The sequence below is a fragment of the Triturus cristatus genome, chromosome 5_2, assembly GCF_964204655.1.
Source record: "Triturus cristatus chromosome 5_2, aTriCri1.1, whole genome shotgun sequence".
In the NCBI taxonomy this organism is placed as follows: domain Eukaryota; kingdom Metazoa; phylum Chordata; class Amphibia; order Caudata; family Salamandridae; genus Triturus; species Triturus cristatus.
Window position 1 is genome coordinate 1092394616 of NC_140588.1, and position 1062027 is coordinate 1093456642.

Below are 1062027 nucleotides of genomic sequence, written 5' to 3' on the forward strand. Positions count from 1 at the left end.
CGTCTGCATTGAGGGAGTCAGGGACATCCCATGGCAGTGAACGGCATTGTGCCTCATCCGAGTGTACGATCATCAATGTGTGCAGTGCCTGACCTCAAAATTGTGAGAACTACACATCTGACACCAATGTGCAACTGTAGTTGTGCCCCAAAGTATGACATGGTGAATGGCATGAGCTCACGGCCATTGCGAACTGATATCTTGGAGTCTGTATCTGTGTTCTCCCCTTATGGTGACTCCATATGTGACTGTGACAACATGTTGGGAGGTGCATCTTTTTCACCCACAGGGCCCTAGGTATGCTCACAGGGATCTGTATGTCAGGTTACACGGAGGCACGGGCAAGCCTTTTGGCTGTGTGGACATCACATGGGTCAATCATGCCAAGTTTGCATGATACCATGCAATGTTAGACGTTGGAATTAAGGTTGCACAATGTGACTGCACAGGGTGGTGTGCAACATGGGGGTATCATCATCTAGTTTTGTGCTTTGCTTGCATATAATGTTTGTGTGAATGGCACTAAACTGAACCTACGTCTCTGTCTCTTGCAGCATCTACCGAGGGCACAGAAGGACAGGGGACAGACACCAGTGGCGAGGCATCAGGCACGACTGCTACACACGAGCACAGTGACACTGATGTGACCAGCGCCTCGGAGGCGGACAGGAGTCTGCTTGAGGAATCACAGCCAGAGACGCCAACCTCAACGTCATCTGACGCTAGCGGTGACTCCTCTATGCTGGCGGGCACAGGGAGCGGGAACTCTGCCTCCTCTTCCACCTCACAGCGTACGGTGCCCACCCTCCCAGTTACTTCCACTAGCGCTGCACGTGCTCGCAACAGTAAGAAGGGAAGAGTGTCCTTCCCCCAGGCATCGCTGCCCCTGCCCCTTGCTGCCCTCAGTTTTGAGGCTGTGGACCTTTTGCGCCAGCTGTGTGTGGGTCAGACAACTCTCCTGAATGCCTTCCAAGACCATCACAAGAAGTTGGCACAGGTAGTTGCCTTCATGGAGGGGATTCATTCAGACCTGGGTGGGCTATACAGGACTGTCCAGTCTTTGTCCTCCACAGTGATGGCAGCCATTCAGCTGTCACAGGCTCAGTGTCCAGCTCCAATCCCTTTGGCCACCCCCCTGCCAGTGGCTACATCTGACGAGAGTTTCCACACACCACAGCCCACAGACTCAAGATAAACCACACGCAGCACACAACAGCAGCACCCCAAGCGGGCCAGAGTGCAGACACCATCCCCCAAACAAACCACAGTCACCCCAGAGTGCAAGGGCAAAAGCCCTTCAGGTGACATTCAGGAGCATCCAGCCAAAAAGCAGGCCTCAGGCTCACATGCCTCAAAAGCATCTCCTTCCAAGGACACTCCCGTCCCAAAAGCGTCTCCCAAAGACAAGCAGACAGTTGCCATGCCTGCTGTGAAGCTGGTGCCTGCTAAGAGTCCACAGAAAAAGCCCTCTAAGGCAGATTCACCCACAACCTCAACTCCCATCCACACCCCTGTAAAGCTGGGAAAGGAGGGCACGGTAGGAGGTTCAGCTGGTCACCAGGGGATGGAGGGGAAAAGGCAAGGCCAGGCCAAAAGTACCGCCAGCTGCGTACATGTTTTAAGTCTACATTTTGTGGGGGACTTGCCACCTCAGATATTCTATCCTACTATATGGCATCCCACCTGCTGGTCCTGAATGAATGGTGGTATGGCGACAGGTCGGATCCGGCATATAGCCTTGAACGCCGCCTAATGGGGGATCATTCGCTACATACACTCCTCTATTCCGCTGCGCTGCGACGTTTGCTACCAAGTGTGACGCAACTGGTCTTTCAGATTTGGAGGCAGGCGCTGCGGAAGATGGGTTGGTGGAATCGCCTCACGGGGGAGACGCCACTATGGAGAAATGGGGGTCTGCCGCAACTGGCGGCCCTCCCCGGATTTCGGGACTGGGATGCAATAGGGATTTCCACCTTGGGTGACGTTATGAGGGGGCCCATTCTGAAATCCTTCCAGGAGCTCCAGAAGGACTTTCATATGCCGCGTACCCAATTCTTTAAATACTTGCAGTTCCGGCATGCTCTTTCCCCCATTCTGGTGAGTCTTGACGATTTTAGTCCACTTGAGGCGAAGGTGTTCATGGGGGACCTACGAGACCACAAGATTTCGAGAATATATCAATCCCTGGTGACTCACCGCTCCCCGTCGTTGCAGCATCTCCGTGTGGTTTGGGAGGAGGATGTGGGTCAGCTGGAGGAGAAGGACTGGACGGAGGCCCTGGCCTCGCCGCGTGGGGCGGCTGTCGCTGTGAGCCTTCGGCTCATCCAGTTTAAATATCTGCACAGAGTCTATTTCACCAGAGTTAGGTTGTATAAGGCGGGCCTGGTGGCCTCTCCGCATTGCCTCCGTTGCCTGAATGCAGAGGGGACGCTGCTACACACGGTATGGGACTGCCCTGTGTTAACTAGGTTCTGGCGGGGGGTATTGACCTGTCTGTCAGAGGTGCTGGGTTGGGATCTCCCACGGTCCCCCAAATTGGTGCTCCTGCATGTGATGGAGGATATAGGGAGCAATGTCTATAAGTGCCATCTGATGCTCCTGGGTTTTACTCTTGCCAAGCGCGATATAACGAGGGCGTGGAAGGCGACAGTCGCACCTTCAATATCTGTCTGGAAGACCGTTCTCGATTTTTGTATGGGACTAGAGGCCCCCATCTATGTGGCACGGGGCTGCCCCCGTAAACATTATAAAATATGGAAGCGCTGGGCGGACTACAGGGGACTGGAATTAGAGCCCATATTAGAGGAATAATTGGATGGGTGGTGGACCATCTCCCTCCAGCTTTAAAGGGGCATGGCACACTGGAGTACCAGGCGCAGCCGGGTCTGGGGGTTATGGGTCATGGAGAGAACAGAATAGTAGTCGTGTATAGATCAGCTGCTTTGCCTAGATGGGCAGTGCGATGGGTGGGGGAGTGGGGTGGGGGTGGTGTTATGTTTTTTAAGGGAGGGGACTGCCTTGTTTCTGCATGTCTCTTTTGTAGACTTTATACGATATTTCATGAGGAAAATGTCAAAGCTGGTATGTTGTATCTTGCTATGGTTGAAGTGTCTGGGCCACAGAGCTTCGCTGAATGTGTCTTTGACGAATAAAATTTGTTACCGCCAGATCCAGCAGGTCCCCAGAGGGAGGGCCACCGCCTGCACCTGATGCACCTTTGGTGGAGAGTGTGCCTGTTGTGCCCGCCCCACCTCCCACTCCTATCAAGACCAAAATTCCATATCGAGTCCCCAAGAAGTGGAAAGGCACCCCACCACATTCTCCCTCCCACACTGTGTCTCACAGCAGCATGTCTCCGCCTCCACGTGCCACAACACCACCCAGTCTAAGCAGACCTCTGGCTCCCACAGCTACTGATGCCTCTACCTCAGCTGGTCCTCTCTCTCCCAGGTCCAGTCCTCCAACTGGCCCCAACACTCAGCCACCTCCCAGTCCGACTGACAGCCAAGTCTGAGGCAAAGTTCCCCTCACACACCTTACAGCGGTGTCTAGACTGCCCATTGTTATCTCCCTAGCTGTGTTGCTGACCATGGCAGTGTACAGTCTCACCCATTCCCTGTGCAGTTTCTCATGCGCACATGTGCCTACTTTGAACTGTGGACTGGCCACTGGCCTTGCTGTTCATTCCTGTGTTTGCCCATTCCTTATGCAGGTTTTCATGCACACTGTCAGGCTCCTCTGTTCTGAATCCTCAGGATCATGTTGATGCTCAAAGTGGGCCCACCTCCGGATGGACCCAAGTCTAGCAATTATCTACACACAGACTATTGGGGTAGTCGAGCTGGGGAAGGAAAGGGTAGAGACAGCAGAGAAGGAGATCTGAGAAGGATACAAGAGCACAATATGAGCACAGCGTAATGCAAGCGATGACTCACGGTCAAAGAGGCAATAACTGAACTAATGCACGAAGCCTACCGCACCTACCTGTGTAGAAATCAAAACCTTCTCAGGGGCTTCACTGATACACCTGGTCCTTTTAAACCAACAAAGAAGAGATTGGCACAGAAGCTGTAATATAAAAGACATCTTTTTATTTAACCTCTAAAGAGGGAACAAATGCGTCACACAGTATTCTCAAGTCACTGTATGAGACATTTTCTAAGGACTACAAAGAACAGGGGCATTATATACCCACACAGGGGCTGAAAAAAGGCGGTACAAGTACACATGAGAAGAGTTATGCACATAGATGGTCATACAGAAACTGCACAGTCAACAAGTAGGAGGAGTAATAAGTTGCTGACATCAGTTAGAACAGCCTGACAGTTCTATACTAGGAACAGGTGCATTCGCTCATGCTAAGAGATTAATGCAACCTTCAACAGATGGTCCTTTTAGCATGAGCTAAAGACATTTCCCATAATCCAGTAGGAAATATGCATATTAATTTTTTCCATAAATTTATCAATATCCTAATTCATTGCTTGGTGGGCATTTCTCATTCTAAATATTGTTAAGCGGGTATGTATAAGGTATAAGCAGGAGTACAAAGGGAACAGAGCATTGGGTCATACAGATAGCAGGAGAGAGTAATTACTATTATCAGAAACAGAAATATTAACTTTCTAGTCCTAAGCAAATCCTAGAACCATCCAGTAAAAACATTTTCAAGGCTCCTATGCATTTCAGTGACCATCAATTTCAACTTCAAAATAGCCAACAGCACATATCTAATAAAAACATTTTCGCTAGACTTTTCCAGTGTTTCCTTTATCATGGCTAGAGTATCCATCAAGGAAAGGGTAAAGTAACATTTGTCAACTGCTCAGAGGAACTTTTCTCTCGTAGAATAAACATTATTCCTAATACAATTATGAAAGCAGTCAGACATATTATTACAAAAATAATCCTGGATCCAGAGGACCAGGAGGACTACACAGGACCATGAGAATTAGGACGAAGAGCTGCAAAGGGTTGCTCCTCCTCAAAAATGGGACGACCAATGGGGTACATTTTCAACAAAAAAGAAAAAGAAGTCCTTGGGAAATTGAAGCCGCTGTACAACCAACCAGAGGGGAGTCTTCTCCCTGTGTCCGTTTGAGCCTCACAGGCTGGCTCTTGTTGTTCCCACGGTGGAGCTGCACAACTCGCAAATCAGGAATCACGGCCCAGTTTCAAGGGAAAAGTTTCTTCTTTCAGGATAGGGCAATCACCTTCCGGGGCAAATGCCCTCAGCGATCCTGTCCAGTGTCTCAGGCAGTGCACCAGTTTTCTTCACTTTAATCTAACAGGCACCAGAGACACAGCACCTGTACCCTGAACTCAAGTCCTTCCCTAACTCCTGTATTGCTCTGCTGGCACACTGCTCTTTCGTTGGGGCCATAGATTGCATTCAGTGTGCCCAGGTATCTCTTGACCAACAAAGGTGAAGACTTTACAGCCACTTTGGGACCAGGATTCAGAGGCCTGATGCTAGGATCTCTGAAGCAACCCTTGTTTCAAAGGGGGTTACCTCAAGCAAAAACTTTCTCGCCTTCCTGGTCGGTCTGTGACTCTCGGCTGGGCATCAAAAACTTGATCCACGATTTCTCCTTTCTGATTCGTGACCCCGTCTTTCGCCCAAGACAGTGGCAGGGGTACACACTTCACATCCCAGTGCTTCCGGCCTTCTACCTTCACTGAGGTCCTGGTTGCCAGCAATGCCTGTGCTGGTTACATTCACTTTGACTTCAAGCTGGACTGGTGCTGACTCCTCAAGCTAGATCTGACGTCCGCGCCCCTCTGGCAATGGTTGTAAGGCAGCAAATATCTATTGGTGGACAGAATAAAAGGTCTTTAGACAAGGCACAGAAATAATCTATCAACAGAGAGGTTAGTCTCAGAATACTTCCTAGTCTAGGGACGCCCCATATATTAACAAGGCACCCTGGAACCACTTTCATCTATGTGAGAGTAAATAAAACAAAAGCCTGGACCTATTGGCAAGTATAAAAGGAACTCTTTGGTGAACTGACAAGAATAATACGTCACCCAATCCCAAGCAGCCAAGGAAGTCTGTGTTCATTTACTAAATTCTGAAGAAAAGAGAAAAAACAATACAGACATACTCCAAATCCTTACATCTGTATATTCCTATCTTAATCATCTAAAGACCCTCAAGAAAAAAGGAAATGTTCTAGACCTTTACTCATAGACTTTGCATTACTTGTACAGGACTGCAGACATTTCTAAAATGATTTCTCTTAATGAAAGCACCTACATTGTATGCTTAGGACCATGCTCTCATGTTATAGGAGGAACAGGAAAATCTAAAACTGCTAATTTAACAAGGATTCCTATTACATAAAGAACTAAAAACTTCAACATAATTGGTACATTTTCTCCAGCAGAACATCTTGTGACTAACAGACTCCTATAAAACAATATTTTCCTCAAAAATGTTTGCTAAGGATCACATGGGCATCTTCCCTGCATTCTATTTTTCATAATCCAAACTATGCAACATCAGCTCTAGTAAGGACTGTCGGTTTATTTACACAGACTAGCTAATAAAAACTAGCAATGCCCTTGCAAAACTGTATGTAGCATGAGAATAACAAACAATAGTGGTGTTATCACCTGAGAATTTTAGAACAAAACTACCCACAGCTAGTTCCCCTTAAAGATCAAATAAGGAAACAGCAATCTAGACTACTCATCCTTTCATAATTTCATCAGACAAGATGGGAAGTAACATAGCAAATTTATTTATTCATTTTATTAATGCTAATAATGTTCAAAACAGTTTTACTGAATAGCCAATTAAATGTCTCATGGCTATTTCACAGACAGTTTAGACAGGCTCAAAAGAAATTAAGAAAAAGAGAGAGAAAACATACATTTGCCTACTCTTAATTTGTAGAGGAACTAGCCTCCTCCCCCCATTTTTGACAGTAGGAAACCTGTAACAGGTTTCATTCTGTCAACACTATCAACCCCAATTTGTAGCAACTGGGCATAAACAAACTCTGAGGAGCTAAATAGCACATTGAGCTAGCTAAAGAACATATTCCTTTAGCAAATGTACAAGTGTAACACGAAGGCACATGAATTCAAACTAAATCCCATTGCTTCCTTAATTCAGCCCTAAAAGCATTAGTGCTATATATATGACAGAGCCATTGTCTTAATAAGAGCTCACATATACCATTATTATTCAATCTGTTCATACCAGTGCACAAAAACTTGCTTTTGCCACAAAAAGTAAGCAAAACCTCTTTCTGTCCCTGTCCTGCCATTTCGTCTTTCAAATGTCGAAATGTCAAAGCAAACGTTGCGCTGAGCCCTGCTAGGCTTCTGAATGTAGAACTTTGACCTTTAACCTATTTGCAGCTGTCCCATCTTGCGTGCAAGGTTTTCATGCAGTTTTACAAATTCAAAGTGACCCTGGAGACTGAGAGCTCAACAACCCACTCCATTCCTGTCTACCAGCGATTCAGAGGTAAGCTTAATAACTTCTGCCAGTATTTTTGTACATATTTATATTTGTAAGCAGTGTGCTGAGTGCTTGTCTAGCAGTATAGATGTCAGCTATTCATTCTAAACTTACATATGAGCATTTACTGGAGACTAAGGCAGTTTAAAAGCTGCTCTGATTGGACTAACCTCATTTAAATAGTGAATGTTACTCAATTTCGACTTTGATGTTTGGGGCACTTAAAAATGAATATCCTACAATGTTTTTGCATAATAGTCATCCCCAGAATGTCCTCTACATATCCCAGAGATGTGGCATCAGAAATGTATAATGTATACCCTTATAAAAATAAGTTTTGTACGCCTGGGTAAAGTGACATTTCACATGTAAGTGACCCCCTATTGCTGTATAGCATGGCTTAAATTCAATTTGGATGCTAGGAGGTCACAGCATCATTATTAGGCATTATAAATATTAAAAACCGAATTTAATGCACCTATTTTAAATAACATTTTTTATATAATCAAAATAATTTTATTTTTTTTAAATAAATCTAATCATTTTGATGAGTCCACATATGAAAAGCGAGCTGCATCCCTTGCCTATCATATTTAAACACATTCATTCACAGCCCTAAGAACAGAAGCTTAACTTGAAACATCTTAAGTCTGCGCCACTTTTAAATAAAGGACAGTCATTATTATTTAACATTAAAAACCACTCTTATCCTTATTTAAAAAGGCATTAAGAAAAGAAATCCCTACTGTCAATCTGTTCTCGGTTTATCAAAAATAATGAAACTATATTTCTAACTTTTAAAACAGCAGTCTGAAATGCAGGGTTTTACACCGTGTTTGCACTGACTTAAGGGGTAGTGATTTTAGCTGTTTTCTGTGGCCGGAGTCAGAAATACCCACGTGCTGACACAGCTGCTTGACACGTAAAGGCGTCGAATTCACACGCCTTTCAAGTCAGCCTTTCGAGCTAGCACAAATCTGTCGTTCTGTAATGTGTATTCAGGTCAACAACAACCAACTCACTCAGATAATGTGAATGCCTTTTAATACCTAATACAGAAGGATAAATGCTGTGACATTTTGTATCTTAATTTTATCTATTGCAAAACACACAATTTCGTTTTTTGAAGCTTTTTTATTCCTATTCAATGTGGATTCTAATTTTATCTTTAACATTGTGGCAATTTGCACACATGTATAGTGTCTTACTCTGTCAATTTAATGATAGCGTGCAGCTATTTAGCATATATTATATAATTCATTGCTGGATTCTTTTAAAATATATTTTATTTTTAATGATATTTTGCATAACAGAATGATGACAAAAAAAAACATTGAGCTCATTCCAGACATTTTCAAAACGGTGTCATATACTCAGAACACATAATACAGGGCACTTAAGGCTAGCCATTCTTGCACCAGGAGCGCAATCGCTACTTACAAGTACCACTAATGACAAACCACAGACATTTAAACACACATTTAACCCACAGATCAACACTTAGGACAGAAACAAAAGACAGCCCACAGACTGTACTTAAACCAAACCATTTGTAAATACTAGTTGTAAGTCATATTCACTAGATTTGGCTGGCAGAACACCAGGAAAAAAACGCTCTGCATATCACCACTTATGAATGTTACTAAGTGCACAGACCAGGATCCTTTCTATGTACATATTTAGTTCCTCGGGGTACTAGTTACCAAGGAAGAAATACGTTTTTATACCTTAACCTAGTTAAGTATCCCCTCTAGGGGAGCCGGCTAATTCAATACAAGTTCCAAGGGTACCTACAAACAAGGCAACATATTCTATGATGTGTGCTAAGAACAGGCATGCCAAAAATATTGCAGCATACACAATATTATACACAAAGTAGCACTTAACTCAAAGTGTGCCGTTCAAGTTTACAAACGTTTCTCATTACCTGCCTGCATAAACTGCAGTTTACATATTTCCAAATTCCAAATATTGGCCAATTTCCATACAAATCCAAGAAGCGTCGTATCAAACAACCTTACCAAGCACAAGTTTCCAGATTCTAACTGCCAAGTTTTGAGTGATCAAACGGTCATTTTTAGAATACTCACGCCAAAAATGTTCTCAGTCAGGAGTGGTAAGCAGTTGGAGGAGTCCAATCAGGAAGACCAGAAATATACTGGGCTGCAGAGACAGAATCTCAGTTTTAGGGTACCTTTTAACTAGAGTCCTGTTCTGTCCTCCTCAGTAGATTTCTGTCTCCCATCAGGATCACTCCCTTGGATAGCCGCTTCTCTGATGAGCCTCACAGAGGGCACCAATTGTAGAAATCAAAACCTTCTCAGGGGCTTCACTTATACACCTGGTCCTTTTAAACCAACAAAGAAGAGATTGGCACAGAAGCTGTAATATAAAAGACATCTTTTTATTTAACCTCTAAAGAGGGAAAAAATGCGTCACACAGTATTCTCAAGTCACTGTATGAGACATTTACTAAGGACTACAGAGAACAGGGGCATTATATACCCCCACAGGGGCTGAAAAAAGGTGGTACAAGTACACATGAGAAGAGTTATGCACATAGATGGTCATACAGAAACTGCACAGTCAACAAGTAGGAGGAGTAATAAGTTGCTGACATCAGTTAGAACAGCCTGACAGTTCTATACTAGGAACAGGTGCACTCTACTAGCTAAGCACATCTGAGCATGTGCAAGACTCGGGGAGAGGGAAACAGCAAATGGCCAGCACATAGCTAACTAAAATGGCTGCCAAGTACAAAATGGTTTTCAGCTCATGCTAAGAGATTAATGCAATCTTCAACACCTGAAACATAAACAAGGTGTAGAACATATTACAGAAGAGAGTAGAGGGTGGTGGCAGGATCACAACATGTAACTAGTAAAAGAGAAATAAAAGAACACACATTGAAAATAATCTTAGTGGTTTCTAACCCTGGTCTACACGTATACTGGTTCCCCCGCTACACCTACCAGATGAGCACATGGAGTGAGGCCAGATATGCCGAGTCGTGGTATCGACACACCCTCTGAGGTGTCTCTCTCCTATATACAGCGTAAGGAGAACAAAACAACGAAACGTGAAGGAGTGTATCTGGATGAGGTAACAATAATAGTCTTGCCCTATCCAGTCTGTGAGTATGCTCGTGTTTGTTAATGGGAACACAATACCACTAGCATGTCTGATATAAACAATCCAGGTTTACGTTAACCGCTACAACGGTGCACAAATTTGTCAGCAGTTTGTGTCTTTTGAGGATTCCAGGTCCCCCAAGAACCAACGGCCTCCAATGCCCACATTATGGAAATGTGCCAGTTACCTTCCCGCATGAGAACCAAGGTAGGTAGTCTCTCCAACGGGGGGGGGTTTAGCCTTTGAAAACGGGCTCTGGAAACACAGAGGCTCCTCTGCAAGAGACCGGCGAAGCTGGTCTCGGCCAACAGAGGAGTCACAACAGCAGAGGAGACAGCGAGGTTAGAGAACTCATCTGTCTCCCTCAGTATGTGGCGAAACGATAGACTGTGCTTGCGCACTCTTACCGCCCAGAAGTTCGATGCCTGCAGGAGAAGTCTGCTATGGGCATTCCCTGAATTATCGGCAGCGAATGATTCCATCCGCCATCCTTAACCTCGCAACCTGGGTTGCGTCAGCGTCACGTGCGGCGTGACTCGCGTTGCATGCCGGGAGTTGTAGTTAGGGAGGAGGTGTGTCCATGATGCTCGACACACACGTAACGGGCAGTCAGTGTATTACCGGCATTAAGGTCCTGACACACACATGGGCCTACTTTGAACTGTGGACTGGCCACTGGCCTTGCTGTTCATTCCTGCGTTTGCCCATTCCCTGAGCAGGTTAACATGCACACATGTGCCTACTTTGAACTATGTACAAAAAACAATGGTCCTAGACCTTCATTTACAATTCAACAAATGATTATATGAGCTTGGGCTTGGGCTTGTAGCTTGGCGATTCTACTCCACAGCAGGGACATACCCGGGCGCCATCTTTGTTAGCGCTCTAGCGGCCCACCGTACTTAAATGAGAGGAACACAAGCGCGCCAGAGGCAAGCCCGTCTGCGCCCGTCCGCGCGCCGGCCGTGCTCAGTGCCACCAACGCTGCCCAAAATGCTACAGGTAGGCGTTGTTATTCTAGAGACACTCTCCTCAAATTGGGCAACAGGCCAAAGAATGACTTCCAGCATGTCCTGACCTGTGGTTTAATCAATAGCAGATCTCTTGTGAAGCATCAGCAAGATATCTGTAACCTGCTGGAAGACCTTAATTTAGATTTGCTGGCTATAACTGAAACCTGGCTAAAATCAAACTCCACTGTGGAACTGGGAATGGCATGCCCTGTGGGCTATAAGATCCTTCATAAACCTCGTGCAACGGGGAGAGGAGGCGGGGTAGGACTTATTTTTAATCAGAAGTGGGAATGCGCCATACTATCAATCAATGACATAGCGGGTTATGAAATTATGGGCTTCACCCTACAGGAGGCCAAGGGGAGAATGCTGACAGGATTGGTCTGTTACAGACCCCCAGGCTTGGATACTAATCATCAGGCATTTTTGGACACCATTGTTGCCCTGGCAGCCACACATTCTAGACTACTGATCCTGGGGGACTTCAATCTGTGGGAAACGGGAAGTCTTGGGAGCTATTTGCAAACCCTCAATAACACCTGCGAGAACTGTGGCCTTTTTCAACTTGTCCAACAACCTACGCATGAGGGAGGCCACATGCTTGACCTGGTGTTTGCAAATCCTTCAGAGACAGAAGTACTTAGCATCTCTCCTCTAAACTGGATGGACCACTCTCTAATACAATTTAGGCTGTCTCTATTTGGAAGAAAACCAGTAGTAAATAAAGTTGCTAATTTTAGGTGGGGAAGGGATTGGACCAAGCTCTTGGAGAAGGACAATGCCCAACTCCTTTCCAAATGGAATCGTTTTGATCCTGAAAAGACGCCAGGAGAAAACTATAAAAACTACAGCAACACCATTCTCCTAGCACTGGAGGAACTCATACCTAAAAAAAAGCTTAAAATTCGCAACACCCCATCAGCCCCATGGTTTGGCGAGGAGCTTAAGACTCTACGACTAGCGCGTCGTCAGGCAGAAAGAAGCTGGCGCCGACGGTACTTGGACACAGATAAAAAAGCCTTAAAAATAGTACAACTTCAATATAAGATGGCCATCAGGGAAGCCAAGTCCCGTTTTTTCGCCAAATCCATTCTGCAGGCATCAAACGGTACGAGGGCTCTATTCAACATCGTCAGAGATCTTAGTAATCCGGGGTGCCTGGCCAGTACTGTCCAACCTTCGCAAAATTTGTGCAATGAAATTGCCACGTTTTTCATTGACAAAGTTAACAACATCGTAGGTGGGTTTGATCAAGATGGTCCTGAGATCTCCCCCATGTTGGAAATCACCAGGAAGGATCCCTCCCTGAGCTATTTCCAACTCCCCACGGAGGAATCCTTCAATAACATTGTACGGGAGATTTCTTCTGGGTCACCTCTTGATCCCCTTCCCCATAAGATCTGGAAGGAACCTAGTTACAACCTACTTTCGGGTTTGTGGCACATCTGCTGCCAATCCTTGAATGAGGGGATTGTACCAAACGACTGGAAGCAGGCGATAGTTACCCCACTACTAAAGAAACCTTCCTTGGATCCATCACTGCCAGCCAACTTCCGCCCCATATCCCTTTTACCTTTCCCAGTCAAAATCTTGGAGAAACTGGTCAGTAAATCCCTGTCCAATTTCCTGGAAGAACATCAGCTCCTGGATAGGGATCAATTTGGCTTTAGACCTGGGCCTGGGACGGAGACCGCGTTGGCAACCGTTTTGGACAAACTTCGAATGCGAGCCGACAGCGGCAGCTCCTCAGTCTTGGTGCTGCTGGACATGTCGGCCGCTTTCGATACGGTTAGCCACTCGGTGTTACTGGCAAGATTGGAAGGTTTGGGGATTACTGGCCGGGCCTTGGAGTGGCTGAAGTCCTATCTAACTAACCGTCAGCAGGCAGTGACTCTGACGCCATTCATCTCCCCTTGGTTCCCGGTTTGCCATGGAGTACCTCAGGGCTCTGCCATCAGCCCAATCCTCTTCAATGCCTACTTGGGGCCTCTGATCCCATTAATAAAATCTTATGGGATCGAGGTAGTCAACTATGCGGACGATATACAGCTGACGTTCTCCCTGGAAGGAGAGCATGCAGTTCCTCTAAACTCGTTCCAGGCGTGTATGAGGAAGGTTTCTGAATGGCTGAAGTCCAAATCACTCCAACTGAATGCCGGGAAAACGGAGCTTTTATACTGCGACTATGGCCAGAGGATCCTCCCATTACCGCAGTAAAATCAGTCCGTAACCTGGGGGTCATGATGGACGGAGATCTCCAGCTGCAATCCCAGGCCAATAAAACTATTGGCTCCTGTATCGCGCTGCTGAGAGCTCTCCGCCAAATCCTCCCGCTCCTCCCTGATGAGACAAAGTCTTTGGTGGTCCAGAGTGTGATTCTGAGCAGACTGGACTATTGTAATTCACTGTACTTGGGTGCTCCCCTCTCTATTGTACAGGGACTGCAACGTGTTCAGTCGATGGCAGCAAAACTGGCCCTCAGAAGACAGCGTGAATCATCTGTCACGCTGGCACTAAGGGACCTCCACTGGCTTCCGGTTAAGAGGAGGATTGAATTCAAATCGCTGGTTATGGCCTACAAGGCCTTACATAAATCCGGCCCGCTGCCTCTGCAAGAAAGATTCTCTTGGTACCAGCCAGAAAGACTTCTTCGCTCCTCTAACCAGAGCCTAGCAGTTGTTACCAGAGTAAAGCGCGTTAGAATGGGAGGTAGGGCTTTCAGCACGGCGGCTGCTCGTCTGTGGAATCAGATGCCCCTAGAGCTGCGTCAGGCCAAAACGCTGCTGGGCTTCAGGAAAGTTCTAAAGACCTGGCTCTTCCGTCTGGAATAACATGGCTCCAACCTTGCCTACTGGCTAATCGTTCTGTGTTGTCGCACTCCGATGTGTCTTATAGCGCCAGGATACCCGTTGGGTGGCAGACTTTTTTTCGCGCTTTATAAGAATCTATACAATACAATACAATATGCCTCAGTATAAATTACTTTACATCATAAAAGTGCAACAGACCAAAATCTGGATCATCATATATTTAATTAAATCAATTGTTGAAGAAACAGCAGTGTTCAATACGTTATCAATTTGAGAGAGTTGCTCCAGATGGAACGTGCAAAAAAGAGAGAAGTGCTCAAGAGTTAAGTGATAAGGGAAATATATTCAAACAGGATGGCATAGAAAAATTTATTAAACATGTCAAAACAAAAAGGAATGGTTGTAAATCACAGTCCTTTGAGTAGCCTGGCCACAAATCAATCACAATTATGTTGCATTAACAATTTCAACTAGCATACGTTTCTAGGATAGCACGTGAGGATAAAGTTCAAGATCCAGGCTAAATTAAATGGGCGTCGACGTTTCGATCCATCTTGTGGCCTTGGGGGCGATTAAATCCTCGGCCTTGCGTCTCTTCATCAGGACAGGGTGGGGCAACCTAAAAAGATATGTGGGGCCAGAGATCAGGTCGTTGCACTAAAATTAAAATTAGTAACTGAGTTAAGAATATATGAATATATATTAGAATATCTCACCCATCATTTAATTATCGTATATTGATCAGTGGTGGGAGCTAAGGTCCGTAATTCCATTAATAGATGCGGCAAAGGACGCTGGTGGATGGACTTATCCACAATAATCTTGAAAAATATAAGGAGGATGGTTAATGGGATAATTCAACTAATGAGGTAGTTAAGTAAACTGATCTGTCCCAAGGTGGTGATGTGTTGACTCTTTACCTTGAAGGTGAGGAATGGAATATATATCCAATAACCTCAATGTACTTCACTCATAATTTGGTCCACATCAATGGGGATCCAATTCCAACTAAGAGAAACAAACCATGTATAAATCTAAAAGGAGATTGTGGAGCGTACTTGGCCACTACCATCACTTAAAGCATTACCCCGAATTTCACCGCTCTCAATGTGATCTAGGAGTAAATGCCGCATAGACATATAAATCACTCTATACCATATTGGTATGCATTGATATCACAGAGTATGATAATACAATGCCGCTAAATAGGTGGTTAAAGGGAATGAATCAGAGCTGGCCTGGCATGTATTATTACTTGGGAGCGTACTTTGCATCAATAATCGTGAAAAAATCGGCCGTCGTAACTAGCTGTATACTAGGAGAAATTTACGTATATAAAGCCAAATCACTCTGTACCATATTGGTATGCATTAAGATCACAGAGTATGAGAATACAACGCCGCTTAATAGGTGGTTAAAGGGAGGAGTCAGAGTTGGCCTGGCGTATACAATTACTTATGGAGCGTACTTGGCATCAAAAATCACTTCAAACATTATCCGGAATTTAAACGCTCTCAAAGTGGAAAAACGCCCGCCGTAACTAGCTACATTTGGGGGGTAATAGGCGCATGGACATTTAAAGCCAGTTCACTTGATACCGTGATGGTATGCGTTAAGATCACAGAGTACTTTGAACTATGGACTGTCCACTGGCCTTGCTGTTTATTACTGTGTTTGCCCATTCCCTGTGCAGGTTCTCATGAACCAACTTTGTACTTAGTACTGGCCAATGGCCTTGCTGGTCATCGCTTTGGATGCCCATTCCCTGTGCAGGTTCTCATGCACACATGTGCCTACTTTGAACTGTGGACTGGCCACTGGCCTTGCTCTTGTTTACTTTTGAGGCCTATCTGTGTAATATGTAATAAAGACAGTTACTCCTGTTGTCTGCTTTGTCAGTGTCCTTGCTAAATAAATGTTTTTTCTGTATGGGTATGGTTTACTGTGACACATGCTCTGTATGCCACTTGAACATTGCCAATGGCTTGTTTCACTTTTTCAGAGTTTGCCAGAGGTGACAGGCACTTCAGTTCTTCTTGACTCTGAGGCTTGGGGGTGCAATGATGGTTGTTTGTGATGACCTACTGTTCTCCTAATCATTCTGTGGTCAGGTTTGGTAAATTGTACACATGTCGTGTTAGGATGCACTACCAGCACAGAGGGGGATTCTATCCACATGATTGCAGGCCGGCTGGCCAGGGTCCATCATGTCTGTGTGATCTTTCTTTTTTTCAGTTTGAAATGCTTTATTGAAAGGAAAATAGAAAGAACAACGAAATACAGATCATACAAAGAACATTGTCCATGTAGAATCAAAAAAGAAAAAAGAAACAGTGAATCATCATGTGTTAACCTAAGAAACCTAAAGGAAGGTTAAAAAGCATTTTGTAAAAGTTTTAAAGGGAACCAGGAAAAAAAAGGAGGAAAAAGAGAAAAAAGGAGGAGAAAGGAAGGAAGGGAAAGAAGAAAGAAAGAGGTAAGTAAGAGGCGTTAGAAGGAGAATAGAAAGTGAGACCATACAAAGACTAGGTAGAATAGAAAAAGCAAGGAAGCCGAGGATAGGGAATAGTTAAAGGCAGGAAAGACAAATGTAAATGTAAAAAATATAAGAAGGGTAAAAGAAGAAGAAGAAGAAGGACAGAGAAAGAGTCGCTCATGGGGGTTTAAAATTCTCAGAGGATAAAGGAGAGATACGTTTCAGAGCCATGCGGTCAAGATAGGCTGTGAGAGGCAACCAGAATAAATCTCTATTTAGGGTAGGGGTGGAAGCAGCGGCAAAACGCACATCGAGCCTATGATAATGACAGAGAGAGTTCCACCAACATTGTATAGAGAGCTTAGAAAAATCCTTCCAGTTAGAAGAAATATGTTGAAAAGCCAGAGCCAGCATAAGATCTAATAGACCAGAGGAGTGTGAAGGAATGTCTAGAGTGTCAGAAATACTACCTAAAAAAAGAAGAGGGATAGAGTATGGAGTAGGGATAGAAAATAAACGAGAGACATAAGACCACACCTGATCCCAGAGCACGAGAACAGAAGGGCAAAGAAAGAATAGATGAAAAAGATCAGCATTAGGGGCAGCACAGGTCCAACAGTTAGAGTCCTTATCGGGAGAAAAGCGAGAAATAGAAACTGGAGAGAGATATAGTCTGTGATATAGAAAAAACATAGATTGAGTGAGTGAAGCGGAGCGGGAAATTTTTAAGGACCTGGACCAAACTTTGTCCCAAACAGCTATAGGCCAGTCACAGCCCAGATCCAACTCCCAAGCACATTCCAATTTAGATTTCGGGCGGGTCGGGTTGGGGGAGGAGAAGAATTTATAAATAAGAGAGGCTTTAGGGAGAGTAGACAAGATCTGAAGAAGTGGGGAATGAGATACGGGAGAGGATGACAAGGGAAGGGAATAATAAACATCAAGTATGATGGCCATGAGGACAGTGAATCTGCGGAAAAAGGATTGCGGGCAATGAAACAAAAGTCGGAATCGAGGAAAAGAACATGGAAGAAGACCATCAAAAAGTTGATTAACCCATATCAGACCCTTTGATCTCCACACATTCCAATAAATAGGACGATTATTGAGGAGAATAAGCGAGTTGTACCAGATAGGGGAAGCCAAAAAGGATTCACGAGAAACAGGACCAGGACGGATCAGAGCATATAAAAGAGAGGAAGTGTGCTTGAACAGGGGTAGAGGAGTGGTTAAGTTCTTAGCAGAGAAATGTACAATCTCAGATAAAGATAAAGGAGAGAGGAGTGAGCGTTCAATAGAAAGCCAAAGAGGAGCAAGAGGGGAGGGTGCGAGAACAAGCCAATTAGAAGCCTGACGGAGAGAAAAAGATTTATGATAGAGACGGAAGTCCGGAAAATTGACTCCGCCATTGGATTTCGGTTTACGAAGGGCAACTAGAGCAACTCTCGATTTTTTATGATTCCATAGAAACTTAGAGAGACAGGAGTCGATGCGTTTAAAGTAGATATCAGGGATATGTATGGGGAGCATGGAAAAGATGTATATAAGAATGGGAGATATCATCATTTTGATCGAATCCAGCCGACCCCACCATGAAAGAAAGAGAGGATTCCAAGAAGAGAACAATTTATCAATACGGGATAATACAGCAGACATGTTCAACCGAATAGATGAAGAGATGGAGTTAGAGAACCATATTCCAAGGTACTTAATTTTAGAGGAATTCCATGCGAAGCCAGTGGTCGAGAACTGATGAGGGAGACAAAATTTGGTAAGAGGGAGGATCTCAGTTTTATCAGAGTTGATCTTGTATCCAGAAACTTGGGAAAAGGAGTTAAACTCAAGCAGTAAGGCCGGAATGGATTGGTCAGGGTCAGAAATAAACAAAAGAATGTCATCTGCATAGGCAGAGAGTTTCAAATGAGTCTTGTCATAAGGGAAGCCAGAAATAGATATGTTGTTTCTAATAGACGTAAGAAATGGTTCTAAGGCCAGAACAAAAAGTAGAGGGGACAAAGGGCAACCTTGACGGACACCGCGCTGTAGGGGAAAATAAGGGGATAGATGACCATTAACTAAAACAGACGCCTTAGGGGCAGAATAAAGTAAAGAAACAAGAGAAATAAAATTAGGGCCAAAACCGTGCCAGCGCAAGGAGGCAAACAGGAAGGACCAATCCACTCTATCAAAAGCTTTCTCAGCATCAACCGAGATGGCGGCTAAAGAAATGTTGAGAGAAGGTACTTTATTTAGGATGTTGAGGAAAAGGCGGGAATTATCCGAGGTAAGCCTGCCCTTTACAAAACCACACTGCTCCTTGCCAATGAGATGCGGGAGAAGAGGATCCAAGCGTAAGGCAAGAAGTTTAGCAAATAATTTGTAGTCTACATTGACTAGGGATATTGGTCGGTAATTTTTACAGAATTGGGGATCGCGACCCTCCTTAGGTATAAGGCAGATCGTAGCCTCGTGAAAAGTACCAGCAGCTGTGCCAGAGGTAAAAAAGGACTGGAAAAGTGATAGAAGTTTAGGAAGTAGAAGGTCTGAAAAATGCAGATAAAATTCCACAGAGAAACCATCAGGACCCGGAGATTTACCTTTAGTTAAAGACTTTAAGGCGTTATCCAGTTTGGTAATCGAGAGATCAAGTTCAAGACCAGGGAAGTTAAGATGAGAAGTGGAGGGGGGAGGAATATTATCTAAGTAGGATTGAATAAGAGAAGCAGAGGGAGGCGACTCAGGAGTATAAAGAGATTGGTAGAAACGTTGAAATTGGGCGAGTATATCCTGCTCCTTATGCAAGAGAAGATTATCAGTGGAATAAATCGAATCAATAGAATTACGCTCCTTACGGGACTTAAGGTAATTGGCCAAAAGTTTACCTGATTTGTTGCGACCTCCGTAGTAGCGCGCACTGCTCCGCAGTAAAATTGAAGAGGCATTGTCAGTAGTGGTTTTGTTAAAATCGAGTTTGGCGCGTATAAGGTCTGGTAAAATAGTTTTAGTAGAGGAAGTGTAGAATTTATGCTCCAGGGATTTAATATGAGCTAGCAGGTCTTTCTGCTTCTTAAGGTAACATTTCTTTTTCTTTGAGACAAAATCAATCACAAAACCGCGAGCGGTAGCCTTAAAAGAGTCCCAGATAACATGAGGTGCTAAAGAGGGATCAGAATTGAATAAAAAGAATTCTGTAGCAAAAGAAAGAAAAGAAGAGGAAAAAAGAGGATCCAGAAGAAGAGAATTATTGAAACGCCAACGAGAAGATTTGGGATGAGGAGGGAGAAGATCAAGAACTGTGACAATGGGAGCATGGTCTGAGATAACTATCGGCTCTATAGACGAGGACAGAAGATTTTGAGAAAGAGACTGAGAGAGGAAGATGTAGTCAATCCGAGAGAAAGAGGCATGAGGAGGTGAAAAAAAGGAATAGTCTAGAGTGTCAGGATGGGACAGCCTCCATGAGTCAAGAAGGTGTGATTTAGAAATAGTGTCAAGAAATTGCGTATGTGATTTGTGAGGGGTAAAGCGGGCAGAGGATTTGCGATCAAGAAACGGGTCAACAATTTGATTACAATCCCCCCCCAAAATGAACATGGAATCACTGTATTGAAAACATTTAGAAGTAATTAGAGGCCAAAAATTACAATCGGGATGAGTAGGACCATAAACATTAAAAACAGTCAAGGATACAGAATTGATTAACAGTTTAACTAAGACCCAACGACCATCAGCATCATTCTCTTGAGAGAGAACTTTACACTTGAGTTTCTTGTGACACAAAATGGCCACACCATCCTTTTTATTAGATGTAGGAGAGAATAAGACCGTTCCCACCCAGCCTCTCTTCAACTTAAGAGACTCCGCCTCAGAAAGATGAGTTTCCTGTAAAAGAACTAAATCAGGAGTGTAAGAGGCTAGATGGGAAAGCACTCTCTGTCGTTTAATAGGGTTAATGAAACCTTTCACATTCCATGAAATAACTTTGAATTAAAAAACAATAAAATGTGCAAAGAACATAGAAAAGGCATAGAAACAAGAACGCCATAAAGGACAAGAAGAAATGAATGAAAGAAAAGAGCAAGACAAAAGAAATTCAAGAGGTACAGTAAGAGAAGAGTAAAGAAGAAGGAAAGAGGGGAAAAGGGAAGAAAAAGGAAGTACAAGAAGAGACAGTACATATCCAAAACGGATGACTGAGGAAAACATACCTGAAGGGGAAAAGGGGGATGACAAGATGACGATGGGGTATGGGAGGATTCGACAAGAACGGCCTCCTAAGCCGGAGGACAACACACCGCACCAGGACGGGAGATGAGAAAGACGAATCGTATGAGATGAAGAGGAACACAAAAGAGCGGATCGAGCAATCTAAGGGAGGGAAAAAGAGACACGTTATACAAAAATCATGTCAAGGAAAACAACACAAAAGCAGACGTTATATGAAAAACAGAGAACCCAAACCAGCAACCACTATAGAATCACATCAAAAGGAGAAAAAGCAAACCAAAATAAGAATAGATCAGCAAAACCTGCAAGGAGAGAGACAAAAAAGTTAAATAATCAACCAGTAGCAGGATTGGATGTATCCATGCCAGCATTGGTCTGAATGTGAATAAAATTCTTGAGTTCAGCTGGATCTTGGAAGGTCCAAGTATTGTTTTGGTGAGTTACTTTGAAGGTACAGGGGTGAAAGAGACCATATCTAGCTCCAATAGAGCGCAGAGGAGCTCGAAGGGACAAGAATTCCTTTCTTCTGGCAGCAGTGGCGTTAGAGACATCTTGAGAGAGAAAAACTCTCTGACCCATCCAGGACACTTGGCGCTTTGCTCGAGCTGTAGAGAGGACCAGAAGAAGATCAGTAAACTTGAGGAAGAGGATGATGACCCCTCGCGGTTTGGTTGAGGAGGAGGAGCGAGGGCCAAGTCTATGAGCTCTTTGGATACTTAGAGAAGTAGTAGCAGGAAGGTCCAGAAGTTTCAGAAGAAAAGAGGAGAAGAACGTAACAGGATCGTCTCCTTCCAAGGACTCCGGCAGGCCATAAACGCGTAGGTTGTTCCTCCTATTCCTGTTTTCCAAATCCTCAGTGTGCTGTTGGAGGGCGAGAAGAGATTTTTCCAGAGAGGAGATGCGCTGAGAATTTGACTGAATCTCAGGAACCTGCTGCTCCACGGAAGAAACACGAGCTTCCATAGTTGACCACTTAGCCTCAAAAAGCTGCATCTTGGTATTGGTCTCCTCCACAAACGGACGCAAAGCGCGAATCTCCTCTAGTATCAACTCCATAGATATAGGGGATGGAGATGACTCAGGTGGAGGAGGAGAAGAGTCTTGCTTCAAGCGCTTAGGTAAGGAAGCAGAAGGAGAAGACTTGTTGGAGGTAGGCTGTGATGGAGAAGAACGGATGGAGGATGCCGTCGCCATTTGATCTGTGGGAGAAGGATGAGAAGAGTGACCTGCCGTTGAAGAAGAGGCGGAGGAAGGTGAGGTCTTCGAGGGCACAAAGACAAACTTTGGGTTGCGTAGCTTGCCCATAAAAGCTTGAACGAGCAAGTGACAGGATGAAAAAGAAGCAATCCAACGCAACGTCTTGTACTCAAAAAGCAAAGAAAGTCAATATACTTGGTCGGAAGACACAGCGGTCAACAGGAGCAATAAGGGGCAACAGCAAAAACCATGAAGAACCCCCAGACTCAGAAGTGTTGCAAACAGGAGTTAAAGATTGCTTCCAGCAGTGAGAGGGAGATCACCAGTGGGCGCGAATGCCATATGTGCTGAAACTTGGTGAAAGAATTGCAGCAAAAAACCCAGCATGTAGACGTAATGGGGATGCAGTGAGTTTTACGCCTTGAGGCTGAAGTAAATCATCAAAAAAGAGCACAGCATACGTAACAGCCTGCGAGGGGAACATGAACGCAGGGGTCTCTCAGGAAGCAGCATCGACATGAGGAATAACTTGCAGGCATAGCGCAATGGCTGGGCGCAAAACACAAAGGAGAGGCCCTTAGTAGGTAATAACAAGGTCCAGTGTCTGGAGGAAGAACAAGGAGAACATGTCTGAAGTCACCTCAGCGTCGCGCACACATCGCGCATATTTCAAAATGGCGGCCGCGCTGAGGGACTTACATCGAGAGGCAAGAACGGGCCAAAAACTGCTGAGAAACGAAGGCTGGCGGTCACATCTTCAGCAGGAAGTCATCCGCTTAAAGGAGCCGCAAGGAATCAGCCGAAACGGTCGCAGATAACGGCGAAGAGATGAAAAGTCCGCCGCGGCGCAGGATAGCTCCGGTATCAGGCGGCCATCTTGTTCGGCGTCCAAGCCACACCCCCTGTGTGATCTTTCTTGATGTGTGAACAGCAGTGTTGATGTATGGTCATCTTGTGATGGCCTGTCTTCCTAGTCACATGGGTACATTTGAATGTGTGCACTTGAGTGGTCATGAAGTGTGCAGTGTGAAGGGGGTGACTTGGTCAGTAGTGTTGATGTGTGTGTGTGTGCCCTTGCAATGGCAACTGCACACATGTGTCACCCAGGCGCTGAATGCCTGTTAGTTTGATTGGTCAGCCCTGTGCTTGTGATTGTGTGCACATGTGGGAGTTGTAGGTTGTGCACTGTGCAGTGTGTTGGTGTGTCCTTGCAGTCCTGGGGGACACCTACTTGTTGTTGCTGCCAGTTGTGAGTATGCAGAGTGTGTGACAGCCAAGTCTGTGTTGTGTTTTGTAGATCAGCCATGTGTCTTGTTACTGTTTGTGCTCACTGTGCAGACCTCATCAGCCACACTGACTGTGTGGGTGAGATTTCTCAAGCATTGCTGTGACTTGAGCCATTTTTGGCTCCAAGATGGGATGTGGGATATGGAGTCATACCATCCCCTAGCTTTGCTTCTGATGCCTACCCATTGTGAGTGACTCCTCTATGTATTTGTGTATTGTACACTCCTGACCTGTCCACTACTGACGTACACACCACTTCACTCTCATGTCACCTATCCCCTTGGGATGCCAGTGTGTGAGCCTCCCCACCACTTCATTTGTTACACTATGCTTTGCGGTGATGATCTGTGCACAGAACCAATGTGCCACTCACAACAGTTTCCCATATGGTTATGTGTGATTTGCTTGTACTGGTTTGCAGTCAGGGTTGCTCATGTGCACTGCAACAGTTTGTGCTGCACAGTCCTCTGGTCATGTTGTTTGCACCTGGGTGTCCCTGAGTTGTGCAATCTGTGGGTGTTGGGTTAGCTGTATGTGTGTTTGCTGAGGTACTGCTACCCTTCCTGAGTGTGATGTTGTCTGTGTGCTGTGCTGATTTGTGTTGTGGGAGTACACGTTGTGGCACTGAGATATGTGTGCTACTGATTTGGTTGGTCTGCACACATTGCTTGTTGTGCATGCAGTGCTGTCAGTGTATGTTGCCTTGTACTTGCCTGGTGTGCATCCCCTGATGTCCAGCTGAGTTTACAATGTTTCTGGCCCAGGGAAGACATGGCTTGGCAGTTCAGGCTGGACTGTTCCCATGAGGCACAGGGTCAGACTGATTTGCATATGGCCATGTCTGAACTGGGGTGGTGGAGTGAGCTGAAGAATGATGATGGATTAAACCCAGATCAGTTAACTGGGGGTGAGTGCTTGCATTGTTCAACGCTCCGTCCATCATCCCCTTTGTTTTTGCTTTGTTCGCCCTAAGTTGGCAGGGTATGCCCAGACGTGGAGCCCTTGCTCACTTTGCCACTGGAATCAAGCTAGCCTGGCTGATGATTGCTGATTAGCCAGAAACCGGTACCAGGATGCTTGTTTCCGGTCCAGGGAAGACATGGCTTGGCAGTTTGGGCTGGACTGTTCCCATGATTCACAGGGTCAGTCTGATTTGCATATGGCCATGTCTGAACTGGGGTGGCGGAGTGAGCTAAAGAATGATGATGGATTAAACCCAGATCAGTTGACTGGGGGTGAGTGCTTGCAATGTTCAACACTCCGTCCATCATCCCCTTTGGTTTTGCTTTGCTCGCCCTAAGTTGGCAGGGTATGTCCAGACGTGGGTACCTTGCTCACTTTGCCACTGGATTCAAGCTAGCCTGGCTGATGACGGCTGATTAGCCAGAAACCGGTCCCAGGATGCTTGTTTCCGGACGAGGGAAGACATGGCTTGACAGTTCGGGCTGGACTGTTCCCATGAGGCACAGGGTCAGACTGATTTGCATATGGCCATGTCTGAACTGGGGTGGCGGAGTGAGCTAAAGAATGATGATGGATTAAACCCAGATCAGTTGACGAGTGCTTGCAATGTTCAACACTCAAACCATCATCCCCTTTGGTTTTGCTTTGTTCGCACAGTCCTCTGGTCATGTTGTTTGCACCTGGGTGTCCCTGAGTTGTGCAATCTGTGGGTGTTGGTTTAGCTGTATGTGTGTTTGCTGAGGTACTGCTACCCTTCCTGAGTGTGATGTTGTCTGTGTGCTGTGCTGATTTGTTTTGTGGGAGTACACGTTGTGGCACTGAGATACGTGTGCTACTGATTTGGTTGGTGTGCACACACTGCTTGCTGTGCATGCAGTGCTGTCAGTGTATGTTGCCTTGTACTTGCCTGGTGTGCATCCCCTGATGTCCAGCTGAGTTTGCAATGTGGTGGATTGGCATGTGCATCTGTTGTGTTTTTGTTGTGGATGTATGCAGTGTTTGCGCTGTGAGCTGACAGGTGCTCTGTGTGTGATTTTCTATTTGCATGTCATTGTGTATGAGTGGTTTGTGCATTGTGATACATCCAGATGTGTGTGCAAGTGTAGTGTGCGTTACTTGTGTGTCTGTCACATGCAGTTAGGATTCTTGATCCTGAGTTTGTTTTGAGTGCACCTTGATGGTTTTTCCTCCTATTTTTGACCTGTCACTTGTCAGGATTGTGCATGTGCATGCATGTGGTATTCTATGACACCATGTTGACCTGATGGGTGGTGTGGTATGTCTGTCTGTTGTTTGAAAACAGTGATGTTTTACACAATGTCTTTTTAAATTAAAAAAAAATTTTTTTTTGTATAAATCCATTTCTGTTGATTGCCAGTGACACATTAACACAAATCGAATGTAGTTTGCTTATAATGGTTGTACATAGGAAAAAACAGGATATTACTTTTGAGTGCCGGGATACTTGTATACTATATTGCTTTACATGTGCCAGCATTGGTTCAGGCATCCCTGAGTGTGTGTGTGATGTCTGTGGATGCTCCTCAGGGAGTGTGATTGTTTGTCAGTGTACTCACAGGACATCATTTGCACCATTCTGTGGGGCATATTCACAAGGAGCTATCACCGAATTAACTGCACTTTATCGCAGCCAAAGTCGTGATAAATTTACCTCCCCATTCACAAGCTGGTGCTAACAGCCCACAGCACCAGTTTACCCACGATTGCAGCCACAAAAAACATCGCCACAGAGGACCCCCTCAACTATTGCTAATGAGATGTAGAGTGGGTGTTCCCGTGCCAAAAGCCGTGACCACACCACACCTCAACATTCTCAGCGACCAGACAGATCAGCGAGAAAAACACAAAACACGTTAGCACCAGGAAATCTACACCTGCTCTGACCTGGTGTTAAGTCGGATGGCAGCCAGCACCACAAAAGGGGGACCAGCCCAGGGCCACATCGGAAGTGTAACAGATGTCAAGGAGCCACTCATCATGCAGCCAGGACACCCAAGAGGGCCACAACACCCACCGACACTACCCCAGGACACCACCCCACACCCGGAACACCCCCCCCCTTGACAACCACAGAGGCAGCACAAAGACAGCGGTCCTCAGGAAACGCACCAGCCTCACAGACCCAACATCTGATAATGTCACCGTCCAATACAGGCTGAAAGGGACAACCATCCTACGCATCCTGACCATCATCGCCTAACAGGCCGACGGCACCAACACAGCTGACAACCAACATCCCACCCCACACCAAGCTGCTGGATTGGCTGCACCTGTTGGCCCCTGGCACCCCCCAAACAACAGCAGCAGAGTCAGAGGAGTCTTACAGCCAGCCACATCCAAGTCCCCCACACCTGTCCTGGACATCGCCATCACCCTGGTACCCCAGTCCCCATACGTCCAACACAATGCGCATGATCCGCTGGAGACAAAGCAAGGACCATACGCCCTAGCAGGATGCACGTGTTGGGGGTAATCCATAGCACACATGTCCCAGCTGTAACCCCTGGTGACACAGCACACAATCACCGCAACAGGAAGCACACGTCTCACAACAATGTGCAGGCAACAACAGAACACCGTGGAACCTCCAACAATGGCGCCTCCAAATACCCAGCCACTGTGCACGATTCCTTCACCCTCCGACAGTCTATCAGCAACCAGCCTACCCAGGATGGCAACAATGGAAATGCACAGCCGCATGGCAAGTTTCAAATGGACACCCTACTCACCTCAACTCCACAACCATGCAACTCACAACTCTGGCAATGCACACGTCACAAAATCTAAACCAACATGCACAACAACATGACCACCCACCCGACAGAACAACTCACAATGGTTACCTGGTCAAGTCGTGAACATGAGCCATCAACGGCATAGCACCTCAGCCACACAACATCCGAATGTGGGGGAGAGGTGGCAACCAGGCATGTGTGAAGGATGCAGTAGAACCATGATTGGGAAATTACACAATGCCAAGAGTGGTGGAGATGTGTTGGACAGACAGCAGTATGCAGAACACAACCATATCCATGGCGACACACACCTCTGGTGTATGGAATTTAGTGGAAAGTGTACACAACCATTTCACCCCAGCCAGTGGGGGATCTTGCGGAAATTTTGCCTGCAACGCCCCCCCCAAGCGTGACCGGAGTGGGATGGCCCGGCGTACACCACGCCAGCGTAGGGGTGTGAATAAAAAGCACATAGTTCTGGGTGTGGTCCTCTTCCGGAAAGCACAACGTCCCTGCTAGGGCAGTACCTCTCACCCCGCCACGAGGCCGACGCCGTCCTCGTGAGCGGAGTTGCCTGCGATGCCGTGCGCCTGCCGGACCCCGGCACGCTGGACCACAAACCCGTCAGGCTCGCCACTGAGCATCCAGGCCACACTGATCACCTGCTGACACCGGCATGTGTCAAGGAGGGCCCACCACGTGCCAGCGCAAGCTCCAAGCCCGAGGGCCGCGACCTTGGCAGCCTCCTCAGTCCATCATGGCCTCCACGACACAGGCCCGCTTTAGTCCTTTCTCGTTGACGTACTCAACTGCCGCCTTCGGACTACTCTTCGGCTCAGTTGGTGACATGTGCAAAAATGTGTTCAGATACATGAATGGCAGTGACCCCAAACCCGGGCCAGCGGCCACAGCACCAGACCCACCCCGATCAGTGCGGCATAGTTCCATATGGACTATTAGTGACACGTGGTGCCACTAACCCTGTTCAACGCTAGCCTGCGACACGTGGATGAGGGACCAGGACTACCCTGCGGACCGGTAGGTCCCACATCCAGCATCTTGGCGAAAATCACGAATGGCAGAGTCCACACCAGTGGTCGCACGGAGAGGAGTAAGAGAAGGATGCGGCTCAGTCCGAACGAAAGCCGGGTCACAGTCACAGAGGTAAGCGAGCATGTGGTGCCACTGAACCTGAACTACGCAGGCCGGTGGGGCCATCCAACCTATGCCGGCAACACTCGGTGAATAGCCCGTGCTGACCACTGCCTCCGGCCTACACTGCAGTCCAGTAGGTCATAGACTCTTCATTTTGCATTGGCTGAGTTCATATCAGCGTACCGGCATTATCGCAGACTGGATTCCCTCTCAGCCCAGGTGTCACTAAGTCTGTTTCCCGACAATCATGGACACTCTCTGGTCGAACTTTGGTGGCATCTGAGTCTATTGACCAGGGAGCAGTTTTCATCCCCATGTAGCTGATGCCGAATTGGTGGTGGCAATGAGACTGTTGCATTCCACTCCTCCATTTGCTTCTTCCGGATAACATCAAACCTTTCGGCGTCATGTCCTGGAGGACACCTTCCACTGTCCCACGATACCCTCCGCAACATACACCTCGGACATTGATGGTAACCCACTCAGGTCGCATGGCCCATCTGACTGCACCACAAGTCACCGTCCCGTGGCTGGGTGCCTGTGCCGGCCGCTGTGCATCCGGGTCCACTAACTCTGTCCTTGTCAGGTCCAGGACCCCTTCTTCTGAGATATTGGATGGCCCCTGAATCGTTGGCCTTGGGGTCAACAACACCATTTCTCTGTGGCCTTGCGCTGTACGCAGCCTCCGGGCCCAAGAGCGTCCCACAGGGCTCACACACCAAATCGAGTCCGGACCGGCCGGGACGTGGCATCACCGCAGGAGGCACCTGCCACCACCGCAAGGACCACCTCCAACAGCCATCTGCCACAGTAGACACGGTGATACTGACAGACTTACGAAGTTGCTCAGACCTGTCGCGGATGACGTCATCGGCCTGATACCCTGCTCAGCACTCCAGGTGCCAGTGACTCAGTGTACCGCAAGCCAGTGTCCGTTACTGATTGATGTGAGAAAGTGCCATCTTTCTTGCATGGTATGCTCCCACTTTTTGCTGAATAGCTGAATGTACTTTGACTGAGTGTGCCCTGGACTCCTGCCAATCAGGAGCCCAGGGCCTATGTTCCTTCCCTAAAAACTATGCTGAAACCTAAAACCCAAATTGGCAAACCCTGGCCACATGTCAGCCCCTGGTAAATGGTACACTAGGTACCCAGGGCCTTGTGACTAGGAAAGGCCTCTAAGGGCTGCAAGACTTATTGTGCCACCCTTAGAGGCCCAGTACCCTAACACAAACACACTGCCCTTGCAGGCTGTGTGTCTGGGTACAGGACAAAACAGTCGACATGGCTCACATCTCTGTGTGCCATGCCCACAACATACACTGCCCTGGCATACATCAGCCACCCCTCTAGCTGGGTGCCCTATGCCAGTGGTGTGGGCACAGAAGCATGAGCCCTGTGCCCCTACAGTACCCAGGTCCATTCCTGGGCACTGTAAGTGCAGTGCTGCCATTTAAGAGTCTATGGTGCTGGGAGATCGTCAAACACGAACTCCACAGCACCATGATGGCTCCACTGAAGACTGAGAAGTTTGGTATCAAACTTCTCAGCACATTAAACCCGCACTGATGCCAGTGCAGGATTTAATGTACAATGCATGACAGAGGGCATATTAGAGATGCCCCCTGAACCTAACCTACAATCCACATCTGGTCTGAGGGGCTGCCTAGGCTGCCACACAGCAGACATGTTGCTAGACGCCTGGGTAGAGAGCCATCCGCTCTCCTGGGCCTGCAACAATGCATATCCTGGGCGAGGTGCTAGGTCTCCTCCCCCAGGATGGGCAGGGGAAGCTTCAAAGGCATGCCGCCTTTGTGAGCTTCTCCAGGCCACTTGCTGTACTCAGCAACTGGCCCCTACCGGTTCTAAACCCCCACTCTGGCGGGATGAATGGCCGGAAACCCCAAGGAAGGACAGGAGGTGTGCCAGCCGCTGCCAACCCCACCCCTCAGGTGGGGGAGGAGAAGTGAAGCACATCCCCGGGCTCTCGCCATCATGAAGATCGGGAGCCCTGCCCAATCAGGACTAGGCCACAGCCCCCCTCCCACAGGAGAGTGACAGGATAGGGGATGTACCCACCCAGGGCAGGGACCCAGTGGTCCCTGCCCTTTACCTACCTGTAGCACCCCTAAATTTAGTATTTAGGGGCACCCTGAACCTTCCTTCCTCAAATTCCAGATTCTGAAACAGCAAAGAAGATCAAGAAAGAAAGAAGACCTGCCGTGTAGCTGCTAAGAAGAGGAAGACACCAACTGCTTTGGCCCCAGCCCTACCGGCCTGTCGACCCTCGAACCTGCTCTTGCTAAATCCCGGCACCTCCTGTGGCCAGCAACCTCACAAACCCCAGAGGACCTGGCTACCTTGAGACTCTGAGCATCTGGGACTCCCATGAGCAGTGGCTCTGCTCAAAGCAAGTAACTAACCCCTGGCATCAGCCAGGAACCGCGAACCCTGCACACTCTGCATCCGCGAAGCCTGGCCTGTGCCGCTGTGGACAACGACCCCGAGGACGTACCCCCGGTGACTGTGACCCCGAATCCGGCACCCAAGGACCCACCTCGACGCTCCTGACGACGCCTGCAGCCTCAGAACCAAGGACCCCCCCAACCGCGATCAAGATTTCCCGACACCAAAAGGCACCCCTGCACCCGGCGCCCTGGGGCCCCTGTGCCCAACTCCTGGGTACCTACCTATCCTCCAACTACCCAGCTTACCTCTCGAAGTGGTGGTCGCACCTGAAGAATCCTCGTCCCCGAGCTTGCAGCCTTTGTTCGTTCTTGAGCTTTTCCATTGCAATCCATTGAGCGCCCGACGGCTCAAAAGCACCCCGCAACCAGCCGCCTGAGTTGCCCTGGCAGTGCAACTTCTACTCCTATCTACTTCCCCATTTGCCCTGAGCAAGTGACCAGGAGCCCAGCTCCCACAGCCACGTGGCCTGCTAGTCAGCAGCCACCAACCAAGGGCCCCCTGCCTCCCATAGGATAACATTGGACCTAACTCACTCTGCACCCGGCTGCCCCTGTGCCACTAAGGGTGTAACAACTGTACTTACCTAACCCTAGGAGACCCCTGAGTCTATGCCCAGAACCTTACTCTGCCAGTCGAGTACTTACCCAAAAGCCGATAACTCACTTTTCTTCCATAGGGTAACATTGACTGGTTTCTCTTGAAATTTCTCCCAAGTGTGGAGTTTCTAAACTTTAAAATATTCACCTAAAATCAACCGAGTAATGAAAACGGAAATACTCACCTGCTATTAGGAGAGATCCCAGTGCTAGATCTTGGTGCCCAGCACTGACCCTGAAAAGTACTCACAACCGTACTTACCACTAACTCAATTTACTTTCATAGGAAACCATTGAGTGTTTTTCTGTGAAATTTTGTTTTAGATAGTTGCCCCAGTACTGAGCCTAGGAGCCCAGCACTGGATTACAAAAGTAACAAGAACATACTTTAACTGTAACTTGAATTTTCTTCCATAGGAAACCATTGACTGTTTTTCTGTGAAATTTCTTCTAAGTGTCGATTTTACAAACTTATAAATATTCGTTAAAAATCGCCTGTATAACTTAAACGCAGTCTCTCAACTGCTTACAGGTGGTACACTAGTTCTGGATCCAGGATCCAACACTGACCTAGAAAAAGTAATCATAACCCCACTTACCTGCTAAGTGAATTTCCTCCCATAGAATAACATTGGTGATTTGATTAGAAAAAGTTTCTGTCAACTTTTAAAATAGCAAAATATTGCTTAAAAATCACCACAGTACTCCAGCGGGTCACTGCCTGTGAGGCTCGTGCGCTACGACTGGAGCAATCTCTCTCTGGGTCCGACGATCCGGCCGGGACCCGGCAATTGCGACTTCTGCAAGAGGAGATTCGTCAGCGGTCGCTTGATGCGGCTAAGCTCCTCTGGCAATCCTCGTTGGCGAGGGTATATGGGTGGGGCGACAAGAATGGTGCGCTCCTACATCGGCTGGCTACTTACCCCAGGGCATCACGCATCATCCCGGCGGTGGCCGACTCTGATGGCCTGCTCCAATCTTCCTCCGTGGCAATAGCGGAAGCCTTCGCTCAGTATTACTCGCAGCTATATCGGGCCCGGGCGACGGACCTCTCCCTGGCCTCACTACTTGCCGCTAGTGACCAACGGCTTCCCCGTCTCCGCTCGGGTGACTGGGAGAGTCTGGAGGTGCCCATTTCTCCTGAGGAGATCGGGGATGCGATAGGGCGCACGTCCGCGGGGAAGACCCCGGGACCGGACGGCTTTCCCCAGGAGTTTTACGCCACCTATAAGGAACACCTGGTCCCGCGGTTGGGTGCTCTCTACGCTGAAGCGGTCAAGAAAGGCTCCTTCCCACCAGAAGCCGACATGGCCACGATTGTGGTCCTGCCCAAGTCCACGCCGCCTCCTTGTGATAGGTCGGCCTACCGGCCGATCTCCCTTATTAACACAGATATCAAGCTTTACGCGGCGGTCCTGGCCCAGAGGCTCCGGCCCTTTTTGTCGGGCTTGGTGCATCCGGACCAGTGCGGCTTCATGCCGGACCGGGGCACGCGCCATTGCCTTCGTCGCCTTCACGTGGCCTTGGCTCACCGCCATCGCATATCTCCATATCTCACTCTCCTGCTTGCCGATTTCGAGAAGGCTTTTGACTCGGTCGGGTGGCCCTACCTATTTGAAGTCCTGACCCACATGGGTTTCGGCCCCAAGTTTGTTGGAATGGTGCGAGTCCTTTACGCGCGCCCCCGCGCCAGAGTGTTGGTCAACGGGGCACTGTCGAGACCATTTCGGATCGGCCGGGGAACGTGGCAGGGGTGCCCGCTGTCGCCCCTCCTCTTTGCTCTTGCAATGGAGCCCCTTGCTGCCCTGATCCGAGCGGACCCTCTCCTTCGGGGCTGGGAGTGGCCGGGCCTGGCGTCGGACAAAATAGCCCTCTACGCGGACGACGTTCTGCTGTACCTTAGTGATCCAGCGCGTTCGGGTCCCCGTGCACTCCATCTCTTGGGCCGCTTTGGCCGCGCGTCTGGCCTCTATTTAAACCCGCGGAAATCGGTCCTTGTGCCTCTGCACCCCTCCCGGGAGTGCTTTGACTGGCAGGACACTATTCCCCTCCGTCGGTTGTCCTTCAAATATCTGGGCATCTGGGTCTCCCTTCTCCCGGAACTGAGCTGGGCTCTTCACGTGACCCCCCTGGTCAAGAAGGCCAAGGTAGATCTGGCGCGATGGCAATCGCTCCCGCTCAATCCGCTGGGGAGGGTGGCACTATACAAAATGATGATTCTCCCCCGGTTCCTTTATGTATTACAAAACACTCCCGTGTCCTTCCCAAGGCCTTGGTTTCGTGAGCTGGATGGGTTGGCGACCAGATTTCTCTGGGGTGGTGGGAGACCGCGGCTGGCCCTGTCGGCGTGTCGCCTGCCCACCTTTGATGGAGGGCTAGGCATGACCAATCTTTACCTCTACTATTTAGCCACCCGCCTCCTGGTCATCCATGATTGGTTTGGGGGGGGATGGTCCGATCCGGCCTACAGGGTGGAATTGGAGACTTGGGTTTCTCCTGCATTCAAGACCGCCTGTATGGCGCCCCCATCCCCGCCTCCTGCCCAGACATCACCAAAGCGGTCTTCCTGGCTTGGCGAGCGGCGCTTCGCCACACCCGGTGGACCGGGAGACTGACTCGAGCCACTCCCCTCTGGCATGGGACATGGATGCGGGACGTTGCGGACCTGGAGGGTTTCAAATCATGGGACCTGCTCGGCATCTCCCAGCTGGGGGATGTCTGGCGGGGGGGACGCATGTGCTCATACTCGGAACTGCAGGCGCGCTTCTCCCTCCACTCATCTCAATTTTATAGGTACCTCCAACTGCGGCACGCCATACGCATCTACACCCCTCTAGATATTAGGCTGCCGGACCACAGCCCCCCGGAGGCTCAGGTCCTGCTGGGTAACCTAGGGCGGGGGGGCATCTCCCGCATACATCGTTCTCTTATTACTAATACCCCCATGGCCCGGGAGGGCCTGAAAGAATGGTGGGAGGAGTGGGTGGGTCCCCTGGACGAGGTCGACTGGCGGGATGCCCTTATGGCCCCCAGGCTGGTGACGGCCTCCGCCAAACTGAGGCTTATTCAAATGTACTATCTTCATACTGCCTACCTCACGCCGGCTCGTCTGCACCGTGCGGGCCTCTCCGCTACGGCAGCCTGCCCCCGATGCGGTTTTGCCCCGGCTGACTTCATCCACATGGTGTGGTCTTGTTCGGACTTGGGGGATTACTGGAGGGACATAGAAGCCGATCTCACGGAGGTCTTGGGATGGGTGGTGCCACATAACCCCAGACACACCCTTCTGGGCATCACTGACGGCCTGGATGGCACGCTTGCAGAGAAGCTTTTCCTTATGACAGCATTAATGGTGGCGAAAAGAGATATAGCAGCGGCTTGGAAGCATCCACAGCCGCCTAGCTTGGCCAAATGGAGCACTGGAGTGGACTGGTGTGCGGCACAGGAGCAGACTCTCTGTCAGGCGAGGGGCAGCCTTAAAAAATACCGTAGGGTCTGGGGGAAATGGCTGGGCAATGTGTTATGATTATGCGGTTCGGGGGGGGGCGGAGGGGGGACTTCGGGTGGGGGCGGGGGGATGGCGTAGTCTCATGCTGTGTGATTGTAACTTGGTGGTTCGTCAGGCTCAGTGGTTTTTCTGTTGTATCACTCAAAACAATAAAAATTTGTTTATCAAAAAAAAAAAAAATCACCACAGTAACTAAAACGTATTTACTCACCTGTTTCCAAGAACTGTCCCAGGACTGAATCTAGGATCCAGTCCTGGAATTAGGAAAGTAATCCTGAAAGTAATCAATTGCATTTAACTTAAAATTCCTTTTGAGCTCAATGTATTATTGTGTTTGAAATTGTGTTGCCTATGGCAGCAAACTGTAACTATTGCATTTAAAAGTCAATTGCCTATTGCAAAGTATTTAACTAAAGCATCTCATTCTGAGAAAGTATATTTTGATATCAATTGTTGGTTCTAAAATAAAACAACCATATATTTTTATATACAAACCATTGGCCTAGAGTTCAGTTCTTGAGCGTGTGAGAGCATTTGCTGGCTGAGTGTGTACAACCAATGCTTTACACTGTCCTCTGATACTGCCTTACTGCTCAACCAAGCTACCACTTTAGAGAGTAAGGTTATATCTAACTTTAGCCTCTGTCAAACATCTGGGGACTGTGGACCCTGTACACACTGTACCTATTTGGGAACAGTATAGACAGAGCCACTTTCCTACAATTGACATGTGTGCTGTGGAGATGTTGCGCTGCAATGTCACATCAGGCAGTGGGGAATGGCTGGGACTATGATGAGGAAGATGTGTCAAGTGTGCGTACGGGAGATGGCACAGACAATGGGAGGGCAGGAGGCAACATCCCCAAGGCAGGAATGCAGACTGGAGGTGGTAATCGAGCCACACATCCGGAACCATTACTGGGTATTGCGCTGTGGACTGCGGACGCAACAGTCATCTCAGGCAGAGTGGGTGACCTGGGACGTTGATGAGGAAGTTGATGCAAGTGTAACACAACCCACTGCATCTACATCAGGACTAATACGAAGGGACACAAACCTAGCATTTCCTTCACATGAGTGCGCTCATCTCTAGTGCCGCTACCTCAGTGCACTGCAACTCACGGAACCTCCTTACTGAATTTTGGGTGACCTCTGTCCTTACTCCGGCTTCCTCCATGTTGCTGTACAATTGACTCTGTTATGCATGTGTTTTCAGTTCCCGTTGCACTGGTGTCCAATGTTCAAGTTGTTGCCAGCACCAAGCATTCTGTACGGGCTGGCTTACACTCACCCCACACACATCTAGCACAGGCATCACTGTACATGTGCCCTGCCAATAAAGGGGCTGGGCGCACGTGCCCGTAGCCAGTTCTACATTACATCACGTGTGTCCCTGTGGTCTTGTTGTATGCATGAGGGCCCTGGGCCCTAGGACATTACATTGTGCTGTGTACATCGGATGCAGACATGTCACCGCAGGCAGCGGTTTGGAGCTTGGACATGTGGCTATGTCGTTACCCAATCAAATAGTAAGGGAAGTGTCCAGGGCCGCCGTACGCAGAGCCAACATGGCTGTGTGACTGCTATTTGCACACCCCTGGGCGTGGTTCTGTACTGTGAATGTGCATCTGCATGTGTCTCTGTGGCAGTGTGGGTCTCCTTTGTGGGGTGTGGGTGATCCCTGATGGTGATAGACACCTACATATGTGTTCTGGTTAGCATTCAAAGTGTTCGACCCCCACCCACTCCTGTTGGGCCACCTCCTTTTGGCGTGCTGAGACATGGCATTGGGGTGCCATGTGTGGGTGCGTGAGGTGTCGTGAGCCAGCTGTGCTTGCGGGTGCTTCCTGCTGTGTGTTCTGTTGCTGGCTCTGTGTTCTCCTCCGAGTGGCTATGCTGCCCGGGTCCTGGTGGTGGGTTGTGTTGGATATCCATGGGCTGTTGTAGGGCGTCGGTGTCGAAAGTGTGGTGATCCTCTCCGGCAGCGCAGAAGTGTTGTCTTCAGTGCTCTGCTGGAGGTGTGGTATAACCCTCTGCAATGTGTAGGGGAGATGCATGTGTGCCATTGTGCCCACTCCCCCCATCCCCCCAGTCCCTGCTCGTTGCACTCCCTGTTGATGTTGTGTCAGGTCCTCTCAAGCTGTGTCCGTACTCCCTGCTCCTTACACAGTCTCCACACTGATGCCTGTGGCCTGGGTTTCCTCCATCTCATCCTGTGGCACTGCACTGCCACCTCCTGTCGCCGTTGCTGCCTTCCTGTTGGCAGCAGGTTTGTGCCTGGTTTAGGTAGTCATGTGATGCCGGCACCTATTGGCCTCCTGGATTGGCCTCCTCAGCACTCCGCCTGCAATCCAGGTGGTCGTGACCGGGAGATTGCGGTGATTTCTCGGTTGATGGGTGACCTGGATGCGGAGGGGTGAATTTGTGACAGGTAGGACATGTGTGGGTACACTTGTGGATGTGTTCCTGCCCCCACCAGAGTGTCTGGTGTGGACAGAAACCGGTTATCAGCCCATGAGTTGTGTGTTGTGGTTGTGTGCGGAGTTGTGTGATTGCGTACCTGCCGCGTTGTCCGCAACGGTGCATTACTTGCTGGTAGGGGATCAGGTACAGCACCGGAAAGGCGTGTAGAGCTGGATCCATTGCGGTCGGGACTGGGTGGAGGGGACAGGGAGTCTGGTTTCGCGCTCCGCTGTTGTTCTTCTGCCGTCTCCGGTTGGGTGGTTTCTCTGCTGCGGTGTGACGGGCTGTTTGGGGCATCCTGATTTGTACAGCAGTCGGGACGTCATTGCACACGACGGTGGGTCTCTATTGGGCCCCAACGCTGTGGTGGCGGGTGCATTTTTATGGTGGTTCACGTCGCACCACGGGGGACAAAAAATGGGCTATGTTTGCCCATTGTAATATGGCAGGCGTGAGGTCCGCTGAGGGCGTGCGGAAAATGACATTTTCCGCCAGCACCGCGGCGGTGCCTCCGCCCGCCATCATAATGAGCCCCTAAGTGATTTGCCCAGAATCACAGGATGTTAAGCGTTGTTGCCGAGACTCGAACCCGGTTCCCCAGCTTCGAGGTCGACCGCTCTAGCCGTAAGGCTACATCCTCTCCCCAAATTGGTCTTGGATTTTGTAAGAAAGTAGGATCTGCTTCTAATGGTTACCCCTACTTTTTGCCCGGTGCTATGCTGTTTCTGACTAGTCTGACCGGGATCCTGCTAATCAGGACCCCAGTCTCTGTGCGTTCTCCCCTACATTGGTATGGTAAGTATATAGGTACAGCCCAGATTGGATACTGGGGTAGCCTTATCAGTCCCTAGTATATGGAACTAAGGTACCCAGGGCATAGGTACCCCAGAAATCTCCCATGGGCTGAAGCATGTATTATACCACCCATGAGAGACCATTCAAACTGTAACTACAGGCCTGCCTTGCAGCCTGTGTAAGCTGGTGCTAGCAACCATTCCAGGTTTTGTAGTGATTCATATGAAAAACAAATATGAAATAATTACATCACAATACAACCCACAAGATAAACAATATTAAATACATACAATATACTTAATCATATAATCAATCATAAGACAATTTAATCACAATGTGGTAAAAAATAACGATAAACAGATGAAAACAATTACAAGAACATCACAGATCAGCAATACAATTTAGTGGCTTTTGATGTATTGATGAATCTTCTTAGTATCTCTATGCGCGTTTCGGCGAGCCAAGCGCCTTCATCAGGAAAGCCACAATGAATCCAAGATCTAAAAGTAAATAATAAAAATGTATACAATGACAAACTAACACATAATACATAGTTAAAAACCTTCCTACTCTGTAAAGAGAATATTTAAAAATTAGTAACATGTAGTGAGCTACCATCAGCAGATCAGTTACTCCACTTGCTGGTTTGCAATCAAGAAAAACGTGCCCGTAAGTGATAAAAAAGAAATGAAACATTTTGTGCAAGAGGAGTACACCAAAGAGTTGTGCTCTCTGATGGACCTGAATAAAGTTCAAGAAAAAGGAGGGGCATTTGGGGGAAATAGAGTAAAGGGTGCTGGGGGTTGGGGTTGTGGAAGAAAGAGAGAAGAAATTTGCTTACCTGGGTATGATTCAATGCACTGTAAAGCTCCTCCGGGAGGCCCTCAGTGCTCCCGGTACCAGTCTTCTAGACCCGGACAGCACAACATGGATGCTGCCAACCAGAGATACAATTCCACCCTCCTGCTGCTGAGCCAAGCTCAAGCAGGGGAAGGCAGAACAATAGGTATCCTGTCACAGGGAGGTATGACCACCTCCCAGACAGGGTTTAGTGTATTGGGGCTGGGTGGGCGCGCTTACCAGCGCCACTCAGTCTGCTTGAGGGGCACCTTCAGTGCCCTCCTTGCATTGTCCAGTTCAAACCAGCTCAGGGAGCCGTTGGTTCCTGCTCTGGTGTGTAACTGGACAAAGGACATGGGAGTATCCCCCCCACTGTCCGACCCTTCCCCTGGGAGGGAACCCTGAATCGTCCCAACCCTTTCCTTAGGGTACTTAATGGCTTACCTGAGGGTTGGTCCCTAGATTTGTCGTGGGACTGGAATCATATTAAGACACCGCTTCTACTTGGACCGTCTGGACACTCTGGACTTCGCTGGACTTTGCCCCGGGAATCAAGGCTGCAACTGGGAAGAATCCTGCTGTTCCTGATCTCGTCACCCTGCTCGTCTGCTGCAACGTCCATGCCTGTGCTCCATACAGGAACCTTCCAAGGCCTGTGGGCATCCAAGACACCTGAAGAAACTTCCCTTGAAGTGAAGGAGTCACTTCCCTGCATCTACAGGCGCCGCCACTAAGCTGATCGGTCTGCTGATTGTAGGCTCCCATGGACTCCGAAAGGCTCAGCAACACATGAGGTAGTTCTTCACATCCCTTGAGGCCTGCCCTGTCCTCTCACGAATTTTGAAGCCAGTATCCTTCGTCGGAGTCGCAGGAACTGAACCCCTGTGCACCGCGTCGACTTGCAGTTGCAAAGGCTTGTTGGCTTTCTTCCACCAAGATCTTCAAGCTCCAAGTAGCCCCAACCTCAAGCATCTCCTGTGACCAAGATCTTTGTCCTCACCACATCACTTGCATAGTGGGCTTGCATCTTTGGTGAGCTGCACGAGGTCCTCTTGCGACTCCTGTGCCTCCAGCCTGTGGGTCTGTTGAGAGTGCTCTTTGAATTCTGCAGACTTCCCTGATTGCTCGGGGCCTGCCCTGACTCCCCTGTTTGTGTTGAGTGACTTGGACTTCGCTGGTCCCGACACTGCACTTTCCTTGCTTTCCACATTGTTTGCAATTACCAAGGCTTGTTGGTGCTCTCGTTGGACACCGACCCCTCAACTCTTGACATCCGACATGGGACATCTCGTGAACGATTCCTGGTCTTCCATAGCGTCGCCTGGTCCTCAAAGCTGCAGCTCCAAGGTCACCATCATCTCTCCTGCAACATACGACATTGGTGAGCATTCAGCTTCCGTGTCTCCTGGTCACTCCTGAGTGGCATCGACTCTGTCCCCTCTGCTTGCAGGTACTTCTCAACTTGAATCCACCTTTGGGTTCCACGTGACACTTTTGCCTTCTCCAGCAGCTGTATCTTCCTAAAGTCCTCCATTTAGTTCGACTGCAGTTTCCAATGCCATTTCAACCCTATGCACCCGTCTTCCCTGCTGTAGGTATCCTGCTTCCTAAGGTATCCACGGGTGGCATGGCTCTCCAACCTTCTGTCAACCACGGGATTTTTTCAGTCTTCACTGGGAAGAGTCCTTCTTCTTTACAATTGCAACATCGACTTTCCCTTTGACTTACACTGAACCCGCGGTCGTGTTCCCACTCTGCCCCCGGCCACCGTGGGGCTCCTGGTTACTTACCTCAGGTGGTTCCTTGGGTCTCCGCACTTCTACGTCTACTGGGTATAGTCTTAACTCGAGTCGTGGTTCGCATACCACTATTTTAGTATATGGTTTGGTCTCCCTGGGGCGACCACTGTGCATTTGTGCAACTTACCTGTTCTATTGAAAAGTATTGTGTGTATTGTGTATATCTCCGGCTAGGAGATATCTGTATGTGTTAGTGAGTGTCTTATAATAAATACATATTTTTATAAATACACTGTGTGCTTCTTTTTCACTTAATCTATACCTATAAGATTATGTTCTGGTAAAACAAGCTGCTTTACACTCCTTTTAGACTACGCCTGGAGGCTGCTTTCCACAGCTACCACTTAGCGAGCTTTCTAAGGTTGTCTAAGACCATTAAATGGATTGTCTGGATTGGTGCAAGGTGCCCACTTACATAAGTGTGCATCATTTACCAAGCCTGCTTCTCACAGATTTCTTCTTGAGTGTGTGTACCATTTATTGACTGGGTGTGCAACAAATGCCTAACACTCCCCTCTGATAGGCCACACTACCAAAAATAGAGCATTTGGAATTATTAAAGTAAGCCCCTGTAAACCAATGAGGGCCCTTACATTGGCACACTACATAAAACGCCAGCTTCCTACAGTAGATAGCTGTCCTTAGAAAGCATGTATTGTGAATAAAACTTTTACCATGTTCGCTGTGTATCATTTTTAAGGTCTCCCGCGTGAAGATTTGATGTAGGCCTGTAAAAGAACATTTTGAATGATTCTTCGTTTGGGAAATGTTTCATATTGGATTCGACATCTCCGGAGAGCAGTTGCTGAGGAAATAAACAGAAGATTTCTCTTACCTTAAGAAATGGGTTAGCGCTAAGGGCTATTAGTTCTTACGATTTTGTTTTTGATTTGTCCAATGTGAGCTAACCCTGATCTGCTGTGCTGAATTTGCAGTTTTGTTCAATCTTTATGCATTAAATATGTATAAAAAACCCTTGTTTCGATGGATCGGGGCAACTTCTCATTTTCGTCGCACTCTGTCCAATTTTCTTGAGACTTTCTCTCCTCCCTAAGAATGCTGTCCGTTCCATTTATGAGTTTGACTCTTAGAACCGAGAGGGATTTAACTGCATAACTTGGGATTATTATTCTGTTTTTCTGATTTTGTATTCTGTACTTGAGCCTTCATGAAATGCTCTGAATTCTTCTGCATCGCTTATATAAAGAATTTTGTAATAAATCTTTAAAACTTTGCTATGATCTAAAACCCAGTCATTGAGTGGTCCCAGTTCTTATTTGATTTGTACTCTGCTAATTGAATTATTGATGATAGTGGAGGTACAAATCCGAGTGTCTTGATTATTGGGGTTCAGTAGATTTTTGGGTTTGGCTTCCACAGGAGCACAGAACTATTATATGTGATATTGCCTAACCCTCTAAGCACTGTCCCACCATATGAGTACTGTTTTAGCCCACTCAATGCTTACGTCATCCGAAGATGGCAGAACAAACTAGTTACAAAACAACAGTGAATGAATGCAGTACCGCAAACTAGTGGAAGAGACCTTGAGTGGTAACAACATTACTGAGCCGATGCTGAAAGAAGTATTCCTTGAGAACAGAGAGCATACAGCCCTGACAAGTACCAAGCATCAGGGGTTACACTAATGCATTCAAGCTGCGGTGACCACATCACTGTACTAAAAGGCATTAGTCGCGCATGTAGAGCTCCCTGACACACTGCAGCTTCACTTGCGCCCGGTGCCAGACCGACGTCGCTCGACGACCGTACCAGCGCCGGAGGGTACTTTTATACTGCTGTTCATCCCTGGCGTTCCCTACCGCCCTGAGTGGCAGCCAGAGGAGGGTGAGAAGGACTGGGAGGGGTCTGGAGACCCTTTAACTGACCAGCTGGAGGAGCCAGACTGGCGAGAGGAACTGGGTGATCCCAGTGGTTTGGGTACCTCCCCAGACCTTGATATGCTCCCCCCGCCCCCTACCATGGCTACGGAGGAGGGAGCTTCCTACGCAGTGGTGCTGCATAGGGTGGCTGAGTCCTTGGGCCTTGAGCTTCCTACGGAGGCCGTCAGGACTAAACACCTGACAGAGGTACTTCAACCGGCAGCGGCCTCTTTGCAGCCCCTGCTGCCTTTTAATGAAGCCCTCACGGACATCCTTCTGGGCACTTGGTCCAACTTTAGCACATGGGCTACGGTGGACAGGATGATTGCCGACGACACCCCGCCGGCCCTGGCGACCCACTTTTCCTCTCATAACACTCTACACCGAAAGCTTGGTGGTCCAAGCCTAGTCTTCAAAGGCGCATTCCCTATGGCTCCCCAGATAGGGAATCCAAGAAGCTGGACCACCTTCGGAAGAAGATGTTTTCTTCCGCCAGCTTAGCACTGCGGTCGGTGAACACTGCATGCCTTTTGGGCCATTATTCCCATACGGTGTGGGATACGGTTGTGCAAGTGCTGCCACCGTGCCTGGAGGAATCCCGGGCCGTTCACACCCGCGCAGTGGCAGATGGTCAAGACGCAGCTAAATTCACCATTAGATATGGGCTGAATAACGCCGAATCTCTAGGCAGAACGGTTTCCACGTCAGTAGCCTTGAGGCGCTATGCCTGGTTGAGGATGTCTGCTTTATCTGGGGATGTACAACCCACCCTTTTGGACATGCCCTGTGGTGGCTGTCGCCTGTTCAGTGACAAGGTGGACTCAGTGCTCGAGTGCGTCAAGGATTCTAGGGATACGGTCAGATCCTTGGGCCTCACGGTAACCTTTCGCCCCGCGCAGTATTCTTTTTGCCCTTTTTGTAGCTACGGAGGGGTGCCCCACCACGTTCCACCCAGTCTGGCCACAGGGCTGCGCAAGCTACCCAGCCTCTGCGTCGCAGCAGACGTTTGCCCCAGCTACGCTGGTCTGGGGGCCAGCGGGTGGGCCAGTCCACCAATAACCCCCTGCAGCAGCCTCCAAACTCTCCTAGTCCGACCTTCCAGGGCCACCAGTTGCCAGTGGGCGGCCTCTAAGGGCTGCAGCACTTACTGTTTCACTCTTAGTGGCCCTGTAACTTTACACTCACACACTGCCTTTGCAGGCTGCGTGTTTTGGTGCAGAACAAAGTGAAGAGGCGACATGCCACCCATCCCTGTGTACATCAATGGTGGTGAGATGCACACCGGTGTACTCCATTTCTTCTATGCTTAACTGCTTCAAAAATATGAGGGTGTGCTCGCTTGATTCGCGCTCCGCCCAATTGCGCTTACAGTATTGAACGAACACAAAGGGACCGAGTCTGATCCCTATTCAAGCTGCGCAGCCGCAGGCATTGCTGAATGAATCCAATACATTGAATTTATATTTATAATCTTCAGTTTAAGAAGAAGGACCGAACAGCCGTGAAGAAGAAGAAGAGGATGCCTACTGACTTGGCCCCAGCCCTGCCGGCCTGTCCCCACCTCTAACCTGCAGAAGCGAAACTCCGGTGTGTCATGCAGTCAGCAACCTCAAGAACCCCAAGGACCTGCCCTGCTTTCCAAAGAAAAGACTTTGGGACATATTTTCAAGAACGTGTGATAACCATTGCAAAATTAGCTTAACGCAAATCTTCACATCGCAGTCTATCGCGGGAAAACAACTCCGTGTTAATGTGGTATTCTCAACACGGTGGTACCATGTGATAGTCCCACGATAACATGTCAAATGACCGTGTTAAAATTAACGCGACGCCGAAAAAACGCGAAACACGAACTCAAAAATAGTAGCGATGAGGCCAATCGCGATACAAAGATCAGCGATAACCAGCGATAGGCCTGCAATTCCCACGAGTCATGCAGGAAAATGCACCATAAAAGCAGAGTAAAAAGATGGTGAGATGACAATGTACGACCACAACCCCACATCCGTGACGTAGAACAAATGACCATTGTCCCGCATCAAACAGGCATCTCCTCACAGTCACAACATACATTGACATGCAGTCTGCATGTAAACTGCGCCAATGCTGAAACATGCATGGAACACACTGTGAAACTGCTTGTCCCCTTCACATTGCAGAGGGACAAGCAACCCCTCCTGCACACAGACGTGTCATGTCCATGAACAATTAATCATGAAAGTGTGGACGAATGGAGGGGCGGTGACTCCCACTTATGTACATGTTGCCCATGTTGTAGGACTTGAGTCACAGGGGGCATACCTGCATCATGGAGGTACATATCGGACCCCAAAAGGAGCCTTGGTGTCCCCTGCAGGTCATAAATGGCAGCCAAAATGGAATGATTTGGGACACATGTGAAACTCCGAAGAGTGGGATACCCTACTAACTGTGACACACAAGACTGGCAGTTCGAATATGTGACACCATAAACAGCCTCTCTTCACAGAGGTGACACACCCACCATCCAACGATCATCTTGCACACGATGTCTGGGCTGTACAGGAGCCTTCCACCTGTGACATCCAGGCACCTGAAACGTGACTTCAACATGCCAAATGTGTGTTCCACGATGCCCCTGGTGAGTTTGTGGGCGGCATTGTACTGCCTCTGGGGCTGTGTGTTCGGGGCTCGGAGGGGTGTCATCATCCAAGCGCAGAGTGCATATCCTTGATCACCTGTAACATTGTAGAGAGACATGAGTCAATATTTGGTTCTGCATGATGTGTTGGCAGGCTCACTGGTTCATTGGTGTGTGATATGTGTGACTTTGTGATTCCTGTTTGACATGCACTGCTTGTTGCAAATGAGTGGCATCAATGTGTATGACGTAGCCTCACTGCTGCTCCTCCCTCCCCCTGAGCCTATTCACTAGTGTGCGCAGCGCGGTTGCATCACTTGCACCCCTCGGCACACCATTATCATGCCTGTCTGCGCATGTCCACAAGCCCGACAATGACACAGTGAGGTTGTGCGCTGAAGGTGGGCGGCCACATGTGTGTAGGCCTATGGTATGGACATGGCGGACACAGATGTAGAGTTTATGCCTGGCTGAACTCGCCATGCAGTTGAGGGTAGACCTTTGGCCTATGCTGCGGAAATAGCGACACATGCAACAGTTGGCATGTATGATCCCTGACCACGAGGGGGCTTGCCTCATTTACGCCTCGGCCGAGCCCGCACTCCGGAGGCATGCTACATAGCAACATTGTATGTTGCGTGACGGGTTAGGCCGACACTACACCAGAGACACATTAGTTACTTCCTTGGCAAGGCCTAAACTTAACCCCTCCCAAAGCCACTTGTTGGATGACCACACCACTACGCCGTACTGCCGTATGCCGGTCCCATCTCTTACACTCACAGGGGGGTCCGACACAGCAACCTGTCCCAGGTCTACCCCACTGCCTGAGGTGACTAGGTAGCGCCCCCTGTACACAACACAATGTAATGTGGTATAGCCCAGGGCACTCATGCATACATAATGACCACATGGACACACTGAGATAATTTGTTGAACTGGCTACGGACACGTGCGCCCGGCACCTTTTATTGCCAGGGTCACATGTCCAGTGACGCCTGTGCTAGATGGGTGTTGGGTAGTATAAGCCACCCCTCAGGGGTCGGTTGGTGCTGGCAACAACTACAATAGTGATCAGACAATCAGAAGTTCAAAGTGCAAACAGCAAGGGTCCATGACTTGAGCTGCACAGAGTTAGTGGCCGAGGATGCACTGTGGCCGGCACAGGCACACAGCCACAGGATGGTGACTTGCGATGCACTGAGGTAGGGCCACGAGAGCTGAGCGGGTCCTCGTTGATGTCCAAGGAGAATGTCGCAGAGTGTTACGGGGGACAGTGGAAGATGTCTATCCAGGGCATGATGCAGAGGGCAGAAGCAAGCAGAAACAGGCAATATGGAGGAGTTGAATGCTACAGTCTCCTTTTTCCCACCATGTCAGTATCAGCCACATGATGAGGAAGACAACGCCCAGGCCATGGACTTAGACACCACCAAAGTTCAACCAGAGAGTGTCCATGACTCCCATGGCACAAAGTCAGTGGCACCAGAGCTGGAAGGGGATGCAGTCTGCGATGAGGCCTGTACAATGATATGAGATCAAGACTCAGTTCCAAATGTGTGACCTATTCAACCGCAGTGTAGGCCAGAGGCAGCGGTCAGCGCGGGTCAACCGATGTGCAGCCAGCTCCTCCTGGATCTCTAACTCACAGCGTTGAAATGGCATGTGGAGAAGATTTCTGGTTGACGGAGGTGGAGTCACCAGAGCTGAGTGGCTGTGCACCCTGCGACGATGCCGTGTCCTGGCTGGTACGGACTGTATTTGATTGGTATGAGGCATTCTGGACCGCAGTGTAGGCCGAAGGCAGAAGTCAGCAAGGGCCCGCAGACACGTGTGGTTGGAATGCTATGCACAGAATTGGCGGCACCACATTGAAGGGAGTATAGTGACATAAACTCAGCCATAAAATATGTACTCTGCCACTGTGTAATCAAGACTCAGTTCCAAATGTGTGACCTACTTGTCCGCTGTGTATGGCAGTGGAGTACGTCAATGAGAAAGGAGTACTGCGGTCCTTGCTCGCGGAGGCTGTGATGGTCTGTGGAGGCTGCCAAGGTCACGGGCCTCGGGCTTGGAACTTGCACCGGCACATGGTGGGCCCTCTTGGAGACACGCCGGTGTCGGCAGGTGAGCTGTGAGGCCTGGATGCGCAGGGCCAGACAAGACTGGTTCAGGGACCAGCGGCCTGGACTGCGGCAGGCGCACAGGATCACAGGCACCGCCGCACATGGTGTCGGCCTCGTGGCCGGGTGAGATGCGCCGCCCTGGCAGATACATTGGCCATTCCGGAAGAGAACCATGCCCAGGGCTATGTGCTTTTTATTCACACCCCTACGCTAGCCTGGCATACGCAAGGCCAGCCCACTCTGCACACGCTTACAGGGGGGACGTAACAAGCTACATGTCCGAGATGTTCCCCACTGGCTGGTGTGAAATGGTTGCGTCCACTGTCCACAACACTACCACCACCAGCAGTATATGTCGACATGGATATGTCTGTGGTCTGCATACTGCAGTCTGTCAAGCACATCTCCGCCACACTTGGCATTGTATACATTTTTATTCATGGGTCACTTGCCTCCTTCGCACATGCCTGGTTGCCACCTCTCCCTACATTCTGCTATTTTGTGGCCGAGGTGCCATGTTGTTAATCGCTCATGTACATGGCTAGCACAGGTTACCGCAGTACGTTGTGCTGTCGTGTATGGTGGGTGGGCATGTTGTTTGACATGTTGTATATGAGTTTGTAACGTGTGCATTCCCAGAGTTGTGAGTTGCATGATTGTGGAGTTGAGGTGTGTGGTGTGTTCATTTGGTACTTACCAACGAGCACTGCATTTCCGTAGGTGCCATTTTGGAAGCGCCAGTTGATGATGGACTGTCGGAAGATGTATGAATCATGCACACTGCCTGGGTAGTTGGCGACGACATTGGTGAAGAGTCCCTGGTGGTCCACTATTGCCTGTACATTGATGGAATGCATGTGCTTTCTGTTGTGGTAATTGTGTGCAGTGTCGGCAGGGGGCACAAGTAGGACATGTGTGCAGTCAATTGCCCCCAACATGTGCGGGAATCCTGCTATGGCATAGAAGCCTTGCTTGGTCTCCAGCTGTTCCTGCGCAGTGTGGGGGAAGTATAGGTACTGGGGTACCAAGCTGATCATGGCATCCAGGACAGGTGTGAGGAACTTAGATAGAGCTGGCTGTGAGACTCCTCCGACTCTGGCGGTTGTTGGTTGGAAGGTACCAGAGGCCAACAGGTGCAGCACAGCCAGCAGCTTTGTCTGAGCTGGGTTGTTGGTTATCTGCTGTGTTGGTACCGTCAGCCTGTGGTCAATGATGTTCAGGATACGGAGGATGGTTGTCCTTTTGAGTCTGTAGTGGGCAATGACATGCTCTGGTGTTAAGTCTGTGATGCTGGTGCGTTTCCTGAAGGTCTGCTGTCTTTGTCTGCGCTGCCTCTGTGGTGCTCTGAGGGGGGCAGGGGTGGGTTCGGGGGGGGGGGTCCTGGGGGTGGGAGTGGTGGGTATTGTGGACCTGTTGGGACTCTGAGCTGCATGATGAGTAGCTCCATTTGCTCTGTTGTTTTTCAGGTGTGGCTGTGGGCTGGGCTGCCTTTTCTGGTGCAGGTTGTCGACCGAGTTTCCACCAGGTCAGAGCAGGTGTTATTTCCTGCTGCTAACGTGCCTTATCGCCTGTTTTGTGGTCTTATCGCTGATCTGGCTGGTCGTTGAGAATGTTGCGGTGTGGTGTTGTAGCGGCTTTTTGCTCGGGAACGCACACTCTGATTCTCATTAGCGATAGTTGCCGGGCTCATCTGTGGCAATGTGTTTTGCCGCTGCTATCGCAGGTAAACTGGTGATATCGGCTGTTTGCACCAGCTTGTGAATGGGGCAATACATTTATCGTGACTTTGGCTGTGATAAAGTGCCAATAACTCGGCGATAAATCCTTGAGAATATGCCCCTTTGTCTCCATGAACACCGGATTTGTTCACCCACAGACTCTGGCTTCGGCCAAATCCGCGAGTCTGCCACACGGCCCGAGTTCGAGTGGCCCAACACCACAAGGAGGTTTTCCTGGTGATTCTGACCTGAGATCTGGTGATCTCTGACCTGCCTCAAATCCCCCAGTGAAGCCTGCAGCCTCTTTCTGGAGGCTCCCCCCGACCGCGACCGGAGCTGGTAAGAGAAACCCGATGCCTAAAAACACCCCTGCACCCAACGCCCCACAGCCTTGGGTGGCCCAACCGATGGTGTCCCAGCATCCCCAGGCATTCCAACTTACCTCTCAACCGGTGGTCTCCTTCAGAAGATCCTCGTCCCTGAGCCTGCAGTCTTTGTTGAAACCGGAGAATCCCCATTGAAATCAACAGGGCACCCGACGCCTAACCAGCACCCTGCACCCAGCCGCCGCTGCGGGTGCACTTTTTGTGCTAAACAGGATGCCCCTTTGCCCTAAGCCTAACACCTGGAGCTTTGCTCCCACAACCCAGTGCCCTGCTCGTAAGCAGCCACCAACCGGAGGCCCCCCTATTCCCCATTGGATAAAATACAGACTTGGCACTCAGCACCCGGCTGCCTTAGTGCCACTGAGGGTGTAACAAGAGTGCATCCTTGACCCCGGGGGAACCCTTGTTCTAACCCCAGAAACTCAACCCCAAAGACCTAGTACTTTACCTGGTAACCGTTAACTTAATTTCTCTCCATAGAAACCTATTGACTGTTCTTTTCAGAAACAATTTCTAAGTGTAGAGTTGATTTGTATGGAAACCTGAAAAATTACACTTGTGCAAAACTGATTTTACTTACCTTTTCTCTAGGAAATGTCCCAGTGTGATATCTAGGCGTATCACATTGAGTAGAAAAAGTAACTTAAAAAGTAATCTAAAAAGTAACGAAAAAGTAATCTGTACAGTAATTTCAATACCTTGACTTACCTGTATTTCATACCACTGCATTTGAATTTGCATTCACTTGTAAACATTGCATAATATCTTGCAAAGCATTTATTTCACCTACTTGCAACAAGTGCTATATAAATTCTAACCTTTTTTTCCTATGCTATCCCTCCGCTATCCTTCTCAATCCAAATAACAGACTAATATCTACCACTCAAATTACTTTCATATTTCACTATACTAATTCACCACTAATCCTTTATGGGTTCCGGAGTAGCGTGCTACTCGACGAAAAAGCGCTTCGACGCATCATCAGCGGTAGTAAGCGCTATACAAATGCAATTACAATACAATACAAAAATACAATGAGACGCTCCAAAATCAGTCCTAGCACGGCGCTGTATCTGTGCGCTGTATCTGTGCGCTGCTGTGCTCAGCTCTGCCTTTCTGCCAGTGGGCCTGGGAACCTATTTGCTACAGTGACCAGAGGCGGTGAGCTACGTTCTTTCAATTACCATACCGCGTGGCAAAAACACATCCTACTCTCTCCGGCAGCCCTGCCCGGCCTCGCTAAAACACACCTAGCAGGCTGCCGGATCATTCCGGTGGGAAGGACAGTTGTGAGTCTGACTCCATTCTTACTCAGGGGGGCTGCAGCAGCCAAGACCAGACCATTATTCCCTCCTTTCCCAGGTACTACCACTGCGCAATCGGTCAGGGTGCTGGAGAGCCATAGAAGGGGAGGGAATCACATGAAGTCTTTCCCATGTATCTGCTCCTGACCCTCAGCCAGCCCAAGGAACCAGGCCAATTGCACTCCAGCCCTCTCCAGCCAGACACAGCTGACAAAGGAGAGCTGTACACCTACAGCGGGTAAACGAAGAGAGACACCACTGGGTGCAGGCGGGACCTGGCGCCAGAGGACGGACGTGTTGCCAAGGGCCACAACTCTCAGTATGGAGTGCCCTATGCCCGCTGGGAGGATCTGGAGGCTCTGCTGTGGTGAGAGGCGCAGAGGAGACTGGAGTACAAGATTTTCGAATGTGCATGACGGACAGGTGGTAGACTGGTGAGGAACCTTGATGCCCTGATTGAGCTCTGCTCCCAGCCTTCAGAAGACTCCTCAAGACCTGGCTTTTCCTCCTCACCCCCCCCCCCCAGCTCCTTGAGACCCTCACGGGTGAGTAGTGCGCTTTATAAATGCTATTATTGATTGATTGATTGATGATACGCCCATTGTGGGGGTGAATCTCAGCTGAATTTGTAGGCCCAAAATACAACAGAGATCGCTGTGCATTTATCAGCTCACAGCTGCTGCAGACCGAGCCCCCTATCCCCTCATAGCTGACATGGTTTCAGAATGCTTGTGCGTGACATTTTCTTTGTTTCAGTGTGTGTAGGAGTGACATTTCAATGCCAAATGTGTGACATTTCGTGTGACATTTTTCATCAGTAAAACTAAGCAATCAATACCATAAATATTAAAATATGTCCATTGTGAGCAATACGAGGGTTGAAAAAAGGGCTTAAAACCTCCTAAAATGGAAGGTCAATTTCAAATACTGGGTGTAATACAATTTTAAAATACACAAGTCATTAAAACCCCCTGCACCAACTAGAATTCAATTCATTTTTTCTCTGGACTACAAAGTACATTAATATGCGTTTACGTTTTGTTTTAAGGTGTGTGCCAGTGTCTTAAATGATATGAATTAACTGAAGATGAAGACCGTCACAAACTGTGAGCGAATAAAACATTCTTGTAATTTTCAGCAAACTACAGTCAATGACCCCATCCACAGCAGTTTCAGCTTTTCGAGTCTGCTGGACTCACCTCTCCTAACCGTAAGTAACCGGTAGGATGAGCCGCAGTCTTTGAATCTGTGAGACTACTGGAGGCCGCCAGGCAGCATGTGTCAGGTCACTCTGCTGATTGCAGGTAGGAAAGCACGCCTCTCCTGGCCTTGGAGGGTGGTGATCGTTTACTTTCACTTTCACTATCACTTGTGCTGACTGCAGTGAGGGCAACTGCCCTGGCATTGTTGCGTTGTTGGCAGACTCTCTATCTCGGATAATGAACTGTTGCTTGAACATGAAATACCTTGAAAAAACAAGAGACAAGAGGTGTTTGGCTAAATAGGAACAGTTTGTTTAATTAAACAATGCTGACTGGATTTATTCTAATTGTGATTTGTGCTGAGGTAATTGGAATAGTTATGAGATTGCGCAGATCCTGTGTTTTTAGGTCTCGCCTACTCAGCACGCATGCGCTGCATAGGAGGACCTTTAGCCGTCGTTCTGCTCTTTTTCGAAGCACATACTCATGCTTGCGGTGGCATCCACCTTGCGGGAGTGAGCAGGGGGCGCGCCACAAGCACAAGTATGTGCTTCCAAAAAGAGCAGACTGCGCGCACACTCCCTCTCTGACGACGCTACATTGCTTTCACCGGGCATTCATCCCCATTATGCGAGTGCCTGCTGCCTGCCTTTCTGTTATGAGTGATTTATTGCTTTCCCGAGCTCTTTGCTTTCACCGGGCATTCATCCCCATTGTGCGAGTGCCTGCTGCCTGCCTTTCTGTTATGAGTGATTTATTGCTTTCCCCGAGCTCTCAGCTCTGTCGTGTGTGTGCCTGCCTGTCCCTCCTTCTCACTGCTCTCCCCAGGCTCCCAGTCTCGTTGTGTGCGTGCTTGCTGCCTGCCTTTTGTTATGAATGATTCACTGCTTTCACCAGACTCTCCGCCCTGTTGTCTGTGTGTGTGCTGCCTGCCTGACCCTCCTTGTTGGTGCTTTCCAGTCTCTCTGCATAGTGTGTGTGCCTGCTGCCTGCCTGTCCCTTCTTCCTATGGCTTTCCTCAGGCTCTCAGCCCCATTTTGGGGGTGCCTGCTGCCTACCTGTCACTGCTTTCCGTGGGCTCTCGGCCCTGTCGTGTGCATGCCTGCTGCCTGCCTGTACCTCCTTCTCACTGCTTTCCCTGTCCTCTCAATCCCTTTGCGTGTGTGAATGCTGCCTGCCTTTGTGTTATGAATGTTTCACTGCTGTCCCCGGGCGCTAAGCCACGTTGTGTGCGTGCCTGCTGCATGCCTGCCCCTCCTACGCACTGCTTTCGCTGGGCTCTCAGCCCAGTCGTATGCGTGCCTGCCTTTCTGTTATGAATGATTCACTGCTGTCCCCAATCACTGAGCCCCGTTGTGTTTGTGTCTGATGCCTGCCTGTCCCACCTTCTCACTGCTCCCCCCGGGATCTCAGCTCTGCTCTTCTCGCTTGCAACGCTCTCAATTATTTTTCTGCCTTCTCTCTTTTGGAGCTATCATATCATGCTGTGTATGTTTAGTGCTTCAAATGGAAATATAAAAGTGCTGGTTCTCTCTACACAGTGTACCTGTTTGCTCATGAAAGGTGCTGGTTCTTTCCCATTAACTGTTTTGAAGCCCAGCTGGGAAGTGCACGTACTCTCGTTTTCAGATGAAATAAGTCATGGTACACAGTAAGTGCCCATTTATAGCACTGTATAAATTTATACTCTCTTCTCTCTTTCATCTGTACTTTTCTCACCTCATGTGTTTCCTGTCTCTTTTTTTTTTTTTTTAAACCGTTTTTATTGCAGAAACACAGGAGAATCGTCGTACATGCAGAGCGGCCCTGCACCGCTAGCGCTAGTGCAGGTCCTTGCTAGGCCAGAAGGCTTCGATACACAGCTTATTAGCCCACATCCCTGAGGCCGGGCAGCGACAACATGTGGGACAATTTACACAACCTGCGTCACCCCAATAGTGTTGTTTGTGTCCTCAGAGGATGTCTACATTCCGCTTTGAAGTTTTCTTGACGTCCCCTGTCCCTCCACCCCGTCCTATCCCCTCCCCAAACCCTATTCCCCACCTCCCGCCATCCCCTCCCAACAGTGCTCTCGTCTACGACCGGACCCGGCCTGAGGATGCTGTTCTGGGTACGTATCAGAAGTACATGACTGTCTACTGTATGTGTGTGGCCAGCTCTGCTCGGGGGCTATCCTCCCTGTCCACTTCTTCCCCAACCGCACTGTCGCGCAGGGCCTGCACTAACACCTCCCATGCCGCAGCCGCCTCTTGCGCCCTCTCATTCTCCCTGCGGCTCGCCAGCTGGTACCTAAGTGTGCTTTCACACGCCGCCCATTTCTGCAGCTCCTTGAGCCATCTCTTATGCGTAGGCCCCACCTTCGATTTCCATGTGTTTCCTGTCTCTTTTTCTATTTTTTCACCTTCTTTATTTTATTATACTGTTTGTCTCTTGTTTAATTTTCTCCCGGACTTCACCTTTTCTTTCTTCTTTTGTAATTCCCTACTTTATATTTCTCCTTTTCTCGATCTATTGCTGCCTGCCCCTAGCTTCCTTTTTTGTAATTCCCTACTTTATATTTCTTCTTTTCTCGCTCTATTGCTGCCTGCCCCTAGCTTCCTTTTTTCCTTTTTTGTAATGCCCTACTTTATATTTCTCCTTTTCTCGCTCGCTCTATTGCTGCCTGACCCTAGCTTCCTTTTTTGTAATTCCCTACTTTATATTTCTTCTTCTCTCGCTCTGCTAATGTTAACAAAGCTAATAGCTGTTTCTAAACATTTATAAGGCCCCAAAGGCGAGACCTATTGGCTATGCTATTAGTTGGGTATGAGGTTTCTTTCCTGTTGTTCTTGAAGCAACGATTGCTGCATTGTGTTGCTTTAATAATATTTCTGTGTCCTCTTTAGAGAGAGTATTTTGAGCTCTCTTATTTCTTTGCTGTTTCCAGCTATGGAAGGGAAGAGGCAGCTGGGATCCCTTGGTCTGTAACCTGCTGACTTGAGAAGGGTTATGCTGCTTGAACATCAAATACCTTGAACAAACAAAAGATAAGAGGCGTTTGGCAAAACAAGACCAGTTTGTTTAATTAAACAATTTGGCTGGGAGAACAGTTAGAGGTATAGGGTCTAGGACTGTCTCAAGTTACAATCGATCTAAGATGTGTCTATATACAATTCATTGAATGCCATAAACGGTTCTGGTGATCCTTGTATGGTAAGGCATGGGGAGCGTGTGATCACTGTGTGTTCTGTGTGTGCTGTGTCCTGATTGCCTTTATGTTCCTAAATTATGTGTCATATGATGTTTTGGGAGCGCACATACCCCTCCGGCCATGTGTGCTATATTGGGGCAAGTCTCCCTGGACCATTGTGGTGTCGCTGCGCCTATCTGTGGGATTGATCTGAGATTTCCTGTTTGTGTGTTTGTCTACTGGCTACGTGTCGCCCCACCTGTGATCTGTCAATCAGTGACCTCAGGCCAGGGCCTCAGCGCCCGCTCACCTAAGCCATGCCTGATAGGAATTTGTTTATTGACGAAAACCCTGTAAGGAATAATATTATAGCTTTATTTCAGCTTTGACACAGCCCTAGCTCACCCCTCCCAATCCAATAGTGTGACTTTGTAATTGCTGGCCTGGGCAGCCAGCGGCGCAGCATGCTAACAATGTTGGTGCTTTTGTTATTTTATGCAGCGCATATGAAAAGCGTGACCAATGCATTTTAGTGTGGTGATGCAGAAACCAGCACTAAAATGTGTTAGTCTAAATCTGGATGCGTGCTACTTGGCAGGACTGCTCACAGCCCCGCACTGCTGAAGAGAGAAATTCAAGATGACGTTCAAAAGACCATTCCCAAGCCAAGAGCTCAGCTGACAGTCACAGACACACTCCCCAGGCACAGTTTAGACTGGCAGCCATGTGAGGTGAGTCACACGCTTTCACTGTTTTACTCATCTGAGGATCTATGCAGCATGTGCTTTATCGTTCTTAGACTGCCACAATTCCATTTCAAATAGAAGCATGTTTCTCGTAATTTATATTTCAGACTGACACCAAATGACTAGTGTAAGCTTGTTCCGAATTGAGAATGAATGTTGTGTATGTGCAATAAATTATGGCGATTTCCAGCTCCATGCAGCAGATGGAGCAGGTAAAACAACATTTTGTATACCTCCTCTAATTTGCATGAAATTAATTACGTAATCATTCTAAATCTAACTTGTACTAATTGGTTTGAAATGAAATATTACTAATCAACATTTACACCTTGATAAACGCGAGATACACGTGGGACTAAAATGCTAATTGTATGGCAGAACAATCAATTAATTAATTAACTATGGTACGCAAACTAACTTCAGATTGTGGTGAAATAGAAAAGTGCATGATTTATGTTGCTTTGGTGATGGTTTGTGCTTCCAGTACTACACAATGGTGAGTATTAGTGCTTTAAATGTTGCTACAAGCTAGGTAAATACTAATATACATTGGGATTAGTGTGGGTTTAAACATTAGAATCTCCATTTCTATATTTTAATTACTGTTATGTCTGTTTTTGCTTAAGTTGGCATTCGGGCCTACAAGGCCGCAGTACCTAAGATGGAGTCCCTACAAAGCTGCCGCCATGTGAGCGCGATGACTTCTGTGCAGAATCGGATGGCTCTGGAGATCTCTAAGTGACCTCAGCTCTGTGACACCGTATTCCTTGTCAAGGATATGAGCGTGGTTGCCTGCCAACTGACGGACGGTGTGAACAGCTAAGGGGACAATACAGAACCTGTACTGAAATGTCTTCTCTTCCTCCAAACGTTACTTTCGAAAGTTTCGCTTGGGAGCCGAATGAATAGTATAAAATTTGCGCTTTGCTATGCCAAGTCTCATGGAGAACCAGTTTACCCTGGGAAACTTTTATGAAATTACAGATAACCCCGGACTGTCCAATCAGAACATTTCTCTACCCCTAAAATGTTGCGTGTTAAAATGAAGTAAGAGTGAAAAAGGGTATAAAATGCCCTCATCCGCCAAAGGGGGGGTGGTTCATCGGGCGGATCTTTCATGGCGCTGGGTCTGCATTGAGCTGGTGAAGATTTCCATGGTTTACCTTGGGTTTCTTTGATTTTCGGGAAGTTATTTAGTCTGACGGTTTGATCATTGCTGTGGGTCGGACAGCTTATCCCGGATACTATACCAGAGGGCGGATAGCTCCTTGTTTTACTCAGAAGGTTGCCGACATGTACTAATTGGTAATTATTAAATGCGCTTTCTAAATCTATGCTTATTTACCAGACATTCGATTTTTCTTTGAAATAAACTGAATTTATACTATGACCTGTAGTGCATAAATGCTAATGCAGAAGAAATTATTATAAGATAAACAACATTTTAACCCCTTGTATGCTCATGACGGCTCCCGGCTGTCATGCATCACGTTGGGCGTGTGCGCACGACGGCCGGGAGCCGTCCGAATCCCGCCAACCGTTTATTTCTCCTGCACAGCGCGGAAAATAAACCCGCGTCCAAGGGGTTAATTAATAAGAAAAGAGTTTGTGGTTCTTTAATTGATTACAGAAAATAATCAAATGTTTCCTAGGCTTTAATTGTGTTTTAGCTGGTTCTAATTCACCATCACCCAGTCCAACTAATTGGTCCATCGATCAAGTGGTGGAGTGCCTTGATGTTAAAGTCAGGATTCTATAGGTGCACGTGTATATAATATATATAATGTAAAGAAATGTAATCCTGATAGGTAATAAGGTACCCACATGTCCAGCGCTTTTTCTCCTGTGTACGGATTCGAATGAGACGAGTGCGTGTTGGTGTTATGGGCCCCACCAATGAATGAGTGTATGGATGAGTTGTTGATTACGAATCTGTGACATAGGGAGAATATGTAAATGTTGCCCCTTGAGCTGCAGCAGGTTGATGGTTTTATTGCCTTGGTTTGGTGATTATTGATTTATGATTAACACTTTATGTTGAGTAGTGTCTACGTTAAATGCAGTTGGAAATGTGAAGCTTCCGGGAAGTAGGGAGTGGATTTATGTGGCAAGAGAAGTCACGTTGAATTGAACATTGTCTGGTTTCAAGAATTGTGATAACATGGAATTGTGTTATGTTAGGGAAATCTTTGTGTGAATGTGAGTGAGTGGTGTGGTAATAGGTTCTCTTGTGAAACTCTGGCCTTAATTCTCGGGAGCATTGTGGTCTCCATGTAGGAGAGTAGGATCTGCTTCACATGTTTACCCCCACTTTTTACTGGTGTTTCACTGTTTTTTTACTTTAGTCTGGCTGGAACCCTGCTATTCAGGGCCCCAGCCTAGCTGCTTCCTCTCTAAAATAATTCTATGTACTTTAGGTACAGTTCAGATTGGATCTGAGGTGCCCTTATAATTCCCTAGTATATGGTATACTATGTACCCAGGGCATAGGTACCCCAGAGGCCTACCAGGGGCTGAAACATGTATTATGCCACCCCTGGAAAGTCACCCAAAATGACACCACAGATCTGCTACTGCAGCCTGTGTAAGGTGGTGCATGCACCCCTTACTGAGATATAGGTTCGCTATATCTCCCCATATACTGCACATACAAACCTATCAGTCACCTCTATGGCAGGCCTTATCAATCCTGAAGGCAGGGTGCTTGGTTATATGTGAGGGGATGCCCAGGCATGAGCTGAGCCCCTCTCCAGCCTTCGGAATCTATCCTCCGGGGTTGTCAGTTGTGCAGCCTGACCACATACTCTTAAGTGCATTATAACCCAATGGTAAATGCTAACTTTGGACTGGCTGCACTGAAATATGTTGTGTTTGGTGTCAAACACCTTGGAATCATACCCCACACCAGTAACTGGTGTGGGAGTATGATCCCACCCTTCTAGAGGGAGAGACATGACAGCACTGGTATACCCGATAGAAACTTAATAGAGCCCTGGCATCACAAAATGGATGCTGCAGCCACAGACACAAGTCTGGCCTCCTACTGCTGACCGAAACTCCAGCAGGGGAGGCCTGGACAATAGGTTTCCTGTCACAGGGATGTGTAACCACCTCCCAGACAGGCTTATGTGTATTGGGGCTGGGTGGGAGCACTCTCTGAGTCCTGCACTGGGGGCACATTTGGTGTCCCTGTGCATAGTCCAGCTCAAACCGGTTCAGGGGCTTCCAGCCCCTGCTCTGGCGTGAAATAGTATAAGTATGGGACCCCAGTCCTTAGGACTTTAGAATACCCTGGATGAAAAGCCAAATCCTGTACCTTCGACGCTCTGCTCAAGACCAGAGGACTGAAGAAATCTCCCTTGGGGTCAAGGAGTGACTCCCCTGCTTGGCAGGCACCAACAAAGCAATTTGCCGGTCTGCATTATCGAAGCTCCCGCCAGACTCCGAAATATTTGCAGCCCAGGAAGAGGATTTCCAGACATCTCAGAGGCCGATCCGAGTCCCCAGCAAAGCTGAGACCCGCAGCCCTCATGAGTAGCGTGGAACCAGAACTCCTGGTCACCGTGCATTTCTGCAAGTGCATTGACTTCTCAACGTCTCTTGGAGTCATGCTTGGGCTGACTTATAGCCCCCATGTCGAGCACTGAATCCACTGAAGATTGTCGGCCTGGTCATTCCGAGTGACCCGTGGGCCGCCATTTTGTGTTTCCTCTCGAGATCCCTTCGCGATCCCTGGTCCATTGACCGGTGGGTCCCTGAGGGGGTAACTTTGTATTTCCTTGGGCTTCCCTGGTTGCTCCAGACGTGCCCTGACTTCCAACCAAGTGGTGAGTCCCTCAGACCTTGCTGGTCTGCACCGCAGCATTTCTTCTCTTTCTGCGTGGGTTGCTGTTGCCAAGGCTTGTTGTGTCCAATCTGGGCACCGACGCTGCAGCACTCGACATCCTTCGTGGGACAGCTAGAATACAGCTCCTGGTTGTCCTTGACGCCTCCTGGTCCTCGTGGCTGAAGAGACAAGCTTCTCCTCTTTCACCTGAAATCACCCGACATCGGTGGACATCTGCTCATCGCCTTCCTGGTCACTGGTAAGTGACCCAGACTCTGTCCCCTCTGCTTTCAGGTTCTTCTCATCTTTGATCCAGGCTTGGATCTCTTCGGACACTTCGCATCTTCACAGTAGCAGCACTTCTTTGCCAGCTCCCATTGAAATCGACGACCCGACACCAAAAGACACCTATGCACCCGGCTTCCCTGGGTGAGGTAACATGAGTACTCCGGTGCTCCCGTGGGTGCTAGCCCCAGAACTTCCTAAGTCCCAAAGGGTTTGGACCTGACTCATTTCTAAGTGCCCCTAATCTTTAAAAATCTAACCGTGACTTTCCCCATAAAAGCTAACGGGAGCTCGCGGCTGTGTTCACACACTGCACACGGCCCCCGTGGGTCCCCTGTGTCACTACCTTGGGTGGTTCCTTGGGGTCCCAGCGATTCTGCAGGCTCTAGGCCATGTGTCTAGTCAAGTTGTGGTTCTTATACCACTATTTTAGTATATGGTTTGGCTCGCCCCTAGGGCCTGACGTGTATTTGTGCTATTTTACTGTGATTATTGAAGTGTAACTTATGTGTTTTGACCTCTAGTCTCATAAAGAGACTAGGAGGGTGTGTTTAGTAATAAATACATATATTTTATATATATACCTGGTGTGGATGTCTTTCATTTAGTGACTCAAGAGATTATAGACTGGTAAAACAAGCTGCTTTACATTCCTTCAAGACTTAGCCTGAAGGCTGCTCTCCATAGCTACCACTAGGATAGCTTTCATAAAGGTTATCTTTAACCTATAACCAATAAGGGGTTGTTTGGACTGATACAAGGTGCCCACTATAACTAGTGGACAGCATATATCAGGCCAACTTCTCACACTCCACATGTGTTTTATCCCCAGAGAAACAGTTTACCTTTTGCTTGTTAGAAGGGTAAGGTAGAGGGAAGTGCTACTTTATCGGTGTAACAGAAAATTCTGTGGTAGGGTAGAGGTAAGCGCTGCCTACTGCAAAGACAGGATTCTTGTGTAAATGAACAAAACTATCTCTTTGGTTTAGTGAAGCGGGCAATGGAGATATTTTATGTTGTTACTAACAGATTTTGATTAAAGAAAACGTAAGAAAAGTTTGCCGATAAAATTTTGTAAAGGAGGGGTCAGCAAGAGCAGGAGTAGCGAGAAAGTCTGACGTCAGAAAGACCGCACTGGGATTGGTCAGCTGTAGAGAGACTAAGCTTTCACTGATTGATGCGTTAGTGTGAGACGCGCTGGGAGTGGAGAAATTACTGGTGAGACGTAGACGCCCAGGACTGGTGCGTTAGTGTGAGTCGCGCTGGGATTGGAGGGTTTCAGGAGTGACGTAGACACCAAGGATTGGTACGTTAGTGTGAGTCGCGCTGGGATTAGACAGAATACGGAGAAGCCGTGAAGGAAGTGATTTGCAAAGCTTAGTTGATTAAGAACTTTGAAAAATAAAAAATATGTACTACGATCCACCTGAGAAAGAGAAAAAAACATGGTTTGGGAAAATTAAAAACCAATTTAAGAAGGATAACCCGATTGTGGATATGGTTATCATACATGTATCTGACTGGAGAATTGGGCAAAGTATACCAAGGAGGATGGAGTGCTAGCGTTTCCAGAAAGTGGTTCGTTTAGTTTGGCTGTATTACGAAATTTAAGAGATAGGATGATGAGGTTAGAACCGAAACCCAGACCTACCCAATTCGAGGCTTTGACGGAATGGGAAGAAGAGATGTATGAAAAGGAAAGGCATCGGAGTGGGAGAATGTATAATTACATGTTTGATAGACATTGTGGTCAAGATAGTCATGATGACAGAATGAGAAAATGGCGGAATGCGAATAGGACTGATGGTATGTTTCCTGTTTCCTTTGAGAAATGCTGAAGAGACGAGTGGCAGGAAATGTACAGAAAAGAGAAATAATACAGGGTCAGAAGGTTACAGATATGGACTGAGTGAATCTGAAGTTGAAGTGCTGGAAGACATGTTTTATAAAAACCCACCTCCATATCAACCGAATTCCACGTTAATTACGCCGAGTGCACCGGCAAAGGAGACTGTAATTAATAAATATTTTGAGCAAATGGCACCCAATTTGGAAAAAATGAATCCATTTAAAGATTCCGAAATGTCACAACCCGTTAGAACTGGAAATGAAAATTCAGCAGAGTTAGCTAGAACTACACTGGAATTAACTGAGAAAAATAGAGAATTAACTAAGAATATGGAAGCAGTGACAGTACCTGCAACTATAGGACCGGTGATACCTGTTTTTGATAAACAAAAAGATAATGCGCATTGTCTAACAGTCCCATATAATTGTGGTATGCAAAAGGAGAAAGAAAGGAGTGGTTCCGGAGGAAATTAATGGAAGGGTATGGCAGGAACATCAGGATAAATTACCCCTAAAAATGTAACTGTAAATCAAATTCCAGCGAGTAAGACACCTATGACAACAGAATCAGCAACCGAAACCCCAGAGAGAATGATAGATAAAATAAGAACCGAGACAACCCCTGTAGGACCAACATTGGAAGAATTAAGTGATTGGTTAAGAAGTTTACAGAAAAAAGATACAGAACCACAACCTTTAGATGTAGCAAAATTAAAAGTAACATTAGAAGAGTTAATCGTAGGAACCATTCCAACTGAAAAATTAAAAGCATATCAGGATGAGGAGTTAATGTTTCTCTGCAAAAGTATAACTTGGAGAGCAAGAACTTTGCATGAAAAGTTAGAAGAGACAGCGAGTGAAATGGAAATCGATTTTGAGAAAATACGGTCATCACAAAAGCCATAGAGGGTAGATTTTTCCAAAAAGGATATTGAAAACTTGAACACTACAGGGAGGTTGACCCAAATTAAAGAACTGATTGCATTGCTAGTAGATGGTTCAGAAAGAGAGAGGAAACTACAGATAAGGCCTTCTCAGCATTCCCAGTGAGAGAAAAAGAGCCAGTGGTAACAGAATGTCCCATGAGAGAAATTCCTGGAGGAGAATATGTGCATGTTCCATGGGCTAGACAGGATATTTTGTTATTTACCAGTGATTTTTCAAGGTTAAGAGAAAAAACAGTTGAATGGTAGCTACAGGTAGAAAGGTTTGTCAAACTTTCAAAGGTGTTGTGGATAGATCTGAACGGTCTTTTTGATATAATTGTACCTGCAGATTTATGGGCAGAATGTAAAATTACAATAGATTGGCCAACGCAAGAGTATCCTAGGGATCCTAAGACAGGAGCCCCTGATCCGGAAGTAATGAAAAAATATGATCAGGTAATTACTTTTTTGAAAAATAAAGTACCTCTGAAAGAAACTGACTGGGTAAAAATTGACAGAACTCACCAGGAGGCTAAAGAATCCATACATGCATATTACGAAAGGTTATTGTTGGCTTTTAAACAATACAGTGGGGATGAGAAATTAAGCGAAAAGGATTTGAGTCATTGTAACGGAGCAGGACAGACCGTGCTGGTGGAAAAGAAGGACTGGTGGTCCTACGTGCCCTTCTCACCCCCTCTTGTTCCCTTATCACAGGAAGACTGGGTGCCATACGCGGAAACATCGACCCCGACACAAATAGAAGGTGCGGAGCCCTTTAACTGGGCCGACTATACGACGGGAGAGACGGCCACTGGTGACGTCACGGAGCAGGGATCAACAAAAGCCCACGAGACCAGGAAGCCGACGGACGGCGATTCCCGGAGGAACGGAGCAGGAGAGCAGAGCGTACGAGAGGAACGGAGCAGCGGACTGGACCGAAGACCCTGGACGACTGACGAGGAAGAACAAGGACGAGGTGGAGAGAAGAAGTACGGACGGCGAGGAGGCCCGGGACCCCACGAAGCGCCCTGCCACGTTCCCAGGGGAGGAGCGTGGCTAGGACAGGTACGGGACCGCATAGTGGGCTGGATGGGAAGGAGGGAGAGTGCGCCTCCTTAACTTGTGTTGTGCCCGACATCGTGCCTTACCCCCCTGTTTGTTTTGGGTTTCTCCCGATCCTCATTTTTGATTATCAACCCCTCACACGTTTTGGACCTCACTGAGAGCACGCTGAGGGAAAGGGAGGGGAGTGCTGGGTCACGACTGCACAATTAGGGGTATCCTCACTCCCGGTCCCAGGGTCAGGAAGTGTTGGGCTGAAAGCGTCCCACTGACCATACCTTGTCTTTCCTTCATTTTGGGGCACGTCCACGTCCCTTGGGAGTCCTAGGAGCCAGAAGACTCGGGGTGCAAGACCCGCCGAAGCAGAGGACCCACAAGGCGGACGAAGCCCCTCGAACCATCACCACGGATAAAGCCGCATTTGCCCATGAAAGACTAACAAGCAGACAAAAGAAACGCTATACCTCCACAAAACCCCGTTTTACAAGAACTGGTTCCCTGTCTATCCCTGCGCCGCCGTTACAACTGGTGTCAGAAGTGGGATTATCATCCTACTCCATCTGCAAAGAGATGGAGGCCCTCATCCAGCATCTGATTCAGGGACAAGAAAAGCTAGGTTGGGCGGTCGAAAGACAAATGACATCCGCCCAAGCCGACCGCGAACAGTTTCAAAAGTCACTAACTGCCCACATCGAGTCCCTACAAAAAGTCCCGATGGAGGCCGTCGTTCCTATACCATCAGAAAGAAGAACGCACGTTCCTCATCCCACGGGTATAGCGCTTCAGAAGTTCATAACAGGAGAAGATCCCGACGCGTTTCTAACCAATTTTGAATGGGCGGCAAGGGCATGTGGCTGGCCCGAAGACAAATGGCCTTTTTTTTTGGCCCCGTTGTTAACCGGACAAGCCCAGTCTGCGTACCAAGTGGCCAATCCCGTGGGGACCAACCCCTATCCGCTCATTAAGGAAATCATATTGGAACATCTCGGACTCGATGCCGAGGCTTACCGAGTACGATTCCGGAAGGAGAGAGGAGTCACTGGAGAAAATCCAAAGGCTTTGTACTTCCGTTTAAAAACGGCCGCCGATAAGTGGCTAAAACCTGACAATAGCACCAAGGAAGAGATAATGTCACGAATTTATCTGGAACAGTTTATGGAGGCTCTGCCCTATGGGGCACAGCGTTGGTTGAAGCAACATTTGAACCTCTCCGTAGCACAGACTATAGAGATGGCCACCAACTTTGCTAGAGCCCAACCACGCTACGGAATAGGGGAGCCTGAGAAAACCACTATGAAAACTACTAGAAGGTGCAAAGTCCATTAACGGAGAACAGCAAGCCACTGCGAACTGAGACAGAGTGCAAGAGACTTATCAGTGAGTTAGTACATCACCTGGCAGGCGTTAAGAGTCCATCAGCCCACCCTTACTGGCGGAACTTCGTCATCTGGAGCTCTAGGGAATCAAAGTCTGGGCCCGCAATATCAAGCCAAGAGGCTCTGCTGGGTACACAGTCTAATGCTTCCCAAGATAAACAAGCTCTTGCCAAGGTGTATGTTCAAACCCTGAGGACTCCAGTGATGTGCAGTGCTCTAGTGTGAGTGTGAATTAAAAATGAATACCTGGGCAAAAAAATGTTTAATAGGAATTGTCCAGGTGCCATATCTAAAAAAACTTATAGTCTTGAAAAAATAGACTATTTCCTGACTCAGTTTTGAAGGGTCAAAAAGAGCCTGAGAAAACCCCCTTAAAAGGGCTCACCGTGGTCCGACCGGAGAAGAAAGTGAAAGGGCCACCCGAGGTCTTGCGTCCCAAACCTGGACGAGCGGACCTCCCATCCCTTTGGGGGCCGCAATGTTATGACTGTGGGGAATGGGGACACATCGCCCGCCTCTGTCCACGGAAAAGAACCGAGGAGCCAATGGACGTAGGATATCTCCCTTCGGCTGTCATGTACTCGGCAGAATTGGGCACCTCTTACTATGTACATATACAGATGAATGGCAACATGGTAAAAGCCCTGTTAGATTCAGGTTGCAGGCAGTCGGTAGTTAGAAAGTCCTTAGTCTATCCCCAACAGTACCTCCCCAAACAAGTAGTTCACATCCGGTGTATCCACGGGGACGTGAAACCGTACCCCCTGGCCCGTGTACAGATAACCCCTCCCAACCAGGAGACTCACATAGTAAGAGTGGGGGTGGTAGACACCCTACCCGAGGAAGTGATTCTAGGGGTTGACAATCCAGGTTTTCTATCCCTGTTCAGGAAGGAGTTAAATGTGGGTGATCAGCATACTCTCTGCCCTACCCCGGTCCTAGTCAGTCACGACCCCTGGATTACTGATCGTAGCTTCAGATTTGCCCAGGCCAATGACCGCACTTTATTCAATGCCTGGGAAGACGCTCACCAGAACCCGACGCCTGTAGGTGATAGGTCCCCCGGTTTCTGATAAAAAACTACCTACTATACAGAGAGGGAAAAAAGGGGATGGCGCCACAGCTAGTAGTACCACAGCCCTTCAGGGACCAAGTCCTGTTTTTCGCACACCCACACTTAACCGCAGGGCATGCAGGCAAAGAGAAAACCAGTGCGGGGATTCTACGGTATTTTTATTGGCCGGGAATATATAACGATATTGAAAAGTATTGCCAATCCTGTGAGACTTGCCAAAAGAAGAGTGCCTATAAACCCGCAGCTGCCCCCCTCAAACCGATGCCGATAATAGGAGTCCCCTTCGAGAGAGTGGGCATGGACCTTATCGGACCCTTGCCCCGAACCCAAAAGGGACACGTACATGCCCTCGTGGTTGTGGACTACGCCACCCGATTCGTGGAAGCCTACCCTCTCAAAACACCCACTACCAAGAATCTGGCAGAGAAAATGATTGAACTATTCTCACGAGTCGGGTTTCCCAAGGAGGTGGTAACCGATCAGGGGACTCCCTTCACTTCACGTTTAATGAGAGAAGTGTGTCACACTCTGGACATCCACCAACTACGTACATCAGTGTACCACCCACAGACGGACGGTCTCGTGGAACGATACAACCGCACATTGAAGAACACATTAAAGAAAATGCTTACCGTAGAAGGACGAGAGTGGGACCGGTTACTTCCACTGGCGTTATACGTTCTACGGGCTCAAGTCCAGAGCAGCCTGGGCTGTTCAGCTTTTGAGTTACTGTATGGGAGACAACCAAGGTCATTGGTGGAAATGACCAAGGACGCGTGGGAAACAGAAGAAAGACAGGACCACTGCTCCCTGCTGGAGTATACCCAACGGCTGAAGTCGAAGATAGGCATGCTACGAGACTTAGCCCATACCAAACTGGAAAGAAGCCAAGACAAACAGAAAAAATACTATGATAAAGGGAAGAAACTCCGAAGGTTACAGGTCGGTGACTGGGCCCTCGTTCTTCTTCCTTCTTCTTCCAGTAAGTTTAAAAGTGAGTGGTGTGAGAAGTTGGCCTGATGTATGATGTCACTAGTTCTAGTGTACATCCTATATCAGTCCAAACAACCCTTATGGTGATTGGTTGTAAAGTCAACCTTATAGACCAGCTATCCTAGTGGTAGCATGGACAAGAGCAGTCTTAGGCTAAACTCTGAATGGCATGTGAAGCCAGCTGTTATACCATATATAATCCCTTGAATACCAAATGAAAGGACACCACAACAGATATATATATAAAATAACGTGTATTTATTCTACTCAAACCCTCAGCACTCTTTATGAGATTCGAGGTAAGTACAACACAGTCTTATTTAAGCATACATTAAGGCACACAGGTAAGTAATACAGTTAGGCCCTAGGGGCCACGCAAACCATATACTAAAGAAGTGGTATAAGGACCACTGTCACGGAAATAGAATAGGCCTAGGCCTAGGGATCGCTGGGGCTACACTACACTAGCAACAGTTAGGAAGTGAGAGGCCCACGGGATTCAGGTGCAGAGTGGAAACACTCACGCGTTATGCGTAAAAGTCGATAGAATCACTAGCAGTTAGAAATAAGCAGTTTTAGGACACTTCTGGAGTAGCTAGAAAGTCGAGACTCAGAAACTAGACCCTAGGATAGTCAATACCCTTGTGAGCACCGGAGTACCCAAGTTACCTAGCCCACGGGCTGCGGGTGCATAGGTGTGAACTTGCGTCGGGTTTCGTCGTGGACTTCTATGGATGCCTGAAGGAAAGTTGCTGACAGGCAGTCAGTGAAGAGTGTCCGGTGGATCCCAAGGCCGGGATCAAGAAGGAAGGATACCTGCAAGCAGAAGGGACAGAGTCTGGGTCACTAGCCAGTGACCACGTGGAACCAGGAAGGAACCAGGCGATGTCGTGAAGATGCAGGTGAAGAGGTGAAGCTTGTCTCAGCAGCCACGGGTACCAGGAGACGTCGAGGATGACCAGGACCAGGAGGCGAGCTGTCCCACGAAGGCTCTTGCTGTCGGCGGCGTTGAAGTCGGACTCACCAAGCCTTGGCAAGCGGAACCCACGAAGAATGGAGGACTTGCTTCTGGTGCAGACCAGGAAGGTCTGGGGTGCTTCTCTTTTGCAGAGGAGCAGGGGCCAGTCTGGAGGAGCCAAACCAGCAGTGGAAATTCAAAGGTGTGTCGTCGCAAAGGCCGCTAGCCAACGGGCAAGCAACCGGACAGACGCGGCAAGCAGGAAAATGCAGAAGGGCCCCACGCAGGACACACAGGACTCGTGGAGTGTGGGGGGCTGATCTTCGGTGCAGATGGTGCTTGGGGTTGGGTCTTCTCAATCCCCGGTGCACAACTTCGAGGGTGCCTCAGAAGCTGCGCTGGAAGATACTCGCCACTTTTCCCAGGTAGCCGGTCCCACGTCTCTCGTCTCCTCCACGGATCTCAGCTCGGCTGTGGATGTGGATCAGGGTCGGAGAAGTCTGGAAGTCAAGGCTCTGGTCGGGCTCTGCAGTTGGTCCCTCGTAGAACTTCAGCAAAGCAAAGGGTAAGTCTCTTAATGGTGCCTGTTTGCACAGGGTAGCCACTCCTTGGCCACAAGGGAGATTCTTCAGTCTTCTTCTTTCGTCGAATGTCGAAGGTCCAGAGTTTCTGTTCAAGTTGCAGGTTCAGGATAATCTAATCTCCTGGGGCCCAGCTACCACACTTATACTAATCTGGGGGGCTGGGTTGCCTGCTAGGTCACGCCTTATGGGTGGGACCTGGGAGGGGGGTGGTTACACCCCCTTCCCTTTGTCCAGTTTCGCGCTAGGACTGGGGCTGGAGTGCCCCAGCACCGGTTTGAACTGGACTATGCATGGGACACCTTGTGTGCCCCAGGCAGTGTCTCGTTTCTTTCATCCCTCCCTGCCCCAATACACTAAGGCCTGTCTGGGGTGGTGCTCGCACCTCCCAAGGCAGGAAACCTATTGTCCAAGCCTCCCGTGCCGGGATCACTCCCAGCAGCAGGAGGTCAGACTTGTGTCGTGGCAGCAGCATCCATTTTGTGATGCTGGGGCTCTGGTTAACTTTAACCGGGTAAGTAGGTTTCAACATGTCTTCTCCCTCTAGAAGGGAGGGATAATATCCTCATCACCAGAAATGGGATGGGGGTATTATTCCAAAGTGTTAGACACCTTACACGAGATGTTTCGATAAAGCCAAACCATAGTTATCATAACCGTTTAAGATTATAAGGCACTTTAAGAGTATATGGTAGGCTATATCATAGAACAGCTATAAGGACATGGTTCCGAAAGCTGCAGACAGGATCAGCTCATGCTAGAGCACTATCTCACATGTTACCAAGCACTCTGCCTCCAGGATTGTTAAGGCCTGCCATAGGAGTGGCTGATAGGTACACATGTGTCTATATATAAGGTAGGTATAGGAATACTACACCTAAGCAAGGGGTGATTACACGACCTTGCCCCAGCTGAGTGATCAGCCAGTTGTGTCATAATGGAAGGCCAGGCCAGGGGTGGCATAATACATGCTGCAGCCCCTGGTAGGCCTAGGGTACACCTATGCCCTGGGTACCTAAGGTAAACTGTACAGGGGCCAATAAGGTGATCCTATCCAAATGGGTTATGCACCTAAAGTACATAGTATTAATTTAGAGAGAGAACAGCAGGGCTGTGGGTCTGATTAGCAGGCCCACAGCCACATCTAAGTCGAAAACCAGTAAAGCAAAAGCAAAAAGTGGGGGTGAACATAGAAAGCAGACCCTACTCTCCTACAAGTGGCAAGGCCCGTATCAGGTGAGGGAGACCCTAGGCGAGACCACCTATAGGATCCATCTATCCCCATCCAAACTACAGAACTATCACATTAACTTACTGAAAAAATGGTTTGGACCACCACCAAAAGGGGCCCACTTTTTGGTCCCCACCGGTAATCAACCCCTCTCCACGATAGGAGAATTGTGCATCAATACAGAGCTCCCGGAGGCCCAAAGAACAGAGTTAACGGATACTCTGATGCCCTTCGCGGAGATATTCTCAGACATACCAGGAAGAACTCATCTCGTCGAGCATGGAATAGAGACAGTGCCGGGCAAACTGGTCCGGCAAAAAGCCTACCGAATACCCGCCGCCAGGAGGGAGGCGATCAAAAGAGAAGTCGAGGAGATGTTGAAATTGGGAGTGGTACGACCCTCCACGAGCGAATGGAGGTCCCCCATCATTATGATACCAAAGCCGGATGGGTCTACTCGCTTCTGTATGGATTTTAGGGCCCTTAATGAGATTTCTACCTTCGACGCGTATCCCATACCAAGGGTCGACGAGTTAATCGAAAAAATAGGAGATGCAGCCTACATTACAACGTTCGATTTAACGAAAGGCTTTTGGCAGGTGCCCCTGAGAGAAACGGACCGCAAAAAGACAGCTTTTGCTACCGAACAGGGCTTATTTGAATTTACGGTTTTGCCCTTCGGTCTCCACGGGGCCCCGGCTACGTTTCAACGACTAATGAACTCCATCCTACAGGCCTTTCCCACCTTTAGCTCTGCTTATCTAGACGTCATTGTGGTCTATAGTCGAACCTGGGCTGACCACCTCCACCATCTAACAATCATCCTCAACGCCTTAAGACAGGCAGGACTGCATATAAATGCGAAGAAATCAAAGGCCGCCTGTCAGCGGGTCAAATACCTAGGATATGTGTTGGGAGACAGGGTCATTGCTCCCCAGACCGAAAAAATCAAGGCGATAGTCGCGACCCCTTTTCCAACCACCAAAAAAGAGCTGCGGGGTTTTTTAGGACTAATCGGGTATTACAGACGGTTTATTCCTAACTTTGCAGAGACCGCCACCCCCTTAACAGACCTACTGAAACGTGAGAGTTCCTCTCGATCATTACAATCCCCCAACCACTGAAGCAGTCCAAGCCTTCCAAAAACTAAAAACCGCGATTACGACACAACCTGTGTTGATTTTCCCCGACTTTGACAAACCCTTTTTGGTCGCCACCGACGCCTCCGAGACAGGGATAGGCGCAGTGTTATCGCAAATAGGGGCGGATGGGCAGGATCATCCCATCCTGTATGTAAGCCGTAAATTATTCCCCAGAAAGGTCAAGTATCCTACGATTGAGAGGGAATGCCGTGCACTGAAATGGGCAATCGAAAAGCTAAGGTACTACCTGGAGGGCAAGCCATTCATTCTATACACGGACCATGCACCCCTAAAGTGGATGTATAAACAAAAGAGCCAGAATCCACGAGTGTTACGGTGGTTCTTGTCTTTACAACCATTCTCGTTCGAAGTGCGGCACAGAAAGGGGAAAGACAATAGCAATGCTGACTTTCTGTCCCGGTCCGTTCATCTCCCCGAACGGGAGAAGCCAGGGGGGGAGGTGTGTAACGGAGCAGGACAGACCGTGCTGGTGGAAAAGAAGGACTGGTGGTCCTACGTGTCAAGAATTCCTGTCATGCGAGGGGAGGAAAACGGTAACCAGCGAAAACGGACTACATCTCCCAGGATGCTTAGCGGTTGAGAGGTTATGTAAACAGGAGAACTGTTACATAACTCAAGGAAAACACGCCCTTATGTAAACAGGAGAGCTGTTACATAACTCAAGGAAAACACGCCCTTATGTAAACAGGAGAGCTGTTACATAACTCAAGGAAACCACGCCCTTATGTAAACAGGAGAGCTGTTACATAACTCAAGGAAAACCAGCCCTATAAAGGGAGGAACCGGGAGGTACAACACTGTCGGATATTGTGTTTACACCGACGTACCTGCTTCGTGAAGAGCAGTGTTCCGGAGTGGTGCTCCAGTAAGGCAAGAACGGAGGTAGGTCGAGTCGTTACTCCCTGGGCCGTGTCTTGCCCCATCGTCACCTGTGAAGGACCCGGAAGCTCTACCGGTCAACCATTGAGCTTCGCTTTTTGACTCGGCTGAGTCAAAGCGCAGCGGCGCTTGTGCTGGTTGGAGTCGTAACTCCCAGCCCGACCAGAGATACAGGGACTGCCAGCTGTAACGCACACCAGGAGGTGTTTGCCGCGTTACAGACTCGGAAGTCCACAGGATCGATCGAGCGGCTGCTCTCGGTTCAGTCTTCTTGCTTTTGATTGGGGTATCGGTGACGCATCACCAGGAGGTGACTCCGCGTCCCGGTGCAGTCTGAGGAAGAGGTTGAGCGGCTGCTCCCTTCAGGTAGAGACCCCGGCTGGGTGTTTCCCTGACTCCTCGATTCTCCCCAACACCCTTCGTGCCCCTCACAGCCTACCGATTGGCATTGTCGGCCATTTCATTTCTGCCCTCTGTTGGCATACGCCGGGATCGGCGTATATGCAGAGGACGGTTAGGACCATCCGTGCCGTGGGCTGGTAACGTACTTAGCCTGGAGGATTCCAGTGACTATAACTGTTGTTTATTCTTTGTATTCTTTTTGCCTTCATTAAAATAGCTAACCCTTCACAAGTGGTTGCGTCCTCATTATCGTGTCTGTTAAACGATCCTGAGACGTTCAGGGCGTTACACTACGTGCCCTTGCTGGAGCAGAGTTTTCATTTTGAAAATTCTGGGGCTTTTGAAGCTCTGGCATGTCTATGCGTTTTATTAATAATGAAAAATTAATAAATTAATTATTTGTCTTGTGTAAGTATGTTCATACTAATGAACTTGTTTGTTCTAACACAAGAGAAAGTTACACGAGGGTTAGCTTATGTGTGCCTAATATTTACGTGCAAGTTTTTCATGTTTAAATGTTGCTGTGTGCTATTTATTTTTGAGCACAAAACCCTGTCTGAATTAATGTTTTTTTTATATGTTGCAAAGCTAGATAAATGCATACACATAAGGGTATTAGTGGGGTTTAACACTGTTTAATCATTATACTGTAGTAATCTTTATTTTGTCTCTTTAATTAAAGATGGTCTATTGTGGCCTATGGAGGTTTTTGTGAAATAACTGAAAATGATTCGAAGCATGGCTGAGCTTTTGTGCAGGCGAATTCTATGATGTGGCAAGGGAGACCCCTGGTGGTAGTCGGATTCAGACAACAAACCGACGACAGTCCTTATATGGAAATTTCCGGGAGGACATCAGCAAGTTTGGAGGATCTCCAAAAGAAATAATTTGTCCTTGGTGCTTAAAATGAACAATGAGCCCTGGTTTGGTTGCCGAGGGAAGCGGAATGAGTTGGATACTTTTTGTCCTGTGACTTTTCCTGAGCGGAGATTTCAGGATGTCGTAAATGCTACATCTCTTCCTTCTCGTCCTGCTCAGTGATACAGTTTAATTCGCCAAACTTTATGTGTATTTTCATTGTATTTTATGTTATAAAATGTTAGCTTAGGGAGGGATCCCTGCTCACTCTTTGCCATTCCTTCGTCGCCTTTTTTTGCTGCGTGAATTTGCGTTACTGGGGACTGATGCTGGAACCATTTTAAAAGATTCTGACGAGAGACTGATCCTGACCCGTTCTGACACTTAGTTAGAATAGGTAATTATGAGAAATGATTTATTCTGATTTACTTTGACTAATTTTAGATAAAGCAAAAATAATTTTAAACATGGTGTTGGATATTTCTTTCCTTGTCAATTATTGAGTACATTATTGATTATTGTATGTGGGGTTTTTTGAATAGTATATCATAGGATAACCACTATAATCTGGTCCTATCGCCTAGATAGAGATGCAGGGTGATTTAGGAGTTTTCTTCCCACAGGTTTATTGCTGGTGAAGTATCTGAGCATATGATAGTGAAATGGGCCCTAGTGTATGATGAATGTATGTGCGTGTAACTGTGAGATTACTCTATCAGTGGTAGTGGGCATATTTTTAATACCCTGATCTCTATCAGATTTCTCTGGTAGCAGAGGATGGTTATAGATGGTTGTCTTGATCTGATAAGATAAGATTGCTTGTAAATTTGCTTATTGATTAGTGATTTATTTTCATGTTTGGGGTATATGTACTAATACTATATGTTGGAGTTGTGATGTTGAGTTATATGTAGTGCTTCTGGAATTTGGAAGCTGGAATCAGTTCTGTAGTAGGACAGGTAGTATATAGTATATGCTGTTCTCGGGAAAGACGGGATTGTTGGAATTACCTGTACGTATGCAGGAATAACGTGTGACAATAGAAGTTGCGCGTTCACATTGTCTGGGTTCGGAATTAGTGACATCGTCGTGTGTTACTGCTAGAAAATATTTCTGGTATATAAGGAGTGTATATCATAGTGAAGGTTATCTGTGAAACTCTGGTCTTGAGTCCCAGGGATCCGTAAGGATTGCCGTTAAAGCTTATTACGGGAGGAGTAATAGGTATTCTCTGAGCTTGTTTGAGAACTGGGCAAGGTTGCTTAGTTAATGTATGTTATAATTCTGTATAGAGACAGATTGTGCGCTGTTCTCAGGAAGCAGGATTCTGTGTGAATGTATTATATTTTTCTCGTATGAATGTGCGTGAATGTGTTTACATTTAATTGATTGTAAGACTCTTTGGATAAGTCCTAGAGGAAACAGTTAATGAATGTATGTTAGAAGGGCAGAGTAGAGAGAAGTGCTACTGTGTCGACGGGAGTGTTTTCTGAGAAATAGACTCTTTTACTATTCTGTGGTTAGCGAAGCAGACAATGGAGATGTTTTAATGTTGTGACTAATAGATTTTGTAGAAATTTTTGACACACGAAGTCTACTGAGAGTTTTGTAAAGGAGGGGTAGACGAGTGACAGAGACAGGAGACAGAGACTGCAGCGGCTGCTGACGTCAAAAGGTCCGCGCTCTGATTGGGTGACTTGGAATAAGAGTTCGCGCTAGGATTGGTGCGTTAATGTGAGTTACGCGAGGATTGGAAGAATTGATTAGTGACGTAGACGTTCCAGGATTGGTGCGTTAGTGTGAGTCGCGCTGCTATTGGTTGGAAATTCGTATTGCATATCTATAATACGGAGAGAGTAGGGAGTTTGAAAAAGCGCTTGCTAAAATGTATTACCAAGAGGAGAAAAAGAAAAAAACCTTTTTTGGAAAAGTTAAGAAGTGGTTTAGCAAGGATAAAGAGGTTAAGACAAGAGAGGGTGAGTTGCTACCTCCAGCGAAAACACCTGCATCCTTCATGGCTACGAAATATGGGTTACATACCTGTATATGGTTGCAGAATTGGATTGGCTATACTAAAGAAGATGGTGTTCTAGCATTTCCAGAACATGGTTCATTTAATTTGGCCGTGTTGAGAAACTTACGGGAAAAGATGGTATGTCTAGACCCGAAGCCGAGACCTACACAGTTTGAGGCTTTAGTGGAATGGGAAGAAGAAGTATATAATAGAGAAAGACAAAGATCGGGAGGTCAGTACAGATATATGTTTGGGAGGAGACATGATCGTGAAACACATCATGATAAAATGAAAAGATGGCGAGATGCTAATATGTCAGAGGGATTATATCCAATGAGAACAGTTGAAGGTTCTGCTCCTTCAGTAGAAAGGGTTCCTGAGTCAGATATGAGAAGATATGGAGAGTATGAGGATGAGGTTTTAAATGATATGATTTATAAGAGACCACCTCCATATAGACCAGAACCAGATGAAAGTACACCAGTTGATTCTCCAAAAAGAGATGCAGTGGAGAAAGGAAAAATGACACCTGAATCAAGAGGTAGTAGTTCTTTCAGAGAAGGAGAGAATCAAGGAAGTGAGGAAAATGCTAGACAATTAGCAAAGACAACAACAGAACTGACTGAAAAGATCAGGGAGTTAACGAAAAATCTGGAAGCGGTTACGGTACCTGTAACAATAGGTCCGGTTATTCCTATGTTTGATAAACAGAGGGCAGGTGGAGATGGACTGATAGTTCCATATATTACAAATGATGTGACAAATTCAGTTGGTCCTTCAGGGGATTCTGATAAAAGAACAGGGAGAAATGACCTGAGACAAACCAGACATGACACATGTAGTGAATTATTGGATATTAGTGAACCTAGTTGTTCAAGAATGCCAATTTTAGAACCGCAGAGAAGGGTGGTTCCAGTGAGGAAAACTGCGGAAATAACAGTGGACGACTTAAATGACTGGATGAAAGTTCTCCAGAAAAAAGATAAAGATTCACAGGTTATTGATGTAGTTAAATTACGTATAGAATTAGAAGAGCTTGTGACAGGAACAGTTCCAGTAGAAATACTGAAGAGTCATCATGATGGTGAGCTGTTGTTTATGTGTAAAAGTGCGACCTGGAGAGCAAGAAATACTCATGATAGACTGAGAGCGATAGCAAATGAGCAAGGAGTTGACATTGATAAAGTAAAAGGTTTGCAGAAAACGTATAGGATGGATTTCACAGAGAAAGATATAGAAAATTTGAACACTTCTGGTAGAACAGGACAAATTAAGGAAATGGTAGCCTTGTTACGAAGATGGGGTGATGTAGAAAAGTGGAAGGATAGATGGTATAAAAGAAGAGAGGAATCAGAAGATAGGACGACTTATTCAGCATTTCCGGTGAGAGAAAAAGAGAAGTCAGTGGAACAGTATCCCATGAGAGAAATACCTGGAGGAGGATATGTACATGTTCCATGGACTAGACAGGATATTTTATCATTTACGAATGATTTCCCTCGATTGAGAGAAAAGCCCGTCGAGTGGTACAGGCAGGTAGACAGGTTTGTGAAATTGTCAAAAGTGCTGTGGGTTGACCTGAATAGTCTGTTTGACATAATTGTTCCAGCGGATTTGTGGACTGAGTGTAAGATAGTTGTGAGTTGGCCTACTGAAGAATATCCAAGAGATCCAAGAACAGGAGCACCAGATGCAGAAGTAATGAGGAAGTATGATCAGGTGATGGTATATCTGAAGAGTAAAGTTCCTCCAAAAGAAACAGACTGGGTTAAAATAGATCGAACACAACAGGAAGCGAAAGAATCAGTTCATGCATTTTACGAAAGGTTGATACTGGCTTTTAAACAGTTCAGTGGAGATGAACACCTGGGAGATAAGGATTTGAGTCATTTTGTATACAGATTTGTGTATGGTTTGAGACCTGAAATTGGTGAGAAAATTCGTGAACACACAGTGGATTGGCAGAGTAAAAAAGTAGATGAAATTTTGAGACATGCAAAATATTTCAGTGATGAAATTGAAGCAAAACAAAGAAAGCTGAAAGAAAAAGCGATGTGGGCACAAGTGAAAGTTGCAGAAAGACAGGTAGCGCAGTTAGAAGAACAGGCAAATAATCCAGGAAATAATACAGGAAATAGACCAAGATTTGCAGGAAAAGGAAGGGGAAGTTTAGAGGAAGCGAAAAAGAAGTTCCCGTGTCACAACTGTGGCCAACTGGGACATTGGAGGAATGATTGTACAAATCCACCATTAGTGAATAATGAGGGTAAATCCTTAAATCAACAGGTGCAGAATGAAGGGAATAATCAGCAGCAACAACAGCAGAAAGTTGTGAGACAGCAGCAGAATCAAGAGCCAAAACCGCCCTTACCGCAGAATAGAGGGGTACAAAAGTACAGTCAGGATTCTGGATTCTACAATGATGAGCAGGTAAACAAACCAAGACGTACTAACAAGGTACAACAGTACTTGTTAAAGAGTGAGGAGAGTGAGTCTGAGGGTGATTATTGACGGTGCCGAAGAGAGGAGGAAGAGTGCATACTTGGTGCAACTCTAGAAATAGATCAGGCAGGACCATTTGTGGATGGGAAAATAAATGAGGAGAGTGTTACTTTTTTGGTGGACACAGGTGCGACGAGATCAACTGTCAGGTCAACAGATGTTAGAAATCTTCCTCTCTCGGATCAAGCAATCCAAGTAGTTGGTGTAGCAAATACACAAATTAGAACACGTCTTACTGAACCAGTAAGAGTACAGATAGGGAAATTTTCAGACATGCACAGATTTATTGTGTGTGACACGAGTCCAGTGAATTTGTTAGGTAGGGATCTACTTTGCAAAATGAATTGTACAATTTTTTGTACGCCAGATGGAATAGCTTTTGAGACACCAGATGATGATGTTTTGTACCGAATAACTCTAGAAAATAGAGAAAGTGAGTTGATTGGTGCATTTCCAGTGTTCAATCCAGAGGATTTGCCTCAGGTGTTGAGAGATACAGTGAAAAGAGCAGTTTGGGATTTTACAGGAGAGGATGTGGGATTGATGAATAATGTAGATCCAGTGAAAATTGCAGTAAAAGAGGGAATCACATATCCTAACATTCCTCAGTATAAAATGACACCAGAAATAATTGAAGGGATAACTCCTATAATTGAGAAAATGATTCAGCAAGGAGTCCTAAGAGAACTACTGAGTAGTCCGTGTAATTCACCGATAATGGGACTGAAAAAGCCCAATGGCAAATTTAGGATAGTGCAAGACCTGAGAAAGGTTAATCAAATTGTGGTGGCATGTTGTCCCATTGTGCCAAATCCATCAGTGATTCTGTATCAAATTCCACACGATGCTGAGTGGTATACAGTGATTGATTTATGTCATGCATTCTTTTCAATTCCATTGCATCATGACAGCCAGCCGATTTTTGCATTTAGGTTTGGCCAGCGTATTTTAGCATGGTGTCGTATCCCACAGGGATATACAGAGAGTCCTTCAATATTCAATCAGTTATTGAAAAGATCGTTGGAAAATTTGATCATGCCTGAGAGCTCAGTGCTAGTGCAGTACATTGATGACCTACTGGTGGCATCAAAGACACGTGAAGCTTGTGAAGTGGATACCATAGCTTTACTAAATCATCTAGCAGATGGAGGGTTAAAGGTATCTCCAGCTAAATTGCAATTTTGTAAGAAAGAGGTACATTATCTTGGACATAACATTGAGAAAGGTCTGAGAAAGGTGACTACTGACAGAATCAGAATAATCAGAGAAATGAAAGCTCCAAGAACCCAGAGAGAGGTAAGAATGTTCCTGGGTATGGTGGGATATTGTCGTCAGTGGATAATTAATTTTTCCCTGATAGCAAAGCCATTGATTAAATTGACAAAAAGTGAAATGACAGATCCATTGGATCTGGATGCAGAACAATTGGCAGCATTTGAAGAGCTAAAAACAAAAATGTGTGAGGCTCCAGCCTTGGGTATGCCTGACTACGAAAAAGAATTTGAGCTGTACTGCAGTGAGAGAAATGGATGTGCACTTTCAGTGTTAATCCAGAAACATGGACAATTGAGAAGGCCTATTGCGTACTTCTCATCGACACTTGACCCTGTAGCTGTGGGTTTACCAGGTTGTCTAAAATCTGTGGCTGCAACATGCAGAAGCCTGGAACAAAGTGAGGGAATCATAATGGGGTATCCTGTAAGGGTATTCGTACCTCACAATGTGGCAATTCTTTTGACAAGAAGCAGAACTCAGCATATGTCACATAGTCGGTTGACTAAATATGAGAAAGTGATTCTGGGAACATCGAATGTGACTCTTGAGAGATGTGTGAATGTGAATCCAGCAACACTATTGCCGGATATTGAAAATGTGGGAATAAAAATGGAAGATGATCATGATTGTTTGGATGTGCTTGAGTACTGTACAAAACCGAGACCAGACATAAGGGATATTCCCTTACCTGAGAATGATCATGTGTTGTTTGTGGATGGATCATGCCTGAGAAATGATGATGGTGTGCTATGTGCAGCATATGCGGTGTGCAAAGTTTCAGAGGTCATGGAAGCATCACCATTGAAAGGAGTGAAATCTGCGCAAGTTGCTGAATTGGTGGCATTAACAAAAGCTTGTGAGATTGGGAAAGATTTGAGAACAACTGTGTTGACTGATAGTCAATATGGATTTGGTGTGGTGCATGACTTTGGCCAACTATGGCTACAAAGAGGTTTCTTGACATCGAGTGGAACTCCGATAAAGAATGCAGAGTTGATTGGAAGATTGCTTGAGGCGATACAGCTGCCTAAAGAGTTAGCAGTTGTAAAATGTGCTGCCCATGGTCCAGGAGATGATTTTATCACTGTTGGTAATAGGTACGCTAATGATGTTGCACAGTATTGTGCCAAGACAAACCAATCTATTAACAGGGAAAGGATGGAGGAAATGTCTTTTCTTTCTGTGATGTTTACTAATGTCCTAGAGACTTGGGATGAAGTAAAGCAGTTACAAGATGAGGCAGGAGAGGAAGAAAAACAAGATTGGGTTAAGGCAGGATGTGCTCCAAGAGAGACAGACCATGTTTGGGTCTACAGAGATGGCAGACCAGTGATGCCAAACTCAATTTTGTCGTCAATGGCAAGGATGTATCATGGCCAGGGACACCTGGGGAGGGACGCGATGATTAGGTCATTCAAGCAAACTTGGTACAATGCAAAGTTTAGGACAATTGCAGAGAGCATCTGTCAGAGATGTTTAATTTGTCAGCAATTTAATACTGGGAAGAAGACGGTGGTGAGTCTAGGGACAATAGGCAGAGAAGGAGGTCCTTTTACAAGAATGCAAATTGATTTCATTGAGATGCCCCAAGTGAATAGACTAAGGTATGTTCTAGTGGTAGTTTGTTTGTTTTCAAGGTGGGTGGAAGCTTATCCGACAAGAAGAAATGATGGGTTGACAGTGGCAAAATTATTATTGAGGGAGTTGATTCCTAGGTTTGGGTTTCCAGTTACGATTGAGTCTGACAGAGGTGGACATTTTCAAAATGAACTTATTGGTTTGATTTGTGAAGCATTGAAAATACAGCAGAAGCTACATTGTGCATACCGACCAGAGGCTTCTGGTGTGGTTGAGCAGATTAATGGCACAATCAAGAATAGAATTGGAAAAATGTGCTTAGCCACTGGCATGAAATGGCCAGATGTTTTACCTCTAGTTCTAATGACTATGAGATCTACTCCAGACAGAACTACAGGCTTGAGTCCGCATGAAATCATTATGGGACGTGCTATGCGCCATGCATTCGTGCCTGTGAATAAGTTGGTGACAATAACTGATGATATGATTCTGGATTACTGTAAAGGCCTGGCTGACGCAGTCCATTCTGTGTTTCACCAGATTGGAGAAGAAGCTACCACACTTGAGAAGAAGCAAGCCCATGATCTGAGTCCAGGAGACTGGGTGAGAATCAAGGTACACAGAAGAAGAAATTGCTTGATTCCAAGGTGGGGAAGGCCAAGACAAATCATTCTGACTACAACGACTGCAGTAAAGTGTGCTGGAGTGAAGCACTGGATACATGCAAGTCATACTCTGAGAGTTCCAAGCCCGAGAGAAGGAACTGGTGAAGAGTACTTTGAAGAGTCAGATTCCAGTGATGGAGAAGATCCTGATGATGCAGAATCAGTGAGAAAAGAAGCAGAGAGAGCTTCAAGAGATTCACTGCGAGTATCAGAAGGAAGATTAAATTCTGTTGCAGAGCCTGAAGTTTCGAGTAGCAGTGGAGGAAAAAGAAAAGAAAAAAGAAATCACATAGAGATTACTCCTGAATCAGAAGAGGAGGAGATTGAAGAACCACTTGAGATTGTTTTTGAGAAAACAGGGTCAGAAGAAGATAGAGAGGGACAGATTGCGGAAGACCCCCGAGGAGGTGTAGGGAACATTGATGAGGAGCTAGGTGAAGGGACAAGTAGACAGAAAGAAGATTGCGTGTTGGAGACACGAGGAGGGACAGAAGTAGGGAAGTCTCAAATAGTGGTGGAAGAATCTGTGCAAGAGAAGAAAACTGCTAAGAAACGAAAGCAAAAGGCAAATGAAACAGAATCAGATGATGAAAATGAACAAACAGAAGGTCGAGTTCTGAGAAAGAGAACTTTGATTGGAGAAAGGAATGTTTCAGAACTAAGGCCGAAAAAGGTTGTGAAAGGAGATCGTTGGCCTAACAACAGAGTTAAAAGACTGAGATACAGAATAATAAGAGCAAATTCAGCAAAAGCTGAACAAGTGAATGAAGTATCAAGTCAAACTTCGGGAGCTGAAGAAGAAAAATCAAAGAGATCAAAAGAACCAGTAGAAATAAAAAGAGTAAGACGACCCAACCAAAAGTACAGATCACCGGAATGGTCTTATGTGACACTGTCTGAAGAGGGAAAAGAAGAAACAGTGACTCGAGATAATCCGGAAGTGGTCTTGAGAAAAGTGGTTGAGGAAGATACTGGTGAAATTCTGAAAGTACTCTTGACTGACATTGGAGAAGAGTCGAGTACTGAAGGAGAGTCGAATACTGAGGATCTTGATGTTGAAGAAATTGAAGCGAAGAATGACAAGTATCCAAACTGAGTAGAGGAAGATTCACTTGGACTGAGTGAATGGGGAAAATCATTTGAAGAAGCTGAAGAGTTTGGAACAAACGTTGAAGAAGTTCTAATTTCAGTAGTGGAGTAGTAGAGGTTAAAACAGAAAATGGCTAACATAGATGATCAAAATAGATGTGCCTTCTTAAAGAAGTGGTGCAAGATGTGTTGCTGTTGTACTGGATTATTAATGCTTCTATGGGGTGTTTTAATTTTATTAGTTACATTTAGAGTAGAATTTGGGATGGACACAGAAAATATGACTAGTGTAGAGAAGAATTCACAAAAGGTAGTCCCAAATAGAAGTAGTTACATACACAAAGATAGGTCAATTAATAATTTTTCTAGTAATGTTTTCTCTAAGTTGTTATATGAATATGTGAAGACAATGGAAGTTAGTGATTGCTATGTTTGCATGCAGTTACCTGCATCTGTTTCAGAGGGTGTTACTTATCACCATTTGCCAGCTACATATGGTATTTCTTGTAGTATTTTGAGTAGTATTTTTTATTTGTTAGGTAAAGTAGATTATAAGATGTCTAATAGAGATAGTATTTTTGGGCACTTGCCAATGAACAAAGAGTTGAATCCAGCTAAAGAAGCTAATACTTTTGGTGAGATTTTTATAGAAGAAAAAGGATTAACATTAGATTACATTTTTAAGAATAATTTAACTTGCAGTTTGAAAGAAGAGGAGAAAGCTTTTCTAGATATGGTAGAAGAAAGGAGAGTGAACATGCATGAGAAAGGGGGAAAATATGAAGTGAGTGAGACAATTTGGGATATTGAGATGGGAAGGGAATTGAAGAATGGAGTTAGTCCGACGTTAGCTTTAGATACACCACAGAAGGGTAAACTTTGCATTACTAGGAGGAAGTCCCAGTACGATACATATTTTGTTGGAACAAGTGAATGCCATGATACATACTTCATTGCGACAGGATGGGGTTTCAGAGGTGGAGAAGATACAATTTTTCCAGGAGTATATTATGTTTGTGGGAATAAGGCTTATTACAAGCTACCTGACCATTGGTATGGTACATGTTATGTGGGTTTGGTTTTTCCTAAGATTTTTCATACAGATAAAATAAAGGATGTAGAAGATATTAATATTTTAACACGTTTTAAGAGAGAAACTTGGTCTGAAATTGTGGGTGACATTTTTGGGGTTTTGATTCCAGCAGTGGGAATTTCTTTAAATGCTTATGGAATTCGGAAGCTTTCCACAGTGGTTGATCGCTTATCGACAAATACCGCAGGAGGGTTTCTTTTGGTAAATACGGAATTAAGTGCCGTACGTGCCATGTCTATGCAAAATCGACTTGCCCTTGATATTCTTTTGGCAAAAGAGGGTGGAGTTTGTGGAATTCTGAAAGTTCAACATTGTTGCACTTACATTCCTGATGAAAGTAAAGACCTGAAAGTCTATATTAGAAATATTACTGATTTACATGAAGAATTAGTACCACTTGAAACTGGGAGTTTATGGACTAAAATAGCTAATAAAATGATAGCTGTTAAGGATTTTATTGCAAATATAGGTAGTACTATTATAGGTAGAATATTGTTTCCTTTGTCTTGTATAATTGTTGCTTTATTGATATTGAGATTGGTGTGTGTGTGTTGTAAAAACAGGGGAGGGAAAAAGAAATTGGAAAATGTAAAGAAAGAAAAGAATTCGAAAATTTTCAAAAGAAAACCAGAAGAGATTGAATTAGAAGAATTAAGGGAGAGTGTTTACTTGGAAACAAAGAGAGATGATGAAAGAGTGACTGGTGTGTAGTTTTGTGTAAGGGGAAAAGACATTTCTGATTTCTCCTAAAATGGGACTAAATTTTCACTAATTTTTTTTTTGGGTTTATTTGGTGATAAAATCACCAAAGGGGGGATTGCTGGAGCAGAGTTTTCATTTTGAAAATTCTGGGGCTTTTGAAGCTCTGGCATGTCTATGCGTTTTATTAATAATGAAAAATTAATAAATTAATTATTTGTCTTGTGTAAGTATGTTCATACTAATGAACTTGTTTGTTCTAACACAAGAGAAAGTTACACGAGGGTTAGCTTATGTGTGCCTAATATTTACGTGCAAGTTTTTCATGTTTAAATGTTGCTGTGTGCTATTTATTTTTGAGCACAAAACGCTGTCTGAATTAATGTTTTTTTTATATGTTGCAAAGCTAGATAAATGCATACACATAAGGGTATTAGTGGGGTTTAACACTGTTTAATCATTATACTGTAGTAATCTTTATTTTGTCTCTTTAATTAAAGATGGTCTATTGTGGCCTATGGAGGTTTTTGTGAAATAACTGAAAATGATTCGAAGCATGGCTGAGCTTTTGTGCAGGCGAATTCTATGATGTGGCAAGGGAGACCCCTGGTGGTAGTCGGATTCAGACAACAAACCGACGACAGTCCTTATATGGAAATTTCCGGGAGGACATCAGCAAGTTTGGAGGATCTCCAAAAGAAATAATTTGTCCTTGGTGCTTAAAATGAACAATGAGCCCTGGTTTGGTTGCCGAGGGAAGCGGAATGAGTTGGATACTTTTTGTCCTGTGACTTTTCCTGAGCGGAGATTTCAGGATGTCGTAAATGCTACATCTCTTCCTTCTCGTCCTGCTCAGTGATACAGTTTAATTCGCCAAACTTTATGTGTATTTTCATTGTATTTTATGTTATAAAATGTTAGCTTAGGGAGGGATCCCTGCTCACTCTTTGCCATTCCTTCGTCGCCTTTTTTGCTGCGTGAATTTGCGTTACTGGGGACTGATGCTGGAACCATTTTAAAAGATTCTGACGAGAGACTGATCCTGACCCGTTCTGACACTTAGTTAGAATAGGTAATTATGAGAAATGATTTATTCTGATTTACTTTGACTAATTTTAGATAAAGCAAAAATAATTTTAAACATGGTGTTGGATATTTCTTTCCTTGTCAATTATTGAGTACATTATTGATTATTGTATGTGGGGTTTTTTGAATAGTATATCATAGGATAACCACTATAATCTGGTCCTATCGCCTAGATAGAGATGCAGGGTGATTTAGGAGTTTTCTTCCCACAAGTTTATTGCTGGTGAAGTATCTGAGCATATGATAGTGAAATGGGCCCTAGTGTATGATGAATGTATGTGCGTGTAACTGTGAGATTACTCTATCAGTGGTAGTGGGCATATTTTTAATACCCTGATCTCTATCACCCTTCTCACCCTCTCTTGTTCCCTTATCACAGGAAGACTGGGTGCCATACGCGGAAACATCGACCCCGACACAAATAGAAGGTGCGGAGCCCTTTAACTGGGCTGACTATACGACGGGAGAGACGCCCACTGGTGACGTCACGGAGCAGGGATCAACAAAAGCCCACGAGACCAGGAAGTCGACGGACGGCCAGTGGCGTAACGAAACTTCAGGGGGCCCCCCTGCAAAGAATATGGAGGGGGCCCCCCACGCTCCGGATTCAGTCAGGAGTTCTCAGGTCGGGGGCCTGCTGCGCATGCACCAGTGGCGGCTGGTGAATTCTAAAAGTGGTAGAACGAAAAGCTGAGAACCAAGTTGAAGAAGGAAGTGAGTACAGCAAGCACACCAAAGTGAAAGAGGTGTGTTCGGGGTTGGCTTTCCCAAGTGGGCCCTTTAACCACTCAAATTTCAGCTTTAAATAAATTCAGTCATTTGTCTCCAAAATATCAGCTTGTCAGTTTATGAAAGCAGACACGTTTTGCTATTAAATACCAGCTTTGCCTTCTTGAAAAATAATTTAAATTTACATAAATCAAGAAGTTATCTTTTTTGTGAAAAAGTTCAATTATTGTCATGAACCACTAAAACACATGATAGATTCCGCCTTGTTTGTTTGTTTGTTTGAAAAGTTTTATATAGCGCTGGCTAGACCCGGAGGTATCAGAGCGCTTTACATGAAGTAGGACATTGTTTCAGAACATTGTTACATCAGTTGTTGGAGTTACAAAAGTTACATGAATTACAAAAGCATAGCATAACATTAGAAAAAAAACGGTAAGGGGGAAAGTACTTCAGGGGACACAGGAGAGTCAGGCTGGAAAGGGAAGGCAGACAAAGAATCACGGAGGGAGGAGGTGGGGGAGGGAAAAGAAACACAACGTGGAGACGAGGAAAACAATGTCCGATGTCCGGCTGGGTAGGTGGCGGCCAAGGGGTGAACCAGAGCCAAACTCCTCTATAGCTGCATAGGACAGCTCCTCCGGGCATCACCCAAAGTTGCTCGGGCACCGCGGTGCGTACAGACAGTTTTGGATTCCACCTTGAATATCTATGTGTCATAGTTGCATGTCATATGCGCCAATCTTATGCCAAGAATTACCGCCATTATGCCGAAGCAAGTATGAGGACTGTGCACCACGCAATCAGACAGGAATTACCACTATTATGCCAGCGCCCGCATTTTACCTGGTTTGGGCTCCATTATACCATGGGTGAGAACATTGGGCCGATATGTGCCACCATTATGGCAGGGCCAACATTATGTCATGTTATTTTATTTATTAAGTACACAATCATGGAACATTGCTGGTGTTGAAATGGGGTAGCTCTGTAGAATCTCACTAGTGGCTGTGACAAGCTCCCCTCTTTACCTAGTGATAGTTTTTTCTACACAAAGGCATGTCGCAGGCACAATGGAAAAGAGAGAGAAAGATATGAACGGCTTCCTTGTTTGTCTCTAACAGTCCACCCCCTCTCGTCACAGCCCTTCCCACAGTACACAAGGACACCCATATGTCCCCTGTACCCTTCTACAGGTCAAATGCATATCAACCATCCTGGAATGGTTACTTATTTAGGGAAGTATGGGGAGAAATTTTAGAGAATAAAAATTGCTTGACCTTTATGCGTGATGCGGGGTATGAAATTGACTATGGGGCACTTGAGTACAGTACTCTGCAGGACAGCTGAGGGTCACGACTTCAGAGCCCACTGTGTTTACTCCCTGCTCTGTGTTAATTCAAGTCTATGTTGTGCAACCTTATTTACGCCCTGTAGTATTTCATTGTCTCTCATTCACCACTGTCCACCTACTGTATTTACACCCTGTAGTATTTCATTGTCTCTCATACACCACTGTCCAATTACTGTATTTACACCCAGTAGTATTTATTTGTCTCTCATACACCACTGTCCACCTACTGTACTTACACCCAGTATTTCATTGTCTTATTCACCACAGTCCACCTACTGCATTTACACCCAGTATTTCATAGTCTCTTATTCACCGCTGTCCACCTACTGTATTTACACCCTGTATTTCATTGTCTCTCATACACCACTGTCCACCCACTGTATTTACACCCTTTAGTATCTCATTGTCTCTTATTCACCGCTGTCCACCTACTGTATTTACACCCAGTATTTCATTGTCTCTTATTCACCACTGTCCACCTACTGTATTTACAGTATTTCATTGTCTCTCATACACCACTGTCCACCTACTGTATTTACACCCTGTAGTTCATTGTCTCTCATACACCGCTGTCCACCCACTGTATTTACACCCTGTAGTATTTCATTGGTTCTCATTCACCACTGTCCACCCACTGTATTTACACCCTGTAGTATTTCATTGTCTCTTATTCACCACTGTCCACCTACTGTATTTACACCCTTTAGTATTTCATTGTCTCTCATACACCATTGTCCACCTACTGTATTTACACCCTGTAATTCATTGTCTCTCATACACCGCTGTCCACCCACTGTATTTACACCCTGTAGTATTTCATTGGTTCTCATTCACCACTGTCCACCCACTGTATTTACACCCTGTAGTATTTCATTGTCTCTTATTCACCACTGTCCACCTACTGTATTTACACCCTTTAGTATTTCATTGTCTCTTATTCACCACTGTCCACCTACTGTATTTACACCCTGTAGTATTTCATTATCTCTCATTCACCCTTGTCCACCTTCTGTATTTACACCCAGTATTTCATTGTCTTATGCACCACTGTCCACCTACTGTATTTACACCCAGTATTTCATTGTCTCTTATTCACCGCTGTCCACCTACTGTATTTACACCCAGTATTTCATTGTCTCTTATTCACCACTGTCCACCTTCTGTATTTACACCCAGTATTTCATTGTCTTATGCACCACTGTCCACCTACTGTATTTACACCCAGTATTTCATTGTCTCTTATTCACCGCTGTCCACCTACTGTATTTACACCCTGTATTTCATTGTCTCTCATACACCACTGTCCACACACTGTATTTACACCCTGTAGTATTTCATTGTCTCTCATTCACCACTGTCCACCTACTGTATTTACACCCAGTATTTCATTGTCTCTTATTCACCACTGTCCACCTTCTGTATTTACACCCAGTATTTAATCGTCTTATGCACCACTGTCCACCTACTGTATTTACACCCTGTATTTCATTGTCTCTCATACACCACTGTCCACCCACTGTATTTACACCCTGTAGTATTTCATTGTCTCTCATTCACCACTGTCCACCTTGTGTATTTACACCCAGTATTTCATTGTCTCTTATTCACCACTGTCCACCTACTGTATTTACACCCTTTAGTATTTCATTGTCTCTCATACACCACTGTCCACCTACTGTATTTACACCCTGTAATTCATTGTCTCTCATACACCGCTGTCCACCCACTGTATTTACACCCTGCAGTATTTCATTGGTTCTCATTCACCACTGTCCACCCACTGTATTTACACCCTGTAGTATTTCATTGTCTCTTATTCACCACTGTCCACCTTCTGTATTTACACCCAGTATTTCATTGTCTTATGCACCACTGTCCACCTACTGTATTTACACCCTGTATTTCATTGTCTCTCATACACCACTGTCCACCCACTGTATTTACACCCTGTAGTATTTCATTGTCTCTCATTCACCACTGTCCACCTTGTGTATTTACACCCAGTATTTCATTGTCTCTCATACACCACTGTCCACCCACTGTATTTACACCCTGTAGTATTTCATTGTCTCTCATTCACCACTGTCCACCTACTGTATTTACACCCAGTATTTCATTGTCTCTTATTCACCACTGTCCACCTACTGTATTTACACCCTTTAGTATTTCATTGTCTCTTATTCACCACTGTCCACCTACTGTATTTACACCCTGTAGTATTTCATTATCTCTCATTCACCCTTGTCCACCTTCTGTATTTACACCCAGTATTTCATTGTCTTATGCACCACTGTCCACCTACTGTATTTACACCCAGTATTTCATTGTCTCTTATTCACCGCTGTCCACCTACTGTATTTACACCCAGTATTTCATTGTCTCTTATTCACCACTGTCCACCTTCTGTATTTACACCCAGTATTTCATTGTCTTATGCACCACTGTCCACCTACTGTATTTACACCCTGTATTTCATTGTCTCTCATACACCACTGTCCACCCACTGTATTTACACCCTGTAGTATTTCATTGTCTCTCATTCACCACTGTCCACCTACTGTATTTACACCCAGTATTTCATTGTCTCTTATTCACCACTGTCCACCTTCTGTATTTACACCCAGTATTTCATCGTCTTATGCACCACTGTCCACCTACTGTATTTACACCCTGTATTTCATTGTCTCTCATACACCACTGTCCACCCACTGTATTTACACCCTGTAGTATTTCATTGTCTCTCATTCACCACTGTCCACCTTGTGTATTTACACCCAGTATTTCATTGTCTCTTATTCACCACTGTCCACCTACTGTATTTACATCCTTTAGTATTTCATTGTCTCTCATACACCACTGTCCACCTACTGTATTTACACCCTGTAATTCATTGTCTCTCATACACCGCTGTCCACCCACTGTATTTACACCCTGTAGTATTTCATTGGTTCTCATTCACCACTGTCCACCCACTGTATTTACACCCTGTAGTATTTCATTGTCTCTTATTCACCACTGTCCACCTTCTGTATTTACACCCAGTATTTCATTGTCTTATGCACCACTGTCCACCTACTGTATTTACACCCTGTATTTCATTGTCTCTCATACACCACTGTCCACCCACTGTATTTACACCCTGTAGTATTTCATTGTCTCTCATTCACCACTGTCCACCTACTGTATTTACACCCAGTATTTCATTGTCTCTTATTCACCACTGTCCACCTACTGTATTTACACCCTTTAGTATTTCATTGTCTCTTATTCACCACTGTCCACCTACTGTATTTACACCCTTTAGTATTTCATTGTCTCTCATACACCACTGTCCACCTACTGTATTTACACCCTGTAATTCATTGTCTCTCATACACCGCTGTCCACCCACTGTATTTACACCCTGTAGTATTTCATTGGTTCTCATTCACCACTGTCCACCCACTGTATTTACACCCTGTAGTATTTCATTGTCTCTTATTCACCACTGTCCACCTACTGTATTTACACCCTTTAGTATTTCATTGTCTCTTATTCACCACTGTCCACCTACTGTATTTACACCCTGTAGTATTTCATTATCTCTCATTCACCCTTGTCCACCTTCTGTATTTACACCCAGTATTTCATTGTCTTATGCACCACTGTCCACCTACTGTATTTACACCCAGTATTTCATTGTCTCTTATTCACCGCTGTCCACCTACTGTATTTACACCCAGTATTTCATTGTCTCTTATTCACCACTGTCCACCTTCTGTATTTACACCCAGTATTTCATTGTCTTATGCACCACTGTCCACCTACTGTATTTACACCCTGTATTTCATTGTCTCTCATACACCACTGTCCACCCACTGTATTTACACCCTGTAGTATTTCATTGTCTCTCATTCACCACTGTCCACCTACTGTATTTACACCCAGTATTTCATTGTCTCTTATTCACCACTGTCCACCTTCTGTATTTACACCCAGTATTTCATCGTTTTATGCACCACTGTCCACCTACTGTATTTACACCCTGTATTTCATTGTCTCTCATACACCACTGTCCACCCACTGTATTTACACCCTGTAGTATTTCATTGTCTCTCATTCACCACTGTCCACCTTGTGTATTTACACCCAGTATTTCATTGTCTCTTATTTACCACTGTCCACCTACTGTATTTACACCCTTTAGTATTTCATTGTCTCTCATACACCACTGTCCACCTACTGTATTTACACCCTGTAATTCATTGTCTCTCATACACTGCTGTCCACCCACTGTATTTACACCCTGTAGTATTTCATTGGTTCTCATTCACCACTGTCCACCCACTGTATTTACACCCTGTAGTATTTCATTGTCTCTTATTCACCACTGTCCACCTTCTTTATTTACATCCAGTATTTCATTGTCTTATGCACCACTGTCCACCTACTGTATGTACACCCTGTATTTCATTGTCTCTCATACACCACTGTCCACCCACTGTATTTACACCCTGTAGTATTTCATTGTCTCTCATTCACCACTGTCCACCTACTGTATTTACACCCAGTATTTCATTGTCTCTTATTCACCACTGTCCACCTACTGTATTTACACCCTTTAGTATTTCATTGTCTCTTATTCACCACTGTCCACCTACTGTATTTACACCCTGTAGTATTTCATTGTCTCTCATTCACCCTTGGCCACCTTCTGTATTTACACCCAGTATTTCATTGTCTTATGCACCACTGTCCACCTACTGTATTTACACCCAGTATTTCATTCTCTCTTATTCACCGCTGTCCACCTACTGTATTTACACCCTGTAATTCATTGTCTCTCATACACCGCTGTCGCACCCACTGTATTTACACCCTGTATTTCATTGTCTCTCATACACCGCTGTCCACCTACTGTATTTACACCCTGTAGTATTTCATTGTCTCTTATTCACCACTGTCCACCTACTGTATTTACACCCTGTAGTAGTTCATTGTCTCTCATTCACCACTGTCCACCTACTGTATTTACACCCTGTAATTCATTGTCTCTCATACACCACTGTCCACCTACTGTATTTACACCCTGTAATTCATTGTCTCTCATACACTGCTGTCGCACCCACTGTATTTACACCCTGTATTTCATTGTCTCTCATACACCGCTGTCCACCCACTGTATTTACACCCTGTAATATTTCATTGTATCTCATACACCACTGTCCACTTACAGTATTTACACCCTTTCGCATTTCATTGTCTCTCATACACCACTGTCCACCTACTGTATTTACGCCCTGTAGTATTTCATTGTCTCTTATTCACCACTGTCCACCTACAGTATTTACACCCTGTATTTCATTGTCGCTCATACATTTCTATCCACCCACTGTATTTACACCCTGTCGTATTTCATTGTCTGTTATACACAACTGTCCACCTGCTGTATTTACACCCTTTCATATTTCACTGTCTCTCATACACCACTGTCCACCCACTGTATTTACACCCTGTAGTATTTCATTGTCTCTCATACACCACTGTCCACCCACTGCATTTACACCCTTTAGTATTTCATTGTCTCTTATACACCACTGTCCACCTGCAGTATTTACACCCTGTATTTCATTGTCTCTCATACACCACTGTCCACCCACTGTATTTACACCCTGAAGTATTTCATTGTCTCTCATACACCGGTGTCCACCCGCTGTATTTACACCCTTTCGTATTTCAATGATTCCTTCATGTCTTTCTTCTCTCAGCATCCATTAGCCATCTTGGAACAATAAATTCATAATAAACTACAGCAAAAGAAACATACAATGGTACAGCCAATAGTCCTCCAACCAACGTCAGACCTATTGGCTTTGCCAACGCTTATTAGATATGACATCTTACATGGATTCTCCCCTTCCGACCCACAATGTCCTTCCATTCTTATGTGTGTCCTACTCTCTCCCATATGACTCTGGTGATAGTTTGCTACACTCCAGTCCCATTCATTTCCCTGAATATATCTCTATTATTTTTAGCATTTCGTTGCTGTTCTGGGCTCATTCTATGCTTCATTAGACTTTAAGTACCAATTCATAACCTGCTCTTTATTGGATTCTTCAATAAAAAATATTACCAATGTGAATAACAAGAAATAGAATTCATAGCAAAACAAACATAAAATAAAAAGTGCACAGCATGGGCAGAAACTGAATACCTAAAATGTATTTAAAAAAAAGAAAATGAAGGTTCTGTGCTGTGGAACCTGGGAATGACTTTCCCCAACTCTATAGTACTCTGGAGGCCCCTAAAATGTGAGTTTTTCAGTTAAGCTGGAGTCAGTGGCGTAGCACGAGCCTCACGCGCCCTCATTTAAGGAGGTGAAAATTGCTCCCTGGCTCCTGGTTGGGTAGTGAAAGAAAGCTATAGTCAGTGTGCCCCTCCCATTCCTAGGACCCGATGCCACTGCACATGCTGAACCATTGGTATGTACGCCCATGGCCAGAGTCTAAAAGTAAATAAAGGGCTGATGATAAAGTGAGTTAATAATACTAGGCAGGTGCCGAGGGTGCCAGCACCAGACAGTGCCAAATTGACACCAAAAGCATCAAATATTACCAATTAATTCTAAGGAGGGAGCAAAAAACATAAAAATAGAATTTTGCTGAAGGCTCCAGATAGTTTTGCACTTGGTCTCAAATGTCGCTCAAAAATGTGCAACAACCACAGACATGTTCTCCCTTCCTTTGCAGCTGGGAAGACCACTGACACAAATGGAATGCTGGCTTTGGAACTGGGGGATCATGCTCGAGTCTCAGCGTTGGTTCAACATCCTGTGATTCTGGGCAAATCACTTAATAACCCCGTGCTTAAAAAATAAGTGTGGCCTTGTATAACCCTCCAACAGTGCTCCTCATCTTTACGTAGCGCCTCTCTCATATGCATTTCATTTGTTGTGTAGCGCTACTCATATCAGTGTAGCGTGTGTCAGTACTTTACACCACGCACACATTATACAGAGACAGTGAATCATACAAGTATGTAAATCAGTCTACAGGGAATGTCACATAAGCCAATGAGGATGACAAGGTGTAGGAATCACATGTCATCCATACTGGTGGGCAGTATATTTTAAGAGGGTTTGGTCTGGGGAAACACAAGCTCAGGATTTAAAGAGTATTCCATGGGGGTCAGCTTTACTGATAACAATGTATATCTGCCCAAACATACTCATTTTAGCAACATTAGAATAATGAAAGACTGGATAAGTTCTAACTATATCACAAAAAAAGAAAGCAAAGTTCTAACTATACCATTCATGTGTGTCTGCAGCTCTTTGATGACAGTTCATTGGTCACTGTCCTATGTTAGGATTGTAACTTCTGAACTGCAAGTAACATAAGAATCTCTGTGACAAAGGCAGTAACCCACTGAGCTTCCACATAAAATACAGCTCATCTGCATTTAAAAACTACCAACAGACACATGATTGCTCTCCAGCGGATCATTTAGCACCAGCGTTATCTGGGCATCTTTTATTGTCTTATTGTTGTCCTGCATCGGCCATGATCATGATAAAAACTGTTTAAATGAAGCACACACAAAGTATGTGTCCTGCTGGGCCTGTGCATATTTTAAAAAGAAAAACAAATGGTAACACATTCTCTTACCTACTCCATTAGTCAAACTTTGTGTCACAGCCTGATGTGATAAGCAGCTGCAGGGGTCAGGAAAGGTGATAGGAATAAACAAACTTATTTTTTCCTGCGCTGCATAGAAAAAGAAATATCCATGTAATGTAACTGGTGCTAAGAAATATCCATGTAATGTAACTGGTGTTCGTGTAAAGCGCTCCAATACCTTGGGGGCGAGCTTACGCTATATTGAACTATTTAAAAAAGTATTCTCTGTCATTTTCTACACGTACATCCATTTTCAAACATTCTTGAGCCATTTTTTTTTCTCTCTTCTGTGGAGATCTGGGAACGTTTCCATGTTCACTATCAGCATCGGGGACACTGCAGGCCACAGAGGAAACACTCTGTGCCATCCAGGGAGACTGCAAAGCCAATTGCATTTCCAATGCTTGTTTACCTTCCAATGTGTCCCAGCAGAGTCCTGTCCCTGGAGCTGCAGTCCTTCTCCTGCCCCTGTCAGCTCTGGGCTGCCTCCTCCCTTCTCAGAGGCTGTGCCTTGTGGGGAATGCTCTCTCTGGGGCCCCCACCCCATCCCTTTTCCGGCCGGCTCTGGCTGAAGAGAAACAATGTAACTTGTTACTTTGTTTCTCTTCAGTCCTGCCCTGGGTCAGCGCGAGGAGCTCTGAGCAGGCTGCAGACTGCACCTGCTTTTTACAGCAAGCATTTCTCTCCCAGCTCTTTACCGAAGAGCTGAGGGGGCCCCCTTCACCTAACCGAAGACTGGGGGCCCCCCCGCACCGCGGGGGCTGCGGGGGTGTTTGTTACGCCCCTGCGGACGGCGATTCCCGGAGGAGCGGAGCAGGAGAGCAGAGCGTACGAGAGGAACGGATCAGCGGACTGGACCGAAGACCCTGGACGACTGACGAGGAAGAACAAGGACGAGGTGGAGAGAAGGAGTACGGACGGCGAGGAGGCCCGGGACCCCACGAAGCGCCCCGCCACGTTCCCAGGGGAGGAGCGTGGCTAGGACAGGTACGGGACCGCGTAGTGGGCTGGATGGGAAGGAGGGAGAGTGCGCCTCCTTAACTTGTGTTGTGCCCGATAATCGTGCCTTACCCCCCTGTTTGTTTTGGGTTTCTGCCGATCCTTATTTTTGATTATCAACCCCTCACACGTTTTGGACCTCACTGAGAGCACGCTGAGGGACAGGGAGGGGAGGGCTGGGTCACGACTGCACAATTAGGGGTATCCTCACTCCCGGTCCCAGGGTCAGGAAGTGTTGGGCTGAAAGCGTCCCACTGACCATACCTTGTCTTTCCTTCATTTTGGGGCCCGTCCACGTCCCTCGGGAGTCCTGGGAGCCAGAAGACTCGGGGTGCAAGACCCGCCGAAGCAGAGGACCCACAAGGCGGACGAAGCCCCTCGAACCATCACCACGGATAAAGCCGTATTTGCCCGTGAAAGACTAACAAGCAGACAAAAGAAACGCTATACCTCAATAAAACCCCGTTTAACAAGAACTGGTTCCCTGCCTATCCCTGCGCCGCCGTTACAGTCATTTTGTGTACAGATTTGTTTATGATTTAAAGCCTGAGGTTAGTGAAATGATTAAACAGCATACAGTAGATTAACAGAACAAAATGATAGCTGAAGTGTTACGACATGCAAAATATTTTAGTGATGAAATTGAAGCTACACAGCGCAAACTGAAAGGGAAGGCGATGTGGGTACAGGTTAAGGTAGCTGAGCAACAAGAAGCCCAGTTGATCGAGCAAGCTAATGGTATGGGGCAAGCAAAAGACAAGCCTAATATTGGAAAAGGAAAAGGACAGATCAGCATAGAGGAAGCTAAAAAGAAATGGCCATGTCACAATTGCAGAAAATTAGGGCATTGGAAATCCGAGTGTAAATTGCCACCGACAGCTAATGGTGATAATTCATCATTGAATCCACAGGTGCAGAATGAGGTGAGTTGCCAACCGCCGTGACAGAGCTACCGCGCGCTGGTGCCGTTTCGCAGTATTGGCTACAACGGGATGAGAGTGAGTCAGAAGAGAGTTATTGACGGTGCCTAGAAGAGGAGTGCGTACTTGGCGCAACTCTAGAAGTAGACCAGACAGGACCCTTTGTGGATGGAAAGGTGAATGAAGTGAACATTACTTTCCTAGTGGACACTGGTGCTACTCGTTCAACTGTTAGATCAGCTGAAGTTAAAAATCTTCCTCTCTTGGGTGAAACAATCCAAGTAGTTGGAGTTTCAAACAGACAGATAAAAGCTTATTTTACTAATCCTGTAAAGGTTAAAATGGGGAAATTCACTGATATGCATCGATTTGTCGTGTGTGACACTGGTTCTGTAAATCTGTTGGGGAATGTTTGTTGTGCAAAATGAATTGCACTATCTTCTTTACCCCTGATGGTATAGCTTTTGAAACTCCTGATGAAGACGTGTTGTATAGAATGACAATGGCAAACTTAGAACCTGAAATCACTGAGGCATTTGTTGTATTTGATCCGGAAGGATTGCCTCAAGAGGTAAAGGAAACAGTGAAAACCGAAGTGTGGGATTTCACAGGAGAGGATGTTAGATTAATGAAAAGAGTAGATCCTGTGAAAATAATTGTAAAAGAAGGAGTAAATTACCCAAATATTCCTCAGAATAAAGTAAATCACCAGAGATAATTGCAAGAGTAACGCCTGTAATAGACAGAATGATTGAACAAGGAATTCTGAGAGAGATAATGAGTAGTCCATGTAAATCTCCGATCATGGGTTTGAAAAAGCCAAGTGGGACCTTTAGGATAGTACAGGATTTGAGAAAGGTGAATAAAATTGTTGTTCCATGCTGTCCCATTGTATCAAACCCTTCGGTAATTCTATGCCGAGCCGCCTCCCCGACCGCCACTCAGCTCCACCTGCTGACGCCTCGCCGCTGCTGCCTCCCAGCGCGAGTCCGCACCCGTGGAGACCGCTGCTGCCGCTCTTCTGCCGCTTCTTAAGTAGACCCCCTGATTGTGCTGTGCTGTTTATTGTATCTTTCTGTCTTTTTTCCCGTGTTAATTTACGTTTTTCGCTAGCCCTACTCACCCCCACCACCCCTTTTTTTCTTCTGTATCCCTGGTCTTTTTCCCGCCACCTCGTCCTGAGGCCACGCCCCCCGCTGCCCTGCTCCCGCCTCCCAGCTGCTCCTCCCTCCCTCTCCGCCTTATATGATGACCGCCGCCCAGACGCGTGCAGCGGGCGCGCCGACTGTGCGCCGAAGGCGCGCCAAAGGCAGGCCCGTCTGCACCCGTCCGCGCCTGGACCGCGCCCAGCGCCGGAACCCCTGGACCCCACGCCCCCCACAACGCCAGACTCCGATACGACGCCACCACCCTCCACGCTCTCAACACCGTCCGAGACCACCGCTGCTTCCAGGCCGCCCCGAAACGCACCCACGGACCCTTCTCCTGCCACGCCTGCAACTTCACCTGCGACAGAAACACCAAGCCTCCAAGGACCGGACCCAACCACCTTCGATGCATACTCCTCAACACCTGCTCCGCACGCAAACACGCCGTCGAGCTCTGGGACCTGCTCAACACCTCCTCCCCAGACGTTGCCTTCCTGACCGAGACCTGGTGGAACAACTCCTCGGCACCAGACATCGCCATAGCCATCCCGGACGGCTACAAGGTCTCCCGCAGAGACCACACCAACGGAATCGGAGGAGGAATAGCCATCGTCCACAAGTCCACCCTCCAGGTCCACACCCTCGCAGACGACTCCCTCAACTCCGCCGAACACCTCCACTTCCAGATCCAAACCGATCCCAACACCACCCTCAGAGGAACACTCGTCTACAGACCCCCCGGGCTCAGTTCAGCGACTCCATCGCCGACCTCGCCAGCACCCACGCACTCGCCTCCACGGACTACATCCTCCTCGGGGACCTGAACTTCCAACTCGAGAACAACAATGACGCCAACTCTGCCACCCTGATCGACAACCTCGCCAACCTCGGCCTCCGACAACTCGTCACCAATCCCACCCACGCCGCCGGCGACACACTCGACCCCATCTTCTCCTCAAGCACCCATGTCACCTTCAACAACATCACCGAACTCCACTGGACCGACCATCGCTGCATCCACTTCACCTTCAAGAAACCAACCACACACCACCGCACCCAACAGCTGCCTCGCTGCTGCTGGAGCAAAGTCACCAAGGACCAGCTGACCTCCACCCACGCCCAGAACCCACCCACCGACCCCACCGACCCAGACGCCGCTGCCCATAACCTCAGGCAGTGGATCGAAGACTGCGCCAACACCCTCGCCCCGCTGAACAAACCCCCCATCAACCACCTCAGCAAGAAAGCCGGCTGGTTCACCGAAGAACTCCAGACCTCCAAACGCACATGCCGGAAGCTGGAGAAGAAATGGCTCCACGACTGCACACCAGACAGCCACGCAGCCCACAAGGACGCCACCCGCAGACATCACCACCTCATCAGAACAGCCAAGAGATCTTCCTTCAAAATCCGTCTGGATAACAACGCACACGACAGCAAAGAGCTTTTCAACATAGTGAAGGAACTCTCCAACCCCAGCGCCAACACCAACGACATCTCGCCCTCGCAAGATCTGTGCAACTCACTGGCCGCCTTCTTCCATCGCAAGATCGCCGACATCCACGACAGTTTCAACACCCCGTCCGCTCCGACCCCGACAGACCTCACCCCGAACGCCACCTGCACCAACCAGCTGACCTCCTGGTCCCACGTCAACGACGACGAGACTCGCAAGGTCATGAACTCCATCCACTCAGGATCTCCATCAGACCCCTGCCCGCACCATGTCCTCAACAAGCAGACACAACCATCGCACCCCAACTACGGAAGGTCATCAACATCTCCTTCGACACGGCGACATTCCCAGAAAGCTGGAAGCACGCTGAAATCTACGCCCTCCTCAAGAAGCCCACGGTGGACCCCAAGGACCTCAAGAACTTCCGGCCCATCTCCCTGCTCCCTTTCCCAGTGAAGGTCATCGAGAAAATCGCCAACATACAACTAACCCGCCACCTCGAGGACAACAACATCCTAGACCCATCCCAGTCCGGATTCAGACGAAACCATAGCACCGAGACAGCCCTCATCGCCGTCACAGACGACATCAGGCGCCAACTAGACAACGGAGAAACCTCAGCCCTCATCCTCCTGGACCTGTCAGCTGCCTTCGACACGGTCTGCCGCCGCACACTAAGAACACGCCTCCAAGAAGCCGGAATCCAAGAGAAGGCCCTGGACTGGACCACGTCCTTCCTCTCCGGCAGAACCCAGAGAGTCCGCCTCCCACCCTTCCGATCCGAAGCCACTGACCTCATCTGTAGCGTACCACAGGGCTCATCCCTCAGCCCGACCCTGTTCAATGTCTACATGGCCCCCCTCACATGAGTGGCCCGCAAACACGAGCTGAACATCATCTCCTATGCAGATGACACCCAGCTCATACTCTCCCTCACCAAGGACCCGCACACCGCCAAAACCAACCTCCACGAGGGAATGAAGGCCGTCGCCGAATGGATGAGGAGCAGCCCCCTGAAACTGAACTCGGACAAGACGGAAGTCCTCATCCTCGGCCCCACCCCATCTGCCTGGGATGACTCCTGGTGGCCGACCACACTGGGAACAGCACCGACACCCACGGACCATGCACGCAACCTAGGATTCATCCTCGACTCCTCCCTCTCCATGTCGAAGCAGGTCAACGCCGTCTCCTCCTCCTGCTACAACATCCTCTGAATGCTCCGCAGGATCTACAACTGGATCCCGACCGAAAAAAGAAGAACAGTGACCCAAACCCTTGTCAGCAGCAGGCTGGACTACGGCAGCGCACTCTACGCAGGAATCCCGGCCAAATACCTACAACCTCCAGAACGCCTCCGCCCACCTGATCCTCAACATCCCTCGACGTAGCCACATCACCTCCCACCTAAGAGACCTGCACTGGCTCCCCGTCAACAAGAGGATCACCTTCAAGCTTCTCAGCCACACACACAAAGCACTCCACGACACCGGACCAGCCTACCTGAACAACAGACTCAACTTCTACACCCCTGCCCGCCAGCTCCGCTCCGCCAGCCTCGCCCTCGCTGCCATCCCGTGCACCCAACGAACTACCTCCGGCAGCAGATCCTTCTCCTTCCTCGCCGCCAAGACCTGGAACACCCTCCCCATCCACCTGCGGCAGACCCAGGACCTGCTCACTTTCAGGAAGCTCCTCAAGACCTGGCTCTTCGAGCAGTCGCAGCACCCCCTCCCATCGCCGCCTTGAAACCCTCACAGGTAAGTAGCGCGCTCTACAAATTCACTGATTGATTGATTGATTGATTGATTATATCAGATTCCCCATGATGCATAATGGTACACAGTCATTGACTTGTGTCATGCTTTCTTTTCTATTCCGTTGCACCCTGATAGGCAACACATTTTTGCGTTCCGGTTCGGTGAGCGTATTTTGGCATGGTGCCGTATCCCTCAAGGGTATACAGAAAGTCCATCAATATTTAATCAGATTCTAAAGAAGTCACTGGAAGATTTAAAAATACCCGAAAGTTTAGTGCTTGTGCAATACATCGATGACCTATTGGTGGCATCGAAGATGCGAGAGGCATGCGTGGCTGACACAGTTGCACTGTTGAATCATTTGGCCGATGGAGGACTCAAAGTATCCCCATCAAAATTACAGTTTTGTCAGAAAGAAGTACAATACTGAGGACATAAGATTGAAAAGGGCCTGAAAAAGGTGACTGTGGACAGAATTAAAATAATAAAAGGAATGAGAGCACCAATGACACAGAGAGAAGTCAGAATGTTTCTTGGAATGGTGGGATATTGTCGACAGTGGATCAGCGACTTCTCGCTGATTGCAAAACCACTGGTACGCTTGACAAAAAAGTGATGTGAAAGATCCCCTTGAGCTGAATAAAGAGGAGATGAAGGCTTTTAAACAACTGAGAGACAGCTTGTGTGAAGCACCAGCTCTTGGAATGCCTGATTACGAAAAATAATTCGAGCCTTATTGCAGTGAGAGAGATGGGTGTGCCCTAGCCATATTAGTTCAGAGACATGGAAGATTGAGACGACCGATTGTGTATTTTGCAGCTGTATTAGATCCAATGGCTTAGATTTGCCTGGTTGTTTGAAAGCCATAGCAGCCACATGCAAAGGCTTGGAGCAAAGTGAAGGAATTGTAATGGGATACCCTGTGAGAGTGTTTGTGCCCCATGATGTGGCAATCCTTTTGACAAGAAGTAAAACCCAGTTCATGATGCATAGTCATCTAACTAATTATGAAAAGGTGATTTTTGGGTGCTACAAATGTGAGTCTTGTAAGATGCACTATTGTGAACCCATCGACATTACTACCTGATGCTGTGAATGCGGAAGTGAAGGATGATGTTGTTCATGATTGTTTGGAAGTGCTTGCATTTTGCACCAAACCGCGTCTGGACATAAAAGAGGTGCCTCTGAAAGAGAGTGACTATGTGATGTTTATGGATGGGTCATGCCTAAGAACTGGAGAAGGGATTTTGGGCGCTGCATATGCTGTGAGTACTGTAGCGACTGTGTTGGAAGCATCTTGTTTGAGAGGAGTACGATCTGCTCAAGTTGCTGAGTTGTTTGCGCTGATTAGAGCATGCAAGTTGGGAAAGAATTTGCGAGTCACTGTGATTACTGACAGTCAGTATGGGTTTGGAGTGGTGCATGACTTTGGGCAGATCTGGTCCTAAAGAGGTTTCTTGACGTCGAGTGGAACTCCAATCAGAAATGCAGAAATAGTTGGAAAATTACTTGAGGTGATACAGCTGCCTAAACAGATCGCTGTTATAAAATGTGACGCACATAGAAAGGGGACTGACTATGTGTCAGCCGGCAATGGGTTTGCCAGTGACCTAGCACAGTATTGTGCATGAAACCAAACTTCATTAAATCATAATAGGGAGAAGGAATTGGAGTCATGTCCCTTGCTTTTTACTAACACTGTAAGCACATGGGGTGAAGTGAGACAGTTACATGAAGAGGCAGGGGAAGAGGAGAAGAAACAGTGGATAAAATCAGGATGTACACCACAGGAAGCAGACAGAGTTTGGGTTTATCGCGATGGAAGACCAGTAATGCCTAATAGCATGATCTCTACCATGACACGGATGTACCATGGGCAGGCTCACATAGGTAGGGATGCCATGATTAGACTTTTTAAACAGACCTGGCATAATGCAAAGTTTCGGCTTATAGCTGAGAGCCTTTGTCAGAGATGCCTTATATACCAGCAATATAATCAAGGAAGGAAAACTGTAGTGAGCTTGGGAACCATAGGACGGGAGGGAGGTCCTTTCACTCGAATGCAGCTTGATTTAATTGAAATGCCCTCATGTAACAGGCTAAAATATGTACTGGTGATTGTCTGTCAGTTTTCACGTTGGGTGGAGGCTTACCCGACCCGAAGGAATGATGGAGTTACTGTGGCAAAACTCATACTGATAGAGTTCATTCCTAGGTTTGGTTTCCCAGTAACGATTGAAACAGATAGAGGAACACATTTCCAGAATTAAATTATAAAATTGATTTGTGAAGCATTAAATGTACAACAGAAACTGCATTGTGCCTACCGACCAGAGGCTTCTGGAGTGGTGGAGCAAATAAATGGCACCATAAAGAACAGATTGGGAAAAATGTGTTTGGCTACAGGTCTAAAATGGCCAGATGTCTTGTCTCTTGTCCTAATGACAATAAGGTCAATTCTGCATAGGAAGACTGGTCTGAGTCCCCATGAAATTATCATGGGCAGAGCAATGAGACACGTTTTCATTCCTGTCAACAAACTACTGCCTATATCTGATGACTTTGTCTTGGATTATCGCAAAGGATTGGCTGATATGGTACATTCTGTGTTTCCTCAGGTTGGACCAGATGCGACCACTCTTGAAAAGAAGCCAGCTCATGACTTAAGTGCTGGAGATTGGGTACGCACCAAAGTACACAGAAGAGGAAATTGGTTCCACGCTGGGGAAGACCACGACAAGTGATTCTGACAACAACGACTGCTGTGAAGTGTGCAGGAGTGAAGATCTGGATTCATGCCAGTCACACACTTCGAGTCCCAAATCCGGAAGATCAATCTCAAGAGGAACAACGAGAAGTATCAGATACCAGTTCCGAAACAGAATCAGAAGAAACGAGAACAAGACAAAACCCAGAAGCAGGAGAAACGGGTTTAAGTCAAATTGTTGGGCAAGAAAATATACCACTAAGAAGGCGACTTGAAATTTCTGATACCAGTTCTGAATCGGAGACAGAACCAGTGGGAATACAAGAAAGAATAAATGAGAACACTGGAAAAACTGAACAAGTAATCTTTGGAAAGGAGGTCCCGAGTACAAGCACAAGAGAAATTCAGTCCGAAATCGTAGAGATAGAAGGTGAGGAATTAGATACAGAGAGTGAGGGTGAGGTGATTGCGGAAGACCCCCGTGGAGGTGTAGGGACACAACACACCCAGATAGAAAAAGGGACAGTTAGTCAGCAGGAAGATCGCGTGGAAGAAACATGAGGAGGGATAGATACAAACAGTGAACCTGAAGTCTTGAGGATAAAATCCAAAGAAAGTAAAATCCAGACAGATACAGAATCTGAAGAAAGTTAAGAAGAAAGCAAAGGTGGAAGAACTTTGAGGAAAAGAGCTTGGAAAACAGAGCGAGAAGGGAAAGGAACAAAATTGAAAAGGCTGTTGAAAGAAGATTTTTGGCCCAACAGAATCAAAAGATTGAGATTCCGGCTAACCAGAATAAAATCTGCTAATGTGAACAAGTGAATGAAGTGTCTAGTCAAGAAAAACAAGAAGACACTGATAAGAAACACTTGCAAAGAGCAAAGAGGATAAAGAAACCGAACCAGAAGTACAAGTCACCGGAATGGACATATGTGACACTTCCTGATATACAAGAGGAAGCTGATAGCCAAGAAAGTCTAAGAGTGACTGTGCAGAAAGTGTACGAAGGAGAGGAAGATTTGGAAATCCTGAGAGTTATCTTGTCTGACACCAGAGAAGAAACGGATGATCAGGAAGTTCTGAACAAAGACTATGAACCTAAAGGCAAAGACGATTCATACATGGATTGAAATGACAAAAGAAATCACAAGGAATTAAAACCCGGACAAGACACGTGACCAGAAAAAAACCAAGTAGGCAATCAGAGCCTTAGGTTTGGACAAAGGTAAATTGTTGAAGAAAAGAGGCTAAGTCAAAAGACACTGATCATTACCGAAATGGCAAACAGACAAAATAGAAATCCCACATGTGGGTTTCTCCGAAGATGGTGTAAAATGTGTTTTTGTTGTACAGGATTACTAATGCTTGTCTGGATCATATTAGCAATAACAATTTCATTTAGAGTAACATTTGAAAATATAGAAGAACACACAGTAAACGTAACTAATAAGGAAAAGGTTGATGAAAGTCATGTTACCTAACTGGTAGATAGAACAGAACTTCATAAAGATAAGTCCATAAATAATTTTTCTAATAATGTTTTTTCAAAGTTGTTGTATGAGTATGTAAAAACCATGGAGGCTAGAGACTGCTACGTCTGCATGCAGTTACCTGTATCTGTATCAGAAGGTGTCACTTATAATCACCTTCCTTTGACATATGGGATAACTTGTAGTGTCTTAGCTAGTTTGTTTTATAAAACAGGAAAATTAGAATACTATTACACTGATGTAGATAATATTTTCTCACAGATTCCTGTAGTTCCTGAACTAAACAAGGTAATTCCTGGTAGAACATTAAGTGAATTTTACCTGGAAACAAGAGAATTAACTTTAGAAGAAGTGTTTAAGAATAACCTTACCTGTAGTTTGAGAAAAGAGAAAACTTTACTGAACATGGTAGAGGAGAGGAGAGTTAAGATGCAAAAGAAGGCGTCTGGGGAAAAGATGGGAACAACATTTGGGGATTTTGGGAAGAAAAATCATTTAAAGGGAGAAACAAATCCAGCAATGGCTTTAGATTGGCCCCAGAAAGGGAAATTGTGCATCAGGAGAGATAATACTGTATATGATAATTATTTTTTAGGTGCAAGTGAATGCCATGACTTATATAAAATCATGGGAGGATGGGGATTTAAAGGAGGAAATGATCCGGTATTCCCTGGAATATATTACATCTGTGGGAACAGAGCTTATTATAGGTTACCGGACCACTGGTATGGGACATGTTACCTAGGCCTGGTCTTCCCAAAAATATTTCATGTGGGAAGGGGAGAAGACGATTTGCACGAGATAGGTACACCATTAACACATAGGAGGAGGGAGAGTTGGTCAGAAATTATAGGTTATATTTTTGGAGCACTGATACCAGCAGTTGGAATATCTCTGAATGCACATAAAATTAGAAAATTGTCTACAGTTGTGGATCGTTTATCATCCAGCACAGCTGGAGGGTTCTTAATGGTGAATACCGAAATGGTTGCCATGAGAGCTATGATTATGCAAAATCGACTTGCCCTTGACATCATATTGGCCAAAGAGGGAGGAGTTTGTGGAATGCTGAAAGTGCAAAATAGTTGTACTTACATTCCTGACGAAAGTCAGAACCTAAAGAAATACATTAAGAATATAACTGATTTGCATGAAGAAATTGTTCCACTGAAGGTTGAAGGTGTATGGGAGAAACTTGGTAAGGGTTTTTCCACTATTAAGAATTTATTAACAAAACTAGGTTGTTCCTTTGTGGGTAAAATACTGATACCTGTGACCTTTGTGATTATCTTAGTGTTAATATTAAGATTAGGATGTGTGTGCGTGAAAAGAAGAGAATTACAAAATAAGAAAAAAGGAGAAAACAAGAAAAGAAGAGAGAAGGAAATAAGAGAAAGAGAGATAGAAGAAATAGAAATAGAAGTGTTGCAAGAAAATGTGTACAAGAAAACAAAAGAGAACAAAATGGGAAACACTATGATTTAACCTAACAAATGCAAGAGACTGAATAAAACCATTTCCGTAGAAAAATTTAGAAAATTTTGTGATTAGTGATGATGTTAAAATCACCAAAGAGGGGATTGATGGAGTAGGTAAAACAACATTTTGTATACCTCCTCTAATTGCATGAAATTAATTACGTAATCATTCTAAATCTAACTCGTACTAATTGGTTTGAAGTGAAATATTTCCAATCAACATTTACACCTTGATAAACACGAGATACACGTGGGACTAAAATGCAAGTTGTATGGCAGAACAATTAATTAATTAACTATGGTACGCAAACTAACTTCAGATTGTGGTGAAATAGAAAATTGCATGATTTATGTTGCTATGGTGATGGTTTGTGCTTCCAGTACTACAAAATGGTGAGTATTAGTGCTTTAAATGTTGCTACAAGCTAGGTAAATACTAATATACATTGGGATTAGTGTGGGTTTAAACATTAGAATCTCCATTTCTATATTTTAATTACTGTTATGTCTGTTTTTGCTTAAGTTGGCATTCGGGCCTACAAGGCCGCAGTACCTAAGATGGAGTCCCTACAAAGCTGCCGCCATGTGAGCACGATGACTATTGTGCAGAATCGGATGGCTCTGGAGCTCTCCAAGTGACCTCAGCTCTGTGACACCGTGTTCCTTGTCAAGGATATGAGCGTGGTTGCCTGCCAACTGACGGACGGTGTGAACAGCAAAGGGGACAATACAGAACCTGTACTGAAATGTCTTCTCTTCCTCCAAACGTTACTTTCGAAAATTTCGCTTGGGAGCCGAATGAATAGTATAAAATTTGCGCTTTGCTATGCCAAGTCTCATGGAGAACCAGTTTACCCTGGGAAACTTTTATGAAATTACAGATAACCCCGGACTGTCCAATCAGAACATTTCTCTACCCCTAAAATGTTGCGTGTTAAAATGAAGTAAGAGGGAAAAAGGGTATAAAATGCCCTCATCCGCCAAAAGGAGGTGATTCATCGGGCAGATCTTTCATGGCGCTGGGTCTGCATTGAGCTGGTGAAGATTTCCATGGTTTACCTTGGGTTTCTTTGATTTTCGGGAAGTTATTTTGTCTGATGGTTTGTTCATTGCTGTGGGTCGGACAGCTTATCCCGGATACTATACCAGAGGGCGGATAGCTCCTTGTTTTACTCAGAAAGTTGCCGACATGTATTAATTGGTAATTATTAAATGTGCTTTCTAAATCTATGCTTATTTACCAGATGTTCGATTTCTCTTTGAAATAAACTGAATTTATACTATGACCTGTAGTGCATAAATGCTAATGCAGAAGAAATTATTATTAGATAAACAAAATTTGAATTAATAAGAAAAGAGTTTGTGGTTCTTTAATTGATTACAGAAAATAATCAAATGTTTCCTAGGCTTTAATTGTGTTTTAGCTGGTTCTAATCACCATCAACCAGTCCAACTAATTGGTCCATCGACCAAGTGGTGGAGTGCCTCGATGTTAAAGTCAGGATTCTATAGGTGCATGTGTATATAATATATATATATATAATGTAAAGAAATTTAATCCTGATAGGTAATAAGGTACCCACATGTCTAGCGCTTTTTCTCCTGTGAACGGATTGGAATGAGACGAGTGCGTGTTGGTGTTATGGGCCCCACCAATGAATGAGTGTATGGATGAGTTGTTGTGATTACGAATCTGTGACATAGGGAGAATATGTAAATGTTGCCCCTTGCGCTGCATCACAGCTTTAAAAGGCCAGCTGTGTGGTCATCTTAAAAATAGACTGTGGGTTAGTGAACTTCCATTTCACAGTTTTAGCAGTATTTTCAAGATATTTTTAGAGCTTCGCATTGTTTAAAAGCGTAAAATTTCTGATATTTTTCTGTCTTTTTGCAGTTAGTCTTTTGGTTTTAATCAAGAGAAAGTGTCATTCTAAGTGTCACACATTGGGTAGTTGAATGTCACTCATAAGTGCATTGAAGCCACGGAAATGTTACACATAAGCAATCTGAAAACTTAGCATATGAGCACAACGTCAATGGGAATAATCAGACATGACTTTACTTGACTGTGTGCAGCAGAAATAATATACAAGTGAACTTGCAGGGTGAGGCATCCATTATAAACAAGATAGCATTGAGGCCTAACTGAGGCCTATATAGCATTAGCCACAAAAGGGCACTTTAACATGTCCCAGTCAATTAGTTTAAAGGGCAACAGCTTATATTTATACATGTATATTAAAGTGCAAGCCCTTATTCTGCACCGTGTTTCTAATTTGCAATTTCATAAATGCACAAAAGAATATCTATCACAAACCCAAGGACATTTTATGAGACTGTCCATGTTCTGATTGGGCATTTCCACATCATGTATTTTGTAGTTTGTTAACACCTGCCTGTTGGGTAATGTAGTTTGTATTTTATTATTTGCTGCGAGTAAATAGTAAAGAAACGTAAACATAATCCTGGCCTCCATGTCCCTAATAGATTCGAAAAATTCCTTTAGGATTGCTAAGAAATTTTCCTCTAGAACCCTAAGGAAAAATAACTTCCGTGACGTTTTGGGAGGGGCGTGGCTCACGAGAGCCTGGAGGGTTTCTGACCGAAATGCTATAGGTTTAGAGATAGAAGAAGGACAAGACCAGCTTTGTGTAAACATGGAGCCATTGTTGAACCAAATGGTGTGTATGGAAAACAGGCAAAGGGGTTTAATTTTCTCTAAGTAACTTGGTATTTTCATAGGATAAACATATTTTCAGAGAAACTACTTTATATACATATTTTAAAAAAATCTAGTTATACGCATTCCACGTTTAACTTTTATTTCCCTTCGTCCCATGTGATAATAGATTTTTAGTAGCCATTAAAACAGAAGGTGAATTTTTATTGCATACATTAGAATGTGACATATATTTACGTCGTTGGAAGAGGTTTGACAACATAACTCCATCGTCCCGTTCTGTGTTACGTTTTCCCTGGTAGAATACGAGACCCCACTTCTACCGGTGCGCATGCGCGTTGCGACCGTATTTGTCGCATTGCTACAGCGCGGAGGGATACCTGTGTCGGATATCGGTGTTTTACGCTCTCCGGCTGCTCTCTTCACCCCTGCCTGTAACCGTTAGATCAGCGTGAGCCGAGCTCGGTGTGAGTGCGGCGGCTGGTTCTAGCCGGGGCCTCTTCCTTTGTGGGCGGGGCTTGTTATTCATCGCACTTCTTTGTTTGGAAGTAGGCCCGGCTGCGGCTGTTGTCCTCGGTCCCCGAGCGGTCGCCATTTCAGACGCGACGTCAGAGCGAGGAGCGCCGAGCCGAGCCTGCACAGAGGAGCCGAGCCAGCACCGGCCGGAGAGAGGACGCCGCCCACTGGACCTAGACAAGCATCCAGACCACCGCCTGCACCCCCGGTGCCCCCCAGCAGCTAGCCCGGAAACCATGGCTTCATCCGTGGGCAACGTGGCCGACAGCACAGGTAACGGCGGCGGGCTCCGGGCACATCCCATGCCCCCCCCCCCCCCCCCACCCACCCCGGCCCAGCGGGCTTCGGGGGCCGACACGAGCACAGCCCCTGGCTCTGCAGCAGGAGCTCCGTGCGAGCCCTGGAGAAGGAACAGCACATGGGCGGGATGAAAACACAGCAGCGTGGCGCGAGACGCCGCACGGCACAGACTATAGAGGCCCACACACCCTCCAGGGCATGCCACCACAGCATTAGCTGCTCATCACATGCCACCACAGCAGGAACTACACGTGTCAGTACAGCAGGAACCACACGTCACCACAGCAGGGATAACACAGCACATGTCACCACAGCAGGGATAACACAGCACATGTCACCACAGCAGGGACAGCACATGTCACCACAGCAGGGACAGCACATGTCACCACAGCAGGGACAGCACATGTCACCACAGCAGGAGCAACACATGTTACCGCAGCAGGAACTGCTAATCACATGTCACCACAGCAGGGACAACACAACACATGCCAACACAGCACATGTCACCACAGCAGGAACAACACAGCACATGTCACCACAGCAGGGACAGCACATGTCACCGCAGCAGGAACTGCTAATCACATGCCACCACAGCAGGAACACCACAGCACATGCCACCACAGCAGGGACAACATGTGCCACCACAGCAGGGACAACATGTGCCACCACAGCAGGGACAACATGTGTCACCACAGCAGGGACAACACGTGTCACTGCAGAAGGAACTGCTAATCACATGTCACCACAGCAGGAACAGCACATGTCACCACAGCAGGGACAACACATGCCAACACAGCACATGCCGCCACAGCACATGCTGCCACAGCAGGGACAACACATGCTGCCACAGCAGGGACAACACATGCTGCCACAGCAGGGACAACACATGCTGCCACAGCAGGGACAACACATGCTGCCACAGCAGGGACAACACATGCTGCCACAGCAGGGACAACACATGCTGCCACAGCAGGGACAACACATGCTGCCACAGCAGGGACAACACATGCTGCCACAGCAGGGACAACACATGCTGCCACAGCAGGGACAACACATGCTGCCACAGCAGGGACAACACATGCTGCCACAGCAGGGACAACACATGCTGCCACAGCAGGGACAACACATGCTGCCACAGCAGGGACAACACATGCTGCCACAGCAGGGACAACACATGCTGCCACAGCAGGGACAACACATGCCGCCACAGCAGGGACAACACAGCATGTCACAACGGCAGGGACAACACAGCACATGCCACCACAGCAGGAACTGCAATTTTCACTTTGAATCTGTTTTGGTTATTCTGTCTTGTATGCTTATTACCTTGTGATGCATAATCTGTAAAGCGCTCTGCTACCCTCGGTGGTCATGCTCACGCTATATAAAACGTTCTAAATAAACATGCCACCACAGCAGGAACTGCTCCTCACATGTCACCACAGCAGGAAAAACACATGCCTGGGATGCAGACATAGCAACGTGCCACATGCTACAGAGACACATACCCTTTCCAAGGCATGTCGCCACAGCAAGAACAGCACATGCCTGGGATGCAAACACAGCAACGTTTGTCACAGGTACTGGCTTTAGCCATCACACGCCACAGAGGCCGACACACCCTCCAGGGCATGCCACCACATCAAGAACACTGCACATCACAATGAACCACACTAGGAACATCACAGCACATGCCACCACAGCAGGGTACAGCACGTCATCACAGCAGGAACAGCAGCACTGCATGTCACACGGCTCATGTCACCACAGCCGGAACAATACAGTAGACAGCACCGTGCCACTATAGCAGAAACAGCATGTCACCTCAGCAGGTGCAAGACTCGTATTGAAGTGATTTGATTAATAAAGGGGAGAAACATTTCGTTTCAACTTAAATGTGCACACATCTATGGGAAAGGAGTTCCTGCCCTACATAGTTTTGGATATTCAAGGGCACTGCCAGACACAGTGGAACAGATGTCGTAACACACCACTATTTCAAAAAAGAAAAACACACGCAAATAATTGAGTGGACTGAGAATATTTGTTATAACCTCAGCAGGTAGAGCACATGCAACTATAGCAGGTACAGTGTATGCCACCCACTCAATAGCACATTTCACAGCAGCAAGCTTCAGACCTGCAAGGCACAGTACATGCCTGAAATATGAAAACAGCAAAGTGCCACATGCATGACGAGTTATGGCACTGCACTCTGAGCATCACACAACACATGCCACAGTGGCCAACACAAACACCCACAAACACCTGTTACAGAAGCAGGCACAATACAAACATGGATCACAGGTAGTGGCACCTGCTCTGGACAGCACCCCACTAAAAACAGCTTTCAGCACCTGTTACCAAAGAAGGAACAACAATTTAACGCAAATGACCGCAACAGCCTGTGACTGACAACACACATCACAGAAGGCAACACTCATGGCAAGCAGCCACATCACCTTGTTAGTGCTAACATATTCAAGGCACATCATTTAGCAAGAAAGCGCCTGGTTAAGAGGGTATCCGGGGGTCACATGCGTCCACACACACTGCAGCCTCATCTCTTGACCCTGACGGAATTACTTCAGGGCTGTGGCCCGTTCCCTGGCACAGCAGCAGTCCTCACCTATGAGTCTTTGATCTGGCAGCGCCCCATGAGCTCCTGTCTCTCGTTCAGCCCCAAGCTTTCATGAAGGACTCTGATTTGATTACAACTGTGCCTTGGATTGAGTTCGGCCTTCACTCCGACTTGACCTTTCCATGGTTTGATCTTTCTTTGGTGGTGATAGGTTTGTTTTTTAGCATAGACTTATTCTAGATTCACATACTATGTGCATATTCCGCCATCTATCTTGTGTTTTGTCCTTTGAACGGGAACCTCACCGGCTTGGGGGAAACAGCCCGAGTTAGAGCAGAGCGCTGGTAGTAAGACAATGCTACTGCACATTGTGGACCGCTTACCCATGTTTTTGAAATCGGGGAAAGGAGTATTTGTAAAAATCTCAAAGAGCAGAATTTTATTTACATCCCATTACTGCTTGCCTTGAAAACGTCCGTAGGACGAAACACGTGTCGGCTGCTATTGTGCTTGTTTTGTATGAAAAGCCTGGATAATAAAAAGAAAAATCATTCCGGACTGCTTTTGTATACTTGAGTAGCTGCGAATCCGCACTACTGTGTGGACTACCTGTGAGTGCCTCGGTACTTTTTTTATGTGAATAGGTTTCTTTGGAGTCCTGCTCTAGAGGCTATACCCTTCAAGTGGCTGGGGGGTTTTGTTACCTTGGACTGCAATTCACTAATTGTTAACCGTTTGCTTATCCGGTAAATTTGCCCAATAGATGTGCATTTGTATAAGGCAGAGCCACTTTTTTCAGTTTTGGTACAAGAAATGTGAATCAAGGCTGCGTCATTGTATTATCTTCCAAACAGAACATGTGTATAGCTCACTTGAAAGCATATGCTCAAAGCAAGAAGTGAGGTGGAGATGCCGATCCCAGAGCGGAGAGCACAGTATTGTAGGAGAGTAGACTGACCCTAAAATATAGCAGAAAAAGAAGTCTTAGTCTGAGAAATCCCAGAAAGCGTTTATCTCTGGAGTTTAAGCAGTAGGAGCCCACATCGAGAATACAGACACATGCGAAGGAAAGGATCAGTGTAAAACTGCTCTGTACTCGTCTGGAGTACAGGAAGTTCCACTCCTCTTCACACTGGAGGACGTGCATTGATTCAGCCTTATTGGGGCATGGGAGATGTCCTCAGCCTGTCCAGCTTCACTATCCTTTCCACTTATGCCACTTTATGGTGTCATAGTAAGGAGTTCCAGTAGACTTAGTTAGGTTACGGATGAATACGTTTTTTGTTCTTAGATGTTAAGTAGGTTTTCCAGTAAAGATGTAAATAAGGCCACACTAGGAGCAGCCTCCCTGCTGCTCATCCCAGGATCCAGCAGACACTCCACCTCACAGCAAACCTCACATTCCAATGACATCACCATACACACCAACATTCTACCCAACACATTCACACTGGGTGAGCAGCAGAGGCAGGGAAACGGGGGAGATGCATGGTATAAAACCTTGGCTATAACAACTCCCCCTGCAGAACATGAAGATCACAAAGGACAGGAGTGTTTTTGTTGCCTTGATTCCACCTATGTCTAGACCCCTCCCCCCCCCCCCCCGCCTTCCCTGCCCGAACATTATTACAAACAAGACTGCTTTTATGGCCTGGGTTCAACCCGTGTGTTTGGTTTACTCCCACTGCAGAACATGGTCACAAAGGACAGGAGTGTTTTTGTGGCGTGATTTTGCCCGAGGTTGCATCACTCCCCCTGCAGGCCCTGAAGATCACAAAGGACAGGAGTGTTTGTAGCTGTGATTCCACCGGTGTTTGCATCATTCCCCCTGCGGAACATGAAGATCACGAAGGACAGGAGTGCTTTTGTGGCCTTGATTCCACCGGTGTGTTTGCATCACTCCCCCTGCAGAACATGAAGATCACGAAGGACAGGAGTATTTGTAGCTGTGATTCCACCGGTGTTTGCATCACTCCCCCTGCAGAACATGAAGATCACAAAGGACAGGAGTGCTTTTGTGGCCTTGATTCCACCGGTGTTTGCATCACTCCCGCTGCAGAACATGAAGATCACGAAGGACAGGAGTGCTTTTGTGGCCTTGATTCCACCGGTGTTTGCATCACTCTCCCTGCAGAACATGAAGATCACAAAGGACAGGAGTGCTTTTGTGGCCTTGATTCCACCGGTGTGTTTGCATCACTCCCCCTGCAGAACATGAAGATCACGAAGGACAGGAGTGCTTTTGTGGCCTTGATTCCACCGGTGTGTTTGCATCACTCCCCCTGCAGAACATGAAGGACAGGAGTGCTTTTGTGGCCTTGATTCCACCGGTGTTTGCATCACTCCCCCTGCAGAACATGAAGATCACGAAGGACAGGAGTGCTTTTGTGGCCTTGATTCCACCGGTGTTTGCATCACTCCCCCTGCAGAACATGAAGATCACGAAGGACAGGAGTGCTTTTGTGGCCTTGATTCCACCGGTGTTTGCATCACTCCCCCTGCAGAACATGAAGATCACAAAGGACAGGAGTGCTTTTGTGGCCTTGATTCCACCGGTGTGTTTGCATCACTCCCCCTGCAGAACATGAAGGACAGGAGTGCTGCTTGTGATTATGGCGTGCTGGGAATCCTGGCTGTGGATGCTCAACCCTCTCACCATGTAGGGAGGCCTTGATGGCTTTTCCCTTGAAGTCTAGTTTGAGTTCATCCTCTGCTTTGAAGTTGAGTGCCATGAATGTTGGGTGGCACCTTCTTTGGTGACCTGCGATGGTCCAGTGTAGCTGTAGGCTTTCCTGTTGCCATGACTTGTTGGTCCTCATTTGTGAGAGGTCATTCTTGTCTAGGTAATTTCTCTTGTCTTTATTTAATCTGTTAACAAAAGGTTTGCCCTTGATGGTTGGAGGTAGTTCTTCTGACAGGTGGTTTGTTTGGTGCTATAGTTGGTAAGGGGTCTTTGTGGCGCAGTGGTACCTCCGAGGAGAATGGAAGGGCGAAAATATCCTTTGTTTACTAAGTGGCCCTTCTACAGTTGTGTGCTCAGTGTAAGGTCTCTCTTCACAGGCGACACTTCACCTGGTGAACATGCTCCAAGGACCGAAGAAAAATGAAGACCAGGAAGCAACCTGCAGTTTTCACCTATGTTTTGGGCTGTGTTGTCATGTTAAGCTGATTTTCATTTACTGAGAAATGGCATCAGTGTTTTTTACCACTTTTATGATTGCATACGTTTGAAATTGTAATGGTGACACTAAATATATTATATCGTGGGGTTCAACCCTTATCCCCCACTCCCCAAGTCCATTAACACTAAATCATATATCCTTAATCTTGTATCCCTAGCTAACCATTCAGCCTTAAACATAGCCTTCTAACAGGGGACACTAGAATCATGCAGCTGTAGAGGATGCAGCACATTTTATGTTAGTATTTAATTTTGTCATTTTTAACGCAAGCCAACTCTGGGCAAATGTTTCACCTCATTAGTACTACCATAAGACCCCAAAAGGCAGCAATGAACATCAACAAACTGAGCAGTTAACCTTTAAGAAGGGTCTTCCACTATGTGGCAACATATTGTCGCATGTTTAGGAACTTTTTATCGTTTGAGCCAGGAACTATTTCTTTGACATCTGCAGATTATTCAGCACATGGCTTATGCTGCAAATCCATAAGTATGCAGAAAATGCCACAGCCACAAAATCACATAATTCTAGTAGCCATGCTTATAATTCGACCCCATAATCCTGTAGCACAAACCCCTATACCACTTCTGTTTACAGTGACCTGCACATATATAAAACACTTGTTTAAGGGACAACAGGATTCTTGAGATTCACTTGTAAAAAAAAAAAAAAACAAAGAAACCTTTTGGTGTCATGCAGTGAGATCACAAATTATGGCAGCGTTCTCAAATCCACCCTGTTAATAGCCTCACTGGTTGTGCCAGGGCCCACATTATCTGGGTTTGCATCCTAATGCTATGATTTTACCACCTTTTGGACAAATCTATTTACCAGAGCTAGAATTATTTGGCAAAGGGTAGTTCCAGGAGGTTTGGAATACCCTAAGTTTGTTCCCACCCTGAAACTGATTTGTTTAAGGGTATTCTCTAACTCCTCTTCAGTATCTTCCCACACCTGAAAGTAGTTGGATATGTGCTCCTGACAAAGGCAGAGAGAGGGTGGGAGTAGCAAAAGGGAATTCGGAATTGTTATTGGATTTTCTTTTACGCGAGCAAATATAAATGTGTATAATGGTTAACGTGAAAAGGCAATACAGAGAAGTTTGCTGGGAGTATCGCTTCCACATGAAATCTACACTAATACAAGGACGTCTACCTGTGGATGCCGGTTTGACTTTATTGAAGAATCGGGCCCTTATTTTTTGTCATGTTGACTTTAATGGTTTTACATCAATTCTTCGTTACTAGCTTCCCTTTAATTATGGAAAAGGGTTGACTCGACTGAGGCAGGAAACCGCAAATGATGCGGGGTAATACAGCACATTTTGTGATATCATTACTCTTAATATTTTGTCATTTACACAGCCGTAAGCGTCAGTATTTGTAAAGGACCTCACACTGCACAGCAATGCGCATTGAGTTTTTAGTAACTTTTGATCCGTTTAGGCCAGAAACTATTTTCTTGTGTTAAAATCTGCAGATTGTCCAACAGATAATCGAATATATGGCAAATGTGGCACATCCTTAAATTTATAGAACATGTAGCAGCCACCCAATTCCATTACACATTTCTTTTAAGGTCTCTCCTACTACAAAGCAGGCGCTGACTCTGAAGGCTTGCTACCTGGCAGGGGGCTTGGAGGCTTCCCATTGGCTGCATTCATTGCCACTCATTTGCTTCTCGTTCGTCGGCTTCCGTAGGTTTTCTTTATTTGGCTGCACTGTGGCTTGTGAGTGTACAAGGGTTTGCAGTCCATTGCTAAACATTTGCTGGCTTCATTGTCACTCTTGTTTGCAGATGTGACTTTCGAAGTTTTGAGGCAGTCCAGCTGTGTTGAGATCTTGGTTGGCGTCCAATTGGGGTCCTCAACGTCTCAAAGGCTGTCGTGCCAGAGGGATGCTCTTAGTGCTTAGCTTTAGTGTAGCTTATCTATAAAGATGTCTCTCACCAATAGGCAGTCCCTAGGGCATGGGGGGGGGCTGCATGGAGTACCAGGCCTCAAACTTGCTAGACTAGCAGGTCTAGTACTCAACCGGTTATGTATTTGACCCGCAAACTTGTCTCCGATTATGTTGTCCTAGGCAAATCTAGGCCGTCCTATTTCATCACATTTGAGAGCACACTCAAATAGGAGTTCGGCATTTCTTCTGTACAGAAAAGGGCTTTAGTTTGATTCGAGTGAACGTTTCCACCTTGCGCAGTAAGAATCTATCCACATGAGCTGACTTGCCTGTTCACTAATGGCATTACCATCAGGCTTGCCAGCAGGGCATGGGTAGGAGTGTTTCTCAGTTCATATTTACAACTCACTTTTAATAAATATTACTAAAGCATGAGGTGGTAACGCACGGTCCTCTGCAGACACAATGTCCTATTGAAAGGGCCAAAAACATTCCCATTAACATGCATATAAATCTGTAACACCCAGTTAAGTGTTCTCATTTGTTTTCATCCTATTAAAATATTTTTTTCATCACACAATTAAAAAAAAAAAAAGGGCTTTTATAAATGACCTATATTTTGAAATGTTTGTACAGTTCACTTAGGTAATTAAATGTTAAAAAAAGAAACCTGACACCCTACAGCCTTTTAGTTCACTCTCTACAGCACGTCACAGTTCACTTTACAAAATCCTGGAACTCTGCAGTCAGAGAAAGAAAAGTAATTGTAAGAAGTTGTAAACTGACTTCTGACCTCTGTCTTTTCACAGAGCAAATGTGACAAGATGCAAACCAGATTTAAAGAGATCCTTATTGCTCCTTCACTTTGAGTCACACAACACTATTCTTTGTCAGCTCTCCAGAACATTCGAGTGAAGTCTAAATCTGGCTTGTGCTGATGAAATCTGGCTCGCCAGGGCGAGGAGATTTCTTGGGGCCTGATTGTTTGTGGTTAAACAGGTTTGGGCTGCCTGAGCACTGCTTGATCTAAATAGGTATATTCGAATATTTGTACTCTGATAAACCTTTGGGCTGTGTTTCAAGCCCCCTCGCTCTGGAAGGGTGAGAGCATTTGCTGAACTCCCAGGTGTGGGGTTTGTCCTATTCATAAAGTTCACTGTTCTACACCAAGGTAATGCAGCCGGATCCCGGATTTAAGTGGCAGCCAGTGTGAGCTTTCCTGTGCAAACGGACCTGTACCGGAGGTTGAATGTTGGGTGGCTGCCAGAAGCCATCTGAACTGGGTGTGCCAGGGATTTAACACGACCATAGCAAGTCGCTTCACTGCTTATCACACTAACAGTTGCACGAGGCCAGTGCTCCATGAAAGCCTTTTTTATTTACATATTAAACATAGGTGGCTACTTTTTAGAGAGAACGGATATTTTGCTTTAGAAACCTGTCCATTTTATTGTTTTTCCATTTTTAGGTCGAGCCTCTGGCAGCGCGCATGCGCTACTTAGGAAATCGACCTCTTGGAATCACTTAAGCTTCAGGAGAAGCTCGTGCCTGTGGTGCTTGCACTCCATTGGCCTTTGCGTCTTGCTTCAGCACGCAATTGGCCAAAGGCGTGTGGAGGTCCCAGCTGCTTCGTAAATGTTCACTCCCAGAGCGTTTTACTTTCGGGAGCCAGGAGCGGTGCGCAGGGGCCATCTGGGTTTAATTAACGTGTGTGCGCTTGTTTCCCACGCAGTGTCTCTTCTCTCCCCCCCCCCCTCCTTTCAGGCTGTGTTTGTAAGTATTCTCTGTGCGCTGGAGTTATGATGTTTCTGGAGCGGTGTGCATGGGCCAACTGTTATTTTTTTTTTTTTTTTTAATCATTAGCTTGGTTTGAATGATTATTTTAGTCTCCGAGGGCTCTCGCCGGCCTTGTCACGATCTCACGCGGAACGGGGCACTCTCCTGTCTTCGGGCCGGGCTCCGCTGTCACCTGGCCTCTCTAGTCCCCGCTCGAGTTTTGTTCAGATTCATTCACGGGTTTGTTCCCATTCTATCCGAACAAGGCTCGTGATGTATCGCCGGGCCTCACAGGCCGTGCACTCTATCAGTTCCTCCCACAATTATACGTTAACTAATTCCTCCTCCACCCCATCTCCTCAGAGGTCGTCACAAATTGACAGAGCTCCCTCCACCTCCCTCTGCTCATCCCTCATCCTCCACCCCAAAGCCAAGGAGAGGATTAATCCCAGCTTGGCCAAGGAAAGGTCCTGTCCGTTTTCGCGTTCCGTATAATGGATCCTGTACTCTGTCACCTGCCTCTGCAATTTCGTTCTCATTCAGCCTCTGTCAGACCTCGTAATCTGACAGTGGCAAGACCCCGACCACCACTGTACCTTTTAATATTCTCCCTTACCCACCATTTTACTATGCAATGTTTCTGCCTATACTAACCCCCCACCCCCTCGTGTCCCCATCAGGCCACTTCTTCAATCTACAACTGCCAGGCTTGTTTCACTCTTGCATTGCGACCTGAGCGTGTAAACAAGAGCACGAGCAGGCCGGCTGAGTCACGGTTCACCCAGAGCAGGCTTCAGCGTCGAGAGATGCGCCCGCCCTCACCACTCCTCTTTTTCCTGGAATCGGGATTGACCCTGCAAATCGGGGACGTCTGGTCACCATTCACTTCTGCGCTCCTGTTCGTGAAATGGCCCCAAATTGGTCTGTGCGTTGTCTTCCGGCCCTCCATCTCGGAGTACCTTTGAGACAGACTTCTGTTAAGGTTTCAGAGTGGGCACGCCTGGCAAAGTTGTCTTTATAATGTGCTGCACGGCTAAAGACTTATGCGGTCCCAAAGGCGAGACCTATTGGCTATGCCGAAAGCTGTATGGCTGAATCTTTAGTTCGTCATGCCCCCGGAAGGACTTCTGTGGCTTTGAATATCCCAGCACTCGTGGGGTGGGCGCCAGCATGTCCATGGCCCTGTTTCTCTTGTCGGAAATGAATAGACTTCTTCAGTTATTGTGGTGGTTCTGGGGAAGCCATGGCTGGCCACATCAGCTGACACCTGCTCGTCCATGACTGAGCTGAGAGGAGTTTATTTCGTCTTTAGTGGGAGAAGTGTTGTAGAGGGAAGTGTGTAGACACCGGCTTCTAGCTCAGACCCTGCTTCTACCTCAGACCCTGCTTCAAGGAGCTCTAGAGAGCTTTGCAGGGAACAGGACCCATTCAATCTTCATGGTGTCTATAGAAGAGGTGGTGATCCCAGTGCCTAGCTACATAGTTTAGAACTGAGACAAAGCCATATATTGGGTGCTTTACATTTAACGCTGCTTTCAAACTCAGTAATTTTATTTGTATATTCCAAGAAGTAGCATGGCACAGTAAGTGGGGAGTACATGGCGGTGCTGGGAGCGTCAGTGAAACACTTGAGAATGGGCCTGCCATGAGGGAGCGGTGTGGGTGCATGTTTATAGAGCAGGAGGGCCGGGAGCTGGAAGACAGGGGATGGTGCAGGATTCTGTAGGGAGAAGGGCATTAGTTCTTGTCCGTTCTGATCTTTGATGTGGGGAGCTGTTCAGGAATTGTCCATGTTGTGCTTTTCTTGTGAGATTTTTTTCCTGTTAGGCAGACTGCCAAAGACCATGCGTGCTGTGGGGGGGGTGGTGTTATGGGGTAGGGGGTTGAGCCTCAACCCTATAACAGCCATGTCAAAAAACAATGCTCTGGGTGAATGTGATTAAAAACTCTTAACATTTGCCTATGCGAGCTGTATTGGCTTTGTCAGTTTATTTTTATATTCCGTAAAGCAACCCACCTACAGTACTCCATGGCTGAAAGTGCTATGCCTCGGTCAACGCTGGCTACTTCATATTCCTTTTTCCCAGCCCCTGCACAGCAGCCATGCAGCGTGAAAACATTGAAAAGCCAATATATAATAAAGAGTCGAAGCAATATAAAGCGGGCTGCGGTGACCACTTCTTGGCACTTGATTAACGTTTTAGCCATGCTGAGCAGCAGCTCCGCATTCTTTGGTTCACTTTGTCACTTTGGTTTGCTTGCTTCTTTTTCAGTGGTTTTCCTTCTGCTGCTTATCCCTCTCCAGAAGCATGCCCGTTTAACTATACTTTTGATTGGCTGTCTTGTTTACCGGCCACTTCTGGCGCAATAACCCAAATCAGCAAAGAACTGGTGTTGCCTTCATTCAGGAAACGGATGAGCAATAAAGATGGCTGCCTTTAATCATGTTTTTATCGCTCAAAATTGCTGTGTTCAAAGACGGAGGGCAAATGGCAGTTTTTGTGTCCTCTTACAAATTGCTGCTTATTTTATTCTGGAGATTGTTTGCTTTTCCTGCTCTGGCTGCAGTTTTGCAAAGTGAACTGTCTGACAATGTTGCTGGGGTACAGGGAATGTGAAATGAGGTGTAGGATGTCCTTTCTTTTTTAACTTCGCATTTAAATAGCTCCTAAATTAACTACACAAATATTTCAAAATAGATCAACAGTTAGGAAAGCACATTTTTATGTTTAATTTTGAAGTGTTAAACTCCGACCTGAACGGTTAAGGGGAGTAACGCCGCACTCTTAAGTCATGACCGTTTTAACATGCAGCTGTAAATTTGGTTTAAGAATGAGTGCATCATTTGTTTAAATGAGTATTAAAGCAATGGGTTAATGTTTTTCGATGGGAAATGTAAATCCTACTTTGAATTTGTTAGTTGAGTAGCTGGTAGTACACCGCAGGCTTATTGAGTCTGTTCTGCGTATGGCACTGGTACGTGTCCTCTTTTAAATTTGTTTAAGCTGGTCTCTTGTATAAGTGGTCATCAGATGAGCTGAAACCACAGCTCCACCCCTGCTTTGAAATATGTTGGTGCCTTCCTTTGCATTTCATGAGTTTAGTTTGTGTCGTAAGGGTAGCAGAGGAGCTAAAGAAGTATTGCTGGATCCTATTGTATCAGCTGAACAGAATTGCTTCTGCGTTGCACCATGTGTTGGAATGAATATTGCTGGAGAGCATGAGTCTGCCTTGCACAAAGAAAAAAAAAACACATGGACCTGATCTAGGATTGGCACATGGAATAAGCTAATGGGAGTGATCCAAAACTGGCAGATATTGTTGCTCTCCTTGCCTGTGGTTTGTTCTGTGCTTGCAAGAAACCCTCTACCGTCGAGTACTTCTTTTTTCCCACCACTCGCCTGATTTCAACAAGGGCCAAAGACGTGCCAGATTTTGCGACGTTGGTGTCTTTGAAGCGATGCATGGAACGGAAGCCCACTATGTGTATATTGGAAAGAAGGTCTGTTTCCACTGCTGTGATGTCGAGTAAAAATCACTGGCTAGGTGAAATATTGGCCCACCATGTCTGGCACAGGATATCATGCTTTTTAGGTGCATTTATCAGACGAAATTCTGTTGCACAGCTTGAGAGCCAATGGCTGAGGTGGGCGGACTTCTAAACTGACGTTTGTTCTTTGAAAACTGACACTTGAGGTTGCCAAGAGTGGGATGAGCTCACAAGGATGTCCATGATCACCCCTGGAGATGGAGAAAACTGCCATTGGGAAAACCATAATGTGTTAAGGGAAAACAGATTCTGTTCAACACAGTAAGCCATCCGCAGAGGTCAAGAATAGAGCTGCTGGAACTGTGGTAATTTGCCTAGGCTCTCCCAGCTTTTCAAGTGGAATTTTGACATTCCTCTTGTATCTGAAGAGGTGCTTAATGTAGAATACTGGCAACTTATTACATTCTACAGATATTTCACATTTCATTTGGCATTTCTCTCAGTAATTCATATTTAACTTGTGCTCTCCATTTCCTTAGCATTTGCCAAGACATTAGAGCCTTTGCTCAAATGCATCTGATTCTGATCAACTTGTATACTCTACTGCCTTGCCCTCAAAGCATAGGAATCCTTTTTGGCTTCACCACACTGTTGACTGGTACTGCAGGTCTGTGCTGCAGAAAGGTATAGGAGAAAGGGAACTTGTGTCTACAGTGAAAAAGTAGACAAGGGTATTAGTTGACCAGTGTGTTCTGGGCTTGGGCAATAAGAATTCCGCACCCTGTAATGGGTGTTCTATTATCTGATCATCTGCTGTAGGCGTCTTGAGTGATCGTCCAGTACTGAGAATCAATTCTCATTGTGATTGTGTCGGATAGCACCACAATATCACTGACTGGATGCAGTTAGGAAAGGAATGAGTGCAACAAACTCCAGTGACCAGTCTCTTGTCTGACCAACAATTAAACTAAACCTGTCCAGCCACTGACACCCACTTGCTACTCTGGGATGTGACTCACAAGCCTACCTATTTATTACCTGCACGTCTGATAGAAATTGGAGTCTCAAAACCTCTTTCAATTTTAGTTTCCTACTAAGCCCTAGATTAGCATTCTTTGTGAGCTTACTAAGTTGGCGTGTAGTTTAGCTGACAAGATGTACCTTAATGACTACAAGGAATTTGTTAGCTCCGTCCCCGTGGCCAGAGTCCACTGTCACCAATTTGTGACAAAATATCAATCTGCATTTAACTCTCACTTCGGGGAAAGACCTGGGATGAGGGAGTCTGCTTTAATGATCATAGAACTTTAGTTAATATTGGTGTATTTAATCAAAATTTGAAGTATTCACAAAATACCATCTTGATATGCAAAGTTGTTTTGTTTTTCAATCTATGCATATACTTGTAAGACCTCTATTTATACTAATGAGTTCTGAATCCAAAAAGCCTGACTCGCTGTCATCCATCAAGTTCTGCTTTGAAATTAGTCTTACCATACTTAAGCAACTGGCTTTGCTTGATTTACAGACCATCCGGGATTTTTCTCTTGAATGGGAATGTCTGCTATTTAACTTTTGCAGCCTGAAGTTCACAAGTGCAAGTTTAGGTTTGTTGCTGTACAACAGCCTGCTGACTGAAAAGGGCCATCCCCAATCCTACATTGCTAAGTTATTATATAGAAGTAGGCGCTCCAGGATGTTCCTATGTTTGAGATCTGCTTGGGTTTTGGGATCTATTCTTCTTTATTTAACCGCACAACCCCTCTACTGGTGGATCACATACGAGAGCAGTGTTTGATTTTGGGAACTGCACCACTTCAGCTGCCACAAAGCACTCGATGGTTCTTGTACTCCAAGTTCCGGCCTCTGTTTGCTGCAGTTACGTCTTCAGTTCTGCTCCACTGGGATGCAGGAACGTTATAACGTTACTGCATCCCATAGGCTGCAGTGCCAAAATCAGTTGCTGCTTTTAGAAGAACCTTAGTTTCAAGCTGAAAAGCACGGAGCAGACTCTGTCCAAAGACAATATCTTTGTATTTTAGGTTACTCAAATCATATGTATAGTATCCGTATGCCGGGTTTTAGCCAGACCTCTTCGTCAATTGGTCTGTTATTGTGTCAAAATGTTTTATTCCACCCACTACAGAGTAGGGCTGTTAGTCAGCCTACTTCAACTGTTGGCTAAATTCAGTGTGAGTGAATCTGTCCTTTCACATTCAGTGTGAATGAGTCTGTCCTTCACAATGTGCACACCCACCCACAAAGTAGTTCCTTTAAGGGGCGGGTATGGCAGTGGGCATTTTTTGAGATTGAAATGTTAGATTTTTCGTGGTTGCAATTTATTTCTTCTTAAAAATGCCTATGAGCTTTTCCAACAATGTTTTGCAAAAACCATTGCACCCCAAACTAAGCAATGACAAAGATGGTCGATTGAAACAAACAAAAGAATTGTAGGCCCATGTGATTTGAGATGGAATCTTCGCTGCAGAAGTTTTGGTCATTCAAAAAGGAGGGGTGAGATTGAAGCAAACTCTGAGTTTTTAACTAAGCTGGTGCACTTGTAAAAGCGTGTCTTTCTTGGGAAGTTGCTTTGTATCCCATGATGGAGTAGTCTTCATAGGAAGGTTCGTTTTTCTCAAATTTTGGTGCTCAGATTCGTGGCAGAATGGTGTACATTGCAAAAAATATCTGACCTTTTGCAATATAGTCATGAATGCCATCTGGTGCCTAAGTGGACTTGGATGAACAAGCGATTCTCTGTGAAAGGTAGCATTAGTGTGAATCATTTCTCAGTTGCCTACAAAGATTTAGTCGATGAGGGGACTGTGGTGTACCAGAGGTCTAAGATATAGTTCTCCTTTTCATTGAAGGCAGCATGACCTACGTTGTATGTCTCTTGTTTATTAATAATGCAGATGATGCTCACAGCTTGGGCCATGATATGCGTTTTGTACTCCTATGGGATGGTGGCAATATAAAGCTAATATGCTAGATTGTAAATCTTGGTTAAGTTGGTTCGAGGGAGACCGGTGGTGACAAATGGACTCTTGAAAGAGTTATTTCTAATTCTTGAACCTTTGCTCCCATCATTGACTATGACTATGGGAAAACGACCAGGCACCTTTTGAGGCCAGAGTTGCTCATGTTGCTGGATATGAGACATGGCTGCATCACCATTTCAAGTCTGAAGCTCGTTCACACGATTGAGTTTGCCTTATGGCTTGTTCACCTTTTCTGGCCTGAAGATTGATGTCCTTCATTTTGTTAGAAAGCAAACACAAGGAGATGATGGACGGAGCTCGGAAACTTTTCAGACAGTTACCCCCCAGTCACAGATCTGGGTTGAATCCATCATTCTTTAGCTCACTTTGCCACCCCATGTTCAGACACAGCTATTTGCAAATCGTCTTGACCCTGTGCCTCATTGGAACAGTCCAGACCGAACTGCCAAGCCATGTCTTCTCTGGATGGGAAGCCAGCATCCCGGGACCGGTTTCTGGGTAACACCCTTCATCAGCCAGGCCAGCTTGAATCCAGTGGCAAAGTGAGCAAGGGGCTGCATGAATAGAGACCAGTGAAAGGGTACACAGCTTCTTCACCTATTGGTAATAGACATCATTGCTGTGAACTGCCAAGCAAGGTTTACACATACGGCCATGCTCTACCCAGAAGTGATCAGAACTGTAGGTGTTGTGCACTGGGGCGTGCCACATTCACAGGCCTCTCAATGGACTTAGTCACATAGGGTTCTGTCTTATAAAATACCACACATTCCTTCTAGTGCCAGCTTGTAATCATGTGAACTGCTCCAGATCACCAGGTGCTGCCCTCTTACCACTAAAATGCAGTCTCTCTGCTGAGAAGATTCCCTCTCAATTGCTTCGTCAGTTGTAAAATCCTATGTGTGGTAAACCAATGTATACTCTGGAGCACGGGGTGAGAATAAGGCATTGTCCACTGGGTCACGGTGGCAGGAGTTTTCTGTCTTTAGCAGCCATGAGATTGGCATTGTGTTAAATATCTACCTATTAGAGCCTGCATTCAGTGGCATGTGCCTAGCGAATGTGGAAATCCTTCTTCGCTCTCGTTTGGCCATAAGTACTCTGGTTGTTGAGGTTCTTAGCACTGTTTGGTGTTATAGAGAGGCCGCTGCTTTAGAGCTACATTTTGGACATTGCCTGCGGATGTCTGAAAATGAAGGACTTTAAACTTAATCCGTTTGAGGCAGAGGTCAGTGTTCTGTGCCAAATGAATCACTTCACATCTGTCCTTGTAGGTATCCGCCTCAAACCTGTGATATGGTCTAAAGAGCCCTTGTTTATCACCAAACCTGTCTTGTACCCAGTGCTTGTGCTCACAACCAGCTTTGGTTTATCAGGCCTCACTGCCAGTACCCAGAGCCTAGCAGTGATATTGGCTGAAGAGCCCTTGTTTATCACCAAATCTGTCTTGTATCTGCTGTCGATGCTCTGAACCAGATCTGGTTTATCAGGCCTCGTACCCAGTGACCGCACCCAGAACCTGGCTGTTCTAGTGCCTGAAGAGTTCTTGTTTGAGGTCTCAAACACACCTGCATGGTCCCTTAAATTTTTTGGAGAAGGTGGCGTTATTGATATTCATCCAGTGCAGCTCTACTAAAAGCATTTCCAATCGAGTTTTTGTTTACTCCCTGTGGGAAAATCATGTTTATTTAACCGTTCGATCTAGAAAGATCTTTTTTGTAATCCAGCTCATTCTCATTGCTGATTAGTTCCATTTGATCAATACAATGCTCCTCCTTTGAATTTGGAAATGTTGAGAGCTCCAATGAATTGGCAGCGGGCTATAAACACTGGTATTGGCCCAGTCCTGTCACGCTTGCAATGCCCGCAGTTACTGCGAGTCACACTCTCCGCTGCCTATGGCAGACATGTGGATGAGGGCAATCAGTGAGCCTCTGCCCCTCATTGGGCTGACAGAATTACCAGCGCCTCGAAAGGAGGGAGAGGGTAATCCTGCTCAACTTTCCGAAACTACTCTATCGAAGAAAGACAGTTTTTCAGAGCTGAGTGAGAATTTTGGGCTGACTAAAGCTTCCTTTCTCAGCTCATGGTTTCTAGATTTGATCTTCCTAGGTAGTGCCATGGCCCTATGCCTGGCTTCTCAGGCACACACAGTATGACTTGTGAAAGTACTGAAGGTTTAGAGCCACGAGGTGTTATAAACCTCTTGTCTCTCTCAGGAGGCTTTTTAGGATTAAATATATTATTTCTTTTTACCAAGTAGCACAATCACTTGCCTACATCCTTAGGCCGGTGAGGCAATAAAGAGATCACAGGTGATTGAGAGGGGTGAGGGGTGACGAGTTTAAAAACACGAAGGGGTGGGAGGAGAGAATAGTGAGGGGGATGGGATGCGTAGATGCGCGCACAAAGTAGTATCGCAGGTTTCATCTCGCTTCCACTCCACCTTATGGGAGGATAATTCTGTGTCCACTGTAAGTAAGACAAAGCTCATGTTTCGGCAAGAGTTCTCGAAAGGTTGTGGGCAAGAATTTCAAACAGTGCACATTGTGTCTTCAAACTTTAAAATAGCATGCCAGCTTTCATCTAACACGAGTGAGCAGAAGCTCGATGGATAGTATTCAGGAAGGCGTGGATGTCAGAGGAGAAGTTGGTCATTACTCCTAACGAGAAGCAATTTGTCAAAACGGGAGAGTGAGCTACTCACATGGGGAGTATAGATAGGTGAGTCACGAAGTGTTGAATTGTGACTTAGTGCCATTGCTCGGAATAGGGCTACCCAAAAATCTGTTTATCTGGGGTAAGTCCAGTAGGCCCTGGACATCGAAAAAGTCTCCTATTCTTTTGCAGTTGGCTTCTTGCCAGCGAGAGAAAGATGTACCGCAAAGTGCCGGGGGGTAAATCTGCGTTCCCTGTAATTGGTTTAAGTGGGGAAATGGAGATAGAAAGTTGCTTAGACAGGCTGAGTTTATCCCACGACCCCACTGTGGCCCTAACCACTCGGGAGATACACGCCTCAGGTGGGTGGTGTTTGAGGGAGCAATGGAATTTTCCAGATGTGTATACCGGCTACTGCCTGGTCCCCAAAAATTTTCTCTGTAGTTGGGCACTGCCATTCCACCAAGAACTGCAGCTGTGCCATCTAATAGCGCATCACATGTGGGCCCCTGAATCCATCAAAGTATGATCCTTCCCTGGGCTTCCTAGGATGCTTGCCTCGCCGAATAAAGGGCTCAATGAGTTGCTGTAATTTTTGCAAGGCGCAGGGTAGGGGTTTGGGGAGAGTGTCTGCATGAGATACAGGATCTTGGAGTAAGGGCATTTTAATAGCAGATATTCTCCTGATCCACGATATATGTCCCCGTGCCAAGATTAAACCATGGAGCGGGCCGTATCTAACAAGGACGCCGAATTGTATTTCTGTCTTTTTTGGGGTGGCAAATAGCTGAATGCCGGAATATGGGATTCACTGTGTCACCCAGGGGAACGGAAAGAGTCGCCAAGTGCGTTTGTTCAGCATGAGGGATAGTGAAGTTAAGGGCCTGAGATTTACATGTATTCACTTTAAATCCAGTTACCTTACCAAACAAATCAAGCTCTTCCTATTGCGGGGGCAACGTTTGAGTGGGCTTGGGTATTGCTAGGAACACATCATCTGCATATAGCGCTATCTTGTGAGTTTGACCACCCATATAAACTCCTTCTATGAAGGGATGCCACCGAAGCCGCTCTGCCATGGGCTCCTTGTAAAGCGCAAAAAGGAACAGTGACAGGGTCCCTCTGCTGTGTCTCGCTAGAAATAGAAAATGGATGGGACAGCAACTAATTAACTTGTACTGATGCTGCAGGGTACAAAAAGCTAGAGCATACATATTGGCAAAAATGGGGCCCCATGCCTATCACCTCTGGAACTGACTGCAAAAAGGGCCAGTGTACCTGGTCAAACGCTTTCTTAGTGTCAATCGATATTTATAGAGTGAGAGCACGTGATCGAGTGGCCTTGTTATGGAGGTGAATCTATCTTGGTCTTGCCACAATTGCGTCCCTGTATTAAACCAGCATGGTCCGATTCTATCAGTCCAGGCATATAGTATCCCAGGTTAGTTTCCAGAATACCAGTAAAGATCTTCGCATCAAAATTCAGCAAAGATATAGGGCGGTATGAGGCACAGTAACGCTGTTCTTTCCCAGGTTTAGGCAAGGCTGTGATAATAGCTGATTTCATAGTGTCCATGGGATCACCGACTGCTAAAGGAATCATACAGCCTTATTAGTACTGTGGCCAGTTGTGTAGCAAATGTTATGTAAAAAGCAGTGGTAAACACTCATGGCCAGGTGTCTTCCTATAGCTCAAAGTAACACCTGGACCCTGATGTCTTTGTCTAAGAGAGATACCTCTCTCTCGGGAAGTTTTGTTAGAGGTGTCTGTGCTATATATGAGGTGATGTACGCCGCTGAGTTGCTTCTTCCCGAAGACAACTCGCAGTAAAAGCGAACACATTTCGCCGCAATCCCTTAGTCCTGTCTCACTGCGCGTTTGGAGGGGTCTTTAATTTTGACTATCCGTTGATGGTGACTGCGCGCAGTCGGTGAGCAAAAATCCATCCGGCCTTGTTGCCCCAGCACAGTAGTTCTGCTTAGTGCGGAGTTGGTGTATGCTCCACCACATCCAGGGCCCTGAGTTGCTTCCTAGCTGGTGTGAGCTGCCAATGCTCCTTATGCTAGCCTGTTTGTCTGTGGGACCCCTCCAGTGCATTCACCAGAGCCTCCAGTGCGGAAGCTTGTTATGCCGATCTTTAAGTTGCGCAGTCGCCACTATATACCCTCCTCTGACTACCGTCTGAAGTGCGTCCCATTGTGATGCCATCGGGGTGTTTGTGTGGTGACGTTTGTCAAAATACTCTGATACTTCCCTGATTATGGGCTCTAAAGCCAACAATTTGGGGTTGAGGCGCGAGCAGCTTATGGGCAGGTGTTGGGTAAGTGTAATTGCGGCATGGTCCGAGAGGGCTGCCACTCCTATATCAGCGTGGGTGTTCATCAGCGGGAGAGGGGTGGCGACCAAAGTCTATTCTGGTGTATTTTTGATGTGCAGCAGAAAAGGAGTAGTTCTTTGTAGCGGGATTCAGAGACCTCCATACACCCACTAGGCGTGCCTCTCGGGGCCACTGAAGACCCTGTGGAGAGTATACCCTGGCCAGGCCCGCCCGCTAGATCAAATGATTAGAATGACATCAGTTACCTAGTTGAATTCTTCACCAATCAGGACACTGGCATCAAGAGGTCAGGACACTCACCAGAAATGTCTTTCTTCCAAAGCAATTGTCTTGTAAATTCCCATGTGGCCCCCCAAGGGGGTTTTGTGATTTATTTGGATGCTGCTTTTTTGTAGCTCTGCTTCTTGTATGTACAATGCGTGGAAATGATACAACAGATTATCCTTCTCACTTCTGCTGTTTGGGTCTTCTGCCACCCATGCTTGTTTGTCCTTCATGGCCAAGCATATCTTCAGGTCTTCTAAGTAGTTGTCTTCAATGGTTAATGCTATCTCTTGTTCCATGAAGACGGCCTTGCTTAGAATGTGCGGAGGTTCCATACGTTTTTTTTCTCTTCTGAGGGATTGACATCAGATCTGGACAATCAGTCAGCCTTGCCGTGTTGGGGTCCTGGACGATACTTGATGACAGAATCATAGTCCTCAAAAAAGAGGGACCAGTGTAGTTGCTGTGAAGTGAGGGCTCTTGACGTCTTCAAAAACAGAAGATTTTGATTGTCGGTGTAGATTTCAACTGTGTACTTGGCCCCCATAAGATGTCTCCACTCCTCACAAGCCCTTTTAATTGTCAGCAATTTCTTTTCAGTGACACTATAGTTGATCTCACATGCCGATAGCTTCCTTGAGTAAAAGTCACCGGGATGCAGCTGTCCTGTCTCCGGATTTCTCTGGGATAGGATTCCCCCCAGCGCATGGTAAGAAGCATCTGTTTCCAACATGAACGGCAGCTGCACATCAGGATGCCGTAGAATGGGAGCCTGGGCAAATCTGGATTTCAATATCCAAAAGGCATCTTTTGCTGCTTCCGTCCAATGAAAAGAAACCCCTTTCCTCAACAACCGAGTGAGAGGCTGAACGATCTTGGAGAAGTCCTTGACAAATCTCCTATATAAGGTGGCAAAGCCAATGAAGCTTTGTAGGGTTTTCAAGGTAGAAGGAGACTTCCACTGAGTGATTGCCGTCATCTTCCGCGTGTCCATCTGTATCCCATTGGCACTGATCACGTAACCCAAAAATTCCACTTCAGAGGCGTGACATTCACATTTCTCACGTTGTGCATATAGTGAGTTTCTGTAGTATTTCCAAAACTGTTCTCACATGTTTCATATGATCTGCCACATTGGAGAAATAAATCAAAATGTCTATGTAAACCATATACATAACCTCCAGAAGCCCTCTCAACATCTCATCCATAAAATACTGACATGCAGCGGGTGCATTGCACAGACCGAAAGGCATAACCTGATATTCGAACAGTCCGAATTTTGTCCTGAAGGCTGTTTTCCATTAGTCACCCTGCTTCATTCTCAACAGGTGATAGGCTCCACAGAGATCCAGCTTAGTGAAGATGGTAGAACCCTTCAGTTGGTCCAACAACACTGGTATAAGGGGCAACGGCTACCGGTTCCCTACAGTGACTCTATTGATGACTCTGTAGTCGGTGCAAGTCCTCAGATCTCCCTCTTTCTACGGAATGAAGAAGAGGGGAAAAGAAGCAGGAGACGAAGGATGTATAAATCCGTTGGCCAAATTTTCATCCAAGTATGTTTCAGGTTCGAACAGGGCGTAGGTTCGGCTGCACGGAATTGATGCTCCCGGGATCAGGTCAATCCTGCAGTCATACTACTTATGAGGAGGAAGATGACTCTTCTTTTTTATCAAATACTGAGCTAAACCTCATACTCGGGAGGGATAGTCATTGTACAACCTACTTTGTGAAAGAGACACTTATGGATTCCTCAACTTAGAATTACCCCCAGGCGTCAGACTGGATCCAGAGAATTTTTTAATTAGCAGTATATCTGCGCGTCAATAGGAGGCATCAGTCTACTCTGAGATTGGCATTGTGGTCGCCGGAATGACATTGCGGTATCTACTTAGACGCGGCCTACGTGTGCCGACGTCAGTTCTTTCTTTTTCCGCACCAGCCAGCGCAGATCCTGAGAGCTGTACCTCGAGTCACTTTTTGACTTTACTTTTTGCGTTTTTTTTTCCAACACTTTTTTTGAGTCAATCTACTCGGTGCACGGATGGATGTCACGTCTGACTGGCTTCATGGCTTGCGACTCCTGTCGCAACTTGATGTCGTTCACGGACCCGCTCCTCGTGTGCCTTTGGTGCCTGGAGCGTGACCATGACCCGAAGTAGTGCTCAGACTGCCGCGCCATGAACCCGAAGTCTTTGCAGGAGCGGTCCTGAAAGCTTCTCGAGGCCCGGCAGTCTGCTCAGTGCCATTCAGGGTCCCGGTTGAGATGGAGGTCGCGGGACCGGTAGCGGAACCACCACCGCCACTCGTCATTGAAGTCTTCGTCCTCTGGTAAGTCATAGCATAAGAAGGCGAAGAAACCTAGTCACTCTTCGCATTCTCCCAGTCCGTCGACAGATGCAGGTAGCGGAAGGTAGTTGTGCGGCTCTGCCACGGAGCCTGTTCGGTCGACTCTGGCCTTCCCTCCCTTTCCGGCGATGAGGTGTGTAATCGGAGGCTGCAGACGCTGTGGGAAACGGACTGCTATGGCTGCAGAGATAATGTAGAATGAAGTGTGTAATGGGATGCAGCAGATGCTGAGAGGGAAGCAGACCGCTATGGCTGCAGAGATGTGGAATGAGGTGTGTAATCGGATGCAGCAGGTGCTGTCCAGCGTCAAATGGTGGTGAGGCGGGCTGTGATAATGGCCCAAAAATGCGATGGGTGAAGCTTTTGGTGTTGCCCTCAAGTGGCAGAACAGGCCATGGGCGTATCCTAGATGGAAAGAGCTGGGAATGAGGGGAACTCTGCATAAAAAGGCGTGATCGGAGCTAGAGTTGATAAAGCTATTGCTGTTCTATTCATTCCAAGTTGTGATTTTGATTGAAGACATAGGAAAGTGGGAGGTCAGGAAGGGTGCAGCAGGTGCTGAGAGGGAGGCAGACTGTGATGGCTGCACAGAAGATGTAGAATGAGGTGTGTAATCGGATGCAGCAGACGCTGAGAGGGAAGCCGACTGCGTCAAATGGTGGTGAGGTGGGCTGTGATAATGGCCAGAAAATGCGATGGGTGAAGCTTTTGGTGTTGCCCTCAAGTGGTAGAACAGGCCATTGGCGTATCCTAGATAGAAAGAGCTGGGAATGAGGGGAACTCTGTATGAAAAAGCTTGATCGGAGCTATAGTTGATAAAGCTATTGCGGTCATATTCATTCCAAGTTGTGATTTTGATTGAAGACATAGGAATGTGGGAGGTCAGGAAGGGAGAGGGGGTGGTGATTAACCCCTTCGGTGCTCATGACGGAATGGTTCTGCTATGAGCACCAGTGCTGCTGGGCTCACGATGGAACAATTTCATCATGTACACAAGTGCACAAAATAGAGGGATTTCCTTTTTTTTATTTTTGCCTCGGGAGGTGAGGAAGAGCTTTCCCAATCTACCAATTCTTTATTTTTTTTCTCTCAATGTAATGACTTTTCCGCATGGCATGATGTCATTACATAGAAAATGAAACAGTTTCATTGAAAATGAAACTGAAACCTAGCTGGTTTCATTGTTTCAGTGCTCGTGGGGCTATCTCAGCTCTTCCCCCCCCCCCTCCCCCCCGAGCACCGACTTACATGGGATAGGTGTCGTTGGAATGGGGAGAATCTCCCCTTTCTAATGGTACCCTTTCCTAGTGGATCCCTGCTTGTGGATCCTCCCAGGAGGGTGATCCCCCCCCCCCCCCCCCCCCCCCCCCCCCCCAGAAGGGATCCACCCACTGGGCACCAGGGAGGGGGGAGCGGCCCCATGGGCAAGAGCCTTTGCTCCCCGAGATGGGGGCAATGTGATTTCAACACCTGAAACCCTTTGTTGATACCATTTGCAGGTAAAACAAGCATTTGCAATGCAATAGGTCTCGCATTTACGCAGTTTAAGCTTATTAACAAAAATAAAAGGCATTCTTTGCAATGTCAATAGCTCAAACTCGCGTGAAAGTGAGACCTATTGCATTGCAAATGCTTGTTACTTACTGTACTTCAACCCATTGCTTTACCCCTCTCCCCTGGTCAGCAAAAAGGACTGTTGCAGGGCAAATGGTGTGACAGGGCACAGGTGGTCAAACGTGATGTGATCTGGAGTCAAAGATTGTGTGATATCAGTTCAGCTGTCCCTGGCATTTTGATGAGTTCACGCCCATGTGCCCTCTATAGGAGCACACCAGAGGCTGAGCTCGGAGTGTGCCCAGCTCGAGATATTGCAAATTACTCTCTTGGCCTCAGAGGCCCAGCCACAAATTAGACATTGTGCCACAGATTAGGATCCTCGCTGGCGAGAATACTTCCGGTGACCACCTTTTGTGTAATCGGGTAGAGCACCCTAGAGCCTGGACTGGAGAACAGCATGACCAACTTATCTTCCGAATGTATATCAAAGTCGAGATGTCATGGTCAGTACATACAGCATGGACCGGTGGTGCTGGTCATCTGATGTGCGGAGAGTAGCAATACAGGAAATGTAAGAGCCGGAGGAATGGATTGACAGACGGTGAGAGGCAAGAGGGAATCCATTGGACCACCAAACGATGTAGGCATGGGAAATAGAGGTTGTATGGGTGGCGCAAAGGCATAGGCCACGTGGGAGATAGAAAATAACTGGGCACTATGAAGGAGGTACAGGAAATGGAGGAATGGTTGAGGGGTAGGGTTCTGCAGAGTGGAAGCGCTAAAAAGAAAGGAGCGCAGGCAGGATGAAGGGAAGTGTAGCAAGAGGAAGAGAGGGCAAAGCCCATCATTAGCACTCCGAGTGGCCTGAAATTGGGAGAGCGGAGAGATTTAAAAATGTTGGGCACTAATATACCCATCGATGGAAAGACTAACATTCTATGCATCCAGTGGATTTCATGTGGCCATGCTGGTCATGTCCACAGTGTCTTGTGCAGCAAGACAGGAAGCGGGAATGTGGAGGAAGGAGGGGCTTGGGGGTGCAGGGAGGGCACGCTGCTCCGCTCTTGGCTCTGCTTCCAGGACATGTGAGGAGAGGAGAAGAACACAATGTTCCTGCTCTGAGATTACCATTAGAGCACAGACCGCATTGGGAAGGCGGCGAATGGAGCAAAGAGGCCCAGGGGGTGGGGGAGGGATATTACATGTGGCAATGGAGGAGGGCCAGTGCATTGAACAAAAGGCGGCGAACGGGGGTGGGTGGGGTGCATTGCCTGCGGCAGGGTAGGGTGGTGGGGGGGGGGGGGGGGAGTGGTTACGTAGTAGGGGCAGACGGCGCTGGGAGCATGAATCGCACCTGTTGAGGTGGGAGGTAAAGAGACTGGGGCGAAGCCAGCCGGCATCAGGTATTACTAGCAATGGAGAGGAGAGAGTGCAACCAGCGATGGCAAGAAAATAGGAGGGGTGGGGGAAGCAGAGAAGGGAGGAGGAGGTGAAACGAGCTGAGAAGGGAATGAATGGCATTCCTCAGAGTAGGGTGAACGTAAAGGAGTAGAAAAGCAGTGAGGGCACAAGGTAGTGAAGGCGGTAAGGGAAATAGATGAATGAGTGCGAGGGACACGAATAGAGGTGGCGGGTCTTTAGAGAGTAGGCAAAGAAGGTGCGTCGAGGATATGGGAGAGTGAAATGAGCACAAGAGTACAAGCGCTCACCATCTGTTTTCACTCAGCCGCTTATTTATATTATATGAAAACAGATGGCCCCGACAAAGATGAGAAAATGCTTTGCGACAGCCGCAAAGCAGAAGACAGTCCAGATGGGACAGGCAAAAAGGCGAAAGGGCGGAAACAAAAATACCTCATTTACAATGGCAGACATAAACGGTGACGCCAGTCAATGGAAATGAGGGGCGGGCTTCAAGTCCCCTTCTGAAATCTGCTCTCTTACAAAATATCTCGCCCAGCGAGCAGCGCTTTGCGCTGCAACGCCTGGTGAGACCTAAAAAGACGCTTTTTTCAGCAGCACTCTTTTCTCATTTACATTTTTTTTGCTGTATTTTGGCTAATTTCTGGGTCCCCTCCAGAGGAATCTACAAAGCCTGGGTACCTTTAGAATCAAGATGTTGGGAGAAAAGGATGCAAATTTGGCATGGATACCTTATGTGGAGAAAAAGTTACGCGCAAACTAACCCATATAGCCAAAAATAAGCTTAGCACAGGAGGGGGAGGCCTCGTAGCGACGGGCTAAGGTGAGTGATGTGGGGCCAGTTATAATGCATTGTGGTGATGAGCACTGGAGACTGCGATACTAACATATGCTCAGTCTTTTGAAGCTAGTCACAACCCCATGCCTTCTGGTAAGAGCACTGGCTATTTATGCCCAAATTTTAGAGATAATTTCTCTCTATATGTAGATGTTCCGATCGGAAAAAATGTGCCCTATGTGGTCATGAAGCTGATCTTCAAATCCAGGAAACCTTCGAGCATGAGAGGTGCTGGATGAATTGGATGTGGAACAGGTTTGCGCAGTCAGTCCTGTCTAAGATGTGGAAGAGGTTGTGCGCAGGCCGTTCTTTCTTAGATGTGGACAAGGTTGTGCGCAGGCCGTCCTTTTTAGGTCTTCGCCTTTGCAAGATCTATTGTTGCTTTTGTGTCCGCTTCTCTGGAAGCGGGGTTGGTGTCCGCCCTGTCTCCTTTAAGCCCCGCCTACCATGACTGCATATTTTGCTCGTTAATGATGCATGCAGGTAGAAGGGAAACCATTTCCTGACCAAATATTAGCAAACCCTCGGCCTACGGCCAATTTCTTTTTGAAAATCATTCTTGATGGATGCAAGACTTTACATTTTCAGTGCCTGGAACGAAATGGTACGACGCGGGCTGACTTGCCTCAACGGAAATTCATATAGTTCATAAACTCAATTGAAGCTCCAGAAAGGCAGAAAAAATAAGAAGTCTACCTGCAGAATTTTTGGGTACCCCCTGGGACTACAAAAACGCATTTTGCATTGAGAAGCTGTTCCTGTTTGCAGATGCTGTACGTGCTTCACTACGGGTAAGCCATGATCCGATAACAATACAGAGGACAAGCTGTTCTGTTGCTGGTGGATGTCTTGCACTCTCGTGTCATAAACACAAATTTCTGCTCCTGTTCTACCCTGCAACCTGTGAACGCCCATGGCCCGTATGATCGAACGGCTGCCCCTGCGGGAGGCAGAAGTGTTGCTCCTTTTGGCGGTTTCATGTGAACGCAGAAAACGATGGACACGGGCAATGGGATGGAGGAGGGAAGCGAGTGTGTAATGTGTAGGAAGGAACATTCCTGAATGTGTATTATTTGCTGCCCGTCTGTAGAACAGACTCATAATCTGATTTAAAGTGTGATGGGTGGCCCGCAGGTGTCATGGTGGCAGAGGACATTATAATCGTCACCCTTATGCACTACTGTCCTCCACAAAAATGACACAAATGCTGGACCACTGGCTATCACTGTAAGTTTGGTGCGCCGCTGCTATTTTTCAGACGTCTTACATTAAACCTTTTTGTTTTTCAAAGACCAGGTACCAATGTGTGACCTGTTAATTTTTTTTTTTAAATAACAAAAGACTAATAAACAATAACGAATGACTCCCTCCGCCCTGGGAGATTTCTCTGTGTGGGGCTCATTTTTTTTTTTTTGTCAGTACCACCATGTTTTTCCAGCGCTGACAGACAGAAAAGAACAAGCACTGGCAAAGCCAATAGGTCTCGTTCTCAGTACATTTTCCTGGGTGCTGCAACATCTACTGGTGGCGTCACAGCACTGTGCTGCGTGCTGAGCCGTGCAAACACCTGTAGCTTACAACTCTCCAAGTGCCAGCAGGAAGCACACACTCCAGGCCCATGAGAAGCGTGGGATTCCTGAGGCCCCATCCTGGGCTGGTTTATCTAGGCTGTGTTAGATTTGTTGTGCCAACTGTCCATGTCAAATTAAGGCAGCAGCAGCCACATGCTCTACAATGCCCCAGTTTAAAGTGCTTTCCATGTATATTTGCTGTTTGAATTTTGTAATGATGGGGAAGGGGGAAATACTGGCTATAGGTGATTTTTCGTATTTTTAATCCCTTGGTGCATTGAAATACTGGTGATGCCGGTAGACAATCCGCCAGGCGGCAGCTTTTTGGAGTGGATGAGCTATTTACTCATGGGCGTGGGACTTTTGAAAGCTTTGAATTTAAGGGCACTGGTTGCAGCGATAGCTGCTATGAGTAACGTCCTCTGTTGTGTTATTTAACATGGTTGTCGAGTGTTTTTATGACCAGGTTGACTACAGCCTATCCTGTTGTGTTTTTTTAAAACATTTTTTTTTTTACATAAAACAGCATTTACATTCTGGAACTGGATGATGGTATCACACTTGGCACTGCGTCATCTGACAGTTTATGGTAAATGTTTTTTTGAATTTAGATTTTAAGGGTGTGGATAAGAAAAGCCCTTGTATATCTGCTGTTTTCTCAGGCACTGTGCCATTCTTTAGGTCAAGCCTGGGCAGCGCATGCGCTGCTCTGCGAGGCATGTCCTATTGACTTGAAGCCAGCCCACACTCCGCCCATATTTGTCATTGGCTGTGTCATTGTCCTCCGTAAATGCTGGCTTCTGATTCGTCATTAGGCTTCTTGGTCCCTCCTTAGTATCTCCCATGAGGACTGGCCCTTTTACTTCAGTTGTTAGACTGTACATTTTATTTAGTCTGTAAGCACTATTTTCTTTGCGTTTCTCCTACTGCAGGCTCGACATGATTTCCTGCAACATTCAGCGCGCCATGCAAACTTTTGCTTTCCAAGCAGCCCGGGACAATGACGGCTGCTTCTTTGAAATGCAATAGGTCTCATTTTTACAAGAGTTTGAGTTATTGGTATTGTAAATGGCAATGCCTTTCATTTCTGTGTTAATTATCAAAATAGATAAATAAAAGATATTGTCATTTACAATGCCAATAGCTTAAACTCTCGCAAATGCGAGACCTATTGCATTGCTAATGCTTGTTAAGACATGGAAGAGATTGTGCGCAGGCCGTCCATTTTAGGTCTCGCCTAGCGACGCAGCGTATGCGTTGCTCGCCGTGGCAAGATCTATTGTTGTTGGTTTCTTAGCCGAAGGGGGACAGGGCATGTGCACGTGCCTGGAGGACAGGCTATGTGCACGACTCATGGCATTTTCAATAGAAAGCGCGCTTTCACTTTCCCTCCCCGTGACTTTCGGCGCGTTTACATCTCCGGCTTGCGGCGTTTTTAGGCCAACGTGTGCATGGCACGCTTTCACTTTTTCATCGTAAGCTTGAAAATAAGGCGCATGGAGCTGCACAGAGCATTGTAGTTGCTGTGTATGAGTAGCTGTTGCGGATATTAGACGCAGAAGCCGCTCTTGAGAGCTGCTCCCATTGAACATTGGATAAGCCGTGCGGCGCATGCCGCTACCATGCCTTTTGTGGCGCTCTTGTGCGAGAGGCTGTAGGTGGTGAAAGGGCAACGATTGAAGGGGAAACCTGAAGTATTTCTACTCCATGGGAGGTTTCCAAGAACTCTTTCTGAACGCACTTCTGTTGACGAATGTAGGCTGATCCAGTCATGTTTAAAGTACTGCATTCATTGAGACATGTTGGTCGCAGACGGCGCATGATATTTGTAGCTTTTCCGATTGAGGAACTATTGAGTACTCTTTTGTGGCGTGCCTAAGAGGTAGTGGGAATCTATGCAGCAGTGTGACATATAAGCAGTTCGAGAGGCTGTTTCCGAGTTTCTGTGCTGTGGGGGGGGGGGGGGGGGAGATAAAGCTAACGGTCTGAAAATAGAACGTTTCCTCCGGGCCTAGAGCCTTGCGGTTTTGTAGAGATAAACGGTGGCTTCCATTCTAGCTGGGCTGCCGCTCCGTCACCAGGGCAACGGATGCTGGGTTTCCGGCGGGTCTAGAACGTACTGCAGAAGTTCTTTACCTGAGGGCGAAGCCCGCTCTTTACGAGGATTACCGGCCCCGCCAACCACATGCGGAACTCCCGATTCCAGATATGGGCTAGACCTAGGGTGAGTGGAAAGGGCCCGAGTGGATTTCAGAGTCTGGTTAGAAGTTGGCACTCCCTTCTGTCGTCACTGCCCTTCTCTGCCCTGCCTCTACAATCGCAATCTGCCCTTTTTTCTTCTCTCATCCTCTTTGGTTATTTTTCTCCTTCCTTGCCTTCTCTTCGTTCCCTTTTCTCTCCCCACTCCTTTTTCCTCTTTGTTGCCCCCCCACCTGCAGTCTTTCTTTTTTCTCATCTTTCTCTTGCCCACCCCTAATCCCCTTACTCTCTTCACCATGCTCTTCTTTTCCTCCTTCTACTTTATTAATCTCTTTCCTATCTCTCTCTGTGCCACACTGGCCTGTGCCTCCTAGAAAGGGCCCTGCTTGACACACGGTTCTACCAGTTGCAAGCTGCAACACAAAACCTTCCCCTTTCAGTGGCAAAGACTTCGGTTTTGTTCCTGAAGCAGAGGTCTTGGGGCAGGAGCGGGGTGGGGGAGTGTTGGTGGGGGGGCGATGGTGATTGTGTGTCTCCAATCTGTATGATTTCGCTTTTATTTTTTTCAAGTGCTTTGAGCCAGCGGGTGGGGAGACGCCCGCATCGCACTATCTCTTGGTTCAGAGCAGTGCCTCCGGAGTGGGAGGTACTGCACATGCAGTGTGTGGTCACCCTGCAGTTTTGGTGTGTGCTCACGGTTTTGGCCACAACAGCCTGAGCCTACCTTTACTGTTGAATTTATATAGTGTTTGATGTAAACCTGACCAGGGGGACGAAGCGCTTAAATTCTAACCATACTGCAGTGAACAGGTACCTATGTCGAAGCATGTTCCCTGCTCTCTGTGCCATGGTGCACCCAGCCGTGTGTGTGTTTATACGTGTAATTCTCAGAGGCCCGCAGCTGTCTTAACTGATGTGGTTCATGCTCAAAGTTAAACAAAATTAAGTCTTTGCCTAGTGAGGCGCAGCACCTCTGCACTGTAGAGCCAGATGTTGATTTGTTATTTTTATTTCAAGCACCGTTCAGTATTCTGAGGTGCTTTTATCTACGCCAGTCAGGATGTTTGCTCTTTGACCTGATATATCTAAAGCACCCTTTCTGTTATAGATGGTGAGGTTCATTGTATTTTTTAAGCTATTAATTAGTATTGTAAATAACAATGCCTTGTATTTGTTTTAAAACCCTAAACCTAAATGGAAGGCATTGTCATTTACAATGCCAATAGCTCAAAATCATGTGAGACCTATTGCATTGCAAATGCTTATTTAAGATGTGGATGTGGGAGAGGTTGTGCGCAGTCCGTCCTTTCTATGATGTGGGAGAGGTTGTGCGCAGTCCGTCCTTTCTATGACGTGGAAGTGGTTGTGCGCAGTCCGTCCTTTCTATGACGTGGAAGTGGTTGTGCGCAGTCCGTCCTTTCTATGACGTGGAAGAGGTTGTGTACAGGCAGTCCTTTCCAAGATGTGGAAGAGGTTGTGCGCAGGCCGTCCTTTCCAAGATGTGGAAGAGGTTGTGCGCAGGCCGTCCTTTCCAAGATGTGGAAGAGGTTGTGCGCAGGCCGTCCTTTCCAAGATGTGGAAGAGGTTGTGCGCAGGCCGTCCTTTCCAAGATGTGGAAGAGGTTGTGCGCAGGCCGTCCTTTCCAAGATGTGGAAGAGGTTGTGCGCAGGCCGTCCTTTCCAAGATGTGGAAGAGGTTGTGCGCAGGCCGTCCTTTCCAAGATGTGGAAGAGGTTGTGCGCAGGCCGTCCTTTCCAAGATGTGGAAGAGGTTGTGCGCAGGCCGTCCTTTTTAAGATGTGGATGTGGGAGAGGTTGTGCGCAGGCCGTTCTTTTTAAGATGTGGATGTGGGAGAGGTTGTGCGCAGGCCGTTCTTTTTAAGATGTGGATGTGGGAGAGGTTGTGCGCAGGCCGTTCTTTTTAAGATGTGGATGTGGGAGAGGTTGTGCGCAGGCCGTCCTTTTTAAGATGTGGATGTGGGAGAGGTTGTGCGCAGGCCGTTCTTTCTAAGATGTGGATGAGATTGTGCACAGTCCGTCCTTTCTAAGATGTGGATGAGATTGTGCGTAGATAGTCCCTACTAAAATGTGGATGTGTAGACCTCACTACCACATCCATTGTTGTGGTACAAACCAAGTTGCCTGCTGAGATAAAGACATTTTCTCCTTCTCTGGATCGCAGAGTTGACTCTTGATCTAAACCTCTTTTTCAGTGGTAGCTGCCTAAAAATGCAAGTGGATTCCGATGTTCTTGCTTTTGAGCCTTCTCTTTTGAAGTTCAGTACATTTGAAAAGACCTGGCTGCTCCTCTGCCAAGTGGATGCTCCTTGCTCCTCCCTGCTCTTGTGAAGTTGTATGTAATATAGTTGCCTTTTAAATTGTCTGCTACATTAAAGTTAATTTGAAATTGTCAAGGTTATGTTGTACCCTTTATTACCTGTGCGAATTGCCAAAGTGTTGACTTAAGAAGTTTTATTAATTCGTTCTTTTATTTATTGAACTGTGTTGATGATGCCTTGGTACTCCTGTACACTTCCCATCCCTCAAACCTGACACTGAGCTATGTTTAGTGCTATGCTTCCCTGAAATCTAATTATACAGTTACTAAAACCTACTGCTACCCTTCCCTAGATCCTAAAATCCCCTACCTACTCATGTATGTTACACATCCCTAAACCCTACCAATCCTTTAGAACGCTTAATTCTTCTCTGAACCCCTAAAAGCCCTTAATGTCCCTTCATGCACCCTTCCCTTAACTCCAATTTGTTTTAGGACTTCATCCTATTTCCTGAAGTTAAAAGTCCCTTAGTTCCACTTATGGTTTTCGAACCCAACCAACTCCTTACTAGCGCTTTACTCTACTGTTAATCCTAAAACCCCTAACTAGTCCCCTGCCACCCCCCACCTCGTTGTAAATCCTTATCTACTTAATCCAGACATGCCCTGCACCCAGTGCTCTTCTGCTAGAAAGCCTGGCACTTTTCAAAAAATGTTTTATATGCTCAGCTTTTTTCGTTCTATTTTGTTCAGTAGATAACATTTTTGACTCGTTTTTTCAGTCTACATGTTTCTCACAATAAGTTTTACAGTAAACTGCCAAATCCTGGCAAGGAGGAGGGACAGGTGGAGCTTTCAGGACCGTGTGTAGTGGGCCATGGAGAGTGGTTGTGACCAGCTGAACAGCTGCAAGACCTGTTGTGCTCTTGACCATAACTGTGTATACCCTTTTCTTTGGGATCCTGTCTGTTACCCAAATGTGCATCTCTTTATTTCTTCCATTTCTTCATCTTTAGTCCCTTTGTTTTTGTTCTTTTACATTTCACTTTTGTTTGGAGCTTGAATTTTTTGTAAAACCTCAGTGAATGCGCATTTTAGATTTTAATCAAGTGCATAGCACAGGGCTTGATTTGCTGACGTACCCAGGGCGTAGATTGCAAGTTGAGCTCTAGGCATCTTCTGGCTCCTCCCTGGCCGCCGCCTCTGAGCACTCTTTCTGTATGAGGCATTGATCTTACATGGGCAAACCCAGCTTAGTTCTCGCACTATGAGCTCATGGAATGTTTGAATATCAAAAGTCTTAGTGAAAACTAATAGTTCCTCTGGCTATATTTTACTGGGGTTTGTTTAGCCAAAGAAGTACTGAAGTTGCAAATGCATCTTGGAGTTTTTCATTCAGGAAGGATACACAGCTCCAGATATCTATTTTTGTAACATCCTAATGAAAGAAAGTTCTACCTGCTGTGTATTGATAAACTCCTTGTCAGACACCAGTCATTAAGTACAGCCGTCCTGTGCTGCTGGCTGTACACCATGCACCCTCAGCAAAACCTCTAAAAGGGAAATCTCTCCTCACCTTCAGGGGGTGTTTGTCATCTGGGGGATCTAAATTTTCTTCGAACCAAATGGTGTTTTTGGGGTATTTTTGGTCTCCATTCTGAAAATTGCCCCAGTCTGAAGTCCTAGGCTAGTTAATGATGTACATATGTGCAATGAAATTAAAGCTGTCAGCTGTGCCTGATCAAGCATTGTGGCCTTTTTCATTGCCATGGCAGGACCAAACTGTGGTGTTCAGAGTAGTATTCCAGAACACTAAATTTACAAGAATAGCTCCGATATCCTGATCATGTCACCTACTCCCCTCACTGCCCGCTGGAGATGATTTGATCTCTGGAATGCTGTGGTGCTGCTCAGCTAGCTAGGACGCCATAGCTAGGACGCCATGCTGTGGTGCTGTTCAGCTCGCCAGGGCGCCATGCTGTGGTGCTGTTCAGCTCGCCAGGGCGCCATGCTGTGGTGCTGTTCAGGGCGCCATGCTGTGGTGCTGTTCAGCTAGCCAGGGCGCCATGCTGTGGGCCTGCTCCGCTAGCCAGGGCGCCATGCTGTGGGCCTGCTCCGCTAGCCAGGGCGCCATGCTGTGGGCCTGCTCCGCTAGCCAGGGCGCCATGCTGTGGGCCTGCTCCGCTAGCCAGGGCGCCATGCTGTGGGCCTGCTCCGCTAGCCAGGGCGCCATGCTGTGGGCCTGCTCCGCTAGCCAGGGCGCCATGCTGTGGGCCTGCTCCGCTAGCCAGGGCGCCATGCTGTGGGCCTGCTCCGCTAGCCAGGGCGCCATGCTGTGGGCCTGCTCCGCTAGCCAGGGCGCCATGCTGTGGGGCTGCTCCGCTAGCCAGGGCGCCATGCTGTGGGGCTGCTCCGCTAGCCAGAGCGCCAGGGAAGAAGCGGAGACCTGGTTTCGAATAAAGTAAATGTAGGAGTTTAAAATGCCAGGCACTGTTGCATTTTACTTTTGTTTCAAGCTTTTCATACATTTTTATTTACTTCATCCTTTTTCCCTGTTTTCTAACATTTTGTTTTCCCCCTGAATGTTTTGGTGATTTTCTCCAGAACCAACGAAACGTATGCTTTCCTTCCAAGGCTTAGCGGAATTGGCTCATCGTGAATATCAGGCGGGGGACTTTGAAGCAGCGGAGAGACACTGCATGCAACTGTGGAGGCAGGAGCCAGACAACACGGGTGTCCTGCTGCTGCTTTCGTCCATCCACTTCCAGTGCCGCAGGCTAGACAGGTAAGTTCCTAGTGGTGGTCTCGTAGTGAGCCTGAATTATCTTGTTTTTGTTTTGACTTGGGCGACATGGCTTTGGGTGGGGAGAAATTTTGATCCTAGTCCGTTCGCCTATCTGCCGTAAGGCGGTGTTTGAAGATATCATGAATAATCCTCTTGCCATCCTTTTGGTTATTGACATTGTTTACTTGGTTTTATCTTAGAGGGGAAACATACTATTTACAACCCAATAAAGATAATACAGTGCAGAGAGTCAGACCAGTGCTTGCAGTGTAATGCAGTGACTCTGGTTTGAGCGCTATCATGTTTACAGGGCATGCAGCCTGGACACATTTGGGTCAAGAAGGATGATCTACAGGGGTTTTCTGATGCATTGTTATGTTGCTACACAGAGAGCCATGGGAATGCCGTTAATAGGTCCTAGTAACGTTCTTAGACCTAGAAATCTATGTAAAAAACAATAGATTACACACCACAGGCACATACAGAAAAGCAACAGCAGGAAACTCCATCCTGCATGCGTATAGTTTCCACCCCACCAAGCTAAAAATGAGCATGCCTTACACTGAGCATCTCCGGATGAAACGGAAATGTCAGTGAGGGGCAGGCACTAGAGGATGCTCAGAATGGTCTCACTAGGAGATTCAAAGAAAGGGGTTACAAAGATCAGGTCCTTTCACAAGTATTACAGAAGGTCAGTGGCATCGAAAGAGAAGTCCTATTGAAACCAAAAGAAGGGAAGGAAGAGACCAAGACCGCGAGAAAATAAGGTTAATCACTGGATACAGTGGTGCCTACCACACAAAGGTGAGAGATTGTGTGAGTAGGCACTGGGACCTAATTAGAAGTGATCCAATGCTCAGTACATTAGTAAAACGGAGACCACAGGTGACTTTTACGAAAGCCAAATCCATGAGACGAGCTGGTAGATAGTAGTCCAGAAATAATAAAACCAGAGAATTGGCTTAGGGTGAACCCAGGCTTAATTAAATGTAAAAAATGTAGGGCTTGTACAATTGCCCAAAATGCCAAAATCAGTCATGTCCCCATTTATGGTAAAACCATGGAAATTAAATGCTTTCTGAACTGCTGAATTGACCATGTAGTGTACATCCTACAGTGCTCCTGCCCAAAGCTATACGTAGGAAGCACAATTCACATGGTCCATGTTCGCATTCTCCAACATATGCGGGCGGTAAAGAACAATGACAAAACATATCCTGTGGCATGCCACATTAATGAGATCCACTAGGGCTAATTGGAAGACCTAACCTTCTATGCAGTCGACCAGGTGGCAAAAATGCGAAGAGGAGGAAACTGGGAGAGAATTGTGACAGTTGGAATCCAAATACAGAATGCTTCACAATACCAGAATACCATCAGGATTACACACAGACGAGGATTTGCTTTGCACCTAGGCCACTCTTGGTATCCAGGACAGGTGGCAATGAGATTGGTAACATGGGTTAGACGTGTTGAAAGGACTTGCACAAGAATTGGAAGAAAGATAAAATATAAGTTTAGCATTTGGAGTAAGGATGCCAATATGTTGGAATAGTGATGTAATTAAATGATTCATTTCTCAAAAGGCGGGGTCATTTTAGAGTATAAAAGAAGGTCATTGTTAAAATTTTATATTTTAAAATTCACAAGCATCTCATCATATAGTCTAGGGGCTCAATATGATAACATGGCTGTCCAATAATGGATTAATTACTGGTTAGAAAGTAAGCACGCTCCTGAATAGGAGAGTGTCACTCGTGAAGCACTCTGGTGAGAAACAAGTTCTCCTTATTGGTGAAACAAATTTAGCAAAAGTTGGTTCTAAGGTCTATTCAGTTTATTGAACTCTTTCATCAAAATAATGTTGTTGAATTGTTTTAAGTCAACCAATTATCCAAATGCCCAATGCATTTTGGGCTGTCTTAGCCCTTCTTCAGGGGAGATACTCTAAAAAGGATAAGGTCAGGAATCAGTGTTCAGTATTCAAACAGAAACAGGAGTACTAATTTTTAGCAATAAACAAGTGAAGGAATAGTGCTTAAAGTTCTGGTAAAGCGAGTTGTGGCAAGAATGTGCCTAGTAGAAGCGTGACCGGCGCATTTGCGGTAATTAATGGTGCTCGGACGCTTTGGTAAAGTGAATTTAAAAAAAAGTGTCAAGTGAAAGCGTGATCGGTGCGTTCCCCGTGAACAATAAAACGTTAAGAGCGGGTTAATCAGTTACCTTGGTGCTCGGAAAACGATCACAGGATAGTGAATAGCTCGAGGAATCGAGTAGTTGGTCTCTTACAAGTGGTAGTCAGTTCAACACATTGTGCGGAAGCGAGAAACTTATACATGCGTTAAAATCAAACAATGGTGTGCATTTGGCTTAAAAAAACGTGCAACTATCGATAAGGTGACAGCGGAAAACGCTAATGTCAGGATAGAAAAGGATAAAAGTGCAACGGTAATGCAACAGTTCTCGGTGGTTCAAATGAACTTACGGTTGGTTGTCAAAATTATGCAGCGAGGGAAAACGCTTCAGTACGCTCCGGTGAGTGTAATAGTTGATAATCACGTGACAGTGAAACACGTGGGTATATAAAGGCGTGGATTAGTCAAGAACTACAGGGTAGAAAGACTCGTAGTTCCAAAGGTCATGTAGAGCAGAAGAAAGATGCTCGTGCGTGTGTGTCAAAAATAAAAGTGGGGGGTGATAAGTGAGTAAATACGTGAACATGCGTGGGTATATAGAGATATGGAGAACTCGCGGGAAAACATTTTTTCAAGAAAATTTCAATATAACAAACAAGGTATTCTAATTAGTTATATGAACAGTATAATACGAAAATGAAAATTTAGAATTTGCATGTAAAGTCCAGAACCGAGGTGTTCAGTATACTGCAAAAAATACACTGGTGAACATAACATTCAATCAAGATAATCAAAAAATAGTTAATTCCCAGTAGCACAAGGTCATAAGGTGTCCAAAAGAGGATGGTATACAGTTCGTCGAATCTATACATATAAGGAGACGTCAGTTACAAGAAACACCCGAGGTCATAACGTTCATTCAGGCCTTTCGGATGCGTGCAATTTAATTTGTGAATCCAAAAGATTTCTCTTTGCAGAAAATATTTGTTGGTGTCTCGTCCCCTTAGATATGGAATCTGTTCAAGAACAAGGAAACGCAATTGACAGATGTTATGTTGATGATGGTAGAAATGAGTGGCAATTGGAGATTTGGCCTGTCTAGTTCGTATGTTACTTTTGTGTTCGTTCATCCTTGTACGAATCTTTCTCTCTGTTTTACCCACATAGACAAGGCCACATGGGCATTTCAACATGTAGATAACATTCTGACTGTTACATGTGGCTGTAACTTTGAGTTTAATAGGATAACCTTGTAGAGGATGTTGAATGATGGTACCCTTGATGATGGAGTTGCAATTGCCGCAGTTGAGGCAGGGTAAGGTCCCTTTAAAAATTCTTGTGGTGGGTTCGTCCGCTTTAGATAATGTTTGTTTGAAATTACGTGATCTTTGATACGCGAATCTTGGTGGTGTTTCAAAAATATAGTTGAAATCCGCTTCAGTACTTAACATAGGCCAGTATCTAAGAATAGTTCTTTTGATGTTGAAGCTCTGAGTGGAAAATTTCGACACAAATGTTATTCTCTGGTCTGGTGTTCTGGGCGGTTTAGGTCGGAGTAGCATCTGTCGAGTAGATTTCTCTGTCTTGAGAATGGCGTTATCAAGAACTTTGGTAGGATACTTACGTTGTTCAAACTTTGAGATGCAGGTTATTTTACTGGTCTCGTATAGATCGTTGGTGCTTGAGATCCTTTTTAGTCTCAGCAATTGAGAGTAAGGCAGATGGTTCTTAAGTGAAGGTTGGTGAAAGCTGTGGAAATGAAGTAAATTGTTACGGTCAGTGGGTTTTGTGTATACTTGTGTAGTGAGATGCCCTTGGTTGATTGTAATGCAAGTGTCCAGAAATGTTATTGACTCATTGTTTATGGAATGGGTGAATTGAATGCGCTGATCGACTGTGTTGAGAGATTCAATTAAAGATTTGAGGTGTTTTGTTGGGCCGTTCCATAAGATGAAAATGTCATCAATATACCTTTTGTAAAGAATAAGATGTTCAATCCAGTCTTGTTTGGATAAGATGTTGTCCAGTTCGAAACGGTGCATATAGAGTTTGGCATATGTAGGAGCGGCACAATTGCCCATGGAAGTACCAGAACATTGAATGTAAAAAGTTCCTGACCATTCGAAATAACTGTGATAGAGGGTGAAGTGAATGAGTTCCATAAGGAACACTTTTGGATTATCTGGTTTGTCTGTGTTGGTTAGGAAGGATTCAATTGCCTCTATACCTTTGTCATGCGGTATTGAAGTGTAAAGTGATTTTACGTCAATTGTACATAGGATGGTGTCAGCTGTTATTAAATCACGAACTGATTCTAGAATGTTGAGGAAATCGGTGGTGTCCTTTATGTATGTTGTCATGGACTGAACAGATGCTTGTAGATGCTTGTCCAAATATTTCCCAACAGGTTCGTGTAACGAGTTGACGGTGGAAACAATAGGTCTGAATGGTGGCTTTGTAGCATTTTTATGAATTTTGGGAAGCATATAGATGTAGGGTATTGATGGATTGTCCTTAATCAGATATTTTTTGTCTTCATCATTGATGGTTTCTTGTTCTAAAGCGGTGTTGATAATGGCCTTAAGCACATCAAGAAATTCGTTGGTGGGATCAAAAGGTATAGGCATGTATGTCTGTGAATCTTTGACGTGTTCATTCACATTTTCAACATAGAAGGTCGAATCCATAATCACCAATGCTCCTCCTTTGAAAGATTCGTATAAGGATGAACTAACACAAAAGCAACATACGAACTAGACAGGCCAAATCTCCAATTGCCACTCATTTCTACCATCATCAACATAACATCTGTCAATTGCGTTTCCTTGTTCTTGAACAGATTCCATATCTAAGGGGACGAGACGACAACAAATATTTTCTGCAAAGAGAAATCTTTTGGATTCACAAATTAAATTGCACGCATCCGAAAGGCCTGCATGAACGTTATGACCTCGGCTGTTTCTTGTAACTGACGTCTCCTTATATGTATAGATTCGACGAACTGTATACCATCCTCTTTTGGACACCTTATGACCTTGTGCTACTGGGAATTAACTATTTTTTGATTTATCTTGATTAAATGTTATGTTCACCAGTGTATTTTTTGCAGTATACTGAACACCTCGGTTCTGGACTTTACATGCAAATTCTAAATTTTCATATTATACTGTTCATATAACTAATTAGAATACCTTGTTATATTGAAATTTTCTTGAAAACATTTTTTCCCGCGAGTTCTCCATATCTCTATATACCCACGCGTGTTCACGTATTTACTCACTTATCACCCCCCACTTTTATTTTTGACACACCCGCACAAGCATCTTTCTTCCGCTCTACATGACCTTTGGAACTACGAGTCTTTCTACCCTGTAGTTCTTGACTAATCCACGCCTTTATATACCCACGTGTTTCACTGTCACGTGATTATCAACTATTACACTCACCGGAGCGTACTGAAGCGTTTTTCCTCGCTGCATAATTTTGACAACCAACCGTAAGTTCATTTGAACCACGAGAACTGTTGCATTACCGTTGCACTTTTATCCTTTTCTATCCTGACATTAGCGTTTTCCGCTTTCACCTTATCGATAGATGCACGTTTTTTTAAGCCAAATGCACACCATTGTTTGATTTTAACGCATGTATAAGTTTCTTGCTTCTGCACAATGTGTTGAACTGACTACCACTTGTAAGAGACCAACTACTCGATTCCTCGAGCTATTCACTATCCTGTGATCGTTTTCCGAGCACCAAGGTAACTGATTTACCCGCTCTTAACGTTTTATTGTTCACGGGGAACGCACCGATCACGCTTTCACTTGACACTTTTTTGTTTTAATTCACTTTACCAAAGCGCTCCGAGCACCATTAATTACCGCAAATGTGCCGGTCACGCTTCTACTAGGCACATTCTTGCCACAACTCGCTTTACCAGAACTTTTTTAAGCACTATTCCTTCACTTGTTTATTGCTAAAAATTAGTACTCATGTTTCGGTTTGAATACTGAACACTGATTCCCGACCTTATCCTTTTAGAGTATCGCCCCTGAAGAAGGGCTAAGACAGCCCGAAATCCATTGGGCATTTGGATAATTGGTTGACTGCATAAGAATGAAAACAATTCAACATTATTTTGATGAAAGAGTTCAATAAACTGAATTGACCTTGGAACCAACTTTTGCTAAATTTGTTTCACCAATAAGGAGAACTTGTTTCTCACCAGAGTGCTACACGAGTGACACTCTCCTATTCAGGAACGTGCTTACTTTCTATATATTCGAATTCCCTACTCAGGGGGATTTACTCGTTTGCACCAACTACCGATCCCTTACACCGTTCACTTGTTTAACCTGAGTGCGCAGATTCTGTCTGATCCATTTACGTTAATTACTGGTTAGGCACTTGCACTTTATGGTCGTTTGTACTGTATTAATTTTAAGTCTGAATGCATTTTACAGAGTAGAAAATTGAAAGAAGCACTTGCACTTTTATTTATACTATCTGACAAAGACTGTACAGTCAATAATGAGCAATTTTCTATTTACTTAACACCCATACGGACTATGTGTAAAAAGGGGGATATCTGTTTACGAAGCACTGGCATATTGGAGGTTTTAAATTTTGGAAGCCTATGACATGCATATGATTTTAATACGTACTTCTATGTTTTTAATATTGGAAACTCTTTAGAATATGTATGCACATTTTAATTATTTATGATGCGTATATTTAATCAATAGCTGTGGGATGAATTAGGCACTTGCCCAAATCCCCAGCCGTGAAGAAATTCAAACAAAAAAGGAACAAAACCTCTGTTATGAATTGTAGTTTGCGTAGAAGGGAAATGAGACACTCTAAATTATTGTCACTCAATGTATTAGCCTTACAATAAATTAAAAGCGCAAAATATGAATTTAAGATGTTCGGAAATAAGGATCGACATAACAATTGTAAGGTTGTTTTAATCACGAACTATGAAAGAGTCTGTCTTCCAATGCAATGGAAGTAGCGGACCATGTGATTAGGAAGCTTTTGATTTTAATATGATGGCATGGCAGCGGCGTTTGTTGTGTGAAAAATAAAATCAAGAGCCTTTTAAATCATGACCGGAGTGTCCATGTGTCAGTCTCCATAAACTGGAGGGTAACTGGAGTTGATATGTATATGTGTATATATGTCCACTCCACACTCCCTTGTATCTGCAAGGAAATCGAGCACACACATGATTCCACAGAGAACTGCTTTTATTAATGGCCATCGGCATGACTCGTTTCGTCTAATGACTTCTTCAGATGCCGCCATGTTAAAATTTCAAACTCCCGCCATATTTTTTATTTTTTTTTTGAAAGACCTTTATTGTTATGCTTTCCAATACACAGCTTTGGCCTACAACCCCTCGGGCCGGCCGCATAGTTGTATACATGCACTTTGTCGTATCTAACACAGCCCAGTGCCGTCAACCCGGGGGTACGGCGGCGATAGAAGGTGCCAGCGTATCACCGGTTAGAGAAGGATAATGCAGGTCTCATTTTCTCTGTGTACAGCCATAAACAAGCGGAGAACACCACAATGGCGCCGGGCGCCTAACGATCAACTACTCCCCCCCCCCCCCCCCCCCCCCCCCTCCAACTCCCTTAAAACCAGTCACCACTCGAACCGCATATATACTCCGTACCCATGGGCGACCGCGGCACCCACTTTCAGCCCCAGGAGCATCAAAATCGTTGGGAGTCCTATATAGCCCCTGCGCCGTCCTGCTCGGCGGCAGGCGGCTCGCAAATGCCCCCCCCCTGAAGTCATTCCATTTGGACCATACTTCCCCCCCACTTCCGGGGGCACCCCCTTGCTATATATAGTCTTTTCTCGCAGCATGCACCAGTCCATGTCGCTGTGCCAGTCCGACAGTTTTGGTGGAGTAGGGCTTCCCCAGAGTCTGGCAATGTTCCTTTTCGCCACCATTTGACCAAGCGTCACCCAGAGCCTTCCCTTCGGTGGCAGGTCCGTTGGCTCCCATATGTTAAGGAGACACCTCTTGGCCTCCGGGCGAATTTCCACCTCCCATACCTCCTCCATACACTGTACCACCCTTCTCCAATAACGTTGAATCTTAGGGCAGTCCCACAACACGTGGAAGAAGGTACCCGTACCCCCACATCCCCTTCTACAAAGTACTGTGTCCGCCCTACCCATTTTGTGTAGCCTAGTACAGGAGATATAGATTCTATGTAAAAGCTTGAGTTGGATCAGGCGCAGTCGGGCAGATATCGCGACCTCCCTAGGGGAGGCTAAAGCATAGAGCCATTCCTCGTCGTCTATCTCCAGCCCGTCAGCGACCCACTTGTCTCTAAGGGGCAGAAGCAGATCAGGGGGGTTGTTAATTAGTTTTTTGTATGTGAGGGATATGGCGTGTTCTGGGAGATACCCATCCAGTAACCTATCTTCCAGCGGGGAGGCTTGCGGTGGCTTAGTTTCCGGTGGAATATTGGCCTGTAGGGAGTGCCGCACCTGCAGGTATCTAAAGTATTCAGTGTGTGCCAGCTCATATGTGTCTTGCAGTTGGGCGAACGTGCGGATCCCCGTGGGGCCCCAGATGTCTCTGATTTGGGAGATGCCGATCAAGTCCCAGTTCCGGAAGCCCTTGGTGCGTCCAAGATTGCCCAGTTTTTCAGACGCCCAGAGTGGCGTGGCTAGCGTTAGGACTCCCGCCCATCCGAGCTTCCTCTGAGCAATGTGCCAGACCTGCACCGAGTGTAGTGTAGGGCCAGTGAGATTATGTGTACCTCGTTTGGAGTAGAGTGCTCTCTCATAGTTCCCTCCGGGAAGCAGCCACCTATCCATACCGAAGGCTGGGTCGTTCCCGTCGCCGTATGTCCCGTGATTGATCGCTGTGAGATGAGCCGCCCAGTAATATTTACGAATGTCAGGGAGGGCAATACCGCCGTCGTACCACCCCAATGTGAGTTTGGTCAACGAGATTCGGGGCGACCCTGCCCAGAGGAGGTCCCGCAGCGCAGCCTCTATCGCCGCAAAATAGGCGTTGGGGACTAAGTCGGGATAGTTTTGTAGCGCATAGAGGAACCGTGGCAACCCCAGCATCTTGAATAAGGCTGCCCGGCCCAACAAAGACAGTGGCAGGCGCTGCCAGGCTTGGCCTCCCTCTGCAGCCGAACCAACGGTGGCCTGAGGTTGTGCTCGTACAACAGGGTCTTGTCAGTCGTGATGAATATTCCCAAGTACCGGAACCCGTCCTCCGCCACCCTGATAGGGCACGTATCAGGAAGCCTCGGGGGGGTTGCCCCGCAAGACGTAAAGATGTGATTTGGCCCAATTGATCCGGAAGCCAGAGTTACGCCCGAAACTAGCAAATATGTCGAGTGCCACAATGAGCGACCTGCGTGGCCTGCAAAGGTACAAGAGAATGTCGTCGGCGTAGAGGGATATTCTGTCCTCCCACCCCTCCGTCCATGCTATACCTTTTAGATCTACGTCCTGCCTTATCCAGGCCGCGAGCGGCTCCAGGGAGAGGGCGAAGAGAAGGGGAGAGAGGGGGCAGCCCTGCCTAGTCCCTCTTGCAAGCGTGAACACCTCGGACAACTTGTTGTTAACCAGTACCTGCGCGAGGGGTTCGGTGTATAAGAGACGCACCCAAGCTATGAATTGAGGTCCAAATCCGAATTTGTGCAGGACTGCGAACATGTATGGCCACTCTAAGGTGTCGAAGGCCATTGTGGCGTCTAGGGAGACCACCACTGCGTCTTCCTGCAGTCTGTGGCGCTGCCCCAGAACGCCGTGCAACCGTCTAATGTTGAGGGCCGTGTTACGATGGGGCATGAAACCTGATTGGTCCGGATGGACCAGCGAAGGAAGCACTGCCTTGAGCCTGTTGGCCAGCGTCTTTGCCAGTATTTTGGGCTCCGCGTTGAGGAGCGAAATTGGCCTGTAGGAGGCACAGGAGTCTTTGGGTCTCCCCTCCTTAGGGAGTGCCACTATAGTCGCGATGCGCTGATCACGGGGCAGGACCCCCATCTCCTTGCTTCGTTCGAGCATGAGTTTCAAGTATTTGCTAGTGACGTCAGGCCGGAGTTTGTAGAGCTCTATCGGGAGGCCATTGGGTCCGAGAGCCTTTCCAGGGCGAAGTTCCCCTATTGCACGCTGCAGTTCGGCCTCGGTGATCGGGCTATCCATAGCCTCCCGATCGTCTTCCGAGAGGGAGGGCAAGCGAATGTCAGTTAAGAGGACCCTGGAGTCCTCCTCCGGCCGGTCCGACTCACTCCGATAGACCCGCTGGAAGTGTCTCGCAAATTGGTCCACTATTTCCCGGGGTTCTGTCACTACATTCCCAGACTCGGTACGTGTTTCAGGCACCACCTTACTGGCCTGTTGTTTTTTCTCCAGCCAGGCTATCAATTTCCCGGCTTTATCGCCCTGGTCATATATCCTGCCTAGCTTGTGCTGCGCCACTGTCTGAGCCTCCTGGGTAACCAGAGCCCTATATTCCGCCGCCTTCAACTGCAGTTTGTGCCTAACTTCCCGATCCCCACCCTCCGTCGCCTCCCCTTCCAGAACCTCCAATTCCGCCTCGATCGTAGTAACCTGCAGGCGCCGCTCCCGTCGCCTGGCCGATATGACCGAGAGCGCCTCCCCTCTAATCACGGGTTTAAATGCCTCCCATAAGGTGACCGGGGAGTCTACAGAGCCCACATTCTCCTCAAAGTACTGGGAGATGGAGTCGGACACATGTTTCCTGGTGTCCTCATGTTTTAATTGCCAAGCGTTCACGGGTACCATAACTCCCTCCCGGTGATTACCAAATACGATGTGTGTACGGACCGGTGAGTGGTCGGAAATACCTCTAGGCAGAAGCTCTGTCTCCCGGACTGTCATATCATGTTGCAGAAGGGTAAGGATATAATCTAATCGGGAGAATGAGTGATGTGACCCCGAGAAGAAGGTAAATTGGGTGTACGTAGGGTGGAGCAGGCGCCAAACGTCTGTAAGTCCGAAGTTCTCAAGAAATTCCGCCAACCACCCCTGCCCTCGGGGGAGGTCGCAGGGGGGGCTGCCTATCTCGGGTTCCTGACACCACGGCGTTAAAGTCCCCACCCAGCATCAACTGACCTCCGGGAATGGAAAGGAGCAACGCACCCAGATCCGCGAAGGCCCGGGCTTGGAGGCCATGCGGGATGTATATAGAGAGTAGGGTAAATGTACGGCCCTCCCACCGTCCAGAAACCGCCGTGAAGCGGCCCAACGGGTCAGTTTTGATAAGGTCTATATGGAAGGGCAGTGAGCGCCGCAGGAGAATCCCCACTCCCCTTGAACCAGAGGTAAAGCCAGAGTGCGCCGCCAACGTGTAGCCATACCTATTGAGGGCCTGACAGACATTACCCATCAAATGAGTTTCTTGCAATAGCACCACGTCCGGCTGGTGCCGCTTGAGGAATTGCAGGACTATAGTGCGCTTAAGCCTGTCCCCTAACCCGTTGACATTCCAGCTGAGGACTTTTAGGCTCTTCTCCCATCGGCTATCCATAGCCCTTGCTCCGCAGGGTGCCTCGTCCCACCACCCCAGTGTTCCGGCTGACGAAGTGATGACATAGTTCGTGTGACCATAAATGAACCCCAACTCCCCGCCCCTCCCTGATCCCCACCCCACGAGAGCACTCAACACCCGCGGTCCGGGACCTGACAACCCTCACACTCCCCCCCCCTCCCCCCCCAACCTCAACAATCCTCAACATCCCTACCCCCCCTTGCACAACAAACCCCCCCCTCCCTGCCCCCTGCTCCGTGGGCTCCAAACTACCCACCGCCCCAATTAGCAGAGCGCCTGTCGCCCAACCCTACCCCGGTGAGAGCCCACCGAGGAACTCTACGTGGGAAGTTCGTGGGCCAGCCCCATCCTGGCCGCCCGCCCGTGGTGCCCAGTTTACTCAGCCCCCAGGCCCACAGTATATCTGCTACAGATGGAGCCCGGCTCATCAACCGCGGGCATGCACTCTAAACACCTCATGGAGCAAGCCAGTCTCACAGACAACAACTTTAATACTTTACTGTCCGATGGCTTCTCAGTCGAGCGTCCGTGACTCATCTCGCTGCGTCGTCTCTTGGTGTGTCCCAGCGAGGACTATTGGATCTTGACCGCCAAGACCGCTGGCTCTGCTCTCCTCCGTCCACTCGCCCCGTCGCTGACCCCGGGGAGGAGTGCCCTGCGCCTCTCCACTGTGCACCATCTCGCCGGGGGGCCCCCAAAGTATCCTCCGAGTCCAGCCACTCCTGCACCGCCGCAGGCGAGGTGAAGAAATGGGATTTGCCACCAGCTATGACCTTCAATTTGGCGGGAAAGAACATCATGTACCGAATCCCGCGGTCTCGTAGCGCCGCCTTCACCCCCTGAAAGGAGCGTCTCTCCTGCTGAACCTTGAGCGTGAAGTCCGGGAAGAAGCGAACCGTGGCGCCCTCGTACTTCAAATCACCGTGTTGTCTAGCAGCCTGGAGAATTGCATCGCGGTCTCGGTAGTTCAATATTTTGGCTATGATTGTTTGCGGGAAGGCCCCTGGTTTAGGTTTCGGGATCGGGGCCCTGTGCGCCCGCTCGACAGTGAACAGCTTAGATAGTCTCTTGGGTTTGAGGTGTTGAAGGATCAAATCCTCAATAAAGAGCTCCATACAGTCCCCTTCAAGTCCTTCCGCCACACCTACCACACGAATGTTACTTCTCCGGGCCCGGCCTTCCTGCTCATCGAGCCGCAAGGCCATCAGCCTATGCTGGTGCACGAGTTCGTTGACCCTCCCGGCGAGCCGCTTCTCGGATTCCTGCAGGGTTGCGATGTCAGCTGCATTGGTTTTAGAGCGGTCGGTGGTGGTCCCCAAGTCAGCCCGGAGCAAGTTAACCTCTATTGTGATCTTATCCATTTTCGTCTCCAGGTTGGTGCCCAGGGTTTGAATTGCGGCCATTATGGACGTCAGGGAGGGTTCCGCCTGGCCTGCCGCCTCCTTCGCCGTCCCTCCAGGCTGCGCCGCCGGTTTGGCCACCGTGTAGTTGTCCAGCTTGTTGGACTGGGTCGCGGCTCCCCCTTTAGGTCGCATGGTGCCACCGGTACCTCTGGGGACAGCGTCCCTCCTTCCTCCCTCGCACGGAAGCGCCCGCAGGGGGCCGCGACAGCTCCGGTCGCCCACTTGTAGTCCGGGCGCAACCCTGGCACCGCCGGCACTCCCCTGGTCGAAGCTCAGGGCGGGGGGGTCCCCAAACGAACCCTGCGCGTACGCTATGGGGTCCGCGACCTCAGCCGCCTCCCGCCGCCGGTTCTTAATCGCCCAGGCCGTACCAACGGCCGCGAACAAGGGCCCAAGCTGGCGGGCCACACAGGTCACCCCACAGCAGCAGCCCCGGCTGGTCTCCTTTCCTCGCCCCTGCGACAGCAGTCTGGAAGACGGCCGGCCCACCTCCGGGATCCTGGCGCCACCCGTCTCAGTGCCGTAAAGCAGGGCCCTTGCCGCCGCACACCACTCCTCTATGTCCGGCCCCCCGAGGCTGCAGGGGCATTCACACGACGTTGGCAGGCAGTTGGAGGCCAGCGGCCCCTCGGCTCCGCAGGTGAACGGCGCCGTCCCTCGGTGGCGCCCCTCGGTGGCGCCCCTCCGTGCACCCCGCGCGTCAGGCCGAAGCCGGGGCTCCAGGTGGCACCAGGAGCGGCACCGCAGCTCCGGGAGCGAGGCACTCGGCCGCCGCCGCCAGTCGCGGCCGCCGCGCCGAGCCGTCCGTGGGTCCTCGGGGTCCGCAAAATCGCTCCGCTGGATCGCTGGGCCTGGGGGGAGCCGGGGGGCATTCACTGGCCAGCCCCACAGCTCGGATCGATGACGGATAGGAGAGGACACCTACGGTCCCGGCGGAGCTCTGGAATCAGGCGGCCATTTCGTACGGCGCCTGGCCACGCCCCGACTCCCGCCGTATTTGATGGATGCAAGCCTCAATGCGATTGGTTGAGGCTCTGCTGGCAGAATCACACGGGAAATGTCCCGAACCTGGTAAGCCAAGTCCGTGTGGAGCAGACACCGAACGCAAGTACTGCCCCCAGTGGGCGGTGTCTGCTCCTCCCCCATGTCTGCCTGGATCTGTGTGTGCGGCATGCAGCTCTCAGGGACCCTCACCCCACCGCTGAAATCCCGAACTATGCCCCCAGGCACAGCTTGAGTATGCAGTGACCCCCTGCGAAGTCGCAGTCCACAACAATGATGGCAGGGTAGTATTGCAGGTAAGCGGCGGTCCAGCGTTCCCAAAACGTTTTGAGTCTCCACAGTGCCACAAAATCCACTGAACTGCTTTGGGGGTGGGTGGTAGTCAAGGTGCTCGTGGCCGCACCCTAGCCTCCCCTCCACACTCCCTTGTATCTGCAAGGAAATCGAGCACACGCGGGTTTCCACAGAGAACTGCTTTTATTAATGGTATAGGGGTGTGTGTGTGTGTGTGTGTGTGTGTGTGTGTGTGTGTGTGTGTGTGTATAAAACCCAGTGGCGATTGCTACTAGGTAATTATTTTGGGATTGCGTTTCCATAGGAAAATAACTTTTTCACCACTAAATGAATCTTCACTCAATTTTCCAGAATAAAGTCTTATTTGCCTTGGGTCTTTTCAGGGGATCCATCAAGCAGGGATTGAGAAAAGGGGGGGTGGAATCCCAACTGCTTTTTCCCCATGGAATTTTCCATAGGAAAACTAGACACAGCTACAGCCAAAACGGCTGAATGGAATTGCACCATTTCTTTTTTCCAGAATGCTAGAGCTTGGTCCAGAAAGTGTGCAGTTTGATTTGATGTGAATCCGTTCAGTTTCTTTTGCGAAATCGAGGATCAGAATTTGTGGATATTTCACACTGTGGAGGATTTGCTGATCCAACAGGCTTACAGCCTCCAACTCAACTGATGTAGATGCAGCCGTTTTAGGATTCTGGGACGCAGACACCTGTCTTGGAACAAAAAAAAAGAGAATGGCAGGGATACCCTGACCCTCATGGCCTGTCCCTCCTCACCCGCAACATCACTCATGACATGTTTTATAACGAGGGGCGTGGATGAGGGAGGTGGATGCGAGAATCTAACGCTCCACTCATAATCCCTCGATTATCCTGACAAATGCTGTAATCCCATCCCATGCCATTGCATTAAGAAAAAGGATGTACTGGGCCCAAGAATACGAGTGGACTCCACTAAGAACCATGGAGCTGGGAAAATAACAGATGGTGGTTTAATAAGCACCTGGGGTCCCGCTGGCAAGGGGCCCTCCTGCTGCTAGGAGCGAAAACAAAGAAGCAGCACCAGTGGCAGCGCATGCAGCTGGTGAGATCCTGGGAAAACCGCGGAGTGATTTGGAGACTGGTGCCGGCAAGAGAAACTGCCTGAGGACTCCATAAGGCAGCTACCAAAGGGAGGTGGTGAGTGGGCATTTCCTGATCGCTGCCAAGAGCCCACGAACGCGCAGACCCAGAGGTTTGCATCGCCAGGCCCCAGCGCAGCGGGCTAATCTAGATTTGGAATACCCCATGCTGAGCACGATCGGGCGGGGCCTGCCCCTGAAAGTGACTCTGGGGAGCAGAGGAAAGCCCAGATCAGATGCACGGCACCAGCGAGACTGGTACCAATCTCGTTGCCGGTGAGAAGGAGGCGGCGGCAGTAGGGGACTCCGTAGGGAAAGATGAAAAAACAAAAGGGCATACCACTCAACTCACTTGCAAGCTGAGAGTACAGGAAGGGGGATGAAAGAGCATCAGGAGGAGTGCTGCGCTGTAACGCGAGGATAGGCCAGAGGCTGGGCTTCCCCCAGGAGCAAATCAAGGCACGCATGACAAGACCTCTGCCTGTCCCAGACCGCGGCACACCAAGCAGGCAATCCAGTGAAAGGGACAGTGCGCACAACGTTGAGCCGCCTCGACAGGCGATTGTGAGAGCGAGCCAGGCAGAAAGGAGCTGAGCTTTCCCTGGTGAGCTCAAGAACTGCATATTAAGGCCTAGCCACACTGGTGTCGGCCCAAGGACAGGTCTCAGCCTAGATCGCAGCACTAAGAGTTTGGATCCAGTGCATGGTGGTGATAACTCGTTAAGGGCGCAGTACAGGCCCTACAACACACCTGCCACCCAGAACAAAGCCCTGCCAGGGTCATGGATGCACTCTTGTTACACCCTCAGCAGCACTAGGGTGGCCGGGTGCAGAGTGCTGAGACCCAATGTTATGCGTTGGGGAGCCTCTGGTTAGTGGCTGCTGACGATCAGGCCACAAGGTTGTGGGAGCCAAGTTCCTGGTGTTGGGCTCAGGGAAAAGGGGATCCGGTTTAGCCCACAAAGTGCACCCGCAGTGGCGGCTGGGTGCAGGGTGCTGTTTTGGCATCGGGTGCCCTGTTTTCAATAGGGATTTTCGGTTTTGGTTTTCAGCTGCAGGCTCGGACCAGTATGACTTTCGGGAGGAACCAACAGCTGGGCAGTTAAGTTGGAGGGGTCGGGAATGTAGGTGCTCCTTGGGTTCTCTTCTCCAGGGCGCAGGTCTTTTGAGGTCAGATTTCACCTTACTGGGCCACTCATGGTTGGGGGGGGGGGGGGTTCCCTGTGCAGAGGCTGTAGGCGACGTCTGAGTCCTGGAGTGGTCAACCCATGGTGTACTCTCACTCTGGAGTGTTTGGGGAAATCGCTGGGACCGGTGAGCCACTCTAACTCGGGCCATATGTGACTGGTGCAGTGGTGGTTTCAGGGAATATATGCAGTGATCAGATTTATTCGATGGCAACCTGGGCAGAACACTAACTGCCGTTAGATCCCAGATGTTCTGGAGTCCGCTTCCACTTACAGGCAGTGGCTCGTACTGAAATGGTGACCTTCCTGCGGGTTTTTTATAGTATTTTGCGAACCTGCCAATATACATCCCTCTCCTTTTTCTGTTCGTTGGAGAAATCAGTTAGACTTAATATGGGGCCGCGCCTGGCACAGAGTAGAAGTAAAACTATACCTGCCCACAGATCAAGGTGGCCTAGCGGACCTGAACTTTGAACAGTACTGCCTAGCCGCCCAATTGCAATGTGTAGCTAGATGGCTGGCTGACCGCCAATGTGATGACACCCCAACCACATATCCACCCTACACGCTACCACAACTGATACAGAACTTGCATACTGGTGCGACCACAAGACCTACGGAACCCTTACTGCTCAAAGTAGCTTATCAGTGCTTTCACAGGAGTCTATATTTAACCAGACATGTCACGCCATACGCGCCTGCGTTGCCCCTGGAAGGATCGCCCAGAGGCCGAACAATGATTGCAGAAGAACTCTGGGATTGGCATGAGGCGAGTATCCAATACCTAGGTGACTTGTATTGTGACGGTACAATAATCTCATATACAACACTATTGGAGGAGGAGGGACTTGCCTTGCCAATTCCTCTTACACCGCTCACTAATAGCTACAATCCCAGCTAAGTGGGGTGACCTACAACTCAGACCAATCTCACTGTGCAATACCCCCACGTGATGGGGCAGAATGGACACCTAAAGCGGTGGTTTGCAGCCTCACCTGCAACAGCACACGGCAGCAGATCTAGTCCCATTTCAACATTGCTGGGAGCTGGATCTTGGTTGCCAGTTCTCAGACACTGAATGGGCCCTGGTGCTAGAAAATCCAGTGCGCATACCCAGAAACCTGCGATTCTGACAAATTCAGTACATCACGCAGAGGGCACATCTCATACTTGCTAAAATCAATTGATACTTCAAGCGCATGGCTTCTGCCTGCCTGCGCTGCGCCCTCACTGACGCAGATCTGTTGCACATGCTTTGGGGCTGTACCCATCTTTACGCATACTGGAAAGAAGTTGCAGATACACTGTGCCTGCTCAGAGCTTGCGGTCCCTTTTGAGTGGCAGACTTGCATAGTACATCTGTACCGAAGACACCATAACAAATTTTCCAGTATATGGGTATTTTTCATAGATTCACATGCCTGAATCATTCAGTCATTCAGTCCTCGATATGGGAGTCCCACGGTAAAATATACAAGCACTGCCATAAATAATACATAGGCTAAAATAGCCCACGGCCCTCTAATAGTAGGCTATCTATGTTCTTTTTTTTAAAAAGGACCAAATGTTGGCTTCGGCCAATCAGCTGTTTGCACCCTCTAAAACACTCCGAGGAAAAACAAGTTTTCCTCAGATTTTCTTCTATTCAGGCAAATCTAGACATCATGTCAGACAAAGGCCTTTAAAACCTTTGCAAAACCTGTGGGAAGAAGAGTCCATGTGGATGATCCACTTAGAATGTATTTATTGCCTTTATCCCAGGCATGAGGTTAGAGACTGCAAGATCTGTCGCACCTTCTCTAACAAAACCCTCAAGAACAGAGAGGGAAGATTGCTATTGTGGCTCCCAACCACAAAACAACAATCTTGTTCTTCTGATGAGGAAGGGATGTGGCTTCAACATCCCACAAGAGGGCTAGATCCCAGGACCGATCCTCAGGTGAGGGAAGAAAACATTTTAAATCTTCCCAAGAAAAGCCTGCTAGCAATGAGAGGACTAGCAAACATTCCTTTGAACCAACGCTTTCTGTGCCCTCTGCTACTGTCAAGAAGGAAAAAGATAGTCTGAGATCTTCCTCTTCTGATACTGTGAGTAAAAAAAGTTGAAAAAGCCATCATCGACGACAAACTCTGTCGTCGGCGACAATATCCGTAACATCGTCGACGGCAACTGCGACGAAGGCGATCCATTCCCCTATACTATCTACTATATTTTCTATCTCGAATGATGAGAGCCTCGTCATTTAAGATAGTAGATGCCCCACCTCCTCCGGCAGATGCCCCCACCGTTGGCAGATACCCCCCCACCGTTGGCGGAAATCCCAGCGATTCTAATTTCTGCAGTCGACACCCCATTGACTAGGATTACTCAGGTCCCAACAGTTACAAAGACATTTTTACACCAGTTTTTGCAGGACTATAGCAAGGTGTCTCCTTGCTCCCATCGCATCTTTTGGAAGGGTATATCGCGAAGAGGAGGCTGAAGATGACTGCCTCTATGGGGTAGCTCACAGTCCATCTGAGCTCCATGTAAAGTGTCAGGATGTTGATGGAGAGAGAAGATGATCAGGAGACACGTTATTACAAGGAACAGTATATGGCTCCATGTCATAGCTATCAATTTAACCTCCGACAGGAACCGTGCCACAGAGAAAAGGCTCATCTACCGCCATCATTAATGCAAGATCTTCAAGCCATGTCAGCGGATTAGACCAAGAGTCCCTCCCCAACGTCCACCAGAAGAACCGGTTCCTCAAGTGGAAGAACCTACAGGCACACCAGGTCCTCCAGTGCCTTGAACACCTGTGAATGCAACGGGCTCTGTGCCAGCTGACCCTGAAGAATAGAACACTTCCTCTTCAGAAGAAGAGGTAGAGGAAGGTGAATTACCAGACCCGATATCTTCCTGATCCTTGGGATGATTGTGGTTCCAACACCATCCCCTCATACGCACTTACCTTTAGACTCTTCCCCCAGAAGAAATCAGGGGATTTCACAATTTAATGCAAAGGGCAGCCAACAGGTTCCTTTTACCCATTACTGTAAAACTATGTTTTCTTAAAGTGGTACGCTCAATTCCTATCTTCGACCATATATGGCAAGAGGGCATTATGATCATAAAAACACCAGCATCCATACCACCAGTACTGCCTCATGTAGAAAAGAAATATAGGGCTCTGAATGACTCTCCATTTTGCCTTATTGGGCATCAGAAGCCAAATTCTGTCATCTCCCAGGCTGCATAGACATGCTCGAAGATCCCGGACACCACGATTACTACCCACCTCCCCCAGACAAAGAAGGGCGTTAGATGGACATTCTGGGGAAAGGTTTTTCATTAATGGCAGCTGTAACAGTCTGAGCAGCAAATGCTTTAGCCATTATCGGTCGCTATGACCGTCAGATGTGGTCCGATATGGCAGGACTGATAGACCTCATCCCAGAGGAAAACGGACAGGATGCACGCAAGATCCTGCTAGAGGGTGAGCGTGCAGCTTCAGAAACAATTGACTGTGCTCTTGACATAGCAAATACTGGATTCAGACAATTGGCTGGAGCGGCTCAACTTCGACGCCAGGGGTGGCTAAAAGCCACTACCTTCTGACCTGAGGTACAAATAAAAGTTCTTGATGGGGATATCGACTGAGAATCGATTTTTGGAAAGCCCATTGATGAAGCTCTATTGCAGATTAAAAAATGATATGGACACGGCAAAATCTTTGGGAGCTCTACAATACAGAAGAGTACCATTCAGAGGTGCTAGAGGGCGGTTGATTTGCCACTTACAAAGGAGGATCTCAGAGGGCTCAACAATATCAAACGTACCAAAATCAATATCGCCAATCTTACAAGCCCCCATCGTATTGTCAATCATCGGCTGGTTTCTCTTGCCAGGGAGGTCGCAAGCGAGCACCCCAAGAAGGCCGTGACTCGGGCAGAAAACAATGAGTATGTCCGGGTACCAGCCCAACTTCCCTCCCTGCCTGTGTGTGTGAAAATTTCTGCTTATGTACAGTGTTGGCACGAAATAACATCAGACCGCTGGGTGTTGGACCTAGTCACCAAGGGGCACACTCTAGAGAATGTATTCAACGGCCACCGATCACTCAACACAGGGGTGCCCCTCCGCCTCATCTTCACTCATTACGAAAAGTTTTGACCATGCTCCTCAAAGAAGCAATAGAAGTACCATTCGCTCAGAAGGGAAGAGGTTTTTATTCTCGTTTCTTCCTAATAAGAAAGAAGTCTACGATCGCCAGATGAGTCTGTCGCAATTCAGTTCTGTCATGAAAAGGCTAACAAGCCTCTAACAGCAAGAACCAAACCGCACTCCACAAGAACTGTTTCGTCCTCTGCAGCTTTATTTGCTTGAGTGACGTTAGACAAGATATGCTGAGCTGCGACATAAGGCGATACCAAAGGGGATGATGGACGGAGCGTTTGAGCAAATCACTCACTCACCCCCATTCAACTGATCTGGGTTTAATCCAACATCATTCTTTAGCTCACTCCACCACCCCAGTTCAGACATCGCCATATGCAAATCAGTCTGACCCTGTGCCTCATGGGAACAGTCCAGCCCGAACTTCCAAGTCATGTCTACCTTGGACCGGAAACTAGCATCCTGGGACCGGTTTCGGGTTCATAACCCTCATCAGCCAGGCTATCTTGAATCCAGTGGCAAAGTGAGCAAGGGACCCACGTCTGGAGCTGCAACATGGAAGAATGTCCACACGTTTACAAAGCTTTGTTTACACTCTAACAAGAAGCATCGGTTGGTCAGGTGGTACTGCGGCATCTCTTCAAACAAGGTCAGGCTCTTTGTTTAACATAAGAGAAGCTTTCCTTTTTTACTAATAAAGGTATGGCGTTAATCTAAAAATATATAGACAAAAGGTGTGTGTATATGTATGTATGCATATGTATGTATATGTGTGTATGTGTGTGTGTATATATATATATATATATATATATATATATATATATATATATATTTTCACTTAAAAAACCATAGGTTTCACACATGTTATAGTTAGCTGGGCATTTTCCTCGTGAAAAACCAATGAAATTCCCCCGTTATAGTTAGTGCAGGCAACTATAACTCACGCGACCGTAATCCGCTGTGATGACGTCAGATATTACATCACTGTATTTACACATTTATATACCCATGTCGTCTTCCTTTTTTTTTTAGCTATACATATATTTTTTTTTCTTTTTTTCCAGAAAGACACATATGTCATCAGTGATGTAATATCTGACGTCATCAGCAGCGGATTACGGTCGCGTGAGTTATAGTTGCCTGCACTAACTATAACGGGGGAATTTCATTGGTTTTTCACGAGGAAAATGCCCAGCTAACTAGAACATGTGTGAAACCTATGGTTTTTTAAGTGAATTTGCAAGGTTTTTTAAATGCTAATTCCTAACTATAACGTGTGTGAAACCTATGGTTTTTTCAGTGAATTTGCAAGGTTTTTTAAATGCTAAGTTAGTTTACGCCGTTCGTGCCGTGCGCGCACCGTGCGTGCACGCGGTGCGCTTTGCGCACCGCGCGCCCACTTCACGCAGTTCGTTCCGTGCGCGCACGGTGAGCATGCGGTGCGCTTTGCGCACCGCGCGCCCACTTTACGCAGTTAGTGCCGTGCACGCACGGTGCACTTTGCGCACCGTGCACGCTTAATGGGCCATGTACGCACGGTGCGCTTCGCGCACCGTCCGCACAAGGAGGATACATGATACGCTTTGTTGTTTAGGGTTTTGACATAAATTGTTATTGCTTTATAAGCAATGCACGCATGATGCGCTGCGCGCAGCGTGCGCACACGGGAGGACTGATATTGCAATTTGATTTTTAAGCATTTACACCGTGCGCGCACGCTGCACGAACCTCGCGGAATTTTTTTCATTTCTAAAGTGCGCACACGCTTCGGGCACTCGGCGATTTACCGAAAAAAATTAAATTTTTTTAATTGGCCTTGGGGGACCTCCTGGGACCCCTTGACCCCTGCTAGGGGGTCAGGAACTGTCCAGCGTGCCCCCTTTACATGTTTTTCTCCTTTGTGTTTCACCCCCCTCTCAGTGCGAGAGACAAAATGGCGGCCGACACTTCCTGGTTTCGACCGATTCGAATGTTTACTAAGATGTAACAACCAATCAGAAGTGTGCTCGCGGACGGCCGAGTGCGCGCACCCTGCGCACACGCACGCGTATAGATATATATATTGATTTAAATGCTATTTTCTCAGAAAATACTGAACAGATTTACACCAAACCTGCAAAAGGCACCAAACGGACCTTATGGCTACCTCTCTGCCAAATTTCACGTAATTCTGTTCAGCCGTTCGGGCTGTAGCTGCGACTAAAGTCCCTATGGAAAAATCCATGGGGAAAACGTGTTTTGGGACCCCCCCCTTTTTCTCGGCCCCCGCTTGACGAATCACCCCGAGACTTTCAGGGTAGGAGCGGAGCGGAGCGCCCCATTAGTTTTGAAAATTTCGCGAAGATTCGTCAATCGGCGCCAAAGTTATTCAAAATAGAATTTTGAGATTTCCTATGGAAACTCGGTCCTAACTATAACTATCTACTGGCGACCGCCAGTAGATAATATATATATATGTGTGTGTATATATTACCTACTGGCGGTCGCCAGTAGGTAGTTATAGTTAGGACCCCTTTTCCATAGGAAAACCTCAACATTCTATTTTGAATAACTTTGGCGCCGGTCGATGAATCCTCGCGAATTTCTCAAAATAGGTGGGGCGCTACGCTCCGCTCCTACCCTGAAAGTCTCGGGGGGATTCGTCAAGCGGGGGCTGAGATAAAAGGGGGGTCCCAAAACGCGTTTTTCCCATGCATTTTTCCATAGGACCTTTAGAACGAGCTACAGCCCGAACGGCTGAACAGAATTACTAGAAATTTGGCAGAGAGGTAGTCCCTATGTCAAGGAAGTGCCTTTTGTAGGTTTGGTGTAAATCTGTTCAGTAGATTCTGAGAAAATAGCCTTTAAATCAATATATATATCTGAGCCCGCTTACGGTACGCTTACCGTACGCTTACGGTAAGCTTACGGTACGCGTACGGTGGCGTGCGCGAGCGCGATTCTGATTGGCTGTTAGATCTTAGTAAACATTCGAATCGGCCGAAACCAGGAAGCGGCGGCCGCCATTTTGTGTGTTTCACTCAGAAAAAAAAGAGTGAAAACAAGAAAAGGGGGCAATGAGGAGAGTTACAGACCCCCTTACATTTGTGAGGGGGTCAAAGAAGGAATGTAAAGTACAAAGAAAACATTTATTGATTTTTTTAAAAATCACGGGGTACGCGTACGGTAAGCTTACGGTAAGCGTACGGTAAAAAAAAAAAAAAAAACACTATCCACACTTACCCCACCCCCTGTGCTTTTGGTGGCCGTAGACCACCAAATGTACCTGGCTTATCAACAGGTAAAAAAAACTAAATTTTGGCAACATGAAATTTTAAAGTCGAAAAAAAAAAAAAACCACTATCCACATTGACCCCACCCCCTGTGCTTTTGGTGGCCGAAGGCCACCAAATGAACAGGGCTTATTAAAGTAGATAAAAACAGTGCACGGAACGAACTGCGTTAAGTGGGCGCGCACGCCTCGAATGGGGTTAAGTAACTTAGCATTTAAAAAACCGTACAAATTCACTGGAAAAACCATAGGTTTCACACACGTTATAGTTAGGAATTAGCATTTAAAAAACCTTGCAAATTCACTGAAAAAACCATAGGTTTCACACATGTTATAGTTAGCGGAAATTTTACTGATAAAAAACCAGTGAAATTGCCCCGTTATAGTTGGTGCTGGCAACTATAACTCACGCGACCGCAATCTTCTGCTGATGACATATGTGTCTTTATGAAAAAAAAATATTTGTAATATATGTATAGCTAAAAATGTATGGAAGAAGACATGGGCAAATAAGTGTCTAAATACAGTATTGGCATCAGCAGAGGATTGCGGTCGCGTGAGTTATAGTTGCCAGCACTAACTATAACGGGGCAATTTCACTGGTTTTTTATCAGTAAAATTTCCGCTAACTATAACATGCGTGAAACCTATGGTTTTTTCAGTGAATATATATATATATATAACTGCCACCTCCCAGGCCTTTATGGAATTAAGTGGGGGGGGGGGGGGGGGGGCTCACAGCCTCCCCAGCCCCGGGGACCGCCACCCCCCGGGGCTTTGTGAAAATATTTGCGGGGGGCTCATGGCCCCCCCCCCCCCCCCCCCCCCGCAGCCCCAGGGACTGCCACCCCCCGGGGCTTGTGTATTTAAAAAAAAAAAGAAATACCCGGGGGGAGGGGGGGCTCAAGCCACCTCCCCGGGGCTCTACATATGTAAATTGGGGAGTCTGTGACGGACCCCTCCGCCCCGGGGACCACCACCCCCTGGGGCTTTCTAAATTGGTGGGAGGGGGCCGCGCAATAAAACGCGGCATGGGGGCGTGTTTGCACAGTGGTGAAGGGAGGGGTTGGGGCCTGAGGTGATGTGTGCAGTACGGAGGGTCCCTGGGGGCCAACTAGCCCATCGGGTACCTCCAGTAAGCGCCACGGAGCTGCGTTGCAGTGTGTTGTAAAAAGGGGTGTGGCCTCTGAACACCTCTGCAAGGCAGCTCTCTGGGGCATACTGGAGGTACCTGGTGGGCTAGTTGGCCCCCAGGGACCCTCCGCATTGAGGAGGAATTAATTCCCCAACTTAAACCGCGCCACAGGGTGTGTTTGCAGACATGTCACTTCAGGCCACACCTCCTTCCTTCACCAGTGTGCAAACGCACCCCGTGGGGCGTTTTAAGTTGGGGGATTAACTCTTTTAATACTGAGGGTCCCTGAGGGCCAACTATTCCAACAGGTATCTCCAGTATTCGCCAGGGAACTGCGTTGCAGACAGGTGTTCTGAGGCCACGCCCCTTTTTACACCTCTCTGGAACGCAGCTCTGTGGCGCTTACTGGAGGTACCTAGTGGGGTAGTTTGACCCTAGGGACCCTTAGGATTCAAGGGGACTTAATCTCTCAACTTAGAATGGCCACAGGGCGGGTTTACACAGTGGTGAAGGGAGGGAACGGGGCCTGAGGTGACGTGTGCAAATACGCCCTGTGGCGCGTTTTAAGTTGGGTAAATAATTCCCCTTCAATCCTTAGGGACCCTGAGGGCCAACTAGCCCACCAGGTGCTTCCAGTAAGTGCCACTGCGCTGCGTTGCAGAGAGGTGGTCCAGGCCGCGCCCATTTTCTCTGCAAGGCAGCTCTGTGGTGCTAACTAGAGATACCTGATGGGCTAGTTGTACCCAAGGGACACTCAGGATTCAAGGGGACTTTATCCCCTAAGTTAAAACAGCCATAGGGCGTGTTTGCACACATCAGCTCAGCCCCCCCTCCCTTCACCAGTGTGCAAACGCGCCCTAGGTTCTAGTCACAACATTAGCATAATACACTTGACCTCAAGAGAAACCAGAAGACATGGCCCAAAACATAGCTGGCTATAAAGCAAGGGGATCTGAGCTCATAAATAAGGGTAGGCAAAATCCTTTTATCAAGTTGGAGTAAGCAGATCCACAACAGGGGGCAATTCTGCTGTTTCCTTATGTGCTGAGACTAACAGTAACCACTCATTGGCTGAGGTTGCAAACACTTTTAAACACATTCTAAAGCTAGGTTAACGTCCCCTGTCTAATAAAGTACACAAAGGCAGAAAGGTCATGTTACAAATGGATGCAGTTGATTTTGTTTTAAGTCCTATTTAGTATCATGTGGCAGTCGAGCCAATTGCTGGCTCATAAAGCAACAACAAATGGTCATTAGTTTCCTCTTCGAAAGGTGGCAACCGTGACTGCATACTGCCAGATAGCGCTTCGCAGAACGATTTTTAGTAAATCTGGGTTGTAGTGACCTGCAAATGGTATTTGACATAGGTCCTCTTGGCGGCAGCTGGCACACCTGTGTAGTAGGGACCTCTACTGTATGTTTAGCGAGAGTGAATTGGGCCAGCCTCCTCAATGTTCAGTCAAAGACTGGAATTTGCAAATGCCATAGACTGTGCAAACACTATTAGCGACTGTCAGTGGACAGTCACAGTAGAGGCAGAAAAGCGCAAACTGTGGGAGAAGGTGAGGAAAGCGGCAGAGAAAGAGCTACTGAGGGAGATTGAAGTAGGATGGAGAGTGTGGATCACAGAGGGAGAAACGGGTGGATTAAAATATCAGGGAAGAGTAAGAGGATCTTAAAAATGTATTTCAAAGAAATTGAAAGAGAAAGATGGACAAGAAAATAGTCACTGAGAACGTGTAGCAGCACCCCATAATAACATAAATGACCAGTGCTTGAGACTGAAGCAGCGCAGCACACGTATACATAGAAAACAGAAAAAGACTTGCCCGAGGAAAAGCCATTGAGAGAGGAAGGGAAAAGGAGAGAGGCAACAATTCGGAGTGACGGGGCAGAGCGATGTATCCATGAGAACAGCGAGAAACAGTCATAGAAATGAAGAGAGTGAAAGAGTGAATTGTAAAGCGAGCGGGAGGGAAAGAAAGGACTAGAGAGAAGCCATAGAGAATGGGAAGGACAGAGCGCGAGGAGAAGAACGAGACATAGGGGATGTGAAGGGAAGAGAGATGACAGGTGGGGGAAGGCAGATTGAGAATGACCAGGTAGATGCGAGGAGGCAGGTTCTGCTGATGAAGCTCTTCCTGAGTATGGCATGGGGCCCAGAGGCCGGGGGGGCGACGAGTGGTCCAGCAATCTGACTCCTTTGGAGACTATGTGCACTTTCTGGGCTGCGGTTGGCCCCTGTGCTCTGAGAGCTGACACACCAGCGCGAATCATGCAGATCCTCTTGCTAGTAATACCTGTGTGTCCGGTACTCTGAGGCGATACCCCTGCAGGTTCTCCCAGTACTCTGAGGTGAGTCCCCTGACCCCTCTCAGTACTCTGACTGGGTGACCTAGTCGGACCGTGTGCTACTCAGAGCCTGCTGAACTGCACACCCCCCGCAGGTACAGTACTTTAGCTTGGCGGTACCCATGAGGGCTGTACTCACTGTGACTGACTGCACCAGGGAAGCCAGGTAGAGCAGAAGCAGGCAAAGGAGGAGCGCCTTTCCCTCCATGATGCCGTCTGGAGGGCAGTGTTGGAGGGCCCCTGCTCCCCACCCGCTTTTATTTCTCCCAACCCCTTCCCTTGCCCTCTGCAATCTGAAAGCGGCACTGTTCACAAAGTATTAAAGGCGTGCTTAACGTTAAAGTGGCACTGTTCAAAAAGTGAAGGCGGCTCCGTTCACAAACCAATAAAGGTGCGCTTGGGTACAGCACAGATACTGGCAGCGCCAGCTAGCCTCGCGACGTGCGCACAAGCTGCAGCAATGCCGTTTTCACACATGAATATAGGAGCAGTACAAGCTCCGTGACAAATAAAACAGATAAAAAAGAGCACACGCAGGGGGCGCAGTTGCAAATCACACAGACGCATGGAGGTGCATACTATGCATCTATACAACGGTGGAAATACAAAAGTAGCAGAGGGTGAAGGGCATAAACCTAAATAGAAATAAGCTATGCAAATAAAAGGAGAGCGGAGAGTTAACTAAGTAAACGAGGCGAGTAAAGAAAGCAAAAGCGAGCCCTGCTAAGACCTCTGCAGAATAAAAGCAATGCAGCGCGCTGTGCTCCTACAACATACGTGTGCATATGTCCTGTCTAGGCGCGTGCACATGCATTGTCCGGGCAGGCACGCCGAGCGAAGACAGGGAGGGACCCAAACATGCTTCCCTCCCAATAGAAAGCATGGATTTGACAGGCACGCCAGTAAGAAGCGTGGGTGGAGCTCGCATCGCAAGGAAAGCGACAGTTCGAGGCATGTGGGATGCTGAATTCATATCTGTGCATAGATCGCCGCCTAGTGTTGGGTCCGGATGATTGCACATTGTTGTCCTGGAAGAGTCTTCGAAGTATCACGAGATAGGTGGCTCCTCCCCTGGACTACAGTGCGCATGGGCATCCTCTCCATCCTTAGATTGTTTTTTTTCCGCCATTGGGTTCGGATGTGCTATCTTAGCTCAACTTAGGAATACTTAGTTTTAGGCCAAAAGGCCTTTAGTTTTCGTCGGTACAGTTACCGTTCGGTGTCGACTACTAGCTTTAGTGCTCCACACCCTCTTCCAACTTTCAGACCGGATTGGTCCAAACTTCGAAGCTCGATCGACAATGGAATCGAGGACTCCATTCAAGAGGTGTCCGTTATGCCACGCAAAGTACCCTCCTATCGACGTCCACCCAGTCTGTACTAAATGCCTCTCGCCGGATCACGACGAATCTAAATGCATGGCCTGTGCATGGTTCCGATCTAAGAAGACTCTGCGGAATCGACGGGCAGCGCGGCTCGAGGCGCAGCAAGCAGCGCCTGCTCCCACCAACATATTCAGCACCGAAGACGAGGACGCCGAGAGCGTGGAAGAAGTAGTCTCTAGCCCCGTTTCAGAACATGATTCCCGATCGGACGATGAAGTGATCTTTCGACTTGATGAAACCGTCGATGAGGTAGGAGACTTCGACGAGGCCTACGGGGCAGAAGAAGACAGCTCTCCCGAAGAGCTAGGCCAATCCGTCGAAACGGAGGCCGAAACTGAACGTCGTCATCAGGCTCCGGTCGAGGGATCGCCTTCGGGCCTTACCCAAGATCAAATACATGGTTCCTCGGCCCCACCTTCCGGTCCGGCCTCGAACACTCTGCAAGAGCCACTATTACCGAAGACGTCCGGGTTATTAAACCCAAAACCATCCATCGCTCCAGTCCCTTCAAAAACGAAAGTGAAACTGGTGGTGGTCGGATCGAAGGCGTCGAAACCATCCACTGCCCTGACGCCGAAACCCGTCGTCGGCTCCGACCGTGTCCAAAGAGACTTCGGCGCCGAGCTCGCCGCAGCGGATGCGGTCGACACACGGAAAAAGCACGCCTTCGGGCACCACAAGGCACCGAGACCTTCGGCGCCGACATCGAAGGCCGTAACCTCCGCAGTCAAAATGGCCGCCCCGGCTACGTCGACGCCTAAAGCACCGATGCCGACTAAGTCCTCGACTACGTCGACTGTCGATACATCCCTTCAGACCAGTGACCCCCTTCCGACAAAAAAGTCGGGGCCGGCCTCGACGTCTACTACCAAGGTGCCCATCAAACCACCATCTGCGTTCACTGTGCAGCAGGTCTCTGCATCTTTACAACGCATCCGTGACTGGGCAACCCTCCACTCTTATCGCGGGTACCGACACAACCTCACCCTGTAGAGTGCACTCTGAGCCCACCAACATTACGTTTGGGCTGCCACCAACATCGGCACCGAAACTATTTCAAATTCGGACACGTGTCCTCCACACACAGTCCACCACCCCTGGCCTTACATAACAAGACTCTTCGGGGCCACAATTTATCGATGCCGACACTGGCAGGTTAATGCTCCACAAGCGCAAAATAACGCCAGTCAGGGAAGAGGAGCCATACAAAATTCCTCTTAAACGCAAGCTGCCAGCGGAACAGGAACCAGTGCTACAAGAGCACTTCCAACCCTTCCATTCAGATCCGCAGTCCTTTTCTCCTACCCCTTCCGAATCGGACGCAATACAGGACTATGGCGGGGAGGATACAATCTACCCTGGGGACGTAGATCCCGATGAACAACTACAAGACCCGGATCAGGCGTGGGATGATCCCACAGACCAAAGTGTCGCGCCACATACTCAAGATGCGCAACTCTATAACGTAAAAACGTCTCCTACAGAGGACACGGCTGCATTTAATGCCCTCATCGAACGGGCTGCTGCTCATCATGGGGTGGAGCTCCATTCTGACGCCATTGAGGAAGACTTCCTGCTTGACACTTTCGCATCTTCAGAAGGAACTGTCAAAACTCTGCCCCTGTTAAAAGGGGTTCTAAAACCTGTCAAAGACATTTTCAAGGACACCACCAGAGCCCGAGTGTTGAATCCCCGGATTGAAAAGAAGTACAAGCCTGCACCCGGTGACCCTAAATACATTAGGGGTAGGTTGCCATTAGACTCCATGGTGGTTGCCAATGCTCGCAAGAGAGCCCACTCACAAACGACTGGTGATGCTCCTCCCCCAGACAAAGAGTCAAAAGTACTGGAAACGTCAGGCAAACGCATTGCAGCGCAAGCAGCGAACATCCTGCGCATTGCCAATACACAGGCACTCCTGGCACGTTATGACAGGTCACATTACGACACGCTGGAGTCACTGCTCCAACATCTACCAGATGAGTATAAAGAGTCAGCAGAACTCCTCATTAGAGAAGGACAACTCCTCACTAATGCATCCATAAAATGCGCCCTTGACGCAGCTGACACAGCGGCTAGGGCAATAAACACAAGCGTCATGCTGCGACGCCATGCCTGGTTACTCATCTCAGGCTTCAAACCCGAGATCCAAAACAACATTCTGAACTTACCAGTTAACACAGAATTCTTATTTGGCCCAGACGTTGACACTACCCTAGAAAAGATAAAGAAAGACACTGACACTGCGAAATCAATGGGGGCTCTGCAAACGCAGCAATTTCGTAGTGGCTCCTTTCGTCGCACCGGAAATAGGGGTACAACAAGGGGTCAGGGGTCACAACACAGTACGCTAAAAGTGGCGCACAAAGCACCTATGACAAAAACAGGGGTGGATATCGTGGATCCAGCACCAAGGGCAGGGGACGTGGCTATGGCAACACCAGGTCCTCTCCAAAGAACAAACAGTGACGCCCTCTCCTTACCCCCTGACCACATAACACCTGTCGGGGGACGACTCCAGCTGTTCCTGTCCGCGTGGAAGAACATCACCATGGACAGGTGGGTCAGGGACATCATCCAGCACGGGTACTGTCTAGAACTAACTTCCACTCCACCCAACATACCAGCAAAGCACCGTCCTATGTCAGCCGAACACTTAGGTTTACTACAGCAGGAAGTGCTTGCTATGCTCGCAAAAGGGGCAATAGAAGTAGTGCCCATCCACCAGCAGGGCGCAGGGGTGTACTCTCTGTACTTCTTAATCCCCAAACAGGACGGCTCGCTCAGACCTATTCTAGACCTGCGACCCCTAAACCTATATATTCTTTCGGAGCATTTCCATATGCTCACCCTCCAGCAGGTTCTCCCACTACTCAGTCAGGGGGATTTCCTAGCTACGCTAGACCTGAAGGATGCATACTTCCACATACCCATACACCCCTCACACAGGAAATACCTCAGATTCACTATTCAAGGGAATCACTATCAGTTCAAAGTTCTCCCCTTCGGAGTAACAACAGCACCCAGAGTCTTTACCAAGTGCCTGGCAAAAGTGGCCGCGCATCTGCGAAGGCAAAACATTCACGTCTTCCCTTATCTGGACGACTGGCTAGTTCAGGCCAAGTCTGCACAACAATGTGCCACACACATGTCCCACACCATTCACCTTCTTCACGATCTGGGATTCTCACTAAATTACCCAAAATCAAGTCTCCAACCTGCGCACGTACAACAGTACTTGGGCGCAACGATCAACACTCTGGCTGCCACAGCTCAGCCAACTTTAGTGAGAATCAACAGCATGCAACTGCTGATCTCGAAATTCCAACCTCAACACTCCCTTCCTGCGCGAGTGTTCATGCAGTTGATAGGCATGATGGCCTCCTGCATCTTCATAGTCCCACACGCGAGCCTACATATGCGCCCGCTTCAGGAGTGCTTAGCACGTCAATGGAATCAGGCTCACGGGCAACTAAAAGACCTAGTGTTGGTGAGCGGTCGGGCATACAACTCTCTGCATTGGTGGAGTCCACAAAACCTTTGCAAGGGCCGACCATTCCAAGAGCCTGTTCCACAAATCATACTAACAGCGGACGCGTCTCTCCAGGGATGGTGAGCTCATGTACTCAATTACACGGTGCAGGGACTATGGACAACACAACAAAAGAAGATGCACATCAACCTTCTGGAACTGATGGCAATCTTCCTAGCCATGAAGGCATTCCAAGTACACTTGTGCAACAAAGTCTTGTTGATCCGGACGGACAACATGACTGCCATGTACTACATACAGAAGCAGGGAGGAACACACTCTCCACAGTTGTCTCATCTGGCTCAGAGCATGTGGAAGTGGGCCATTCAGAGGAACATATTCCTCATGGCAGAACACCTCCAGGGCAAGGACAACCAGATGGCGGATCTGCTCAGCAGACACAGCCACCAGATGCACGAGTGGGAGCTACACCCATCAGTTCTCCAACCGTACTTCCAGCGGTGGGGTCATCCAGAGATAGACCTATTCGCCACAAAAGAAAACGCAAAATGCCAAAGCTTTGCCGCCAGGTTCCCACACCCACAGTCGTAGGTGTGAGAAAGTGGCTCTGTATATACTGTTCCCTAATAGGTACAGGGTGTACAGAGTCCACAGTCCCCCAGAGGCTGATAGAGGTCAAAGTTAGGTATGACCTTACTCTCAAAAGTGGTAGCTTGGTCGAGCAGTAAGGCAGTACCAGAGGACAGTGTAAAGCATTTATTGTACACACTCAGTCAGCAAATGGTTTCACACACTCAATAACTGAACTCTAGGCCAATGGTTTATATATATAAAATATATGCTTGTTTTATTTTTAGAACCACAAAGGGGGTAAAAATATACTTTCTCAGAATGAGTGGTTGAACAAATACTTTTGTTTCAAGCAATAAATTTGTGTAAACAGTCACAGTTGGTTGCAATAAACAATCCTATTTCCTAAACCTAACAATGCATTGAGCTCAATGGTAAATTCAGGTTATTTGTAATACATTACTTTTTAGATTACTTTTGGAATTCCAGGTCTGGCTCCTAGAACCAGCCTGGGGTCAGTATTCAGAATCAAGTGATGAAAGTCAACTTAATAACTGTAATGATTTTTAAATAATATTTAGCTATTTCAAAAGTTGGCACTTAGAAAATATTTCACAGAAAACATTCAATGGATCTCTATGGCAAGAAATTCAAATTGCAGGTAGAGTACTTTATCGTTACTTTAGTAATCCAGGACTGGGTGCCTAGACCCAGGTCTGGGGTCCTTATCAAAAGCAGGTAAGTAATTTCGTTTGCAGAAATGGTACGATTTTTAAAGAATATTTCAAATTTGCAAAAGTAGACACTTAGAAGAAATTTCACAGAAAAGCAGACAATGGTTTCCTATGGGAGAAAAATGAGTTAGAGGTAAGTATAGTTGTGAACACTTTTCAGAGTCAGGGCTGGGCACCAAGATCCAGCACTGGGAGCTCACCTAGGAGCAGGTGAGTAAATTCGTTTTTGTCACTTGGCTGATTTTTGGTGAATTTTTGCAGTTTTGAAAAGTTCACACTTAGAAGATTTTTGAAGAAAAAGCCAGTCAATGTTACCCTATGAGGAAAATGAAGTTAGCGGTTTAAGGGTAAGTACTCGACTGGCAGAGTTGAAATTCCGGGCATGGACTCAGGGGTCCCCCAGTGTCAGGTAGGTACAGTTGGTTCACCCTCAGCGGTTTCAGGACGGCCGGGTGCAGAGAGAGTTAGGCCCAATGTTATCCTATGAGGGATAGGGGGGCCTTGGTTGGTGGCTGCTGTCTGGCAAGCCACGCGGCTGTGGGAGCTGGGCTCCTGGTCACTTACTCAGGGCAAGTGGGGAAGTAGGTTAGTGTAGAGAGGGCACTGCCAGGGCCACTCGGGCGGCTGGGTGCAGGGTGCTTTTGAGCCCTCGGGCGCTCAATGGAAATCAATGGGAATGTTCCGGTTTGGAAAAAGGCTGCAGGCTCGGGGACGAGGAGGTTTCAGGTGCCACCACCACTTCGAGAGGTAAGTTGGGTAGTTGTAGATTAGGTGGGTACCCCGGGATTGGGCACAGGGGGCCGCAGGGCGCCGGGTGCAGGGGTGCCTTTTGACGTCGGGAATCTTACCCTCTGGTTGATCGCGGCTGGGGTGGCACTCGGTTCTGAGGCTGCAGGCTTCTTCCGGGATGTCGAGGGGGGTCCTTGGGTGCCGGACTCGGGGTCACAGTCGCCGTGGGGTCGTCCTCTGGGTCTTTGTCCACTCCGGCACTGGCCAGGCTTGGCTGGTGCAGAGTGTGTTGGGTCCGCGGTCCCGGGCTGGTGCCAGGGATAGCAAATAGGTTTCTTGAGTAGAGCCTCTACTCGTGGGAGTCCCAGGGAATCAGAGTTCAAAGGTAGCCAGGTCCTCCGGGGTTTTTGAGGTTGCTGGCCACAAGAGATGCCGCGCTGGAGCAGGGGCAGGTTCGAGGGTCGACAGGCCGGTAGGGCTGGGGCCAAAGCAGTTGGTGTCTTCCTCTTTTTAGCAGCTGCAGGGCAGGTCTTTGTTCTTCTTGCTCTTCTTGTAGTTTCAACTCTGGGATCTGTCGAAGGAAGGTTCAGGGTGCCCCTAAATACTAGATTTAGGGGCGTTACAGGTAGGTGAAGGCCAGGGACCAATGGGTCCTTGTCCTGGGGTGGGTACACCCCCTATCCTGCCTCTCTCCTGTGGGAGGGGGGCAGTAGCCTAATCCTGATAGGGTAGGGCCCCCCATCTTCAAGATGGCGATAGCCCGGAGATGTGCTTCACCTCGCCTCCCCCACCTGAGGGGTGGGGTGGGCAGGCTGGCACATTCCCTGCCCTTGTATGGGGTTTCCGGCCAAGCTTCCCTCCAGAGTGGGGGGTTGCAGAGGCCTGGGGAATCTCCAAGAGGCGGCATGCCTTTGAAGCTTCCCTTGGCTCATCCTGGGGGAGGAGATTTATCACCTCACCCAGGACGTGCATTGTTGCAGGCCCGGGAGAGCAGGGGCTCTCCCACCCAGGGGTCCAGCAACGTGTCTGCGGTGTGGCAGCCTGGGCAGCCTCAGAGCAGACGTGGATTGTAGGTTAGCTGTAAGGGGGCATCTCTAAGATGCCCTCTGGGGTGCTTAGTACATTAAATCCCACACTGGCATCAGTGTGGGTTTAATGTGCTGAGAAGTTTGATACCAAACTTCCTAGTCTTCAGTGTTGCCATTATGGTGCTGTGGAGCTCGTGTTTGACGAGCTCTCAGCACCATGTACTTGTAAATGGCAGCACTGTACTTACAGTGCCCAGGGATGGACCTGGGTACTGTAGGGGCACAGGGCTCCTGCTCCTGTGCCCACACCATAGGCATAAGGCACCCAGCCAGAGGGGTGGCTGACATATGCTTTGGCAGTGTAGGTGATGGGCATGGCACACAGAGATGTGTGCCATGTCGACTCTTTGTTTTGTCCTGCGCCCAGACACTCAGCCTGCAAAGGCAGTGTGTGTGTGTAAGGGTACAGGGCCTCTAAGGGTGGCACAATGAGTGCTGCAGCCCTTAGAGGCCTTCCCTGGTCACAAGGCCCTGGGTACCTAGGGTACCATTTACTAGGGGCTGACATGTGGCCAGGGTTTGCCAATTGGGAGTTTGTATTTTAGGGAAGGAACACAGGCCCTGGGCACCTGATTGGCAGGAGCCCAGGGCACAACAAGGAAAAGTGCATCAGCTATTAGGCAAAAAGGGGGGGGGTTACTGCAACAGAAACCCACTTTCTCACACAAGCCCCCCCCAGCCCAAAGGCCAGGAGACTTCTGCCAAAGCTGGGAGAGTCTACCTAGTCTTTCAGGCGAGGAAGAGTTGGGGAAGTGGTTTGAAAGTTGCAAGGCCTACTCTGCCTTACATCCTTCTGCCTAGGTCAGTCCCTTTGGGGAGCAGGCCTGTCTTATTAGTTTCAGGACCTAACTCCCAAGGCTCCTCTCCTTGTCTTTTACTGTCCTTGTCCCATCTTTCTATTTTGGGTTTAGAGGTGCATACCTCGGTAGTTTCTAACTTAGCCAGGGCTAGGCCCAGCTTACCCACAGAGGCTACCCACAGCTTGAGCAACCCCACCATGACCAATAAGGTCAGGGGGCCTGACTTGCTATTTGGCAGGGGGTTAGGCCACCATGCCAAGGTTAGGGCTGCCATGAAGGCTAACACCCAGCAGAGGCTGCTGACAGCTGTCAGTGCCCAGAACCACCCCTTTAGCTCCTGACTGGCAAGTGAGGGAGCTATTTTATAGTTCTCTTTGGGTCCTGGCTGTTGGTCTGTTTGAGGATAGGGGGTCCCTACTCTTGGTAGGGAACACCCCTTCTCCACCCTTTGTTCTGCCGCCTGAGGAGCCACTAATTCAGGCTGGACAGTTGCCTGACTAGTCAGGTCTTGTTGTTGGCTAGGGGGGGCTTTAACAGTGCCATTGTGGGGGTTTTCCCTTACTGGGATAGAATCTCCCTGGCTCTCTGGAACTGTGGCTAACAGTTGCCCACCTTTCCTACCCTGTGTCTTCTCACTCTTTTGGGACTCAGCTGCACTGACTGCAAGTTGAGCCCCCACAGGTTCTTTGGGCGAGGCCTGGCATTGGGCCAGCACCTCTCTTTGTCTCAGTTCCACATCTAAGTGATCATTCCCCAAGAGACAATCAAGGGGGAGGTTTTTACTGACTATCACTTTTCTCCATCTAAGGGACCCAGCTGTGGCTAGGGGCACTATAGCCACAGGTCTAACAGTGACTCCCCCTGGGACAGTTCTTACCCTTCTTGTTTCCCCTGGGACATATTGGTGTGGGAAAACCAACCTGTCATGTACCACAGTGTGACTGGCACAGGTATCTCTCAGGGCAGTGGCTGGGATTCCATTCACCAGTAGGTGGTGGAAGTGTCTACTTCCTTCTGGGATCTCCAGCTTGCTTCTTGGGCCCATTCCCCAGTTGAAAGCTAGGAGGACTTCCTCATCTGAGGACCCTCCCTCCCAAGCTACACTGGCAACCCCTGGGGCTACACTAGTCACCCCTGGAGCTGTACTAGGAACCTTATTTTTAGGACAGCTAGAGTCCTGGGTGTGGTGTCCAGCCTTCTGACAGTTGAAACACCAGATTCTGTTGGGATCCCAATTCTTACCTTGGTACCCTGGTTTAGTTTGTGGGGTGTCTTTGGGCTCACCCTCCTGGTCAGGTTTGTGGGGGGCTACCTGGGACTCCTTTCTTTTATCCACAGGGGGTTCACTCTCTTTCTTCTGGGGAGGCTTTGGGACCCCTTGGTTTTGGTCCCTCCCAGTGGACGTCCTAGTCACCCTAGTCTTGACCCAGTGGTCTGCCTTTTTTCCCAATTCTTGGGGGGATTTTAGACCTAGGTCTACCAAATGCTGATGCAACTTTTCATTTGTGCAGTTACTCAAAATATGTTCCTTCATGAATAAATTGTACAATCCAGTAAAATCCTGCACACCATGTCCAGCTAACCAACCATCCAGTGTCTTCACTGAGAAATCTACAAAATCAATCCAGGACTGGGTCTGGGTTTTGTGTGCCCCCCTGAATCTAATTCTATACTCCTCAGTGGTGAATCCAAATCCCTCAATCAGAGCTTCCTTCATGAGGTCATAGGATCCTGCTTCTGGCCCAGAGAGGGTCAGAAGCCTGTCTCTGCAGTTACCAGAGAACAGTTCCCACAGGAGTGCCCCCCAGAGAGGTTTCTTTACTTTTCTGATATCACAAGCCCTCTCAAAGGCTGTGAACCATTTGGTGATATCATCACCTTCCTCAAATTTAGGGACAATCCCTTTGGGGATTTTAAGGTCAGAAGTTTCCTCCCTATCCTTATTTTTATTATTGCTGCCACCATTGATGGGTGCTAAACCCATCTCTCTCCTTTCCTTTTCTAGAGCCAGGAGCCTGGACTCTAGATCTAATCTTTTGGCCAGCCTCACAAGGCTGTCCTCTTCACTGGGGGGTCCCCCAGTGTTGTCTCTGGGACCAGAGCCACCTGTGTAGTCTCTAGGTGCCCAGATGCTAATTCTTGAGTGGGAGGGTATGGGTGCCATCTCCTCCCTAGGGAATAGTATGGGGAGGTTGCTGTCCTCCTCCCCTGTTTCCCTTTCCTCATCTGACTGGTTATCACCATGTTCAGATGGGTGGTCTTTAGCATACTCAGCCAGGAGCTCCTGGAGCCCTTGTTTGGTTGGATGCTGACCCATTTGCAAATTTTTGAGTTTACATAAGGACCTCAATTCCTTGAAAGACAAGTGTAAGTAAGGTGTGAGGTCGAGCTCCTCCACCAGGTCCATGTTATTATTATCACTAATAGCTGGGTTTATTTGAGACATTCTAACCTGACAGTTCTAACCCTCTACCCTGACTATAGTGACTTTTATTTTTCTAAAATTCTAATGGGACTTAAGCAAGGCCCTAGCAAGACTTTTAGTAGTTTTGGAAAAACCAATCAGAATTCTAAAGGCAATTTTTAAGAGTTCTGTCGTGTGATCAGATGGTAACCAAGTAGTCCAACAAATGCAAGTTTGTATCCCACCGCTGATCCACCAATGTGAGAAAGTGGCTCTGTATATACTGTTCCCTAATAGGTACAGGGTGTACAGAGTCCACAGTCCCCCAGAGGCTGATAGAGGTCAAAGTTAGGTATGACCTTACTCTCAAAAGTGGTAGCTTGGTCGAGCAGTAAGGCAGTACCAGAGGACAGTGTAAAGCATTTATTGTACACACTCAGTCAGCAAATGGTTTCACACACTCAATAACTGAACTCTAGGCCAATGGTTTATATATATAAAATATATGCTTGTTTTATTTTTAGAACCACAAAGGGGGTAAAAATATACTTTCTCAGAATGAGTGGTTGAACAAATACTTTTGTTTCAAGCAATAAATTTGTGTAAACAGTCACAGTTGGTTGCAATAAACAATCCTATTTCCTAAACCTAACAATGCATTGAGCTCAATGGTAAATTCAGGTTATTTGTAATACATTACTTTTTAGATTACTTTTGGAATTCCAGGTCTGGCTCCTAGAACCAGCCTGGGGTCAGTATTCAGAATCAAGTGATGAAAGTCAACTTAATAACTGTAATGATTTTTAAATAATATTTAGCTATTTCAAAAGTTGGCACTTAGAAAATATTTCACAGAAAACATTCAATGGATCTCTATGGCAAGAAATTCAAATTGCAGGTAGAGTACTTTATCGTTACTTTAGTAATCCAGGACTGGGTGCCTAGACCCAGGTCTGGGGTCCTTATCAAAAGCAGGTAAGTAATTTCGTTTGCAGAAATGGTACGATTTTTAAAGAATATTTCAAATTTGCAAAAGTAGACACTTAGAAGAAATTTCACAGAAAAGCAGACAATGGTTTCCTATGGGAGAAAAATGAGTTAGAGGTAAGTATAGTTGTGAACACTTTTCAGAGTCAGGGCTGGGCACCAAGATCCAGCACTGGGAGCTCACCTAGGAGCAGGTGAGTAAATTCGTTTTTGTCACTTGGCTGATTTTTGGTGAATTTTTGCAGTTTTGAAAAGTTCACACTTAGAAGATTTTTGAAGAAAAAGCCAGTCAATGTTACCCTATGAGGAAAATGAAGTTAGCGGTTTAAGGGTAAGTACTCGACTGGCAGAGTTGAAATTCCGGGCATGGACTCAGGGGTCCCCCAGTGTCAGGTAGGTACAGTTGGTTCACCCTCAGCGGTTTCAGGACGGCCGGGTGCAGAGAGAGTTAGGCCCAATGTTATCCTATGAGGGATAGGGGGGCCTTGGTTGGTGGCTGCTGTCTGGCAAGCCACGCGGCTGTGGGAGCTGGGCTCCTGGTCACTTACTCAGGGCAAGTGGGGAAGTAGGTTAGTGTAGAGAGGGCACTGCCAGGGCCACTCGGGCGGCTGGGTGCAGGGTGCTTTTGAGCCCTCGGGCGCTCAATGGAAATCAATGGGAATGTTCCGGTTTGGAAAAAGGCTGCAGGCTCGGGGACGAGGAGGTTTCAGGTGCCACCACCACTTCGAGAGGTAAGTTGGGTAGTTGTAGATTAGGTGGGTACCCCGGGATTGGGCACAGGGGGCCGCAGGGCGCCGGGTGCAGGGGTGCCTTTTGACGTCGGGAATCTTACCCTCTGGTTGATCGCGGCTGGGGTGGCACTCGGTTCTGAGGCTGCAGGCTTCTTCCGGGATGTCGAGGGGGGTCCTTGGGTGCCGGACTCGGGGTCACAGTCGCCGTGGGGTCGTCCTCTGGGTCTTTGTCCACTCCGGCACTGGCCAGGCTTGGCTGGTGCAGAGTGTGTTGGGTCCGCGGTCCCGGGCTGGTGCCAGGGATAGCAAATAGGTTTCTTGAGTAGAGCCTCTACTCGTGGGAGTCCCAGGGAATCAGAGTTCAAAGGTAGCCAGGTCCTCCGGGGTTTTTGAGGTTGCTGGCCACAAGAGATGCCGCGCTGGAGCAGGGGCAGGTTCGAGGGTCGACAGGCCGGTAGGGCTGGGGCCAAAGCAGTTGGTGTCTTCCTCTTTTTAGCAGCTGCAGGGCAGGTCTTTGTTCTTCTTGCTCTTCTTGTAGTTTCAACTCTGGGATCTGTCGAAGGAAGGTTCAGGGTGCCCCTAAATACTAGATTTAGGGGCGTTACAGGTAGGTGAAGGCCAGGGACCAATGGGTCCTTGTCCTGGGGTGGGTACACCCCCTATCCTGCCTCTCTCCTGTGGGAGGGGGGCAGTAGCCTAATCCTGATAGGGTAGGGCCCCCCATCTTCAAGATGGCGATAGCCCGAAGATGTGCTTCACCTCGCCTCCCCCACCTGAGGGGTGGGGTGGGCAGGCTGGCACATTCCCTGCCCTTGTATGGGGTTTCCGGCCAAGCTTCCCTCCAGAGTGGGGGGTTGCAGAGGCCTGGGGAATCTCCAAGAGGCGGCATGCCTTTGAAGCTTCCCTTGGCTCATCCTGGGGGAGGAGATTTATCACCTCACCCAGGACGTGCATTGTTGCAGGCCCGGGAGAGCAGGGGCTCTCCCACCCAGGGGTCCAGCAACGTGTCTGCGGTGTGGCAGCCTGGGCAGCCTCAGAGCAGACGTGGATTGTAGGTTAGCTGTAAGGGGGCATCTCTAAGATGCCCTCTGGGGTGCTTAGTACATTAAATCCCACACTGGCATCAGTGTGGGTTTAATGTGCTGAGAAGTTTGATACCAAACTTCCTAGTCTTCAGTGTTGCCATTATGGTGCTGTGGAGCTCGTGTTTGACGAGCTCTCAGCACCATGTACTTGTAAATGGCAGCACTGTACTTACAGTGCCCAGGGATGGACCTGGGTACTGTAGGGGCACAGGGCTCCTGCTCCTGTGCCCACACCATAGGCATAAGGCACCCAGCCAGAGGGGTGGCTGACATATGCTTTGGCAGTGTAGGTGATGGGCATGGCACACAGAGATGTGTGCCATGTCGACTCTTTGTTTTGTCCTGCGCCCAGACACTCAGCCTGCAAAGGCAGTGTGTGTGTGTAAGGGTACAGGGCCTCTAAGGGTGGCACAATGAGTGCTGCAGCCCTTAGAGGCCTTCCCTGGTCACAAGGCCCTGGGTACCTAGGGTACCATTTACTAGGGGCTGACATGTGGCCAGGGTTTGCCAATTGGGAGTTTGTATTTTAGGGAAGGAACACAGGCCCTGGGCACCTGATTGGCAGGAGCCCAGGGCACAACAAGGAAAAGTGCATCAGCTATTAGGCAAAAAGGGGGGGGGGTTACTGCAACAGAAACCCACTTTCTCACAGTAGGGCAATGCGATGTGGATGAACTGGTCCGGCAGATTTGCGTACGCTTTTCCCCCAGCACCATTAATACCGCTGGTGGCGTGCAAACTAAGGCAACACTCACTGACCCTGATCCTAGTTGCTCCAACGTGGGCACGCCAGCCGTGGTACACCACCTTTCTGGAACTTTCCGTGGTGCCTCATCAACGACTGCAGATAAAACCAGCGTTTTGAACGCAGAACCATGGCGAAATTCAACACCCAGATCCCCAGCAACTGAACCTGGCGATCTGGCTCCTGAGGTCTTAGAGTTTGGCTACCTGAACTCACCACCTGACTGTATGACTATCATCAAAGAAGCCAGGAGACCCACTACTAGAGCCTGCTATGCGGCCAAATGGAAAAGGTTTGTCATTTACTGCAACAACAATGACATTAACCCACTGGACGCATCTATTCAAAACATCATATGCTACCTCTTACACCTATACCGCTGTAATCTGGCGTACAACTCAATACGCATCCATTTGACCGCGATAGCAGCCTACCTCCAACAGGCAGCACCTCTCCTTATTCAAGGTACCTGCCATCAAAGCTTTCTTGGAGGGACTCAAACAAGTAATTCCCCCAAGACACCCACCAGCACCAGTGTGGAACCTCAACTTGGTCCTCACCAGACTGATGGGTCCGCCCTTTGAACCTCTCCATTCATGTGAGATTCAATTCCTCACCTGGAAAGTGGCTTTCCTGCTGGCCATCACTTCCTTAAGGAGAGTTAGTGAACTCCAGGCACTAACCATTCAGGAGCTTTTCATTCAGGTCCACGCAAACAGGGTTGTCCTACGCACCAACCCCAAGTTCATGCCCAAAGTCATATCACAGTTCCACATTAATCAAACTATCGAACTGCCCGTTTTCTTCCAAAATCCGCAAAATGTCGCGGAAAGAATGCTCCATACACTAGATGTAAAGCGGGCTCTCATGTACTATATTGACAGGACAAAGGATTTTAGAAAAACTAAACAACTCTTCGTTGCCTTCTCTCCACAACACAAAGGCAACGCCATTTCCAAAGCAGGGATAGCCAGATGGATCGTTAAATGCATTCAGATTTGCTATCAAAAAAGCTAAACGCACATTAACGGTTCCCCCACGAGCCCACTCAACACGAAAGTTAGGGGCATCCATGGCTTTCCTAGGAAACATCCCTTTACACGAAATTTGTAGAGCAGCCACATGGTCCACTATACATACATTTACCAAACACTACTGCGTAGATGTACACAAGACAGCAAGCAGCTGTAGGACAGGCTGTTCTCAAAACTCTTTTCCAGACTGCTGCAGCTGGCACAGGTAGCCGCCGCTAGGGGAGGTACTGCTATATATTCTATGCACAGATATGAATTCAGCAGCCCACATGCCTCGAACTGATTATGCTACTTACCAGTATGCATCTGTTCTTGGCATGTAGGGCTGCTGACATTCATATCGCCCACCCTCCTCCCCGGCGCCTGTCGCGGCTGCAGCACTCAGAATTACTGTATAGCATGGTCATCACTTACTGTATCTACTCCATCACTGCCACAATGGCGAAAAACAATCTAAGGATGGAGAGGATGCCCATGCGCACTGTAGTCCAGGGGAGGAGCCACCTATCTCGTGATACTTCGAAGACTCTTCCAGGACAACAATGTGCAATCATCCGGACCCAGCACTAGGCGGCGATCTATGCACAAGTATGAATGTCAGCAGCCCTACATGCCAAGAACAGATGCATACTGGTAAGTAGCATAATCAATATATCTCGCCAGGAGTGTGCACTGCATGTGCTGCGTCGCTAGGAGAGACCTAAAAACCTCCTCATTACACTCTACTTTGAGGGCGCAACTTCACTCTTCTTATACAGTCTGTTCAGCAAATAGATGCAGCTCTCTGCTTCCATATCGGCGACCAACATTTACTTTATTGTGATATTTTCTTTCTAGAACAGCTGGTTTCAAAATATGCATTTATCTGAATATTAGCAAACACTTCACCGAACAAAAATGGCACTGCTTTTTATGGGTGACTTTTTTAGGTCTCGCCTTGATATCGCGTAAGCGATCGCAAAGCAAGACTATTGTAAGGGGCTCCCAAAAGTGCTCCGAAAAGCGGATTGCATGGCGAGCACGCGCACAATCACGCGCATCGTGCCGCCATGCAATCCGTTTGGCACCGCACTTCAAAGGGTCCGCTCCCCCGCCTGGAATGCACGCCCCCGCCAAGCGCGCGCGCCACGCTCCGCCTGGCTTGTCTTGTTAGAAATGGTAACTCGCCGTTGCTGTCACCATGCATGCACACGTATGCAGCCTTCAGAAGTATGCAGTGCACGCATGCCCATCGGCGCCCATCTTCACCGATGCTTCAGGTGCTCATGTTGGCTGGCGTTGCATCTGCTTGCGTGCACACACGTCATGACACGTGTTGGCATGTGTTGTCCCACAGTGTGGCCGTTTTGGCATTTGTTAACGTCGGTGCAAGAAGTCATTGGCAAAGCCAGTATATCGGCCTTTTAGAGCCCAGATCACTGGTTCCCCATCTGTGCGCCGTTAAGTCTCGCCGGGGGCGCCGCAAGCAGATGCACATTGATGTGCACTAACCCCTTCCTTTCAGAGAGGTCGGGTAATGGCCGTGCTCAGCGCGGATAGCGTGGCCCAGGCAGCTGCGTGTGTTCAAAGGCGCCTCGCTGTTTCATTAGAAAGGGGCAGCGTGGACGGGGGTTTGCTGTTACCCAGTGTGCGGAGCCTGCAGGTGGTGACTTTGAAAACACTAGTGGCATCCTCTCATCCTGTGTTGTTCGCAATTAAATTGAATTAGATTTAGTGACTTTCTGAACAGTTGTGTGCACTTGCTCTGCAGTCCTAAAGAGAAGAGATACCATATGTACAAGGTCTGTAAGTTAGAATACAAAAAAAACATTTTCCCAAGAGCATAAATTAGTTTCTTGAATCAGTAGAGTGCTTAAACTCAGCATATAACCCGTTTGTAAACTCTCCGTAATTTGTAGCCGCACCGTGAAACCAACTTCTTGTAGCAATCAAAATGTTTGGTTCTCGTGTTTGTTTCCCTCAGTGGCTGTCAGGTGTAGAATCTTAGAGTTGTGCACGCGCAGTTGGGCTCTTTCAGATTATCCCAGAGTACCACTGTGCTCCGAGATGGCAGACTTGCTCCCAGTTAGTGACACTGGACTATCTTCATATTCTGTTCCCTTTAGGCTTTCTTTAGGTCGACTGGCGTGCGGTTACGCGCACAATGACGAGCAAGGCGCCATATGGCTTTCCTCTCTCGTCATGGTGCGCGCACGCCACTTGCCAGCCAGCCTGCTTTCACTTTTGCGCCTCAGTCTTGCCTGCTCGGTTTCAATGCTCCTCCCCCACCACAGACCGCGTCTCGCGGACGTGCGTCTTTTTGTTGCTTGTTTGTCTATTAGAGGCTGCTCTGCTTGTAATTTGTGACCAAATCCCTATACTGTCTTTATCGCCTCTAATGATTATCATTGCCGACAACAAAAGTGAACACTTTTAAAAGAGCTGCATCTTTTTGGAAAGGCGAGTTTAAAAACCTCCTTCATATCTTTGTTCTCGGTGCGGCTGCTGCCCTTGACACACTTGGTGTAAGTAGTGGGCTCCAGTTTGGTTTTCGTTTTCACTGCCTCGGTCCCACCTGAAACCAAAACGGTAAACACGGCTTTGTTTCTTGTTGTTAGGCTTGGGGAGATTACGTGATTTGGCCAAAATCACAGGACGTTGAGCGTCCCTGCCGAGACTCGAACCCGGTTCCCCAGCATCCGTTATGTAATCTCCCTATGCTGTATTCTACCACACCCTCGCCCTTCCCACAACAGTACTTACCCGCCCCCACCACCCCTCTGAGATCTCTGCTTTTAAATGTTCCCATCTGCCACATAGTCTACTGCGTGTTCGAATTATCACTGAAAATGTTCTGCCTCCCTTTGCATGTCTCATCCCCTCTCTCTGTGCTCATCCTCCCTTGCTTTTAGCCCATACATTCATGCTCCAACGCCTCTAACCCCTTCTCCGTTTCATCTCTCCTCCCCCTGCGTGCTGTGTGTATGTGTTCGGATACCGGGATTGGGGTAATTAGCACTGAGGGTCCAAGGGGGCTGCACTTTAAAAGCCATATTCACAAATTGCAACAGAACTCGTACCTTCCCCCACCTCACTATCTATTAACCCTCAAGTACAGGATGCTCACTTATGCCAAAGCATTAACAAATATATGGTTCAATTCCTATCTGGCAGCCTTGAGAGATTACTTAACGGCATTTACAGGTGCTAAAAACAAGCATCTTCATATGTAAAACATACATTTCCATTACAATGCCAGTAGCTCTAACTTTAAAAAAATGTGAGACCTATTGCATTGCAAATGTTTGTTTTGTTTGTTCTTTTAACAAGCTACTGAATACAGTGATTGTTATGAATTGTGATATAAACTGCACTTCATGGACCTGCTTGTGGGGCCTATATATTAACATTTCTCAATGCATCCTCCTGCTGCAGGTCTGCTCACTTTAGCACGCTGGCTATCAAACAAAATCCGCTGCTGGCAGAGGCCTACTCCAACTTGGGCAATGTCTACAAGGAGCGTGGCCAGCTGCAAGAGGCAATTGAGCATTACCGCCACGCTCTTCGTCTGAAACCAGACTTCATCGATGGATACATCAACCTGGCTGCTGCTTTGGTGGCAGCTGGTGATATGGAGGGGGCAGTGCAGGCCTATGTCTCTGCCCTCCAGTACAACCCTGTGAGTACCTTACCCAAATGGCCAAAAGATCAGAGTATGCAGTTTCACTTACAGTAAATATTAGAAGCTCATATTTGTGCATTGGTGTGTTTGTGTAGAAATCTATTTGAGATTGCAGCTTGTTTTGGCAAATTGTCTTCTGAAGTGGGGGAGGCTTGTTACTGCATCCGCTGTCGTGGGGGTTACTTGCTACTGCCGCGGATGGGGAGGCATGGTTGCCCCCACTTTTTGCCTGATGATGCTTTTCGACTGTGCCCTACCAACCAGGCACCCAAGACCTATATTCTTTCACTAAAACTGTACTGTGTAACCCTAAATTAGTACCTCTCTGGCCACATGTAAGCTCCTGGTAAAAGGTACCCTAGATACCAAGGGACCTGTGACCAGCAGATGCCTCCAAGGGCTGGCGCACTCATTGTACCCCCTTACAGGTCTTGTACCTGAATACCCACACACTGCCATTGTAGGCTGAGTGTTTTGGTGCAGCGAAAAGTGAATCGACATGGCACACAACCCTGTGTGCTTTGCCTACAACCCACTGCCTATGGCATAGATCAACCACCCCTCTAGCTAGGTGCACCATACCAGTGGTGAGGGTACAGGTGCATGAGCACGGTACCCCTACTATGTCGAAGTCTATTCTTAGACATTGTTAGTGTAGTAAAGCCATAAAGATTATATGGTCTGGGAGTTTGTCATTACCACCTCCACAGCACCATAATGGCTTTACTTAAATCTTGGTAGTTTGGTAGCAAACTTCTCCACACATTAAATCGACACTAGTGCGGGATTTAAATGAAAAATGCACTCGCAGGGGATCTTTGAGATGCCTCTGAAAAACAACCTAACTCCAGTGTCCTTGCTGACTGGCTGCTCGCCAGCTGCCACCCCAGGCATTTTTCTGGACCCCCTGGGTGGAGAGCCTCCCACTCTCTGGGTCCTGAAGCACACATCTGGGGTAGAGGTGCCAAGCCTCCTCCCCCAGGATGGGCAGGATCCACGAAGGGGAAGCTTCAAAGGCTTACTGCCTTTGTGAGCCGACCCAGCCATTTGCTGCTTCCAGCAACTGCCCCCCTCCGCATCTGACCCCCACCTTGGGCTGGAGAATCTGCAGGAAACCCTAGCTAGACGTATGCCCACCTTTGCCAAACCCACCCCTCAGGTGGGCGAGTCGAGGTGCTGCACAACTCAGTCCCCGCCATCTTGACAATGGGAGGACCCAGCTAATCAGAGTGAGGCTTATGCCCCCCCCCCCACACTGAAGGGTGGCATAATAGGGGGTGTACCCACCCCAAGGGAGGGACCCATTGGTCCCAATCTGTACCTACCTGAAACACCCCTAAATCTAGTATTTCGGGGGTAACCCCAAACCTCACCGCCTCAGACCAGAAGAAACCAGAAGGACCAAAGAGCCTTGCTGAAGGAAGAGGAGGACACCAACTGACTTTGCTCCAGCCCTTCTGGCCTATCCCGACCTCGACCTGCTACAGCGGAATCCTGGTGTCCTGCAGCCAGCAGCTCCCAAGAACCTAAGGACCTGCCCTTCATTCCCCAACAAGACTTTGCTCACTAACACTCTGTCCTCGGCCAAATCTGTGAGTCTGCACCACTCTGCACCCAATGCCCACAGCCCGTGTTTGAGTGGCTGAACGCCAAGTGGAGGTCTCCCTTGCGATCCTGACCTGGGATCTGGTGATCCCTGACCTACCGCAAGTCTCCCGAAGACACCTGCAGCCCCCTTCTGGAGGATTACTACGACCGGTAAGAAAATCCCGACGCCAAAAAATACCCCTGCACCCGATGCTCCACTGTGAGAAAAGTGCCCTCTTTCTGCTTGCTTGCCCCCACTTTTTGCTGAATTGTTGATATACTTTGACTGAGTGTGCCCTGGGCTCCTGCTAATCAAGTACCCTGGGCCTATGTTCTTTCCCGAAAACTGCATTGAAGCCTAAACCCAATTGGCATCTTTGGCCACAGGTCAGCCCCTGGTAAATGGTACCACAGGTACCCATGGCACTGACCAGAGAAGGCCTCCAAGGGCTTCAGCACTTATTGTGCCACCCTTAGAGGTCCTGTACCCTGACACACACACTGCCTTTGCAGCCTGCGTGTCTTGGTGCAGAAAAAAGTGAAGTCAACATGGCACACTTCCCTGTGTGCCATGCCTACAAACCACTTCCCTGGCATAGATCAGTCGCCCCTCTTGCTGGGTGTACTATACCCGTGGTGAGGGTACAGGTGCATGAGCCCTGTACCCCTACAGTATCCAAGTCCATTCTTAGATATTGTAAGTGCAGTGCTGCCATCAACAGTATATGGTGCTGGGAGTTTGTCATTACAAACTCCACAACACCATAATGGCTACACTGAAAACTGAGAAGTTTGCTATCAAACTTCTCAGCACATTACGCCCACACTGCCAGTGTAGGATTTAATGAAAAATGCACACAGAGGGCATCTTAGAGATGCCCCCTGAAAACAAACCCACCACTAGTGCCAGGCTGAGTGGCTGCTTTCAGCTGCCACCACCAGACATGTTTCTGGACCCCTGGGTCGAGAGCCTGTTGCTCTCTGGGGCATGAAACAATGCACATCCTGGGACGAGGTGCCAAGCCTCCTCCCCCAGGATGGGCAGGGTTCACGAAGGGGAAGCTTCAAAGGCTTGCCGTCTTAGTGAGCTTCCCCAGGCCACTTGCTGCTTTCAGCAACTGGTCCCCACTGGTTCTGACCCCCACTTTGGGCGGGAGGACCGGCGGGAAAACGAAGTGAGGAAGAGAGGTGTGCCCACCTCTGCCAACTCCACCCCTCAGGTCGGGTAGGCAAGGTGAAGCACAGCTCAGTCCACACCATCTTGAAGATGGGGGGATTTAGCCAAGCAGGGACAGGCACATGCCCCCCTCCCACTGGAGGGTGGCATAATAGGGGGTGCACCCACCCCAGGGAAGGGACCCATTGGTCCCTGCCTTACCTACCTGTAATGCCCCTAAATCTAGTATTTAGGGGCACCTCTGAACCTTGCTTCCTCAGATCCAGAGCAGAAACAAGAAGAAAAGGACCGAACAGCAGTGCAGCAGTTAACAAGAGAAAGACGCCTACTGACTTGGCCACAGCCCCACCGGCCTGTCTCCCCCTCGAACCTGCTCCTTCAATTAAGTGTCTCCTTCAGCCAGCAACCTCAAAAACCCCCGGAGGACCTGCCTGCCTGCCTTCACTTCCAAAGACTGCTTCTCCCGTGAACACCAGATTTGTTCAAGTGCAACCTCTGGCAGCAGCCAGAAAGTGCGACTCCGCCCCACTCTGCACCCGCCGTCCACAGCCCGATCTCGAGTGGGCGAACACCGCGAGGTCACCACGGCGATCCTGACCGAGATCCGGCGACCCCTGACCTGTCTCAGCCTAAATCCAGAAGGCCCCCCTAACTGCGACCAGGAGCTGGTAAGATCCGACCCCAAAAGGCACTCCTGCACCTGACGACCGAAGGTCTTGAGTACCCAAACCAGCGGTGTCTAACCAACCCCTAAATTCCCAATTTAACTCTCGAAGTGGTGGTTGTACCCAGAAGTCCTTCGTCTCCCTGCCTGCAGTGCTTTTGCAAACCAGAGGTTTTCCATTGGTATTGGGGCACCCGTCGTCTAATTAGCACCGTGCACCCGGCCGCCCTAGTACCGCTGAGGGTTCACCGTTGGTGCTAATTTGTTGCCCCATTTGCCCTGAACTAAAGTCCAGGAGCTTTGCTCCCACAACCCAGTGGGCTGCTTGCCAGCAGCCAACAACCGGAGGCCCCGTATCCCCCATTGGATAACATTGGGCCTCAGCACTCTGCACCCAGCCGCCCTAGTGCCGCTGAGGGTGTAACAAGAGTGCATCACTGACCCTGGGGGACCCCTGAGTCTACTCCCAAAACCTCCACTCCCACTACCGAATACTTGCCTAAAAACCAATAACCATATGTTCGAGGCATATGAGCTGCAGATTGTACACTAGGCATAGATCGTCATCTGATGTTGGGTTCGGATGTCTGCATGTTGTTTTTGTCTTCGAATTGTTGCAGTCACGAGACCGGTGACTCCTCCTTCGGTGGACAATGCGCGTGGGCATCAGCTCCATCATTAGATTGTGTTTTTCCGCCATCGGGTTTGGATGTGACTTGCTGCGCTCTGGGTTGGTGTCGTTATCGAACCCCCTTTCGACGCGCAATCACACTTAACCGACGGTATTGTCTCGATCGTGTACCTTCGACGTGCACCCTCGACAAATTTCGAATAACTTCGCCTGCGGACTTGGGTGCGGGTTGCTGGGCCTACCCACGCAGGTAGAGACTGACGTCGATGGAACAGACTCCCTTTAAGAAATGTCCACAATGTGGTGATAAGTTTACACACTCGGACCTCCAGCCTGTTTGCAATCTGTGCCTCTCTCCAGAACATCGAGAGGACGATTGTGAGGCTTGTCTCTCCTTCAAGTCCAAGAAGACCATCCGATATAGTCAAGCTTGACGCCACGAGATGTCCCGATGCACAGGTTCCATTCTGGAGCCAGAACAGTAAGTACTGGTCCCGGACTTCGAAGCAGACCTCTCTGATGCCGAAGATGACATCACCCCGGCTCAAAGGGACTTGAGTACCGAAACCCCCACCCAAGCCTATACCAACGGCTCCGGTGACACCTTCGGGCTCAGGTCCACACCGTACAAAAACGTCGAGCCAACTACCCGGTACCGGAAAGCCATCTTCGGCACCGAAAGCTCAGTCGTCCGAGTTGCCGCGCCCTCTGCCGGCACCGGGAAAACATTTGTCACCAAAATCGGCAAAAGATCCCTCTGCACCGAAACAGGCATCGGCACGGAAGCACCCTGATGAGACATCGGCATGAAGCAGCCAGATAAGACCTCGGCACCGAAGCACACCGAAAAGACCTCGGCACCGAAGCACACCGAAAAGACCTCGGCACCGAAAATTTCAGAGCCAAGAACATTAAAAGACAAAACTCATATAAATAAGCTGCCGAAACAACTCGCACCGAAGGCCTCGGAACCAGGGAAAGCTTCTGGACCGGACACTGTCCAAAAACTTCCAAAAACCGTTTCTATGGAGAAATCTTAGACGCCAAGGAAACCTATCGATGCAGAAGAGCTTTTCTTTCCCGATATGAGACAAACTACCATCTTTATTCGCCCAAAGACGGGTCAAATAGTCCCCAAGCTACATACAAAGAGGAAACCAGAACATTTGCCACACGGTCCAGTTCCTCCAAAGAAATTACACATAGCTACTAATACCTCACCACCACCACTTTTGAAGCGTGAATCTTTCTGGATTCACTATGCTGCATTATTCCGCGATCTTGTGGTTGGGTCCGGATTCGTAGTCTTTTCTTTTTTTTTTTTTTTTTTTTTTCTGTAGCCCAGGTGGGCGGCGACGACCACCATTTGGTGCACCTCCCGTGACGTCGTCGTGCTTCCTGCGGAAGTCCCACCTTTGGGGCGCCATCTTCAGATTCTTTTTTCCGCCGTTGGGTCTGGATCGTCATCGGGAAGCTCCAGAATTACAATCGAAGGAACAAGAAAGAAAAGCGAGTTTCGTCGATAAATACTACGAAGATATCACAGGAAAGGAAGAGATTTCATCAGGAGCGCGAAGAAAGGAGGTTCAGGGCCCTTTTCTTCGACGACCTTGGAGAATGCGCACTCAGAGGCCCTGAGCGCAATGGACAAGACACCATTCAAGTTCTGCCCAAACTGCCACCACAAGTTCGCGCAGAAGGACCAGCATCCAGTCTGCAACCTCTGCCTACCGGTCGAACACCAGAGTAAGGACTGCAACGCCTGCTCAGTCTTCGCGCCGAAGACGCTCCGGGTGAGAGATCGGCAGAGAAGAGCCAACGCCAGCATGGATGGCAAGGGTAAGGCCCCGTCGCTCTACGATCTGGGCCTCTCCACGGACGATGAGGACAACGTCGCCGAGACAGCCGAAAACTTCACGGTCGTAGAGACCGACAAGAAAAAAGAAGACTAGGTAAGAGAATCGTCGAGCGCAAAACAGAAAATACCTCAAACAGGAGGGTGACTCGAGAAAATCAGAGTCAAAGTCCACGAAGGGAGCCCCGGCGCCGAAAACTTCGACGACCAAAGGGGGAACCATGGACAAGAGGCCGAGCGGATCCTTCGAGAAGGACTCCCTGGTGCCGAAAGACGCCGAAAAGCAAGGGTCGTCGAAGACAACCCAGGAATCAGGGCGATCGACGCAAAAAGAACGGTCGACGTCGACGCAGGTTTCCTCAAAGACCCGCGGTCGACGCCGAAAGCATCTCCGAGATGGAGAAAAAGAAGAGGCGGCTCGAGGCCGAAATGGAGAACATCCTTCAAAGGAAGAAGGAGTTCGACGCCAAGATGAAGGAATTCAAGATTCCAACGGTTTCATCGACGGACGTCGTCGAGGACGAATTCGACACCGAGGGCCTGACGAGGGATCTCGAAGAGGAAGACGAGACCTATTATGACGGCGAAGTCGAGGAAGAAGACCAGCAGTCGTTCTACGGCTCGGCGCCATCTACCAGCCACGACATCGAATGGCAGGATCTCGACACCGAAAACCCGGAGGAGCCCGTGGACACGTACCCTTCGAGGCCTTCGCCACCCGACGACATCGGGGTGTACAATATGGTGGTCAGGAGCGCAGCGACAGCCTTCGGCGTCAAACTCGACGAAGAGAAGCCGAAAGCCGATTTTCTCCTCGAGACCCTGCTCCCCATCCAGATGAGGAGCCAGTTCCTCCCCATGCTACAAAGTGTGATGAATCAGGGGAGAGAAGCCTTCAAGGAACCAGCGACCTGCCGGTCGATCACGCCCAGGACTGAGAAGAAATATAAGCACTCTTCCCTGGACCCCCCTTACATCAAAGGTAGCGTGACCGCCGACTCCATCATAGCTTCCACGGCCAGGAGAAGGGCCAACGTACCAGCAACTTCGGGCCCACCACCTGATAAAGAGAGCAGGAGTATAGACCTCACAGGAAGAAAAGTCGAGAGGAACGCCGCAATGCACTGGCGCATGGCGAATTCCAATGCACTCCTCAATAGACACCAGTACCAGCACTGGGACGAGATGGGGGAGATAGTAAAGCACCTCCCCGAAGAATACCGCCAGAGAGCCTCACACCTGGTAGACGAAGGCAAAAACATCGCCAACTCCTGTATAAAGACGGCGTTGGACGGGGCAGAGACTTCAGCAAGACTCATGGCCATAGGGGTCACAGAGAGAAGGCATGCATGGCTAAGAATCTCGGGATTCAAACCGGAGGTGCAGAACAACATCCTTAGCACCCCCTTCAACGGAGAGACACTGTTCGGAGCAACAGTAGACGAGAAGCTCACCCAGCTGAAAAAAGAAAACGAAACGGCGAGGTCCATGGGGGCCCTACAGCTGAGGGGAATGAGGCGAGGCAATCCCTCGGAGACCCTACGGTAGGGGAGGAAGCCAGCAGGGGGCGTCGCACCAGACGTTCCAGCAGGGTCAGCAGGGTGAAAGTCACAGACAAGGTCAACAGAAGCAAAACTGGCAGTACCAACCTCGGGGCCAGTCCTTTCGCGGGAGAGGGAACGGACGTGGCCAGAGGAGGAGAGGGGGGGGACCAGCCCTCATCAAAGTGACTCAGCACGCAAGAGGACGCCTACCCTCGACATGCCCCCAAGGGTGAGGCGCGAAACAGTAACATCGGGGGGGAGAGAAGGATCAAAAGCCTACGAGCATACAACACCAGTAGGCGGAAGGCTGAGGTTCTACCTTCACGAGTGGCGGCGTATAACCACAGACAAGTGGATACTGAACATCATGCAGTACGGGTACTGTGTAGATTTGGAGAAAAAAACGCCAAACAGGAAGCCAAAGGGAAGGCAGAGATCGGCTCAAGAACTGACCCTACTCAGAGAAGAAACACGGAAACTTCTAGAAAAGAGAGCCATAGAGGCAGTGCCGTTCAGAGAACGCAACAAGGGGGTCTACTCAAACTACTTCGTGGTCCCGAAAGTAGACGGAAACCTCAGACCCATCCTGGACCTGCGATACCTAAACAAGTTCATCAGAACACAAAGGTTCAAAATGACTTCGCTGCAGGAGGTACTGCCCCAAATAAGACACGGGGACTTCATGGTCACCGTGGACCTCAAGGATGCCTACCTGCACATCCCAATAAACAGAAGACACAAGGGACTTCTAAGGTTCAACATCGACCAGGAACACTACCAGTTCACAACCCTGGCCTTCGGATTAAAATCGGCGCCAAGGGTTTTTACAAAATGCCTGTCGGCGGTCGCGGCCCACCTACGAAGGCAGGGGATACACGTCTACCCCTACTTAGACGACTGGCTGGTCAAGGCAAACTCACGCGAGAAGTGCGAGAGGCACGCAAAACGCGTAACAGACACTCACGAATCTGGGGTTCTCGATTCACTGGGGGAAGTCATCGCTGGAACCGGAGCAGGTGAAGATTTTCCTGGGGGCAATAATCAACTCCCTGAACAGTACAGTGGTGCCCAGCGACAGGAGGACAGATGCCCTACTGAAGGAGACGCGGCTCTACCACAAGGGGCGAGCTCTGACAGTGAGGTCAGTGAGCAAGATGATGGGGATGATGGCGTCGTGTATCCAGCTGGTGCCGAATGTACGCCTGCACATGAGACCATTCCAGGAATGGCTACAACAGCAATGGTCACAAGCAAACGGAAGTTGGGAGGATCTAGTGGTTGTTACGCACGCAGTGCAGGAGGAGATAACTTGGTGGAACAGAGACCACATGACCGCAGGGAGAAGCCTGACACCACCAAACCCAACAATGACCATTACCACGGACGCATCGCAAAAGGGATGGGGAGCGCACATGGACAACCTCAGAGTGAGGGGTCTGTGGGCTCCAGCAGATGCGATTCGCCATATCAATTACCTCGAGTTGAAGACAATCCTGCTAGCCCTGAAGGCTTTCCAGAGGCACCTGTACAACCAGAGGGTGTTGGTTCAAACAGACAACACCACGGCAATGTTCTACATCAACAAACAGGGGGGACACAGTCGTTCCCTCTCTCCTCTCTGGCTCCGGAGATTTGGAGATGGGCCATACCTCTCAGGATAGATCTACTGGCAATTCACCTACCGGGGAAGGACAATGTGGAGGCAGACTGGCTAAGCAGGCAGACCTCGGCATCGCACGAGTGGGAGCTCAATGGCCAGGAAACGGAGAAGCTTTTCCGGAGATGGGGAACTCCCACAATAGACCTATTTGCAACACGCCAAAATGCAAAATGCCAAAGCTTCGCGTCCAGACAACCAGATCAGCAATCCCAGGGAAATGCCCTATGGATAAGCTGGTCGAGGACATACGCCTTTCCACCGATACCCCTGTTGCACAGAGTGCTCGACAAGTGCAGAACCAGCAACGTGACTCTGATCCTAGTGGCTCCGCAGTGGGCAAGGCAGACCTGGTTCTCACAAATTCAAGAAATGGCACAAGGCAATCCATACAGGTTCGAGAGGAGAAAGGACCTGCTCTCAATGCAAAACGGAGAGGTCCTGCATCCAGAGCCAGAGACCCTCAACCTGGCGGCATGGCTCCTGAAGACCTAGAGTTCGGACACCTAAGATTGCCTCAGAGCACTATGCGAGTGCTACGGGAGGCAAGGAAGCCAACTACACGAAAATGCTACAGCGCAAAATGGAAGAGATTCACTGTGTGGTGCAGGAAAAAGGGCCTGCAAAACAGAATGACAAGGGACTCAACAGTGCTGAGGTACCTCACACACCTTCTAAAGAGTAACCTCTGCTCGAGCTCCCTAAGGGTACACCTAGCGGCGATCGTTGCCTACACCAGAGGTGAAAAGGGTTGAAGTTTCTTCACCTCGCAGGTGGTGAAGAGATTCATGGAAGGAGCCGAAAGAATGGCCCCTCCGAAAAGGTTGCCGCCGCCGGCATGGAATCTAAACGTGGTTCTGACGGAGCTCATGAAGGCACCGTTTGAACCCATTCACAAGGCCACACTGCAAATGTTGATGATGAAAACGGCCTTTCTAGTGGCCATAACCTCACTACGCAGGGTGAGCGAGCTTCAAGCACTACCGCTACAGGAACCCTACATTCAGATTCACAAGGACAGGGTAGTCCTGAGGACGGACCCACACTTCATGCCCAAGGTGGTGTCGGCGTTCCACATGAATCAGAGTATTCAGATACCAAGTTTCTTCCAAAACCCGACTTCAAACGCAGAAAAGGCCCTGCACACCCTCGATGCCAGAAGAGCGGTGATGCACTACATTGAGAGAACCAAGGAACTCAGGAAGTTGAAGCAGCTGTTTGTCCTTTGCTACTAGCTTCATGGGTAGGCCAGTGACTAAGGGTACCATCGCTAGGTGGATTGCCCTCACTATTCAATTCTGCCACAAACAGGCTGGGCAGGAGCTAGCGGAGGGGCCCCAGGCTCACTCCACAAGGAAGAAGGGGGCCACCGTTGCCTTCCTGGCGAACACGCCCATCCAGGACATATGTCTCGCGGCAACTTGGGCATCTGTGCACACGTTCACGAAACACTACTGCGTGGACATTCAGATGAACAAGGAAGCACAGGTTGGACAGAAGGTGCTTCAACACATTTTCAACGACCAGCGCTCATCTACCACCCAGCCGCCACAAAATTAGGAAAACCGCTACAAAGTCTATGCACAGCATAGTGAATCCAGAAAGATTCACGCTGCAAAACGAATAGTTTCTTACCTGTCGGTGTAGTTTTGCAGCTTGAAGATCTTTCTGGATTCACTAGCGAACCCACCCACCTCCGCCAGGAAGATTAGGCTGGAGGAAGAGGGGGTAAAATGGAAAAGATCAAAGAAATGAAAATTTACAGAAAAATGGACAAGGATTAATCAATCGCCTAGGGTTAAAAAAAAAAAAAAAAAAAAAAAAAAAAGGGAAAGGAAAAAAGAACCCGAAGATGGCGCCCCAAAGGTGAGACTTCCGCAAGAAGCACGACGACGTCACGGGAGGTGCACCAAATGGTGGTCGTCGCCGCCCACCTGGGCTACAGAAAAAGAAAAAAAAACAAAGAAAAGACTACGAATCCGGACCCAACCGCAAGATCGCGGAATAATGCAGCATAGTGAATCCAGAAAGATCTTCAAGCTGCAAAACTACACCGACAGGTAAGAAACTATTCGCTTCACCTCCTCCACCAGTTAACCCTAATTTGCTAATTTCGCCAGCACACACTCTACAACCAGAGGATAGTGATGATTCTCATGTGATGGGCAAGAAGATGAAGATGTAGTACCATTAGACTCTGAAGATCCTGATGATCCACCACAGGATCCAGACCCATGGCATGATATAACACTGGTCCTGATCTAACCAATGATCGGATTTCTACCCCTCAAAACAATCTCCGCCAGATGATAATGTGGGTTTTGCCCAGCTCATCAATTGGGCCGCCACATACCATAAGGTGAAACTACATTCAGATCCTGTAGAAAAGGATTTTCTACTGGAAACTTTTGACCAACCACAAAAATCTACTCATGTCTTACCCATGTTACAAGGCCTTCTTAGACACGCTCCTGAGGTGTTCAAAGACCCGGTTAGAGCTAAGGTTCTTAACCCGAGAGAAGATAAGAAATGCAAAGCAGCTCCCACTCACCCTATATACATCAAGGACCAACTTCCCTTAGATTTGCTGGTTGTAGCCAATGCACGCAAGAGGGCAAACTCTCAGGGGTTAGGTGACACACCACCTCCTGATAAGGAACCTAAATTATTGGACGTGTCAGGTAAACGTATGGCGTCTCCATCTGCAAACTCATTGAGAATAACAAACACACAAGCCCTTCTATCAAGATACGATAGGGCCCACTATGATGAGCTGGAAAAGCTCATTCAACATCTACCTCAGGAATATAAGGACAAAGCTAGTGACCTTATACAGAAAGGCAAACTGATCACCAATACATCCATCAAATGCGCACTCGATGCAGCGGACACCATGTCACGTGCAATAAACACCAGTGTTTAGCTACACAGACACGCCTGGCTCAGGGTATCTGGATTTAAACAGGTACAAAATACCATCCTTAACCTTTTGATCAGGAGCACTTATTTAGCCCTGCAGTAGACCGATCTTTAGAAAAGATTAAAAAGGACATGGAGACCGAAAAGTCTATGGGAGCCTTACAGTTACCATCTGCAAGAGGTGCCTTTCGTCGCTCTTTCTATAGAGCAGGTTCTAAGACAAATACGTCAACACCCGTCCTCATACTATAAAAGCCGCAACCAGAGCTCCTTTTCCAGGGGATACAATAGAGGAGGTTACAGAGGAACAACAACAAGCGTAGAGGCAGGGGTAACAGCACCCGCAACTCCCCTAATAACAAAACTCTGACTAACCTGCGCTTCCCCCTGATCATTCCACTCCTGTCGATTGACTCATCTCACAGTTCCTGCCTGTCTGGAATTGCATCACAACAGACTAGTGGGTAAGACAGATTATCCAGTATGGTTATTGCCTGGAACTCACTTTTAGCCTCCTAACATTCCTTCAAAACAGCGTCCAATGTCACCAGAACACCTAATGCTCCTCAAGCAAGAGGTCTTAGCAATGTTAAAAAAAAGAAAAAAAAAATCCAATAGAGCGGGTTCCTGTGCCTCATCAGGACAAAGGGGTCTATTCCCTCTCTTTTCTAATCCCAAAAAAGGACGGCTCTCAGGCCAATACTGGACCTCAGACCGCTTAACTTTTACATTCAATCAGACCACTTCCACATAGTCACTTTACAACAAGTGCTTCCACTACTACAGCAAGGCAACATTCTCTCCACTCTAGATCTAAAGGATGCCTACTTCTACATTCCCATACAGCCAGCTCACAGAAAATATCTTGTTTGTGGTAGATGGTCAACACTACCAGTTCAAGGTTCTCCCATTTGGAGTTTCCACAGCGCCCAGAGTTTTCACTAAGTGCTTTGCAGTGGTTGCCGCGCATATGAGAAGACCACAAATTCAGGTCTTCCCTTATCTAGACGATTGACTCTAAAAGCAAGCTCACAACAGCTGTGTTCAACACACACTCCGTACAATACAATTGCTTCACAGTCTGGGATTCACAATAAATCAATAAACCACAGCACCGAGACCGCCCTCATCGCCGCCACTGACGACATCAGGACCCTGCTGAACAACGGCGAGACCGCAGCACTCATCCTCCTAGACTTCTCTGCCGCCTTTGACACTGTCTGCCACTGCACACTACGCGCACGCCGCAGGGATCTGAGACAAGGCTCCCGAATGGACCACCTCCTTCCTCTCTGGCAGAACCCAGAGCGTCTCCTCCTGCTTCAACACCCTCTGCATGTTCCGCAAGATCTACAGATGGATCCCGACAGATACAAGAAAGACAGTCACCCAGGCCCCCCTCAGCAGCAGACTAGAATACGGAAACTCCCTCTACGCGGGAACCCTGACCAAGCTCATCAAACTACTACAACGCATCCAAAATGCCTCGGCGCGACTGATCCTCGACGTACACGCCACAGCCACATCACCCCCCACCTGAGGGACCTGCACTGGCTCCCTGTCAGCAAGAGGATATCCTTCAAGCTCTTCATCCACGCACATAAGGCACTCCACAAGACCGGCCCAGCCTACCTCAACAGACGACTCTCCTTCATCCCCAACTGCCACCTACGCTCCGCCGACCCCTCACTCTCCACCGTCCCGTGCATCCAAAGAACCACCACCGGTGGGAGATCCTTCTCCCACCTCGACATGGAACACCCTCCCACTGAGCCTACGACAGACACAAGACCTGCTGACCTTCAGGAGGATGCTCGAGACCTGGCTGTTCGATCAAGAGCGCCCCTCCCCCTGCGCCTTGAGACCCTTGCCGGTATGTAGTGCGCTTTTCAAATGACTGGTTGATTGATAGATAAATCTAGGCAAATCCCATCTCCAACTGTCCACAATACAACAATATCTAGGAGCTACCGTAAATACTTCCACAGCCCTAGCATATCCCAACCCAATCAGGATAAGTGCTATACAAACGCTAGTTCAAAGATTTCAGCCACAACACTCACTACCATGCAACTAATAGGAATGATTGCCTCCTGCATTTTTCTCGTTTCTCATGCAAGACTGCAAATGCGTCCATTACAAAAGTCTAGCAAGTCAGTGGAACCAGGCTCAAGGTCAGTTAACAGATCTGGTGTTTTTTAGACAACCGCTCCCATCGCTTTCTGCAGTGGTGGACCACAAAAAACCTTTCCAAATGGCGGTCGTTCCTCGAGCCAGTCCCACAGATAGTGCTAACGGATGCATCGCTCATCGGCATGGGAGCACATCTTCTAACACATACCGTTCAAGGGATATGGACCCGCCCCCTCCCCCCCCCCCCCCAACAAAAACAATTTCACATCAACTACCTGGAATTGTTAGCAATCTCTCTAGCGTTGAAGTCTTTTCAACCGCAACTGCTAAGGAAAGCTGTCCTAATCCGTACAGACAACATGACAATGATGTATTACATACAAAAGCAAGGGGGGGGACACTCTCCAGTTATCCCCCCTGGCACAGAGCATCTGGAGATGGGCCATTCTGAGGAAGATGTACCTCCTGACAGAACACCTACCTGGTGTACACAATCATGTTGCCGATCTGCTCAGCCGTCAAAACACAACAGAACCACGAATGGGGACTAGATCCTTGAGTTCTTCTTCCATTCTTTCCATGTACCCAGAAATAGACCTGTTCGCCACACACCAAAACGCAAAATGACCAAGCTTCGCATCCAGGTATCCACACCCATTGTCCAAAGGCAACGCGCTATGGATGAATTGGTCGGGCAAAATTGCTTACGCTTTTCTGCCTCTCCCACTCACTCCATTACTAGTGAGGAAACTCCAACAACATTTCCACACAATGATCCTAGTTGCTCCAACATGGGCAAGGCAACCATGGTTCACAACTGCTAGAACTATCAGTAGTACCACATCAAAAGCTTCACCTCTCACCCAAGCTTATCACTCAGAACCATAGAGAGATAAGACACCCAGATCCCAATCAGCTCAACCTTGCGATCTGGCTCCTGAAATCCTAGAGTTCGGCTACCTTAATCTCCCAACAGACTGTATGGAAATGATCAAAGAAGCTAGACGCCCTACCACAAGGGCATTCTATACGGCAAAATGGAAGAGGTTCGTCATTTATTGCTCACACAACAAAATCAACCCACTAGATGCTTCCATTCAAAACATCTGTTACCTCTTTCATCTGCTGCAATGTAACCTAGCGTATACATCCATAAGGTTACATCTAGCTGCCATAGCAGCCTACCTACAAAACAGACATTTGTCTTTATTTAGGGTTCCTGCTATCAAAGCTTTTATGGAAGGGATTAAAAGAATAATTCCACCAAGAGTAGTCACCTACCTCGTGACTTCCAAGACTTTCCAGGACAAAAACAAGTGCAAACATCCGGACCCAACACCAGGTGGCGATCTATGCATAGTGTAGATCTGCAGCTCTACATGCCAAGAACAGATGCATACTGGTAAGTAGCATATTCCTTATCGGCTTTTGGGTAAATACTCGACTGGCAGAGTTAAGGTTCTGGGCACAGACTCCGGGGTCTCCCAGTGTCAGGTAAGTACAGTTGTTACACCCTCAGCGGCACAGAGGCAGCCGGGTGCAGAGTGAGTTAGGCCCAATGTTATCCTATGGGAGGCAGGGGGCCCTTGGTTGGTGGCTGCTGACTAGCAGGCCACGCGGCTGTGGGAGCTGGGCTCCTAGTCACTTGCTCAGGGCAAATGGAGAAGTAGGTAGGAGTAGAAGTTGCACTGCCATGGCCACTCGGGCGGTTGGGTGCAGGGTGCTTTCGAGCCTTCGGGCGCTCAATGGATTGCAATGGAAAAGCTCAAGGACGAACAAAGGCTGCAAGCTTGGGGACGAAGATTCTTCAGGTGTGACCACTTCGGGAGGTAAGTTGGGTAGTTGGAGGATAGGTAGGTACCCAGGAGTCGGGCACAGGGGGCCGCAGGGCGCTGGGTGCAGGGGTTCCTTTTGGTGTCGGGAAATCTTACCCTCTGTTGATCACAGCTGGGGGGGAGGGGTGTCCCTGGTTCTGAGGCTGCAGGCGTCCGGAGCGTCGAGGTGGGTTTTTGGGTGCCGGATTCAGGGTCACAGTTGCCGGGGGGACGTTCTCGGGGTCTTTGTCCACTCCACCACAGGCCAGGCTTAGCGGGTGCAGAGTGTGCAGAGTTCGTGGTTCCTGGCTGATACCTGGGGTTAGATACTTGCTTTGAGCAGAGCCACTGCTCGTGGGAGTCCCAGATGATCAGTCACAAGGTAGCCAGGTCCTCTGGGGTTTGTGAGGTTGCTGGCCACTGGAGGTGACAGGATTTAGCAGGAGCAGGTTCGAGGGTCAACAGGCCGGTAGGGCTGGGGCCAAAGCAGTTGGTGTCTTCACCTTCTTAGCAGCTGCACGGCAGGTCTTCTTTCTTCTTGATCTTTGCTGTTTCGGAATCTGGAATCTAAGGAAGGAAGGTTCAGGGTGCCCCTAAATACTAAATTTAGGGGTGTTACAGGTAGGTAAAGGGTAGGGACCACTGGGTCCCTGCCCTGGGATAGGAACACCCCCTATCCTGCCACTCTCCTGTGGGAGGGGGGGCAGTGGCCTAGTCCTGATTGTGCAGGGCTCCCCATCTTCAAGATGGCGAGAGCCCGGGGACGTGCTTCACCTTGTCTCCCCCACCTGAGGGGTGGGGTTGGCAGAGGCTGGCACACCCCCTGTCCTTCCTTGGGGGTTCCGGACAGTCTTCCTGCCAGAGTGGGGGTTGAGAACCAGTAGGGGCCAGTTGCTGGGTACAGCAAGTGGCCTGGAGAAGCTCACAAAGGCGGCATGCCTTTGAAGCTTCCCCTTGCCCATGCTGGGGGAGGTGACCTAGCAACTCGCCCAGGATGTGCATTGTTGCAGGCCCAGGAGAGCGGATGGCTCTCTACCCAGGGGTCCAGCAACATGTCTGCTATGTGGCAGCCTAGGCAGCCCCTCAGACCAGACGTGGATTGTAGGTTAGGTTCAGGGGGCATCTCTAAGATGCCCTCTGTCGTGCTTTGTACATTCAATCCTGCACTAGCATCAGTGCGGGTTTAATGTGCTGAGAAGTTTGATACCATACTCCTCATTCTTCAATGAAGCCATCATGGTGCTGTGGAGTTCGTGTTGACGATCTCCCAGCACCATATATTCTTAAATGGCAGCACTGCACTTACAGTGCTCAGGAATGGACCTCGGTACTGTAGGGTGTGAGAAAGTGCCATCTTTCTTGCATGGTATGCCCCACTTTTTGCTGAATTGCTGAATGTACTTTGACTGAGTGTGCCCTGGACTCCTGCCAATCAGTTGCCCAAGGCCTATGTTCCTTCGCTAAACACACAAAACCCAAATTGGCAAACCCTGGCCACATGTCAGCCCCTGGTAAATGGTACCCTAGGTACCCAGGGCCTTGTGACCAGGGAAGGCCTCTAAGGGCTGCAGCACTCATTGTGCCACCCTTAGAGAACCTGTACCCTTACACACACACACTGCCCTTGCAGGCTGGGTGTCTGGGTGCAAGACAAAACAAAGTCGACATGGCACACATCCCTGTGTGCCATGCCCATCACCTACACTGCCATGGCATACATCAGCCACCCCTCTAGCTGGGTGCCTTATGCCAATGGTGTGGGCACAGGAGCAGGAGCCCTGTGCCCCTACAGTGCCCAGGTCCATCTCTGAGCCCTGTAAGTGCAGTGCTGCCATTTAAGAGAGCATGGTGCTGAGAGCTCGTCAAACACGAACTCCACAGCACCATAATGGCAACACTGAGGACTGAGAAGTTTGGTATCAAACTTCTCAGCACATTAAACCCGCACAGATGCCAGTATGGGATTTAATGTACCAAGCACCCCAGAGGGCATCTTAGAGATGCCCCCTTAAACCTAACCTACAATCCACGTCTGCTCTGAGGCTGCCTAGGCTGCCACACAGCAGACATGTTGCTGGACCCCTGGGTGGGAGAGCCCCTGCTCTCCTGGGCCTGCAACAATGCACATCCTGGGTGAGGTGCTAAATATCCCCCAGGATGGGCAGGGGGAAGCTTAAATGGCATGCCGCCTCTGTGAGCTTCCCCAGGCTACTGCAACCCCCCACTCTGGCGGGCAGCTTGGCCGGAAACCCCAAATAAGGACAGGGGATGTGCTAGCCTGCCAACCCCACACCTCAGGTGGGGGAGGCGAGGTGAAGCACATCTCCGGGCTCTTGCCATCTTGAAGATGGGAAGCCCTACCCTATCAGGACTAGGCTACTGCCCCCCTCCCACAGGAGAGAGGCAGGATAGGGGGTGTACCCACCCCAGGACAGGGACCCATTGGTCCCTGCCCTTCACCTACCTGTAACGCCCCTAAATCTAGTATTTAGGGGCACCCTGAACCTTCCTTCCACAGATTCCAGATTCCGAAGAAGAGCTAGAAGAAAGAAGACCTGCCCTGCAGCTGCTAAGAGGAAGACACCAACTGCTTTGGCCCCAGCCCTACCGGCCTGTCGACCCTCAAACCTGTTCCTGCTCCAACCCGGCATCTCTTGTGGCCAGCAACCTCACAAACCCCGGAGGACCTGGCTACCTTTTGACTCTAAACCCCTGGGACTCCCTTGAGTAGAGGGTCTACTCAAAATCTACTTCTAATCCCTGGCAGCAACCCGGAACCGCGAATCCAGCCCTCTCTGCACCAGCCAAGCCTGGCCTGTGCCGGAGTGAACTAAGACCACGAGGGCGACCCCACGGCGACTGTGACCCCGAGTCCGGCACCCAAGGACCTCCCTCGACGCTCCTGAAGAAGCCTGCAGCCTCAGAACAAGGTGCCCCCCCCAACCGCGATCAACAGAGGGTAAGATTTCCCGACACCAAAAGGCACCCCAGCGTCCCGCGGCCACCTGTGCCCAATCCCGGGGTACCTACCCATCCAACTACCCAATGTTCGAGGCATGTCGGCTGCTGAATTCATATCTGTGATTAGATCGCCGCCTAGTGTTGGGTCCGGATGATTGCACATTGTTGTCCTGGAAGAGTCTTCGAAGTATCCTGAGATGGGTGACTCCTCCCCTGCACCACAGTGCGCATGGGCATCCTCTCCATCCCCAGATTGTTTTTTTCCGCCATTGGGTTCGGATGCAACTATCTTAGCTCAACTTCGGAATACTTAGGTTCGAGGCATGTGGGCTGCTGAATTCATATCTGTGCATAGATCGCCGCCTAGTGTTTTCATCGGTACAGTTACCGTTCGGTGTCGACTACTAGTTCTAGTGCTCCACACCCTCTTCCGACTTTCGGACCGAATTGTTCCAAACTTCGACTGACGATTGACGATGGAATCGAGAACTCCGTTCAAGAGGTGTCCGTTGTGCCACGCCAAGTACCCTCACATCGACGTCCACCCAGTCTGTAACAAATGTCTCTCGCCGGATCACGACAAATCGAAATGCATGGCCTGCGCGCGGTTCCGATCCAAGAAAACTCTACGGAACCGACGGGCAGCGAGGCTCGAGGCGCAGCACTCAGCGCCCGCACCCACCAACATATTCAGCACCGAGGACGCCGAGAGCGTGGAAGAAATAGTGTCTAGCCCCGCTTCAGAGCATGGTTCCCGATGGGACGACGATGACGAAGAGCTCTTTCAACGTGAAGAAGCCGTCGACGATGTAGGGGACTTCGACGAAGCCTACGGGGCTGAAGAAGACAGCTCTCCCGAGGAGCTAGGCCAATCCGTCGAAACGGAGGCCGAAATTGTACATCGTCGTCAGGCTCCGGTCGAGGGATCGCCTTCGGGCCTTACCCAAGACCTAATCCATGGTTCCTCGGCCCCGCCTTCCGGCCCGGCATCGAACACTATACAAGAGCCACTATTACCAAAGACGACCAGGTTGTTAAACCCAAAGACATCCATCGCTCCAGTCCCTTCAAAACCGAAAGCGAAACTGGTGGTGGTCGGATCAAAGGCGTCAAACAGTCCACTGCCCCGGCGCCGACGCAGAAAAAAGTCGTCGGCTCCGAACGCGTACAGAAAGACTTCGGCGCCGAGCTCACCGCAGCAGACGCGGTCGACGCACAAAAGAAACGCGCCCTCGGGCACCACAAGGCACCGGCACCTTCGGCGCCGACACCGAAGCCTGTAACCTCCGCAGTCAAAATGGCCGCCTCGGCTACGTCGACGCCTAAAGCACCGATGCCGAAGAAGTCCTCGACTATCGATGCCTCGCTTCAAACCAGTGACCCCCTTCCAACAAAAAAGTCGGGGTCGGCCTCCATGCCACCTACCACGATGCCCACCAAACCACCATCTCAGTTTGCTGTGCAGCAGGTCTCTGCATCTCTACAACGCATCCGGGACCAGGTAGCCCTCCACTCTACCTCGGGTCCCGACACTGCCTCACCCTGTAGAGTGCACTCGGAGCCCACCAACATTACCTTTGGGCTGCCACCGACATCGGCACCGAAACTCTTTCAAATTCGGACACGTGTCCTCCACACACAGTCCACCACCTCTGGCCTTGTAGTAAGGACTCCCTTAATACGTACATACATTGTTAAGTTAGCATAACCACGTTAGATGTTAGAAAGCCATCTTGCTGCTTTTGCACACGACACTGCGTTTACATGTTATTGCTTAAACAAACTGCTGACTCGAGCTTTGCTTCACATGAGAGCAATCTGTTGTTACCATCCCGAGCTCTGCGCAGCGACCTTGATCTGCACACGATGTGACAAACAGTCTGGGTTTTTAGACAATGCATGTTTTCCACTCTAGGTTGATCGACCCACTATTTAGCCATAACACACAGGCAGCTGCAAAATACCTGAAAGTTGGTGCTTTTAATACACCGCCCTCATGTTCAGGATTCAGACCGAAGACGAGCCTTCCTGCGAGAAGACTCCTGATGCTCCTGTGATGTGATTTCACTAAGCTGATCTTTGAGGTATGGGGTCCCCCATTCAAGCCTAAGAGACCTTCTATTAGCCTAATAATAATATTAGCTTCTTAGTAAAGGGAAGGTGGTAGTATCCACTGTCATTATAACATGATCACCCCTTTTATATTCTATGGTATTGTAACGATGTTGATGGTTTTGATTTTAATCATTTGTCTGCTTGTATTAGCCAAAGTACTGCACCTTAGGACACGTGGTCTATAAAAATAAACTCTTTTTATTTTCACCGTGTCTCTGTTGATTATTGTTGTGGACTGATGTGAGAATAATATACGAACAGGTATTTCCGATTCCCCACCATTCCTGAGAGTACTATGAGTAGCTTGTTCTGGGTTGTCTTTTCATTGGGACCGCCGAGCTAAACCTTGGCTAACGAATGGGACACTAATGCTAGCCGGATACTGGGTTCTGGGTTCTGAGGTGAGTTTCTGGTACACCACAACTCACTGAGGTCCTGGGGTTCTGAGCATAGTTCTGTGTATAAGCAGAATCCCTGCAACATGGCGCACCTAACGTTTGGTCTATGAGTTGAAACGCCTTAGTAGTGCTTTTATTAGTCCACAACGCCCTCATTCTTGTTTCCGGATAACAAGTCTGACGGATTTAAAACCTACCTGTATCTATTGATATAGGTTTCTTCAAGCTTGATAATTATAAAGGTTTTTGAACCCTTGTGCTACTGGAAATCTAAAGTGTAGCTTGTCCGTATGGCGGTAGATATTGCGGCGCATAGCCGTGCAGCTCTGAAACGTCATTTGACGCAGTATGGGGTGCCGGATACTGGTATGAACGTCATCTTTGTAGTGGGAGCCGATGCGGCTTATCCCTATGAGTTATTCTACTCTTGGGTGACGATTCCGGCGGTGAGTGAGGATGATAATACCTTTCATTCTTACACTGCGACTGCCGTACCAGCTAACTATACGCCGTATCGGACACAAGAAATTCCAATATCTGCTTGGCAGCATCATATTTGGTTTAATGGCGCCCTCCCCCATGTGGTTATACCGCCGAGAATGGGCCCTTTATCAATTGCAGGGGCCACTTGGCCGGTACTAGCCGGATTTACGCCTCATGCCCGTTATCTCACGGTGACGGTGGCTGAACTGCGTGTACTACACACTGCCCTTGTTACAGTATATAGGGCATTAGTGCAGTACGTGTCGCGCAATATGCAGGCGGGAGCGCCTGCTGTTGCGGGACAAACTAATGATCATCACGCGGTGGTCATTAGCCCTGTTATGGTTAATTCTGTTATGGGCAAGCGCCCCCAAACTAGGGATGATTTCCCCTTTTGGCTTGCTGAGAAATTTGACCAAATAGAAGCGGTATATCCGAATACGACACCTGTGGAGAAACACAGGATCCTTACCATTAGTTTGCCGAAGGACTTAGTACCCCACGTAGATGAGTGTGTTTCCTGGGGTAAAGTCTTTGCAGCTACGTATGCGCAGTGCTATGGCACTCCGTCTATGTTGCAGCTGCCCTCCGTAATTAAACGTGTTCAAGAAAACCACGGCGCGGATTCTGCTATAGAATTAGGGATGCGGCTCCTCGGAGAGTTTGACCTGGTGGCTACCATGAGAATGGGTAACCTTAAGGGTGATGCTTTGCAATTCCAGGTTCGTAATGAACTGAAGAAACTCACTGACGAGGAGAAGCCGCAGGAATTTGCAAAAATAATCTCAGGTGCATACAGAGATTTGGGTCGTAGCTCTTTAGGAGTTAAACCTGTGATCAAAACTCCCGATTTTAAGCAACAGGGTAAGGCAGAAACCTCTGGTAAGGATGACCGGCCAAATTTTCCTAAACAGAATTGGCGGTCTAAACAACAGGGAAAACAGCAGCAGCAGAAACAGGGCTCTCGGCCTGCCTCTCCCGTTCAGTCCAGTAGTGAACGCACTTATGATCTACGTGATCGTGCTACTATTAAGTCTCCTGATAGATTTCAGGTTTCTGAACAACGTTCTCCTCGTTCTTCACAGGACACATCGGCTTCACAGTCCGGTGGCGGAGGCGCTGGCAAAGGTCGGGGTGCTCCGCAAACACGTGACCAGCCCCGACAGACTGAAGGAAAAGGCAAGCAGGACGAATTTGCACGACAAAGACCCCCGTTTCAGAAGAAGAAAGTGGCTGCCCTGACGGCAAGGTATGCCTCAGATAGTGCGGACACGGCTTCGGAACCGGACATGGGCGCTGACGCTCCTGGACAGCGCGGCGGAAATTACCATAGTCCGTCAAGCTCTGCGTCCATTTCTGGCGGCGACAGCAACTGATATAATGGTTACTGTGGAAACTGCTGACACCAGAGTGGCTCCCCCTGACAGACTTTATGAAATAGTCTTATCAATTGAAGGTGACATACAACGTACAATAAAAGGGATTTTTTGGGATAATCTGACCACCACCTATGATATCCTCCTAGCGGAGGCAGATTGGCCCCCAGTTTTCATTTTAGAGGCTCCTAGAGGGGAGGAGGTAATCCTCCCGTCCTTTGCGCACACAGTGCCTAAGGACCAAGCTGAAGTATACGCTGAGGAGTGGGCGCTGGCGCTTGCGCCGGCGCTTGCGCTGGCGGTGTATCGTACTCAGGTGGGATGGGACCGGTTGTCCCCCTGCCATGAGATTCCATTGCGGTCAATGCCCCAGCCGCAGCCCCAATATCCCATGCGTCGTGAAGCTAGGCCACACGTCGCGGCGATCCTTGAACAATTGGAATATCAGGGTGTTATTGAAACTTGTGTGTCCCCTATGAATAACCCTTTATTCACTGTAACGAAGCCTGACGGCTCGTACCGTTTAGTTTTGGATTACCGGCACCTAAACTCCCACTGCCGGACCTGCGCGGTACAAAATACACACAGCTCGGCTCTAGTCGACAGTCTCGTGCGTAAAAGATTTAAGACGACACTTGACATTTCCAATGGCTTTTTTAGCCACAACCTGTCTGCACTGAGTAGCCAGTGGACGGCGTTTACATCGGGCGGCAAACAAAAACAGTTTACGAGATTAGCCATGGGCTACAAGAACAGCCCTGGCGTCTTTTCCGCTCGCGTGGTCTCTCTCTTAGAGAGGATAGACCCCGACGCATACTCATATGTTGACGATATATATCTCACGGACGATGAGCTGATGCCACATCTGTCTCGGGTCGACAATATTATCGTGAGTTTTGCGGACTACGGCTACAAGTTTAATTTTGCGAAGTCTCACATCGCGGAATACACTGTGTTGTTTTTGGGCTACGAGCTCAACAATGAGGGTAAAGGATTAGCTCCTCACTTTCTGGAGAAGTGCGCATGCTTGCGCGCTCCTACAACGCTGAAAAAATTCCAATCTCTTCTGGGCTTTCTGAATTTCGGACGAACGTATATTCCTGATTATGCCCAGCGTATCAAACCGCTTTATGCCTTGGTACAACCGTCCTTTTCGAAGGCTAGCTGGCAACTAGAACACTCTGCTATTCTTCAGTCTTTACAGGCTGATCTTCTTGCTTCACAATACTTGCTGACACGTGATAACCGCACTAACCTGGTAATAAGAATAGTGCCAGGCGCCGTGGGTTTCACGTATTTGAAGTTTAATGAGGGCGATACCGTCCCCATTGCGTACAAATCACACTTGTACACCTCTGCTGAATTACGTTTTTCCACGGTCGAAAAAGTTCTGACTGCTGTACAGATGGCGATCCTCAAGGAACGCGCACTGTCTCATGGGAAACAGATTCTGGTTGTAACACCTTATCCTGCCCTAGAGGCGGTGACTAAAGCAAGTGTACCAAATTCTAAAGCTTTGCATCCTAGGTGGATACAATGGGCCACAACTCTGACATCGCCAGACGTCACTTATATCTTTGATGCTTCATTACAGACTCAAGAGTACTTGCAGTATGAATTCGTTCATCCGGCTCCTCTGTCTTTGCGCCCGCTCGAAGAATACCATTGTGTCATTTACACTGACGGCTCGGCGCAGCCCGCGATTGGATCTAAGCACGCTTATTCTGCGGCTTGCGCAATTGTCGTAGGTACATTCGTAAATGGTGAATTCCAATCTGATGCAGTGCATACGCAGTCATTGGGTGATTGTACCGCGCAGTTGGCGGAGCTTCGAGCTCTGGTGCTTGCACTGGAGTTTGCAGACCCCCGTGTCACGACTTTAATTGTTAGTGACTCTTTTTATTGTGTCCAGTCATACAACGACAACTTACACTTCTGGTCTCATAATGATTATCGAGACACCAAAGGTAGCACAATTAAGCATAAGTTGCTTTGGGTTCGAGTGGCAGACTTTAAAGACCGTCTCCCTCTAGTGAATGTTATTCACACTCTTGGTCACCAACGTGTTGGTGTCCATGCTGTCGGTAACAGCTTGGCTGACGAGGCAGCAAAAACCGCAGTGGCTACATACTTAGTGGCAGCAGTTACAAGATCCAAAAGTAAGATTGATGATGACATCTTGGCAGCTATTGCTGCTACAGAGAAGGGAAGTGATTACCCGAAGGGTTTTCCTTCTCGTTATTTTTATCATTTAAGTCCTGATAACGTCCCGTTAGTGAGGATTAACGACGTTGGTGACAGAATTATTCCCAACGCGGACTGCAGACCAGCACTGATACTTGCTGCACACGAGGGGTTGGCGTCAGCCCACGCCGGTGTGTCCGCAACTATATCTCTGTTGCAACAACGTTACTGGTGGTTTGGTTTATATAAACAAGCGCGCGCTTATGTTCTTGATTGTGACATTTGCCAACAGATTAAACCTTCTACTGTTGCGCGCCCACCACAAACACAGTTGTACATATCTAATAAGCCATTTGGTTGTGTTTATTTAGATCACTGCGGTCCTTTTTCTTCTGATACTGCGTACAAGTATATCTTGGTTGCAGTGGATTCGTGCACACGTTTTCTCTGGGTATGGCCACAAAGGAGTGCTGACTCACGGACTGTCATCAGGGATTTGCGTGTCTTTGTGGGAACTTTTGCGTGTGGAACCTTTCATTCTGATCAAGGCCCTGCGTTCGCCTCTAAGGCTTACAAGGAGGCTATGAGAAATTTGGGGGTCCTAGTCAAATTTTCGTCCCCCTTCCGACCTGAGGGTAATAGTGTGGTGGAGCGAATGAACCGTGACTTAAAGCAATCATTAACAGCACGTGTTTTAGGCACAGGCCGGAACTGGCTAGCCCATTTGTATAACGTCCAACGTGCACTTAATAATCTCCCTAGAAGGTCTCTGGGTGGGCGGACCCCGTACATGATGCTCTTCGGAATCAGAATGTTTGTTCCAGACCTTGATGGTCTAGACATGGCGGCGTCGACCGCACCCTTTGACGTAGATGATCACTGTGCTGTTTTGCAGACTCTACAAAAAGCAAGAGACTCTCTTTCGAAGGAACATTTGCCCTCCACATCTGGAGCTGAGGTTCAGATTCCGGTAGTCGGCTGGCTACCCCGAGTTGGAGATCTGGTCCGTGAGAAGGTGGAGAACAAGAAGGAGTTCGGCCCCTCTTATCGAGCTCCAGTTCCAGTACTTGGAGTGCAGGGCACAAGAACAGTCATTTTACCTCCACTTCCTGGTCGAAAAGAAAACAGGTACATCTCTATTGACAATGTCAAACTTCAGCGAGTGGCCGATACTTCTTAGTCTGACTCCAGCAGTTTCATGCCAGACGATGCAGAGACATTCGATGTTGGTTTCTGCTTCTACCACCTTGCCTGATGTTGCCATCGAGATGCAGTCGGTTACTGATCCCCTGTTGATACCACCGACTGGTGGTCTGCCAGACGAGACTGAGTATGCTTATCCATCAAATGGTCATTCGCCTGTTTTACATTCTACGGCGCTTGACCAGTCCCGTTTCTCCTTTGACACTGATTCATTGCCGTCCCCTGCCCCTTCAAACATGGCTGTTTTTGTGAGCTGGTTTAAAAGACATTTTTTGGTCACCCCTTGGACATACATTTGGCTAGTGCTTTTCAGTATTTTTTTGTTTATGTCCATTGGTTTTGTAATAGTGTTTTTCCGTCTGGTGGATGGTCACTATCTCAAAGAGAGATCAACGATTAGACTTATCAATGGAACTTTGGCCCCCCACTCGTCGTCCCACATCATGAAAAGGGACCAGACTTATGTGAACATTACTGCCTGGCCCGTTTTGGATGGAATCGCGTGGGATGCTGTTAAATTTCAGATTCATGGGCCTACAGAGGTCATTAATGTACCTAATGTTTTTCGTGTTTCTATGGGTGATGTAGGAAAACAGAACATACGTTCTGATGATTGGGATGTACACGCCATTGAAGCACTGTTTTCAGATTTGAAATATTATGCCGCTTTTGATGCTGAGGATTTGTATGAAAATGCTGCGAATTATGCCGAACAGTATTGTTTTCAGCACTACGGCAATCACTTCCTGCATAAGGCGAATACATTTAGAAATTTTGTAAATTTTACTCAATGGGAACATTGTCCCACCCCCTCCTTTGGTAGTTCACCTACATTAGTTGAAAAATATACTTATTTTACAGATTTCAGTGTTTCCAACCCGGCATCCTTTTATTTTAAAGTCATGCCTGAGTCTGCCTCAAAGGTTAGACTGACACACACAAAATTACTTTACTCTAAATCCTTTATGGATGAGTTGTCAATCAAAGGTTATGATTTATGGAAGGCTACTATTGATCTTAAGTCGGTTTGGGGTTCCAAACCGTGGCAGGTTCAGGGAACAGAGGCTTTACACCGTGCCTGTCTTGTACCTAATCCTATGTTATTTTTAAATTCAACCATCTTCCAAACCACCTGTTTCGGATTGGCCACTACTAAAAAACTAAATTCACCATCTGTGCCAAATCTGGGTGCTTACCCCAATTGGGATAACCACACAGATCTGTCTCTTTCTGCTTTGCAGTCATTGGTCACTAATGCATCTTTCAATATTTCGAAAATTAGTAATGAAGGATGGTTAATTTGGCAAAGCAGTTCTGATATCTGTCAACGTCGTTTTCTAGGGTTGAATCGAGGGTTTACTCGGGAACGCGTGGACCCTCGGTTTGAGTCGTCACATACGGTAACTACATACTCTGTAGGGAAACTATGTCAGTCCTGGCTGCGACATTCCACCTTGGCATCTGTCAAAGTTCATTTATCAAAATTACATGACAAAATAGATTTGAATGATTTTGTTAAAGGTCCTGTGGGTGGCAGATCCCGAAGGTGGGCGTATGCTATTTACAATGAAGTATGGAAGTTGTCACAAATTGAGGCAGCTTCACAAATGAGAGCTATTGATCAAGCTAATATGGAGAAAGTATTGGCAGTTATTGATAACAGCATTAGCACTCTTTCTTCCCGCATTTATACATTAGACAATATTGTTTCTTCAATTGTTGATATTGTGCATGATGATATGTCGGTATTGTATCATGGTCAAAATCAATTGCGTTCTGTTATGCAGTTTGCATGGACATTGCAAACGTTGAAGGCAGGGAAAGTCCCATGGGACTATCTGAATACGACATCATTATTTCTTCCCTTTAACCTTACTGACAAACAGCAGTTCATGTCCATGAAGGATGCTTCATATTCCTTGTTACATATTGAAAAATTAGAGCCGTTACCCTTCTCTGTGGCGGAATTAGACTCCGCAGTTTGGTTATTACATGGCTTGATAACTCTCCCGTTTGCGCTTTTCAAGTTTACTTCTTGTATGAAACACTATGCTCTGGGTCGATATGAACAGCTGGGCACTGCATTCATACATGAAGTATGGTCCCTTCCTTTTATGTATAGATGTACGAGGGACGGTACTGAGGTTTATCTGAAAGGTGAGGATTGTACAACGACACCTGATCGTTCTGTAGTGTGTAGGCACATTCAGTTGCACGGTGCTTGCAATGTACACGCCCCGAATTTGGCCTGCGTCCTAAAAGGTATCCCAGTACCAGTGGTTACACCATCTTTCACGCTGCTTGCAAACGGTAGTTATTTAATTTTAAATAATGAAGCTTGCTGCGGGATGTTAGTGGGTATCCCGTATATAGTCACTGTATTACAGAGAGTTGTCTGCTGCAATAATGTTCTGTTTCCTCCCCCTCATGGGCGGCTGGATGTTTCCATCTGGCCTTCGATTCCAACCTTGAAAGCGGAGTTCAACAAAATGAGCAGAATAAGAGCGCTATTGTCCCAAAAGGAGGTGCCATTGACTTCCTCCCGAGAAACATTTGTCCTTCACGTAGCAAATACGCGCACTGAGGTACAGGCGCTTCTTAATACTGACCTCCCCCTGCATTTTGGAGCTTTGATCCAAACTATTTTTAATGCCTCGTCCACGACCGGCCTGGCTCATTTTTTTAAGCTTGTGGGCTCAGGTCTCGTATCCTCTTTCCAAACTATTTTTGGTGTGATTCCGGCATTTTTTCATTCTATTTTCTCGAGCGTCTTTGGAGGTGTCCCGTTAATTCTGGCGCTAGTGGCAGGTGTGCTACTTTTACTTTTCATACTGCGGAATGGCTGCTCTTTCTGTGCCACACGACAGCCTGTCCCGCCTGCAGCTTCTTCGTGACAGGATGCTTGAATACTATGGCGTCCTGCCATTGGCGACTTTGAGCCTGGCATATGGATTATCCTTCCGGTATTCCTACTTCACCTGCGTGCAACCTGTCTTTCACTGCCTAGAATGTCCCTTTGAATGGCCTTTGGATTTGTGCTTAACCAACACGGTGTCTCCGGACCCGGATTATGATCGGCTGATGAGGCCCTTAGTGTCTCACGAGTTCGCCTGTTCTGGTGTTCGGATTATGGCCTGCGGTGCGGCGCATGGAATCCTGGGTAATTGGGACATCGTACAGGCGGCATATGACTTCCTGAATATGAGTTATTTGGAAGAGCAGGGTTGCCCTCTGATGGTGCTAGAGGCTCCGCTGATTGGTGAACACGTATGTTCTTTTACTTTGCTTAACTGGATGGCTGAAACTTTCAGTGGCCGTGACTACGATTTTCTGCTGGAAGCAGTGGCCACGTATGCTGCGTATACATTCATGGATTGAGTGAACTGTCGTCCACTATATTTTCTCCTCCCGTGCCTTGAACAGTACCTGGTCATTTTTTTTTTTTTTTTTATATTTTTTCTCTTGAAACTTTGGGTTTTTCATTCCCGAACTTTGTTTGAACTGAACTTTTGCAATTGGATTCGCCTTGTTCTGCTCAGTCGCACTTGAACTCTGCGTTCTCTCTTTTCTTGCATACTAAGTAGTGCTTCGATCAAGGGGGCATGTAGTAAGGACTCCCTTAATACGTACATACATTGTTAAGTTAGCATAACCACGTTAGATGTTAGAAAGCCATCTTGCTGCTTTTGCACACGACACTGCGTTTACATGTTATTGCTTAAACAAACTGCTGACTCGAGCTTTGCTTCACATGAGAGCAATCTGTTGTTACCATCCCGAGCTCTGCGCAGCGACCTTGGTCTGCACACGATGTGACAAACAGTCTGGGTTTTTAGACAATGCATGTTTTCCACTCTAGGTTGATCGACCCACTATTTAGCCATAACACACAGGCAGCTGCAAAATACCTGAAAGTTGGTGCTTTTAATACACCGCCCTCATGTTCAGGATTCAGACCGAAGACGAGCCTTCCTGCGAGAAGACTCCTGATGCTCCTGTGATGTGATTTCACTAAGCTGATCTTTGAGGTATGGGGTCCCCCATTCAAGCCTAAGAGACCTTCTATTAGCCTAATAATAATATTAGCTTCTTAGTAAAGGGAAGGTGGTAGTATCCACTGTCATTATAACATGATCACCCCTTTTATATTCTATGGTATTGTAACGATGTTGATGGTTTTGATTTTAATCATTTGTCTGCTTGTATTAGCCAAAGTACTGCACCTTAGGACACGTGGTCTATAAAAATAAACTCTTTTTATTTTCACCGTGTCTCTGTTGATTATTGTTGTGGACTGATGTGAGAATAATATACGAACAGGTATTTCCGATTCCCCACCATTCCTGAGAGTACTATGAGTAGCTTGTTCTGGGTTGTCTTTTCATTGGGACCGCCGAGCTAAACCTCGGCTAACGAATGGGACACTAATGCTAGCCGGATACTGGGTTCTGGGTTCTGAGGTGAGTTTCTGGTACACCACAACTCACTGAGGTCCTGGGGTTCTGAGCATAGTTCTGTGTATAAGCAGAATCCCTGCAACAGCCTAACAGAACAAGACTCTTCAGGGCCACAATTTATCGACGCCGACACTGGTAGGCTAATGCTACACAAGCGAAAAATAACGCCAGTCAGGGAAGAGGTGCCATACAAAATCCCTCTTACACGCAAGCTACCGGCGGAGCAGGAACCAGTTCTACAAGAACACTTCCATCCCCTCCAACTAGATCCGCAGTCCTTTTCTCCTACCCCTTCTGAATCGGACCCGATGCAGGAATATGGTGGGGACGATACCATCTACCCCGGGGACGCAGATCCCGATGAAACACAAGATCCTGATCAGGCATGGGATGACCCCACAGACCAAAGTGTCATGCCACATGCTCAGGATGCGCAACTCTATAATGTTAAAACGTCTCCTACGGAGGACACGCCGCATTTAATGCCCTTATCGAACGGGCTGCTGCTCATCATGGGGTGGAGCTACATTCTGACGCCATTGAGGAGGACTTCCTGCTTGACACTTTCGCATCTTCAGAAAGGACTGTCAAGACTCTGCCCATGCTTAAAGGGGTTCTCAAGCCTGCCAAAGACATTTTCAAGGACACCACCAGGGCCCGGGTGTTAAACCCCAGGATTGAAAAGAAATATAAGCCTGCACCTGGTGACCCTAAATACATTAGGGGTCAGTTGCCATTAGACTCTATGGTGGTTGCCAACGCTCGCAAAAGAGCCCACTCACAGACAACTGGTGATGCTCCTCCCCCAGACAAAGAGTCAAAGGTCCTTGAAACATCGGGCAAACGTGTTGCAGCGCAAGCAGCCAATATCCTGCGCATTGCCAATACACAGGCACTCCTGGCACGTTATGACAGGTCACATTATGACACACTAGAGTCACTGCTCCAACATCTACCAGAGGAGTATAAAGAGTCAGCCGAACTCCTTATTAGAGAAGGACAACTCCTCACTAATGCGTCCATTAAATGCGCCATAGACGCAGCTGACGCAGCGGCCAGGGCAATAAACACAAGTGTCATGCTGCGACGCCATGCCTGGTTACGCATCTCAGGCTTCAAACCAGAGATCCAAAACAATATCCTCAACTTACCTGTTAACACGGAATTTTTATTTGGCCCAGACGTTGACACTACCCTAGAGAAAATAAAAAAAAACAGATACTGCCAAATCTATGGGGGCGCTACAAACCCAACAATTCCGTAGTGGCTCCTTTCGTCGCACTGGAAATAGGGGAACGTCAAGGGGTCAGGGGTCACAACAGTATGCTAAAGGTGGCACACAAACCACCTACGACAAACAGGGGTGGATATCGTGGATCCAGCACCAAGGGCAGGGGACGTGGATATGGCAACACCAGGTCCTCCCCAAAGAACAAACAGTGACGCCCTCTCCCTACCCCCCGACCACCTAACACCTGTCGGGGGACGACTCCAGCTGTTCCTGTCCGCATGGAAGAACATCACCACGGACAGGTGGGTCAGGGACATCATTCAACATGGGTACTGTCTGGAACTAACTTCCACTCCACCCAACATACCACCAAAGCACCGTCCTATGTCAGCCGAACACTTAGATTTACTCCAGCAAGAAGTGCTTGCTATGCTCACAAAAGGGGCCATAGAAGTAGTGCCCGTCGCCCAGCAGGGCACAGGAGTGTACTCTGTACTTCTTAATCCCAAAAAAGGACGGGTCGCTCAGACCTATCCTAGACCTGCGACCCCTAAACCTATATATACTATCGGAGCATTTCCATATGCTCACCCTCCAACAGGTTCTCCCACTACTCAGTCAAGGGGATTTCCTAGCTACGCTAGACCTGAAGGATGCATACTTCCACATACCAATACACCCTTCACACAGGAAATACCTCAGATTCACTATTCAAGGGAATCACTATCAATTCAAAGTTCTCCCCTTCGGAGTAACAACAGCACCCAGGGTCTTTACCAAGTGCCTGGCAACAGTGGCCGCGCATCTGCGAAGACAAAATATTCACGTCTTCCCTTATTTGGACGACTGGCTAGTTCAGGCCAAGTCAGCACAACAATGTGCCACCCACATGTCCCACACCATTCACCTTCACGATCTGGGATTCTCACTAAATTACCCAAAATCAAGTCTCCAACCTGCGCACGTACAACAGTACTTAGGCGCGACAATCAACACTCTGGCAGCCACAGCTCAGCCAACTTTAGTGAGAATCAACAGCATGCTATTGCTGATCTCAAAATTCAAACCTCAACACTCCCTTCCGGCGCGAGTGTTCATGCAGTTGATAGGCATGATGGCCGCCTGCATCTTCATAGTCCCACACGCGAGACTACATATGCGCCCGCTTCAGGAGTGCTTAGCACGTCAGTGGAATCAGGCTCAAGGACAATCGAAAGACCTAGTGTTGGTGAGCGGTCGGGCATACAACTCTCTGCATTGGTGGAATCCACAAAACCTTTGCAAGGGCCGACCGTTCCAAGAGCCTGTTCCACAAATAATACTGACAGCGGACGCGTCTCTCCAGGGATGGGGAGCTCATGTACTCAATTACACAGTGCAGGGACTATGGACTACACAACAAAAGATGCACATCAACCTTCTGGAACTGATGGCAATCTTCCTAGCCATGAAGGCATTCAAAGTACACTTGTGCAACAAAGTCGTGTTGATCCGGACGGACAACATGACTGCCATGTACTACATACAGAAGCAGGGAGGAACACACTCTCCACAGTTCTCATCTGGCTCAGAGCATGTGGAAGTGGGCCATTCAGAGGAACATATTCCTCATGGCGGAACACCTCCCGGGCATGGACAACCAGATGGCGGATCTGCTCAGCAGACACAGCCACCAAATGCACGAGTGGGAGTTACACCCATCAGTACTCCAACCGTTCTTCCAGCAGTGGGGTCATCCAGAGATAGACCTATTCGCCACAAGGGAAAACGCAAAATGCCAAAGCTTTGCCGCCAGGTTCCCACGGTCGCAGGGCAATGCGATATGGATCAACTGGTCCGGCAGATTTGCGTACGCTTTTCCCCCAGCGCCACTGATACCGCTGGTGGCACGCAAACTGCGACAGCACTCACTGACACTCATCCTGGTTGCTCCAACATGGGCTCGCCAGCCATGGTACACCACCTTTCTGGAACTTTCCGTGGTGCCGCATCAAAGGCTGCGGATCAAACCCGCGCTTTTGACGCAGAACCATAGAGAAATTCAGCACCCAGATCCGCAACAGCTGAACCTGGCAATCTGGCTCCTGAAGTCCTAGAGTTTGGCTACCTAAACCTGCCACCTGACTGTATGGAGATCATCAAGGAAGCTAGGAGACCCACAACCAGAGCTTGCTATGCAGCCAAATGGAAGCGGTTTGTCATTTATTGCAACAACAATCGCATTAACCCGCTAGACGCATCTATTCAGAACATAATCTATCTATTACACCTATACCGATGCAATCTGGCATACACCTCAATACGTGTCCATTTAACAGCAATAGCAGCCTATCTCCAAAACAGGCAGCACCTCTCTTTATTCAGAGTGCCGGCCATTAAAGCCTTCTTGGAAGGACTTAAACGGGTGATTCCTCCAAGGCACCCCCCAGCACCGGTGTGGAACCTCAACTTGGTCCTCACCAGACTAATGGGTCCACCCTTTGAACCTCTCCATTCTTATGAGATTCAATTCCTCACCTGGAAAGTGGCTTTCCTGGTTGCCATCACTTCCTTAAGAAGAGTTCGTGAACTCCAGGCACTAACCATTCAGGAGCCATTTATACAAGTTCACGCAAACCGGGTCGTACTACGTACCAACCCCAAATTCATGCCTAAAGTAATATCGCAGTTCCACATGAACCAAACCATTGAACTGCCTGTTTTCTTTCAGAACCCACAAAATGTCGCTGAAAGGATGCTCCACACACTAGATGTAACAAGCATTTACAATGCAATGGTCTCGGCATTGTTAAAGTTAGAGCTGTTGGCATTGCTCGACATTATTTTTGTATGTTTTTGTTTGTAAAACATTTAAAGAAACGGCATTGTTATTTACAATGTCAATAGCTTAATCACTCTCCAATGCGAGACCTATTGCATTCGCACCCACAGAGAGCCACCCACACAAAGCCACCCACACACAGAGCCACCCACACATAAAGTGCCACTCACATAGAGCAACCCACACAGAAATAGAGCCACCCACAGAGCCACCTACACACACACACAGTTACCCACACACAGACAGAGCCACCACGCATAGAGCCACACACACAGAGCCTCCCACACACACACAGAGCCTCCCACAGAAACACAGAGCCTCCCCCACACACACACAGCCACACACACACAGCCACACACACACAGACACACACACAGCCACACACACACACAGCCACACATACATACACAGAGCCACATACACACACAGTAAATAAAAGACTATGCCTTGGTTGAACCACGCTATCGCTGTTGTCTCTCTTTGGGAGTGGTTTCGGGGGGAGGGTGGGTGAAGCCACTTGCACGTTGCGAGAGCACTATAAATTGGAAACAATTAGCACTCTACGAAATTATTTAAAACAGGATACATGCAAACTACTCGTGTAATCGAATTCACAAAGGACTTGAAAAAGACTTGTTTCTGGTGTGAATCACACCCGGCATTAAACCAGCCATCGCTAGCCGAGACCTAAAAAGGTTTCCGGTACGACCCAGGAGTGTTCTTCAGATTTCACTCAGGAGGAAACTGGCCTGTCCAGTATGAAAATGTTGGCACGCCTCGGTCCCCAGTGCCGCCCCGTCGCCGACCAGCTCCAGTCCAAGTTACAGGTCATAACGAAGCTAGACAATCATTTCCTGTTTGTGGCTTGTCGTTGCCTCATAGCAGTGGAGGGAAACCGTCTGCTTTAGAGCCAATGTTCGAAGCTGAGAATTCAAGTTAAGGAGGCCATGTGTGAATCCACACATTTTAAAAATTAAGATGAGCTTTGCGAACCTCATGACCTTTGCAAAGTTGAAGTTGCGAGAACAAACTTCAGCAAGAGTGGATATTGCGGAAGGATATTGCAGCAAAAGCGCCCATGTAGTAAAAGGTTTCCGACATTTTACAAATCGTGAAGTTTATAAAACTTGCAAAACTTAACAGATACAATTAAAAGTCACCCACCCCAAAACATTGCTGCTTACTACCTAAAGCCAAATGTCCCACAAGAAAAAACTTTGCAAAGATGATTTGTCCCATCGAATAAACGACCACAGACACTGCATTTTGGCACCTGAATCTCGGGGTCGGGGTAGGCTTCACTTAACTCAGTTCGGTGTTTCAGTTCTTTATTAAGTTTATTGTGACAATGCAAAGATATAGATAGCACAGAGTGGTCACAGAGGCCATAGTGGTAAACAGAATGAACCACAACAACATGCTGCGAACCATAGTTCGAAAAAGACATCACACCTCTTAGTGCTTGAAATTGCTAAATAGAAGTGCAGATACTCTGGACCAGAGTACCTGCTTGTTTCTGAGAAGTGCCAGTACTCTACAATTAAAAGTATTACATTTATCTTGAGAAGTGGAGGTACTCTTCCCTCTCAAAATAAAAAAGTGACAGTACTCAGTACCGGCCCATTTAAAGCACTGAAACCCCTCTAAGGGGTTGGGGGTATCAATAACCGGAAATAATTTGGATAACAGCTGGATGCGAGACTCGGGGAGTGAGAGTAGAAGAGCAGCAGGGCGTCAACTACTTAGTAGGGAGAGTGCAAGGTCAGGCGTGGGACAGACATGGGGCACCCCCAACCCATTCGGTAGCACACCTCTGAGCATGTAGGGGTGGTTCTGGCACAGTGGAACATTTGCACTCCTGCCCAAGAGAGACCGCTTTTTGCCTAGTCAGGAAGCAGCTGCCGCCATGCAGCCGAGGCTAGATTTGGCTCTGTGTGGACTGTTCTGGTCAGTTATTAGGCAAGAGCAGTTCCTCTAAATGGCCAATTTGGAAAAGATCGTGATGATTAATCTGATCTGGGAAGGGAAAATTCAATTTCAGATCTTGTTGCCCTCACACACCTGTTAGGGTGTCATGCTTCATCATTGGGCGTGCTCCTCGTCGGACCGGCGCTGCAATGTCCGACGGGCCTGGTGGCATCTTTAGCGGAGATCTTTTGATCTGAGAACGCCGTTTTGTGTGAAGACCATGTGAATGATTGTGGAGGGTAATAACTCCTAAGAATGTGGGGATTCGAAAAAACTAAAATAGACCCTGGCCCCTCAGTAATTTTAATTAGGTTAGGTAGGGCTGGGACTAGGTAAAACCAGGGAGGCTACTCAGGTGATTCTAAGTATCAGGGTAGCCTATAGTTGACAGGGGTCAACATGTTTCGTGTCATGGATGCTCAAATTCGAGCGACACTTCTTCAGGACCGTGGGACCAATTATAAGTACATATACCACAATTTCTTATAACGGGGTACTTAAGGTCAACCACATGTAAAGCTGAACCTAAGTATGGTACAGAATAGATGGCTCCGCCTAAACAGAGGGAGACAAAAAATAGAGGACAAACAGAAGCCACCCGTTAGCAGCTTAGTCAAGAGATAAGGGTCCAAACGTCATGTTGAGGTGTCAATTATCTCCTTCAAAGGGCCATGATTTCTACTCTCAATAACGAACTAGTTAGAGAGAGGACATTAAAAATTTGAACTAGTACATATAAAACACAACTAAATTTTCTCAAGCAGTGATAAACGACTAAATTCCCCTTAAATTTCACAAGAAAATTTCAGGATATCGATCTTACCTCAGAGTGAGGGGGTCAGAGCTTCATAGGTGAGGGAGTAGCAACCGGACCACTGGAACGGTCCCACTGTGACAAAGATATAAGCATCGCAAAATAACATGCTGTACAACATGTGAATGAAATACTCTATCTCTATTAAGAGCGTGAGATGTGTTGCTCGGGGTGATCAATATGCTACTTAGTGCCGATCTGCTCTCTCCTCACATCAGGAATAATGTAAAGTGGTACGGGCTAAGTAGTCTAGTAAACTCTGGTGATGGTTGGTGTCCAGAAAGAAAGTGGTGATAATCATGGAAATCCATGGGTGTGGAATAACACAATATAACATAGTCCGCAGCGGTGGGATGTAGTAGCACACACTCGTACAAAAAATGTGTCTGGATCGTAACAAGTCCGATCTCTATCAATTAAACCTGACACGATACGTGAGGTTAATTAGAGGTGTGGTATACATCGTGGTGATCCTCCGACTATAAAGTGCATAGTAGTTTTTTGGTGGAGAAACGTCCTAATTCGTGAATAACCAGTAGTTGCCCAGCCCCTTAAGGGTAGCGTGTTGTGGCCAAACAAGTGCGGGCAGAACAGATCCATACGTAGAGTACGTGGTGCTCGTATTCACCCATGGCTAGAGTTCCGGTCGGGACTCAGTGGCGATCACATCGCATACAGTGAGCGTAGTTGAAGACTTACCCAAAAGGTGGCGGGGGGCAGGCCAAAACAGGACGTGTCTGCTCCTCACCTGAATATTACCGGTACCGGGTTTACTTCCTGTATTTAACCTAAAGTCGATTGCGAGGTCTCGCGAGACTACGGAGGGCGACATTTTGTCCCAGGAGTGGTGCCTGACCTTGGATATCGAAACCCTATTTCGAGCTGGTTGGTGTGGTACGGGGAAGATACATACGTTGAAATACAACGTTATATCTTGATAGACTGTTATATTAGGATAGAAACTATCGGTTTCCACAGATCTGGATACTGAATATGGCATGTTGCAAACCCAATAATGATAAAGGTTACTAGAGGTTAGTATTAGCCGTATAGCCATCAATAAACCCAGGTAGAACCCAGATGGTGCTCTCCCTTACAGAGGTAGCAAGGTGTATAATAAAGAACGTTACATCACTACCCAGGAAGGAGATGTAATTTATGTGTAAAAAACACAGGGTATGGTTCGGTGATAACAACCAAGGAGTATAAACATGTTTATATACACGTTAGTTCTATGTATATATAGAGACAGGAGTTTTTAAGGAATAATACGATACCATTAGAGGCCTTACACCACCGTCATGTTAGTGGAGGTGTGGTACTGACAGAGCCATGTATAGTAGGTGTATTATCACGTTAGTTCTGTCCATGGAATTTCGTCGTTAAGACCCCTTTCTTGCGTGGATAAGCGAAAAATCCATCTCTGTTCAGTTTCAAAAAGTTTTTCCTGAGACCATGAGGGGTTACTTTCAATCACGGTCCATTGTAAATCATTGTGTCCATGCGGGTGAGTGAGGTAGTGTGTACTCAGTTTTGTCGTGGATCTTCCACACCGTATATTGCTGCGGTGTTCCATAATTCTTGTCTTTACTGGGCGTGTTGTCATGCCGACGTATCTTAATTTGCAGGGGCAAGTAATTAAATAAACGCAATTGTTGGAGTTGCAGTTAGTATGATTTTTCTGAGTCCAGACTTTGCCTGCTTCAAGAGTAAGTTCTTTGGTTGCCTTGGTAAGGTCACATACTCCGCATTGTCCGCAGGGATAATGTCCACGTACGGGATCCATATCCCACAGGGTCCTTTGTTTTGTTTGTTTTTCAATCTTAGGGCGGGTATGTACTATGATGTCACGTAGGTTGCTTGTGCGTTTGTTCGCAAATCTTGGAGGGGGTAAAGCCACTTTTCCCGTAGTCAGGATCTTCCAGTTCTTTTTTATGATCTTCTGGATCATGTTAGATTCTGGTGTGAACGTTGTCACGCATGTCAGTGATTCATCGGTGAGTTTAATTTTTGGTTCCAGCAGGGATTCCCGGTTGTTGTTGAGTGCTCGTTTGATTACATGTTTATGCACGGCATCATTGCCGAGGGACCTAATTATTCATACAATTGAATTAATACCACGTCCGACTCTGTACTATCATTCACTCTAAGTCTCAAGCAGAAATATATTCCCGATTCCCAACGTCCCGAAAAAACCCTCAACACCTCACCATGGATAATCATGGGCTAAGTTTTTCTGACGACATGGTGTCGGAAATCCTACGGGCTCCCTCCCTACTACAAACTGACAGCAGCACGCCTTCTTGCAGCACTACTGAAGATTGGAATTCTATTACAAATCAGAAGAAATTACAGACTAAGATTGCACTTCATGGTGCAATGATGACAGAATACTTGAGGGCAAACATCGCCCCGAACGGCCTACTGGTCACTAACGCTCCTAGAATCTTCCTGGAAGACATTGGGTTCAGAAAAGAATGGTCCCTGGTGGCTTGGAAGTGCACCAGGGACTGGTTGATCCTGATCATTAATACTGCCAAACGTTTGGCTGACAAACTACTTATTGAAATCACCATCGCGGAAAACAACTTAAAAGCCTCCATTAATATCACCGCTTACAAAAGTAGACTATCAGAAATTAATGCTGAAATAGATGACCACAAGAACCATCTTATGCGACAGAAAATCACAAAACTGCAAAAAGATATAAAGAGATTCGACAAGGAGAAAGTGTACCCCTATATTAAGGAGGATTACCAAGCGCCAACTGGCGAAGACTCCTCAGATGGCAGTTCGGTAGAGAGCAGACCACGCTACAACTCCAATAGCAGTACATCAAGCAATGAAAGTCGTTCCAGCTTGAAGAAGAATTGGGGACAACCACCACCACCCATGTATGGATACCCAATGAATCCCTTCTATGGCCAACAACCACCATGGAACCCTATGTACCACATGCCTGCACCCATGTACCATTTCAACCAGAACCAACAGCCTTTTTTAGGAAGAGGCCGGGGCAGGGGAAGAGGCAGAAGACGAGACGGTCAATCGAAACAAGTCCAATGGCAGGACCAATCCATTCCCCAACAACAAGAACGAATGGAATTGAGGAGCAGGAAGAACAACAAAACCTAGTGGTCAATTTATCAGACAAAAATCTAACACCCACTGAAATAAAAGTTCTAAATAGGGGTCTAGGATTTGTACCTACTCCACGTGTGGACCACTTTCTCCAACATAAAGAACTCCACAACTTCTTTAGAAAGATACGCCTAAGGGCCTTCTTTCAAGACAAGACCCCCCAGGAATCCATGGATTCAGGCCCGCGTCCACCGTCAACATTTACACCACATGATGGGATGGTTCCTCCTGAGGTGTTAACCTTTGAACAAGCAGTTTTGAAAGAAATGAATAACATTCCCACAAGGTCACACTACGACAACTTTCCAAAAGCTGAGAGAGAGGCCATAAAGACCCTTAATGAAGACCCTACCATTACAATAAAACCGGCAGACAAGGGTGGTGCCATTGTCCTAATGAACACTACAGATTATGACAATGAGTGCCTACGCCAACTCTCACAAGAGAAGTATTACAAGAGAATAACGGCGGACCCTACAGGGAAGCTGATGACGAGGATTAAATCTATCGTGGAGTCTGCAGAAACTCAGGGCTGGATTTCCAAAAACGAGGCCGCCTTCTTGGTGAACTCACAACCACGCATACCAGCGTTCTACACGCTCCCCAAGATTCACAAAGGTCAAAATCCACCCCCTGGACGCCCTATAGTATCAGGGATCGGCTCAGTCTTAGAACCCCTCAGCAAATTTTGTGATCACTTTCTTCGTCCGCTGGTGAAACGTATACCATCGTACCTACAGGACACCAGGGATGTTTTGAATCTCATATCCGAGTTCAATACCAACAATCAAGTGAATCTCCTTATGACATTGGACGTGGAGGCACTCTATACAAATATTACTGAAACCCTTAGAGTGATTGAAGAACTTCTTCTTAAAGAAGACTGGACCTCTACTACACCAGTGTCGTTCATTATGGAGTGCGCAACAATAGCTATGTGTGAGAGCTACTTCCAATTCAAAGACCAGTTCTTCCACCAAACCCAAGGTACTTGTATGGGCAGTACCTTTGCTCCAAGCCTGGCCTGTCTCTATGTAGCTGATTTCGAACATCTTCACCTGACAGATAACATCTTTCGCGACAACATTGTATTGTGGAAACGCTACATTGACGACATCCTGATCCTATGGAAAGGTGATAGTGAGACGTGTGACAGATTCTTCACATGGGTCAACTCCCTGGACCCATACTTGAAGTTCACCCGTTCTATTTCATCCACAGAGATCCACTTCCTAGACCTTACCATAACCTTACAAGATGGCGGGTTATCAACCAAGACTTTTAAAAAACCAACAGATCGGAATAGCTTATTACTATATGGAAGCTATCATCCAAAAGCCTTAAGGGATAACCTACCCTTTGGACAGTTCCTCCGTCTTCGCAGAAACTGCGAAAAAACCAGCGACTACAAAAAGGAAGCAGCCATTCTCAGTCACCAATTGAAGACTCGAGACTACCCCACATCTATTGTAAAAAGATCAAACAAACGAGCACTCAACAACAACCGGGAATCCCTGCTGGAACCAAAAATTAAACTCACCGATGAATCACTGACATGCGTGACAACGTTCACACCAGAATCTAACATGATCCAGAAGATCATAAAAAAGAACTGGAAGATCCTGACTACGGGAAAAGTGGCTTTACCCCCTCCAAGATTTGCGAACAAACGCACAAGCAACCTACGTGACATCATAGTACATACCCGCCCTAAGATTGAAAAACAAACAAAACAAAGGACCCTGTGGGATATGGATCCCGTACGTGGACATTATCCCTGCGGACAATGCGGAGTATGTGACCTTACCAAGGCAACCAAAGAACTTACTCTTGAAGCAGGCAAAGTCTGGACTCAGAAAAATCATTCTAACTGCAACTCCAACAATTGCGTTTATTTAATTACTTGCCCCTGTAAATTAAGATACGTCGGCATGACAACACGCCCAGTAAAGACAAGAATTATGGAACACCGCAGCAATATACGGTGTGGAAGATCCACGACAAAACTGAGTACACACTACCTCACTCACCCGCATGGACACAATGATTTACAATGGACCGTGATTGAAAGTAACCCCTCATGGTCTCAGGAAAAACTTTTTGAAACTGAACAGAGATGGATTTTTCGCTTATCCACGCAAGAAAGGGGTCTTAACGACGAAATTCCATGGACAGAACTAACGTGATAATACACCTACTATACATGGCTCTGTCAGTACCACACCTCCACTAACATGACGGTGGTGTAAGGCCTCTAATGGTATCGTATTAATCCTTAAAAACTCCTGTCTCTATATATACATAGAACTAACGTGTATATAAACATGTTTATACTCCTTGGTTGTTATCACCGAACCATACCCTGTGTTTTTTACACATAAATTACATCTCCTTCCTGGGTAGTGATGTAACGTTCTTTATTATACACCTTGCTACCTCTGTAAGGGAGAGCACCATCTGGGTTCTACCTGGGTTTATTGATGGCTATACGGCTAATACTAACCTCTAGTAACCTTTATCATTATTGGGTTTGCAACATGCCATATTCAGTATCCAGATCTGTGGAAACCGATAGTTTCTATCCTAATATAACAGTCTATCAAGATATAACGTTGTATTTCAACGTATGTATCTTCCCCGTACCACACCAACCAGCTCGAAATAGGGTTTCGATATCCAAGGTCAGGCACCACTCCTGGGACAAAATGTCGCCCTCCGTAGTCTCGCGAGACCTCGCAATCGACTTTAGGTTAAATACAGGAAGTAAACCCGGTACCGGTAATATTCAGGTGAGGAGCAGACACGTCCTGTTTTGGCCTGCCCCCCGCCACCTTTTGGGTAAGTCTTTAACTACGCTCACTGTATGCGATGTGATCGCCACTGAGTCCCGACCGGAACTCTAGCCATGGGTGAATACGAGCACCACGTACTCTACGTATGGGTCTGTTCTGCCCGCACTTGTTTGGCCACAACACGCTACCCTTAAGGGGCTGGGCAACTACTGGTTATTCACGAATTAGGACGTTTCTCCACCAAAAAACTACTATGCACTTTATAGTCGGAGGATCACCACGATGTATACCACACCTCTAATTAACCTCACGTATCGGGTCAGGTTTAATTGATAGAGATCGGACTTGTTACGATCCAGACACATTTTTTGTACGAGTGTGTGCTACTACATCCCACCGCTGCGGACTATGTTATATTGTGTTATTCCACACCCATGGATTTCCATGATTATCACCACTTTCTTTCTGGACACCAACCATCACCAGAGTTTACTAGACTACTTAGCCCGTACCACTCTACATTATTCCTGATGTGAGGAGAGAGCAGATCGGCACTAAGTAGCATATTGATCACCCCGAGCAACACATCTCACGCTCTTAATAGAGATAGAGTATTTCATTCACATGTTGTACAGCATGTTATTTTGCGATGCTTATATCTTTGTCACAGTGGGACCGTTCCAGTGGTCCGGTTGCTACTCCCTCACCTATGAAGCTCTGACCCCCTCACTCTGAGGTAAGATCGATATCCTGAAATTTTCTTGTGAAATTTCTTGTGAAATTTAAGGGGAATTTAGTCGTTTATCACTGCTTGAGAAAATTTAGTTGTGTTTTATATGTACTAGTTCAAATTTTTAATGTCCTCTCTCTAACTAGTTCGTTATTGAGAGTAGAAATCATGGCCCTTTGAAGGAGATAATTGACACCTCAACATGACGTTTGGACCCTTATCTCTTGACTAAGCTGCTAACGGGTGGCTTCTGTTTGTCCTCTATTTTTTGTCTCCCTCTGTTTAGGCGGAGCCATCTATTCTGTACCATACTTGGGTTCAGCTTTACATGTGGTTGACCTTAAGTACCCCGTTATAAGAAATTGTGGTATATGTACTTATAATTGGTCCCACGGTCCTGAAGAAGTGTCGCTCGAATTTGAGCATCCATGACACGAAACATGTTGACCCCTGTCAACTATAGGCTACCCTGATACTTAGAATCACCTGAGTAGCCTCCCTGGTTTTACCTAGTCCCAGCCCTACCTAACCTAATTAAAATTACTGAGGGGCCAAGGTCTATTTTAGTTTTTTCGAATCCCCACATTCTTAGGAGTTATTACCCTCCACAATCATTCACATGGTCTTCACACAAAACGGCGTTCTCAGATCAAAAGATCTCCGCTAAAGATGCCACCAGGCCCGTCGGACATTGCAGCGCCGGTCCGACGAGGAGCACGCCCAATGATGAAGCATGACACCCTAACAGGTGTGTGAGGGCAACAAGATCTGAAATTGAATTTTCCCTTCCCAGATCAGATTAATCATCACGATCTTTTCCAAATTGGCCATTTAGAGGAACTGCTCTTACCTGTCTTTTCCTACGTAGACCCCCGGGAGCATTAGAACAGGACCTCTTTAAACAACCAGCTCTCGTGTCCCCCCCTTCCTGATTACATGTCTGGTCAGTTATTACCCAGGACAAAGCTTCTCTTCATGACTGTCTGAAATCAGCTTGCTGACCCAGGGGATTCCCAGGGAGGGGGAGGGGCGTGCAGAGAATGCAGGGAGTGAACTTCGACATCGCCCTGAATGTACACTTCTGTTTACTTAGCTGCTCCCTGACTGCTGTCTTACAGAAGGCAAATATTTCCTTTCAGAAAAGTTAACCACAGTCTTTGTGGCGAGGATCACACTCGGATCCACATAAAGCCCGATGTACAGTTGCTAGAAGTGAACAGTGCACGAGAGAGGGCCTTGGGTTCGAAGCCTGTGATCTTGGGCTCACCGCATTAGTCGAACCACGAACGCCCCATCAACAAGTGCTAGTTGCGCATTAAAAGAACGGTGCCGGAGCAAAGGTTAACCCGCATTTATTTCCCCTGTGCTCTTTCCGAAGTGTAATCTCACAGTTGTGTGCAGACATTGTCCCGCGCGCCGCGGAGATGCCTGTTCCTGGCAGATGACGCGCTCGTGTGGGTTTATGATGGTTAAACAATACCCAAGTGTATGTGGTTTCACACGGCGAAGCGCTGCTGTGTGTGCGCACGGCCTTTGCACTGGTCGCCTCATTGTGTCAATGGCCTTTTGCATCGTTACTTTCACGGTGCGCGCAGAATAAAAAGATTTTCTCAATTTGAACATAATTGCTGGGTAGATGCAGCCTTTACTGCAACTTGTGCGGACTGAGCCTTCGTGGAATTCGTCGAAAATACAGAGGTGGCAGAATATGCACTGACCATTGCACAGCAGCGCTGCTTCTGTGAGATCTTCGATAGGGGAGAAGTATCGGAGTCACTCTGCCGCACCGTTTTGACTTCGTGAGTATGTTTTGTCAAATGCTGGGGCACGCTTACCAGGCAGGACTGACACCTTTTCCTAGAAATAAATACCGATCATTTGTACACGGTTTAAGAAAGGCCGGGATATGTAGTTAAAAAAAAATACCTTTTTACAAATCGCAGGAGCACGCCGACTTGGTAACCATGTTTCTCCGAGGTCAGCCAGAAATGCCTCGGAGAAACGCAACGTCGTTTTCGGATTCGGGGGCGTGTTTTGCTGTTGTCTCTTCCCTGAGACTTCTCTCAAAAAACACGCCCCCCGATCCGAAAAGGACGGGGCATTATTGGAGTGACGGGACCTCTTCTCCAATGGCTGGCCAGCATTTACTAGGCCAGCCAATGGAGAACAGGGGAGAAGAGGGGCGGGTGCAAGCCCCTCTTCTCAAAGTCACTCAAACTCATTAAATCTCGGAGCGAGACTGCGCAAGCGCAGCCTTCGCAGCCGAGACCTAAAAAGGGCCCTCATGTACTATATTGACAGGACTAAAGCCTTTAGGAAGACTAAACAACTCTTCGTTGCCTTCTCTCCACAACACAAAGGCAACGCCATTTCCAAAACAGGTATAGCCAGATGGATCGTTAAATGTATCCAAATTTGTTATCAAAAAGCTAAACGCACATTAACGATTCCACCACGAGCCCACTCAACACGGAAGTTAGGGGCGTCCATGGCTTTCCTGGGAAACATTCCTTTACAAGAAATATGTAGAGCAGCCACATGGTCCACTATACATACATTTACCAAACACTACTGTGTAGATGTACACTCAAAACAGCAGGCAGCTGTAGGACATGCTGTTCTCAATACTCTTTTTCAGACTGCTGCAGCTGGCACAGGCAGCCGCCGCTAATGGAGGGACTGCTATATAATCTATGCACAGATATGAATTCAGCAGCCCACATGCCTCGAACTGAATATGCTACTTACCAGTATGCATCTGTTCTTGGCATGTAGGGCTGCTGACATTCATATCGCCCACCCTCCTCCCCGGCGCCTGTCGCAGCTGCAGCTCTCAGAATTACTGTATAGCATGGTCATCACTTCATGTATCTACTCCATCACTGCCACAATGGCGAAAAACAATCTGGGGATGGAGAGGATGCCCATGCGCACTGTGGTCCAGGGGAGGAGTCACCCATCTCAGGATACTTCGAAGACTCTTCCAGGACAACAATGTGCAATCATCCGGACCCAAAATTAGGCGGCGATCTATGCACAGATATGAATGTCAGCAGCCCTACATGCCAAGAACAGATGCATACTGGTAAGTAGCATATTCATTACCTCTCGAAGTGGTGGTGGAACCTGAAGAATCTTCGTCCCCGAGCTTGCAGTCTTTTTCTAAACCGGAGATTTCCCATTGAAATCAATTGGCGCCCGAAGGCTCAAAAGCACCCTGCACCCAGCCGCCCGAGTGGCCCTGGCAGTGCAACCTCTACACCTATCTACTTCCCCACTTGCCCTGTGTAAGTGACCAGGAGCCCAGCTCCCACAGCCGCGTGGCCTGCTAGTCAGCAGCCACCAACCAAGCCCCCCCTACCTCTCATAGGATAACATTGGGCCTAACTCTTTCTGCACCCAGCCGCCCTTGTGCCGCTGAGGGTGAACCAACTGTACCTACCTGACCCTGGGAGACCCCTAAATCTATGCCCAGAACCTTAACTCTGCCAGTCTAGTACTTACCTTTTAAACCGATCACTCAATTTTCTCCATAGGGTAACATTGACTGTCTTTTTTCAGAAATTCCTTTTAAGTGTGGACTTTTCAAATCTTAAAATATTCACCAAAAATCAGCCGAGTAACACAAACGAAAATACTCACCTTCTCTTAGGTGAGCTCCCAGTGGTGGATCTTGGTGCCCAGCACTGACTCTGAAAACTACTTACAACTGTACTTACCAGTAACCCAATTTTCTTCCATAGGAAATCATTGACTGTTTTTCTGTGAAATTTCTTCTATGTGTCAATTTCTGCAATCTTTAAATATTGTTTAAAAATCGTATAATATCTGAAAACGTAATTGCTTACCTGTTTTGGATAAAGGTCCCAGTACTGAGTCTAGGCAACCAGTACTGGATTACAAAAGTAACGAGAACATACTGTACCTGCAACTTGAATTTTCTGACATAGGGAATCATTGACTGTTTTCTATGAAATATTTTCTAAGTGTCAACTTTTAAAATAGCAAAATATTGTCTAAAAATCATCACAGTAATTAAGTCGACTTTTATCACTTGATTCCAAGTACTGACCCAGGACTGAATCTAGGATCCAGTCCTGGAATTCCAAAAGTAATCCTAAAAGTAATCTGTGGCAAATAACTTGAAACTTCTATTGAACTCAATGCATTATTGTGTTTAAAATTGTGTTGCCTATTGCAACCACTTGTAACTTTCTACAAAAATCAATTGCATATTGCAAACTTATTTATATAAAGCATCTCATTCTAAGAAAGTATTTTTTAATACCTATTGGGTCTAAAATAAAACAAGTATATATTTTTTTATATATAAACCATTGGCCTAGAGTTCAGTTATTGAGTGTGTGATACCATTTGCTGACTGAGTGTGTACAACAAATGCTTTACACTGTCCTCTGATACTGCCTTACTGCTCGACCAAGCTACCACTTTAGAGAGTAAGGTTATATCTAACTTTAGCCTCTGCCAAGCCTCTGGGGACTGTGGAATCTGTACACCCTGCGCCTATTTGGGAACAGTATATACAGAGCCACTTTCTCACACTTACTGCTCGCCCACACTACCTCAAATAGACAGTAAGGTATTATCTACATTTACCTCTGTAAACCTTTGGGGATCCACTGGAATGTGTGCACATTATACCTTTCTTTGGTATAGTATATACAGAGTCTGCTTCCTACACTTAGCTAGTGCATCTGCTGAAATAGTGGCCTTTTCATTTTACGTGGATATGTTTGTCTGATTTTTGGGAGTTCACTGAGGCAATGAGGGTACTGTGGCTTTTCCCCAGAAAGCTTATGGAGTATTTATTTCTATGCAATATTGTAGTTGTTTTGAGTTTGCTGAGGATCACTCTTCTATTGTAGGATTTGTACTGTGTCCGCAGTGACCTGGGAAACCTGCTGAAAGCCCTTGGTCGACTGGAAGAAGCCAAGGTAGGTGTTTAGTGTGAGCTATTTGCGCAGAGCGTTTAAAATTTGTTAGCAAGTCTCATTTGTGACAACTCCAGTCCTGGAAGATCGAGGAGCAGAAGTGATGGATCCTCCACTGACACCAAGCCCACCTGCTGTCTGAACGTGAACAGTAAGGAGCTGACCTGCACACTTAGCTTTCCTTCATTTTGGGAGGGGCCTTCCAGCCCACTCCCTGCCTCCATTTCCCCGTTGCACCCTTGGAGTTTCTTCCCCGGGTGTAACCCAGAGCCTAGGATTTTACTCCAGTCTCCCACAGCTTTCAGATGTTCTCAAGTCTTTTGTGTCTTGTCATTTCAACCTGGATGGCCACGAGAACCATTGTTGACATTTCACCCTCATCCTCCGACTCCACTGTCCTGAGGAAAAAAGGCTGGTTTGATCACTGCAGGAGAATCGGATCCCCAGTCTAGCCCTGCCCCCTCACTCCTTCCCCCTGTCCCACCTGTTCACCCTGAAACTGCCTTGGGTAAGGATGAGGCTGGCTTGTTGGAGGAAATGGATTGATGGAAAGAAAATCGTGCTGAGATAAGAAGGTGGCTTCTAGCAGTTCGCCTTTTCCAAACTTTGCGAATTTGACCCAAGAGATCAAATGCTGCAGCTTTGCACTCATTAATAAACCATGATTGAGAAATCAGATTTGTCTTGTTACAAGCCACCTTGTGCGTCTGCGCTGCCCGGGGTGGCGAGTACGGAGAGGCCAAGGGATGTCGCCGCTGCTACGGCTCTCCGCCGCTCCCTGCCCCACGCGCATGCTACTACGTGGAGTGTACGCGCCGCGTAGCTGTCCGTTCTGCTGCTGCAGCCACTGGGAAGGCAATCACTTTTAAACCCAGCTCTGAGGGTTGGATAGAAGGGTTCGACTTTTTGGGGGCTGGTAAGACAGATGAACGAAGGCTTTTGTACACGCTCAAACAGATTTCCATAGTCTGAGAGATGGGAAAAAGAACACTGTTTACGTGCCTGGGTAAGTGCAGGAGCAGAATGCCTGGGATTGGAGGACACGCAAGGAGATAGATAATTTGTTACGTAGCTTGGATACTTATACAAGGCTGATGGTGCCTATGATGGCGCAGATATGGGGAGGTGGGCTTGGCAGGCGGAGTGATGCTCATGCTGAGTTTTGCCATGGGCAGCCAGCTCTCGGAGCGGACAGCTAGCACTAATCTACACTCCACTGCAGCTTCAGTGTGACTGGCTCAGGATGCGACACCGCGCTGCGTAGGTTGCCGCTCACCTCTTTATTTCAGAACTGGAGCCGCCCAGTTGGGAAGCGTTTCTCTCTGCGGATTTTAATCAACAACCAGTTTGTGTTTAAACCTGACTCTTTTGCAATCAGTGCATTTGTTACATCAAGCCAGCCAATTCCTCCCAAACCAACTGCCCCGCCCCTTGAAAATTTGAGAGCCTCTTATCTGGCCCCTGGTAGCCGAGCGCCAAGACCTGTCATCCTACTGCATGATGTTCATGTTACCAGACCCGAGATGCCCTCATTCCAATGTTTGTTGTAGAGCCAAAGAATACAAATGCTGTCTTGAGATTTTACTAATCTTGTATTTTCTCTCTTGTTTTTGGTTTTTCACCATTGACATTGTATTTAGAAGGTTTCAGGTGGGTGAAACCTGCTATTCCATGCGTAAAGGTGCCTCGCTGAAGGGAGCTCGAGGCCTGGATCTAGGGCAGACATGCACCTCCTCCTCTTCCAGCAAGGAACGCACCGTACAGGCAGATGATGAGAGATGGTAACGGGTTTGTAACTGCCACAGCAAAACCATTTGCTCCATGCCTGACTCTTCTGTCTTGTGGCTTCAGGAACAGCTTAAGTTATTTTATTGACAAGCAAGTAATGTAAGAGAATGTTTTCTATTTGCCACAGTTCTTTCAGAGCAATATAGTAAAAGTAAAAAGAGAATAAGCCCCTAAATGCAGCTGTAATTGGAGTTAGTTTAACTAGTACAAGCTTCTAACTCTCCTGGTTGATCCATTTTATTTCCTTTTTCTTTGTTTGAATTGCTCTTCTCATGATGCGCTGTGGACCTGCAGTAGCGCAGAGGCCGCGCCGCTGGGGTTGTGCTGCGCGTGGGGGGAGGGGCGATGTGCATGAGTGGTCAACTTGAGGAATACACTGTGGTGGGTTGGTGGTTTTGGGGAATATGTTTGCATTGGGTCACTACTACTGAAGTCAAGAAGACCAAATTTGAGTCACTCTTGGTGGATTACTCAGGTTGGCAATTCGTGTTAAGCGGCTGCGCTGCGCAGCGATTGCGTTGCGCGTTGGTGAGCGGCTGGCGACATGCGCTTGCGTTACAGGGACCTTAACCATTGTGCAGGGCTGCCATTCAAGGTTTGGGTGTGGTGTGGGAGTGTCTCTAGCCCTGATTGAGCTGGGGATTTCCTTGATTTCATGAACGTTTAATTATCACTTAATGTAATTATAAATATTTTATTGCAGTTAGTTTTCATGGTTTTTGCCTGTCCCCTTTATTTGAAGTGCTTCTTAACCTGTCATGTAAAGTCCTGTGCATTATAGTGAGTGGCATCAGTTCTAATAGTTCTAGTTTTTGCTTGCTTGAGACGGAGTAAGGTCTAAAGTACTTAGTGAAGTTAGTCGACTAGCAGTTATGCTCTTTAGTGGCGGAGAGTGGAGAATTATCTCATTTTTGAGAAGAACTTAGTTTAGTCAATGGCAGCATCGTTTCCCAAGAAACGTCATGCTAAATAAATCGTTTGGATACATGTAATGTAGCCTTTTAATGACCTGTACGAATGCAAATTGTTCAAGTATGTAACATGTAAATGTCTTACAACGCAGCATAGAGAACTGTAATCTATCTCTACAGTATTAAAAGCTTGGAGAACAATTAAGTTTAGATCTGCGACTTAATGAATGGCAGCCCAAAGATTTTATCTGGATTGTGACAGTCACATGTTGCCACCTTTGCTTGTTTTTAAACAATGCTTTTTAGACTGCTCTGTTAATAGCTGGTGTACAGGATTGCATCTGCTGTCCCTAATGTGGCTTAGTTATAGAGGCTATGGTTGAGTCTCTGCCACGTTCCTGTTTGGTGCACTTTTGGTATGATATGTGCTGTAGATACGCATGCTTTGCATACTCCTGCCATCTAGTGTTGAATCTGTATGTTTGTTTTTATTCAAAGAAGTATTTCCTAGTCAGGAGGTAAGGTGACTCCTCCTTTCGTTGATAGTGCGCATGGGCATCAACTCCATTGTTACATTGTTTTTTTCCCCCCATCGGGTTCGGATGTGTATTGCTGCGCTCCGAAACCGTTTCTCGGGTTCCTGCCGATGCACAATCCTCTCTACTACCCTCAATGGTACTGTTTCTGTATGCATTTTCACTTCTCTGAGTATCGTTTTGACATCGAAATCGACCTTCCTTCGGAAAGCTTCATGAATGGCCTTCGAGGCCTAACCGCGCCCGGTCAGCTCTGTCGCTGGATCGGACTCTTTTTAAATTCTGTCCTCTATGCCATGCAAATTATCCGCGCACCAACAAACACAGTGTGCAACTTGTGCGTATCTCCCGCACACAAACAAAAGTGTGACGCTTGCAAATCGTTCCAGTAAAAGACTCTCCATGACCGTCTGGCTTGACGTTGAGACATGCAGTGTCAAAGCATTGAAGACACGCCCGACATCTTCAGTGAAGTCTCTGGCCAAGAAGACATTGAGGCATCAGCGGCAGAAGAGGAGGAAGCCTTCTCCGAACAAGACTCCAACTCTGAGCTCGAGATAGACGCCAACGCAGAAGAACTGCCGCAGGGACATGGTGACGTGAGTAACGAAGACACCTTGCCCCCTCAAGCACCGAAAAAAATACAAGTCTTCTGCACCACCTCCGCCTTCTGGCCAAGGTCGGCACCGAGACTACATTTCCAACGCCCCGCCCACAGACCCGGCTCCGAAACAGCCATTCAAGCTTTCCGGCTCGTTCCAATTGTACCCCATGCAAGGCTTCACATGCGCCCCCTACAAGAGTGCTTAGCACATCAGTGGAATCAGTCACAATGTCAATTAACCCATCTAGTGTTGGTAGACGGCCGTACCCATTGCTCTCTGCAGCGGTGGAACCCACGAACCTTATCAACAGGCTGGCCTTTCATCAACTCTATTCCACAGATCGTGCACACAGCAGACTCCGCTCTTACATGTTGGGGGGTGTTTCATCTCAAGGGTTACACAATACTATGGAGCAACAAACACAAGGCTCTCCACATCAATTAGATGGCTTTTAGCAGTTTTTCTGACACTCAAAGCTTTTCACTCGCCTCATCACCAACACTGTCTTAGTCCGAATGGAAAACATGACAGCAATGTACTATGTGAACAAGCGGAGGGCGACACACACTCTCCAACTGTCAACCCTTGCTCAAGCCATTTGGAAATTGGCAATCCATCACAAGATTTATCTTCTGGCAGAACATTTCCCAGGAGTAAACAATCAAGTTGCCGACCTCCTCAGCAGGAGACCGCAAATGCACGAGTGGGAACTTCATCCTCAAGTTCTCCTCTCCTATTTTGAACAATGAGGTTTTCCACAAATAGCCCTGTTCGCCACAGTCGAACTCAAAATGCCCAAGCTTCGGCGCCAGGTTCCCACACCCGATCTCAAAGGACAATGCCCTGTGGATGAACTGGTCGGACATTTGCCTATGCTTTTCTCCCTCTCATTCCTTGTGTGGTTCGGAAACTCAGGCAAACATCCCTCTCACTAATTCTAGTTGCTCCCACATTGACCCGTCAACCATGGTACACCACCCTGTTGGAGCTGTCAGCAGTTCCACATCAAAAGCTATACTTCACCTCCAGTCTCCTCACACAGAACCATGGAGAAATCAGACATCCAAATCCCAAGGATCGAAGTCTAGCGATCTAGCTCCTGAAGTCAGTTTGGTTATTTAAATTTACCGCCAGACTATGAATATTCTAAAAGAAGCAAGAAGACCTACCACCAGAGCTTGCTATGCAGCAAAATGGGAAAGATTTGCTTTATACTGCAATAACAATCAATCCTTCAGATGCTACCATACAAAACATTATCTATTAAATTTACGGTAAACAGGACTAGCGTATACGTCTATTCATTTGCCCCTTGCAGCAGTAGCTGGCTACTTGCAAGATAAGCAACATCTATCGCTATTTAGAGTTCCAGTGATATGAGCTTTCATGGAAGGCTCAAAAAGAGTAATACCTCCACGGATTCCTCCTGCCCCAGTGTGCAATCTCCACATTGTTCTCACAAGGCTCAATTGCCCTATGCATTTCCTCTCATGGATAGTTGCTTTCCTCATTGCCATCACATCACTGAGGAGAATTGGTGAGCTACAAGCATTAACTTTAGAAGAACCCTTCTTTCAGCTACACAAAGACCGGATAGTTCTCCGCACCAACCCTAAATTCCTTCCCAATGTTGTTTCTGCCGTTCACATAAACCAATCTGAGTTACCAGTTTTCTTTCCTCAACCTGATTCTGTAGCAGAACGCGCTCTTCACACGCTTGACGTTAACGGAGCTTTACTGTACTACATAGATAGGACAAAAGACTTTTTCAAAACTGTTGCATTTGCTCCACCTCACAAAGGCAATCTTCTCTCTAAATCTGGTATTGCCAGATGGATTGTTAAATGCATACAAACATGGTATGCTAAAGCTAAAAAAAATGTAACTAGTCCCCCCTAGAGCGCATTTCACTCGCAAAATTGGGGCTTCTGTGGCCTTTTTAGGTAACATTCCGCTAACTGACATATGTAGGGCAGCTACATGTCTACACCACACACATTTACCAAACGTTATTGCGTAGATGTGTTAGCAAGTCAAGTAAATTTAGGCCAAGCAGTACTTGAAACACTGTTCCAAAGAACTGCAACACCTACAGGTTAGCCACCGCTTTAGGAGTATACTGCTTCATAGTCTATGCAAAGCATATGTATCTACTGCACACATACCTCAAACACATTTACTTACACAGTAAGCATTTGTTCTTTGCATGTAGAGCTGTAGTTTTGCAGCGTGAATCTTTATGGATTCACTATGCTGTGCGTTATTCCGCCATCTAGTGGTTGGGTCCGGAATTGTATTTTTTTTTTTTTCGTGGCCCAGGTGGGCGTCTACATACCACCATTTGGTGTACTTCGTGACGTCGACGCGCTTCCTCCAGAAGCTCCCACTTTGGTCGCCATCTTCAGATTCTTTTTTCCTCCGTTGGGTCTGGATCAACAGTGAAGGCCCTCCAAGAACTTTGGAGAGAAGAATCGACAAAAATAGAAGAGAACTTTAGAATATATCACCGGGGAAGACACCGGAGATCAAGTATGAAGAAGGTCGACGACAGAAGAGAGAACATCGAAGAATTCGACATTTTAAAGGAGAATAATCATACAGGGGGCTCGCTGGTCGCGGTGATGGACAAAACTCCGTTTAAATTCTGCGCGAACTGTCACCACAAGTACGCGCAAAAGGACCAACACCCGGTCTGCAATCTCTGCCTGCCGCTCGACCATCGAAGTGAGGCTGCAACGCCTGAGCAGCGTTCACCCCGAAGACCTTCAGAGTAAGGGAGAGGCAGAGAAGAGCAAACTACAACATGCAGGTGCAGGGGACACCCCCATCACTCGAGATTTGGTCCTCTCCAGCGGAGAGGACAACATAGCAGAGGGACCAGAGGACGTCTTCGTTGTCAAGGTCGAAAAGAAAATGTTGAAGGAGGTAAGAGTCTTCGAACCCTAAACACTCCACTGATACTCGCAAAAGCGAGCCAAAGTCCTCGAAAGGAGCAGGGCCGTCGAAGCACTCGACGTCGACTACTGTATCCAGGGACAAGCAGACCGTCGGATCCTCTGAGAAGGACCCCAGAAGATGAAATCCCAAGACAAGGGAAAGGCCTGAAGAGCAGCCACGAAAGAGAGGCCTCGACGTCGGAAGGCGAAGACCCAAACTGTTTCGACTTCGGTGTTGACAACCGCGAAAAGGAAAGTCTAATCTCTCGAAGCGGATCATGCAGCAGAGATGGAAAAGAAAAGGAAAAGGCTTGAGGCCGAAATGGTGAACATCTTGCAACGCAAGAAAGACGTAGACAAAAAAAATGAAATTCTACAGCATACCGTCTGAAGCCACGGCCGAAACAGAAGGGTGCGTCGATTTCCAACCGCCGACCACACCTGAACCTGGAGAGGAACAGGAAGAAGACCTGTATTACGGGGGCGCCGAAGGGGAGGAAGACTAGCAAACTTACCAAGATTCGACATCCTCGGAGGCTCAGGACTTGCCGTGGCAAGATCTCGACGCCGAATCCCCGGAAGAGGGTGTAGAATCATATCAGTCGAGGCCTTCGCTGCCGGACAACATAGGGATCTACAACCAAGTCATCAAAAGGGCTGCAGACACATATGGAGTGCTTCTAGAAGAAGAAAAACCCCAGTCTTGCTTCCTCTTGGAGAACTTGTTGCCATCCCAGACTAAATGCCAGTTCCTGCCCATGCTCCCAAGTGTTCTGGACCAGGGGAAGGAGGCATTCAAGGAGCCTGCCATGTGTAGAGCAGTGACTCCACGAGCAGAGAAATATAAGCATTCATCAAAAGACCCCATGTACTTTAGAGGGTCAGTACCAGCCGACTCGCTCATCGCATCCACGGCTCGGAAAAGGGCAAATATACCCACAAACTCAGGTCCACCACCAGACAAAGAAAGCAAGAGGATGGACCTGTTAGGTAGGAAGATGGAAAGGAGCGTAGCTATACAATGGCGCATCGCCAATTCCAATGCACTCCTCAACAGACACGCATACCAGCACTGGGAAGAAGTGGGAGAACTCCTCAAGCACGTACCAGAGTAATACCAGAGAAGGGCAAGCTACCTGGTAGAAGAGGGGAAGAACATGGCAAATACAGGTTTAAAGTCGGCCCTAGACGCAGCGGAGACATCTAGCAGGCAGATGATGCTGGGGATCACAGAAAGGAGGCATGCCTGGCTAAGGATTTTAGGTTTCAAAAATGAAGTCCAAAACAACATCCTCAACACCCTCTTCCAACGGGGAACAACTGTTCGGAGCACCAGTTGATGACAAATTGAACCGGCTGAAAAAAGATAACGAAACAGCAAGGTCCATGGGGGCACTGCAGTTCCGAGGTATGAGAAGAGGAACACCTTCCAGGAGGCCAACAGGCAGAGGAAATAATCAAGCTGTGGCACAACACCAAACCTCCCAGCAAGGTTATCAAGAAGGTAACCAGGGACAGCAGCAGGGGCAGCAACAGCAGAACTGGCAGTACCAGCCCTGAGGACAATCCTTTCGAGGGCACGGCGAGGAAGGGGTAACTGCCAGAGGGGGAGTCTGCCTCCCCCAGCAAAGTGACTCCCAGCAAAACCAACGCACACCTGGACAAGACCTCAGGGGGTGCAGAAAGAGTCAACGCAAGGACCAACAAAAAATCAAAACCTTCAATAGTTCCTCCAACACGCAACACCAGTAGGAGGCAGATTAAGACACTCCCTCCAGGAGTGGAGGGAAATAACATGAGACAAATGGATATTAAACCTCATACAATACGGGTACTGTATAGACCTGGAAAAGCCACCGCCAAACAGAAGGCCAAGGGTCAGAGTGCGCTCAACAAAAGAGCGGACACACTTGATGCAGGAAGCAAGAGAACTGCTAAAGAAAAGCCATAGAAATGGTACCACAAAAACAACGGAACAAGGGGTATACTCAACCTACTTCCTCATACCAAAGGTAGACTGAACATTACGTCCAATTCTAGACCTAAGATTCTTAAACAGGTTCATAAAGACTCAAAGGTTCAAGATGACCTCGCTCCAAGAGGTCATACCTCAACTACAAAAGAGATTACATGGGAACTATCGACTTAAAGCACGCCTACTTGCACATCCCTATCAACAGCAAACACAAACACCTCCTCAGGTTTATGATCAACAATACTCACTACCAGTTCACAGTACTGGCTTTCGGACTAAAATCTGCACCAAGGGTCTTCACAGAATGTCTGGCAGCAGTAGCAGCACACTTGAGGAAGGGGATTTGTATACCCGTACCTCGACGACTGGCTGGTAAAAGCAAGCTCATACCACAAGTGCAAAAGGCACATAGAGATAGTGATACAAACGCTTGCCCAACTGGCGTTTTCAATCCATTGGGAGAAAACGTCAATAGAACCAGAAAAAGTGAAGATATTCTTAGGAGCAGAGATCAACACCATACAGAGCATGGTGATTATGCAAAGAGATGTGTCTTTACCGCAAGGGGCAAGCTCTGACAGTGAGGACCGTGAGCAAACTGATGGGAATGATGGCATCATGCATACATTTGGTACCAAATATTCGCCTACACTTGAGACCATTCCAAGAATGGATCCAGCAGCAATGGTCACAGGCGACAAAGTTGGGAGGATCTAGTGGTTGTCACGCAGGCAGTACAGCAAGAAATAGCGTGGTGGAACCAGAAGAACTTGGCACAGGGGAGATCATTCACACAACCAACTCCAACTGTAACCATTACAAGAGACGCCTCCCAGAAGGGGTGGGGAGCGCACACAAACAACCTCAAAGTAAGGGGGTTGTGGAGACATCAGGATGCAATAAAGCACATCAACTACCTAGAGCTCAAGACAGTGTTCCTAGCCTTAAAGGCCTTTCAGAAACTGCTGTACGGACACAGAGTACTGATACAAACAGACAACGCAACTACCATGTTCTACCTCAAGCAAGGAGGGACACAATCTGCGACACTTTCCCTGCTAGCGCAGGAAATATGGAGATGGGCAATCCCCAGGAAAATAGACCTGTTAGCAATACATCTACCAGGGAAGGGCGATGTAGAAGCAGACTGGCTCAGCAGACGGACGTCCGCATCCCACGAATGGGAGATCAACCAACAAGAAATCCAGAAGGTATTCCACAAATGGGGAACTCCGCAAATAGACCTATTTGCAACACACCAAAATGCCAAAACTTTGCATCCAGAGTACCTCGCAAACAGCCCCTGGTGAATGCGCTATGGATAAGCTTGTCAGGGACATTTGCCTACTCTTTTCCACCAATACCGCTACTACACAGGGTACTGAACAAGTGCAGGTTCAGCAACACGACGCTCATCCTGATAGCACCCCAGTGGGCCAGACAAACATGGTTCTCACAAATCATGGCGATGTCACAAACGCACGCACACAGGTTCCCCGCCAGGAAGGACCTGCTAACGATGCAAAACTGAAGAGTACTACACCCAGAACCAGAAAGCCTCAGCCTAGCTGCCTGGCTCCTGAGGACCTAGAGTTCGCACACCTAAAACTACCGGCAAGCACGAGGGCGGTACTCAGAGGCAAGGAGACCTACCACAAGAACGTGCTACGTAGCAAAGTGGAAAAGATTCACCGAATGTTGCAGTAGGGAGAAACTGCAAACAAGGATTACTAAGGAATCCACAGTACTAAGATACTTAACGCATCTACTGCAGAATAAACTAAGCTACACATCCCTAAGGGTCCACTTAGCGGCAATTGTGGCTTACACAAGAGGAGAAACAGGGAAAAGTTTCTTCACCTCACAGGTGGTAAAAAGATTCCTAGAAGGAGCAAAAAGGTTCGCACCTCCAAGAAGAATGCCAGCACCAGCATGGAACCTCAGTGTAGTGCCAACACAACTGATGAAGGCACCATTTGAGCCTATTCACAAAGCTACACTGCATATGCTCACGCTAGTAGCTATCAGATCACTGCGAAGAGTAAGTGAATTACAAGCGCTAACACTCCAAGAACCCTACCTGCAAATACAGTGATAGGATTGTCATGAACGGACCCGCATTTCATGCCAAAGGTGGTGTCTAAGTTCCACATCAATCAGACAATTCAAATGCCGAGTTTTTTCCAAAAACCTTCCACAAGCACAGAGAGGGCCTTGCACACACTGGACGCCAGGAGGGCAGTGATGCGCTATATGGAAAGGACAAGAGTGCAGGAAAACAAAGCAATTCTTTGTATCCTTTGCCAGCCATTTTTTGAGACGACCAGTTACCAAAAATACCATTGCACAAACCATACTGCTTTGCCACAAACAGGCTGTGCAACCATTACAAGGAGCAGCTCATGCAACAAGGAATAAAGGAGCAACAATTGCGTTTCTGGCCAACACTCCAATTCAAGACATTTGTCAAGCGGCTATATGGTCTTCAGTGCACACGTTCACTAAGCACTACTCTGTGGATATCCAAATGAACAAAGAAGCGCAAGTGGAACAGAAGGTCTTGCAACATATTTTCAGTAACCAGTGCTCATCTTCCACCCAACCACCACTGTAAGGACAAACTGCTACAAAGTCTATGCACAGCATAGTGAATCCAGAAAGATTCACGCTGCAAAACGTATAGTTTTTTACCTGTCGGTGTAGTTTTGCAGCTTGAAGTCTTTCTGGATTCACTAGCGAACCCACCCTCCTCCGCCAGAAAGATGAGACCAGAGGACAAAAGTGGGGCAGAAGGTGAAAAAATACTTTTCAAGGTTAGGTGAGAAAAAGTAGCACAAGAAAGAGAAAAAAAAATCCGAAGATGGCGACCAAAGATGGGAGCTTCCGGAGGAAGCGCGTCGACGCCACGAAGGACATCAAATGGTGGTATGTCGACGCCCACCTGGGCCACGAAAAAAACAAAAATACTACAATTCCGGACCCAACCACTAGATGGGCGGAATAATGCACAGCATAGTGAATCCAGAAAGTCTTCAAGCTGCAAAACTACACAGACATGTAAACTATACGATTCACATGGGCCCACCCGTTTCCCCGAGTACCTATAGTTGCAGTTCTTCATTACACATTTATACGCATGGTCATCTATATACTTCACTTTCTTACTCCATTCTCATCCTCCCCTTACCTCGTGACTAGGAAAGACTTCTTCGAAGTAAAATAATTTGAAAACATCCGGAACCTTCACTAAATGGCAGGAGTATGCAAAGCATGTGAATCTACAGCTCTACATTCCAAAAACAGATGCTCACTGAGTAAGTAACATTAGCCACATATTCTGCAGTAAGGTGTTTTATGCCTGATTATTTGGAGGCTGTAGCAGCTTTGCTGTTTGCTCCGTGAGGAGTGCCTACTTGTCCTCATACTTCTGCTGTTAAAGAGAGGGTTTGCTCAACTAATGCTTCGCCAGAGAGCCAAGAAACGCAGGGCAACACCAATTAATACCACTGCCCATCCTCTCTGGCTGGAATGATGGACAGAGCGAACAGGTGCATCAATGAACATCAATGCCTATCCTATTGGTTGAAGGGCTTCTTGCCCTAGGGGGCCTAAGACACCAAACTGAGATCACACAGTAGCACATTGCTTCACTGTAGAAAATTATTTCATATCAAGAAATGAATCCATTGATGCAGTTTTTATGTATTGAATGCGGCCGGTTAGTGCTCTTCGAAGGATAAAAAACACCTGCGTGTCGTCTGCGAAGGAGACTACTTTCGTGCCCCAGGATGAAATAATGGCGGTTAAGGGTAGAGATTAAAAAGCAGTGGGCCGAAAGCGGAGCTCTGGGGTATTCCGCACTCCAACGTTTTGCTGCGGATGAGAAAGGTTGTAAAGGCCCATTTTATAGCGAGCATGATAGTCTAAAGTCACATTGCCCCTTTTTTTTGCCTTAAAGTTCTCAATTAAAAATAACAAAGGATGTGTAAAGCATGGCAACTGCTGTCCTTATAATAAATTTTATAATATGGACACCTTTAGATGTCTAAAGCTCCTGTGTCACATGTTGTAGAGCAGGCAAGGCTGTTACCTTTTATGTTTTAGAGAGCAGAGATCCCTGAACAGCTCATGTGCTTTTGTGCTGTCCACCTTAGTAAATCGCTTTCAACCAGATTTCTTCAGTCACTTTTCTGCCCAGAACATCTGGTAATACTTTAGGAGATTTTTGATGCAATAAAAAGTTCTTTTTTTCCCCTGCATAGTCTTTGCTGGTCCCTTTTAGATATGTCCTTCCTTGGTGATAAAACATATTGCAAAGATGGAACAGTTTAGTTGATGTGGTTTACATTCCACAACACCATGTCGGGACTGACCTATGCACACAACTGTTTGTATTTTTATATTGCACTTGAGGTGGCAGTTCTGCCATTTCTAACAAGTGTAAGTCGCAGGGTTTACTATTACCAAATCTAATGCTACTTGATTTAATAGCCTCTGTGGAATGGAAAGCTGAATCAACCTTGCTGGTTTTTTAACTTGACTTCCTTATTCGCAAAAATTAAGTTTACTTTCCTGACCTGTTAGCCTGCAGGAGTTTTAAGAGCGAGAGAGCTTGGAGTTGCTTTTTTAGGAGCAAAAAAACTGGATGCTCCGTCCTTGTTCCAAGAAAACCTTGATTGCTTGTGAGGAACTTTGTAGTACTTGCTCAGACATCCCCAGGTGTTGTATCTCTTTTGCTACTGGTCCGACTTTTGAGGATGTCTGGAGCTTGTCCTGTGCTTCAGTCCGCTGTGCTGAAACAGATGCCAGTGATAACACCTTTGTTAGCTTCTATCATGACATTTACAAATTGAGAGGCCTTGCTCCAACAGGACTGTAGATTTCAATCAGAAGACCAAGCCTAGTTCCAGATCTTAGTCAGGATTCCTTGGGCCCTTTCTAGGTATATTCCAAATCTTGTACGATTCCCAATAGAGGAAATTTCTTGTCAGTCTTTGACATTAGTCATAGCCTGCGTCTGGCTCTCCACCATGTTGTGACCCTACCCCTCAATGCATCATCCAAGCTTTATATTATATCTTATCCTTATCTTAGGTTCAGATGAGTATTTTTGTCCATTCCTCAGATTCAGAACACCTCTGGATATTTTAGGCAGAGACATTGTCATTTTTAATGAGTTTAAAAGTGGTACCAAAGCTTCTGGTAGTCTAGAGCATCTATTAATGCTTTTCGCAATCCAGGATTGGAAGATGATGGAGAGAAGCTAGTTCTCCATTTCTAAGCGGAATCTTCTCATTCTGAAGAACCACCAGCGAGTTGAATCCTTTTTAGTTTGCCATATGAAAGAAGATTCATTCTGCATTCACTTAAACAGCTCCACACGAGGAGAGTACACACTTAACAGTTGAGGAAAGAAGTCTGCCAGGCTTTAGCCACAGCATTGAAGGCAAGTTTAATTGCTTTTCAGTTAGTCTCCCTGAGTGTTATAGCGCTTAGGTTGCTGGACACAAGAGATAATTTATTCACGTGATATGCAGTCCTTGTTAAGAGGATTAAAAGGCCTTGCTTCCTTTGTAACGCGACCCCCAGCCTCTCCTCTCTGGAGCAGGCCCCTTCCTGTTTCACCCCCTTTTCGGCGGGACGACAGGTGGGAAAAATAAGAGCAGCCCATAAGGTGTGAGCACCTCTGCCAACCCACCCCTCTGGTGGGGGAGGTGAGGTAAAGCCAACTCTTCAGTGCCTGCCGTCTTGCAGAGGGCAGGGACACTCCAAACACTTTTAGGAATTGCGGCGAAGCCCCCACAGAGGGTAAGCACAATGTGGGTGTAGTCACCCTACGGTCAGTAGCCCATTGGTGCCTGACCTCTAGACCCCTAAAACGCCCCCTTAATACAGTATTTAGCGTGCGGCCCTGAACAAAGAAGAGACCTACAAAGATGGACGAAAGACGCCCAGCAGACTAGACTGCAGAGAGAAACTGACTTGGCCCCAGCCCTACCGGCCAGTCTGCAGTTGCCTTGTTCTGCAACCAACAACTTCCAGAACCCCTGGGTGGACTGCCTTAAAGACCGGATCGCCTGTGAACAGCAGCTCTGTTCCAAAGCATCACCAAAGAAAGCAGACACCTGGAACCACCACTGCACTTGACTCCTACGGCCAGAGTAAGAGTGGCCCACTGGTCCCAGGGAAGTCCCCCAGTGCTCCAGAGTCCGTCCACCCCGGGTTGACCCCTCCAGGACTCCCTGTCTGCACGGAGGCCCAGCCATCTCCTACCCTGCCGCCTACTGCGAGTGGCTCGGTAAGTTGAAATCCAGCCTCAAAACACCCATGCATCCAGCTGCCCTGCGCCTTGGAGAAGAGACCCCGAGGTACACCTGTGTCTCCGAGCCCTCCAACTTACCTGCCCAGCTGTTGGTTCTTCCTGGAAGACTTCCTGGCTAGAGCCTGCAGCCAGAACCCAAACCCTGCAACTCCAATTGAAAACAGGGCACCCAACGCCAAATCGGCACCCCTCACTCAGCTACCCCTGTGTCGCTGTGGGTGCACTTTGTGTGCTAAATCAGATCCCGTTTTGCCCTGAGCTAAACCCTAGGAGCTTTTGGTCCCACAACCTTGTGGCGTGCCCATGAGCAGCAACCAACTGGAGGCTCCCTATCCCCCATTTGATAACATATGGCCTCAGCACTCTGCACCCAGCCCCCTGGTGCCACTGAGGGTGCTTTGAGAGTGCATCCTTGACACTGGTGGAACCCTTGTTCTAACCTCAAACCCAACTCCCACAACCAAGTACTTACCTTTAAATCGATAACTTCATTTCCTCCTATAGGATTGTATTCACCTCTTTTCTGTGAAAAGCAATTCTAAGTGTGGAGTTGAAATTGTATGAGAACTTAAACTGTGTTTACAAATACTGTCTTACTTTCCTTTTATTTAGGAAATGACCCAGTGTGATATCTAGGCATATCATACGCAGTAGAAAAAGTAATCTGAAAAGTAATCATTGAAAAGAGTCCAACTGTTTCTGAACATTTAACAGTACACTCTGATAAAGTATTACTGCTCGCCCACCCTACCACAAATAGAGAGTGAGGTGCATCTAATTTGACATCTGCAAGCCTTTGGGGTTCGACTGGACTATATAGATCTTGACCTTCCTAGTTTTTATACATTTTCATAAAATCACATCCAGATTTTAAAAGGCTAAACTCTCAGCTACTTTGGCCTCTTTCCCGCAACCCTTCCTCCCCTGCAAATCCTGATATAAAGAACCTTGAGAAAGACCGACCTTTGTTAAACACCAGTTCTTCTGTAGCTGCCGTGCTGTTTGGAAAGGTTCCGCATTTTAGAAACAATCTGTTGCTCACTAAATCTGCTTCTGTTTCAGCTTCTTAAAAGCTTTGCTAGACGTAGAGATGATTCCAGCAATGACCAGGATGCTGCTGCTTCTCCGACTAGAATTGTGTGAGCTGATCTGGAAAGCCAGTTTAGTTGTTGTAGCTTTGTGGCCTGTACTCAGTAGTATTGACACCCTGCTAGGCTAAGCCTTGCTCTACTGCTCTACTTCCCTGTGCTGCTAAGTTCCCCTTGTTTGGCGCAGATGCTTATCAGTGATTATGATACAGAAATAAGATGGTCTCCCTGTTCTCTGCCCATTATTTGCTCCTTCCACCTCCCAGTTGAACTAGAGCCTTGCAATTGATGTGCCTTTCAAAACCAAAGGCCCTAACTGTTGACGGCCACTGCCCTTGTAGCTGTAACGGGCAGTGTCAAATTGTTAGTTAACACAGGAATGTTTTTGCCTATCAGTCCGTTTTTGTTACCCTTTATAAAAGTGAATTAAAGTAGGGTTTCAACACCTACAAGGTTAAATGGTGTTTTTTTTAAATTAAAGACCATTATGAGATGCTGCCCTTGGATGCACCGTCTGCAGAGTTCATTTCGACCTCCTAAGCAGAGGCTTTAAATGAAGGAAGGCGTTGTGTGGAGCTAGACATAAACGTGTACATGTTCAATTTCGGTGTGTGTACATCCGGTAGATGTCAGTTTTTGATGTCACACTGGCCATTGCTCTTCTAATGCTTGCGAGTTCGTCTATGCATCATGCCACCTTTGTCTGGCTTGTCCACTATATCCATGTGGATGACGGTGCCTTCTCCTGCCATCTAGTGATTCTGTCCTTGCCTTTGTGTGCTTCCATGAATATTAACTAGCGGGATTGTGTGACTTGATGTGCTGTAGGCACTCAACGCTATGGGGAGTTTGGGCTTCTTTCTCATGAGTCGAACAAATATTGGAACTGTTCATTATAACTATTGTGCTTCTTACTGAAAAGGGGAACAGTGCCTCACTTCGCAAAACCCCCGAGTGCTTGGTCAACGTTGCCCTTAGATGCTTCGAGGCCATTAGAGGCCGATCTTTACCTTGAGAAATGGATTGCAATGTAGAGAACAGAGAAAACTGGCATTGAAAGAAACCTTTCAGTGTCCGTCTTAGTAAACACTAGTAAGTAACCTTATCTGCTGCATTGTCCCGTCTCTGGATTACTTTATTGAAAGGTTGGACCTCTGTCGACCGCTGTATTGACAAAAGGAACAATGATCATGTGAGCAACAACGGCCTCACAAGCACATGTGCTATGAAACTCAGGGCGGCAGACCCAGCTTGATTTGCCTCAAGCACCATTGCCACGGTATTACTTTTGAGGAGATTCTTTGCGGCGAGTAATCCTGTCCGATGTACATTGTCTGAATCTCTTACCTGCAGGTTTCTGTGGATTCTGTGCTATGAAAAGGAGTAAAACAGTAGAATCACAGAGAACCTTGCAAAGAAGGAAGAATGCCCATGGGAAGTTTTCCACTCTGCCATAGATTGTAGAACACCTTTTGACACACTCTAAGCAGAGCTACAGGCTGCGGTGTAAACAGCCAGTGGTTGTATACGCAGGCTGTTCTCCCCCTACAACATTTTAGTAGGATAGCGAGCGTCTCAATTCTATCCATTAGGAATTCTGGATGCTCTATTGAGGCCATTTGGCTAATGTGTTCTTTGTATTGAACAAAACTTAGAACTGTTATGTCTGTTAACTTGTTTTCAGCTCAAGTGGCTTCAGAGTGGATTTGATTTCATATACCCTAACATAAAAGCACATTGTCTTTTATACACTGGGCGCCAAATTACTATTGGGGCTGGAATGAATACTTGAGTCTTCAAAGAAGCGAGCAGTGTAGTTGCTGCCTGAGGTTCCAGCCTAAGTGACGGGGCCTTTACCTTGTTGGATTCATTTGTAAATGTGCTTGCGCCTGCAAGAAGATGACGCAGCTTCTTCCCACTCGAGGATCGCTCTTCCGAGAGCAGTCCGACATCAACACTCCCGTGTCTTATAGAATTTAGGATACTCATTTAAATTGATGCTCCAATTTTGGCATCTGAATCCTTCTAGTTCTGTTACTGGTGATCTCTTTACCTTCCTGGTACCATGTTAGTGCCTGAGGCTGGCACCCTGTAATGCCTGCTGAGGGCAAAAGGGCTTCTCGTCTTTGTGAATGTGCAACATCAAGCGACCACCAACCCTTTCAGGGAATCTGCCCTTCATCTTAAAGTCTCAAGACGCACTTCATTATGTTTTGTCAGGATTATTGGTATGGGAGCTTGCTTCATGGGATAACTAGCTGTAGACCAGAGTTAAAAGTTAACATTAATTTAAATCCCTATATAGTCTTATGTAGTGAACTGTCAAAAGAAACAAACTGTATCATTGACAGGACTACTGGAATTCGGCACAATAGAAGAACCAAATGATGCAACCAGGTTTTTTTTTTGTGACTTATTTTTAACATTTTCAGATTTTATATACTGTACATTATATAGATCTTTCGAGCAGTTATGGCATATAGTACAGTATGTGATATCACACATCATCCGCAAAAACTGATGGATAGGCAGCGAGGAAAAGAAACTATCAAATACTAAACTATGTGTGTACCCTATAGACTCCGATAAATAATATGTCATTTGAACTGGGGTGTAACACAGATATGAACAAGGGGAGGGGCTTGGAAGTATGATGCGACTAGGTTGACTAAAATATGCAACTAGAAAAGTCAGTGTACAGTAGAAAGTGGCACATTTTGTAAAACGGTATTACTACCGAATTTTGCCATTTATAAACCTGGTAACACTGAAAATATTTCATCACCTTCTAATTGAATACCTGAATGCAGCAATAAGCAACTGAAAGATGACTCGACCTTTGCAAAGGACCTTCCGCTGCTCAGGAACATGTCATCCTGTTTTGTAGTAACTTTTGATCTGTTTGAGCTAGAAACAAATTTATTTTTAGTAAAATCTGCAGTATATGCAGCAGATTATTGTGGCAAATGTGAGAAATCAAAAATGATGTGAAAACCAGCAAAGAATCGCAGAATTCCAGTGGCAGTGCATGTGGATATCCGTGTGCATGAGACCAGTGAGCTACTACTTGATGACACACAAGTAGTGTATAGTAAACTAATAGCATGTTGACTCGTTCTAAAATCTGTTTTAATGCCAGCATCAGATGGCTGCAAAGTAAAGCACTTGTTACCTCAGGCACTATCTTTGCTGCAGACCTACCTTGAGTTTTTTGGTATAATTCCTATACTTTTATGATGAGAGCCAAAGGAAGCTGCTTGTTTTAAGTGCGCCGTAGAACTCCCATAAACCTGTTGTAACCCGTAGTGTAGCTTAATCCATTCATGATCTTTGGTACTATTATGGTGGCAGGTATCTTTCTATCAGTTTAGCAGTAGTGGTCCCTTCATACTGTCCTCTGCTTGATGTTTGGCCATGCTCTATATGCATACAAACACACCAGTGAACTAGAGCACTGTCCTAATAAAAAATCTTTCCAAGGTGAAGGCATCTTAATTTCTGTGACCCTTTTGAACATGGGGAGCATTGTTAATCCTCATATTTTGTTACAGAAGCAGAACGCCACATTACTTTTTCCAGATTTCCATGTCACACTCTGGGCAGTTTGAGCATCTGTCTTCAAGAACCTGTTTTAGCGGAGTATTATCAACTGGGGTATGAATTTCATTCCTCCACTAAGGGCAAATTAAATGAAGTATGTCGTCTTTTCCAGGTATTCTAGCTCCTTTGCGTTGAAGCATTATTTTGCCTTCAAGTTGATGGGTAAATGAGTTTGTTGGTAATTGAATATTAAGCGAGTGATGTCTTTATTGATGTTTAAGGAAGCAGACTAAATTGGGTCTATTGTGGATATCTTTCATATATGAAGGTACTCTTCAGTAACTACAAACCTAGCAGCCCACCAGCAGGCACGTAATGATTGCATCTCTTGCATTGCCCAACGTTGTGTTGCGCTTCTAGCAACTAGGAGTGTATTTCAACATAGCACGAATGCTTATTTGGAGTTATTTTTAATTCAATAATCTTTAACACACAAACACTCTGCTGTGATGCTGTAGCAAGTGTTTTGCAGAGTAAAGTCTCTAGATTCAGGTGTTTTTCTCGGTTGTCATATTTCGAACTGTCCAGTTCATTCTTCATCACACTTTATCCCCACTTGGATGGAAGTGAAAATGTTGTGAAAGTATGTTTGCAGCAAGGGAAAAAAAACGAAGCAACCTATTTCTTTGAAATATTTTCAATCTGGTTTGGTGATTTTACACCCATTCATATAGTACTTTTGTACTGTTCGTATTGTCCAGTAACACTTTCAGAATCTAGATGCTCTTAATGTAAGAAACTAATGCCTCTCCTCTGTGGTGTTCAATAAGTGCCCACTTGCAGAAATGTAGTTCTGTTACTAACAAGTCTGTACTTTTTTGTCAATATGTATTTAAATTCTTGTGTGCCGTGGATGTATAGTCCGGCAGTGTAGCAGACTTCATACAGAACAAGGAAAATATACACACAAATAAAAGCTTGTCTGGGAAGGAAATCAGTCGTAGATTCACATATGACCCTACATGTTGTCTTCAATTACAATGAGACTCTCGTTTCTCTTTTCCAGCTCGCCAAATGAACTAAGTTAGGATATTGAGCAGGTTTTCTTTTTTTCCTAGAATAGAGTGTAAATAAAAGACCACACTTACCACAGTCTTGGGCTGATAAGCTTTCTATTTTCCGTATTGTCGAGTATCCTCTGACAACTTTTAAACAAGCATGTGAGCCTAAAGATGGCCATGCTAGAGAACCACTTGATGCATATCGTAATCATTTTTCTGTTGGGTATTTAACACTTAGAGTTCAGCTGAACTAGAAAATGGCAGCCTGCACCTGGGTTCTGGTTAGCGCGAGCATAGGACCTCCAGGCGTGTGCAGCGTATTTGGGGCGCCTGCAAAGCCTATACTGCAGGTTCACTTTTGGTAGTTATGAGGATGAATATTAACTGTTACTTTATTTTTTTTTTCTCACTCTTGCTTTACAAATTCTCCTTCCCTCTCCTTACTACTACCACCCCCTCTCTTCCTTCATTCACTCTTCCAAGGCTTGCTACCTGAAAGCTATCGAGACTCAGCCCAACTTTGCGGTCGCCTGGAGTAATTTGGGCTGTGTATTCAATGCTCAAGGGGAGATCTGGCTTGCAATCCACCACTTTGAAAAGGTAGGTATGGCTGGTAACCTTGGAACATGTACTGAGGCGTGTCATTTAACCTTCATGTGAACCGCTACTGTCTGAAGTGGGAACGGCTACAGCTGGAATGTATCTCGTGTTAACTGTAATGGGTAGCGTACTTTATAAACTCCTTGTTGGTGTGCCCAAAACTCAGACCAAAGGATTCAATATTGACATTTATTTTCCACTTGGGGCCTATGTCTTGATGAAATGCCCTTAAGTTGTAACATGCAGAGCTTTATATGGTTGAGCTGCACATGTCTTGAGTGCTGATGTTTCTAGCTTTCTGTAGTCCTGTTAGAGCGGGGGATACCACACAGATGTACTCTTGCTTTTTATAACTGCGCAAGTAGCGCTCGCTGCTAAACTAATGGTCACCGAATCCAGGAGTCCTTTCAACAGTGAATAGTTAAACCCGTATGCCCATATTGGAGTACTTTGTATCTTTACAGTCTTTCGGTCTGCATGGTTGGAGCTCTGTAGTGGTGCATTCTGGTTGCTGTTAGTGTTCGGTTATGTGGCTATGATTTGGCTTCTTGATGCTTTTGACTATTGGCTACAATTGAAAGCGTTTGTATGTAGATTTTGGTGTCGGCATGTATCTGTGGCACCTGATGGCCAGGTTAGGGATATGGAGTGATGGGTGTCTGCTTATGAGGGGACTGAGTGATCACTGTCTCTATGCATAATTCAGTTTTACTAAATATTTATGGATGTTGTATTAATTTTGTCTTTTCAGGCTGTTACGCTTGATCCTAATTTCCTGGATGCTTATATCAATCTGGGTAATGTGCTGAAGGAGGCACGGATCTTTGACAGGTATGACGAAGATGACCTGCTCGCAAGATATTTTCATTTGTCCACTTTGATTAGGTTATCATCTAGTGTGAGGTACCAAGACGAGCACTAGGCTTTAAAAATCTTTTAGCATGTAACTCCTGGTCGAGGCTGTAAAATCTGACCTCAAACTCCACATGTGTTTGTCACCTGCATCTACCCCAAATCTCTTTGATTAGGGGTTGTATATTTGTCAAAGTCTACTTTTTAAATTCAAGGGCTTGTAAAATTTGGGGCCCTGTACCACTCGATGTCGTTTTGTAAACTAAATGTCTTGTAGGAACTGCATGGTGGGGCTTTTTACTTGGAGCCACACATAATCTGAGAACCCTGGTTCTAGTTTAGGTTTGTAAAACCTGACTGACTTGAGGAGATTGATGTCCTATTGTCTGATACCAGTGAGAATTTGAGTTTAATATTAATCTGGCATCTTGTCATCAATAAGGCCAATGTAGTAGGATTGCCTAACTCTGAAAAACAAAAACCCTGGCCTTTCTCATAAGGGTCTCACATGAGGATGAGAGCATCCGTCTATAGGAAGCTGGCTCTGTATATACTAGAACAAAGTGAGGTATAGTGTGCAGAGTCCAGTGGATCCCCAAAGGTAGGCAGAGGTAAAAGTAACTTACTCTATTTGTGGTAGTGTGTGTAGGAAAGTGGGTTTCTTGGTGCGCGTAATATACACCAATAGGCCATGTGGTTTCAATTATCGTACCAAGACACGGGCGTGATAATTGAAATCACATGCTTGGCTGTGGCGCGCATGTGCACACCACTTGCAGGCTTCTTTGTTTTCCCTATCGCGATCGCGTTCATTTTCGCGATTGTTTTCCTTGTTTCCTTTCGCCTCACACATATTGCAGTCCACGCCCTTTTCGAAATCAAACAAAAAAATGCTACCCACGTCCAGTCATAAGCGCATGCATGTTTGGTGCTGCATACGTGTCCATTCGCCCTATGAAATGATGCAGCAAGAGGCTGTGTAATTAAACCTTTTACATGGTATTCCCCCTTAAACATCCATTCACCAGGGTGGTGCAAGCGCCTTGCTGTTTGTGGCCTGGCGGCTTGCTTCCAGTCAGAGAGACAGGTAGTTACCTCACTGCCTTCGTACATGGTCTGTGGGGTCCGTGTCAGCTGCTTTCACCTTAGAAACGATGCTTCAGAGGCTGCTGTGTGGAGCCGAGCAGAGGTATGTTAACACAAAATCCACACCGCTGCACTTTACAGAGGTCACAAGTCACCTGGACCAGCACTAGGGGTCACTAACCGCTGGGGTCACTGACAGGAAACGGGGCTCAACATTACCTCGCCCTCTCTAAAAGAAGTGCTTCGAAGCACTTCCGCTGCTCTGAGTGTGTTCAGCCGCAGTGCCACTTGTGCACAGTGCACTTGTGACGGAGACACCCCCCACCCCACACACACACACAGACACAACGGAACGATATGTTCGAGGCATATGAGCTGCAGATCACACACTAGGATAGTAGTTCGCCATCTGGTGTTGGGCTCGGATGCTTGCAGGTTGTTGTCTTCAGAAGAAGTCTTTGTGGTCACGAGATAGGTGACTCCTCCCTTGGACGACAGTGCGCATGGGCATCAACTCCATCGTCAGATTGTTTATTTCCGCCATTGGGTTCGGATGCAACTTTTCCGCTCCGGTTGGAAATCTCAGTTCCAAGCTTTTCGAAGCGCAAAACTTCCACAAAACATCGAAGAACCTTCATTCTCGACATCGATTTCATCGGCTCGATTCCGGACGTCGACGCGGGCTGCTGGGCCTATCCACGCCGTGAGGCCTGCGGCTCATGGAAAGGACGCCGTTCAAAAAATGCCCCCAGTGTGGAGCAAAATTTCCGCACAGTGACCACCACAAAGTCTGCAACCTGTGCCTGTCTCCCGAACACGACGAGTCCAGCTGTCCAGCCTGCGCATCCTTTTGATCCAAAAAGACCATTCGAGATCGAAGGGCTCGACGACACATCATGGCATAAAGAACAGCTCCAGAACCAGAGGACATCTTTGATGAAGGCCCCGATGTCCCAGAAGAAGATTCCGTGGATCTACAAATCATCTCCGAAGCAGACGACCTCATCACTCCTGGGCAACGTGTGAGTACTACTGCCCCTGCCCCAACCCCTCCAAAACCAAAGGCATTGGTCAAGACTTCGCCTGCTGGCCCCAGTCGAGACCGAAAACATCCTTCAGAAGCCCCGCCTCCGGGTTCAGCTCCGAAGAAACATAAGCCTTCCGGTAGCTCGGGACCGAGCAAACCGCATATCATTGTTCAACCGGCACCTTCGGCCCCGAAAACACCAAGGCCAGTAGATAAACCGGCACCGAAGGTTCCCAAGCCTAAAGCAGCCTCACAGACAAGACATGGATTGTAGGTTAGGTTTCAGGGGGCATCTCTAAGATGCCCTCTGTAGTGCTTGGGACATTCAATCCTACACTGGCATCAGTGCGGGTTTAATGTGCTGAGAAGTTCGATACCAAACTTCTCAGTCTGCAGTGTTGCCATTATGGGGCTGTGGAGTTCGTGTTTGACTAGCTCCCAGTACCATATACTCTTAAATGGCAGCACTGCACTTACAGTGCCCAGAGATGGACCTGGGTACTGTGGGAGCACAGGGCTCATGCTCCTGTGCCCACAACACTGGCATAGGGCACCCAGCTAGAGGGGTGGCTGATGTATGCCAGGGCAGTGTAGGTTGTGGGCATGGCACACAAGGTTGTCTTGTACCCAGACACTCAGCCTGCAAGGGCAGTTTGTTTGTGTTAGGGTACAGGGCCTCTAAGGGTGGCACAATAAGTGCTGCAGCTCTTAGAGGCCTTCCCTGGTCACAAGGCCCTGGGTACCTAGGGTACCATTTACCAGGGGCTGACATGTGGCCTGGTTTTGCCAATTTGGGTTTTAGGTACGGAACATAGGCCCTGGGCACTTGATTGGCAGGAGCCCCGGGCACACTCAAAGTACAGTCCGAAGTTCAGCAAAAAGTGAGGGCATACCTTGAAAGAAAGATGGCACTTTCTCACATCAACTGAGTAACGAAAACGGAAATGCTCACCTGCTATTAGGAGAGATCCCAGTACTGGATCTTGGTGCCCAGAACTGACCCTGAAAACTTCTTACTTACAACCGTACTTACCACTAACTCAATTTTCTCCCATAGGAAACCATTGACTGTTTTTCTGTGAAATTTCTAAGTGTCGATTTTTGCAAACTACAAATATTCTTTAAAAATCATGCCAACGGTGAAAACGTAATTACTTACCTGTTTTAGATAGATGCCCCAGTACTGAGCCTAGTAGCCCTGCACTGGATTACAAAAGTAACAAGAACATGCTTTACCCGTAACTTGAATTTTCTTCCATAGGAAACCATTGACTGTTTTTCTGTGAAATTTCTTCTAAGTGTCGATTTTGCAAACTTATAAATATTCCTTAAAAATCGCCTGTGTAACTTAAACGCAGTTTCTCAACTGCTTGTAGGTGGTACACTAGTGCTGGATCCAGGATCCAACACTGACCTAGAAAATGTAACCATAACCCCACTTACCTGCTAAGTGAATTTCCTTCCATAGGATAACATTGGTAATATGATTAGAAAAAGTTTGAGTGTCAACTTTTAAAATAGCAAAATATTGCTTAATCACTACAGTAACTAAAACGAATTTACTCACTTGTTTCCAAGAACTGTCCCAGGACTGAATCTAGGATCCAGTCCTGGAGTTAGAAAAGTAATCCTAAAAGTAATCAATTGCATTTACTTAGAATTTACCATTGAGCTCAATGTATATTTGTGTTTGAAATTTCGTTGCCTATTGCAACAAACTGTAAATATTACCTGCAAAAGTCAATTGCCTATTGAAAAGTATTTAACTTAAGCATCTCATTCTGAGAAAGTATATTTTGATACCTATTGTTGGTTCTAAAATAAAACCATATATTTTTATACAAACCTTTGGCCTAGAGTTCAGTTATTGAGTGTGTGAGACCATTTGCTGGCTGAGTGTGGACAACAAATGCTTTACACTGTCCTCTGATACTGCCTTACTGCTTGACCAAGCTACCACTTTAGAGAGTAAGGTTATATCTAACTTTAACCTCTGCCAAACCTCTGGGGACTGTGGACTCTAAAATATTTGTTTTGGAACCAACAATAGGAATTGAAATATACTTTCTCAGAATGAGATGCGTTATCTAAATACTTTTGCAATATGCAATTGGCTTTTGTAGAAAGTTACAAGTTGTTGCAATAGGCAACACAGTTTTAAACACAATAATGCATTGAGTTCAATGGAAGTTTCAAGTTATTTGCAGTAGATTACTTTCAGGATTACTTTTGGGATTCCAGGACTGGATCCTAGATTCAGTCCTGAGACACTACCTAGAAACAAGTGATGAAAGTCGACTTAGTTACTACTAGGATTTTTAATTAATATTTTGCTATTTTAAAAGTTGACTGAAGAAATTTCATAAAACAGTCAATGATTCCCTATGGAAGAAAATTCAAGTTGCAGGTATAGTATGTTCTTGTTACTTTTGTAATCCGGTACTGGGTGCCTAGACTCAGTACTGGAACCTTTATCCAAAACAGGTAAGTAATTACGTTTTCATAATTTGTATTTAAAGTTTGCAGAAATTGACACTTAGAAGAAACTTCACAGAAAAACAGTCAATGATTTCCTATGGGAGAAATTTGGGTTACTGGTAAGTACGGTTGTGAATATTTATCAGTCAGTGCTGGGCACCAAGATCCAGCACTGGGAGCTCACCTAATAGCAGGTGAGTATTTTCGTTTTCGTTACTCGGCTGATTTTTGGTGAATATTTTAAGTTTTGAAAAGACCACAACGAAGAAATTTCAGAAGAAACCAGTCAATGTTACCCTATGGAGAAAATGGAGTTATCGGTTTAAAGGTAAGTACTCAACTGGCAGACTTAAGGTTCTGGGCATAGACTGGGGGGGGGGGTCTCCCAGGGTCAGGTAGGTACAGTTGGTTCACCCTCAGCGGCACAAGTGCGGCTGGGTGTAGTGAGAGTTAGGCCCAATGTTATCCTATGGGAGGCAGGGGTGCCTTGGTTGGTGGCTGCTGACTAGCAGGCCACGCGGCTGTGGGAGTTGGGTTCCTGGTCACTTGATTAGGGCAAATGGGGAAGTAGATGGGTGCAAAGGTTACACTGCCAGGGCCACTCGGGCGGCTGGGTGCAGGGTGCTTTTGAGCCTTCGGGCGCTCAATTGATTTCAATGGGAAAGCTCCGGTTTAGGAAAAGACTGCAAGCTCGGGGACAAAGATTCTTCAGGTGCCACCACCACTTCGAGAGGTAAGTTGGGCAGTTGGAGGATAGGTAGGTACCCAGGAGTTGGGATCAGGGGGCCGCAGGGCGCCGGGTGCAGGGGTGCCTTTTGGTGTCGGGAAATCTTACCCTCTGTTGATAGTGGTTGGGGGTTCTGAGGCTGCAGGCGTCAGGAGCGTCGAGGGAAGTCCTTGGGTGCCCGACTCGGGGTCACAGTCGCCGTGGGGTCTTCCTCGTGGTCTTTGTTCACTCCGGCACAGGCCAGGCTTGGCGGGTGCAGTGTGTGAAGGGTTCGCGATTCCGGGCTGATGCCAGGGATTAGAAGCAGATTTTGAGTAGAGCCTCTACTCATGGGAGTCTCAGGGGCTTGGAGCCAAAAGGTAGCCAGGTCCTCCGGGGTTTGTGAGGTTGCTGGCCACAAGAGAAGCCGGGTTGTAGCAGGAGCAGGCTCGAGGGTGGACAGGCCGGTAGGGCTGGGGCCAAAGCAGTTGGTGTCTTCCTTTTCTTAGCAGCTGCAGGGCAGGTCTTCTTTTTTCTTGCTCTTGTCTGTATTTCGGAATCTGGGGAAGGAATAAATACTAGTTTTATGGGCGTTACAGGTAGGTAAAGGGCAGAGACCAATGGGTCCGTGACCTGGGGTGGGTACACCCCCTATTCTGCCACTTTCCTATGGGAGGGGGGCAGTAGCCTAGTCCTGATTGGGTAGGGCCTCCATCTTCAAGATGTTAAGTGCCCGGAGATGTGCTTCACTTCGCCTCCCCCACCTGAGGGGTGGGGTTGGTAGGCTGGCACATCCCCTGTCCTTATTTGGGGTTTCCAACCAGGCTTCCTGCCTGAGTGAGGGTTGCAAGTGGCCTGGGGAAGCTCACAGAGCATGCCTTTGAAGCTTCCCCATGTCCATTTTGGGGGAGGAGACCTAGCACCTCGCCCAGGATGTGCATTGTTGCAGACCCAGGAGAGCAGGGGCTCTCCTACCCAGGGGTCCAGCAACCTATTTGCTGTGTGGCAGCCTAGGCAGCCTCTCAGACCAGACGTGGATTGTAGGGTTCGAGGCATGTGGGCTGCTGAATTCATATCTGTGCATAGATCGCCGCCTAGTGTTGGGTCCGGATGATTGCACATTGTTGTCCTGGAAGAGTCTTCGAAGTATCCTGAGATGGGTGACTCCTCCCCTGGACCACAGTGCGCCTGGGCATCCTCTCCATCCCCAGATTGTTTTTTTCCGCCATTGGGTTCGGATGCAACTATCTTAGCTCAACTTCGGAATACTTAGTTTTAGGCCAAAAGGCCTATAGTTTTCGTCGGTACTGTTACCGTTCGGTGTCGACTACTAGTTCTAGTGCTCCACACCCTCTTCCAACTTTCGGACCGAATTAGTCCAAACTTCGACGCTCGATCGACGATGGAATCGAGGACTCCGTTCAAGAGGTGTCCGTTGTGCCACGCCAAATACCCTCATATCGACGTCCACCCAGTCTGTAATAAATGTCTCTCGCCGGATCACGACGAATCGAAATGCATGGCCTGCGCGCGGTTCCGATCCAAGAAGACTCTGCGGAACTGACGGGCAGCGAGGCTCGAGGCGCAGCAGGCAGCGCCCGCACCCACTAATATATTCAGCACCGAGGACGCCGAGAGCGTGGAAGAAATAGTCTCTAGCCCCGCTTCGGAGCATGGTCCGCAATCGGACGACGATAACGAAGTGCTCTTTCGCCGTGAAGAAGCCGTCGACGAGGTAGGGGACTTCGACGAAGCCTATGGGGCCGAAGAAGACAGCTCTCCCGAGGAGCTAGGCCAATCCGTCTTAACGGAGGCCGAAAATGTACATCGTCGTCCGGCTCCGGTCGAGGGATCGCCTTCGGGCCTTACCCAAGACCTAATACATGGTTCCTCCGCCCCGCCTTCCGGCCCGGCATCGAACACTCTGCAAGAGCCACTATTTCCAAAGACGACCAGGTTGTTAAACCCAAACACATCCATCGCTCCAGTCCCTTCAAAATCGAAAGTGAAACTGGTGGTGGTCGGATCAACGGCGTCGAAACAATCCACTGCCCCGGCGCCGAAAAAAGTTGTCGGCTCCGACCGCGTACAGAGAGACTTCGGCGCCGAGCTCACTGCAGCAGACGCACAGAAGAAGCGCGCCCTCGGGCACCACAAGGCACCGAGACCTTCGGCGCCGACACCGAAGGCCGTAACCTCCGCAGTCAAGATGGCCGCCTCGGCTACTTCGACGCCTAAAGCACCAATGCCGAATAAGTCCTCGACTACGTCGACTGTCGATGCATCCCTTCACACCAGTGACCCCCTTCCGACAAAAAAGTCGGGGTCGGCCTCCACGTCTACTGCTAAGGTGCCCACCAAACCACCATCTCAGTTTGCTGTGCAGCAAGTCTCTGCATCTCTACAACGCATCCGTGACCAGGTAGCCCTCCATTCTACCTCGGGTCCCGACACTACCTCACCCTGTAGAGTGCACTCGGAGCCCACCAACATTACATTTGGGCTGCCACAGACATCGGCACCGAAACTATTTCAGATTCGGACACGTGTCCTACACACAGTCCACCACCACTGGCCTAACAGAACAAGATTCTTCGGGGCCACAATTTATCGACGCCGACACTGGCAGGCTAATGCTCCACAAGCGCAAAATAACGCCAGTCAGGGAAGAGGTGCCATACAAAATTCCTCTTAAACGCAAGCTACCGGCGGAGCAGGAACCAGTGCTACAAGAACACTTACATCCCCTCCACTTAGATCCGCAGTCCTTTTCTCCTACCCCTTCTGAATCGGACCCGATGCAGGAATATGGTGGGGACGCTACCATCTACCCCGGGGACGCAGATCCCGATGAACCACTACAAGACCCTGATCGGGCGTGGGATGACCCCACAGACCAAAGTATTGCTCCACATACTCAGGATGCGCAGCTCTACAACATTAAAACATCTCCTACAGAGGACACGGCCGCATTTAATGCCCTTATCGAACGGGCTGCTGCTCATCATGGGGTTGAGCTCCATTCTGACGCCATTGAGGAGGACTTCCTGCTTGACACTTTCGCATCTTCAGAAAGGACTGTCAAGACTCTGCCCATGCTTAAAGGGGTTCTGAAACCTGCCAAAGACATTTTCAAGGACACCACAAGAGCCCGGGTGTTAAACCCCAGGATTGAAAAGAAATATAAGCCTGCACCCGGTGACCCTAAATACATTAGGGGTCAGTTGCCATTAGACTCTATGGTGGTTGCCAACGCTCGCAAAAGAGCCCACTCACAGACAACTGGTGATGCTCCTCCCCCAGACAAGGAGTCAAAAGTCCTTGAAACATCGGGCAAACGCATTGCCAATACACAGGCACTCCTGGCATGTTATAACAGGTCACATTATGACACGCTGGAGTCACTGCTCCAACATCTACCAGAGGAGTATAAAGAGTCAGCGGAACTCCTCATTAGAGAAGGACAACTCCTCACTAATGAATCCATAAAATGCGCCCTAGACGCAGCTGACACAGCGGCCAGGGCAATAAACACAAGTGTCATGCTGCGACGCCATGCCTGGTTACGCATCTCAGGCTTCAAACCCGAGATCCAAAACAATATCCTCAACTTACCGGTTAACACGGAATTTTTATTTGGCCCAGACGTTGACACTACCCTAGAGAAAATAAAAAAAGACACACACTGCCAAATCCATGGGGGCGCTACAAACGCAACAATTTCGTAGTGGCTCCTTTCGTCGCACAGGAAATAGGGGAACGTCAAGGGGTCAGGGGTCACAACACCAGTATGCTAAAGGTGGCACACAAAGCACCTACGACAAAAACAACAGGGGTGGATATCGTGAATCCAGCACCAAGGGCAGGGGACGTGGATATGGCAACACCAGGTCCTCCCCAAAGAACAAACAGTGACGCCCTCTCCTTACCCCCCGACCACTTAACACTTGTCGGGGGACGACTCCAGCTGTTCCTGTCCGCATGGAAGAACATCACCACGGACAGGTGGGTCAGGGACATCATCCAACATGGGTACTGTCTGGAACGAACTTCCACTCCACCCAACATACCACCAAAGAACCGTCCTATGTCAGCCGAACACTTGGATTTACTCCAGCAGGAAGTGCTTGCTATGCTCGCAAAAGGGGCCATAGAAGTAGTGCTCATCGCCCAGCAGGGCACAGGGGTGTACTCTCTGTACTTCTTGATCCCAAAAAAGGACGGCTCGCTCAGGCCTATCCTAGACCTGCGACCCCTAAACCTATATATACTATCGGAGCATTTCCATATGCTCACCCTCCAACAGGTTCTCCCACTACTCAGTCAAGGGGATTTCCTAGCTACGCTAGACCTGAAGGATGCATACTTCCACATACCAATACACCCTTCACACAGAAAATACCTCAGATTCACTATTCAAGGGAATCCCTATCAGTTCAAAGTTCTCCCCTTCGGAGTAACAGCACCCAGGGTCTTTACCAAGTGCCTGGCGACAGTGGCCGCACATCTGCGAAGACAAAACATTCACGTCTTCCCTTATTTGGACGACTGGCTAGTTCAGGCCAAGTCAGCACAACAATGTGCCACCCACATGTCCCACACCATTCACCTTCTTCACGATCTGGGATTCTCACTAAATTACCCGAAATCAAGTCTCCAACCTGCGCACGTACAACAGTACTTAGGCATGACAATCAACACTCTGGCTGCCACAGCTCAGCCGACTTTAGTGAGAATCAACAGCATGCAACTGCTGATCTCAAAATTCACACCTCAACACTCCCTTCCAGCGCGAGTGTTCATGCAGTTGATAGGCATGATGGCCTCCTGCATTTTCATAGTCCCACACGCGAGACTACATATGCGCCCGCTTCAGGAGTGCTTAGCACGTCAATGGAATCAGGCTCACGGGCAACTAAAAGACCTAGTGTTGGTGAGCGGTCGGGCATACAACTCTCTGCATTGGTGGAATCCACAAAACCTTTGCAAGTGCCGACCGTTCCAAGAGCCTGTTCCACAAATAATACTGACAGCGGACGCGTCTCTCCAGGGATGGGGGGCTCATGTACTCAATTACACAGTGCAGGGACTATGGACTACACAACAAAAGAAGATGCACATCAACCTTCTGGAACTGATGGCAATCTTCCTAGAAATAAAAGCATTCAAAGTACACCTGTGCAACAAGGTCGTGTTGATCCGGACGGACAACATGACTGCCATGTACTACATACAGAAGCAGGGAGGAACACACTCTCCACAGTTGTCTCATCTGGCTCAGAGCATGTGGAAGTGGGCCATTCAGAGGAACATATTCCTCATGGCGGAACACCTCCCAGGCAAGGACAACCAGATGGCGGATCTACTCAGCAGACACAGCCACCAGATGCACGAGTGGGAGCTACATCCGTCAGTTCTGCAACCGTACTTCCAGCAGTGGGGTCATCCAGAGATAGACCTATTCGCCACAAGGGAAAACGCAAAATGCCAAAGCTTTGCCGCCAGGTTCCCACATCCACAGTCGCAGGGCAATGCGATATGGATGAACTGGTCCGGCAGATTTGCGTACGCTTTTCCCCCAGCGCCGTTAATACCGCTGGTGGCACGCAAACTGCGACAGCACTCACTGACACTCATCCTGGTTGCTCCAACATGGGCGCGCCAGCCATGGTACACCACCTTTCTGGAACTTTCCGTGGTGCCGCATCAAAGGCTGCGGATCAAACCCGCGCTTTTGACGCAGAACCATAGAGAAATTCAGCACCCAGATCCGCAACAGCTGAACCTGGCAATCTGGCTCCTGAAGTCCTAGAGTTTGGCTACCTAAACCTACCACCTGACTGTATGGAGATCATTAAGGAAGCCAGGAGACCCACTACCAGAGCTTGCTATGCAGCCAAATGGAAAAGGTTTGTCATTTATTGCAACAACAATGACATTAACCCGCTAGACGCATCTATTCAGAACATAATCTGGTATCTATTACACCTATACCGATGCAATCTGGCATACACCTCAATCCGTATCCATTTAACCGCAATAGCAGCCTATCTCCAAAACAGGCAGCACCTCTCTTTATTCAGAGTGCCTGCCATCAAAGCCTTCTTGGAAGGACTTAAACAAGTGATTCCCCCAAGGCACCCCCCAGCACCGGTGTGGAACCTCAACTTGGTCCTCACCAGACTAATGGGTCCGCCCTTTGAACCTCTCCACTCATGCGAGATTCAATTCCTCACCTGGAAAGTAGCTTTCCTTGTAGCAATCACTTCGTTAAGAAGAGTTAGTGAACTCCAGGCACTAACCATTCAAGAGCCATTCATACAGGTTCACGCAAACAGGGTCGTACTGCGTACCAACCCCAAATTCATGCCTAAAGTAATATCGCAGTTCCACATGAACCAAACCATTGAACTGCCTGTTTTCTTTCAAAACCCACAAAATGTCGCTGAGAGAATGCTCCACACATTAGATGTAAAGAGGGCCCTCATGTACTATATTGACGGAACTAAAAACTTTAGGAAAACTAAACAACTCTTTGTTGCCTTCTCTCCACAACACAAGGGCAACGCCATTTCCAAAGCAGGAATAGCCAGATGGATCGTTAAATGTATCCAAATTTGTTATCAAAAAGCTAAACGCACATTAACGATTCCCCCACGAGCCCACTCAACACGAAAGTTAGGGGCGTCCATGGCTTTCCTGGGAAACATTCCTTTGCAGGAAATATGTAGAGCAGCCACATGGTCCAAAATACATACATTTACCAAACACTACTGTGTAGATGTACACTAAAAACAGCAGGCAGCTGTAGGACAGGCTGTTCTCAAAACTCTTTTTCAGACTGCTGCAGCTGGCACGGGTAGCCGCCGCTAATAGGAGGTACTGCTGTGTATTCTATGCACAGATATGAATTCAGCAGCCCACATGCCTCGAACTGAATATGCTACTTACCAGTAAGCATCTGTTCTTGGCATGTAGGGCTGCTGACATTCATATCGCCCACCCTCCTCCCCGGCGCCTGTAGCAGCTGCAGCTCTCAGAATTACTGTATAGCATGGTCATCACTTCCTGTATCTACTCCATCACTGCCACAATGGCGAAAAACAATCTGGGGATGGAGAGGATGCCCATGCGCACCGTGGTCCAGGGGAGGAGTCACCCATCTCGGGATACTTCGAAGACTCTTCCAGGACAACAATGTGCAATCATCCGGACCCAACACTAGGCGGCGATCTATGCACAGATATGAATGTCAGCAGCCCTACATGCCAAGAACAGATGCATACTGGTAAGTAGCATATTCATTAGGTTTCAGGGGGCATCTCTAAGATGCCCTCTGTGGTGCTTGGTACATTAAATCCCACACTGGCATCAGTGTGGGTTTAATGTGCTGAGAAGTTTGATACCAAACTTCTCAGTCTTCAGTGTTGCCATTATGGTGCTGTGGAGTTTGTGTTGGACGAGCTCTCAGCACCATGTACTCTTAAATGGCAGCACTGCACTTGCAGGGCCCAGGAATGGACCTGGGTACTGTGGGGTCACAGGGCTCATGCGCCCACACCACTGGCATAGGGCACCCAGCTCGAGGGGTGGCTGATGTATGCTATGGCAGTGTAGGCGTTAGGCATGGTACACAGGGATGTGTGCTATGTCGACTCTTAGTTTTGTCTTGCACCCAGACACCCAGCCTGCAAGGGCAGTGTGTGTGTGTTAGGGTACAGGGCCTCTAAGGGTGGCACAATGAGTGCTGCAGCCCTTTGAGGCCTTCCCTGGTCACAAGGCCCTGGGTACCTAGGGTACCATTTACCAGGAGCTGACATGTGGCCAGGGTTTGACAATTTGGAGGTTTTTGTTTATGGAAGTGTTAGAATCCGGGGTCTCTGGTTGGCGCAGGTATGCACTTGCGACAAGCAGGGACCCTTTTCATCTAAGTCAGGGCGAAGGATTACTCTGCAAAAATAACCCCTGCTCACCCTCTAGGTAACGTGGCGCGAGCAGTCCGGCTAGATCCCAGAGGGCATAAGGTTAAGCATTCCAGATGTCCCACACAACAATCACCAACCCACCACACAGAGACACAAGGCTGTATTTATGTAAAAATAAAGTTCTTTATATAAAAGATTTCTTTAAGCAGGCTTTCAAAAATACAGGTCTTCACTTAAATAAGGTTCCAGTTACTTGTATTACTTTTAGGCAGTCCACAGTTCTCAAAATTGCAATTTTCTGGTCAAAATATGCTTCCTTGGGGGTCTGTGCGCTTCGTAGCGCCTCCGGTATGCTTCTTACCGCTGTTTGGATGCGTCGTGCCGTTTCCCACGCTTCTCGCGTGAGCACGCGTACGCTGGACTGAAGCCGTACGGACTGTACCCTCGTAGGTACGCGTCGTACAAGTCCGGTACGCCTCTTGCCGAACCTCACGCTTCTCGCGTGAGCACAGTCTATGTATTTAATGCTGTACGGGCCGCACCTTCGTCGGGACGCCTCGTACAGCTGGTTTGCACGGTTCCAAAACTCACGCTTCACGCTTGTGAAGCGTAGCGGGACGATGGCGCCGTACACAGCGAAGGAAACTGCGTACAGGGGCGCTGCAGCTGACAGTACCTTATTCTTCGGGGTCAATGTTCGTGGCGGCCTCAGGAGTCCACAGAGGAGTGTCCCACGTTGCGTTGTCGTCCCTCGTGGTCAGTGGGCGGCGATGCTTCGTGGGGCGCTTCAGGACGTTCCCAGGCACACAACGAGGTTGGAAGCAGGAGGGGCAGCTCGGGGGTGATTTCTAGCGCGTTGCAGCGCGGTCGGCTTTACTCAGATGGCGAACAGTGCGTCGCAGGTCCTTACAGGGATCTCCACGGCCAGGGGTCGCAGAGGCTCGGCGCTTGGAGCCTTGTCAGTCTCTTCCTTACTTTGCGAGCTACGGCTTGGGGGGCAGTTTCTTGCTGTGCTCGGGCCAGGCAGGCAGGCCTTTACTGTACTCATAGCAGCCCCGGTGGCAGAAGTCGCGGTGCTCAGTGAGATGAGGGGCACACAGGTTCTCTGGGGTCAGCGTTTGCAGAATCCCCTCCAGCAGCTTCTCTTGTTCCAGGGGAAAGGTAGCGCCCACTGTTCCTGGGGCGCAGTTCAGGGGGCAAGTTCACACGCAAGCCCTTGGAGATTAAGTACAAGTTGAATAAAGTTTCTTCTTCAGTCTTTTCCTCTCCTTCAGCAGCAAGGCACCCACCACAGGCCAGTCTCTCGGGCTTAGAGACCGTACTCCTCCATGCAGCTTTACCAGGTCCTTCTCTTCAGGCAGAGTTTCTTCTTGGCGCAAACAGGATCTGATTTCTTAGGAGCAGGGCTCCTTCTTTTATACAGCAATTCTTTTGTTCTTTGTCGCCAGGGGGCCTGGGCCTGGCTCAGTCCGGTTTTGGAGCACTTTGTTGTGGTGACTCTGCTCTCTCCTTTCAGCAGCAGGGCAGAGACATCAGCCGCTCCACAGGGGGCGGAGCCGGCATTGTGGTGGCAGAGCACAGGTCTATTCAGAGTCAAGGTGTACTCCTCCCACCCATCCTGGATTTAATCTCTACCCACCACCTGGCAGCCAGCCTATCTCTTGGAATTCCCCAGCCCTGCTCCTTTACTGTTACTAGGCACAACACACACACACCTTCGCGTTGCCGTGGGCCGGGAGGGCGATGCTATTTGTATTGTTCCTTTGTGTTAAAGGTTTTTGAAAATTAAAAAAAAAAAAAAAAAAAAACACTGAAAGAACACACACACACAGCAGAGGCGGACTGAACTGGCCAGGTCAGTAAATACTTACTTTCTAAAAGTAGTATTTACAAACACAGGATATTAAAATAAACTTTACTAAAAGAAGTATTTTATTATTCTGAGTTCAGGCATACTAAACTTGACTTTCTACCATGCTCTTGAGTCCACTGGGATTTACAGCGTGTAGTAATTCCAGCAGCCCATTCTGGCCTATGGAGAGCAGGTAGCCTTCAATAGTGAAAAACGAAAATGGCTGTAATTCACTATTAAGACATGCCACACACATCAGGGCATGTCCTACCTTATGCCTACAGTGCACCCTGCCCTTGGGCCTACCAAAGGGGTGACTAATATGTAGTTAAGGGAAGTATTAGGGACTGGCAAGTGGGGTCACTTGCGCAGTCAGCGCGACAGTACCAGACTGCATGCAGGTTCTACAGTGGCAGACCTTAGACACATTTTACTAGGCCGCTTCTGTGGGTGGCACAACCAGTGCTGCAAGCCCACCAGCAGCATTTGTATTTAGAAGCCCTGGCACTCCTGGTGCACTTTACTAGGGGCTGATAGTAAACCAAATAAGCCAAACCTGGACACCAATCAATGTATACATTTTACAAAAGGGAACACTTGCACTGTGGCACTGATTGGCAGTGGCACAGTGCTCTGAGCAGCGAATACCAACAAAACACATGAGGCACATCAGTAAAAAGTGGAAGGGAAACTGACGCCAAGGTGCCAGGTCTAACACGTGTCCCCTCCAGCTGAAATGTGGGGGGAAATACCCTACCCCAGGGAGTTCCTCTTCACTAAGGCGGAAAAGCCTGGACAGACAGTCAGCATTGGCGTGATCTGTGCCAGGGCGATGCTCCACCATAAAGTCCATACCCTGTAGGGAGATGGACCACCTCAACAGTTTAGGGTTCTCCTCCCTCATTTGCATCAACCATCTGAGGGGCCTGTGGTCGGTCTGAACCCGGAAGTGAGACCCATACAAGTAGGGTCTTAGCTTCTTCAGCGCCCAGACCACAGCAAATGCTTCTCGCTCGATTGCACTCCACCTTTGTTCCCGTGGAAGTAACCTTCTACTAATGAAGGCTACAGGTTGGTCCCAGCCCTCCTCAGTCATCTGTGAGAGAACAGCCCCTACACCATGCTGTGATGCGTCTGTCTGCACTAGGAATTCTTTGGAGAAGTCAGGAGCCAAGAGCACGGGCGCCGTGCACATGGCAGTCTTCAGGGTGTCAAAAGCCTTCTGACAGGTGTCAGTCCATATCACTTTTCTGGGCTGCTTCTTCGAAGTCAGCTCTGTCAAGGGGGCAACAATGCTGCCATACCCCTTGACAAACCTCCTGTAGTACCCTGTGAGTCCTAAAAAGGCCCTCACCTCTGTCTGGGTCTTTGGGGGCTCCCAAGCCAGGATGGTTTCAATCCTGGGTTGTAGGGGCGCCACCTGGCCGCTCCCTACTTGGTGTCCCAAGTACACCACGGAACCCTGCCCGATCTGACACTTGCTTGCCTTGATCGTGAGGCCTGCCTTGCGCAGTGCCATCAACACTACCCAGAGATGTTGCAGGTGTTCTTTCCATGTGCCACTGAACACTGCGATGTCATCCAGGTAGGCGGCGCTGAACTCAGTCAGCCCAGCCAACACCTGGTTGACCCAACCTCTGGAAGGTGGCAGGGGCATTCTTCATCCCAAAAGGCATAACCCGGAACTGGTAGTGCCCATCTGGTGTGGAGAATGCGGACCTCTCCTTGGCCCCATCAGTCAAGGCGATCTGCCAGTACCCAGACGTTAAATCCAACGTGCTGAGGTACCGTGCAGCCTCTAACCGATCGATGAGCTCATCAGCTCTGGGGATGGGGTGCGCGTCAGTTGGTGACCGAATTGAGTCCTCTGTAGTCCACACAGAACCGGAGTTCGGGTGTGGCACCCGGCGCTGCTGCCTTTGGGACCAAGACCACTGGGCTGGCCCAAGGACTGCTGGAGGACTCAACCACCCCAAGAGCAAGCATCTTTGAGACTTCCTCTTTGATGCAGGCTCTGACCCTGTCAGTTACTCTGTAAGCTTTGTGCTTCACAGGCAAGCTGTCTCTTGTGTCCACATCATGGACACACCAATCTGTGACACCAGGGAGAACAGGTCAGGAAACTGCCCCAGCAGCTGGCGGCAGTCATCCTGTTGCTCAGGGGTCAGGGTGGGTGAGAGGTTAACTCCATCCACTGACCCGTCTCGCTCTAAGGCTACCAGGAGGTCAGGAAGAGGCTCAGACTCCTCCTCCGTCCTATCATCTGTGGCCAAGAGCATGCCCTCTTCGGACCTCTCCAAGTGGGGCTTCAGTCGATTGACATGGAGGACCCTCAATGGGTTCCTAGGAGACTGCAAGTCCACCAAGTAGGTGACAGAACTCTTGCGCTCCATAATCTCAAAGGGTCCTGTCCACTTGTCCTGGAGTGCACAAGGCTCCACATCGGCTAGGACCCATACCTTTTGACCAGGCTGAAGCTCAACCAGAGTGGCATTCTGGTAGTACCACCGCTTCATCTCCTCCTGGCTGGCTTCCAGATTTGCCTCAGCAAGTTGCCTGAAACGCCTAGTCTGGTTCTGAAAGGCCAGCATGTAACTATATACATTCTGGGGAGGTTTCCTGGAAGATTGCTCCCAGCCTTCCTTGACCAGACTAAGAGGTCCTCGTACTGGGTGGCCATACAGAAGCTCAAAGGGACTGCACCCCAGAGACTTCTGTGGCACCTCACGGTACGCAAAGAGAAGGCATGGTAAGAGGACGTCCCACTTACGCCTCATGGGTTCCTCAAGACCCATAATCATGCCCTTTAGGGTTCTGTTGAATCTCTCAACCAACCAGTTTCCTTGGGGATGGTAAGGGGTGGTGAACTTGTATGTCACACCACACTCTTGCCAAAGGGATTTCATATATTTCGATATGAAATTGGTCCCCCTGTCAGACACCACCTCTAGAGGGAATCCTACTCGTGAGAAAATTCCCATCAGTGCCTGTCCCACCACGGGGGCCGTCACTGTCCTCAGAGGGATGGCTTCAGGGTACCGGGTGGCTTGGTCCACCAAGACCAGGATAAACCTGTTGCCCATGGCTGTCTTGGGGTCCAGTGGCCCCACAATGTCAATCCCCACTCGCTGGAATGGGGTACTGACCACAGGGAAAGGTTGGAGTGGAGCCTTCAGCTTCCTTCCACTCTTGCCACTTGCCTGGCAAGTCTGGCATGTCCTGCAGTGAGTGTCAGAACTCCTGCGCATTTGAGGCCAATAAAAGTGGGTGACAAGCCTTTCGAAGGTCTTGTCCTGCCCCAAATGCCCTGCTAACAGAACGTCGTGAGCCAGCCCCAGTAGGAAGGCTCTGAACTTCTGGGGTACCACCAGCACACGGGCTGACCCAGGTTCAGCAACCTTAGGCTCTGAGTACAGGAGGTCGTTCTCCCAGTAGATCAAGTGAGTACCGGACTGATCACCATTGGCCTGGGCTGCAGCCTGCTGCCGCATACCCACTAGAGAGGGGCACTCTTTCTGCTCCCTGCAGAATTCCTCCCTGGTGGGGCCTCCTTCTTGCTGCCAATGGGTCAGCTCCGGCAGGTCCCCCAGTTCGGCTATCTGTTCCCCAGTAGGCTCCAGGGCATGCCCCTCAAGGTCTGCTTCCTCCTGGGCCGTCGAACTTTAGGAGCCGGTTTCCCGTGCCTCCTGCGCCCTCTCCCTAAAGCCGGTTCCTGGGCCTCTCCCTCAGGCTCCAGGGTCCCTTCAACACCCCTACTGGTTGCCATCGACCGGGTGGTCACGCACGCCCAATCAGGTAAACCCACCATCCGCAGGTGAGCTGTCTTCTCCACCTTTTCCCAATGGGAGCTCTCCAAATCATTCCCTAGGAGACAGTCTACAGGCATGGCAGTTCTCACAGCGACTTGCAGAGTACCAGAGACCCCCCCCCCCTCCCTCCACTCAAAGGGAATTTGAGCCATTGGACAATGACTGTGTTGTCAGCATTGACAACCCAACAATAGGCATGGGGTACAGCCTGCTCTTGAGATACCAGGTGCTGCCGCACTGCAGTCACACTGGCGCCTGTGTCTCGAAGAGCCTCTACCTTCTTCCCATTGACGGTCACCACTTGCCCATATTTCTTAGTGTAAGAGGGCAAGTCGGCGTTGGGGACCATCTCTCTGTCTCCTAGTGAAACTAAGGTCTGCTGGACGGGGTCCCACCCACCTGGGACTTCTACCTCCTCCCCAAAGGCTACTGTAGCCACTTGCTTCGGTAGAGCACCAGTGGGTGCTGGCACATACTGGCGACACTTGGGATCACTGGCAAAGTGACCTAGTTCACCACATTTATAACATTGAGGGGGCCCCTTGGGAACCGGTTTACCTGTCGGGCCCCTGTCGGCTTCGGGGGTGGGGGAGGCTGAGAACCTTTCTGCTGGTTCCCTTGGGTATTACTTTGGGGGCCTTTTGGAAACCCTTTCTGTTTTCCCCTGTCCCCCCCACTCTTCTGCTGGGGACCCTGCCCACCCTTGGCGGAGTCTCCCACTTGACCCTTGTGGACCCTGGTGCTGACCCAGCGGTCCGCCTCTTCAGCAAGCTTCCTAGGGTTAGTCAGCTTGCTATCCATCAGGTGTTGGCGTAGCTCAAGAAAACAATTAAGCGACAAGTGCTCCCATGCAATTAAATCAGAGACCTTGGTAATCATCCACTTTGCTACCCTTCACCCAGCGCTCTGCAGAAAAAGGTTACATACTCCACATACGTACACCCCGCAATCTTGGTACACCCCCTGAACCTCTGTCTATATAATTCAGGAGTTAGCCCATATCTATTCATTAAAGCTTCCTTCATGTGGGGGTAAGAATTGTAGACATCAGAGGGCAAATCTAAAAGTGTGTCCTGCCCCTCACTGAGGAACCGCCCCCACAACCCCGCTCCCCAATCTCTCTCAGGGACCCGGTGGGAAGACATGGCTACCTCATAGGCCTTGAACCATTGCCCTATGTCGTCATTCTTAAAGTATTCCTTAACTACATCTTTTGGCATGTACACCCTTGACTCTACCTGCACCGGCGTTGCGCTGCCACCAGAGGGAGGGTTTTCCAAACTTTTGGCCTTTATCTCCAGCTCCCTCATTTTCAGGTCATACTCTATTCTCCTTTCTTCAAGAGCCATTTTCTTGCTCTCCAGCTCCAATTGACCATTTAATTTCAGCTTTGCCAAAGTGACCTCTTGCGGCCTGTCTGTCTGCCAGCTCCTCTGGCGACAGGCCTCTGCCAAAACTATGGACACTGTCTGCTGTGAGAAAGTGGCTCTGTATATACTGTTCCCTAATAGGTACAGGGTGTACAGAGTCCACAGTCCCCCAGAGGCTGATAGAGGTCAAAGTTAGGTATGACCTTACTCTCAAAAGTGGTAGCTTGGTCGAGCAGTAAGGCAGTACCAGAGGACAGTGTAAAGCATTTATTGTACACACTCAGTCAGCAAATGGTTTCACACACTCAATAACTGAACTCTAGGCCAATGGTTTATATATATAAAATATATACTTGTTTTATTTTTAGAACCACAAAGGGGATAAAAATATACTTTCTCAGAATGAGGTTGAATACAAATACTTGTGTCTTGAGCAATAAATTGTTATAACCAGTCACAGTTGGTTGCAATAAACAATCCTATTTCCTAAACATAACAATGCATTGAGCTCAATGGTAAATTCAGGTTATTTGTAATAAATTACTTTTCAGATTACTTTTGGAATTCCAGGTCTGGCTCCTAGATCCAGCACTGGGTCAGTATTCAGAATCAAGTGATGAAAGTCGACTTAATAACTGTAATCATTTTTAAATAATATTTAGCTATTTCAAAAGTTAGCACTTAGAAAATATTTCAAGGAAAACATTCAATGGATCTCTATGGCAAAAAATTCAAATTGCAGGTAGAGTACTTTATCGTTACTTTAGTAATCCAGTACTGGGCACCTAGACCCAGGACTGGGGTCCTTATCAAAAACAGGTAAGTAATTTCGTTTGCAGAAATGGTACGATTTTAGAAGAATATTTCAAAGTTGCAAAAGTAGACACTTAAAAGAAATTTCACAGAAAAGCAGACAATGGTTTCCTATGGGAGAAAAATGAGTTAGCGGTAAGTATAGTTGTGGACACTTTTCAGAGTCAGGGCTGGGCACCAAGATCCAGCACTGGGAGCTCACCTAGGAGCAGGTGAGTAAATTCGTTTTTGTCACTTGGCTGATTTTTGGTGAATATTTGCAGTTTTGAAAAGTTCACACTTAGAAGATTTTTGAAGAAAAAGCCAGTCAATGTTACCCTATGAGGAAAATGAAGTTAGCGGTTTAAGGGTAAGTACTCGACTGGCAGAGTTGTAATTCCGGGCATAGACTCAGGGGTCCCCCAGTGTCAGGTAGGTAGTGTTGGTTCACCCTCAGCGGTTTCAGGACGGCCGGGTGCAGAGACAGAGTTAGGCCCAATGTTATCCTATGAGGGATAGGGGGGCCTTGGTTGGTGGCTGCTGTCTGGCAAGCCACGCGGCTGTGGGAGCTGGGCTCCTGGTCACTTACTCAGGGCAAGTGGGGAAGTAGGTTAGTGTAGAGAGGGCACTGCCAGGGCCACTCGGGCGGCTGGGTGCAGGGTGCTTTTGAGCCTTCGGGCGCTCAATGGAAATCACTGGGAATGTTCCGGTTTGGAAAAAGGCTGCAGGCTCGGGGGACGAGGATGTTTCAGGTGCCACCACCACTTCGAGAGGTAAGTTGGGTAGTTGTAGGTTAGGTGGGTACCCCGGGATTGGGCACAGGGGGCCGCAGGGCGCCGGGTGCAGGGGTGCCTTTTGACGTCGGGAATCTTACCCTCTGGTTGATCGCGGTTGGGGTGGCACTTGGTTCTGAGGCTGCAGGCTTCCTCCGGGATGTCGAGGGGGGTCCTTGGGTGCCGGACTCGGGGTCACAGTCGCCGTGGGGTCGTCCTCAGGGTCTTTGTCCACTCCGGCACTGGCCAGGCTTGGCTGGTGCAGAGTGTGTTGGGTCCGCGATTCCGGGCTGCTGCCAGGGGTTAAAAATAGGTTTCTTGAGTAGAGCCTCTACTCATGGGAGTCCCAGGGGCTTAGAGCCAAAAGGTAGCCAGGTCCTCCGGGGTTGGTGAGGTTGCTGGCCACGAGAGATGCCGCGCTGGTGCAGGTTCGAGAGTCGACAGGCCGGTAGGGCTGTGGCCTAAGCAGTTGGTGTCTTCTTCTCTTTTTAACAGCTGCAGGGCAGGTCTTTGTTCTTCTTGCTCTTCTTGTAATTTTCTATCTGGAATCTGCGGAAGGAAGGTTCAGGGTGCCCCTAAATACTAGATTTAGTGGCGTTACAGGTAGGTGAAGGCCAGGGACCAATGGGTCCTTGCCCTGGGGTGGGTACACCCCCTATCCTGCCTCTCTCCTGTGGGAGGGGGGCAGTAGCCTAATCCTGTTAGGGTAGGGCCTCCCATCTTCAAGATGGCGAGAGCCCGGAGATGTGCTTCACCTCGCCTCCCCCACCTGAGGGGTGGGGTGGGCAGGCTGGCACATCCCCTGTCCTTGTATGGGGTTTCCGGCCAAGCTTCCCGCCAGAGTGGGGGGTTGCAGTGGCCTGGGGAAACTCCAAATGGCGGCATGCCTTTGAAGCTTCCCTTTGCTCGTCCTGGGGGAGGAGATTTCTCACCTCACCCAGGATGTGCATTGTTGCAGGCCCGCGAGAGCAGGGGCTCTCCCACCCAGGGGTCCAGCAACATGTCTGCTGTGTGGCAGCCTGGGCAGCCTCAGAGCAGACGTGGATTGTAAGTTAGCTGTAAGGAGGCATCTCTAAGATGCCCTCTGGGGTGCTTAGTACATTAAATCCCATACTGGCATCAGTGTGGGTTCAATGTGCTGAGAAGTTTGATACCAAACTTCCCAGGCTTTAGTGTTGCCATTATGGTGCTGTGGAGCTCGTGTTTGACGAGCTCTCAGCACCATATACTTTTAAATGACAGCACTGCACTTACAGCGCCCAGGAATGGACCCGGGTACTGTAGGGGCACAGGGCTCCTTCTCCGGTGCCCACACCATAGGCGTAATGCACCCAGCTAGAGGGGTGGCTGACATATGCCTTGGCAGTGTAGGTGATGGGCATGGTACACAGTGATGTGTGCCATGTCGACTCTTTGTTTTGTCCTGCACCCAGACACTCAGCCTGCAAGGGCAGTGTGTGTGTGTAAGGGTACAGGGCCTCTGAGGGTGGCACAATGAGTGCTGCAGCCCTTAGAGGCCTTCCCTGGCCACAAGGCCCTGGGCACCTAGGGTACCATTTACTAGGGGCTGACATGTGGCTAGGGTTTGCCAATTTGGAGTTTGTGTGGTTTAAGGAAGGAACATAGGCCCTGGGCACCTGATTGGCAGGAACCCAGGGTGCACTCAGTCAAAGTACATTCAGCAATTTAGCAAAAAGTGGGGGCATACCATGCAAGAAAGATGGCACTTTCTCACATCTGCTGGTTCCACTGGTGCATCATCCTGAGGTGCAACATAGTCAGCTGCCCCCCTTGATTCCATCCAGGCTCTCAGCGCCTTGTAGAAGTGTGGTTTGTTTTTGCATCCTCCATGTGGAACCTTTAGCTTCCTGCAGAAGTGCTTGAGTTCATCTCTTGTGTAGTCGTCCAGTTTTGCTTCATCCCATTCCAATCCTGCTGTCTCAGAGGTTTCAGAGACTGACTTCTCAATGCTGTTTGGGCCAGGCATGACTCCAAACACAAGGGATCTTCTTTCTTGGCAAGCGAAATTAAAAGTTCTGTGGCTCAAGCTACTGGACTGTCCTCACTGTGCAATGGCTAGTAATCACTGCGCAGACACCAAGAATGCAAATCCGTAAATCCTCACCGCTACCACCAATGTTCGAATCCGGGGTCTCTGGTTGGCGCAGGTATGCACTTGCGACTAGCGGGGACCCTTTTCATCTAAGTCAGGGCGAAGGAATACTCTGCGAAAATAACCCCTGCTCACCCTCTAGGTAACGTGGCGCGAGCAGTCAGGCTAGATCCCAGAGGGCATAAGGTTAAGCATGCCAGATGTCGCCCACAACAATCACCAACCCACACACAGAGACACAAGGCTGTATTTATGTAAAAATAAAGTCCTTTATATAAAAGATTTCTTTAAGCAGGCTTTCAAAAATACAGGTCTTCACTTAAATAAGGTTTCAGTTACTTGTATTACTTTTAGGCAGTCCACAGTTCTCAAAATGGCAATTTTCTGGTCAAAATATGCTTCCTTGGTGGTCTGTGCGCTTCGTAGCGCCTCCGGTACGCTTTGTACCGCTGTTTGGACGCGTCGTGCCGTTTCCCGTGCTTCTCGCGTGAGCACACGTACGCTGGACTGAAGCCGTACGGACCGTACCCTTGTAGGTACGCGTCGTACAAGTCCGGTACGCCTCTTGCCGAACTTCTCGCGTGAGCACCGTCTATGTATTTAATGCTGTACCTTCGTCGGGACGCCTCGTACAGCTGGTTCGCACGGTCACAAAACTCACGCTTCACGCGTGTGAAGAGTAGCGGGACGATGGCGCCGTACACAGCGAAGGAAGCTGCGTACAGGGGCGCTGCAGCTGACAGTACCTTGTTCTTCGGGGGCAATGTTCGTGGCGGCCTCAGGAGTCCACAGAGGAGTGTCCCACGTTGCTTTGTCGTCCCTCGTGGTCAGTGGGTGGCGATGCTTCGTGGGGCGCTTCAGGACGTTCCCAGGCACACAACGAGGTTGGAAGCAGGAGGGGCAGCTCGTGGGTGATTTCTAGCGCGTTGCAGCGCGGTCGGCTTTACTCAGATGGCGAACAGTGCGTCGCAGGTCCTTACAGGGATCTCCACGGCCAGGGGTCGCAGAGGCTCGGCGCTTGGAGCCTTGTCAGTCTCTTCCTTACTTTGCGAGCTACGGCTCGGGGAGGGCAGTTGCTTGCTGTGCTCGGGCCAGGCAGGCAGGCCTTTACTGTGCTCACAGCATCCCCAGTGGCAGAAGTCGCGGTGCTCGGTGAGATGAGGGGCACACAGGTTCTCTGGGGTCAGCGTTTGCAGAAACCCCTCCAGCAGCTTCTTCTTCCAGGGGAAAGGTAGCGCCCACTGTTCCTGGGGCGCAGTTCAGGGGGCAAGTTCACACGCAAGCCCTTAGAGATTGTTTGTTAAGTACAAGTTGAATAAAGTTTCTTCTTCAGTCTTTTCCTCTCCTTCAGCAGCAAGGCACCCACCACAGGCCTGTCTCTCAGGCTTAGAGACCGTACTCCTCCATGCAGCTTTTCCAGGTCCTTCTCTTCCGGCAGAGTTTCTTCTTGGCGCAAACAGGATCTGATTTCTTAGGAGCAGGGCTCCTTCTTTTATACAGCAATTCTTTTGGTTCGAGGCATGTGGGCTGCTGAATTCATATCTGTGCATAGATCGCCGCCTAGTGTTGGGTCCGGATGTTTGCACGCTGTTGTCCTGGAAGAGTCTTCGAAGTATCACGAGATAGGTGACTCCTCCCCTGGACTACAGTGCGCATGGGCATCCTCTCCATCCTTAGATTGTTTTTTTCCGCCATTGGGTTCGGATGTGCTTATCTTAGCTCAAGTTAGGAAAATTTAGTTTAAGGCCAAAAGGCCTTTAGTTTTCGTCGGTACTGTTCCCGCTCGGTATCGACTGCTTTCTTGCTTAGTTAGAAACTTCTTCCAGTTTTTCGGATCCGTTTAATCCGAACATCGACCTTACATCGACGATGGAATCGAGGACCCCATTCAAACGGTGTCCTGTATGCCACGCCAAATACCCACACATCGACGTCCACCCGGTATGCAACAAATGTCTCTCGCTGGATCACGACGAATCGAAATGTATGGCCTGTGCCCGATTCCGATCCAAGAAGACTCTCCGGAATCGAAGGGCAGCGAAATTAGAAGCGCAGTAATCGGCACCGGCCCCAGCCAACATCTTCAGCACCGAGGACGAAGATGTTGAGAGCGTGGAAGAAGTAAACTCCAGCCCCGCTTCCGAACACGATTCCCGATCGGAGGACGCCGATGAAGCGCTTTTTCACAGGGAAGAAGCCGTCGACGAGGTAGGAGACTACGATGAGGCCTTTGGGGCCGAAGAAGATGGCTCTGGTGAAGAGCCAGGCCTACCCGTCGAAACGGAGGCCATCAAAGTGCATCATTCTATGGCTCCGGTCAAGGGATCGCCTTCGGGCCTTACCCGAGATCAATCCCAAAGTTCTTCGGCCCCGCCTTTGGACCCGGCCTCGAACATCCAGCACGAGCCATTATTACTGAAAAAGACTGGTTTCCCTTCAATGAAACCGAAACCAATCATCGCACCAGTTCCACCGAAACCAAAAGTGAAACTGGCAGTGGTCGGCTCGAAGCCCTCGAAGACCTCCACTCCTTCGACGCCAGCACAGACCATCGGCTCCGAACGCACTAAGAGGGATTTCGGCGCCGAACTGGCTGCTGCAGATATCGGTACCGACCCGAAAAGGAAGGCCATCGGTCCCACAAAAGCGCCTCGGCCCCTGGCACCGAAACAGTCGGCCCCGACCACCAAAGTCAAAATGGCCGCTCCATCTGAGTCCACTTCCAAGACAGCGACACGCGTCAAGTCATCGGCTCAGACGACCGCGGATACCTCTCCTCGGATCGATGACCATGTGGCTCCGAACAGTCGACGCCTACCTCTACGGAACCACTCGGCACCACAGAACCTTCGGCGTTCTCGGTGCGGCAAGTCGCGGCGTCGTTGCAACGCATCAGGGAACAGGCAGCCCTCCGGTCCACGTCGGGCCCCGACCCGAACAAGGCTCCAAAGGCACCCTCGGCACCAACCAATATCACTTTTGGTTTGCCGCCATCCACGGCGCCGAAGATGTTCGAGATCCGAACACGTGTCCGCCAGACAAAGTCCCCATCTACTGGACACTCTCCTACTGAGCCTTCACAGTCTCAATTCATCGACGCCGACACTGGCAGACTCATACTCCGAAAACGGAAGGTCACGCCAGAGCAGGCCTTAGACTGATACAGAATCCCTCTGAAGCAGAAACTGCCAGCAGAGTCGGAACCGGTTCTATACGAACGCTTGCACACCACCTATCAGGATCCCCATTCCTTTTCTCCTACGCCCTCCGACACGGGCGCAATGAAGGATTACATAGGTGATGTTACCACCTACCCTAGGGATATCGATCCTGAAGAGCAGCAGGACCCAGATCAAGCTTGGGATGACCCTACAGACCAGGGTGCCGCAACAGATACCCAGGACACGAAGCTTTACGGTGCAAAAACATCTCCCACAGAGGACACTGCCGCCTTCAATGCCCTCATAGAACGTGCTGCAGCCAATCATGGAGTACAACTCCACTCGGACACAGTTGAGGAAGACTTCTTAGTGGACACTTTCGCCTCCTCCGAGCGCACTGTCAAAACTTTGCCCATGTTGAAAGGTGTTCTCAAGCCTGCAAAGGACATTTTCAAGGAAACAACCAGGGCACGGGTGCTAAACCCCAGGATTGAAAAAAAATACAAACCTGCGCCCGGGGACCCTATGTACATTAGAGGTCAGTTACCTCTGGACTCCGTGGTGGTTGCTAACGCTTGCAAACGAGCCCACTCGCAAACAGGTGATGCTCCTCCCCCAGACAAGGAGTCCAAAGTGCTGGAGACCTCAGGCAAGAGAATTGCAGCTCAAGCAGCAAACATCTGGCGCATTGCCAATACACAGGCCCTCCTGGCTCGCTATGACCGTTCACACTACGACACGCTAGAGTCACTACAGCATCTGCCAGACGAATACAAAGAGGCAGCGGAGCTCCTCATCAGAGAGGGACAACTTCTTACCAACGCATCCATTAAGTGCGCACTAGATGCTGCCGACACAGCTGCAAGGGCGATAAACACCAGCGTCATGTTAAGACGACACGCTTGGTTGAGAATCTCCGGATTCAAATCAGAGATTCAAAACAACATCCTGAATCAGCCAGTCAACCCCGACTACTTAGTCGGCCCAGAAGTTGACACCACCTTAGAAAAGATAAAGGACACTGACACTGCGAAGTCAATGGGTGCTCTGCAAACGCAGACATTTCGTAGTGGCTCCTTTCGTCGCCCTGGGAATAGGGGAGCAGCTAGAGGCCAGGGGTCACAGCAGCAATACACTAAAGGGGGCACACAGAGTACCTACGATAAAACCAACAGAGGTGGATATCGTGGCTCCAGCACCAAGGGCAGAGGACGCGGTTACGGCAACACCAGGTCCTCGCCCAAGAACAAACAGTGACGCCCTCTCCCTTCCCCCCGACCACATAACACCTGTCGGGGGGAGACTCCAGCGGTTCCTGTCCACGTGGAAAACCATCACCACGGACAGGTGGGTCAGGGATATTATCCAGCACGGTTCCTGTCTCGAATTAACCTCCACTCCACCCACAATACCGCCAAAGCACCGTCCTATGTCCGCAGAGCACTTGGCATTATTGCAGCAGGAAGTGCTAAGTATGCTGCAAAAAGGTGCAATAGAGGTCGTGCCCGTCAACCAGCAGGGGACAGGGGTGTACTCTCTGTACTTCCTAATCCCCAAAAAGGACGGGTCGCTCAGACCTATACTAGACCTGAGACCCCTCAACCACTACATTCTGTCAGAGCATTTCCATATGCTCACCCTACAGCAGGTTCTCCCGCTGCTCAGCCAGGGAGACTTCCTAGCCACACTAGACCTCAAAGATGCGTACTTCCACATACCCATACACCCGTCACACAGGAAATATCTCAGATTCACTATTCAGGGACAGCACTATCAATTCAAAGTCCTCCCCTTCTGCGTGACAACAGCACCCAGGGTTTTTACCAAGTGCCTAGCTACAGTGGCTGCACATCTACGGAGACAGCACATTCACGTCTACCCTTACCTGGACGACTGGCTTGTTCAGGCAAAGTCAGCCCAGCAATGTGCCAGCCACATGTCCCTCACCATTCACCTTCTTCACAGTCTGGGATTCTCACTAAATTACCCAAAATCACATCTCCAACCCGCACACGTACAACAGTACCTGGGTGCAAACATAGACACTCTGGCAGCCACAGCTAGTGAGGATCAACAGCATGCAACTGCTGATCTCAAAGTTCAAACCTCAACACTCCCTTCCAGCGCGAGTGTTCATGCAGTTGATAGGCATGATGGCCTCCTGCATTTTCATAGTCCCACACGCGAGACTACATATGCGCCCGCTTCAGGAGTGCTTGGCACGTCAATGGAATCAGGCTCACGGGCAATTAAAAGACCTAGTGTTGGTGAGCGGTCGGGCATACAACTCTCTGCATTGGTGGAATCCACAAAACCTTTGCAAGGGCCGACCGTTCCAGGAGCCTGTTCCACAAATAACACTGACAGCGGACGCCTCTCTCAGGGATGGGGAGCTCATGTACTCAGTTACACAGTGCAGGGACTATGGACGACACAACAAAAGAAGATGCACATAAACGTTCTGGAACTGATGGCAATCTTCCTCGCCATGAAGGCATTCAAAGTACACTTGTGCAACAAAGTCGTGTTGATCCGGACGGACAACATGACTGCCATGTACTACATACAGAAGCAGGGAGGAACACACTCTCCACAGTTGTCTCATCTGGCTCAGAGCATGTGGAAGTGGGCCATTCAGAGGAACATATTCCTCATGGCGGAACACCTCCCCGGCAAGGACAACCAGATGGCGGATCTGCTCAGCAGACACAGCCACCAGATGCACGAGTGGGAGCTACACCCATCAGTGCTCCAACCGTACTTCCAACAGTGGGGTCATCCAGAGATAGACCTATTCGCCACAAACAAACGCAAAATGCCAAAGCTTTGCCGCCAGGTTCCCACATCCACAATCGCAGGGCAATGCGATATGGATGAACTGGTCCGGCAGATTTGCGTACGCTTTTCCCCCAGCGCCATTAATACCGCTGGTGGCACGCAAACTGCGACAGCACTCACTGACACTCATCCTAGTTGCTCCAACGTGGGCGCGCCAGCCATGGTACACCACCTTTCTGGAACTTTCCGTGGTGCCGCATCAAAAGCTGCGGATAAGACCTGCACTCCTAATGCAGAGCCATGGCGAAATTCAGCACCCAGATCCGCAACAGCTGAACCTGGCAATCTGGCTCCTGAAGTCTTAGAGTTTGGCTACCTAAACCTGCCACCTGACTTTATGGAGATCATCAAGGAGGCCAGGAGACCCACTACCAGAGCTTGCTATGCAGCTAAATGGAAGAGGTTTGTCATTTACTGCACCAACAATGACATTAACCCGCTAGACGCATCCATTCAAAACATAATCTGTTACCTCTTACACCTATACCGATGCAATCTGGCATACACCTCAATCCGTATCCATTTAACCGCAATAGCAGCCTATCTCCAAAACAGGCAGCACCTCTCTTTATTCAGAGTGCCGGCCATTAAAGCCTTCTTGGAAGGACTTAAACGGGTGATTCCTCCAAGGCACCCACCAGCACCGGTGTGGAACCTCAACTTGGTCCTCACCAGACTAATGGGTCCACCCTTCGAACCTCTCCACTCATGTGAGATTCAATTCCTCACCTGGAAAGTAGCTTTCCTAGTAGCAATCACTTCGTTAAGAAGAGTTAGTGAACTCCAGGCACTAACCATTCAAGAGCCATTCATACAGGTTCACACAAACAGGGTCGTACTACGTACCAACCCCAAATTCATGCCTAAAGTAATATCGCAGTTCCACATGAATCAAACTATTGAACTGCCTGTTTTCTTTCAAAATCCACAAAATGTCGCAGAGAGAATGCTCCATACACTAGATGTAAAGAGGGCCGTCATGTACTATATAGACAGAACTAAGGACTTTAGGAAGACAAAACAACTTTTCGTTGCCTTCTCTCCACAACACAAGGGCAACGCCATTTCCAAAGCAGGTATAGCCAGATGGATCGTTAAATGTATTCAAATTTGCTATCAAAAAGCTAAGCGCACATTAACGATTCCCCCACGAGCCCACTCAACACGAAAGTTAGGGGCATCCATGGCTTTCCTGGGAAACATTCCTTTACAGGAAATATGTAGAGCAGCCACATGGTCCACTATACATACATTTACCAAACACTACTGTGTAGATGTACACTCAAAACAGCAGGCAGCTGTAGGACAGGCTGTTCTCAAAACTCTTTTTCAGACTGCTGCAGCTGGCACTGGTAGCCGCCGCTAATAGGAGGTACTGCTATGTATTCTATGCACAGATATTAATTCAGCAGCCCACATGCCTCGAACTGAATATGCTACTTACCAGTATACATCTGTTCTTGGCATGTAGAGCTGCTGACATTCATATCGCCCACCCTCCTCCCCGGCGCCTGTAGCAGCTGCAGCCCTCAGAATTACTGTATAGCATGGTCATCACTTACTGTATCTACTCCATCACTGCCACAATGGCGAAAAACAATCTAAGGATGGAGAGGATGCCCATGCGCACTGTAGTCCAGGGGAGGAGTCACCTATCTCGTGATACTTCGAAGACTCTTCCAGGAAAACAACGTGCAAACATCCGGACCCAACACTAGGCGGCGATCTATGCACAGATATGAATGTCAGTAGCCCTACATGCCAAGAACAGATGCATACTGGTAAGTAGCATATTCATTCTTTGTCGCCAGGGGGCCTGGGCCTGGCTCATTCCGGTTTTGGAGCACTTTGTTGTGGTGACTCTGCTCTCTCCTTTCAGCAGCAGGGCAGAGACATCAGCCGCTCCACAGGGGGCGGAGCCGGCATTGTGGTGGCAGAGCACAGGTCTATTCAGAGTCAAGGTGTACTCCTCCCACCCATCCTGGTGTAATCTCTCTACCCACCACCTGGCAGCCAGCCTGTCTCCTGAAATTCCCCAGCCCTGCTCCCCACTGAAACTAGGCAGCACGCGCACACACACAGCAGAGGCGGACTGAAATGGCCAGGTCAGTAAATACTAACTTTCTAAAAGTAGTATTTACAAACACAGGATATTAAAATAAACTTTACTAAAAGAAGTATTTTATTATTCTGAGTTCAGGCATACTAAACTTGACTTTCTACCATGCTCTGAGTCCACTGGGATTACAGCGTGTAGTAATTCCAGCAGCCCATTCTGGCCTATGTAGAGCAGGTAGCCTTGAATAGTGAAAAACGAAAATGGCTGTAATTCACTATTAAGACATGCCACACACATCAGGGCATGTCCTACCTTATGCCTACAATGCACCCTGCCCTTGGGCCTACCAGAAGGGTGACTAATATGTAGTTTAGGGAAGGTTTAGGGACTGGCAAGTGGGGGCACTTAAGCAGTCAGTGCGACAGTACCAGACTGCACGCAGGTTCTGCAGTGGCAGACCGTAAACACATTTTACTAGGCCGCTTCTGTGGGTGGCAAAACCAGTGCTGCAAGCGCACCAGCAGCATTTGTATTTACAAGCCCTGGCACTCCTGGTGCACTTTACTAGGGGCTGATAGTAAACCAAATAAGCCAAACATGGACACCAATCAATGCATACATTTTACAAAATGGAGCACTTGCACTGGGGCACTGATTGGCAGTGGCACAGTGCTCTGAGCAGCCAACACCAACAAAACACATGAGGCACATCAGCAAAAAGTGGAAGAGAAACTCACGCTAAGGTGCCAGGTCTAACAGGAAGTAACATAGACCCTGGGCACCTGATTGGCAGGAATCCAGGGCACACTCAAAGTACATTCAGCAAAACGTGGGGGCATACCATGCAAGAAAGCTGGCACTTTCTCACAGAAGCACAACCTAGAGTCCCCGCCATATTGAGGATGGGGGGACCCAGCCAACCAGACAGGCACCCCCTATTCTCCCACTGAAGAGTGGCAGAATAGGGGGTGTACCCATCCCAGGAAAGGGACCCATTGGTCCCTGCCCTTTAACTACCTATAACGCCCCTAAATTTAGTATTTAGGGGGCACCCTGAACCTTCCTTCCTCAGATCCAGCCTACCTACTAGAAGAAAAGCCGTAGAGCCGTGCAGAGCTAACAAGAGGACGGCGCCCACTGACTTGGCCCCAGTTCTACAGGCATTTCTCCACTTGAACCTGCTCCTGCAACATCCCGGCGTGTCCAGCAGCCAGCAACCTCACAAACCCCGGAGGACCTGCCTGCCTTCACTTCCCAGACTGTTTCTCCTGTGAAAACCAGACTTGTTTAAACTGCAGCTTCTGGTGCCAGCCAGAGACCGTGAATCCAGCCCACTCTGCACCCGCCGAAACTGGCCTGAACGCGAGTGGAAAAACAGAGGTCACCCCGGTGATCCTGATCCGAGATCTGGCGACCCCTGACCTGCATCAAGCCTCCTGCTGACGCCTGCAGCCTAAATCCAGAAGGCTCCTCTAACCGTGACCAGGAGCTGGTAAGCAGACCTGACCCCAAAAGGCACCCCTGCACCAGACACCCCACGGCCTTGGGTGCCCAACCAGACGGTACCTAACCAACCCTTATCTTCCCAACTTACCTCTCCAAGTGGTGGTCACGCCCAGAAGTCTTTAGTCTCCCTGCCTGCAGTGCTTTTTAAAACCGCAGGTTCTCCATAGAAAACAGGCTACCCGACGTTCAAACAGCACTCTGCACCCGGCTGCCCCAGTGCCGCTGAGGGTGTACTTTTGGTGCTGATTTGTTTCATCATTTGCCCTGACCTTAAACCTAGCAGCTTTGCTCCCACACCCAGTGGCCTGCTTGCCAGTAGCCACCAACCAGAGACCTCCTATCCCCCATTGGATAACATTGGGCCTCAACGTTCTGCACCCGGCCGCCCTAGTGCCGCTGACGGTGCAACAGTGCATCACTGGCCCTGGGAGAACCCTGAGTCTTTCCAGAACCTTAGCTCCCACAGCCGTTTACTTACCTGTGAACCGTTAACCTGTTTTTTCAGCGTGAATCTTTCTGGATTCACTATGCTGTGCATTATTCCGCGATCTGGTGGTTGGGTCCGGATTCGTAGTCTTTCTTTTGTTTTTTGTTTTTGTTTTTTTGTAGCCCATGTGGGCGTCGACGTCCCACCATTTAGTGCACCTCTCGTGACGTCGTCGTGCTTCCTGCGGAAGTCCCACCTTTGGGGCGCCATCTTCAGATTCTTTTTTCCGCCGTTGGGTCTGGATCGTCATCGAGAAGCTCCAGGATTTCAATCGAAGGAAGAAGGAGAAAACACGAGTTTCGTCGAGAAAAAACAGCTGAGATAACAGAGGAATAAATTACATCCGGGACGCGAAGAAGGAAGAATTCCCAGGAATTTTCTCCGACGCCCTTCGAGGATGCGCACTCAGAGGCTCTGAGCGCAATGGACAAGACACCATTCAAATTCTGCCCTAACTGCCACCACAAGTTCGCGCAGAAGGACCAGCATCCGGTCTGCAACCTTTGCCTACCGATCGACCACCCGAGCAAGGACTGCAACGCCTGTTCAGCTTTCGCGCCGAAGACGCTCCGAGTGAGAGAAAGCCAGAGAAGAGCTAACTTCAGCATGGAAGGCAAGGGTAAGGCCTTGTCGCTTTACGATCTGGGCCTCTCCACCGACGATGAGGACAACATCGCCGAAGGACCCGACGTCTTCACGGTCGCAGAGACCGATACGAAAACGCCTGATGAGGTAAGATAATCGTCGAGTTCAAAACCCCCGATAGGGCCTCAAACCCGAGACACTCTCGAAAATCTGAGTCAAAGTCCTCAAAAAAAGGACCGGCGCCGAAAATTTCGATGACCAAGGGTGGATCCATGGACAAAAGGCTGAGCGGATCCTGCGAGAAGGACTCTCTGGTGCCGAAGGACGCCGAAAGGCTGAGTTCGTTGAAAGTAGCCCACGAAGCGGGGCAATTGACGCAGAAAGACAAGCCAGCGTCGACTCAAGCTCCGTCAAAGAGCCGCGGTCTACGTCGAAAGCATCTCCGAAATGGAGAAGAAGAGAAGGCTCGAAGCGGAGATGGAGAGCATCCTTCAGAGGAAGAAGGAGTTCGACGCCAAATTGAAACAATTCAGAATTCCAACGACTCCGTCGACGGACGTCGTCGAGATCGAGGAGTAGGACGAATTCTATGCCGAAGGGCTGCCGAGAGATCCTGAGGAGGAGGAAGAAGGCACCTACTATGAAGGCAAAGACTAGGAGGCCGACCAGCAGTCGTTCTACGGCTCGGCGCCATCAACCACTCACGAACTGGATTGGCAAGATATCGACGCTGAAAATCCCGAAGAGCCCGTGGACACGTATCCTTCGAGGCCTTCGCCGCCAGACGACATCGGGGTGTATAATATGGTCGTCAGGAGTGCTGCAGCAGCCTTTGGGGTAAAACTGGACGAGGAGAAGCCGAAAGCTGATTTCTTTCTCGAGACCCTGCTCCCCATCCAGACGAGGAGCCAGTTCCTTCCCATGCTCCAAAGCGTAATGAACCAGGGGAAGGAAGCCTTTAAGGAGCCAGCAACATGCCGGTCCATCACGCCCAGGACGGAGAAGAAATACAAGCACTCCTCCCTGGACCCGCCTTACATCAAGGGAGCGGTCACTGCCGACTCCCATCATCGCTTCCACGGCCAGGAGAAAGGCCAACGTGCCAGCGACCTCGGGGCCACCCCCCGATTAGGAAAGCAGGAGAATGGACCTCACTGGAAGGAAGGTCGAAAGGAACACGGCGATGCACTGGCGCATGGCGAACTCCAATGCGCTTCTCAATCAACACCAGTACCAGCACTGGGACGAGATGGGGGGAGTTAGTCAAACACCTCCCTGAAGAGTACCGCCAAAGAGCATCCCACCTTGTAGAAGAAGGTAAAAACATAGCCAACTCATGCATTAAAACTGCATTGGACGGGGCGGAAACTTCCAGCAGACTATGGCCATAGGGATCACCGAACAAAGACGGGCCTGGCTGAGAATCTCTGGATTCAAATAGGAGGTGCAGAGCAACATATTAAGCACCCCTTTCAACGGGGAAACACTGTTCGGGGCGACAGTGGACGAAAAACTCACCCAGCTGAAGAAAGAGAACGAGACGGCAAGGTCCATGGGGGCCCTACAGTTCAGGGTGATGAGAAGAGGCACTCCAACTAGAAGACCCTACGGTAGAGGGGGTAACCAGCAGGGAACATCGCACCAGACGTTCCAGCAGGGACAGCAGGGTGAAAGTCACGGCCAGCAAGGTCAGCAAAAACAAAACTGGCAGTACCAGCCAAGGGGCCAGTCCTTTCGCGGGAGGGGAAACGGACGTGGCCAAAGAAGACGAGGGAGTGACCAACCCTCATCGAAGTGACTCTGCACGCATGGGGACGCTCACCCCCAACATACCCCCAGGGGTGAGGCGCAATGCAAAAACAACAAGGGGGGGAAGAGACCCAATCGCCTACGAACATCCAACACCCGTAGGCAGAAGGCTGGGCCTCTACCTACAGGAATGGCAACGTATAACCACGGACAAGTGGATACTGAACGTCATACAACACGGTTACTGCGTGGACTTGGAGGGGACGCCTCCAAACAGAAAACCAAAACGAAGGCAACGCTCAGGTCAGGAACTTGCTCAACTCAGAGAGGAAACACTGAAGCTGCTCGAAAAGAGAGCCATCGAGACAGTGCCTTACAAGGAAAGGAACAAAGGGGTCTACTCGAACTACTTCGTGGTACCAAAAGTAGACGGAAATCTCAGACCCATCCTGGATCTGCGATACCTAAACAAATACATCAGAACACAAGTTCAAAATGACATCACTACAGGAGGTGCTGCCCCAAATAAGGGACGGAGACTTCATGTCCACCGTGGACCTCAAGGATGCCTACCTGCACATCCCAATAAACAGAAGGCACAAAAGACTTTTAAGATTCAGCATCAACCAGGACCATTACCAATTCACGACCCTGGCCTTCGGGCTAAAATCAGCACCAAGGGTATTCACGAAATGCCTGTCGGCAGTCGCAGCATACCTACGAAGGAAGGGGATTCATGTGTACCCTTACCTAGACGACTGGCTGATCAAAGCAAACACCCACGAAAAGTGCGAGAAACACGCAGCACAGGTGACAAAGACACTGACGAACCTGGGGTTCTCCATACACTGGGGGAAGTCATCAATGAAGCCAGAACAGGTGAAGATTTTCCTGGGAGCAAAAATCAACACCATAAACAAGACTGTCGTGCCCAGCGACAGGAGAGCAGAAGCCCTACTGAGAGAGACGAGCCTCTACCAGAAGGGGCGAGTTCTGACAGTGAGAACAGTGAGCAAGATCATGGGGATGATGGCGTCATGTATCCACCTGGTCCCAAATGTACGACTTCACATGAGACCATTCCAAGAATGGCTACAACAGCAATGGTCACAGGCAAGCGGAAGTTGGGAAGATCTAGTGGTTGTTACGCGCGCAGTGCAGGAAGAGATAACTTGGTGGAACAGGGATAACATAACTACAGGGAAAAGCCTGGCACCACCAAGCCCAACTGTGACCATCACCATGGACGCATCTCAAAGGGGATGGGGAGCACACATGGACCAACTCAGAGTGAGGGGTCTGTGGGCTCCGGCAGATGCGGTCAGACATATCAATTACCTGGAATTGAAGACTGTCCTGCTAGCCCTGAAGGCATTCCAGAAGCACCTGTACAACCAGAGTGTTGATTCAAACGGACAACACCACAACCATGTTTTATATCAACAAACAGGGTGGGACACAGTCGTTCCCCCTTTCCACTCTGGCACAGGAGATTTGGAGATGGGCCATACCTCTCAAGATAGACCTGCTAGCGATTCACCTACCAGGGAAGGACAATGTGGAGGCAGACTGGCTAAGCAGGCAGACCTCGGCTTCGCACGAATGGGAGCTCAATGGGCACGAAACGCAGAAGCTTTTCCGGAAATGGGAAACTTCCACAATAGACCTATTTGCGACACGCCAGAATGCAAAATGCCGAAGCTTCGCGTCCAGGCAACCAGATCAGCAATCCCAAGGGAATGCCCTATGGATAAGCTGGTCAAGGACATTTGCCTACGCTTTTCCGCCGATACCACTGTTACACAGGGTGCTCGAGAAATGCAGAACCAGCAACATGACACTGATCCTGGTGGCACCACAGTGGGCAAGGCAGACTTGGTTCTCCCAAATTCTAGAAATGGCTCACGGGAATCCCCACAGATTCACTAGAAGAAAGGACCTGCTCTCCATGCAGAACGGAGAGGTTCTACATCCAGAGCCAGAAAGCCTCAGCCTGGCGGCATGGCTCCTGAAGAGTGAGTTTGCGGACCTTAGATTGCCTGCAAGCACTATGCGAGTGCTGCGAGAGGCAAGGAGACCAACTACACGCAAATGCTATAGTGCAAAATGGAAAAGATTTACAATATGGTGTGGCAAAAAAGGCCTGCAGAATAAAATGACAAAGGACTCAACAGTGCTGAGATACCTCACGCACCTTCTGAAAAGTAACCTATGCTCCACCTCCCTAAGGTTACACCTAGCGGCGATAGCCTACACAAGAGGGGAGAAGGGTGGAAGTTTCTTTACGTCGCAGGTAGTAAAGAGATTCATGGAAGGAGCGAAACGAATCGCGCCACCTAAAAGGTTGCCGCCGCCGGCATGGAACCTTAACGTGGTCCTGACGGAGCTGATGAAAGCACCATTTGAACCCATACACAAGGCATCAATGTGAGAGTGCCATCTTTCTTGCATGGTATGCCCCCACTTTTTGCTAAATTGCTGAATGTACTTTGAGTGTACCCTGGGTTCCTGCCAATCAGGTGCCCAGGGCCTATGTTCCTTCCTTAAACCACACAAACTCCAAATTGGCAAACCCTAGCCACATGTCAGCCCCTGGTAAATGGTATCCTAGGTACCCAGGGCCTTGTGGCCAGGGAAGGCCTCTAAGGGCTGCAGCACTCATTGTGCCACCCTCAGAGGCCCTGTACCCTTACACACACACACTGCCTTGCAGGCTGAGTGTCTGGGTGCAGGACAAAAACAAAGTCGACATGGCACACATCTCTGTGTGCCATGCCCATCACCTACACTGCCAAGGCATATGTCAGTCACCCCTCTGGCTGGGTGCCTTACGCCTATGGTGTGGGCACAGGAGCAGGAGCCCTGTGCCCCTACAGTACCCGGGTCCATTCCTGGGCACTGTAAGTGCAGTGCTGCCATTTAAGAGTACAGGGTGCTGAGAGCTCGTCAAACACGAGCTCCACAGCACCATAATGGCAACATTGAAGACTGGGAAGTTTGGTATCAAACTTCTCAGCACATTAAACCCACACTGATGCCAGTGTGGGATTTAATGTACTAAGCACCCCAGAGGGCATCTTAGAGATGCCCCTTCACAGCTAACCTACAATCTACGGCTGCTCTGAGGCTGCCCAGGCTGCCACACAGCAGACACGTTGCTGGACCCCTGGGTGGGAGAGCCCCTGCTCTCCCGGGCCTGCAACAATGCACATCCTGGGTGAGGTGAGAAATCTCCTCCCCCAGGATGAGCAAAGGGAAGCTTCAAAGGCATACCGCCATTTGGAGTTTCCCCAGGCCACTGCAACCCCCCACTCTGGTGGGAAGCTTGGCCGGAAACCCCATACAAGGACAGGGGATGTGCCAGCCTGCCCACCCCACCCCTCAGGTGTGGGAGGCGAGGTGAAACACATCTCCGGGCTCTCGCCATCTTGAAGATGGGAGGCCCTAACCTATCAGGATTAGGCTACTGCCCCCCTCCCACAGGAGAGAGGCAGGATAGGGGGTGTACCCACCCCAGGACAGGGACCCATTGGTCCCTGGCCTTCACCTACCTGTAACGCCCCTAAATTTAGTATTTAGGGGCACCCTGAACCTTCCTCCCTTAGATCCCAGATTCGAAACTACAAGAAGAGCAAGAAGAACAAAGAGCTGCCCTGCAGCTGCTAAAAAGAGGAAGACACCAACTGCTTTGGCCCCAGCCCTACCGGCCTGTCGACCCTCGAACCTGCTCCTGCGCGGCATCTCTTGTGGCCAGCAACCTCAAAAACCCCGGAGGACCTGGCTACCTTTGAACTCTGATTCCCTGGGACTCCCATGAGTAGAGGCTCTACTCAGAAACCTATCTCTAACCCCTGGCAGCAGCCCGGAACCGCGAACCCAGCACACTCTGCACCAGCCAAGCCTGGCCAGTGCCAGAGTGGACAAAGACCCTGAGGACGACCCCACGGCGACTGTGACCCCGAGTCCGGCACCCAAGGACCCCCCTCGACACTCCTGAAGAAGCCTGCAGCCTCAGAACCAGGTGCCCCCCCAACCGCGATCAACAGAGGGTAAGATTTCCCGACACCAAAAGGCACCCCTGCACGCGGCGCCCTGCGGCCCTCTGTGCCCAATCCCGGGGTACCCACCTAACCTACAACTACCCAACTTACCTCTCGAAGTGGTGGTGGCACCTGAAGCATCCTAGTCCCCGAGCTTGCAGCCTTTTTCCAAACCGGAACATTCCCATTGATTTCCATTGAGCGCCCGACGGCTCAAAAGCACCCTGCACCCAGCCGCCCGAGTGGTCCTGGCAGTGCACTCTCTACACTAACCTACTTCCCCACTTGCCCTGAGTAAGTGACCAGGAGCCCAGCTCCCACAGCCGCGTGGCTTGCCAGACAGCAGCCACCAACCAAGGCCCCCCTATCCCTCATAGGATAACATTGGGCCTAACTCTCTCTGCACCCGGCCGTCCTGAAACCGCTGAGGGTGAACCAACTGTACCTACCTGACACTGGGGGGACCCCTGAGTCTATGCCCGGAATTTCAACTCTGCCAGTCGAGTACTTACCCTTAAACCGCTAACTTCATTTTCCTCATAGGGTAACATTGACTGGCTTTTTCTTGAAAAATCTTCTAAGTGTGAACTTTTCAAAACTGCAAATATTCACTAAAAATCAGCCAAGTGACAAAAACGAATTTACTCACCTGCTCCTAGGTGAGCTCCCAGTGCTGGATCTTGGTGCCCAGCCCTGACTCTGAAAAGTGTCCACAACTATACTTACCTCTAACCCATTTTTCTCCCATAGGAAACCATTGTCTGCTTTTCTGTGAAATTTCTTCTAAGTGTCTACTTTTGCAAATTTGAAATATTCTTCTAAAATCGTACCATTTCTGCAAACGAAATTACTTACCTGTTTTTGATAAGGACCCCAGTCCTGGGTCTAGGTACCCAGTCCTGGATTACTAAAGTAACGATAAAGTACTCTACCTGCAATTTGAATTTCTTGCCATAGAGATCAATTGAATGTTTTCTTTGAAATATTTTCTAAGTGCTAACTTTTGAAATAGCTAAATATTATTTAAAAATCATTACAGTTATTAAGTCGACTTTCATCACTTGATTCTGAATACTAACCCAGGGCTGGATCTAGGAGCCAGACCTGGAATTCCAAAAGTAATCTGAAAAGTAATTTATTACAAATATCCTGAATTTACCATTGAGCTCAATGCATTGTTATGTTTAGGAACTAGGATTGTTTATTGCAACCAACTGTGACTGTTTACAAAAATGTATTGCTTAAGGCAAAAGTATTTATATTCAACCTCTCATTCTGAGAAAGTATATTTTTATCCCCTTTGTGGTTCTAAAAATAAAACAAGCATATATTTTATATATATAAACCATTGGCCTAGAGTTCAGTTATTGAGTGTGTGAAACCATTTGCTGACTGAGTGTGTACAATAAATGCTTTACACTGTCCTCTGGTACTGCCTTACTGCTCGACTAAGCTACCACTTTTGAGAGTAAGGTCATACCTAACTTTGACCTCTATCAGCCTCTGGGGGACTGTGGACTCTGTACACCCTGTACCTATTAGGGAACAGTATGTTCGAGGCATGTGGGCTGCTGAATTCATATCTCTGCATAGATCGCCGCCTAGTGTTGGGTCCGGATGTTTGCACGTTGTTGTCCTGGAAGAGTCTTCGAAGTATCCTTGGATAGGTGACTCCTCCCCTGGACTACAGTGCGCATGGGCATCCCCTCCATCCTCAGATTGTTTTTTTCCGCCATTGGGTTCGGATGTGCTATCTTAGCTCAAGTTAGGAAAAAAATTTGTCAAGGCCAAAAGGCCTTTAGTTCACGTCGGTACTGTTTATCGATCGGTTTTCGATAACACCCTGTTAGTTTACTAACTTTCAGGACCGATTTTTGTTTCGCATTTACCTGTCCATCGACTACTTCGACGATGGAATCGAGGACGCCATTCAAGAGGTGTCCGGTATGCAATGCGAAGTACCCCCACATCGACGTCCATCCGGTGTGCAACAAATGCCTTTCGCCGGACCACAACGAATCGACATGCATGGCCTGTGCCCGGTTCCGTTCCAAAAAGACTCTACGGATTCGACGAGCGGCGAGACTCGAAGCGCAGCACGCGGCACCGGCACCAGCAGACATCTTCAACGAGGCTGAAGATGTCGAAGAATTGGAAGTCCTACCCTCCAGTCCCGTTTCCGAACACGACTCCGGATTGGACGAAGTCGACGAATCACTCTTCCACAGAGGTGAAGACGACACCGAGGTAGGAGACGACGAGGAGGCCTTAGGGGCCGAAGAGAGTAGCTCCAATGATGAACAAGGCCTGCCTGTTCAGACCGAAGAAAGCCCGGTACCACAGTCTATGGCTCCGGTCGAGGGATCGCCTTCGGGCCTTACCCGAGACCCATCCCGCGGTTCTTCGGCCCCGCCCTCGGGCCCGGCCTCGAACATTCAGCGGCAGCCATTACCGCCTAAACCGGCTGGTTTCCCTTCTACGAAACCGAAACCGAAAGCTGCACCGGCTCAAACGAAACCGAAACCGAAAGTGGCGCTGGTCGGATCGAGGCCTTCCACGCCTTCGACGCCAGTGAAACGAGTCGACACCGAGCGCACCAAGAGAGACTTCGGTGCCGAACTTGAAGCGGGCGACGTCGGGGTCGACATACGGAAAAAGGCCTTCGGCGCCAACAAACCTGCTCGGCTGCCGACGCCACCAACACCGAGGACCGCACTGCCTGCTGCGTCTCGCATCGCTCCCTCGACAACACCAAAGCCTCACGCATCGAAGACGTCGACGGTCATTTCCGCACCTCGACTCGATGAACCACCGGCGCCGAAAAAGTCCACGGCCGCCTCTACGAACCTGGTCGGTGCAAAAGCCTCAAAGGCGCTCCAAGCGCGACCCGTTGCGGCACAAAGCAGCAAAACCAAGACTGCCCTCCAGGACCCGTCGGGTTCCGGACCAATCGACGCTCCGGCGGCTTCTTCGGTGCCAGCCAACATTACCTTTGGCTTGCCTCCTTCCACAATCCCGAAAATATTCCAACTCAGGACACGGGTCACCCAGACCACGATTACACCTGCCGAGACGTCTCCGGCACATGTCATCGACGCCAACACTGGCAGGATGATTCTCCACGAGCGGAGGATAACTTCGGAACCACCGTTGGACCCTTTCAGGATCCCACTAAAAAGGAAGCTGCCTGTAGAATCAGAACCTGTCCTTTATGAACCTTTCCACTCATCCTACCAGGATCCACAATTATTCTCTCCCACACACTCCGACACGGATGCGTTGGAGGACTACATGGAGGACCAAGTCCCCTACTGTAACGCCCTGAACGTCTCAGGATCGTTTAACAGACACGACAATGAAGACGCAACCACTAGTGAAGGGTTAGTTGTTTTAATGAAGGCAAATATAATACAAAGAATAAACAAAAGTTATAGTCACTGGAATCCTCCAGGCTAAGTACGTTACCAGCCCACAGCACGGATGGTCCTAACCGTCCTCTGCATATATGCCGGTCCCGGCGTATGCCAACAGAGGGCAGAAATGAAATGGCCGACAATGCCAATCGGTAGGCTGTGAGGGGCACGAAGAGTGTTGGGGAGAATCGAGGAGTCAGGGAAACACCCAGCCGGGGTCTCTACCTGAAGGGAGCAGCCGCTCAACCTCTTCCTCAGACTGCACCGGGACGCGGAGTCACCGCCTGGTGATGCGTCACCGATACCCCAATCACAAGCAAGAAGACTGAACCGAGAGCAGCCGCTCGATCGATCCTGTGGACTTCCGAGTCTGTAACGCGGAAAACACCTCCTGGTGTGCGTTACAGCTGGCAGTCCCTGTGTCTCTGGTCGGGCTGGGAGTTACGACTCCAACCAGCAAAAGCGCCACTGCGCTTGGACTCAGCCGAGTCAAAAAGCGAAGCTCAATGGTTGACCGGTAGAGCTTCCGGGTCCTTCACAGGTGACGATGGGGCAAGAAACGGCCCAGGGAGTAACGACTCGACCTACCTCCGTTCTTGCCTTACTGGAGCACCACTCCGGAACACTGCTCTTCACGAAGCAGGTACGTCGGTGTGAACACAATATCCGACAGCGTTGTACCTCCCGGTTCCTCCCTTTATAGGGCGTGTTTTCCTTGAGTTATGTAACAGCTCTCCTGTTTACATAAGGGCGTGTTTCCTTGAGTTATGTAACAGCTCTCCTGTTTACATAAGGGCGTGTTTCCCTTGAGTTATGTAACAGCTCTCCTGTTTACATAAGGGCGTGTTTTCCTTGAGTTATGTAACAGCTCTCCTGTTTACATAAGGGCGTGTTTCCCTTGTATGACAGGAATTCTTGACAGTACATCCTCCCTCTCAGCGGCTCCCCACGGGTCCAGCGCTGGCAGGAAAACGCCGATGGAACAAGGAGACCAAGCGCGGAGCATGAACCCCTTCAGCCGGTTCCCATGAATGCTCCTCTGGGCCATAGCCTTTCCACGCAACCAGGTACCACAGCTTCCCCCTGCGCCATTTGGACGCCCGTATGCCCGACACTTCATACTCCACCTCCGACTCCACGCATACCGGCCGAGGTGTCCCAGACGGCTTGGAGGGTGCTGGTTTGAGCAATGATACATGAAAGACAGGGTGTATCCGCAATGACTGGGGCAAGCACACCTTCACGTTCACGGGACCCATACACTTGGTAATTCGATAGGGGCCCATGTACTTGGGATGGAACACACTGTTCTTTCGAAACCTCATGTTTCTTGTGGATATCCAGACGTAGTCTCCAGTGCGGTACAGTGGCCCGGGCCTTCTCTTCCTATCTGCCGCAGCCTTGTATCTTCTCTTGGCCTCTATTAGGACAGCCCTTGAGCGCATCAATGTGTCTTTTATGTGTGCCACCCTGTCCACTGTGGCGGGAATCCTGTCCTCTCTGAACGGATGTAGAAATGGCAAGAACCTGGGATGTTGGCCATAGTTGCTATAGAACGGAGATGACTGTGTGGAGCTGTGAGTGGCGTTGTTATAGGCTATCTCTGCAACCCATAGCAAGTCGACCCATTCTTCCCTGCCCTGGTCCACAAAACATCGCAGATACTGTTTGAGCGTTTGGTTCAGGCGCTCGGTTTGGCCGTCCGTTTGAGGGTGGTAGCTGGTGGACAGGGCGGTCTTAACATGCAGCGCAGTGCACCAAGTCTTCCAGAATTGCGCAGTAAACTGCGACCCCCGGTCCGACACGATCACCCCAGGTAATCCATGCAGTCGTACCACATTCTTTAGGAGTAGTGACGCCAATTCCCCGGCCGTAGGGACTCTCTTGCAGGGGATGAAGTGCCCCATTTTCGTCAAGTAATCCACCACCACCAGTATTGCCGTCATCCCCTGGTCTACCGGTAGGCCCACCACAAAGTCCAGTGATATGCTATCCCATGGTCTATCCGGGGTTGGAAGTGGATGTAAGAGCCCTTGGGTTCGGCCATGGTCGGCCTTCATGGTAGCACACGTAGGACACTCCTGTCCCCACCTCCTGACATCCACTCTCATGGTTGGCCACCAGAAATGCCGTCCCATGCTAGCCACCGTTTTTTCAAAGCCCAAATGACCTGCGCATGGAGAGTCATGGCACCAGATGAATGCTTGTTTCCTTAGCCTAGGCGTGGGTATCAATAGGCACCTGCCCTTCAGGGGTATCCCGTCCTTCAGCTGCCATTCTCTGTGACTGAGGAGCCACCTCCGCCATGCGAATGACCTGATCCCTCTCTTTATTCCCCTCAGGAAAGTATCCGGTTGGATAACCCCCAATACCATCCTCGGGGAAATGATGGAACGCTCGGTCGCAGGCAATGGTTCCTTAACTGCAGATTGACGGGACAGGGCGTCCGCCTTTCGGTTTTCCGTCCCCGGCCGATATGTGATGCGGAAGTTGAACCCCGCAAAGAAGATCATCCACCGCAGCTGCCTGGGAGAAAGGTGTCTAGTGGCCGTCATGAACTGTAGGTTCCGATGGTCCGTGTACACCGATACCACATGTCTTGCCCCCATCAACCAATGCCTCCATTCGGTGAAGGCGTCCTTGATTGCGAGAAGCTCCTTCTCCGCAATATGGTAGTTGCGTTCGGCGTCGTTGAGTTTGCGGGACATGTACGCAACGGGATGAAGCACCCCTGTGTCGTGGTTGCGTTGGGACAAGATAGCCCCCAGCGCCACATCCGACGCGTCCGCTTCCACCACGTAGGGAAGATCCGGATCGGGGTGAGCCAACACCGGCGCCTTACCAAAGGCGCTTTTCAGGGCCTCAAAGGCTTTGTTCGCTTCAGGGGACCAGACAAACTCCTTGGACTTCCTCAGTAGCTGTGTGATTGGGGCCACCACTCCTGAAAATCCATCTATGAACCGCCTGTAAAAGTTGGCGAAGCCAATGAAACTTTGGACGTCCTTCACGCTTTGGGGCACCGGCCATTCTTTCACCGCCTTGATCTTTCGTTCTGCCATCTCCTGTCCCTCTGGACTCAGCATCACTCCGAGGAATTCCACGGATGTGACGTGGAAGTCACACTTGCTGAGTTTACAAAACAGCATGTTTTCCCTCAGCTTTTGGAGCACAGCTTTGACGTGGTGTACGTGCTCCTCCACACTGGACGAATAGATGAGGATGTCGTCGATATATACGACCACGTAGATATCCAACTCCTCTCTGAATACCTCATTCAAAAAGTACTGAAAGGCTGCCGGGGCGTTGCACAGACCGAACGGCATGACGAGGTACTCAAAAAGGCCGAACCTGGTCTTAAAGGCGGTCTTCCACTCGTCTCCGTCCCTCATGCGCACCAGATGGTATGCCCCTTTCAAATCCAACTTGGTGTAGATACGAGCTTTCTTGACCTGTTCCAGAAGTACACTGATGAGAGGCAAGGGGTACCGATTTTTTATGGTTATCGCATTCAATGCCCTAAAGTCCACACAGGCTCTCAGCTCCCCATTAGCCTTCGGGATGAAGAAGAGTGGCGAGGCGGCCGGAGACTTGGACGGGCGGATGAATCCTAGCTTGAGGAGTTTATCCAGGTACCCCCGGAGATGCACGTTTTCAGGCTCCGTCAGGGCATACAGCCTGCCGCTGGGAACGCTGGCCCCTGGCACCAGGTCGATCTGGCAGTCAAACTGTCTATGTGGTGGTAGCACTTCCGCCTTCACCTCATCAAATACATCCTCAAAACTGTGATAAGCCTGGGGGAGAGCCACATCTTTTTCTGCCGCTGTAGCCACCGTCTGACTCCCGCTCTCATCTGCGTCAAGGGATTCCGTTCTTATTCCACAATGCAGGATGCAATACGGTGACGTCATTTCGATGCGATGTGTTGGCCAATCCACAAAGGGGTTGTGTTTCTGTAGCCACGGCAATCCCAATATGACGCCATATTGGGGCGCTCGGATGATGTTAAAATCGATTTGTTCCAAATGGTTCCACCCATATCTCATCGGAAGGACCCCCGTGTGCTGCCCGATGGGCCCCGTCACCAATCGCCTTCCGTCTACAGCATAGACGTCTTCGGGTACAGCTTTGGGAAGAAGCACTAGCCCTAGCCTGCATGCCTCGTTGTGGTCCATAAACATGCCAGTGGCCCCTGAATCCACCATGGCCACAACGGGTATCCACTGGTCATGCACTCCCACGTGCACCGTGATAAACAGGTGTCGTTGTCCCTTAGTGACCGAGTTGGAAAGTGAAGGGATGAATGAGTGACTCCGAGATGCCCCTTCTCTGGTCTTGGAGTCCTCTAGTTTTCCGCCGGTATGTCCACCACGGCTGTTTCCCGACCGGTTGGCCCGATAACGTGACGTCTTCGGTTTGGCAGGGCATTCACGTACGTAGTGGCCTTTTTTGCCACAATATAGGCACAATCCTTGTTTACGGCGTGACTCTTTCTCCGTGGCTGTGAGGCTCGCTCGTATTGCGCCGATGTCCATGGGTTCTCCCTTGGATGCGGTGGAAGTTTCAGGACTTCCCACCGTCACATAGGATGGAAGGGATTTTCCTTTTCTCCCATGATCCCCCTTTCTTTCACTTAGCCTATGTTCCAGCCGTAATACCAGGTTGATAAGGCCCTCACATGTCTTGGGTTGAGGGTCAATATGAGCCACGGCGTCCTTGAGCTCATCGCACAGCCCTTGATGGAAGAGCGCCGTCTGTTTAGCAACAGGCCACTTGGTTTCCGCAACCAGCCTTCGGAACGCGTTGAGATACTGCACCAGGTCGTTGGATCCCTGTCTCAACTCAAGCATTTCACGGTCCGCCGTGTACGAGTCAGCCCTTCTGTCGAATACCTTCAGGAATTCCTCGCGAAAAGCACCCCAATCACATAAGAGGGGGTCGTCCCTGCTCACCAGAGGTACGGCCCATTGTGCCGCGTTTCCAGCCAAATAGGATATAAGGAAAGCCACACGAGCCTGACTCGTGGGGAACGCCTTTGGTTTGCACGATAAATGTAGCGCCACTTGTGTGAGGAATACCTGCACTGTGTTAGGATCCCCACTGTACCTCTCTGGTGTTGCCAAGGGGATGGCTACCGGCATTTCCACTACTACCGCAGGGGTCTGATTCGTGAGGGAGGTGCTGGGCGTGAGCGGGTCCAATTGGATAGCATCCAGTCTGGCTTTTACATCGGCTGTTTCTTGCCTAGAGGCAGCCACTTCAGCTTGCATGGCCGCTAAAGCAGCCAGCACATCATCAAGTGTTGCCATGTCTGTTATCGACCGGGAGACAGTTAGTGTTATTAAGGTCGGATATTTTGTAACGCCCTGAACGTCTCAGGATCGTTTAACAGACACGACAATGAAGACGCAACCACTAGTGAAGGGTTAGTTGTTTTAATGAAGGCAAATATAATACAAAGAATAAACAAAAGTTATAGTCACTGGAATCCTCCAGGCTAAGTACGTTACCAGCCCACAGCACGGATGGTCCTAACCGTCCTCTGCATATACGCCGGTCCCGGCGTATGCCAACAGAGGGCAGAAATGAAATGGCCGACAATGCCAATCGGTAGGCTGTGAGGGGCACGAAGAGTGTTGGGGAGAATCGAGGAGTCAGGGAAACACCCAGCCGGGGTCTCTACCTGAAGGGAGCAGCCGCTCAACCTCTTCCTCAGACTGCACCGGGACGCGGAGTCACCGCCTGGTGATGCGTCACCGATACCCCAATCACAAGCAAGAAGACTGAACCGAGAGCAGCCGCTCGATCGATCCTGTGGACTTCCGAGTCTGTAACGCGGAAAACACCTCCTGGTGTGCGTTACAGCTGGCAGTCCCTGTGTCTCTGGTCGGGCTGGGAGTTACGACTCCAACCAGCAAAAGCGCCACTGCGCTTGGACTCAGCCGAGTCAAAAAGCGAAGCTCAATGGTTGACCGGTAGAGCTTCCGGGTCCTTCACAGGTGACGATGGGGCAAGAAACGGCCCAGGGAGTAACGACTCGACCTACCTCCGTTCTTGCCTTACTGGAGCACCACTCCGGAACACTGCTCTTCACGAAGCAGGTACGTCGGTGTGAACACAATATCCGACAGCGTTGTACCTCCCGGTTCCTCCCTTTATAGGGCGTGTTTTCCTTGAGTTATGTAACAGCTCTCCTGTTTACATAAGGGCGTGTTTCCTTGAGTTATGTAACAGCTCTCCTGTTTACATAAGGGCGTGTTTCCCTTGAGTTATGTAACAGCTCTCCTGTTTACATAAGGGCGTGTTTTCCTTGAGTTATGTAACAGCTCTCCTGTTTACATAAGGGCGTGTTTCCCTTGTATGACAGGAATTCTTGACACCTACCATGGAGACATAGACCCTGATGACCAGCGGGACCCTGATCAAACTTGGGGCGACCCTGTAGACCCAGGTGCACCTCTCGATGCACAGGACACACAACTCTATGGGGCAAAAACATCTCCCACAGAGGATACTGCAGCCTTCAACGCTCTTATTGAACGTGCTGCGAATAACCATGGGGTGCAGCTTCACTCTGACACCATCGAAGATGACTTTCTTATGGACACTTTCGCATCCTCAGAAAAGCATGTAAAGACTCTGCCCATGTTGAAAGGTGTCCTCAAACCAGCCAAGGACATTTTCAAGGAACCCACCAGGGCACGAGTGATAAACCCCAGGATTGATAAGAAATACCGATCAGCACCTGGGGATCCTACTTACATCAGGGGCCAATTACCACTAGACTCCATTGTCGTAGCGAATGCTCGCAAAAGGGCACACTCGCAAACAACAGGTGACGCTCCTCCCCCAGACAAAGAGTCCAAGGTGTTAGAGACCTCTGGCAAGCGAGTTGCCGCCCAAGCTGCCAATATATGGCGCATAGCCAACACTCAAGCGCTCCTTGCTCGCTATGATAGAGCGCATTATGACACATTGGAGCAACTACTCCAACATCTCCCTGACCAGTTCAAAGAAGGCGCAGAAATTCTCATCAGAGAGGGACAGCTACTCACGAATGCTTCCATCAAGTGTGCACTAGATGCCGCTGACACAGCTGCCAGGGCCATAAACACAAGCGTCATGCTGCGACGACATGCCTGGTTACGAATCTCTGGATTCAAGCCTGAGGTACAAAATAATATACTCAACCAGCCTGTCAACCCCGACTATTTATTCGGGCCGGAGGTTGATACCACCCTTGAGAAGATAAAAAAGGACACGGACACTGCAAAGTCCATGGGCGCTCTCCAAACTCAGTCCTTTCGGAGCGGCTCCTTTCGTCGCCCCGGAAACAAGGGAGCAGGTAGAGGACAGGGGTCACAACAAACGTATAACAAAGGCAATACACAGACCACCTACGATAAAAACACCCGAGGTGGATATCGTGGCTCCAGTACAAAGGGCAGAGGACGCGGCTACGGCAACACCAGGTCCTCCCCCAAAAACAAGCAGTGACACCCTCTCCCTTCCTCCCGACCACATAACACCTGTCGGGGGAAGGCTACAAAGGTTCCTGTCCACGTGGAACTCCATCACCACGGACAGGTGGGTCAAAGATATTGTCAAATACGGTTACTGTCTAGAGTTAACCTCCACTCCACCCACAATACCACCAAGAAACCGTCCTATGTCCTCAGAGCACTTAACGCTCTTAAAGCAGGAGGTGCAAAGTATGCTTCTAAAAGGCGCTATAGAGGTCGTACCCGTCCACGAGCAGGGTACGGGAGTGTACTCCCTCTACTTCTTAATACCAAAAAAGGACGGGTCACTCAGACCTATATTAGACCTGAGACCCCTGAACTGGTACATTCTTTCAGAGCACTTTCACATGCTCACTCTCCAGCAAGTCCTTCCGCTTCTCAAGCAGGGAGACTTCCTAGCCACGCTGGACCTCAAGGATGCATATTTCCACATCCCCATTCACCCCTCACACAAAAAATACCTCAGGTTCACTGTTCAGGGGCAGCACTACCAGTTCAAAGTCCTTCCCTTCGGCGTGACAACAGCGCCCAGGGTTTTCACAAAGTGCCTAGCTAAGGTGGCAGCACATCTACGGAGGCAGCACATACACGTCTACCCCTACCTGGACGACTGGCTCGTTCAAGCGAAGTCAGCCCAGCAATGTGCCAGCCACATGTCCCGCACCATTCACCTTCTTCACAGTCTGGGATTCTCACTAAATTACCCAAAGTCCCATCTCCAGCCCGCACACGTACGACAGTACCTAGGTGCGACTATAAACACTCTGGAGGACACAGCTCAGCCAAATTTAGTGAGGATCCACAGCATGCAACTGCTGATCTCCAAGTTCAAACCCAAACACTCGCTTCCAGCGCAAGTGTTCATGCAGTTGATAGGCATGATGGCCTCCTGCATCTTCATAGTCCCACACGCGAGATTACATATGCGCCCGCTTCAGGAGTGCCTAGCACGTCAGTGGAATCAGGCTCAAGGACAGTTGAAAGACCTAGTGTTGGTGAGCGGTCGGGCATACAACTCTCTGCATTGGTGGAATCCACAAAACCTTTGCAAGGGCCGACCGTTCCAAGAGCCTGTTCCACAAATAGTACTGACAGCGGACGCGTCTCTCCAGGGATGGGGAGCTCATGTACTCCACTACACAGTGCAGGGACTATGGACGACACAACAGAAGAAAATGCACATCAACCTTCTGGAACTGATGGCAATCTTCCTGGCCATGAAGGCATTCAAAGTACATCTATGCAACAAGGTCGTGTTGATCCGGACGGACAACATGACCGCAATGTACTACATACAGAAACAGGGAGGAACACACTCTCCACAGTTGTCTCATCTGGCTCAGAGCATGTGGAAGTGGGCCATTCAGAGGAACATGTTCCTCATGGCGGAACACCTCCCCGGCAAGGACAACCAGATGGCGGATCTGCTCAGCAGACACAGCCACCAGATGCACGAGTGGGAGTTACACCCATCAGTACTCCAGCCGTACTTCCAGCAGTGGGGTCATCCAGAGATAGACCTGTACGCTTTTCCCCCAGCGCCGTTGATACCGCTGGTGGCTCGCAAACTCAGACAACACTCCCTGACACTCGTCCTAGTTGCTCCTACGTGGGCACGCCAGCCATGGTACACCACCTTCCTCGAACTTTCCGTGGTGCCGCATCAAAGGCTGCGGATCAAACCCGCTCATTTGACGCAGAACCATGGAGAGATTCAGCACCCAGATCCGCAACAGCTGAACCTGGCAATCTGGCTCCTGAAGTCCTAGAGTTTGGCTATCTCAACCTGCCACCTGACTGTATGGACATCATCAAGGAGGCCAGGAGACCCACTACAAGAGCTTGCTATGCAGCCAAATGGAAAAGGTTCGTCATTTATTGCAGTAATAATGACATTAACCCGCTGGACGCATCCATCCAAAACATCATTTGCTACCTATTACACCTATACCGATGCAATCTGGCGTACACCTCTATACGTGTCCATTTGACCGCAATATCAGCCTATCTGCAAACCAGGCAGCACCTCTCTCTCTTCAGAGTGCCTGCCATCAAAGCATTCTTGGAAGGACTCAAACGAGTCATTCCTCCAAGCCACCCACCGGCTCCAATGTGGAACCTCAACCTGGTCCTCACACGCCTAATGGGTCCACCCTTTGAACCTCTACACTCATGCGAGATTCAATTCCTCACCTGGAAAGTAGCTTTCCTCGTAGCGATCACTTCCTTAAGAAGAGTTAGTGAACTCCAGGCACTAACCGTTCAAGAGCCATTTATACAGGTTCACGCCAACAGGGTCGTACTACGTACCAACCCCAAATTCATGCCCAAAGTAATATCGCAGTTCCACATGAATCAGACGATCGAACTGCCCGTTTTCTTCCAAAACCCACAAACTGTCGCAGAAAGGGCACTCCATACACTAGATGTACGAAGGGCCCTCATGTACTACATCGACAGGACTAAACCCTTCAGGAAGACAAAACAACTGTTCGTTGCCTTTGCCCCACACCACAAAGGTAACGCCATCTCCAAAGCAGGGATAGCCAGATGGATAGTTAAGTGTATTCAAATCTGTTATCAAAAGGCAAAACGCACATTAACTATTCCGCCACGAGCCCACTCAACACGTAAGTTAGGGGCTTCCATGGCTTTTCTAGGAAATATTCCCCTGCATGATATATGCAGAGCAGCCACATGGTCCACTACACACACATTTACTAAACACTATTGCGTAGATGTGCAGTCAAAACAGTAGGCAGCTGTAGGACAGGCTGTTCTCAAAACTCTTTTTCAGACCGCTGCAGCTGGCACGGATAGCCGCCGCAATTAAAGGGCACTGCTATACATTCTATGCACAGATATGAATTCAGCAGCCCACATGCCTCGAACTGAATATGCTACTTACCAGTATGCATCTGTTCTTGGCATGTAGGGCTGCTGACATTCATATCGCCCTCCCTCCTCCCCGGCGCCTGTCGCAGCTGCAGCTCTCAGAATTACTGTAAAGCATGGTCATCACTTTCTGTATCTACTCCATCACTGCCACAATGGCGAAAAACAATCTGAGGATGGAGGGTATGCCCATGCGCACTGTAGTCCAGGGGAGGAGTCACCTATCCAAGGATACTTCAAAGACTCTTCCAAGACAACAACGTGCAAACATCCGGACCCAACACTAGGCGGCGATCTATGCACAGATATGAATGTCAGCAGCCCTACATGCCAAGAACAGATGCATACTGGTAAGTAGCATATTCAATACAGAGCCACTTTCTCACAATCAATGCAAATGTTGACTATGAAAACGGCATTTCTGGTAGACCTAACCTCGCTACGCAGGGTGAGCGAACTGCAAGCACTAACGCTACAAGAGCCCTACATACAGATACACAAGGACAGGGTTGTCCTGAGAACGGACCCACACTTCATGCCTAAGGTCGTGTCGGCATTCCATTTGAACCAGAGTATTCAGATACCGAGTTACTTTCAAAACCCCACTTCGAACGCAGAAAAGGCTCTACACACTCTAGACGCTAGGAGAGCGGTGATGCACTACATTGAGAGGACCAAGGAGCACAGAAAAACTCAGCAGCTCTTTGTGTCCTTTGCATCAAGCTTCATGGGGAGACCAGTGACAAAGGGCACCATTGCTAGATGGATTGCACTAACTATACAGTTTTGCCACAATCAGGCAGGACAGGAGCTAACGGAGGGGCCTCAAGCTCACTCCACAAGGAAGGAAGGGGCAACCATTGCCTTTCTGGCAAACACGCCCATTCAGGACATATGCCTGGCGGCAACATGGGCTTCGGTGCACACGTTCACCAAGCACTACTGCGTGGACATACAGATGAACAAGGAAGCACAAGTAGGAAAGAAGGTGCTTCAACACATATTCAACGACCAACGCTCATCTACCACCCAGCCGCCACAAAATTAGGAAAACCGCTACAAAGTCTATGCACAGCATAGTGAATCCAGAAAGATTCACGCTGCAAAACGAATAGTTTCTTACCTGTCGGTGTAGTTTTGCAGCTTGAAGATCTTTCTGGATTCACTAGCGAACCCACCCACCTCCGCCAGGAAGATGAGGCTGGAGGAGGAGGGGGAAAAACAGAGGTACAGAAGGAATGAAATACTACAGAAAAGTGGACATATAAGTTAATCATTCGCGTAGGGTTAAAAAAAAAACAAAAAAAAACGAGAGGAAAAAAGAACCCGAAGATGGCGCCCCAAAGGTGGGACTTCCGCAGGAAGCACGACGACGTCACGAGAGGTGCACCAAATGGTGGGACGTCGACGCCCACCTGGGCTCCAAAAAAAAACCAAAAGCAAGACTACGAATCCGGACCCAACCACCAGATCGCGGAATAATGCACAGCATAGTGAATCCAGAAAGATCTTCAAGCTGCAAAACTACACCGACAGGTAAGAAACTATTTGTTTCCTCCCATAGGATAACATTGACACTTTTTCTCCAAAAAGATTGTAAGTGTGGAATTTTGAAACCTAAAAATATTCTTTAAAAATCACACAAATAAGCAAACCGTGTTCACTCACCTGTGTGCAGGAAATGTCCCAGTGCTGAATCTAGGTATCCAGCACTGAGTTAGAAAAGTAACATGAAAAGTAACTTACTTGTAATTTACTGTAGAAGGCTATTCATTCCAGTGTACTGTATGTGCTAAGTGTTGCATACTACTGCTCCCCTGTAAATCAAAGTACAATTCCTATTGCATCTTTCAACTGTTCTATATCCAGTAACTTATTACTGAAACGTATTCAATGCTTACCTGTACCAGGCTTGGTTGGTTCTAAAAATAAACAGTATATTTTTATACAAAAACAATTGGCCTAGAGTTCAGTTCGAGTGTGTGAATTCATTTGCTAACTGAGTGTGTACAACAAATGCTTAAAACTGTCCTCTGATACTGTCTTACTGCTCGACCAAGCTACCACTATTAGAGAGTAAGGTTCTATCTAACTTTAACCTCTGCCCACCTCTGGGGAAACTTGGACGCTATACACACTATACATCATTTTGGTGTAGTATATATAGAGCCAGTTTCTTACAGTAATTCACTGAAAATGCCTATTCATTTCAATGTACTGTATTTGCTGAGTGTTGCATGCTACTGCTCCCCTGTAAATCAAACAAAGTACAATTTATATTGTATTTTCAAACTGTTCTATACTCAGCAACTTATTACTGATAAGTATTTAATGCTTACCTTTGCCAGGCTTGCTTGGTTCTAAAAATAAACTATTTTTTTTTATACAAAACAATTGGCCTAGAGTTCAATTCTTGAGTGTGAATTAATTTGCTGACTGAGTGTGTACATCAAATGCTTAAGACTGTCCTCTGATACTGCCTTACTGCGCGACCACTCTACGACAGAGTAAGGTTCTATCTAACTTTAACCTCTGCCTACCTCTGGGGACACTTGGACTCTATACACACTATACCTCATTTTGGTGTAGTATATATAAAGCGTTTCCTACAACTACTATACATGAGTACATTTCTTTCATTAGCTCTGCTCCTGTATGAACTGAACATTTAGCTGCTTTTATTCCTTGGTATATCAGAGCAATAATTTTGTGCTGTTCTTCACAGAGCAGTGGCGGCCTATCTCCGTGCACTAAGCTTGAGTCCCAATCATGCTGTGGTGCATGGTAACCTGGCGTGCGTGTACTATGAACAGGGGCTCATCGATCTGGCTATCGACACCTACAGACGGGCAATCGAGCTGCAGCCTCACTTCCCTGATGCTTACTGCAACCTGGCCAATGCTCTCAAGGAGAAAGGAAGTGTATGTATTCATAGTTTACATTGCGGGGTAGGCTCTGACTGGGATTTCGGATTGTTCAAGAACATGGTATGAGTAATGCAGTTGGGGCATCTGCTTTACCAGCACAACATTTGTTTCATGTTGCACAGAGATGGTCCTTCCTCTGTTGAAGGGATATTTGTACCGTGAATGGCACTCGTACTAGTGAATTGTGAGCATGGGTTAAGGCATATTTAAGCAAACTGTTGTGCTCGTTTCTAGCCATTAATTAAAAACTGAGCTGTCAAGTGCTATGTCCTGATGGAGTTGGGTTTTCTTTATTCCACAGGTTACTGAGGCAGAAGAATGTTATAATACTGCTCTACGTCTCTGTCCTACACATGCCGATTCGCTCAATAACTTGGCAAACATCAAGCGAGAACAGGGGAATATTGAAGAGGCTGTGCGTCTCTACCGGAAAGCACTAGAAGTAAGCAAAAGAGATGTTCAAAAAGGTTTCCTGTTAATGGGCACTTCAGATGAACAGAGGGAGTTGTGTAGCTGTACGTTATCTGGCAAGAAGTTTGTTTATATGAGGGAGTTTGTGTGTAGTTAACCCTGCTCATTCTTATTTACCACCTGATCCACTGGATACAACGGTGTCCTTTAAAACGTACTCATGTACTGAACAATTATCCTCAAGATGCAGATTTAGCAGTTGCTGACGATTGTGTTATGGAAGATGGGAGATCATGCTGATGGATTGCAATTTATTTTTATTTGGATGGAATAGTTACCCTGTTTAGTAAATTTTAATGTGCCCACCTACATTGAAAATGATCATGAACCAGAAGATCTATTGGGCGTAATTTATACGGTAGTAAAATCCTTTTTTTTTTTTCTTTAACAAAATATATATTTGGATAGTTTTGTGAATACGTAGCCACACTTCTTGTCTGTATCTGTTCCCTTTGCCAATGAAGGCTGCAGCGGCAGGGTAAACTAGGTTAAAGGGAGTGGGCTGAATACATCCATGTTACTAGGTTTACAGGTTGCAGGAAGGGGTGTACACATCAGCTGGCATGTCGGAGATGATCAGAATTATAATTTGAAGCACACAGACTATAAACAAATCTCTAATTTTGCCAAAATATCCGTGAACCATACATCCTACAAGTACATGATCAAAATCCCACTCCCATGTCCCCGATAAGATAAATTTAAGACTCCATGTTTGGGGAATTTAATAGACATTTACTGGGAAGAGCCGGTAGTCTGTCTCCCCAAAGACGTACATTTAAGTAGAATTGTGCTCTGAACTAGAAATCTACTGCCACCACCATTGGATACAGCATTGCTAGAAGTGAGAGTGGCAGCCACCTTCAATCAGAATTGAGGATACTTCCTCACATCAAAGCCCCGCGCAGTCAGTAACCATCACAAGCATGGAGCACCTCCAGTGACCTCATGATTGACACCACTAGATTTAACATACCGGACTGCTAAGAACAATTGAAGTGGCAGGGCAATACTATTTTAAAAGCCATGCAGAAAGCGCCATTGTAAACCACTACCTTGCTGTAGATAATGTTTTGGCAGCTTGACTTTGATACCCAAGGATAGTGAAGTGCCCAAAGGAGAATTATTCAATTGGAGCTGCAGTGTTCATTGTTTGCTTTGTATAAATGTAGGAGCTTTGCATTTGTGCTGCAAGTTATTTGCCTCCAGGACTGGTGACCTTAAAATGTCTCTTTGATATTGGACAAGGTGTGAGAGAAGATAGGATGTTCTCCTGTGAAAAGGTCTGTAGTTAGTATTCTGGTGATGCCTGAGTAAATAGGTGGGAATCCTCCCTGTTGTATTAACAAAGAGGTAATGCGAACAGTCCTTGCTCCTAACCTGATCTTGTTGAATGTTTGCAGGTCTTCCCTGAGTTCGCAGCTGCTCATTCAAACTTGGCCAGTGTTCTTCAACAGCAGGGGAAACTCCAAGAGGCCTTGATGCACTACAAGGAGGCCATCAGGTATGACTTTGATTCTGATGATATGGTGGTCACTTAAATTAAACTGAGCCCTATTTAGTGTGGGTCTTCACTGAGTGGAAATCTGAACAGTTCGGGTGTTTGCTTGAAATTGAAGGTCCTGTTCTTTAAATTGGGCCTTGTGTAGATCAGCTCCCATTCCTTCTTGTTGGAGATTACTAGTGGATGCAATTTGTTGCCAAGCTGTGGAAGGATTCCATTAGAAATGGTTTTGTTAAGTGCTGTTATTGTTACAGAATCAGCCCTACATTTGCTGATGCCTACTCCAACATGGGAAACACACTAAAGGAGATGCAGGATGTGCAGGGAGCTCTGCAGTGCTACACTCGAGCCATTCAAATCAACCCGGCTTTTGCAGATGCCCACAGTAACCTGGCCTCCATCCACAAGGTGGGTTTAGAGCCCATTTCGTTTTTTTTTTTTTTGCTGCAGTTCCTATTTTTCCCCCTTGAAATGCATGAAAGTTAATTTCCTTAATTCACTTGCTCATATCTTGGTGAGAACTGTATCATGATCATGGTGCTTGAGCCTTAATTTAGTTGAATTATGAAGGATCGCTTCACTGTGTGAAGCACTTGTAAAAAATCATTCAGCCTCTTCTCATGGGCAAACAAGGCGAGCTCTGATCCAGTTTTCTACTACTGAGACCAACTTTGGCGATCTTATTTGTGTTGTACTTCTCTTTTCTCATGCAAATGCCTTAAACATAAGAGGAATACAAATAAAATCCAGTACACTGGAGGCTATAAAATGCAAGTTATGTTTAAGAAACAAGCAGTACGTGTTTCTCTGACATTATGGTGTAAATGTTGAGTCCGGGCTCCAACTCTTATTGTGTTTACTGTTAATTTTACATGTCTGTTGAAGGAAAGTGCCCTGTTTTTGCATAGTTACCCCCTAACCTTTTGCCAGATACCTGATTCACTTTGACTTGATGTGCCCTGGTTCCCAGCCAGTCTGTGTGAGAGAGTGCCATCTTTCTTGCATGGTATGCCCCCACCTTTTGCTGAATTGCTGAATGTACTTTGAGTGTACCCTGGACTCCTGCCAATCAGGTTCCCAGGGCCTATGTTCCTTCCCTAAAAATACAAAACCCAAATTGGCAAACCCTGGCCACATGTCAGCCCCAGGTAAATGTTACCTTAGGTACCCAGGGCCTTGTGACCAGGGAAGGCCTCTAAGGGCTGCAGCACTGATTGTGCCACCCTTAGAGGCCCTGTACCCTTACACACACACACTGCCCTTGCAGGCTGGGTGTCTGGGTGCAAGACAAAACAAAGTCGACATGGCACACATCCCTGTGGCATGCCCATCACCTACACTGCCATGGCATACATCAGTCACCCCTCTAGCTGGGTGCCCTATGCCAATGGTGTGGGCATAGGAGCAGGAGCCCTGTGCCACTACAGTACCCAGGTCCATTCCCGGGCACTGTACGTGCAGTGCTGCCATTTAAGAGTACATGGTGCTGAGAGCTCGTCAAACACGAACTCCTCAGCACCATAATGGCAACACTGAAGACTGGGAAGTTTGGTATCAAACTTCTCAGCACATTAAACCCACACTGATGCCAGTGTGAGATTTAATGTACCAAGCACCCCAGAGGGCATCTTAGAGATGCCCCCTGAAACCTAACCTACAATCCATGTCTGTTCTGAGGCTGCCACACAGCAGACATATTGCTGGACCCCTGGGTGGGAGAGCCCCTGCTCTCCTGGGCCTGCAACAATGCACATCTTGGGCGAGGTGCTAAATCTCCTCCCCCAGGATGGGCAGGGGGAAGCTTCAAAGGCATGCCGCCTCTGTGAGCTTCCCCAGGCCCCTGCAACCTCCAACTCTGGCGGGAAGCTTTGGTCGGAAACCCCAAATAAGGACAGGGGATGTGCCAGCCTGCCAACCCCACCCCTCAGGTGGGGGAGGCGAGGTGAAGCACATCTCCGGGGTCTCGCCATCATGAAGATGGGGAGCCCTACCCTATCAGGACTAGGCTACTGCCCCCCTCCCACAGGAGAGAGGCAGGATAGGGGGTGTACCCACCCCAGGACAGGGACCCATTGGTCCCTGCCCTTCACCTACCTGTAACGCCCCTAAATCTAGTATTTAGGGGCACCCTGAACCTTCCTATTCCAGATTCAAAACTACAAAGAAGAGCAAGAAGAAAGAAGACCTGCCCTGCAGCTGCTAAGAAGAGGAAGACACCAACTGCTTTGGCCCCAGCCCTACCGGCCTGTCGACCCTCGAACCTGCTCCTGCTCCAACCCGGCATCTCTTGTGGCCAGCCACCTTTTGGCTCTAAGCCCCTGGGACTCCCATGAGTAGAGGCTCTACTCAAAACCTACCTCTAATCCCTGGCAGCAGCCCGGAACCGCGAACCCAGCACACTCTGCACCAGCCAAGCCTGGCCAGTGCCGGAGTGAACAAAGACCCCGAGGACAACCCCACGGCGACTGTGACCCCGAGTCCGGCACCCAAGGACCTCCCTCGACACTCCTGAAGAAGCCTGCAGCCTCAGAACAAGGTGCCCCCCCTACCGCGATCAACAGAGGGTAAGATTTCCCGACACCAAAAGGCACCCATGCACGCGGCGCCCCGCGGCCCCCTGTGCCCAATCCCGGGATACCTACCTAGCCTCCAACTACCCAACTTACCTCTCGAAGTGGTGGTGGCACCTGAAGAATCCTCGTCCCCGAGCTTGCAGTCTTTTTCTAAACCGGAGGTTTCCCATTGAAATCAATTGAGCGCCCGAAGGCTCAAAAGCACTCTGCACCCAGCCGCCCGAGTGGCCCCGGCAGTGAAAACTCTACACCTACCTACTTCCCCACTTGCCCTGAGTAAGTGACCAGGAGCCCAGCTTCCACAGCCGCGTGGCTTGCCAGTCAGCAGCCACCAACCAAGGCCCCCCTATCCCTCATAGGATAACATTGGACCGAACTCTCTCTGCACCCGGCCGCCCTAGAGTCGCTGAGGGTGAACCAACTGTACCTACCTGACCCTGGGGGACCCCTGAGTCTATGCCCAGAACCTCAACTCTGCCAGTCGAGTACTTACCCTTAAACCGCAAACTCTATTTTCCTCATAGGGTAACATTGACTGGCTTTTTCCTGAAATTTCTTCTAAGTGTGGACTTTTCAAATCGTAAAATATTCACCAAAAATGAGCCGAGTAACGAAAACGAAGTTACTCACCTGCTCTTAGGTGAGCTCCCAGTGCTGGATCTTGGTGCCCAGCACTGACTCTGAAAAATACTTACAACTGTAGTTGCCCTTAACCCAATTTTCTTCCATAGGAAACCATTGACTGTTTATCTGTGAAATTTCTTCTAAGTGTCGATTTCTGCAATCTTTAAATATTCTTCAAAAATCGTATATCTGAAAACCTAATTACTTACCTGTTTTGGATAAAGGTCCCAGTACTGAGTCTAGGCACCCAGTACTGGATTACAAAAGTAACGAGAACATACTGTACCTGCAACTTGAATTTTCTTCCATAGGGAATCCTTGATTGTTTGCTCTGAAATATTTTCTGAGTGTCAACTTTTAAAATAGCTAAATATTAGTTAAAAATCGTTACAGTATTAAAGTTGAATTTCATCAACTGATTCTGAGAACTGACCCAGGACTGAATCTAGGATCCAGTCCTGGAATGACAAAAGTAATCTAAAAAGTAATCTGTTGCAAATAACTTGAATTTATCATTGAGCTCAATGTATTGTGTTTAGAAATAGTTGCCTACTGCAACTACTTGTAACTGTTTACTAAAAAGTCTACTGCATATACAAAAGTATTTTTATGAAACCTCTCCTGTCGAGAAAGTATATTTTAATTCCAAGTGTTGGTTCTAAAATAAAACAAGCATATATTTTTTTAGATATAAACCATTGGCCTAGAGTTCAGTTATTGAGTTTGTGAGACCATTTGCTGACTGAGTGTGTACAACAAATGCTTTACACTGTCCAATGATACTGCCTTACTGCTCGACCAAGCTACCACTTCAGAGAGTAAGGTTATATCTAACTTTAACCTCTGTTAAACCCTTGGGGTCTGTGGACTCTGTACACCCTGTACCTATTAAGGAACAGTATATACAGAGCCACTTTCTCACAGGGGGTACCTGGTTCTGAGGCTGCAGGCGTCGGGAGCGTCTAGGTGAGTCCTTGGGTGCCGGATTCGGGTTCACAGTCCCCGGGGGGACTTCTTCGGGGTCTTTGTTCACTCCGGCACTGTGTAGATGTGCTAACTAAGCAACAAGCTAGTGTGGGCCAGGCTGTACTAAAGACACTGTTTCAAACCACTGCAACGGATACCGGTGGTCGCCGCTAGGGTTGGGTACTGCTATATAATCTATGCACAGTGTATAATCTGCAGCTCATATGCCTCGAACGGAATATGCTACTTACCAGTATGCATCTGTTCTTGGCATGTAGAGCTGCAGATCTATACACGCCCACCCGCCTCCCCGGCTACCTGTATCCGTTCCAGTCTATCTTATTTAGATACAACACACATGGGTTTCTTTACTATTATCACTACGCTCCATCTTTTCCCTGCTGGCGAAAAACAATCTGAGGATGGAGCCGAAGCCCATGCGCAGTACGGACCGAAGGAGGAGTCACCGAACTCGTGACTTCCAAAGACTGTCCAAGAACAAAAACAAACTGCAAACATCCGGGCCCAACACCAGATGGCGATCTATGCACAGTGTATAGATCTGCAGCTCTACATGCCAAGAACAGATGCATACTGGTAAGTAGCATATTCCTTACTATTGCAATCCAAACTGTTTACAAACTGCATTACTATTGTAAAGTATTTATTGCGTACATGTGCCACGCTTGCTTGGTTCTAGAAAATAAAATCGCTAAAAGAATATGTTCGAGGCATATGAGCTGCAGATTGTACACTTAGCATAGGTCGCCATCTGGTGTTGGGCCCGGATGTTTGCAGTTTGTTTTTCTTGTTGGACCGTCTTTGGAAGTCACGAGTTTGGTGACTCCTCCTTCGGTCCGTACTGCGCATGGGCTTCGGCTCCATCCTCAGATTGTTTTTTTCCGCCATCGGGCTCGGATGTGATACTTCGTGCTCCGGCTTCGAACTTCTACGGTTCCAGCCTCGACGGAAAATCCTCGATTCTTCGAGTTCCTCATCATCTTCATCTCTCGAAGAGGCACTTTTTTCCGTCCCGTACATCGACACCGGCCTTCGGGCCCTCCGCGACTCCGGTCCCGGCCGATGGAAAGGACTCCGTTTAAAAAGTGCCCAAAATGTGGGTCTAAATTTCCCCACACCGACCTCCATCAGGTGTGTAACCTTTGCCTCTCTCCAGAACACGAGGCTCGAGACTGCCCCGCCTGCAAGTCTTTTCGATCGAAGAAAACGATCCGAGATCGAAGAGCTCGACGCACCATGGCGCACTCATCCTCGACAGCTCCACCGGACATCTTCGGAGACGACGCCGAAGCTTCGGGGCAGACACACACCGAACTGGGAGAAGACATCGTCAGCGCTTCCGAGGCCGACGACTCCGACCTGGAGGACGTAACACCAGGACAGCGGGCCGTGAGTACAATGCCCCCTCCCAGCCCCGCACCGAAAACCAAAGAGACTCCGGTTACTCCCTCGCCTGCCGGCCTGGGCAAAACCAAAACCAAAGCCTCGATCACCCCACCTTCGGGCCCGGTGTCGAAGCACTCAAAGTCTCACGGCAGCTCGGGATCGAGCCAGCCGACGCCCGGTGCCGATAAACACCACTCGGCACCGAAGCCTGCAAAATCCAGCTCGACTCCGAAACCACCGGTGCCGAAGCCTGGACACTCGGCGCCGACCAAACACAAACAGAAATCGGTCGGCACCGACGCTCCGGCGCCGAAACAGCACTCGACGCCAAAACAAACGGAGACCTCCAAAAAGCATGGCGTACACAGAACATCGAAACCTCCGGTTCCGAAATCGCCGGTGCCGACAGACGACTCGGCGCCATTGGCTCTGTTTACACCAGACCCTTTACAAAAGACTTTGTCCAGAGATCCAAAGACTGGCCTTTTGACTGTGATTACTAAGAAGCGTCGCCTTGAGGCTCCGGCTCCTCCTCCTCCACCCAAAAAGAGGGACTCAGCTACTTCTCCCCTTAGAGTACCCTCCCCACTGCCACCCCCCCTCCCACTACCACCCCTTCCACCCTTACCCCACTACGATCCGGCCCCATCCCCAGATCCGGATGACGGGGACCCGGACAATGACCCAGGGGACGCCCCAATGGATTCCACTCCACCAGGGACCCCAGATCCATGGGAGGATTATAATAACCCTGATGTACCCAATGTACCTCAAGACGACCTATACCCATCAAGGCCGTCTCCTCCAGAGGACTCTTTAGGGTTTCACCATTTAGTGCAGAGAGCAGCACACTACCATGGGGTAGACATGCACACTGAACCAGTGGAAGAAGACTTCCTACTGGATACATTTGACTTACAAGACCGTTCCACTGCTATTTTACCCATGCTTAAGGGTGTCACCAAGCACGCCACAGAGGTATTCAAAGACCCTGTCAGAGCCAGAGTACTAAACCCTAGAATAGAGAAGAAGTACAAGGCGGCACCCACAGACCCTGCATACATCAAGGGCCCTGCTCCTCTAGATTCCCTAGTTGTCTCCACAGCTAGAAAGCGGGCTAACTCCCAATCCTCAGGAGATGCCCCACCACCAGACAAAGAATCTAAACTTCTGGACGCGTCTGGTAAACGCACCGCCTACCAGGCTGCAAACATGTGGCGCATTGCAAATACACAAGCACTGCTTGCGCGATATGATAGAGCACACTATGATGAATTAGAGGCTCTTATGCAGCACCTTCCAGACAAATACAAACGCCAAGCTCATGACCTGATACAGGAGGGCAAACTAATCACAAACACCTCCATTAAGTGTGCCCTCGATGCAGCAGACACTGCTTCTAGAGCCATAAACACCAGTGTCCTGCTTCGCCGCCATGCCTGGCTCAGGATATCAGGGTTCAAGCCTGAGGTCCAGACATCAATACTTAACCACACCTTTGACCAGCAAACACTCTTTGGACCAAAGGTAGACGAAGCGCTCGAAAAAATGAAGAAAGATACAGACACAGCGAAGTCTATGGGAGCGCTCCAGACCCAAGCCTCTAAGCGTTCCTTTCGACGCTCGTCCTTTCGTGGCACAGGTAGAGGCTCCTCCACCGATAATGCCTCTACCTCCTACAAATCCCCTCCTCAAAATACCTTTTCAAAGGGCAACCAAAGAGGTGGTTACAGAGGCAACAACAATAAGGGCAGAGGCAAAACCAACAATACCCGTTCTGCCACCCCACCCGCACAATGACTCCCCTTCGCTCCCCCCAGACCATTCCACTCCGGTCGGGGGCAGACTACAAGATTTTATCCACGTATGGGAGTCCATAACATCGGACAAATGGGTGACCCAAATCATTCGGTCAGGGTACTGCCTCGAGCTAACATCTACCCCACCCAATATCCCACCAAGGCACCGTCCAATGTCCCAAGAGCATTCCACACTGCTCAAACAAGAGGTACTCTCGCTCCTCCAGAAACACGCTATAGAGCAGGTACCCGGCAATCAACAAAATCTAGGGGTCTACTCCCTATATTTCTTAATCCCAAAGAAAGACGAGACCCTCAGACCCATTCTGGATCTCCGGCCTCTAAATACCTACATACATTCAGACCACTTTCACATGGTCACCTTACAACAAGTCCTCCCACTCCTCTGCCAGGGAGACTTTCTCACAACACTGGATCTGAAAGACGCGTACTTTCACATTCCAATACACCCCTCTCACAGGAAATACCTCAGGTTCGTGGTGGACGGGCAACATTACCAATTCAAGGTTCTCCCCTTCGGGGTCACCACTGCACCACGGGTGTTTACCAAATGCCTAGCAGTAGTAGCAGCACACCTCAGACGTCAACATGTTCACGTCTTCCCTTACTTAGACGACTGGCTGATAAAAGCCACGTCCTACGACCAATGTGTGCAACATACAAACAGCACCATCCAACTGCTTCATCAACTAGGCTTCACGGTGAACTACAAAAAGTCCCACCTCATACCATCTCACACGACGCAATATCTCGGGGCCACTATAGACACCTCAAAAGGTATTGCCTACCCAAACTCAGCCAGAATCACAAGCATTCTAGCCTTACGCAAGATATTCCTTCCTCAACACTCTCTACTAGCAAGAGTGTTTATGAAGCTCATAGGGATGATGGCGTCTTGCATCTTCATAGTGCCCCATGCAAGACTTCACATGCGTCCACTTCAGGAGTGCCTAGCACAACAGTGGAACCAGGCCCAGGGTCAGCTGACGGATCTGGTGTTGGTGGACGGCCGCACACATCACTCTCTGCAGTGGTGGAACACCACAAACCTTTCCAAGGGACGGCCGTTCCTGGACCCGGTTCCTCAAGTGACTCTAACAGCGGACGCATCGCTCTCCGGCTGGGGAGCGCACCTCTTACACCTCACAATGCAAGGTCTATGGACGCCACAGCAAAAAACGCTCCACATCAACCATCTGGAGCTTTTGGCGATCTTTCTAGCCCTAAAATCTTTCCAAAAGCAGATTTCAGGCAAAGCAGTCCTCATTCGCACAGACAACATGACTGCGATGTATTATATACAGAAACAGGGGGGGACACACTCTCACCAGCTCTCCCGCTTAGCCCAGAGCATATGGAGATGGGCAATTCCCCAAAACATTTTTCTCCTGGCACAACATGTTCCAGGCGTACAAAACACCATAGCAGATCTGCTCAGCAGACAGACTCAACAACTACACGAATGGGAACTGCATCCACAAGTTCTTCACCCATTCTTCCAACAGTGGGGGCATCCTCAAATAGACCTCTTTGCCACCCACGAAAACAAAAAATGCCCAAGCTTCGCCGCCAGATACCCACACCCATTGTCCAAGGGCAATGCGATATGGATGAACTGGTCAGGCAGATTTGCATACGCCTTTCCACCTCTCCCACTAATTCCATTAGTGGTCAGGAAACTACAACAGCACTCCCTCACACTCATTCTGGTAGCTCCGACGTGGGCCAGGCAGCCGTGGTACACCACGCTACTACAACTATCAGTGGTACCACATCAAAAACTGCACCTGTCCCCATGCCTCCTAACCCAGAACCATGGAGAAATCAGGCACCCGGACCCAGCTCAGCTCAACCTGGCGATCTGGCTCCTGAAATCTTAGAATTCGGGTACCTTAACCTTCCCCCTGATTGCATGAACATCATCATGGAAGCCAGGCGCCCTACCACTAGAGCATGCTATGCCGCAAAGTGGAAAAGATTTGTAATGTACTGCCGTAACAATACAATCAACCCTCTAGATGCATCCATACAGCACATCATATGCTATCTGCTCCATCTTCACAGGTGTAACCTGGCGTATTCATCCATACGCCTACACCTAGCAGCGATCGCTGCTTATCTACAAAACAGACAGCATTTGTCACTCTTCAGAGTGCCCGCTATTAAAGCCTTCATGGAAGGCCTTAAACGAGTAATTCCTCCCAGGGCACCACCCTCCCCTGTATGGAATCTAAATTTGGTCCTTACACGACTAATGGGTCCGCCCTTCGAACCAATGCACAAATGTGAGCTACAATTTCTCACCTGGAAAACAGCTTTCCTTGTAGCTATCACTTCCCTTAGAAGGGTGGGTGAAATACAAGCGTTCACCATACAAGAACCATACATACAAATGCATCACAGCAAGGTCATACTCCGAACTAATCCGAAGTTCCTGCCCAAAGTCATTACCCCCTTCCACCTCAATCAATCAGTGGAATTACCTGTCTTCTTTTCGCAACCCCAATCTGTTGCGGAAAGGGCCTTACACACACTAGATGTGAAGAGAGCGTTGCTATATTACATACAAAGAACGCAACCCTTCAGGAAGACCAAACAGTTGTTCGTTTCCTTTTCTCCACCACATAAAGGCAACCCCATCTCAAAATCAGGGATAGCTAGGTGGATTGTAAAATGCATACAAATTTGCTATCAGAAGGCAAAGAGAACATTATCTGTTCCCCCTAAAGCCCACTCTACAAGAAAGTTAGGGGCTTCTATGGCTTTTCTAGGGAATATACCCTTAGATGACATATGCAAGGCAGCCACATGGTCTACACCGCACACATTCACAAAACACTACTGTGTAGATGTGCACTCCCAGCAGCAAGCTAGGGTGGGCCAGGCTGTACTAAAAACACTCTTTCAAACAGCTGCAACGGATACCGGTGGTCGCCGCTAAGGTTGGGTACTGCTATATAATCTATGCTAAGTGTACAATCTGCAGCTCATATGCCTCGAACGGAATATGCTACTTACCAGTATGCATCTGTTCTTGGCATGTAGAGCTGCAGAGTTGTACACGCCCACCCGCCTCCCCGGCTACCTGTATCCGTTCCAGTACATCTTATTTAGATACAACACATGGGTTTCTCACTGTTATTACTACGCTCCATCATTTCCCTGTTGGCGAAAAACAATCTGAGGATGGAGCCGAAGCCCATGCGCAGTACGGACCGAAGGAGGAGTCACCAAACTCGTGACTTCCAAAGACGGTCCAACAAGAAAAACAAACTGCAAACATCCGGGCCCAACACCAGATGGCGACCTATGCTAAGTGTACAACTCTGCAGCTCTACATGCCAAGAACAGATGCATACTGGTAAGTAGCATATTCCTTTTATACAAAAACAATTGGGTCTGAAGTTTAGTCTTAGAGTTTGTGAATTCATTTGTTGACTGTGTACAACAAATGCTTAACACTGTCCTCTGATACTGCCTTACTGCTCGACCACACTACCACAAATAGAGAGGAAGGCTCTATCTACGTTTATCTCTGCCAACCTTTGGGGTTCCACTGGACTCTGTGCACACTATACCTCACTTTGGTATAGCATATACAGAGCCAGCTTTTTATAAAGTTCCCAAGGCAATTCTCTCTGAGAAGCCTTTGTTCGATTGAGGCAGATACTCCTTAATGCCCTCCTGCCTCTAGCTCTCCTTCCCAGAGTTCTGAAGAAGATCAAGAACAAGTGGGCTCAACTTATGCTAGTTGCTCTGGATAAGGCTAGGAGAGCGTGGAACCAAGAACTTCTGGCCATGACCATCGTTCGTCCTATCCGGCTACTGCTTTGGAAGGGTCTCAAGTCGCAGTGCAGGATCCTATATCTGAGCCTGCAAAAAAGTGAAATGCTGTGTTTGGGGCATATGAGCTGCAGATTACACACTGTGGATAGATCGCCATCTGATGTTGGGCCCAGATGTTTGCAGTTGTTTCCTTTTGGAAAGTCTTTGGAAGTCACGAGGTCGGTGACTCCTCCTTTGGATCATACTGCGCATGGGATTCGGCTCCATCGTCGGATTGTTTTTTCCCGCCATCGGGCTCGGATGTGTTCTTCACACTCCGGTTCCGAACAGTTTCCTGTTCTTCTGATCGGCGCGCAATCCTTCCATTTTTCTGCAGTATTGTTTTCGATTGCGATCTTGTTGGATCTGTCAGCCCTAGGGTGGTCTCCCCATCTATTTTTGATCGTGCCTCATTTTTTCCACCCTCATTTTTATGTTGGACTTAGGTCTCCGGGCGCCTTTTCATTGCCAACCAATGTTAAGGTGCAGGTGCTCCCTTCTCCCAAGATGGCTGCCACAGGCCCCTGCTACTGCAGAGTGGTCTTCATTAGTAGCACCCTAGCTGCCAGGAGCTGGCTGGGACCCCACAACAATGTTGCGACACCAGCCTGCCTTTTTTGTCCCCTAGGTAGAATGGGGAAGCTCCTGGAATGTGCTGGAACCTTCTAGAAGGGAGGTGTGGTTTTTACTTTTGCCGCGTTGGATAGAGGTCACCTGACCTAGGGATACTTAAGTGAGGGAGGGAACATTCTCTAGTCAGTTGGCCAGTGGGATAAAGCAGAGCTGGAGAATCCACGCAGGAGTTTTAGGCAGTAGGGCCTAGCCAGGGACTTATGCCTCTGAGAGTGACAGGATTTAGGTGCTGCCTCTTAAGTGAGTGAGGGATCCTGTAAAGCCCACTGATCTTGCCCAGCAGTAGGAGGACCCAGGGAACCTCTGCCCAGCCTGACTAGGAGGGACCTAGTCGCCAACTCAATCCCTACCTCCCAGAACCAGAACCCCCCAAGGGCGCCAGAGACATCTGCGCCATCAAGACTTCATATAGCAACTAATTGCAGAAACTGAATGCTGATCCCTCATGACACGACCGCATGCTGAAACTGAATACTGAGACTTCGTGTCAACACCTGAACACGGAAACCATATGCCAAGCTGATTGTGGAATTGCTGGGGATCGACCAGGTATTAGCGCTGTGACCCCTGCGCTCCCTGACCTGGCCTGGGACCCCCTGCAGCAAGCTCCGTCGAGCGCGGAACTCTCTGCTAAATTTGACCCCCCCCCTGCCCCCCCCCCCCCCCTTCTGGCGCGGGGGCTAGAGCGCACTCACTGCTGCGGCCCGGAAGCTTGAAGTGTGCCTCCATCGTGTCGAGGCCCGCGGAGAAGCCCGGGGCCCTGTCGCTGCCGTCGCAGCTGCGGGAGAAGGTGCGTGAGGCTGTGGCCTGCCCCCGTCGCTGAAGAATCGGCTGCGGAGACCGGAGCTGGGGTTGGACGCCTCAAGACGTCGAGATCAAGGTAAGCCGGGAGGCTTGGGACGGACCCCGGTGCGCCCCCTACTGACCGGGAGCAGCACCGCACCCTGAGACCCTGGTTCCCCTCCGTGGGAGTTACCCCGTTCACTCCGGACTGTGACACCCCTCCGAGGGATTGCCCCGTCCTACGAGACTGTCGAGTACTGTTGTGCTCCGTGAACTGCCCTGAAGTGCCGGATGCTTACACCTTACGAGTGGCGCTGTGGTTGTAGGCTCTGCTCAGAAGTGCTTCATTCTGGTCTATTACGAGCGGCGCTGTGGTTGTAGGCTGTGCTCACGAGTGTTTCAGTCGGATAAATTACGAGTCGCGCTATGTTCGCAGGCTCTGCTCAGAAGTGTCCAATGCTTAGTTATTACGAGTAGCGTTATGATCGTAGGATTTACTCAGAAGTGTCCACTGCTTAGTTGTTGCGAGTAATGCTGTGATCGTAGGCTTTGTCCACAGGTGTACCAGGCCCGATTGACGCGTATAGCGCGGAAACCGCCCACTGAGGCGCGAAGGATACCAGGGGTAGCGGTAAGCCCGCGAAGTCTGCCCCGAGTCCCTGCTTGTCCCCAGGGGTGGCGCTACAATCCCCAGTCCTTCCAACCAAGGTTAGGATATACCCAGGTGGCCTAGGGCCTCGCGAGAAAGTGCTGGTGAATATGATGCTGGTGAATCCAATGCTACTCTGTGATCCATGCCATTATCTCATGAACTGCATTTATATCTCATGAACTGCATTTATATCTCACGAACTGCACTTAGATCTCATGAACTGCACTTAGATCTCATGAACTGCACTTATATCTCATGAACTGCACTTAGATCTCATGAACTGCATTTAGATCTCATGAACTGCATTTAGATCTCATGAACTGCATTTAGATCTCATGAACTGCATTTAGATCTCATGAACTGCATTTATATCTCATGAACTGCCTCTATATATAAGGAACTGCATTTACATCTACCTGCTGAGATAAACTTTTTATTTGCATACATTCTACAGTGTGGTGTCCCTTATTGTGTGCGTTCCTTGCTTCAGAAGATGTGTGTGTTGTATGGTCGCTTTACACATAAGCCTTTGGGTGCCCAGCCGCTCGAGTCACGTTACCCCCTTAGGGCTTGGTGACCCCAGGTCTTACATTGTTGGCGAGCGGTGGGATTAGGACTTGTGACCATACAGCACCCTTCCGGGAAGCGGAGGGCGCCACAATTAAACGCATATTGTATTGAAGCTCTGCAACTGTTATTACTGCACTGATTACATTCCACTGTCCAGACGGAGGGTGTAAAAATCCTGGTTAGCTGGTAACTGTCACTTATTTCCTAGAATTGTTTTCTTCCTTAGTATCTTGGTCCCCACCGGTCACCATGGAGTTCCGGTTAGCTGACCTCGAGGGGTACACTGTAAGGCAACTGAGGGAATTCGGTCAGGGGATGGGGGTGCCTAGGGTGCGGAGGGCCAAAGGACCGGAACTCCGTACCGCCTTAAGGGCATGGGTAGAGGCCCACCCAGATGGGAGAGAGGATGAGGGACAGGAGGCGCCAGATGCACCTCAGGAGGAGAGCGCCCAGGAAGTACTAGACATACTCAATGTGGATATGTCCGAAAAGGTGCCCCCAGGGAGAAGTTCTGGGGCCAGTAGTAGGACAGGGTCTAGTAGGAGCGCGTCTCCAAAGGAGTATGAGGACAGAAGGGAGGAGTGGCAGGTAAAGTCGGAGCTGGCCAAGTTGGAACAAGAGAGAGAAAGGGAATTGGCCAAGTTGGAACAAGAGAGAGAAAACAAGAGCTGGGCAATGGAGGAAAGGAAGCTGGCGCACAAGCTTCAGCTGAAGGAGTTGGAGCTGCGCGCCCGCCAGATAAATGCGTCCAATAAGGACAATGGTGGCAGCGTACCAAGAGAGTCTCATGAGTCAAAATGTTATTTACCCAAAGAAGTCATTGCCATCTACACAGTGGGGGACGATATTGCCAAATGGTTGGAGGCATACGAGGTGGCCTTGACCGCCCATGGGGTTCCCGAGAGCAATTGGGGAGGGGGCTTGTATCGCTATATACCTCCCAATGTCGGGGACATCCTGTTATACTTAGCCAAGGCGGATCAGGTTAGGTATGCCTCCATGAAAGAGGCCTCACTCAAGAAATTTTGTCCTAACCCCGAGAGGTACAGGCAGAAGTTCCGTGGCAGCCATAAGCTGTCCACACAGACGTGGGTGGATTTTTTTGACTATGCCCGTAAGGCACTAGATGGTTGGGTGCCTGGCAGCGAGGTGCAGGACTACCAAGGGGTGTACAATCTTTTTTTACGGGAGCACCTTTTGGATAAGTGCTTTCCGGAGCTGCGCCAACATCTGGTGGACCGCAAGTTAACGGATCCCCGTGAGCTTGCGGAGGAGGCAGATATTTGGGTGAGCACCCGGGTGTCTCACAAGGGCCCCGGGGGAGATGGCTCGAAAGGCTGACAGGGTTTCCCCCAGAAGAAAGAGGGGGGAGATTAAAAGGTGGAGTTCTCAAAAGGCCCCCAAAATAAGTTTGGGAAAGGAGTAGGAACCCCACCCCCGTCCAATTCCACAAAACCCACTTACCCTGACAGGAGTCAGCAGCCAAGGATTGTGAGGTGCTACGAATGTGGGGAGATTGGACATTACAAAGGAGATCCCAAGTGTCGGGCGGGAAAAGCCCCGGGGTAAGTAGTGTAGCGCTTGGGGTGGAGCTGCCCTTAGATAGGGAAGGGGAGTGGACAGGCCTGACCCTGGTTTCACTCGGGGATAGAGAGGTGGTCCCCGCAGTGTCCCTGCCCCCGAACACTGCTAAAGATCAGCAGAGGGTGAGAGTTAACAGGGAGGAGGTGGAGGCTCTGAGGGACACAGGTGCCAGCATGACCACCGTAGTGAGGCGGCTGGTGTCCCCAGACCAAGTAGTCCCCGAGGAGTTCCATCCAGCCGTATTGGCTGACGGCAGTGTGAGTCACTATCCAGTGGCTAGTGTTCCATTTGAGTGGGTGTGAGAAAGTGCCATCTTTCTTGCATGGTATGCCCCCACTTTTTGCTAAATTGCTGAATGTACTTTGACTGAGTGTACCCTGGGTTCCTGCCAATCAGGTGCCCAGGGCCTATGTTCCTTCCTTAAACCACACAAACTCCAGATTGGCAAACCCTAGCCACATGTCAGCCCCTAGTAAATGGTACCCTAGGTACCCAGGGCCTTGTGGCCAGGGAAGGCCTCTAAGGGCTGCAGCACTCATTGTGCCACCCTCAGAGGCCCTGTACCCTTACACACACACACTGCCCTTGCAGGCTGAGTGTCTGGGTGCAGGACAAAACAAAGAGTCGACATGGCACACATCACTGTGTACCATGCCCATCACCTACACTGCCAAGGCATATGTCAGCCACCCCTCTAGCTGGGTGCATTACGCCTATGGTGTGGGCACAGGAGCAGGAGCCCTGTGCCCCTACAGTACCCGGGTCCATTCCTGGGCGCTGTAAGTGCAGTGCTGTCATTTAAGAGTACATGGTGCTGAGAGCTCGTCAAACACGAGCTCCACAGCACCATAATGGCAACACTGAAGCCTGGGAAGTTTGGTATCAAACTTCTCAGCACATTGAACCCACACTGATGCCAGTATGGGATTTAATGTACTAAGCACCCCAGAGGGCATCTTAGAGATGCCCCCTTACAGCTAACTTACAATCCACGTCTGCTCTGAGGCTGCCCAGGCTGCCACACAGCAGACACGTTGCTGGACCCCTGGGTGGGAGAGCTCCTGCTCTCCCGGGCCTGCAACAATGCACATCCTGGGTGAAGTGAGAAATCTCCTCCCCCAGGACGAGCAAAGGGAAGCTTCAAAGGCATGCCGCCATTTGGAGTTTCCCCAGGCCACTGCAACCCCCCACTCTGGCGGGAAGCTTGGCCTGAAACCCCATACAATGACAGGGGATGTGCCAGCCTGCCCACCCCACCCCTCAGGTGGGGGAGGCGAGGTGAAGCACATCTCCGGGCTCTCGCCATCTTGAAGATGGGAGGCCCTACCCTATCAGGATTAGGCTACTGCCCCCCTCCCACAGGAGAGAGGCAGGATAGGGGGTGTACCCACCCCAGGGCAAGGACCCATTGTGAGAAAGTGGGTTTCTGTTGCAGTAACCCCCCCCTTTTTTGCCTAATAGCTGATGCACTTTTTCCTTGTTGTGCCCTGGGCTCCTGCCAATCAGGTACCCAGGGCCTGTGTTCCTTCCCTAAAATACAAACTCCCAATTGGCAAACCCTGGCCACATGTCAGCCCCTAGTAAATGGTACCCTAGGTACCCAGGGCCTTGTGACCAGGGAAGGCCTCTAAGGACTGCAGCACTCATTGTGCCACCCTTAGAGGCCCTGTACCCTTACACACACACACTGCCTTTGCAGGCTGAGTGTCTGGGTGCAGGACAAAAACAAAGTCGACATGGCACACATCTCTGTGTGCCATGCCCATCTCCTACACTGCCAAGGCATATGTCAGCCACCCCTCTGGCTGGGTGCCTTATGCCTATGGTGTGGGCACAGGAGCAGGAGCCCTGTGCCCCTACAGTACCCAGGTCCATTCCTGGGCACTGTAAGTACAGTGCTGCCATTTACGAATACATGGTGCTGAGAGCTCGTCAAACACGAGCTCCACAGCACCATAATGGCAACACTGAAGACTGGGAAGTTTGGTATCAAACTTCTCAGCACATTAAACCCACACTGATGCCAGTGTGGGATTTAATGTACTAAGCACCCCAGAGGGCATCTTAGAGATGCCCCCTTACAGCTAACCTACAATCCACGTCTGCTCTGAGGCTGCCCAGGCTGCCACACAGCAGACACGTTGCTGGACCCCTGGGTGGGAGAGCCCCTGCTCTCCCGGGCCTGCAACAATGCACATCCTGGGTGAGGTGAGAAATCTCCTCCCCCAGGATGAGCAAAGGGAAGCTTCAAAGGCATGCCGCCATTTGGAGTTTCCCCAGGCCACTGCAACCCCCCACTATGGCGGGAAGCTTGGCCGGAAACCCCATACAAGGACAGGGGATGTGCCAGCCTGCCCACCCCACCCCTCAGGTGGGGGAGGCGAGGTGAAGCACATCTCCGGGCTCTCGCCATCTTGAAGATGGGAGGCCCTACCCTATCAGGATTAGGCTACTGCCCCCCTCCCACAGGAGAGAGGCAGGATAGGGGGTGTACCCACCCCAGGACAAGGACCCATTGGCCCCTGGCCTTCACCTACCTGTAACGCCCCTAAATCTAGTATTTAGGGGCCCCCTGAACCTTCCTTCCCTAGATCCCAGATTCGAAACTACAAGAAGAGCAAGAAGAACAAAGACCTGCCCTGCAGCTGCTAAAAAGAGGAAGACACCAACTGCTTTGGCCCCAGCCCTACCGGCCTGTCGACCCCCGAACCTGCTCCTGCTCCAGCGCGGCATCTCTTGTGGCCAGCAACCTCAAAAACCCCGGAGGACCTGGCTACCTTTGAACTCTGATTCCCTGGGACTCCCATGAGTAGAGGCTCTACTCAGAAACCTATCTCTAACCCCTGGCAGCAGCCCGGAACCGCGAACCCAGCACACTCTGCACCAGCCAAGCCTGGCCAGTGCCGGAGTGAACAAAGACCCTGAGGACGACCCCACGGCGACTGTGACCCCGAGTCCGGCACCCAAGGACCCCCCTCGACATTCCGGAAGAAGCCTGCAGCCTCAGAACAGAGTGCCACCCCAACCGCGATCAACAAGAGGGTAAGATTCCCGACATCAAAAGGCACCCCTGCACCCGGCGCCCTGCGGCCCCCTGTGCCCAATCCCGGGGTACCCACCTAACCTACAACTACCCAACTTACCTCTCGAAGTGGTGGAGGCATCTGAAGCATCCTCGTCCCCGAGCTTGCAGCCTTTTTCCAAACCGGAACATTCCCATTGACTTCCATTGAGCGCCCGAAGGCTCAAAAGCACCCTGCACCCAGCCGCCCGAGTGGCCCTGGCAGTGCACTCTCTACACTGACCTACGTCCCCACTTGCCCTGAGTAAGTGACCAGGAGCCCAGCTCCCACAGCCGCGTGGCTTGCCAGACAGCAGCCACCAACCAAGGCCCCCCTATCCCTCATAGGATAACATTGGGCCTAACTCTCTCTCTGCACCCGGCCGTCCTGAAACCGCTGAGGGTGAACCAACTGTACCTACCTGACACTGGGGGACCCCTGAGTCTATGCCCGGAATTTCAACTCTGCCAGTCGAGTACTTACCCTTAAACCGCTAACTTCATTTTCCTCCTAGGGTAACATTGACTGGCTTTTTCTTGAAAAATCTTCTAAGTGTGAACTTTTCAAAACTGCAAATATTCACTAAAAATCAGCCAAGTGACAAAAACGAATTTACTCACCTGCTCCTAGGTGAGCTCCCAGTGCTGGATCTTGGTGCCCAGCCCTGACTCTGAAAAGTGTCCACAACTATACTTACCTCTAACCCATTTTTCTCCCATAGGAAACCATTGTCTGCTTTTCTGTGAAATTTCTTCTAAGTGTCTACTTTTGCAAATTTGAAATATTCTTCAAAAATCGTACCATTTCTGCAAACGAAATTACTTACCTGTTTTTGATAAGGACCCCAGTCCTGGGTCTAGGTACCCAGTCCTGGATTACTAAAGTAACGATAAAGTACTCTACCTGCAATTTGAATTTCTTGCCATAGAGATCCATTGAATGTTTTCTTTGAAATATTTTCCAAGTGCTAACTTTTGAAATAGCTAAATATTAGTTAAAAATCATTACAGTTATTAAGTCGACTTTCATCACTTGATTCTGAATACTGACCCAGGGCTGGATCTAGGAGCCAGACCTGAAATTCCAAAAGTAATCTGAAAAGTAATTTATTACAAATAACCTGAATTTACCATTGAGCTCAATGCATTGTTATGTTTAGGAAATAGGATTGTTTATTGCAACCAACTGTGACTGTTTACAAAAATTTATTGCTCAAGACACAAGTATTTATATTCAACCTCTCATTCTGAGAAAGTATATTTTTATCCCCTTTGTGGTTCTAAAAATAAAACAAGCATATATTTTATATATATAAACCATTGGCCTAGAGTTCAGTTATTGAGTGTGTGAAACCATTTGCTGACTGAGTGTGTACAATAAATGCTTTACACTGTCCTCTGATACCGCCTTACTGCTCGACCAAGCTACCACTTTTGAGAGTAAGGTCATACCTAACTTTGACCTCTATCAGCCTCTGGGGGACTGTGGACTCTGTACACCCTGTACCTATTAGGGAACAGTATATACAGAGCCACTTTCTCACAGTGGGGAGGAGTCAAAGGCCTACTAAGAGTTGCGGTGAGCCCTGTCTTGCTTGTGGGGTGCTGGCTAGGGAACGACCTGGAGCACACCAAGTGGAAAGATGTCGAGTTTCGAGCGCATACCGAGATGCTGGGATTACCAGGGTGGACTTGCGTAGTCACGCGGTCCATGGCTGCCAGGCATGGAACTCACCCCGGGTTGGAGCCTGGAAGCATGGCCCAGCCCAACGCCAAGGGTGGAAAGAAGAAGGTGGTAGAGGACACGCCCCGTGAGATGGATGGGGAGGCCGCAGAGGTGCCCCCGGAGTCCGCGGAGGTGGATGTCGTTCCCGTGGGGGACTTGCTGACCCTTGCCGACTGGCATGTGGAAGGAGGACCTACCCGGGAGGAATTTTGTCAGGCACAAAGGGTGTGCCCTGCGCTTGAAGGCATGCGGCGACAGGCCGAAGCACAAGTGGCCAGTCAGGAGATGGGAGGAGATCATATGTATTGGGAGGATGGCCTCCTATACAGTGAGCCCAAGGTGCCGGTACATGGATCTCTCCGAGGGCCATAGTGGTCCCCCCAATGTTACCGGGCCTTCCTGCTGGAGTTAGCGCACGAGATACCCTTAGCCGGACATCTGGGCCAGGACTAAACCTTTGCGCGGTTGGTCCCACATTTTTATTGGCCCAGGATGAGGATCGCCTCAGACACCATTTGTAAGACCTGTAAGTCATGTCAGGCAAGTGGCAAGACTGGGACTAAATTGAAGGTCCCGTTGGAACCGCTCCCGGTGGTCGGGACCCCTTTTGAGAGTGTCGACATAGACATTGTTGGGCCGTTGGACCCTCCGACCGCAGCGGGACACCGGTTCATTCTGGTCTTGGTGGACCACGCCACTAGGTACCCAGAGGCTATCCCTCTGAGGACCATCACTGCACCGGTGGTGGCGCGGGCACTATTGGGGATTTTTACCCCAGTGGGATTCTCCAAGGTCGTGGTGTCGGACAGGGGCACGAATTTCATGTCGGCCTATATGCAGGCCATGTGGAAGGAGTGTGGAGTGACCTACCGGTTCTCCACTCCTTACCACCCCCAGACTAACGGGCTCATAGAGCGCTTCAACAAAACCTTGAAGGGAATGATCCGGAGCCTGCCAGAGGGCTTGAGGCGTAAATGGGACGTCCTCCTCCCCTGCTTGTTGTTCTCCTACCGGTAGGTACCGCAGAAGGGAGTCTGGTTCAGCCCGTTTGAGTTGCTCTATGGCCAACCCGTTAGGGGTCCCCTCAGTTTATTGAAGGAGGGGTGGGAGAAGACTTCGCAGAAGCTTCCCCGTGACATTGTGAGCTACATGCTGGCGTTCCGCAGCCAGATGGCCAAGCTGTGGAAGGCGGCCTCAGAGAACCTGGAGGCTAGCCAGACCGTTATGAAGGAGTGGTACGACCGCAACGCTCGGACGGTCGAGTTGGACGTTGGACAGAAGGTGTGGGTCATGGAACCTGGGGAGCTTTGTGCCCTCCAGGAACGGTGGACTGGTCCGTATGACATTGTGGAGCGACGAGGCCAGACCACATACGTAGTGGATCTAAAGACCCCCCCCCCCCCCCCGACAGCCCCTGAGGGTATTCCACGTCAACCGCCTGAAGCCGCACCATGAGCGATCAGAGCTTGCTCTCCTTATGGTGACGGATGGGAGCGAAGAGGAAGAGAGTGAAGCTCTTCCTGACCTTCTAGCGGTACAGGAGAAGGATGGCTCGGTAGAAGGTGTAGTCCTTTCCCCATCCTTGACCCCAGAGCAACAGAGGGACTGCCTCCATGTCCTGGGACAGTTTGCCTCGTTTTTCTCCCTCATGCCTGGAATCACTCATTTGTGTACCCATGATGTGGACACAGGGGACAGCCCCCCGGTGAAGAACAAGTCTTACCGGCTCTCTGACCGAGTGAAGGATAGCATCCAGCGTGAGGTAGCCAAAATGATGGAGCTGGGGGTGATGGAACCTTCCAGCAGCCCATGGGCTAGTCCGGTGGTGTTGGTGCCGAAAGCGGCCCCACCGGGTACCACACCGGAACTTCGGTTCTGTGTGGACTACAGGGGGTTGAACTCTGTCACGAAGACAGATGCTCACCCCATCCCACGACCAGACGAGCTGGTGGACCGGCTGGGAGCAGCCCGGTACCTCAGCACCATTGACCTGACATCCGGATATTGGCAGATTGCCATGGCCGATGGAGCAAGGGAGAAGACCGCATTCTCCACCCCGAGGGCCACTTTCAGTTCAGAGTGATGCCCTTTGGGCTCAAAAATGCTCCGGCCACATTCCAGCGGTTGGTGAATCAGGTACTATCTGGTCTGGAGTCCTTCTCAGCGGCATACCTGGATGACATAGCTGTCTTCAGCAGCACCTGGGAGGACCATCTGCAGCACCTCCAGGAGGTATTGCAGGCGCTGCAACGCGCTGGCCTAACCATTAAAGCCAGCAAGTGCCAGATTGGACAGGGATCTGTCGTGTACCTGGGACACCTGGTGGGCGGAGGTAAGGTGCAACCCCTCCAGGCCAAAATAGAAACCATCTTGGCTTGGGAGCCCCCCAAGACCCAAACAGAGGTCCGAGCTTTCCTCGGCCTTACTGGGTATTACCGCCGGTTCGTCAAGGGATATGGAACCATCGTAACCCCCTTGACAGAATTAACCTCGAAGAAGCAACCTCGCAAGGTTATATGGACAGCTGCTTGCCAGGAGGCATTTGACACGCTGAAACATGCGATGTGTACCGCTCCAGTACTCGCAACTCCAGATTTTAGTAAGGAGTTCATTGTACAGGCAGACGCCTCAGCACGGCATAGGTGCGGTGCTCTCGCAACTCAACACCGAGGGCCAGGATCAACCAGTGGCCTTCATATCCAGAAGACTCCTCCCTCGAACGGCTATGGAGCACCATTGAGAGAGAAGCCTTCGCGGTGGTCTGGGCTCTGAAGAAGTTGAGGCCATATCTCTTTGGAACTCACTTCCTCATTCAGACCGACCACCGGCCCCTTCGCTGGCTCATGCAGATGAGAGGCGAAAACCCCAAGTTGTTGAGGTGGTCCATTTCCCTACAGGGGATGGATTTTCGGGTGGAACATCGGCCCGGAGTTGACCACGCCAATGCTGACGGTCTCTCCAGGTTTTTCCGCCTTAGCGATGAGAACTCCCTAGAGGTTGGGTAGCTCTCCCCTCTTTCGGCTGGGGGGGGGGACGTGTGTTGGACCTGTCAGCCCTAGGGTGGTCTCCCCATCTATTTTTGATCGTGCCTCATTTTTTCCACCCTCATTTTTATGTTGGACTTAGGTCTCCGGGCGCCTTTTCATTGCCAACCAATGTTAAGGTGCAGGTGCTCCCTTCTCCCAAGATGGCTGCCACAGGCCCCTGCTACTGCAGAGTGGTCTTCATTAGTAGCACCCTAGCTGCCAGGAGCTGGCTGGGACCCCACAACAATGTTGCAACACCAGCCCGCCTTTTTTGTCCCCTAGGTAGAATGGGGAAGCTCCTGGAATGTGCTGGAGCCTTCTAGAAGGGAGGTGTGGTTTTTACTTTTGCCGCCTTGGATAGAGGTCACCTGACCTAGGGATACTTAAGTGAGGGAGGGAACATTCTCTAGTCAGTTGGCCAGTGGGGTAAAGCAGAGCTGGAGAATCCACGCAGGAGTTTTAGGCGGTAGGGCCTAGCCAGGGACTTATGCCTCTGAGAGTGACAGGATTTAGGTGCTGCCTCTTAAGTGAGTGAGGGATCCTGTAAAGCCCACTGATCTTGCCCAGCAGTAGGAGGACCCAGGGAACCTCTGCCCAGCCTGACTCGGAGGGACCTAGTCGCCAACTCAATCCCTACCCCCCAGGAACAGAACCCCCCAAGGGCGCCAGAGACATCTGCGCCATCAAGACTTCATATAGCAACTAATTGCAGAAACCTGAATGCTGAACCCCCATGACACGACCGCATGCTGAAACTGAATGCTGAGACTTCGTGTCAAAACCTGAACACGGAAACCATATGCCAAGCTGATTGTGGAATTGCTGGGGATCGACCAGGTATTAGCGCTGTGACCCCTGCGCTCCCTGACCTCGCCTGGGATCCCCTGCAGCAAGCTCCTTCGAGCGTGGAACTCTCCGCTTAATTTGACCCCCCCCCCAAAGCGCGGGGGCTGGAGCGCGCTCACCGCTGTGGCCCGAAAGCCTGAAGTGTGCCCCCTCATCGTGTCGAGGCCCGCGGAGAAGCCCGGGGCCCCGTCGCTGCCGTCGCCGCTGCGGGAGAAGGTGCGTGAGGCTGTGGCCTGCCCCCGTCGCTGAAGAATCGACTGCGGAGACCGGAGCTGGGGTTGGACGCCTCAAGACGTCGAGATCAAGGTAAGCCGGGAGGCTTGGGACGGACCCCGGTGCGCCCCCTACCGACCGGGAGCAGCACCGCACCCTGAGACCCTGGTTCCCCTCCGTGGGAGTTACCCCGTTCACCCCGGACTGTGACACCCCTCCGAGGGATTGCCCCGTCCTACGAGACTGTCGAGTACTGTTGTGCTCCGTGAACTGCCCTGAAGTGCCGGATGCTTACACCTTACGAGTGGCGCTGTGGTTGTACGCTCTGCTCAGAAGTGCTTCATTCTGGTCTATTACGAGCGGCGCTGTGGTTGTAGGCTCTGCTCACGAGTTTTTCAGTCGGATAAATTACGAGTCGCGCTATGTTCGCAGGCTCTGCTCAGAAGTGTCCAATGCTTAGTTATTACGAGTAGCGTTATGATCGTAGGCTTTACTGAGAAGTGTCCACTGCTTAGTTGTTGCGAGTAATGCTGTGATCGTAGGCTTTGTCCACAGGTGTACCAGGCCCGATAGACGCGTATAGCGCGGAAACCGCCCACTGAGGCGCGAAGGATACCAGGGGTAGCGGTAAGCCCACGAAGTCTGCCCCGAGTCCCTGCTTGTCCCCAGGGGTGGCACTACAATACCCAGTCCTCCCAACCAAGGTTAGGATATACCCAGGTGGCCTAGGGCCTCGCGAGAAAGTGCTGGTGAATATGATGCTGGTGAATCCAGTGCTACTCTGTGAGCCATGCCATTGTTATCTCATGAACTGCATTTATATATCATGAACAGCATTTATATCTCATGAACTGCATCTATATATAAGGAACTGCATTTACATCTACCTGCTGGGATAAACTTGAGTTATTTGCATACATTCTACAGTGTGGCGTCCCTTATTGTGTGCGTTCCTTGCTTCAGAGGATGTGTGTGTTGTATGGTCGCTTTACACATAAGCCTGTGGGTGCCCAGCTGCTCGAGTCACGTTACCCCCTTAGGGCTTGGTGACCCCAGGTCTTACAGATCTCCACACTCGATTCGACTCATCGTTCGAAGTCTTCGATTCCGGTCGTCGACTAAGGCCTTCGGGCCTACCTAAGCTCCGGTCCTGGCTGATGGAAAGGACTCCATTTAAGAAGTGTCCTCGATGTTGGTCCAAATTTCCCCACACTGATCTCCATGAGGTGTGCAACCTCTGCCTCTCCCCAGAACACGAGGCTCGAGACTGTCAGGCGTGCAAATCCTTCCGGTCAAAGCCTCTGGCAAGCGCACTGCATCCCAAGCTGCCAATATATGGCGCATCGCAAACACACAAGCGCTTTTGGCAAGATATTACCGGGCACATTATGAACTAGAAGACGTAAGGCTCCCTGACCAATACAAAAATAGAGCCAACGAGCTAATCCAGGAAAGTAAAACCAACACCTCCATTCCCTGAGCCCTACATGTAGCTGACCCCGCCTCTAGGGCAATTAACACCAGCGTCGTCCTCCGTAGGCATGCCTGGCTACGAATTTCCGGGTTCAAACACGAGGTGCAGGCTACCATCCTGAACCACCCCTTTGACCAGTAACATCTGTTCGGCCCAAACGTTGACGTTGCCCTGGAAAAAATGAAAAAAGACACGGTAAAGTCTATGGGAGCCTTACAGTCGCACCCTCCCAGGCGCTCTTTTCGCTGCTCTTCCGTTCGAAGCACCTCCAGAGGCTACTCGACGGCCCTTCCACTTCCTATAAAGCCCCTACCCAATCCACCTTCACTAGGGGTTACCAAAAAGGCGGCTACAGGGGTAACAATAATAAAGGCAGAGGCAAAACTAACGCCTTCCGCTCAGCCTCCACCCCAACCCAATGACTTCCCTCCACTCCCCCCAGACCCACTCCGGTCGGGGGCAGACTCCACAATTTCCTTCCTGTCTGGACTACGATCACCTCAGACAAATGGGTAACACAAATAATTTGGTCAGGCTACTGCCTCGAACTAACATCTACCGCCCCCCCCCCCCCCCCAACATTCCACCCAAACAACGCCCAATGTCACAGGAACATTTGTCGCTTCTAAACCAGGAGGTAATCTCCCTCCCACAAAAGAGTGCAATAGAACTAGTTCCTACCCACCAACAAAATATGGGAGTTTACTCCCTATATTTTCTCATACCAAAAAGGGATGACACTCTAAGGCCCATCCTGGACCGTAGACCCCTAAATCACTATATACACTCAGACTATGTCTACATGGTCACACTCCAGCAGGTACTTCCCCTGCTCTCCCAAAACGACTTCACAGGAAGTTTCTTAGATGTGTAGTGGACAGTCAACACTATCAGTTCAAAGTGCTTCCATTCGGAGTCACCACAGCACCACGAGTGTTTACCAAGTGTCTAGCGGTAGTGGCAGCACACTTGCGAAGACAACACATCCATGTCTTTCCATACCTCGACGACTGGCTAATAAAAGCCAGCTCATACAACCAGTGTGTACAACACACTCACGCCACTATCTAGCTACTTCGCGAACTGGGCTTCACAGTAAACCACTCAAAGTGCAATCTGCAACCGTCCCACATAAAACAATACCTCTGTGCCACCATAGACACCTCAAAAGCGCTAGCCTATCCCAGTCCTGCCAGGATAGCAAACATTCAGGCTGTCCGCGCCAAATTTCACCCAGAACACACTCTTCCAGCTCGGGTGTTCATGCAACTCCTAGGAATGATGGCCTCTTGCATATTCATAGTACCTCACGCAAGACTCCAAATGCGTCCTCTCCAAGAGTGCTTAGCGCGCCAATGGAACCAGTCCCAGGGTCAATTGACAGATCTGGTGTTGGTAGACAGTCGTGCCCATTGCTCTCTGCAGTGGTGGACCACCAAAAACCTTTCCAAAGGGCAACCGTTCCTAGATCCGGTTCCTTAGATAGTACTGACAGCGGACGCATCACTCTCCGGCTGGGGAGCTCACCTTCTACATCACAGCATGCAGGGCAGGTGGACACCCCAACACAAGTTACTCCACAACAACCATCTAGAGTTACTAGCCATATTCTTAGCCCTAAAGTCCTTTCAGACACAGGTCTCAGGCAAGGCCATTCTAGTCCGCACGGACAACATCACAGCCATGTACTATATACAAAAACAAGGCGGCACACTCTCTCCGCAGCTCTCACCTAGCACAAAGCATATGGAGATGGGCCATACCCCAAAAAATATTTCTCCTAGCCAAACATATCCCAGGAGTCCAAAACACTATGGCCGATCTGCTGAGCAGACAAACACAACAGATCGAGTGGGAACTCCATCCACAAGTTCTTCACCCGTACTTTTAAATGTGGGGCCATGCACAAATAGACCATTTCGCCACCCACAAACGCCCAAGCTTCGCCGCCAGGTATCCACTCCCATTGTCCAAAGGCAATGCGATATGGATGAACTGGTCAGGCAAATTTGCGTACCCTTTTCCGCCTCTCCCACTGATTCCAATAGTGGTGCGCAAACTACAGCAACACTCCCTCAGTCTCATTCTAGTAGCTCCAACTTGGGCCAGACAGCCGTGGTACACCACACTGCTGGGACTATCTGTAGTACCGCACCAAAAGTTACACCTCTCTCCACGCCTCTTAACCCAGAACCATGGAGAGATCAGACACCCGGGCTCAGCTCAACCTTGCGATCTGGCTCCTGAAATCCTAGAATGTGGCTACCTTACTCTTCCCCCTGACTGCAACGTCATTCGAGAAGCTAGACGACCTACCACTAGAGCTTGCTACGCAGCCACGTGGAAACATTTCGCGATCTACTATCACAACAATAACTTCAATCCCCTAGATGTGTCCATTCAACACATCATAGGCTATTTAAAACACCTACAAAGATGCAACCTAGCCTACAAGTCTATTAGACTGCACCTTGCTGCCATAGCAGCTTATCTACAAAACAGGCAACATCTCTCACTCTTTCGAGTACCTGCCATAAAGGCCTTCATGGAAGCCCTCAAGAGAATTCCCCCCTAGAGTGCCGCCCTCACCTGTGTGGAACCTAAACATTGTTCTCACCAGACTAATGGGGCCTCCCTTTGAACCTCTACACAAATGTGAACTTCAATTGCTAACATGGAAAACTGCATTTCTTGTAGCCATCACTTCCCTCAGAAGGGTCAGTGAGCTACAAGCACTCACCATTCAAGAACCTTTTCTGCAAATCCACCATAACAAGGTTGTTCTCCGCACTAATCCAAAATTCCTTTAAAGTCATTTCTCCCTTTCACCTAAACCAATCTGTGGAACTGCCCGTATTCTTCTCACAGCCACAGACCATTGCAGAAAGAGCTTTACATACACTAGGTGTCAAACGAGCCTTACTCTACTACATCGAGAGGACACAACCCTTGCGTAAGACCAAACAACTATTCGTGTCTTTCTCACCACCACACAAAGGCAACCCCATCTCCAAATCTGGGATAGCTAGGTGGATTGTAAAATGCATACAGATTTGCTACCACAAAGCAAAACGAACGCTATCTGTTCCCCCCCCCCCCCCTATAGCCCACTCTACACGTAAAATGGGGGCTTCCATGGCATTCTTAGGGAACATCCCCTTAGATGATCTCTGCAAAGCAGCTACATGGTCTACACCGCACACTTTCACCAAACACTATTGTGTAGATGTGCAAACTAAGCAACAGGCTAGTGTGGGCCAGGCTGTACTCAAAACATTATTTCAAACCACTGCAACAGATACTGATGGTCGCCGCTAAGGGTGGGTACTGCTATATAATCTATGGGCAGTGTGTGATCTGCAGCTCATATGCCTCAAACGGAATATGCTACTTACCAGTATGCATCTGTTCTTGGCATGTAGAGCTGCAGATCTACACACGCCCACCCGCCTCCCCGGCTACCTTTATCTGTTCCAGTTTCTCTTATTTAGATACAGCACACATGAAGCGTAGTAATAAGCAGTGAAGATGCCCATCATTTGCCTGCTGGCGAAAAACAATCTGACGATGGAGCCGAAGCCCATGCGCAGTATGATCCAATGGAGGAGTCGCATACCTCGTGACTTCCATAGATTTTCCAAGAGGAAAAACTGCAAACATCCGGGCCCAACACCAGATGGCGATCTATGTACAGTGTGTAGATCTGCAGCTCTACATGCCAAGAACAGATGCATACTGGTAAGTAGCATATTGTTTACCTTTTTCTCGAGGTAGTAAATGTTGGGCGGCAAAAAGTCTCCACAAAATCTATGCGTACGCTGGCAGTAGTTGGTTGTGTGGAGGTTTTCTAGGCATATCTAGACCCTATCCACCCAGTAACTGACTTCCTGCTTTTTTCCCTTCCGTTCCAGCAAGGCCTTAATGGGGTGACAGTTTAAGGTTATTTGGCCTTTCTATGGTTACCTGATTAGCTATTTGTGTTTAATTACCCTGTTATGAGTTTCTTAAAAGTGCTGACTTGTATGTTTCCCCAAAAACATTTTGTGATGCTGTGAGAAAGTGGCTCTGTATATACTGTTCCTTAATAGGTAGTACAGGGTGTACAGAGTCCACAGACCCCAAGGGTTTAACAGAGGTTAAAGTTAGATATAACCTTACTCTCCAAAGTGGTAGCCTGGTCGAGCAGTAAGGCAGTATCTGAGGACAGTGTAAAGCATTTGTTGTACACACTCAGTCAGCAAATAGTTCCACACACTCAAGAACTGAACTCTAGGCCAATGGTTTGTATATAAAAAAATATATGCGTTTTATTTTAGAACCAACACTTGGAATTAAAATATACTTTCTCGACAGGAGATGTTTCATAAAAATACTTTTGTATATGCAATAGACTTTTTAGTAAACAGTTACAAGTAGTTGCAGTAAGCAACTCTATTTCTAAACACAATACATTGAGCTCAATGATAAATTCAAATTATATGCAACCAATTACTTTTTAGATTACTTTTGTAATTCCAGGCCTTGATCCTAGATCCAGTCCTGGGTCAGTTCTCAGAATCAGTTGTTGAAAGTCGACTTTGGTACGGTAATGATTTTTAACTAATATTTAGCTATTTTAAAAGTTAGCACTTAGAAAATATTTCATAGCAAACAATGAATGATTCCCTATGGAAGAAAATGTAGGTTACAGGTACAGTAGGTTATCGTTACTTTTGTAATCCAGTACTGGGTGCCTAGACTCAGTACTGGGTCCTTTATCCAAAACAGGTAAGTAATTACGTGTTCGAGGCATATGAGCTGCAGATTGTACACTTTTGCATAGGTCCCCATCTGGTGTTGGGCCCGGATGTTTGCAGTTTGTTTTTCTTCTTGGACAGTCTTTGGAAGTCACGAGTTCGGTGACTCCTCCTTCGGTCCGTACTGCGCATGGGCTTCGGCTCCATCCTCAGATTGTTTTTTTCCGCCATCGGGCTCGGATGTGATACTTCGTGCTCCGGCTTCGAACCTTTCCAGTTCGACCTTCGACTGAAAATCCTCGTCCATCGAGATTCTTAAGAGAAATCATCTTCTTCATCTCTCTCGGCGGCACTTTTCGATTCCAGACATCGGCACTGGCCTACGGGCCTCCCTCGACTCCGGTCTCGGCCGATGGAAAGGACTCCCTTCAAAAAGTGCCCAAAATGTGGGTCTAAATTTCCCCACACCGACCTCCATCAGGTGTGTAACCTCTGTCTCTCTCCCGAACACTAGGCTCAAGACTGCCCCGCCTGCAAGTCTTTTCGATCGAAAAAGACCATCCGGGATCGAAGAGCTCGACGCACCATGGCACACTCATCGACTTCGGCTCCACCCGACATCTTCGGAGACGACACCGGAGCTTCGGGGCAGCAGCACACAGAGCAGGAGGAAGAACTCGTCAGCGCTTCCGAGGCCGACGACTCTGACCTGGAGGAGACAACACCGGCGCAGAGGGTCGTGAGTACTTTACCCCCTCCCCCTCCCACTCCCTTACCCACACCGAAAGAGACTCCGGTTACACCTTCACCTCCGGGCCTAGGGAAAACCAAACATACAGCTTCTATCACCCCACCTTCGGGCCCGGTGTCGAAGCATCACAAGTCTCCCGGCGGCTCGGGCTCGAGCCAGCCTACTCCTGGTGCCGAAAAACACCGTTTGGCACCGAAGAAAACCACGCCCAGTTCGGCTCCGAAGTCATCGGGCTCGAAACCTGCACTCTCTGTGCCGATAAAGCATAAGCCCCTCGGCACCGACGCTCTGGCGCCGAAGACCGCCTCGGCACCGAAGAAATCGGAGACCCCGAAAAAGCATGGCATGGAGAAACCATCGAAGCCCTCGGCTCCGAAAACATCGGCACCGACAGACGATTCGGTGCCAGAACTATTTATGCCTGATCCTTATCAAAAAACTTTAGCAAAGGATCCAAAGACTGGTCATTTAACTTTGTCTTCCAAAAAAAGACATTTACACAAGCCAGATCCTCCTCCAACGCCAAAACGGAAGGACTCTGCCACATCCCCCTTCAGAGTACCCTCCCCACCACCTCCTCCACCTTCTCCACCTCCCATATCTCCACCACCTTTGCCTCACCGCTCTCCAACCCCATCTCCAGACCCTGATTATGGAGATCCAGATTATGACCCGGCAGACGCCCCAATAGACCCCACACCTCCAGGGACACCAGACCCATGGGAGGATTACCACAACCCCGATGTACCAGATGTGCCTCAGGATGACATTTATCCATCCAGGCCGTCTCCTCCAGAGGACTCCCTGGGGTTCCACCACTTAATACAGCGGGCGGCACACTACCATGGGGTAGAATTACATAGCGAGCCAGTTGAGGACGATTTCCTGCTGGACACTTTTGATATACAAGATAAGGCCTCAGCAATATTGCCCATGCTAAAAGGGGTAACCAAACATGCTGCAGAGGTGTTCAAGGACCCAGTCAGAGCTAGGGTACTAAACCCCAGGATAGAGAAAAAATATAAAGCAGCCCCCACAGATCCTGCATATATTAAAGGACCTGCTCCCTTGGACTCTTTGGTGGTATCCACAGCTAGGAAGCGGTCTAACTCTCAATCCTCAGGGGAGGCTCCCCCACCAGATAAGGAGTCAAAGCTCTTAGATGCGTCTGGTAAACGCACTGCCTCGCAGGCCGCAAATATGTGGCGCATTGCCAACACACAAGCTCTGCTTGCACGTTATGATAGAGCACATTACGATGAACTGGAGGCTATCATACAACACCTGCCAGACAAACATAAACACAGGGCTCAGGAGCTAATACAGGAGGGAAGCTCATCACCAATACCTCAAATAAATGTGCCCTCGACGCAGGAGACACAGCTTCTAGAGCGATAAACACCAGTGTTTTGCTTCGTCGTCATGCCTGGCTCAGAATCTCAGGGTTTAGGCCAGAAGTCCAGGCATCTATATTAAATCACCCCTTTGACCAACAACACCTATTTGGTCCAAAGGTGGACGCAGCATTGGAAAAAATGAAAAAGGACACGGATACGGCAAAGTCTATGGGGGCATTACAATCCCACACCCCTAGACGTTCATTTCGTCGTTCCTCCTTTCGGGGCACAGGCAGAGGCTACTCTGCCGATAGCGCCTCTACTTCCTACAAGTCCCCTCCTCAGACTACCTTCTCAAAGGGCTATCAAAGAGGTGGATATAGGGGAAACAGTAATAAAGGCAGGGGCAAAACCAACAACACCCGTTCTGCCACACCACCCGCCCAATGACTTTCCCTGCTTCCCCCAGACCATTCCACTCCAGTCGGGGGCAGGCTACAACATTTTCTTCAGACCTGGGAGACCATAACATCAGACAAATGGGTGACACAAATTGTTCAGTCAGGCTACTGTCTCGAACTAACATCTACCCCACCCAATATTCCACCCAGGCACCGTACAATGTCGCAAGAACACACCATACTGCTCAAACAGGAGGTGATCTCCCTCCTCCAAAAACAGGCTATAGAGCAGGTCCCCGTCAATCAGCAAAATCTAGGGATCTACTCTCTGTATTTTCTAATCCCAAAGAGAGACGAGACCCTACGGCCCATTCTAGACCTCCGGCCTCTAAATGCATACATACATTCGGACCATTTCCACATGGTCACCCTCCAACAAGTTCTCCCACTCCTCTGTCAGGGAGACTTTCTCACTACACTGGACTTAAAAGACGCATACTTTTATATTCCAATACACCCTTCTCACAGGAAGTACCTCAGGTTTGTGGTGGGCGGTCAGCATTACCAATTCAAGGTTTACCCCTTCGGGGTCACAACCGCACCAGGGGTGTTTACCAAATGCCTAGCGGTAGTAGCAGCTCACCTCAGAAGGCAACACATTCACGTCTTCCCTTACTTGGACGACTGGCTCATAAAAGCCGCGTCCTACGGCCAATGTATGCAACATACAAACAGCACCATCCAACTGCTCCACCGGCTAGGCTTCACGGTGAACCATCAAAAGTCCCACCTCATACCATCTCACACAAAGCAATATCTCGGGGCCACTATAGACACCTCCAAGGCTATAGCCTATCCCAATTCAGCCAGAATCGCAAGCATACAAGCCTTGCGCCAAACATTCACTCTTCAACACTCTCTCCCAGCACGAGTGTTTATGAAGCTAATAGGGATGATGGCATCTTGCATCTTCATAGTGCCTCATGCAAGACTCCACATGCGTCCACTCCAAGAGTGCCTAGCACGCCAGTGGAACCAGGCCCAGGGACAGCTGACGGATCTGGTGTTGGTGGACGGTCGCACCCATCGCTCTCTGCAGTGGTGGAACACCACAAACCTTTCCAAAGGGCGACCGTTCCTGGACCCGGTTCCTCAGGTGATTCTAACAACGGACGCATCGCTCTCCGGCTGGGGAGCGCATCTATTACACCTCACAGTGCAAGGTCTATGGACGCCACAACAGAAGTTACTCCACATCAACCATCTGGAGTTATTGGCGATCTTTCTAGCCCTGAAATCGTTTCAGAAACAAATTTCAGCCAAGGCAGTCCTAATTCGCACAGACAATATGACTGCAATGTATTATATTCAAAAACAGGGGGGGACACACTCTCCCCAGCTCTCCCGCTTAGCACAGAGCATATGGAGATGGGCAATTCCACAAAAAATCTTTCTCCTGGCACAGCACGTCCCAGGCATACAAAACACCATGGCAGATCTGCTCAGCAGACAAACGCAGCAAATGCACGAATGGGAACTGCATCCACAAGTTCTTCACCCATTCTTCCACAAGTGGGGGCATCCTCAGATAGACCTCTTCGCCACCCACGAAAACAAAAAATGCCCAAGCTTCGCCGCCAGATACCCACACCCATTGTCCAAAGGCAATGCGATATGGATGAACTGGTCAGGCAAATTTGCATACGCCTTTCCACCTCTCCCGCTAATTCCGTTAGTGGTAAGGAAGCTACAGCAGCACTCCCTCACGCTCATTCTGGTAGCTCCAACATGGGCCAAGCAGCCGTGGTACACCACACTGCTACAGCTATCGGTAGTACCACATCAAAAACTGCACCTGTCCCCATGCCGCCTAACACAGAACCATGGAGAAATCAGGCACCCGGACCCAGCTCAGCTCAACCTTGCGATCTGGCTCCTGAAATCTTAGAATTTGGATACCTTAACCTTCCCCCTGATTGCATGAACATTATCAAGGAAGCCAGACGTCCTACCACTCGAGCATGCTATGCCGCAAAGTGGAAGAGATTTTTTGTTTACTGCCGTAACAATACAATCAACCCTTTAGATGCATCCATACAGCACATCATATGCTATCTGCTCCATCTTCAAAGGTGTAACCTGGCATATTCATCCATACGTCTACACCTAGCAGCAATTGCTGCTTACCTACAAAACAGACAGCATTTATCACTGTTCAGAGTGCCCGCTATTAAAGCCTTTATGGAAGGCCTAAAACGAGTAATTCCACCCAGGGCACCACCTTCCCCTGTATGGAATCTAAACGTAGTTCTTAAACGGCTAATGGGTCCGCCTTTCGAACCAATGCATAAATGTGAGCTACAGTTCCTCACCTGAAAACAGCTTTCCTCATAGCTATCATTTCCCTTAGAAGGGTTAGTGAAATACAAGCGTTCACTATACAAGAACCCTTTTTGCAGATACATCACAGCAAGGTGATACTTCGTACAAACCCAAAATTTCTGCCCAAGGTCATTTCCCCCTTCCATCTTAATCAATCGGTGGAATTACCGGGTTTTTTCTCGCAACCTCAATCTGTTGCGGAAAGGGCTCTACATACACTTGATGTTAAAAGGGCTTTACTGTACTACATACAAAGAACGCAACCTTTCAGAAAGACTAAACAGTTGTTTGTCTCCTTCTCTCCACCTCATAAGGGCAACCCCATCTCAAAATCAGGGATAGCTAGGTGGATTGTAAAGTGCATACAGATTTGCTATCACAAAGCAAAAAGAACATTATCTGTTCCACCTAAAGCCCGCTCTACAAGAAAGATAGGGGCTTCTATGGCTTTTCTAGGGAACATACCCTTAGATGACATCTGCAAAGCAGCCACATGGTCAACTCCGCACACCTTCACAAAACATTACTGTGTAGACGTGCATTCCAAGCAACAAGCTAGTGTGGGCCAGGCTGTACTAAAGACACTATTTCAAACCGCTGCAACGGATACCGGTGGTCGCCACTAGGGCTGGGTACTGCTATATAATCTATGCAAAAGTGTACAATCTGCAGCTCATATGCCTCGAACGGAATATGCTACTTACCAGTATGCATCTGTTCTTGGCATGTAGAGCTGCAGATCTGTACACGCCTACCCGCCTCCCCGGCTACCTGTATCCGTTCCAGTCTATCTTATTTAGATACAACACACATGGGTTTCTTTACTATTATCACTACGCCCCATCTTTTCCCTGCTGGCGAAAAACAATCTGAGGATGGAGCCGAAGCCCATGCGCAGTACGGACCGAAGGAGGAGTCACCGAACTCGTGACTTCCAAAGACTGTCCAAGAAGAAAAACAAACTGCAAACATCCGGGCCCAACACCAGATAGCGATCTATGCAAAAGTGTACAGATCTGCAGCTCTACATGCCAAGAACAGATGCATACTGGTAAGTAGCATATTCCTTTCAGATGTTATACGATTTTTGAAGAATATTTAGAAAGTGCAGAAATCAACACTTAGAAGAAATTTCAGAGAAAAACAGTCAATGGTTTCCTATGGAAGAAAAATGAGTTAAAGGTAAGTATAGTTGTGGGTACTTTTCAGAGTCAGTGCTGGGCACCAAGATCCAGCACTGGGAGCTCACCTAAGAGCAGGTGAGTAAATTCGTTTTTGTCACTCGGCTGATTTTTGGTGATTATTTGAAGATTTGAAAAGTCCACACTTAAAAGAAATTTCAGGAAAAAGCCAGTCAATGTTACCCTATGAGGAAAATAGAGTTTGCGGTTTAAGGGTAAGTACTCGACTGGCAGAGTTGAGGTTCTGGGCACAGACTCAGTGGTCTCCGAGGGTCAGGTAGGTATAGTTGTTTCACCCTCAGCGACTCTAGGGCGGCCGGGTGCAGAGAGAGTTAGGCCCAATGTTATCCTATGAGGGATAGGGGGGCCTTGTTTAGTGGCTGCTGTCTGGCAAGCCACGCGGCTGTGGGAGCTGGGCTCCTGGTCACTTAGGGCAAGTGGGGAAGTAGGTTAGAGTAGAGTTTTCACGGCCAGGGCCACTCGGGCGGCTGGGTGCAGGGTGCTTTTGAGCCTTCGGGCGCTCAATTGATTTCTATGGGAAATCTCCGGTTTGGAAAAAGACTGCAGGCTCGGGGACGAGGACTCTTCAGGTGCCACCACTACTTCGAGAGGTAAGTTTGTTTAGTTGGAGGATAGGTAGGTACCCCGGGATTGGACACAGAGGGCCGTGGGGCGACGGGTGCAGGGGTGCCTTTTGGTGCCGGGAAATCTTACCCTCTGTTGATCGCGGTTGGGGTGGCACCTTGTTCTGAGGCTGCAGGCTTCTTCAGGATTGTCGAGGGGGGTCCTTGGGTGCCGGACTCTGGGTCACAGTCGCCGTGGGGTCGTCCTCGTGGGTTTAGTTCACTCCGGCACCAGGCAGGCTGGGTGGGTGCAGAGTGGGCTGGGATCGCGGTTCCGGGCTGCTGCCAGGGGTGAAAGGTAGGTTCTGAGTAGAGCCTCTACTCATGGGAGTCCCAGGGGATCAGAGTTCAAAGGTAGCCAGGTCCTCCGGGGTTTCTGAGGTTGCTGGCCACAAGAGATGCCGGGTTTGGAGCAGGAGCAGGTTCGAGGTCGACAGGCCGGTAGGGCTGGGGCCAAAGCAGTTGGTGTCTCCCTCTCCTTCACAGCTGCAGGGCAGGTCTTCGTTTCTTCTCGCTCTTCTTGTAGTTTCGGAATCTGGAATCTGGGGAAGGAAGGTTCATGGTGCCCCTAAATACTAGATTTAAGGGCGTTACAGGTAGGTGAAGGCCAGGGACCAATGGGTCATTGTCCTGGGGTGGGTACACCCCCTATCCTGCCTCTCTCCTGTGGGAGGGGGGCAGTAGCCTAATCCTGATAGGGTAGGGCCTCCCATCTTCAAGATGGCGAGAGCCCGGAGATGTGCTTCACCTCGCCTCCCCCACCTTAGGGGTGGGGTGGGCAGGCTGGCACATCCCCTGTCCTTGTATGGGGTTTCCGACCAAGCTTCCCGCCAGAGTGGGGTGTTGCAGTGGCCTGGGGAAACTCCTAGAGGCGGCAGGCCTTTGAAGCTTTCCTTTGCTCATCCTGGGGGAGGAGATCTATCACCTCACCCAGGATGTGCATTGTTGCAGGCCCGGGAGAGCAGGGGCTCTCCCACCCAGGGGTCCAGCAATGTGTCTGCTGTGTGGCAGCCTGGGCAACCTCAGAGCAGATGTGGATTGTAGGTTAGTTGTAAGGGGGCATCTCTAAGATGCCCTCTGGGGTGCTTGGTACAGTAAATCCCACACTGGCATCAGTGTGGGTTTAATGTGCTGAGAAGTTTGATACCAAACTTCCCAGTCTTCAGTGTTGCCATTATGGTGCTGTGGAGCTCGTGTTTGACTAGCTCTCAGCACCATGTACTTTTAAATGGCAGCACTGCACTTACAGTGCCCGGGAATGGACCTGGGTACTGTAGGGGCACAGGGCTCCTGCTCCTGTGCCCACACCATGGGCATAAGGCACCCAGCCAGAGGGGTGGCTGACATATGCCTTGGCAGTGTAGGTGAGGGGCATGGCACACAGAGATGTGTGCCATGTCGACTCTTTGTTTTGTCCTGCACCCAGACACTCAGCCTGCAAAGGCAGTGTGTGTGTGTAAGGGTACAGGGCCTGTAAGGGTGGCACAATGAGTGCTGCAGCCCCTAGGGGCCTTCCCTGGTCACAAGGCCCTGGGTACCTAGGGTACCATATACCAGGGGCTGACATGTGGCCAGGGTTTGCCAATTTGGAGTTTGTGTTTTAAGGAAGGAACATAGGCCCTGGGCACCTGATTGGCAGGAGTCCAGGGTACACTCAGTCAAAGTACATTCAGCAATTTAGCAAAAAGTGTGGGCATACCATGCAAGAAAAATGGCACTTTCTCACAGATGCCCTAATGGGATCTGAAATGTTTTCCGTCAGTGTGCCAGAGTATTTTTTGTGTAGGTGACATAAATATCCTAAAGAATGCTTTATATATATTTTCTGTAATTGTGCTTCACTTTCTCTGGCTTCAAAATGGTTAATTGTGTTGTGCATTTTTTTAGGATTCAGGAAATATTCCAGAAGCAATTGCTTCATACCGCACTGCTCTTAAACTGAAGCCAGACTTCCCAGATGCCTATTGCAATTTAGCACACTGCTTGCAGGTGAGTGGTATTTGCATATGCTCCTGGGCGGGGACATACATACTCAAACATGTAACATTGGATATATTCTTTGGTTTATAACTAAAGTATTTCTGAAGTCTTTCTTTTAGTCTGGGACAAAGGAGTGCAATATAAAGGACGGTGGCATGTTATATATGTTTAAGAAAAAAAGTCTATTGACTGCCGTTAGGATTGAATTAGATTCTTTTATGGGGTTTTGAAGGAAGTTGAATCAATGGACTCTAAAGGTGTAATTTTGTTTGAGGGGGAATGCCGTTGCTAGTTACATATGTGCAGTAATGATTGTAAATGCAAGATGCATTACACCTATGTGGTTGAAGTCATTCATTAATGCAAGTTTGGGTAGGGACATTTGAAAGCTTTTTTTCTGCCAGTTCCTTTATACCATGTGGCAGGAAATTGAAGGTATCACACATGGCACGCCCTCCATGACAATAGCAGCATGTTCATAGAGGAAAGAGGACAAACCATTCACCAGGTGTAGAAAGCTGGCTCCCTGTATAGTATACCCAAAAAGAGGTATGCTGTTTGTGAGAAAGTGCCCTCTTTCTGCATGATTGCCCCCACTTTTTGCTTTGCTGAACTGCTGTTGTACTTTGAGTGTGCGCTGGGCTCCTGCCAATCAGGTACCCAGGGCCTTTGTTCTTTCCCTAAAACTGCATTGGAGACCAAACCAACTTGGCACTCTCTGGGCACAGACCAGCCCCTGGTAATTGGTACCACAGGTACCCAGGGCACTGTGACCAAGGAAGGCCTCTTAAGGGCAGCAGCACTTATTGTGCCACCCTCAGAGGCCCTGTACCATTACACTCACACACTGCCTTTGCAGGCTGCGTGTTTTGGGGCAGAGCAAACTGGAGTCGACATGGCACCCTTCCCTGTGTGCCATGCCTACAACCCACTGCCCTGGCATAAGTCAGCCACCCCTCTAGCTGGGTGCACTATACCAGTGGTGAGGGGACAGGTGCATGAGCCCTGTACCCCTATAGTGTCTCAACCAATTCTTAGACATTGCAAGCACAGTAATGCCATAGAGTATGTGGTGCTGGTTGTTCGTCTTTACGAACTCCACAGCACCATATGGCTTTCCTGAAAACTGGGAAGTTTGGTATCACCCACACTGATGCCAGTGGGATTTAATGAAAAATGCACTCAGAGGACTTCTTAGAGTTGCTCCCTGAAAAACGACCCAGCTCGTGTGTCCAGGCTGAGTGGCTGCTCCCCAGCTGCCACCACCAGACATGTTTCTGGACCCCTGGGTCGAGAGCCTGCTGCTCTTGGGGACCTGAAACATGCACATCCTGGGACGAGGTGCAAAGCCACCTCTCGCAGGATGGGCAGGGTCCACAAAAGGGACGCTTGAAAGGCTTGCAGCCTTTGAGCTTCCCCAGACATTTTGCTGCTTCCAGCAACTGGTCTCCACTGGTTTGGACCTCACTTAAGGTGGGAGAACCGGCAGGAAAACCAAATAAGGAAGAGAGGTATGCCCACCTTTGCCAACCCCACCCCTCAGGTGGGAGAGGTGAGGTGAAGCACAAATCAGTCCTCGCCATCTTGCTGATGGGGGGTGGGGGGGGGCAGCCAACCACAGTGAGGCATGTCTTCTTCCCACTGGAGTATGGCATAATAGGGGGTGTACCCACCCCAAGGATTGGGAACCATTGGTACCAACATTTACTTACAACACCCTTAAATCTAGTATTTAGGGGCAACCCTGAACCTTACCTCCGCAGACAAGAAACGACCAAAAGAGAAGGACCGAAAAAGCTGTGCTGAACTAAAAGGACACCCACTAACTTGGCCACGTCCCTACCGGCTTGTTCGCACCTCGAACCTGCTCCAAAAAAATCCTGTTGTGTCCTGCAGCCAGCAGCCTTCAAGAAACCGAAGGACCTGCCCTGTCTTCCAAACCCAAGACTTTGTCTCCTGTAAGCACCTATTTGCTCGCCCTTACTCTGGCCAAAACCGCAAGTCTGCACCACTCTTCACCAGACACCCACGGCCTGAGTTAGTGTCCCAACACGAGGAGGTCTCCCCGGCGATCCTGAGATCTGGTGCTCTATGACCTGCCTCGAATCTTTAATCGATGCCTGCAGCCCCTTTCTGGAGGTTCCCCCCTACACCCGACGTCCCTTTGCCTTGGGTGGCTCAACTGACGGTGTCCCAGCATCCTCAGACATCCCAACTTACCTCTCCAACCGATAGTCTTCTCCAGAAGATCTTTGTCCCCAAGCCTGCAGTGTATGTTGCAAACAGGGCACCAAACGCCAAAAAAAGCACCCTGTACTTAGCCGCTGCTGTGGGTGTACTTTGGGTGCTAACTCTGATTGCCTTTTGGCTTGTGCCTAACCCCAGGAGCTTTGCTCCCACAACCTTATGGCCTGTTGGTGAGCAGCCACCAACAGAAGGCCCCCCTTCCCCCATTTGATAACATTGGGCCTAAGCACTCTGCACCCGGCTGCCGTAGTGCCGCTGAGGGTGCTTTGAGAGTGCATCCTCGACCCTGGGGGAACCCTGGTTCTAACTCCGAATACCAACTCTCACAAATAAGTATTTAACTGCCAACCGTTAACTTCATTTACTTCCATAGGATTGCATTTACTGTTTTTCCTTAAATTGTAAGTGTGGATTTGATTTGTATGAAACATTGAAAAACTGCAAATGTACTAAAAGTGGATTACTTACCTTTTTGTCTAAGAAATGTCTGTGTGATATCTAGTCATATCTCACTGATTAGCAAAAGTAATTTAAAGAGTAATCTAAAGTAACGTGCACAGTAATCTTTAAAGTAACTAAAAAGAAATCTTACTGTTGACTTAACTGTAATTCAACCAACTGCATTTGAACCTGCATTCAACTGTAAATCACTGCATAAGATTTTGCAAAGTATTATTTCACTTACCTGCACCATGCTTGGCTTGGTTCAAGAAATAAAATAAATGTTTGATACAAATTGGTCTGAGTTCAGCCTTTGCGTGAGTGACATAATTTCTTGCCTGAGCGTGTACATGTAGGAAGCTGGCTCTGTATATACTATACCTAAATGAGTAATAGTGTGAACAGAGGCCAGTGGAACCCCAAGGGTAGGCGGAGGTAAAAGTAGATTGCACCTTATTGTATATTTGTATGCGAGCAGTAAGGCAGTATCGGACGGTAGTGTTAAGCATTTGTTGTTCACACTCAATCGGCAAATGATGCCACACACTCAAAGACTGAACTCAGACCAATTTTGTTTGTATACAAATATTATTTTATCTCAAGAACCAAGCCAGGCCTGGCACAGATGAGTGAAATAAATACTTTTCAAAATATTATGCAGTGTTTACAAGCGAATGCAGGGTCAAATGCAGTGGTTTGAAATACAGGTAAGTCCAGGTTTTGCAATTACTGTACAGATTACCTTTTTGTTACTTTTTAAATTACTTTTCAAGTTACTTTTTCTAATCAGTATGTTATGCCTAAATATCACACTGGGACATTAACTAGAGAAAAGGTATTTGCACAATTATTTTTCAGGTTTCCATACAAATAAACTCCACACTTGAAACATTTTACAGAGAACAGTCAATATGTTCCTATGGAGAGAAATGAAGTTAACGGTTACCAGGTAAGTACTCGGTCTTTGGGGTTGAGTTTCTGGGCTAAGAACAAGGGTTCCCTTAGGGTCAAGAATTTACTCTAGTTACTCCCTCAGCGGCACTAGGGCGGCAGGGTGCTGAGGCCCAGTGTTATCCAATGGGGGATAGGTGGCCTCTGTTTGGTGGCTGCTTACAAGCAGGCCACAAGGTTGTGGAAGGAAAGCTCCTGGTGTTAGGCTCAGGGCAAAGGGGGATTCGGTATAGCACACAGTGCACCCGCAGGGGCGGCTGGGTGTAGGGTGGTTTGGCGTCTGGTGCCCTGTTGCTTGCAATGGGGGTTCTCCGGTTTCAACAAAGACTGCAGGCTCGGGGACGAAGATCTTCTGGAGGTGACCACTGGTTGGGAGGCCTGGGGATGCTGGGACACCGTCGGTTCGGCCACCCAAGGCCGCGGGGCTTCGGATGCAGGGGTGTCGGTGGGATCCTCCAGAAAGAGGCTGCAGGCTTCGCTGGGACATGAGGGGTAGGTCAGATCACCAGATCTTGGGTCAGAATCGCCGTGGAGACCTCCTCGTGGTGTTGGGCCACTCGAACCGTGGGCGACGGGTGCAGAGTGGTGCATACTCGCTGATTTTGCCAGCGCTGGAGTCCATGGGTGAACATGTCCAGTGTTCACGGGAGACAGTCTCTTCCTTAGGCGGCCGGGCAGGTCCTTGGGGTTCTTGAGGTTGCTGGTTGCAGAACACACCAGAGGTTTATTTCTGCAGGTTCGAAGTAGGGACAGGCGGTAGGCTGGGACCAAGTCAGTGGACGTCGCTCTCTTCGTAGCTTAGGCACGGCTGTTCAATCCTTCTTTTCTTGTTGTTGCTTGCCTGAGGCGGCAAGGTTCAGGGGTGTCCCTAAATACTAGATTAAGGGGGGTTCCAGGTAAGTGAAAGGTTGGGACCAATGGGTCCCCTCCTTGGGGTGGGTACACCTGCTGTTCGAGGCATGTGGGCTGCTGAATTCATATCTGTGCATAGATCGCCGCCTAGTGTTGGGTCCGGATGTTTGCATGTTGTTGTCCTGGAAGAGTCTTCGAAGTATCCTGAGATAGGTGACTCCTCCCCTGGACCACAGTGCGCATGGGCATCCTCTCCATCCTCAGATTGTTTTTTTCCGCCATTGGGTTCGGATGTGCTTATCTTGACTCAAGTTAGGGAAAACTTTTTTTCAGGCCAAAAGGCCTTTAGTTCGCGTCGGTACTGTTCCCGATCGGTATCGACAGTTACTTGTTAGTTTACTGACTTAACAAAACCAACTTTTTCGCATCTTATCCGACCATCGACCCCACATCGACCATGGAATTGAGGACACCATTCAAGCGGTGTCCTGTTTGCAATGCGAAATATCCCCATGTTGACGTCCACCCGGTGTGCAACAAATGCCTTTCACCGGATCACGACGAATCCACATGTATGGCCTGTAGGAAGGTGGATATCTGACTATGGTTACCCCCAACTTTTTGCCTAGTGTCTAGCTGGTTTTTCGACTTAGTTGGCCTGAGATCCTGCCATTCAGGGTCTCAGGCTGTCTGCTCTCTCTTTAAAATGGACTCCATGTACCCTAGGTACATAACCAATTGGTAAGGATCACCTTATTGGACCCTGTACAGTGTACCCTAGGTACCCAGGGCATAGGTGTACCCTAGGCCTCCCAGGGGCTGCAGCATGTATTATGCCACCCCTGGTCTGGCCTTCCAATCAGACACAACTGGCTGATCACTCAGCTGGGGCAAGGTCGTGTAATCACCCCTTGCTTAGATATAGTATACCTATATCTACCCTTATATATAGACACATGTGTACCTATCAGCCACTCCTATGGCAGGCCTTAACAATCCTGGAGGCAGAGTGCTTGGTAACATGTGAGATGGTGCTCTAGCATGAGCTGAGCCTGTCTACAGCTTTCGGAACCATGTCCTTATAGCTGTTCTATGATATAGCCTACCATATACTCTTAAAGTGCCTTATAATCTTAAACGGTTATGGTAACTATGGTTGGGCTGTATCAAAACATGTCGTGTAAGGTGTCTAACACTTTGGAATAATACCCCCATACCATTTCTGGTGATGAGGATATTATTCCTCCCTTCTAGAGGGAGAGACATGTTAAAATCCTACTTTACTGTTAATCTCTAACCAAAGCCTCAGCATCACAAAATGGATGCTGCTGCCACAGACACAAGTCTGACCTCCTGCTGCTGGGAGTGATCCCAGCCAGGGAGGCCTGGACAATAGGGTTCCTGCTTGGGGAGGTGCTAGCACCTCCCCAGACAGCCTTTAGTGTATTGGGGCAGGGTGGGCTGAAAGGAATGAGACATGCCTGGGGCACACAAGGTGCTCCTTGCATAGTCCAGTTCAAACCGGTGCTGGGGCACTCCAGCCCCAGCTCTGGCGCGAAACTGGACAAAGGGAAGTGGGTGTAACCACCCCTCCCAGGTCCCACCCATAAGGCGTGACCTAGCAGGTAGCCCCAGCCCCCCAGATTAGTATAAGAGTGGGAGCTGGGCCTCAAGACTTTAGATTATCCTGAACCTGCAACTTGAACAGAAACTCTGGACCTTCGACATTCGACGAAAGAAGAAGACTGAAGAATCTCCCTTGTGGCCAAGGAGTGGCTACCCTGGGCAACCAGGCACCATCAAGAGACTACCCTTTGCTTTGCGACCGTTCTACGAGGAACCGACTGCAGAGCCTGACCAGAGCCTTGACTTCCAGACTTCTCCGACCCTCATCCACCTCTCCAGCCGAGCTGAGATCCGTGGAGGCGACGAGCGACGTGGGACCGGCTACCTGGGAAAAGTGGCTAGTAACTTACAGCGCAGCTTCTGAGGTACCCTCAAAGTTGTGCACCGGGGATTGAGAAGCCCCAACCCCAAGCACCATCTGCACCGAAGACCAGCCCCCCACACTCCTCGAGTCCTGCGTGGGGCCCTTCAGCATTTTCCTGCTTGCCGCGTCTGTCCGGTTGCTTGCCCGCTGGCTAGTGGCCTTTGTGACGACGCTCCCTGAAATCTTCTGCGCTGGTTTGGCTCCTCCAGACTGGCTCCCGCTTCTCTGCAAAGAAGAAGCACCCCAGACCTTCCTGGTCTGCACCAGAAGCAAGTCCTCCGTTCTTCGTGGGTTCCGCTTGCCAAGGCTTGGTGAGTCCTAGTCCAACTTCGACGCCGCCGACAGCAAGAGCCTTCGTGGGACAGCTCGCCTCCTGGTCCGGGTCGTCCTCGACGCTTCCTGGTCCTCCTGGCTGCAGCGACAAGCTTCACCTTCACCTGCAACTCTTCACGACATCGCCTGGTTCCTTCCTGGTTCCACGTGGTCACTGGCTAGTGACCTTGACTCTGTCCCCTCTGCTTGCAGGTCTCCTCTCCTCTTGATCCCAGCCTTGGGATCCACCGGACACTTCCACCTGACTGCCTGTCAGCATCTTTCTTCAGGCATCCATAGTCAACGACGAAAACGACGCATCTTCACCCCTATGCACCCGCAGCCTGTGGGCTAGGTAACTTGGGTACTCCGGTGCTCATCAGGATAGTGACTGTCCTAGTGTCTAGTTTTCAAGTCTCGACTTCCTAGCTACTCCGGAAGTGCCCTAAATCTATCTAATTCTAAACTGTACTATTGCTAGTGACTTTTACGCATTACGCGTGAGTTTCCACTCTGCACACGAGTCCCGTGGGCCTTCCACTTCCTAACCTTTGGTAGTATAGTGTAGCCCCAGCGATTCCCTAGGCCTAGGCCTATTCTATTTCCGTGACAGTGGTTCTTATACCACTTACTTAGTATATGGTTTGCGTGGCCCCTAGGGCCTAACTGTATTACTTACCTGTGTGGCTTACTGTATGCTTAAATAAGACTGTGTTGTACTTACCTCTAATCTCATAAAGAGTGCTGAGGGTTTACTTAGAATAAATACACTTTATTTTATATATATATCTGTTGTGGTGTCCTTTCATTTGGTATTCAAGGGATTATATATGGTATCACAGCTGGCTTCACATGCCATTCAGAGTTTAGCCTAAGACTGCTCTTGTCCATGCTACCACTAGGATAGCTGGTCTATAAGGTTGACTTTACAACCAATCACCATAAGGGTATTTGGACTGATATAAGGTGTACACTAGAACTAGTGACATCATACATCAGGCCAACTTCTCACATGGCCTGTGCCCGATTCCGATCCAAAAAGACTCTCCGGAATCGACGAGCAGCGAGACTTGAAGCGCAGCAAGCGGCACCGGCCCCAACCAACATCTTCAGCGCCGACGACGAAGATGTGGAAGGCGTGGAGAACCTACCCTCCAGCCCCGCTTCCGAACACGATTCCGGATCGGAAGACATCGAAGAACAACTCTTTCACAGAGATGAAGCCGACACCGAGGTAGGAGACTACGATGAGACCTTAGGGGCCGAAGAAAGTAGCTCCGGTGACGAGCAAGGCCTACCCGTACAGACGGTGGATATCCCAGTGCGTCAGTCTATGGCTCCGGTCGAGGGATCGCCTTCGGGCCTTACTCAAGACCTATACCGCATTTCTTCGGCCCCGCCCTCGGGCCCGGCCTCGGACATTCAGCGACAGCCATTAGTACCCAAAACGACTGGTTTCCCTTCCTCGAAACCGAAACCAAAAGTCGTGTCGGTTCCACAGAAACTGAAAGTGACACTGGTCGGATCGGAGCCCAATACACCTTCGACGCCAGCCAAACCCGTCGGCACCGACCGCACCAAACCGGACTTCGGTGCCGAACTCGCAGCAGCCGACGTTGGCGCCGACACACGGAAAAAGGCCATCGGTACCGCCAAACCGCCTCGGCACCCGGCACCGAAACCATCGGCTCCAGCCACGAAGGTCAAAATGGCCGCTGCGTCGCACACCGCTTCGAAAGCAGCACCTAAGGCCCAATCATCGACGCCGTCGACTGCTACTACCTCTCCTCGGCTCGATGACCCCGTGGCCCCGAAGAAGTCCACGCCTGCCTCTACAGAACCGCTCGGCGCCAAAGAACCGTCGGCGTTCCAGGTGCGACAAGTTGCTGCGTCCTTGCAACGCATCAAAGAAAAGGCTGCCCTCCAGGACACGTCAGGCTCCGAGCCGAACAAAGCTCAGAAAGCTTCTCCAGCACCACCCCATATCACTTTTGGCCTGCCGCCATCCACGGCGCCCAAAATGTTTGAAATAAGAACACGTGTCACCCAAACTAGGATCACACCTGCCGAACGCTCTCCTACGGAGACGTCACCGTCCCACATCATCGATGCCGACACCGGCAGAATTATGCTCCACAAGCGGAGAATATCTTCCGAACACGCTTTGGACTCCTACCGGATCCCGCTAAAGAAAAAGCTGCCAGCGGATTCGGAACCAATTCTTTACGAACGTCTCCATACCTCTTACCCAGATCCACAGTCCTTCTCTCCGACACACTCCGAAACCGACGTTTTGGAGGACTATATGGGTGACGACGTCCCCTACCCAAGAGAGATGGACCCTGAAGGCCAACAGGACCCTGACCAGGCTTGGGATGACCCTGTGGACACGGGTGCACCTCTGGATACACAGGACACGCAGCTATATGGCGCAAAAACGTCTCCCACAGAGGACACTGCCGCATTCAACGCCCTAATTGAACGTGCTGCGGCCAATCATGGTGTGCAACTCCACTGACACCATCGAGGACGATTTTCTAATGGATACTTTCGCATCCTCAGAAAGGAACATCAAAACTCTACCCATGTTGAAAGGTGTCCTCAAACCAGCAAAGGACATTTTCAAAGAACCCACCAGGGCAAGAGTAATAAACCCCAGGATCGACAAGAAATATAGGTCGGCGCCCGGGGACCCTACGTACATTAGAGGCCAGTTGCCTCTGGACTCCATCGTAGTCGCTAATGCTCGCAAACGGGCGCACTCGCAGACAACTGGGGATGCTCCTCCCCCGGACAAAGAGTCCAAGGTGCTAGAGACCTCCGGCAAACGGGTTGCAGCCCAGGCGGCTAACATATGGCGTATTGCCAATACCCAGGCGCTCCTAGCTCGCTACGATCGCGCACACTATGACACATTAGAAACCCTACTCCAACATCTCCCAGACCAATACAAAGAGGGAGCAGAGATCCTCATCAGGGAGGGACAACTCCTCACAAACGCATCCATTAAGTGTGCACTGGATGCCGCAGATACAGCCGCCAGAGCAATAAACACCAGCGTCATGTTACGACGACACGCCTGGTTACGAATCTCCGGATTCAAACCTGAGGTTCAAAATAACATTCTCAATCAACCAGTCAACCCCGACTACTTATTCGGACCAGAGGTTGACACTACCCTAGAAAAAATAAAAAAGGACACGGACACTGCAAAGTCCATGGGGGCTCTCCAAACGCAGACCTTTCGGAGTGGCTCCTTTCGCCGCCCCGGACATAGAGGAGCAGGTAGAGGACAGGGGTCACAGCAAACCTACAACAAGGGCAACACACAAAGTACCTACGATAAAAACACCAGGGGTGGATATCGTGGCTCCAGCACAAAGGGCAGAGGACGCGGATACGGCAATACCAGGTCCTCCCCCAAGAACAAACAGTGACGCCCTCTCCCTCCCTCCCGACCACATAACACCTGTCGGGGGGAGGCTACAAAGGTTCCTGTCCACGTGGAACTCCATCACCACGGACAGGTGGGTCAAAGATATTATCAAACACGGTTACTGCCTAGAATTAACCTCCACTCCACCCACAATACCGCCAAAACACCGTCCTATGTCCTCAGAGCACTTAGCGCTATTACAGCAGGAAGCGCTAAGTATGCTGAGAAAAGGCGCAATAGAGGTCGTACCCGTCCACGAGCAAGGTTCGGGGGTGTACTCCCTGTACTTCTTAATACCAAAAAAGGACGGGTCACTCAGACCTATACTAGACCTGAGACCCCTCAACCGCTACATTCTCTCAGAGCATTTCCACATGCTCACCCTACAACAAGTCCTCCCGCTGCTCAAACAGGGAGACTTCCTAGCCACGCTAGACTTCAAAGATGCGTATTTCCACATACCCATACACCCGTCACACAAAAAATATCTCCGGTTCACCATTCAGGGGCAGCACTATCAATTCAAAGTCCTCCCCTTCGGAGTGACAACAGCACCCAGAGTTTTCACAAAGTGCCTAGCTACCGTGGCTGCACATCTACGAAGGCAACACATTCACGTCTACCCTTACCTGGACGACTGGCTTGTTCAGGCAAAGTCAGCCCAGCAATGTGCCAGCCACATGTCCCGCACCATTCACCTTCTTCACAGTCTGGGATTCTCACTAAATTACCCGAAATCACATCTCCAACCCGCACACGTACAACAGTACCTAGGTGCGACCATAGACACTCTGGCAGCCACAGCTCAGCCAAATTTAGTGAGGATCAACAGCATGCAAATGCTGATTTCCAAGTTCAAACCCAAACACTCCCTTCCTGCGCGAGTGTTCATGCAGTTGATAGGCATGATGGCCTCCTGCATTTTCAGAGTCCCACACGCGAGACTACATATGCGCCCGCTTCAGGAGTGCTTAGCACGTCAATGGAATCAGGCTCACGGGCAACTAAAGGACCTAGTGTTGGTGAGCGGTCGGGCATACATCTCTCTGCATTGGTGGAATCCACAAAACCTTTGCAAGGGCCGACCGTTCCAAGAGCCTGTTCCACAAATAATACTGACAGCGGACGCGTCTCTCCAGGGATGGGGAGCCCATGTACTCAATTACACAGTGCAGGGACTATGGACTACACAACAGAAGAAGATGCACATCAACCTTCTGGAACTGATGGCACTCTTCCTGGCTATGAAAGCATTCAAAGTACACCTGTGCAACAAGGTCGTGTTGATCCGGACGGACAACATGACTGCCATGTACTACATACAGAAGCAGGGAGGAACACTCTCCACAGTTCTCATATCTGGCTCAGAGCATGTGGAAGTGGGCCATTCAGAGGAACATATTCCTCATGGCGGAACACCTCCCCGGCAAGGACAACCAGATGGCGGATCTGCTCAGCAGACACAGCCACCAGATGCACGAATGGGAGCTACACCCGTCAGTACTCCAACCGTACTTCCAACAGTGGGGTCATCCAGAGATAGACCTATTCGCCACAAGCGAAAACGCAAAATGCCAAAGCTTTGCCGCCAGGTTCCCACATCCACAGTCGCAGGGCAATGCGATATGGATGAACTGGTCCGGCAGATTTGCGTACGCTTTTCCCCCAGCGCCGTTGATACCGCTGGTGGCACGCAAACTGCGACAACACTCGCCGACACTCATCCTGGTTGCTCCAACATGGGTACGCCAGCCATGGTACACCACCTTTCTGGAACTTTCCGTGGTGCCGCATCAACGGCTGCGGATCAAACCCGCGCATTTAACGCAGAACCATGGAGAAATTCAGCACCCAGATCTGCAACAGCTGAACCTGGCGATCTGGCTCCTGAAGTCCTAGAGTTTGGCTACCTAAACCTGCCACCGGACTGTATGGAGATCATTAAGGAAGCTAGGAGACCCACTACCAGAGCTTGCTATGCAGCCAAATGGAAGAGGTTTGTCATTTATTGCAATAACATTAACCCGCTAGACGCATCCATTCAAAACATAATCTGTTACCTCTTACACCTATACCGATGCAATCTGGCCTACACCTCAATACGTATCCATTTAACCGCAATAGCAGCCTATCTCCAAAACAGGCAGCACCTCTCTTTATTCAGAGTGCCTGCCATCAAAGCCTTCTTGGAGGGACTTAAACGAGTAATTCCCCCAAGACACCCACCAGCGCCAGTGTGGAACCTCAACTTGGTCCTCACCCGACTGATGGGTCCACCCTTCGAACCTCTCCACTCATGTGAGCTTCAATTCCTCACCTGGAAAGTAGCTTTCCTAGTGGCAATCACTTCGTTGAGAAGAGTTAGTGAACTCCAGGCACTAACCATTCAAGAGCCATTCATACAGGTTCACGCAAACAGGGTCGTACTACGTACCAACCCCAAATTCATGCCTAAAGTTATATCGCAGTTCCACATGAATCAAACGATTGAACTGCCTATTTTCTTTCAGAATCCACAAAATGTCGCTGAAAGAATGCTCCATACACTAGATGTTAAAAGAGCCCTCATGTACTATATAGACAGAACTAAAAACTTTAGGAAGACAAAACAACTTTTCGTTGCCTTTTCCCCACAACACAAAGGCAACGCCATCTCCAAAGCAGGTATAGCCAGATGGATCGTTAAATGTATTCAAATTTGCTATCAAAAGGCTAAACGCACATTAACGATTCCCCCACGAGCCCACTCAACACTTAAGTTAGGGGCCTCCATGGCTTTCCTGGGAAACATTCCTTTACATGAGATATGTAGAGCAGCCACATGGTCCACTATACATACATTTACCAAACACTATTGTGTAGATGTACACTCAAAACAGCAGGCAGCTGTAGGACAGGCTGTTCTCAAAACTCTTTTTCAGACCGCTGCAGCTGACACTGGTAGCCGCTGCTAATGGGAGGTACTGCTATGTATTCTATGCACAGATATGAATTCAGCAGCCCACATGCCTCGAACTGAATATGCTACTTACCAGTATGCATCTGTTCTTGGCGTGTAGGGCTGCTGACATTCATATCGCCCACCCTCTTCCCCGGCGCCTGTAGCAGCTGCAGCTCTCAGAATTACTGTATAGCATGGTCATCACTTTCTGTATCTACTCCATCACTGCCACAATGGCGAAAAACAATCTGAGGATGGAGAGGATGCCCATGCGCACTGTGGTCCAGGGGAGGAGTCACCTATCTCCGGATACTTCGAAGACTCTTCGAGGACAACAACGTGCAAACATCCGGACCCAACACTAGGCGGCGATCTATGCACAGATATGAATGTCAGCAGCCCTACATGCCAAGAACAGATGCATACTGGTAAGTAGCATATTCAATTATGCCCCCCCCAAGTGGACTCCGCTTGGCTGGGTCCCCCATCAGCAAGATGGCGGGGGACTGAGTTGTGCTTGACCATACCTCTCCCACCTGAGGGGTGGGGTTGGCAAAGGTGGACACACCTCCCTTCCGCACTTGGTTTTCCCGTTGGTTATCCTGCCCAAAGTGGGGTTCAGGACCGGTGGGGACCAATTGCTGGAAGCAGCAAAAGTCCTGGGGAAGCCCAGAAACGCGGCAAGCATTTGAAGCTTCCCCTTCGTGCTGCCCATCCTGGCGGAGGAGGCTTGGCTCCTCGTCCCAGGATGTGCATTGTTTCAGGTCCCCAAGAGCAGCAGGCTCTTGACCCAGGGGTCCAGAAACGTGTCTAGTGGTGGCAGCTGGGGAGCAGCCACTCAGCCTGGACACCAGTAATGGGTCATTTTTCAGGGGGCATCTCTAAGATGCCCTCTGTGTGCATTTATCATTAAATCCCACACTGACCTCAGTGTGGGTTTAATGTGTTGAGAAGTTTGATACCAAATTTCCCAGTTTTCAGTAAAGCCATTATGGTACTATGGAGCTCGTAATGACAAACTCCCCGCACCACATATTCTTAATGGCATTACTGCACTTACAATGTCCACGCATTGGCTTTGACACTGTAGGGGCACAGGGCTCATGCACCTGTACCCTCACTACTGGTATAGTGCACCCAGCTAGAGGGGTGGCTGATCTATGCCTGGTCAGTGGGTTGTAGGCATGGCACACAGGGATGTGTGCCATGTCGACTCTTCACTTTGTTCTGCACCAAAACACGCAGCCTGCAAATGCAGTAAGTGAGTGTAATGGTACAGGACCTCTTAGGGTGGCACAAAAGTGCTGCAGCCCTTAGAAGCCTTCCCTGGCCACAGTGTCCTGGATACCTGTGGTACCATTTACCAGGGGCTGGTCTGTGCCCAGAGAGTGCCAATGGGTTTGGTCTTCAATGCAGTTTTAGGGAAAGAACACATGCCCTGTGTACCTGATTGGCAGGAGCCCAGGGCGCACTCAACCAAATTACTTAAGCAATTCAGCAAAAAGTGGGGGCATACCATGCAAGAAAGAGGGCACTTTTGCACAGTTGTGTATTACACTTTGAGGTCACTCCACACCATAGTATACCCAGTTTCCTCACAAGCATAATTAACATACAACCTGAAAGTGGATTTAATTTTTTTGTTTTCCAATAAGCCATTTTTCTTGTTTAAAATTGACGGTAGGTGGTAATCTCTATTGTACTTCTTGGGGTGGGTTCTTCCATCCTTTAAAGCAGTGTTGCACAAGATTCCTTTCCTGCCGAATGTTCTGACTTTCTTTCATTGTTTTATGTGCACTTCTGTGTTGGATTTTGGCACTAAGTTTTGTTTGTTCCTTTAGATTGTATGCGATTGGACTGATTATGATGAACGAATGAAGAAGCTGGTCAGTATTGTTGCTGACCAGTTGGAGAAGAACCGACTGCCGTCGGTCCATCCGCACCACAGCATGCTCTACCCACTTTCTCATGCGTTCCGAAAGGCCATTGCAGAAAGACATGGAAACCTGTGTTTGGACAAGGTAACATCTGAGCGTACAAAGGTATACTTTAACAAGAGGCACCTGCTTAACTGCACAGTACCTAGGCATGCAAACATTTCTTCAGATGCTATCCAAACCGCGTCTTGTGTAAGTAGAGTAATAATGACATAAAATGTCTTAATAGGCCTGCAGCTAGTACGGGTGAACTGTTTATTGCTGGTATGATTTTCACAGATCCCCTGCTAGAGTTATGCAGCAAATATTGGAATTTGCTGAATAATGCTATATCTTAGTCTGTTAGTCTATTCTGTTACACTCCTAACTGCAGAATCTTCACCTTTTAAATAACCCTTCATGCTTCAGACTCGATCCCGTGCATCTTCAGCTGTACACCTACGTGGTGGCAGGCGACTCGGGCGGATCAGTTCTCCAGTATTGGGGTATCTTTCATAGATTCACATGCTTGAATATTCCCCGTCGTCGGAGTGGGAGTCCCACGGTAAATAATATAGCAATATATATATATATGTGATCAAGGCTCGGAGGAGCCGAAACGTTATGGCGGCAGAAAGGCACAAAATAAAATAATCAGCACAGAACTTTGGTCCGTGTCCGTTTATGCTGTGACGGCGTGGAGTGGTGTTCGCAGCAACTTTACGGATCTGCTTATATATATATATATATATATATATATATATATATATATATATATATATATATATATATATATATATATATATATATATATATATATATATATATATATATATATATATATATATATATATATATATATATATATATATATATATATATATATATATATATATATATATATATATATATATATATATATATATATATATATATATATATATATATATATATATATATATATATATATATATATATATATATATATATATATATATATATATATATATATATATATATATATATATATATATATATATATATATATATATATATTCATATAAAAACAGAGATATAAGTAGGTGATAAACATCAAGAATGTCCCTATATGAAATCTCCATAGAGATACATGAAGAGAGAGAAAAGACATTCACAGTCTATCTCTGTCATTATGTTGGTCCAAACTACAGCCAATCAGGCGTTGTGAGAAAGTGGCTCTGTATATACTGTTCCCTAATAGGTACAGGGTGTACAGAGTCCACAGTCCCCCAGAGGCTGATAGAGGTCAAAGTTAGGTATGACCTTACTCTCAAAAGTGGTAGCTTGGTCGAGCAGTAAGGCAGTACCAGAGGACAGTGTAAAGCATTTGTTGTACACACTCAGTCAGCAAATGGTTTCACACACTCAATAACTGAACTCTAGGCCAATGGTTTATATATATAAAATATATGCTTGTTTTATTTTTAGAACCACAAAGGGGGTAAAAATATACTTTCTCAGAATGAGAGGTTGAACATAAATACTTTTGTTTCAAGCAATAAATTTGTGTAAACAGTCACAGTTGGTTGCCATAAACAATCCTATTTCCTAAACATAACAATGCATTGAGCTCAATGGTAAATTCAGGTTATTTGTAATAAATTACTTTTTAGATTACTGTTGGAATTCCAGGTCTGGCTCCTAGAACCAGCCTGGGGTCAGTATTCAGAATCAAGTGATGAAAGTCAACTTAATAACTGTAATGATTTTTAAATAATATTTAGCTATTTCAAAAGTTGGCACTTAGAAAATATTTCACAGAAAACATTCAATGGACCTCTATGGCAAGAAATTCAAATTGCAGGTAGAGTACTTTATCGTTACTTTAGTAATCCAGGACTGGGTGCCTAGACCCAGGTCTGGGGTCCTTATCAAAAGCAGGTAAGTAATTTCGTTTGCAGAAATGGTACGATTTTTAAAGAATATTTCAAATTTGCAAAAGTAGACACTTAGAAGAAATTTCACAGAAAAGCAGACAATGGTTTCCTATGGGAGAAAAATGAGTTAGAGGTAAGTAAAGTTGTGAACACTTTTCAGAGTCAGGGCTGGGCACCAAGATCCAGCACTGGGAGCTCACCTAGGAGCAGGTGAGTAAATTCGTTTTTGTCACTTGGCTGATTTTTGGTGAATTTTTGCAGTTTTGAAAAGTTCACACTTAGAAGATTTTTGAAGAAAAAGCCAGTCAATGTTACCCTATGAGGAAAATGAAGTTAGCGGTTTAAGGGTAAGTACTCGACTGGCAGAGTTGAAATTCCGGGCATGGACTCAGGGGTCCCCCAGTGTCAGGTAGGTACAGTTGGTTCACCCTCAGCGGTTTCAGGACGGCCGGGTGCAGAGAGAGTTAGGCCCAATGTTATCCTATGAGGGATAGGGGGGCCTTGGTTGGTGGCTGCTGTCTGGCAAGCCACGCGGCTGTGGGAGCTGGGCTCCTGGTCACTTACTCAGGGCAAGTGGGGAAGTAGGTTAGTGTAGAGAGGGCACTGCCAGGGCCACTCGGGCGGCTGGGTGCAGGGTGCTTTTGAGCCCTCGGGCGCTCAATGGAAATCAATGGGAATGTTCCGGTTTGGAAAAAGGCTGCAGGCTCGGGGACGAGGAGGTTTCAGGTGCCACCACCACTTCGAGAGGTAAGTTGGGTAGTTGTAGATTAGGTGGGTACCCCGGGATTGGGCACAGGGGGTCGCAGGGCGCCGGGTGCAGGGGTGCCTTTTGACGTCGGGAATCTTACCCTCTGGTTGATCGCGGCTGGGGTGGCACTTGGTTCTGAGGCTGCAGGCTTCTTCCGGGATGTCGAGGGGGGTCCTTGGGTGCCGGACTCTGGGTCACAGTCGCCGTGGGGTCGTCCTCTGGGTCTTTGTCCACTCCGGCACTGGCCAGGCTTGGCTGGTGCAGAGTGTGTTGGGTCCGCGGTCCCGGGCTGGTGCCAGGGATAGCAAATAGGTTTCTTGAGTAGAGCCTCTACTCGTGGGAGTCCCAGGGGCTTAGAGCTAAAAGGTAGCCAGGTCCTCCGGGGGTTGGTGAGGTTGCTGGCCACGTGGGATGCCGCGCTGGTGCAGGTTCGAGAGTCGACAGGCCGGTAGGGCTGGGGCCAAAGCAGTTGGTGTCTTCTTCTCTTTTTAGCAGCTGCAGGGCAGGTCTTTGTTCTTCTTGCTCTTCTTGTCGTTTTCTATATGGGATCTGGGGAAGGAAGGTTCAGGGGGCCCCTAAATACTAGATTTAGGGGCGTTACAGGTAGGTGAAGGCCAGGGACCAATGGGTCCTTGTCCTGGGGTGGGTACACCCCCTATCCTGCCTCTCTCCTGTGGGAGGAGGGCAGTAGCCTAATCCTGATAGGGTAGGGCCTCCCATCTTCAAGATGGCGAGAGCCCGGAGATGTGCTTCACCTCGCCTCCCCCACCTGAGGGGTGGGGTGGGCAGGCTGGCACATCCCCTGTCCTTGTATGGGGTTTCCGGCCAAGCTTCCTGCCAGAGTGGGGGGTTGCAGTGGCCTGGGGAAACTCCAACTGGCGGCATGCCTTTGAAGCTTCCCTTTGCTCATCCTGGGGGAGGAGATTTCTCACCTCACCCAGGATGTGCATTGTTGCAGGCCCGGGAGAGCAGGGGCTCTCCCACCCAGGGGTCCAGCAACGTGTCTGCTGTGTGGCAGCCTGGGCAGCCTCAGAGCAGACGTGGATTGTAGGTTAGCTGTAAGGGGGCATCTCTAAGATGCCCTCTGGGGTGCTTAGTACATTAAATCCCACACTGGCATCAGTGTGGGTTTAATGTGCTGAGAAGTTTGATACCAAACTTCCCAGTCTTCAGTGTTGCCATTATGGTGCTGTGGAGTTCGTGTTTGACGAGCTCTCAGCACCATGTACTTGTAAAAGGCAGCACTGTACTTACAGTGCCCAGGAATGGACCTGGGTACTGTAGGGGCACAGGGCTCCTGCTCCTGTGCCCACACCATAGGCATAAGGCACCCAGCCAGAGGGGTGGCTGACATATGCCTTGGCAGTATAGGTAATGGGCATGGCACACAGAGATGTGTGCCATGTCGACTCTTTGTTTTGTCCTGCACCCAGACACTCAGCCTGCAAAGGCAGTGTGTGTGGGTAAGGGTACAGGGCCTCTAAGGGTGGCACAATGAGTGCTGCAGCCCTTAGAGGCCTTCCCTGGTCACAAGGCCCTGGGTACCTAGGGTACCATTTACCAGGGGCTGACATGTGGCCAGGGTTTGCCAATTGGGAGTTTGTGTGTTTTAAGGAAGGAACATAGGCCCTGGGCACCTGATTGGCAGGAGCCCAGGGCACAACAAGGAAAAGTGCATCAGCTATTAGGCAAAAAAAGGGGGGGTTACTGCAACAGAAACCCACTTTCTCACACAAGCCCCCCCCAGCCCAAAGGCCAGGAGACTTCTGCCAAAGCTGGGAGAGTCTACCTAGTCTTTCAGGCGAGGAAGAGTTGGGGAAGTGGTTTGAAAGTTGCAGGGCCTACTCTGCCTTACATCCTTCTGCCTAGGTCAGTCCCTTTGGGGAGCTGGCCTGTCTTATTAGTTTCAGGACCTAACTCCCAAGGCTCCTCTCCTTGTCTTTTACTGTCCTGGTCCCATCTTTCTATTTTGGGTCTAGAGGTGTATACCTCGGTAGTTTCTAACTTAGCCAGGGCTAGGCCCAGCTTACCCACAGAGGCTACCCACAGCTTGAGCAACCCCACCATGACCAATAAGGTCAGGGGGCCTGACTTGCTATTTGGCAGGGGGTTAGGCCACCATGCCAAGGATAGGGCTGCCATGAAGGCTAACACCCAGCAGAGGCTGCTGACAGCTGTCAGTGCCCAGTACCATACCTTTAGCTCCTGACTGGCAAGTGAGGGGGCTACTTTATAGTTCTCTTTGGGTCCTGGCTGTTGGTCTGTTTGAGGATAGGGGGTCCCTACTCTTGGTAGGGAACACCCCTCCTCTACCCCTTGTTCTGCCACCTGAGGAGCCACTAATTCAGGCTGGACAGTTGCCTGACTAGTCAGGTCTTGCTGTTGGTTAGGGGGGGCTTTACCAGTGCCATTGTGGGAGTTTTCCCTTACTGGGATAGAATCTCCCTGGCTCTCTGGAACTGTGGCTAACAGTTGCCCACCTTTCCTACCCTGTTTCTTCTCACTCTTTTGGGACTCAGCTGCACTGACTGCAGGTTGAGCCCCCACAGGTTCTTTGGGCGAAGCCTGGCATTGGGCCAGCACTTCTCTTTGGCTCAGTTCCACATCTAAGTGATCATTCCCCAAGAGACAATCAAGGGGGAGGTTTTTACTGACTATCACTTTCCTCCATCTAAGGGACCCAGCTGTGGCTAGGGGCACTATAGCCACAGGCCTAACAGTGACTCCCCCTGGGACAGTTCTTACCCTTCTTGTTTCCCCTGAGACATATTGGTGTGGGAATACCAACCTGTCATGTACCACAGTGTGACTGGCACAGGTATCTCTCAGGGCAGTGGCTGGGATTCCATTCACCAGTAGGTGGTGGAAGTGTCTACTTCCTTCTGGGATCTCCAGCTTGCTTCTTGGGCCCATTCCCCAGTTGAAAGCTAGGAGGACTTCCTCATCTGAGGACCCTCCCTCCCAAGCTACACTGGCAACCCCTGGGGCTACACTAGTCACCCCTGGAGCTGTACTAGGAACCTTATTTTTAGGACAGCTAGAGTCCTGAGTGTGGTGTCCAGCCTTCTGACAGTTGAAACACCATATTCTGTTGGGATCCCAATTCTTACCTTGGTACCCTGGTTTAGTTTGTGAGGTGTCTTTGGGCCCACCCTCCTGGTCAGGTTTTTGGGGGGCTACCTGGGACTCCTTTCTTTTATCCACAAGGGGTTCACTCTCTTTCTTCTGGGGAGGTTTTGGGACCCCTTGGTTCTGGTCCCTCCCAGTGAACGTCCTAGTCACCCTAGTCTTGACCCAGTGGTCTGCTCTTTTTCCCAAGTCTTGGGGGGATTTTAGACCTAGGTCTACCAAATGCTGATGCAACTTCTCATTTGTGCAGTTACTCAAAATATGTTCCTTCATGAATAAATTGTACAATCCAGTAAAATCCTGCACACCATGTCCAGCTAACCAACCATCCAGTGTCTTCACTGAGAAATCTACAAAATCAATCCAGGACTGGGTCTGGGTTTTGTGAGCCCCCCTGAATCTAATTCTATACTCCTCAGTGGTGAATCCAAATCCCTCAATCAGAGCTTTCTTCATGAGGTCATAGGATCCTGCTTCTGGTCCAGAGAGAGTCAGAAGCCTGTCCCTGCAGTTACCAGAGAACAGTTCCCACAGGAGTGCCCCCCAGAGAGGTTTCTTTACTTTCCTGATATCACAAGCCCTCTCAAAGGCTGTGAACCATTTGGTGATATCATCACCTTCCTCAAATTTAGGGACAATCCCTTTGGGGATTTTAAGGTCAGAAGTTTCCTCCCTATCCTTGTTTTTATTATTGCTGCCACCATTGATGGGTGCTAAACCCATCTCTCTCCTTTCCTTTTCTAGAGCCAGGAGCCTGGACTCTAGATCTATTCTTTTGGCCAGCCTCATAAGGCTGTCCTCTTCACTGGGGGGACCCCCAGTGTTGTCTCTGGGACTAGAGCCACCTGTGTGGTCTCTAGGTGCCCAGATGCTATGTCTTGAGTTGGAGGGTATGGGTGCCATCTCCTCCCTAGGGAATAGTATGGGGAGGTTGCTGTCCTCCTCCCCTGTTTCCCTTTCCTCATCTGACTGGCCATCACCATGTTCAGATGGGTGGTCTTTAGCATACTCAGCCAGGAGCTCCTGGAGCCCTTGTTTGGTTGGATGCTGACCCATTTGTAAATTTTTGAGTTTACATAAGGACCTCAATTCCTTGAAAGACAAGTGTAAGTAAGGTGTGAGGTCGAGCTCCTCCACCAGGTCCATGTTATTATTATCACTAATAGCTGGGTTTGTTTGAGACATTCTAACCTGACAGTTCTAACCCTCTACCCTGACTATAGTGACTTTTATTTTTCTAAAATTCTAATGGGACTTAAGCAAGGCCCTAGCAAGACTTTTAGTAATTTTGGAAAAACCAATCAGAATTCTAAAGGCAATTTTTAAGAGTTCTGTCGTGTGATCAGATGGTAACCAAGTAGTCCAACAAATGCAAGTTTGTATCCCACCGCTGATCCACCAATGTGAGAAAGTGGCTCTGTATATACTGTTCCCTAATAGGTACAGGGTGTACAGAGTCCACAGTCCCCCAGAGGCTGATAGAGGTCAAAGTTAGGTATGACCTTACTCTCAAAAGTGGTAGCTTGGTCGAGCAGTAAGGCAGTACCAGAGGACAGTGTAAAGCATTTATTGTACACACTCAGTCAGCAAATGGTTTCACACACTCAATAACTGAACTCTAGGCCAATGGTTTATATATATAAAATATATGCTTGTTTTATTTTTAGAACCACAAAGGGGGTAAAAATATACTTTCTCAGAATGAGAGGTTGAACATAAATACTTTTGTTTCAAGCAATAAATTTGTGTAAACAGTCACAGTTGGTTGCCATAAACAATCCTATTTCCTAAACATAACAATGCATTGAGCTCAATGGTAAATTCAGGTTATTTGTAATAAATTACTTTTTAGATTACTGTTGGAATTCCAGGTCTGGCTCCTAGAACCAGCCTGGGGTCAGTATTCAGAATCAAGTGATGAAAGTCAACTTAATAACTGTAATGATTTTTAAATAATATTTAGCTATTTCAAAAGTTGGCACTTAGAAAATATTTCACAGAAAACATTCAATGGACCTCTATGGCAAGAAATTCAAATTGCAGGTAGAGTACTTTATCGTTACTTTAGTAATCCAGGACTGGGTGCCTAGACCCAGGTCTGGGGTCCTTATCAAAAGCAGGTAAGTAATTTCGTTTGCAGAAATGGTACGATTTTTAAAGAATATTTCAAATTTGCAAAAGTAGACACTTAGAAGAAATTTCACAGAAAAGCAGACAATGGTTTCCTATGGGAGAAAAATGAGTTAGAGGTAAGTAAAGTTGTGAACACTTTTCAGAGTCAGGGCTGGGCACCAAGATCCAGCACTGGGAGCTCACCTAGGAGCAGGTGAGTAAATTCGTTTTTGTCACTTGGCTGATTTTTGGTGAATTTTTGCAGTTTTGAAAAGTTCACACTTAGAAGATTTTTGAAGAAAAAGCCAGTCAATGTTACCCTATGAGGAAAATGAAGTTAGCGGTTTAAGGGTAAGTACTCGACTGGCAGAGTTGAAATTCCGGGCATGGACTCAGGGGTCCCCCAGTGTCAGGTAGGTACAGTTGGTTCACCCTCAGCGGTTTCAGGACGGCCGGGTGCAGAGAGAGTTAGGCCCAATGTTATCCTATGAGGGATAGGGGGGCCTTGGTTGGTGGCTGCTGTCTGGCAAGCCACGCGGCTGTGGGAGCTGGGCTCCTGGTCACTTACTCAGGGCAAGTGGGGAAGTAGGTTAGTGTAGAGAGGGCACTGCCAGGGCCACTCGGGCGGCTGGGTGCAGGGTGCTTTTGAGCCCTCGGGCGCTCAATGGAAATCAATGGGAATGTTCCGGTTTGGAAAAAGGCTGCAGGCTCGGGGACGAGGAGGTTTCAGGTGCCACCACCACTTCGAGAGGTAAGTTGGGTAGTTGTAGATTAGGTGGGTACCCCGGGATTGGGCACAGGGGGTCGCAGGGCGCCGGGTGCAGGGGTGCCTTTTGACGTCGGGAATCTTACCCTCTGGTTGATCGCGGCTGGGGTGGCACTTGGTTCTGAGGCTGCAGGCTTCTTCCGGGATGTCGAGGGGGGTCCTTGGGTGCCGGACTCTGGGTCACAGTCGCCGTGGGGTCGTCCTCTGGGTCTTTGTCCACTCCGGCACTGGCCAGGCTTGGCTGGTGCAGAGTGTGTTGGGTCCGCGGTCCCGGGCTGGTGCCAGGGATAGCAAATAGGTTTCTTGAGTAGAGCCTCTACTCGTGGGAGTCCCAGGGGCTTAGAGCTAAAAGGTAGCCAGGTCCTCCGGGGGTTGGTGAGGTTGCTGGCCACGTGGGATGCCGCGCTGGTGCAGGTTCGAGAGTCGACAGGCCGGTAGGGCTGGGGCCAAAGCAGTTGGTGTCTTCTTCTCTTTTTAGCAGCTGCAGGGCAGGTCTTTGTTCTTCTTGCTCTTCTTGTCGTTTTCTATATGGGATCTGGGGAAGGAAGGTTCAGGGGGCCCCTAAATACTAGATTTAGGGGCGTTACAGGTAGGTGAAGGCCAGGGACCAATGGGTCCTTGTCCTGGGGTGGGTACACCCCCTATCCTGCCTCTCTCCTGTGGGAGGAGGGCAGTAGCCTAATCCTGATAGGGTAGGGCCTCCCATCTTCAAGATGGCGAGAGCCCGGAGATGTGCTTCACCTCGCCTCCCCCACCTGAGGGGTGGGGTGGGCAGGCTGGCACATCCCCTGTCCTTGTATGGGGTTTCCGGCCAAGCTTCCTGCCAGAGTGGGGGGTTGCAGTGGCCTGGGGAAACTCCAACTGGCGGCATGCCTTTGAAGCTTCCCTTTGCTCATCCTGGGGGAGGAGATTTCTCACCTCACCCAGGATGTGCATTGTTGCAGGCCCGGGAGAGCAGGGGCTCTCCCACCCAGGGGTCCAGCAACGTGTCTGCTGTGTGGCAGCCTGGGCAGCCTCAGAGCAGACGTGGATTGTAGGTTAGCTGTAAGGGGGCATCTCTAAGATGCCCTCTGGGGTGCTTAGTACATTAAATCCCACACTGGCATCAGTGTGGGTTTAATGTGCTGAGAAGTTTGATACCAAACTTCCCAGTCTTCAGTGTTGCCATTATGGTGCTGTGGAGTTCGTGTTTGACGAGCTCTCAGCACCATGTACTTGTAAAAGGCAGCACTGTACTTACAGTGCCCAGGAATGGACCTGGGTACTGTAGGGGCACAGGGCTCCTGCTCCTGTGCCCACACCATAGGCATAAGGCACCCAGCCAGAGGGGTGGCTGACATATGCCTTGGCAGTATAGGTAATGGGCATGGCACACAGAGATGTGTGCCATGTCGACTCTTTGTTTTGTCCTGCACCCAGACACTCAGCCTGCAAAGGCAGTGTGTGTGGGTAAGGGTACAGGGCCTCTAAGGGTGGCACAATGAGTGCTGCAGCCCTTAGAGGCCTTCCCTGGTCACAAGGCCCTGGGTACCTAGGGTACCATTTACCAGGGGCTGACATGTGGCCAGGGTTTGCCAATTGGGAGTTTGTGTGTTTTAAGGAAGGAACATAGGCCCTGGGCACCTGATTGGCAGGAGCCCAGGGCACAACAAGGAAAAGTGCATCAGCTATTATGCAAAAAAAAGGGGGGGTTACTGCAACAGAAACCCACTTTCTCACAGGCGTCCGCTCCCCTCTATGAACCTTCTCCTCAGAGCACCTCAGATTTTCTACCGCATGTCGTGTGAAAGGGACTCTCCCTGAGCTCTGCTCAGTTTTTTCTCTTCAGCATGTCTTCAAGTAAGAAGTCTCTGTTTAGACCTTGTTCCTCTTGTGGAAAGCTATGTTTATATTCAGAAGACCCACACAGTAAGTGTATTTACTGTCTTTACCCGGATCATGAAGTGGGTAAATGTAAATTCTGTAGAACTTTTTCTACAAAAACTCTTAAAGACAGGGAAGGCCGTCTCTTGTTGTGGCTCCAGAGACTCAAAGATAAGGCTCCAGAGACTGAAAGATAAGGATGAAGTGGTTTCTGACGTAGAAAGCTTTACTTCTGGCCGTTCCCACACAGCCTCAAAACGCAGTAGTGTACAAGATCTTCCTTCTCCTTTCCTTAAGAAGAAGAAAATGTCTCCCACGAGACATAGTTCTCAGGCTGCTGAGGCATCGACTTCCCAATTTTCTGGTAAAAAATTGGCTTCATCGTCGACGAGACTTCCGACGACGAAATCCGCCATTTCCTGCTCGTCGACGGTGACTCTGACGACGACGTCCGCATCAAGGTCGTCGACGGCGGTCCCGTCGACGTTAGTCGTCGGACGATGATTATCAGTACTATAAAGGCTGTGTCGTCAGTGTTGCCTATTGCATGGTCGTCGACGAAGAAGGAAAAGATCTCGTCGACGCTACCATCGTCGTCGTCGTCGAAGACTGTAAAATCTGTCTCGTCGACGCTTACGTCGTCGATTCATGCGTCGACGAGTGCTCCGTCGACGAAGAAAAAGGACCTCGTCGTCGTTCCAGTCGACGACGACAGCTCCGTCAACGACAGCTCCGTCAACGACAGCTCCGTCAACGACAGCTCCGTCGACGACAGCTCCGTCGACGACAGCTCCGTCAACGACAGCTCCGTCAACGACAGCTCCGTCAACGACAGCTCCGTCGACGACAGCTCCGTCGACGACAGCTCCGTCAACGACAGCTCCGTCGACGACAGCTCCGTCGACGACAGTTCCGTCGACGCTGAGTTCGTCGACGGTTTCATCTACGAAGATGTCGACAGAGGCCTCTGTGCTTTCGACCCCGTCGACGGCAATCTCGTCGGTGAAGATAAAGATTAAAAGAACAACTTCTGCGCAGAAGTCAATGAATACAAATATTTCTTCCGCGTCTTCAGCGACTACTTCGTCCTTTGCCGCTGTACCTTTGTTGCCATTGCCTCCAAGTGGTCAACAGAATATGTCTGGTGAGGTCATACCTTTAGATGATTCCCAACTTCCTTCACCTTTGTTCGCAACTGATTCAGATCAAGAGGCAGGGGCAGGAGAAGGTTTACCTGAATCGTTCGGAACAGCACACAGTCCCATCGGATTTAATAATAAAATGCCAGGATGAAAGTAGTGAGGACGAGGAACGTTTTTATCAGGAAGAAATTGCTACGGAAGGACAAACTGCGACGTTACCATTGTCGCTTATTACAAATCTCCAACTCATGCTGGATGATTATAATCGGCGTTTTCCTTTATCACCACAAGAATCTGTAGTTCCTGCTGTTCCAGTGGTGCCAACACCTGTGTCGGAGCCAGTGCCAGTTATAACACCTTCAGTTCCGCTGAGACAATCATCGGCTCGAACATTAATCCATCATGACAGTGATGAGGAAGTTCCTCAAGACAAGGAAGATGGTGAGATCCTGGATGATGGTGGCGATGGTGATGATGATGATGATGATGATGATGATGATGATGATGATATGGCGGAGTGGGATGACTACCATGCCCAAACACCATCTCCCTCTCCTGTAGCACCTGGAGACTCACCACCTGTCGACATTGCAAGTTTTCACCAGTTGATGGATAGAGCAGCCCAACGGTTCAAATTAACAATGGAACATAGAGAAGAGGATTGTTTTCTGTATGACTTTAAAAATCAACCTTACAAGCAGACACATACAATCCCCATTATCGAATTCATTTGGGATGAGGGCAAAAAGATAATGAAGACACCAAAATAGCCTTCCGGCACAGGTACCTAGGTTGGAGAAAGTGTAAATCTCCAGTAGGAGCTCCAGCATGCCTCACTGGTCAGTCAAAACCAGATTCTGTAATTACACAGGCTGCGCAACGTCGGGCTAGAAACCCTGCATCTACAATCACTGCACCACCTGATCGTGATGGACGTCGCATGGATGCCATAGGGCGAAAATTTTCATCAATGGCTTCAACCACTGTAAGAGCGGCTAATACTTTAGCCATTTTAGGTCGTTACGACCGTCAAATATGGGCAGATATAGCGGCGTTGGTTGAAATGTTACCTGAGGCATCTAGGATTGAAGCTGTGAAGCTTCTTCAAGAGGGAGAGAGTACATCTGCAGAAATAATCGACTGTGCAGTGGACATCGCCTGTACAGGTTTCCGCCAACTCGCTGGAGCTGCGGTATTGCGCAGACAAGGTTGGTTACGCTCAACATCTTTTCGCCAGGAGGTGCAGGCAAAAATATTGGATATGGCATACGACGGAGAATCTTTATTCGGAGATCATGTGGATGAAGCTCTCCAATCGATCAAAAAAGATAGACTGCTCGCTCTCTAGGTACATTGCAATTTCGAAAGCAGACATTTCGGGGTGCACGCGGACGCGGCACCTCCTCTAATTTTCGAAGAGGAAGCAATCAATACCGGCCATACAACCAGGTTTCCAATCTATATACCTACAGTCAGCAACAGTCCTCTCGGCAGCAGTCTTCCAAGAATTACAGAGGAAAATCTTCGTACAGAGGTTCCAATTCTAAAAGACAATGACTTGTGTCAGTCCCAGAAAATTGGAGGTCGAATCTCACTGTGCTGTTCTCAATGGTCCTCCATAACAAAGGACAGTTGGGTTCTGGACATTGTAGAAAAAGGTCACACGCTAGAGTTCATCGAATTTCCCCCACCCACGCCACCTACTGGACCACCACCGCCGGCTGATATCAAAGAACTTTTTCATCAAGTTCAACTGTTAATACGCAAGGGAGCCATAGAGGTGGTACCAAGATCTGAGAGGGAAAGGATTTTATTCCCGATTCTTCCTTATCACCAAGAAGAATGGGGAATGGAGGCCAATACTAGATCTGAGGGCCCTCAACAAGTATCTAAAGAAGCAATCCTTTTGTATGTTGACGCTTGTCGAGATCTTGCGTTTACTCTCACCAGGAGATTTCATGGCGACAATCGACCTCCAAGATGCATATTTTCATATCCCCATACTACATCGACATCGGAAATTTCTAGGCTTTCGAGTAGGTCGAAAGGATTTCCAGTTCAAGGTGTTACCATTCGGTCTACGATCAGCCCCTCGAGTGTTCACAAAAGTGCTCGCTCCTGTGGTAGCTTTCCTACGTCTCCAGGGTGTTCAAATCTTTCCTTATCTGGACTACTGTCTCCTAAAATCTGTCGGAAAATCAACTTCTACGGGATACACGTCTTTGTCAAGAGGTGTTTCGCTCCTTAGGACTATCCATAAATGCGATAAAGTCCCATCTACAACCCTCTCATCGCAGGGAATTTCTGGGTGCAACATTGGATACAGTGTCAACGAAGGCGTTTCTCTCATAAGTGGTGTCCCTTATAAGATCAAAAAGGTCCGTTTCAGTAAGACTATTAAAGTCATTTATAGGGATGGCGTCATCGGGCATTGCCTTGATCCCTCATTGCAGATTAAAGACACGCCCCATACAGGAGGAACTAGACGTCCAATGGCGTCAAATTACTGGGTTGTTCAACGACGTTGTGAACGTCACAGACCGTATGGACTTGGCACTCAAATGGTGGGCACAACCATTAAATTTAACAAAAGGAATTTCATTTCTGTCGGTAGTGCCAGACATGACAATAACAGACGCCTCTCTAGAAGGATGGGGTGCTCATTTGGAGGATTTGTCAGTAAAGGGGAAGTGGACGATGTGTCAAAAAACCTGGCACATCAACAGGTTGGAACACATGGCTATATTCCTAGCTCTCAAGTCGTTCCTTCCTTTAATCCAAGGAGAAACGGTCCTAATACAGACGGACGGACAATACAGCCTGCATGCAGTACATCAACAAGCAGGGCGGAACAAAATCTCCGAAACTGTCGCGACTAGCCCAGTTGATCTGGGATTGGTCTCTCGACCATCGCATCACAATTGCAGCGGTTCATCTACCAGGGGTATCCAATATCCTAGCGGATTTCCTGAGCAGGTCCTCCTCGTCGACCCACGAATGGGAGTTACATCAGCCAACTCTAGAGATGATATTTTGACGATGGGGTCGTCCACAGCTGGATCTCTTTGCCACACCGGAGAACCGGAAATGCCGAGATTATGCAAGCTGGCATCCCCATCAAGGGTCACGGGGCAATGCCCTTTTGATGAACTGGCACAATCTGTTTGCCTACGCTTTTCCTCCAATCCCTCTCGTACCGCGAGTTCTGTGGAAGATGCGGAGGCAGCCCTGCCATCTACTGCTCATAGCCCCACGATGGCCTCGACAGGCATGGTTTTCGGAATTACTCCTACTTTCCCAATGCGAACCAATCCTTCTACATCCCCGTGCAGATCTACTTACAATGAGCAAGGGGAAAATTTGTCATCCGAATCCCTCATCACTGAGCTTATCAGCTTGGAGCCTGAGCACTGTGAATTTGCCCATCTAGACATTCCACAGGACTGTAGAAACATCTTGGCTCAGGCGAGGGCCCCTTCTACAGTGAAAACGTACAAGTTGAAGTGGAGGAGATTCTGCCATTGGTGTGCATCTACTGGGGTTCATCCAATTCACTCTACACCAGAACAATTGCTACCGTTCTTCTTACAATTGGCTAAGTCCGGACTTTCTCATGCCACCTTGAGAGTTTTTCTGGCGGCAATTTCTCGTTTCCGTCAGGATGGTTTATTTATTTATTTATAAATTTATACCGCGCTAGAATCGACTCTTGCATAAGAGTATCTCTGCGCACAGAAAGACAGAAGAGAGTTTGGCAGCTACAGGCAACGGGAGAAAAGAAGGCACAACACAAATACATCGTGTTTCCAGCTAACACAGTGAAAAATTACTAAAATAAAAACGTTTTGAGTTTTTTCCGAAAAACCAAGAATTCGGAACATTGCCTTAACTCGTAAGGAAGATTGTTCCATAGGGTCGGGCCTGCCACAGATAGAGCTTTCCCCCCTTGTCTACTCTTCTTAATGGTCGGTACTTTAAGGTGAAGTTTACTGCTGGATCTGAGGAGTCGAATAGGATTGTAAGGAATGAATTTATCTTTCCAACAAGGAGGACCAGAGCCATATATGGTTCTATGGATAAGACCACATGTCTTAAACCTGATCCTTTTATAAACTGGGAGCCAATGTAATTTGTCAAGAAGTGGTTTAGAAGGAGTTTTGGGGGGGCATACATCAACTTCCCTTTGTTCTTCAAGGATAATGCATCAATTTTTCAAAGGGTTGTTTCGCAAATTTCCACCTGTTAGACGCCCTCCTCCATTGTGGCACCTTAACATCGTGTTGGCACAATTAATGAGACCACCGTTCGAACCAATACATAAAGTCGATTTGAAATATCTGACATGGAAGGTGGCTCTTCTTCTAGCACTAACGACTTCACGTCACGTCAGTGACATCCACGCTTTTACTATCAATCCTCCTTTCCTACAGTTCAAACCAGATTCTGTAGTATTACGCACTAATCCAACATTCTTGCCTAAAGTGCCTTCAGATTTTCATATAAATGAACCAATCATCTTAAAGACTTTCTTTGCTAATCCTTAAACACCTGCGGAGCAAAAGTTACATTCCCTGGATGTGAATCAGCAGAACAGCTTCTTTTCGAAAATCTGATCAGCTCTTCATAGCTTATGGACGGTTTCACAAGGGGCGTCCAGTTACAAAACCAACCATTGCACGTTGGGTTTCAGCAGCCATCGCTTTCTGCCATCAAAGAGCGAACAAGCCTTTGTAGTCACCAGTGAGGGCTCACTCCACTAGAGCAATGTCATCCTCAACCGCCTTATTTGCTGGAGTGCCTTTACATCAAATCTGCAGAGCAGCTACGTGGTCGAGCAGACACACTTTTACAAGACACTACTGCTTGGCGACTTTAAACGAGGAGGATGCTGCAGTTGGGCAGGCAGTGCTTCGCAATCTTTTTAAATAAGGTGAGCCTCTTCCTTCCCTCCTCCATATTGTTTCCATTTACGTTGAATAATGGTGTCATTTGTACTTGTATAGATTTTGAATAACATCATGTATATAAGGATGTTGATTGTCATTACGATTCCAGTTTTCGTATGATTATGGAAACAATGGTAATTGTTACTGCTAGCTATTCTATATTCAAGCATGTGAATCTATGAAAGACACCCCAATACTGGAGAAGAACAATTGTTACTTACCTGTAAACAGGTGGTTCTCCAGTATTGTTGTCTTTCATAGATTCACATGCGACCCTCCCTCCTCCCTTCAGAGGCTCCCTTCTCCTCATACACACTAAAGTCACTGGTGCGACAAATCTGAGGTGAGGAGCTCTGAGGAGAAGGTTCATAGAGGGAGCTGACGCCTGATTGGCTGTAGTTTGGACCAACATAATGACAGAGATAGACTGCGAATGTCTTTTTTCTCTCTTCGTGTATCTCTATGGAGATTTCATATAGGGACATTCTTGATGTTTATCACCAACTTATATCTGTTTTTATATGATTACTTGTGTGTATATATATATATATATATATATATATATATATATGTGTATATTATTACTGTATATATTGCTATATTTACCGTGGGACTCCCACTCCGACGACGGGGAATATTCAAGCATGTGAATCTATGAAAGACACCAATACTGGAGAACCACCTGTTTACAGGTAAGTAACAATTGTTCTTCTGCGCCTGATGTGACGTGTTCGGGCTGATAAAGATGCCACCCATACACGCCGACATCAGATATTTTCTGCCCCAGCACACCATGAAATAGAGCTACCCCTGTCTCATTGAAAGACTTCCTCAAAGAATTTTACTTAAACAGTGCAAATTGGAATATGTGGCCTTCCCAATCTACAGGCTTTAAACCCTGTGGGAATGTTTCAAACAAATTTGTTTGACTGATTCACTTGATTTGCCTGGGGTCGGACTGCGATTCTAACGTATGCAGTGAATGTGCTTTGATTCAACCCAAAGCCATTTGAGACCGAGAGGCAAAGCTCTTGTCAAAGCACAGCAAGACCACATGCCAGGATCATTCGAGGTCTAAAGGTAGGTTCTGTTCCAGTGACAGGTCTTCACGATCTAAATCCACAGACAAAAACAAGAAGTTGAAAAGGGGCAGTCTTGCTTGTACAGTCTCGCCTCTCTATCCCACGATAAGGGCATCAGTGTGCTTCTGTTCCGCTCCAGAAGTCACTACTTTGGAGTCTATTCTGACCCCTTTTCCCTGGCAAACAATTTCTGGTGCCGTCGGCTGCACTGCAGCAAATCGAGGACTTCAGCCAAACTCGCTCTGGTGCTCTCTGAACTGGGCAAACGCTGATGTATCTGCCCTTGGCTCCATTTGAGCCCTCTGGATCCACTCGGGGCTTAGGTCTGACTTCGGTACCAGTTCTCTTCCTGACTCCACAAACCACTTCAGAACTCAGTCTGACGATAACAGCTATCGACTCTAAATGACGACAACCAAGCCATAGTGCTGTCTTTATGCTATGTGAGAAAGTGCCTCTTTTGCATGGTTGGCCCCCCACTTTTTGCTTAATTTTGATGTAGTTCCAGATATAGTGCACACTGTTCCTGCCAATCAGGTCCCCTGTGCCAGTGCTTCTTCCCTAAAAACAAATCCCCCCCCCAATTGGTACGTCTACCTCCTGTAAGTCACAAGTAAATGGCATCCTGGGTACTTTGGGTCTGGGAGCTGAAGAGGGTCCCCTGGCACCCCCCCCTTCCCCCTTCAGGGGGCCATACTATTGTGAGGGAGAAAAAGTCGAAATGGCACCCTATCTGGGTGCCATGCCAGCCAGCACTGCCTGTAGGCATAGGTAAGTCACCCCTCTGGCAGGCCTCGCAGCCCTAAGGCAGGGTGCACTATACCACCGGTGAGGTCATATCTGCATGAGCAGATACGCCCCTACAATATTGGGGTCCGTTTTCCTAATATTGTAAGTGCCAAGGAAGCCGTAGAATACATGGGTTGGGAACTTGACAGTTCCACAGCACCATGAGGGCCTTAATGAACACAGGAGTGCTTGGTACCAAACTACTCCTTATAATAAATCCCCACTAATGCAAGTATGGGATTTACTGTACCATGTACTTAAAGGGTACTTCAGAGGTGTCCCCTAAATACCTACCAACCCTAGTGTGGTCTCTGACCGGCTGTAGGTAGCCGCCACCAGACAGGTTTCTGGACCCCATGGTAGAGAGCACGCACTCTGGGACCAGAAGCAATGCACATCCTGGGCAGAGGTGTCGCAACTCCTCCCCCAGGATTGGCCTGTGCTTGAAGAGGGAAGCGTCAAAGGCCCTGCCGCCTTTGTGATACGACCCCTAGCCTCTGCTGCCAGCAGCAGATGGCAGGCCTGATTTTCAACCCCCCTTTAGGCTGGAAAACTGGAAGGAAAGACTCAAAGAATAGAAGGTGGGCCAACCCCAGCCCTAAGGTAAGGACGGGAGGTGAAGCACAACTTTTAAGTCCCTGCCATCTTGAAAATGGGGAGATCCCACAAGAGGGTGGCATAATAGACGGTGTAATCTCCCACGGTAAGGTGCCCATTTGCCCCACCTGCTGCATCCCTAAAAAGCATCCTACATTTTGTATTTAAATGGCTCCCCCAGACCTAGAAAAAGATCTGTGACGACCTAAGAAGAAAAAGAAAAAAGCCTGCGTTCTTTCCCAAACTGTACTGGCAACTCTCTGGTCACAGAAAAGTGAAGTCTAAATGGCAAACTGTACGAAAGTGGCTCTATATATACTGCACCAAAGTAAGGTTCAGTGTGCAGAGTCCACAGTTCCCAGAGGTTTGACAGAGGCTAAAGTTAGATATAACCTTACTCTCTAAAGTGGTAGCTTGGTCGAGCAGTAAGGCAGTATCAGAGGACAGTGTAAAGCATTTGTTGCACACACTCAGTCAGCAAATGGTCTCACACACTCAATAACTGAACTCTAGGCCAATTGTTTTGAATATAAACATATATAGTAGTTTTATTTTAGAACCAACAATAGGTATCAAAATACTTTCTCAGAATAAAATGCTGTAGTTGTATACTTTCAATAAGCAATAGACTTTTAAATGCAGTAGTTAGTTGTTGCAATAGGTAACACAATTCAAACACAATTACAACATTGAGCTCAATAGGAGATTTTAAGTAAATGCAATTTCAGTTACTTTGCGTATGATTTTCTTACTCGGGGCTGGATCCTAGATTCAGCCCTAGTGCATTTTCTGTAAACAGTTGAAAAATCATTTTGGTTACACAGGCAATTCTTAAGGAATATTAGTACGTTTCAAAAATCGACACTTAGAAGAATTTCTGGCAAAACCAGGCAATGTTATCCTATGGAGAAAAATCAAGTTATCGGTAAGTACAGTTGTACTTTTCAGGGTCCGTGCTGGGCACCAAGATCCAGCACTGGGATCTCTTCTGATAACAGGTGAGTAATTACGATTTCGTTGATCGGCTTATTTTTAGTGAATATTTTAAAGTTTCAAAACTCAACACTTCGAAGAATTTCCAAGTGAAACCAGTCAATGTTACCCTATGGAGAAAGAGTTATCGGCTTTCAGGTAAGTACTCGACTGGCAGAGTTAAGGTTCTGGCCATACTCAGGGGTCACCCAGGGTCAGGTAGGTACAGTTACATCCTCAGCGGCACAGGGGCAGCCGGGCGCAGAGAGAGTTAGGCCCAATGTTAGCCTACGGCGGGCAAGGGGGCCTTTGGTTGGTGACTGCTAGCAGGCAGGCCACGCTCCTGTGGGAGCTGGGCTCCTGGTCACTTACACAGGGCAAGTGGGGAAGTAGAATAGGATAGATGTTGCACTTCCAGGGGCACTCGGGCGGCTGGGTGCAGGGTGCTTTTGAGCCATCGGGCGCTCAATGTATTTCAATGGAGAAGCTACCAGATAAACAAAGGCTGCAAGCTCAGGGATTGAGATTCTTCAGGTGCGACCACCACTTCAAGAGGTAATTTGGGAAGCTGTAAGTTAGGTAGGCACCCAGGAGTTGGGCACAAGGGGCCGCAGGGCGGCGGGTGCAGGGGTGCCTTTTGGCGTTGGGAAATCTTACCCTCTGCTTTTCGCGGTTGGAAGGGTCCCTGGTTCTGAGGCTGCAGGAGTGTTGAGGAGGGTCCTTGGGTGCTGGATTCTTGTTCACAGTTGCCGGAAGGGACCTCCTCGGGGTCTTAATCCACTCCGGCACAGGCCAGGCTTGGCGGGTGCAGAGTGCGCCGGAGTCGCGGTTCCTGGCTGGCACCAGGGGTTTGTTACTTGCTTGGAGCAAAACCACTGCTCGTGGGAGTCCCAGTCTTTTAGAGTCACAAGGCAGTCGGATCCTCTGGGGTTTTTGAGGTTGCTGACCACTGGAGATGCAGGGGTTTAGCAGGAGCAGGTTCGAGGGTCGACAGGCCTGTACGGCTGGGTCCAAGTCAGTTGGTGTCTTCTGTGAGAAAGTGTCTCTGTATATACTGTCCCCAAATAGGTACAGGGTGTACAGAGTCCCCAGGGGTTTGCCAGAGGCTAAAGTTAGATATAACCTTACTCTCTAAAGTGGTAGCTTGTACGGGCAGTAAGGCAGTATCGGAGGACAGTGTCAAGCATTTGTTGTACACACACACAGCCAGCAAATGGTCTCACACACTCAATAACTGAACTCTAGGCCAATGGTTTATATATAAAAAATATATGCTTGTTTTAGAATGAACAATAGGCATTAAAATATACTTTCTCAGAATGAGATGCGTTATATAAATACTTTTGCAATATGCAATTGACTTTTGTAGACAGTTACAAGTGGTTGCAATAGGAAACACAATTCTAAACACAATAATGCATTGAGTTCAATGGAAGTTTCAAGTTATTTGCCACAGATTACTTTTAGGATTACTTTTGGAATTTCAGGACTGGATCCTAGATTCAGTCCTGGGTCAGTTCTTAGAATCAAGTGATAAAAGTCGACTTAAATACTGTGATTTTTAGACAATATTTTGCCGTTTTAAAAGTTGACACTTAGAAAATATTTCATAGAAAACAGTCAATGATTCCCTATGGCAGAAAATTTAAGTGGCAGGTATAGTATGTTCTCGTTACTTTTGTAATCCAGTACTGGGTGCCTAGACTCAGTACTGGGACCTTTATCCAAAACAGGTAATGTGAGAAAGTGGCTCTGTATATACTGTTCCTTAATAGGTACAGGGTGTACAGAGTCCACAGTCCCCCAGGGTTTGACAGAGGTTAAAGTTGGGTATAACCTTACTCTCTGAAGTGGTAGCTTCGTCGAGCAGTAAAGCAGTACCAGAGGACAGTGTAAAGCATTTATTGTACACACTCAGTCAGCAAATGGTCTCACACACTCAAGAACTGAACTCTAGGCCAATGGTTTATATATCAAAAATATATGCTTGTTTTATTTTGGAAACCAACACTTGGAGTTAAAATATACTTTCTCAACAGTAGATGTTTCATATAAATACTTTTGCAATATGCAATAGATTTTAGTAAACAGTTACAAGTGGTTGCAGTAGGCAACTCTATTTTTAAACACAACAATACATTGAACTCAATGGTAAATTCAAGTTATCTGCAACAGATTACTTTTAAGATTACTTTTGGAATTCCAGGACTGGATCCTAGATTCAGTCCTGGGTCTGTTCTTAGAATCAAGTGATGAAAGTCGACTTTAGTACTGTAATGATTTTTAACTAATATTTAGCTATTTTAAAAGTTGACACTTAGAAAATATTTCAGAGAAAACAGTCAATGATTCCCTACGGAAGAAAATGCAGGTTACAGGTACAGTATGTTATCGTTACTTTTGTAATCCACTACTGGGTGCCTAGACTCAGTACCGGGACCTTTATCCAAAACAGGTAAGCAATTATGTTTTCAGATATTATACGATTGAAGAATATTTAAAGATTGCGGAAATCGACACTTAGAAGAAATTTCACAGAAAAACAGTCAATGGTTTCCTATGGAAGAAAATTGAGTTAAGGGTAAGTACAGTTGTAGAGATTTTTCAGAGTCCGTGCTGGGCACCAAGATCCAGCACTGGGAGCTCACCTAAGAACAGGTGAGTAAATTTGTTTTTGTCACTCGGCTGATTTTTGGTGAATATTTGAAAAGTCCACACTTAGAAGAAATTGCAGGAAAAAGCCAGTCAATGTTACCATATGAGGAAAATAGAGTTTGCGGTTTAAGGGTAAGTACTCGACTGGCAGAGTTGAGGTTCTGGGCACAGACTCAGGGGTCTCCCAGGGTCAGGTAGGTACAGTTGGTTCACCCTCAGCGGCTCTAGGGCGGCCGGGTGCAGAGAGAGTTAGGCCCAATGTTATCCTATGAGGGATAGGGGGGCCTTGTTTAGTGGCTGCTGTCTGGCAAGCCACGCGGCTGTGGAAGCTGGGCTCCTGGTCACTTACTCAGGGCAAGTGGGGAAGTAGGTTAGAGTAGAGTTTTCACGGCCAGGGCCACTCGGGCGGCTGGGTGCAGGGTGCTTTTGAGCCTTCGGGCGCTCAATTTATTTCTATGGGAAATCTCCGGTTTGGAAAAAGACTGCAAGCTCGAGGACGAGCACTCTTCAGGTGCCACCACCACTTCGAGAGGTAAGTTGGGAAGTTGGAGGATAGGTAGGTACCCCGGGATTGGACACGGGGCCGTGGGGTGCCGCGTGCAGGGGTGCCTTTTGGTGTCTGGAAATCTTACCCTCTGTTCATCGCGGTTGGGGGGGGGCACCTGGTTCTGAGGCTGCAGGCTTCTTCAGGAATGTCGAGAGAGGTCCTTGGGTGCCGGACTCGGGGTCACAGTCGCCGTGGGGTCGTTCTCAGGGTCTTTGTTCACTCCGGCACTGGCCAGGCTCGGCTGGTGCAGTGTGCGCTGGGTTCGCGGTTCCGGGCTGCTGCCAGGGGTTAGAGATAGGTTTCGAGTAGAGCCTCTACTCATGGGAGTCCCAGGGGCTTAGAGCCAAAAGGTAGCCAAGTCCTCCGGGGTTGGTGAGGTTGCTAGCCACAAGAGATGCCGGGCTGGAGCAGGAGCAGGTTCGAGGGTCGACAGGCCGTTAGGGCTGGGGCCAAAGCAGTTGGTGTCTTCCTCTTTTCAGCAGCTGCAGGGCAGGTCTTTATTCTTGCTCTTCGTAGTTTGGGATCTGGAATCTGGGGAAGGAAGGTTCAGGGTGCCCCTAAATACTAGATTATGGGGCGTTACAGGTAGGTGAAGGGCAGGGACCAATGGGTCCCCGTCCTGCGGTCTGTACACCCCCTATCCCGCCTCTCTTCTTTGGGAGGGGGGCAGTAGCCTAGTCCTGATAGGGTAGGGCTCCCCATCTTCAAGATGGCGAGAGCCCGGTGATGTGCTTCACCTCGCCTCCCCCACCTGAGGGGTGGGGTTGGCAGGCTGGCACATCCCCTGTCCTTATTTGGGGTTTCCGGCCAAAGCTTCCCGCCAGAGTGGGGGGTTGCAGGGGCCTGGGGAAGCTCACAGAGGCGGCATGCCTTTGAAGCTTCCCCCTGCCCATCCTGGGGGAGGAGATGTAGCACCTCGCCCAGGATGTGCATTGTTGCAGGACGAGGAGAGCAGGGGCATGTCTGCTGGGTGGCAGCCTAGGCAGCCTCAGAGCAGACATGGATTTGTAGGTTAGGTTCGAGGGGGCACCTCTAAGATGCCCTCTGGGGTGCTGGGTACATTAAATCCCACACTGGCATCAGTGTGGGTTTAATGTGCTGAGAAGTTTGATACCAAACTTCCCAGTCTTTAGTGTTGCCATTATGGTGCTGTAGAGCTCGTGTTTGACGAGCTCCTAGCACCATGTACTCTTTAAATGGCAGCACTGCACTTACAGGGCTCAGGAATGGATCTGGGCACTGTAGGGGCACAGGGCTCTTGCTCCTGTGCCCACACCATTGGCATAAGGCACCCAGCTAGAGGGGTGACTGATGTATGTCATGGCAGTGTATGTGATGGGCGTGGCACACAGGGACTTTGTTTTTGTCTTGCACCCAAACACTCAGCCTGCAAAGGCAGTGTGTGTAAGGGTACAGGGCCTCTAAGGGTGGCACAAGGAGTGCTGCAGCCCTTAGAAGCCTTCCCTGGTCACAAGGCCCTGGGTACCTAGGGTACCATTTACCAGGGGCTGACATGTAGCCAGGGCTTGCCAATTTGGGTTTGGTTTGTTTTAGGGAAGGAACATAGGCCCTGGGCACCTGATTGGCAGGAGCCCAGGGCACATAAGTAAAAGTGCATCAGCTATTAGGCACTGTTCGAGGCATATGAGCTGCAGATTATACACTGTGCATAGATTGCCATCTGGTGTTGGGCCCGGATGTTTGCAGTTTGTTTTTCTTCTTGGACAGTGTTTGGAAGTCACGAGTTCGGTGACTCCTCCTTCGGTCCGTACTGCGCATGGGCTTCGGCTCCATCCTCAGATGGTTTTTTCCGCCATCTGGCTCGGATGTAATACTTCGTGCTCCGGCTTCGAACCTTTCCAGTTCGACCTTCGACAAAAAATCCTTGTCCATCGAGATTCTTCAGACAAAATAATCTTCTTTATCTCTCTCTTCGGCACTTCTTCGATTCCAGGCATCGACGGCGGCCTTCGGGCCTATCTTGACTCCGGTCTCGGCCGATGGAAAGGACTTCCTTTAAGAAGTGCCCTAAATGTGGGTCTAAATTTCCCCACACCGATGCACATCAGGTGTGCAACCTCTGCCTCTCTCCCGAACACGAGGCCCGAGACTGCCCCGCCTGCAAGTCTTTTCGATCGAAAAAGACCATTCGGGATCGAAGAGCTAGACGCACCATGGCGCACTCATCGACCTCAGCTCCACCTGACATCTTCGGAGAAGACATCGGAGCTTCGGGACAGCAGCACACCGAACAGGAAGACGGCCTCGTCAGCGCTTCCGAGGCCGACGACTCCGACGTGGAGGAGATCACACCGGCGCAGAGTGTCGTGAGTACTCTACCCCCTCCCACTCCCGCGCCCACACCGAAAGAGACTCCGGTTACACCTTCGCCTCTGGGCCTAGGCAAAACCAAACATACCGCTTCCATCACCCCACCTTCGGGCCTGGTGAAGAGGCATCATAAGTCTCCCGGCGGCTCGGCCTCGAGCCAGCCTACTAGCGGTGCCGATAAACACCCTTCGGCACCGAAGAAAACCACACCAAGCTCCGTTCCGAAGCCATCGGTGTCGAAACCTGGCCTCTCGGTGCAGACCAAACATAAATCCCTCGGCGCCGAAACTCCCGTGCCGAAACCTGCCTCGGCACCGAACAAAAATCGGAGGCCCCGAAAAAGCATGGCACAGATAAACCAAAGAAGCCGTCGGCCCCGAAAACATCGGCGCCAACAGATCAATCTGTGCCGGAGGAACTATTCATGCCAGATCCTCGACAAAAGACTTTAACAAAGGATCCAAAGACTGGACATTTGACTTTGTCTTAAAAGAAAAGACATTTAGACAAGCCAGCTCCTCCTCCACCGCCATAACGGAAGGACTCTACCACATCCCCTTTCAGAGTACCCTTCCCACCGCCTCCACCTCCCCCATCACCGCCCCCTCCACCTTCTCCACCCTTGCCTCCAGACCCTGATGACCAAGGGGATCTATACTATGATCCAACAGATGCCCCACAAGACCCCACCCCTCTGGGAACACCAGACCCATGGGAGGATTATCATAATCCAGACGTCCCAGATGTGCCTCAGGATGATCTTTATCCATCCAGGCCATCTCCACCAGAGGACTCCCTGGGGTTCCACCACTTGTTACAACGGGTGGCACCTTATCATGGGGTGGAGTTACACAGTGATCCAGTTGAGGAAGACTTCCTACTTGATACCTTTGACATCGCAGATAAATCTACTGCCGTGTTACCCATGCTTAAAGGGGTGACCAAACATGCAGCAGAGGTTTTCAAAGACCCAGTCAGGGCTAGGGTCTTAAACCCCAGAATAGAGAAAAAATATAAGGCCGCCCCCACAGATCCTGCCTATATTAAAGGACCTGCACCCTTAGACTCATTAGTGGTATCCACAGCTGGGAAGCGGTCCAATTCTCAGTCATCGGGTGAGGCTCCACCACCCGATAAGGAGTCCAAGCTCCTAGACGCGTCAGGCAAACGCACTGCCTCGCAAGCTGCCAATATGTGGCGTATTGCCAACACGCAAGCGCTGTTGGCAAGGTACGACAGAGCGCACTATGATGAGCTGGAGACTATCATGCAACATCTCCCAGAAAAATATAAATATAGGGCTCATGAACTAATACAAGAGGGAAAGACCATTACCAACACCTCGATTAAATGTGCACTTGACGCAGCAGACACAGCTTCCAGGGCTATAAACACCAGTGTTCTGCTTCGCCGCCACGCCTGGCTCAGAATCTCAGGCTTTATGCCAGAGGTACAAGCATCTATACTAAACCACCCTTTTGACCAACAACACTTACTTGGCCCGAAAGTAGACGAAGCCCTGGAAAAAATGAAAAAAGATACAGATACGGCGAAGTCTATGGGAGCATTACAGTCCCACCCTCCTAGACGCTCTTTTCGCCGGTCCTCCTTTCGATGCACTGGCAGGGGCTACTCTGCCGATAACGCCTCCACATCCTACAAGTCCCCTCCTCAGACTACCTTCACAAAGGGCTATCAAAGAGGTGGATATAGAGGAAACAATAATAAAGGCAGGGGCAAAACCAACACCGCCTGTTCTGCCACACCGCCCACACAATGACTTCCCCCGCTCCCCCCAGACCATTCCACTCCAGTCGGGGGCAGACTACAAAACTTCTTTCAAACCTGGGAGACCATAACATCAGACAAATGGGTGACCCAAATTATTTGGTCAGGGTACTGTCTCGAATTAACATCCACCCCCCCCAAATATTCCACCCAGGCACCGTACAATGTCGCAAGAACATACCACATTGCTGAAACAAGAGGTAATCTCCCTCCTGCAAAAACAGGCTATAGAGCAGGTCCCCATCAATCAACAAAATTTAGGGGTCTACTCTCTGTACTTTCTGATACCAAAAAGAGACGAGACTCTACGACCCATTCTAGACCTCCGGCCTCTAAATACATACATTCAGACCATTTTCACATGGTAACTCTCCAACAAGTTCTCCCACTCCTCTGCCAGAACGATTTTCTCACCACACTGGACTTGAAAGACGCATACTTTCATATTCCAATACACCCTTCTCACAGAAAGTACCTCAGATTTGTAGTGGACGGCCAACATTATCAGTTCAAGGTTCTCCCCTTCGGGGTCACAACCGCACCAAGAGTGTTCACCAAATGCCTAGCAGTAGAGGCGGCACACCTCAGAAGACAACACATTCACGTCTTCCCTTACTTGGACGACTGGCTAATAAAAGCCACGTCCTACAACCAATGTGTGCAACATATAAACTCTACCATCCAACTACTTCACCAGCTAGGTTTCACGGTGAACCACCAAAAGTCCCAGCTGATACCGTCTCACACAAAGCAATACCTCGTTGCCACTATAGACACCTCAAAAGCTATAGCCTATCCCAATTCAGCCAGAATCGCAAGCATACAAGCCTTGCGTCAAAGATTCATTCCTCAGCACTCTCTCCCAGCAAGAGTGTTTATGAAGCTAATAGGGATGATGACATCTTGCATCTTCATAATGCCTCATGCAAGACTCCATATGCGTCCACTCCAAGAGTGCCTAGCACGCCAGTGGAACCAGGCCCAGGGGCAACTGACGGATCTGGTGTTGGTGGACGGTCGCACCCTTCGCTCTCTGCAGTGGTGGAACACCACAAATCTTCCCAAAGGGCGACCGTTCCTGGACCCAGTTCCTCAGGTAATTCTAACATCGGACGCATCGCTCTCCGGTTGGGGAGCGCATCTATTACACCTCACAGTGCAAGGTATATGGACGCCACAACAAAAGTTACTCCACATAAACCATCTGGAGTTATTGGCGATCTTTCTAGCCCTGAAATCATTTCAGAAACAAGTCTCAGCCAAAGCAGTCCTCATTCGCACAGACAATATGACTGCAATGTACTACATTCAAAAACAGGGGGGGACACACTCTCCACAGCTCTCTCGGTTAGCACAGAGCATATGGAGATGGGCAATCCCGCAAAAAGTCTTTCTCCTGGCACAACATGTCCCAGGGATACAAAACACCATGGCAGATCTGCTCAGCAGACAAACGCAGCAAATTCACGAATGGGAACTGCACCCACAAGTTCTTCACCCATTCTTTCACAAGTAGGGGCATCCTCAGATAGACCTCTTCGCCACCCACGAAAACAAAAAATACCCAAGCTTCGCCGCCAGATACCCACACCCATTGTCCAAAGGCAATGCGATATGGATGAACTGGTCAGGCAAATTTGCATACGCCTTTCCACCTCTCCCGCTAATTCCATTAGTGGTAAGGAACCTACAACAGCACTCTCTCACACTCATTCTGGTAGCTCCAACATGGGCCAGGCAGCCGTGGTACACCACACTCCTCCAGCTCTCAGTGGTACCACACCAAAAACTACACCTGTCCCCATGCCTCCTAACCCAGAACCATGGAGAAATCAGGCACCCGGACCCAGCTCAGCTCAACCTTGCGATCTGGCTCCTGAAATCTTAGAATTTGGATACCTTAACCTTCCCCCTGATTGCATGAACATTATCAGGGAAGCCAGACGTCCTACCACTCGAGCATGCTATGCCGCAAAGTGGAAAAGATTTGTTGTTTACTGCCGTAACAATACAATCAACCTTTAGATGTATCCATACAGCACATCATATGTTACCTGCTCCATCTACAAAGGTGTAACCTGGCGTTCGAGGCATGTGGGCTGCTGAATTCATATCTGTGCATAGATCGCCGCCTAGTGTTGGGTCCGGATGATTGCACATTGTTGTCCTGGAAGAGTCTTCGAAGTATCACGAGATAGGTGGCTCCTCCCCTGGACTACAGTGCGCATGGGCATCCTCTCCATCCTTAGATAGTTTTTTTCCGTCATTGGGTTCGGATGTGCTTATCTTAGCTCAAGTTAGGAAACTTTAGTTTAAGGCCAAAAGGCCTTTAGATCTCGTCGGTACTGTTCCTGTTCGGTATCGACCAGTTTCTTTAGTGTTTTAGCACCTTCTTCACGCTTTTCGGATCCGCTTTGGTCCGAACATCGAACTTCGATCGACGATGGAATCAAGGACTCCCTTCAAGAGATGTCCTTTATGCCACGCGAAATACCCACACATCGACGTCCATCCGGTATGCAACAAATGTCTCTCACCGGATCACGATGAGTCGAAATGTATGGCCTGCGCCCGGTTCTGCTCGAAGAAGACTCTCCGGAATCGACGGGCAGCGAGATTGGAGGCACAGCAATCGGCGCCTGCCCCGGCCAACATCTTTAGCACGGAGGACGAAGACGCCGAGAGCGTAGAAGACGTAGACTCCAGCCACGCTTCCGAACACGACTCCCGATCGGAAGACGACGATGAGGATCTTTGAGGGCGAAGACGTCGTCGAAGAGGTAGGAGACTACAATGAGGCCCTTGGGGCCGAGGAAGATAGCTCCAGCGAAGAGCTAGGCCAACCCGTCGATACGGAGGCCGAGAGACTAAGTAGTCATAAGGCTCAGGTCGAGGGATCGCCTGCGGGCCTTACCCAAGATCAATCACACGGTTCTTCGGCCCCGCCTCAAGGCCCGGCCTTGAACATTTCACAGGAGCCATTATTATCGAAGGCGACTGGATTCCCTTCAGTGAAACCGAAACCGTCCGTCGCACCGGTTACATCGAAACCGAAAGTGAAACAAATTGCGATCGGATTGACTGCCTCGAACCCATCCACTCCTTCGACGCCGGCAAAGGTCATCGGCGCCGACCGCGCCAAAAGAGATTTCGGTGCCGAGCTCACCGCGACGGGTCTGGGCGCCGATCCAAAGAAGGCCCTCGGTCCCCACAAGGCGCCTCGGCCTATGGCACCGAAGATTACGGCCCAACCCACCAAGGTCAAGGTGGCCGACCCATCTGCGTCGAAGACGGCGGCGCCTGCCAAATCATCGACTCAGACGAGCGTCGATACCTCCATTCGGATCGACAACCCAAAGACTGGAAATAAGTCGGATGCCGCTTCGACACCTACCTCCAAGGTGCCGGTCGGTTCCAAGGCGCCATCTGCGTTCACCGTGCAACAGGTCTCAGCATCGTTGCAACGCATCAGAGACCGGGCAACCCTCCACTCTACGTCGGGTCCCGAAACGCGCAAGGCCGCAAAATCACACTCTGCGCCGGCGCACATCACATTTGGATTGCCGCCACCCACAGCACCGAAAATGTTCGAGATTCGGACACGTGTCCACCAAACACAGTCCCTATCCACTGGACAAACCGATATCGAGCCTTCGCAGGCACACTTTATCGACGCCGACACTGGTAGGTTGATGCTCCGCAAGCGGAAAATCACGCCAGAGAAGGGCTTGGACTCATACAAAATTCCTCTGAAACACAAATTGCCGGCAGGTTCCGAACCAGTGCTTCATGAACACTTTAAACCCTTCCATCAGGAGCCGCCGTCCTTTTCTCCTACGCATTCAGAGGCAGACGCAGGAGAGGACTATATAGGGGATGATACCACCTACCCTGGGGATATCGATCCTGATGATCACTTGTAAGACCCAGATCAGGCATGGGATGACTCCACCGACCAGGGTAACGCACCAGATACTCCTGACACGCAGCTTTACAATATAAAGACATCTCCCACAGAGGACACTGCTGCCTTTAATGCCCTCATAGAACGGGCTGCTGCCAATCATGGGGTGGAACTCCATTCTGACACTGTAGAAGAAGACTTCTTAGTGGACACTTTCGCCTCCTCTGAGAAAACCGTCAAAACTCTGCCAATGTTAAAGGGAGTTCTAAAACCTGCAAAAGACATTTTTAAAGAAACAACCAGGGCACGGGTGCTGAACCCCAGAATCGAAAAGAAATAAAAGCCTGCACCCGGAGACCCTACATTAGGGGTCAGTTACCTTTAGACTCCATGGTTGTTGCTAATGCTCGCAAACGAGCCCATTCACAAACAACGGGTGATGCTCCTCCCCCTGACAAGGAGTCCAAAGTGCTGGAGACATCAGGCAAAAGGATAGCAGCGCAAGCGGCAAACATCTGGCGCATTGCCAACACACAGGCACTCCTGGCCCGTTATGATAGGTCCCACTACGACACACTAGAATCACTGCTACAACATTTGCCAGATGAATACAAAGGCAGCGGAGCTCCTTATCAGAGAGGGACAACTCCTTACCAATGCGTCCATCAAATGCGCACTGGATGCAGCCGACACTGCAGCAAGGGCGATCAACACAAGCGTCATGTTGAGAAGGCACGCATGGTTGAGAATCTCAGGCTTCAAGCCTGAGATTCAGAACAATATCTTAAATCAACCGGTCAACCCGGACTATTTATTTGGCCCTGAAGTTGACACTGCCCTCGAAAAAATTAAGACAGACACTGAAACTGCAAAATCAATGGGGGCTCTGCAGTCGCAGCAGTTTCGTAGTGGCTCCTTTCGTCGCCCCAGGAATAGAGGAGCAGCTAGAGGTCAGGGGTCCCAGCAGCAGTACAATAAAGGGGGCACACAAAGTAACTATGATAAAACCACCAGAGGTGGATATCGTGGATCCAGCACCAAAGGCAGAGGACGTGGGTACGGCAACACCAGGTCCTCCCCCAAAAACAAACAGTGACGCCTTCTCCCTGCCCCCCGACCACATAACAACTGTCGGGGGGAGACTCCAGCAGTTCCTGTCAGTCTGGAAAACCATCACCACAGACCAGTGGGTCAGGGACATTATCCAGTACGGTTACTGTCTAGAATTGATGTCCACTCCACCCAACATACCGCCAAAGCACCGGCCTATGTCCGTAGAGCACTTGGCATTATTGCAGCAGGAGGTACTCAGTATGCTGCAAAAAGGTGCAATAGAAGTCGTGCCCGTCGTTCAACAGGGGACAGGGGTGTACTCTCTGTACTTCTTAATCCCAAAAAAGGATGGTTCTCTCAGACCTATACTAGACCTGAGACCCCCTCAACCACTACATTCTATCAGAGCATTTCCATATGCTCACCCTACAGCAGGTTCTACCGCTACTCAGTCAGGGAGACTTCCTAGCCACACTGGACCTGAAAGATGCGCATTTCCACATACCCATACACCCATCGCACAGAAAATATCTCCGGTTCACTATTCAGGGGCATCACTATCAGTTCAAAGTTCTCCCCTTCGGAGTAACGACGGCACCCAGGGTCTTTACCAAGTGCCTAGCAAGTGGCTGCACATCTACGGAGACAGCACATTCACGTCTTCCCTCACCTGGACGACATGCTTGTTCAGGCAAAGTCAGCCCAGCAATGTGCCAGCCACATGTCCCTCACCATTCACCTTCTTCACAGTCTGGGATTCTCACTAAATTACCCAAAATCACATCTTCAACCCGCACACGTACGACAGTACCTGGGCGCGACCATAAACACTCTGCCAGCCACAGCTCAGCCAAATTTAGTGAGGATCAACAGCATGCAACTGCTGATCACAAAGTTCAAACCTCAACACTCCCTTCCTGCGCGAGTGTTCATGCAGTTGACAGGCATGATGGCCTCCTGCATTTTCATAGTCCCGCACGCGAGACTACATATGCGCCCGCTTCAGGAGTGCTTAGCACGTCAATGGAATCAGGCTCACGGACAATTAAAAGACCTAGTGTTGGTGAGCGGTCGGGCATACAACTCTGCATTGGTGGAATCCACAAAACCTTTGCAAGGGCCGACCGTTCCAAGAGCCTGTTCCGCAAATAATACTGACAGCGGACGCGTCTCTCCAGGGATGGGGAGCTCATGTACTCAATTACACAGTGCAGGGACTATGGACGACACAGCAAAAGAGGATGCACATCAACATTCTGGAACTGATGGCAATCTTCCTAGCCATGAAGGCATTCAAAGTACACTTGCGCAACAAAGTCGTGTTGATCCGGACGGACAACATGACTGCCATGTACTACATACAGAAACAGGGAGGAACACACTCTCCACAATCTCATCTGGCTCAGAGCATGTGGAAGTGGGCCATTCAGAGGAACATATTCCTCATGGCGGAACACCTCCCGGGCAAGGACAACCAGATGGCGGATCTGCTCAGCAGACACAGCCACCAGATGCACGAGTGGGAGCTACATCCGTCAGTACTCCAACCGTACTTCTAACAGTGGGGTCATCCAGAGATAGACCTATTCGCCACAAACGAAAACGCAAAATGCCAAAGCTTTGCCGCCAGGTTCCCACATCCGCAGTCACAGGGCAATGCGATATGGATGAACTGGTTGTGAGAAAGTGCCATCTTTCTTGCATGGTATGCCCCCACTTTTTGCTAAATTGCTGAATGTACTTTGACTGAGTGTACCCTGGGTTCCTGCCAATCAGGTGCCCAGGGCCTATGTTCCTTCCTTAAACCACACAAACTCCAAATTGTCAAACCCTAGCCACATGTCAGCCCCTAGTAAAGGGTACCCTAGGTACCCAGGGCCTTGTGGCCAGGGAAGGCCTCTAAGGGCTGCAGCACTCATTGTGCCACCCTCAGAGGCCCTGTACCCTTGCACATAAACACTGCCCTTGCAGGCTGAGTGTCTGGGTGCAGGACAAAACAAAGAGTCGACATGGCACACATCACTGTGTGCCATGCCCATCACCTACACTGCCAAGGCATATGTCAGCCACCCCTCTAGCTGGGTGCATTACGCCTATGGTGTGGGCACAGGAGCAGGAGCCCTGTGCCCCTACAGTACCCGGGTCCATTCCTGGGCGCTGTAAGTGCAGTGCTGTCATTTAAGAGTATATGGTGCTGAGAGCTCGTCAAACACGAGCTCCACAGCACCATAATGGCAACACTGAAGACTGGGAAGTTTGGTATCAAACTTCTCAGCACATTGAACCCACACTGATGCCAGTATGGGATTTAATGTACTAAGCACCCCAGAGGGCATCTTAGAGATGCCCCCTTACAGCTAACTTACAATCCACGTCTGCTCTGAGGCTGCCCAGGCTGCCACACAGCAGACACGTTGCTGGACCCCTGGGTGGGAGAGCTCCTGCTCTCCCGGGCCTGCAACAATGCACATCCTGGGTGAGGTTAGAAATCTCTTCCCCCAGGACGAGCAAAGGGAAGCTTCAAAGGCATGCCGCCATTTGGAGTTTCCCGAGGCCACTGCAACCCCCCACTCTGGCGGGAAGCTTGGCCGGAAACCCCATACAAGGACAGGGGATGTGCCAGCCTGCCCACCCCACCCCACCCCTCAGGTGGGGGAGGCGAAGTGAAGCACATCTCCGGGCTCTCGCCATCTTGAAGATGGGAAGCCCTACCCTATCAGGATTAGGCTACTGCCCCCCTCCCACAGGAGAGAGGCAGGATAGGGGGTGTACCCACCCCAGGGCAAGGACCCATTGGTCCCTGGCCTTCACCTACCTGTAACACCCCTAAATCTAGTATTTAGGGGCACCCTGAACCTTCCTTCCTCAGATTCCAGATAGAAAACTACAAGAAGAGCAAGAAGAACAAGGACCCGCCCTGCAGCTGCTAAAAAGAGAAGACACCAACTGCTTTGGCCCCAGCCCTACCGGCCTGTCGACTCTCGAACCTGCACCAGCGCGGCATCTCTCGTGGCCAGCAACCTCACCAACCCCGGAGGACCTGGCTACCTTTTGGCTCTAAGCCCCTGGGACTCCCATGAGTAGAGGCTCTACTCAAGAAACCTATTTTTAACCCCTGGCAGCAGCCCGGAACCGCGGACCCAACACACTCTGCACCAGCCAAGCCTGGCCAGTGCCGGAGTGGACAAAGACCCTGAAGACGACCCCACGGCGACTGTGACCCCGAGTCCGGCCCCCAAGGACCCCCCTCGACATTCCGGAAGAAGCCTGCAGCCTCAGAACAGAGTGCCACCCCAACCGCCATCAACCAGAGGGTAAGATTTCTGACATCAAAAGGCACCCCGGCGCCCTGCGGCCCCCTGTGCCCAATCCCGGGCTACCCACCTAACCTACAACTATCCAACTTACCTCTCGAAGTGGTGGTGGCACCTGAAGCATCCTAGTCCCCGAGCTTGCAGCCTTTTTCCAAACCGGAACATTCCCATTGATTTCCATTGAGCGCCCGACGGCTCAAAAGCACCCTGCACCCAGCCGCCCGAGTGGCCCTGGCAGTGCACTCTCTACAATAACCTAGTTCCCCACTTGCCCTGAGTAAGTGACCAGGAGCCCAGCTCCCACAGCCGCGTGGCTTGCCAGACAGCAGCCACCAACCAAGGCCCCCCTATCCCTCATAGGATAACATTGGGCCTAACTCTCTCTGCACCCGGCCGTCCTGAAACCGCTGAGGGTGAACCAACTGTACCTACCTGACACTGGGGGACCCCTGAGTCTGTGCCCGGAATTTCAACTCTGCCAGTCGAGTACTTACCCTTAAACCGCTAACTTCATTTTCCTCATAGGGTAACATTGACTGGCTTTTTCTTCAAAAATCTTCTAAGTGTGAACTTTTCAAAACTGCAAATATTCACCAAAAATCAGCCAAGTGACAAAAACGAATTTACTCACCTGCTCCTAGGTGAGCTCCCAGTGCTGGATCTTGGTGCCCAGCCCTGACTCTGAAAAGTGTCCACAACTATACTTACCTCTAACTCATTTTTCTCCCATAGGAAACCATTGTCTGCTTTTCTGTGAAATTTCTTCTGTCTATTTTTGCAAATTTGAAATATTCTTTTAAAATCGTACCATTTCTGCAAACGAAATTACTTACCTGTTTTTGATAAGGACCCCAGTCCTGGGTCTAGGTACCCAGTCCTGGATTACTAAAATAACGAGAAAGTACTCTACCTGCAATTTGAATTTCTTGCCATAGAGATCCATTGAATGTTTTCCTTGAAATATTTTCTAAGAGCTAACTTTTGAAATAGCTAAATATTATTTAAAAATCATTAGTTATTAAGTCGACTTTCATCACTTGATTCTGAATACTGACCCAGGGCTGGATCTAGGAGCCAGACTTGGAATTCCAAAAGTAATCTGAAAAGTAATTTATTACAAATAACCTGAATTTACCATTGAGCTCAATGCATTGTTATGTTTAGGAAATAGGATTGTTTATTGCAACCAACTGTGACTGTTTACAAAAATTTATTGCTCAAGACACAAGTATTTATATTCAACCTCTCATTCTGAGAAAGTATATTTTTATCCCCTTTGTGGTTCTAAAAATAAAACAAGCATATATTTTATATATATAAACCATTGGCCTAGAGTTCAGTTATTGAGTGTGTGAAACCATTTGCTGACTGTGTGTGTACAATAAATGCTTTACACTGTCCTCTGGTACCGCCTTACTGCTCGACCAAGCTACCACTTTTGAGAGTAAGGTCATACCTAACTTTGACCTCTATCAGCCTCTGGGGGACTGTGGACTCTGTACACCCTGTACCTATTAGGGAACAGTATATACAGAGCCACTTTCTCACACTGGTCCGGCAGATTTACGTACGCTTTTCCCCCAGCGCCATTAATACCGCTAGTGGTACGCAAACTGCGACAACACTCACTGACACTCATCCTAGTTGCTCCCACATGGGCACGCCAACCATGGTACACCACCTTTCTAGAACTTTCCGTGGTGCCGCATCAAGGGCTGAGGATCAAACCCGCACTTTTAACGCAGAACCATGGCGAAATTCAGCACCCAGATCCGCAACAGCTGAACCTGGCAATCTGGCTCCTGAAGTCTTAGTTTGGCTACCTAAACCTGCCACCTGAATGTATGGATATCATCAAGGAGGCCAGAAGACCCACTACCAGAGCTTGCTATGCGGCTAAATGGAAGAGGTTGTCATTTACTGCAACAACAATGACATTAACCCGCTGGACGCATCCATTCAAAACATCATCTGTTACCTCTTACACTTATACCGATGCAATCTGGCGTACAACTCCATACATATACATTTAACCGCGATAGCAGCCCATCTTCAAAACAGGCAGCACCTCTCTTTATTCAAAGTGCCTGCCATCAAAGCCTTCTTAGAGGGACTCAAACGAGTAATTCCCCCAAGACACCCACCGGCACCAGTGTGGAACCTCAATGTGGTCCTCACCAGATTAATGGGTCCACCTTTTGAACCTCTCCATTCATGTGAGATTCAATTCCTCACCTGGAAAGTAGCTTTCTTAGTGGCAATCACTTCGTTAAGAAGAGTTGGTGAACTCCAAGCACTAACCATTCAAGAGCCATTCATACAGGTTCACACAAACAGAGTTGTACTACGTACCAACCCCAAATTCATGCCTAAAGTGATATCGCAGTTCCACATGAATCAGACTATTGAACTGCCTGTTTTCTTTCCAAGTCCACAAAATGTCGCAGAGAGAATGCTCCATACACTAGATGTAAAGAGGGCCCTCATGTACTATATAGACAGAACAAAGGATTTTAGGAAAACAAAACAACTTTTCGTTGCCTTTTTTCCACAACACAAGGGCAACGCCATTTCCAAAGCAGGGATAGCCAGATGGATCGTTAAATGTATTCAAATTTGCTATCAAAAAGCTAAACGCACATTAACGATTCCCCCATGAGCCCACTCAACACGAAAGTTAGGGGCGTCCATGGCTTTCCTAGGAAACATTCCTTTACAGGAAATATGTAGAGCAGCCACATGGTCCACTATACATACATTTACCAAACACTACTGTGTAGATGTACTCAAAACAGCAGGCAGCTGTAGGACAGGCTGTTCTCAAAACGTTTTCAAACTGCTGCAGCTGGCACGGGCAGCCGCCGCTAATGGAGGGACTGCTATATAATCTATGCACAGATATGAATTCAGCAGCCCACATGCCTCGAACTGAATATGCTACTTACCAGTATGCATCAGTTCTTGACATGTAGGGCTGCTGACATTCATATCGCCCACCCTCCTCCCCGGCGCCTGTAGCGGCTGCAGCACTCAGAATTACGGTATAGCATGGTCATCACTTACTGTATCTACTCCATCACTGCCACAATGGCGAAAAACAATCTAAGGATGGAGAGGATGCCCATGCGCACTGTAGTCCAGGGGAGGAGCCACCTATCTCGTGATACTTCGAAGACTCTTCCAGGACAACAATGTGTAATCATCCGGACCCAACACTAGGCGGCGAGCTATGCACAGATATGAATGTCAGCAGCCCTACATGCCAAGAACAGATGCATACTGGTAAGTAGCATATTCAATACACATCCATCCGTTTACACCTAGCAGCAATTGCTGCTTACCTGCAAAACAGACAGCATTTATCACTTTTCAGAGTGCCTGCTATTAAAGCTTTCATGGAAGGCCTTAAAAGAGTAATTCCACCCAGAGCACCACCCTCACCCGTGTGGAATCTAAAAGTAGTTCTTACAAGGCTGATGGGACCGCCTTTCGAACCAATGCATAAATGTGAGCTACAGTTCCTTACTTGGAAAACAGCTGTTCGAGGCATATGAGCTGCAGATTATACACTTTTGCATAGATCGCCATCTGGTGTTGGGCCCGGATGTTTGCAGTTTGTTTTTCTTCTTGGACAGTCTTTGGAAGTCACGAGTTCGGTGACTCCTCCTTCGGTCCGTACTGCGCATGGGCTTCGGCTCCATCCTCAGATTGTTTTTTTCCGCCATCGGGCTCGGATGTAATACTTCGTGCTCCGGCTTCGAACCTTTCCAGTTCGACCTTCGACTGAAAATCCTCGTCCATCGAGATTCTTTAGACGAAATCGACTTCTTCATCTCTCTCTTCGGCACTTCCTCGATTCCAGACATGGGCGGTCTCAACTCCGGTCTCGGCCGATGGAAAGGACTCCTTTTAAGAAGTGCTTTAATGTGGGTCTAAATTTCCCCACACCGACCTCCATCAGGTGTGCAACCTCTGCCTCTCTCCCGAACACTAGGCCCGAGACTGCCCCGCCTGCAAGTCTTTTCGATCGAAAAAGACTATTTGGGATCGACGAGCTCGACGCACCATGGCACACTCATCGACCTCTGCTCCACCTGACCTATTCGGAGAAGACACCGGAGCTTCGGGACAGCAGCACACCGAGCAGGAGGAAGATATAGTCAGCAGTTCCGAGGCCGACTACTCCGACGTGGAGGAGATCCCACCGGCGCAGAGGGTCGTGAGTACTCTACCCCCTCCCCGTCCCGCGCCCATACCGAAAGAGACTCCGGTTGCCCCTTCGCCTCCTGGCCTAGGGAAAACCAAGCATACTGCTTCCATCACCCCACCTTCGGGCCCGGTGAAAAAGCATCACAAGTCTCCTGGCGGCTCGGGCTCGAGCCAGCCTCCTAGTGGCGCCGACAAACATTCTTCGGCGCCGAAGAAAACAAGTTCCATTCCGAAGCCATCGGTGTCGAAACCTGGCCTCTCGGTGCCGACCAAACACACACCCCTCGGCACCGACGCTTCCGTGTCGAAGCCTGCCTCGGCGCCGACCAAAAAATCGGACACCCCAAGAAAGCACGGTGCGGATAAACCGACAAAGCCTTCGGTTCCGAAAACGTCGGCACCGATGGACGAATCGGTGCCGGAGGAGCTTTTCGCACCGGATCCTTTTCAAAAGACTTTAACAAAGGATCCAAGGACTGGACACTTAATGTTGTCTGTCAAGAAAAGACTTTTGGACAAACTAACTCCTCCTCCACCACCAAAACGGAAGGACTCTGCCACATCCCCGTTCAGAGTACCCTCCCCACCACCTCCACCTCTTCCTCCTCCACCTACTCCACCTCCTCCACCCCCTCCATTTCCTCCCCCACCTTCTCCACCCTTGCCTCACCGGTCTCCAACCCCGTCTCCAGACCCTGATGACCACGGAGATCCATTCTATGATCCCACAGATGCCCCGCAGGACCCCACTCCTCCGGGAACACCTGACCCATGGGAGGACTATCACAATCTCGATGTCCCAGATGTGCCTCAGGATGATCTCTATCCATCCAGACCGTCTCCACCAGAGGACTCCCTGGGGTTCCACCGCCTCTTACAACGGGCGGCACATTACCATGGGGTGGAATTACACAGTGATCCAGTTGAGGAAGACTTCCTACTTGACACATTTGACATAGCAGATAAATCCCCTGCTATATTACCCATGCTTAAAGGGGTGACCAAGCATGCTACAGAGGTTTTCAAAGACCCCGTTAGAGCTAGGGTCTTAAACCCCAGAATAGAAAAAAAGTACAAGGCAGCCCCCACGGATCCTGTCTATATTAAGGGACCTGTGCCCCTAGACTCACTAGTGGTCTCCACAGCTAGGAAGCGCTCCAACTCTGTCATCTGGTGAGGCCCCACCACCTGATAAGGAGTCCAAGCTTTTAGATGCGTCAGGCAAATGCACTGCCTCCCAAGCCGCCAATATGTGGCGCATCGCCAACACACAGGCGCTGCTGGCAAGGTACGATAGAGCGCACTATGATGGGCTGGAGGCTCTCATGCAGCATCTCCGGACAAATATAAGAATAAGACTCATGAGCTAATACAAGAGCGGAAGATTATTACCAACACCTCTATCAAATGCGCACTTGACGCAGCAGACACGGCGTCCAGGGCTATAAACACCAGTGTCCTGCTTCGCCGTCACGCCTGGCTCTGAATTTCAGGCTTTAAACCAGAGGTCCAAGCATCTATTTTAAACCACCCCTTTGACCAACAACACTTGTTTGGCCCAAAAGTAGACGAAGCCCTGGAAAAAATGAAGGATACGGATACGGCGAAGTCTATGGGAGCCCTGCAATCACAAACCCCTAGACGCTCCTTTCGCCGTTCCTCCTTTCGAGGCTCTGGCAGAGGTTACTCTTCCGATAACACCTCCACTTCCTACAAGTCCCCTCCTCAAAATACCTTCTCAAAGGGCTACCAAAGAGGTGGATATCGAGGGAATAATAATAAAGGCAGGGGCAAAACCAACACCGCCTGTTCTGCCACACCACCCACACAAAGACTTTCCCCCGCTCCCCCCAGACCATTCCACTCAGGTCGGGGGCAGACTACAGGACTTCCTTCACACCTGGGAAGCCATAACATCAGACAAATGGGTAACCCAAATTATTCGGTCAGGGTACTGTCTCGAACTAACTTCTACCCCCCCCCCCCCAAATATTCCACCCAGACACCGTGCGATGTCACAAGAACACACCACACTTCTGAAACAAGAGGTACTCTCCCTCCTTCAAAAACACGCGATAGAGCAGGTACCCGCCCATCAGCAAAATCTAGGGGTCTACTCTCTGTACTTTCTCATACCGAAGAAAGACGAGACCCTACGGCCCATTCTAGACCTCCGGCCTCTGAATGCATACATCCATTCAGACCATTTTCATATGGTAACTCTTCAGCAAGTTCTCCCACTCCTCCGTCAGGGAGACTTTCTCACTACACTGGATTTGAAAGACGCATACTTTCATCGCTCTCCGGCTGGGTAGCGCACCTATTCCACCTCACAGTGCAAGGTCTATGGACGCCACAACAGAGGCTACTCCACATCAATCATCTGGAGTTGTTGGCGATCTTTCTAGCCCTGAAATCGTTTCAGAAACAAATTTCAGCCAAGGCAGTCCTAATTCGCACAGACGATATGACTGCAATGTATTATATTCAAAAACAGGGGGGACACACTCTCCCCAGCTCTCCCGCTTAGCACAGAGCATATGGAGATGGGCGATTCCACAAAAAATCTTTCTCCTGGCACAACACGTCCCAGGCATACAAAACACCATGGCAGATCTGCTCAGCAGACAAACCCAGCAAATGCACGAATGGGAACTGCATCCACAAGTTCTTCACCCATTCTTCCACAAGTGGGGGCATCCTCAGATAGACCTTCGCCACCCACGAAAACAAAAAATGCCCAAGCTTCGCCGCCAGATACCCACACCCATTGTCCAAAGGCAATTCGATATGGATGAACTGGTCAGGCAAATTTGCATACGCCTTTCCACCTCTCCCGCTAATTCCATTAGTGGTAAGGAAGCTACAACAGCACTCCCTCACACTCATTCTAGTAGCTCCAACATGGGCCAGGCAGCCGTGGTACACCACACTACTCCAGCTCTCAGTGGTACCACACCAAAAGCTGCGCCTGTCCCCATGCCTCCTAACCCAGAACCATGGAGAAATCAGGCACCCGGACCCAGCTCAGCTCAACCTTGCGATCTGGCTCCTGAAATCTTAGAATTTGGAAACCTTAACCTTCCCCCTGATTGCATAAACATTATCAGGGAAGCCAGACGCCCTACCACTCAAGCATGCTATGCCGCAAAGTGGAAGAGATTTGTTGTTTACTGCCGTAACAATACAATAGACCCCCTAGATGCATCCATACAGCACATCATATGCTATCTGCTCCATCTTCACAGGTGTAACCTGGCATATTCATCCATACGTCTACACCTAGCAGCAATTAATGCTTACCTGCAAAACAGACAGCATTTATCACTGTTCAGAGTGCCTGCTATTAAAGCCTTTATGGAAGGCCTTAAAAGAGTAATCCCACCCAGGGCACCACCTTCGCCTGTATGGAATCTAAACGTAGTTCTTACAAGGCTCATGGGCCCGCCTTTTGAACCAATGCATAAATGTGAGCTACAGTTCCTGACTTGGAAAACAGCTTTCCTCGTAGCTATCACTTCCCTTAGAAGGGTCAGTGAAATACAAGCGTTCACTATACAAGAACTTCCCTTTTTGCAGATACATCACAGCAAGGTGATACTTCGTACAAACCCAAAATTTCTGCCCAAGGTCATTTCCCCCTTCCATCTTAATCAATCGGTGGAATTACCGGTTTTTTTCTCGCAACCTCAATCTGTTGCGGAAAGGGCTCTACATACACTTGATGTTAAAAGGGCTTTACTGTACTACATACAAAGAACGCAACCTTTCAGAAAGACTAAACAGTTGTTTGTCTCCTTCTCTCCACCTCATAAGGGCAACCCCATCTCAAAATCAGGGATAGCTAGGTGGATTGTAAAGTGCATACAACTTTGCTATCAAAAAGCAAAAAGAACATTATCTGTTCCACCTAAAGCCCACTCTACAAGAAAGATAGGGGCTTCTATGGCGTTTCTAGGGAACATACCCTTAGATGACATCTGCAAAGCAGCCACATGGTCAACACCGCACACCTTCACAAAACATTACTGTGTAGACGTGCACTCTAAACAACAAGCTAGTGTGGGCCAGGCTGTACTAAAGACACTATTTCAAACCACTGCAACGGATACCGGTGGTCGCCGCTAAGGTTGGGTACTGCTATATAATCTATGTAAAAGTGTATAATCTGCAGCTCATATGCCTCGAACCGAATATGCTACTTACCAGTATGCATCTGTTCTTGGCATGTAGAGCTGCAGATCTATACACGCCCACCCGCCTCCCCGGCTACCTGTATCCGTTCCAGTCTATCTTATTTAGATACAACACACATGGGTTTCTTACTGTTATCCCTACGCTCCATCTTTTCCCTGCTGGCGAAAAACAATCTGAGGATGGAGCCGAAGCCCATGCGCAGTACGGACCGAAGGAGGAGTCACCGAACTCATGACTTCCAAAGACTGTCCAAGAAGAAAAACAAACTGCAAACATCCGGGCCCAACACCTAATAGGTACAGGGTGTACAGAGTCCACAGTCCCCCAGGGGCTGATAGAGGTTAAAGTTAGGTATGACCTTACTCTCAAAAGTGGTAGCTTGGTCGAGCAGTAAGGCGGTACCAGAGGACAGTGTAAAGCATTTGTTGTACACACTCAGTCAGCAAATGGTCTCACACACTCAATAACTGAACTCTAGGCCAATGGTTTATATATATAAAATATATGCTTGTTTTATTTTTAGAACCACAAAGGGAATAAAAATATGCTTTCTCAGAATGAGAGGTTGAATATAAATACTTGTGTCTTGAGCAATAAATTGTTATAAACAGTCAGTTGGTTGCAATAAACAATCCTATTTCCTAAACATAACAATGCATTGAGCTCAATGGTAAATTCAGGTTATTTGTAATAAATTACTTTTCAGATTACTTTTGGAATTCCAGGTCTGGTTCCTAGATCCAGCCCTGGGACAATATTCAGAATCAAGTGGTGAAAGTCGAGTTAATTACTGTACTGATTTTTAGATAATATTTAGCTATTTCAAAAGTTGACACTTAGAAAATATTTCAAAGAAAACATTCAATGGATCTCTATGGCAAGAAATTCAAGTTGCAGGTAGAGTACTTTATCGTTACTTTTGTAATCCAGGTCTGGGTACCTAGACTCAGCACTGGGGTCTTTATCAGAAACAGGTAAGTAATTACGTTTGCAGAAATTGTACGATTTTAAAAGAATATTTCAAGATTGCAGAAATCAACACTTAGAAGAAATTTCACAGAAAAGCAGTCAATGGTTTCCTATGGGAGAAAATTGGGTTACTGGGAAGTATAGATGCGAGTATTCTTCCGAGCTAGTGCTGGGCACCAAGATCCAGCATTGTGAGCCCACCTGAGAACAGGTGAGTTTTTGCGTTTTTGTCGCTCGGCTGATTTTTTGTGAATATTTGAAGATTTGAAAAGTCCACACTTAGACGAAATTTCAAGAAAAAGCCAGTCAATGTTACCCTATGTAGAAAATAGAGTTAGCGGTTTTCAGGTAAGTTCTCGACTGGCAAAGGTGAGGTTCTGGGCATAGACTCGGGGGTCCCCCAAGGTCAGATAGGCACAGTTCACCCTCAGCGGCTCTAGGGCAGCCGGGTGCAGAGAGAGTTAGGCCCAATGTTAGCCTATGAGGAATAGGGGGGCCTGGTTTGGTGGCTGCTGACTAGCGGGCCACGCGGCTGTGGGAGCTGGGCTCCTGGTCACTCACTCAGGGCAAGTGGGGAAGTAGGCTAGTGTAGAGATTGCACTGTCAGGGCCACTCGGGCGGCTGGGTGCAGGGTGCTTTTGAGCCGTCGGGCGCTCAATGGAAATCAATGGGAATGTTCAGGTTAGGAAAAAGGCTGGAAGCTCGGGGACGAGGATGCTTCAGGTGCCACCACCACTTCGAGAGGTAAGTTGGGTAGTTGTAGGTTAGGTGGGTACCCCGGGAGTGGGCACAGGGGGCCGCAGGGCGCCGCGTGCAGGGGTGCCTTTTGGTGTCGGGAAATCTTACCCTCTGTTGATCGCGGTTGGGGGGGCACCTTGTTCTGAGGCTGCAGGCTCCTTCCGGAATGTCGAGGGGGGTCCTTGGGTGCCGGACTCGGGGTCACAGTCGCTGTGGGGTCGTCCTCAGGGTCTTTGTCCACTCCGGCACTGGTCAGGCTTGGCTGGTGCAGAGTGTGCTGGGTTCGCGGTTCCGGGCTGCTGCCAGGGGTTAGAAACAGGTTTCTGAGTAGAGCCTCTACTCATGGGAGTCCCAGGGGCTTAGAGCCAAAAGGTAGCCAGGTCCTCCGGGGTTGGTGAGGTTGCTGGCCACGAGAGATGCCGCGCTGGTGCAGGTTCGGGAGTCGATAGGCCGGTAGGGCTGGGGCCAAAGCAGTTGGTGTCTGTGAGAAAGTGCCATCTTTCTTGCATGGTATGCCCCCACTTTTTGCTAAATTGCTGAATGTACTTCGATTGAGTGTACCCTGGGTTCCTGCCAATCAGGTGCCCAGGGCCTATGTTCCTTCCTTAAACCACACAAACTCCAAATTGGCAAACCCTAGCCACATGTCAGCCCCTAGTAAATGGTACCCTAGGTACCCAGGGCCTTGTGACCAGGGTAGGCCTCTAAGGGCTGCAGCACTCATTGTGCCACCCTCAGAGGCCCTGTACCCTTACACACACACACTGCCCTTGCAGGCTGAGTGTCTGGGTGCAGGACAAAACAAAGAGTCGACATGGCACACATCACTGTGTACCATGCCCATCACCTACACTGCCAAGGCATATGTCAGCCACCCCTCTAGCTGGGTGCATTACGCCTATGGTGTGGGCACAGGAGCAGGAGCCCTGTGCCCCTACAGTACCCGGGTCCATTCCTGGGCACTGTAAGTGCAGTGCTGTCATGTAAGAATACATGGTGCTGAGAGCTTGTCAAACACGAGCTCCACAGCACCATATTGGCAACACTGAAGCCTGGGAAGTTTGGTATCAAACTTCCCAGCACATTGAACCCACACTGATGCCAGTGCAGGATTTAATGTACTAAGCACCCCAGAGGGCATCTTAGAAGATGCCCCCTTACAGCTAACTTACAATCCACGTCTGCTCTGAGGCTGCCCAGGCTGCCACACAGCAGACACGTTGCTGGACCCCTGGGTGGGAGAGCCCCTGCTCTCCCGGGCCTGCAACAATGCACATCCTGGGTGAGGTGAGAAATCTCCTCCCCCAGGATGAGCCAAGGGAAGCTTCAAAGGCATGCCGCCATTTGGAGTTTCCCCAGGCCACTGCAACCCCCCACTCTGGCGGGAAGCTTGGCCGGAAACCCCATACAAGGACAGGGGATGTGCCAGCCTGCCCACCCCACCCCTCAGGTGGGGGAGGCGAGGTGAAGCACATCTCCGGGCTCTCGCCATCTTGAAGATGGGAGGCCCTACCCTATCAGGATTAGGCTACTGCCCCCCTCCCACAGGAGAGAGGCAGGATAGGGGGTGTACCCACCCCAGGACAAGGACCCATTGGTCCCTGGCCTTCACCTACCTGTAACGCCCCTAAATCTAGTATTTAGGGGCACCCTGAACCTTCCTTCCTCAGATTCCAGATAGAAAAACGACAAGAAGAGCAAGAAGAACAAAGACCTGCCCTGCAGCTGCTAAAAAGAGACGAAGACACCAACTGCTTTGGCCCCAGCCCTACCGGCCTGTCGACTCTCGAACCTGCACCAGCGCGGCATCCCTCGTGGCCAGCAACCTCACCAACCCCGGAGGACCTGGCTACCCTTTAGCTCTAAGCCCCTGGGACTCCCACGAGTAGAGGCTCTACTCAAGAAACCTATTTGCTATCCCTGGCACCAGCCCGGGACCGCGGACCCAACACACTCTGCACCAGCCAAGCCTGGCCAGTGCCGGAGTGGACAAAGACCCAGAGGACGACCCCACGGCGACTGTGACCCAGAGTCCGGCACCCAAGGACCCCCCTCGACATCCCGGAAGAAGCCTGCAGCCTCAGAACCAAGTGCCACCCCAGCCGCGATCAACCAGAGGGTAAGATTCCCGACGCCAAAAGGCACCCCTGCACCCGGCGCCCTGCGGCCCCCTGTGCCCAATCCCGGGGTACCCACCTAACCTACCACTACCCAACTTACCTCTCGAAGTGGTGGTGGCACCTGAAACCTCCTCGTCCCCGAGCCTGCAGCCTTTTTCCAAACCGGAACATTCCCATTGATTTCCATTGAGCGCCCGAAGGCTCAAAAGCACCCTGCACCCAGCCGCCCGAGTGGCCCTGGCAGTGCCCTCTCTACACTAACCTACTTCCCCACTTGCCCTGAGTAAGTGACCAGGAGCCCAGCTCCCACAGCCGCGTGGCTTGCCCGACAGCAGCCACCAACCAAGGCCCCCCTATCCCTCATAGGATAACATTGGGCCTAACTCTCTCTGCACCCGGCCGTCCTGAAACCGCTGAGGGTGAACCAACTGTACTTACCTGACACTGGGGGACCCCTGAGTCCATGCCCGGAATTTCAACTCTGCCAGTCGAATACTTACCCTTAAACCGCTAACTTCATTTTCCTCATAGGGTAACATTGACTGGCTTTTTCTTCAAAAATCTTCTAAGTGTGAACTTTTCAAAACTGCAAAAATTCACCAAAAATCAGCCAAGTGACAAAAACGAATTTACTCACCTGCTCCTAGGTGAGCTCCCAGTGCTGGATCTTGGTGCCCAGCCCTGACTCTGAAAAGTGTTCACAACTATACTTACCTCTAACTCATTTTTCTCCCATAGGAAACCATTGTCTGCTTTTCTGTGAAATTTCTTCTAAGTGTCTACTTTTGCAAATTTGAAATATTCTTTAAAAATCGTACCATTTCTGCAAACGAAATTACTTACCTGCTTTTGACAAGGACCCCAGTCCCGGGTCTAGGCACCCAGTCCTGGATTACTAAAGTAACGATAAAGTACTCTACCTGCAATTTGAATTTCTTGCCATAGAGATCCATTGAATGTTTTCTGTGAAATATTTTCTAAGTGCTAACTTTTGAAATAGCTAAATATTATTTAAAAATCATTACAGTTATTAAGTCGACTTTCATCACTTGATTCTGAATACTGACCCCAGGCTGGTTCTAGGAGCCAGACCTGGAATTCCAAAAGTAATCTGAAAAGTAATTTATTACAAATAACCTGAATTTACCATTGAGCTCAATGCATTGTTATGTTTAGGAAATAGGATTGTTTATTGCAACCAACTGTGACTGTTCACACAAATTTATTGCTTGAAACAAAAGTATTTATATTCAACCTCTCATTCTGAGAAAGTATATTTTTACCCCCTTTGTGGTTCTAAAAATAAAACAAGCATATATTTTATATATATAAACCATTGGCCTAGAGTTCAGTTATTGAGTGTGTGAAACCATTTGCTGACTGAGTGTGTACAATAAATGCTTTACACTGTCCTCTGGTACTGCCTTACTGCTCGACCAAGCTACCACTTTTGAGAGTAAGGTCATACCTAACTTTGACCTCTATCAACCTCTGGGGGATTGTGGACTCTGTACACCCTGTACCTATTAGGGAACAGTATATACAGAGCCACTTTCTCACAGTGTCTTCTTCCCTTTTTAGCAGCTGCAGGGCAGGTCTTTGTTCTTCTTGCTCTTCTTTTAGTTTTTGAATCTGGAATCTGGGGAAGGAAGGTTCAGGGTGCCCCTAAATAGTAGATTTAGGGGCGTTATAGGTAGGTGAAGGCCAGGGACCAATGGGTCCTTGTCCTGGGGTGGGTACACCCCCTATCCTGCCTCTCTCCTGTGGGAGGGGGGCTGTAGCCTAATCCTGATAGGGTAGGGCCTCCCATCTTCAAGATGGAGAGCCCGGAGATGTGCTTCACCTCGCCTCCCCCACCTGAGGGGTGGGGTGGGCAGGCTGGCACATCCCCTGTCCTTGTATGGGGTTTCCGGCCAAGCTTCCCGCCAGAGTGGGGGGTTGCAGTGGCCTGGGGAAACTCCAAATGGCGGCATGCTTTTGAAGCTTCCCTTTGCTCATCCTGGGGGAGGAGATTTCTCACCTCACCCAGGATGTGCATTGTTGCAGGCCCGGGAGAGCAGGGGCTCTCCCACCCAGGGGTCCAGCAACGTGTCTGCTGTGTGGCAGCCTGGGCAGCCTCAGAGCAGACGTGGATTGTAGGTCAGCTTTAAGGGGGCATCTCTAAGATGCCCTCTGGGGTGCTTAGTACATTAAATCCCACACTGGCATCAGTGTGTGTGAGAAAGTGGGTTTCTGTTGCAGTAACCCCCCCTTTTTTTGCCTAATAGCTGATGCACTTTTCCTTGTTGTGCCCTGGGCTCCTGCCAATCAGGTGCCCAGGGCCTATGTTCCTTCCTTAAAACACACAAACTCCCAATTGGCAAACCCTGGCCACACGTCAGCCCCTGGTAAATGGTACCCTAGGTACCCAGGGCCTTGTGACCAGGGAAGGCCTCTAAGGGCTGTGTAGGAGAGTAGGGTCTGCTATCCTATGGTCACCCCAAATTTTTGCTTTTTGCTTCACTGGTTTTTGACATATTGAGGCTGTGGGCCTGCCAATCAGACCCCCAGCCTGCTGTTCTCTCTACTAAATTAAAACTATGCACCCTAGGTGCATAACCAATTGGAAGTGGATCACCCTGTCAGCCCCTGTACCAGTGTACACTAGGTACCCAGGGCATTGGTGTATCCAAGGCCTGCCAGGGGCTGAAGCATGTATTATGCCACCCCAGGCTTGGCCTAACAATCTGACACAACTGGCTGATCACTCAGCTGGGGTAAGTTGGTGTAATCACCTCTTACTTAGGTGTAGTATACCTATACCTAACCTTAAATGGAACACCTGGTAACCTATAAGTCACTCCTATAGCAGGCCTTAACAATCCTGAAGGCAGAGTGCTTGGTTCCATGTGAGATGGTGCTCTGGCATGAGCTGAGCCTGTCTGCAGTGGTCGGAACAACTTCCTTCTACTGTTTCCAGATATCGTCATACCATATACTCTTAAGTGCATTATGAACCTCGCGGTTAAATGCTATCTTTGGTTTGGCTTTATCAAAACATGTCGAGTAAGGTGTCATACGAATTGGAATACTAACCCCTCGCCAATTCTGGCGACGGGGTTAGCATTCCACCCTTCTAGAGGGACACGACATGTACAGTACCTGAAACCCGGGTAAAATCAGACATAGCCTCAGCTCCACAAAATGGATGCTGCCACCACAGACACAAGTCTGCCCTCCTGCTGCTGGGAGTCCTTCCAGCTTGGGAGGTGTGGACAAAGGGTTTCCTGCCAGGGGAGGTGCGTGCACCACCCCAGACAGGATTTTGTGTATTGGTCAGGTAGGGCTTGAAAGAAACCAGACATGCCTGTGGCTCACAAGGAGCCTCGGTGCATATGCCAGTTCAAACCGGTCCTGGGGCACACCAGTCCCGGGCCTGGGGCGAGCTGGACAAAGGATTGGGGGTGTAACCACCCCCCTTCCTGGTCCCACCCATAGGGAGGGACCTAGCAGGTAGTCCGGCCCCTAGAATCCGAATAAAGGTAGGAGCTGTGTCCTAAGACTTCAGACATCCTGGAATCAACTTGAAACTAAGAAGAAGACGGGAACTTCGACATTCTGCTGCACAGAAGACTGAAGAAAATCTCCCCTGTGGTCAGGGAGTGACCACCTTGCTAACGCAAGCACCATCCAGCGAATCACCGTCTGCTTTGCCGCCGCCTCCCGCCGGAGCCCGAGCCCAGAGACTGACGAGACCTGGACCTCCAGACCTCTCACCGCCCGATCCACAGTCCCTGCAAAGAGGAGACCCGTGGAGGCACCGAGACACGTGGAGCCAGCCATCTTGGAACGACTACGACAAGCTGACCAGTGCAACAACCGAGGCTCCCTCCAAGTTGTGCTTTGGGTCCTGAGAAGCCCAACCCTCGAGCAGCATCTGCACCAAAGGTGAGCCCTCCAGCATCTCCACGATCTGCGTGGGGCCCTTCTGCATTTTGCCACTCGACGCGCCTAACCGGTTGCTGGCCCGCTGGCTAGTGGCCATCTTGGCGACGAAATCTACGACAAACACCGCTGGTCTGGTTGCTCCAGACTGGCCCTTGCTCCACACCAAAGGAGCAATCCCTCTGACCTTGCTGGTCAGAACCAACAGCTGATTTCCGAATCCTCCTACAATTGCTTTTGCCAAGGCTTGTTTGCTTCGATCAAGTCGCCGACACCGCCGACAGCGAGAGCCTGCGTGGGACAGCTCGTGAGCCGACTCCTGGACGTCGTCGACCTTCAGGGACCACGTGGCTGCGGAGACAAGCTACCCCTCATCACCTGTTTGCACCCGACATCGCCTGGTACCCACCTGGTGCCACGCTGGTCACTGGCTAGTGACTGTGAACACTGTCCCCTCTGCTTACAGGTCTTCAACATCTCCGATCCACTCTTGGATCCACGGCATCTCTTCCCGACCGACCGCCTGCAGCATCTTTGTCCCAGGCTCAACGGAACAGATAGAAGAAACCCGACGCACTTTGAGGCCTATGCACCCGCTTCCTGTGGGTGAGGTAAAGCTGGTACTCCGGTGCCCATGTGTAGTAATACATCTCTAGTGCCTGTGTTCCAAATCTTAAGTTCCTAGGTCATCCGGAAGATTCCTTTTGCAGTAACTTTGTACTTTTTACGCACCCATTGAAACCTATGGGAGCACGCGTGTGACTATTTGCTCTGCACACGCCACCCGTGGACCTCCTGGTCACTAACTGACGTTAGCTCCTTGTAGGCCCAGCGATTCTAGAGGCCCTAGGCCTTTTCCCTTTTCTGTTCGTGGTACTTATACCACTATTTTAGTATATGGTTCGAGTGGCCACCAGGGCCTATCCATATAAAGTGCAACTTCTGTGTATTCTGTTATAATCTTGTTTGACGATTTGTGCTCCTGTGCTCATAAAGAGACTAGGGGTTACTTTGAGAAATAAATACATATATATTTTGAATATATATCTGTGTGGTGTCCGTTCATTGGTATAAAAGGGGGTTACTATTGGTAAAACAGCCTGCTTAACACGCTTCACGAGTTTAGCCTCAAAGACTGCTTAGCCTACGCTACCACTAGGGCAGCTAGTCCAAAAAGGTTGACTTACAACCACACCATAAGGGTTGCTTGGCATGGTACAAGGTGGTCACTAGAACTAGTGAACAGCATATACCAGGCCAACTTCTCACATTGGTGAGCAGCGGTTGGATTTGAGCTTGCTGTGTTTTACCATTGTAATCTCTTGGTTACCAATTGAAAGATCACATAGGTACCTGTAGGTACATATAAAACAAGATTAGATATACATAAGTTCTACTGAACTTAGTTGTTGTAGAGCAAAGGGAGTAGCACACCCTGACTACAACTACTAGATAGGTTTAGTAGGTAAACCCAAGTGTAGGTAGATTGCAACACATCCACCCACACTTAAGAGCAATGGCCGGGGCAGAGGGGTCCACTGTACCCATCTCTGTTGAGAGTGACCCCCAGAGGGCACCATCCAGCTTTGCTACCCTTAATCAGAATGAGCTCAGGCATTTGGCAACTCTTAGAGGCCTTAAACAGCCCAAGAACCCAAACTCTGCTGAGCTCAGAGAGCTCTTACAGAATGATGAGAATCAGAGAGCACTCAAGAAAGCTTCCCAGTTAGCCCCCTTAGGGACAGGAACAGGAGGCCCCCCTTCTGAAGATGCCACTGAAGTACCCCTTCCCAATAGTCACCCCTTAGATGGGATGCCTACCACAGAGGATGAGAGTGAAAAGGATACTGACAGTAGTGAGGATGAAGGGAGAACTAGCCCAGTGCCAAGTATTATACTTGGCCCAGCTAAACCAAGGCTATTGGGGACTGACAGTGGGTTCAACCCACTGGATCTCCCCAGTGGACTTAACACAGGGCTTGGAAGGCAAAGGAATCGCTCAGGTGACTCCAATGCTTCCCATGGCTCTAGAGGCTCTCATGGTCACTCCAGGAGAAGGATGACCACCCCTCAGAGGAGGGAACATGAGGCCAAGATGCAAGAGGCTCAGCTGAGGATCAGGAAGCAGGAGCTAGAAGTAGCCCTGATGGAAGAGAAACTTAGCAAGGCTAGACAGCATAGAGAGAGTGGGTCTATACCCACTGGTGGCAGCATTGTCCCTAAGGACAAAGATAGGGTTTTCGATAATAGAAACCTGTCTAAGGTTGTGCCCCCCTACAAAAGTGGGGATGACATCCACAAGTGGATAACTGCTCTTGAGAGAGCCTGCAAAGTACAGCAGGTTCCTGAAGATCAGTGGGCAGCAATCCTCTGGCTCTCCTTTGAGGGAAGAGGCAGAGACAGACTCCTCACTGTTAGAGAAGAGGATGTCAGAAACTACAGAGTCCTGAAGAGTGTTCTAGTTGATGGGTTAGGCTTAACCACTGAGCAGTACAGGTTAATGTTCAGAGACACCCAAAAGACACAGACTCAGGACTGGTCTGAATACATTGAATGTGCCACTAAGGCTTTGGAGGGTTGGTTGCTGGGAAGTAAGGTATCTGATTTTACAGGATTGTATAATTTGATGATGAGAGAACAGATTTTAAATAACTGTCAAAACCAGCAACTGCATCAACACTTGGTTGACTCTGATCTGACCTCTCCCCAAGAATTGGGAAAGAAGGCAGACAAATGGGTCAGAACCAGGGTTAAGCAAAAGAACCAGAACCAGGGCCAAGGGGGTGATCAGAAGAAAACAGACCAAAAGGGTGGAGATCAGAAACCTAAAGACCAGAAGTCTTCAACAGGGCCCCAAACTACTGCTAAGGAGGGTGGGTCCCAACAGTCCAAGAAGAAGAAAGAAGGTCAGAAGAAACCCTGGTGCAATCATTGTAAAAATACAACTCACTGGACTAGTGATTGCAAAAAGGGTGGAGCCCCCAACACTGTTGCCCCTAAGGCACCTGCTCCCAGTACTACTGTTAGCAGTGTTGGTCCCCAGACAAAGGGTGTAGTGGGAATCACTATGGGAACTGAAGGAGATTCTGACTTAGACAGAACCCTTACACAGGCAGTCTTGATCTGTGATGGGGACATTGATTTGTCCCTGACTGTGAGCCCCAGTAACCTGGGCAAGTACAGACAGACTCCTTTAATTAATGACAAAGTGGCTCAAGCCTACAGGGACACATGTGCCAGTGTCACTATGGTGACACCAGGCTTTGTGGATCCTGGACAGTACATACCAGGGGAGAACTACCTGGTGACCAATGCCAGCAATGCCACTACTTCACATAGTGTGGCAGTTGTTAACTTCTCATGGGGAGGGGTAACTGGCCTCAAAAGGGTTGTGGTTAGTGCAGACCTCCCAGTAGAATGTTTGTTGGGCAATGACCTAGAGAGTTCTCTATGGTCAGAAGTGGAGTACAGGACTCATGCAGAGATGTTAGGTATATCATCACATGTCCTTGCTGTGACCAGGTCACAGGCCAAAAAGTGCCTCACTGAACCACAGGTCTTGGATCCTGGAACAATGGACCAAGCACCTACCAAGAAGAAGAACAGGAGGGTCAAGGCTGTGCCTTCCCCCCTGCCTCAGAGTGATGATCAGCCTTCCCAGGAAGCTGATCTAGAGGACCCTGAAGGAACTGTCCCTGAAGAGCTTGAACCTGATCAGGTTGAGTTTCTGGGGACAGGGGGACCTTCAAGGGCTGACTTGAGGCAGGCTCAGTTATCCTGTCCCTCTCTTGAACCCCTCAGACAGCTGGCTGCTGCTGAGGCTGCTGGGAATGCTCAAGGTACCCATAAAGTGTATTGGGATGAAGGGCTCCTTTATTCAGAGGCTAGAGACCCCAAGCCTGGTGCAACCAGGAGGTTGGTCATACCTCTGCAATTTAGGGGCTTCCTTCTTACCTTGGCCCATGACATTCCTTTAGCAGGACACTTAGGCCAGAACAAGACTTGGGACAGGCTTGTCCCTCACTTTCACTGGCCTCATATGAATGAAGATACAAAGGAGTTTTGTCGCTCCTGTGTTACCTGCCAAGCCAGTGGCAAATCAGGTGGCACAACAAAGGCCCCCCTAATACCACTACCTGTGGTGGGGGTCCCCTTTGAAAGAGTGGGAATAGACATAGTGGGTCCCATGGATCCTCCCACTGCATCTGGACACAGATTTATACTGGTGGTAGTGGATCATGCCACCAGGTATCCAGAGGCAATTCCCCTTAGGACCACTACAGCTCCTGTTGTGGCCAGGGCCCTGCTGGGAGTATTCTCCAGAGTGGGGTTTCCTAAGGAGGTAGTATCTGACAGAGGTACCAACTTTATGTCAGGATACTTGACAGCTATGTGGAAGGAATGTGGTGTCAACTACAAGTTCACCACCCCTTATCACCCACAATGCAATGGGCTTGTTGAGAGATTCAACAAGACCCTAAAGGGTATGATCAAAGGATTACCTGAAAAGCTCAGGCGAAGATGGGATATCCTTCTACCCTGCCTTCTGTTTGCTTACAGAGAGGTCCCACAAAAAGGAGTTGGCTACAGCCCCTTTGAATTGTTGTTTGGGCACCCTGTGAGAGGCCCACTGTGTTTGGTGAAGGAAGGATGGGAGTTACCTCTCAAAAAGCCTAAGCTAGACATAGTGGACTATGTACTTGGTCTCCGCTCCAGGATGGCTGAGTATATGGAGAAGGCATCTAAAAACCTTGAGGCAAGCCAGGCCTTACAGAAAGCTTGGCATGACCAAAAGGCTGTCTTGGTTGAGTATCAGCCAGGACAGAAGGTATGGGTGTTGGAGCCAGTGGCCCCAGCAGCACTCCAAGACAAATGGTCTGGACCCCATACAATCCTGGAAAAGAAGGGAGAGGTCACCTACTTGGTGGACCTAGGAACTCCCAGGAGTCCCCACAGGGTACTCCATGTTAACAGGCTTAAAGCATATGTTGACAGGGCAGACATGGGCTTGCTCATGGCTACAGATGAGGGACAGGAGGAAGAGAGTGACCCTCTCCCAGACCTGTTGTCTCAGAACCCTGAAGATGGCTCAGTTGAAGGAGTGACCCTTGGAGGCAACCTCACTGCCCATCAGCAGACTGAATGTAGACAGGTTCTACAATCATTTTCACATATGTTTTCCTTGATACCTAGTCAAACTGACTGGTGTACCCATGTTGTGGACACTGGTGACAGTCTGCCTGTAAAGAACAAACTTTACAGACAACCTGACCACGTCAGGGACTGTATAAAGGCTGAGGTACATAAAATGCTGGAATTAGGTGTCATTGAACCCTCAGAGAGCCCCTGGGCTAGCCCAGTGGTTCTGGTCCCCAAACCTCACACCAAAGATGGCAAGAGAGAGATGAGGTTCTGTGTGGACTACAGAGGACTCAATGCTGTCACCAGGACAGATGCACACCCTATTCCAAGGGCAGATGAGCTCATAGACAAACTAGCTTCTGCAAAGTTTTTGAGCACATTTGACTTGACAGCTGGCTATTGGCAAATCAGGTTAGCTGAGGAGTCTAAGGCCAAAACAGCATTCTCAACCCCAGGTGGGCATTATCAGTTTGTGGTGATGCCCTTTGGTCTGAAGAATGCACCTGCCACCTTCCAAAGGCTGGTGAACCAAGTCCTTACTGGGTTGGATGACTTTTGCGCAGCATATCTTGATGACATTGCTGTCTTTAGTTCCACCTGGGAGGATCACCTGATCCACCTGAAGAAGGCTCTTGAGGCTCTGCAAAGGGCAGGCCTCACTATCAAGGCTACTAAGTGCCAGATAGGGCAGAGTAAGGTTGTGTATTTGGGCCACCTTGTAGGTGGGGGCCAAGTTCAACCACTGGAGAGTAAGATACAGTCCATCAAGGATTGGTCCCCTCCAACCACCCAGACTCAAGTTCGAGCTTTCTTGGGCTTGACTGGGTATTACAGGAAGTTTGTTAAGAACTATGGGTCCATTGTGACTCCTCTTAATGATCTGACATCCAAGAAGATGCCCAAAAAGGTTCAGTGGACAGTAAGCTGTCAAAAGGCATTTGATGACCTGAAGGAGGCCATGTGCTCTGCACCTATCCTGAAAAGTCCTGACTACTCCAAAGAGTTTATTGTCCAAACAGATGCTTCTGAGTTGGGTGTGGGAGCTGTGCTGTCACAACTTAATGTAGATGGTCAAGACCAACCCATTGCTTTTATTAGCAGAAGGTTGACCCCCAGAGAGAAGAATTGGTCAGCTATTGAGAGGGAGGCCTTTGCTGTGGTGTGGGCCCTGAAGAAGCTGAGGCCATACTTGTTTGGCACTCACTTCAAGATTCAGACCGACCATAAGCCCCTCTTGTGGCTAAATCAGATGAAGGGTGAAAACCCCAAACTGCTTAGGTGGTCCATTTCCCTACAGGGGATGGACTTTACAGTGGAGCACCGGCCAGGTACTGACCATGGGAATGCAGATGGTCTCTCCAGGTACTTCCACTTAGGACATGAAGACGAGACTGGTCAAGGCTAGTTTAATGTCCCAGCGTTTGGGGGGGGGTTGTGTAGGAGAGTAGGGTCTGCTATCCTATGGTCACCCCAAATTTTTGCTTTTTGCTTCACTGGTTTTTGACATATTGAGGCTGTGGGCCTGCCAATCAGACCCCCAGCCTGCTGTTCTCTCTACTAAATTAAAACTATGCACCCTAGGTGCATAACCAATTGGAAGTGGATCACCCTGTCAGCCCCTGTACCAGTGTACACTAGGTACCCAGGGCATTGGTGTATCCAAGGCCTGCCAGGGGCTGAAGCATGTATTATGCCACCCCAGGCTTGGCCTAACAATCTGACACAACTGGCTGATCACTCAGCTGGGGTAAGTTGGTGTAATCACCTCTTACTTAGGTGTAGTATACCTATACCTAACCTTAAATGGAACACCTGGTAACCTATAAGTCACTCCTATAGCAGGCCTTAACAATCCTGAAGGCAGAGTGCTTGGTTCCATGTGAGATGGTGCTCTGGCATGAGCTGAGCCTGTCTGCAGTGGTCGGAACAACTTCCTTCTACTGTTTCCAGATATCGTCATACCATATACTCTTAAGTGCATTATGAACCTCGCGGTTAAATGCTATCTTTGGTTTGGCTTTATCAAAACATGTCGAGTAAGGTGTCATACGAATTGGAATACTAACCCCTCGCCAATTCTGGCGACGGGGTTAGCATTCCACCCTTCTAGAGGGACACGACATGTACAGTACCTGAAACCCGGGTAAAATCAGACATAGCCTCAGCTCCACAAAATGGATGCTGCCACCACAGACACAAGTCTGCCCTCCTGCTGCTGGGAGTCCTTCCAGCTTGGGAGGTGTGGACAAAGGGTTTCCTGCCAGGGGAGGTGCGTGCACCACCCCAGACAGGATTTTGTGTATTGGTCAGGTAGGGCTTGAAAGAAACCAGACATGCCTGTGGCTCACAAGGAGCCTCGGTGCATATGCCAGTTCAAACCGGTCCTGGGGCACACCAGTCCCGGGCCTGGGGCGAGCTGGACAAAGGATTGGGGGTGTAACCACCCCCCTTCCTGGTCCCACCCATAGGGAGGGACCTAGCAGGTAGTCCGGCCCCTAGAATCCGAATAAAGGTAGGAGCTGTGTCCTAAGACTTCAGACATCCTGGAATCAACTTGAAACTAAGAAGAAGACGGGAACTTCGACATTCTGCTGCACAGAAGACTGAAGAAAATCTCCCCTGTGGTCAGGGAGTGACCACCTTGCTAACGCAAGCACCATCCAGCGAATCACCGTCTGCTTTGCCGCCGCCTCCCGCCGGAGCCCGAGCCCAGAGACTGACGAGACCTGGACCTCCAGACCTCTCACCGCCCGATCCACAGTCCCTGCAAAGAGGAGACCCGTGGAGGCACCGAGACACGTGGAGCCAGCCATCTTGGAACGACTACGACAAGCTGACCAGTGCAACAACCGAGGCTCCCTCCAAGTTGTGCTTTGGGTCCTGAGAAGCCCAACCCTCGAGCAGCATCTGCACCAAAGGTGAGCCCTCCAGCATCTCCACGATCTGCGTGGGGCCCTTCTGCATTTTGCCACTCGACGCGCCTAACCGGTTGCTGGCCCGCTGGCTAGTGGCCATCTTGGCGACGAAATCTACGACAAACACCGCTGGTCTGGTTGCTCCAGACTGGCCCTTGCTCCACACCAAAGGAGCAATCCCTCTGACCTTGCTGGTCAGAACCAACAGCTGATTTCCGAATCCTCCTACAATTGCTTTTGCCAAGGCTTGTTTGCTTCGATCAAGTCGCCGACACCGCCGACAGCGAGAGCCTGCGTGGGACAGCTCGTGAGCCGACTCCTGGACGTCGTCGACCTTCAGGGACCACGTGGCTGCGGAGACAAGCTACCCCTCATCACCTGTTTGCACCCGACATCGCCTGGTACCCACCTGGTGCCACGCTGGTCACTGGCTAGTGACTGTGAACACTGTCCCCTCTGCTTACAGGTCTTCAACATCTCCGATCCACTCTTGGATCCACGGCATCTCTTCCCGACCGACCGCCTGCAGCATCTTTGTCCCAGGCTCAACGGAACAGATAGAAGAAACCCGACGCACTTTGAGGCCTATGCACCCGCTTCCTGTGGGTGAGGTAAAGCTGGTACTCCGGTGCCCATGTGTAGTAATACATCTCTAGTGCCTGTGTTCCAAATCTTAAGTTCCTAGGTCATCCGGAAGATTCCTTTTGCAGTAACTTTGTACTTTTTACGCACCCATTGAAACCTATGGGAGCACGCGTGTGACTATTTGCTCTGCACACGCCACCCGTGGACCTCCTGGTCACTAACTGACGTTAGCTCCTTGTAGGCCCAGCGATTCTAGAGGCCCTAGGCCTTTTCCCTTTTCTGTTCGTGGTACTTATACCACTATTTTAGTATATGGTTCGAGTGGCCACCAGGGCCTATCCATATAAAGTGCAACTTCTGTGTATTCTGTTATAATCTTGTTTGACGATTTGTGCTCCTGTGCTCATAAAGAGACTAGGGGTTACTTTGAGAAATAAATACATATATATTTTGAATATATATCTGTGTGGTGTCCGTTCATTGGTATAAAAGGGGGTTACTATTGGTAAAACAGCCTGCTTAACACGCTTCACGAGTTTAGCCTCAAAGACTGCTTAGCCTACGCTACCACTAGGGCAGCTAGTCCAAAAAGGTTGACTTACAACCACACCATAAGGGTTGCTTGGCATGGTACAAGGTGGTCACTAGAACTAGTGAACAGCATATACCAGGCCAACTTCTCACAGGCTGCAGCACTCATTGTGCCACCCTTAGAGGCCCTGTACCCTTACACACACACACTGCCTTTGCAGGCTGAGTGTCTGGGTGCAGGACAAAACAAAGAGTCGACATGGCACCCATCTCTGTGTGCCATGCCCATTACCTATACTGCCAAGGCATATGTCAGCCACCCCTCTGGCTGGGTGCCTTATGCCTATGGTGTGGGCACAGGAGCAGGAGCCCTGTGCCCCTACAGTACCCAGGTCCATTCCTGGGCACTGTAAGTACAGTGCTGCCTTTTACAAGTACATGGTGCTGAGAGCTCGTCAAACACGAACTCCACAGCACCATAATGGCAACACTGAAGACTGGGAAGTTTGGTATCAAACTTCTCAGCACATTAAACCCACACTGATGCCAGTGTGGGATTTAATGTACTAAGCACCCCAGAGGGCATCTTAGAGATGCCCCCTTACAGCTAACCTACAATCCACGTCTGCTCTGAGGCTGCCCAGGCTGCCACACAGCAGACACGTTGCTGGACCCCTGGGTGGGAGAGCCCCTGCTCCCCCGGGCCTGCAACAATGCACATCCTGGGTGAGGTGAGAAATCTCCTCCCCCAGGATGAGCAAAGGGAAGCTTCAAAGGCATGCCGCCAGTTGGAGTTTCCCCAGGCCACTGCAACCCCCCACTCTGGCAGGAAGCTTGGCCGGAAACCCCATACAAGGACAGGGGATGTGCCAGCCTGCCCACCCCACCCCTCAGGTGGGGGAGGCGAGGTGAAGCACATCTCCGGGCTCTCGCCATCTTGAAGATGGGAGGCCCTACCCTATCAGGATTAGGCTACTGCCCTCCCCCCACAGGAGAGAGGCAGGATAGGGGGTGTACCCACCCCAGGACAAGGACCCATTGGTCCCTGGCCTTCACCTACCTGTAACGCCCCTAAATCTAGTATTTAGGGGCCCCCTGAACCTTCCTTCCCCAGATTCCAGATAGAAACCTACAAGAAGAGCAAGAAGAAAAAAAAGACCTGCCCTGCAGCTGCTAAAAAGAGGAAGACACCAACTGCTTTGGCCCCAGCCCTACCGGCCTGTCGACCCTCGAACCTGCTCCTGCTCCAGCGCGGCATCTCTTGTGGCCAGCAACCTCAAAAACCCCGGAGGACCTGGCTACCTTTGAACTCTGATTCCCTGGGACTCCCATGAGTAGAGGCTCTACTCGAGAAACCTATTCCTAACTCCTGGCAGCAGCCCGGAACCGCGGACCCAACACACTCTGCACCAGCCAAGCCTGGCCAGTGCCGGAGTGGACAAAGACCCTGAGGACGACCCCACGGCGACTGTGACCCCGAGTCCGGCACCCACGGACCCCCCTCGACATCCTGGACGAAGCCTGCAGCCTCAGAACCGAGTGCCACCCCAGCCGCGATCAACCAGAGGGTAAGATTCCCGACGTCAAAAGGCACCCCTGCACCCGGCGCCCTGCGGCCCCCTGTGCCCAATCCCGGGGTACCCACCTAACCTACAACTACCCAACTTACCCCTCGAAGTGGTGGTGGCACCGGAAGCATCCTCGTCCCCGAGCCTGCAGCCTTTTTCTAAACCGGAAGATTCCCATTGATTTCCATTGAGCGCCCGAAGGCTCAAAAGCACCCTGCACCCAGCCGCCCGAGTGGCCCTGGCAGTGCCCTCTCTATACTAACCTACTTCCCCACTTGCCCTGAGTAAGTGACCAGGAGCCCAGCTCCCACAGCCGCGTGGCTTGCCAGACAGCAGCCACCAACCAAGGCCCCCCTATCCCTCATAGGATAACATTGGGCCTAACTCACTCTGCACCCGGCCGTCCTGAAACCGCTGAGGGTGAACCAACTGTACCTACCTGACACTGGGGGACCCCTGAGTCTATGCCCGGAATTTCAACTCTGCCAGTCGAGTACTTACCCTTAAACCGCTAACTTCATTTTCCTCATAGGGTAACATTGACTGGCTTTTTCTTCAAAAATCTTCTAAGTGTGAACTTTTCAAAACTGCAAAAATTCACCAAAAATCAGCCAAGTGACAAAAACGAATTTACTCACCTGCTCCTAGGTGAGCTCCCAGTGCTGGATCTTGGTGCCCAGCCCTGACTCTGAAAAGTGTTCACAACTATACTTACCTCTAACTCATTTTTCTCCCATAGGAAACCATTGTCTGCTTTTCTGTGAAATTTCTTCTAAGTGTCTATTTTTGCAAATTTGAAATATTCTTTTAAAATCGTACCATTTCTGCAAACGAAATTACTTACCTGTTTTTGATAAGGACCCCAGTCCTGGGTCTAGGCACCCAGTCATGGATTACTAAAGTAACGATAAAGTACTCTACCTGCAATGTGAATTTCTTGCCATAGAGATCCATTGAATGTTTTCTTTGAAATATTTTCTAAGTGTTAACTTTTGAAATAGCTAAATATTATTTAAAAATCATTACAGTTATTAAGTCGACTTTCATCACTTGATTCTGAATACTGACCCAAGGCTGGTTCTAGGAGCCAGACCTGGAATTCCAAAAGTAATCTGAAAAGTAATTTATTACAAATAACCTGAATGTACCATTGAGCTCAATGCCTTGTGATGTTTAGGAAATAGGATTGTTTATTGCAACCAACTGTGACTGTTTACACAAATGTATTGCTTGAAACAAAAGTATTTATATTCAACCTCTCATTCTGAGAAAGTATATTTTTATCCCCTTTGTGGTTCTAAAAATAAAACAAGCATATATTCTATATATACAAATCATTGGCCTAGAGTTCAGTTATTGAGTGTGTGAAAACATTTGCTGACTGAGTGTGTACAATAAATGCTTTACACTGTCCTCTGGTACTGCCTTACTGCTCGACCAAGCTACCACTTTTGAGAGTAAGGTCATACCTAACTTTGACCTCTATCAGCCTCTGGGGGACTGTGGACTCTGTACACCCTGTACCTATTAGGGAACAGAGTATACAGAGCCACTTTCTCACATTGGTGGATCAGCGGTGGGATACAAACTTGCATTTGTTGGACTACTTGGTTACCATCTGATCACACGACAGAACTCTTAAAAATTGCCTTTAGAATTCTGATTGGTTTTTCCAAAATTACTAAAAGTCTTGCTAGGGCCTTGCTTAAGTCCCATTAGAATTTTAGAAAAATAAAAGTCACTATAGTCAGGGTAGAGGGTTAGAACTGTCAGGTTAGAATGTCTCAAACAAACCCAGCTATTAGTGATAATAATAACATGGACCTGGTGGAGGAGCTCGACCTCACACCTTACTTACACTTGTCTTTCAAGGAATTGAGGTCCTTATGTAAACTCAAAAATTTACAAATGGGTCAGCATCCAACCAAACAAGGGCTCCAGGAGCTCCTGGCTGAGTATGCTAAAGACCACCCATCTGAACATGGTGATGGCCAGTCAGATGAGGAAAGGGAAACAGGGGAGGAGGACAGCAACCTCCCCATACTATTCCCTAGGGAGGAGATGGCACCCATACCCTCCAACTCAAGACATAGCATCTGGGCACCTAGAGACCACACAGGTGGCTCTAGTCCCAGAGACAACACTGGGGGTCCCCCCAGTGAAGAGGACAGCCTTATGAGGCTGGCCAAAAGAATAGATCTAGAGTCCAGGCTCCTGGCTCTAGAAAAGGAAAGGAGAGAGATGGGTTTAGCACCCATCAATGGTGGCAGCAATAATAAAAACAAGGATAGGGAGGAAACTTCTGACCTTAAAATCCCCAAAGGGATTGTCCCTAAATTTGAGGAAGGTGATGATATCACCAAATGGTTCACAGCCTTTGAGAGGGCTTGTGATATCAGGAAAGTAAAGAAACCTCTCTGGGGGGCACTCCTGTGGGAACTGTTCTCTGGTAACTGCAGGGACAGGCTTCTGACTCTCTCTGGGCCAGAAGCAGGATCCTATGACCTCATGAAGAAAGCTCTGATTGAGGGATTTGGATTCACCACTGAGGAGTATAGAATTAGATTCAGGGGGGCTCACAAAACCCAGACCCAGTCCTGGATTGATTTTGTAGATTTCTCAGTGAAGACACTGGATGGTTGGTTAGCTGGACATGGTGTGCAGGATTTTACTGGATTGTACAATTTATTCATGAAGGAACATATTTTGAGTAACTGCACAAATGAGAAGTTGCATCAGCATTTGGTAGACCTAGGTCTAAAATCCCCCCAAGACTTGGGAAAAAGAGCAGACCACTGGGTCAAGACTAGGGTGACTAGGACGTTCACTGGGAGGGACCAGAACCAAGGGGTCCCAAAACCTCCCCAGAAGAAAGAGAGTGAACCCCTTGTGGATAAAAGAAAGGAGTCCCAGGTAGCCCCCCAAAAACCTGACCAGGAGGGTGGGCCCAAAGACACCTCACAAACTAAACCAGGGTACCAAGGTAAGAATTGGGATCCCAACAGAATATGGTGTTTCAACTGTCAGAAGGCTGGACACCACACCCAGGACTCTAGCTGTCCTAAAAATAAGGTTCCTAGTACAGCTCCAGGGGTGACTAGTGTAGCCCCAGGGGTTGCCAGTGTAGCTTGGGAGGGAGGGTCCTCAGATGAGGAAGTCCTCCTAGCTTTCAACTGGGGAATGGGCCCAAGAAGCAAGCTGGAGATCCCAGAAGGAAGTAGACACTTCCACCACCTACTGGTGAATGGAATCCCAGCCACTGCCCTGAGAGATACCTGTGCCAGTCACACTGTGGTACATGACAGGTTGGTATTCCCACACCAATATGTCTCAGGGGAAACAAGAAGGGTAAGAACTGTCCCAGGGGGAGTCACTGTTAGGCCTGTGGCTATAGTGCCCCTAGCCACAGCTGGGTCCCTTAGATGGAGGAAAGTGATAGTCAGTAAAAACCTCCCCCTTGATTGTCTCTTGGGGAATGATCACTTAGATGTGGAACTGAGCCAAAGAGAAGTGCTGGCCCAATGCCAGGCTTCGCCCAAAGAACCTGTGGGGGCTCAACCTGCAGTCAGTGCAGCTGAGTCCCAAAAGAGTGAGAAGAAACAGGGTAGGAAAGGTGGGCAACTGTTAGCCACAGTTCCAGAGAGCCAGGGAGATTCTATCCCAGTAAGGGAAAACTCCCACAATGGCACTGGTAAAGCCCCCCCTAACCAACAGCAAGACCTGACTAGTCAGGCAACTGTCCAGCCTGAATTAGTGGCTCCTCAGGTGGCAGAACAAGGGGTAGAGGAGGGGTGTTCCCTACCAAGAGTAGGGACCCCCTATCCTCAAACAGACCAACAGCCAGGACCCAAAGAGAACTATAAAGTAGCCCCCTCACTTGCCAGTCAGGAGCTAAAGGTATGGTACTGGGCACTGACAGCTGTCAGCAGCCTCTGCTGGGTGTTAGCCTTCATGGCAGCCCTAGCCTTGGCATGGTGGCCTAACCCCCTGCCAAATAGCAAGTCAGGCCCCCTGACCTTATTGGTCATGGTGGGGTTGCTCAAGCTGTGGGTAGCCTCTGTGGGTAAGCTGGGCCTAGCCCTGGCTAAGTTAGAAACTACCGAGGTATACACCTCTAGACCCAAAATAGAAAGATGGGACCAGGACAGTAAAAGACAAGGAGAGGAGCCTTGGGAGTTAGGTCCTGAAACTAATAAGACAGGCCAGCTCCCCAAAGGGACTGACCTAGGCAGAAGGATGTAAGGCAGAGTAGGCCCTGCAACTTTCAAACCACTTCCCCAACTCTTCCTCGCCTGAAAGACTAGGTAGACTCTCCCAGCTTTGGCAGAAGTCTCCTGGCCTTTGGGCTGGGGGGGGCTTGTGTGAGAAAGTGGGTTTCTGTTGCAGTAACCCCCCCTTTTTTTTGCCTAATAGCTGATGCACTTTTCCTTGTTGTGCCCTGGGCTCCTGCCAATCAGGTGCCCAGGGCCTATGTTCCTTCCTTAAAACACACAAACTCCCAATTGGCAAACCCTGGCCACACGTCAGCCCCTGGTAAATGGTACCCTAGGTACCCAGGGCCTTGTGACCAGGGAAGGCCTCTAAGGGCTGCAGCACTCATTGTGCCACCCTTAGAGGCCCTGTACCCTTACACACACACACTGCCTTTGCAGGCTGAGTGTCTGGGTGCAGGACAAAACAAAGAGTCGACATGGCACCCATCTCTGTGTGCCATGCCCATTACCTATACTGCCAAGGCATATGTCAGCCACCCCTCTGGCTGGGTGCCTTATGCCTATGGTGTGGGCACAGGAGCAGGAGCCCTGTGCCCCTACAGTACCCAGGTCCATTCCTGGGCACTGTAAGTACAGTGCTGCCTTTTACAAGTACATGGTGCTGAGAGCTCGTCAAACACGAACTCCACAGCACCATAATGGCAACACTGAAGACTGGGAAGTTTGGTATCAAACTTCTCAGCACATTAAACCCACACTGATGCCAGTGTGGGATTTAATGTACTAAGCACCCCAGAGGGCATCTTAGAGATGCCCCCTTACAGCTAACCTACAATCCACGTCTGCTCTGAGGCTGCCCAGGCTGCCACACAGCAGACACGTTGCTGGACCCCTGGGTGGGAGAGCCCCTGCTCCCCCGGGCCTGCAACAATGCACATCCTGGGTGAGGTGAGAAATCTCCTCCCCCAGGATGAGCAAAGGGAAGCTTCAAAGGCATGCCGCCAGTTGGAGTTTCCCCAGGCCACTGCAACCCCCCACTCTGGCAGGAAGCTTGGCCGGAAACCCCATACAAGGACAGGGGATGTGCCAGCCTGCCCACCCCACCCCTCAGGTGGGGGAGGCGAGGTGAAGCACATCTCCGGGCTCTCGCCATCTTGAAGATGGGAGGCCCTACCCTATCAGGATTAGGCTACTGCCCTCCCCCCACAGGAGAGAGGCAGGATAGGGGGTGTACCCACCCCAGGACAAGGACCCATTGGTCCCTGGCCTTCACCTACCTGTAACGCCCCTAAATCTAGTATTTAGGGGCCCCCTGAACCTTCCTTCCCCAGATTCCAGATAGAAACCTACAAGAAGAGCAAGAAGAAAAAAAAGACCTGCCCTGCAGCTGCTAAAAAGAGGAAGACACCAACTGCTTTGGCCCCAGCCCTACCGGCCTGTCGACCCTCGAACCTGCTCCTGCTCCAGCGCGGCATCTCTTGTGGCCAGCAACCTCAAAAACCCCGGAGGACCTGGCTACCTTTGAACTCTGATTCCCTGGGACTCCCATGAGTAGAGGCTCTACTCGAGAAACCTATTCCTAACTCCTGGCAGCAGCCCGGAACCGCGGACCCAACACACTCTGCACCAGCCAAGCCTGGCCAGTGCCGGAGTGGACAAAGACCCTGAGGACGACCCCACGGCGACTGTGACCCCGAGTCCGGCACCCACGGACCCCCCTCGACATCCTGGACGAAGCCTGCAGCCTCAGAACCGAGTGCCACCCCAGCCGCGATCAACCAGAGGGTAAGATTCCCGACGTCAAAAGGCACCCCTGCACCCGGCGCCCTGCGGCCCCCTGTGCCCAATCCCGGGGTACCCACCTAACCTACAACTACCCAACTTACCCCTCGAAGTGGTGGTGGCACCGGAAGCATCCTCGTCCCCGAGCCTGCAGCCTTTTTCTAAACCGGAAGATTCCCATTGATTTCCATTGAGCGCCCGAAGGCTCAAAAGCACCCTGCACCCAGCCGCCCGAGTGGCCCTGGCAGTGCCCTCTCTATACTAACCTACTTCCCCACTTGCCCTGAGTAAGTGACCAGGAGCCCAGCTCCCACAGCCGCGTGGCTTGCCAGACAGCAGCCACCAACCAAGGCCCCCCTATCCCTCATAGGATAACATTGGGCCTAACTCACTCTGCACCCGGCCGTCCTGAAACCGCTGAGGGTGAACCAACTGTACCTACCTGACACTGGGGGACCCCTGAGTCTATGCCCGGAATTTCAACTCTGCCAGTCGAGTACTTACCCTTAAACCGCTAACTTCATTTTCCTCATAGGGTAACATTGACTGGCTTTTTCTTCAAAAATCTTCTAAGTGTGAACTTTTCAAAACTGCAAAAATTCACCAAAAATCAGCCAAGTGACAAAAACGAATTTACTCACCTGCTCCTAGGTGAGCTCCCAGTGCTGGATCTTGGTGCCCAGCCCTGACTCTGAAAAGTGTTCACAACTATACTTACCTCTAACTCATTTTTCTCCCATAGGAAACCATTGTCTGCTTTTCTGTGAAATTTCTTCTAAGTGTCTATTTTTGCAAATTTGAAATATTCTTTTAAAATCGTACCATTTCTGCAAACGAAATTACTTACCTGTTTTTGATAAGGACCCCAGTCCTGGGTCTAGGCACCCAGTCATGGATTACTAAAGTAACGATAAAGTACTCTACCTGCAATGTGAATTTCTTGCCATAGAGATCCATTGAATGTTTTCTTTGAAATATTTTCTAAGTGTTAACTTTTGAAATAGCTAAATATTATTTAAAAATCATTACAGTTATTAAGTCGACTTTCATCACTTGATTCTGAATACTGACCCAAGGCTGGTTCTAGGAGCCAGACCTGGAATTCCAAAAGTAATCTGAAAAGTAATTTATTACAAATAACCTGAATGTACCATTGAGCTCAATGCCTTGTGATGTTTAGGAAATAGGATTGTTTATTGCAACCAACTGTGACTGTTTACAAAAACTCATTGCTTAAGATAAAAAGTATTTATATGCAACCTCTCATTCTGAGAAAGTATATTTTTATCCCCTTTGTGGTTCTAAAAATAAAACAAGCATATATTCTATATATACAAATCATTGGCCTAGAGTTCAGTTATTGAGTGTGTGAAAACATTTGCTGACTGAGTGTGTACAATAAATGCTTTACACTGTCCTCTGGTACTGCCTTACTGCTCGACCAAGCTACCACTTTTGAGAGTAAGGTCATACCTAACTTTGACCTCTATCAGCCTCTGGGGGACTGTGGACTCTGTACACCCTGTACCTATTAGGGAACAGAGTATACAGAGCCACTTTCTCACAGTGTGGGTTTAATGTGCTGAGAAGTTTGATACCAAACTTCCCAGTCTTCAGTGTTGCCATTATGGTGCTGTGGAGCTCGTGTTTGACGAGCTCTCAGCACCATGTACTCTTAAATGGCAGCACTGCACTTACAGTGCCCAGGAATGGACCCGGGTACTGTAGGGGCACAGGGCTCCTGCTCCTGTGCCCACACCACAGGCGTAAGGCACCCAGCTAGAGGGGTGGCTGACATATGCCTTGGCAGTGTAGGTGATGGGCATGGCACACAGATGTGTGCCATGTCGACTCTTCATTTTGTCCTGCACCCAGACACTCAGCCTGCAAAGGCAGTGTGTGTGTGTGTGTGTAAGGGTACAGGGCCTCTAAGGGTGGCACAACGAGTGCTGCAGCCCCTAGAGGCCTTCCCTGGCCACAAGGCCCTGGGTACTAAGGGTACCATTTACCAGGGGCTGACATGTGGCTAGGGTTTGCCAATTTGGAGTTTGTGTGTTTTAAGAAAGGAACATAGGCCCTGGGCACCTGATTGGCAGGAGTCCAGGGTACACTTAATCAAAGTACATTCAGCAATTCAGCAAAAAGTGGGGGCATACCATGCAAGAAAGATGGCACTTTCTCACAGACGTGCACTCTAAACAACAAGCTAGTGTGGGCCAGGCTGTACTAAAGACACTATTTCAAACCACTGCAACGGATACCCGTGGTCGCCGCTAAGGTTGGGTACTGCTATATAATCTATACAAAAGTGTATAATCTGCAGCTCATATGCCTCGAACGGAATATGCTACTTACCAGTATGCATCTGTTCTTGGCATGTAGAGCTGCAGATCTATACACGCCCACTCGCCTCCCCGGCTACCTGTATCCGTTCCAGTCTATCTTATTTAGATACAACACACATGGGTTTCTTTACTATTATCACTACGCCCCATCTTTTCCCTGCTGGCGAAAAACAATCTGAGGATGGAGCCGAAGCCCATGCGCAGTACGGACCGAAGGAGGAGTCACCGAACTCGTGACTTCCAAAGACTGTCCAAGAAGAAAAACAAACTGCAAACATCCGGGCCCAACACCAGATGGCGATCTATGCAAAAGTGTATAGATCTGCAGCTCTACATGCCAAGAACAGATGCATACTGGTAAGTAGCATATTCCTTCTTACAGTGCTGCAGCCCTTAGAGGCCTTCTCTGGTCACAGAGCCCTGGGTACCTGTGGTACCATTTACCAGGGGCTGACATGTGGCCAGAGATGCCAATTGGGGTTTAGGCTTCAATGCAGTTTTAGGGAAGGAACACAGGCCTTGGGCACCTGATTGGTCGGAGCCCATGGCACACTCAGTCAAAGCACATCAGCATTTCAGCAAAAAGTGGGGGTATACCATGTTTAAGAGGGCACTTTCTCCCACTCAGTCCTATAGTTCTCTTCCAGAGTTTATGGCTTGCCTAGTATTGCCGACCTTTGTTGGATCTTTTTTTTATGATATGGATCAGGTCTTGTTGCCTGTCACGGTCGGATCTTGTGATTCCAGGCTTTCTGTCATCTGCCTTGGCTTTCTTTTCATGTATCGTTTGCCTCGGGGGAGGGCATTGCCTTCGCTTTTGCAGGGCTGCTTCACAGAGCGCTGTTCGACTCTCTCCATTTGCTTTCTGTGTACAGTGCTAGTCACTGTCCCTTATGGTGATGTTTCTCACCTTTCGATTCTTTTTGTTTTTACTGATCTTTAACTTTTTTTCACACACTGTTCATATACTCTGTTTTTTGGTGGTGGCTCCGCGTTTAAGCGCGGAATAGTTTTTCCGAACAAAATTGACGTCAGCGTGCCGGGAGGGACTTGTATGGCTTCACTGACATCCTGTCCGCTAACGTCAGGGCACCGCCCCCCCAGAGTGCAGAGGTGCTGCTGCCAAAAGTTTCTGCATCCAGTCTGATGCCTGGGGATATTCTAAGTTAAGGCATCTGTGGCTAAACTGTGTCTCTACCAGATACATTGTTACCGAAGGTAAGAAACTCGTACTTCACCCTCAAGTTCTCCTCCCATTCTTTCAGATGTTGGGTTTTCCACTGATCTGTTCGCCCCACACAAATGCAAAATGCCCAAACTTCGCCTCCGGTATCCGCAGCCTTTGTCCAAAGGCAATGCACTATGGAAGCAATGGTCAGGGATATTTGCCTGCGCTTTTCCGCCTCTCCCACTCATTCCGCTAGTGGTTCGTAAGCTCAGACAAACATCCCTCACTCTGAGCTTATTAGCTCCCACATTGGCCCGTCAACCTTGGCTCTCAGTAGTTCCTCATCAAAAACTGCATCTTGCATCCAGTCTCCTCACCCAGCCATGGTGACATAAAACACCTGGGTCCCAAATAACTAAACCTGGCGATCTGGCTCCTGAAATCATAGTTTGGTTATCTGAACCTTCCACCAGACTGTATGAACATCATTAAAGAGGCCAGAAGGCCTACTGCAAGGGCTTGCCTACTCACATAAATTGAAACCGTTCGTAACGGTAGTAAGCGCTATACAAATACAATACATATTGTACTAACCATGTCAACCCGTTAGATGCTTCCATTCAAAATATCATTTATTTACTACACTTGCAGCAGTCAGGATTGGCTTGGACATCCATTCGTTTACATCTCGCTGCAATAGCTGCAGACCTTTAAAAAAAGACAGCACCTGTCCCTTTTTAGAGTACCTGTTATTAAATCTTTTATAGAAGGACTCAAAATAGTTATTCCACCAAGACTTCCACCTGCTCCAGTGGGTAATCTTAACTTCTGCAGTATTGGGGTGTCTTTCATAGATTCACATGCTTGAATATTCCCCGTCGTCGAAGTGGGAGTCCCACGGTATGTAAAAAGCAATAGTGTCATGTATATGTATGTGTGTGTGTGTGTGTGTGTGTGTGTATATACACACACACACACACACATAAACCACATAAGAGCATATACATTTCTAAATAAACTTTATATATAATTCAAAATAACATCCAGTGAAAATACCATAGGATAGCATTGACACATAGGAAAGCATTGAGAAAAAAGAATCACTTTACTGACATATCCTTGTCGTTTTATAGTCCAAACTCTAGCCAATCAGGCGCAAACACCCTCTAGAACTTTCTCCTCAGAGGCTCAGGCCCTCAGATTTTCTACCGCACGTCGTGTGAAGGGAGTCTCCCTGAGCTCTGCTCAGTCTTTGGTTCTGGTTTGAGTTTTTCTCATCATGTCTTCAAGTAAGAAGTCTCTTTTCCGTCCCTGTTCCTCTTGTGGGAAGTTGACTTTTTTCTGAGGACCCTCATGAAAAATGTATCTGTAGGAGAGTGGCATCGACTGCATAGTTGCCCCCAACTTTTTGCTGATGTTTTATCTGTTTTTATGACGTTAGCCAGGCTGTGGCCCTGCTTATCAGGACCCCAGCCTATCTGCTTCCTCTGTTAAACCTTGTGAGTACCCTAGGTACCAACCAATTGGATGCTGAGGGTGCCCTGCCAGTCCCTTGTAGATGGTACCCTAGGTACCCAGGGCATGGGCCCCACAGTAGGCCTACCAGGGCTGCAGCACTTATTGTGCCACCCTGGGACAGCCACCCAAACTGACACCACCAGACCACTACTGTAGTCTGGGTAAGGTGGTGCTAGCACCCCTTACAGGGATGTAGGTACCCTATATCCCACACCATTACAACACATATACTCTCATAGGTCACCCCTATGGCAGGCCCTGGTAATCCTACAGGGCTGGGTGCTGAGGTATGTGTGAGGGGGACCCCTACGTGAGTAGGGCCTCTGCAACTTTCGTAAAATCGTTACTGGGTTGTTTGTAGTGTAGCCATACCATATACTCTTAACCGCATTATAAGTGAATCGCGTCATCGCGATAACTTGAGAATGGCTACACAGAACCATATCGTGTTTGGTGTCAAACATGTAGGAATCATACCCCCAGTCCAGCCATAGGCATGAGGGTACGATTCCCCCTTGCTAGGAGGGCGATATGGGAAAAGCGGTAGAATTTAGACACCAATTTAAAAGTGCACATGTACCACAAAATGGCTACTGTCCGCCACCTACACGACTCTGGCTGGCTGTTGCTGGGGAAAACCCCAGCCTCGCCATCTGGACAATAGGGCTCCTGTGGCAGGGAGGTGCCAGCACCTCCCCAGACAGGATATGTGGATTGGAACAGGGTGGGTGCACTAAATGTCCTTTCAGAGTTGCACGTAGGCAACTGCAGAGCTCCAATTCTGCATACACCGCCTGGAACCGGTTCAGGGGCAGGCTGCCCCTCGCCCAGGCGGGAAACACACAAAGGGGAGTGGGTGTAGTCTCCCTTTCCCGCCTCTACTCTGATTGGCAGGCTCCATTTGGGACCATCCCCTAATCTTGGGGATATAAGTGAATAACATGGCCCCAGAGCCTCAGATTAATCCAGGACTTCAAAGAACTGACCTTCGACGAGCTGCTGCTCAGCTGACTGAAGAAATCTCCCTTGGGATAAAGGAGTTATCCCCCTGCTTGGCAGGCACCTAAAAGACTGCAAGATACCTGGTTGGAACTTCGCTGCTCTCACGACCTTCGACGCCTTCCAGCAACCTCGAGGTGGGTCTCCAGTGCATCCCAGCGTCCTGTGAGTGTGCCCAGCAAGTCTGAGCACCCTGGACCACGTGGGTGTCGAGATCCCCGCATACCCCGAGACACCGGCCACCTCCTGCACAGCACACAACCCCGACCAGTGGGGAAGTTGTGCTTTGGCCCATTTCTGAGCCAACCTTCAAGCAGCATCTGTGCCAAATCTCAGCTCCCTGGCCCGCTCCGGTGGCCCGTGGGAGCCCTTTTACGCACTCCATTTTGCTGCCTTCCGCGGTCCCTTGTCTCTCGACTTGAGGGCCCTGGCGGAGGACAATCTTAACATCCAAGAGTTCCCCTGGTTGCTCCAGGCCTGCTCTGCGCTCCCTCCAAAGGAGAGCACCCTCAGACCTCGTGGGTCTGCACCAGCAGCTGCTTTGTACATCTTGCGTGGGTTGCGGTTGTCAATGCTTAGTGGATCCAATCGGGACACTAACACCGCAGCGACCCTCATGTGACGTGGTACAGTCGCCCTCCAGAAGCTGGCCTTCCTTGAAGCCTCCCGGAGCCCGTGACTGCAGAGCCCAGCTGTACCTTCCTCACCTGAAGCACCCGACATCCACGAGCTCCTTCCTGTGAGCTCCCTGGTCACTGTGCCGTGACCCAGACTCTGTCCCCTCTGCTTTCAGGTCCTTCTCTACATTTCCTACATCTTTAATCTTCACGACCTCAGCGACGCTTTCAGCTAGCAGCAGTTTGGACTACTTTTCCATTGAAAATCAGCCCGCGACCCGACACCAGAATCGACCTATGCACCCGGCTTCCCTGGGGCAGGTAACAGTGGTACTTCGGTACTCCCGTGGTGGTGGGCTCTCAAAAGCCTTAAGTCTCAAGTCTTAACTTTGTACTACTGCTAGAAGTGTCCTTTAACTTTAAATATTCAACCGCGACATTCTCCATAGGCTAACATTGCGATCCCGATAGCAGCTTCTCGCACTGCACACGCCTCCCGTGGGTCCCCTTCCTCATAACTGTGGGTGGATTCTGAAGGGGCAAGCGATCCTGAATGCCCTAGGCATTGCCTGTAGAATTGTCGTGGTTCTTATACCACTATTTTAGTATATGGTTTGGTCCCCCCCTGGGGCCCATTGATTTCTGTGCTATTTATTGTGTTTATAAATGCTTGTTTAACTTGTAACTTTGCCAGTAGTCACATAGTGTCTGTGGGATTCTACTTAGAATAAATACATATATTTTATATATATACCTGTGTGGACTACTCTTTCATTTGGTTATTCAAGAGGTTATTATGGTAAAACAATAAGCTTAACACTCCTTCAAGACTTAGCCTGAAGGCTGCTCTCCACAGCTACCACTAGGATAGCTTTCTTTAAAGGTTGTCTTTTAAACCTAACGTCATAGGAGTCGAATTGGACTGGTGCAAGGTGGCCACTCTAACTAGTGACCAGCATATGCCAGGCCAACTTCTCACAGTATCTATTGTCTTTACCCTGACCATAAAGTGGCCAACTGTAAAATTTGTAGAACTTTTTCTCAAAAGACTTTGAAGGACAGGGAGGGTCGCCTATTGTTGTGGCTCCAAAAACTAAAGGATACGGATGAAACCCCTTTCTGAAGTGGAAAGTGTGGCCTCTGCTCGAACAGGAGTCTCCTCCAAGCGTAGTAGTGTCCAGGACTTGCCGTCTCCCTTTCTAAAAAAGAAGAGACTTCATCTTTGAGAAGTGTCTGCAGGCCAAGTCTCTGTTACTACGCCAACGCCCCCGAGATCTAGCTCTCAGGCGTCTGACTCAGTCAGCGCATGTTTCTGGTCAAAAACGTGCAAAACCATCGACGGTCCCTCCGTCGACGAGATCTGCCACTTCATCAACCTCGTCGACGTTTTCACCGTCGACAGTGGTGTGTGTTTCCCTAAAGACTATCTCGTCGACGATTCCATTATCATCTTCGTCGACGACTAGGAAGATTGTGCTTCCGTCGACGTCTAAAGCTTTGTCGACGATAAAGAAGTCATCGCCGCCGGCGATCTCAGCAGCGTCGTCGTCGGTAGCCTCGTCGGCGCGAGCTTCGTTGACGGCCGCCTCGTCTACGGCGGCCTCGTCGATTGCGACTTCGTCGACGATCACCTCGACGACGGTGGTGTCAAATTTTGCAACTATGCCATTGGTGCCAATGTCTGCGCCAGGGTCGGTGAACGACTCCTTACTGCACCGTCGTCATGCTGTGCTGGACTCTGTCATGATGCCACCGGTCTCTCGGCCACCTCATCAGCTATTCCCCTCGGGTGATGAGGAAGTTTCTGATTCTGATGAGGATGTTCAGTCCACTTTTCGGGATGCTCATAGTCCTTCTGAGCTCCATATTAAGTGCCAAGATTTCGAGGAGGATGACTATTCGCAGGACTATTACTGTCCGCAGGAGCAACATCCCCCTGCACAAGTTCCTCTGGCGCAGCTACCTTTGTCGCTCATATCCAACCTCCAGTTTATGTTGGAAGATTACAATCGGCGCTTTCCGGCTTCCTCTCATGGTTCTCCACGTGACATGCCCTCTGACGTTCAGTCTCCTCTTGTGTTGCCAACGATGCCGACGCCATCCGCACCTGCATTGGTTCCCCCTGCAACAGATCAGGTCGTGGAGAATCTGGATACGGAGGAGGGAGAGCTTCAAGATGACAACTCTATGGCTGACTGGGATGACTATCAAATCAATTCGCCCGCATCGCCTCCAACATCGCCAGTGAACTCACCACCTGTCGACATAACAGGATTCCATCAGCTGATGGAAAGGGCGGCTCAACGTCTTCACCTTCCCATGGTGGTTAGGGAGGAGGACTGCTTTCTGTACGACTTCAAGTCTCAGCCGCAGAAACAGGTACGGGCCGTGCCAATTATAGACTTTATCTGGAATGAAGGCATTAAGCTGATGAAGATGCTTAACTCCATCCCGGCAGTGCTCCCGCGATTGGAGAAGAAGTACAAGGCCCCGGCTTGCTTAGTGTGTCAGCCTAAGCCAGACTCGGTGATCACCCAGGCGGCACAACGTCGCTCCAAAAATCCCTCGTCACCTCTGGATCTTGACGGCCGCCGCCTGGATGCCATTGGCAAAAAGTTTGACCATGGCTTCAACAACAGTCCGAGCAGCAAATTCTTTGGCCATCCTCGGTCGTTACGATCGACAAATGTGGTCGGACATGGCAGCTTTGGTTAAGCTCATCCCGGAAGACTCTAGAGCGGACGCTCTAAAGATCCTGCAAGAGGGTGAGAGGGCATCCTCCGAAATCGACGGGTCCGTCGACATTGCCTCCACGGGCTTTTGTCAATTGGCTGGAGCGGCTGTTTTAAGAAGACAGGGTTGGCTTCGTTCCACCTCGTTCCGACAGGAAGTCCAGGCCAAGATTCTGGACATGCCTTACGATGGAGAATCTTTGTTCGGCCAACATGTGGAGGACGCTTTGCAAGCCATCAAGAAGGACACGGAGACGGCTCGCTCCCTCTGCACTCTCCAGTTCCAGAAGCAGCCCTTTTGGGGTGCGCGCGGCCGCGGCACCTCCTCTTCTTCCTTTCGTGGGTCTTCTTCCCAGTACCGCTCCTACAACAAAGGACAACAACGTTATTCCTCGCAGCCGCAGCAGTCTTACAGGCAGCAGTCTGGCAAATCTTATAGAGGAAGGTCCAATTACAGGGGAAACTCCTCCAAGAAACAATGACTGTGTACATCAAGGGTCCCCTCTCTCCAGTTTTTCCCTTTCTCCAGTTGGAGGACGAATCTCCCAGTTCTTTTCCAATTGGTCCTCAATCACTTCGGACCGTTGGGTTTTGGACATTATTTCAAGGGGCCATGCCTTAGTTTGTAAAGTTCCCCCCACAAACCCCTCCATCCGGACCTCCTCCCGCTCACCTCAAAGAACTTTTCAACCAAATCCAGATAATGCTCAAGAAAGGGGCCATCGAAGTGGTTCCGAAATCACAAAAGGGGTTGGGGTTCTATTCCTGTTTTTTCCTCATACTAAAGAAATCTGGGGAGTGGCGCCCCATCCTCGATCTAAGGTCTCTCCATTTCTCAAGGACCAATCATTCTGCATGCTCACGCTAAAGGACATCCTTCAACTCTTCTCTCAGGGCGATTTCATGACGACAATCGACCTTCAGGATGCTTACTTCCATGTGCCCATAATTCCATGCCACAGAAAATACTTACGTTTTCGTGTTGGCCACAGGGATTTCCAATTCAAGGTCCTGCCCTTCGGCCTCCGCTCAGCTCCTCGAGTCTTCACAAAGATCCTGGCCCCGGGGTGGCCCATTTGAGACTAACGGGCATTCAGATATTCACGTATTTGGACAATTGTCTCATCAAATCTCAGTCTTCCCACCAAGCGGACCTCGATACTCAGCGCTGTCTCACTCTGTTTCAGTCTCTGGGCTTGTCAATCAACGTGCAAAAGTCTCAGCTCATGCCAGCTCTGTACAAGACCTTTCTCTGCGCTACCATCAATACGAGCAGAGCTATGGCCTTTGCCTCGGCAGAGCGGCAGACATGCATTCGACTCCTTGCAGCCTCCATCGCAGCAAAGCAGTCCGTTTCAGTCCGCATATTAAAGTCCTTTCTGGGGATGGCGTCCTCCTGCATCGCTTTGATCCCACATTGTAGACTGAAGAGTCGTACCATTCAGGAGGAATTGGACGAGCAGTGGCGTCCGGTCTCCGGTTCCTTTAACGACCTGTGGTTCTCCAGTATTGGTGTCTTTCATAGATTCACATGCGACCCACCCTCCTCCCCTCAGAGGCTCTCTTCTCCTCATTAGACTCTTTTGTCACTCTCGTGCTACGAAAATCTGAGGGCCTGAGCCTCTGAGGAGAAGGTTCTAGAGGGTGCTTGCGCCTGATTGGCTAGAGTTTGGACTATAAAACAAGGATATGTCAGTAAAGTGATTCTTTTTTCTCAATGCTTTCCTATGTGTCAATGCTATCCTATGGTATTTTCATTGGATAAGTTATTTTGAATTATATATAAAGTTTATTTAGAAATGTATATGCTCTTATGTGGTTTATGTATGTGTATATATATATATACATGACACTATTGCTTTTTATATACCGTGGGACTCCCACTTCGACGGGGAATATTCAAGCATGTGAATCTATGAAAGACACCAATACTGGAGAACCACAGTTTACAGGTAAGTAACATTTGTTCATTGTCCTTACTAGACTAATGGGTCCACCTCTTGAGCTCAGAACGTTATTATATTACACAGAAAGAACAAAACAACTCTTAGTGGCTTTTGCTCCACCACACAAAGGCAATCCTATATCTAAATCGGGTATTGCTCGGTAGATTGTCCCATGTATTCAAACATGTTATGCTAAAGCAATAAGAACTTAACCAATGGAGCCAATGCCCATGCACACTATCACCGGAAGGAGGAGTCCCCTACCTCGGGACTGGAACGACTTCCTTGAAGAAAAACAACTTGCAAACATCTGGACCCAACACTAGATGGCAGGAGTATGCAAAGCATGTGAATCTACAACTCTACAGATGCTTACTGGGTAAGTAGCATTTTCCTTTTATACAAACAGTCTGAGTTAAGTCTTTAAGTGTATGACATCTTTTCTTGCCTGTGTGTGTACAATAAATGCTTAGCACTAGCCTCTGATAAAGCCTTACTGCTCACCCACACTACCAAAAATGGAGAGTAAGCTATATTTTACCTTTGCCTACCTGAGGGTCCAGTGGACTCTGCACACTATACCTTACTTTGGTGTAGTATATACAGAGCCAGCTTCCTACACACTGCTGAAGATTTTCTAGATCTAGTGTAATGCATGGGAGAGTATTTAAACAGTTAGGCATCTGTGGTTAGATAGTCTCTATCATAAAAAATTGCTTTGCTAGGTGTAAGTTACTTATTTATCACTCCTTGCCTTCAGATAAGTGGCATATCGGCACATTGGCCTTCTGCTTACAGTTCGGACTATTTATAAAGCACATTATTGTGCAGTGGCATGTAGATGAAGCCAGGTGCACTGTGCATAGCTGAAAGTGTGCTTTGGTGACATCTTTGGAGCCGTGGGAACTTTTCCTAAAATGTTTTTTTAAGAGTTTCTGAGCTCCTTTCTCAAATCTTTTAACCTAGACTGATTCAAGTGAAGGATCCCAGTAGACTGGAATGGGTAGCCAATACCCCCATTCTGTAAACCGTTCCGAATTGTTCTGTGTTGCCCAGACCAATATTTTCAAGTGCCATCAGTTAATAGATTTCTGGTGCTAAAGTCCAACCCATCACTCATTAATGTAAGGACTAACATGGTATGTGCGGCGATTCAGAGACCCTAGCCTACAGAAACATTTAGTATGTCGGCTATACATGCTTCACATTTTACACATTTGTTTTCAGAATTTGTACTTACTGTGATATTGTTTTCAGATTAATGTCCTGCACAAGCCACCCTACGAGCACCCAAAAGACCTGAAAGCGAGCGAAAGCAGGCTGCGTGTTGGTTATGTTAGTTCAGACTTTGGGAATCACCCAACCTCCCATCTTATGCAGTCTATCCCTGGCATGCATGACCCGGACAAATTTGAGGTAAGCATAAAATGTTGGTGCACAATCACTGTTAACCAGCTTATTTTCTCTTACTGAAGTGCATTTTTGGACCAGAGTATTATTCTGTGCTAAAGCATTTATAGGATTCTATATTTCGTCAATTTTCAGTTTCATCCTGACATGAGGTGGGTGTGACCTCCATTTTCCCACCCATTTGACTACATTTCTGTGAAGAATAACTAATTTATTACTCAATCTGTTTTGATGTTGGAACGCCTGTACAAGTTACACACCCTGCACAATGTTCTTTATGATATTTCTCTCCATGATAGTCATCGCAATTTATCCAACACATGACACGGCATCCTTAAACATGTAGGAATCTGATAACATCTTTTTTTTTTTTAAATTAAATCTTAAAAATCCTGACAGGAGATTACTTAAATAATTTAGTCTGTGCCATTAAGGCTACCAGCTTGTGAACAGCTCGAAAACCACACCTTCCCCACTTTTTATAGTCGCTGTGAGATTTAGATTTGACTGATAATTTTGCCATTTTTATGCTGGGACCTAGGTACAACACTTAATCTTGTATGATGATTTTCTTGAGCTTCTCGGCTTTATCCTGTGTGTAGTGTTTACCACTTTTGCCCCGGGTTCTGGGCTGTATCCTATGTATGAGGGTGTACTGTTAACCACTATTGCCCCAGGGCCGGAAGGATTGTTCTCTGGGTAATCAAGTTTTGCAGCATGAATCCTTTACTGGATTCACATGCTCTGCATTATTCCACCATCTAGTGTTTGGGTCCGGAATAATCAGTATTTTTTTTTTTGTGTCGTTGTCGTTCACCATTTTGTATTGGGTCCATCCCTTTTTGATGTCAGATGGCGCCCTGCAAGTTCCTGTATGTGGTAGCCATCTTCAGATTCTTTTTTTCTGCCATTTGGGTCTGGAAGCAAAGGGAAGCACTCTGAAGATTTGGAAGAAATCCCCAAAGAAATGACAGAATTCAAGTGAAAAAACAATTGATCCACACCGGAGAAGGACCTCCTGACACCACATTTCCGTCGGGGAACCCCGATAGAGCAACTACGCAGAGGGCGAGGGGAAAATACCCCTTTTAAATTCTACCCAAAGTGCTACCACAAATTTGAGGGTGTGGTCTTTCCCTTTGTGGCCTCTCGGATGGATAGTAGCTCTGTCTGGGTCCCCCAATGGAAAGGTGGTGTCAGGAGGTCCTTCTCCGGTGTCGTTGATGTTTTTTTCTTTTGAATTCAGTCATTTCTTTAGGGATTTTTTCCAAATTTTCAGAAGCCACCACACTCCAGAAAAGGATCTTCCCGGCCTCAGAAGCCAAAAGGGTCCTCGAGGTGGAGAAAAAGAAAAGTCGTCTCGAAGCAAAAATGGCGGCACACATTCAACGAAAGGAGTGCAACGTAGCGCTGAAGGAATTCCAAATTCCTGCAAAACCCACTGGCGCTGCCCAAAACGCCGAAGAAGAGGAAGATATCCTCGAAGCTCTGGCAACCCCCAAACCACACGAGGAGTATGTCGACTAGGAACTTGACGCTCCAGAAGAAGTGAAAGCCTCGGGGACTTTCGAGGAAGAATGGAACGATCTCTCACAGAAAGCCCAGAAGAGGAGGTCTGTAGCTATCGCTCGAAGGCTTCGCCACCAGACGCCATGTCCCTCTAAAACAGCCTCATTAGGAGAGCAGCTTATACCTTCGAGGTCGCCGTAGATGAGAAGAGACTCCCGTATCTTCCTGGAGGCTTGGCACCATCCACCAAAGGGACATAATACCCCTCAATGCTACCAACCATCCTGGACCAGGACAAGAAGACTTCCAAGAAGCCTGCCCCAGCAAAAGGGGTAACCGAAGGGTGGGGAATACAAGCCGTCCACTAAAAACCTTAAATACATTCAGGGAAACACAGTGCCAAATTCCATCATTGTCACCACGCAAGAAGAAGCGGCTACACCCACTCCGGTCCACCTCCAGAGAGAGAAAGCAAAAGAATGGACATGGTAGTAAGAAAGATGGAGAAGGAAGCAGCAATGCCATGGTGCATTGCAAACTCCAATGCTCTTAACAGGTATGGCCACCAGCAATGGGATTAGATTGAGCACGTATGAACAAGCTCCCAGAAAAAGATAGGACAAAATCTATCATACAGGAGGGAAAAAACATTGCTAACACCTGCCTGTATCGGCTCTTGACTCAGCCGATACAGCCAGCAGACAAATGTGCACACACTCTACATCGAGCTAGCACGCCTGTCTCAGAATATCAGGCTTCAAACAAGAGGTACGAACCTCAATCAACAGGCCCTTCACAGGAGATGCCCTGTTTAGAAGTGAAGTTGATAAAACAAATAAAAGACAATGAAACTGCCAGAGGTATGAGAGCCCTACTACAGAGGGGCACCTTCAAAAGAGAAGATTTTAACACCAGAAGACCCACAGGGAGGAGTCTTCTCATCAAGCCAATAACAATCTCAAGGCAGCGACCCCAATCAAACCAGCAGCCTGAATACCAAGCCTCGCAGCAACAGCCAATGCCACCCTTTCGGGGCAGAGGAAGAGGTGAGAGCCAACCCTTGAGAGGAGGAGGAGGAGTAAACTCCAAGTGACTTGGCCCCCAAAAAAGGGCCCCACTCACAAGTGTGAGGCAGTGTAGCAACACCTACTGCAGTGGAAAGACATCACCACAGACAGTGGGATTTTAAACGTGGTACCCCACAGCTATTGCAATTAAGACAATAAATCAAAAGTCCTGCAAAAACAAGCAATAGAGAAAGTACCAAAGATGGAACACTTCAAAGGAAACTATTCACCTTACCTAGTACCAAAGCAAGACCTTATGCTACGACCCATCTTAGACCTCAGATTCATTAAAAAAAATCATTCTTGCACAGCACTTCAAAATGGCAACACTGCAAGAGGTAATCCTGCAGCTACAAAAGGGAGATTTCATGGCAACAATACATCTAAAGGACGCTTTTTATTTACCTATAACGCCCCTAAATTTAGTGTTTAGGGGCACCCCGGAATCTTGACTCAGACTAGAAATCGGAATAAAAGGACTGAACATCTGTGCTGAAACCAAGAAAGACGCCCACTGACATGGCCCAAGCCCTACTGGCCTGTCCCCACCTCGAACCTGCTCAACTGAATCCAGTGTGTCCTGCAGCCAGCAACCTCGAGAAACCCAGAGTCCGCCTGGATTTTTCGCTTTTTGAGCACCTAATTGTTGAGCTTTTACTGTGGGGGAGCCTCATACGTTGGTATTCACCCACTGTGAACTCATAATGAAAGACTGCAAGGGGATTTTAATGGTGTCCCCATGGCTTGACCAGGCCGCTGTGCAGCAGCAGGAGTGAAAGACACTGGGCTAGTTACATGAAGGGACATGTGTACATGCGTGTGCACATGTGTGCGGGCTGCGCAGGGGAGATTCCTGGCATGCGCAGCCCCAGGGCAGATACAAGGTGAATGGTGTGGCAGGACTTAGGCAGGATTGGGTGGTGACGTGGAATAGGCTTTATACACTGGGAAGAAACATGCCAGGGAAAGAAACATGCCAGGGAAAGTCGGTGTGCTTTTACAGTGTGTATTCCATTATTCTCATATGGGATAGGGAGCACATGTGCTAGTTTTACTTTCCTAAGGCCTACAGATTCCAGACACGCACTAAAGTCCACTGTAACAGATGTGAGAAGTATTCTGCAGAGTCCAAAGAAATATTTGTACTGCTTTTGGGTCATCCAGAAATGTCACATTTCTCTGAGTCAGTCATATTCAGGGTCTGGCTGACCCTGCCAGGTTGAATTAATGACCTCCCTTTCCAAGCTGTAGCCTCAGGCCCAGCCCTGCACAGCAAGCATTCCAAGGGCGAGGGCCTCCACTCCACGAAGAGAGGATGGGTGGAGCTACAGGTTTATCCATCAGTAGCTATCACTGGGTGCCAGTGTGAGAAAGTGCCATCTTTCTTGCATGGTATGCCCCCACTTTTTGCTAAATTGCTGAATGTACTTCGATTGAGTGTACCCTGGGTTCCTGCCAATCAGGTGCCCAGGGCCTATGTTCCTTCCTTAAACCACACAAACTCCAAATTGGCAAACCCTAGCCACATGTCAGCCCCTAGTAAATGGTACCCTAGGTACCCAGGGCCTTGTGACCAGGGAAGGCCTCTAAGGGCTGCAGCACTCATTGTGCCACCCTCAGAGGCCCTGTACCCTTACACACACACACTGCCCTTGCAGGCTGAGTGTCTGGGTGCAGGACAAAACAAAGAGTCGACATGGCACACATCACTGTGTACCATGCCCATCACCTACACTGCCAAGGCATATGTCAGCCACCCCTCTAGCTGGGTGCATTACGCCTATGGTGTGGGCACAGGAGCAGGAGCCCTGTGCCCCTACAGTACCCGGGTCCATTCCTGGGCACTGTAAGTGCAGTGCTGTCATTTAAGAATACATGGTGCTGAGAGCTTGTCAAACACGAGCTCCACAGCACCATATTGGCAACACTGAAGCCTGGGAAGTTTGGTATCAAACTTCTCAGCACATTGAACCCACACTGATGCCAGTGTAGGATTTAATGTACTAAGCACCCCAGAGGGCATCTTAGAAGATGCCCCCTTACAGCTAACTTGCAATCCACGTCTGCTCTGAGGCTGCCCAGGCTGCCACACAGCAGACACGTTGCTGGACCCCTGGGTGGGAGAGCCCCTGCTCTCCCGGGCCTGCAACAATGCACATCCTGGGTGAGGTGAGAAATCTCCTCCCCCAGGATGAGCAAAGGGAAGCTTCAAAGGCATGCCGCCAGTTGGAGTTTCCCCAGGCCACTGCAACCCCCCACTCTGGCGGGAAGCTTGGCCGGAAACCCCATACAAGGACAGGGGATGTGCCAGCCTGCCCACCCCACCCCTCAGGTGGGGGAGGCGAGGTGAAGCACATCTCCGGGCTCTCGCCATCTTGAAGATGGGAGGCCCTACCCTATCAGGATTAGGCTACTGCCCCCCTCCCACAGGAGAGAGGCAGGATAGGGGGTGTACCCACCCCAGGACAAGGACCCATTGGTCCCTGGCCTTCACCTACCTGTAACGCCCCTAAATCTAGTATTTAGGGGCCCCCTGAACCTTCCTTCCTCAGATTCCAGATAGAAAAACGACAAGAAGAGCAAGAAGAACAAAGACCTGCCCTGCAGCTGCTAAAAAGAGAAGAAGACACCAACTGCTTTGGCCCCAGCCCTACCGGCCTGTCGACTCTCGAACCTGCACCAGCGCGGCCTCCCACGTGGCCAGCAACCTCACCAACCCCGGAGGACCTGGCTACCTTTTAGCTCTAAGCCCCTGGGACTCCCACGAGTAGAGGCTCTACTCAAGAAACCTACTTGCTATCCCTGGCACCAGCCCGGGACCGCGGACCCAACACACTCTGCACCAGCCAAGCCTGGCCAGTGCCGGAGTGGACAAAGACCCAGAGGACGACCCCACGGCGACTGTGACCCAGAGTCCGGCACCCAAGGACCCCCCTCGACATCCCGGAAGAAGCCTGCAGCCTCAGAACCAAGTGCCACCCCAGCCGCGATCAACCAGAGGGTAAGATTCCCGACGTCAAAAGGCACCCCTGCACCCGGCGCCCTGCGACCCCCTGTGCCCAATCCTGGGGTACCCACCTAACCTACAACTACCCAACTTACCTCTCGAAGTGGTGGTGGCACCTGAAACCTCCTCGTCCCCGAGCCTGCAGCCTCTTTCCAAACCGGAACATTCCCATTGATTTCCATTGAGCGCCCTAAGGCTCAAAAGCACCCTGCACCCAGCCGCCCGAGTGGCCCTGGCAGTGCCCTCTCTACTCTAACCTACTTCCCCACTTGCCCTGAGTAAGTGACCAGGAGCCCAGCTCCCACAGCCGCGTGGCTTGCCAGACAGCAGCCACCAACCAAGGCCCCCCTATCCCTCATAGGATAACATTGGGCCCAACTCTCTCTGCACCCGGCCGTCCTGAAACCGCTGAGGGTGAACCAACTGTACCTACCTGACACTGGGGGACCCCTGAGTCCATGCCCGGAATTTCAACACTACCAGTCGAGTACTTACCCTTAAACCGCTAACTTCATTTTCCTCATAGGGTAACATTGACTGGCTTTTTCTTCAAAAATCTTCTAAGTGTGAACTTTTCAAAACTGCAAAAATTCACCAAAAATCAGCCAAGTGACAAAAACGAATTTACTCACCTGCTCCTAGGTGAGCTCCCAGTGCTGGATCTTGGTGCCCAGCCCTGACTCTGAAAAGTGTTCACAACTATACTTACTTCTAACTCATTTTTCTCCCATAGGAAACCATTGCCTGCTTTTCTGTGAAATTTCTTCTAAGTGTCTACTTTTGCAAATTTGAAATATTCTTTTAAAATCGTACCATTTCTGCAAACGAAATTACTTACCTGCTTTTGATAAGGACCCCAGTCCTGGGTCTAGGCACCCAGTCCTGGATTACTAAAGTAACGATAAAGTACTCTACCTGCAATTTGAATTTCTTGCCATAGAGATCCATTGAATGTTTTCTGTGAAATATTTTCTAAGTGCTAACTTTTGAAATAGCTAAATATTATCTAAAAATCATTACAGTTATTAAGTCGACTTTCTTCACTTGATTCTGAATACTGACCCCAGGCTGGTTCTAGGATCCAGACCTGGAATTCCAAAAGTAATCTGAAAAGTAATTTATTACAAATAACCTGAATTTACCATTGAGCTCAATGCATTGTTATGTTTAGGAAATAGGATTGTTTATTGCAACCAACTGTGACTGTTTACACAAATTTATTGCTTGAAACAAAAGTATTTATATTCAACCTCTCATTCTGAGAAAGTATATTTTTACCCCCTTGTGGTTCTAAAAATAAAACAAGCATATATTTTATATATACAAATCATTGGCCTAGAGTTCAGTTATTGAGTGTGTGAAACCATTTGCTGACTGAGTGTGTACAATAAATGCTTTACACTGTCCTCTGGTACTGCCTTACTGCTCGACCAAGCTACCACTTTTGAGAGTAAGGTCATACCTAACTTTGACCTCTATCAGCCTCTGGGGGACTGTGGACTCTGTACACCCTGTACCTATTAGGGAACAGTATATACAGAGCCACTTTCTCACATTGGTGGATCAGCGGTGGGATACAAACTTGCATTTGTTGGACTACTTGGTTACCATCTGATCACACGACAGAACTCTTAAAAATTGCCTTTAGAATTCTGATTGGTTTTTCCAAAATTACTAAAAGTCTTGCTAGGGCCTTGCTTAAGTCCCATTAGAATTTTAGAAAAATAAAAGTCACTATAGTCAGGGTAGAGGGTTAGAACTGTCAGGTTAGAATGTCTCAAACAAACCCAGCTATTAGTGATAATAATAACATGGACCTGGTGGAGGAGCTCGACCTCACACCTTACTTACACTTGTCTTTCAAGGAATTGAGGTCCTTATGTAAACTCAAAAATTTACAAATGGGTCAGCATCCATCCAAACAAGGGCTCCAGGAGCTCCTGGCTGAGTATGCTAAAGACCACCCATCTGAACATGGTGATGGCCAGTCAGATGAGGAAAGGGAAACAGGGGAGGAGGACAGCAACCTCCCCATACTATTCCCTAGGGAGGAGATGGCACCCATACCCTCCAACTCAAGACATAGCATCTGGGCACCTAGAGACCACACAGGTGGCTCTGGTCCCAGAGACAACACTGGGGGACCCCCCAGTGAAGAGGACAGCCTTGTGAGGCTGGCCAAAAGAATAGATCTAGAGTCCAGGCTCCTGGCTCTAGAAAAGGAAAGGAGAGAGATGGGTTTAGCACCCATCAATGGTGGCAGCAATAATAAAAACAAGGATAGGGAGGAAACTTCTGACCTTAAAATCCCCAAAGGGATTGTCCCTAAATTTGAGGAAGGTGATGATATCACCAAATGGTTCACAGCCTTTGAGAGGGCTTGTGATATCAGGAAAGTAAAGAAACCTCTCTGGGGGGCACTCCTGTGGGAACTGTTCTCTGGTAACTGCAGGGACAGGCTTCTGACTCTCTCTGGGCCAGAAGCAGGATCCTATGACCTCATGAAGAAAGCTCTGATTGAGGGATTTGGATTCACCACTGAGGAGTATAGAATTAGATTCAGGGGGGCTCACAAAACCCAGACCCAGTCCTGGATTGATTTTGTAGATTTCTCAGTGAAGACACTGGATGGTTGGTTAGCTGGACATGGTGTGCAGGATTTTACTGGATTGTACAATTTATTCATGAAGGAACATATTTTGAGTAACTGCACAAATGAAAAGTTGCATCAGCATTTGGTAGACCTAGGTCTAATTTCTCCCCAAGAATTGGGAAAGAAGGCGGACCACTGGGTCAAGACTAGGGTGACCAAGACAACCACTGGGGGTGACCAAAAGAAGGTGGTCACAAAACCTCCCCAGGGGAAAGGTGGTGAGAATCCCCAAGATAAAAAGTCTGAGTCTTCCAAAGGGCCCCAAAAACCTGTTCAGGTGGGTGGGACCCAAACTACTCCCTATGTGCCCCAACCATATAGGGGGAAGAACTTTGATCCCTTAAAGGCCTTTTGTAATACCTGTAAGAAGCAGGGACACCTAACTGTATCTTGCCCCCAAAACAAAGCCCCTAAGGCACCCAGTACAGCCACTCCTGGGGCAGCAAGTATACAAATGGGATCAGAGGTGTACCCTGAGCAAATCTGGGAACACACTGAAGCAAGTTTAGTCTCCTTGGGAGAAGTGGAGTTTGCCACTGTGGCTGTGTGGCCCCCCAACTTGAAGAAATACTTACAGTACCCCTGGGTGAATGGAACTAGGGTAGAAGCTCTGAGGGATACAGGTGCCAGTGTCACTATGGTGAAAGACACACTGGTTTCCCCTGAGCAATACTTGATTGGGAAGTCTTACCCAGTCACCAACGCTGACAGTGTCACCACTAGTCATCCCATGGCCATGGTAACATTAGGCTGGGGGGGGGTTACTGGCCTGAAACAGGTAGTGGTCTCTCCAAAGTTGCCAGCTGCATGTCTGCTTGGAAATGATCTGGAAACCTCAGCCTGGGCTGAGGTTGAGTTAAAGGCCCATGCAGCCATGCTGGGCATCCCTGAATTGGTGTGTGTGCAAACCAGAGCACAGAGCAAGAGGAAGGGTGAAAAAGTAGGTTTGGAGCCTGGAATAATGGCCCAACCAACCAAGAGGAAGGGCAAGAAGACTGGGGGACCAGCTTCTGTACAGCCAAACACTCAGAACCCCTCTCCCCCTGGAGAGGATGTAGATACCTCTGAGGGAACTGAGTCCATGGAGCTTGACCCTTACCAGGTTGAACTCTTGGGCCCAGGGGGACCCTCTAGGGAAGAGCTGTGCCAGGGTCAGCAAGACTGTCCCACTCTTGAAAGCCTGAGACAACAAGCTGCTTCAGAAGCCAGGGGAGATGTCAGTGGTACCCATAGAGCTTATTGGGAAGAGGGATTACTGTATGCTGAGGCAAGAGACCCCACTCCTGGAGCCACCAGGAGGGTGGTAGTGCCACAGAAGTACAGGGAGTTCCTCCTAACTTTGGCTCATGACATCCCCCTAGCTGGACATCTGGGGCAATCCAAAACTTGGGAAAGGTTAGTGAGTCACTTTTACTGGCCCCAGATGCACCAAAAGGTGAAGGAGTTTGTCAGCTCCTGTGTTACCTGTCAGGCCAGTGGCAAGACAGGTGGCCACCCAAAGGCCCCCCTCATTCCACTACCAGTGGTGGGGGTCCCCTTTGAAAGGGTAGGTGTGGACATTGTGGGTCCACTCGAACCTCCCACAGCCTCAGGGAACAAATTCATTCTAGTAGTAGTGGATCATGCTACTAGGTACCCTGAAGCAATTCCACTTAGGACTACTACAGCTCCTGCAGTAGCCAAGGCCCTCCTGGGTGTCTTCACCAGGGTGGGTTTTCCTAAGGAGGTGGTTTCAGACAGAGGTTCCAACTTCATGTCTGCTTACCTAACACACATGTGGAAAGAGTGTGGAGTGCAGTACAAGTTTACTACACCCTACCACCCACAAACCAATGGCCTTGTTGAGAGGTTCAACAAGACATTGAAAGGTATGATCATGGGACTCCCTGAGAAACTCAAAAGGAGGTGGGATGTCCTATTACCATGCTTGCTTTTCGCCTACAGGGAAGTGCCACAGAAGGGAGTAGGTTTCTCACCCTTTGAACTTCTGTTTGGTCATCCTGTAAGGGGACCACTGTGTCTTGTAAAGGAGGGCTGGGAGAGGCCTCTTCAAGAACCCAAACAGGACATAGTGGACTATGTGCTTGGCCTAAGGTCCAGAATGGCTGAGTATATGGAAAAAGCATCCAAGAACCTTGAGGCCAGCCAGGAGCTCCAGAAGCACTGGTATGACCAAAAAGCTGCACTGGTTGAATTTCAACCAGGGCAACAGGTGTGGGTTTTGGAGCCAGTGGCACCAAGGGCTCTCCAAGACAAATGGAGTGGCCCTTACCCTATCCTAGAGAGAAAGAGTGAGGTCACCTATCTAGTTGACCTGGGCACTAGCAGGACACCCAAAAGGGTCATCCATGTGAACCGCCTTAAACTCTACAATGATAGGGCTGACATCACCATGCTGATGGTGACTGATGAAGAACAGGAAGCAGAGAGTGAGCCACTCCCTGACCTCCTATCCTACAGCCCAAAAGATGGGTCAGTAGATGGTGTGATTTTCTCAGACACCCTCTCTGCCCAACAACAGACTGACTGCAAGCAAGTCTTGCAACAATATGCTAGCCTCTTTTCCCTGACCCCTGGTCTGACAAGCTGGTGTACCCATGATGTGGACACTGGTGACAGTGCACCTGTCAAGAACAAAATCTATCGACAGTCAGATCAAGTCAAGGAAAGCATCAAAGCTGAGGTCAGCAAGATGCTGGAGTTAGGGGTCATTGAGCCTTCAGAGAGCCCCTGGGCTAGCCCAGTAGTTCTGGTCCCCAAACCTCATCAACAGGGTGAAAAGAGAGAGATGAGGTTCTGTGTGGACTATAGAGGGCTCAACTCTGTCACCAAGACAGATGCTCACCCTATCCCAAGAGCAGATGAACTGATAGACAAATTGGGGGCTGCCAAATTTCTCAGTACCTTTGACTTAACTGCAGGGTACTGGCAGATTGGCATGGCCCCAGGAGCAAAAGAAAAGACAGCATTCTCCACCCCTGATGGGCATTATCAGTTTACTGTGATGCCCTTTGGGTTAAAGAATGCCCCTGCCACCTTCCAGAGGTTGGTGAACCATGTCCTGGCTGGGTTGGAGTCCTTTAGTGCAGCTTATCTTGATGATATTGCTGTCTTTAGCTCCACCTGGCAGGATCACCTGATCCACCTTGGGAAGGTTTTAGAGGCTCTGCAGAGTGCAGGTCTCACTATCAAAGCATCCAAATGCCAGATAGGGCAGGGCACTGTGGTGTACTTGGGCCACCTTGTAGGTGGAGGCCAGGTACAGCCCTTACAACCCAAAATCCAGGCCATCATGGACTGGATAGCTCCAACAACCCAGACCCAAGTCAGGGCATTCCTTGGCTTGACTGGGTACTACAGGAGGTTTGTGAAGGGGTATGGGTCCATTGTGACCCCCCTCACAGAACTCACCTCCAAGAAAATGCCCAAGAAAGTTAACTGGACAGTTAGTTGTCAAAAGGCTTTTGACACCCTAAAAGAAGCAATGTGCTCAGCACCAATTCTAAAAGCTCCAGATTATGCCAAGCAGTTCATAGTGCAGACTGATGCCTCTGAGCTAGGGATAGGAGCGGTCCTATCCCAGACCAATGATGAAGGCCAAGACCAACCTGTTGCTTTTATAAGCAGAAGACTACTCCCTAGAGAGCAGCGTTGGAGTGCCATTGAGAGGGAGGCCTTTGCTGTGGTTTGGTCCCTGAAGAAGCTGAGGCCATACTTGTTTGGCACTCACTTCCTAGTTCAAACTGACCACAGACCTCTCAGATGGCTAATGCAGATGAAAGGGGAAAATCCAAAACTACTGAGGTGGTCCATCTCCCTACAGGGAATGGACTTTGAAGTGGAACACAGACCAGGGACTGCCCATGCCAATGCAGATGGACTTTCCAGGTTCTTCCACTTAGACAATGAAGACTCCATAGGACAAGGTTAGTCTCATCACCTTTCGTTTGGGGGGGGGTTGTGTGAGAAAGTGCCATCTTTCTTGCATGGTATGCCCCCACTTTTTGCTAAATTGCTGAATGTACTTCGATTGAGTGTACCCTGGGTTCCTGCCAATCAGGTGCCCAGGGCCTATGTTCCTTCCTTAAACCACACAAACTCCAAATTGGCAAACCCTAGCCACATGTCAGCCCCTAGTAAATGGTACCCTAGGTACCCAGGGCCTTGTGACCAGGGAAGGCCTCTAAGGGCTGCAGCACTCATTGTGCCACCCTCAGAGGCCCTGTACCCTTACACACACACACTGCCCTTGCAGGCTGAGTGTCTGGGTGCAGGACAAAACAAAGAGTCGACATGGCACACATCACTGTGTACCATGCCCATCACCTACACTGCCAAGGCATATGTCAGCCACCCCTCTAGCTGGGTGCATTACGCCTATGGTGTGGGCACAGGAGCAGGAGCCCTGTGCCCCTACAGTACCCGGGTCCATTCCTGGGCACTGTAAGTGCAGTGCTGTCATTTAAGAATACATGGTGCTGAGAGCTTGTCAAACACGAGCTCCACAGCACCATATTGGCAACACTGAAGCCTGGGAAGTTTGGTATCAAACTTCTCAGCACATTGAACCCACACTGATGCCAGTGTAGGATTTAATGTACTAAGCACCCCAGAGGGCATCTTAGAAGATGCCCCCTTACAGCTAACTTGCAATCCACGTCTGCTCTGAGGCTGCCCAGGCTGCCACACAGCAGACACGTTGCTGGACCCCTGGGTGGGAGAGCCCCTGCTCTCCCGGGCCTGCAACAATGCACATCCTGGGTGAGGTGAGAAATCTCCTCCCCCAGGATGAGCAAAGGGAAGCTTCAAAGGCATGCCGCCAGTTGGAGTTTCCCCAGGCCACTGCAACCCCCCACTCTGGCGGGAAGCTTGGCCGGAAACCCCATACAAGGACAGGGGATGTGCCAGCCTGCCCACCCCACCCCTCAGGTGGGGGAGGCGAGGTGAAGCACATCTCCGGGCTCTCGCCATCTTGAAGATGGGAGGCCCTACCCTATCAGGATTAGGCTACTGCCCCCCTCCCACAGGAGAGAGGCAGGATAGGGGGTGTACCCACCCCAGGACAAGGACCCATTGGTCCCTGGCCTTCACCTACCTGTAACGCCCCTAAATCTAGTATTTAGGGGCCCCCTGAACCTTCCTTCCTCAGATTCCAGATAGAAAAACGACAAGAAGAGCAAGAAGAACAAAGACCTGCCCTGCAGCTGCTAAAAAGAGAAGAAGACACCAACTGCTTTGGCCCCAGCCCTACCGGCCTGTCGACTCTCGAACCTGCACCAGCGCGGCCTCCCACGTGGCCAGCAACCTCACCAACCCCGGAGGACCTGGCTACCTTTTAGCTCTAAGCCCCTGGGACTCCCACGAGTAGAGGCTCTACTCAAGAAACCTACTTGCTATCCCTGGCACCAGCCCGGGACCGCGGACCCAACACACTCTGCACCAGCCAAGCCTGGCCAGTGCCGGAGTGGACAAAGACCCAGAGGACGACCCCACGGCGACTGTGACCCAGAGTCCGGCACCCAAGGACCCCCCTCGACATCCCGGAAGAAGCCTGCAGCCTCAGAACCAAGTGCCACCCCAGCCGCGATCAACCAGAGGGTAAGATTCCCGACGTCAAAAGGCACCCCTGCACCCGGCGCCCTGCGACCCCCTGTGCCCAATCCTGGGGTACCCACCTAACCTACAACTACCCAACTTACCTCTCGAAGTGGTGGTGGCACCTGAAACCTCCTCGTCCCCGAGCCTGCAGCCTCTTTCCAAACCGGAACATTCCCATTGATTTCCATTGAGCGCCCTAAGGCTCAAAAGCACCCTGCACCCAGCCGCCCGAGTGGCCCTGGCAGTGCCCTCTCTACTCTAACCTACTTCCCCACTTGCCCTGAGTAAGTGACCAGGAGCCCAGCTCCCACAGCCGCGTGGCTTGCCAGACAGCAGCCACCAACCAAGGCCCCCCTATCCCTCATAGGATAACATTGGGCCCAACTCTCTCTGCACCCGGCCGTCCTGAAACCGCTGAGGGTGAACCAACTGTACCTACCTGACACTGGGGGACCCCTGAGTCCATGCCCGGAATTTCAACACTACCAGTCGAGTACTTACCCTTAAACCGCTAACTTCATTTTCCTCATAGGGTAACATTGACTGGCTTTTTCTTCAAAAATCTTCTAAGTGTGAACTTTTCAAAACTGCAAAAATTCACCAAAAATCAGCCAAGTGACAAAAACGAATTTACTCACCTGCTCCTAGGTGAGCTCCCAGTGCTGGATCTTGGTGCCCAGCCCTGACTCTGAAAAGTGTTCACAACTATACTTACTTCTAACTCATTTTTCTCCCATAGGAAACCATTGCCTGCTTTTCTGTGAAATTTCTTCTAAGTGTCTACTTTTGCAAATTTGAAATATTCTTTTAAAATCGTACCATTTCTGCAAACGAAATTACTTACCTGCTTTTGATAAGGACCCCAGTCCTGGGTCTAGGCACCCAGTCCTGGATTACTAAAGTAACGATAAAGTACTCTACCTGCAATTTGAATTTCTTGCCATAGAGATCCATTGAATGTTTTCTGTGAAATATTTTCTAAGTGCTAACTTTTGAAATAGCTAAATATTATCTAAAAATCATTACAGTTATTAAGTCGACTTTCTTCACTTGATTCTGAATACTGACCCCAGGCTGGTTCTAGGATCCAGACCTGGAATTCCAAAAGTAATCTGAAAAGTAATTTATTACAAATAACCTGAATTTACCATTGAGCTCAATGCATTGTTATGTTTAGGAAATAGGATTGTTTATTGCAACCAACTGTGACTGTTTACACAAATTTATTGCTTGAAACAAAAGTATTTATATTCAACCTCTCATTCTGAGAAAGTATATTTTTACCCCCTTGTGGTTCTAAAAATAAAACAAGCATATATTTTATATATACAAATCATTGGCCTAGAGTTCAGTTATTGAGTGTGTGAAACCATTTGCTGACTGAGTGTGTACAATAAATGCTTTACACTGTCCTCTGGTACTGCCTTACTGCTCGACCAAGCTACCACTTTTGAGAGTAAGGTCATACCTAACTTTGACCTCTATCAGCCTCTGGGGGACTGTGGACTCTGTACACCCTGTACCTATTAGGGAACAGTATATACAGAGCCACTTTCTCACAGCCAGGCACCAGGCTGCACCAAGGAGGGTGAAGAGATGTCGCTGTTTGATAGGACAAACAGACTTCCTGCCAGCTGTGAGAAAGTGCCATCTTTCTTGCATGGTATGCCCCCACTTTTTGCTGAATTGCTGAATGTACTTTGACTGAGTGTGCCCTGGACTCCTGCCAATCAGGTGCCCAGTGTGAGAAAGTGGCTCTGTATATACTGTTCCTTAATAGGTACAGGGTGTACAGAGTCCACAGACCCCAAGGGTTTAACAGAGGTTAAAGTTAGATATAACCTTACTCTCCAAAGTGGTAGCCTGGTCGAGCAGTAAGGCAGTATCAGAGGACAGTGTAAAGCATTTGTTGTACACACTCAGTCAGCAAATAGTTCCACACACTCAATAACTGAACTCTAGGCCAATGGTTTGTATATAAAAAATGTATGCTTGCTTTATTTTAGCACCAACACTTGGAATTAAAATATACTTTCTCGACAGGAGATGTTTCATAAAAATACTTTTGTATATGCAATAGACTTTTTAGTAAACAGTTACAAGTAGTTGCAGTAGGCAACTCTATTTCTAAACACAATACATTGAGCTCAATGATAATTTCAAATTATATGCAACAGATTACTTTTTAGATTACTTTTGTAATTCCAGGCCTGGATCCTAGATCCAGTCCTGGGTCAGTTCTCAGAATCAGTTGTTGAAAGTCGACTTTGGTACTGTAATGATTTTTAACTAATATTTAGCTATTTTAAAAGTTAGCACTTAGAAAGTATTTCAGAGCAAACAATCAATGATTCCCTATGGAAGAAAATGTAGGTTACAGGTACAGTAGGTTATCGTTACTTTTGTAATCCAGTACTGGGTGCCTAGACTCAGTACTGGGACCTTTATCCAAAACAGGTAAGTAATTACGTTTTCAGATGTTATACGATTTTTGAAGAATATTTAGAAATTGCAGAAATCAACACTTAGAAGAAATTTTAGAGAAAAACAGTCAATGGTTTCCTATGGAAGAAAAATGAGTTAAAGGTAAGTATAGTTGTGGGTACTTTTCAGAGTCAGTGCTGGGCACCAAGATCCAGCACTGGGAGCTCACCTAAGAGCAGGTGAGTAAATTCGTTTTTGTCACTCGGCTGATTTTTGGTGATTATTTGAAGATTTGAAAAGTCCACACTTAGAAGAAATTTCAGGAAAAAGCCAGTCAATGTTACCCTATGAGGAAACTAGAGTCTGCGGTTTAAGGGTAAGTACTCGACTGGCAGAGTTGAGGTTCTGGCCCCTGACTCAGGGGTCTCCCAGGGTCAGGTAGGTAAAGTCGTTTCACCCTCAGCGACTCTAGGGCGGCTGGGTGCAGAGAGAGTTAGGCCCAATGTTATCCTATGAGGGATAGGGGGGGCCTTGTTTGGTGGCTGCTGTCTGGCAAGCCACGCGGCTGTGGGAGCTGGGCTCCTGGTCACTTACTCAGGGCAAGTGGGGAAGTAGGTTAGAGTAGAGTTTTCACGGCCAGGGCCACTCGGGCGGCTGGGTGCAGGGTGCTTTTGAGCCTTCGGGCGCTCAATTGATTTCTATGGGAACTCTCCGGTTTGGAAAAAGACTGCAGGCTCGGGGACGAGGACTCTTCAGGTGCCACCACCACTTCGAGAGGTAAGTTGGGTAGTTGGAGGATAGGTAGGTACCCCGGGATTGGACACAGAGGGGCCGTGGGGCGCCGAGTGCAGGGGTGCCTTTTGGTGTCGGGAAATCTTACCCTCTGTTGATCGAGGTTGGGGTGTTCTGAGGCTGCAGGCTTCTTCAGGATTGTCGAGGGGGGTCCTTGGGTGCCGGACTCGGGGTCACAGTCGCCGTGGGGTCGTCCTCGTGGGTTTAGTTCACTCCGGCACCGGCCAGGCTGGGCGGGTGCAGAGTAGGCTGGGATCGCGGTTCCGGGCTGCTGCCAGGGGTGAAAGGTAGGTTCTGAGTAGAGCCTCTACTCATGGGAGTCCCAGGGGATCAGAGTTCAAAGGTAGCCAGGTCCTCCGGGGTTTCTGAGGTTGCTGGCCACAAGAGATGCTGGGTTGGAGCAGGAGCAGGTTCGAGGTCGACAGGCCGGTAGGGCTGGGGCCAAAGCAGTTGGTGTCTCCCTCTCCTTCGAAGCTTCGTAAGTGACCAGGAGCCCAGCTCCCACAGCCTCGTGGCCTGCTAGTCAGCAGCCATCAACCAAGGCCCCCCTATCCCTCCTAGGGTAACATTGGGCCTAACTCTCTCTGCACCCAGCCGCCGTAGAGTCGCTGAGGGTGAACCAACTGTACCTACCTGACCCTGGGGGACCCCCGAGTCTATGCCCAGAACCTCAACTCTGCCAGTCGAGTACTTACCTTTAAACCGATAACTCTATGTTCGAGGCATATGAGCTGCAGATCACACACTTAGGATATGATCACCATCTGGTGTTGGGCTCGGATGCTTGCAGGTTGTTGTTGTCTTCGGAAGAAGTCTTTGGTCACAAGATAGGCGACTCCTCCCTTGGACTACAGTGCGCATGGGCATCCACTCCATCCTCAGATTGTTTTTTTCCGCCATCGGATTCGGATGCAACTTTTCCACTCCAGTAGAAAACTTCAAAAACATGCTTTCGAAGTGAACAACTTTTCTAAAACTACATCTAGGCACCTTCACTCGACATCGAATTCATCGGACCGGTTCCGGACGTCGACGCGGGCGATTGGACCTATTCGCACCGTAAGGCCTACGGCTCATGGAAAGGACGCTGTTTAAAAAAATGCCCCCAGTGTGGAGCAAAATTCCCACACAGTGACCATCATAAGGTCTGCAACCTGTGCCTCTCGCCGGATCACGACGAGTCCAGCTGTCCAGCCTGCGCCGCATTTCGATCCAAAAAGACCATTCGGGATCGAAGAGCTCGACGCCATATCATGGAACACAGACCAGCCCCGGAACCAGAGAACATCTTCGATGAGGGTCCCGATGTCCCCGAAGAAGATTCCGAGGAACTTCAAATTATCTCAGAAGCAGACGACTCAGACGACCCCATTACTCCGGGGCAACGCGTGAGCAATACTGCCCCTACCCCAACCCCTCCAAAACCAAAGGCATTGGTCAAGACTTCGCAAGCTGGCCCCAGTTGAGACCGAAAACACCCTTCAGAAGCCCCGCCTTCGGGCTCGGCTCCGAAGAAACACAAGCCTTCCGCTGGCTCGGGCCCGAGCAAACCACAAATCATTGTGCCTTCGGCACTGAAGACACAAGACCTCTCGGCACCGAAACCGGCTCCGGCACCTTCGGCACCGAAAACACCGAGGCCCATAGACATGCCGGCACCAAAAGCTCCCAAGCCCAAAGACTCAACTTCGCCGCCGAAACCTTCATCGGCACCGAAACAACCGGCTAAGGACTATAATACACCTCCTAAAGCCAAAGACTCTACCGATCACCCAAAACCTCGATCGGAACCGAAAACATCAGTGCCAAAGTCTGGTACTCAAGACCAAGAACTTTTCCACCCAGATCCAACACAAAAAAGGATCTATATTAATCCAAAAACTGGACATGTCACTGCTGTACTTTGAAGGAAACGGAAACCTGATACAACACCTGCCCCAGTTCTTATAAAGAAGGAGGACTCGGCAACATCCCCAATTCCTCCTTCCTCTCCTGTTCCACCTCCTACCCCACCCCCTCTGCCTACACCACCACCACCTCTACCATCTCCATTACATACACCACCCCCACAGGATGATGATGATGACCTAGGGGGCGGGGGTGATCCGGATGATCTTAATAATCTGTTCACAAACCCAGATATTGTACCATTGGACGACTGGGCATACCCTCTCCCAGATATGCCTGACCCTACACCATATCCCTCCAAAACATCACCTCCAGATGACCACCTGGGGTTTGGTCAACTAGTGCACAGAGCAGCGCTTTACCATGGCGTCACCATGCACTCTGATGCACCCGAGGAAGACTTCCTCTTAGACACTATTAAACAGTCTCAGAAGTCGGTTCAAATTTTACCCATGATTAAAGGGGTCATAAAACACGCCACAGAAGTATTTAAAGACCCCGTACGGGCCACGGTACTCAACCCAAGAATTGAGAGAAGATATAGACCTGCCCCAGAAGACCCTTGTTACATCAAAGGGCAGCTCCCTCTGGATTCCCTAGTCGTTTCCAATGCAAGGAAACGTGCCAACTCCCAAACTACAGGAGATACACCACCCCCGACAAGGAATCCAAACTATTAGAGGCATCAGGCAAAAGAGTAGCAGCACAAGCCGCTAATCATTGGCGTATCGCCAACACTCAAGCCCTATTAGCACGCTATGATAGGGCTCACTATGATCAGTAAGAAGACCTGATACAACACCTACCAGACCAATACAAGGCCCAGGCAAATGACCTTATACAAGAGGGAAAACTCATCTCAAATGCCTCAATTAAATGTGCACTTGACGCCGCAGACACTGCCTCTAGTGCAATAAATACAAGTGTACTCCTTAGACGCCATGCATGGCTACGCATTTCCAGCTTCAAGCCAGAGGTACAAACAACCATAGTTAGCCAACCATTTAATCAGGAACAACTGTTTTGACCAGCAGTAAACACTGCACTTGAAAAAATGAAAAAAGACACCGAGACTGCCAAATCCATGGGAGCATTGCAGTCTCCACAACCACGTGGCTCCTTTCGACGCTCCGTCTACAGGGGAGCCTCCAAAAACATTGGAGCAGACACCTCCTCCACATTCAAACCCTCTACACAAACATCCCCCAGTAGAGGATATTTTAGAGGAGGATATAGAGGAAACAACGCCACAAAACAGTGACTTTCCTCCACTCCCCCCAGACCATTCCACTCCAGTCGGGGGAAGACTCACAGTTCCTACCTGTCTGGAACTCCATCACAACAGACAAGTGAGTAAGACAAATTATCCAGTATGGTTACTGCCTGGAACTATCCACTACCCCTCCACACATTCTACCCAAGCAACGCTATGTCACCAGACCATCTTACGCTTCTCAAACAAGAGGTGCTTTCATTGCTGCAAAAACACGCAATAGAACCAGTTCCCTTACAACATCAGGGTACAGGAGTATAATCACTGTACTTCCTAATCCCCAAAAGGACGAGACGCTCAGACCAATCCTGGACCTCAGACTCCTAAATCAGTACATAAACTCAGATCATTTCCACATGATCACTCTTCAACAAGTGCTCCCACTACAAGGCGATTTCCTTGCCACATTAGACCTCAAGGACTCCTATTGTCACATCCCCATGCATCCTGCTCACAGGAAGTATCTGATATTTGTGGTGGACGGACAACACTATCAGTTTACAGTCCTTCCATTCGGGGTAACAACTGCGCCCAGAGTATTCACCAAATGCCTAGCAGTAGAAGCAGCGCATCTCAGGAGGCAACAAATTCATGTCTTCCCATATCTAGACGATTGGCTCATAAAAGCCAATTCATTCAACAAGTGCATCCTACACACTCACCAAACTATTCAAATCCTACACAACTTGGGATTCACAATAAACTATCCCAAATCTCATCTCCAACCCCCCCACATCCATCAATATCTGGGAGCCACCATAAATACCTCCAAAGCACTAGCATAGCCCAGCCCAGCCAGGATAGCCAAAATACAAGCTCTGGTCGCAAAATTTCAAACCCAACACTCTCTTCCAGCAAGTGTGTTTATGCAACTCATAGGCATGATGGCGTCATGCATCTTCATTGTGCCTTATGCACGACTTCAAATGCGTCCCTTGCAAGAGTGTCTAGCACATCAGTGGAATCAGGCTCACGGACAACTGGCAGATCTGGTGTTGGTGCACAGCCGCTCACATCGTTCGCTAAACCTGTCCAAAGGCCGGCCGTTCTTAGAGCCTCTTCCACAAATAGTGCTGACAACCGACGCATCTCTCACAGGATGGGGAGCCCACCTCCTAACACACACCACTCAGGACACATGGACCATTCAACAGAAAGGGATATCAATTACCTGGAGCTACTGGCAGTATTCCTAGCACTAAAATCATTCCAATTACATTTCCAGAACAAACTGTCCTCGTCCGGACGGACAACATGACAGCCGTGTATTACATACAAAAACAAGGAGGCACACATTCTCTCCAGCTGTCCCAGCTCGCACAGAACATTTGGAGATGGGCCATTCCTCAGAACATATACCTGCTAGCAGAACACCTTCCAGGAGTTCACAATCAGATTGCCGACCTGTTGAGTCGACAAACCCAACAGATCCACGAATGGGAACTACACCCACAAGTCCTATTCCCATTTTTCCAAATATGGGGCCAACCAGACATAGACCTGTTCGCCACACACAAACGCAAAATGCCCCACCTTCGCCACCAGGTTTCCCCACCCACAGTTAAAGGGCAATGCAATATGGATGAACTGGTCAGGCAGATTTGCGTACGCTTTTCTGCCTCTCCCACTCATCCCATTCGTGGTACGCAAACTCAGGCAACAGTTTCTCAAGCTGATACTAATAGCTCCCACATGGGCGCGTCAACCCTGGTTCACAACACTGCTGGAACTCTCTAGTTCCACACCAAAACTGCGCCTCTCCCCGTCCTTATTAACCCAGAACCATGGAGAAATCAGACACCCAGATCCACATCAACTGAACCTAGCGATCTGGCTCCTGAAGTCCTAGAGTTTGGCTACCTCAACCTACCACCAGACTGCATGAATATTATAAAAGAGGCCAGACGACCTACTACTAGAGCCTGCTACGCTGCAAAATGGAAAAGATTTGCCACTTACTGCACTAACAATGATATACGTCCACTGGATGCATCCATCCAGAACATCATTTGCTACTTACTACACTTGCAAAGATGTAATTTAGCGTACTCATCCATACGTCTCCACCTAGCAGCATTAGCAGCCTACTTACACAATCGACAACACTTGTCATTATTTAGAGTACCAGCGATCAAAGCCTTCATGGAAGGTCTTAAAAGGATTATTCCTCCCAGATTACCACCCTCTCCAGTGTGGAACCTTAATATTGTTCTCACAAGGCTCACGGGTCCCCCATTTGAACCTCTGCATAAATGCGAACTACAGTTCCTTACATGGAAAGTAGCGTTCCTTATTGCTTTCACATCCCTTAGAAGGGTAAGTGAGATCCAGGCTTTAACCGTACAAGAACCATTCCTACAGCTACACCGTAACAAAGTGGTTCTTAGAACAAATCCTAAATTCCTACCCAAACCCATTTCCCCGTTCCATCTTAACCAATCAGTCGAGCTACCAGTGTTCTTCCAAATCCAGACTCTGTAGCTGAAAGAGCTCTTCATACCTTAGACGTTAAAAGATCCCTACTTTACTACATTGACAGAACCAAATCATTCCGCAAAACCAAACAATTGTTGGTTGCTTTCTCTCCACCACATAAAGGCAACCCCATTTCCAAATCCGGAATAGCCAGGTGGATAGTTAAATGTATCCAAATATGCTACCACAAAGCTAAACGCACACTGACAGTTCCCCCTAGAGCGCATTCCACACGCAAAATAGGGGCTTCCATGGCATTCCTAGGAAACATCCCCTTAGAAGATATTTGTATGGCAGCCACATGGTCTACAACACACACCTTCACTAAACACTACTGTGTTGATGTGCAAGCCAAACAACAAGCTTCTGGTGGGTCAGGCTGTCCTTAAAACTTTATTCCAAACTGCAGCAACTGATACAGGTGACCACCGCTAGGGGAGACACTGCTATATAGTCTATCCTAAGTGTGTGATCTGCAGCTCATATGCCTCGAACGGAATATGCTACTTACCAGTATGCATCTGTTCTTGGCATGTAGAGCTGCAGAGCAACACACGCCCACCCACCTCCCCGGGACCTGTATCTGTTCCAGCATAGTCTTACTTGGACATTACACATGGACATCCTTTCTTTATTTTTACAAACTCCATCATTTCCCATCATGGCGAAAAACAATCTGAGGATGGAGTGGATGCCCATGCGCACTGTAGTCCAAGGGAGGAGTCGCCTATCTCGTGACCAAAGACTTCTTTCGAAGACGACAACAACCTGCAAGCATCCGAGCCCAACACCAGATGGCGATCTATCCTACGTGTGTGGCTCTGCAGCTCTACATGCCAAGAACAGATGCATACTGGTAAGTAGCATATTCCTTTCTTCATAGGGTAACATTGACTGGCTTTTTCCTGAAATTTCTTCTAAATGTTGACTTTTCATATCTTAAAATATTCACCGAAAATCAGCCGAGTAACAAACGAAAATACTCACCTGCTCTTAGGTGAGCTCCCAGTGCTGGATCTTGGTGCCCAGCACTGACTCTGAAAAATACTTACAACTGTACTTACCAGTAACCCAATGTTCGAGGCATATGAGCTGCAGATTATACACTGTGCATAGATCGCCATCTGGTGTTGGGCCCGGATGTTTGTAGTTTGTTTTTCCTCTTGGAAAGTCTTTGCAAGTCACGAGTTCGGTGACTCCTCCTCTGGTTGGTATTGCGCATGGGCTTCGGCTCCATCCTCAGATTGGTTTTTTCCGCCATCGGGCTCGGATGTAAAACTTCGCGCTCCGGTTCTGAACTTCCCAGTTCACCTATCGACGCACAAATCCTCGCTCATCGAGTTTCTTCAAAGACATAAATCATCTTATTCATCTTCTCTTCGGCACTTCTACGATTCCGGTGGTCGGCGGCCTTCGGGCCTATTCCGGCTCCGGTCTCGGCTGATGGAAAGATCTCCCTTCAAGAAGTGCCCTCGATGTGGGTCTAAGTTTCCCCACACCGATCTCCATGAGGTGTGCAACCTCTGTCTCTCCCCAGAACACGAGGCCTGAGACTGTCCCGCCTGCAAGTCTTTTCGCTCAAAAAAGACCATTCGAGATAGACGGGCTAGACGCAACATGGCGCACTCCTCGACCTCCGCTCCAGTCGACATCTTCGGGGATGACGTCGAAGCTCCGGGACAGCAGGACATCGAACAGGAGGACGACAACCTCGCGCACTCCTCGACCTCCGCTCCAGTCGACATCTTCGGGGATGACGTCGAAGCTCCGGGACAGCAGGACATCGAACAGGAGGACGACAACCTCGTCAGCGCTTCCGAGGCCGACGACTCAGATGACTCAGATGTGGAGGACATCACTCTGGCGCAGCGGGTCGTGAGTACAATTCCCCCTCCCACGCCAATACCGAAAAAGGCTTCGGTCACACCTTCGCCTCCGGGCTTAGGCAAGACCAAGGACACTGCTTCTCACACCTCACCTTCGGGCCCGGTAAAGAAGCCTAGTAAGCCTTCCGGCAGCTCGGGCTCGAGCCAGCCGACCACCGTTGCCGAGAAACACCCTTCGGCACCGAAGAAAAAATCGGCCTCCACCTCCACACCGAATCCGACACCGAAGCCTTCGGGGTCGAAACCTGCTACTCCGGTGCCGACAAAACATCACAAGACCCTCGGCACCGACACTCCCGTGCCGAGAAATTCTTTGGCACCGACCAAGAAAACGGAGGTTCCAAGGAAGCACGGCTTCGATAAACCTAAAAAGCCGTTGGCACCGAAACCTTCGGCGCCGGCCGAACAACCAGTGTCACAGGAGCTTTTCACACCGGATCCTTTGCAAAAAACTCTCACCAAAGACTGGACACTTGACATTGTCTTCAAAAAAGACACTTGGACAAGCCAGCTCCACCTCCACCGAGAAAGGACATTGCAACCTCTCCTTTCAGGGTGCCCTCCCCACCTCCTTTACCACCTCCACCCTCTCCACCTCCTCCACCTCATCGTTCCCCCACCTTGTCCCCTGTCCCAGACGATTTGGGGGACCCTTACTATGATCCATCAGATGTGCCACAACATCCCACTCCTACTGGATCCCCAGACCCATTGGATGATTATAACAATCCGGACATCTCAGATGTCCCACAGGATGACCTTTATCCATCTAGGCCATCCCCTCCTGAAGATTCCTTGGATTTTCACCACTTGTTACAACGGGTGGCACACTACCACGGGGTGGAGCTACACACCGACCCAGTGGAGGAGGACTTCCTCCTAGACACCTTCGATGATACACATAGGTCCACTGCCATTCTGCCTATGTTAAAGGGCGTAATTAAACAGGCCCCTGAGGTTTTCAAAGACCCAGTCAGGGCCAGGGTCCTCAACCCTCGAATAGAAAAGAAGTACAAAGCCGCCCATACAGACCCTTCTTACATTAAGGGCCCTGCACCATTGGATTCCCTAGTGGTATCTACAGCCAGGAAGCGCTCAAATTCTCAGGCGTCAGGCGAAGCGCCCCCGCACGACAAAGAGTCCAAGCTCCTAGATGCGTCAGGGAAGCGCACTGCGTCACAAGCGGCCAATATATGGCGTATTGCCAATTTGCAAGCACTCTTGGCCCGGTACGACAGGGCGCACTATGATGAGCTAGAATCCATCATGCACCATCTCCCTGAAAAGTACAAGACTAGGGCTAATGAACTTATTCAGGAGGGGAAAACAATAACCAATACCTCAATACGATGTGCCCTAGATGTGGCAGATACGGCCTCCAGGGCCATAAACACCAGTGTCCTTCTCCGTCGCCATGCCTGGCTCAGGGTTTCAGGGTTTAAACCAGAGGTTCAAGCCTCTATACTAAATCACCCGTTCGACCAAGATCATCTATTTGGCCCTAAAGTAGATGAAACCCTGGAAAAAATAAAGAAGGATGCAGACACGGCGAAATCTATGGGAGCCCTACAAACAGACTCCCAGACGCTCCTTTCGCCGCTCTTCCTTTCGGGGCACGGGTAGAGGCTACTCATCAGACAGTGCATCCACGTCCTATAAATCCCCCCATCAGTCTACCTTCAATAAAGGTTATCAAAGAGGCGGATACAGAGGCAATAATAATAAGGGCAGAGGCAAAACAAATACCGCCCGCTCTGCCACACCTCCCGCCCAATGACTTTCCCCCGCTCCCTCCAGGCCATTCCACTCCGGTCGGAAGCAGACTACAGCATTTCCTTCACGTCTGGGAGACAATCACCTCAGACAAATGGGTGACGCAAATTATTCAGTCAAAGTATTGCCTGAAATTAACATCAACACCCCCCAACGTTCCACCCAGGCACCGCCCTATGTCGCAAGAACATACGGTGCTAGTAACACAAGAGGTAATCTCCCTCCTGCAAAAAGGAGCAATAGAGCAGGTCCCCATAAATCAACAAAATTTAGGGGTCTACTCCCTGTACTTTCTGATTCCAAAAACAGACGAGACCCTAAGACCTATCTTAGATCTCAGACCTCTAAACACTTACATTCATTCGGACCATTTTCACATGGTAACCCTCCAACAGGTTCTTCCACTTCTCTCCCAGAACGATTTGCTCACCACTCTGGACTTGAAAGACGCATACTTTCACATCCCAGTACACCGCTCTCACAGAAAGTACCTCAGGTTTGTGGTAGACGGACAACACTACCAGTTCAAGGTGCTCCCGTTCGGGGTAACAGCACCAAGGGTGTTCACCAAGTGCCTCGCAGTAGTGGCTGCACACCTCAGAAGACAGCACATTCACGTCTTCCCTTATCTAGACGATTGGCTGATAAAAGCCACGTCCTACCAACAATGTGTGCAACATACCGCCGCTACGGTACAACTCCTTCACCAGCTAGGTTTCACGGTGAACCATCAAAAATCCCACCTGGTACCCTCACACACACACCAGTATCTCGGTGCCACCATAGACACCTCCAAAGCCATAGCCTATCCCAATCCTGCCAGGATTGCAAAAATACAGGCGCTGCGTCAAAAATTCATATCTCAACACTCTCTCCCAGCAAGAGTCTTTATGCAGCTCATAGGGATGATGGCGTCTTGCATCTTTATAGTGCCGCATGCAAGACTCCAAATGCGTCCACTCCAAGAGTGCTTGGCGCGCCAATGGAACCAGGCCCAGGGAAAACTGACGGATCTGGTGTTGGTAGACGGTCGCACCCATCGCTCTCTGCAGTGGTGGAACACCACAAACCTTTCCAGAGGTCGACCGTTCCTGGACCCGGTCCCACAAATAATCCTAACAGCAGATGCATCGCTCTCCGGCTGGGGAGCTCATCTGTTACATCTCACAGCACAGGGCACGTGGACGCCGCAACAGAAGGTTCGAGGCATGTGGGCTGCTGAATTCATATCTGTGCATAGATCGCCGCCTAGTGTTGGGTCCGGATGTTTGCACGTTGTTGTCCTGGAAGAGTCTTCGAAGTATCCCGAGATAGGTGACTCCTCCCCTAGACCACAGTGCGCATGGGCATCCTCTCCATCCTTAGATTGTTTTTTTCCGCCATTGGGTTCGGATGTGCTTATCTTAGCTCAAGTTAGGAAAATTCAGTTTAAGGCCAAAAGGCCTTTAGTTTTCGTTGGTACTGTTCCCGTTCGGTATCGACTACTTTCTTTACTAGTTTAGAACCTTCTTCCAGCCTTTCGGATCCGTTTGGTCCGAACATCGAACTTACATCGACGATGGAATCGAGGACTCCATTCAAACGGTGTCCTTTATGCCACGCAAAATACCCTCACATCGACGTCCACCCGGTATGCAACAAATGTCTCTCACCGGATCACGATGAGTCGAAATGTATGGCCTGTGCCTGATTCCGATCGAAGAAGACTCTCCGGAATCGACGGGCAGCGAGATTAGAAGCGCAGCAATCGGCGCCTGCCCCGGCCAACATCTTCAGCACCGAGGACGCAGAGACCGTGGAAGAAGTAAACTCCAGCCCCGCTTCCGAACACGATTCCCGATCGGAAGACGACGATGAGGTGCTTTTTCAAAGGGAAGAAGTCATCGACTAGGTAGGAGACTACGATGAGGCCTTTGGGGCCGAAGAAGATAGCTCCAGCGAGGAGCCAGGCCCATCCGTCGATACGGAGGCCGTCAAAGTGCTTCATTCTAAGGCTCAGGTCGAGGGATCGCCTCCGGGCCTTACCCGAGATCACTCTCAAAGTTCTTCGGCCCCGCCTTCGGGCCGGCTCGAACATCCCACACGAGCCATTATTAACGAAGACTACTGGATTCCCTTCAACGAAACCGAAACCAATCGTCGCACCAGTTCCACCAAAAGTGAAACTAGCTGTAATCGGCTCGAAGGCCTCGAAGCCCTCCACTCCTTCGACGCCAGCAAAGGCCGTCGGCCCCGAACGAAGTAAAAGGGATTTCGGCGCCGAACTCACTGCAGCGGATATCGGTACCGACCCGAAGAAAAAGGCCCTCGGTCCCCCCCAAACCGACTCGGCCTCCGGCTCCGAAGCAGTCGGCCCCGACCACCAAAGTCAAAATGGCCGCTCCACCTGCGTCCACGTCGAAGACAGCGGCACACGCCAAGTCGTCGACTCCATCGACCGTCGATACCTGTCTTCGGATCGATGACCCCATGGCTACAAAGCAGTCGACGCCTACCTCCACGGTGCCGACCGGCTCCAAAGAGCCTTCTGCCTTCTCAGTGCAACAAGCCGCGGCCTCGTTGCAACGCATCAGGGAACGGGCAGCCCTCCGATGCACGTCGGGCCCCGACACGCACAAGGCCCCGAAAGCACCCGCGGCGCCAACCAACATCACTTTTGGCTTGCCGCTGCCCACGGCGACGAAGATGTTCGAGATCCGAACACGTGTCCGCCAGACACAGTCCCCATCTACTGGACACACAGATTCTGAGCCTTCACAGCCACAATTCATCGACGCCGACACTGGTAAACTGATGCTCCGCAAGCGGAAGATCACACCAGAGAGAGGACTGGACTCCTACAGAATACCTCAAGCACAAATTGCCAGCGGGGTCGGAACCAGTTTAGTATGAACGCTTACAACCCTCCTATCAGGATCCCCAGTCCTTTTCTCCTACGCCTTCGGAGACGGACGCAGTAGAGGACTACATGGGAGATGATACCACCTACCCTGGGGATGTCGATCCTGATGAGCATCTGCAGGACCCAGATCAGGCATGGGATGACCCTACAGACCAGGGTACCGCGCCAGATACCCAGGACACGCAGCTTTACAGCGCCAAGACATCTCCCACAGAGGACACTGCTGCATTCAATGCCCTCATAGAACGGGCTGCCACCAATCATGGAGTAGAACTCCTTTCTGACACTGTTGAAGAAGACTTCTTAGTGGACACTTTCGCCTCTTCAGAAAGAACTGTCAAAACTCTGCCCATGTTAAAAGGAGTTCTCAAACCTGCAAAGGACATTTTCAAAGAAACAACTAGGGCACGGGTGCTAAACCCCAGGATTGAAAAAAAATACAAGCCTGCACCCGGAGACCATATGTACATTATGGGTCAGTTACCTCTGGACTCCATGGTGGTTGCTAATGCTCGCAAACTAGCCCATTCGCAGACAACAGGTGATGCTCCTCCCCCAGACAAGGAGTCCAAAGTGCTGGAGACATCGGGCAAAAGAATTGCAGCGCAAGCCGCAAACATCTGGCGCATTGCCAACACACAGGCACTCCTGGCCCGTTATGATCATTCACACTACGACACGCTAGAATCACTACTCCAGCATTTGCCAGATGAATACAAAGAGGCAGCGGAGCTCCTCATCATAGAGGGACAACTCCTTACCAATGCATCCATCAAGTGCGCCCTCGATGCCGCCGACACAGCAGCAAGGGCAATCAACACCAGCGTCATGTTACGACGACACGCATGGTTGAGAATCTCAGGATTCAAGCCAGAGATTCAAAACAACATCCTAAATCAGCCAGTCAACCCCGACTACTTATTCGGCCCTGAGGTTGACACTACCCTCGAAAAAATTAAAAAAGACACTGACACTGCGAAATCAATGGGGGCTCTGCAGACACAGCAATTTCGTAGTGGCTCCTTTCGTCGCCCCGGGAATAGAGGAGCAGCTAGAGGCCAGGGGTCACAGCAGCAATACACTAAAGGGGGAACACAGAGTACCTACGATAAAACCAGCAGAGGTGGATATCGTGGCTCCAGCACCAAGGGCAGAGGACGTGGTTACGGCAACACCAGGTCCTCCCCCAAAAACAAACAGTGACGCCCTCTCCCTTCCCCCCGACCACATAATACCTGTCGGGGGGGAGACTCCAGCGGTTCCTGTCCACGTGGAAAGCCCATCACCACAGACCGGTGGGTCAGGGACATTATCCAGCACGGTTACTGTCTCGAATTAACCTCCACTCCACCCAACATACCGCCAAAGCACCGTCCTATGTCCGTAGAGCACTTAGCATTATTGCAGCAGGAAGTGCTAAGTATGCTGCAAAAAGGTGCAATAGAGGTCGTGCCCGTCAACCAGCAGAGGACAGGGGTGTACTCTCTGTACTTCTTAACACCAAAGAAGGACGGGTCACTCAGACCTATACTAGACCTGAGACCCCTCAACCACTACATTCTCTCAGAGCATTTCCATATGCTCACCCTACAGCAGGTTCTCCCGCTGCTCAGCCAGGGAGACTTCCTAGCAACACTAGACCTCAAAGATGCGTATTTCCACATACCCCTACACCCATCACACAGGAAATATCTCAGGTTCACTATTCAGGAACAGCACTATCAATTCAAAGTTCTCCCCTTCGGAGTGACAACAGCACCCAGGGTTTTCACCAAGTGCCTCGCTACGGTGGCTGCACATCTACGGAGACAACAGATACACGTCTACTCTTACCTGGACGACTGGCTTGTTCAGGCAAAGTCAGCCCAGCAATGTGCCAGCCACATGTCCCTCACCATTCACCTTCTTCACAGTCTGGGATTCTCACTAAATTACCCAAAATCACATCTCCAACCCGCACACGTACGACAGTACCTGGGCGCGACCATAAACACTCTGGCGGCCACAGCTCAGCCAAATTTAGTGAGGATCAACAGCATGCAACTGCTGATCTCAAAGTTCAAACCTCAACACTCCCTTCCTGCGCGAGTGTTCATGCAGTTGATCGGCATGATGGCCTCCTGCATCTTCATAGTCCCGCACGCAAGACTACATATGCGCCCGCTTCAGGAGTGCTTGGCACGTCAATGGAATCAGGCTCACGGGCAATTAAAAGACCTAGTGTTGGTGAGTGGTCGGGCATACAACTCTCTGCATTGGTGGAATCCGCAAAACCTTTGCAAGGGCCGACCGTTCCAGGAGCCTGTTCCACAAATAATACTGACAGCGGACGCCTCTCTCCAGGGTTGGGGAGCTCATGTACTCACTTGCACAGTGCAGGGACTATGGACAACACAGCAAAAGATGCACATCAACGTTCTGGAACTGATGGCAATCTTCCTAGCCATGAAGGCATTCAAAGTACACTTGTGCAACAAAGTCGTGTTGCTCCGGACGGACAACATGACTGCCATGTACTACATACAGAAGCAGGGAGGAACACACTCTCCACAGTTGTCTCATCTGGCTCAGAGCATGTGGAAGTGGGCCATTCAGAGGAACATATTCCTCATGGCAGTACACCTCCCTGGCAAGGACAACCAGATGGCGGATCTGCTCAGCAGACACAGCCACCAGATGCACGAGTGGGAGCTATACCCTTCAGTACTCCAACCGTACTTCCAACAGTGGCGTCATCCAGAGATAGACCTATTCGCCACAAACGAAAACGCAAAATGCCAAAGCTTTGCCGCCAGGTTCCCACATCCTCAGTCACAGGGCAATGCGATATGGATGAACTGGTCCGGCAGATTTGCGTACGCTTTTCCCCCAGCGCCATTAATACCGCTAGTGGCACTCAAACTGTGACAACACTCTGACACTCATCCTAGTTGCTCCCACATGGGCGCGCCAACCATGGTACACCACCTTTCTAGAACTTTCTGTGGTGCCGCATCAGAGGCTGCGGATCAAACCCGCACTTTTAACGCAGAACCATGGCGAAATTCAGCACCCAGATCCGCAACAGCTGAACCTGGCAATCTGGCTCCTGAAGTCTTAGAGTTTGGCTACATGAACCTGCCACCTGACTGTATGAATATCAAGGAGGCCAGGAGACCCACTACCAGAGCTTGCTATGCGGCTAAATGGAAGAGGTTTGTCATTTATTGTAACAACAATAACATTAACCCGCTAGACGCATCCATTCAAAACATCATCTGTTACCTCTTACACCTTTACCGATGCAATCTGGCATACACCTCAATACGTATCCATTTAACCGCAATAGCAGCCTATCTCCAAAACAGGCAGCACCTCTCTTTATTCAGAGTGCCTGCCATCAAAGCCTTCTTGGAGGGACTCAAACGAGTAATTCCCCCAAGACACCCACCAGTGGAACCTCAATTTGGTCCTCACCAGACTGATGGGTCCACCCTCTGAACCTCTCCATTCATGTGAGATTCAGTTCCTCACCTGGAAAGTGGCTTTCCTAGTGGCTAAGAAGAGTTACTGAACTCCAGGCACTAACCACTCAAGAGCCATTTATACAGGTTCACGCAAACAGGGTTGTACTACGTACCAACCCCAAATTCATATCGCAGTTCCACATTAATCAAACTATCGAACTGCCTGTTTTCTTTCAAAATCCACAGAATGTCGCTGAGAGAATGCTCCATACACTAGATGTTAAAAGAGCCCTCATGTACTATATAGACAGAACTAAGGACTTTAGGAAGTCAAAACAACTTTTCGTTGCCTTTTCTCCACAACACAAGGGCAACGCCATTTCCAAAGCAGGTATAGCCAGATGGATCGTTAAATGTATTCAGATTTGCTACCTAAAAGCTAAACGCACATTAACGATTTCCCCAAGAGCCCACTCAACACGGAAGTTAGGGGCGTCCATGGCTTTCCTGGAAAACATTCCTTTACAGGAAATATGTAGAGCAGCCACATGGTCCACTATCCATACATTTACCAAACACTACTGTGTAGATGTACACTCAAAACAGCAGGCAGCTGTAGGACAGGCTGTTCTCAAAACTCTTTTTCAGACTGCTGCAGCTGGCACGGGTAGCCGCCGCTAATAGGAGGTACTGCTATGTATTCTATGCACAGATATGAATTCAGCAGCCCACATGCCTCGAACTGAATATGCTACTTACCAGTATGCATCTGTTCTTGGCATGTAGGGCTGCTGACATTCATATCGCCCACCCTCCTCCCCGGCGCCTGTAGCAGCTGCAGCTCTCAGAATTACTGTATAGCATGGTCATCTTACTGTATCTACTCCATCACTGCCACAATGGCGAAAAACAATCTAAGGATGGAGAGGATGCCCATGCGCACTGTGGTCCAGGGGAGGAGTCACCTATCTCGTGATACTTCGAAGACTCTTCCAGGACAACAACGTGCAAACATCCAGACCCAACACTAGGCGGCGATCTATGCACAGATATGAATGTCAGCAGCCCTACATGCCAAGAACAGATGCATACTGGTAAGTAGCATATTCATTACTCCACATCAACCATCTGGAGTTACTGGCGATCTTCCTCGCCCTGAAATCCTTCCAGGCGCAGATCTCAGGCAAGGCAGTCCTCATTCGCACAGACAACATGACTGCCATGTACTACATTCAAAAACAGGGGGGCACACACTCTCCACAGCTCTCTGTTAGCACAGAGCATATGGAGATGGGCAATTCCGCAAAAGATTTTCCTCCTAGCCCAACACGTCCCAGGAGTACAAAACACCGTGGCAGATCTGCTGAGCAGGCAGACACAGCAGATCCACGAGTGGGAACTTCACCCACAAGTTCTTCACCCGTTCTTTCAGAAGTGGGGGCATCCACACATAGACCTATTCGCCACCCACGAAAACAAAAAATGCCCAAGCTTCGCTGCCAGATATCCACACCCATTGTCCGAAGGCAATGCGATATGGATGAACTGGTCAAACAAATTTGCATACGCTTTTCCACCTCTCCCACTAATTCCATTAGTGGTGCGAAAGCTACAGCAGCATTCCCTAACTCTGATCCTGGTAGCTCCAACATGGGCCAGACAACCGTGGTACACCACACTGCTGGAACTCTCAGTAGTACCACACCAAAAGCTAAACCTCTCACCATGCCTCCTAACCCAGAACCATGGAGAGATCAGGCACCAGCTCAACTCAACCTTGCGATCTGGCTCCTGAGGTCCTAGAATTTGGATATCCTAACCTTCCCCCTGATTGCATGGACATTATCAGGGAAGCTAGACGCTCTACTACTAGGGCGTGCTACGCAGCAAAGTGGAAAAGATTTGTTGTTTACTGCCACAACAACACAATCAATCCTTTAAATGTATCCATACAACACATTATATGGTATTTACTCCATTTGCAAAGGTGTAACCTAGCATATACTTCCATTCGGTTACACCTCGCGGCAATTGCGGCCTATTTACAAAATAGGCAGCAGCTCTCACTTTTCAAAGTACCTGCCATCAAGGCCTTTACGGAAGGCCACAAAAGAGTGATTCCACCCAGAGTGCCACCCAGAGTGCCACCCTCACCTGTTTGGAACTTGAATGTAGTTCTCACACGGTTAATGGGACCCCCTTTCGAACCATTACACAAGTGTGAGCTGCAATTTCTCACATGGAAAACAGCTTTTCTAGTGGCTATCACTTCCCTCAGAAGAGTTAGTGAAATACAGGCACTCACTATACAAGAACCTTTTCTTCAGATGCATCACAACAAGGTTGTACTCCGCACCAATCCCAAATTTCTACCCAAGGTGATTTCTCCATTCCATTTAAACCAGTCTGTAGAATTACCAGTCTTTTTCTCGCAACCCCAAACAGTTGCGGAAAGAGCCTTACTCACACTGGACGTTAAAAGGGCTTTACTTTATTACATCCAGAGAACACAACCTTTCAGGAAAACCAAACAGCTATTTGTTTCCTTCTCACCCACCACATAAAGGCAACCCTATTTCCAAATCCGGGATAGCTAGGTGGATTGTAAAATGCATACAAATTTGCTACCACAAAGCAAAACGAACGCTATCGGTTCCCCCTAAAGCCCACTCTACAAGGAAGATAGGGGCTTCTATGGCTTTCCTAGGGAACATTCCACTAGATGACATCTGCAAGGCAGCCACATGGTCAACACCGCACACCTTCACAAAACATTACTGTGTAGATGTGCAAACCAAGCAACAAGCTAGTGTGGGCCAAGCTGTACTAAAAACACTGTTTCAAACAACTGCAACGGATACCGGTGGTCGCCGCTAGGGTTGGGTACTGCTATGTAATCTATGCACAGTGTATAATCTGCAGCTCATATGCCTCGAACGGAATATGCTACTTACCAGTATGCATCTGTTCTTGGCATGTAGAGCTGCAGATCTATACACGCCCACCCGCCTCCCCGGCTACCTGTATCCGTTCCAGACTTATCTTATTTAGATGCAATACACATGGGTTTCTTTACTGTTATCACTACGCTCCATCTTTCCCTGCTGGCGAAAAACAATCTGAGGATGGAGCCGAAGCCCATGCGCAATACCAACCAGAGGAGGAGTCACCGAACTCGTGACTTCCAAAGACTTGCCAAGAGGAAAAACAAACTGCAAACATCCGGGCCCAACACCAGATGGCGATCTATGCACAGTGTATAGATCTGCAGCTCTACATGCCAAGAACAGATGCATACTGGTAAGTAGCATATTTCTTTCGTTACTCGGCTGATTTTTGGTGAATATTTTAAGATTTGAAAAGTCCACACTTAAAAGAAATTTCAGGAAAAAGCCAGTCAATGTTACCCTATGAGGAAAATGGAGTTTGCGGTTTAAGGGTAAGTACTCGACTGGCAGAGTTGAGGTTCTGGGCATAGACTCAGGGGTCCCCCAGGGTCAGGTAGGTACAGATGGTTCACCCTCAGCGACTCTAGGGCGGCCGGGTGCAGAGAGAGAAAGGCCCAATGTTATCCTATGAGGGATAGGGGGGCCTTGGTTGGTGGCTGCTGACTAGCAAGCCACGCGGCTGTGGGAGCTGGGCTCCTGGTCACTTACTCAGGGCAAGTGGGGAAGTAGGTAGGTGTAGAGTTTTCACTGCCAGGGCCACTCGGGCGGCCGGGTGCTGAGTGCTTTTGAGCCTTCGGGCGCTCAATTGATTTTAATGGGAAATCTCCGGTTTAGAAAAAGTCTGCAAGCTCGGGGACGAGGACTCTTCAGGTGCCACCACCACTTCGAGAGGTAAGTTGGGTAGTTGGAGGATAGGTAGGTACCCCGGCATTGGGCACAGGGGGCCGTGGGGTGCCGCGTGCAGGGGTGCTTTTTGGTGTCGGGAAATCTTACCCTCTGTTGATCGCGGTAGGGGGCACCTTGTTCTGAGGCTGCAGGCTTCTTCAGGAGTGTCGAGGGAGGTCCTTGGGTGCCGGACTCGGGGTCACAGTCGCCGTGGGGTCGTCCTCGGGGTCTTTGTTCACTCGGGCACTGGCCAGGCTTGGCTGGTGCAGAGTGTGCTGGGTTCGCGGTTCCGGGCTGCTGCCAGGGATTAGAGGTAGGTTTTGAGTAGAGCCTCTACTCATGGGAGTCCCAGGGGCTTAGAGCCAAAAGGTAGCCAGGTCCTCCGGGGTTGGTGAGGTTGCTGGCCACGAGAGATGCCGGGTTGGAGCAGGTTCGAGGGTCGATAGGCCGGTAGGGCTGGTGCCAAAGCAGTTGGTGTCTTCCTCTTTTTAGCAGCTGCAGGGCAGGTCTTCTTTCTTCTTGCTCTTTGTAGTTTTGAATCTGGGGAAGGAAGGTTCAGGGTGTCCCTTAATACTAGATTTAGGGGCGTTACAGGTAGGTGAAGGGCAGGGACCAATGGGTCCCTGTCCTGGGGTGGGTACACCCCCTGTCCTGCCTCTCTCCTGTTGGAGGGGGGCAGTAGCCTTGTCCTGATAGGGTAGGGCTCCCCATCTTCAAGATGGCGAGAGCCCGGAGATGTGCTTCACCTCTCCTCCCCCACCTGAGGGGTGGGGTTGGCAGGCCGGCACATCCCCTGTCCTTATTTGGGGTTTCCGGCCCAGGCTTCCCACCAGAGTGGGGGGTTGCAGTGGCCTGGGGAAGCTCACAGAGGCGGCATGCCTTTGAAGTTTCCCCCTGCCCATCCTGGGGGAGGAGATTTAGCCCCTTGCCCAGGATGTGCATTGTTGCAGGCCCAGGAGAGCAGGGGCTCTCCTACCCAGGGGTCAAGCAACATGTCTGCTGGGTGGCAGCCTAGGCAGCCTCAGAGCAGACGTGGATTGTAGGTTAGGTTTAAGGGGGGCACCTCTAAGATGACCTCTGGGGTGCTGGGTACATTAAATCCCACACTGGCATCAGTGTGGGTTTAATGTGCTGAGAAGTTTGATACCAAACTTCCCAGTCTTTAGTGTTGCCATTATGGTGCTGTGGAGCTCGTGTTTGACGAGCTCTCAGCACCATGTACTCTTAAATGGCAGCACTGCACTTACAGTGCTCAGGAATGGACCTGGGCACTGTAGGGGCACAGGGCTCCTGCTCCTGTGCCCACACCATTGGCATAAGGCACCCAGCTAGAGGGGTGGCTGATGTATGCCATGGCAGTGTAGGGGATGGGCATGGCACACAGGGATGTGTCATGTCGACTTTGTTTGTCTTGCAACCAAACACTCAGCCTGCAAAGGCAGTGTGTGTGTGTAAGGGTACAGGGCCTCTAAGGGTGGCACAATGAGTGCTGCAGCCCTTAGGGGCCTTCCCTGGTCACAAGGCCCTGGGTACCTAGGGTAACATTTACCAGGGGCTGACATGTGGCCAGGGTGTGCCAATTTGGGTTTGGTTTGTTTTAGGGAAGGAACATAGGCCCTGGGCACCTGATTGGCAGGAGTCCAGGGCACACTCAGTCAAAGTACATTCAGCAAAAAGTGGGGGCATACCATGCAAGAAAGATGGCACTTTCTCACAGCGTCTAATTCTTTAGCATTGTTGGGGCGCTACAACACGCAGATGTGGGTGGACATTGCACCGTACTTGGAGGCCCTGACGGACGACTCGAAAGAGGCGGCAAAGAAAATTTTGTTAGAGGGTGAAGGTTCAGCTTCCGAGCGATTGTGCGATGAACATCGCCTTTACTGGTTTCTGCCAGTTGGCTGGGACTGCGGTCCTCCGACGCCAAGGTTGGCTTAAGGCGACGGCATTCCGACCGGAAATCCAGACGAAGATTTTGGATATGCTTTATGATGGTCAATTGCTTTTTGGCACTCGTATTGATGGAGTCCTTCAAGGCATAAAAAAGGATACGGACACGGCCAGGGCTTTGGGGACCCTTCAATTTAAAAATCCTCCTTTTTGAGGCTCACGGGGTAGAGGTCTAGTCTTCCACTAAGGCAACCTACCAACAATATCGGTCTTCCTATTCCTCCTCCAACCAACAATATCTGCCACAGTTTCAACAGGAGCGATCTTCATACAATAAGTCCTCCATTCGCGGAAAGGGCGGACGACAAAAGGATTCTGCCCGGCATGAATTACTTTTCTCTACCGCCGGTCTCCATTTCCTCTCCACCCTCCAGAGTAGGAGGAAGAATTTTCAATTTTCTACACAATTGGAAACAGATCACAACGGACCGATGGGTTCTTCAACTGGTACAATTTGGGCACTCACTGGAGTTCATTCATTTTCCTCTGCAGACCCCTCCTCGACCTCTGCTTCACAAGAATCTGCGCCTTTTACTCCTGGAAATCTCACTATCGCTCCTGAAAGGTGCTATAGAGCGGGTTCCTATTAGCCAGCGGGGGAAAAGTTTTTACTCCCGCTTTTTATCCAGTATTAGGGTATCTTTCATAGATTCACATGCCTGAATCATTCCCCGTCGTCGGGATGGGAGTCACCGGTAAATAACAAAGCAATGTCTAGAAGACATATAGAGTAACAGGCCCCAAAGGGCCTTAGCTTAGAAAGCTATCCACGTCCTTATGTAAAAAGGACCAAAGTTTGGCCAGTAGCCAATCAGCTAGCACCACCCTCTAGAACCCTCCTGGAAGGAGCTCTAGTCCCTCAGATTTTCTACCGCACGTCGTGCTAAGGGAGTCTCCACTGAGCTGTGCTCATTGCTTCTGGTTTACCAGTGTTTTTCTACTTAAAACTTTCGGATTTGTCATGGCTGATACTCCTAAGAAAGGACTCTTCAGATCCTGTGCTTCCTGTGGGAAGAAAAGGCTCCACGTGGATGATCAGCATAAGGACTGCCTTTATTGTCTGTACCCCAGCCACAGTGCCAAGGATTGCAAGGTATGTCGTACCTTTTCATCCAAGACCCTGAAGGACAGAGAAGGGCGCCTTTTAATCTGGCTACAAAGGCTGAAGGACAAGGACTCTGTGGTGTCCTCTGAGGAGAGTGAGAGTTCTATTATATCTTCTCACTCCTCACGCAAGCGACCAAGGGCGTCCTCTCCGGGCCCTTCGTCGCAGCCACCTCCTAAGAAGCCACACAAACGGTCTTCCGAGGTTCTGGACTCGTCTATACCAGGAATCACCTCTCCTCCAGATGTCCAGGTTACTTTCAAAAAGCCAGTTTCTGCCCCGTCGCCGACGACCACCTCGTCGACGGTGGCTTCATCGATGAAAAGACATCCATCGACGGCAGTCGTAACTTCGGCGACGATATCTACGGTCATATCCCACTCAATGACCACGTCGACGACGACAACACCATCGTCGACGGATGGTAAAATGATCTCGTCGATGCTAAAAATCAAAAAGTCGTCGTCGTCAGCTAAGCCGCCGACGACACCGTCGACAGCAGGATCGTCGACGACAGCGCCATCGTCGACACCCACGTAGACGAAGCCACCGTCGACGAGACCGTCGTCATCGACGACGAGAACACCGTCGACGAGACCAGTGTCGTCTACGCCATCGTCGACGCCATCGTCGTCGAAGAAACAACTCTTGTCTTCCTCACTGACGACGCCACCATCGCTGTCCTCGTCGACGCTGTCTCATATGCCTATTACACCTCTACTGTCGACGGGCCCGTCGACAGTTATTGACTCTGAGACGCCAAATACATTTGTGCACCTCAAAATCACCAAACGGGCACTAACACCGGCCCTTACATCACCCAGTCGGGTCCCTACTTTGCCACCTGCTCAACTTTTCGAGGAGGAAAATTCAGAGGACGACAGTATGTTCCCAGCTGCGACAAGCCCTTCACAGCTACATGTCAAATACCAAGATACATCTGACTACGAGGACTTGGACCAGGATTACCACCCGGTTCCACCTCCACAATATGTGCAGCCACCACCTTCTATGGTTTGCCTGCCTGCATCACTGGTCACGGACCTCCAATTCCTGATCTCGGACTACAAACAGAGGTTTCCGACGCCGGCGTCTCAACACCAGTTGCGCCACCATTGGTGCTGCAATCAGAGCCTATTGCAACGCCGCTTCCTCCCACAACAGATGAGGAAGAAGAGGACGAGCCTGAAGAAGGAGAACTTCAGGACATCCATTCTCCCCAGGACGAATGGGATGATTATATCCTTAGCAATCACTAGAAGAACTCCACAAAGTGTGGAGGGGGGGAACAGGAGGCACGGGGTGCTAGGAGCTAGCGGCCTCCAAAACTACTATTGACCACAAGAAGCTGCTCCTAGTGTGATGTGACCTTACTACAGTTGTGAGTTAAGTGTGGACATCTCACAAAAAGTAACGGACTGGCCTCACACACCACCTGGTGTCATGCTTCATCATCGGCCAGTCCTCGCCCTCCAAAACCTTCGTTTGATGGAGGGCGGGCATACACCTGGAGACAGGGATGCACTTCTAAACTAAAGAGTGGGGGCCCATGGGGTAGAACGTGAAGTTAAAAATCATTATAGTTACTAAAAAATATTTTTAATGTGATCAGTAACTATATGATGCTAAAAACAAATAGCGGCAGATGGGGTATTTTAGGTGTCCCCTAGCCGTCTAGTGTTAGGTCGACATGTTTCTGCCTTCTTGGCCCGAGCGGGTCCAGGGCATTCATCAGGACCTAGGTTTACAAGAAGAGGGCTCCGTTCTTACCAACTCGTGGCAAGAGAATACCACTGCGCAGGTGTGGCGAAGGCCACACTCCACTACCTAGATGGCTTCCAACTGTAAAGCCTATAGAAAAAAATCAAAACAAACAAATGTATCTGTATACACAACTGTAGAAGAAAGGTCAAAGGTGAAAACATAAGCATCAAGATAAACGCATGCGTAATAATCTTAAAGTGAGTGACTAATCACGTGACATGTGCCACTCTACGTGAGTACACAAACATGTTTGAGAGTCAAAAGTGCTCTCATGAGGCTTACCCTAGTAAGAAAGACTACTTGCCACATGGGGGGATAAAGGAGGAGACACTCCTGTTCAGTCTACAGGGAGAGAAGAAGGATAAAGTCATAGTCAGCAAACTGAAAATGCCCAGAACGTGGACCCTTGCAAAACCTGGAATCAGGATGGAACCACAATCATTCCACAATAAACCCACAAAGGGGTTAAAACAGCGCGAAACCACCATTCATACTCTTACTATCTGAGGCAGGGTGTCCCGTGTTCAGCCTACGGTGTTGCTCCTCGTCCGCCCGAATTTGGGAGTGAGACCGCAAGGCGAGTTTAAATAGCGTGCTTAATGGAAAAATAGGAAACAGCCTGGAGTGATCACGGCTGTGCGGCAGTTCCTGGTGCGGTGCATCCGGGGTCCGGAATAATCGTAGTGGCGGCGCATGCAGTGCAGTGCCTGGTTGTGTAATGGCCGATTGTGCGGGCCTATAGGAGCGTCCAGGCTGAGTCTTGTGCCCAAATAAGGAACGAGTCAGGGGATCCGCCCAGGGGAGGCGGTCCCGTGTGGGCGTGCGCGTCCGAGGTTGTCCGGGGAACGCGATGCACGCGTTCGGCGTGAAACCCGAGGAAGAAAGCAACACGTGCTAAGGTGCCCCGGGGGGGGGGGGGGGGGTTGGGTTGGGTTTGTGTTGTGAAAGTTCAGAGGCACGTGTGCGCGTCCCAAGTCGGAAGGGGCATGAAAGGGGAGATATTATCGCCGTATGCCGCTAGGACCCTGATAGTAGGTGAGAGGTCATTCATGCAGCGTTCGATTAGTGCGTTGATTAAGAGAATTCGTGAGGGGGTGTGGCGGTTGCTGATGGCAACAGAAAAAGTAAACACCATGCCCTCTGCGCTGCTCTCTGTATATAATGGAAAGTATCCCAGTGTAAATGGAGGGTCAGTCAGCTCCAGACAAGGCCAGGGTCTCACTCAAAAAATGTATGAGAAGTACAGTGTGTTGCCCAAGTACTCCTGTCACTATGATCATTTGCTGGAGATCCCTGCGATGAAGGTAACAAAAACCAAAAGGTGGGCAGGTAGAGGGACAGGAGGTGTTAATGGTGTGTGAGGGCAACTGCCACATGATGGAAGGGATGCCCAGGTGTTCGTAGGTAGGTGGAGAGGTCATCTAGTCAGATGGAGCCATGGTATATCGTCGTTAAGTCCCTTTTCGTGGGACCGCAGGCGGAACACCCAGCGTTGTTCTCTGATGTGGAGAGCTCTTGAGAGATCAGCCTTGGTTTTATTCATGACCTCTAGGACTGTCCATCGCAGATCAGTGTCTTTGTGGTTCTTCTCCAAGAAATGGCGTGTGAGCTTAGTATTTGTTTTCTTGCATCTTATGGTGCTGCAATGTTCATTGATACGTACCCTGACCTTTCTGGTTGTCATGCCAACGTACTGGAGTTGGCAGGGGCATTTTAGTAGGTAAACCACATTCTCAGTATTGCAGTTGCTAAACTTGCGGAGTTGCCATGGTCTATCTGTGCCAATGTCGACTTCTTTGGTGTTAGAAGTGAGTTTGCATGAAATACAACCCCCGCACGTGAAGTGTCCCACTACTCGTGGTTGATCCCAAAGCCTCTGTTGTTCCGTGCCCTCTGCGGTTGGCATAGTGGCATGAACGAGTTGATCTCGCAGATTTTTGTTCCGTTTGAAGGCAAAAAGAGGAGGATCCCACTGCTTTCCTGCACTATTAAGAATATTCCATCTTTTCTTAATTATTTTTTGTACGGCATTAGAGGCAGGGGTAAATGTTGTAACACATACTGTTCTTTTGGTGTTCTCCTTTGTTACATCCTCCAAAAGTGCTTCTCTAGGGTTGTTCCTAGCTCGTTTCCTGGCCTTGCGTATCATTTTTTGGGGGTAATGGCGGGCAGCAAGTTTTTCTTCAAGGTGGGATGCCTGTTCCTCAAAGGTAGGGGTATCTGAGCAATTTCTCCTAACCCGAAGGAACTGTCCAACTGGGAGATTCTGTCGGAGGGCCTTGGGGTGGTAGCTTTCGTACAGTAGAAGGCTATTCCTATCCGTGGGCTTATTGTGCACTTTTGTTGAGAAACCATCATTGTCCATAGTGATGTCCAGGTCGAGGAAGATAGCGTGGTCCTTACTGATAGTGTGGGTGAACCTGAGGTGTACGTCTTTACTGTTTACCCACTGGACAAAGTTCATCGCTTCTTCCTCTGATCCATTCCATATTATCAGCACATCATCTATGTAGCGCTTCCAAAGTCTGAGGTTCTGTAGGAATGGATTATGTGGGTTGTATATGAAGTCGTCTTCAAACTGTTGTACGTACAGACAAGCCATACTAGGGGCAAAAATGCTCCCCATTGAAGTCCCAGAGATCTGGTGGTAGATAACTTTCTCGAATTCGAAGAAGTTTTCCATTAACGCTAGTTCCGCACATTCCATCACGAACTGCTGTGGTGTTAAGAAATCCCACTCCCTATTTACGATGATGTTCTCCACCACTTCCAATGTGCGCCTCTGTGGTATGCTCGTGTAGAGAGCTTCTATGTCCATGGTTATTAGCCAGTCGTTGGTCGAATCTACCGTGAGGTCTCTGAGGAGGCACAGGACGTCCTTCGTATCTCTGAGGTAGGATGCAGATTTTTGGACGATAGGACGAAGGAACCAGTCACAGAATTGTGACAGTGGTTCTAATACTGACCCTATCCCGGATACAATTGGTCTCCCAGGAGGAGGCGTCCTGTTTTTGTGGATTTTCGGGAGTGTGTAAAATTTAGGCATTCTTGGTTCTTCATTCACGAGGAAGTCTGCCTCTTGTTTGGTTATCCAATCATTGCCGAGTGCTTCTGTGACCATGATCTTAATCTTGGTCGTCAAAGGACCAGTAGGGTCAGTCCTGTGTATGGTGTAGCTGTTTGAGTCAGAGAGAAGTCTCAAGCATTCTTCTCTGTACATATCACTATCCATGACCACAATGGCGCCCCCTTTGTCAGCTGGTTTTATTGTTAGGTTTTTATTATTGCTCAGTTTCGCGAGGGCCGTGCGCTCCTTTCCCGTAAGGTTATCAAACCCACGAGTATTCTGGAAGTCAATCTTCTCAATATCTTTTAGTACGGCCTGTTCGAAAGCAAGTATGTTACATGAAATGTTCTGGTTCGGGGGTTGGAAGGTGGATTTCCTCCTTAGCCCTGTGGATTTCTTCCCATTCTCGTCTGTAGTATCTTCAGCATCTCCGAAATAATCGCGGAGTTTGATTTTCCTGAAGAATTGGGCCAATTCCGTGTGAAGAGCAAAGGGGTCATTTCGGGGTGTGGGAACGAATCCCAGCCCTTTAGAAAGGACGGTTGTTTCGTCTTGTGAGAGTGTGTATTTACTGATATTCACTATGTTGGTTACTCCCTGCTCGTCGAGGGCATCTCTCCTCTCCCTCTGCTCCTGGTTACTACACCACGCTGTGGCTCTGGTTGATCTTCCCACTGGACCCTCGTATTTCTTCGTTTTTGGCGTCCTCTCCCTCTGCCACGGCCCTGGAACAAAAAAGGCGGTTGGCCATGAGGAAAACCAAATCCTGGTTGGTAAAATGGTTGTGGCCAAAACCCGAAGGGTGGAGGTTGAGGTTGTGGACCCTGCATCATCGGATGGTGATAGCCCATAGGTTTCCGGAATTGTGGTCCTTGGCCCTCATCGCCGCTACTGTCACTTCTTTCCTCTCCAGAGCTGAACGTCCAGTTCTGGGGTGTTGGTCTAAACCGTTGTTTTCTCCCTGTTGGTTGAGGGGCTGGTTTATCATAGTGTTCGTCTGTGACGTACGGGTAGACAGTTTCCTTACTAAATTTTTGTACATCCTTACGGAGTTTAGTAAGTTTCGACTGTGTGAGGTATTCTTTATAATCAGAGTGATCTTTGTTGATCTCCTCCAGTTTCTTTTTAAAGGCTGAAAGCTGTACCGTTGCCTTGAGTCTACCCTCACTCTGTTGGATCTCAATCAGGAGTGCATCTGCCAGCTGTCTGGCGGTGTTTATAATTAGGATGAGCCAGTCCTTGGTGCACTTCCAGGCAATGCTCGACCAGTTAATTCTGAACTCTCTATTGTTGAGGAACAGTCGTGGTTCGTTGGTGACGATGAGACCTCTCGGGCCGTGTTTTTCCGGAGGTACTCCGTCATAAACGCACCATGTAGTGCAGTGCGTATCTGTTCTTTTTTCTTAGAAGAAAGGGCTTCCCATTCATCTGAGTTTTTTACCGTGTTGGTGACTATGGTTTCTGCTAGGAGAGATGGTGTGTTAAGAATCTCCGCTAGGATCTCATCCCCGAAGGAGAGTTCGGTATCCATGGTGCAAGGTGGGTAAGGAGAGTGTGAAAGGTTATCTCACACTTTAGAATGAACTGTATTGGTTCAAAAGGCAGACGTAGAAGTGTCTGTCTGCTCGTTCCGGTCGTAAGAATACGTGACTCAGAACATCACCCTATTTTAAAGGAATGGTACCCCAATAGTGTTCCCACAGCCGGCAGCTGTACATAAATAGCAATCACTAGAAGAACTCCACAAAGTGTGGAGGGGGGGAACAGGAGGCACGGGGTGCTAGGAGCTAGCGGCCTCCAAAACTACTATTGACCACAAGAAGCTGCTCCTAGTGTGATGTGACCTTACTACAGTTGTGAGTTAAGTGTGGACATCTCACAAAAAGTAACGGACTGGCCTCACACACCACCTGGTGTCATGCTTCATCATCGGCCAGTCCTCGCCCTCCAAAACCTTCGTTTGATGGAGGGCGGGCATACACCTGGAGACAGGGATGCACTTCTAAACTAAAGAGTGGGGGCCCATGGGGTAGAACGTGAAGTTAAAAATCATTATAGTTACTAAAAAATATTTTTAATGTGATCAGTAACTATATGATGCTAAAAACAAATAGCGGCAGATGGGGTATTTTAGGTGTCCCCTAGCCGTCTAGTGTTAGGTCGACATGTTTCTGCCTTCTTGGCCCGAGCGGGTCCAGGGCATTCATCAGGACCTAGGTTTACAAGAAGAGGGCTCCGTTCTTACCAACTCGTGGCAAGAGAATACCACTGCGCAGGTGTGGCGAAGGCCACACTCCACTACCTAGATGGCTTCCAACTGTAAAGCCTATAGAAAAAAATCAAAACAAACAAATGTATCTGTATACACAACTGTAGAAGAAAGGTCAAAGGTGAAAACATAAGCATCAAGATAAACGCATGCGTAATAATCTTAAAGTGAGTGACTAATCACGTGACATGTGCCACTCTACGTGAGTACACAAACATGTTTGAGAGTCAAAAGTGCTCTCATGAGGCTTACCCTAGTAAGAAAGACTACTTGCCACATGGGGGGATAAAGGAGGAGACACTCCTGTTCAGTCTACAGGGAGAGAAGAAGGATAAAGTCATAGTCAGCAAACTGAAAATGCCCAGAACGTGGACCCTTGCAAAACCTGGAATCAGGATGGAACCACAATCATTCCACAATAAACCCACAAAGGGGTTAAAACAGCGCGAAACCACCATTCATACTCTTACTATCTGAGGCAGGGTGTCCCGTGTTCAGCCTACGGTGTTGCTCCTCGTCCGCCCGAATTTGGGAGTGAGACCGCAAGGCGAGTTTAAATAGCGTGCTTAATGGAAAAATAGGAAACAGCCTGGAGTGATCACGGCTGTGCGGCAGTTCCTGGTGCGGTGCATCCGGGGTCCGGAATAATCGTAGTGGCGGCGCATGCAGTGCAGTGCCTGGTTGTGTAATGGCCGATTGTGCGGGCCTATAGGAGCGTCCAGGCTGAGTCTTGTGCCCAAATAAGGAACGAGTCAGGGGATCCGCCCAGGGGAGGCGGTCCCGTGTGGGCGTGCGCGTCCGAGGTTGTCCGGGGAACGCGCTGCACGCGTTCGGCGTGAAACCCGAGGAAGAAAGCAACACGTGCTAAGGTGCCCCGGGGGGGGGGGGGGGTTGGGTTGGGTTTGTGTTGTGAAAGTTCAGAGGCACGTGTGCGCGTCCCAAGTCGGAAGGGGCATGAAAGGGGAGATATTATCGCCGTATGCCGCTAGGACCCTGATAGTAGGTGAGAGGTCATTCATGCAGCGTTCGATTAGTGCGTTGATTAAGAGAATTCGTGAGGGGGTGTGGCGGTTGCTGATGGCAACAGAAAAAGTAAACACCATGCCCTCTGCGCTGCTCTCTGTATATAATGGAAAGTATCCCAGTGTAAATGGAGGGTCAGTCAGCTCCAGACAAGGCCAGGGTCTCACTCAAAAAATGTATGAGAAGTACAGTGTGTTGCCCAAGTACTCCTGTCACTATGATCATTTGCTGGAGATCCCTGCGATGAAGGTAACAAAAACCAAAAGGTGGGCAGGTAGAGGGACAGGAGGTGTTAATGGTGTGTGAGGGCAACTGCCACATGATGGAAGGGATGCCCAGGTGTTCGTAGGTAGGTGGAGAGGTCATCTAGTCAGATGGAGCCATGGTATATCGTCGTTAAGTCCCTTTTCGTGGGACCGCAGGCGGAACACCCAGCGTTGTTCTCTGATGTGGAGAGCTCTTGAGAGATCAGCCTTGGTTTTATTCATGACCTCTAGGACTGTCCATTGCAGATCAGTGTCTTTGTGGTTCTTCTCCAAGAAATGGCGTGTGAGCTTAGTATTTGTTTTCTTGCATCTTATGGTGCTGCAATGTTCATTGATACGTACCCTGACCTTTCTGGTTGTCATGCCAACGTACTGGAGTTGGCAGGGGCATTTTAGTAGGTAAACCACATTCTCAGTATTGCAGTTGCTAAACTTGCGGAGTTGCCATGGTCTATCTGTGCCAATGTCGACTTCTTTGGTGTTAGAAGTGAGTTTGCATGAAATACAACCCCCGCACGTGAAGTGTCCCACTACTCGTGGTTGATCCCAAAGCCTCTGTTGTTCCGTGCCCTCTGCGGTTGGCATAGTGGCATGAACGAGTTGATCTCGCAGATTTTTGTTCCGTTTGAAGGCAAAAAGAGGAGGATCCCACTGCTTTCCTGCACTATTAAGAATATTCCATCTTTTCTTAATTATTTTTTGTACGGCATTAGAGGCAGGGGTAAATGTTGTAACACATACTGTTCTTTTGGTGTTCTCCTTTGTTACATCCTCCAAAAGTGCTTCTCTAGGGTTGTTCCTAGCTCGTTTCCTGGCCTTGCGTATCATTTTTTGGGGGTAATGGCGGGCAGCAAGTTTTTCTTCAAGGTGGGATGCCTGTTCCTCAAAGGTAGGGGTATCTGAGCAATTTCTCCTAACCCGAAGGAACTGTCCAACTGGGAGATTCTGTCGGAGGGCCTTGGGGTGGTAGCTTTCGTACAGTAGAAGGCTATTCCTATCCGTGGGCTTATTGTGCACTTTTGTTGAGAAACCATCATTGTCCATAGTGATGTCCAGGTCGAGGAAGATAGCGTGGTCCTTACTGATAGTGTGGGTGAACCTGAGGTGTACGTCTTTACTGTTTACCCACTGGACAAAGTTCATCGCTTCTTCCTCTGATCCATTCCATATTATCAGCACATCATCTATGTAGCGCTTCCAAAGTCTGAGGTTCTGTAGGAATGGATTATGTGGGTTGTATATGAAGTCGTCTTCAAACTGTTGTACGTACAGACAAGCCATACTAGGGGCAAAAATGCTCCCCATTGAAGTCCCAGAGATCTGGTGGTAGATAACTTTCTCGAATTCGAAGAAGTTTTCCATTAACGCTAGTTCCGCACATTCCATCACGAACTGCTGTGGTGTTAAGAAATCCCACTCCCTATTTACGATGATGTTCTCCACCACTTCCAATGTGCGCCTCTGTGGTATGCTCGTGTAGAGAGCTTCTATGTCCATGGTTATTAGCCAGTCGTTGGTCGAATCTACCGTGAGGTCTCTGAGGAGGCACAGGACGTCCTTCGTATCTCTGAGGTAGGATGCAGATTTTTGGACGATAGGACGAAGGAACCAGTCACAGAATTGTGACAGTGGTTCTAATACTGACCCTATCCCGGATACAATTGGTCTCCCAGGAGGAGGCGTCCTGTTTTTGTGGATTTTCGGGAGTGTGTAAAATTTAGGCATTCTTGGTTCTTCATTCACGAGGAAGTCTGCCTCTTGTTTGGTTATCCAATCATTGCCGAGTGCTTCTGTGACCATGATCTTAATCTTGGTCGTCAAAGGACCAGTAGGGTCAGTCCTGTGTATGGTGTAGCTGTTTGAGTCAGAGAGAAGTCTCAAGCATTCTTCTCTGTACATATCACTATCCATGACCACAATGGCGCCCCCTTTGTCAGCTGGTTTTATTGTTAGGTTTTTATTATTGCTCAGTTTCGCGAGGGCCGTGCGCTCCTTTCCCGTAAGGTTATCAAACCCACGAGTATTCTGGAAGTCAATCTTCTCAATATCTTTTAGTACGGCCTGTTCGAAAGCAAGTATGTTACATGAAATGTTCTGGTTCGGGGGTTGGAAGGTGGATTTCCTCCTTAGCCCTGTGGATTTCTTCCCATTCTCGTCTGTAGTATCTTCAGCATCTCCGAAATAATCGCGGAGTTTGATTTTCCTGAAGAATTGGGCCAATTCCGTGTGAAGAGCAAAGGGGTCATTTCGGGGTGTGGGAACGAATCCCAGCCCTTTAGAAAGGACGGTTGTTTCGTCTTGTGAGAGTGTGTATTTACTGATATTCACTATGTTGGTTACTCCCTGCTCGTCGAGGGCATCTCTCCTCTCCCTCTGCTCCTGGTTACTACACCACGCTGTGGCTCTGGTTGATCTTCCCACTGGACCCTCGTATTTCTTCGTTTTTGGCGTCCTCTCCCTCTGCCACGGCCCTGGAACAAAAAAGGCGGTTGGCCATGAGGAAAACCAAATCCTGGTTGGTAAAATGGTTGTGGCCAAAACCCGAAGGGTGGAGGTTGAGGTTGTGGACCCTGCATCATCGGATGGTGATAGCCCATAGGTTTCCGGAATTGTGGTCCTTGGCCCTCATCGCCGCTACTGTCACTTCTTTCCTCTCCAGAGCTGAACGTCCAGTTCTGGGGTGTTGGTCTAAACCGTTGTTTTCTCCCTGTTGGTTGAGGGGCTGGTTTATCATAGTGTTCGTCTGTGACGTACGGGTAGACAGTTTCCTTACTAAATTTTTGTACATCCTTACGGAGTTTAGTAAGTTTCGACTGTGTGAGGTATTCTTTATAATCAGAGTGATCTTTGTTGATCTCCTCCAGTTTCTTTTTAAAGGCTGAAAGCTGTACCGTTGCCTTGAGTCTACCCTCACTCTGTTGGATCTCAATCAGGAGTGCATCTGCCAGCTGTCTGGCGGTGTTTATAATTAGGATGAGCCAGTCCTTGGTGCACTTCCAGGCAATGCTCGACCAGTTAATTCTGAACTCTCTATTGTTGAGGAACAGTCGTGGTTCGTTGGTGACGATGAGACCTCTCGGGCCGTGTTTTTCCGGAGGTACTCCGTCATAAACGCACCATGTAGTGCAGTGCGTATCTGTTCTTTTTTCTTAGAAGAAAGGGCTTCCCATTCATCTGAGTTTTTTACCGTGTTGGTGACTATGGTTTCTGCTAGGAGAGATGGTGTGTTAAGAATCTCCGCTAGGATCTCATCCCCGAAGGAGAGTTCGGTATCCATGGTGCAAGGTGGGTAAGGAGAGTGTGAAAGGTTATCTCACACTTTAGAATGAACTGTATTGGTTCAAAAGGCAGACGTAGAAGTGTCTGTCTGCTCGTTCCGGTCGTAAGAATACGTGACTCAGAACATCACCCTATTTTAAAGGAATGGTACCCCAATAGTGTTCCCACAGCCGGCAGCTGTACATAAATAGCAATCACTAGAAGAACTCCACAAAGTGTGGAGGGGGGGAACAGGAGGCACGGGGTGCTAGGAGCTAGCGGCCTCCAAAACTACTATTGACCACAAGAAGCTGCTCCTAGTGTGATGTGACCTTACTACAGTTGTGAGTTAAGTGTGGACATCTCACAAAAAGTAACGGACTGGCCTCACACACCACCTGGTGTCATGCTTCATCATCGGCCAGTCCTCGCCCTCCAAAACCTTCGTTTGATGGAGGGCGGGCATACACCTGGAGACAGGGATGCACTTCTAAACTAAAGAGTGGGGGCCCATGGGGTAGAACGTGAAGTTAAAAATCATTATAGTTACTAAAAAATATTTTTAATGTGATCAGTAACTATATGATGCTAAAAACAAATAGCGGCAGATGGGGTATTTTAGGTGTCCCCTAGCCGTCTAGTGTTAGGTCGACATGTTTCTGCCTTCTTGGCCCGAGCGGGTCCAGGGCATTCATCAGGACCTAGGTTTACAAGAAGAGGGCTCCGTTCTTACCAACTCGTGGCAAGAGAATACCACTGCGCAGGTGTGGCGAAGGCCACACTCCACTACCTAGATGGCTTCCAACTGTAAAGCCTATAGAAAAAAATCAAAACAAACAAATGTATCTGTATACACAACTGTAGAAGAAAGGTCAAAGGTGAAAACATAAGCATCAAGATAAACGCATGCGTAATAATCTTAAAGTGAGTGACTAATCACGTGACATGTGCCACTCTACGTGAGTACACAAACATGTTTGAGAGTCAAAAGTGCTCTCATGAGGCTTACCCTAGTAAGAAAGACTACTTGCCACATGGGGGGATAAAGGAGGAGACACTCCTGTTCAGTCTACAGGGAGAGAAGAAGGATAAAGTCATAGTCAGCAAACTGAAAATGCCCAGAACGTGGACCCTTGCAAAACCTGGAATCAGGATGGAACCACAATCATTCCACAATAAACCCACAAAGGGGTTAAAACAGCGCGAAACCACCATTCATACTCTTACTATCTGAGGCAGGGTGTCCCGTGTTCAGCCTACGGTGTTGCTCCTCGTCCGCCCGAATTTGGGAGTGAGACCGCAAGGCGAGTTTAAATAGCGTGCTTAATGGAAAAATAGGAAACAGCCTGGAGTGATCACGGCTGTGCGGCAGTTCCTGGTGCGGTGCATCCGGGGTCCGGAATAATCGTAGTGGCGGCGCATGCAGTGCAGTGCCTGGTTGTGTAATGGCCGATTGTGCGGGCCTATAGGAGCGTCCAGGCTGAGTCTTGTGCCCAAATAAGGAACGAGTCAGGGGATCCGCCCAGGGGAGGCGGTCCCGTGTGGGCGTGCGCGTCCGAGGTTGTCCGGGGAACGCGATGCACGCGTTCGGCGTGAAACCCGAGGAAGAAAGCAACACGTGCTAAGGTGCCCCGGGGGGGGGGGGGTTGGGTTGGGTTTGTGTTGTGAAAGTTCAGAGGCACGTGTGCGCGTCCCAAGTCGGAAGGGGCATGAAAGGGGAGATATTATCGCCGTATGCCGCTAGGACCCTGATAGTAGGTGAGAGGTCATTCATGCAGCGTTCGATTAGTGCGTTGATTAAGAGAATTCGTGAGGGGGTGTGGCGGTTGCTGATGGCAACAGAAAAAGTAAACACCATGCCCTCTGCGCTGCTCTCTGTATATAATGGAAAGTATCCCAGTGTAAATGGAGGGTCAGTCAGCTCCAGACAAGGCCAGGGTCTCACTCAAAAAATGTATGAGAAGTACAGTGTGTTGCCCAAGTACTCCTGTCACTATGATCATTTGCTGGAGATCCCTGCGATGAAGGTAACAAAAACCAAAAGGTGGGCAGGTAGAGGGACAGGAGGTGTTAATGGTGTGTGAGGGCAACTGCCACATGATGGAAGGGATGCCCAGGTGTTCGTAGGTAGGTGGAGAGGTCATCTAGTCAGATGGAGCCATGGTATATCGTCGTTAAGTCCCTTTTCGTGGGACCGCAGGCGGAACACCCAGCGTTGTTCTCTGATGTGGAGAGCTCTTGAGAGATCAGCCTTGGTTTTATTCATGACCTCTAGGACTGTCCATCGCAGATCAGTGTCTTTGTGGTTCTTCTCCAAGAAATGGCGTGTGAGCTTAGTATTTGTTTTCTTGCATCTTATGGTGCTGCAATGTTCATTGATACGTACCCTGACCTTTCTGGTTGTCATGCCAACGTACTGGAGTTGGCAGGGGCATTTTAGTAGGTAAACCACATTCTCAGTATTGCAGTTGCTAAACTTGCGGAGTTGCCATGGTCTATCTGTGCCAATGTCGACTTCTTTGGTGTTAGAAGTGAGTTTGCATGAAATACAACCCCCGCACGTGAAGTGTCCCACTACTCGTGGTTGATCCCAAAGCCTCTGTTGTTCCGTGCCCTCTGCGGTTGGCATAGTGGCATGAACGAGTTGATCTCGCAGATTTTTGTTCCGTTTGAAGGCAAAAAGAGGAGGATCCCACTGCTTTCCTGCACTATTAAGAATATTCCATCTTTTCTTAATTATTTTTTGTACGGCATTAGAGGCAGGGGTAAATGTTGTAACACATACTGTTCTTTTGGTGTTCTCCTTTGTTACATCCTCCAAAAGTGCTTCTCTAGGGTTGTTCCTAGCTCGTTTCCTGGCCTTGCGTATCATTTTTTGGGGGTAATGGCGGGCAGCAAGTTTTTCTTCAAGGTGGGATGCCTGTTCCTCAAAGGTAGGGGTATCTGAGCAATTTCTCCTAACCCGAAGGAACTGTCCAACTGGGAGATTCTGTCGGAGGGCCTTGGGGTGGTAGCTTTCGTACAGTAGAAGGCTATTCCTATCCGTGGGCTTATTGTGCACTTTTGTTGAGAAACCATCATTGTCCATAGTGATGTCCAGGTCGAGGAAGATAGCGTGGTCCTTACTGATAGTGTGGGTGAACCTGAGGTGTACGTCTTTACTGTTTACCCACTGGACAAAGTTCATCGCTTCTTCCTCTGATCCATTCCATATTATCAGCACATCATCTATGTAGCGCTTCCAAAGTCTGAGGTTCTGTAGGAATGGATTATGTGGGTTGTATATGAAGTCGTCTTCAAACTGTTGTACGTACAGACAAGCCATACTAGGGGCAAAAATGCTCCCCATTGAAGTCCCAGAGATCTGGTGGTAGATAACTTTCTCGAATTCGAAGAAGTTTTCCATTAACGCTAGTTCCGCACATTCCATCACGAACTGCTGTGGTGTTAAGAAATCCCACTCCCTATTTACGATGATGTTCTCCACCACTTCCAATGTGCGCCTCTGTGGTATGCTCGTGTAGAGAGCTTCTATGTCCATGGTTATTAGCCAGTCGTTGGTCGAATCTACCGTGAGGTCTCTGAGGAGGCACAGGACGTCCTTCGTATCTCTGAGGTAGGATGCAGATTTTTGGACGATAGGACGAAGGAACCAGTCACAGAATTGTGACAGTGGTTCTAATACTGACCCTATCCCGGATACAATTGGTCTCCCAGGAGGAGGCGTCCTGTTTTTGTGGATTTTCGGGAGTGTGTAAAATTTAGGCATTCTTGGTTCTTCATTCACGAGGAAGTCTGCCTCTTGTTTGGTTATCCAATCACTGCCGAGTGCTTCTGTGACCATGATCTTAATCTTGGTCGTCAAAGGACCAGTAGGGTCAGTCCTGTGTATGGTGTAGCTGTTTGAGTCAGAGAGAAGTCTCAAGCATTCTTCTCTGTACATATCACTATCCATGACCACAATGGCGCCCCCTTTGTCAGCTGGTTTTATTGTTAGGTTTTTATTATTGCTCAGTTTCGCGAGGGCCGTGCGCTCCTTTCCCGTAAGGTTATCAAACCCACGAGTATTCTGGAAGTCAATCTTCTCAATATCAGGCCGTACTAAAGATATTGAGAAGATTGACTTCCAGAATACTCGTGGGTTTGATAACCTTACGGGAAAGGAGCGCACGGCCCTCGCGAAACTGAGCAATAATAAAAACCTAACAATAAAACCAGCTGACAAAGGGGGCGCCATTGTGGTCATGGATAGTGATATGTACAGAGAAGAATGCTTGAGACTTCTCTCTGACTCAAACAGCTACACCATACACAGGACTGACCCTACTGGTCCTTTGACGACCAAGATTAAGATCATGGTCACAGAAGCACTCGGCAATGATTGGATAACCAAACAAGAGGCAGACTTCCTCGTGAATGAAGAACCAAGAATGCCTAAATTTTACACACTCCCGAAAATCCACAAAAACAGGACGCCTCCTCCTGGGAGACCAATTGTATCCGGGATAGGGTCAGTATTAGAACCACTGTCACAATTCTGTGACTGGTTCCTTCGTCCTATCGTCCAAAAATCTGCATCCTACCTCAGAGATACGAAGGACGTCCTGTGCCTCCTCAGAGACCTCACGGTAGATTCGACCAACGACTGGCTAATAACCATGGACATAGAAGCTCTCTACACGAGCATACCACAGAGGCGCACATTGGAAGTGGTGGAGAACATCATCGTAAATAGGGAGTGGGATTTCTTAACACCACAGCAGTTCGTGATGGAATGTGCGGAACTAGCGTTAATGGAAAACTTCTTCGAATTCGAGAAAGTTATCTACCACCAGATCTCTGGGACTTCAATGGGGAGCATTTTTGCCCCTAGTATGGCTTGTCTGTACGTACAACAGTTTGAAGACGACTTCATATACAACCCACATAATCCATTCCTACAGAACCTCAGACTTTGGAAGCGCTACATAGATGATGTGCTGATAATATGGAATGGATCAGAGGAAGAAGCGATGAACTTTGTCCAGTGGGTAAACAGTAAAGACGTACACCTCAGGTTCACCCACACTATCAGTAAGGACCACGCTATCTTCCTCGACCTGGACATCACTATGGACAATGATGGTTTCTCAACAAAAGTGCACAATAAGCCCACGGATAGGAATAGCCTTCTACTGTACGAAAGCTACCACCCCAAGGCCCTCCGACAGAATCTCCCAGTTGGACAGTTCCTTCGGGTTAGGAGAAATTGCTCAGATACCCCTACCTTTGAGGAACAGGCATCCCACCTTGAAGAAAAACTTGCTGCCCGCCATTACCCCCAAAAAATGATACGCAAGGCCAGGAAACGAGCTAGGAACAACCCTAGAGAAGCACTTTTGGAGGATGTAACAAAGGAGAACACCAAAAGAACAGTATGTGTTACAACATTTACCCCTGCCTCTAATGCCGTACAAAAAATAATTAAGAAAAGATGGAATATTCTTAATAGTGCAGGAAAGCAGTGGGATCCTCCTCTTTTTGCCTTCAAACGGAACAAAAATCTGCGAGATCAACTCGTTCATGCCACTATGCCAACCGCAGAGGGCACGGAACAACAGAGGCTTTGGGATCAACCACGAGTAGTGGGACACTTCACGTGCGGGGGTTGTATTTCATGCAAACTCACTTCTAACACCAAAGAAGTCGACATTGGCACAGATAGACCATGGCAACTCCGCAAGTTTAGCAACTGCAATACTGAGAATGTGGTTTACCTACTAAAATGCCCCTGCCAACTCCAGTACGTTGGCATGACAACCAGAAAGGTCAGGGTACGTATCAATGAACATTGCAGCACCATAAGATGCAAGAAAACAAATACTAAGCTCACACGCCATTTCTTGGAGAAGAACCACAAAGACACTGATCTGCGATGGACAGTCCTAGAGGTCATGAATAAAACCAAGGCTGATCTCTCAAGAGCTCTCCACATCAGAGAACAACGCTGGGTGTTCCGCCTGCGGTCCCACGAAAAGGGACTTAACGACGATATACCATGGCTCCATCTGACTAGATGACCTCTCCACCTACCTACGAACACCTGGGCATCCCTTCCATCATGTGGCAGTTGCCCTCACACACCATTAACACCTCCTGTCCCTCTACCTGCCCACCTTTTGGTTTTTGTTACCTTCATCGCAGGGATCTCCAGCAAATGATCATAGTGACAGGAGTACTTGGGCAACACACTGTACTTCTCATACATTTTTTGAGTGAGACCCTGGCCTTGTCTGGAGCTGACTGACCCTCCATTTACACTGGGATACTTTCCATTATATACAGAGAGCAGCGCAGAGGGCATGGTGTTTACTTTTTCTGTTGCCATCAGCAACCGCCACACCCCCTCACGAATTCTCTTAATCAACGCACTAATCGAACGCTGCATGAATGACCTCTCACCTACTATCAGGGTCCTAGCGGCATACGGCGATAATATCTCCCCTTTCATGCCCCTTCCGACTTGGGACGCGCACACGTGCCTCTGAACTTTCACAACACAAACCCAACCCAACCCCCCCCCCCCCCGGGGCACCTTAGCACGTGTTGCTTTCTTCCTCGGGTTTCACGCCGAACGCGTGCATCGCGTTCCCCGGACAACCTCGGACGCGCACGCCCACACGGGACCGCCTCCCCTGGGCGGATCCCCTGACTCGTTCCTTATTTGGGCACAAGACTCAGCCTGGACGCTCCTATAGGCCCGCACAATCGGCCATTACACAACCAGGCACTGCACTGCATGCGCCGCCACTACGATTATTCCGGACCCCGGATGCACCGCACCAGGAACTGCCGCACAGCCGTGATCACTCCAGGCTGTTTCCTATTTTTCCATTAAGCACGCTATTTAAACTCGCCTTGCGGTCTCACTCCCAAATTCGGGCGGACGAGGAGCAACACCGTAGGCTGAACACGGGACACCCTGCCTCAGATAGTAAGAGTATGAATGGTGGTTTCGCGCTGTTTTAACCCCTTTGTGGGTTTATTGTGGAATGATTGTGGTTCCATCCTGATTCCAGGTTTTGCAAGGGTCCACGTTCTGGGCATTTTCAGTTTGCTGACTATGACTTTATCCTTCTTCTCTCCCTGTAGACTGAACAGGAGTGTCTCCTCCTTTATCCCCCCATGTGGCAAGTAGTCTTTCTTACTAGGGTAAGCCTCATGAGAGCACTTTTGACTCTCAAACATGTTTGTGTACTCACGTAGAGTGGCACATGTCACGTGATTAGTCACTCACTTTAAGATTATTACGCATGCGTTTATCTTGATGCTTATGTTTTCACCTTTGACCTTTCTTCTACAGTTGTGTATACAGATACATTTGTTTGTTTTGATTTTTTTCTATAGGCTTTACAGTTGGAAGCCATCTAGGTAGTGGAGTGTGGCCTTCGCCACACCTGCGCAGTGGTATTCTCTTGCCACGAGTTGGTAAGAACGGAGCCCTCTTCTTGTAAACCTAGGTCCTGATGAATGCCCTGGACCCGCTCGGGCCAAGAAGGCAGAAACATGTCGACCTAACACTAGACGGCTAGGGGACACCTAAAATACCCCATCTGCCGCTATTTGTTTTTAGCATCATATAGTTACTGATCACATTAAAAATATTTTTTAGTAACTATAATGATTTTTAACTTCACGTTCTACCCCATGGGCCCCCACTCTTTAGTTTAGAAGTGCATCCCTGTCTCCAGGTGTATGCCCGCCCTCCATCAAACGAAGGTTTTGGAGGGCGAGGACTGGCCGATGATGAAGCATGACACCAGGTGGTGTGTGAGGCCAGTCCGTTACTTTTTGTGAGATGTCCACACTTAACTCACAACTGTAGTAAGGTCACATCACACTAGGAGCAGCTTCTTGTGGTCAAAAATGATTATATCCTTCCCTGTCCGACTTCTCCTGCTCCCACCACGGCCGACTCGCCTCCAGAAGATATTGGCGGCTTCCATAACATTAGAGAGAGAGCGGCCCAGCGCTTTCAAATTCCGATGCCCTCGCATCAGCAAGACTGCTTCCTTTATGACTTTAAGGAACCCTTTAAGAAGTCCGTACGAGCAATACCAATGATAGACTACATTTGGGAACAGGGAGTTAAAATTATGCAACATCCTTCCTCTGTCCCCCCAGTGTTACCACGCCTGGATAAGAAATATAAAGCGCCGGACACAGCTCCGGTTTGTCTCACGGGCCACCCGAAGCCGGATTCGGTCATTACGCAGGCCGCACAGAGGTCGTCAAGCAACCCGGCTGCTCTATTGACAGCTCCACCGGATAAGGAGGGCAGGCGCTTAGACACCATTGGCAAACGGTTCTCCTCCATGTCGGCCTTGACGGTGAGGGCCTCTAACGCCCTGGCTCTTTTGGGGCGTTATAATCGCCAAATGTGGGCGGACATTGCACCATACATGGCAGATCTGCCAGAGGAGTCCAAAGAAGATGCAAAAAAGATCTTGCTTGAGGGAGAAAGATCGGCCTCGGAAATAATTGACTGTGCAATGGATATTGCTTCTACTGGCTTCCGGCAATTAGCGGGCGCAGCAGTTCTCCGACGCCAGGCTTGGCTCAAGGCAACCTCCTTCAGACCGGAGGTTCAGACTAAGGTGTTGGACATGCCTTACGATGGCCAACTTCTTTTTGGCACCCACATTGAGGCGTTACAGGGGATTAAAAAAGACACGGATACTGCCAGAGCGTTGGGTGCTTTGCAATTCCGGAACCCTTCCTTTCGGGGCCCCGGGGGAAGAGGTCAATCCTCTGGTAGGGGAGAATTCCACCAACGTTCTTCATTCTCCTCCTCCCAGCAACACCGGCCGCAATATCAACAGCGCAACAATCCACATACACAAAGTCCTCCTTTCGTTGTAAAGGTGGACGGCAAAAGGGAACCTCCAGACGCCAATGACTTACAACTACGGCCGGCCTCCACCTTCTCGCCACCCTCCAAGATTGGCGGCAAAATTTCCCACTTTCTCCAAAATTGGCGAAGAATAACTACGGACCGTTGGGTCCTACAATTAGTACAATTCGGCCATTCCCTGGAGTTTATACAAATCCCTCCTCCCACCCCTCCCCGCCCAACACTTCACAAAAACCTACGTCTGTTACTCTTGGAGGTGAAGACTATGCTCCAAAAAGGAGCTATAGAGCGAGTTCCCACAAATCAACGGGGAAAAGGGTTCTACTCCCGCTTATCCAGTATTGGGGTATCTTTCATAGATTCACATGCCTGAATCATTCCCCGTCGCCGAGGCGGGAGTCCCACGGTAAATACAAAAGTAGTGCCAAGAGTAAATAATAGTAGTAGGCTAAAAGAAAAAGCCTAAGGCCCAAGTCTTAGTAGCCTATCTACATCATTATAGTAAAAAGAACCAAAGATTGGTCCCAGCCAATCAGCTGCCAGCACCCTCCAGAACCTTCCCAGCAGAGGCAGTTCTCCTCAGATTTTCACCGCACGTCGTGTGTGAAGGGAGTCTCCCTGAGCTCTGCTCAGTTTCTTCAGCTATTACTACTTTTTGGATCATCCAAGATCATACTTCATTTCTCTGATCCTATTAAGGCAGTAATATGGCAGAGTGGCAGGAAACAAGGTAATAGACTACGAAATATGTCTAACCTTTCCTCAATAACTCTCACGTTCTGAGAGATGAGGCTATTATTGGGACTACAGAGACTTTCATCTGTCACTTCTGATAAGAACGAGGATTCCTTCACTTCATAGGAGAGGTCAAAGGGAGAAGTCGCGCCAGGAGCCTCCAGAGGGCGCGCAAAAAAGCCATAAAGACCTACCTTGAGTCTTGATAGGCACTTCTCACAGAGAGAGGCAAGTGGGAAAAACTTCCTCAGAGGCTGATCTTACAACTCCCTTTTCATCCCTACATCAGGGAAATCTGTTTAACCTGACATTAAGGAGTCTAATACAAAACTCCATGTCTAATATTACTGCCTCACCAATATTGACCTCATCTACGATGGCCTCGTCTATGATGGGCCTCCTATGATGGTCGTCTACGATGGTCATCTACGACTGCCTCATCTACTACGGTTGTCTACGACGGCCTCATCTACGACGGTCGTCTACGACGGCTTCATCTACGAGGGTCGTCTACGACGGCCTCGTCTACGACGGTCGTCTACGACGGCCTCATCTACGACGGTCGTCTACGACGGCCTCATCTACGACGGTCGTCTACGACGGCCTCATCTACGACGGTCGTCTACGACGGCCTCATCTACGACAGTCGTCTACGATGGCCTCATCTACGACGGTCGTCGTCGACGACTGTCTCATCTACGATGGCCGTCGACGATGGCCTCATCTACGTCAGTCGTCGACGATGGCCTCATCTACGACAGTCGTCGACGACCGCCTCATCTACGACGGTCGTCGACGACGGCCTCATCTACGACGGTCGTCGACGATGGCCTCATCTATGATGGTCTCACCCACGAAGGCCTCCTCTACAATGAGATTGCCCAGGACAGCCTCATCTTGAAGAAAAACTCATCATACGATTGCCTCATCTAGGACTGCCTCATTTACGGATGGCCTCACCTATGATTACCTCATCTATGATGGTATTGTCTATGACCATTGTCTACGACAGCCTCATCATGTATGGATGGCATCATCTACAAATGGCCTCATCTACAAATGGCCTCATCTACGAATGGCCTCATCTACGAATGGCCTCATCTACGAATGGCCTCATCTACGAATGGCCTCATCTACGAATGGCCTCATCTACGAATGGCCTCATCTACGAATGGCCTCATCTACGGATGGCCTCATCTACGGATGGCCTCATCTACGGATGGCCTCATCTACGGATGGCTTCACCTATGATTGCCTCATCTATGATGGCATTGTCTATGACGGTCGTCTACGACAGCCTCATCTATGATGGTTGTTCAGGACGGTCATCTATGACGACGGCCTCGTCTGCAATAACCTCGCCTACATACCCATGTCTACGACAGCAAAGTCTACGATGAGATCGTCTACGATGGCCTCATTTATGACTGCATCCTGTACATAATTTAATACAGCGGGCAAGAACTAGACTTCTACTGCCAGTTAGTCGAACAGACAGAATGTTTCCTTTATGATTTCAAAGAAGAGTCCAGGAAGATCTCGAATGTGGTACCTATACTAGACTACTTCTATTCCAGCAGTGTTTCCGCGCATAGAAAAGAAATACTGTGCACCTGCTAAAAGCCCATACTGTCTAATGGGTCACCCTCGGCCAGCTTCAATAATTTTACAGGCCGCCCAACAGTGATCTAAAATCCCGCAACGCCTATCACCACACAAGGAAGGACGTCGTCTGGACCTTATAGGCAAAAAATTCTCTACCATGGCAGCGGCCTCTATTAGAGCTGCCAATCCTCTTGCCATAATCGGCTGTTATGACTGTCTAATGTGGTCAGACATGGCGAGTCTCATTGACCTCATTCCTGAGGACCGAAGGCAGAAAGCAAGAAAGATTCTGTTGGAAGGAGAACGTGCCGCATCGGAAACTATAGATGCGCCTTGGACATAGTGATCACCAACTTCCGTCAGCTAGCAGGGGCTGCAGTGTTTGGACACCAGGGATGGCTTAAAGCCACTACTTTCAAACCTGAGGGGCAATCAAAGATTCTAGACATGGCCCATGATGAAGAGGATTTTGGTTTGGTGAACATATTGCTGAAACCCTCTTAGCTATAAAAATTAACATGGATACTGCAGGATCATTAGGCACCCTTTAATACGGGTGCAGATCTTTTGGAGGAGCGAGAGAACGTGGTTTATTCGTCAAGAGGAGGATACCAAAACCAGCAGAATAGGCAGTATCAATCTCAGTACAGCCTTACAGCCAGACATCATACCGTCAATAGTCTACGGCTAGTTTCTCCCGTCAGGGTGGTCAAAAGAGATCGCAGTATCAAGGCCAAGACGCTAACAGGAAGCAGTGATCTCCATAGGGCACCAACCATTTTACCCTTCTTGACCCATGGGCCAGAAGATATCAGCTTTGTTCACAAGTGGCAGGAAATTACATCAGACCAATGGGTTCTAGACCTAGTAACCAATGGCCACACCCTGGAATTCATCAAACAGCCACCTATTACTCTGCCCAGGGGTCCCCCTCGTCGTCATGAGATTTTGAGTTGTTTAAACAAAGGGGATTTTATGGCTTCTCTGGATATGGAAAATGCGTATTTCCACATACCTACCCACCCCAAACATCACAAATATCTTCGCTTTCAAGTGCCTTGCGCCCATTATCAGTTCAAAGGGCTCCTGTTTGGGCTGAAATTGGCACCAAGAACCTTCACGAAGTGCTTGGCACCAGAGGCAGCAGCATTGCGATCTCGAGGAATGCAAGTGTTCCCTTATCTAGACGATTGGCTGCTCAAAGGTCCTTCAGAACATGAAACCAAGATTGCCACAGCAGAATGTATCCATCTCTTCTCTTCTCTGAGGCTCTTTCTCAACAACAGCAAATCAGTTACGTCCTCCAAGTCATGTTTTTTCTCGGAGCAAGGTTACACACGGTCCAATGCAACGCATTCTTGTCACTTGGTCGCCAACTGCATCTTCAAAAATTGGCAAGGTTAATTTGAAAAAAACCAAAAAAAAAAGAAAAGGCCAGTTTCAGTCCGAATGTTCGCTTCGCTCCTGAGGATGTGCTCTTCAACGATACATCTCATAACCTTGGTACGGCTCAAAATGCGACCTCTTCAGGAGGAACCGCAACTTCAATGGCAACAAGCCATGGATTTGTTTGACGATACCATCAAGGTCACGCCGCACATGATAAATTCTCTACATTGGTGGTCGCAGACAGAGAATCTAACCCAGGGTCTCACGTTCCTACAGACCATTCCAGATTTCGTTTTAACGACCGATACCTCCATGGAAGGATGGGGAGGTCATCTGCAGGATTTGATCTCAAAGATAAAAACAACAGCAGATCAACAGGCTGAGCGTCGCACTGTTTTGCTGTTTTCTCCAAGCATTCCTCCCGAGCATTAAGGGTTCGTCGGTGCTAGTCCGGACTGGCAATACCATCAGCATGTATTATATCAACAAACAAGGAGGATAAAAATCAGCTATGCTCTCGCAAGAAGCTTAGGAATTGTGGGAATAGGTCACTTTCCATGAGATGCCCTGAGAGCCAAACACATCAGGGGTCTCCTCAATACCCTGACGGACACGCTGAGCACGTCTCAGTCGGACGGTTAGGAGTGGAAAAGGAACAGGTAAACACAGTGTTCCAAGCTTGGGGTAAGCCAGCCCTGGACCTATTCACAACAAGAGAGAACAAAGAATGTCAATATGATACCAGCAGGTTCCCTCAACAGGGATCAGGGATTGGTGTGTACGCTTTTCCCCAATACCATTGATTCCGAAGGTGCTCCGCAAGATGAAGCTGGAAGGTTGCCGTCTAATTCTGATTGCACCCCATTGGCCAAGACAACATTGCTTCCAGGAACTTCTACTATTGTCTCAAGGTAAACCCATTTGCCTACTGCTGACGCCTATGATGTTGTCAAGGGTCGGAGGCCAAGTGGTTCATCCGGACCCACAGTCACTGCACTTGCATGCATGGCTCCTGATTTCTTAGAGTTCAAGGACCTCAACATTTCACAAGACTGTCGTGAAATATTGGCCAAATCTCGTGCCCAAAGCACAATTAAAAAACGTATCGCTTCAAATGGAACCGATTTTGCTGTTGGTGTGAGGCAAATAATATTCACTCAATTCAAGCTACTGCAGAACAAGTTCTCCATTATCTGCTTTCTCTAGCCAAGTCTGGGCTTACTTTTTCACCGGTCAAAGTACATCTTGCTGCACTTTCTAGATTCATGAAATGCTCAAAATTCCCTCATCTCTGCTCGCCTTTACTTATCAAACAGTTTATGAAAGGAATCTTCCGAGCCTTCTCTCCAGTGCGAGCACCCCTCCAGAGTGGGAACTCAACACTGTGCTAGTGCAGTTAATGAGGCGTCCATTTGAGCCTATCCATAAAGCTGATCTCAAATTCCTCACTTGGAAGGTTGCCCATTTACGGGCTCTTACCTCGGCAAGAAGGGTTAGTGAAATCCAAGCTTTCACTATAAATGAACCCCCTTTTACATCTTGCTCGGGACTATGTAACCCTTCAAACAAATCCCAGGTTCTTTCCTAAGGTACCATAAAATTTCACTTGAACAAACCGGTAAGATTAAAAACATTCTTTCCGGATCCATCCACTCCAGCTGAAAGAACATTACACTTGCTGGATGTTACACACTGTTTTAAACTCTACCTACAGAAAACTAAGGATATCAGACGATCCAACCAGCTGTTTGTGGCGAATGGTCAAGCAACTCTTGGAGATGCTGTAACAAAGCGGAACAATAGCCAGATGGCTGGCATCTTCTATTCATTTCTGCCATGACAAGGCTAACAGACCTTTGCAGAGGAAAGTCAAAGCTCATGCAACAAGAACAGTATCGATGTCGACAGTTTGTTTGCTGGAGTAACTCCGGAAAATATGTCGTGCTGCGACATGTAAAAGTGTCCACACGTCGACAAAGCAACACTGTCTTCAATTTTCGCATCAAGATGATGCAGCGGTTGGACAAACTGTTCTATGCCATCTCTTTCATTAAGACCAGACTCAGATACTTTGCCCTTTTATGTATTATTCGATTCTTTAATATTCATGCAAATGTACAGATTTATATATCTGCAAGATTTTAAATATTTGTATATATATATATATATATAGTAGCTAATACTTGGATATAGCTTGGTTTCCTTTAAGACTACTCTTTTAAAAAAAGAGAGAAAGAAAGATGTGTTTTTTCAAGCACTGAGGATGCTATTTGGGAGTTTATGAACCAGTGTCTCCCACCATCCGCAAACAACAGTATATGGTTATACTGCTTACTACTCTGATTCAGGCATGTGAATCTATGAAAGATACCCCAATACTGGATAAGAAAACTAGTTACTTACCTGTAACTACAGTTATCCAGTATTGGTATCTTTCATAGATTCACATGCACCCACCCTCCTCCCCGGCTAGTCAGTTCTTACTTCTCACTTGTGCTAGGAAAATCTGAGGAGAACTGCCTCTGCTGGGAAGGTTCTGGAGGGTGCTGGCAGCTGATTGGCTGGGACCAATCTTTGGTTCTTTTTACTATAATGATGTAGATAGGCTACTAAGACTTGGGCCTTAGGCTTTTTCTTTTAGCCTACTACTATTATTTACTCTTGCCACTACTTTTGTATTTACCGTGGGACTCCCGCCTCGGTGACGGGGAATGATTCAGGCATGTGAATCTATGAAAGATACCAATACTGGATAACTGTAGTTACAGGTAAGTAACTAGTTTTCTTCTTCCTTATCAGGAAAAAGGAGAAGAAATGGAGGCCGATATTGGACTTACGGAATCTGAACAACTATCTAAAACAATCGTTTCGTATGGTCACCATTCAGGAGGTATTACATCTGCTCAATGCGAACGACTATATGGTGTCGTTAGACCTGCAAGACGCCTATTTCCATATTCCAATACATCGCAACCACAAGAAATTCGTTTCGTGGTGGCTGGCAGACATTACCAGTTCCGGGTTCTGCCGTTTGGCCTCAAATCGGCACCCCGCATTTTTACCAAATGTCTAGCTCCAGTGGCGGCCTACCTACGCCATCACCATCATCAGGTCTTTCCCTATCTAGACGACTGGCTAGTCAAGTCTCCATCTCTTCAGGGCGCGTCCAGGTCTTCAAACGCCTGTCTAACGCTCTTCGATTCACTAGGCCTAACGCTCAAACGAGAGAAGTCCGTCCTTCAGCCGTCTCAGCGCATGAACTTTCTGGGCGCTACTCTGGACACTGTACTGCGGAAAGCTTTTCCATCGAAGGAACGGAAGGACAAGCTGCAGGCTTTAGCTCTCAGGATAATGTCCGAAAGGACGCTGTCAGTGCGTCTCTTCAAATCCCTTCTCGGGATGATGTCTTCTTGCATTCTCTTGGTCCCGCATTGTCGTCTCCATATGCGACCCCTTCAAGAAGAACTGTCGGATCAATGGGTACAGTGTACAGGATCCTTCGACGACATCATCCAAGTCACACTTGTGATCAGGAAGGCCTTACGATGGTGGGTGTCTCCCCAGAACCTTTCAAAAGGCTTGCCTTTCTTGCTTCCTGCAGCACCCCACATAATCACCACGGATGCTTCCCTGGAGGGCTGGGGAGCCTTCCTTCAGGAGCTTCAGATCAGCGGGAAATGGTCCCCTACAGAGAGGGCACTCCATATCAACCTCCTGGAGCTGCGCGCCGTCTACCTGGCTCTGGTGGCTTTCCTCCCAAGAATCAAGAACTCCATGGTGCTTGTCAGAACAGACAACACAACGACAATGCACTATTTGAACAAGCAGGGAGGAACACGCTCGCTGACACTCTCTCGAGAATCACAAAAAATTTGGAGTTGGCTACTCACTCACATCTCTCATGTTGGCAGATTCCCTCAGCAGACGGCAGTCAACTTGCCACGAGTGGGAACTGGACCAACAAGTCCTCAACAGCATCTTCGATCAATGGGGCACCCCTTCTCTGGACCTATTCGCCACCAAGATCAACGCCAAATGCCAACACTTTGCAAGCTGGCATCCCCAACAAGGGTCTCTGGGGAATGCCTTTTCGATAGCATGGTGCAACGTCTTTGCGTACGCCGTTCCGCCGTTTCCCCTAATTCCCAGGGTGTAACGGAAGATGAAAGCGGAGCCCTGCACTCTGATATTGATAGCCCCAGCTTGGCCACGTCAGCACTGGTTCACGGAGCTTCACATCCTCTCCCTGGAACCTCCAGTCAAACTGCACCCATTTCCATCTCTGCTAATGCTGCACAATCAACAGGTTCAGCATCCGGATCCAGCGTCTCAAGTTATCGGCATGGCTCCTGAGTACAGAGAATTCCAGGGCTTAGACATTCCTCCGGATTGCAGACAAATCCTAGCTCGAGCGGATAGCACCAACAAGACATATTCACTGAAGTGGAAACGATTCTGCATATGGTGCAAGACAAACGGGTTGCACCCTCTTTCTTCAATCCCGGAGCAGATTTTACCATATCTCCTGCATCTCGCAAAATCCGGTCTAGCTCATGCCTCCATCAAAGTACACCTAGCGGCGATATCCCGCTTTCGGAGGTCCTCTACAGGTCCATCTTTGTGGTCTCAGACTTATCAAACAATTTCTTAAAGGGCTGTTTCGAACTTTTCCTCCAGTGAAGCCTGTACCACCGGCTTGGCATCTTAACACGGTTTTGGCTCAGCTGATGAAACACCCGTTTGAGCCAATCCACAGAGCAGATATTAAGTATGTCTCCTGGAAGCTTGCACTCCTGCTGGCCCTTACCTCGGCAAGACGGGTTGGAGAACTACAGGCGTTCTCAATCGAGGACCCTTTCATTCAGTTCAAAAGCGACAGGGTCATTCTTCGGACGAATCCGAAGTTTATCCCTAAGGTTCCGACCCAGTTCCACCTCAATGAACCTATCATACTACGTTCATTCTTCCCGAATCCACACACAGGGGCAGAAACGGCTCTTCATTCATTAGATATTAAGCGCTGCCTCAAGTTTTACATTGAAAGGACTAAAACATTTCGGAAGTCTAATCAACTTTTTGTGGCATACAGTAGGCCTAGAAAAGGACTACCGCTCACCAAGCAGAGCATTTCCCGATGGATCTCTTCAGCCATAACCTTCTGTCACCAACAGGCAGAACGTCCACTGCAATCAGCAGTTCGTGCCCATTCTACAAGGGCGATGTCTACTTCCATGGCACTGTTTGCAGGAGTGTCCATGGTGGATATTTGTAGAGCGGCCACATGGAAGACGCCGCATACATTCACCAGGCATTACTGCCTGGACACGGAGATCATGAAGGATGCTGCAGTGGGGCAAGCTGTACTCCGTCATCTATTTCAATAGAGGTGAGCCCTTTCCTTTTTCATCCCACCATCCTGGTCTCTTTACGCACATTTCACACTGTTATGTTGGCATTACCTGGTTTATGATTCTTTGATACTTTATCTTTCACATGGATATGTTATTATCTAGTGACTGTATATTTTCTGTGCCTGCCGAAATGTGCTTTGTATTGCTTACTATTCTGATTCAGGCATGTGAATCTATGAAAGATACCCTAATACTGGATAAGGAACGCGTTACTTACCTGTAACTGCGGTTATCCAGTATTGGTATCTTTCATAGATTCACATGCAACCCACCCACCTCCCCTGGAAGGGCTCTCTTGGATCTATCAGTGATACAACTACTTAGCACTGTGCTTACTAAAATCTGGTTCTAGAGGGTGGTGCTAGCTGATTGGCTACTGGCCAAACTTTGGTCCTTTTTACATAAGGACGTGGATAGCTTTCTAAGCTAGGGCCCTTTGGGGCCTGTTACTCTATATGTCTTCTAGATATTGCTTTGTTATTTACCGGTGACTCCCATCCCGACGACGGGGAATGATTCAGGCATGTGAATCTATGAAAGATACCAATACTGGATAACCGCAGTTACAGGTAAGTAACGCGTTCCTTCTTGGTGCGCAAAAAGGACAAGAAATGGAGGCCGATTCTAGATTTGAGAAGTCTCAACAAATTCTTAAAGAAACCATCATTTCGCATGGTTACCATTCAAGAAGTGCTCCAACTTCTTAATGCAAACGACTTCATGGTATCTTTGGATCTTCAAGATGCCTACTTCCATATACCTAGCCACAGGAATCACAAAATTTGAGGTTCACTGTGGCAGGCAGACATTACCAATTCCGTGTCCTGCCCTTCAGACTCGAGTCAGCCCCTCGCATCTTCACGAAGTGCCTTTCTCCAGTGGCTGCATACCTCAGGCAGCAACGTCACCAAGTTTTTCCCCCATCTCGATGACTGGCCTCGTCAAGGCACCTTCTCTGGACGGCGCAAGCAGATCTTCCAACACCTGTCTGCAGCTTTTCAGTCGCTTGGTACTCACTCTCAATCCAGACAAATCCGCCCTGCAACCATCTCAACGGATAACTTTTCTGGGTGCTATTCTCCATACATACCAGAGGAAAGCTTTCCCGTCACCAGAGCGACAGTGCTAACTTCACTTGGTGAGCCGCATAAAACCCAGGAAGTTTCTCACAGTGCGCCTGTTCAAATCTCTTCTTGGGATGTCATCCTGTATTCTACTGGTTCCCTACTGTCGCCTCCACATGCGCCATCTCCAGGAGTCACTATCCAATCAGTGTATTCAAGCCGAAGGATCCTTCGATGTCGTTCAGGTGACCCCTCAGATGGTCACTGCTCCGCAGTGGTGGACTCGTCCACGGAATCTTTCTCAAGGCCTGCCTTTCTTGCTTCAAGCCTCTCTACAAATGATCACAACGGATGCGTCCCTAGAGGGTTGGGGAACATTCCTCCAGGAACTTCGGATCAGCGGAAAGTGGTTTCCTTCCGAACGGAAACTTCACATAAACCTCCTCCAGCTACGGGCTGTTTATCTGGCCCTCCTGGCGTTCTTTCCCAGGATCAAAGGTTCTCTGGTGCTTGTCCAGATGGACAATACTATAACAGTGCACTACCTGAACAAGCAGGGGTGTTCTCGTTCAATGCCACTCTTCGTGAATCTCAAAAGATCTGGAACTGGTTACTTCAACACTTTTCTCTCACAGCGGGAGTATGTTCCAGGAATAGACAATGTGCTGGCCGATTCACTAAGCAGGCAACAAACATGTCACGAATGGGAATTGAACCAGCAGATTCTCAAAGGCATATTCTCTCAATGGGGCACACCTCTCTTGGACCTATTTGCCACCCAGCACAATGCCAAATGCCATAACTTCGCAAGCTCGGATCCCCAACGGGGATCTCTAGGGAATGCATTTTCGATAGCATGGTTCAACGTCATTGCTTACGCTTTTCCACCGATTCCCCCTGATTCCTAGGGTCCTCAGGAAGTTGAAGGCAGAACCCTGCACGCTAATCCGGATCGCTCCAGCGTGGCCTCGCCAGCATTGGTTCACGGAGCTCAATCTTCTCTCCCTGGAACCGCCAATTCCGTTGAAACCTTTTCCCACTCGCCTCACAATGGACAGGGAACAAGTCTGACATCCGGATCCAGCATCTCTCAAATCATCAGCTTGGCTTCTGAGTTCTGAGAGTTCCATGGCCTAGACATTCCTCCAGACTGCAGGGCGGTTCTGGCTTGGGCTCGAGCCGACCGTACACACAATATATTCCTTGAAATGGAAAAGATTCTGCATCTGGTGTAAGTCTGCGAATATACTCCCTTTCACTTCTTCTCCAGAACAAATATTGCCTTATCTTCTCCATCTGGCGACTTCAGGTCTGGCTCACGCCTCTATTAAGGTTCACCTGGCAGCGATATCCTCTTTCAGAAGGTCTTCTACGGGTCCTTCTCTTTGGTCACATAGACTGATTAAACAATTTCTCAAAGGTCTGTTTAGTTAAGTCTCCACCTCCAACTTGGCAACTCAACATCGTTCTTGCTCAACTTATGAAACACCCTTTTGAGCCGATGCACAGAGCCAACCTCAAGTTTCTCTCTTGGAAAACAGCACTGCTTCTAGCCCTTACGTCTGCAAGGCGAGTAAGCGAACTTCATGCATTCTCAATTCAAGACCCTTTTCTTCAATTCAAACATGATAGGGTTATACTTCGAACTAATCCCAAGTTTGTTCCCAAGGTCCCGTCACTTTCACCTCAATGAGCCTATAGTCTTACGAACCTTTTTTCCGAATCCTCAAACTGCGGCAGAAAGGGCTCTACATTCACTGGATCTTAAACGCTGCCTTAAATTCTACCTTGATAGGACAAAGACGTTCCGCAAATCCAACCAACTCTTTGTGGCTTACAGTCTACCTCGAAAAGGTTTTCCACTCCCTAAACAAGAGTATTTCTCAGTGGATCTCTGCCGCTATTACTTTCCGTCACCAGCAAGCAGACCATCCCTTGCACTCGACAGTTCATGCCCATTCCACTAGGGCGATTTCTACCTCCATGGCACTCTTTGCAGGTGTGTCTATCACAGACCTTTGCAGAACGGCAACATAGACGCCGCATACATTTACAAAGCATTACTGCTTGGATACGGGACTCTTGAAGGATGCTGCAGTGGGACAGGCGGTGTTACGTAGTCTATTTCGATAGAGGTGAGCCTTCTTTTCATCCCACCATCCTTTCCTATACATGCACATGTCTCCATTGTGTTTTCTACTGTTTTCTTTTGATTGCACTTTGTTACTTCTCTGCTTTCTCATTGATATGTTATTATCTGATGAATTTGTGCATTCTTTTCCATCCGAAATGTGCCTATCATTGCTTGCTATTCTGATTCAGGCATGTGAATCTATGAAAGATACCCTAATACTGGATAAGAAATGCGTTACTTATCTGTAACTGCAGTTATCCAGTATTGGTACCTTTCATAGATTCACATGCAACCCACCCACCTCCTCTGGAAGGGCTCACCTGGCTCTGTGATACATCTACTTAGCACTGTGCTTACGAAAATCTGAGGGACTAGAGCTCCTTCCAAGAAGGTTCCAGAGGGTGGTGATAGCTGATTGGTTGTTCTATAGAGTTTGGACCTCATTACAAAAGGACCTGGATATGTTACTAATGTGAGGCCTTTGGCCTATCTCTCTATATGTCTAGTGAGACATTACTTTTCTTATGTACCGGGGACTCCCATCCCGACGACGGGGAATGATTCAGGCATGTGAATCTATGAAAGATACCAATACTGGATAACTGCAGTTACAGGTAAGTAACACATTTCTTACACTGCAAGGTCCACTCGGGCGACTGGGTGCAGGGTGCTTTTGAGCCTTCGGGTGCTCAATGGATGGCAATGGAAAAGCTCAAGGACTAACAAAGGCTGCAAGCTCGGGACGAAGATTCTTCAGGTGTGACCACCACTTCGAGAGGTAAGTTGGGTAGTTGAAGGACAGGTAGGTACCCAGGAGTCTGGCACAGGGGGCCGCCGGGTGCAGGCGTGCCTTTTGCTGTCGGGAAATCTTACCCTCTGTTGATCGCGGTGGGGGGGGGGGGGGGGGGGGGGGGAGTCCCTGGTTCTGAGGCTGCAGGCGTCGTCGGGAGTATCGAGGTGGGTCCTTTGGTGCCGGATTCGGGGTCACAGTCGCCGGGGGGACATCCTCAGGGTCTCTGCCCCCGCCAAGCCTGTGCTCGAGAACACTGTGTGCAGGTTTCACGGTTCCTGGCTGATGCCAGGGGTTAGTAACTTGCTTTGAGCAGAGCCACTGTTCGTGGGAGTCCCAGATGCTCAGTCACAAGGTAGCCAGGTCCTCCAGGGTTTGTGAGGTTGCTGGCCACAGAGGAGGTGCCAGGATTTAGCAGGAGCAGGTTCAAGGGTCGACAGGCCGGTAGGGCTGGGGCTAAAGCAGTTGGTGTCTTCCTCTTGGCAGCTGCACAGCAGGTCTTCTCTTCTTTATCTTCTTTGCTGTTTCGGAATCTCGAATCCAAGTAAGGAACGTTTAGGGTGCCCCTAAATACTAAATTTAGGGGGCGTTACAGGTAGGTAAAGGGCAGGGACCACTGGGTCCCTGCCCTGGGGTGGTTACACCCCCTATCCTGCCACTCTCCTGTGGAAGGGGGCAGTGGCCTAGTCCTGATTGGGCAGGGCTCCCCATCTTCAAGATGGCGAGAGCCCAGGGACGTGCCTCACCTTGCCTCCCCCACCTGAGGGGTGGGGTTGGCAAAGGCTGGCACACCCCCTGTCCTTCCTTGGGGTTTACGGCCAGTCTTCCTGCCAGATTGGGGGTTGAGAACCGGTAGGGGCCAGTTGCTGGGTACAGCAAGTGGCCTGGAGAAGCTCACAAAGACGGCATGCCTTTGAAGCTTCCCCTGCCCATCCTGGGGGAGGAGACCTAGCACCTCGCCCAGAATGTGCATTGTTGCAGACCCAGGAGAGCGGATGGCTCTCTACCCAGGGGTCCAGCAACATGTCTGCTGTGTGGCAGCCCCTCAGACCAGACGTGGATTGTGGGTTAGGTTCTGGGGGCATCTCTAAGATGCCCTCTGTCGTGCATTGTACATTAAATCCTGCACTGGCATCAGTGCGGGTTTAATGTGCTGAGGAGTTTGATACAAAACTCCTCAGTCTTCAGTGAAGCCATCATGGTGCTGTGGAGTTCGTGTTGACGATCTCCCAGCACCATATACTCTTAAATGGCAGCACTGCGCTTACAGTGGCCAGGAATGGACCTGGGCTCCTGCTCCTGTGCCCCCACCACTGGCATAGGGCACCCAGCTTGAGGGGTGGCTGATGTATTCCAGGGCAGTGTATGTTGTGGGCATGGCACACAGGGATGTGTGCTATGTCGACTGTTTTGTTCTGTACCCAGACACTCGGGCTGCAAGGGCAGTGTGTTTGTTAGTGTACAGGGCCTCTAAGGGTGGCACAATAAATGCTGCAGCCCTTAGAGGCCTTCCCTGGTCACAAGGCCCTGGGTACCTAGGGTATCATTTACCAGGGGCTGACATGTGGCCTTGGTTTGCCAATTTGGGTTTTAGGGAAGGAACATAGGCCCTGGGCACCTGATTGGCAGGACATTCAGCAAAAAGTGGGGGCATACCATGCAAGAAAGTTGGCACTTTCTCATAGCAACTATGCAGAAAGAGGGCACTTTCTCACAACAACCATGCAGAAAGAGGGCACTTTCTCACAGAGGTAAAGTTTGATAGCATCTTACTCGCTATTTGTGTATGTTTCTCAGTATTCTGGTGATTCAAGACGTCCCTGTAAGAAACTGGCTCTATATACACTGCACCAAAATGAGGTATGGTGTGTATAGCGTCCAAGAGTCCCCAAAGGTAGGCAGAGGTTAAAGTTAGATACAACCTTACTCTCTAATCGTGGTAGCTTGGTCGAGCAGTAAGGCAGTATCAGAGGACCTTGTTAAGCATTTTATGTACACACTGTCAGCAAATGACTCAAGGACTGAACTTCAAAATAAAGTAACTAAAAGAATATTTTTATACAAAAACATTTGGTCTGGAGTGTGTACAACAAATGCTTAACACTGTCCTCTGATACTGCCTTACTGCTTGACCACACTACCACATATAGAGTGAGGTGCTATCCAACTTTACCTATGCCTACCTTTGGGGATCCACTGGACTCTGTGCACACTATACCTCACTTTGGTATAGTATATACAGAGCCAGCTTCCTACTGTATGTTCTAATGATATGATCTCTGTTAGATATGATCTCTCTTCTCCTACAACTGCTCTTCTTGCCTGAATATCCTTGGGGGATATTTATGTAGTGGCAACGACGAGAACAACTCATGCCTTGAATCCAAAGTGGAACCACCAGTGAGACAGGTACTGCTTCGAAGCCAGCCCGACTGAGCTTAATTGAAGTATTCTATTCTGTGAAAGTTACCTTTGATGAAGAACCATATTGATGAGTAGGTAATGTTTTTCATAATGCTGGGAAATTCTGTCTTTCATATTTAGTTCAACTCTGCACTGAACGGGCAAAATGATTTAGGAGTGCACTTCTGGCTCTCTGCATTTTCTTTTACTCAATTTGTAATTCTGTACTGTAACCAGATCCAATTTATATTGTATTTGTTTTGTTTAACTGTAGGTGTTCTGTTATGCCCTCAGTCCTGATGATGGTACCAATTTTCGAGTGAAGGTCATGGCTGAAGCCAACCATTTCACTGACCTATCGCAGGTGAGGTTCTCCACATTTCTTTAGTTATCGTTCTGTAAATAAGCAGTGTTGTTGAGGAGTGATGCAACATAGTTTGTGGAGTACAGTTGTGAAGAATTGTGTACTACAGTCAGTTGTAGATGTTGGGATACTGGGTTTTGCAGCGTGAATCTTTTCTGGATTCACATGCTGTGCATTATTCCGCCATCTAGTGGTAAGGTCTAGAAGTGTCTCTAAAAATGTTTGTCCTTCTATTTGTTTGTTATTGTTGTTGACGTACCTCTGTTTGGTACATCTTGTGAAGTCATTGTTCTTCCTCTGGAAGCTCCCACCTTTGGTTACCATCGGCAGATTTCTTTCCGCTGTTGGGTCTGGCTATATGCAGGAGTATATCCATTGACGGGAAGAATAAAGTAATCGAGGACTGAAACCTACTCGGAGTAGTAGTCAGCGAAGCAAGGTCTGGGAGCAGACCAAGGTATTTTCAACGAAGAACATGGAAATTGCACGTTGTGGTTGGGGGCTGTACTCGGTGATGGAGAGAACACCATTCCAGTTCTGCAAGGACTGCCATCACAAGTTCGCAACAAAGGACCATGGTCCAACAGCCAATTTGCAATGTCTGCCTTCTGGTGGACTATTGCGGTGAAGATTGTAATGTCTGTGTATTTATTGTGCTGAAGACCCTGAGGGTAAGATAATGACACAGTAGCTCACCATACCATGCATGGACAACATACACTATACCTGCGAGATTTGGGCCTGTCTAGCAATGAGACCAATACCAAGGGACCAGAAGAGGATGTCGTAGACACTGAAATGAAGTCCAAGAAGACATCAAACTGAGGTAAGGGACAGTGTCCTTAAAGCCAGTGGCCGACACCCTAAAAACAGGCAAAGACTGTCTGCATTGAACCCCGTGGCGACTGCAAGCGAGTCAAAAGAAAGAGATCCCTCGGATCCTTCGACAAGGACACTGCAGCAGCACAGACCCCCAAGACGTGCAAGGACGTTTGAGGACTGAATGCCTCTACTTCTTAGCAGGAGATGTGGAAATCAGAACGCAGCTTGACGAGCACAATATCGGGGACGGAGTCATCGGCGAAACAACCATGTGAAGTGCTCGACAGCAAACACCCTGAAGCAGAGAGAAAGAGAAGGCTTGAGGTTGAATATTTTACAGAGGAAAAAATACTTAGTCCTAAATATCTTATACCAAGCTACTCGAATTCTACAAAGCAAACAGAAGACTACCAAGGATTTTGAGCCTCCTCGGATGCCAGAGCCTCAAGAAGAGCTGTAGAGGAAACCTTCAAAGAAGGGGTGGAACAAGTACAGCAGTACTCTGAAGCTGTAGAGTACCAGGAAGTTAACTGGAAAGAACCAGAAGCACTCATAGACACCCTCCCTTCAAGAACATCACCATCTGATCACATTAGCATATATAACCAATTTATCCAAAAAAAAACAGCTGACAAATATTGGGTTCAACTGGAAGAGGAAAAGCCACAATCCTGCTTCTTGTTAAACTTTCACCCACTCCGTCAAGGAGCCAATTCTTGCCAGTGCTCCCAAGTGTCTTGGACCATGGGAAATGCGGTCTTCACCGAACCAGCTGTATGTGGGACGGTGGCACCCAGGGCGGAGAAGAAATACAAACCTTCTTCAAATACCCTAATTACATAAAGGTGACCATCCCAACAGACTCTGTAATAACCTTTACTGCCAGGAAGAGAGCCAGCGTCCCAAGCAGCTCAGGACCTCCTCCTGACAAGGTGAGCAAGAGGATGAACCTCATGGGACGGGAAGTAGAAAGGCGTGCATCAATCCAGGGGAGAGTAGCTAACTCAACACATTACTAAATTGCCTTGCCTCATTTGGAGGATATAGGAGAGATAATGAATCACCTGCCGTAGCCATATGGAAAAAGGGCATCTGTCGGAAACTGAGTGTTCGAGGCATATGAGCTGCAGATCACACACTTAGCATAGATTGCCATCTGGTGTTGGACCCGGATGTTTGCACTTGTTTTTGCCTTTGAAAAGTCTTTGTAAAACACGGGATAGGTGACTCCTCTGTTGGACTATAGTGCGCATGGGCATCGGCTCCATCCTCAGATTGTTTTTTTTCTGCCATCGGGCCCGGATGTGTTTGTTGCGCTCCAGTTCGGAACCGTTACCGATTACACTTTCAACGTGCAATCCTTCACCCTTTCGACGGTATTGTCTTGATCGCGAACCCTAATCGTCTTGCATCTCTCCAAATCGAAGTCCTCGATTCTGATAGTCGGTGAAGGCCTTCGGGCCCTACCTGGGCCTTGGTTTCTGGCTCATGGAAAGGACGCCGTTCAAAAAGTGTTCTCAATGTGGGTCGAAGTTTCCCCACACTGATCTGCATGAGGTGTGCATCCTCTGCCTTTCACCAGAGCATGAGGCCAGAGACTGTCCAGCTTGTGCCTCTTTCCGCTCCAAGAAGACCATTCGAGACAGACACGCTTTAAGAACCATGGCTCGTTCGTCGACTACATCTTCCAAGAGGGAGGCGACGTTCCAGAGAGAGAGCGGGTCGAAGAAAGCCTAGTCATCGCCTCAGAAGCCGATGATTCTGATGTTGAAGAGATCACTCCGGCGCAGAGGGTCGTAAGAATGTCGACCCCGACCCCCTCCCTACACCATCAAAAGACTTCGATCACACCTTCGCGCCCAGGTGCACACCAAGAGACTGCTTCCCATGCCTCGGGCCCTTCAAAGAAGCCTACTAAGCCTTCAGGCAGCTCGGGCTCGAGTCAGCCTGCCGTCGATACCGAAACACAATCACCGGCACCAAAAAAGAAACCGCCCTCCTCCTCCATGCCGACAGCTGCTTCCACATCCAAGCACACGGCACCAAAGCCCACAAGCACAGATTCCTCAACACCGAAACGACGTTCGGAGACCAACAAAAAAACCATTCCCGAAAGGTTCGGATTCGGAGCCAAGGAAGGCTTCGGAACCGAAAAAACAAGTGCCACAGACTGTAAAAACGCACAGCTCCAAACCAAAACACAGGACCACTACAGAGTCGGTGCCGAAGAAGCCTACGGAACCAAAACGCTTGACACCGAAAGACCAACCTCCAGCAGAAGAGCCTGCTCAAAAGACTCTAATAAGGGATCCTAGATAATGGTCAATTGACTCTTAGTTCCAGGAAAAGACCACTAGATGCGCCTGCACCGGCTCCACCATCTAAAAAGAGGAGCTTTGCCACATCTCCTCTACGAGTCCCTTCTCCAACTCCACCTCCCCCACCACACCGTTCCCCCTACACCATCTCATACACCAGTAGACAATGACACCGTGGATAGTCACAGTGGCAATTATTCACAATGTATCAACAGACAATACATGGTCAAATGAAAAAGAAATATGACAACACCATAAAATATCATACAGTAAATGAATGTGATTTAATCGATTTAGGATTGTCAATAGATCAACGGTTCACAAGATAAACTGTATATCACATTCTAAAATTTTGAAAGACAGCACCAGCATCAGCAAGAGTCCTTCCTGCTGGAAATTACAGTTGTGGGCCTGCGCGGCTCGGAGAATTATGTAGGAGTCCCATAGGATCAGAGTTGTCTATGGTGGACTGAGTTAAACAGGTATGACGCCACTAGGTTCATGAGTAACCTGTGACTTCTCGGGTAAGCGGCGATGCATCTTAAATCAGCTCGTCCACAGAGCTGGCCATTATCACGGGGTTGACTTGCATACAGATCCCATAGAGCAGGATTTCCTAATGGATACGTTTGACACCAATCAAAGGTCCACCTCAATACTACCTATGCTTAAAGGGGTTATTAAGCATGCACCTGAAATCTTTAAAGATCCTGTTAGGGCTAGAGTTGACCCCACGATCGAGAAAAAATATAAAGCTGCCCCTACTGACCCAGCTTACATTAAAGCCCAGTACCCTTAGACTCCCTGGTAGTTTCCAATGCTAGGAAAAGGGCCAATTCTCAGACATCAGGTGACGCTGCACCACCCGACAAGGAGTCTAAACTCTTGGGCGCTTCTGGCAAAAGGACCGCCTCACAGGCGGCTAAAAAATGGCGCATTGCCAACACTCAGGGGCTACACTCAGGTGCTGTTAGCCTGGTATGATAGAGCACATTAGGATGAACTAGAGTCCATAATGCAGCACTTCCCAGATAAATACAAAAACGGCCAATGAGCTCATACAGGAGGGTAAGCTTATCACCAACACCTCCATCCGTTGCACGCTTGACACTGCAGACACCGCATCCAGAGCAGTAAACACAAGTGTCCTTTTGCGTAGGTATGCCTGGCTACGCATCTCTGGTTTTAAACCTGAAGTTCAAAGTTCCATCCTCAACCAGCCATTTGATCAGGAGTACCTATTTGGCCCAAATGTAGATTCAACCCTTGAAAAGATGAAAAAGGATACGGACACAGCTAAATCAATGGGAGCCTTGCAGTTGCAACCTCCCAGACGTTCCTTTCGTTGCTCACCTTACAAGGGCACCCCCAGAGGCTACTCCTCAGACAACCCCTCCACCTCTTACAAGGCTCCTGCCCAGTCTACGTTTACCAGAGGTTCACAGAGAGGAGGCTACAGAGGCAACAATAACGAGGGCAGAGGCAAGACCAACACCCGCTCTGACTCCACACCTACTCAATGACTTTCCTCCACTTCCCCCAGACCATTCCACTCCGGGGGAAGACAACAATAGTTCCTGCCTGTCTGGACCAACATCACTACAGACAGGTGGGTCAGATAAAGTTAATCAGGTTACTGTCTGGAACTTACTTCTACCCCCTCCACCACCACCACATACCACCCAAACAGCTACCAATGTCGTCAGAACACTTATCTCTGCTAAAGCAGGAGGTGATCTCCCTCCTACAAAAGGGTGCAATAGAACCAGTTCCCTTGCACCAACAAAAAAAATAGGAGTTTACTCCCTGTATTTTCTCATACCAAAGGACGACGGCTCTCAGGCCTATTCTAGACCTCAGACCTCTAAACCTGTACATACAATCGCACCACTTTCACATGGTTACACTCCAGCAGGTCCTTCCTCTTCTTTCACAAGGCTAATTCCTTGCTACTCTAGATCTCAAGGACGGCCCACACTATCAATTCAAAGTACTCCCTTTCAGAGTCACAACAGCACCACGGGTATTCACCAAGTGCCTAGCGGTAGTGGCAGCCCACTTAAGAAGACAACACATTCATGTCTTCCCATATCTGGAAGACTGGCTCATAAAAGTCAGCTCATACAGTCAGTGTGTACATCACACTCACACCACTATCCAACTACTCCACAACTGGGGTTCACAGTAAACTACGCAAATTCTCATTTACAACTGTCCCACATCCAATACCTCGGTGCCACAATAGACACCTCAAAAGCATTAGCCTATCCCCGCTTACCTTCGCCTTACCCAGAACCACCTAGCATTCAGAAAGCAACTTAAAACGTGGATATTTGACAAGTAATCCTCCTCCCCTTCCTAAGCGCCTTGAAACCCTCTGGGTATGTAGTGCGCTTTATAAATTCTATGACTTGACTTGACTTGACTATCCCAACCCGGCCAAGATAGCAAGCATGCAAGCTCTCATAACCAAATTTCAGCCTCAACACTCTCTCCCCGCACGAGTGTTCATGCAGCTAATAGGGATGATGGCCTCTTGCTCCAGTTGCGTCCTCCCCAAGAGTGTTTCGCACGCCAATGGAACCAGGCTCAAGGTCAGCTAACAGATCTGGTGATGGTAGACTGTCGCACTCATCGATCTCTGCAATGGTGGAACACCAAGAACCTTTCCAAAGGGCGACTGTTCCTAGAGCCAGTTCCACTGATAGTCCTCACAGCGGACGCATCACTCTCCGGCTGGGAAGCGCACCTATTACATCACACCATGCAAGGGAGGTGGACACCTCAACAAAAGTTCTGTAGTAGGGGATCTCTGTGTATAGTCATAATCTATGAATAATCCCCGCCCATGTGCGGGGACCCCGGAGCAATCAAAAATATCTCTTAAGCTGTCCCGCATTTGCAGACCTGCAAAGACACTTAAGAGACAGACAAAATAATACAGCCTAATCACAACAAGGCTGCACTGGCCAGCACTTCCTCTGAAGTGAACACAAAAGCCAAGATAAAGTTTAAATGTCATTTTTATTCACATCTGACATACTCCTTTATCACCACACACTCCCTTCACCCAAATCCCTTTAAACAATAGAGAGGAAGGGGTGGACAGACAAGCCCTATAGGCTGTCATTATGTGACTGCTAAAGGGATACCGTGCCTTTAAGAAACTCTCCAGAGACCCCCGGTATCCCAGGATGCACAGGCAACACAAGTTACTTCCAGTTCTTTTTTCCGGCTCCTGCTAGCAGGACCCTGGAGCTTGAGCTCTACCCTTTTGGGTGGTTTATTTGAGTAAAATTGGATTTTTTGGATAAATAGTGTTTTCATTCGACGTCTAGAGCCTTTGTCAACTACTGCCTGCAATCTGGAGCAGTTTTGGCCCACTCTTAGCATGGCTTTGTTCGATAACTGCCCTGAGTGTGGGAGGAAAAAGGCCAAGACAGACCCACATGATGTTTGTATCCTCTGCTTGCCGTCCTCGCATGTCCCAGCTGCCTGTGCCATCTGTAAAGCCTTTTCAAAAAGGACCCTGAGGGACAGGGAGAAGATTCGCCTTCAGGGACAGGAGCTGCAGAGGACCGGTGGGACTTCGGGGCATGGAGGGTCTCATTCCCCCTCCTCCGCCCATGCTTCAGCCCCTGGAGGGACCTCCGGGCAGAGCAGGGAGCAGAAACGGCGCCTACCGGCTGGTAGGTCGCGTTCGACGTCGAAGTCGACGACGTCGACGGCGAGGGAGAAGGCACCGGTATGTTCGCCGTCGATCCAGGGCTCTGGGTCGTGGCAGCCTCTGCGTTCGACGTCGAGAGAGGAGCCGGCGAGACCCGGGTCGCCGTCGCAGGTGTCGCGGTCTACGTCGACACCCCATCGACGTCGTACCGAGCCCCGTGGAAGACTTCACTCTCCACCTTCGCCGTCGACCCACGGCTCGACGCTGACTGAGTCGGCGCCGAGATCTCGCCGTCCAGGCGGAGAAGGTCGCCGTCGAGGCACAGGTCGCCGTCGAGGCACAGGTCGCCGTCGAGGCACAGGTCGCCGTCGAGGCACAGGTCGCCGTCGAGGCACAGGTCGCCGTCGAGGCACAGGTCGCCGTCGAGGCGCAGGTCGCCGTCGAGACACCAGCGTTCGACGTCGAAGCACCAGAAGGCGACGTCGAGGCAGAAGTCGACGCCGCGGCGACGGAGGTCGAGGCAGCGGTCGACGTCGAGGAGGCATGGTTCGACGTCGAGGAGGCATGGTTCGACGTCGAGAGGGCGCTCGACTGCGAGAGGGCGTTCGACGTCGAGGGCGAAGAGACGCCGGACGAGGTCGACGTACAGTTCGACGTCACGGACATCGGGGAACACGTCCTCAGTGATTACGATCTCCAGTCGGGGATCGGGGAGACGCGGACGTTCCCCGTCGGTGGCTTCCACGCGGGACAGGCCCGCCAAGAAGAAAAGAGTGGCCACGAGCCCGGACAGTTCTGGTGCGGGCTCGCCTGCAAGGAGTGATGGGGCGTCGGAACATCTGTCCCCGCTGCGGCCTCAGCCGCCGCCTCTGCCTCCTGCGCCCGGTCTTCCACCGGCTCCTCCGCCGGTGCCTGTTCTTCCTCCTCCTCAACCTCCTCCGCCTCCTCCTCTTCCCCCTCCTCCGCTGCCTCTGCCCGTGCCTCAGCGGCCTGCATCTCCACCGCAGCCACCGCCTCCGCCCCCGAGGGCTCCTCACAGGCAGAGATCTCGCTCTCGCCCTCGCCGGCGATCACGGAGTAGGCGCAGATCATCCACTCGCTCTGGGCATGGACGACGGAGGTATCGGTCTCGTTCCAGAGGCTCGAGGGGCACAAACTCTTCTGGGACTGGACGGTTTTCTCCCTCACTGTCGGAGACGCCTCCTACCCGCGTCTCTCCGGTGGATGACATTGCCACGTTCCAGGAGGTGCTGATGAGAGGGGCGGCGAAGTTGGGGATATCAGTCACTACCCCTATTCCCACTACTTCTGTGATCTTTGAGACTTTGCATAAGGCTCATCTGTCGCGCCCCCTCCTCCCACTGGTTCCGGGGTTGGAGGAACCTGCAATGGAGGTGTTCTTGACGCCGGCCGTGGTGAAACTGGCGCCCTCGAGACTGCTGAAAAAGTACAGGGCTCCTGACTCGGACCCGGCTTTCCTCAGGGTGGATCCTCCACCGGACTCTGTTATCGTGGCGGCGGCTTGTAAGCAACACTCTACGACGCCTTCGTCCACGGCCCCTCCGGATAAGGAGAGTCGCAAAATGGACTCCTTGGGGAGGAGGATGTGCTCCACGTCGGCCACTGCGATGAAGGCCGCTAGCGCCTCCGCTCTGTTGGGTCGCTATGACAGGTCCCTTTGGGACTCCCTGCAACAGTTCGCTGCCTCCCTGCCTAGAGATAAGAGGGAGGACTTTCAGGAGGTGCTGAACGAGGGCATGATGGTCTCTAATCAGATCATCAGTGCGGCGGGGGATGTGTCGTTGCTGGCGGCCCATGGGTACTGCCACGGCATACACATGAGGAGGCATTCCTGGTTGCGGCTGACACCGCTCAAGCCTGAAGCGCAGCAGAAGATCGCCAATTTACCGTTCACTGGCACGACGCTGTTCGGATCGCATGCGGATGACGAGATGGCCCGCATGAAGGCGGAGGCGGAAACCCTGAAGGTGGTGGGGCTGGAGAGGCCCAAGGAGCAGAGGAGGTCCTTACGATCCTCGGGCAGGCACTACGCCAAGCAGAGAGGTCAAGGGCGTCAATCGGGCCACCAACAACAGCAACAGCAGCAGTTCCCGAGGCAGTCCTTTCAGAAGCGGCAGAGGCCAGCATCAGTCCTCGTCGGGGAACAAAGGCCCGGCCGGGTCGAAGCCCTGAAAAGTTCCTTCCCCCTCATCCGTTACCCGCTCCGGTGGGGGGAAGTATTCGACGCTACCTGGCAGAGTGGAGAACAATAACGCAGGACAAGTGGGTGCTGAATATTGTTTGCAATGGTTACTGTCTTCGTTTCACCAGCCCGCCTCCACAGATTCCACCAGTGCGCTCCTCCTACAGGGTGAGGGAGCTCCAGCGGGAGGCGGACGTCCTGTTCAAAAAGAGGGCGATAGAAGCGGTTCCTTTGAAGCAAAAAGGAAGAGGTCTCTACTCACGGTTCTTTCTCGTAAGAAAAAAGGACAAGAACGAGTTCAGGCCTATTCTCGATCTGCGTCAAGCAAACAAGTGGATCCGCAGAGAAAAGTTCCGTATGTTGTCCCTGCATCAGATTTACCCTCAGTTGCATCGAGGAGACTGGCTGTGCGCCCTAGATCTGCAGGACGCATACTTTCATGTGCCGATCGCACCAAAGCATTGCAAGTTCCTGAGGTTTCTGGTAGGCAACAACCATTACCAGTATTCAGTACTCCCGTTTGGCCTGAAGTCTGCACCACGGACGTTCTCCAAGTGCATGGCAGTGGTCGCGGCGCACCTGCGGAAGACCAAGGTGTTTGTGTATCCATACCTGGACGATTGGTTGATCAAAGCGTCCACTTACCAGGAAGCCCAGTGCCATTTCAACAGGACGGCGGCTTTGCTTCATCGACTGAGGCTGCACATCAACATGACGAAGTCAGTGCCGGTCCCTGTGCAGTGTCTCCAGTACTTGGGGGCTTCGATCAATACTTTGACCGCAAGCGTGTGTCCTTCGGAGGAGAGACGCTTATCGATCCGTGGGAAGGCTCGGCATCTCATCTCAGCCCGCTCTCCTACGGTGAGGACGGTGTCTTCCTTACTGGGGTCGATGGCTTCTTGCATCTTTCTCACCCCCAATGCACGTCTGCATATGAGGCCCCTACAGGAATGTCTGGAGGATCAATGGGACCAGAGGCGGGGGCGTTGGGAGGACAAGATCCAGTTGTCTCAACACGCTCGGCAGTCTCTGAGATGGTGGTGTGCCCCAGGGAATGTCTGCAAGGGGACTCCCTTTCACAAGGATATTCCGGTCCAGATCATAGTGACCGATGCGTCTCTCCAGGGCTGGGGAGCGCATTCGGGCCCTCTTCAGATTCAGGGGATATGGTCGCAGATGGAGACGACTTACCATATCAACTTTTTGGAACTCAGAGCGGTACACTTGGCCTTGAAGGCGTTCCATCCCTCCTTCAGGACGAACTCCCTGCTGGTTCAGACGGACAATACTACGACCATGTATTACCTCAACAAGCAGGGGGGCTCACGTTCACGCACCCTGTCACGGGAGGCGCAGGCGATCTGGAACTGGCTGGTGGCCAGGAACCTGACAATCACAGCGACCCATCTGCCGGGGGTGCAGAATGCCCAAGCAGACGCGCTCAGCAGGCTTGTTCACGAGAACCACGAGTGGGTGCTAAACGACGACGTGCTAAGAGACGTCTTCGCAGAGTGGGGCACTCCGGATATAGATCTGTTCGCTACGGCAGAAAACAGCAAATGCCGCGACTTCGCGTCCAGGTACTACCAACCAGGGACGCTGGGGAATGCCCTATGGATCAGCTGGTCCAACAGCTTTCTCTACGCTTTTCCACCCATTCCTCTGATCCCGGTGGTGCTGATCAAGCTGTCGCAATCCAGAGCCAGAATGATCCTGATTGCTCCGGAGTGGCCGAGGCAATGGTGGTTCACCGATCTTCACCGGTCTGTTCGGCCACACTGACGCCTGCCGTGTCGGCCGGACCTTCTCACGAAGTTCGGAGGACAGATGGTTCACCCCAATCTCTCGTCCTTGAGTTTGGCAGCATGGCTCCTGAGCTAGTGCAGTATGGACACTTGAACCTACCTCAGGACTGTATGGAGATCTTGAAAGAGGCGAAGAGACCGTCTACGAGGACTTCTTACGCCTATAAGTGGAAGCGATTCTGCTTATGGTGCAAGGCAAAGGACTTTGACCCTACATCCTGTAAAGAAGATGTTATTTTGCCTTATCTGCTGCAGTTAGCTCAATCTGGGCTTAATTTTCAGTCTATTAAGGTTCATCTCGCAGCTCTGACTGCGTATAGGAAGGGCACGTCTCAAACCTCATTTTTTCAAATCCCTGTGATTAAGGATTTTTTGGAGGGTTTGCGTAAGGTGTTTACCCCTGTTAGAAGACCTTCTCCACCATGGGAACTGAATGTGGTGTTATCTAGATTGATGAGGGAGCCTTTTGAGCCTATCCATAAGGCTTCCTTGCAGCATTTGTCGTGGAAGGCTGCCTTCCTTGTGGCCATTACATCGGCCAGGAGGGTGAGTGAGATTCAGGCTCTGTGTTGTCGAGAGCCGTATACTGTTTTCCATGCTTCTAAAGTAGTGATGCGTACCCATCCTAAATTTTTGCCTAAGGTGATATCAGATTTCCATGTAAATCAAATGATAACTTTGCCTACGTTTTTTCAGCATCCTTCCTCTCCGGCGGAGAGGTCTCTGCATTCGCTTGATGTACGTAGGGTACTGAAATTCTACCTGGATAAGACAAAAGATATCCGCAGGTCGGATCAACTGTTTGTTAATTATGGTTCGGTAAGAACTGGGTTAGCTACCTCAAAACAGTCCATTTCCAGATGGATTGTTTCCTGTATTCAGCTTTGTTACCAAAAAGCTAATAAAACTTTGGGGGGTAAGCCTACGGCACATTCGACTAGAGGCAAGGCTGCTACTACAGCTTTGCTTAGGAATGTTCCCATTGCTGACATTTGTAAGGCTGCCACCTGGAAGTCGGTCCATACGTTTACGAAGCATTACTGCCTGGATTCTGATGCTAGGGCAGATGCGCAGGTTGGACAGGCTTCGCTGAGGAATTTGTTTGCACAGTGATTTGTTGGTGGTTGGGCTTACTCCACCGCTGCTTGGTGGTTGGGATGGGCTTGCCATTCTATTCATAGATTATGACTATACACAGAGATCCCCTACTACAGAAGGAGTAGTTTCTTACCTGTAACTCCAGTTCTGTAGTAGGGGTATCTCTGTTATAGTCATAAGCGACCCTCCCTCCTCCCCGGTGGAGTAACATGATAGTATCAGGCCTGTTGTTATACACCTTCAAAAAGAAATGAAAGTAACTTGTGTTGGCTGTGCATCCTGGGATACCGGGGGTCTCTGGAGAGTTTCTTAAAGGCACGGTATCCCTTTAGCAGACACATAATGACAGCCTATAGGGCTTGTCTGTCCACCCCTTCCTCTCTATTGTTTAAAGGGATTTGGGTGAAGGGAGTGTGTGGTGATAAAGGAGTATGTCAGATGTGAATAAAAATGACATTTAAACTTTATCTTGGCTTTTGTGTTCACTTCAGAGGAAGTGCTGGCCAGTGCAGCCTTGTTGTGATTAGGCTGTATTATTTTGTCTGTCTCTTAAGTGTCTTTGCAGGTCTGCAAATGCGGGACAGCTTAAGAGATATTTTTGATTGCTCCGGGGTCCCCGCACATGGGCGGGGATTATTCATAGATTGACTATAACAGAGATACCCCTACTACAGAACTGGAGTTACAGGTAAGAAACTACTCCTTACTCCACATCAACCACCTGGAGCTACTACCCATTTTCCTAGCCTTAAAGGCTTTCCAGAAACAAATATCAGGCAAAGCTGTCTTAGTCCTCACAGACAACATGACAGCCATATACTACATAGGATAGCTCGGAAGACGAGCTACGCCCACAGGTCCACTCAGGGCCCAAAGAGACACTAGATAAGGCTCAGGTCACGGGATCGCCACAAGGCCTTACCCAAGATCATTCCTCTCGTTCTTCCGCCCCGCTTAAATGCCCGGCGTCGAACTATCCTAAAGAGCCGTCGGTATCGAAAGCGCCATCACTCGATCGACCAGAATCGAAACTGAAGGCAACGGCACCGAAAGCGAAACCGAAAATGAAAGAGTCTCTCCACAGCGACAAGGCCTCGAATCCCTTGGAGCTGAAGACGCAAAAGACGGCTGTCGGCGCCGAGAGGAGTCTTACGAACGTCGAGCCGAAGGCGGCACCTCCAATCAAGGTCAAGGTTGCCGACCCGAAAATATCGACGCCAAGGAGTGTCGACACGCATATGGCGAGCGGCCCTCGAGAGCCACCCCATTCCGGTCTTCGTGTCCCGAAACCGGCATCCGGTACAGGGCCAGAGGCCACAACCAAAAGGGCGTAGAAGGATCGTGTCCCATCCGCGGCACCGTCTTCCTTTGTAAAGCAGAAGGTGTCGGAGTCGTTATTACGCATCCAAACCAAGGCTTCCATGGTTGGCGCAGACACGGCCCCGCAGCCCAGAGCGGTCAGCGCGGTTCACATCGCGTCGACGCACATCAAGTTTGGACTCCCACCAGCGGTGCGACCAAAAATGTTCGACGCCAAGAAGGGTCTCGACCCCCAAGAACCGATCGACCCGAAGAAAAATGTCGAGGCACCAACAAAAATTCCAACAGAGAAGGCAGCGGTTGCAATGCCTCGAGACGATGAGGATCCCAGGCAATTTATCGACGCCAATACTGGTAGACTTTCCATTTACAAACGGAAAATAGTGACAGACACCAATGGAGCCTTACAAAATTCCATTGAAGAGATAAAGACCCACATCACCTGTTCTAGTGGAACAACTTCAATATTGTGCCACAGAACCTCAGTCATTCTCACCCACACACTCTACTGTGGATGCTGGCGAGGTTGATGATATAGAGGGCACTTATCATATGGACACTGACCCTGAAGAGCAGAACCAGCCTTGGGTGGACAATACTGATGCAGGGGACCCACATACTGCTCCAGACACACCAGCATATGTGGTGAAAACGTCTCCTACGGAGGATACGGCTGCTTTCAATGCCTTAATTGAAAGAGCCGCCAACAATCATGACGTACAGCTCCACTCTGACCCTATTGAGGACGACTTTCTAATGGATACCTTCTCTACCTCAGAAAGATCTGTTTAGACTCTGCCCATGCTGAAGGGGGTCCTCAAACAGGCTACTGACATTTTTAAGGAGACCACGAGGGCGAGAGTCCTTAACCCTAGAATTGAAAAAAAGTACAGGCCAGCTCCTGTGGACCCTGCCTACATAAGAGGACAGTTGCCTTTAGACTCATTGGTGGTTTTCAATGCTCGGAAGAGAGCCAACTCACAGACAACGGGTGATGCTCCTCCCCCAGACAAAGAGTCTAAGGTCTTGGAAACATCAGGAAAGAGGGTTGCTGCTCAGGCAGCTAACATCTGGAGGATTGCCAACACTCAGGCGCTTCTGGCTAGATACGACAGGGCACATTATGATACCCTAGAGACACTGCTCCAGCACCTCCCAGATCAGTATAAAGAAGGAGCGGAATCCCTAATTACAGAAGGGAAGCTTATAAGCCATGCTTCCATTAAGTGCGCACTTGACGCAGCTGACACTGCAGCAAGGGCTATTAACACCAGCGTCATGTTAAGGCAGCATGCTTGGTTAAGAATCTCTGGCTTCAAACCAGAAATACAAACAACTATACTTAATCAACCTGTCAACCCTAATTCCCTCTTTGGCCCCGAGGTTGACACCACCCTAGAAAAACTCAAAAAGGATACAGAGACTGCAAAGTCTATGGGGGCTCTGCAATCACAGCAGTTTCGGAGTGGGTCCTTTCGTCGCTCCAGCAACAGAGGGCCATCAAAAAGCCAAAACCTCCCACAGTCGCAGTACACTAAAGGAGGTACACAGACCACCTATAATAAAAATAATAGAGGTGGATACCGTTGTGAGAAAGTGGCTCTGTATATACTGTTCCCTAATAGGTACAGGGTGTACAGAGTCCACAATCCCCCAGAGGTTGATAGAGGTCAAAGTTAGGTATGACCTTACTCTCAAAAGTGGTAGCTTGGTCGAGCAGTAAGGCAGTACCAGAGGACAGTGTAAAGCATTTATTGTACACACTCAGTCAGCAAATGGTTTCACACACTCAATAACTGAACTCTAGGCCAATGGTTTATATATATAAAATATATGCTTGTTTTATTTTTAGAACCACAAAGGGGGTAAAAATATACTTTCTCAGAATGAGAGGTTGAATATAAATACTTTTGTTTCAAGCAATAAATTTGTGTAAACAGTCACAGTTGGTTGCAAATAACAATCCTATTTCCTAAACATAACAATGCATTGAGCTCAATGGTAAATTCAGGTTATTTGTAATAAATTACTTTTCAGATTACTTTTGGAATTCCAGGTCTGGCTCCTAGAACCAGCCTGGGGTCAGTATTCAGAATCAAGTGATGAAAGTCGACTTAATAACTGTAATGATTTTTAAATAATATTTAGCTATTTCAAAAGTTAGCACTTAGAAAATATTTCACAGAAAACATTCAATGGATCTCTATGGCAAGAAATTCAAATTGCAGGTAGAGTACTTTATCGTTACTTTAGTAATCCAGGACTGGGTGCCTAGACCCGGGACTGGGGTCCTTGTCGAAAGCAGGTAAGTAATTTCGTTTGCAGAAATGGTACGATTTTTAAAGAATATTTCAAATTTGCAAAAGTAGACACTTAGAAGAAATTTCACAGAAAAGCAGACAATGGTTTCCTATGGGAGAAAAATGAGTTAGAGGTAAGTATAGTTGTGAACACTTTTCAGAGTCAGGGCTGGGCACCAAGATCCAGCGCTGGGAGCTCACCTAGGAGCAGGTGAGTAAATTCGTTTTTGTCACTTGGCTGATTTTTGGTGAATTTTTGCAGTTTTGAAAAGTTCACACTTAGAAGATTTTTGAAGAAAAAGCCAGTCAATGTTACCCTATGAGGAAAATGAAGTTCGCGGTTTAAGGGTAAGTATTCGACTGGCAGAGTTGAAATTCCGGGCATGGACTCAGGGGTCCCCCAGTGTCAGGTAAGTACAGTTGGTTCACCCTCAGCGGTTTCAAGACGGCCGGGTGCAGAGAGAGTTAGGCCCAATGTTATCCTATGAGGGATAGGGGGGCCTTGGTTGGTGGCTGCTGTCGGGCAAGCCACGCGGCTGTGGGAGCTGGGCTCCTGGTCACTTACTCAGGGCAAGTGGGGAAGTAGGTTAGTGTAGAGAGGGCACTGCCAGGGCCACTCGGGCGGCTGGGTGCAGGGTGCTTTTGAGCCCTCGGGCGCTCAATGAAAATCAATGGGAATGTTCCGGTTTGGAAAAAGGCTGCAGGCTCGGGGACGAGGAGGTTTCAGGTGCCACCACCACTTCGAGAGGTAAGTTGGGTAGTGGTAGGTTAGGTGGGTACCCCGGGATTGGGCACAGGGGGCCGCAGGGCGCCGGGTGCAGGGGTGCCTTTTGGCGTCGGGAATCTTACCCTCTGGTTGATCGCGGCTGGGGTGGCACTTGGTTCTGAGGCTGCAGGCTTCTTCCGGGATGTCGAGGGGGGTCCTTGGGTGCCGGACTCTGGGTCACAGTCGCCGTGGGGTCGTCCTCTGGGTCTTTGTCCACTCCGGCACTGGCCAGGCTTGGCTGGTGCAGAGTGTGTTGGGTCCGCGGTCCCGGGCTGGTGCCAGGGATAGCAAATAGGTTTCTTGAGTAGAGCCTCTACTCGTGGGAGTCCCAGGGGCTTAGAGCTAAAGGGTAGCCAGGTCCTCCGGGGTTGGTGAGGTTGCTGGCCACGAGGGATGCCGCGCTGGTGCAGGTTCGAGAGTCGACAGGCCGGTAGGGCTGGGGCCAAAGCAGTTGGTGTCTTCGTCTCTTTTTAGCAGCTGCAGGGCAGGTCTTTGTTCTTCTTGCTCTTCTTGTCGTTTTTCTATCTGGAATCTGAGGAAGGAAGGTTCAGGGTGCCCCTAAATACTAGATTTAGGGGCGTTACAGGTAGGTGAAGGCCAGGGACCAATGGGTCCTTGTCCTGGGGTGGGTACACCCCCTATCCTGCCTCTCTCCTGTGGGAGGGGGGCAGTAGCCTAATCCTGATAGGGTAGGGCCTCCCATCTTCAAGATGGCGAGAGCCCGGAGATGTGCTTCACCTCGCCTCCCCCACCTGAGGGGTGGGGTGGGCAGGCTGGCACATCCCCTGTCCTTGTATGGGGTTTCCGGCCAAGCTTCCCGCCAGGGTGGGGGGTTGTAGTGGCCTGGGGAAACTCCAAATGGCGGCATGCCTTTGAAGCTTCCCTTGGCTCATCCTGGGGGAGGAGATTTCTCACCTCACCCAGGATGTGCATTGTTGCAGGCCCGGGAGAGCAGGGGCTCTCCCACCCAGGGGTCCAGCAACGTGTCTGCTGTGTGGCAGCCTGGGCAGCCTCAGAGCAGACGTGGATTGTAAGTTAGCTGTAAGGGGGCATCTTCTAAGATGCCCTCTGGGGTGCTTAGTACATTAAATCCTGCACTGGCATCAGTGTGGGTTCAATGTGCTGGGAAGTTTGATACCAAACTTCCCAGGCTTCAGTGTTGCCAATATGGTGCTGTGGAGCTCGTGTTTGACAAGCTCTCAGCACCATGTATTCTTACATGACAGCACTGCACTTACAGTGCCCAGGAATGGACCCGGGTACTGTAGGGGCACAGGGCTCCTGCTCCTGTGCCCACACCATAGGCGTAATGCACCCAGCTAGAGGGGTGGCTGACATATGCCTTGGCAGTGTAGGTGATGGGCATGGTACACAGTGATGTGTGCCATGTCGACTCTTTGTTTTGTCCTGCACCCAGACACTCAGCCTGCAAGGGCAGTGTGTGTGTGTAAGGGTACAGGGCCTCTGAGGGTGGCACAATGAGTGCTGCAGCCCTTAGAGGCCTACCCTGGTCACAAGGCCCTGGGTACCTAGGGTACCATTTACTAGGGGCTGACATGTGGCTAGGGTTTGCCAATTTGGAGTTTGTGTGGTTTAAGGAAGGAACATAGGCCCTGGGCACCTGATTGGCAGGAACCCAGGGTACACTCAATCGAAGTACATTCAGCAATTTAGCAAAAAGTGGGGGCATACCATGCAAGAAAGATGGCACTTTCTCACACAACCCCCCCCCCCCCAAACGAAAGGTGATGAGACTAACCTTGTCCTATGGAGTCTTCATTGTCTAAGTGGAAGAACCTGGAAAGTCCATCTGCATTGGCATGGGCAGTCCCTGGTCTGTGTTCCACTTCAAAGTCCATTCCCTGTAGGGAGATGGACCACCTCAGTAGTTTTGGATTTTCCCCTTTCATCTGCATTAGCCATCTGAGAGGTCTGTGGTCAGTTTGAACTAGGAAGTGAGTGCCAAACAAGTATGGCCTCAGCTTCTTCAGGGACCAAACCACAGCAAAGGCCTCCCTCTCAATGGCACTCCAACGCTGCTCTCTAGGGAGTAGTCTTCTGCTTATAAAAGCAACAGGTTGGTCTTGGCCTTCATCATTGGTCTGGGATAGGACCGCTCCTATCCCTAGCTCAGAGGCATCAGTCTGCACTATGAACTGCTTGGCATAATCTGGAGCTTTTAGAATTGGTGCTGAGCACATTGCTTCTTTTAGGGTGTCAAAAGCCTTTTGACAACTAACTGTCCAGTTAACTTTCTTGGGCATTTTCTTGGAGGTGAGTTCTGTGAGGGGGGTCACAATGGACCCATACCCCTTCACAAACCTCCTGTAGTACCCAGTCAAGCCAAGGAATGCCCTGACCTGGGTCTGGGTTGTTGGAGCTATCCAGTCCATGATGGCCTGGATTTTGGGTTGTAAGGGCTGTACCTGGCCTCCACCTACAAGGTGGCCCAAGTACACCACAGTGCCCTGCCCTATCTGGCATTTGGATGCCTTGATAGTGAGACCTGCACTCTGCAGAGCCTCTAAAACCTTCCCAAGGTGGATCAGGTGATCCTGCCAGGTGGAGCTAAAGACAGCAATATCATCAAGATAAGCTGCACTAAAGGACTCCAACCCAGCCAGGACATGGTTCACCAACCTCTGGAAGGTGGCAGGGGCATTCTTTAACCCAAAGGGCATCACAGTAAACTGATAATGCCCATCAGGGGTGGAGAATGCTGTCTTTTCTTTTGCTCCTGGGGCCATGCCAATCTGCCAGTACCCTGCAGTTAAGTCAAAGGTACTGAGAAATTTGGCAGCCCCCAATTTGTCTATCAGTTCATCTGCTCTTGGGATAGGGTGAGCATCTGTCTTGGTGACAGAGTTGAGCCCTCTATAGTCCACACAGAACCTCATCTCTCTCTTTTCACCCTGTTGATGAGGTTTGGGGACCAGAACCACTGGGCTAGCCCAGGGGCTCTCTGAAGGCTCAATGACCCCTAACTCCAGCATCTTGCTGACCTCAGCTTTGATGCTTTCCTTGACTTGATCTGACTGTCGATAGATTTTGTTCTTGACAGGTGCACTGTCACCAGTGTCCACATCATGGGTACACCAGCTTGTCAGACCAGGGGTCAGGGAAAAGAGGCTAGCATATTGTTGCAAGACTTGCTTGCAGTCAGTCTGCTGTTGGGCAGAGAGGGTGTCTGAGAAAATCACACCATCTACTGACCCATCTTTTGGGCTGTAGGATAGGAGGTCAGGGAGTGGCTCACTCTCTGCTTCCTGTTCTTCATCAGTCACCATCAGCATGGTGATGTCAGCCCTATCATTGTAGAGTTTAAGGCGGTTCACATGGATGACCCTTTTGGGTGTCCTGCTAGTGCCCAGGTCAACTAGATAGGTGACCTCACTCTTTCTCTCTAGGATAGGGTAAGGGCCACTCCATTTGTCTTGGAGAGCCCTTGGTGCCACTGGCTCCAAAACCCACACCTGTTGCCCTGGTTGAAATTCAACCAGTGCAGCTTTTTGGTCATACCAGTGCTTCTGGAGCTCCTGGCTGGCCTCAAGGTTCTTGGATGCCTTTTCCATATACTCAGCCATTCTGGACCTTAGGCCAAGCACATAGTCCACTATGTCCTGTTTGGGTTCCTGAAGAGGCCTCTCCCAGCCCTCTTTTACAAGACATAGTGGTCCCCTTACAGGATGACCAAACAGAAGTTCAAAGGGTGAGAACCCTACTCCCTTCTGTGGCACTTCCCTGTAAGCGAAAAGCAAGCATGGTAACAGGACATCCCACCTCCTTTTGAGTTTCTCGGGGAGTCCCATGATCATACCTTTCAATGTCTTGTTGAACCTCTCAACAAGGCCATTGGTTTGTGGGTGGTAGGGTGTAGTGAACTTGTACTGCACTCCACACTCTTTCCACATGTGTGTTAGGTAAGCAGACATGAAGTTGGAACCTCTGTCTGAAACCACCTCCTTAGGAAAACCCACCCTGGTGAAGACACCCAGGAGGGCCTTGGCTACTGCAGGAGCTGTAGTAGTCCTAAGTGGAATTGCTTCAGGGTACCTAGTAGCATGATCCACTACTACTAGAATGAATTTGTTCCCTGAGGCTGTGGGAGGTTCCAGTGGACCCACAATGTCCACACCTACCCTTTCAAAGGGGACCCCCACCACTGGTAGTGGAATGAGGGGGGCCTTTGGGTGGCCACCTGTCTTGCCACTGGCCTGACAGGTAACACAGGAGCTGACAAACTCCTTCACCTTTTGGTGCATCTGGGGCCAGTAAAAGTGACTCACTAACCTTTCCCAAGTTTTGGATTGCCCCAGATGTCCGGCTAGGGGGATGTCATGAGCCAAAGTTAGGAGGAACTCCCTGTACTTCTGTGGCACTACCACCCTCCTGGTGGCCCCAGGAGTGGGGTCTCTTGCCTCAGCATACAGTAATCCCTCTTCCCAATAAGCTCTGTGGGTACCACTGACATCTCCCCTGGCTTCTGAAGCAGCTTGTTGTCTCAGGCTTTCAAGAGTGGGACAGTCTCGCTGGCCCTGGCACAGCTCTTCCCTAGAGGGTCCCCCTGGGCCCAAGAGTTCAACCTGGTAAGGGTCAAGCTCCATGGACTCAGTTCCCTCAGGGGTATCTACATCCTCTCCAGGGGGAGAGGGGTCCTGAGTGTTTGGCTGTACAGGAGCTGGTCCCCCAGTCTCCTTGCCCTTCCTCTTGGTTGGTTGGGCCATTATTCCAGGCTCCAAACCTACTTTTTCACCCTTCCTCTTGCTCTGTGCTCTGGTTTGCACACACACCAATTCAGGGATGCCCAGCATGGCTGCATGGGCCTTTAACTCAACTTCAGCCCAGGCTGAGGTTTCCAGATCATTTCCAAGCAGGCATGCAGCTGGCAACTTTGGAGAGACCACTACCTGTTTCAGGCCAGTAACCCCCCCCCAGCCTAATGTTACCATGGCCATGGGATGACTAGTGGTGACACTGTCAGCGTTGGTGACTGGGTAAGACTTCCCAATCAAGTATTGCTCAGGGGAAACCAGTGTGTCTTTCACCATAGTGACACTGGCACCTGTATCCCTCAGAGCTTCTACCCTAGTTCCGTTTACCCAGGGGTACTGTAAGTATTTCTTTAAGTTGGGGGGCCACACAGCCACAGTGGCAAACTCCACTTCTCCCAAGGAGACTAAACTTGCTTCAGTGTGTTCCCAGATTTGCTCAGGGTACACTTCTGATCCCATTTGTATACTTGCTGCCCCAGGAGTGGCTGTACTGGGTGCCTTAGGGGCTTTGTTTTGGGGGCAAGATACAGTTAGGTGTCCCTGCTTCTTACAGGTATTACACCAGGCCTTTAAGGGATCAAAGTTCTTCCCCCTATATGGTTGGGGCACATAGGGAGTAGTTTGGGTCCCACCCCCCTGAACAGGTTTTTGGGGCCCTTTGGAAGACTCAGACTTTTTATCTTGGGGATTCTCACCACCTTTCCCCTGGGGAGGTTTTGTGGCCACCTTCTTTTGGTCACCCCCAGTGGTTGTCTTGGTCACCCTAGTCTTGACCCAGTGGTCTGCCTTCTTTCCCAATTCTTGGGGAGAAATTAGACCTAGGTCTACCAAATGCTGATGCAACTTTTCATTTGTGCAGTTACTCAAAATATGTTCCTTCATGAATAAATTGTACAATCCAGTAAAATCCTGCACACCATGTCCAGCTAACCAACCATCCAGTGTCTTCACTGAGAAATCTACAAAATCAATCCAGGACTGGGTCTGGGTTTTGTGAGCCCCCCTGAATCTAATTCTATACTCCTCAGTGGTGAATCCAAATCCCTCAATCAGAGCTTTCTTCATGAGGTCATAGGATCATGCTTCTGGCCCAGAGAGAGTCAGAAGCCTGTCCCTGCAGTTACCAGAGAACAGTTCCCACAGGAGTGCCCCCCAGAGAGGTTTCTTTACTTTCCTGATATCACAAGCCCTCTCAAAGGCTGTGAACCATTTGGTGATATCATCACCTTCCTCAAATTTAGGGACAATCCCTTTGGGGATTTTAAGGTCAGAAGTTTCCTCCCTATCCTTGTTTTTATTATTGCTGCCACCATTGATGGGTGCTAAACCCATCTCTCTCCTTTCCTTTTCTAGAGCCAGGAGCCTGGACTCTAGATCTATTCTTTTGGCCAGCCTCACAAGGCTGTCCTCTTCACTGGGGGGTCCCCCAGTGTTGTCTCTGGGACCAGAGCCACCTGTGTGGTCTCTAGGTGCCCAGATGCTATGTCTTGAGTTGGAGGGTATGGGTGCCATCTCCTCCCTAGGGAATAGTATGGGGAGGTTGCTGTCCTCCTCCCCTGTTTCCCTTTCCTCATCTGACTGGCCATCACCATGTTCAGATGGGTGGTCTTTAGCATACTCAGCCAGGAGCTCCTGGAGCCCTTGTTTGGATGGATGCTGACCCATTTGCAAATTTTTGAGTTTACATAAGGACCTCAATTCCTTGAAAGACAAGTGTAAGTAAGGTGTGAGGTCGAGCTCCTCCACCAGGTCCATGTTATTATTATCACTAATAGCTGGGTTTATTTGAGACATTCTAACCTGACAGTTCTAACCCTCTACCCTGACTATAGTGACTTTTAATTTTCTAAAATTCTAATGGGACTTAAGCAAGGCCCTAGCAAGACTTTTGGTAATTTTGGAAAAACCAATCAGAATTCTAAAGGCAATTTTTAAGAGTTCTGTCGTGTGATCAGATGGTAACCAAGTAGTCCAACAAATGCAAGTTTGTATCCCACCGCTGATCCACCAATGTGAGAAAGTGGCTCTGTATATACTGTTCCCTAATAGGTACAGGGTGTACAGAGTCCACAATCCCCCAGAGGTTGATAGAGGTCAAAGTTAGGTATGACCTTACTCTCAAAAGTGGTAGCTTGGTCGAGCAGTAAGGCAGTACCAGAGGACAGTGTAAAGCATTTATTGTACACACTCAGTCAGCAAATGGTTTCACACACTCAATAACTGAACTCTAGGCCAATGGTTTATATATATAAAATATATGCTTGTTTTATTTTTAGAACCACAAAGGGGGTAAAAATATACTTTCTCAGAATGAGAGGTTGAATATAAATACTTTTGTTTCAAGCAATACATTTGTGTAAACAGTCACAGTTGGTTGCAAATAACAATCCTATTTCCTAAACATAACAATGCATTGAGCTCAATGGTAAATTCAGGTTATTTGTAATAAATTACTTTTCAGATTACTTTTGGAATTCCAGGTCTGGCTCCTAGAACCAGCCTGGGGTCAGTATTCAGAATCAAGTGATGAAAGTCGACTTAATAACTGTAATGATTTTTAAATAATATTTAGCTATTTCAAAAGTTAGCACTTAGAAAATATTTCACAGAAAACATTCAATGGATCTCTATGGCAAGAAATTCAAATTGCAGGTAGAGTACTTTATCGTTACTTTAGTAATCCAGGACTGGGTGCCTAGACCCGGGACTGGGGTCCTTGTCGAAAGCAGGTAAGTAATTTCGTTTGCAGAAATGGTACGATTTTTAAAGAATATTTCAAATTTGCAAAAGTAGACACTTAGAAGAAATTTCACAGAAAAGCAGACAATGGTTTCCTATGGGAGAAAAATGAGTTAGAGGTAAGTATAGTTGTGAACACTTTTCAGAGTCGGGGCTGGGCACCAAGATCCAGCGCTGGGAGCTCACCTAGGAGCAGGTGAGTAAATTCGTTTTTGTCACTTGGCTGATTTTTGGTGAATTTTTGCAGTTTTGAAAAGTTCACACTTAGAAGATTTTTGAAGAAAAAGCCAGTCAATGTTACCCTATGAGGAAAATGAAGTTAGCGGTTTAAGGGTAAGTATTCGACTGGCAGAGTTGAAATTCCGGGCATGGACTCAGGGGTCCCCCAGTGTCAGGTAAGTACAGTTGGTTCACCCTCAGCGGTTTCAAGACGGCCGGGTGCAGAGAGAGTTAGGCCCAATGTTATCCTATGAGGGATAGGGGGGCCTTGGTTGGTGGCTGCTGTCGGGCAAGCCACGCGGCTGTGGGAGCTGGGCTCCTGGTCACTTACTCAGGGCAAGTGGGGAAGTAGGTTAGTGTAGAGAGGGCACTGCCAGGGCCACTCGGGCGGCTGGGTGCAGGGTGCTTTTGAGCCCTCGGGCGCTCAATGAAAATCAATGGGAATGTTCCGGTTTGGAAAAAGGCTGCAGGCTCGGGGACGAGGAGGTTTCAGGTGCCACCACCACTTCGAGAGGTAAGTTGGGTAGTGGTAGGTTAGGTGGGTACCCCGGGATTGGGCACAGGGGGCCGCAGGGCGCCGGGTGCAGGGGTGCCTTTTGGCGTCGGGAATCTTACCCTCTGGTTGATCGCGGCTGGGGTGGCACTTGGTTCTGAGGCTGCAGGCTTCTTCCGGGATGTCGAGGGGGGTCCTTGGGTGCCGGACTCTGGGTCACAGTCGCCGTGGGGTCGTCCTCTGGGTCTTTGTCCACTCCGGCACTGGCCAGGCTTGGCTGGTGCAGAGTGTGTTGGGTCCGCGGTCCCGGGCTGGTGCCAGGGATAGCAAATAGGTTTCTTGAGTAGAGCCTCTACTCGTGGGAGTCCCAGGGGCTTAGAGCTAAAGGGTAGCCAGGTCCTCCGGGGTTGGTGAGGTTGCTGGCCACGAGGGATGCCGCGCTGGTGCAGGTTCGAGAGTCGACAGGCCGGTAGGGCTGGGGCCAAAGCAGTTGGTGTCTTCGTCTCTTTTTAGCAGCTGCAGGGCAGGTCTTTGTTCTTCTTGCTCTTCTTGTCGTTTTTCTATCTGGAATCTGAGGAAGGAAGGTTCAGGGTGCCCCTAAATACTAGATTTAGGGGCGTTACAGGTAGGTGAAGGCCAGGGACCAATGGGTCCTTGTCCTGGGGTGGGTACACCCCCTATCCTGCCTCTCTCCTGTGGGAGGTGGGCAGTAGCCTAATCCTGATAGGGTAGGGCCTCCCATCTTCAAGATGGCGAGAGCCCGGAGATGTGCTTCACCTCGCCTCCCCCACCTGAGGGGTGGGGTGGGCAGGCTGGCACATCCCCTGTCCTTGTATGGGGTTTCCGGCCAAGCTTCCCGCCAGGGTGGGGGGTTGTAGTGGCCTGGGGAAACTCCAAATGGCGGCATGCCTTTGAAGCTTCCCTTGGCTCATCCTGGGGGAGGAGATTTCTCACCTCACCCAGGATGTGCATTGTTGCAGGCCCGGGAGAGCAGGGGCTCTCCCACCCAGGGGTCCAGCAACGTGTCTGCTGTGTGGCAGCCTGGGCAGCCTCAGAGCAGACGTGGATTGTAAGTTAGCTGTAAGGGGGCATCTTCTAAGATGCCCTCTGGGGTGCTTAGTACATTAAATCCTGCACTGGCATCAGTGTGGGTTCAATGTGCTGGGAAGTTTGATACCAAACTTCCCAGGCTTCAGTGTTGCCAATATGGTGCTGTGGAGCTCGTGTTTGACAAGCTCTCAGCACCATGTATTCTTACATGACAGCACTGCACTTACAGTGCCCAGGAATGGACCCGGGTACTGTAGGGGCACAGGGCTCCTGCTCCTGTGCCCACACCATAGGCGTAATGCACCCAGCTAGAGGGGTGGCTGACATATGCCTTGGCAGTGTAGGTGATGGGCATGGTACACAGTGATGTGTGCCATGTCGACTCTTTGTTTTGTCCTGCACCCAGACACTCAGCCTGCAAGGGCAGTGTGTGTGTGTAAGGGTACAGGGCCTCTGAGGGTGGCACAATGAGTGCTGCAGCCCTTAGAGGCCTACCCTGGTCACAAGGCCCTGGGTACCTAGGGTACCATTTACTAGGGGCTGACATGTGGCTAGGGTTTGCCAATTTGGAGTTTGTGTGGTTTAAGGAAGGAACATAGGCCCTGGGCACCTGATTGGCAGGAACCCAGGGTACACTCAATCGAAGTACATTCAGCAATTTAGCAAAAAGTGGGGGCATACCATGCAAGAAAGATGGCACTTTCTCACAACCGTGGCAACAACGTCAAAGGCAGAGGCCGTGGAAACAACAGCTCCAGGTCCTCCGCCACCAACAAACAGTGACGCCTTGTCACTGCCCTGCCGATCACATAACACCTGTCGCGGGGGAGACTCCAACAGTTCCTGCCAGTATGGGAATCCATTACTACAGACAGGTGGGTGAGAGAAATTATACAGTACGGTTATTGTCTAGAGTTCACATCCACTCCACCCAACATACCACCAAGACACCATCATATGTCCGCAGAGCACTTGCACTTATTCCAACAAGAAGTTTTCAGTATGCTCCAAAAAGGAGCCATAGAACTCGTGCCTGCACAGGAACAAGGATCAGGGGTGTACTCACTGTATTTTCTGATCCCCAAAAAGGATGGATCTCTCAGACCCATACTAGACCTCTAAACCGTTACATTCTCTCGGAGCATTTTCACATGCTCACTCTGCAACAAGTACTACCGTTGCTCAGTCAGGGAGACTTTCTCGCAACATTAGACCTCAAGGATACGTATTTCCATATACCCATACACCCCTCACACAGAAAGTATCTCAGGTTCACTGTTCTCAATCAGCATTACCAGTTCAAAGTCCTCCCTTTTGGGGTAACTACGGCACCCAGAGTTTTCACCAAGTGCCTGGCTACAGTGGCGGCACACTTGCGGAGACAGCACGTACATGTCTATCCTTATCTGGACGACTGGCTTATCCAGGGAAAGTCAGCCCAGCACTGTGCCAGCCACATGTCCCACACCATTCACCTTCTTCACAGCCTGGGCTTCTCTCTCAATTATCCAAAGTCCCACCTTCAACCCAACCACGTACAGCAGTACCTAGGCGCAACCATAGACACTCTGGCAGCCACGGTACAACCGAATTCTGGAAGGATCAACAGCCTTCAGTTGCTCATAAAGAAATTCAAACCTCAACACTCACTCCCAGCAAGAGTGTTTATGCAGTTGATAGGCATGATGGCCTCTTGCATCTTCATAGTCCCAGACGCAAGATTACATATGCGCCCGCTTCAGGAGTGCTTGGCACGTCAGTGGAATCAGGCCTGCGGACAATTAAAAGACCTAGTGTTGGTGAGCGGTCGGGCATACAACTCTCTGCATTGGTGGAATCCACAAAACCTTTGCAAGGGCCGACCGTTCCAGGAGCCTGTTCCACAAATCATACTGACGGCGGACGCGTCTCTCCAGGGATGGGGAGCTCATGTACTCAATCACACAGTGCAGGGACTATGGGCGACACAGCAAAAGAGGATGCACATCAACATTCTGGAACTGATGGCAATCTTCCTAGCCATGAAGGCATTCAAAGTACACTTGTGCAACAAAGTCGTGTTGATCCGGACGGACAACATGACTGCCATGTACTACATACAGAAGCAGGGAGGAACACACTCACCACAGTTGTCACATCTGGCTCAGAGCATGTGGAAGTGGGCTATTCGGAGGAACATCTTCCTCATGGCGGAACACCTCCCAGGCAAAGACAACCAGATGGCAGACCTGCTCAGCAGACACAGCCACCAGATGCACGAGTGGGAAATGCATCCGTCAGTACTCCAACCGTACTTCCAGCAGTGGGGTCATCCAGAGATAGACCTATTCGCCACAAGGGACAACGCAAAATGCCAAAACTTTGCCGCCAGGTTCCCACATCCACAGTCGCAGGGCAATGCAATATGGAGGAACTGGTCCGGCAGATTTGCGTACGCTTTTCCCCCAGCGCCGTTAATCCCGCTGGTGGCACGCAAACTCAAGCAACACTCGCTGACGCTCATCCTAGTTGCTCCAACGTGGGCACGTCAACCATGGTACACCACGTTTCTGGAACTCTCCGTGGTACCGCATCAACGGCTACGGCTCACACCCACACTTTTAACGCAGAGCCATGGCGAGATTCAGCACCCAGATCCGCAACAGCTGAACCTAGCGATCTGGCTCCTGAGATCTTAGAATTTGGCTACCTAAACTTGCCTCCAGAATGTATGAATATCATCAGGGAGGCACGGAGACCCACTACCAGAGCCTGCTACGCGGCTAAGTGGAAAAGATTTGTCATTTATTGTAAAAAATGACATCAATCCACTGGATGCATCAACGCAAAACATTCTTTTATCTATTACACTTGTACCGATGCAATCTGGCATACAATTCCATCCGTATACATTTAACCGCACTGGCAGCTTACCTTCAGAATAGGCAGCACCTCTCTCTGTTCAAAGTGCCGGCCATCAGAGTTTTCTTGGAGGGACTCAGACGTGTGATTCCCCCACGACACCCTCCTTCACCAGTCTGGAACCTGAATGTGGTCCTCACCAGACTGATGGGACCACCTTTTGAACCTCTACACTCCTGTGAGATTCAATTTCTAACATGGAAATTAGCTTTCTTAGTTGCCATTACTTCCCTAAGACGAGTTAGTGAACTTCAGGCACTAACCATTCAAGAGCCATTTATACAAGTTCATGCAAACAGGGTAGTACTACGCACCAACCCTACATTCATGCCCAAAGTGATATCGCAGTTCCATATGAACCAATCCATAGAACTGCCCGTGTTTTATCCTAATCCTGAGAATGTAGCGGAGAGAATGCTCCACACCCTTGATATCAGAAGAGCTCTCTTATACTATATTGACAGAATACACACTTTCAGGAAAACAAAACAACTGTTTGTTGCCTTTTCTCCACAGCACAAAGGCAACCCCATTTCCAAAGCAGGAATAGCTAGGTGGATCGTTAAGTGTATACAGATTTGCTACCAAAAAGCTAAGCGCACTCTTAACAATTCCTCCAAGGGCCCACTCGACACGAAAGTTAGGGGCCTCCATGGCTTTCCTGGGAAATATTCCTTTAGAGGAGATATGTAGAGCAGCCACATGGTCCACTATACATACATTTACCAAGCACTACTGTGTAGATGTACACTCAAGACAGCAGGCAGCTGTAGGACAGGCTGTTCTCAAAACTCTTTTTCAGACTGCTGCAGCTGGCACGGGCAGCCGCCGTTAATGGAGGGACTGCTATATAATCTATGCACAGATATGAATTCAGCAGCCCACATGCCTCGAACCGAATATGCTACTTACCAGTATGCATCTGTTCTTGGCATATAGGGCTGCTGACATTCATATCGCCCACCCTCCTCCCCGGCGCCTGTAGCAGCTGTAGCATTCAGTAATTACTAGTTAGCATGGTCATCATTCACTGTATTACACTCCATCTATGCCGCAATGGCGAAAAACAATCTAAGGATGTAGGGGATGCCCATGCGCACTGTAGTCCAGGGGAGGAGCCACCTATCTCATGATATTTCGAAGACTCTTCCAGGACAACAATGTGCAATCATCCGGACCCAACTCTAGGCGGCGATCTATGCACAGATATGAATGTCAGCAGCCCTACATGCCAAGAACAGATGCATACTGGTAAGTAGCATATTCGAAATTTGCTATCACAAAGCACAATTTACTTCATCTGTTCCTCCTAAAGCCCACTCTGCACGAAAGATAGGGGCTTCAATGGCATTTTTAGGGAACATTCCCTTAGATGACATCTGCACACACCCACCACCACCCCACACACACTTATTGCCAGATTTCTGATGCACTTTGACGTGACGTGGCCTGGGTCCCTGCTAATCAGGTTCCCAGGGCCTGTGTTCTTTCCCAAAACTGTACCTTTGACCCCACAGTTGGCACCTCTCTGGCCACATGTCACTCCCTTGTAAAAGGTACCATGGGTACCAAGGGCACTGTGGCCATGCAAGGCCTCTAAGGGCTGTAGCGCATATTGTGCCACACCTAGAGGTCCTGTACCTTAACACACACACTGGCATTGTAGGCTGAGTGATTTGGTGCAGAGAAAAGTGAAGTCAAATGTGTGCCATGCCTGCTACCCACTTGTGAGAAAGTGCCATCTTACTTGCATGGTATGCCCCCACTTTTTGCTGAATTGCTGAATGTACTTTGACTGAGTGTGCCCTGGACTCCTGCCAATCAGGTGCTCAGGGCCTATGTTCCTTCCCTAATCAAAAACCTAAATTGGCAAACCCTGGCCACATGTCAGCCCCTGGTAAATGGTACCCTAGGTACCCAGGGCCTTGTGACCAGGGAAGGCATCTAAGGGCTGCAGCACTCATTGTGCCACCCTTAGAGGCCCTGTACCCTAACACACACACACACACACTGCCCTTGCAGGCTGAGTGTCTGGATACAAGACGAAACAGAGTCCACATGGCACACAGCCCTGTGTGCCATGCCCACCACCTACACTGCCCTGGCATACATCAGCCACCCGTCTAGCTGGGTGCCCTATGCCAGTGGTGTGGGCACATGAGCATGAGCCCTGTGCCCCTACCGTACCCAGGTCCATTCCTGGGCATTGTAAGTGCAGTGTTGCCATTTGAGTATATGGTGCTGAGAGCTCGTCAAACACAAACTCCACAGCACCATAATGGCAACACTAAAGACTGGGAAGTTTGGTATCAAACTTCGCAGCACAATAAACCCACACTGATGCCAGTGTGGGATGTTATGTACCAGTCAGTCATGAAAAGCTTTATTCGACGATTAGTCATAAAAGCAAGATCCATTACACAATAAATAACCATAAAAAAATAGGAATTTTTTTCCCCTCCAATATAAGAACCATAAAAAGAATAAAAACAGTGATGATAAAATTCATAGTCCACTCGATTATATACCAATGTGCAAATAGTAGAAAATGTAACAAACCATTTTCAAACATTACGGAGCCGCAATTAGATTTTCTCACCATTTTCAAACATTACGGAGCCGCAATTAGATTTTCTCTTTAATATATACCAATGTGCAAAAGATGGAAAAGGAAGGTAAACAATGCAGTGTTCATAGATTATAATGCCGCAATCACCTTTGATCTAATTATCCATGCCCATCCTAAAGTTGGCTATAGCTATAAGCAGCGGTAACCATGTTTCAGTGCAAATTAATCGCGCAACCTCGCATTTACGAGTGCCTAAAAGACGGCAGATAGGGGCCAGCCAGGTACGCCGTGGAATTACATATTCTGGACACACAAAGAACAAATGGGCGAAAGACTCTGTGGGTACATGGCAAAAGGGGCAGGACGTATCAACTATTGACCCCCAACTTGCTATAAAAGACTTAACCGGCAATGTACCCACTCTTAGCTGGAACAGCTTCCAAGGTCGATGGATCTCTATTCCTGAAAGTGTTGGCTTCCACTCATCCCCAGTATCTTTCCTTCAATTGAACTTTCAAGGGAAAACTGATATTTTCAGGATTCTCCCAAAGCGCGACCATGCCAATGTTTCCTAGCGTCGATCTTGCATAATGTAGCCATTTAATTTTCTTAAATTGGTCCGCTCTTATTAAGTCTTTAAAACCCTCATCGTATGAAGACAGTTCTGGAGTTGTCCAAATTCTTCGCCAATACAATAAAGGATGTAGTCTGGCACTGTCAGCCAATGCCTTCCTACCTAAATCACTAAGTAATGGCCACGCTGGTGTACTTTGGGGAAGATTAGTAAGTTTCCATCAAAGTATTTTCGGCTATAGTCAATTTAGAGAGGTTTTTATGTCTCCATAACTCTTCCCCATAAAGGACTGCACTGATGGCTTTCATATTGTAAATAGTCAAGAGGGGGCTAACCGGTTTTGTAAAAGATGTATTATACTAGACTATGAGAGTACCAGCAAGCTGGCGATGTTTCAATGTAGCCATATCCAGTTGCTTAATCCCATTTCATATCCCTCTGTATGACGACCCCAAGGTATGTGTATTCTTTTAGCTGCTCCAACGGGCGCTTATTCAGCAGCATCGTTCCTCTAGAGGATCTCTGAGGATTGAATGTCATATATTTTGTTTTAGAGACATTTATCTCTAATCCCCGCAGATGGCAGAATTCCTCAAAAAGAGATAGAGCTCACTGTAGGCCGCTCGGTGTTTTTGCAATTAGCAGCGTGTCATCGGCGAACATAAGGATCGGGATCCTTACACACGCCAATTTAGGAGCATCCGTTGGAGTATCTTCCAGGAATTTTACAACCCCATTGATAAAGATGGAAAACAAAGTAGGGGCCATCACACAGCCTTGTCTCACCCCTCTTTCTACTCTAAAAGAGGGGGTAACCTGGCCCTGACTTCCCCATCTAATCTTTGCATAAGTGTCCTGGTGGAGTCTAGCTATGAGGGACAATAAGGTATGGGGCATCTTCAGATCTTGCAATACTCTCCACAATATATTACGGGAAACGAGATCAAAGGCTGATTGCAGGTCTACAAAGGCAGCATACAGGCTGCCTTTTTCCAATATCACCGTTTTGAAAGGGTGATAAGATATCTTGTTCAGTAATCCAGTCCTGGATTTTATTTAACACCAGGCGTCCCATGATCATCTTGGATGAATCAATTAAACTTATTGGTCTATAGTTCCCAGGTAACGACTTGTCACCCTTTTTATATATTGGGATTATCTCAGCTCCTTTCCATGACTCTGGTACCGACAGGCATTTAGCAATTTCATTAATTAAAACCAGGATGTATCTGTTCCAGTTGTCTTTATTGGAAAGGAATATATCGGCTGGAATTCCATCAGGACCTGACACTTTACCTCCCGATAAAGTGCACAGAGCAGTGTTGACATCAGCTTCATTAAAAGCCGGGCCATCATAATAGGTGTATGAGAGCTCAGGCGTCTCTCTATCATCTAAACCGCCGGCATATTGGGATTGAAAGTGCTTTACCCATTGCTCTTGGCTTACATGGTTTGTCGGCTGTAGGGGACAGCGCTCTCTGCCCCATTTTAGCACATCCCAAAATACGACTTGATTTTTATTTTCACATTACCTTCTTAAGTCCTGCCATCTATTTTAGTCCCATCGTTTTTTTTGCTAGAACCTGGGCTTTCTTGTATTTCTGCCTAGCTAGCCGGTTCTTGGGCATGTCACCTTCCTTAATCGCTATCCCCAATGACTTGCGTGCCTCCTTGCAATCCCTATTAAACCATTTGCATCCCCTTTTTTGATTGGTACCCTTATTTTTAATGGTTTTATAAAAGTTAGAACAAAGAGGAGTAAAAAACTCAACATGAAACCCAATCATTTCTGGAGGTGTTGAATTGGCTACAAGATCCTCCAAATCTGCTACTGCCTTATCTACATCTAAGAAAATCCTTTCTAAAATTTCTGGCTTTACTAATAGATTTGCCCATTTCAATCGTCTCATATTATTTGTTGGGACTAAATCTAAAGTTTTTAATGTACCAAGCACCACAGAGGGTCTCTAGATGCCCCCTGAAACCTAATCTACAATCCACGTCTGGTCTGAGAGGCTGACTAAGGCTGCCACACAGCAGACATGTTGCTGGACGCCTGGGTAGGAGAGCTTCTGCTCTCCTGGGCCTGCAACAATGCACATCCTGGGCGAGATGCTAGGTCTCCTCCCCCAGGATGGACAGGGGGAAGCTTCAAAGGCATGCCGCCTTTGTGAGCTTCCCCAGGACATTAGCAACCCCCTCTCTGACGGGAAACCCATTGGTCCCTGCCCTTCACCTACCTGTAACACCCCTAAATCTAGTATTTAGGGGCACCCTGAACCTTCCTTCCCCAGATTCCGAATTACAAAGAGCAAGAAGAAAGAAGACCTGCCCTGCAGCTGCTAAGAAGAGGAAGACACCAACTGCTTTGGCCCCAGCCCTACCGGCCTGTCGACCCTTGAACCTGCTCCTGCTACAACCCGGCACCTCTTGTGGCCAGCAACCTTACAAACCCCAGAGGACCTGGCTACCTTTGGGCTCTAAGCACCTGGGACTCCCATGAGTAGAGGCTCTACTCAAAATCTGCTTCTAATCCCTGGCATCAGCCTGGAACCGTAAACCCTGCACACTCTGCACCTGCCAAGTCTGGCCTCTGCTGGAGTGAACAAAGACCACGAGGACGACCCCCGGCGACTGTGACCCCGAGTCCGGCACCCAAGGACTTCCCTCGAGGCTCCTGACGCCTGCAGCCTCAGAACCAGGTCCCCCCCGCCAACTGCGATCAACAGAGGGTAAGATTTCCCAAAACCAAAAGGCACCCCTGCACTCGGCGCCCTGCTGCCCCCTGTGCCCAACTCCTGGGTACCTACCTATCCTCCAACTATACAACTTGCCTCTCGAAGTGGTAGAATCTTCGTTCCCGTGCTTGCAGTCTTTTTCTAAACCGGAGCTTTCCCATTGAAATCAATTGAGCGCCCGAAGGCTCAAAAGCACCCTGCACCCAGCTGCCCTAGTGGCCCTGGCAGTGAACCTTTGCACCTATCTACTTCTCCATTTGCCCTGAGCAAGTGACCAGGAGCCCAGCTCCCACAGCCGCGTGGCCTGCTAGTCAGCAGCCACCAACCAAGGCCCCCCCTGCCTCCCATAGGATAACATTGGGTCCAACTCACTCTGCACCCGGCTGCCCCTGTGCCGCTGAGGGTGTAACTGTACCTACCTGACCCTGGGAGACCCGTGAGTCTATTCCCAGAGCCTTAACTTTGCCAGTCGAGTACTTACCTTAAAGCCGATAACTCAATGTTCGAGGCATATGAGCTGCAGATTACACACTTGTGCATAGATCGCCATCTGGTGTTTGGCCCGGATGTTTGCAGTTGTTTTTCCTCTTGGAAAGTCTTTGGAAGTCACAAGGTCGGTGACTCCTCCTTTGGATCGTATTGCGCATGGGTTTCGGCTCCATCCTCAGATTGTTTTTTTTCTGCCATCGGACTCGGATGTGATCTTCGCGCTCCGGTTCCGAACAGTTTTCCAGTTCAATCGACGCGCAATCCTCACCCCAATTCGTGGTATTGTTTCGATCACGATCTCCACACTTGGCGCGGCTCTCATCGATCAAGACCTTTGATTCAGCTCCGGTCCTGGCTAATGGAAAGGACTCCCTTCAAGAAGTGCCCTCGATGTGAGTCCAAATTCCCCTACACCGATCTCCACAAAGTATGTGATCTCTGCCTCTCCCCTAAACACGAGGCTCGAGTCTGTCCGGTGTGCAAGTCCTTCCGGTCCAAGAAAACTATTCGAGACCGAAGGGCAAAAAGAACCATGGCACACTCGTCGACGGCGATTCCAAATGACATCTTCGGAGAGGGCGTTGACGCTCCAGAAGAACACCACACCGACGAGGGCCTCGTCAGAGTCTCCGAAGCTGACGATTCAGATGTGGAGAACATCACTCCGGCACAGAGGGTCGTGAGTACCAATTTGCCCCCCTCCCCCACACCCTTGCCGGCACCGAAAAAGGCTTCAGTCACGCCTTCGACTTCAGGCCTAGGTAAGAGCAAAGACACTGCTTCCCACACTGCACCTTCGGGACCGGTAAAGAAGCCAATTAAGCCTTCCGGCGGCTCGGGATCGAGCCAGCCCACCGTCGGTGCCGACAAACATTCCTCTGCACCGAAAAAGAAAATGGCCTCCTCTTCGGCACTGAGCGCCATACCAAAACACTCGGTGCCGAAACCCAGTTCCAGCTCCTTGGTACCGACCCCAACCCCGGAACCGACAAAAGCACACAAGACCACCGGCACTGAGATCTCAAAGCCGAAACCCATCTCTGCACCGACCAAACAAAAAGCCCTTTCCAAGCCGCATACTTCCAAACAGGACACTAAAGCCAGAAAACCAACGTCCCCGATGCCTTCGGCGCCGACAGATCAACCACTTTCAGAAGAACTCTTTACACCGGATGCCTTGCAAAAGACATTGTCCCAAAACCGGACATTTGATGCTCAGCATCAACAAGAGACAGCTGGAATAACCTGCCCCAGCTCCACTTCCAAAAAGGAAGGACTCTGCTACCTCACGTTTCAGAATACCTCCCCCCTCCACCTTCTCCTTCTCCACCTCCTCCTCATCATTCCCCAACACCCCCTCCAGGAGATGATGATCATGATGACACATGTGATGACATAGGGGACGTGCCCCATGACTTACCCACAAGGGACTCCACTCCCACAGGCTCCCCAGACCCATGGGACGACTATAACATCCCCGACATCCTTAACGTCCCACAAGATGATCTCTATCCTTAGAGACCATCCCCACCAGAAGACTCATTGGGGTTCAACCATTTACTCCAAAGGGCTGCACACTATCACGGGGTAGATCTCCATACAGACCCCGTGGAGGAGGATTTTCTCCTCGATACTTTCGACACCACACATAGGGCCACCTCCATACTGCCCATGCTCAAAGGGGTTATAAAACATGCGCCAGAGGTCATTAAAGACCCAGTCAGAGCCAGGGTCATTAACCCGCGCATCGAGAACAAATATAAAGCCGCCCCTAAAGATCCCTCCTACATCAGAGGGCCAGCACCACTAGATTCCCTGGTAGTGTCCACAGCACGAAAGAGGGCCAACTCCCAGGCGTCAGGCAAAGCACCACCACCTGACAGTCAAAACTCTTGGACGCATCTGGCAAGCGCACTGCATCACAAGCTGCCAAAATATGGCATATCGCCAATACACAAGCGCTACTAGCAAGATATGACAGGGCCCATTATGACGAAATAGAAGCCATAATTCAACACCTCCCTGACAAAAATAGGGCATTTCAGGAGGGCAAAACCATCATTAATACCTCCATCCGTTGTGCCCTAGATGCAGCAGACACCGCCTCCAGGGCCATCAATACTAGCGTCCTCCGTCGCCATGCCTGGCTCAGGATCTCAGGATTTAAACCAGAAGTACAAGCTTCCATCCTGAACCATCCCTTTGACCAGGAACATCTGTTCGGCCCAAAAGTGGATGAGGCCCTAGAAAAGATGAAAAAAGACACGACTCGGCCAAATCTATGGGAGCTTTACAATCACACCCTCCCAGGCGTTCCTTTCGCCGTTCCTCCTTTTGGAGCACATCCAGAGGCTACTTCTCTGATACCGCTTCCACTTCATATAAAGCTCCTACCCAATCCACCTTCACAAGGGGTTACCAAAGATGCGGCTACAGGGGCAACAATAATAAAGGCAGAGGCAAGACAAACACCGCCCGCTCTGCCTCCACACCTACCCAATGACTTCCCTCCACTCCCCCCAGACCATCCCACTCCGGTCGGGAGCAGACTCCAAAATTTCCTTCATGTCTGGGCTTCCATCACCTCAGACATATGGGTAACACAAATAATTCGGTCAGGCTACTGCCTAGAACTAATATCTACCGCCCCAAACATTCCACCCAGACAACGCCCAATGTCACAGGAACATCTAACATTACTAAAGCAGGAGGTAATCTCCCTCCTACAAAAAGGGGCGATAGAACACGTTCCTACCAACCAACAAAATCTGGGGGTTTACTCCATATATTTTCTCAGACCAAAAAGGGACGAGACTCTACGGCCCATCCTAGACCTCCGGCCCCTAAAGAACAAGTTACTTACCTTCGGTAACGATGTATCTGTAAGAAACATTAGTTAGTTAGATTCCTCACCTTAGAATATCCCCAGGCGTCAGACTGGATCCGGAAGATTTTTGTAGCAATACCCCTTGCGCGTCGCTAGGCGTCGTCTGCGGCTCAGCGTCCGTCGTTGGCGTTGTGCGCCGGAATGACGTCGTCGGAGTACTTTGACGCCGCCCTCTCGCGCTGACGTCAGTTCTTGTACATAGCTTTCCGCGCCAGGAAGGCAGAGCCATGCAAGAGACCGACACTGGTGCCAAAAAATCTAGGGCCCTGAAAAGGATAGCCTTAACCCTAGATGTCAGTTCGCAGAACGGGGAGGATGGGTGGGTCGGTGAGGAATCTAACTAACTAATGTTTCTTACAGATACATCGTTACCGAAGGTAAGTAACTTGTTCATCTGAAAGAAACACGTTAGTTAGATTCCTCACCTTAGAATAGATACCCAAACAATACCAACCCCGGTGGTGGGTCTGCGAACCAAGATCACACCAGAAAGTCCTGGAGGACAGAACGGCCAAAGAAGCCATCCCTCCGGACTTGGCTGTCTAGGCAATAATGCCTGGCAAACGTGTGCAGCGAAGCCCACGTCGCCGCCTGACAGATGTCCTGCAAAGGGACGCCCCGTCCCAAAGCAGTAGTAGCCGCTGTGGCCCGAGTAGAATGGGCTCACAGCCCAACAGGAGGGTCCTTTTTTGTCAAGGAATAACAGGTTTTTATACACAAAACGACCCACCGGGAGATGGTCCGTTTGTGCACAGCTTTTCCCTTCTTAGCACCCACGTAGCCAACGAAAAGCTGGTCGTCCACCTGGAACTGTTTTGTGCGGTCCAAATAAAAGGAGAGCGCACGTTTTGGGTCCAGACGGTGGAGCCGCTCTTCCTCTTTGGAAGGATGCGGAGGTGGAAAGAAGGTGGGCAAGGTGACAGATTGCCCAAGATGAAAGGGGGGTCACCACTTTCGGTAGAAAGGAAGGATGAGGCCGAAGGACAACCTTGTCCGGATGAACAGATAGAAAAGGAGGCTTGGACGATGGAGCCTGGAGCTCACTCACCCATCTAGCCGAGGTGATGGCTACCAGGAAAGCAGTCTTAAGAGTGAGAAGACGAAGAGGACAATTGTGAAGAGGCTCAAAGGGAGCGCACATCAGAAATGTTAAGACAAGATTCAAGTCCCACTGAGGCATTACGAAAGGGAAAGGAGGGAACGTGTGAGTAATGCCTTTAAGAAAGCGTGACACTACAGGGGACTTGAAAAGGGAGGGCTGATCACGAAGCCGTAAGAAGGCAGAGATGGCAGCAAGATAACCTTTCAAGGTGCCCAGGGCAGAGCCCTGCCGGGCCAAAGAAAGAAGAGGAGAACCTCAGAAAGAGAGGCGGAAAGGGGATCCACAGCCTTTGCTGTGCACCATGCCACAAATTTGTTCCACCGGCAGGCGTATACCGTCTTTGTGGAGGGACGCCTGGCTGCCAGAATGACATCACAGACTTCAGGAGGCAAGTCAAATGGCATCAACTGCCGCCGCTCAATCTCCATGCATGGAGGTGGAGGCTGGACAGGTTCGGGTGGAGGACCGTCCCCTGCTGCTGCGACAGAAGATCCTCCCGAAGGGGCAGACGTATCGGGGGATCGGTCAACATACTGAGTAGCTCGGGATACCAGTACCTTCGTGCCCAATCCGGAGCCACCAAGATGACTTGGGCCCGGTCGCGCCTGATCTTCTTCAGCACTCTGGGCAGAAGTGGTATAGGCGGAAAGGCGTACAACAGACCGCAACTCCACTCGCGACGAAAAGCACCGCCGAGCGAGTGCCACCTTGGAAATTCCAACGCGCAGAACTGCTGACGTTGCGCGTTCTCGTCAGTGGCGAATAGATCTAACCAAGGCTCTCCCCACTGCTGAAAGAGGCCTTGCGCCACCTCGGAGTTCAGACGCCATTCGTGATCCATCATGCACCGGCGGCTGTGTTCGTCTGCTCTGGCGTTCAGGGAGCCCGCCAGATGTTGAACCACCAGGGTGATGCCCTGGTGTTCCAGCCATGTCCACAGGCGCAGAGCCTCCTGACGAAGGGTCCACGTCCCCACCCCGCCCTGTTTGTTGCAATACCACATGGCGGTGGTGTTGTCCGTGAACAACTGCACGACACTTCCCCGGACAGAGGGAAGGAAGGCTTTCAGTGCAAGTCGGATCGCTCTCAGCTCCAACAAGTTGATGTGGAGGCGAGACTCCGCCGGAGACCAGAGGCCTCTGATCTCCGCCTCTCCCATATGGCCACCCCATCCCAGGAGGGACGCATCCGTCACTACAACATGCTCCGGTAGGGGTAGGGAGAGGCTCTTGCCCGTGACCCAATCGCAGTCCGTGAGCCACCACTGCAACTGCTGTGCAGTGCCCTCCGAGATCAAGACCTGGTCGGACAGGTTGCCGTGATGCTGGGCCCACTGAAACTTCAGGTCCCACTGCAGAGCCCGCATGCGCCGCCTGGCGTGATGCACTAGTAGGATGCAGAAGGCCATCAGCCCCAGAAGCTGCAACACTAGCCTGACCGAAACCCAGGATAGAGGCCGAAAGATGGGAATCGGGGCCTGTATATCCTGGACCCGCTGCTCCGGTGGATGAACCCGGAACTGCGCCGAATCGAGAACCGCTCCGATGAAGAGGAGCTTCTGAGAGGGGCTCAGGTGTGACTTTGGCACGTTAATGGAAAACCCCAGCAAATGCAGGAGATCTGCCGTAGTCTGGAGGTGGGAGACGACTGTCTGGGGCGAGCCCGCCTTCAACAACCAGTCGAGATAGGGGAAGACTGGAACCCCTGATCTGCGCAGATGAGCTGCGACCACCGCCATCACTTTCGTGAACACCCGAGGGGCACTGGTAAGGCCGAAGGGGAGCACGGTGAACTGAAAGTGCTCCGGACCCACCGTGAACCGCAGGTAACGCCGGTGGGCCGGCAGGACGGGGATGTGAAAATATGCGTCCTGCAAGTCCAACGCTACCATCCAGTCTCCAGGGTCGAGGGCAGCTAGAACCTGAGCCAAAATCAACATTTTGAACCGTTCCTTCCGGAGGAAGGCATTGACGTTCCGGAGGTCCAAGATAGGGCGCAGGCCCCCCTTGCCCTTCTTGGGAACCAGAAAGTAGTGGGAATAACAACCACGACCTACTTCTGGGCTCGGAACGCGCTCGACGGCCTCTTTAGCCAAGAGGGCCGAAACTTCCTCTCGCAGAAGATTCAAATGATCCTCCGAGATACGGTGGTGCTGCGGTGGCATGGCTGGAGGGGTCGTCTCAAAGAGGAGGGAGTAGCCCCTTCGGACGATTTGCAGCACCCACCTGTCCGAAGTAATGGTAAGCCAGTGGAGCAGGTGATGGCGAACCTGGCCTCCTACTTGCGAGATATGGCCCTGAAAGCTCGGACTAGGAAGGCTTTGAGGCGGATGCTGCCGGGGTGGATGTGGACTGACCGCGTTGTCCTCCAGTACCGCCTCGGCGGAAACCACGTCCGCGACCGCGTGCAGGCTGGTTCTGCGGCCGGTGGCTAGGCGGACTTGAGGAGATGCCCCTTCCTTGGCCACGAAAGGAGCGAAAAGCGGAAGTTTGTGGCCGCTGGGCTGAGAGGCTCAAGGACTTGGCCGTAGCCCGGGAGTCCTTGAAGCGAGCCAGCGCACTGTCCGCTTTCTCACCAAAAAGGCGTGCGCCATCAAAAGGCATGTCCATGAGAGTGCTGTGGACATCCCTGAAAAGGACGTGGACCGCAGCCAGGCGTGACGTCGAAGCGCCACCGTGGTAGAAATCGCCCTACCCAGCGAGTCCATAGTGTCGAGTCCACATCGGATGGCATGGCACGCTGCATCTCTCCCATCGGCCAGAGCTGAGGAAAGCCGTGCCCGGGCCTCCTCAGGGCACAGTGGCAGCACGTCCTCCACCGTATCCCACAGAGTGGGAATAACGGTCCAAGAGACAGGCGGTGTTCAAAGACCGCAGGCCCAAACTGGAACAGTTCGGTAAAAAGCTGTTCTCCTCGCTCAGTCTCTTGGAATCCCGGTCCGGAGGAGCGGACGGGAAGGAGGATTGGGAGGTAGAGGCCTGGATAACCAGACTCTCGGGGGTGGGGTGTTGGGACAGAAAACTGGGGTCGCCTGGAGCAGGGCGGTGGCGCCTGGCAACGTTCCTATCCACAGGAGGGACTGTGGAGGGCTTGGACCAGGTGCCCTGCAGAACGTCAGTGAGGGCCTCATTGAATTGCAGCAGAGGCTCAGTGGAGCATGCGGCAGACTGAAGCACCTCAGTGAGGATGTTAGTCCTCACAGCCACGGCAGGCAGCTCAAGCCCAAGGGCCGCGGCCGCCTTGCGCAGCACCACAGAAAAAGCTGCACCCTCCTCCGGAGCCACAGTCGGAGGAGAGATGAATCCAGTGGCCGGTGAGGTATCCAAACCACTGGCCTCCCCCAGTTCATCTGCCCAGTCCTGTGAAAGTTGGCCCTGAAGGGCCATAGGGTCCTCAGACCCCTCCCGTCGCCCCCGTCATCCGATTACTGGTGTTCGAGGCATGTGGGCTGCTGAATTCATATCTGTGCATAGATCGCCGCCTAGTGTTGGGTCCGGATGTTTGCACGTTGTTGTCCTGGAAGAGTCTTCGAAGTATCCTTGGATAGGTGACTCCTCCCCTGGACTACAGTGCGCATGGGCATCCTCTCCATCCTCAGATTGTTTTTTTCCGCCATTGGGTTCGGATGTGCTATCTTAGCTCAAGTTAGGAAAATATTTTGTCGAGGCCAAAAGGCCTTTAATTCGCGTCGGTACTGTTTATCGATCGGGTATCGATAGCATTTGTTAGTCTACTAACTCTCAGCACCGACTTTTCTTCGCATTTACCTGTCGACTTCGACTATGGAGTCGAGGACACCATTCAAAAGGTGTCCGGTATGCAATGCAAAGTACCCACACATCGACGTCCATCCGGTGTGCAACAAATGCCTTTCGCCGGACCACGACGAATCGACATGCATGGCCTGTGCCCGGTTCCGTTCCAAGAAGACTCTACGGAACCGACGAGCGGCGAGACTCGAGGCGCAGCACGCGGCACCGGCCCCAACTGACATCTTCGACGAGGACGACGTCGAAGAATTGGAAGTCATACCCTCCAGTCCCGTTTCCGAACACGACCCCGGATCGGACGAGGACAACGAGTCACTCTTCCACAGAGGTGAAGACGACCCCGAGGTAGGAGACGACGAGGAGGCCTTAGGGGCCGAAGAGAGTAGCTCCAATGATGAACAAGGCCTACCTGTTCAAACCGAAAAAACACCACTGCCACAGCCTATGGCTCCGGTCGAGGGATCGCCTTCGGGCCTTACCCGAGACCCATCCCGCAGTTCTTCGGCCCCGCCCTCGGGCCCGGCCTCAGACGTACGGCGGCAGCCATTACTGCATAAGCCAGCTGGTTTCACGACCATAAAACCGAAACCGAAAGCTGTACCGGTTCCGACAAAACCGAAACTGAAAGTGGCGCTGGTCGGATCGAGGCCTCCCACACCTTCGACGCCAGCGCGACACGTCGGCACCGAACGCACCACGAGGGACTTCGGCGCCGAACTTGAAGCGGGCGACGTCGGAGTCGACAAACGGAGAAAGGCCATCGGCACCGAAAAACCTACTCGGCTACCGACGCCAACAACACCGAGGGCCATGCCGCCTGCTTCATCTCGCAGCACTCCCTCGACAACACCGAGGCCTCTCGTATCGAAGACGTCAACGGTGATCTCCGCACCTCGACTCGAGGAACCACCGGCACCGAAAAAATCAACGGCCGGCTCCACAAACCTGCTCGGTGCTAAAGCCTCAAAGGCGCCCCAAGTACGACCTGGGGCGACGCAAAGCAGCAAAAACACGTCTGCCCTCCAGGACCCGTCGAATACAGGCCCGATCGGAGCTCCAGCAGCCACCATTACCTTCGGCTTGCCTCCGTCAACAATCCCGAAGATGTTCCAACTTAGGCCACGGGTCACCCAAACTCCGGTGACACCGGCGGCGACGCCTCCGTCACACGTCATCGACGCCAACACTGGCAGGATGATTATCCACGACCGAAGAATAACATCGGAACCACCATTGGACACTTTCAGGATCCCACTAAAAAGGAAGATGCCTGTCGAATCAGAACCTCTCCTTTATGAACCTTTCCATTCCCCCTACCAGGATCCACAACGGTTCTCCCCCACACGATCCGACACGGACGCCTTGGAGGACTATATGGCTGACCAAACACCCTACCATGGGGACAAAGACCCTGATGACCAGCAAGAGCCTGATCAAACTTGGGGCGACCTTGCAGACCCCAGTGCACCCCTTGATGCACAGGACCCACAACTCTATGGGACAAAAACATCTCCCACGGAGGATACTGCGGCGTTCAACGCCCTTATTGAACGTGCTGCAAATAACCATGGGGTACAGCTTCACTCTGATACCATCGAAGATGACTTTCTAATAGACACCTTCGCATCCTCAGAAAGGCATGTGAAGACGCTGCCAATGTTAAAGGGGGTCCTCAAACCAGCCAAGGACATTTTCAAGGAACCCACCAGGGCACGAGTGATAAACCCCAGAATTGATAAAAAGTACAGATCAGCACCCGGGGATCCTACTTACATCAGAGGCCAGTTACCACTAGACTCCATCGTCGTAGCAAATGCTCGCAAAAGGGCACACTCGCAAACGACAGGTGACGCTCCTCCCCCGGACAAAGAGTCCAAGGTGCTAGAGACCTCTGGCAAAAGAGTTGCCGCCCAAGCTGCCAACATATGGCGCATAGCCAACACTCAAGCGCTCCTCGCTCGCTACGATAGAGCGCATTATGACACAATGGAGCAACTACTCCAACATCTCCCTGACCAGTTCAAAGACGGTGCAGAAATTCTTATCAGAGAGGGACAGCTACTCACAAATGCTTCCATCAAATGTGCACTAGATGCTGCGGATACGGCTGCAAGGGCCATAAACACAAGCGTCATGCTGCGACGACATGCCTGGTTACGGATCTCAGGATTCAAGCCTGAGGTCCAAAACAATATACTCAACCAGCCTGTCAACCCCGACTATTTATTCGGGCCTGAGGTTGACGCCACCCTTGAGAAAATTAAAAAGGACACGGACACTGCAAAGTCCATGGGCGCACTACAAACTCAGTCCTTTCGGAGCAGCTCCTTTCGACGCCCCGGGAACAGGGGAGCAGGTAGAGGACAGGGGTCACAACAAACGTATAATAAAGGCAATACACAAACCACCTACGATAAAAACACACGAGGTGGATATCGTGGCTCCAGTACAAAGGGCAGAGGACGCGGATACGGCAACACCAGGTCCTCCCCCAAGAACAAGCAGTGACGCCCTCTCCCTTCCTCCCGACCACATAACACCTGTCGGGGGGAGGCTACGGAGGTTCCTGTCCACGTGGGACTCCATCACCACGGACAGGTGGGTCAAAGATATTGTAAGATACGGTTGCTGTCTAGAGTTAACCTCCACTCCACCCACAATACCACCAAGAAACCGTCCTATGTCCTCAGAGCACTTAACGCTCTTACAGCAAGAGGTGCAAAGTATGCTTCTAAAAGGCGCCATAGAGGTCGTACCCATCCACGAGCAGGGTACGGGGGTGTACTCCCTCTACTTCTTAATTCCAAAAAAGGACGGGTCACTCAGACCTATATTAGACCTGAGACCCCTGAACCAGTACATTCTTTCGGAGCACTTTCACATGCTCACTCTACAGCAAGTCCTTCCACTTCTCAAGCAGGGAGACTTCCTAGCCACGCTGGACCTCAAGGATGCGTATTTCCACATACCCATCCACCCCTCACACAAAAAATACCTCAGGTTCACTGTTCAGGGGCGACACTATCAATTCAAAGTCCTTCCCTTCGGCGTGACGACAGCGCCCAGGGTTTTCACAAAGTGCCTCGCTACGGTAGCAGCACATCTACGGAGGCAGCATATACACGTCTACCCCTACCTAGACGACTGGCTCGTTCAAGCAAAGTCAGCCCAGCAATGTGCCAGCCACATGTCCCGCACCATTCACCTTCTTCACAGTCTGGGATTCTCACTAAATTACCCAAAGTCCCATCTACAGCCCGCACAAGTACAACAGTACCTAGGTGCGACTATAGACACTCTGGCGGCCACAGCTCAGCCCAATTTAGTGAGGATCAACAGCATACAACTGCTGATCTCAAAATTCAAACCCAATCACTCACTTCCAGCGCGAGTGTTTATGCAGTTGATAGGCATGATGGCCTCCTGCATCTTCATAGTCCCGCACGCGAGATTACATATGCGCCCACTTCAGGAGTGCCTAGCACGTCAGTGGAATCAGGCTCAAGGACAATTGAAAGACCTAGTGTTGGTGAGCGGTCGGGCATACACCTCTCTGCATTGGTGGAATCCACAAAACCTTTGCAAGGGCCGACCGTTCCAAGAGCCTGTCCCACAAATAATACTGACAGCGGACGCATCTCTCCAGGGATGGGGAGCTCATGTACTCCACTACACAGTGCAGGGACTATGGACAACACAACAAAAGAAGATGCACATCAACCTTCTCGAGCTGATGGCAATCTTCCTAGCCATGAAGGCATTCAAAGTACATCTATGCAACAAAGTCGTGTTGATCCGGACGGACAACATGACCGCAATGTACTACATACAGAAGCAGGGAGGAACACACTCTCCACAGCTGTCTCATCTGGCTCAGAGCATGTGGAAGTGGGCCATTCAGAGGAACATGTTCCTCATGGCGGAACACCTCCCTGGCAAAGACAACCAGATGGCGGATCTGCTCAGCAGACACAGCCACCAGATGCACGAGTGGGAGTTACACCCATCAGTACTCCAACCGTACTTCCAGCAGTGGGGTCATCCGGAGATAGACCTGTTCGCGACAAGCGAAAACGCAAAATGCCAAAGCTTCGCCGCCAGATTCCCACATCCGCAATCGCAGGGCAATGCGATATGGATGAACTGGTCCGGCAGATTTGCGTACGCTTTTCCCCCAGCGCCGTTGATACCGCTGGTGGCTCGCAAACTCCGTCAACACTCCCTAACACTCGTCCTAGTTGCTCCCACGTGGGCACGCCAACCATGGTACACCACCTTCCTAGAACTTTCTGTGGTGCCGCATCAACGGCTGCGGATCAAACCCGCGCATTTGACGCAGAACCATGGAGAGATTCAGCACCCAGACCCGCAACAGCTGAACCTGGCAATCTGGCTCCTGAAGTCCTAGAGTTTGGCTATCTCAACCTGCCACCTGATTGTATGGACATCATCAAGGAAGCCAGGAGACCCACTACCAGAGCTTGCTATGCAGCCAAATGGAAAAGGTTCGTCATTTATTGCGGTAATAATGACATCAACCCGCTGGACGCATCCATCCAAAACATTATCTGTTACCTCTTACACCTATACCGATGCAATCTGGCGTACACCTCTATACGTGTCCATTTGACCGCAATATCAGCCTATCTGCAAACCAGGCAGCACCTCTCTCTATTCAGAGTGCCTGCCATCAAAGCATTCTTAGAAGGACTCAAACGAGTCATTCCACCTAGCCACCCACCAGCTCCTATGTGGAACCTCAACTTGGTCCTCACACGCCTAATGGGTCCACCCTTTGAACCTCTACACTCATGCGAGATTCAATTTCTTACCTGGAAAGTAGCTTTCCTAGTAGCGATCACTTCTTTAAGAAGAGTTAGTGAACTCCAGGCACTAACCGTTCAAGAGCCATTTATACAGGTTCACGCCAACAGGGTCGTACTACGTACCAACCCCAAATTCATGCCCAAAGTAATATCGCAGTTCCACATGAATCAGACTATTGAACTGCCCGTTTTCTTCCAAAACCCACAAACTGTTGCAGAACGGGCACTACATACACTAGATGTACGGAGGGCCCTCATGTACTACATCGACAGGACTAAACCCTTCAGGAAGACAAAACAACTATTCGTTGCCTTTGCCCCACACCACAAAGGTAACGCCATCTCCAAAGCAGGGATAGCAAGATGGATAGTTAAGTGTATCCAAATCTGTTATCAAAAGGCAAAACGCACATTAACTATTCCACCACGAGCCCACTCAACACGTAAGTTAGGGGCTTCTATGGCCTTCCTAGGAAATATTCCCCTGCATGATATATGCAGAGCAGCCACATGGTCCACTACACACACATTTACAAAACACTATTGCGTAGATGTGCAGTCAAAACAGCAGGCAGCTGTAGGTCAGGCTGTTCTCAAAACTCTTTTTCAGACCGCTGCAGCTGGCACTGGTAGCCGCCGCTAATAGAGGGCACTGCTATTTATTCTATGCACAGATATGAATTCAGCAGCCCACATGCCTCGAACTGAATATGCTACTTACCAGTATGCATCTGTTCTTGGCATGTAGGGCTGCTGACATTCATATCGCCCTCCCTCCTCCCCGGCGCCTGTCGCAGCTGCAGCTCTCAGAATTACTGCAAACATGGTCATCACTTTCTGTATCTACTCCATCACTGCCACAATGGCGAAAAACAATCTGAGGATGGAGAGGATGCCCATGCGCACTGTAGTCCAGGGGAGGAGTCACCTATCCAAGGATACTTCGAAGACTCTTCCAGGACAACAACGTGCAAACATCCGGACCCAACACTAGGCGGCGATCTATGCACAGATATGAATGTCAGCAGCCCTACATGCCAAGAACAGATGCATACTGGTAAGTAGCATATTCAATACAGGAGGAATGATCGGAGCCGGTCGATAGACAAATTGTGTCTCTAGCGGCGTTGGATGCGGCGTCGGGCGGCGCCGCACCGGCGTCTGGACCGGACAGGGGCTGAACCGGGGATCAACGTCGATCGGCGACGGAGGTGGCACCGGTGTCGACGCCGGCAGAGGAGGCCTGGGCCCCTCGGGGATCTGCGGCGTCGGGGCCAGAGCCTCCAACGGCGCCGGAGCCGCCGGCGCGCAAGGTCGCCCAGTCGAGTCTGCGGTGCCCGAAGGCGCGCCGGCGGGCGTCGACGGCGGGGCCAGGCTCCTCATGGCCGAGAGGAAGGCACTGACCTCCGCTGGTGTCGCGTCAGTCCCAGGGATCGGCGGGTATGGGGACGTGCGCGGCGCCTGCCGCGGGCGTGGAACCACCCTGACCCTCGGCCGAGTTGCGCGACCGGCGAGGGGAGTCCGAAGAGCGGTGTCGCCTCTTGGACTTCTAGGAGTGCTTCGACTTACCCAAAGACTTCGAGCCAGACGAGCAACGATGTAGAGTGCGGCTCCGCGACCGATCCTTGGACCTCCTCCTAGACCAGGATCGAGAGTGGCGCGGAGCCGAGTGGCGAAGCTCGAGACGCTTACGGGACCGCTCCTGCCGAGCTTTCGAGGTCGGGGCCATACAATCGGAGGACGACTCCGCGTCGTGGTCGAGGCCCAAACAGTACAGGCACCGGCGGTGATGATCGGTCACCGACATCAGTCGGTGAGTCGTCGCAGGCCTTGAAACCAGGCATCCTACCAGAGTCGAGAAAGTGACCAAAAGAAGTCAAAAAAGTTAGTAAAAAAATGACTAAAGGGGTAGCTCTCCCGGATCGGCGCTTACTGGCGCGGAAAAAAACTGACGTTAGCGCGCGAGGGCGGCGTCTAAGTACTCCGAGGTCATTCCGGCGCACAACGCCAATGACGGACGCGGAGCCGCAGACGACGCCTAGCGACGCGCAAGGGGTATTGCTACAAAAATCTTCCGGATCCAGTCTGACGCCTGGGGATATTCTAAGGTGAGGAATCTAACGTACGTGTTTCTTTCAGATCACATACATACACTCAGACCATTTTCACATGTTAACACTTCAACAGGTACTTCCCCTGCTCTCCCAAAACGACTTCCTGACCACTTTAGACCTAAAAGACGCTTATTTCCACATTCCTGTACACAACGCTCACAGGAAGTTCCTCAGATTTGTAGTGGACATCCAACACTACCAATTCAAAGTACTCCCATTCGGAGTCACAACAGCACCAAGAGTATTCACCAAGTGCCTAACAGTCGTGGCAGCACACCATAGACAACACATCCATGGCTTCCCATACCTAGACGACTGGCTAATAAAAGCCAGTTCATACAACCAGTATGTACAACACACGCATGCCACTATCCAGCTACTTCACCAACTGGGCTTCACGGTAAACCACGCAATGTCCCATCTGCAACCGTCCCACGTAAAACAATACCTCGGTGCCACCATAGACACCTCAAAAGCGCTAGCCTACCCCAGTCCGGCCAGGATCACAAGCATTCAGGCTCTACGCGCAAAATTTACGGCACAACACTCCCTTCCAGCTCGAGTGTTTATGCAACTAATCGGGAGGATGGCCTCTTGCATATTCATAGTACCTCACGCAAGACTCCAGCGCGCCAATGGAACCAGGCCCAGGGTCAATTAACAGATCTGGTGTTGGTAGACGGTCGTTACCATCGCTCTCTGCAGTGGTGGACCACCAAAAACCTTTCCAAAGGGCGACCGTTTCTGGACCCGGTTCCTCAGGCGGCACACACTCTCCACAGCTCTCATCTAGCACAGAGCATATGGAGATGGGCCATACCCCAGAAAATCTTTCTCCTGGCCCAACACGTCCCAGGAGTCCAAAACACTATGGCCGATCTACTCAGCAGACAGACACAACAGATCCACGAGTGGGAACTACATCCACAAGTTCTTCACCCGTACTTTCAAATGTGGGGGCATCCACAGATAGACGTCTTCGCCACCCACAGAAACACCAAATGCCCAAGCTTCGCCACCAGATATCAACACCCATTGTCTAAAGGCAATGCGATATGGATGAACTGGTCAGGCAGATTTCCGTACGCTTTTCCGCCTCTCCCACTCATTCCATTGGTGGTGCGCTGTGAGAAAGTGGCTCTGTATATACTGTTCCTTAATAGGTACAGGGTGTACAGAGTCTACAGTCCCCAAGGGTTTGACAGAGGCTAAAGTTAGATATAACCTTACTCTCTGAAGTGGTAGCTTGGTCGAGCAGTAAGGCAGTATCAGAGGACAGTGTAAAGCATTTGTTGTACACACTCAGTCAGCAAATGGTCTCACACACTCAAGAACTGAACTCTAGGCCAATGGTTTATATATAAAAAATATGCTTGTTTTATTTTAGAACCAACACTTGACATTAAAATATACTTTCTCAGAATGAGATGTTTTATATAAATACTTTTGCAATATGCAATTGACTTTTGTAAACCGTTACAAGTGGTTGCAATAGGAAACACTATTTTAAACACAATAATGCATTGAGCTCAATGGAAATTTCAAGTTATTTGCAACAGATTACTCTTAGGATTACTTTAGGAATTCCAGTACTAGATCCTAGATTCAGTACTGGGTCAGTACTTAGAATCAAGTGATTAAAGTCAACTTAATTACTGTGATTTTTAAACAATATTTAGCTATTTTAAAAGTTGACACTTAGAAAATATTTCAGAGAAAACAGGCAATGATTCCATATGGAAGAAAATTCAAGTTGCAGGTACAGTATGTTCTTGTTACTTTTGTAATCCAGTACTGGGTACCTAGACTCAGTACTGGGACCTTTATCCAAAACGGGTAAGTAATTACGTTTTCAGATATTATAAGATTTTTGAAGAATATTTAAAGATTGCAGAAATTGACTCTTAGAAGAAATTTCACAGAAAAACAGTTAATGATTTCCAATGGGAGAAAATTGGGTTACTAGTAAGTGCAGTTGTGAGTATTTTTCAGAGTCCGTGCTGGGCACCAAGATCCAGCACTGGGAGCTCACCTAAGAGCAGGTGAGTATTTTCGTTTTCGTTACTCGGCTGATTTTTGGTGAATATTTTAAGATTTGAAAAGTCCACACTTCGGCGAAATTTCAGGAAAAAGCCAGTCAATGTTACCCATAAAGAAAATAGAGTTATCGGTTTAAAGGTAAGTACTCGACTGGCAGAGTTGAGGTTCTGGGCTTAGACTCGGGGGTCCCCCAGGGTCAGGTAGGTACAGTTGGTTCACCCTCAGCGACTCTAGGGCGGCCGGGTGCAGAGAGAGTTAGGCCCAATGTTATCCTATGAGGGATATGGGGGCCTTGGTTGGTGGCTGCTGACTAGCAAGCCACGCGGCTGTTTGAGCTGGGCTCCTGGTCACTTACTCAGGGCAAGTGGGGAAGTAGGTAGGTGTAGAGGTTGCACGGCCAGGGCCACTCGGGCGACTGGGTGCAGGGTGCTTTTGAGCCTTCGGGCGCTCAATTGATTTCAATGGTAAATCTCCGGGTTAGAAAAAGACTGCAAGCTCGGGGACGAGAATTCTTCAGGTGCCATCACCACTTCGAGAGGTAGGATAGGTAGGTACCCCGGGATTGGGCACAGGTAGCCGCGGGGCGCCGCGTGCAGGGGTGCCTTTTGGTGTCGGGAAATCGTACCCTCTGTTGATCGCGGTAGGGGGGGCACCTTGTTCTGAGGCTGCAGGCTTCTTCAGGAGTGTCGAGGGAGGTCCTTGGGTGCCGGTCTCGGGATCACAGTCGCCGTGGGGTCGTCCTCGGGGTCTTTGTTCACTCCAGCACTGGCCAGGCTTGGCTGGTGCAGTTTTTGCTGGGTTCGCGGTTCCGGGCTGCTGCCAGGGATTAGAGGTAGGTTTTGAGTAGAGCCTCTACTCATGGGAGTCCCAGGGGCTTAGAGCCAAAAGGTAGCCAGGTCCTCCGGGATTGGTGAGGTTGCTGGCCACAAGAGATGCCGGGTTGGAGCAGGAGCAGGTAGGGCTGGGGCCAAAGCAGTTGGTGTCTTCCTTTTATTAGCAGCTGCAGGGCAGGTCTTCTTTCTTCTTGCTCTTCTTGCTCTTTGTAGTTTTGAATCTGGAAACTAGGGAAGGAAGGTTCGGGGTGCCCCTAAATACTAGATTTAGGGGCGTTACAGGTAGGTGAAGGGCAGGGACCAATGGGTCCCTGTCCTGGTGTGGGTACACCCCCCTATCCTGCCCAACTCCTATGGGAGGGGGGCAGTAGCCTAGTCCTGATAGGGTAGGGCTCCCCATCTTCAAGATGGCGAGAGCCCGGAGATGTGCTTCACCTCACCTCCCCCACCTGAGGGGTGGGGTTGGCAGGCTGGCACATCCCCTGTCCTTATTGGGGGTTTCCGGCAAAAGCTTCCCACCAGAGTGGGGGGTTGCAGTGGCCTGGGGAAGCTCACATAGGCGGCATGCCTTTGAAGCTTCCCCCTGCCCATCCTGGGGGAGGAGATTTAGCACCTTGCCCAGGATGTGCATTGTTGCAGGCCCAGGAGAGCAGGGGCTCTCCTACCCAGGGGTCCAGCAACATGTCTGCTGGGTGGCAGCCTAGGCAGCCTCAGAGCAGACGTGGATTGTAGGTTAGGTTTAAGGGGGGCACCTCTAAGATGACCTCTGGGGTGCTGGGTACATTAAATCCCACACTGGCATCAGTGTGGGTTTAATGTGCTGAGAAGTTTGATACCAAACTCCTCAGTCTTTAGTGTTGCCATTATGGTGCTGTGGAGCTCATGTTTGACGAGCTCTCAGCACCATGTACTCTTAAATGGCAGCACTGCACTTACAGTGCTCAGGAATGGAACTGGGCACTGTAGGGGCACAGGGCTCTTGCTCCTGTGCCTACACCATTGGCATAAGGCACCCAGGTAGAGGGGTGACTGATGTATGCCATGGCAGTGTAGGTGATGGGCATGGCTCACGGGGATGTGTGTCATGTCGACTTTGTTTTTGTCTTGCACCCAAACACTCAGCCTGCAAAGGCAGTGTGTGTGTGTAAGGGTACAGGGTCTAAGGGTGGCACAAGGAGTGCTGCAGCTCTTAGAGGCCTTCCCTTGTCACAAGGCCCTGGATACCTAGGGTACCATTTACCAGGGGCTGACATGTGGCCAGGGTTTGCCAATTTGGGTTTGTTTTGGGGAAGGAACATAGGCCCTGGGCACCTGATTGGCAGGAGTCCAGGGCACACTCAAAGTACATTCAGCAATTCAGCAAAAAGTGGGGGCATACCATGCAAGAAAGATGGCACTTTCTCACAGGTGGGTACTGCTATATAATCTATGCACAAGTGTGTAATCTGCAGCTCATATGCTTCGAACGGAATATGCTACTTAACCAGTATGCATCTGTTCTTGGCATGTAGATCTGCAGATCTACACACGCCCACCTGCCTCCCCGGCTACCTTTATCTGTTCCAGTTTATCTTATTTAGATACAACACACATGGGCATCTTTCCTGTTATTACTACGCTCCATCTTTCCCTGTTGGCGAAAAACAATCTGAGGATGGAGCCGAAGCCCATGCGCAATACGATCCAAAGGAGGAGTCACCGACCTCGTGACTTCCAAAGACATTACAAGAGGGAAAACAACTGCAAACATCCGGGCCCAACACCAGATGGCGATCTATGCACAAGTGTGTAGATCTGCAGCTCTACATGCCAAGAACAGATGCATACTGGTAAGTAGCATATTCCATACAGAGCCACTTTCTCCCAGTCACAGGGTCAGGTAACATTTCTAGTGTTGGTAACAGCCACACCCATTGCTCTCTGCAGTGGTGGAACCCTCAAAATGTATCAAAAGGGCTACATTTCATTGACACAATTTCACAAGTCGTGCTAATAGCAGGCGCATCTCTCACGGCAAGGGTATCACATCTTCATCATTATACAATTCAGGGTCTCTGGGACGACAAACACAAATGACTCCACATCAACTATCTAGAGTTGTTCTAGTCCGCACGGACATGTCAGCAATGTACTATGTAGAAAAACAGGGATGTGCACACGCTCTCCAACTATTACAACTGTCTCAGACAATTTGGAAATGGGCAATTTATCACAAGATTCACCTTCTGGCAGAACATCTCCCAGGAGTGAACAATCAAATTGCCGACCTCAGCAGAAGGAGACCATTAATACACGAGTGGGAACTTCATCCCTAAGTTCTCCTTCCATACTTTTAACAATGGTGATATCCTCAAATAGATCAGTTCACCACAGCAGACAACGTACAGTGCCCAAACTTCGCATCCTGTTTCCCACACCCTCTATCCAAAGGCAATGGCCTATGGATGAATTGGTCAGGGATATTTGCCTACTCTTTTCCGCTTCTCCCTCTCCTTCCATTGCTGGTTCGGTTCACAGGCATGCATCCCTCACACTGGTTCTAGTAGCTCCCACATGGGCTTGTCAACCGCGGAACGCCACCCCTTGGAGCTCTCAGTAATTCAACATCAAAAGCTACATCTCACCTCCAGTCTCCTCACTCAGAACCATGGAGAAATCAGGCATCCAAATCCCAAGGAGCTCAACTTGGTGATTTGGCTCCTGAAGTAAGTTTGGATATTTACATTTTCCACCAGACTGTATGACTATTTTGAGGGAAGCAAGGAAACCTACCAGAGCTTGAGTTTACGATTTGTCTACTGTAATAAAAAAATTATTCCTCTGGATGCTTTTATTCAGAACATTATAGCTTACACATAATTCGGTTGCATCTGGCGGCAGTAGCTGCGTATTTGCAAAATAGACAGCATTTGTCTTTGTTCAAAGTTCCTGTCATTAAAGTCTAGATCGAAGGCTTAAGAGTTATTCCTTCAAGAATTCCCCCGGCGCCAGTTTGGAATCTTAATATTGTACTTACAAGACTTGTGGGCCCACCCTTTGGATCACTACACAAGTGTCCTTTATAGTTTCTCTCATGCAAAGTTGCATTCCTCATTGCAATAACTTTATTTAGAAGATTTGGTGAGCTACAGGCATTAACCTTAGAAGAACCCTAATGTCAACTCCATATAGATAGGGTCGTTCTCCACGCCAAACCCAGATTCCTTCTCAGTGGTTTCTGCTTTCCATATTAACCAATCAGTGTTGTTTCCTCAACCTGATTCAGTAGCAGAATAGGCTCTTCACACACTTGACGTCAGGAGAGCTCTGCTGAGGAATTTCAAGATGATTAAATGCATTCAAACTTGCTACGCGAAAGCGAACATGAACTTTATACCCCCTAGAGGTCATTCTACTTGCAAAATGGGGGCATCTATGGCATTTTTAGTTAACATCCCTATAGCTGATATCTGTAAGGCAGCGACATGGTCTAGATCACACACATTTACCAAACACTAATGTGTGGATGTTTTAGCACGCCAACAGGTAAATGCTTGCTGAAATTCATCCCCCCGCTAGAATGAGTTTTACTTTTCAATGTATTTTCTTGCAAACGCTTAATGCAATAAATCAGCAATGTGTGCCAACCCCTGAGGTCCGGTCCCTCTCTTGCTAGTTATTAGTTTTCCTGTGAATCTTGAACTATGGTTGTCCTTGATTAAACTGGTCTGTTTCCTGAAATGTTTTGATATTTGAAACACTCTGTTTTGTTGTTGCATCAGATTCCGTGTAATGGAAAAGCAGCTGATCGTATACATCAGGATGGAGTTCACATTCTGGTAAACATGAACGGCTATACCAAGGGAGCGCGGAATGAACTTTTTGCTTTGCGAGCAGCACCCATCCAGGTGAGATATTTGAGAATAAAGTGTTTGTAGGATATGTGACTGTAGGTATGCATGCAAGCAGTTTTTCTTCAAAGTTGTTTTTGAGTCTCAATTTGTGGAGACTCCTTCCTTAGCCTACAATAAACCATAAGAAAATCTCCACTTTAGATCGTATATTTCCAACCTTTCCTTTCAGACTTTCAAGTGCCAGCTCTGGAACCAACTGCATTAATTTTTCATCTGGGCCTTTGGTCCCACTTGTCAGGACTTCTACCCCTGCAACTGAAAAACATCTGCTGACAGTGTATCTTTGGTTTCAGCTATTGAGTTCTTCCGTTTTTGTGATAAGACTTTGACTGTTACAGACGGAAACTCACCTTGGAGTAGCATTGCTGCAACTGAGAATTCCGGTCTTATTTTGAGAATGACTGAGGGGGTAGGTGGTTTGGAGAGAATACCCTTCCCCTTTTTTCCTTAAGTGCAAGACGAAATTTCTCTGGTCTGACCAACATAGGGTATTTGTTCTGACAGAAATGTCCCTTGTGTGGTGATGGGCGTGCATGCCTTCACTGAGTGGCCCGGGTGCACGGGAATCAGGATCCTTGCTACTGATGTTTGGTCAGACGAGCCCCGTTATGTCAGCTCCATGACCTAGGCCTGTGTCATGGTAATGCAGTCTTGTTAAACTGGGAGAGGCTCAGCAAGTGCTACCCTCAAAGTGGTAAAGGGGTGTTAACTTATCTGAAGTTACGGGGGCAAGTGCTGTGGTGTCAGCAGTTTCGTTTTGTTTGTAGTATGAACAGAACTTACTACCTGTATCACTGGAGTGGTGCCTAGTGGACCATTAAAGTAAAGTTCTGCTGCTGCACATTTAACTGACCCTTGTCCTATGTGATGAATGTGTGTAGTGATGTACTGCACATCATACTTGAATATGCATGCTAGGATGTTTGTATTGCTGTATATGGTACATACCCTGAAGGTAGGTGGGTTGCATTTTGGAAGCCCAATGCCTAGAAAGGCTAGTTGAGGACTACAACCACCAAATGGGAAATATGGATTGCTGACATTCCTGAGGAGTGGATGTGAGAAAGTGCCCACTTTTGTGCATGCTTGCCCCTACTTTTTGCTGAATTGCTGATGTGCTTTGACTGAGTGCACCCTGCTAATCAGGTTCCCAGGGCCTTTGTTCTTTCCCTAAAACTGCTTCGAAGCCTAAACCCAATTGGCATCTATGGCCACAGGTCAGCTCCTGGTAAATGGTACCCCAGGTACCCAGGGCATTGTGACCAGAGAAGACCTTCATGGGCTGCAGCTCTTATTGTGCCACACTTAGAGGTGCTGTACAATTACACTCACCACTGCCTTTGCAGGCTGTGTGTTTTGGTGCAGAACAAAGTGAGTCGACATGGCATAGATCAGTCACCCCTCTAGCTGGGTGCCCGATGCTAGTGGTGAGGGTACAGGTGCATGAGCCCTCTACCACTACGATGTCTAAGTGCATTCCTAGACAATGTAAGTGCAGTGCTGCCATTAAGAGTATATGGTGCAGGGAGCTTGTCATTACGAACTCCACAGCACCATAATGGTGTGAGTGCCATCTTTCTTGCATGGTATGCCCCCATTTTTTGCTGAATGTACTTTGAGTGAGTGTGCCCTGGACTCCTGCCAATCAGGTGCCCAGGGCCTATGTTACTTCCCTAAAACCTAAATTGGAAAACTTTGGGCACATGTCAGCCCCTGGTAAATGGTACCCTAGGTACCCAGGGCCTTCTGACCAGGGAAGGCCTCTAAGGGCTGCAGCACTTATTGTGCCACCCTTCGAGGCCCTGTACCCTTACACACACACACTGCCTTTGCAGGCTGAGTGTTTGGGTGCAAGACAAAAACAAAGTCGACATGACACACATCCCCGTGTGCCATGCCCATCACCTACACTGCCATGGCATACATCAGTCACCCCTCTACCTGGGTGCCTTATGCCAATGGTGTAGGCACAGGAGCAGGAGCCCTGTGCCCCTACAGTGCCCAGGTCCATTCCTGAGCACTGTAAGTGCAGTGCTGCCATTAAGAGTACATGGTGCTGGGAGGTCGTCAAACACGAACTCCACAGCACCATAATGGAAACCCTGAAGACTGAGAAGTTTGGTATCAAACTTCTCAGCACATTAAACCCGCACTGATGCCAGAGTGGGATTTGATGTAAAAAGCACTACAGAGGGCATCTTAGAGATGCCCCCTGAAACCTAACCTACAATCCACGTCTTGTCTGAGAGGCTGCCTAGGCTGCCACACAGCAGACATGTTACTGGACCCCTGGGTGTAGAGCCCTGCTCCCCTGGGCCTGCAACAATGCACATCCTGGGCGAGGTGCTAGGTCTCCTCCCCCAGGATGGGCAGGGGGAAGCTTCAAAGGCATGCCTCCTTTGTGAGCTTCTCCAGGCCACTAGCTGTACTCAGCAACTGGCCCCCACCTGTACTCACCCCCACTCTGGCGGGAAGACTGGCCGGAAACTCCAAGTAAGGACAGGGGATGTGCCAGCCCTGCCAACCCCACCCCTCACGTGGGGGAGGCGAGGTGAAGCACATCTCCGGGCCCTCGCCATCTTGAAGTTGGGGAGCCCTACCCAATCAGGACTAAGCCACTGCCCCTGTTCCACAGGGAGAGTGGCAGGATCTGGGATGTACCCACCCCAGAACAGGGACCCAGTGGTCCCTGCCCTAAACGAACCTGTAACACCTCTAAATTTAGTATTTAGGCGCACCCTGAACCTTCCTTCCTTAGATTCCAGATTCTAAAACAGCAAAGAAGATCAAGAAGAAAGAAAACCTGCCGTGCAGCTGCTAAGAAGGGGAAGACACCAACTGCTTTGGACCCAACCCTACCGGCCTATCGACCCTCGAACCTGCTCCTGCTAAATCCCAGCACCTCTTGTGGCCAGCAACCTCACAAACCCCGGAGGACCTGGCTACCTTGTGACTTGTATCTAACCCCTGGCAACAGCCCGGAACCGTGAACCCTGCACACTCTGCACCCTCCAAGCCTGGCCTGTGCCGGAGTGGACAAAGACCCGGAGGATGCCCCCCCTCCCCTCCCCCCTTCCATCCCCCCAGCGTCTGTGACCCCGAACCCGTCACCCAAGGACCCACCTCGACGCTCCTGACTATGCCTGCAGACTCAGAACTAGGGACCCCCCCAACCGCAACCAACAGAGGGTAAGATTTCCCAACACCAAAAGGCACCCCTGCGGCCCCCTGTTCCCGAATCCTGGGTACCTACCTATCCTCCAACTACCCAACTTACCTCTCAAAGTGGTAGTGACACATGAAGAATCTTCGTCCCCGAGCTTTTGTTCATCCTTGAGCTTTTCCATAGCAATCCATTGAGCGCCCGAAGGCTCAAAAGCACCCTGCACCCAGCCGCCCGAGTGGCCCTGGCAGTGCAACTTCTACTCCTAACCTACTTCCCCATTTGCCGTGAGCAAGTGAATAGGAGCCCAGCTCCCACAGCCACGTGGCCTGCTAGTCAGCAGCCACCAACCATGGGCCCCCTGCCTCAAATAGGATAACATTGGGCCTAACTCACTCTGCACCTGACCGCCCCAGTGCCGCTGAGGGTGTAACAACTGTACTTACCTGACCCTCGGGAGACCCCTGAGTCTATGCCCAGAACCTCAACTCTGCCAGTGGAGAACTTACCCAAAAGCCGATAACACACTTGTTCGAGGCATATGAGCTGCAGATTATACACTGTGCATAGATCGCCATCTGGTGTTGGGCCCGGATGTTTGCAGTTTGTTTTTCTTCTTGGACAGTCTTTGGAAGTCACGAGTTCGGGGACTCCTCCTTCGGTCCGTACTGCGCATGGGCTTCGGCTCCATCCTCAGTTTGTGTTTTTTCCGCCATCGGGCTCAGATGTAATACTTCGTGCTCCGTCTTCGAACCTTTCCAGTTCGACCTTCGACGAAAAATCCTCGTCCATCGAGATTCTTCAGACGAAATTGGCTTCTTCATCTCTCTCTTCGGCACTTACTCAATTCCAGGCAGCGGCCTTCGGGCCTAACTCGACTCCGGTCTCGGCCGATGGAAAGGACTCCCTTCAAGAAGTGCCCAAAATGTGGGTCTAAATTTCCCCACACCGATCTCCATCAGGTGTGCAACCTCTGCCTCTCTCCCGAACACGAGGCACGAGACTGCCCCGCCTGCAAGTCTTTTCGATCGAAAAAGACTATTCGGGATCGACTAGCTTGACGCACCATGGCGCACTCATCGTCCTCGGCTCCACCTGACCTCTTCGGAGAAGACACCGGAGCTTCGGGACAGCAGCACACCGAACAGGAGGACGATGTCGTCAGCGCTTCCGAGGCCGACGACTCCGACGTGGAGGAGATCACACCGGCGCAGAGGGTCGTGAGTACTCTACCCCCTCCCACTCCCGTGCCCACACCGAAAGAGACTCCGGTTACACCTTCGCCTCAGGGCCTAGGAAAAACCAAGCATACCGCTTCCATCACCCCACCTTCAGGCCCGGTGAAGAGGCATCACAAGTCTCCCGGCGGCTCGGGCTCAAGCCAGCCTACTAGCGGCGCCGAAAAACACCCTTCGGCACCGAAGAAAACCACACCAAGCTCCGTTCCGAAGCCATCGGTGTCGAAACCTGGCCTCTCGGTGCCGACCAAACATAAATCCCTCGGCACCGACGCTTCCGTGCCGAAGCATGCCTCGGCGCCGAACAAAAAATCGGAGGCCCCGAAAAAGCATGGCGCGGATAAACCAACGACGCCGTCGGTTCCGAAAACATCGGCACCGATAGAGGACTCTGTGCCGGAGGAGCTTTTCACGCCAGATCCTCTTCAAAAGACTTTAACAAAGGATCCAAAGACTGGACATTTGACTTTGTCTTCCAAGAAAAGACATTTAGACAAGCCAACTCCTCCACCGCCAAAACGGAAGGACTCTGCCACATCCCCCTTCAGAGTACCCTCCCCACCTCCTCCACTCCCTCCATCTCCGCCCCCACCTTCTCCACCCTTGCCTCATCGCTCTCCAACCCCGTCTCCAGACCCTGATGACCAAGTGGATCCATACTATGATCCAACAGATGCCCCGCAGGACCCCACTCCTCCGGGAACACCAGACCCATGGGAGGATTATCATAATCCAGACGTCCCAGATGTGCCTCGGGATGATCTTTATCCATCCAGGCCATCTCCACCAGAGGACTCCCTGGGGTTCCACCACTTGTTACAACGGGCGGCACCTTATCATGGGGTGGAGTTACACAGTGATCCAGTTGAGGAAGACTTCCTACTTGATACCTTTGACATCGCAGATAAATCCACTGCCATACTACCCATGCTTAAAGGGGTGACCAAACATGCGGCAGAGGTTTTCAAAGACCCCGTCAGGGCTAGGGTTTTAAACCCCAGAATAGAGAAGAAATATAAGGCAGCCCCCACAGATCCTGCCTATATTAAAGGACCTGCGCCCCTAGACTCCGATTCTCAGTCATCCGGTGAGGCTCCACCACCAGATAAGGAGTCCAAGCTCTTGGATGCGTCAGGCAAATGCACTGCCTCGCAAGCTGCCAATATGTGGCGCATCGCCAACACGCAGGCGCTGCTGGCGCGGTACGACATAGCGCACTATGATGAGCTGGAGGCTCTCATGCAACATCTCCCAGAGAAATATAAACCTAAGGCTCATGAACTGATACAAGAGGGAAAGATTATTACCAACACCTCTATTAAATGTGCACTTGACGCAGCAGACACAGCTTCCAGGGCTATAAACACCAGTGTTATGCTTCGCCGCCACGCCTGGCTCATGATCTCAGGCTTTAAGCCAGAGGTCCAAGCATCTATATTGAACCACCCTTTTGACCAACAACACTTATTTGGCCCAAAAGTAGACGAAGCCCTGGAAAAAATGAAGGATACAGATACGGCGAAGTCTATGGGAGCACTGCAATCACACACTCCTAGACGCTCCTTTCGCCGTTCCTCCTTTCGAGGCTCTGGCAGGGGTTACTCTACCGATAACGCCTCCGCGTCCTTCAAGTCCCCTCCTCAGACTACCTTCACAAAGGGCTATCAAAGAGGTGGATATCGAGGAAACAATAATAAAGGCAGGGGCAAAACCAACACCGCCCGTTCTGCCACACCGCCCACACAATGACTTTCCCCCGCTCCCCCCAGACCATTCCACTCCGATCGGGGGCAGACTACAAGACTTCCTTCAAACCTGGGAGACCATAACATCAGACAAATGGGTGACCCAAATTATTCGGTCAGGGTACTGTCTCGCACTAACTTCTACCCCCCCAAATATTCCACCCAGACACCGTGCGATGTCACAAGAACATACCACACTTCTGAAACAAGAGGTACTCTCCCTCCTGCAAAAACAAGCTATAGAGCAGGTCCCCGTCAATCAGCAAAATTTAGGGGTCTACTCTCTGTACTTTCTGATACCAAAGAGAGACGAGACACTACGGCCCATTCTAGACCTCCGGCCTCTAAATGCATAAATCCATTCAGACCATTTTCACATGGTAACTCTCCAAGTTCTCCCACTCCTCTGTCAGGGCGACTTTCTCACTACACTGGATTTGAAAGACGCATACCTTCATATTCCAATACACCCTGCTCACAGAAAGTACCTCAGATTTGTGGTGGACGGCCAACATCATCAGTTCAAGGTTCTCCCCTTCGGGGTCACAGCCGCACCACGGGTGTTTACTAAATTCCTGGCAGTAGTGGCGGCACACCTCAGAAGACAAAACATTCACGTCTTCCCCTACCTGGACGACTGGCTCATAAAAGCCGCGTCCTACCACCAGTGTGTGCAGCATACAAACACTACCATCCAACTACTCCACCAGCTAGGCTTCACGGTGAACCTCCAAAAGTCCCACTTGATACCGTCTCACACAGAGCAATACCTCGGTGCCACTATAGACACCTCAACAGCTATAGCCTATCCTAACTCAGCCAGAATCGCAAGCATACAAACCTTGCGCCAAAGATTCCTGCTTCAGCACTCTCTCCCAGCAAGAGTGTTCATGAAACTAATAGGGATGATGGCATCTTGCATCTTCATAGTGCCTCATGCAAGACTTCACATGCGTCCACTCCAAGAGTGCCTAGCACGCCAGTGGAACCAGGCCCAGGGACAGCTGACGGATCTGGTGTTGGACGGTCGCACCCATCGCTCTCTGCAGTGGTGGAACACCACAAACCTTTCCAAAGGGCGACCGTTCCTGGACCCGGTTCCTCAGGTGATTCTAACAGACTCATCGCTCTCCGGCTGGGCAGCGCAACCATTACACCTCACAGTGCAAGGTGTATGGACGCCACAACAGAGGTTACTCCACATCAACCATCTGGAGTTATTGGCGATCTTTCTAGCCCTGAAATCGTTTCAGAAACATCTCAGCCAAGGCAGTCCTCATTCGCACAGACTATGACTGCAATGTATTATATTCAAAAACAGGGGGGGACACACTCTCCCCAGCTCTTTCGCTTAGCACAGAGCATATGGAGATGGGCAATCCCACAAAAAATCTTTCTCCTGGCACAACACGTCCCAGGTATACAAAACACCATGGCAGATCTGCTCAGCAGACAAACGCAGCAAATGCACGAATGGGAACTGCATCCACAAGTTCTTCACCCATTCTTTCACAAGTGGGGGCATCCTCAGATAGACCTCTTTGCCACCCACGAAAACAAAAAATGCCCAAGCTTCGCCGCCAGATACCCACACCCATTGTCCAAAGGCAATGCGATATGGATGAACTGGTCAGGCAAATTTGCATACGCCTTTCCACCTCTCCCGCTAATTCCATTAGTGGTAAGGAAGCTACAACAGCACTCCCTCACACTCATTCTGGTAGCTCCAACATGGGCCAAGCAGCCGTGGTACACCACACTACTACAGCTCTCGGTGGTACCACACCAAAAACTACACCTGTCCCCATGCCTCCTAACCCAGAACCATGGAGAAATCAGGCACCCGGACCCAGCTCAGCTCAACCTTGCGATCTGGCTCCTGAAATCTTAGAATTTGGATACCTTAACCTTCCCCCTGATTGCATGAACATTATCAGGGAAGCCAGACGTCCTACCACTCGAGCATGCTATGCCGCAAAGTGGAAGAGATTTGTTGTTTACTGCCGTAACAATACAATCAACCCTTTAGATGTATCCATACAGCACATCATATGCTATCTGCTCCATCTTCAAAGGTGTAACCTGGCGTACTCATCCATCCGTCTACACCTAGCAGCAATTGCTGCTTACCTGCAAAACAGACAGCATTTATCACTGTTCAGAGTGCCTGCTATTAAAGCCTTTATGGAAGGCCTTAAAAGAGTAATCCCACCCAGGGCACCACCTTCCCCTGTATGGAATCTAAACGTAGTTCTTACAAGGCTCATGGGCCCGCCTTTTGAACCAATGCATAAATGTGAGCTACAGTTCCTGACTTGGAAAACAGCTTTCCTCGTAGCTATCACTTCCCTTAGAAGGGTTAGCGAGATACAAACGTTCACTATACAAGAACCCTTTTTACAGATACATCACAGCAAGGTGATACTTCGCACAAATCCAAAATTTCTGCCCAAGGTCATTTCCCCCTTCCATCTTAATCAATCAATAGAATTACCGGTTTTTTTCTCGCAACCTCAATCTGTTGCGGAAAGGGCTCTACATACACTTGACGTTAAAAGGGCCCTACTGTACTACATACAAAAAAAGCAACCTTTCAGAAAGACTAAACAGTTGTTTGTCTCCTTCTCTCCACCGCATAAAGGCACCCTCATCTCAAAATCAGGGATAGCTAGGTGGATTGTAAAGTGCATACGGATTTGCTATCACAAAGCAAAAAGAACATTATCTGTTCCACCTAAAGCCCACTCTACAAGAAAGATAGGGGCTTCTATGGCTTTTTTAGGGAACATACCCTTAGATGACATCTGCAAAGCAGCCACATGGTCAACACCGCACACCTTCACAAAACATTACTGTGCAGACGTGCACTCCAAACAACAAGCTAGTGTGGGCCAGGCTGTACTAAAGACACTGTTTCAAACCACTGCAACGGATACCGGTGGTTGCCGCTAGGGTTGGGTACTGCTATATAATCTATGCACAGTGTATAATCTGTAGTTCATATGCCTCGAACGGAATATGCTACTTACCAGTATGCATCTGTTCTTGGCATGTAGAGCTGCAGATCTATACACGCCCACCCGCCTCCCCGGCTACCTGTATCCGTTCCAGTCTATCTTATTTAGATACAACACACATGGGTTTCTTTACTATTACCACTATGCTCCATCTTTTCCCTCCTGGCGAAAAACAATCTGAGGATGGAGTCGAAGCCCATGCGCAGTACGGACCGAAGGAGGAGTCACCGAACTCGTGACTTCCAAAGACTGTCCAAGAAGAAAAACAAACTGCAAACATCCGGGCCCAACACCAGATGGCGGTCTCTGCACAGTGTATAGATCTGCAGCTCTACATGCCAAGAACAGATGCATACTGGTAAGTAGCATATTCCTTCTTCCATAGGGTAACATTGACTGATTTCTCTTGAAATTTCTTTTAACCTCTTGAGTGCCCATGACGAGCTGGTCTCGTCATGGGCCGCGGTTACGCTGTGCCCATGACGAGACCAGCTCGTCATAAACCCCGCCCGCTAATGCAACGGCAGGCACAGGGCGGGGAAAGGGGCGGGCACTCAAGGGGTTAAAAGTGTGGAGTTTCTAAACTTTAAAATATTCACCTAAAATCAACCAAGTACTGAAAACGGAAATACTCACCTATTAGGAGAGATCCCAGTGCTAGATCTTGGTGCCCAGCACTGACCCTGAAAAGTACTCCCGACCGTACTTGACCACTAACTCTATTTTCTCCCATAGGAAACCATTGACTGTTTTTCTGTGTCGATTTTGCAAACTTATAAATATTCCTTAAAAATCGCCTGTATAACTTAAACGCAGTTTCTCAACTGCTTACAGGTGGTACACTAGTGCTGGATCCAGGATCCAACACTGACCTAGAAAAAGTAACCATAACCCCACTTACCTGCTAAGTGAATTTCCTTCCATAGGATAACATTGGTAATTTGATTAGCAAAAGTTTCTAAGTGTCAACTTTTAAAACCGCAAAATATTGCTTAAAAATCACAACAGTAACTAAAACGAATTTACTCAGTTGTTTCCAAGAACTGTCCCAGGACTGAATCTAGGATCCAGTCCTGGAGTTAGAAAAGTAATCCTGAAAGTAATCAATTGCACATAACTTAAAATTCCCATGGAGCTCAATGTATTATTGTGTTTGAAATTGTTTGAAATTGTGTTGCCTATTGCAACAAACTATTACCTGCAAAAGTCAGTTGCCTATTGCAAAGTTTTTAACTAAAGCATCTCATTCTGAGAAAGTATATTTTGATACCTATTGTTGGTTCTAAAATAAAACCATATATTTTTTATACAAACCATTGGCCTAGAGTTCAGTTATTGAGTGTGTGAAACCATTTGCTGACTGAGTGTGTACAACAAATGCTTTACACTGTCCTCTGATACTGCCTTTCTGCTCGACCAAGCTACCACTTTAGAGAGTAAGGTTATATCCAACTTTAGCCTCTGCCAAACCCTTGGACTGTGGACTCTGTACACCCTGTACCTATTAGGAAACAGTTTATACAGAGCCACTTTCTCACAACAGGGTTGTGGGGGCAAAGCTCCTAGGGTTAAGCTCAGGCCAAGTTGGGGACCAAGTTGGCACCAAAGGGGCACCCTCAGCGGCACTAGGGTGGCCGGGTGCTGTTTTGAGGTCGGGTGCCCTGTTTCCAATGGAGATCCTCCGAGACATAAACACTGCAGGCTCGGTGACGAGGATCTTACAGGAGTGACCACCACTTCGAGGGTAAGTTGGGATGTTGAGGGTTGGTTAGGCACCGCTGGGTTGAGCACACAAGACCGAGGGGCGTCTGGTGCAGGGGTGCCTTGGGGCGTCGGATTTTCTTACCCGCTCTGGTCGTGGTGGGGGGGGGAGGGGTCCTCTGGATTGCGGCTGCAGGCGTCGTCAGGAGGCTTGAGACTGGTCGGGGGTCACCGGATCTCTGGTCAGGATCACCGGGGGGACCTCCTCGTGGTATTTATCCGCTCGGGACGGGTTCGGCAGGTGCAAAGTGTGCGGGATTCGCGGTTCCTGGCTGGCACCAGAAGCTGCAGTTCAAATACGTTCGGTGTTCACGGGAGAAACAGCTTGGAAAGTGAGGGCAGGCAGGTCCTCTTGTGTTTTTGAGGTTGCTGTCTGCTGCACACGCCAGGGTTTTGCAGGAGCAGGTTCGAGGGGAGACATGCCTGTAGGGTTGGGGCCAAGTCAGTGGGCGTTGTCCTCTTGTTAGCTCCGCACGTCTTCTCGCCCTTCTGCTCTTCTTTTTCTTGTGGTTGCTGGATCTGAGGAAGGAAGGTTCAGGGTCTTCCTAAATACTAAATTTAGGGGTGTTACAGGTTGGTAAAGGGCAGGGACCAATGGGTCCCTTCCCTGGGGTGCGTACATCCCCTATTCTGCCACTCTTCAGTGGGAGGGGGGCAGGAGCCTGTCCCTGGTTGGCTGAGTCCCCCCATCCTAAAGATGGCGGGGACTCGAGGTTGTGCTTCACCTCGCCTTCCCCACCTGAGGGGTGGGGTTGGTAGAGGTGGGCACACCTCTTTTCCTCACTTGTTTTTCCTGCCGGTAGTCCCGCCCAAAGTGGGCGGTAGAACCAGTGGGGACCAGTTGCTGAAAGCAGCAAATGGTCTGGAGAAGCTCACAAAGGCGGCATGCCTTTAAAGCTTCTCCTTCGTGAACCCTGCCCATCCTGGGGGAGGAGGCTTGGCACCTCGTCCCAGGATGTGCATTGATTTAGGCCCCCGAGAGCAGCAAGCTCTCGACCCAGGGGTCCAGAAACATGTCTGGGGGTGGCAGCCTAAGCATCCACTCAGTCAGGTCACTGGGTGTTGGTCGAATTTCAGGAGGCATCAATAAGATGCCCTCTGTTGTGCATTTTACATTAAATCCCACACTGGCATCAGTGTGGGTTTAATGTGCTGACAAGTTTGATACCAAACTTCCCAGTCTTCAGTGTAGCCATTATCGTGCTGTAGAGTTCGTAATGACTACCTCCCAGCACCATATACTCGTAATGGTAGCATTGCGCTTACAGTGCCCATTAATGGACTTGGCACTGTAGGGGTACAGGGCCCATGCACCTGTGCTCTCACCACTGGCATAGGGCACCCAGCTAGAGGGGTGACTGACGTTTGCCTGGGCAGTGGTTTGTGCGCATGGCACACAGGGATGTGTGCCATGTCGACTCTTCACTTTGTTCTGCACCAAGACACGCAGCCTGCAAAGGCAGTGTGTGTGTGTGTCAGGGTACAGGGCCTCTAAGGGTGGCACAATAAGTGCTGCAGCCCTTAGAGGTCTTCCCTGGTCACAGTGCCCTGGGTACCTGTGGTATCATTTACCAGGGACTGACCTGTGACCAGAGATGCCAATTGGGTTAGTTTTGGGGAACGAACACAGGCCCTGGGAACCTGATTGGCAGGGACCCAGGGCACACCAAGAAAAAGTGCATCAGTAGTCTGGCAAAAAGTGGGGGGGTTACTGCAACAGAAACCCACTTTCCTACACACCCCCCTCCCCTTAAACGAGAGTGGCCCGGTAAGGTGAAATCCGACCTCAAGACACCCCTGCATCTAGCCGCGCTTTGCCCTGGAGAGCAGAACCAGAGGTGCACCTACGTCCCCGAGCCCTCCACCTTACCTGCCCAGCTGTTGGTTCCTCCTCCAAGTCTTCTTGTGCTGAGCCTGCAGCTGAAAGCTAAAACCCCTTTGAAAACAGGGCACCCAACGCCAAACCAGCACCCTCCACCCAGCTGCCCCAGCGCTGCTGTGGTTTCACCTTTTGTGCTAAACCGGATCCCCTTTTGCCCTGAGCCTATCACCAGGAGCTTGGCTCCCACAACCTTGTGGCCTGCTTGCCAGCAGCCACCAACCGAAGGCCCCCTATCCCTCATTGGATAGCATTGGACCTAAGCACTCTGCACCCAGCCGCCCTAGTGCCGCTGAGGGTGTAACAAGAGTTTTTCCATGACCTTGGGGGGCCCCCGAGTCTACCCTCAGAACCTCAACTCCCACTACCAAATACTTTCCTCAAACCGATAACACGATGTCCGAGGCAAATGAGCTGTAGATCATATGCGTTAGCATAGATCGCCATCTGGTGTTTGGCTCGGATGTTTGCTCTTTGTTTTTCTTCAAAGAAGTCTTCCTTTTCACGAGGTAGGTGGTGACTCCTTACGATGATAGTGGGCATGGGCCTCAACTCCATCCCCAGATTGTTTTTTTTCTGCCATAGGGTTCGGATGTGTATTGCGCTGCTCCGGTTCGGGATCATGTTCTAACCTTTTCGACTCGCAATCCTTACCACTCAACGGTATTGTTTTCGATCGCGGTTTCCCTTTTGACGCGGGCCGTGAGGCTTACCCACGCCGACCACGCCAGCAACCTTGGAACGGACTCCATTTAAGAAATGCCCCGGGTGTGGTACTAAGTTTCCCCCCACAGACCTGCACGAGGTCTGTAACCTCTGCCTCTCCCAGGAGCACGAAGAAACCAACTGCAAGGCCTGTCACTCGTTCCAATTAAGAAAACAATGTGACCGTCGGGCTACTTGTCACGAGATGAGACACAGCACTAGTCCGGTGCCATATATCTTTGGAGAAGTCAGAATTCCAACCAGGCGCCAATGAACACATTCCCTTGTCTGAAGCCGACAACTCTGACATGGAAGAGGACTCGAACGTCACTCTGGCTCAACGAATTGTGAGTAACGAGCCCCAACTGCCCACAAAAACACCAAAGACTCTCGTTACACCTTCGCCTTTGGGCTCAGGTCGACACCGTGATACCATTTCAGACACCCCAATACCATTTCAGACACCCCGCCTTCGAGCCCAGCTATGAAACATAAAGACAAGTCTTGCAGCCCGGGATCAAGCTGACCCCATGCAGCTGCCGAACACACATCTTTGGCACCGAAACGCAAGGCTAAGCCTGACGCTCTGCCGTCTGCACTGAAGACCTCTTTGGCACCGAAAGATTGCCATAAACAGAAGGCTTCGGAGCCGATACCACCAAAACCAAAAGCTTCGGAACCGACACCGGCTAAACCCAAAGCATCGGAACCGAAACCAGTTAAAGAAACACCTTCGGAACCAAAACCAGCTAAAGAAAAGCCTTCGGATCCGAAAAAGAAAAAGTCAAGCCTTCCGAGCCAAAACATCCCGCACCGAACCGAAAAAGCACGGAAGCCCTCTTAAACAGATGCATATTGACCCAGAAACTGGAAAACTTCGAGCAACACTTATTTAAAAACGGAAGCTGGACCTCCCTGAAACTACCGCATACCTCTTGAGAAAAAGACATGGGTACTAACCCCTCTCCCCCTTACATACCTCCCTCTCCTCCATCTTTTAACCCAAATCTACTAATTCCACCAGCAAACTCAACACCACCATGTTTTTCACCTGTGCCACAGGATGATAATGATGGAGATGGGGATGGAGATGATAATGAGGACAATATTCCACAGGACTCAGACCCCTGGGATGATTATGATAAGTATCCGGATCATACTAATGAGCCCGATCTATATCCCTTCAGACCATCACCACCCGATGACAATATTGGTTTCGCACAGCTCATTAATAGAGCTGCTCAATGCCATGGGCTGGAAATGCATACTGATCCCTTCAACGAGGATTTGTTTTGTGGAAACCTTCGCTCCCTCCCAAAAAACCACAAATACTTTGCCCATTCTCAAAGGTATGCTAAAACACGCCAGCGAGGTATTCAAAGACCCGGTTGGAGCTAGAATACTTACACCAAGGGTAGACAAAAAATATAAAGCTGTTCCTACAGACCCAATTTACATCAGGGGTCAGGTACCTTTTAGATTCTCGTTTCAAATGCACGGAGAGGGCAAATTCTCAGACAGGTGACGCCCCTCCTCCTGACAAGAAGTTAAAAGTTATAAATGCATCAGGCAAGACAATCGCATCTCAAGCTGCCAATCATTGGCATATTGCCAATGCACAAGCTCTCCTGGCGCGTTATGCTAGAGCTCACTATGACGAGCTAGAAAAACTGATGCAACACTTTCCAGACCAATATAAGGCTAAAGCTCACGACCTCATTCAAGAGGGTAAGCTTATTACAAACGCTGCAGCTGATACCGCCTCGTGTGACATTAACACCAGCGTTTTGCTGCGCCGACACGCTTGGCTTTGAATCTCAGTATTCAAACAAGTACAATCAGCACTGCTTAATCAGCCATTTGATCAAGAACATCTTTTTGGCCCCACAGTCGATTTTTCATTGGAAAAAAGACACAGAGACTGCTAAATCCATGGGGGCATTACAACTACCTTCTAATAGAGGATCTTTTTGTCCCTCCTTTTATAGGGGTGGCTCAATGACCACTGCATCAGAAAGCACCTCCATGTCTTATTTTCGGGGAGGATACAGAGGGAATAACAATAGATGAAGAGGCAGAGGTAACTCCAGCCGCACTTCCCCTACCACCAAACAGTGACTTCCCTCCACTACTGTGAGAAAGTGCCCTCTTTCTTGCATGGTATGCCCCCACTTTTTGCTAAATTGCTGAATGTACTTTTACTGAGTGTACCCTGGACTCCTGCCAATCAGGTGCCCAGGGCCTATGTTCCTTCCTTAAACCACACAAACTCCCAATTGGCAAACCCTGGCCACATGTCAGCCCCTAGTAAATGGTACCCTAGGTACCCAGGGCCTTGTGACCAGGGAAGACCCCTAAGGTCTGCAGCACTGATTGTGCCACCCTTAGGGGCCCTGTACCCTTACACACACACACTGCCTTTGCAGGCTGAGTGTCTGGGTGCAGGACAAAATGAAGAGTCGACATGGCACACATCTGTGTGCCATGCCCAACACCCACACTGCCAAGACATATGTCAGTCACCCCTCTGGCTGGGTGCCTTATGCCCATGGTGTGGGAACAGGAGCAGGAGCCCTGTGCCCCTACAGTACCCAGGTCCATTCCCGGGCACTGTAAGTGCAGTGCTGCCATTTCAGAGTACATGGTGCTGAGAGCTCGTCAAACACGAGCTCCACAGCACCATAATGGCAACACTAAAGACTGGGAAGTTTGGTATCAAACTTCTCAGCACATTAAACCCACACTGATGCCAGTGTGAGATTTAATGTACCAAGCACCCCAGAGGGCATCTTAGAGATGCCCTCCTACAACTAACCTACAATCCACGTCTGCTCTGAGGCTGCCCAGGCTGCCACACAGCAGACACGTTGCTGGACCCCTGGGTGGGAGAGCCCCTGCTCTCCCGGGCCTGCAACAATGCACATCCTGGGTGAGGTGATAGATCTCCTCCCCCAGGATGAGCAAAGAGAAGCTTCAAAGGCCTGCCGCCTCTAGGAGTTTCCCCAGGCCACTGCGACCCCCCACTCTGGCGGGAAGCTTGGCCGGAAACCCCATACAAGGACAGGGGATGTGCCAGCCTGCCCACCCCACCCCTCAGGTGGGGGAGGCGAGGTGAAGCACATCTCCGGGCTCTCGCCATCTTGAAGATGGGAGGCCCTGCCCTATCAGGATTAGGCTACTGCACCCCTCCCACAGGAGAGGAGCAGGAAAGGGGGTGTACCCACCCCAGGACAAGGACCCATTGGTCCCTGGCCTTTACCTACCTATAACGCCCCTAAATCTAGTATTTAGGGGCACCCTGAACCTTCCTTCCCCAGATTCCAGATTCCGAAACTACAAGAAGAGCGAGAAGAAAAGAAGACCTGCTCTGCAGCTGCAAAGGAGAGGGAGACACCAACTGCTTTGGCCCCAGCCCTACCGGCCTGTCGACCTCGGACTTGCTCCTGCTCCAAACCCGGCATCTCTTGTGGCCAGCAACCTCAGAAACCCCGGAGGACCTGGCTACCTTTGGGACTCCCACGAGTAGAGGCTCTACTCAGAACCTACCTTTCACCCCTGGCAGCAGCCCGGAACCGCGAACCCAGCCCACTCTGCACTCGCCAAGCCTGGCCGGTGCGAACTAAACTCACGAGGACGACCCCACGGCGACTGTGACCCTGAGTCCGGCACCCAAGGACCCCCCTCGACTATCCTGAAGAAGCTTGCAGCCTCAGAACCTAGTGCCACCCCAACCGCGATCAACAAGAGGGTAAGATTTCCGACATCAAAAGGCACCCCTGCACCCGGCGCCCCACGGCCCTCTGTGCCCAATCCCGGGGTACCTACCTATCCTCCAACTACCCAACTTTTGCAGCGTGAATCTTTCTGGATTCACTATGCTGTGCATTATTCCGCGATCTTGTGGTTGGGTCCGGATTCGTAGTCTTTTCTTTGTTGTTTTTTTTGTTGTTTTTTTTTGTAGCCCAGGTGGGCGGCGACGACCACCATTTGGTGCACCTTCCGTGACGTCGTCGTGCTTCCTGCGGAAGTCCCACCTTTGGGGCGCCATCTTCAGATTCTTTTTTCCGCCGTTGGGTCTGGATCGTCATCGGGAAGCTCCAGAATTACAATCGAAGGAAGAAGAAAGAAAAGCGAGTTTCGTCGATAAATACTACGAAGATATCACAGGAAAGGAAGAGATTTCATCAGGAGCGCGAAGAAAGGAGGTTCAGCGCCCTTTTTCTTCGACGACCTTGGAGAATGCGCACTCAGAGGCCCTGAGCGCAATGGACAAGACGCCATTCAAGTTCTGCCCAAACTGCCACCACAAGTTCGCGCAGAAGGACCAGCATCCAGTCTGCAATCTCTGCCTACCGGTCGAACACCAGAGTAAGGACTGCAACGCCTGCTCAGTCTTCGTGCCGAAGACGCTCAGGGTGAGAGATCGGCAGAGAAGAGCCAACGCCAGCATGGATGGCAAGGGTAAGGCCCCGTCGCTCTACGATCTAGGCCTCTCCACGGACGATGAGGACAACGTCGCCGAGACAGCCGAAAACTTCACGGTCGTAGAGACCGACAAGAAAAAAGAAGACTAGGTAAGAGAATCGTCGAGCGCAAAACAGAAAATACCTCAAACACGAGGGTGACTCGAGAAAATCAGAGTCTAAGTCCACGAAGGGAGCCCCGGCGCCGAAAACTTCGACGACCAAAGGGGGAACCATGGACAAGAGGCAGAGCGGATCCTTCGAAAAGGACTCCCTGGTGCCGAAAGACGCCGAAAAGCAAGGGTCGTCGAAGACAACCCAGGAATCGGGGCGATGGACGCAGAAAGAACGGTCGACGTCGACGCAAGTTTCGTCAAAGACCCGCGGTCGACGCCAAAAGCATCTCCGAGATGGAGAATAAGAAGAGGCGGCTCGAGGCCGAAATGGAGAACATCCTTCAAAGGAAGAAGGAGTTCGACGCCAAGATGAAGGAATTCAAGATTCCAACGGTTTCATCGACGGACGTCGTCGAGGTCGAGGACGAATTCGACACCGAGGGCCTCACGAGGGATCTCGAAGAGGAAGACGACACCTATTATGACGGCGAAGCCGAGGAAGACCAGCAGTCGTTCTACGGCTCGGCGCCAATCTACCAGCCACGACATCGAATGGCAGGATCTCGACACCGAAAACCCGGAGGAGCCCGTGGACACGTACCCTTCGAGGCCTTCGCCACCCGACGACATCGGGGTGTACAATATGGTGGTCAGGAGCGCAGCGACAGCCTTCGGCGTCAAACTCGACGAAGAGAAGCCGAAAGCAGATTTCCTGCTCGAGACCCTGCTCCCCATCCAGACGAGGAGCCAGTTCCTCCCCATGCTACAAAGTGTGATGAATCAGGGGAGAGAAGCCTTCAAGGAACCGGCGACCTGCCGGTCGATCACGCCCAGGACTGAGAAGAAGTATAAGCACTCTTCCCTGGACCCCCCTTACATCAAGGGCAGCGTGACCGCCGACTCCATCATAGCTTCCACGGCCAGGAGAAGGGCCAATGTACCAGCAACTTCGGGCCCACCACCTGATAAAGAGAGCAGGAGGATAGACCTCACTGGAAGAAAGGTCGAGAGGAACGCCGCAATGCGCTGGCGCATGGCGAATTCAAACGCACTCCTCAATAGACACCAGTACCAGCACTGGGACGAGATGGGGGAGATAGTAAAGCACCTCCCCGAAGAATACCGCCAGAGAGCCTCACACCTGGTAGACGAAGGCAAAAACATCGCCAACTCCTGTATAAAGACGGCGTTGGACGGGGCAGAGACTTCAGCAAGACTCATGGCCATAGGGGTCACCGAGAGAAGGCATGCATGGCTAAGAATCTCGGGATTCAAATCGGAGGTGCAGAACAACATCCTTAGCACCCCCTTCAATGGAGAGACACTGTTCGGAGCAACAGTAGACGAGAAGCTCACCCAGCTGAAAAAAGAAAACGAAACGGCGAGGTCCATGGGGGCCCTACAGCTGAGGGGAATGAGGCGAGGCAATCCCTCGGAGACCCTACGGTAGGGGAGGAAGCCAGCAGGGGGCGTCGCACCAGACGTTCCAGCAGGGACAGCAGGGTGAAAGTCACGGACAAGGTCAACAGAAGCAAAACTGGCAGTACCAACCTCGGGGCCAGTCCTTTCGCGGGAGAGGGAACGGACGTGGCCAGAGGAGGAGAGGGGGGGGACCAGCCCTCATCAAAGTGACAATGCACTCAAGAGGACGCCTACCCTCGACATTCCCCCAAGGGTGAGGCGCGAAACAGTAACATCGGGGGGGAGAGAAGGATCAAAGGCCTACGAGCATGCAACACCAGTAGGCGGAAGGCTGAGGTTCTACCTTCACGAGTGGCGGCGTATAACCACAGACAAGTGGATACTGAACATCATGCAGTACGGATACTGCGTAGATTTGGAGAAAAGACCGCCAAACAGGAAGCCAAAGGGAAGGCAGAGATCGGCTCAAGAACTGGGCCTACTCAGAGAAGAAACACGGAAACTTCTAGAAAAGAGAGCCATAGAGGCAGTGCCGTTCAGAGAACTCAACAAGGGGGTCTACTCAAACTACTTCGTGGTCCCGAAAGTAGACGGAAACCTCAGACCCATCCTGGACCTGCGATACCTAAACAAGTTCATCAGAACACAAAGGTTCAAAATGACTTCGCTGCAGGAGGTACTGCCCCAAATAAGACACGGGGACTTCATGGTCACCGTGGACCTCAAGGATGCCTACCTGCACATCCCAATAAACAGAAGACACAAGGGCCTTCTAAGGTTCAACATCGACCAGGAACACTACCAGTTCACAACCCTGGCCTTCGGATTAAGATCGGCGCCAAGGGTTTTTACAAAATGCCTGTCGGCGGTCGCGGCCCACCTACGAAGGCAGGGGATCCACGTCTACCCCTACATAGACGACTGGCTGGTCAAGGCAAACTCACGCGAGAGGCACGCAACACGCGTAACAGACACTCTCACGAATCTGGGGTTCTCGATTCACTGGGGGAAGTAATCGCTGGAACCGGAGCAGGTGAAGATTTTCCTGGGGGCAAAAATCAACTCCCTAAACAGTACAGTGGTACCCAGCGACAGGAGGACAGATGCCCTACTGAAGGAGACGCGGCTCTACCAGAAGGGGCGAGCTCTGACAGTGAGGTCAGTGAGCAAGATGATTGGGATGATGGCGTCGTGTATCCAGCTGGTGCCGAATGTACGCCTGCACATGAGACCATTCCAGGAATGGCTGCAACAGCAATGGTCACAAGCAAACGGCAGTTGGGAGGATCTAGTGGTTGTTACGCACGCAGTGCAGGAGGAGATAACTTGGTGGAACAGAGACAACATGACAGCAGGGAGAAGCCTGACACCACCAAACCCAACAATGACCATTACCACGGACGCATCGCAACAGGGATGGGGAGCGCACATGGACAACCTCTGAGTGAGGGGTCTGTGGGCTCCAGCAGATGCGGTTCGCCATATCAATTACCTCGAGTTGAAGACAATCCTGCTAGCCCTGAAGGCATTCCAGAGGCACCTGTACAACCAGAGGGTGTTGGTTCAAACAGACAACACCACGGCAATGTTCTACATCAACAAACAGGGGGGGGACACAGTCGTTCCCTCTCTCCTCTCTGGCTCAGGAGATTTGGAGATGGGCCATACCTCTCAGGATAGATCTACTGGCAATTCACCTACCGGGGAAGGACAATGTGGAGGCAGACTGGCTGAGCAGGCAGACCTCGGCATCGCACGAGTGGGAGCTCAATGGACAGGAAACGGAGAAGCTTTTCCGGAGATAAGGAACTCCCACAATAGACCTATTTGCAACACGCCAAAATGCAAAATGCCGAAGCTTCGCGTCCAGGCAACCAGATCAGCAATCCCAGGGAAATGCCCTATGGATAAGCTGGTCGAGGACATTTGCCTACGCCTTTCCACCGATACCCCTGTTGCACAGAGTGCTCGACAAGTGCAGAACCAGCAACATGACTCTGATCCTAGTGGCTCCGCAGTGGGCAAGGCAGACATGGTTCTCACAAATTCAAGAAATGGCACAAGGCAATCCATACAGGTTCGAGAGGAGGAAGGACCTGCTCTCAATGCAAAACGGAGAGGTCCTGCATCCAAAGCCAGAGACCCTCAACCTGGCGGCATGGCTCCTGAAGACCTAGAGTTCGCACACCTAAGATTGCCTCAGAGCACTATGCGAGTGCTACGGGAGGCAAGGAAACCAACTACACGAAAATGCTACAGCGCAAAATGGAAGAGATTCACTGTGTGTTGCAGGAAAAAGGGCCTGCAAAACAGAATGACAAGGGACTCAACAGTGCTGAGGTACCTCACACACCTTCTAAAGAGTAACCTCTGCTCGAGCTCCCTAAGGGTACACCTGGCGGCGATCGTTGCCTACACCAGAGGTGAAAAGGGTGGAAGTTTCTTCACCTCGCAGGTGGTGAAGAGATTCATGGAAGGAGCCAAAAGAATGGCCCCTCCGAAAAGGTTGCCGCCGCCGGCATGGAATCTAAACGTGGTTCTGACGGAGCTCATGAAGGCACCGTTTGAACCCATTCACAAGGCCACACTGCAAATGTTGACGATGAAAACGGCCTTTCTAGTGGCCATAACCTCACTACGCAGGGTGAGCGAGCTTCAAGCACTAACGCTACAGGAACCCTACATTCAAATTCACAAGGACAGGATAGTCCTGAGGACGGACCCACACTTCATGCCCAAGGTGGTGTCAGCGTTCCACATGAATCAGAGTATTCAGATACCAAGTTTCTTCCAAAACCCGACTTCTAACGCAGAAAAGGCCCTGCACACCCTCGACGCAAGAAGAGCGGTGATGCACTACATTGAGAGAACCAAGGAACTCAGGAAGTCGAAGCAGCTGTTTGTGTCCTTTGCTACTAGCTTCATGGGTAGGCCAGTGACTAAGGGCACCATCGCTAGGTGGATTGCCCTCACTATTCAATTCTGCCACAAACAGGCTGGACAGGAGCTAGCGGAGGGGCCCCAGGCTCACTCCACAAGGAAGAAGGGGGCCACCGTTGCCTTCCTGGCGAACACACCCATCCAGGACATATGTCTCGAGGCAACTTGGGCATCCGTGCACACGTTCACGAAACAATACTGCGTGGACATTCAGATGAACAAGGAAGCGCAGGTTGGACAGAAGGTGCTTCAACACAATTTCAACGACCAACGCTCATCTTCCACCCAGCCGCCACAAAATTAGGAAAACCGCTACAAAGTCTATGCACAGCATAGTGAATCCAGAAAGATTCACGCTGCAAAATGAATAGTTTCTTACCTGTCGGTGTAGTTTTGCAGCTTGAAGATCTTTCTGGATTCACTAGCGAACCCACCCACCTCCGCCCGGAAGATGAGGCTGGAGGAAGAGGGGGTGAAATGGAAAAGATCAAAGAAATGAAAACGTACAGTAAAATGGACAAGAAGGATTAATCAATCGCCTAGGGTTTAAAAAAAAAAAAGGAAAGGAAAAAAGAACCCGAAGATGGCGCCCCAAAGGTGGGACTTCCGCAGGAAGCACGACGACGTCACGGAAGGTGCACCAAATGGTGGTCGTCGCCGCCCACCTGGGCTACAAAAAAAAAAAAAAAAAAGAAAAGACTACGAATCCGGACCCAACCACAAGATCGCGGAATAATGCACAGCATAGTGAATCCAGAAAGATCTTCAAGCTGCAAAACTACACCGACAGGTAAAGTATTCGTTACCCTCGAAGTGGTGGTGGCACCCGAAGAGTCCTCGTCCCCGAGCCTGCAGTCTTTTTCCAATCCGGAGATTTCCCATAGAAATCAATTGAGCGCCCGACGGCTCAAAAAAACCCTGCAGCCAGCCGCCCGAGTGTCCCTGGCAGTGAAAACTCTACTCTAACCTACTTCCCCACTTGCCCTGAGCAAGTGACCAGGAGCTCAGCTCCCATAGCCGCGTGGCTTGCCCGACAGCAGCCACCAACCCAGGCCCCCCTATCCCTCATAGGATAACATTGGGCCTAACTCTCTCTGCACCCGGCCGTCCTGAAACCGCTGAGGGTGAACTGACTCTACCTACCTGACACTGGGGGACCCCTGAGTCTATGCCCAGAACTTCAACTCTGCCAGTCGAGTACTTACCCTTAAACCGCTAACTTCATTTTCCTCATAGGGTAACATTGACTGGCTTTTTCTTCAAAAATCTTCTAAGTGTGAACTTTTCAAAACTGCAAATATTCACCAAAAATCAGCCAAGTGACAAAAAAGAATTTACTCACCTGCTCCTAGGTGAGCTCCCAGTGCTGGATCTTGGTGCCCAGCCCTGACTCTGAAAAGTGTCCACAACTATACTTACCTCTAACCCATTTTTCTCCCATAGGAAACCATTGTCTGCTTTTCTGTGAAATTTCTTCTAAGTGTCTACTTTTGCAAATTTGAAATATTCTTCTAAAATCGTACCATTTCTGCAAACGAAATTACTTACCTGTTTTTTATAAGGACCCCAGTCCTGGGTCTAGGTACCCAGTCCTGGATTACTAAAGTAACGATAAAGTACTCTACCTGCAATTTGAATTTCTTGCCATAGAGTTCCATTGAATGTTTTCCTTGAAATATTTTCTAAGTGCTAACTTTTGAAATAGCTAAATATTATTTAAAAATCATTAGTTATTAAGTCGACTTTCATCACTTGATTCTGAATACTGACCCAGGGCTGGAACTAGGAGCCAGACCTGGAATTCCAAAAGTAATCTGAAAAGTAATTTATTACAAATAACCTGAATTTACCATTGAGCTCAATGCATTGTTATGTTTAGGAAATAGGATTGTTTATTGCAACCAACTGTGACTGTTTACAAAAATGTATTGCTCAAGACACAAGTATTTATATTCAACCTCTCATTCTGAGAAAGTATATTTTTATCCCCTTTGTGGTTCTAAAAATAAAACAAGCATATATTTTATATATATAAACCATTGGCCTAGAGTTCAGTTATTGAGTGTGTGAAACCATTTGCTGACTGAGTGTGTACAATAAATGCTTTACACTGTCCTCTGGTACTGCCTTACTGCTCGACCAAGCTACCACTTTTGAGAGTAAGGTCATACCTAACTTTGACCTCTATCAGCCTCTGGGGGACTGTGGACTCTGTACACCCTGTACCTATTAGGGAACAGTATATACAGAGCCACTTTCTCACAGTTATTGCCTGGAACTTGCCTCCACTCCACCAAACATTCCTCCCAAACATGGTGCGATGTCCTCAGAACATCTCACCCTCCTAAAACAATAAGTTTTCTCCCGGTTACAAAAACATGCAATAGAACCAGTCCCTTTAGTTGACCAGGGGTTTACTCACTCTATTTTCTAATCCCAAAGAAGGACGGCGCTCTCAGACCAATACTGGACCTCAGACAGGTAAATCTCTACATTCAATCCAATCATTTACACATGGTCACCCTCCAAAAGGTGCTACCATTGATTCAGCAAGGCGACTTTCTTTCCACTTTGGATCTAAAGGACGCCTACCTCCACATTCCCATTCAGCCCGCTCACAGGAATTATCTCAGGTTTGTGGTGGATGGTCAACACTACCAGTTCAAAGCCCCTCCCATTCTGGGTAACCACAGCACCCAGTTTTCACCAAGTGTCTAGCAGTAGTTGCAGCTCACTTAAGACAACACATTCACGTGTTTCCTTATCTGGAAGATTGGCTCATAAAAGCCAAATCACAACAAAGCTGTGTTCAACACACCCACAAAAGAATTCAGTTTCTTCACCGCTTGGGATTTCACAGTAAACCTCACCAAATCCCAGCCCCAACCGTCCAACACACAAGTATATCTAGGAGCTATAATAGACACTTGCAAAGCTCTAGCATACCCCAACCCAATCAGGATACGCAACATACAAGCTCTAATATCACAATTTCAACCTGAACACTCATTACCAGCTCGAGTGTTCATGTAATTAATATGAATAATGGCCTCTTGCATTCTAATAGTCACTTATGCAAGACTCCAGATGCGTCCTCTGCAGGAATGCTTAGCACGTCAGTGGAACCAGGCTCAAGGCCAGTTGACAAATCTGGTGTTGGTAGACAGCTGCACCCATCGCTCTCCGCAATGGTGGAACACACAACCTTTCCAAAGGGCGGCCGTTCCTCGACCCGGTTCCACAGATAGTGCTAACAGCAGACACATGGCTCACCGGCTGGGGAGCTCATCTACAAAATCATACCATTCAGGGTCTGTGGACCCCACAACAAAAACTGTTCCACATAAACTACAATTTTTCTAGCATTTAAAGCCTTCAAGTCCATCTTCTACACAAAGCTGTCCTAGTTTGTGCAAACATGACAGCAATGTACTATATACAAAAGCAAGGAGGTACACACTCCCTACAGCTCTTGCGTCTAGCTCAAAACATATGGAGATGGGCCATTCCTCAAAAGAGAGATCTCCTTGCGGAACACCTTCCAGGAATAGACAATCCGATTGAAGATCTGCTCAGTCAGCGACAACAGATCCATGAATGAGTTACAGCAAGTTCTCCTTCCATTCTTTCAAATGTGGGGCTACCCAGAAATAGATCTGTTCGCCACAAACAAACGCAAAATGTCCAAACTTCGCATCCAGGTATCCACACCCAATATCTAAAGGCAATGTGCTATCGATAAACGTGTCCGGAGCATTTGCTTACGCTTTTCTGCCTCTCCCACTCATTCCATGAGTGGTTCGGAAGCTCCAACAGCATTCACTCAAAATTATCCTGGTTGCACCCACATGGGCTCGACAACGTGGTTCACAACCCTGTTGGAACTATCTGTAGTTCCTTGTCAAAAACTACACCAATCACCCAAGCTTCTCACTCAAAACCATGGAGAGAAGACATCCAGATCCCAATCAACTCAACCTTGCGATCTGGCACCTGAGATCATAGTTTGGCTACCTTAATCTCCCGCCAGACTGTATGAACGTCATTAAAGAGGCTAGACGTCCTACCACAAGAACATGCTATGCAGCAAAGTGGAAACTATTTGAATTTACTGTTCAAACCATCAAATCCATCCACTAGATGCTTCTATTCAAAACATAATTTGCTATCTCTTACACATTCAATGCTGTAACTTGGCATACACATCTATACGATTGCATCTCACTGCAATAGCTGCTTATCTACAAAACAGACACTTGTCTTTGTTTAGAGTGCCCACTATCAAAGCATTCATGGAAGGACTCGGGAGAATCATTCCCCCTAGAGTTCCACCCTCTCCAGTTTGGAACCTTAATATCGTCCTTACGAGACTCATGGGTCTACCGTTTGAACCTATGCACAAATGTGAACTACAGCTCCTCACTTGGAAGGTAGCCTTTCTTATAGCAATCACATCTCTTAGAAGAGTTGATGAGCTCCAGGCACTAGCCATACAAGAACCATTTTTGCAAATTCATCACAATATAGTGGTTCTTAGGACTAATCCAACATTTTTACCTGAAGTTGTTTCTGCCTTTCACCTTAGTCTGTTGAACTACCAGTGTTTTTCCCTCAACCAGACTCCGTGGCAGAACGTGCTCTTCACACACTAGATGTTAAAAGGGCAATAGTTTATTACATTAAATGAACAAAATCTTTAGGAAAACCAAAAAACGTTGTTGCTTTTTCACCACCACATATGGGCAATCCCATTTAAAGAAAACTGGTATTGCACGATGGATAGTTAAATTCATCCAACTATGCTACATCAAAGCTAAACGCACATTAACTATTCCCCTAGAGCGCATTCCACTTGCAAGCTAGGGGCTTCTATGGCGGCATTCGGGAATATACCCTTGGATGACATCTGCAAAGCTGCTACTTGGTCTACACCTCACAACTTCACAAAACACTACTGTGTAGATGTGCATGCAAAACAACAAGCTAGTGTGTGCCATGCTGTCTTAAGAACACTTTTTCAAAATACTGCAGCAGATGGTCAGCCACCAAAGGGAAGATAACTGCTGTATAGTCTATGCTAACGCATATGATCTACAGCTCATATGCCTAGAACAGAAAATGCTACTTACCCAGTATGCATTTGTTCTTTGCCTTTAGAGCTGTAGATTCATATGCACCCACCCGCCTCCCCGGGTACCTTTATCTGCTGCAGTATTATATTACTTGGATACAATACACATGAACATCCTTTTCTATTCTTACTAACTCCATCACCCTTTATGGCAAAAACAATCTAAGTATGGAGTTGATGCCCATGCGCACTATCATTGTAAGGAGGAGTCACCTACCTCGTGACTAGGAAGACTTCCTCGAAGAAAAATTAAGTCCAAACATCCGAGCCCGACACCAGATGGCGATCTGTTTTAACGCATATGAATCTACAGCTCTACATGCCAAGAACAGATGCATACTGGGTAAGTAACATTTTCCTTTCTTCCATGGGACAACATTGACTATTTTTCTTGGAAAAATTTCAGTGTGGCGTTTGAAAACCTCAAAGAAATTCTTTAAAATTGTACTATTTAACCAAAACGATTTTACTTACCTGTTTACAGGAAATGTCTGAGTAGTATCCAGGTATACTACTGAGTAAAATAAGTAATCTAAAAAGTAGCTTGCCTGTTATTTTGCTGAAAAGCCCATTCAAGTCTATGTACTGTATTTGCAAAGTATTGCCTTTTTCTGCAACCATACTGTAAGTCAAAACAAACTGCATATGTAATTACAATTCAAACTGTTAACAAACTGCATTACTACTGTAAAGTGTTTATTGCCGACCTGTGCCAGACTTGCTTGGTTCTAGAAAATAAAAGAATACTTTTATACAAAAACAATTGGTCTGAAGTTCACTCTTTGTGTGTGTGAATTCATCTGCTGACTGTGTACAACAAATGCTTAACACGGTCCTCTGATACTGCCTTACTGTTCGACCACACTACCACAAATAGAGAGTAAGGTTCTATCTAACTTTGCCTCTGCCTTCCTTTTGGGTTCCACTGGACTCTGTGCACACTATACCTCACTTTGGTATAGTATATGCAGAGCCAGCTTCCTACAACTTTGTGCTTCTCAATAGGACTGAACGGTGGGGTTACTCTTGAGTGTTGAACTGTCTGGTACTACAACAAAAGTAACCTATTGCCTTTTCAAGAGTTAATCTGCTTACAAATGTCCTGTGTTGCTTCGACTGTGTTGGGAGGGTTTCATGCCAAACCAGAAAGGTAATCTTGAAGTAATCAAACAGTAATTTCAAGTGTTTTGAACAGTTCACCAATTGTTTTCTCAATTGCAAAAGTAATCTAAATGTTCCTACCAGACCACTATTCACTGTCCTTTGAAAAGTAACATTGTATGAAGAGTTTAACTTAACTACAACTAAGTAAATCTTGGTTCTAGAAATAAAATAGCAAAATAACATTTTCTACAAACAATTGGTCTGGATTCAGTCTTTTAGTGTGTGACATTTCCTGCCTGTGTTTGTACAATAAATGCTTAACATTTCCCTCTGATAAGCCTGACTGCTCAACCACACTACCACAAAATAGAGCATGGTATTTTCTACTTTAGCCTCTGCTATACCTTTGGGGTTCCACTGGACTCTGTGCACACTATAGTTTACTTTGGTATATATGCAGAATACGTTTCATACAGCATTTAAGAGGAGTCTCTAAGATCTCCAGATTTTATGGGAAGGGGAAGATGTATGTTTAAAGTACACATATAAAATGCTTTTTACTGCTTCCACCTGGACGGAATCTGAAGAAATTTGATATATATCGAACATTGTCAACTACGACAGGGAAAGGACAAGCTCTGGCAATCTTGGGGGGAAACTTTAAAGCATTGACATCTGTTGCTGAGAAACAAATCAAAGCTCATTGTTGCATTTGAATCTGTGAAGGATCCAATGCCGGAGGACTGAAATAGATAGCTTGGGTTGTGCCCCTTTAACGCAATATAAGCCTTTCTTTATTATACAATGCCCTTTCCACCTGCAGGTCTTGCACATTCAAGGTGTCACTCTTAGACTCTAGTCGCGATACTCATCTTTTGATTTTTTTTTCTTTTTCTTTCCAGTTCTGCCTACCTTACTGACCCACCCATTAATTCCTTCCCTTGCAGGCCATGTGGTTGGGTTACCCAGGAACCAGCGGGGCTCCTTTCATGGATTACATCATCACTGACAAGGAAACGTCGCCCATTGAAGTGGCAGAGCAGTATTCTGAGAAGCTGGCGTACATGCCAAACACCTTCTTCATTGGTGACCATGCCAACATGTTTCCACATCTAAAGGTAATCTCCTCCATGAGGGAATCATCTGGCCTTTGTTTTATAGGGTGCATGCATCATTGGCTGGTGTTTACTGACTGGAAGGTTAATCTTGGGCTGATGTCTCAATTTGCAGAAAAAAGCAGTGATCGATTTCAAATCTAATGGCCATATTTATGACAACCGCATCGTTCTAAATGGCATTGACCTGAAGGTGTTCCTGGACAGCTTGCCAGATGTGAAAATGGTGAAGGTAAGTCACCTCTGTATGAGCTGCTGATTCTCAGAGGCAAGTACAGATTCATGAGCAGTCTCTAATTCTCACATTCCATTCCTCAGATGAAATGCCCCGATGGTGGTGACAATTCAGACAGCAACTCTGCTCTCAGCATGCCAGTGATCCCCATGAACACCATTGCTGAGGCAATTATTGAAATGATCAACCGTGGACAGATTCAGATAACCATTAACGGCTTCAATATCAGCAATGGATTGGCAACTACACAGGTAAAACGGAAATAAACCCTTCATTGGATATTATATGGTGACTATGCTCTGTTGGGACAAGAATATAGATGATTTTACTGTAGCTGCTTCCATCCATATGTGGATGAAGAGGGTGAAATTTGGTAGCAGAGACATAGCCTGCGAGTCATGTAAAGGTACTGAAGTGATCTGATGAGTGGTTTGGTACTGTCCGGCATTATATAAAAGGATAATCTAAAGATATGTAGAGACCAGCAGCCAGTGCAAGACGCACCTTAAGAATTGAGAGCAGTGCAGCTGTAACCAAGATAAGGCCTTTGATGTGAAAAGCATATGAAAGTATAAAATGCTACCAGAAATGGGAACTTTGGAGAACTTAAGTGACATTTGCTTTTGTTTGTATGCTGTACACATAGGTAATCTGTTTTATCTTATGTATATAAATTGCAACACTTGTGGAACCACATTGCACTAAGTCATCCTGTGCCCTGGGCACCTCCAACTTTTGCTGACTGGTACTGGTGGTAACTGACTCCGGACCCTGGGCTCTGCCTAGCCATGGCCAGTGCTATGCTGAAAACAATTAGAATACAGTGAAAACACCTACATACACTAGGGTACACTAAGGGTTGGGGTACCCCTATGATTAGCATGACCTACCCCATAGGGCCCTATTACATAATAGGGCAGGGGGATTGAAACTACCTCTGTCCCTAGTATCAAATGGGGCATGGTAATTTAGAGGCCAGCAGCAATTTTCTGCACTTGCATGTGTGCACTGCTGAGCCTGAGGTCAGTTTAAAAGTAGCCCTGTGTGAGAAAGTGCCCTCTTTCTTGCATGTTATGCCCCCACATTTTGCTGAATTGCTGATGTACGTTGACTGTGCCCTGGGCTCCTGCCAATCAGGTACCCAGGGCCTGTGTTCCTTCCCTAAAACTGCATTGAAGCCTAAACCCAATTGGCGTCTCTGGCCACATGTCAGCCCCTGGTAAATGGTACCATAAGTACCCAGGGCACTGTGACCAGAGAAGGCCCCTAAGGGCTGCAGCACGTATTGTGCCACCCTTAGAGGCCCTGTACCCTGACACACTGCCTCTGCAGGCTGAGTGTCTGGGTGCAGAACGAAACAGACAACATGGCACACATCCCGGTGTGCCATGCCCACAAACCACTGCCCTGGTATAAATCAGTCACCCCTCTAGCTTGGTGCCCTATGCCAGTGGTGAGGGTACAGGTGCATGAGCCCTGTGCCCCTACAGTGCCCAGGTCCATTCCTGGGCCCTGTAAGTGCAGTGTTGCCATTAAGAGTATATGGTGCTGGGAGGTTGTCATTACGAACTCCACAGCACCATAATGGCTGCACTGAAGACTGGAAAGTTGGTTATCAAACTTCTCAGCACATTAAACCTACACTGATGCCAGTGTGGTATTTAATGTAAAATGCACGACAGAGGGCATCTTAGAGATACCCCCTGAAACTAACCAACAACCAGCGTCCTGACTGAGAGGCTGCCACCCAGCGGACCTGTTGCTGAACCCCTGGGTAGAGAGCCATCTGCTCTCCTGGGTCTGCAACAATGCACATCCTGGATGAGGTGCTAGGCCTCCTCCCCCAGGATGGGCAGGGGAAGCTTCAAAGGCATGCCGCCTTTGTGAGCTTCTCCAGGCCACTTGTTGTACTCAGCAACTGGCCCCCACTGGTTCTCACCCCCACTCTGGCGGGAAGATCGGCAGGAAAACCCAAGTTAGGAAAGGGGGTGTGCCAGCCTCTGCCAGCCCCACCCCTCAGGTGGGGGAGGCAAGGTGAAGCACAACTCTGGCTCTCGCCATCTTGAAGATGGGAAGCCCTACCCAATCATGACTAGGCTCCTTCCCCCCTCCCACTGGAGAGTGGCAGGATAGGGGGTATACCCACCGCAGGGAAGGGACCCATTGGTCTCTGCCCTTTCCCTACCTGTAACGCCCCTAAATTTTGTATTTTGGGGCACCCTGAACCTTCCTTCCTCAGATCCCGTTTCCGGAACAAGAAGAAGAAAGAAGACCTGCCGTGCAGCTGCTAACAAGAGGACGACACCAACAGACTTGGCCCCAGTTCTACAGGCCTGTCGAACCTGCTCCTGCTAAAATCCGGCGTCTCCAGTGGTCAACAACCTCAAACCCCGGAGGACCTGACTGCCTTGCTCATCTAAAGACTGGGACTCCCACGAGGAGTGGTTCTGCTCAAGCAAGCAACAACCCCTGGTGCCAGCCAGGAACCGCAAATCCAGCACACTGCACCCGCCGAGCCCGGCCTGTGCCTGAGTGAACAAAGACCACAAGGACGCCCCCCCGGCGACTGTGACCAAGAATCCAGCACCCAAGGACCCTCCTCGATGATGCCTGCAGCCTTAACTCCAATGACCCCTCCTGCCCCCGCCCAACTGTGACCAGCAGAGGGAAAGATTTCCCGATGCGAAAAGACCACCCGGCGCCCTGCGGCCCCCTGTACCCAGCTCCTGGGTGCCTACATAACCTACAGCTTCCCAACTTACCTCTTGAAGTGGTGAAGGCACCTGAAGAATCTCCGTCCCCGAGCTTGCAGCCTTTGTTCATCTTGCAACTTCTCCATTGGAATACATTGAGCACCCGATGGCTCAAAAACACCCTGCACCCAGCCCCCCGTTTGCCCCTGGAACTGCAGCATCTGTCCTATTCTACTTCCCCACTTGCCCTGTGTAAGTGACCAGGAGCTCAGCTCCCACAGCCGCGTGGCCTGCCTGCAAGCAGCCACTAACCAAAGGCCCCCTGCCTGCCCTAGGCTAACATTGGGCCTAACTCACTCTGCAAACGGCTGCCCCTGTGCCGCTGAGGGTTTAACAACTGTACCTACCTGACCCTGGGAGACCCCTTAGTCTATGCCCAAAACCTTAACTCTGCCAGTCGAGTACTTACCTGAAAGCCGATAACTCACATTTTCTCCTTAGGGTAACATTGACTGGTTTTCACTTGGAAATTCTTCTAAGTGTCAAGTTTTCAAACTTTAAAATATTCACTAAAAATCACCCGATCAACGAAAACAAAATTACTCACCTGTTACCAGGAGAGATCCCTGTGCTGGATCTTTGTGCCCAGCACTGACCCTACAAAGCAATTACAACTGTGATTTTTCAATAACCAAGCATTCCTCCATAGGATAACATTGCCTGATTTTTGCCAGAAATTCTTCTAAGTGTCGATTTTTGAAACCCACAAATATTCCTGAAAAATCGCCTGTGTAACAAAAACGATTTCTTCCAACTGTTTACAGGAGAGGCACCAGGGCTGAATCCAGGATCCAGCCCTGAGTAAGAAAAACCGATGCAAAGTAATTGATATTGCGTTTACTTAAAAATTCCCATTGAGCTCAATGTTATAATTGTGTTTAACTTGTGTTGCCTATTGCAACAACTGTAACTATTGCATTTAAAAGTCTATTGCTTATTGAAAGTATTTAACTAGAGCATCTCATTCTGAGAAAGTATTTTGATACCTAGTTGTGGTTAAATAAAACTATATATTTATATACAAAACAATTGGCCTAGAGTTCAGTTCTTGAGTGTGAGACCATTTGCTGTGTACAACAAATGCTTTACACTGTCCCCTGACACTGCCTTACTGCTCGACCAAGCTACCACTTTAGAGAGTAAGGTTATATCTAACTTTAGCCTCTGCCAAACCTCTGGGGACTGTGGACTCTGTGCATACTGAACCTTACTTTGGTGCAGTATATACAGAGCCACTTTCTTACACCCCCCCCCCCTAACCGCGACTAGTAGAGGGTGCGTTTTCTCGATGTCTAAAGACACCCCTGCACCCGGCACCCCACGGCCCCATGTGCTGAACTCCTGGGTGTCTACCCAACCTACACTTCCCAACATACCTCTCGAAGTGGTGGTCGCACCTGAGGAATCACCGTCCCAGAGTTTGCAGCCTTTGTTCGTCTCGCAGCTTTCCCATTGAAAAGCTCCGTTGAGGGTGTACCAGCTACCCTGTTGGACTTTCCCAATTGCCCTGAGGAAGTGACCAGGAGCTTTGCTCCCACAGCCGTGTGGCCTACCTGCTAGCAGCCACCAACCAAAGGCCCCCTGCCCGCCATAGGCCAACATTGGGCCTGCTGTCTCTGCACCTGTCCGCCCCTGTGTCGCTGAGGGTGCGACAACCGTACAATCCTGAACCTGGGAGACCCCTGAGTCTTGCCCCAGAACCTTAACTCTGCCAGCCGAGTACTTACCTGAATGCCGATAACTTACATGTTCGAGGCATATGAGCTGCAGATTACACACTATGCATAGATCGCCATCTGGTGTTGAGCCCGGATGTTTGCACATATTTTTGTCTTGGAAAGTGTTTGGAAGTCACAAGGTAGGTGACTCCTCCCTTGGATCGTAGTGCGCAAGGGCATCGGCTCCATCCTCAGATTGTTTTTTTTCCGCCATCGGGCTCGGATATGTTTTTCGCGCTCCAGTTCGGAACAGTTAACGGTTTTCTCTTTCGACGAGCAATCCTTCCCTTCTTGATAATGTTTTAATCGCGTTTTCCCAATCCACTAATCCACGCGACACTTCAACTTCAGTCTTCGATTCCGGTCGTCGATGAAGGCCTTCGGGCCTACCTGGGCCTCCTCTGTGGCTCATGTAAAGGACGCCATTCAAAAAGTGTCCTCGATGTGGGTCGAAGTTTCCCCACACCGACCTGCATGAGGTGTGTAACCTCTGCCTCTCACCGGAGCACGAGGCCAGAGACTGTCCAGCTTGCGCCTCCTTCCGCTCCAAAAAAAGACGATCCGGGACCGACGAGCTAGAAGAACAATGGCTTGCTCGTCATCTTTGATCCCCGACGACATCTTCCAAGAAGGCATTGATGTTCCAGAGCAAGGTCGGGTCGAAGAAGGCCTCATCAGCGCCTTCGAAGCAGACGACTCAGACGTCGAGGACATCACTCCAGCTCAGAGGGCCGTGAGTACAGACGTCGACCCTGACCCCGACCCCAAACCCTCTTCAACACTATCAAAAAAGGCTTCGGTACCACCTTCACCTTCGGGCCCAGGTGCACACCGAGACACTGCTTCCCATGCCCCGCCTGTGAGAAAGTGCCATCTTTCTTGCATGGTATGCCCCCACTTTTTGCTGAATTGCTGAATGTACTTTGACTGAGTGTGCCCTGGACTCCTGCCAATCAGGTACCCAGGGCCTATGTTCCTTCTCTAAAAACTTCAAACCCAAATTGGCAATCCCTGGCTATGAGAAAGTGGCTCTGTATATACTGTTCCTTAATAGGTACAGGGTGTACAGAGTCCACAGACCCCAAGGGTTTAACAGAGGTTAAAGTTAGATATAACCTTACTCTCCAAAGTGGTAGCCTGGTCGAGCAGTAAGGCAGTATCAGAGGACAGTGTAAAGCATTTGTTGTACACACTCAGTCAGCAAATGGTCTCACACACTCAATAACTGAACTCTAGGCCAATGGTTTGTATATAAAAAATATATGCTTGTTTTATTTTAGAACCAACATTTGGAATTAAAATATACTTTCTCGACAGGAGATTTTTCATTAAAATACTTTTGTATATGCAATTGACTTTTTAGTAAACAGTTACAAATAGTTGCAGTAGGCAACTCTATTTCTAAACACAATACATTGAGCTCAATGATAAATTCAAATTATATGCAACAGATTACTTTTTAGATTACTTTTGTAATTCCAGGCTTGGATCCTAGATCCAGTCCTCGGTCAGTTCTCAGAATCAGCTGTTGAAAGTCGACTTTGGTACTGTAATGATTTTTAACTAATATTTAGCTATTTCAAAAGTGAGCACTTAGAAAATATTTCAGAGCAAACAATCAATGATTCCCTATGGAAGGAAAGGTAGGTTACAGGTACAGTAGGTTATCGTTACTTTTGTAATCCAGTACTGGGTGTCTAGACTCAGTACTGGGACATTTATCCAAAACAGGTAAGTAATTACGTTCTCAGATGTTATACGATTTTTGAGGATTATTTAGAAATTGCAGAAGTCAACACTTAGAAGAAATTTCACAGAAAAGCAGTCAATGGTTTCCTATGGAAGAAAAATGAGTTAAAGGTAAGTATAGGTTCGAGGCATGTGGGCTGCTGAATTCATATCTGTGCATAGATCGCCGCCTAGTGTTGGGTCCGGATGTTTGCACGTTGTTGTCCTGGAAGAGTCTTCGAAGTATCCTGAGATAGGTGACTCCTCCCCTGGACCACAGTGCGCATGGGCATCCTCTCCATCCTCAGATTGTTTTTTTCCGCCATTGGGTTCGGATGTGCTTATCTTGACTCAAGTTAGGGAAAACTTTCTTTCAGGCCAAAAGGCCTTTAGTTCGCGTCGGTACTGTTCCCGATCGGTATCGACAGTTACTTGTTAGTTTACTGACTTAACAAAACCAACTGTTCGAGGCATATGAGCTGCAGATTGTACACTTAGCATAGGTCGCCATCTGGTGTTGGGCCCGGATGTTTGCAGTTTGTTTTTCTTCTTGGACCGTCTTTGGAAGTCACGAGTTTGGTGACTCCTCCTTCGGTCCGTACTGCGCATGGGCTTCGGCTCCATCCTCAGATTGTTTTTTTCCGCCATCGGGCTCGGATGTGATACTTCGTGCTCCGGCTTCGAACTTCTACGGTTCCAGCCTCGACGGAAAATCCTCGATTCTTCGAGTTCCTTCATCATTTCATCTCTCGAAGCGGCACTTTCTCCATCCCGTACATCGACACCGGCCTTCGGGCCCTCCGCGACTCCGGTCCCGGCCGATGGACAGGACTCCGTTCAAAAAGTGCCCAAAATGTGGGTCTAAATTTCCCCACACCGACCTCCATCAGGTGTGTAACCTTTGCCTCTCTCCGGAACACGAGGCTAGAGACTGCCCCGCCTGCAAGTCTTTTCGATCGAAGAAGACCATCCGAGATCGAAGAGCTCGACGCACCATGGCGCACTCATCCTCTGCAGCTCCACCGGACATCTTCGGAGAAGACGCCGAAGCTTTGGGGCAAACACACACCGAACAGGAGGAAGACGTCGTCAGCGCTTCCGAGGCCGACGACTCCGACGTGGAGGACGTTACACCAGCGCAGCGGGCCGTGAGTACTATGCCCCCTCCCAACCCCGCGCCGAAAACCAAAGAGACTCAGGTTACTCCCTCGCCTGCAGGCCTGGGCAAAACCAAAACCAAAGCTTCGATCACCCCACCTTCGGGCCCGGTGTCGAAGCCCCCAAAGTCTCACGGCAGCTCGGGATCGAGCCAGCCCACGCCCGGTGCCGAAAAACACCATCCGGCACCGAAGACTGCAAAATCCAGTTCGACTCCGAAACCACCGGTGCCGAAGCCTGGACACTCGGTGCCGACCAAACACAAACACAAATCTGTCGGCACCGATGCTCCGGCGCAGAAACATCATTCGACGCCGAAACACACGGAGACCTCAAGAAAGCATGGCGCACACAGACCATCGAAACCCCCGGTTCCGAAATCACCGGTGCCGACAGACGACTCGGCACCATTGGCTCTGTTTACACCAGACCCTTTACAAAAGACTTTGTCCAGAGATCCAAAGACTGGGCTTTTGACTTTAATTACCAAGAAAAGACGCCTTGATGCTCCGGCTCCTCCTCCTCCACCCAAAAGGAAGGACTCTGCTACTTCTCCCCTCACAGTGCCCTCCCCACTGCCACCCCCCCTACCTCCTCCACCTCCTCCACCTCACAGGTCTCCGCCACCTTTACCTCACTACGATCCGGCCCCATCCCCAGATCCGGATGACGGGGACCCGGACAATTACCCGGCGGACGCCCCAATGGATCCCACTCCACCAGGGACCCCAGATCCATGGGAGGATTACAATAATCCTGATATACCCAATGTACCTCAAGACGACCTATACCCATCAAGGCCGTCTCCTCCAGAGGACTCTTTAGGGTTTCATCATTTAGTGCAGAGAGCAGCACACTACCATGGGGTGGACATGCACAGTGAACCAGTGGAAGAAGACTTCCTACTGGATACATTTGATATACAAGACAAATCCACTTCCATTTTACCCATGCTTAAGGGTGTCACCAAGCACGCTACAGAGGTGTTCAAAGACCCTGTCAGAGCCAGAGTACTGAACCCTAGAATAGAGAAGAAGTACAAAGCGGCACCCACAGACCCTGCTTACATCAAGGGCCCTGCTCCCCTAGATTCCCTAGTTGTCTCCACAGCTAGAAAGCGGGCTAACTCCCAATCCTCAGGAGATGCCCCACCGCCAGACAAGGAATCTAAACTTCTGGACGCGTCTGGTAAACGCACCGCCTCCCAAGCTGCAAACATGTGGCGCATTGCAAACACACAAGCACTGCTTGCGCGATATGATAGAGCACACTATGACGAACTAGAGGCTCTTATGCAGCACCTTCCAGAAAAATACAAGCACAAGGCTCATGACCTGATACAGGAGGGTAAACTAATTACAAACACCTCCATTAAGTGTGCCCTCGATGCAGCCGACACTGCCTCTAGGGCCATTAATACCAGTGTCCTGCTTCGTCGCCACGCCTGGCTCAGGATCTCAGGTTTCAAGCCTGAAGTCCAGGCATCCATACTTAATCACCCCTTTGACCAGCAAACACTCTTTGGGCCAAAGGTAGACGAAGCGCTCGAAAAGATGAAGAAAGACACAGACACAGCAAAGTCTATGGGGGCACTCCAAACACAAGCCTCTAAACGTTCCTTTCGACGCTCGTCCTTTCGTGGCACAGGCAGAGGCTCCTCTACCGATAACGCCTCTACCTCCTACAAGTCCCCTCCTCAAAATACCTTCTCAAAGGGCAATCAAAGAGGTGGTTACAGGGGCAACAACAATAAGGGCAGGGGCAAAACCAACAACACCCGTTCTACCACCCCACCCGCACAATGACTCCCCTCCGCTCCCCCCAGACCATTCCACTCCGGTCGGGGGCAGACTAAAAGACTTTATCCACGTATGGGAGTCCATAACATCGGACAAATGGGTGACCCAAATCATTCGCTCAGGGTACTGTCTAGAGCTAACATCTACCCCACCCAATATCCCACCAAGGCACCGTCCAATGTCTCAGGAACATTCCACACTGCTCAAACAAGAGGTACTCTCACTCCTCCAAAAACACGCTATAGAGCAGGTACCCGTCAATCAACGAAATCTAGGGGTCTACTCCCTATATTTCTTAATACCAAAGAAAGACGAGACCCTCAGACCCATTCTGGACCTCCGGCCTCTAAATGCCTACATACATTCAGACCATTTTCACATGGTCACCCTACAACAAGTCCTCCCACTCCTCTGCCAGGGAGACTTTCTCACAACCTTGGATCTCAAAGACGCATACTTTCACATTCCAATACACCCTTCTCACAGGAAATACCTCAGGTTCGTGGTGGACGGGCAACATTACCAATTCACGGTTCTCCCCTTCGGGGTCACCACTGCACCACGGGTGTTTACCAAATGCCTAGCAGTAGTAGCAGCACACCTCAGACGTCAACATATTCACGTCTTCCCTTACTTAGACGACTGGCTGATAAAAGCCGCGTCCTACCACCAATGCGTGCAACATACAAACAGCACCATCCAACTGCTTCATCAGCTAGGCTTCACGGTGAACTACCAAAAGTCCCACCTCATACCATCTCACACAAAGCAATATCTCGGGGCCACTATAGACACCTCCAAAGGTATTGCCTATCCAAACTCAGCCAGAATCACAAGCATTCAAGCCTTACGCAAAACATTCCTTCCTCAACACTCTCTTCCAGCAAGAGTGTTTATGAAGCTCATAGGAATGATGGCGTCTTGCATCTTCATAGTGCCCCATGCAAGACTCCACATGCGTCCACTTCAGGAGTGCCTAGCACAACAGTGGAACCAGGCCCAGGGTCAGCTAACGGATCTGGTGTTGGTGGACGGCCGCACACATCACTCTCTGCAGTGGTGGAACACCACAAACCTTTCCAAAGGACGGCCGTTCCTGGACCCGGTTCCTCAAGTGACTCTAACAGCGGACGCATCGCTCTCCGGCTGGGGAGCGCACCTCTTACACCTCACAATGCAAGGTCTATGGACGCCACAGCAAAAAACACTCCACATCAACCATCTGGAGCTTTTGGCGATCTTTCTAGCCCTAAAATCTTTCCAAAAACAGATTTCAGGCAAAGCAGTCCTCATTCGCACAGACAACATGACTGCAATGTATTATATACAAAAACAGGGGGGGACACACTCTCCCCAGCTCTCCCGCTTAGCCCAGAGCATATGGAGATGGGCAATTCCCCAAAACATCTTTCTCCTGGCACAGCATGTTCCAGGCGTACAAAACACCATAGCAGATCTGCTCAGCAGACAGACGCAACAACTACACGAATGGGAACTGCATCCACAAGTTCTTCACCCATTCTTCCAACAGTGGGGGCATCCTCAAATAGACCTCTTCGCCACCCACGAAAACAAAAAATGCCCAAGCTTCGCCGCCAGATACCCACACCCATTGTCCAAGGGCAATGCGATATGGATGAACTGGTCAGGCAGATTTGCATACGCCTTTCCACCTCTCCCACTAATTCCATTAGTGGTCAGGAAACTACAACAGCACTCCCTCACACTCATTCTGGTAGCTCCGACGTGGGCCAGGCAGCCGTGGTACACCACGCTACTACAACTATCAGTGGTACCACATCAAAAACTGCACCTTTCCCCATACCTCCTAACCCAGAACCATGGAGAAATCAGGCACCCGGACCCAGCTCAGCTCAACCTGGCGATCTGGCTCCTGAAATCTTAGAATTCGGATACCTTAACCTTCCCCCTGATTGCATGAACATCATCATGGAAGCCAGACGTCCTACCACTAGAGCATGCTATGCCGCAAAGTGGAAAAGATTTGTAATGTACTGCCGTAACAATACAATCAACCCTTTAGATGCATCCATACAGCACATCATATGCTATCTGCTCCATCTTCACAGGTGTAACCTGGCATATTCATCCATACGCCTACACCTAGCAGCGATCGCTGCTTATCTACAAAACAGGCAGCATTTATCACTCTTCAGAGTGCCCGCTATTAAAGCCTTCATGGAAGGCCTTAAACGAGTAATTCCTCCCAGGGCACCACCTTCCCCTGTATGGAATCTAAATTTAGTTCTTACACGACTAATGGGTCCGCCCTTCGAACCAATGCACAAATGTGAGCTACAGTTTCTCACCTGGAAAACAGCTTTCCTTGTAGCTATCACTTCCCTTAGAAGGGTTGGTGAAATACAAGCGTTCACCATACAGGAACCCTACATACAAATGCATCACAGCAAGGTCATACTTCGCACAAATCCGAAGTTTCTGCCCAAAGTCATTTCCCCCTTCCACCTCAATCAATCAGTGGAATTACCTGTATTCTTTTCGCAACCCCAATCTGTTGCAGAAAGAGCCTTACACACACTTGATGTAAAAAGGGCGTTGCTATACTACATACAAAGAACGCAACCCTTCAGGAAGACTAAACAATTGTTCGTTTCCTTCTCTCCACCACATAAAGGCAACCCCATTTCAAAATCAGGGATAGCTAGGTGGATTGTAAAATGCATACAAATTTGCTATCAGAAGGCAAAGAGAACATTATCTGTTCCCCCTAAAGCCCACTCTACAAGAAAGTTAGGGGCTTCTATGGCTTTTTTAGGGAATATACCCCTAGATGACATCTGCAAGGCAGCCACATGGTCTACACCGCACACCTTCACAAAACACTACTGTGTAGATGTGCATTCCAAGCAGCAAGCTAGGGTGGGCCAGGCTGTACTAAAGACACTTTTTCAAACAGCTGCAACGGATACCGGTGGTCGCCGCTAAGGTTGGGTACTGCTATATAATCTATGCTAAGTGTACAATCTGCAGCTCATATGCCTCGAACGGAATATGCTACTTACCAGTATGCATCTGTTCTTGGCATGTAGAGCTGCAGAGTTGTACACGCCCACCCGCCTCCCCGGCTACCTGTATCCGTTCCAGTACATCTTATTTAGATACAACACATGGGTTTCTCACTGTTATTACTACGCTCCATCATTTCCCTGTTGGCGAAAAACAATCTGAGGATGGAGCCGAAGCCCATGCGCAGTACGGACCGAAGGAGGAGTCACCAAACTCGTGACTTCCAAAGACGGTCCAAGAAGAAAAACAAACTGCAAACATCCGGGCCCAACACCAGATGGCGACCTATGCTAAGTGTACAACTCTGCAGCTCTACATGCCAAGAACAGATGCATACTGGTAAGTAGCATATTCCTTTTCGCATCTTATCCGACCATCGACCCCACATCGACGATGGAATCCAGGACACCATTCAAGCGGTGTCCTGTTTGCAATGCGAAATATCCCCATGTCGACGTCCACCCGGTGTGCAACAAATGCCTTTCACCGGATCACGACGAATCCACATGTATGGCCTGTGCCCGATTCCGATCCAAAAAGACTCTCCGGAATCGACGAGCAGCGAGACTTGAAGCGCAGCAAGCGGCACCGGCCCCAACCAACATCTTCAGCGCCGACGACGAAGATGTGGAAGGCGTGGAGAACCTACCCTCCAGCCCCGCTTCCGAACACGATTCCGGATCGGAAGACATCGAAGAACAACTCTTTCACAGAGATGAAGCCGACACCGAGGTAGGAGACTACGATGAGGCCTTAGGGGCCGAAGAAAGTAGCTCCGGTGACGAGCAAGGCCTACCCGTACAGACGGTGGATATCCCAGTGCGTCAGTCTATGGCTCCGGTCGAGGGATCGCCTTCGGGCCTTACCCAAGACCTATCCCGCAGTTCTTCGGCCCCGCCCTCGGGCCCGGCCTCGGACATTCAGCGACAGCCATTAGTACCCAAAACGACTGGTTTCCCTTCCTCGAAACCAAAAGTCGTGTCGGTTCCACAGAAACCGAAACTGAAAGTGATACTGGTCGGATCGAAGCCCACTACACCTTCGACGCCAGCCAAACCCGTCGGCACCGACCGCACCAAACGGGACTTCGGTGCCGAACTCGCAGCAGCCGACGTCGGCGCCGACACACGGAAAAAGGCCATCGGTACCGCCTCGGCACCCGGCACCGAAACCATCGGCTCCAGCCACGAAGGTCAAAATGGCCGCTGCGTCGCACACCGCTTCGAAAGCAGCACCTAAGGCCCAATCATCGACGCCGTCGACGGCTACTACCTCTCCTCGACTCGATGACCCCGTGGCCCCGAAGAAGTCCACGCCTGCCTCTACAGAACCGCTCGGCGCCAAAGAACCGTCGGCGTTCCAGGTGCGACAAGTTGCTGCGTCCTTGCAACGCATCAAAGAAAAGGCTGCCCTCCAGGACACGTTAGGCTCCGAGCCGAAAAAAGCTCAGAAAGCTTCTCCAGCACCACCCCATATCACTTTTGGCCTGCCGCCATCCACGGCGCCCAAAATGTTTGAAATAAGAACACGTGTTACCCAAACTAGGATCACACCTGCCGAACGCTCTCCTACGGAGACGTCACCGTCCCACATCATCGATGCCGACACCGGCAGAATTATGCTCCACAAGCGGAGAATATCTTCCGAACACGCTTTGGACTCCTACCGGATCCCGCTAAAGAAAAAGCTGCCAGCGGATTCGGAACCAGTTCTTTACGAATGTCTCCATACCTCTTACCCAGATCCACAGTCCTTCTCTCCGACACACTCCGAAACCGACGTTTTGGAGGACTATATGGGTGACGACGTCCCCTACCCCAGAGAGATGGACCCTGAAGGCCAACAGGACCCTGACCAGGCTTGGGATGACCCTGTGGACACGGGTGCACCTCTGGATACACAGGACACGCAGCTATATGGCGCAAAAACGTCTCCCACAGAGGACACTGCCGCATTCAACGCCCTAATTGAACGTGCTGCGGCCAATCATGGTGTGCAACTCCACTCTGACACCATCGAGGACGATTTTCTAATGGATACTTTCGCATCCTCAGAAAGGAACATCAAAACTCTACCCATGTTGAAAGGTGTCCTCAAACCAGCAAAGGACATTTTCAAAGAACCCACCAGGGCAAGAGTAATAAACCCCAGGATCGACAAGAAATATAGGTCGGCGCCCGGGGACCCTACGTACATTAGAGGCCAGTTGCCTCTGGACTCCATCGTAGTCGCTAATGCTCGCAAACGGGCGCACTCGCAGACAACTGGGGATGCTCCTCCCCCGGACAAAGAGTCCAAGGTGCTAGAGACCTCCGGCAAACGGGTTGCAGCCCAGGCGGCTAACATATGGCGTATTGCCAATACCCAGGCGCTCCTAGCTCGCTATGATCGCGCACACTACGACACATTAGAAACCCTACTCCAACATCTCCCTGACCAATACAAAGAGGGAGCAGAGATCCTCATCAGGGAGGGACAACTCCTCACAAACGCATCCATTAAGTGTGCACTGGATGCCGCAGATACAGCCGCCAGAGCAATAAACACCAGCGTCATGTTACGACGACACGCCTGGTTACGAATCTCCGGATTCAAACCTGAGGTTCAAAATAACATTCTCAATCAACCAGTCAACCCCGACTACTTATTCGGACCAGAGGTTGACACCACCCTAGAAAAAATAAAAAAGGACACGGACACTGCAAAGTCCATGGGGGCTCTCCAAACGCAGACCTTTCGGAGTGGCTCCTTTCGTCGCCCCGGACATAGAGGAGCAGGTAGAGGACAGGGGTCACAGCAAACCTACAACAAGGGCAACACACAAAGTACCTACGATAAAAACACCAGGGGTGGATATCGTGGCTCCAGCACAAAGGGCAGAGGACGCGGATACGGCAATACCAGGTCCTCCCCCAAGAACAAACAGTGACGCCCTCTCCCTCCCTCCCGACCACGTAACACCTGTCGGGGGGAGGCTACAAAGGTTCCTGTTCACGTGGAACTCCATCACCACGGACAGGTGGGTCAAAGATATTATCAAACACGGTTACTGCCTAGAATTAACCTCCACTCCACCCACAATACCGCCAAAACACTGTCCTATGTCCTCAGAGCACTTAGCGCTATTACAGCAGGAAGTGCTAAGTATGCTGAGAAAAGGCGCAATAGAGGTCGTACCCGTCCACGAGCAAGGTTCGGGGGTGTACTCCCTGTACTTCTTAATACCAAAAAAGGACGGGTCACTCAGACCTATACTAGACCTGAGACCCCTCAACCGCTACATTCTCTCAGAGCATTTCCACATGCTCACCCTACAACAAGTCCTCCCGCTGCTCAAACAGGGAGACTTCCTAGCCACGCTAGACCTCAAAGATGCGTATTTCCACATACCCATACACCCGTCACACAAAAAATATCTCCGGTTCACCATTCAGGGGCAGCACTATCAATTCAAAGTCCTCCCCTTCGGAGTGACAACAGCACCCAGAGTTTTCACAAAGTGCCTAGCTACCGTGGCTGCACATCTACGAAGGCAACACATTCACGTCTACCCTTACCTGGACGACTGGCTTGTTCAGGCAAAGTCAGCCCAGCAATGTGCCAGCCACATGTCCCGCACCATTCACCTTCTTCACAGTCTGGGATTCTCACTAAATTACCCGAAATCACATCTCCAACCCGCACAACAGTACCTAGGTGCGACCATAGACACTCTGGCAGCCACAGCTCAGCCAAATTTAGTGAGGATCAACAGCATGCAAATGCTGATTTCCCAGTTCAAACCCCAACACTCCCTTCCTGCGCGAGTGTTCATGCAGTTGATAGGCATGATGGCCTCCTGCATTTTCATAGTCCCACACGCGAGACTACATATGCGCCCGCTTCAGGAGTGCTTAGCACGTCAATGGAATCAGGCTCACGGGCAACTAAAGGACCTAGTGTTGGTGAGCGGTCGGGCATACAACTCTCTGCATTGGTGGAATCCACAAAACCTTTGCAAGGGCTGACCGTTCCAAGAGCCTGTTCCACAAATAATACTGACAGCGGACGCGTCTCTCCAGGGATGGGGAGCCCATGTACTCAATTACACAGTGCAGGGACTATGGACTACACAACAGAAGAAGATGCACATCAACCTTCTGGAACTGATGGCAATCTTCCTGGCTATGAAAGCATTCAAAGTACACCTGTGCAACAAGGTCGTGTTGATCCGGACAGACAACATGACTGCCATGTACTACATACAGAAGCAGGGAGGAGAACACTCTCCACAGTTGTCTCATCTGGCTCAGAGCATGTGGAAGTGGGCCATTCAGAGGAACATATTCTTCATGGCGGAACACCTCCCCGGCAAGGACAACCAGATGGCGGATCTGCTCAGCAGACACAGCCACCAGATGCACAAGTGGGAGCTACACCTGTCAGTACTCCAACCGTACTTCCAACAGTGGGGTCATCCAGAGATAGACCTATTCGCCACAAGCGAAAACGCAAAATGCCAAAGCTTTGCCGCCAGGTTCCCACATCCACAGTCGCAGGGCAATGCGATATGGATGAACTGGTCCGGCAGATTTGCGTACGCTTTTCCCCCAGCGCTGTTGATACCGCTGGTGGCACGCAAACTGCGACAACACTCGCTGACACTCATCCTGGTTGCTCCAACATGGGTACGCCAGCCATGGTACACCACCTTTCTGGAACTTTCCGTGGTGCCGCATCAACGGCTGCGGATCAAACCCGCGCATTTAACGCAGAACCATGGAGAAATTCAGCACCCAGATCTGCAACAGCTGAACCTGGCGATCTGGCTCCTGAAGTCCTAGAGTTTGGCTACCTAAACCTGCCACCGGACTGTATGGAGATCATTAAGGAAGCTAGGAGACCCACTACCAGAGCTTGCTATGCAGCCAAATGGAAGAGGTTTGTCATTTATTGCAATAACAATAACATTAACCCGCTAGACGCATCCATTCAAAACATAATCTGTTACCTCTTACACCTATACCAATGCAATCTGGCCTACACCTCAATACGTATCCATTTAACCGCAATAGCAGCCTATCTCCAAAACTGGCAGCACCTCTCTTTATTCAGAGTGCCTGCCATCAAAGCCTTCTTGGAGGGACTTAAACGAGTAATTCCCCCAAGACACCCACCAGCACCAGTGTGGAACCTCAACTTGGTCCTCACCCGACTGATGGGTCCACCCTTCGAACCTCTCCACTCATGTGAGCTTCAATTCCTCACCTGGAAAGTAGCTTTCCTAGTGGCAATCACTTCGTTGAGAAGAGTTAGTGAACTCCAGGCACTAACCATTCAAGAGCCATTCATACAGGTTCACGCAAACATGGTCGTACTACGTACCAACCCCAAATTCATGCCTAAAGTTATATCGCAGTTCCACATAAATCAAACGATTGAACTGCCTGTTTTCTTTCAGAATCCACAAAATGTAGCTGAAAGAATGCTCCATACACTAGATGTTAAAAGAGCCCTCATGTACTATATAGACAGAACTAAAAACTTTAGGAAGACAAAACAACTTTTCGTTGCCTTTTCCCCACAACACAAAGGCAACGCCATCTCCAAAGCAGGTATAGCCAGATGGATCGTTAAATGTATTCAAATTTGCTATCAAAAGGCTAAACGCACATTAACGATTCCCCCACGAGCCCACTCAACACGTAAGTTAGGGGCCTCCATGGCTTTCCTGGGAAACATTCCTTTACATGAGATATGTAGAGCAGCCACATGGTCCACTATACATACATTTACCAAACACTATTGTGTAGATGTACTCAAAACAGCAGGCAGCTGTAGGACAGGCTGTTCTCAAAACTCTTTTTCAGACCGCTGCAGCTGACACTGGTAGCCGCCGCTAATGGGAGGTACTGCTATGTATTCTATGCACAGATATGAATTCAGCAGCCCACATGCCTCGAACTGAATATGCTACTTACCAGTATGCATCTGTTCTTGGCATGTAGGGCTGCTGACATTCATATCGCCCACCCTCCTCCCCGGCGCCTGTAGCAGCTGCAGCTCTCAGAATTACTGTATAGCATGGTCATCACTTTCTGTATCTACTCCATCACTGCCACAATGGCGAAAAACAATCTGAGGATGGAGAGGATGCCCATGCGCACTGTGGTCCAGGGGAGGAGTCACCTATCTCAGGATACTTCGAAGACTCTTCCAGGACAAAAACGTGCAAACATCCGGACCCAACACTAGGCGGCGATCTATGCACAGATATGAATGTCAGCAGCCCTACATGCCAAGAACAGATGCATACTGGTAAGTAGCATATTCATTGTGGGTACTTTTCAGAGTCAGTGCTGTGCACCAAGATCCAGCACTGGGAGCTCACCTAAGAGCAGGTGAGTAAATTCGTTCTTGTTACTCGGCTGATTTTTGGTGAATATTTTGAGTTTTGAAAAGTTCACACTTAGAAGAATTTCCAAGAAAAAGCCAGTCAATGTTACCCTATGAGGAAAATGAAGTTAGCGGTTTAAGGGTAAGTACTCGACTGGCAGAGTTGAAATTCCGGGCATAGACTCAGGGGTCCCCCAGTGTCAGGTAGGTACAGTCAGTTCACCCTCAGCGGTTTCAGGACGGCCGGGTGCAGAGAGAGTTAGGCCCAATGTTATCCTACGAGGGATAGGGGGGCCTGGGTTGGTGGCTGCTGTCGGGCAAGCCACGCGGCTGTGGGAGCTGGGCTCCTGGTCACTTACTCAGGGCAAGTGGGAAAGTAGGTTAGAGTAGAGTTTTCACTGCCAGGGCCACTCGGGTGGCTGGGTGCAGGGTGCTTTTGAGACGTCGAGCGCTCAATTGATTTCTATGGGAAATCTCCGGTTTGGAAAAAGACTGCAGGCTCGGGGACGAGGACTCTTCAGGTGCCACCACTACTTCGAGGGGTAAGTTGGGTAGTTGGAGGATAGGTAGGTACCCCGGGATTGGGCACAGAGGGCCGTGGGGTGCCGGGTGCCTTTTGATGTCGGAAATCTTACCCTCTTGTTGATGGCGGTTGGGGTGGCACTCTGTTCTGAGGCTGCAAGCTTCTTCAGGATAGTCGAGGGGGGTCCTTGGGTGCCGGACTCGGGGTCACAGTCGCCGTGGGGTCGTCCTCGTGGGTTTAGTTCACTCCGGCACCGGCCAGGCTTGGCAGGTGCAGAGTGGGCTGGGATCGCGGTTCCGGGCTGCTGCCAGGGCTGAAAGGTAGGTTATGAGTAGAGCCTCTTCTCATGGGAGTCCCAGGGGATCAGAGTTCAAAGGTAGCCAGGTCCTCTGGGGGTTCTGAGGTTGCTGGCCACAAGAGATGCCGGGTTTGGAGCAGGAGCAAGTCCGAGGTCGACAGGCCGGTAGGGCTGGGGCCAAAGCAGTTGGTGTCTCCCTCTCCTTTGCAGCTGCAGGACAGGTCTTTTCTTCTCGCTCTTCTTGTAGTTTCGGAATCTGGAATCTGGGGAAGGAGGGTTCAGGGTGCCCCTAAATACTAGATTTAGGGGCGTTACAGGTAGGTGAAGGCCAGGGACCAATGGGTCCTTGTCCTGGGGTGGGTACACCCCCTATCCTGCCCCTCTCCTGTGGGAGGGGGGCAGTAGCCTAATCCTGATAGGGTAGGGCCTCCCATCTTCAAGATGGCGAGAGCCCGGAGATGTGCTTCACCTCGCCTCCCCCACCTGAGGGGTGGGGTGGGCAGGCTGGCACATCCCCTGTCCTTGTATGGGGTTTCCGGCCAAGCTTCCCGCCAGAGTGGGGGGTTGCAGTGGCCTGGGGAAACTCCTAGAGGCGGCAGGCCTTTGAAGCTTCCCTTTGCTCATCCTGGGGGAGGAGATCTATCACCTCACCCAGGATGTGCATTGTTGCAGGCCCGGGAGAGCAGGGGCTCTCCCACCCAGGGGTCCAGCAACGTGTCTGCTGTGTGGCAGCCTGTGGAGCTCGTGTTTGACGAGCTCTCAGCACCATGTACTCTTAAATGGCAGCACTGCACTTACAGTGCCCGGGAATGGACCTGGGCATAAGGCACCCAGCCAGAGGGGTGACTGACATATGCCTTGGCAGTGTGGGTGTTGGGCATGGCACACAGAGATGTGTGCCATGTCTACTCTTCATTTTGTCCTGCACCCAGACACTCAGCCTGCAAAGGCAGTGTGTGTGTGTAAGGGTATAGGGCCCCTGAGGGTGGCACAATGAGTGCTGCAGCCCTTGGGGGTCTTCCCTGGTCACAAGGCCCTGGGTACCTAGGGTACCATTTACTAGGGGCTGACATGTGGCCAGGGTTTGCCAATTTGGATTTTGTGTTTTAAGGAAGGAACATAGGCCCTGGGCACCTGATTGGCAGGAGTCCAGGGTACACTCAGTCAAAGTACATTCAGCAATTTAGCAAAACAAAAAGTGGGGGCATACCATGCAAGAAAGAGGGCACTTTCTTACAGTCCCCCACAATCAGCAAAATGTAGGGGTCTACTCCCTATATTTTCTAATACCCAAGAGAGACGAGACTCTACGACCCATCTTAGATCTCCGACCTCTAAACACAAATACATTCAGACCATTTTCACATGGTAACACTTCAGCAGGTACTTCCGCTCCTCTCCCAGAACAACATTCTCTCCACACTGGACTTGAAAGACGCGTACTTTCACATTCCGATACACCATGCCCACAGAAAGTACCCCAGATTCGTAGTGGACGGGCAACACTACCAGTTCAAGGTGCTCCCATTCGGGGTCACAACAGCACCATGGGTATTTACCAAGTGCCTAGCGGTAGTGGCGGCACACCTCAGAAGATAGCACATTCACGTCTTCCCGTATCTGGACGACTGGCTGATAAAAGCCACGTCCTACAACCAATGTGTACACCACACCGCCACTACAATCCAGCTACTGCACCAACTAGGCTTCACGGTCATCCACCAAAAGTCCCAGTTAACACCATTCCACATAAAGCAATACCTCGGTGCCACCATAGACGCCTCAAAAGCCATTGCCTACCCCAATCCGGCAAGGATCGCGAGCATTCAAGCTTTGCATCAAAAATTCATACTTCAACACTCCCTCCCAGCAAGAGTGTTTATGCAACTGATAGGGATGATGGCCTCTTGCATTTTTATAGTACCTCATGCAAGACTCCAGATGCGTCCACTCCAAGAGTGCTTAGCGCGCCAACGGAACCAGGCCCAGGGGCAACTGACAGATCTGGTGTTGGTAGACGGTCGCACCCATCGCTCTCTGCAGTGGTGGAACACCACAAATCTTTCCAGAGGTCGACCGTTCCTGGACCCGGTTCCACAAATAATCCTGACAACAGACGCATCGCTCTCCGGTTGGGGAGCTCATCTATTACACCTCACAGTGCAGGGCACATGGACGCCGCAACAAAAGTTACTCCACATCAATCATCTGGAGCTACTGGCAATCTTTCTAGCCCTAAAATCCTTTCACACACAGATTTTAGGCAAGGCAGTCCTTATCCGCACGGACAACATGACCGCCATGTACTACATCCAAAAACAAGGCGGCACACACTCCACAACTCTCTCAATTAGCACAGAGCATATGGAGATGGGCAATTCCACAAAAAATCTTTCTCCTGGCCCGACATGTCCCAGGAGTCCAGAACACCATGGCAGATCTGCTCAGCAGACAGACGCAGCAAATCCACGAGTGGGAACTTCACCCGCAAGTTCTTCACCCGTTCTTTCAAATGTGGGGGCATCCACAGATAGACCTATTCGCCACTCACAAACAAAAAATGCCCAAGCTTCGCCGCCAGATACCCAAAGGCAATGCGATATGAATGAACTGGTCAGACAAATTTGCATACGCCTTTCCACCTCTCCCACTAATTCCATTAGTGGTGCGAAAGCTACAACAGCACTCCCTCACACTCATTCTAGTAGCTCCAACATGGGCCAGACAACCATGGTACACCACGTTGCTGGAACTCTCTGTAGTGCCACACCAAAAGCTACACCTCTCACCATGCCTCCTAACCCAGAACCATGGAGAAATCAGGCACCCGGACCCAGCTCAGCTCAACCTTGCAATCTGGCTCCTGAAATCCTAGAGTTCGGATACCTTAACCTTCCCCCCGACTGTATGAATGTTATCAGAGAAGCTAGACGTCCTACCACTAGAGCCTGCTACGCTGCCAAGTGGAAAAGATTTGTTGTTTACTGCCATAACACAATCAACCCTCTAGACTCATCCATACAGCACATCATATGCTACTTACTACACCTACAAAGATGTAACCTAGCATATACATCTATTCGGCTACACCTCGCAGCAATTGCTGCTTACTTACAAAAGACAGCACCTATCACTTTTCAGAGTGCCTGCCATTAAAGCCTTTAAGGAAGGCCTAAAACGCATAATTCCCCCCAGAGTGCCACCCTCACCTGTGTGGAACTTAAATATAGTGCTCACAAGGCTAATGGGGCCGCCTTTTGAACCCTTGCATAAATGCGAACTGCAATTCCTCACATGGAAAACAGCTGTTCGAGGCATATGAGCTGCAGATCACACACTAAGGATAAGATCGCCATCTGGTGTTGGGCTCGGATGATTGCAGGTTGTTGTCTTCGGAAGAAGTCTTTGGTCACGAGATTGGGGACTCCTCCCCTGGACAACAGTGCGCATGGGCATCCACTCCATCCTCAGATTGTTTTTTTCCGCCATTGGGTTCGGATGAACTTTTTTCCGCTCCAGCTGAAAACTTATAGCAATCACTACAACTCTCAAAATTTGAAAACTTGACGTCGAAATCCATACCAGACCGACTCCGGACGCGGCTGATGGAAAGGACACCTTTTAAAAAATGCCCCCAATGTGGAGCAAAGTTTCCTCATAGCGATCACCACGAGGTCTGTAATTTGTGCCTTTCACCAGACCACAACGAATCCAGCTGTCCAGCCTGCGCTGCATTTCGTTCGAAGAAAACTATCCGGGACCGAAGAGCTCGACGCCATATCATGGCCAAGCTGGTTCCGGAACCAGAGGACATCTTTGCACAGGATGTCCCTGACGACGACTCCGAAGATCTCCAGATCGTGTCCGAGGCCGCCGATTCTGATCCGGGGCAGCCTGTGAGTACTAGCCCCCCTACCCCAACACCACCCAAAAAGACATTGGTCAAGACTCTGCCAGCTGGGCCCAGTCGCGACCCAAAAACATCTTCAGAAGCCCCGCCCTCAGGCCCAGCTCTGAAGAAAAGTAAGCCTGCAGGTGGCTCGGGCTCGAGTAAACCTCATGTCATTGTGCCTATAATACCTTCGGCACCGAAGCAGGCTCCGAGACCGAAATCTCCATCGGCCCGGATAAGTCACTCGGCACCTACATCTCCACCGGCACCGAAACGTTCTTCGGCGCCGAGGTCTCCACCGACACCAAAAGGCTCGTCGGCACCGAAAAATCCACCGGAACCGAAAAGTTCTTCGGCACCAAAAACATCCTCGGTGCCAAAACAAGTCCATAAAGAACAAAAATAGAAATCAGAAGCAAAAAAGTCAGCGCCAAAGCCGCCTTCGGACAGTGAGGAACTCTTTCGGCCTGATCCAAAGCAAAAACGGATTTACATAAATCCGAAAACTGGACATGTCACAGCGGTGCCCTATAAAAAAAGGAAGCTGGACTCAACACCTCCTCCAGCACCTCCAAAGAAGGACTGTGCCACTTCACCCATACGTCCTTCCTCTCCTACATTACCTCCTATTCCATCCCCCCCACCCCCACCGCCTTCACCTCTACCATCTCCTTCTCACACACCACCTCCACAGGATGATGATGATTTAGGGGGAGACCCAGATTTCTTTACTTATCCCACTGATCCGACTGATCCCTTTACACTCCCGGACACAGCACCAGTAGATGACTGGACTTACCCTATGCCTGACCCCACTCCATACCCCTCAAAACCCTCCCCTCCTGATGACCATTTAGGGTTCGGTCAGCTTATAAACAGAGCAGCATCGTTTCATGGCGTCAACATGCACACCGACACTCCTGAGGAGGATTTTCTAGTCGACACTTTTGAGCAGTCGCAGAAAACAGTTCACATTCTACCGATGAATAAGGGAGTGATAAAGCATGCCAATGAGGTTTTTAAAGACCCTGTCAGGGCCAGGGTTCTCAACCCCAGAATAGAAAAAAAATATAGAGCGGCGCCACAAGATCCTGCGTACATCAAGGCGCAACTCCCCCTAGACTCACTAGTCGTATCAAATGCCAGAAAGCGGGCGAACTCCCAAACAACCGGAGACACGCCGCCCCCAGACAAAGAGTCTAAACTCCTGGAGGCTTCCGGCAAAAGGGTTGCCGCACAAGCTGCTAACCACTGGCGTATTGTAAATACACAAGCCCTATTGGCTCGTTATGATAGAGCCCATTATGATCAACTAGAGGATCTCTTGCAACACCTGCCTGAACCATTCAAAACACAGGCCACTAACCTCATCCAAGAGGGCAAACTAATATCCAATGCCTCCATTAAATGTGCATTAGACGCAGCGGACACCGCCTCTAGGGCAGTCAACAGAAGCGTATTGCTTAGACGCCACGCATGGCTGCGCATTTCCGGCTTCAAGCCGGAAGTCCAAACCACCATTCTTGCTCAACCCTTTAATCAGGAGCAACTATTCGGGCCAGCAGTAGACACTGCCCTAGAAAAAATGAAGAAAGATAATGAAACTGCCAAATCTATGGGAGCATTGCAGTCTACTCAACCCAGAGGCTCCTTTCGTCGCTCCTTTTATAGAGGAGCTTCCAAAAATGTGGGAACAGACAACTCTTCCACCTTCAAAGCATCAGGTCAAACATCCCCTAACAGGGGATATTTTAGAGGAGGTTATCGGGGAAACAATACTAAAGGCCGAGGACGGGGCAACAACACCACCCGTACCTCTACAGCCACCAAACGGTGACTTGCCACCACTCCCCCCAGACCATTCCACTACGGTCGGGGGAAGACTTCAACAGTTCCTACCTGTCTGGAATACCATCACTACAGACAGGTGGGTAAGACAAATTATCCAATCTGGCTACTGCCTCGAACTCATAAACCCACCCACAAACATACCACCCAGGCACCGTCCCATGACATCTCACCACCTCACGCTCCTCAAACAAGAAATACAGTCTTTGCTTCAAAAACACGCAATAGAACCTGTTCCACTACAACATCAGGGCACTGGAGTATATTCCCTATACTTCCTCATTCCCAAAAAGGACAAAACCTTAAGACCCATACTGGACCTCAGACTACTAAACCAGTACATACAATCTGATCATTTCCACATGATCACTCTCCAACAGGTCCTTCCATTACTTCAACAAGGAGACTTCCTTGCCACATTAGACCTCAAGGACGCATATTTTCACATCCCTATGCATCCCGCTCACAGGAAGTATCTACGATTCGTGGTAGACGGTCAGCACTATCAGTTTACAGTTCTCCCATTCGGAGTAACAACTGCACCCAGGGTATTCACCAAATGCTTGGCAGTTGTGGCAGCATATCTCAGGAGACAAGAAATCCATGTCTTCCCCTATCTGGACGATTGGCTCATAAAAGCCAATACTCTAGACAAATTCGTTCTCCACACTCACCGCACTATTCAAACCCTACACAACTTGGGATTTACCATCAACTATCCCAAATCTCAACTACAACCCTCCCAAGTACAACAATACCTGGGAGCCACCATAGACACATCCAAAGCCGTAGCTTATCCCAGCACAGCCAGGATAGCCAACATACACAGTCTCATCCAAAAATTTCAAACACAACACTCTCTCCCCGCAAAAGTGTTCATGCAACTCTTAGGCATGATGGCGTCCTGCATCTCCATAGTACCCTACGCACGCCTTCAAATGCGTCCTTTACAGCAATGTCTAGCACAACAGTGGAACCTGGCCCACGGACAACTTACCGATCTGGTGTTGGTGGACAGCCGCTCACTTCGCTCGCTGAAGTGGTGGAACACCATCAACCTGTCCAAAGGGTGGCCGTTCTTAGAGCCTCTTCCACAAGTTGTGCTGACCACCGACGCATCTCATGGGGTGGGGAGCCCACCTCCAACACACCACTCAGGGAAGGTGGACCACTCAACAAAAACAGCTCCACATCAATCACCTAGAACTTCTAGCGGTGTTCCTAGCACTGAAATCCTTCCAAGTGCATCTACAAAACAAGACTGTCCTCATCCGCACGGACAACATGACCACAATGTATTACATACAGAAACAAGGAGGGACACATTCTCTACAACTGTCCCAACTGGCGCAACTAATTTGGAGATGGGCAATTCCGCAAAACATCTACCTGCTAGCAGAACACCTCCCAGGGGTTCAGAACCAGGTGGCCGACCTCTTAAGTCGCCACACACAGCAGATACACGAATGGGAACTACACCCCAAAGTCTTACTCCCATTCTTCCAAAAGTGGGGACAACCAGACATAGACCTGTTCGCCACACAAGAAAACGCAAAATGCCCAACCTTCGCCACCAGGTTCGCACACCCACAGTCAAAGGGCAATGCAATATGGATGAACTGGTCATGCAGATTTGCGTACGCTTTTCCGCCTCTCCCACTCATTCCATTTGTGGTACGCAAACTGAAACCACAGTCGCTGACACTCATCCTAGTGGCTCCCACTTGGGCACGTCAACCCTGGTTCACCACACTTTTGGAGCTATCGCTAGTTCCACATCAAAAACTGCATCTCTCCCCGGATCTTTTAACCCAGAACCATGGAGAAATCAGACACCCAGATCCTCAAACACTGAACTTGGCAATCTGGCTCCTGAAGTCTTAGAGTTCGGGTACCTCAACCTTCCTCCAGACTGTATGAATATCATTTAAGAAGCCAGGAGACCTACTACTAGGGCATGCTATGCTGCAAAATGGAAACGATTTGCCATTTACTGCGCTAACAATGACATACAACCACTGGATGCTTCCATCCAAAACATCATTTGCTATTTATTGCAAAGATGCAATTTAGCGTATTCCTCTATATGTCCACATCTAGCGGCATTAGCAGCCTATTTGCAAAATAGACAACACCTGACCCTCTTTAAGGTACCAGCCATTAAAGCATTTATGGAGGGTCTTAAAAGAATTATTCCTCCAAGGTTACCACCTTCCCCGGTGTGGAACCTTAATATTGTTCTAACAAGGCTCATGGGTCCCCCATTTGAACCAATGCACAAATGCGAACTGCAGTTCCTAACATGGAAAGTGGCTTTCCTCATCGCAATCACATCACTGCGAAGAGTAAGTGAAATACAAGCCTTAACTCTCGAAGAACCCTTCCTACAACTACATCGGAACAAAGTGGTTCTTAGGACGAATCCAAAATTCCTCCCTAAAGTCATTTCCCCTTTCCATCTAAACCAGTCAGTCGAACTGCCAGTCTTCTTCCCTAATCCAGACTCAGTAGCTGAGAGGGCACTTCATACCTTAGATGTTGAGAGCCTTGCTGTATTACATCGATAGAACCAAACCTTTTCGGAAAACTAAGCCATTGTTTGTTGCTTTCGCTCCACCACATAAAGGCAACCCTATTTCCAAATCGGGTATCACCAGATGGATAGTCAAATGTATCCAAATATGTTACCAAAAAGCTAAATGTACTCTTACCGTTCCCCCTAGGGCGCACTCCACGCGTAAAATAGGGGCTTCTATGGCATTCTTAGGGAACATCCCCTTAGACATTTGCAAAGCAGCCACATGGTCTACTACACACACCTTCACTAAGCATTACTGTGTTGATGTGCAATCCAAACAACAAGCTTCAGTAGGCCAAGCTGTCCTAAATAATCTATTCCAAACTGCTGCAACTGATACAGGTGACCACTGCTAGGGGAGACACTGCTATATAATCTATCCTTAGTGTGTGATCTGCAGCTCATATGCCTCGAACGGAATATGCTACTTACCAGTATGCATCTGTTCTTGGCATGTAGAGCTGCAGAGCCACACACGCCCACCCGCCTCCCCAGGACCTGTATCCGTTCCAGCATTGTCTTAATTAGACACTACACATGGACATCCTTTCTCTTTACTTCTTATACACTCCATCATTTCCCATCATGGCGAAAAACAATCTGAGGATGGAGTGGATGCCCATACGCACTGTTGTCGAGGGGAGGAGTCGCCAATCTCGTGACCAAAGACTTCTTCCGAAGACAACAACCTGCAATCATCCGAGCCCAACACCAGATGGCGATCTTATCCTTAGTGTGTGGCTCTGCAGCTCTACATGCCAAGAACAGATGCATACTGGTAAGTAGCATATTCCTTCCTTGTAGCCATCACCTCCCTTAGAAGGGTCAGTGAAATACAAGCACTTACTATACAAGAACCGTTTCTCCAAATGCACCCGAACAAGATTCTCCTACGTACCAACCCAAAATTCCTACCCAAAGTCATCTCACCCTTTCATCTAAACCAATCTGTAGAATTACCCTTTTTTTTCACAGCCTCAAACTGGATATAGTAAAGCAAGGCTCTTTTAACATCCAGTGTGTGTAGAGCCCTTGCCGCAACAGAGAACACAACCTTTCAGGAAGACAAAGCAATTGTTTCTCTTTCTCTCCACCTCATAAAGGCAACCCCATCTCTAAATCAGGGATAGCTAGGTGGATTGTGAAATGCATACAGATTTGCTACCACGAAGCAAAACGCACGCTATCTGTTCCCCCTAAAGCCCACTCTACAAGAAAGATAGGGGCTTCTATGGCTTGTCTATGGAACATCCCATTTGATGATATCTGCAAAGCAGCCACATGGTCAACACCGCACACTTTCACTAAACATTACTGTGTGGATGTGCAAACCAAGCAACAAGCTAGTGTGGGCCAGGCTGTACTAAAAACACTATTTCAAACCACTGCAACAGATACCGGTGGTCGCCGCTAAGGTTGGGAACTGCTATATAGTCTATGCAAAAGTGTGTAATCTGCAGCTCATATGCCTCGAACGGAATATACTACTTACCAGTGTGCATCTGTTCTTGGCATGTAGAGCTGCAGATCTACACACGCCCACCCGCCTCCCCGTCTACCTGTATCTGTTCCAGTCTATCTTATTTAGATACAACACACATGGGTTTCTTCACTGTGATTACTACGCTCCATCTTTCCCTGTTGGCGAAAAACAATCTGAGGATGGAGCCGAAGCCCATGCGCAATACGAACCAAGGGAGGAGTCACCGACCTCGTGACTTCCAAAGACTTTCCAACAGGAAAAACAAACTGCAAACATCCGGGCCCAACACCAGATGGCGATCTATGCAAAAGTGTGTAGATCTGCAGCTCTACATGCCAAGAACAGATGCACACTGGTAAGTAGCATATTCCTTCTCACTTTCACCTCAATCAATCTGTGGAACTGCCTGTATTCTTCTCACAGCCACAAACCATTGCAGAAAGAGCTCTGCACACCCTAGACGTCAAAAGAGCTTTACTCTACTACATCGAGAGAACACAACCTTTTCGCAAGACCAAACAATTATTTGTGTCTTTCTCACCACCACACAAAGGCAACCTCATTTCCAAACTGGGATAGCTAGGTGGATTGTTAATGCATACAGATTTGCTACCACAAAGCAAAACGAACGCTATCTGTTCCCCCTAAAGCCCACTCTACACGTAAGATAGAGGCTTCCATGGCATTTTTAGGGAACATACCCTTAGATGATATCTTCAAAGTAGCTACATGGTCTACACCGCACACTTTCACTAAACACTATTGTGTAGATGTGCAAACTAAGCAACAAGCTAGTGTGGGCCAGGCTGTCCTCAAAACACTGTTTCAAACAACTGCAACAGATACTGGTGGTCGCCGCTAAGAGGGGGTACTGCTACACAATCTATGCACAGTGTGTAATCTGCAGCTCATATGCCTCGAACGGAATATGCTACTTGCCAGTATGCATCTGTTCTTGGCATGTAAAGCTGCAGATCTACACACGCCCACCGACCTCCCCGGCTACCTTTATCTGTTAGTTTTGCAGCGTGAATCTTTCTGGATTCACTATGCTGTGCATTATTCCGCGATCTTGTGGTTGGGTCCGGATTCGTAGTCTTTTCTTTGTTTTTTTTTTGTTGTTTTTTTTGTAGCCCAGGTGGGCGGCGACGACCACCATTTGGTGCACCTCCCGTGACGTCGTCGTGCTTCCTGCGGAAGTCCCACCTTTGGGGCGTCATCTTCAGATTCTTTTTTCCACCGTTGGGTCTGGATCGTCATCGGGAAGCTCCAGAGTTACAACCGAAGGAAGAAGAAAGAAAAGCGAGTTTCGTCGAAAAATACTACGGAGATATCACAGGAAAGGAAGAGATTTCATCAGGAGCGCGAAGAAAGGAGGTTCAGCGCCCTTTTCTTCGACCTTGGAGAATGCGCACTCAGAGGCCCTGAGCGCAATGGACAAGACGCCATTCAAGTTCTGCCCAAACTGCCACCACAAGTTCGCGCAGAAGGACCAGCATCCAGTCTGCAACCTCTGCCTGCCAGTCGAACACCAGAGTAAGGACTGCAATGCCTTCTCAGCCTTCGTGCCGAAGACGCTCCGGGTGAGGGAGCGGCAGAGAAGAGCCAACGCCAGCATGGATGGCGAGGGTAAGGCCCCGTCTCTCTACGATCTGGGCCTCTCCACGGACGATGAGGACAACATCGCCGAGACAGTCGAACTTCACGGTCGTAGAGACCGACAAGAAAAAAGATGAGGTAAGAGAATCGTCGAGCGCCAAACAGAAAATACCTCAAACACGAGGGTGACTCGAGAAAATCGGAGTCAAAGTCCACGAAGGGAGCCCCGGCGCCGAAAACTTCGACGACCAAAGGGGGAACCATGGACAAGAGGCCGAGCGGATCCTTCGAAAAGGACTCCCTGGTGCCGAAAGACGCCGAAAAGCAAGGGTCGTCGAAGACAACCCAGGAATCGGGGCGATCGACGCAGAAAGAACGGTCGACGTCGACGCAAGTTTCGGCGAAAAGACCCGCGGTCGACGCCGAAAGCATCTCCGAGATGGAGAAAAAGAAGAGGCGGCTCGAGGCCGAAATGGAGAACATCCTTCAAAGGAAGGAGTTCGACGCCAAGATGAGGGAATTCAAGATTCCAACGGTGTCATCGACGGACGTCGTCGAGGTCGAGGACGAATTCGACACCGAGGGCCTGACGAGGGATCTCGAAGAGGAAGACGAGACCTATTATGACGAGGAAGCCGAGGAAGAAGACCAGCAGTCGGTCTACGGCTCGGCGCCATCTACCAGCCACGACATCGAATGGCATGATCTCGACACCGAAAACACGGAGGAGCCCGTGGACACGTACCCTTCGAGGCCTTCGCCACCCGACGACATCGGGGTGTACAATATGGTGGTCAGGAGCGCAGCGACAGCCTTCGGCGTCAAACTCGACGAAGAGAAGCCGAAAGCCGATTTTCTCCTCGAGACCCTGCTCCCCATCCAGACGAGGAGCCAATTCCTCCCCATGCTACAAAGTGTGATGAATCAGGGGAGAGAAGCCTTCAAGGAACCAGCGACCTGCCGGTCGATCACGCCCAGGACTGAGAAGAAGTATAAGCACTCTTCCCTGGACCCCCCTTGCATCAAAGGTAGCGTGACCGCCGACTCCATCATAGCTTCCACGGCCAGGAGAAGGGCCAACGTACCAGCAACCTCGGGCCCACCACCTGATAAAGAGAGCAGGAGGATAGACCTCACAGGAAGAAAGGTCGAGAGGAACGCCGCAATGCACTGGCGCATGGCGAATTCCAATGCACTCCTCAATAGGCACCAGTACCAACACTGGGACGAGATGGGGGAGCTAGTAAAGCACCTTCCCGAAGAATACCGCCAGAGAGCCTCACACCTGATAGATGAAGGCAAAAACATCGCCAACTCCTGTATAAAGACGGCGTTGGGCGGGGCAGAGACTTCAGCAAGACTCGTGGCCATAGGGGTCACCGAGAGAAGGCATGCTTGGCTAAGAATCTCGGGATTCAAACCGGAGGTGCAGAACAACATCCTTAGCACCCCCTTCAACGGAGAGACACTGTTCGGAGCAACAGTTGACGAGAAGCTCACCCAGCTGGAAAAAGAAAACGAAACAGCAAGGTCCATGGGGGCCCTACAGCTGAGGGGAATGAGGCGAGGCAATCCCTCGAGGAGACCCTACGGTAGGGGAGGAAACCAGCAGGGGGCGTCGCACCAGACGTTCCAGCAGGGTCAGCAGGGTGAAAGTCACGGACAAGGTCAACAGAAGGAAAACTGGCAGTACCAACCTCGGGGCCAGTCCTTTCGCGGGAGAGGGAACGGACGTGGCCAGAGGAGGAGAGGGGGGGACCAGCCCTCATCAAAGTGACTCAGCACGCAAGAGGACGCCTACCCTCGACATGCCCCCAAGGGTGAGGCGCGAAACAGTAACATCGGGGACGAGAGAAGGATCAAATGCCTACGAGCATACAACACCAGTAGGCGGAAGGCTGAGGTTCTACCTTCACGAGTGGCGGCGTATAACCACAGACAAGTGGATACTGAACATCATGCAGTACGGGTACTGTGTAGATTTGGAGAAAAAAACGCCAAACAGGAAGCCAAGGGGAAGGCAGAGATCGGCTCAAGAACTGGCCGTACTCAGAGAAGAAACACGGAAACTTCTAGAAAAGAGAGCCATAGAGGCAGTGCCTTTCAGAGAACGCAACAAGGGGGTCTACTCAAACTACTTCGTGGTCCCGAAAGTAGACGGAAACCTCAGACCCATCCTGGACCTGCGATACCTAAACAAGTTCATCAGAACACAAAGGTTCAAAATGACTTCGCTGCAAGAGGTACTGCCCCAAATAAGACACGGGGACTTCATGGTCACCGTGGACCTCAAGGATGCCTACCTGCACATCCCAATAAACAGAAGACACAAGGGCCTTCTAAGGTTCAACATCGACCAGGAACACTTCCAGTTCACAACCCTGGCATTCGGGTTAAAATCGGCGCCAAGGGTTTTTACAAAATGCCTGTCGGCGGTCGCGGCCCACCTACGAAGGAAGGGGATACACGTCTACCCCTACTTAGACGACTGGCTTGTCAAGGCAAACTCACGCGAGAAGTGCGAGAGGCACGCAAAACGCGTAACAGACACTCACGAATCTGGGGTTCTCGATTCACTGGGGGAAGTCATCGCTGGAACCGGAGCAGGTGAAGATTTTCCTGGGGGCAAAAATCAACTCCCTGAACAGTACGGTGGTGCCCAGCGACAGGAGGACAGATGCCCTACTGAAGGAGACGCGGCTCTACCAGAAGGGGCGAGCTCTGACAGTGAGGTCAGTGAGCAAGATGATGGGGATGATGGCGTCGTGTATCCAGCTGGTGCCGAATGTACGCCTGCACATGAGACCATTCCAGGAATGGCTACAACAGCAATGGTCACAAGCAAACGGAAGTTGGGAGGATCTAGTGGTTGTTACGCACGCAGTGCAGGAGGAGATAACTTGGTGGAACAGAGACAACATGACAGCAGGGAGAAGCCTGACACCACCAAACCCAACAATGACCATTACCACGGACGCATCGCAGAAGGGATGGGGAGCGCACATGGACAACCTCAGAGTGAGGGGTCTGTGGGCTCCGGCAGATGCGGTTCGCCATATCAATTACCTCGAATTGAAGACAATCCTGCTAGCCCTGAAGGCATTCCAGAGGCACCTGTACAACCAGAGGGTGTTGGTTCAAACAGACAACACCACGGCAATGTTCTACATCAACAAACAGGGGGGGGACACAGTCGTTCCCTCTCTCCTCTCTGGCTCAAGAGATTTGGAGATGGGCCATACCTCTCAGGATAAGATCTACTAGCAATTCACCTACCGGGGAAGGACAATTTAGAGGCAGACTGGCTAAGCAGGCAGACCTCTGCATCGCACGAGTGGGAGCTCAATGGCCAGGAAACGGAGAAGCTTTTCCGGAGATGGGGAACTCCCACAATAGACCTATTTGCAACACGCCAAAATGCAAAATGCCAAAGCTTCGCGTCCAGGCAACCAGATCAGCAATCCCAGGGAAATGCCCTATGGATAAGCTGGTCGAGGACATTTGCCTACGCCTTTCCGCCGATACCCCTGTTGCACAGAGTGCTCGACAAGTGCAGAACCAGCAACATGACTCTGATCCTAGTGGCTCCGCAGTGGGCAAGGCAGACATGGTTCTCACAAATTCAAGAAATGGCAAAAGGAAATCCATACAGGTTCGAGAGGAGAAAGGACCTGATCTCAATGCAAAACGGAGAGGTCCTGCATCCAGAGCCAGAGACCCTCAACCTGGCGGCATGGCTCCTGAAGACCTAGAGTTCGCACACCTAAGATTGCCTCAGAGCACTATGCGAGTGCTACGGGAGGCAAGGAAACCAACTACACGAAAATGCTACAGCGCAAAATGGAAGAGATTCACTGTGTGGTGCAGGAAAAAGGGCCTGCAAAACAGAATGACAAGAGACACTACAGTGCTGAGGTACCTCACACACCTTCTAAAGAGTAACCTCTGCTCGAGCTCCCTAAGGGTACACCTAGCGGCAATCGTTGCCTACACCAGAGGTGAAAAGGGTGGAAGTTTCTTCACCTCGCAGGTGGTGAAGAGGTTCATGGAAGGAGCCAAAAGAATGGCCCCTCCGAAAAGGTTGCCGCCGCCGGCATGGAATCTAAACGTGGTTCTGTCGGAGCTCATGAAGGCACCGTTTGAACCCATTCACAAGGCCACACTGCAAATGTTGACGATGAAAACTGCCTTTCTAGTGGCCATAACCTCACTACGCAGGGTGAGCGAGCTTCAAGCACTAACGCTACAGGAACCCTACATTCAGATTCACAAGGACAGGGTAGTCCTGAGGACGGACCCACACTTCATGCCCAAGGTCGTGTCGTCGTTCCACATGAATCAGAGTATTTAGATACCAAGTTTCTTCCAAAACCCGACTTCTAACGCAGAAAAGGCCCTGCACACCCTCGACGCAAGAAGAGCGGTGATGCACTACATTGAGAGAACCAAGGAACTCAGGCAGTCGAAGCAGCTGTTTGTGTCCTTTGCTACTAGCTTCATGGGTAGGCCAGTGACTAAGGGCACCATCGCTAGGTGGATTGCCCTCACTATTCAATTCTGCCACAAACAGGCTGGACAGGAGCTAGCGGAGGGGCCCCAGGCTCACTCCACAAGGAAGAAGGGGGCCACCGTTGCCTTCCTGGCGAACACGCCCATCCAGGACATATGTCTCGCGGCAACTTGGGCATCTGTGCACACTTTCACGCAACACTACTGCGTGGACATTCAGATGAACAAGGAAGCACAGGTTGGACAGAAGGTGCTTCAGCACATTTTCAACGACCAACGCTCATCTACCACCCAGCCGCCACAAAATTAGGGAAACCGCTACAAAGTCTATGCACAGCATAGTGAATCCAGAAAGATTCACGCTGCAAAACGAATAGTTTCTTACCTGTCGGTGTAGTTTTGCAGCTTGAAGATCTTTCTGGATTCACTAGCGAACCCACCCACCTCCGCCAGGAAGATGAGGCTGGAGGAAGAGGGGGTAAAATGGATAAGATCAAAGAAATGTAAACGTACAGAGAAATGGACAAGAAGGATTAATCAATCGCCTAGGGTTAAAAAAAAAAAAAGGGAAAAGGAAAAAAGAACCCGAAGATGGCGCCCCAAAGGTGGGACTTCCGCAGGAAGCACGACAACATCACGGGAGGTGCACCAAATGGTGGTCGTCGCCGCCCACCTGGGCTACAAAAAAACAAAAAACAAAGAAAAGACTATGAATCCGGACCCAACCACAAGATCGCGGAATAATGCACAGCATAGTGAATCCAGAAAGATCTTCAAGCTGCAAAACTACACCGACAGGTAAGAAACTATTCGTTTTATCTTATTTAGATATAACACACTTGGGCATCTTTCCTGTTTCTTACAAAGCTCCATTTCCCTGCTGGTGAAAAACAATCTGAGGATGGAGCCGAAGCCCATGTGCAATACGGTCCAAAGTGGGAGTCGCATACCTCGTGACTTCCAAAGACTTTCCAAGAGAAAAACAACTGAAATATCCGGGCCCAACACGAGATGGCGATCTATGCACAGTGTGTAGATCTGCAGCTCTACATGCCAAGAACAGGTGCATACTGGTAAGTAGCATATTCCTTTCCTCCATAGGATAACATTGCCTGGTTTTTGCCAGAAATTCTTATAAGTGTTGATTTTTGAAACCTACAAATATTCCTTAAAAATCGCCTGTGTAACAAAAACGATTTCTTTCAACTGTTTACAGGAAATGCACCAGGGCTGATTCCAGGATTCAACCCTGAGTAAGAAAATCATACGTAAAGTAATTGAAATTGCATTTACTTAAACATTCCCATTGAGCTGAATGTTATAATTGTGTTTAACTTGTTGCCTATTGCAACAACTGTAACTATTGCATTTAAAAGTCTATTGCTTATTGAAAGTATTTAACTAAAGCATCTCATTCTGAGAAAGTATTTTGATACCTACTTGTGGTTCTACAATAAAACTATATATTTTTATACACAAACCATTGGCCTAGAGTTAAGTTCTTGAGTGTGAGAGACCATTTGCTGGCTGAGTGTGTACAACAAATGCTTTACACTGTCCTCTGATTTTGCCTTACTGCTCGACCAAGCTACCACTTTAGAGAGTAAGGTTGTATCTGACTTTAGCCTCTGCCAAACCTCGGGGGACTGTGGACTCTGCACACTGAACCTTACTTTGGTGCAGTATATACAGAGCCACTTTCTTAGTGGTTGCCTCCATGAAGCCTCTGCCCAAACTTGCAGTGTTTCTTCCAACCGGAGATCTTCCGTTGAAAACGGGGCACCCGATTCCAAATCAGTACCCTGCACCCGGCTGCCCCTGTGCTGCTGTGGGTGCACCTCTTGTACTAACTCGGATCCCCCTTTGCCGTGAGCTTTGCTCCCTCAACCCCGTGGCTTGCCCAAGATTAAGGTATTAGTACTTTTACCTCTGCCTTTGTTTGGTGTTCCCCTGGACTCTGTGCACAATATAGTTTGCTTTGGTTTACTATATACAAAGCCAGCTTGCTGCCTTTCTGGCAGCGTTGGGATCAAAGGTACAGTTTTGAGGAAAGAACATAGGCCCCGGTTACCTGATTAGCAGGAACCCAGGGCCCACTTGATCAAGGAGCATCAAATATCATCCAAAAACTGGGGGGCAACCATCCAAAAAGGGGCACTTTCCTTCACTATACTGCCAAAATATACCTAAAGGATGACTTCCTTACTACGATGGAAGTAAATACTTATTCATCCGTTTTTTTTTCCAGATCAACAATAAGGCTGCGACTGGTGAGGAAGTACCCCGCACGATAATAGTCACTACTCGTTCACAGTATGGTCTGCCAGAAGATGCTGTGGTGTACTGTAACTTCAACCAACTCTACAAGATCGACCCCTCTACACTGCAGATGTGGGCCAATGTAAGTAACAGGATAAACTACCTCTGTGATAACTGGGTTAAATTTTGTGTTAATTACTTCCTAATGCTACTTCAGAATGCAGCTTCACTTACTTGCAGGGGCAGTGAATGGGGAAGCGAGGGTGGGTTGTCAACATCATTGCTTTTATGCATGCCTTTTTGATTTGGAGAGAACACCTTACAACTGTAAGTTGTATTTTTAAAGCAGGAGAATCTTTTGCTAGAAAGTTCGATCATCTTCATCAGGTTCATTGTACATGATCCTGCACATTTAATTTTGCATTGCTCAGAACTAGCAAACAGTTAAAGTTGCTACATTACTTTCACTGTATCTTATTATTCTCTAATAATTAATCTGCTTCCTTTGAGCTCATGCTCTAATGCTCCTTAACTTCACTGTTTAGTTTGACCAGTAAATTAAAGCAGAGTACTATCACCGATTCTTTTCTGTCCAGAAACCCACAATATACTTGTCAGTGAACTGCTTCCCTTCCGCACTCCTCTGCCTGGTAGCTGCTGCCCATGACCCTCCTCCACCAGTGGGCGCCCGCCGCCTCCTCATCCTTGGTGGTCCAGTGGGTGTGAGAAAATGCCATCTTTCTTGCATGGTATGCCCCCACTTTTTGCTGAAATGCTGATGTACTTTGACTGAGTGTGCCCTGGGCTCCTGCCAATCAGGTACCCAGGGCCTGTGTTCCTTCCCTAAAACTGCTTGACAGCCAACACCCAATTGGCATCTCTGGCCACATGTCAGCCCCTGGTAAATGGTACCCTAGGTACCCAGGGCATTGTGACCAGAGAAGGCCCCTAAGGGCTGCAGCACTTATTGTGACACCCTTGGAGGCCCTGTACCCTGACACACTGCCTCTGCAGGCTGAGTGTCTGGGTGCAGAACGAAACAGACAACATGGCACACATCCCGGTGTGCCATGCCCGCAACACACTGCCCTGGTGTGAGAAAGTGGCTCTGTATATACTGTTCCTTAATAGGTACAGGGTGTACAGAGTCCACAGACCCCAAGGGTTTAACATAACATAACACGTGTATTTGTAAAGCGCACGTTCACCACTACGGGTATCTTGGCGCTGAATAACAGATGTTTATTGTTACCCAACTCAATGGTACTCATTTTATCGACCTCAGATGGATGAAAGGCTGAGTGGACCCGCCGGGATTTTAACCTGTGACCATGAGGTCGAACACAGGCCCCTGCAGCAGACTCATTAGTCCACTGAGCCACCAGAGGTTAAAGTTAGATACAACCTTACTCTCCAAAGTGGTAGCCTGGTCGAGCAGTAAGGCAGTATCAGAGGACGTGTAAAGCATTTGTTGTACACACTCAGTCAGCAAATAGTTCCACACACTCAATAACTGAACTCTAGGCCAATGGTTGTATATAAAAAATGTATGCTTGTTTTATTTTAGAATCAACACTTGGAATTAAAATATACTTTCTCGACAGGAGATGTTTCATAAAAATACTTTAGTATATGCAATAGACTTTTTAGTAAACAGTTACAAGTAGTTGCAGTAGGCAACTCTATTTCTAAACACAATACATTGAGCTCAATGATAATTTCAAATTATATGCAACAGATTACTTTTTAGATTACTTTTGTAATTCCAGGCCTGGATCCTAGATCCAGTCCTGGGTCAGTTCTCAGAATCAGTTGTTGAAAGTCGACTTTGGTACTGTAATGATTTTTAACTAATATTTAGCTATTTTAAAAGTTAGCACTTAGAAAGTATTTCAGAGCAAACAATCAATGATTCCCTATGGAAGAAAATGTAGGTTACAGGTACAGTAGGTTATCTTTACTTTTGTAATCCAGTACTGGGTGCCTAGACTCAGTACTGGGACCTTTATCCAAAACAGGTAAGTAATTACGTTTTCAGATGTTATACGATTTTTAAAGAATATTTAAAGATTGCAGAAATGGACACTTAGAAGAAATTTCACAGAAAAACAGTCAATGGTTTCCTATGGAAGAAAATTGAGTTAGAGGTAAGTATAGTTGTGGACACTTTTCAGAGTCAGTGCTGGGCACCAAGATCCAGCACTGGGAGCTCACCTAAGAGCAGGTGAGTAAATTCGTTTTTGTCACTCGGCTGACTTTTGGTGAATATTTGAAGATTTGAAAACTCCACACTTAGAAATTCAGGAAAAAGCCAGTCAATGTTACCCTATGAGGAAAATAGAGTTTGCGGTTTAAGGGTAAGTACTCGACTGGCAGAGTTGAAGTTCTGGGCACAGACTCAGGGGTCCCCCAGGGTCAGGTAGGTACAATTGGTTCACCCTCAGCGACTCTAGGGCGGCCGGGTGCAGAGTGAGTTAGGCCCAATGTTATCCTATGAGGGATAGGGGGGCCTTGTTTGGTGGCTGCTGTCTGGCAAACCACGCGGCTGTGGGAGCTGGGCTCCTGTCCTGGTCACTTACTCAGGGCAAGTGGGGAAGTAGGAAAGTGTAGAGTTTTCACTGCCAGGGCCACTCGGGCGGCTGGGTGCAGAGGGCTTTTGAGCCTTCAGGCGCTCAATGGATTTCAATGGGAAATCTCCGGTTTGGAAAAAGACTGCAGGCTCGGGGACAAGGACTCTTCAGGTGCAACCACCACTTCGAGAGGTAAGTTGGGTAGTTGGAGGATAGGTAGGTACCCCGGGATTGGACACAGAGGGCCGTGGGGCGCCGGGTGCAGGGGTGCCTTTTGGTGTCGGAAAATCTTACCCTCTGTTGATCGTGGTTGGGGTGGCACACTGTTCTGAAGCTGCAGGCTTCGTCAGGATTGTCGAGGGGGGTCCTTGGGTGCCGGACTCGGGGTCACAGTCGCCGTGGGGTCGTCCTCGTGGGTTCAGTTCACTCCGGCACCGGCCAGGCTTGGCTGGTGCAGAGTGGGCTGGGATCGCGGTTCCGGGCTGCTGCCAGGGGTGAAAGGTAGGTTCTGAGTAGAGCCTCTACTCATGGGAGTCCCAGGGGATCAGAGTTCAAAGGTAGCCAGGTCCTCCGGGGTTTCTGAGGTTGCTGGCCACAAGAGATGCCGGGTTTGGAGCAGGAGCAGGTTCGAGGTCGACAGGCCGGTAGGGCTGGGGCCAAAGCAGTTGGTGTCTCCCTCTCCTTCGCAGCTGCAGGGCAGGTCTTCTTTTCTTCTCGCTCTTCTTGTAATTTCGGAATCTGGAATCTGGGGAAGGAAGTTTCATGGTGACCCTAAATACTAGATTTAGGGGCGTTACAGGTAGGTGAAGGCCAGGGACCAATGGGTCCATGTCCTGGGGTGGGTACACCCCCTATCCTGCCTCTCTCCTGTGGGAGGGGGGCAGTAGCCTAGTCCTGATAAGGTAGGGCTCCCCATCTTCAAGATGGCGAGAGCCCGGAGATGTGCGTCACCTCGCCTCCCCCACCTGAGGGGTGGGGTTGGCAGGCTGGCACATCCCCTGTCCTTATTTGGGGTTTCCGGCCAAAGCTTCCCGCCAGAGTGAGGGGTTGCAGGGGCCTGGGGAAGCTCACAGAGGCGGCATGCCTTTGAAGCTTCCCCCTGCCCATCTTGGGGGAGGAGATTTAGCACCTCGCCCCGGATGTGCATTGTTGCAGGACCAGGAGAGCAGGGGCTCTCCTACCCAGGGGTCCAGCAACATGTCTGCTGGGTGGCAGCCTCAGAGCAGACGTGGATTCGTAGGTTAGGTTTCAGGGGGCACCTCTAAGATGCCCTCTGGGGTGCTGGGTACATTAAATCCCACACTGGCATCAGTGTGGGTTTAATGTGCTGAGAAGTTTGATACCAAACTTCCCAGTCTTTAGTGTTGCCATTATGGTGCTGTGGAGCTCGTGTTTGACGAGCTCTCAGCACCATGTACTCTTAGATGGCAGCACTGCACTTACAGGGCTCAGGAATTGACCTGGGCACTGTAGGGGCACAGGGCTCCTGCTCCTGTGCCCACACCATTGGCATAGGGCACCCAGCTAGAGGGGTGACTGATGTATGCCATGGCAGTGTACGTGATGGGCATGGCACACAGGGATGTGTGCCATGTCGACTTTGTTTTGGTTTTGCACCCAAACACTCAGCCTGCAAAGGCAGTGTGTGTGTGTAAGGGTACAGGGCCTCTAAGGGTGGCACAAGGTGTGCTGCAGCCCTTAGAGGTCTCCCTTGGTCACAAAGCCCTGGGTACTTAGGGTACCATTTACTAGGGCCTGACATGTGGCCAGGGTTTGCCAATTGGGGTTTGGTTTGTTTTAGGGAAGGAACATAGGCCCTGGGTGTGAGAAAGTGCCATCTTTCTTGCATGGTATGCCCCCACTTTTTGCTAAATTGCTGAATGTACTTTGAGTGTACCCTGGGTTCCTGCCAATCAGGTGCCCAGGACCTATGTTCCTTCCTTAAACCACACAAACTCCAAATTGGCAAACCCTAGCCACATGTCAGCCCCTGGTAAATGGTATCCTAGGTACCCAGGGCCTTGTGGCCAGGGAAGGCCTCTAAGGGCTGCAGCACTCATTGTGCCACCCTCAGAGGCCCTGTACCCTTACACACACACACACACTGCCTTGCAGGCTGAGTGTCTGGGTGCAGGACAAAACAAAGAGTCGACATGGCACACATCTCTGTGTGCCATGCCCATCACCTACACTGCCAAGGCATATGTCAGTCACCCCTCTGGCTGGGTGCCTTACGCCTATGGTGTGGGCACAGGAGCAGGAGCCCTGTGCCCCTACAGTACCCGGGTCCATTCCTGGGCACTGTAAGTGCAGTGCTGCCATTTAAGAGTACATGGAGCTGAGAGCTCGTCAAACACGAGCTCCACAGCACCATAATGGCAACATTGAAGACTGGGAAGCTTGGTATCAAACTTCTCAGCACATTAAACCCACACTGATGCCAGTGTGGGATTTAATGTACTAAGCACCCCAGAGGGCATCTTAGAGATGCCCCCTCACGGCTAACCTACAATCCACGTCTGCTCTGAGGCTGCCCAGGCTGCCACACAGCAGACACGTTGCTGGACCCCTGGGTGGGAGAGCCCCTGCTCTCCCGGGCCTGCAACAATGCACATCCTGGGTGAGGTGAGAAATCTCCTCCCCCAGGATGAGCAAAGGGAAGCTTCAAAGGCATACCGCCATTTGGAGTTTCCCCAGGCCACTGCAACCCCCCACTCTGGCGGGAAGCTTGGCCGGAAACCCCATACAAGGACAGGGGATGTGCCAGCCTGCCCACCCCACCCCTCAGGTGGGGGAGGCGAGTTGAAACACATCTCCGGGCTCTCGCCATCTTGAAGATGGGAGGCCCTACCCTATCAGGATTAGGCTACTGCCCCCCTCCCACAGGAGAGAGGCAGGATAGGGGGTGTACCCACCCCAGGACAGGGACCCATTGGTCCCTGGCCTTCACCTACCTGTAACGCCCCTAAATTTAGTATTTAGGGGCACCCTGAACCTTCCTCCCGGAGATTCCAGACAGAAAACTACAAGAAGAGCAAGAAGAACAAGGACCTGCCCTGCAGCTGCTAAAAAGAGAAGAAGACACCAACAGCTTTGGCCCCAGCCCTACCGGCCTGTCGACTCTCGAACCTGCACCAGCGCGGCATCTCTCGTGGCCAGCAACCTCACCAACCCCGGAGGACCTGGCTACCTTTTGGCTCTAAGCCCCTGGGACTCCCATGAGTAGAGGCTCTACTCAGAAACCTATCTCTAACCTCTGGCAGCAGCCCGGAACCGCGAACCCAGCACACTCTGCACTAGCCAAGCCTGGCCAGTGCCGGAGTGAACAAAGACCCTGAGGACGACCCCACGGCGACTGTGACCCCGAGCCCGGCACCCAAGGACCCCCCTCGACATTCCGGAAGAAGCCTGCAGCCTCAGAACAGAGTGCCACCCCAACCGCGATCAACAAGAGGGTAAGATTCCCGACATCAAAAGGCACCCCTGCACCCGGCGCCCTGCGGCCCCCTGTGCCCAATCCCGGGGTACCCACCTAACCTTCAACTACCCAACTTACCCCTCGAAGTGGTGGTGGCATCTGAAGCATCCTCGTCCCCGAGCTTGCAGCCTTTTTCCAAACCGGAACATTCCCATTGACTTCCATTGAGCGCCCGAAGGCTCAAAAGCACCCTGCACCCAGCCGCCCGAGTGGCCCTGGCAGTGCACTCTCTACACTAACCTACGTCCCCACTTGCCCTGAGTAAGTGACCAGGAGCCCAGCTCCCACAGCCGCGTGGCTTGCCAGACAGCAGCCACCAACCAAGGCCCCCCTATCCCTCATAGGATAACATTGGGCCTAACTCTCTCTGCACCCGGTCGTCCTGAAACCGCTGAGGGTGAACCAACTGTACCTACCTGACACTGGGGGACCCCTGAGTCTATGCCCGGAATTTCAACTCTGCCAGTCGAGTACTTACCCTTAAACCGCTAACTTCATTTTCCTCATAGGGTAACATTGACTGGCTTTTTCTTCAAAAATCTTCCAAGTGTGAACTTTTCAAAACTGCAAATATTCACCAAAAATCAGCCAAGTGACAAAAACGAATTTACTCACCTGCTCCTAGGTGAGCTCCCAGTGCTGGATCTTGGTGCCCAGCCCTGACTCTGAAAAGTGTCCACAACTATACTTACCTCTAACCCATTTTTCTCCCATAGGAAACCATTGTCTGCTTTTCTGTGAAATTTCTTCTAAGTGTCTACTTTTGCAAATTTGAAATATTCTTCTAAAATCGTACCATTTCTGCAAACGAAATTACTTACCTGTTTTTGATAAGGACCCCCAGTCCTGGGTCTAGGTGCCCAGTCCTGGATTACTAAAGTAACGATAAAGTACTCTACCTGCAATTTGAATTTCTTGCCATAGAGATCCATTGAATGTTTTCTTTGAAATATTTTCCAAGTGCTAACTTTTGAAATAGCTAGATATTATTTAAAAATCATTACAGTTATTAAGTCGACTTTCATCACTTGATTCTGAATACTAACCCAGGGCTGGATCTAGGAGCCAGACCTGGAATTCCAAAAGTAATATGAAAAGTAATTTATTACAAATAACCTGAATTTACCATTGAGCTCAATGCATTGTTATGTTTAGGAAATAGGATTGTTTATTGCAACCAACTGTGACTGTTTACAAAAATGTATTGCTTAAAGCAAAAGTATTTATATTCAACCTCTCATTCTGAGAAAGTATATTTTTATCCCCTTTGTGGTTCTAAAAATAAAACCAGCATATATTTTATATATATATAAACCATTGGCCTGGAGTTCAGTTATTGAGTGTGTGAAGCCATTTGCTGACTGAGTGTGTACAACAAATGCTTTACACTGTCCTCTGGTACTGCCTTACTGCTCGACTAAGCTACCACTTTTGAGAGTAAGGTCATACCTAACATTGACCTCTATCAGCCTCTGGGGGACTGTGGACTCTGTACACCCTGTACCTATTAGGGAACAGTATATACAGAGCCACTTTCTCACACTGGGCACCTGATTGGCAGGAGTCCAGGGCACACTCAAAGTACATTCAGCAATTCAGCAAAAAGTGGGGGCATACCATGCAAGAAAGATGGCACTTTCTCACACCTGGCATACCTCAGTCACCCCTCTAGCTGGGTGCCCTATGCCAGTGGTGTGGGTACAGGTGCATGAGCCCTGTGTTCGAGGCATGTGGGCTGCTGAATTCATATCTGTGCATAGATCGCCGCCTAGTGTTGGGTCCGGAAGATTGCACATTGTTGTCCTGGAAGAGTCTTCGAAGTATCCTGAGATGGGTGACTCCTCCCCTGGACCACAGTGCGCATGGGCATCCTCTCCATCCCCAAATTGTTTTTTTCCGCCATTGGGTTCGGATGCAACTATCTTAGCTCAACTGCGGAATACTTAGTTTTAGGCCAAAAGGCCTATAGTTTTCGTCGGTACAGTTACCGTTCGGTGTCGACTACTAGTTCTAGTGCTCCACACCCTCTTCCGACTTTCGGACCGAATTGTTCCAAACTTCGACGCTCGATTGACGATGGAATTGAGAACTCCGTTCAAGAGGTGTCCGTTGTGCCACGCCAAGTACCCTCACATCGACGTCCACCCAGTCTGTATCAAATGTCTCTCGCCGGATCACGACGAATCGAAATGCATGGCCTGCGCGCGGTTCCGATCCAAGAAAACTCTACGGAACCGACGGGCAGCGAGGCTCGAGGCGCAGCACTCAGCGCCCGCACCCACCAACATATTCAGCACCGAGGACGAGGACGCCGAGAGCGTGGAAGAAATCGTGTCTAGCCCCGCTTCAGAGCATGGTTCCCGATCGGACGACGATGACGAAGAGCTCTTTCAACGCGAAGAAGCAGTCGACGAGGTAGGGGACTTCGACGAAGCCTACGGGGCTGAAGAAGACAGCTCTCCCGAGGAGCTAGGCCAATCCGTCGAAACGGAGGCCGAAATTGTACATCGTCGTCAGGCTCCGGTCGAGGGATCGCCTTCGGGCCTTACCCAAGACCTAATCCATGGTTCCTCGGCCCGCCTTCCGGCCCGGCATCGAACACTATACAAGAGCCACTATTACCAAAGACGACCGGGTTGTTAAACCCGAAGACATCCATCGCTCCAGTCCCTTCAAAACCGAAAGCGAAACTGGTGGTGGTCGGATCAAAGGCGTCAAACAGTCCACTGCCCCGGCGCCGACGCAGAAAAAAGTCGTCTGCTCCAAACGCGTACAGAAAGACTTCGGCGCCGAGCTCACCGCAGCAGACGCGGTCGACGCACAAAAGAAACGCGCCCTCGGGCACCACAAGGCACCGGCACCTTCGGCGCCGACACCGAAGCCTGTAACCTCCGCAGTCAAAATGGCCGCCTCGGCTACGTCGACACCTAAAGCACCGATGCCGAAGAAGTCCTCGACTATCGATGCCTCGCTTCAAACCAGTGACCCCCTTCCAACAAAAAAGTCGGGGTCGGCCTCCATGCCACCTACCAAGATGCCCACCAAACCACCATCTCAGTTTGCTGTGCAGCAGGTCTCTGCATCTCTACAACGCATCCGGGACCGGGTAGCCCTCCACTCTACCTCGGGTCCCGACACTGCCTCACCCTGTAGAGTGCACTCGGAGCCCACCAACATTACCTTTGGGCTGCCACCGACATCGGCACCGAAACTCTTTCAAATTCGGACACGTGTCCTCCACACACAGTCCACCACCTCTGGCCTAACAGAACAAGACTCTTCAGGGCCACAATTTATCGACGCCGACACTGGCAGGCTAATGCTACACAAGCGCAAAATAACGCCAGTCAGGGAAGAGGTGCCATACAAAATCCCTCTTAAACGCAAGCTACCGGCGGAGCAGGAACCAGTTCTACAAGAACACTTCCATCCCCTCCAACTAGATCCGCAGTCCTTTTCTCCTACCCCTTCTGAATCGGACCCGATGCAGGAATATGGTGGGGACGATACCATCTACCCCGGGGACGCAGATCCCGATGAAACACAAGATCCTGATCAGGCATGGGATGACCCCACAGACCAAAGTGTCATGCCACATGCTCAGGATGCGCAACTCTATAATGTTAAAACGTCTCCTACGGAGGACACAGCCGCATTTAATGCCCTTATCGAACGGGCTGCTGCTCATCATGGGGTGGAGCTACATTCTGACGCCATTGAGGACTTCCTGCTTGACACTTTCACATCTTCAGAAAGGACTGTCAAGACTCTGCCCATGCTTAAAGGGGTTCTCAAGCCTGCCAAAGACATTTTCAAGGACACCACCAGGGCCCGGGTGTTAAACCCCAGGATTGAAAAGAAATATAAGCCTGCACCTGGTGACCCTAAATACATTAGGGGTCAGTTGCCATTCGACTCTATGGTGGTTGCCAACGCTCGCAAAAGAGCCCACTCACAGACAACTGGTGATGCTCCTCCCCCAGACAAAGAGTCAAAGGTCCTTGAAACATCAGGCAAACGTGTTGCAGCGCAAGCAGCCAATATCCTGCGCATTGCCAATACACAGGCACTCCTGGCACGTTATGACAGGTCCCATTATGACACGCTAGAGTCACTGCTCCAACATCTACCAGAGGAGTATAAAGAGTCAGCCGAACTCCTTATTAGAGAAGGACAACTCCTCACTAATGCGTCCATAAAATGCGCCCTAGACGCAGCTGACACAGCGGCCAGGGCAATCAACACAAGTGTCATGCTGCGACGCCATGTCTGGTTACGCATCTCAGGCTTCAAACCCGAGATCCAAAACAATATCCTCAACTTACCTGTTAACACGGAATTTTTATTTGGCCCAGACGTTGACACTACCCTAGAGAAAATAAAAAAAGACACAGATACTGCCAAATCTATGGGGGCGCTACAAACCCAACAATTCCGTAGTGGCTCCTTTCGTCGCAATGGAAATAGGGGAACGTCAAGGGGTCAGGGGTCACAACAACAGTATGCTAAAGGTGGCACACAAAGCACCTACGACAAAAACAACAGGGGTGGATATCGTGGATCCAGCACCAAGGGCAGGGGACGTGGATATGGCAACACCAGGTCCTCCCCAAAGAACACAGTGACGCCCTCTCCCTACCCCCGACCACCTAACACCTGTCGGGGGACGACTCCAGCTGTTCCTGTCCGCATGGAAGAACATCACCACGGACAGGTGGGTCAGGGACATCATTCAACATGGGTACTGTCTGGAACTAACTTCCACTCCACCCAACATACCACCAAAGCACCGTCCTATGTCAGCCGAACACTTAGATTTACTCCAGCAAGAAGTGCTTGCTATGCTCGCAAAAGGGGCCATAGAAGTAGTGCCCATCGCCCAGCAGGGCACAGGGGTGTACTCTCTGTACTTCTTAATCCCAAAAAAGGACGGGTCGCTCAGACCTATCCTAGACATGCGACCCCTAAACCTATATATACTATCGGAGCATTTCCATATGCTCACCCTCCAACAGGTTCTCCCACTACTCAGTCAAGGGGATTTCCTAGCTACGCTAGACCTGAAGGATGCATACTTCCATATACCAATACACCCTTCACACAGGAAATACCTCAGATTCACTATTCAAGGGAATCACTATCATTTCAAAGTTCTCCCCTTCGGAGTAACAACAGCACCCAGGGTCTTTACCAAGTGCCTGGCAACAGTGGCCGCGCATCTGCGAAGACAAAATATTCACGTCTTCCCTTATTTGGACGACTGGCTAGTTCAGGCCAAGTAAGCACAACAATGTGCCACCCACATGTCCCACACCATTCACCTTCTTCACGATCTGGGATTCTCACTAAATTACCCAAAATCAAGTCTCCAACCTGCGCACGTACAACAGTACTTAGGTGCGACAATCAACACTCTGGCGGCCACAGCTCAACCAACTTTAGTGAGAATCAACAGCATGCTATTGCTGATCTCAAAATTCAAACCTCAACACTCCCTTCCGGCGCGAGTGTTCATGCAGTTGATAGGCATGATGGCCTCCTGCATCTTCATAGTCCCACACGCGAGACTACATATGCGCCCGCTTCAGGAGTGCTTAGCACGTCAGTGGAATCAGGCTCAAGGACAATTGAAAGACCTAGTGTTGGTGAGCGGTCGGGCATACAACTCTCTGCATTGGTGGAATCCACAAAACCTTTGCAAGGGCCGACCGTTCCAAGAGCCTGTTCCACAAATAATACTGACAGCGGACGCGTCTCTCCAGGGATGGGGAGCTCATGTACTCAATTACACAGTGCAGGGACTATGGACTACACAACAAAAGAAGATGCACATCAACCTTCTGGAACTGATGGCAATCTTCCTAGCCATGAAAGCATTCAAAGTACACCTGTGCAACAAAGTCGTGTTGATCCGGACGGACAACATGACTGCCATGTACTACATACAGAAGCAGGGAGGAACACACTCTCCACAGTTGTCTCATCTGGCTCAGAGCATGTGGAAGTGGGCCATTCAGAGGAACATATTCCTCATGGCGGAACACCTCCCGGGCAAGGACAACCAGATGGCGGGTCTGCTCAGCAGACACAGCCACCAAATGCACGAGTGGGAGTTACACCCATCAGTACTCCAACGGTACTTCCAGCAGTGGTGTGATCCAGAGATAGACCTATTCGCCACAAGGGAAAACGCAAAATGCCAAAGCTTTGCCGCCAGGTTCCCACATCCACAGTCGCAGGGCAATGCGATATGGATGAACTGATCCGGCAGATTTGCGTACGCTTTTCCCCCAGCGCCACTGATACCGCTGGTGGCACGCAAACTGCGACAGCACTCACTGACACTCATCCTGGTTGCTCCAACATGGGCTCGCCAGCCATGGTACACCACCTTTCTGGAACTTTCCGTGGTGCCGCATCAAAGGCTGCGGATCAAACCTGCGCTTTTGACGCAGAACCATGGAGAAATTCAGCACCCAGATCCGCAACAGCTGAACCTGGCAATCTGGCTCCTGAAGTCCTAGAGTTTGGCTACCTAAACCTGCCACCTGACTGTATGGAGATCATCAAGGAAGCTAGGAGACCCACTACCAGAGCTTGCTATGCAGCCAAATGGAAGCGGTTTGTCATTTATTGCAACAACAATCGCATTAACCCACTAGACGCATCTATTCAGAACATAATCTGCTATCTATTACACCTATACCGATGCAATCTGGCATACACCTCAATACGTGTCCATTTAACAGCAATAGCAGCCTATCTCCAAAACAGGCAGCACATCTCTTTATTCAGAGTGCCTGCCATTAAAGCCTTCTTGGAAGGACTTAAACGGGTGATTCCTCCAAGGCACCCCCCAGCACCGGTGTGGAACCTCAACTTGGTCCTCACCAGACTAATGGGTCCACCCTTTGAACCTCTCCATTCTTGTGAGATTCAATTCCTCACCTGGAAAGTGGCTTTCCTGGTTGCCATCACTTCCTTAAGAAGAGTTAGTGAACTCCAGGCACTAACCATTCAGGAGCCATTTATACAAGTTCACGCAAACCGGGTCGTACTACGTACCAACCCCAAATTCATGCCTAAAGTAATATCTCAGTTCCACATGAACCAAACCATTGAACTGCCTGTTTTCTTTCAGAACCCACAAAATGTCGCTGAAAGGATGCTCCACACACTAGATGTAAAAAGGGCCCTCATGTACTATATTGACAGAACTAAAAACTTTAGGAAGACTAAACAACTCTTTGTTGCCTTCTCTCCACAACACAAAGGCAACGCCATTTCCAAAACAGGTATAGCCAGATGGATCGTTAAATGTATCCAAATTTGTTATCAAAAAGCTAAACGCACATTAACGATTCTACCACGAGCCCACTCAACACGGAAGTTAGGGGCGTCCATGGCTTTCCTGGGAAACATTCCTTTACAGGAAATATGTAGAGCAGCCACATGGTCCAAAATACATACATTTACCAAACACTACTGTGTAGATGTACACTCAAAACAGCAGGCAGCTGTAGGACAGGCTGTTCTCAAAACTCTTTTTCAGACTGCTGCAGCTGGCACGGGTAGCCGCCGCTAATAGGAGGTACTGCTGTGCTTTGCCGCCAGGTTCCCACATCCGCAGTCACAGGGCAATGCGATATGGATGAACTGGTCCGGCAGATTTGCGTACGCTTTTCCCCCAGCGCCATTAATACCGCTAGTGGCACGCCAACTGCGACAACACTCACTGACACTCATCCTAGTTGCTCCCACATGGGCACGCCAACCATGGTACACCACCTTTCTAGAACTTTCCGTGGTGCCGCATCAAAAGCTGCGGATAAGACCCGCACTCCTAACGCAGAACCATGGCGAAATTCAGCACCCAGATCCGCAACAGCTGAACCTGGCAATCTGGCTCCTGAAGTCTTAGAGTTTGGCTACCTAAACCTGCCACCTGAATGTATGGATATCATCAAGGAGGCCAGAAGACCCACAACCAGAACTTGCTATGCGGCTAAATGGAAGAGGTTTGTCATTTACTGCAACAACAATGACATTAACCCCCTGGACGCATCCATTCAAAACATCATCTGTTACCTCTTACACTTATACCGATGCAATCTGGCATACAACTCCATACGTATACATTTAACCGCGATAGCAGCCTATCTTCAAAACAGGCAGCACCTCTCTTTATTCAGAGTGCCTGCCATCAAAGCCTTCTTAGAGGGACTCAAATGAGTAATTCCCCCAAGACACCCACCGGCACCAGTATGGAACCTCAATGTGGTCCTCACCAGATTAATGGGTCCACCTTTTGAACCTCTCCATTCATGTGAGATTCAATTCCTCACCTGGAAAGTAGCTTTCTTAGTGGCAATCACTTCGTTAAGAAGAGTTAGTGAACTCCAAGCACTAACCATTCAAGAGCCATTCATACAGGTTCACGCAAACAGAGTTGTACTACGTACCAACCCCAAATTCATGCCTAAAGTGATAACGCAGTTCCACATGAATCAGACTATTGAACTGCCTGTTTTCTTTCCAAGTCCACAAAATGTCGCAGAGAAGCTCCATACACTAGATGTAAAGAGGGCCCTCGTGTACTATATAGACAGAACAAAGGATTTTAGGAAAACAAAACAACTTTTCGTTGCCTTTTCTCCACAACACAAGGGCAACGCCATTTCCAAAGCAGGGATAGCCAGATGGATCGTTAAATGTATTCAAATTTGCTATCAAAAAGCTAAACGCACATTAACGATTCCCCCACGAGCCCACTCAACACGAAAGTTAGGGGCGTCCATGGCTTTCCTAGGAAACATGCCTTTACAGGAAATATGTAGAGCAGCCACATGGTCCTCTATACATACATTTACCAAACACTACTGTGTAGATGTACACTCAAAACAGCAGGCAGCTGTAGGACAGGCTGTTCTCAAAACTCTTTTTCAGACTGCTGCAGCTGGCACGGGCAGCCGCCGCTAATGGAGGGACTGCTATATAATCTATGCACAGATATGAATTCAGCAGCCCACATGCCTCGAACTGAATATGCTACTTACCTGTATGCATCTGTTCTTGGCATGTAGGGCTGCTGACATTCATATCGCCCACCCTCCTCCCCGGCGCCTGTAGCGGCTGCAGCACTCAGAATTACTGTATAGCATGGTCATCACTTACTGTATCTACTCCATCACTGCCACAATGGCGAAAAACAATCTGGGGATGGAGAGGATGCCCATGCGCACTGTAGTCCAGGGGAGGAGCCACCTATCTCGTGATACTTCGAAGACTCTTCCAGGACAACAATGTGCAATCATCCGGACCCAACACTAGGCGGCGATCTATGCACAGATATGAATGTCAGCAGCCCTACATGCCAAGAACAGATGCATACTGGTAAGTAGCATATTCATTTTCCTCTTGGAAAGTCTTTGGAAGTCACGAGGTCGGTGACTCCTCCTTTGGATCGTATTGTGCATGGGCTTCGGCTCCATCCTCAGATTGTTTTTTTCCGCCATCGGGCTCGGATGTGATCTTCGCGCTCCGGTTCCAAACAGCTTCCCGTTCGACGCGCAATCCACACCCCAATCGCTGTATTGTTTCGATCACGATCTCTTCAACCAACGCGCCTTCTCATCGACTCAAACCTTCGGTTCCAGTCGTCGACGACGGCCTTCGGGCCTACCCAGTGTGAGAAAGTGCCATCTTTCTTGCATGGTATGCCCCCACTTTTTGCTAAATTGCTGAATGTACTTTGACTGAGTGTACCCTGGACTCCTGCCAATCAGGTGCCCAGGGCCTATGTTCCTTCCTTAAAACACACAAACTCCAAATTGGCAAACCCTGGCCACATGTCAGCCCCTGGTAAATGGTACCCTAGGTACCCAGGGCCTTGTGACCAGGGAAGGCCCCTAAGGGCTGCAGCACTCATTGTGCCACCCTTAGAGGCCCTGTACCCTTACACACACTCACTGCCTTTGCAGGCTGAGTGTCTGGGTGCAGGACAAAATGAAGTCGACATGGCACACATCTGTGTGTCATGCCCATCACCTACACTGCCAAGGCATATGTCAGCCACCCCTCTGGCTGGGTGCCTTATGCCCATGGTGTGGGCACAGGAGCAGGAGCCCTGTGCCCCTACAGTACCCAGGTCCATTCCCGGGCACTGTAAGTGCAGTGCTGCCATTTAAGAGTACATGGTGCTGAGAGCTCGTCAAACACGAGCTCCACAGCACCACAATGGCAACACTGAAGACTGGGAAATTTGGTATCAAACTTCTCAGCACATTAAACCCACACTGATGCCAGTGTGAGATTTAATGTACCTAGCACCCCAGAGGGCATCTTAGAGATGCCCCCTTACAACTAACCTACAATCCACGTCTGCTCTGAGGCTGCCCAGGCTGCCACACAGCAGACACATTGCTGGACCCCTGGGTGGGAGAGCCCCTGCTCTCCCGGGCCTGCAACAATGCACATCCTAGGTGAGGTTATAAATCTCCTCCCCCAGGATGAGCAAAGGGAAGCTTCAAAGGCATGCCACCATTTGGAGTTTCCCCAGGCCACTGCAACCCCCCACTCTGGCGGGAAGCTTGGCCGGAAACCCCATACAAGGACAGGGGATGTGCCAGCCTGCCCACCCCACCCCTCAGGTGGGGGAGGCGAGGTGAAGCACATCTCCGGGCTCTCGCCATCTTGAAGATGGGAGGCCCTACTCTATCAGGATTAGGCTACTGCCCCCCTCCCACAGGAGAGAGGCAGGATAGGGGGTGTACCCACCCCAGGACAAGGACCCATTGGTCCCTGACCTTCACCTACCTGTAACGCCCCTAAATCTAGTATTTAGGGGCACCCTGAACCTTCCTTCCCCAGATTCCAGATTCCGAAACTACAAGAAGAGCGAGAAGAAAAGAAGACCTGCCCTGCAGCTGCGAAGGAGAGGGAGACACCAACTGCTTTGGCCCCAGCCCTACCGGCCTGTCGACCTTGGACGTGCTCCTGCTCCAAACCCGGCATCTCTTGTGGCCAGAAACCCAGGAGGACCTGACTACCTTTGAACTCTGATCCCCTGGGACTCCCATGAGTAGAGGCTCTACTCAGAACCTACCTTTCACCCCTGGCAGCAGCCCGGAACCGCGATCCCAGCCCACTCTGCACCCGCCAAGCCTGGCTGGTGCCGGAGTGAAGTAAACCCACGAGGACGACCCCACGGCGACTGTGACCCCGAGTCCGGCACCCAAGGACCCCCCTCGACAATCCTGAAGAAGCCTGCAGCCTCAGAACAGAGTGCCACCCCAACCGCGATCAACAGAGGGTAAGAGTTCGAGGCATGTGGGCTGCTGAATTCATATCTGTGCATAGATCGCCGCGTAGTGTTGGGTCCGGATGTTTGCACGTTGTTGTCCTGGAAGAGTCTTCGAAGTATCACGAGATAGGTGACTCCTCCCCTGGACCACAGTGCGCATGGGCATCCTCTCCATCCTTAGATTGTTTTTTTCCGCCATTGGGTTCGGATGTGCTTATCTTAGCTCAAGTTAGGAAAATTTAGTTTAAGGCCAAAAGGCCTTTAGTTTTCGTCGGTACTGTTCCCGTTCGGTGTCGACTGCTTTCTTACTTAGTTTAGAAACTTCTTCCATCCCTTCGGAGCCGTTTAGTCCGAACATCGACTTGATGTCGACGATGGAATCGAGGACCCCATTCAAACGGTGTCCTGTATGCCACGCCAAATACCCACACATCGACGTCCACCTGGTATGCAACAAATGTCTCTCACCGGATCACGACGAATCGAAATGTATGGCCTGTGCCCGATTCCGATCGAAGAAGACTCTCCGGAATCGACGGGCAGCGAGATTAGAAGCGCAGCAGTCGGCGCCTGCCCCGGCCAACATCTTCAGCACAGAGGGCGAGGATGTTGAGAGCGTGGAAGAAGTAAACTCCAGCCCCGCTTCCGAACACGATTCCCAATCGGAAGACGCCGATGAAGTGCTTTTTCACAGGGAAGAAGCAGTCGACGAGGTAGGAGACTACGATGATGCCTTTGGGGCCGAAGAAGATAGCTCTAGCGAAGAGCCGGGCCTACCCGTCGATACGGAGGCCGTCAAAGTGCGTCATTCTACGGCTCAGGTCGAGGGATCGCCTCCGGGCCTTACCCGAGATCAATCCCAAAGTTCTTCGGCCCCGCCTTCGGGCCCGTCCTCGAACATCCAGCACGAGCCATTATTGCCAAAGACGACTGGATTCCCTTCAAAGAAACCGAAACCAATCGTCGCACCAGTTCCACCGAAAGTGAAACTGGCCGTGGTCGGCTCGAAGACCTCCACTCCTTCGACGCCAACACAGACCGTCGGCTCCGAACGCACTAAGAGGGATTTCGTCGCCGAACTTGCTGCAGCGGATATCGGTGCCGACCCGAAAAGGAAGGCCCTCGGTCCCACAAAAGCGCCTCGGCCCCCGGCACCGAAGCAGTCGGCCCCGGCCACCAAACTCAAAATGGCCGCTCCATCCGAGTCCGCTTCGAAGACGGCGGCACATGCCAAGTCATCGACTCCGTCGACCGCTGATACCTCTCTTCGGATCGATGACCCTGTGGCTCCAAAGCAGTCGACTCCTACCTCCACGGCACTGACCGGCACCAAAGAACCGTCGGCGTTCTCGGTGCGACAAGTCGCGGCGTCCTTGCAACGCATCAGAGAACGGGTTGCCCTCCAATCCACGTCGGGCCCTGACTCGAACAAGGCTCCAAAAGCACCCTCGGCGCCCACCAACATCACTTTTGGTTTGCCGCCGTCCACGGCACCGAAGATGTTCGAGATCCGAACACGTGTCCGACAGACACAGTCCCCATCTACTGGACACTCACCTTCTGAGCCTTCCCAGCCACAATTCATCGACGCCGACACTGGCAGACTGATGCTCCGCAAACGGCAGATCACGCCAGAGAAGGCCTTGGACTCCTACAGAATACCTCTGAAGCACAAATTGCCAGCGGAGTCGGAACCAATTCTGTATGAACGCTTGCAAACCTCCTATCAGGATCCCCACTCCTTTTCTCCTACGCCCTCCGAAACAGACGCAATGGAGGACTACATGGGTGATGTTACCACCTACCCTAGGGATATCTATCCTGAAGAGCAGCAGGACCCAGATCAAGTATGGGATGACCCTACAGACCAGGGTACCGCGCCAGATACCCAGGACACGCAGCTTTACAGCGCCAAAACATCTCCCACAGAGGACACTGCTGCCTTCAATGCCCTCATAGAACGTGCTGCCGCCAATCATGGCGTACAACTCCACTCTGACACGGTTGAGGAAGACTTCTTAGTGGACACTTTCGCCTCCTCCGAGAGAACTGTCAAAACTTTGCCCATGTTGAAAGGTGTTCTCAAACCTGCAAAGGACATTTTCAAGGAAACAACCAGGGCACGGGTGCTAAACCCCAGGATTGGAAAAAAATACAAACCTGCGCCCGGAGACCCTATGTACATTAGAGGTCAATTACCTCTGGACTCCATGGTGGCTGCTAACGCTCGCAAACGAGCCCACTCGCAAACAGGTGATGCTCCTCCCCCAGACAAGGAGTCCAAGGTGCTGGAGACCTCGGGCAAAAGAATTGCAGCTCAGGCAGCAAACATCTGGCGCATTGCCAATACACAGGCCCTCCTGGCCCGCTATGATCGTTCACACTACGACACGCTAGAATCGCTACTCCAGCATCTGCCAGAGGAATACAAAGAGGCAGCGGAGCTCCTCATCAGAGAGGGACAACTTCTTACCAACGCATCCATTAAGTGCGCGCTGGATGCTGCCGACACAGCAGCAAGGGCAATTAACACCAGCGTCATGTTACGCAGACACGCTTGGCTTAGAATCTCCAGATTCAAACCGGAGATTCAAAACAACATCCTGAATCAGCCAGTCAACCCCGACTACTTATTCGGTCCAGAAGTTGACACCACCTTGGAGAAAATAAAAAAAAGACACTGACACTGCGAAGTCAATGGGGGCTCTGCAAACACAGCAATTTCGTAGTAGCTCCTTTCGTCGCCCTGGGAATAGGGGAGCAGCTAGAAGCCAGGGGTCACAGCAGCAATACACTAAAGGGGGAACACAGAGTACCTACGATAAAACCAACAGAGGTGGATATCGTGGCTCCAGCACCAAGGGCAGAGGACGTGGTTACGGCAACACCAGGTCCTCACCCAAAAACAAACTGTGACGCCCTCTCCCTTCCCCCGACCACATAACACCTGTCGGGGGGAGACTCCAGCGGTTCCTGTCCACGTGGAAAACCATCACCACAGACAGGTGGGTCAGGGACATTATCCAGCACGGTTACTGTCTCGAATTAACCTCCACTCCACCCAACATACCGCCAAAGCACCGTCCTATGTCCGTAGAGCACTTAGCATTATTGCAGCAGGAAGTGCTAAGTATGCTGCAAAAGGGTGCGATAGAGGCCGTGCCCATCAACCAGCAGGGGACAGGGGTGTACTCTCTCTACTTCTTAATCCCAAAAAAGGACGGGTCATTCAGACCTATACTAGACCTCAGATCCCTCAACCACTACATTCTCTCAGAGCACTTCCATATGCTCACCCTTCAGCAGGTTCTCCCGCTGCTCAGTCACGGAGACTTCCTAGCTACACTAGACCTCAAAGATGCGTATTTCCACATACCCATACACCTGTCACACAGAAAATATCTCAGGTTCACTATTCAGGAACAGCACTATCAATTCAAAGTTCTCCCCTTCGGAGTGACAACAGCACCCATGGTTTTCACCAAGTGCCTAGCTACAGTGGCTGCACATCTGCGGAGACAGCACATTCACGTCTACCCTTACCTGGACGACTGGCTTGTTCAGGCAAAGTCAGCCCAGCAATGTGCCAGCCACATGTCCCTCTCCATTCACCTTCTTCACAGTCTGGGATTCTCACTAAATTACCCAAAATCACATCTCCAACCCGCACACGTACGACAGTACCTGGGCACGACCATAAACACTCTGGCAGCCACAGCTCAGCCAAATTTAGTGAGGATCAACAGCATGCAACTGCTGATCTCAAAGTTCAAACCTCAACACTCCCTTCCTGCGCGAGTGTTCATGCAGTTGATAGGCATGATGGCCTCCTGCATTTTCATAGTCCCGCACGCATGACTACATATGCGCCCGCTTCAGGAGTGCTTAGCACGTCAATGGAATCAGGCTCACGGGCAATTAAAAGACCTAGTGTTGGTGAGCGGTCGGGCATACAACTCTCTGCATTGGTGGAATCCACCAAACCTTTGCCAGGGCCGACCGTTCCAAGAGCCTGTTCCACAAATAATACTGACAGCGGACGCCTCTCTCCAGGGTTGGGGAGCTCATGTACTCACTTACACAGTGCAGGGACTATGGACAACGCAACAAAAGAAGATGCACATCAACGTTCTGGAACTGATGGCAATCTTCCTAGCCATGAAGGCATTCAAGGTACACTTGTGCAACAAAGTCGTGTTGATCCGGACGGACAACATGACTGCCATGTACTACATACAGAAGCAGGGAGGAACACATTCTCCACAGTTGTCTCATCTGGCTCAGAGCATGTGGAAGTGGGCCATTCAGAGGAACATATTCCTCATGGCAGAACACCTCCCCGGCAAGGACAACCAGATGGTGGATCTGCTCAGCAGACGCAGCCACCAGATGCACGAGTGGGAGCTACACCCTTCAGTACTCCAACCGTACTTTCAACAGTGGGGTCATCCAGAGATAGACCTATTCGCCACAAACGAAAACGCAAAATGCCAAATCAGTGATGTCATTTGAGATGTCATCAGTGATGTCATGAGTGATGTCACTGACCATGTCATGAGTGATGTAATATGTGACGTCCTCAGCAGTGGATTGCGGGCGCGCGAGTTATAGTTAGCTGAACTAACTATAACGGGGGAATGTCAGTGGTTTTGTACGAGTGAAATGTCCAGCTAACTAACATGTGTGAAACCTATGTTTTTTTTCAGTGAATTTGCAAGGTTTTTTAAATGCTAATTCCTAACTATAACGTGTGTGAAACCTATGGTTTTTTCAGTGAGTTTGCAAGGTTATTTTAAATGCTAATTCCTAACTATAACGTGTGTGAAACCTATGGTTTTTTAAAGTGAATTTGAAAGGTTTTTTAAATGCTAATTTATGAATGTATTAAATTTTTTAAATATTTATTTTACAATAAGCTACCTATGTATATAGTTATAGATTGACTTTATCCTGTAATATGGAATGGCTCAGCTCTTTTTTTAAGGGTTTTCGACCGTGCGCGCACGGCGCACAAATGCGTACGTGCTCCGTGTGTGCATGCGTACCTGCTTCACGTGCGCATGCGTACGTCGTACGTGCTCCGTACGCGCGTGCTCCGCATGCGCGCATGCTCCGTACGAGCATGTGCGCGTGCTCCGTGCGCGCGTGCTCCGTGCTCGCACCGTGCATGCACAGCAAGTCATGTGATTTAGAAACAACACTTTTCATTGGTTTGTAGTAGTTTCAGTTCCAGAAACTTCCAACACCACACCCACTCCCCTCATTTCTTCTGATTCCCTGGGAGAAGGAGCTGAACAGCTTTTCCAGTACTTGAGAATGGCAGAGCAGCAGTCATCTTCTGGGAGTGAGCAGGAGACCCTTGTGAGACAGAGGAAACAAAGACTCTTTTATCTGGCAATTTTTTAGTTTTCCAGAGGGGCAGAAGAAGGTGAATGCTCCAAAAGTCACCTGCACTATTTGTGGTGTTGTCTTATCAAGAGGAGATCCTAAAAAGAAATACTCTTTTAGTATTTTCACTATGATCAGGCACGTTAAAGGAGTACATCCGGTGGCTTTTGCTCGAGCTGCTAGAGACAACCCTCCAGCAGCTCAGCCGAGCACATCATCGGCAGCTCAGCCGAGCACTTCATCTGCGGCGGCAGCTTCACCTGCTTCTGTTCCTCTGGATATACACCCTCTATTCAAGAGGGTGCATATATACGGTGCAATGCGTGCAATGCTCTTCTCTCTTATGGGGACACCAGCATTCCCCTAATAGAGAGCAAGATACATGCGGCACCCCATAATTTTTTTTCATTTTTTTGTTCCTCTGTTCCTCAATTAACACAACGGCTCTTTTTAGAGCCACCTAACATCTAAACACTTAAATTTGATTTTTAATTCTATTTTTTTAATGATTTTTTTTTTCCGTCATGCGCGCACCTCGCGGCGGTGCGCGCACCCCACGATTTAAAAAAAAAATAAAATAAGTTTTTTTCACCCTTAAGGGTCCTTCAGGGACCCCCTGACAAAAGCTAGAGGGTCAGGAACTCTGTACCCTGCCCCCTTTTCACGTTCTCCACCTTTCTTTTTCACTGTCACACACAAAATGGCGGACAACACTTCCTGATTTCGACCGATTCGAATGTTGACTGACATGTAACCACCAATCATAATTACGCTCGCGCACGTTAAGGTGCGGGCGCACCGTGCGTGCACGGTGCGCGCATATAGATATTTATGTCCTTTTAACTGCAATTTTCTCAGGAACTACTGAACAGATTGACACCATATATGCAAAAGGCACATCCCTGACCTGAGGAATACCTCTTTGCCAAATTTCAAGTAATTCTGTTCAGCCGTTCGGGCTGTACCTTCGACTAAAGGTCCTATGGGAAAATGCATGGGGAAAACGAGTTTTGGGACCCCCCTTTTTCTCAGACCCCGCTTGACGAATCACCCCGAGACTTCCAGGATAGGAGCAGAGCTGAGCACCCCATTAATTTTGAAAATTTCACGAGGATCCGTCAACCGGCGCCAAAGTTATTCAAAATAGAATTTTCAGATTTCCTATGGAAACACGGTCCTAACTATAACTATCTACTGGCGACCGCCAATAGATATATATATATATATAATTACCTACTGGCGGTCGCCAGTAGGTAGTTATAGTTAGGATCCTGTTTCCATAGGAAAACCGCAACATTCTATTTGGAATAACTTTGGCGCCGGTCGACGAATCCTCGCGAAATTTTCAAAATAGGTGGGGCGCTACGCTCCGCTCCTACCCTGAAAGTCTCGGGGGGATTCGTCAAGCGGGGGCTGAGAAAAAAGGGGGGTCCCAAAACGCGTTTTTCCCATGCATTTTTCCATAGGACCTTTAGACACAGCTACAGCCCGAACGAAAAGTGAAATGAAAAAGTAAAAAATTACCTATCACAACGAAGCGCATAATATGTCCTCCATGTGCCCACCGGCACTAACTGCGTAAAGTGGGCGCGCGGTGCGCAAAGCGCACTGCGTGCTCACTGTGCGCACACAGTGCGCGAAGCGCGCACAGTGCGCGCACGGAACGAACTGCGTTAAGTGGGCGCGCACGCCACGAATGGCGTAAAGTAACTTAGCATTTAAAAAACCGTACAAATTCACTGAAAAAACCATAGGTTTCACACACGTTATAGTTAGGAATTAGCATTTAAAAAACCTTGCAAATTCAGTGAAAAAACCATAGGTTTCACACATGTTATAGTTAGCTGGACATTTTACTGATAAAAAACCATTGAAATTCCCCCGTTATAGTTAGTGCAGGCAACTATAACTCACGCGACCGCAATCCTCTGCTGATGACATATGTGTCTTTATGAAAAAAAAAATATTTGTAATATATGTATAGCTAAAATTTAATGGAAGAAGACATGGGCAAATAAGTGTCTAAATACAGTATTAGCATCAGCAGAGGATTGCGGTCGCGTGAGTTATAGTTGCCTGCACTAACTATAACGGGGGAATTTCAATGGTTTTTTATCAGTAAAATGTCCAGCTAACTATAACATGTGTGAAACCTATGGTTTTTTCACTGAATATATATATATATATATATATATATATATATATATTCTACAATCTACTGGCGGTCGCCAGTAGATAGTTAGGACCGTGTTTCCATAGGAAATCCGCAACATTCTATTTGGAATAACTTTGGCGCCGATTGACGAATCCTCGCGAAATTCTCAAAATAGTTGGGGCGCTCCGCTCCTTCCCTGAAAGTCTCGGGGGGGGGGGGGGGGGGGGGATTCGTCAAGTGGGGGCTGAGAAAAAGGGGGGGGGGCCCAAAACGTGTTTTCCCCATGCATTTTTCCATAGGACCTTTAGTCCGAGCTACAGCCCGAACGGCTGAACAGAATTACTTGAAATTTGGCAGAGAGGTAGCCCTCAGGTCTGGGATGTGCCTTTTGAAGGTCTCGTGTAAATCTGTTCAGTATTTCCTGAGAAAATAGCATTTAAATCAATATATATATCTATAGGCGCGCTCTAAGCGCGTACCGTAAGCTTACCGTACGCGCACGCCGCCGTGCGCGAGCGCAATTCTGATTGGTTGTTAGATGTCAGTAAACATTCGAATCGGTCGAAACCAGGAAGTGTCGGCCGCCATTTTGTCTCTCGCAGTCTGAGGGGGTGAAAAAGGCTGAGAACGTGAAAAGGGGGCAGGGTGGACAGTTCCTGACCCCCTAGCCTTTGTCAGGGGGTCCCAGAAGGACCCCCAAGGGCAAAAATTAATTTTAATTTTTTTTCGAAAAATCGCGGAATGCGCGTAGCGTACGCGCACGGCGTAAACGGAAAAATTCCGCGAGAAAAAATCCGCAAACTTCGCATAACTATTACGCGTACCGTACGCGCACGGCAAAAAAAAAATTTCAAAAAGGAAAGCTTAAAAAAAATTGTGAGGTAAGGTTGGCTCTTAAAAGAGCCGTTGGGTTAATACAGGGATAGAGGAAAGAAAGAATGGGAATATTATGAACGTCTACAAACGTGCTGGTCTATCTTATTGTTAATAAGGGAAACACTGGTCTCCCCAAAAACAATAAGACCACAACACGTTGTACACCTCATTGAAACCCTCCGAAATCGAGGGTTAATGTCCAGAGGAGCTGAAGAAGGTGATGCTCCCACCTCAGAGGAAGGGCTCAGCTGAGCTGCCGATGATGTACTCGGCTGAGCTTCTGAGGTTGGGCTCCGGTGACTTACTGAAGAGTTTTCTTCAGTATGTCGAGCAAAGGTCCTGGGATGTTTATCCCTAAGGTGTCTCATCATAGAGTGATTTCCAAAGGAATACTTCTTCCTTGGATCTCCTCTAGATAAAACACGCTCACAAAGTCTGCAAGTGACCAATGGAGCATTGACCTTTTTCTGCCCCTCTGGAAAAGTAAAATACTCCCACACAAAAGAATCCTTTTGTTTCCTCCTTCTCTGTCTGATGATGTGTGAGAAAGTGGCTCTGTATATACTGTTCTCTAATAGGTACAGGGTGTACAGAGTCCACAGTCCCCCAGAGGCTGATAGAGGTCAAAGTTAGGTATGACCTTACTCTCAAAAGTGGTAGCTTGGTCGAGCAGTAAGGCAGTACCAGAGGACAGTGTAAAGCATTTATTGTACACACTCAGTCAGCAAATGGTTTCACACACTCAATAACTGAACTCTAGGCCAATGGTTTATATATATAAAATATATGCTTGTTATATTTTTAGAACCACAAAGGGGATAAAAATATACTGTTCGAGGCATATGAGCTGCAGATTGTACACTTAGCATAGATCGCCATCTGGTGTTGGGCCCGGATGTTTGCAGTTTGTTTTTGTTCTTTGGACAGTCTTTGGAAGTCACGAGTTCGGTGACTCCTCCTTCGGTCCGTACTGCGCATGGGCTTCGGCTCCATCCTCAGATTGTTTTTTTCCGCCATCGGGCTCGGATGTGATACTTCGTGCTCCGGCTTCGAACTTCTACGGTTCCAGCCTCGACGGAAAATCCTCGTTTTCTTCGAGTTTCTTCATCATCTTCATCTCTCGAAGCGGCACTTTTCTCCATCCCGTACATCGGCACCGGCCTTCGGGCCCTCCTCGACTCCGGTCCCGGCCGATGGAAAGGACTCCGTTCAAAAAGTGCCCAAAATGTGGGTCTAAATTTCCCCACACCGACCTCCATCAGGTGTGTAACCTTTGCCTCTCTCCAGAACACGAGGCTAGAGACTGCCCCGCCTGTAAGTCTTTTCGATCAAAGAAGACCATCAGGGATCGAAGAGCTCGACGCACCATGGCGCACTCATCGTCCGCAGCTCCACCGGACATCTTCGGAGACGGCGCCGAAGCTTCGGGGCAACTACACACCGAGCAGGAGGACGACCTCGTCAGCGCTTCTGAGGCCGACGACTCCGACGTGGAGGACATCACACCGGCGCAGCGGGTCGTGAGTACTGTACCCCCTCCCACCCCCGCGCCCAAAACCAAAGAGACTCAGGTTACACCCTCGCCTGCAGGCCTGGGTAAAACCAAGCACAAAGCTTCTATCACCCCACCTTCGGACCCGGTGTCGAAGCCTCAAAAGTCTCACGGCAGCTCGGGCTCGAGCCAGCCGACGTCTGGTGCCGAAAAACAGCATCCGGCACCGAAGAAAGTAATACCCAGCTCGACTCCGAATCCACCGGTGCCGAAGCCTGGACTCTCGGTGCCGACTAAACACAAACAAAAATCTGTCGGCACCGACGCTCCGGCGCCGAAACTTAAAGCATGGCGCACACAAACCATCGAAGCCCTCGGCTCCGAAATCATCGGCGCCAGCAGACGATTCGGCGCCACTGGCTCTGTTTACACCAGACCCTTTGCAAAAGACTTTATCTAAAGATCCAAAGACTGGGCTATTAACTTTAGTTGTCAAGAAAAGACGCCTTGACACTCCGGCTCCTCCTCCACCACCCAAACGGAAGGACTCTGCTACTTCTCCCCTCAGAGTGCCCTCCCCACTACCTCCTCCTCTGCCTCCTCCACCTCCTCCACCCCCTCTCAGGTCTCCGCCACCTTTACCTCATTACTCCCCGACCCCGTCCCCAGATCCGGATGACGGGGACCCGTATTATGACCCGCCGGACGCCCCAATGGACCCCACTCCACCGGGGACCCCAGACCCATGGGAAGACTACCACAACCCTGACATACCTGATATGCCTCAGGACGACCTATACCCATCTAGGCCGTCTCCCCCAGAGGACTCCTTAGGGTTCCTTCACTTAGTGCAGAGAGCAGCACACTACCATGGGGTGGACATGCACAGCGAACCAGTGGAAGACGACTTCCTACTGGACACATTTGACATTCAGGACAAATCCACGTCTATTTTGCCCATGCTTAAGGGTGTCACCAAGCATGCTGCAGAGGTGTTCAAAGACCCTGTCAGGGCCAGGGTACTGAACCCTAGAATAGAGAAAAAGTACAAGGCGACACCCACAGACCCTGCATACATTAAGGGCCCTGCTCCCTTAGATTCCCTGGTTGTCTCCACAGCTAGAAAGCGGGCTAACTCCCAGTCCTCAGGAGAAGCCCCACCGCCAGACAAGGAATCGAAACTTTTAGACGCGTCTGGCAAACGCACCGCCTCCCAAGCTGCAAACATGTGGCGCATTGCAAATACACAAGCACTACTTGCGCGCTATGACAGAGCACACTACGACGAACTTGAGGCTCTTATGCAGCACCTTCCAGAAAAACACAAGCGCAAGGCTCATGACCTCATACAGGAGGGTAAACTAATTACAAACACCTCCATTAAGTGTGCCCTCGATGCAGCCGACACTGCTTCTAGAGCTATAAATACCAGTGTCCTGCTTCGTCGCCATGCCTGGCTCAGGATCTCAGGATTCAAGCCTGAAGTCCAGGCGTCCATACTCAATCACCCCTTTGACCAACAAACTCTCTTTGGGCCAAAGGTGGACGAAGCGTTAGAAAAGATGAAAAAGGACACAGACACAGCAAAGTCTATGGGAGCACTCCAAACACAAGCCTCTAAACGTTCCTTTCGACGCTCATCCTTTCGTGGCACGGGCAGAGGCTTCTCCACCGATAGCGCCTCTACCTCCTACAAGTCCCCTCCTCAAAATACCTTTTCAAAGGGCAATCAAAGGGGTGGTTACAGAGGCAACAACAATAAGGGCAGGGGCAAAACTAACACCACCCGTTCTGCCACCCCACCCGCACAATGACTTCCCTCCGCTCCCCCCAGACCATCCCACTCCGGTCGGGGGCAGACTACAAAACTTTCTCCACGCATGGGAATCCATAACATCGGACAAATGGGTGACCCAAATTATTCGGTCAGGTTACTGTCTCGAGTTAACATCTACCCCACCCAATATCCCACCAAGGCACCGTCCAATGTCTCAAGAACATTCCACACTGCTCAAACAGGAGGTACTCTCCCTCCTCCAAAAACATGCTATAGAGCAGGTCCCCGTCAACCAGCAAAATCTAGGGGTCTACTCCCTGTATTTCCTAATACCAAAGAAAGACGGGACCCTGAGGCCCATTCTGGACCTCCGGCCTCTAAATGCATACATACATTCAGACCATTTCCACATGGTCACCCTACAACAGGTCCTCCCGCTCCTCTGTCAGGGAGACTTTCTCACTACCTTGGATCTGAAAGACGCATACTTTCACATTCCAATACACCCTTCTCACAGGAAGTACCTCAGGTTCGTGGTGGACGGCCAGCATTACCAATTCACGGTTCTCCCCTTTGGGGTCACCACCGCACCACAAGTGTTTACCAAATGCCTAGCGGTAGTAGCAGCACACCTCAGGCGTCAACACGTTCACGTCTTCCCTTACTTAGACGACTGGCTCATAAAAGCCGCGTCCTACCACCAATGTGTGCAACATACAAACAGCACCATCCAGCTGCTCCACCAACTAGGCTTCACGGTGAACTACCAAAAGTCCCACCTTGTACCATCTCACACAAAGCAATATCTCGGGGCCACTATAGACACCTCCAAAGGTATTGCCTATCCAAACTCAGCCAGGATCGCAAGCATACAAGCCTTGCGCAAAACATTCCTTCCTCAACACTCTCTTCCAGCAAGAGTGTTTATGAAGCTCATAGGAATGATGGCGTCTTGCATTTTCATAGTGCCCCATGCAAGACTCCACATGCGTCCACTTCAAGAGTGCCTAGCGTACCAGTGGAACCAGGCCCAGGGTCAGCTAACAGATCTGGTGTTGGTGGACGGCCGCACCCATCACTCTCTGCAGTGGTGGAACACCACAAACCTTTCCAAAGGGCGGCCGTTCCTGGACCCGGTTCCTCAGGTGATTCTAACAGCGGACGCATCGCTCTCCGGCTGGGGAGCGCACCTCCTACACCTCACAATGCAAGGTCTATGGACGCCACAGCAAAAATCGCTCCACATCAACCATCTGGAGCTCTTGGCGATCTTTCTAGCCCTCAAATCCTTCCAAAAACAGATTTCAGGCAAAGCAGTCCTCATTCGCACAGACAACATGACTGCAATGTATTATATCCAAAAACAGGGGGGGACACACTCTCCCCAGCTCTCCCGCTTAGCCCAGAGCATATGGAGATGGGCAATTCCCCAAAACATCTTTCTCCTGGCACAGCACGTTCCAGGCGTACAAAACACCATGGCAGATCTGCTCAGCAGACAGACGCAACAACTACACGAATGGGAACTGCATCCACAAGTTCTTCACCCATTCTTCCAGCAGTGGGGGCATCCTCAGATAGACCTCTTCGCCACCCACGAAAACAAAAAATGCCCAAGCTTCGCCGCCAGATACCCACACCCATTGTCCAAGGGCAATGCGATATGGATGAACTGGTCAGGCAGATTTGCATACGCCTTTCCACCTCTCCCACTAATTCCATTAGTGGTACGGAAGCTACAACAGCACTCCCTCACTCTCATTCTAGTAGCTCCAACGTGGGCCAGGCAGCCGTGGTACACCACACTACTACAACTATCAGTGGTACCACATCAAAAACTGCACCTGTCCCCATGCCTCCTAACCCAGAACCATGGAGAAATCAGGCACCCGGACCCAGCTCAGCTCAACCTTGCGATCTGGCTCCTGAAATCTTAGAATTTGGATACCTTAACCTTCCCACTGATTGCATGAACATCATCATGGAAGCCACACGTCCTACCACTAGAGCATGCTATGCCGCAAAGTGGAAAAGATTTGTAATTTACTGCCGTAACAATACAATCAACCCTTTAGATGCATCCGTACAGCACATTATATGCTATCTGCTCCATCTTCACAGGTGTAACCTGGCATATTCATCCATACGCCTACACCTAGCAGCGATCGCTGCTTATCTACAAAACAGACAGCATTTATCACTGTTCAGAGTGCCCGCTATTAAAACCTTTATGGAAGGCCTTAAACGAGTAATTCCTCCCAGGGCACCACCTTCCCCTGTATGGAATCTAAATGTAGTTCTTACACGGCTAATGGGTCCGCCCTTCGAACCAATGCATAAATGTGAGCTACAGTTTCTCACCTGGAAAACAGCTTTCCTCGTAGCTATCACTTCCCTTAGAAGGGTTGGTGAAATACAAGTGTTCACTATACAGGAACCCTTCCTACAAATACATCACAGCAAGGTCATACTTCGTACAAATCCGAAGTTTCTGCCCAAGGTCATTTCCCCCTTCCATCTCAATCAATCGGTGGAATTACCTGTCTTCTTCTCGCAACCTCAATCTGTTGCAGAAAGGGCTTTACACACACTTGATGTTAAAAGGGCTTTGCTGTATTACATACAAAGAACGCAACCTTTCAGGAAGACTAAACAGTTGTTCGTCTCCTTCTCTCCACCACATAAAGGCAACCCCATCTCTAAATCAGGGATAGCTAGGTGGATTGTAAAGTGCATACAAATTTGCTATCAAAAGGCAAAAAGAACATTATCTGTTCCACCTAAAGCCCACTCTACTAGAAAGTTAGGGGCTTCTATGGCTTTTCTAGGGAACATACCCTTAGATGACATCTGCAAAGCAGCCACATGGTCAACACCGCACACCTTCACAAAACATTACTGTGTAGATGTGCATTCCAAGCAGCAAGCTAGTGTGGGCCAGGCTGTACTAAAGACACTCTTTCAAACCACTGCAACGGATACCGGTGGTCGCCGCTAAGGTTGGGTACTGCTATATAATCTATGCTAAGTGTACAATCTGCAGCTCATATGCCTCGAACGGAATATGCTCCTTACCAGTATGCATCTGTTCTTGGCATGTAGAGCTGCAGAGTTGTACACGCCCACCCGCCTCCCCGGCTACCTGTATCCGTTCCAGTACATCTTATTTAGATACAACACACATGGGTTTCTCACTGTTATTACTACGCTCCATCATTTCCCTATTGGCGAAAAACAATCTGAGGATGGAGCCGAAGCCCATGCGCAGTACGGACCGAAGGAGGAGTCACCGAACTCGTGACTTCCAAAGACTGTCCAAAGAACAAAAACAAACTGCAAACATCCGGGCCCAACACCAGATGGCGATCTATGCTAAGTGTACAACTCTGCAGCTCTACATGCCAAGAACAGATGCATACTGGTAAGTAGCATATTCCTTCTCAGAATGAGAGGTTGAATATAAATACTTGTGTCTTGAGCAATAAATTGTTGTAAACAGTCATAGTTGGTTGCAATAAACAATCCTATTTCCTAAACATAACAATGCATTGAGCTCAATGGTAAATTCAGGTTATTTGTAATAAATTACTTTTCAGATTACTTTTGGAATTCCAGGTCTGGCTCCTAGATCCAGCCCTGGGTCAGTATTCAGAATCAAGTGATGAAAGTCGACTTAATAACTGTAATTTTTAAATAATATTTAGCTATTTCAAAAGTTAGCACTTAGAAAATATTTCAAGGAAAACACTCAATGGATCTCTATGGCAAGAAATTCATATTGCAGGTAGAGTACTTTATCGTTACTTTAGTAATCCAGGACTGGGTACCTAGACCCAGGACTGTGGTCCTTATCAAAAACAGGTAAGTAATTTCGTTTGCAGAAATGGTACGATTTTAAAAGAATATTTCAAATTTGCAAAAGTAGACAGAAGAAATTTCACAGAAAAGCAGACAATGGTTTCCTATGGGAGAAAAATGAGTTAGAGGTAAGTATAGTTGTGGACACTTTTCAGAGTCAGGGCTGGGCACCAAGATCCAGCACTGGGAGCTCACCTAGGAGCAGGTGAGTAAATTCGTTTTTGTCACTTGGCTGATTTTTGGTGAATATTTGCAGTTTTGAAAAGTTCACACTTGGAAGATTTTTGAAGAAAAAGCCAGTCAATGTTACCCTATGAGGAAAATGAAGTTAGCGGTTTAAGGGTAAGTACTCGACTGGCAGAGTTGAAATTCCGGGCATAGACTCAGGGGTCCCCCAGTGTCAGGTAGGTACAGTTGGTTCACCCTCAGCGGTTTCAGGACGGCCGGGTGCAGAGAGAGTTAGGCCCAATGTTATCCTATGAGGGATAGGGGGGCCTTGGTTGGTGGCTGCTGTCTGGCAAGCCACGCGGCTGTGGGAGCTGGGCTCCTGGTCACTTACTCAGGGCAAGTGGGGAAGTAGGTTAGTGTAGAGAGTGCACTGCCAGGGCCACTCGGGCGGCTGGGTGCAGGGTGCTTTTGAGCCTTCGGGCGCTCAATGGAAATCAATGGGAATGTTCCGGTTTGGAAAAAGGCTGCAAGCTCGGGGACGAGGATGCTTCAGGTGCCACCACCACTTCGAGAGGTAAGTTGTTTAGTTGTAGGTTAGGTGGGTACCCCGGGATTGGGCACAGGGGGCCGCCGGGTGCAGGGGTGCCTTTTAATGTCGGAAATCTTACCCTCTAGTTGATCGCGGTTGGGGTGGCACTCTGTTCTGAGGCTGCAGGCTTCTTCCGGAATGTCGAGGGGGGTCCTTGGGTGCCCGACTCGGGGTCACAGTCGCTGTGGGGTCGTCTTCAGGGTCTTTGTCCACTCCGGCACTGGCCAGGCTTGGCTGGTGCAGTGTGTGTTGGGTCCGCGGTTCCGGGCTGCTGCCAGGGGTTAAAAATAGGTTTCTTGATTAGAGCCTCTACTCATGGGAGTCCCAGGGGCTTAGAGCCAAAAGGTAGCCAGGTCCTCCGGGGTTGGTGAGGTTGCTGGCCAAGAGAGATGCCGCGCTTTTGCAGGTTCGAGAGTCGACAGGCCGGTAGGGCTGGGGCCAAAGCAGTTGGTGTCTTCTCTTTTTAGCAGCTGCAGGGCAGGTCCTTGTTCTTCTTGCTCTTCTTGTAGTTTTCTATCTGGAATCTGCGGAAGGAAGGTTCAGGGTGCCCCTAAATACTAGATTTAGGGGCGTTACAGGTAGGTGAAGGCCAGGGACCAATGGGTCCTTGCCCTGGGGTGGGTACACCCCCTATCCTGCCTCTCTCCTGTGGGAGGGGGGCAGTAGCCTAATCCTGATAGGGTAGGGCCTCCCATCTTCAAGATGGCGAGAGCCCGGAGATGTGCTTCACCTCGCCTCCCCCACCTGAGGGGTGGGGTGGGCAGGCTGGCACATCCCCTGTCCTTGTATGGGGTTTCCGGCCAAGCTTCCCGCCAGAGTGGGGGGTTGCAGTGGCCTGGGGAAACTCCAAATGGCGGCATGCCTTTGAAGCTTCCCTTTGCTCGTCCTGGGGGAGGAGATTTCTCACCTCACCCAGGATGTGCATTGTTGCAGGCCCGGGAGAGCAGGAGCTCTCCCACCCAGGGGTCCAGCAACGTGTCTGCTGTGTGGCAGCCTGGGCAGCCTCAGAGCAGATGTGGATTGTAAGTTAGCTGTAAGGGGGCATCTCTAAGATGCCCTCTGGGGTGCTTAGTACATTAAATCCCATACTGGCATCAGTGTGGGTTCAATGTGCTGAGAAGTTTGATACCAAACTTCCCAGGCTTCAGTGTTGCCATTATGGTGCTGTGGAGCTCGTGTTTGACGAGCTCTCAGCACCATGTACTCTTCAATGACAGCACTGCACTTACAGCGCCCAGGAATGGACCCGGGTACTGTAGGGGCACAGGGCTCCTGCTCCTGTGCCCACACCATAGGCGTAATGCACCCAGCTAGAGGGGTGGCTGACATATGCCTTGGCAGTGTAGGTGATGGGCATGGTACACAGTGATGTGTGCCATGTCGACTCTTTGTTTTGTCCTGCACCCAGACACTCAGCCTGCAAGGGCAGTGTGTGTGTGTGTGTAAGGGTACAGGGCCTCTGAGGGTGGCACAATGAGTGCTGCAGCCCTTAGAGGCCTTCCCTGGCCACAAGGCCCTGGGTACCTAGGGTACCATTTACTAGGGGCTGACATGTGGCTAGGGTTTGCCAATTTGGAGTTTGTGAGGTTTAAGGAAGGAACATAGGCCCTGGGCACCTGATTGGCAGGAACCCAGGGTACACTCAGTCAAAGTACATTCAGCAATTTAGCAAAAAGTGGGGGCATACCATGCAAGAAAGATGGCACTTTCTCACATGATGGTGCTGCTAGGCTCACTCTCAGAAGAGGTCTGCTGCTCTGCCATTGTATCTCAATGTCAATTCAGCTCCTTCTCCTAGGGGATCTCAAGCAGTAATGAGGGGATTGAGTGTGGTGTGGGAGGTTTCTGGAACTGAAAGTAGTTTCAACCAATGAAAAGTGTTCTTTGTGGATCACATGACCTACCGTGCGCGCTCCGTAAGCTTACGGTACGCGCTCGTAAACAAGTACGCATGCGCAAACGTGACGCTTACGGAGCGCTTACGGAGTGCGTACGTAAGACGCACTCGCGCATGCGCATTACACGCCCCTGCGTAACCGCGACGTTGCTTCCGCGCAACGCGCATGCGTGTACGCGTACGTATCACGTAAGCGCACTGTACTTATGACGTACGGAGCGCGTAGCGTCAGCTTACCGTACGCGCATAGTATCACGTAAGCGCACCGTACTTATGACGTACGGAGCGCGTAGCGTCAGCTTACCGTACGCGCACGGCAAAAAATGCATTAAAAAAAATACAAGTTTCAAGAGTTGTAGAAGATAATAACTGTGATGTACAACTGTATGTAAACATTAATTTTAAAAAAATTAACCATTCCATAATGCAGGATATAGTACATATATTATTTTATACATAGGTTGGATATTATTTTTTACCAAAAATCTCAAAGAATTTGCATTTAAAAAACCGTACAAATTCACTGAAAAAACCATAGGTTTCACACACGTTATAGTTAGGAATTAGCATTTAAAAAACCTTGCAAAATCACTGAAAAAACCATAGGTTTCACACATGTTATAGTTAGTAGGACATTTCACTCGTGAAAAACCAATGAAATTCCCCCGTTATAGTTAGTGCAGGCAACTATAACTCACGCGACCGCAATCCTCTGCTGATGATGTCAAATATTACATCACTGATGACATATGTGTCTTTCTGAAAAAAAAATATTTGTAATATATGTATAGCTAAAAATTAATGGAAGAAGACATGGGTAAATAAGTGTCTAAATACAGTGATGTAATATTTGACATCATCAGCAGAGGATTGCAGTCGCGTGAGTTATAGTTGCCTGCACTAACTATAACGGGGGAATTTCATTGGTTTTTCACGAGTGAAATGTCCTGCTAACTATAACATGTGTGAAACCTATGGTTTTTTCAGTGTATATATATATATGTGTGTATGTGTATATGTATGTGTATATATGTATGTGTATATGTGTGTGTATGTGTATATATGTATGTATATATACATGTGTGTGTATATATAGAAAACAAATCTAAAATGAGAATGTAGAAGGGGCATTGTGAATTTATGGTCGATGTCACATGCAAACACCACTTGTGTTCACACCCACTCACGGTAAAGTTTTCTGAACACACCCTACTAGACCCTGCCACGAAGTAGCAGAGTAGAGCGGAGTATTTGAATATATAAGAGCTTCAAGCTGCTAAACCATTATAACTGAGTCACTGGTTTCATAGTCTTGTGCAATGTGATGCATCAGTGAATAGGGCTGTGGAGCTGTATAGTGATTAATGTAAAATGGGAGCTGTACAGTGCAGATTGTCATGGGACTGGGCAGTATGGGGTGAATAACCGCTTCGGTGCTCATGACGAGCCCAGCTCGTCATGAGGCACAGTGGAGCTGTGCTCATGACGAGCTGGGGTCGTCATAACCGTCGCGACACGCCCATGCGCGGTTGATTCCTCGCCTGTGCGGGGGAATCAATCAGTGGGCAGGGTCGTGACGAGCTCAGCTCCACAGTGCCTCATGACGAGCTGGGAGAATTGCCCCCGCGTGGAAGGGGTTAACAGAGGATGGGTTGGTGTAGTGTGTAGATTATCATGAGAGGGTTTCCCTGTGATGGTCTGGTGGAGGCGGCAAGGGTAATGTCTCAAGTATAAATGTTTGCTTTTCTACTCACTACTGTAGAACATATGGCTTTTGAAGACTGAAACCCAGCAGACATCTAAGTTCATTTTACTTTTTTTTTTAATCTTAGGACTTCGCTAGGTTTGAATGTAATCTTTGCCTTTTCTTTTGTAGATTCTAAAGCGTGTCCCGAACAGCGTACTGTGGCTACTACGGTTTCCAGCTGTGGGAGAACCAAATATACAGCAGTATGCCCAAAGCATGGGCCTTCCTCAGAGCAGGATTATCTTTTCTCCTGTTGCCCCAAAGGAGGAACACGTGAGGAGGGGCCAGTTGGCTGATGTTTGTCTGGACACTCCCCTCTGTAACGGGCACACCACTGGCATGGATGTGCTCTGGGCAGGAACGCCCATGGTCACTATGCCAGGTAAGGAACCAACGGAAAGCTTAGTTGTGCTCAACAGGGGTTGTTCTTCAGGTAATTTGACTTTTTATTACTTTGATTTCAATTAGGATTTCATTTGTGTTTCTCTTGTTGTCCCTCTGTAAGACAGTCTGAAACATGGTGACGTTAATGTTTTTTTATGCCTTGATGTTTTTGGTTTCTTGGGTGCCAGGGAGTACTTCTCTTGCTTGAGTTTCTGCATGCTAGTCTATTTTGTGTTGTGCTTGTTCAGCGTAAGGAATTGGGAGGGTTGTCGTTCTGTTTAATGCATAGAATTAATAGGGCCCAGTATAGCTACCATCTAATTCTACAGTGTCATGGTACCTGACTTGCGCAGGCATACATACTACAGGGTGTTGTAAAGGGCCGGGATTGTCTTGTACTGAATCTGAGGCTGTGCAGAAACCTGGTTTAGCACACTGTATGAGATCAGTGTGCTTTAAACATGCAGAATGCCTTTGGCTGATAGTGTGCATCACTGTGGTTCAGTCTCACCCACATCCCACTGGCAGTACCTTTTTCTGCCTATGGAGAGTGTTACCCATTATTTGCAAAGGGTATTTCCACCTTTCCATTGTTGTGAAGTTATGTATCATTAACTGCATGGGACAGGGTCCTGTCCAGCCTTTACTGCTGCCAACATGGTCAGATACTTTTGATTCTATGCGACAAGCTAAATCACATGACTTAGCACTTTCTGAATCTAATCCAAGCGAGGGAGACTGGTTAATTGTGCCTTGTATACTAGCTCAGTAGATGACTTAAAAACTGTTTCTATACCCATGCCTATTTCTTAGTGTATAATATTTTGGTTTTGGAGTTAATCACATACCTGTACAGAAGGTGTTCATTTACAATGTGTTGCACGATTAAACACTTACCGTACCAACCTATGATTAACGGAACTTTGTAGAGTGGGGATGATATAATGCTACAGGTTTGATCAGTACAATGTCAAAGCAATAGTAGAAGGGACGAGGTAGCTGTATATTAGGACGCTTTAAGAAGGGTGTGACTCAACCAAGTTCATGCACTCATGAGCACTCAAAAAGGCAGCCATAAAATGCAGAATAACGTTTTTCACTTTCATTTCTGATGGCTACATCTAATCACCGATTCCAAAACCCTTAGAACATCCTCGGGCACCACACTGGATCCAGAGAATTTCACAGCAATGCACCATCGAGTGCTGACTCTGTAGAGAGACTACTAGCCCAGAAGATAGCAGAGCAGAGTTCCATATAAGTACCACTCCTGTACACTGACAACAGGTTCTTTCTTTCCATGCCCATTGATGGAGTGTTGCTCCTAACTCTGTCTTCCAGCAGTTTCAAAATGTACCTAGACTGTGCCAGGAATGTCTTTGAGCTGTGCCACAACTTCATGATCAGATGTCTGTCCTCTACGTTGCTTAACCTAAGATCCACTTGTGATGCTGTTCAAGAATCCAGTCCAGCGTGAACTTCTATTCTCACTCCAAGTCTTCAGGAAGTTGAAAATGCACCATAAGGGCAAGAAAGCTTAGGGAGAGTCCTCCCAATCCCATCACTTGAAATCATGCGAGCAGGGACAAGGGCAACCATCAAAAGATCATACTTAAAGTGTCTTCTGAATCCGGTGTGCAACTGGTCCTGGCACACCCCAAATTTCCCTAGCCATCATAGACACTGCTGCAAATGGCCACCTTCAAGGAGGCCATGGCTTAGCTCTTTCAGATGCTTATGGCTCTCTTTGGCATGCCTCTGAGCCCAAAAGAATGCAAGGAGTCCGCTGGCAGGCCCTTCCTTGATACAGATTGGCCCTCTGGGACCCATTCCTTGTCCTGTACGGACACAGGTTCACACTTCCACTCTGGGCCCTGGATACAGCCCAATCCTTTCTCTGCCAGTACAGATGCTGACTACTCCAGACCGAATTCCAGCGCCTGTCTTTGATAATGAGCTGTTATGCAACCACTCCAAGCCTATGTCTTGCTACAAGATTACAAAACAGCAGCCAGTCAGTTTGTAACCAGATCCTTAATCTGCCTCGACTATCGGAGGCGAAAGGCAGTATTTGGGTTAGACCTTGATGTGGGTCAGAGTATGCAAAGTTTTCCCACAACACTGATCAGTGGAAGGTGGACAGTTTACTTACCGTCCATTATTCCATTGATGGTCTATATTGCTGCATAAACTGGCTGAGCTCTACAAAGTTTGTTTTGCACCGTGAATCTTACTGGATTCACTATGCTGTGCATTATTCTGCCATTTAGTGGTTGGGTCCAGAATTGTCTTATTTCTGCTCTTTTTTTCTTTTTTGGGTGGATGTTGACGACATAGTACCTTGGTGTCCTTCTGTGACGTCGACGCGCTTCCTCCGGAAGCTCCCACCTTTGGTAGCCATTTTCAGATTCTTTTTTTTTCCGCTGTTGGGTCTGGATCGTTACGGAGAAGCTCCCAAGATTGGAGAGAAGAATCGAGGAAATAAAAAGAGAAAAACCGTGAGGAAGTTCTTTCGACTGGCCGGGGCAACGGGAGAGCAACGAGGAGACGATAATTGAGATCTTCGATCGAAGAATGCGCATGCAGGGGGCTACCTGGACACGGTAATGGACAAGACACCGTTCAAATTTTGCCAGAACTGTCACCACAAGTACGCACAGAGGGATCAGCACTCAGTCTGTAATCTGTGCCTGCCGCTGGATCACCAGAGCGCCGACTGCAACGCCTGCGCTGTCTTCACCCCGAAGACTTTGAGACTGAGAGAAAGACAGCGACGTGACAATCACAACTTGCAGGACCAAGGACCACCACCTTCGCTGCGAGACCTGTACCTCGCCAGTAAAGAGGAAGATAGTGTCGCCGAAGGACCTGAGGGCGACTAGGAAAGATATTTTGGTCTGGGACGTCAACGAAGACGTCGAAAGAGGTAAGGTAGTCGTTGACCGAAAAATGGGCTTGAAACTAAGGGAACTCTGGCGACGAACCGCTACAGCACCCAAGCCAAAACACACCGTAGGATCTTTCGATAAGGACTCCGAAACGGCAAAGGTCCTCGAAAGGGCGAAGACTTCAAAAGACACTCGGCAAAAGGACGCTTCAGCACCGAAAAAAGAGACACAACCAACTCTCGACAACCGTTTCGCCGTCGACAGGCAAAAACCGAAAGGTAGATGATCTCGACGCCGAAACACTCGTGGCCGAGATATAAAGGAAGAGTAAAAGGCACAAAATGGCTAATATGCTGCAACGAAAGAGACTTCGAGAGCTTGAAGCATTTCAAGATTCGCTGAAAGCAAAAGATACAACAGAGGAGACAGTCGTCGAAGACATAATTCCACCGACAACCCCTGAGCCAGTCGAGGAAGAACAGGAATCATTCTTCTTCGGGTACGATGTCGACGAAGATGAACACGCACATGCGAAATCGGCGCAAGATCTCTACGCCGAATCACCGGAGGAGGCTGTGGAGACATTCTTCCAGGTCTTTACCTCCAGATGACATTGGCATGTATAGTCAAGTGGTAATGAAGGCAGAAGACACGTATGGGGTGCCTCTGGAGGAGGAAACACCACAGTAATGTTTTTTATTAGAGACACTAATGCCTATGCAATCGAGAAACCAATTTCTCCCAATTCTACCACGCGTACTAGATCAGGGAAAGGAGGCATTCAAGGAGCCAGCTACATGCAAAGCTAGAACTCCAAGAGCTGAAAAGTACAAACGCTCTTCTAAAGACCCCTTATACATCAGGGGATCGGTGCCAGCGGACTCCATTATTGCATCAACGGCAATGAAAAGAGCTAATATCCCAGCTACAGTAGGTCCACCTCCAGACAGAAAGCAAAAGGATGGACCTGGTAGGAGGAAAGGTGGAGAGGAGGGCAGCCAATCAATGGCGCATTGCTAATTCAAATGCACTATTGAACCGACACGCCTACCAACATTGGGAAGAAGTAGCATAGCTGCTGAAACACCTTTCTGAACAATCCCAAAAGCGAGCTACCCACCTGGTAGAGGAAGGGAAGAGCATCGCAAATACTTGCTTAAAATCTGCCTTAGATGCTGCCGAAACATCCAGCAGATAAATGAAGATTAGAATCACAGAAAGGGGAAATGCATGGCTTTGAATTTCTGGATTCAAGCCTGAAGTTCAAAGAAACATCATCAACTCACCATTCAATGGAGAGCAATTGTTTGGGAGTGTGGTGGATGAGAAACTCAATCTATTGAAGAAAGACAATGAAACCGCGAGGTCCATGGGGGCGCTCCAGTTCAGGTGCCTACGAAGAGGAACACCATCAAGGAGACCAGCAGGTAGAGGTACACAACAACCAACTACTTCTCATCAGGGTTTCCAGCAAACATACCAAACAGGCAACCAGGGTACACAGCAGGGACAACAGCAAAACTGGCAGTACCAGGGCAGAGCATCTTTTCGTGGGCGCATCTGTGGCAGAGTACAACCACAAAGGAGAGGACAACCAACCTCAAAGTGACTTCAAGCACAAGACGGTACACTCACCAACGCTGAGGGTACATAGACACAACTTTACAGATCCTCAAACATACCACCCCAATAGGAGGCAGACTGCATTTTTACCATTAAAAAATGGAGGGAAATAACCACAGACAAGTGGATTTTAAACCTAATACAGTATGGATACTGCATAGAGCTAAGCAGACAACCTCCAGACAAAGCACCAAAGAACTATCTCACCTACTCCAGGAGGTGCAAGATTTAAAGGAAAAACATGCGATCGAGAACGTACCGCACAGAGAAAAGAACAAAGGAGTGTTCGAGGCATGTGGGCTGCTGAATTCATATCTGTGCATAGATCGCCGCCTAGTGTTGGGTCCGGATGTTTGCACGTTGTTGTCCTGGAAGAGTCTTCGAAGTATCATGAGATAGGTGACTCCTCCCCTGGACCACAGTGCGCATGGGCATCCTCTCCATCCTTAGATTGTTTTTTTCCGCCATTGGGTTCGGATGTGCTTATCTTAGCTCAAGTTAGGAAAATTCAGTTTAAGGCCAAAAGGCCTTTAGTTTTCGTCGGTACTGTTCCCGTTCGGTATCGACTAGTTTCTTTACTACTTTAGAACCTTCTTCCAGCCTTTCGGATCCGTTTGGTCCGAACATCGAACTTACATTGACGATGGAATCGGACTTCATTCAAACGGTGTCCTTTATGCCACGCTAAATACCCACACATCGACGTCCACCCGGTATGCAACAAATGTCTCTCACCGGATCACGATGAGTCGAAATGTATGGCCTGTGCCCGATTCCGATCGAAGAAGACTCTCCGGAATCGACGGGCGGCGAGATTAGAAGCGCAGCAATCGGCGCCTGCCCCGGCCAACATCTTCAGCACCGAAGACTAGGACGCCGAGAGCGTGGAAGAAGTAAACTCCAGCCCCGCTTCCGAACACGATTCCCGATCAGAAGACGACGATGAGGTGCTTTTTCAAAGGGAAGAAGTCATCGACGAGGTAGGAGACTACGATGAGGCCTTTGGGGCCGAAGAAGATAGCTCTACCGAGGAGCCGGGCCCACCCGTCGATACGGAGGCCGTCAAAGTGCGTCATTATAAGGCTCAGGTCGAGGGATCGCCTCCGGGCCTTACCCGAGATCAGTCTCAAAGTTCTTCGGCCCCGCCTTCAGGCCCGGCCTCGAACATCCCGCACGAGCCATTATTATCAAACGACTGGATTCCCTTCAGCGAAACCTAAACCAATCGTCGCACCATTTCCACCGAAACCAAAAGTGAAACTGGATGTAATCGGCTCGAAGCCCTCCACTCCTTCGACGCCAGCAAAGGCCGTCGGCCCCGAACGCAGTAAAAGGGATTTCGGCGCCGAACTCACTGCAGCGGATATCGGTACTGACCCGAAGAAAAAGGCCCTCGGTCCCCCCAAAGCGCCTCGGCCTCTGGCACCGAAGCCGTCGGCCCGACCACCAAAGTCAAAATGGCCGCCCCATCTGCGTCGCCGTCGAAGACAGCGGCACACGCCAAGTCCTCGACTCCAACGACCGTCGATACCTCTCTTCGGATCGATGACCCTATGGCTCCAAAGCAGTCGACGCCTACCTCCACGGTGCCGACCGGTTCCAAAGAGCCTTCCGCGTTCTCCGTGCAACAAGTCGCGGCGTCGTTGCACCGCATCAGGGAACGGGCAGCCCTCCGATCCACGTCGGGCCCCGACACGCACAAGGCTCCGAAAGCACCCTCTGCTCTGACCAACATCACTTTTGGCTTGCCGCCGTCCACGGCGCCGAAGATGTTCGAGTTTCGAACACGTGTCCGCCAGACACAGTCCCCGTCTACTGGACACACAGATTCTGAGCCTTCACAGCCACAATTCATCGACGCCAACACTGGTAAACTGATGCTCCGCAAGCGGAAAATCACGCCAGAGAAGGGATTGGACTCCTACAGAATACCTCTCAAGCACAAATTGCCAGCGGGGTCGGAACCAGTTCTTCATGAACGCTTACAACCCTCCTATCAGGATCCCCAGTCCTTTTCTCCTACGCCTTCAGAGACGGACGCAGTAGAGGACTATATGGGAGATGATACCACCTACCCTGGGAATGTCGATCCTGATGAGCATCTGCAAGACCCAGATCAGGCATGGGATGACCCTACAGACCAGGGTACCGCGCCAGATACCCATGACACGCAGCTTTACAGCACCAAGACATCTCCCACAGAGGACACTGCTGCCTTCAATGCCCTCATAGAACGGGCTGCTGCCAATCATGGAGTAGAACTCCATTCTGACACTGTCGAAGAAGACTTCTTAGTGGACACCTTCGCCTCTTCCGAAAGAACTGTCAAGACTCTGCCCATGTTGAAAGGAGTTCTCAAACCTGCAAAGGACATTTTTAAGGAAACAACCAGGGCACGGGTGCTAAACCCCAGGATTGAAAAAAAATACAAGCCTGCACCCGGAGACCCTATGTACATTAGGGGTCAGTTACCTCTGGACTCCATGGTAGTTGCTAACGCTCGCAAACGAGCCCATTTGCAGACAACGGGTGATGCTCCTCCCCCAGACAAGGAGTCCAAAGTGCTGGAGACGTCGGGCAAAAGGATTGCAGCGCAAGCAGCAAACATCTGGCGCATTGCCAACACACAGGCACTCCTGGCCCGTTATGATCGTTCCCACTACGACACGCTAGAATCACTACTCCAACATTTGCCAGATGAATACTAAGAGGCAGCGGAGCTCCTCATCAGAGAGGGACAACTCCTTACCAATGCATCCATCAAGTGCGCCCTGGATGCTGCCGACACAGCGGCAAGGGCAATCAACACCAGCGTCATGTTGAGACGACACGCATGGTTGAGAATCTCAGGCTTCAAGCCGGAGATTCAAAACATCTTAAATCAGCCAGTCAACCCCGACTACTTATTCGGCCCTGAAGTTGACACTACCCTCGAAAATTAAAAAAGACACTGACACTGCGAAATCAATGGGGGCTCTGCAGACGCAGCAGTTTCGTAGTGGCTCCTTTCGTCGCCCCGGGAATAGAGGAGCAGCTAGAGGCCAGGGGTCACAGCAGCAATACACTAAAGGGGGCACACAGAGTACCTACGATAAAACCAACAGAGGTGGATATCGCGGCTCCAGCACCAAGGGCAGAGGACGTGGTTACGGCAACACCAGGTCCTCACCCAAAAACAAACAGTGACGCCCTCTCCCTTCCCCCCGACCACATAACACCTGTCGGGGGGAGACTCCAGCGGTTCCTGTCCACGTGGAAAACCATCACCACAGACAGGTGGGTCAGGGACATTATCCAGCACGGTTACTGTCTCGAATTAACCTCCACTCCACCCAACATACCGCCAAAGCACCGTCCTATGTCCGTAGAGCACTTAGCATTATTGCAGCAGGAAGTGCTAAGTATGCTGCAAAAAGGTGCAATAGAGGTCGTGCCCGTCAACCAGCAGGGGACAGGGGTGTACTCTCTCTACTTCTTAATCCCAAAAAAGGACGGGTCACTCAGACCTATACTAGACCTGAGACCCCTCAACCACTACATCCTCTCAGAGAATTTCCATATGCTCACCCTACAGCAGGTTCTCCCGCTGCTCAGTCAGGGAGACTTCCTAGCAACACTGGACCTAAAAGATGCGTATTTCCACATACCCATACACCCTTCACACAGGAAATATCTCAGGTTCATTATTCAGGGGCATCACTACCAGTTCAAAGTTCTCCCCTTCGGAGTAACAACAGCACCCAGGGTCTTTACCAAGTGCCTAGCAACAGTGGCTGCACATCTACGGAGACAGCACATTCACGTCTTCCCTTACCTGGACGACTGGCTTGTTCAGGCAAAGTCAGCCCAGCAATGCGCCAGCCACATTACCCAAAATCACATCTCCAACCCGCACACGTACAACAGTACCTGGGCGCCACCATAAACACTTTGGCAGCCACAGCTCAGCCAAATTTAGTGAGGATCAACAGCATGCAACTGCTGATCACAAAGTTCAAACCTCAACACTCCCTTCCTGCGCGAGTGTTCATGCAGTTGATAGGCATGATGGCCTCCTGCATTTTCATAGTCCCGCACGCGAGACTACATATGCGCCCGCTTCAGGAGTGCTTAGCACGTCAATGGAATCAGGCTCACGGACAATTAAAAGACCTAGTGTTGGTGAGCGGTCGGGCATACAACTCTCTGCATTGGTGGAATCCACAAAACCTTTGCAAGGGCCGACCGTTCCAAGAGCCTGTTCCACAAATAATACTGACAGCAGACGCCTCTCTCCAGGGTTGGGGAGCTCATGTACTCACTTTCACAGTGCAGGGACTATGGTCAACACAACAAAAGAAGATGCACATCAACGTTCTGGAACTGATGGCAATCTTCCTAGCCATGAAGGCATTCAAAGTACACTTGTGCAACAAAGTCGTGTTGATCCGGACGGACAACATGACTGCCATGTACTACATACAGAAGCAGGGAGGAACACACTCTCCACAGTTGTCTCATCTGGCTCAGAGCATGTGGAAGTGGGCCATTCAGAGGAACATATTCCTCATGGCGGAACACCTCCCCGGCAAAGACAACCAGATGACGGATCTGCTCAGCAGACACAGCCACCAGATGCACGAGTGGGAGCTACATCCGTCAGTTCTCCAACCGTACTTCCAACAGTGGGGTCATCCAGAGATAGACCTATTCGCCACAAACAAACGCAAAATGCCAAAGCTTTGCCGCCAGGTTCCCACATCCACAGTCACAGGGCAATGCGATATGGATGAACTGGTCCGGCAGATTTGCGTACGCTTTTCCCCCAGCGCCATTAATACCGCTAGTGGCACGCAAACTGCGACAACACTCACTGACACTCATCCTAGTTGCTCCCACATGGGCGCGCCAACCATGGTACACCACCTTTCTAGAACTTTCCGTGGTGCCGCATCAAAGGCTGCGGATCAAACCCGCGCTTTTGACGCAGAACCATGGCGAGATTCAGCACCCAGATCCGCAGCAGCTGAACCTGGCAATCTGGCTCCTGAAGTCTTAGAGTTTGGCTACCTAAACCTACCTAAACCTGCCACCTGACTGTATGGATATCATCAAGGAGGCCAGGAGACCCACTACCAGAGCTTGCTATGCGGCTAAATGGAAGAGGTTTGTCATTTATTGTAACAACAATGACATTAACCCGCTGGACGCATCCATTCAAAACATCATCTGTTACCTCTTACACCTATACCGATGCAATCTGGCATACACCTCAATACGTGTCCATTTAACCGCAATAGCAGCCTATCTCCAAAACAGGCAGCACCTCTTTATTCAGAGTGCCTGCCATCAAAGCCTTCTTGAAGGGACTCAAACGAGTAATTCCCCCAAGACACCCACCAGCACCGGTGTGGAACCTCAATTTGGTCCTCACCAGACTGATGGGTCCACCCTTCGAACCTCTCCATTCATGTGAGATTCAATTCCTCACCTGGAAAGTAGCTTTCCTAGTGGCAATCACTTCGTTAAGAAGAGTTAGTGAACTCCAGGCACTAACCATTCAAGAGCCATTCATACAGGTTCACGCAAACCGGGTTGTACTACGTACCAATCCCAAATTCATGCCCAAGGTGATATCGCAGTTCCACATGAATCAAACTATTGAACTGCCTGTTTTCTTTCAAAGCAGGTATAGCCAGATGGATCGTTAAATGTATTCAAATTTGCTATCAAAAAGCTAAACGCACATTAACGATTCCCCCACGAGCCCACTCAACACGAAAGTTAGGGGCGTCCATGGCTTTCCTGGGAAACATTCCTTTACAGGATATATGTAAGCAGCCACATGGTCCACTGTACATACATTTACCAAACACTACCGTGTAGATGTACACTCAAAACAGCAGGCAGCTGTAGGACAGGCTGTTCTCAAAACTCTTTTTCAGACTGCTGCAGCTGGCACGGGTAGCCGCCGCTAATAGGAGGTACTGCTCTGTATTCTATGCACAGATATGAATTCAGCAGCCCACAACTGAATATGCTACTTACCAGTATGCATCTGTTCTTGGCATGTAGGGCTGCTGACATTCATATCACCCACCCTCCTCCCCGGCGCCTGTAGCAGCTTCAGCTCTCAGAATTACTGTATAGCATGGTCATCACTTACTGTATCTACTCCATCACTGCCACAATGGCGAAAAACAGTCTAAGGATGGAGAGGATGCCCATGCGCACTGTGGTCCAGGGGAGGAGTCACCTATCTCGTGATACGTCGAAGACTCTTCCAGGACAACAACGTGCAAACATCCGGACCCAACACTAGGGGGCGATCTATGCACAGATATGAATGTCAGCAGCCCTACATGCCAAGAACAGATGCATACTGGTAAGTAGCATATTCAATATTCAACATACTTCCTAATTCCAAAGGTGGACGAATCATTAAGGCCAATATTAGACCTAAGGTTTCTAAATAAATTCATAAAGACTCAAACATTCAAAATGACTACCCTACAGTAAGTGCTACCTTAAGTACAAACAGGAGATTACATGGCAACATTAGACTTGAAGGATGCGTACCTGCACATCCCAATGAACAAAAAACACACACGACTATTAAGATTTGTCATAGACAACAAACACTACCAATTCAAAGTGCTAGCCTTCAGCCCAAAATCGGCACCAAGGGTGTTCACAAAGTGCCTGGCAGCGGTAGCAGCGCATCTCAGAAGACAAGGAATTCATGTTTACCCCTACTTAGACGACTGGTTAGTAAGGGCAAACTCATACAGCCTATGCAAACAGCATATACAACAAGTGGTAGAGACACTAGTTCAGCTGGGTTTCTCCATAAACGGAGAAAAATCATAAATGGAACTGGAACGCAAGAAGGTGTTCTTGGGCGCAGAGATAAACACTGTTAGGGAAAGCATTCCCCATCGAGAAAAGGATATCGGCCCTATTGAAGGAGACTCATCTGTACCAGAAGGGGCACCATCTGGGGAGAGGAGTTGGCCTAACACCTCGGGCGGCGATCTCGAATCTGGGGAACTGGGTTCGAGTCTCGGCAATGACGCTGAACATCCTGTGATTCTGGGCAAATCACTTAATCTCCCCGTGCCTAACAAAAATTAATGTGTCTCCTCTTGTAACGTAACTGGTGCAAGTTCGCCCTATATAAAACTCTGCAAAAAAAAAAAGGACAGTGGGGAAACTACTAGGAATGATGGCATCATGCATTCATTTAGTTCCCAATATTAGTCTGCACATGAGACCATTTCAAGAATGGCTCCAAGCACAATGGTCACAAGCTACAGGGAGTTGGGAGGATATATAGTGGATGTCACAAACCGAGTTCATCAGGAGATGGCACGGTGGAACAAAGCAAACATAGCACAGGGGAGAGTTTTCACACCTCCAACTCAGACAGTGACCATAACAGATGCATCCCTAGTGGGATGGGGAGCACAAATGGACAATCTCAAACTAAGGGGATTGTGGACACCACAGGATACGATGAAACATCAATATCTTGGAACTAAAAACTGTATTCTTAGCCTTAAAAGCCTTTCAGAAGCAGCTATACGGGAAAAGGGTGTTGTCCGTTTGTACCAACACTGCGATGTTCTATATAAACAAGGGGGGGCGCACTTTGTCGCACTTTCCACACTAGCACAACAGATTTGGAGATGGGCAATTCCAAGGTAAATAGACATATTAGTGATACTCCTACCAGGGAAGGACAATCCAGAAGCAGACAATCTGAACAAACGGCATCCCACGAGTGGGAATTGAACCAAGCAGAAGTGCAAACAATCTTCAAAAAATGGGGAACACCACAAATAGACCTATTGCAACACCCCAGAATGCAAAATGCCAAAACTTCGCATCCAGGCGACCCTGCAAGCAGTCCCTAGGAAATGCGCTATGGATAGACTGGTCAGGGAGATTTGCTTACGCTTTTTCCCCCAATACCATTGCTGAACAGGGTCAGGACCGGCTCTAGGGTGGTGCGATCGGTGCCACCGCACCGGGCACTGACTTGGGGTGGGCCGTCATTTTTGCAAGTGTATTAACATTTTAAAAGCACCTGCTGCCGTGTTGCTCGCATCCAGCAATTTTCAGGCATCAACTGAAATGCAAGATAACTCCGTGATTAATAGTCTTACTGAAAAGAGACTGGTGTTTGTCTAGTTTTGACTCATCCGAAGGTAGCACAGAGGGTTAAAATGCCTGCTGCCAAAAACGTGTACTATGTAGATAACAAAGTGCAAATAAAGTAGATCGGTCAGTGGGTTAATGCTTCTGTAAAAAAGCTCCTTTTGTAACTTGCTGTTCTTAAGTCTAAATCCTAATATAGAACATTGAGCTATTAACTGTCATCAAAGAGCTGCATGCAAACTGCAAGGTATATGTTAGATCTATATGTTTTTTGCCCGGTCTTTTCTTATCCTAATCTTCCAAACAGGGTTAATTTGTCTAGAAAACAATTATTATTAAAGAGAACCCCTAAGAATGAACTTAAGTTTTAAATTCTGAATTTGTGCTTTTCCAGGATAAGGGCTCAAACTTTATTGCCTACGAGTATCAATGACATACACCTTGTAGTCCTGACTGATTTATCATTTCCTATACACTGATTTACACACGTGTGTGATGTAACGTGCTCTGACACCTTATACTGGTATGAGCGGTGCTATAAAACTAAAATAATCTGAGAGACCGTGGTTATGGAGACTTGAGGGCCACTGTTAAAGGGTGCTAGTGAGGGAATCCGTGGCAGAGGTGGTCATTGGGGGGGGGGGGGGGCGCCAATAAACAATCCCGCACAGGGAGCCACCAGTGTTAAAGCCGGCCCTGAACAGGGTAATCTGCAAATACAGGACCAGCAAGATGACACTGATTCTCATAGCTCCACAATGGGGAAAACCAACGGAAATCTCAGAAGGAACAATGCACAGACTTCCAAAAAGAAAGAATTAGCTAACAATGCAGAACGGGAAAGTGCTGCATCCAGAACCAGCGAGCCTAGGCCTAGCAGCATGCTCCTGAGGACATAGAATTTGCACATCTCAAAATACCAGAAAGCTAAATGGCTGTTTTAAGAGAAGCTAGGAAACCAACAACAAGAAAATGTTATACAGAAATATGGAAGAGGTACACACCCAATGGTGTCTTCAAAGGCGTCTTTCAAGAAAGATTACAAAGGAAAGAACAGTTCTCAAATATCTCTCATTTACTACAAAGTAAATTAAGTTTTTCATCACTAAAAGTACATTTAGCTGCAATAGTAGCATATAAAAGAGGAGAAACGGGGGAAAGCTTCTTCACCTTGCATGTAGTCTAAATGTTCCTAGAGGGTGCAAAAAGGATCGCACCGCCAAAAATAGTACCAGCACCTGCTTGGAACCTGAACATAGTTCTATCACAAATGATGAGAGCACCTTTTGAACCATTACACAAAGCAACGCTACAAATGCTTACAATAAAGACGGCATTGTTAGTGGCAATAACATCCTTAAGTAGAGTAAGTTAGCTGCAGGCACTAACATTACAGGAAACCTACTTCCAAATACATTTTAACAGAATTGACAAATCCACAATTCATGCCAAAGGTGGTGTCAAAATTCCACATAAACCAAAGTATACAAATTCCAAGTTTCTATCACAACCCTAAAGACGAAGCGGAAAGAGCTTTGCACACACTTGACGCAAGAAGAGCAGTCATGTATTACGTGGTAAAGACTAAAGAATGCAGGAAAACAAAACCGCTATTTCTGTCCTTTGAAAAGAGTTTACTGGGAAGACCAGTAACCAAGAACACACTCGCAAGATGGATAGCACAAGCCATACAATCGTGCCACAAACAAGCAGGACAATCTTTACAAGGGGCGCCACAAGCGCATTCAACAAGAAAGAAAGGAGCAACTATTGCCTTTCTCTCTAACACTCCGATCCAAGACATTTGCATGGCAGCAACATGGTCTTCAGTACACACATTCACCAAGCATTACTGTGTGGACATTTGTAAAAACTGGCTCTAAATATACTGCACCAAAGTGAGGTACAGTGTGTATAGGGTCCAAGAGTCTCCAGAGGTTTGGCAGAGGTTAAAGTTAGAACCTTACTCTCTAAAGTGGTAGCTTGGTCGAGCAGTAAGGCAGTATCAGAGGACAGTGTAAAGTATTTGATGTACACAGTCAGCAAATGGTCTCCCACACTCAAGAACTGAACTCTAGGCCAATGGTGTTGTATAAAAAATATACGGTTTTATTTCTAGCGCCAAGCAAGCCTGGTACAGATGAGCATATACTTTGCGGTAGTAATTGACTTGTTTGAACACAGTTCAAAATTGCAATATAACTGGTACTGGTTTTGATTACAGGTTTAAGAAAGCAGTTTGCAACACATTGCAGGTATAGTACATTCAATTGAACGGGCTTTTTAAGTAAAATGCAGTTAATTAATTTTCAGATTACTTTTCTAACCACAGGACTGGATCCTAGATTCAGCCCTGGGACATTTCCTAAAAACGTGAGTAAATGCGTTTTGGTTAAAGGTATGATTTTTAAGGAATATTATTGTATTTCAAAAGTTGACACTTAAAAACTTTTTCACATAGAATCACCAATGTTCTCCTAAGGGAGGAAATTCATTTAGCAGGTAAGTTAGGTTATCGTTACTTTTTCCTACTCAGTGCTGGATCCTGGATTCAGCACTGGGACATTTCCTGGAAACAGTTGAGAAAATGCGTTTTGGTTAATCGGCTGATTTTTAAGGAATATTTGCAGTTTTCAAAAGTCGACACTTGAAAACTTTTTGAGACAAAGTGTCAATGTTATCCTATGAGGAAAAATGAGTTATCGGTTTCAAGGTAAGCAATCGGTCTTTTGAGTTAGGGTTCTGGGGTTAGACTCAGGGGTTTCCCTGGGTCAGTGATGCACTGTTGTTGCACCTTCAGCGGCACTCGGGCGGCCGGGTGCAGTGTTTTGAGGCCCAATGTTATCCTATGGGGGATAGAGGGACTCCGGTTGGTGGCTGCTGCCAAGCAGGCCACAGGTTTGTGGGAGCAAAGCTCCTAGGGTTAAGCTCAGGGCACCTTGGGGACCAAGTTGGCACCAAAGCAACACCCTCAGCGGCGCTAGGGCATCCGGGTGCAGGGTGCAGTTTTCAGGTCGGGTGCCCTGCTGAATTCAAGGAAGATTTTCCGGGACAAACCAACACTGCAGGCTCGGGGACGAAGATCTTCCAGGAGTGACCACCACTTCGAGAGGTAAGTTGGGATGTAGAGGGATGGTCAGGCACCACTGGGTTGGGCACACCAGGCAATGGGTCGTTGTGAGAAAGTGGCTCTGTATATACTGTTCCCAAATAGGTACAGAGTGTACAGAGTCCACAGTCCCCAGAGGTTTGGCAGAGGCTAAAGTTAGATATAACCTTACTCTCTAAAGTGGTAGCTTGGTCGAGCAGTCAGGCAGTATCGGAGGACAGTGTAAGTAATTTGTTACACACATTCAGCCAGCAAATGGCCTCACACACTCAATAACTGAACTCTAGGCCAATAGTTTATATATTAAAAAAGATATGCTTGTTTTATTTTAGAACCAACAATAGGTATTAAAATGTTCGAGGCATATGAGCTGCAGATTACACACTTATGCATAGATCGCCATCTGGTGTTGGGCCCGGATGTTTGCAGTTGTTTTTCCTCTTGGAAAGTCTTTGAAGTCACAAGGTCGGTGACTCCTCCTTTGCATCGTATTGCGCATGGGCTTCGGCTCCATCCTCAGATTGTTTTTTTTCTGCCATTGGGCTCGGATGTGATCTTCGCGCTCCGGTTCTGAACAGGTTTCCAGTTCAATCGACGTGCAATCCTCACCCCAATTAGCGGTATTGTTTCGATCACGATCTCCACACCCTACACGGCTCATCGATCAAGACCTTCGATTCCAGTCGTCGACGCCGGCCTTCGGGCCTACCCAAGCTCCAGTCCTGGCTAATGGAAAGGACTCCCTTCAAGAAGTGCCCTCGATGTGGGTCCAAATTCCCCCACACCGACCATCACGAAGTATGTAACCTCTGCCTCTCCCCTGAACACGAGGCTCGAGACTGTCCGGCATGCAAGTCCTTCCGGTCCAAGAAAACCATTCGAGACCGAAGGGCAGGAAGAACTATGGCACACTCGTCGACAGCGATTCCAGATGACATCTTCGGAGAGGGCGTTGACGCTCCAGAAGAACACTACTCCGAGGGCCTTGTCAGCGCCTCCGAAGCCGACGATTCAGATTTGGAGGACATCACTCCGGCACAGAGGGTTGTGAGTACCAATTTGCCCTCGCCGGCACTGAAAAAGGCTTCGGTCACGCCTTCGCCTCCGGACCTAGGTAAGACCAAAGACACTGCTTCCCACACCGCACCTTCGGGACCGGTAAAGAAGCCAATTAAGCCTTCCGGCCGCTCGGGATCGAGCCAGCCCACCGTCTGTGCCGACCAACCTTCCTCTGCACCGACACCGAAAAAGAAAATGGCCTTCTCTTCAGCACTGAGCCCCATACCGAAACACCAGTTCCAGCTCCTCGATACCGACCCAATCCCCGGAACCGACAAAAGCACACAAGGCCACCGGCACCGAGATCTCGAATCCGAAACCCATCTCGGCACCGACCAAACAAGCCCTTTCCAAGCCGCATACTTCCAAACAGGACACTAAAGCCAGAAAACCAACGGCCCCGATGCCTTCTGCGCCGACGGATAAACCACCTTCAGAATAACTCTTTACACCGGATCCCTTGCAAAAGACATTGACCAAGGATCCCAAAACCGGACATTTGATGCTCAGCATCAAAAAGACAGCTGGAAAAACCTGCCCCAGCTCCACCTCCAGCATACCTTCCCCACCCCCTCCACCTTCCCACCCCTCCACCTCCCCCACCCCTCCACCTTCCCCTTCTCCACCTCCTCCTAATCATTCCCCAACACCCCCTCCAGATGATGATGATCATGACGACACATATGATGACATAGGGGACGTGCCCCATGACTTACCCACAGGGGACCCCACTCCCACAATCTCCCCAGACCCATGGGATGACTGTAACATCCCTAACGTCCCACAAGATGATCTCTATCCTTCGAGACCATCCCCACCAGAAGACTCATGGGGATGATCTCTATCCTTCGAGACCATCCCCACCAGAAGACTCATGGGGTTTAACCATTACTCCAAAGGGCTGCACACTATCACGGGGTAGATCTCCATACCGACCCCGTGGAGGAGGACTTCCTCCTTGATACTTTCGACACCACGCATAGGGCCACCTCCATACTGCCCATGCTCTGAAGGGGTTATAAACATGCGCCAGAGGTCTTTAAAGTCCCAGTCAGAGCCAGGGTCATAAAACCGCGCATCGAGAAGAAATATAAAGCTGCCCCTACAGATCCCTCCTACATCAGAGGGCCAGCACCACTAGATTCCCTGGTAGTGTCCACAGCACGAAAGAGGGCCAACTCCCAGGTGTCAGGCGAAGCACCACCACCTGACAAAGAGTCAAAACTCTTGGACGCATCCGGCAAGCACACTGCATCACAAGCTGCCAACATATGGCGTATCGCCAATACACAAGCGCTACTAGCAAGATATGACAGGGCCCATTATGACGAACTAGAAGCTATAATGCAACACCTCCCTGACAAATACAAAAAACGAGTTCATTCAGGAGGGCAAAACCATCCGTTGTGCCCTAGATGCAGCAGACACCGCCTCTAGGGCCATCAATACTAGCGTCCTCCTCTGTCGCCATGCCTGGCTCCGGATCTCAGGATTTAAACCAGAAGTACAAGCTTCCATCCTGAACCATCCCTTTGACCAGGAACATCTGTTCGGCCCAAAAGTGGATGAGGCCCTAGAAAAGATGAAAAAAGACACGGACACGGCCAAATCTATGGGAGCCTTACAATCACACCCTCCCAGGCGTTCCTTTCGCTGTTCCTTCTTTCGGAGCACATCCAGAGGCTACTCCTCTGATACCGCTTCCACTTCATATAAAGCTCCTACCCAATCCACCTTCACAAGGGGTTACCAAAGAGGCGGCTACAGGGACAACAATAATAAAGGCAGAGGCAAGACAAACGCCGCCCGCTCTGCCTCCACACCTACCCAATGACTTCCCTCCACTCCCCCCCAGACCATCCCACTCCGGTCGGGGGCACACTCCAAAATTTCCTTCATGTCTTGGCTACCATCACCTCAGACAAATGGGTAACACAAATAATTTGGTCAGGCTACTGCCTAGAACTAATATCTACCCCCCCCCCTCTTTCCCCCCCCCCCCCCCAAACATTCCACCCAGACAACACCCAATGTCACAGGAACATCTAACATTACTAAAGCAGGAGGTAATCTCCCTCCTACAAAAAGGGCGATATAACACGTTCCTACCAACCAACGAAATCTGGGGGTTTACTCCCTATATTTTCTCATACCAAAAAGGGACGAGACTACGGCCCATCCTAGACCTTCGGCCCCTAAACACATACATACACTCAGACCATTTTCACATGGTAACACTTCAGCAGGTACTTCCCCCTGCTCTCCCAAAACGACTTCCTGACCACTTTAGACCTAAAAGACGCTTATTTCCACATTCCTGTACACAACGCTCACAGGAAGTTCCTCAGATTTGTAGTGGACAACCAACACTACCAATTCAAAGTACTCCCATTCGGAGTCACAACAGCACCAAGAGTATTCACCAAGTGCCTAGCAGTCGTGGCAGCACACCTCAGGATACAACACATCCATGTCTTCCCATACCTTGACGACTGGCTAATAAAAGACAGTTCATACAACCAGTGTGTACAACACACGCATGCCACTATCCAGCTACTTCACCAACTAGGCTTCACGGTAAACCACGCAAAGTCCCATCTGCAACCGTCCCATGTAAAACATTACCTCGGTGCCACCATAGATACTTCAAAAGCGCTAGCCTACCCCAGTCCGGCCAGGATCACAAGCATTCAGGCTCTAGGCGCAAAATTTACGGCACAACACTCCCTTCCAGCTCGAGTGTATATGCAACTAATCGATGATGGCCTCTTGCATATTCATAGTACTTCACGCAAGACTCCAGATGCGTCCTCTACAAGAGTGCTTAGCGCGCCAATGGAACCAGGCCCGGGGTCAACTGACAGATCTGGTGTTGGTAGACGGTCGTACCCATCGCTCTCTGCAGTGGTGGACCACCAAAAACCTTTCCAAAGGGTGACCGTTCCTGGACCCGGTTCCTCAGATAGTACTAACGGCGAACGCATCGCTGTCCGGCTGGGGAGCTCACCTATTGCATCACACCATGCAGGGCAGATGGACACCCCAACAAAAGTTACTCCACATCAACCATCTGGAGTTGCTATATTTATAGACCCAAAATCTTTTCAAACACAGATTTCAGGCAAGGCAGTCCTAGTCCGCAGACATGACAGCCATGTACTGTATAACAAAAACATGGCGGGGCACACTCTCCACAGCTCTCACCTAGCACAGAGCATATGGAGATGGTCCATACCCCAGAAAATCTTTCTCCTGGCCCAACATGTCCTAGGAGTCCAAAACACTATGGCCGATCTACTCAGCAGACAGACGCAACAGATCCAGGAGTGGGAACTCCATCCACAAGTTCTTCACCCGTACTTTCAAATGTGGGGGCATCCACAGATAGACCTCTTCGCCACCCGCAAAAACGCCAAATGCCCAAGCTTCGCCGCCAGATACCCACACCCATTGTCCAAAGGCAATGCGATATGGATGAACTGGTCAGGCAGATTTGCGTACGCTTTTCCGCCTCTCCCACTCATTCCATTAGTGGTGCGCAAACTACAGCAACACTCCCTCACACTCATCCTAGTAGCTCCAACTTGGGCCAGACAACCGTGGTACACCACACTGCTGGAACTATCTGTAGTACTGCACCAAAAGTTACACCTCTCACCATGCCTCTTAACCCAGAACCATGGAGAGATCAGGCACCCGGACCCAGCTCAGCTCAACCTAGTGATCTGGCTCCTGAAATCCTAGAATTCGGTTACCTCAATCTTCCCCCTGACTGTATGAACATCATCAAAGAAGCTAGGCGACCCACCAATAGAGCGTGCTGCGCCGCCAAGTGGAAACGTTTTGTTGTGTATTGTCACAACAATACCATCAATCCCCTAGATGTGTCCATTCAACACATCATAGGCCATTTACTACACCTTCAAAGATGCAATCTAGCCTATACGTCTATTAGACTGCACCTCACAGCCATAGCAGCTTATCTGCAAAACAGGCAACATGCATCACTTTTTAGAGTACCTGCCATTAAAGCCTTCATGGAAGGCCTTAAAAGAATAATTCCCCCCAGACTGCCACCCTCACCTGTGTGGAACCTAAACATCGATCTCACCAGACTAATGGGGCCTCCCTTCGAACCTCTGCACAAATGTGAACTTCAATTCCTAACATGGAAAACCGCTTTTCTTGTAGCCATCACTTCCCTCAGAAGTGTCAGTGAGATACAAACACTTACCATTCAAGAACCTTTTCTCCAAATGCACCATAACAAGGTTGTTCTCCGTACCAACCCAAAATTCCTCCCTAAAGTAATTTCTCCTTTTCACCTTAACCAAGCAGTAGAACTACCAGTATTCTTCTCGCAACCACAGACCGTTGCAGAGAGCTCTTCACACACTAGATGTCAAAAGAGCCTTACTATACTACATACAGAGAACACAACCTTTCCGTAAGACCAAACATCTGTTTGTCTCTTTCTCTCCACCACACCAGGGCAACCCCATCTCAAAATCAGGGATAGCTAGGTGGATTGTCAAATGCATTCAGATTTGCTACCACAAAGCAAAACGCTATCCTTTCACCCTAAAGCCCACTCTACACGTAAAATAGGGGCTTCAATGGCATCTTTAGTGAACATCCCATTAGATGATATCTGCAGAGCAGCTACATGGTCAACAGCGCACACTTTCACTAAACACTATTGTGTAGATGTGCAAACTAACCAACAGGCTAGTGTGGGCCAGGCTGTACTCAAAACATTATTTCAAACCACTGCAACAGATACGGGTGGTCGGCGCTAGGGGTGGGTACTGCTATATAATCTATGCACAGTGTGTAATCTGCAGCTCATATGCCTCGAACGGAATATGCTACTTACCAGTATGCATCTGTTCTTGGCATGTAGAGCTGCAGATCTACACACGCCCACCTGCCTTCCCGGCTACCTTTATCTGTTTAAGTTTATCTTATTTAGATACAACACACATGGGCATCTTTCCTGTTATTACTACGCTCCATCTTTCCCTGTCGGCGAAAAACATTCTGAGGATGGAGCCGAAGCCCATGCGCAATGCGATCCAAAGTTGGAGACACCGACCTCGTGACTTCCAAAGACTTTCCAAGAGGAAAAACTGCAAACATCCGGGTCCAACACCATATGGCGATCTATGCGCAAGTATGTAGATCTGCAACTCTACATGCCAAGAACAGATGCATACTGGTAAGTAGCATATTCCATACTTTCTCAGAATGAGATGCTTTATATAAATACTTTTGCACTATGCAATTGACTTTTGTAGAAAGTTACAAGTGGTTGCAATAGGCAACACAATTTTAAACACAATAATGCATTGAGTTCAATGGAAGTTTCAAGTTATTTGCCACAGATTACTTTTAGGATTACTTTTGGAATTCCAGGACTGGATCCTAGATTCAGTCCTGGGTCAGTACTTGGAATCCAGTGATAAAAGTAGACTTAATTACTGTGATGATTTTTAGACAATATTTTGCCATTTTAAAAGTTGACACTTCGAAAATATTTCATAGAAAACAGTCAATGATTCCCTATGGGGGTCTGTGAGAAAGTCCCATCTTTCTTGCATGGTATGCTCCCACTTTTTGCTAAATTGCTGAATGTACTTCGATTGAGTGTACCCTGGGTTCCTGCCAATCAGGTGCCCAGGGTTATGTTCCTTCCTTAAACCACACAAACTCCAAATTGGCAAACCCTAGCCACATGTCAGCCCCTAGTAAATGGTACCCTAGGTACCCAGGGCCTTGTGACCAGGGAAGGCCTCTAAGGGCTGCAGCACTCATTGTGCCACCCTCAGAGGCCCTGTACCCTTACACACACACTGCCCTTGCAGGCTGAGTGTCTGGGTGCAGGACAAAACAAAGAGTCGACATGGCACACATCACTGTGTACCATGCCCATCACCTACACTGCCAAGGCATATGTCAGCCACCCCTCTAGCTGGGTGCATTACGCCTACGGTGTGGGCACAGGAGCAGGAGCCCTGTGCCCCTACAGTACCCGGGTCCATTCCTGGGCACTGTAAGTGCAGTGCTGTCATTTAGGAATACATGGTGCTGAGAGCTTGTCAAACACGAGCTCCACAGCACCATATTGGCAACACTGAAGCCTGGGAAGTTTGGTATCAAACTTCTCAGCACATTGAACCCACACTGATGCCAGTGCAGGATTTAATGTACTAAGCACCCCAGAGGGCATCTTAGAAGATGCCCCCTTACAGCTAACTTACAATCCACGTCTGCTCTGAGGCTGCCCCGGCTGCCACACAGCAGACACGTTGCTGGACCCCTGGGTGGGAGAGCCCCTGCTCTCCCGGGCCTGCAACAATGCACATCCTGGGTGAGGTGAGAAATCTCCTCCCCCAGGATGAGCAAAGGGAAGCTTCAAAGGCATGCCGCCATTTGGAGTTTCCCCAGGCCACTGCAACCCCCCACTCTGGCGGGAAGCTTGGCCGGAAACCCCATACAAGGACAGGGGATGTGCCAGCCTGCCCACCCCACCCCTCAGGTGGGGGAGGCGAGGTGAAGCACATCTCCGGGCTCTCGCCATCTTGAAGATGGGAGGCCCTACCCTATCAGGATTAGGCTACTGCCCCCCTCCCACAGGAGAGAGGCAGGATAGGGGGTGTACCCACCCCAGGACAAGGACCCATTGGTCCCTGGCCTTCACCTACCTGTAACGCCCCTAAATCTAGTATTTAGGGGCACCCTGAACCTTCCTTCCTTAGATTCCAGACAGAAAACGACAAGAAGAGCAAGAAGAACAAAGACCTGCCCTGCAGCTGCTAAAAAGAGAAGAAGACACCAACTGCTTTGGCCCCAGCCCTACCGGCCTGTCGACTCTCGAACCTGCACCAGCGCGGCATCCCTCGTGGCCAGCAACCTCACCAACCCCGGAGGACCTGGCTACCTTTTAGCTCTAAGCCCCTGGGACTCCCACGAGTAGAGGCTCTACTCAAGAAACCTATTTGCTATCCCTGGCACCAGCCCGGGACCGCGGACCCAACACACTCTGCACCAGCCAAGCCTGGCCAGTGCCGGAGTGGACAAAGACCCAGAGGACGACCCCACGGCGACTGTGACCCAGAGTCCGGCACCCAAGGACCCCCCTCGACATCCCGGAAGAAGCCTGCAGCCTCAGAACCAAGTGCCACCCCAGCCGCGATCAACCAGAGGGTAAGATTCCCGACGTCAAAAGGCACCCCTGCACCCGGCGCCCTGCGACCCCCTGTGCCCAATCCCGGGGTACCCACCTAACCTACAACTACCCAACTTACCTCTCGAAGTGGTGGTGGCACCTGAAACATCCTCGTCCCCGAGCCTGCAGCCTCTTTTCAAACCGGAACATTCCCATTGATTTCCATTGAGCGCCCTAAGGCTCAAAAGCACCCTGCACCTAGCCGCCCGAGTGGCCCTGGCAGTGCCCTCTCTACACTAACCTACTTCCCCACTTGCCCTGAGTAAGTGACCAGGAGCCCAGCTCCCACAGCCGCGTGGCTTGCCAGACAGCAGCCACCAACCAAGGCCCCCCTATCCCTCATAGGGTAACATTGGGCCCAACTCTCTCTGCACCCGGCCGTCCTGAAACCGCTGAGGGTGAACCAACTGTACCTACCTGACCCTGGGGGACCCCTGAGTCCATGCCCGGAATTTCAACACTACCAGTCGAGTACTTACCCTTAAACCGCTAACTCCATTTTCCTCATAGGGTAACATTGACTGGCTTTTTCTTCAAAAATCTTCTAAGTGTGAACTTTTCAAAACTGCAAAACTTCACCAAAAATCAGCCAAGTGACAAAAACGAATTTACTCACCTGCTCCTAGGTGAGCTCCCAGTGCTGGATCTTGGTGCCCAGCCCTGACTCTGAAAAGTATTCACAACTATACTTACCTCTAACTCATTTTTCTCCCATAGGAAACCATTGTCTGCTTTTCTGTGAAATTTCTTCTAAGTGTCTACTTTTGCAAATTTGAAATATTCTTTTAAAATCGTACCATTTCTGCAAACGAAATTACTTACCTGCTTTTGATAAGGACCCCAGTCCTGGGTCTAGGCACCCAGTCCTGGATTACTAAAGTAACGATAAAGTACTCTACCTGCAATTTGAATTTCTTGCCATAGAGATCCATTGAATGTTTTCTGTGAAATATTTTCTAAGTGCTAACTTTTGAAATAGCTAAATATTATTTAAAAATCATTACAGTTATTAAGTCGACTTTCATCACTTGATTCTGAATACTGACCCCAGGCTGGTTCTAGGAGCCAGACCTGGAATTCCAAAAGTAATCTGAAAAGTAATTTATTACAAATAACCTGAATTTACCATTGAGCTCAATGCATTGTTATGTTTAGGAAATAGGATTGTTTATTGCAACCAACTGTGACTGTTTACACAAATTTATTGCTTAAAACAAAAGTATTTATATTCAACCTCTCATTCTGAGAAAGTATATTTTTACCCCCTTTGTGGTTCTAAAAATAAAACAAGCATATTTTATATATACAAATCATTGGCCTAGAGTTCAGTTATTGAGTGTGTGAAAACATTTGCTGACTGAGTGTGTACAATAAATGCTTTACACTGTCCTCTGGTACTGCCTTACTGCTCGACCAAGCTACCACTTTTGAGAGTAAGGTCATACCTAACTTTGACCTCTATCAGCCTCTGGGGGACTGTGGACTCTGTACACCCTGTACCTATTAGGGAACAGTATATACAGAGCCACTTTCTCACATTGGTGGATCAGCGGTGGGATACAAACTTGCATTTGTTGGACTACTTGGTTACCATCTGATCACACGACAGAACTCTTAAAAATTGCCTTTAGAATTCTGATTGGTTTTTCCAAAATTACTAAAAGTCTTGCTAGGGCCTTGCTTAAGTCCCATTAGAATTTTAGAAAAATAAAAGTCACTATAGTCAGGGTAGAGGGTTAGAACTGTCAGGTTAGAATGTCTCAAACAAACCCAGCTATTAGTGATAATAATAACATGGACCTGGTGGAGGAGCTCGACCTCACACCTTACTTACACTTGTCTTTCAAGGAATTGAGGTCCTTATGTAAACTCAAAAATTTACAAATGGGTCAGCATCCAACCAAACAATTGCTCCAGGAGCTCCTGGCTGAGTATGCTAAAGACCACCCATCTGAACATGGTGATGGCCAGTCAGATGAGGAAAGGGAAACAGGGGAGGAGGACAGCAACCTCCCCATACTATTCCCTAGGGAGGAGATGGCACCCATACCCTCCAACTCAAGACATAGCATCTGGGCACCTAGAGACCACACAGGTGGCTCTGGTCCCAGAGACAACACTGGGGGACCCCCCAGTGAAGAGGACAGCCTTGTGAGGCTGGCCAAAAGAATAGATCTAGAGTCCAGGCTCCTGGCTCTAGAAAAGGAAAGGAGAGAGATGGGTTTAGCACCCATCAATGGTGGCAGCAATAATAAAAACAAGGATAGGGAGGAAACTTCTGACCTTAAAATCCCCAAAGGGATTGTCCCTAAATTTGAGGAAGGTGATGATATCACCAAATGGTTCACAGCCTTTGAGAGGGCTTGTGATATTAGGAAAGTAAAGAAACCTCTCTGGGGGGCACTCCTGTGGGAACTGTTCTCTGGTAACTGCAGGGACAGGCTTCTGACTCTCTCTGGGCCAGAAGCAGGATCCTATGACCTCATGAAGAAAGCTCTGATTGAGGGATTTGGATTCACCACTGAGGAGTATAGAATTAGATTCAGGGGGGCTCACAAAACCCAGACCCAGTCCTGGATTGATTTTGTAGATTTCTCAGTGAAGACACTGGATGGTTGGTTAGCTGGACATGGTGTGCAGGATTTTACTGGATTGTACAATTTATTCATGAAGGAACATATTTTGAGTAACTGCACAAATGAAAAGTTGCATCAGCATTTGGTAGACCTAGGTCTAATTTCTCCCCAAGAATTGGGAAAGAAGGCAGACCACTGGGTCAAGACTAGGGTGACCAAGACAACCACTGGGGGTGACCAAAAGAAGGTGGTCACAAAACCTCCCCAGGGGAAAGGTGGTGAGAATCCCCAAGATAAAAAGTCTGAGTCTTCCAAAGGGCCCCAAAAACCTGTTCAGGTGGGTGGTACCCAAACTACTCCCTATGTGCCCCAACCATATAGGGGGAAGAACTTTGATCCCTTAAAGGCCTGGTGTAATACCTGTAAGAAGCAGGGACACCTAACTGTATCTTGCCCCCAAAACAAAGCCCCTAAGGCACCCAGTACAGCCACTCCTGGGGCAGCAAGTATACAAATGGGATCAGAGGTGTACCCTGAGCAAATCTGGGAACACACTGAAGCAAGTTTAGTCTCCTTGGGAGAAGTGGAGTTTGCCACTGTGGCTGTGTGGCCCCCCAACTTAAAGAAATACTTACAGTACCCCTGGGTAAATGGAACTAGGGTAGAAGCTCTGAGGGATACAGGTGCCAGTGTCACTATGGTGAAAGACACACTGGTTTCCCCTGAGCAATACTTGATTGGGAAGTCTTACCCAGTCACCAACGCTGACAGTGTCACCACTAGTCATCCCATGGCCATGGTAACATTAGGCTGGGGGGGGGTTACTGGCCTGAAACAGGTAGTGGTCTCTCCAAAGTTGCCAGCTGCATGCCTGCTTGGAAATGATCTGGAAACCTCAGCCTGGGCTGAAGTTGAGTTAAAGGCCCATGCAGCCATGCTGGGCATCCCTGAATTGGTGTGTGTGCAAACCAGAGCACAGAGCAAGAGGAAGGGTGAAAAAGTAGGTTTGGAGCCTGGAATAATGGCCCAACCAACCAAGAGGAAGGGCAAGGAGACTGGGGGACCAGCTTCTGTACAGCCAAACACTCAGAACCCCTCTCCCCCTGGAGAGGATGTAGATACCCCTGAGGGAACTGAGTCCATGGAGCTTGACCCTTACCAGGTTGAACTCTTGGGCCCAGGGGGACCCTCTAGGGAGGAGCTGTGCCAGGGCCAGCGAGACTGTCCCACTCTTGAAAGCCTGAGGCAGCAAGCTGTTTCAGAAGCCAAGGGAGATGTCAGTGGTACCCACAGAGCTTATTGGGAAGAGGGATTACTGTATGCTGAGGCAAGAGACCCCACTCCTGGAGCCACCAGGAGGGTGGTAGTGCCACAGAAGTACAGGGAGTTCCTCCTAACTTTGGCTCATGACATCCCCCTAGCTGGACATCTGGGGCAATCCAAAACTTGGGAAAGGTTAGTGAGTCACTTTTACTGGCCCCAGATGCACCAAAAGGTGAAGGAGTTTGTCAGCTCCTGTGTTACCTGTCAGGCCAGTGGCAAGACAGGTGGCCACCCAAAGGCCCCCCTCATTCCACTACCAGTGGTGGGGGTCCCCTTTGAAAGGGTAGGTGTGGACATTGTGGGTCCACTTGAACCTCCCACAGCCTCAGGGAACAAATTCATTCTAGTAGTAGTGGATCATGCTACTAGATACCCTGAAGCAATTCCACTTAGGACTACTACAGCTCCTGCAGTAGCCAAGGCCCTCCTGGGTGTCTTCACCAGGGTGGGTTTTCCTAAGGAGGTGGTTTCAGACAGAGGTTCCAACTTCATGTCTGCTTACCTAACACACATGTGGAAAGAGTGTGGAGTGCAGTACAAGTTTACTACACCCTACCACCCACAAACCAATGGCCTTGTTGAGAGGTTCAACAAGACATTGAAAGGTATGATCATGGGACTCCCTGAGAAACTCAAAAGGAGGTGGGATGTCCTGTTACCATGCTTGCTTTTCGCTTACAGGGAAGTGCCACAGAAGGGAGTAGGGTTCTCACCCTTTGAACTTCTGTTTGGTCATCCTGTAAGGGGACCACTATGTCTTGTAAAAGAGGGCTGGGAGAGGCCTCTTCAGGAACCCAAACAGGACATAGTGGACTATGTGCTTGGCCTAAGGTCCAGAATGGCTGAGTATATGGAAAAGGCATCCAAGAACCTTGAGGCCAGCCAGGAGCTCCAGAAGCACTGGTATGACCAAAAAGCTGCACTGGTTGAATTTCAACCAGGGCAACAGGTGTGGGTTTTGGAGCCAGTGGCGCCAAGGGCTCTCCAAGACAAGTGGAGTGGCCCTTACCCTATCCTAGAGAGAAAGAGTGAGGTCACCTATCTAGTTGACCTGGGCACTAGCAGGACACCCAAAAGGGTCATCCATGTGAACCGCCTTAAACTCTACCATGATAGGGCTGACATCACCATGCTGATGGTGACTGATGAAGAACAGGAAGCAGAGAGTGAGCCACTCCCTGACCTCCTATCCTACAGCCCAAAAGATGGGTCAGTAGATGGTGTGATTTTCTCAGACACCCTCTCTGCCCAACAGCAGACTGACTGCAAGCAAGTCTTGCAACAATATGCTAGCCTCTTTTCCCTGACCCCTGGTCTGACAAGCTGGTGTACCCATGATGTGGACACTGGTGACAGTGCACCTGTCAAGAACAAAATCTATCGACAGTCAGATCAAGTCAAGGAAAGCATCAAAGCTGAGGTCAGCAAGATGCTGGAGTTAGGGGTCATTGAGCCTTCAGAGAGCCCCTGGGCTAGCCCAGTGGTTCTGGTCCCCAAACCTCATCAACAGGGTGAAAAGAGAGATGAGGTTCTGTGTGGACTATAGAGGGCTCAACTCTGTCACCAAGACAGATGCTCACCCTATCCCAAGAGCAGATGAACTGATAGACAAATTGGGGGCTGCCAAATTTCTCAGTACCTTTGACTTAACTGCAGGGTACTGGCAGATTGGCATGGCCCCAGGAGCAAAAGAAAAGACAGCATTCTCCACCCCTGATGGGCATTATCAGTTTACTGTGATGCCTTTTGGGTTAAAGAATGCCCCTGCCACCTTCCAGAGGTTGGTGAACCATGTCCTGGCTGGGTTGGAGTCCTTTAGTGCAGCTTATCTTGATGATATTGCTGTCTTTAGCTCCACCTGGCAGGATCACCTGATCCACCTTGGGAAGGTTTTAGAGGCTCTGCAGAGTGCAGGTCTCACTATCAAGGCGTCCAAATGCCAGATAGGGCAGGGCACTGTGGTGTACTTGGGCCACCTTGTAGGTGGAGGCCAGGTACAGCCCTTACAACCCAAAATCCAGGCCATCATGGACTGGATAGCTCCAACAACCCAGACCCAAGTCAGGGCATTCCTTGGCTTGACTGGGTACTACAGGAGGTTTGTGAAGGGGTATGGGTCCATTGTGACCCCCCTCACAGAACTCACCTCCAAGAAAATGCCCAAGAAAGTTAACTGGACAGTTAGTTGTCAAAAGGCTTTTGACACCCTAAAAGAAGCAATGTGCTCAGCACCAATTCTAAAAGCTCCAGATTATGCCAAGCAGTTCATAGTGCAGACTGATGCCTCTGAGCTAGGGATAGGAGCGGTCCTATCCCAGACCAATGATGAAGGCCAAGACCAACCTGTTGCTTTTATAAGCAGAAGACTACTCCCTAGAGAGCAGCGTTGGAGTGCCATTGAGAGGGAGGCCTTTGCTGTGGTTTGGTCCCTGAAGAAGCTGAGGCCATACTTGTTTGGCACTCACTTCCTAGTTCAAACTGACCACAGACCTCTCAGATGGCTAATGCAGATGAAAGGGGAAAATCCAAAACTACTGAGGTGGTCCATCTCCCTACAGGGAATGGACTTTGAAGTGGAACACAGACCAGGGACTGCCCATGCCAATGCAGATGGACTTTCCAGGTTCTTCCACTTAGACAATGAAGACTCCATAGGACAAGGTTAGTCTCATCACCTTTCGTTTGGGGGGGGGGGTTGTGTGAGAAAGTGCCATCTTTCTTGCATGGTATGCCCCCACTTTTTGCTAAATTGCTGAATGTACTTCGATTGAGTGTACCCTGGGTTCCTGCCAATCAGGTGCCCAGGGCCTATGTTCCTTCCTTAAACCACACAAACTCCAAATTGGCAAACCCTAGCCACATGTCAGCCCCTAGTAAATGGTACCCTAGGTACCCAGGGCCTTGTGACCAGGGAAGGCCTCTAAGTGCTGCAGCACTCATTGTGCCACCCTCAGAGGCCCTGTACCCTTACACACACACTGCCCTTGCAGGCTGAGTGTCTGGGTGCAGGACAAAACAAAGAGTCGACATGGCACACATCACTGTGTACCATGCCCATCACCTACACTGCCAAGGCATATGTCAGCCACCCCTCTAGCTGGGTGCATTACGCCTACGGTGTGGGCACAGGAGCAGGAGCCCTGTGCCCCTACAGTACCCGGGTCCATTCCTGGGCACTGTAAGTGCAGTGCTGTCATTTAGGAATACATGGTGCTGAGAGCTTGTCAAACACGAGCTCCACAGCACCATATTGGCAACACTGAAGCCTGGGAAGTTTGGTATCAAACTTCTCAGCACATTGAACCCACACTGATGCCAGTGCAGGATTTAATGTACTAAGCACCCCAGAGGGCATCTTAGAAGATGCCCCCTTACAGCTAACTTACAATCCACGTCTGCTCTGAGGCTGCCCAGGCTGCCACACAGCAGACACGTTGCTGGACCCCTGGGTGGGAGAGCCCCTGCTCTCCCGGGCCTGCAACAATGCACATCCTGGGTGAGGTGAGAAATCTCCTCCCCCAGGATGAGCAAAGGGAAGCTTCAAAGGCATGCCGCCATTTGGAGTTTCCCCAGGCCACTGCAACCCCCCACTCTGGCGGGAAGCTTGGCCGGAAACCCCATACAAGGACAGGGGATGTGCCAGCCTGCCCACCCCACCCCTCAGGTGGGGGAGGCGAGGTGAAGCACATCTCCGGGCTCTCGCCATCTTGAAGATGGGAGGCCCTACCCTATCAGGATTAGGCTACTGCCCCCCTCCCACAGGAGAGAGGCAGGATAGGGGGTGTACCCACCCCAGGACAAGGACCCATTGGTCCCTGGCCTTCACCTACCTGTAACGCCCCTAAATCTAGTATTTAGGGGCACCCTGAACCTTCCTTCCTTAGATTCCAGACAGAAAACGACAAGAAGAGCAAGAAGAACAAAGACCTGCCCTGCAGCTGCTAAAAAGAGAAGAAGACACCAACTGCTTTGGCCCCAGCCCTACCGGCCTGTCGACTCTCGAACCTGCACCAGCGCGGCATCCCTCGTGGCCAGCAACCTCACCAACCCCGGAGGACCTGGCTACCTTTTAGCTCTAAGCCCCTGGGACTCCCACGAGTAGAGGCTCTACTCAAGAAACCTATTTGCTATCCCTGGCACCAGCCCGGGACCGCGGACCCAACACACTCTGCACCAGCCAAGCCTGGCCAGTGCCGGAGTGGACAAAGACCCAGAGGACGACCCCACGGCGACTGTGACCCAGAGTCCGGCACCCAAGGACCCCCCTCGACATCCCGGAAGAAGCCTGCAGCCTCAGAACCAAGTGCCACCCCAGCCGCGATCAACCAGAGGGTAAGATTCCCGACGTCAAAAGGCACCCCTGCACCCGGCGCCCTGCGACCCCCTGTGCCCAATCCCGGGGTACCCACCTAACCTACAACTACCCAACTTACCTCTCGAAGTGGTGGTGGCACCTGAAACATCCTCGTCCCCGAGCCTGCAGCCTCTTTTCAAACCGGAACATTCCCATTGATTTCCATTGAGCGCCCTAAGGCTCAAAAGCACCCTGCACCTAGCCGCCCGAGTGGCCCTGGCAGTGCCCTCTCTACACTAACCTACTTCCCCACTTGCCCTGAGTAAGTGACCAGGAGCCCAGCTCCCACAGCCGCGTGGCTTGCCAGACAGCAGCCACCAACCAAGGCCCCCCTATCCCTCATAGGGTAACATTGGGCCCAACTCTCTCTGCACCCGGCCGTCCTGAAACCGCTGAGGGTGAACCAACTGTACCTACCTGACCCTGGGGGACCCCTGAGTCCATGCCCGGAATTTCAACACTACCAGTCGAGTACTTACCCTTAAACCGCTAACTCCATTTTCCTCATAGGGTAACATTGACTGGCTTTTTCTTCAAAAATCTTCTAAGTGTGAACTTTTCAAAACTGCAAAACTTCACCAAAAATCAGCCAAGTGACAAAAACGAATTTACTCACCTGCTCCTAGGTGAGCTCCCAGTGCTGGATCTTGGTGCCCAGCCCTGACTCTGAAAAGTATTCACAACTATACTTACCTCTAACTCATTTTTCTCCCATAGGAAACCATTGTCTGCTTTTCTGTGAAATTTCTTCTAAGTGTCTACTTTTGCAAATTTGAAATATTCTTTTAAAATCGTACCATTTCTGCAAACGAAATTACTTACCTGCTTTTGATAAGGACCCCAGTCCTGGGTCTAGGCACCCAGTCCTGGATTACTAAAGTAACAATAAAGTACTCTACCTGCAATTTGAATTTCTTGCCATAGAGATCCATTGAATGTTTTCTGTGAAATATTTTCTAAGTGCTAACTTTTGAAATAGCTAAATATTATTTAAAAATCATTACAGTTATTAAGTCGACTTTCATCACTTGATTCTGAATACTGACCCCAGGCTGGTTCTAGGAGCCAGACCTGGAATTCCAAAAGTAATCTGAAAAGTAATTTATTACAAATAACCTGAATTTACCATTGAGCTCAATGCATTGTTATGTTTAGGAAATAGGATTGTTTATTGCAACCAACTGTGACTGTTTACACAAATTTATTGCTTAAAACAAAAGTATTTATATTCAACCTCTCATTCTGAGAAAGTATATTTTTACCCCCTTTGTGGTTCTAAAAATAAAACAAGCATATTTTATATATACAAATCATTGGCCTAGAGTTCAGTTATTGAGTGTGTGAAAACATTTGCTGACTGAGTGTGTACAATAAATGCTTTACACTGTCCTCTGGTACTGCCTTACTGCTCGACCAAGCTACCACTTTTGAGAGTAAGGTCATACCTAACTTTGACCTCTATCAGCCTCTGGGGGACTGTGGACTCTGTACACCCTGTACCTATTAGGGAACAGTATATACAGAGCCACTTTCTCACAGGGTCTCCCAGGGTCAGGTAGGTACAGTTGGTTCACCCTCAGCGGCACAAGGGCGGCCGGGTGCAGAGAGAGTTAGACCCAATGTGAGAGTTAAAGAGGCCCCCTGAAACCTAACCTACAATCCACGTCTGTTCTGAGGCTGCCTCGGTTGCCACACAGCAGACATGCTGCTGGACCCCTGGGTAGGAGAGCCCCTGCTCTCATGGGTCTGCAACAATGCACATCCTGGGCGAGGTGCTGAATCTCCTCCCCCAGGATGGGCGGGGGAAGCTTCAAAGGAATGCCGCCTCTGTGAGCTTCCCCAGGCCACTGCAACCCCCCACTCTGGCGGGAATCTTGGCCGGAAACCCCAAATAAGGACAGGGGATGTGCCAGCCTGCCAACTCCAGGTGGGGGAGGCGAGGTGAAGCACATCCCCGGGCTCTCGCCATCTTGAAGATGGGGAGCACTGCCCAATCAGGATTAGGCTACTGCCCCCATCCCACAGGAGAGAGGCAGGATAGGGGGTGTACCGACCCCAAGACAGAGACCCATTGGTCACTGCCCTTCACCTACCTGTAACGCCCCTAAATCTAGTATTTAGGGGCACCCTGAACCTTCCTTTCCCAGATTCCAAAATGCGAAGACTACCTGCCCTGCAGCTGCTAAGAAGAGGAAGACACCAACTACTTTGGCCCCAGCCCTACCGGCCTGTCGACCCTAGAACCTGCTCCAACCCGGCATCTCTTGTGGCCAGCAACCTCACAAACCCCGGAGGACCTGGCTACCTTTTGACTTTAAACCCCTGGGACTCCCATGAGTAGAGGCTCTACTCAAAATCTACTTCTAATCCCTGGCAGCAGCCCGGAACCGTGAACCCAGCACACTCTGCACCAGCCAAGCCTGGCCTGTGCCAGAGTGAACAAAGACCATGAGGACGACCCCACTGTGACCCCGAGTCCGGCACCCAAGGACCTCCCTCGACACTCCTGAAGAAGCCTGCAGTCTTTTTCTAAACCGGAGATTTCCCATTGAAACCAATTGAGCGCCCGAAGGCTCAAAAGCACCCTGCACCCAGCCGCCCGAGTGGCCCTGGCAGTGCAACCTCTACACCTACCTACTTCCCCACTTGCCCTGAGTAAGTGACCAGGAACCCAGCTCCCACAGCCGCGTGGCTTGCTAGTCCGCAGCCACCAACCAAGGCCCCCCTACCCCTCATAGGATAACATTGGGCCTAACTCTCTCTGCACCCGGCCGCCCTAGAGTCGCTGAGGGTGAACCAACTGTACCTACCTGACCCTGGGAGACCCCCGAGTCTATGCCCAGAACCTTAACTCTGCCAGTCAAGTACTTACCTTTAAACCGATAACTCTATTTTCTTCATAAGGTAACATTGACTGGCTTTTTCCTGAAATTTCTTCTAAGTGTGGACTTTTCAAATCTTAAAATATTCACCAAAAATCAGCCGAGTAACAAACAAATACTCACCTGCTCTTAGGTGAGCTCCCAGTGCTGGATTTTGGTGCCCAGCACTGGCTCTGAAAAATACTTACAACTGTACCTACCGGGAACCCAATTTTCTCCCATAGGAAATGATTGACTGTTTTTCTGTGAAATTTCTTCGAAGTGTCAATTTCTGCAATCTTTAAATATTCTTTATAAATTGTGTAATATCTGAAAACGTAATTACTTGCCTGTTTTGGATAAAGGTCCCAGTACTGAGTCTAGGTACCCAGTACTGGTCTACAAAAGTAACGAGAAGATACTATACCTGTAACTTGAATTTTCTGCTATAGGGAATCATTGACTGTTTTCTATGAAATATTTTCTAAGTGTCAACTTTTAAAATAGCAAAATATTGTCTAAAAATCATCACAGTAATTAAGTTGTCATTTATCACTTGATTTCAAGTACTGACCCAGGACTGAACCTAGGATCCAGTCCTGGAATTCCAAAAGTAATCCTAAAAGTAATCTGTGGCAAATAACCTGAAACTTCCATTGAACTCAATGCATTATTGTGTTTAAAATAGTGTTGCCTATTGCAACCACTTGAAACTGTTTACAAAAGTCAATTGCATATTGCAAAAGTATTTATATAAAGCATCTCATTCTGAGAAAGTATATTTTAATACCTACTGTTGGTTCTAAAATAAAACAAGCATATATTTTTTTATATATAAACCATTGGCCTAGAGTTCAGTTATTGAGTGTGTGAGACCATTTGCTGGCTGTGTGTGTACAACCAATGCTTTACACTGTCCTCTGATACTGCCTTACTGCTCGACCAAGCTACCACTTTGGAGAGTAAGGTTATATTTAACTTTAGCCTCTGTCAAACCCTTGGGGACTGTGGACTCTGTACACCCTGTACCTATTAAGGAACTGTATATACAGAGTCACTTTCTCACACTCCGAAAACCACATCGGCACCAAAACCATCGTCGGTACCGAAACCACCGGCTAAGGACTCTCATACGCCTCCGAAAGCCAAACACGCTACCCATCAACCAAAACCTCGATCGGAACCAAAAAAATGGGTACCAAAGACTGTTCCTGAAGAACAAGAACTTTTTCATCCAGACCCAAGGCAGAAAAAGATTTATATCAACCCCAAAACTGGACATGTCACCTGCTCCAGTTCCTGTAAATAGGAAGGGCTCTAATCCTTCCTCTCCTATACTGCCTCCGATCCCACCCCCTCTGCCTACACCACCATTACATATACCCTCTCAATCTCATACACCATCACAGGATGATTATGATGACCTAGGGGGTGGGGGTGATCCTAATGATCCGTTTACGGACCCAGACACCACACCTTTGCATGGTTGGGCTTTCCCCTTACCAGATATGCCTGACCCTCAGCCATATCCCTCAAAACCATCGCCCCCTGATGATCACCTGGGGTTTGGACAATTATTAAATAGAGCAGCAATATACCACGGCGTCATAATGCACTCAGACGCACCAGAGGAAGACTTCTTATTAGACACTTTCGAACAGTCTCAAAAGTCTGTACAAATCCTGCCCATGATTAAAGGTGTCATAAAACACGCCCCAGAGGTATTTAAAGACCCCGTTCGTGCCAGGGTTCTCAACCCACGAATTGAAAAGAAATATAGGCCTGCTCCTGAAGACCCTAACAACATCAAGGGCCAACTCCCTTTGGATTCTATGGTCGTTTCCAATGTGCGGAAACGCGCCAACTCCCAAACCACAGGAGATACACCACCCCCAGACAAAGAATCCAAACTATTAGAAGCCTCCGGCAAAAGAGTAGCAGCACAAGCCGCTAATCCCTGGCGAATTGCCAACACTCAAGCCCTACTGGCACGCTATGATAGGGCCCACTATGATCAATTAGAGGCTCTCTTACAACATCTGCCAGACCAATACAAAGCCCAGGCAAATGACCTCATTCAGGAGGGAAAGCTCATTTCAAATGCAGCAATTAAATGTGCACTTGACGCCGCAGACACCGCCTCTAGAGCAATTAACACAAGTGTGCTCCTACGACGACATGCATGGCTACGCATCTCAGGCTTTAAGCCAGAGGTACAAACTACCATACTTAGTCAGCCACGGCTAAGTCCATGGGAGCATTACAATCTCCCCAACCACGTGGGTCCTTTCGGCGCTCCTTCTATAGAGGAGCCTCCAAAAATATTGGAACGGACACCTCCTCTACATTTAAAACCGACACACACACTCCCCCAATAGAGCATATTTTAGAGGCGGATACAGAGGAAACAACAACAAAGGGCGAGGTCTAGGTAATAATAACACTCGCACCTCCCCTGCCACAAAACTGACTTTCCTCCACTCCCCCCAGACCATTCCATTCTGGTCGGGGGAAGACTAACACAGTTCCTACCTGTCTGGAACTCCCATCACAACAGACAGGTGAGTAAGACAAATTATCCAGTATGGTTACTGCCTGGAACTCACAACTACCCCACCCCACCCCCCCGTATATACCACCCAAACAGCGTCCCATGTCACAAGATCATCTTGCACTCCTCAAACAGGAGATTCTCTCATTGCTTCAAAAGCACGCAATAGAACCAGGGTACAGGGGTATATTCACTCTACTTCCTAATCCCCAAAAAGGACGGGACTCTAAGATCAATACTCAACCTCAGACCCCTAAATCTGTATATCAATTCAGATCATTTCCATATCACTCTTCAAGTGCTCCCACTACTGCAACAAGGCGATTTCCTTACCACACTAGATCTCAAGGACGCCTATTTCCACATTCCCATACATCCTGCCCACAGGAAGTATTTAAGGTTTGTGGTGGACGGACAACACTACCAGTTTGCAGTCCTCCCATTCAGGGTAACAACCGCACCCAGAGTATTCACAAAATGTCTAGCAGTAGTAGCAGCACATCTCAGACGACAACAAATCCATGTCTTCCTGTATCTAGACGACTGGCTAATAAAAGCCAAGTCATTCAACAATGGTGTCCTACACACTCACCAAACTATCCAAACTTTACACGACTTGGGATTCACAATAAACTATCCCAAATCTCACCTCCAACCTGCTCACATACATCAGTATCTGGGAGCCACAATAAACACCTCCACAGCCCGAGCATATCCCAATCCAGCAAGGATAGCCAATATGCAAGCTCTTATCGCAAAATTCCAAATCCAACACTCTTCCAGCAAGAGTGTTCATGCAACTCATAGGCATGATGGGGTCATGCATCTTCATTGTGCCTTATGCAAGACTTCAAATGCGTCCCTTGCAAGAATGTCTAGCACGTCAGTGGAACCAGGCTTACGGACAACGTACAGATCTGGTGTTGGTGGACAGCCGCACACATCGCTCTCTCAAATGGTGGAACATAACAACCCTCTCCAAAGGGCGGCTGTTCCTAGAGCCTCTTCTACAGATAGTGCTGACAACGGACGCATCGCTCACAGGATGGGGAGCCCACCTCCTCGGCCACACCACTCAGGGCAAATGGACCACTCAACAAAAAATGCTCCATATCAAACACCTGGAGCTTGTTAACAGTGTTCCTAGCACTAAAATCATTCCAAATACATCTCCAAAACAAAACTGTCCTCATTCGGACAGACAACATGACAGCCATGTATTACATACAGAAACAAGGAGGCACACATTCTCTCCAGCTGTCCCAGCTCGCACAGAACATTTGGAGATGGGCCATTCCACAGAAAATATACCTACTTGCAGAACACCTCCCAGGGGTTCACAATCCGATTGCCGATCTGTTAAGTCGACAGACTCAACAAATCCACGAATGGGAACTACATCCCCAAGTTCTAATACCCTTTTTCCAAAAATGGCGCCAACCAGACATAGACCTGTTCGCCACACACAAACGCAAAATGCCCAACCTTCGTCGCCAGGTTTCCCCACCCGGAGTCAAAGGGCAATGCAATATGGATGAACTGGTCAGACAGATTTGCGTACGCTTTTCTGCCTCTCCCACTCATTCCATTAGTGGTACGCAAGCTCAGGCAACAGTCTCTCAAACTGATCTTGGTAGCTCCCACATCGGCACGCCAACCCTGGTTCCCAACACTACTGGAACTCTCGCTAGTGCCCCACCAAAAACTGCATCTCTCCCCGTCCTTATTAACCCAGAACCATGGAGAAATCAGACTCCCAGATCCAGGTCAACTGAACCTGGCAATCTGGCTCCTGAAGTCCTAGAGTTTGGTTATCTCAATCTTCCACCAGACTGCATGAATATTATAAGGGAGGCCAGACGACCTACCACTAGAGCCTGCTACGCTGCAAAATGGAAAAGATTTGCCATTTACTGCACTAACAATTATATAAACCCACTGGATGCATCCATCCAGGACATCATTTGCTACCTGCTACATTTGCAAAGATGTAATTTGGCATACTCATCCATACGTCTCCACCTAGCAGCCTACTTACAAAATAGACAACACTTATCACGCTTTAGAGTGCTTCGATCAAAGCCTTCGTGGAAGGACTAAAAATAATTATTCCTCCCAGATTACCACCCTCTCCAGTGTGGAATCTAAACATTGTTCTTACAAGGCTCATGGGACCCCCATTTGAGCTTCTGCATAAATGCGAATTACAGTTCCTCACATGGAAAGTGGCTTTCCTTATCGCTATCACATCCCTCAGAAGGGTGAGTGAAATCCAGGCTTTCCCCATACAAGAACCATTCTTACAATTACACCGTAACAAAGTGGTTCTTAGAACAAACCAGAAATTCCTTCCAAAAGTCATATCTCCGTTCCATCTTAACCAATCAGTAGAGCTACCAGTGTTCTTCCCAAATCCCGACTCGGTAGCTGAAAGAGCTCTTCATACCTTAGACGTTAAAAGAGCCCTGCTTTACTACATTGACAGAACCAAATCATTCCGCGAAACAATTGTTTGTTGCGTTCTCTCCACCACATAAAGGCAACCCCATTTCCAAATCTGGGATAGCCAGGTGGATAGTCAAATGTATCCAAATATGCTACCACAAGGCTAAACGCACTCTAACAGTTCCCCCTAGAGCGCATTCCACACACCAAATAGGGGCTTCCATGGCATTCTTAGGAAACATTCCCTTAGAAGATATTTGTAAGGCAGCCACATGGTCTACAACACTCACCTTCACTAAACACTATTGTGTTGACGTGCAAGCAAAGCAACAAGCTTCTGTGGGTCAGGCTGTCCTTAAAACTCTATTCCAAACTGCTGCAACTGATACAGGTGACCAACGCAGACACTGCTATATAGTCTATCCTAAGTGTGTGATCTGCAGCTCATATGCCTCGAACGGAATATGCTACTTACCAGTAGGCATCTGTTCTTGGCATGTAGAGCTGCAGAGCCTCACACGCCCACCCACCTCCCCGGGACCTGTATCTGTTCCAGCATTGTCTTACTTAGACATTACACATGGACATCTCTCTCTTTTCTACAAACTCCATCAGTTCCCATCATGGCGAAAAACAATCTAAGGATGGAGTTGATGCCCATGCGCACTGTAGTCCAAGGGAGGAGTCACCTATCTCGTGACCAAAGACGACTTCCGAAGACAACCTGCAAGCATCCGAGCCCAACACCAGATGGCGATCTACTATCTTAAGTGTGTGGCTCTGCAGCTCTACATGCCAAGAACAGATGCATATTGGTAAGTAGCATATTCCTTATTTGTTGCCTATTCATATACAAACACGGACGCCTGTCACAAATGCAATAATTGCACGATGGATAGTCCAAACCATGCAACTATGCTATACCACCGCAAACAAAGAACTAACGGTACAACCAACAGCTCACTCAACTAGGAAGAAGGGAGCGACTCTGGCATTTATGGCCAATATGCCCATAGAGACTATGTGCAGCAGCTACATGAGCAACACCACACACCTTCACCTAACATTACTGTATGGACATACAAATAAGGAAGCAGAAATAGGACAATAGGTACTTCAACACCTGTTCGCAAAGTCTTCCTTTTACCACAGCATCCCCAAGAAGGGAGAAACTGCTACGTAATCTGATGCATAGCATCCAGGAAAGGATTCACGCTGCATAACTAAATGCTTACTTACCAGTAGGAGTAGTTTTGCAGCTTTGTTGGAAGGGCGTTCTCCGGGGGGCTTCGGAATACGTTCCTGACCACCCTTTGACCCATCTCTCCCAGAGTTAGGCCGAGCAATGGCGGGGAGGCCCTTCCTGGAAGGGTCTCGTTCCTAGGATCGTACATGCTGAGCTTACACTATTTGACAGAGGGTCACCACACAGTAGTTCTTAGTAAGACAGTATACTTTATCGATAGTTTCAGGGGATCTTTATGATCCGTGATGCAGCTGTTGGATCAATGCCACAAGCGGCGGCGGGTTCGTGATGTGGGTATCGGGGTAGCGGGACAGTCTTTAAGTTCAGTGTCTCTGCAGAGTATCCTTCGCGCAGCTCTCAATCCTCGAGCTGGGGGATTTGGGTTCACTCGGCAATCTCCGCCGATTCTCCTGGAGGGGAGCGCCTCGAGTCTCTCAGCAGGCACAGGTGGTTTCAGATTCTCGGGAGCCGCGACGGCGTCAGCAGGGCTCAGATGGTTCAGAGTTCGGGGAGCCGCGACCGCGTCGGCAGGGCTCAGATGGTTTCAGAGGTCGGGGAGCCGCGACAGCGTCAGCAGGGCTCTGATGGTTTCAGAGGTCGGGGAGCCGCGACAGCGTCAGCAGGGCTCAGATGGTTTCAGAGGTCTGGGAGCCGCGACAGCGTCAGCAGGGCTCAGATGGTTTCGTGGGTCAGGTAGCGTCCTTGGGTTCAGAGATCGATCGAGCCGCGACCAGGTCAGCAGGGCTCTCGTAGGTCCAGGTCTTCTCTGCCGCCTGTCCCTTCAGCACCCCTTGTTATACTCCCCCTCCTCTTTGAAGTCCTGAGTCCTCGCAGAGAGGAGTCTTGGTGCCTGGGGGCGGTGTGTCGGGATTTCCTGCCGCTCGGCCCTTTGATCTGTTCAGGTTGATCTGGGAGGGACCCCAGACGCCCAGCATGCGAGGCGCCCGCTCACCGGGCGCCTGGTGGCCGATCGAAACCCTCCTTGGGGAGGAGATCAGAGGTGTGACAGACGGCGTCTCCCGGTCTGGTTTGGGGGTTTCTTTCTCCCTCGGCCGGGCATGCGTGGTAGTGTCTTGGGTTTTGCTGGGGCCCCAGCAGGCCATCGGGTTTGTTGGGCCATGGTGGCCGGAAGTCTGCGATACTGGGGATCAGGGGTGGTTGCAGGGTTGCTTACTGGTCGCGAGGGTCCACGCCACAAGGCCGGTCTCACACGCTTGAAGAGTTTTCTGGATTCACATGCGACTCACCCGGCCTCCCCTACAAGAAATACAAACAGGTGGGAAATCATGTTTCCAAAAATTCACTAAAGGACCATCTAAAGGAATAGAGACTAAAACACAAAAAAGAATCCGAAGATGGCTACCTTGCACAAGAACCAGGGCGCCTCGTCTGATGTCACACAGGGGACGTACCGGACACCAAATGGTGGTCGATGACCCCCAAAACGAAAGACTATTCCGGACCCAGCCACTAGATGGCAGAATGATGGCAAGCATGTGAATCATTTAAACTGTTCAAGCTGCAAAACTACTTGTACTGGTGGGTAACCATTTCATTCTAGAGGACGCCTGTTTCCATATACCCATTCCTCCGGCACACAGAAAATACCTCTGGTTTCTATTTCAGGGAAAATATTGTCAGTTCAAAGTTCTTTCCTTTGGGAGCACTACAGCACCAAGAGTATTCAGTGTTTAGCAGTTGTGGCAGCACATCTGTACAGAGAGAACATTCATGTCCCCGCTAATCTAGACGACTGGCTAATCAAAGCAAACACATTCACACTTTGCAAACGACCCTAGAATTACTACATCAACTAGGGTTCACCGTCAACAAACAGTGATCTGATCTACAGCCAGCTACCACTCAAGCGTTTCTAAGGACCATGCTCAACACAAATCTGGCGTTGGCATCCCCAAACACAGACCGAATACTTCATATACCAGCATTAATTCAACAATTTCAAACGGGACTCGCATTCCATCCAAAATATTTCTCAGACTTCTGGGCATGATGGTAACTTGTATATACATTGTCCCACATGCCAGACTAAATATGAGACATCTAAAACAGTGTCTCTCCCAGCAGTCGACATAATCATTGGGCCAACTTCACGATCTAGTGATGGTAAACAGCCACACGTATCACACTCTGCAATGGTGGAATCCACAAAATCTATCCAACTGCGGCCGTTTCAAGACCTAGTTCCACAAATAATTCTAACAGATTCATCCCTAAAGGGTTGGGGAGCGCATCGTCACAACCTTGCCATTCAGGTACTATGGGATTCAAAACTGAAGAATCTCCATATCAGGCACCTAGAGCTGCAAGCGGTTCATCTAGCGATCCAAGCCTTCCTACCTCCCCTGCAACACAAAGCTGTCCTTACTCGAACAGACCATCACAACTATGTATTATTTACAAAAACAGAGGGGGGGGGGGACACTCAATTATCTCACTTAGCTCAGAAAATATGGAAGTTAGAAATACATGACATTATTCATCTGTTAGCAGAACATGTTCCAGGGACAAATCAGATGGTGGACTTTTTGAGAAGATCACAACAAGTCTACGAATGGGAGATTCACCCCAATGTTCTTTAACCATACTTTTGCAAATGGGGATTCCCAGAGATAGACTTGTTTACAACAAAAGAAAACGCGAAATGCCCTCATTGTGCAAGCAGATATCAACACCATCAATCCAAAGGCAATGCTCTATGGATTAACTGTTCAGGGATATTTGCATATGCTTTTTTACCTCTCCCAGCACTTCTGTTAGTGGTCAGGAAACTCTGGCAAACTTCGCTCATCATGATACTAATAGTTCCCACATGGGCTCAACAAACATGGTTCTCAACACTCATAGAACTATCTCTAGTCCCATGTGAGAAGCTACACCTGAAACCAGACCTCTCACGCTGAACCATGGATCATTGACATCCTAATCCCAAAGAAATTAATCTTGCAATTTGGCTTCTGAAGTCTGAGTTTGCATACTTAAATTTGCCGTAGGACTGTATGAATATTCTTAGAGGCTCATAAACCAACTATAAGGCAATGTTATGCAGAAAAATGGAAACTATTTGTTATGTTCCGTCACAAACCAAAAGTTAACCTCCTTCAGGCAAAGATACAAACACTTGTCTTATACCTGTTGCATTTACAAACTACAGGATTAGCATATATTTCTAAAAGATTACAACTTCCAGCTATTGGAGCATATCTCCAAAATATGCAACACATCAGTATTTAATGTTCCTGTTATGAAAGCTTTCATGGAGGGACTTAACAGAATAATTCCCCCTAAAGTTCCACGTGCTCCAGCATGGAATTTAAACATTGTTGTAACAAAATTAATGGACCCTCCTTTCGAACCATTACCTTCTTGTTAGTTGCAATATCTTTCATGGAAACTTGCCTTTTTAATTGCCATTACATATCTTAGAAGAGTCAGTAAAATGCAGGCTTTAACCCTAGAAGAGCCTTTCTTTCAACTACAGAAGGACAGGGTGATGCCTAGAACTAACAGTAAATTCCTACCAAAAGTAGTTTCCATATTAATCAGTCCATTGAGTTACTTGTTTTTTTTTTCCACAGCCAAACACAGTTGCAGAAAGGGCATTACACACTTTAGATGTAACAAGGGCATTAATGTATTACATAGATAGAACTAAATTATTTAGTAAAACTAAACAATTGTTTGTCGCCTTTGCACCTCCTCGTTTAGGGAAAGCAATGTTCGAGGCATATGAGCTGCAGATCACACACTAAGGATAAGATCGCCATCTGGTGTTGTTGTCTTCGGAAGAAGTCTTTGGTCACGAGATTGGTGACTCCTCCCCTGGACAACAGTGCGCATGGGCATCCACTCCATCCTCAGATTGTTTTTTTCCGCCATTGGGTGCGGATGAACTTTTTCCGCTCCAGCAGAAAACTTCTAACAATCAGACCAACTCTCAAAATTTGAATACTCGACGTCGAAATCCACATCGGACCGGATCCGGACGCGGCTGATGGAAAGGACACCTTTTAAAAAATGCCCCCAATGTGGAGCAAAGTTTCCTCATAGTGATCACCACGAGGTCTGTAATTTGTGCCTTTCACCAGACCACAACGAATCCAGCTGTCCAGCCTGCGCCGCATTCCGTTCGAAGAAAACTATCCGAGACCGAAGAGCTCGACGCAAAATATCATGGCCAAGCCGGTTCCGGAACCAGAAGACATCTTTGCACAGGATGTCCCTGACGACGACTCCGAAGATCTACAGATCGTGTCCGAGGCTGACAATTCTGATCCGGGGCAGCCTGTGAGTACCAGCCCCCCTACCCCAACACCACCCAAAAAGACATTGGTCAAGACTCTGCCAGCTGGGCCCAGTCGCGATCCAAAAACATCTTCAGAAGCCCCGCCCTCGGGCCCGGCTCCGAAGAAAAGTAAGCCTGCAGGTGGCTCGGGCTCGAGCAAACCTCATGTCATTGTGCCTATAACACCTTCGGCACCGAAGCAGGCTCCGAGACCGAAATCTCCATCGGCCCCGAAACGTCACTCGGCACCGACATCTCCACCAGCACCGAAACGTTCTTCGGCACCGAGGTCTCCACCGGCACCGAAAGGCTCGTCGGCACCGAAAAATCCACAGGAACCGAAAAATTCTTCGGCACCAAAAACCTCCTCGGTGCCAAAACCAGTCCATAAGAACAAAAATCAAAATCAGAAACAAAAAAGTCGGCGCCAAAGCCGCCTTCGGACAGTGAGGAACTCTTTCGGCCTGATCCAAAGCAAAAACGGATTTACATAAATCCGAAAACTGGACATGTCACAGCGGTGCCCTACAAGAAAAGGAAGCTGGACTCAACACCTCCTCCAGCACCTCCAAAGAAGGACTGTGCCACTTCACCCATACGTCCTTCCTCTCCTACATTACCTCCTATTCCATCCACCCCACCCCCACCGCCTTCACCCTTACCATCTCCTTCTCACACACCACCTCCACAGGATGATGATGATTTAGGGGGAGGGGGAGACCCAGATTTCTTTACTGATCCCACTGATCCTACTGATCCCTATACACTCCCGGACACAGCACCAGTAGATGACTGGACTTACCCTATGCCTGACCCCACTCCATACCCCTCAAAACCCTCCCCTCCTGATGACCATTTAGGGTTTGGTCAGCTTATAAACAGAGCAGCATCGTTTCATGGCGTCACCATGCACACCGACACTCCTGAGGAGGATTTTCTCCTAGACACTTTTGAGCAGTCGCAGAAGACAGTTCACATTCTACCCATGATTAAGGGAGCGATAAAGCATGCCACTGAGGTTTTTAAAGACCCTGTCAGGGCCAGGGTTCTCAACCCCAGAATAGAAAAAAAATACAGACCGGCGCCACAAGATCCTGCATACATCAAGGCGCAACTCCCCCTAGACTCACTAGTCGTATCAAATGCCAGAAAGCGGGCGAACTCCCAAACAACCGGAGACACGCCACCCCCAGACAAAGAGTCTAAACTCTTGGAGGCTTCCGGCAAAAGGGTTGCCGCACAAGCTGCTAACCACTGGCGTATTGCCAATACACAAGCCCTATTGGCTCGTTATGATAGAGCTCATTATGATCAACTAGAGGATCTCTTGCAACACCTGCCTGATCCATACAAAACACAGGCCACTGACCTCATCCAAGAGGGCAAACTAATATCCAATGCCTCCATTAAATGTGCATTAGACGCAGCGGACACCGCCTCTAGGGCAGTCAACACAAGTGTATTGCTTAGACGCCACGCATGGCTGCGCATTTTCGGCTTCAAGCCGGAAGTCCAAACCACCATTCTTGCTCAACCCTTTAATCAGGAGCAACTAATCGGGCCTGCAGTAGACACTGCCCTAGAAAAAATGAAGAAAGATAATGAGCCTGCCAAATCAATGGGAGCATTGCAGTCTATTCAACCCAGAGGCTCCTTTCGTCGCTCCTTTTATAGAGGAGCTTCCAAAAATGTGGGAACAGACCACTCTTCCACCTTCAAAGCATCAGGTCAAACATCCCCTAACAGAGGATATTTTAGAGAAGGTTATCGGGGAAACAATACTAAAGGCCGAGGACGGGGCAACAACAACACCCGCACCTCTCCAGCCACCAAACAGTGACTTGCCGCCACTCTCCCCAGACCATTCCTCTCCGGTCGGGGGAAGACTTCAACAGTTCCTACCTGTCTGGAATACCATCACTACAGACAGGTGGGTAAGACAAATTATCCAATCTGGCTACTGCCTCGAACTCATAAACCCACCCCCAAACATACCACCCAGGCACCGTCCCATGACGTCTCACCACCTCACGCTCCTCAAACAAGAAATACAGTCTTTGCTTCAAAAACACGCAATAGAACCTGTTCCACTACAACATCAGGGCACAGGAGTATATTCCCTATACTTCCTCATTCCCAAAAAGGACAAAACCTTAAGACCCATACTGGACCTCAGACTACTAAACCAGTACATACAATCGGATCATTTCCACATGATCACTCTCCAACAGGTCCTTCCATTACTTCAACAAGGAGACTTCCTTGCCACATTAGACCTCAAGGACGCATATTTTCACATCCCTATGCATCCCGCTCACAGGAAGTATCTACGATTCGTGGTAGATGGTCAGCACTATCAGTTTACAGTTCTCCCATTCGGAGTAACAACCGCACCCAGGGTATTCACCAAATGCTTGGCAGTTGTGGCAGCATATCTCAGGAGACAACAAATCCATGTCTTCCCCTATCTGGACGATTGGCTCATAAAAGCCAATACTCTAGACAAATGCGTTCTCCACACTCACCGCACTATTCAAACCCTACACAACTTGGGATTTACCATCAACTATCCCAAATCTCAACTACAACCCTCCCATGTACATCAATACCTGGGAGCCACCATAGACTCATCCAAAGCCATAGCTTACCCCAGCACAGCCAGGATAGCCAACATACACAGTCTCATCCAAAAATTCCAAACACAACACTCTCCCCGCAAGAGTGTTCATGCAACTCTTAGGCATGATGGCGTCATGCATCTCCATAGTACCCCACGCACGCCTTCAAATGCGTCCCTTACAGGAATGTCTAGCACAACAGTGGAACCAGGCCCACGGACAACTTACCGATCTGGTGTTGGTGGACAGCCGCTCACTTCGCTCGCTGAAGTGGTGGCACACCATCAACCTGTCCAAAGGGCGGCCGTTCTTAGAGCCTCTTCCACAAGTTGTGCTGACCACCGACGCATCTCACGGGGTGGGGAGCCCACCTCCAACACACCACTCAGGGAAGGTGGACCACTCAACAAAAACAGCTCCACATCAATCACCTAGAACTTCTAGCGGTGTTCCTAGCACTGAAATCCTTCCAAGTGCATCTACAAAACAAGACTGTCCTCATCCCCACGGACAACATGACCACAATGTATTGCATACAGAAACAAGGAGGGACACCCTCTACAACTGTCCCAACTTGCGCAACAAATCTGGAGATGGGCAATTCCCCAAAACATCTACCTGCTAGCAGAACACCTCCCAGGGCTTCAGAACCAGGTGGCCGACCTCTTAAGTCGCCACACACAGCAGATACACGAATGGGAACTACACCCCAAAGTCTTACTCCCATTCTTCCAAAAGTGGGGACACCCAGACATAGACCTGTTCGCCACACAAGAAAACGCAAAATGCCCAACCTTTGCCGCCAGGTTCCCACACCCACGGTCAAAGGGCAATGCAATATGGATGAATTGGTCAGGCAGATTTGCGTACGCTTTTCCGCCTCTCCCACTCATTCCATTTGTGGTACGCAAACTGAATCAACAGTCGCTAACACTCATCCTAGTAGCTCCCACTTGGGCACGTCAACCCTGGTTCACCACACTTCTGGAACTATCGCTAGTTCCACATCAAAAACTGCGTCTCTCCCCGGATCTTTTAACCCAGAACCATGGAGAAATCAGACACCCAGATCCTCAAACACTGAACTTGGCAATCTGGCTCCTGAAGTCTTAGAGTTCGGGTACCTCAACCTTCCTCCAGACTGTATGAATATCATTAAAGAAGCCAGAAGACCTGCTACTAGGGCGTGCTATGCTGCAAAATGGAAACTATTTGCCATTTACTGCGCTGACCATGACATACAACCACTGGATGCTTCCATCCAAAACATCATTTGCTATTTACTACACTTGCAAAGATGCAATTTAGCGTATTCCTCTATACGTCTACATCTAGCGGCATTAGCAGCCTATTTGCAAAATAGACAACACCTGTTCCTCTTTAAGGTACCAGCCATTAAAGCATTTATGGAGGGTCTTAAAACAATTATTCCTCCAAGGTTACCACCTTCCCCGGTGTGGAACCTTAATATTGTTCTAACAAGGCTCATGGGTCCCCCATTTGAACCAATGCACAAATGCGAACTGCAGTTCCTAACATGGAAAGTGGCTTTCCTCATCGCAATCACATCCCTGCGAAGAGTAAGTGAAATACAAGCCTTAACTCTCGAAGAACCCTTCCTACAACTAAATCAGAACAAAGTGGTTCTTGGGACGAATCCAAAATTCCTCCCTAAAGTCATTTCCCCTCTCCATCTAAACCAGTCAGTCGAACTGCCAGTCTTCTTCCCTAATCCAGACTCAGTAGCTGAGAGGGCACTTCATACCTTAGATGTTAAGAGAGCCTTGCTGTATTACATCGACCGAACCAAACCTTTTCGAAAAACCAAGCAACTGTTTGTTGCTTTCGCTCCACCACATAAAGGCAACCCTATTTCCAAATCGGGTATCGCCAGGTGGATAGTCAAATGTATCCAAATATGTTACCAAAAAGCTAAATGTACTCTTACCGTTCCCCCTAGGGCGCACTCCACGCGTAAAATAGGGGCTTCTATGGCAATCTTAGGGAACATCCCCTTAGAAGACATTTGCAAAGCAGCCACATGGTCTACTACACACACCTTCACTAAGCATTACTGTGTTGATGTGCAATCCAAACAACAAGCTTCAGTAGGCCAAGCTGTCCTAAAAACTCTATTCCAAACTGCTGCAACTGATACAGGTGATCACCACTAGGGGAGACACTGCTATATAATCTATCATTAGTGTGTGATCTGCAGCTCATATGCCTCAAACGGAATATGCTACTTACCAGTATGCATCTGTTCTTGGCATGTAGAGCTGCAGAGCCACACACGCCCACCCGCCTCCCCAGGACCTGTATCCGTTCCAGCATTGTCTTAATTAGACACTACACATGGACATCCTTTCTCTTTACTTCTTATACACTCCATTTCCCATCATGGCGAAAAACAATCTGAGGATGGAGTGGATGCCCATGCGCACTGTTGTCCAGGGGAGGGTCCAGGGGAGGAGTCACCAATCTCGTGACCAAAGACTTCTTCCGAAGACAACAACCTGCAATCATCCGAGCCCAACACCAGATGGCGATCTTATCCTTAGTGTGTGGCTCTGCAGCTCTACATGGCAAGAACAGATGCATACTGGTAAGTAGCATATTCCTTCTAAATCTGGCATTTCAAGATGGATAGTTAAATGCATTCAAACATGCTATGCATAAGCTAAACGACTTTTACCTGTTCCCCGAAAAGCACACTCCACTAGAAAAATTAGAGCTTACATGGCTTCTTAGAGAACATTCCTATTGCTGATATTTGTAAAGCATCAACATGGTCTAGTCCACACACCGTCGCAAAACATTGCGTGGATGGATTTGCACGACACCAAGCCAGTGTTGGTCAGGCAGTACTTAAAACACTTTTTCAGACCGCTGCAACCCCCACAAGTTGACCACTACCTAGGGGAGAGGGACTGCTTTACAGTCTATGGAAAGCATGTGTATTTACGCCACACATGCCTCGAACGGATTAGGTTAATTACCCTGTAAGCATCTGTTCTTGGCCTGTAGTGCTGTAGATTCACATACGCCAACCCTTCTCACCAACGATTCTTGTGTAGGTTGCAGTTGATACACTTTATTTCATAGTATCGCATGGTCATCTCAGTGCTTACATACACAGCATTCTTATATTCTCACCTACCCATGGCAAATCAATCTGAAGATGGTGTCTGACCATTCGCAGTATTCTCGAGAGGAGTGTCGCAGCCTCATGACTCGAAGAAAACCTCTTGGAACAAAAACTACTTGTATTCATACGAGCCCAACACTAGATGGTGTCCTTATGCGAAGCATGTGAATCTACAGCACTAAATGCTAAGAACAGATGCTTACAGGGTAAGTAACAGTCCTTCAGAGAAAATAAAAAATTACATTATACTTGGGTGTAGTTTAGAGGTTTTTGGGTTCAGGAATGGATGATTCTTCGGGTGATGAGGAGGTTTTGGGGATCAGCAAATGCTTGAAGTGGTGCAGAAAGGTGTTTTTAGGGGTCAGGGACGGGTGGATCTTAAGGGTGGTGAGTTTTTTACTGATCAGGAATGGATAGAGCATAGAGCTAGTGAGTAGTTTTTAGCATTCCCCTATGAATAGAGTTTAGTGATGCTGAGGAGTTTATAGGATTTAGGGCTGGGTAGAGTTTAGGGCTGGTGACGATTTTTAAGGTTCAATGACAAGTAAAGTTCAGAGGTGGTGACTGATTTTAGGAGTTAGATATGTGGAGTTTATTTCCAGAAATCATTCTAGGGTTCAAGGATGAGTGGAATGTAGGGGTAGAAAGGTTGGAGGTCACGGATGGGTACGTTTAGGTGTTGAGTGGTTTTTAGGGGGTTAGGATGGATTGAATGAAGGGGTCAGGCATAGGGGTGTTGTGTATTGAGAGGTGAGCGAATAATTGCTTCCAATGCAATTGTTTGATAGTGTAAAAATATTAACCCAAAAATGCTACTTGGAAGCATTGAAATAAATACCTCCGACAAAAATGCTTCGAAAAGTAAGAGCTGCACCCTTTGCTTTTACGCCTTAAAAACATAAACATGGAAAAGACCATTTCCAAAAATGACATTCTGTGAATTGGTTTCTGTGAAATGGTAAATGCCATTCATCCTGCAAATTTCTGTGTAACAGTTTAGGTGGAATGGTTATTCAGTAATGGGATTATATGAAATCGTTCTTCCATGAAATCGCGTACAGCCCCCTCTAGCTCCCCACTGTAAGTGTTCTCTCAAGGCTTACCGCTAAATTTAGAGGTCTTACGTTTACTGTACAGCGTGTCAAGTTCTCCTTTTCTTTTTGCCTTCTAGGCCATTTGAGGAGACTGGGGCCCTTGCAGTCTGTATGCATGACTAAACACCTGAGGGTGTGCCATGAGTGAAAGATGGATGGAATGGAAGTGGTTTTCAAACCCAGCATAGCTGAGACAGCGCTGCAGCAAGCAGTTTGCATCTTTGTGGTGGTGTGGTCTAGTTCACCTTAAACTCAGAAGTGACAGATTATTGATCTTGGGTCAGCTTCATTCACACAACAGAGCTTGCACATGAATGGATTTTGATTACTGGGGTCAGAGCGTGTTTATACCGCAGCATGCGTTTCAAACACTGCGAAGGACAGGATTATGTGTTCTTTTCAGCAAAGATCTGTTTTCTGCAGTAGACCTGGACAGTGTTTCCGGTGTGTGTATCTCTAATTTTGCTCTTTCTGCATTACTGCTTTCCACTTGGTTTAATGAAATGTTTTGTTTGAAGTTAAGTTTATGTATGGTTCATTTTGGTACAAGTAATTTTAACTTTATTTTTAGGAGAAACGCTTGCGTCCAGAGTAGCTGCATCACAGCTCACCTGCCTTGGTTGTCCAGAATTAATTGCAAAAAACAGGCAGGAGTATGAGGATATTGCTGTGAAACTTGGAACGGACCTGGAATAGTAAGTAATTTGTATATATCTGTGGGAAGAGCAATGTGACACAAAACGTTTGAGAAAGAAGTGGGCACAGATGACATTGTATGCATGCAAGAGCCCCCTCAGCTAAGACTAGCATTACATTTAACGTCTGTACCTAGAGCAGAGTGAAGTTGTTGGAGGTGGTAAACAAGAAGTTGTTTTCAGCTTTGTTTCATGATTGTCTAATGTAGACCTAGCAGATGTAAATGAAAGTGATTGGATCTAGAATCACTGATCTGTTCTTGAAAGAATAGTTTGTCCAGTCCTCAAGAAAGAGGCCACTGCAGTACCCTTGGATGAGGACTGATACCATTTGCATCCCATTCTAGTAAAAGAAAGGATATCTAATCCAGTAGATCATTGAACATGCATTTCCAATCTGAAGGGGAACATGTGTGTTAACTTGGTAGAAGTTAACACACTGCTTGACACTGGGAAGTTTGACGCAGTTCATCACTGAAACTTGATCTATAGGGGACTCGCTTTCTGACCTAGATAAAGCCTGCCCAGACAGGTTTGAAGGGTTCGCCAAGCCTCGAGTTGGCAAAAGGGCGGAAGCTTAGGCATTCTCCACAGAGAACTTGGATTTCAACATCTTCCCCATAGATGAAGTAGAGGGAATACAATTGCTTGGATTTCAGCTAAAGGCTTAAAAAGAAAACATGGCCAGAGTTGTTCTCTGTTACAGTCCACCCACGGCTGTAACTTCTGACCTTCCTCTTTCCTAGACAAGATCTCCAACCTGTGGATTACGCCTAATTGTTTTCTGTTGGGAGATTTTAACTTCTGGGCAGAAGAAAGGCTGTCGGCAGCATATAAGGAACTGCGCAGTACCTGCGAAACAATCAGCCTTAAACAGCAGGTCCTTGGCCCCACACATCTAGCGGGCCACACCCTGGACCTCATTCTCCCCTGAAAACCATACCTCGGTAGAGAAAATTACTCCTCTCTGCTGGACTGACCACTCACCGATTACTTTTTACCTGCAAATGGCTAAAAGCTGTTCCCTCGCCGAGCCAGTAGCAAACTCTGTAGAAGGTAAAGCATGGAATAAGCTCCCCAAAATCAAAACTAAACCCCTTACCAAGAACTTAGAGTTCGAGGCATATGAGCTGCAGATTACACACTCTTGCATAGATCGCCATCTGGTGTTGGGCCCGGATGTTTGCAGTTTGTTTTTCCTCTTGGAAAGTCTTTGGAAGTCACGAGGTCGGAGACTCCTCCTTTGGATCGTATTGCGCATGGGCTTCGGCTCCATCCTCAGATTGTTTTTTTCCGCCATCGGGCTCGGATGTAATACTTCGCGCTCCGGTTTCGAACATTTCCAGTTCGACGATCGAAGCGGACTCCTCACTCACATCGCGGTATTGTTCAGATCGCGATCTCCTCACAATCACCTTCTCATCGACAAATCTTCGGTTCCAGTCATCGACGGCGGCCTTCGGGCCTACCCAAGCTCCGGTCCCGGCTGATGGAAAGAACTCCATTCAAGAAGTGCCCTCGATGTGGGTCCAAATTCCCCCACACCAATCTTCATGAGGTGTGCAACCTCTGCCTCTCCCCTGAACACGAGGCTCGAGACTGTCTGGCCTGTAAGTCTTTCAGATCGAAAAAGACTATTCTGGACCGAAGAGCCAGACGAAACATGGCACACTCCTCGACCTCCGTTCCAGTCGACATCTTCGGAGACGACGTCGAAGATCTGGGACAGCAGCGCACCGAAGAGGACCTAGTCCGTGCTTCCGAAGCCGACGACTCAGATGTGGAGGACATCACCCCGGCGCAGAGGGTCGTGAGTTATACTCACCCCCACGCCGACACCCAAAAAGGCTTCGGTCACACCTTCGCCTCCGTGTGCTTCACACATCCCACCTTCGGGCCCGGTGAAGAAGCCAAATACTAATCATACTAATGTTCCTGTTTCAGAGCTGAACATGGCAGTATCTCACTGGTTTACTAGTGCTACAACTACTTTACTGCCTCCATCATCGAAACGTCCCAGATCACATCATCCCCCTGCACCTTGGTTCTCGGATGACCTGAAGATTTTAAGAGCCAAGTGCAAGGTGCTTGAAAGGAAATGGAGGTACTCCTACTCCGCTACTCGAAAAGCAGTATACAAAGAAGCCTTGAAGTGGTATCATACCCAATGTAAAATAGCCAGGGCCGCTTACACTGTGAATACAGTGACGCAGGCACAGAATTGCCCACGCACCCTCTTTTCTGTTAAAAAGCTAACAGGAGCAGACACCGTCCCGATCCCTCCAGCTTTGGAGGAAGACCAATGCAAAGCTATTGCCGAGTTTTTTATTGCCAAGGTCGAACGCATATATGATTCTATGAGCCTTCCCTTGACAGCAACTGAATCTCATTTTGGGCAATCGGCTGTGCCTGAACCACCGTCCCCTTTGGTGAAGGTCACCAACTGGCAACTGTTTGATGACACCTCCTTCCTCTCTTGTCTGAACAGCGTTAGATCTGGATCTCCTCGTGACCCAATACCAGTGAAAGTTCTAAAGTTACTGGACCTTGAACCCCGGCGGGTTCTCATGAGACTTCTCAATGCTTCTTTGATTGAGTCTCATGTGTTACAAGAATGGAAGCACGCAATGGTTGTCCCTCTCCTAAAGAAGGCAGGTGCGGACACTTCCAATCTGGCTAATTTTAGACCTATATCCTTGTTGCCTTTCTTTTCAAAGGTGCTGGAAAGACATGTTAACGCTCAGTTAAATCAACTAGTGGAAAGTTCGGAATTTTTACACCCTTCCCAATCCGGCTTTCGAGCGCATTATTCTACCGAGACCGCTCTCCTTGGGGTTACGGAGAGGTTGCGGCACGGTATTGATCGAGGGGAAACATCTGCACTCATCGTATTGGATTTGAGTGCTGCTTTCGATACAGTGTCCCATTCCATCCTTTTAAACTCTCTCCGGTCCCTGGGAGTAGATGGCCCTGCGCTTGCCTGGATTGCCTCTTTTCTGAGTGAGCGCACTTGCCAGGTCTTTTCGGCGAAAGCCGTCTCGGCCACTTGTTCATTGGCGTACGGCGTTCCCCAGGGGTCTATACTTAGCCCTTTGCTATTTAATATCTATGTTAGACCCCTGGCTACCATCGTAGAGGACGCTGGGTTGACAATTTTTTCATACGCCGATGACACTCAGATTGTTTTTTCTCTCTCCAGCAGTGAAGGCAACAGTGTATCTGTCTTGAAGACCGGACTATCGCGTGTTGCTGAGTGGATGCAAATGCATCTACTCAAGCTGAATGGCGATAAGACTGAGGTCGTCATCTTGGGGAAGAATAAAGAGTTGTGGGGTCCTCAGCATTGGCCAAGTGATATGGGACCCCTTCCACAACCGGTCTCTGTAGTTCGTAACCTTGGCTTTCTCATAGACGATAAGTTATCTATGGGGCAGCAAGCCATCAAGGTTGCCTCTATTTGTTTTGCCATCCTAAGATGGCTTCAGAAAATTCTGTGGATGCTCCCCCACTCTACTCAGAGAACCGTAGTACAGGCGTTAGTTATGTCCCGCCTTGATTACGGAAACGTTCTTTATCTTGGTGCCGACACCGTCACCTTGAATAAACTTCAGGTGGTGCAAAACTCGGCGGCACGACTTCTCTGTAATTTACCTCGGAGATCCTCGGCTTCTCAGGCTCTTCGCGATTTGCATTGGTTGAGAGTCCCAAGCCGCATAAAATTCAAGGCCCTATGTTACCTTTTTAAGATTAAGCAGGGCTCGGCCCCAAAATATCTAAAGAGTCTTGTCCAGACCTACAAACCCAATCGCATTTTGCGATCCTCTGCTAATGGTGATTTTGTTGTCCCAAGATTCAAACTTGTAAAAATGGGTGGTCGGTCCTTTTCCCATCTAGGCCCCAAATTTTGGAACGCACTGCCTATTGCCCTTAAACTTGAGGCCAACTTATTCGGTTTCCGGAAAAAACTTACGACTTTGCTTTTTTTAATAGCTCTATTTTGCTGTTTCAGCTGGTTTTTGGCATAGTACTATGTTTTCTTTTCTTCTTGGGTCTATCCCTGGCGCCGGGAAACCCACTGCGGGTAGCTGTTGCGCATTATAAGTTCTAATAATAATAATAATAAATAAGCCTTCCGGCGGCTCGGGCTCGAGCCAGCCTTCCAGCGGTGCCGAGAAACACACTTCGGCACCGAAAAAGAAACCGGCCTCTACCTCGAGACCGAGCTCTGCACCGAAGTCCTCGGTGTCGAAACCCAGCGCTTCCGTACTGATGCCATCTTCGGTACCGACCAAACCCCATAAGGCCCTCGGCACCGACACTTTACGCCGAAGCCCACCTCGGCACCGACCAAGAAATCGGAGGTTCCCAAGCCCAGTGCTAAGCAAACCGCACGGACAAGCCTAAAAAGTCATCGGCCCCGAAGACTTCGGCGCCGACGGAACAAACATTGTCACAGGAACTGTTTACACCGGATCCATTTACAAAAAAACTCTGACCAAGCATCCAAAAACTGGACATTTGGCACTCTCTTCCAAAAAGAGACATTTGGACAAACCGGCTCCGCCTCCACCTCCAAAGAGGAAGGACTCTGCTACCTCCCCTTTCAGAATACCTTCCCCACCTCCTCCACCCTCTCCGCCTTCTCCACCCCCACCTCATCGCTCTCCGACCCCGTCTCCAGATGATGATGATCAGGGGGACCCATATCACGATCAAGGGGATGTGCCCCAAGACCCCACCCCTACAGGATCCCCAGACCCATGGGACAACTACAATAACCCAGATATTCCAGACGTCCCACAAGATGACCTTTACCCTTCCAGGCCATCTCTACCGGAAGACTCATTAGGTTTCCGCCACCTACTTCAGAGGGCGGCACATTATCACGGTGTAGAGTTACACACTGACCCAGTGGAGGAGGATTTCCTCCTCGACACATTTGATACCGCACATAGATCTACCTTCATGCTACCTATGCTCAATGGAGTGGTAAAACATGCGCCAGAGGTTTTTAAGCACCCTGTCGGGACCAGGGTCATTAACCCACGCATAGAGAAAAAGTACAAAGCTGCCCCCACATATCCTGCCTATATCAAAGGGCCAGCGCCACTAGATTTCCTAGTGGTTTCCACTGCACGAAAGAGGTCAAATTCCCAGGCGTCAGGCGAAGCACCACCTGACAAAGAGTCAAAGCTACTGGACGCGTCAGGAAAGCGCACTGCGTCACAGGCAGCCAATATATGGCGTATCGTAAACACCCAAGCGCTATTGGCCAGATACGATAGGGCACATTATGATGAATTGGAAACCATAATGCACCACCTCCCGGAAAGATACAAAAATAGGGCCACTGAGTTAATTCAAGAGGGTAAGACAATAACTAACACCTCCATACGCTGTGCCTTAGATGCAGCAGACACAGCCTCCAGGGCCATTAATACTAGCGTCCTCCTCCGTCGCCATGCTTGGCTGAGAATATCAGATTTCAAACCAGAGGTACAGGCCTCCATCCTAAATCATCCCTTTGACCAAGAACACCTATTCGGCCCAAAGGTAGATGAGGCCTTCGAAAAAATGAAGGACACTGATACGGCGAAATCCATGGGAGCCCTGCAGTCACACCCTCCTAGGCGCTCCTTTCGCCGCTCTTCCTTTCGGAGTACGTCTAGAGGCTACTCCTCAGATAGCGCGTCCACTTCCTACAAATCCCCCACTCAGTCCACCTTCACAAAGGGTTATCAAAGAGGCGGCTATAGGGGCAATAACAATAACGGCAGAGGCAAAACAAATACCGCCCGCTCTGCCACACCGCCTACCCAATGATTCGGAGTCACAACAGCACCAAGGGTCTTCACCAAGTGCCTAGTGGTAGTGGTGGCACACCTCAGAAGACAGCACATTCACGTCTTCCCATATTTGGACGACTGGCTGATAAAAGCCACGTCCTACAACCAATGTGTACACCACACCGCCACTACAATCCAACTACTTCACCAACTAGGCTTCACGGTGAACCACCAAAAGTCCCAGCTAACACTATCCCACATAAAGCAGTACCTCGGTGCCACCATAGACACCTCAAAAGCCATAGCCTACCCCAATCCGGCCAGGATTGCAAGCATTCAGGCTTTGCGTCAAAGATTCATACCTCAACACTCTCTCCCAGCAAGAGTGTTTATGCAACTGATAGGGATGATGGCCTCTTGCATTTTCATAGTGCCCCACGCAAGACTCCAGATGCGTCCACTCCAAGAGTGCTTAGCGCGCCAATGGAACCAGGCCCAGGGGCAACTGACAGATCTGGTGTTGGTAGACGGTCGCACCCATCGCTCTCTGCATTGGTGGAACACCACAAACCTTTCCAAAGGTTGACCGTTCCTGGACCCGGTTCCACAAATAACACTAACAGACGCATCGCTCTCCGGCTGGGGAGCTCATCTATTATCCAGTATTGGGGTATCTTTCATAGATTCACATGCCTGAATCATTCCCCGTCGCCGAGGCGGGAGTCCCCGGTAAATAAAAAAGTAGTGCCAAAATGCTAGTAGTAGTAGTAGGCCCAAAGAAGAGGCCCAAAGCCTGTATCTTAGCAGCCTATCTACCTCATTATGCAAAAAGAACCAAGAATTTGGTAACAACCAATCAGACACCAGCACCCTTCTAGAGCCCTCTCAGCAGAGCCAGTTCTCCTCAGATTTTCACCGCACGTCGTGTGGAAGGGAGTCTCCCTTAGTGCCTCTCAGTTTTCTTTCAACTTGCTTCAGCATGTCAGACAAGAAGGCTTTATTTAAGTCCTGCAGGACCTGCACCAAGAAGAGAGTCCATGTTGATGATCAACATGTAGACTGCATCTACTGCCTCTACCCTAAACATGAGGCAAAAGATTGCAAAATTTGCCGCACCTTCCCTACAAAAACTCTCAGGGATAGGGAGGCGAGAGTGCTTTTGTGGCTTAAATCCTCTTCGGCTGAGGAGGATGACAAAGCCTCTACTTCTAGCAAGAGAGCTAGATCGCAGGACAGCTCTTCCAGCGATGGGAAGAAGCGTCAGAAATCGCATCATTCTACTTCTGATGCGCACTCTCCTCAGGAATCTACAGTCAAGCAAACTGTGAGTAAAAGCCTTTCAAAATCTTTGGCTTACTCTCAATCTTCAGTTTCTGTCACCTCGTCTGCTTCATTGACGCAAACCTTCACGACGACGGCGCTTACCTCACCTATTATGTCTACGAAGATTACTATCCTCTCAAAGAAGCCCACCGTCGAGGGGTCGTCGACGAAGTCCTCGTCGACGAAGTCCGCAGTACCGCCGTCGACGATTCCGCCATTAAAAAGCCTGTCGACGTCGAGCTCGTCGACGAAGAGCTCGTCGACAAAGATTCCATCGTCGACGAAGAGCTCGTCGACGAAGAGCTCGTCGACGTCGAGCCCGTCGACGAAGAGCTCGTCGACGAAGATTCCATCGACGAAGACCCCGTCGACGTCGAGCCCGTCGACGAAGGGCCCGTCGACGAAGATTCCATCGACGTCGAGCCCATCGACGACGGCTCCGTCGACGACGAGCCAGTCGACGACGATAGCACCATCTACGATCCCGTCGACGATCCCGTCGACGATCCCGTCTACCACAATCCCGTCGACGACGACCTCGTCGACGATGATCTCTACTCCAGTTTCCACCAGGACTTTTCAACTAAAGTCTTTTCAAAGGCAGGACATCTCACCGCTTACTCCCTCGCATCTCCTGGAAACTTATGTGCAGTGTGACGATGATGATTATGTGGACGACGAGGACGAAGGGCCCTTTGGGGTTGCTCGCCATCCTTCGGAACTGCACATCAAATGTCAGGAGGACGATGAGGATTATCAAGGGCATTACTATCAGGAAGACATAATCGTTCCGCATCATAGACCCTGCTACTCACAACCTCGTAGGAATGAGGTGTCACATCTGCCTCCTACTTTGATACAAGACCTACAGGCCATGCTTGCAGATTATAAGCAGCGTTTTCCACCGCAGCCAAACGTTCCACAGGTTCCACAGACTGCGCCGCAGCCGGACCCATTGCCTCTGCCTGAGGGTCCAGCCCCAATGCCTCAACTGCCTGATCCTCCACAGGACCCGCATCAGGATACAACCTCGGAGGAGGAATACGAAGAGGGCGAGTTGCCAGACCCAGCAGACCCTTGGGATTCATATATAATCCCTATGCCTTCGCCACCTACCCCTCTACCATCTGATTCGCCTCCAGAAGATATAGGGGGGTTCCATAACCTTATGCAGCGAGCTGCAACCAGGTTCAGCTTGCCGGTTACCATTGAGCAGTCTGACTGTTTTCTGCATGATTTTAAGGAGGAGTCAAGAAAGGTTACGAGAGCTATCCCTATCATTGACTATATTTGGAAAGAAGGGGTTAAAATCATGAAAAACCCGGCATCAGTACCAGCGGTGCTTCCACGGATTGACAAAAAATACCGTGCTCCAGCCGACAGTCCCTCTTGTCTCACTGGTCAACCGCGTCCAGACTCGGTTATATCTCAGGCTGCCCAACAAAAGTCTAAGAATCCGGCAGCACCGGTCACTACACCACCGGATAGGGAAGGACGCCGACTGGATCTAATTGGGAAAAAATTTTCAACTATGGCAGCTGCTTCCATCAGGGCAGCCAACTCCCTAGCGATAATTGGGCGTTCTGACCGCCAGATGTGGTCAGAAATGGCAAGCTTTATCGACCTCATCCCAGAGGATAACAGGCAAGATGCTCGAAAGGTTTTGTTGGAGGGTGAGCGTGCAGCCTCAGAGACTATCGACTGCGCACTGGATATTGCGAATACCAACTTTCGCCAGTTGGCTGGGGCTGCGGTTCTTAGGCGCCAGGGTTGGCTGAAAGCTACCACGTTCAGACCAGAGGTCCAGACAAAAATATTGGACATGGCCTATGATGGCGAATCATTGTTTGGAAAACACATAGATGATGCGCTCCAAGCAATTAAAACGGATACTGACACTGCAAGATCGTTGGGCTCCTTGCAATACAAAAGAGGTACCTTCAGAGGAGCAAGGGGCCGTGGATTTTCTTCCAGAGGAAGTTATCATACCCAACAAAATAGGTACCAGCCTCAGTATCGGCAATCATATCAGTCTTCCTACAGACAGACCAATACATCTGGTTTCTCTCGTCAAGGCGGACGAAAAAGATCGCAGAATCAGGGAAGAGACACCTCACGGAAGCAATGATTTCTGCAGGGCGCCTTTCACTCCTTTTCCCCTCCCTGTGGGTGCAAAAATTTCAACTTTTGCGACCAGGTGGCAAGAAATTACGTCGGACCAGTGGGTTCTGGACCTGGTTCACAACGGTCATACCTTAGAGTTTGTCACCAAACCACCCAAGGGACCCCCTCCCCCTCGTCTTCACTTACTATTCAAGGAAGCTTTAACAATGCTCCTCAAGAACGCAATCGAGAAGGTTCCTGCGCTTCAAAAGGGGACAGGTTTCTATTCCCGCTTTTTTCTCATCAAGAAGAAATCAGGGGAGTGGCGCCCAATCTTAGACCTTCGCAATCTGAACAGATTCCTCAAGAAGCAGGGATTTCGCATGGTCACTCTGGCGGAAATTCTAGGTTGCCTCAACGAGGGAGATTTTCTAGCTTCTTTAGATATGGAAGACGCTTACTTTCACATCCCAATACATCCGAAGCATCGCAAGTATCTTCGCTTCACAGTGGCTGGCGCCCATTACCAGTTCAAGGTGCTCCCGTTTGGGTTAAAATCTGCCCCAAGGATCTTTACGAAGTGCCTAGCTCCAGTGGCAGCAGTGTTGCGCTCCCAAGGAATCCAAGTCTTTCCGTATTTAGACGACTGGCTAATAAAGGGTCCTTCGGAAAGATCAGTCAAGACTGCCGTGACAACATCTCTTCGTCTGTTCCATTCTCTGGGGCTTACGATCAACAGGAGCAAATCTCAATTACAACCAAGGCAGATCCTTCCCTTTTTGGGCGCGCTGTTAGATACCGTCCGCTGCAAGGCATTCTTGTCTCACGAACGGCAGGTTCGTCTTCAAAACTTAGCAATCCGAATTTCCAAAAGAAAGTCAGTTTCGGTCCGGATGTTCGCGTCGCTGCTAGGGATGTGCTCCTCTGCAATACACCTCGTTCCTCTGGCGCGGCTCCGCATGCGACCCTTGCAGGAGGAGTTACACCTTCAGTGGCAGCAGGTGAAGGGCTCCTTCGACGACATCATCAGAGTCACTTCAGGCATGAAGAGCGCTCTACGTTGGTGGTCCCATGTTCCCAACTTATCAGAAGGACTTACTTTCATTCAGAAAATTCCAGACTTTGTCCTCACTACCGATGCTTCCATGGAAGGATGGGGAGGTCATCTCCAAGATTTACAGATACAGGGGAAGTGGTCCCCAGAGTACAAAAACAAACACATCAACAGTCTGGAATTGCGAGCAATTGTTCGAGGCATATGAGCTGCAGATTGTACACTTAGCATAGGTCGCCATCTGGTGTTGGGCCCGGATGTTTGCAGTTTGTTTTTCTTCTTGGACCGTCTTTGGAAGTCACGAGTTTGGTGACTCCTCCTTCGGTCCGTACTGCGCATGGGCTTCGGCTCCATCCTCAGATTGTTTTTTTCCGCCATCGGGCTCGGATGTGATACTTCGTGCTCCGGCTTCGAACTTCTACGGTTCCAGCCTCGACGGAAAATCCTCGATTCTTCGAGTTCCTTCATCATTTCATCTCTCGAAGCGGCACTTTCTCCATCCCGTACATCGACACCGGCCTTCGGGCCCTCCGCGACTCCGGTCCCGGCCGATGGACAGGACTCCGTTCAAAAAGTGCCCAAAATGTGGGTCTAAATTTCCCCACACCGACCTCCATCAGGTGTGTAACCTTTGCCTCTCTCCGGAACACGAGGCTAGAGACTGCCCCGCCTGCAAGTCTTTTCGATCGAAGAAGACCATCCGAGATCGAAGAGCTCGACGCACCATGGCGCACTCATCCTCTGCAGCTCCACCGGACATCTTCGGAGAAGACGCCGAAGCTTTGGGGCAAACACACACCGAACAGGAGGAAGACGTCGTCAGCGCTTCCGAGGCCGACTACTCCGACGTGGAGGACGTTACACCAGCGCAGCGGGCCGTGAGTACTATGCCCCCTCTCAACCCCGCGCCGAAAACCAAAGAGACTCAGGTTACTCCCTCGCCTGCAGGCCTGGGCAAAACCAAAACCAAAGCTTCGATCACCCCACCTTCGGGCCCGGTGTCGAAGCCCCCAAAGTCTCACGGCAGCTCGGGATCGAGCCAGCCGACGCCCGGTGCCGAAAAACACCATCCGGCACCGAAGACTGCAAAATCCAGTTCGACTCCGAAACCACCGGTGCCGAAGCCTGGACACTCGGTGCCGACCAAACACAAACACAAATCTGTCGGCACCGATGCTCCGGCGTAGAAACATCATTCGACGCCGAAACACACGGAGACCTCAAGAAAGCATGGCGCACACAGACCATCGAAACCCCCGGTTCCGAAATCACCGGTGCCGACAGACGACTCGGCACCATTGGCTCTGTTTACACCAGACCCTTTACAAAAGACTTTGTCCAGAGATCCAAAGACTGGGCTTTTGACTTTAATTACCAAGAAAAGACGCCTTGATGCTCCGGCTCCTCCTCCTCCACCCAAAAGGAAGGACTCTGCTACTTCTCCCCTCAGAGTGCCCTCCCCACTGCCACCCCCCCTACCTCCTCCACCTCCTCCACCTCACAGGTCTCCGCCACCATTACCTCACTACGATCCGGCCCCATCCCCAGATCCGGATGACGGGGACCCGGACAATTACCCGGCGGACGCCCCAATGGATCCCACTCCACCAGGGACCCCAGATCCATGGGAGGATTACAATAATCCTGATATACCCAATGTACCTCAAGACGACCTATACCCATCAAGGCCGTCTCCTCCAGAGGACTCTTTAGGGTTTCATCATTTAGTGCAGAGAGCAGCACACTACCATGGGGTGGACATGCACAGTGAACCAGTGGAAGAAGACTTCCTACTGGATACATTTGATATACAAGACAAATCCACTTCCATTTTACCCATGCTTAAGGGTGTCACCAAGCACGCTACAGAGGTGTTCAAAGACCCTGTCAGAGCCAGAGTACTGAACCCTAGAATAGAGAAGAAGTACAAAGCGGCACCCACAGACCCTGCTTACATCAAGGGCCCTGCTCCCCTAGATTCCCTAGTTGTCTCCACAGCTAGAAAGCGGGCTAACTCCCAATCCTCAGGAGATGCCCCACCGCCAGACAAGGAATCTAAACTTCTGGACGCGTCTGGTAAACGCACCGCCTCCCAAGCTGCAAACATGTGGCGCATTGCAAACACACAAGCACTGCTTGCGCGATATGATAGAGCACACTATGACGAACTAGAGGCTCTTATGCAGCACCTTCCAGAAAAATACAAGCACAAGGCTCATGACCTGATACAGGAGGGTAAACTAATTACAAACACCTCCATTAAGTGTGCCCTCGATGCAGCCGACACTGCCTCTAGGGCCATTAATACCAGTGTCCTGCTTCGTCGCCACGCCTGGCTCAGGATCTCAGGTTTCAAGCCTGAAGTCCAGGCATCCATACTTAATCACCCCTTTGACCAGCAAACACTCTTTGGGCCAAAGGTAGACGAAGCGCTCGAAGATGAAGAAAGACACAGACACAGCAAAGTCTATGGGGGCACTCCAAACACAAGCCTCTAAACGTTCCTTTCGACGCTCGTCCTTTCGTGGCACAGGCAGAGGCTCCTCTACCGATAACGCCTCTACCTCCTACAAGTCCCCTCCTCAAAATACCTTCTCAAAGGGCAATCAAAGAGGTGGTTACAGGGGCAACAACAATAAGGGCAGGGGCAAAACCAACAACACCCGTTCTACCACCCCACCCACACAATGACTCCCCTCCGCTCCCCCCAGACCATTCCACTCCGGTCGGGGGCAGACTAAAAGACTTTATCCACGTATGGGAGTCCATAACATCGGACAAATGGGTGACCCAAATCATTCGCTCAGGGTACTGTCTAGAGCTAACATCTACCCCACCCAATATCCCACCAAGGCACCGTCCAATGTCTCAGGAACATTCCACACTGCTCAAACAAGAGGTACTCTCACTCCTCCAAAAACACGCTATAGAGCAGGTACCCGCCAATCAACGAAATCTAGGGGTCTACTCCCTATATTTCTTCATACCAAAGAAAGACGAGACCCTCAGACCCATTCTGGACCTCCGGCCTCTAAATGCCTACATACATTCAGACCATTTTCACATGGTCACCCTACAACAAGTCCTCCCACTCCTCTGCCAGGGAGACTTTCTCACAACCTTGGATCTGAAAGACGCATACTTTCACATTCCAATACACCCTTCTCACAGGAAATACCTCAGGTTCGTGGTGGACGGGCAACATTACCAATTCACGATTCTCCCCTTCGGGGTCACCGCTGCACCACGGGTGTTTACCAAATGCCTAGCAGTAGTAGCAGCACACCTCAGACGTCAACATATTCACGTCTTCCCTTACTTAGACGACTGGCTGATAAAAGCCGCGTCCTACCACCAATGCGTGCAACATACAAACAGCACCATCCAACTGCTTCATCAGCTAGGCTTCACGGTGAACTACCAAAAGTCCCACCTCATACCATCTCACACAAAGCAATATCTCGGGGCCACTATAGACACCTCCAAAGGTATTGCCTATCCAAACTCAGCCAGAATCACAAGCATTCAAGCCTTACGCAAAACATTCCTTCCTCAACACTCTCTTCCAGCAAGAGTGTTTATGAAGCTCATAGGAATGATGGCGTCTTGCATCTTCATAGTGCCCCATGCAAGACTCCACATGCGTCCACTTCAGGAGTGCCTAGCACAACAGTGGAACCAGGCCCAGGGTCAGCTAACGGATCTGGTGTTGGTGGACGGCCGCACACATCACTCTCTGCAGTGGTGGAACACCACAAACCTTTCCAAAGGACGGCCGTTCCTGGACCCGGTTCCTCAAGTGACTCTAACAGCGGACGCATCGCTCTCCGGCTGGGGAGCGCACCTCTTACACCTCACAATGCAAGGTCTATGGACGCCACAGCAAAAAACACTCCACATCAACCATCTGGAGCTTTTGGCGATCTTTCTAGCCCTAAAATCTTTCCAAAAACAGATTTCAGGCAAAGCAGTCCTCATTCGCACAGACAACATGACTGCAATGTATTATATACAAAAACAGGGGGGGACACACTCTCCCCAGCTCTCCCGCTTAGCCCAGAGCATATGGAGATGGGCAATTCCCCAAAACATCTTTCTCCTGGCACAGCATGTTCCAGGCGTACAAAACACCATAGCAGAACAACTACACGAATGGGAACTGCATCCACAAGTTCTTCACCCATTCTTCCAACAGTGAGGGCATCCTCAAATAGACCTCTTCGCCACCCACGAAAACAAAAAATGCCCAAGCTTCGCCGCCAGATACCCACACCCATTGTCCAAGGGCAATGCGATATGGATGAACTGGTCAGGCAGATTTGCATACGCCTTTCCACCTCTCCCACTAATTCCATTAGTGGTCAGGAAACTACAACAGCACTCCCTCACACTCATTCTGGTAGCTCCGACGTGGGCCAGGCAGCCGTGGTACACCACGCTACTACAACTATCAGTGGTACCACATCAAAAACTGCACCTTTCCCCATACCTCCTAACCCAGAACCATGGAGAAATCAGGCACCCGGACCCAGCTCAGCTCAACCTGGCGATCTGGCTCCTGAAATCTTAGAATTCGGATACCTTAACCTTCCCCCTGATTGCATGAACATCATCATGGAAGCCAGACGTCCTACCACTAGAGCATGCTATGCCGCAAAGTGGAAAAGATTTGTAATGTACTGCCGTAACAATACAATCAACCCTTTAGATGCATCCATACAGCACATCATATGCTATCTGCTCCATCTTCACAGGTGTAACCTGGCATATTCATCCATACGCCTACACCTAGCAGCGATCGCTGCTTATCTACAAAACAGGCAGCATTTATCACTCTTCAGAGTGCCCGCTATTAAAGCCTTCATGGAAGGCCTTAAACGAGTAATTCCTCCCAGGGCACCACCTTCCCCTGTATGGAATCTAAATTTAGTTCTTACACGACTAATGGGTCCGCCCTTCGAACCAATGCACAAATGTGAGCTACAGTTTCTCACCTGGAAAACAGCTTTCCTTGTAGCTATCACTTCCCTTAGAAGGGTTGGTGAAATACAAGCGTTCACCATACAGGAACCCTACATACAAATGCATCACAGCAAGGTCATACTTCGCACAAATCCGAAGTTTCTGCCCAAAGTCATTTCCCCCTTCCACCTCAATCAATCAGTGGAATTACCTGTATTCTTTTCGCAACCCCAATCTGTTGCAGAAAGAGCCTTACACACACTTGATGTAAAAAGGGCGTTGCTATACTACATACAAAGAACGCAACCCTTCAGGAAGACTAAACAATTGTTCGTTTCCTTCTCTCCACCACATAAAGGCAACCCCATTTCAAAATCAGGGATAGCTAGGTGGATTGTAAAATGCATACAAATTTGCTATCAGAAGGCAAAGAGAACATTATCTGTTCCCCCTAAAGCCCACTCTACAAGAAAGTTAGGGGCTTCTATGGCTTTTTTAGGGAATATACCCCTAGATGACATCTGCAAGGCAGCCACATGGTCTACACCGCACACCTTCACAAAACACTACTGTGTAGATGTGCATTCCAAGCAGCAAGCTAGGGTGGGCCAGGCTGTACTAAAGACACTTTTTCAAACAGCTGCAACGGATACCGGTGGTCGCCGCTAAGGTTGGGTACTGCTATATAATCTATGCTAAGTGTACAATCTGCAGCTCATATGCCTCGAACGGAATATGCTACTTACCAGTATGCATCTGTTCTTGGCATGTAGAGCTGCAGAGTTGTACACGCCCACCCGCCTCCCCGGCTACCTGTATCCGTTCCAGTACATCTTATTTAGATACAACACATGGGTTTCTCACTGTTATTACTACGCTCCATCATTTCCCTGTTGGCGAAAAACAATCTGAGGATGGAGCCGAAGCCCATGCGCAGTACGGACCGAAGGAGGAGTCACCAAACTCGTGACTTCCAAAGACGGTCCAAGAAGAAAAACAAACTGCAAACATCCGGGCCCAACACCAGATGGCGACCTATGCTAAGTGTACAACTCTGCAGCTCTACATGCCAAGAACAGATGCATACTGGTAAGTAGCATATTCCTTTCTGTCTCTGCAAGCTTTCCTTCCAAGGATTGCAGGTTCTTCGGTTCTGATTCGAACCGACAATACCACCAGCATGTTCTACGTGAACAAACAAGGAGGAACAAGATCAGCAACTTTGTCCACGGAAGCTCAGGAGTTGTGGGAATGGGTCACACTCCACAACATAACCCTCAGAGCAGAACATGTCAGAGGTCTCTGCAATACATTAGCGGACACGCTCAGCAGATCCCAATCAGATTGCCACGAATGGGAGCTGGAGCAAGCTCAGGTGCTCCGAATATTCAGAGCTTGGGGAACACCACCGCTGGATTTGTTCGCCACGAAGGAGAACAAGAAATGCCGCTTCTATGCCAGCAGATACCCTCAACAGGGCTCAAGGGGGAATGCCCTGTCCATGCGATGGTCAGGGATTTGTGCTTACGCTTTTCCCCCGATACCCCTGATACCGAGGGTCATACGCAAGATGAAGTTGGAGGGCTGTCGTCTCATCTTGATTGCACCCAGATGGCCACGCCAATACTGGTTTCAGGAGCTCCTATTGCTATCACAGGACCAGCCGATCAGTCTTCGCCCGACGCCCACAATGCTGTCAAGGAACAAGGGTCAGGTTCTCCACCCGGACCCTCAGTCCCTACATTTACACGCATGGCTCCTGACTTCTTAGAGTTTAAGGACCTGGATATCCCTCAGGACTGTAGGGATATATTAACAAAATCACGAGCTCAGAGCACAATAAAAACTTACCGTCTAAAATGGAAACGGTTTTGCTGCTGGTGTGAAGCAAACCAGGTGCACCCGGTGGATGACCCTGCAGAAAAGATCCTTCCTTACTTGTTACACCTGGCAAGATCTGGGCTTTCTTTCCCTTCAGTCAAGGTCCACTTAGCTGCACTTTCAAGATTCAGAAGGGGCGCTCATGGCCCTTCTCTTTGTTCATCCTCTTTAATTAAACAGTTTATGAAAGGACTATTCCGAGAGTTTCCTCCGGTCAGACTTCCGCCACCGGAATGGGAACTCAACACAGTCTTATTGCAGCTAATGAAGCATCCATTCGAGCCCATCCACAAGGCTGACCTAAAATTCCTTACATGGAAGGTTGCTTTACTTCTGGCTTTAACATCAGCTCGAAGAGTGAGTGAAATTCAGGCGTTTACTGTAAAGGAACCTTTTCTACGCTTCACTCAAGACTACGTGCACCTCCGAACTAATCCAACGTTTATACCTAAGGTGCCTTCACAGTTTCATCTTAATGAACCAGTGACGTTAAAGACTTTCTTTCCTAATCCATCCACCCCAGTGGAACGAGCCTTACATTCTCTCGATATCAAGAGATGTCTTAAATTCTATCTTCTGAAAACAAAGAACCTCAAAGTCTGATCAATTATTCGTGGCTTATGGCCAAACTACTCTGGGAAAGGCGGTTACAAAATCCACCATTGCCAGATGGATAGCATCTACAATACTTTTCTGCCATGACAAGGCTCACAGGCCTCTGTTGAGGAAACCCAAGGCCCATTCCACGAGGACAGTAGCAGCGTCTACAGCATTGTTTGCTGGTGTGACTCTGGAAAATATCTGCCGTGCTGCGACGTGGAAAAATGTCCACACTTTTACCAGACATTACTGCCTCCAATCTACGCATCGTGATGATGCAGCAGTGGGGCAAGCTGTACTACGACATCTGTTTCTTTGAGATACCTTCAGGTACCCTTTTTTCATATTTTAATATGTAAGATGTTGATATCTTTAATATAACAATGCAATGTGTTACAATGATGATTTGCTTTCATGTTAACATGCTTTTCTCTTTATAGATGGCATATTTTGAATTTTAAGATCTTTTCTTATACCTCTTGTTAACAAGCTGTGGATGCAATTAGGGAGTATCAGCACTAGTCTCCCGCCATCCGCAAACGACTGTATACTTGGTATACTGCTCGCTATTCTGATTCAGGCATGTGAATCTATGAAAGATACCCCAATACTGGATAAGAAAACAAGTTACTTACCTGTAACTACAGTTATCCAGTATTGGTATCTTTCATAGATTCACATGCACCCACCCTCCTCCCCGTAGAGTCAGTTCTATATATTTTGGGACGTTCACTTCCCACTTGTGCTACGAAAATCTGAGGAGAACTGGCTCTGCTGAGAGGGCTCTAGAAGGGTGCTGGTGTCTGATTGGTTGTTACCAAATTCTTGGTTCTTTTTGCATAATGAGGTAGATAGGCTGCTAAGATACAGGCTTTGGGCCTCTTCTTTGGGCCTACTACTACTACTAGCATTTTGGCACTACTTTTTTATTTACCGGGGACTCCCGCCTCGGCGACGGGGAATGATTCAGGCATGTGAATCTATGAAAGATACCAATACTGGATAACTGTAGTTACAGGTAAGTAACTTGTTTTCTTACACCTCACAGTGCAGGGCACATGGACGCCGCAACAAAAGTTACTCCATATCAACCATCTGGAGTTACTAGCAATCTCTGTAGCCCTAAAATCCTTTCAGAGACAGATTTTAGGCAAGGCAGTCCTCATTCGCACAGACAACATGACGGCCATGTATTACATTAAAAAACAAGGCGGCACTCACGCTCCACAGCTCTCTCAACTAGCACAGAGCATATGGAGATGGGCAATTCCACACAATTTTTCTCCTAGCCCAACATGTCCCAGGAGTCCAAAACACCATGGCAGATCTGCTCAGCAGACAGACACGGCAGATCCACGAGTAGGTTCTTAACCCGTTCTTTCAAATGTGGGGGCATCCACAGATAGACCTCTTCGCCACCCACGAAAACAAAAAATGCCCAAACTTCGCCACCAGATATCCACACCCATTGTCCAAAGGCAATGCGATATGGATGAACTGGTCAGGCAGATTTGCATACGCTTTTCCGCCTCTCCCACTCATTCAATTAGTGGTGCGCAAACTACAGCAACACTCCCTCACACTAATCCTAGTAGCTCCAACTTGGGCCAGACAACTGTGGTACACCACACTGCTGGAACTATCTGTAGTACCGCACCAAAAGTTACACCTCTCTCCACACCTCTTAACCCAGAACCATGGAAAGATCAGGCACCCGGACCCAGCTCAGCTCAACCTTGCGATCTGGCTCCTGAAATCCTAGAATTCGGTTATCTAAATCTTCCCCCTGACTGCATGAACGTCATTAAAGAAGCTAGGCGACCCACCACTAGAGCGTGCTATGCAGCCGAGTGGAAACGTTTTGTTGTCTATTGTCACAACAATACCATCAATCCCCTAGATGTGTCCATTCAACACATCATACATTACTACACCTACAAAGATGCAATCTAGCCTATACGTCCATTGGACTGCACCTTGCAGCCGTAGCAGCTTATCTACAAAACAGGCAACATCTATCACTTTTTAGAGTACCTGCCATTAAAGCCTTCATGGAAGGCCTCAAAAGAATAATTCCCCCCAGAGTGCCACCCTCACCTGTGTGGAACCTAAATATCGTTCTCACCAGACTAATGGGGCCTCCCTTTGAACCTCTACACAAATGTGAACTTCAATTCGTAACATGGAAAACCGCCTTTCTTGTACCCATCACTTCCCTCAGAAGGGTCAGTGAGATACAAGCACTCACCATTCAAGAACCTTATCTCCAAATGCACCATAACAAGGTTGTTCTCCGTACCAACCCAAAATTCCTCCCTAAAGTCATTTCTCCTTTTCACCTTAACCATTCTGTTCACACATTAGATATCAAACGAGCCTTACTCTAAATCGAGAGAACACAACCTTACTGTAAGACCAAACAACTGTTTCTCTTTCTCACCACCACACAAAGGCAACCCCATCTCCAAGTCGGGGATAGCTAGGTGGATTGTCAAATGCATTCAGATTTGCTACCACAAAGCAAAACAAACGCTATCCGTTCCCCCCTAAAGCCCACTCTACACGTAAAATATGGGCTTCAATGGCATTTTTAGGGAACATCCCATTAGATATCTGCAAAGCAGCTACATGGTCAACACCACACACTTTCACTAAACACTATTGTGTAGATGTGCAAACTAAGCAACAGGCTAGTGTGGGCCAGGCTGTACTCAAAACATTATGTTCGAGGCATATGAGCTGCAGATTATACACTGTGCATAGATCGCCATCTGGTGTTGGGCCCGGATGTTTGCAGTTTGTTTTTCCTCTTGGAAAGTCTTTGGAAGTCGCGTGTTCGGTGACTCCTCCCTTGGTTCGTATTGCGCATGGGCTTCGACAACATCCTCAGATTGTTATTTTTCGGCCATCGGGCTCGGATGTAATACTTCGTGCTCCGGTTTCGAACTTCCAGTTCAACGATCGACGCAAAATCCTCGCTCATCGAGATCCTTCAGATAATAAATCTTAATCACCTTCTCTTCGGCACTTCTTCGATTCCGGTCGACGGCGGCCTTCTGGCCTATTCCGGCTCCGGTCTCGGCTGATGGAAAGAACTCCTTTCAAGAAGTGCCCTCGATGTGGGTCCAAGTTTCCCCACACCGATCTCCATGAGGTGTGCAACCTCTGCCTCTCCCCTGAACACGAGGCTCGAGACTGTCCCGCTCTAAAAAGACTATTTGAGATCGACGGGCTAGACGCAACATGGCGCACTCTTCGACCTCCGCTCCAGTCGACATCTTCGGGGACGATGTCGAAGCTCCGGGACAGCAGAACATCCAGGAAGAGGACGACGACCTTGTCTGTGCTTCCGAGGCCAACGACTCCGATGTGGAGGACATCACCCCGGCGCAGAGGGTCGTGAGTACAATACCCCCTCCCACACCGATACCCAAAAAGGCTTCGGTCACACCTTCGCCTTCGGGCCTAGGTAAGACCAAGGATACTGCTTCTCACACCCCACCTTCGGGCCCGGTAAAGAAGCCTATTAAGCCTTCCGGCAGCTCGGGCTCGAGCCAGCCTACTATCGGTACCGAAAAACACCCTTCGGCACCGAAGAAAAGATCGGCCTCCATCTCCACACCAACCCCAGTACCAAAGCCTTCGGTGTCGAAACCTGCCCTGCCGGTGCCGACCAAACATCACAAGGCCCTCGGCACCGACACTCCCGTGCCGAAGCCTTCTTCGGCGCCGACCAAAAGATCGGAGGTCCCAAAGAAGCACGGCTTGGACAAGCCTAAAAAGCAGTCGGCCCCGAAAACTTCGGCGCCGACTGAGCAACCAGTGTCGCAAGAACTTTTTACACCGGATCCTCTCCAAAAGACTCTCACCAAGGATCCAAAAACTGGACATTTGACATGGTCTACAAAAAAGAGACACTTGGACAAACCAGCTCCACCTCCACCTCCAAAGAGGAAGGACACTGCTACCTCTCCTTTCAGAGTGCCTTCCCCTCCTCCACCCTCCCCACATCGTTCCCCAACCTTGTCTCCTGTCCCAGACGACTTAGGAGACCCATTTTATGATCCAGCAGATGTGCCACAGGATCCCACCCCTACTGGATCTCGAAACCCATGGGACGACTATAATAATCCGGACATCCCAGATGTCCCACAGGATGACCTTTACCCATCTAGGCCATCCTCACCTGAAGATTCCTTGGGTTTTCACCACTTATTACAAAGGGCGGCACACTACCACGGGGTGGAGTTGTACACTGACCCAGTAGAGGAGGATTTTCTCCTAGACACCTTTGACGACGCACATAGGTCTACTGCCATCCTACCTATGTTAAAAGGGGTGGTTAAACATGCACCGGAGGTCTTTAAAGACCCAGTCAGGGCCAGGGTCCTAAACCCCTGTATAGAGAAGAAATACAAAGCCGCCCCCACAGACCCTTCATATATTAAAGGCCCTGCACCTTTGGATTCCCTAGTGGTATCTACAGCTAGGAAACGCTCCAATTCTCAGGCGTCAGGCAAAGTACCACCACCTGACAAAGAGTCCAAGCTCCTAGACGCGTCAGGGAAGCGCACTGCGTCACAAGCCGCCAACATATGGCGTATCGCCAACACGCAAGCGCTATTGGCCAGATACGACAGGGCACATTACAATGAGTTAGAGACCATCATGCACCATCTCCCTGAAAAATATAAGAACAGGGCCAATGAATTGATCCAAGAGGGAAAACTAATACCTCTATTCGCTGTGCCCTAGATGCAGCAGATACAGCCTCCAGGGCCATAAACACCAGTGTCCTCCTACGTCGCCATGCCTGGCTCAGAGTTTCAGGTTTTAAACCTGAGGTACAAGCATCTATATTAAATCACCCATTCGACCAAGATCCTCTATTTGGCCCAAAAGTTGACGGCATCCACGTCCTACAAATCCCCTCCTCAATCTACCTTCACAAAGGGTTATCAAAGAGGCGGATACAGAGGAAATAATAACAAGGGCAGAGGCAAGACAAATACCGCCCGCTCTGCCACACCGCCTACCCAATGATTTCCCCCCTGCTCCCCCCAGAAAATCCCACTCCGGTCGGGGGCAGACTAAAGAATTTCCTTCACGTCTGGGAGTCCATCACATTAGACAAGTGGGTGATCCAAATTATTCGTACAGGGTACTGCCTAGAACTCACATCTGCCCCCATCCCCCCCCCCCCCCACCCCCCCCCCCCCCACATTACACCCAGGCACCGCCCAATGTCACAAGAACATTCCCCGTTACTAAAACAGGAGGTGATCTCCCTCCTACAAAAACACGCAATAGAACAGGTCCCCCACGATCAGCAAAACTTAGGGGTCTACTCCCTATATTTTCTGATACCAAAAAGAGACGAGACTCTACGACCTATCTTGGATCGCCGGCCTCTAAACACATACATACATTCGGACCATTTTCACATGGTAACACTTCAGCAGGTACTTCCGCTCCTCTCCCAGAACAACATTCTCACCACACTGGACTTGAAAGACGCGTACTTTCACATTCCGGTACACCATGCCCACAGAAAGTACCTCAGATTTGTAGTGGACAGGCAACACTACCAGTTCAAGGTGCTCCCATTCGGGGTCACATCAGCACCACGGGTATTTACCAAGTGCCTAGCGTGTAGTGGCGGCACACCTCAGAAGACAGCACATTCACGTCTTCCCGTATATGGACGACTGGCTCACAAAAGCCGCGTCCTACAACCAATGTGTACACCACACCGCCACTACAATCCAGCTACTTCACCAACTAGGCTTCACGGTGAACCACCAAAAGTCCCAACTAACACCATCCCACATAAAGCAATACCTCTGTGCCACCTCAAAAGCCATTGCCTACCCCAATCCGGCAAGGATCGCAAGCATTCAGGCTTTGCGTCAAAAAGTCATACTTCAACACTCCCTCCCAGCAAGAGTGTTTATGCAACTGATGGGGATGATGGCCTCTTGCATTTTTATAGGGCCCCATGCAAGACTCCAGATGCGTCCACTCCAAGAGTGCTAAGCGCTCAAATGGAACCAGGCCCAGGGACAACTGACAGATCTGGTGTTGGTAGACGGTCGCACCCATCGCTCTCTGCAGTGGTGGAAGACCACAAATCTTTCCAGAGGTCGACAGTTCCTGGACCCAGTTCCACAAATAATCCTGACAACAGACGCATCGCTCTCCGGCTGGGGAGCTCATCTACTACACCTCACACTGCAGGGCACATGGACGCCGCAACAAAAGTTACTCCACATCAATCATCTGGAGCTACTGGCAATCTTTCTAGCCCTAAAATCCTTTCACACACAGATTTTAGGCAAGGCAGTCCTTATCTGCACGGACAACATGACCGCCATGTACTACATCCAAAAACAAGGCGGCACACACTCTCCACAGCTCTCTCAACTAGCACAGAGCATATGGAGATGGGCAATTCCACACAAAAATTTTCTCCTAGCCCAACATGTCCCAGGAGTCCTGAACACCATGGCAGATCTGCTCAGCAGACAGACGCAGCAGATCCACGAGTGGGAACTTCACCCGCAAGTTCTTCACCCATTCTTTCAAATGTGGGGGCATCCACAAATAGACCTATTCGCCACCCACGAAAACAAAAAATGCCCAAGCTTCGCCGCCAGATACCCACACCCATTGTCCAAAGGCAATGCGATATGGATGAACTGGTCTGGCAAATTTGCAAACGCCTTTCCACCTCTTCCACTAATTCCATTAGTGGTGCGAAATTTACAACAGCACTCCCTCACACTCATTCTAGTAGCTCCAACATGGGCCAGACAACCATGGTACACCACGTTGCTGGAACTCTCAGTAGTGCCACACCAAAAATTACACCTCACCATGCCTCCTAACCCAGAACCATGGAGAGATCAGACACCCGGACCCAGCTCAGCTCAACCTTGCGATCTGGCTCCTGAAATCCTAGAGTTCGGATACCTTAACCTTCTCCCCGACTGTATGAATGTTATCAGAGAAGCTAGACGTCCTACCACTAGAGCCTGCTACGCTGCCAAGTGGAAAAGATTTGTTGTTTGCCATAACAACACAATCAACCCTCTAGATGCATCCATACAGCACATCATATGCTGCTTACTACACCTACAAAGATGTAACCTAGCATATACATCCATTCGGCTACACCTCGCAGCAATTGCCGCTTACTTACAAAACAGACAGCACCTATCACTTTTCAGAGTGCCTGCCATTAAAGCCTTCATGGAAGGCCTAAAACGAATAATTCCCCCCAGGGTGCCACCCTCACCTGTGTGGAACTTAAATATAGTGCTCACAAGGCTAATGGGACCGCCTTTTGAACCCTTGCATAAATGCGAACTGCAATTCCTCACCTGGAAAACAGCTTTCCTTGTAGCCATCACCTCCCTTAGAAGGGTCAGTGAAATACAAGCACTTACTATACAAGAACCTTTTCTCCAAATGCACCTGAACAAGGTTGTCCTCCGTACCAACCCAAAATTCCTACCCAAAGTCATCTCACCCTTTCATCTAAATCAATCAGTAGAATTACCGTTTTTTTTCTCGCAACCTCAAACTGTTGCAGAAAGGGCTCTACACACACTGGATGTTAAAAGGGCCTTGCTTTACTATATCCAGAGAATACAACCTTTCAGAAAGACAAAGCAACTGTTTCTCTTTCTCTCCACCTCATAAAGGCAACCCCATCTCTAAATCAGGGATAGCTAGGTGGATTGTAAAATGCATACACATTTGCTACCACAAAGCAAAACGCACGCTATCTGTTCCCCCTAAAGCCCACTCTACAAGAAAGATAGGGGTTTCTATGGCTTTTCTAGGGAACATCCCATTAGGTGATATCTGCAAGGCAGCTACATGGTCAACACCGCACACTTTCACTAAACATTACTGTGTAGATGTGCAAACCAAGCAACAAGCTAGTGTTTGGCCAGGCTGTACTAAAAACACTATTTCAAACCACTGCAACAGATACCGGTGGTCGCTGCTAAGGTTGGGAACTGCTATATTGTCTATACAAAAGTGTGTAATCTGCAGCTCATATGCCTCGAACGGAATATGCTACTTACCAGTATGCATCTGTTCTTGGCATGTAGAGCTGCAGATCTATACACGCCCACCCGCCTCCCCGGCTACCTGTATCTGTTCCAGTCTATCTTATTTAGATACAACACACATGGGTTTCTTCACTGTTACTACTATGCTCCATCTTTCCCTGTTTGCGAAAAACAATCTGAGGATGGAGCCGAAGCCCATGCGCAATACGAACCAAGGGAGGAGTCACCGACCTCGTGACTTCCAAAGACTTTCCAACAGGAAAAACAAACTGCAAACATCCGGGCCCAACACCAGATGGCGATCTATGCAAAAGTGTGTAGATCTGCAGCTCTACATGCCAAGAACAGATGTATACTGGTAAGTAGCATATTCCTTCTCAATGGAGTCAATGCCCATGCGCATTATCACCAAGAGGAGTCGCACCCACCCAAGCCCAAGTCTAAATGACCGGAGTATTCACAGCATGGGAATCTACAGCAATACATGCCACGAACAGATGCGCTCAGGGTAACATTTTCCTTCTAGGTAAGTAACTATTCCTTTCTTCACAGAGAAGTAACTATTAAAGTACTTCAAGATGTTGATTTCAATGGCAATAGTCCTATGTGATGTGAATTTCACTTTAATTTCTTTGTAGTCTGAAGAAAATCCGTGCCAAGGTTTGGAAGCAGAGGATATCTAGCCCTCTCTTCAACACAAAGCAGTACACAATGGACCTGGAGCGGCTTTATCTGCAGATGTGGGAGCACTATGCAGCTGGAAACAAGCCTGACCATCTTGTCAAACCAGTGGAAACGACGGAGTCTGCGTGAAGGACCTCGCGCTCCAAGGAGCTGTTGTGTACTTGGCCTCTTGACTGTGCTATTTCTATTTCACCTACCTGGTACTTTGTGGCCGCTAATATATAATAGTAAAAAGGCAAACGAATAGACCACAACCGGAAAAATACCTGCAGTAGAGTGCAGCTACTCTAGGGTACTGCCATGCAGCCCTTCAGGTGGAATGTGTTTGCATAGGTCTTTACGTTAAGAATTAATTTGGAGCAGTTTCCTTAAAATATCTGGTGGGTGGTGTGTGTGTTTTACTGCCAGGAAATTATGCTTTATGGACTGAGTACTCTGTTCATGTGAATTCAGTTCTTGTCTCCTTTATCAGTATGTACATTTGGAATTGAGGCTTTTTAATTATTTGTTTTTGACATGTGTGCGTGTGACGTTCTTTAATCGCCAGAAAATGCACCACCTTTTGAATGGTCCCTTAACTGAAATGGGACATCTATTGTATGGTCCGTGAATTTAGATGCTGTGCACTGTCTGTTCTCCGGATTAGGCAGGCATGCATTAGCTCATCCCTGAATTTGTACAGATGACCTTTATGTATGTTCCTTCCCACCCCCCTCCTCCAAAGCTGGTAGCTTGTGCCAGCATGTAAATACCATCTGATATTTGGGACCTGCTTTAGGAGTTATGGCTCCTTACAGAGAAGTGAAATCTGGTCTCGTAATGTAGGTTGAATAGGCAGAAACGAGGATAAGTAGTTCATTGTATTTTATAGGTTTTATAAACCACTCAGTCACTGCCCTGTATGTAAAGTCAGGTGCCCTGTTTTGGCAACCCTGGCCCAGTATGACTTAGAGAAATGTTCTCCATTGGCTCCATCAGCTCATGAAAGCCTTTCACACCCGCCACACTCCCAGTGTGAAAGCCCTGTTTCCTGTCATTACTTATGATCTGGTGCCAAATACCAAATGTTCACAAAACTAAAAGGAATCTCCCAAGGCCAGAGGAAACGGAGGAGCTGTTTGTTGTTTTAAGGAAGTTGTGGTTTGCCCAATGTAATGCATTGCTTTCAGGCAGCCATGCTCACAGCCCCCATTATTGTTTTGCTTTGTATTTCTTTGTTCTATGCGCATTTGTATTTTGTTCAAGATCACGTGTTTGGAAACATTGGATTTTCTTGTCCTCCATTTTGAGTTTTGTTTTCGTCGCTTTCAGCAGATCCCAGGTAAGTATTGGCTTGGAGTTGACTTGGTAGATTTATGTTCATTAAATGATGAATCTTCTGGTCTGTGTTTCATTTCAGGTTTGTGGGTTGTTATGGGACTGTATACATTAGACCGTTCTAAAGAGAAAAGGCACTCTTGCACAAGACTGTGCACAATGTCTGCATTCCTCTGGAACATTTGGTTACATTTGTCACCTTGAATGGGGACGCTAATTATTCAATGCTTGTGTAGCTCATCTAGAGACACAGTAATGACCATAGAAGATACTATACTAATTCTAAACTAACTTGAAATGTTGCATGCTTTTTAGGTCTTGCGTGGCATTGCAGGGCAGGGCCCTGCCCTGCCTCTGCGAGAGATTTTGTAAGAGAGGACTTTCAGAAGAGGACTTTAAGCCCCGCTCGTCATTTCCATTGGCTGGCGTCACCGTTTATGGTAAACGGTGGCCTGCCATGGGAAATGAGGGTTTTCTGTGGATGCCCTTTCGCCTCCGAGCCGACTCGGTGGCCTGCTTTACGTGTGTCGCAAAGCACTTATCTTTATGGGGCCATGTGTTTCTAAATAGCAACACATGGCCCCATTAAGACAAGAGATCCCCATGCTCCGGCTGGACCGCACTTGTTTTTTTCGTGTGCTTGTTAATCAAGCATAAGAGGTGATTGTACCACGCACCATCCTGAATGCAAATGTTCAAACGTGCTCCCTCATGTGCGAAAACAAAGAAAAATTAAATAATTTTGAGCAAGCAAGTAAGCCGGTATTGATTCTAGGGGTTATTCTGCTTTCACATTTTAACACCTGCAGGGTGCATTTAATTTTATTGTCGAGAATTATACTTAGGAGGCGTAATGCTGTTTCGTAACACACCCTGCCCCTCCCTGAGGATCCCAGTGACCATTTATACATGCCTGTACAAACTAAAGAAAAGTCCAGAACTGCCTGTCTTGTGTGCGGCGTCGTTGCTACGGCTACGTTTCATTCTCTGAAGCAAAACAAGTAACTATGGTAAATACTGGCGGGCCCTGGCTGTGTAGAGACTTCGGCAGGTTTCACTTTCCCTTCAGAAGATCCAGACTCAGAGGGAACCGAAGAGCGTAGTAGCCCCGAAGCTCCACACACTCTTGCCTGTTGAATCCCGATAAACTTGTGTGAGAAAGTGGCTCTGTATATAATGTTCCCAAATAGGTACAGTGTGTACAGAGTCCACAGTCCCCAGAGGTTGGCAGAGGCTAAAGTTGGATATAACCTTACTCTCTAAAGTGGTAGCTTGGTCGAGCAGTAAGGCAGTATCAGAGGACAGTGTAAAGCATTTGTTGTACACACTCAGCCAGCAAATGGTCTCACACACTCAATAACTGAACTCTAGGCCAGTGGTTTGTATAAAAAATATATGCTTGTTTTATTTTAGAACCAACAATAGGTATCAAAATATACTTTCTCAGAATGAGATGCTTTAGTTAAATACTTTGCAATAGGCAATTGACTTTTGCAGGTAATAGTTACAGTTTGTTGCAATAGGCAACACAATTTCAAACACAATAATACATTGAGCTCAAGAATTTTAAGTTATGTGCAATTGATTACTTTCAGGATTACTTTTCTAACTCCAGGACTGGATCCTAGATTCAGTCCTGGGACAGATCTTGGAAACAAATGAGTAAATTCGTTTTACTGTTGTGATTTTTAAGCAATATTTTGCTATTTTAAAAGTTGACGCGTAGAAACTTTTTCTAGTCAAATTACCAATGTTATCCTACTGAAGGAAATTCACTTAGCAGATAAGTGGGGTTAGGGTTACTTTTTCTAGGTCAGTGTTGGATCCTAGCTCCAGCACTAGTGTACCACCTGTAAGCGGTTGAGAAACTGCGTTTAAGTTACACAGGCGATTTTTAAGGAATATTTATAAGTTTGTAAAATCGACAGAAGAAATTTCACAGAAAAACAGTCAATGGTTTCCTATGGGAGAAAATTGAGTTAGTGGTAAGTACGGTTGTGGGTACTTTTCAGGGTCAGTGCTGGGCACCAAGATCCAGCACTGGGATCTCCTAATAGCAAGTGAGTATTTCAGTTTTCGTTACTCTGTTGATTTTAGGTGAATATTTTAACGTTTAGAAACTCCACACTTAAAAGAAATTTCAAGAGAAACCAGTCAATGTTGCCCTATGGAAGAAAAGTGAGTTATCGGCTTTTATGTAAGTAATCGACTGGCAGAGTTAAGGTTCTGGGCATAGACTCGGGGGGGGGGGGGGGGGGGTCTCCCAGGGTCAGGTAAGTACAGTTGTTACACCCTCAGCGGCACAGGGGCAGCCGGGTGCAGAGTGAGTTAGGCCCAATTTTATCCTATGAGAGGCAGGGGACCCTTGGTTGGTGGCGGCTGACTAGCAGGCCACACGGCTGTGGGAGCTGGGCTCCTGGTCACTTGCTCAGGGCAAATGGGGAAGTAGGTAGGAGTAGAAGTTACACTGCCAGGGCCACTCGGGCGGCTGGGTGCTTTTGAGCCTTCGGGCGCTCAATGGATTGCTATGGAAAAGCTCAAGGACGAACATAGGCTGCAAGCTCGGGGACGAAGATTCTTCAGGCGCCACCACCACTTCGAGAGGTAAGTTGGGTAGTTGGAGGATAGGTAGGTACCCAGGAGTCGGGCACAGGGGGCCGCAGGGCGCCGGGAAAAGGGGTGCCTTTTGGTGTCGGGAAATCTTACCCTCAGTTGATCACGGTTGGGGGGGGGGTCCCTGGTTCTGAGGCTGCAGGCGTCAGGAGTGTCGAGTTGGGTCCTTGGGTGCCGGATTCGGGGTCACAGTTGCCGGGGGGACGTCCTCTGGGTCTTTGTCCACTCCGGCACAGGCCAGGCTTGGCGGGTGCAGAGTGTGCGGGTTTCGCGGTTCCGGGCTGATCCCAGGGGTTAGATACTTGCTTTGAGCAGAGCCACTGCTCGTGGGAATCCCAGGCGCTCAGTCACAAGGTAGCCAGTTCCTCCAGGGTTTGTGAGGTTGCTGACCACAAGAGGTGCCGGGATTTAGCAGGTTCGAGGGTCGACGGGCCGGTAGGGCTGGGGCCAAAGCAGTTGGTGTCTTCCTCTTAGCAGCTGCACGGCAGGTCTTCTTTCTTCTTGATCTTCTTTGCTGTTTTAGAATCTGAAATCTAAGGAAGGAAGGTTCAGGGTGCCCCTAAATACTAAATTTAGGGGCGTTACATGTAGGTAAAGGGCAGGGACCACTGGGTCCCTGTCCTGGGGTGGGTACACCCCCTATCCTGACACTCTCCTGTGGGAGGGGGGCAGTGGCCTAGTCCTGATTGGGTAGGGCTCCCCATCTTCAAGATGGCGAGGGCCCGGAGATGTGCTTCACCTCGCCTCCCCCACCTGAGTGGTGGGGTTGGCAGGGCTGGCACATCCCCTGTCCTTATTTGGGGTTTCCGGCCAGTCTTCCCGCCAGAGTGGGGGTCAGAACCAGTGGGGGCCAGTTGCTGAGTACAGCAAGTGGCCTGGAGAAGCTCACAAAGACGGCATGCCTTTGAAGCTTCCCCCTCCCCATCCTGGGGGAGGAGACCTAGCACCTCGCCCAGGATGTGCATTGTTGCAGGCCCAGGAGAGCGGGGGCTCTCCACCCAGGGGTCCAGCAACAGGTCTGCTGTGTGGCAGCCTCTCAGACAAGACAAGGATTGTAGGTTAGGTTTCAGGGGGCATCTCTAAGATGCCTTCTGTAGTGCTTTGTACATTAAATCCCACACTGGCATCAGTGTGGGTTCAATGTGCTGAGAAGTTTGATACCAAACCTCTCATTCTTCAGTGTTGCCATTATGGTGCTGTGGAGTTTGTGTTTGATGAGCTCCCAGCACCATATACTCGTAAATGGCAGCACTGCACTTAGTGCCCAGGAATGGACCTGGGTACTGTAGGGGCACAGGGCTCATGCTTCTGTGCCCACACCACTGGACAAGGACACCCAGCTACAGGGGTGGCTGATGTATGCCAGGGCAGTGTAGGTTGTGGGCATGGCACACAGGGATGTGTTCCATGTCGACTCTTTGTTTTCTCATGTACCTAGACACTCAGCCTGCAAGGGCAGTGTGTTTGTGTTAGGGTACAGGGCCTCTAAGGGTGGCACAATAAGTGCTGCAGCCCTTAGAGGCCTTCCCTGGTCTCAAGGCCCTGGGTACCTAGGGTACCATTTACCAGGGGCTGACATGTGGCCAGGGTTTGCCAATTTGGGTTTTAGGTTTTAGGGAAGGAACATAGGCCGTGGGCACCTGATTGGCAGGATTTCAGGGCACACTCCAAGTACATTCAGCAATTAAGCAAAAAGTGGGGGCATTCCATTTAGGAAAGATGATACTTTCTCACAACTTCTCTTCCAACCCCCCTCCCCCCCCCAAAATGAAAGGTGATGAGACTAACCTTGCCCTATGGAGTCTTCATTGTCTAAGTGGAAGAACCTGGAAAGTCCATCTGCGTTGGCATGGCCAGTCCCTGGTCTGTGTTCCACTTCAAAGTCCATTCCCTGTAGGGAGATGGACCACCTTGGTAGTTTTGGATTTTCCCCTTTCATCTGCATGAGCCATCTGAGAGGTCTGTGGTCAGTTTGAACCAGGAAGTGAGTACCAAACAAGTATGGCCTCAACTTCTTCAGGGACCAAACCCCAGCAAAGGCCTCCCTCACGATGGCACTCCAACACTGCTCTCTGGGGAGAGCCTCCTGCCTACAAAAGCAACAGGTTGGTCTTGGCCTTCATCATTGGTCTGGGATAGGACCGCTCCTATCCCTAGCTCAGATGCATCAGTCTGCACTATGAACTGCTTGGGATAATCTGGAGCTTTTAGAATTAGTGCTGAGCACATTGCTTCTTTCAGTGTGTCAAAAGCCTTTTGGCAACTAACTGTCCAGTAAACTTTCTTGGGCATCTTCTTGGAGGTGAGTTATGTGAGGGGAGTCACAAAGGACCCATATCCCTTCACAAACCTCCTGTAGCACCCAGTCAAGCCAAGGAATGCCCTGACTTGGGTCTGGGTTGTTGGAGCTACCCAAACCAGAATGGCCTGGATCTTGGGTTGTACCTGGCCTCCACCTACAAGGTGGCCCAAGTATACCACAGTGCCCTGCCCTATCTGGCATTTGGATGCCTTGATAGTGAGGCCTGCATTTTGCAGAGCCTCTAAAGTCTTCCCAAGGTGGATCCGTGATCCTGCCAGGTGGAGCTAAAGACAGCAGTATCATCAAGATAAGCTGCACTAAAGGATTCCAACCCAGCCAGGACATGGTTCACCAACCTCTGGAAGGTGGCAGGGGCATTCTTTAAACCAAAAGGCATCACAGTAAACTGATAATGCCCATCAGGTGTGGAGAATGCGGTTTTCTCTTTTGCTCCTGGGGCCATGCCAATCTGCCAGTACCCTGCAGTTAAGTCAAAGGTACTGAGGAATTTGGCTGCCCCCAATTTATCTATCACTTCATCTGCTCTTGGAATAGGGTGAGCATCTGTCTTGGTGACAGAGTTGAGCCTTCTATAGTCCACACAGAACCTCATCTCTCTCTTTCCACCCTGTTGATGAGGTTTGGGGACCAGAACCACTAGGCTAGCCCAGGGGCTCTCGGAGGGTTCAATGACCCCTAACTCCAGCATCTTGCTGACTTCGGCTTTGAAGCTTTCCTTGACTTAGTCTGACAGGTAAGCAGACATGAAGTTGGAACCTCTGTCTGAAACCACCTCCTTAGGAAACCCTACCCTGGTGAAGACACACAGGAGGGGCTTAGCTACTGCAGGAGCTATAGTAGTCCTAAGTGGAATTGCCTCAGGGTACCTAGTAGCATGATCCACTACTACTAGAATGAATTTGTTCCCTGAGGCTGTGGGAGGTTCAGGTGGACCCACAGTGTCCACACCTACCCTTTCAAAGGGCACCCCCTCCACTGGTAGTGGGTTTAGGGGGGGGCCTTTGGGTGGCCACCTGTCTTGCCACTGGCTTGACAGGTAAAACAGGAGCTGACAAACTCCTTCACCTTTTGGTGCATCTGGGACCAGTAAAAGTGACTCACTAGCCTTTCCCAAGTTTTCGATTGCCCCAGATGTCCAGCTAGGGGGATGTCATGAGCCAAAGTTAGGAGGAACTCCCTGTACTTCTGTGGCACTACCACCCTCCTGGTGGTTCCAGGAGTGGGGTCTCTTGCCTCGGCATACAGTAAACCCTCTTCCCAATAAGCTCTGTGGGAACCACTGACATCTCCCTTTGCTTCTGAAACAGCTTGCTGCCTCAGGCTTTCAAGAGTGGGACAGTCTTGCTGACTCGGTCACAGCTCTTCCCTAGATGGTCCCCCTTGGCCTAAGAGTTCAACCTGGTAAGGGTCAAGCGCCATGGGCTCAGTTCCCTCAGGGGTATCCAAGTCCTCTCCCTGTGAAGAGGGGTCCTGAGTGGTCTACAGAAGCTGGTTCCCCAGTCTTCTCACCTTTTCTCTTGGTTGGGCCATTATTTCAGGCTCCAGACCTACTTGTTCACCCTTCCTCTTGCTCTGTGCTCTGGTTTGCACACACAATTCAGGGATGCCCAGCATGGCTGAGGTTGCCAGATAATTTCCTAGCAGGCATGGGCAGCTGGCAACTTTGGAGAGACCACTACCTGTTTCAGGCCAGTAACCCTGCCCCCCCACCCCCAGCCTAATGTCACCATGGCCATATGATGACTAGTGGTGACACTGTCAGCGTTGGTGACTGGGTAAGTTTTCCCAATCAAATATTGCTCAGGGGAAACCAGTGTGTCCTTCACCATAGTGACACTGGCACCTGTATCCCTCAGAGCTTCTACCCTAGTTCCATTCGCCCATGGGTACTGCAAATATTTCTTTAAGTTGGGTGGCCACACAGCTACAGTGGCAAACTCCACTTCTCCCAAGGAGACTAGACTTGCTTCAGTGTGTTCCCAGATTTGCTCAGGGTACACCTCTGATCCCATTTGTATACTTGCTGCCCCAGGAGTAGCTGTACTGGGTGCCTTAGGGGCTTTGTTGTGGGGGTAAGCTACAGTTAGGTGTCCCTGCTTCTTACAGGTATTACACCAGGCCTTTAAGGGATCAAAGTTCTTCCCCCTATATGGTTGGGGCACATAGGGAGTAGTTTGGGTCCCACCCACCTGAACAGGTTTTTGGGGCCGTTTGGAAGACTCAGACTTTTTATCTTGGGGATTCTCACCACCTTTCCCTGGGGAGGTTTTGTGACCACCTTCTGGTCACCCCCAGTGGCTGTCCTAGTCACCCTAGGCTTGACCCAGTGGTCTGCCTTCTTTCCCAATTCTTGGGGAGATATTAAACCTAGGTCTACCAAATGCTGATGCAACTTTTCATTTGTGCAATTACTTAATATATGTTCCTTCATGAACAAATTGTATAATCCTGTGAAATCATGCACACCATGTCCAGCTAACCAACCATCCAGTGTCTTTACTGAGAAGTCTACGGTGTAAATCCAGGACTGGGTCTGGGTTTTGTGAGCTCCCCTGAATCTAATTCTATATTCCTCAGTAGTGAATCCAAATCCCTCAGTCTTCCTCATGAGGTCATAGAATCCTGCATCTGGCCCAGAGAGGGTCAGAAGCCTGTCTCTGCAGTTACCAGAGAAAGTTCCCACAGGAGTGCCCCCAGAGAGGTTTTTACTCATCTCAGAAGCCCTCTCAAAGGCTATGAACCATTTGGTGATGTCATCACCTTCCTCAAATTTAGGGACAATCCCTTTGGGGATTTTAGGATTAGAAGTTTCCTCCCTATCCCTGTTTTTATTATTGCTGCCACCATTGATGGGTGCTAAACCCATATCTCGTCTTTCTTTTTCTAGAGCCAGGAGCCTGGACTCTAGCTCTAATCTTTTGGCCAGCCTCACAAGGCTGTCCTCTTCACTGGGGGGTCCCCCAGTGTTCTCTCTGGGACCAGAGCCACCTGTGTAGTCTCTAGGTGCCCAGATGCTAATTCTTGAGAGGGAGGGTATGGGTGCCCTCTCCTCCCTAGGGAATAGCCCAGGGGGGTTGTTGTCAACCTCTTCTGCTTCCCTTTCCTCATCTGACTGGCCATCACCATGTTCAGATGGGTGGTCCTTAGCATACTTGGCCAAGAGCTCCTGGAGCCCTAGTTTGGTTGGATGCAGGTCCATTGGTAAATTTTTAAGTTTGCATAGGGACCTCAATTCCTTGAAAGACAAGTGTAAGTAAGGTGTGAGGTCGAGGTCCTCCACCAGGTCCATGTTATTATTTTCACTAATAGCTGGGTTTGTTTGAGTCATTCTAACATGACAGTTCTAATCCTCTACCCTGACTATAGTGACTTTTATTTTTCTAAAATTCTAATGGGACTTAAGCAAGGCACTAGCAATACTTTTAGTAATTTTGGAAAGACCAATCAGAATTCTAAAGGAAATTTTAAGAATTCTGTTGTGTGATCAGATGGTAACCAAGTAGTCCAACAAATGCAAGTTTGTATCCCATTGCTGATCCATCAATGTGAGAAAGTGGCTCTGTATATACTGTTCCCAAATAGGTACAGTGTGTACAGAGGCCACAGTCCCTAGAGGTTTTGCAGAGGCTAAAGTTAGATATAACGTTACTCTCTAAAGTGGTAGCTTGGTCGAGCAGTAAGGCAGTATCAGAGGACAGTGTAAAGCATTTGTTGTACACACTCAGTCAGCAAATGGTCTCACACACTCAAGAACTGAACTCTAGGCCAATGGTTTGTGTAACAAATATATGGTGGTTTATTTTAGAACCAACAATAGGTATCAAAATATACTTTCTCAGAATGAGATGCTTTATTTAAATACTTTGCAATAGGCAATTGAATTTTGCAGGTAATAGTTTGTTGCAATAGGCAACACAATTTCAAACACAATAATACATTGAGCTCAATGGGAATTGTAAGTTATGTGCAATTGATTACTTTCAGGATTACTTTTCTAACTCCAGGACTGGATCCTAGATTCAGTCCTGGGACAGTTCTTGGAAACAAGTGAGTAAATTCGTTTTAGTTACTGTTGTGATTTTTAAGCAATATTTTGCTATTTTAAAAGTTGATACGTAGAAACTTTTTCTTGTCAAATTACCAATGCTATCCTTTGGATGGAAATACACTTAGCAGGTAAGTGGGGTTATGGTTACTTTTTCTAGGTCAGTGTTGGATCCTAGATCCAGCACTAGTCTACCACCTGTAAGCAGTTGAGAAACTGTGTTTCAGTTACACAGGCGATTTTTAAGGAATATTTATAAGTTTGCAAAATCGACAGAAGAAATTTCACAGAAAAACTGTCAATGGTTTCTTATGGAAGAAAATTCAAGTTACGGGTACAGTATGTTCTCGTTACTTTTATAATCCAGTGCTGGGCTCCTAGGCTCAGTACTGAGGCATCTATCTAAAACAGGTAAGTAATTACGTTTTCACAGTTGGTACGATTTTTAAAGAATATTTGTAGATTTCAAAAATCGACACAGAAGAAATTTCACAGAAAAACAGTCAATGGTTTCCTATGGGAGAAAATTTAGTTGGTGTCAAGTACGGTCGTGAGTACTTTTCAGGGTCAGTGCTGGGCACCAAGATCCAGCACTGGGATCTCTCCTAATAGCAGGTGAGTATTTCCGTTTTCGTTACTCGGTTAATTTTAGGTGAATATTTTAAAGTTTAGAAACTCCACACTTAGACGAAATTAAGAGAAACCAATCAATGTTACCCTTTGGAAGAAAAGTGAGTTATTGGCTTTTGGGTACGTACTCGACCGGCAGAGTTTAGGTTCTGGGCATACTCAGGGGTCTCCCAGGGTCAGGTAAGTACAGTTGTTAGACCCTCAGCGGCACTGGGGCGGCCGGGTGCAGAGTGAGTTGGGCCCAATGTTATCTTATGAGAGGCAGGGGGCCCTTGGTTGGTGGCTGCTGACTAGAAGGCCACGCTGCTGTGGGAGCTGGGCTCCTGGTCACTTGCTCAGGGCAAATGGGGAAGTAGGTAGGATTCGAAGTTACACTGCCAGGGCCACTCGGGCGGCTGGGTGCAGGGTGCTTTTGAGCCTTCGGGCGCTCAATGGATTGCTATGGAAAAGCTCAAGAACTAACAAAGGCTGCAAGCTCTGGGACGAAGATTCTTCAGGTGCCACCACCACTTCGAGAGGTAAGTTGGGTAGTTGGAGGATAGGTAGATACCCAGGAGTCGGGCATAGGGGGGAGAAGGGCGCCGGGTGCAGGGGTGCATTTTGGTGTTGGGAAATCTTACCCTCTGTTGATCGCAGTTGGGGGGAGTCCCTGGTTCTGAGGCTGCAGGCGTCGTCTGGAGCGTCGAGGCGGGTACTTGGGTGCCAGATTCGGGGTCACAGTTGCTGGGGGGGATGTCCTCTGGGTCTTTGTCCACTGCGGCACAGGCCAGGCTTGGCAAGTGCAGAGTGTGCGGGGGTCACGGTTCCGGGCTTATGCCAGGGGTTAGATACTTGTTTTGAGCAGATCCACTGCTCGTGGGTGTCCCAGGTGCTCAGTCACAAGGTAGCCAGGTCCTCCGGGGTTTGTGAGGTTGCTGGCCACAAGAGGTGCTGGGATTTAGCAGGAGCAGGTTCGAGTGTCGACAAGCCGGTAGGGCTGGGGCCAAAGCAGTTGGTGTCTTCCTCTTCTTAGCAGCTGCACGGCAGGGCTTCGTTCTTCTTGCTCTTCTTTGTATTTTGGAATCTGGAATCTGAGGAAGGAAGGTTCAGGGTGCCCCTAAATACTAGATTTAGGGGTGTTACAGGTAGGTAAAGGGCAGGGACCACTGGGTCCCTGTCCTGGGGTGGGTACACCCCCTATCCTGCCACTCTCCTGTGGGAGGGGGGGCAGTGGCCTAGTCCTGATTGGGTAGGACTCCCCATCTTCAAGATGGCGAGGGCCCGGAGATGTGCTTCACCTCGCCTCCACCACCTGAGGGGTGGGGTTGGCAGGGCTGGCACATCCCCTGTCCTTACTTGGAGTTTCCGGCCAGTCTTCCCGCCAGAGTGGGGGTCAGAACCGGTGGGCGGGCCAGTTGCTGAGTACAGCAAGTGGCCTGGAGAAGCTCACAAAGGCGTCATACCTTTGAAGGTTCCCCCTGCCCATCCTGGGGGAGGAGACAATAGCACCTTGCTCAGGATGTGCATTGTTGCAGGCCCAGGAGAGCGGATGACTCTCTACCCAGGGGTCCAGCAACATGTCTGCTGTGTGGCAGCCTAGGCAGCCCCTCAGACAAGACATGGATTGTAGGTTAGGTTTCAGGGGGCATCTCTAAGATGCCCTCTGTAGTGCTTTGTACATTAAATCCCATACTGGCATCTGTGCGGGTTTAATGTGCTGAGAAGTTTGATACCAAACTTCTCAGTCTTCAGTGTTGCCATTATGGTGCTGTGGAGTTTGTGTTTGACGAGCTCCCAGCACCATATACTCCTAAATGGCAGCACTGCACTTACAGTGCCAAGGCATGGACCTGGGTACTGTAGGGGCACAGGGCTCATGCTCCTGTGCCCACACCACAACACAACGGTGGTTACACGCAGCCCTTGTGAGGAGAATGAATATATTTGCAGGTTTTCGGGCAACATAATGGGGGAGGGGCGGTGGTGCAGCTACTTTTCATGTGGTTTTGTTCTGTAAGAAGTGAATGAGGATGAGTGAAAAGGAAAGAAGGCTCTAGGAACATCCCAGGTTTGCTTCCCAGGATATTACTGCATTTTTACGATTTGCAGGCTGTATGAATCTCACCTAGCTTTTCATTAATGTGGGCAGATTGACAGGGAGAGCTGAGCTAAGGACCTGGCTTTTCTCTAATCATGCAACAAGCCTCGTACAAAACTATTGTAAAGTCTCTTCAAAATTAAATAAAGTGTTTAACACGCGGAAGAGTTTCACTTTATTACATCTGATTCTGTCAGGACATTCAGCGGTGTTTATTGAAACAACTGATGCTTTAGGTGGAAGCCACCAGGCAGCGGTCTGGTTTGCTACATATATCTTTGGGACATTCTGAAAGCTTCTCTGGAAATGCCCGCCCGTTGCTTACAATTGGCTTTGTGGTTTGTAGCTAACATTTTATGTTGTTCTATTTGCTGGCTTTATTTGTTTCATGCTGGCCACGGTGAGTTTATCCCGCCAAAGGAGCAAAGCCTTTTCACGTTTTCTTCCTCGAGTGCTCCTTCTGAAACGGGCCTTTGCATTTTGTCCTTATCTTGTTAATCTGGTCGCCTCCTCCCGCCCCCAGTCAGAGCCATGGCATCTCAGGAATGCCAGCCCCTGCTTTGTGTGAGTAGGGTGAAGCGAAGGACCTCTTTCCAATATTGTTTGAGATTTTTTACAGACCACTGACCGGTACCATAAGAACCGGACTGGCCTCGTGTGTTCGAGAGCTTCCCGAGCAGCATGTATGGGGCAAAACTGTCCAAACTCGCCTGGCACAGGGCGTTTCTAAATCCTGGTTTATTGCTCACAAGATGTGCGCGCTCAGAATCCGTGTCATGTATCTTTTACTATTCTTGAAATATAAATGACATAGTTCTTACTAGGTGAAATCCGGGAGAAAAGTGCATTTAAAGAGATATAGCAAAAGTTGCATTCTCAGGAAAGCTGCCACTCCGTCCATGGATATCGTTCATCACTGTCTGAGGTGCAGTTTTAAAAGCAACATATACTGATGCATACTCTCCTTATTGAGGTACATTTTTAAGGGTACAGAGGACCACCTGTCAGCTTTTCTAGCATGGCTGAATCAGGCTGATGAATGCCTACGGTTTACCTGGGCGTTTAGTAACACGTCTGCTATATATCTAGATGTAGGTATCACAGCCATGGACCAGGGGTTGTCTACTGATGTCCATCAGAAACCCACGGACAGGAATTCCCTTCTTCACTATCGCTCTTTCCATCCCAGAGCCCTGAGGGATAATCTCCTGGTGGGCCAGTTTTTGCAGTATCGCCGCAATTGCTCCACAACTGGCAAGTTTGTTGAGCAATCAGAACAACTGGTGACCAAGTTGAAAGAAAGGGAATATCCCATCAAAATCATTAAGCAAGCACATAAGCGTGCTTTAAATACTCCATGTGATGCTTTGTTAGGGAGGAGTGAAAGGCATAAAAATGAATGCCTTCTTGTAGTGGCAACGTTTGATCCGCTTTCAACGAAAGTGAGACAGATAGTGAGGAAACATTGGTCCCTTCTTGATACAGCCATGAATAAAATGCCACCCCCACGGTTTGCATTTAAGAGAGCGCCTAACTTGAAGGACAAACTTGTTGATACACGCACCCTGACAACAACACAGTCATCCAATCTTCCATCTGGTCATTTTCTGTGTGGTGGCTGCTCGGTGTGTGGCTTTACACAGGCGACTAGAAGTGTAATGTTGCAAGATGGTAAAACATGGTTTTTGAACAAGTTTAGTAATTGTAACACAACCAACGTCATTTACAGGTTGACTTGTAGTTGTGGGTTGCATTATATTGGTCTTACTTCGCGGAAGGTGAAAGTACGTGTGCAAGAGCATTTGAGCACTCATAAGGCCAAAAAGTTGACAACACAACTGGTGCAACACTTTAATGAGAAACAACATGCCCCCAGGGATTTGAGATGGACTTTTCTCGAGAGAGAGAGAGAGAGAGAGAGAGAGAGAGAGAGAGAGAGTGCTGGGTGAGACACACCCTATTGAATCCATTTTGGCAAGGAAAGAAGCAAAATGGTTTTTTTTTGTCTGAAAAGGCAGATCAGTTGGGACTGAATGACTCTATCGAATGGAATAGAGTGAGTAGACACTGACATTCATTTGTTCATTCCATGATCATGTAAACTTCCATTTTAATATTTTTAAGGCCCCTGCTCTGATCCACCAGGCTCTGGTAATAAGCGATACTGTGATATGGGGCACTCTGGCTGTTGGTAAACATTATGGTTGTTTGTATTTCAGTCACCCTTATGATTCATCAAGATAAATATGCAGCTGTATGAAATAGTTCGAGATGCACATTGGAATATTCTGGACTTCCACTTTTGGGCACGAGTTGAGAACATCAGGCCATTGCTAGTTTTATTTATGTAATTGGTGTGGTTAAAAGTGACTTGACACTATACACACGAATGAGGGTCCCATTTTATTGGGTCACCGTTCCCCCTCCTTCATTAATGGGTTAAGTTAAAATATTGGGCACATCATATGAGGAGCAAAAATAAGTAACTCTTCAAAAATGACGATCAAGAAAAATTGTGTTTTTTATTAAAAACAAAGATATATTGGGTAACCTTTCCCACTTTTTTTTAATTTTAAAAGAAAGGGGATTGTGTTAATGCCCCCCCCCCCCCCCTGTTTTTATGTACAGTTGTCCAAATGAGCGTGATGCTTTTTGTTTAAAGATGCAGGTTGTGTAATCAAAGGTGGGGTTTTTGCGAAACGAAGGTTCGGTTTTATCGGTTGAAAGTTCCCTGTTTTTACACTTCTTGTTTAAATGGCATTTAACTCTTTACGAAAGGTATTTTTTCGAGCTGGTTTTCCCCTGTTAAGATGGTAATGCCCATTGATGATATGGGGCACCTTTGTGTAGTGAGGGCGGTGCCAGTGATGCATTTATGCCACGCGGGGATGTGAGCTCAGTAACTGAGCTTCACACACGCCGGTGCGACGCGGCAGGGTTAAGATGTATGCTTGCGGGTAGCTTGTGAGTTAATCTGCACAGAGACATGGGTTTTGAGATGTAGCACTTCAGAGGTGTGCGGAATTGATTTAAGACAAATGTCTACCTGGTTTTTCTCCTTGTTAAAAGATGTGGAACACGCTAAGTTCCTTGGCGTGAGTTTGCCTGTTGTGAACTTTCTTTGGCGGTGTAGTATTTAATGTTATGATTGTGTTGAAAAACAAATGCGCTGAATTAGACTGCGCTTTGAGAATTGGCCTCACAGGAAGTTTGGGGGCCTTAAGTGCAATATGCTGAACAGTATGAAAATGGGAGGAGGTTTTCAGAGAAATACCCGATAGGAAGACGTCATAATGCTATTGTGGATAAAAGGGAACCGATGTATGGTGTAATGTTGTGTTTTATATCCTTGTAGGGGACTAGACATTGGGCAGTCACCCCATGGACACGTGATCGGAGGACGCGTGTACCAATCTGAGATGGTTGCAGGTACGAGGAGACTTTGCAACCAATTGGTAAAGATGGGTTTTATGTATTCTCTTCAGAGCAAGCTTCTCATCACAGTATGTCTTTATTGAAGACAGTTGTCTTTTACATATGGCTTTCTTTGTGTTCTCTGTCATACCATCATAGGTTTTAGGTGAATCTCACGTGAAGTTGATATTTGGAACCCCAACAGCCCTGAAGAAGTTGCATGATGGTTTAGCAACAAAACATGTTGGCTTTAAAGAATTGATTATGGTTTGAATGAAACCATTTTTAATTGGGGAAGCTTACAGCACCTAATAAAGCTAAGTTGAGCCAGTAAGCTTCACCGGTTTTTAACGGTGAGGATTACATCTCTATATTCTCACAGGGGTTGAATGGGCACTTATAAAAACACTAGGCACTGATAGTTCACTTACACTTGAGTTTTACTATCTTTTCTTACTTCACTGGGTTTGAGATTCCTTTAAAAAGAATATACACACACTTCTGTTTTCTATATGGAGAGAGAGTCGCCTATGATAAGTGGGCATGCTGGGCAGTACTAGCCAGCAACCCCCCTTGGTGTTACTACCGTGAGGTGCTTTCTCTCCTTTCCCACACTTTTTCTGGTCATTTCTGGGTGGGATTTGTTATGATGGTTTGATCACATTCTTAAATTTGATACACCGGTACACTTAGAGTAGTGATAGGGAACACACTCCAGGGGATTAGAAAAGATTGGAAACCCCTTAAGTGTCCCAGTCCTAGTATTGGGTGTATTGTGTGTCAGGCTATTTGTTGTTTATAATGTACTGAGTGGGGGGCGGCCTGGCCCTCCTTTCCCCCTATAGCTCCTATTGTGTGATTGAACATTTTTAACACCCTGAACTCTCTTCCACACAGTCTTCGCTTTTGTCTGCACTGCACGTTACATTATTGTATTTTCGCACAGAGGGGGCGCAGGGTCAGAAGTCAAGGCATGAGTGCAGACTATCCTCTATTCCTAAGCTCCCTATAGCTCATCTCAGCTGCTGGTTTTCAGTGGTATTTTGGGAATTATCTTGAAGCATGCAGAACGTGTTTTTGGAGTTTTATTTTCCATCCAGAATGGGTCACTACTTAGACAGAAAGTCCCACTTGACTGTTAAACCTCTCAACATGAAACGCAGAGGAAAATGCAACAATTCATTTGCCTTTCTTCCACCACCCTCTATGGGGTCTTTTTGTACAAAATGAATCTGAAAGCAAAATATATAAAACAGGCTCTTTCCTTGTGACGTGTTTTTTTTTTTTCTGCGTTCCTTTATAAGTGACGCTGTTTATTGGCAGGGTGCTTATGGGAGGCAGCACATGCAATCCCTTGCTTGTGATGTCATGCCTAAAACTTGGTAACAAAAGCCACGTGCTGATGCTATCGCTTGTGTGCTAGCCCTATAAACACGTGTCAAACTCTTCTGAACCCTTTCTTCCTTTCACCAAGGTGAAGGTGTTTTTTTTTTTTTTGTTATTATTATTAAAGTTAGGGCATAGCACAATCACAGGAATATCTATACAATTGCAGTCTGTTGGTACATTATCGGACGTCAACGCTCAGAACACTGTTACACCAGAATATTGGTCAGATCTAACCTACGTACCCATAGACATTGCCTCACCCCCTCCCCGCTTCAGATGGAAATATCCTCATTCGGCAACTCCGGTGGTTCACAGATAAAGCCCCTGTACTTGTTCCAGGCACCCCATACCTTCCCCCATTTCTGTGGACAACCTCGGTTAACATATGTAGTCTTCTCTGCTACCATTGCTTCATCCATGTCCTTACACCATGCCCTGACCATCGGCGGGCGTCTGGAGCCCCACAACCTGGCTATATTCCGTTTGGCGACCATCATTCCCAATGTGGCCCAGTCCTGTGCCGGATGGTTTAGATCATTTGGCTCCCATATATTTAACAAACATCTTTTAGGTTCTGGTGTTACCGATACCCCCTCCACTTGCGAGATAGTCCGCATTACTGCCACCCAGTATGTCCTAATCATTGGACATTGCCATATAGTATATGGTAAAAAGTCCCCTCTTCTCCGCATTCCCGCAGACAATACGGGTGTGTGGTATTCCCTATTTTGTGTAAGGTTAATCTAGTGAAGTATACCCGGTGTAGTATCTTCAATTGTATGAGTCGCAATCTAGAGGGTATTGCAACTTCCCGCGGTGACGAGAGTGCCATCTGCCAGTCCCAGTCATCCATGTCCCCAAGGTCTGCAGACCATTTGACCTTCAGCGCCTGTGTAGGGTCAGGTAGGTTATTAACTAATTTACGGTAAGTGAAAGAGGTGGCTTTTTTCGTCATGTAGTCAGTGAGGAGTCTGTCCTCTAATGGAGAGGCCTCCGGCAGGAAGGTGTTCGGCGGTATGGCTGCCTGCAGTGCATGCCTAATCTGTATGTACCTGAATTGATCAGCAGAGGCTAGCTCGTATTGTTCCTGCACGCGTTCGAACGCCACCACCCCACCCCTAACCCACAGGTCTCCCACCGTAGAGATGCCTATGGCGTCCCAGGTGTTGCATCCTTTACTATTTCTAAGCTTTCCCAGCCTTCCTGTATCCCAGAGCGGTGTAAGCTGTGTGATAACCCCCTGCCATCCCAGTTTCTTTTGCGCCATATTCCATATGTCTATTGTATGTGCCATCGGGCCAATCAGCGGGTTAGGTCGTTTTTTATTGTATAGAGCTGCCATAACTCCTCCATCTCCTAATATATATCTGTCCGCCTGGAACGCAGGGTCGGACTGCGGGGCGTGAATCCATTGATTGATTATTTTTAACTGCGCAGCCCAATAGTACAGCTGTATGTTTGGTAGCGCTATTCCCCCATCATACCAACCCCTAACCAGCTTTTCCATTGCAATTCGCACTGGTTTGTTTCCCCACAATAGACTAGAGACCTCTGTGGCTATTGCTTTAAAATAGCTCGCTGGCACTGGGAATGGAGTATTTTCCAGAGCATACAAAAACCGGGGGAGTGCCATCATTTTAATGAGTGCTGCTTTCCCAAGCAGCGTCAAGGGTAATGCGTGCCAATGCGTGGTATCCCGTTTTAGATGGTCCAAGGGGGGCAGTAAATTTTTGGTAATAAAGTCTTCTGGCTTAGGTGTCACATAGATCCCTAAATACTTACAGCAGTCTGTCGTGATTAGGAGGTCACACCCTTTAGGCAGTTGTGATGGCGGACCGCATAGTATAAATAAGACCGACTTAGACCAATTTATGGTGTAACCCGATACCCTCCCATAGTTTTCACAAACGTTCAGCAGCACCATAATGGAACATCTGGGTGAGGTCAAGTATAGTAAGATATCATCTGCATATAACGATATGCGGTCCTCCCACCCCACCGCCCACTTGAGTCCCCTGACGGTTGGTTCCCACCTGATCAGGGCTGCCAATGGCTCCAACACCATGGCAAACAGCAAGGGGGATAACGGGCAGCCCTGGCGAGTGCCGCGTCCCAGCGGGAAGTCTCCTGACATGTGCCCATTGGCCGTGACATGCGCAAGTGGCTTCGCGTATAACAGGCTTACCTATGCACAGAATTTAGGGCCAAAGCCCAGATGCCGAAGGACCGCAAACAAGAAGGGCCACTCCACCATATCGAATGCCATGCGAGCATCTAAGGAGAGAATAACAGCCGGTTCTTGAATATAGGGCGTACGGCCCAACACCCCATGGAGCCGTCGCAGGTTAAGAGCCGTGTTGCGACCTGGCATGAAGCCTGATTGGTCTGGGTGTAGGAGGGTCACCATATACGGAGTTAAGCGCGTTGCCAAAAGTTTTGCGAGTATTTTAGTTTCAGCATTAAGTAATGATATGGGGCGATATGAGGCGTATTCCGCGGGAGGCTTTCCAGGTTTTGGAATCGCCACAATGGTCGCCACCCTTTGGTCCCTCGGCAGTTCTCCCGCTTCTAGACTTTCGGTGTACATGTTTAAGAGGTGAGGGGAGAGCATACCCGCCATCTTCTTATAATATTCAACGGGTATTCTGTTAGGCCCTATCGCCTTCCCGGACTGTAGGGACTCAATTGCTGACTTCAATTCATCCGCCGTGAGGTCAGCTTCCAGCGTGGCTGCCGCCTCCGGTGTTAATGTGGCCATTTTTATGTCTTGGAGGTAAGCTAGCGCCTCCTCCACCGTGTTGGTCGTCGCAGGCGCATACACCTGGGCGAAGTACGTGGCTAAGCCGTTTACAATTTCTTGAGGGTCGGATACCATCACTCCCTCCCGAGTGTTAAGCTGCGCTATCCAGCTCCTTGCTCGTTCTTTCTTGTCCCAAGGTGAAGGTGTTTGTTCCAAAAACGATTAGGTTTGCATCAAAAATAAGGAGCTTGAATTGTTTGTTAACTTCTAGGAGTTCTACTATTAATGAAGTTGCAGTGTGTCAAGTTTAGAAGACAGACTTTTTATGTTTAGATTTTTGTGCCTGTAATCTACAAAATACCAACTTGTAGATTTATGTTATGTTACCAGCGTTTGTGTAGCGCTTTCCTGTCGTGTGTAAGGCCTCACAGCACACGTACTCGAGAAAAAGGCCGGTGACTAGTTGTTTGTTTCTGGTGTGCTGCCTAAATGCTACATGACAACGGATCCCTTGCTGTCTATGGAAACCCATGCACAATGCAACACTTGCTGCCTCTTCGCAGTTCTCATGTTGACTTCATGAATAATGACATCCATGTTGTCCATGGGAACGCTGTTCCTGCGATCTTTGCATCAATGTTCGGCATGGGAACGCTGTGTCCGGTGCAAGGTAAATACACATGTGTGAGATGGCAAGGCACAGCCCATTAATATTTTTTTTTAGGAGGGCCCCGAAATTCTTACAAACGTGATGGGTATATTCTGAGTACTATTCTATTTGAGGAAAGTTTTTAACCATCATACATATTCTCAGCTGTAGAGTAGATATGTGCAACCACATGGCCTCTGAATACTGTTGTGTATATAAGGGAGTACACATTTATAATGTAGGGCTCTATTACCAGACGGCTAGGTAAAAAAAAGTTAGTTGAGTACTTTAGTTTTAGTTCTCGCTGTTGTGAGGTATGTGCCTGTCTTCTGAATTTGCATAACTGCTCCCTTCATTGTTTATCTTGAGCTGTCATGAGAGAGAATGCAGCTGTGGAATATTCTTGGCGTAGCTGCAACTCACATGCACGCTCATAGAAACTGTGACAAGAACGAATACCAGTTTACATTGTAGAACAGAAGCCCAATTCAGAAAAGTTTTGTGCATGAAATCTTTGAGTGAGCAAAAAGTCATTTTTGAGTTTGTCAACCAAGATCTCGATAGTCACATTCAGTATTTTCTGCAGTTTAGTACAATGTGAATACTTCTCCACAGAGCTGTATATAGTGGCAGGGGCATGAACCTGTGTATTCCTTGGGGATGTGGACCCAGACATGACATAATGAGTCAAGCCACCTCAGAGTTTGGGACTATAGTTAGTGCTCACAAATGCTGGCTGTGTAATGTTTGGACGCTTACATTATGTATTATGTAATCTCAAAAGTATTTATAGGCGTTTTTGTGCCATGGAAGGCATTAAACTCAAACACCTACCACACCACAAAATACCATTCCACATAATTACACTTCAAAACACACATTCTTACTCCAAAACACACATTCTTACTCCACATAATTCCGGTACACTCAATACCACATAATTGCTATCCACATAATTCCACAGCACACCGTGCCACATCATTCCCATTCCCAAATCCACTCCACACAATTCTATGCCACACAGTTACACCACTATTCCAGTCCAACCCACATAATTCCACAACACCACATAAATACACTCCATAACACAGAAGTAAAAAACAGTGCCATTTACAATGTCAATAGCTCCAATAAATATAAGGCCTATTACATAAGTAAAAAAACATTACCATTTACAATGCCCATAGCTCCAACACTAACAATTGCGAGACCTATTGCATTTCCAATGCTTTTTTTTTTGTTTTTTTGCAACTAAAGTTTGTGTTCGAGGGGAGTTAGATAGCAGGCTGTATTGAATACAAAAATAAGGGTTAGGGCGTAAAAAAAGGCACTTCCTCCTCCTGATGTGACATTTTCATCATTTTGGTGAGTGTATGTGTCACATTTCAATATGTAATGTGTGATACTTGGATTGACACTTTATCCCAGTTATGTACATGTAATTTAATAGATTTCAAAAGAAGTGAGAATAGCCGACCCACATTATGTAGCTTGGATACGGTCCCTGCCATAAATGAAATAACAAGCATTAAAAATGCAATAGGTCTCACCTTTTATTAAGTTAAAGCCATTTGCTTTGCTATATAATACCATTAGCAAAGCAAATGGCTTTAACTTAATAAAAGGCGAGACCTATTGCATTTGCAATGCTTGTTTAAAATACCATTCTAATTTGCAGTTTAAATCAGTCATTGGCAAACCTAATAGGTCTAGCTTAGTGGTTCCCAAACTATTTCGACCTGTTGCTCCCTTGACCCATTGGCCATTGCCCATAGCTCCCCAATGTTACTTTTTGGGGAGGTTGGGGGGGATGTAAGCCCGGCCTTTGGAGTACTTGCATTTTTCTCCCTGAAAAGAATTGGGATAAAGCTGATGAAGGTATTCTAATCGTATATGCAGGGTGTTTCGTATTACTAAGGCGTCACCTCTAATAAAATATTCTTAGTTAAAACTTCTTTGTCCATGCCTTTTTTAGAGTACCCTCTCAAACTTGTTTTATCCCACTTACAGTGCTAGATAGCACCTCTATGCATGTAGGCCCCATTGCCAAAGTGTTTCTGCGGTGGAAGAATATTTGTATGCACTTCCATTTCTACCCATGTCATACGTGCCAACACACCTGTCTCAGCAGGGTGACTCATGATTTTTAAACAACATACAGCTTTATTTTTGCTGTCTCTTCCCTAAAATTGAATCCAAATCTATGCAAGCCAAATAAATTCCTCGGATTGTTTTTTCCCAACTTCGCTCTTTCTTGCTTCCAAATGTTGGCATTGTCGTATATGGTGTTTCACGTTTTTGTGCTCAAGGAGAGAGCAGGCCTGTGTGGAAATGTGTGTGTGTGTGTGTACTGAAAGAAATGTGTACTGGAAGTACCTATGGTTCAAGTATAAGTGTCAATACTTAATAATACTTGATGTGTTTAATAGACAGGACAACTGTACTTTCCTGATAACCTGCATTAGTATAAAATGCATTTGGAAAAAAATGAAACTTCCCCTTACTTTGGGAGTGTTGGAACGTGGGGATCTAGTGAAATATGGAGGTCATCTCCTTCGGCATGCCATCAATTAAGCACTACGTTTACAGCTTTTGGCATCTCAGTTACAAATCGTCAACATCATGTGTTTAAGTCCAGGTAGTTTAACTTAAGCCAACAGACCCTTTAACATTAAATGCATTAAAGTGCTTGGTGCACGGCTCCCCAGGCTAGGTTTGACGGCTCCCCAGGGAGCCAAGGCGCACAGTTTGGGAACCACTGGTCTAGCTTATAACTAAAAATGCTTCTTCATTGACTGGTGAGTTTATCTGTGTTGTATAGATAGGTATGTGGGCGAACAGGTACTCTGGTGCTTTCTACCCCACGGAAGCTACTTGGTGATTATAGTTTTTAATCCACACAACCTGGACAGCATTCACTTTGAATCAGTTACAGAACTACCATACCCAGAATACCTTACAAGCAATGTGCACGAAGTCCCATAGGGATGGGGTAGTTGGTTTATCGTTCGCATTGGCTGCCAGGACTGTTCGTGGAGAGCCAGTGAACAAGGGCATGGCGCCCGAAATGCATTTGGCACCTTCTGGGGAGAAGCGTGACGTACTTACGACCTGGGAAATAATGATTGGAGTTACTTACCCACTGTGCTGGCGTTCCTTCAAGGGCAACCTTCTTTGTGTATAATATATATATATATATTTGAGGCACTATGCATAGATAGCCATCTGGTGTTGGGCCTGGATGTTTGCACTTGTTTTTGTCTTGGAAAGTCTTTGGAAGTCACGAGGTATGTGACTTCCTTTGGATCATAGTGCGCATGGGCATCGGCTCCATCCTCAGATTGTTTTATTCTGCAATCAGGCTCGGATGTGTTCTCGCGTTCCAGCTCCGAACCGTTGACGGTTTTCTCTTTCGACGTGCAGTCCTTCCCTTCTCGACTGTATTGTTTCGATCGCGTCTTCCCGATCCACGCGGCCCTTCAACTTTGAAGTCTTCGATTCCGGTCGTCGATGAAGGCCTTTGGGCCTACCTGGGCCTCATCTCTGGCTCATGGAAAGGACGCCATTCCAAAAGTGTCCTCGATGTGGGTCGAGGTGTCCCCACACCGACCTGCATGAGGTGTGTAACCTCTGCCTCTCACCGGAGCACGAGGCCAGAGACTGTCCAGCTTGTGCCTCCTTCCGCTCCAAGAAGACGATCCGGGACCGACGAGCTAGAAGAACAATGGCTCGCTCGTCATCTTCGATCCCCGACGACATCTTCCAAGAAGGCGTCTATGTTCTGGAGCAAGGTCGGGTCGAAGAAGGCATCATCAGCGCCTCCGAAGCAGATGACTCCGACGTCGAGGACATCACTCCAGCTCAGAGGGCCGTGAGTACAGACGTCAACCCCGACCCAACACCCACCCCCACCCCCTCGACACTATCCAAAAAGGCTTTGGTATCACCTTCACCTTCAGGCCCAGGTGCACACCGAGACACTGCTTCCCATGCCCCGCCTTTGGGCCCGGTAAAGAAGCCTACTAAGCCTTTAGGTGACTCGGGCTCAAGTCAGCCTACACTCTGTGCCGAAAAACCTACTCAGGCACCAAAAAAGAAGACGTCCTCTTCCTCATCCACGCCGACCGCTGCTTCGACACCTAAGCACTCTGCTTCGAAGGCTAGTACCGGTTCCTCGGCACCGGCAACACCCTCGGAGCCGATCAAAAAACACCCACCAAAGGGCCCCGACTCCCATTGTTCGAAGCCAAAAACCTCGGAACCAAAAAAACAATAGGTTCCATCGGACAAAGACACTGCAAAACTGCACGGTTCCAAACCTAGAACCGCTACCGAGTCGACGCCGAAAAAACTTGCAGCACCGAAGCCCTAGACTCCGAAGGATCTGCCTCCCACAGAAGAACTGTTTTGTCCACATCCTACCCAAAAGACTCTTGTGAAGGACCTTAAGACTGGTCACTTAATGCTTAGTATCAAGAAAAGACCCCTAGAAGCGCCTGCACCGGCACCACCACCGAAAAAGAGACTTTTCTACCTCTCCATTAAGGATCCCTTCTCCTCTTCCTCCTTCTCCTCCCCCACCACTCCACTCTCCTACACCATCACCTACTCCAGTAGATGATAACACCTCAGATGATGCAGGGGGAGGTGCGGACGATCAACCCCTAGGGGACCCTACCCCTACTGACTCCCCAGACCCCTGGGATGATTATAGTGTCCCAGACGTCCCTTACACCCCACAGGATGACATCTATTCCTCCAGGCCTTTCCCTCCAGAGGACAATATTGGCTTTAACCAGCTCCTTCAGAGATGCCCAGTATCACGGGGTAGCCCTTCATACAGACCCAGTAGAGGAAGATTTTCTCATGGACACTTTCGACACCACACAAAGGTCCACTTCAATTTTACCCATGCTTAAAGGGGTCATTAAGCATGCACCAGAGATCTTTAAAGACCCAGTCAGGGCTTGAGTCATCAACCTGAGAATACAAAAAAAAGTATAAGGCTGCTCCTACTGATCCAGCATACATTAAGAGCCCCACACCACTAGACTCCTTGGTAGTCTCTAATCCAAGGAAGAGAGCCAATTCCCAAACATCAGGTGACGCACCACCTCCAGATAAAGAATCTAAGCTCCTGGATGCCTCTGGCAAACGCACAGCGTCACAGGCAGCAAACATATGGTGCATTGCTAATACCCAAGCGCTCTTAGCCAGGTAAAGCCAGGTATGACAGGGCACATCATGATGAACTTGAGTCCATAATGCAGCACCTCCCTGACAGGTATAAAAACAGGGCCAATGAACTCATACAGGAAGGTAAAACCATCACTAACACCTCCATCCGTTGTGCCTTAGATGTCGCAGATACCGCCTCAAGGGCAATCAACACCAGTGTCCTTTTGCGTAGGCATGCCTGGTTATGCAGCTCAGGTTTAAAACCTGAAGTCCAGAGTACCATACTCAATCAGCCATTCGATGAGCAACACCTATTTGGCCCCAATGTGGACGTATCACTTGAAAAAATGAAAAAGGATACAGACACCGCCAAATCCATGGGAACCTTGCAGTCGCAAGTTCCCAGACGGCCCTTTTGTCGCTCATCCTTCAGAACCACCCACAGAGGCTACTCCTCTGATAGCCCCTCCACTTCTTACAAGGCTTCCAGCCAATCCACCTTTACTAGAGGTTACCAAAGGGGTGGTTACAGGGGGAACACGGGGAACAACGGCAGAGGCAAAAACTACAACTCCCGCTCTGCCTCCACCCCATGACTTCCCTCCACTTCCCCCAGACCATTCCACTCCAGTCGGGGGAAGGCTCCACCAATTCCTCCCTGCCTGGGCAAACATCACTTCAGACAGGTGGGTGCAACAAATAATTAAATCCGGCTACTGTCTCGAACTAACATCTACCCCCCCAAACATACCACCCAAACAGCGTCCAATGTCACAAGAACATCTGTTACTGCTAAACAGGAGGTAATCTCCCTTCTACAAAAAAGTGCAATAGAACCAGTTCCCCTGCACCAACACAACAAGGGACTTTACTCCCTCTATTTTCTCATACCAAAAAAGGACGGCTCTCAGGCCTATTTTAGACCTCAGGCCCCTAAACCTATACATACACTCCGACCATTTCCACATGGTCACACTTCAGCAGGTCCTTCCTCTGCTTTCACAGGGCGACTTCCTTACTACCCTAGACCTCAAGGTTGCCTATTTCCATATTCCCATTCACAGCGCTCACAGAAAATATCTCAGATCCGTAGTGGACGGTCAGCACTATCAATTCAAAATACTCCCATTCGGAGTCACCACAGCACTAAGAGTGTGCACCAAGAGTGTTTACCAAGTGCCTAGCGGTGGTAGCAGTGCACCTAAGAAGACAGCACATTCACGTCTTCCCGTATCTAGACGACTGGCTCATAAAAGCCAGCTCATACAATCAGTGTGTAGAACACACTCACGCCACTATTCAACAACTTCGCGACCTGGGGTTCACAATAAACCACGCCAAGTCCTAGCTGCAACCATCCCACACACAATACCTTGGTGCCACAATAGACACCTCGAGCGCTAGCCTATCCCAGTCCCGCCAGGATAGCAAGAATACAAACTCTTCTCACCAAATTCCAACCGCAACACACTCTTCCAGCTGGAGTGTTCATGCAACTTATAGGGATGATGGCCTCTTGCATAGTCATAGTGCCTCATGCAAGACTCCAGATGCGTCCTCTCCAAGAATGCTTAGCACGCCAATGGAACCAGGCTCAAGGTCAGCTAACAGATCTGGTGTTGGTAGACGGTCGTACGCATCGCTCTCTGCAGTGGTGGAACAGTAAGAACCTTTCCAAAGGGCGACCGTTCCTAGACCCAATACCTCCTAGTTTTAACGGCGGACGCATCGCTCTCCGGCTGGGGAGCTCACCTGCTACATCACACCATGCAGGGCAGGTGGACACCAACAAAAGTTATCCACAATCCTGAGCCAACCCAGTCACGGGCGCAAGAAACAGGTACGGACCACACTTTAAGAAAAAAAGTTTTTCATTTATTGTTGCAGATAAAACGTGGCTATACAAAACAAGTGCCCAGCCTGACGCGTTTCGACTGCCCCACGGCAGTCTTGATCACATGACGCGCAGGACCTATCAGTGCAAATATATAGTGAAAGACAGAATAGGCACATGTTACTGCTATTCTAATTGGTTTAGATAGACACAGTGCTCAAATATTTAAAGGGCCACATTACTCTAATACATTTGTGAAGATCTGATACCACACAAATAGGATATATATAATCCACAATGGAACAAAGAATCAATGCATAGTGCTCCTATTACAGATATAGTGTTCTGAAATTAATCTTCATTCACTCATATCTTCTGTATGAGTACTAGGTATAATATGTTTGTGGTTAACACCCTCATTCAAAGTCTGAGCACTGAAAACCTATTTTTCCTCATAATTAATTAATTAATTAATTGTGGGTTTATATAGCGCTAGAATAGACTCACGGAGGAGTATCTCCGCGTTTCGACCGCTGGGGAACCCGTCCTGGCTCACCCTGAGAGATGGTCCCTAATGGGTATCTCTAAGGTGCGACCAAGCATCCCCGGCGGTCTGGGGGGGCCATTGTGAAGATGAGGCAAGCTAATGCCCAGAGTTGCCGAGTGTGGTCCCTGACTGAAGTAGGCACCGAGGCGAGAATTATCAAGCCCGCTGACCCTGGTCCACGACCCTGCCGCGTCGGGAATCGAACCCTGGTCCCGGGCCGTCCTCTGCTTATGGGTCTGCCGCCTCTAACCAGTGAGCCACACCTCTAAGGTTTCAACAGTACATTAGAAAGTGCCAAGTAATTTATAAATAAAGTGCTTATGTGCAAGTGCAAAGAAATTCAAAAATATTTACACATCAAATAGCAGTAAAAATACACAAGGTATCAGCATGTTTGTAAAGTGCCCTGCAAAAAAAAAGTTATTTTTCATTTGTATTCAAATCATAAGTTTCTAGCATTATTATAATGTCGAGTTCCATTGTTTTGTTCCAAGAATGAGTCGTCGGGTAAATCTAATGAAGAAAAACAGGAGGATATCATAGAGTATATCTTAATATGACAAGACAAAAAGCATTCAATCCTAAAATCTGGCTAATGCAATAATTGAATTAAATAGATCTGAAAGAAACACGTTAGTTAGATCCTCACCTTAGAATATCCCCAGGCGTCAGACTGGATCCGGAAGATTTTTCGTCAGCAATACCCCTTGCGCGTCGCTAGGCGTCGTCTGCGGCTCCGCGTCCGTCGTCGGCGTCGTGCGCCGGAATGACGTCGTCGGAGTACTTAGACGCCGCCCTCGCGCGCTGACGTCAGTTCTTCTTTTTTCCGCGCCAGTAAGCGCAGATCCGGGAGAGTTACCCCTTTAGTCACTTTTTGACTAACTTTTTCGATCCTTTTTGATCTTGTCTCGACTCCGGTGCCGGTAGGATGCCTGGTTTTAAAGCCTGTGCTGACTTTAGCCGCTTTATGTCGGTTACGGACCATCACCGCCGGTGCCTTTACTACTTGGGCCTCGACCACGACGCGAAGTCGTGTTCGGACTGCAAGGCCCTGACCTCGAAGGCTAGATGGGAGCGGTCCCGTAAGCTTCTTGAGATTCGCCACTCGGCTCCGTGCCCCTCTCGATCCCGGTCCAGGAGGAGGTCCAAGGATCGGTCGCGGAGCCGCAGCCGACGTCCTCATCGGTCGTCGGGATCCAAGTCTTCGGGTAAGTCGAAGAAGTCCAAGAGGCAACACCGCTCTTCGGACTCCCCTCGCCGGTCGCGTGACTCGGCCGAGGGTCAGGGTGGTTCCACCCACACGGCTCCGGCGGAGCCGCAGGCGTCGCGCAAGTCCCCATACCCACTGGTCCCTGGGACTGATGCGACGCCGGCGGAAGTCAGTGCCTTCCTCTCGGCCATGAGGAACCTGGCTCTGCCGTCGACGCGCGCTGGCGCGCCTTCGGGCCCCGCGGACCCGACTGGGCAACCTTGCCTGCCGGTGGCTCCGTCGACGGCTGTGGCCTCGACGCCGCAAGCGCCCGAGGGACCTGTTCCCGAGTCCCCGCTGACGCCGGCCGGCGTCGACACCGGTACCACCTCCGACGCCGACTCCGCTCGGCGTCGACCCCCAGTTCAGTCCCACTCCGGGCCCGGCGCCGATACGGTGTCGATGGACGCCGCGTTCGGCGCCGCTGGAGACACGTTTTGTCTATCGCCCGGCTCCGATCCTTCCTCCTGCATACCAGGAATCGGATGATGGGGACAACTGGGAGGGATCCGAGGATCCTATGGCCGTTCAGGCTCAACTGTCACAGGACTGGGCAGATGAACTGGGGGAGGCCAGTGGCCTGGATACCTCTCCAGACACTGGATTCATCTCTCCTCCGACTGTGGCTTCGGAGGAGGGTGCTGCTTTCTCTGTGGTGCTGCGCAAGGCGGCCGCAGCCCTTGGGCTCGAGCTGCCTGCCGTGGCTGTGAGGACGAACGTCCTCCCTGAGGTGCTTCAGTCTGCAGCAAGCTCCACTGAGCCTCTGCTGCCATTCAATGAGGCCCTCACTGACGTTCTGCAGGGCACCTGGTCCAAGCCCTCCACAGTTCCTCCTGTGGACAGGAACGTCGCCAGGCGCCACCGCCCTGCTCCGGGCGACCCCAGTTTTCTGTCCCAACACCCTACCCCCGAGAGCCTGGTTATCCAGGCCTCTACCTCCCAATCCTCCTTCCCGACCGCTCCGCCGGACCGGGATTCCAAGAGGCTGGAACAGTTTGGCAAAAAGCTGTTCTCCTCCCTTAGTTTGGGCCTGCGGTCTTTGAACACCGCCTGCCTCTTGGACCGTTATTCCCACTCTCTGTGGGATACGGTGAAGGACGTGCTGCCCCTGTGTCCGGAGGAGGTCCAGACACGACTTACCCAGGCTCTGGCCGATGGGAGGGATGCAGCGCGACATGCTATCCGATGTGGGCTTGACACTACGGACTCGCTGGGTAGGGCGATTTCTACCTCAGTGGCGCTTAGACGTCACGCCTGGCTGCGGTCCACGTCCTTTTCGGGCGATGTCCAGAGCACCCTCATAGACATGCCCTTTGATGGCACTCGCCTTTTCGGCGAGAAAGCGGACAGTGCGCTGAATCGCTTTAAGGACTTCCGGGCTACGGCCAAGTCCTTGGGCCTCTCGGCCCCGCGGTCGCAAACTTCCGCTTTTCGCCCCTTTTGTGGCCAAGGAAGGGGTGCCTCCTCACGTACGTCTAGCCACCGGCCGCAGAACCAACCTGCGCGCGGTCGCGGACGTGGTTTCCGCCGAGGCGGTTCTGGAGGACGACGAGGTCAGCCCACATCCACCCCGGCAGCGTCCGCCTCAAAGCCTTCCTAGTCCGAGCTTTCAGGCCCATTCCACGCCAGTGGGCGGCAGAGTTCGCCATCACCTGCTCCACTGGCGGTCCATCACATCGGACAGGTGGGTGCTGCAAATCGTCCGAAGGGGCTACTCCCTCCCCTTCGAGACGACCCCTCCAGCCATGCCACCGCAGCACCACCGTATCTCGGGGGATCATTTGAATCTTCTCAACGAGGAAGTTTCGGCCCTCTTGGCCAAGGGGGCCGTCGAGCGCGTTCCGAGCCCAGAAGTAGGTCGTGGATGTTATTCCCACTACTTTCTGGTTCCCAAGAAGGGCAAAGGGGGCCTTCGCCCTATCTTGGACCTCCGGAACGTCAATGCCTTCCTCCGGAAGGAAAGGTTCAAGATGTTAACTTTGGCTCAGGTTCTAGCTGCCCTAGACCCTGGAGACTGGATGGTAGCGTTGGACTTGCAGGACGCATATTTCCACATCCCCGTCCTGCCGGCCCACCGGCGTTACCTGCGGTTCACGGTGGGCCAAGAGCACTTTCAGTTTACCGTGCTCCCCTTCGTCCTCACCAGTGCCCCTCGGGTGTTCACGAAAGTGATGGCGGTGGTCGCAGCTCATCTGCGCAGATCAGGGCTTCCAGTCTTCCCCTATCTCGACGACTGGTTGTTGAAGGCGGGCTCGCCCCAGACAGTCGTCTCCCACCTCCAGACTACGGCGGATCTCCTGCATTTGCTGGGATTTTCCATCAACGTGCCGAAGTCACACTTGAGTCCCTCTCAGAAGCTCCTCTTCATCGGAGCGGTTCTCGATTCGGCGCAGTTCCGGGTCTATCCGCCGGAACAGCGGGTCCGGGATATACAGGCCCTGATTCCCATCTTTCGGCCTCTATCCTGGGTTTCGGTCAGGCTAGTGTTGCGGCTTCTGGGGCTGATGGCCTCCTGCATCCTACTAGTGCATCACGCCAGGCGGCGCATGCGGGCTCTGCAGTGGGACCTGAAGTTTCAGTGGGCCCAGCATCACGGCAACCTGTCCGACCATGTCTTGATCTCGGAGGGCACTGCACAGCAGTTGCAGTGGTGGTTCACGGACCGCGATTGGGTCAAGGGCAAGAGCCTCTCCCTTCCCCAACCGGAGCATGTCGTAGTGACAGATGCGTCCCTCCTGGGATGGGGTGGCCATATGGGAGAGGTGGAGATCAGAGGCCTCTGGTCTCCGGCGGAGTCTCGTCTCCACATCAACCTGTTGGAGTTGAGAGCGATCCGACTTGCACTGAAAGCCTTCCTTCCCTCTGTCAGGGGAAGTGTCGTGCAGGTGTTCACGGACAACACCACCGCCATGTGGTATTGCAACAAACAGGGCGGGGTGGGGTCGTGGACCCTTTGTCAGGAGGCTCTGCGCCTCTGGACGTGGCTGGAACACCAGGGCATCACCCTAGTGGTTCAACATCTGGCGGGCTCTCTGAACGCCAGAGCAGACGAACTCAGCCGCCGGTGCATGATGGATCACGAATGGCGTCTGAACTCTGAAGTGGCGCAAGGTCTCTTTCAGCAGTGGGGAGAGCCTTGGTTAGATCTATTCGCCACCGAAGATAACGCGCAATGTCAGCAGTTCTGCGCGTTGGAATTTCCAAGGCGGCACTCGCTCGGCGACGCTTTTAGTCACGAGTGGAGTTGCGGTCTGTTGTACGCCTTTCCGCCTATACCACTTCTGCCCAGAGTGCTGAAGAAGATCAAGCACGGCCGGGCCCAAGTCATCTTGGTGGCTCCGGATTGGGCACGAAGGTACTGGTATCCCGAGCTACTCAGTATGTTGACCGATCCTCCGATGCGTCTGCCCCTTCGGGAGGATCTTCTGTCGCAGCAGCAGGGGACGGTCCTCCACCCGAACCTGTCCAGCCTCCACCTCCATGCGTGGAGATTGAGCGGCGGCAGTTGATGCCATTTGACTTGCCTCCTGAAGTCTGTGATATCATTCTGGCAGCCAGGCGTCCCTCCACAAAGACGGTATACGCCTGCCGGTGGAACAAATTTGTGGCATGGTGCACAGCACAGGCTGTGGATCCCCTTTCCGCCCCTCTTTCTGAGGTTCTACTGTTTCTTCTTTCTTTGGCCCGGCAGGGCTCTGCCCTGGGCACCCTGAAAGGTTATCTTGCTGCCATCTCTGCCTTCTTGCGGCTTCCTGATCAGCCTTCTCTTTTCAAGTCTCCTGTAGTTACACGCTTTCTAAAGGGCATTACTCACACGTTCCCTCCTGTCCCTTTTGTAATGCCTCAGTGGGACTTGAATCTTGTTCTCACATTTCTAATGTGCGCTCCCTTTGAGCCTCTTCACAATTGTCCTCTTCGTCTTCTGACTCTTAAGACTGCTTTTCTGGTAGCCATCACCTCGGCTAGACGGGTGAGTGAGCTCCAGGCTTTATCTTCAAAGCCTCCTTTTCTCTGTTCATCCGGACAAGGTTGTCCTTCGGCCTCGTCCCTCCTTTCTTCCGAAAGTGGTGACTCCATTTCATCTTGGGCAGTCTGTCACCTTGCCCACCTTCTTTCCGCCTCCGCATCCTTCCAAAGAGGAAGAGAGGCTCCACCGTCTGGACCCAAAACGTGCGCTCTCCTTTTATTTGGACCGCACAAAGCAGTTCCGGGTGGACGACCAACTTTTCGTTGGATACGTGGGTGCTAAGAAGTGGAAAGCTGTGCACAAACGGACCATCTCTCGTGGGTCGTTTTGTGCATCAAAATTTGTTATTCCTTGGCAAAAAAGGACCCTCCTGTTGGGCTGCGCGCCCATTCCACTCGGGCCACAGCGGCTACTACTGCTTTGGGACGGGGTGTCCCTTTGCAGGACATTCGTCAGGCGGCGACGTGGGCTTCGCTACACACGTTTGCCAGGCATTATTGCCTTGACAGCCAAGTCCGGAGGGATGGCTTCTTTGGCCGTTCTGTCCTCCAGGACTTTCTGGTGTGATCTTGGTTCGCAGACCCACCACCGGGGATGGTATTGCTTGGGTATCTATTCTAAGGTGAGGAATCTAACTAACGTGTTTCTTTCAGATGAACAAGTTACTTACCTTCGGTAACGATGTATCTGTAAGAAACATTAGTTAGTTAGATTCCTCACCGACCCACCCATCCTCCCCGTTCTGCGAACTGACATCTAGGGTTAAGGTTATCCTTTTCAGGCCCCTAGATTTTATTTTTGGCACCAGTGTCGGTCTTTGCATGGCTCTGCGTTCCTGGCGCGGAAAGCTATGTACAAGAACTGACGTCAGCGCGCGAGGGCGGCGTCTAAGTACTCCGTCATTCTGGCGCACGACGACGGACGCGGAGCCGCAGACGACGCCTAGCGACGCGCAAGGGGTATTGCTGACGAAAAATCTTCCGGATCCAGTCTGACGCCTGGGGATATTCTAAGGTGAGGAATCTAACTAACTAATGTTTCTTACAGATACATCGTTACCGAAGGTAAGTAACTTGTTCTTTATCTACAGTTGGATAAAATCTGCCGGTAACTACATCCCATAAAACTCAATAAGATCCGAGTATCAGATAAAACTAAGTAAAATGGGATTATCACCGAAACAACCATGATATTATCTAGGATACATTTACTTATTTAAATAAATAAATATAGTAGCTATAAATCATAAAACCAATTATTGAAGTTGTAATAGACAGATCACTAGATTTAAATTTTCGGCAATATTCCCAGTCTGTTCAGATAAAATTTAGACTAAAATTACTGGCTACTTGTCTATGACTAGACCATTTTATACAACCCATTTTAAGATCAAATACAGAAGTCTAAAAAGAGATCAAAATAGTTAGGTATAATTATCCTATAAAAAATTGTGCAAATCATCACTGTTAAGTCCATTGGGCATTTTCGAATCAAGTAGCATAATGAATTCAGATTCTACTTGTCGTAATCTTTTTTCTCTGTTGCCTCCCCTGAAATTTTTGGGCACTGAGCAAATAACAAAATATTTCAGATCATTTAGCTCATTATTATGCACCAGTTTCAAGTGTCTCGCTACTGGGTAACTCGGATCTGAATTGACCACTGCTCTGAGTGAGGTGTTGCAAAATCTGGTTAAATACTTGCAATTTGGTGCTTCCTACATATTGTAGATGACATGTGCACTCTAAAACGTATATTGCATAATCTGTTCTACAGGTGTAGTGTCCTTGTATTTTAACCGGTTCAGAGTTAAAAGCTGTAACATATTCTGAAGTGTATTTGCCAAATTTACATGCACGACATGAGCTACATTTAAAAAATCCGGCTCTAGCTGAAAGCCAGGTGTTAGAGGTTATAACCTCAGGGCTATTTTTAACAAGTGCATCCCTCATAGAGGGTGCTCTTCTAAAAGTAAGATTAGGAAGTTCTGGCAAGATCCTTGACATAGTCATGTCTGATTTTACAATTGGCCAATTTTTATAAAAGATTTTGCAGACTTTTCTCTCTTGTCTGCAAAAGTTAGTTATCAATCTTATTGCGTTACTTGACTCAGTGATGGTCATATCTGCCTCATCTTCAATTTGCACCTCAGTGATTGGGGTTTCACCAGCTTCAGAAGGGTTACAAGTTTTGTTTGCTTTATCTTGTGCTTTGGTCAATTCCTCTTCTTTATATCCCCTATTTAAAAATCTCTTAAAGGCTTCTGCCTGACAGTTTTTTCGGTCATCATCATGACCAACAAAAGTTACTCCACATCAACCACCTGGAGTTACTAGCCATATTCCTAGCCTTAAAAGCATTTCAAAAACACATATCGGGCAAAGCTATCTTAGTCTGCACCTACAACATGACAGCCATGTATTACATACAAAAACAAGGCGGGACACACTCTCTGCAGCTCTCTCCGCTCGCACAGAGCATATGGAGGTGGGCTATACCTCAGAGCATCTTTCTCCTAGCCCAACATGTCCCAGGAGTCCAAAACACAATAGCCAATCTGTTGAGCTGTCAAACACAACAAATCCACGAGTGGGAACTTCGTCCACAAGTTCTTCAACCGTTTTTTCAGATGTGGGGGCAACCATAGATAGACCTCTTCGCCACCCAAGAAAACGCCAAATGCCCAAGCTTTGCTGCCAGGTATCGTCACCCATTATCCAAAGGCAATGCGATATGGATGAACTGGTCAGGCAGATTTGCATACGCTTTTCCGCCTCTCCCACTCATTCCACTAGTGGTGCACAAACTACAGCAACACTCCTTAAAGCTCATCCTAGTTGCTCCAACTTGGGCCAGACAATCATGGTACTCCACATTGCTGTAACGCTCTGTAGTTCCGCACCAAAAATGACACCTCTCTCCATGCCTCTTAACAATTAACCATGGAGAGATCCAACACCCAGCTCAACCTAGCGGTCTGGCCCCTGAAGTCCTAGAATTCGGTTACCTTAACTTTCCTCCTGATTGTATGAACGTCATTAAAGAAGCTAGACGGCCTACCACTAGAGCATGCTATGCAGCCAAGTGGAAACGATTTGTAATATAATGTCATAACAACAACACTGATCCCCTAGATGTGTCTATCCAACACATCATAGGCTACTTACTACACCTCCAAAGATGCAACTTAGCCTACACGTCTATCAGACTGCATCTTGCTGCTATAGCAGCATATCTACAAAATAGACATCTATCACTTTTCAGAGTACCTGCCATAAAGGCCTTTATGGAGGGACTCAAAAGAATAATTCCCCCCAGAGTACCACCTTCACCTGTGTGGAATTTAAACATCATCCTCACAAGACTAATGCGGCCTCAATTTGAACCTCTACATAAATGTGAGCTACAATTCTTAACATGGAAAAGTGCTTTCCTAGTAGCCATTACTTCTCTACGAAGAGTTAGCGAACTGCAAGCACTAACCATTCAGGAACCTTTTCTGCAGATGCATCATAATAAGGTTCTTCTCTGAACTAATCCTAATTCCTCCTTAGCCATTTCTCCCTTCAACCTCAATCAATCTGTAGAGCTGCCTGTATTCTTCTCGCAGCCACAGTCGCAGAAAGAGCTCTTCACACCTTAGATGTCAAAAGAGCACTGCTGTACTACATAGAGAGAACACAACCTTTTCGTAAGACCAAACAACTATTCGTGTCTTTCTCACCACCACACAAGGGCAACCCCATATCAAAATCTGGGATAGCTAGGTGGATTGTCAAATGCATACAGATTTGTTACCACAAAGCAAAACGTACATTATCTGTTCCCCCTAAAGCCCACTCTACACGAAAGATAGGGGCTTCAATGGCATTTTTAGGGAACATTCCAAAAAGACAAAAACAAGTGCAAACATCCGGGCCCAACACCAGATGGCGATTTGTGCATAGTGTGTAGATCTGCAGCTCTACAGGCCAAGAACAGATGCATACTGGTAAGTAGCATAGTGTGTGTGTGTGTGTGTGTGTATATATATATATATATATATATATATATATATATTATAAAATTCTCATACCAATACAGCCCTCATATAGGAGGCTAAACAATGCAATAATAAATAACTGTTTTTGTAAACACATAATGAATGTATAGACCACAGGAGGGCAAGTATCACTTGAACTCTTTTTAATGAGTAAAACTCATGAAAACTGCGAAAGAGCAGGCATTGTTAGCCTACAGGCTGCATTGTAAACCAATAGCATAGAAAATAAAAGCAATTGCACAAAAAACTGGCACTGTGCGTTTAAGGCAGCCATGACCCCTAGCTTCCCATCATGCCTCAGGGGTGACAGTTAAGTCAGTGGTTCTTTTCCAGCTCCTTCGGTCAGGACCCTGGAATCACAGCTCTTTCTCTTTTGACTTTTTTGTCAAATTAATCTAACTTTCTTGTGGTTTTCTACCTTTCACTCAACATCTTTTTGACTTTAGAGTAAGGTGTAACCAGTTTTTTGGCAGAAAGTGGTTTATTTTCTGTCAGAATGCCTTCACTTTTTTATCCTTGCCCATCCTGTGGGAAGGAGGCGGCCAGGTCAGAGACACATTTTGTGTGCATACTCTGTCTCCCTGACTCTCACTCTCCAGAGATCTGTTCACATTGTAAAAAGCTGTCCAGGAGAACTCTCAAGGACAGAGAATTCGTGTATATGGACTCTGAAAGAGGTAGGTCTCCTGTGAGACAGAAAAAGAGAGCAAGATCGACGTCGAGAAGCAAGATACCAATCTGTTCACCGTCGGGATCGGCGTCGAACTTACCAGTGTCAAAGAAGCAGATGTTGTCGAAGTCTTCGGCGGTGCACTACCATCATCATTTAACTCCAAGACCAAAGACAGGTAAAAGTTCCTCCGTTGACGTCAACCAGGCGACGGTCAACGTCGAGAAGCAGGTCTCAGTCAGCGTTGGCTAAACGTTCGACGTCGAGACAGGACACTCCGTCTCCGCACATCCTTGAGCGGTCGACGTTGAGGCACAAGTCTCCAAGATCTTTCCAGTGATCATAGACGTCGAGGCATAAGACACCGACATCGAAGCAGAGGTCGCCGTCGACAGTGCAGAGAAGGTCAACATCGAGAGAGAAGACGCTGTCGACAGCATCATGAAGACTGTCGCCATCGAGGCAGCGGTCTCCGTCTGCGACGAGGTACCGGCGTCGAGACCAGGGACTCCGTCGGCGTCACTGTCTGGGTACAAATTTCCTCCCAGAGAAAGATCGACCTCGAGACCTCAAGTAGAGCAGGCTCACATTCTGTGAGTTTTTCACCGTCTCCATCACAGACGTCGAGGCCAGAATCTCTCCACACACCATCAAGACGTTCTTCTGTTTCTTCCTCAAGGTCACCGGTGGTCATTTCGATGTCAAATAGCCTGGCGTCTTCACCTGTACAACCCAGTCCCACTGAGGATTCTGCAAGAACGGAGAAACCAAAATCTCCCATCTGCACATCGCCCATGTTCTCCTGAGGCTACTGTGCTGGAAGAGAGGCAAAGATCTCCATCTGTACACCTCTTTCCCAGATGGTTGTTACCCCTACATCAATGGCGGAAAACTGACACTGCACATTCAATAGGTGTTCAGGACTATTCCAGCCCTCTGCACAGATTTCCACTAACACAACTGGTGCAAGCGACAAATCTTTCTTCTACTACTCCATCGAGTGGTAGAGATAACAAGCATACTCCTACTCACTCTTCAAGAAGGAGGTCCAGATCTCGAGGAAAAAGGAAGAAAACACAGGTCTCCAACACATTCACCCTTTTCCATCCATTTCTCGAAGAGGGACTACTCCCCGGCTCTGACAGACAGCCCACCGTTGAGGATCTCTCTGGTGGATGACGTCATTACTTTTCAGGATGTTTTATCCCGAGGGCAAGCAAACTAAACATCACCATGCCCACTCAGCAGAGCTCATCATCGCTCATCTTCGAAACTCTGTATCAGAGATCGACAGCCAAACCATTGTTGCCTTTGGTGCCAAGTCTGCTCCAACCTGTGATGGACATTTTTCTTACGCCGGCAACTCTCGAGTCCGCTCCAACGAGAATCCTTAAGAAATATAGGCTTCCTGAAGAGAACCCTTTGTTTCCCAGATTTGACCCTCCACCAGATTCTGTTATCGCGACGGCTAAGAAAACGCATGCAGCAGCCTCCTCCTCTACAGTTCCACTGTATAAGGAGAGCAAAGCACAGGATGCATGTTGGGGGAAGGTCTGTGGCACGTCAGCCTCCATTATGGTTTCCAGCGCTTAGGCTCTGTTGGGGCACTACGACAGATCCTTGTGGGACTCTCTCCAAAGGTTCACAGAAAAGCTGCCAAGGGAAGACAGCAGAGATTTCGAGGACATTTTGCAGAAGGCAGTTTGATAGCAAACCAAGTGATCAGCGCCACAGTGGGTAGAGCAACGCTATCTGCTCACTCATTTCCAGTCCAGGGAGGACCTGGCTTGGCAGTTCGGGCTGGACTGTTCCCATGGGGCACAGGGTCAAGACTGATTTGCATATGGCTGGGTTCAAACTGGAATGGCATGGTGAGCAAAAAAACGATGGATTTAGGCCCAGATCTCTGTACTGGGGTGAATGTATGACCTTGTTCTGCATTCTGTCCATCAATTGTTTTTGCATTTGTCACCCCGAGTGGGAAGGGTATGCTCAGACGTGAGTCCCTTGCTCTCCATGCCACTGGAATCAAGCTATCCTGGCTGACGAGGGCTGAAAGCCCGAAACCGGTCCTAGGATGCTTGTTTCCAGTCCAGGGAGGACCTGGCTTGGCAGTTCGGGCTGGACTGTTCCCATGGGGCACAGGGTCAAGACTGATTTGCATATGGCTGGGTTCAAACTGGAATGGCATGGTGAGCAAAAAAACGATGGATTTAGGCCCAGATCTCTGTACTGGGGTGAATGTATGACATTGTTCTGCATTCTGTCCATCAATTGTTTTTGCATCTGCTCACTCATATGCACATGGAATCAGCACCAGATCATCCTGGCTCTGTCTCACTGCCCTTAAACCAGAAGCGCAATCCCGTATCCTTAATCTTGCTTTTTCAGGCACAACTTTATTTGCCACTCACACTGATTAGGAGAAGGGAAGGATCTGAACTTGACACACTGAAGGCTGTTGGGCTTGAGAAAAAGAAAGAGTTCCGACAGTTACAGTCCCTATGATCGGTGACCCTTCCATCAGAGGGTTCAAACCCCTCACTGGCAGAGGCGGCAACAACAGCAGCAGCAGGGTCAATCTAAATCCCCTTACCAGAGCTGTTGTACTCCCAAAGGAAGAGGAGCCTCTCGTCAGTCCACTACCATGGCAAAAACACCAGCTAAACAATGAGTGTCCGTGTCCCCCATTGCCGTTTCCCACTCCAGTGGGGGGGGAAGTACTGTCAATTATCGAAGAGTGGCGTGGTATCACAAAAGACCAATGGGTGTTAACTACGATGCAGATTGGGTGTACTCTACGTTTCCGACATCGACCTCCATCGATCCAGCCAGTGAAAACAGCATGCCACCAGATGAAAATACCGCAGTGGGAAGTGTATCCTTCTGCCCAAGTCAGCCAGCGTGAAGGTTCCAATAACAGAACGAGGTCAAGGAGTATATTCAAGATACTTTCTGGTGAAAAAGAAAGGTTGGAAATCAGAATATAGACTAATTCTAGACCGTAGGACACAACAAGTACATCAAAAAATAAGTTTCGCATGTTGGCTCTTCATCAAATATATCCACATCTGCAACAGGGAGATTGGATGTGTTCGCTGGATCTGCAAGATGCATATTTTCATGCCCCGATCAGTCCTCATCACAGATAGTTCCTATGTTTTCTGGTGGGGTCGTCCCATTATCAATTCAAAGTGCTGCCCTTCGGGTTGAAGTCAGCTCCTCGAGTGTTCACAAAGTGCATGGCAGAAGTGGCAGCTGCTCTACTACTATGAGAAAGTGCCATCTTTCTTGCATGGTATGCCCCCACTTTTTGCTGAATGTACTTTGAGTGTGCCCTGGACTTCTGCCAATCAGGAGCCCAGGGCCTGTGTTCCTTCCCTAAAAACCTCAAACCCAAATTGGCAAACCCTGGGCACATGTCAGCCCTTAGTAAATGGTACCCAGGGCCTTGTGACCAGGGAAGGCCTCTAAGGGCTGCAGCACTTATTGTGCCACCCTTAGAGGCCCTGTACCCTAACACACACACACTGCCCTTGCAGGCTGAGTGTCTGGGTACAAGACCAAACAAAGTCGACATAGCACACATCCCTGTGTGCCATGCCCACCACCTACACTGCTGTGGCATACAGCAGCCACCCCTCTAGCTGGGTGCCCTATGCAGTGGTGTGGGCACAGGAGCAGGAGCCCTGTGCCCCTACAGTACCCGGGTCCATTCCTGGGCACTGTAAGTGCAGTGCTGCCATTTAAGAGTACATGGTGCTGAGAGCTCGTCAAACATGAACTCCACAGCACCATAATGGCAACACTGAAGACTGAAGTTTGGTATCAAACTTCTTAGCAAATTAAACCTGCACTGATGCCAGTGTGGGATTTAATGTACCAAGCACCCCAGAGGGCATCTTAGAGATGCCCCCTGAAACCTAACCTACAATCCACATCTGGTCTGGGAGACTGCCTTGGCTGCAACACAGCAGACCTTTTGCTGGACCCCTGGGTAGGAGAGCCCCCGCTCTTCTGGGCCTGCAACAATGCACATCCTGGGCGAGGTGCGAGGTCTCCTCCCCCAGGATGGACAAGCGGAAGCTTCAACGGCATGCCGCCTCTGTGAGCTTCCCCAGGCCACTTGCTGCCCCCACTCTGGTGGGAAGCCTGACCGGAAACCCCAAATAAGGACAGGTGATGTGCCAGCCTGCCAACCCCACCCCTCAGGTGGGGGAGGCGAGGTGAGGTGAAGCACATCTCTGGGCGCTCGCCATCTTGAAGATGGGAGGCCCTGCCCAATCAGGACTAGGCTACTGCCCCCCTCCCACAGGAGAGTGGCAGGATAGGGGGTGTACCCACCCCAGGGCAGGGACCGATTGGTCCCTGCCCTTTACCTATCTGTAACGCCCCTAAATCTAGTATTTAGGGGCTCCCTGAACCTTCCTTCCTTAGATTCCAGATTCCGAAAAACAAAAAAGAGCAAGAAGAAAGAAGACCTGCCGTGCAGCTGTTAAGAAGAGGAAGACACCAACTGCTTTGGCCCCAGCCCTACCGGCCTGTTGACCCTCGAACCTGCTCCTGCTACACCTCTTCTGGCCAGCAACCTCACAAAACCCGGAGGACCTGCTGCCTACCTTTTGACTCTAACGACCTGGAACTCCCATGAGCAGAGGCTCTGCTCAAAACCAGCTTCTAACCCCTGGCATCAGCCCAGAACCGCGAACCCTGCACAGTCTGCACCCGCCAAGCCTGGCCTGTGGCGGAGTGAACAAAGACCCCGAGTCTGGCACCCAAGGACTCACCTCGATGCGCCTGACGATGCCTGCAGCCTCAGAACCGGGTACCCCCCAACCGCGATCAACAGAGGGTAAGATTTCCCTACACCAAAAGGCACCCCTGCACCCAGCGGCCCCCTGTGCCCAACTCCTGGGTACCTACCTATCCTCCAACTATCCAACTTACCTCTTGAAGTGGTGGTGGCACCTGAAGAAGAATCTTCGTCCCTGAGCTTGCAGCCTTTGTTCAACCAGGAGCTTTCCCATTGAAATCCATTGAGAGCCCGAAGGCTCAAAAGCACCCTGCACCCAGCCGCCCGAGTGGCCCTGGCAGTGTAACCTCTACACCTATCTACTTCCCCATTTGCCCTGAGCAAGTGACCAGGAGCCCAGGTCCCACAGCCTCGTGGCCTGCTAGTCAGCAGCCACCAACCAAGGCCCCCCTGCCTCCTATAGGATAACATTGGGCCTAACTCACTCTGCACCCGGCTGCCCCTGTGCCGCTGAGGATGTAACAACTGTACCTACCTGACCCTGGGAGACCCCTGAGTCTGTGCCCAGAACCTTTACTCTGCCAGTCGAGTACTTACCCATAAGTCGATAACCCTGTTTTTCTCTATAGGGTAACATTGACTGGTTTCTTCTGAAATTTCTTCTAAGTGTGGAGTTTCTAAAACTTAAAATATTCACCAAAAATCAACCGAGTAACGAAAACGAAAATACTCGCCTGCTATTAGGAGAGATCCCAGTGCTGGATCTTGGTGCCCAGCACTGACCCTGAAAAATATTCACAACCGTACTTGCCAGTAACCCAATTTTCTTCCATAGGAAATCATTGACTATTTTTCTGTGAAGTTTCTTCTGTGTCGATTTTTGCAAACTTCAAATATTCTTTAAAAATCGCACCAACTGTGAAAACTTAATTACTTACCTGTTTTAGATAGAGGTCCCAGTACTGAGTCTAGGAACCCAGTACTGGATTACAAAAGTAACGAGAACATACTATACCTGCAACTTGAATTTTCCCCCATAGGGAATCATTGACTGTTTTCTATGAAATTTCTTTTGTCAACTTTTAAAATAGCAAAATATTGCCTAAAAATCATAACAGTAACTAAGTCGACTTTTATCACTTGTTTCTAAGAACTGTCCCAGGGCTGAATCTAGGATCCAGTCCTGGAGTTACAAAAGTAATCCTGAAAGTAATTTATTGCAAATAACTTAAAACTTCCATTGAACTCAATGCATTATTGTTTTTGGAATTGTGTTGCCTATTGCAGCAACCTGTAACTCTACAAAAGTCAATTACATATTGCAAAAGTATTTAACTAAAGCATCTTATTCTGATAAAGTATATTTTAATACCTATTGTTGGTTCTAAAATAAAACACATTTTTTGTATAAACCGTTGGCCTAGAGTTCAGTTATTGAGTGTGTGAGACCATTTGCTGACTGAGTGTGTACAACAAATGCTTTACACTGTCCTCTGATACTGCCTTACTGCTCGACCAAGCTACCACTTTAGAGAGTAAGGTTATATCTAACTTAGCCTCTGCCAAACCTCTGTGGACTGTGTACACACTGTACCTATTTGGGAACAGTATATACAGACCCACTTTCTCACAACGACGCAAGGGCATATTTGTGTACCCCTATCTGGACGACTGGCTCCTGAAAGGTCCTACCCCTCAGAGCGTGAAGAGTCATTTCCAGCTGTGTCTAGACCTTTGTCAGCAGCTGGGTCTACATGTCAACTTCGAAAAGTCGACTCTGCAACCCACTCAAAGAATATATTATCTGGGTGCCACAGTAGACTCCGCAATAAGAGGAGAGACTGTTATCTTATCACACTGAAAAGCAAACAGATTTTAAGTACCAACTTCCTGTCGGTCTGTCAGATTGCATCTCTTCTGGGATCGATGGCATCCTGCATTGTTCTCGTCCCCATCGCCAGACAGAGGTCTGGAGGACAAATGGCTCGATGGGACGACAGGATACAACTGTCAGAAGCAGCCAGGACATCAATCCCATGGTGGATGCGGCAGGACAATCTACTGGTAGGGGTTCCAGTCCATCAGACCCCTCCCTCCCAATAATTGATCACGGATGCCTTCTTTTCAAGGCTGGGGAGCTCACATGGGGTCATTCCAGACTCCGGGTCGCTGATCAACAAAAGAACAGTTGTAACACATCAATATGCTGGAGTTGAGGGCTGTTCATCTGGCTCTCAAAGCTTTCCTCCCTTCGATTCAGTCCAATTCCATTCTAGTAGCACCGGTCAATACGACCACCTTATACTACCTGAACAAACTGGGAGGAACTCGGTTGAGGACTCTTATCACTGGAAGCTCAGGCCTTCTGGCATTGGCTCTTGGCGAGGAATCTAACGATAACAGCAATACACCTACCAGCAGAATTCACAGGCAGATGCTCTGTCGGCACTTCGAGGACCAGCAGGACTGGGTTCTAAATGACGAAGTCGTCGAAGAGTCGAAGAAATCTTCCAAGAATGGGCTTGTCCAAGCATCGATCTGTTCAGACGCCTTGCAGTACTACCGACCAGGGTCGAAAGGGAATGCCTTTTTGATCAGCTGGTCAGGGGCATTTGTGGACGCCTTTCCACCTCTTCTACTCATTCTGAAGGTGGTAACCAAACTCTCGCACTCAGACATGAGGATGATCCTGATTGCTCCTTCTGGCCCAGACAATGGAGGTACCTGGACTTTCTGCACCTATCAGGATGCCCACTCAGGAGACTGCCGTGTAGACCGGACCTGCTGTCCAAGATGAACTGGAGCAATCAACACCCAACCTTCTATCACTGAACTTGGCAGCATGGCTCCTGGGGTCCCCCAGCATGGTCATTTAGGGCTTTCTCAAGACTGCATGACCATCTTGAAAGAAGCTAGAAGACCCTCCACAAGACACTCCTATGCTTGTAAATGGAAGTGTGTTTATTTATGGTGTGTGTAAAATAATTGTAATCCCACCAAAGGTCAGGAGGAAATGATTTTTCCATACCTGCTTTACTTCGCTATGGCAGGCCTAAAATTCTCTTCCATTAAGGTGCACCTTGCTGCCATTACGGCATATAGGCACTCTCCTTCTCAGCCGTACTTTTTTTTTTCAACTACAGGTAGTAAAGGAGTTCTTACAAGGTCTAAAGAAGATCTACCCTCCTGTTCGGCCTCCTTCACCTCCTTGGGAGCTGAACTTGGTTCTTGCTAAACTGATGGGTTCCCCATTTGAGGCTATCCACAAAGCAGCCCGACAACACCTTACGTGGAAGGTAGCTTTCTTAGTGGCGATTACCTCAGCTCGCAGGGTGAGCGCGATTCAGGCCCTCTGCTCAAAGAGCCATACAGTGTTTCATCTTAATAGAGTTGTATTAAGAACCCATCCTGCCTTCCTTCCGAAGATGGTGTCAGATTTCCATGTCAACCAAACTGTTTCACTACCGACCTTTTTTCCTAACCCCTCTACCCTAGCTGAGAGGTCTCCGCACTCATTAGACCTGAAAAGGTTTTTGAAATTCTACTTGGACAGGTCTAAATCAAATAGAAAATCTGATCAACTATTCGTTAATTATGGCTCGATCAGAACAGGTTATCCCGCCTCCAAGCGGTCCATCTCAAGGTGGATAGTTTCATGTATCAAATTGGCTTATCAGTTAGCACAAAAGCCACGCTGGTCTACACCCAAGGCTCACTCCACAAGAGGAAAAGCGGCTACGACTGCTTTCCTTGATAATGTACAGATTTCTGAGATCTGTAAAGCAGCTACTTGGAGATCTTTACATATTTGTTCGAGGCACATGAGCTGTAGATCATATGCATTAGCATAGATCGCCATCTGGCGTTGGGCCCGATGTTTACACTTTGTTTTTCTTCGAAGAAGTCTTTGTAGTCACCAGGGAGGTGACTCCTCCTTTTGGTGATAGTGCGCATAGGCATCGACTCCATCCATAGATTGTTTTTTTCCGCCATCAGGTTCGGATGTGTATTGCGGCGGTTTGGTATTCCCACTCGACGCGCATCGTAAATTTGTAAAACCTTCGATTGAGAACTTTGAGGCGGGCCGTCGGGACTACCCGTGTCGACCATGCCAGCAGTCGATGGAACGGATGCCATTTAAACTATGTCCCGGGTGTCATGCTAAGTTCCCACACACCGACCTGCACCAGGTCAGCAATCTGTGCTTATCCCCGGAACCAGGCGAGAAAGACTGCGAAGCGTGTTGGTCGTTCCAATTGAAAGACTCGACGCCACGAAATGCAAAGAGACGGCGGCTCTGTACCGGACATCTTTGGAGAAGATTCAGAGGTTCTCCGTACGGACGTAGAGGCTGAAGAAGAACTGGTCTCCGAAGATGACTCAGACATGGAGGAAGACCTGAACATGACCCCTGGTCCACGTACCGTGAGTATGTGACCACACACCCCAAAAAGATTAAGGCTTCGGCGTCACCCCCGCTCTCTAGCTCAGGTCGACACTGACAAAGTTTCCAATTCCCCGCCCTCAGGCCCGGCTACAAAACATAAGGCCAAGCCTTCGGGCTCGAGCCGGCCCAACACCATCTTCGGCCTCATGTGCCACTCCCCACGTTGCCGGCACAGAAGACACTTCTACACCGAAGGCTATGGAGCCGAAAAAAGCTTTGGAGCCGAAATCGTCCATACCGAAATCTTCGACACCTAAAAGCTTGGAGCAGTCATCCTCCACACCGAAACATCCCACTCTGAAAGATTCAGGTCCTAAACGCACCAAAAGTAAGCTTTCGGACTTGGAACCTTCGGCACACAAGGACCCTCATAAAGCCTCCACGCCGAAACCCATTCCTAAGAGGAAGGACACTCCTTCCAAAGAACTTCTATCCGAAGATACAGTTTTGGACACAAAACAGAAAAGACTCGGTATCGACCCCAAAACTGGACAACTTTCAGCCACTTTTTCAAAAAACGAAAGCTATCCCTCTGAAAAAGGACATGGGTACTAACCCCTCTCCCCCTTACATACCTCCTTCTCCTCCACCTAATCCACATTTACTAATCACACCATCAAATTCACCACCCCCCCCTTTTTCACCTGAATCACAGGGTGATGATTATGGGGACAAGGATCAGCCACAAGACATTCCACATGACACTGATCCATGGGAAGATTACAATAAAGATCTGGATCACACTAATGACCCTGACCTGTATTCCTCCAGACCCTCCCCACCTGATGATAATATAGGCGTTACACAGCATATTAACAGGGCTGTTCAATACCATGGGGTGGACTTACACTCCGACCCTCTAGAGGATGATTTTCTTGTGGAAACATTCACACATTTTCAGAAATCCACTAATACTTTGTCTATGCTCAAAGGCATGTTAAAACATGTAGACTAGGGTTTTGAAGGCCCCAGTCAGGGCCAGAATACTGACCCCAAGAGTAGACCAAAAATACAAACCCGCTCCTACAGACCCTGTATATATTAGGGGCAATTGCCCTTAGACTCTCTTGTTGTATCGAACGCCCGCAAAAGAGCTAATTCCCAAACTACAGGTGACGCCACTCCTCCTGGCGAATCGCCAATGCTCAGGCCCCTGTAGCATGCGATGACAGAGCTCACTATGATGAGTTAGAAAAACTCATCCAACACTTGCCTGATGAATACCAAACAAAGGCTAACTAGCTCATTCAGGAAGGGAAACATATCACCAATACTTCATCAACACAAGCATATTACTACGCAGGCATGCTTGGCTTCGACTCTCTGGATTCAAGCAGGAGGTCTAGTCCTCCATACTCAATCAGCCCTTTGATAAAGAGCATCTTTTTGGGCCAACAGTCGACACTTCACCCAAAGATGAAAAAAGACATTGAAACTGCTAAGTCCACGGCGGCCTTACATTTACCTTCTGTTATAAAGAAGGGTATACCCAAAATCACTGGGACCTGGGTGTAGAACAGTATAGAACGTGGTGGTCCCAGTACTATTACATCAAAACAGTGTAATGTTATATCAAAGAAAAAGAATACAATGGAATGGTTACATAGTGCTCAAGTGTTATTTAATTACACTAAGCATCTGACGTAGATTTTAAAAAAAAACAATTTATAGAAAACATTAAAATCTATTGTTGGTGTGCCCAACTGGGTGGGGGAGGAAAAGTGACTTGAGTGAGGTAGTGGAGCAAGTGACATAGAATATTCAAACATATCACAATCAAATTTTTGGGCATGTTATTCAATGCCACACATTCATAGTATAGTTCATAACAGAAAGAATTCAATTATTTACATAGCCATGTACAGTACAAAATCACAGTGCGACCTGCACTGTTGATGATACTGGCATTGATGTGTCGGCGTTTCGACCCCTGAAACCATGTAGGTTCATTCTAATCCTAACTGACGGGGTCTTCCTCAGGACAAAAGTGAAAGTGAAGTTTAGAGGGGCACCTAGGGATAAAATGAGGTGTTTGTAAGGTAAAACACTAAGGACGAGAACAAAAAAGCACGGGTAAGCCACTATAGTTACTGTATCTGATAGGGGAAAGCCTAGTAGGTACAACGTTTCGTCAAGGGACGGTGGGGCTTCAAAAGGCTCCGAACGTGGTGGGAGCGAGTGATGGACACCTGTAGAGATAAGGTGTCTGTCAAAAGTGGCCTTAAATTAATCAAATGTTACTGCGTTGGAGTGGCCATGATAGAACAAAGGAAAACTTGCTCAGAACGAGGGAAAGAAATCCGTATTAATCCTTCATACGCAGTGTAAATGCTGCTAGACAAGCCGTGGTCAAGCCATCGGTCCCAAAGTGAAAGAAATCACAAGTAACTTCCAATAAATGGGTTCAATTAGTCTAAAGGAAATGGGGGGGTGGGGGAAGGACAATCCGTGCTAGGGCTCAGGATAATCGACTAGATTCAATGGTGTGGTACAATGCAGGGTGAGGTTGACAACTTACACGGTAACAACGTCTGTTTAAAAAAGAACCAACTAATTCTCTGAGCACCTGAATTTAATGGTGTGGTACAGTGCCTGGTGAAGCTGACAAATTATACGCAACATGCGTCTATTTCAAACCAACTCAGAGGAAAATCGTTTACATATTCAAAGTACTGAAAACGGGTGGCCGCATCGAGCTGTGGCTACTGGGGGTGCTCATGGGACAGTGCATGGTGAAGCTGACCAATTACATAGAACACTTGCCTAATTAAAACCAACTCATTCTCTAAGAAAGCCGTTTACATGTGCAAAATACTAGAAGGGTGGCCGGATCAAGCGGTGACTCTGCTTCGAGTGAAACGCCATGCAGGATTATTCACTCCACCTCCGCCAGACCGGGGAACGTGCAGTGTAAAATTGAGCGGTGCGACAGTGAATTGAGGCCTGCTCGCGAGGGGCTATAATATTTTATTTTAAAAAGGCGCGCGGCTCATAATCCTGAACAGCTAAAGTTGAATCAAAGTGACTAACAAAAGCTAAACCGTGATGATTCGTGAAGTCAGGCAGATGCGGTAATCATCTCAAAAATACTGGCTACAAAGTGAGAATTCGTACCCGCAGCGGACTACCGAGGTTACGCTTCGCAGTGAACAAGGTGCCTGAGAAACCAGTGGTTTGCTGGAAAAGAAACCGGAATATACAGCACTCACCCTCATTAGTTCAGCGTCCCTCATGGTATGGAGAGAGCGCGAGCCGCTGGTGTGTGTACCCTATTTGAATATTTTGCGGGAGACGCCGGCAGCCGCGTGACGTCCTGCGTGTAGCAGCCGCTAAATGCCGGTTAACGTGCGAGTCTGACCTCGCATTGATAGAAGAAAGACTGTTCCCCTTGTAACGAGATTGTGAGTGTGTGAAACATCAACATGTTATCCGCAAAATGAATCTTGTTAACATTATTACATTGTAACACATGATAAATACGGTTGGCATTGGGAATATTTTCGGGCTTAATACAATCGAATTATGCACCTGCGCGGGCCATTCCATAAATATAGAAAGGTTTCTAAATACAATTCCTCAAGTATATAAGCAATTGCTCATAGAGCATAATACATGCAATGATAATGTTCGTATAGTACAAGTTGGACTGGCAATGGCAATCGTTTAATTATGAGAGCCATGGATTACATGTCATTTATGGAAAACCATATACTATTTCAAACAGAATAGAGGTTCGGTGTTGGAGACTTGATTATCCATGGAACAGTTTCGTACAGAATGGTAGAGACCATGGCAAAGATGGCATTGGGCAAGTGAAACCTCTACAGTCAATTCATACTCCTACATTGGTCAGTTTAGCAGAAGTCACAGCACACTTGAGAAGACAACACATTCATGTCTTCCCTTACTTGGACGACTGGCTAATAAAAGCCAACTCACAACACAGCGGCATACAACACACTTGCAAAACATTTCAGTTTCTTCACAACTTGGGATTCACTGTAAACCTCACCAAGTCTCATCTCCAACCCTCCAACACGCAACAATACCTGGGAGTCACAATAGACACTGGCAAAGCTCTAGCAAAACGACTCGACATAAACCATTCAAATAAATCTACAAGGCAAAGTTGTCCTAGTTCGTACAGACAACACATCAGTGATGTACTACATACAAAAACAGGGAGGGGGAGACTACAGTTCTCACACGGACTGGAGATGGGCCATATCTCAAAAATATCTCTCCTTGCAGAACATCTACCAGGAGTAAACAATCAAATTGCAGATCTCCTCAGTCGTCAAAGACAACAGATCCACGAATGGGAACTACATCCTCAAGTTCTTCTCATTTTTCCAAATGTGGGGCTACCCAGAAATCTGTTTGCCACACACCTCAAAGCAAAATGCCCAAACTTCGCGTCCAGATATCCACACCCATTGTCCAAAGGCAATGCACTATGCATCAATTGGTCAGGGATATTTGCTTATGCTTTTCCACCTCTCCCGCTAATCCCATTAGTGGTTCGGAAGCTCAAACAACACTCCCTTTCAGTGATCCTAGTTGCTCCCACATGGGCTTGACAGCCATCGTTCACAACACTGTTGGAACCATCAGTAGTTCCCAGTCAAAAATTATACCTCTCCCCCAAGCTTCTCACTCAGAACCATGGAAACATAAGGCATCCAGATCCCAGTCAACTCAACCTTGCGATCTGGTACCTGAAATCATAGTTTGGCTATCTTAATCTTCGGCCAGACTGCATGAACGTCACTGAAGAGGCTAGACGCCCTACCACAAGAGCATGCTACGCAGCAAAATGGAAACGATTTGTGATTTATTGTAATCAAATTAATCCGATTAATGCTTCAATTCAAAACATCATTTATCTATTACACCTACAACGGGCTAACTTAGCATAAACATAAATAAGACTGTGTCTTGCTGCAATAGCAGCTTACCTACAAAACACGATCTGTGTAATGGATAACCCAATGTACCCTTGAGGGCTTGGGCAGATAATATGTATGGGTAAGTTGTGCCTTCAAGGGATTTGTTGAAAACTAAGTTGTACTACTTGCTTATAGGATAAACATATACCTATAAATGAGATCAATCTTGTATCATAGATTTCAAACAGTTATAAATTATGCATTAGTCATATATATATATATATATATGGATCTTTTTTTATGTTGATTTTAAAACAGTTAAATAATCAAAAAAAGAAGAAAAACAGACAAAAGGTATATCAGCAAAGGTAATAAGGGTACCTAAAATTGAGACAGTTATACAGCACACACTTCTTTCTAGATAAATGTTTAAATATCTCTGAAAAAGTGTTTGATATATTTTGAAGTGGAGTAACCATTGAATGTAGAACCTCCTCCCTTTTTTGCTGTATAACTGTCTCAATTTTAGGTACCCTTATTACCTTTTGTCTGTTTTTCTTCTTTTTTTGATTATTTAACTGTTTTAAAATCAACATAAAAAAAGATCCATATATATATATATGACTAATGCATAATTTATAACTGTTTGAAATCTATGATACAAGATTGATCTCATTTATAGGTATATGTTTATCCTATAAGCAAGTAGTACAACTTAGTTTTCAACAAATCCCTTGAAGGCACAACTTACCCATACATACCTACAAAACAGACAACACTTGTCCTTGTTTCGTGTACCCGCTATTAAAGCCTTAATGGAAGGACTCAAAAGAATCATTCCTCCTAGACTTCCACCATTACCCGTGTGGAATCTTAATATAGTCCTTACAAGACTCATGTGCCGGCCATTTGAGCCTTTGCACAAATTTGAACTACAGTTTCTTACTTGGAAGGTAGCCTTACTTATAGCCATCACATCTCTTAGAAGAGTTGGTGAGCTCCAGGCACTAACCATACAAGAACCATTTTTACAAATTCATCACAATAAAGTGGTTCTTAGGAATAACACAAAATTTCTACCCAAAGTAGTTTCTGCTTTCCATCTCAACCAGTCTTGAGTTACCCGTGTTTTTTCCTCAACCAGACTCAGTAGCAGAACGTGCTCTACACACATTAGCTGTGAAAAGAGTGCTGCTTTATTACATTGAAGGAACAAAGTCTTTTAGGAAAACTAAACAACTTGTTGCTTTCTCACCACCACATAAGGCCAATCCCATTTCAAAAGCAGGTATTGCACGGTGGATAGTTAAGTGCATCCAAATATGCTACCTTAAAGCTAAACGCACCTTAACAATTCCCCTAGAGCACACCACACACAAACTCTGGGCTTCTATGGCCTTCTTAGGGAACCCTTAGATGACCTCAGCAAAGCTGCAACATGGTCTACACTACACACATTCACAAAGCACTATTGTGTAGATGTGTTTGCAAAAAAACAAGCTAGTGTTGGCCAGTCAGTTTTAAAAAGACTATTCGCTTGAGTTTTTATATAGCGCTGGCTAGACCTGAAGGTATCAGAGCGCTTTACATGAGGAACGTTACATAGCTTACAAGTTACACATTGGTGCAGAAGATACATCAGTTACAAGTTACATCAGTTGGTTTGTAGCGTGTAGAAGGGTAAGGGGGTAGTGTAAAAGGATAACGGGGAGGGAGATAAAGTGGAGAGACGAAGAAAAGTCTGCCCAATGTCCAGCTGGGTAGGTGACAGCTGAAGGGGAAGTCAACAACTCATCTCCTCTATAGCTAACAAAGTAGCTCCACCGGCATCGGCCCAAAAAGTTACGTCTCTACGGTTATTGGCAAGATTCACAGGTTCCATGTCCTGATGGGTGAGCCGGATGAGGGTGGGGGAAAGGAGCATGGTCTGGTCGGTGTCCACTATGGGAGCTGTCGTCCTCATACAATCCTGGAGTTTACAACTTCAGCAAGTAGGGAGTTCAGGCTGGCTGTTTCATGAAAGCCCATAGAGGAAGTAGCCATCTCCCACTCTGTGGTGATGGGGCAGACTAAGAGAGCCACTGTTTGGGATACATGAGGAAGAACCCACTCCAAGATGGCCACCACCAGCTGGGAATGGACCAGTCCCAATTCTTATTCCAGGGCATGCCGTACCTAGTGCTCAAGGAGGAGGGAGCCCTTCATCAACTTCCGAGGGAGGGGGCCAAAATGGATGATAGCCTCACCAAGACGCTAACAGAGGCGCTCAAAATGGGCACCCATCTTGTCGTCAACTGAACTCTGGGGCAAACTAGCCTTCTAGGGCAGGAAAGTGGAAAGTGCTGTAGCCATGAGCAAAAGCTTTCACCACACTTGACACTGACAGGAGGAGACGGCAGCTGGAGGAGTTGCATGGACCACAGGTGAACACGTGAGAAGTAAGGAGCACATCCCACCTCCCCCTTCTCCTCTGCCGAGATCCTGTGATGCCGATGGCCAGAGGGTCTGATCCGCCCAATTCGGCCTGCTGCTGATTAGGATAATGCCTGGCACCGCACTGGAATGAACACTGCGGGCAGGAACGCCGCGCTCTTCTCTAAACTCTCGGACCCAATCCCCGCTGTGATGCTGGCACATGGCTGGTGCCGGAGGGGTGATGTAGTTAACCCTGAGGGAGTTGCTGACCGCAGCTTAGTCATCTTTGTCAGGTTTGAAGGAGCACCCGCTCGACGGTCCAGAGCATCTCGCTTGAGGGGAAGCAGTCCTGCTGGAGGTGCGGTAAAAAAAGTCCTGTGCCTGATGAGATTCCAAGGCGTCTTGCGGAGCCTGAGCATCGCGCAGGATGGTTCTGAGCAACACGTCGAGATCAGGTGAATGCTTTGGATTGATGCTTGTGTGGGGATTGCTCGCCTGCGGTCCGTGCGACTCCGGCTGCCGTCTCCTCCTGCCTGTGTCAAGTGTGGTGAACGTTTTTGCTCATGGCTACAGCTTTTTCCACTTTCCTGCCTTAGCATGCTAGGTAATTTTTCACCTAAAGGGAAATGGCTAATTTCAGTGCTGTTCAACAGATAGACACCAGTAGGAGTTAATGCAAAATCTCCCAGAGCATTATAGAAAGAGACTTAAAAAGACAAGGCTAACGGTATCCCTCTAGGACAGCACTAGATTTCTTGGTGACCCATCATATCAATCGGTGATATTTCAAATCCACCCCAAGTGTGCACTCTTAGACATCCGACAGCAGCGGTCACCCCCCCTTATTCTTGTACGAGGAAGATGCGGAATCGGGCATCCTAAGGATTTTTTCACCATCCTTATCATTGGACGAAGTTCTAATACGAACCGCACTGGAAGGTTGGGACTCTAATAATGCTCTCGAAAGGATTGCTTTATCTATAATTGATATACTTACTTTTCAAATTGACAGTGTTTGGTGTACTTGGAATCACCACCATTATAAATATACATTGGTGTACCAAAGTTTACGCCCTGAAGAAGTCCCAAGTTGGACGAAACGCGTCGGCTGCTTTTTAATGTTTATATAACAAATGAAAAATAAAGAAGAATTTTGAAAGGAAAAGACATCATGGATATGGACTAATTCAAAATAAATTGTATTTACTGAAAGTGGTGCACCTTTTACGGTTTGTTCACATTATAGAAAGAGCAAATGCAGAAGGGCAACACCATTTACAACACTTGCTTAATATCTGTGTTGGATGCAGCGGATACAGACAGCTGTGTGCAGGCACCACCTTAAGAAGGCATGCATTCCTGAGGGTGTCTGGGTTCAAGCAGGAGGAACATATTGTAGTAGTGAATATGCCATTTTTGGGTGAGAATCGCTTCAGGCCAGCACTGGATGATTCACTGCAGAGAATGAAAAATAGACAGTGAAGCAGCTGGGTACTTTTCAGTTCGTGGGCCTGTTTGAAGGAGATGCGGCACCAAGAAGGTAGTTTCCCATAAGGATCTACAATTAAAGAAAAGTCTCCTGCTAACCCACCCATCAGTCTCTCTCCCTGGTGGCTACAAAGCATTATTAAATGGCGTGACCCTCATCAGAGCCCTTGGCCAGATTATTCTCAGACCTATTCACCATCCAGGTTCTCAGAGCGTACACCCCTGCCAAAATGTACTTCTCCCCGTGCATTTTCTCCTAAGGCTCTATCCTCAATTCCACAGGTACCAACAAGAGCGCTGCAAAGATCTAAGAGTCCGCAGAGACGGGCGGTCATTATCCAGCACCCAGTGGAGGCAGAGATAAAGCTCTAGGACACCACACAGAAGTATTCTGTTTAGATCTCGATGCTTTCACCGATCTAGATCTTGCCAGCATAGGCAGAGTTCTCCTTCCGGGTACACGTCCTCTCACTCATCGGTGAGAGATTACTTACCAACATTTTCAGACTCGCCCCCAGTGAGCGGTTTCTCCAGTGAATGATCTCAACACTTTCAATGACGTACTATGCAAATATTTGACTCCAGCATCACTACAGGCTTCAACATCACGTATACTTAAAAATACAAGGACCCACTTTTCTTGAGAACTGAACCTGCTCCAGATTCCATAATCATAGCTGCCGCAAGAAAAACACATACTGCAGCATCATCTTTGACAGTGACTTCAGATAATGAGAGAAAACAAATTGTTCCTGCATGGCATAGACTTAAGTCCATGGAATGCAGGAACTGGGGGTGCATGCTTACCGGGAGGCACACCTTGTGCCCACCTGCAAGCATCCCCATTGACCTGAGGCAACGGGGGGCCTGTAGGGTTTTCTCACTGACAGTTTTCGTGGTGGGCTCACTGCCACTGCCAAGGGATCACAGATCCCTGGCGGTGGTCCAATGGCGGTCCGACCACCAAACTCCAAATATGGCGGTGCAGGCGTACCCAAAGATATTGGAGAAGACGCCTCACTCACTTATCGTGACATGCTTCATCATAGGTGTCTTTTCACACCCAGGTAAGATGGTATTACCCGGGCGGACTCAGCCAAAGTTGTTATGGGAGTTGAAGGAAGATGGCGGCCCGGTAACGGAGGCTGACGCAGTATTGCAGTGAGGGCAGTGAAACAAGCCCCAAGGAGATTCGGCTCGCAGCTTGCAGACGCGACCCTACCCGATTTGGACAACATTGGTCGGAATTACGGCTACGGAAAACGGGCGATGCCTACGGCACTTACCGGGTGCGGGCTTTCCAGGCAGGCTCTTCGTTTGGCGCTGGCCGCGTTCGCGGCTCTCTCTTCCGCCCACGGACTCCGCGAGCCTCGCGGAAGCGAGAAGGGGCGGAGTCAGGCTCCAAGGCAGCGGGGAGTGGCGGTGTGCAGCTCACGGCCAGGGAAGTTCGACAGTGGTAGTCTCGGCAGGCGATCACTGGGTCTTAGAACGCAGGGGGACATCATGGCCCCCAAAGCGGCTGCTGGTGCTAAAGCGGTGCTCCACAGGAAAAAATCCCAGAGGGAGGAGATCGAGGCTGAGGGTGATGAGGACTCGCGAGGACCCCAAATACTAGGAGGACAAATGAGGACAAAACAACAGGTCACAGGCAGGACCCGGCTTGCGGCAGCTTCAATCGCTGACATCTTCCCTAAAGTTGGTAAGGAGAAGGGGCCTAAGGCTGCGGAGGTTGGTGCAAACTTACTGGTGGATACTCCCCCTGGTAATTCTCCCTTGTCTCTCGAGGAACGCTCTGACTCTACCACCCCTATTGGTTTATCCTCAGCTAATATCCCAAGCTCGTCCTCTTTCCCTGTAGAGAAGGACGTCGTCCCAGATGAGTCGGCCCCTGTGGAGGTCACCACAGCTCCCTTAGATATGGGGAAAGGATGTGGCGTTATCTTGGGTCAGACCTCTGGGGTTGATTGCATGGGAGGTCAGCCAGGGTTAGGAACAGTAGTAAACACCGAGCCTCAGAAAGCTGATCTGTTGCCTACTGGTACAACTACCGACAAGGAAAAAGTGCTGAGTGAATATTACTTTTCTGTTTCTGATGGGGCGGAGTGGTCCGAGGAAGAAGAACGTAGCTCCTATTTAGGCTCAGAATCTGACTCTGATGACGGTCTTCCGACAAATATAGTACGGCCTCCGGTGGTCAAGAGTCAGCCTCTAAAAATTGGTCACTCTTCCTGAGAACTGAGCTGGGATCACTCTCCCGACTTAGCCCTGCAGGGAGGATCTGCGGTGGATAGCACTCATCGTTCACTTTTGGAGACTATACATCAGGGGATACTTGCTCACAGAGATGAAACCCGCCAGGATAATCATAAGGCTCAGGCCGCAATGAGGAAGATACAGGGAGTGGTAAGGAAGCTATCGAAAGTTTGCACCAATACGGCGGACAGAGTTTCCAATCTGGAAGAGCGGGTGGTATCCACAGAGGCCGAGGTAGCAGTGGCTACTAGCAAAGTCAATGCCCAATGCTCCCAGGTTGTGGACCTACAGTGGAAAATGGAGGAGATGGAGAACAGGCTCCGCAGGAATAACTTGAGGATCTTGGGGATGCCGGAGGGGGTGGAAGGTTTGGACATTAGGGCTTTTATCATCAAGCTCTTTGAGCAAGCATTTCCAGAGCTTTCAAGTTGGAATTGGTCTACTGAAATACAACAAGTCCACCGCACCCCCTTCAAAATTCGGTACAATGCTAAAGAAGGGGATAAGCCCAGAGCAGTACTGATAATTTTTGGCAACTTCATATTGAGACAGTCCATTGCAGAAAAGGCCAGACCGGATGTTAGGAGGAGCGGCAACGGGTTTTCCTTCTTTGTCCGCCCTGATTACTGCCATGCGACTGTGGAGAGAAGATGGCGATTGAGGGAAATGATTAAACCGTTTCAGGAGAAGAGGATCCAAGCCTATCTTATAAATCCGGCTCAGTTGAAAGTGATCAACGAAGGGAGGACTCTCTTTTTCTCATCAGAAATTAAAGCGAAGGAGTATCTGGTCTCGCTGGGCAAGAAGGTGGACTAGTTTGTGGGTTGGATATGGGGTGCAAAATAATCTCACAGGAATTGGGTATGGTTGCGTTCATAGTCATTCCGATAGGAGTAAATATGTAAAATAAGTTAAGGGGCTTGAAAGGTTTCCATTTATTTTGTTTTTTTAGTGCCTGTTCTCACTTGCTCACTGCAGCTCCATCATATGCACAGACTAGGTCTGAGCGCTTCACCAAGGAGGGTTTGGGTGAGGGACAGTGAAAGGGGAGGGGCTCACACTGGAAGGGAGGGAGATCGGGGCGGGTGGAAGGGAGGCAAGGGTTTGGGGGTTCAGGGGTGAAAAAATAAGGGAAAAAATTGCAGTTTGTCTCAGCTTGTTTATTTTTTTAGTCAGATTATGGTTTTAGGGATTCCGAAGGAGTCTAAAGAGCCGGTTTATTGCTGCGTCCAAATATTGCGTCAAGATGGCATGCATTAGGGTTTGCTCTGTCAACATAGGTGGGTTAAACGACTGGAGGAAACGTCTAAGGCTGGCTCACTTTATTAAGAATAATAGAATCGACATCCTCTGTCTTCAGGAGACTCACCTTCCTTGATCTTCTGTCTTTCAGCGGTTTTGAGCTGGTGGCTTGTTCTACCCAATCTTCAACAAATAGGAGAGTTGCGATTTTATTAAAAAAAGAAATTGGGAGGGATCGGGCGGACTAAGGCAGATGGCAATGGGAGATGGGTTTTGGTTGAATTAGAAAGGGGCCTGACACTTTGCGTAGTGTATGGGTCAAATGAAGATGATCCGGAGTTTTTGACATCCTAGAACTAGAGCTAGCTACCTGGTCAACCCCCATAATAATGTGTGGAGATTTAAATATTTCCTCTGACTGGAGTGACTCAGTTGTGTATCAGGGTCGTAAACCAAGAGTTTTCAGGGCAATAAAAGCCCTTATCAACTCCCATGGGTTGAAGGATGTATGGGGTGCAAAAGAACCGTTAAAGCCTGGTTTTACATATTTTTCAAATCATTTTCAGAAGTACACTAAGTTGGGCTATTTTTTTTCTTCTGAAATAAACAGAGTAGGAATAACGAAACTACCGAAATTATTGTCTGACCATAATCCTTTGATATTGTCTTATGAAATATCTGGACCTGATAGGGTCAGGACCAGGTGGACATTTGAGAGGTGTTTATTGGCGGATATAAGATTCACTGGGCATTTGTTGAATTGGGTAGATTAGTTTTTTGCAGCCAACAGGTTTAGCGCTTCTAGGAAAGGCGTTTGGGAGTCATTCAAAGCCGCTTTAAGGGGGGAAATATATAAGTTTCGGGGCCAGGATAAGAAAGGAGGATAAGAGGGAAGTGGAGAGGTTAATGGGTATTCTGTCTGTTGCAGAAGAACAGCATATGAGAGATATAATTATGGGAGGGGATAGTAGTAAGAGTCAGAGTGAACTGCTGAAAATTAGAGCGGAATTACAGAAGTCGATTACCCAGAAGGCTTCGGGAGAGTATCTAACATCTAAGGCTAAGCGTTATGAAATGGGAGAGCAGGCCGGCAGAGTTTTAGCTCTGCAAATTAGACCGGGGAAAGCTAGGAATATTATTTCCCGGATTGAAGAAAATGGGGAGGAACTCACTCAGGGAAATGAGATAATACAGGCTTTTATAAACTTCTACCAACGCCTGTAGGACGAGGAAACGCGGGATGGTAATCAGGGGGATGAGTTGGTGGATAATGGTCCCCGCCTCAATATTCTGGAGAAGGATGAACTGGATAGGGATATCAGTGGGGGTGAGATAATCGAGGCTTTGCGCGAGCTAGCTTCTGGTAAGGCCGCCGGGCCGGATGGGATCCCTCTGGAGGTCTATAAATGTCTAGAACCAGTGATTATACCCTTATTAGTGGATCTATTTAATGGAATATTGTGTACAGGAGTGGTTCCAGCCTCCTGGCGAGAAACCAACATTGTAGTCTTTCATAAGAAAGGGAAACCCCGGGAGAAACTAGGCTCCTACCGCCCAATCTCGCTAATTAATGCGGACACTAAGTTATACTCAAAGATTTGGGCGAAGAGGTTGGGCAGGATCATTGGTGGTCTCGTCTCCCCCTGGCAACATGTGTTTATCCTGTGCCGCAGCACTACGGACCACATTAGAAGAACATTAGCGCTGTTCGATGCCCAGGTGGCAGGGGGAGGGGAGATGGCCATGATCCTGCTTGACGCAGAAAAGGCCTTTGATAGGGTTGTCTGGGATTTCCTTTGGGGTGTGCTGGTAGGGAGAGGATTCGGGGAGAAAGTTATCAGAGCTCTCAAAGCTATGTATATAGATCCGGTTGCGAGGGTGGTGGTTATGGGAGAGAGCTCTGAGAAGATAGTCATAAAGAGAGGCACCCGTCAAGGCTGCCCCTGCTCCCCGATCCTCTTCGCTTTGTACATTGACCCACTCATCCAGAAAATACTAGGGTCCCCCAGGATTAGTCCGGTGGTTTGCAACGGCCATATTAGTATAATCTTGGCCTATGCCGATGATTTGGCAATTATTACAACCAACCCTCAACAGACGCTCACGGCCTTGGTCGAAATAGCAGAGGAGTTTGGCAAGTGGTCGGGTTACCTATTAAATGAATCCAAAACCCCAATAATTTGCACTGGGAATATAGTTAAAAGTGACACGAGATATGTGGACTCAGCAACATATCTAGGGATTAAGATCAATGCCTCAGTGGAGGAAATAATAGCTGAGAATTATCCCCCACTCTTGAAATCCACTGAAAAAGAGCTAAAGAGGATAGACGTGTTACCACTTTCTCTGATCGGGAGGGTAAATGTTTTAAAAATGTCAATTTTTCCTAGAGTCCTTTATTTGTTTACAGCCATACCCCTTTTTGTGGAGGAAAAATTCATTAATAGCTTGGATTCTATTTTTATAAGATTTATTTGGCAGTATGGCAGGGTCAGGCGCTCTACCAATCATATGTCACTTCCCAGGGAAAGGGGAGGGCTGGCCCTGCCAAACTTGAGATTTTATCATTGGTCTTGTCTTTTGACACAAATGTCCCTCCTGTTTCAACATGAGACTAATTTCGGTGATATTAATTCGGCAGCCTAGGATATACCCTCCATTTTTGAGCTGTTAATTGGGGAAAAGGCCATCGGGCTGCTGTGGCAGGAAGTTGATCGAAGATATTATAAGAGGCCCCGCCTGAAAATCTTGGAAGGGGTCCGGGGGGTTAGGAGGTCTATCTTTAAGCTCTGCAAAATTCCAAAGGTAAATCGCTATCTCCACCTGTGTAGCTCTAGTCTGTTCCCTTATGTGGGGGCCGACAGGAACTTACAGGTTTGGAGGGATTTTGGTATTAGGACCTTTGGGGATATTTGGGGAGGCCTCGAACCGCTTGGTTTTGATGTCCTTCAACAAAGGTTTGATATCCCGGTCAATCACTGGTTTTTGTATGGCCAAGTAGCACGGTCATTAAAGGCACTGAGACCAAAACCTTCGCTAATGGAGGATGCCCCTGTAATAGCCTTGTTAAATGGGGGATGTAAGAAGATAAAATGGGTTTATAAGCAGTTAATTGCAGAATTGCAAGATGATATGGAAAAAACCGAGGCTGCTTTGAAATTGGGGGACTCTGATGTAGATCTGGATCTGGCCCTCACCCTGAATAAAAAAGTATTTAGATCTACAAATTTGAGGGCCCAGCATTATAAAACTGTATTTAATTTATATCATTCTCCCGCCAAATTATTCGCTTGGGGGGGTTAGGGTAGATGATAGATGCCCAAGATGTAATGCTGGGCAAGCCGATCTGATATGTTCTTTTATTGCAGCTCACTGTCCTCATTACAGAGGGAAGTGGGAAAGTTCTGGGAGGGGTTGCTAGGTCATAAGATCGATCTATCCCCTACCCTGATGTTGTTGGGCTGTGATCATAAGCAGAAATTGGTACAGGCTGAAGAAGCGCTGGTCTTTATGTCTGTGGCAGTGCTTCGGATTTTAATTTCTGCGGGTTGGAAAGATACATCGGCCCCTTCTTTTCAAATGTGGCTCTCTAGACTTCTGAGCATACATAACATCGAGAGATGTCTGTATGAGCAGAAGAGTAAAAAAATGTGGGATTTTGGAAATAGATTGTGGGCCCCGATATCAACTTGGAGAGGGATGGTCAGTACCCAGTCGAGCTAGGGTCACAAGTCACAAGTTTATTAAATTTGCTCTTATATGTCTCTTCCTTAATCTTATGTACTGTATTCTGTGCTGATTGGATTTCTATCTGTTTTGATCCCTTGTGTAATGTTCTGTTCAAACTGCAAATAAAAAACTTAAAAAATTTTTTTTTTAAAAAGTTGTTATGGGAGTTCTTATTTAAAGCATAAAACTGGCAATGCAGGGAACCAGATGAGTGATGTTAAAAATACTCCTGGTATACCCAAACAGTGCGTTTATTTGGTGGGTACCTGGGGTATAGGACAAAAACGGGAATGGGGTTGTGTCTGAATTAATTGATTCAGTTATACCCTCTTCAAAGTGCCGACATGTTTTGGCCGCCAACATGAGCCAACCTGGGTCTGGGGCGTTCTTCAGGGCTGGGTAATCTACTTTTAAAAAAATCCCTATTCTAAATCCAGCACGCATTCAATGCAAAGAAATGAGGCCTAAAGCGCTCACCTGTGTATTCCGTTTTTCAGTAGTATTTCTACAAGAAGGGAAACTAAGTTATTATGGTGGGACCTTACATATAGCCTAAGTTTAGACAGGTTGCTTCCACTGTGATTACTTCATCTTTTATTTTTTTATCCATATACTGCTGTTATCCAAAATTCCATGATAACTAGTGTCAAATTCCTCAGTACTATTTTATCGTGATCTCCGAGTAATTATAAAAACCATGATGTTAACTGACACCCTACAAATAGTCTATTGTGAACTATAGTCAAAAGTGTTTAACCAGAAAATATTCTACCTGTTTTCATTCTATGCCATTCGCATTCCAAATACTTGAAGACTCCCAGAATTACTGTGTATCTGGTGTGACCACGCTCATGCCAGTGGAATCTCATTTTTCAATTTTTTTTATGCTTGCCTACTGTGGTATGCTAATTATCACCATGCGGGTCAGGCGGTAGGTGCTGTCTTTTAGTCACACACTGTGAAGGGAAATAGAACATATCGCGTCTGACGTAAGAAATGGGTGCTGGCTAATCTCTCTGAGCACGTTCACATATAACTTTGTAGTGTTACCCCCTCCATGGTACTCTAGGGTTGAAAATTATCTCTTATTGCACTAACGGAAAATAGGAGTCGTTGCAATGTGTTTTATTTGCACATTCCCCTTTTTCTTCGTGTTTGACTTTTCTCAACAAACCGGGTTTTGTTTGTCCTCGTCCAAACACACCACTCGTGTCCCATACTCTTGTCTTTATATGATTATCATTTATTACATAGCTAGGATCGTTAATCTCATACAATTGCGCATTGAATATATTTAAACACATGTGTGGGAGCCAGTCATCACAGCCCTTCTGCCGTTCGAAACCTCGTTTTTTATCCTTTTTTATTTTATTTTTTTTTATTTATTTTAGATTCCACAGTGTCAACACGAGGAGAAACAACCAAGATAGGCCACATAGCAAAAAATGAAATACATAAACGACAAAAGAATAGTAAGTAAGTACATTTTTATTGTTTGGTCAATTAAAACCTTAACAATATATAAAAAAGAGAAAAAAGAAAACTCACTGTACATCAATTTAAAAACAAAACAAAGGAATTTAATAGATCATAAAATGACATTATTTCACAGATAGTTTACCACATTATTATCCATTTTTCAGTTGTCAGACCTGGTGACTTTTGTATGCCTGATCAAAAACTTTCAGAAATTTGATCAGCTTACAGTTTAATTGTGTGTCTGATGGATTTAAGCTTGCTATTACAGCAGCTCTACAGGATCTGACACCTCTATCGTTAAAAATGTGTCTAAGAAGAGCGACTCGAGCATTATGAAGTTGATTACATATACAAATAATGTGAATAAAATCTTCTTTATGGTAGCCGCAAAGACGACATGATTTTGACCCTTTATGTAACCAAGTGGGCTGATCCGCAGCTGATGGTAGTTTTCCGAATCGTATATCCATCAATTGCTTTTTCAAGTAAATGGAAAATGACACATTCAAATAATGAGCTGGTGCCAGTGTCCTGTAGTTGTTAATCACCATCCAAGCGTGCGACCTTGTCCTGAAGATGTTTTTATCAATTAGTAATGAATGAATTTTTGCTACTTTGTTTAGTGTGTGTTTGAAGCTTAAATAGGACAAATTGTTATTCCATAAATCTTTTGTACAAGTTATTGTCAGGGAATTTGTTAGATATTGGTTGTAGGGTGATTTCCTGTTATGTTCAACTTCTGTCCAAAGTGCTTTGTTAATTGGTCATTCTCACACATTCAATTTCAGTCTATACCAGAGCTTTATGGTCACGTACATTCTTCCTATTGATTCGTTTAATAGGCCAAATTCAAGACGTACCTGAGCTGGCGAAGCTGACCGATCTACCTGAAAAACTTTTTTATATGCAGAAACTATTAGTTGATTTAATAGTTCTACATCTCGTCCATGAAAGGTTGCACTAGCATATCTTATTGTAGGGCGAATTTTCGCCGTCATTACCGCTAACAATGGTTTATATGAAGGACCTTTCAACTTCTTTGCCAATTGGCTAAAGGTGAATATAAGTGCACTAGTTCTCTGGGTCCTATATTTTTTCTGTTCTGTGAGATTTTGGAGATTGTCTATGTAAAATCCCAAATATTTGTAGTTCTTAACTTCCTCTAATTGACTGCCGTTAAGCCAGATGGTTTGTTTGCTTCTCTGCCGACTTCCAATAACCATTGTTTTTGTTTTTGATGTATTTATCTCTAGGTTGTTCTCTGAGATAAAGTCTGATGTTTCGTTTAGAAGTCTTTGTAGACAGGTTTTTGTTAGACTCATTAGCACCACATCGTCAGCATACGAGAGGTGTGTGAGTGCTAGCTCGCCTAATTTTGGTGGGTGAGAGTTGGAACCATCTAGCCTCTGTGCAAGGTCGGATAGGAACAAATTAAAAAGATGTGGTGCCAATACGCCTGTTTAAGGCCTTTTGTAGTGGTCAGCTTTCTTGATAATCTGCTGCCATCACCAATTTTAATCCTTATCCATGTGTTTGAATAAAATAATTGTATTCCCCGCATTATCCTTTCGGGAATTTTCCAAATTCGCAGTTTTTTCCAGAGAAGGTGGCGGTCTACACTGTCGAATGCAGCCTTTAGGTCTATGTAGCAGAGGTAGAGTTGTTGTTTCCTCTGTTTAAATTTGTTTACCATTATGGATAAAGCTAAGATGTTTGAGATTGTCCCAATACCCTGCCTAAAACCAGTCTGATTCACTGGAATTAAATTATGGCTGTCTGACCATTCCTTAAGAACTTCTAGAATAAGTGCTGCGTGATATTTCGCTTCGACATCCAGGAGGGCGATTAACCTGTAATTTGATGGGTTCTGTCTGTCTCCACCTTTATAGATGGGAGTCAGTATTGAACCCTGCCAATTCAATGGGATGCAATTTAGGAGCTCTATTTCATTGTATAATTTGAATAAGTGCTCGCTCCAAAATGTTGAATCATTTTTAAAAATGATTTGCGGGATTCCGTTAGGTCCTGGCGCCCCATCACCTCTGCTCGTTTTTATAATGCGTTTTATTCCGTCTAATGATAGTTTTTCCTTTGCTTTTGATGGGGTAGTGCCTATGTTTCTAGGGGTTTTTAATTTAATTTCCCCTGGTTTTTGATCTGGGTCTTTCTTTTTCTTTTATATTGATTACCACCCTCTCCTATAATGATTCTTTCACTATCTCGTTGTATAATGGTTTCCATTGTGTTGTTTTTCTCCGGATGCACCTTGATCTTTGCCTCTAACGTATCGTGAATCACTGTTTCTGTAAATTTTGCGGTTAAGAATTTGGCCCACTCAAATTCCTGTATGTTCGATGATAACTCGTTTACCGGTCTTTGTAATTTGTTTATAATTCTCCAGAATGTGTTTGAATTCAAAAGAATAGAGAAAATACACATTGAATCATGCATTCATATGATCAGAGGAGGCCCCCCAGATATACAATCCTAGTTTTCGTTTCCTTGTCCCCTTTATGGAGTACAAACTTAATTCTATGTTAGCTAAATTGTACATCTTGGAGGCTATACATAGTTGTGCAACAGTCATTGCCACAAATAAAAAATAGCGATGTTTATAGAAAAAATTACCCTTTTTTACAACCTGACCAATCCTTAAAAGCATTAAGGCCGGTGTAATATTAAGAGAAGTTCCAAGAATATTTGATAGAAAGTTTTCAATATCCTTCAGATATTTGCTCAGTTTAACACAGCTAAAAAATATATGGATACTGTCTGCATTATCTCCCCCACATCAAAAACATTTACCATCATAGCGATCTCCCCACTTATACATACGCGCAGGAGTATAATATAAATTAAATACCGTTTTAAAGAATTGTACTTTTGAATTTACAGATAGAAAAACTTTGCTAGATCTAACAATTGCATCTTCTATAGATATATCAGATTCTCCCAAAGTCGCAGCCCATTGCACGTTATGTTTCCCCAAATCATCCGTTCTAAATGACAATAATATTTTATATAACACCCCTATTTCCCCGGGACCTTACAGCCTCAATAAGTGGGTTTGGATTCAATTTCAAGTTTCTACAATTGAGGAAATCCCGCATTTGGAGAAATTAAAAAAATTGAGAGTTAGGCAGACATGCCTTGCAAGATCTTCATACAGCTTTATAGGGCCTCCATCCACATACAAGTCTCCAATCTGGCAAATACCCTTGTGTCTCCAACCTAGGGCCACCCTGTCCCAAAATATTGTTGGGAGGAGCTTTAGCGCATTCGTTGGTGTGTAGTATGTTAGTCCTTCTTGATCAATTAACTTGCGTATTTTCCTCCAGACTTTAAAAGCAGCTTCCAAAACTTTGAACCTGGTCCTTTTATAATAGCTACCATCAATTTCATTAATAAATAAACATAGTTTGGCTTCTGATCCTAAAAGCTGAAAAAATCGAAGGGGCCTCTGCTGTATTGCCCGCATCCTCATCAGTCAGTAATACACGCATTTTTTGCAAAAAACAAACATAGTAATAAAAAAGAAAATCCGGTATTGCCAAGCTTCCCCTTGCAATTGGAAGAGTCATAAATCTACTGGCACGCCGAGGTTTTCCGGGGGCCCAGAGGAATTTAAAATAAAGTGATTGTAAGTTTTGCAGTTGAGTTGCCGATATTTCAAGTGGGATGGATCTAAATAAATATAATACCCTGGGAAAGACATTCATCTTTATAATATTCCCTCTACCTATTAGGGTAAAATATAATCGTCCCCATCTCCAAAGCGTCACTAATATTGCGCAATAATGCTCCCCAGTTAGCATCTACTAATTCTGTCATCGATGTCCTAATTTTTATGCCCAAGTATGTAGCTTCACTAACCACTCTAGGATCTTGTAATACAATGTTATCAGTACATACAAGTTGTATTTTGGTAACATTCAGCCTATAGCCAGACACCTGGCCAAATTGAAATGTTAACCGCTCAATCTCTTGAAGTGCAGTAGCCGGGTCCTCAGAAACCACAGCTATATCATCTGCATATGCAAATACTGAATAAGGGACCTCTTGTACAACAAAAGGCCTAATCAAATGACTCTTGTATAGCATATCAACAAACGAGTTTATATATAAAGCAAAAAGTAAAGGGGAGCAAGGGCATCCCTGCCTCGTCCCTCTAGTAATGTTTACTACCTCTGAGGTCATTCCCATTGCCGCTATTCTAGCAACCGGTGAAGCATACAAGACCGATAGAGCAATCATAAAACCCTTCCGAAAGCCCAAATTTTTCATCAAACTCCACAGGTAATCCCATTCCACGCGATCAAACGCCTTTTCCGCGTCCAATTTGATTAACCCTAGTTGTGGTCTCTCAGCCTGGGCAATATCGAAAAGAGTAACCACTTTGTTAACATGCAACACTGTACCTCTGCCAGGAATAAATCTGTGCTGATTATGTGATTCTAATGAAATAATAACCTTAGAAAGACGATTGGCCAAAATTTTCGAATATATTTTGCCATCGCAGTTCAATAGCGTAATCAGGCGGTATGACCCGGGTACCTCTGGGTCTTTGCCCTTCTTGCTAAAAACAACTATCGTGGCTTCATCCCAAGATTTGGGAGCCAGTCCCATTTGAGCTGCCCTAAACGTAACCAGCATCACATCCTTCAATTGATTAAAAAAAAAGCTTATATATCTCTCCCGGAATGTTATCAGGGCCTGCAGCTTCTCCCATCGCTAAAGTCTTGACTGCAATTTCTAACTCCTCCATAGTAATTGGGGCATCAAGCTGACCTGCTGCCTCTGAATTCAATTCAGGAAAGGCCCCCCCGCTGCATTAAATTATCACCTTCTGCCACCCATCTCTGCTGTGTATAAAGATCTGTGTAGAACTGATGAAAAATGGCCAAAATCCCTTGCGGGTCAGAGCGTAATATCCCTGAGCTATCCTTTAATGCTGTAATACGCCGGGAAGCTTCATTCATACGTAGTTTTAGTGCAAGGCATCTCCCAACTGCTTCCTTATACTCATGACATTGTTTTTTGTGAGTCCGACATTTTCTTGCATTCTCCTTGTCCCACACTCCCCTTATTTTAGCCCGGCTCCAAGCCACGATATCCTCTAAATCCAAAATGTTGCCCTGGTGTGCTATACCCTGAGTCAGTTTCTCCTCTGCCCTTCTCAGGAGTATAAACCCTGCATCTCTAATTTAAGTTTCTTTTGATGGAATGAACCATAACTCAATTCTTCGCCCCTAAAACAAGCCTTGAAAGTATCCCATACGATGTCTATTCGAGACGATTGTCTGTTATTGTCAAAAAATTCCGTAAGCCAATTGGAGATGTGTTCTCTAAAATGATCATTCACACACAGTTTCCAATCAAAGCAGAACTTTTTGGGTCTAACCTCATCTCCCAAGCCTGCCATTGCCAGTACAATGGGGGCATGATCTGACGAAATCCTAGGAAATATTTGCATTCCAGCCCCCACTAAAGAAGCAGTAGTTAAAAAAAAATAGTCCAATCTCACCATTTTTTTGTGGGGAAAAGAATAAAACGTATATCCTGGATCCGTCAGACATAATTTACCCCATGCATCTGTCAAACCATGATCCTTGAGTAAATTAAAGAGGGCCTTAAAGACCCGAGGTTTGCGCCCTCTATAACATTGGAAACCACCAATCAAATCCTGATTAGTTAAATTAATTTTTTTATCTCCACAAATAATCAACCGAGTTGCCCAAGTCTCTAACTCTAGATTTAATTCCTCTACGATTGCAGCTTCATCTAAATTAGACCCATAGATAGTACATAAAGTAAAATTACAATTGCCCACTCTACATTCCGCTATGGCCCAACGGCCAAACTTATCTGCCAAGCAGCGACTAACTGTGTAAACATTAGGTCTAGCTAAAATTGCAACCCCCCGGATCATTACTGATTGCTGAGAAGCCACAACTACTGAAAACCCTAAATCAGTTAAGAAATGACGCTTGCTCCAAGGCAAATGTGTCTCTTGAAGACATACAATATTTCGTAGCTCTGCAGCTATCCTCCTCCTTTTGTTAATATTATTGAGACTGGAGACATTTAAAGAACATATTTTAATCTCTCTAAAAAACATTAAATAGCCAAAGCGAATTCGATAGTGGATAGCATAATAGCATTTTTATAAAACAGAATAAGCGCCAAGCTCTTTGCTGCATTTCTATTTTATTGCACTTCTCCCTCGTTGAGACTGTGGATTTTCCCCCTTTTTTACCCCACCACCGTGACCCTGCACCCCTCCCAACCCAACCACGACTCCTCATCCTCCTCCCCAACCCAACGCCCCCCTTTAACAAGGCTTTAGGACTTATGGTCCTGTAGATGTCAGCTACCGTGATCCCCTGCCCTTACCTACAAGTTCCTCCATTCGGGACGGAGGGAGACCCTCTCGCCGCCCGGAGTTGTAGGAAATCAATTTGCAAATTATTACTTTTCAGATAAGGAAGGAACAGGAGTAGTTTGTTTCATCATTAAAAAGTCATTGCAAGTGGAAATAACAGCCTGTTATACATACACACGTAATACCTCCTTAACTCTAGTACCGCTAAATGGTTTTCAGATACTCTTTGTCAGGGCCCTCGCTAGTAAAGAAAGAAGTGCGTTCTTGAAAAATTATCTTCAACTTAGCAGGATTCATTAGGTATGCCTTAGCCTGAAACTGAGTAATTAGCCGACGTAACTGCCAGCGATTCTCCATCGTGTACCTACAAAAATCCGGCCTAACGAAAAATTCAAAACCATCCCCACTCTCTTCTTATCGGGGCGAGCCAACTTAAAGACCTCCTCTCGAGCCAAAAAACTGTTAAAGGAGATTAAAAATGCTCTGGGTTTATCATCAGTTTGTCCCGTACGAAGCCGAATGTTAAAGGGAAACCGATGCACGCACTCGATAATAATAATAATACTGATATTTGTAAAGCGCGAACAGCTACCTCACGAGGAGGTGTCCCGGTGTCCTCGGTCTCCCTTTCCCAATCACTAAGCTCTGGGAACGCATTTTTAAACAATTCCACAATAAACTTGCAAGGGTCCTGCCCTTCCTTTCCTTCCGGGATCTGTAAAACTCTCAAGTTGTTCCTATGTGCTTGGTTTTCAAAATCAGCCAATTTCCATTGGGTATCCTCCTTTATTGCACGAAGTGACTCAGTCATAGCCTTCTGTTGTGTGAGCTCATCCTCTGTTTGCTATACGAGTCTGTGCGTCATTAAACCTAGACGTAAAGTCAGCTTGGGATTTGGCCAACCTACGCACCGAGGCGCGATGGCGTCTGCGCGAGTGGACGTGTAAGCTGACCGCTCCTGCCTAAGCCTGCAAGTTACAGCGCAGTAAGGACGGGAATTGTAGATGTTCACTCTGAACTGAACTGGACTCGTAAGCAAACAGGGTGCGAGCTGCGATATACCTGTGTGAACTTCCCATTATCGGCGGACACGGCGGAAAGGCGATGGAAACGGCTGATGCACGAAGCGCTGCTCACCTCTGAGTGTCTGCTGTGGTATACCTGCGGGAGCTTCCTATCACCGGTAGAAACGGCGGAAAGGCGACGGATACAGCTGATGCATGAAGTGCTGTTAGTCTCCGAGTGCGAGCTGTGATATATCTGTGTGAACTTCTTATCATCGGTAGAAGTGCTGGAAAGGCGACGGATACGGCTGATGCATGAAGTGCTGTTAGTCTCCGAGTGCGAGCTGTGATATATCTGTGTGAACTTCTTATCATCGGTAGCAGTGCTGGAAAGGCGGCGGATACAGCTGATGCATGAAGTGCTGTTAGTCTCCGAGTGCGAGCTGTGATATATCTGTGTGAACTTCTTATCATCGGTAGAAGTGCTGGAAAGGCGACGGATACAGCTGATGCATGAAGTGCTGTTAGTCTCCGAGTGCGAGCTGTGATATATCTGTGTGAACTTCTTATCATCGGTAGAAGTGCTGGAAAGGCGACGGATACGGCTGATGCATGAAGTGCTGTTAGTCTCCGAGTGCGAGCTGTGATATATCTGTGTGAACTTCTTATCATCGGTAGAAGTGCTGGAAAGGCGACGGATACGGCTGATGCATGAAGTGCTGTTAGTCTCCGAGTGCGAGCTGTGATATATCTGTGTGAACTTCTTATCATCGGTAGAAGTGCTGGAAAGGTGGCGGAAACGGCTGATGCATGAAGTGCTGTTAGTCTCCGAGTGCGAGCTGTGATATATCTGTGTGAACTTCTTATCATCGGTAGAAGTGCTGGAAAGGCGGCGGATACAGCTGATGCATGAAGTGCTGTTAGTCTCCGAGTGCGAGCTGTGATATATCTGTGTGAACTTCTTATCATCGGTAGCAGTGCTGGAAAGGCGGCGGAAACGGCTGATGCATGAAGTGCTGTTAGTCTCCGAGTGCGAGCTGTGATATATCTGTGTGAACTTCTTATCATCGGTAGAAGTGCTGGAAAGGCGACGGATACGGCTGATGCATGAAGTGCTGTTAGTCTCCGAGTGCGAGCTGTGATATATCTGTGTGAACTTCTTATCATCGGTAGCAGTGCTGGAAAGGCGGCGGATACAGCTGATGCATGAAGTGCTGTTAGTCTCCGAGTGCGAGCTGTGATATATCGGTGTGAACTTCTTATCATCGGTAGAAGTGCTGGAAAGGCGACGGATACAGCTGATGCATGAAGTGCTGTTAGTCTCCGAGTGCGAGCTGTGATATATCTGTGTGAACTTCTTATCATCGGTAGAAGTGCTGGAAAGGCGACGGATACGGCTGATGCATGAAGTGCTGTTAGTCTCCGAGTGCGAGCTGTGATATATCTGTGTGAACTTCTTATCATCGGTAGCAGTGCTGGAAAGGCGGCGGATACAGCTGATGCATGAAGTGCTGTTAGTCTCCGAGTGCGAGCTGTGATATATCTGTGTGAACTTCTTATCATCGGTAGAAGTGCTGGAAAGGCGACGGATACAGCTGATGCATGAAGTGCTGTTAGTCTCCGAGTGCGAGCTGTGATATATCTGTGTGAACTTCTTATCATCGGTAGAAGTGCTGGAAAGGCGACGGATACGGCTGATGCATGAAGTGCTGTTAGTCTCCGAGTGCGAGCTGTGATACATCTGTGTGAACTTCTTATCATCGGTAGAAGTGCTGGAAAGGCGACGGATACGGCTGATGCATGAAGTGCTGTTAGTCTCCGAGTGCGAGCTGTGATATATCTGTGTGAACTTCTTATCATCGGTAGAAGTGCTGGAAAGGCGGCGGAAACGGCTGATGCATGAAGTGCTGTTAGTCTCCGAGTGCGAGCTGTGATATATCTGTGTGAACTTCTTATCATCGGTAGAAGTGCTGGAAAGGCGGCGGATACAGCTGATGCATGAAGTGCTGTTAGTCTCCGAGTGCGAGCTGTGATATATCTGTGTGAACTTCTTATCATCGGTAGCAGTGCTGGAAAGGCGGCGGAAACGGCTGATGCATGAAGTGCTGTTAGTCTCCGAGTGCGAGCTGTGATATATCTGTGTGAACTTCTTATCATCGGTAGAAGTGCTGGAAAGGCGACGGATACGGTTGATGCATGAAGTGCTGTTAGTCTCCGAGTGCGAGCTGTGATATATCTGTGTGAACTTCTTCTCATCGGTAGAAGTGCTGGAAAGGCGACGGATACGGCTGATGCATGAAGTGCTGTTAGTCTCCGAGTGCGAGCTGTGATATATCTGTGTGAACTTCTTATCATCGGTAGAAGTGCTGGAAAGGCGGCGGAAACGGCTGATGCATGAAGTGCTGTTAGTCTCCGAGTGCGAGCTGTGATATATCTGTGTGAACTTCTTATCATCGGTAGAAGTGCTGGAAAGGCGGCGGATACAGCTGATGCATGAAGTGCTGTTAGTCTCCGAGTGCGAGCTGTGATATATCTGTGTGAACTTCTTATCATCGGTAGAAGTGCTGGAAAGGCGACGGATACGGCTGATGCATGAAGTGCTGTTAGTCTCCGAGTGCGAGCTGTGATATATCTGTGTGAACTTCTTATCATCGGTAGAAGTGCTGGAAAGGCGGCGGATACAGCTGATGCATGAAGTGCTGTTAGTCTCCGAGTGCGAGCTGTGATATATCTGTGTGAACTTCTTATCATCGGTAGCAGTGCTGGAAAGGCGGCGGATACAGCTGATGCATGAAGTGCTGTTAGTCTCCGAGTGCGAGCTGTGATATATCTGTGTGAACTTCTTATCATCGGTAGAAGTGCTGGAAAGGCGACGGATACAGCTGATGCATGAAGTGCTGTTAGTCTCCGAGTGCGAGCTGTGATATATCTGTGTGAACTTCTTATCATCGGTAGAAGTGCTGGAAAGGCGACGGATACAGCTGATGCATGAAGTGCTGTTAGTCTCCGAGTGCGAGCTGTGATATATCTGTGTGAACTTCTTATCATCGGTAGAAGTGCTGGAAAGGCGACGGAAACGGCTGATGCATGAAGTGCTGTTAGTCTCCGAGTGCGAGCTGTGATATATCTGTGTGAACTTCTTATCATCGGTAGAAGTGCTGGAAAGGCGGCGGAAACGGCTGATGCATGAAGTGCTGTTAGTCTCCGAGTGTGAGCTGTGATATATCTGTGTGAACTTCTTATCATCGGTAGAAGTGCTGGAAAGGCGGCGGATACAGCTGATGCATGAAGTGCTGTTAGTCTCCGAGTGCGAGCTGTGATATATCTGTGTGAACTTCTCATCATCGGTAGAAGTGCTGGAAAGGCGACGGATACGGCTGATGCATGAAGTGCTGTTAGTCTCCGAGTGCGAGCTGTGATATATCTGTGTGAACTTCTTATCATCGGTAGAAGTGCTGGAAAGGCGGCGGATACAGCTGATGCATGAAGTGCTGTTAGTCTCCGAGTGCGAGCTGTGATATATCTGTGTGAACTTCTTATCATCGGTAGCAGTGCTGGAAAGGCGGCGGATACAGCTGATGCATGAAGTGCTGTTAGTCTCCGAGTGCGAGCTGTGATATATCTGTGTGAACTTCTTATCATCGGTAGAAGTGCTGGAAAGGCGACGGATACGGCTGATGCATGAAGTGCTGTTAGTCTCCGAGTGCGAGCTGTGATATATCTGTGTGAACTTCTTATCATCGGTAGAAGTGCTGGAAAGGCGACGGATACGGCTGATGCATGAAGTGCTGTTAGTCTCCGAGTGCGAGCTGTGATATATCTGTGTGAACTTCTTATCATCGGTAGAAGTGCTGGAAAGGCGACGGATACGGCTGATGCATGAAGTGCTGTTAGTCTCCGAGTGCGAGCTGTGATATATCTGTGTGAACTTCTTATCATCGGTAGAAGTGCTGGAAAGGCGACGGATACGGCTGATGCATGAAGTGCTGTTAGTCTCCGAGTGCGAGCTGTGATATATCTGTGTGAACTTCTTATCATCGGTAGAAGTGCTGGAAAGGCGACGGATACGGCTGATGCATGAAGTGCTGTTAGTCTCCGAGTGCGAGCTGTGATATATCTGTGTGAACTTCTTATCATCGGTAGAAGTGCTGGAAAGGCGGCGGAAACGGCTGATGCATGAAGTGCTGTTAGTCTCCGAGTGCGAGCTGTGATATATCTGTGTGAACTTCTTATCATCGGTAGAAGTGCTGGAAAGGCGGCGGATACGGCTGATGCATGAAGTGCTGTTAGTCTCCGAGTGCGAGCTGTGATATATCTGTGTGAACTTCTTATCATCGGTAGAAGTGCTGGAAAGGCGACGGATACGGCTGATGCATGAAGTGCTGTTAGTCTCCGAGTGCGAGCTGTGATATATCTGTGTGAACTTCTTATCATCGGTAGAAGTGCTGGAAAGGCGACGGAAACGGCTGATGCATGAAGTGCTGTTAGTCTCCGAGTGCGAGCTGTGATATATCTGTGTGAACTTCTTATCATCGGTAGAAGTGCTGGAAAGGCGACGGATACAGCTGATGCATGAAGTGCTGTTAGTCTCCGAGTGCGAGCTGTGATATATCTGTGTGAACTTCTTATCATCGGTAGAAGTGCTGGAAAGGCGACGGATACGGCTGATGCATGAAGTGCTGTTAGTCTCCGAGTGCGAGCTGTGATACATCTGTGTGAACTTCTTATCATCGGTAGAAGTGCTGGAAAGGCGACGGATACGGCTGATGCATGAAGTGCTGTTAGTCTCCGAGTGCGAGCTGTGATATATCTGTGTGAACTTCTTATCATCGGTAGAAGTGCTGGAAAGGCGGCGGAAACGGCTGATGCATGAAGTGCTGTTAGTCTCCGAGTGCGAGCTGTGATATATCTGTGTGAACTTCTTATCATCGGTAGAAGTGCTGGAAAGGCGGCGGATACAGCTGATGCATGAAGTGCTGTTAGTCTCCGAGTGCGAGCTGTGATATATCTGTGTGAACTTCTTATCATCGGTAGCAGTGCTGGAAAGGCGGCGGAAACGGCTGATGCATGAAGTGCTGTTAGTCTCCGAGTGCGAGCTGTGATATATCTGTGTGAACTTCTTATCATCGGTAGAAGTGCTGGAAAGGCGACGGATACGGTTGATGCATGAAGTGCTGTTAGTCTCCGAGTGCGAGCTGTGATATATCTGTGTGAACTTCTTATCATCGGTAGAAGTGCTGGAAAGGCGACGGATACGGCTGATGCATGAAGTGCTGTTAGTCTCCGAGTGCGAGCTGTGATATATCTGTGTGAACTTCTTATCATCGGTAGAAGTGCTGGAAAGGCGGCGGAAACGGCTGATGCATGAAGTGCTGTTAGTCTCCGAGTGCGAGCTGTGATATATCTGTGTGAACTTCTTATCATCGGTAGAAGTGCTGGAAAGGCGGCGGATACAGCTGATGCATGAAGTGCTGTTAGTCTCCGAGTGCGAGCTGTGATATATCTGTGTGAACTTCTTATCATCGGTAGAAGTGCTGGAAAGGCGACGGATACGGCTGATGCATGAAGTGCTGTTAGTCTCCGAGTGCGAGCTGTGATATATCTGTGTGAACTTCTTATCATCGGTAGAAGTGCTGGAAAGGCGGCGGATACAGCTGATGCATGAAGTGCTGTTAGTCTCCGAGTGCGAGCTGTGATATATCTGTGTGAACTTCTTATCATCGGTAGCAGTGCTGGAAAGGCGGCGGATACAGCTGATGCATGAAGTGCTGTTAGTCTCCGAGTGCGAGCTGTGATATATCTGTGTGAACTTCTTATCATCGGTAGAAGTGCTGGAAAGGCGACGGATACAGCTGATGCATGAAGTGCTGTTAGTCTCCGAGTGCGAGCTGTGATATATCTGTGTGAACTTCTTATCATCGGTAGAAGTGCTGGAAAGGCGACGGATACAGCTGATGCATGAAGTGCTGTTAGTCTCCGAGTGCGAGCTGTGATATATCTGTGTGAACTTCTTATCATCGGTAGAAGTGCTGGAAAGGCGACGGAAACGGCTGATGCATGAAGTGCTGTTAGTCTCCGAGTGCGAGCTGTGATATATCTGTGTGAACTTCTTATCATCGGTAGAAGTGCTGGAAAGGCGGCGGAAACGGCTGATGCATGAAGTGCTGTTAGTCTCCGAGTGTGAGCTGTGATATATCTGTGTGAACTTCTTATCATCGGTAGAAGTGCTGGAAAGGCGGCGGATACAGCTGATGCATGAAGTGCTGTTAGTCTCCGAGTGCGAGCTGTGATATATCTGTGTGAACTTCTCATCATCGGTAGAAGTGCTGGAAAGGCGACGGATACGGCTGATGCATGAAGTGCTGTTAGTCTCCGAGTGCGAGCTGTGATATATCTGTGTGAACTTCTTATCATCGGTAGAAGTGCTGGAAAGGCGGCGGATACAGCTGATGCATGAAGTGCTGTTAGTCTCCGAGTGCGAGCTGTGATATATCTGTGTGAACTTCTTATCATCGGTAGCAGTGCTGGAAAGGCGGCGGATACAGCTGATGCATGAAGTGCTGTTAGTCTCCGAGTGCGAGCTGTGATATATCTGTGTGAACTTCTTATCATCGGTAGAAGTGCTGGAAAGGCGACGGATACGGCTGATGCATGAAGTGCTGTTAGTCTCCGAGTGCGAGCTGTGATATATCTGTGTGAACTTCTTATCATCGGTAGAAGTGCTGGAAAGGCGACGGATACGGCTGATGCATGAAGTGCTGTTAGTCTCCGAGTGCGAGCTGTGATATATCTGTGTGAACTTCTTATCATCGGTAGAAGTGCTGGAAAGGCGACGGATACGGCTGATGCATGAAGTGCTGTTAGTCTCCGAGTGCGAGCTGTGATATATCTGTGTGAACTTCTTATCATCGGTAGAAGTGCTGGAAAGGCGACGGATACGGCTGATGCATGAAGTGCTGTTAGTCTCCGAGTGCGAGCTGTGATATATCTGTGTGAACTTCTTATCATCGGTAGAAGTGCTGGAAAGGCGACGGATACGGCTGATGCATGAAGTGCTGTTAGTCTCCGAGTGCGAGCTGTGATATATCTGTGTGAACTTCTTATCATCGGTAGAAGTGCTGGAAAGGCGGCGGAAACGGCTGATGCATGAAGTGCTGTTAGTCTCCGAGTGCGAGCTGTGATATATCTGTGTGAACTTCTTATCATCGGTAGAAGTGCTGGAAAGGCGGCGGATACGGCTGATGCATGAAGTGCTGTTAGTCTCCGAGTGCGAGCTGTGATATATCTGTGTGAACTTCTTATCATCGGTAGAAGTGCTGGAAAGGCGACGGATACGGCTGATGCATGAAGTGCTGTTAGTCTCCGAGTGCGAGCTGTGATATATCTGTGTGAACTTCTTATCATCGGTAGAAGTGCTGGAAAGGCGACGGAAACGGCTGATGCATGAAGTGCTGTTAGTCTCCGAGTGCGAGCTGTGATATATCTGTGTGAACTTCTTATCATCGGTAGAAGTGCTGGAAAGGCGACGGAAACGGCTGATGCATGAAGTGCTGTTAGTCTCCGAGTGCGAGCTGTGATATATCTGTGTGAACTTCTTATCATCGGTAGAAGTGCTGGAAAGGCGACGGAAACGGCTGATGCATGAAGTGCTGTTAGTCTCCGAGTGCGAGCTGTGATATATCTGTGTGAACTTCTTATCATCGGTAGAAGTGCTGGAAAGGCGGCGGAAACGGCTGATGCATGAAACGTTGTTCGTCTCCGTGGTGGGACCCTTCAGGGATCGTTGCACTAGCTGGGTGGTCTCCCTCCGCAGAGGGCCGACTGCCTTCACCTGGGGCTGCTCTCGTAATCGCACTGCAGGACGTGAGCACAGTGTAGAGATGCCGCCGAAAGGGGCTCGAGGAAAACCGCGAGCTCAAGAGGAACAGTATACAAGCGGTGAGACTGAGCGACACGAATTTGGGTAATCCGCCTAGAACTGCAAAAAATGTTAACACTGATTTGGAACGTACAAAAGCTACGGCAGGTGGCTCTGGCAGTAGAACTATTCCTGCGATTTTCTCTATGACAAAAGATAAGTGCAAGGGGAAAAAGTTGCAGTCTGCTCTAGAAAACGGATTAGAAGTACCAGAAGTAGTAAAAACACCGGTAATAGATATAGTAATAGGGGATATATTGAATAATTCTGTAACTATGACGGCTAACTCGAGTTCACAGATTTGGCTAGATATAATTCCTCCTGTTTCTGCAACCAATTAAGAAGGAGGTCATGGTTTAAAGCAGGATGTCAACCTTCAACTTGGTATACCCTCGGGTATACCCCCAGGAGAGGAGCAAGTTCAAATACAGGATGCGGAATCAGGGGACTTTTACTCTTTATCAGAAGAATCTACATCATCTTGTGAAGATTTAGCTTTACAATATGCTAAGCAGATGAACATGACCGGCGGCAGCGCTCATAGTAGCCTCAGTTTGGATGACTCGGTGGATTTGGCTGATGGGAGCCCTCATACAGTGCGTAAAAACCCCGAAATGACAACTGATAACGGGGATGCAAAGTCTAAATCACCAAACTGTGTATGAACCAACGGAACATTTGGAAGAGGAAGTTGCGTTATCACTAATATATCAGTCAATCATGTCTCTCCGCAAGGAAACAAGGGGGGAGAGTCAAAGAGTCCAGAGTTTGTGTTGTAAACCTCGTTTTTTATCCAATGTTGTGATTTCGTTCTCACACACATTCGTGCCACACCTGCCTCCATGCTTCTCACACATACCACTTACTTGGTCAAAGTCCAGTCAACGCTAGGGTACCTGTATGTATCGCCCTGCCTGCCGCTGAGTGCCGAAGTTGGCGGCACGGTACCCTTTGTACCCGCGGTGTTCTGTTAGTGACGTCATCACTCCCCGGGGGCATCTTTGTAAAATTATACCTGCTGGGACATGTCGTTTTTTCGTGTGTCCCTGAGGTCATTTTCTCAGTTTTTTGCCAAAAAGAATGCTTTCTCTTAAACCCAGTTACAACCCTTGATAGCTTTGAGTGTTTTCCCAGGCGGTATTTAGTTTCGACACACACGGTCTTGAATCTTTTTTTTCAGTGTAAATACCCCTTAATCGCAACTAGATTGTTCCTAATAATCAGTTACTTTAATCAACTGGTTTGAGAAAACCCGGTAGCCCAGGGTTGGATTCAAAGGGCGCTTAGAGTGACCTTATTTATCGCATAATGGGCTGTTGAATATATAGAGAGACCATCGCCTGTTGTGGGGACATGACAGGGTGTAATCAAGTCTACTGGGCCTATGTAGAGGTTTTGCACTCTAATTCGTATGCCACAATGATTTTATATATAAATGTCAGGACTTTTCCTTTCCATTGTGTGTTATCGCACGTGGTGTCCAGGTTTTTACCAGGCTAGGGAGTCATTCACTTTTCCTGTCATGTATGTACCCACTTGATCGGACTAGACTTTTTTCGGACAATAAAGTTTTGTTGAAACAATTTTTCCAGCGCACCTTTTAGCCAAGTGCTGAATACAATGGGCACACAATTCTCGTTTCCTGTGTGCTATGGTATCGGGTAGGTAGTTTATTTTGGGGAATATGTCAAGGAAAGTCCAGGTCTGCTCGGCATGTGTCTATAGTGGTGTTTGTCTATCAAGTTGTTTCTAACTGTTTATTGAATCAAAGTGTTCCCTTCATGATAGTATTGCTCTCCCTATTCGGTATTTGAAGGTGCTTGTGTCTACAGGATGAACATCCTGAGAGAGGGAGTAAACTTCTCAGATACGGATTTATTATTCAATCGACCTCATGCTCATGGTCTGAGTTCTGTTAACATTGTCCACGGTATATCTTCATTCAGCCCATTTGCTGAGCTGGAAAGGCGGTATATCCAACGCTGTTCTAGTTTGAACAGTTGTTTGTCACTTCAGGTGTTTGGCATTTTTTCAATCACTGACCAGGTAAAGTCGTTTTCGTCATGTGCAGTTGTTTGGTAATGGCACATCATTTTGGTGACCATTTTGCTACATCGGAAGGTGCTGCGATGTTCATTCAGACATACCTTTACTTTCCGTGTCGGCATTCCTATATATCTCAGCTGACACAAGTCATTACATAACGTTGCTGCTGTTACAATTCGTGAACCTCCTTTGTTCCCATGGGGTCTTCAGGCCTAGATCAATTTCCTTGCTCGCCTTTATCTGAAAGAAACACGTTACTTATAGATTAATTACCTTAGAATTACCTCCAGGCGTCAGACTGAATCCGGAAAGTTTTTTCGTCAACAATACCTCTGCGTGCAGCAAGGTGGCGTCGGTCGGCTCCACGTCTGCGTCGCGGTCGCCGGGATGACATTGCAGCAGCTACTTAGACTCCGCCCTTGCGCACTGATGTCAGTTCTTTTCTTTTTCCGTGCCAGCCAGCGCAGATCCGGGAAGAGCGGTACCTCAGTCAATTTTTGACTAACTTTTTATCGATGTTTGTCGTCGTCTTGTTTCGAGACTCCGAATAGGTGCACGAGGGATGCCCGGTTTTAAGACCTGCGGTTCCTGTTACCGATTGATGTCGGTGACGGATCCGCACCGCGTGTGCTTCTTTTGCCTGGAGCGCGACCACGACCCCAAGTCGTGCTCCGACTGTCAGTTGTTGATGCCGAAGGCTTTGCGGGAGCGGTCCCGAAAGCTGCTTGAACGCCGACAGTCGGCTCCGCGGCGTTAGAGATCCTGGTCGAGAGGGAGGTCGAGGGACCGGTCACGGAGCCCCAACCATTCTGGTTCCAAGTCATCAAAGTCTTCGCACTCGGGTAGGGTAAGTCAAAGCATAAGAAGAAGTCGAAGAAGCATAGTCGCTCTTCAACTTCTCATCGGTTGGCCGGAACCCGTAGGGTCGACTCCGAGCTTCCCTCCCTTTCCGGGACCCAAAGCGATCCCTGCTCAACTTCGTACATTCTACGAAGCGATGCATGCCATCTTTGGGCAGACTGACCGCGCCGGCGCGCCTTCGGGCCCCGTAGGCTCTGTCAGGGGACCTGGGTCTTCACTGCCGGCGGCTTCAGCCCTGGATCCGAATTGGCGACGGTTGACCTCATTACGCCTCCACCGGCACCGCTTCCTGTGGCACCACTTCCGCTACTGACGACGGTCGTGCCCCCGGCCGGCGTCAACCCTGGCCTCCATCCCGACGTGGACACTGAGCCGGACCGGCGTCGACCGATGCCGGATCCGGCGCCGGGTGGGGTTTTCATGCTCCTGTTCACTCCTGGGGTCTCCTTTCAACAACAGTGGCACCCAGAGGATGATGATGAGGAGGACTGGGAGGGGTCAGGTGACCCTTTAACTGAACAGTTAGATAGTGAGCAGGACTGGAGAGAGGAACTGTGGATGCCAGTGGTCTTGACACTTCACCCGACCTTTGCATGTTGTCTGCTCCTACCGTGGCTACGGAGGAGGGAGCGTCATATGCTGTGGTGTTGCGTAGGGCGGCCGAGGCTCTCAACCTCTTGCTTTCTACGATGGCGGTCAGGACTAACCTCCTGGCTGAGGTGCTTTAACCGGCGTCAAGCTCTTCGGAGCCCCTGCTACCGTTGAATGAGGCCCTCACTGACGTCCTTTTGGGCATGTGGTCCAAGCCCAACCCGGGGGCTCCCATGGACAGGATGATCTCCGAGCGACCCCACTTTCCTCTCCCAACACCCCATCCCAGAGAGCTTGGTGGTCCAAGCCTCCACCTCCAAAAGTGCCTTCTCTACCGCTCCACCGGAAAGGGAATCCAAGAAGCTGGACCATCTTGGCAAGAAAATGTTCTCTTCTGCCAGCTTAGGACTGTGGTCCGTAAACAGTGCATGTCTCTTGGGACGTTATTCGCACTTAGTGTGGGATATGGTGGCGCAAGTGCTGCCTCAGTGTCTGGAGGAGGCCCGGGCAGTGCTCCCACAGACTGTTGCCGCCGGGAGAGATGCAGCAAAGTTTACAATCCGTTGTGGGCTGGACGCCGCCGACTCGCTGGGCAGGACTTTTTCAACGTTGGTAGCGCTTCGGCCCTACACCTGGATAAGGTCCACAGGCTTTTCAGGGGATGTCCAAAACACCTTGATGGACATGCCCTTTGATGGCCGTCGCCTTTTTGGCGACAAAACAGACAACCGCTTCAAGGACTCACGGGCTACATCCAAGTCCTTGGGCCTCTCCTCCTGTTCGGCGCAGTCTGCTTTTCGCCTCTTTCGTGGCTACTGAAGGGGTGTCCCGCTACGTCCCACCCAGGGCCACAGGCCTCAGCAAGTTACCCATCCTTCGCGCGGCCGAAGACATGGAAACAACCAACGAGGTTCTGGGGGCCAGCGGGCAGGCCAGTCTACCAACCCCCTCCCCCCCTGCAGCAGCCTCCAAACCCTCCTAGTCCGACCTTTCAGGCCCATCAAACTCCAGTGGGCAACAGGATTCGCCATCACCTTCCCCACTGGCGCAACATCATTTCGGATAGTTGGGTTTTGCAAATAGTCCAAAGCAGCTACTCCCTCCCCTTTGAGACTACCCCTCCCGCCATGCCACCGCAATACCACCGCATGTCGGAGGATCATCTGGCCCTTCTCCAGCAGGAAGTTACGGCTCTCTTGTCCAAGGGAGGCATCGAGCGCGTTCCTGTCCCAGAAGTAGGTTGTGGTTGTTACTCCCACTACTTTCTGGTTCCCAAGAAGGACTAGGGCTTGCGTTTAATCTTGGACCTCAGGGACGTCAATTGCTTCCTTTGGAAGGAGAAGTTCAAGATGTTGACGCTTGCTCAGGTCTTGTCTGTTCTCGACCCGCAAGACTCCCATTTGGCCTTACCAGCACCCCTCGGGTGTTCATGAAAGTGATGGCGGTGGTTGCAGCTCACCTGCGCAGATCAGTGGTTTGTCTTCCCCTATCTCGACGACTGGCTGTTGAAGGCGGGCTCGCCCCAGGCAGTCGTCTCCCACCTCCAGACTACAGCCGGCCTCCTGCATTTGCTGGGTGTGAGAAAGTGGCTCTGTATATACTATTCCCAAATAGTTACAGTGTGTACAGAGTCCACAGTCCCCAGAGGTTTGGCAGAGGCTAAAGTTAGATATAACCTTACTCTCTAAAGTGGTAGCTTGGTTGAGCAGTAAGGCAGTATCAGAGGACAGTGTAAAACATTTGTTGCACACACTCAGTCAGCAAATGGTCTCACACACTCAATAACTGAACTCTAGGCCAACGGTTTATATAAAAAAATATATGTTTGTTTTATTTTAGAACCAACAATAGGTATTAAAATATACTTTCTCAGAATGAGATGCTTTAGGGGGCGCTAGAGGGCGCCAGGCAAGATGGCCGCGCTTTAGTGCAGCTCTGCCCGGCTGATCCGAAATCCGCCTAAAATCTGCGCAAGAACGAGGCATCCTAACCTTCTCCTTTGGCATCTAGGGAGTAACAGTGCCGCTGAGGTGCATGGTGTAAACTTTTGGATGGGACACTGCAGTGGCGAGCTGTGGATGACTGGCGAGGCTTCCCTGCTGGTAGCTGCGAGATGGCGGCATAAGTGAGTGGACGGAGGAGTTCGGGCGTTGTGGGGAGAGTGGAGCGGTGGATGACTTCGAGACACCATGCTGTGTGGAACATTGCCCCATGCTCGCTGCTGGGGTGAATCGACGTCGCCGACCTGCAGAAGAGTGGTAGCGGTGCGACTGCTCCCTGCGGCGGCGGCTTCTTGCTGTGGCCACTCCTCGCTGCGGCCTGTCTGTGAATCTGAATTTGCGGCCTGGCACCTGATTGGCGGCTGTGCGACTCTGAGGACGACGTCGGGGCCCAGAGGTACAGGTGCCCGCGGTGGGCCGAGGTAGGTGGGTGTAGCCCGGTTATTGGCCTGCGGCTGCGGAGGTGGATGTGGGCCCGAGTATCGGGCTGCAGCCAGACCGCCGGAGGTCTGCGCGCGCTGCTGTGTGCTACTGCCTGGGGCCATGCCAGCGGCTGTTCCGCCCAGGTGGAGACTGCTACGAGCTGAGGCAGTGCGGCGCTTGTTTCTGGGTGCCGGCTGCTTCCGAGCGCGAGATCTCTGTGGAAGGCGGCCGCCTGGTAGTACCGGCTGCACTGAGGCTGGGTCTGGAGGTGCTGTTTCACTTTTGTGGCCTCATCCTGTTTGACGCATCTTGAGGCATTCGCCAGTTGGGAGGCCCTGCCTGATGGATTAGCTCGGGATCCAAGTGGCCACCGTATTGGCACTGCTGGCAGCTGCTATTGTGCCTGTTGGGCTGTGCCTACTTACATAGTGGAGGTCGCAGCATTTCTAGCTCTGTGTACCCTGTTTTTTGGACTGTCTGCTGGATGATGGATGCTCGCCTGGAGGCCTACATCTTTAATATATTTGGGGATTTGTGACCTTGTGGCTTTGTACTGGGTCTGTTTGCTTTAATAGTTTGGCTGCATACTGGAACATTTGCGTCAGTTCATCAGAAGTGAAAGCGTCTATTTGAATTGGACTGGCATATAACTGTGTGTTGCAGTGTAGGGCTACTCCTGCTGACCTGCGGCTGGTGGCCATTGGAATATAGCCTGGTGGGGCTGCGTGTATCTCATTTCCTGCTGTTCGTCATGGGTAAGCCTGACAAGTCACAGCCCCGCCTCACATTTGAGGCACAAACGTCGGGCAGGTCCCAGCAAACGGCGGCTTCTGATATGGAGGTGGATGGGCAGGGAGATAGCCCCTCCAACCTGGAATCCACACTGTTGGCCATTCAAAAAAGCCTGCAGGCTATAGAGGGAAGCATGGCTACTATAAACCATCGCCTGGATCACATGTCTTTGCAATTGGAAAAGCACTCGACGAGAATGGGAGAGGTTGAACAGTGGGTTTCGAATGCGGAGGATGATCTGGGGGAGGTAACCAATAAAACTTTGAATATGGAAAAGGCGCTGTCCCTCATACAGGCAAAGAATGAGGATTTGGAGGCCCGGTCGCAGAGGAACAATCTTCGCATAATGGGCCTGCATGAGTCGACCAATACTGGGAGGATGGACCAATTCATCGAAACGTTGATTAAGGATATTTTTGGTTCTGAGCAGCTGTCCTCCATGTTTGTCGTGAAGCGCGCTCATCGCTCCCTAGCGATGCACCCGGTTCCTGGGGCTCCCCCTCGCCCCATAATAGCTTGGCTATTAAACTACCGGGACCGGGACACTGTCTTGCGGTTAGCGAAAGAAAAAGGCACCATCAACTATCAAGGAAATACTGTGTCCTTCTTTCCTGATTTTACGGCTGCGGTACAAGCCGCGAGACGAGAATATGGTGCATTTAAAAAGATTCTGCAGTCTGAAAATATCCCTTACGCCATGTTATATCCAGCAAGACTTCGTGTGGGGACGGAGGGTAATTTTAAAATTTGTTCCCCCCCTTAAAGTGGCGATGGACCACGCGAAGCACTTGAAATGACACCGTCGGGAGGCAGACGCAAGGCGAGAGGAGGCCGACTGATCGTCATGGCCTTGACGTTGGTATGTAATAATAGTGTGCTGGATAGCAATGTTGCCTTATGGTTTGCCAACTATATATGTGTATTGTTATTGTTCTTAATGGGGCTGGCAATGCCTGGATGCGCTGTCAATCTGAGCTAACACAGGTTGGGGACGCCTCAAGTTTTGAGTATTCGACTGTATACTGTAACACAGGTAATAGACCTGATCGGCCACCTCCTACGCAGTGGGAGGACCGTAGCACTCTGACGCCCCCATATGGGAATACCCCACATTATGCTGAGTTGTGGAACGGTTTTTGGGGTTTGGTTAGTTACACTTGGGATGGCTTTGGCGAGTTGGGGTAGCCGAAGTGGGGGGGGGGGGTATGGTTGGGGCCACGGGCGGGTTGGGTTGGGTTGGGTGGGATTGTGTAGTACGTCAGAATATTGCAATATGTGTTCACTGATGGCATTGCATTACGTTTTTCTCTGACTGATCGATGCACAGTGTGAGCAATGTAACTAAGTTTGTTACTCGGAATGTCCGTGGTCTTAATTCTCCAAAATAAATTTGCTTAGTGTTTGCTCAATTGGATAGATTGGGAGTGTCTGTGGCTTTTCTTCAAGAGACGCACTTAACTAAAACTTCGCCGCAGTGCGTAGGTGCGAAATGGGCTGCAGTACGACTAGACTCGTCCTATTCAACCTATTCACAAGGGGTGATGATCCTTGTGAAAAAAGGAACGAATTTCACATTATTAAAAACGGATGCGGATGACCAGGGGCAAGTGGTGATTATGTACGGCCAAATGGGAAATAAGCTGGTTTTATTGGTTAATGTTTACGGGCCAAATATTGATGACCCCTCATTCTTTTCTGATGTGTGGCGTCGTATCCAAAATTTTCCATCTGCGGAAATAATCTGGGGAGGGGATTTTAATGTGTGTCTGGACGCCTCCGTAGATAGAACGGAAAAGACTGCAGGCAGAGGCAAAAAGGCGGCGGAGGCTCTTCTTGGACTCCTGGATGCAGGCCACTTATTAGATATTTGGCGGCTCCATGACCTGGGGTGCAAAGAAAGTACATTTGTCTCTTCGGTGCATGGGACTTGGTCCCGCCTTGATTACTGGCTGGTGTCTGAAATGGTTGGGACTTGGGCTGCTGGTGTGGGGCACGAACCACGCACACTATCGGATCACTCTCCAGTGGTTCTAGCACTACAGATACCCCTTTGTGAGAGACCGCCATTTGCATGGAGACTGCAACCTGCTGAGCTTGCGGACCCAGTTTTTAAGCAGACTGTTGGGGAAGCTATTCGAAAAAATTTCCGTGAGAAGGAAAAGGACCGTGGATAGGTTCCTTATGGGAGGCCTTTAAGGCGACGGTGCGGGGTGCATGTATTGGAGCGCAGGCTGGGGTGTTGAAGGATATTAGACGTAGGATCCATAGTCTGGCACTTGAAATTTCCACACTTGAGCGTGATTACGAGTCGCACCCCTCGCCTCCTTTACTGGCTAAAATCAGGGACCTGGTCTCTGAGTATAATGATACCGTTGACCAGGAGTTGCAGCATCGTTCTCGGCGTGCGAAGGCTCGTTATTATGGTAAGGGAGGACGTCCGAGTCGCTCATTGGCACAGAAATTGTTGGAAGCCCATAGTCAGGACAACATCAAGGAATTGGTAGATGAGGATGGGGAAGCGTGTTATTTGAACCCTGAGCTTCTTGATATTGTGTTCCGCTTTTACACTACTCTATATGCTGCTAAGGACGGTCCTCCATCAGAAGAAATAGACTTTTATCTGGATGATGTGGCGTTGGGGTGGCTTTCCAATGCGCACAGTGAATATTTAGTGCAGCCCTTTGATGAGGAAGATGTCAAACTCCCCATCATGGCGTTACCCACTTGTAAAGCGGCTGGTATAGATGGAATCCCTAGCGAATTTTATAAAATGCATGGCGATGATGTAGCGCCTCGCGGCAGTATTTGCGGAAGCTTCTGATACAGGGCGGCTCCCGCCTACGTTACGTGAGGCTCTAATAGTAACTTTGCTAAAGCCTGGCAAGCCTCCCAACGAGTCGTACAGGCCCCTTTCTCTTATAAATATCGATGCCAAACTTTTAGCAAAGATGATTGCTACCCGTCTGCAGCCATTGATCCCTTTGTTGGTCCTGCCAGGTTTTGTGACTGCTAGGTCTACCACTCATAATCTGCGCACTGTGTTCTCTACGCTGCATTACTTTGAACCTGACTTTCAGGTAGTGGCTGTGCTGCTTGATGCCGCAAAGGCCTTTGATTCCCTCCGGTGGGACTTCATGTTTACGGTACTGAAACGCATGGGCTTTCCTCCTTCTTTTCTTAAATGGCTCCAGGTCCTCTACACGGATCCAGCTGCGAGGGTGCGGGTCAATGGGTGGGTTTCCCCAGCGCTTCCTATAGAAAGGGGCACGCGGCAGGGATGCCCTTTATCACCAATGCTCTTCTCGTTGGCTTTGGAACCATTAGTGTGTAAGGTCAGACAGCTTCATGCACATGCGGCCTTGCGATTCAGGCAAAGGCCACTGGTGGTTTCATTATATGCGGACGATATGATGCTCTACGTCCGGGAGCCTGCCGTTTTTCTAACGCCCCTTTTGCAGGAATATGTGAAATTTGAGCGCTATTCAGGCCTGGGAATAAACTGGTCAAAGTCTGTGGTGTTTCCGTTGGCAGCTAGATTTCCCTCTAACGTGGACTCAGGAACCGGTGAAGTATTTAGGGGTCTGGCTGCACAGGGACCCTGAAAAGGTAGTTGCGGAGAACTATGGCCGGGCCATCACACATGTGACTGAGAAGGTGGAGAGATGGGCACATTTGCCGCTCTCTCTTGCAGATCGGCTTGCGGTCATCAAAATGACCTTCCTGCCTAAGTTATTATATCTCTTTGTAAATATACCCATTAAATTGAACATAGCTTTCTTCCAGACATTACAATCAGTGCTGATTGCCTTTGTGTGGGCCGGGAAAAAACCTAGATGTAGTTGGGAGGTGTTGGTGCAACCCTTCGAACGGGGTGGGTTTGAAGCACCGGATTTCTATCTTTATTATCTATGTGCTCAGGCGCACTTCGCGCATTATTGGCACTATCCGACACGATTTTTACCCCATATTGCGGTTGAAGCAGACGCTATCCGACCCCTGCCCTTGCAGGCAGCGACTCTCTCTGGAGAATCGGGGGGGTCCTAGGACTGAAATTAGTCCAGTGTTGTGTACTGCTTGGGCTTGGAAAATGTTGGCTATGCGGGCTGGACTTTCCTATATATATGCCCGGACGTTGCCTTTGTCTTCGCACCCGGACATTTCCGCGGCGCGGGAGGCACCGGCATTGAAGGCACTCACGTCTGTTGGTATATCCATGCTAGGAGATCTTTACACACATGGTCGATTTAAGACATTGAAAGAAATACAGGGCTCCACGGATCCGGGGTTTATGCTAGGCTTCACCTATGTTAGAGTGCGACAAGCTATAAAGTCTGTCTATCCGGACTATCCAACAGAGCCGGCTACCCTGCAGGCGCTGCAGAAGATGCTGGGAGGGGAGGAACGGAAAGGTCTTATTACAAAGTTATATAATGCTTCATTGAGGGAAAGAGGGATTGAGCAGCACCCGTCTTATTGTAGATGGCAGCGAGTACTAGGGAATGCACTCACGCTTGATATGTGGAAGGACTGCTGTGCATTGACAGGTCGTCTCACGACAAACTGTAACTTGCGGTTGCTTCATTTTAAATATCTGCATCAGTTTTACTATACACCATTACAACTCTATAGATATGGTTTGCGTGAGAATGCGAACTGTGTGAGGTGTGGGCAAGCTGAAGCTGATTTATTTATTATTTTTTATTAAATCTTTTTATTGAACAAATAGTAAAAGGCAGTGGCATACAAGCTAATATTTCCATCCGCAAGGTACATTGTGTGTCACAGATTATAGCAGTTGTTTCACAGTTTAATCTTACTTATGTGCTGTCTCGTTTCTGGGAGTGCAAAGAATTACTTGTTCATCTAGGCAGAGGGCAAGTGGGGGCTCACATATATTCCCCCTGTACACATTCCATTTAGTCCATAGCTGTATCCATTTTCGGGGACATCCATGGGCCACATATACCGTTTTCTCCCTTTCCATACACCAGTCCATGGCCTGTTTCCAGGCATTGATCTGTGGTGGCGTTGTCGCTCCCCAGTTCATAGCTATATTCCTCTTCGCAACCATCTGCCCCAGCGTCACCCAGAGCCTACCCTTTGTATTTAGGTCTGTGGGCTCCCAAATATTTAGAATGCACCTTTTAGCCTCAGGCTGCAGCCGCACCCCCCAGATCTCACTCATGCACTCGTGTACTTTTTTCCAGTAAGTTTGAATTAGTGGGCACTCCCAGAGTGTGTGCAGAAGGTCCCCTCTTGGCCACATTTCCTCCTGCACCTCCCGTCCGCGCTCCTACCCATACGTGCTAACTGCCGTTCGGAAAAATAAACTCGGTGGAGGATTTTCAATTGCACCAGCCGTAATTGTGCCGAGATGGCCACTTCCTTAGGGGAGGACAAGGCCTCCTGCCATTCCTCATTGTCTATCTCAAGTCCGTCTCTGCCCCATTTCTCCCTCAATGCCAACAGGGGGTCAGGGGTGTGGTTTATTAACTTTTTGTATGTGAGGGATATACTCCTTTCGGGTAGGTGTCCATCTAAGAGTCTGTCCTCGAGTGGGGAGGATTCTGGCAATGTTGATCCCTGTGGAATGTTGGCTTGCAGGGAGTGTCTGACTTGTGCATACCTAAAGTGTTCCGAGTCTGCCATGTCGTACGTTTGCTGTAGCGACGCAAATGACACCATTCCATTTTTCCCCCAGAGATCCCCTATACGGGAGATCCCAATGAGATCCCATTTATCGAGCCCTTTTGTCCTCCCCAGCATGCCCAGTCTCTCTGAGTCCCAGAGTGGTGTTGCCAGTGTAAGTCTGTCCACCCACCCCAGGTTGCGGTTGACCACGTGCCAGAGATGCACTATGTGCCTCGTTGGTCCTGTAAGGGGGTATCTCTTCTGTGACGCTGATTGTTTTACACATGTCCTGGACCTGTCCAGGGATCTCTGCCTTCTGGTCCACGGTAGTGCATATTCTTACTGAGGTAGTGCTGGAAAGGGTACAGTGTGTGCCGGAACTTTGCCTACTGGGTTTTGTGAAGCAGTTGAAACCATGCAACAGGCATATAGTAGCTATTTCTACTCTATCGCACTTTGCTGGGGGGCCAAAACAACTCCCACTGTAAAAAGCTGGCTTAGGGAACTGGTTTATTGCAGAGACCAATTGGAAATATATGCTGAGGAGTTGCCTGCAACTTCGCGCCCCAGGGACTTCTGGGAGCCTTTCACGGGCTACTTATCTATTCAGCCAAACTTATTGTAAATTTATAAGTGTACTGCTAATGTTCCCTGAGAGTTTATTTCTTTGAGAATGTGGATCACGATATTAGTGTTGTCTGTCAGTTCTTAGAATGCACTCAGTACTGTGTCATCGATGTGCAATGTACTACCCGCCACTTTGTTGGGGAGGAATGGGTGGGGATGAGTTCTTTGGGAAGGGTCAGTATGAGGGGAGGGAGTTTTGATTGTATCAGGTTCTTACAGTCCCTCTGGTTCATGTGCATATGTTTCTGCTGACTACTGATTTATGTACAAAAAAGGCTTGTATTGGCTAAAGTTCAATTTGAATTGCAGTCCTATGATTGTGATGTTGCTCATTTGTTATTACAAGCTGTCTAATAAACAGAAATAAAAAAATTAAAAAAAGAAAGATGCTTTAGGTAAATACTTTTGCAAATGCAATTGGCTTTTGTAGAAAGTTACAGGTTGTTGCAATAGGCAACACAATTTTAAACAGAATAATGCATTGAGTTCAATGGAAGTTTTAAGTTATTTGCAATAGTTTACTTTGAGGATTACTTTTGTAATTCCAGGACTGGATCCTAGATTCAGTCCTGGGACAGTTCTTAGAAACAAGTGATAAAAGTCGACTTAGTTACTGTTATGATTTTTAGGCAACATTTTACTATTTTAAAAGTTGACACTTAGAAGAAATTTAATAGAAAACAGTCAATGATTCCCTATGGAAGAAAATTCAAGTTGCAGGTATAGTATGTTCTCGTTACTTTTGTAATCCAGTACTGGGTGCGTAGACTCAGTACTGGGACCTCTATCTATAACAGGTAAGTAATTACGTTTTCACAGTTGGTACGATTTTTAAAGAATATTTGAAGTTTGCAAAAATTGACAGAAGAAATTTCACAGAAAAACAGTCAATGATTTCCTATGGAAGAAAATTGGGTACGGTTGTGAATATTTTTCAGGGTCAGTGCTGGGCACCAAGATCCAGCACTGGGATCTCTTCTAATAGCAGGTGAGTATTTTCGTTTTCATTACTCGGCTGATTTTTGGTGAATATGTTAAGTTTTAGAAACTCCACACTTAGAAGAAATTTCAGAAGAAACTAGTCAATGTTACCCTATTGAGAAAATTGAGTTATCGGCTTTTGGGTAAGTACTCGACTGGCAAAGTTAAGGTTCTGGGCACAGACTCATGGGTCTCCCAGGGTCAGGTAGGTACAGTTGTTACACCCTCAGCGGCACAGGGGCAGCCGGGTGCAGAGTGAGTTAGGCCCAATGTTATCCTATGGGACTAGCAGGCCACGCGGCTGTGGGAGCTGGGCTCCTGGTCACTTGCTCAGAGCAAATGGGGAAGTAGATAGGTGTAGAGGTTACACTGCCAGGGCCACTCGGGCGGCTGGGTGCAGGGTGCTTTTGAGCCTTCGGGCGCTCAATTGATTTCAATGGGAAAGCTCCTGGTTGGAAAATGGCTGCAAGCTCGGGGACGAAGATTCTTCAGGTGCCACCACTACTTCGAGAGGTAAGTTGGGTAGTTGGAGGATAGGTAGGTACCCGGGAGTTGGGCACAGGGGGCCGCAGGGCGCCAGGTGCAGGGCTGCCTTTTGGTGTCGGGAAATCTTACCCTCGGTTGATCGCGGTTGGGGGGGTACCTGGTTCTGAGGCTGCAGGCTTCGTCAGGAGTGTCGAGGGAAGTCCTTGGGTGCCGGACCCGGGGTCACAGTCGCCGGGGGGTCGTCCTCGTGGTCTTTGTTCACTCCGGCACATGCCAGGCTTGGCGGGTGCAGAGTGTGCAGGGTCCGCAGTTCCGGGCTGATGCCAGGGATTGGAAGCTGATTTTGAGCAGAGCCTCTGCTCATGGGAGTCCCAGATGCTTAGAGCCAAAAGGTAGCCAGGTCCTCCGGGGTTTGTGAGGTTGCTGGCCACAAGAGGTGCCGGGTTGTAGCAGGAGCAGGTTCGAGGGTCGACAGGTCGGTAGGGCTGGGGCCAAAGCAGTTGGTGTCTTCCTCTTCTAAGCAGCTGCACGGCAGGTCTTCTTTCTTCTTGCTCTTCTTTGTATTTTGGAATCTGGAATCTGGGGAAGGAAGGTTCAGGGTGCCCCTAAATACTAGATTCAGGGGCGTTACAGGTAGGTAAAGGGCACGGACCTATGGGTCCCTGTCCTGGGGTGGGTACACCCCCTATTCTGCCACTCTCCTGTGGGAGGGGGGCAGTAGCCTAGTCTTGATTGGGCAGGGCCTCCCATCTTCAAGATGGCGAGAGCCCGGAGATGTGCTTCACCTCGCCTCCCCCACCTGAGGGGTGGGGTTGGCAGGCTGGCACATCCCCTGTCCTTATTTGGGGTTTCCGGCCAGGCTTCCCACCAAAGTGGGGGCTGCAAGTGGCCTGGGGAAGCTCACAGAGGCGGCATGCGTTTGAAGCTTCCCCCTGTCCATCCTGGGGGAGGAGACCTAGCACCTCGCCCAGGATGTGCATTGTTGCAGGCCCAGGAGAGCAGGGGCTCTCCTACCCGGGGGTCCAGCAACATGTCTGCTGTGTGGCAGCCTAGACAGCCTCTCAGACAAGACGTGGATTGTAGGTTATGTTTCAGGGGGCATCTCTAAGATGCCCTCTGTGGCGCTTGGTACATTAAATCCCACACTGGCATCAGTGCGGGTTTAATGTGCTGAGAAGTTTGATACCAAACTTCTCAGTCTTCAGTGTTGCCATTATGGTGCTGTGGAGTTCGTGTTTGACGAGCTCTCAGCACCATGTACTCTTAAATGGCAGCACTGAACTTACAGTGCCCAGGAATGGACCTAGGTACTGTAGGGGCACAGGGCTCATGCTCCTGTGCCTACACTACTGGCATAGGGCACCCAGCTAGAGGGGTGGCTGATGTATGCCAGGGCAGTGTGTGTTGTGGGCATGGCACACAGGGATGTGTACCCTGTCGTCTGTTTGGTTCTGCACCCAGGCACTCAACCTGCAAATGCAGTGTGTGTGTGTGTGTGTGTGTGTGTGTAAGGGTACAGGGCCCCTAAGGGTGGCACAATGAGTGCTGCAGCCCTTAGGGGCCTTCTCTGGTCACAGTGCCCTGGGTACCTATGGTACCATTTACCAGGGGCTGACCTGTGGCCAGATATGCCAATTGGATTTAGGTTTCAGTACAGTTTTAGGGAAGGCACATAGGCCCTGGGCAGTGTAGGTGGTGGGCATGGCACCCAGGGATGGGTGCCATGTCGACTCTTTGTTTTGTCTAGTACCTAGATACTCAGCCTGCCAGGGCAGTGTGTGTGTGTGTGTTAGGGTACAGGGCCTCTAACGGTGGCACAATGAGTGATGCAGCCCTTAGAGGCCTTCCCTGGTCACAAGGCCCTGGGTACCTAGGGTACCATTTACTAGGGGCTGACATGTGGCAAGGGTTTGCCAATTTGGGTTTGAGGCTTTTAGGGAAGGAATATAGGCCCCGGGCACCTGATTGGCAGGAGTCCAGGGCACACTCAGTCAAAGTACATTCAGCAATTCAGCAAAAAGTGGGGGCATACCATGCAAGAAAGATGGCACTTTCACACACTGGGGTTTTCCATCAAGGTGCAGAAGTCACATCTGATTCTCTCTCAGAAGCTCCTCTTCATCAATCTTTCAGCCTCTGCCCCAGGCTTCAGAATGACCCTGAGGCTGCTGGGCCTCTTGGCCTACTGCATCCTGCTGATCGATCATGCCAGGTGGCATATGCGGGCTCTGCAGTGGGACCTGAAGTCCCAGTGGGTGCAGCATCAGGGGAATCTGTCCGATTGCATCCAGATCTGGGAGGGCACTGCTCGACAAGTGCAGTGGTGGCCTACGAACCAGGATTCGGTCAATGGCAGGTCCCTCTCCCTTCCCCAACCAGACCACACTGTAGTGACTGATGCATCCCTTTTGGGATGGGGCATTCACATGAGAGAGGTGGAGATCAGAGGCCTTTGGTCTCTGGTGGAGTCCGGGCTTCACATCAACCTTCTGGAGCTCCGGGCGTTTCGTCTTGCACTGAAGGCATTCCTTCCTTCTGTCCGTGTAAGAGTAGTGCAGGTGCTCATGGACAACACCACTGCCATGTGGTATTGCAACAAACAGGGCGAGGTGGGGTCGTGGACCCTATCAGGAGGTCCTCCCCCTCAGGACATGGCTGGAACATCAAGGCATTTCCTTGGTGGTTCAACGCCTGTCAGGTTCTCTGAACGCCAGGGCGGACGAACTCAGCCGCAGGTGCATGATGGATCACGAATGGCATCTGCACTCTGAGGTGGTGCACGGTCTCTTTCAACAGTGGGGAGAGCCTTGGTTAGATCCATTCGCCACCGAAGAGAACGCGCAATGTCAGCAATTCTGCGTTATGGAATTTCCCAGGCGGCACTCGCTAGGCGCCGCTTTTTGCCACGAGTGGAGTTGCGGTCTGTTGTACACCTTTCCGCCTATACCACTTCTGCCCAGAGTGCTGAAGAACATCAGGCGCGACCGGGCCCAAGTCATTCTTGTGGCTCCAGATTGGGCATGAAGAGACTGGTATCCCGAGCTGCTCAACATGGCCATCGATCCTCCGATCAGACTGCTTCTTCGGGAGGATCTTCTGTCGCAGCAGCAGGGGATGGTCCTCCACACGAACCTGTCTCGTCTCCACCTCCTTGCGTGGAGATTGAGCGGCGGCAGTTGACATCTTTCGACCTGCCTCCTGAAGTTTGTGACGTAATCTTGGCAGCCAGGCGTCCCTCCAGAAAGACGGTATACGTGTGCAGGTGGAACAAATTTGTGGCATGGTGCACAGCAAAGGCTGTGGATCCCCTTTCTGCCCTTCTTTCTGAAGTACTCTTGTTCCTTCTCTCTTTAGCCCAGCAGGGCTCTGCTCTGGGCACTATCAAGGGCTTCCTTTCTGCCATCTCAGCCTTCCTTCGGCTGCCAGATCAGCCTTGTCTTTTCAAGTCCCTGTAGTTAACCGTTTCTTGAAAGGCTTAACACGTCTTTTCCCTCCAATTCCATTCGTTATGCCTCAGTGGGACTTGAATCTTGTGCTAACTCATTTAATGTGAGCTACCTTTGAGCCGCTTCAAAAATGTCCTTTACGTCTCTTAACTCTTAAGACTGCTTTCCTGGTAGCCATCATTTCCGCTAGAAGTGTGAGTGAGCTCCAGGCTCTTTCTTCAAAACCTCCTTTCTAGTCTGTTCATCCAGACAAGGTGGTTCTCCGGACTCGTCCATCCTGTCTCCCTAAGGTGGTCACTGCATTCCACATCGGGCAGACCATTACTTTGCCCACCTTCTTTCCGCCTCCGCATCATTCAAAGGAAAAAGAGAGGCTCCACCGTCTGGACCCAAAGCGTGCGCTCTCCTATCTGGATCGCACAAAACAGTTCCGGGTGGATGATCAACTTTGTGTTGGCTACGTGGGTGCAAAGAAGGGTTGGGCTGTACACAAACGCACCATTTCTCGATGGGTCGTGTTGTGTATTAAGGCTTGTTACTCTCTGGCTAAGAAGGGGCCTCCAGTCTGGCTATGTACTCACTCCACCAGGGCGACGGCAGCCACTACTGCCTTGGGAAGAGGAGTGCCTCTAAATGACATCTGTCAGGCGGCCACGTGGACATCACTGCACATGTTCACCAAACATTACTGCCTGGACAGCCAAGTCCGGAGAGACGGCTTCTATGGCTGATCTGTTCTCCAGGACTTTCTGGTGTGATCTTGGTTTGCAGACCCACCACCAGGGTTGGTATTGCAGGGCTATCTATTCTAAGGTAAGGACTCTATAACTAACGTGTTTCTTTCAGATGCACAAGTTACTTACCTTCGGTAAAGATATATCTGTAAGAAACATTAATTATAGATTCCTTACCACGCCACCCATCCTCCTCTTTCTGCGAGCTGATTTCTAGGGTTATGGACATCCTTTCAGGGCCCTAGTTTTATGCACAAATGGTCTGTGTCTTGTATGGCTCTGCGTTTCTGGCACAGAAAGTCGCATACAGAACTGACGTCTGTGCGTGAGGGCGGCGTCCAAGTAACTGCGGAGCCGACCGACGCAACCTTCCGACGCGCAGAGTTACTGCTGACGAAAAAACTTTCCGGATCCAGTCTGACGTCTGGGGGTGATTCTAAGGTAAGGAAACTATAACTAACTAATGTTTCTTACAGATATATCGTTATCAAAGGTAAGTAACTTGTGCGTTAGGCGACATACAGTGCATGTTCCGCATGGGAAATGCCCCACTACCTCAGGGAGGTTCCACAATGTGTTCTTCTGTCGGTTGCCCTCATCCATCTTTTTTGGACGTGTATGTACCACCAAATCTTTTCGGGATGTTCCTCTCTTAAAAGCAAACATGGGTTTTTCTAACTTCAACGGTCCTGAGTTCAGGGTTTTCCAATGACGTAAAATTATTTTTTGTTTTATTTTATTCCGTGTTTTGTATAGCGCGAACTTGACCCTGTAGGGTATCAGAGCGCTTCACAGTACAGGACATGATCACTTTTACAGTACAATATTCTGTATAGCATTTAATATATTAATGTCCAGTTCAAAGTTGTCACAGCCACTTCTCTTGATAAATACTTTAGCACCTTAGCAGAATGTAAGAGTAGAAGAACCATGTCATCAGGGGAAGCAAGAACCTGTAATGAAGAAAATGAAATTAGTTCTTAGCAAAAAGTGTTTGTGCCTTTAAGCAAGAGGATTTGGGCGAATCTTGTGTGGAGGCTCTGTAATGGTTACGGTAGGAATTTGATCATTAGAAAGATGTTGGTTTCTTTCTTGAATCTTGTGTAGTTAGGTAACCTTCTGATGCCTGGAGGTAGCGAGTTCCATGTTCTTGGTGCAGTACCTGAGAACGCTCTGTCTTTTTTTTTTCTTTTTTTTCTGGCGGAATATCGGTAGCTTCAACACTAGGTCTCTGGAGCTCCTAGATTGTCTGCTTCTTCCCGAAATCTCCAATTTCTGCGCTAGATATCTTGGTGACATGAGGTGTAGGGCTTTGTGTGTTATACAGGCCAGTTTGAGCTGAATTCTGGCATCATAAGGTAGCCAATTCAGCGCTTTCAGGTTGGGAGAGATATGGTCGAATTTTTTTGAACCTGTTATGAGCCTTGTTGCTGCGTTGAGGCAGGCTTTTAGAGGTGCTGTTGCAATTTTGGGGAGCCCAGAAAGTGTTTTGCATCAGTATTCGATCTTCGAGATTACTAATGCCTGAACTACCTTTTTGAGGTCTGCAGTTTCGATGAAAGGTTTCAATTTCTTAATATAGCTCAGGTGAAATCTTGCATTTCTAGCCAACGTGTTGATGTTTGATTGCATGTTTAGGCTTTGCTCTAGAGTGATTGCTAGAGATATGCTTGATTGTACGATGATCGGGGTGCAGTTGAGTGCGGTGATCAAGTTGGTCCTTTCTTTTATAATGGGTGAGCTTTTGGTGGGGGAAATTAGGAGGAATTCTGAGGGTTTTTTGCATTTAGTTTAAGCTGATTGCTTGTTAACCATTACATCGTCGCCCTTTGAGCCTTGTTCCTTGTTCTGATCTCCTCCAAAGAGGAAATCTTGTAAATCCTAGTGTCATCAGCGTACATGTGGAAAAGGATGTTGGCACGGTGGAGTATATCCGTTAGAAATTCCACATATAAGTTGAATAGTGACTGGGAGAGGGTTGATCGTGGTGGAACCCCTATCTGACTGGGGGAGGATGTTGACAGGTTCTTATCCACCAGAAATCTTTGTGATCTGTTCCTCAAGCAGGACTTGAACCATTCCAGAACGTTCCCTGAAAAGCCCATCCTGTTCTGCAGTCGTTCTAGCAACATTTCGTGGTTAACTGTGTCGAACGCAGATGATAAATCCAGGACAGACATGCTTTGTTTTGGTCCAGAGCGAGTAATGCGTTGTCTACTACTTGCAGAATTGCCGTTTCCGTACTAATATTTGGTCTAAATCCTGATTGGCAATCATCTAGTAGTTGCAATTTAGATCTGTGCTGACTTAGTTGTTGCTGAACACATTTTTCTATCACTTTAGCTAATAGGGGAATGTTGGATACTGGCCGAAAATTGCAAGGTTCAGCGGGATTCTTTGTCGGTTTTCTTTATGATCGGAATGACCTGTCCCATTTTTAGACAGTCTGGGAAGGATCCTTGAGACAGGGAAGCATTGACTATCGAAGTCCAACTGGGGATGATCTCCTGGTCTATGTACGGCTCAAATTTAGCAGGGAGTGGATTGTTGAAGTGATTGTTAGGCTTAATGGCCGGTAAGGTTTTAAGAATGTCTTTCTGGTCATATAGTTTAAAAGTGGACCATTGAGCTTCGTTTTTGGGTATTGGATGATTGGGCATTGATGAATCCTCGGATGTGAAGCCTCCCATGCAGAAGCTGCTGTCTTAAGCTCACATTTCAATGATGTTGCTTTGGATGTAAAGAAATGTGCGAATTCTTCACAGCTAATTTGCGATTTTGTTGATTCTAGTGCGGATTTGTACATTTTGTTTGATTGCTGTTTAACCAATTCTAAGAGTTTCTGAGGTTGGTTTTCCGCATTATCCTATTCCGTTCTGAAGAATTCTTTTTTTGACTTCAGAATATTTTTATTGTAGGGGCTCCTGGTTTTTCTTAGCAGTTTTAGTTGTGGGGATGATGGTAGCTGTCACCATTTCCGTTCTGCTAGTCAGTTTATGTCTTTCTTCATTTAGTGTTCCGCTGAACCAAGGATTTTTATCTTTGTCCGACATTTGTTTTAGTTTTAACTGTGCAATAGTGTCCATTATCTCTGCCATCTTTGCATTGTAGTGCTCCATGAGTTTGCTGGCGTTTGTCAAATTTATGGGAGTGGAAAGACCTCTCCTGCACATTGACCCAAGCATCTCACTGTCCATGTTCTTTGTGGTCCTTACCCATTGTTTGGGTTTGATTGGTTGAGTGTTTTTTTCTTTAGTACTCTAAGAATTTGGAAGGTTATTATGTGATGATCTGACCAGTCACAAGGCATGATTGAGGTTAAGATCACAGCTTTATCTTTGGATATGATCCAGTCTAGCGTGGAGCTTTTCACATGCGTTGGAAGCGTGCAGGCTTGTTCTAGGTTTTGATCTGCTAGGAAGTCTTTAATGATGTTGACCTGGCTGTCATTAGGATTGTTCCAATGTAAATTGAAGTCGCCTAGGAATATGTCATTGGAGTGTGGGGAGGCATTTGCTGTGATGAGGTCCATTAAGTGGTCGATAAAAAGTTAATTCTTGCCTGGAGGGTGATAGAATTCATGGACCTTGCATAGCTGTTTCTAAGTATTAACTATGGAGAGAGGGAGGTATTCACATGAGTTAAGAGGGTCGGCCGGCAATGGAGTAACCAAGAGCTCCAAGCGATGAATAACTGCAATACCCCCTCCTTTTCTCTTTAGCCTGTCTTGCCTCACAATGAAATAGTTAAGGGGCACCAGTAGATCCAAACATGGCGAGGAAGATTCAGTGAGCCATGTTTCCGTTAGGATCGCATCATTGATCTCCTGACTCAGGATAAGGTCAGCGATGTCTGACGCGTGTTTCACTGCTGAGCAGCAGTTGATTAGTAGCCCTGTGATCTGTTTCTCTGAATCCCGGATGTGGTCTTGATTCGAGGTGGTTAGCGTTATTTGCTTCAGGGTATTCGTATTTAATTTTCTATCACTAGGCCTGACTTCTCTGAAGGAGTTGATTGGGACTGAGCTGATTACATTTACCTTGTTCTTGTTACATGTGTTAGTTGTGGTCGGAGACGGCTAGTAGGATTGCAGTAGGGCTTGCGTTTCCTCGTCCGATAGGTAGCTAGGGAGTTTGCGAGGCCGATTATGTCTGTTTGATAGAGACATTGGTGTTGCTTTTATGTTATGTAGTGAGAGTAATGCCTCTTGCATATTTTTTAATTTGGAGAGTGCGTTTTCTGTGAGGCGCGCAATATTCTTCAGATCCAGTATAGCTTTGTAAATGGTTTGTAGAAGGTTACTAGAGTTTAGATTCTGAGTATCTGGGACCCTTGCAGGAGCAGGCGGGATGAAGGATGAGCTCAGGAGACTAGACGATTGATTGTTTAGTAATTCACTCTCTAATGACTCATTGACCTTTATTTTAGGTACGGCGTTTATTATGCTTCTTATTTTTCTTTGACCTCGGGTGGGGGGGGGATGCTTTGAATTAGATTAGGAGGTGGGCGCCTACTGTCTGGCGAGATAAATGTACGCGTAGCGTTGAAAGGTGGTTGGGTGGATTTTGTAGAAAAATCCCCTTTGTTTGGTGGCATAGCAGGCTTACTCGACTTTCTTCCCACTATTTCTTGGTGAATATGGCGATTGCCTCCTAGCTTGGACACCAACGTGTTCGTTTGTGCAGGAATTTGACTTTCGTTGTAGGGTGTTGTTGAAGGATTTATCGTGAATGCAGGTGAAAGGTCCGTTAATTGTGAAGAGCATCTGTTCGGCTCTCTTGCGATTGTTGGGGAAGGATTTGACCTCTGTGGAACAATTGTCTTCCCCTGTTCCTCTCTCTCTGTTGCTTTTTTGTGGTGTGTAATTGAACTTGCGAAGGGGCTTTGTTGGTTTCTTGTACAAGTGGAATAAAATACTTTTTCTTTAGGCGTGGAGAAGTATTCATCAAATTTGTTTAGATCCTTGTCCTTTGCTTGAATGAGTACCGTACCATTTTTATAGATAGTTATATTCAGAACAGCTCCTAGTCTATGCGAGGAAGCGATCAGAAGCTTAACGCCGTATGGTATGTTTTGTGTTTCTTGTGTGTTCAATAGTTCAGTTATGGTCAAGCGCTGTTTGCCCGCTTTCTTGTGAAGAATGTAAGGTCATTGACCAAGATGCCCTTTTTAGGTCTCGCCTGAGCCAGTGCATGCGCTGCCCTGGCGAGACATTTATTAAGCGGGGTTTCAAAGTATAGTGCTACCCCATGCTTTTGATGGCCTAGCGCTTGCTTTCACACACGCACCCACTAGCTTTCACCATCCGAGGCATCATCTGGACCGCGATCAGTTTCACTTTCACGTTCCACTTTCGCGCGCGCACACAACTCCCGTTCGCGGCCGCACGTCATTACTGGCTTGTTATTTGAATGAGACCAACTTCTTAAATTGATAAACTCACTAAATTTTGAAAAATTGCTTTCCTTTGTTAAATTTTGGCAGTCTGAATTATGGAACTTTACTTTTTGCTTTACTCTTCAGACGTAAGGACCAACAAGTCCCAGCTTGGATAGCGCAATTGCATAAAAACAGAACTGATTGGAGAAGGTAACTAGAGCGCTTTAATAAAGCGTGCAGTTTTTAATGTAAAAAGTGACATCTTCTTGGCTTCTGAGGCGCTGATCGTCCCAGGAGAGGTCTGCAGAAGAGGCCGCAGGCATTGTTTACATTCGGGCAGCTCATCTTTTCGTCAGGTCTCTTCTAACATGACTTGACAAAGGGGGGATAAAGCGAGAAGCGCGCTCGGCACATTTGGTTGGGCGTGTGGCGGTGAACACACATTTTAAACAGCCTTGTGCCTTTTCAGAACTCGCCCCTCCCTCGTCACTAAATCACCGACAAAAGTGCTGACTCTGTGAGTTAACTTTAATGCCGCACTCTTCTACCTGCATTCTGCCTCCCGCCCTCCTCAATGGCAAAACACAGCAACTTTTATTTATAAACCCCACTTGACTCCAGTTGTTTTTAAAAAAAAATGTATTGTTGGTTTGAGCGAGCTCTGTGCATGCAGTGATGAACAAACAGAACCATTTCCAAGTTATATGTCAAAGTGTATATTTTTTAGGTCTAGTGTTAGGTAAGACCTTTTCGATTTTACTAAAGTTATATGTGGCGTGTACTTATTTCAGCCAGCCCTTTACCTCTATTGTTTTTGTTATTGTCATGAACATTTTTCTTAAGCCCACTGCAGCTTACAACATGGGGCAACAGGTAAGCCCACTTCAGCCATTGGCTAACACACTGTGAGTGACAGAAAGCCCCTCTTTCTGCTGACCATTCCGTGCTTCAGCGAGGGTCTCCCTAAATAATCTGTGCTGGCTGGAAATAGAGGAGCAGATGATGAAAAAAAAAATTAAATTGCATCTTGGGGACACTACCTAGGGTTGCAATAGAAGCTATTGGCTTTTAAGAAGCTTGGGCAAGTCCCATGGAAAGAGCAGCTTATAATAAGCAGTTCCTCAGCAAAGTCCTTGTCTCCACTGCAGGACAAGAACTCATTTGCATAGAGACAACATGCTTGGACAGTTGTCAACACATCAGAGTTTGAAACCCCAAGCATACTTGATAACCCATTCTTCACCGGCTATAAAACTCTTGTTTATGCTGTTTTGCTTCAGGCATTTTGAAACGACGTACTACTCTGAGGTGCATTTGTGTTTCGAAATACTTAGGAATCAGGGTGGTATTTGCCAATAAATCCCTTGCATTTTATTTAAATTATTTAAATGGAATGTTAAAAATAACCTGGCTTCCCAGTGATATACACCGTATAGAAAGGACTGAATAACATGAAAAGGCTGTCCTTTTCTGTTTGATATTTTTATTTTGAGTCTCTTGACAAATTTGTAACTTATGATAAAATACAAGTACCTACTCGCCAACAAGCTTTGGGGAACAAGCATGGCTTAATTGCTTAGTCAGAAGGTGAAGCAATGATCAGTGCTTTAAGTTTGTATTTTTTAGTAGGTATGTTTACATTATCTAGCATTATTGACTGGCTCTGTGGCCAATAAAGGTACTTATTGCCTTTCAATTGACCCAGTGCTCAGCTGCAGGCTAGGGTACTGATGGAGCGTTACAGACAGTAACTAGGGATGTTCACCGGCTATACTCCATTTAGTAATAAGTAGATTTGTGCAGCTCGTACAAACTTTCTTCTTTCAGCCCTGTCTCGTTGCTCAAGGATGTTCAACTATTTTCATAGATGGCTTACTCTGTTCTGAAAGACATTCCAAAACCTGCAGCTATGCATTGCTTTTTGGGAAATCAAACTGGCTGTTGTGTTCTTAACATTGCAATGTAAATATTAATGTAATTATGGCGAAGCCAGTCAAAAAAACAAGTAATTGACCGTCACCTTACTTATGACCTGCGTTGGAGTCCGACACTAAGGTCAATAATTCCATTATTGTTTAATTCTGTGACTTGCTCCCCGTTTTTAGGTCGAGCCCAGTGCTCCACATTTCAACATTCTCTAATAATCGATTTCCTTTACATTGTTAATGCCCCACTGTGAGAAAGTGCCATCTTTCTTGCATGGTATGCCCCCACTTTTTGCTAAATTGCTGAATGTACTTTGACTGAGTATGCCCTGGACTCCTGCCAATCAGGTGCCCAGGGCCTATGTTCCTTCCTTAAAACACACAAACTCCAAATTGGCAAACCCTAGCCACATGTCAGCCCCTGGTAAATGGTACCCTAGGTATCCAGGGCCTTGTGGCCAGGGAAGCCCTCTAAGGGCTGCAGCACTCGTTGTGCCACCCTTAGAGGCCCTGTACCCTTACACACACACACACACTGCCTTTGCAGGCTGAGTGTCTGGGTGCAGGACAAAACAAAGAGTCGACATGGCACACATCACTGTGTGCCATGCCCATCACCTACACTGCCAAGGCATATGTCAGTCACCCCTCTGGCTGGGTGCCTTACGCCTATGGTGTGGGCACAGGAGCAGGAGCCCTGTGCCCCTATAGTACCCGGGTCCATTCCTGGGCACTGTAAGTGCAGTGCTGCCATTTAAGAGTACATGGTGCTGAGAGCTCGTCAAACACGAGCTCCACAGCACCATAATGGCAACACTGAAAACTGGAAAGTTTGGTATCAAACTTCTCAGCACATTAAACCCACACTGATGCCAGTGTGGGATTTAATGTACTAAGCACCCCAGAGGGCATCTTAGAGATGCCCCCTTACTGCTAACCTACAATCCACGTCTGCTCTGAGGCTGCCCAGGCTGCCACACAGCAGACACGTTGCTGGACACCTGGGTGGGAGAGCCCCTGCTCTCCCGGGCCTGCAACAATGCACATCCTGGGTGAGGTGAGAAATCTCCTCCCCCAGGATGAGCAAAGGGAAGCTTCAAAGGCATGCCGCCATTTGGAGTTTCCCCAGGCCACTGCAACCCCCCACTCTGGCGGGAAGCTTGGCCGGAAACCCCATACAAGGACAGGGGATGTGCCAGCCTGCCCACCCCACCCCTCAGGTGGGGGAGGCGAGGTGAAACACATCTCCGGGCTCTCGCCATCTTGAAGATGGGAGGCCCTACCCTATCAGAATTAGGCTACTGCCCCCCTCCGACAGGAGAGAGGCAGGATAGGGGGTGTACCCACCCCAGGACAAGGACCCATTGGTCCCTGGCCTTCACCTACCTGTAACGCCCCTAAATCTAGTATTTAGGGGCACCCTGAACCTTCCTTCCTTAGATTCCAGATAGAAAACTACAAGAAGAGCAAGAAGAACAAGGACCTGCCCTGCAGCTGCTAAAGAGAGAGGAAGACACCAACTGCTTTGGCCCCAGCCCTACCGGCCTGTCGACTCTCTAACCTGCATCAGCGCGGCATCTCTCGTGGCCAGCAACCTCACCAACCCCGGAGGACCTGGCTACATTTTGGCTCTAAGCCCCTGGGACTCCCATGAGTAGAGGCTCTACTCAGAAACCTATCTCTAACCCCTGGCAGCAGCCCGGAACCGCGAACCCAGCACACTCTGCACCAGCCAAGCCTGGCCAGTGCCGGAGTGGACAAAGACCCTGAGGATGACCCCACGGCGACTGTGACCCCGAGTCCGGCACCCAAGGACCCCCCTCGACACTCCTGAAGAAGCCTGCAGCCTCAGAACCAGGTGCCCCCCCACCGCGATCAACAGAGGGTAAGATTTCCCGACACCAAAAGGCACCCCTGCACGCGGCGCCCTGCGGCCCCCTGTGCCCAATCCCGGGGTACCCACCTAACCTACAACTACCCAACTTACCTCTCGAAGTGGTGGTGGCACCTGAAGCATCCTCGTCCCCGAGCTTGCAGGCTTTTTCCTAACCGGAGCATTCCCATTGATTTCCATTGAGCGCCCGACGGCTCAAAAGCACCCTGCACCCAGCCGCCCGAGTGGCCCTGGCAGTGCAACCTCTACACTAGCCTACTTCCCCACTTGCCCTGAGTAAGTGACCAGGAGCCCAGCTCCCACAGCCGCGTGGCTTGCCAGACAGCAGCCACCAACCAAGGCCCCCCTATCCCTCATAGGATAACATTGGGCCTAACTCTCTCTGCACCCGGCCGTCCTGAAACCGCTGAGGGTGAACCAACTGTACCTACCTGACACTGGGGGACCCCTGAGTCCATGCCCAGAATTTCAACTCTGCCAGTCGAGTACTTACCCTTAAACCGCTAACTTCATTTTCCTCATAGGGTAACATTGACTGGCTTTTTCTTGAAAAATCTTCAAAGTGTGAACTTTTCAAAACTGCAAATATTCACCAAAAATCAGCCGAGTGACAAAAACGAATTTACTCACCTGCTCTTAGGTGAGCTCCCAGTGCTGGATCTTGGTGCCCAGCCCTGACTCTGAAAAGTGTCCACAACTATACTTACCTCTAACTCATTTTTCTCCCATAGGAAACCATTGACTGCTTTTCTGTGAAATTTCTTCTAAGTGTCGATTTCTGCAATCTTGAAATATTCTTTTAAAATCGTACAATTTCTGCAAACGTAATTACTTACCTGTTTTTGATAAGGACCCCAGTCCTGGGTCTAGGTACCCAGTCCTGGATTACTAAAGTAACGATAAAGTACTCTACATGCAATTTGAATTTCTTGCCATAGAGATCCATTGAATGTTTTCTTTGAAATATTTTCTAAGTGCTAACTTTTGAAATAGCTAAATATTACTTAAAAATCATTACAGTTATTAAGACGACTTTCATCACTTGATTCTGAATACTGACCCAGGGCTGGATCTAGGAACCAGACCTGGAATTCCAAAAGTAATCTGAAAAGTAATTTATTACAAATAACCTGAATTTACCATTGAGCTCAATGCATTATTATGTTTAGGAAATAGGATTGTTTATTGCAACCAACTGTGACTGTTTACAAAAATTCATTGCTTAATGCAAAAGTATTTATATTCAACCTCTCATTCTGAGAAAGTATATTTTTATCCCCTTTGTGGTTCTAAAAATAAAACAAGCATATATTTTATATATATAAACCATTGGCCTAGAGTTCAGTTATTGAGTGTGTGAGACCATTTGCTGACTGAGTGTGTACAACAAATGCTTTACACTGTCCTCTGGTACTGCCTTACTGCTCGACCAAGCTACCACTTTTGAGAGTAAGGTCATACCTACCTTTAACCTCTATCAGCCCCTGGGGTACTGTGGACTCTGTACACCCTGTACCTATTAGGGAACAGTATATACAGAGCCACTTTCTCACATTGGTGGATCAGCGGTGGGATACAAACTTGCATTTGTTGGACTACTTGGTTACCATCTGATCACACGACAGAACTCTTAAAAATTGCCTTTAGAATTCTGATTGGTTTTTCCAAAATTACTAAAAGTCTTGCTAGGGCCTTGCTTAAGTCCCATTAGAATTTTAGAAAAATAAAAGTCACTATAGTCAGGGTAGAGGGTTAGAACTGTCAGGTTAGAATGTCTCAAACAAACCCAGCTATTAGTGATAATAATAACATGGACCTGGTGGAGGAGCTCGACCTCACACCTTACTTACACTTGTCTTTCAAGGAATTGAGGTCCTTATGTAAACTCAAAAATTTACAAATGGGTCTGCATCCAACCAAACAAGGGCTTCAGGAGCTCCTGGCTGAGTATGCTAAGGACCACCCATCTGAACATGGTGATGGCCAGTCAGATGAGGAAAGGGAAACAGAGGAGGTTGACAACAACCTCCCCATACTATTCCCTAGGGAGGAGATGGCACCCATACCCTCCAACCCAAGAATTAGCATCTGGGCACCTAGAGACTACACAGGTGGCTCTGGTCCCAGAGACAAAACTGGGGGACCCCCCAGTGAAGAGGACAGCCTTGTGAGGCTGGCCAAAAGATTAGGTCTAGAGTCCAGGCTCCTGGCACTAGAAAAAGAAAGGAGAGAGATGGGTTTAGCACCCATCAATGGTGGCAGCAATAACTAAAATAAGGATAGGGAGGAAACTTCTGACCTTAAAATCCCCAAAGGGATTGTCCCTAAATTTGAGGAAGGTGATGATATCCCCAAATGGTTCACAGCCTTTGAGAGGGCTTGTGAAATCAGGAAAGTAAAGAAACCTCTCTGGGGGGCACTCCTGTGGGAACTGTTCTCTGGTAACTGCAGGGACAGGCTTCTGACCCTCTCTGGGCCAGAAGCAGGATCCTATGACCTCATGAAGAAAGCTCTGATTGAGGGATTTGGATTCACCACTGAGGAGTATAGAATTAGATTCAGGGGGGCTCACAAAACCCAGACCCAGTCCTGGATTGATTTTGTAGATTTCTCAGTGAAGACACTGGATGGTTGGTTAGCTGGACATGGTGTGCAGGATTTTATTGGATTGTACAATTTATTCATGAAGGAACATATTTTGAATAACTGCACAAATGAAAAGTTGCATCAGCATTTGGTAGACCTAGGTCTAATTTCTCCCCAAGAATTGGGAAAGAAGGCAGACCACTGGGTCAAGACTAGGGTGACCAAGACAACCACTGGGGGTGACCAAAAGAAGGTGGTCACAAAACCTCCCCAGGGGAAAGGTGGTGAGAATCCCCAAGATAAAAAGTCTGAGTCTTCCAAAGGGCCCCAAAAACCTGTTCAGGTGGGTGGGACCCAAACTACTCCCTATGTGCCCCAACCATATAGGGGGAAGAACTTTGATCCCTTGAAGGCCTGGTGTAATACCTGTAAAAAGTAGGGACACCTAAATGTAGCTTGCCCCCAAAACAAAGCCCCTAAGGCACCCAGTACAGCTACTCCTGGGGCAGCAAGCATACAAATGGGATCAGAGGTGTACCCTGAGCAAATCTGGGAACACACTGAAGCAAGTTTAGTCTCCTTGGGAGAAGTGGAGTTTGCCACTGTAGCTGTGTGGCCCCCCAACTTAAAGAAATACTTACAGTACCCCTGGGTGAATGGAACTAGGGTAGAAGCTCTGAGGGATACAGGTGCCAGTGTCACTATGGTGAAAGACACACTGGTTTCCCCTGAGCAATACTTGATTGGGAAGTCTTACCCAGTCACCAACGCTGACAGTGTCACCACTAGTCATCCCATGGCCATGGTAACATTAGGCTGGGGGGGGGGTTACTGGCCTGAAACAGGTAGTGGTCTCTCCAAAGTTGCCAGCTGCTTGTCTGCTTGGAAATGATCTGGAAACCTCAGCCTGGGCTGAAGTTGAGTTAAAGGCCCATGCAGCCATGCTGGGCATCCCTGAATTGGTTTGTGTGCAAACCAGAGCACAGAGCAAGAGGAAGGGTGAAAAAGTAGGTTTGGAGCCTGGAATAATGGCCCAACCAACCAAGAGAAAAGGCAAGAAGACTGGGGAACCAGCTTCTGTACAGCAAAACACTCAGAACCCCTCTCCCCCAGGAGAGGATTTGGATACCTCTGAGGGAACTGAGTCCATGGAGCTTGACCCTTACCAGGTTGAACTCTTGGGCCCAGGGGGACCCTCTAGGGAAGAGCTGTGCCAGGGTCAGCGAGACTGTCCCACTCTTGAAAGCCTGAGACAACAAGCTGCTTCAGAAGCCAGGGGAGATGTCAGTGGTACCCACAGAGCTTATTGGGAAGAGGGATTACTGTATGCTGAGGCAAGAGACCCCACTCCTGGAGCCACCAGGAGGGTGGTAGTGCCACAGAAGTACAGGGAGTTCCTCCTAACTTTGGCTCATGACATCCCCCTAGCTGGACATCTGGGGCAATCCAAAACTTGGGAAAGGTTAGTGAGTCACTTTTACTGGCCCCAGATGCACCAAAAGGTGAAGGAGTTTGTCAGCTCCTGTGTTACCTGTCAGGCCAGTGGCAAGACAGGTGGCCACCCAAAGGCCCCCCTCATCCCACTACCAGTGGTGGGGGTCCCCTTTGAAAGGGTAGGTGTGGACATTGTGGGTCCACTTGAACCTCCCACAGCCTCAGGGAACAAATGTATTCTAGTAGTAGTGGATCATGCTACTAGGTACCCTGAAGCAATTCCACTTAGGACTACTACAGCTCCTGCAGTAGCCAAGGCCCTCCTGGGTGTCTTCACCAGGGTGGGTTTTCCTAAGGAGGTGGTTTCAGACAGAGGTTCCAACTTCATGTCTGCTTACCTAACACACATGTGGAAAGAGTGTGGAGTGCAGTACAAGTTTACTACACCCTACCACCCACAAACCAATGGCCTTGTTGAGAGATTCAACAAGACATTGAAAGGTATGATCATGGGACTCCCTGAGAAACTCAAAAGGAGATGGGATGTCCTGTTACCATGCCTGCTTTTCGCTTACAGGGAAGTGCCACAGAAGGGAGTAGGTTTCTCACCCTTTGAACTTCTGTTTGGTCATCCTGTAAGGGGACCACTGTGTCTTGTAAAAGAGGGCTGGGAGAGGCCTCTTCAAGAACCCAAACAGGACATAGTGGACTATGTGCTTGGCCTAAGGTCCAGAATGGCTGAGTACATGGAAAAGGCATCCAAGAACCTTGAGGCCAGCCAGGAGCTCCAGTAGCACTGGTATGACCAAAAAGCTGCACTGGTTGAATTTCAACCAGGGCAACAGGTGTGGGTTTTGGAGCCAGTGGCACCAAGGGCTCTCCAAGATAAATGGAGTGGCCCTTACCCTATCCTAGAGAGAAAGAGTGAGGTCACCTATTTAGTTGACCTGGGCACTAGCAGGACACCCAAAAATGTCATCCATGTGAACCGCCTTAAACTCTACAATGATAGGGCTGACATCACCATGCTGATGGTGACTGATGAAGAACAGGAAGCAGAGAGTGAACCACTCCCTGATCTCCTATCCTACAGCCCAAAAGATGGGTCAGTAGATGGTGTGATTTTCTCAGACACCCTCTCTGCCCAACAGCAGACTGACTGCAAGCAAGTCTTGCAACAATATGCTAGCCTCTTTTCCCTGACCCCTGGTCTGACAAGCTGGTGTACCCATGATGTGGACACTGGTGACAGTGCACCTGTCAAAAACAAAATCTATCGACAGTCAGATCAAGTCAAGGAAAGCATCAAAGCTGAGGTCAGCAAGATGCTGGAGTTAGGGGTCATTGAACCCTCTGAGAGCCCCTGGGCCAGCCCAGTGGTTCTGGTCCCCAAACCTCATCAACAGGGTGAAAAGAGAGAGATGAGGTTCTGTGTGGATTATAGAGGGCTCAACTCTGTCACCAAGACAGATGCTCACCCTATCCCAAGAGCAGATGAACTGATAGATAAATTGGGGGCTGCCAAATTACTCAGTACCTTTGACTTGACTGCAGGGTACTGGCAGATTGGCATGGCCCCAGGAGCAAAAGAAAAGACAGCATTCTCCACCCCTGATGGGCATTATCAGTTTACTGTGATGCCCTTTGGGCTAAAGAATGCCCCTGCCACCTTCCAGAGGTTGGTGAACCATGTCCTAGCTGGGTTGGAGTCCTTTAGTGCAGCTTATCTTGATGATATTGCTGTCTTTAGCTCCACCTGGCAGGATCACCTGATCCACCTTGGGAAGGTTTTAGAGGCTCTGCAAAGTGCAGGTCTCACTATCAAGGCATCCAAATGCCAGATAGGGCAGGGCACTGTGGTGTACTTGGGCCACCTTGCAGGCCCTTACAACCCAAGATCCAGGCCATCATGGACTGGATAGCTCCAACAACCCAGACCCAAGTCAGGGCATTCCTTGGCTTGACTGGGTACTACAGGAGGTTTGTGAAGGGGTATGGGTCCATTGTGACCCCCCTCACAGAACTCGCCTCCAAGAAAATGCCCAAGAAAGTTAACTGGACAGTTAGTTGTCAAAAGGCTTTTGACACCCTAAAAGAAGCAATGTGCTCAGCACCAATTCTAAAAGCTCCAGATTATGCCAAGCAGTTCATAGTGCAGACTGATGCCTCTGAGCTAGGGATAGGAGCGGTCCTATCCCAGACCAATGATGAAGGCCAAAAACAACCTGTTGCTTTTATAAGCAGGAGGCTACTCCCTAGAGAGCAGCGTTGGAGTGCCATTGAGAGGGAGGTCTTTGCTGTGGTTTGGTCCCTGAAGAAGCTGAGGCCATACTTGTTTGGCACTCACTTCCTAGTTCAAACTGACCAAAGACCTCTCAGATGGCTAATGCAGATGAAAGGGGAAAATCCAAAACTACTAAGGTGGTCCATCTCCCTACAGGGAATGGACTTTGAAGTGGAACACAGACCAGGGACTGCCCATGCCAATGCAGATGGACTTTCCAGGTTCTTCCACTTAGACAATGAAGACTCCATAGGACAAGGTTAGTCTCATCACCTTTCGTTTGGGGGCGGGGGGGTTGTGTGAGAAAGTGCCATCTTTCTTGCATGGTATGCCCCCACTTTTTGCTAAATTGCTGAATGTACTTTGATTAAGTGTACCCTGGACTCCTGCCAATCAGGTGCCCAGGGCCTATGTTCCTTCCTTAAAACACACAAACTCCAAATTGGCAAACCCTAGCCACATGTCAGCCCCTGGTAAATGGTACCCTAGGTACCCAGGGCCTTGTGGCCAGGGAAGGCCTCTAAGGGCTGCAGCACTCATTGTGCCACCCTTAGAGGCCCTGTACCCTTACACACACACACTGCCTTTGCAGGCTGAGTGTCTGGGTGCAGGACAAAACAAAGAGTCGACATGGCACACATCTCTGTGTGCCATGCCCATCACCTACACTGCCAAGGCATATGTCAGTCACCCCTCTGGCTGGGTGCCTTACGCCTATGGTGTGGGCGCAGGAGCCCTGTGCCCCTACAGTACCCGGGTCCATTCCTGGGCAATGTAAGTGCAGTGCTGCCATTTAAGAGTACATGGTGCTGAGAGCTCGTCAAACACGAGCTCCACAGCACCATAATGGCAACACTGAAGACTGGGAAGTTTGGTATCAAACTTCTCAGCACATTAAACCCACACTGATGCCAGTGTGGGATTTAATGTACTAAGCACCCCAGAGGGCATCTTAGAGATGCCCCCTTACAGCTAACCTACAATCCACGTCTGCTCTGAGGCTGCCCAGGCTGCCACACAGCAGACACGTTGCTGGACACCTGGGTGGGAGAGCCCCTGCTCTCCCGGGCCTGCAACAATGCACATCCTGGGTGAGGTGAGAAATCTCCTCCCCCAGGATGAGCAAAGGGAAGCTTCAAAGGCATGCCGCCATTTGGAGTTTCCCCAGGCCACTGCAACCCCCCACTCTGGCGGGAAGCTTGGCCGGAAACCCCATACAAGGACAGGGGATGTGTCAGCCTGCCCACCCCACCCTTCAGGTGGGGGAGGCGAGGTGAAACACATCTCCGGGCTCTCGCCATCTTGAAGATGGGAGGCCCTACCCTATCAGGATTAGGCTACTGCCCCCCTCCCACAGGAGAGAGGCAGGATAGGGAGTGTACCCACCCCAGGACAAGGACCCATTGGTCCCTGGCCTTCACCTACCTGGAACGCCCCTAAATCTAGTATTTAGGGGCACCCTGAACCTTCCTTCCTTAGATTCCAGATAGAAAACTACAAGAAGAACAAGGACCTGCCCTGCAGCTGCTAAAGAGAGAGGAAGACACCAACTGCTTTGGCCCCAGCCCTACCGGCCTGTCGACTCTCGAACCTGCATCAGCGCGGCATCTCTCGTGGCCAGCAACCTCACCAACCCCGGAGGACCTGGCTACCTTTTCGCTCTAAGCCCCTGGGACTCCCATGAGTAGAGGCTCTACTCAGAAACCTATCTCTAACCCCTGGCAGCAGCCCGGAACCGCGAACCCAGCACACTCTGCACCAGCCAAGCCTGGCCAGTGCCGGAGTGGACAAAGACCCTGAGGACGACCCCACGGCGACTGTGACCCCGAGTCCGGCACCCAAGGACCCCCCTCGACACTCCTGAATAAGCCTGCAGCCTCAGAACCAGGTGCCCCCCCACCGCGATCAACAGAGGGTTAGATTTCCCGACACCAAAAGGCACCCCTGCACGCGGCGCCCTGCGGCCCCCTGTGCCCAATCCCGGGGTACCCACCTAACCTACAACTACCAAACTTACCTCTCGAAGTGGTGGTGGCACCTGAAGCATCCTCGTCCCCGAGCTTGCAGCCTTTTTCCTAACCGGAGCATTCCCATTGATTTCCATTGAGCGCCCGACGGCTCAAAAGCACCCTGCACCCAGCCGCCCGAGTGGCCCTGGCAGTGCAATCTCTACACTAACCTACTTCCCCACTTGCCCTGAGTGAGTGACCAGGAGCCCAGCTCCCACAGCCGCGTGGCTTGCCAGACAGCAGCCACCAACCAAGGCCACCCTATCCCTCATAGGATAACATTGGGCCTAACTCTCTCTGCACCCGGCCGTCCTGAAACTGCTGAGGGTGAACCAACTGTACCTACCTGACACTGGGGGACCCCTGAGTCCATGCCCAGAATTTCAACTCTGCCAGTCGAGTACTTACCCTTAAACCGCTAACTTCATTTTCCTCATAGGGTAACATTGACTGGCTTTTTATTGAAAAATCTTCTAAGTGTGAACTTTTCAAAACTGCAAATATTCACCAAAAATCAGCCGAGTGACAAAAACAAATTTACTCACCTGCTCTTAGGTGAGCTCCCAGTGCTGGATCTTGGTGCCCAGCCCTGACTCTGAAAAGTGTCCACAACTATACTTACCTCTAACTCATTTTTCTCCCATAGGAAACCATTGACTGCTTTTCTGTGAAATTTCTTCTGTGTCAATTTCTGCAATCTTGAAATATTCTTTTAAAATCGTACAATTTCTGCAAACGTAATTACTTACCTGTTTTTGATAAGGACCCCAGTCCTGGGTCTAGGTACCCAGTCCTGGATTACTAAAGTAACGATAAAGTACTCTACCTGCAATTTGAATTTCTTGCCATAGAGATCCATTGAATGTTTTCTTTGAAATATTTTCTAAGTGCTATCTTTTGAAATAGCTAAATATTACTTAAAAATCATTACAGTTATTAAGACGACTTTCATCACTTGATTCTGAATACTGACCCAGGGCTGGATCTAGGAACCAGACCTGGAATTCCAAAAGTAATCTGAAAAGTAATTTATTACAAATAACCTGAATTTACCATTGAGCTCAATGCATTGTTATGTTTAGGAAATAGGATTGTTTATTGCAACCAACTGTGACTGTTTACAAAAATTCATTGCTTAATGCAAAAGTATTTATATTCAACCTCTCATTCTGAGAAAGTATATTTTTATCCCCTTTGTGGTTCTAAAAATAAAACAAGCATATATTTTATATATATAAACCATTGGCCTAGAGTTCAGTTATTGAGTGTGTGAGACCATTTGCTGACTGAGTGTGTACAACAAATGCTTTACACTGTCCTCTGGTACTGCCTTACTGCTCGACCAAGCTACCACTTTTGAGAGTAAGGTCATACCTAACTTTAACCTCTATCAGCCCCTGGGGGACTGTGGACTCTGTACACCCTGTACCTATTAGGGAACAGTATATACAGAGCCACTTTCTCACACCCACTTCTACATGCTACCAGGATGCACACAGGTAGCTTTTCAACATGCTGCACAGCAGCCTCACTCCTCTACACCATTCCTTAAAGTCATTGTGTGAGAAAGTGTCATCTTTCGTGCATGGTATGCCCCCACTTTTTGCTGAATAGCTGAATGTACTTTGAGTGAGTGCGCCCTGGACTCCTGCCAATCAGGTGCCCAGGGCCTATGTTCCTTCCCTAAAAACCTCAAACCCAAATTGGCAAACCCTGGCCACATGTCAGCCCCTGGTAAATGGTACCCTAGGTAACCAGGGCCTCGTGACCAGGGAAGGCCTCTTAGGGCTGCAGTACTCATTGTGACACCCTTAGAGGCCCTGTACCCTAACACAAACACACTGCTCTTGCAGGCTGAGTGTCTGGGTACAAGACAAAACAAAGAGTCGACATGGCACACATCCCTGTGTGCCATGCCCACAACCTACACTGCCCTGGCATATATCAGCCACCCCTCTAGCTGGATGCCCTATGCCAGTGGTGTGGGCACAGGAGCATGATCCCTGTGCCCCTACAGTACCCAGGTCCATTCCTGGGCACTGTAAGTGCAGTGCTGCCATTTAAGAGTATATGGTGCTGAGAGCTCGTCAAACACGAACTCCACAGCACCATAATAGCAACACTGAAGACTGAGAAGTTTGGTATCAAACTTCTCAGCACATTAAACCTGCACTGATGCCAGTGTGAGATTTAATGTACAAACCACTACAGAGGGCATCTTAGAGATGCCCCCTGAAACCTAACCTACAATCCACGTCTGGTCTGAGAGGCTGCCTAGGCTGCCACACAGCAGACATGTTGCTGGACCCCTGGGTGGAGAGCCCCCGCTCTCCTGGGCCTGCAACAATGCACATCCTGGGCGAGGTGCTAGGTCTCCTCCCCCAGGATGGGCAGGGGGAAGCTTCAAAGGCATGCCGCCTTTGTGAGCTTCCCCAGGCCACTTGCTGTATTCAGCAACTGGCCCCACCGGTTCTGACCCCCACTCTGGAGAGAAGACTGGCCGGAAACCCCAAGTAAGGACCGGGGATGTGCCAGCCTCTGCCAAACCTCTGGGGACTGTGGACTCGGTACACACTGTACCTATTTGGGAACAGTATATACAGAGCCACTTTCTCACATTGGTGGATCAGCGGTGGGATACAAACTTGCATTTGTTGGATTACTTGGTTACCATCTGATCACACAACAGAATTCTTTAAATTTCCTTTAGAATTCTGATTGGTCTTTCCAAACTTACTAAAAGTATTGCTAGTGCCTTGCTTAAGTCCCATTAGAATTTTAGAAAAATAAAAGTCACTATAGTCAGGGTAGAGGATTAGAACTGTCAGGTTAGAATGACTCAAACAAACCCAGCTATTAGTGAAAATAATAACATGGACCTGGTGGAGGAGCTCGACCTCGCACCTTACTTGTACTTGTTCTTTCAAGGGATTGAGGTCCCTATGCAAAATTAAAAATTTACCAATGGGCCTGCATCCAACCAAACTAGGGCTCCAGGAGCTCTTGGCTGAATATGCTAAGGACCACCCATCGGAACAAGGGGATGACCAGTCAGTTGAGGAGAGGGAAGAAGAGGAGGAGGATAATAACCCCCCCCCCCCACACACACACTATTCCCTAGGGAGGAAAGGGCCCCCATACCCTTGAATCCAAGAATTAGCATCTGGGAACCTAGAGTTCACACAGGTGAACCAGGTACCGGAGAGATCACTGGAGGACGCACCAGTGAAGAGGACAGCTTTTTCGCAAAGCTGGCCAAAAGATTGGATCTGGAGTCCAGGCTCCTGGCTCTAGAAAAGGAGAGAGATGGGGTTAGCACCCATCAATGGTGGCAGCAATAATAAAAACAAGGATAGGGAGGAAACTTCTGATCCTAAAATCCCCAAAGGGATTGTCACTAAATTTGAGGAAGGTGATGACATCACCAAATGGTTTACAGCCTTTGAGAGGGCTTGTGAAATACGAAGAGTAAAGAAACCTCTCTGGGGGGCACTCCTGTGGGAACTGTTCTCTGGTAACTGCAGAGACAGGCTTCTGACCCTCTCTGGGCCAGGGGCAGGATCCTATGACCTCATGAGGAAGACTGATTGAGGGATTTGGATTCACTACTGAGGAGTATAGAATTAGATTCAGGGGGGCTCACAAAACCTAGACCCAGTCCTGGATTGACTTTGTAGACTTCTCAGTAAAGACACTGGATGGTTGGTTAGCTGGACATGGTGTGCATGATTTTACTGGATTGTACAATTTGTTCATGAAGGAACATATATTAAGTAATTGCACAAATGAAAAGTTGAATCATCATTTGGTAGACCTAGGTCTAATTTCTCCCCAAGAATTGGGAAAGAAGGCAGACCACTGGGTCAAGCCTAGGGTGACCAGGACAGCCACTGGGGGTGACCAGAAGAAGGTGGTCACAAAACCTCCCAAAGGGAAAGGTGGTGAGAATTCCCAAGATAAAAAGTCTAAGTCTTCTAAAGGGCCCCAAAAACCTGTTCAGGGGGGTGGGACCCAAACTACTCCCTATGTGCCTCAACCCTATAGGGGGAAGAACTTTGATCCCTTAAAGGCCTGGTGTAATAACTGTAAGAGGTCAGGACACCTAACTGTGGATAAATCTTGCCCCCACAACAAAGCCCCTAAGGCACCCAGTACAGCTACTCCTGGGGCAGCAAGTATACAAATGGGATCAGAGGTGTACCCTGAGCAAATCTGGGAACACACTGAAGCAAGTCTAGTCTCCTTGGGAGAAGTGTAGTTTGCCACTGTAGCTGTGTGGCCACCCAACTTAAAGAAATATTTACAGTACCCCTGGGTGAATGGAACTAGGGTAGAAGCTCTGAGGGATACAGGTGCCAGTGTCACTATGGTGAAGGACACACTGGTTTCCCCTGAGCAATATTTGATTGGGAAAACGTACCCAGTGACCAATGCTGACAGTGTCACCACTAGTCATCCTATGGCCATGGTGACATTAGGCGGGGGGGGGGGGGTTACTGGCCTGAAACAGGTAGTGGTCTCTCCAAAGTTGCCAGCTGCCTGCCTGCTTGGAAATGATCTGGAAACCTCAGCATGGGCTGAGGTTGAGCTAAAGGCCCATGCAGTCATGCTGGGCATCCCTGAATCGGTGTGTGTGCAAACCAGAGCACAGAGCAAGAGGAAGGGTGAAAAAGTAGGTCTGGAGCCTGAAATAATGGCCCAACCAACCAAGAAAAAAGGTAAGAAGACTGGGGAACCAGCTTCTACACAGCAAAACATTCAGGGCCCCTCTCCACAGGGAGAGGACTTGGATACCTCTGAGGGAACTGAGTCCATGGAGCTTGACCTTTACCAGGTTGAACTCTTGGGCCCAGGGGGACTCTCTAGGGAAGAGCTGTGCCAGGGTCAGCAAGACTGTCCCACTCTTGAAAGCCTGAGGCAGCAAACTGTTTCAGAAGCAAGGGGAGATGTCAGTGGTACCCACAGAGCTTATTGGGAAGAGGGATTACTGTATGCTGAGGCAAGAAACCCCACTCCTGGAGCCACCAGGAGGGTGGTAGTGCCACAGAAGTACAGGGAGTTCCTCCTAACTTTGGCTCATGACATCCCCCTAGCTGGACTTCTGGGGCAATCCAAAACTTGGGAAAGGCTAGTGAGCCACTTTTACTGGCCCCAGATGCACCAAAAGGTGAAGGAGTTTGTCAGCTCCTGTGTTACCTGTCAAGCCAGTGGCAAGACAGGTGGTCACCCAAAGGCCCCCTCACCCCACTATCAGTGGTGGGGGTCCCCTTTGAAAGGGTAGGAGTGGAAATTGTGGGTCCACTTGAACCTCCCACAGCCTCAGGGAACAAATTTATTCTAGTGGTAGTGTATCATGCTACTAGGTACCCTGAAGCAATTCCACTTAGGACTACTACAGCTCCTGCAGTAGCCAAGGCCCTCCTGAGTGTCTTCACCAGGGTAGGGTTTCCTAAGGAGGTGGTTTCAGACAGAGGTTCCAACTTCATGTCTGCTTACCTAACACACATGTGGAAGGAGTGTGGAGTGCAGTACAAGTTTACTACACCCTACCACCCACAAACCAATGGCCTTGTTGAAAGATTCAACAAGACATTGAAAGGTATGATCATGGGTCTCCCTGAAAAACTCAAAAGGATAAGGGATGTCCTGTTACCATGCCTGCTTTTCGCTTACAGGGAAGTACCACAGAAGGGAGTAGGTTTCCACAGAAGGGAGTAGGTTTCTCACCCGTTGAACTTCTGTTTGGTCATCCTGTAAGGGGACCACTTTGTCTTGTAAAAGAGGGCTGGGAGAGGCCTCTTCAAGTGCCCAAACAAGACATAGTGGACTATGTGCTTGGCCTAAGGTCCAGAATGGCTGAGTACATGGAAAAAGCATCCAAGAACCTTGAGGCCAGCCAGGAGCTCCAGAAGCACTGGTATGACCAAAAAGCTGCACTGGTTGAATTTCAACCTGGGCAACAGGCGTGGGTTTTGGAGCCAGTGGCACCAAGGGCTCTCCAAGATAAATGGAGTGGCCCTTACCCTATCCTAGAAAGAAAGAATGAGGCCACCTATTTAGTTGACCTGGGCACTAGCAGGACACCCAAAAGGGTCATCCATGTGAACCGCCTTAAGCTCTACAATGACAGGGCTGACATCACCATGCTGATGGTGACTGATGAGGAACAGGAAGCAGAGAGTGAACCTCTCCCTGACCCCCCCCTCCTACAGCCCAAACGATGGGTCAGTAGATGGTGTGATCTTCTCAGACACCCTCTCTGCCCAACAGCAGACTGACTGCAAGCAAGTCTTGCAACAGTATGCTAGCCTCTTTTCCCTGACCCCTGATCTGACAAACTGGTGTACCCATGATGTGGACACTGGTGACAGTGCACCTGTCAAAAACAAAATCTATCGACAGGCAGACCAAGTTAAGGAAAGCATCAAAGCTGAGGTCAGCAAGATGCTGGAGTTAGGGGTCATTGAACCCTCTGAGAGCCCCTGGGCCAGCCCAGTGGTTCTGGTCCCCAAACCTCATCAACAAGGTGAAAAGAGAGAGATGAGGTTCTGTGTGGACTATAGAGGGCTCAACTCTGTCACCAAGACAGATACTCACCCTATCCCAAGAGCAGATGACCTGATAGATAAATTAGGGGCTGCCCAATTCCTCAGTACCTTTGACTTAACTGCAGGGTACTGGCAGATTGACATGGCCCCAGGAGCAAAAGAAAAGACAGCATTCTCCACCCCTGGTGGGCATTATCAGTTTACTGTGATGCCCTTTGGGTTAAAGAATGCCCCTGCCACTTTCCAGAGGCTGGTGAACCATGTCCTGGCTGGGCTGGAGTCCTTTAGTGCAGCTTATCTTGATGATATTGCTGTTTTTAGCTCCACCTGGCAGGATCACCTGATCCACGTTGGAAAAGTCTTAGAGGCTCTGCAAAATGCAGTTCTCACTATCAAAGCATCCAAATGCCAGATAGGGTAGGGCGCTGTGGTGTACTTGGGCCACCTTGTAGGTGGAGGCCAGGTACAACCCTTACAACCCAAGATCCAGGCCATCATGGACTGGGTAGCTCCAACAATTCCTTGGCTTGACTGGGTACTACAGGAGGTTTGTGAAGGGGTATGGGTCCATTTTGACCCCTCTCACAGAACTCACCTCCAAGGGTTGCAGCACTCATTGTGCCACCCTTAGAGGCCCTGTACCCTCACACACACACTGCCTTTGCAGGCTGGGTGTCTGGGTGCAAGACAAAACAAAGTCGACATGGCACACATCCCTGTGTGCCATGCCCATCACCTACACTGCCATGTCATACATCAGCCACCCCTCTAGCTGGGTGCCTTATGCCAATGGTGTGGGCACAGGAGCAGGAGCCCTGTGCCCCTACAGTACCCAGGTCCATTCCTGAGCACTGTAAGTGCAGTGCTGCCATTTAAGATGACATGGTGCTGAGAGCTCGTCAAACACGAACACCACAGCACCATAATGGCAACACTGAAGACTGAGAAGTTTGGTATCAAACTTCTCAGCACATTAATCCCACACTGATGCCAGTGTGGGATTTAATGTACCAAGCACCCCAGAGGGCATCTTAGAGATGCCCCCTTAAACCTAACCTACAATCCACGTCTGCTCTGAGGCTGCCTAGGCTGCCACACAGCAGACATGTTGCTGGACCCCTGGGTGGGAGAGCCCCTGCTCTCCTCGGCCTGCAACAATGCACATCCTGGGCGAGGTGCTAAATCTCCTCCCCCAGGATGGGCAGGGGGAAGCTTCAAAGGTATACCGCCTCTGTGAGCTTCCCCAGGCCACTGCAACCCCCCACTCTGGTGGGAAGCTTGGCCGGAAACCCCAAATAAGGACAGGGGATGTGCCAGCCTGCCAACCCCACCCCTCAGGTGGGGGAGGCAAGGTGAGGCACATCTCCGGGCTCTCGCCATCTTGAAGATGGGAAGCCTAGCCTATCAGGACTAGGCTACTGCCCCCCTCCCACAGGAGAGAGGCAGGATAGGGGGTGTACCCACCCCAGGACAGGGACCCATTGGTCCCTGCCCTTTACCTACCTGTAACGCCCCTAAATCTAGTATTTAGGGGCACCCTGAACCTTCCTTCCGCAGATTCCAGATTCCGAAATACAAAGAAGAGCAAGAAGAAAGAAGACCTGCCCTGCAGCTGCTAAGAAGAGGAAGACACCAACTGCTTTGGCCCCAGCCCTACCGGCCTGTCGACCCTCGAACATGCTCCTGCTCCAACCCGGCATCTCTTGTGGCCAGCAACCTCACAAACCCCGGAGGACCTGGCTACCTTTTGGCTCTAAGCACCTGGGACTCCCATGAGTAGAGGCTCTACTCAAAACCTACCTCTAATCCCTGGCAGCAGCCCGGAACCACGAACCCAGCACACTCTGCACCAGCCAAGCCTGGCCAGTGCCGGAGTGAACCAAGACCACGAGGACGACCCCACGGCGACTGTGACCCCGAGTCCGGCACCCAAGGACCTCCCTCGACACTCCTGAAGAAGCCTGCAGCCTCAGAACAAGGTGCCCCCCCTACCGCGATCAACAGAGGGTAAGATTTCCCGACACCAAAAGGCACCCCTGCATGCGGCGCCCCACGGTCCCCTGTGCCCAATCCCGGGGTACCTACCTATCCTCCAACTACCCAACTTACCTCTCAAAGTGGTGGTGGCACCTGAAGAATCCTCGTCCCCGAGCTTGCAGTCTTTTTCTAAACCAGAGATTTCCCATTGAAATCAATTGAGCGCCCGAAGGCTCAAAAGCACCCTGCACCCAGCCGCCCGAGTGGCCCTGGCAGTGCAACCTCTACACCTACCTACTTCCCCACTTGCCCTGAGTAAGTGACCAGGAGCCCAGCTCCCACAGCCGCGTGGCCTGCTAGTCAGCAGCCACCAACCAAGGCCCCCCTATCCCTCATAGGATAACATTGGGCCTAACTCTCTCTGCACCCGGCCGCCCTAGAGTCGCTGAGGGTGAACCAACTGTACCTACCTGACCCTGGGGGACCCCTGAGTCTATGCCCAGAACCTCATCTCTGCCAGTCGAGTACTTACCTTTAAACCCATAACTCTATTTTCTTCATAGGGTAACATTGACTGGCTTTTTCTTGAAATTTCTTTTGAGTGCGGACTTTTCAAATCTTAAAATATTCACCAAAAATCAGCAGAGTAACGAAAACGAAAATACTCACCTGCTCTTAGGTGAGCTCCCAGTGCTGGATCTTGGTGCCCAGCACTGACTCTGAAAAATACTTACAACTGTACTTACCAGTAACCCAATTTTCTTCCATAGGAAATCATTGACTGTTTTTCTGTGAAATTTCTTCTAAGTGTCCATTTCTGCAATCTTTAAATATTCTTTAAAAATCGTATAATATCTGAAAACGTAATTACTTACCTGTTTTGGATAAAGGTCCCAGTACTGAGCTTAGACACCCAGTACTGGATTACAAAAGTAACGAGAACATACTGTACCTGCAACTTGAATTTTCTTCCATAGGGAATCATTGACTGTTTTCTTTGAAATATTTTCTAAGTGTCAACTGTTAAAATAGTTAAATATTGTTTAAAAATCATTACAGTAATTAAGTCGACTTTCATCACTTGATTCTAAGTACTGACCCAGGACTGAATCTAGGATCTAGTCCTGGAATTCCAAAAGTAATCCTAAAAGTAATCTGTTGCAAATAACTTGAAATTTCCATTGAGCTCAATGCATTGTTGTGTTTTAAATAGTGTTGCCTATTGCAACCACTTGTAACTGTTTACAAAAGTCAATTGCATATTTCAAAAGTATTTATATAAAGCATCTCATTCTGAGAAAGTATATTTTAATGCCAAGTGTTGGTTCTAAAATAAAACAAGCATATATATTTTTATATATAAACCATTGGCCTAGAGTTCAGTTATTGAGTGTGTGAGACCATTTGCTGGCTGTGTGTGTACAACAAATGCTTTACACTGTCCTCTGATGCTGCCTTACTGCTCGACCAAGCTACCACTTTAGAGAGTAAGGTTATATCTAACTTTAGCCTCTGTCACAGATGCATCCCATCGATGCTAGAACAAAAGGCTTAACAGAGGAAAGTATATTAGATTATAACAACAGTATAATACCATCTCTCATACAGGACACCATCGGTTTTGCACATGGACTCTGTGCTCAGGCGACACCACTATTGGCGCGCTGGCAAGAATACCAGAAAGCAAATTATAGACAAGGTCATAACAGTTACAGCCAAAAGATGGGAGGAGGATGGTCAGGCATGAATAGCATTGCATATAACTATATGTAGTGAAAACTCGACAAAACGGTAAGTTTTGAAAGGTTTATTCACAACCGGACGAGCAGCAGGACCGCCAGCTCCAGGAACCAACTGTCTATCTGGTCAGCGCAAAATAGATTAAAACAGGCATTGTTACGTAGGTAAGATTCCAACATTCTACACCACGACGTAGAGGATTAAAGGAAACACTACACCATCTCCCCCTTTGCCAATAAAAAAAACAACAAAAAAACAAACAATATTAAATACAATAAGGTTATGCAAGCTGGCAAATAAGGAGAAAAGAGTTTAATCACAGATATAATACTTTAAAGTAATGCAACGTTTGATGTTTCTTTTTCCTCGACTTATGACGTTCTCCTTCTGAACAACGGTTGCTCCATTGATATTATCCATGGTAACTTGCTCACATAAGGCAACTCTTTTGAGACTACAAACATGTACCATTATCTAAGATCACAGAGTTTTTCCTCAATTCAGCAACACGTTGAGGATCATGAAATTTGCTCTCATTTTTGGCTACAAATCCAGGTTTCTTAATTCTTACCCACTGGCTCACAGAAAGCTTGGTTTGTTTGGTATTATACTTGTTGTCATAAAACTCTTTATATTTGTCATGTTTAAGTAACAGATTGTGTTTTTCCTCAGCGGAAGACTAATTGACATCACCAATGCTTTTAATCCAACCTGGAAACCATTTGGCTCTAGGTTTCCTTCCCCTCATGAGTTCGAAAGGAGATAACTTAGTGGAATCAACCACTGAAACTCTGTATGACCGGACCATTTTAAACACAAGTCTCCCAGGGTGTGTGTTCCCTACAAGTCAAATGAAATGCACCATTCAAAACCCTATTAGAACTTTCAACAAGATCCTTGCCACTAGGAATGTACAACAAGGTCGTTTTGTGTTTGATACCACACTTTTTAAAATACTGCAACATAACATCAGAAGTAAATTGTACCCCATTGTCACTGATGATGATCGGGGTGCCTTCATTGAGAAACCATTCATCAAAAATGTTATGACTGTATCAGTGTCTAATTTCTTAATAATCTTTTCAACAGGCCATTTAGAAAAAACTTCCATAAGAGAGATTACAAATTTTCCAGAACTTCCAACAGGACTCATGATGACTCAGGACAAATAAAATCACTCATGGGAGGTCTCAAAGTTTTAAGGGTTTAGTCAGCAGACAAATATGAACTACACTCTCTTACCACTGTCTCCACCTCAATGTCCATGCCGGGCCACCATTACCTACTTTTCACAATAGATTTTGTTTTAATAATACTCAAATGTCCTTCGTGACATAGAGATATTATATTGCTTCTCAAATTTTTGGGTGGAACCCACTTTTCTCCTCTCACAATATTTACCCGTAACTTGAATTTTCTTCCATAGGAAACCATTGACTGTTTTTCTATAAAATTTCTTCTAAGTGTCCATTTTGCAAACTTATAAATATTCCTTATAAATTGCCTGTATAACTTAAACGCAGTTTCTCAACTGCTTGCAGGTGGTACACTAGTGCTGGATCTAGGATCCAAAAAGAACTATTGATGGACAGAATGCAGAACAATGTCATACATTCACCCCAGTACAGAGATCTGGGCCTAAATCCATCGTTTTTTTGCTCACCATGCCATTCCAGTTTGAACCCAGCCATATGCAAATCAGTCTTGACCCTGTGCCTTATGGGAACAGTCCAGCCCGAACTGCCAAGCCAGGTCCTCCCTGGACTGGAACCAAGCATCCTAGGACCGGTTTCGGGGGTTCACCCCTCTTCAGCCAGGATAGCTTGATTTCAGTGGCATGGGGAGCACGGGACTCACGTCTGAGCATACCCGCCCCAATCGGGGTGACAAATGCAAAAAGAACTATTGATGGACAGAATGCAGAACAATGTCATACATTCACCCCAGTACAGAGATCTGGGCCTAAATCCATCGTTTTTTTGCTCACCATGCCATTCCAGTTTGAACCCAGCCATATGCAAATCAGTCTTGACCCTGTGCCTCATGGGAACAGTCCAGCCCGAACTGCCAAGCCAGGTCCTCCCTGGACTGGAACCAAGCATCCTAGGACCGGTTTCGGGGTGTCACCCCTCTTCAGCCAGGATAGCTTGATTCCAGTGGCATGGAGAGCACGGGACTCGCGTCTGAGCATACCCGTCCCACTCGACAAAAAACAATGGATTTAGGCCCAGATCTCTGTACTGGGGTGAATGTATGACATTGTTCTGCATTCTGTCCATCAACAGTTCTTTTTGGATCTAGGATCCAACACTGACCTAGAAAAAGTACCCATAATCCCACTTACCTGATAAGTGAATTTCCTTCCATAGGATAACATTGGTAATTTGATCAGAAAAAATTTGTCAACTTTTAAAATAGCAAAATATTGCTTAAAAATCACAACAGTAACTAAAACGTATTTACTCACTTGTTTCCAAGAACTGTCCCAGGAATTAATCTAGGATCCAGTCCTGAAGTTAGAAAAATAATCCTGAAAGTAATCAGTTGCACATAACTTAAAATTCCCATTGAGCTCAATGTATTATTGTGTTTGAAATTGTGTTGCCTATTGCAACCAACTGTAACTATTACCTACAAAAGTCAATTGCATATTGCAAAGTATTTAACTAAAACATCTAATTCTGAGAATGTATATTTTAATACCTGATGTTGGTTCTAAAATAAAACAACCTTATATTTTTATACAAACCATTGGCCTAGAGTTCAGTTCTTGAGTGTGTGAGACCATTTGCTGACTGCGTGTGTACAACAAATGCTTTACACTGTCCTCTGATACTGCCTTACTGCTCGACCAAGCTACCACTTTAGAGAGTAAGGTTATATCTAACTTTAGCCTCTGCCAAACCTCTGGGGACTGTGGACTCTATACACACTGTACCTATTTGGGAACAGTATATATAGAGCCACTTTCCTACACTTCCCTACCCCAAACAAAATTGCGAAAATGTTCGATAGCCCATGCACACGCAAGAGCTTCTCTTTCATTTACAGCCTATTTACATTCAGCAGGAGATAACGACCTTAACGCATACGCAACAACACATTCACATCTATTTTCCCCCACTTGAGAAAGAAACACACCAATGCCAGTACCACTAGCATCAGTGGTAATCACAGTCTTACACAAAGGGTCAAAACCTTGCAAAGCAAGGGCAGAGTAAATAACATTTTTGACATCCACAAACTCCTTTTGACAGTCGGACCACTCAAAATTTGCTCTTAATTTCAAAAGTTGCCTAATGTAGACAGTTCTACTAGAACAACTTCCCACAAATTTGGAAAAAAATCGACAAGTCCCAAGACTTTACCTCATCCTTGTTTTTAGGACTGGAAGCATAAGAAATTGCAGAAACAAGTTTGGTTTTAGGGTGAATGCCAACAGCGCTAATCTCGTGACCTAAATAAGTCACCTTCTTAGCAGCAAATTTGCACTTGGAATACTCCACTGTCAATCCAAACTTGTTCAACAGTGACAGCACATGGTTGAGTTTCATTTTATGGTCATTACAATACTTCACCATGACAAGAATATCATATTGGAAAATTAAAATATAATTCCAAGTTACCAAACATTTTGTGCATTAAACACTGGTAAACAGTGGCGGCAGAAGCCAAACCAAAGGGCATTCTGGTAAATTGAAAACAACCAATATGAGAGATGAATGCGTTAAGTTTTCTACTCTCATCACACAGGGGAATTTGATGATATGCTTGCGATAAGTCAATAGTGTAAAAAGTTTCCATACCTCTAGTTTTAGTTAGCATTTCACTGATTTTGGAAAGGGGAAATTGATCCACCAAAACGTTACCATTAAGGTTGCGCAAATCAATGCACAATCCTATTTTTCCGTTGGTCTTCCTGACGACGACCAATGGAGAAATCCACTCCGTGGACTCGATGGGTTCAATGACACCATCCTTGACCAACCTCTCCAAGTTTATGAATTTTAGGAGAAGCATTGGATTTAAAAATAATTTTCTGTTCAAAACCATCTAATCTGCCTCCTTTACCTGAGAAAACACAGAGAAACTCCTCACATACTTTTACCCAAATACTCTCCTTCATCCAAAACTAACACCTGTTTAACTCCATTAGGATCCAAAATAATATTAAGTTTCCTTTGATCCTTCCATCCAAGAACAGATGGATCTTTCTTTGAAACCTACATCTTGCAAATAGCTTGTCTGTTTTTTAACCTGAAAATGAGATTCCTATAACCCAGCAATTCAATAGATTCACCAGTGTAACTCTCAGGGGAAATGTCAGCATCAACTAAATTAGGACCAAGCTTATCAACAAATTTGTTGAACCAAATGGATTCATTGACAATGGTAAATGGTGAACCGGAATCCACAGCAATGCCTATACTAACCCCGCCCATAGACATCGAACACATAGTTTTACTGGAGTCATCACTGCAAGAAATGTTTAGGACCACTTTTTTTTCTTTTAAATTTAGAATCTTGCAATCTTCATCATTACTATCATCATTAGACGATGAAGGAACACCCTCTTCAATGCATTTAACTTTATCCTTTCTAAACTTTTTTGTATTGCAAATGTGGCTGAAAATACCAATTTTTCCACAATTTGTCCACTTTTGTTTAATTGCTGGACACTTCCTATCATTGGCTAAATTATATTTACTGTCACAACGAAAACATTTGAGTTCTTTTTTACTTGCATCTTTCTTGTTGGAAGATTTACCTGAGTTAAGAACTTGGGACTTATTAGAGAGCACCCTGGCAACAGTCTCCTGTTGCTCAGGCAACTGGCCATCTTTAAGTGCTTTGGCACATCAGCCTTCCTAGCATCAGCAAGAACATCTTTCAGGGGATTATCACCATTAATCTACAATATGTATTGTATTGACGCTTCATAAGCATGCATTATTACTTGATCCCGAACTAATTCTTCTTGAATGACCCTGAAGCAACAGTCTAATGCAAGTTTTTTTAAAGCAGTTATATATTCATCAATTAATTCACTTTTATCTTGTTTTCTTTGGAAAAATTTATAACGAATAATACCAATACAATCTTTAGGAAAAAAATAATTGTCTAAATGCCTAATGGCTTCTTTGAAAATGTTTTCATTACCTACTGTTTCTTTGTTTCTATAAATTCTTAAGCCTTCAGGACCTAAAGAGTGCAACAACATGCTTTTTTTCCTTTCTGCTGACAACTTATTAGCATGGTCAATAGTAATTAAATAATTCACAAAATATTCCTTCCACTGTAACCAAGGAGCTGGTGATCTCCAGGAACATACAAATATTCTTTAGGTGGATTAACAGTGATGTTAGGAGTAGCTGTTGCCATATCTGGAATGATAATGAACAAGTAATGCTGATTCACAACACACTGCCAATTACAGGGAAGAAGCTGTGTGGATCAGCACAGGAACTAAAGAGAGAGAGTATCTAAACTAGCAGAAAATCCAATGAAATATACACAGAAAAAAACAAAAAACTTGAAATGCAAAGCTGTGTGAGTCAGCGTGTAAAAATCGCACAAACAGAAGCTTGATGCATACTACACACGAACAACTGTGTGAATCTCTGTAAATGAATTTGCTGTACGAATGAGCATAGATAAAGTAAAGAAGTCAGATGAAAATATGCAGGGCGTCCTGGTTGCTAAGTAACCCTGCCAGAGAACGTGAAGCAAAACAAATGGCTTCCTTGGAGCACGTAAGCAGATATGCGAAAAAACCACAACCAGGGAAGCGGGAGAAGACGACCAATGAGGCTGGAAAAACTTGCCTGACCTACATTTAAGACTTGTGTGGCAAAGCAGCTCAAGATCACAGCGTCCGTTGAACTACGTTGGAACCCGCAACCGGCTCCCAGCTAAGGTCTCGCTGGGCAGTGTGGACAGTCACAAGAAGGAAGGCTGGGGGATAAGGGCTGCACCCCATCTCAGCAGCACCTCAGCTAATACTCTTCACAAAAGCTGAGTGACACACCAGCAGTGCCTCCTCTCAGCAGCACTGCAGCTCAGCTGTTTCCAAACTCTGAGTACTCGACCAAGCGGCACCTTAACGAAAGCTGGGCACAAGAAAGGTAAAATTTAAAAGAAACAGGCTGACGTGACCGCAGGAAAGCGCCCAGAAACAACGTCGATGGAGGAAGCGCTCTCATGCGAACATACGGGCACAGGCACCAGGCAGGAGTCGAGCAGCAGCCTCAGGCACAAGCGACAGATGCCCTGGTAGAGAAGAGCTATGACAAAACAACAACGTCTCAGCTGGATATCATTTGGAAAAGAACAAATATTTTAGTGATATAAATCACGGAGGGGGGGGGGAAAAAAGAGAAGGGGAGACCAAGGAAATTAGAAAGGAGTTGTATATTGTAGGTAGTTTTTACAGCACTACAGTACAATAAAAGTACAAATGACCAAAAACATACATAAGTGAGCACTGGGCGTGCGAGTGATAGTGAACGGCGCAGTGACACAATGAGTGAAAAAAAAAAAAAAAAACAGCGTGAACGGCGCAAATTAAGAAAATAACAATGTGGTCAAACGGAATGATTATTTACAATCTGCTATGAACATATTTTTCTTCAATGACCACAAATAAGCCAAAAAGTTCTTTGCTGGATTTAGTCGACGGCGTTTCAGCCTGGTTGATTTCAGGCCATCATCAGGACAATGGTCATAGTTTTAACGTGTGCTGGGCGTAGTACAACTAAAGTACAGGGAATCCTTAGAGATTAGTGAAATTTGGACATAAATCAGCGTGTGATCAGTAGTTCAGGCACTTAGGGCACAACATCCAAGGTTGGGAACGTGGCCAGGAGCAATAAAAGTCCGGGACTCGAAGAGAAGGGATCAAATCTCGTGAGAAGTTCGAGGAGGCAGGAACCAAAAATGGTAATCAGGAAGACGGGAAGTAAATCCAACAATAAAGGGGCGCCAGGACGAGTAAAGCGTCTGTGCCGGCACAGACGCTTTACTCGTCCTGACCTGAACTACTGATCACACGCTGATTTATGTCCAAATTTCACTAATCTCTAAGGATTCCCTGTACTTTAGTTGTACTACGCCCAGCACACGTTAAAACTATGACCATTGTCCTGATGATGGCCTGAAATCAACCAGGCTGAAACGCCGTCGACTAAATCCAGCAAAGAACTTTTTGGCTTATTTGTGGTCATTGAAGAAAAATATGTTCATAGCAGATTGTAAATAATCATTCCGTTTGACCACATTGTTATTTTCTTAATTTGCGCCGTTCACGCTGTTTTTTTTTTTTTTTTCACTCATTGTGTCACTGCGCCGTTCACTATCACTCGCACGCCCAGTGCTCACTTATGTATGTTTTTGGTCATTTGTACTTTTATTGTACTGTAGTGCTGTAAAAACTACCTACAATATACAACTCCTTTCTAATTTCCTTGGTCTCCCTTTCTCTTTTTCCCCCCCCCCCTCCGTGATTTATATCACTAAAATATTTGTTCTTTTCCAAATGATATCCAGCTGAGACGTTGTTGTTTTGTCATAACCATTGCCCGGTCTCTGCTGGGAAAACGGGTGAACTCCTGTTTTTTGTTCCTCTGGTAGAGAAGAGCGTCACTGGAGACAGCAACTTCAAGAGTCAGAGGAGGCCGATCCTCACGACGAGATGAAGACACATGGGTCCCGTCTGGTCGCGAATCGTCGCCATAAATGTGTAGTGAAAACTCAACAAAAGGTAAGGGTGGTGAAGTATAAGGCAGTGCAGGCCATCAGACAGGGATACTTCAAGACGTGTGTTTATTAGCCACAGCTGCTGCAGCCAGAGTAACAGTATAATCTGGAATCCTTGAGCTACAAGCTCTCACAGTACATTCTACATTCCAATGACATGACACCATGATGGAATGGATGCAAGATCACCACAATATCTCCCTTCTTTACAACAAATTAAAACAGATAAAACAGTAAATAAAATAACATAGCATAAATACATCAAATCATAAATATACAGTAGATAATTAATAAAAATGAACATCAATTGCGAAATCTTAGAGGTTTGATAATATTTCGTCTATTACTCCTACGCTCGGGTTCAGGATGAAAGGAACACCTTGGTTCGGAAATATCAATATCAGAAAAGGAAGATGAAGGAGAAACATGAGAATGCAAAAACGGTTTGGATGGAAGAAAAGGATCATGGGGAAGAACATCATGATTATGCACCTTCACCACTCTTCCCTTATTCCACCATTCATTTTTGCTAGTTCTCACTGCATTCCTGGTCACAACCTCAATTCTGACAGGAGGTTTAAATTTCGACATTCCCTTGGGAACATGATTGGGATCCTTGACACAAATCCAGTCTCCTAGCCGTAGTTTATTTTCTACAGGTTTAACTCTGTGGGTAGTGTCATAATAACTTTTTATTTTACTCTGAAAGTTTTCAACCTTTGGTCTCACAGCTTTGTCCATTTTTAACATGTGATCACTTTTATGTTGATACTCTCTTGACCATGCAGGACACAATCTAGAAGTAGGTGGGCGTCCTCATAACATTTCGAATGGTGTGAGACCTGAAACAGCATTTGGACAACATCTATGTGACCACAGCATTTCTTCAACAGATTTACAGATATCAAACTTGTTCTGAATGGATCATTGAATACACTCAACTAATGTGCGATTCATTTTTTCTACGAGACCATTTGGCTGTGGGTGGTATAAAGCAACACACTTGTGTTTGATGCCATTGTTGCCAAGAAAGCTCTGCATTTCTTTAGAAACAAATTGGACACCATTGTCCGAGACAATTTCTTTGGGAATGCCTTCTCTTAAAAACAGATTTTTCAAAAACTTGATTACACTAACAGTATTAGGTTCTTCTACAAATTTCATCTCCCACCATTTGCTGCAGTAATCTGCAACTACGATAGCAAATCTTAACTTCCGTGGGAGGGTACCAAAAGGACCTATAAAATCTATGGCAAGCTTGGACCAAACTGTGTTGGGTAATTCAACGGGCTGTAAGGGAACTGCTTCCGTTTTAAGACCTTTGTCACTAGAAGCACATACAACACATCCCCGAACACTGGCTACAATGGCAGAGTCCATTCCGGGCCACCAATAACTATCTCTAATTTTCCTTTTGGTTATAGTTTGTCCCAGATGTCCCTCATGCCCATACAAAATAATCCTTTCCCTCAATGAAACAGGTGGAATGAATTTGTCTCCCCGTACAAGCATCCCCTTTCTTCAATTGATAATTCATCTGCAACTTTAAAATAGGGTTGTAAATTCTGAGGCAGATTTTTTTCTTTAGGCCACCCTCTCATGACATACTCCCTGACACTATCCAATTCCATGTCTTTTGAGGATTCATCCAACCATTCACGTTCATTGAAGGTAGTGTCATGGCAAATATCGATACTAGCAATTAGACATTCTTCATCGTTTTCCTCACAGTTTTCAGGATAATCGGTAAAACTTAGAGGTGAGCGAGATAAGTAATCTTGTGGTAAATAAAATCTTCTTTACCTGACTGAATTTCATACTGGATACTTTAGACAAATAGCTCAAAATAATAAGAGGCAGAATCCGTGGTATAAGAGGTTTCTGAATGGGCTTTATTCCAAAATGGCCGACTCGAGTCGCGGCCTTCAGGTTCCGTCACCGAAAAGGTTCAGGAAGTGAAGTACGATATTTTATTGACAGACATGCATTTTTATAATAAGTACATTTACAATGAAACGAATGTAGAAGGCGTAACATTTGATAAGAAAAGTGACATAGTAAATACGTAATCGAAACTAGGCGTAATAAGGAGTAAAAAGAAACATAATTGGTTAGAGTTATCAGACATAGGTGGATCTATAAGATAATACTCGGCATAGATGCGCGCGCGGCAGCATGACGTGTAATTGACGTATGACTAGGGGGTGAAGGGGGCTTGACATTAACTCTACATGTGGAGACGAAAAGTCTGGGGGGTCAAGTCAACCTAATCCCAAATCATATCTAACATCCTATGTTTAAAGAACTATGTTATCCACAAGGAAGGACTGAAGGACTTTCGGACAGAATCTATTCTATACTGACTGTATGTGCGTGCACAAGCGTCTAAGTGTCTATATGAGATGCGAGGGGCAGAAAACTTTCCATGGTAACTGGGCTATGAATTACTTGCAGGGGGCAGCCCTTTGTTCGAGAGCTAAAGGAAATGTTTACCTAAATCACTAGACAGGAATGCATCGGCTGAAGAGCAAAGTAGATAATTCGAAGGTGAAATACAACTTCTTGGCAGGCAGGCATAAACTGGCCGAGGCAGGCACCGTTAGCTGCACAGGAAATAGGACAAAGTTCATGGATACAGATGCGAGCTCAAGCTGACGCTTGTCAGAGACAGAGAGCAGGGAAAGGATTCAATGGCAGAATCGGGCCTACTTCGCCTGAACTGTAGGAATAGAGTAACTTGGCCATATAAAGTCGGTGGCCTTTCATACTTAGGAATCGAATATCCAGCCCGTTAATGGCGGATCTGACAGAGAACATGTTGACGGTGGACGCACATGTGTTTGCGTCTTTGAAACTGGAACTGGAGAGAACATACATGTGTTTGTAACATGCACGTAGAACCGTTGGGGTCCAAGATAGGGGACATAACTGATCAGGAAAATCCACTTTTCCACATTCCCTCCTTGTCCCCTTACTTGCCCGTCAAGAGACATCAATCTTCATTAATCCATCGATTTGCTCATGGAGCATCATTTCTTCTTCTTTCTTCTTCCGGGATTTTGAACGAAAACCTTGATGTGGAATACACGATGTGGCACACAAACCACAAATCGCTGGTCCACATTGCAGACATAGGCAGCAACTGAATAGAATAAGAAGGCCAATACCTAGGAACGATAGAACTCTCCATCCCCAGGCTGATATCACACTCCAAAACCACCCGGACCAAGTCCAAGTGCCTGGATCTTCGTGTATCTGGCTCACAATCTTATGAAGGCGGGTGATAGCTTTATATACAGATGGCGAATTTTCTGGTATGAATACGCAGCAGCTGGAACCGATGACCCTACAAGCTCCGCCCCTATCGGCCAAGATGACGTCAAGGACAAGACGATTTTGAAGGACAACAATCCTCATCACTGATTGTTCCTCTGTCAGATTGCCTAGGGCGGCTATAGTCTCATTCACTACAGCTTCAAGAGTCTTGGTTAGTCTACGTATCAGCTTACTATTTGAAATTGTACCTATATATGGAAAAATACCTTTATTGAAGTCTACATACTTGTCCCATGCCGTCTCAGTATAATCGACAACTGGGAGATCTCTTCGCTCTCTATTGTGTACTAAATTAGTATTTCGATAATAATCAGGAGGAGCTAAGAAAACCGGTGGCAGAAGGAATGCAATGTAACAGGTACCATCCCAATCTAGAGGTAGACGCATATATGCCGTCTGACCACATATAAAGTAGGAATGGCGAGAAGCTCTAAATGAAGATTTACCTTGATCACTATATTCTACTGTAGTAACACATTTGCTATGGCCCATATGTATGGAACCAACTTTTCTCACACATAGTTCACCTTTAACTGGAAATACTGACATGGTGGGCAATATCAACTCAACTTCGGATTCGACGTTCAGAAACATGAGATTAGGTGTAAAATTACCTAGTCTATACACTTCATTTTCTAGATCAGTTCCTGTTCTACTGGGGTGACCCTCCTTATCAGGATGACAGACTTTGTATAACACTATATTCAAATTTCCCCATATCCAATGATGTTGATAAACTGCTGTGTCTGAATCTATGGAATTCAATAAATTAAACCATGCTCCACAAGTACCATTATATGTGAACGGATGTGGAAAGAAAGGCAGGACTCCTTTGTTGTTCTGATAGGGAGGGAGTCGGCCACACACCCAACAATTAGTAGCATTACTAGTCTGATGGGAATGATGTAACATACTAATGAAAGTGTTATTACGCAGCGCAAGTCTATAGGACAACTCATGGGGCGGTAGGTCACTAAAAGAATGTTCATCAGTTATATTGAAAGCACGTTTGGAAACAGGATAATACATATGCAACAATATACTTGCAGTAACTATTATAAAACTCAAGAAAAACAAAATTAATAAAGTCACAATACAGTGGCTACGCAGTAATTTACAGTAAGCATGTCGTTTCAATATTGTTTTGGACTGTATATGGTTCAGACCTAAGGGATACATGTCGGGACTGATTCAACCGCTTCACCTTGGAGAGGACTTAAACAATCAAATCGTCCGACGGTTTGGGCCTGGACCTAAGTTTCTGTTTGTACAGTTCGGCGCTACTGGCCTCAGCCAAAGGTAGCTTTGAGTCAATGGGGGAAGACACATGAGGAGTACTGTTTGTATCAGGAGGAAGTCCATGAAATTTCTTGATATGGCTGGAATGCACCCAGCCCTTTCTCCCTTCGATCTTCACAGCTGTTCTGGTCGTCAGCAGGACCAACTTAGGAAGCCTCCACCTCGGCTCCAGTTGGGTTTTCCGATCAAAGTTCCTGACGAGCACAAAATCCCCGGGAACCACGTCATGGGGTTTCACCTCAGTGTTGTCAGGAAAAGCTGCGACTACCTGTGAACGACAAGATTGTAGTGCAGACATCAAGGAAGCCAGGTAATCTGTCAGCATATTACAGTCAACATCAGTTATTTTACGGGGTATAGGCGTCCCCCACATATTCGGTGGTCTGCCAAAGATCACCTCATAAGGGGATAGCCCTGTTCGAGAGTGTGCTACCATTCTCATGTAAAATAGTGCAACTGGTAAGGCTACTATCCAGTCCACACCTTTTTCCTGACATATTTTAGACAATCTGATTTTCAAAAGTTGATTATGTCGTTCCACGAGACCTGCTGCCTCGGGGTGTCGGACACAATGGAACTTCCACTGATATCCTAGTAGAAGTGAAACATGTTTCATTAATTCGGATGAGAAAGGCTGACCGTTATCTGAAAACACAACACGTGGTAAACCATATCGTGGGAAGAATTCTCGAACTAGCTGCTTGGCAGTAGTCGGGGCAGTGTAATCTGATACGGGGTACGCCTCTGTCCAACGAGAGAGAGCGCAGACAACTACGAGAACATATTTGAATCCTCGACAACGTTCCATCTGAATATAATCCATCTGGAGGACTTCAAAAGGATGGTCAGGAGGCTGAAATCCACCCTGCTCTACGGGAACACTCTTTCCTGGATTAAACTGACAACATATCATACAGGTACGAACTTTTTGTTTAGCTGCTGCTCGTAAATGTTTGTTGAACCAAATGTGCTGAATGCTGTCTAACATAGCTTTCTCTCCTAAATGTGCTGGACTGTGAACTGTAGCTATAATGGCTTGAACCATGGAATCGGGAAGAAACCATACAGATTTCTCCTTCGTCATCCATCCTTGATCTGTCTGGATCCCTCCTAGTTCAGTCCATTTCTTTATTTCTTCCTCTGTGGCATGTGTCTGTATGTCAATTACGTCAAGTGCGGGATCCTTAATCGTCATACACTGTGTTGGTGTCTGAACTATTGGCTTTGTCATGTCGGATGTACGAGTCTGAGCAGTCTGTTTAGCTGTTCTGTCAGCTAAATCATTGCCTTGAGAAATGATATCAGTAACCTTTGTGTGTGCTTTGCATTTCATAATCGATATTGCAGTCGGTAAATGAATTGCGTCTAACAAAGCATGAATGAGGGACCCGTGCTGAATATGGGTTCCATGAGAGGTTAAATAACCCCTCTCTCTCCAAAGCACCCCGAAGTCATGTACGACTCCGAATGCATAACGTGAATCAGTATATATGTTGACTTTCTTGTCTGTGGCTTGAATACAGGCTTGTGTTAGAGCAATAAGCTCTGCTGCTTGGGCTGACAAAGTATCTATACAGTTTGTTTCAATAACTTCAGTGTCTGTGGTGACTGCGTATGCGGCAACTAAATTTCCTGTACTTGTTCTCATGCATGAACCATCTACATACAACGTCAGGTCTGGATCTAACAATGGAACGTCTGTTAAATCTTGTCTGGGTTTTGTCTTTATTTCAATAACTTCAACACAATCATGAGCTAGTGGATCTGTTCCAACTACTGGTAAAAGTGTAGCAGGATTCAGTGTATTACAACGTCTGATTTCTATATGGGGCTGAAACAATGTCAGTTCATAACCAGTAAGTCTTGCTATGGTCAAGTGTTGTGTTTGTGTTCGATTCACAAGAACCTCTACTGCGTGGGGTACTTGCACTGTCAATGGATGTCCTAACACTATGGCATCGCTTTGTCTGATTGCTAAAGCTGTTGCTGCTACTGATTTCAGACACGCAGGCAAAGCCTGGGCTACGGGATCTAATGTACTGGAGAAATAAGCACATGGCTTACATGATCCTGCTTGTTCCTGAGTGAGTACTGACAAGGCAGTACCTGCACGCTCTGTAACAAAGAATGTAAAATGTTTGCTGTAACATGGTGTCGCTAAAACAGGTGCTTGACATAGAGCTTTCTTCAAGCTTTCAAAAGCTAGTGTGTGTTCCTGAGTCCAAGGGAGGACAGTCAACGTGGCTGCCTCCTGTGTTGTCAACTGAATGAGTGGTTTCGCTAGAAATGCATATTGAGGGATCCACTGCCTACAGTATGAAGTGAGGCCTATGAAGGCCCGTACTTCCTTTTGTGTCTTGGGTGTTGGCATGTTTGCAATTAACTGAATGCGATCGGGTGTAAGCTGCCTTCCCTCCTTGGACAGCGAGTGACCGAGATAGATAACTCGCTGGACACAGAATTGCAGCTTAGAAGGGGACACCTTGTGCCCCTTGTCGGCTAGAAACTGTAAAACTGTCAGTGAGGCTTTTTCACATTCGGGTTCGCTTCGGGCGGTGATCAGCAGATCATCGACATACTGAAGCAGTGCAGTGTTAACTGGCATGTGTATACTGTCAAGTTCTCGTTTCAGTGCTTGGCTATAGATGCTGGGGCTTTCTGTAAATCCTTGAGGAGCGCGAGTGAATTTAAAGCTTCGTCCATTCAAACTAAATCCGAACAAGTATTGGCTTTCCGGATCTATTGGGACGCTGAAAAAGGCGTTCTTGAGATCAATTACAGTAAAGAATGTGGCTTGAGAATCAATAGCTGTCAATAATGATGAGATATCAGGGACCACAGGAAATTGTGGCACAATGCATTTGTTTAATTCACGCAAGTCAATAACTAATCGATATACTGGCGGTGCCATAGGATCAGTTCGTTTAAGAATCGGAATTATCGGTGAATTACATACATTGGAGTTGGTTTCCACAACCACTCCTTGGGCAACAAGCTCGTCAATGATTTTCAGTAAAGCCGCTACAGCATCTTGTGGTAACTTGTATTGTCGCATTCGTGGTAATACCACTCCTGCCTTTAATGTGACTTGATATGGTGTAATGTTCATGCAACCAACATCAGTAGGGCCTTGTGCCCATAGATGCGCTGGTAAAGTCTGTAATCGGGAATCCATTTCTCTGGATACGTAGTGACCTTTAAAATCACGTAAAAACAATCTTACTCCTTCCGGAGAACAACATATAATAGCCCCTAGAGCTTTCAATGTCTTTATACCTAACAAGTTTTCTGGACAGGATTTGGTAAGCAATAAATCAGTAGTTCGTGTCAAGGGACCAATCGTAAGCGGAAGTGGCTGTGTTACTTCATTAACAATAGGCTTTCCTGAAAAACCAAGGGAAACATTTTGAGAGCCTGAGAGGGGTGCCCCTGGAACTTCACTACGTTTTATCGTTGTGCGACTTGCCCCTGTATCGAGTAAAAATTTTCTGTCCTGACCTAATAATTCACTATGTACATAAGGTCCTTCTTGATCTACTGGAATCTCGATAAGTGGTAAGTCAACTTCCCTCTCTAGGCTGGTTCATGCGTAACGTTGATACTCAGGGTATTCATACTGTGCGGTCTGATACATTTGTCGTGAAGTTATTTGTGTGGCAGCAGCAGGCAACGGCGGTGCAGCTGGCACAAACTGTATGGGCTGTTGTGCGGCTGGCATAGACTGTTGCTGAACTGGCATGGACTGTCCATGCTGTATGGCTCCTTGTTCATTCTGATCCTGTCTAACTAATCGTGGTCTCTCTTTTGCTATACCTGTCGCTATATTACGTTTCAGGACCGGACAATCGTGTACATAATGGCCTGGTTGTTTACAGTAATTGCAGGTTCCCTTTACAGGAACTGCAGATTCTCCTGAATGTGTCACACCCTTTTTGTGACCATCCGCTGGTACTGTCTGAGAGACTAGCATTTTCATTTTAGTATCCTTCATGCGTTTGTGCTCATGTTCTTGTTCATCCCTGATTCTATTGTGATGATACTGTAACATTTGTAGCATTTGTGACGGAGTGTTACTTTGCCAGGTACTCTCGAATTTCAATATTCTATTCTTTACTGGAGTCAATGCATTTTCTACTAATTTTGTCACAAATAAATGTGGATATGAGTCACTACTTGCCTTTATACCACTATTTATACCAAAACATTTTTCAAATCGGGCATAATAATCACTTGTGTCTTCATCTTGCTTTTGTTTACAGGCCAAGATTGCACCCCAATCTTCCTTTTTCGTTGTTAATAAACGTGGCAGTACCTGTACTAGTAAACCTGGTAACAGTTTAACTTTATCCCCGAGCCCTGAACCTGCAGTTCGGGCCCGTTCTTCTTCTGCTAATGCTGTCCAGTCTATCTTTTGGTCTCCCACTTCCCACTCTTTTTCTTTCAGTTTTTCATAAATGCCAGCAGGCAAAAGCACCTTTAATATCGTCATAATATCAGGAAAGGTGTACTCTCCCATCAGTAACATGTCTTTAATTTCTCGGTGGAAACCCGCTGGGTCTTTGTCATGACTTGGTACTACTTTCTTCATTCCTAATAATTCCATTTTTGATATGGGTGTGTAAACAAATACACGATGAAACCTATTGTCATCGCCCTTTATTGGGTGTACTTCTCGTAAGGGATTTTGTCTATCCATGTAGTACGGTGTTCCTTCTTTGTTGGGGATCGAGAAAGGATCTGCGTTTACAAAAAGAACGTACTGTTTACGTGACATTAGTATTTCTTTAATTAACTTGTTACTCGAGCCTCTCCATCTATTCGTGAGTAGTTCGGTTAACATATCAGGTAAGTGGCCAGGATCAGCATGTTCGTTCTTATATAATATAAGAAGGTGCTGCATCATGTAAATCCCAGCTAAACGTTGTTCATCTAGACTAAGGCTTAAGAACGCGTGTGCGATTGTCACATCACCATATTTACCGGGACTGTCCATCCAATGAACAGCTGACCTAGCTAATTCTTGTTCGTCCATAGAATCGAGGAGGTGGTAACCCCTTCGTTCCCGGAGTATTTTATCTGCGGCTTGAAACAAACGTTCAGGAGACTTCATATTTATTATAGTTGGACGTGTAGAGTGTATCGGATCAGAAAAACACCTGGTATTATTACAGGACCTTCCGTTGCCTACATAGGCTATGGTGTCCGACTGTCTCACTAAATCTCCTGATTCGGACTCTTCATCTTGCTCGAACTCATCTGTTTGCAATCTCTCTGCATGTATGTGTTCTACTTCTTTCCTGATTTTTCGGCTCATGGCCACTATACTTCCCTGTCTATCATGTTTTCCATCGGATATATTCTGACTCCATTTAGTAAGCATTTGCATTATTTCCGGGTCTACCCCTGGTCGGTCTTGATTTCTGATCACACAATTTACAAGAAAACGCAACAATTCTCCCTGTATCTCGACTTTCTGATATTCCATAGCTCTATTGATGCATTCAGGATCTTTTCCTGTTTGGACAAAATGATATATGTTATCTAAATGCACAGCCATTCCTGGTAACCTTCCTAAAAACGACGCAGCTCGTCTGATGCGTAATGATGCCAGAACCATTTCGTCCTCTTTACCGGGCACCGGATCATATCTACAATCTATCATAAGATCCTTAAGCGTACGGGGATTTATAAGTTTGGGCGTACGGGCATGTACTGATTCTTGGAAAGAAAATTTACTCCCTCGGGGTGGCGTGAAATGAAGGCTAGTAGCACCTCCAGTAGCCCCCCCTGAGGTGTCAGACGTGAAAGGATTCGTTGAACGTGCTACAGCCACTACAGGTGTAGACACGGCTGTAGCATCAATTGCGGGGACAGACGCGGAAGCAGATGCGCTCACTGAAGTTTGTGTTGTGACTTGTGCCGGAACTTGCTGTGGCACAGTGACAGATACCTGTTCTTGACGTTGAACCCCCCCAGCAGACGGTCTATGTGGTGCGGGGTTAGCATATTCGGGAACTGTGTCATCTAGATAGGAGGAAAGAAAAATATCTTCTGCGGTTCTAGGATGTCCTTTAGGATGTACCTTTATCGGAAATAATGGTGGTGGCAAGTCTTTTGATATGGCCGCCGTGGCCTGAGGCAGTCCTTCGGCCAGAAGGGGATACATCCCTTTCACAAGGGCATTTCTTTGTCTCTCTGTTTGTTCTGCTTGTACTCGTGTACCTTCTTCAATCAACTGCTTCTCTCGAACCTTATTTGCACTTTCTTTACTTTTCTCTTCCTGTCTTAGCGCTTTTTCGGTGCGCCTATGCGATTCTTTACGCCATAATTCTATAGCGTCTTTCTGTGACTGTCTAGCTTTCCTCTTCCACAACTCTTCTTCTACTTTCATGATACAATCTGCGTCCCAGGTCCCAGCTACGGGCCACCTCTGATTCTCTGGTAACTCTTTGGTGTAGTCCACCCATAGATCTAGGAATAATATGGCGTCTAAGCCATGTTTGTGGTACATAAAGTGCCCTGGAGTGTCCCTAGGAGGAATAGGAACTGCCTCTTCAAGTACCCCCTTTCTAGTAGTGATCTGTCTTAACTTCGAAAAGAGCGGCATATTGATAACTGATCTGATACCTGCTTTTGGACTCAGCTGATCTGATACCTAGTCTTGAACCTTGACTAAATACGGAAAAACACAATAGTGAACAGTGGACAACAAACAATCATTCATACCACAATGTGCAGGACATTTTTTTAACACGTTAAAGAAATTTACACTAAACATTTAAAAATAACCAACAATGATGACAGTCTGCATAACTAATCACCAAGCAGAATTCTTGACAATGACTAGATACTTCGGAATACTTGATATACGGCTAAACCGTACATATACACTGCTAAACAGTGCAGACCGGATTTGTGTACCCAAATCCGTCTTGACCGGCACAACCTATGTGCACGTCAACACGCCTCCTCGGCAATGGTACTCACCGAGTAGCTCAAAACGAAAGGCCTCGGAGACTGGACTGGACACGACTGCGGACATCGGACCCTCTGGACATCGGGACTTCGGAAACCTGGTGGGCCTCTGTATACCTCGGATCTTGCTCTCTCAGCTAGGCTCTGGTCGGGATACTTCGCGCTTCTCACCGCCTCGTCTGGGTTGATCGCAGCCTCAGTCGCCCCCGCTTGACCGGAGGGAGCTACAGGAAATCCTGCTGGTACGCGTTATGGTCCGTCCAGCTGTGGCAGGAGACCGGGTCTGCAACGCACCGCCGGCGCGTGAGATGAGAAAGTGTCCCTGTTCGGGCGCCATTATGTGGTAAATAAAATCTTCTTTACCTGACTGAATTTCATACTGGATACTTTAGACAAATAGCTCAAAATAATAAGAGGCAGAATCCGTGGTATAAGAGGTTTCTGAATGGGCTTTATTCCAAAATGGCCGACTCGAGTCGCGGCCTTCAGGTTCCGTCACCGAAAAGGTTCAGGAAGTGAAGTACGATATTTTATTGACAGACATGCATTTTTATAATAAGTACATTTACAATGAAACGAATGTAGAAGGCGTAACATTTGATAAGAAAAGTGACATAGTAAATACGTAATCGAAACTAGGCGTAATAAGGAGTAAAAAGAAACATAATTGGTTAGAGTTATCAGACATAGGTGGATCTATAAGATAATACTCGGCATAGATGCGCGCGCGGCAGCATGACGTGTAATTGACGTATGACTAGGGGGTGAAGGGGGCTTGACATTAACTCTACATGTGGAGACGAAAAGTCTGGGGGGTCAAGTCAACCTAATCCCAAATCATATCTAACATCCTATGTTTAAAGAACTATGTTATCCACAAGGAAGGACTGAAGGACTTTCGGACAGAATCTATTCTATACTGACTGTATGTGCGTGCACAAGCGTCTAAGTGTCTATATGAGATGCGAGGGGCAGAAAACTTTCCATGGTAACTGGGCTATGAATTACTTGCAGGGGGCAGCCCTTTGTTCGAGAGCTAAAGGAAATGTTTACCTAAATCACTAGACAGGAATGCATCGGCTGAAGAGCAAAGTAGATAATTCGAAGGTGAAATACAACTTCTTGGCAGGCAGGCATAAACTGGCCGAGGCAGGCACCGTTAGCTGCACAGGAAATAGGACAAAGTTCATGGATACAGATGCGAGCTCAAGCTGACGCTTGTCAGAGACAGAGAGCAGGGAAAGGATTCAATGGCAGAATCGGGCCTACTTCGCCTGAAATGTAGGAATAGAGTAACTTGGCCATATAAAGTCGGTGGCCTTTCATACTTAGGAATCGAATATCCAGCCCGTTAATGGCGGATCTGACAGAGAACATGTTGACGGTGGACGCACATGTGTTTGCGTCTTTGAAACTGGAACTGGAGAGAACATACATGTGTTTGTAACATGCACGTAGAACCGTTGGGGTCCAAGATAGGGGACATAACTGATCAGGAAAATCCACTTTTCCACAATCTGCTCTTATGTTTTTACCACATGGGATGTATTCAATGGTGAAATTGTACTGTAGAAGTTTAGAGCTCAATCTTGCTATTCTTGGGGTGTGATCTTTGATAGTTGTCCCACTTAAAATACTAACTAAGGGTTTGTGGTCAGTCTTAAGCACAAATTTCCTTCCCCAAATAAAACATTTAAATCTTTCAACCGCCCAGCAACAACTCAAAAGTTCCTTTTCAATGACGGAGACAATTTTTTCATTAGACCTCAAAGACCTTGAAGCAAACCCAATTGTTACTTCAATTTTTCCTTTCATCTGTGCAATGGTAGCACCCAGACCGTCACTGCTTGCATCAACAGTAATGATACATTCTTGTGAAGGATCAAACGGTGCAAGAACTCCCGCTGAAATGATTTCTTTTTTCAAACTTTCAAACTCAACTTGTCTTTTTTTAATAATTCCCTTAGCATGACAGTTTTGGCCGAGAAATTCTAAATAAACTTTGAATAAAATTCACAAAGTCCTAAAAATGAAGTCACGTTCTCTTTAGACTTGGGTGTGGGTGCTTTGGTAATAGCATCAACCAAACCAGGTCTAGGTTCTACCCCTTTCTCGCAAATTAGGTGACCTAAATACTCTATTGTATTCTTAGCAAATTCACATTTCCCCCGATTAGCCACAACACCAAATTTTTTTAATCTTTCTAAGACAGCACACATCCGTTTGTCATGAACATTTTGATTTTCCCCTGCCATTAGAATGTCGTCTTGGAAGGTTACCACCCCATCGATTCCTTCCAGAACATTCTCTAACACACGCTGAAAAACAGCTGCGGCCGATGCGAGGCTGAAAGGCATTCGTTTAAATTGATAGGAACCCACTGGAGAAACAAAAGCAGTTAAATGTTGTGATGATTCCTCAAGCACTATCTGATGATATGCAGATGCTAGGTTAATTTTGGAAAATAGCCTAGCACCTGAGAATGTACTTATAATGTCGTCAATCCTGGGCAAAGGGTGGGAATCAACCCAAATTACCTTGTTACGGCTTCTTAAGTCAACACACACTCTCAATTGCCCATTTTTTTTCTTGCGATAACCAATGGACTTAACCATAAAGATGATTCTAATGGTTCTATCACGCCATCATCACACATCTTTTTAAGAATATTGGCTAAGTCTTCACCTACACTGAACGGTACGTTTCTCAATTTGTGTTTTACAGGTGTAACATCCTCCTGGACCTTAATCCTATGTTTAAATCCGTTGATTTTACCTAGTCTGTCACCAAATACTGTAGGAAATTTTTCAACCCATTTTGTTATTGTTTTCACAACTTTCAAAAGACTCCCTTTTTTGCTCACTATCAGTTACTAATGAAACTTGTACATCTCTCCCAGGTCTAAGCGTCATCCCAAAAAGACCTTGGTGATACCATCAAAGAATATTTAGGCCTTTCTTTGCCACGTATACCTTTCCAAAAATGCTACGATCCTTGAATTTGAGTTGATACTCAAAATATCCTGACAATTCGATTTTTCTTCCATCATACGTAACTGGATTCCTATCTGGAGGAAACAACGTACGTTTACCCCATATTTCATCATACAACTCATCAGTTATCAACGTCATTCTAGCACCAGAATCAATAAGAAGTCTAAGATCTTTACCGTCTACTTCAATGTGTTCATACGGATCTACACAGTCAGACTCATCATCCTGTACAACCACAATCATGTCCCTAACTCCTCTTGAACAATTTTGTTCTTCCTCTGAGCTCTCACATAAATTTCCATCTTGTACGGAATTAATTCTATCTCTGGGTGTCAGACAAACCTTAGCGAAATGCCCAATTTTGTTACATACTTTACATTTCACATTTCTTGCAGGGCAAGGTCTACCGTTAGGACCATGCTTAGAATTTCCGCATCTAAAACAGATATCCTTTTGAGAGAAAAAATTATTCTTGTACTCTCTTTTTTTTTGTAAACTTTTTCAAACTATTATTTTGTTTAGAAACTTTGCTTTCATTCGCATTTTCCTTTGCAACTGTGCTTTCATTCACCACAGACACACCACTAGTTTCTTTACGGGTGAGTTCTCTAAGTGCTTTTCGTGAAACTTCAATCCCCGTTACTATATCAATTGTTTCAGTCAAATTGGGATTTCTAACCGTGAGCAGTTTTTCTTGTACTCTTTTATCCCAACAACGTACTACTATTTGGTCGCGTATGAGTTGGTCTGTAAAATTTTCAAATTCACATTCTGCAGCCAACATACATAAAACCGTAACATAAGTATCTATGGATTCATCCTGCAATTGCTCTCTTGTAAAAAACGTATGTCTGTTAACAATTAAACTCGGTTGAACATCAAATTGTTTTTCTAATTTCTTCACTGCTAATTAGAATTCATCTAAATCTTCTTGGTCATGGGGAATGACATACGGTGGAAGATGTTCATATATAGATTGACCTTCGAAGCCTAAATTGTGTTATAATAAAAACCTCTTTCGCTCTGGTCGATATCTATTTCCACCAGTGGCCCCTAAAAATTTTGTAAAAGCTCTATACCAATTTCTCCAGGGCACAGGTGGATCACCAGGGGTCTGAAGAAATGGCGGAGGAGCACCAACATTCTGCATATTTGCCATGACGCTTAAACTTTGAGAAATGTAGCTTTCAAACTAATTATATATTTTTTAAATGAACAGTATATATATATATATATATTGTACAGAAATTATTGAAAGAATACCATCGACATATCTCTTAAAAAGTGAATGCAATTGTCAATACAAATAACGTGTGCACCTCACGGATGTGAAATACTTCAAGAATGCTTTTTCCTAAAAATAAATAAATTAATAAATAAATGCTGTGCTCCTTATAAATTCTTTTCTGTTTTCCTTTCTTTTTATTTTATGAATAAAGATCCTTATAAAGTCTCCTAAAATAGTATTGAAGTTGTTTTTTTTTCTTTGCTGTATTGTTACTACAACCACAGTTGAAACTGTGTATGTCTTCAACACAAAAGAAAGTAACTTCCTGTTAGCTTGCTTGAAGTAAAGCAGTCAGCATTCTAGTTGTTTCTGGGAAGATTTGATTAGTCCTTCCTCAATTTTTTTTTATTTTTATAATTATTGACAAGGAACCAGCAAGAGGATGAACACAGTTTCTCTCAGACGGATAGCTGCTAAATAGAGAAAGTAGATGCTTTCTTCAATAACTTCCACTCCATTAAGTTTTAATTTACAGTCGCGTTGGACTCGTGCTCAAACTACCGGGCTTTTTAGAGTTAATTGTATTCACACGCTTGCCTTGAGGCGCATGAGAGAATGTGTTTGGTTTTAGCACAATAGCAGGCTTTCATAGTTAATTATATTCTCGCGCTTGACTAGACGCGCATGAGCGAATATGTTTACTTAAGAATTTCCCTTCACGCTTCACCGAATACAGACAATCAGCTTGATTTATTTACACTGAGTCTCAAAACGATAAAGCTTCGTGCCGCTTGACAGTCTTTTAAAAACAATGAAAGTCGCGTGCACTCCGAGCAGCCTTGGACAATGGCTTTCAGCCTCGCGCTTCGCTTTACATGCACAGAGGATTTGTTTATTTTTGAACTAACAGTTGATGGCTGCCTCGCGCTTTGCTCACTAGGCTAGGTTCACGTTTTTGTTAATCTACTCGATCTGTGCCAAATTCTTAATTAGTCTGACACGATGGTTCATACAGCTTTTCCCTAAATGCCGATCACCGTTAAGAAAGGTCAACAGATACTCGGTGGGAAACTGTCCAACTTACAAAAAACGTTAACTACGGATAGCCAAGCATAAATTAGTCTTGTCTCCCCAACACAGCTGTGACATACGTTAGCCCAAAGATTGTTGCATAACTGGTTAAATCCGCTGAGGCAGTTTAAAATACAAGACTTTTCCTTCCCCTTTATTTTTTTTTAGTGCTTAACGCGGTGAAAGGCGATGACTGAAAGTCTTATAATGGAATAATTCCTGCGCTTAACTGCAGCATATATCAAAAATATACAAGCCTGTCTCTCATTGATTGCGAAGTCTTCTTCCTTAGAATGTCTTCTTTTCTTTTTAAGCACTACTTTTTTAAAGTAGTGCTTCTTACAGCGTGGATCCTTTGCTGTGGCTAATTCGTCGCCAAATTGTGGTGAAGTATAAGGCAGTGCAGGCCATCAGACAGGGATACTTCAAGAGGTGTGTTTATTAGCAACAGCTGCTGCAGTCAGAGTAACAGTATCGACATCACTCCCTCGCAGGACCTCTGCGACTCCCTCGCCTCGCACTTCCACCGCAAGATCGCCGACATCCACAACAGTTTCGGCGCTCCACCCCCGCAACCATCAGTCGAACCTACGCACCCCGCCGCCATCCTCCAAACATGGACCGAGGTGACCCCCGAAGAAACGACACGCATGATGAACACCATCCACTCCGGATCCCCTGTGGTAAATAAAATCTTCTTTACCGGACTGAATTTCATACTGGATACTTTAGACAAATAGCTCAGAATAATAAGAGGCAGAATCCGTGGTATAAGAGGTTTCTGAATGGGCTTTATTCCAAAATGGCCGACTCGAGTCGCGGCCTTCAGGTTCCGTCACCGAAAAGGTTCAGGAAGTGAAGTACGATATTTTATTGACAGACATGTATTTTTATAATAAGTACATTACAATAAAACGAATGTAGAAGGCGTAACATTTGATAAGAAAAGTGACATAGTAAATACGTAATCGAAACTAGGCGTAATAAGGAGTAAAAAGAAACATAATTGGTTAGGGTTATCAGACATAGGTGGATCTATAAGATAATACTTGGCATAGATGCGCGCGCAGCAGCATGACGTGCAATTGACGTGTAACTAGGGGGTGAAGGGGACTTGACATTTAGCCCTACATGTGGAGACGAAAAGTCTGGGGGGTCAAGTCAACCTAATCCCAAATCATATCTAACATCCTATGTTTAAAGAACTATGTTATCCACAAGGAAGGACTGAAGGACTCTCGGACAGAATCTATTCTATACTGACTGTATGTGCGTGCACAAGCGTCTAAGTGTCTATATGAGATGCGAGGGGCAGAAAACTTTCCATGGTAACTGGGCTATGAATTACTTGCAGGGGGCAGCCCTTTGCTCGAGAGCTAAAGGAAATGTTTACCTAAATCACTAGACAGGAATGCATCGGCTGAAGAGCAAAGTAGATAATTCGAAGGTGAAATACAGCTTCTTGGCAGGCAGGCAAAAACTGGCCGAGGCAGGCACCGTTAGCTGCACAGGAAATAGGACAAAGTTCATGGATACAGATGCGAGCTCAGGCTGACGCTTGTCAGAGACAGAGAGCAGGGAAAGAATTCAATGGCAGAATCGGGCCTACTTCGTCTGAACTGTAAGAATAGAGTAACTTGGCCATATAAAGTCGGTGGCCTTTCATACTTAGGAAGCGAATATCCAGCCCATTCATGGCGGATCTGACCGAGAACATGTTGACGGTGGACGCACATGTGTTTGCGTCTTCGAAACTGGAACTGGAGAGAACATACATGTGTTTGTAACATGCACATAGAACCGTTGGGGTCCAAGATAGGGGACATAACTGATCAGGAAAATCCACTTTTCCACATTCCCTCCTTGTCCCCTTACTTGCCCGTCAAGAAACATCAATCTTCATTAATCCATCGATTTGCTCATGGAGCATCATTTCTTCTTCTTTCTTCTTCCGGGATTTTGAACGAAAACCTTGATGTGGAATACACGATGTGGCACACAAACCACAAATCGCTGGTCCACATTGCAGACATAGGCAGCAACTGAATAGTATAAGAAGGCCAATACCTAGGAAAGATAGAACTCTCCATCCCCAGGCTGATATCACACTCCAAAACCACCCGGACCAAGTCCAAGTGCCTGGATCTTCGTGTATCTGGCTCACAATCTTATGAAGGCGGGTTATAGCTTTATATACAGATGGCGAATTTTCTGGTATGAATACGCAGCAGCTGGATCCGATGACCCTACAAGCTCCGCCCCTATCGGCCAAGATGACGTCAAGGACAAGACGATTTTGAAGGACAACAATCCTCATCACTGATTGTTCCTCTGTCAGATTGCCTAGGGCGGCTATAGTCTCATTCACTACAGCTTCAAGAGTCTTGGTTAGTCTACGTATCAGCTTACTATTTGAAATTGTACCTATATATGGAAAAATACCTTTATTGAAGTCTACATACTTGTCCCATGCCGTCTCAGTATAATCGACAACTGGGAGATCTCTTCGCTCTCTATTATGTACTAAATTAGTATTTCGATAATAATCAGGAGGGGCTAAGAAAACAGGTGGCAGAAGGAATGCAATGTAACAGGTACCATCCCAATCTAGAGGTAGACGCATATATGCCGTCTGACCACATATAAAGTAGGAATGGCGAGAAGCTCTAAATGAAGATTTACCTTGATCACTATATTCTACTGTAGTAACACATTTGCTATGGCCCATATGTATGGAACCAACTTTTCTCACACATAATTCACCCTTAACTGGAAATACTGACATGGTGGGCAATATTAGCTCAACTTCGGATTCGACGTTCAGAATCATGAGATTAGGTGTAAAATTACCTAATCTATACACTTCATTTTCTAGATCAGTTCCTGTTCTACTGGGGTGACCCTCCTTATCAGGGTGACAGACTTTGTATAACACTATGTTCAGATTTCCCCATATCCAATGGTGTTGATAAACTGCTGTGTCTGAATCTATGGTATTCAATAAACTAAACCATGCTCCACAGGTACCATTGTATGTGAACGGATGTGGAAAGAAAGGCAGAACTCCTTTGTTGTTCTGATAGGGAGGGAGTCGGCCACACACCCAACAATTAGTGGCATTACTAGTCTGATGAGAATGATGTAACATACTAATGAAAGTGTTATTACGCAGCGCAAGTCTATAGGACAACTCATGTGGCGGTAGGTCACTAAAAGAATGTTCATCAGTTATATTGAAAGCACGTTTGGAAACAGGATAATACATATGCAACAATATACTTGCAGTAACTATTATAAAACTCAAGAAAAACAAAATTAATAAAGTCACAATACAGTGGCTACGCAGTAATTTACAGTAAGCATGTCGTTTCAATATTGTTTTGGACTGTACATGATTCAGACCTAAGGGATACATGTCGGGACAGATTCAACCGCTTCACCTTGGAGAGGACTTAAACAATCAAATCGTCCGACGGTTTGGGCCTGGACCTAAGTTTCTGTTTGTACAGTTCGGCGCTACTGGCCTCAGCCAAAGGTAGCTTTGAGTCAATGGGGGGAGACACACGGGGAGTACTGTTTGTATCAGGAGGAAGTCCATGAAATTTCTTGATATGGCTGGAATGCACCCAGCCCTTTCTCCCTTCGATCTTCACAGCTGTTCTGGTCGTCAGCAGGACCAACTTAGGAAGCCTCCACCTGGGCTCCAGTTGGGTTTTCCGATCAAAGTTCCTGACGAGCACAAAATCCCCGGGAACCACGTCATGGGGTTTCACCTCAGTGTTGTCAGGAAAAGCTGCGACTACCTGTGAACGACAAGATTGTAGTGCAGACATCAAGGAAGCCAGGTAATCTGTCAGCATATTACAGTCAACATCAGTTATTTTACGTGGTATAGGCGTCCCCCACATATTCGGTGGTCTGCCAAAGATCACCTCATAAGGGGATAGCCCTGTTCGAGAGTGCGCTACCATTCTCATGTAAAATAGTGCGACTGGTAAGGCTACTATCCAGTCAACACCCTTTTCCTGACATATTTTTGACAATCTGATTTTCAAAAGTTGATTATGTCGTTCCACGAGACCTGCTGCCTCGGGGTGTCGGACACAATGGAACTTCCACTGATATCCTAGCAGAAGTGAAACATGTTTCATTAATTCGGATGAGAAAGGCTGACCGTTATCTGAAAACACAACACGTGGTAAACCATATCGTGGGAAGAATTCTCGAACTAGCTGCTTGGCAGTAGTCGGGGCAGTGTAATCTGATACGGGGTACGCCTCTGTCCAACGGGAGAGAGCGCAGACAACTACGAGAACATATTTGAATCCTCGACAACGTTCCATCTGAATATAATCCATCTGGAGGACTTCAAAAGGATGGTCAGGAGGCTGAAATCCACCCTGCTCTACGGGAACACTCTTTCCTGGATTAAACTGACAACATATCATACAGGTACGAACTTTTTGTTTAGCAGCTGCTCGTAAATGTTTGTTGAACCAAATGTGCTGAATGCTGTCTAACATAGCTTTCTCTCCTAAATGTGCTGGACTGTGAACTGTAGCTATAATGGCTTGAACCATGGAATCGGGAAGAACCCATACAGATTTCTCCTTCGTCATCCATCCTTGATCTGTCTGGACCCCTCCTAGTTCAGTCCACTTCTTTATTTCTTCCTCTGTGGCATGTGTCTGTATGTCAATTACATCAAGTGCGGGGTCCTTAATCGTCATACACTGTGTTGGTGTCTGAACTATTGGCTTTGTCATGTCGGATGTACGAGTCTGAGCAGTCTGTTTAGCTGTTCTGTCAGCTAAATCATTGCCTTGAGAAATGATATCAGTAACCTTCGTGTGTGCTTTGCATTTCATAATCGATATTGCAGTCGGTAAATGAATTGCGTCTAACAAAGCATGAATGAGGGACCCGTGCTGAATATGGGTTCCATGAGAAGTTAAATAACCCCTCTCTCTCCAAAGCACCCCGAAGTCATGTACGACTCCGAATGCATAACGTGAATCAGTATATATGTTGACTTTCTTGTCTGTGGCTTGAATACAAGCTTGTGTTAGAGCAATAAGCTCTGCTGCTTGGGCTGACAAAGTATCTATACAGTTTGTTTCAATAACTTCGGTGTCTGTGGTGACTGCGTATGCAGCAACTAAATTTCCTGTACTTGTTCTCATGCATGAACCATCTACATACAACGTCAGGTCTGGATCTAACAATGGAACGTCTGTTAAGTCTTGTCTAGGTTTTGTCTTTATCTCTATAACTTCAACACAATCATGAGCTAGTGGATCTGTTCCAATTACTGGTAAAAGTGTAGCAGGATTCAGTGTATTACAACGTCTGATTTCTATATGGGGCTGAAACAATGTCAGTTCATAACCAGTAAGTCTTGCTATGGTCAAGTGTTGTGTTTGCGTTCGATTCACAAGAACCTCTACTGCGTGGGGTACTTGCACTGTCAATGGATGTCCTAACACTATGGCATCGCTTTGTCTGATTGCTAAAGCTGTTGCTGCTACTGATTTCAGACACGCAGGCAAAGCCTGAGCTACGGGATCTAATGTACTGGAGAAATAAGCACATGGCTTACATGATCCTGCTTGTTCCTGAGTGAGTACTGACAAGGCAGTACCTGCACGCTCTGTAACAAATAGCGTAAAATGTTTGCTGTAACATGGTGTCGCTAAAACGGGTGCTTGACATAGAGCTTTCTTCAAGCTTTCAAAAGCTAGTGTGTGTTCCTGAGTCCAAGGGAGGACAGTCGACGTGGCTGCCTCCTGTGTTGTCAACTGAATGAGTGGCTTCGCTAGAAATGCATATTGAGGGATCCACTGCCTACAGTATGAAGTGAGGCCTATGAAAGCCCGCACTTCCTTTTGTGTCTTGGGTATTGGCATGTTTGCAATTAACTGGATGCGATCGGGTGTAAGCTGCCTTCCCTCCTTGGACAGCGAGTGACCGAGATAGATAACTCGCTGGACACAGAATTGCAGCTTAGAAGGAGACACCTTGTGCCCCTTGTCGGCTAGAAAATGTAAAACTGTCAGTGAGGCTTTTTCACATTCGGGTTCGCTTCGGGCGGTGATCAGCAGATCATCGACATATTGAAGCAGTGCAGTGTCAACTGGCATGTGTATACTGTCAAGTTCTCGTTTCAGTGCTTGGCTATAGATGCTGGGGCTTTCTGTAAATCCTTGAGGAGCGCGGGTGAATTTAAAGCTTCGTCCATTCAAACTAAATCCGAATAAATATTGGCTTTCCGGATCTATTGGGACGCTGAAAAAGGCATTCTTGAGATCAATTACAGTAAAGAATGTGGCTTGAGAATCAATAGCTGTCAATAATGATGAGATATCAGGGACCACAGGAAATTGTGGCACAATGCATTTGTTTAATTCACGCAAATCAATAACTAATCGATATACTGGCGGGGCCATAGGATCAGTTCGTTTAAGAATCGGAATTATCGGTGAATTACATACATTGGAGTTGGTTTCCACAACCACTCCTTGGGCAACAAGTTCGTCAATTATTTTCAGTAAAGCCGCTACAGCATCTTGTGGTAACTTGTATTGTCGCATTCGTGGTAATACCACTCCTGCCTTTAATGTGACTCGATATGGTGTAATGTTCATGCAACCAACATCAGTAGGGCCTTGTGCCCATAGATGCGCTGGTAAGTTCTGTAGTCGGGAATCCATGTCTCTGGATACATAGTGACCTTTAAAATCACGTAAAAACAATCTTACTCCTTCTGGAGAACAACAGATAATAGCCCCTAGGGCTTTCAATGTCTTTATACCTAACAAGTTTTCTGGACATGATTTGGTAAGCAATAAATCAGTAGTTCGTGTCAAGGGACCAATCGTAAGCGGAAGTGGCTGTGTTACTTCATTAACAATAGGCTTTCCTGAAAAACCAAGGGAAACATTTTGAGAGCCTGAGAGGGGTGCCCCTGGAACTTCACTACGTTTTATTGTTGTACGACTTGCCCCTGTATCGAGTAGAAATTTTCTGTCTTGACCTAATAATTCACTATGTACATAAGGTCCTTCTTGATCTACTGGAATCTCGATAAGTGGTAAGTCAACTTCCCTCTCTAGGCTGGTTCATGCGTAACGTTGATACTCAGGATATTCATACTGTGCGGTCTGATACATTTGTCGTGAAGTTACTTGTGTGGCAGCCGCAGGCAACGGTGGTGCAGCTGGCACAAACTGTATGGGCTGTTGTGCGGCTGGCATAGACTGTTGCTGACCTGGCATGGACTGTCCATGCTGCATAGCTCCTTGTTCATTCTGGTCTTGTCTAACTAATCGTGGTCTCTCTTTTGCAATACCTGTAGCTATATTACGTTTCAGGACTGGACAATCGTGTACATAATGGCCTGGTTGTTTACAGTAATTGCAGGTTCCTTTTACAGGAACTGCAGAATCTCCAGAATGTGTCACACCCTTTTTGTGACCATCCGCTGGTACTGTCTGAGAAACTAGCATTTTCATTTTAGTGTCCTTCATGCGTCTATGCTCGTGTTCTTGTTCATCCCTAATTCTATTGTGATGATACTGTAACATTTGTAGCATTTGTGACGGAGTGTTACTTTGCCAGGTACTCTCGAATTTCAATATTCTATTCTTCACTGGAGGCAATGCATTTTCCACCAATTTTGTCACAAATAAATGTGGATATGAGTCACTGCTTGCTTTTATACCACTGTTTATACCAAAACATTTTTCAAATCGTGCATAATAATCACTTGTGTCTTCATCTTGCTTTTGCTTGCAAGCTGTGATTGCACCCCAATCTTCCTTTTTAGTAGTTAATAAACGTGGCAGTACCTGTACTAGTAAACCTGGTAACAGTTTAACTTTATCCCCGAGCCCTGAACCTGCAGCTCGGGCCCTTTCTTCCTCTGCTAATGCTGTCCAGTCTATCTTCTGGTCTCCCACTTCCCACTCTTTTTCTTTCAGTTTTTCATAAATGCCAGCAGGCAAAAGCACCTTTAGTATCGTCATAATATCAGGAAAGGTATACTCTCCCATGAGTAACATGTCTTTAATTTCTCGGTGGAAACCCGCTGGGTCTTTGTCATGACTTGGTACTACTTTCTTCATTTCTAATAATTCCATTTTTGATATGGGTGTGTAGACAAATACACGATGAAACTCATTGTCATTGCCCTTTATTGGGTGCACTTCTCGTAGGGGATTTTGTCTATCCATGTAGTACGGTGTTCCTTCTTTGTTAGGGATCGAGAATGGATCTGCATTTACAAAAAGAACGTACTGTTTACGTGACATTAGTATTTCCTTTATTAACTTGTTACTGGAACCTCTCCATCTATTCGTGAGTAGTTCTGTTAACATATCAGGTAAGTGGCCAGGATCAGCATGTTCGTTCTTATATGATATAAGAAGTTGCTGAATCATGTAAATCCCAGCTAAACGTTGTTCATCTGGACTGAGGTTTAAAAACGCATGTGCGACTGTCACATCACCATATTTACCGGGACTGTCCATCCAATGAACAGCTGACCTAGCTAATTCTTGTTCGTCCATAGAATCGAGGAGGTGGTAACCCCTTCGTTCCCGGAGTATTTTATCTGCGGCTTGAAACAAACGTTCAGGAGACTTCATATTTATTATAGTTGGACGTGTAGAGTGTATCGGATCAGAAAAACATCTGGTATTATTACAGGACCTTCCGTTGCCTACATAGGCTATGGTGTCTGACTGTCTTACTAAATCTCCTGATTCGGACTCTTCATCTTGCTCGAACTCGTCTGTTTGCAATCTCTCTGTATGTATGTGTTATACTTCTTTCCTAATTTTTCGGCACATGGCCACTATACTTCCCTGTCTATCATGTTTTCCATCGGATATATTCTGACTCCATTTAGTAAGCATTTGCATTATTTCCGGGTCTACCCCTGGTCGGTCTTGATTTCTGATCACACAATTTACAAAAAAACGCAACAATTCTCCCTGTATCTCGACTTTCTGATATTCCATAGCTCTGTTAATGCATTCAGGATCTTTTCCCGTTTGGACAAAATGATATATGTTATCTAAATGCACGGCCATTCCTGGTAGCCTTCCTAAAAACGACGCAGCTCGTCTGATGCGTAATGATGCCAGGACCATTTCGTCCTCTTTACCGGGCACCGGATCATATCTACAATCTATCATAAGATCCTTAAGCGTACGGGGATTTATAAGTTTGGGCGTACGTGCATGTGCTGATTCTTGGAAAGAAAATTTACTCCCTCGGGGTGGCGTGAAATGAAGGCTAGTAGCACCTCCAGTAGCCCCCTCTGAGGTGTCAGACGTAAAAGGATCGTTGAACGTGCTACAGCCACTACAGGTGTAGACACGGCTGTAGAATCAATTGCGGGGACAGACGCGGAAGCAGATGCGCTCGCTGAAGCTTGTGCTGTGACTTGTGCCGGAACTTGCTGTGGCACAGTGACAGATACCTGCTCTTGACGTTGAACCCCCCCAGCAGACGGTCTATGTGGTGCGGGGTTAGCATATTCGGGAACTGTGTCATCTAGATAAGAGGAGAGAAAAATATCTTCTGCTGTTCTAGGATGTCCTTTAGGATGTACCTTTATCGGAAATAATGGGGGTGGCAAGTCTTTTGGTGTGGCCGCAGTGGCTTGAGGCAGTCCTTCGGCCAGAAGGGGATACATCCCTTTCACAAGGGCATTTCTTTGTCTCTCTGTTTGTTCGGCTTGTACTCGTGTACCTTCTTCAATCAACTGCTTCTCTCGAACCTTATTTGCACTTTCTTTACTTTTCTCTTCCTGTCTTAGCGCTTTTTCGGTGCGCCTATGCGATTCTTTACGCCATAATTCTATAGCGTCTTTCTGTGACTGTCTAGCTTTCCTCTTCCACAACTCTTCTTCTACTTTCATGATACAATCTGCGTCCCAGGTCCCAGCTACGGGCCATCTCTGATTCTCTGGTAACTCTTTGGTGTAGTCCACCCATAGATCTAGGAATAATATGGCGTCTAAGCCATGTTTGTGGTACATAAAGTGCCCTGGAGTGTCCCTAGGAGGAATAGGAACTGCCTCTTCAAGCACCCCTTTTCTAGTAGTGATCTGTCTTAACTTCGAAAAGAGCGGCATATTGATAACTGATCTGGTACTTACTCTTGAACACAACTGATCTGATACTTAATCTTGAACACACTTAGTACGAAAAACACAATAATGAACAAAGCACAAATAAAACAATCATTCATACCACAATATGCAGGACATTTTTTAACACGTTAAAAATTTACGCTAAACATTTAAAAATGACCAACAATGATGACAGTCTGCATAACTTATCACCACGCAGAATTCTTGACCATAACTAGATACTTCGGAATACTTGATATACGGCTAAACCGTACATATACACTGCTACACAGTGCAGACCGGATTTGTGTACCCAAATCCGTCTTGACCGGCACAACCTATGTGCGCGTCAACACGCCTCCTCGGCAATGGTACTCACCGAGTAGCTCAAAACGAAAGGCCTCGGAGACTGGACTGAACACGACTGCGGACATCGGACCCTCTGGACATCGGGACTTCGGAAACCTGGTGGGCCTCTGTATACCTCGGATCTTGCTCTCTCAGCTAGGCTCTGGTCGGGATACTTCGCGCTTCTCACCGCCTCGTCTGGGTTGATCGCAGCCTCAGTCGCCCCCGCTTGACCGGAGGGAGCTACAGGAAATCCTGCTGGTACGCGTTATGGTCCGTCCAGCTGTGGCAGGAGACCGGGTCTGCAACGCACCGCCGGCGCGTGAGATGAGAAAGTGTCCCTATTCGGGCGCCATTATGTGGTAAATAAAATCTTCTTTACCGGACTGAATTTCATACTGGATACTTTAGACAAATAGCTCAGAATAATAAGAGGCAGAATCCGTGGTATAAGAGGTTTCTGAATGGGCTTTATTCCAAAATGGCCGACTCGAGTCGCGGCCTTCAGGTTCCGTCACCGAAAAGGTTCAGGAAGTGAAGTACGATATTTTATTGACAGACATGTATTTTTATAATAAGTACATTACAATAAAACGAATGTAGAAGGCGTAACATTTGATAAGAAAAGTGACATAGTAAATACGTAATCGAAACTAGGCGTAATAAGGAGTAAAAAGAAACATAATTGGTTAGGGTTATCAGACATAGGTGGATCTATAAGATAATACTTGGCATAGATGCGCGCGCAGCAGCATGACGTGCAATTGACGTGTAACTAGGGGGTGAAGGGGACTTGACATTTAGCCCTACATGTGGAGACGAAAAGTCTGGGGGGTCAAGTCAACCTAATCCCAAATCATATCTAACATCCTATGTTTAAAGAACTATGTTATCCACAAGGAAGGACTGAAGGACTCTCGGACAGAATCTATTCTATACTGACTGTATGTGCGTGCACAAGCGTCTAAGTGTCTATATGAGATGCGAGGGGCAGAAAACTTTCCATGGTAACTGGGCTATGAATTACTTGCAGGGGGCAGCCCTTTGCTCGAGAGCTAAAGGAAATGTTTACCTAAATCACTAGACAGGAATGCATCGGCTGAAGAGCAAAGTAGATAATTCGAAGGTGAAATACAGCTTCTTGGCAGGCAGGCAAAAACTGGCCGAGGCAGGCACCGTTAGCTGCACAGGAAATAGGACAAAGTTCATGGATACAGATGCGAGCTCAGGCTGACGCTTGTCAGAGACAGAGAGCAGGGAAAGAATTCAATGGCAGAATCGGGCCTACTTCGTCTGAACTGTAATAATAGAGTAACTTGGCCATATAAAGTCGGTGGCCTTTCATACTTAGGAAGCGAATATCCAGCCCATTCATGGCGGATCTGACAGAGAACATGTTGACGGTGGACGCACATGTGTTTGCGTCTTCGAAACTGGAACTGGAGAGAACATACATGTGTTTGTAACATGCACATAGAACCGTTGGGGTCCAAGATAGGGGACATAACTGATCAGGAAAATCCACTTTTCCACACCCCGACCGACCCGTGCCCCCACCATGTCTTCAACAAGGCCGCCTCTACCATCGCACCCCACCTCCGAGACATCATCAACACCTCCTTCGACACAGCAACCTTCCCGGAGAGCTGGAAGCATGCCGAGCTCAGCGCCCTGCTGAAGAAACCAACAGCGGACCCGACCGACCTCAAGAACTTCCGCCCCATCTCGCTCCTGCCTTACCCCGCCAAAGTCATCGAGAAGGTCGTCAACAAGCAACTGGCCGCCTTCCTCGAGACGAACGGATCCCTCGACCCATCGCAGTCTGGATTCAGAGCCAACCACAGCACCGAGACCGCCCTCATCACAGCCACCGACGACATCCGAGCCCTGCTCGACAACGGTGAAACAGCGGCACTCATCCTCCTAGACCTCTCCGCAGCATTTGACACTGTCTGCCACCGCACCCTAGTCCAACGCCTCAACGACACCGGCATCCAAGGGAAGGCTCTGGACTGGATCATCTCATACCTCTCCGGCAGAACTCAGAGAGTACGCCTCCCTCCGTTCCGTTCTGAGGCAACCGAAGTCATCTGCGGAGTCCCGCAAGGATCGTCGCTCAGCCCCACTCTCTTCAATATCTACATGAAACCCCTCGCTGCCATCGCACGCCAACACAACCTCAACATCATTTCCTACGCCGATGACACCCAGCTGATTCTCTCACTCACCAAAGACCCCGACACCGCCAAAGCCAGCCTACACGGAGGGATGAGAGACGTCGCCGAATGGATGAACATCAGCCGCCTGAAATTGAACATGGACAAGACGGAAGTCCTCATCCTGGGACGGTCGCCCTCCGCATGGGACGACTCCTGGTGGCCCCCGGCCCTAGGCACCGCACCCAAGCCAACGGACCACGCACGCAACTTGGGCGTCATCCTGGACTCCTCCCTATCGATGACCAGACAAGTCAACGCCGTCTCCTCATCTTGCTTCCACACCCTCCGCTTGCTTCCACACCCTCCGCATGCTCCGCAAGATCTTCCGATGGATCCCGACCGAGACCAGGAAGACGGTCACCCAGGCCCTCGTCACCAGCAGACTAGACTACGGAAACACCCTCTACGCCGGTACATCAGCCAAGCTTCAGAAGAGACTTCAGCGTATCCAGAACGCCTCCGCCCGACTCATCCTGGACGTCCCACGACGCAGCCACATCTCGAGCCACCTGAGAGGCCTGCACTGGCTCCCGGTCAACAAGAGGATCACGTTCAGACTCCTCACCCACGCACACAAATCCCTCCACGACCTGGGCCCAAGGTACCTCAACGACCGCCTGACCTTCTACACGCCCACCCGCCAGCTTCGATCCGCGAATCTCGCCCTCGCCGTCGTCCCTCGCGTCCAGAGAGCCACCGCCGGAGGAAGATCCTTCTCCTACCTGGCGGCCAAGACATGGAACTCCCTGCCCGTCCACCTGCGGCTGACCCAGGACCACCTCGCCTTCAGGAAACAGCTCAAGACCTGGCTGTTCGAGCAGTAGCAGACCCCCTCCCCCAAGCGCCTTGAGACCCTTCCGGGTGAGTAGCGCGCGATATAAATTCCATGATTGATTGATTGATTGAATATAATCTGCAATCCTTGAGCTACAAGCTCTCACAGTACATTCTACATTCCAATGACATGTCACCATGATGGAATGGATGCAAGATCACCACAGTAAGTTTTGAAAAGTTTATTCACAACCAGACATTCAGCAGGACCACCAGCTCCAGGAACCAACTGTCGGCCCTGTCAGCGCATATAGATTAAACTACAACAGGCATTGTACGTGGGTAAGATTGCAGCATCCCTACACCATGAGCAAGAGGAAACACTACACTATAGACAGGGTAAAACAAGACGAAGGGACCGGCCTACAGTGGAAAGAACGAGGGGTAGCGCCAAGAGTGCTGCAACATGTTTCAGCTACCACCAACAAGGCCATCGAATTGACACCTGTCCCCAGCCACGTTGGCAGAGACACCACTTCAGTGGACCAGCTCCACCCTATATCCAGCAGGTGGTGCAAGGGGTACATAGTATAACATGCACAAGGTGGAAGAGTGAGGAGTTCATTGAACAATGGTTAAAGAGGCGATTTCCACATCTGTGTGAAGGGGATGGAAGCAGACAGGAAAAATATAATGAAAGAGTTAAGAAAATACCAGGGGCAAATGGAGAAGGAAAACAAAGTAGTGGAGGACCAGGCAGGTACAGACAATACAGCCTTAGAACAGACCGCCTGCCCATCAACTATAACACGACTCAATGTAATAATATCCAGAAAATAAGCAAATACGTAGAGGGCAATGGTGTATCATTGTTGAAAGAATTGCTAAATTTAAAATAAGGGTTTTGGGAACAAAAGGCTGCACAATTTCGAAGAGAACATCAATTGGATGTTTTTGGAGCCTTTCCTTGCCTTCCAGTGGCAAGCGCGCAGTCACAGGAGGAGAGTCAGGAAGAGTACCAGGTGTTAAAAGATAAAATAATAGCAAGGACAGGGAACAAGAAAGGTGTTACTTAGTACTCCACACCAGGGAGCAAACACACTGAGCTAACAGACAGCAAACAGTTAACAGACAGACAGCAGGCAGCCAGCAGTGATGTGGCTACGAAACTACCAAAAGGGGAAGTTTCGAAAGACTACCTCAACAAAGTCACAAATACTCGCTCCCTGGCTGCATTGAAAAAGGAAATAAGTGAAAGGGCAAATTATTTAAAGGAAGAACACAGAAAATTAGAAGATGTGTGCATGGGACTAAAAATAACATTGCCTATACAGCACAATTCAGAGTGGCACCAATAATATGGAGACCACACACGCTGATGATATACGCAGCATGGCCCAGAGGCATACACTAATATGGGACACGGCAGTGTATGTGTTGTAATAGAAACTTCACAAGAGTCCGGGTAGTGGTTCCAGGTTGTAGTTTATTAGATGGTTCGATTACAGAGGTGATAAAGTAGGTAGCTAAGGTGGTAGGTAGCCCATTAAGTAAGTTGGTAAGAAAGCCCCACCAGGAGGAGCTTCTTTCTGCTCAGCCTGAAGTCAACTGACTCACATGAGTCACTCCACATTCTGTGACATCATATAACATTCTAAATATACTCAGGCTGGACAAAGAGGGAAGACAGGGTGAAAAGGAGGAAGACAAGAAATGACATTACAACAGTATACTTAGTCCTGCGCCCTCCGCGATGCAGGACCATATTATGACACCACTAAAATTTGCACCAGGTTAAAAATTCCTAAAAAGTGACAGTGACAAATGTCAAAGATTACTAGGAGAATTAGTTGAGGAAAAATTAATAATTTAACAATTCCCAGACAAACAACACTAGAGAATATCAAGAAGTTGTGTTGTTCCTAGCATGCACAAAATTACTGCATGAGCTGCCCTCCGTGCGCCATGATTATGCGCAGCAAAAGACACACAATTGATGGACGGAATGCAGAACAAATCAAAACATTCACCCCAGTCAAGAGATCTGGGTTAAATCCATCATTCCTTTGGTCACCATGCCACCCCAGTTTAGACCTGGCCATATGCAAATCAGTCTTGACCCTGTGACTCATGGGAACAGTCCAGCACGAACTGCCAAGCCAGGTCGTCCCTGGACTGGAAACAAGCATCCTAGGACCGGTTTCGGGGTTTCACCCCTCTTCAGCCAAGATAGCTTGATTCCAGTGGCACAGTGAGCCCAGGACCCACATCTGGGCATACCTGGCGCACTTAGGGTGAAAAAGCAAAAGACACACAATTGATGGACGGAATACTGAACAAATCAAAACATTCACCCCAGTCAAGAGATCTGGGTTAAATCCATCATTCTTTTGCTCACCATGTCACCCCAGTTTAGACCTGGCCATATGCAAATCAGTCTTGACCCTGTGCCTCATGGGAACAGTCCAGCCCGAACTGCCAAGCCAGGTGCTCCCTGGACTGGAACCAAGCATCCTAGGACCGGTTCAGGGGTTTCACCCCTCTTCAGCCAGGATAGCTTGATTCCAGTGGCATGGAGAGCACGGGACCCATGTCTGGGCATACCCATCCCACTCGGGGTGACAAATGCAAAAACAACCGTGTTGTATCACTGAATGCAGTTGTTCCATGGACTATTAATATCCCTCAGACCAAATCAGCACCATGGTTTCATGAAAATCTAATGATAGTTTTAAATAAATCCTGCAAACGCTTATAGCGCCAATGGAGCAAAGATTTCTCTGATAGCAATAGGGCTGCCTACAAGTCAGAACTAAAGAACTACCATTCTCTTATTAAGAAATCCCGCGCAGCTTACTATGATAGAATAGAGCAGGCGGACAACTCCTCCAGAGAACGGTTTGCCATCCTTAAAGATTTATCCTCCCTAGAGATAACTGTGGCTTCTGTCATTTGTTCTCCAGAGTTGTGTAACCAGATTGCCGACTTCTTTGCTACGAAGGTATCCAAAATATACAATACCTTTCCTGATGGATGAGGCCCATAACGGTACATTTTCTCAATCCGACAAGAGTCCCTGAGTTTGAAGCCAATTCCCTTGCTGAGTCCCCCCCCCCCCTTTCATTGGAAGATTTAAAAGGTGTAGCTTTAAGCATTAAATGTGGTTCCTCAGTGGACCCAGCCCCACCTAAAATCATACGGGAAGCTCTAGATGTAATACTGCCCTATGTACAGCAACTCCTGGAGCTCTCCTTCTGCTGCAGTGGGGTCCTGAGTAAGTGGAAGCAAGCAATTGTCCTCCCCTTAAAGAAAAATCCATCAGCGGATCTGGGTCTATTGGATAACCTGCGCCCTATTTCACTTCTGTCCTACTTCTCTAAAATAGCAGAGAAGGTGGTGAACACACAATTGGTTGTGCATATTAATCGGCACAACATATACCATCCCACGCAATCAGGATTTAGAGCCACGGACTCTACGGAGTCAGCATTACTCCTCGCCAAAGAGACACTACGCAGGTGTTCAGATGAAGGTCAGAATGTAGCTCTGGTCCTACTGGACCTCAGCGCAGCCTTCGACATGGTACCACACAAACTGCTCTCGCAGCGACTTAGGTCAGGTGGGCTGGAGAGAGTAGCTCTAAAATGGATGAGTTCTTTCCTGCAGGATCGCAGCTTCCAAGTTGCACAGCGCCAACACATTTCCAAAAGCATTCCACTCTCACAAGACTCCATTTTGAGCCCAGCTCTTTTTTATCTTGACATCGGACCCCTGGCGGAGACTGTGGAACGACACAAAGTCACCATTGTGTCTCATGCACATGACACGCAGCTTGTTGTCACCCTGTCTCATAACTAAGAAGAAGCAGACATCCAGTTTTCCTCCTGCCTGAACAACCTCGCTTCCTGGATGTCAAGTAACTGCCTCAAGTTGAACTGCAGCAAAACCGAGGACCTGGTCATAGGAAGTCCCCTTCCATCTGGTCCTCAGCTTGGTGGCCCCAGACTCTGGGCCCTACACCTATCCCAAAGGAGGAACCAAAAATCCAGGAGTCTGGCTGGACCCCAAACTCCCCTTCGAGACCGACACTAGGAAGGGTACAGGTAAAGGTTTCGGAATTCTTGAAAGTGCTGAGGCAATACCCTGGACATCCTCCCGGCCTCAGCCAGGAAAGCCCTGGTTCATGCTCATGTGACGTCCCAGTTGATGGAAATGTCCTCTATCTCAGAGCAACAAGAAAAAACTCTCCATAGGCTGCAACATATACAGACTGCGGCAGCACGCCTAGACCTTAACTTACCTAGGAGAGCTTCCACTGCGAAAGCCCTTGACTCCCTGCACTGGCTTGCCTATTTATCAAAGAATTATTTTTAAAGCCTTGTGCTTTTGCCATCGGAGGTTGTAGAGCAAAGGCCCTAGTTATCTCCATGAACTTCTTACCCGCCCCCCATAATCCAACCGTCATCTCAGGTCAACTACGGCTCACCTGGTTACAGTCCTTAAAGTCCAAAGAGCAAGAATGGGTGCACGCTCTTTCAGCTATGTGGCAGCCAAAAAACTGTAATGCATTACCCCACTTTCTCCGAGCCATTTGAAAACATGTTCAGAAAAAGATTGAAAACTTGGCTTTTGCAGCAGTGAGGCTCGTGTCTATACAGCCTTCTAGAGAGTGATTCCCAGCGCGAGGACACGCCATTTGGTGTAACCAGGGGCTTTATAAGTGGTTTTATTTTTAATGTGGCTTTGCATGACCTCATAAAAAATTATTTTGTAGTTTGCACTGCTTGAGAATCACAAAAAGCTATGCTCCGGCAGCACAAGAGGCTCATAAACATGCCTCTTGTTGGTCCTGGGTGGTGAGAACATTGAACCTCTGACTCATTGGCCTATGGAGACATACCAACAGCGCCAAAAATCAATGGGGTGGAGATAAAGGCCCTGAGGGATACAGGTGCCAATGTGACCATGGTTATGGCCACACTGGTTTCCCCAGACCAAATATTATCAGAGGAGATGCACAAGATAGTCAATGCTGACACAAAGTCACACCCTATTGCTGGGGTCGACTTTGAGCGAGGAGGAGTTACTTGCCCAAACATTTGTTGTGTTCGCTGCCATCCCCATTGTGTGCTTGCTGGAGAATGACTGGAAACCTCTACTTGGGCAGAAGTAGAAAGAAGGACCCTGCAGCAATGTGTTGTGTTATGGTATGTGTTATCACAAGAGCCCAGAAGGACCTGGAGGAGTGTCAAGGAAGCCTGAAACGATGGACCAGTTCCGTGAAGACAAGACGAGGGGCAGGAAAGCTGACCGCCTGGCCTTCAAAGGTCCACGGGCACAAGAGTCCAACCCTCAGGGGGGAGGCCTGGAGCCTGCACAAGAGATTGCTCATGGAAACATGCCAGACCTGGCAGGACTCCATGGAGCAGGGGCTCTCTCTAGGGCAGACCAGAGTAGTGGAAAAATACCTGCCCTACTCTAGAAGACCCGCCACAGTTAGCTGCCTAACAGGAGCAAGAGAATACCAGTGGTACCCATAAAGTATACTGGGAGGAGTGGCTTCTGTGCAGCAAGCCAAGGGACCCCCAAACCAGGGGAATCCAGGTGACTGGTGGTCCTTCAGCTTAACTGGTGGTTCCTCCTTAACCGTGGCCACGATATCCACTTAGCTAGACACCTCAAGAAGACCAAATCCTGGGAGAGGCTGGTCAACCACTTCTGCTGGCCCCAGATACCCGAGAAGGTCAAGAGATTTTTGTCACTCTTTCCAAGCCATTAGCAAAGCAGGGGAAATCCAAAGGTTCTCCTGATACCACTACCTGTGGTGTCTCCCTTTGAGTGGGTAGGGATTGACATTGTCAATCCCCCAGACCTCTCAAAAAGCTTCAGGGAATAGATTGTACTTGGTGATAGCTGGCCATTCCACCAGATATCCTAAAGCTATTCCCCTTAGGACAGTCACTGTCCCTTTGGTGGGCAGAGCCCTCCATGGGGTCTTTACCAGGGTTGGGTACCCCAAAAAGAGAATCGCACATAGGGGCACACATTTCATATCTGCCTATCTGTAAACCACATGGGATGAGTGCGGTGTGACTTACAAGTGTAACACCCCCCTACCATCCTCAAGAAAACAGTCTAATTGAGAAGTTCAACAAGACCATGAAAGGCATAAATCTGGGGTTGCATAAGAAACTCCGGAGGAGATGGGATGTCCTTCTCCCATGCCTATTCGCCTACAGGGTGGTCTCCCAAAAAGGAGTTAGCTTTAGTCCCTTCGAGCCACTCTTTTGACACCCTGTAAGGGGTCCACTAAGCTTGGTTAGAGAAGGTTGTAAGAGACCTCTCACCGAACCAATTCAGGACATAGCGGACTATGTGCTTGGCCTGCACTCCACGATGGCGGAGTACATGAAGATAATCAATGAGAATTTGGAGGCCAGCCAGGAGCTTGTGAAGCTCTGGTATGACAAGAAGTCCTCTATGGTTCAGAACCAGCTAGGACAGTTTGTGTAGGTTTTGGAGCCAGTGGCACCCAGGGCACAGCAAAACTGGGCTGTACCCCATCATAGAGAAAAAGAGGGAAGTCAACTACCTGGGTACCCCCGCAGGTGCTCTCATAGGTCATCCATATGATCAGGCTCAACTTGCACCATGACAGGGCAGATCTCACCATGTTGATAGTGTTAGATGGAGGAGAATGAACCTCTCCCTGACCTCTTATCCTGTAATGCCCCGGATGGAAGTGTGGAAAGAGTAGTGCTTTTTTCCACCTTGACAGAACACCAACAAAGGGAAGGCCATCTGTTACTGAGACACTTTGCTGGACTGTTCACTTTGACCCTAGGTCAGGCGACATACGGTACCTAGGCGGGGGATACCAGTGACAGCATACCTGTCAAGAGCAAAATATACAAGTTGTTCAGCCAGGTCAAGGCCAGCATCAAAACTGAAGTTGCAAAGATGCTGCAGTTGGGGGTAGTTGAGCCCTCCAGTACTCCATGGGCCAGCCTAGTTATTATGGTGCCCACCCCATACCACAAGCTGATGATCTCATTGATACGTTGTAGGTAGCCAAATATCTGAGTATCTTTGACCGGACAGCAGGTTATTGGCAGATAACCATCACCCTAGGAGCCAAGGAGAGGTCTGCTTTTTCTACACCTAAAGGTCACTTCCATTTCCAAGTGATCTCTTTTAAAAATGCACTTAACTTCCAGAGGTTGGTAAACAGAATATGGTCAGGTCTAAAGAGTAGTTTAGCTAGACAGATGTGTTTCGCTCCCCCAGAGAGACTCACCTGGTCAACTTCGAGGAAGTGCTTCGGGCCCTGTAGCAGGCAGGCCTGTCAAGGCAAGTAAGTGCCAGATAGGGCAAGGCTATGTTGCGTACTTGATGGAGGCCATGCACAACCTTCCCAGCCCAAGATCCCCACAATTCTGGCCTGGGAAGGGGGGGGGGGGTGCAGGGCGGAGCTTGCTCACGACCAAGATGGCCGCTTGAGCCTTGAGCTCCATATCGCCGACATATCCTTAAGTTATCCGACGGCCCTCTGAACATTAAATTCTCCCAGGCAAAACTCTACATACCGGAATTCACCCGCGACACGGGGGAACTGCTCCCGATCTCTTTCACCCCCACTGATCCGTAGATATCGTCGCCGGCGGCGGACGCCTTGCTGGGTCTGAAATCCCCGGCCTTGAACAGCGCAGAAGGCGGAGCAACATCAGAGTGCGTGCCGCGAGCTGTGGGAAGTTACAGCCGGCATGCGCGATCTCCAACCCCTGACTCCTGCCGAAGCGAGCATCGGTTGTCTGGGTCTGCAGGACAGCTGAAGAGGTCACTGGGCCTTGGTGACTGAAACACGGCAGGTCTGCGGTGGCTTGCAATCCTGGACCCGGTGGCACCGCGACAGTCCCAGACCTACGCACGTACGTTGGTGCAGAGCCGTATGCGGTCGTGAGGCAGGAGATGCACACAGCTTCTTATCCGGGGAGCTACCGGTGAGAGGGACCAGGGACAGTGCGGCGGCAGCAGCTGGCGGGAGGCACAGGGAGCGACTGGCCAGTCTGGGGGCATTGCTCTATTGCTGCATGGGCCGCATGGGCCAGGCTCTGGACTTAGAGACAGCGGAGGCAATATTGTGGACGGCAGCGATTGGGGCCTGCTGCTGCATCGGGCAGAGAGCAAGGTGCAGCATTGAGCGGACGGTCACCCCGTGGAGCCGCTCCCTCCCAATGATCCTGAGATACCTAGTATGCCGCAAGAGATCGCCAAACAGGCAGCTTTTGGTCGACCCGGAGCAGGGGCCCACACTTGGATAAAGCCTCTGGAGGCAAGTAAACTGGTCCTGGCCTGGTACACTGTGATGCAGAGACAGAATTGAGCTGAGCAGAAGGCGCAGAGAGTGGCCCAGGAGAGGCAGCGCAGAGAGGAGCAGGAGCTGGATGGTGTAGCTGGAGGCCCAGTCGCTCGGCTGGGCGAGTTCTAGCCCTTCAGTGTCCTAGCGGCCAGTGAAGATCAAACTGGCGACAGAGGTGGTTTCGGTTTGCTAGGCCCATTGTGTCAGCCGACTCTACGGCTTGTCTTTCCTGTCTGCTGTTGACTGCTGCACTGGGAACAAAAGAAGTGCGCAGCCTCATTCTTGCCCACACCAGATGTAGTCAGGAGGTAGCAGAAACGTAGACCCTCGCAGCACTGCCTAACCCAGAGGAGATAATGGGCCGCACGGACATATCGCAACAGAAGTTCACGTTCGATCAGAAACGCTCGAAATCACAGGATGCCACGACTGAAGAAGCCCCCAGGATGCCAACCTCTGTGGAGGGTGACTCGGACATCCGGAGTATGCTCTTGTCGATGGAAAAAAGCTTGCAGAGCGGCATCAACTCACTAGGCACAAAAATGGACGCCCTCTCTTACCGGATGGACAGAATGGTGGAACATCTGGATAAGCATGCGGAGAGGTTGGATATGTCCAAGCGGAGACTCACGGAGATAGAAGAAGCGCACACTACGCTGGACTCTGATCATAAACAACTCGGGAAGGTCATACAACTCCTACATGACAAGACAGAGGACTTGAAGGCTCGCTCGCGACACTGCAACTTAAGAATTACTGGCCTTCCGGAGACTACCCCAACTGGGTCCTCGCCCATCACCGGGTGCCCCACCAGGTCCAATCATAGCAAAGTGGCTCAACTACCGGGACAGAGACACCGCATTGCGAATCGTTAGGGAAAAACAAGTACTGGCATTCGAGGGTTCGACAATCTCGCTCTTCCCGGATTTCACCGCTCGTGTGCAGGAAGCTCGCAGACAATTTGTACCCATGAAAAAGCAACTTCATGATCTGGGCCTAGATTACGCCATGTTGTATCCTGCCAAACTACAGGTGAACAAACAAGGTTGTTCCCATATCTTCACAGATCTGAAGGTACTACAGAAGGCACTCAAAGGTTGGACCAAAGAGCAGCGCCGGAGTCCGGAACGTCTTCTGCCAGATGAGGCGACGGGAGGATCGCTGGAGGAACAGGACTGAGAATGCCTCTCTATTTTCACTGATAAGTACCATGAGCGCTTTACAAGGGGGAGGTAAAGGGGGTACCTACATAAAGGAATGTTGACACCACGCCTGGTACGCAATGGGTGTTCTGTACTGGATGCACTATCTGAGGTGTGTTACGTCCACATAGACTGCATAGGCAGGATTGCCACTTACGGGCCGATATCTGAACCCGGCTGCTATACAGTGGAAAGTGATCTATAGCGCCACTGAAACTGGAGCTAGATATAGGGGGGATATCTAGGGCAAACAAACAGAGGCAAGGGCAGCCCTTCTGCATACAGAGTGTAGGCCAGGGGATCAAGATAGACCTTGTAACAAAGCCCCAGTCCACTTGGACGAGGAGCATTCTAATGTGGGGGCTGTGTGATCCCTAGTCGGCGTGCGGGGGATGAGACGAGAGATCATCTACAATTGACAGTTCATTGCTCACAGAGCGACCTCCGCCCACGAGTGAATCACACTAGTACTGTAAGTACACAGAAGGGGGGAGGTAGGGAGGGGTGGGAGGGTTATTTTGGGGGATGCTGCGTGACCGAGTTATGGGTGGCCTGCTGTGGAGGGGGGTGGGGGACGCAGGGTGGAAGTTTTGTTGGTTTTGATGTCAAAGAGGTTTGTTAAGTTTTTGTATAGTGCGCATAATACACGCAAGCTACATATGTCAGGATGCACTACCAGACTTGTTAAGAAGGAAGGTGACACTTAGAATGGCTACTACATCGAAGGCAATAGACTCCCTCCGAACACTGTCATGGAACATTAGAGGGATTAATGATCATCGCAAATTACGTAAAGTATTGAATTATCTCACACGGCATAATATTGATGTGGCTTTACTTCAGGAGATTCATCTTCCTCTACAAAGTGCGATGTTACGCAGCAGGGGGCTGTTGGGTAATATCAATGCCTCGGGTTTCACTACACATGCCCGTGGGGTAATGACCTGGGTTAACCCTAAATCGAACTACACGAACTGCTGACGGTGGACAGTGAGGGCCGTTTTGTGATCTTCAGATGCCAGGGTAGGGCATTAGACCTGCTTGTAGTTAATGTCTATGGTCCGAATTATGACTGCCCGGAGTTCTTTACTACATTAGCAAACGTGATTCATGGAAATGCGATTGCACAAATACTCTGTGGCAGAGACTTTAATCTGGTTAGAAACCCCAAATTGGATAGATCCGGAGGCCCGATGAGGAGACCGGTGGCTCAGTATAGAGTTTCCAAACAGTATGGGAGGCTTTTAAGGTATACATCCGAGGGTTAGCCGTGGCCAACCACTCGGGGGTCCTGCGTTCTATACGTCAGAAGTTGGCGGTCCTGGAACAACAGTTGGGGGAACTAGAGGCGCGTCAGTCGGCCGGGGAGAGCAAAGAAGTTACAGGCGCAATGAAGGATCTGCTAGCTGAATACCAGGAGGCGGCAGATAGCGAAGTGAAACACATGGGACAGTATGCCACGGCGCGTGTCTATGGAGAGGGAGATAAGCCAGGATCGGTACTTGCGAATATTTTGAAAACCAAATGCAGTAAAACCCTGATCTCTGAAATCCGATCTGAAGAGGGTGAAATGCTGACCGAAAAGGCAGATATAGCGAACAGGTTCAAAAGATATTATTCGGAATTATATGCTTCCCGCTCTTCTGATATGGATGATGAAATCCTAGATTATTTGGAACATATCAAATCACCTTTCCTACCCGATATAGAGAATTCCTGATGCAACCCATCGAAAAGATAAAATAGTGGAGGCACTAGCAAGTATGAGGGCATCTAGTGTTCCAGGCACAGACAGCCTTACTGTGGGCTTTTATAAGGCCTTTATTGAACAGTTACTACCCCATATTTCTACGTTATTCGATCTATGTGTAACGGGCAAGATGCCACAAACTATAAGGGAAGCAATTATAGTGGCCATCCCCAAACCAGAAAAGATCCCTGAGGAATGCGGCTCTTATCGTCCGCTCTCGCTGTTGAATGTAGACACCAAGTTGTTTGCCAAAGTTCTAGCCAATCGCGTGACACTGCTGACCCCGGAGCTGGTAGCTCCGGAACAGGCAGGGTTTATTCCGGATAGGAATCTCACTTACAATATACGTACAGTATTCGGAACCATTCAACATGTCAAACAAGACACCAGGGCTATTGCAGTTTTCTTAGATATGGAGAAGGCCTTCGATTCAGTGGAGTGGCCTTTTCTGCGGTAAGTGCTGACTCAGATGGGACTTGTCCCAGTCTTCCTACAGCTGATTGGTGTGTTGTACAAAGCCCCCTCAGTGCGCATACGACTGGGGAATTTAGTAACTGATCCCATAGCTATCTCCAGGGGCACTAGGCAGGGATATCCCTTGTTGCCAACGTTATACGCTTTAGTTGCCAAACCTCTGGCATGCGCGCTCAGAGAATATCACGGACATCGAGGTGTCTGGTTTCCCGCGTATGAAAATGTGGTGTCTATGTACGCGGACGACACGCTGTTGTACGTAAGAGACCCTGAAAACAACCTCTCCCCGGTCCTTAGGGAGGTGGCGCATTTCGGAGCACTCTCTGGCCTGAAAGTCAATTGGGCAAAATCTATAGTCCTCCCGCTCACTCAGAGTACGACACGATTTGAGATGGATTGTACCCTGCAATGGTCAGTAGACTCGATACCTCGGGATTAGACTACACAGTGACTCAGAAATTGTGTTTTTAGAGAATTATGGCACCGCAGTAGCTAAATTGGAAGACAATATCGAAAAATGGATCAAGCTGCCACTGTCTTTGATGGGTAGGGTCTCCATTATGAAAATGGTGATACTGCCTAGATTCCTGTTCTTGTTCACGAATATTCCCATAGTGCTGCCACGCTCATTTTTTGTCTGAGTTAATAAGTCACTGGTTCGATTGGCATGGGCGGGCAAGCAGGCGCGTATACAACGGCGGATACTCACTTTGCCATATCATTTAGGGAGATTGGGCGCACCAGACTTAAAGTTATATATAGAGCGGAGCAAGGCGCGCATGCTCACAATTGGATTCACAGAGCGGCGGACGTACCGTTACTTCGCATGGAAAGGCTATTTACCGAACCCCTCCCAGCCGCAATCTTCAAATCAGTAGATCGTAGAACGGGGTTTCTGGATTCTATCAATTTGACGCAGCACGCTTGGTATTGCCAGTCACAACAGCAGGCGGGGGCTCTGCTATACTCCCCTGAGATGCCAATTGAATGGATGGTCTGGCTGGCCCCCTGTCGAGATGATGGGGTCATACGAGCGTTACACATGTTAAACATTATCAAAGCAGGGGACCTTGTTTCTGGCAGAGCTGCAAAGTCATGGGAAAATTACGGACGCTGCAAAAACGTATACCTTACTGCAGAGGTCTTCAAACTTTTTTGCTGTGAGCCCCCCCCTGAGCAAAATGTTTTCGAGTCAGGGCCCCCTTCACAACTTTGTCAGTACTTGGGGTAGTGTAAAGATCCAGAACGAGTGCAGGGGGTGGGATTACCATTTCAGGGTGCTTTTCTGTAACTAAGAATCCACACTAAATGTGACCCTGGTAAAAGAGCGAATATATCAACACAACTCCTGATGTTTGGGGTATCGTGAGCCCCTCACACTCCTGAGACCCAATGCTACTGCACATGTAGCACTAATGACCGCTGAGCCTTGCCCAGGCCTGGTCGCCCCCACGCTCCTCCTGCTTCCTGTGCCTGTGATTCGCTTGGGCGACCCAGCCGCCGCTGAGCTGCCCCCACCCGACCAGACTTTCCCGCCGCTGCCTCCCTGCGGCCCCGCCCCCCGCCAGCCCATTGGCCGCCCCGCCACCCAGCTGACCCTCCCTCCCGGCTACCTTCTTAAGGGGATCTCTCTCCACCTCGGGAGCGACCGCTGAGCCTTGCCCAGGCCTGGTCGCCCCCACGCTCCTCCTGCTTCCTGTGCCTGTGGTACGCTTGGGCGACCCAGCCGCCGGCACCCACCCGACTTTCCCGCCGCTGCCTCCCTGCGGCCCCGCCCCCCGCCAGCTCATTGGTCACCCCGCTCCCGCCACCCAGCTGACCCTCCCTCCCGGCTACCTTCTTATGACGCCCCCTCGCACGCACAGCGGGCGCGCCGATTGTGCGCCGAAGGCAAGCCCGTCTGCGCCTGGACCGCGCCCAGCGCCAGAACCCCTGGCCCCCGCAGAGGCCATCCCACCTGCCGGACTTACGACGCCGCCACCCTCAACGCACTCAACACCGGCCGGATCAACGGATGCTACCGAGCCACCCCGCGACGCTCCCACGGACCCTTCAGCTGCCAATCCTGCAACTTCAACTGCATCCGGACCGGCACCACACCCGCCAAGCCGAGCGCCAGCAGCAACCACCTGAAATGCATCCTGCTCAACACCCGCTCCGTCCACAGGCACGCCGTGGAACTCTGGAACCTGCTCGACACCACATCTCCAGACGTCACCTTCCTCACGGAAACTTGGATGAACGCCTCCTCAGCGCCCGACATCGCCATTCCGGACGGATACAAGATCACCCAGAGGGACCGCGTCAACCAGACTGGAGGAGGCATCGCCATCGTCCACAAGAACACCATCCGCATCACGACCAACTCCGATGACACCCTCACAGCCGCCGAACATCTTCACTTCCAGATACACACAGACCCCAAGACCACACTCAGAGGCACCCTCATCTAAAGACCCCCGGGACCTCGCACACAATTCAGTGAAGACATCGCAGACTTCATCAGCCCACACGCCCTCTCCTCCACCGACTACATCCTCCTAGGGGACCTCAACTTCCACCTGGAGAACAACAAGGACAGCAACACCACCACCCTGCTGGACAACCTCGCCAACCTCTGACTCAAGCAGCTGGTGAACACCCCCACCCACTACGCCGGACACACGCTTGACCCCGTCTTCTCCTCCAACAAGGTCATCGCCTTCAGCCACTCCACCGGACTCCACTGGACAGACCACAGCTGTGTCCACTTCAGCTTCAGAAGGACACAACTCACCATAACCCGCAGCCGGTTCCCCGTAGGCGCAGGAACAAGATCACCTCTGACCAGCTCTCCACATCCCTGAACCAGAATCCTCCCACCAGCTCAACGGACCCCAATCAAGCAGCCAACAACCTCACACAGTGGATCACCAACTGCGCTGACGACCTCGCACCCCTGAAAAACCATCCCAGCAGGCCCGGCAGCAAGAAGGCTTCCTGGTTCAACAACAATCTCAAGAACTCCAAGAAGTGGTGCCGCACCCTCGAGAAATCCTGGCGCAAACACCAGACTACAGACAACATGACTGCCCTCAAGCACGCCACCCGCAAACACCACCAGCTGATCCACACCATCAAGAAGACAGCATTCAAGGAACGACTAGACAACAACTCACACAACAGCAAGGAACTCTTCAGCATCGTCAAAGAGCTCTCCAACCCCAGCGCCGAAACCAACGGCATCACCCCCTCGCAAGAACTCTGCGACTCACTCGCCTTGTTCTTCCACAGCAAGATCGCAGACATACACAACAGCTTCAGCACACAGCCCACGCACCCAACCACCGAACCGACGCGCTCCACCACCACCCTCCGCGCCTGGAACCCGGTCAGCACCGAAGACACCATCCACACATTGAACACCATCCACGCCGGATCACCAACCGACCCATGCCCCCACCACGTCTTCAACAAGGCCGCCTCCGTCATCGCACCCCAACTCCGAGACATCATCAACTGCTCCTTCAACACCGCCACCTTCCCGGAGAGCTGGAAGCATGCAGAACTCAGCGCCCTCCTGAAGAAACCTTCAGCAGACCCCACCGACCTCAAGAACTACCGCCCCATCTCGCTCCTCCATTTTCCTGCCAAAGTCATCGAGAAGACCGTCAACCGACAGCTTGCCGCCTTCCTCGAGACGAACGGATCCCTCGACCCCTCGCAGTCCAGCTTCCGTGCCAATCACTGCACCGAGACCGCCCTCATCGCAGCCACGGACGACATCCAAGCCCTGCTCGACAACGGGGAAACAGCGGCCCTCATCCTCCTGGATCTCTCCGCAGCATTCGCAACGGTCTGCCACCGCACCCTAGTACAACGACTCAGCAACGTCGGAATCCAAGAGAAGGCTCTGGAGTGGATCATCTCGTTCCTCGCCGGAAGAACCCAGAGAGTCCGCCTCCCCCCGTTCAGATCCGAGGCCACCAAAGTCATCTGCGGCGTACCACAAGGATATTCACTCAGCCCCACCCTCTTCAACATCTACATGAGCCCCCTCGCGGCCATCGCACGCCAACACAACCTCAACATCAGCTCCTACGCCGACGACACTCAGCTGATCCTCTCCCTCACCAACGACCCAGCCACCGCCAGAACTAACCTACACGAAGGGATGAAAGACGTAGCCGAGTGGATGCAGAACAGCCGTCTGAAACTGAACTCAGACAAGACGGAAGTCCTCATCCTGGGACCATCTTCCTCCGCCTGGGACGACTCCTGGTGGCCCCCTGCCCTGGTAAGCGCACCCAAACCATCGGACTACGCACGCAACCTGGGCTTCATCCTGGACTCCTCCCTCTCGATGACCAGACAAGCCAACGCCGTCTCATCTTCATGCTTCAACATCCTACGCATGCTACGGAAGATCTTCCGATGGATCCCCACCGAAACCAGGAAGACGGTCATCCAGGCACTCGTCACCAGCCGACTGGACTACGGAAACACCCTCTACACCGGAACCACAGCCAAACTACAGAAGAGACTCCAACGCATCCAGAACGCCCCCGCACGACTCATCCTGGACATCCCCCGTCACAGCCACATCTCCGGACACCTGAGAGACCTGCACTGGCTCCCCGTCAACAAGAGAATCACGTTCCGACTCCTCACCCACGTGCACACGGCTCTCCACGACCTGGGCCCCAGGTACCTCAACAACCGCCTGACCTTCTACACTCCCACCCGCCAGCTTCGATCGACCAGCCACGCCCTCGCCGCCGTTCCACGCATCCGAAGAACCACCATGGGAGGAAGATCCTTCTCCTACCTGGCAGCCAAGACATGGAACTCCCTCACATCCACCTCCGCCAGACCCAAGACCACCTCTCCTTCAGGAAGCAACTCAAGACCTGGTTGTTGGAGCAGTAGCAGACCCCCCCCCCCCCCCCAGCGCGCTATATAAATTTCTTGATTGATTGAATGACAGCTGCAGTCTTGAGTAGCAGACTGTTGTCTGCCTCTTTCACCTCTACCTCACCATGCACGGCCATCCCTCCAATCTTGGAACAGATTCTCTGTCACTTTCAGAATAAAATGGTCTCAGGCATGTTGTCCACCACTTTGCAGCAAGGATGCTCTCACCTCTAATGCTAGGAATAAAAGCCTACAATCTCCTTTTATAAATGAAGACAGTCATAATTGTTATGCATTGGGCTTCTCACTCCTGGGACGGAGGGCCACTGCATCTGCTTCAGTAATGAGATCAACTGCCTTGTGAGGTAACGGTCTTCTCTGCCCCTTACTGAAAAAAGTGGGCCTCCATCTTGCCACTTTCCCCACTCGGTCATCTCTCTGAGGCCTAAGCTAATGTGCCTCCCCTAATTACATTTTCCCTTCTAATGGGCCATTGGTCCGAGGCCCAAAGCAACACTTGCAAAACAATGGTAACAATAGTGGGCCCCAACATAATCAAGAAAAGACAGTAAAAAAAAAAACGAATTGGGGTTTATTTTCACGCCTCATTCCCCTGGCCCCCATGCAACTGCTTCGGTGTTACAAATGATACCTACTACTCTGACCACTCTATCCATTGGTCAATCACTCCTAGACGTGAGGTCCAAAGCAGGTTGACTGCTCCTTTGTGTCAAAAAGAAAATGGAGTAAATCCCACATCTTGCCGCCTGTTGCTTTGGACCTATTCCCTGCGCTGTAAGGGGAACTAGGGCACTAATGCTTATCAGGAAAAAAGGATTTTCATCCACCATTATGCTAGTAACACAGACACATTGGTGTGTAAAGCCCTAGTGCCACTACACCTGATGCACTAATTGTAGTGATCGCCATTTAAAATCCACAAGCCACATAATTCACCATCTGCTACATATTCTACAGATTTTAACAAACAAAAATCTGTTTCTAGCTCAAACGTATCAAAAATTATTAAAGAGGCAACAACACATGTTGCCACGCAGTGGAAGGCCCATCGCAAAGGTTGACAGTCCGCTTTCTGCTGCTTATTGCTGAATTTAGGGTTAATCTGGCATTAATGAGGTGAAACATATACCCACACGGTGCTAGCATGGGTAACATTTATAAAATAATAAAGAAACACTATCACAAAAAGCACTGTGTTAAGCTACATGTGTTGGCTTTTTTTTCCCACCGCAAAATTTAGTCAACTCTGGCATATAATTTCATCCTTCTTGGTGCATAATTCCAGCAGCCTTGCTTATATAGTGTACAATATAAAATGTAAATAATTACTTGCATATTCACAGTGCTTTATGTTACAGGCTGGGACTTCACAGAATTATAAATACAAAAGTCAGGATTCCACACTATGCCAAGCAGGATTCAATAGTCTGATTCTCTGGTTTCACAGAAAACTGTAGTGATCGCAGTAATAAATTGAGGTTTGATAATATTATAGAAAGTGTTGCCAAGGATTATTTTAGTTTGCATTTATTTTTAGTTTATGGTTGTATGTGCATTAATTTATATGCAGCTAGCTAAACGTGAAAAATCAACCAAATACTTACAGGAAATGTTTTTCTTTTCCTTTTAGCCACGTCTTTGAACCCGCCACTGTGTCGCCAAGAATAACAGTTGCCATCGTTTTCTATGACCTTTACCTGCTGGATGTAAATGAAGACAGCCTGGAAACGTGATGAATAAAGAAAGTCGCACCTCCAGGCCATCTTCATTTACAAGTATTTAAACAGGCATTTGCGCCCCCCTAGGAACATTACCACGGACCCCTAGGGGGGCACACCCCACAGTTTGAAGACCTTTGCCTTACTGCAACGCTTTCAGTTCCACCGTGTACGCAGGGCACTACATCAACAGTTGGGAGACGACCTAAATGAACCCCCAGAGGTGAAAGAACTGTCATACGTTATTAAAACTTAAGTCACCCCGAAAGATAGTCTCCAATATTTATAAACAGGCGATGTTATACTGATCAAACCAGTATACCAAAGCCAGACTGGCCTGGCAAAGAGATTTGGAAATGACGATATGTGGCATTACTATTGCACCAACACAAGACGCATCTCATTACACGGCAGGCACAGGCTAATACATTTCAAATATATCAATAGAATATATTGTATGCTGGAAAGGTTGCACACATATGGGTTGAAGGAAGACGCAACCTGTGAAAGATGTCACTTCCCGACAGCAGATTTTATTCATTTAGCGTGGAACTGCCCGGGGGTATATAACTATTGAGAAAAGGTCTTTAGTGAGCTTAGTACCATAGTGGCCACAGTGATTACCCCAGATCCAGTAGTGGCGCTGTTGAGTTACTCAAAAACTCTGCCCAAAGCACTACGCAGATTAGAAGACATGGGACTCCTTCTAGCAAAACATAGAGTGGCAATGTGCTGGATGCAGGCCCCCCTCCCTACAATTAAACAATGGTCGCATGATGTACTATATTGCTGCACACTATCTGAAACCTTCAGTGAACTACTTCCTCCACGGAGCAGACCGAAGAATTTTGGGGGCTGTACACTACTTATCTGCTTAATAAGGGGAACGAGCCGCCTAATGAGACAACAGCAGACACAATGCTTCCTCCCTCCGCTCTGTAGATGGCAGTTTAGGATACACAAAATATGGACACATATATTTAAAGGAATAGAGTAATTCCCAGACTTATAAACTGCTGAGACAGCCCAGGTGGGAGAATTGGTGTTCTTGGAGAAATCCAGTAGGAGGGTGAATTTATTTCCTGGTAACGGGTACAGGTCAAATGCAGAATGTAGGCGTTCCTAACTGTAGCACATTATGTTGGAAAATTCTTTATTTGTTAGTTAATATAAATGTTTACGATTGCTGATACACAAAATCATAAAGCGCTGAGTGATATGCGCGGTTATCCTGAGAGAGTGACACTGCCTTCCCACTGGGATGTTGGCTACAAAGCTGTGTATATATCCTCCTAAAATTGTGCCGCCGGCCTCAGGGTTGTAGGCGTACGGTTGTGTATTTCAGTGACAACTACTCACAATAAAACTGCTTAATAAAAAAATCTGGCCTGGGAAGCTTCTACAGCCAAAACCCAAGTCTGAGTCTTTTATTTGCTTGACTGGATACTACAGATTTGTAAATTGTGGTTGTACCATAGCATCACCACTAACTAAACTGACCTCCAAGAAACAGTCCAGAAATGTTATCGGGACTGAGTAGGGTCAGGCTATTGACAACTATGTACTCATCCCCAGCCCTAAAGGGACCTGACTTCAGCATGGTGGTCATTGCTCAGACAGACGCCTCTGAACATTGAATGGGACAGTGTTGTCACCAGTAAATGATTTGGACCAGTTGCATTCATTAGCAAGTGACTCCTCCCTCAGAGGGCAGCATTTTAGTGCCATTGAGAGGGAAGTCTTTGCTGTGGGTTGGTCCCTGAATAAGCTGAGACCCTAACGGTTGGGCACTACTTCAGAGTTCAACTTGCCACAGACCACTTAAACAGCTGATGAGGAGAGACCCCCAAGTTGGTCCATTTATCCACAGGGTGGACTTCAAAGTGAAACACAGACCTGGGACTAACCAGGCTAATGCAGATGGGATTTTCATGTTCTTACACTTAGATGAGGAGATCCAACAGGACAAGGGTTAATTGCTCACCACCTTCGGTCTGGAAGGGGGTGGGGGGGGGCATGCAAGGAAATTTGCTTTTTGTATGGTGCTCCTAGTTTATTTCTGACTGATGCTACTGGTTTTTCAACTTTGATAGTTACTGAGGCATGCTAACCAGACTTCAGTGCCATGGCTCCAAAAAATGTATGTTACATTGGCTATACTAAATTGGTATAGGCTAACTCACCTAGAAGTCCCTAGGGCCTGTAAGTTACAGTAAGTCCCCCCCTCACCCAAGGTAAGGTTAGGTGCTGCACAGATGGGATCCCCAGACACGAAGAAGGGGTTTCCCATTGGTCAGATCCAGGTGGACGTAGACAGAGGGATCCAATTAAATTCAGAAGACCACAAAACTGACAATTGACTCTGCAGTAGAGGGTCATTGTACACGTTTAATTGCCTGAGCAGGGAACCCCATCAAGACATCCCCTGGCTTCAGGCTGGAGGAGGGTCAAGTTGGATTTGGCCCTCTCTGTAGGGCTACCCCAAAACTTTGCCCCTACCCTCCACTTTGGTTAAAATTGGAGTTTGTTGGCCTTAGGACTGCTAACCATTATTAAAGTGCTTATGTTCTCTGCCTCAAACAGTAAAATTGGCGTGCACCCAATTTGCATATTTTATTTACGTATAGGTCCATTTTAGATTTATATACCCAGGTGTGGATGCATAAATATATTAAGCAACTGTTCTCCATGTTGTGTCTTCACTGATTTCATGAGCCATGCAAGTGTACAAACACTGGCTTCTGCACGTGGCCAGGAGGAGAAAAAAAATAAGTCTGGGAACTGCTTGTTGGCTTCCCCTTTGTTTTTCAAAAACTGAAGGAACACGTAGATAAGACCTCAGCTGTCCTCACAGAATGCGTTAATGTACTAAGATTCCTATATGTGATTATATAAAGCTTAACTTGCAAAACCACTGCCTGCAAAGATCTGACTCAGCTATTTCCTTGTATGTCAATGTAGTTCATACAGTATATAAAAATTGTGCCAGCTGCAACTCTCAGAGCAAACTTGGAAGCCAACTGCTTTGATTACTTAAACATACCTCCACAACTGTGTTTGATGGCTGTCTCTCATTAACAGACGAGTATACCCGATTTGTGTGTTCTGAAACAGGCGGAAACAAGGCAAGGATCCACCAAGTCAGTCCAGATGGACCAGAAGTAGATGCAGTCATGGGGCCGGTTGGAGAACCGGCCGAGTTCAAAAGTACGCACATGCAAAGGGGATTGCATATTCCATAGTCGCAGACGAGAAAGGGAGAGAAAGACACCAGTACTCTGATGAAAGTTTGATCTAGCTGGATCCAAAGAATTCAGACACACTCATCGCGACATCCTAACTAGTACCATGAATGAGTGAAATAATAGAAGAGCCAATCAATGATAATTATGTCCATAGTGACAGTACTGTGAATTCTACTTTGTTATGTGACAGCCCTGCATGTTGATTTTTTTTAGCGGTGTGATAGGCTGCATTTACATTGTGACACAGCAGACTAACCATTACCACACTAAAATAATTATCTAATAGAAGTAGTGAAAAATCAGAAGTAGTTTGTAGTAAATTGTGTGGCGTAAATAAACATTATTTAGATGAAGTACAACCATGTCCAGCAGAAGGACCTCCAGCATGGGAGATGACGACAAAACAAGGGATGAAGACTGGAACATTTATTTATTCATGGTTTGAATATCCTGAAAGGGATCCCCCCATTACAGTTTCCATTTAATGGCACTTTTGATTATGCTAAATTGAATTAGCTAAAGGAATGCATGTTTGAGAAAGGAAAGTCAGACTGTTGCAGTTTGATGTGCTGACTAGGTGGGAAAATTATGCCAGGCAAAAACAGATAAAGGAACTAATTAGGACAGAAAGGGATAAACAAGGGAATATGACAGAAAAAAATGGCTGATGAATTTGCTGAAGAGATGCAGTAAGATCAAATGAAGGAAATTATAGTGTTTGTGGTACTTAACCCACCACAGACAGCCCTCTGGTCCTTCCACTTCATAGGACCCTAAAAGCAGACATACTTTCACTAAAAGACCACACCTGCCACCCTATGAAACTGCCACGGATCAGTTAAGGTAAACACAGGCCAAATCAGAAACCATAGTTTTTGTTATGCCTGCATTAGAAGAACATGGAGACCAAACGGAGGATGACAGTCTTTTTTCTCCCCCAATACTATTTTATTAAGAAACACCAGAAATGCAAGAAGTAAATTAAAATATTCGTTCAGAACTATAGGAAACATGGCACTAGGCAATGTGCAGATGAGGACAGGATTTTGAACACCTGTGAAAATGCATTGAAAGACACTATAAAATAATAAGTGGGCAAGGTGAGCAAACGTTATGCATTAGTTATATTTTCAGTAAAGTTTAAACAGGGTCAGCCACCGGAACAGAAGCTGCTTCCAAATTTTACCCATTATGATGGTGAATCTGACGTTTACCCTGACGGATGCTGAATGTAGCAACGCTTTTGCCATTTATCTTGAGTAGAATGACACGTATCAATCTCGACCTGCCAGTATGAGGGGCCCTAAACGCGAAGTTCCAGGGTTTGATGCCAACAGCCTCCTTCCTATACCATGTCCTATGGACCTAGACGGAACTGATAGCTCTTTCCAAAGACTATCGTGACATAAGAGAAAACCCTGATGAATGGTAAACAAGGGGATACTCTGCACCAACTTACAGATCCCAGAATGGCCAAGTAGATAATGGGTAAAAAAAATGTCAATTATTAAAGAAAACCAACAGAGGGCATTCCATGTAACAAGGAAACAAGGACGTGCCGAAGGACAAAACAGAATTTCTTTAAACAGTGCACAACAACAATGATATGCCCAAAAACGGCGACTATGCTGACGACATCACTTATCGGGGACACCTACAAAACTACTTTGACAGACAGGCTAACGGATCCCAGACAGTAACTGTCCCTTGGCCTGATTATGATTTAGCCCAATAGGGTGGCCTAGGAGAGAGAGGAACGGGTGGAGATATCAGTAGATCTAAGAGGGCCATATATTGAAGGCATGGTAGAAGGAAAAAAGGCGGGGCCACTAATTGCCCCATTTCTCAAAAAACAATCCTACATGCACCCCTCTCTGTAAAGGTACAATACAGCTGCTTTTTTTTTTTTTAAGGCATCGACATACATAGCCCTGTCGCCACTCCACTGACATACAATTGGCCCAATAACTGACAAACATTATTTTGTGTTAACAGATAAATGCGTCCTTAAATTAGTGGGCATAGACTATTCAAATATTACATGCAACAATAAAACGCACCACAGATGGCATATATCTTGAATGTACCAAACACACTTTCCCCCAATAATGCCTACTTTGCCCGACGCAAAACTACAGTACAACTGGTGTTTGACAGAGTAAACAACAATGTTTGGGCCCCCAGTAAAAACGCTATGGGGCATGACAATAGCACCTGTACAAAAGAAGTGTGCCACGGTACAAAATATAACCTGGACAACAGAGAATGGAAACAGCGATACAGGACTTACTTAGGAACAGACTGATAAAGAGATACAGGGTTCCCATTGCAATAGCCAGATCCTCCCCATGTTATAAAATGAGTGATAACTTCGCTAAGGAAGATGTCTGGAGGGTTGTGGTTTTTTTTGTGCAAGCACTAAAAGCATAACTAGATACCTTTCAATTGATACCAATCACCACTCGCTTACAATACATAGACAATATTAATGACTGGCAGTAGAGAAACCAACCACGCTTCTGACACCATTGCCCTAGTAAATTTCCTTGGTACACATGGCAACAAGGCACTGAACTGCAATTTGTTTACTAAGAGTTTTCCTATTAACGACACCTCCTGTAATAGGGAGAAAAAAGAGGAGACTTGACCCTCAAAGAGTAGAAGCTACACTGGACATTCAACCCCCTACAACAAGCATGAGCCTTCCAGAGTATGGCAGGCAATTGCAGACAATGTATCCCTAACTTTTCCCCTCTTTCCAAACCCTTGCTAAACCCGAGGACTTCACCATGGTTAACTGAACACCAGAATAATTTTCTGCAAATCAAACAGGCACCGTGTGACGCTCCTGCTCTTGGAATGCCCCACCATACTTAACAATTTCATCTTTTTGTACAAGAACAAGATGGGTGCACACTTGCTGTTGTAACAGGGGGACAGGAAAAGACCCTGCGCTTATTTTTTTCCACCACCTTAGACATGGTTGCTGAAGGCTTACCAGCATGCCTGCGTGCAACTGCAGCAGCAGTTTCCCCTATGACAATCAGGAAATACTTATTCTTGGACACAAAGTGCATCTGTATGTACCTCAATCTGTAGATGTACTGTTAAACAAAATGCAAACTCAACATTTGACAAATGGCTGGCTAACACATAAGTTATGTTTGTACAGTCCTCATGTTACCATACATTGATTTAACACACAATCCTGTGACCTTCTGGCCTACTCCCCAGAATGATACCGATACGCCCTATGATTGTGTTCGGATCACAGACGAACTAACCAATGGGAAAATAGATTTACATGACACCAAAGAGAGGAGGAGGAAAAAAAAGGGATGGTGACTAATGGCTCTTGCTTCAAGGATGGAACATCTACTGCAGCCTATGCTGTTACCACCATAGACAAGGTCGTTGAAACTCGTAGACTTTTAAAATTATTGTCACAAGCAGCCACATAAATGGCATTAACAAGAGCATGCGAGGTGAGCGCTGAATCAACTGTCAATATATATACTGATAGACAATATGCCTTTGGAGTTGCGCTTAACTTTGGCAGGCTTTGAGCAGAAATAGGTTTACTCACATCTCACGGAATAAAAATACAACATGGTCCACTGAAAGATTTATCATTGCCAAAAAGAGTAGTTATAGTCAAATGTAATGCACACAAAAAGTTAGCAGACGACATAGGCAAAGGGTATGCTTTTGTTGACAAAATAGTCAAAAGAGAATGAACAGAAAATCTGGTCATTAACATACGTTTCCCAACAAATATTTATTGAAGAGTAAGAAAGTGCATGACTTCAGCGATAGGGGCATTGCAGATTTGCAGAGACAAATAACTAAAGAAGAGTTACAAAAATGGCAACAATATGGTACTCTAATGGATGGGTATTGGAAGGATCAGCATGGTTATTGATTCATGCTCCCTGACAAACTAGTATATCCTACAACATTAATGATACAGGCCCTTCCCATTTGGGAAGAGATGGCATCGTAAACAGTATTTCACAATTTTGGGAAATGGATATTATATGGAAATTTGCAGATAAAATATATAAAGATTGCCTGGTATATGCACAATAAAATGCCTATAAACAAAATCCTACCCCTACAGGACATTTTGCACCTGCTGAGGTACCATTCGAGCATTTGCCAACTGACTTTATTGAACTGCTCCCTACAACTAGGTAATGGCGAAAGAACAAGAAATTCAACATAACTTTTTCTCTTGTATAGAAGGTGGGGAGTCATGTTATGGACAACAGTTTGCTATTCAGCCCAAAAGCTACTGGAAATGCCACAGGAGAAAATAACAATGGACATTTTAGGTACATGTAGTACCTTACGCTTACTACTGAATACACATTACTTGTAGTGGAGTACCATTGACAATGGCTAGAACTGAAGTTTATGCGGAAGCCGTTAGGTGAGCATTGCGTAAGAGCACAACTAGAGAACTGACAATGAAAAACCTATTTTGGACTCCGAGTACACGTGAAATAGAAGCAGAGAAGTGCTCACTGATTTTGCTGCCTCACTGTAATAAGTTGAATCAGTCAAAAGTTGCGGAGTGTCCGACTGCTTGTTGGAACAGAGTGGTCACGAATTAGAAGGTTCGCAAAAGGATAAAATCCTTAGAAAGATACAAGTGTAAAATATGAAGAAAGTGAGGTGGGGGAGGGGTGTATGTAGTATTTCCTGTCCTTTGTTGTATTTGCTGAATAGTACCCATTTGTGTTAGATTTTAGCAGTCAAGAACCTCATACCGGTGTGTTTCCATACTTCATGCCATTTGCTGGAAGATACCCTCTTGTGGAATTCTTATTTTGTTTTTATTGTGAATAAAAGCGTTCATTAATCATCAACCAAGATCCATAAGCCATGACAATGTGATAGGTATGCTCTCCAAAACAAACCTCCGATACCCCAAAAAAGTAGCATCGCCCCCCCCTCAAGCTACCTATTACCACATAAACCCGCAGGATCATCATCTACACAGAATTATAAAATCCCCACTCGCTTATTCTTCTCACAAAGCCCGCCGGGCTGCAGGAAAGAGCCGCACCTCTGGGGGTCGAACAGGAGACACGGGCCTTTGGAAACATACATTTATTTATTGACGCCGTCGTGCCTCGCGAGGCTTTTCACACAGTAATAAGAGCAACCAAACAAAAACAAACACGATTAATCCGGAATGATGTCCTCCGTGTGCCAGAGTCCTCCCGGCAGAGGCCAGTCAGTACGAGCCGCGGCTCCTGGGGCCCCTTACGCTCTCCAGGGGGCCCCTCACGCTCCCCCTGGGGGGCCCCTCACGCTCCTCCTGGGGGCCCTGGCTCAGGCCACGAAGTCGAGCGGCCGGTTGAAGCCGCCCTTGCGGTTCATGTACTGCCGGTACTTGCGCTTCTGGCTGACGTTGATGGCGTAGGCGTTGACGGAGCCCTCCACCTTGCGGCCCTTGGTCGAGTCGAACTCGGCGAAGCCCATGATCTTGATCATCTCGATCTCCTCCTCCGTTTTGCCCTCCAGGTCCTCCTCCGTCAGCTCCTTCTTGGCGGGCTTGGGCGGCCGCGCCTCGCTCTTGGCCGGCCGCACCGGCGAGCTGGACGCCGAGCGGGGCCGTCGAGGCGAGGAACGGCGGCGCGGCTTCGGGGAGCGGCTGCGGCGGCGGGCCTTCGGAGAGCGGGCCTTCGGAGAGCGGGCCTTGGGCGAGCGGGCCTTCGGAGAGCGGGCCTTGGGCGAGCGGCGCCGGCGGTCGCGCTCCCGGGAGCCCGAGCGGCTGCGACGGCGCTCCCTAGACCCCGAGCGGCTGCGGCGGCGCTCCCTGCGGGGGGAGCGGGAGCGGCTCCGCGGCATGGCTGAGCGAGTCACTGGCGGCGGGAGTTGGGCTTCAGCGCCTCCGTGAAGACACCGGGATCCGGTGAGCAGTTCCTCGACGGCCACTGACCATAGAGAGTAGACGGGTGTGTTAGAGCGGCGCTCAAAGATGGCCGCTCAGCCTTCTCTAGTCGCTTTTGTCATAGAGTAACAGAGGACTGCTAGAGCGACGCTACAAGATGGCCGCGGTTCAGCCGTCTTAGAAAGGCTGGTGTCATAGAGTACCAAAGTGCAGCTAGAGGGGCGCTCAAAGATGGCCGTGGCTCAGCCGGCTTGTGTCATAGAGTAGCGAAGGAACAGCTAGAGTGGCGCTTAAAGATGGCCTCACCTCAGCCTTGTCTAAGGGCTTGTGTCATAGAGTAGCAAAGGCTGGGTAGAGCGGCGCTCAAAGAATGGTGGCGGTTCAGCCTTCGCTTGTTACTTATTTATGCGTTATTACACAGCGTGTACTCTACCCGAAGGTGTCGGGCCGCTTTACAATAGAACCAGTTGCATTGCATAAGGAATTCAGAGTACATAACACATGCAAAACAGATACATGTGCGTAAAAGAAAACAAGCATTTTCAATGCAATAGGTCTCGCATTTGTGAGAGTTTGAGCAATTGGCATTATAAATGACAAGGCTTTTTATTTATGTATTTTGAAAGCCTGCAAGCACGTGTAAATATGCACTTTGTACTTATAGTCCTTGCTTACGAAATGCACGGCTGGCAGTAAAACAGGCAAAGTTACTGACAGCCTTGCTTCTCGTAAGCAACTACTACTATAAGTACAAAGTGTGTGTTTATGCACTGATTGCAGGTTTTCAAAACACATAAATAAAAGGCATTGTCATTTACAATGCCAAAAGCTCAAACTCTCGCAAATGCGAGATCTATTGCAAATGTTTGTTATATTCAGTGTACTGTAGATATAAAAGCTGCGGGCTGATTGTCACATGGTTGTTATTGTGATGTCTGCTCTCTGGTGTCTGAATCCTTTGCACAGAAGTTGATTGACAGTACGTAAGCAGCATGAGTTTTAGATTGCTGATACGCTATTTAAGCGCGACTGGTAAAAAGTGCCTTATTTGGTGGTGTGCCTCTTCTTCCGGAAGGTGTTTTTTATAGACCCGGGCGCACAGCTGCAATCCTGAACACACTGCCTGGTGTGGAGACTGCACTTGTCTGTTGCCCTTCTCCACCGGCAGACCGAAGGCACGGAAACAAGCCTGGAATATACCCCGGGGAGTCACCAGCGCTTCAGTCAGTCACACGTGCCCACCCTTCACTTCACAGGGGTCTCTAGAACTCACACTTCGTGCCTACAATTCACCCCATTCCCTTCAAGTGCTGCCTTGTAATTCCCAAGTAAAGGGCGGGGCAGTGAGAAGCTTCTCGATATTGTGCGACACGATGGGTAAGCGGATTATGTCCTAGGTTGCCCTCCACATCCTGCCAGGGAAGATCGATATTTTTCTGTATGTGCAGCATTTAAAGTCGGATGTGTGCTGCTTCTAAGTGCTTTCTATGCTGGGTAGATAAAGATAGTGAGGTCCAGGAAATGAGCAAGTTTTGCCCTGGCGCAGAGTATACTCAAAAGGGGATGGAGGGATTAGATTTGGGGTGAGCTGGACTCCACACACACTGTTCCGGTCTTTAGTCAGTGGCGTAGTGAATAAGGGTGCCGCACCCCCACATAAGAGGGTCTGGGGTCCTCGAGAATCCCATATGAATAGGCTCTAGGCAGGGCCACTGACTGGAAAAATGCGGTAGAGGGAGACCAAATTATGAGGCAGTGTTGAGGAAATCACGTGGCAAGCAAGGCAAATTATATGGTGTAATGCCGCATGTTTTGTGATAGTAACACTCCATTCTTTTATAATTGTTAAACTTGCTAAAACGCCAGGCCATAGGTTTCACATCATCAGTGTAGGAAGGTGGAATCTGACTTACATGGTTGCCCCCATTTTTTTCCTGGTGTTTAGATGGTTTTTGACTTAGTTTGCCTGGGAACCTGCTATTCAGGTCGCCAGTCTATCTGCTTTCTCTTATAAATTGATTCCATGTACTTTAGGTACACTCCAGATTGGATTCTGGGATACCCTTGTGAGTCCCTAGTATATGGTATACTATGTACCCAGGGCATAGATACCCCAGAGGCATATCAGGGGCTGAAGCATGTATTGTGCCACCCCTGGAAAGCCCTCCAAAATGACACCATAGGTCTGCTACTGCAGCCTGGGTAAGGTGGTGCATGCACCCCTTACTGAGGTATAGGTTCACTATACCTCACCTATCACTGCACATACAAACCTATCAGTCACCCCTATGGCAGGCCTTATCAATCCTGAAGGCAGGGTGCTTGGTTATATGTGAAAGGGTGCCCAGGCATGAGCTGAGCCCCTCTGCAGCCTTCAGAATCTCTTCTCCGGGGTTGTCAGTGGTGCAGCCTGACCATATACTCTTAAGTGCATTATATCTTAAACAGTTAATGCTAAAACTTTGAACTGGCTGCACGGAAACATGTCGTGTTTGGTGTCAAACACCTTGGAATCACACCCCCACATCAGTTCTTGATGTGAGGATATGATCCCACCCTTCTAGAGGGAAAGACATGGCAGTACTGGTATACCCGGTAGAAATCTAACAACCCTGGCATCACAAAATGGATGCTGCAGCCACAGACACAAGTCTGGCCTCCTGCTGCTGACCGAAACTCTGGCAGGAGAGGCCTGGACAATAGGTTTCCTGTCACAGGGATGTGTAACCACCTCCCAGACAGGCTGATGTGAATTGGGTCTGGGTGGGAGCTCTCTCTCAGTGCTTTGAAGTCCTGCACTGGGGGCACATTTGGTGTCCCTGTGCATAGTCTACCTCAAACCGGTTCAGGGGCTTCCAGCCCCTGCTCTGGTGCGAAACTGGACAAAGGAAATGGGTGTACCCATCCCTCTTTCCAAACCCTCCCATAGGTAGGTCCCCAGAGCTAGTCCAACCCCTTCCTTAGGTATAAGTAAGGAACCTCTGTAACCAGAACTTTAGATATCCCTGGATGAAACTCTGAAGCTGAATCCTGGAACTTCGACGCTCTACTCAAGACTAGAGGACTGAAGAAATCTCCCTTGGGGTCAAGGAGTGACTCCCCTGCTTCGCAGGCACCAACAAAGCAATTTGCCGGTCTGCATCTCCGAAGCTCCCGCCGGACTCTGAAGTATTTGCAGCCCAGGAAAAGGATTTTCAGATATCTCAGAGGCCAATCCGAGTCCCCAGCAAAGCTGAGACCCGCAGCACTCATGAGTAGCATGGAACCGGAACTCCTGGTCACCGTGCACTTTTGCAAGTGCATTGACTTCTCAACGTCTCTTGAAGTCGTGCTGGGGGTTACTTGTAGCCCCCACCTCGAGCAGAAGATCCACTGAAGATTGTCGGCTTAGTCACCCCGAGTGACCCATAGGCCGCCATTTTGTGTTTCCTCTCGAGGTCCCTTCGCGATCTCTGGTCTGTTGACTGGTGGGTCCCTGAGGGGGTAACCTTGCTTTTCCTTGGGCTTCCCTGGTTGCTCCAGATGTGCCCTGACTCCCAACCAAGTGGTGAGTCCCTCAGACCTCGCTGGTCTGCACCAATGCATCTTCCTCGTTTCTGCGTGGGTTGCTGTTTCCAAGGCTTGTTGTGTTCAATCCAGGCACCGATGCTGCAGCACTCGACATCTTTCGTGGGACAGCTCAAATCCAGCTCCTGGTCATCCTCGACGCCTCCTGGTCCTCGGGGTTGAAGAGTCAAGCTTCACCTTCTTCACCTGAAACACCCGACATCGGTGGGCATCCGCCTGTCGTCTTCCTGGTCCCTGGCAAGTGACCCAGACTCTGTCCCCTCTGCTTTCAGGTTCTTCTCATCTTCGATCCAGGCTTGGATCTCTTCGGACACTTCACATCTTCCCGGCAGCAACACTTCTTTGCCAGCTCCCATTGAAATCGACGACGCGACCCAATACCATTTGACACCTATGCACCCGGCTTCCCTGGGTGAGGTAACACAAGTACTCTGGTGCTCCCATGGGTGTTGACCCTAGAACTTCTTAAGTCCCAAAGGGTTTGGTCCTGACTCATTTCTAAGTGTCCCTAATCCTTAAAAATCTAACCACAACTTTCCCCATAGAAGCTAACGGGAGCTCGCGGCTTTGTTCTCACACTGCACACAGCCCCCGTGGGTCCCCTGTGTCACTACCTTGGATGGTTCCTTGGTGTCCCAGCGATTCTACAGGCTCTAGGCCTTGTGTCTAGTCAAGTCGTGGCTCTTATACCACTATTTTAGTATATGGTCTGGCTCACCCCTAGGGCCTGATGTGTATTTGTGCTTATTACTGTCATATTTGAAGTGTAACTTATGTGTTTTGACCTCTAGCCTCATAAAGAGACTAGGAGGGTGGGTTTAGAAATAAATACATATATTTTATATATATACCTGGTGTGATTGTCTTTCATTTAGCCATTCAAGAGATTATAGACTGGTAAAACAAGCTGCTTTACATTCCTTCAAGACTTAGCCTGAAGGCTGCTCTCCATAGCTACCACTAGGATAGCTTTCAATAAAGGTTGTCTTTAACCAATAACCAATAAGGGGTTGTTTGGACTGGTACAAGGTGTCCACTATAACTAGTGGACAGCATACACCAGGCCAACTTCACACATTGGTGTGCAGCGTTTGGGATTCCAGCTTGCTATTTTTTTACCAGATAATCTCAATTGAGTGACTAACTGAAAACCAATAAAGGTACCCTAGGTACATATAATACAAGCTTTAGAATACAGTAAGTTCTACTGAACTTAGAGTTGTGTGTTACAGGCTTGGCACACCCTTTCTACAACTCACGAGAGTTTAGTAGGCTACACTAGAGTAGGTAGTGCAATACACCATACCTCGCTAGTAATGTCTTCAAGGCCAGGAACCAGTGGGTCCCTGCCAGAAGCCAATGGGCTTCTAGTTTCCAAGTATGATAACCTCCCATTCATGGAACTGAGAGCATTATGCACTGCTAGGAAACTGAAGACAGACAAAAGCCCAACCACCCAGCATCTCATAGAGGTACTCAGGCTGGATGATCTCAGAAGACCTATAGGGTCAGAAGGGGTAGGCAGAGTGGGTGGGGCAGCACATGAGGAAGGGCCAAGGGGTGAAATTCCCCATGACCTGACTTCTAATGCTGACCAGGAAGATGACAATCATCTTGACCTGGAAAATCCAGCTCCCCTGAAAGATGAGGGGGAGGGCCACACTGGCCCCCTCTTTGTCCCTTCAGGAAGAGTTAGTGGTGGGCCTAGAAGGTCTGTTAAAAGCAAAACGACAATCGTGAACATTGCCTGCGCCATCTTGTCTGGTGGAAATTTCTATGTGCACATAAGCTACAGTCATTTTAATCTATCACAGCCATTTTGTACTCTGTTGGCCACCTTTGTTTCACCCTGCCCTTACTAGCATCCCTCTGACCCTCTGACCGGCCTGGTATGTGTGCTGGGGGCTATAAACTCTATTGCCGACAAACCTCAGCACCACTTGCTGCCACAAACTCGTTTTTCCTCTCATCTCTGTTTACAGGCAAACCTTTGGACACTCTACCCCTCACTGCACCTAGTTACACAAACAGGTTCCAAACACCAAAAAGACTCTTGCAACATGATTTTTTGCACTGCAAACAGCAAGACTTGTTTTTACCAACAATGGGACCTGTTTTTATCAACAGAACGGACTCTTAGATCTGGCCGGTCTCACATGTTTTAGACCCGGAAGCAAGGTCCAGCTGCAAGATAAGATTGTCTGTTTGACCTGGGAGGGAAGAGAATTACTGTTGGGCTTGTGTGACAACCTGCCCGGGGCGGGGACTCCAAGCTTCTGTAACCATGTTGATGAAACAAGTGCATTGTGTCAAACCTGTATAAAAGGAAGAACCAAAGGAGTTATTGCAGAGCACCTCCCTCAGACATCCTGGTGTCTGCAGTTGACGTGATCTCCTCATGAGAAATAAACCTTTTTCTTGTCTTCCAGTTTCCAGCGCTTGCCTCATTATTTTGATAGCGAACCCAACGTGAATTAGAGGTGGAACCCTGCACCAGGCAGCATTGGGGGTCTTAGAAGACTCGCTGCCTTTCACAAATTGGCACCCAATGTGGGACCCATCAGCGACGCGTGGGTCCGGTAGAGAGGTCCTAACGACGGAGTGAACGACTAAATGATTGAGGTATACCTGCCTGAGAAGACCCTCGTCTGGCTGCCAATCGACTGAACTTCACCGGTTCCGAACGGACCTCTCTCGATTGACCCGCGGTCCTGACTGGGACCTTAGAGGAACGCCGCATTGATTGTTGGAGTGAGAGGACAACCAGGTGCTGGAAGGGGAAGACGAAAAACTGTCCATACGGTCCGGGTAAGGTCGTGAAAAAACGACTTAAATTGATTGAATAGTTTGATTGAAATACTAGTATTCTTTTATTTAATTGAGTTATTTGAGACATTCTCTGCTTGCAAACAACGAAGAATAGGAATATTCTCTCTCTTTGCAAACAGCGAAGGACAGGTAGTGCAGACTTTTTGTCTAAATTAATTGAGATATTAATTTTGACCGATAAATACGTCATGCTTGTTTTCTCTAGATTGTTTGATTGTAATTGTTTTGGACCGGACCGTTTGTTAGAGGTCAGTCAGCCGGCGCCGCCGGAAGGCACCCCTAACAAGGACATGTACGTAAAGTATGGATTAGCCACCGTAGCTTATAGCAAACTATGGCATAAATACACTAGGAAGGACTGGGTAAATCAGTGGCCACTGACTGGATCTTTCGATCCCGCTAAAATAGAAACGTTAGAATTAGCTCTCCACAAAAAGAAAACTAGACCAGCCATGTTTGACAGTTTTGGTTTATGGCGAAAAGAGGCAGCCCAAAGAAAGAAAAGAGACGAAGCTAGACAAGATAAAGAAACGCGAAAATCAGCTTACCAAGCCTGTAAAAGGTTAGCAGAAAAACTAAAAGAAAAAGAAATCGATAAAAAGGAACAGGAATCAAAAATATCAGGTCAATGCCCTGTTAGAATGCCCTCGACTCTTTACCCCAAGTTACCGGCAAAACAAGGGGTAGATGATGATGATTTATTGTTAGGTCCCCCAATCATATACATGCCACACCCTTACGCCCCTACTCATCCCGTAGTACAACGCCAGGACCCCCAAAGTATAGCCGGAGGTGACACGATCGCCTGAGTCTCTACCGCCTCTGCTCCTACCGAGTCACCCACACCAAATGCCTTATCAAAGGATACAGTAGTAGAGATAGGATCAAAAGAAAAAGGAGCGCCCAGGGTCCCGCGATTAAGTACAAATGAGCGAGAAGGCATTGATAAAATAGTTAAATCCCTCATAGATAGGAAGGAGACAGAAGAGTATGTAACTGGCATATGCAACTCCTATGTTGAAAATCACAAACGATACTTTATTGTACGTCTCTGTTACCACACTCTAACTGCATATGAAGAGAAGTACCAAGATGTAGGGCCCGAGCGACTAGTAGCTCTCTATAGGAAAGTAGACACCGGAGATGAAGGCGACAACGATGTTACAGAACTCTTTTCATCCACACTGGAAGTATTCCGTCACCTTGTGGAACAAGGATGGATAGATAAGGACAGGACATCTAAGATAGCAGGACCCCCTGTGGAAAAACCAGATAGCATGATGCCGATAAAAGAAGCTGCCCCTTATTGGGTACCTCCTAGAGGACAAGGGACTCATGACGATATGAACCATCAAGACGCTAGAGGAAGGGTGGTCTACAATTGGGTGTATCAGCCATGGGACAGACAGGACATTTTGACGTTCTGTAAATCTTTACCGGATTTACGAAAAAACCCCAGCGCCTTTTACACCGAGCTAGTTACCGCTCTGGGATCAACAATAATGACACTTGCCGACATAGACTTGTTCTTCGGGTTATGTTTGCCAGCAGATGTGTGGAAACAGATTAGGAAAATAGACCATACCAAACAGCTTGGTCATACCTGGGAATAACTCAACACACTAGATAAACAGCGGAACCCTGGTCAAAAACCGGTTAAAGCAATATTGGACCTCCCTGACAAAATAGTGCAGAAAGTGAAAACGCTGATCCCAGAGAAAAAGATAGACTGGTCCATAGTAACCGCATGCCGCCAGAAACCACAAGAGGATGTCTCAGAATATTTCTCAAGATTTGAAACGGTGTTCTCCGATTACAGTGGACAAGACATGTCCACCGCAACCGGACACCACTTATTTGTGCAGAACTGCATCAAAGGATTACTGCCAGATGTATCCCAGAAATTACAAGCCAGCGAAAGTAGTTGGGCAGCATCTAAACCGGCGGCCATTCTCCAAATGGCCCAGTACTATGAGCGTCAGAGAAACGAAAATGATAGGGCTACAGAAAGGTAAAAGAAGGACTTCAAGGAAAAGGTGATGATAGCACAACTCCAGGGGGCGAATACAGGAAGGCAGCAATATAGGGGGGGATACCAGCAGAATACCCCTAGAGTACAGACACCTAGAAATGAAATGAAATGAAAATGTGACTTGTAAAGCGCTGCAGCTGCCCTGAGGCGTCCAGGCGCTAAAACAGAAGAAGCACTCTTGAGGTTACTTTTAGGCATTGAATAGCAGGGTTTTTAGCTGTTTCCGGAACGTAGTCAGGATAGGGTTGTTCCTCAGCTGCAGAGGGAGGGAGTTCCAGAGTTTGGAAACATTATACGAGAAGGAGCGTCCTCCTGCTCTGGCTCTGCGTATTCTGGGGATTTCGGCCAAAAATGCTGTTGAAGAGCGAAGGGATTTGTTGGGCCTGTAGGGAGAAATCAGGGGGCGATTGATGTCTGGGCCCGTTTCCCAGAATGTCTGGTGGGCGATACAGAGTGATTTAAATTTTACTCTGTCCCTGACAGGTAACCAGTTGTGGTAAATAAATTCTTTACCTGACTGAATTTCATACTGGATCTTTAATCAAATAGCTCAGAATAATAAGAGGCAGAATCCGTGGTATAAGAGGTTTCTGAATGGGCTTTATTCCAAAATGGCCGACTCGAGTGGCGGCCTTCAGGTTCCGTCACCAAGAAGGTTCAGGAAGTGAAGTACGATATTTTATTGACATGAAATTGCTTTTATAGAACATACATTACAATGAAATGAATGCAAAAGGCGTAACAATTGATAAGAGACATGACACAGTAATACGAAATCGAAACTAGGCGTAATAAGGAGTAAAGAGAAACATGATTGGCTGTGTTTATCGTACATAGGTGGATCTATAAGATAATACTTGGCATAGATGCGCGCGCAGCAGCATGACGTGTAATTGACGTGCAACTAGGGGGTGAAGGGGACTTGACATTTAGCCCTACATGTGGAGACGAAAAGTCTGGGGGGTCAAGTCAACCTAATCCCAAATCATATCTAACATCCTATGTTTAAAGAACTATGTTATCCACAAGGAAGGACTGAAGGACTCTCGGACAGAATCTATTCTATACTGATTGTATGTGCGTGCACAAGCGTCTAAGTGTCTATGTAAAATGCGAGAGGCAGAAAACTTTCCATGGCAACTGGGCTATGAATTACTTGCAGGGGGACAGCCTTTTGCTCGAGAGCTAAAGGAAATGTTTACCTAAATCACTAGACAGGAATGCATCGGCTGAAGAGCAAAGTAGATAATTCGAAGGTGAAATACAGCTTCTTGGCAGGCCGGCAAAAACTGGCCGAGGCAGGCACCGTTAGCTGCACAGGAAATAGGACAAAGTTCATGGATACAGATGCGAGCTCAAGCTGACGCTTGTCAGAGGCAGAGAGCAGGGAAAGAATTCAATGGCAGAATCGGGCCTACTTCGCCTGAACTGTAGAAATGGAGTAACTTAGCCATATAAAGTCGGTGGCCTTTCATACTTAGGAATCGAATATCCAGCCCGTTAATGGCGGATCTGACAGAGAACATGTTGACAGTGGACGCACATGTGTTTGCGTCTTCGAAACTGGAACTGGAGAGAACATACATGTGTTTGTAACATGCACATAGAACCGTTGGGGTCCAAGATAGGGGACATAACTGATCAGGGAAATCCACTTTTCCACATTCCCTCCTTGTCCCCTACTTGCCCGTCAAGAAACATCAATCTTCATTAATCCATCGATTTGCTCATGGAGCATCATTTCTTCTTCTTTCTTCTTCCGGGATTTTGAACGAAAACCTTGATGTGGAATACACGATGTGGCACACAAACCACAAATCGCTGGTCCACATTGCAGGCATAGGCAGCAACTGAAGAGTATAAGAAGGCCAATACCTAGGAAGGATAGAACTCTCCATCCCCAGGCTGATATCACACTCCAAAACCACCCGGACCAAGTCCAAGTGCCTGGATCTTCGTGTATCTGGCTCACAATCTTATGAAGGCGGGTTATAGCTTTATATACAGATGGCGAATTTTCTGGTATGAATACGCAGCAGCTGGATCCGATGACCCTACAAGCTCCGCCCCTATCGGCCAGGATGACGTCAAGGACAAGCCGATTTTGAAGGACAACAATCCTCATCACTGATTGTTCTTCTGTCAGATTGCCTAGGGCGGCTATAGTCTCATTCACTACGGCTTCAAGAGTCTTGGTTAGTCTACGTATCAGCTTACTATTTGAGATTGTACCTATATATGGAAAAATACCTTTATTGAAATCTACATACTTGTCCCATGCCGTCTCAGTATAATCGACAACTGGGAGATCTCTTCGCTCTCTATTGTGTACTAAATGAGTATTTCGATAATAATCAGGAGGGGCTAAGAAAACAGGTGGCAGAAGGAATGCAATGTAACAGGTACCATCCCAATCTAGAGGTAGACGCATATATGCCGTCTGACCACATATAAAGTAGGAGTGGCGAGAAGCTCTAAATGAAGATTTACCTTGATCACTATATTCTACTGTAGTAACACATTTGCTATGGCCCATATGTATGGAACCAACTTTTCTCACACATAATTCACCCTTAACTGGAAATACTGACATGGTGGGCAATATCAGCTCAACTTCGGATTTGACATTCAGAATCATGAGATTAGGTGTAAAATTACCTAATCTATACACTTCATTTTCTAGATCAGTTCCTGTTCTACTGGGGTGACCCTCCTTATCAGGGTGACAGACTTTGTATAACACTATATTCAAATTTCCCCATATCCAATGGTGTTGATAAACTGCTGTGTCTGAATCTATGGAATTCAATAAACTAAACCATGCTCCACAGGTGCCATTATATGTGAACGGATGTGGAAAGAAAGGCAGAACTCCTTTGTTGTTCTGATAGGGAGGGAGTCGGCCACACACCCAACAATTAGTTGCATTACTAGTCTGATGGGAATGATGTAACATACTAATGAAAGTGTTATTACGCAGCGCAAGTCTGTAGGACAACTCATGTGGGGGTAGGTCACTAAAAGAATGTTCATCAGTTATATTGAAGGCACGTTTAGAAACAGGATAGTACATATGCAACAATATACTTGTAGTAACTATTAAAAAACTCAAGAAAAACAAAATTAATAAAGTCACAATACAGTGGCTACGCAGTAATTTACAGTAAGCATGTCGTTTCAATATTGTTTTAGACTGTACATGATTCAGACCTAAGGGATACATGTCGGGACAGATTCAACCGCTTCACCTTGGAGAGGACTTAAACAATCAAATCGTCCGACAGTTTGGGTCTGGACCTAAGTTTCTGTTTATATAGTTCGGTGCTACTGGCCTCAGCCAAAGGTAGCTTTGAGTCAATGGGGGAAGACACACGGGGAGTACTGTTTGTGTCAGGAGGAAGTCCATGAAATTTCTTGATATGGCTGGAATGCACCCAGCCTTTTCTCCCTTCGATCTTCACAGCTGTTCTGGTCGTCAGCAGGACCAACTTAGGAAGCTTCCACCTCGGCTCCAGTTGAGTTTTCCGATCAAAATTCCGGACGAGAACATAGTCGCCGGGAATTACGTCATGGGGTTTCACCTCAGTGTTGTCGGGAAAAGCTGCGACTACCTGTGAACGACAAGATTGTAGTGCAGACATCAAGGAAGCCAGATAATCTGTCAGCATATTACAGTCAACATCAGTTATTTTACGTGGTATAGGCGTCCCCCACATATTCGGTGGTCTACCAAAGATCACCTCATAAGGGGATAGCCCTGTTCGAGAGTGTGCTACCATTCTCATGTAAAATAGTGCAACTGGTAAGGCTACTATCCAGTCCACACCTTTTTCCTGACATATTTTAGACAATCTGATTTTCAAAAGTTGATTATGTCGTTCCACGAGACCTGCTGCCTCGGGGTGTCGGACACAATGGAACTTCCACTGATATCCTAGCAAGAGTGAAACATGTTTCATTAATTCGGATGAGAAAGGCTGGCCGTTATCTGAATATACCACACGTGGTAAACCGTACCGTGGGAAGAATTCTCGAACTAGCTGCTTGGCAGTAGTCGGGGCAGTGTAATCTGATACGGGGTAGGCTTCGGTCCAACGAGAAAGAGCACAGACAACTACGAGAACATATTTGAATCCTCGACATCGTTCCATCTGGATATAATCCATCTGGAGGACTTCAAAAGGATGGTCAGGAGGCTGAAATCCACCCTGCTCTACGGGAACACTTTTTCCTGGATTAAACTGACAACATATCATACAGGTACGGACTTTTTGTTTAGCTGCTGCTCGTAAATGTTTGTTGAACCAAATGTGCTGAATGCTGTCTAACATAGCTTTCTCTCCTAAATGTGCTGGACTGTGAATTGTAGCTATAATGGCTTGGACCATAGAGTCAGGAAGAAACCATACAGATTTCTCCTTCGTCATCCATCCTTGGTCTGTCTGGATCCCTCCTAGTTCAGTCCACTTCTTTATTTCTTCTTCTGTGGCATGTGTCTGTATGTCAATTACGTCAAGTGTGGGATCCTTAATCGTCATACACTGTGTTGGTATCTGAACTATTGGCTTTGTCATGTCGGATGTACGAGTCTGAGCAGTCTGTTTAGCTGTTCTGTCAGCTAAATCATTGCCTTGAGAGATGATATCAGTAACCTTCGTGTGTGCTTTGCATTTCATAATCGATATTGCAGTCGGTAAATGAATTGCGTCTAACAAAGCATGAATGAGGGACCCGTGCTGAATATGGGTTCCATGAGAAGTTAAATAACCCCTCTCTCGCCAAAGCACCCCGAAGTCATGTACGACTCCGAATGCATAACGTGAATCAGTATATATGTTGACTTTCTTGTCTGTGGCTTGAATACAGGCTTGTGTTAGAGCAATAAGCTCTGCTGCTTGGGCTGACAAAGTATCTATACAGTTTGTTTCAATAACTTCGGTGTCTGTGGTGACTGCGTATGCGGCAACTAAATTTCCTGTACTTGTTCTCATGCACGAACCATCTACATACAACGTCAGGTCTGGATCTAACAATGGAACGTCTGTTAAGTCTTGTCTGGGTTTTGTCTTTATCTCAATAACTTCAACACAATCATGAGCTAGTGGATCTGTTCCAATTACTGGTAAAAGTGTAGCAGGATTCAGTGTATTACAACGTCTGATTTCTATATGGGGCTGAAACAATGTCAGTTCATAACCAGTAAGTCTTGCTATGGTCAAGTGTTGTGTTTGTGTTCGATTCACAAGAACCTCTACTGCGTGTGGTACTTGTACTGTCAACGGATGTCCTAACACTATGGCATCGCTTTGTCTGATCGCTAAAGCTGTTGCTGCCACTGATTTCAGACACGCAGGCAAAGCCTGAGCTACGGGATCTAATGTACTGGAGAAATAAGCACATGGCTTACATGATCCTGCTTGTTCCTGAGTGAGTACTGACAAGGCAGTACCTGCACGCTCTGTAACAAAGAGTGTAAAATGTTTGCTGTAACATGGTGTCGCTAGAACAGGTGCTTGACATAGAGCTTTCTTTAAGCTTTCAAAAGCTAGTGTGTGTTCCTGAGTCCAAGGGAGGACAGTCGACGTGGCTGCCTCCTGTGTTGTCAACTGAATGAGTGGCTTCGCTAGAAATGCATATTGAGGGATCCACTGCCTACAGTATGAAGTGAGGCCTATGAAAGCCCGTACTTCCTTTTGTGTCTTGGGTGTTGGCATGTTAGCAATTAACTGAATGCGATCCGGTGTAAGCTGCCTTCCCTCCTTGGACAGCGAGTGACCAAGATAAATAACTCGCTGGACACAGAATTGCAGCTTAGAAGGAGACACCTTGTGCCCCTTGTCGGCTAGAAAATGTAAGACTGTCAGTGAGGCTTTTTCACATTCGGGTCCGCTTCGTGCGGTGATCAGCAGATCATCAACGTATTGAAGCAGTGCAGTGTCAGTTGGCATGTGGATGCTGTCAAGTTCTCGTTTTAGTGCTTGGCTATAGATGCTGGGGCTTTCTGCAAATCCCTGAGGAGCGCGGGTGAATTTAAAGCTTCGTCCATTCAAACTAAATCCGAACAAGTATTGGCTTTCCGGATCTATTGGGACGCTGAAAAAGGCATTCTTGAGATCAATTACAGTAAAGAATGTAGCTTGAGAATCAATAGCTGTCAGCAATGATGAGATATCGGGGACCACAGGAAATTGTGGCACAATGCATTTGTTTAATTCACGCAAATCAATAACTAATCGATATACTGGCGGGGCCATAGGATCAGTTCGTTTAAGAATCGGAATTATCGGTGAATTACATATATTGGAGTCAGTTTCCACAACCACTCCTTGAGCAACAAGTTCGTCAATTATTTTCAGTAAAGCCGCTACAGCATCTTGTGGTAACTTGTATTGTCGCATTCGTGGTAATACCACTCCTGTCTTTAATGTGACTCGATATGGTGTAATGTTCATGCAACCAACATCAGTAGGGCCTTGTGCCCATAGATGTGCGGGTAAGTTCTGTAGTCGGGAATCCATGTCTCTGGATACATAGTGACCTTTAAAATCACGCAAAAACAATCTTACTCCTTCCGGAGAGCAACAGATAATAGCCCCTAGTGCTTTCAATGTCTTTATACCTAACAAGTTTTCTGGGCATGATTTGGTAAGCAATAAATCAGTAGTTCGTGTCAGGGGACCAATCGTAAGCGGAAGTGGCTGTGACACTTCATTAACAATAGGCTTTCCTGAAAAACCAAGGGAAACATTTTGAGAGCCTGAGAGGGGTGCCCCTGGAACTTCACTACGTTTTATGGTTGTTCGACTTGCCCCTGTATCGAGTAAAAATTTTCTGTCTTGACCTAATAATTCACTATGTACATAAGGTCCTTCTTGATCTACTGGAATCTCGATAAGGGGTAAGTCAACTTCCCTCTCTAGGCTGGTTCATGCATAACGTTGGTACTCAGGATATTCATACTGTGCGGTCTGATACAATTGTCGTGACGTTATTTGTGTGGCAGCCGCAGGCAACGGTGGTGCAGCTGGCACAAACTGTATGGGCTGCTGTGAGGCTGGCATAGACTGTTGCTGAGCTGGCATGGACTGTCCATGCTGCATAGCTCCTTGTTCATTCTGATCCTGTCTAACTAATCGTGGTCTCTCTTTTGCAATACCTGTCGCTATATTACGTTTCAGGACTGGACAATCGTGTACATAATGGCCTAGTTGTTTACAGTAATTGCAGGTTCCTTTTACAGGAACTGCAGATTCTCCAGAATGTGTCACACCCTTTTTGTGACCATCCGCTGGTACTGTCTGAGAAACTAGCATTTTCATCTTAGTATCCTTCATGCGTCTCTGCTCGTGTTCTTGTTCATCCCTAATTCTATTGTGATGATACTGTAACATTTGTAGCATTTGTGACGGAGTGTTACTTTGCCAGGTACTCTCGAATTTCAATATTCTATTCTTCACTGGAGGCAATGCATTTTCCACCAATTTTGTCACAAATAAATGTGGATATGAATCACTACTTGCTTTTATACCACTGTTTATACCAAAACATTTTTCAAATCGAGCATAATAATCGCTTGTGTCTTCATCTTGCTTTTGTTTGCAGGCTGTGATTGCACCCCAATCTTCCTTTTTAGTAGTTAATAAACGTGGTAGTACCTGTACTAATAAACCTGGTAACAGTTTAACTTTATCCCCGAGCCCTGAACCTGCAGTTCGGGCCCTTTCTTCTTCTGCTAATGCTGTCCAGTCTATCTTTTGGTCTCCCACTTCCCACTCTTTTTCTTTCAGTTTTTCATAAATGCCAGCAGGCAAAAGCACCTTTAATATCGTCATAATATCAGGAAAGGTATACTCTCCCATCAGTAACATGTCTTTAATTTCTCGGTGGAAACCCGCTGGGTCTTTGTCATGACTGGGTACTACTTTCTTCATTTCTAATAATTCCATTTTTGATATGGGTGTGTAAACAAATACACGGTGAAAGTGATTGTCTTCACCCTTTATTGGGTGCACTTCTCGCAAGGGATTCTGTCTATCCATGTAGTACGGTGTTCCTTCTTTGTTGGGGATTGAGAAAGGATCTGCGTTTACAAAAAGAACGTACTGTTTACGTGACATTAGTATTTCTTTAATTAACTTGTTACTGGAACCTCTCCATCTATTCGTGAGTAGTTCGGTTAATATATCAGGTAAGTGGCCAGGATCAGCATGTTCGTTCTTATATAATATAAGAAGTTGCTGAATCATGTAAATCCCAGCTAAACGTTGTTCATCTGGACTGAGGCTTAAAAACGCGTGTGCGACTGTCACATCACCATATTTACCGGGACTGTCCATCCAATGAACAGCTGACCTACCTAATTCTTGTTCGTCCATAGAATCGAGGAGGTGGTAACCCCTTCGTTCCCGGAGTATTTTATCTGCGGCTTGAAACAAACGTTCGGGAGACTTCATATTTATTATAGGTGTCGGATAGGTTCTGCTATTGTTTAGACATACAGAATGTATCGGATCAGAAAAACATCTGGTATTATCACAGGACCTTCCTCTGCCTATATAGGCTATGGTGTCTGGCTGTCTCCCTGAATCTCCTGATTCGGACTCTTCATCCTGCTCGAACTCGTCTGTTTGCAATCTCTCTGCATGTATATGTTCTACTTCTTTCCTGATTTTTCGGCACATGGCCACTATACTTCCCTGTTTATCATGTTTTCCATCGGATATATTCTGACTCCATTTAGTAAGGGTTTGCATCATTTCCGGGTCTACCCCCGGTCGGTCCTGATTTCTGATCACACAATTTACAAGAAAACGTAACAATTCTCCCTGTATCTCTACTTTCTGATATTCCATAGCTCTGTTAATGCATTCAGGATCTTTTCCTGTTTGGACAAAATGATATATGTTATCTAGATGCATAGCCATTCCTGGTAGCCTCCCCAAAAACGATGCAGCTCGTCTAATACGTAATGATGTTATAACCATTTCGTCCTCTTTACCAGGCACCGGATCATATCTGCAATCCACCATAAGATCTTTAAGCATACGGTTATTTACAAGTTTGGGCGTGCGTGCATGTACTGAGTCTTGGAAAGAAAATTTACTCCCTCTGGGTGGCGTGAAATGAAGGCTAGTAGCACCTCCAGTAGCCCCCTCTGAGGTGTCAGACGTGAAAGGATTCGTTGAACGTGCTACAGCCACTACAGGTGTAGACCCGGCTATAGAATCAGTTGCGGGGACAGACGCGGAAGCAGATGCGCTTGCTGAAGCTTGTGTTGTGACTTGTGTCGGAGCTTGCTGTGGCACAGTGACAGATACCTGCCCTTGACGTTGAACCCCCCCAGCAGACGGTCTATGTGGTGCGGGGTTAGCATATTCGGGAACTGCGTCATCTAGATATGAGGAAAGAAAAATATCTTCTGCGGTTCTAGGATGTCCTTTAGGATGTACCTTTATTGGAAACAATGGGGTTGGCAAGTCTTTTGGTATGGCCGCAGTGGCTTTAGGCAATCCTTCGGCCAGAAGGGGATACATCCCTTTCATAAGGGCATTTCTTTGTCTCTCTGTTTGTTCTGCTTGTACTCGTGTACCTTCTTCAATCAACTGCTTCTCTCGAACCTTATTTGCACTTTCTTTACTTCTCTCTTCCTGTCTTAGCGCTTTTTCGGTGCGCCTATGCGATTCTTTACGCCATAATTCAATAGCGTCTTTCTGTGACTGTCTAGCTTTCCTCTTCCACAACTCTTCTTCTACTTTCATGATACAATCTGCGTCCCAGGTCCCAGCTACGGGCCATCTCTGATTCTCTGGTAACTCTTTGGTGTAGTCCACCCATAGATCTAGGAATAATATGGCGTCTAAGCCATGCTTGTGATACATGAAGTGCCCTGGAGTGTCCCTAGGAGGAATAGGGACTGCCTCTTCAAGCACCCCTTTTCTAGTAGTGATCTGTCTTAACTTCGAAAAGAGCGGCATATTGACAACTAATCTGGTGCTTGATCTTGAACTTGCTTAATACGAAAAACACAATAATGAACAGTGAACAACGAACAATCATTCATACCACAATGTGCAGGACATTTTAACACGTTAAAAAATTAACACTAAACATTTAAAAATGACCAACAATGATGACAGTCTGCATAACTGATCACCATGCAGAATTCTTGACAATAACTAAATACTTCGGAATACTTGATATACGGCTAAACCGTACATATACACTGCTAAACAGTGCAGACCGGATTTGTGTACCCAAATCCGTCTTGACCGGCACAACCTATGTGCACGTCAACACGCCTCCTCGGCGATGGTACTCACCGAGTAGCTCAAAACGAAAGGCCTCGGAGAAATGGACTGGACTCGACTGTGGACATCGGACCCTCTGGACATCGGGATTTCGAAAACCTGGTGGGCCTCTGTATACCTCGGATCTTGCTCTCTCAGCTAGGCTCTGGTCGGGATACTTCGCGCTTCTCACCGCCTCGTCTGGGTTGATCGCAGCCTCAGTCGCCCCCGCTTGACCGGAGGGAGCTACAGGAAATCCTGCTGGTACGCGTTATGGTCCGTCCAGCTGTGGCAGGAGACCGGGCCTGCAACGCACCGCCGGCGCGTGAGATGAGAAAGTGTCCCTGTTCGGGCGCCATTATGTGGTAAATAAATTCTTTACCTGACTGAATTTCATACTGGATCTTTAATCAAATAGCTCAGAATAATAAGAGGCAGAATCCGTGGTATAAGAGGTTTCTGAATGGGCTTTATTCCAAAATGGCCGACTCGAGTGGCGGCCTTCAGGTTCCGTCACCAAGAAGGTTCAGGAAGTGAAGTACGATATTTTATTGACATGAAATTGCTTTTATAGAACATACATTACAATGAAATGAATGCAAAAGGCGTAACAATTGATAAGAGACATGACACAGTAATACGAAATCGAAACTAGGCGTAATAAGGAGTAAAGAGAAACATGATTGGCTGTGTTTATCGTACATAGGTGGATCTATAAGATAATACTTGGCATAGATGCGCGCGCAGCAGCATGACGTGTAATTGACGTGCAACTAGGGGGTGAAGGGGACTTGACATTTAGCCCTACATGTGGAGACGAAAAGTCTGGGGGGTCAAGTCAACCTAATCCCAAATCATATCTAACATCCTATGTTTAAAGAACTATGTTATCCACAAGGAAGGACTGAAGGACTCTCGGACAGAATCTATTCTATACTGATTGTATGTGCGTGCACAAGCGTCTAAGTGTCTATGTAAAATGCGAGAGGCAGAAAACTTTCCATGGCAACTGGGCTATGAATTACTTGCAGGGGGACAGCCTTTTGCTCGAGAGCTAAAGGAAATGTTTACCTAAATCACTAGACAGGAATGCATCGGCTGAAGAGCAAAGTAGATAATTCGAAGGTGAAATACAGCTTCTTGGCAGGCCGGCAAAAACTGGCCGAGGCAGGCACCGTTAGCTGCACAGGAAATAGGACAAAGTTCATGGATACAGATGCGAGCTCAAGCTGACGCTTGTCAGAGGCAGAGAGCAGGGAAAGAATTCAATGGCAGAATCGGGCCTACTTCGCCTGAACTGTAGAAATGGAGTAACTTAGCCATATAAAGTCGGTGGCCTTTCATACTTAGGAATCGAATATCCAGCCCGTTAATGGCGGATCTGACAGAGAACATGTTGACAGTGGACGCACATGTGTTTGCGTCTTCGAAACTGGAACTGGAGAGAACATACATGTGTTTGTAACATGCACATAGAACCGTTGGGGTCCAATATAGGGGACATAACTGATCAGGGAAATCCACTTTTCCACACAGTGCAGGGTCTTTAAACCAGTTCTTTCTGAAGTCCTCCGGGGGATTCCCAGCAGCGCTCTGGCAGCACAATTCTGGGTGCGTTGGAGCTTCTGTAGGGTATAGTCTGGTGCTCCCAAATAAAGGGCGTTATTAAAGTCCAAACGGGATTGGATGAGGCCCTGTATAATTATCTGTTTGGCCTCAGAACAGAGGAGGGGAAGGACTTTCTTAATCACCCTAAGGAGGCCAAAGCAGGTAGCTGAGATCTTAGTGGCCTGTGTGTTAAGGCTCAGGGACTTGTCGAGCCAGACGCCCAAGCTTTTAATGTTGTCTCTGGGGGGTGGGGCCATTCCCATGCTTGATGGCCAGATCAGCTCTATGGAGGCGGGGGAGGCTGGGCCCAGGATCATCAGCTCAGTTTTATCGTCGTTTAGCTTTAGGCATGAGCTCATCATCCACTTTTTTACATCCTCCAAACAGGCCGCTAGGTCTGGTGGCGACTGGAGGCCGCTCTTCTCAGCAAGGGAGACCACCAGCTGGGTGTCGTCCGCATAGGAGATGATCTTAACACCATGCGGACGAACTACCTCAGCCACTGGCTTCATGTATGCGTTGAAGAGCGTAGGACTTAAAGAGGAGCCCTGGGGAACTCCGCATCCCAGGGGGCGAGTTGATGAGCGGGATGTGCCGTCGAAGACCTGAAAGGTTCTGTCAGATAAAAAAGAGTTGAACCATGTCAGGGCGTCTCCGGTCACTCCTAAGTTGGCAAGGCGGGTTAGCAAGATTTTGTGATGTACCGTGTCAAATGCGGCACTTAGATCGAGGAGGATCACTGCCACTGATCCTCCTCGATCCAGGAGCCGTCTTGCCTCCTCAGTCACTGCCAATAAAGCGGTCTCTGTCCCATGTTTGGTACGAAAACCTGTTTGGGAGGAGTCGAGGAGGTGGTTTTCCTCAAAAAACGTTGTCAGAGTGGTGTTGACGTGTTTCTCCAGAATTTTCGACGCCCAGGGGAGTAACGAGATCGGGCGATAATTACTGGGGTTGGCCGGATCAAGGGAAGGTTTCTTCAATAGAGCCCGTACCATAGCGTGCTTCCATGTTGAAGGGACCGTCCTACTGATTATAGAGGAGTTCATGAGATCCAGGAGCGTAGGGAAAATAGCAACGCTAGCAAGATTTAGTGAGCCTGGGGGGGCAGGGTCACACGGGGAGCCGGATTTTATTCGTTGTGCCAGTTTCTGCACGGTTTCCAATGTTATCAGGGGGAGAGATTCCAACCACTTGGTCGGATTTACTGTCAAGTGCGGGTTTTGACCAGGGGAATCAGTAGATGGATTAGGGAAGGAGAGATAAATTTTATTAATTTTTTGGAAGAAGAATTCCGCCAGGTCATTGCACTTGGTCGGTGAGTTATTGTTGTCTGTGACCGGAGATGGGGGTTTGATCAGGGAGTTGACTATGCGAAAAATTTCTTTAGATTTGGATTTTGCCATGGTGATTTTCAAATTGTAAAAAGCAGCTTGCGAGGATTTAATTGCAAGCTTATAGTTCCTGATCATTTCCCTGTAGGTGGCTTTTTCTTCGGGATTGTATGAAGTGCGCCACTTTCTCTCCTGTCTTTTACAGAGGCGTTTGTGGTTCCTGAGCTCTTCTGTGTACCAGGGAGCAGTTTTGCTATGTCTCCTGGACTTTGGTGCGTGTTCTGGGAGGACCCGGTCCAGAGAGGTGGTTATCCATTCCTCGTATTTTTTATTGTTAAGGGTTGGGTCTTGGGAGAGGGAAGGTCTCGTAATACATAAAGCTTGAACCCAGTTGTCAGTGGGGAGTTTGGACCAGTTACGAGTTTTCCTCATGGTAAATAAGGAAGAGGGTGGTTTACTCGTGGTCCAATTGAAAGCTATTAAAAAATGATCTGACCAAGGAAGTCTGGTTATGCTGCCCACTTTGAGCTGGTCGCAGTTGCTGAAGATCGGATCTAGCAAGTGCCCCTTTTCGTGTGTAGCAGATGGCACTCGTTGCTCGAGTTGACATGCGGCCAAGCTTGACTGGGTTTCTTGTGCCAAGGGGTCTAGTGGGTTGTCGAAATGAATATTGAAATCTCCGAGTAGGGAGAAGTTGGAGGGAGAGATAACCGACTGGGAGGTCACCGAGAGTAAAGATGTATTAAATTGTCCTATGGGACCGGGGGGGCGGTAAATGAGAATACCGGTAAAGCAGGCATTGGGAGAAAATTCGATAGAGAAGGAGAGATTCTCACAATCTTCAATATCTTCCAATAAGTGGCGACAGGTGTAGCTTTCTTTATATATGATCGCGAGGCCGCCACCTCTGCCCAGTGGTCGGTCGGCTCGCGCTATCTGATATCCTGGGATGATAGCTTGAGCTAGGTCTGGCTGAGAGTCTTGGTTCAGCCATGTCTCGGTCAGGAACATTGCATCTGGGGAGTGTTCCCCTAATAATAGGGAGATCTCTAGGCAGTGTTTTACAAGGGACCTACAATTGAGGAGAAGCATGGAGTAGTTCTTTAGCTCGACTGTAGGTTTGTTGGTTATAGTGCATAGATCTAAGTTGCAGTACTTACAGTGTCGCGGGATCTCCAGGGGGTGTAAGAGGGATCCGCACTTGGGAGAAGTAGGTGGCCGCAGCTTCCATAGGAGGTCAGGGCTATATACCAGTCTGTCACCTCTGGGGGAACCAGGGAACGTGGCCCTTGGGCCCGGCCGGGCGCGGACGAGCGCAGACGAGCTTGCCTTAAGCGCGCCTTCGGCGCGCAAACGGCGCTCTCGCTGCGCTCGTCCGCTGCGCTTCCTAGGAACGCACATGATTTAAAGCTGGAAAGGGGAGGGCCAGGGGAAGTGGGCGTGGCCTAAAAAAGGGGCGTGGCCTGTGGGCGAGGCAAAGCGCTCATAGAAGCGTCCTGCGCCTTGAGCTATCAGCGATAAATCCGCTGTAAAGTACAAGCTGGTACTGGTGAGTAGAGTAATTTTAAAAACACAGAGTAACACAGAATAATCACAATTTTAAAAAATGTCTCCCGGCTATTTTGCCTCAGGAGTGCTGCATCGTAATGGTGGCGCTTGTTCTCAGCGTCCCTTTATGATGTCCTAGTGGGCGTGGCCTAAAAAAGGGGCGTGGCCTGCGGGCGAGGCAAAGCGCTCGTAGAAGCGTCCTGCGCCTTGAGCTATCAGCGATAAATCCGCTGTAAAGTACAAGCTGGTACTGGTGAGTAGAGTAATTTTAAAAACACAGAGTAACACAGAATAATCAATTTTAAAAAATGTCTCCGGGCTATTTTGCCTCAGGAGTGCTGCATCGTAATGGAACAATTCATCAACATCATATGTAGGACACCAAGACCTAGGACAGGATCAATGTGCATTTTGCAAAGAATATGGACACTGGAAAACCCAATGCCTGGCTTTGTTAGGAGCTGGTAAGGGCAGGGGGGCGAGGGAAATAGCAAGTGGACAGAGAGGAAGAGGACGTGGGAGAGGGTACGCAAGTGAAGCAAACGAAAAAAGGCCAGGAAGAGTGAACGCATTTGACCATCCCAAACAGAATCAGTACCAACAGACCGATTATGACAATACGTACGACTTTGTATAGGATAGCCAGGGGCAAGGGAGGGATCCATTCGAGCTCTATGTTGACCAGCAAGGCCCTTATGTTACCGCTAAGGTCCTGGGCACAAAGTCGCCATTATTGGTAGACATGGGTGCAACACGTAGTGCACTATCCAAACGACTGATTCCAAGGGCACCCTTGTCAGGCTCACATGTGACCTCAATAGGATTTGATGGTACGCCCACCACCAACCCTTTGTCCCGACCGATCCCTTTTAACCTTGACAACAATAGCATCGAAACGACATTCCTCCTCTCTTCTAACACCCCAGACGTCATTATGGGTCTCGACCTTTTGAAACACTTCCATGCGACTATCAGATGCTCACCAGATGGAGTGCGTGTCATCCTGTATGACAACCCCCAGCGCCATAGAGAGAACCCTTCTCAGCACATGTTTCCCATCTCCGAGACTGACGCATCCCTACTGGACACTTTGCCATCACACTTATGGGCTAAAGCTGATTCAGACGTAGGCCGAATGATGATTGACCCAGTACACGTAACAATACGACAGGACGCAACCCTACCGAAAGTACCGCCGTACAAAATATCGCCAGAGGGTGAGAAGGCACTGACAGAGATCATACACTCTTTGGTAGAGGCAGGGGTGGTAGAGGAAGTAGTGAGCAACATTTGTAACAGTCCCATACTACTGATGGTAAAGAGATAGGGAGAGGGAGACGGAAAAGCCTACCGCTTCATCATTGACCTGCGGGAGATAAACAAAATCGTAGTGCCGCAATACCCAGTAGTTTCCTACATCATGACTATTTTGACTTTAATCCCATCCGCTGCCACCACCTTCACTGTAATTGACCTCAAAAACGCATTCTTTTCCATACCTATACACGAGGACAGCCGCTACCTATTTGGATTCACCCTAAACTCCTGTTCGTACAGGTTTTGCAGAGCACCTCAGGGGTACACTGAGAGCCCAAGCATCTATAGCCAGGCGCTTAAAAGACAATTGGATGCCATACAATTGCCAGATGGAGTGGCACTAATACAATATGTAGACGACATCCTTCTAGCAGCAGACACCATACCAATAGCCATCACAGCCACCATCAAACTACTCCATTTTCTTGCTGAGAATGGTCACAAGGTCTCCTGAAAGAAATTGCAGTTCTGTAAATCACAAGTGACCTATTTGGGTCACATTTTATCAAAAGAAGGGAGGAAACTCACGCCTGACAGGATCCAGACAATTCTAGACACCCCTGTCCCCAAAGATCAGAAGCAAGTCCGCTCTTTGATAGGTCTCACCTCATTTTGCCGACAGGGGTTACTGAACTTTAGCCTCATTGTCAAACCCCTTCTCTCCCTCCTGGCTAAAGACATCCACTCGCCTCTCCCCTGGACCCCCGAATGCCAGTCAGCCTTTAAGAACTATGCAATGCCCTTTGTTCAGCGCCTGTCCTAGGAACCCCAGATTACTCCAAACCATTCTTCCTCTACACGCACGGGAGGGAGGGATGTGCATTGTCTGTCCTAACACAATCAATTGGTCACAAGCAACGCCCGTGTGCATATTTCTCTGCCACCCTCGATCCAGTAGCCAGAGAGCTGCCAGCGTGCCTGCGCGCTGTGGCAGCTGCAGCAGTATCAATATGCCAGAGCGAAGGAATAGTGCTCTCCAATCCAGTCACTGTTTTAGTACCCCATGCAGTCAACACACTACTAAACCAGACCAATACCCAACACTTGACTAGCGCCCGACTGACAGGATATGACTTGACCCTGCTAGCACCGCACATTACTCTAAAGCGATGCACCACCCTCAATCCAGCCACACTGTTACACCTACCCGAAAATGATCCTAGCGTGGCTCCACTACACGACTGTGTGACACTAACCGATGAACAAACAAAGAGTAGAATAGATCTCAGAGACACCGCCTTTCTAGAACCAGATGGAGAACTATGGGTGGATGGTTCGTACATCAAACTCCCCGACGGCACCACCTCAGCTGCATACGCTGTCACCACAGCCCGAACCGTTCTGGAAACAGCCCGTATTCCCCAACGATCAGCCCAGGCTGCAGAACTCATTGCCCTCACACGAGCATGTATCCTAGCGACTGACACGACAGTTAACATATACACCAACAGCCAATATGCTTTCGGGGTGGTTCACCATTTTGTGATCTTATGGAAAGAAAGAGGGTTCCTGACTTCACACGGTACACCCATCCTGCATGGAGATTTAGTCTCCACCTTGACGCAAGCAGTCCTCCTCCCCGAGAAGTTAGCAGTGATAAAATGCCAAGCACATAGGAAAGTGACTGATCTCATTGGAGAGGGAAATGCACTAGCAGACGTTACTGCCCGAGCCACGGCAGGAGACAGAACTATGACACAAATGTATGTGACCAGGTCACAAGCTGAACAATGGACTGACGCTAGGACCACTGTAAGGGACATACAGACTACAGGCACACAAGACGAATTGACCGAGTGGGAAAAGGTGGGACTAAAAGACGAGGAAGATTGCTGGAGAACTAAAGACGGAAATAAATGGCTGTTACCCAATGCCTACCTCATCCCCATATTGACCATGGCACATTTACCAGCACACATAGGCTCCACCCCCATGATTGAACTAATCACCAGAGTATGGCATAATGTCAAGATAGCAGAATCTGCAAAACGCCTAGTACAACAATGTATAGTCTGCCTACAACACAACCCAGGGAAGGGGACAGTAGTACCAAGGGGAGGGTTTGGAGTCCCTGACCACCCCTTTGAAATCCTTCAAATGGAGAGATGACATGGTCTAAAATATGTCCTGGTGGTTGTGTGCGCTCTTAGCAAATGGGTGGAGGCATATCCCACCCGCGACAATACCGCCTTAGCCACTGCAAAAATATTGCTGAAAGAATTCTTCCCCTGATACGGCCTTTGCAGAATTTTATGGAGCGACAACGGCCCCCACTTCATAGCCGAGGTGATACAGAACATACTGAGAGGGTTGGGGGTAAAACAAAAGTTCCATGCCGTCTTCCACCCCCAATCAGCGGGTCTGGTAGAGAGACACAATGCAACATTGAAACTAAAACTAGCCAAAATAGTTGCCACGACCGGGTTGAAATGGCCCGACGCCCTTCCATTGGCATTGCTATCAATGCGCTCCACCCCAACCAAACACAGACTGACCCCGTATGAGGTGGTCTTCGGCAAGCCTATGAACATTTGGGCGGCACCAAGACCCACCTCCATTAACAATGTCCCGAACATATTAATGTCGGATTTTTTGCATAAATTGACAAACGAGCTAACAATTATCCACCAACAGGTGCAGCAAGCCTTGCCTGGCATATCCAGGGGCCCGGGACATGAAATAAAGCCAGGCGACCAGGTATTGATTCGCAACTTCCAAAGAACGAAGAATCTGGAGCCTAGGTGGACGGGCCCCTGGCAAGTCCTGATCACCACCCGAACTGCCCTCCGAGTGGAAGGAAAACTAAACTGGCTGCACGCTCATCATTGCAGGCGAGTCCCTCCAACCCTGGCAACCTGTGAAGGGGTGGAGGTGCAAGAGGAAGTACTCGCGAAGAACCGACCAGCTCTGAGTTGCTACCCACAAGAAGACACCCTCGAACTATCAGAATTTCCCGACATCCAAGAAAGGGTACAACCTAAGATCGACGAAAAGGAGGGAGCTCCAACGACCAGGCCACTAACTGAGTCAAGGTCTCAGATCGGTAGCACAGTCAAACAACGCTACCAGGAAAGCGCCAGACAAAAGTCTGTCGCCCTACCAGTTGTTGAGCTCCTCGAAGATGATGGAAGAAACTGAACACCTGCAAAGCCACCGCAAACACACCAAGACTGCTAACCTGCACAGCACAAAGACAATTGCACTTGCAGCCGCATTTCTAACCTGTCTCCTGCTAACAGTCGCACTGTGGATCATTGACAAGAATGCACCTGTATACAGAACATTGTCACCCACCATGCAACCAATCACCAAGAAAGAACACTACCTGGTATCACTACCGCCACATCTCCGAGAACGACGCAAAGAATTCTGGAATAATTATTTTGTGCAGATGTTGCACCAGCACAATCTTGCCACCAAGACTACCAACTGTTGGGTCTGTGGGCTGTTACCACATGCCACTGAACATTCCATCCCTTTCATCCCTTCGCCCTTTTCTATTCACGGATCTTGCCTTGCCTGGATGATACTCCTACAAGAAAGTTACAAAGACAATGCCACTTCCGACGGAACAATCGCCCAGTTCTACAACGAGTTCTGGCGAAACAAAACAGGAAGAACAGCCGCCCCCTTCTGCCCTCACACCTTCAATGCGACATTCCCGATGAATGTCCCCTCCAAAGAACGAGTGGAAATGCAAGTGTTCAATAATCCTAACAGAGCCACATTTTCCTACCTGAAGAAAAGAACTGCTGCAACACTGACTGTGGCCCTATCTGTGGTGAACGTCTCTGGCCTTGTATGCATTGAAGGCCGTGGGACTAAGAAGGTGGGTCACAGCACCTGTAACATTGTAAGGACTTTGAACACTACCAACCCTCCAGCGCTTGTTGCATCACCCAATATGTACTTTGTTTGTGGAATCAAAGCCTACACCTGGCTCCCAAGAAACTGGAGGGGCACGTGCTACATCGCCTTTGTTTTGCCACCAACCTACACAGCCCATGCAGAGCATCATCGAGAAAAGCATTCTAAAGACACTGATCAAGCAAACAGTGCCTCATCACAGTTCCTCGACGCAGCAAAAGGGCTCATCCCGCTATGGGGTCCGATGGCAAACAGCCGAGCCATCAGACATCTGTCCCAAGCGGTAGAGACCACCCTGAACGTCACTGCTGGCATCCTCACCAACAACACTGCTGATCTCCAAGTGGTCCGTCTGGTTACCCTGCAAAATCGCATGGTCCTGGACGTGGTACTAGCGGACCATGGAGGAGCATACCGCATCATCGCTGCCAGCTGCTGTATATACATTCCTGATAATTCACCTTCTGTCTATGAAGCAATCGAACATCTCCATAGACTGTCTTCAGAAATTCATCAGGAATCAGAGACTTGGACAATTGGAAGTTGGCTTTGGGGCATCTTGAAGGAGTGGGGTTGGAAAATATCAATGATTCTCTTGGTCCCCGTATTGACAATATGTGGTTGTTGTTTGGGTATGCACTGTATACCATCTTTGTGTTCTCTTTGCATAACTACCTTGCACCCTAAGACTATGGACACTCAGCTAACACAAATGAGAGTAATGTATGATCAAGATATACAGGATATTATGGAGATCGAAATAGACTGACAAGCTGGCTAGTTATGTTCAAAGGGGCCACTGTTAAAAGCAAAACGACAATCGTGAACATTGCCTGCGCCATCTTGTCTGGTGGAAATTTCTATGTGCACATAGCTACAGTCATTTTAATCTATCACAGCCATTGTGTACTCTGTTGGCCACCTTTGTTTCACCCTGACCTTACTAGCATCCCTCTGACCCTCTGACCGACCTGGTATGTGTGCTGGGGGCTATAAACTCTATTGCCGACAAACCTCAGCACCACTTGCTGCCACAAACTCGTTTTTCCTCTCATCTCTGTTTACAGGCAAACCTTTGGACACTCTACCCCTCACTGCACCTAGTTACACAAACAGGTTCCAAACACCAAAAAGACTCTTGCAACATGATTTATTGCACTGCAAACAGCAAGACTTGTTTTTACCAACAATGGGACCTGTTTTTATCAACAGAACGGACTCTTAGATCTGGCCGGTCTCACATGTTTTAGACCCGGAAGCAAGGTCCAGCTGCAAGATAAGATTGTCTGTTTGACCTGGGTGGGAAGAGAATTACTGTTGGGCTTGTGTGACAACCTGCCCGGGGCGGGGACTCCAAGCTTCTGTAACCATGTTGATGAAACAAGTGCATTGTGTCAAACTTGTATAAAAGGAAGAACCAAAGGAGTTATTGCAGAGCACCTCCCTCAGACAACCCGGTGTCTGCAGTTGACGTGATCTCCTCATGAGAAATAAACCTTTTTCTTGTCTTCCAGTTTCCAGCGCTTGCCTCATTATTTTGAGAGCGAACCCACCGTGAATTAGAGGTGGAACCCTTCACCAGGCAGCATTGAGAGTCTTAGAAGACTCGCTGCCTTTCACAGGTCTAGATCCCCCTTGGTGGAGTCTAACCATTCTGGTTCATCTATAGGGACCTCTATTTCTTCTCATAGGAGGGAAACCTCTCAGGGGAGGATGGAGAGACGGCTGAAGTATGAGGAAGCACAGCTCAAAATCAGAAAGCAGCAGGTAGCCCTAGATAAGGAGGCCATGGAGTCCCATGGTGGCAGCAACTTCCCTAGAGATAGGGAGAGGTCTCATGACCATAGAAACCTGAATAAGATTGTCCCTCCCTACCAGAGTGGGGATGACATCCACAAATGGATAACTGCACTGGAAAGGGCCTGTAAAGTTCAAAGGGTCCCCCAGGAGCAGTGGGCAGCAATCTTATGGCTCTCCTTTGCAGACAAAGGTAGAGATAAGCTCCTCACTGTTAGAGAAGAGGATGCTGACAATTACAAGGTCTTGAAGAGTGCTCTGATTGATGGGTTTGGCCTAACCACTGAACAGTATAGGTTAAAGTTCAGAGACACCCAAAAGGCTCAGACTCAAGACTGGGATGACTCTGTAGATTGTGCTACTAAGGCTCTGGAGGGTTGGATACATGGCAGAAAAGTACATGACTTTCAAGAATTGTACAATTTGATTATGAGGGAGCAGATCCTTAATATTTGTCAAAACCAGCTTTTGCACCAGTACCTGGTGGACTCTGATCTGACCTCTCCCCACGAATTGGGAAAGAAGGCAGACAAATGGGTCAGAACCAGGGTAAGGCCTAAAAATCAGGGTGGTGACCAGGGGCGGCTGGTGACATTTGAAAGTGGTGAGGCGTAAAAAGATTGGCATACTGCACTGTAGCGGGCGAGCGTAGCTAGCAAGCCCGAACAACCTAAGGAGGGTTCAGGAGGGTTTTTCCCCTGAGAAAAGTTTGAAAAAAGAGAGGAAAAATGGTGCATTTTCAAGCAAATTTGAGAAAGCAAGAATGTTAATAAAGCAATTGTGAAAGTGCAGTTATTACATTAATAAAGAGATGTAATATAACATAGGTAGCTGCTTATTCAGTATAACCACAGAGCTTCATAAGATACTTCGAGATACAAGGCATTGCTGAGTAATATCAAAGGAAGCATTTTATTATGAGCCACAGTGCTGTACCCAGACTCCAAGATGCAATATGGAAAGAAGAAAAACATGAAAAAGAATCAAGGTGCTGAAAAATAGCCTTGAACATAAGCTTCCCAGCTCAGGACATGAGCTCAGCAGCACCCACATGTTTAACGGGCATACCTGCCTGGCCCAGGGAACTGGAAACTAAACACTGGGGAGTATTACATGTTTAACACGCCAGAAACCAGCTCCCCACCTTCAGTCTTCATGCTGAACAAATCAAACATTCACCCCCAGTCACAGATCTCGGTTAAATTCATTTTTTTTGCATGCCAGAATGTTTATGATCTGGAACAGGCCACTTGAATAAAACAGGTCAATTTCACAAAACATAATACATCCCTTGCACCTGCCTTACATGTTAAACATATGGCTCACTATTCACCATTGCATATCTAAAAACCAGCCTGAAAAACACAATGACAAGGCAAAATTGCAAATTATACGGAGAAAAAAGCTCAATCTTGCTTATAATAGGTGCACATGACAACAGTAATCGCCATATCGGTTGCTGATGCCTGCTCTAGAAAGTAGACTAGGTTCACTAAGTGTGACTGGGTGCCAAAGAGATCAAAGAAATTAGCAAAATCCACAAAAAGGATTTCCATACAGGTAAAACAGATGATTAAAAGTACAAATAAAACATGGAAGCAATAAGAAGGTCACCAAACACCCCTAATCATCTGCAAAAAAGACCAATACAACAGGTGCCCAATAAAGCCTTTCAAATGTATTGAAGTGAAGGAAGTGTCCGATTTGCAGTGGAGTATTATTCTAATACCAGGGGCAGCATCAGAAAAAGCATGGCTGAGACATGAGGATGTTGTATTTTGGAAGGGCCTGTCTTGCTGCTGGTGACTATGGCCACCTGCCAGATTTAAAACCTATTCAACAGGCTAATGTATAACAAGTACTTGTAAGTTAGGCAGCAATGTTCAAACAAAATGCAGGAGTGCAGTGGGAAATATTGCAAATTAAAATCAACATGAGTGGTGAGAGAGAATTTCAGCATGCTTGAGATAAGGCAGGCAAAGCATGAATCCATCCATAGAGACTAACAAACTTTTTTTTGCCAAAGCCATTCATAGAGTCAAACTAGCATTTTTAAATCTTTCACCTTTGCCAAGTCAGCCACTAAATCATATGGGACAATTATCAGCAAATTTCCTCCGACAGGCCCCACGCCTGTTGAGGTAATGCAGCTGACAAACTTTGATGCGCCATGCCCGCGCACATTATGTTCACGTAGTGTGTACATCTGGGTACCCTTTACAGCGATGCAGCAACAGCCAATTATTTATTCCACTCTAATTAGCACACAAATAGGCTCTCTTCCTGCAAATGAAAGAAGTGCAGGCTCGCTTCATGCAAATCAAAGAAGTATAGACTCTCTCCCCGCAAATCAAAGAAGTGCAGGCTCGCTTCATGCAAATCAAAGAAGTACAGACTCTCTCCCTGCAAATCAAAGAAGTGCAGGCTTGCTTCATGCAAATCAAAGAAGTACAGACTCTCTTCCTGCAAATGAAAGAAGTGCAGGCTCGCTCCATGCAAATCAAAGAAGTATAGACTCTCTCCCCGCAAATCAAAGAAGTGCAGGCTCGCTTCATGCAAATCAAAGAAGTACAGACTCTCTCCCTGCAAATGAAAGAAGTGCAGGCTCGCTTCATGCAAATCAAAGAAGTATAGACTCTCTCCCTGCAAATCAAAGAAGTGCAGGCTCGCTCCATGCAAATCAAAGAAGTATAGACTCTCTCCCTGCAAATCAAAGAAGTGCAGGCTCGCTTCATGCAAATCAAAGAAGTATAGACTCTCTCCCTGCAAATGAAAGAAGTGCAGGCTCGCTCCATGCAAATCAAAGAAGTACAGACTCTCTCCCTGCAAATCAAAGAAGTGCAGGCTCGCTCCATGCAAATCAAAGAAGTACAGACTCTCTTCCTGCAAATGAAAGAAGTGCAGGCTCGCTCCATGCAAATGAAACAAGTGCAGCCTCTCTCACTGCAAATGAAAGAAGTGCAGGCTCGCTCCATGCAAATGAAACAAGTGCAGCCTCTCTCCCTGCAAATCAAAGAAGTGCAGGCTCGCTCCATGCAAATCAAAGAAGTATAGATTCTCTCCCTGCAAATCAAAGAAGTGCAGGCTCGCTTCATGCAAATCAAAGAAGTACAGACTCTCTCCCTGCAAATCAAAGAAGTGCAGGCTCGCTCCATGCAAATCAAAGAAGTACAGACTCTCTCCCTGCAAATGAAAGAAGTGCAGGCTCGCTTCATGCAAATCAAAGAAGTATAGACTCTCTCCCTGCAAATGAAAGAAGTGCAGGCTCGCTCCATGCAAATCAAAGAAGTACAGACTCTCTCCCTGCAAATCAAAGAAGTGCAGGCTCGCTCCATGCAAATCAAAGAAGTACAGACTCTCTCCCTGCAAATCAAAGAAGTGCAGGCTCGCTCCATGCAAATCAAAGAAGTACAGACTCTCTTCCTGCAAATGAAAGAAGTGCAGGCTCGCTCCATGCAAATGAAACAAGTGCAGTCTCTCTCCCTGCAAATGAAAGAAGTGCAGGCTCGCTCCATGCAAATCAAAGAAGTACAGACTCTCTCCCTGCAAATCAAAGAAGTGCAGGCTCGCTCCATGCAAATCAAAGAAGTACAGACTCTCTCCCTGCAAATGAAAGAAGTGCAGGCTCGCTTCATGCAAATCAAAGAAGTATAGACTCTCTCCCTGCAAATGAAAGAAGTGCAGGCTCGCTCCATGCAAATCAAAGAAGTACAGACTCTCTCCCTGCAAATCAAAGAAGTGCAGGCTCGCTCCATGCAAATCAAAGAAGTATAGACTCTCTCCCTGCAAATCAAAGAAGTGCAGGCTCGCTCCATGCAAATCAAAGAAGTGTAGACTCTCTCCCTGCAAATCAAAGAAGTGCAGGCTCGCTCCATGCAAATCAAAGAAGTACAGACTCTCTTCCTGCAAATGAAAGAAGTGCAGGCTCGCTCCATGCAAATGAAACAAGTGCAGCCTCTCTCCCTGCAAATCAAAGAAGTGCAGGCTCACTCCATGCAAATCAAAGAAGTACAGACTCTCTCCCTGCAAATCAAAGAAGTGCAGGCTCGCTTCATGCAAATCAAAGAAGTACAGACTCTCTTCCTGCAAATCAAAGAAGTGCAGGCTCGCTTCATGCAAATCAAAGAAGTATAGACTCTCTCCCTGCAAATGAAAGAAGTGCAGGCTCGCTCCATGCAAATCAAAGAAGTACAGACTCTCTCCCTGCAAATCAAAGAAGTGCAGGCTCGCTCCATGCAAATCAAAGAAGTACAGACTCTCTCCCTGCAAATCAAAGAAGTGCAGGCTCGCTCCATGCAAATCAAAGAAGTACAGACTCTCTTCCTGCAAATGAAAGAAGTGCAGGCTCGCTCCATGCAAATGAAACAAGTGCAGCCTCTCTCACTGCAAATGAAAGAAGTGCAGGCTCGCTCCATGCAAATGAAACAAGTGCAGCCTCTCTCCCTGCAAATCAAAGAAGTGCAGGCTCGCTCCATGCAAATCAAAGAAGTACAGGCTCTCTCCCTGCAAATCAAAGAAGTGCAGGCTCGCTCCATGCAAATAAAAGAAGTATAGACTCTCTTCCTGCAAATGAAAGAAGTGCAGGCTCGCTCCATGCAAATCAAAGAAGTACAGACTCTCTTCCTGCAAATGAAAGAAGTGCAGGCTCGCTCCATGCAAATGAAAGAAGTGCAGCCTCTCTCACTGCAAATGAAAGAAGTGCAGGCTCGCTCCATGCAAATGAAACAAGTGCAGCCTCTCTCACTGCAAATGAAAGAAGTGCAGGCTCGCTCCATGCAAATGAAACACGTGCAGCCTCTCTCCCTGCAAATCAAAGAAGTGCAGGCTCGCTCCATGCAAATCAAAGAAGTACAGACTCTCTCCCTGCAAATCAAAGAAGTGCAGGCTCGCTCCATGCAAATCAAAGAAGTATAGACTCTCTTCCTGCAAATGAAAGAAGTGCAGGCTCACTCCATGCAAATCAAAGAAGTACAGACTCTCTTCCTGCAAATGAAAGAAGTGCAGGCTCGCTCCATGCAAATGAAACAAGTGCAGCCTCTCTCACTGCAAATGAAAGAAGTGCAGGCTCGCTCCATGCAAATGAAACAAGTGCAGCCTCTCTCACTGCAAATGAAAGAAGTGCAGGCTCGCTCCATGCAAATGAAACAAGTGCAGCCTCTCTCACTGCAAATGAAAGAAGTGCAGGCTCGCTCCATGCAAATGAAACAAGTGCAGCCTCTCTCACTGCAAATGAAAGAAGTGCAGGCTATATCTTGTCAAAGGAAAGCAGTGCAGGTACTCAGTTCCTGACTGTGCCTCACAGTTGTGCGCTGCTTACCGTGGAAAGCTTACCGAGGAAAGCTTACCGTGCTGTCTTCTTCCACAACAATGAGTACATGCATCATACCTCGTCCTTTAACAATATAGATATTTAAGAAAGGCTATGGTCAGCTTAATTCTCGTTTTTATTGGCTGATGGGAGGAGTAGAAGACAAAGTTTCCTCTGTCACGGTGACCTGTGCTTCAATTTCCCCGCCAACCTAACCTGGCAGTACTGCTGTGAAAGCAGATTTGGAGCTAAACACAAAACGAATATATTTCCCAACTCCTTACATTTATATGTTGTAGATAAGACCATACAAGGTACAAGTAAATCCCTAGACCTCAATGTTTGACGAACTCGCTAGAAAAACACCCGTCCGTAAATAACTTTTGTTTCAGGCCAGGTATCCATGTAGAATGCTTCCACTGCCCCTTCCCACTTGTTTAATTTGAAAACCCCTCTACCCCCACGCCACCATTGCTCACCAGCACTTGCCTAACTGTACGTCCCATTGAGCTTGCTTCTTATGATATAGACACCAGTCCAGAAGGTCTGTGAGTTTTGTCATTTAAAGCAACCGTTTGGGTTAAAGTTTTCCCAGACTCAAAGCGTCCCAATGCATTGTACATTTCATGACAAACTGCAGCTAAGCGTCTAAGATCACACAATTTGTCAATTCTCAAATCACAAACCCCTAAGCCCGTTGCTGCCCGCGTTTCTATTACAGGAAATGCATGGCGACAGTGAGTTTTAGGGGACCATTTTAAAGTTTCCTTGTATATTAGAAGATTCTATTTTGGCACAGAAAAATGTGTCCATCATTAACTGTAAAATCCTTTTCCCTAGATGTGCCATGCAGCGAATAACAGGCACCACAGTGCGGAATTGGATGGAACAACACAAATACTCAGTTGTTCTTGCCATGCAAAGACGGGTAATAAATACATGCGTAAATTCATAATTAACCAGTAGCACTGAAACATTGTGCTTCCTCTTCCAACAATCCCCCTCAGACCGCCTCGCAGCCCTGTGCTAAATTGATTACAAGTAGCCCTGTGGCCTAGTTTATTCTGTTTAGACCTCATGGAAAACGACACTCGGCGGCACACGTCAGATTAGAGCAGTTCTGGTTAAAGCCCGGCAACACCAACCTTCGTCATTGGAAAAACTGGTATTTGCAGTGCCTACAAAGGCAATAAACCATAACATTAAAAACTGTTTAAACACAAGTTATTATTTTTCAGCTGAACTGTCACGGAGCATCATGTCTGCTCAAACTTTCTGATGGCTTCATCGTAAAAACAGGCAAAGAAACCTGTGCTTTTCCTATCACCAACAACCATGCAGCACTGGTCTGTCCTGTTAAAAGTAGGTCTACATTCCTGTCTTACCTGTAAGAAAATGAACTTTTTCCCATTACAAGCAGTACTGTTACTTACAGCCCAGCAACGTTTTCAGCAGCACAGCAACCCTCTCGAGCACAGACTTCTTTTTATCAGTGACATAACGCAAAATGACAGGGTTCCTCTGAAGTATGTGGTTAGAGACTCCCTACGGATGGTACATCACAGCTCTCTATATACTTTACACTGAATGAGAGCCCCTGTCGAGGCATTCAAGGGGGCCACTGTTTAATAATCTGGGAGTTCATCCCACCTCTTGGGGGAGAGGATGTGGCGTAAGGGGCAGTGTTGCCGACTTTGGAGCTAGGGAACCCTGCAGGTTCGAGTCTCGGCGTGGGCTCAACATCCTGTGATTCAGGGCAAATCACTTAATCTCCCCGTGCCTACATAAATGAATGGGCCCTTGTGCAACAAAATGGTGATCATGTAAAGTGCTAATACCTTCGTGTTGAGTTCGCGCTATATAAAACTGCAAGCAAGACCGCTTCCTCCATGCAGAGGAGGACGTGCCAGACCCACGAGTCAGATTTGGGGCTCTGCCAATGACTCAGGGATGCATTCCCCCCATATGTGTATTATCCTACTGAATAATTTATGACAGACCCCAGGGCTACAAGTGTATAGGAGGCGGGGGCGGTATGACACGCAGCTGTCTGTATGCACAGCCCTGGGGCTGTTCAGGTCAGGAGGGTGCCTGAGGTGGATTAGCCTGCAGGGGGTATACATGGGGCGGCCAGGGTATTTGTGGGGCGGCAAAGGACGTGTCTTGCTAATGCCTGCTCTATCTTGTGGTTCGTGGGATGGAAAATAAACAGTATTCCCCCTTTTTGTGCAGGAGCGCGCGCTCAGCCCGCGGACTCCACGGTTGAGGCACAGCTACCAGTTCTCGCAAGTTTGACATGTTTAATGTCGCAGCAGTAAGCAACAGCTCTTCCCTCTTCGCCACTCCACTTCCCCACTGCCTCCTACTTGCCGGAGTCCCGTCCCGATTCCTGCAAGCAAAAACCTGATTCCTCGGGGGCACAACACTTCACACTTGCATCACCCTCTCTCTTTCTGCCATTGCTGCGCTCCATGCTTCTGAAATGTAAGAAAAAAGCGCATTTGCGTTTCAAATGTCCAGTCCTGCAGTGCAGGACTGGACATTTGAAACGCAAATGCACTTTTTTCTTACATTTCAGAAGCATGGAGCGCAGCAATGGCAGGAAGAGAGAGGGCCTGCAGCAGCACACTTCCAAAGCCCAAACCCGATTCAAGGCCCCAATCTCCCGATTTTTTTTTTTTAAATCTTCCACTTTGCTCTTCGGAAATGTTGGGCATGTATGCCACACACACCAGATGCCCTCCGTTGTTTGGGTTCGTTCATCATTGTACGGCCATACTTGCTTCGCTTCTGTTCTCACTTTCACTTTCACTGACAGAGACAGACTTTAAGTTTACTTAGACTTCACTTACCCCCGGCCCCGTGTTTTACCGATGACGACGTGATGATGATGACATGCTCGACCTGGCAGTGGCTGGCTCGATCGATGTTCTCATCATAAACCGGGCACCTCGTCGACTCGTTACCAAGAGGACTGCAGCAGTGCACAGCGTGGCAACAATACCAAACTGGAAAATTCTGGAATTGGTCTACTCTTTCGACTCCTCCCCCAGACCCCAGCAAACCAATCACTTGAACAACAACAACTGTTGCTGGGTCTGGTGGAGGAGACAAAGGCCACTGCCACACCCCCACAAACTCTAAGCCTGCCGGAATGCTCCACCCTCGGCCATTGGAATTAATGGAGGGCCTCCAGCTCCGCTCTGGGCCAAGGGAATAACGCCCAAAATCGAAATGCTATTCTGCTAGTTAGACACAGGCTGCACCCACCAGTGTGTCATCACTGCCCTGCTTTCTGGCTCTAGGTCAAAGAAATCTTCGCCCAGCCAAAAGCATGTGCAGACACTGCAGAGCAAAGGCCATACCCCCACGCCCCCCTAAAGAAAACCCCAATTTTGTACATGTTTGTTCACTGAGCACTAGCAGCCAGCACAATTTATTCCTAGCTGCTCAGTGTTTTTCATCAGGCATTTTTTTTGGCCCCCAGGGTGGGAGGGCGATGCCCATCTCGCCCCTATGCACCAGCCTCCCCTGGTGGTGACCAGAAGAAAGATTCTACCAAGTCCCAAGAGAAAGGTGGGGATAAATCCAAATACAAGTCCTCTACAGGGCCCCAAAAGTCCTCCCCTGGGGGTGGGTCCCAAACTCCTTCCTCTCCTGAAAAGAAAACATATTGCCATGTTTGTAAAAAGCCTGGCCACTGGAAAACGATCCCAGTTGCCCCAGGATTGGCAATAAAGAAAACGTTCCTCCAACTAATACTACCACTCCTCCTCGTACTACTAGTAGTAATCCCCCAGGCGGTAGTGTTGCACCCTAAAAGTTACGTGCATTCTCATGGGGAACAGATGTGGGCCCTAGTTTAGACAGGTCCCCCTCACAAGCCTCCTTAGTCTGTGATGGTGGTATGGTATTTGCCCATTTTACCATGGGTCCCAACCCTTAGGACAAATACAGACAGGAGCCCTTGATCAATGGTCAAAAAGCGTTGGCATTCAGGGACACAGGCTAGTGTCACCATGGTGACAGGGAAACTAGTCCCCCCTCAACAGCTTTTACCTGAGTTTAAATACGAGGTGACCAACATAGATGGTATCACGACAGATCATCCCATGGCCATAGTCAATCTCAGCTGGGGAGGGGTCACTGGCCCAAAGAGAGTGGCAGTGTCCCCAAACGTGCCTGTAGATTGCCTGTTGGGCAATGATCTGGAAATTTCAGCCTGGGCTGAAGTTGACATACAGGCCCATTTAAGAATGTTAGGCCTCCATGAGAAGGTTGATGGGGCTGTGGTGGCCACAGCCCAACCCCAGGGAAATTTTGGAGTGATGGAGCCTGGAAGAATGGCCCACTATCCCTCACAAGAGAGCACAAGGGTTGAAGAAAAATCTTCACCCCCCCCCCAGACTTTAGGCAAGGGTCAGCCTCCTCAGGGAACTGATCCTACCCCTAGTGAAAGAACTGCCCCAGAGGTAGGCAGGCCTGTCCTGGCAACACCTCTGATGGCAAGGGGCCCTTTCAAGGTGATACAGGTAACCTGCCCCTCTCTACCCTGCCTCAGTCAGCCTAGGGCTGCAAAGGTCAGGGAGGTCAGTGGACCCCACAGGCCACCCTGTCCAGAGGAATCCCCCCATCAGCAAATTAGGGGCACCCAGTCTAGTAGCCCTAGCCAGGTGAAAATTCCTCAACACACAGAGGGATCTCCCATACCTTTGTGTAGGGACCTCCCCCAGAAGGACTCTGTAGGGCAAGGGCAAACCTGGGACCAAAAGGTTCCAAACCTGCCCTGTCCCTCCTGTGTTCCACCCAAAGGGACCCAATCCCCACCTGTAGGCAGCCAAAGGCTGACCATTAGAGCAAAGTGCAACTCAGTCATGGAAAGAGAGGCATACATGGTGACCAGTGATCTGAGGAAGCTGAGGCCAACTTTACTAGGGCCTCACTTACCTACTCAGACACCTCACCAGCCTTTTTCTTTACCAAAACACACCACAGGTTGTAATTCCCCATGGTGGAGACCCTCTCATACCTTTAGGGTGAGGGATAGCTTAGTGGACCATAAGACAGGGGGTAACCATGCTAGTGCAGGTACTTCCTTATATGGCCACTTAGTCAATAAAGGCTCAACTTGCCAAGGTTATCCTTATCTCCTTTCGTTTGGGGGGGGGGGGGTGGTTATGTAGGAAGGTGGAATCTGACTAGATGGTTGCCCCCACTTTTTTCCTGGTGTTTTGATGGTTTTTGACTTAGTTTGGCTGGGAACCTGCTATTCAGGTTCCCAGTCTATCTGCTTTCTCTTAGAAATTGATTCCATGTACTTTAGGTACACTCCAGATTCGATTCTGGGGTACCCTTGTGAGTCCCTAGTGTATGGGATACTATGTACCCAGGGCATAGGTACCCCAGAGGCCTACCAGGGGCTGAAGCATGTATTGCGCCACCCCTGGAAAGCCCTCCAAAATGACACCACAGGTCTGCTACTGCAGCTTGGGTAAGGTGGTTCATGCACCTCTTACTGAGGTATAGGTTCACTATACCTCACTTATCACTGCACATACAAACCTATCAGTCACGCCTATGGCAGGCCTTATCAATCCTGAAGGCAGGGTGCTTGGTTATATGTGAGAGAGTGCCCAGGTATGAGCTGAGCCTCTCTGCAGCCTTCGGAATCTCTTCTCTGGGGTTGTCAGTGGTGCAACCTGACCATATACTCTTAAGTGCATTATATCTTAAACGGTTAATGCTAGCTTTGGACTGGCTGCACGGAAACATGTTGTGTTTGGTGTCAAACACCTTGGAATCATACCCCCACTTCAGTTCTTGATATGAGGATATGATCCCACCCTTCTAGAGGGAGAGACATGGCAGTACTGGTATACCCGGTAGAAATCTAACAGAGCCCTGGCATCACAAAATGGATGCTGCAGCCACAGACACAAGTCTGGCCTCCTGCTGCTGACCGAAACTCCGGCAGGGGAGGCCTGGACAATAGGTTTCCTGTCACAGGGAGGTGTAACCACCTCCCAGATAGGCTGATGTGTATTGGGGCTGGGTGGGAGCACTCTCCGAGTGCTTTGAAGTCCTGCACTGGGGGCACATTTGGTGTCTCTGTGCATAGTCCAGCTCAAACCGGTTCAGGGGCTCCCAGCCCCTGCTCAGACGCGAAACAAAGGAAATGGGTGTACCCACCCCTCTTTCCAAACCCTCCCATAGGTGGGTCCCCAGAGCTAGTCCACCCCTTCCTTAGGTATAAGTGAGGAACCTCTGTAACCAGAACTTTAGATACCCCTGGAGGAAACTCTGAAGCTGAATCCTGGAACTTCGACGCTCTACTCAAGACTAGAGGACTGAAGAAATCTCCCTTGGGGTCAAGGAGTGACTCCCCTGCTTGGCAGGCACCAACAAAGCAATTTGCCGGTCTGCATCTCCGAAGCTCCCGCCAGACTCCGAAGTATTTGCAGCCCAGGAAGAGGATTTCCAGACATCTCAGAGGCCGATCCGAGTCCCCAGCAAAGCTGAGACCCGCAGCCCCTGTGAGCAGCGTGGAACCAGAACTCCTGGTCACCGTGCACTTTTGCAAGTGCATTGACTTCTCAACGTCTCTTGTATTTGTATTTGTATTTGTAATTGAATTTATAGGGCGCGCAGCTACCCACAAGGGGTCTCCCGGCGCCAGTAGAGTTAATGATTACGCATCGCAGTTGTTAGTGAGAGAAGAGCCAGGTTTTAAGGTCTTTGCGGAATTTTAACAGAGATGGTTCCAGTTTCAGTGTAGCCGGAAGAGAATTCCACAACCTGGGGGCAACGCAGGAGAAAGAGCATCCGCCCATTCTCGTCAGTTTGAAGCGCGGAATCAGAAAATTGCCATGAGCTGATGATCTAAGGAGGCGGGATGGAGAGTATTGTTGGACAAGGGCCTTGAGGTAACCTGGGGCCGACCCTTGCTTGATTTTATGCAGAAAACAGAGGGCCTTGAATTTGACACGGTTAGCAATACGGAGCCAGTGAAGGTCTCTAAGAAAAGGGGAAATTGGAGATCTCCACGGGACCTTGCAGAGGAGGCGGGCGGCTGAATTCTGTACAAGCTGAAGTCTCCTCTGAAGCTCCAGGGTAACTCCTAGGTAAAGCTCATTGCCGTAGTCCAGGCGAGAGGTGATTAAAGCCTGGACCACCGAGCGTCTTGTCCATACTGGGAGCATCCATAAAATTTTACGGAGCCACCCCAGGATGGAGAAGCAGGTGGCTGCCACCTTAACCACTTGATGTCGCATGGAGAGCGAATCATCCAGGACAAAGCCAAGATTGCGAACCTGGGTCACTGGAAGGGGTGGTGGGTCCATTTCCGACGGCCAGTGTGCAGGGCTCCAGAGGTGCTTTTGCTTGCCCAGAATGAGCACCTCCGTCTTATCTCCGTTCAGTTTCAGGAGATTCGCCTGCATCCACTCTGCCACTCGGCTAAGTCCTAGTTTAAGAGCAGATGAAGCGTTTGCTGCGGCCGAGGAGAGGGAAAAAAGAATCTGAGTGTCGTATGAGTAGAGGGAGAGACCAGAGTCTTCCACGATGGTTGCTAGGGGTCTCACGTAGATATTAAAGAGCATAGGGCTCAGTGAAGACCCCTGCGGTACACCATACGCAGATGAGCGAACAGAGGAGGAAGAGCCGGAAGAAACAACCTGAAAAGTGCGGTGATTTAAGAAAGAGGCCAGCCAAGCAAGGGCAGGGCCAGTCACTCCAGCCGTTCTCAGAGCTCTCAGAAGTCGTGCTTGGGCCCACCTCGAGCAGAAGGTCCACCGAAGATTGTCGGCTTAGTCACCCCGAGTGCCCCGTAGGCCGCCATTTTGTGTTTCCTCTCGAGGTCCCTTCGCGATCCCTGGTCTGTCGACTGGTGGGTCCCTAAGGGGGTAACTTTGCTTTTCCTTGGGCTTCCCTGGTTGCTTCAGATGTACCCTGACTCCCAACCAAGTGGTGAGTCCCTCATATCTCGCTGGTCTGCACCGAAGCATCCTTTTCGTTTCTGCCAGGGTTGCTGTTGCCAAGGCTTGTTGTGTCCAATCCAGGCACCGACGCTGCAGCACTCGACATCCTTCGTGGGACAGCTCGAATCCAGCTCCTGGTCATCCTCGACGCCTCCTGGTCCTCGTGGCTGAAGAGTCAAGCTTCACCTTCTTCACCTGAAACACTCGACATCGGTGGGCGACCGCCTATCGTCTTCCTGGTCACTGGCAAGTGACCCAGACTCTGTCCCCTCAGCTTTCAGGTTCTTCTCATCTTCGATCCAGGCTTGGATCTCTTCGGACACTTCGCATCTTCCCGGCAGCAGCACTTCTTTGCCAGCTCCCATTGAAATCGACGACGCGACCCAATACCATTTGACACCTATGCACCCGGCTTCCCTGGGTGAGGTAACACGAGTACTCCGGTGCTCCCATGGGTGTTGACCCTAGAACTTCCTAAGTCCCAAGGGGTTTGGTCCTGACTCAATTCTAAGTGTCCCTAATCTTTAAAAATCTAACCACAACTTTCCCCATAGAAGCTAACGGGAGCTCTCGGCTGTGTTCTCACACTGCACACGGCCCCCGTGGGTCCCCTGTGTCACTACCTTGGGTGGTTCCTTGGGGTCCCAGCGATTCTACAGGCTCTAGGCCTTGTGTCTAGTCAAGTCGTGGTTCTTATACCACTATTTTAGTATATGGTTTGGCTCGCCCCTAGGGCCTGACGTGTATTTGTGGTTATTACTGTCATATTTGAAGTGTAACTTATGTGTTTTGATCTCTAGCCTCATAAAGAGACTAGGAGGGTGTGTTTAGAAATAAATACATATATTTTATATATATACCTGGTGTGATTGTCTTTCATTTAGCCATTCAAGAGATTATAGACTGGTAAAACAAGGTGCTTTACATTCCTTCATGACTTAGCCTGAAGGCTGCTCTCCATAGCTACCACTATTATAGCTTTCAATAAAGGTTGTCTTTAACCAATAACCAATAAGGGGTTGTTTGGACTGGTACAAGGTGTCCACTATAACTAGTGGACAGCATATACCAGGCCAACTTCTCATAATCAGTACTGGTGTAACTTCCCAATATAGCAATAAGCAACAAAGGTGACCCGTCCCTGTTTGCAACGGGCTTTCCGCTGCGCTGCAACACGTGACACTGCATTTTAGTAATATTTGATCCATTTGAGCTAGAAACAAAAATAGTTTATGTTCACATCTGCAGGTTATGCAGCAAATGGTGAATTATGTGACAAATGCAGCAGAACTATAACCATGCGGAAATGCAGCAGCCTTGGGCTGAAAATGGAATCCCCGGAAGGGGGAGGGTTGCACTACAGGGACTTGCCTCGCGCCCCTGTCCTCAGTATGGTTCTGATTGACAACCCCCCCAGTTCACTGTTTGGAAGGTTACCCTCATTGACCGACTACTACCTTTGGAGCAAATGTCTGACTCTACAGAGACCAGCAAAGAGTTCCAACCGTACCCCAGAGAATCTGCAAACACCAGGAATGTGAGATTTACGCATGCAGAGAATCCTGCACGGTGTAGCATTGTTCATGTGTAAATACGCCGCAAATAGACCTGTGCATTTATTTCCAGGGGGTGGGAGGATGAGGGTGGCGGATATTTCCTTGTTCCTCGTCCACACCGCGTTAAACCAGGGGATACCCCATTCTTGCACCAGGCACATCTTTGACAGGAGTACATCGGTGAACTATTCAAGCTGAGAAAGAACGTGCAAGGGGATCAGTGGGTTTTCAAAGATTAGGATTTGGTGTGTGTTTACCTGCTTTTCCTCATTTGGCGATCCATAATTATCTCCAGCCCCTTCCAACCTAGATTTACAAAACCATTCATTGTGATAAGACTGCATACCTTCAGGCCTCAAACCGGAACCACGCCAATGTAAAATCCCACCTATGGTGGTGACATTACCTTTCCCTGAAGCCTGTTTCCGGGCATGGACCTAAGAAAGCCGCGCATTCTAAGATCGGGGTTAGTCTCAACTGTGCTTTTAAATCAGATTTATTTCACACCGACACCTTCAAGACCCAGTACAGTAAAGTGAGCTTGTACTTTACCTTTACTGAACAGCCCTTTACGTGTGCCCGGCGCTCTGCACTCAACCTCGAAACCCAAGAACTACTCACTATATTTTTTCAGACCAACTTTCTGTTGGTTCCCATTAAGGACAGAAGCATCACACCCGTGTACTTAGGGCACAAGTCCTAAAAAAAAGATGGGGGTGGACTAACCTAGTTAATCAGAATGCAAGTGACATCACGGCGCGTGGCATCACGGCGCGTGGCCTCACGGCGCGTGACATCACGGCACATGACATCTGGGCGCGTGACATCACAGTGCATGGCATCAGGGCACGTGACATCACAAGAAGTGACATCAGATCTTGAGCCCTCACATATATGTTTAGCAGGTCTATCATGAGTGCATTGGAACACATTTCGAGTATACACACAAACCCTCCTGATTGAGGCAGAAGATTCACACTTTTGAAAGCTGTGTAGCAAACAGTGTTGCCTTTTGTCAGTGCAAACTTCCTCTACCAATAGTGCTTTATGAGAAAAAAAAGTGCTACTTAACTTATTTCAACGCCTCCTCAGGGGTAGGAAGCACTATATAAATTTCATTTATTTTGTGTAAATACAGGGAAAGACCAACGCATCTGACATTCTTACAACACATGCATATCTTGTAAATGGACTGAAAAAAGTTAAAAGCTGCCTCTGAAGTATGTGTGTAGCGCTAACAAGGTGTGAGCCTTTGTTTGCCCTCCACTGCATTTGCATCAGGTGTGAGTCTCCTGGCTGGCTGCCAGCCAGGAGACTCAACCCGAAGGTGGCCTGATGACATCTAAAATTCAGCCTTTCTTATGGGCCCAGCAGGAGTCTGAAAAAAGCACCCTCCTGCTTGCACATTGTTGCTGATCGAAAGCAGAGAACAACGTGCGGGCGCTGCTGCGTGTGTCCCGGTGTGTGCAAATAACACCGGGTCAAATTCAGCATGTTTTTCAGTGGGGCCCAACTTCTTGGCAGGGTGGACGGCGTTCAACCTGTGAAAAGAGTGGGCGGACTCTGTCCACCCGCGTGTACCCAGACTCGTGCCCTGCCCTGTACTGCATTGTTTGTGTTGAGAGACTTGGCGCTACAAACCCAATCCACTTACAATTGTAGGAAAAAAGTGACAGGCGACATGTAATGCGAAGTATGTGCTGATTTTAACATGTATTCATGAAATACAGACTCGTTTGGGCTGGGCTTTTGCCAGTCTGTGGTATGTCGCTCGGCGCTCTGCAGTCATTTCAAGATTCGTACAGTAAAAGAAACAGTGCAATATCACACAACCGATCAGACGCCCTTTGTTTATCATTCTTATTTATTGCGCAAACTCGACCCTCATGAGCACCAGTTACATTAAAGAAGTATGTGTGTGGGGGTGGGTAGGTGATTATTCGCCCAGAATCACAGGATGTTGAACCGACGCCTAGACTCGAACCTGGCTTCTCACTGCTTCGCCACGTGTCAGGCTTGAAGGGGCGCTACAAACATTCTCAACCATCGACCTCACGCACACATTGTGCTCCCTGCGTGCTTGGCGCTGTGCCAACAGAGAGCCTCCCACAGGACACGAGACGGTTGTTTGGACATCCTGCTCGTACGTGCAGTTTTACCACCGTCCACATATGCAATAATGCAACTCTCCGGCCGTGCTCGGTGCTGCACAGTCAGAGCAACGGAGCCTTCATCACGATGATAAAATCATGTTGTGAATTTGGTGCTAACTGCTCACTAATGCAACAAGTTGGCAGTGAAGCGCTGGGAAACGGAGCACCAAAGAAGTGCTCAGCGCTGCGCAGGGACCCCACAGTGAATACGATTCACAAAGCAGTGCTAGTTGTTAAGAGTATTGTGTGTTTTTAAAACACCGTGCACATGGTGCCCAATTCATACTGTTAAAGTTAGTCAAGCCATGCTGCTACTGTGTATACCTTCTGCTATGAAGAACAAATAACTCATCCCTGCGAAGCGCGCCTTGATGTCATAGTGCCCAGTGGTACGCCGCGCATAGAAGACCTGGCAGGCATCGTATCCCGGAAACAGCAACACACTGTTCATTTTTGAACCGTTACAGAAAAATAAACATTCTCTATAATGCTAACCTTTTCTGCAGCCCTTTAAAAGTGCGGGCACTAAGCCTAAAGTTCTATGTAGTATATGCTTGGGGCGAAACACAGGCCCTGGCAGTCCGCAGGGGTTCAGGGGCAGGTCCTGCAAACAGTCACGGGGTCCCCAGTCAGACGTTGACCACTGAATTCCTGTGAGCTATGGGAAACTCGGGGGCCATCTTCACATTGCACGGGTGGGCCCTTCATTTTCCGTTACGCCACACTTTGTAACGACATTAGGGAGTGGCAGTGCAGCGATGTAAACAGAGGTCGCCTTGCCACAGACATTATGCACACTTAGCTAAATAACCCCTGTTCTGCGTCTGCTTAAGACAGCGCAACTAACAGCAGACTCAGGGAAACCTCACGTTTGAGGGTGCGCGTGAGACATCTTCGCCGATGTTTGTAAACAAAGTGCTCAGAGGACACGTGGAAACACCTGGAGCACTAATCAATAGCATAGGCTGACGTCATCGAGCTTCTGTGCAGGTTGCAGTTTTCTCACAGACAGACAGGGCAAAGCGTGTCTGTGATTGATAAACATTTTGGAGGGTGATCCACGTTTGCTTGATAAAGTTGCATTTATAGTGACACCGCCTGGGCAGCTATTGCGTGATTCTGCAGTTTCGTTGCGATCATTGGGTTTATAGGGGGCATTCCTTGGGACACGTGCACCCACCGCCTCTATTCTTACTTCGACTGTGGGTGAAATCCTAAAATAGGTGCCTGGAGTACCTCTGTGGTGTGCATCTTTACCAGGACAATTGGGCTTTCGTGGTGAATATTAATTGTAATGGGTTGTTTATATGGCTCTTAGGAAGCAGGTGCCCCTCTTACGAAGTGCAGGCAATCTCCCTCTCAAAATTTTAAAAGTGCTGCGCATAGTGTCAGAAACACTCACGCAGAGCCCCTCTAAAGACAGAGCAGAGATGCCCCATACAGAGCGGCGCAGGGGCCGTCCCACCTCTGCAGCTCCGACCGGAGCTCACCTCAATGCAGCCGTCTCTCAGATGTCCCGCCCTGTGTCTTCTGCTAAGCCGTTAGAAGTACGCGTGCACATGTTCTGTCTTCCACACGCGTTCACATGTCCTATCCCCCTTCGGCCAACAAACCTACAACAATAGATCTCACCAAGACGAGCAGCGCATGCGCTGCATTGCTAGGCGAGACCTAACGATATGGTGTGTACAAGAGATGTGTAATTCAGTCCTGCCAAGTACCACACATCAGGCGTTAGACTAATGCATTTTGGTGTGGTGGTCTGCATCACCGCACCATAATGCTAAGTCACACATTTATAGCACCTCCTGAAGTTGCTGACAGATGGGGACGGGAGCGCTGCTATTAGCGCTTATTGAACAATGCATGACCGCACGGCAACCCATAGTGTGTTACAGACTGCACTACTAGTGGTGCAGGGCAACTAGTGCGCTGCCCTGTTTAATTATAATTTCAATCTTCATCTGCCGCCGTTCAGGTTATGCTGGCCAGGCTGTCTCAGTTCTGCTCTCACTGGAGCTGCAGCATCATGGCAGTGTTTTCAACATTGTTCATTTGCCGCCCGAGATCATTAAATGGGCGGTGCAAGCGTGCGTAAGTTATGTGACCACTGTGCCCTCGGCCTGGTCGCCCCCACACCTCCCGCCTGCTCCTTACCTGCTGAGCCTCCTGCTGCCACCTGCTGCCTGAGCCACCACAGGGCCGCCGAGCGCCGCCCCAGCCGCCACAGGGCCGCCGAGCGGCGCCCCAGCCACCACAGGGCCGCCGAGCGGCGCCCCAGCCACCTCAGAGCCGCCGCCGAGCCCCCAGGTTTCCCGCCGCTACCAACGAGACCCCGCCCCCCCGCCCGCCGATTGGGTCCCGCGCTCCCCGCCTCCCCGCAGACCCTCCCTTCCGGCTCCCCTCTTATGACGCCCCCAGAGCGACCGCGCAGCGGACGCGCGCAGCGGGAGCACCGATTGAGCGCCGAAGGTGCGCCAAAGGTAAGCCCGTCTGCGCCCGTCCGCGCCTGGACCGCGCCCAGCGCCAGAACCCCTGGCCCCCGCAGAGGCCACCCCACCCGCCGGACTTACGATGCCGCCACCCTCAACGCACTCAACACCGGCCGAACCCCCGGGTGCTACCGAGCCACTCTGAGACGCACCCACGGACCCTTCACCTGCCAGTCCTGCAAGTTCTCCTGCATCCGGACCTGCACTGCTTCAGCACCCACCAAACGGAACACCAGCAGCAACCACCTCAAGTGCATCCTGCTCAACACTCGCTCCGTCCACAGACACGCCGCTCAACTCTGGAACCTCCTCGACACCACAGCTCCTGACGTTGCCTTCGTCACGGAAACCTGGATGAACGACTCCTCAGCGCCCGACATCGCCATCGCCATCCCAGAGGGCTACAAGATCATCTGGAGAGACCGCGACAACCAGACTGGAGGAGGCATCGCCATCATCCACAGGGACACCATCCGCATCACGACCAATGCCGACGACACCCTGACAACCGCCGAACACCTGCACTTCCAGATCCACACCGACCCCAAGACCACCCTCAGAGGCACCCTGATCTACCGACCCCCGGGACCACGCACTCAATTCAGCGAAGACATCGCCGACTTCATCAGCCCGCACGCCCTCCCCTCCGCTGACTACATCCTCCTCGGGGACATCAACTTCCACCTGGAGAACAACAACGACCGCAACACCACCACCCTGCTTGACAACCTCGCCACCCTCGGACTCAAGCAGCTGGTGACCACCCCCACCCACCTCGCCGGACACACACTCGACGCCGTCTTCTCGTCCAGCAAAGACATCTCCTTCAGCCACGCCACTGGACTCCACTGGACGGACCACAGCTGCATCCACTTCACCTTCAAAAGAACCACGGTCCACCACCACCAGCAACAGGCTGCACGAAGAAGCTGGAACAAGATCACAGCCGAACAACTCGCCGCATCCCTGAGCCAGCACCCTCCCGCCAGCTCACCGAACCCCAGCCAAGCCGCCGACAACCTCACGAAATGGATCTCCACCTGCGCGGACGAGCTCGCCCCTCTGAGGACCCCGCCCAGCAGACCCGGAAGCAAGAAGGCCCCGTGGTTTACCGACGAACTCAAGAGCTCCAAGAAGAACTGCCGTGCCCTCGAGAAAGCCTGGAGAAGAGACCCAACGCCGGACAACATGACTACCCTCAAGCTCGCCACCCGAATGCACCATCAACTGATCCACGCCACCAAGAAAACAGCATTCAAGGACCGGCTGGACAACAACGCACACAACAGCAAGGAACTCTTCAACATCGTCAGAGAGCTCTCCAACCCCAACGCCGGAACCAACGACATCACCCCATCGCAAGACCTCTGCAACTCCCTCGCCTCCTACTTCCACAACAAGATCGCTGACATACACAACAGCTTCAGAACACAACCAACGCTCCCCACGACCAAACCAACGCCCCCCACCACCACCCTCAACGCCTGGACACCGATCAACCTCGAAGACACCATCAGCATGATGAACTCCATCCACTCTGGATCCCCAACCGACCCCTGCCCTCACCACATCTTCAACAAGGCCGACGCTGTCATCGCACCCCACCTGCGGGACATCATCAACACCTCCCTCGACACCGCCACCTTACCTGAGAGCTGGAAGCACGCCGAACTCAGCGCTCTACCAAAGAAACCAACAGCGGACCCCACCGAACTCAAGAACTACCGCCCCATCTCGCTCCTCCCATTTCCAGCCAAAGTCATCGAGAAGACCGTCAACAAGCAACTGGCAGCCTTCCTCGAGACGACTGGTTCCCTCGACCCATCCCAGTCAGGCTTCCGGGCCAACCACAGCACCGAGACCGCCCTCATCGCTGCCACCGACGACATCCGAACCCTGCTGGACAACGGAGAAACAGCGGCCCTCATCCTCCTGGACCTCTCCGCGTCATTCGACACTGTCTGCCACCGCACCCTAGTGCAGCGCCTCAGCAACGTCGGAATCGAGGAGAAGGCACTGGAATGGATCATCTCCTTCCTCACCGGAAGGACACAGAGAGTCCGCCTGCCCCCGTTCAGATCAGAAGCCACGGAAGTCATCTGCGGCGTCCCTCAGGGCTCCTCGCTCAGCCCCACCCTCTTCAATGTCTACATGAGCCCCCTTGCGGCCATCGCACGCCAACACAACCTGAACATCATCTCCTACGCCGATGACACCCAGCTGATCCTCTCCCTGACCAACGACCCCGCCACCGCCAGAGCCAACCTACACGAAGGGATGAAAAACGTGGCCGAGTGGATGACGACCAGCCGCCTGCAACTGAACACAGACAAGACGGAAGTCCTCATCCTGGGCTCCTCACCCTCCGCCTGGGACGACTCCTGGTGGCCCCCGCCCTGGGCAACGCACCCAAACCGACAGACCACGCACGCAACCTGGGCTTCATCCTGGACTCCTCCCTCTCCATGACCAGACAAGTCAACGCCGTCTCCTCGTCCTGTTTCAACATCCTGCGCATGCTACGTAAGATCTTCCGGTGGATCCCCACCGAGACCAGGAAGACGGTCACCCAGGCCCTCGTCACCAGTCGACTGGACTACGGCAACGCCCTCTACGCCGGTACCACCGCCAAGCTCCAGACGAGACTCCAGCGGATCCAGAACGCCTCGGCGAGACTCATCCTCGACGTCCCCAGACGAAGCCACATCTCCAGACACCTGAGAGACCTGCACTGGCTCCCGATCAACAAAAGAATCACCTTCCGGCTCCTCACCCACGCGCTCAAAGCCCTACACAACCAAGGCCCGACCTACCTCAACAGCCGCCTCAACTTCTACGCTCCCAAACGCCACCTCCGCTCGACCAGTCACGCCCTCGCCGCCGTCCCCCGCATCCACAGAGCGACAACAGGAGGAAGATCCTTCTCCCACCTGGCCGCCAAGACTTGGAACGCCCTCCCGACCGACCTACGCCTGACCCAAGACCACCTCTCCTTCAGGAAGAAGCTCAAGACCTGGTTGTTCGAGCAGTAGCGGACCCCCCCCCCCAAGCGCCTTGAGACCCTCCGGGTGAGTAGTGCGCGTTATAAATGCCTATGATTGATTGATTGATGTTTGTACGTTTCGTTTTTGAAGCCCCCACTACTCGCACCGCCGCCTGTGCCTCTTGTGAAGAAGTCCTGCACTGACTGACCGGACCAGGCTGCTTGGAGGCTCCTTGTCGTGGCTGTGGGTCTCTTAGTCACTCTGGAGACTGAGGGCTGCCTGCCTGGGGACCCCGCGGCAGCTGCTACTATAATGCTGCAAAGGCAAATAAAACTGACGGTTTTGAGGACACACGTGTTGTGTCCTGCTGGACACAGTCTAGTGTTTCTGCCAGCCACTCCCTCGAGGGCTGGCCCACATACAAACCCCCTTACCCATCCAACACGGGCATCACCAGTCAGGTGACCCCGCAAATAAAAGAGCCCAAGTGGACGTGCTCGTGGCCAGTTTCTAGTACAATACCCAAGTGTCTGTGTCGTAATTCTTACAGTAGGGCCCACAACATAACAATGGCGACGAGCGGGCAAATACCGCGTGTACAGCCATTTTGAGGGCACCCCATGCAGCAGGTGAAGAATATCGGAAGACCTGCAGGGCATGTGAGGAGCCCCGAGGTGACCGTGAGGCGGCGGGAGCCCACCCTTCATCGAAGAACCTGCTGTGGAAATACCCTGCATGAAGTGAGCCCCCGTGGTGGTAGACACGCAAGGCGAGCGAGGCCGGACTGCAACGATGCCGGCCGGCGCCGCAGACTGTCACGAGGTGGAGGAATCCTGATCTGATGTCAGGCAGATGGTGAGCCCAGAGTGTGGAACATAAGGGGAAGACTGAGAGCAGAGCGGTGGTTCACCCGCAAAGACAACGCACTGTGCCCCAGAAGGAAGTAAGCCGTTTCCGGTGGCAGCTCCGGCAGCTCCCCCTCGCAGCTAGTGAAGTAAGAGAGACTGCGGCGGTGGGGGAGCGTAAGGAGAAGTGACAGTGTGTGGCCCAAGGGTGTGAAGGCACAAAGTCATGACATTCAAGAAAAAGTGAGGCAACGTGAAAAAGGCCAAATAGCAAGAGGGCTACCGGGCGCGTAAGTAACTATATAGGAGAGGCGCACAAGTCGGAGGACGGTGCACAGAATCGAAATAATTAATAAGAAAAAGAAGTAAAGCACCTACCTTGCCGCTTGTGCCTGTGCTATGTGGGTAAAGTGACGAGGAGTAGGCGAGGTCACGAGAAAGTCCTGGCGCCGGGACACACAGAACAAGCATTTGCATAGTCAATAGGTCTCGCTTTTGGGCCCTTATAAGTGTTTAGGCAGAGCTATTGACTTTGCCAATGTGTTTAAGCTATGCTGTAGAGAAGTGTGGCTGCTGTGCAGTATGCTGAAAAGTTGTAATAAAAAAGTGCCAGAAGCATTTTTGTTACCTTACATATAATCAAGAAGGCATTATGTCCAACAGAACGACCACATTAAAAAATGTATGTACAATAAAATATGTCCCCATTTTTCTTTTGTTCTTGCAATGCTGGCAACTTGTTTTTGCCTATTCCAATGGTTGTTTGTTAAAGTTTTTTTTTGAGGGGGCATAAACAATTGGACACTATCAGCGGCCAGACGTTAGGGGAGAATCAGCAGATGGCAGATTCCGAGAGCAGGCTGAGGTGGTGCTGAGTGATGCTGTGGTGGTGCTGAGTGATGCTGTGTCGGTGCTGAGTGATGCTGTGTTGGTGTTGAGTGATGCTTTGGTGGTGCTGAGTGATGCTGTGGTGTTGCTGAGTGATGCTGTGGTGGCCCTGAGTGATGCTGTGGTGGCCCAGACTGGTGCTGTGGTGGCCCTGAGTGATGCTGTGCTGGCCCAGAGTGATTCTGTGCTGGCCCTGAGTGATGCTGTGGTGGCACTGCGTGATGCTGTGGTGGTGCTGAGTGAAGTTGTGGTGGCCTTGAGTGATGCTTTGGTGGTGCTAAGTGAACGCTGTGGTGGTGCTGACTGATGCTGTGGTGGCGCTGAGTGATATTGTTGTGGCCCTGAGTAATAGAGGAGTAGAGGGGTAGAAGAGGGGTAGAGGGGTAGAAGAGGGGTAGAAGAGGGGTAGAAGGGTAGTAGAGGGGTCGTAGAGGGGTAGAGGGGTAGAAGAGGGGTAGAGGGGTAGAAGAGGGGTAGAAGGGTAGTAGAGGGGTAGAGGGGTAGAAGAGGGGTAGAGGGGTAGAAGAGGGGTAGAAGAGGGGTAGAAGGGTAGTAGAGGGGTAGTAGAGGGGTAGAGGGGTTGAAGAGGGGTAGTGGGGTAGAAGAGGGGTAGAGGGGTAGAAGGGTAGCAGTATACAAATCTTGGTTAAATGCCTGTCGTCCCTGGCATCAGCTCCCCACACTCATTAGAATCAAAGTCGAGTGACTTACGGGGATATTGCTTGTAAAGTAAAGCTCGCCATTATTCCCGAGTGGTAGGCCTTGCCAAGGTGCGCCCCTCCACCCCCTTGCACTCCCGCCGCATTCATCACTCCACCCCCTCCGCTTATGGAAGGGGGTCCCAGGCGGATGGGGCGTGGGGAGGACTTTAGGCAGAGAGTACAGTCGACTCTACAGAGAGCAATATGTACCGCTTTGGTTTCCGCGCGGCAATGATAACTTATAATAACTATATTTAATTCTGTGCAGTGACAAGCGACAGGATGGCCGTGCGCATTTATCTGTTGCTAAAATGATTTTTCTGCACATTTATCTGCTGCGTCTGTAGTATCCGGCTGGATACATTCTAGTGTTCCACTCACACTGAACAACCACCCATCACAGGCGTCACCAGTCAGGTGACCCTGTCAATAAAAGGGGCCGGAGTGCACGTGCTCCAGGCCAGTTGCACTATGATACCCACGGTGTCTGCGTCAGTTATTCGCTAGCATGTGGGCCCAGGGCCCCAGACATCACATTGGCGACGAGGCGGGTCTGACCCCGCGTGCCTTCGTATCGGCGCTTCCTCGGTCCTTGAGGGGAGGGAGCGGGCCCGAGATGTGACTTTCCCATGGCCCGTGGAAGGAGCTTGACATCGTCACGGTGTGAAAACTGGCCGTCTCCCATCCGACTTCGTCTGGGTAAAAGGGGGAGAAACAGATCAGGCCCAGCTACGGTGTGAGGGTGATATGTCTGCGTCCACACTGCGACGATTGCATCAACCACGAGGGAAGCAGCGGCCCGCTGCAGCATTGGCCGGCGGGCGATGCACCTTGGCGCAGCGGGACACCTCCTGAAACACCCCCGCTGGTGGGAAGAGCGGGCCCCCCTACAACGCCCCTGCAGAGTCCAGGTATCAGTGAGCCCGGCCGCAAGAGAAGTGACAGCCGATGGCGGCACACCAGAGCAGCTGCGGCATCTGAGGTAGGGCTGACATTGCCATGTGAGGACACGCTGCAACCCTATACAGCAACTGCTCTGTGCGCACCGGGGAGGAAGCGACAATGAAGCAGGCATGCTGAGAATGGGTCTGTGCCCACCCCCTACCTGCTCAGGCGTGGGTGGTCCGTTGTGCCTGGCGTCGGCTGCCCAGCGAAGCCACGTCGCAGTGGAGGGCTCTGACCCCGTGCAGCAAAGTGGCCCGATGCATGCCTCTGCCTCATGCACCCAAATGCGGCCCACAAATGAAGACGCTCAGCTGACTCCAACATCACGCTTGTGATCGGAGAGGCGTCACAGCGGTTGGCGGAGCGGCGCGCAGCGCCATCTGGCAGTCGCCCAGTATTACCGCAGCGCCCCAGGGGGAGCTGCACGAAGAGTGACACGGATCGTCCCGCGGACTCGGTGCACGCATCAAAGCCCCCAGAAAGGTGCTGGAAAAAGGAAAAGGGGTTTCAGCACAGAGATCCTTGTGACACCCCGGCCAGCTCTGCCCCAAGCAGCGCCGAGGGCTTGCAATACTCCCGCGCTCCTGGGAGGCCAACTGCAATGAAGGTGTTCTCCTCTTCTCCGTGCGTGGAGAGGCCAGAGCCAGTAACTTCAGGAAAGAGCACCGGAGGTTGCCGCATGCCCAAACGTGCCACTGACACCTAGTGGCCACTGATGAAACTACATTGCAGGCAAAAGCAAGCACAGGAAAGACCCTGAGGGCCAGCACCGGAAGGTCATCACCCTCATGGAAAAGACAGCCTGCTCCTGGACCACTGAAGCAGCTGGTTGCTGCTACAAGTGCATTGGGGCAAGGCATGCCCGCTAGAAGTAACACAACACTGCATATATGAACACTGACCCAAATCAAGCAAGCTGCTGGGGCCCACACCCACTGAGCGCAGCCCAACCACAGGCCGTGGGGAGACTGTCCCTTAGTGACTAACAGGGAAGGAGAAGCATAAAGGCTGCCCGGCCAACAAGGTGTGCACCCATGTGCAAGGCCACCGCAAAAGGCAAATAGTCAGCATGTTCAAGAGTGACAATGATCCCAGGTAGAGGGACGAAGAGGCATTAAGCCATGGAGCCATGAGAGAGGCCTTCTACAAGCAACAGGGGGTGATGTACTGGATAATGGTGGCCATCCGCAGTTGAATGTGTCAGCAAGACAGAGACTCATGTCCAGGAAAGCTGTACAGACGCCATCCCCTGGATGTACTGACCTGCCACCTGTCTCCCAGGCACCATTGAAAGGGGGGAAGCGCCAAGGAAAAGAGCACAATCCCCAAGTAAAGGACAAAGACGTGAGCAGAGCACTCTAACCCCAGTGGCTGTCTGATGCCACCACAAGTCAGAGAGCGGAGTGACTCACCAGTACAAAGAGTACTCACGGAGTTACTGCAACCACAGCATCGCAGTGGCTAAAATTAGCAGCAAAGAGCCCTGGGACATAATGATGACGAACTGCCATGTGCAAGAGAGAAAGCCCTGTGCGTTGTGTGGAAGGAGAAGCTTAAACAAACCAAGGCAAACACAAATGCGCAGCAAGCAAGAATGACTGGTGCAGAGAGCGCGCCACCAGCGGAGGCCCAACACCACTAGAAGTGAGAAGAGCGTGCCAGCACGAGTAAATGCCCAGGAAGGAAAGAGACCTCTCCAGAGAACAGAAAAGAAGCACAGCTGAATGCAGTACAGAGAGCGACCACATCTCCACTGCACTGAAGAAGAAGACGGAGCAAGCAAAGGGAGAAGCGCACAGAAAGCCGCGCCAGTGAACCTGACTGCACCGACAGGCATCCAGGAGATAGACATCTCCACAAAGAAGCACGGCTGAACGCAGGCAGGAGAGCACCCACGTCTCCACTGCCCCAGCGAAGCCCCGCAGTGGGCCGAAAGCAACAAGGTCCTCCTCAACACTGCCTCAAGATGGAGTCGGCGGTGACCCAAGAAAGCAAGAGAGGAGTCGCACACCACACGTGGCAGGCCGCCACGGCAACGGACACTCCTACAGCACAGCGACACGTGACCGGACGTCACAGCGCACAGCAAGCAAGGAGCCCTTCACGAAGAGTGAACAGTCCGGACGAGCACACCGGAAGGAGCAGCCGCCAAGACGGCGCAAGCACAAAGCTTCTCAAGGGAAGAGAAGAGGGACCCTGGGAAATCCCTGCAGAGGGGATGGTGACATAGGAAGTCCCAAAGAGGTACACGCAAGCCCTACCAACGGAACAGACCTGCAGTAGGCCGCAACAGAAAAGGAAAATCGTCACAAGAGACGCGACCAGTGCAATGTCCATGTGGAGCAACATGAGACAGGTGGCAGGACGCCACATCCGAAGAAGAGCCTGGTCAGAAGAAGGAGAAGAGCATGGCACGGTGCCATTCCGCAAAGGAGGAAAGAACAGTGGCATGATGCCACAGGGCAGATGACCAACACAGGCGCGCACGATGGAACAGAGAAGAGCGAAAGGACCAAGGACTCGCATCAGCACGTAGGAAGGTGTTCATCCACACAAGCCAGCCACCGGGGTGCAGAGACGTCACTGGAGACAGCTCCGCGGAAGGACCTACCGTAAGCCGCTTGCAGCGCAGTCTGCGTCCCAGCTCCACGCTTCACAGTTCGACCGTCCTCTCACCTGTCACCGGCTGCTTGGTATCGATAACATCACACCTCGCAGTGCACCTGCTTGCAGACAACGGCACAGCGCCACGAAGTCCCTCAAGTCCTTCTCACTCCCTCAGCTCACCCCAACAGAAGATCGCTGCCTGCCTGCGCACTGGAGAAAACTACCATCTTGTTACCACCGTCCAGGTGCATCACCACCAAGGAGCATCACACCACCCGGGTGAATCCACACGCCCAGAACAATCGGAGCTCAAAGAGGCGAACCACCCAGGAACAGTCTGTACACCCCAGTCCACCTACAGCCTGCCGAAATCGAGTACACCTGGCCATTGGAAGATCCGCCCTTGGGGACTACACAAGACTTGGCCGTGGCCCTGTCGGGAGTTCCGCAGTGACCCCAAGCGTGGCCTACGCAACGTCCCACACAGCCCACGCAGTCACGTGGCAGTCCAGGGGACAAGGGCCTCGATGGAGTCCCCGTGCATATTGGGTCCGAGTAGGAGAGATGCGTCGGCCGCCGCTCCACGTCAGGCGCAGGAAGCACGAAGGTTAAGGCTGAAGACTGGTCACCCACAAGATCGGCAGAGGAAGACTCAACACCCGAGTCCATACGGTGAGGACGTCCAGACTATGACACCACCCTCGGAGGCTACATGAGTGACTTGGCTGTGAGTTCGTTGGCAGTTCCCCAGTGGAGCCCCGCACGGTCCACACGGTCCCATGGCAGCCAACAGAAAAAGCCCTCCAAGAGACTCCGGTGGCAGAGGAGTCCAGGCGAGAGATGCAGTCGAACGTCGCTCAGCCGTCAGGGACAGGAGAGTCACCAAGCACGACACCCCGCAGGAAGGCCTCCCTCACAGAGACCGTCTCCGACACCAAAGTGGATGTTCACAACAGCTCCAGATGCATCGACACATAATTTGTACATATGAACTTCACCACTGTGAGACCAGGCCGGTCTACTGAACGTCGCCTAGGCGAAGAAGGCATCCTGACCATGCGGTCCCGAACTCGAACACTGCCCCGCAGACCTCCTGAAGAGACTCATTTGGTGGTGATTTTTGCTTAGTTGTTTTCTTGCACGTTGTACTTTTGTTTGTTTTGTTTCATTAAAAATTGGGAGGGATGTAGTATCCGGCTGGATACATTCTAGTGTTCCACTCACACTGAACACCCCACCCATCACAGGCGTCACCAGTCAGGTGACCCTGTCAATAAAAGGGGCCGGAGTGCACGTGCTCCAGGCCAGTTGCACAATGATACCCACGGTGTCTGCGTCAGTTATTCGCTAGCATGTGGGCACAGGGCCCCAGGCATCACAGCGTCAACCATTGGAGTGCACATGTATCTCCTGTATTAACTCTGCGGCTGCGCATTCATCTGCAACAATTATTTTGCTGTTCACGTATTCTGTAAAACAGATGGTTGTTTGTCTGTGTATTTATCTGCTGTGCCAATAGTGATTTAATTGCACATTTTTCTGCTATTAGAGTAATTGAGCTATTCATGTATCTGTGAAAGTAATCTTTTATGTGCACATTTATAGGTCGCAGTAGTCTGTATTCGCAGTATTTTTATTTGCGGCTCACTGTCTCAACAGTGCAACTCTGCATATTTGAATTGAAACAGAACATACCAGCATGTGCACATGGATGGTGCAACACATGAACAAAAGAATGTCGTATGGATGTACACAATATGCTAAATGCGACAGAAGTGTCACTGAGTCGCGCTTTCACCAGGAGTCCGAGTAGTGAGCGGGGCTGGAGAACAGTGCGTTTGAGAGCGTGTTTACCTCAAAGTCCGTGACGTGGAGCTGCCTCGGGCTGTGTTTAGTAGTAATGAAAGGCCTTGTGGGCGTTGTTGTTGTAAGGGGGGATGACTGGTGCTCAGGAGGGGGTAACACGCCATGGACAGAGCGGGACACCAAGGTGAGGAATTCAGAGGACACTGCGTTTTGGATGAAGAACCCTTAGCCTGCTGATAACACAGAGGCTGCTTAGGGAGGGAGCCCAGCAGCTGGACTAGCATGCAGTGGAGGCGGTATTTATGGCCTTGTTGGGCACGAGTGAGGGTTGGTTATGCAGGCCCTCAGCACTGGTGCGTTTACCCAGGCATTGGCTGCAGGGCCGGACTGGGAACTGAAATCAGCCCTGGCAAAATGTGGCAGACCAGCCCCGTCAAATTTGGCAGACCAGCCTCCGTCCAGCGTGTAGCGAGCGAGCGCAGCGAGCGAGCCCGACCGCTACTAGGGGGGTTTGGGGGGGTTCTTCCCCCAAGAAAATTTTGGAAAACAACCGACCAAAATGGTGAATTTTACAGCACATTTTTCATTACATATTCAATTGTATCAACTTTCAAAGCACAGTAAATAGTAGATGATGACCTTCAAGAGCACCAGGTTACCCACCCAGTCATATGTACCCATAGACATTCTTTCAGAGAGCACCAAAAATAGGCACGAGTAGTAAATCAGAGAGAAATAAAAGTGAGACCAGCCCCCACATGGTGTGTAGCGAGCAAGCGCAGTGAGCAACCACTATTAGGGGGAGTTTGGGGGGGTTGAACTTGTCCCCCCCACACAAGAAATTTGGGAGACAGAAAGGCCCAAAAAAAAAAAGTATTTTTCAACACATTTTTCATTACATATTGGATTGTATTAACTTTTAAAGCATAGTAAATGATTACCTTAAGGAGCACCAAGATACACAGTCATAAAACACAGACATTCCTACAGAGAACACTAAAAAATGAAATGTCGAGCACAAAACATGAATTTAAATATAACCAATTTATTCTTCATATAAAATAGCATAAAGACATTTAAAAACGCACTTAACTTCAAACAATTGTGCAACGGTTCAGAGTAAAAAGTGTACAAGACAATGTGCAAACATTAAATGATTTTTATATCCTGAGTTTTGTAAATAGTGCTCAAATAAAGCATCTCTCCGTAGCCACTCCCCCTCATGGCCTCCTCCTCAGACACCCTAACTACCACCCTCCACCAGTGCCCCTCATCTCTCCGTAGCTCCCACACCCCATGACCTCCTCCTCAGATTCCCTCACTGCCATCCTTCACCAGCACCCCTCATCACTCCGTAGTTTCCCCCCACCCCATGACCCCCTCATCGGATTCCCTCACTGCCATCCTCCACTAGTGCCCCTCATTTCTCTGTAGCCCCTTCACCCCATGACCTCCTCCTCAGATTCCCTCACTTCCATCCTCCACTAGTGCCCCTCATTTCTCTGTAGCCCCCACCCCATGACCTACTCAGATTCCCTCACCGCTCCCTCCACCAGCGCCCCTCATCTGTCTGTAGTTTCCCCTCCATCCCGTGACCACCTCCTCGGATTTCCTCACTGCTCCCTTCACTAGCACCCCTCATCTCTCTGTAGTTCCCCCCCCTACCCCATGACCTCCTCCTCGGATTCCCTCACTGCCACCCCCACCAGTGCCCCTCATCTCTCTGTAGTTCCCTTCCAGCCTGTGACCCACCTCCTCATAAGATTCCCTCACTGCCACCCTCCACTATTGCCCCTCATCGCTCTGTAGTTCCCCCTGCCCCATGACATCCTCATTGGCTTCCCTCACTGCCACCCTCCATTAGTACCCCTCATCTCTCCTGTAGTTCCCCCACCTCATGACCTCCACCTCGGTTTCCCTCACTCCCACTCTCCACTAGTGCCCCTCAGCTCTCTGTAGTTCCCCACCACCCCGTGACCTCCTCCTCTGACTCCCTCACTGCCACCCTCCCTCACTGTCTGCCACCCACACCCTTCATCTCTCCGTAGCTCCCCCCACCCCATGACCTCTTTCTGGTATTCCCTCACTGCCACCCTCCACTAGTGCCCCTTATCTCTCCATTGCCCCTCTCTCCTACCCATTCCATTCGTTGTATAGCACTACTCATATCAGTGTAAGGTGTCACAGTACTTTACATAACAGCAGCACACATTATACAGAGACAATAAATCAAAATCAGTTTACGCGAAATGTCACATAAACTAATGAGGATTACAAGGTGTAGAAATCACTTCATCCATTCTGGTGGGCAGTATATTTTACGGGGGTTTGGTCGGGACTCGGAGAAGCACAAAGTCAGGATTTAAAGAGTACTCCAGTGGTCAGGGTTGGCTTTACTGATAAAAATGTATAACTGCCCAAACAAACTCTTATTAGTAACATTAGAATAATGAAAGAATGGAGAAGTTCTAACTACATCACAACACAAAAAAGCGAAGTTTGTATGCAGTTTTTTGATGACAGTTCATTGGTCACTGTCTTATGTTAACTTCTGAACTGCAAGTAACACAAGGATATCTGTGACAGAGGTAGTAACCCACTGAGCTATTCCCACAGAATTCAGTTTATCTGCATTTACGAACTACCAACCGACAAATGGTTGCTCTGCAGCAGGATCGTAAATCACAAGTTAACAGTTTTTATTGTTGTTGTACATCGGTGGCAGATTCACTGCGACTGCGAGGGCTAAGGAGGCTCATGCCCACCCTCTAGAACCGGGCCTGGTAGGTAGTGGTGCAGCCTGCTAGCATAGCCGGAGTCTTGCTCGCAGCCTCAGGCACAGGCAGGTCAGTGAGGAAGACTGCCCTCAAGGGCAGGGACGGCCTTAGCACTGGTGGTGCCCTTTGCATTAATAGCTCACTGTTCTATGTTAGGATTTTAACTTATTAACTGCAAGTAATAATAGGATCTCTCTGACAAAAGCAGTAGCCCACTGACCTATTAACATTATGTGCACTTTGTGATCTGCATGGTACATGTTCTTTGCAGCAGGCACATTAACACTCTGAGCTACCTTTCCATAAGTCAAAACTTCCACTAAACAATATGCAGATCTCTCTCTAGGAAGAACATTCAACACCAGATTCATCATGCCATTTTTATTGATGCCAAAAATTGCTGGAGGCCAGGAAGGAGGCAGCAAGCGCTTTTAAAATCTTAATATACTTGCAAACATAATGCCTCCACCCAAAGTCAGCACCCGGTGCGGTCACACCGGTTGCACTGCCCTAGAGCTGGCCCTTCAAGGGTCCTGTGACCTCAATGACAGTCACTGTTCTAGGGTGTGCTGCTTCATAGGCCTGCCCGCAAGACTGGAGGTGAACTTCAGTATGGATTGTGGTGGACAAGCCTTGAAGGTTAAACCACACTTGCCACTGCTAGGATCCGCCTGCTGGTGCTAAGACACCAGAGCTTCTAAGGTCTTGCGAAGCCTTATAAGGTCTAGCATGGGTTGTGCTCACTCAGGAGAGTGGTCTAATGGACTGGTTATTAAGGCTGAACCTGGTTCACCAGTTCCAAATTCAGCAGCTCTGGCCATAGTGCCACATCCTCTCCCCCACTGAAAACCATACTGCCCCACTGAGAAAAACTCACACTACCTTCAATTACAACCCAATTGTTGCCGGCTATAAACACCTGGATGTGGCTCAATTTAAATGACGCACTAGACAAGAGCAATATGTGGCCTACAAAAAATAGTAACAACATCCTGGAAAAGCAAACACTCAAAGGGAATGCAAAATTAGCAAACCATGTGAAATGTAAGCAGGAACAACATGGTTAGCTTAGCGCTTTTACAATCACTATTCAGAAATCAGTGAGTGCTTTTGCCTGAAAAGTTGAGGACATGACAACAAGGCCCTGAATGGACCCATTTTAACGTCCATTGCTTATATCCTTACAAAATGTAAGCAGTAGGGTAAAAAAGACCACATCCCTGGACGCAGAGCCGCAGTACACATTTCTTTTCTCCAATCCACACATGGCAGCACCTCCAGGATTGGTGCACTAGGTGCAAGCCCAGGAAAAACAAAGACAAGAAAACAAAAATAGCGCTTCACTGGCAAACTCTGTAAAAGTGACGCTAATGTGTTTGGGTGTTAATAAAATCAATCTGGCCAGCTTGCTACCACTCTGTCTTACTTTATTTAGTTATTTTATCATATTTTAACCTTTTATTCCCGAAGCTGCACCTTGGAAATAAAATAACAGAAAAATACGACATTTCCAGCAAAAGTGTTTGTTTTTTTTGGATCCATTTCACAGGGGAGCAAATAAAAGAAAGGAGAGGAATGAGACAGGGGACGCACATCGCACCGTGAACTAGACTGTCAATCAGCGCTGGACAGTCACCCAGTCCTGCGGCTTTTAGTGTCAGGGAGCAGCGTCGCGTGTCAGGCAGTAGGCGATAATCATAAACCCGTGCTGGCTGCAGTGCCAGGCCTGAGGCCAGCCAACACCTCGCTCCCTGCTCCCTGCGCTTCCAGGGCAGTGAGTGATAGAGCACTCCGGATACTATTATCCAAAGAAAGAACCCAAAGCCAAATGAATAAATATACCGACAACTTCCAGCCTGATTGACGAAACGCTACGTTCTAAGAATCCTCCCATTCTTTGCCCACAGTCGGGTCCACGAACCACCAAGACACCACAAGTCTAAATTTGGAATTACTACCATTTCTTGGTTGTGTCTGCATTCGTGCAGCCTACCATTGGTCCTGATGAGGATCTCTCCAAGAAAAGAGATCTGAAACGCGTCGACCTTACTTTTTGAGGCCAATCACCTTATTCAAAATCGAATAGTGTCTCTCTCTTTTTTCAACTGTGCTAAATTATTTTGATGGCCCTTTTTGATGTATTATGAAACAATATTGTTTGTGTAGATAGGATTAGTATGAATGGGTATGAATGATGTTTTGTAAATGTTTGTTGTAAATAGAAAGTGTCTTTTTTCTGTGTCTTTCTTAAAAAAGCAAAAATTTGCACACTAAAACAATTGATGTATAGCACTTGAAGATAAGTTTTAGGTTCGTGGTTCATTGTAGCACTATGTGATTTTCATGATTTCAATGCATTTGTGATTAAATCTGACAATAAAAGTCACTAGTGTTAATGTTTCAATCATTACACTATGAATTCAATTGTTAAATAATGGACAGCATTGGCAGCTCTTTTGGTTTGTAGTACACATTCATATTAGGCAAGCAACAGCAACAAACAAAAGCCGGTGCAGTGCCACTACGCTGCGGAACCCGGGCCTGGGCCTAGTAGTAGCCCCCTTGCCCCTTACTTCCTTAGGCCCCTCTTGCTTTTGAAATTTCTGGCCCGCTCCAGCCCGGTCTTGAGTCGCAGGTGCCATTGAAAATCAATTATTTGTACTCACACAACAGTCGAATCACCACGTTCCATGGATCATTTGAAATGGAGACAATGAGGCATTACTGTAATCGGACTGAATGGTACATTAAATGGAACTCTGTGTCTCTTAGTTGGGCCATATTTGTAATTTCTAGGAAACATGTAGTGAACCGTTAAAATTTACAAACTGTATCACGGGTCATATCATTTAATATTTTTCAATAATTTTTTAGATCAATTAAGTAGGATGAACTGTTCTTTTGCAGTCCCTAAATATGTATGTCTCCCGCCCAAACATGTTTAAAAACGTTTTGCAATTTCAAAAATTGGCTCAACTTGAAACAGTGAACTTCAGCCGAAGTAACGCCCACAGGTAATACTGTACCAAAAGAGGTAATGTCATCAACACAACTGCATTCCTGTACAACAAAAAAAGGCAAGAATGCCTAGTGTAACAAACTAGTACTGACTTCAAAAGTGCTGCACTAGAATAATGCCTCTCCAAACTGTAACACGGAACTGCTTCTAAGAATATTGATCTAGTTGAAAACACACAACATCTTATTAAATGGGTCAGCGCGAAACAAGCAGTTTTATGGCCGATGTTTATTCAGCTCCCTGCCTACATATACTTCGGTCCTACCCATTGACCCCACGCTCCTACTGCACACCTTCTGCTGTGCATTATCGGATTACAAATGTAATTTGCAAAATCGCAAACACCACTCACCTGGCGGCGGGCGGCACTGGGACACAGGGACAGGCAGGGCCAGGGGGAGATAGAACTAGAAATAATTAATAATTAAATTAAGGGGTGGCAACTGCGAGAGAGGGCCTCTCGTTGTCACGGTCTCAGTCTCTGGGTTCTGGAATCAGGGGGTCACGCGCACTTTTAATTGTGAGAGCCCCAATGCGCATGTGTCACCACCAACAGCTACGGCGCCCGCCCCACCCCCCTAAGGTGGGTGAACTGAAACCTAAGAGCAGGTCGCGCAGACGCGGCATGGGAGACATCTGCGCATCGCGCGCGCACGCGAGACCCGTCACCCGACCCACCTCCGAAAATCATGGCACTGCTGCTCAATGCAGCAGAGATTGATTAAATTGTGCTTTTTCCTGCCACGAAGCGAGCCGAGGAGAGAGTGAGATGCAGCAGAGTACAGTAGTGAGTAAAGTGACTACTGAACAGTACTGAGTGCACAAAAATAGGCCCCCCCGCCCATCCCAGCAACAAAACCGGCCCCCGGCCAAAAAACCGGCCCCCACCCCTGGCAGCCTACCGGGGGATTGCCCGGTGCCCGGCATCGCCAGTCCGGGCCTGATTGGCTGGTGGGGGATGAGATTTGGTCGAATCCTAGGACGTTGGAATGGCAGCAACGAGCTGGAAAGGTGGTTGAGTAGCCCCGTAGATAATATTTATTTGGGCTCAGTCAGCATTCAATACCACGCGGCCACTAAGTAACATTAATTTTTGCATGCAAGTGGAAGGAGGTGCTCGTGCTGGGGAAAGCGGCACCGTCATCACTCAGCAAAGTGCTGATTCGAGAACCCAAAAGAGGAGATCGTTCATGCCTGCAGACTCCCCTACCGTAAAGGGCTGTAAGGAAATCCGTGCACCCCTGAGGTTTTGGTGTTCATGCGCCTGGATAGCTGGTGTTTTTGACCTCTGCCCGTATTGGGTCTACCATACAAGCCCTAAAGTCATGCTCAATCGCGGCATCCGCGCTTTACTGTAACATGGTTAAAGGTAAAGCGCCGGTGCCGCGATTGCTGCAAAAGTAAAGAAATAGAAAAAAACATCTATTTCTTTACTTTTGCAGCAATCGCGGCACCCGCGCTTTACTTTTAACATGGTTAAAATCAGATTTTTATAGATCAGTAAGTCTCAGCTTCTGCAGAAGAACGCAATATGCCAATCGACCCTACACCTGACAGGTTTCTGCAGCAACATTTTTGTGTTCACCAAAAAGGATGGAGCTTCCCGCCTGGTGATCAATTTAAAAGAGTTCAATGGCTGGATTCTATACCACCATTTCATGACAGAAGATATCCATCTTCTTAAGGATCTACTCCAGAGCATAGACTGGATGATAATTCTAGACCTGAAAGATGCATACCTCACGAGCCCGAGTTTCCCTTCCGCCCAGGAAATATCTCCAGTTTGACGGGAATGGTCAATGGTACGAATACAAAGTTCTCCCTTTCGGGCTATCCTCTGCCGTTCGGTGCTTTACCAAGGTCATGAGCACCTTCGCTCCAGAGGGGTCTGACTGATTATATGTCTGGATGACATCCTTTTGTTGCCACAGGACAATTCAACTCTCCTGCACCACTTCCATTGAACTATTCACCTTCTCTAAGCGCTAGGATTTCCGATAAATGATGCCGTATCCCTCCTTACTCCTTACCAGAACATGGAATTCTTGGTATTTCAGGTCACCTCTCTGACAGGCCAACTGGCCCTTTCCCCCTCCAAGCGAATAAAAATGAGTACAGAAAGAAATCAAAGCAGTCCTATCCCAATACAAGCTCTCTTTGCAACATCTGTCTGGGATCGCAGGACTTCTAGTGTCCTCTATCGAGGCAATCTTTTCAGCCCCCAGCACTACAGGGACCTTCAAAGAATAAATATTCAGCATCTACAAAGAGGGATGTTGTAGGAAGCTGGCTCTGTATATACTGTATCAAAGTGAGGTATAGTATGCACAGAGGCCAGTGGAAACCCAAAGGTAGGCAGAGGTAAAAGTAGATAGCACCTTGTGCTTGTGTGGTCGGGCAGTACGGCTTTATCAGTGGATAGTGTTAAGCATTTGTTGTACACACTCAACCAGCAAATGATGTCACACACTCAAAGACTGAACTCAAGGCCAATTTGTTTGTATAAAAATATTATTTAGTTATATTTATTTTCTAGAACCAAGCAAGCCTGGCACAGGTAAATGTAAATGGTACTTGTCAAGGCAGGTTGAACAATACAACAAGCTGAATGAAAATGACTTAGTTACAGGTTTGTAAATACTTTGAAAACAGTTGAAATCACTGTTAATTACTTTTCAATACTTTACAGATTACTTTATGGATTACTTTTTCTACTCAGTGTGATATGCCTAGATATCACACTGGAACATTTCCTAGACAAAAGGTAAGTAAAACAGTTTTTGTATATTTGCAGTTTCTTAGAGTTACATACAAACCAACTCCACACTTGAAACATTTTTCAAAGAAAAGCAGTCAATGCAATCCTATGGGAGGAAATTGAGTTATAGGTTTACATGTAAGTACTTGGTTGTGGGAGCTGGGTTTCTGGGGCTAGAACCAGGTTTCCCCGAGGGTCGAGGATGCACTCTCAAAGCACCCTCAGCGGTACTAGGGTGGCCAGGTGCAAAATGCTGAGGCCCAATGTTATCCAATGGGGGATATGGGGCCTCCGGTTGGTGGCTGCTCACGACCACCTATGGTACAATTTACCAGGGGCTGACATGTGGCCAAAGATGTGTAGGAAAGTGGCTCTGTATATACTGTTCCCAAATAAGTATAGTGTGCACAGAGTCCACAGTCCCCAGAGGTTTGGCACAGGCTAAAGTTAGATATAACCTTACTCTCTAAAGTGGTAGCTTGGTCGAGCAGTAAGGCAGCATCAGAGGACAGTGTAAAGCATTTGTTGTACACACTCAGTCATCAAATGGTCTCACACACTCAAGAACTGAACTCTAGGCCAATTGTTTTGTATACAAAAATATATAGTTGTTTTATTTTAGAACCACAAGTAGGTATCAAAATACTTTCTCAGAATGAGATGCTTTAGTTAAATACTTTCAATAAGCAATAGATTTTTAAATGCAATAGTTACAGTTGTTGCAATAGGCAACACAAGTTAAACACAATTATAACATTGAGCTCAATGAAGAATTTCTGGCAAAAACCAGGCAATGTTATCCTATGAAGGAAAGTTTGGTTATCGGAAAATCACAGTTGTAATTGATTTGTATGGTCAGTGCTGGGCACAAAGTTCCAGCACTGGGATCTCTCCTGATAACAGGTGAGTAATTTCGATTTCGTTGATCGGGTGATTTTTAGTGAATATTTCAAAGTTTCAAAACTCGACACTTAGAAGAAATTCCAAGTGAGAACCAGTCAATGTTACCCTACGGAGAAAAAGTGAGTTTTCGGCTATCAGGTAAGTACTCGACTAGAAGAGTTAAGGTTCTGGGCATAGACTCAGGGGTTTCCCAGGGTCATGTAGGTACAGTTGTTACACCCTCAGCGGCACAGGGGCAGCTGGGTGCAGAGACAGTAGGGGGCCTTTGGTTGGTGGCTGCTTGCAGGCAGGCCATGCGGCTGTGGGAGCTGAGCTCCTGGTCACTTACACAGGGCAAGTGGGGAAGTAGAATAGGATAGATGCTGCACCTCCAGGGGCACTCGGGCGGCTGGGTGCAGGGTGCTTTTGAGCCATCGGGCGCTCAATGTATTTCAATGGGAAAGCTGCAAGACGGGCAAAGGCTGCAAGCTTAGGGACGGAGATTCTTCAGGTGCGACCACCACTTCGAGAGGTAAGTTGGGGAGCTGTAGGTTAGGTAGGCACCCAGGAGTTGGGCACAGGGGGCCACAGGGCGCCAGGTGCAGGGGTGTCTTATGGCATTGGGAAATCTTACCCTCAGCTGGTCGCGGTTGGGGGTCCCTGGTTGTGCGGCTGCAGGCGTCGTCAGGAGCATTGAGGTGGGTCCTTGGGTGCTGGATTCTTGGTCACAGTCGCCGGGGGGACGACCTTGTGGTCTTTTTTCACTCAGGCACAGGCCAGGCTCGGCGGGTGCAGAGTGTGCTGGATTCATATAGTCTTAACCTCCCTGTATCTATATCCCCTCCCCCCATCCCGATACGCATGGCCCTCATCAACTGCAGATCTCTCCCTAAGCACTCGACAGAAATTCACCTTCTACTGGAACACGACAACTTAGAAGTGCTTTTCCTAACCGAAACATGGCTGGGACCGGACTCAGACCCTGACATTGTCAATTCCCTTCCCCCGGGCTTCCTCATACAGCGCTTAGACCGACCTAAAGGAAGAGGTGGTGGCATTGCCATAATCCATAAAGACCAACTCTCATGCCGTCTCCAGGGCAGCCCCCTCGCTGACTGTGAAAACGTCATGTTTGCTATCCAGGTCTCCCCATGCCAAACCATATCAGGTTTCCTCATCTACCGTCCCCCAGGACCTTTAGGCCAGTTCTGTGAATCCTTAACGGAACACTCGTACACCCTGACCGCAACCAACTCCTCATGCTTGATCCTGGGCAACTTAAACATTCATTTCGATAAAAAAGAAGTCAAACAGACCGCCGACTTGATAGCAGATCTCGAAACCCTTCAACTGAAACTCCTCGGTCATCTACCCACCCACACCTTGGGACACTTGTTGGATCCAGTTCTCACCAACATTCACGACCTTACTATCCGTGATCCTATTCCAGTCCCTTGGTCTGGCCACCTCCTCGTTCCTCTACACTGGCAGATCTCCCGTGCACCCCGCACTACTGCCCCTCCCAACAAACTTTCACGATCTTGGTCTAAACTTGATGTAGATACCTGGAAACTTCACCTAGAGAGTTCCCTCCCTGCACCCAATAATAACCCCATCAGTGCTGATGCAGAATTCTCAGCCTGGATTGCCAACACTCTAGACAAAACTCTCCCCAAAAAAATCTCCTGTAACCCACGGAACAAACCCACTTCCCCCTGGTTCACTGATGAATTGCGACTCCTAAAAAAAGCCTGCAAAAGGTCAGGAAGAGAATGGAGGAAAAACTTCGACCACTCCAGGAAAACCGAATATAAAACTTCTCTTGCCACCTACAAAAATGCAATCAAAGTCGCACAAATCAACCACTTCGAGGATAAAATTAAATCTTCGCACAACTCAGCCCGGGAAACCTACCAAATAGCAAGGAAACTACTCAAAACATCTGATCCCCCCCCTCTGGTGGAACCTTCAGTCACCCGCTGCAATGAACTTGCAGAATTTTTTAACTCTAAAATCATTAAAATTATTAACTCACTCCCCCCCACCCCTTTGAACGTCCTCAGTGCCCCCCCTGACGTCAACCCACCTAACAATCAGCTGTCAGCCTTCACTCCGCTCACAACCGATACCACTCTCCACATACTCAATTCTATTTAAAGTGGCAGCCCCTCCGACCCTGCTCCACTGAACATCCTGAAACTTGTCGGATCCACTATTCTACCTACTCTGACAAAACTTATTAACGACTCACTCTCCCTAGGTATTGTCCCCCCCAGCTGGAAAAGAGCCATGGTGGAAGCACTGCTCAAAAAACCCCACCTTGACCCACTAGAACTCGGCAACTTTAGGCCAATTTCCTTACTTCCTGGCACCAGTAAAATAGCTGAGAAACATGTTAACCAAAATCTCTCCCAATTCCTCGAATCCAACAAACTACTGAAACCCTTCCAAACGGGATTCAGGCCAGGCCAGAGCACCGAGACCGCAATATTGGCGGTAGTCGAAGAGGCAAGGAAGATCATAGACTCAGGGGGATCAGTGGCAGTGATCCTCCTGGATCTTAGCGCCGCATTCGACACCGTCAACCACTTTATCCTGCTCCAAAGACTCAAACACCTTGGAGTCACAGGAACGGCTCTGGCCTGGTTAGAATCCTTCCTCAACAACCGACTCTTTCAGGTGAGAGACGGCACCTTTACGTCCAGACCCACAGCCATCAACTGCGGGGTACCACAGGGCTCGTCTCTGAGCCCAACCCTTTTTAATGTCTATATGTCCCCCCTTGAGAAGGTCGTCGCCCCCTATGGCATCAAACTCCTGACATACGCCGACGACACCCAACTTGTGGTCTCCCTTAACCAGCAAGACCGCTCCATCCCCAACCTGCATACCTGCCTGATCGAGATAACAAAATGGATGAGTAGCTCCCATCTCAAGTTGAACAACGAAAAAACTGAGATCATGTTTTTAGGCAACAAATCTTTATACAGTTCCATCTCCATATGGCCGTCAACCATGGGTCCCCCCCCCCTGTGCCCAAACCAGAAATTAAGAGCCTGGGCATCTTGTTAGACGAAAAACTCAACTTCTCAGCCCAAGCACGGAAAACCGCTGGAACCTGTCACGGTCTGCTAAGATCGGCAAGAAAAATTCTACCCTTACTTCCGACTCAATCCCGCAAACTCCTCATCCACGGCCTTGTACTATCTCGTTTAGACTATGGCAACGCCCTATACCTAGGGGCCCCCAAAAAAGTTTTAGCAAAACTCCAAACGGCCCAAAACGCGGCAGCCCGCATCCTCACAGGTACCCATCGTCGCTGCTCAGCCAAACCGTCCTTGAAGGCCCTTCACTGGCTCCCTATACAAGAGAGAATTCAATTCAAGGCTCTCTGCACGACCCACAAGATTATGTATGGCAAGGCCCCTCCAATACTCCAAAATCTTATCTCACCCCACACCACTTCTAGAACTCTCCGCTCTTCCAACTGCAATTTAGCCTCAGTTCCAAGGATCAGAAAAGCCCGCTCAGGCGGCCGACTGTTCTCACTCAACGCTGCTAAACTGTGGAACTCGCTCCCCCCTAATCTCAGAGCCCAATCTAACCTTCTTTCATTCTGTAGAGCACTTAAAACATGGCTGTTCCCATAAAAACATCTCCCACCAGGTTCTTGTCTATCAGCGCTGGGACGCCCATGGGCAGCCATGCGCTCTACAAATCTGTAAAATAAAAATAAATAAATAAAATTTGTGGTTCCTGGCTTGGCACCAGGGGTTGTTGCTTGTTTGAGCAGAACCACTGCTCGTGGGAGTGGCAGTCTTTTAGAGGAGCAAGGCAGTCAGGTCTTCTGGGGTTTTTGAGGTTGCTGACCACTGGAGACGCCGGGATTTAGCAGGGTCGAGGGTCGATAGGCCTGTAGGGTTGGGGCCAAGTCAGTTGGTGTCATCCTCTTGTTAGCAGCGGCACGGCTGGTCTTCTTCTTGTTCTTCTTGGTAGTTTCAGAATCGGGATCTGAGGAAGGAAGGTTCAGGGTGCCCTTCAATACTAAATATAGGGGCGTTACAGGTAGGTGAAGGTCAGGGACCAATGGGTCCCTTCCCTGGGGTGGGTACACCCCCTACCCTGCCACTCTCCAGTGGGAGGGGAGCAGGAGCCTAGTCCTGATTGGGTAGGGCTCCCCATCCTCAAGATGGCGAGAGCCCAGAGTTGTGCTTCACCTCGCTTCTCCCACCTGAGGGGTGGGGTTGGCAGAGGCTGGCACTCCCCCTTTCCTCACTTGGGTTTTCCCGCCAATCTTCCCGCCAGAGTGGGGGTGTAAGAACCGGTTGGGGCCAGTTGCTGAGTACAGCAAGGGGCCTGGAGAAGCTCACAGAGGCGGCATGCCTTTGAAGCTTCCCCTGCCCATCCTGGGGGAGGAGACCTAGCACCTCGCCCAGGATGTGCATTGTTCTAGACCCACGAGAGCGGATGGCTCTCTACCCAGAGGTCCAACAACATGTCTGCTGGGTGGCAGCCTAGTCAGCCTCTCAGTCAGGACGCTGGTTATTGGTTAGGTTCAGAGGGCATCTCTAAGATGCCCTCTGTCGTGCATTTTACATTAAATTCCACACTGGCATCAGTGTGGGTTTAATGTGCTGAGAAGTTTGATACCAAACTTCTCAGTCTTCAGTGCAGCCATCATTGTGCTGTGGAGTTTGTGATGATAATCTCCCAGCACCATATACTCTTATTGGCAGCACTGCACTTACAGTGCCCAGGAATGGACCTGGGTACAGTGGGGGTACAGGGCTCATGCACCTGTACCCACACCACTGGCATAGGGCACCCAGCTAGAGGGGTTACTGAGGTATGCCAGGGTAGTGTGTTTGTGGACATGGCACACAGGGATGTGTGCCATGTAGACTCTCTGCTTTGTTCTGCCCGAAGACACTCAGCCTGCAAATGCAGTGTGTGCGTGTCAGGGTACAGGGCCTCTAAGGGTGGCACAAAAAGTGCTGCAGCACTTAGGGGCCTACTCTGGTCATAGGGCCCTGGGTACCTAGGGTACCATTTACCAGGGGCCGACACACCAATTGGGTTTAGGCTTCAATGCAGTTTTAGGGAAGGAACACAGGCCCTGGGCACCTGATTGGCAGGAGCCCATGGCACACTCATTTAAAGTACATCAGCAATTCAGCAAAAAGAGGGAGCATACCATGCAAGAAAGATGGCACTTTCTCACGCAATCCCCCCCACAAACGAAAGGTGATGAGACTAACCTTGCCCTATGGAGTCTTCATTGTCTAAGTGGAAGAACCTGGAAAGTCCATCTGCATTGGCATGGGCAGTCCCAGGTCTGTGTTCCACTTCAAAGTCCATTCCCTGTAGGGAGATGGACCACCTTAGTAGTTTTGGATTTTCCCCTTTCATTTGCATTAGCCATCTGAGAGGTCTGTGGTCAGTTTGAACTAGGAAGTGAGTACCAAACAAGTTAGGCCTCAACTTCTTCAGGGACCAAACCACAGCAAAGGCCTCCCTCTCAATGGCACTCCAACGCTGCTCTCTGGGTAGAAGCCTTCTGCCTATAAAAGCAACAGGTTGGTCTTGGCCTTCATCATTGGTCTGGGATAGAACCGCTCCTATCGCTAGCTCAGAGGCATCAGTCTGCACTTTGAACTGCTTGGCATAATCTGGTGCTTTTAGAATTGGTGCTGAGCACATTGCTTCTTTCAGGGTGTCAAAAGCCTTTTGGCAACTAACTGTCCAGTTAATTTTCTTGGGCATTTTCTTGGAAGTGAGTTCTGTGAGGGGAGTCACAATGGACCCATATCCCTTCACAAACCTCCTGTAGTACCCAGTCAAGCCAAGGAATGCCCTGACTTGGGTCTGGGTTGTTGGAGCTGCCCAGTCCAGGATGGCCTGGATCTTGGACTGTAAGGGTTGTACATGGCCTCCACCAACAAGGTGGCCCAAGTACACCACAGTTCCCTGCCCTATCTGGCATTTGGATGCCTTGATAGTTAAGCCTGCAGTTTGCAGGGCTTCTAAAGCCTTCCCAAGGTGGATCAGGTGATCCTGCCAGGTGGAGCTAAAGACAGCAATATCATCAAGATAAGCTGCACTAAAGGACTCCAACTCAGCCAGGACTTGATTCACCAGCCTCTGGAAGGTGGCAGGGGCATTCTTTAAACCAAAGGGCATCACAGTGAACTGATAATGACCATCAGGTGTGGAGAATGCTGTTTTCTCTTTTGCTCCTGGGGCCATGCCAATCTGCCAGTACCCTGCAGTTAAGTCAAAGGTACTGAGAACTTTGGCTGCTCCCAATTTGTCTATCAATTCATCTGCTCTTGGGATAGGGTGAGCATTTGTCTTGGTGACAGAGTTGAGCCCTCCATAGTCCACACAAAACCTAATTTCTCTCTTCCCACCCTGTGGATGAGGCTTGGGGACCAGAACCACTAGGCTAACCCAGGGGCTCTCAGAGGGTTCAATAACCCCTAACTCCAGCATCTTGCTAACTTTAGCTTTGATGCTTTCCTTGACTTGGTCTGACTATCGATAGATCTTGTTTTTGACAGGTGCACTGTCACAAGTGTCCACATCATGGGTACACCAGTTTGTCAGACCAGGGGTCAGGGAAAAGAGGCTAGCATAGTGTTGCAAGACTTGCTTGCAATCAGTCTGCTGTTGGGCAGAGAGGGTGTCTGAAAAGACTACACCATCTACTGACCCATCTTTTGGGCTGTTGGAGAGGAGATCAGGAAGAGGTTCACTCTCTGCTTCCTGTTTCTCATCAGTCACCATCAGCCTGGTGATGTCAGCCCTGTCATTGTAGAGCTTGAGGCGGTTCACATGGATAACCCTTTTGGGTGTCCTGCTAGTGCCCAGGTCAACTAGGTAAGTGACCTCACTCTTTTTTTCTAGGATAGGGTAAGGGCCACTCCATCTATCTTGGAGTGCCCTTGGTGCCACTGGCTCCAAAACCCACACCTGTTGCCCAGGTTGAAATTCAACCAGTGCAGCTTTTTGTTCATACCAGTGCTTCTGAAGCTCCTGGCTGGCCTCGAGATTATTGGATGCCTTTTCCATGTACTCAGCCATTCTGGGCCTTAGGCCAAGCACATAGTCCACAATGTCTTGCTTGGGTTCTTGGAGGTGCCTCTCCCAACCCTCTTTCACAAGACAGAGTGGTCCCCTCACAGGATGACCAAACAGAAGTTCAAAGGGGGAAAACCCTACTCCCTTCTGTGGCACTTCTCTGTAAGCGAAAAGCAGGCATGGCAACAGGACATCCCATCTCCTTTTGAGTTTTTCAGGGAGTTCCATGATCATGCCTTTCAATGTCTTGTTGAACCTTTCAACAAGGCCATTGGTTTGAGGATGGTATGGTGTAGTAAATGTGTACTGCACTCCACACTCCTTCCACATGTGTGTAAGGTAAGCAGACATGAAATTGGAACCTCTGTCTGGAACCACCTCATTAGGAACCCTACCCTGGTGAAGACACCCAGGAGGGCCTTGGCTACTGCAGGAGCTGTAGTAGTCCTATGTGGAATTTCTTCAGGGCACCTAGTAGCATGATCCACTACTACTAGAATGAACTTGTTCCCTGAGGCTGTGGGGGGTTCAAGTGGACCCACAATGTCCACACCTACCCTTTCAAAGGGAACCCCCACCACTGGCAGTGGTATCAGGGGGGCCTTTGGGTGGCCATCTGTCTTGCCACTGGCTTGACAGGTAACACAGGAGCTTACAAACTCCTTCACCTTTTGGTTCATCTGGGGCCAGTAGAAGTGAGTAACTAGCCTTTCCCAAGTTTTGGTTTTCCCCATATGTCCAGCTAGGGGGATGTCATGAGCCAAAGTTAGGAGGAACTCCCTGTTCCTCTGTGGCACTACCACCCTCCTGGTGGCTCCAGGAGTGGGGGTTCATGTCTCAGTGTTCAGTAATCCCTCTTCCCAATAAGCTCTGTGGGTACCACTGACATCTCCCTGTGCTTCTGAAACAGCTTGCTGCCTCAGGCTTTCAAGAGTGGGACAGCCTTGCTGACCCTGGCACAGATCTTCCCTAGAGGGTCCCCCTGGGCCCAAGAGTTCAACCTGGTAAGGGTCAAGCTCCATAGGCTCAGTTCCCCCAGGGGTGTCCAGCTCCTTTTCCTGTGGAGAGAGGTCCTGAGTGGTTTGCTGTACAGAAGCTGGTCCCCCAGTCTTCTTAACGTTTCTCTTGGTGGGATGAGCCATACTTTCAGGCTCCACTCCTACTTTTTCACACTTCCTCTTGCTCTGTGCTCCAGTTTGCACACACACCAATTCAGGGATACCCAGCATGGCTGCATGGGTCTTTAGCTCAACCTCAGCACAGGCGAAGGTCTCCAGGTCATTTCCTAGCAGACATGCAGCTGGTAGCTTTTGAGAGACCACTACCTGTTTGAGGTCAGTAAACCCCCAGCCTAATATCACCCTAGCCATTGGATGGTTAGTGGTAACACTATCAGCATTGGTGACTGGGTAGGTTTTTCCAATCAAGTATTGCTCAGGGGAAACAAGTGTTTCTCTCACCACAGTGACACTGGCACCTGTATCCCTCAGAGCTTCTATCCTAGTTCCATTAACCCAGGGGTATTGTAAGTATTTCTTTAAGTTGGGTGGCCACACAGCTACAGTGGCAAACTCAACTTCCCCCTCTGAAACTAGAACTGCTTCCGTGTGCATCCTGATTTGCTCTGGGCACATTGTTGATCCCATCTGTAGACTTCCTACCCCAGGAGTAGCTGTACTGGTTGCCTAAGGGGCCTTGTTGTGGGGGCACGATTTATCTACAGGTAAGTGTCCCAACTTCTTACAGTTGTTACACCAGGCCTTTGTGGGATCAAAGTTCTTCCCCCTATAAGGTTGAGGCACATAGGGAGTAGTTTGGGACCCACCCCCCTGAACAGGTTTTTGGGGCCGTTTGGAAGACTCAGACTTTTTATCTTGGGGATTCTCAGCACCTTTCCCCTGGGGAGGTTTTGTAACCACCTTCTTCTGGTCACCCCGAGTGGTTGTCCTTGTCACCCTAGTCTTGAACCAGTGGTCTGCCTTCTTTCCCAATTCTTGGGGAGAAATTAGACCTAGGTCTACCAAATGCTGATGCAACTTTTCATTTGTGCAATGACTTAGTATATGTTCCTTCATAAACAAATTGTAAAGTCCAGTAAAATCATGCAGTTTTTGTGTCCAGTTAACCATCCATCCAGTGTCTTTACTGAGTAGTCTACAAAATCAATCCAGGACTGGGTCTGGGTTTTGTGAGCCCCCCTGAATCTAATTCTATACTCCTCAGTAGTGAGCCCAAATCCCTCAATCAGAGTCTTCTTCATGAGATCATAGGACCCTGCATCTGGCCCAGAGAGGGTCAGAAGCCTGTATCTACAGTTACCAGAGAACAGTTCCCACAGGAGTGCCCCCCAGAGAGGTTTCTTCACTTTTCTCATGTCACAAGCCCTCTCAAAGGCTGTGAACCACTTGGTGATGTCATCACCTTCCTCAAATTTAGGGACAATCCCTTTGGGGATTTTAGGATAATAAGACTGCTCTGTATCCTTATTATTTGTATTGCTGCCACCATTGATGGGTGCTAAACCCATCTCTTTCCTTTCATTCTCTAGAGCCAGGAGTCTGGACTCTAGTTCTAACCACTTGGCCAGCTTTGCTAAAAATATGTCCTATTCACTAGGGAGTTCCCCAGTGTGTTCTCTGGGACCTGGTCCACCTATGTGGTCTCTAGGTCCCCAGAGGTTGATTCTTAGAGTTAAGGGTATGTGGGCCCTTTCCTCCCTAAGGATTACTGGAGGGGGTCCCCCTCATCCTCCTCCCTTTCCTCATCTGTCTGGTCATCACCATGTTCAGATGGGTGGTCCTTGGCATACTCAGCCAGGAGCTCCTGGAGCTCTTGTTTGGTTGAATGCAGGCCCATTGGTATATTTTTTAGTTTGCATACGGACCTCAATTCCTTGAAAGACAAGTGTAAGTAAGGTGTGAGGTCGAGCTCCTCCACCAGGTCCTGCATGGTATTATTTTCACTAATAGCTGGGTTTCTTTGAGACATTCTAACCTGACAGTTCTAACCCTCTACCCTTGACTACAGTGACTTTTATTTCTCTAAAATTCTAAGGGGACTTAAACAAGGACCTGACAAGACTTTTAGTATTTTGGAAAAAACAATTTTGGAAAATCAGAATTCTAAAGGCAATTTAAGAGTTCTGTTGTGTGATCAGATGGTAACCAAGTAGTCCAACAAATGCAAGTTTGTATCCCACCGCTGATCCACCAATGAAAGAAAGTGGCTCTGTATATACTGCACCAAAGTAAGGTTCAGTGTGCACAGAGTCCACAGTCCCCAGAGGTTTGGCAGAGGCTAAAGTTAGAGATAACCTTACTCTCTAAAGTGGTAGCTTGGTCGAGCAGTAAGGCAGTATCAGAGGACAGTGTAAAGCATTTGTTGTACACACTCAGTCAGCAAATGGTCTCACACACTCAAGAACTGAACTCTAGGCCAATTGTTTTGTATATAAAAATATATAGTTGTTTTATTTTAGAACCACAAGTAGGTATCAAAATACTTTCTCAGAATGAGATGCTTTAGTTAAATACTTTCAATAAGCAATAGATTTTTAAATGCAATAGTTACAGTTGTTGCAATATGCAACACAAATTAAACACAATTAGAACATTGAGCTCAATGAAGAATTTCTGGCAAAAACCAGGCAATGTTATCCTATGGAGGAAAGTTTGGTTATCGGAAAATCACACTTGTAATTGTTTTGTACTTTCAGTGCTGGGCACAAAGATCCAGCACTGGGATCTCTCCTGATAACAGGTGAGTAATTTCAATTTCGTTGATCGGGTGATTTTTAGTGAATATTTCAAAGTTTCAAAACTCGACACTTAGAAGAAATTCCAAGTGAAAACCAGTCAATGTTACCCTATGGAGAAAAAGTGAGTTTTCGGCTATCAGGTAAGTACTCGACTGGAAGAGTTATGGTTCTGGGCATAGACTCAGGGGTTTCCCAGGGTCATGTAGGTACAGTTGTTCCACCCTTAGCGGCACAGGGGCAGCCGGGTGCAGAGATAGTAGGCCCATTGTTAGTCTATGGCGGGTAGGGGGCCTTTGGTTGGTGGCTGCTTGCAGGCAGGCCACGCGGCTGTGGGACCTGAGCTCCTGGTCACTTACACAGGGCAAGTGGAGAAGTAGAATAGGATAGATGCTGCACTTCCAGGGGCACTCACGCGGCTGGGTGCAGGGTGCTTTTGAGCCATCGGGCGCTCAATGTATTTCAATGGGAAAGCTGCAAGACGAACAAAGGCTGCAAGCTCGGGATGGAGATTCTTCAGGTGCTACCACCAATTCGAGAGGTAAGTTGGGGAGCTGTAGGTTAGGTAGGCACCCAGGAGTTGGGCACAGGGGGCCGCAGGGCGGCGGGTGCAGGGGTGTCTTTTGGCGTTGGGAAATCTTACCCTCAGCTGGTCACGGTTGGGGGGGTCCCTGGTTGTGAGGCTGCAGGTGTCGTCAGGAGCATCGAGGTGGGTCCTTGGGTGCTGGATTCTTGGTCACTGTCGCCGGGGGGACGTCCTCGTGGTCTTTGTTCACTCAGGCAGAGGCCAGGCTCGGCGGGTACAGAGTGTGCTGGATTCGCGGTTCCTGGCTGCCACCAGGGGTTGTTGCTTGTTTGAGCAGAACCACTGCTCGTGGGAGTCCCAGTCTTTTAGAGGAGCAAGGCAGTCAGGTCCTCCGGGGTTTTCGAGGTTGCTGATCACTGGAGACGCCGGGATTTAGCAGGAGCAGGTTTGAGGGTCGACAGGCCTGTAGGGCTGGGGCCAAGTCAGTTGGTGTTGTCTTCTTGTTAGCAGCTGTACGGCAGGTCTTCTTTCTTCTTGTTCTTCTTGGTAGTTTCGGAATCGGGATCTGAGGAAGGAAAGTTCAGGGTGCCCCTAAATACTAAATTTAGGGGTGTTACAGGTAGGTGAAGGTCAGGGACCAATGAGTCCCTTCCCTGAAGTGGGTACACCCCCTACCCTGCCACTCTCCAGTGGGAGGGGGGAAGGAGACTAGTCCTGATTGGGTAGGGCTCCCCATCCTCAAGATGGCGAGAGCCCAGAGTTGTGCTTCACCTCGCCTCCTCCACCTGAGGGGTGGGGTTGGCAGAGGCTGGCACTCCCCCTTTCCTCACTTGGGTTTTCCCGCCGATCTTCCCGCCAGAGTGGGGGTCAGAACCAGTGGGGGCCAGTTGCTAAGTACAGCAAGTGGCCTGGAGAAGCTCACAAAGGCGGTATGCCTTTGAAGCTTCCCCTGCCCATCCTAGGGGAGGAGACCGAGCACCTCGCCCAGGATGTGCATTGTTGCAGACCCATGAGAGCGCATGGCTCTCTACCCAGGGGTCCAGCAACATGTCTGCTGGGTGGCAGCCTCTCAGTCAGGACGCTGGTTGTTGGTTAGGTTCAGAGGGCATCTCTAAGATGCCCTCTGTCGTGCATTTTACATTAAATTCCACACTGGCATCAGTGTGGGTTTAATGTGCTGAGAAGTTTGATACCAAACTTCTCAGCCTTCAGTGCAGCCATCAACGTGCTGTGGAGTTCGTGATGACAATCTCCCGGCACCATATACTCTTAATGGCAGCACTGCACTTACAGTGCCCAGGAATGGACCTGGGTACTGTAGGGGTACAGGGCTCATGCACCTGTACCCACACCACTGGCATAGGGCACCCAGCTAGAGGGGTTACTGGGGTATGCCAGGGCAGTGTGTTTGTGGGCATGGCACACAGGGATGTGTGCCATGTCGACTCTCTGTTTTGTTCTGCCCGAAGACACTCAGCCTGCAAGGGCAGTGTGTGTGTGTCAGGGTACAGGGCCTCTAAGGGTGGCACAATAAGTGCTGCAGCCCTTAGGGGCCTACTCTGGTCACAGGGCCCTGGGTACCTAGGGTACCATTTACCAGGGGCTGACATGTGGCCAGAGATGCCAATTGGGTTTAGGCTTGAATGCAGTTTTAGGGAAGGAACACAGGCCCTGGGCACCTGATTGGCAGGAGCCCAGGGCACACTCAGTCAAAGTACATCAGCAATTCAGCAAAAAGTGGGGGCACACCATGCAAGAAAGAAGGCACTTTCTCACACATGGTACTTTTTGTAACAATGAAAATAAGTGTCCACCATGTATATTCCTATGATACTCTTTCAACAAAAAAGTAAGTGTCCAACAAAAATAATTGTATCACAAGGGATGTGTTATTGTTCTCCAAGCGTGTGGTCATAAATAGACGGTGGGGCCATGTTATTTTCCAGTTATTATGTTTTCTGGGAGGTGTAAATCCTCTCAGTTTCTGTCCTGTGGCTGTTTTGACCTTGTGTGGGTGTGTATGCTCTGACCACACTTTATTACACCAACGTGTTTCGACCTTCTCTGTGGGCCTGATATTAGTTTAATACAGGTCTTCCTCAGGGCTGTGCGCTTTCTTGTGCAGGACCCTATACATAAAACACAAAAGTAGGGGGAATTGTATGCCATGTTTTAAAAGTTGGAGGTGATTTCATCATCATACTTGTGACCATTGGGGGCCCGAAGCCTTACACATACCATGTGTCTGTCTGATTTTCGGTTCATCAGTGTTTCCCCTTGGGGGATCCTAGTGTTGGATATTATGCATCAATAGGAGGGAGGGGGGCTCCACCTTGGAGTTGACTTCCGAGTAGGGAGGAGACAGGCCTCCTACACCGCTCTACTGAGGCAAACTAGCGAGAAAGAGCAACTCCCGAAGCAGTCAACCAAGCTTTGCAGCATGGACTGCGTGCCTCAAGTCTGGCAGAGTGCACTGTATGATTGTGCCATGGTGGTTGGTACACACTAGAATTAAAAATCCTATCAGTGGGTCGTGCCGGCCAGGAGGCTCAGCTGCGCTGGCTGCATAGACATCATTCACAGCTGCCGCTGAGAGGCACTCACTTACGACCGGCTGCGGCGGCCTAATGTGACATGGCGTCACAACTGTCCTTTTGTCGACAGGAAGTCACTAGTGAGGCTGCAAAATGCAGCAGTTGTTTCTTTGCCGCACTACTTCCAGCCCGTCTGCCGCCAGCAGTTTGCTGCCTCATCATCATGTGCGACCACCGGAAGAGCAGAAGAGGTCGGACAGTCACTTCTGCAGGGGTAGGATCTCAAAAAATCTGAGTGTCTCCACAATGCTGTGCTGAAAAAAGAGACCAATCTAGTCGCTTCGTACGCTCAGGTCTGACAATTCATGATGTCTTCTGACATGATGGTGATTTCCAACATTAATAATATAATTTAAGTTCAGCAGCCTGTAAGTTAAGTAGAACTGCATGCTGGTGCCGCGGCGTGTTGGACTCTGCTGAGCCAGTGGCGTAACGATAATTGAGGGGGCCCCCCTGCAGAGTACATGGGGGGCCCCCCTCCGGACTCTATCAGGAGCTCTCCGGCTGAAGTGCTCTGCTGAGGGGACCCCCTGGAGCTTGGGGGCCCCCACGCACTGCTGCGGGGGTTGCAGGGGCCTTTGTTACGCCCCTGTGCTGAGCTGACTGTATTGATTAAGAACAGCCGAGACCCTGCAGGGCCACGTTTGCCAACTATAATGGGGCCTCAGTAGCTCCCCTTGCATAAGTAAATCCCAGGTAGCACCTTCGTTGTTGCCAGTGGTTGAGTACTTTTCCGGCATGCAGCGCTCAATTTCCTTACTACATCTGAGACACAGAGAAAGGCCTGTCTCCTTATGTACTGGTTACAGTCCAGCAACTCAAAATCTTTGTGAGTTCATTCACAGCACATCCAATTTAGAAGCTCTGTAGATGTTCGTCCTTGCTCTGTCAGCTCAGGTTGATTTTAAACCATCTATGACGAGCAGTTTAGGAGAGAACAGGGGCCCTGAATGAACTACAAATACCAAAGCACTGGTGAGGAAACATTAAAAAACAATGACTATGAAAAATGCAGAGATGTTTTTATTATTGTGGAAATATAGATTTTTGTGACCAGTTATGTCCCCTATCCTAGACCCTAACGTCCCCATGTATAAATCACAAGTACATGTACATTCACTCCAGTTCCAGTTATGAAGACGCAAACATATGTGCGTCCACCGTCAACATGTCCTCTTTCAGATCCGCCATGAATGGATCGGATATTCCATTCCTAAGTATGAAAGGCCACCGACTTTATGTGGTCCACTCACTCCATTTTACAGTCCAGGCGAGTAGGCCCTGATTCTGCCATCAAGCTTTTCCCTGCTTTTTACCTCTGACAGCTCCAGCCTGAGCTCACGTCTGTATCCATGAACTTTGTCCTACTCCCTGCGCGGCTAACGGTGCCTGACTCGGCCGATCTGCCTGCCTGCCAAGAAAACTGTATTTCACCTTCAAGATTATCTGCTCCGCTCCTCATCCAATGCATTCCTGTCTAGTAGTTTAAGTAAACATTCTTCCAGCTACTGAGCAAAGGGCCCGGCTTCTCTGTCTTTATGCAAGTAATTCATAGCCCTGTCACTATGGAAGATTTCTGCCCTTGCATCTCATGTAGACACTTAGACGCTTGTACACGCACTCACAGTCAGTATAGAATAGATTCCGTTCGAGAGACCTTCCCTTTTGGATAACATAAGTTCTTTAAACATAGGATGTTAGATATGATTTGGGATTAGGTTGACTTGACCCCCCAGACTTCTGTCTCCACATGTAGAGCTAAACGTCAAGTCCCCTTCACCCCCTAGTTGCACGTCAATCACACGTCATGCTGCTGCGCGCGCATCTCTGCCAAGTATTTCTGCTGACATTGCGAAATTATTTCATAGATACACCCATTTGTGACATCACACCTAAATGACGTTTTCTAGTTACACCCAGTTACACCCATTTTTGTTACGCATGTATGGTTTTATCTCTATTATCAATTGTTACGCCTCCTGCATCTGCTTCACTGTAATGTCTATTCTATAAAAGTGATTACTTGTCAATAATGTATTGCTCTTCACTTCCTGAACCTCCGCGGTGATGGAACTTGAAGTCCCCAATTCGAATTGTCCATTAGGAATAAAGCCCGTTCCGAACCTCTTATACCACGGATTCTGCCTCTTATTTTACTGAGCTGTTTTATTAATTTTCTGTATCAAATTAAGTCCCGGTAATGAAATTATTTACCACATAATTGGCGCCCGAACAGGGACACTTTCTCATCTCACGCGCCGGCGGTGCGTTGCAGGCCCGGTCTCCTGCCACAGCTGGACGGACAACAACACGTACCAGCAGGATTTCCTGTATCTCCCTCCGGTCAAGCGGGGGCGACTGAGGCTGCGATCAACACCCAGACGAGGCGGTGAGAAGTGCGAAGTATCCCGACCAGAGCCTAGCTGAGAGAGCAAGATCCGAGGTATACAGAGGCCCATCAAGTTCCGAAGTTCCGATGTTCCGAAGTTCCGAAGTTGTCGAGTCGAGTCCAGTCCGGTCCAGTTCCGTTCAGTACAGTTCCGAGGCCTTCCGTTCCGAGCTACCCGGTGAGTACCATTGCTGAGGAAGCGTTCTGACGTGCACATAGGTTGTGCCGGTCAAGACGGGTTTGGGTACACAAATCCGGTCTGCACTGTTTCAGCAGTGTATCTGTACTGTTTAGCAGTATATCTAGTATGTCTAAGTATATAATTCAGTATCATCTAGTCAGTATCAAGTATTATGTCAGTAACTAGTTTTTGTTAGTTATCATTGTCTGTTAAAATGTTAAATGTTTTTAAATACGTTCTGCATATCGTGGTATGAATGACCGTCCATTATTGTGTTTATTGTATTAAGTGTGTTCAAGATAGAGTATCAGATCAGTTGTCAATATGCCGCTCTTTTCGAAATTAAGACAGATCACAACTAGAAAAGGGGTACTCGAAGAAGCTGTTCCCATTCCTCCTAGGGACACTCCAGGGTACTTCATGTATCATAAACATGGTCTAGATGCAGTATTATTTCTTGATTTATGGGTAGACTACACCAAGGAATTACCAGAAAGTCAGAGGTGGCCCGTAGCTGGGACCTGGGATGCAGATTGTATCATGAAAGTAGAAGAAGAATTATGGAAAAAGAAAGCTAGACAATCACAGAAAGATGCCATTGAATTATGGCGTAAAGAATCATATAGACGTACCGAAAAAGCGCTCAGACAGGAAGAGAAAAGTAAGGAAAGTTCAAATAAATTCCGAGAAAATCTATTAATTGAAGAAGGTGCACGAGTAAAATCAGAACAAGTAGATAGACAAAGAAATGCTCTTAAGAATGGTATGTATCCCCTTCTGGCCGAAGGATTACCTAAGGCTACTCCGGAGATACCAAAAGACTTGCCACCCCCATTGTTTCCGATAAAAGCACATCCCAAAGGGCATCCCAGAACCGCAGAGGATGTTTTCCTTTCTTCATATTTAGACGACGCAGCTCCCGAGTATGCTAACCCCGCACCACATAGACTGTCTGCCGGGGGGGTTCAACGCCAAGACCCTGTGTCTGTACCTCTGCAACAACAAATTCCGACACAAGTTCCGGCAAGCACATCTGTTTCTACATCTGTTCCTACAGCTGCTTCTACAGCTGTGCTCACACCCATAGTTGCTGTATCGCGTTCAACAAATCCTTTCACGTCCGGCACCCCAGAAGGCGCTATCGGAGGTACAACAATTCCCTCCTTGGTTTTTTCCACGCCCCCCAGAGCGCATACACTTACCTTTCAAGACTCAGTACATCAACGTACGCCCAAACTCATAAATCCCCGCACGCTTAAGGAACTCCTTGTAGATTGTAGATATGACCCTGTGCCCGGCAAAGAGGACGAAATGATCCTGGCATCATTACGTATCCGACGAGCTACAATGTATTTAGGGAAGCTACCAGGAATGACTACACATTTAGATAATATATATCATTTTATCCAGTCAGGGCGAGATTCTGAATGTATTAACAGAGCTATGGAATACCAGAAAGTGGAGATACAGGGGGAATTGTTACGTTTCCTCATAAATTGTGTGATCAGAAACCAAGACCGGCCGGGGGTAAATCCGGAAGCAATACAAATTCTTACCAGATGGAGCCAGAATATATCAGAGGGGAAACATGATAGGCAAGCATGTATAGTAGCCATGTGCCGAAAGATCCGCAAAGAAATAGAACGCATACACGAAGAGAGATTAGCGGTAGACCAGTTTGAACAAAACGAGGAGGAGGAAGGATCAGGATTACCCACGGGACAGTCAGAAACCATAGCCTATGTAGGCAGAGGTAGATCCTGTAATAATACTAGATGTTTTATTGATCCGATACGTCCGATACGTCCAGACAATAACAGGAATTTCCAAACACCTATAATAAATATAGGCGTCCCCCACATGGGAGATACAAGAAATATAAGGTCCCCTGAGCATTCGTTCCAGGCCGCTGACAAATTACTCCGAGAACGAAGGGGTTATCATTTACTCGATTCTATGGACGAACAAGAATTAGCCAGGTCAGCCGTTCATTGGGTCGACAGTCCCGGAACATATGGTGATGACACAGTAGCACACACGTTTTTGAATCTCACCCCAGATGAACAGCGTTTAGCTGGGATTTACATGATTCAACAACTCCTTATATTATATAAAAGCCAACATTCCGATCCTGGTCCTCTACCCGATATATTAACTGAATTACTCACGAATAGATGGAGAGGTTCAGGCACTGAGTTAATTAGAGAAATATTAGAATCCAGAAAGCAGTACATTCTTTTTGTGTGCCCAGAACATGTCTCACTGCCCATCAAGGAAAGAACGACGCATTACATGGATAGACAGAATCCCTTACGAGAAGTGCACCCAATAAAAGGCGAGGACAATCAGTTTAAACGTGTATTTGTATATACGCCCATATCTAAAATAGAATTGTTAGAAATGAAGAAGGTGGTACCCAGTCATGACAAAGACCCAGCGGGTTTCCACGGCGAAATTAAAGACATGTTACTCATGGGAGAGTATACCTATCCCGACATTATGACAATATTAAAGGTATTAATGCCTGTGGGCATTTATGAAAAACTCAAAGAAAAAGAGTGGGAGGTGGGAGATCAAAAGATAGATTGGACAGCATTAGAAAATGAAGAAAAGGCCCGAGGTCCAGGTTCAGGGCTTGGGGAAAAGACTAAATTGCTACCAGGTTTACTAGTGCAGGTACTGCCACGTCTGTTAACTACGAAAAAGGAAGACTGGGGTGCAATCTCAGCCTGTAAACAAAAGCAAGATGAAGACACTAGTGATTTCTATGCCCGATTCGAAAAATGTTTTGGTATAAATAGTGGGATAAAAGCAAGTAGCGAATCATACCCACATCTGTTTGTGACAAAATTAGTTGAAAATTCTCTGCCTCAAGTTAAGAATAGAGTATTGAAATTTGAAAGTACCTGGCAAGGTAACACCCCGTCACAGATGTTACAAATGTTACAGTACCATCACAATAGAATTAGAGAGGAACAAGAACATGAACATAAACGCATGAAAGACACGAAAATGAAGATGCTAGTCTCCCAGACAGTTCCAGCTGACGGTCATAAAAAGGGTATGACACAGTCCAGTGATTCAGCAGGTTCTGTGAAAGGGACATGCAACTATTGTAAACAGCCAGGTCATTATATACACGATTGTCCAGTATTAAAACGTAATATCGCCACAGGTAAAACACAGGAAAGACCACGGCCACCTAGACAGGATCAGAACGAACATGGAGCTCAGCAGCATGCACAGTCCATGCCAGCTCCACAACAGTTTGTGCCAGCTGCACCACCGTTGCCTATTGCTGCCACACAAACCACGACACGACAGTTATACCAGACCGCACAGTACGACTATCCTGATTATCAACGATACTCATGAAGCAGCCTAGAGAGGGAAGTTGGCTTACCCCTTATCGAGGTCCCTGTAGATCAAGAAGGACCTTATGTACATAGTGAACTATTAGGCCAAGATAGAAAATTTTTACTTGATACAGGGGCAAGCCGAACAACAATAAAACGTAGTGAAGTTCCAGGGGCACCCCTCTCAGGCTCACAGAATATTTCCCTTGGTTTTTCAGGAAAACCTATTGTTAATGAGGTATCACAGCCTCTTCCACTTACGATTGGACCCTTGACACGAACTACAGATTTATTGCTTACTAAATCATGTCCAGAAAATCTGTTAGGTATAAAAACATTGAAAGCTCTAGGAGCTATAATATGTTGTTCTCCGGAAGGAGTAAGATTGTTTCTACGTGATTTCAAAGGGCACTATGTGTCCCGAGACGTGGACCACCGACTGCAGACTTTACCGACACATTTATGGGCACAAGGCCCTACCGATGTTGGTTGCATGAACATTACACCATATCAGGTTACACTAAAGGCAGGAGTGGTACTACCACGAATGCGACAATACAAGTTACCGCCAGATGCTGTAGTGGCTTTACTGCAAATCATTGACGAGCTTATTGCCCAAGGAGTGGTTGTGGAAACAGACTCCAATGTATGTAATTCCCCGATAATTCCGATTCTTAAACGAACTGATCCAAAGGCCCCGCCAGTATATCGATTGGTTATTGAGCTGCGCGAATTAAATAAATGCATTGTACCACAATACCCCGTAGTTCCAGACATTTCTTCATTACTGACAGCCATTGATTCCGAAGCAACATTCTTTACTGTAATTGATCTCAAAAATGCTTTTTTCAGCGTCCCAATAGATCCGGAAAGCCAATACTTGTTCGGATTTAGTTTAAATGGACGAAGCTTTAAATTCACGCGCGCACCTCAAGGATTCACAGAAAGCCCCAGCATCTATAGCCAAGCACTGAAAAGAGAACTTGACAGTATACACATGCCAGTCAACACTGCACTGCTTCAATATGTCGATGATCTGCTGATCACCGCCCGAAGCGAACCTTAATGTGAAAAAGCATCACTGACAGTTTTACAATTTCTGGCTGAAAAGGGGCACAAGGTGTCCCCTTCTAAGCTGCAATTCTGTGTACAGCGAGTTGTTTACATTGGCCACTCGCTGTCCAAGGAGGGAAGACAGCTTACACCCGATCGCATCCAGTTAATTGATAACATGCCGACACCCAAGACACAAAAGGAGGTGCGGGCTTTTATAGGCCTCACTTCATACTGTAGGCAGTGGATCCCTCAATATGCATTTCTAGCAAAACCACTCATTCAGTTGACAACACAGGAGGCGGCCACATCGACTGCCCTCCCTTGGACTCAGGAACATACACAAGCCTTTGAATGCTTGAAGAAAGCTTTATGTCAAGCACCTGTTTTAGCAACACCATGTTACAGGAAACATTTTACACTCTTTGTTACAGAACGCGAAGGTACTGCTTTATCAGTACTCACACAGGAACAAGCAGGATCACACAAACCATGTGCCTATTTCTCTAGTACATTAGATCCCGTAGCTCAAGCTTTACCTGCGTGCCTGAAATCAGTGGCAGCAACAGCTTTAGCAATCAGACAAAGCGATGCC

At 48.5% G+C, this 1062027-nt stretch overlaps 2 protein-coding genes across 5 annotated transcripts; one reads left to right on the forward strand and one right to left on the reverse strand.

Moving 5' to 3' along the window:
* The first annotated feature begins 110325 nt into the window (after positions 1-110325).
* Positions 110326-779222, forward strand: OGT (O-linked N-acetylglucosamine (GlcNAc) transferase). 4 transcript variants are annotated; one of them, XM_085608464.1, is made up of 22 exons: positions 110326-110749; positions 146816-146966; positions 193783-194026; positions 243571-243639; positions 264882-264998; positions 265750-265829; positions 322760-322955; positions 323263-323403; positions 324836-324936; positions 325191-325344; positions 364018-364119; positions 379122-379322; positions 460327-460485; positions 536426-536515; positions 592692-592817; positions 622455-622625; positions 622738-622854; positions 622941-623108; positions 660415-660567; positions 697852-698155; positions 751243-751366; positions 777798-779222. In XM_085608464.1, exons 1-22 carry the CDS (start codon positions 110713-110715, stop codon positions 777970-777972), a joined length of 3180 nt encoding a protein of 1059 aa, XP_085464590.1. In that variant the 5' UTR covers positions 110326-110712; the 3' UTR covers positions 777973-779222. The 4 variants fall into 4 exon arrangements, with proteins under 4 accessions (XP_085464590.1, XP_085464591.1, XP_085464589.1 ...); XM_085608465.1 differs by having other exon boundaries at positions 379122-379301; XM_085608463.1 differs by having other exon boundaries at positions 110343-110749; positions 146786-146966; positions 379122-379301.
* A 189255-nt stretch (positions 779223-968477) lies between these two features.
* Positions 968478-970848, reverse strand: LOC146829742 (uncharacterized). Its single transcript, XM_085608466.1, has one exon. It carries the CDS (start codon positions 970575-970577, stop codon positions 970059-970061), a length of 519 nt encoding a protein of 172 aa, XP_085464592.1. The 5' UTR covers positions 970578-970848; the 3' UTR covers positions 968478-970058.
* Between the last annotated feature and the right edge of the window lie 91179 nt (positions 970849-1062027).

Bases quoted from the DNA above. Each gene is read 5' to 3' on its own strand.
- OGT (XM_085608462.1), top strand. From the start codon at position 110,713: ATGGCTTCATCCGTGGGCAACGTGGCCGACAGCACAG. The intron at 325,345-364,017 runs GTGGGTTTAGAG...GCATTTTTTTAG, and splicing joins ACCTGGCCTCCATCCACAAG to GATTCAGGAAATATTCCAGA. The intron at 460,486-536,425 runs GTAAGCATAAAA...GTTTAACTGTAG, and splicing joins ATGACCCGGACAAATTTGAG to GTGTTCTGTTATGCCCTCAG.
- LOC146829742 (XM_085608466.1), bottom strand. From the start codon at position 970,577: ATGCCGCGGAGCCGCTCCCGCTCCCCCCGCAGGGAGCGCCGCCGCAGC.